We start from the raw sequence: 1153433 nt of genomic DNA, 5'->3' as shown, positions 1-1153433 counted from the left end.
AGGCTGGGGTGGCTATCCTCATATCGCGGCGCTTTAAAGGCAAGGTGGGGGCCAAAATAGGGGAAATCAAGGGACGCCTTCTAGCCCACGCTTTCCTGATCGGCAACACCACTTACGCGATTGGCTCCATCTACTCCCCCAATACAGGTCAGGAACCCTTCTTGCTCTCCGCAATCTCAGAAACGCTTCAAGCACCCCACACACACATGCTCCTAGGGGGGGACCTTAACCTCGTCATGGACACAGTCAAGGACAGGTCGGGGCACCGTTATGGGGACACGGGGGCGATTTCGCAGAAAGGCACTACTTGGTTGCATGATAGGGACATTTCGGACCTTTGGAGAAACGCACACCCACTTACCACGCAATACACGTTCTACTCCCACGTACACCACACTTATGCACGCATAGACCACTTCATGGGCTCATCGTCCCTCATTCCCCTCGTCACCACGGTGTCAATTGTCCCGGCTGCCCTCTCCGACCACCAAGCAGTGGAACTGACGCTTAACGTGCCCTGTTCGCCGCGCGCTCCGGGGTCGTGGAGGCTTAATGAAACCCTCTTACAGAAACCGGCGGTAACCCGCCAACTTCATAAATGCATCTCAGATTATTTAGACACCAACGACACCCCTGATGCGTCGATGTCATCCCTGTGGGGGGCTTTGAAGGCTGTTGTTAGGGGAGAGCTGATAGCGATATCAGCTGCAGACGCCAAACTTCGCAAAGAAAAAAGGTGTGACCTCTCGGATAAAGTGGCGGAGCTGGAGAGAGTTCACAGCCGCACTGGCGCCCCAAGAATCTGGCGCCAACTTAAAGCCGCCCGGGCTCAACTGGCTGGCCTCGACACCGACAGGGCAGAATTTGCCGCTCTTCGCCTCCGCCACACGTACTACGTGGGGGGCAATCGCACTGGCCGGCTCCTGGCCAGTGCCTTGAAAGCCAAACTCCAACGCTCCAAAATTACGTCGCTACTAGACGACGCCGGCGAAGCAATTACTGAGGATGCACAGATCGCCTCGGCCTTTCGCTCCTACTATGCCTCTCTATATAGCACGGATGTGACGTCACCGACGGCCATTGACGAGTACCTACAATCGGCCGATATCACGCCGTTGTGCCCGGCGAGCGTGGAAACTCTTGATGCCCCCATTCGCCCCGACGAGGTCCTCGCTGCCATTAAACGCCTTCGTCCGCTCAAATCCCCGGGCCCTGACGGCTTCTCATCGGGCTTTTATAAATCCTTCGGCCAGGTCCTAGCGCCGGTCCTCGCCAGGCTATTTAATTCCTTTGAAGGGCCGAGCTCCATCCCGCCCGATATGCTAGCAGCCGACATTGTGGTCCTGCCTAAGCCGGGCAAACCCCCAACGCACTGCTCTGCCTTCTGCCCCATTTCCTTACTCAATCTGGATCTGAAGCTGTTTACGGGAGTACTGGCGGCTCGCCTGGGCCCCTGCCTCCCGGGCATCCTCGAACCGGATCAATCGGGCTTTGTCCCGAACCGCCAGTGCAGTGACAACACCAAAAGGCTCCTGCACCTCGTGGACAAAGCTCACTTCCAGGTCTCCGACTCTGCCCTATTAGCCATCGATGCGGAGAAAGCTTTCGACCGTGTCGACTGGACCTACCTGCAATCTGTGCTGCGGCGCTACCACCTTGGCGACCGGTTTCAGGCCTGGATCGCGAGCTGCTACCACCGTCCGTTGGCACGTGTCCGGCTGGGTGGCCTCAAGTCCGACCCCTTCGAGATACAAAGGGGAACCCGCCAGGGGTGTCCCCTCTCACCCCTCCTATTTGCTCTATATGTGGAGCCCTTAGCGCAGAAAATTCGTGACAATCCCCACATTATAGGAATGCCTTTCGGCAACGAGCCCCATGTGGTGGGACTTTACGCAGACGACATAATCGCTGCTTTGGACCGCCCATCTAGCTCCATACCGGCGCTTTTGGCGGAGCTGGAGCGTTTCGGTGAGGTGTCCGGTTTCAAGATCAACCAGGGGAAATCCCTGATACTGCCCCTTGGCAGCCATGCTCTTCCCAACACCCCACCGCCTAACTACGGGTGTCAACTGCGGTCCACCACTCGATTGCCATACCTGGGGATTACCCTTACCTCCTCCACGATCTCGACGATTAATCACAACTACTCTACCTTATCGTCCCAGATCCGGGCTGATCTCGCGCGTTGGTCGAAACAGCCTCTCTCCTTACTCGGGAGGATCGCAGCGATAAAGATGTCGGTCCTACCCAAAATATTATACGTCTTTCAGACTCTCCCAGTGTCGCCGCCGATGGGAGTACTAGCTGACCTCCAACATGATCTTCACCAATTCGTGTGGGAGAGGAAGCGCGCCAGACTTCATCGACGAATAGCGCACAGGACTGTAGACGAGGGCGGCCTCGGGATCCCAAACCTGCTGCAATACTTTCAGGCCTCGCAAATTCGATATCTGGTGGAGTGGTACCGGCCAGAATCAGAGAAGAGATGGCTCTTTCAGGACAGGGCCATGGCACAGACCTCCCTGTGGAAGATACCGTTCCTTACTCGCCAGCACAGACCCCGTTATCTCCTCCGCTCCCCCATCACTCGGACCACTATGGCGACCTGGGACATGGTAGCGGTCAAACGGGGCCTTACGACCTTCCCGTCCCCACTTACCCCGCTCTTTGACAATCCCGCATTCCCACCCGGCACAGACGCGCGAGCGTTCCAGCAATGGCGTGACACGCCTTGCCGATCAGCCGGGCACCTCTTCGATGTGGAGGGGTTCCTCTCTCTGGCCGACATCTCGCAAGCCTATGGAGTGGATGGCCCTCACATGTTTCAATATTTCCAAATTCGCCATTGGCTCTTAAGTCCGGATGTTGCCCCTATGGTGGGCCGGCAAATGACACCGTTCGAACGTTGGCTCATATCCAAGGACTCAGATAAACATCTCATCTCAGACCTCTATCGGATGCTCTCCCCTGCTGCAGACCCTGACAAGACCGCTGGACAGCGGCGTTGGGAAACAGAACTGGGACGACCTCTTTCCTCCGTGGAATGGAGCCATATATATTACAGGGCCGCCCACACTACCCGCAATACCAAAGCCAGGGAATCGGCGATCAAACTGGCTATCTACTGGCACCTTACCCCAGTGAGACTCAATCAAGGCAACCCGACCCGTAGCGCGATGTGTTGGAGGGGATGTGGCAGCCGAGGCACACTGACTCACCTCCTGTGGGACTGTCCCGCCTTGCAGGAGTACTGGAGGGTCGTCCTGGACGATATTGACTCCACATTCGACACCGAGATCCCACGCTTCCCAGCATACACACTCTTAGGGCTTCCTAATGCACTTACATTCCCCTTGAGATCGACTCGCGGCAAACAGATAGGCATTGCAATGCAGGCAGCTTCGCAACACGTCTTGTCGCTCTGGGGCTCCACTAACCCACCCACCCACACTGGCTGGCTGCACAAGCTGTGGTTCACGCTGGGCATGGAACGGATCCAGGCCACACTCACACATACCACTGACACATTCCGCACCACTTGGCAACCGCTCCTGACGTTGCTCTCCAGGGAATTCCACGAAATCACCTGCCCGAAATATCTTCGTATCCTACGGCTCACGGACTGCATAGTGAACCGAACGCAACCAGAGGCACCCTGATGCGTTCTGATTGGCTACGACTCACACGATTACTATAGACGACTGGCGTGCTGGTGGGGTGGGGGGGCGTTGAAGTTGGGTGTTTGGGGGGGTGGCGGGTTCTTAGGGCTGGCTTGTTTCCTTGTGGCCCCGATTAGGGGATTTTCTAGGCTTCCGGGCACCACTTTTCCATTTGGGCATGATAACCCTGCTCACCTAACGCTTATTAGGGAAGACGTGTCTGTCTGTCCCGCTTGCCTAACTTGCCTGTTGATTATCCATTGCTATGCCATGCCTTTTTCTTTTTCTGTTTTGAAACTCAATAAACATACTTTGACATTAAAATGGAGGCACTGTTATGGAGGGATTCCTTCTCTGTGTAAGGCTGGAAAGACGTCTCGTTTCGGCACCAGGGATTAAAGTGAGAAGTCGTGGACTATGAAGGAATCAACCGGTTTGCCTGCATCAACTAAAGGAAAGATGACCGGTGCTGTAGAGACGCTTCTAAAAAGGAATGCAGATGTGTGTGACTGTGCCATAGTGCGAGATTGTGTCAGGACGTTAAAGGATGCAATTAAGGAGATACAGTGAAATGCATTTAGTATGGGCCAACCACAAGAACTCTCCTCTGGGTATTTTAGTTAAGTGGTGTCCAGTGAACCAAAGGAAGAGGGGCTTGACAGGGGGTCAGCTTTGGGATTTTTTCAGGTAGAATAGGTAGGGTGGCGGTAAGGTCAAATGACGTGGATTATGGTTGGCAGAGGGTGAACTGTGGTAGATGAAGCCTTAATAGTTTGCAGGATAGCAGGGTCGGAGGATTTAATTGTCCCTGGAATGTTTAAGCGGGTGTAGGTGCCCTAGAGGGATATGTCCCCTAGGTGGTCTTTAGGTAGTGGCAGTGCTTACTTGTTCCCCGCTGCAAAGAAAGGTCAGGAGCGCATAGAAACAGGTGATGAAGGTGATGAAGGGGCAACTAGGCCACCGAAGGCTGCCATGTGTGTAGGAGGCACTGAGAGGCCTTGTTGGGAGGTCCATGTATTGGTGGTTATTGGGGTGGGAGTGTAGGAACAGGTGCAAAGGGGGCTACAGACAAAGATACGGTCACTGTCCTGGACGCTGATGGGGCAGAGCAATAGCTGGGGACAAAGGGAGGCTGTCCTACCTCGCCTGCAAGGATGCACTTGCATGCGAACCAGGATAGAAGCCTGTGGTCTGTGGCCCCTGCCGCTAGGTGGCACCGGCGCTGTGATGTGAGGTTTGACCTGTGATGTAGTGGGGGTAAGCAGAAAAGATCTGGATGGTTGGAACTACAAAAAATAACACAGTACCAGCGGCCAAAAAATATGGGGAGTGAAAAGATCCTGATAATGATAATGTATGTATGTATGTATTACGTACTTGTATAGCGCAGACTGTCACCCAAAGGGTATCCTGGCGCTTTGACTTATGCAGACAACACAGAACACATCACTACACTGCCCTGGGGAATAGGTGGAACTTCAGGCCTTTTCTAAATAAGAATTCCCCCGTGCTCCTTAAGGTCAGTGGCAGGGAATTCTAAAGTTTGCCCGCAGCATATCCAAAGGAACGGCCTCCCATCCGTAATAATAGGGGATTCATTCCCAAAACAAGTGAACTGCAACTCAAATGCAGTGGGGAAGATTGGTGCCATGAACCTGGAGCGGCTGAGAGCGATGCACGCTAATACGCGATGAAGATGCTGGGGATAGTATAGTTGAGAGACAGATGGGGTAGAACTAATATCATATATCATATCATTTGTAAAGTGTGGGGAATGCTGCTACTGCTCGAAAAGCCAGGTCTTGAGGAGTTTTCTGAAGGTCAGCAGGTCTTGGGTCTGCCGTAGGTGGATGGGGAGGGTGTTCCAAGTCTTGGCGGTGAGGTGGGAGAACGATCTGCCGCCTAAGGTCGCTCTTCAGAAGCGGGGGACTGTGGCGAGGGCGAGGTCGGCAGAGCGGAGCTGGCGGGTGGGGGTGTAAAAGCTGAATCGTCTGTTGAGGTACGTTGATCCGGTGTTGTGGAGTGCCTTGTGTGCGTGAGTGAGGAGCTTTAAGGTTATCCTCTTGTTGACCACGAGCCAGTGCAGGTCTCAGGTGGGGTGTGATGTGGCTGCGGCGAGGGATGTAGAGGATCAGGTGTGCAGAGGCATACTGGATGCGTTGGAGCCATCTCAGGAGTTTTGCCGAGGCTCCTGCGTAGAGGGCATTTCCATAGTCCAACCTGCTGCTTACGAGGGCCTGGGTGACCGTTCTTCTCGTTTCAGTGGGGGTCCACTTGTAGATCCTGCGGAGCATGCGGAGGGTATTGAAGCAGGAGGAGGAGACGGCGTTGACCTGTTTAGTCATGGAGAGGGTGAAGTCGAGGATGACCCCTAGGTTGCGTGCGTGATCGGTGGGTGTTGGGGTGGTTCCCAGTGTGGTGAGCCACCAGGAGTCGTCCCAGGCTGAAGGGGTGGATCCGAGGATGAGGACCTCTGTCTTGTCCAAGTTCAGCTTCAGTCGGCTGCTCCTCATCCATTCAGCGACGGCCTTCATTCCTTCGTGAAGGTTGGTTTTACCAGTGTGGGGGCCCTTGGTGACGGAGAGGATCAGCTGGGTGTCATCTGAGTAGGAGATGATGTTGAGGTTGTGCCGACGGGCGACGTGGGCGAGCGGTGCCATGTAGATGTTAAACAGAGTTGGGCTGAGGGATGAGCCCTGGGTACGCCGCAGATGATCTCGTTGGCTTCGGAGCGGAAGGGGGGAAGGCGGACGCTCTTTGTTCTGCCAGAGAGGAAGGAGGTGGTTCAGTCCTGGGCCTTCTCTTGGATCCCGGCGTAGTGGAGGCGTGTTCGTAGTGTGTGGTGGCAGACCATGTCAAAGGTGGCTGACAGGTCCAGGAGGATGAGGGCCGCCGTTTCTCCATTGTCCAGCAGGGACTTGATGTCATTGGTGGCGGCGAAGAGGGCAGTCTCAGTGCTGTGGTTGCAGCGGAACCTGGACTGGGAAGGGTCAAGGATGTTGTTCTCCTCGAGGTAGCGTGTCAGTTGTTCGTTGACGGTCTTCTCGATGACCTTTGCCGGGAAGGGGAGCAGGGAGATGGGCCGGAAGTTCTTGAGGTCCTTGGGGTCCGCCTTGGATTTCTTGAGTAAGGCGTTGATCTCTGCGTGCTTCCAGCTCTCCGGGAAGGTTGCTGTCTCGAAGGCGGTGTTGATAACTTTCCAGAGATGGGGTGTGATGGCTGTGCTGGCTTTGTTGAAGATGTGGTGTGGGCATGGGTCTGACGTAGATCCGGTGTGGATGGTGTTCATGATCTTGATGGTGTCGTCGGCATTGATGTGGGTCCAGGAGAGCAGGCGGTTGGTGCGGATGGTGGTAATGGGGACGGAGGTCTCAGTGGTTGTCGGGGTAGTCGTGGCGTTGAAGCTGTCGTGGATGTCAGCGATATTGTGGTGCGAAGAAGGTGGCCAGCGAGTCGCACAGGTCTTGCGAGGGTGGGAAGTCGTTGGTGTTGGAGCTGGGGTTGGAGAGTTCCTTCACAATGTTGAAGAGCTCTTTGCTGTTGTGCGCGTTCTTGTCTAGGCAGCCTTTGAAGGAGGCCCTTTTGGCAGATCTGATGAGTTGATGGTGTCTGCGGGTGGCGTTCTTGTGGGCTGCGTGGCTGTCCAGTGTTCGTTCACTGAGCCAGATCTTCTCCAGCTTTCGGCAGGTTTGCTTGGAGGCCCGGAGGTCTTCAGTGAACCAGCTGGCTTTCTTGTTGGTGTGACTGTTTGAGGGTTTCGTGATCGGAGCGAGGGTGTTGGCGCAGTCATTGATCCACTGTCTGGGGTTGCGGGCGGTGGTGTCGGGGTCGGTGGGGTCGGCAGGTGGGCTCTGGGCGAGGGTGGTTGTTAGCTGGTCTTCGGTGACTTTGCTCCAGCAGCGGCGAGGCATCAGTTGGGTGCGGTGGTGCGTGGTGGGTTTCTTGAAGGTGAAGTGGATGCAGCGATGGCCGGTCCAGTGGAGTTCGGTGGTGTGGTTGAAGGAGACGTGGGGGCTTGCGGAGAAGATGGGGTCAAGCGTGTGACCGGCGGAGTGGGTGGGTGTTGTGACGAGTTGCTTGAGTCCGAGGTTGGCTAGGTTGTTGATCAGGGTGGTGGAGTTGGTGTTGTTGTTGTTCTCAAGGTGGAAGTTCTAGTCTGGGGAGACGAGGGCATGTGTGCTGACGAAGTCGGCGATGGTGTCGCTGAACTGTGGTCGGGGTCCCGGGGGTCTGTAGATGAGGGTTCCTCTGAGGGTGGTGTTGGGGTCAGTGTGGATCTGGAAGAGCAGGTGTTCGGAGGTGCTGAGGGTGTCATCGGTGTTGGTCGAGAAGCTGAGAGGGTTCCTATGGACGATGGCGATTCCTCCTCCTGCTCCATTGGTGCGGTCCCTGTGGGTGATCTTGTAGCCTTCTGGGACGGCTATGGCTATGTCGGGTGCCGAGGCGGGGTTCAGCCAGGTCTCCGTCAGGAAGACGACATCTGGGGAGGTTGAGCCGAGTAGGTCCCAGAGTTCAACGGCGTGATTGAGGGCGGAGCAGGTATTGAGAAGGATGCATCTGAGTTGGTTGGGTTCTTTTCTGGTCGGCAGCATGGTGGGGCGTATGCTTGTGAAGCTGCAGTTCCGGCAGGTGAAAGCTCCGTGGGTGCGCTTCAAGGCGGCCAGGAAGCAGGTGTGTGATCGTCCAGTGTTGAGTACATGGAGGGTTCTGTCATCGTAGCGGTGTCGGGCGTTGTGGCGTTCCCGGGGTCCTGGCGCTGGGCGCGGTCCATGCACGGACAGGCGCAGACGGGCTTGCCTTAGGCGCGCCTTTGGCGTGCCCGCTACGCACCCACTGCATGGCCTCCCTAAGAGGGGATGTGGGAGGGAGGAGCAGCTGGGAGGCGGCAAATGGGATTGCAGGGGGGTGGGCTGCTGGGACGCAGGGGCGGGAAAAACAGACGGGGGCCGCCGGAGAACTGGGCACAGGAAGGAAAAACAAGTTTAGGCAAGAAAACAAGTACAGGCACAGAGGAATAAAAACAAGTCTGGGCAAGAAAGCAAGTACAGGCACAGAGGAATAAAAACAATTCTGGGCAAGAAAACAAGTACACGGACAGAGGAATAAAAACAAGTCTGGGCAAGAAAGGAAGTACAGGCACAGAGGAATAAAAACAAGTCTGGGCAAGAAAGCAGGTTAGGCACAGGAGAAAAATACAAGATTAGGCAAAAACTATGCAGGTAGAGCCGTGCAGCAGCGTGGGGAGTGACCTGCCTGCGAGCAGGGTCAGAGGTCGCTAATGCATGGTGGAGGTACATAAGGTATGGAGGGGGTGTGGGGACAGGCAGGAGTTGTTGCCATAGAAAAGAAGCGAAGAGGGACTGAAGGTGCAGTGGTGTCGGTGGGTAAGGAGATGGTGAATCAGCAGTAAGAGGGGAGGATAGGTATCACTGGGTTGGGCAGACGGGTAGACGCTGAGCAAGAAGAGAAATTGCGAAGTCAACAAGGGTAGTGGCAATAGAGGTGGCCAGACAAGAGGAGGGTGCAGCCGGGAGCACCAGCACCAGCAGGGGACAGAATAAAACCTGGAGAGTCTTGCGTGACTCAGGCACTCTGGTTCCACCACAGGGGATGGTCTGGTGTGCCCAACCTGAAAACGGCCAGGGGACCAAGCTGGAGCAGGGCAGGTCCAGTGCAGCCACCGTAAAGGTTGACATAATGAAAAAGATGCATTTGCTTTGGATGGGGGAGTGGACAATGGAAGAGGTCGAGCTCTAGTGACCTAGGAGTAAATGTGGGTCTGGAGGTAGTGAGTGAAGAGATGCTTTTGGACTATGTGGACTTGGAAGAGAAAGAGTTGGAGGGGTAAGAGATTGGCAAAATGGTGGAGTAAGGCATGGGCGGGGGTTACGTTTGAGTGGAGATAGTGAGAAGAGAGTTTGACGCGCTAGAGGTAGCCCTAATGTTACGGAAGGGAGGACTGGCTACAGTCGACAGTCTGAATAATGCAATTGGAAGGCAAGCCTTGACCTGCCCAATGACATTAAGACATTGAGACGAGCCACAGGATTTGGACAAAAGTGGGGAATAGAAAGGGAGTGGCAGAGGTGATGTCAAGATGAGATCAACAGGAGTTGGGGTGGGCTGTACCATCAACTGAACAAGGGGAGTTTAGAAAGTAAGTTTTACATAAAAGGATTAGGACCATGGTGAGTGTTAAAGAGGACTAGGAATGTAAAAATGAAGAGGGATAGGAAATGTCAAAGAAAGATGGGAATGGGGCTGCAGAGGAGAAAGGAAAGAGTGTGACTCAGGAGGTACAAGGCAAGAAGTTGCGTTATAGCAGCATGCATAAGCCACTAGGTTCATACTTGAAGGCAGCCACAAAAGAAAACATATGGAAATGGGAATGTATTGAAGTTTTTAAGTTCTTCGACTAATAGGTAAGAACGAAAGAGTGGTCTAAGGATGAAGCACTGAGAGCTGTCAAAGAGGTGGCGGTAACAACTGAGAAAGCGACAGCAGCCTTCTTGACTTACGTGAAACAAGTATACTGTGAAATATACCCAGAAAGAAGTGTGGCGCATTTAAAGTATATTGATGTGATAAGGAAAATGCAAATAACTTTTATGGGTATGGTCTGGGTTTGCTATGATGAATAATTCTGGGTAAGGCTGTCTGAGGATGCCGGTTGAAACTGAGGCGCAGTACATACTGACATCTGTTTGTAATGGATGGCACCGACAAGGCCATCACTGACAACTTATGCATGCTGTGGTTGGCCAGTGTTGTATCGCCCCTTTCAAAGATGGCCCACCCACTGCAGGTTGGGTGGACAATTTAAGGGAGGTACCACAGGAAACTGCATTTTGGCCTTGAATAGCGGTTTCTGCAACATGGACTACTGCAAGTTCAAGAAGGAGTTCTCAAATCTAGTACCAAGCACTCTGACTCACCCTGCTTCAGCCAGGGAAAGGGGAAGACAGAAAGCTCAAAGCAATAATTGCAGTAGCAGCCACTTTGAGGAACAGGGAGTATAAGTCCACTGGGAAAGGGCCTGTACCCCAGCAAGTTTTGCATTAGTGGCTACACTATTGTCCTAAACGAGATGATAGAGAGTTGGCCATTGGAAGGGTTCAACAGGGTTTTGCATGGTTCTCCAGTGTCGGTCCTGGATGGCTGGATCCATGCCAGATTTTTAAGATAACTACATTTATCTAAATGTGGATATGCAAAAAATCTGCTTTGGCACTCCAGGACTGACATTTGAGAACCATGGGTTAGGGTATCAGGGTCCTAGGTTTAGCAGTGAGTGGAGTATTTGTGGTCAGTTAAGTAACATATGTCAGTAGTTAAGGCAAAGCTAATAAAATAAGTTAGCAAAGGAGGACGGAAGTCCCCCTTGATGACAACTGGAGATCTTGATAGTTTAACCAATTGGGATAGTGCCTAAAAAGGAGAAAGGAGAGCTCTGCTAGGTACAACATCTGTCATTGCCAGAACGGTAACCTGTGATTGATTTTATAGCAGAGGTGCTGATCCCAGCATACTGTGTTCTGTTGATGATGCTGTGGTACTGGTTAGAGTACCAAGGCCTGGGGTTTTTATGGTTAAGTGTGACAAAATCCACCTTCTGTTTGTTGACAGAGCGTATGGATGACTACAAGTTGCTGGAAATGCAGTTTTAGTACCAGATTTATGTAATAAAGCTTTACCTATGAGGTGTTGTAGTTCATGTTCTGTGTTTGAAATGTACAGCACATTTTAGCAGCACATTTTAGCAGGTGTAATTGCCTTTTGTAACTCGCTTCAAAGGCAGTGACACATTACTTATATGTTGTTGTCATTGTCGGATCACAGTGACAGGTTAGTAGTTGACAGACTTGTACATTTTTCAATTGTTGAAAGCAGAACTGGGGTGCTGCTGGATCTTAAAAAGACAGTGGATCCAGTAATAGCTCTTTTTTTTTTTTGCAACTATTTTTTATTGATAGCATTGCTTCAAAGCACATCATATAGCATTGTCGAACATTTCCTTACATTGTTATATCATACAGTGACCTGCCACATTGTTTACGGCCTATCAAATCACAGTGTATTTGCAACGCCCTTTCAATTTATCTTAACTGCAGGATGACCTCCTGTGAACACATTGAACATAAACATTTGCCACCAACCCACCTCCCCTCCTCCCTCCCGGCAGCTGTCGGCATCTCTGTTTAGGCATTGTGCGGGCATTCAGTTTGGATGATATACCTAAGTTAAGAGGGTGGTGGGAAACGTTCATGGTAGCCCAGATAGGTCCCGGTGTCATGGGAAGGGTGTAGGGACTCATACCCTGTCTCCACAGAGAAGGAGTGGGAATGGGCTGTGACCCAAGGTGCTCGAAACCCGGTCCCAGAGCCTGGGTGGTTCTATGACAGAACACCAGGTGGGGAGCCTAAGCTGTACTGGAAGGCCACCCATTGAGGGGGATCCCCTAGTGTCTTGGGAACTGGGGGACTGCTGTAACAAGCATCCCACCGGTTCTGGTGTCTGGCAGCACTGCTCCAGTTGGGAGGGTGCATAAGTCCAGACAGAAGGGTGAGGGGAGGACGCCATCTCCAGTGGAAGGACCAGTGGGTCAGGGGTTTCCACCTCTGAGGACAGAGCACCCCAGGACTAACCTTGGTGAGGCCACTTCTGGCCTGGGGGGTCTTCATGCTCTGTCAGGTGGACAGGAGGCTGGAGTCCTGCGCCAGGCAGACTCCCGCACAACTCATGAGGAGTGTGTTTCACGGGGGGGGGTTGGTGTACTCCCCCAGAAGTCCTGGGTAACCAGGCACAGGTCCAGCCTCAGGGTACAGACCCTGGGTTGGAGGACCAGGTTCAGTGTGTCTCCCCTGACCTGGAGGGAGAGGTGACTGCTAACAGTGCCCCTACCAGTTTGTCTTCTGGGGTGCCGCTTCAGTTGGGAGGGTACAGAGCCCCAGGGAGGAGGACCGGGTGTGGGAGAGTCCACCCCATTCCCTTGTTCAGCCTCAGGGTACAGACCCTGGGCTGGTGTACCAGTTGCAGGATAGCACCCCTGAACTGGTGGGCGAATTGTGCAGGACACCTGCCACAGGTGCTCTGACAATTCCGGAAGGGGGTGCCACTCCAGGTGGGAGGGTACAGAGCCCCAGGGAGGAGGACCGGGTGTGGGAGAGTCCACCCCATTCCCTTGTTCAGCCTCAGGGTACAGACCCTGGGCTGGTGTACCAGTTGCAGGATAGCACCCCTGAACTGGTGGGCGAATTGTGCAGGACACCTGCCACAGGTGCTCTGACAATTCCGGAAGGGGGTGCCACTCCAGGTGGGAGGGTACAGAGCCCCAGGGAGGAGGACCGGGTGTGGGAGAGTCCACCCCAGTCCCTTGTTCAGCCTCATGGTACAGACCCTGAGGCTGGTGTACCAGTTGCAGGATAGCATCCCTGAACTGGTGGGTGAATTGTGCAGGACACCTGCCACAGGTGCCCTGACAATTCTGGAAGGGGTGCGCTCCAGGTAGGAGGGTACAGAGCCCCACGGAGAAGGACCGGGTGTGGGAAAGCCTACCCCAGTCTCCTGTCCAGCCGGTGGGTACAGACCCCAGGCTGGTGGGTCAGTGCCAGGATGTCATCCCTGACCTGACAAGAGGGAGAGTGGACAAAGGGTGCCAGGCACCTGGGGCTACCGCCCCCCACTCTCTAACGCCACGGAGGTTAAAGAGCCCTGAGAGGCATAAGGCCGGGTCTCCCCACTGACAACTGTCAGTAGCCACTGTGGCTTGGTGTCCTGGAGGACAGAGTTGCCCCTGGGAGGGGGACAGGAGTCACACCCAAGGTGTGCACCCTGCCACACCACTCTTTTGGCTGTTTGGGTAATGTCGGCCTGTTGGGACAAATCTGTGAGTAAAGTAAGTTTAGGCGCTGCATAGATGGGGTTCATAGGTGAGGAGGAGGGTTCCCCTAGGGTCAGCTTAATGGGCCCTCAGAGTATGGATAGAGGGATCCAACTGGGTTCAGGAAGGCATAGAAAGGGAATGAAACTCTGCTGTTGCGGGCCAGGTTCCATGTTCTATCGCCCTAGGCAGGGAAGTCCATCGAGGTATGGATTGGTATACCTTGGCTTTAGGCTGGAATGGGGTTGTTTTGGAGATGCCCTTTTTGCAGGGTTATCCCAAACTTTTTGCTTCTTCCTCCTATTTTTTTCCTGACCTGCTGTTGTTGTTTCTAGGACTCTGGGCACTTTACCACTGCTGATCAGTGTTCCATGATTGGCCTATTTGATTTATGTGTCAGTCCCTAGTAAAGTGCACTGCACATGCCAGGGCCCATAAATCAAATGCTGTTGGTGGGCTGCAGCACTGGACTGTGCCACCCACGCAAACCGCCCGTAAAGTGTAACTCTGGCCTGCCATTGCAGAGCCTGTGTGCAGTCTGGGACTGCCATGTCGGCTCGGCAAGTGCATCCACTTGCTAGTCCGCAGACCTTTCCTTTTCTACATGTTAGTCACTCCTAAGGTAGGCCCAAGCTACCCCTGTGGGCAAGGTGCATTGAATGTGAAAGGTAGGACATGCCCTGGTGTGTGTGGCATGTCCTGATAAGTATATTACAGCCAGTTTTGTTTTTCACTATTGCAAGGCTACCTGTTCCCATAGGCCACAATGGGCAGTTTGATTATAACATCTTATAACCCTAACTGACCCAGGGAACATGGTAGAAATACGAAAACATCTTATAATCCTCACTGACCCAGGAAACATGGTAGAAAAACGAATTTAGTATGCCTGAACTCAGAATGATAAAATACATCTTTTAGTGAAGTTGGTTTTAATATTCTGTGTTTGAAAATATCACTTTTAGAAAGTAGGTATTTTCTTGCCTGCCCCTGCTAAGTTGTGTATTGCGAGTGACATGGGCTTGGGTGGCTCCAGGAGGCTGGGTGAGTCAGCACTAGGCTGAATAGACCTAGCTGCATTGGGGGTGGTGGGAGGAGTAGCACATGGACCTGACAGGGCTGTGCCTGCCTTCCACAATGCTGGCTCCACCTCCTGTGGTGCGTCTGATGACCCTGGCCCACACTGACAAAGGAAGAAGTTGTGCACTGGCAGAATGCTCCCAGAACTGGTTTGGACTAGGTACTGACACTCTCTGCCTTCAGAGAACAAAGGATTTGGTGGTATAAATATTGGGGCCCAAACCCCAGAACTTTAGTACCCTTTTGGATCAAGAAGACTGCCAAGAAGAAGAACTGGAGAAGCTGTAAGGAGGAACTACCACTTTGCTGTGTGCTTTGGTGTGTTGGCCCGCAGTGGCTGCGTATGTCTTGGGCAGTGGACTGAACTCTCTGCAATCTACTTTTGTGAGTTTCTCCAAGGGCTTGAGGTAGAGGTTGTCCCCTGTTCAAGAAGTCTCAGGAACAGTAAAGACTTCAAGCTCTTCTGCCCTCAGCACTGGGGACTGTGTGTTTTGTGCTGCAACAGAAGAAAAGCAACTCGATGACGTCTACAACGCCGCTGCTGACTCCGTATCCTGACGGCAGGCAGAGGGCACCACGACCCTGGTCTCACCGACGCCGCCTGCTGACGCCGCCACCAAGCCGCTGCTCGCACCGCGACCTGTGGGCACCACACTCCGCACCGCCTCTCTTCACGATGACTCCTTGGTATTGACACCGCTGCTTGCACCATGGTTCGAGGGCACTGCTCGTAAAGTTACACGAGGCACCATCCTCATCCCACACCACAGCCTTGGCCTACTGACGCTGGTGCCATCGACTCCAGTTCGTCAGCCGACGACAGCACTTCTGAAACCATGACGCCGCTGTTTGCACTGTGACCTGCCAGCACAGCGACGAGCACCGCATTCAATTCGAACCCTGTCCCTGGTCTCACCGATGACACCATCTGATGCCGCCACCGAGCCGCTGCTTGCACGGTGACCTGAGGGCACCGCACGCCGCACCCGACGCCTGCCGATGCCAGCGCTCCTGACTTCAACAAAGAGGAGTTCGACCTGCAACACGTATGATTTCAAGGGCCCCGACGACTCCTGCATCGACCTCCGGAACCAACACCTGTGGACGCCGTGCTTTTGGAAGCTCAACGAGAGGTCGCTGACGCTCTGCATTTCTAAAAGGTATTGTTTGCGGGTCATCTCGACACAGTAGCTGGCCCGCGACGCTGCGGTCAGCCAGAACTGTTTGGATTTGTTTGCTCACGACGCCGTGATAGCCCCGGTTACGAGCTATCGACATCAAGGAACTGGTTTTCAAGGTTATTTTGATAACTGAAGATTTTTAAGTACTGTATTGTGGATTTTTATCGTTTTGGTCTTGTCTTAAGTATATAAAAATATTGGATATTTTTCTAATCCGGTGTGGTGTGCTTTTGTAGTGCTTACACTGTATTACTGTTGGTTATGTGCAAATGCTTTACACACTGCCTCTGAGATAAGCCTGACTGCTCTTGCCAAGCTACCAAGGGGGTGAGCTGGGGTTATTTTAGGAGTGTTACTCCTTTACCCTGACTAAGAGGAAGGGACCCTATTTGGACAAAGCTGCAAAACCTTGCCAACTAAAGACCCCCATTTCTAACAGTACATGATAGCAATATTATGTTGTTAAAATCAAAACGTAATTGGAGTGCAATACAAAGCTCCTGTGGTGCAATGTGTCACACATCCCATAAAATAAGGTGAGTGACTATGAATTACAAAATTATGATAAAAACACAGCAATTGACAGACACACACAAAAACAAAGAAGTGGACCAAAAATAAGGGGATGGATATGGTCTTACACTCCGTATAGGAATATTGTGCACCATAGGTCAGAGCAGAGGACCAAGACAGTGCTGCGGCAAAAGTTTCTGAAGAGGTAAATTAAAGAAAATAGTCAAAAGGTAGGCGGGCATTCCTGTGGAATCAGAACCAGCCGCTCTGGGATTATGGTACTTCCATGGATCGTCACAATGTGTATCCTTCTCCTTATTCGGTGAAGAACAAGGTCCGGACCTATCACAGTTAAGTACACCAAGACATGCTCAACTGAGAGCAACTGCGTCAATTCTTGATGTGCCTGTCAGCACATAGTGGCGGTCACGTGAGTCCGAGTGAGGCAACCCAGGGTGTTGCCGGATGTTGAGGTGGCCACACTGGAATGGGTTAAAGTGAATTGCCCAGCCACAGAGATGGCCCTTCCACCCTTTAATTTAGTGTAATCGAGTCGAAGGGAAGGTTTTCGTACAAATTATGTTTAAGCATGGGGCTGTTGGCAAAGCAGTTGGACCATAAGATAGTATCTCACAAGATATTGAGTGCAAAGATAAGAATGAAAACCCTAGTTTGGTGGCCATTGTGAAAGGGGAAACGTGTACTGCTCTCTATATGTGTAATCAGGCATATACAGATTGAATAGAAATTAGATTCACACAGGAACCTCTGCAGATGGCTCCCAGATCTGTGTCTCCTTGCGTGCTACATGGCCAGTGTTAAAACCGTAGAGCCGGCATAAAGTTCACCCGGTAATATCGAGGCGGTGACATTGTGGGTATGTGGTGAAGTCTTAAAAGACATATTTGTACACAGGGGTGAAAAGGAGAGAGGAGAATTATGGTGAGGCATAAGGCACCAGATGGAAGGGTGCTGATAAACACAATCATCTCTTTGAGATATACTCTGGTTAGTCAAGGTTTTTATAATGTCTGGAGACTGCTTCCAGGATGTAAGAGGCTAAATAGGTGGCTGTATTCTGGGGAAACAGTAGTGTACTACCTAGAAGGGCTGCTTATTGTCTGGAGCATTCAGTCCTGGTATCTCATCATTCAGGCCATTGATATGGTTTTCTAGACAGAAAATCCAACGTTGTTCTCAGTTGACTAATGATTCAGTGTTCCAACTGTCATTGGCCTCAAGGATTGTCCACTTGATGTTATCATCTGTGTGATTAATTTCAAGAAAATGGGTCGACATTTATATGGTTGCTCTTTTACAGTGGATGTTGCTGTGATGTTGTCACCCTGGTTTTTATTATATGTGTGGTCATCCAGCAATAGCGTGGTGAGCTGGGGCAGGTAATAAGATAAGTACAGTTCTTAGTGTTGCTAATTGTATTTTTCCTTTGTTTCCAGGGGCGGCTTTCTCCGAGATCATTCTGTTTGGTAGCCTGTGCGAAGGCACATGCTATACAGTCTCCACAAGGGTAGTTACCTGTTCCTCTCCCTCTTGTATGATTGAATGATTATCCTCAATGGGTAATGGTATGCAGCCAGGTTGGTACTTAGCTCCTTAGCCTGCGATTCGTATTTCTTCAGGGTGTTACAGTTTTGACGTATGCAGAGTAATTGGCCTACATGAAGATTGTCTTGCAGGGCTTTTGGGAGGTGGCTCTCATACATTAGGAGACTGTTCCTATCCATATGTTGCTTTTAGTACATGGTAGAAAGTTTTCCAGCTACTCTAGAGATCGATAGGTCGAAGAACGGTACTGAGTCAGCTGCCACGGTTCTGGTGAATTTCGAAAACGGGTTGAGAGTCTTAATCCAAGTGCAGAAATCCGAACATGTGTTTCTGTCACCATGCTACAGAACAAAGATATTATCAATGAACCTCCGCCAGGTGATGATATTGGTCTTGTAAGGATTTGCACCTGAGAGAATATGTTGGTTCTTAAATGCTGCCATATAGAGACAGGCTAGGATCGGCGCAATGGTGCTGCCCATTGAAGTTCCTTGCATTTGATGGTACAGTTGATACTTATATTTGAGGACATTCTCCTTTAGGACAATGGATGCGCATTCCACAATGAAACTGATAGGGGTAGAAGATTCCCAGGTAGTCTCTGCCATCAAGGTGGTTTCCAATACTTTGATGGTTGCATCTTGTGGTATATTGGTATACAGTGCTTTGATATCGAGTGTGACTAGTAGATCAATTTTGTCCTGTTGGGTGAGGTTCCGTAATAGATTAAGTACATCTGTGGTGTCATTTAGATATGTGGGCGTCTTCATCACCACCGGTCTGAGGAGGTGATCATGGAATTTGTTTAAGGGCTCAAGGAGGGAATTGATGCTGGATATAGTCGATCTCCCAGGTGGTGGCTGGGTCCCTTTTTTCATTTTGGGCAGAGTGTAGAAGTATGGAGTTACAGATTTGGAGTTGAGCAGGAAATCAGCCTCATACTTGGATATCCAGCCTTCTGCCTCTGCTACACTGACAAGATCTTTACTATTGGTTGTCAACCTTGTTGTTGGGTCTGTGCCTATGGGACAGTAGTACTGCTTGTTGAAAACTTGTCGCAGGCATTCTTGGTCATAAAGCATGATGTCTCGAAGTACAATAGCGCCACCCTTATTAATTGGTTTTATTAAAACAGACGGGTCTTCCGTGATATTGTGTATGATGTTGTTTTCCCCAATTGGTTTTGGATAGGCACACGGGGGTAATCTGGCCTACATCTTGGAGTACTGCTTTGTAAAGTAGAGATCTCACTGGGCATCAATGCTGTAGTGGGTGTAAACCTGGATGGATTGTGTAGGCCAGAATCGTCTAGGTCCTCCAAGGGTTTATCTTGAAAGAAAGCCCGTAGGCGAATTTTGTGAAAAAATTGTTGTAGTTCAGTATTTAGTCAGAAAAGATCTTCTTTTGGGGTGGGGACTAAACCTAGGCCGTTTTTCTAGAACTGTTGTCTCTTCTCCAGTAAGAACGTGGGAAGATAAATTGACAACTAGTTTTTGTCATCATCAAGTTGCTTCGGAGGTGCATCTGAGGTTCCGATTCCAGCCACTGTACTCTTATTGTTTCTTCTTCTTCCTCTTCCTCTTCCTCTACCCCGCCTTCTGTTGAAAAAAGGGGTTGAGGAAATTGTTGTTGGAATATGGAAATGTGTGGTTGCAGCGGCATCTGGTACATTGACTGCCACATAGGTGGCTGCCCTGGGTAAGCGCCCCTGTAATGATTTCCAGGGAAGGAGGTCTCAGGGTAGTCAAAGAGAAAGAGGGGTTGTTACCTCGTCGATTGTTACAACTGCCCTAGCTGTTGTTACTCGATGTGTTGCTAAATGAGCTGGGCTTCCTATGAGAGGTATAGGAACCTTCACTAGATGACGTTTCTCCCATCTGTGCCTGGAAATCTTTTTTAGTGTAGGGATATATCCTTTCCCGGTCTAACCTTTTGACATCCTTCTGTAATGTGGTAATTTTTGTTAGGTAAGGTAGTCCTTAAGTTTGTTAATTTCTTTGTTGATCTCTGCCCAGCGGAACTTGAATGCTGATACACTAATACCTGCTTTCAGTGCACTTTCCACAATGGTAATCCTGATCAATAGTGCGTCTGAAAGGTGTTTAGATGCGCTGATAACCAGGACCAACCAGTAGCGGGTGCACTTCTATGCCATCTCAGACCATTCTCATCTGAAGGTATTGTCATCTAAAAAAAATACATGCTGTAATGGACACAAGTGCAAACTCAAGAGCCCTCTTGTGGGGCCCTGTGGGGTTTTACAGCACTGACCCCATGAGAAGCTAAGCCTGATGATGAAGCATGACATCCTCACGGGTGTGTTGGGACAATACTTCCTAATAAGGAAGACCCCCTCAACCACATATCTGACCTGAGATACAGTACCACAGGAACAGATACCATGTTATTATTTTCATAGTTGGTCTTGGGAGCAAGGGTTCTGGGCCTTTTATTAGCTCCCTGCCCTCCCTCTTGCTGTTATTGATGGAATTTTCTAACCCATCACAGGATGAGGCTGTCAGCAGGGATCAGGATGGACAAACAAGTATTGACGATTTTTGTGAAACATTTTAATTGAGTGACATTATAGGTTTTGGGTGATGAAGCCAAATGGAGCATCCAGATTTTCTCATATGCAGTAGAAGGTGTTTGTTTTGGTATATTTTAGCAGGGAATGTGGTATGCTGAGACGCGCCTGAGGTTTTGGAAGCAAGTAGGATGCAAGATTGCCTTCCTAGAGTGCTTTTCTTTAGTAGTGGCATTGGTACTTTGGGAAAGCCATTTAACATCAATAAGGCCATCTTCAATGTAGATAACATGCCACTAGTAAAGATTGTCAACAGGTAGTTGGCTGAGGCTTTGGGGGTTCTGAGGCTGTTGAGGTTCTTTGTTCTGGGTTGCATTTAGTATAATTTTATGTCCATGGCAAAGTATCAATCAATCAATGAATCAGGGGTTGGTAAAGCGCAACTACTCACCCGTGAGGGTCTCAAGGTGCTGGAGGGGATGGGGGTGGCTTCGTAGTGTGCAGAGGTCATCCGAAAAGCCAAGTCTTGAGTTCCTTCCTGAACTGTGGCAACGTGGGAGATTGCCACAGGGAGTTGGGTTGGGTGTTCCAGGCTTTGGCTGCGAGGTAGGCAAAGGACTATCTGTAATGTTGGCTTTAAATGCCTGTTTCTCTTTAAGGCTCTGTCATTTCCTTCTTAGAATACTTCATGTAGAAGAGAGTTCTTAGTTCTTAGAATATAAATACTATGAAGTTCTAGGTCAGTTACGACCGGAGACTGTTGCTGGATGAGGCGAATAAAGCTTGCTGAACAATCCTACATCATCGTTTAATTATTTCTTTATTGAATATACTACATTTTATTGGCGACGATCCTACCTCCGTGACGCCTCAACACGCAGTCTTCCAGGATCGAATTTCCTCCCCAGCGGCTGTTAAAATCAACAAAGGAAGCGGTGTCTTCCCAGCGGCTGTGTGGACGCGACAAGAGACGTGCCTCGACTGTATAATACGGTGAGGAGCACGGCGGGAGGATAAATTAATTAAAAAACGGATCTTTAGTAAGGAATGGGAAAATAACGCGCTCCGCGTTAGAGTGTCGGTTGGCAAGGCTCGCGCAGCTCGCGTTTCAACTTGAAGGTGCTCGCGCTGCTCGCGTGATTGAGCACGAGCAGGAAACGCGGCGCGTTCCAGGAGAAGCCTCTCTGCGTGTCAGTGACGCGCTGCGCACACGTGCGCTTCTATGAGGAAAATACAAAAGGTCGGGAAGAGAAAAGAACGACCATTATTCCAACGCTCTAAGTAAAGACCATTATTACACTCTACATGATAATTCCATAGGAGGAATGAAGCTTTGTTCAAGGGAACAGAGGCAAAGATTGTATGAACATTCTTTTGTATTATAAGAAAAGAACATTTCAATTATTACAGAATAAACACATGCAAAGTTGAAGCAGAAAAGTCTTAATTGATAAATAAAGCTTATTTAGAAAGAGAAATAAGTTGATATTAATGAAAGAAAAAGAAATACAGAGTATAAATCAATTTCTGAAAGTATAAAAAAAAAAAAAAAAAAAAAAAAAAAAAAAACCACAGTTAAAAGAAGATCTACATTACAATCCTAAATTAATAGTTGAAAATATGCAAAACGTAACTCAACCTGCGTTTTTTTTTATAAGTCCTGGAGAACCAAATGTAAACTGGCAGAAATGGAAAAAAATTTTTGCAAATTATGCTAGAGTATGTGGGACCAACTTAAGTGCAGAAAGAAAACACTCATTATTGTTGCACTGTTTAGGCGGAGAAGGTCAAGATGTGCTAGAGCATTTGCCAGAACTTACAGCTTCGGAACAAAGGAACTTAAATGAATATGAAGTAGCCATAGAACAACTAGATCGTCATTATCTTCCAAGATTGAGCACAATAATGGAAAGATACCATTTTGGTCTGAGAGGTCAAAAAAGGGATGAGTCAGTTGAAGACTATGTATCTGCACTAAGAAAATTAGCCTCTTCGTGTAAGTTTGGTCAAACATTGGAGGAAAGAATAAGGGATCAATTTGTATTAAAATGTGCTCATGACAGTATTCGAAAGGAACTTTGGCTGAAAGATGAACCGCCTTTGGAAGAAGTACTAGTGATAGCAAAGCAAGTTGAACACATGACGAAATGTGTGGATGAACTCAAAGGAGAAAAGGAGAAATTGGTTGAACCGGAGAAGAAAATTGAAACAAAGGTTGAGGAAGTAGTTTGTCAAGTCAAAAAAGAAGATAAGGTGGACACTGGGAAAAATGACAATGGAACGAATAGATTTAATTCGAGTTATAATATGTCGAACAAATTTTCTTGTTTCAGATGTGGCAGCAGTGGCCATTTAGCTAATTCACCTGGCTGTCCTGCTTTGAAATCGACTTGTAATGACTGCGGGAGAAGGGGTCATTTTGCAAAATATTGTAGAACGAAGGGAAACAGAAGAGATAATACTAATAAGAGATGGTCTCAACCACAAGTGAAAACTGTAACTTTCCAGATTAGTAGTGGTCCATTAGAGCATCCCACACATGTAGTCAAAGTGGACGATGCTATGATCGAGTTCAAGTTTGATTCATGTTCTCAAATCACTATGATTGATGAGAACCTGCTACATAAAACTTTTGGTAAAGATGTAAAATTATTCAAAAGTGATATTTTACCATTAGGGTATGGCAACAAACCAATTAAGATATTGGGATATTTTATGGCCACTATGGAATTGGGTTGCAGGATTATTCCAGGGAAAATTTATGTTACCAATTTTGGGGATGCATTAATTAGCTGGAGAGACCAGCGTGATCTAGGTGTTACACTGAATCCGAATGCCTCACCCCAGGTACAAATACTAGAGGTAGAAAACCTGTCTGATATGTTTGCGGAAAAGTTTCCGGCAGTATTTAAAGAGGAATTAGGTTGTTTAAAGAACTACAAACATTGCATAAAACTAAAAAAGAATGCTATTCCAATAGTTGCAAGGGTAAGAAGGATTCCACTGGCTGAACAGATAAAAGTTCAAAAAGAAATAGAAAAGTTAGTAGCAAATAATATAATTGAACCAGTAGAGGCAACAGAATGGTTGGCACCTATTGTAGTAGCTAAGAAGCCAACTGGGGATATTCGTTTATGTATTGACTTAAGAGCTTTAAATAAGGAGGTAGTGGTAGACAGATTCCCACTACCTAATATTGATGAGATTGTAGGTACGTTAGAGGGTGCTAAGTACTTTACTACTCTAGATTTGGCATCTGCCTACCACCAGGTAGAATTAGATACTTCTTGTCAAGATTTAACTGCATTTATAACACCCATGGGTACTTTCAAATTTAAAAGAATGCCTTTTGGATTAATATCAGCAGCCTCTGTATTTCAGAGAATCATGACCCATATTCTTAAAGGTCTTCAAGGGGTAAAATGTTACCAAGATGATCTATTGATATTTGGATCAAATATAAAAGAACACAATGAGCGTGTGTGTGATGTGTTAAAAAGGTTGTCTGACTCTGGTTTATCTCTTAAAAAGGAGAAATGCAAGTTTGGATTACAAGAGGTGAATTATCTTGGTCATTGTATCAGGAGTGAAGGAGTTTTTCCTAAGTTAGATTTAGTTACTTCTATTGATAACATGGTTGAACCCATCAGTAGGGATGAATTATTATCGTTTCTCGGTATGGTAGAATTTTATGGGAAATTCATAATACACTTTGCGGATAAGACAAAGAACATGAGGAGACTCACTGGTAAAAACGTAGTGTTTGACTGGTCAGAGGAGTGTAAAAGAGAATTTGAGGGAATAAAAGGAGAATTAAAGAAGGCTCCATGTTTACAAGCATTTGTCCCGGGTTTACCTACATATGTATTCACAGATGCAAGTGATAAAGGTTTAGGTGCAGTGCTGGTTCAAAACAAACATGGTCATGATTCGCTAATTGCCTGTGCATCTAGGTGTCTTCGTGGTCCAGAACTGAACTATTCAGTTATCGAAAAGGAATCTTTAGCAATATTCTGGGCCCTCAAGAAATTCAAGAATTTGGTATGGGGAACTAAATTTGTTGTCAAGTCTGATCAAAAACCTTTAAAGGAAGTCTTTAGTAAGAAGGGTTTAGATTCCATCTCTTCAAGGATTAGGAGGTGGATAATATCTTTACAGGAATTTGATTTTGAAGTACAATACTTACCTGGTGTGTCGAACAAGGCTGCAGATTGTTTTTCAAGGTTGGTAAAAGGAGATAATATATGTAGTGGTGAGGAACATATAGATGATGATGACTATCTCAATGTTTGTGAGGTTACAGAGGGAGTCATAGGAAAAGAAGAGTGGAAAGAAGAGTTATCAAAGGAGGAGGAGTTGTGTAAGGTGATAACGTTGTTAAAGGATAATAAACGTCTAGACAAACCTTGGTCTCTGGTCTCCCAAGAGTTATCCATTTCTGATGGTATGTTAACTCGTGGTTTAAGGCTAGTGCCTCCTACTTCTTTGAGAAAAAAGTTATTATCACATGCTCACTCTGGTCATTTGGGCATAGTAAAAACCAAGGAAATGATACGTACACAATTCTGGTGGCCTGGTATGGATCTAGAAATAGAACGCATGGTCAGGGATTGTGTTGAGTGTTGTGCAAGTGATAAAATTTTAAAGGTCAGACAAATGCCAATGGTTTGCAGAGATTTACCCAATCATCCATGGGATGAGTTAGCCATTGACATTTTAGGTCCTCTCACAGGAGTATCTGATACACCTTATCTTATAGTTTTAATTGATCTATATTCACGCTGGATAGAAGTATGTGCTGTTAATGATATAACCTCAAATTCAATCATAAAAAATGTATCTGATATCTTTATGAGAGAGAGCTTTCCTAATAGCATCTTATCGGATAATGGTCCGCAATTTTGTTCTTCCACTTTTAAAGATTATCTCAGCAAATGTGGCATAGTGCATAAACGTTCATCATTGTATCATCCCGAAACGAATGGTGCTGTTGAGAGGGTCAACCGTACATTAAAGGAATGTATTCAATTAGCTAGAGCAAGTGGGTTAAGTTGGAAGGAAGCGCTAAAGGAAAGAATTGATGCATACCGTTGCTCTCCTCACTTAACCACTGGAAAATCCCCTTTTGAACTGTTCAAGGGAAGGGTTCCAAACACAATGTGGTGTCCAGGATGGATGAATTTGAAAAAAGGGTTTGTTGATAATCAGGTTGGTGCTTGGAGAGAGAGAGAAATTGAAAAACAAACCAGTAGAAAAACTTACTTTGACAAAATCAAATGTGTAAAGTTTCATGAAGTAAAAGTGGGTGATCTTGTAAAAAATAAAGGCACCTGTGGGGAGAAGGTCCTGGTCAAAGTACCCCAATGTCAGACCTGTAATTAAAGTTTTTGGTAATGCGATCAAAACACAAGATGGAAGGATTTGGAACAAAAGTCGTGTCGTAGTAGTCAAGTCAAAAAACATTACACTATCCTCCCATTCAAATCTTGTTGATACAAGGAACGGTGGCCAGAGAGAGCTGAGCTGATCGCAGGGGTCTTTTGGGTGCATTGTAGGAGAGTAGGCAGTCCAGGTATGCTGGTCTGGTGTTGTGAAAGGCCTTGTATGCGTGGTTGAGGAGTCTGAAGGTTATTCTTCTTTCGACTGGAACCAATTGGAGATCGTGCAAGTGTTGGGTGATTTGACTGCGACAGGGGGTGTCTAGTATCAGTCTGGCTGCGGCATTCTCAACAGTCTGGAGTTTGCGAAGGAGTTTCCAATTGATTCCGGCATAGAGAGCTTTGTCGTAGTCCAGTCTGCTGCTGCTGAGTGTGTGTGTGATGGTTTTTCTGGATTCAGTTGGACTGAAGCTGAAAGTCTTTCAGAGCAAGCGGAGCGTGTTGAAGCAGGTCGAGGATACAGCATTGAACTGGTGGTTCATTGTGCGCGATGAGTCTAGTATGATACCAAGGTTTTGAGCGTAGTCCGTAGGAGTGGGGGGATTTCTGAGGGTGGAGGGCTACTAGGGGTCGTTCCATGCAGAGGAGGTGGAGCCAAGGATGAGGACTTCTGTCTTTTCTGAGTTGTGTTTCAGGCAGAAGTTCTTCTTCCAGATGGCAAAAGCTTTAATCCCTTAGAAGTTGTGTTTGTTGATGTTTGGTTCGTTGGTGAGGAAGGTGATGAACTGGAAGTCGTTGGCGTAAGAGATGATGTTGAGCTGTGGTTCCAGATGATGGTTACGAGAGGGGCTATGTAGATATTGTAGAGGGTGGGACTGAAGGAGGAGCCCTGGGGTACTCTGAAGTTGGTCTCTGTTGGTTCTGAGTGGTAGGGAGGGAGTCCAACCTACTAAGTTATGCCAGTGAGGAAGGAACGTATCCAGTCGAGGGCCTTCCGCAGATGCCGGCGTTGTGGAGTCTGGTGGCTAGGGTGCGGTGGGAGACTGTGTTGAATGAGCCAAGAGGTCCAGGAGGATTAGGGCTGCTGTTTCGCCACGGTTGAGGAGTGAGCGGATGTCGTCGGTGCCGGTGGTAGGGCGGTCACATTGCTGTGTAAGAACCAGGAATTAACAAAGACTTTTTATCTAGTATGGATTGATGATTGATCTCGCTTGTGGATCATTATGAGGTAAGGATAATGTGCGCGGATGAGGAGTTTGAAGTCTCTAAGGCAAAAGTAATCAGAACTTGGGTGAGTAGATGTTGGCAAGGGAGGTGATTTGGATGTGCTATCGGAGCGAGTTTTGGGAGTTGCGGTTTGGGATGGTAAGGCAAAAGTGTTGGTGTGTTTAAAAGTGGAAAGGAGTGCAGGTTACATATATGTCAATGTTTACTGAGGTATATAATCTGAAAGGCTTTTGCAAGGGGGCATTCTTAATGTGAGTGAGTACCTGTCTTATAAAAGTGGCCCTTTTCAAATTACAATTCTTGTGGATGCTGGCTAGCACTGTCTCACACAACTTAACTTGTCAGGTACCACAACATGTTTGTCTTGCGACCACAGGCGTAACAAGTGTGCCACGGGCCTCATTACAAATAAAGACAGTGCCACGCACGGTACGAAAACATAGATATAGTGGTGCCATGGGACTCTTACTCCATTGGGCTACAGTGCCACAAATGATAGCTAAGCGATAGTCGTAAAAACATGTTGTGCTGTGGTTATGTAATATGGCCTTATAGCTTTTCATATACGTGCTAATGACAAGGTTAAAGAACACTTGTTCCATTTTCTAGCACTATTATTGCAAGGCTACAGAACAATTGTCCATGAACTGTCCCTATTTGTCATGCGTGACACTGCAGTCGTTCTAAAAAAATCCTATTAAATGTTTCAAGATCATACAAAGAAGGAGGGGTTTCAAAGACGAAGTCTAACAAAGGGGACATACCTCTCTAATGCAAGAGGAAAACAATAATTTATCTTTCAGTCAAAAATATTGATATTATTTAAGTGCAAAGTTTTCTCCTTTTGCGACCAAGTACATTCAACCAGAAGAGTGCCTAGAATTGTCTTGGTTTGCAGTGCTTATGTTCACAACTCTAAGGGGGGGGTAAAACACTTATGTTTCTGCAGTGCCGTGCGTAAGGGATTGGTGCATGGCAAGGCTCTCGATTAAACTTACTGGCCATCTGTCACCCGCTGGTTCAAGGGGGGTTGTTTATGAATTACATGAGGGGACACGTTCCTTTTAGCAAATAATGTTACTATTAGGCGCGATGCCTTGTAAAGGGGGGTGGGAGGAGAATGCCAGAGGCAGAGGGGCTGAGGATCCCGCACGCGCTGCTGTGCGCACCCCTAGAGAAGACACTAAAGTGGCACGTCTCTTTCTAATTCTGGCGACTGCTTTATCTTCTGGGTGCCAAAGATAGAGTCGGGGAGACCACCGTGCTCTCGGGCGGCTCCTTTCAAGCCGGGCAGAAGCGCACGCCGAGCATAAGGTGGGCCACAGCTGCTGCAGGGACAGCTGCTGCCGACGTCTTGCCTGGGACAGTCTGCAGCAAGTAGCGCGGGCGGGGCGAGGGCAGCAGCTGTGCCCCACCTCTTCTGTGGTCAGATTGTCATAGCAGCTACCGCCCGTCCCCCCTCCCCAAACACTAAGGTGGGGAGGAAGGGGGGGAGACAGTGCGCTCTCTGTCCATGCCTTGCACGCCCCCCTCAGCAGGTCTGCTACAGCGCCCCTACACTCACAACTTTTTAAGGCCCGTCACAAGTCCGCGGAAGCTCCTCTGTGGCAGGTGCACGGCGGGTGACCCCTGCCTGGGCCGCCGCTGCATACAGGCGCGCTGAGGAGCAGAGAGGTGAAGGAGGAGGGAGGGGTGAGCACTCCTGATGAGGGAGAGGCGGAGGAGGAGGGGGCGAAGCATCGCGAGACCGGACTCGTTAACAACCTGCTCCACAACACAGACCGCTGCTGCTAGGCGGCCAGTAACAGACGGCAACCCTGCAGACAGCGGAGGGCTCCGGCCGCAGCCACATCTGGGAGCCCATGAAGGAGCAGCCGCGCTCCCCCGGCGGGTGCGAGCCCCCCTGGGCCCCTCGGGCACATTCGCCCTCAACTTGTAAGTACCTTGCTTCACACTGTTCCCTGCGCTGAGCCGGAACTCACTTTCCCATTATTTCCTGAAAGAGACAAGTTTCTGTTGCTTTAACTCCGTGTTGCTTTGCCAGCCATTTCACCCCCTTCCCAAGCGCAAAACAAAAGGAGCATGTCAGCGCGTAGAGAGCAGCTGCAAACATCGTATGCTATCACTACTTGGACTTTTTATCCGGAACTTTTTGGAAATTCTGCATTACTTTTTTACTACCATTTTACTTACTGCCTTACTTTTTTTTAAAAGAAAATATATGCGGCAATTCTATTAATCACACATTTAAAACCCGGGCATAGTTGGTTCTAATTTAAATTCCTAGTGCATAACATGCCCGTAGTTTTGGAAATACGAGTACGCGAGCAGTCCTTTATTTCCTTAAACTTTAGAATAGCGAGAAAATCTGCTAGCGCTGGAAAGTTGGGAACTCACGCGCCGGTGTAATCTGCTTGAGATCTTACTCTTCAGGTAGCCCCAAAATGACCACTGTAAGGTCTGCACATGCCCCTCCTTAAATTCTCCCTTTTGATATGTATGAGCATGTCATGTTTTCAGTAGCACTGTTTAAAGTGTATGTGTGTGTGTGGGGGGGGGGGTGCGTTCGGCTGATGGCTATAAATGGGGCTGCTGGAACTTTAAAAAAGGCAGCAAGCTGTGGTCGGCTGGTAGCTCGATTTGGATGAACATATGGCATTAAAAAGGAGCACAGCTGGAGGTAGCATTTCCATCGCAGTGAAATAAGAGCAGCTGACTCTCCAGCTTGCAGTGTAATTAGCAAACCGAGCACTGCCTGCCTCTCCCGCACCCCCCTCGCGCTCTCCCTCACTCACACACTTGCTATTCTTCCCTCCCTGTTCACATCTCCAGAGTCCAGGCTCCGGCCACCCCAGGTCTGCCCGGGGGTTATTCCAGGAGCACGCACAGCCTCTGGGGAGGTAAGCTCTGGGGAACAATGCACCTGCTGTGGGGCAGCTGTGTCGCAGTCAGCTGCCTTCGGCCATGCTAACTTTTTTTTAGGGCTTTAACAGCAAACACGTCGCGGGTCAGATGTAGGGAAATTGAATACATGTTTACCTAGTGCGGAATTATGATTATTTTTAAGGAAAACTTGCTCCGTCTCCACATTGGTGCTTAAAAACCGTGAGAGCCCCCGCCCCCCCTCTTTCGCAGGCGAGCTGGCGTGCATTCTCTGAGGAAGTTGTGGGACTGGCTGCGTGTTGCTGCTTTATTCATCTCCATGGTGCCCTGGTGTCTGCATGTGTACAATGGTTAATCTGTGCCGGGTTAATACAGATGTCAGGGCGCATTTAGCGCCCGCTCGCAAACGTGAATACGGTTTGTTTGTCAAATGATTTTCTTTTTTAAGGGCAAGGGGAAGTTTAGTTTGTACCAGCGACTTGGGAATGCGATCCAATTGGATTTTAAGTTAAACTTTTTGTTCCGTTGTATTTTTTTTATTTGAAGAACGAGACGTGTTATTTGTGGATAATGAAACCCTAACAATACAATTTTTAAAGAGTATGTTTTTGATCAAATTGTTAGCGAAGTGGGTCATTAATTTGAATTGTATGATGCTCAGGTTTTATATGTAATACGAATCTGCTTTTTACTTTGGAAATGTTGAGGGAGGAGTGGCACAAGACAGTAAACAATTTTAAACATAGTGTTTGGCTGCCAGCGGTTTCCATAACTACTTCGTCACACTGGTGTGTGTGTGTTTTTTTTTTATCTTTAAGAATAGCGTAATTAACAAAGCTTTTTGAAGTGTCCCCCTTCCTTAGACAGTTCTGTTGACTCAAAAATCTAGTTTTTCCTGTTCCCGGCAGGTGTCGAGCGATGGCAGCGCTCATTAACAATTACAAACGGGCGGCACAATGTGAAACTGTAAACGTTATTGGTGCATACTTGGAAAAAGTTGTTTCTTGTTCCGCGTTGCCGGGGCTGCGGTTGTGCTTCTAATGTGTCGTGTCTTGTGTTTTTTTTTCAGGGCATGAGGAAGGGATGGAGTTCCCGGAGCACGGCCGTCGCCTGCTACAGTGCCTGAGCCAGCAGCGGCTGCAGGGCTTCCTGTGCGACTGCACCGTGCTGGTGGGCGAAGCCCGCTTCAGGGCGCACCGGGCCGTGCTGGCCTCCTGCAGCATGTACTTCCACCTCTTCTACCGCGAGCAGCCGGGCACCGCCGCCCGGGACACGGTGCACCTCAACAGCGACATCGTCACGGCCGCCGCCTTCGGCCTGCTGCTGCAGTTCATGTACGAGGGCCGCCTGGAGCTGGGGCGGCTGCCGGCCGAAGACGTGCTGGCCGCCGCCAGCTACCTGCACATGTACGACGTGGTGAAGGTGTGCAAGGGTCGCATGAAGGACAGAGAGGGCCGCTTAGGCGCCGACTCTCCATACACTGCGAGGCACGAGGGGGACCCTGGGGACAGGAAGAAGGCCAGCGTTGCCCCAGTGTACCCTGAGAAGGTCAGCTGGACCTCTGAGCCGGGGGATGTGAGAGCTGTGTCCCCAGAGGTAGCACCAGGACCGGAAACAGCTGGAAGGATACAGGGTAGCGAGGTCTGCCAGGAAAGACAGTTGAGCGAGGGGCCACCAGGGCAGACTTTGGTCTCTGAGGTGGACTGTGTTCTGGATTTGTCTTTCAAGCCTGTGTCAGAGAGGGATCTCTTTAACCCCTCCAGGGGCCATGGACAGCTGGCGCCTGATGCACACCACCAGGCCATTGAGCCACTTGTGAAAAATGAACGGGACATGCTGACAGATGATGAGGAAGGTGGGGTTAGGAGCCCAGAGGTTCAACACTTGGGGACCAATGCCAGCAGCCTGATTACCGGTCTGGGGCACATGTTCGCGGGGAACGGACTCCCTCATGTGAGGGAAGAGGACATGGATCATGACAGACAGGACAGTGAAGACGACCTCGACTGCTCAGACCTCTCTTCTGCTGTGTTGGTACCCCCAGGGCACATATGTGTCTGCCCCCTGTGCAGCAAGGTCTTCCCAAGCCCACACATCCTCCAGCTGCACTTGAGCTCCCACTTTAGGGACAGGGATGGCACAAGGCCCAAGCTGTCCCCCGACGGTGCCGTGCCCACCTGCACCATCTGCGGAAAGACCTTCTCTTGCATGTACACTCTGAAGAGGCATGAGCGGACTCACTCAGGGGAGAAGCCCTACACATGCGTGCAGTGTGGAAAGAGCTTCCAGTATTCTCACAACCTCAGCCGACACGCTGTGGTGCACACGCGGGAAAAGCCTCATGGCTGTAAGTGGTGCGAGAGGCGCTTCACGCAGTCTGGGGACCTGTATAGGCACATCCGCAAGTTCCACTGTGGCTTGGTCAAATCACTTGCGATGGAATAATGATAGTTACTTCATGTTTCAAAAAGGCAATATCTGATTGTATATTGTTTCTGATATTCAGAGTTCAAAGTATAATTACAATATCTCCACAATTGTAAACTATGCCTGTTCAGTTAAAAAAAATGTACATTGGCACTTACTTCCAGTGGGCTGGAGCAATGGATGTGTGTAGTTTCAGACTTCCGCAGGTGTGTGGTTATTATGGTTAATCTGATATCTGTAGATGTTGCATGCCATCTAGATTGCTCTGGGGGCAGTTTGATTTCCCTAATACCAGTCTGCATAGCTGAAAGATTGTGACTAACTCAGGTGTGACAGTATAAGGTACGCCTGGCTTCTTAGCTCCTGTCTCATTTTATTCTGGTACTAGTAGCACTGTATTTATAATGTTAAAATTATATATGAGTAACAGAACTACAAAATGATGCGAGCTAAAATGCCAGGACTGACCGAATTGCTTTCACCTGGTGTAAAACAATTCGAACCTCTGTGGTGGCTCTGTTGTCCAACTAATGCAAATGTAGTCAAAGATTTCCCTGGTAACTGTACTGTACTTGCAGTCCTGTAGTGAAAGATGTCCCCCGTGACTGTACACTACTTGCAGTCCTCCTCCATGTAATTCTGTATTCACAACAAATGAAGTGCATATGGTTAAAGGTATTGAATAAGTCTCTGGGTGATGGCCTTGAGTTTTTGGCTAGCGCTGAAAAGAAGGGTAGCCCCTCCGCATGATGGCGTAGAGTCACAGGAGATGAAAAATAAACAGCTGAATATTGAGTACAGCGAGTTGCCTTTGGTAGCTGAACAACAAGATTTGGTATCATAGTATCCACATACTTCAGTTGACCAGTTGTAGAGGAGCGTTAAAAATATAGTAAAGTGTGAGGTAAAGGTACCGTTTGACATATACTTTGTGGTAGACCTTCAACATCTATTTGCCTTCGAGTTAAGTTCCTGAATGATTACTGGTCCCAGTTTTACAGTATTGCATCTCATATGTGCAGTACTTCTGCAGTTTGACCTACAGCACCCTACACAATGCTAATGACCATGTATGTCATTAGGGCAGCACAACAGCTAGATTTTTGTAACACAAACAGAATATTTGAAATCCTTATTGAAATTTGGCTAAACTGCAGTGGTAACAGTGCCTCTCCCTGAGCTTTATTCAGTGAGATGGATTGTTTCTTTCATGGGATTTCTGGAAACTTGCAGTGAACCCCGGAACCGCAGTAAGCCAGGTGTTATGTTCAGATGACGCAACACCCCAAATGAGGTTAGACTACTACAGTTGTCAGATTTTCACGGTAATGTATGCATAATCGATCATGCTTAAGCAAAGATGTGCTCAAATGTTTGCACAAAATGTGATAATATTTAGTTTGTCCCCTGTCACAAGCAATTTTAAGATGGTTCCTAAAAAAAAAAGGCAGTTTATATTTCATTGGATTATAACTCTAATAGTTTAAGAACTGCAGTCATGCAGGGCATTTAAGTTAGTTGTTTTACGTCGCTAGTAGCAGTTGCATGGTGGCACATATGTAAGTTGCCCTAAAGTATAATTTATTTGCAGTTTAACTTCTTGTTCTTTTGAAAATGATGAGCCTCTGGGTGTGGCCTGGTGATGTTTCTGATGAATGCTGCTGTAATTGCTGGTGTCTGAGCAGATCCACAGCTCAACTATTCTCATTTAGTCTTTAAACACTTCTTGTGTAGTGTATTCAAAAGTCTGGTAAGGGCTTTGCTATGAAAGCCATTTGTAGTGCGGTGGGGGAGAAAAAATACAAAAAGAATATGAGTTGTTAAGGAGTTACTTTGTTTCCCTAGAGGGTAAGTTAGATTCTCACTCATCTTTCACAATTCATGAGGATCTGCACTGCATTGTTTTACCATCAACAGGAAGCTAACCTGTTTGAGTGGATATATGCTTATAGATTTTTTTCTTTGAGTATCTTTATTCTAAAGCTGTGGCACAAAATTAATAGGATACTCCAGATTTGTGGGTATTTTACTTAATATAAATGACTAAGGGCAAAATGGAGACACGTTGATTACATATAATCTTTTTTTTCATTTTGTGTTTCCTAATTATTTGTGTTAACCTTTGTCACTTAGGCCTCTTTTCTGGAAAAAGTGCTAAACTTCTGGAGTATCTATCCAATCATTCATACTAGATATGAAGTCAATAACCAGATTTTTTAAAATTAACTTTTGATCAGTATCCCACACTTGGTGTGTGTTGGTTGTTTTTCAGTTAACTCAGTCAAATCATGCATTTGCAAAAAGAAGTTATTTCCTGATGCATTTGTACTATGTTGCATTTGTTACACTGTTTGGAATAGTAAAAATATATTGACTGCGCCTGTGTTCTAATAGGCTGTTATGCAGAAAAAACATTTCTGAGTGTTAGGTTTTCAGTGCTGTGACTTGTGGCTTGCATATTGCTGAATACCCCGCTAGACGCCTAGATTCACAAGTTGGTTTCACATATTCAGCGATGTAAATGTTCCTCTTCAACCCAAGGAGAAACTTGCCACTGCATAGATCAAATCATCGATATGCTGTCCTTCTGCCTTTAGAATTACCCTAAGGAAGAGGAAGTTTAAAACTTCTCGTAAATGTGATCATACTTCTTCGACCGGAGCAGACATTGAGATGAGTTCACAGTGTAGGAATCTTCTAAAATGTATATTTATTCAATAAATGAATCCAAGACACCCTATTTCTAGATATTATAGGGTTTCAAAGAGGAAACCATCTGTATTTGCCCATACAATGTATTAAAGAAGCACTACTACTGTGATAGTATATTTGAACATTTACAATTGCAGTATGCATACGGTATTTATCGTTTATGGAACTTTTTCCTCCAGAAGCCATTCAACTTAATTTTTTTGGTACAACAAAATGCCTTTAATTAGATTTGCCTGCTTTTTCCTTCGAATGTATGTGTAATGTAAAAAGAACGACTTTGTACAATTTTTATTTATAGAGTATTGCAGTCTAAGTTTCTTTATATGCGTTCAATACTAAGATGGGGCTGGTACATTCAAATGGTACAGTTTTCATTGAATTTCACATTTGCCTTTTTTATGTATTTGTACTGTTCTACCTACTGAATATTAATATTATTTTTTTGCAGTGATTTAAAAAAAAAAAATAGCACTGAGGTCAAAATCTACTAAACTTAAGTTATTTTTATTTTTCCTGATGACACTTGATAAATTATTTATTAGATTTTGTATTTGAAGTCACATAATTGTTTCTGGATCCTCTCATGACGTTAATTTACACTTGAATTAAAATCTCAGAAAATGTGCATTGACATTTCTTAAAATAAAGGCTAATACTTTTTTCTTAATAAGTACTTACATTTTTTTCTGTTTATATTTCTTGACCTTATTGACACTCATTTGACTTTCATGTTTCGCTCCTTTCCTAAATGTACATGTTCTCTGAGATAACTTCTTCAAACCATAGGCTAAATGAGTATCGTAATTTGTACTTCTTTTCGCTTGGCAAGTGTAATTTAGCACTCATTTTCGTTCTCTGCAGTAATTTGGAGCCAAATTCATGAGGCTTTTCCTGTAGGTGCATCTTGCTTCTTGGAAGTCAGGAGTAAGTCACCACAAAGTCCCAATTACAGAACAAGCATATTTATTCAAGCCCTTGAACAACAGCAAAGATCATCTTCTATTCTACGCTAATGCTATGCTAATCTTTTATTGGACTGTCAATGTTCATTTATTTAGTTCCTTGTTACTTTAGGATTTTAAGAGTAAAGATTTTTGCACTTAGTTTGGCAGTTGCACAGTTCTCTTTGATTTCATAAACCTGTGCAAATGTTGTTAGTGAACTTTCAACCGCTGCCAGTTGATTACTGTCCCATATGTACATGATGCTGTTTTTTGTACTTCCTGTTGCTCGGGGAAGGAGCAATAATGGGCTGGTCTTGTCTCTCACTACCTGCTGTCTTCTGAGCTGCGCTTGCACGGTCCTGTCGAAAGTATTGCAGAAGTGCTAATAAGTGCCAGTATTCCTTTTGAAATGAAAGAAGAGGCAACAACTTCCCATTTAAAGCACTGATAAGTTCAAAATAAAATGAAGCATAGTGCTGCTGTTAGCTATTAACACTGGATTCAAGTTTTCTGCAAAGCAATACTGTGAAGCTATTGTAAATCTTTAGAAATAATCCTTAACCATGAGGTAATTCAGATGAAGTATGTATGTTTGAAGACCCATTTGTGGGAGAGTTTTATAATATACAAAATGTAGATCAGTTTGAATGATATATATTTTATGAAAAGAAAATCCTATCACTGTTTTATAGTGAATTATTTTTCTGGGGTGTTAGTATTCTGGTGTTTTAGTCTAGATATGACAATCACGTAATCTGAGTGATGAAAATGTTCTTAAATTCTTACAAGTTTTTGTGGCGTTCTGTTTGTGACGTGTGCTATTAAACTGTGATAATTGTAGCTAGCACTGTTATCTTTATAAAATGTTACAAAATTAAATAAAATTTGTTTTGACGTTTTTGGCAATTCTTGTATTTTGAGAGTTTTTTTCACAGCCTGTGATCAATTGCTGCTTGATAACTTTCAACATTAAAGCTTTCTGCTTATTACTAGGACACCAAACAATGGGAGTTGGTAGAATGCACTTTGCCAACCTCTCCATCGATAAGCATTCATGTCTGAACTGAAGGGTACATTTTCAGCTACTAATGGTGTGTTAAGTGAGGTAAACATGAAAAGGCTTTTACTGTCCTTCTTAGTAAGCAACAGACTGCCCACCAATGCAAATTGGTAGTGGGACTAACAACTTCTTTAAATGGGTCACTATGTAGCTAATGCCATATTTTTTTATTGGAACGGATATAGGATGTTATCTTTGGTCGAATTGTGAAAAAGTTGAACTGCTCTGTTGGATTTTGGAACTTTTTGTTGACCTAAAAAGGAGTTACATTGTTCTTCTGGTTGGTAGCAATCATTTGCTGTTCAAAGCCATCTTCGCCACAGGACCGTCTTAATTTCTCTAAGGTGATCTCTCATCACTCTGATGTCGTCCCTGGATAGGACATGCTGTCCCCATCTTTAACTAGACTTTAGTGACTATGCAAGTCTTTACGTCCCCTTCAGCGGAACACTAGATAGTACAGAGACATTTCTGTGGAGAAAAATCAGACCGCAGCTGTTCTCAAGCCAACTTCAAAAGTAAGCCCTCACCCTCTTGACCTCACAGTGAAAAATTTGCAGAAAATAAGAACGTTTTGTGTGTAGGAGTTCCCTATAAACCCAATTTGCTACCAACCTCATATTCACAACTTCGTTGCTTGCTTTTGTGTTTGAAACCAGTTCATAGTGTAATACATTTAGGTGGATAATGGCAACAATAAATCCTATTCGTTTTTGTAATGGGAGTTAGTTGTTTTAGATTAAAGTATGCTTGATTTATTTATTTTCTCGAGTTGGTAATCCCTCGTCTTGCTTAGGATGATTGTTTATAATCAGCCTTCAGACAAAACAATCTTCACAAAGTTCAAAAAAAGTTACTTCTTTATTAGTTCTAGAAGCTGTAGAAGGCACAACTTGAGAAAATACGCTAAGTAACACGTTTTCATAACCATAGAAGGCAGATAAAAATAAGAGCTCCTGTAATGCAATTTTTTTTGTTGCACAATAATATTTCAAATGAAGCTTTTGCAATTTTGTTGTAAAAAGTCAAGACCTTTTAAAGTATAAGTATAAAGTAAAGTATATTTTTAGCTGGCCAAGCGTCATATTTGGGGTCCTAAGTTTTCATTTAACAAAGCAGTGCATTCTGGATTTGTAATCTTCGTTTTCTTCAGTTGGCCAAATCATTTGTTAATAAGTTGTACAGGGAAAGTCCAGGATTGCATGGTCAGTATTTGAGATGTGCAGAGCAACCAGGTAAACATTGTGTCATATGCAAGTATTAACAGATTGATAGAGGCACCCCCCTAGAGAGTAGCTGCAAGGTCAGGGAGAAGGGGGGAAAACAATCAAACTACACAAAGATAGTACCCCTCTTGACCTATATTGCTTTACATAAGGCTTATTGTAAGCTCATACCTGGGGCACACAAGAAATGCTCTGCTACACATAGAACTGATGTTTCATTTATTCTCATTGTATTTCATTTTTTTAATAAAAACATTCATCTATTGTATACTTTTCTCTTATTTTTTTGCATTATCATTTGTGAATCAGTTTACAGTTTCATTATACTTGATGCTCAAAGAGAATTTTTTACAAACCACTTTACAAAGGAAGATGTATAACAATCTTTTTCAAAAGCACAATCTATACACAAGTAGTACACAATATCTTTAGAATTCACACCTAATTTGAACTGCCGACCTCTGGAATATTCAGTGCATTTCTATCTGAATAATGGCGCTGAGCTTCTGCCTACAATGGGTCAGCATGTCCGGCACGGTCCAATGGCGTCCGGTCTGAGTATTGCACTGAATATTCCAGTGATCGGCAGTTCCATTCCTACAAGCTCGTCATACCAAAAAGAGAAGGAAATAAAATAGCCAGAGAAAGAAATCCTAGCGACATTGCAACTGCTAGAAAGGAAGTGCCAATACTACGCATATGCGATGCAGTACACCATTGGAAGAGCCATATTGAAGAGAAGCTCTACTTGGATAGTGTATGCGAAAAAGACTGCAGAACATTCTTCAGTTCGTATGGGGTATAAATGGTAATTGGATAACCGACTGTGATAACACACCAACATGTATTGCTGACGCATCTGTTTTCTGAAAAGGATAAGATTTTTTGCTCTTCCCCCTTCATCCAGCCCGTTATAACCCTTCAAAGTAATAGGTCCTGAAGAAGATTGCAAGAAAAGAGAAATAAGCCATTGAAACGTGCGTTGACCAGTCTGCGTGTAATACCCCAGTTCCCAGCACAGCATTAGAGGGTTGAGTGTTTCACCCCTATGGTTCCATGAGTGCATGTAGTCTGGTTTTGGGGTGTATAGTATGTATGTAGTGAGTTCAAGTGATGTGTATGTAAAGTGATACGAGGTATGAATGATTACGGGGGACTGTGAGTTTGGAATTTGAAATTAGGTGTGAATTCTAAAGATATTGTGTACTACTTGTGTATAGATTGTGCTTTTGAAAAAGATTGTTATATATCTTCCTTTGTAAAGTTGTTTATAAAAAATTCTCTTTGAGCATCAAGTATAATGAAACTGTAAACTGATACACAAATGATAATTATGCAAAAAAATAAGAAAAAAGTATACAATAGATGAATGTTTTTATAAAAAAAGGTAATAAAATGAGAATAAATGAAACATCAGTTCTATGTGTAGCAGAGCATTTCTTGTGTGCCAAGGTATGAGCTTACAATAAGCCTTGTGTAAAGCAATATAGGTCAAGAGGGATACTATCTTTGTGTAGTTTGATTGATATGCAAGTATTAAGAAAATGAAGGTACTCCATTTCAGTCCCCAATAGACGTGAAGTCCATATTAAGAGGCCATTGCTTGAGGAGGAATTTTCACCAATCATATGTGCTTTTTCACTTTATCTGTTTTGTGGGGCTCTGTCCGCCAGACTCCCTGGTTTATCATAGTAGCTGTCCAACAGGGATCAGTTCCTGATTCTTAATTAGGCCATCATTTCTTACAGTTTGTTCCTCCTTATTTATACATCCTCTCCTTCTCTCCTACAGCCTATTTTCCTTTTCAACTTCCTAGGTTCCCACTATTTGCCTTGGGTGGGCTACCAGTTTGTGCTTTCCTCTATTTTGCCCCACGTCCACTCCTCTCATATCTAGTGGTTTGAGCTGGGCTAAAACTATCATTAAGTGCTACTACACACGCAACCAACGTATGATAACGGATAGCTCCGTATTTGTGACTGGATGTTGGGTGCTATATGTGGGAGACTTTCGGCGTGACTGCTAGAATATGCAGATTAGTTGCTATTTGCGTATTGGCATGTGTGTCGGTGTATGTGTATATTATGCATATGTGTTACTGTTGCCATGTCATCACAGTTATTGTTTCAAGGCCTCATTTATTGCTATAAGATAAATTGCCATAATTATTGCAATGGAAGCAAACGTACACTGCAACAACCAGGATGCATAAGGATACCTTGTGAAAACACAGGAGGACTGGAAACTCTCCAGGATGACAAGGGGTGCATGCACTATACAAAAGTTAAATCAATTAGCTTTGTAAGCAATTGCCCAGTTTGGTGTAAATATTATGGCCCATTATGTTGAGTGGGCTGTTGTCTCCTTAGAACAGTAAGTAGATCTTGGTGCAGTTTCTGAAAGAGTTACCCAACTCTTATTTACTCCACCCCCTAACATGATCAGCCAAGCATCAATTTTCTGTTTCCACCTTTGGTTTTCATTGTGTGCTAACTATAATCGTTGAGGCTTCAGTCTCTTCTTTTTGGTCCCTGAAACCCCGTTCATTTTGCATCGGGCTGTACAGTAGTACTATCCAGTCGCCATCCATCTGGGTGAGCAGACAGTGTTTGGAAGGCCCTGCCATATGACCCGTAATAGTGGTTTTCACATTACTTCAACTCATACATTTGTGCCCTTCACAATTCTAATTAAGTTTTCAAGTGTAATAATTGCTCACAATCTATGATACAGATGGGCTAGGGGTGGTGAATTGTTTTGCTTTAAAATTTAAATGCTGTGTTGGTTTTCGCAGCCTTCTATCCTGCCCGTCTGAAGCATAAGGTTCATGGTTTTGGGTTTCAGAGGTAATGGGTGTCCCGAAATCTTTGTATGATCTGTGCTACCCCTTCCTACAATTGCTTCACTTAGAAGCAGTCCCACCAGATATGTAGTGCATTTTCTTGCCCTCCGTACTCCTTTCTTGCCCTCCACATGCTCCAACAATCCTGACTGATTTTAGGGCAGATGTAATGAAGGCATATTTGGGTACATGATATTCTAGTGTATCACCCTATTTTCGCACTTAAAGTACTGCTCTGACCGTCATGTATCTATTGACCTGTAGCTTGTTCCCATGTAATCATGCGTGGCACATACTGAACTGGAGACAGCATCTTAAAAATGACGTTTTATATATAAATACATCATAAAATCGTGCCCTTACAGTTTTAGGGTGCTGTATACATTTTCTAAAATAGTGGAGAGAACCCTGATAGTTCCCAAGTTTTAGGTGGAAAGCAGCTCCTTTTTTTAACGGAACACTGTACAACACAAATCCTAACCTGCTCATCTCAAAATTTCTTTTTTTTCTAGCAAAGTTTTAAAGAATATGATTAGCACAGTGTCATCCAGGCCGAGCTAGAAAGTTACAAAGCCTTTTTCCATTTGCACAACAAAAGCTATAATTATATGATTAGCAATTGCCATCCACACCGAGCTGTAAAATGACAAAATACTTAACGATTCCAGTCACATTATTACTGCTTTGGATTGGTAAAATACCATCCACACACACAAAGGAGGTTACCTTTTAGAGTCCACCAGTTCCAAAATTAGAATTTTAAATGGTGTTTTACATCTCGTGACAGCATACATTTTGAGTGTAAGACCCAAAGTCTAAGGTGGGCATATTGAAATCCTTTTCATCTAGGACTAATCCAGTTTTACGATGTATAGAGGACTTAAACAGATCCCAAATCTTTCGAACCCCTCTATCTGCCCATTTCTGAAAAGGGTGTTCTGTCAGAGCTTTGGGAGAATATTGAAGTTAATTGGTGTGTGCGGAGGACAAAAAGTTATAAGCCTATCTTTATAGCCACTATGTTTTGACCAGTGTGCTCAAGTGCTCCTTCAATTGTCACTGCTCCTTGTCTAGCCATAGGAAGACCCAGAGGTGTCTACCTGTCATTGCATGGTCCACATGGACCCAAATCTTATCTGCATCTTGTCTGGATCATTCAGCTGCCATTTGGATTTGGAGGCAGTCGTGATATATATGAAGGTTTGGAAAGGTCATCCCTCCCTACTGTCTTGACTGTTGAAGTAGATGTAATAGAAGTTTGGGGCTGGCATAATTCCTAATGAATGCAGACACCTTTTGTTTTTATTTGCTCATAAAAGAAAGTATTAATCTGCAGTAAAAATGCCTGAAAAAGAAAGAGGAGTGTTGGTAATGCATTCAATTTCACTACGTTTATTCTTTCAGATGGTGAGATGTATAGTGAGTTCCTAGCTTAAATTAACCATAAAGAAATCAGAGATATTTTACGCACACATTTGCCCATCCAAAATGATAATCTTTTTCTATGGTTTTCACCAAATCTGAGGAAAAGGACAGGTTTAGGGTTTTCTCTGTTTATCTTTTAACCTGCCTCTGCCTCAAATTCTCTCAGCTGGTTCACTGTATCCGAAATTGTGGCCTCAAGGGTGAACAAAGTGAGGAGGACACCGTCCACCTATATCATTATCTTATGTACTTGTGCTACAAATTGGATACCATCATTAAATGGAGGTCCTTGATCTAACTGTGCATCCGTTCAATGTTCGGTACAAATATCTGAGGCGACGTGGGCAAACCTGCCTAGTTCTCCTGTTCAACCGAAATGCATGCAGGAGTCGACCATTAAGTTCAGTTTCTAGCTCTAGGAATAAAGAAAGTAGGCATGACTGACTATTTTTATGTATTTGCGCCTGATCCTCATCCGTTCCAGGACTGTCTTTAGGAAGAACCAATCCACCTCATATAATGAAATAGATACCACTGATGTAAGTTTCTTGATCACCGCCCTAAATTTTATTGTGTAATTGTCTGGCCCCCTCAAATCAAATTTGGTTGATGTGCATGATCGGAGGGAAGATTTTAGTCAATAGAGAGGTGTTAGGAATCCGGTCTCTAGTTGGTAGAGGTATGCACCTGGTCCAAATAGGGACCGCAATTCTAGTCCGGGTAAGTCTGTCACACAATTAAATCAGCCCGTGCTTGCCCTCTGGTAACTTGGCACGGAGCAGTCAGGCTTAACATAAGAAGCAATGTGTAAAGTAGTTGTGCATACGTGGATACAGTGACACAGAGAAAACACCACAAAAAGACTCCACAATGGGGGGGATGGGCTTTGCCGGAGGGGGTGTGGAGAGGTAGGGACATTCTTCCATATAGTGTGGGAGTGCCCGGTGCTCCGGGTTTATTGGCAGCGGATACATCAGTGCATGCGGGAGGCATGTGAGGTGGAGCTGCGGGTGGAGGCAAAAAGGTGTCTACTGAACATATGGGAGCCCACCGATCTTTCACAGCGTGGGAGGATATGGGCAACGTTGGGCTTCACTATTGCAAAACGGAACATTGCTAGATTATGGGGGGCTGCAGGGCCTCTGAAACTTGGTCAATGGAAAACGGACATGGACTGGTGCATGCTCCAGGAGAAGACGGTTTATGTGACCAGGGGATGCCCACAGAAATGGGTCGGTATTTGGTCCAACTGGAATGAGTACAGGGGTCACATTTGCGAACCCCCCAGACCACCGGAGTTGACGAACCACTCAAACTACTGAATGTCTAATGATGCATGGTAATGAGATATGTATATGGTACCCAACCCCTACTGTTTTCTTGAATTCCTAATGGTACACATATATTATGCACTATGTAACTGTGATGAACACCACTGTTTCTTGTAACTTAATAAAAAGTTTTTTTTAAAAACTCCACAATGGGGTATTAAAATAGTATCTCTTACTCTTTAAAACAAACTAAAACAATAGGAATCTAATTAAAGCATCTGAAGTTAAGAATACTTCAATAATATACAATGCTGTAGGAGCCCTTGCGCTATCAGTAGGTTCTTTATGGTTACGCTGGGAAAATTACAGTGAACCATGCCGTGGATTGGAAACAGACTTTCTCCCAGGGTCAGCGCAAAGCAATGCTTTCAAAAGTATTACCGCTAAAATGCAATGTCAAGTTTGCGGGAGAATGATCTACTTGCTCCGTTTAGGTCCGCCTGCAAGAGTGCTGGTGGGCGGCAGGGACCTTGTAAGTCCTGGACTGCACACTACCTTTGTCGGGAGAGTGCAGCTCTCTTTGCTGGATACAATACGGTGATTCAAGTCACGGAGGGCAGACACCCGACTTTCCTTGATGAGTGCAGGGTGCACTGGGTCGCACTGGACTGCCTTTGGTCGCAGCAGCTTCAACAAAGTCGACATACAGGATGGTCTGCGTTTGAGCAGACAGACTTGGCGGTTCTTAATCAGTTCACCGTGCTAATGTGTATAGAAACCCAAAAGTGGCTGCCAACACACTGCAAAGGCCCAGGACTGTTTAAGGGCAAGTCAAGCCGAGTCAGACTCTGGATTGCAGAGCCTAGCAGCGGTCGTCTGTGTAAATGAAATCTTTGATGGCCATGATATTTCCTGAACGGGGGCAAGCGAACACGCCTTTGGAGGTACTTAGGTTGCAAAAGGTTGTAGAGAACAGGTCCAGTACCTCTTGTCGTCCATTTCAGAGGCAGCAAGCCAACACAGCAGAGCAGGTAGCAAAGTGGTAGTCCCTCCTGTAGAATCATACATTCAAGCACTTGTACTTGATCAAATGTGCACAATTTACAAAACAAATGTTTACAATTTTTTCATAGTAAGTTAAATTTAATGTAGTTTTACCACTTCAATTCATACATAACAATAGAATATCAGATAAATATTTGATTCAATATATATGTTACAGCAAACAAATCTTGGATGGAATGCTGACAATGCAAACATTCTTCCCCAGTCAAATGATCTGGGTTAAATCCATAATGAGCTAAAAAACAATGGATTTAGGCCCAGATCTCTGTACTGGGGTGAATGTATGGCATTGTTCTGCTTTCTGTCCATCAGTTGTTCTTTTTGCATTTGTCACCCCGAGTGGGACGGGTATGCCTAGACATGGGACCCGTGCTCTCCATGCCACTGGAGTCAAGCTATCCTGGCTGATGAGGGCTGAAAGCCCGACACCGGTCCTAGGATGCTTATTTTCAGTCCATGGAGGATCTGGCCTGGAAGTTCGGGCTGGACTGTTCCATTTGGGTGCAGGGTCAAGACTGATTTGCATATGGCTGGGTCCAAACTGGAATGGCATGGTGAGCAAAAAAATGATGGATTTAGGCCCAGATCTCTGTATTGGGGTGAATGTATGACATTGGTCTGCATTCTGTCAATCAATTGTTCTTTTTTCAATATATACATTATTAATACCGTTACAGTTTGGCACCTGACGAAGGGACACATGTCCCGAAATGCCTTTGGCATGAAAGAAAAGAAGGCATGCATGGTTAAAGACAGGATTTAAACAGGTTTGTTTAGTAATGTGATTAAATATAACATGCAGATGTGTCAACATATATATCTAAGCAAATATTTATGTGATATTCTAATGTTATGTATGAATTAAAGTGGTAAAACTACATTCAAATATAACTTATTTTGAAAAAATATTAAACATTTGTTTTGTGAATTGTGCACATTGGATCAAGTACAAGTACTTGAATGTATGATTTTGATGACCGTGATGCATTTTAGACATCATGCCTCCCAGTGTAGCACACAAAAGTCAAAAGGATTATTATTATTATTATTAATATTTATTAGGCGCAAAACAGATCATCCACAAGGGGATCTCTCGGTGCCACAATAACAGGCAGAGCAGAAGCGAGACAACTAGTTAGTGATTGAATAGCCAGGTTTTAAGAAGTTTTTTAAACTGCATGAGGTTGGTGCAGGCACAAATGTGGTCTGGCAGTTTGTTCCAATGGCAGGGAGCCAGATACGAGAACGAGCTTACGCCCATTCTAGTTTTATTGAGCCTCATAGGGCACAGCAACCGCTGGCTGCTAGATCTCAATTGACGGGAAGGAATATACGGTTTTAGCTTCTTTTTTAGGTAGCCTGGCCCATTCCCCTGTAGTGTTTTAAAGACCAGACACAAAAGCTTAAACACTGCTCGTTTCCTAATGGGCAGCCAGTGGAGCAGCCCCAGGAGGGGTTCGGGAGGTGTTCGAGAGGGCTGATTAAGGGCTAGGGGAGCGGCTGTGTTTTGCACTACCTGCAGCCTTTAGGGTAGATTTTCCCTTATCCCTACCAGTAGGGAATTTCCATAGTGTAGTCTACTTACTAGTAGTGCCTGAATAATAGATTTTCTTGTTGAGAGAGGGATCCATGGGAATACCTTCCTGAGCATTCGCATCAGCCCAAAGCATGTGCCTGAGACGCTATTCACATGTTTTTCAGGACACAGAGAGTTTTCACCCATTTTTTGGAGTAGGGGGTTCACCCAGCTCAAAAGGCCACCAATCAGTAGACCAGAACTCCTCCACCTTTCCGAATAGCAAAATCCCGGTTTTGTTTGTGCTGAGCTGTGGAAAATTCTTAGTTATCCACGCCGCCGTTTTTAACATACAGTTTTTAAATTTTTCTCTGGACATAGTGTAATCTGTGTCAATGGTGATTATCAATTGTGGGTTGTCCGCATATGAGATGAAATCAAAGCCACAATATCTAGTAATGGGGGCCAGGGAGGACACGGATGTTGAATAAGGTGGGGCTTAAAATGGATCCCTGGGGGACCCCTTTGTCTACAGCTGTGGTTTTAGATGTAAGGGAATCTAGTTGGACTAGCTGTGTTCTGTCCTTGAGGAAGCTTTCAAACTATTTTAGCGACATTCCGCTGACACCTATCTCTCGTAATCTTTGCACTAGGATTCGATGAGAGATGGTGTCAAACGCTGCTGACAGGTCGAGGCGAATCAACATGGTTGGTGTCCCCTTATCTAAGGCCAGCTTAATCATATCTGTTACTTCCGTTAGGGCGGATTCAGTACTATATGATGCACGAAAGCTAGACTGGGAAGGGTCAAGTGAGTTATTCAATTCTAGAAATTCAGTTAACTGCTTAGTAACTTATGCTTCCTTAATTTTAGAAAACAAACAAAGTGATATGGGTCTATACTTCTGGAAGTACTGTGGATCGGCCAGGGTTTTTAGGTATTAGGTTTAAATAAGGAGTGCTCCACATCATTTCTTATGTTTATAGTCCCTCCTGTAGCACAGCTCCTCTTGGCAGAGTCTCCTTAGGACACCAAAGTGAACTAGTGAGGGGGGTCATAACCCAAATGTGTCTTTGAAGTGGAGTTGACTACAAAGCAAGGCATTTGTGGTGCACAAGTCTCCTTTCAGCCCAGCCCTCTCTGCCAGCCAATCTGTGGGGTGTAAATCAGTGTTTGGTGTGAGGACAGGACACTACCTATTCAGGTGTATGTTTCAGCTCCTCCCGCCATCTTGCCCAGGAAGGCCCATTAGTATACAGATGAATGTAGATGCAGCTGAGTGCCTGGCATTTGCGGCTGTCTGTAGGGAGCGCACAAAGTTTAGCTGTCACCTTACCCCACACCTGTATTGGAGACAGACCGTATGGCACACAAAGAGCTAATAGTAGTGAAATGCCCACTTTCTAAATGTTGCGTGACACGAGTGGTACCGGACCTGAGGATATTTTTTGGCAGCCTACGCCGCACCCCTAAATATATGCCTATTCCCTGCTGACGAGAGGTAACAACCTCGAAACACGTGTCCAGGCATGGCCAACGCGACAGTGATTTTTTGCTCAAGACCCTGGCAGAGGCGCAACCGCTGATGCTTACTTCATGGACCACAATGCTTTGGGGCAACACGCTGATAGGGCAAGCAGTGTGCGACCAATTGGACTTTCTTTTATATTCAAGCTTCCATGAGCTGGTGGGGCTGACGAGCCCGGGTTACGCACCTGCGTGCCACGAGTGATACCGGACCTGAGGATATTTTTTGGCAGCCTACGCAGCACCCCTACATATATGCCTATTCCCTGCTGACGAGAGGTAACAACCTCGAAACACGTGTTCAGGGATGGCCAACGCGACAGTGATTTTTTGCTCAAGACCCTGGCAGAGGCGCAACTGCTGATGCTTACTTCATGGACCACAATGCTTTGGGGCAACACCCTGATAGGACAAGCAGCGTGCGACCAATTGGACTCACTTTCTAAATGTTACGTTTCTAAACTAGTAATATCAGATCCAATTTTACCATTAAAGAGGATTTGTCATTACCAATCCAATGATATAAAATAGCTACTCCTCCGCAAACAGGAATTACACTTTAAAAAGTATATTTAAGGACTTACCAATGTTAACCTATAAGAGCAGCAGGTCTCATAGTAGAGAAAACGAACTTGGGTGATTGTCACTACCAGGGCATATCAAACAAAAAGGTACACGTTCTACCTTTTACTTACACAGCACCCCGCATTTAAGGCTGTCTAGGGCCTACCTTAAGGGTAATTGAAATGTAATGAAAGGTGAGTTTAAAGCTTGGCTAGTAGTTGGAAATGGGAAGTTGAAGTGGCAGTAAACTGCGCCCACTGGCCCCGCAGTAGCAGGCCTGAATCAGGTTTGAAAGGCTACTTCTGTGGGTGGCACAATTGTGCCACGGGCCCACTAGTAGCATTTATAAGTGATCCAGATATACCAATCATAGATAACCCTTTGTCATTACATTTTAGATAAGAGCACATGCACTATAGCACTAATCAGCAGTGGTAACGTGCTCAGAGCCCCAAAGCCAGCAAAATGAAGTCAGAAAAGAGGAGGAGGAAGGCAAAAGGAAGGCAAAATGATGTTTGGGGTATCCCTGCAAAAAGGGACATTTCCAACACAACCCCCCTCCAGCCTAATGCAGGTTACACTAATCAATATCAATCAACCTATGCTTATATTGTGTGACTGTGTGAGGGTATACAGGCACTGGGCTGACTGTCCCAGTTGAAGAGCCAGGTCTTGAGTCCCTCCCTGAAGTCCACCAATGAGGGTGATGTTTGAAGGTGGAGGGGAAGGACGTTCCAGGATTTGGGGGCGATGTGGGAGAAAGATCGTCCTCCAGTGCGGCAGCAGTGGATGTGCTGTGTCTGGGGACAGTGAGCGCAGCTGAAGTTTCTGGGTGGTGGTGGGAGTTTAGGTGGTGGTTCATGTATGTTGGTCCTTGGTCATGGAGGGCTTTGTAGGCATGGGTCGTAAGCTTGAAATGGCATCTCTTCTGGATGGGGAACCAGTGGAGGTCTCTCAGGTTCAAGGAGATGTGGGTCCTTTTGGGCAAGTTGAGGATCAGTGCTGCATTCTGGAGTGTTCTCATGAGTTTGCCGGTGGTGCCTGAATAGAGTGCATTGCCGTAGTCCAGATGGCTGGTGATCAAAACCTGCGTCACTGTTTTTCTGGTGCCAGTGGGTAGCCATTTGAAAATTCTGCTGAGCATGCGAAGCGCATGGAAGCAGGTTGAGGAGATGGGGTTGACCTGATGTTTCATGGAGAGTTTGCTGTCTAGGATGATGCTGAGGGAGACATGGCCGCAGCTGTTGAGGAGGGCTTGGAAGGGCACGCACAATGCCAGGTTTCAACTGGTGCAATTTTTTTACTCTCCACAGGGCCTATTTAACTCCGGTTAAGATTCAACAGTATTTTGGGGGAACTCAATCAGTGTGCCCTAGGTGCAACGCAGAATGCTGATTTTGGCCACATGTTTTGGTCCTGTGTGGGTCTGGGATCTTATTGGGCAGAAGTGGTGATGTGTCTGAACCGGGTAACGGAGCGTGAGTTGGAGGTAGAGATGGGAACTTGCCTTTTGCTTTGGTTTCCACACACTCCCAATACTAAAATTACTAGCAAGTTTTATGATTTGGGGTTGATAATGGCAAAGAGGGAGCTTACCATGCATTGGAAAGCGAGAGCGGGACCTAACTTTCAAAGATGGAAGGCGAGTTTCTTGAATTGGGCGGGTAGCGAAGGGACGCTTCGTCTACAACTAGCCAGGCGCACATCTAATGACAAGGCGCTAGAGGCAGCAAGAGCATGGGGGCATTGGTGGCAGAGCTTCAACCACCTGAAGAAATGGATGAGGGGGATGTAGGTAAAGCTGGATCTGATCAAGGCGTGGAGGCCGGGGCGGGGAACAAATCGGAGCACAATGGGGATGGGGACACTTAGGCATGTAAGGAGAGGAGTTCGCTCACACACTCTAGGCTAAGGAGTATTGGGGAGTCGAGGCACGGGCTCAGAGCACACATGAGCAACTGCACGGAACCTTCTGTCTCCTGGGATTGAAGATGATGTTATCCTCCAATGGTTTGTGTTAGATTCTTCACTACGGGGTTTTACATGTCTAGATGAAGAGGGGTATTCAAGGGCACACTGACAGGGGGGGAGGGGGTAGAGAGGGAGGTGCACTGGGAAGTTTGAGGAAGAATATTGAGAGTTGGTTCCTCCTGCATTGTAAGCTGGCTATTGGACCATCTGCGTAATGGTCTGGCAGGTGTTATTATATTGATGGTATGATGGACGAAGAATTTCAATAAAAATTCCTTTAAAAAAAAAAATAGGATGATGCTGAGGGTGCGGTGTGAGTGTGGTTCCGAGATCCGATGGCCACCAGGAGTCATTCCATAGGGAGGTGTGGCTGATTAGGGTGATAGAACATTGACATGACAATGGCCCACTAGTGCAGGGGCACTTGCCAATTCTATGCCTCTCTGAACCCAGTTGGATTCCTCTGTCTAAACTCTTGGGGCCCACTGAACGGACCCCTGGGAAACCTTTCTCATCTGTGGAACCCATCCGTGTAGCACCTAACTTTAATTTGCTCACAGATGCATCCCAGTAGGCAGACAGTACCACCAAGGCCAACAAAGTGTTGTGGCCTATTTCACCCCTTGGGTCTGACTTCTGTACCCAACCCAGGGAAAACTCTCACCACAAAGACAACAACCAACAGAGACCACTGACAGGTGTCAGTGTCAACAGTCAGGCCATAGGACATCTAGGGCCCTCTGACCTCTGAAGTTGCTCAGACTGGGGGGGCAGTAGCCCTTGGTGACTGGAACTCTTTTGTCACTCTCCTTCCCACAGGGTTAGGGGTAGTATCCTGAAACTGGTCCTTCAGCCCAGGGTCTGTAGTCTTAGGCTTAACATGTGCCTGTCAAGTACTACTACCCCCCAAGGGAAACACATTCTACATATGTTGTTCAAGAGTCTTCCTAGCACAGGTCTCTGGACCTCTGTTACTGAGACAGTGCATGGAGCCCCGCAGGCCAGAAGTAGCCTTGCCGGGGTCAGTCTTGGGGTGCTCTGATCTCAGAACTGGCAACCCTGACCCACTGGTCTTCCCACTGTGGACTGTTTACACCTCTTGCCCCTACGTTTGGGCTTCTGTACCCACTGCTGTGGAGTGGTATCCCAAGAAACGAGAACTGGTAGGACGCTTGTGGCGGCTCCTCCACAAAGTTCTCCTGACACTGTGGAGTGGCTGGTCTCACTGTATAGATCAGGTCTCCTTGCTTGTGCCCCGTCTGGGAACAGTCCAAGGTCTGGGGCTGGGAATAGGGCACCCTGGGCCTCTGCCCACCCACTTCTCCTCCTATTCTTAGAAGGGACGTTGGACCCCCCCAAACACTATACTCGAAACTCTCTGTGTCACTGCCAACCTCCCTCTCAACCTGTTGAGGGGAACCTGAGCTACCCACTTTAGGATCACTCCCAAATGCCTTTTCAGACACTGGTGCTCATCCAGAGGTCTGCCTCCTTTACAAGTTCCCTAGGGTGAGAGAACTTACAATCAACCAAGTGCTGGCACCACTCTGTAAAACAAATACTAAACATGTGCTCTTTTGCAAACAAATGGTACAGCCCTTGGAAATCCTTCACAACACTGCCCTTCGCCCACCTATCTAGTACCTTGCAAAAACAATTCACACAGGTCTGTAGGGAAAGTTTAGCACTGTCCCTAAACTTCTGCCTATGTTGTTCTGGGTTCAAACCATATTTCCTGGTAAGGATCCCCCTCATGGTGGTATACCTCATCCCGTTGCTCCCCTCTAGGGCCTGTAGGGTGTCCCTCCCTTTAGTGCCTCCAATCCCATCTGGAATCTTGTGCATTTCTAAAGCAATCTCATCCCTCAAACCAGGAGTCTATGTCATCTCCCATTCCGTAATCTGGCACCAGACCATTAGGTATGTGTACTTTCTTCTCCGAGGACACTGATGAAATGCTGCCACCATCTTGTGCTGGACTCAGCCCTCCTGACTTTCAAGTGTAGCTCTCTTAAGCTCAGCTCCTGAGCTAACACCATCTTTCTCTCCTCAATGGCCAATTTGTTCTCCAAAGCTCGCTCCTGATTCAGTTTGAGCTTGACAAGCTCCAATTTGAGCATCCATTCTTCCCGCCCTTCCTCCAGCTCCTCTGGAGACTTAAACATTATTTTTGAGAGAATTCACAAAAAAATCATCAATCAGAAAACAAAATAATTTGTTTTTGATCCCTATGAGGGTAGTAGTGTACACCAAATTACTGACAGGTATTGCACAACACAAGTCCTATCCTCACCAATGATCACCAATGTTAGAAATCCGGTCTCTAGTTGGCAGAGGTATGTACCCTGTCCAAGTAGGGACTGCAATTCTAGTCAGAGAAAGTCAGTCACACACTTAAATCAGCCCGTACTCACCCTCTGGTAGCTTTGCACAGTGCAGTCAGGCTTAACATAAGAGGCAATGTGTAAAGCAGTTGTGGATACAGTCACACAGTGAAAACACCACAAAAAGACTTCACAATGAGGTATAAATTTCTTTCGCTCTTTAAAACAAGATTAAACAATAAGCACCCAATTAAAGCATCTCAAGTTACGAATACATCAAGAATGTACAATGCTGAAAGAGCCTTGCGCTTTCAGTAGGTTCTTCACGATTATGCTGGGGAAATAGATTTTACTGCTGGGTCAGTGCTAAGCAATGTTTCCAAAGTTATTACAGCTAAAATGCAATGTCAAGTTTGCAGGATATTGATCTACTCGCTCAATTTGGGGCTGCCCCTGGGAGCGCTGGTGGGTGGCAGGAACCTCGTATGTCCTGGAGTGCACAGTAACTTTCTTGGTGATTGCAGTGGTGCCGTCGGCCTCAGGATCGGGACCCACATTGCTGTAGTCTCTTTGTTGCTGGACACAATACGGTGATGGAGTCACGGAGGGCAAATGCCCGTCTTTCCTTGATGCATGCAGAGTGCGCCGGGATGCACTGGACTCCCTTTGGACACATCAGCTTTGGCAAAGTCAACAAAAACTATGGTCTGAGCTCGACCAAGGCAAACACGGTGGTTCTTGATCAGTGCACTGCACGGATACGTGTGGATGCCCAAAAGTGGCTGCCGACACTCTTCGAAGACCCAGGACTGGTTGTGGGCAAATCAAGCAGAGTCAGACTCCAGATTAGCAGAGCCTAGCAGCGGATGTTTGCGTGAATTAAATCTTTGAAGACCCTCATATTTCCTGAACAGTGTGCAAGCCAATAAGCCCTTGGAGGTACTTAGGCTGCAAAAGTTTGTAGAAAACAGGTCCAGTCCTTCTCACTGCCCAGGTCAGAGGCAGCAGGCCAACACAGCAGAGCAGGTAGCAAAGTGGCTGTCCCTCCTGTAGCCCAGCAATCAGCAGGCCAACACAGTAATGCTGTTAGCAAAGTGGCAGTCCCTCCTGTAGCACACCTCGTCTTCTTGGTAGATTCTCCTTAGGACCCTAAAGTAAACTAGTGTGAGGGGCTCATAAACTCAGTACTTATACTCAAATGTGTCTTTAGTGGAAGTGACTACAAAGCATTTTCTTTATGATGCCCAAGTTTGTTTTCAGCCCAGCCCTGTGTGCCAGCCTATTGGTGGGGGGTAAATCAGTGTTTTGTGTAAGGACAGGACACTACCAATTCAGGTGTACATTTCAGCTCCTTCCTTTCCTCTTGCCCAGGACGACCGATCAGTATGCAGATGAATGCGGATGCAGCTGAGTGTCCTTTGTTTGTGGCTGTCTATTGGTAAAACACAAAGTGTAGCTTTCACCTCACCCCAGATGTGTACTGGAGATAGGCTGTAAGGCACACAAAGAGCTAAGAGTAGAGAAATGCCCACTTTCTAAAAGTGGAATTTCTAAACTAGTAACATCAGATCCAACTTTACCACTAAAGAGGATTTTTTCATTACCAATACAATGATATAAAACATAAAGCAGTTACTCCTCTGCAATTAGGAATTACACTTTCAAAGGGTATTTAAGGAATTCCCAATGTTAACCCTTGAGAGGAGCAGGCCTCAGTGTAGTGAAAATGAACTTGGGTGGTTGTCACTACCAGGACATGTAAAACAAAAAGATACACGTCCAACCTTTTACTTACACAGCACCCTGCCCTTAGAGCTACCTAGGGACACCCTTAGGGGTGATTGATATGTAATAAAAGGGGAGTTTAAGGCTTGGCAAGTAGTTGGAAATGCCAATTCAAAGCGGTAGTAAATTGCACGCTCAGGCACTGCAGTAGCAGTCAAGTTTGAAAGGCTACTTCTGTGGGTGGCACAATCAATCAATCAATCAATCAAAGCATTTATATAGCGCACTACTCACCCGGAGGGTCTCAAGGCGCTGGGGGGAGGGGGTCCGCTACTGCTCGAACAGCCAGGTCTTGAGCTGCTTCCTGAAGGCGAGGTGGTCTTGGGTCAGGCGGAGGTGGGTCGGAAGGGAGTTCCAAGTCTTGGCGGCCACGTAGGAGAAGGACCTTCCTCCTGTGGTGGCTCTTCGGATGCGGGGGACAGCGGCGAGGGCGTGGCTGGTCGATCGAAGTTGGCGTTTGGGAGCGTAGAAGTTGAGGCGGCTGTTGAAGTATTCCGGGCCTTGGTTGTGTAGGGCTTTGTGTGCGTGGGTGAGGAGCCGGAAGGTGATTCTCTTGTTGACCGGGAGCCAGTGCAGGTCTCTCAGGTGTACGGAGATGTGGCTGCGGCGGGGGATGTCCAGGATGAGTCGTGCTGAGGTGTTCTGGATCCGCTGGAGTCTCTTCTGGAGTTTTGCGGTGGTTCCGGCGTAGAGGGAGTTGCCGTAGTCCAGACGGCTGGTGACGAGGGCCTGGGTGACCGTCTTCCTGGTCTCGGTGGGGATCCATCGGAAGATCTTACGTAGCATGCGCAGGATGTTGAAGCACGAAGAGGAGACGGCGTTGACTTGTCTGGTCATGGAGAGGGAGGAGTCCAGGATGAAGCCCAGGTTGCGTGCGTGGTCTGTGGGTTTGGGTGCGCTGCCCAAGGCGGGGGGCCACCAGGAGTCGTCCCAGGCGGAGGGTGATGATCCCAGGATTAGGACTTCCGTCTTGTCCGAGTTCAGTTTCAGGCGGCTGTTCGACATCCATTTGGCTACGTCTGTCATCCCTTCGTGCAGGTTGGCTCTGGCGGTGGCGGGGTCGTTGGTGAGGGAGAGGATCAGCTGGGTGTCGTCGGCGTAGGAGATGATGTTGAGGTTGTGCTGGCGTGCGATGGCTGCGAGGGGGCTCATGTAGACGTTGAAGAGTGTTGGGCTGAGCGAGGAGCCTTGAGGAACGCCGCAGATGACTTCGGTGGCTTCCGATCTGAACGGGGGGAGGCGGACTCTCTGTGTCCTTCCGGCGAGGAAGGAGATGATCCACTCCAGTGCCTTCTCCTGGATTCCGACGTTGCTGAGGCGCTGTACTAGGGTACGGTGGCAGACAGTGTCGAAGGCCGCGGAGAGGTCCAGGAGGATGAGGACCGCTGTTTCTCCGTTGTCGAGCAGGGCTCGGATGTCATCGGTAGCTGCGATCAGGGCGGTCTCGGTGCTGTGGTTGGCCCGGAAGCCAGACTGCGAGAGGTCGAGGGAACCGTTTGTCTCGAGGAAGGCGGCCAGTTGCTTGTTGACGGTCTTCTCGATGACTTTAGCCGGGAACGGGAGCAGCGAGATGGGGCGGTAGTTCTTGAGGTCGGTGGGGTCGGATGATGGTTTCTTAAGTAGAGCGCTGAGTTCGGCGTGCTTCCAGCTCTCCGGGAAAGTGGCGGTGTTGAAGGAGGTGTTGATGATGTCCCGCAGGTGGGGTGCGATGACAGCGTCAGCCTTGTTGAAGACAATCTGTGCTGCTGGCCCATTAGTAGCTTTTGGTTTACAGGCCCTTGGTATATGGTATATCACTTTACTAGGGACTTATAAGTGAACTAAATATACCAATCATGGATAAACCAATTGTCATCACATTTTAGATAAGAGCACATGCACATTGGCACTGGTCAGCAGTGGCAAAGTGCTCAAAATCCTAAATCCAATAAAAATGAAGTCAGAAAAAGAGGAAGAGGAAGGCAAACAATTTGGGGTAACCCTGCAAAGAGGACCATTTCCAATAAGAGGCAAGGATCTTAGAGTAGAGTTTTCCATTATCATTAAGCAGAATAATTGGACTGTTCGGGTTTAGGGACAACCGCAATTGTGGCTTTGCCCATAGTTGGCGTAACACTCCCTCTTTCACCGCAAGTTGAAAAGAGCCACCAGTTTAAAGGGTCAGTTTTGTGGCATAGGGTTCTGTAAAAATTCCCAGGAAACATGTTGGTCCTCGGGCCTTGTTGCTTTTAATCTCACAGAGTTCAGGGAGACACCAACAGCTCTTATTGAAAATGAGTGCTGAGTGAATCTCTGTCAGAGGCACGAGGCCTCAAAAACACCCTAGCATCCTTGGTAACAACGATAATAAAGATTGTAATATATAAGAGAAGAGGGAACACCACAGGGAACACCACAACAGAACTTGGCTCAGGGAAATGTAGGACTGGAATCAATGTGAGAACAGGACTGCAATACCTAGAACTGTGAATTTGCACACTAACTAGGACAGGACAGGAACATGAAGTCAGAACAGGAATATAGAATATAAGACAAGGAATCTGAATATACGAGACAGCTCTTGATGTGTGCTGTGAGAACCAGGAACAAAATAAACAGAGGAACAAAAAGGCAGGATAAACAAGAGCAGGCAACAGACACAAATAAATGAACAGGGACATGGAATCAAATGACGATAACAACAAATCAAAGAGCAAGCTTGGAATATACTTACAGGATCAAACAGAGCGCAAGGAGTCTTATCAGCAAGATCTGTTGCAAGCCACTTCACTCTAGGCTTACCAGGTAGAAATAGCAGGAGACTCGAGGAAGGAGTACATGTGCCAGGAGGGAGCCAGATGCAAGGAATGAAGAAGGTGCAAGGAATCTGGGAACCACCAATGAAGGGAAGACTGAACTGGATCTTGGAAAAAGAAAGAGCAGCAAAACCAGGAGGCACAAAACAGACCACAGGAAAGCTAGAAATAGCCAAGTGGAGTGAAAAGTCCAGGAGGCAGGTTTAAAAGGGTCAGAAAGTCTGTGAGATCCAGAATCGAGAGAAAATAATGCACCACCGCCAGGGCATGTTTGGAACAGGGTTTGGAGAAAGAAAGGACTACAGGGGCCATGATGCATTAGGAAAGTGGTGCAGAAGCCTAGACTGGAATATGAAGTTGATGTGGGAATACAAGGTGTAGAAGTGTATCTAGTTCTATTCAGGCATAAATGCAGAACCCAGAGGACTTTTGTGAATGCCGCCGAGTGGCCTAATGCTAAATTCCTGAGATTACCCCCTGTATCCCAAAGTGCTAGTCCCAGGTAACCAAAACCAGGGGCGAGGAGTCCAAACAAGAAAACAAGTCCATAACCTTTCAAAAGACAGAAGGACTGAATGGAATTATGTAAAGCTACTTTGAGGTGGGGACTAGAATGAGAATGCTGGATAACCAGGATTCTTTTATTTTCAGGAAGACAGACATTGGGAGTGTTCGTAAATGCTTGAGAATCTTTTACTTTGTAGCTTTTCCTGGCTTTGTAGCCAACAACAGATGACTGAGTGATTAATAGACTGGCACATTGGTTGTTTTCATAAACAATTTTAGTAACAGGAAAAGGTATATTTTTGGTTCCCAGACTGGCCTCTGTAAAACTCACAGGCGCCCGAGGGCATATCCTTTTGGTGTTCAGGTTGTCTTCTGAGGAAAACACAGGAGTTGGAGTGGTCTTCTTAGTCTATAAAGTTGTCTCAAAAGGAAGGTTTAGCAAAAATCAATTCTCTCATAAAGAGATCACCCTACTCTGCTAAGTCGAAAAAGGTTCAACTAAGAAGTTGGGAAGAAAGGCCTCTGAATCTGCATCCTCTTCGCATTAGTTTAAATCACACAATTCTAACATTTGAGACACATACACATGTTTCCCATATAATGGACCAATCAGGTTAACGCACAAGCAGATATCAGAAACTCATTATTTTTAAGCAACCACAAGATCAGGCTACTCTAAACACCCTTTAAATTTGCAGTTTTCAGAAACATCAAGAGTTCTCAGTCAGTCAATAAAACTTTATTTGGTTTGTTACAACCATACAAGTGTACACTTTACATTTTATAAACCTTTTTAAAAGCACATGACATAATAAAATATTAAAAACAAAAGCAGCTCATGGACATTGCACAAAAGATAACCCAACTCCTTTAGGTACGAAACAGATTTCTTCCTAAAAATTGTTAAAATCACAATGGTTTCAACATATATATACAGTCCTTCCAAAATACATACATTACTATTCCCCCCTAAAAAGTAGACTAATTTTATACTAAGTGAACTGCTGCACCTGTTACTTTATCGACTGGAGAAACAACCTAATTTTGCTCATAAATTTCCCCAAAGCACAGGCTACATTTAACGTTGTCATTTCCACTAGCAAATTAGCAGCTTGCATCCTATTCCTAATTCTATATTTTTTGAATATCGGACAAAGAATCTCTTTTCGTATATCTAAAACCGACCTACAGTCTAATAAAATATGTACAATATCGCAGAGGGTACCTAACATCGCTATTTATCGTTATTTATCATGGCATTTTTAACCCTATTATTTACGTAGCAGGGGTTTATTCCCATTCTCACTTTTAATACCTCACGTTTTAGACGGTAGTTGGGTAAACTGTCTAAATAGGGATACTGTTGTACTTCTGATTCCCACATCTGGGTCATATGGGCCACCGATGTTTTCCTCAAGAGATACTCTTGGTCACCTATAGACCTTAGTTCTTTTTTACCTATTATTGCATGTCCTAGCTACGGGCATAACTTTAGACCCAGCATTCCATACACTTCTCTTATAGAGGCTCTTGATTCTTTTGCCCAGGACAGCTCACTAATGGCTATTTCCCCTCGTCACCACTGGGAGAGTTTTTGAATCTCCCCTGACCCTAGGCGCTGCCAAAAACGTATTAGGGCCATACTGGTGGTTACTGCCCAAGAGATGAATTCCAGCTCTATTCTTGCTGCTTGTACCATTGATGATTTTGGCAATGAGAACAAGCTTTTCAGGATATTTCCCTCCTCTGTATCCCAACATGTTTTACCACTTAGAATAAGTACCTCTGCCCCATAAAGAAATTGTGCAGGAACCATTGCTAAGTAGACCTTTAATAACGGCCCATCTGACATTTCACCATAAACGCTGTTGAATCTTTTTAGACCCTTCACAGTAGCCGTTGCCCTAATTTTTAAAGCTTCCAGGTGGGTAGACCATTTCATATTGCTCGTAAACCATATTCCCAGGTATCTATATTCTGTTACCCTCTCGAATAGGACTGTACCTAGACACCAAGGGAACCTAGTCTTGCTTCTACCAAAACATAATATTTTGGTCTTCTCCATGTACACTACTAGTTTTTTATTTAAGCAGTATTCATTAAACACGTTTAATTTCCTCTGGAGACCTATCTCTGTTTGGTCCACAATCACCAGGTCGTCCGCATATAGCAGGCAAGATATGTGGTTACCTCCTAATTTTGGGCTAGCCCCTCTGACCTCTCCTAATTTTAGTGGTAGGTCGGCTATAAACAGAGAGAAAAGCAAGGGGGCTAGTACGCACCCCTGCCTCAGGCCATTTCCAATCTGGATCCTCCCAGACAATCCTCCCTCCTCATCCAGGATTACCCGGGCCCAATCATCTGAATGTAAGGCCTGTATAAGGGCTAGCAAATCATCGTGTATTTGGTAACCTACCAAGGTTGACCACAGCTGCTCCCTACCCACAAGGTCGAATGCCACGCGAGAGTCCACAAAGCAGCAAAATAGTTTACCCCTCTGCTCTATCGACTTCCGCGCGACCGCCCAAAGAGCAAAGCTGTGGTCCACCGTTGAATGCCCTTCTTTAAATCCCTCCTGTTCAGGGGGTACTATCAAATTATCTTCTGCCCAATCTTTCAGTAGCCCTAGGATTACTTTGGAGAATACTTTTTCCCCAATATCCAGGAGATTTATTAGGCGATAATTTTTAGGGGAGTTTACATCGCCTTTTTATTCATCGGTCTTATAATAGCCCCTTTCCAACTATCTGGCATAATTCCTGTATTTAAAATTCTCAAAAACATCTTTGAGACGAATTTTGCCCACCACTCTGGATTAGTTTTTATAATGACTGCAGGTAGATTATCTGGGCCAGCCACACGTGTTAAATTTAATCCTGCTATTATGGTCTTAATATGGCCTAGGGAGAACTGCCCTATTACTTCTTCCCTGACTGAATCTTGGCCAGCTGGTTGATGGTATTTCCCCCCTCCTTGGCCATTTGCCATAGATTTCCTCCAGGTAGGTTACCCACTTATCCTCTGGAATTGAGCATTGCATAGTCCCTACCCCTTTCCCCGTACATTCCTGTATCATTTTCCAAAAGCCTTTGACATTTTTTTCTTCTATTGCCTCAAGTAAGTTCATCCATGATTTTTCTTTAAAGGATCTTTTTTTCTCTCTAATAGTTGCCTTATAATTTATCCTCAACTTCTTAAGATCTAGTGATGCTGCATTGTTGTATCTACGCCTAAGGCATCTTTCGAATTGCCTAATAGCGGCCTTTACTTTCCGGCACTCTTCGTCAATCCATGGTTTATTATTCGGATTTAATTTAGTTTTACTTGTTGAACCCTGGTTTCCCTGTTTGATTTTTATCCTCAGCCATTCTACAAGTTGCCCTATTATATCCTCATACCAGGATATATCCTCCCCGGATGGTATATTTTCTAAATCAACTATTATCTGGAATGCACTCAATTTCTATATATATTCTTCGGTAATCCGGGTTGTAAGACGCTTTGGGTATTCAATATCTACTTGTAACACTTTCTGTCTCGGCGGGTCCCTGTTTACCTGCAATTCCACCTGTAGTGGGAAGTGATCACTGCCCTCTACCATGAGTATTTCAAAGTGTTGTATTAAGTGGAAGCTCCATGCCTGCGTAAAAATATAGTCTTTAGGCCACCTGTGCTGTCCTATTTTAAAGGTGCGCCTTAGCGGGCCGATCCGTTTCTTTCCTGCCATTTACACAGACCAACCCCATTGCTCCCAGCAGCTGGCCGAGCTCCACGTCTTGTTTTCAAATGTCACTACTGGTGAACATTGCAAACTCTATATTGTACGCTCTTATCAAGTCGCTATGCCAGGCGTCAGTTTTTTTGGGATTTTGTCTATGGTTAAAATCACCCAATATTAGGAGCACATCTCTTGGGTAGGTTTCATATAAATCCTCAGATTTTTTTTTTAGGTGTTCCAACTCCGCTTTATACTAATTTCTTCCCCCTTTCTGTATATATACATTAATAATGCATAGGCCTCCCTCACCTACATTGTTATTTAGTGTCAGCACTCTGCTACTTAATGCCCAGTTACACTTTAAATCAAGAAGATGTATATCACTCACTATCCTTGTGGAAACCAACGTCATCTGTCCACCTGATGCCCTACCTACTTGGTTCTTTCTTGCAGGTTTTACATGGTGAGTAAAACCTTCAGTGACTGGGGTTTCGTTGCACAGTCAGGTCTCCTGTAAGCATAGAATATCGGTCTTCCCCAGGATATTTTTAAAGCCTTCCTGAAACCGTATTCTTTTGTACCCATTGACATTCCAGGACAGGAAGGATAGGCTGCGCGACGACCCACATTCCTAATCAATGTTACTCAGGTTCCCCTCTTCCTCACAGTCCATATAAGCTAGTTCTCTATACCTATTTCCAACCAGGACATCTTACTCCCCCCACCTTAACTTTTTAGGGATTATGGTGATTTCCAGGGCTTCCTTATTACCCCGTCCCGGGGTTATCATTTTTATTTGCTGTTCTCCCAGCCCGCATGGTTTCTAAGGAATTGTTTCCCTTGAATATCCATTGTCACATCCTCTCTCTTTAGTAATCTAATTCCTTCCCTTAGCATCTCAGCTTCAGCTTGTTCCATTGAGACTTTTATTAGTGCTGAGTGGAGAAGCACCTTTGTTATTTCTTCCCCTTTGGTATTAACCAAAAATCCCACTTCTTTTAAATTATCTGTACTAACATATTTTAGGCTGGGACATATTGAAAATGACAAGAGAAGCTGAGAAGGATTTAGAGGCTTTAATTTCTTAGCCCTTTTCCCCCCTTTTCCGTGTCCAATAGGTTCTACAACTAGCCAGGTATCCACAGTTCTGTTTGTCTGTAGACTTCATCCCTTCTATCCGTGTTGACTTCTACTCTACCCCTATTCCTACTCCTACAGTTTTTCCCCGGGGTTGGGTTACTGGGCCCTGCCCCTATAGATGTCTCCGTCCCCCATTCAGGTGCAACCTCCTCCTTTCCCCCTGAGTACTTCCTCAAGGGGACTTTCACACTCTTTACCAGGTTTTTCCCTGATTCCCACCTACTTTGTTCTTCAAGTCTATGGGAACTTGCTCCTATGTCCGCAAAGGTTAGCTTTTTTGTTTCTAGCAACCCTACCTTGTCTTTGGGCCTTGGCTCGGGGGTTACCTCCTTCCCATTCCCCTTTTGTTTTGCTACCTGACTTGTGCATGAGGCCTTTTTCCCCTTCCTCCTCCTCTAGAAACACCTCCTTTCGCCATACCTTTTTATAATCATGGGGCAACGGGAAATATATACTGTTGGATCATCTTCTTTGGGTCTGCTCACCCTTGTCACTTCTTCCACCTCATCTGCATTAATCACTATCGGTCTTACTAAGGAAGGCATTTGACCTTTAATCTGTGTCAGCTCCCCAATTATGTTCTTAAACTGGTTACTTTGTGTCTTTAAGATTTCATTATTTAAAACTGACGCCTCTAGGATGCCCTGCAAGGTTTTCTGGAGCATCAATATAACCTCGAGCATTGATAAACTCGAAGAGCCCGTCACCTCCAGACTATGCAGGGGTAGGCCTGATATATCCGTATGGACAGCTTTGACATTTACCAGTCTTTCTTTCACATTGGGGCTGAGTTCGACAGAGTCTTCCTCCCGCGTGGGTTTACTCTGGGTTTCACTCTGGATTTCACTCTGAATTTCACTTTCTTCTTCCTCCACCTCTACTTCTATGTCCTGAATAATTAAAGACTGCAATAACCGAGGGGAAGAGGACAAGCGTGGTTCCGTCGGGATCTCGACGATATCAAAGTTTGTCTGATTCAGGGTTTCCGCTTTTATTACCTGGTCCTCTGTGATTTGTGGAGACTCCCCCACATTCATCTCCCTTTCAGGTGTCTCTTTCACTTTAAAGTGCTTGCCCAAAAAGTCTTTAATAGATTTTGAGACTGCCGGTCCGCCTTTTGCACCTGCTGTCTTAGAGGTCAACAGCACCTTCTGTTGGATTGTACCTGAAGGCGGGGTAGACCCCATCACAGGAGTTTTGTTTCCAGTAGGTGTTGCCGTAACACTTATTACATTATTCAAGTCTAGGTAATTCCGTTAGGTCTTCCGCCCCTTGCCTTCTATTTCCTGATTTCTTGGGATTCTTCGGGGCTTTGCGTGGTTTATTTTTCCCCAGGCCATTTCTTTTTTGTTCCCCTTAATGCCTAGTTTCCAGAGGAGCAAAGATTACAGGCGGGTTTCTCCTTCACTTTCTTTCAGTTTCCCACAGTTCCTAGGAGCGTTACAATCCCCTATGTCAAATACACTTAAAACAATTATTAGGGAGGGAGAAATTGACCTTTTCACTTACCTCTGTTCTGTGGGCCTGCGCTTTTCTCCCCATTTTACCCTTAGGAACTCATTTCTCCAGGCACCAAACTGTCTCTGGGCTGAGTCCACAACTATTAGAAGATCATCACCTTTGTCTTATTGTGGCTTTTGTGTTTCCTCGCTATCTTCAAGGGTATGATTATCCCCTCACCCCTTCAGTCCTGACAGCCTCCTTAGTGGGTATGCCCAGTGCTTGCTCCTGCCGATTTTCTGCAGCTTATTGGCTAAGGGGGACTCTATCCCCGCGCTGCCACTGCAGTCCACTATGGGCTGTCTCACTGAATAGAGCCCCCACCTCCCGCGCTGCCCGCTAGGCTCGCGGGCCACTGCAGCGCGTTCGCTGATATAGTCTCGGTCTCCTCGGGTCTCCTGGGTCTCAGGTCGCAAATCACCAATTTTCCTTTATCTACCCCCCGCTCAAAGCAGTAGGATGAGGACGGATGCAGCCGTTACCGCAATGCCGGCGACACCGAAACTACCGCCGGAAGCCGGAAGACAAGAGGCGTACTCGGGAGCGCGTCCGCAGCCACACAGAAACAGAAGAGTTACATTGGGCCGAGATGTACTCTGCAGGTTCATCACAATACCACGTCAGCACAATCTTCAAGGATTGCTTAAAAGAAAACATTTCACAAGGGAACAGAAACCAAAAATACATAATTTAAGATTGACAAATCAGTTTCTGCTCGAATAAAGAACGGTACATCACACAGAACAAGATGGCAAACAGATATTAACCATTTTAAAATGAAGGCCTACATTACCTATGGTCAATCTAAATGCAAAAAATACTCAATACATTTGCATACATGTTAAACTCAATTTAAGTGCAAAACAATTAATTATGAATAGAATATACTTCAAATTATAGCTGGAACATGGCTCAAGATAAGCGTTCTTAACCTCCTTGCAGGGAAAAGAGTGTTTTAATTGAATCTTGAGCTGGATGGCTTATTCTACCTCAAGCTCTGCTCTCTGTTTTAAAGATTCATTCTTCCACTTAAGCCATTCAGTTAAAGCTTTAACATCTTGATGTTAAGAGAGAGAATATCTGGTTCTTTGAAACAGGGCTCAGTCGTACAGGACACATATCCTCTTGCAGCATTTTGCCAGTGTAGAGAGTTATAATAATCAAATAAATCCATGATCTCTCTCTCTTTAAGACATACAATTCCTCTTGCACTGATTTGAATTCAGTGACATTCTCTTGGGATACAAATGATCTTTAAAGACTGGATTATATTTTTATACGTGGCTGAATAAGCATTAGGTGTCACTAAAATCTTATCTGCAGATTTTGGTTGGTTTGGCCAGAAATCACAGAAGCATTGAGATTCATTAAGCTAGTTGATTAAAAACCCAACTGTTTGTGATAAGCCAACTCTTAAAATAGTATCTGGAGACTGGTTCTTGAGGTCTCTAAGAGTTGAGTTTTCTAAGAGTTAAGAAGACTCTAACTGGTGGTAGTGAATGATCAGTTTGATAAAACATTGTAACATACTGTTTTTGAAACTTGTCTCCAGGGAAAAGTTTGTCTCGGCACAGATGTTTTGAGTTACAAAGTTCAGAAAAAAATCCCCTTAACAGCACCACTCTTTGGTTGACTTTATTTTGTCTTTCTGCTGCTAACAAGTTTGCAGTAATGTGTTTTTATCCTGTAGGTCTCTAGCAGACATCAGTTGATGGTCTGGATTATAGAAGGAAAGAAAGAGTTAGCCTACAAGAGGGAATAATATTCAGCCTGTAAATGTTAATTTTCTTTAATAAAGTGGTATTTTAAGTCAAATGACTTTCTAGCAGGCTGTAAGAAACTGTGCTGCCTTGGCAATGGGCATCCACCTATTTTTTCTTTAGGAAATATGTTTATTAATTTCAACAATACAAACAGGTACCAATAGACACCCAACTACTTGCCACAACCCACCATGTCACAGAGGAGGTTAACATCTCATATTAGAATCAATTTAACATCACATTGATGATCTGCCCAGCATACATATTCATGCCCTTCGTAATACCATCCCACTCCTTCTTCCTCCGAATATCCCTCCCTGACCTTAAACATAACAGACTCATTCTATGCCTCATCAAAGGCTAAAGACACTTCATCATCCAACGTGGTGGAATAACATACGCACTCAGGATTAATGAACCCATCCAGAAGTCCCACCCACACCTCAATGCCCTCCTGTGTCCTCTCATCACACCTGCACCTCCTCAGACGGACCTCCTCGGCCACAGCCCATTCTAACACATCCACCTCCCACCTTTCCTCACTCGGTCCAACCTGACCCATCCATGTAATCATGACTCAACTCTTGGCCAATAATAACAAGAAGTGCAGGAACTTAAGGACCATTTTCTAGCCCTTTGGTCTACTGATGTCTTCCAACAAGCACACAAAGGGGTCCATATCTACAGTGATCCGCACTAGAAAACGCATGTGAATCAACATATTTCTCCAGTAGACATGTACCACAGGACATGTTCGTGCTAAGTGCAGAAAAGAGGACGCCGGGGCGTGACACCTGTGACACGAATCAGTACTACCTGGATCTATTCTATTCATTAACACTGGTGTAAAATATATACGATGAATGAAGTGGAAGTGCAGGAGTTTGAGACGTGCATTACTTGACACTGTCTTCAATAGTGCACACATCCGTTGCCAATGGGCAGGTGGCTCCCTGTCCACATAAGAAGGACCGTCACGCAGGCCCTCATCACCAGAGGCAACGAGGCAGAAACGCCATCTTCGTAACAGCCATGCGGCCTATGAGAGACAGCAGGAGAGAAGTCTGAAATCACACCGTTGGGCGTAGGACCTCAATGACCATCTCTATGTTGTGCTGTGTATGCCTTTGTAAGGCTATGTGCTATAACCATTCCCAGGTATCGGAAGGAGTCCAGCTCCCATCAAAGGGGCAACCGTGGCAAATCCCAAATCTACAGGCAGCCAGAGACCCTAGTAGAAACACAAGGGACTTGTCGTAGTTAAGGTGGGTGCCTGATATTTCTCCACAGCACTCAAGTATGACAACAAGATGGGTAGAGACTGCAGAGGAGATGAGAGGTAAACAAGAGTATTGTCCACAATTAAGGACACCAAGTCTGCTCCCACCACCCTAATTCCTATTTGGTTATATGCTGCCAGATCTGAACTGCAAGGGGCTCCAGTGCTATAGCAAAATAGAGGGGGGATAACAGACATCCCTAGTGTGTGCTCCTCTCCACATCCCACATTGTAGAACATAGCTTTCCCACCCTTACCCAAGCAGTGGGCTATGTATACAGCAGACGTACACAAGAACAAAAGTGGGCTCTGAACTCCATAGCTTCTAACACTTGCATAAGATAGTGCCATTTAACTGTATCAAAGGCTTTAGCTATGTTTATTGACGCCACCACCAGTTCTTGATAACAGCCCTCCACTTCATATAACATGTGCATCAATTGCCTCAGCTTCATTGAGGTACTGTGGCCAGGCACGAATCTGCATTGGTCTACGTGTATCAGGTGAGTAATGACCGGATGCAGGGGCAAGAATTTACAGAGTATCTTAGTGTCTGTATTAATCATAGTAAGCGGCTTGTAGGCCGAGGGATCCAATGGGCTCCCTCGGGCTTGAGCAACATTGTGCAACCCTCTCTCATAGATGAAGGAAGCAGACCCCTCTCTCCAGCCTCTATGTAAACCCCTAAAAGATGCTGGGTAAGCACCGATTAAATGGTCTGGTAAAACTTGGCAGGGAATCCATCACATCCTGGCGCTTTGTCCTCCAGTAGTTGCCCTAAAGCAGTACGAACTTCCTCCAGGGAGAGGACTGTATCCAAGTCCTGAGCATCCAAATCTCCAATTGCGGCAACAGCAATGATGCTAGAAAGGTTTTGATCAGCACCCGCAAGGACAGAGCAGTGTCACAACATACTTGTTCCAGATATGTTTGCAATGTGTCGACTATACCCTCCTGTGTATAAACCTCCAGACTGTAGGAAGAACAGAGGCGTAAGATGACATGGTCTTTGGTCTCCCTCCAAAGAATCCAGGCAAGGAGGCACCTTGTTCTGTCCCCCTCCTTATGGAGAAGTTGGTGATACGATTTAAGTATATATCGCTTCAGCTTATCCCTAACCTCTGAGGCTGTTCGCAAGAGACAGAATTCCTCTTGACTCCTGTCCCTGGAATAAAATGCGAATTGCTGAGCCTGTGCTAGGTCATTCTCCTTCTGGAGATGCTCACCCTACACGATAAACCAATACAGCATCCTCTGAGCACCACCTTCATGGCCTCCCATTCAGTTGAGTATCACATTTGGGGCACACATCAAATGGCGAGAGCAGGTTGCCAAAACAATTCTTATGTATTTTCTGTCTGGTTGTTAAAAACTCAGTTTATGTCCTACCAGACACCTGTCTCTGATGTTGTGGGTGAAGGACCTGCCTCAACCTGGATATTAATATTAGATGTGGGAGTACACTAGTAATACCATAATACACTCCCACACACACCCCAGCTCTCAGAGGCCAAGTTTAGTGTGGCCGAAACCTTTCATTTTCTTGAAAATGCCAAAAGTGGGTAGGGTTAGCCCCGGCAACTTTTACCCCATTGGTTAGGGATTCCCCAGGTGTCATTTCCACCCAGTAGCTCATGTCAGGCATAAGTGTGACATCTCCAGGCACCCACTTCAGAACAACACTCCTGGACATTCAGAAGATCAGAAAGATCAGAAGAGGATTTAACCTGCTGTCTGAGATCTGAGGAGAGCCCAGAAGACTGGACCTGCTCTCCCTCTTGTACCCAGGACAAAGAAGCAGACTCCAAGGGTGATAAGGCTTGCCTCCTGTTGAAACTATATCGACATAACAAGCTACAAGAGGCCTTTTCATGAAATTGCCCAGCTGTCCAGTGGCAACTGGACCTGGATTGGATCCTCCGGTGGTGCCTCTGCCTGCCATCCCGTGAGCCTCTATGAGCTTCCCCTGAGGTACAGGTGAGCTTTAGAATTGTACTCTTGAGGTCGATTAGGACTTAAAGTTCTAAAATAAGAAGGTAAAATCTTTGGCCAGGATAATCCCGGTTAGTGTATCTGGCCTGCATTCCATCATGGTCAACGTCAAATTGCGCTTAGCTCCTGGTCTACTGCGACCATTGATTATTATTGGCACTTTGTGCTTCTTAGTGCTATGTCTACATAAAACTGTAAAACTTCATTATCTCCTGTTCCCATTATTGGATTGTTGTCATTTTGTTTATTACACATTTCTGTTTTTCTAATACATTTTAGAATTTTTATTGTTTTGCATTTTGACTTTATTACTTTTTTAGTACTGCATAAATGCTTTACACATTGTCTCTATGTTAAGCCTGTCTGTTTTGTGAGATAGCTAGCAGTGAGTTGAGCTCGAGTTAATTTAGTGACTTCAGTGATTCACGATAACTGGGATTGTGGGTATTAACTAAGGTGAGTGCCTAACTCCTCAACTAATAACCCAATTTCTTTACAGGAGGGATACATTTCTTTAGCATATCCTTTTCCAAATAAGCTTTGAGCTATTAGCGGTCTTGATGTGTTTAATTTATTCTCTCTCTAAAAAAACTTAGCTAAGTGTGTCTACTATTTCTCCCATCACCTGTGACCATCTCTTCCAGTAAAATATGGAAGTCTCTTTGTCTATTAATATAGATTAATGTCAGCTGCCCCTAACCATGGTTGTCTTTTGGCGAAGTTGCAATGATGGTTGAGCATGGTGAGAGACTGGTATTGTTCTGATTTCATCTCTGGTAATCTGTGATGCGAGCATGTTATTTAATAGGATATCATCAATGCAAGGATAGGCACGATGTACATTTGAGTAATATGTGACTTTTCACATTGCTTATGAAATGTTCTCCCTATGCCTCTAATACACATCCACTTCAAATTTCTAGAGAAGACGCACATATGGCCTGAGCTTTTAGAAGATCTTTCCCTCTGGGCATCCCAGACACCAATAAAATCAAATCTGTTTAAGAAACCCCCTAAAAAAAGTGTCCGTGGTGTGTTTGGGGACTATAATGTGGCAATGTTCAATGCTTGGCCTAACAGCAGGTCTTTCAAAATCAGAAAGCAGACACCCTTGTCAACTTCTTTATTGGAAAAGACAAAGTGGAAGTTCCTCCTATACTATAAAATATTGCTACTCCATTTTGTATGGGCCCCGCTAAAGAATAAAACGCTGTTTGGTATGTTCTATGCCTCATTCTGTGTTGGTCATTTTTGCAAAAAGTTTCATTTCTGAAGACAGATAATGTATGGTTGCTTGGTACCAAGATATCTTCAAACTGGTCCCCTTTTTACCGGAGAGCTCCGACCCTTATTGTTTAACTATATAATTTTGAAACATGGCTCTGTGTGAGCTCAGCGACAACCTACCTTATTTTCTGCATGAACATATTTACTTAGATGCATTTTTCGGAGCCAAAGTTGCTTAGAATTCCTCAGGTGTACCACCTACAGTATGATCCCTTTGTCTATGAGCTCTAGTCGAACATGTGGCATTGCCTCCTCAATGCACACCTTAATTCCTTGAAACTTTAAAAAAACATTTTGAAAAACCCTAACTCAAGCACACTCGAAAAGCAAATTGCTATTGAGACATAATCCAGCCTTACAGGGCAGCCAGCGAATTCCTTGTCACCCCTCAAGTGTAATCCAGACCAGTGTCATATCCGGATGACTGCTACAGTGAATAGTGGGGTAGAACCCCTCCTTCCCCCGAGACAAGCCCATTTAAGTTCAAATATAGACCCTCTTGGCTGAAAGTACACTGGTGACAAATGATGACCTGCATGTCTTTCTCATTTTGGTGGCCCACATAATAGTTTATATAATTTATTTAGTCTTTTGGCTCTGTCTTCAGACATGCTTATTTTTGTTCTGTTGCATCGAAGTCAACGTTTTCTCACCTGTACTTATGGAGATGACAGGTGGAGCTTCAATGGCCGTGCTCTTTAGTCTACTTTTCTGCTGTTTTACATTTTCTTTGCTGTCAGGTTTCCTCTGTGGTTTAGGAATTTGCCAGTTAAACAGTAATATTGGCAGTTTTCTTGATCTGAGAACACTGTTAAAGTATCTTCACCTGAAATATCTCCAGAATGTTTGTTGTTTTGCACCTTGTAGTTATATGCAAATGAGATGCTAAAGGGGTAAGTTCCTCGGTATAAGATCTTGCCTTTACAAAGTACCTCTGCCATGAGTTTGAAAGCAGGCCTTTTATGTACAGTAGAAGATACAGAATAGTGGAACAATCCTCATATGTAAATTGCTACTGTCATCATAATCCAACACAGCTGTCTTTATCTATGTATACATCAGCATTTATATTGCTTCATTGGTACACAGATGCTCTTTCAAAAATCGACTTCAGACATTTCGATATTTGATATTGTTTACTTGAAATCAGTACCACACAAACATGTTTATACATCATATCATCACTTTATATTCCATAATTTGTTTGTCACTTGTTTGTACATATAATGATTTGATCTTAAATTCTATATACATTGTTGTGCACTTCCTTGATTCACAGGTGCAGTTCTTGTGGTGACCCTTTATGGAAGTATTACTGTTAGTGCCTCATGGATGATCTTAGCCGACACGTGTTTCGTCCTTCAAGGACTTTTTCGAAAGCTGATTGATATGGTACATAAAAACAACATTTAAAATATAAACGTCATTAAAAATAAATAATAAAAAATGTGACCATGCTAATTTAAAAAAAGGACATCGGCCATGTGACCAGCTATGTGTGTCCAATACATCAGAACTTACATCTAGTGAGACTCATGTGTCTCTATGATATGCCCTGGATGAACAAAGCAAGAAATATAAACTAGTTCCTCCACCAATTCAGAACAGTCCATTTGGGGATTTAAAAATAGGCAAAAGGAAATCGCATTGCCTCTTCTCAAAAAGACTCTCAATAAGGAGAAATGGTTGTAGTGCTGTACTAATACATGCATACTGTGAAGAAAATGTGCAGAGGAGCCAAAGGTGAAAATCAGAACATTAAGTGCTGCCATGCACACCCTATGTGTAGACAGATAAAAAGATGAACAACAGTATTGCTCATAAGGACTCATTTACCTGTAATCCGGTATGGTGATTCCAGTCAAAGCTATTAATCACTATAGGAGAACAAAAAGGGGGATATTTCTATGATCAGAAATTCTTTTTTATATAATCCAACCGAGCATCTCAAATGGGATACTCCATATATCACAGGGCAACTAACCTCTCACTTGTGCCAAAGGGGGCAGATGAAAACTCCTAGTAATATCAATATAATTTCCTTTGCTAAAAAAGAGTAAGACTGAAAAGGTCCTGCCTGTCTACAGCGTGCGGGGGATATTTGTTAGCTGCTATTAATTTACGAAGAGACAAAGTGTATATATGAATGCCAGCAGCTGTGTTGTACTCTCCACGGTCAAAACACTATCACTAAAGCAAATTGTTCAAAAAGGTAGCGACATAAATGAATTAAAAAGACGTACTGGTAATATATAAACACAGTCACTCTCAAGCCTTGCTGTTGATGTAGACCATGAGTCCAAGAGGTAAGCTGTGAAGCAAGATATTAAGGAAAACCCTTATTGCTCATGTTGTGAGCCTAGGTAGATACATAATTTTACTGCACTTGGATTTGCAGTTTAAACAGGAGGCACGTGAGGTAAGTCAATGTCTGAAATTAAATAACTCATGTTATGAGCCAAGTTAGCTGAATAATTTTACTGCACTTGTGTTTACAGTTTAGACAGGGGGCACGTGATATAAGTCACTGTCTGTATTTTCAATAGTGCTAACTCAACACATCAACAAATAAATGTTTCTAAATCCTTGCACCAGGGCAATTTCTTTTCCCAAATGAACACATTGTAATATCATGAAACTCCATAACTTTCTAATTGTGCCAAGTGTAACTAACCAGTAAAAGTGTACCAGTGCAAACACCTTTGATACATTTACGGTCCCCAAGGTCCCATGAAATTGTGCCCAACCAAAATTCTAACGAAACAATAACTTTTCCAATATTTGTCATAACTAGCATCGTCATGCGTCCCAGTTTATCTACAATGAAAAGAACCACCTGGCTGGCGTTAGTCACTGCCGCAGTTGCTGCTGAACCGCAGAAAGTGTTGGAAGCCTCCAACCAACCTGGATTTAAAACGGTGTATGAGAAAGCATCAAGCTACCATTGAAACAAAGGACAGAACACACAGCGCAAAGACCATTCCTGCACGAAGCCGCCATGCCATAATGTGTGAAACCTACGATGCCTGCAATAAGAGGCTCATTCTCCACCTAGTTCCAAGGATTGCAATACCACTTCAGAAGTGCTTAGTTTGGTCAGAGCCCATAAAAAAATCAAAATTCTATGTAAAAACGTCATAGAAAATTAAAATAGATTTTTTTTCACAACAGCTGTTATCAAATGTATATTTATGGTCTGCTTGGATGTGTTTATTCAAGCCAAAAAGCAACAAAAAATGAAGAGCCATGTTGTCACAAGATTTCATATTTGACTGATCGACGTGGAATTCTAATATATAGAGCTCATGTGTACACAATTAACACATAATGTCATGTACGACTCACTACCTGGCATTCCATAGAAATCTATTACACTATGTTCATTGACAAGAATGTGCTGGAGGGAAAGGAGTTACAGAACAAAAACAATGAAAATATAACATGAAAGTAACGATAGAACGAAATCAAAGTCCCTTGTGAATCAATATCCATTGCCTGTTTGGTGCATATTCATGCATCCATTATAATTTAGTGTTATGTAGTATATATGTGCGTACCCTTATTTATACAATATTGCACATAAAGTACCAAAGAGAGTGTTTCATAGATGACAAGAATTAGATGTTATTCCATATTATTCAAAAATTTAAATACACTATTATCTGCACTTCTTGGTCATAAACTCAACAGCATGAAAGACACAGCCCACAAATGATGTTCTAGTCCATTTATTGGGTGAGTTTATGAGAACATAGAGTCTACACCCCCCCGATTGAGGAGAATAGCACAACACCTACCTGTGCTGATACAAATGCAGTACCCCCCCCCGGCTTAGTTTATTGTGAATAATTCCCATAAACCTAATCTTGGGGGTCTGTGATGTTAGTTGCTTCTCTCTAACATGTATCGCTAGAGGGAAGGATGGGTTATTGTTTCTCAGTGATCGCATGCACTTCTGTATCCTCTATTTGCGGATTCGGATTGTGCTTCCCACATATATGGCTACGCATTCACAAATCAGCAAATACACAACATATTTGATCTTGCGGTTGATAAAGGTTTCAATTGAGTAAGTGCTGCTACCATTGTTGCTGAAATTATCTGTCTTGTGCATAGCTATACTGCACATATTGCAGGTACTGCATTTGTAAAATCCTTGTGGATTGGTGGGTAACCATGTGTTTGGTGTTACAGTTTCTGGTGGCAAACTATTACAGACCATATCTCTAATTGTTTTTCCCCTCTTATGAATCATCCTTGGTTTTGGTGGAATTATGCGATTATGTGTACTGTCTGCATGTAGTATGTTACAATGTTTTAAGTGTATTCTTTAGATAGAACTGCTGCTTTGACTGTAAGGCATACAAAAAGAAATTCAATTTCGCGCTTGGTTAGTTTTTTAATTTTTTTTATTTATTAGCAAAGATGTTCTGGATTTCTTTGCAATCCTTTTCCTAGCTGCTGTTAAGATCTTCTTTGAATAACCCCTTTGTTGGAACCTCATTTCTAGATGGTCCAACTCAATTTCACATAATTCATCTTCAGAGCAGTTTCTTTTGATTCTCGTCATCTCACTAAAGGCATCGCTGACAATGGTGTGGCTGGATGTGAACTTGTGGCATGTAACAGCGCATTGCAGGCTGCCAATGTGCGATAAATTCTCATTTGTACTTTCTTGTTTTTTATATATATTTCTATATCCAAGAAACATATGGATTGTTTAGTATATTTGAATGTCATCTGTATGTTGAAATCATTTGAGGTGAAGTAGGTGAAAAATTCTAGCAACATTGCTTCTGATCCTGTCCATATCAATAAAACGTCATCAATGAATCTCCCCCAAAAGAAAATATGTTCAGTCAAGTGGGGGACAAGTAACTCATGTACAGGTTTGCATATGGTGGTGAAAACCGTGAGTCTATGGCTACTCCATAGGGCTGGTAAAACCACTCCCCCTCATGGGTGAAGACATTGTTTTCCAATGTGAAATCAATTATGTCTATCAACGTGTACGTGTGTTCTATGTAGGAAGCTGATCTTTTTGAGAAAAGTAGCGAACTGCCTCCAGTCCCCTACTTTTTGGTATGTCTGTATATTGAGAACTCACATCCAGTGTGACCCAAATCATTTCAGATGTCCACTGAACATGCTCCAATTTGTTAAGGACATCCTTGGTGTCCTGTAAATAGGAGGGTACATTTCTTACACACGTCTGCAAGAATCCATCTATGTATTCTGAGAGTTTTTCAGTTGGAATTCCGATTCCCGATATGATTGTCTACTAAGGGGCGATGTTTTATTTTTGCAAATATTTGGCAATTAATATATTTGAGACACAGTGGGATTTTCGTTAAGTATAGATTTACATTCTAAATCTGTGATCAAGCGCAGTTCTTGCAGTTTGCATAATAGTGTGCTCAATCATAGAGTAATAGTCTTTGAGTTAATGGGTCTTTGAGTTTTGTGTATGACACTGTATCTGCCAACTGCCGATTTTTTTGATTCACATAGTTTTGTCTGTTAACAATGACTATATTTCCACCCTTGTCGGCCTCCTTAATGACCTTAACGACTTGTTGTCACTAAGATCTGTAAGGGCCTGTCTCTCCGTTTTTGACAAGTTTTGTGATTTACGCAATTTATTTTGTCTAGCTCTCTTTTCTAGCGCATACAGATCTAATTTCAGCAGTTTACCAAATATATCAACTACATTTTCCATAGGCAAAGTGGGTGAGAAAGTCGATTTTAGTTTTAAACCACTTTTCATAGTTACATCCTGACTAATATCTAAATCTTTCAGTAATTCTTGTTTGCCAGAATCATTTTCACCCTCATTGTCTACAGAGAGCAAGGTCTGGATGTCATTGTTGTCATTTATTGTGTATGCAGTGAGTGGTATACTAATTACATAGGTTTTATGTGAGATGCCAAAGGGGTAAGTTGTACTGTAGAGCACCATGCCTTCACAAAGTACCTCTGTGATGGGTTTGAAAGCAGGCCTTTTCTGTAGGGAAGTTGGAGAAATGTGTTGGAAGATTGTACGCGTGGTCTTGGAGTGTTACTTTTCCTTGCTGTCTTGTTGCCTGGAAGATATCTTTCTAGTCGATAAAGGAATACAGTGGGTGAATTTCACCAAAGCATCCTAGGGTCTCTGGGCACTGTTGAGGAGCCTTTTGACCCACTCAACGAACCTTGTCCAATGGTATTGCCATGTGATCCTTACCAAGAAGGGTTGAAAACATTCGGGAACAAATGGGTTGCGGTATCCACCCTCTACCCCTCTTTAAACCTTCGATTCTATGGTTTATTGATTCTGGGCCTATTTTCCAGCTTTTTGGTTTACTTCAGTGTGGCTTCCAATTAGTTTCTAGTTGTTCAAATGTTTGATCTCTTTCCGTTTTACTTGTCTCTGTGGATTCTATTTTTAATCAATCAATCAATCAATCAGAGTACTTGTAAAGCGCGCTACTTACCCGTGAGGGTCTCAGGGTGCTGAGGGGAGGGGGTGCCGCTACTGCTCGAAGAGGCAGGTCTTGAGTAGTCTTCTGAAGGTGAGTCGGTCTTTGGTCTGCCGTAGGTGGGTAGGGAGGGTGTTTCGGTTTTTGGCGGCGAGGTAGGAGAAGGATCTGCCGCCGGAGGTTGTTCGTTGGATGCGCGGAACTGCGGCGAGGGCGAGGCTGACGGAGCGGGGCTGGCGGGTGGGGGTGTAGAAGCTGAGGCTGGTCCGGCATTGTGGAGTGCTTTGTGTGCGTGAGTGAGGAGCTTGAAGGTGATCCTCTTGTCGACGGGGAGCCAGTGTAGGTCTCTCAGGTGGGGGGTGATGTGGCTGCGGCGGGGGACATTGACGATCAGTCGGGCGGAGGCGTTTTGGATGCGTTGTAGTCGTCGTAGGTGTTTGGCTGGGATTCCTGCGTAGAGTGCGTTGCCGTAGTCCAGTCTGCTGCTGACGGGCCTGTGTCACCGTTCCTCTTGTTTCGGTCGGGATCCACTTGTAGGTCCTGCGGAGCATGCAGAGGGTGTTGTAGCAGGAGGAGGAGACGGCGTTGACGTGTTTATACATGGAGAGGGAGGAGTCGAGGATGAATCTTAGGTTGCGTGCATGGCCGGTGGGTGTCGGTGCTGTTTCCAGTGTGGTCGGCCACCAGGAGTTGTCCCAGGCTGAGGGGATGGGTCCGAGGATGAGTACCTCCGTCTTGTCCGAGTTCAGCTTCAGACGGCTGTTCCTCATCCAGTCGGCGCGGCCTTCATTCCCTCGTGGAGGTTGGGTTTGGCGGTGTGCGGGTCCTTGGTGAGGGAGAGGATGAGCTGGGTGTCGTTAGCGTAGGAGATGATATTGAGGTCATGTTGACAGGCCACTTGTGCGAGGGGGGCCATGTAGACGTTGAACAGCGTCAGGCTGAGGGATGAGCCCTGGGGGACGCCGCAGATGATGTCGGTGGCCTTGGATCAAAAGGAGTGGGAGGCGGACACTATGGGTTCTGCCGGAAAGGAAGGACATGGTCCAGTCAAGGGCCTTCTCTTGGATTCCGGCTTCTAGGAGGCGTGTCTTTAGAGTGCGATGGCAGACCGTGTCGAAGGCGGCTGACAAGTCCAGGAGGATGAGGGCTGTCTTGGTGCTGTGGTTTCGTGTGAACCCGGACTGGGACGGGTCCAAGATGTTGTTGCCTTCCAGGTAGCAGGCCAGTTGCATGTTGACGATTTTCTCGATGACCTTCGCCGGGAACGGGAGCAGGGAGATGGGACGGAAGTTCTTGAGGTCCTTGGGGTCCGCCTTGGGCTTCTTGGACCTGAGTGAAGAGCCTTCCATGTCAACCACTCTGATCCCCACAGAGTCCACAACTTGTCTCAACTTGCTGATCTTAGTATCCAAGCCCGAGTGCATATCATGCAAATGTTTTTCAGTGTTTTCCTTTAGCTCTTCACTCAGTTCCTACTTGAGCACTTGAAGTGTTTCAACTGGCTCAGGTGCAGTGATAGCCATTTCCATATCTACAGAAGACTAGGGACTTCCAGTGTCAGCACTAGTAGGTTCACTAGTGTTGTTTTCTTTCCTGGTGATAGTAAAATAAGGCAGGACACTTTTTCATTTTAAGCCACATTTGCACACTTCAGTGCAGTGTTCAGGTTCAACTTTGTAGCCAAGTTGCTTATCTCTGTGTTCTCCTGCTAATGATCTCACATGGTTAGGCTGCTGCATGTTCAGGCTTCATATACTTGGACCATTCTTTCTTGTTAGTGTCATATTAGTAGACCCCCAGGGTGGCCTGTCCTTTCTTCATTCCTTCTCATGGGTGATGAGAAAGCTCAGTAAGTAATCGTCTGCTAGAATTTGTTTGGTAGGTGACACCTCAGCCTTAGCTTTAACTATGCCAATAGTATTCTCATCGTCCTGTGCCCTTTCTCCTCCACTGTGTTGCTTCTGCATCTGATGCTAGGGGTGTGAAAAAGTGGGTGGGTGCCAGGTGATTCAAATTTTTGCTTCCGTAAATGGTGTTGAGTGTACACTGTAAAGTGGAACAACTCCTAGTATCTACAGTTTCTATGCCACTAGAAAATACTTGGGCTGTAATGTAGCCTTCTTTAGTGTCCTGTCCTAGGAGGACATTTTGCGCCTGCTATTTGGTTCATCAGAATTATAGTGTCTGCTCCTGTCTTTGTGGCTTGTTTTTGTTCGGGCTGTGAGCTACAATCAATGTCTGGTGGGTCTCTACTAACACCCCATCCCTCCTTGCTTTGCGGTAGGGCTGGGAGCAGTTACAAGACCTGCCCTGATCCTGCACTTACACTTTCCGTTGGCCATTCTTTCATTTGGAGTCATAACAGTCTGCTTCTTCCAGCTCCGATTAGCCATTGGAGACCCAGTCACAATTTTGAGGGACGCAGAGATCCCAGAGGTTCCTGCATGGAATTTGCAATATAATCTCTGGGATCTGGGTAAAATGGGATGCAGGGCAGTGGTAACACCCTAGACTCTGCTTTGTGGAGTCATCACCCCCACATTTACAAAACAGGTGGATTATTGTCTTTTTTGGCCTTGAGCAGGGAATGTTTGGAAGACAAAACCATGTATGTTATCACATCCTGCATGCTTATTTTTGTAAGGAATAAATGCCATTAAACGGGAAAGTGATTTCCCAGTTTTTTTCTGTGAGATATGCATAGACCCTTTAACCTTGCACCATATATATCGATTTTTTGGGTACTTGCATATGATGTTCCATCTTCTTGTTTAGAAGGCCAAATCACAGCATGGTTATTTCTCAAGGTGTAAATAAAAAAAAGTCACATCCACCTCAGCTTCTGTCTGGAAAGTTCTGGGTGATCTGTCAAGATGTGGCCAAAATAAAGGGGAGTTCCCAAAACAAGTTTTCCCCATGCAATGATCCAAACCGCAAAAACTGCTGAACGGAATTATACTAAGTTTGGCAGAAGCTAGATCAAGGTCCAGAAATTGCGCTGTTTGTGATTTGATGTTAATCCATTCAGAAATTTTTCAGAAATAAGGTTCAAACATTTATACATAAATGTCTCGTGACAGAACTAAAGATAAGAATCAAAAGTTTTTAGAAGTGTGCACAAGCATAAATTGTTCAAGGAGAATATAGGGTGTTGTAGCGTGCCACGGAGGTATCACCTCGTCATCCTGGAGGTGTCAAGTATTACAAAGAAAATGCGATCCTTAAATGTTTAAGGGCGACCCTCTGGGCGCAGCTTATCAAGTCGTAATAGCGACATTCAACATAAGTGAATCAAAAGTTATTTTTCGAAATATTGTTTCAAGCACGAAACTTAATCCAAATGGTTATCTTTGAATCCGTTTTAATTCAAACAGATGAATTCGTAAATTCAATGTTGTAAATCACATTTTGAATATATCAATACATCAAATGGTCATGTCCCAATGCATTTCGTGCCATAGGCACTTCATCAGGGGAATCTAAGATCAAACAAAAATGAAATGAGGACTAGCACTCTTGGTCGCATATGGTATCATATCCTTGAACAATTTATGCTTGTGCACACTTCTAAAAACGTTTGATTCTGTTTACGTTCAGTCGTTCACCCCTTGATCTGTTGCACGGCACACATTTTTTTGAAACAATAATGACTACCTATGAAGATATAACCAAACTTACAGATGTCTGCGCAGAGACTTTTGCATTTTTAGAAGATGATGCTTCAAAAATCTATGCATTAATAGATGAGGATACTACGCCGATAGACAACAAAAGAAACAAAGAATACAGCATCAAACAATTATTATATTTGAGTCGACGCAAGATCAATCAACGACTCCATGCGAGTACTTTAATCAGATACCACAGAGCACAAATAATTCCAAGAGGCCTTAGGGTGCCTCTTAAACCATTACTTTGCAAAAACAACCAGAAGTTCGTCGACCGTTGGTATACCATACTAAATAAATGTTCATTAGATCTAATCTTATTGATCATAGAAGAACTTTCCAAAGTATTAGAAGATCTAAATAAAGAAATTATGCAATCAAAAAGTGAGCTACAAGACATGTTAGAAAAAGAAGATTGGGATCAAGTGATTGTCGACATCAACCAACAACTTGATAAATACAAAGAAGAAATTAATTAACGTAAGGTTCGAAAATTTAAACGTGACACTATTGATTATAAGCTGGGGAGGTCTACTCAAGGGCCGAAGTTTATGCAAGAAGACGCCAGAACAGACCACAGACCAATACAACAGAAACTGAAACCTCATCATCAGAGGGAGAATTAAGTTCCACAAAACAGAGACAAACAACACCGCATACTTCTGTTCAAACCTCTTCCAAGGTGCCTTTTTTAGAATCAGGCCAAAAGGACACCGTAGACCCCGGAGGGGCAGAAGAAAGCGAACCTTCAACATCAAAGACAAAGACGACAACCGTCAAACCCAACAGAAGGAAGAAATAGCTATTGACAACCAGCTTGTGATCAATATCTCTTCATACAATCTCAATCGAACCGAAATGCAAACATTACAAAAAGGGACCTCTTTTGCTCCAACACATCAAGCTAATAAATTGGAACTTCACGTTAGTCTTTTCAAGCTCATTTGCAATCTCAAATTACGACATTATTTTGAAAATGTGATACAACCTGACACCACTAAAGAACCTGACAACCAACTCAAACATTTAAGACCTAAGGGTACTTACCAAGCACCTATGAGTTACAAATCTATAGACAATTTTGAAACTTTAGTCAGCAATGAGATCAACCAACTAGACTACAAACACCGATCTAAATTCCAAAATTTGTCCAAGAAGGAATTGAATATTTTGAAAAAAAATTGCAAACAATGAGAAAATCACGGTACAAAAAGTGGACAAAGGAGGAGCATTAGTTCTTATGGACACTGAATACTACGTCACACAAGTCAATGCTCTTGTTATGGATCAAGATGTTTATGCCCCGCTAGGCATGAACCCTACAAAAGACTTTTAAGAAAAAACGCTTGGGTGGTAGCTGCTTCGACCATCTTGCAGCCACCTTTTGGAATTCACTACCACTGCCTGTCAGGCAGAGCCCAGATCTCCTTACCTTCAGACATTCTCTTAAGACCTGGCTTTTTAAACAGGCTTACTTCTAGAGTATTATTTTTGTGTTATGTTCTCTTCCGATAGCGCCATGAAGCCTACGGACGTACGCGCGCTTAACAAATTAAGTTTAACATAACATAACATACAAAAAAATTTCAAGATTTCTTACAACAGATTATTGATCAAGCATTTGAAGCAGGCACCATCACTGAGAAAACCAAGAGATTTCTCATAAAGACTCATCCCAGGACTCCTTCCATTTATATGCTTCTTAAAATGCATAAAGATTTAAAACATCCTCCTTTTCATTCAATAGTAAACACTAGAAACAGTATTCATGAACCCATAGGACAATTTCTGGATTTACATCTAAAGGATTTTGTGACTCAAGCAACCACTTACATCAAGGATTCTACGGATTTTCTAATCAAAATTTCTCAAATAGGTTTACCAGAAGAGCAAGAAGTATGGTTATGCACGATCGACGTGAAAGCGTTGTATACGTCAATCCCTCATAGGTCGGGCATTGAAGCAGTAGAAGCCATGCTATTGAAGTCAGAATACAATCATGATTTTCAAATTTTTCTGATGCAATTACTGAATTTCTCACTATACCAGAGTTACTTCAAGTGGCAAGATGGACATTATCTACAACTTACAGAAACATCGATGGGCAATTGTGCAGCCCCCAGTTACGCAAACATCTTCATGATTCAGTTTGAAACTAATCACATTCTCAATGCTGAACATTGGAAAAATCATGCCAAGATTTTCTTTCGTTACATAGACAACATTTTTGTTTTATGGCAGGGCCCACATTCGATCCTAGCACAAGAATTGGAAAATCTTAACAAAATTGATGATCGTATTCAATTCACCTTTCACACTCATGAGAAATCCATTGCATACCTGGACGTGCTAGTCCAGATTGAACACAACAAAATCACCACCACTGTCTATAAGAAACCTACGGATCACAATAATCTATTGCATTATAAGAGCTTTCATCAATCAACTCTAAAGAACAATTTGCCTATTTCACAACTGTACAGAGCAAAAAGAATAGTTTCAGAACCAAACGAATCTCAGACACAGGTACAACTTATGATTCAACGTTTCCAAACACGAGGGTATCCCCCGGAGATTTAAAAAAAAGCTGAACAAAAATGCTCTACTAAAACAAGAAATGAACTATTGCAACAAACCACCAAACAAAGTGATAAACGCATGGTTGTTGTGTCCAAATTTTCTACAAAGAGTCACACATTTAAACGCATGATTCTGAAACATTGGCAGATTCTCTCTTTAGAACCTAATTTTAATGGCATTTTCAACGAGAATCCGAGGTTTGCATACAGAAGAAGTAAGAATATCTTAGCCATTCTTAAATCTACTGCCAGATCATTGATTTCTACCCAAGCTATAGGTACATTGCCATGCCACAATTGCAACAATTGTAATGCCCTTATAAAAGGAAACACAGTACAACATCCTCGCAGTGGCACCCCAATTCGTTTAAAAGTTACAGCGACATGTGATTCGATGAATTTGATTTATTTACTGAAATGCCCTTGTGGATTGGTTTACGTGGGTAAAACTATCAGGAAAATTAAGACAAGATTGTCCGAACATAAAAGCAGCATCAGAAGAAACGATGCCAAATCAGCAGTAGCAGCTCATTTTCAAGAAAGAAGACACAACATCTCACAACTTCAATTCATGGTTCTTGAAACTGTTGAAGCATCCGAAAATGTTGACATCAACAAAAAATTATTACAAAAAGAGAATGAATGGATTTTTAAACTTGACTCTTTGAAGCCCCATGGGCTCAATGATCGGCTCGAATTCTCATGTTACCTGTGATCTGATATAAGACTCTACTGTTACTCTTTGTTTATATTCTAACTTTCTAATGATATGACTAAGTTTCAAATGTACATTATTCTTTCTCCCTTTCAATTTTATTTTCATCCTCTGATCTATACACCGTTCTTTTCTTCATTATTATTCACTGTTTTCACACAATCGTGATACACTCGCACACCACTCTGTAATGGCCGCCGATATCGCTCGTGGTCTACACTTCCCTCACCCGACGTCATTTATTTTTATTATGTTCAGCGGTTACAAACGCTAAACAGAGACACCTACACTCTCCACAACGGCGAAGACGCTCTGCCTCTTCGGAAGCTCCGCTTTTGAACTTTATTGGTAAGAACACACTTTCTGAACCCGTATTAACGGTTAGTCACTGGGTAGTTTACTCTGTATAATTTGCACACGTGTTATTATACACGTTTGGCCACCTTTTCCTACATGCTATTTCGTGCACCCCTAGCTTTTTAAACTTTTTTATTTTACCTCAATCACTTATGTGCTATATCTATGCTATCTTCCTTCACCCTTTTGGTTCACAATCGGGTCTATCTTTTTTAACATCACTCCCGAAGACGCTTACCACTATTTTACCACTTACACGCACTACCTAATTCAGTAACTCACACTTGTGTGATCATTTCTTCATTTGCTAACTTTCTCATCGACGTATGTAATATGATACCATATGCGACCAAGAGCGCTAGTCCTCATTTCATTTTTGTTTGATCTTAGATTCCCCTGATGAAGTGCCTATGGCACGAAATGCATTGGGACATGACCATTTGATGTATTGATATATTCAAAATGTGATTTACAACATTGAATTTATAAATTCATCTGTTTGAATTAAAACGGATTCAAAGATAACCATTTGGATTAAGTTTCGTGCTTGAAACAATATTTCGAAAAATAACTTTTGATTCACTTATGTTGAATGTCGCTATTACGACTTGATAAGCTGCGCCCAGAGGGTCGCCCTTAAACATTTAAGGATCGCATTTTCTTTAGAACTAAAGATAAGAAATGATTGGCTGCCAGCACATTAAGATTTGGAGGCAGCCATTTTAGGACCTGGGGACACAGACCCCTGTCCTACAAAAAGAATTTGAAAAATATATAGGATATCCTGCACCCCTAGTTCTGGTGCCCATCACTGGGGTCCAAAAACATAATTTTACTCTTGATGTTAACACATATCCGCAGATCTTCTGTCCTGTTAAAAAACCAAAAAACAAAAAACAAAACCATATTTTTGAAAGCGCTGCGAGCTGGAACCGCATGCTCTTTAGCTTGAGTGCAGGGGCCTCTTGAGGTTGGTTCTAAAAAGTTTTTAAAAAGACTCAAAAATATGTTTAATGTTTTTTTAGTGCTTTTTTGAAGATAATTTGTGACAATCACTATTTTTCAACATTGCAATGTGTGAATTTATGAAATATACATTTGATTCTCGTATTGGTGACTTTTTGACAAAGCCAATATGTTTGCTTTATATATGTTGATATGCTGACCACTTGACAAAGCCAATTGGCCTGCTGCTTTTTATAATTTTGTGTTCTGACCCTTTGCCAAAGCCATTAGGTCTGTCTTACATAAAAAATACATCCTTTATTTCATTACATGACATATACAGCAGTGTGCGACAGGAGGTAGACACCTGTGCAGGGCGATTGGCATCTTCCTTTACTTAAAAAATAAAATCATGAAAGGGACATGGCCAAACCACCCACAAAATGGCTGCAGGTTTGTGAGGCTCCGCATGCCGCCGGAGACCTTTCTTCAATGCAGGCAGCTGTGTACGAGAAAGGCGCATATGTGCTGAAGGAACTGGTGCGCGAATGCGGGGAGAAAAGGTATTGAACTTTTTTTGGCTATCTTTAAGCCATTTACCGTGTTGTTGCTCTCCCACATCGCGCACCTCAGCATCGGCAGTAGTGGCCACCATATTGTGATCTGAAGAGCGCGTCACAGCCGGCGTCCCCCGCTTGGTCGTGTTAGTTTGCATATCGCTGCCAGTGTCTACCAAAAACAGAGAAGCTTACAGTTACTGCCTCTAAATGCCTCTTTGCACATTTAAGAGTGCTATTTAGTGGAAAGACTGACACGCTAGATAAATAATGCACTAATGGCATAGTTTTCAAATCCTGTCAGCCATTACTATCTGTGGAGATACAGTTTGTCAGTAGTCTAACTGACAATTTACTCCATATGAATTCTGTAGCACTGAGATGATATTCTGGACTATTTTTGTCACTCACTCCTCCACAATAAATTACTTTGTGCAGCCCTCTACTATTTGGTGACACATTTGATATTTTTGAACAACGCACACCCTTCAGATATTTTCTGTGTGTGTCATTAAGTCTTTTTCACGGCCTCTATTGCAATATTCTTCTAATGCTTATTGAGTCCTCTCCCCCCTCTAGTCTAAAGGCTGTCACCTCATCCACAATCATGCCCACTGATCGTAAAGCCTCAAATGCTCCTACTAAGCGACAGAAAATAAAATCCTGGATCCGCTTCAAAGTCTCCTTCACTTTTGACTTTGGAGGACCTGATGGAGGAGATTAAGCATTTGAAACCTTTTGTCATTGAGACCAACGTCATACTTCAACGTATTGAGGAATGCGCTCTTGAAACAACGAACAAAAGATTTAGAAAATTGGAATAGACTCAATAATCTCTGAATTTATGGCATTCCGGAAGGGGAAGAGGGGTCAAACATGCTTGCATATCTTGGAGTCCACATTCCTAAGCTGGTGGGCCTTAAGGAAGGAACACCTCTCAATCGTATTGGTCCTAAATCTGTCAATGCCTCAAGCTCTGCCTGCCCTAGGGGAATAATTGTTCTCTTTTTAGAGTATACTGAGCTGCTTATGGTGCTATCGGCGGCTAAGGGAAGGAAACAAATGCTATGGTCTGGTCAGGGAGTTTTTATTTCCCAGGATGTAGCACATGCAACTGCCGCTTGTCGGAAGGAGTTCTTATCCTTCTTTCCTACTCCATGATCTATGAATGCGAGATATGGTCTTGCTTCTTTAAAGTCACATGTAAGGAACAAACTTTCTCATTCGACTGTCCAGAAGACCTGACGAAATGTGTTCTCCAACACAAGGGTGAAGTAATGGATCTTGGGAAAACCTGAACTCTTCATTTAATGTTGCTCAACCTGTTCTTTGCTTATGCTTTCTGATCCTTGTCTTTGAATTGAATGTATTAATTGCTTCAATGAGTTTAACATATTGTCATACATGGTAGAATGTTCATTGTTAATGGTGTTTGTAATATTGGTGATGTTTTTAGCTAATCTGCCCTCTTTTTTAACCTTGCTATTTATTCTTCTTTGCAGTTGTCTGTTGTCTAATCCAGATTCCCCCCTCTGATGTGTTGACCCCCTAGTATCTCCCTTCCTAGACCAACTGTTTCCATTGTATCCTCATGACTTGGTAAGTTATAGTTATTAGTCATTTATGTACAATGCACTCTTTTTTTTATTATCAATTTTATTGATTTTACAAAGAAAGTGAGAAAACTGAATACAAACAGTACAGCATTGTAGGCAGCATCATAACATGTGATTTTCGGCACGCAGTACAGGTACAGAAAAATACATTATTGTTCCTCACCCTCCAGGGGGCATATAGAGCTAGACCCAAGGACATAGGGGTGACACTCAATCTAACATTCCCAACCATTTGCCCCAGATTATTCGGTGTTTGGCTGGGCAACCTCTGGCTTCATATAAAGGGAGTTCCTGTGTAGCGCACCAGTCTACTCCTCGGCGCCACTTAGGTATAGTGGGCGGGGTGGGGTTCTTCCACACAGCCTCAATGTCGTGTTTGGCTACTACCAGAGCGGTTCCTAGGAACACCTTGTCTGCCCTGGACCCATCCAACCCATCAGTGATACCTAGTAATAGGTTCAGGGACTTGTGTGGGACTTCCCATCCCAATACCTCCATGAGCTCTGCTTCTAAGGCGGCCCAGTAAGGGGTTATGCACGGGCATGCCCATACCATGTGAAAGAAATCTTCAGGGTCAGTACCGCAACTTGTGCATGTTGGATTTGGGATTAGGCCTGGTCGCTGTAGGCGGCTGGGGGCAAGGTAGGAGGTGTGAAGGTTGTAGAGCTGGACCAGGCAAAGCATAGCTGAGACAGTGATAGTTTTAGGCACCATCAGTGCATCTCTCCAGTCTTCATCTTCCAACGGACCCAACCATGCCTCCCACCTAATTTTCAGCTGGTCGAGAGAAGTGGGACCATAATTTTTTAGGGAGCGACATATGCATGAGACTCCATCCCTCCCGAGGTTACCCATCATGACCTTGGCTTCAAGGGGGCTGTGTTCTGGCAGTGAAGTGCCGGATTTTATTAGTGTGTCTAGGGCGTGACAGACTTGCAAATATCTGTAGAACTGGGATGGATGAAGTGAATATCCAGTCTACAAGTCGGCAAAGGAACGAATATGATCACTGACCCACAAGTCTCCAAATTGCAAGTTGCCAATGAGGTCCCAGCTTCTGAAGCCATCTATGTGCAATGCACTCTTATTGTTGACTTGTTTGTATTGTTTTCGCATGGTCCTACTCACATGAATAGCTGCTGTGCTGTTTCTCTCCTTTTCCTCTTCATATTCTCTGTTTCTCTTCTATTATAATGATTGTCTCCGTCGCTACTGTTATCCAATCTATTTAGATTTTAGCCTGTTGTCCGTCTTCAGCTTTGCTCTTCTCTACCCCTCAATCATATTCTTTTCACACTGGTTGTATCTTACTTTCTTCATGACTGAAGCTTATTGGATTTTTGTCATCTATATTGCCTTTATTAGAATCATTTTCTTTTCTTTTCTTTCCTTTTCTTTCATTTCTTCTTCTTCTTTTCTTTCTTCCTTATCTTTGGTTTCACTATACATTATAGTTCTTTATCAAATATGAATGTTAGACCATTTCTTGAGTTATATGCATTCAAATGGTTTGTTGTCCCGGTTTCCTTTCATAGATACAATGGTTTACTCTGTATGCTAATGCACTACAGTGGTAAATCCCCTTAAGGTTATTTCTTGGAATGTCAAGAGCTTGCATACTCCTATTCAAAAACAGCAAGTTCTCACCCATCTAGCAAGGCTTAAATGTAGTATTGCTTTATTACAAGAGACACATTTACTTGACAAGGATTTAAACTCATTGCATAAAAATTGGGTTGGTCAGGTTTCCTGTTCTCTAGCCCTTGACCATAAAAACAGGGTTATTATATTGGTTCACAAATCCCTTCCCTTAGTAATAGAAAAAGAGGGTCAATGGGTTCTAATACATGCAACCATTCATCACATGCCTATTTCAATTCTTAATATTTGTGGTCCTACTGGTATTGATATACAATTTTTGGAACAAATGTTGTTTTGCGCTCATGTTCAAATGCAAATGTAAAAGTAGGTGGTGATTTTAATTCAGATTGTAGACCCTTTTGTAGAAAGAAAATCTCTAGTTCGAAGTTCCTAACAAAATGCAGAAAACGTTTATATGAGCGATTCACTCTAGAGGATTAGTTGATGCCTGGAGACTATATTGTGCTGAGACATTGGAATACACCTTTTATTCACCAACTCATAAATCCCAATCCAGATTTGATTATTTATTTATTTCACCCCCCCCTAGTGGCTACACTCACACATGCTGAAATTCGGTCAATATTAATTTCAGATCATGCACCGATTATAATAGATTTGGATTTATTACCTGAGAGCTCTAAACCTAACAGATGGCCCTTCAACAATATATTATTGAAGGATAAAGAATTTGTGCAGAATTTTGAATGTTTTCTACAGAAATTTGTTTTGCATAATGTCACACCTGATATTCCATTTCATATTCTTTGGGATGCCTTTAAGGCCTCTGGCCGAGGACATATAATGAATTATGTCATGGTCAAAAAGAAAAATGCTAATAAGGAATCTTCATTACTGCTTCAATCTATTAAGCAATTAGAACATTAATTTTTCACAGCCAAAAACAATAATGTGTTATACCGTTTAATGAATGCTAAATTTGAGTTAAATAAAAGGTCAACAGAGGAAGCTGCCGGAACACTGTTAAAAATTAATTAATTCCAAGTTTTACGGTGGACGAAATAAGGCCGGCAAATTACTTGCCAATTATCTTAAAGTTAAATCTCAAAAGTCTAAAATCATAAAGATTATAGATGAAAGTGTGACTCCTCATTTTAAAAACAATTACATTTTGAAGTGTTTTACTGACTACTATACAAATCTTTACACACCAGATCATTTTCCCACAGATGAGGCATTAGATTCCTATTTTCACTCTCTTCCACCAAGACAACAACAGACACAAGATCTTTCTTTTCTAGAAGAGCCTTTTTCAATTTCTGAACTAAAATCCGCCCTTAATGCACTAACCAAAGATAAAGTCCCAAGTCCGGACATTTTTTCTGTTGAGTTTTATTCCTGTTTTTCACATCTCTTACTCCCGCATCTACTTACCTTTTCTCTCACAAGACAAAGCTAAGGGGACTTTTTTGGAGGCTATGATTTATCAGATCCCTAAAAAGGATTTGGATCTCTCCTCATGTGCCAATTATAGACCCATCTGAGACAGCTCTCCTTGCTGTGACTGAACATCTGCGGACTGTTTTAGATTAAGGCAATACTGCGGCACTAATTTTGTTAGATTTTAGTGCCGCATTTGACACGGTATCCCACCCAATTCTTCTAAATCGCCAATTCTTCTAAATCGCCAAGCCAGCGGTATCGGTGGCTTGGCTCTGAACTGGTTCAGATCGTTTCTCTCTGAAAGAACTTTTCAGGTATCTGCTCCACCCTTCTTGTCCCGTGCCCAGTCTATTGGCCAGGGTGTGCCTGAAGGCTCTGCCCTGAGCCCCGTACTTTTTAATCTGTACGTTCAGCCTCTGGCCATGATAGCTAGGGACAGAGGCCTTTCCATTGTTTCCTATGCCGACGACATGCAGTTGGTGGTGGTCCTCACTGACGATCCCACGCAGGGCACCTCCAAATTTAGGAGTGGGCTGGCGGCGGTCGCGGAGTGGATGACCACCAACTGCCTCCAGGTTAATGCGAATAAATCAAAGGTGTTCTTGGTGGGTAAAAACATCAAACTCTGGAATGAGAACTGGTGGCCGGATACCCTTGGGAGTGCTCCTTCCCCTAAGGTGGTGGTAAAGAATTTAGGGGTTTGGATGGATTCTACCCTGAGTTTTCAGGACCATAGTAAGAAGATTGCGGGCACCTGCTTTGGTCTTTTACGAGGTTTAAAACCCCTTTTAGGCTATTTTGATCCTTCTACTAGACAATTGATTGTCCAGGCAGCCATTTTGTCTAGGCTGGATTACTCCAACTCGTTCTTTGTGGGTGAAAATAAAGCCGAGATCATGCACCTACAGAGGGTCCAAAATTCTGCGGCTAGAGCCCTGCTAGGACTTCCGGGAAGACGCCCTACCTCAGGCGCAATTCGGCATCTACATTGGCAGCCTGTGGCCAGGTGTATAGAATTTAAAGCTCTCTGCCTGGCTTTTAAAATCCTGAAATTCTCCTCCCCGAGTATTTTGTCCAGCATATTGGTACCATATATACCTACTCACCACTTGCGCTCCCTGGGGTCCTGTCTTGCTGTTGTTCCGCAGGTAAAACGTATGCGTGCTGGGGATGTTCTTTCCGCTGTTTGGCGGCTAAATTGTAGAACTCCCTCCCCTTGCACATCCGCAGCCTGGAGAATTATTTGACATTTAGAAAGGCTATAAAAACGCATGTTTTTCCTGCGGTTTAGGCTCTAGTGTTTGGTCTGCCTGTAGTAAGCGCTGGGACGCCTCATTGCTGAGGCAGCTGTTGCGCTATACAAGTTGGTCTAACATAACATAACATAACCTAACATCTCCCTTATTAACTTAGATTTCAAACTTTTTGCCAAGATTTTATCCTTTAGAATCTCTCATCTAATTCCGGATAGGGTTGGTTTTGAGCAAACTGGATTTGTTAAAGGAAGACAAATGACTGACAATTCTAGGGCGTTTCTGGATATCTTACACATGGCTCCTGTTAACAATACGCCTATGGCTGCTGTAACTTTGGATGAAGAAAAGGCTTTTGACTGTGTTAATTGGAACTTTATGATGCAGGCTTTAAAATGGCATGGTTTTAGTCCAACTTTTCTCAAATATATAGCTATAATATATTCCTCTCCGATGAAGTCTGTTTTTTTAAATGGCAATCAGTCTTTATATTTCCCTCTTTTAAGGGGGACCAGACAGGCATGTCCTTTATCTCCTTTGCTTTATATTTCATCCCTAGAACCCTTTTTGCACACACTACATAATTCTTCATCATTTCAGGGCTTTCAACATAAAGATACTGAGATAAAATTTTCGGCGTATGCCGACAATGTTATCCTTTATGTCTCTGAACCGGAATCATCAATACTGGCTTTTACTAATCTTTTATCTTCTTATTCTAAGCTATCTGGATATAAATTGAATATTTCAAAATCTGTGGTACTCCCCCTTAATAAGTATTTTCGGAAAGATGTACTTGATGGCACTGGGCTTAAATGGTCTTCACATTTTATCATGTTTGGGAATTAAGTATTCTACTTCTTGGCAAAGACAGTTCAGATAAACTTAGATGATGTTCACCATAAAATTCTTCAAATGACAGAGAAATGGCCTCCTTTATATTTGTGTTAGTGGGGAAGCTTGGCCACTATATAGGTGATGTTTTTACCTGTCATTAATTTTTATTTGTCCATGTGGCCTATTAAACTTTCTTTAAAACATTTTAAGTTATTAAATAAATCGCTTGCTACATTTCTATAGAATGGGAAAAACCGCGCATCTCTTTAGCATCTCTTTGTAAACCCAAAGAATTGGGTGGCGTAAGTTTTCCAAACTTTCAACAATACCATACTGCGTTTGTTCTAAAACAAGTTCTACCATATATTGGGGACACTGATCCTCCACCTAATAATATTTGGTGCCGACTGGAGGATTCACTTTTGTCACCTTTTCCTTTTTCTTCTTTACCATATTTTTCGAAACCTCCTCTGGCCTTTTCTGCTCCATCTATTAAATATTCAGTTGTAGTATCTTCCGTATTTTTACAAGGTCCATGTCCCCAGTACAAAAATTCCTAGAATCCTCTATATTGCATAATAAATCTCTCAAAATGTCAAATCGTACTATTTTTTGGAGGCCATGGGTTCTTAAAGGCATCATTCAAATCAAACAATAACAGTGAGACATAGCTCCTCTTCATTTTTGGGAAATTCAAACCAAATTTGATCTTCCCTCTGCTTATGCCATGAAATATGAATCTCTCAAAGGTGCTATTTCCATACTCTATCAATCGCCATCTCATATACGTTCATCACCTACTAACCTAATTGCACTTTCGTCATCGCTTTAAGCATCATATATATACAAATATTTGCATTACACTACCCCTTCCCGACCCAAGTCTAAAACTGAATTAGTGCGGGAGTCTGATCTTCAGCATTCCTTCTCATTAAAGGTCTGGGTACAATTTGGAACAAGATACACCACACCTCGCCTAATGCGAGCACTACACAAACCCTTTATCATTTTTATAACGTTATTTATTACCCCATTTTCTTTGCAAAAATATAATACAGATATTTAAAATATGTGTTGGTCTTGTAAAACTCTCCCTGGCACATATTTACATATGTTTTTCCACTGTCAGCCGATCAATGTTTTTTGGCTGCAAGTTTGTAGAACTATATCCACTATTTGGTCAACTAACTTTCCTTTTGATAACCAATATATTTTTCTGGGAAGTTTCTTAAGGTCTTGGCCAGTATGTTCTGAATTAGGTACATTTCTGGACTTGTCACTTGCTATTGCTTTTCAAGTTATTACATCTAACTGGCAGAATGCCAAGAATATTAATGTTACTAGTAGGTGGAATCTTCTTTGTTCCTGACATACACTTGATACAGCATCTTTCACGTCCACATTACAGATGATAAATAAATACCTATTTTGGTCTCCGCTCATTGGTTACTTAAACAAAAAGCCTAAACCCTCCAAGGATTCTATGATGGTTTTCCACCCCCAATGACTGTTTTTCCCCTTCCTCTTTAATACCATACATACTTATTTTGACATTGCTAATACATGGAGCTGAGTTGTTGCACACACAAGAAGATGATAGACTAAGGACTGAAAGTTTTCAGACATTCACAGTCACAGATCTGGGTTGAATCCATTATCATTTAGCTCCCTTTGCCACCTCGGTTCAGACCCAGCTATATGCAAATCAGTCTTGACCCTGTGCCTCATGGTAACAGAACAGCCCAAACAGCCAAGTCAGGTCTTTCCTGAACCGGAAACAAGCATCCTGGCACCGGTTTCTGGGTAACACCCTTCATCAGCCAGGCTAGTTTGAATCCAGTGTCAAAGTGAGCAAGGGACCCACGTCTGGGCGTACCTGTCAACTTAGGGTGAACAAAGCAAACACAAGGAGATGATGAACGGAGCACTGAAACTTTTCAGACACTCACCCCCCAGTCACAGATCCAGGTTGAATCCATCATCATTCTTTAGCTCAGTTTGCCACCTCAGTTCAGGCCCAGCTATATGCAAATCAGTATTGACCCTGTGCCTCATGGGAACAGTCCAGCCGGAACTGCCAAGCCAGGTCTTCCCTGAACCGGAAACAAGCATCCTGGGACCGGTTTCTGGGTAACACCCTTCATCAGCCAGGCTAGCTTGAATGAAGTGGCAAAGTGAGCAAGGGACCCACGTCTGTGCATACCCTGCCTGCTGAGGGGTCTATTCTGATTTTGGTTGGAAATCGGACCGACCCAATCGGACCCGGAACGGCATACGACCTGCGCAGTACGATGATAAGCCAGTGAACTACAACTGACCCATCTGGAAAACAAGCCTTAGGACCAAGCCATACAGAAACCAGCTATCTGGCCGGAAAATGGACACGAGCCGGACCAACCGATACCAACCTGGAATAAACCCGACCGAGACGTACCCGCGACGCCTGACACGCCCAGTACGATGCAATGTGTCTGAAATCAGACCGACCCGCATGGAGCACATGCCGCATGACCGACATGCACAGAAATCAGGTACCTGAAGCGAGAGAGAGCCCTGCGACCAACTCGCATGCCACACTGAATAAAGCCAGCGTGAAAGACACGGCGCAGCCCGCAGGGGCCAACATGAGCGTCCGACTCGGTCAGAAGAACGTCTCCTACATGCCCACAAAGCATCAAGGAAAAAACACCAAAAAAGGACCAATCAAGAATTGACAAAGTCAATAAATAGTAAAAAAGCAACGAAGACACACCCACAACTCCACCTATAAAAAGTCTAAAATTCACTACCATGATCCTTTGCACATACAACAGACCAGCCAGCACAGAACTACTTCAGGCAGCAAACACAGACACACACACAACTCACCCATCAAACAACCTTAACACCATCAACACCCCTCCAAAATCGCTCTCACATACACCTAGCAAGACAGACACCCACCCACCCTCACTTGCACACACACACACACACATCACTCCCCAACACCACCCATCACCATGCCCCCTAAGAAGAATCCACAGTTCACAGACAGTAAGTTAGAAGTATTGGTAGATGAAATCCTCAGAGTGGAGCCACATTTGTTTGGTGCATTGGTACAAAGGATCCCCATGTCACAGAAAACCAAGATGTGGGAGAAGATTGTGGACAAGGTGATCACACAGGCACCAATGTTGCGCACAAAGACCGGCATCCAGAGGTTGTATGATGTACGCAGGAGGGTAAAGAACCTCATCCGCAAGGACTACGAGTTAGCCCATCGCACCGGCAGTGGCCCTCCTGCCTAACCAGTATACTTCAGGTCCTGGGAGGAGAAGGTGCAGGACATGCTACCACCAGAGAGCATCCATGGCCTAGCAGACATACCAGAGCCTGGTGAGTACATAACCAATATACTCTAAATTGTGTCGCAATACACACACATCACTGTTAAAGGGGCAGTGAAACCATGCACTGTTAGCAAAGGCATAGTAAACAAAAGTGAATCAGCCCAAGGAGTGCACACTAGTCAGACAAACACAATACCGCCCACCTCATAGTGATACCTAACTGTGTCATGACATGTACAAACCTACCAACAAATACAGCAAGCCAGTGGAACCAATCTAAATAAACAGTGTCAGACATTTCTGTCATCACAACCACTACCTCACAGTGAAGCTTACTGACAGGAAAGAATAGTGAGTATGCTGGTATAGTGAGTGTATCCAAAAGCATGATGGGGTTGTTTCCACAGGTAATGCTCCCCCACTGAATTGGACCATCAACACCTCCCTGAACCATGCTCACCTCACAGGGAGTGGAAATGGATTGGCAAGATGGACAGGGCTCTGTTGTGGGAAGCACAAGGCCCTGCAAGGAAGTGGCCAACAACAAACACCAGGACTGTACAGTCAGCCATCTTGTGAGCACAGGCACACTCCCTCACAGGGAAGCAGAGTCAATAGGAGGGAAGTGAGGGCACGCTGGGAAGGGGGGTTTAGCCCAGAGCATGGTGAGAGTTGCAGTCACTCTCAATCCTCAGCCACCTACATGGCCCAGCAAGCTCACACTGAACCATGTTCACCTCACAGGGAGTGGAAATGGATTTGCAAGATGCCTGGGGCTGGGCTCTGTTGTGGGGAGCACAAGGCCCTACTGGGAACTGTGCACCAACAGACAACAGGCCAATACTGTTAGCCATCTTGCCATTGCTGCCACACTCCCTCACAGGGAGTCAAATGTGAACAGGGATGACACTCTTGTGTCAGCCATCTTGTAGTGTAGTTCCTATTTTCCCAATAGGCTCTGCGCATTGGAATAATATCTTCAATAGTATAGACGTAGGACTGTGGTTAACTAGGTCTTCTACTGACGATATTAGACTTAAAGTTATGTGTGCCAGCTAGCTCAGAGTTCACTAGAAACTTTCTCGAATAGGCAAGGAGGAGTTTAACCTCCCTGGATAGACAAGAAGGGATTTAGTTTCTGACAACCATAGAACATGACAACTTTGCTCCCCCCTAATCAAGAGTATATCTCTAGAGTCGTGTGAAAACAAAAGACAACTATTTTACTCAGTCAGTAAGTGCATTCTTAGTTTCACCAGTTTGTAGAGAAATAAGAGATGGGCATGTTTCAATAAAAAGATGTTATTTATTGATCAGTCTCTTTTCTCATACAAGAGAAATGAATCGCTATTATTGCAATACTTATAGTTAAGTAAAGTGCATACAGTAAAAACAGGATTATAAAATAATACTGTAAAAGCATTTATATGGTTTCTTAGCCATATGATACTTAAAATGGATAAAAGATATACATACATATATACATTGACTAATCGTTCTCAACTGGTGCTTCTAACTACGCCTACCCCGGTGTACCTGACCTAAGCCTAATACGTGGGCGGGAGTAAATAAGTAGCAGTTTAAGTTAAGTTTGTTTTGCCAAGGATCTGACTCAAGAATTCTCTGTAAGGGGTTAGTCAGTTCAGTACCTGGGATTTAGAAGGCTGGAGGGTTGGTATCTCTGTCTCAGGACTCGATATCCCAGTTACCCGCGAGGGCGGCTGGAAACGCCAGAGGCTGGATTTCTCGGCAGGAGAAAAGGCAGCGTCTCTCTCAGCGCGTCAAAAGGGAGGGGCAGCGTCCGTGGGCTTTTCTGCATCAGCTAGGCTCTCCGGCAAGTAGCGCTGCTCCAAGCTCGTCACCACCGTGTCTCTGCTTAGGGCAGCGTTGGTATACTTATACCTGAAAGGTGCCGAGTTTGACGTAAGGATGGACATAAGACGTCAGTAGGAATGTCATAAGGACTGGTCGTTCTTACATTCTTTTCAGGAGTTCTCGAGCGAAATCAAAACAATAGCTGCGGGGGATTTCCCAGGTCTGCTGGAGGTTTGATTTGTTTTGAGAACTCGGTGTGCTTTCTAGGGGGCTGGAGGGATAGTGCTTGCTTAATGTTACAGCATGCGCTATGACCTAATCTGAAAACGGGTTTCTGTGCCGGTGAATGGACATTAGTGAATTAATAACCGGACACTGGTCAGAAATAGGAGTATCAATATATGTACCTGGATAAACACACTACACCCACTCCACGATTTTATGTACATATTTACTAAACTAAGCAATAGTAAACATAACTAACAGTGCATGTGTATACCGAACCACCCCAAAAACAATTTTCTACTTTTTTGTGTAATTGAAAAATGGCGTATGCAAAATGCACGAAATGAGTATAGGTACTGTATGCATTCAAGCAGTGTAAGCATTCAAAAAGGAGTTGCACATATTATATCAGCATGAATGAGTTGCTAAATTACACATGAAATGGCTCTTGATACAGAAAAAAGTTGCGAGACCATCTCATCACATATAAACAAAATTAATTGCATATAAGCTAGAGGTTGAGGTAATGTAATGTCTCTAGAATTCCTAAGAATAGAAGCTCTGTTCTCTAAGAATAGTTTTACTTCAAGCAGAAGATAACTGTAAAAAAGGTAAATATTTTGGAATTGGAAAAAAGTTTTCGTTTTTCAGGGGAGAAGAGAAAAAATAGTTCACAGTCACTTTGTTTTCAAAAGACTGAAGGCCAAATTCAGAGTTCAGGGAACGCCATGTGCAAGTTTGTTTAAAGTTATTCTCTCTGTTCCGGTGAAAACATAATTTCAGACAGACTCTCGAAAAAACAGTCTACAGCTTCTGGTGAAAGTTCGACTAGGTTGGAAAATGTCGCTACCATGCAGTCATGCGCATGATTGCTTTCAATGATGGTTCGATCAGAACTGCTTACAGAAGGTCGTACCTGGTCGACGCTGCTTTCATCTTGTACTTCACTACCCTTCAATCGTAGTGGTGAAGTCTCCACGAATGCCGTCATCAGGATAGGTAGCCGCTGGGGACAGCACAATGCATGAGCCTTTACTGGACCCAACAAAGTATCTGCATCCAATGGTACTTCTGATTGTAGTGTAAGACAGGTGTCCAACACGCATTCTTCGCCGCATAGCATGCACCTTAATGCAGGCATAACACAATTCTGCCAGATGGGTCTGAATGAAAGAAACCAGGTCATATTTAGATCTCGTAGCCGGGCTGAGCCAAGGACTTTAGTTATGCGGTCCCGGTAGCGGATAGCTAGGATCGTTTCTTCCATTGTTGCAGGAGTATTGTCTGTGACATGGCTTGCCATAATGAAGCAAGAGTAGCAAGAATAAAATGCCTGCTACGAGTCCCAACAGGAGTGGAAGTCCGCCAAAGATGGAATGGACGAAATTTGGAAAAATACCCAGGATTGCTTTGAATGGTGTTAAAGCTCCTGAAAAAACTGTCTTAAATACACTTGCGATACCACTTGTATCAGAAATATTTAAGATTTCGTTCAGTATTTCTGCGAAGTGTAGGGGGCAATTTGTTGATAACATTGAATGAATCTCTGCCGTTGTCCTTGCAACTTAGAGATCATACGTTTCTTTTGATGACGTCAACTGGGTTGGCGTCTGTAGGAGCACAGTCTTCATTCTGCTTAAAGTATCAATTCGAATAGAAGAGATTTTTAAACTGGGCCATAACCTTCCCTCCCTGTCTGGAGCATCATTCGGGAACAATACTCTTTCACAGCACATGACCCTGGAAGTCACGCTTACAAGATAAGGTTTTCCTGGCAGCAAGCCACAACATCTGTGATCTACAATTAGAATGTAACTCCCGTTCGAAAGTCTTCTAAAGAATGGTTCTATTTGTGTTGCAGGTGTGCCTAACTGGTGACATGAAAGGTTATTTGAAGTCCCTTCACAGGCCCCATGTAAACTTATGCCTTGACACAGAAGTATACCACTTAGTGATTTTTCACAATTATTACCACTAAGAAATACACTTTGTCCCTTATTACTGTAACATGTGTGTGTATAAGGTAAGTTCCATGTTGACTTAATGTATCCTTTACCCAACCTTTCATACTGGCCTGCCTGTATATATTTTTGGCAGTATTGAAACTGGAAAGTTGTTATCGGAATATTTATTATCCCATGTATTATCCATTCAATGACAGGTCGTTCTGACATTGTCAATGGTAATCTTTCAAGTTTTTCAATGCTCAGAATTGTATAGTCAGCACCCTTTTGTGCCAAACTGATTTGTTTATCAGTAAGGTTAAAGATATTAAATAGTGACGTTGTGTTGATTAAACGCCAAGGCACATAGCCTGAACGCAGATTTTGTAACGTCCAGCCAAGCTGTACAATAGAACGTAATTGAGACTGTCCGTGTTGCAACATCAGTAAGTCTTGTTCTATTATATCGATTGCAGAAGATACAATACTGTCCAGTGAATATATTGTGGAAGACAGAGTCATTAACCCATTGTCCACAACAGAAAGTGATTTTTCCAAATTAACACGGTCAATTTCCCGTATTTTTTCTGCTGTCTCAATTTGAGTAACTTTCCAAGCTTCGTTGTAAGCTGCATATATAGAGGCCGCTATGAAACGTTTCTGACGCTGTTTGCGTGGTCCCATGATGAAATCACGCAAGTCAGCACCTTCTTTAAGTAAAGTTAAGTGTTGCTTAATTTCTGACAGTGTGGATGTATGTAGCCATTGAAGGCAGAGTTTCCCACACTATAAGTAGTTACAATCCCTGGATGTTGTCTCTGGGAGTATCTTGGGTCTGGCCTGGTCAATGTGAACCCCTGTATTTTGTTCAGGAATCTGTCTTGACAGTTATTTGTATCTGTGGGCCAGATCAACCATTGTTTCCAATCAGCATGTGTTCTGTTTTGGTTTAAAATATGGGATACGTCTATCTCAACATCCGTAGTGCTATTACTGGTAGGTGTTGGTTTTGGAATAGACGGTTTATTTAAGTCTTTAATTTTGGCTAGGCCAAGACAGGATGTTTGTTGAATTGTATCATTCAAAAATATAATTTGTTCTGGGATCATGCAGGCTCTAAATAATGATTCTGTACCTTGCACTTGCCAATCTTTTGTGCCCCAGATCGTTTTCGTTTCAATGTTATTGTTCCAGAAATCAAAACCGAATGTATTCATTTTTTCAAAAAATGAGTCCGAATATATCAATTTTGTGTTTGTAAGCATGGTTTTCACTCCTGTCTTATTTAACAATTTGAAATAAAATGATTCTGCATTACTTGTGTTGAACCCTGAAAAGTATGAATATTTATCAAAACATGTCTTTGAACTGCCTTTTGGTGGAGTTGCACAATGTTCCCATTGGTTAAAATTTAAAACATTTCTAGGTTGAGTAGATTTATGCAGATAATGGTTACCATAATGGTTGTAACAAAACATTTGATCGTAATTAGATGAACCTTGCAAATAATCATGTTCTGTAAATTTAGCTGACATTACTAGATCAGACATCCTATCATTAATACTTTCAAAGTCCCAATCATCAGCGAATGTGCTTGGTTTTACAAATTCACTTAATAAAATCTTGAATTGATGAGGATACTTCAGGAGCTCAACCGAACCATAGATTTCGTAATCAGTTTTGTCCCATGCTACCCCACCGGGTATAGGATTGGCTGTGAAGTTTACTGAAGAAAGTTCTCTTTTCTCGATGTGTGAAGACTTGTGTGGTTTCAGGACCAAGTTGATGTTCTGACTGGCTGTGTCCATTGTAGCATATTTTCCCTCAATGAAATGTTCCAAGCATAGTACCATGATGAGCCAAAGTATGAGGACAAATACACCTAGTGACACCCAAATTTCAATCCATGGAGAAATCAGATAGGTTTCTTTTAGTTGATGAAAGAGTTCCTTTGCTTTCTCTTTAAAAGTCTCTGTTGTCGGCTGTTCCTCAGGTTCACTCAGATCCTCACAAAAATCATCGAAGTTGATGAAGTAGCCGGATGCTGTTCTGTCAATTGTTTCAATTGCTTCTGAATTCCTTTTTGCTTTAGGTATTTGCTTTGTTTCATTAGCATAGTCTGTGGTTACATCATTGTATAATGGAGTTTCTTGATGTAAAGCTTTGATTTGGGTTTCAAGAGGTTTAAGTTCCATCGCTTTGTTGCATAGTCCTTGTTGAATCACTATAGGTTGATCAGGTGTGATTAGTCTTTCAGTTTGAACCTCTGTGTTTGTAGCAAACTTTGGTGTTCTACTACTTCTTGGGAGTCCACTTGGCCTACTACTTGTTATTGGCCACATGATTGTGGTTTAACCAGGTCGATGGATACAACTCGGTTCTCCTTTTTACCAGCAAGGGGCGGTAGTACTACTGATCTTGTCCCGTTGACAGACAAGACAGGAACTGCTTTTCTGTAAGAAAGCCCAAATTCCTTCTTCACCGCGATCTTCTCTCTGACCAGATCCCCGATTTTTGGAATCCAGACAGGCCTTGCTGGGACAGGTGGTTTCTCCTCAGTGGTTATTGGCTGCTGTTTCAATTTTATGTTGCTCAGGTCTTTTCTTGTTTCGTTTAAGTCCTGTAAAATAGCCAAACGATCTTTGATATCAAAGCATTTTTCTTTAACCACTGAAGTTTGACTATCGAGGTCCTGGATTAACATTCTAGTCCCAAACAATAGTTCGTACGGACTGAGACCTCTCAGAGAATTTCTTGGCAGATTATTAAGACTACGTTGGACACTTATTAAATGTTTGACCCACCCAGCTCCTGAACCTTATACCTTTGCCGTTATAGATTGCTTTATGTCACGGTTTTTTCTTTCCACAATTCCGTTTCCCTCAGGATGAAAGGGACAAGAGTACCGCAATGCAATGCCCATGCTGGTCATGGCCTCCTTATAAGCTCGAGAGCTAAAAGCAGGACCCTGGTCAGAATGTAGCATGCCAATTGCGTAGGTGCCGATAAAGACTCGCAAATCTTTTATAACAGTTCTGGCGTCAGCCAATCGCTGGGGCCACATTATAAGTGAAAAAAGTCTCTACATGTTAATATGACGCATTATTCATACTGGGTATTTTAAGTCGATAGCTTAATCCTTATTGGGTGAAACGCCATGGCAGTACACTGTCTCGGTCACCACTGCGATCTCTGTTGCAGTTTGGACAGTTTTTTGCAAATATGTGATGTTGCAGGCTCATTCCTGGCCACCAGTATGTTGATTGTAATTCTTCTAGAGAATCCTTAAGTTTAAGGTGTCTAAGACCCTCACCCATATGTGCGTCTGCTATTAACAAGACTCTCCTGTTCATGTTTGGAATCACTCTATCCCCCACTCCAAGGATTCGAGCAAAAGGAACGGAGTTTGCATCGATTATGTATGTATAATTGAGTGGATACATGATGGGTAGCGCTGAGCAGTCGCCTTTTGATGACGTTTTTACCACCAGCATTGTTTCCCCGTCAATGTATTTTACTGAACGCTTTTTTGTAGCTACGGAAGCCGATTTAGTTGTTTCCGCTGTGGCTGTCTCAGCCAATGAATTCCCTGCAACGTGAACGCCATCACGCTGATGACTCAGTGTATGTATCACGTGAGTCTTTTGTAGTTCTTTTTGTAAAAGAACCACTTGTTCCCAAAGCATTTTATGCTTGATTGTGCCACCTTTTGCATCTTTAAAACCGTTCTGAACCCAGATCTGCAAGTATTCATTGTAAGACTGAACGCAATAGTATGAATCGCACACTATGAGTGTGGGGATTTCGCGATCTGTATTTTCAAGCGCCATCTTAAATGCTAGTAGTTCAGCTCGCTGAGCTGTACAGTCTCCTAGGGATTGCGTTTTAGTGACCAGTGGTTTAAATTTTCCCTCGTGCCAGCGTCCTTTAACAATCGCGCACGCAGCACTGTAAGCTTGTTTACCCCCAACTGCGGGTTGTGCTGATCCGTCCGTATATATTATACAGCCGTAATGTTCTAGAGGCAGAATTTCAGTCGGCAGAGGACATTCAAATTCATATTGGAGAAATTCTTGTGTTTTTAAATTATGGTCAAATTCGTATACCACGTCTGTTGCAGCAAGGGAATTAGCCCACTGTATCCATCTCGGATGTAGTGCTTTAGCATTCGGAATGCTTGCCTTTGTTACCGCCTCCAGGGCTGGTATTGGTGTCACGATGATTATTCGTTTACCTTGTGCTAGGGCTCTTTCTTTAGCTACAGCAGTCTGTACCGCGGTTAGAATTTTTTCCGTTGGGCTAAATTTCATTTCAGCTTTTGTGTACAAGTGTGATTTGTATGCTATTGGTACCGTTTCTCCCTCATTAGAGGTTAGGTATGTGAATCCGCATATTCCTGGGATGACTCGAATCACAAGGTTGCGTGTGTTATCGCGTGGTTGCAGTTTTGTTTTAACTAACATGTCTGTTTGTAAAGATCTCAAAATTTCTGTGTGTTTTTGAGTCCAATTGATTCTTTTAAAATCTGGTTTTATTAGATCATAGAGAGGTTTAACCCTCTCTGCATAGTTTATAATGTAAGTTCTTCCGAAATTCAGGAAACCTAGAATTGATTGCAAGTTTTTCAGTGTTCTAGGTGCTTGGATTACAGCACATTTCTCTAGGAAATTGTCAGCCAGGCTTTTGCCTTCACTTGATAATTCATATCCTAAAAATAGGACAGTCAGATGGGCAATTCTTGACTTTTTGAAGTTGAATTTGTAACCCTCTGCTACGAACCCAAGTATTATGGTGTTCACTCTTTTCAAGTGAGTCTCCAAGTCATCATCTGTTAGATAGATGTCGTCGACATAAGATAATGCCTCATCATCGTATATTTGTAGTAACTCTGTTACTCTCGCTGAGAATAATCCTGGGCTGTTCTTGAACCCTTGGGGCAAACGACAGAAATGTTACTGCGAGCCATTTATTGAGAAAGCCGTCAAATATCTGCTTTCTGGTGCTATATTTTGACAAAAGAATCCATTAGAAATGTCTAATGTTGTTCTGTATTTTTTGCGCACTATGCTATTCATTAGTGCTGCACTGTGTGAGTTTTGCACTGCAAATGTTTTGCAACATGAGTTAAGGTGTCTGTAGTCCAAAACTAGACGATATGAATCATCTGGCTTGGAGACAGGAAACAAAGGATTGTTCATTTGTGAGGTGCATGTTTCAATCACCCCCTGGTATTCAAGTTGATCTAAGATCTCCCTGACCTGTTTTTTAGCTTCTTGCTTAATTGGGTACTGCCTTTTTGCAGTTGGTTGAGATTTTAACTGGATTTTGTGAGGAGGTGAGTCCTCATCCCATCCTACGAGGTTTTTATATAATGCAGGAGCTTGGGCTACTGCCCACTTTCTTGCAAGTGTATATTTTTTATGTATTGGAATGTGATTTGAGAAGGCAGGCATAATCATTTCTTCGCCATGAGGGCACTCCCTGACAAACTCTGGTGGCCAGTCTTTTTCAGCTAGAAGGATGTCATAGCCCTTGGAGAGATTATCCCAAAATAGACCCCTTATTTTCCTAGTCTTATCTCCCTCTATACGTAAGGTTATTTCATATATTTTATGAGGTTTGCTAACTCTGGTATCTGCAGTTTCCACCTGAATGTATTCATTCGTGTCCACTGTCTCCAGATGATTCATCAGGATCTTGCGAGCTATGCTCACTTCTGCTGCGCTGTCTAGCATTGTCTGAGCCCACTCTCCGTTTTTCAGCTGTGTCCTCAGGATCCTCGGCATGTTGGATTACTTTAATACTGGCTACCTTCTTCTTTCGAAATTGTAACTTTTTATTTTGATGAGCAGGTTCCTTGTCTTTGGACTTGACGTGCTCTTCCCTGTGTTCTGACCGTCCTCTTCTTTCCGATTTCTGCGAGGAAGTCTGAAAAGATCGAGATGGACGTGTATCAATATCTTGATATCTATCAGGTTTCTTCGAATTATCCCTATTTCTAAGGTTGTATTTTTTCTCAGAGGACTCCCTCTGGGGAGACTTGTGTCCTTGGTCTGGAGATCTTTCTCTCCGCCGAGGAGACCTTCCTCTGGACTGTTATTTCTTCTCTTTGGGAGTGGATTGTTTATTTCCATCCCAGCTCTTTTTTTAAGTGTTTAGATTATTTTTAATAAATACCTTTTCAGGATTTTCTATTAGTTGGGGTTTCACTGGTTTCCCACCCAAACTATCTCTTCCTAGTTCTTCATAGGATTTTTCTATGATTCTGGCAAGTTCAAATGGTTGTTCTGCTATATCTGTTTCCTTCAATCTTTGGCGGATTGCCACATTTGCTGCTTCCCCCTTTATGTTTGCTAGTAATATTGCCGAGACCTGCTTAAAGTCTTTCAGTAATTTCATACCCAGAGTTAAAGCAGGTTCAGGACCGTATTCATTTTGAATCTGTTTTAGCACCTCTGGTATTACCGACATGGACGGAACGACATGTGTTTTTGTGTAAATGGAAGCAAAGACTGTACCCCAAGTGTCACAGTCCTCCACATGTGGTGCGATCCCCATTGGAAGACAGATAGTCAGAATTCTGTGTTTCTCAACAGGGGTGGTATCTGGAAATACCGCCTCTATTTGAGTGATTTTCTGTGCTAACCAGAATGGAATTTGTTCCCGTTTAATGGGTACTTTACCTAACAGGACTGTATGTTCTGTGGTGTGATTTTATTTGTGTTCCCCTGATGAGGGGTCAGCTGTGGAATTTTAATAGCTGGTTGGACTGTTGAAGTCCGCATTACATATTGGACTAATTGTCTGTGTATTTTAATCAGTTGTTTTAACTGTACTAAAAGTTCTGGTATTGACATTTTTTCAATGTCTGGATGTGGTGTGTAGCTTGCTAGAACCGGCCACGTTGCTCCTGGTCTACCTAGTGGACCGAGCCTGGTGATGTGATCATTATGTTTTAGGGCGCCTTTAAACCAGAGCAGGTGCTCTTGGTATTTGAGTGGTATTTCCACCTCCTCGAAAGGGGTGTACTCATCCGGAGGTTCCTCTATCTTGTAATAGTGGAACTCCTTTGTTACAGCGTTTGCTGCTGGAAAATTTATCCATGAATAGAATACCTCTGTCTGCCGATATTCGTGTGCCTCAACTACGAATATGACTGTACCACCTCTTGGTGTTAGTCCATTTTCTATAAGTTTAAGTGTTATAGTTTTTCTTATGCTGACCGGGATGAGTATTGCATCCGGGTCCTGCTCTAGGAGACTTCTGTCATCCGCTAGGAGTTGAGCTGCTATTCTAGCTGTCTCCCTTTCTTCTTCAGTTTCTGACATTTTACTGTCAGGAAGGGTTTTTGTTGCAGATCAGGTTTCCACGGAAACAAAGATTAGATGCACAATATTTTGGAACACTGTATCCTTCAACGTTGAATAAACCAAAAACCATACATAGGAGTCTCCTCCTACTAAGTTTGGCGGATTTAACCTTGCACCCACTCCAGACGTCTTTGGAGTTTTATGGGAAAAAGGGGTCTGTGTGAAAAAGCACGACTGAGTTACTCTAATGTCTTGCGTTAGATTTATCGCCTATCCAAACCGTTGGGCGCCATCTAGTGTAGTTCCTATTTTCCCAATAGGCTCTGCGCATTGGAATAATATCTTCAATAGTATAGACGTAGGACTGTGGTTAACTAGGTCTTCTACTGACGATATTAGACTTAAAGTTATGTGTGCCAGCTAGCTCAGAGTTCACTAGAAACTTTCTCGAATAGGCAAGGAGGAGTTTAACCTCCCTGGATAGACAAGAAGGGATTTAGTTTCTGACAACCATAGAACATGACAACTTTGCTCCCCCCTAATCAAGAGTATATCTCTGGAGTCGTGTGAAAACAAAAGACAACTATTTTACTCAGTCAGTACGTGCATTCTTAGTTTCACCAGTTTGTAGAGAAATAAGAGATGGGCCTGTTTCAATAAAAAGATGTTATTTATTGATCAGTCTCTTTCCTCATACAAGAGAAATGAATCGCTATGATTGCAATACTTATAGTTAAGTAAAGTGCATACAGTAAAAACAGGATTATAAAATAATACTGTAAAAGCATTTATATGGTTTCTTAGCCATATGATACTTAAAATGGATAAAAGATATACATACATATATACATTGACTAATCGTTCTCAACTGGTGCTTCTAACTACGCCTACCCCGGTGTACCTGACCTACGCCTAATACGTGGGCGGGAGTAAATAAGTAGCAGTTTAAGTTAAGTTTGTTTTGCCAAGGATCTGACTCAAGAATTCTCTGTAAGGGGTTAGTCAGTTCAGTACCCGGGATTTAGAAGGCTGGAGGGTTGGTATCTCTGTCTCAGGACTCGATATCCCAGTTACCCACGAGGGCGGCTGGAAACACCAGAGGCTGGATTTCTCGGCAGGAGAAAAGGCAGCGTCTCTCTCAGCGCATCAAAAGGGAGGGGCAGCGTCCGTGGGCTTTTCTGCATCAGCTGGGCTCTCCAGCAAGTAGCGCTGCTCCAAGCTCGTCACCACCGTGTCTCTGCTTAGGGCAGCGTTGGTATACTTATACCTGAAAGGTGCCGAGTTTGACGTAAGGGTGGACATAAGACGTCAGTAAGAATGTCATAAGGACTGGTCGTTCTTACATTCTTTTCAGGAGTTCTCGAGCGAAATCAAAACAATAGCTGCGGGGGATTTCCCAGGTCTGCTGGAGGTTTGATTTGTTTTGAGAACTCGGTGTGCTTTCTAGGGGGCTGGAGGGATAGTGCTTGCTTAATGTGACAGCATGCGCTATGACCTAATCTGAAAACGGGTTTCTGTGCCGGTGTATGGACATTAGTGAATTAATAACCGGACACTGGTCAGAAATAGGAGTATCAATATATGTACCTAGATAAACACACTACAATCTGATGGCCCTTGAGTACCAATGACCATGTACATCGAAATCCATACATAATCAGGCAATGTACACACATTGAAAGGCATCATGATGGCTGGACAATGTGCAACAATAATATCAATCTCTGTCTGTGATGACTGAAGACAATGCAGTGTACGGGCACGGATCCTGACGTCCCGTTGCAATTGTCATGTAGATCAACCATTGATACAAAAATCTAGGAGGGGGCAATGGTTCACTTGTCCTGTGCAACCCGGGTCATAACGTATTGTTTTGCCTCCATTGAAAACCTCACATACGTACACACGCTTAATGCGTAATATCTTGGTTTGCCGCATCAGTGTACTGTAGTAGCATTTTCATTGGGTCACCATTTTAGCAAATATGCTGTGCCCCCACCTGGATATAAACGGGCTGCTTTCCCAAGAGTGTCCAGAGATGAAAATTAAGAGTACGTGTCTGTGCCACGTGCTGTGAGTCAAAACCACTCAGATCACCCAAAGGCAAAGGTAAAATGGTGAACATTGTGATGTATAAAGTTACAAACAAAGCTGTTGCGTGTGTGGATCCAGCTACTGATCCACCGCATCAGGGTTGTTCACTGTTGGACAACATGTTGCAGCCCCATGTGATCACAGAACCTTTTTCTTCTCTGGACACTCTTGGAAAAGCAGCCAGTCTACCTCCAGGTGAAGGCACAGCATATTTACACAAATGATGACCCAATGAAAATGCTGCTACAGTACACTGAGGCGGTGAACCAAGATGTACCGCCCCATTCCTGGGAACGTATATCATGGTATTAGTAAGGAATGAAAATACGTAAATACCCTGGTTGCACAGGACGAGTGATCCATTCCCCCCTCTTTCATTGTCAATAATACTAATTGCAAGCGGAATCGATCTGTACCTCTTCCTCCCTCCCCGTTGCAAAATACATATGTGAACCAACAATGCCTGTAGTAACATAACTGACAATGTCTTACTCTTCCAAACACAGGTGGTCCTGGGGACACAGCTGCAAGAGAGGAGGAGTCCCTGGCCCAGACTTTGGTGGAGGACGAGCTCTCTGGTGTGGATCTGGCTCTGTCCTCTTCGAATGACTAACAACAACCTGGCACCTCCAGTGTGAGTCATCATGCAGCCCCAGCAGCACTGACATCTGCACCCCCTGCACCCACGCCACCAACACCTGGCAACAGACCGAGCACCCCTGCCAACACGGACAGACCTAGAACACCAAATCATAACTGTACAGGGACATCGGCCACCCAGGAAGCTACGGACAATAACACCAGTAGCAACACCCAAGGTGTAGCAACACCCAAGGTGTCCCAGGGTCACCTGTGCATGCCACCGCTGGTCCTGCCTGTGTGTCTAGGGGTGGTGGGAGGGGTGTTAGGCAGAGGTCACGGCCTGCAGAGGGGCCTGGCCTGCATGATGACCCACAACTGCTACTCATCATAGATGCGTACCAGGATAGCACCGGAGGATTCGGCCAGGTAGTGGGGATTCTCAAGGACATGCAACAGGAGCAGGCTGGCCACCATGCATGCATGGAGGCCAAGTGAGACAAACTTACTGCGGTGCATAGCGACATCTTGACTTTTCTCCGCCAGATCTGCAGAAATATGTCCACACCTCCCTGTGTGCCCACAACTATTGCTGCAACATCAGCAAATGCCACCGGGAGGGAGGATGAATCTGGTGGAGAGTCTGATGCATCACCGATGCCTGCACTTGAAGATCGCCCCCAGAAGAAGAGGGGTCGTCCGAAGAAGGACAAGTGAGCCACAGATGTCCATGCACATCCCCCAGGAACCCAGTACCTGTTTTGGATATTGGCCTTTGTGTGCAAAGTGTTCACCTTGTTGCACATGACACAACTCCCCAACATGAAATGGAGGGTCCATGTTATTCTAATGTAGGAGATGAATGTGGACTTCACTCTGGACATTTCATCTACCAAGACTCCTAACTCATCTGTGAGCTTTGGATTCATAACCTCATGTACAGCACCCACAATCCTGAGCACTATCTACACACATGTATGTAAATAAACTCACTATTCCACTATACTTGCCTATGTTGTGATTTCAACTTGGTATGTGTCATGGAGCTGATGATATGCCGAACAACACAGTGCATGCCAACTACTACAGCAGTGTCATTACCGTTATTTGACTCATGTTGATGTGACACTTATGAGTGAGACACACCAATAGGGCCCCACTACACATACTCACCATGGACATGTGACACATTGTCTACAAAGATGTTTTCCAGAAATACAGTGGAATGCACAGACACCAAACCTATCTTCGGTCAGTGCTAACAAGCCCACAGGTGAGGTAACCAAACGTCAGTCAGATGTGTGAAGCAGACAACACACAGAACAAGTGAAGCACAGGTTCATCACACATCAGCAACAAGTTTATTATACAACAGTAGCAAGGTAAGTCCACCTGACAGTGGGCACACAGTCACCAAGTCTTGTCGATTTGAGCCTCAGGGGTGTGTGGCACATCACATGATGGGATACTAGAAGTTCCACCCTGGCATTGGATTCTGGTTGTTGGGTGTCAGAGTTGACCAAGCAACAGGCAAAGTACCTTTGGAAGGACATACATAAGACACAGTCAGAAGCACACCAGAACAGGATGGAAATGCAATAAACATGCATAAAACATGTCACAAGAAACCTACACAGTAACAAATTGGCATGTCGACACCATTGTGGACTACAGACCATCTGACAGGACACATCACTGCATGCATCCAGTCAAGTACCACGCGGACAAACTCAAACAGCAAATGAGCAGCACCCACACATCTCAGGCAAACTCAAGACATTGACATAACAACCCTGGGTACTCACATTCAGCTTAAGAAGTTGTTGATGAGCAGTGTGTGGACATCATCCTCATCATCATCACTAGCCTCGTGGCCCAGGCCAGGATCCTCCACAGGTGGGGGATGTTGGTCATCGTCATCCTGTAGGAGAGGTACCTTCTTCCGCACTGCCATGTTGTGTAGCATGCAGCATACTATGATGATCTTGCACACCTTTGCAGGCTCATATGAGAGGGTCCCTCCGGCCTTGTCCAGGCATCGGAAGCGACTTTTCAGGAGACCAAATGTCCGCTCAATCACTCTCCTGGGTCGACCATGTGCCTCATTGTAGCGCATCTCGGTGGCTGTCACAGGGTTCCTGAGGGGTGTCAGCAACCACGGCATGTTGGGGTATCCAGACTCACCTACATACAAAGAATAGCACATTAGTTGAGTCTTGTAAGAGGGTGGGATACAACATTGCCAAACACACACAATGGAAAACAGTACCAACCAACAAGCCAGGCACGCTGGTTTGGCATCTGTGACACCATCCTCCTCCTCATGACGTAGGCATCGTGCGCAGAACCGGGAAAACGAACACACACATGTGTGATACACATGCCCGCCAGACATACCACCAGAGCATTGATGGAGTGGAAATGTTTCCTATTGCGGTAGGTCTGATCATGTGCCTGTGGTGGTATCAGTGCCACATGTGTACCATCAATTGATCCAATGACGTTTGGCATCCTACCCAGTCTATAAAAAACATCCTTTATGTCAGTGAGTCCACCAGGGCTAGGAAACCTGATGTACAAGTCAAGGAAATGCAACATCCCCTCCAAGACATCACGAAGCACACGGCTGAACATAGATTGTGATATCCCACCAGCAGTAGCCACAGTGTACTGGAAGGTACGGGTGGCAAAGAAGTGCAGGGCTGTCATCACCTTCACCTTTGGGGTCAGTGCTGTAGGGTATGTCCGGCCAGGTAGCAGATGTGACGCCAACTGCTCCGTCCACTCCTCAATCAGTGACCTGGTGAAATGGTACCGTCGGATGGAGTTGCGTTCCAACATGCTTTCATGGTCTGGGAACGGTCTATGGACAGCTGGTGCCCTGCAGTACAGAGATGGGCAAAGTAAGATGTTACATTCCTCCACCCATGTGGCACTGACCTTGCAAAAAAACACATGATACATCATAGCAATACACAATGAAATGAGGTGTGTGCTGTTGTGTATGTACACATATGTCACCTTCATGCACATCATCTCACATATCAGTGAGACATGTGTACAGAAGTCCCATGGAGTGTAATGCCAAATCATTGGGCAGTGGCACATTACCTATGTACGGCTTACACTTACAATACACACAACACAGTGACAAGTGAGGACTGATGTTTCACAGACATCACAACTCCGTGTCAGGGAGATAGCCATGGTCCCTGTTGTGACACATGTGCACTGGAATGGCATGGTGTATCATGTATACCCCACGACTAATCATGACTCCCGCAGGTAGTGGCCCCTGTGGTCTCTGCAGGACATACATGGAGGAATCTGAGACACACACACACCAGCAATGTTGATGCATAAAGCACATGGTGGAGACTGTCTCACATTAGGCACATGTAACCACAGACATCAGAGACACAATATGCACACAGACTGTGTGTGTACATCATGATTGTGCCTATGGCTCTCGCAGTGAAGTACATACCATGCCACCCTGGACTCAGGGTGTATGTGACAGGTCATACACATCTCCAAACTGCCACTGTGCCCATGACTCATGCACATAAGTGCAAATTTGCACATAACATTGGTGAGGTGCACAACACTAAAAGGATTCTGACCCCATGAACCTGTGCCCAGCCTGGGAGTGGCTGCACCAAAGTGCCACACAAGAAAACACATGTTGCCCCCCCCCCATACACACACAGGTGATGTAACCTTACATGCCATGGGATGAAGTGTGGGACATGCTGTGGTGTTGAAGGTGTGTCCCTGGCAATGAAATCTGTGTGGAATATGTATGCAAGTCACACCAATGTGAACCGATGCGGGTGACTTGTATGCTGTATTGCCAATGAGGCACGGCTCGGTAAACTGACTATACGACAAGTGTTTATTAATACCACACGCATCCGTCCCAATACATTTAAATGAGCTATGCGTGCGCATGTCTCGGTCCATGCCTGTACGACGCGTCTGCTTACAAGTCACCCGCGTCAGTTCATATTGCAGTAAATGGCCAAGCCGTGCGCATGGCTCGTTCCAGAACTGCACGACGCGTCTCTGTAGATGTCACCCATGTCGGGTCACATTGCATATGCGTCGTACATGCATGGACCGAGTAGTGCACACGCCTTGTCCATTGACTGCACGACGCGTATGCATTACAGTCAGCCGCGTCGGTTCACATTGCAGACAATGGGCTATACGTGCTCACGGCTCGGTTCATGCTTGTACGACGCGTATGCAATGTGACCCGACACGGGTGACATCTACAGAGACGCGTCGTGCAGTTCTGCAATGAGCCGTGCGCACAGCTTGGCCATTTACTGCAATATGAACTGACCCGGGTGACTAGTAAGCAGACGTGTCGTACAGGCATGGACCGAGACGTGCGCACGCATAGCCCATTTAAAAAAATTGGGACGGATGCGTGTGGTATTACTAAACACTCGTCGTATAGTCAGTTTACCGAGCCGTGCACACTCATTGGCAATGGGCTGTCATGGAGATTGATGCGAATTCAAAAATCGTACGAGTCATGCGCTGGAAATTCAGTTGGATGCCTACAATGTTGCAATCCTAGGGTGTCATGAAGGTGAAATTGTGAACGATGCGGAAGACGTTTACGAATTCTACATTCCCATGGATTGGACAGATTCATAGAATGCAACTGTGTCTGACCTATCAGTAAGGAGTAATGTCTCAGATTCTGTCTCTGCAGCACTGATTTAAGGCTGGCTGGCCCCCAGGGAGCTCACATGCCTGCACTACATGCTCCAGGGCCACTTCTCTTACACCACTGCTGCTGTCTATGCCTCCTCTAGATCCTGCAATGGCACGTACTCTGGAGAGGGCCCCAGCATTCACAGAGGAGGAGAACCAGGCCCTGCTGTAAGGGGTCCTCCCACAGTACTGCAAGCTATATGGGAAACCAGGGGAGCAGGTGAGTGTGCAGTCCACTGTCTACCAATTGTGCAAGTTGTCTGACTATCAGTAATAGAAGTGTGCACAGCAGTGGGAAGCATATGCACTGAGTGCTTTCAGCACCCAAATATTGTGGGTAAATGTGATGAACAGGTGTCCTACTGGTAAAGTGCAGTAGTGCTAGCCTTTAATTCCCAGGCAATGTTACCATGTCAGACCTGCAGCACAAATGCACATGTCTATGGGTGCACTACCTGTGTCCCTCTTTTAGCTTTGTGGTGACTACATGTATTTCAAACTTTATGCAGCACAATTATGTGGCATGTGTGGTAATGTCCACTTCACTTTGTCATCCTCACAGGTTGATGCCCACCAGAAGCAGGAGATCTGGCTGACCATCGCCTGGGCAGTAAGATCAGTGGGGGTCTACAAGCGCCGGATCCGCAACTGCCAGAAGAGGTGGCAGGACCTACGTGGCTGGACCCAGAGGATCGCAAGGGTCCAGCTGAAGCTGTCGTCTCCTCGCCGTAGGGGCGGACACAAGACCCTGACCCCCCGCATGCTCCGGATTCTGGCGGTGGTCTTCCTGGACCTGGATGGGCAACTGAAGGCCAGACAGCAGCAAGGAGGGGGTAAGTCCATGCACAATCTGTGAACTATGTCTGACACGCAATTTGCAGTCTTTTGGCCTGGTCATGCTTCCACATTACGTTGGTTTTTGTAGTCCTGGACTCATGTCCCTCGATCCTGTAAGTCACACTCCTCATCTGATCCACAGTTGTGGCCCCTACAGTATGTGACTTTCTTCACTTGGGCACTGTGTCCCTGCAGTCAGCCATGCTGAAGGTCCTGTACCGCATATGTCACTGGGACTCAGATGTGTTCTTCGTGAGTGGGTCTATTGTTTGCACTATGCCTGGTCTCTGACATGTGTTCTGTGTGTGACTTTCATATGTGTTCCAATTGCTGCTCTGACTCACCACATGTGTCTGGTGTATTAATACACACCCATGCAGCAGGTGAGTCCATGTAGTGGCCTCAGGAGTATGTATATCAAGTGTGTCACACTTGCCCAGACACCTGCGTACTGTCAAGGCCTATACACTGTCTCTGGTTTACCTGGCCAGTCATGCCCACTCCAGGGCATTGGGAGACTCTGTACTCACACTCCCGTGTATCATCCTCCTGATTGTGCTTACTGAAACGTGCCATCAGGTGTCGGACTCAATGTCATTGTTGTGTAGCTTCCTTTTTGTGACAACTGGTGTTTCGATGATTTTAGTGTCAGCAGGACATCTGAGATGTGACTATGGGGACGATATCTGTGCAACATATAGGGGTGTGGTCACTTGACTGTGCACAATGCTGTATGCAACAGTGATTTTCAGGGAGCTGTGTTTCATTCGCAGCAGACTGTGAGGTGCTCATTTTCAGGTATTTCTGTTTGCAGTCACTCATATGTCTGATTTTTGTGATGTGGGTTCATCATAGTCAAAATTATGTATTTTGCAGCGGATGTACAAGTGCACTTGTCAGCTGCAGAGTTGTCTATGGGCATGCCCTATGATTGTGACACAGTGCAGACTAATGTTGTCCGGATGCCCTACCGCTATGACATTTGGCAGTGAAGACTGACTTACCATGCATGCCTGTGCCTGGGCATTGACTTGTTAAGAGGGTCCCTGCATTGGAGTAAAAGGTGCTCCATGCACCCCATTGTGTCATTGACAATCAGGAAATGAGGACATCATTGTGTTTGGTGCTGCTAGGCAACACAAGATTGTGAAATGTGACTCTGGCCATCCTTTCATCCTGACACCTGTACTGTGTGAGTGGCATGTGATGTGATGTGTGTGTATAGTAACAAACTGCTACATGGTCACTTGCATGTCCAACAACTGTGTAGGTGGTGCATGTGTGCACTTGGGTGTATTATCACCCAAGATTCAACAGATATATGGGTCCAGGTCCAGGAGGGATATGGGTGCCATGGTTGATGCTCAGACTGGCTATTGCCTTATGCACGCCAGTGTGGGCAGTTTGAGCAATTATCAGCTGACATTGCCAGTGCATGCCCTGTAATGTGCTGTAATCGCTGTCTAGTGTGCAGTCAGTGCAGGCGACTAATGTGTGTGTTGTTTTCCTATTCATATGCAGATACATCCATGGGCATAGAAGGAGACAGCGCCACGGAACAGGAGGAGCCGCAGAGCCTGCCTGGGCCAGCATCCGAGGAGTCGGAGGGACCCAGTGGCATGGAGGGTGAGGGGAGCCACACCGAGCAGTCCTCAGCAGCAGCCACCTCAGCTGAGGACCACAGCAGCTCAGAGGATGACTCCCTTGTGGGGGCGGTCAGACGTGCACGCAAGCAAAGTCAGGGGACTGATACCACACTCCCAAGGGATGGTTTGCCAAAATACACAAGCATCCACAACCACTCCGCAGTCCTCCGATCCCTCTCCCTCCAAGAGCCCTTCCCTTGCCTCACCTGCAACCCCATCCCCAAAGAAGCTCTTCCTGTGTGACCTTGGCCTCTTCCCCTCTGATCCAGCAGATCCAGACTACAGGGGGAAGAGAAAGACCCCACACACAGAGGGGAGTGCCCCTCACACCCGGACACCCTCCCCCAGGTGCAGGCAGACTGAGGCCCCCACCCGCAAGTCACCCCGCACCCAGAAGAGCAAGACCCCATCCCACAGCTCCACTACACAGTCTCCTTCCTCCATCCCCAGGTCAGCACTCTACAGGTACCCCTGCCACTGCCTGTCCCAGGTTCACCCACCCACAGATACATCATACCCAAAATACTCAGGCCCTCCTCAACTCCCACTTGCTCTTCCACACACACCACCACCACTCTGTTTGTTTGTGCAACTGGTGTTGGGACCGTGGCCCCCACAGCTGTCCGGCCAACCTCACCTGAGCCCCTTTCTACTCCCATGGAGTTAGGCACTGCAGTTAAGTCCACGACCACCCAGTCTGACATGGGCACTGCAGTGGGGACCCTGTCCACTACACCTGACTTGCCCACTGCAGTGGTTCCGGCACCCACACCATCAGAGTTGTGCTCCACAGTTGTGACAGCACACACCATGTCTAACACCTCCACTGCAGTTGCCAGTGACTCTCCTGCGCCAACCACCCCTTCACAGCCTCCTTCTGCTGAGCCCTGATGCTGTCCCTGCGGTGCCTGGCCTGTCCCCATGCATGCCCCTCAGAGAGGATTTCTCCAGTACTTAGCAGTGCAGGCAAGCAACGGGTGACAGGTGTCACTCACACCTTATTTGGACTTTGGATTTTTACTGGACATTGCCCTTTGTATTTTTTGGACTTGTCCTTTCATTTTTGAATTTGCTGATTAAAGCTTTTTTTGTTATCCCTGTGCATTTGATTTAGCTGTACATTATGTTGATGAGGTTTACCATGACCTTGCTGTAATGATGCTGGATTGTCAATGTTGGATACTCAGGTGTTGATGTGATGTACCCCTTGTGGTCCATGAGATGTGTATCCTGTTCTGTGTGGTATCCATGTCATCCTTAGCAGGTAACTGGGTGTGTGATGATGAACTAATTTCGCACAGGGATGTTTACATTTCATTTACACAGCCACATCTGTGGCTTGCACCCATGCATATATGAAGTGCTTCACATTGTACAATTTGTCTCTTTCCCTGACTGTGGGCCCATCTCCACTGGACATGCATGTATGGGCATCATTGGTGTAGGAGTCAACTGTGTCCTCTGTGAAACTTGGTAGACATATGTGTTGTGTATGTGCAGATGACTCAAGGTACACTACTGTACACAGGCGGATGTGACCAGTGTCTACATTGGGTGGTATATGATAGGTTACTGTACCAGTGTTGTGCTGACATGACTGTGACCTGCTGGAACTGTGTATGGCACAGATGTGCTTCCACAGGAGTTGAGTCCCATATAGTTAGTGTGTTGTTCAGTGACATTGCCTGTGCCCATGGTGTGTGTTGTGTGGGCATGTCTGTGTGTGTTCCCATCCCTTTTCCTACACGGGCTATGTTCCCTTCATATGGTGGTGTTGGTGTTGCTTGCTGAGTTCTCCTGTGTTCATCACACATCTTTGTCTGGGCCTCCAAGATATGTGGGTGCACGACACACTACTGTTCATGTGTGTGTCATCATTAGGATTTTTCATTTATGAGTGGTGATGTTGTGGTCAGACGCAGATGTTACACAGTCAGGGCTACCCTGAGCACTTGTGTGTTTGCAATATCAAGCAGATGTCGATTGGTGATACCTTTCAGTGATTCAGACGTGTGTGTGTGTGGATGTGCTCCCACCCGTCAGGTTCAGAGGTGCAATGTTGGCAGGTTTCTGCATGTGTGCCTTGTGGTTCTCCTTGCCTTCTGCATTGTCCTGGGACTGTGTCATGGCTTCCGAAGGTCAATGGAGGTGTGATGTCATGGCCATGTACCGCATACTGTGCAGTGTGTCTGTCATTCAGCCTGTTTCGAGACTGTCCTTGTGTGATGAGTCCGTGCACCTTAGATCCTCACAACATTACTGTGTTTATCTCGGGTGCCAGTGCACTGTTACTGGTCCATGTAGACTTCAGTGATGCACATCAGTGCAGTTCAGGGTGTGTGGTGTTGAGGGTGGACATATGTGAATTGTTGCATGTCTGTGCCCCTACCTCCCTTTTGTCCCTGATTGACGCGCCATGCTGAGTGAATGGTGTTTGTGTAAGTGTGATGTACGTTTGAGTCACAGGACACCGGTCTGTGTTTCCCAGTTTGCACAACATCTCCCTTTGACATCACAGTGGACCTTTCATGCAGGCTTGTGTCACCCCAATTTATGGGCCTTGGGGGTAGTGTTGTTGTAGGTCTGTCTCATGCTGTTTCAGTTGTGGTTCATCCCAGCTTGTGTCACATGTGTCTGTAGTTATCCCTATCATATCACGATGCCTGATTGCCCACTCAGGGATGCACAATTGATGGCTTACTTTTGTGTGGCACTGTGTCCACATCTGTGTCATTGAGGTTCAGCCACCCTCATATGTTGCGTAGTTGCCTGGGGATACTGAGACACACACACACACATGCTGTGTGAGATGTGCAGTGTGAGGTTGGCTGTTGGTGTTTGTGCATGTGCACCAGTGCATTGGAATTGCAGTTGTGGGCAATTGTCTGGATGTTGTTTATGTTATTTTCCCTGCTGTCCTTATGAGTCATATGTCATCATTCTGCACATTGTTCCTGGTTGTCCTGTCTCATTGCTGCCATGGAATTGGATTTTGTGGCCTGACACCTACAGTCTACACAGGATGTATTGCTTTGTGTGTCCAGTATTGAGATGTGTGTATGCATTATGATGATCACTTCTGCTTTTCTGTCATTTTATACTGTATGCAATGTCAGGCCCCATGGGTGTTGGTTGTCTGCACCTGACCGTATGTATGTTGTGTTTCCTTTGCACTCACAACAACTCTATGGGTATGTGACACAACCACTACTTTGGCACAGAATGTGTGTCATGTTCTGTGACCAGGACTCATACATGCTGTTTGGCATTTTAGGCTAGTTCCATGATGATACTTACCTTTAGGTCACTGTGATGATGGGGGCATTTACACAATTTGCCACAATGCTCAACGTTTGCTGCAGTTTGTGCCCACACATTTAACATAGGATCTACAGTGATGGGTATTTGGATCACATTGGCACAGTGCTATTGTGAAGCTTGACTTGTGTAGCCCACACTCTGGTGTTGGTCACACATGTGATGGTAGTTACATTGTGTGTTCTGATTCATATTTACAGTTGGGGCTAGATGTTAATGTTAATGTTAATGTTAATAGGTATTTGTAAGCGCTCGTACGCCCGGGGGCTTCATGGCGCTGTAGGAAGGAGCTAGCGCAGGGTCACAGGGAAGGGAGCAGCTCAACAATGCGCCTGAGTAAAAAGCCAGGTTTTCAAGGAATGTCTAAAACTGAGGATGTTGTCATTCAGTTTCAGATGGAGGGGAAGGGAATTCCAAAAACCAGCTGCAAGAAGGTCAAAGCAACTGCCTCCAAGACGCTTCCTTTTGTAAGATGGAACAGTCAGAAGAGATTTATGAGTGGAGCGGAGATTACGTGAGGGGGTATATCTCTTGAACATGTCTCTGATGAAAAGGGGGCCAGAGTCATGCAGAGATTTGAATACAATGCACCCTGTTTTAAACGCCACACGCTGCTCCACAGGCAGCCAGTGTAGCTGTTTCAGGCCGGATCTTACAGACTGCCTCTTAGAGAGGTTCAGGAGGAGTCTGGCGGCCTGGTTCTGAACCAGCTGTAGGCGTTTGAGCTCTCCAGCTTGAATGCCAAGGTAAAGGCTGTTGGAGAAGTCAAGTCTGGACAGAACCAGGGAGATGACTATCTGAGTGAGAGCGGCCGGGGAGAAAAAGCTAGCAATTTTCTTAATTTTCTTCAGCTGGAAGAAACTAGCTGAGACAACTGCCCCGACTTGTTTTTTAAGGGAGAGGTCTTCGCTAATGTGTATTCCCAGACTCTTGACCGAGCAGGACTTGGATGGGGGAGTTCCCATACAGGAAGGCCAGAAGCTGGGGTTGTCAAACACTACACACTGTTGTCATGATGTTATGGGGAATGTATGTGGATGACATACCTGAGGTTGATGTATGATGATGTGTGGCGCATCACCCATCCTATAGGCGGGTGTGTCAATGTTGTTAGACACACAGACCCCTGTGGGTGAGGATGGCAGTAGTGGTGGGCAACATGCCTGTATGGGTAGAGGTGGAAGTAGTGGTGGGCAACATGCCCCTGTGGGTGGAGGTGGCAGTGTTGATGGGCAGCATGCCCCTGTGGGTGGGGATGGCAGTAGTGGTGAGCAACATGGCACATATGGGTAGGGGTGGCAGTAATGGTGGGCAACATGACACATGTGGGTGGGGTTGGCAGTAGTGGTGGGCAACATGACACATATAGGTAGGGGTGGCAAGAGTGGTGGGCAACATGACCCATATGGGTAGGGGTGGCAGTAGTGGTGGGAAACATGACACATATGGGTGTGGGTGGCAGTAGTGGTGGGCAGCATGACACATATGGGTAGGGATGGCAGTAGTAGTGGGCAACATGACACATATGGGTGGGGGGGCAGTAGTGGTGGGCAACATGACACATATGGGTAGGGGTGGCAGTAGTGGTGAGCAACATGACACATATGGGTAGGGGTGGCAGTAGTGGTGGGCAACATGACGCATATGGGTGGGGGTGGCAGTAGTGGTGGGCAACATGACACATATGGCTAGGGGTAGCAGTAGTGGTGGGCAACATGCCCCTGTGGGTGGGGGTGGCAGTAGTGGTGGGCAACATGACACATATGGGTAGGGGTGGCAGTAGTGGTGGGCAACATGACACATATAGGTGGGGGTGGCAGTAGTGGTGGGCAACATGACATATATGGGTTGGGGTGGCAGTAGTGGTGGGCAACATGACATATATAGGTAGGGATGGCAGTAGTAGTGGGCAACATGACACATATGGGTAGGGGGGCAGTAGTGGTGGGCAACATGACACATATGGGTAGGGGTGGCAGTAGTGGTTGGCAACATGATGCATATGGGTGGGGGTGGCAGTAGTGGTGGGCAACATGACACATATGGATAGGGGTAGCAGTAGTGGTGGGCAACATGCCCCTGTGGGTGGGGGTGGCAGTAGTGGTGGGCAACATGATACATATGGGTAGGGGTGGCAGTAGTGGTGGGCAACATGACACATATGGGTGGGGGTGGCAGTAGTGGTGGGCAACATGACATATATGGGTAGGGGTGGCAGTAGTTGTTGCAAACATGACACATATGGGTAGGTGTGGCAGTAGTGTTGGGCAACATGACACATATGGGTGGGGGTGGCAGTAGTGATAGGCAACATGTCCCTATGGGTATGGGTGGCAGTAGTGATAGGCAACATGACACATATGGGTAGGAGTGGCAGGTGTGTTGGCCATGCGACCCCTATGGAGGCCTGTTGCTTGTGGACAGGCTCTGGACCACCTGGGTGTGTGTGACATTTGGCAGGTATGTGTCATTGGTTTGTAGGGTGGGTGTCCGACTTACTGTCTGCACCGTCCGCATCTGTTCCTGATCCGGTCATACATGTACAGGGATGGTATGACGTGCGCAATAGGATTCATGACGCGTTTGTGACGTATCCATTGCTGGCTGGTCCATCTCAAAGCCCTGGATTGTGTTCTTGCACGATTCGTACCTGATATGCAGTTCTATCGGATGCTGTGATGACCTGTACGTAGCGACCTGTCCGGAACGTAGGAAGTACGCATCGTACTTGACCGGCCGGAAGTTGCAGTGTTTATGGTGCCGTGTGGCGCGAATTGTGTGTTTCCGGGTCAGGCTCATACAGAAATGGTGGATGGAGTCAGAGCGTACGTGTTGTTCGGGAATTTGGCACCTTTTCGCATCGTACTTACTCGCCCAGACGGTCCTGCTCCTGGTACGATTCGGTCGTAAGGTAGGGCTACTGACACGTCTCGAAGGGCTGACCGACCGAGATCAGAATTGACCCCTGAGTGTGAACAAAGCAAACACAAAGAGAATTATGGACGGAGCACTGAAACTTTTCAGATACTCACCCCGCTATCTCAGTTCAGACCCAGGTATATGCAAATCAGTCTTGACCCTGTGCCTCATGGGAACAGTCCAGCCCGAACTGCCAAGCCAGGTCTTCCCTGAACCGGAAACAAACATCCTGGGACCATTTCTGGGTAACACCCTTCATCAGCCAGACTAGCTTGAAACCTGTGTCAAAGTAAGCAAGAGACCCATGTCTGGGCATACCCTGCCAACTTAGAGCGAACAGAGCAAACACAAGGAGATGATGGATGGAGCGCTGAAACTTTTCAGACACTCACCCCCAGTCACAGATCTGGGTTGAATCCAGCATCATTCTTTAGCTCACTTTGCCACCTCAGTTCAGACCCAGTTATATGCAAATCAGTCTTAACCCTGTGCCTCAGAGGAACAGTCCAGCCCGAACTGTCAAGCCAGGTCTTCCCTGAACCGGAAACAAGCCTCCTGGGACCGGTTTCTGGGTAACACCCTTCTTCCGCCAGGCTAGCTTAAATCCAGTGGCAAAGTGAGCAAGGGACCCACGTCTGGGCAGACCCTGACAACTTAGGTCGAACAAAGCAAACACAAGGAGATGATGGAGAGAGCGCTGAAACTTTTCAGACACTCACCCACAGTCACAGATCTGGGTTGAATCCATCATCATTCTTTAGCTCACTTTGCAACCTCAGTTCAGACCCATCTATATGCAAATCAGTCTTGACCCTGTGTCTCATGGTAAACAGTCCGGCCTGAACTGTCAAGCCAGGTCTTCCCTGAACTGGAAACAAACATCCTGGGACCGCTTTCTGGGTGACACCCTTCATCAGCCAGGCTAGCTTGAATCCAGTGGCAAAGTGAGCAAGGGACCTACGTCTGGGCATACTCTGCCAACTTAGGGCAAACAAAGCAAACACAAGGAGATGATAGGAGATGATGGAAGTGAGCTAAATAATGATGATGGATTTAACCCAGATCTGTGACTGGGGGTGAGTGTGTAAAAAGTTTCAGCGCTCTGTCCATCATCTCCTTGTCTGCTTAGTTGTAATATGTCATGAAGTTACTATATGGAACAAGCCATTAAATGATATAAGCTTTATTATGTGATATATGTACAGATAGGTATTATATATTGTCTTATTTCTCCTTTTTCTTCCTTCTCTCTTCCTTTTTCTTCTCTCCTGTATCTTTTTCTGTCTCTTCCTTCTTCTTTCCTCTTTTCTCAAATACAAAATGCAAGAAATGCGATATCATACGTGCAGTTATGATATTATCTTAATAAGCTTATTTTATAATTTTCTCCTTTGTATTTTAAGTATTATTTGTTCCTTCTTTTTCTGTTATTAGTCTTTTTCTTAACCTGATTTTCACTCTAAGCAACAGACAATTCTGTACTTTTTGTATTTCACTTTAATAAAGCTTTTTATTAAACAAAAAAAACAATAAAAATTTGATTAGATTTTTTTTAAAGGGATGTTCTAATTAGGAACTGTATTAATATCGTACTTTACCTTAAAAACCTTAGAAATTCACTGAAAAAACATAGGTTAAAGGGACATTATTGTTAGGTGAAAATATTAATGAAAACATGCCATTTTAAACTAAAATATCAAACCCACTGAAATTTGCCTTTTAGAAGTATCTTAAGTAAATATAGCTCTTGCCCTAAATTATCTGTAACTTGCGCCCTCGCCATGCACTGCTAATTTTCCTCACATATTACATTCAGGGACATCTAAGGGATTTTGGGGGCCCTAGGCCAAACATATTTTGGGGGCCCGTGTTCGGAATAGCTTTGAATTTATGATCCAATGTCACCTCTTCTATGCCCTCTTTGGCCAGGTCACTGACCGTGGACAGACACACACCTCCAATTCTAAATGTTTTTACATCTAATATTTAGGGTGAGTGAAGTCTATTTTCAATATTGTAACACAGCAGCAGCTCACTAATATTACTGTAAACAATCTCTAAGACCCCCTCCCATTTCTCATATGTGAGGTCCTGTTTTGATCTGAAAGATTGTTTTTATGGATGTTGCATGAAACGTAAACACAGCATTTCACTGCAAAATATCTGTAATAGAATTTATTAAAACAATCTGTTTGCGAATTATTCAAGGCCGTCAGGGCAGGACTCTTGGCAGAACAGAGCAGGGTCTATCACGGGGCCCCCTGAAATGCTTGGGACCGGGGCCAGAGCCCATTTTTTCCATGCCTTAAAACGTCTCTGATGACATGTTCTATGATACCATTGATAACATCAATGCAACATCCGAATCCCTGATCTGCCCCTCCGACAGCAGCGTTGATTTTTTTAGAATAATGATAGGAGTGGGGGCTGCCCATTATGGGCATGGCCATACACACCCGAAAACATTAATATCATAATATGATAGTCTTTCTACCCCCCTCCTTAGGGTTGATGGGGTGATAACCCACATCCGCCTCCCTGGGGAGGGCAGAAGGCCCACTAGACACCAGGGAATGTATTTAAAACATATATATATATATATATATTGGTGGGGGCTGCACACTATGAGCTTAGCCATGCCCCCACCTGAATAAGAGATGCAGTCTTTCTGCCCCCCTGGGTGGGATGGATGAAGGTAATTACACCTGATATGCCCCCCTGGGGGGCAAAAAGCCCACTCGACACTAGGGTAATTTTTTTAAATAGTTATAGGGGTTTGGACCTGTCCTGACCCCCAAATACTATAGTGAGCATTTCTGCCCTCCCGGAGAGCAAACGGGGTGATTACTCCCATCTACCCTCCTCCCCGGTGGGTCAGACAGCCCACTAGACACCAGGGTATGTGTTCTTTTTTTAAATATAAGGATGGGGGCTGCCTATTATGGGCATGACCATGCCCCCACCCCCCAAAAACTATAGTGACAATCTTTCTGTCCCCCCAAAGAGGAGATGGGGGCTTATCCCCAATTTGGCAGAAAGTCCACTAGATGCCAGGGAATGTTTTTTTTTTAATATAGTGGTGGGTACTCACCCCAACAAGAGAGATAGCCGCCCCCGGACAACTGAAAGCCCACTAGAAGCCAGTGAATATTCTGTCTTATAAATATACATGTGGGGCGGAGTTTGCCTGGCCCAAAGATGGCCATGCTCTAAGGTAGCTCAGGGAGCCGCAAAACTATCCTTAACGATCCTGCTTTTCTCCTTAATAACTTACCTTCTTCACTCCTTCAATTGCTGCAAGTGTGCATCTGGCATAACCGGAGGCCGAAACCCCGGGGAAAAAGATGCTGTTGGGGCCCACAGAGAATAACGTGATCCGGACTGGTGCCCAGGCCTGCACCGAGACGTGAGGGATGAGCACACACACCAGCACGATTTGCCTGCAGTGCTGGTGAGAGGCAGGCTGCCCAGGGTGGCAAGGCGGCGGCAGCCCGGAGGGTGTTCCCTCCCAGCAGAAACGCATAAGTGGAGAAGTGATATGGGCGCCTGTGTGTCCTCCGCTACAGGGGCCGGTGATTGAGAGCAGCATCGGAGAGCGCACCAGATTGAGAATGACCGGGCGCCCTCCCAGTCACCGGGCACGGGGCAGTTGGAGACACCGAGCAGCAACAAACAGCATAAGTCCCCACTGGATAGCTCGAGCCCCGAGGAGCCAAAAGGAGTGGACAATGTCGCTCTTTAACAGGCGTGAGGCATATGTGACTAGCAGGCCCATTGTGCCATGCGCCAACTAGATGCAGACTGCGACAGACAGAGGTGGTGCATTATTCAATGATGGTAGAGCTCTCAGATTAAGTTTCAGCGCTGGAGGGAAGCCTGCAGCCGTGGTACCCCTGGGGGGCCTACCATGAGATAGATGCTGGTAGAGGGGGTTACTGAGTCGCTGAAGGAACAAAGTGGGGCCTGAGATTGCAGCAGACCCAGCGAGGAAAAGACGAGCTCCATATTAACCAGCAACACAGAGCATAACAGTCGTCTCGGATGCCGTGGGCCCTGCGGGAGTGGGCGAGCGGCGTGGCAGGGCATGTACGCCAATAGGGAGGTGCAACATTTTCCACAGTAGCTCCGAGAGGGGAGCCCCCTTGTGAACTTGTGATAGAGGCTGGCTGATAGCACTGGTATAACCTCCATAGCATAACAATATTACAGCAGCGCATTGGACACTGGTCATACTTGGAGCTTGCAGTAGCTGTAAGGGTACTACATCGATGTGGATGGAAGGTGCTACAGTCATGGGGCTACAGGAGGGTCACAAGTGACTAAGAACGAGAGAAGCAACAAGCGGAGTGGGCTTAGGAGACTCCGTTCTAGGGGGAATGCAGACAACATCTACCCCACTGTGTAACCCACTCGACATATTTGGGATTGTTATTGTTATTAATTGTTTTAAGGTATTGGTAATGAAGCAAGCTTGTGGGGGTGGGTGGATATCGGGTCGTCCATGCACAGTTGGGGAAGGCACAGCCTGGGAGGGAGTGGGTTTGCGGCGAAGAATCTTATTCAACTACAGGGGGTATGTTCTAGGAAAATCAAACTGGCAGGATACAACACAACCGAGAGTAGCATTTTGAATTTATATGAAAATTAAGCTTTGGGCATGGAACATCCGAGGATTGAATGATTATAGGAAACTCAGTAGGGTAGTAGCCTCCCCCAAGAGGCACCAGGTCGACGTCGTTATGTTATAGGAAACACATTTAGCTCCCCAAAATAAGATGTCCTTGGGGAGACTGCTGGGCCAATTCCACGCAGCAGGCTTCACATCCCAAGCAAGAGGCGTATTCATATGGGTTAACCCCAGATCAGGTCTAACATTACATGACGAGGAGATCGACCCCAATGACAGGTTTGTGATAGTCAGGTGCTGTGCGGAGGGATTTGGGGCCAGACTTGTGAACATGTACGGTCCTAATTATGACGACCCGCAATTCTTCCATGCAATGGCTTCACATCTGCTAAAGGCAGATGACCTCCAGCTAATATTGGGGGGGGAGCTTTTAATTGTATACTGGACCCCAGCAGTGACAGGTCAAGGGGCCAACCTAGGAGACCCACAGCAGCTGCAAACGCTATTAAGGAGTTGATGGACCAACTGGGCCTGGCAGATGTCTGGAGGCAGCGCCTAACACATCTCAGGGGTTTACGTATTACTCAGTTCCACATGACACTCACACAATGATTGACTATTGGTTGGTGTCCAGAAGTCTTCTCCCCCAGGTCACGAATTGCGAGCCCCTTCCCAGGACCTATTCAGATCACTCACCGGTTCAGCTGGAAAATTCCGGTAGAACGCTTTGCACCATTCACATGAAGGTTCCCCCCTTACTCTTTACTTGACCAGGTGTTCCGCTCGGAAATGGCAATGGCCGTTGAGACCTTTTTTAGGGAAAATATTGGGTTGGTCTCCTCCTACTGGATGGTTTGGGAAGCCTTCAAGGTGTTTATCGGGGGAGGCGATATCAAAACATGCAGGTGTGCTGCGTTCTATTCAGAATAGGCTTACAAGACTAGATGCAGAAATTGCATGCTTGGAGCGGGAGCACCAAAGGATCGGTGACATTAAAAACATGAAAAAAACCTTGAACAATATCAAGACACAGCAGAAAGTTAAGCATTTAGGCAAATAATGCAACAGCGCCAGTGTATGGGGAGGGCGAGCGCCCTGGGGCCCTGCTAGCCAACTTGCAACATCCTCCAAGGAACACCAGCACCATAGCAGAGATTCTGGGGGAGGACGGCAGAATGATACACAATTCATGAGGAATTGCTGACAGATTCCGCAGATACTACGCGGAGCTCTATAGATCCCACATAACACAGGACGGTAAAGCCACAGAGGAATACTTAGCCCATATACAGATGGCGTGGCTCACAGACTCCCACAGAGCAAGAGCAGCTTATTCCACATCTCGTCTCTCTGTTTGGGGAGATGGCTGAGAGTAAAGTCATGCCCTCCTCGATGAGAGAGGCTATAATAGTTACTCATCTCCAGCCAGGGAAACCCCTAATGATTGTTTATCATACAGACCCCTGCCTCTGCTAAATGTAGATACAAAACTTTTCGCTAAAAGACTGGCTAACTAAATTTTTCCCCTGATCCCTGGATTGGTGGGGGCGGAGCAGTTGGCTTTTGTTCCAATCTTAGAACAGTCTCTGCTGCGATTCAGCATATAAATCCAAAAGTCAAAGCAGGGGCAGTCTTCTTAGACGCTGAGAAAACGTTTGACTCTGTAGAATGGCCCTTTATGGAAGCGGTACTGAGACGTGTTGGATTGGGGGTAGTCCTACTCCAGCTAGTAAAAGTATTGTATGACGCTCCGGTGGCCAGAGTTAGACTGGGGAATATGGTAACATCTCCTATTCCTATTTCTAGAGGCACACGACAAGGGTGCCCCCTGTCCCCTCTATTGTATTCACTAGTCGCTGAACCGCTGCTGTGTGCTCTCAGGGAGTACCATAGCCATAGAGGGTTGCGCTTCCCAAGTTACCAATTGATAGCTTCAACATATGCAGATGACATGCTTCTATATGTAAGAGAGTCTACCACTCAGCTTAATCCGGTGCTAACCAAAATGGTCGGCTTCGGGCAGCTGTCGGCTTATAGGTCAATTGGACCACATCCCAAATTTTCCAGTTGACCCCGCCTGCACAACCAATTCACATGGAATTCCCAATGCAGTGGCCACAGAGTCGGCCTGTTATCTAGGTATACAGGTATACACAGACTCAGAGGTAGTCCTCACTGACAACTATTTGAAAGTCCCGGGGAGGCTTGAGGAAGATGTGGCCAGATGGATAAGATTACCCCTCTCGTTGCTGGGGCGGATCTCAATAATGAAGATGGTCTTCCTTCCAAGACTTATGCTTTCAAAACATCCCCATGATACTCCTGGCGCACATATTTTCCAAGATGAGATCACTCTTGATTGAGCTAGCCTGGGCGGTAAACGACCTTGTGTCATATGGGAAACTCTCACCTTGCCATATTCTGTGGGGGTCTTAATGCCCCAGACCTAGATTTATATCATAGAGCAGCTCAGAGTTCACATGCTTACGCATGGATACACTGCCCAGAGTCCCTTCCGCACATACACATAGAGAAAATGGCAGCTGACACAGACACACTGCGACAGGTGCTTTTTAAGATTCCAATGAGAAAACACACCCTGCTGGATTCCCGTAACCCCACCACACACGCCTGGTGCAATCTGCTTGATAGACAGGCAGGTGCGTTATTGTACTCGCCTTTGATTCCTCCAGAATGGTGCACCTGGCTCCCAACAGGTAAAGAGAGGGAAGTATCCAAGGCTCTGCACAGGGTAAACATTACAAAAGTAGGAGACCTGTTCTAGGAGGGTGAATTCCATAAATGGGAGCATATATTAGCTGAGGGACATACTCCTTCACCTTTAGTTCCCTACCAGCACTTCAGAGTACAGCACGCTTTGAAAGCACTATTAGGGGAAAGTATCCAGGACCCACCTGAGGTACTAGCTCTCACTCACATTATTCGAGCCTTCTCACCTGCATAGCTTGTCTCTAGGATCTAAAATATCACACAAAAAAACAGAAGGTCGCTACATTCGAAAGCGAGACAGGACTGGCAGAGGGACTTGGGGCGTATAGGCGGAGACAAGGAATGGCAATATTGCTGCGAGTGACTAGACAAATATCACTGAATGGCAGGCATCGCCTTATACATTTTAAATATATCAATAGAACGTACTATACTCCAGAACGGTTGTTAAGATATGGCCTACGAGAACGAGCTTCCTGTTGTCGCTGCACAGAGCCAGTGCCCAGTTTTATGAATGCAGCCTGGAGCTGCCTAGGAATAGAAACATTCTGGGAAAAAATATTCTACATTGTAAACAAAATAACCGGATACTTGTCTGAGACCCTTTCCTCGCGTTGCTGGGGTACAACAAGGTTATCAATAAAGGTTATCAATAAAGAAGTCCGACAGCTAATGGCGATGGGGCTGTTGCAGGCTAAAAGGCGGGTGTTGATGCGATGGGGCAGGGGCCCGATCCCAACTATGGAGGAGTGGACTAGAGACATGATCTATTTTAATACTGAGTTTGATGTCTATAGTGAACTTCTATCTCCGCAAGCTAGGCCAAGGGCTTACTGGAGTATATTTCAGCAATACCTGGTGGGTAAAGAAACCAGAGAACCAGAGGGAGCAGGAGATGGGGAAGGGCCAATAGACCAAGCAGGAAGCAGGGAAAGGGTGGTAACCCTAGAGTAATTGCGAAAGTGTGAATACTGTATTCTATATAGACATGCATAACCTTATGGAGTTTCTTGTAGTAACATGTATGGACAATTCTACCTCAAAGTGATTTCAAAATGACAGACAAGATGTACTTGGTAATAACAGCCTGAATTGTACCCCTACATTGACAATGTATAATCATTTTTATGTTGTGTTAATTGAAAAACCAATAAAGAAAATACAAATATATATATATATAGGGGTGGGGTTGCCCAGCATGGGCATTGCTATGCCCCCACCCCAAGGTATCTGGGGGCAAAAAGCCCACTAGATCCCAGAGAAGTTTCTTTTAAAAGAAAAATAGGAGTGGAGGCTTCCCACCATCATCCGATTCTGCCCCCCTTCTGTCCCTCTGGGGGTGGCCAGAAAGCCTACTAGACGGCAGGTATTTTTTTTAAATATAGGAGTGGGTGCTGCCCAACATAGGCATGGCCATGCCCCCACCCCAATTAAATGGGGCAGTTGTCTTTCTGCCCCCCCAGGGAGTAGATGGGGGTAATTACCCCATATCTGCTCCTGGGGGGCAGAAAGCCTGCTGCATGGCAGCAATACATTTTTTTGATAAAATAACGGTGTGGGTCTTTCCCATCCTAACATCAGGTCCCACCCTCACTCCTAAAACCTCAACAGTGTTTCTGCTCCCCTGTGGACTAAAGGAGTTCATCAGTTATGTAATCAGAGATGTCAATGGCCATGTCATGAGTGATGTAATATATGAGGTCATAAGCAGTGCATTGCGGGGGTGTGAGTTATAGTTAGCTCAGCTAACTATAACTGCTGAATTTCTCTGGTTTTGTACTTGGGAAATATCAGCTTAACTATAAAGTCCCTGTATCCTTTCTTTTTTTCATTGAATTCCATTTCCTAACTATAATGCCACTGTAACCTTTGTTCTTTTCTGTGAAATTCTTAGGTTTTTTAAATGCTAATTTCTAACTATAACGTCCCTGTAACCTTGAGTTTTTTTCAGTGAATTTCTATGGCTTTTAAAGTAATAGTCACGTTTGCAGAGTAGTGGAGAAAAGGGTCGGACCGCCGACCAGCTTTCAGAAATGCCACTGTGTAGGAATTACAGGAGGTACCAGGAGGGCTTCTTGGCCCCCAAGGTTCCTCTGGAACCCCAACTGCGCCAGGAGGCACAGTTGCAGAGTTGTGGAGAGGTGTGGCCTTTATTTTTAGTTATTTTTCACTTGGGAGGGGGGCCGCGTGGCCCCCCTCAAGACCTATTTCGTCCAGGGGACCCCACCCCCGGGGCAAGCCTTCAACATTTATTTTTAAAAGGGGGTGGGGGGCCAGCGTGGCCCCCCTGTTCGGGCCAATAGTGCCCTGGGGACCCCATACCCCGAGGCATTGCCTCCTGCTGGAGCCAGCATTGCTTTTGGACCGAGGGAGCCACAAACATGCAGCTCCCTCTGTCCAAAAGCAATTTTGCTCCGCTTCTTGGAACAAAAACTGCCCCGGAGAGGTGGCGGTCTCCAGGGAAGGGGGGTCCACAAGCCCCCCCCATATTGTTTCAATACCCCCTGGGAGGTGGCGGTGCCTGAGGCTGTGGGTGGGCCCCTTGCTCCCCCTCCTATATTAATCATATGCCCCGGGACCTGGCCCAACCGGGGGTTATTTTAAAGCAAGCGCTTGAGCCCGCGCTTGTTTTTTTTTTGTCTTGAATTCCAGAATATCGCGAATTTGTAGCAATGGTTTTATACCGTGGCCACAAGACCATGGCTTGGGCGTCAGGGAATTCCTACCCTGCCCCCTTTTCTTTATTTTCACCTTTTTTTATTTTTTATTGCCGAGTCCCAAGATGGCTGCCAACACTTCCTGGTTGAAGTGTTGCAGGTTGCAGCTAATCAGAGCAGTGCATTTCCCTGCACGAGCACTTCGCGGCCGGAGATTTCACTATAATTTTAAACTTAAATTTTGCAAAAACTACTGAACGGATTTACACCAAATAAGCAAAAAGCACTTTCTTAAGCCAGCATCTTCATCCCTGCCAAATTTGGTGTAAGCCCGTTCAGCAGTTCGGGCTGTAAGTGTGGCTAAAGGTTCGTATGGGAATTAACAATACAAACGCACACTTATTTCGTGCCCCACATTCTCGGACCCCACTGCACGGATCACCCCCAAACTTTCCTATCTTGACACTTTTCTTGGAAAATGTCATGAAGATTGGTCAAACGACACTAAAGTTATAGCCAAGTCAAAAAATGCTTTTCCTATGGAAACTAGGTCCTAATTATAACTACTTATATATTTATATAAATATATGTATATATATAAAAAATATATATATACATATATATATTCACCGAAAAAAACATAGGTTTCAGGCCTTATATAGTTAGGAATTAGCATATAAAAAATCTTTGAAATTCACTGAAAAAACCATAGGTTTCAGGCCTTATATAGTTAGGAATTAGCATTTTAAAAAACATTGAAATTGCTCCTATATAGTTAGTTGGACTAACTATATTTCGCGCACCCGCAATCCACTGCTAATGATGTAAGGCCTTTAAGAAGATGGTTTTTTAATAAATTAAACCTTCTAGACGAACAATGGTGTACAGATATTAAAGGAAATATAGAGCAGTTTTTTTTGCAGACTAGAGGTACTGCCCCATTAAACACTACCTGGGATGCATTTAAGGCTACCTTGCGAGGGATAATCACATCTAAAGAAATACCAAAGCAGAAGGCAAGAAAGGAGGAGAAAGCCAACTTGCAGATCGAACTCACTGAGGCAACCCAAGAACATTATAGGGTTAGATCAACGCTCACTGGGCAAAATTTGAAGGAGGCAAAGTCCAGGATGAAGGACTTCTATTATAATTTAGGTGAAACTACTAGCAATCTCTATGCCCAAAGGATATATGAGGAGAGTGAATACACAGGGAAGCACTGGGCCTGGCAAGCCAAAGAAAAGCAGGTCCGAAATAGGATAGATCAACTAACTGACCCTATCACTAAATTACATGCTAATTCCACCACCTAATTGGTGAGCTGCTTTTGAAACATTATGAGGGAGTTTACGAATCAACTGAAGGAGCTACATCTGACTCCATTGGGGAGTTTCTAGAGCCTCTTGCAATACCTAAATTAGATGATGGGAGACAGTAATTCCTCACAGAGGACTTCACAATGATAGAATTAGATGAGGTGATTGCCTCCCTCCCTAATGGTAAGGCTAATGGTGAGGATGGTCTTCCTATTGAATTGTTTTAAAGGTTTGGAGGAACCCTTCGTAAAGAATTATTGCTTTTAGTTAACCATTTACTGAAAGGAGGGTCTCATCCGGACTCTTTTCACTCAGTTGTGTTGGTCAGCATTTTAAAAAAAGGAAAGGACAAGGAAAACATAAATTCTTATAGACCCATAAGTCTTTTGAATACGGATTATAAAATTTTTACAAAACTTTTAGCGAACCGATTGAATAAAAAAGTAGGATCTCCAGTAGCCCATGATCAATGTGGTTTTATTGCAGGCAGGCATCTTGATTCAAATACCAAATTTTTATTAGAGGCACTAGAATTTTTTAAGATCAACAAGGTGAAGGCTCAAATTTGGTTTTTAGATGCAGAAAAAGCCTTCGATCTAGTGTCGTGGGATTGTCTCTTTGCTATTTTGCACAGTTTTAATTTCCCGATTGTTTTTATTTTCTTTTAAAACAAGTTTATATGAATTCTAGGGCACAAATTATTATTAATATTACTAACATCGGGACGTGCCGGGTCACTAGTGGCACCCGTCAAGGATGCCCCCTGTCGCCAATTTTATTTGCGCTATTCATTGAACCTTTGGCAATTGCGATCAGGGATATAAGGTCCGACACAGCCCCAGTAGCTGATATGACAAATATAAAATTATATGCAGATGACATTGCCCTTTTTTTAGATTCTAAACCCCCAAGTCAATTGAAAATTTAAAAAAAAATTCTGACTTCCAAAGACTAGGGGGTTATAAGATCAATATTAACAAAACGGAAATTATTTTAGCCAATTGCACTACAGACACTTTAATTCCAGAATTTAGGCAGATATATATAACATCCCCAAAGAGATACCTAGGAATATTCATATTGGATAATTTGGAAGACTTGTATTCATTGAACTATTTACCTCTGTTAAAGAAGGTCGGGTCCCTTTTAGATCGCTGGAATCTATTACCCTTGTCTTTAATGGGACGGGCAGCCCTAGTACGTATGTCGGTTCTGCCTCTTTTTAACTTTCTTTTCAGCGCCGTACCTTGTGCTATTCAGCTCTCCTTTTTTAAAACAGTAGACGCTTTGATCTCCTCTTTCCTTTGGGCAAAAAAATCTCCTAGGCTTGCACTTAGCACTTTATATCTTTCATCTGCACAAGGAGGGTTATCTCTTCCGAATATTAGAGAATATTATTTTGCGTCTTTTGCACATCATAGTTTTAGTTTTTTTTTTAAGAAACTCACAAGGCAGATAATTTTTTCATGAAGAGGATGTTGTAAGAATCAAAAATTATCGACCCAGTTAGAATCACAAAAGATCCAAAGAAAGTCCGATATAAATCCCTTCAGTGGATTCTGAAACAGAAATCTCAGTTGCTGAAATTCTACCCTATCCCTATAATAGGGAATACAACGGATTTAACCAACTTTAGCTTAGGAGAAGAGGGCTGTATGGATAATAATACAATAAATCTCTTGAAGGAGAATGGCTTCGTGAAAATCGAAGACTTCCTTATGGGAAACAGGTGGGAGTCTTGGGATGAAATTTATAGACAGTTACAACACTCCCACAGAATTTTAAACTGGTCTTTTCTTATGCTTATTTCAAAACTTAGAGAGCTTGACATTGGGAATCTATTTCAAAAACAAAATGTCTCCACAGCCTTGAATACTCGAATACAGAAGAGGTTGAGCAGTTGGATTATAGTCCTAAAAGAAAACAATGGACAGGAACCCTCCAGTAAGATCATTGAGAGGTGGAAAAAGAGGGAAGAAATTGAAATTAGCCCGCAACTATGGGATAAAATAAATAAATTTAATAAAACTATCTTCCGCGGTGCTAATTTTAAACGCATGCAATTTTATAATAAATGGCTAATTTATAGAACCCCCTCTTTCCTCCACAATATCTTTCCCCAAATTAGAGACAAATGCTTTCGGTGCGAAGAAAAAGGTACCTGGAAGCACATTATCGGGGAGTGCTCAAAAATTCAGCCATTGTGGAAGGAAATTGAAAAATACCTCTCTTTCGAGCTCAAAGACTCTATAGAATTTGATGATTTAATTCCTGTCTTAGGTTGTTCCTCAATTTACACCCCGCACGACGAGTCCCTTTTCATAGCTTCTCTAATAGCCAAATCCCTTATTTTGCAGTTCCTGGAAAACAGATCTAGTACCAACATTTCAGGCATGGAAGGCAAAATTATTACGAATCCAGGGAAGGGAAAAAAAATAGGCACCGAGATCAGGGGCTCTTAAGAAATACGAAAAATTCTGGAATGTATTTGAATCCTAGACTGTTTTCTGACAATATCTAATCTGAATCACATTTTCTTAATATTAGTTTGTTAGATTGTTTCTATTTATGCACAGTGCACTTTAAAATTAAGTTTTGAACTGATGAAATTGGACAGGTTTCTGTATTTATGTGTCCAGTACTGTATGATTCTGTTTCTATCACTGTGTTTTGTCTTCATGAACTCTCAATAAAAAAAAAATAAAAAAAAATAAAAAAAAATTGGCAGAGAGGTAGAGTTCGGTTCACAGATTGTGCTTTTTGTTAAATGGTGTAAATGCGTTCAGTAGTTTCTGAGAAAAGTGCAAGTAAAATCATAGCGATATCTAGAGACGGGGTGCAGCACGCGTAAGGAAATTCGTTCAATTACGAGCGTGAGCTGCATGTTGATTGGCTGTGAACTGTCTGTCAACACTCGAAACCAGGAAGTGTTGGCAGCCATCTTGTGCCTCGGTAGAACCGAGTAACAAGAAAACAGTAAAGAAAGTTGAGAAATAAGGGAAGGGGGTAGGCTACACACATTTTGATCCTTTACGCTTGTTCAGGGGGTTGTACATGTATGTTTAGGCTCTTTTTGTAAAAAAAAAAGAAAAATCGCTGAGTACGCGTACGGAAATACATAGAATTACGAGCAGGAGCTGCATGCTGATTGGTTGTGAACTGTCTGTGAACACTCGATACCAGGAAGTGTTGGCAGCCATCTTGTTCGTCGCTAGAAGCGAGTCACAAGAAAACAGTAAACAAAGTTGAGAAGTAAGGCAAGGGGGCAGGGTAGAACCATCCTGACCGTGTAGGCTTCGTTAGGGGTTAGGTTTAGAATTTTTAGGCTATTTTTTTTATTTTGAATAGAAAAATCCTGGAGTACGCGTATTTACGTGCACGAGCTGCATGCTGTTTGGTTGTCGACACTCCAAATCAGGAAGTGTTGGCAGCCATGTTGTTGGTCGCTAGAACTGAGTCAGAAGAAAACAGTTAAAAAAAAAAAGGCGAGAAATAAGGAAAGGGGGCATGGTAGAAACATCCTGGTCCTGTAGGTTTGCTCATTGGGTCGTTCTTGGATTTTTAAGCTCTATATATTTTTTTTATTTTGAGTAGAAAAATCGCGGAGTACGCGTATTTACACATGCTGATTGGTTGTCGATACGCATATTTACACATGCTGATTGGTTGTCGACACGCGTATTTACACATGCTGATTGGTTGTCGATACTCCAAACCAGGAAGTGTTGGCAGCCGTGTTGTTGGTCGCTAGATCCGAGTCACAAGAAAACAGTTAAAAAAGTAAAATAAACAAAAAGGTGAGAAATAAGGAAAGGGGGCATGGTAGAAACTTCTTCATCCTGTAGGCTTGCTCAGGGGGTCGTTAATGGATTTTTAAGCTCTATATTTTGAATAGAAAAATTGCGTATTACGTGCATGCTGATTGGTTGTCGACATTCCAAACCAGGAATCGAGTCACAAGAAACCAGTTTTAAATAGGAAAAAAAAAGGGGTGAGAAGGAAAGGGGGCATGGTAGAAACATCCTGAAGGTTTGCTCAGGGAATCGTTATTGGATTTTTAAGCTCTATATATTTTTTTATTTACAATGGAAAAATTGCGGCGGACGTTCAACACGAGTTGCATGTTGATTGGCTGTCAACTTTTCAAAGTAGGACGTGTTAGCAGGCATGTTTTATTTTGAAGTGTGGCCGAGAGGGCGTACATGCCCCGGGGTCCGCCACCTTCCTGGGGCAGTAATCTTTAAAATAGGACCTCCTAGCTCCGGGGGTTACCACTTTTTGGGGCTTTTTAATGTTGGGAGGGGGTAGCGGTGATTCCGTCCTGGAGCTCTTGATTGTTCTGGGGACCACCATCTCTCAGGGCCGACTCCTGCAGTGTCTCAGGGTGTGTACCCACGGGACACTGCTGTTTGGTATGGTAGGGTGGCAGCGTCGCGGCTTCCACTTTAGCACAGCAAACCGGTTTGCTATTTGAAAGGGAGAGGAAGTTAAGCTGCTGTGTCTTTCAAGTAGGAATTAGATTGCTTTTCGTTAGAGAGCAGCATATAAACTGCTCTCTCTGAGAAAGCAATGCCGGCTCTCGAAGGATGCGGGGAGACGGCTGGGACCGTGTGGGCATTGGTGTTCCCCAGATGGTTCCTAATGATATTTTTTGAATCCCGGGGGAATGGGTTCATTTGCAGCTCCTCAAACATTCGTATATATAGTTTTTGCAAAATTCTTTTTTGTGTTGGGGAACAGAGTATTACTCCAGTGACTTTGTCATGCATGTATGTTTTTTTCTTTTTATTTACTTGTATTCCGTTTTATTTACAGTATGTTTCTAACTCTCTTCAGAATGAGTTCCACTGCGTAGCGTCTGTGGCAGTGTTGTTTTTTGTTTGCCCTTCTCCACCCTGATTGACAACGTAATGGGGGCCCTGCTGTCGTCTCTGTTTTAAGTTTGCAACACAGTAGGTAGGATAAATAAAGCACTTGACACAATGTAGAGTGACACTATTTATTGTATTTAATTTTCCCCTGTTTTTAAAATAGAATATACTCATGTACAAAATATTGTTTTATTTGAAAAATAAATATTTCATATAATTTTTTTGAATCACCACAGGAGCTGATATTATAGTGAAGATAAAAAGAAGTGTTTATGTACAAAGAGCTACAACAGAAGAAATTCAGTATGGAAAATCAACAACAGGATTTGAACACATTTTCGAAATTAGTAATATTGTCATAGAAGAGCTGAACATACAAAGTAGCGAGAATGAAGAGGAAGATATAAATGCTGGAGATATTAGCTGTGATTTCCTAGATTAAAGGTTAGATGTTGATTTTGTGGAAGAATTGATAATACCAGTCAAGAAAGGCAGAAAGTGTGCAATTTAAGCACTGCTTTCGGATGAGGTAGTTCATACTAATTAGAAGATAATGTCAAAAAAGTAATGTTGAGCATTGTGATGCTCCTGATCCATGCATTTTATTAGGTCGATAGACTGTTCCCCGTAAGACAAAAGTTCATCACAATAAATGCATAGAATGTTAATTTCACCGAAATGAGGATTAATTTGTAGGTGTGGATTGCTTGCTGAATATGCTGTTGCATCAATTGCTGTGCTTGGTGCAGCAGTAGGTGGGTTCTCTCTGTAAATGAAAAGGAGGACATTTTTCTGTGTTAGGCTCTATACGAATAATAGCCTGAAATGAATGGACACATTTAATAAGAATAGACTCATAGGTATTCAAATTCATCAGTTCAGAAGGAATTATTACAAATCTACATTATTATGCACAGCACTAGGAGGAATTTTGTTGTTATCTAATTTGTTATAAAAATAGTTAGAAATATGCTGATTAGAATGCAATTCAAAACAATTCTGTGACAAATAAGTTGTGAAATGTTTCGTCATTATTATTTTCCTTTTTAAATATAGATGAACAGTACTGGTTTGATTTTTATAACGAGTTTGTTGAAAACAAATGGAAGAATAATTGGGTGTTTTGGTGTTAGTGAAATCACCTACAACTTTGTAATATGTTGCTCACAATTATCTACAGTACAACATTGTACATTCTGTTACACATTTTCTTCTATTAATATCTCAGTTTCTGCACGGTTTTCCTGAGGACCATGGTAACTAAGCTGAATTTCTTCAGAGACATTTGTTACATCTGATACAGATGCACGGAAAAGAGTACTGTTCAATTTTTTTTAACATTAGCGCTGGAATTTTTGTGTAATACAATGTTCTGATTAATTTTCTGATTTGAGTATGATGAACTGGTAACATTATGAATTGGTGAAAAACACTTTGGCATACTTTTTTAGAAAGATAAAGCAGACAAGTATTTTCTCTCACTCTGCAAGAGTCTAGTGCGTGCCACATCTTAATCTTTTGTTTAACACTTTTGTTATTATACTTAGGTAAAAAGGTGCATTAAAAAAAATTAGATTCTTAACTTACAGTATAAATACTACTACAATTGGAAGTGTTCAGTGGAGTTTTAAAATGTGTTCCTAAAAGTTCCTCAGGTAACAATTCTTTTGCATTTCTAGAAACAATTTTGTGTTTCACAATAGCATAACAATTTCTAACCTCTTAGGTACGAATACTAGTGTCATCTGTATGCAAATCATTACTCTGAAGATAACTTGTCATTAAAAAAAGGTTTAGAACTTGATCTATCGTTCCATTCTCCCAAGAAAAATCTCTGAAAAATTACTTGTTAGTTTCTCTTTTCAATTTACTTTTGGCCTTAATTAAAGGGATCGATGAATGCAATTTTGTCACAGTTAACAGAATGTGTGGACACAAAACAATTGTCTGTCTTAAATAAAGCAATCTATATTCAATGTTGTCCATAGTGTAGATGGAAAGGTCAATTGAAGTTGTTAATCCTCTTGTCCGTAGTGTAGGTCGAAGGCAGTAGTTGACACAGAAATGGAGGAATGCTTTTTGTCTCTTTTTTAATACAAAATTTGAAGACATACAGTAGAAACATCTATAATTTTAAGAAATGAAAGCTGAATTTCATAATGTACAAACTGTAGGGAAATGTGATGACATTGTGAAATCGTCTGTTTTAAATAAATCAAGATTGTATTGAATGTTTTCTGTACTACTGGTGGTATTGGTATCTAGTTGTGAACTCTAGTGAGCGCAGACTTTATTGAAGGCTCTTCTTTGTAGACATGAGTAATTTACATGCAAAAGTGAATTCAAGTTGTGAACTCGGCTGTCCACAGTGTAGATCGAAGGTAGTTGTTGACAGAAAGATTGGTCAATGGAAGTTGGGAACCCAGTTGTCCGCAGTGTAGATTGAATAATTGATAATCCCAGGCAAGAAAGGCAGGAAGTGTGCATCTAAAGCAACAAAGTTTTGTGGAGTTTGCGATGAGGAGTTGTCGAAGGAGGACACATTGGTGACAAAGTGTTTATAATCAAGTTTTCTAATAAATATTGGTTGTTTATTTACAAAAGTAAGTTGAAGTATGTCTCTGAAAAGTTTGATATATTTTTTTTTCTAATTAGGTCACCTCATTCAATATGGTGATGTGGTGATGATTTGTGGTGCACCGAGTTAGAAATCTTTGGCGCTGAGGTTGAATGTAATGCGGTCCTTAATGTAGAAGGAAAGCTTCATTGAGGTTGTGAAGTCTGCTGTCTGCAGTGTAGATTGAAGGCAGTTCTTGAGACAAAGATTGAACAATGCTATTTAGTTACAGATAACAGAATCTGAGGGCAGAGTAGAATTGTATTTGTGATAAGGAAAACAGTGTTGAATGTAATGCGGTCATTAATGTAGAAGGAAAGTTGATTTGAAGTTGTAAATCCTGCTGTCTGCAGTGTAGATCGAAGGTAGTTGTTGACAGAAAGATCAGTCAATGCAAGTTGTCAACCCAGTTGTCCGTAGTGTAGACTGAAGGTAGTTGTTGACAGAAAGATTGAAGAATGCTATTTAGTTACAGATAACAGAATTTGAGGACATAGAATTGTATTTGTGATAAGGAAAACAGTGTTGAATGTAATGCGGTCCTTAATGTAGAAGGAAAGCTTAATTGAAGTTGTGAACTCTGCTGTCTGCAGTGTAGATTGAAGGCAGTTGTTGAGACAAAGATTGAAGAATGCTATTTAGTTACAGATAACAGGATCTGAGGACATAGAATTGTATTTGTGATAAGGAACACAGTGTTGAATGTAATGCGGTTCTTAATGTAGAAGGAAAGCTCAATTGAAGTTGGGAAGTCTGCTGTCTGCACTGTAGATTGAAGGCAGTTGGTGAGACAAAGATTGAAGAATGCTATTTAGTTACAGATAACAGAGTCTGAGGACATAGAATTGTATTTGTGATAAGGAAAACAGTGTTGAATGTAATGCGGTCCTTAATGTAGAAGGAAAGCTTAATTGAAGTTGTGAACTTTGCTGTCTGCAGTGTATATTGAAGGCAGTTGTTGAGATAAAGATTGAAGAATGCTATTTAGTTACAGATAACAGAATCTGAGGACATAGAATTGTATTTGTGATAAGGAAAACAGTGTTGAATAAAATGCGGTCCTTAATGTAGAAGGAAAGTTCAATTGAAGTTGTGAACTCTGCTGTGTGCAGTGTAGATCGAAGGTAGTTGTTGACAGAAAGATCGGTCAATGCAAGTTGTGAACTCTGCTGTCTGCAGTGTAGATTGAAGGCAGTTGTTGAGACAAAGATTGAAGAATGCTATTCAGTTACATATAACAGAATCTGAGGACATAGAATTGTATTTGTTATAATGTAAACAGTGTTGATTGTAATGCGGTTCTTAATGTAGAAGGAAAGCTTAATTGAAGTTGTGAACTCTTCTGTCTGCAGTGTAGATTGAAGTCAGTTGTTGAGACAAAGATTAAAGAATGCTATTTAGTTTCATATAACAGAATCTGAGGACATAGCATTGTATTCGTGATAAGGAAAACAGTGTTGAATGTAGTTGCGGTCCTTAATGTAGAAGGAAAGCTTAATTGAAGTTGTGAACTCTGCTGTCTGCAGTGTAGATTGAAGGCAGTTGTTGAGACAAAGATTGAAGAATGCTATTTAGTTACAGATAACAGAATCTGAGGACATAGAATTGTATTTGTGATAAGGAACACAGTGTTGCATGTAATGCGGTTCTTAATGTAGAAGGAAAGCTCAATTGAAGTTGTGAAGTCTGCTGTCTGCAGTGTAGATTGAAGGCAGTTGTGGAGACAAAGTTTGAAGAATGCTATTTAGTTACAGATAACGGAATCTGAGGACATAGAATTGTATTTGTGATAAGGAAAACAGTGTTGAATGTAATGCGGTCCTTAATGTAGAAGGAAAGCTCAACTGAAGTTGTGAACTCTGCTGTGTGCAGTGTAGATCAAAGGTAGTTGTTGAGAGAACGATCGGTCAATGCAAGTTGTCAACTCAGTTATCCGCAGTGTAGATTAAAGGTAGTTGTTGATAGAAAAATTGAAGATTGCTATTTAGTTACAGATAATAGAATCTGAGGACATAGAATTGTATTTGTGATAATGAAAACAGTGTTGAATGTAATCCGGTCCTTAATGTAGAAGGAAAACGAAATTGAAGTTGTGAACTTTGCTGTCTGCAGTGTAGATCGAAGTTAGTTGTTGACAAAAAGATCGGTCAATGCAAGTTGTGATCTCTGCTGTCTGCAGTGTAGATTGAAGGCAGTTGTTGAGACAAAGATTGAAGAATGCTATTTAGTTACAGATAACAGAATCTGAGGACATAGAATTGTATTTGTGATAAGGAAAACAGTGTTGAATGTAATGCGGTCCTTAATGTAGAAGGAAAGCTCAATTGAAGTTGTGAACCCTGCTGTCTGCTGTGTAGATTGAAGGAAGTTGTTGAGACAAAGATTAAAGAGTGCTATTTAGTTACAGATAACAGAATTTGAGGTCACAGTAGAGTTGTCGCTGCCTTAAGGAAAGCAAGGCTGAATGCAATGCTGTCCTTAATATAGAAGGAACGCTGAATTCAAGTTGTGAACTGAGCTGCCTGCAATGTAGATTGAAGGAAGTTGTTGACACAAAGATTGAAGAATGCTATTTAGTTGCAGATAATAGAATTTGAGGTCACAGTAGAATTGTCTCTGGCTTAAGGAAAGGAAGGCTGAATACAATGCTGTCCTTAATGTAGAAGGAAATCTCAATTGAAGTTGTGAACGGAGCTGTCTGTAGTGTATATTGAAGGCAGTTGTTGACACAAAGGTCCATGAATGCCATTTAGTCACAGATAATATAATCTCAGGATACAGTATAATTGTGTGTGCCTTAAGGAAAGCAAGGTTAAATGTAATGCTGTCTTTAAATTAGAAGGAAAGTTGAATTCAAGTTGTGAACTTGGCTGTCCACAGTGTAGATCAAAGGTAGTTGTTGACAGAAAGATCGGTCAATGCAAGTAGTGAACCCTGCTGTCTGCAGTGTAGATTGAATAATTGATAATCCCAGGCAAGAAAGGCAGGAAGTCTGCATCTAAAGCAACAAAGTTCTGTGGAGTTTGCGATGAGGAGTGGTCCAAGCAGGACGCATTGGTAACAAAGTCTTTATAATCAAGTTTTCTAATAAATATTGGTTGTTTATTTACAAAAGTAAGTTGAAGTATATCTCTGAAAAGTTTGATATATTTTTTTTCTAATTAAGTCATCTCATTCAATATGGTGATGTGGTGATTTTTGGTGCACTGAGTTAGTAATGTTTGGCGCCGAGGTTGAATGTACCCAGTGATGATGTGTGATTGGACGGGGTAGAGTAATTGAAGCAATGTGAATTGTCGATTGAATTCTGCATGAATTTCATTTAAAAGGTACAGTATGTCTCACTGTGACATAAAATTGTTCACTCTTTTTTGTGATGATTTATGGTGCAGTGAGTAAGTAGTATGTTTGGCGCTGAGCCTATATGTTCTCTGTTCAGTGTACATTGAAGGTAGTTGTTAATAGAGATAGACAAATGGTATTTGTCACTTATTTAAAGAAAATCTAAAGACATACAGTAGAAGCATCTCTAAAATAAATAAATGAAGTCTGAATTTCCTATTCTTCAAACTGTAAGGAAATGTGGGGACATTGTGAAATTGTCTATGTTTTAAATAAATTAAGATTGTATTGATGTTTTTCTGTAGTGTTGGTGGTGTTGGTATCTAGTTGTGAAGTGTACTGAGTGCAGAATTGATTGAAGGCACTTCTGAGGACACATAGTGAGGAGAAATTTATATGGAAAACTGAATTGAAGTTGTGAATTCTGCTGTCTGTAATGTAGATTGAAGGTAATAATCCATACAAACATTGATGTATGCTATTTTGTACAGTTAACAGAATTTGAGGACAGAGTACAATTGTGTCTGCCTTAAGTAAAGCAAAGCTGAAAAGAATGCTGTATTTAATGTAGAAGGTAAACTGAATTAAAGTTGTGAACTGAGCTGTCTGTAGTGTAGATTGAAGGCAGTTCACACAAAGATTGATGAATGCTATTTAGTCACAGATAAAAGGAACTGAGGATACAGTATAATTGTCTCTGCCTTAAGGAAAGGAAGACTGAATACAATGTTGTCCTTAATGTAGAAGGAAGATGAAATCAAGTTGTGAACCCAGCTCTTCGTAGTGTAGATTGAAGGCAGTTGTTGAGACAAAGATTGAAGAATGCTATTTAGACACAGATAAAAGAATCGGAGGACACAGCATAATTGTCTGTGTTAAATAAATTGAGAGTAATATGTCATACTCTGTTTTACGATTTTTTTGCATTTTTAAATGCACTAAGGCAAGCATTAAGTTTGATACTATGCTTACGTTATCAATATTGAAAACTTTAATTTTCTTCAAGAGTCTTCACAACAAGCTTCTCCAGATAGTTTGAAGTATTGTAATTTGTTGTCATGCTCCAGAGGTAGATTAAGTAAAAGGTGTAATGTAGCATTGGAAATGTTAATCTATGGTCATATTTTGAATATATGGAATTTATTACAAATATGCGACAAGTACATGATGCTAGTTATGGAAGTATTGTATAACATATAAGAATTGGAAAAAAGAGTGAACATGGCAAAGACGTTTTACAGATACGATTACTTTGCAATTTGTTTGCAAATGAAAATATTGTTTCTGAGTTTGTAGTTATTTTTAGAATGATTGATAACCCTAGTTAAGAAATGAAGATAGTGTGCAAATTTCGAACTGCCTTCGGCTAGGGTAGTAGGTACAACGAAAAGGCTCGATAAAGGGTCTAGAGTTTGAATCAGAATATGAAATTGAAGAATAATTGATAATCCCAGCGAAAAAAGGCAACAAGTAGGTATGTGTATGTGTGGATGATGTGTTGATTGAGTGGAAAATGAATAAGGTAAAAAATAAGAAAGAGTGCAGACGTGCAAAGTACCCACTGTTTTGTCAGGGAAGTTGTTCTTTAGATATTCAGCTCATTACACAGACTGTGTGTGGCAAGAAAGGATTAAAGTGTGGAAATTAACCACTGCTATTTAAGGGGAGGTAGTTACGAAGAAGGCTGATTAAAGCGTCTGTACTTTGAATTTGGATTATAAGAATAATAATTCATAACCGCTGCGAAGAAAGACAGCAAGTGCAACATTTTTAACTGTCTTATGTTGGGGTAGTATGTATATAAAAAAGTTCTTAGCAGAGATACTGAAGAAAAATTTGGATTCAAAGCTGAATTTAAGTTGTGAACTCTGGTGTTTGCAGTGTAGATTGAAGGCAGTTGTTGACAAAAAGATTGATGAATGGTATTTCGTTAAAGTTAAGTGAATCTGAGGACACAGTACAATTGTCTCGGTTATAAAAAAAAACAAAGTTGGATTTAATGGTGTTCTTAGTGTAGATAGAAAGGTGAATTGAAGTTGTGAATCCTGCTGTTCGTAGTGTAGATTGAAGGCTCTAGTGAGCATGATTATAGATGAAAGCTATTTGTCACATTCTTTTACAAAATCGAAGACATAGAATCCATTAGTCTGTACCTTCAATAAACAAGGTTGGATTCAATTTTTTCTGTAGTAGTGGTGCTACTGGTATGAAGGTTTGAACTCTAGTGATCGCAGAATATATTGGAGGCAGCTCTTGGCACAGATAGTGAAGAGAAATGTAGATTGAAAGATTTATTGAAGTTGTGAACACTTCTGTCTGTGGTGTAGATTGAATGAAGAATCAGATAAATTCCTGATGAATATGGATATGTGGTGATTGTAGGAGGTAGAGGTTACCACGACTTCATTTGTGTGTGACAGCTGCACAATATTGTTAATTTTTTTGTGTGTGAATGCAGCGCTGATAAGTGGTGGAATGAGTTAGTGGCATGTGAAGCAAGTGAGTTTTGTGGAGTCCGTAATTATCCATGATCGAAGCAGGATGTGTTGGTAGAAAAGTCTTTAAAATTAAGTTTTCTAATAAATATTGGTTGTCCGTTCACAGAAGTTAAGTTGAAGTATATCTCCATAAAGTAGGCTATTTTTTTTTTCTAAATACATCATGCCATATTTGTCTCTGCTTTAAGGAAAGTAAGGCTGGATTCAATGGTGTCCTTAATGTAGAAGGAAGTTGAATTCAAGTTGTGAAACCAGCTGTCCGTAGTGTAGGTTGAAGGCAGTTGTTGACACAAAGATTGAAGAATGCTGTTTAGTCACAGATAACAGAACCTGGGGACACAGTATAATTCTGTGCCTTAAGGAAAGCAAGGCTGAATACAATGTTGTCCTTAATGTAGAAGGAAAGATGAATTCAAGTTGTGAACCCAGCTGTCTGCAGTGTAGATTGAAGGCAGTTGTTGACAGAAAGGTTGATGAAAGCTATTTAGTCACAGAAGCTAAGGACACAGTATAATTTGTTAACCGTAGATCAAACTGGCTCTTTTTTTATATTGGTAGATTTTTATTAAGCGTTTTATTATACATGAATGGGAGGAAGTGCGGAAATTACCCACTGCCATTGATGAGTAATAGTTACGAAGAAGGCTCAATAAAGGGCCTGCACTTTGAATTCCAATTTGAAGAAAAATAATAGATAAGCACAGCTTAGAAAGGCAGCAACTATGCAGATTTCTCACTGCCTTCTGGCAGTGCAATATCTACATGAAAAACGTTTGACAAAGGACATGAGTTTGAATCAGAATATGAAATTGAAGAGTATTTGATAATGTCAGTCAAGAATGGGAGGACGTGTGCAAATTTTGCACTGCCATCGCCTGGGTTACTAGCTACAACAATAAGCTTCGATAAAGGGCCTGTTCTTTGAATATGGATATGAAATGGAAGAATAGTTGATAACCATAGCCAATAGATGTTGCAAGTAGGTGTGTGTATGTGTCGATGATGTGTTGATTGAGTGGAAGATGAATAATGTGAAAAAATAAGAAAGGATGCAAGTGTGGAAATTATCCACTGCAATTCAAGAAGGGTCAATGAAGGGTCTGTACTTTGAATAAGGATAAGACACAGTAGATTTCATAAACATAGACCATAGTGACTCTTTTTTAATATTGGTAGACTTTTGTTAAGCTTTTTATTATACATGAATGGTAGGAAGTGCACAAATTACCTACTCATTGATGAGTAACAGTTACCAAAAAGGCTCAATAAAGGGCCTGCACTTTGAATTTTAAGAGGAATAATTGATAAGTCCAGTTAAGAATGGTAGCAAGTGTGCAAATTTCCCACTGTCTTCTGGCCGTGCAATATTTACACGAAAAAGGCTTGATAAAGGGACATGTGTTTGAATTAGAATTTGAAATTCAAGAGTATTTGATAACCCTAGGAAACAAAGGCAGCAAGTGTGCAACTTTGCTACTACTTTCGGCTGGGGTAGTAGCTACAACAAAAAGACTTGAAAAAGGACTTTGAATCAGAATATGAAATTGAAGAATAATTGATAATGCCAGGCAAGAAAGGCAGTAAGTGTGCAAACTTTCCACTGTCTTTTGCCGCGGTAGTAGCTACAATAAAAAGGTTCGATAAACGGCCTGTATTTTGAATATGGATATGAAATAGAATGTTAGTTAACCATAGCAAAGAAAGGTAGAAAGTAGGTGTGTGTGCGTGTACATGATGTGTTGATTAAGTGGAAGATAAAAAAGGTGAAAAATAAGAAAGAGAGCAGACGCACAAACTACCCACTGCTTTGGAAAGAAAGTGGGTGTTTGGTTTCCCAGTCCATTACACAGACTGTGCGTCGGATTGTGCAGTGGGAGCGTGAGAAATGGGTATCTCATCTAAGGAGTTTAGCGAGTGCAGAAAGTATGCACACTGTGCGGTAGGAAGGACGCAAAAAAGGATTCAAGTGTACAAATTACCCACTGCCATTCATGGGTAGTAGTTACGAAGAAGGTTTGACAAAGGGCCTGCACTTTGAATTTTAAGAGGAATAATTGATAAGCCCACTTAAGAAAGGAAGCAATTGTGCACATTTCCCACTGCCTTATGGGTGTGCAATATCTACACGAAAAAGGCTTGATAAAGGGACATGAGTTTGAATTAGAATTTGAAATTCAAGAGTATTTGATAACCCTAGGACAGAAAGGCAGTAAGTGTGCAAATTTCCTATTGTTTTCGGCTGGGGTAGTAGCTACAACAAAAAGACTTGAAAAAGGACTTTGAATCAGAATATGAAATTGAAGAATAATTGATAATCCTAGGCAAGAAAGGCAGTAAGTGTGCAAACTTCCCATTGTCTTTGGCCGCGGTAGTAGCTACAATAAAAAGGTTCGATAAACGGCCTGCATTTTGAATGTGGATATGAAATAGAATATTAGTTAACGATAGCGTAGAAAGTAGGTGTGTGTGCGTGTACATGATGTGTTGATTAAGTGGAAGATAAAAAAGGTGAGAAATATGAAAGAGAGCAGACGTACAAACTACCCACTGCTTTGTAAAGAAAGAGGGTGTTTGGTTTCCCAGTCCATTACACAGAGTGTGCGTCGGATTGTGCAGTGGGAGCCTGAGAAATGGGTATCTCATCTAAGGAGTTTAGCGAGTGCACAAAGTACACACACTGTGCGGTAGAAAGGATGCAAAAAAGGATGCAAGTGTACAAATTACCCACTGCCATTCATGGGTAGTAGTTACGAAGAAGGTTCAATAAAGGGCCTGCACTTTGAATTTTAAGAGGAATAATTGATAAGCCCACTTAAGAAAGGTAGCAAGTGCGCACATTTCCCACTGCCTTCTGGCCGTGCAATATCTACATGAAAAAGGCTTGATAAAGGGACATGAGTTTGAATTAGAATTTGAAATTCAAGAGTATTTGGTAAGCCTAGGAAAGAAAGGCAGCAAGTGTGCAAATTTCCTACTACTTTTGGCTGGGGTAGTAGCTACAACAAAAAGACTTGAAAAAGGACTTTGAATCAGAATATGAAATTGAAGAATAATTGATAATGCCAGGCAAGAAAGGCAGTAAGTGTGCAAACTTTCCACTGTCTTTGGCCGTGGTAGTAGCTACAATAAAAATGTACGATAAACGGCCTGTATTTTGAATATGGATATGAAATAGAATATTAGTTAACCATAGCAAAGAAAGGTAGAAAGTAGGTGTGCGTGTGCGTGTACATGATGTGTTGATTAGGTGGAAGATAAAAAAGGTGAAAAATAAGAAAGAGAGCAGACGTACAAACTACCCACTGCTTTGTAAAGAAAGAGGGTGTTTGGTTTCCCAGTCCATTACACAGATTGTGCGTTGGATTGTGCAGTGGGAGCCTGAGAAATGGGTATCTCATCTAAGGAGTTTAGCGAGTGCACAAAGTACACACACTGTGCGGTAGAAAGGACGCAAAAAAGGATGCAAGTGTACAAATTGCCCACTGCCATTCATGGGTAGTAGTTACGAAGATGGTTCAATAAAGGGCCTGCAGTTTCAATTTTAAGAGGAATAATTGATAAGCCCACTTAAGAAAGGTAGCAAGTGCGCAAATTTACGACTGCCTTCTGGACGTGCAATATCTACATGAAAAAGGCTTGATAAAGGGACATGAGTTTGAATTAGAATTTGAAATTCAAGAGTATTTGATAACCCTACGAAAGAAAGGCAGCAAGTGTGCACATTTCCTACTGCTTTCGGCTGGGGTAGTAGGTAGAACAAAAAGGCTTGAAAAAAGAATTTGAATCAGAATATGAAATTGAAGAATAATTGATAATCCCAGGCAAGAAAGGCAGTAAGAGTGCAAACTTCCCACTGTCTTTGGCCGCGGTAGTAGATACAATAAAAAGTTTCGATAAACGGCCTGCATTTTGAATATGGATGTGAAATAGAATATTAGTTAACCATAGCAAAGAAAGGTAGAAAGTAGGTGTGTGTGTGTGTACATGATGTGTTGATTAAGTGAAAGATAAAAAATGTGAAAAATAAGAAAGAGAGCAGATGCACAAACTACTCACTGCTTTGTAAAGAAAGTGGGTGTTTGGTTTCCCAGTCCATTACACAGACTGTGCATCGGATTGTGCAGTGGGAGCCTGAGAAATGGGTATCTCATCTAAGGAGTTTGGCGAGTGCAGAAAGTACACACACTGTGCGGTAGAAAGGACGCAAAAAAGGATGCAAGTGTACAAATTACCCACTGCCTTTCATGGGTAGTAGTTAAGAAGAAGGTTCAATAAAGGGCCTGAACTTTGAATTACTTTAAGAATAATTGATAACCCGGCTGACTTAAGCTAGCTGAGTACATTGTGGACAGTACCAACAGCTATCAAGCATGTGCACAACCTAGGATTCATCCTCAACTCCTCCCTTTGTATGTGTAAGCAAGTCGACTTCGTCTCCTCGTACTGCTATAACACCCTCCACATGCTATGCAACATTTACAATTGGATTGTAAACAAAAGAAAAACAGTGACAGTCCTTCATGAGCAGCAGACTACACAGTGGCTAAACTCTGTATATAGGAATTCCAGCGAAACATGTACAACAGTTCAACAAGTTTAAAAGACGTCCACCTGAGTGATTATCAATGTCCTCTTCTGCAGGCACTTCATTCACCACCTGATACACCTACACTACCTTAATACTATGAATAGGATCATCTTCAAGCTGCTCACCCTCACTTATAAAATACTCCACAACACCAGAGTAATCTACCTTAACAGTAGTAATACTAAAAAGGCCAAATTTTGATCTTCAAATTTTGACTTTAAAAATATTAGGTAAGGTTTTGGTAACTCTTTAGGCAAACGTTGCTTATAAACTAATTGCCTATCATTGCAATGTATCCAAGCTTTCAGTGATTTTAAATAAACAGTGTAATGTCCAGATGTTGTAGAAGGTCCATTATGAAAAATAATTGCAACGGTTACAAAAGTTCTTCCAGATATTGAAACTTGACCAGCTACAACATTTTTTATTAAAATTTCCAATATTGTTATTGGCTGCAAAAGTGGAAATTACCTAGTGTTTACTTGGGGAAGTAGTTACAACAAAAAGGCTCGATATCGGGATTTGTGTTTGAATTAGAATATGAAATTGAAGAATAATTGATAACCCCAGTCAAAAAAGGCAACAAGTAAGTGTGTGTACGTGCGGATGGTGTCTAGATCGAGTAGAAGACGAATTAGGTGAAAAATAAGAAAGGCTGCAGATATGCAAACTACTCTCTGCCTTGTCAGGGAAGTGGATCTTTCGATATCCTCTTTATTATACAGAGAGGGTGTCGTATTCCGCAGTGGGAGGCTGAGAAATGACTACCACATCTAAGGAAGCAAAGCAAGTGTACTAAGTTCCCACTGTGGGCCGTAGAGTTTAAAAATAATAACACCCGACCCTTTTCAGGGTCTCTACTTTGAATTAGAATATTAGTTGGCACAGACAGTCAAGAAAGGCAGCAGGTAGGTGTGTTTGTGCTAGTGGATGCAGAATAAGGTGAAAAGTAAGAAAGGCAGCAGACGTGCAAACTACCCACTGCTTTTTAAAGGAAGTGGGTGTTTTGTTTTCCAGTCCATTACACAGACTGTGCGTCGGATTCCGCAGTGGGAGCCTGAGAAATGGGTATCACATCTAAGCAAACAGTGCAAGTGCAGAAAGTACAGTCACTGTGCGGTAGAAAGGACAGAAGAAAGGACACAAGTGTGCAAATTACTCACTGGTATTCACAGTTTGCAGTTAGCATGAAATGCTAAATAAAGGGTCTGCATTTTGAATTTGAATTAATTTTAGAATAATTCATAACTCCAGCCAAGAAAGGCAGCAACTGTGCACATTTTCCACTGCCTTTGGACGGGGTAGTTTTTATAACAAAAAAGTTTGTTAAATGTCTAATAACTAATGTTGAGGACAGTGACGCTTCTGTTTGTTGTTTTTGATGAGGTTGATAGATTTTTTTGCGTAACACAAAAGTTATTCGCAATAAATGCATAGAAATTTAAGTTTACCAAATTGAAGATCAATATGTGAGTATGGACTGTTTGCTGAAGATGGTGTTGCAGTAGTTGATGTGCTTGATGCAGCAGGTTGTTCTGCAATCTCTGTGTTGCAGTGAAGCTGAGTTGTTGGGGTGCAAGTTGTTTAAGTGTTGCACTATATTTGCTGTGCCAAAGGAGGATTTTTTGGATTGATCACACCTTGAAAGAGTTGTTTGGTAAATTTAACAGGTTACTAATGGTTGGTGTGTTTCAGTTAGTATGTGTGTGGACTTTCCTGGAATCTTTAAGGGACACATTAGAGCTTTCAGAATACAGAAACACTTTGTACTTAGTGACGTCGAATTCTATTTTGTGAAGAACTGTTGAATTCTAAATCCGCCTTTAGAACTAGTGGGAGGGTAGCATTTTAAAGTGTTTGATAGGTTACACTACATGTGTGCATGGAGCTAAAGAAAACTTAGCATGGTTATGCATGGGCATCGTCTCACAGAAAACGTAGCATTCAGGATTGTAAAAGCTTGAGATAGTAATCTTTTTAGAGTTGGGGCAGAGTTCCTGTAACATTGGCACTTAATTTTCTTTTTGATTTTCAGCAATCATTTTCTGTACCTGTTGAAATATACATTTAAATGTTCCTCTTTGAAGGTCAAGAAGCAACACTCTCCTCTACACAATATTAGACGATGGTAGTCTAAAAAGTAGTGGTAATTTTACTGTCACCAAGGAAGATATCTGACAATAGAATGAATTATATTTTTACACCACTATTTCATAGTCCTAATGCAAAAGGTGTGTATAGACTCAACAAAATGATTTTTTATTTTACATATATAGGCAGTAGGAGGTAAGTATAATTTACATTTCCTTTTATGGATTGAAGGTGGTCATCTGCTGCATTCGAAACATTGGGCCTGTTGAAAAGAAAGTGAAAAGTAAGTTGTAATTAATATTGCATGGTTTAAACATGAAAAGGTTGTTGAAATAAAAACTTTATAAGTATTTATATGGTAAACATAGTTCCAGGGTCAGAATATGCGGTATCATAATCTGGACATCGGCACACAAAGTAGTTTTGTTCAGTGCCAGTAACTACAGTGGAAGTTTGTGCTTTTTAAAACCAAAGATATTTTTAGGTTTTGCCAAAGTTTGTTTTAATGGTGAGGGCACAGCAGCTTCCACTGCAATAACGTTTTAGTAACACGATGCCAAAAGAAGTCACGCAATGACAAAACTAAAAAGCTGACCATCGATTTTAGAGTTACTGCCTTTGCCAATGTTTGTTTAATTTTCTTTTCCATACTCTTTTTGAAACTAGTTAGAGATTTTCCATAATGACATTTTTGAGAAATAGTATGGATCAACATTTAACTAAAAGATTCTGCAAAACAAATGGTAAGTGAAGTTTTATAGTAGTTTAGCAAAATGTTTTTTTCCTGTTTTCTCTTTTTCATGAGCATTTTGGTTTGAAAGGAAAGAATATTCAATCTTGCTTTTAAGCTTCTGCAATTATTTGCATCAAATTGTAGAGCATTCTGGGAGCAAGAAACATAGCCTCATAGTAGTAAACTTTGCAAATGTGTGTACACTTTTTTTTACTAGAAAAGCTGCCAGTAGTGTAGTCTTAGCTTACAACATTTATATTGAACACTCACTCTAATAATAATGAGTTTGGATCAATGGGGTGGAAGGTCATTAACATATGGACACAAATATTACTTCGGCAGCAGACTGTTCCCATTGCTGCTCCAGAACGTTTTATTGAAAATTGGCAGGTGAAGGATTTGTGCTGCAGGGGATGGGACTACTTGTTCCAAGGACAATGTAAATGTGATTTTTTGATAGCCCTGGCCCCAATAAATATATCATGGTGATCATTGAGAGGTGCAAGAGTTCCTGATAAGTATAAGTGGGTCAGACGTGTTTCAGAGCTGTATGCTTTTCTATACTCTAGGCACTGACAGTAGTGCAGTGAGAGCTTACAATATTTACTTAGAGTGTCCAGCTGAATAATAAAGACATTCAATTAATGAAGCATAAATACAGGTTTGAAAAGCGTTAATATATGGGCAAACATATTAAGTTAACTGCAGACAGTGCTCTTCCGTGACCTATTATGTGGTACTGCTAACTGGTAGGCAAAGGGTTTGTGCTGCTGGGAGTTGGGCCTACTTGTTCCAAGGATATAATACATATGAAAACTTGTTGACGTTGATCCCAACCAATATGTCCTATGCGTCGGGCTATAGGAATTCCACATCCCTGACGGTGCATAGCCAGCTTTCGAACATAGTGGAGGCAACTTAGAAAAGATCCTTACCATAAAGTTTTCTGTAGAAATTGCTGAAACTTTTTGGTTGTAGATAGCACAAGACTTTTCAACAGACTGTAAATGTAAAAAAGATGTATATAAGCGCATCATAATAGCAATGCTAACCATAGGAAAGTTAATTTGCAAATTATTGTAGATGTTGCAAGTGTTTTGAAATCAACGCAATGGGACTGTGGCAACTATTCAAAACAACAATAATTATTTGTATTGGGGTTGAAGACCAATCATAGGTTTGATAGCAACAGTGTTAGGACCATAGTAGTGGTGAGACAAAATGATATGCAAATAGCAATATGGTTCCGACGGGCACTATAGATTCGTTTGGTAGAGGTTCATAAATGTTATCCTTGAAAACCCTTTTTGCTATTTACGAGTATTTTAAAGAAGTAAACTATTAAGATGAGTAACTGCCATTGGTGATAGTCGTGACGTTTCAATTGTTGTACGGAAATCCTTTAGAGAGATACGAATGGTTATGTTTAATAGTTTGCTTTTTTTAATTTCATAAAGAGAAATTATATTGGCAATTTTATATTTGTGCAATATAATAAATAATAAAGAGGTAAGGAACATTTTTTGTAGGGAAAAGTTACCTTCAATTTAATGAAAACTCTTGATAGGTCTGAATTTTGTTACTCCGTGAATAATGACCCATTGTCTTTGTTAAAGGTTTGGAAGTGTATAGAAAATATTGTAGAAATATGATTTTTAGTATGGAGAGTTTACATTTTACGGTACAGATGTCTACATTAGATACATTACAAAATTATTTTAAAAGATTACCCTTTAAATTATTTGATAATGCAAATTTAGATAGTTTAAACTATTACAACCAGTTATATTTTCCAAGAATAACTTTGAAAACGGACTAATAAATGTTGAAAAACTTGCACTTACCAGAAGTATCCAATGACAGGCAGTATTTGTCGGAGTAAGAAGAAAGTCCATTTTCTGAAAAGGTACCTGTAGAGTTAAAATGCAATCATTAATATGTTTACAGTACAACCCAATTACATTTGTTTAGAGTTATAATTATTAGAAAAAGTGAATATTAATGAATATATTTTGAAAAGGAACAATCTTCCCTTCAAAAAGTTTGAAAAAATCTTACATTTGTCATTAGTCTTCTAAACGTTACTCGATTCTACTCTTAATCATTAATTCAAATAGAGGTCTGAGAGGGCCATATGAGGTAGCAGTAACTATTACAACCATGTACGCATCATTTTAAAGAATACAGGTTTGGGAGTGTCACGTGACGCAGTAATATTAAAACTAATGGGTGAATTAGGAGGGGGCAAATACGATGAACCAGAGAGTATATATTCCTCAAAAATAAAGCAAAACAGAACTGGGAGGGCCACGTGTCGGATTAAAAAAAATAATATTATGAACGCACAATTTATATCAATACAGGCTAAAGCACGTGACAGTTTAAAAATACGAAACTGAAACTTATGCACGGAGAATTTTTTAAATTACAGGTCTGGAGGAACTCGTGACACAGAAAGAAACATTTATACTATGTATATACAATTTAAAACCGTTGAGGGGTAGGAGGGTCACGTGTTGCAGAAATGTATACTATCATGTACATACAATAAAAAGAATAGATTCCAAAACACGTGACACTCTTCAAAAATACAACACAGAAATTCATGCATGCCCCCTTTATAAAAAAAGAGGCCTGGGAGTGCTCCGTGACACAGAAGGAAATATTAGGATAAAAAAAGGAAGATCAATAAGAATACAGGCCTGCGACGGCCTTGTGACGCAGAAAAAAAATACAATCATCAACGCACCATTAATAATGGAGGCCTGAGCACGTGGCGTAGTAGAGAAATACGAAAAAGAAATTCATGCATGGTGAATTTATAAAAAAAGAGGCTTTTCGAACTTCGTGACATAGAAAGAAAAATTTCCATTATGTATGCACAATTTAAAACCATTGAGGGGTGGGAGGGCTACGTTATGCAGAAAGAAATACCATGATGCACGTTTAATTTATAACAGAGCCGAAAGCACGTGACACACTTAAAAAATAGGATACAAATTTATGCACGCTCCATTTATATAAAAAGAGGATTGAGAGTGTTCGGTGACACAGAAGGAAATATTACAATTATGACCGGAAGATGAATATGAATAGAGGTATGGGAGGGGCTCGTGACGCAGAAATATATAATATCATGCAGGCACAATTAATAATAAAGGCCTAAGCACATGGCGTAGTACAGAAATACGACACAGAAATGTATGCAGACACAATTTATAAAAATCAGAGGTGTATAGGATGTCCTGATTTATAAAGAAACATTTCAATTATGTAAGGACACTGTAAAATCATTGAGGGGTAGGAGGGTCATGTGTTGCAGAAAAGTATTTCATCATGTACATACAATAAAAAGAACAGATTCCAAAGCACGTGACACTGTTCAAAAATATGACACAGAAATTCATGGACGCTCAATTTATAAAAAAAAGAGGCCTGGGAGTGGTGCGTGACACAGAAGGAAATATTAAGACCAACAAAGGAAGATCAATAGGAATACAGGCCTGGGACGGTCGCGTGACGTAGAAAAAAAATACCATCATGGACGCACAATTAATAATAGAGGCCTAAGCACGTGGCATAGTAGATAAATACGAAAAAGAAATTCATGTATGCTGAATTTATAAAAAAAGAGGCTTGGAGAACTTCGTGACGTAGAAAGAAAAATGTCCATTATGTATGCACAATTTAAAACCATTGAGGGGTGGGAGGGCTACGTTATGCAGAAAAAAATACTATGATGCACGTTTAATTTATAACAGAGCCGAAAGCACGTGACACACTTCAAAAATACGACACAAATTCAGGCACGCTCACTTTATAAAAAAAGAGGCCTGGGAGTGCGCTCCGTGACGTAGAAAAATACTATCATGCATGCACAATTAAAAATGGAGCCCTGAGCATGTGACTTAGTAGAGAAATATGAAAAAGAAGTTCATGTATGCTGAATTTATAAAAAAAGAGGCCTGGGACGGCTTTGTGATGCAGGAAAAAAATACCATCATGCACGCACAATTAATAATAGAGGCCTGAGCACGTGGTGTACTATAGAAATACTACACAGAAATTCATTGACGAACAATTTATCAAAAAAATAGAGGTGTTGAGAAAGTCGTGACGTAGAAAGAAACTTTTAAACTATGTGCATACAATTTAAAACCATTGAGGGGTAGGAAAGCGATATGAAGGAGAAAAAAATAGCATTATGGATATACAATTTACAGTGGAGGCTGATGTTGTGACGTCTTCTCTTACCTTTGCTTCTGTCGTCTTTTGTCGTGTCTTTAAAGGCTGCGGTTTCGCTGAGTCTGGGGTGTTTTGCATGCGGGCGACAGCAGCAGTGACACCACGTCGAGTGTTAGGAGTCCTCCTCCGCTCGAGCAATCAGTTCGTAGTAAATTCGATGACGACAGTCTGTCTGTCACCGCAGAAGAGGCAGGCAAAAGAGAGCGTGCTCACGTCAGTGCCCGCATTATATGGGAACCGCGGGGGCTGACCAAATCAAGCCGAGGGCTGTGATTGGTAGCGTTTTCGCGGTCTGCAAGAATGACGGCCCTGGGGGACATACCATTTGCTAATGTATTGGTTTCCAGGCTTAGTGATAACAAGTATGCTAGTTGGTGGCATGTGGGGAGTTATACTGTGGCAGTATGCCACTTTCTCCTGACCTTTACACTTGAAATCACGGTGGAAAATGAGGACCAAAAAAAATAAAAAAGGATGATGTCATCAGTGATGTCATTTGAGATGTCATGAGTGATGTCATGAGTGATGTCACTGACCATGTCATGAGTGATGTAATATGTGACGTCATCAGCAGTGCATTGCGGGCACGCAAGTTATAGTTAACTGAGCTAACTATAACGGAGGAATTTAAAAGGTTTTGTATGAGAGATATGTTCAGCTAACTATAACATGAGTGAAACCTATGGTTTTTCCAATGAATTTGCATGGTTTTTTAAATACTAATTCCTAACTATAACGTGTGCGAAACCTATGTTTTTTTCAGTGAATATATATATATATATATATTCACTGAAAAAACCATAGGTTATAGACCATATATAGTTAGGAATTAGCATTTAAAAAACCTTATTTTACTCACACAAAACCATTGAAATTCCATATATAGTTAGTTGTACTAACTATATATCGCGCACCCGCAATCCACTGCTGATGATGTCACATATTACATCATTCATGACATGGTCAGTGACATCACTGATGACATCACTGATGACATCTCAAATGACATCACTGATGACATCACTGATGACGTCATCCAGTGACTGTATGTTTCTGTAAAGTTAAAATATGTCTTACATATTTAAGAATTAGTGGATTTATAAATGTCTGGATGAAGGATTTATTAGGTGCATGACTGACTGTATGAGTGAGTGGTTAAATGTGTCTCACTGAGTGCATGGGTTAGTGACTAAACTGTCTCAATTTGTGCATCATTATCTTTGTTGTTCTATAAACTGCTGCATGTGTTGATCATTAGCTATATGATTAACTATATGCGTTATTGATTGGTTTCCTACGTATTTGTATGGGAGACTGAGAGTGTGTATGGGTGGCTGGTAGGTGTATGACTCTGTGCATAGATGTGTGAGCAGTTGATTCACTAGATGTATGGGTTCAAAAGTGCATGTGGAAACAGCTGTATGGGCGGTTGACTGTGTGCATGAGTGTATGGGTGAGTGAATGGATATCTCAGTGCTGCATGTAAAAGTAAGTACATATGTAAAAAACAGTACATGTGAGAGTTGACATATATAAATAACTGTGCATAAGAGCCAGTGAATGTGTGAGTGGCTGTATGGATCATTGTGAACTTGTATCAGGGATTGTATAAGAGAGTAAATATGTGTTAGTATATCTTTGAATAAGTAAGGTGTGTATAACTGTATAGTTGAGAAAATGGATGTGTGATTGATTCTTTCCATGACTGACTAGGTGTGTGTGTAACTCTATGGATGAGTGACAGTCTGTGAGTGTCTGTTTACACTTACTGTATCTAAGGTTATATTAGAGTCTGAAGAGCTTCATCGTATTATCACATGAATGATGTCATCAGTGATGTCATCAGTAATGTCAAATGAGATGTCATCAGTGATGTCATCAGCGATGTCATTTGAGATGTCATCAGTGATGTCATCAGTGATGTCATTTGAGATGTCATCAGTGATGTCATCAGTGATGTCATTTGAGATGTCATCAGTGATGTCATCAGTGATGTCATTTGAGATGTCATCAGTGATGTCATCAGTGATGTCACTGACCATGTCATGAATGATGTAATATGTGACATCATCAGCAGTGGATTGCGGGTGCGCGATATATAGTTAGTACAACTAACTATATATGGAATTTCAATGGTTTTGTGTGAGTAAAATAAGGTTTTTTAAATGCTAATTCCTAACTATATATGGTCTATAACCTATGGTTTTTTCAGTGAATTTTCAAGGTTTTGTAAATGCTAATTCCTAACTATATATGGTCTATAACCTATGGTTTTTTCAGTGAATTTCATTGGTTTTTTAAAAGCTAATATCTACAGAAGTAAAATGTATTCTTCTTTAAATCCAAAAATATATTTTATATGTTTATTAATAATTTTTTTTAAATATTTTTTTGGTTTCGCTCCCGGTCCGCTAACCGGGAAGCTTCCAGTTAGCTCAATTCGATTCCGCGATCCCGTCCGCGAACCGGTAACAAATCAACATAGTGACGGTATTGCGTTGCCGCGTAATGCGTCTTATGACGTACTGCGTTAGCGCACCCGGAAGTGCCCCGGGGCGCGGACCGAGGCGCGAAACGCAACTCCCCGGAAGCGATCCGCGGCGCGAAAGCGCGACGTATCGCGTTGCCGCGAAATGCGTCTTGTGACGTACTGCGTTAGCGCACCTGGAAGTGTCCCTGGGCGCGGACCGAGGCGCGAAGCGCAGCGAACCGGAAGCTAACCGGGGAGCGTTCCGCAGCGCGTAACATGAAAGTTAGAGTCATGTGACTTGTTAATAAAGCTTTTCATTGGTTCATTTCACTTTAGTTTCATAATTATGGAAGGCTAGGTCAGGTGACCTAAAAATAACAATTATGGAAAAGTAAATATTGCCATGTTCTGTGTCCCTACGTGTCATCCATCATATGTTATGTGTGCATGACCAATATGCGTATGTTATTCCCCATGTCCGATTCAAGACGCAATTATAGTTGTGTCCTCCTCTAGTATGCCAGTTTCCAGTCCTCGTGAATACTACGAATATCAGGCCTATGTAAAGCTACGTTGCCACGTTTCTCAGTGTGCACGTTATTTTATTATAAAGTCCCCGTTTCTAGGCCTCAAAAGGGCCTGGACATCAGATTCAGCTCCTGTCTCCTGAAGCCTCGCTAAGGAGCGATACAGCCCCCACCTGTATCCTCGACCTTTCACTTACTTCCTGCCTCGCAGTGCCCGGTGCAGCTTGGCTCTGCCTCTGAGTCTGCCAAGACTATGTTATGATTCCAGTTATCAGTTTAGTCCTCCTTCTCTGCATTCCTAAGCTACTGAACTACATCAATAGTTTCCGTCATTGTCTAGCCTATACGGCTCCATGTTAAGAGAAATACTGTATTTAATGGTCATTTAATATTCTTCATCACGCACTATATGTAGAATAAATGCATGCTCCAGTCTTAGAGTCAGTTAGCTTTTCCCCTCATGACTTCTAGTTTATATCAACATGTTCTCTAAACATCAGATACTAGATAGGGTTTAGGTACATGTCGCTCCGACCCTCCAGACTTTAGTCTCTGCTCCTAGCACAGAGTTCATAGCCCCCAGCTTCTCCTCGTAACACGTCATTGCTAGTTTGCGCGCACCACCAGGTTAGAGGTCCCGGCTCCTTAGGTAGCCCCCTCCTATGTTTCCGCCCATTCATGACATATTCTGTTACGTCTGCACCACATGTCTATGTATACGCCCAGTTACACCTCTTTTTACTCTTATCTTTCGCGACTGCTACGCGTCACGCCTTCTGCTCCACCCACTGCTACGCCTACTGCAATGTAATGCTATGTGTTTGCGTTATGTATATATGCTCATGTATTGTTATCAAAAGGCAGCGCGCTCATCCCAGACCCAGCCCCAGCAGCTGCTGGGCCCTGCCATCCTATTCCTATGCAGGTTGTCCTGTTCCTGTCCTTATGCTGTATTAAACCTGCAAAAACTCCTACTACCTCGAATCTTGACTCTTATTTATTGAGCTATCTGTTATGATATATGTCTAGTCAAAAATAGGGTATTATTTATTTATTTACCACATAATGGCGCCCGAATAGGGACTTGCCCTTTCCCCACGCGTCGGTGAAGCCACGCCGACCCCCTGACCCTCTGCAGTCGTGACGGAACTCTTCTGCGCAGTGGCAGATATTTCTGTTCAAGTATCCCTCAGGCCCACGGAGGAGACGGAGGAGGCGGTCCAGCATCCAGACGAGACGGTGGAGGAACGCGGCGAGTCCCGACCAGAGCCCAAGCCAAGAGTCCAAGGTCCGAGGTATCCGGAGGTCCACCCGTAACTGAAGTCCGAAGTTCGTCGTTGTAGCAGTCCAGTCCAGTCCGAGGCCTTCCGTTCTTGCTGCCCGGTGAGTACCGTTACTGGGGTGGTATCTAGACAGGGTCAATTTAATTGACTCTGGTCTGTGGGTTGGTGGTACACAGTCCCACAAACGAAGTGTCCACTTCGGTGGATGCGGGTCCTGACGTGTCTCTTTAAGAGACCGGTAAGTTTCGTACTGTTTCAGCAGTGCATCTAGTTTCTGTTCTAGTCAGTTCTGTTCTCGAGAAATTTCAAGTATTTTCAGGTAGTATTCTGTTTGAACTGTTGTTTTAAATGTTTTTATGTATTCCAATGTCGTGGTATGAATGGGAAATAAGTATCGTGTTTATTGTGTATTGTATTGTGTCTAGATTATAGTCCAGTCATGCCGCTCTTCTCAAAATTACGTCAGTTAAAAACTAGAAAGGGTCTGCTGGAAGCAGCAGTTCCCGTCCCGCCCAGGGACAGTCCAGGTCACTTTATGTATCAGAAGCATGGCATAAGCGCCATATTGTATCTAGATTTATGGGTAGAGTATACCAAACAGTTAGAAGAAAAGTATAGATGGCCCGTATCGGGTACATGGGATGCCGAATGCATCATGCGAGTAGAAGAAGCATTATGGAAAAAGAAAGCCAGACAGTCACAGAAAGATGCCATCGAGTTATGGCGCAATGAAGCTCATAAAAGAACCGAAAAAGAAATCAGAAAGTCAGAACTAAGTAGAGAATCCCAAGAACGAGCCCAAGAAAGAGAATTAATCGAGATAGGTGAACGAGTTAGAACTGAGCAATCAGACAGACAGAGGAATGCCCTCATTAAGGGTATGTATCCTCTTCTTGCTGAGGGCTTGCCAAAAGCGACCCCAGAGGCATCCAGTAATTTCCCGCCACCATTAGTTCCGACCAAGCTACGTCACAAACCGACCGCAGCTGATATTTTTATTTCGTCCTATCTGGACGACACAGTCCCCGAATATGCAAATCCTGTTCGCGCTCCGCCAGTCCCTGTAAATCAGGTAATTCCTGCTCCTCCAGACACCGGGGTGCCCTTAACAGCCCCCCCGGGTCAGCCCGCCATACAAGTCCAGCCCACGTTACAATTACCGACCCTGCCAGGACGAAAAGCATCAGTTGATGATTCTAGTTTAGGGGCCGCAGGAGGAGGTCTTCCTCAAACCCCGCCGCCATACAAGCGTTTATCAGCACTCGAATTACATGCTCAAGCATCACAGCGTACTCCTAAAAGTAATAAGTCTGTTGCAGAGATCAGGCAAACCCTTGGCGAATGTGTCTATGACCCAGTTCCAGGCGAGTTTAATATGGTTTTATATTCCGTACGCGTAAGGAGAGTGACCGAGTATCTAGTCACCTTGCCGAATATGAAAGAAGATCTAGACAGGATATATCGTTTCATCCGTACAGGGGATGACCCACAAAGTATTAGTGATGCCATGTCTCAAAGGAAAGCCGAGATTCAGCGCATGATATTAAAGTTCTTAATTAACTGTCTAATAAGAGAACAGGATTACCCGTCTAAAGACCCGGAAGAAATGAAAACTCTAACAAAGTGGAGTGATAATATAGCCGAAGGAAAGCACAATACCATTGGTGCCATGGAAAGTATGTACAAGAAAATCCGTAGAGAGATAATAAAGATACACGAACAGCGTAAAGCAGCACAAGTAAGCGAGAAAGAAAGTACCTCTGATCCTGAAGAGGAAGACGACGAGAATACTGCCAGAATAGCGTATGTAGGAAAACCTAGATTTCCAGATCGCCATTTACGTCTAGAACACAAGTCTATTTTCCATCATTCAGCACCAGAACAAGGTTCCCTAGAACAAGTATTTCAAGCTACCGATCACATTCTGAAATCACGAATCGGTTACAGTGAGTTAAGTACTATGCATGAACAAGAAATAGTCCGATCAGCAGTCAGATGGATTACTGATTCTACCACTTTTCCAGACGAAATAGTGGCACAAATGTTTCTGAAAATGCCCCCAGCCGAGCAGCGACTGGTGGGTATGTATATGATTCAGCACCTCATTACTCTGTATGAGGGTCAACATTCTGATCCAGGCCCGTTACATGATATCTTGAACGAGTTACTCCAGTACAAATGGAGAGGCCTAGGTACCGATTTAATTAGTGTCATTCTAGAACAGCGCCACAAATATAGAACATTCTTAAACCCGCATTTTGTTCATGTCTCACCCCCAGAAAGTAAATCATTCTACATAGACAGACAGAATCCGTTACGAGAAGTCCACCCAGTCAGAGGAGCGGGTGGCGAAATGCAGCGAGTGTTTGTATACACTCCGATCACAAAGATGGAACTCCTCGAAATGAAGAAATTAATTCCCTGTCATGACAAAGATCCAGCAGGGTTCCATAGAGAATTAAAAGACATGCTCCGTATGGGAGAATACACTTACCCAGATATCATTAAAATGTTAAAGGTTCTGCTACCCGCAGGGGTGTATGAAAAGCTAAAGGAAAAAGAATGGGAGGTGGGAGAGAAAAAGATAGATTGGGCAGTCCTAGAAGCAGAAGATAAGATACGTGTACCAGGTACTGGTCTTGGAGAGAAATGTAAAGAATTACCAGAATTATTAATTCAAGTTTTACCCAGATTATTAACAACGAGAAAAGAAGACTGGGATGCAATCTCAACCTGTAAACAGAAACAAGATGAAGATATTAGTGATTTTTATTCTAGGTTTGAAAAGTGCTTTAGTATCAACAGTGGTCTCAAGACAAGTAGTGAGTCATACCCTCACCTTTTCGTTACCAAATTAGTCGAGAATTCAAGTCCACCAATTAAAAACCGAGTTCTGAAAGTTGAAAGTACCTGGCAAGCAAATACTCCGTCCCAGATGCTCCAGATGCTCCAGTACCACCAGAATAGAATCAGGGAAGAGCAAGAACACGAGAGAAAACGTATGAAAGACACGAAAATGAAAGTACTAGTTGCACAATCTGTTCCTCAAGACAGTCAGAAGAGGGGTCCGAATCAAGCCAGTCATCCTGCAGCTCCCGTTAAAGGGAACTGCAATTATTGTAAACAGCCAGGTCATTTTATAAATGAGTGTGCAGTTCTGAAACATAACATAGTTACTGGTAAGACTAAAGAAAGACCACGTCCGCCTAGACAAGAGCAAGTTTCACAGACTCTTCAGCCACAGAATGCACAACAGACAGTTACAGTACCGCAGCCTATTGCTGCAACACAGCATGTTACATCGCAGATGTACCAGTATGCACAGTCTGAGTATCCAGAGTACCAGCCATATTCATGAAACAGCCTAGAGAGGGAGGTAGGCTTGCCTCTCATCGAGATACCTGTAGATCAAGAAGGTCCCTATGTTCACAGTCAAGTATTAGGGAAAGACAGAAAGTTTTTGATTGATACAGGGGCAAGTAGGACCACAATTAGTCATGCCGAAGTTCCAGGGGCTCCGCTCTCAGGCTCAAGAAATGTTTCCCTTGGATTTTCAGGAAAGCCTATCGTTAATGAGATTTCAAAGCCAGTCACTCTAGAAGTAGGTCCATTGTCCCGCACTACTGATCTATTACTTACTAAGTCATGTCCAGAAAATCTATTAGGCATTAAAACACTGAAAGAGTTAGGTGCAGTTATATGTTGTTCCCCAGAGGGAATACGTCTGTTCCTACGTGACTTTAAGGGTCACTATGTATTACGAGATTTTGATTCAAGACTGTCTAATGTCCCGCAGCATTTATGGGCGCAAGGTCCAACTGATGTAGGTTATATGCAAATCACACCCCATCGTGTGACTCTCAAACCAGGTGTAGTGTTACCACGAATCAGGCAGTATAGATTGCCACCTGAGGCTGTAGCAGCCTTATCCAAAATTATAGACGAGCTCATGGCTCAAGGAGTAGTTGTAGAAACTGACTCCAATGTATGTAACTCTCCGATCATTCCAGTCATGAAACGTACTGATCCAAATGCACCCCCAGTATATCGATTAGTGATTGATTTACGGGAACTTAACAAATGTATTATTCCGCAGTACCCAGTTGTCCCAGATATCTCTTCCCTGTTAACTGCTATTGATTCCGAAGCCACGTTCTTCACTGTCATAGACCTCAAGAACGCATTTTTTAGTGTTCCAATTCATCCAGACAGCCAGTTTCTTTTCGGATTCTGTTTAAATGGAAGGAGCTATATGTTCACACGAGCTCCTCAAGGTTTCACAGAAAGTCCTAGTATTTACAGTCAAGCACTTAAGAGACAACTAGATAATATTCACATGCCAACTGACACTGCCCTGCTCCAGTATGTCGATGATCTACTGATCACAGCCCGTTCTGAACGTGCTTGCGAGCGAGCATCCCTGACGGTTCTGTATTTCCTAGCCGAGATGGGGCACAAGGTGTCCCCTTCGAAGCTTCAATTCTGTGTCCAGCAAGTGGTCTACTTAGGACACTTACTGTCCAAGAGGGGTAGGCAGTTGACACCAGACCGTATCCAGTTAATAGTGAGTCTTCCTCAGCCCAGGACCCAGAAGGAGGTACGTGCCTTTATCGGCCTTACTTCTTATTGCAGACAATGGATTCCTCAGTATGCATTTCTAGCCAAGCCACTGATACAGTTAACGACACAGGAGGCAGCCGTATCGACTGTTCTCCCTTGGACATCTGAACATACACTTAGTTTTAATGAATTAAAGAAAGCTCTATGCCAAGCTCCAGTTCTAGCGACACCGAACTACAGTAAGCCTTTTACACTTTTCGTCACTGAACGCGAAGGTACAGCATTATCTGTTCTTACACAAGATCAAGCAGGACAATACAAGCCCTGTGCTTATTTTTCTAGCACACTAGATCCAGTCGCCCAGGCTCTGCCTGCGTGCCTCAAGTCAGTTGCAGCCACAGCACTAGCTATCAGACAAAGTGATTCCATAGTTTTAGGACATACCTTGACAGTACAAGTCCCACACTCCGTGGAAGTTCTTTTAAACCGAACACAAACACAGCACTTGACAATTGCACGTTTAACAGGTTATGAATTGACACTGTTCCAGCCACACATAGATATTAGACGCTGCAACATCCTGAATCCTGCTACACTGTTACCATCAGTTAGTTCAAATCCTGCCGCACACGACTGTGTGGAAGTAGTCAACATTACGACAAAGCCAAGACAAGACCTGACAGACATTCCGTTACTAGATCCCGACCTGACACTTTATGTGGATGGTTCATGTATGAGAACTAGTACAGGAGAACTAGTCGCCGCGTATGCAGTGACTACTGACACTGAAGTTATTAAGACACACCGTATTGACACTCTGTCCGCTCAAGCAGCAGAGCTAGTTGCTCTGACACAAGCCTGTATACACGCCAAGAACCTGAAAGTTAATGTTTACACAGATTCACGTTACGCATTTGGAGTTGTACACGACTTTGGAGTGCTCTGGCAGGAGAGAGGTTTCATGACTTCTCATGGAACCAAGATTCAGCATGGTTTCCTTATCCAAGCTCTGTTAGATGCAATACATTTACCGACATCTATCGCTATCATGAAATGCAAAGCACATACGAAAGTCACTGACATTATTTCTCAAGGTAATGATCTAGCAGATCGCACAGCCAAGCTTACAGCACAGACTCTAGACAGTCCAGTTAACATGACACACACTCCAGATCTGACTACATGTATGACAGTTAAGGACCCTACTCAAGATGTCATAGATATCCAGTTACATGCTACTCCCGATGAAACCAAGAAGTGGTCTGAACAAGGAGGGGTCCAGACAGATCAAGGATGGTTAACAAAGGGTAGGACCGCATGGTTTCTCCCCGACTCTATGGTTCAAGTCATCATTAATACCGCACATAGTCCAGCACATTTAGGAGAAAAAGCTATGTTAGACAGTATCCAGAACATTTGGTTCAACAAGCATTTACGAGCTGCAGCCAAGCAGAAAGTCCGTACCTGTATGATATGTTGTCAGTTTAATCCAGGTAAAAGTGTCCCGGTGGAACAAGGTGGTTTCCAGCCTCCTGACCACCCTTTTGAGGTCCTCCAGATGGATTATATTCAGATGGAGCGATGTCGAGGTTTCAAGTATGTTCTTGTAGTTGTATGCGCTTTGTCCAGATGGACAGAAGCATATCCAGTCCCAGATTACACAGCCGCGACCACTGCCAAGCAGTTGGTTCGTGAGTTTTTCCCTCGATATGGACTCCCTAGAGTCGTATATTCTGATAACGGTCAGCCATTCTCATCTGAACTCATGAAGCACGTTTCCCTTTTGTTAGGGTACCAGTGGAAGTTTCATTGTGTACGCCATCCTGAAGCAGCCGGTCTAGTCGAGAGACATAATCAGACTCTGAAAATTCGAATTGCCAAAATATGTAAAGATAAGGGTGTGGACTGGCTAGTAGCTCTGCCAGTTGCTTTGTTTTATATGCGCATGGTCGCACATTCCAGATCAGGTCTGTCCCCGTATGAGGTCGTATTCGGCCGCCCCCCTAACATGTGGGGTACTCCTAGACCCCGAAGTATTACTGATGTTTCATGTAATATGCTGACAGATTACCTAGCTTCCTTGATGTCTGCCCTCAACTCATGTCGTTCACAGGTTGCCGCCACATTTCCAGACAATACCGAGGTGGCACCGCATGAAATCGTTCCAGGTTCGATGGTGCTCGTACGTAACTTCGACAGATCAAGTCCGCTGGAGCCACGTTGGAAGGAGCCCCGTCAGGTCCTCCTCACCACCCGTACAGCTGTGAAATTGGAAGGACGCCGCGGCTGGGTGCACCTTTCGCACGTCAAGAAATTCTACGGATTGAAACCCGTCTTTAAGAACATTTCCCAGGATTCGAAGGATTGCCAAAATATTGCTCTCAAGGACTGTCCCGCAAATGACATTGACACAACCCCTCCCCTGTTAGAGAAAACTCCGCAACAGGAGTATAAACAGAAATTAAGGTCTAGTAAAATAAGTCAGTCAGTTTGATTGTCTAAGTCCTCCCCTAGGTGAAACGGTTAGACTGTTTCTGACATGTATAAAATAGACCCCCATAGTGAGAGAGTCAGTCAAAACTCAATCCGATGTATCGTTTTTCTAAGTTTCATATTATTTCTCAGCCTTTTGATTTCCTGCACTAGTTACGCATTTTTCCTGTGTTTTCCAGTTCCTCATGTAAATAAGCCTTCTAATGTTACAGTAGAGCACACGTTTAGTGATCTGCCTCCTCACGAATATTCATACCGCCTCGCTATGCGTAACAATACATTTATCCGCATGTTGCATTATTCACATCAAACCAGCAATGCCACTAATTGTTGGGTGTGTGGTCGACTCCCCCCTTTCCAGACGTCAAAGGGAGTTCTGCCACTTTTTCCTTATCCTTTTTCACATAATGGTTCGTGTGGAGCATGGTCCACGTTAACGTCATCCTTAACAGATATGTCTTTTCTTAACAGCACATGTTTCCCAGACAAGCAAGGTTTCCCCCACAGAACAGGTTTAGATCTAGAAAATGAAGTGTATAATTTAGGTAACTATTCTTCGAATTTCATGGTCCTGAATGTTCAGTCTGATACTACTCCAGACTCACCTGCTATTTCAGTATTACCAGTCAAAGGCGAATTATGTGTTCGTAATTATGGTTCTGTACACGTAGGACATAGTGATTGTACTACTATTGTCAAGTATAGTGACAGTGGGAAATCTATTTTCAAAGCTTCACGTCATTCTTATTTTGTTTGTGGTCAAACTGCATATGTTCGTCTGCCCCTCGATTGGGAGGGAACCTGTTACATTGCCTTCCTACTGCCACCTGTTTTCCTAGCCCCACCTGACTACCATAGGAATTCCTTCCTAGTACATACTAGACACAAGAGAAACCTCCCGATTGTCGACTATACTGAAACTGCTGCAGAGCAATTCATTGATATTGATAAAGGTGTTTTCCCTTATTTAGGTACAGTTGTAAACAGTAAGCTAATCCGTAGGTTAACAAGAACCCTTGAAGCTGTAGTAGATGAGACTGCCTCCGCTCTAGGTAACTTAACCGAAGAACAATCCTTTATGAGAATTGTTGTGCTCCAGAATCGTCTCGTCCTTGACGTCATACTGGCCGATAGGGGCGGGGCCTGTAGAGTCATCGGATCCAGTTGTTGCATTTTCATTCCAAATAACGCGCCGTCTGTTTATTCAGCTATAACCAGACTTCATAAAATTGCCCATCTGTTACACCAAGATCCAGGCACCTGGACATGGTCCGGTTGGTTCTGGAATCTAATTTCTGCATGGGGATGGAAAGTCCTGTCCTTTCTAGGTATAGCAGTAGCGATCATATTCAGCTGCTGCCTCTGTATACAATGTGGCCCTGCGATTTGCGGCATGTGTGCTACCTCTTGTATTCCTAGTCCCAAGCCCCGTTCTAAATCCCGTTCCAAGACAATTCGAGATGAACAAATGGTACTGTATGAAATGATAGATGGTATCATGAATATTGATGTTTCCTGATGGAAACGTAGTGACAAGGAGGGAATGTGGAAAAGTAAATTTTGCCATGTTCTGTGTCCCTACGTGTCATCCATCATATGTTATGTGTGCATGACCAATATGCGTATGTTATTCCCCATGTCCGATTCAAGACGCAATTATAGTTGTGTCCTCCTCTAGTATGCCAGTTTCCAGTCCTCGTGAATACTACGAATATCAGGCCTATGTAAAGCTACGTTGCCACGTTTCTCAGTGTGCACGTTATTTTATTATAAAGTCCCCGTTTCTAGGCCTCAAAAGGGCCTGGACATCAGATTCAGCTCCTGTCTCCTGAAGCCTCGCTAAGGAGCGATACAGCCCCCACCTGTATCCTCGACCTTTCACTTACTTCCTGCCTCGCAGTGCCCGGTGCAGCTTGGCTCTGCCTCTGAGTCTGCCAAGACTATGTTATGATTCCAGTTATCAGTTTAGTCCTCCTTCTCTGCATTCCTAAGCTACTGAACTACATCAATAGTTTCCGTCATTGTCTAGCCTATACGGCTCCATGTTAAGAGAAATACTGTATTTAATGGTCATTTAATATTCTTCATCACGCACTATATGTAGAATAAATGCATGCTCCAGTCTTAGAGTCAGTTAGCTTTTCCCCTCATGACTTCTAGTTTATATCAACATGTTCTCTAAACATCAGATACTAGATAGGGTTTAGGTACATGTCGCTCCGACCCTCCAGACTTTAGTCTCTGCTCCTAGCACAGAGTTCATAGCCCCCAGCTTCTCCTCGTAACACGTCATTGCTAGTTTGCGCGCACCACCAGGTTAGAGGTCCCGGCTCCTTAGGTAGCCCCCTCCTATGTTTCCGCCCATTCATGACATATTCTGTTACGTCTGCACCACATGTCTATGTATACGCCCAGTTACACCTCTTTTTACTCGTATCTTTCGCGACTGCTACGCGTCACGCCTTCTGCTCCACCCACTGCTACGCCTACTGCAATGTAATGCTATGTGTTTGCGTTATGTATATATGCTCATGTATTGTTATCAAAAGGCAGCGCGCTCATCCCAGCCCCAGCCCCAGCAGCTGCTGGGCCCTGCCATCCTATTCCTATGCAGGTTGTCCTGTTCCTGTCCTTATGCTGTATTAAACCTGCAAAAACTCCTACTACCTCGAATCTTGACTCTTATTTATTGAGCTATCTGTTATGATATATGTCTAGTCAAAAATAGGGTATTATTTATTTATTTACCACAGGCTGTATGGATCATTGTGAACTTGTATCAGGGATTGTATAAGAGAGTAAATATGTGTTAGTATATCTTTGAATAAGTAAGGTGTGTATAACTGTATAGTTGAGAAAATGGATGTGTGATTGATTCTTTCCATGACTGACTAGGTGTGTGTGTAACTCTATGGATGAGTGACAGTCTGTGAGTGTCTGTTTACACTTACTGTATCTAAGGTTATATTAGAGTCTGAAGAGCTTCATCGTATTATCACATGAATGATGTCATCAGTGATGTCATCAGTAATGTCAAATGAGATGTCATCAGTGATGTCATCAGCGATGTCATTTGAGATGTCATCAGTGATGTCATCAGTGATGTCATTTGAGATGTCATCAGTGATGTCATCAGTGATGTCATTTGAGATGTCATCAGTGATGTCATCAGTGATGTCATTTGAGATGTCATCAGTGATGTCATCAGTGATGTCACTGACCATGTCATGAATGATGTAATATGTGACATCATCAGCAGTGGATTGCGGGTGCGCGATATATAGTTAGTACAACTAACTATATATGGAATTTCAATGGTTTTGTGTGAGTAAAATAAGGTTTTTTAAATGCTAATTCCTAACTATATATGGTCTATAACCTATGGTTTTTTCAGTGAATTTTCAAGGTTTTGTAAATGCTAATTCCTAACTATATATGGTCTATAACCTATGGTTTTTTCAGTGAATTTCATTGGTTTTTTAAAAGCTAATATCTACAGAAGTAAAATGTATTCTTCTTTAAATCCAAAAATATATTTTATATGTTTATTAATAATTTTTTTTTAATATTTTTTTGGTTTCGCTCCCGGTCCGCTAACCGGGAAGCTTCCAGTTAGCTCAATTCGATTCCGCGATCCCGTCCGCGAACCGGTAACAAATCAACATAGTGACGGTATTGCGTTGCCGCGTAATGCGTCTTATGACGTACTGCGTTAGCGCACCCGGAAGTGCCCCGGGGCGCGGACCGAGGCGCGAAACGCAACTCCCCGGAAGCGATCCGCGGCGCGAAAGCGCGACGTATCGCGTTGCCGCGAAATGCGTCTTGTGACGTACTGCGTTAGCGCACCCGGAAGTGTCCCTGGGCGCGGACCGAGGCGCGAAGCGCAGCGAACCGGAAGCTAACCGGGGAGCGTTCCGCAGCGCGTAACATGAAAGTTAGAGTCATGTGACTTGTTAATAAAGCTTTTCATTGGTTCATTTCACTTTTAGTTTCATAATTATGGAAGGCTAGGTCAGGTGACCTAAAAATAACACTTTTCATTGGTTGAGAAGTATTGTTTTTTCCAAATGATGAAAACCCCTCCTTCTTTCCTCACTCTGACTTTCATCATTGTGAGAGGAAGACCTTTATTAATACTTGAGAAATGACTTCAGTACTTGCTTCAGCTGGTGCACCCCCACCACCACCTCCACCTCCTCATGGGAAGAGAGGACCACCTCCCCAGGTGATCACCAACACAGAGGAGGAAGAGGAAGAACTAGAGGAAGAGGAGAGAGAAGAACCACAGTTCTTGGAAGAGGTGCCCCGGGTTTCCCATAGGAAAGCCAGTTTCATCTGGCAGTTTTATTCAATCCCTCCAGGGCAAAAGAAAGTGAATGCGAGGTATGTCACCTGCCTCATCTGCAAAGAGAAATTATCAAGAGGGACTGATAAAAAGTATAGCTATGGGAACTATACCATGCATAGGCACATGACCAGGAAGCATCCACTTAATTACAGCCGGGCGGAAATACGGGATATGGAACAAAACCCAACAGCAACTCCTGTGGCCAGGTCAACATCGTCAATATCATTGACACCAGCAGAGGCACGGGAAACTGTGCCAAACATCCAAGAGAATTTTGGGCACATGAAACATACTTGTATGCACTGTGGTGCGTTGATATCATGTGGTAACATGAGTATTAATGCCATCAACCTGGCTTATGACAATCATAATTGCCCTAACCGCCCCCAGTAATTTTTTTTTGCTCCTGTTGAGCCCTTTTCAACGCCTGTTTTTTGTTGTCCCCCCCCCCAAAAAAACCAAAAAAAATATAAAATCGTTCAAAAAATACAAAAAAAACAAAAAATGTTCAAAAAATACAAAAAAAATATAAAACAACAAAAATATTAAAAAAAAAGTTCTTTTCAGAACTACCTTCCCTTTCCAAAAAAATTGCTAGAATGTTTAGCACTCTGGCAAGCTCTATTTCTTTTGGTTCGCTTCCGGTTTAGCTTCCCGGTACGCGTACCGGGAGCTAACCAAAAAAAAAACTTTTTTAAAAAAAAGAGTAAGTATAAGGAAAGTAAACAGAGAGTGATGTTTCAAGAAAGACAGCTATAGGGAGTAAAGAAGAGATACTATTTAATAGATCTATTTACCAAAGAACAGACAGAAGATGGTATAATTGTGAAAAACAAAATAGATAACGAAGTGAAAGAAAAACAAGCATTGGCATAGCCAATAGGTATCGACTTTTGGACCTTCTAAGTCTTTAGTTATGCAGCATAATATCCTTGGTGCAGCAACATCAACTGTTGCATGGCTAAACACGTATAAGGTCCCAAAGGCGAGACCTATTGTCTATGCCAATGCTTGTTTCTTAAGTAGAATTGCAATACGTATGGCTCTTCCATGTAAAAAAATCTTATCTTGTGCTCTAAAGATTGCTAAAGTCTCGACAGAGAACAGGCTAGATTGTAAGTAGGGTAAATTGCGCTTGGTGATCTGTTTGAGGGAGCGTCTGCTTTGCCTGGTGTCTTTGGAGAGCAATTTTGATTGTTATACTGGACAATATAGCCCTAATGTAAATAACATAGGGGCATATTATCAACATAGGCAATAAAAGTTTTGCAGCTTTTATCGGCAGAAATGTGTCGCTAAAGCTGCTTTTGCGGCAGAAAACTGCCGCTAAAGCCGCTTTTGCACCAGTTTTCTGCCAATAAAAAGAGCAATAATTTTATTGGCTGCATTCATAATATGCCCCTTAGTGTGCTTCAACTACACAGAGAAAGCATTATGAACAAATAGTGATACAGTGATCAGTCAAAGACACTAAGAGTAATAGAGACGGAGTGAGTGAACAAGAGTGAGGAACTATGAGAAGAGAGGGACTGAGAAAAAAAGTGGAAGGAGTTGAGTAAGTAGGTAATAGAGAAAGGAATGAGGGAAGTAGCAAAGGCAGGAAACTGAGGATTAAAGAAATGAAGCAGTGGAACTAATAGTAGTTCAATGTGATAGAAATGTAACGAAAAGAGTACAAAATACTTACCTTATAATTGTCGTTAAATTCCTCACTTTTTATTTTTATACTTTCAATCTGTGAAAGAGAGAACAAACATTTGAAAAATATAAAAACATGTATTAAAAAATTACAAAAGACAAGGGCAAAGATTGAAGGACAAACAGTTTTTCAATAACTTTGACACTTACAGAAGCTACACAGTCCTAAAGATATACATTTTAAACTAACACTATCTTGATGCAGATGAAGTGAGGCCTATCTTAAAACATGGTGCATCTTTTGCATTGCTGTTGTCTCAGAAAAGTGTCGCAAGACACTAAAATTTAAAATAATTGCTTCAGGATGCCAATAAGATGTCTACTATCCAGAGTTTTGTTTCAGGTGAGGCCTACTCAGGGTTGCAGATGAAATTTCGAGTTGTTGAAGAGAATAGAGGACATAATACATGTGAAGGTCTACCAATGAAGTGAGTCATGTCCACTGCAATCTTCAACAAAGTCCAAACCTCCTATGTTTCCCTGGACAGACCTAAACTTGATCTGCACAATGTGATTCGTAATGATAGGAAACACACATGATGTAATTGAAATACATGCAATTTATTTTGCTCATTTCACAATCACGTCACTTGTGTTTCCTTTGCTTATTTATCTCATTGTGCAGATGTAGTCTAGCATATCAAAGAATACGCAGAAGTGCAGCACTGCATGCAACAACTTTGACACTTACAGAAGCCTCACCTTCTCCATGCCTCCTACACAGTTCTACATATACATCATAAATGCAAACAGTACAGAATTAATTATACATCTTAAATGGTTTATTTTTGCTGTTCTCAGAATGTATCAAAATTCACTAAAAACAGTGACTTGAAGGTATTCATCATGTAACAGCGGGGAAAAAAAAACACAATCAAAATGATTGTGTTTAAAAAACCCATACAACATCAGAAATTAAAATTCAGAACTCCTTAAAGTTAACTTACTTTCCATGACGTCCAAGGATGTCCTATGAACAGCTTACACTCTTTTGTGCTGTTATTACTTTCAGCCCGCCACTTTCTGAAAGAAAACCTCCATCGTTTTTAAAAACACGTTACATGCAATAAATGACTTCTTGCTCTGTACCACTATTTTCCACAAGGCCAAATCTAGTCAGAGATATTTATAACTCTTGGATTTCTTGTAAGCCAATCCCATCATTTGGCATTTCCGCAACTTTCACAATTAAAATGTTGAAGATCATTTTCACAATCCTGGAATAGTAATATCTTCCCCTTCTTGCTCAGTCATGTTCTACATTTCCTATGACACTGATACTGCTTAATATGAAGCAGACTTACACTACCTCTATGAGTAGTACAATTATTTAATTCTCTACATCACTTTTAATCACAAAGCAATGTAAAACAGTAGACAGCATTGCAGACTTACATTCCCTCTACTCCATGTTTTGATTGGCTGCTTCAATTAGCTTATGAAAAGAAACAGTTTTTCTGAACTCATTCAAAGTGCACTTATTTCTCCATGATGTCCAATCCTATGATTAGAAGTTATGTCTCTGAACTACACTTATCCTCAAGGCCAAATTGTGTAGGAGCCATTAGAACTTCTTGAAATTCCACAGAGCACATCCCGAGATTATTTCCCTAAAATTTTGGTTTTAAAAACACCAGGTAAGAGTTTTTAAGGTCATACGGCAATTTTTTTTTGAAAATTAAAACAGAATCATTGCAGAATGACCAGCCATTTCTAGACTTTAAATAAGCTGTGTAATGTCCTGATGATATTGAAGGGCCGTCATGATATATAATTGCTGTAGTTACAAAAGTCCTTCCTGATATTGACAACTGCGAAGCTACAAATTTTTTTATTAAAGTTGTCAATTTTGTTCCATCAGGCCTACATCGTTGGAACATTAAAATGACGTACTGGCCATATGTTCGTATAAATAATGTGGGCATCATTTCAGATTTACATTGGCTACACTCCATGTTGTGATTAGCAGCTTTTACTAGCTTATTAAAGGAGACTGATTTACTGTCTGGCAAAGTTAAATATATAAATCTTTCTGAGTCTACACTAGTAGTACTTGATACCATACAGTTCTCGCAGTCATGCTGCCATTGATAAGAAAGCCCAAACAGCTGATCTACATCTACACCTTCAGCATGTAATACATCAAGCATATACATTAAAAACTCCTGACAATCTTGCTGAATATTTTGAGAGAATTGTGTTTGGCCTGAACATCTATCTAACAGATTTCTAATTTCAGACACACTTTCTATGTTTCTTCTATCAATGGTACATTTCTCTAACACAGAATTTAACAAACTGCAAAATCTTTGATCAGAATTGACCACAATCTCTTCTTTTACATTTTTTAGAGAAAACAAAACATTAATTACTACATTAGCATAGCAGTTGACACCAGAACTGTTTTCAAACTGAAAACCAACAACATCTTCAACAGAATCCTCTTTGTTTCTGCTTGTAATTTTAGGTTCATCGACTTTTCGTCTTTTTGCTACAACCTCCCCAGTATTGGTCACATTTCTTCGTTTCCGGCCTACCACACGTTTCTCAAACAAAGGATACTGAGGCAAATGTGGCGCATACTCTCTTCTTAACCTATTGTATTCCTTAACACAATCTAGATCCGCACAAATGTTTGTGACATCACACTCAATCAAGTACAATCCCGATAAAGTTCTAACTCGTGACAATGCCACGTATGCCATACCCTCCTTGAACACAGAACTGCCAATATTCACCAATGCACAGTCTACACTTAAACCTTGCGATTTATGGATTGTCACCGCATATGCCAAGCAAACAGGAAACTGCTTACGGCGAACATATAAGTCTTTCACAAGCAAAAATCTAGCAGAGCAACGACCAATTAGCTGTACTTCCTCAATGCCATCAAATTTAATTTTTAAAAATTCAATTCCATCTCTATTTCTGTATTTTACAAAATCAACAACATTACCCATTGACCCATTTACCAGACCTCTTTCAACATGTAAATTCCTTCTTAAAATTATACGGCAGTTCAAGCACACATTCAGAGTCTTTTCAAAACCTGCAGTTTTAGATATAGTCTTCTCTAATGAATCCAATTTTGTTTTCAGATTCTCAGACAAAATAATTGTTGATCCCATATGCTCTACTCTGTCAATAGCTTCCAGTTTCACAATCTCTTGCTTTTCTAAATTCAACATTTTGTTGTTGAATTTGGCACATTCTGCAAGAGTTGGCATCAAACATATTCCAGATTTCTTATCAGTAATTTTCTGAAAAATATTCTCAGGCACAACATCTTGTTCTGGATACAAATTTGACAGTAATCGTGCATGTAAAGCTTCTTTCCCATGCTCGGTCACTTTTCCAATTCTAACATCTTGTAGAATAGTCTTGTAAACTTCATCCTTCGCCTGACGCATATTTTCATGCAGTTCAGCATAATTGAAGTTTAACCATATATTGACGTTGCCAATGCTGCCTAGGCACTTCCTGGTATCTTCATGCGTGAGCATTTTGAACACAGGTTGCCCTTTCACTGGTGTCAGCTGCAGAAGATCTCCGAAAACAATGATGTGTTTGCCACCAAATAACACATCATACTCTGTTTTGAGAACTTCTTGCATCCTCAAATGCACAAAGGCAAGCATGACATTGGAAACCATGCTTACTTCGTCAATGATAAGAAGTTTCATTTTCCTCAAGATTCTTGAAACTTCAAAACAAGCATCTCCAGATAGCTTGTGATATTCTAATTTGTTGTCATGCTCCACTGGCAGCATCAGTAAACGATGTAAAGTAATCCCTTTAATATTATGTGCTGCCAGTCCAGTTGGAGCAGTGACAACACAAGACAGCGATGACTCTGTCCTTTCCTGCAAATAGCATGAAATTGCTTTAATGAGGAAACTTTTTCCAGTTCCCGCTTCTCCACTCACGTACAGTCGGACAGGCTTCAACGACGTACATGAGCACTCTTTCTTATCATGACTTAATCCATGATCAATTTGCATGGTAACTTCGTCATATATTTTCCTCTGCTCAACGTTGAGTTGCCTTTCCAACTCTTCTAAGTTAACCGCATCCTCTTGAGCATGTGCCATGGCTCTTTCCACTTCATTCATAGCAGTGGCAGCTTCATTTTCAATAAGAGGTCCTCCTAGTGGATCCTGACTCAATGAAGCAGAACTCTGACTGTCCTGAGAACTGTCTCTGGCAATCTCGGCTGCAATCGTTGCTTCCTGCTCAATTTCCGCATTCAACATTTCTACATATTTGGGAAAAGCAGGACATTCTATGGTCTCCTTGGCGGCATTGAAAGAGTCTTCGTAACAGAGGAAATCTCCAAGCAGTTCCTCTTCTGCACGCCAAGGCTTGAAAAGTTGCAAAAGTGCTAAATAGAAAAACTCCTTTTTTTCAGGAGATTCGCCACTCAATTTTCGATGGTTTATCAAGTGGCATTTTCTTTGCTTGACCAGATATCCCTCACTTCCTATTACAGCATACACTCCTTTCTCAGTATCTTCTTTGATGTTCCTCTTGAACATGTAATTTTGCAGAACCTCATACAGACAAACATTCTCTAGGTGACTGCTTCGATTTGGATAATATGTATCCAACATGTTTGTCTTCAAAATGTCGGTACTGTTTGGCTCCTTTTCCGCCAAATACTCAATTTCCCGCACAGGTTTGAGAACTCGATTACGCGTTGCAGCAAGACCAAGACTCGCCCAAACGATACTCCTGGACTTGGCATAGAGACTTGCTGAAGACAACCGGTCAGAACATTCGTACGCTCCGATTTCTCGATGCGACAACATCTTCAGACTGAAACTGTACAACTTCTTGCTGAGGCTCTTTTCATGGGAAATGTCCTCCCACATATCCTTCAATTCTGTCTTCTCTTTTTTGGTGATGTAAGACGTCACATACCGAGCAACAGCCATACAGTTATCAGCCACAAACTGTATATCCATGTTAGCATTCCACATGGACAAAATCACCGGGTTGTAGTCGTTGATGTACTTGGACTCTTCGTTCCTCTTCAAATTGTATGTGTTTTTAGGTGATTTCTTCATCACATTGTGTCGCAGCGAAGACATCAAACTGATTACTCTTCCTTTAGAAATCACCGGTCGTGGAAAGCCGAAACGACATTTGGTGTAGAACTTGTCTTTGTTTCGGAATTTACGACGGCAGTACTTTCCACATCGATGGCTTTGGAAACGCAGAACTTTTTCTCTTAGGCTTTTCTTCTCCTTTGCGTTTGGAACAGCACACGTAGAATACTGTTGGATGAAACTCATCACTGAGTCTTCTGGATCCGTTCCAAATTTAGGTGCATCCTTGATCCACAGCAACATATGTATATGAGGAGCACCTCTTGCTTGGTACTCCTTTCTCCAGAAGAAATCCAACACCTCTCCAAGAGGTGGATTCTTCTTATTCATGATGAAAGACATCATAGCTTCAAATCTATGATTGAAGTACCTACATACATTGACTGGATCCAAAGAGCACAGTTCTCCGGGTGTCTTGAATTCGATGTTTTCTACGTTAGCATTTGCCTCTCGTAGAAATTGAAGTAAGTCTTCCCAGCCATACTCGGCACAACTCAGAGTGAGGAACCATGTGGGAGTACCTAAGTTCTTCAGCATACATTTTAAATCACCATGACGACGGTACCAGTACTCATTAGTACCACGCTGACACGCCATGAGATTAATCAGGTGAGAATCCAAAATACTATCTTGGACATTCACTTTATCCATAAAATCACTTGCCGAGATGTTTTGCATGTGTATACCACTTTTCAAGATGTGGTTCACTGCATATGACAGTCCAGACAGATCGCTTTCAAACAGGAGATGAAACAAATAAGGAATGCATTGTCGAAACCTAGCATCTCCTGCATACAATCGCAAAGTCCGGTATTCAGAAGCAGGAATTTGATGAGGTCGCTCATCATATCTTCCTCCCTGACCTGTTGGAAAAACCTGTGGGAAACACCGAGCTTCCAAACTTTCCTCCCAAACACTAATGGGACTCCCTTTGGCTTGTTTCATTTGAAACAACTCAATAGCATTCCCCATGACTTCCTTCGAATGCAAAGGATGAACACTATAATGTTCATATATTTCCTCACTAGTAGAGGGTTCTACTTTCTCAATTTGACCAGCACACAAATCGCTATCCTCTTCCTCACTTACTTCCTCTTCTGCAACATATACATTCTTATAGTATTTATTATTTTTTTTCAAATACAATGTTGCCTTTTTAACTTTCCTAACATCTACTAAATCTTGCCATATTTTCTTATTCTTTGTCGGAACCCCATTAACTAAGATAACCAGAGGTTCCTCTTCCACTTTTTCTACTCCAATTGTGTTAATGTTTTTCTTGAAATCTAGAGGCAAATAAACAACTCTTCCCTTTAATCCTCTCTGTAAATCTGATGGAGGCAATTTCCCTGTCTTTGGCTCCATTCTTACAATAGCCTGAAAGGGATGGATACTTTGAATCAAAATAGATTCATAAGTATTTAAGTCCTTCAATTCAGAAGGAATCTCAGCCAATTCCAGATTATTATGAACTGCTCTAGCAGGCATCTGGTTTTGTTTTAATTTGTTACAACAATAAGTACACACACGTTGATCCAATCCCAAATCAAAACAATTTTCTACCATCAAGTATGTTGCAAAATCCTTCCATTCACTATTATTTTCCCTTTCACTTTTTGCATATAAATCCACTAACTTAGTCTGATTCTTATAATAAGTGCGTCTACAACACACACAAGTGAAATTAGGCCTCTCACTTGATTTCATGTCAAACGTCGCAATTTCCCTCTGGAAATTATCTGTACTGGAAACATGTACACTATCTTCCAAATGACCCTCTACTTCTTGCTCAATTTCAACATTCTCCTCTTTACTTCCAAAGTAACAAAACTCAATTTCTTCACATATATTCTTCACATCTATTTCAGAACCATGCAAAAGAGCAGCGCATAATTGTTTCAGCATAATTGCTGGACTCTTAGCATAATACAACAGTCTAACTAACTTCCTCACTTTGTTATGATGCACTGCTAGCATCCTGAAATGATGAAAAACACTCTGGCATACTCTCCTGGATAGACAAGCCAGTGAATGACCATGCAAACCTGTCACTTCTCTTACTCTGCAAGGATCTAATTCTTGCAACAACCTCATTTTCTGCTTCAAACTTTTTTTGTTAAATGACCGTACAAAATCACAAAGCAAATTGATGGAATCCTGTCGCACACTGCAAATACTACTACACTTCCAGGTGTACACAGGACCCTTAGCACGTCTTCCTAAAACCTCATTACCTAACAACTCTTCTGCCTCTGTTGTCACAAGTTTTTCTTTTTCAACTGGACAACCATCTTTCACTTCATAAGCACGACCACTGATGTCAACTGCATGCACCAAATCATTATCCTGGAAATAACTCTCTTCATTAAAAAATGCCTCACAGCTTGAACTATGTATCCATTCTCCAGAAAAAACTTCACAAAAATTACTACGATTAACTATTCTCTTCCATCTACTATTTCTTTTGAAATCAAAAATTGCCTTGTTTAGCTTCCTAATTCTATTGATTATCAAAATAAATAACTTACGTTTAATTTCAAATGCCTGATCAATAACTTTCTCAACTTTTTTTTTTCTCTTATAAAAAACTAGTTTCTGTTGACCTTTCTTAATATTTTTTAACAAATTGCCAATTATCCTGTTACGGAACATTCGTTTACGAATCTCCCTAAACTGTTGTTTCCTTCTACTATCATGCACAGATTTATCTCTTGCTCTAGCAGTAACATTTTCATTTGTCCTTTTCTTTCCATTTGATTTACTTCTCGTGTTATGGATTGAAACATTTTCTGTAGTAATATTTTTTTTATTACAAATATTTCTTATGAAATATTTAGAGCTCTTACCCGGTGCTTTCTTCGTGGCTTGAGAAATCTTTTTGTTAGAGGACTGCTGCGTTTTTTTTTTCTCCTGCTGTCTTTGACGTTTTGCAGCCTTTATCTGTCTTAGTACTGTAGGCATATTGAAATCTTGAAATGATCTGCAGTTGAATCTGAGGAAAAATATAATAAAAAATGTTAATAAACATTATTATCAAACAGTAAATCAGTAATAGTGATCAAAAACATAACACACTACTTGACATTTTAATTTGAAGATTTTTTAGTCATTGCCATTTTTACAATACAGAAATACCAGAAAAGAAATGACATTTATATTTATGTTACCTATGCTATTTTATATGTGAATCTGATCTAATTTTATGAGCATATTTTAATATTTTATTGAAGACACTACACATAACCTGTTTTTGAAGGTGTCTTTATTTTTAAATTAAACGGTTTACCTTTTTACTTTTTATTGATTATAAATTTTAAAAATAAATGTTTATAATTCCAAAGGCTCAAGCAGGTCAGCTTCTCATCCTATATCATATAATTCGGACAAATCTGCATCCTCATCACGCTCTTCTTCATCCTCAGGATTTAAATCATCCAATGGATCAACATCCACTGATGTTTCAATTACAAGTTCAATGATGAGGTCAAAATCAACTGATTGCAGATTGTCGCTCATGTTGAGGTTGTCTTTATCTTTAAAGAAAGATAACAACAATGAGATGTTGCAGAGTAAGAGACAAATCTCACAGATTATAATAGTAAAATTATTTAACAAGAGTAACATTTTGCAGCTATTATTTAGCCATGTCCAGCGATGCTGAGCAGGTGAAGCCTATGTCTAATTTTTCACTGAACAGGACTCATCTGTTCTTAACCTTGGATAAGCCTCAACGACTCTGTGTCCCCTGCACATACTCAAATGTTAAAGTGCAGATTTATATTAAATGGCACATCCCCAGGCATGCACCAGTTAATGTGCACCACTGCTTTACCACCCATGGTGTGCCGCATTTACAATCAGATAGGAGAAAGCTGCTTCAAAACCCTGCGCCTGCTTGAAGCTGGCATAGGTCTTGACGCAGCATTGTAGAGATGGGGCACCCCTGAGCCTTGCTGGAGCTGCATCGCACTTACGATACAACTCCAGCAATGCGCCACCTTTACGGCACAGATGCGTCACGCATCTGTGCCGTTTTTGCCCCATGCTGCGCCGCATTGTAAATGCAGCACAACATGGGTGGCGGAACAGTGGCGCAGGATGACTGTCACATCCCTGGTGATGCGCCACTCATCATAAATCTATCCCTAAGCTTCTTATCTTGTTACAGATGAACTGCCATATGTATCATCAAAATATTTTACATTTTCTAAATAGCGAATTTTAAGGAATAAATAGCGATTCTTTACCATTCCTAATTTGCGATGAGCAAATTGCTAATTGCAAGTTACCCATTCATTTCCATGGCCTAGGAGGCTAATATGAATGAAGGTTTAATTTGCGATTAGCAATTTGCTCATCACAAAGTAGGAATTTTTCCAAGGGTGCAGGGGTGTCTCAAGAACACCTGCTGCACCCCTGAAAAACAAATTTAGGGGCATATGGCACACATACATGCCTTAAGGGCATGTGTTGGCGTCATATGGCACCTTTTCTTTTTTTGAAAAAAAGCTTTTTGAAAAGAATTCACAAATTACCACTAATTTACCACAATAGTTTCCAAATCCTTAATGTCATTTTTTACATAGTTTTTGTTTGATACATTGCATTTAAGTAGTCACAAAATTTACAAATGCTTCAGTGCAATCGCAAAATAAGGAATAGCAAATTTTGCTACTCCTTATTTTGCATCAAAGTTGTTTGATACATACCATTTGTCTAATTAACATTCGCAAAGGCCGAAATTCATAGAATTTTGATCTTTGCAAATGCTAATTAGCTTGATACATATGGCCCCAAGTGAGGCCTGTCTTGCGACATGGTGCATCTTTTGCATTACTGCTGATTGGGTTTTATGTGGTACGTTTTTTTTTTACACTATGACATATCTGCCTAAATGCATCAATTTTTAATGTTGTCACCTCATAGCAAATATTATGCACCACCGCTGCATCATAAAAGTGACGCACAGTGGCAGAAAAAAGGCATACACCTATCATAAATCTATCCCTAGCATTTTAAATGATTAATCCAGGATGACAATAAAGTGTGTCCTATCCAGAGGTTTGTTTAAGGTGAGGCCTACTCAGGATTGCAGATTAAAGTTACGCTTGATGAAGAATACAGAGGAGATAATACATATAAAGGACTACCAATGAAGTAAGTAATGTGCACTTTATTGCGCCAGTCATCATAAATGTATCCCTAAGCTTCTTATCTTGTTACAGATGAACCACCATATGTATCATCAAACTATTTTGCATTTCCTAAATAGCAAATTTTAAGAAATAAATAGCAATTCTTTACTATTCCTAATTTGCAATGAGCAAATTGCTAATTGCAAATTACCCATTCATTTCCATAGGCTAGGAGGCTCATAGGAATTAATGTTGCAATTTGTGATTAGCAATTAGCTCATCACAAAATAGGATTTTTTTCAAGCGTGCAGGGGTATCTCAAGAACACCCTGCTGCACCCCTGAAAAAGAAATTTGGGAGCACATGGCACACCTACATGCCCTAATGGCATGTATGGGCGTCATATGGGACCTTTTTTTTTTTGTTGAAAAAAATGCTTTTTGAAAAGAATTCGCAAATTACCACAAACTAGAAGTTGGTGGTAGTTTCCAAATCCTTAATATCATTTTTTACATATATTTTTTTTGATACATTGCATTTAAGGAATCACAAATTTTGAATTATTGACATTTTAAGTAATTTCCACATGTGCAGTGTTTTCAAAATATAATTTGAAAATCGTTTTTGGGGAAAAGTAATGGTTTGCAAATTTATGACAAGGACATAATGGTGTATGCTTCTCTATAAGGCATTTCAGTATCTCTAATGTCATTTTTCCCATATTACATTATAAGACCTTTCCCCATGAAGCACATTCCTTGTAAATATGCTCCCACCTGTGCATTGCAAATTTAGATTTTGACTGTTTCAGACACATAGCCATGTTGAAAGTGACCCAAAAAAATTGCAAACGTTTTAAAATAACACATTCATGTGTCTTAAGGACATTTTAAGTCATTTCCCCATGGACAATGTTTTCTAAGTGGCACAAAAGAGGTATACACCTATCATAAATCTGTCCCTAGCATTTTAAATGATTAATTCAGGATGACAATAAGATGTGGCCTATCCAGAGGTTTGTTTAAGGTGAGGCCTACTCAGGATTGCAGATTAAAGTTACGCTTGATGAAGAATACAGAGGAGATAATTTATTGTAAAGGCCTACCAATGAAGTAAGTGATTTCTACTTCATTGCACCAGTCATCATAAATGTATCCGTAAGCTTCTTATCTTGTTAGACATCAACCGCCATATGTATCATATAACTATTTTGCATTTCCAAAAAAGCGAATTTTAAGGAATAAATAGCGATTCTTTACCATTCCAAATTTGCTTTGAGAAAATAGCTAATTGCAAATTACCCATTCATTTCCATGGGCTAGGAGGCTCATATAAATGAAGGTGCAATTTGCGATTAACAATTTGCTCATCACAAATTAGGAATTTATTCCAAAGGTGCAGGGGTGTCTCAAGAACACCCTGCTGCAACCCTGAAAAAGAAATTTGGGGGCATATGGCGCACATAAATTTTAACAACATTCCTTTACCTCAACAACGATTTTCAAATCATAACTTCAAAACACTACACATGGGAAAATTACTTAAATTGTCCTTAAGACACATAAAAGCGTTTTTTGATTGGCTTTCCTGCATGGTAGGGTCACTTTTAACATGGCTATGTAACACAAACATTCAAAATCAAAATTTTCCATGCACAGGTGGGAGCATATTTACAAGCAATTTGCGCCACAAAGAAAGGTCTTACATTAAAATGGGAAAAATAACATCAGGGACAGTCAATTGCCTTATAAAGAACCATACACCATTATGTCCTTCTCATGAATTTAAAAACAATTCCTTTTTCCCAAAAACGATTTTCAAATCATAATTTCAAAACACTGCACATGAGAAAATGACTTAAAATGTCATTGAAACACATGAAAGCGTTTTTTGATTGGCTTTCCTGCATGGTTGGGTCACTTTTATCATGGCTATGTAACACAAACATTCAAAATTAAAATTTTCATGCACATGTAAGAGCATATTTACAAGCAATTTGCGCCACAGAGAAAGGTCTTACACTAAAATGAGAAAAATAACATCAGGAACAGTCAATTGCCTTATAAAGAACCATACACCATTATGTCCTTGTCATGATTTTATAAACAATTCCTTTTCCCCCAAAACGATTTTAAAATCATAATTTCTAAACACTGCACATGGGAAAATGACTTAAAATGTCATTAAAACACATGAAAGCGTTTTTTGATTGCCTTCCCAGCATGGTTTAGTCACTTTTAACATGGCTATTTAACACAAACATTCAAAATCTAAATTTTCCATGCACATGTGAGAGCATATTTACAAGCAATTTGCGCCACAGAGAAAGGTCTTACACTAAAATGAGAAAAATAACATCAGGGACAGTCAATTGCCTTATAAAGAACCATACACCATTATATCCTTGTCATGAATTTAAAAATAATTCCTTTTCCTCAAAAACGATTTTCAAATCATAATTTCTAAACACTGCACATCAGAAAATGACTTAAAATGTCATTAAAACACATGAAATCATTTTTTGATTGGCTTTCCAGCATGGTTGCGTCACTTTTAACATGGCTATGTAACACAAACATTCAAAATCAAAATTTTCCATGCACATGTAAGAGCATATTTACAAGCAATTTGCGCCACATAAATCATAATTTTCTCCTTAAAGCACACTATTCTCTATCTAAAGTAAAGAAATATTTTCTCACCTTAGCAAATACTTTCAGTTTGAAAACAGTCTAAGAAACACACCAATTTGTCTTCAGCAGAGCAAAAGGTATGCACTCCAGAGTCTGCAGCTATCAAAAGCACAGAAATGCTGTAATTCTTCACACATATTTCTCATGTCACCCAATCAAAACTCTTCCCTCACTTTTTTTCAAATGAAAACCCTTCCCCCTCTGCCCTTTCTGCCTATTTTCCATAGCAACCACCTCTTGGAGAAACTCTGGTGTTTGCAAGTTCACACAACAATGTTGCAATTGAACTCTGAACTCTCAGTGCACCTGCATATCCAGTGCTTTCTTTCATTTAATGATTTTTTATTGACCACTCAAAATACATCTTTCAAACAACACATCTGTACACCCTAACTTTCTGTTTTCATCAATCAAAATCCACCAATCACTGTTACTACTTCATGAACACAGAAACTCCACAGTTTTTTTCATTTCAAACTCTCATTTTTTCAACTGCCATTTCATTGCCACACTTCATCTGACTGCAGGAGAACCTTCTCTCACCATGTTTTCTGTCTGGATTGTTGGTCATAGTTATATTCACTGGGCTCAAAGGTACGTTGAAAGCAGGAATTTACCTAACCTCAATTTACAAGATGTGGAAATTAAGTGGTTTGGCCACAGAGGATTAAAATGTCACCAATTGATACCATTGGTGAAAACCTTTATGCATTTGCCAAAACCTGACCTGTTAATTGTGCACTGTGGAGGTAATGACTTGGGCACTTTGACTGGTGTAGGTCTGGAAATGCTTTTAAAGGACACCTTTGAGCAATTAATGGCACTTTTTCCTCAGACTGCCTTGGTATATTCAAATATATGCCAAAGACAGAAATGGAGGTGGTCAAACCAATTTTGTCCACAAATTGAGAAGTCGAGGAAGCATGTAAACAAATCTGTTTCAGCTTACATGAGAGACCATGGAATGGGCTCCCTGTACAACAATAACTTGCGATACTACATGCAAGATATCTACAGAGGAGATGGAGTTCACTTCTCAGATGAGGGCAACAGAGTTTTCACTCTGAATTTAAGAATGTGCATTGGTACCTACTTATAAGTACCTAAATGTACCATAAACCCAAAAGCTCTTCTCAGAGCTACCCTACATCTAATCACTCACAATTATTATTTTACTCTAACTTTTTTCACTAATTTTCAACAAAGTACGCTCCCGGGGGCGCTACCCGGTACGCGTACCGGGAGCTAACCTCGCGAAATTTTTTAAAAAAATGTTTTTTTTTCGCACATATAAACCTCCTCAGCCACCCTCAGAAAACCTAGGGGGTCAAGATAAGTCTACCGTGCCCCCTTCTACCCATTCTGAACATTATTTGCCCTCCATCTTGTATCTTAATTCGACCGAAACACAAAATGGTGGACTCCCGGAACGCTTAAGGTACGCGAACCGGGGCGCTCAACGGTTCGCGTACCGGGTCGCTCCCTGGGAAGCGCACCATCAAAAAAGGTGGGAAAGTAGTTCACAGAAAAGCCACTTGAGACAATTTCACCAAATATAGATTAGCTCATACTACATACCAATCCCTACCATTTTCACAAATTTGATTGGAATTCCATTTAGCCATTTAGCCTGTAGACCTCTCTAAATACCGTGAGGTAAATTACTTCACAAAACACATCTGAAATGTTGGAATTGACAACCAATTAAAATGTTACTTTCATTTTCTACTTTTTTTACCTGACATTTGATTGGTTATGTACCCGAATATATATAAAGGAAGAGAAGGAAACACAGCCATTTTGACTACTACTTCCTGGTGTACATTTCAATAGGATTTTCATTAATAACTTCAACTTCTTTTTAAAGGTAAGTTGTTATTTTTAAAACTGAAGTATATTGTGCACTTTAAGTTAATATGGCAAACTTTTTCTGTTAGTTATATACTATCCCTCTGTAGTACTTATAAATTTAGATACACTTTTTTATATTCCTACTTCCACTCTGATACTATACACTGCCCAAAGATAAATTCTCTGTTAAAAACTGCCTATCTAAAATTAATCCCAACAGTGCCCTACCTCTACTAATATATATTTTTTTTATGCAAATTTCAGGGAAAATGGAAAGTGAACAAAACATTTCATTTGAAATTGTCCTTCCAGAGTCCAACACAGAAATCATTGATCCAAATGAGATTGAATTTATGGATGAAACTTGGGACCAAGAACTACTGCAATGTGTACAAGCAGTAGATAACCTCCTTGCAAATGAGGACATTTTACAACCTCAGAGACTACAATCTATATTCCATGATTATTATGAAATTTCTGACAATGAAATGTTAGAAAGTTTAATAAATTATGAAACACAATAAAAAAAGCTTAAAAAATTAAAAAAAATAAAAAATAATCAACAAAACCAACAATCAATTAACATACAGCATTTGAAAAGTCTATCATTTATTTTTCATTGTGGTACGCTCCCCAGAACGCTTCCCGGTTCGCGTACCGGGCGCTAACCACGAAAAAAAACAAAAAATAAATTTTTTTTTTTTTGCTTCGCGGGGCCCCTTTAAAACCTCCACATTAAACCTAGGGGGTCAGCGAGGATCTACTATGCCCCCTTATAGTTATTTCCCCCTTTGTTTTGGCCTCCTCTTGTCTCTCGATCCTACCGAGAGACAAGATGGCGGCCGCTCCGGACTGTTTAGAATGTTGACAGACACCGGAAAGCCAATCAGCTTCGCTACGCGAAGTTCCGATACGCTTAAGGTCCGCGAACCGGGGCGCTGCCTGGTCCGCGCTTACAGATATATATCTTTTTTTAAACGTTAATTTCTCAAAATCCACTGGAGCACATATATTGAGACCTACAAAAGGCACATCGGGCTACCAGTCCCTACAATTTTGCCAAGTTTCGTGCAAATCCATTCAGCCGTTCGGGCTAAAAGTGAGGCTAACCGCCCTATGGAAAACTCAATGTTAAAAACACGTTTTGGGACCCCCCTTTTTTCTCGGCCCCCCCTGGACGAACCCCCCCCAAATTTTCAGGGGCTGCTCAGAAACAAAATGTTCCATTTTCCTGAAAATTTCAGCCAATTCCGTCCACAAACGCCAAAGTTATTAGACATAGAATCTTCAAAAATCCCATAGGGAAAAAATCCTAACTATATATACCTACTGGCGACCGCCAGTAGGTAATTCACAGAAAAAACCATAGGTTATAGACCATATATAGTTAGGAATTAGCATTTACAAAACCTTGAAAATTCACTGAAAAAACCATAGGTTATAGACCATATATAGTTAGGAATTAGCATTTAGAAAACCTTATTTTACTCACACAAAACCATTGAAATTCCATATATAGTTAGTTGCACTAACTATATATCGCGCACCCGCAATCCACTGCTGATGATGTCACATATTACATCATTCATGACATGGTCAGTGACATCACTGATGACATCACTGATGACATCTCAAATGACATCACTGATGACATCACTGATGACATCTCAAATGACATCACTGATGACATCATGACACACCAATACCAGTTACTACATACGCACTCACTGATTCCTACGTCTACACACACATTCACTCATTCACCCATACAATCACTCATACATACAGTCACTCATTATTACAACACTATCATATGCACTCATACACCTATGCAGACAGTCACACACTGCCACTCATCCATGGAGTTACTCACACACCAAGTCAGTCCTGTAAAGAATCAATCACACTTCCATTTCTTCATCTATACAGTTAAACACAGAACACCATACTTCAGTGACATCACTGATGACATCACTAATGACATCTGAAATGACATCACTGATGACATCTCAAATGACATCACTGATGACATCATGACACACCAATACCAGTTACTACATACGCACTCACTGATTCGTACGTCTACACACACATTCACTCATTCACCCATACAATTACTCATACATACAGTCAGTTATTATTAGAACACTATCATATGCACTCATACACCTAGTCAGTCCTGTGAAGAATCAATCACACTTCGATTTCCTCATCTATAGTTAAACACAGAACACCATACTTTTCACACATATACTAACACATACTTACTCTCTTATACAATCACTGATACAAGTACACATTGATATGCACAGTCACACACCTCCCAGCCAGCCACACACACACTCAGTCTTCCATACATCCACTCATTCTTCAATATGTAAAACGTATTTAAACTTTACAAAAACACACAGACACTAGATGATGTCATCAGTGATGTCATTTGAGATGTCATCAGTGATGTCATCAGTGATGTCACTGACCATGTCATGAATGATGTAATATGTGACATCATCAGCAGTGGATTGCGGGTGCGCGATATATAGCTAGTGCAACTAACTATATATGGAATTTCAATGGTTTTGTGTGAGTAAAATAAGGTTTTCTAAATGCTAATTCCTAACTATATATGGTCTATAACCTATGGTTTTTTCAGTGAATTTTCAAGGTTTTGTAAATGCTAATTCCTAACTATATATGGTCTATAACCTATGGTTTTTTCAATCAGCTTCGCTACGCGAAGTTCCGATACGCTTAAGGTCCGCGAACCGGGGCGCTGCCTGGTCCGCGCTTACAGATATATATCTTTTTTTAAACGTTAATTTCTCAAAATCCACTGGAGCACATATATTGAGACCTACAAAAGGCACATCGGGCTACCAGTCCCTACAATTTTGCCAAGTTTCGTGCAAATCCATTCAGCCGTTCGGGCTAAAAGTGAGGCTAACCGCCCTATGGAAAACTCAATGTTAAAAACACGTTTTGGGACCCCCCTTTTTTCTCGGCCCCCCCTGGACGAACCCCCCCCAAATTTTCAGGGGCTGCTCAGAAACAAAATGTTCCATTTTCCTGAATATTTCAGCCAATTCCGTCCACAAACGCCAAAGTTATTAGACATAGAATTTTCAAAAATCCCATAGGGAAAAAATCCTAACTATATATACCTACTGGCGACCGCCAGTAGGTAATTCACAGAAAAAACCATAGGTTATAGACCATATATAGTTAGGAATTAGCATTTACAAAACCTTGAAAATTCACTGAAAAAACCATAGGTTATAGACCATATATAGTTAGGAATTAGCCTTTAGAAAACCTTATTTTACTCACACAAAACCATTGAAATTCCATATATAGTTAGTTGCACTAACTATATATCGCGCACCCGCAATCCACTGCTGATGATGTCACATATTACATCATTCATGACATGGTCAGTGACATCACTGATGACATCACTGATGACATCTCAAATGACATCACTGATGACATCACTGATGACATCTCAAATGACATCACTGATGACATCATGACACACCAATACCAGTTACTACATACGCACTCACTGATTCCTACGTCTACACACACATTCACTCATTCACCCATACAATCACTCATACATACAGTCACTCATTATTACAACACTATCATATGCACTCATACACCTATGCAGACAGTCACACACTGCCACTCATCCATGGAGTTACTCACACACCAAGTCAGTCCTGTAAAGAATCAATCACACTTCCATTTCTTCATCTATACAGTTAAACACAGAACACCATACTTCAGTGACATCACTGATGACATCACTAATGACATCTGAAATGACATCACTGATGACATCTCAAATGACATCACTGATGACATCATGACACACCAATACCAGTTACTACATACGCACTCACTGATTCGTACGTCTACACACACATTCACTCATTCACCCATACAATTACTCATACATACAGTCAGTTATTATTAGAACACTATCATATGCACTCATACACCTAGTCAGTCCTGTGAAGAATCAATCACACTTCGATTTCCTCATCTATAGTTAAACACAGAACACCATACTTTTCACACATATACTAACACATACTTACTCTCTTATACAATCACTGATACAAGTACACATTGATATGCACAGTCACACACCTCCCAGCCAGCCACACACACACTCAGTCTTCCATACATCCACTCATTCTTCAATATGTAAAACGTATTTAAACTTTACAAAAACACACAGACACTAGATGATGTCATCAGTGATGTCATTTGAGATGTCATCAGTGATGTCATCAGTGATGTCACTGACCATGTCATGAATGATGTAATATGTGACATCATCAGCAGTGGATTGCGGGTGCGCGATATATAGCTAGTGCAACTAACTATATATGGAATTTCAATGGTTTTGTGTGAGTAAAATAAGGTTTTCTAAATGCTAATTCCTAACTATATATGGTCTATAACCTATGGTTTTTTCAGTGAATTTTCAAGGTTTTGTAAATGCTAATTCCTAACTATATATGGTCTATAACCTATGGTTTTTTCTGTGAATTTCATTGGTTTTTTAACAGCTAATATCTGTAGCTGTAAAATGTATTCTTCTTTAAATCCAAAAATATATTTTATATGTTTATGAATAATTTTTTTTTTAAATATTTTTTTTTCTTCGTTCCCGCTTCGCGAATCGGGAAGCTTCCCGTTAGCTGACCTTGATGCCGCGAAATAGACCGCGAGCCGGTAAACGTTTCTTTACCGCAAGTGCCGCGTTAGAAAACAACATCGTGACGCCTCCCGTCCGCATGACGTTTCACGTTGTCGCGTGATACGTCATATGACGTGCTATGTTAGCGAACTGGTACGCGAAGCGAGTCGCAAAGCGCAGGTTTCTGGAAGCAAACCGGGAGGCCCTGCAAAGCGCTTAACGTAAACACAGCAAGTCATGTGACTTGGTAATAACACTTTTCATTGGTTCATTTCACTTTTGGTTTCCTAATGATGTAAGACTAGGTCATATAATCTAAAATGAACACTTTTGATTGGTTGACAACTCTTGTTTTTCCCAAATGATGAAAATCCCTCCTTCTTTCCTCACTCTGACTTTCATCATTGTGAGAGAAAGACCCTTTGTGATCACTGAGCAATGGCTTCTTTAGTAGCTTCAGCTGGTGCTTCCCCACCACCTCCACCACATCCAAGGAAGAGTGGACCACCTGCTCAAGTTATAATTCAACAAGAAGAGGAAGAAGAGGAACAGGACGATGAGCACGAAGAGAGGCAGTTTTTGCCTGAGCAGCCCAGGACGTCTCACCGGAAAGAAAACTTCATTTGGCAATTTTTTAAAATTCCCAAAGGTCAGAAAAAAGTAAATGCAAGATACGTAACTTGCCTTATATGTCAAGATAGACTGTCCAGAGGAACCGAGAAAAAATACAGTTTCGGAAACTACACAATGCATCGCCATATGACTAGGTGGCATCCTAACAACTACAGTGCTGCACAGTTTCGGAACGACCTAGATAATCTCCCTATTATGGCCAGAAGATCTGTTGTACCGGAAGTAACGGGACCAGAGGGCAGGGAGATGGTGCCAAATATACAAATGAAATTTGGTGAAGTAAAACACATCTGCGTATTTTGCGATGGATTCATTTCCTACGGAGAAAGAAGCATCACTCTGATCAACAGAGCTATTGACTATCATATGCAAGTTTGTACGAAACGCCCAAAATAATAAATACTTCTTTTTTTGTTTTGTTGCTCCTGTTGAGCCCTTTACAATGAATCGTTTTCATTGCCCCCTCCAAGAAAAACCCCAAAAAATATAAAACTGTTCAGAAAAATTCAAAAAAAGTAAAAAAATGTTCCGAAAAATAATAAAAAAAATATAAAACAACAAAAACAATAAAAAAAAAAGTTCTTTTCAGAACTACCTCCCCGTTATTAAAAAAATTGGTACAATATTTGGAACTGTGCCAACCTCTATTTCTCTTAGTTCGCTTCCCAGTTCGCTCGCCGGTACGCGAACCGGAAGCGAACCAAAAACAGTAAGTATAAGGGAAGGAAACAGACACTTATGTTAAAAGAAAGACAGCTATAGGGGAGTAAACTAGAGATACTATTACCCGTAATCCACTGCTGATGATGTCACATATTACATCATTCATGACATGCTCAGTGACATCATCAGCAGAGGATTGCGGGTTTTTTGGCAACGTGCCTTATCCACGGTTTAATAACGCTGCCTTTTGCTTTATATAAGTTTTCAAATTGTATGAAATATATACCAATAGGTCGTTATGAACCTTTAGGTAGTGCTTTTCTTCATGAGGTCTGGTCGCTTCCATACACATACAGATGTTTCAAAGATGATCAAGAAGTTTATCTGAATGGAGAGGAATGCACTGAGACGCCAGATCATTCACTAATGTGTAGGCACATACAGTTACACGGTTCATGCAACAAACACCGACCAAATATGGCTTGCGTGTTGCAAGGCACGCCAGTTCCTGCTATCATCCCCACGTTCAAGTTGTTGGAAAATGGTAGTTATTTGATGCTCAATAATGAAGATTGTTCTGAGTTAATTAAAAGTATTCCTTTTATCGTAACAGTAAGTGAACGGGTTATTTGCTGCAGAAATGTTCTATTTCCTCCCACACATGAACATAGGGAGTTTTCAATCTGGCCACAAATACCAACCTTGGGACAGATTTCAACGGCATGGCAAGAATAAGAGCTCTTTTGTCTCAGAGAGAGGTGGCCTTGAGTTCGGCCCGTGAAACTTTCGTGCTTCACATAGCGAACACCCGTACAGAGGTGCAGACCCTTTTCAATTCAGATTTGCCTTTCAATTTCAGCAAGATGGTTCCGACTATCTTTAACGCATCCTCCACAAAGGCCCTGGCGCACTTTTTTAAAGTTGTTACCAGTGGTCTCGTGACTTCATTTGAGAAAATCTTTGGAGTCATCCCTGCTTCCTTTCATTCTATTTTCTCCACTCTGGTTCGTGGATTGGCATTTTTACTTGCATTACCAGCGGACGCTCTTGTGCTTTTTTACATTTTTAAATATGGATGTCCCTCCTATGCAACCTCCCACCCTGCAGCTGCTGACACTGTTCCGCAATCGCATGCTAGAATATTATGGCACAATGCCGTTGGCGATATTAAGCACGGCATATGGATTATCTTTTCGATTCTCCTACTTCACCTGTGTCCAGCCTGTATTTCACTGCCTGACCTGTGATTTCGATTGGGCCATTGATTTGTGTCTCTGCGGACCGGTTTCTCCTGACGTCGACTTTAATCAGCTGATGACTCCTATCATTACTCACGAGTTGGTTTGTCCTGGCGAAAGGATTATGGCTGTGGCATTGATGCATGGACTACTTGGTCCCTGGAATTTACTGGCGGCAGCACAGTCTTTCTTGGAACAGAGCTTTCTTGAAAACCCACCGAGCTGTCCTCTGATGGTGATAGAGGATCCGGTGCTGGGAGAGCACGTATGTTCTTTTCCGCTTTTAAATTGGATGGCTGAACTGTTTTCGGATGAAGACGGTGACTTCCTATTGGAGGCTGTTGCAGCTTATTTTGCATACACAGTTATGTCATAGACCTTTTTCATGTTTGATATGCTGAGTACTAGCATTTCATTGACAATTCATTGACTTATTTGTCAAGTTTTTATTATTTACCTTGCCTATTGGCTTAAGACTCGATAAAGTACTTGGCTGTTTTATTTTTCTTTAGCATTAAATTTTCCTAGTTTTTAATGCTTTACCTTGCGGACCGTCCACATATAAACTTGCAATCTGCTCTCATGAGATGGCACTTCTATTATCTTATTCAGTTCGTTTCCGGATCATGGGGAGGTGTCATCTAGGTCCTGGATATCTTTACACCGTGTTAAGTTAGCATGGGCTCATTACCGGTTTAAACGCCATTTTTCCTTTTTTGCAACTTCTGCACACGACACTTAGTTGTTGCTTTAGCTTTCCACCTAGTAGTTCATCGTGGTTTACATGAGAATAATATGTTATTGCTCTACTATCTGCTTTGCTTGTTAAACTATATCTGTACAGCGAGTGCTAAAGTTTCAAGAACAACACGATACAGAATTGTTATGAGGTCTGATCTCCACGACTTCATACTCATAACATAAGTGCAACTTCTGCCAATTCTGGGCATGAGGCGGGTTTTATATTGCTTTGCCGAACACACATACACAACAGTTGATGCGGTTCACATGAAGAGAGAGCTGGTGTATGCTGATGTGATTCCTTCAAATCTAAGACACTAAAGTATGGGCACGCCCTAAACCAACACAAAGAGACCTTCTTAGCAAATAATATAATATGTGTATTAGGGAGGGTGAGATATAAGCAGCCGCGGGCCGTGGAGGGAGTTACGGTGAGGCAGGGAGGCGGGGAGGGGGAGAAGCAGGGTGGAGCCCTCTCTACCTTGCCCCTCCCCCTCCCCGCCTCCCTGCCCCACCGTAACTCCCTCCACGGCCCGCGGCTGCTTATAAGTGTTGCTAACTCTTATTCATTTACAGCATGTTAACATACTGTCACCATTCGCTTTTTATGTACTAGTAACTATGCTGGTAATTTTGCTACTGATAATATGTGTACTTGTATTCTCCACCCTGCTTCTCCCCCTCCCCGCCTCCCTGCCTCACCGTAACTCCCTCCACGGCCCGCGGCTGCTTATAAGTGTTGCTAACTCTTATTCATTTACAGCATGTTAACATACTATCACCATTCGCTTTTTATGTACTAGTAACTATGCTGGTAATTTTGCTACTGATAATATGTGTACTTGTATTATCTAAGATACTACGCCTGAGAAGACGGCATTAGTAAATAAACATTTCAAATACACATGTGTTCTTCTTAACTCCATGTTCTGGTTTCTAAGAAATATATAACGACCGACTGTTCATGAGTTCCACGTATCCTGAGGTACTATAAGTTCATATTCTGGATTGTCTAAACATTGAGAGTTTGTTATATCCAATGTGACACTGTACCTAGCTTGCTAAGGAGTTTTTGATTACTAACGTGAGTTTTGGGACACCCTAATTCGCCGAGGTTCCAATCCTCTGTCCACAGTTCTGTGTGAGAACAGAAACCCTGCGACAGGGGCACCCCCGACCCTTGCTGGAGCTTCATCACACTTGCGATACAACTCCAGCAATGCGCCACCTTTACGGCACAGATACATCACGCATCTGTGCTGTTTTTGCCCCATGATGCGCCGCATTGTAAATGCAGCACACCATAGGTGACGGAACAGCGGCACAGAATGACTAACACATCCCTGGTGATGCGCCAGTCATCATAAATGTATCCCTATGCTTCTTATCTTGTTAGAGATGAACCGCCATATGTATCATCAAAGTTTTTTGCATTTCCTAAATAGCGAACTTTAAGGAATAAATAGCGATTCTTTACCATTCCTAGTTTGCGATTAGCTATTTGCTAATTACAAATTACCCATTCATTTCCTTCATTTCCATAGGGCGGTTGGACTCACTTTTAGCTCGAACGGCTGAATGGATTTCCACGAAACTTGGCAAAATTGTAGGGACTGGTAGCCCGATGTGCCTTTGCTATGTCTCAAGATATATGCTCCAGTGGTTTTTACGAAAATTAACTTTGAAAAATATATATTGGGCTACATTGGCCTATATATATGTTGGAGCCCAAATGTAGCCCAATGTAGCCCAATGAAGCCCAATGAAGCCCAATGTAGCCCAATGTAGCCCAAAGATGGCCGCCAGACACACAAAAAAACAAATGTAGCCCAAATATCAGCCAGATGTAGCCCAACTATAGCCCAGTGACAGAATGACCAATCAGCTTCGCAAACCTCCGTTACGCGAAGCAGAGCGCTGTTACAGATATATATCTTTTTTTGAACGTTAATTTCTCAAAATCCACTGGAGCACATATATTGAGACCTAGCAAATGCACATCGGGCTACCAGTCCCTAATATTTTGCCAAGTTTCGTGCAAATCCATTCAGCCGTTCGATTATTATTATTATTATTTTTTTTTGCCCCGCGGGGCCCTTTTAAAACCTCCACATCAAACCTAGGGGGTCAGCGAGGATCTACTATGCCCCCTTATAGTTATTTCCCCCTTTGTTTTGACCTCCTCTTGTCTCTCGATCCTACCGAGAGACAAGATGGCGGCCGCTACGGACTTTTTGGAATGTTGACAGACGCCGGAGAACCAATCAGCTTCGCTTCACAAAGCTCCGTTGCGCGAAAAGTACGCGTCCTGGGACGCTGCCAGGTCCGCTGTTACAGATATATATCTTTTTTTAAACGTTAATTTCTGAAAATCCACTGGAGCACATATATTGAGACCTACAAAAGGCACATCGGGCTACCAGTCCCTACAATTTTGCCAAGTTTCGTGCAAATCCATTCAGCCGTTCGGGCTAAAAGTGAGGCCAACCGCCCTATGGAAAACTCAATGTTAAAAACACGTTTTGGGACCCCCCTTTTTTCTCGGCCCCCCCTTGACGAACCCCCCCCAAATTTTCAAGGGCTGCTCAGAAACAAAATGTGCCATTTTCCTGAAAATTTCAGCCAATTCCGTCCACAAACGCCAAAGTTATTAGACATAGAATTTTCAAAAATCCCATAGAGAAAAAATCCTAACTATATATACCTACTGGCGACCGCCAGTAGGTAATATATATATATATATATATATATATATATATATATATATATATATATATATATATATAGGTATGCACACACACACACCAATATAGATGTCATATTCCATATTATTACCAAAATACATGGGAAACAATCATTGGTACAGCCAATACCTCTTGCACACCACATTTTAAGTCTGCACGCACACTCACTGCTCACATGGGCAGACGCTTTTACCCCTGGTGTACTAGGAATAGAAATGACAACCGAGAAACAGCGGCTGCCTGCTCTGGTGTGACGGAAAATGGAACAACCAAGAGCACATGAGAAAAGGAACAAAGCAGGGCATGTAGCGCTGAAGCTGAGATACTGAGGACAAGTGTCACCACCAAGTGCCTTCTACCCAATGCAGAGTGCTGTGAACAAGATCCTTCAGTTCACTGTTATCATATGGAGTAAGTAAAGCTGGATTTTAACAAAAGTGTACTTATGTAAATTAAATATTCATTGTGGCAACTGCATTTCGCAAAATCTGAAGGTGACAGCCAAGGTACTTAGATAAGCCAAACAATACTGCAATCCTACAATCCACACATTATGAGGTAAATGCATCATTTGTATGAGTGTTTCCTGGTTCCCAAGATCCACAATCACATGAGCACTCAGGTGTAATAACTTTCACTCAATTTTCAATAAAAGATGTCAACATATTATTCATGTGTCGTTTTTCATTATTCATTTATTTTCCATCTGTATTTCATCAACACGTCGTTATTATATCATCATAACTTTCAAAATTCATTTCTCAATCAATATGCCCGATGCATTTCGAGCGAACTGCTCTTCCTCAGGGGACTTTTTTATCTAAAAAAATATATGTATCGAAATGTATATAGGTACGAAAAAAATGCACAATCACATGTTAACATGATACCCACGTTTCCCCGATGCATATATGATTTGTTTACTATATTTAAGTGCTCCAAATTCAATGAAGCTGATACCAACAGAATATATTCACTGATAGAAGAATCTGAGGAAATAAGTCCAGGTACAGGATCAAATGAGGCAAACATTAAGCAATTATGCATGCAAGCACATTAATAAAATACTACAAAACGCAACGGATTCCACGTGGGCTAAGGATATCACTAAAATCGACTTTATGTAAGAACAATGCGAGATTCACGGAGAGATGGTTTGCAATACTAAATAAATGTTCATTAGACTAGATACTGCTAATAGTTGAGGAACTTGCAAAATTAATAGATGACCTCTCTAAAGAAATTAACCTTCTTAAGGATGATCTAAACAAAATGACAACAAAGGATGAATGGGTTCAAATACTTGTTGAGACAAACAAAAAAGTAGAGGAATACACAAAAGAAATCAATGACTGGAAACTTAGAAAATTTAAAAGGGATACCACTGACTATCGTCTTGGAGAAGTATACACATGGGAAGACATATATGTCAGAAGGAGGCAACAGAAACCAAACAATGACAGATCCTCGGATGAAACATCCTCGGATGATTCACAACAAAGACGGGCAACGATTGACAACAGAAGACCAAGGCAAGCCCCAGGAGGCATACAGATTAACATTGTAGAAAAAACAACACCGACCGTTTCGGACACAAGAATTGACCTTTCTTCAACAGCTTCGTCTTCTTTTTTAGAGACAGGTACCGGACCCCAAGCAGAACCCGGAGGGGGAAAAAAAAAAACATCAGCAGAGACTGTAGCTCGAAACACGAGGAGTCAGAAACCTTAGTGATAAACATATCAAAATACAACATGACTACCAATGAAATACACACGGTACAGAAAGGTTCTTTATATGTACCTACATATCACTCTAATATACTGGAAACTAAAGTATGCCTATATAAATTTTTGAGGTCACTAAGATTATGCAATTTTTTCTCTAATGTCATTGAAACTCCAACATCTACGGAATCAAAAGAAAACCTACTAATGGGCTTAAGATCAAAGAGCAAATTCATCGCACCAGTGAGTCACAAAATATTAGATGCGTTTGAAACAGTTGTGACCAAAGAAATCGAAGACATTTTCAAAAAACCTAGACCAAAGCATACGAATTTAACTCAAAAAGACAGACAAACATTACAGAAATTGGCTAACAATCGCCAAATAACAATCAGACAAGCTGACAAAGGAGGTGCTCTCATTATAATGGACACTAAATATTATGAACGACAAGTTGACATTCATGTGCAAGATCAAGACACATACATGATCGTGGAATCAGATCCAACAAAAGAATACACAAGAATTTTAACCCATATCATTGATAATGCCGTAGAAAAAGGTGTTATAGGCCAAAAAGAAAAAGATTATCTTTTGAAAACCAATCCTTCAATACCATATATCTATATGACACCTAAGATTCATAAACATGCCACAAAACCGCCGTTACGTCCAATTGTCTTGACTGTGGGATCTATACATGAGCCAATAGGAAGCTTTATCGATAAACATCTACAGAATATAGTCCAAAAATCATCGACATACATAAAAGATACTACCCATTTTTTGAACAGTTTGGAGGAACACAAGACCAAGTTCACGACAAACATGATTATGGTGACAGTGGATGTGAAATCCCTATATACTTCTATTCCACATAACTTGAAAGTTTTCTTGTTCATGAAGACAAGAGCGATGATCTGAAAATATTTTTAATGGAGCTCATCCATTTTACACTATGTCATAGCTATTTTGTGTGGAAAGAGAAATTTTACCTCCAATCCTCTGGGACGTCGATGGGCAACTGTGCGTCACCTACGTATGCTAATACATTTATGCACAGGTTTGAACTGGACCACATATTAAACCAGCAAACATGGCAAGACAATTTGATTCTGTACAAACGGTACATAGACGACATATTTGTACTATGGAAGGGAACTGCAGACAGTCTAGACGAAGCGTTACGACAACTCAATGAAATTAACAGCAGAATTCAATTCACGTTTACTACCAGCAGGAATAACATTTCGTTCTTGGATGTAGCAATATCAAATCAAGAAGGCAATATTGTAACCAGCGTGTTTACAAAAACTACTGACAGAAATAACTTGCTGCATTATAACAGCTTCCACCAACCACCACTTAAAAAGCACCTTCCATTTTCACAACTCGTAAGGATAAAAAGGATAGCATCAACAAATGATCTATATATTAAACATAAAGAGGAAACTCTACTCAAATTCAAAAAGAGAGGATATCCTGAATCCATTTTGAATGCCGCGGCAGAAAGAGCTGACAAATTACAAAGACATCATTTGTTATCTCCTAGAACAAAATCAGAAGAACAAAGAACGGTGTTCGTTTCAAAGTTTTCGACACAAAGTTATCCTATTAAAAAAGCGATAATCAAACACTGGCCATTATTGGCACTTTAAGAAGACCTCAAAGGAATATTTTCAACGACACCTTTATTTGCATATGAAAGAACAAAAAATCTCAAAGGAATTATTAAGAAACCAAAGCAGGAAGATCAAGGCACACATAAAGGAACTCTACCGTGCCACAATTGTGGAAACTGTTCGGCTATCATTAAAGGCAATGTTATCAACCATCCTACCAAAGGTACACCAGTCAAACTCAAAGTTTCAGGAACATGTGACAGCAGTAATGTCATATACATGTTAAGATGTCCCTGTGGATTATCATACGTGGGAAAAACACAAAGAAAAATCAAAACCAGACTAATTGAACATAAAAGTAACATAAGGTTAAAACATTTGAAATCTACTGTAGCGAAACATTTCAATGAGGCCAAACACAATCCATCCCAATTAAAATTATGCATTTTGGAAATTGTGACCATGCAACAAGGAAGAGACAATAACAGTCATTTATTGAGAAGGGAAACATTCTGGATGAATTTTTTATGTACCCTATACCCAAAAGGGTTAAATGAACGTATGGAACTGAGTTGTTACCTGTAGATGAGATACAGTTCTAACATGAGGGCAATTGTGAACTTTTTACTGGATCATTGCACTGTATTTTATTAGATGTCATTTGCAGTTTGATATACAGACATAGGTTGTAGAATAATGATGTTAATGTAAATAATCAGTGACCTGTACAGTATAATTGTGTACATACCGTGTTTCCGTCGCCCCGAACACACACCATTTCACATATAGACCGCATTATTGCACATGGTTAAAAACAGTTTGCATCTATAGACTCGTAACATTAATAGAATTTTCCACAGTAGTCACAACAGCGTAAATGGGTAGAACTCGTAAGCCGAACACTGAGTAATCACGTAGTCTGTTTACTGTGTCTATGCGTTAGACACAACACGTGACCGGAACATTAGACTCATAGAGACTATCAGACAGAGCGTCGCAAGCCAACTAGGATATCGGGTGACTGAAACGCCGTGGATAGCTCGCGCACGGTAAGAATTGACTGATATACTTATACTTCTGCCAACTTCGGAAGTATGATACTTAATCACACTCGATTACGTGATTTGCGTCGGTGACATGCTTTTCAATATGTGTTTTTACAGTTTTGGACACAAGAAGTCATGAGAACCGTCCAGGTTAGTACGAGTAATCAATACACAAATACGCTTTAACAAGGTGACGAATGTTACGCACACAAAAATGTCGAGGACCAGGGCTATAAGGTTACAAGTGAATTTGGAGCACTAAAATATAGTAAACAAATCATGTATGCATCGGGGAAACGTGGGTATCATGTTAACATGTGATTGTGCATTTTGTTTCATACCTATATACATTTCGATACATATATTTTTCAGATAAAAAAGTCCCCTGAGGAAGAGCAGTTCGCTCGAAATGCATCGGGCATATTGATTGAGAAATGAATTTTGAAAGTTATGATGATATAATAACGACGTGTTGATGAAATACAGATGGAAAGTAAATGAATAATGAAAAACGACACATGAATAATATGTTGACATCTTTTTTTGAAAATTGAGTGAAAGTTATTACACCTGAGTGATCATGTGATTGTGGATCTTGGGAACCAGGAAACACTCATACAAATCAGTATTTAATCCCTCATAAGCTCAGTGGGAGATTCACTTGAAGCACCAACCACATGTTTGAAAAGCATACAAACTTTAAATTTTAACCAACACCATTGGAAATATAGGAGTGCGGAGCCACATCCCAATTTTGTTATACAGTAGCTACATACATCCTCAACTATCTCCATTCAACTCAGAGGGAAACCACCTACCTCGCCGCCAAGACCTGGAACACCCTCCCTACCCACCTACGGCAGACACAAGACATACTCGCCTTCAGAAGACTCCTCAAGACCTGGCTCTTCGAGCAGTAGCGGTACTCCCTCCCCTCAGTGCCTTGAGACCCTCACGGGTAAGTAGCACGCTTTACAAGTGCTGATTGATTGATTGATTGATTGATTGACCATTTCCTTCAAAAATGAGTACCATCTACCAATAATCATGTAGCCATGTGGATAGAAGGAAAGATCAGAGATGACAACAACACCAACATTTTTGGTCATGTTAGCAGGGATTAGGAATGACTACCAAACAAGGGTCCAGTTCTAAGGATGATTCCCTAGTACCAATACTTCTGTTTTATCTGCATTCAACATTAAAAGGTAAACTTGAGACTGAAGCAAGATATTCCAGCAGTTGAAGAAGAAAGTTAGAGTTACTTTCATTTTAGTTGATCAAAAATTGAATATCAACACCACCATTCAAAGAAGTAATGCCAATGGAATTAATTAAAGCAACTAAAAAGGATTAATTTACTACAACAGTACTCCATAATGTGCATAGTAATACTCAATCAATAAATGTCCAGTGGTTTTACTTTGAAAAACAAAAAGTACGGTAATATGCACACTACTAAATACTTAACATAAAATTACAAATGTACACAATGTAAACAAAACTTCTCAAGCGCCTCCTGAACTAGAAATCTGTGTCAAAATGTCTTTTAGTGTTAAGCAATACACATTCCCTCCCAATGATGTTCGTTCGGCTCACTGTTAGAAATTCTTCCTATTGTAGTTGTCACAGAATTCTCAATGTAAAACCTTTTCCTCTTGCATTTGTCAAAGAGATCGCAATTTATAACCCAACTCCCAGTGTATTGAGGCAGGAAAGTCCACGGCTTACTCAGGTAGTTGTTGTTTGGGCTAAAACCCTAGAGCTGAACCATCCAATCACTGCTTTTTCTTTAAAAAGAAAAATACTTCAATGCACACACAACTAAATATTATACTCAAATTAATTACAGTTTACAAGCTTTCAGTTAGAACTGCATATTGGAACCATTGTTCTAGGGGCCTCCCATATTACCCAGGATCTAACCCACATACCATAAAGAAATAACATAGTGAACAACTATCTCTTTGAATGTAGTCTGCTCAACTTATACCATGTTACAATTTGCCCAACAACAGGCTCTTATACTAAAAACCAGCATTGCTCATGTTTGATCCTTTTGGAAAACATGGCTTTTCATAATCACAAAGGTTAAGGACCTGGTTACGAGTTTGGCGGTCCTCCTGTAGGACCACCACAGCTGCACCCACAGGAGGACTGCCAAGCCAGTGGTGCACCTCGCCCGCCGTATTCTGAGTAGAATCTAGGGCGGGTGGTGTGGAAGAAGTCCCATGGTGGTGGCATGCTTTGGCTGAGGATTACAGTCAGCAGTTATGCTGCTGCCGTGGGACCGGTGGCACGGCGTGTGCACTGTGTGCCATGCACCATGTTGTGCACGCCACATAATTAGGCTGGCCGGTTTTAGGTTTAAACCTATAATAACTAATAAAACCCCACAGAAAGGAAAATAGCCCTCACCAGTGTTAACATATAAACACTGAAAAAACACCTTCACAACCACAAACTAAATGCCTTTCAAAGAAGTTGAGTGAAAGAGTCATTTTTATTTCTTCTTGAAGGGGTCAATACAATGTAACTTCGTTATATAAGGCAGCAGTAAGAAAGACTGAGCTAATATTATTCTGCTTGAGTTTTGTTGTTTATGGGTGTCACTAAAATATTGTTTCTTCTTCCTTTAGTTTTTTCAGTTTTGTGCTCTTTGGTCTAATGATGCAGGGTTTAGAAGCATGTTTTAGATCTTATTTAATTACTTTATAAACTGTAGAGAATCAGGAAATACATTTGAATATTTTACTGATAGGTAAAATGGCTGGTTTCATATGAATCTTTCCCAATATGTACCATCATATTTACCCACAGACAAAGAATGGGTACATTCTTACATCATTGATATACCTTTTCTAGCGAGACATTATTGATAGTAGGTGAATTGTCAAACTCCCTAGGCTTTAAACATTCAATGCAAAGTGTAGTGACAGGTATCTGTGAAAAGAGTACTGTCACCAAGCATCTGGGATTGTTGGGAAAACATGACACCAGATGTTTGGAAAACATGGAACGCAGTGTCACTTGGAATGCTGCTGCTAAAAGTTCTTACCAAGTTCAACAAAGATTGGCGTGATACTGTTTGTTTTTGCAGTGATTCAGCTGTGTATATGAAAAAGTTATGTTAAAATCAATACCTGAGCTGAAGTGCTTCCCTGTAAGAGACCCTTGCCATTTGCAAGATGGTATGCCGAAAGCATTTTATAGTCTTCAGAGTTAATGAAAAATGCTATTGACTTTATAGTCTATTCTGGTGCACTGTTTCATTATGCGCGGGAACTAAAACACAAATACTTCTCTGCTTTGTGTGGCATCAATGAAAGAGTAACCTCAACTGTTTCATTTAGCCAGTGTTGCTCAGTCCTTGAGGCCGTGAATGCTATATTATCCATGTGGCGACCGTTTATAGAATTTGTGCTTAGTGATGATGCAAAAAGTCAAGAAATGTGAGGATCTTTGGTTGCGTATATTTATACTGATGTAAAAAGACATACACTCTACTGCATTCTTAGATTTTTACAGGAAAACATGATTGCTGTAGTGAACTTAATAAAAAAACTAGAATCTGAAAATACCCTTGTCTACTACGTGTTCAGTTCAACTAGTGTGGATGTGAAACATCTCCTTGTGAGGTGGCAAGGCGACACTTTTAGTGACTTTGGCACTGCAACATGTTCCATGTTAGAATTCTTGCCACTTGGTAAGCAAAGAAATGTTGAAGAGAAATTCAGGAAATGTCATTTTACAGTGCATGAGAAATGGCTTGCATTGATGAATAGAAATGTCCTTTCACTAACCATGGCATTTGAAGTCAATGAAGCCTCACTGAGGTACTCTGTACAAGTTCTAGATCCTTTCTGTAAATGGGAATTTTCTCCGGAATTTGTAAAGAGCTGATTAACTTTTGACTGGTTTAATATCATATGGCCCAGTTCAATGCATATTTTTCAGAACCTGTTCCAGAGAATCGTAATCTTCGGGTGCATCAGTATTGGCATGGAAAGCTATGTCAGTTGCGAGAGTTAGCAAATTGTGTACTGGCTGTTTTGGCGTTGCCTGTCTCAAGTGTCAATGTTGAGAGGGCCTTTTCACAGATAAATGTTTACATGGGAAGGAAAGAGCGAGTGTGCATGACCAAAGACTCACTAAAGAAGTATTGTATAGTGTACTAACATACGTTTCATTTTTAAAAGTGTATTTGAACCTCATATATCCTGTATGCACACTGTCCAAACACATGCACTATCAGTTCAGAAAGCAAGCAATTATAAAACTAAAACGTTCCATAAACACAGGAAAAACACTGTTTCTGTTGTTTTTAATGGCGCGAACATTTGTAACCACTGATAAACACAGTTTCTTAAGGTATTGAAAACACTGACAAATCCCAATAGAATTTACCAAAAATAAACACTGAAAACAGGAAAGCCTACACATAATATACGCAGGAAAATGGACTTTTGGGTGGGCACATCTTGTGCCCCCTGCTCTCACCCCCATTTGGCAGATTTGCCGAGGGGCCCTGTTGAGGGCTTCTTTCTCCACCTTCCCGCTAAGCGTTTAATGGCGGGCTCACAGCCTTGACATGCTTGGTGGAAAGGCAGGTCTTAATTTGCTTTGTGGTGCCACAATTGGCACAGCCACAAATTCGGCCTCCAGTCCACACCCCTACTGACGTGGTATCCTGGTGGTGGTGGCAGTCCTGTGGTGGTCCGACCGCCACATTCCTAATAGAGAGGGCTACCCAGCAGGGGTGGTGGTGGTCGGAACCCAACTGAAGTACGGTGGCCCCAGGACCTCTGTGCTCGTAATAAGGCCCTAAGTCTATAGACTTTGCAAAGTCAATCACAATATAAATCAAGAGAGCTACTGCCTTTGTCCACTTTTATAACTCATTAAAGCAAGCCTGTTGGGCTAAACGTGAAAGTAAATAAATATGACAATGCAGTAACTTCAAAGAGAATCATCAAACATAGTATACATTGATATGAACCTTAAATCTCCCTATAGAAACATCAAGCATTTTCGATGACAGGCGAATATAAGTGACATATACATTAAACCGCTTCTTATTGAATTTATCACAGAATTCACCATGTAAATCTCCTTCCCCTTTCATATAATTACAAATGTAAAGCACCTTCTTGATGGATTTGCCCTGGAGTTCACAATATAAAATCTATTCTTGTTCTATTTTCTAAAGAGTTCCCCATATAAAACTAACCAATTGTAACAGCAAAAGGCTGGTCTACCTCATCACTTGCCCTGTGGCTTGAGGAATGTAGGGATGACCACACAGAAAGTAAGAACACACATTCTTGAGCACAAAAGCAATATCAGATGCGCCAAGCAAACCACCAATTTTGAAAAATATTCCTTTGGAATGAATCATCAGGCGGATACTCTGAGGTGGATAGTAATTGATAAACCTAACCTTCACACTACCACAACCAACCTAATGAAAAGACTGCTTTGAATTGAGCAAAGTTGGGTGTTCAGATTAGGTACATCTGGCAATGGGCTCAATGACGATACACCCTGGCTGTCACTCACCTAGTCTCCTAACATACCCCCAGCACCATGGGATCTTCTCTATGTGCCTGCGAATATCGATCACACTGGCCTCTGATCACACTTCTTCATCTACATCATATTTCAGGTGCCCCTATCCGCATTTTACTACCTGCTTCAACATCCTTTAAACACTCATGTTAGGAATATACATGTTATTTGCCCACTCGGGCCACCAACCGGCCACTCGTATCTGGCCACATAAACTCAGGAGCTCCACCTTGCATGGCTTACATGTGCAGCACTACTGTCCTTGACAGTCCCTTGATAGTACTATCTTAGTGGACATGGGCTCCATTTTTTAACATACCCCACCATCATTTTATTTGTGCGCAACACCATAAAAATATACTCCTAAACCAGCGACTTCTTTTGGCAGCTGCCACATTGTGATCATAATTGACCCCCATAACCATTGAGCATATTTGATCATGCCTCCACAATCTGCCAAGCACAAAATTTAAATTCCTAGCATTCCTAGAACTGCCTGCAGGAAGTGGTCACTAGGCCAGAGTTCACACTGGTTTCTTTTAACCGACTTCTCCAAGGAAACAATCTTCCCTGTAGATCGAACATACGCTGCCGAACCCACGCTTGAGCTGAGCGGTAAGTGATACCACGGGCTACACAAGGCCCTTTCCCTCAACCTCGGCCCGCAGTGAGCCGCTATTATCATTACGGACTGCTTGGGCTCACCTTTTCTTTCCTTTTTGTTCCCCCGGGTCTGCTAGCGTACTCTCGACCCACCCACCTCCACTTGAACACTCTCCTTAGTGCTTTGTGATACCACCCGGTGTTTTGAAACTTTCTTCAATGATAGCTTCACGTGAAAACCAAAGTGGCAATATTCCTGTTTAACCAGTGAGGGACTACACCAACGCGGTAGTGCTCCACATAGTCTTGGTTAACTAGTGGGATATTACACTACATGGTCTCCCTAGCTCTTCTGTCCATTCTTCACAAGGGGCGGGTTGTTTTCCAATACAATGCGGTCATCTCACCCCTATGTTCACAGTAGGGGCTGCATTGTTCTGCTCTTGGGTCATGATCCCCACATCCTTCCCTGTCTGAAGCATTGCTGTGTTTTTCTACCAGCACTGCGCTTCTACATGAGGGACTGCGCAGACACATGTTGTCCCGCATGGATTTCCTTACATCACATCACATAGCTGCACCAGTGATACGAAGCCACTGTCTCCCCTGGACTCTACCTGAGATCCATTTCCAACCGTGCTGAGCGCTCCGTCTATTCAACAGTTCGAAATCAGGCTCTAATCTTTGGTCTCTAGAAATCTGTTTTTTCGTCTTTTGGATACTTGTCATTTTAAACTGGGCTTAGTCTTTTAGAATCTATTAAACCCACCACCTCTACTCATTAGGTTGGATGTGCGTATGTACCTAAGGCTACCTGCCAAGATGATGTATTATACCTGACTTTTGCAGGTGAGTGACACAAACTTACCTAATGCTAAATAAAGCACCACACTAGTCCTGTTGCATTGCACTTGCGAATTATGCACATTTGTATTGATGTGTCTCTTGGATCACGAGAGTGTGGTCCTACTATGCTGTTCCCCACCACATTGGTGTAACTGCACGGTATGTTGTTTTTGTTTTACCACAGGTCTTACTGGTGAATCTGATGAACTGCTGGAAAGTTGATCACTTTCTAGTGCAACTGCCTCTAATGTTGGCAGTCACACTATTCATTATTTGGTTTAAATCCCAGCATCAGGTAGCAATAATAAAATTTGTCTGGCTAAACCTTGTAGCTAGTTTTAATCACTATTTTGTTAGCACTGCACTCCGCCACACACTCTGCTCACAGTGGATTTTATGAATACCGCTCTTCTTTTAGAAATATCCCTGAGCTCCTCCCTCGCAGTGAGGGGGTTGTAGACCGCGTCACGACTAGGCTCGTGACGCGAGGAGGTATCCCTATGATGAAGCTTGACACCTCTGGTGTGTGAGGGAAACATCCTTCAAAGGGATTCCCTCTTCCCAGCATAGCATCTCAGAACTTTCTCCATCGAGACACATGCCAAGTGCGACCCCAGACCCGAGGGCTCTTTAAGTATTTAATAGTTAGGATCCCCAATGGCTTATACTAGTTGGAGGCGGCACAAGGGGCCATGCAGGGCCCCCTTAGTTTCCTCTCCACCACGGTGTTCATGGAGGAGGAACCCTCCATGACACCGACAGCGGAGATGAAACTCGTAGTATGCTTGCTAGGACCGTGGTGGCCCCGCCAAGAATATTGCTGCCTTCTGACCGCTGCACCACCATAATCAGGGAAGTGCTGTTCCCTGGTGGCTGCGGCGGGGCTGTAGCAGTCTGACCACCCGAATCGTAATGCGGCTGTCAGGAGTCTGGTGGTCCGTGGAACGCTAGACTCGTAATCGGGTCGTTAGTAGTAGTGATGGGAAGCAGTCACATGCTTCTTGTGAAGGTAGTGTAAGGGTGCGCAAACTCAAGTTTCACCAACCATTCAGCAGCACAATAACGGAATGTCAAACCCAGTGCTTTACTTAGATAAGAAAAGTCTTTAAAACACCTACTTAAAATAGAATACTACACCGATAATAGCACCAGGTGCAATGACAACACATGTGACAACATATAGGCTGGGGCTACTGCGACTCGGAATATCACTCTCTGCTTCTCATTTTGCTGGGTGTCCCTCCTCTACTGAATTTAGGCAGGTTCCCTTGTAGGATAGAGAGTTTTATGTGGCATGAATCAAGGCTCAGGTGCAGTGACCCCAGTTCAATAATGATTGCACGCAGTTCAGTAAAGTCCTTTTGATACAGTCTTGTCACAATACAGGTATCCATGTCCTTTTGTTGGCCAGCGGAAACCGGCAACAAATGTCTCTTATCTCTCCTACTTCTGAGTGGAGATGCCCCATCTGCAGACAGAGCCCTTAATTTAGTTAGGATAGGATGGGCCTGCAGGAACAGTTACCTGGAGTCATTTGGAGAACAAAGGTACTAGCCTTTGGTGGAGGCCTACAGCAGGTGTCGGACCCTCTTCTGGGTCACTTGTCAATAAACAGGTGCTCATCTGCCATGTAGATGATGTTTCCCAATGGCCCAAAATGATGGCAGCCGCAAGGCACTCTTTGGCAATGCAGCAGTGGTGCCCACTATTGGCATACCCTTGTTGTTCATGATTACATCCACCACTGACACATTTCTTGCTTCAGTGTCAATGTCCAACACGGGCACAGTTCTTGTTTTTTCCATGACAATGTTTACCACAGCACAGCTGTGGGTTTCAGTAGCGATGTCCACAAAGGGCACATTTCTTGATTGATGTGGTATGATCAGCTGCGGTCGATCTTCTTGAACGGCGGTGAGATCCGCCATTGAATCACACTGCTAGAGAGTCTGTGCCCACACACATTCATTAGCTTGTTGTTTGATGCAAATGATGCTCTAAGTGCTACAGGTATGCCCAAATGTGGGTCCTGTCTCACTGGGACATCACACTCATGCTAAAGTTCACTAATGAGATGTAAGTAGGTCGAAACCGGTGTGGAGTTGCATGTGGCCTCTTTAGGAGAGTCTGGCAGTTCCAGACAGACTGTTCTCATGAAGACCAGGGTCAGTACTGATTTGCATAAAGAGGGCCTTTGTCTAGAGAGGCATGGTGGCTGAAAAGCGATGGACTAGAATATAGTCGCAAGAAATTGCAGCCAGTGGCTAGATTATTTTACGCCTTACATCCATCACCTTTTAGGTCTAACAGATTGCTGTCTACAGTGTTCTTTGGTCTATCACTCCCTGGACAGATATACCTCTTGCAGGGTTGGCAGGCTCTTTCCCTCGTTCATCAAGAAAGTTGGCTTCAAGGTGTTTCAGGTCAGGAGTACAGCTCTTCAGTAAGCTAATGTTCTGGTGACGTTTGTCATATCTAGGAAGTGGACTGACAGGTAGCCACCAGCTCTGGTTACACAGCAGTCATCAGAATGCTCTGCGGAACAGTCCTTTCCTTGGCCAAAGGGATCTTGAAAATGTGTCTGTTACCCCCCACATTTACACAGACGAAGCAGACACAGTGTGTGGATTCTCTTTCTATATTTACAGAACTGGTTTGGGTGGTTCTTCTTTCAAGCGTCCTCCTCAGGCTGTTCTCAGGCACAGCATTTGTGTAAAGTGATACACCTCACAGTAAGGTAGTCGACAACCTGAAGCACCCAGAAAAGAGGCACACATAGGTGCAAGCTTTCTGCACCTAACTTATCAACAGCTACACTAAATAGGGATCAGGGGAGACACTCATTTAATGGATCTCTATCATGCAGGACAACAGCTGTCGTACAGTCTATACATTACCAAGTAAAACTGTGCATTTGTTGGACAGCATAACCATCAGAACTGTGCAAGACTGATTTCACACACACCGTTCCAATATGCTGGTCTAATTCCTGCTAGCTCACAGTACACCAGCTGCACCACTAACATCACAGGGTAACAAATGAATGCGCAACCTCAGAACATGACAACCCTGACTCCCAAAGGAAATCATGGTAACAGATCTAGAACCCTTTCGCTTAGTCACTTATGCATGCCCGAAAAGATACACAAGAAATGCATAGCAAAGCATTTCAATATTTATTGAAGCATTATGATTCTTGAGAAAATACTTGCTCTGCAATACTCAATAGAAGGAAACAGAATAATGTGATCAGCATTACTAGAATGGTGAAAAAGATAAATGGTTCAACCATTTAGCTGATTACAGAGAATATATGCTTGGATACAAGCACTGTAATATAATATGCCCCTTCGTAGTGCTCTCTAACCTATCATGTCTAGGGTGAGTGAACCTGTCAAATCCATGAGGGTGATTTCTTCTGACCACATTTCATTGTCTAGTTCTGTTCCCCACAGCTGCAGGAATGTCAGCAACACACTTCCATTTTCTGGGAAAGCAAATGCATCTCTATCATGTGCAGCCGTCCAGGCCAAGGGCATCTAAAATGGATCTCACAGGCTTAATTACAATGGTTCTCTCATTGACAACATGCATGTAGACACCACACACACAAACATGCACAACATGTACTTGAGATAATAGCATGGGACTCTAGGTAATCAAATAGAAGCAGAAGTGTCCATGAGTAGGCCAGTAGGCCTCCACTCCAGTGACAAATAAAATGATCTTGCCACAACTATAAATCTACAAACCATGTTACCCTACCACCTTTGTTCCATGTATAAAACCCTTGACTGGGGCAATAGGCCACTGTAGGTATAATCAAGGCAGGTTTGGTGAGCCACAACTGCCACAGGACCTTCCAGCACTTCACTCATTCAGCTAAGACCTCTGTGCTCATATTAGACTAGTGCGAGGCTAGGACTAAAAATCAAAAACAAGTATACAAGATATACATAGTGAGCCACTCAGTGCACAACTGTACACCATGCAAGGGGCATTCCCATCTCAAGAGACCCACCTCCTAGATCAGATTACCCAAAAACTTGCTCCACCACTGGGGAAGTCCGGCTGCAGGATCCGCAAAACCACCTTTAATGTTCATCCGGATTCCCATGATTCATTCCAGCTTCGTACTATACATTGACATTTAGACCTTGTAGTGAGACATACTATTTCAGCAACTTAATTGGGATTCTCACCCTAAGAGGCTTGTGATCCATCTATACCACAAAGTTACTACCTAACAGATAGGGCCAGAACCTTTTCAAAGCCCACACTCTGGCAAAGCATTCATTTGCAACGACTGTCCAGTTCTGTTCTCTTTGTAGTAACATGCAACTACTAAAGGTCAGTAGATGCTCTCCACCCTTGTCATCAAGTTGAGCCATTATTGCTCTAAATGCCTTATCTGAGACACCCATTTGTATTATGAAGGCCTAACTTAATAAAGGCCCTTCAGTGCAGGTGCATTGCAGGGTGCTCTCTTCAAGTCATCAAAAGCCTTCTGACACCCCACTCCAAATCAACTTCTTGGGTTGCCTTTTGGATATCAAACTGTCAATGCTTCAATTCTGGACCCAAAATCGGCTACGAAGTATCTGTAGTAACCAGTGATTCACAGAAAGCCTCTCATTTGAGTTTGAGTAGTAGGAACCTCCGACTCCAATAGAGACTAGATATTGGCACCCAATAGGCATATCTTTTTGTTACCCACCTGTCAAAGTACACTACCCCACCGGGCACTTAATTGCCTTGATGTTTAGTTTTGTCACGTAAATACTGACCAACACCTGCTCTTGTGCTTCAAGGGGTCTTCACATGGCTTGCTAAATACTGCAATGTCAGCCAGCTAAGCCACACAGAAACCTTCTAGCCCTGATTGAACAAAAATTATCAGGCACTGGAAAGTGGCAGGAGCATTTTTCATCTCAAAGCCATTATGGAGTAAGAAATGAAGTCTTCCTATTAGAACTAGATGCTAATGCTATCAGCCATTTCCACTGATCAGATCAAAGGTGTTCACGTTATTTGCAGCACCCAGTTCATCCAGTAGCTCATCAAGTGTGGCGATTGGATGTGCAGCTGTCTTTGTGATGTCATCGAGTTCACACATAACTGCAAGTTTGTGGACCCTTGCTTGGGCACCAGCACCATTGGGCTGGGACATGGACTACAAGATCGCTCAATCACTCCCAGGTCTAACACCTTTGCCACTTTTGTATTAATTTACTCTTGAACTCTATTAGACATGTGACAAGTCTTGCTTTTGACAGGCAGACTATATCCTGTGTGCCAAAGCTGGCAACAGTGAAAAACAATGAAAAAATCATCCCAGTACTTCTCAACAGTCTTTCTGTTGCTCAGACCCACAGTTCCATTCGTCATGTCACTATGCAGTAAGTCAGGAAGTGGCTGATTGTCTTCCTTAATGTCCTCTGTGATAGCCATAATGTGCACTTTGTAATCTCTCCAGAAGTAACGCTTAAATTGGTTCACATGGACGTCCTCCTTGGTTTCCTTGTGACACATCAAACACCTTCTGCGCTACCCTCTATGACCCATACCACTTATGCTGTACAGCTCGAGGAAAAATAGTCTTTAGCATCAGCACCTCCCAATCGTCCTTCTACCAAGTCATCGTTGCTTTGTGGTCATTCCATTTCTCAGGTCCTGACTAGCCTGAAGGTGTGTTTTCCCTTGACCAATGTATTAGGGCATCAGATTTCCGAGGCAACTCACATAGTACACCACATCCTTCTGAGGTGATTTGGAAGTTCCCTCCCACCATTCTCTGATCAAGGTCAGTGGACCACATACTAGGTACCAAACCAGACGTTCAAAGGAATTAAAAGCCACTCTCTTCGGATGAATTTTCCTGTTAGTGATTAAGAGACATGGCTGGAAAAGATCTTACTGTCTCCTGTGATTCTCTGGTTATGGTCCCATCACTCTCTTAAGGGTCTTGTTAAACATTCCGCTAACCCCATAGTTTGTGGGTGATACTTTGCGACAAAGTAGTCGGTCACACCACTTTGTTTCCATATCTCTCCCATGTACAAGAAGATAAAGTTAGTTCTGTGATTGTAAATTCAATCTTTGGAAATCCAGTTCTAGAAAAGATCCCCAGGAGAGACCTAACAACCACCTTTGCAGTTGTGCTCGCAGATGTACTAAATCCAGCCCATTTGACCCCCTTCTCTGCCTGAGGGGCAGAAGGAGTCAAATGGACTTACAATGTCTATTCCAACTCGCTCAAATGAAACTCCTACAATGGGCAAAGTCAGTAATGGTTTCTTGGTCTTACATTCTGACCTTTCACTCAATTAGCAAGCAGGATAGTTTTTACAGAACCTTTTCATGTCTCTGCACATTGCTGACTAGTAGAATAGTGGGTACAATGTATCCTGTATCTTTTCTAATGCCCAAGTATCCTGCTAAGGGCACTTTGTGGGTCATTGTTAACAGGAAGTTCCCTTGTAATAGTAGAAGCACTAACCTCTTTCTAGCTCATGGGTCAGGATTCACACACTCACTGTAAAGCAGCCCATCCTCACTGCTAAAATTATGCCTTCCAACTACTCATTTGCTGACCTGTTCTTGGGTTTCCTTACAAACATAAAGTACTCAACTTGTGCCTTGAGGAATTCTCCCTGGGTAGGTTTTCCAACAACCCAATCAGCTCTAGAAGTGACCCAGACTCCAGCACGTGGCCAGCTTGGGGCATTTTCTCTTCCTCTTCGACTGGAGCAGGGTCTGTATGATCGAGCCAATGCCTTCTCAGAGTCTGCCCTGATGCACTTGCTATCCTATTCTGATCTGGGTAAATCTGGAATAGTCCCAATCTCCTCCTGAGACTGATATGCAGCGTGTGCTCTGGTCATAATAGCTGATGTGGTGAAAGCCAACTATTGCCCAAGAGACATCAAGGTCCATGCTTCTCTCCCCCCTTCATTGAATATACCTTAACGTGGGAAATCCAAAAATTCCATGTCCTTTCCAATGGCTAACTAAGTTGTGCCATTGACACCAGGGAGAATCCATTCAGGTTTGAGACACTTCCCTCCCTACTTTAGTCATGTAATCTCCTGTATAACACAGGGCTGGAACCTACGTCTATTGATTCAAGCTTCTGACACAAAACCAATGATTGTGTGTATGTGCTTCAAGGTATCTGGGTCCTTCTCCCAAATTTCCAAAGCCACTAGTGTGCATACAACAGGGCCCTCTTGTGTCCCTTCATCCCCATTAAACACACTTACTATCACGGGTGCACCTGGAATAGGGTTTCTCTTCTGATAGTCTCTCTTTTAATGCTCCTCCTTATGAAACTTAAAACAAGTAATCATCTGGGAAGAATCTTCCTGTCCTCCCTTTTTGTGTTGTCCGTGACTCAGAACCCATTTTCCTTTCTGTTTTCTTCTCCCTTGGAACATTGGAAGTCGTCTCTGCCCTTACCCTCTGGTTTGGAACCAGTCTGTTGAGAGTTCCTTTCTACCTTTGGCTTAGATGCATGTTGCTACTGTACTTTGTTAACCCTATTGGCTAACCACTTACCAGTTAGCACAGCAATTTTCTCTGTATCCTTTTCTGTCAGATATGAAAGACATTGCCTAAGTGACGTGGAGCACTGCTCCTTGAGCCTCCCTGTCACCATCAACTTGTTAAGGGGATGAAAATCCTTAAGTAGAGTTGCTCAACCTCAACACTCAATATAAAGTCACATTTGTATAATCAAGGGTTGTCTAACTCAGAACTTGATGATTATAAAGAAAGGTAGGCCCATTACACAGGAGGATTACGTACTACACACAGATATAATCAGTATTCAAATAGTCTCCTGCTGCTAGAGTCCGGTGGTGCTTCTCTAAGCTATGGCCCAAAGCCCCCCCTCTCTTTTGGGCATGACGTAGCAAGAATGATCTTAGGTTTACCCCTAACACTCTTAATAGTGCACAGTCACTTAGTCTTTGTACAGTTCCTCATCCAGAAGCAGATGCAAGGCTGTTGATTGGGCTGAGTATGGTGGCTGGGGATGTATGTCGTTACAACGCATGCCATTACGACGCAACTTTTACAACGCAAGTCGTTACAACGACTTGCATTGGGGGGCGCTGGATAGTGAATAGTTTAATTTACTATTCCAACTCCAGTCCCCGTGGATAGTAGGGAAGGTGTTGGATAGTAATTAAACTATTCCCTATCCTAGAGCGCCCTCCAGCGCAATGCGTTGTAATGACTTGCGTTGTAAAAGCTGCGTTGTAAAGGATGTTTCCCGGTGGCTGGTGTGCTTTGTTCTGACTTCACAGTTCCCCTGTTTCTGTGGCTGAGCCAGTGATGGAATTCCTTTTTGTGCACGTTTATTGATAAACATGTGGACAGCCCATGTTTCAGGATGCCCAGCACTTTCCTTAGAACCACACAATCAACTGTTTCTCCGATCTTATTACATTTGGCCTTATTTTGTCTCATAGGATCTTGGGTTGTTACTCCAAGATTATAACAGACCTTTGTATCAAATATACTTTGTTTGGCATCAACTAAAAATACTCTGTATCCTGCGCAGGAGCGGCCCGAGCGGTGGAGCGGTGGAACGGGATGGGGGGACTCGACAGATGAAGAGGTAACATTCATTATCTATTTAATTTTCTCTAGTCATCGTTTGTTGGGTTCCCCCCCCACCCCGCCTCATCACTCTTACCTGCACTAGCCGCTCCTGCTCCTAGTATCTTACATTAAACCCAAGACCTTGCAGCAAGACTACCAATGTGATTTCATGTGCTCCAAAGTTTAAGGTGAAAACAAATAAATGAGAGGTAGGTAAATGTCAGGAGTAACCACAGTTTTCTTCATCTAATTTCAGTCATGGTGACCTGCATCTCTTTCTGATTCTGCTGGGAACTATTTCTTGGAGACAAGTCGGGTGTAGGACTCGTCTAACAGCCATCATCGTTCTATCATTGATAGAATTGGTGAATCTAACCAAAGTGAATCCGGATGGGTTCGTTTCTTGTTAAAAACTACCTGCTAAGATGACTACATTAATCCACAAATATCTAAGTTCCTTTCCAAATTTGTGAACTCTCGTTCTACCACCAACAGTGACAACACAAAATAACAAAACCAGGGCACATCTGTATAATTGCCTTTCTTAATGATTTACAATCGGTAGAATTTTTATCTAAACTACAGCACTGATTTGGAAAAGATTCAAGCATCACAAATTAATTTCATAAACCATAAACGTGGGTCCCGGGCTCACTGTGCCACTGGATTCAAGCTATCCTGGCTGATGAGGGGTGAAACCACAAAACCGGTCCCAGGATGCTTGTTTCCGGTCTAGGAAGGACCTGGCTCGGGAGTTCGGGATGGAGTTTTCCCATGAGGCACAGGGTAAAGACTGATTTGCGAATGGCCAGGTCTAAACTGGGGTGGCATGGTGAGCAAAAGAATGATGGATTTAAACCAGATCTCTTGACTGGGGGTGAATGTTTTGAGTTGTTCTGCATTCCGTCCCTCAATTGTGTTTCTTTTTATGGGTGTTGCAGTGGGCATTCCGCTGCAACACCCTTTGCTTTTTGACTGCTCCATATTTACAAGGCTGAAACAGCACCAGAAACTTAGACTAGGGAATACCAGGTCTTAGACTGGTGATACGAGGACAACCTATTACTTTCTCCTCGTTTTTTGCTCTTTCCATGTGTGCTGCAGATAAAAAGAGCAAATCGCCATTCAAGGTGTTTATGTGCAGGAAGGTATCCCTCCCTGCACATAAACAATCTCCCCTGCAGCGCAGGCACCCTTGCAACATGGCGCAAGGGTGCCTGCACTGGTGCTAGACAGCTTTATTTGGGGCAGCGCTAGGGGAAACACAGGGGTGCTCTGTATTTTTTTAATACAGCGTATCCCTGCATTTTAATGATGTTGGAGCACAGCATTATGAATTTTGGTGTAACACTGCGCTCTGACATTTTGTTGTAAATCTCCCCCTAAGTATCATAGAGGAGACAAGTATGCAAGTCAGAAACTTCAAACGACACAGTCTCTAGATACCAAACAGAGTGTGAAGAAAGAAGAGTAAAGTTATTATTCAAAAGCTCATTGCAAAAAGAAAAAAATGTCAGGCTTGACCACGGAAAAGAAAAAAACATGCCTCAGAAAATGAAAGTCCTTCTGCAGAACAGACAACAGTTTAAAAGATTCTCATGGAGTGATCATGACTTGAGGTAGAAAGACAAATGGATATGTAAATTTCCCCAGACACAGTTTACAGATAGATGTGACAGACTGAGCACTATAAAATTACTTTTCTGGTCACACTTGTGGGAAGCCTATGATATCATTCTTTTTCTTCAGTAGTATCCGAGGATCTCAGGGTGGGCATGTAACAAGCTCCACTGTTGTAAAAAAAAAAAGTGGTGAGATACTGACTCTGTGGCACATGTGAATCTTCTTCAGAGTGAGCCACACATTCAAGCCAGTGGCATAGCTAGACCTTAAACCGCGTTTATTGAAGAGGGAGGGGGGGTCCTGACGGATTCCTCTGATTGTTGCCACCCAGCGACGGCTGCACTTATGAGTGGGAGGGTGGCTATTCCCACCCCAAGATGGCTGGTATGATCTGGGGAGTTGCTGCCCTAAAAACTTGTGAAGCCCCCCCCCCTTGCTACTCCACTGATTAAAGCCCAATATCCATTGAAGTCAGAGGAGAAGGGCAATATAAAAGCAATCTTAACAGAATTACAGGGTTAGTGCCTTGTATGTGAACAAGCCTCTATTTCCAATGGTTAAGCCAGACAATTCATACTGTCTGGTATTGGGTTACAGAAATTTGAATTCTCCCACAAATACACACAAAGTGTGGAATATCCACAGTACTTGACCTATGATCAGTGTATCACAAAATATATACAAAATAACTCTTGACAGCGTTAATGGTTTCTTTAGTTAAAATGTAGCGTCTGAATAACAATATCCTATGGTGTTTGCATTTGGTGGTATCCAATGTACATACATGAGATTACCACAAGTGTATAGAAAGAGTCCAGGGTTATTCACAGCAAGAATATTTTAAATCATACAGGATTATCCCAATCCACTCTCATATATGAATGACATCGTGATTTGATGGGAGTGCTGTTCCTCTGTCTTACGTGCCTATGTGCCAGACTGTGTGTGTCTGGTATCCCAGTTTTGGCCCTAATCTTACACTAATCTAGTGTGCACAAAGGGGTCTAGGATAGTCCCTTGACGTGAGTGAGGTCCTGGACCTATCCTTAGACTTGGATGGGCACACCAAGCACGTCCTCATTGTACCAAAAGTAAACTACTGTCTCTGTTGTGGGTTTCGTACATAAAGCAGTGGTGGCTCCTTTTTTGTGAAACCATAGTTGTGGCCATATCTTAGCATTAACATATCAAGTGTATGGTGTGTGTGCTTTAGTATGTGGCCTGCATGGTTCATGCATGGAATGCATCCGAGAATCAGAGTAATGAAGGCCTGGGGGATCCATTTTGGATACTTATGGCATGAGCTGTTGTATAAGATGGAGGTGAGGTTTTTATTTGCACACCTTGGTATGTATTGCTAACATTCTTGAAATTGAAAGGAGGAGACTTAAACGCTGAATGTGGATAGAGGGTATAATGCTCCTTTAGAAAATCAATTGGGTCTTATGATAAGAGGAGCTGCTGATTAGTCTTCCTGCAGCCCTGCTGTTTAGTAAATGGTGGGGGTAAAGGGTGAGTCTGCAGTCTCTGTTGCAAAAAGTAACAAGCATTTGCAATGCAATAGGTCTCGCATTTACGCAAGTGTGAGCTATTGACATTGCAAATGACAATGCCTTTTATTTTTGGTTTCATTTTATTTAAAACATAAATAAAAAGCATTGTCATTTACAATGCCAATCGCTTAAACTCTCGTAAATGCGAGACCTATTGCATTGCAAATGCTTGTTTCTTTATGTTCTTACTAGTGAATGAAAGGTGGTAAGAATTGTGCCTTAAAATGCGGAGATTTTGAGGAAAAGAGGAGAAAAATGTGAAAAGAAAGTGCGGTTCTTTTCCCACTTCCTCCTATTTAAGGGTGGCTTCAGTTGTTTAGTTATAGTGTGAGAACAGATTTTTAATCCGCCACCTCTGAGGTGGTGGTTTTATGTTCGAAGAATATAGCCAAAAGGGCTATTTTCGAAAAGTGTGTGTTTGGCTGGAAAAGTGGCTTAAAACTATTTGAAAATATATCAATAACGCTTTACTTCAGTAAATAGTGGAACAATGGGAACACATATTATAGAAGAATGCCTCCCTAGCCCAAGCCCTACCTTGCTACCATTTCTTCTGTTTTATATGTAACCCTTGCCTGTTATTTGTGCACGCTTGGGAAGGCCCCAACACTCTGCAGCAGGCACGCTGACTCACTAAGCTACCACACCCGCACATTATCGATGGTGAAATGGAAACAAACTGAAAGACGTAACGAGGATCGCTGTGGCTCCTTCAAACTATCAAAGGAGATTAGAGCTCAATCTAGCAAGCTCATGAACCCCGTGGGCTATCTCACCAGTATTACAACCAGATTTTCTCGGTGCTCAGACCTCTGCAGGGGGTGCTGCAAGCCTAAAAGCTATTTTAGAATACAATCTTTCTATGTGGGTAATTAAGTACCTAAAGCACAAAAAATATTTGCCAATGGATTGGATCAATAGGTTGAAACAACTGCCACTGAAACCTGCAGTTCTTTAAGAACTCCTTTAATGACCGCCGTTGACGTCAGAGCCAACAACGCAGTAATACAATATGCTCCTTCCCGTCAAAAACCCCTAAAAGGTGATACATCGCATTCATACAGTAACCGAATAGGACAACAATGCCACATCCTCGGTACACAAAGACTCCCAAGGGGTTCCTTTTTCGCAAATCACCAACTCCCCCACGCTTACCTCACAGGCTACCGGCTAATATCGTGAAGTCAATCCCTATCCGGATTAATTTACTCCGCCCTCTAAGTGCATTTTCACACGTCCAGCCCAAAGACAGTCCGCTGAATGCAAATACAGTGAAAAGGTGCCCAGCAAAGAGTACAAGGCTGCTTGTTAAGAAGTCGGCCATTTTGATACATAATATTTTCTGTGTAACGAGTACGGAACGGTAGTGTATATTAAAAAAGCAACAAAATAAGATAATTTGAAATTACACATTTGAAAAAAGGTGGCTAAAAATCAATTTTAACCGATAAAAACGACAACAATATAAATATATATATATATACACATTTTAATTTCGTAGAACCTAATATAAGGGAAAATGCGTCGACAAACCTATGAAAGAAATGTCACTCTTCTACGCTTCTTTTCCAGTACAAATGTCTGGGAATGTTGTTCAACCGCAGAATCTTCATCGGGTACCTGCATCGTATAGAGCGGCATTGCAACATGCTAATCCCTGTATGTTTATGCGCAGCTCCTTTTCTGGTCGATTTCATCACTGGCTTCGCTAGCGCCACGTCTTTAGTAGCTACCATGCGAAGGTCAGGCAGCACGCCACTTTGCCGGATTTGGGTTGTACGTTCATTTCATATTGACTGAATAGCCTGCTCCCTCTCGTCCGTGTTGCAGAGAATCAAAGGTATACAATAGATTTGCCTGCCATTGACTATAACAGTCTCTCTGATGGTGACTACGCTTCCGCACGTGTCACGGCGTCCGCAGGCTTGTTGTGACATCACGGCTGTAAACGGAAGGAAGCGTATCAGGTCGCTACCATGTTGGTAAAGGTGGGCCGGGCCGGCTAGTGGTGCGAGACGTCTGTCAACGGTTTCAACCACAATAACACAAGCCGTGAGCGTGCACTCTCCCGAACTTCCGGTCTTGGGATGTGCACGCTCACGGCAGTCGTGGGGCGGGACTTCCGACTTTGCGAGAAGCCCGCGCCCACAGAGTGGATGGCAGCAGAAGTCAGGAGAGGCGGCTAAGGCGGTAAGTGGGGCTTGGCACCTGTGTGTGAGCGTGTGTGTATGCAGTGTGTGTGTGTGTGCGATGGCGGCGGCGGCGGGGGTCTTTGTATGTGTGTGTGCGTGCGTGAGTGTAGGTGTGCTGGTGTGTGTGTGGGGGGGTCTCTGTGTGTGCGTGTAGGTGCGCTAGTGTGTCTGTGTGTTGGTTGCGGGGGCGGGGCGGGGGGGTGTGCCTGTGTATGCGTGTGGCTGTGATGTGCGCATGCGTGAATGTGGGTGCGCGTGCACGCAGTGTAATCCAGCCGAAGAGAAGCTCGTGGCAGTTTCTTGTCCTTCATTCCCCCGAGTCAGCTAGCTATAAGTCTCCACCTGGACGCATCCTTTGGATGCGCATTCCAGGCTCGACCTAAAAAGGGCCTCATAGGAGATAATTGTCTTTTGCCTGATCACTGTTCAGTGTGGCTAAAACAGATAAGTTCAGAAGGCTCACGCCTCTTTGTGCCTTTGTGGTGGGTGCTCTAGGCTGGAGACTTCCCTGCATAGGAACATCACGCTCTACACAAAGGGTTTGTCTGGAGGACAGTCTTAACGGGACACTTAAAAGGAGAACCAGCTTAAACTGATTCTCAAAGTCTGTTGTTCAAGGTGAAAGGGACACCTAAGTTGAGGCTAGCATTAGGGTTTCCCCTGATCAATTTTCAGTGTGGCTGATAACATCGTGGTGCAGAAACTTCACACCTCTTAGAGCCTCTGTTCTAGGCTGGAAACTACCTGTCTGTAAGGATAATCAGTTTACACAAAGACTTTGTTTGGAAAATAGCCTGAAGAGGACACTTGAAAGGAGAACTGCCCAGTGGGCTGTGGATCTGCATCTCCTGTCTGCTCTGACTGCCTCAAAGTGAGACCCACTAGCCCACTTATGGTACCAGTTCCAAATTATCATTGACCAAAATATGCAGATGACTGATCTGCAACCATAGTTGCTATCTGCCTGACACTCGGCTTCCTGTACATATGGGGACATCACCTGATGTCTACCCCTTGCTGCAAGAGCTGATCACCTGTTCCTAGTTCAGAGAAGCCATCCAGCCTCCTGAGAAAGGGCAGGAGCTTGCCCATCATGCAAGAGGAGTCTCCAGGAGGAGCGAGGTGCAGCGTGGTCGCAATGTGGTGGGTCAGCCAGTGCAGAAGACTACAGAGAGCTATCAGTGCCCTGATATTTGTGGGCTGCTAACCATCCCTTGATTCCGGGTCAGAATTGTGAAAACCTGGGGAGACGAGGTTGTTGGCAGCGACGTAACTAAAGCCGCTGTACTGAGTAATCGAGTGAGGTGTGAACTGAGCTGCTGTGCCAAGTAATCAAATGTAACATGATCTCAAACTCTGTGCCAAGTAATCAAGTGCGGCATGGCCCTGACCCTTTGTGCCAAGTGATCCACTGTTGTCACAATGGGTCCTGTCGCTACAATGGCTTTTTAAAGTGTTGATGATCAATGTGTGTGTCTTGCCACTCACATTAATTCATACAGCTAGCTGTGTTCTTTACTTATGCCTAAGCTTAATTATCCACCAAAAATGGATGTTTCACTTTTGCACATATAGATGAAGGAAGTCTTAAACGCCCATCTATTGCCAAAATAGTCACACTTCGCAGCAAACTGTCACACACTTAGTCCAGGAGCACATGATCAGCTTTGCTGCACTAGTAGAAATACCATCAGGTAAGGAAGAAGGACACTCATAAATAAAGTATGTCTTTGGATATTCGTTTGGCAATAACACCTCCCTGACTTTATGCCTAGCCCCTGTTGTCTTCAAATAGATATTAGAGCATGGCAGCATTTCTTTTGGGAGGAATCCTGGGTAAAATTATTAGCCTCTTATTCTTTCCTGCCATGGAAGCCACTACTAAATGTCCCCCCCGCTACAACATCACATTTGGAGAGATGAACCTCAAACCTCCCCCCACACCCAGGGCTGTTCCACCATGCCTCTGCCATGCCAGGAATATTTCAAACCGTCAATGAAGCTTAACTCTTCCAGCAAGGCCCACAACCCTCCTGACCAAAGGTTCAGTGCTCCTCAGTCGGTTCATTTAGAGAGACACCTATCTTGCACCGAATCCACATACAAGCGCCTCAAGGTGGCTGACAGGTGCATTCATGGACAGTGCCAGTGCCAGACTGTGTGCCTGGTTCTGTCCTTAACACCGCTAAGGTTAGGTGCATGCTGACGTTCTGATTGCAATACTATTAATGATCTTTCTGCATGTTCACCTGCCAAATCCTTATTACCACTTTTACTTTCTCTAGATTATCAAGATGGATCATTTTCCATGGGCTGTACAAGGGCCCTTGAAGATCATGGCGGGTCAATTGGAGTGGTGTGTATGGAGGGCAGAGACTTACTCAACACAATCTTATGGCCCACACACATTAGCAATTGTTAGTTCATGCTAACTAATTGCAATCCAGACCCTGTATCTTGAACGGGATTCAGTGTGCTACCCCAAGCTGGTAGTGAAGGGTAGTGATCAAAAGCTAACTTATCCAGAGTATTGTACATGCAGCCCTGGATCATTACAGGCAATTTAGTCCTGTTACTGGGAGAAATATCCTCAGTAAATGCTTTTACTTTTGTTTACCCTACACTCATTACAGAAGTTGCTTTTATTGGCATAATGCACATATACCCTGGTGTCCCGCTTAAGGATGGCCACATTTCAAAAATTAGCAGATGACCAAAGTTCTATTCCATTATTGCTAGCGGAAGCATCCCAGTGAATGAACACTCTAAGTTTTGCTGAAGGGCTTCCTAACATAAGGACGCTCAGTCAAGACAACCACGTTGAGTCCAAAAACCAGGAGCCGGAGCATGCACTAGGTTGTCATGTGGCAGACTAACACTTTGATATCTAGGTCCAACCATGAGAAATGTATGTACTGCAATTCTAATATACCCTAATGGAAATATTGTGGTTGCCACCACACCACTTAGCCTAAAGCAGGGGTATCCAACCTTTTCTGAAGTGAGAGCTACTTCTAATCTGTGAAAATCATTGTGAGCTAATAAAGGTCAAGTAACTTTCACGTTGTACGCAGAAACACCCCACGCCCAGCACCATTGTCTTTAAGCCCAAATTCCATGGATCCCATACTATGTTTTGAACAAATTACTTAGAATTCCCTAGACACACTGATAATAATTATAAGTATTTGTGTTGTCAAGGCCTTTCAATGTTTAGTCACAGAAATAATAATTATAATACAGCTCAATTAAAAAACATTGAGGAAAATCAATCAATACCTTCAATATTGTAGTGTAGTTCCTATTATCCCAATAGGCTCTGCGCATTGGAATAATATCTTCAATAGTATAGACCTAGGGCAGAGGTTAACTAGGTCTTCTACCGAAGATATTAGACTTAAAGTTTTGTGTTTGCCAGCTAGCTCAGAGTTCACTAGAAACTTTCTCGAATAGGCAAGGAGGATTTTAACCTCCCTGGATAGACAAGAAGGGATTTAGTTTCTGACAACCATAGAACATGACAACTTTGCTCTCCCCTAATCAAGAGTGTATCTCTAGAGTCGTGTGAAAACAAAAGACAACTTATTTTACTCAGTCAGTTCAGTGCATTCTTAGTTTCACCAGATTGTAGAGAAAAGGAAGAGACGGGCGTGTTCAATAAAAAGATGTTATTTATTGATCAGTCTCTTTACTCATACAAGAGAAATGAATCGCTATTATTGCAATACTTAGAGTTAAGTAAAGTGCATACAGTAAAGACAGAATTATAAAATAATACTGTAAAAGCATTTGTATGGTTTCTTAGCCATATGATACTTAAAATGGATAAAATAGATACATACATATATACATTTGACTAATCGTACTCAACTGGTGCTTCTAACCACGCCTACCCCAGTGTACTTGACCTAAGCCTAATACGTGGGCGGGAGTAGATAAGTAGCAGTTTAAGTTAAGTTTGTTTTGCCAAGGGACTGACTCGAGAATTCTCTGCAAGGGGTTATTCAGTTCTGTACCTGAGATCTAGAATGGTGGAGGGCTGGTATCTCTTATCCCAGGTCTTGATATTCCAGCTGCCTGCGAGGGCTGCTTGGAAGCGCCGGAGCAGGATTTCTCAGCAGGAGAAAGGCAGCGTCTCGTTCTTAGCGCGTCAGGAAGGAGGGGCAGCGCCTGTGGGCTTCGCTCTCTGCTGGGCTCCTCGGCACGTCTCGCTGCTCCAATCTCGTCACCACCGCATGTGTTTGCTTAAGGCAATGTCGGTAATATTTATACCTGAAAGGTGCCGAGATTGACGTAAGGATGGACATATATACGTCAATAAGGATGTCATATGAACGGGTTCGTTCGCACATTCTTTTACTGAAGTTCTCGGTGAATTCAAAACAATGGCTATGGGAATTTCCCGGGTCGCTGTAGGTTTGATTTGTTTTGAGAACTCCGTATGCCTTATCAGGGGCTGGAGGAATATCGCTTGTCTAATTAGATGGCATGCGTTATGACCTAATCAGATAACGCGCTTCTGTGCCGTGGTGTGGCTTAATCAGATAACGGTTTTTGCACCGTTGGATGGCTGCTAGTTAATTATTAACCAAACCAGGGTCAGGAATAGGGGAATCGATACAGTACCTATAGGAATACATCACAATATGGTACTCAACAATTTCCTCTAGTGCCTTTAAATCTGGTAGCCTGATAGTGGAATTCTGAGTATGTCATCATAGTAATCAAAGCTTGTGGCAGTCCAACCCCGGCAAAGGTTTGCTAAATACCCATGGGCTTATTTACAAGCCCCTTGCGACGCCAGTGTGTCACTTTTTATGATGCCCCAGAGGCGCAGAGTGCAGACCCATATTTACGTGGCCACACAAAGCCGCTTTGCGTGGCTTTTCATGGTCTTGTAGCTATGGTGTAAGGTAATGCAGCATAAGTTGCTGCAGTGCCTTACGCTGCATCAGGGAGGTGTTCCATGGGCATTGTGGTGAGTGTTCCCACACAACACCAATGGGTTTAGATGCATTCCTAGATTTACAAGGATCTGTAAACCTGGTAATGCGTCAAAACTGTACGCCTCCCCAAGGCAGGCGTAACAAGGAGAAAGAAGCTTATTTCTCCTTCTTATTTCCTCTTTCAATGTGTGCTGCATTCTGAAGCACACATAGAAAAAGGAAAATACCCCCATGGCTTGTTTTTGTGCTGGAAGATGTCCCTTCCTGCCCAAAAACAATCTTACCAACAACGCAGACACCCTAGCACCATGGTTCAAGGGCGCCTGTATTGGTGCTAGCCACTATATTGTCCGCTGGCTGAAAGGACAGGAATGTACCATATATTGCAAATATAGTGCATTCCTGCTCTTTTGATTTGGTGTAGGGCAGTGCAGCAAAATGTCTTGTGCGCTGCCCTACACCAAATCATTGTAGAGGAGGTCCCCAGTATGGAATTCTTCAAACATGTATTACTCTTCTATTGCAGCTGTGATAAGAGCACTGTGTTTGCCAATGTTCAGATCAGCTGAATTCAGCTTTGTGTTATGCAGCTATTCAGTACATGAAGGAAAGTGCTGCATCTGCCCTCTACTCTGCATTCTTTGAAAAGTTTAAGTTTTGACTTTAAGGTTTTTATGGCACCATTCATTTTGGCAAAGCTCATTGCTCCTTTTATTTTTGCCAATAAATATTGCTTTGTTGTTGTCCAACAAATAAGAAAGATGTTGAAGATTATTCTCTACAGCAACATTTTGCTTGGGACCAATACTAAACATTGCTATGTTCTTTTGTGCAAATATAAATGTGTTCTCCCACTTGGGATGAAAGTAGTATTTCTTACTCTTTTGCCAATTGAATGGCCCTAGCTTTACACTCATTATTAAAATTGTTAAACCTGTAAGAAAGAGTAGGAATGTTGATGAAGTCATCATCGAATCCATATTAGGCTACAGTACCATTTGGACACCTTTAATGATATAATATTTCAGACAATTTGTGATTAGCAGCGGTCCATTAAACAGTACAGATGAAAAGTGAGATAATTAACTCACACTAGCTATGTTTAATTATGAACACTGAGTGGTTGTTTGTCACAAATGTCCTATATTTGACTCAGCATGACCGAAGAAAATACAAAGACTATAGGTTATGGCATTGTTGGTCTTCCTCTGTTGTAGGTCTATTCAGCTAGCACCGGGAAGACCTTCTCAGGCTGCTATGCACTTTACAAGTTACTAAAATAGAAAGCAAAATAGAAGTATGTGGCGGTTAGCTGGCGTCTGCAAATAGGAATAGGACAAACATTTACAGCACACAATGGAAACAAATTCATAATGGTGAAAGTTTTGCAGTTTATTTCTATTGGGTTACTCCTACATGTGTAGCAAACGTTGGACTTTTTGGAATTGGGAAAGACTGTCAAAACTACTCCAGGGAATCCCTGACAGCAGATTTGAGGACATAACCCAGACCCATGGTACTTGACCGTTATTGTACCAGTGCCAGCATGATCAATGTTTCTATGGCAATACTAAACCTGCCAACTCACCCACCTACGGTAGAAGTCATCCTCTTTTAACTTTTATTCATCCACTTGACAAAGTGTCTCGATAGATTTTATTGATACATTTCAAGTCTATTTTACTCTTCAAAAAAAGTTCCCATTCTCTATTCATCTTAATGGGATCGCCTCTTAAATGCATCTCTTCACCTGCATTTTTGAGCCATGAAGTTCACATCCATGCAAGGCATGAACAAATTCTGAAAAAAATATTAAAATACATATGCGCTATTTTTTGCAATATAGATTATAATCAACAGTTACATTAAAACATACCCTAAATATTAAATGAGCAATAAATCAAACGTTTCTTCGTGGGGTGAGGTGTGGCCTATGCCATACTCCATAGTGCTGCACTGCAGACTGAAGCAGGATGTATTTCAATCTGGTTTTCCCATGATACTCAGGACCAAAAATATTTCAACATCAGGCTGCCCAGTTGTTCTTTGACACTTCCTGTTGCACAGAAACATGCCTTTGAGTACTGCGGTCTGAATTGCTGGTGTGCTCTGCTTGTGTATGAGATTTATCTCCAAAAGCTGTACGTTTCGTATTCTTGATCAGATTAGCATAGGCCTGATCTCACCCTATGATGCACTAAATGCGACCTAGCCACCTCTAGTGAGAAAGAGATACCCATTTAGTGGCTGCAATTTACAACATGAGACAAAAAAACTGGGATCAGTCCCAGCTTCCTTCTTGAATGAATTGTGTGATCCTGACCTCTGCAATTAAATTATTACACTGTGTCTCCCTTTTCTTCATTATCATGCATGACAACACCTTGAAATGAATGAGTTCAGGGTAGGCACTGCACCAAAATATCTCCTCTTCGAGAGTCTACAAAGTTGCTCCATATAATAATAACAACCTAGGCCCAATATATGGTGCGCATCACAACTGACTTGACTCTTAGTTTATTAACAAATCATTGTCATAAGAGGTGGAGGAAGTCCACAATTGTTTCATGTTTAAAACACTAGCTTCTAAAAATACCTCTATATAATCTGGTGTTCTGAGATGAAAAGCTTCTGAAAGTTAGAGAAATACGCTTTTTAAATTTTGAAAAGATTCCATCACATTTCTGTATGTAATTTCTTTCACTATTTGGATTATTCTAAATGCAAAATATATTTGTGGTTGTGTTCATGCAAGGGATGCAAGAGCTTTTATCAAATATTACAACACACAACAAAGTGATGGATGGAATGCTTGAATTAACCTCAGCCACTGACGATCACTTGGGCAGCTTTCGCCCATCATTTCTTACCCACCATGCCACTTTGGACAGTGGGTTGCCTTATTCAAATCAGTACTGACCCTGCTCCTCGTGCGAATAGTCCATCCTGACCTGGTGGACAAGGCTTCCCTCCAGAAGTAAACACAAACAACACCAGACTGTTTCAGTCCATTTTGGCATGATCAGCTGAGAGCAGCTTGAGTCCTATGACACAGTGAGGAGGGGACTCACGTTTAGGTATACCCACATCTGGGTATACCTGGCACACTTAGGGCTTAAACTACAACAAACAACAATTCCAAACAAATCGCAAAGGTGCACCACTTGGCAACCAGATAAAATAGACACATATCACATTATCAAGTCCGTGTCCATAGTGTTTTTCTTCAAGTCTCTTCTTTTATTCAAATTATTTTTTTTAAAGCCACAACCGGCATGTTTCGTCCAGTAATGGGCTTCTTCAGGGCATAAAGACAAAAAACTGGCACACCTGAGAAAAGTCAGCATCAGAGTGTCCGTGGTGGGTAAGTGTTATAAGCAAAACTGCACAGGCTCGTTTCAGCAAGATATAATAAGACGGAGATAAGTGCTTCTCTTGAAAGCAAGAGAGAATCCGCGGTATGATTTTTTTTGTCAAATCTGTTTTATTGGCATTTTAGAGTTTCATAATACAATAGGAGCATAATCTGTTTAAGCACAACTACCTGGGCACGTCAATCAAATATGCACAAACATCGTAGCATTACATGTTAGGTTCGCAATGGCTAGGCTGTGCAGCTACTGAGTCATGGGGTATTCTCCTAAAGGTGGCTGGATCGCAGAGTTCCTGACCGGATAAAGACTCCAGGACTGTCCATGAAGGTCCACGCGCTGGGCCCTTTCCCACTAGCAAGATTCTGGGTAGGCCCCCCATCTTGGACTTACATACAGATGAAATATTGATAAAACAACAACAAGAGAAAACTGTAACTACAGCGGCGAAACCACAGTCACACACCCCCCGTCCACAACCACACCTGTACTGTAACCTTTGTGCCCATTGGAGTAGGAATTATACATAGCAGACTATCACGGCAGGAGAACAGCCCATGGTATGCTTCCGCCCCCAGGGGCTCTCTCCGCATCCTCTGCACCGCCCGCGTCTCCCTCCCCATCCGGCAGTTGTAAGGCATTAAGCATGTGCTCCCAACGCTCAGCTATAGGTTCCTTCCAGTGTTTCCTCTCTTCGTATGGCGGTCCACTCAGCCTGGGCCCACGCCTGGAGAGAAGAGGACCACACATGTACGCCTGGCGGATCACGCGCCTTCCACCTCCTCGTGAGTAGGGGCTTCGCCACCACCAGCCCCAGGTCCAGGAAACAAGACAACACCTTATCCCTGGGTGTCCTCCTGAAATGGTGTAAAAGGTACTAGAGCCAATCAAAGGGGATAGTGCGGCCAGTGCATTTTCTGAGCAGCTCGCTGATTGCATTCCAGTAAGTGCTCAGTCCAGGACAGCTCCACAGGGAATGGAGGAGCCCCGTTCCCACCTCATTGCACCTGGGGCAGGACGCGTCGGAGCGACAAAAGTACTTGTTAATTAGCTCAGGTGTGAGGTAGGCTCTATGAACAATGTACAGTTGTATCTGACGAAATCACATGTTTCTGGGAATGCGCACCGGGCTTTTTAGGACTCTTTCACACTCTTTGTCCGTGAGCGGCCTACCCAGGTCTCTCTCCCATTTACCTCTGAGAGGGGCTAAACTAGTCGCCGTATGTGTTCGTAGTGACTCAGCAAACCAGCGAACCAGGTGCTTGCCTCTTCCCATGACATGTAGGTACTGCATGGTTAAGTGTTGTTCAGGCTCTGACGCTACATCTCCCCATCTGGCAGTCAGCTTCGCTATCAATGAGCAATGCAGTAAGAACGCCCCGGGGAGAGCCCCTTTTCTGTTACTAGCGTCTCATATGCCACGAGCGCCCCATAGCTATAAAGATCGCTAAGTGTCTGGACGTCAGCTTCCCGCAACTCTGTGAGCATGGAGCCTTTGAGTACCCCCTCACCACCCGGGGAACCCTCCAAAGGTATGACAGGCACGTATGGAATCACACTACGTGTAAGGAACAAGGCTCTTCGGTAGCACTTATACGCCACTGCCAGCAGAAGCGGAGTAGGACGCTCAGGTGCCACTAGTGGGTGAAAAAGTTTAGTTACACGTTCTAGAGAGTATGGCGGCATTACTGTCGCGGTATCCTCTCTGCTCCTACCTGCCAACCAGTGGGCGCCCACTGCAGCTGTGCGGCCAGTTAGTAGAGCTCGAAGCAGGGGGCAGCCAGTCCCCCCTATCCGTTGGCAAGAATAACTTCGCCAGCGCCAGCCTGTGCCGGGATGCGCCCCAGATAAAGTCCTGCAGTATGAGAATCCAAGGTATGATAACACCAATATAAGCAATTCCAAAAGCCTCACCACAATAAGGTGGGCCGAAATAAAAAGGAAAAACACCCAATCCAGCCTAGATACGGCTGTAATCCGACCTGGAACAATCTCCTGCAGAATGAAGATAACAAACAACAAAGTGATGGAAGGAATACAAAGTTTTAGTGCACATATATGTTAACACAGCTGTTACAGTGAAACTGAAAGTGTCTACTGGTAGCTTGCAGACACCGTGTGAGTAACTTGTGGCCCAAACATCCACTATAGTGTCTTTTAATGCCCTGCATTAAAAGTAAACAACACCAGTCTCTATGGTTGTGTTAATTTCAGGCCTCTTGCGGCACTTGACAGCTCTCACCCAAACTAGCTACTCACATTGGCTGTTATGAGCATAGCTGGGGTGGGGTGGGGTGGAGCGGAGAGGCTGACATCAGTTCCAAAAGCCCACCATGAGCAGTATTTGACTGCCCACCCGTAACCGTGCCGCCTGTCATCTTCTGCCCAGAACCATGCTTCAATCAAGCGTGATCTGTGCAGCTGGAGTGGCAACCTTGATACCTGAGCCTTCTTATAAAGCCCAGGACTCCGGTGGACTTTGTTGTAGCTGCATACCCAAGCACAGATGATGCTGCGCAGGGTACCTTGGGAGGAAGAGATCAATCAGTGTTAGTCTGGCATAAGGTACCTGACTCCGGTTTGTGGCCAACTTGCGAGAAGGCACTTTATTGTTATACGGCCAGATTCATGAAACGAAAATCGTCTCGCAAAGGGCCAAATTCTGAGAATCTGGCCCTTTGCGAGCGCAATTATTGCATTTGGGATTCATCATCCCAAATGCAATAATCGCTATAATAGAATTCGCAATTGTGCGAGGAATTGCATTTAAGGAATCTCTATTTGAGATTCCTTAAATGCAATTTATGAAACATATAAAAAATGCGAATTCGCAAATTTGGGCCGCTATTTACAGCGAAGTCAAACCTCGTGGTAAATAGCGGAAACTTAGAAAAATGCACTTAAGTGCATTTTTCTAAGTTGTATGTTACACACACACATGTCCTTGGGACATGTGTGTGCGTAACACCAGCGTCCAATGTCATTTCAGGGGTGCAACAGGGTGTCCTTTGGACACCCCTGCAGCCTTGAAATCGCAAACTCAAAATGCGAATCGCTAATAGCGATTCGCACATTGATATGTCTTCCCATTCATTCCTATGGGCCTAGGCCCATAGGGATGAATGGGGAGTTATTCCTTATTTGCGATTAGCAATTAGCTAATCGCAAATAAGGAAGCTGTAGGAATCTGAAAAAAAATTGAGATTTGTACACGAATCCCGTTTTGCGAGTCTGTAATAGCGATTCCTTAATAATTGCTATTACAGACTCGCAAAACGGGAATTTGATGAATCTAGGGGATAGACTCTAAAACTGGTTGGTTTTTGAATTAAGGAAAACTCCCTCATTACGTATGGTCATAAACATGATACTTTTACTACAGATAGATGAGATCCAAATGTATAAATAACTGTTGTCTGTTGACACAAGTGTGAGTAGAAGTTTGCAAAACACATAGGCTTACAAAGCAGAAGCATTGGGTGACGTATTCCAGGGCATCTGAAAAGCCTTCAGAGATGGGTGCCATTTAGTTTGCATCCAAGACGGAATTCTAAGTGGAAGTGCCTATATCATTTCCAGAGGATTCCTTTTGTTTACCTTTGCGACATACAGTTCTGGACCTATATGATACTACTGTGAAACGTGCTACTGCCGTGAACTAGTTGAAGACCATCACCCCTGACTTGCGATAAGATGTCTGCAGGGTATTATTGCATTTTCCCCTTTGTTTTACCTGGCTGTGAACAATATCTAGACCAGAAAAATTTAAATTGTTTGCTCATAATTGTAATTTAGTAGAACATAGTAAAACACATATGTGAACTTTTGATAGATTCAAACCCATGAAGGTGGGATACATGTTGTGTTTAGTGATGATAGTTTTGAGATCCAAAAAAGACTGAATGGTGAAAGTCAAACACTAGAGACAAACTTTGGTCCTGTTGTTTTGAAGGATCATCATCTGGTCAAACCCGCACCCCAGTAGTTAACCGACAACAAGGAAATAACCACAAAGAAGTGTGATCAGATATGGGGCACACTCCGCTATGCCTAAAAGAGCAACTGTAGCATTTATCTAAAACACCCCTTTTCACAAAGTCAAAGGAAGAAACTTTGAGTTCTATACACTATTGCATCAATCAGATAAAACGGAACACCATAGGTGGAGACAGGCAGAATTTCGAAATGCATTTTGTACTACTTTCACCTCAAACCCACTGGCTTGTTGTTACTCTTTGCAACTCAAATGAATATGTCACTTATTCATGCCATAAAAGAGGGTGTTGCAGTTCTGTAGCAGTAGGTTTGCAGCTTGGAGACCTGAGTATCTTCATATTGTGCTTGAATACCTCCACCTATGTGCATGATCCTAAAAGTACTTTTTCAATTAAAAAACCCTTCTAAAACAAACACATTAAACTGTGGGCAGGCCAGTTGGCCTCCCTCAGATGACCGAAGGATGCAGCCGGGGACGTATTTCCCAAGGCGCTCTTTGATGTATTTTGGGGCCTGCCCATAGAGGGCCTTGTGTGCGAGACAAATACCCTTGAATCTAACATATGGGAGCCAATGAAGTTGTTGCAGCAGGGGAGTGGCACGTGCGCGTCTGGGGACCTTGAAAATCAGCCAAGCTGCATCATTCATCGTAACTTTTCCGGTAACCCAATATATAGCGGATTGCCGTAATCTAGGCACAACATAAGCAGCGCGGTCACCACCGTTTGCATGGTGGAAAATGAAAGGAGGGGTGATAATTTCCTTTGCTGTCTCAGCAAGCCCATGAAGGTTCCGATTACGAAGGCCACTTGGTTGGTCAGTGTACGTTCGTCATCGATTTTAATACCCAGGCTTTTTACAAAAGGGACTGGAGACGGTGTGTCTCCTAACTCCTGTGGCCAGAAGTGGTTGGTCCATGGGTTGCTGCCTGTAGTGATGGCCAGTACCTCCGATTTATCTGGGTTGACCTTGAGTGAGTTGGCCGTCATCCAGTTGACAACGTATCTAGTGCCATATATTGTAAGGTGTTTTAATCTGTTTACTCTGTGATAGAATAGATTTCTTAAACAGTCTTGAACCCTGACCCATACACATGAGAGAACATACCCTATTCTGTAATGCTTTGATTGAGACTTTTTAGGGCTGTCACATCAGTGATTACAATTTCCTCTAGTTTGTAGTAAGTGCTACTTTGTTTATTAGGTAGAGAGACATATATGAATGATATATTAAAGTTTTGATACTCAACATGTATGGTGTATATCTGAGTGAATGGTTTGGGACTCCTTTTGAATGTCCCATCCATCATCCATTTTTGACATTGGGTATGTTCTACTAAGTTATTTGTGGTAAAATATATTATGATTCGTTTATCCTTGTTAAGGTTATCATGTAAGAGGAAGGGTTCCTTGTTATGTGTGGTGGAATTTGGACAGCTTGGTATCTTCTAGTGACAGGAGGGCTATTACTGGGGGCTTTTGTAGTTTATGCTATTAAGCGTTTTACAGTGAGTAGAGCTGGTAGCTGGCCCGTGATGTGTTTGAGGACTTTAGGGCATATATCTTTTAGTACATAAGTTGTAGGCTCTTGGGAGTTAGTGCTTGCCTCTCTTACATCGTGTAGTACATGACTTACATCGATTTCTGTGACATTTGCGGGATGATTGTGTTCCCTTACAATAATAATAACGTCATCTTTAGTAGTGGCCTCCCGATAGGAAGCATTACAGTAATATTTAATACATTTCCAATTGATAGTTTCCGTTCCTATCCGTTCTTGGCTGTAAGTGTAGCCCATGTGAGAGAGTGATTATTTCCCTTTCTGCGATGTGGTTTCTTGCTGACATTAAGCCTGAAAATAATGTATTAATACAAAGAATGAAAGGCACGATTATGATGTTGGTGGAACCACCGACAGACAGGTCTTCGGTCCGACTGCCGCATTAGAATGCAGGCAGTCGAACAGCAAAGGTCGGGGGGAAAGACTGCCTTCTCCAACAGGATCTAGGATCCTGTCATGGTGGCGGTCAGAATTGTATCCCTAGCATGGAGGTGATGCCTGCTTAGGCACCGCTGTAGGGATCACAATGTGCCTTTCTGACAGCCTTGTCATGGCGGTCCGACAGGCATGAAAAGGCTGTCTGAAACAGACATTTGGGGGCCCCAAGCAGTGCCCACGTCTCCCGTGGACCACTGGAAAGTGGCCATCGGGGCAAATGTAGTGCCCCCTACACATTCATGCTCCTGGTGCCAGGCACCACATGGTGCCAGGCACACAGTGCATGGATGTGCACAAAGTGCTCTTTCACACTGCAGCTTGTGCTGCGGCCTTTTTCCTGGGCCGCAGCACAAGTCTGCAATGTAATAAAGCACTTTTCCGACTGCTAGGATGGCGGTCTCATCCTAATTGGGTGGTCAGACCGCCACCTGCTTGTCAGTCGGTCTATTGACCGACAGACATGGAGGCTGGCGGCGGTCCGACTGCCTGTTATGATAATGAGCCCTAAATGTTTAAAAATGTATAATATATTATAAACATAATTACAAAATTATGGTACTTCTTTCCTATTTTATCCTTTCATTTGTATTTTGGCTGGTAATTTGAAGACTTTATTTTTGGGTATTTCATTGGAGATGTAATGTGGGCGAGGTGGCTCCTTGTCCCGTTCGTGGAAAAAAATTGCTCTAGTTTTATTTGAAATGTTTGCTTGTTTTTAGTTAGTGGGGGCCGAGACAGTTTAATTTTACTTTTACCATTTTAGCGTGTTTTAGTATTTAGTTAATTTTTCTAATTGACGTACTTTTTGTGTGCCTTTTTCCAGGTATGTGATTGCTGTCATTTTTCGGTAGAGCAGTGTCCCGATGTTGTAATAATTTCTTTGTAGAATCTATAATTTAAGATGTTAATAATGAATTTGTTTATACGTTGGTCAAAGTAAATGTTTTACTTACTTGTGCATATTATTCCACTTATGTTTGCAGGATGTGTTTGGAAAATCTGTCCTTCTTGCCAGCTTTTGTAGTTTTTGGTGCAGTTAGTAATTGCATTTTGTGTGCCTTTCACATTGTTTATTTATTTGATGATATAATTTGATTGGTTACTTTGCGCTACTTTTTAAAAATTGGTTAGAGTGTGCTTAGTTTGAATTCATTTCAGTGATAGCCTTTTATAGTCAAGGTTAATTAGTGTTTATTTTATAATGTTTAATGTATATTTTAAAATTCTCATTTTATTGTGTATCTATTATTTATGTATCTATTTATAATAATTTTTGTTTAATGTTTAAATGTCAGTATTTGTTGTAAATATATTTTATTAATATTTTGATGTTTTGAAGTGTACAATTTGTGGGGGTAATTTAAGGTTATTGTAATACTATAAGATTGTTGTTATAATGCTGATAGAATATTTATATATATTTTAATCTTTATTTTCATTTTTTTATTAACATAAAATGTTGTTTGTTTTATCAATACAATTATATATATATATATATATATATATATATATATATATATATATATATATATATATATATATATATATATACACTGAAAAAACCATAGGTTTCAGGCCTGATATAGTTAGCAATTAGCATTTAAAAAACCTTAGAAATTCACTGCAAAAACTGTATATTTTAAGGGTGTTATAGTTAGCTGGACATTTCACTCATACAAAACCATTGAAATTCCTAACTATATCTCGCGCGCCAGCAATCCACTGCTGATGATGTCACATATTACATCATTCATGACATGGTCAGTGACATCACTGATGACATCTCAAATGACATCACTGATGACTTCATTCACGTGACGATACACCTCATCATACACTAGTACAGGCGCGGTGCGTCCATTGGGGCGTAGGGGCGAAGCCCCACTAAGCCCCATGGACCCACCACGTTGTCACTAGAAGCCAAACACAATTATTTTAAAAAATCGCGCTATCTGCCGGCCGGGAAACCGGGAGACACCCGACCTTCCCGGAGTGCGCAAGGGGGGGGGGGGGGAGGATCGGGCTGCTGCAGCTGCGCAAGTGTATTTTTGGGCACAAACATGCCCGCGCATGCGCAGATCGTTTTCTTGTGAATTCCCCCTTAGAGAGAGGACCAGGGGGCGGGCCGCAGCCCCCGGGGTTACACAGGGCGACTGGGCGAGGAGTCATGGTGCCCCCCCAGCCAATCCTGGCGCAGGATTGGCTGGTCACTACATAGCCCGGTTACATAACCCCTGACGGATAGCACGGCCGACTTTGGTGCTGGGAAACCAGGTTCGAGCCTCTTATCGAACCATAAAAATGTATACATGACTTACTTTGGTGTTAAATAAATAGATATTTTAAAAAACAAATAAAAATGATGTTCCGACTAAGGTGTGAAATTGGTGTTGAATAAATACATGTTTTTAAAAACAATTAATATTAATCATGTATCATTGGTGCTGGAGTACAAGGTTCGAGACTGGTATTAAACACTGACAAGCTGTGTGCTAAGTTATATGGTCATAAAAATACATGAATGATGGATGCAGGATGGGTGGATGCATGAATGGATGCAGGATGAATGATGGGTGAATGGATGGGTGGATGCATGAATGAATGATGGATGCAGGATGGATGCAGGATGGGTGGATGGGTAGATGAATGAATGATGGATGCAGGATGGATGCAGGGTGGATGGATGGGTGCATGAATGAATGATGGATGCAGGATGGGTGGATGGATGGATGATGGATGCAGGATGGATGCAGGGTGGATGGATGGGTGCATGAATGAATGAAGGATGGATGGATGGGTGGATGCAGGAATGGATGCAGGATGGATGCAGGATGGGTGGATGGGTAGATGAATGAATGATGGATGCAGGATGGATGCAGGGTGGATGGATGGGTGCATGAATGAATGATGGATGCAGGATGGGTGGATGGATGGATGATGGATGCAGGATGGATGCAGGGTGGATGGATGGGTGCATGAATGAATGAAGGATGGATGGATGGATGGGTGGATGCAGGAATGGATGCAGGATGGATGATGGATGGGTGGATGGATGGGTGGATGGATGGATGCATGAATGAATGAATGATGGATGCTGGATGGGTGGATGGATGGGTGGATGAATGAATGATGGATACAGGATGGATGGGTGGATGGATGGATGGGTGCATGAATGAATGATGGATGCAGGATGGATGGGTGGATGGATGGGTGCATGAAGGAATGATGGATGCAGGATGGGTGGATGGCTGGATGGGTGGGTGGGTGGGTGGACACATGAATGGATGCAGGATGAATGATGGGTGGATGCATGAATGAATGATGGATGCAGGATGGGTGGCTGAATGAATGATGGATGCAGGATGGATGCAGGGTGGATGGATGGGTGCATGAATGAATGATGGATGCAGTATGGATGGATGGGTGGGTGGATGCATGAATGGATGCAGGAATGGATGATGGATGGGTGGATGGGTGGGTGGATGGATGCATGAATGAATGATGGATGGATGGGTGGATGGGTGGATGGATGGGTGGATGAATGAATGATGGATGCAGGGTGGATGGATGGATAGGTGCATGAATGAATGATGGATGCAGGATGGGTGGATGGATGGGTGGACACATGAATGGATGCAGGAATGGATGCAGGATGGATGATGGATGGGTGGATGGATGGGTGGATGGATGCATGAATGAATGATGGATGGATGGATGCAGGATGGATGGGTGGATGGATGGATGGGTGGATGCATGAATGAATGAATGATGGATGCTGGATGGGTGGATGGATGGGTGGATGAATGAATGATGGATGCAGGATGGATGGGTGGATGGGTGGATGGATGGATGGGTGCATGAATGAATGATGGATGCAGGATGGATGGGTGGATGGATGGGTGCATGAATGAATGATGGATGCAGGATGGGTGGATGGGTGGGTGGGTGGGTGGACACATGAATGGATGCAGGATGAATGATGGGTGGATGAATGGATGGGTGGATGCATGAATGAATGATGGATGCAGGATGGGTGGCTGAATGAATGATGGATGCAGGATGGATGCAGGGTGGATGGATGGGTGCATGAATGAATGATGGATGCAGGATGGATGGATGGATGGGTGGATGCATACATGAAAGATGGATGCAGGATGGATGGGTGGATGGATGGATGGGTGGATGCATGAATGAATGATGGATGCAGGATGGATGGATGGGTGAATGCATGAATGAATGATGGATGCTGGATGGATGGGTGGATGCATGAATGAATGATGGATGCAGGATGAATGCAGAATTGGTGGATGGATGGGTGGGTGGGTGGATGGATGGATGGGTGGATGCATGAATGATGTACGGATGGATGCAAGGTGGTTTGGGCTCGCTCGCTCGCTACGCTCGCTGCAATATGCAAATTAGTTTACGCCACACCACTTTCAAATGTCACCAGCCGCCCCTGCACTAGTATAACCTTTCGTCACTCACTGTAAAATACAGAATACCATATTTAAATCCATTGACACATCGATACAAGTTTCTAAAAAACCACTCAGTGATTCTTAGATCTATACACACATCTAATCACTTACCTACAGATTCACTCATACATGCAGTTAATGATCTATATACACATGTACTAATTCACCAACAGTTCTATATAGTCACTCATACATATATTCACTAATCATATGTAGTGATACACCTACACATCCTGTTACACACCGACAGTCATCCAAAAGTTATTCACACACATACTCACACATGCAAATAAACTATTGAACATCCATTTATTTGCATAAACAGCTATACACACACTACCACTTTACTTCTAAGGAAACTTACACATACTTACTCTCTTAAAAAATCACTTATAGAAACACATACTAATTTAAACAGGAACTCTTACAATCCCTCACTCTCACATATACTCACTTATATACATCAATATTCACATATACTAGATTAAAACATATGTAGTTACTGATAAAGACACTAATAAGACAGTCATTCACTCACTAACACAGACATATACACACTCATCCACCCATACAGTCCTGCACATATGCTGTCTTCAAAACACATACAAACAGAGACTCAGTCATTCTTTTTTTTTTTTTTTTTTTTTTTTTTAAACCTTTATTGAACAATGAAAGCTCACAAATACTGGCCTACAACCCCACGGGCTGGCCAGAACAGAATGGTCAAATAACCAGCATACAAAAAGAAGATCTGCACAGGATATAACATCAGGAGCACTGGTGAAGCAATAAAAACCATCGAGCGTTCAGCAAGAGCAGGATGATAAAGGTTAATTTTCTAGCACGGGGAGGGGACCAAAGGAATAACGGGCCGTACATGAGAGTACAAGGGAGGGACCGCGGCAAGCCGCCATTTTATAAACACAACGTAAGAAAATGAAGCCATATAATCAAATCTAGCAAAGGACAGAAACAGAATCAGACCATCAAATAGCGACAGTGGCAACAGTCAATCGTGCTCACTCACCTCCGCCCCTACCCGAACAAAGAAGACGTGGTCAAAAAGCCCCATCACAAAGACTATGCAATACGCACCCCAACGGAAGAGGGGGACCTCCATAAAGGAGGAAGGGAAAGAGGGAGAAAAAGACAACAAAAGGAACACCCGCCAGACCATGCACCCCCAGGGGGAAAAACAGGACAATAAAACCGGCATGCGAAGTTACAGAAACACGATACCAGAATAGGCAGCGAACCACACTCAGCCACACACCGGAAGAAGGACAGAAAACCCCCGGGGGAGATTCGAGGTGACAGAGTCCTGAAAAAGTGAATACACAAGAGCCATAGAACAAAAAAGGGGAAAAATAAGGGGGGAAAAAGACCCCCCGACACAAACAGACCCCCCCCACCCACCCCTAAGCCCACCCTGCACCCCTGCAGAAGGCTACGGCCTACCCCCCCCGCAGCGTGCCTGTCGCCCTAAGTAGAACCCGAAATTTAGTAGAGCAAGAAAAGTTGGATTTAAAAGACAAAAAAAAAAAAGGGGGGGGGGGAAGGAAGGGAAGGAAAGAAGGGAGTAAAGACATACAAACATACACACGGGGGAGGGTCAAAGACAGGAGTAAACGCACCCATCCACCCGCCCGGGTTAAAGGTCCAAGTCCTCGGGAAGCCAAAGAATATCAGGCCAAAGTCCAGGAGCACTAACCAGTTACACAGAACCATATCAGGACACAGAGACCATCCAAACCGTTCATGAGCTACCGCATATAAGAGTCAGTTTTCATCAGCCCTGACCCTTTTTATCCAAAGCAGTAAGGGTCCGATCCAATGAGGACCCTGCCAGAAAGAACAGAAGGCAGGCAGCAGGAGAGTCCAACGGCAGCCCAAAAAAGTCACAGGAAGAAAAACACGGAAGATCCAGGAAAATCACAGAACGTAGCAAACGATGCAGGCACAGTTCCAAGGATATATCCATAAAAACCGACCCATCCGGGCCGGCACAGGAGACGTCATCGGGCAGTGGTGATTGAGAGGGACCAGGAGAATCATGAAAGTCCGGCAAAACAAAATCCAGCTCCCGGGCCAAGGGCAGAGGAGGCAGCACAGGAGGAGAAGGCGCCATCAGGTTGCGCACCTCCGGGGCGGCAGCCGGGGCCGAGTCCGCCAGGAGAGTACCAGCCACACCCCGCGATATCAATGCCTCATCCGGTCGTGGGGGCCCGGGAGGCCCGCAGTGAGGAACCGTCTCCAGAGCCAGGAGTGGCGCGGCCACCGAGAGCCGCCAGGATAGCAGGATGTTCAAGATCCCCTTAAGTGCAGGAAAACCTTCGCAGTATCCGACACCCGGGCCTTGCGGCGGGCCCCCAGTGCTCGTCCGGGTCCGGCCCAAACAAACGGGGTTGGTCGCCATCTTGAACAACCTCCGCCGGGGCGGCAGTCAAGCAGATGAAGTCCCGCTGACAGGCAGAAGAACACCCCGGACAGGAAGGGGGGCCACCAGAAGAAGGGGATTCGCCGGCCCCCCAATGTCGCCAGTCCCGTTCTCCGAGTCCGGGCGGCAAAGAACAAAATGGCCGGACCGGAGAACAAAGGGGGAGGAAGCTAAACACACGAGGAACCCCAATAATGAAGGGCAGCGTCACCATCCAAGGCTGCCGCCACACAGGAGTCTCTCAGCCAGGAACCTCCGGCTCACACGAACAGCGGCCCTCCAATCACCTCCAGCGCGCCCCGAAGGGCAAGCCCGCAGGCTGCATCCGGCCCAGGAGCCGGGACGAAGAACCAGGCCAGTCCGCCCTCGAGTCCCGGGAATGGTCGGGGGCACTGCACCGGACCCACAGCAGCCAGGACAACCGGAACAAGTGGTAAGTGCCTGCAGTGCGTCGTAGTAGTACCACACAGCAAGGAGGGCTTCCCGGGGCAGGATAAATGCAGGATAAATGTGAAAAACACAGGCGGGCGAACGGAGCCGAGCTAAAGCGCGGCCATCTCGGTCGCGAGCTAGGCTCCTCCCCCCGACTCAGTCATTCTTGCATCTATGTACTAAGTAATACTCCCACCAAAGCATGCAAACACTCATACTGATACTAAGAAAAACATCTAATCACCTAGATACATACACATGTACCTACTCATCAACCCATGCAGCCACTTATACACAAAGTGAAACACTAATACATATATTTAAATATTTAAGCATTACTCACTAATATATGTATTCACTAAGATATTCAATAATATATACATATATAACACATATTTATTTTTCAGAAAGACACACATTCACTGGATGGTGTCATTAGTCATGAGTGATGTAATATGTGACGTCATCAGCAGTGCATTACACGCGCAAGTTATAGTGAGTCCAACTAACTAAAACGTGGAATTTCATTGGTTTTATATCAGTAAAATTTCCAGCTAACTATAACTGGTGTCAAACCTATGGTTTTTTCAGTGAATTTCATAGGTTTTGTAAATGCTACTTCCTAACTATAACGTGTGTAAAACCTATGGTTTTTTCAGTGAATTTCATTGGTTTTTAAAATGCTAATTCAGAAATATCTCGTGTATACAACCTATACTTTTGTCAATAAAGTTCTGGCAATATTTTTTTCAGAAACAAGCCGTTTTCTTCACTGTTCAAGTTGCATACAGACTCCTTGTAAAACGATACAGAATTAGAAAGTCTGTACCTTACCTTTTTTTCAACGCATTAAAATTTGCCTGTAAATAAAAATAGCCTTTCTAAACTTTCGTGCACGACCCGGTGTGCGCACTCTCGGCAACAGTTCTCAATAAAATGGATAGCGCATTTCCAGGCTTTCGTGCGCGACCGACTGCGCGCACCCGCCTATATATTTCGTGAAAACTTTGCAATCTGAACTTATTGAATTTCTTCATAGACCCATCAAAGAACTTATACTACGTCAAAGAGACTAAACCTAGGCTTCTTTTTTAATATTATGAAAATTTTCATTAAATGGAGCCGAATGTCTTTTTAAACTTTCGTGTGTGACCGAATGTACACACCTCGGTATTTTAAAAAAATATATAAAAGGTTTTATACTTTAACAATTGTATGCTTGAATCGAGCTCAGAAGATATATTAAATCCGGATATGTTTGGATTTACTCCTTTTCACGTTTTGAAACTTTGCTGAATTAGACCGCTACTTCCAAATGGCGTACGTGACCAGATACTATCACCACGTACACGTCCTGAGACGCGCATGTGAAGTCATGTGACTTGAAAAGGTTCTTAGTAGTTTCTATTCTGCAATTTACACGGAGCACTCCACCCACTCCTCTCACTATCTTTTCTACTCTCAAAAGAGAACGACGTTCAACACCCTTCGGAAGACTTTGCTGAAATGGCTGCCGCCCCGCATTCATCTTCCGAATCTGAAGGAAATGAGCGACTACCTTTAAAAAGAAAAAAGGAATCTTTTATTTGGCAATTTTTCACTTATCCTGAAGAACAAAAGAAAGTGAATGCGCCAAAAGTTACCTGCACGATATGCAATTCGGTTCTCTCAAGAGGAAATCCAAGAAAAAAATATTCCTTTTCCATACATACCATGGTGCGGCATGTCAAACAAGTGCACCCTGTGGAATTTGCAAAGGCATCGACAAGAGCCCTGGCCACGCTATTACCATCAGAGGTGGCCAGCACATCTTCTGGTGGACGACCTGTATCACCATCGAGTGCTGTGATGGACTTGAGACCATATCTTGCAAAGGTGCACATGAAATGCAACGAGTGTGGAGAAATTCTTCTGTACGGAGAGCAGAGCCTCATTCTTACTAAACTAAAAATTGAGAGTCATAAATGCCCCGAGAAAAGATAAATTTCTTCATTTCATTTTGATCCTGTGTCACACATGAAAATGTTGTTGCAAGTTTAAAAAATCAAAAACAACATAACACTTGTTTTAAAAAAAAAAAAAAAAAAAAAGTTCTTTTCAGAACTAACTCATTCTACCAAAAAGAGCTCCAGGAGCATATTATAAAGGGGGTTTATCTCCGCTTTTTTGGCTTTCGTTCGTGCGCGACCGTGTGCGCGCACCCGCCTATATATTTCGTGAAAACTTTGCAATTGCATCTTCTTAAATTTCTTCATAGACCCATCAAAGAACTTATACTACGTCAAAGACAGTAAACCTAGGCTTCTTTTTTATTATTATGAAAATTTTCATAAAATGGAGCCGAATGTCTTTTTAAACTTTCGTGCGTGACCGAATGTACACACCTTGGTATTTTAAAAAAAATATATAAAAGGTTTTATACTTTAACAACTGTATGCTTGAATCGAGCTCAGAAGATATATTAAATCCGGATGTGTTTGGATTTACTCCTTTTCACGTTTTGAAACTTCGCTGAATTAGACCGCTACTTCCAAATGACGTACGTGACCAGATACTGTCACCGCCCACACGTCCCGAGACGCGCATGTGAAGTCATGTGACTTGAAAACAACACTTCCAATTGGTTCTTAGTAGTTTCTATTCTGCAATTTACACGGAGAACTCCACCCACTTCTCTCACTATCTTTTCTACTCTCAAAAGAGAACAACGTTCAACATCTTTCGAAAGACTTTCTTTTCACGCGATAATGTGAAATACTGAGATTGTTACAGGATTTTCTATCAGATATGTGTTCCCATTTCTGTTAGCAGTGATATTTTTAACGCCGAGCACCGGCGATTTTTATCACTTAGAAGCCTTCCTATTATGAAGGTTTATCTCCTAAGTCTCTGATTCTCAAACTGTGCAACGCAGCTCCCCTGTGTGCCGTAATGAAGTGCTAGGGGCGCCGCCCACACTCTAGTGTGACTAACCATCTATAAATTCCACAGACATCTCTACCCTGTTATCTGCAATTGTGAGCATCAAAAGGAGCTGCGCTACGCCCCTGTGAGAGGCCTCACTCCCACTGCTGCAACGGCTTGGCAGTCCTCCAGATGCACAGGAACAGCCCCTCCGATCCATTGAAGTTCTCTGTCGTGAGAGGCCTCACTCCCACTGCTGCAATGGCTTGGCAGTCCTCCAGATGCACAGGAACAGCCACTCCGATCCATTTAAGTTCTGTGTCGGTCTCAATACCACTTACGAAATGAAAATAAGCACTGAAGAATATTCAAGCATGTAGTACTCCTCCTGCTACAGCATACAAAATGCATTCTATTACCTATAAAAAAGTCAAACACCCACGCTACAATCATATAGAACACTTCCTCTAAAGAAGCCTGTGAATAACTTTAAAACATCAAGTTAACCTTTTTTTACTCTCTCATCATTATTAAAGATAAGTATTTACAATGCTATATTAAACAATGCCATGGTTCTTGCTTTTTAATTTTAAAAATCTTCCAATCTTTCACAAAGCCAATACTCATGGCTTCTTTTTCGTGACAAAAATCTTGCAATATTACATACCTACATAGAATAACAGAAAAAACATAACACTACAAAGGCCGAACACTCTACTAAACGCGGATTTGTAACCTATGGGGCAGATTTATGTTAACTACTTCATACCCAGATATGCACCAGTTAATGTGCACCACAGTATGCTAGTGCTCCGTTACCCATGGTGTGCTACATTTGAAATGTGGCGCACCATGGTACAAAAACACCATACATGCGTAACACATCTGTGCTCAAAAAGTAATACATTGCTAGAGTTGCATCGCAAGTGTGATGCAGCTCCAGCAAGGCTCACCAATGCACTATATTCACAATACTGCGTCAATACCTACGCCTGCTTCAAGCACATGCACAGTTTTGAAACAGCATAGGTCTGAAAGTCACTGAGTGAAATATCATGCATTACAGTCAGCCACTTTCAAGACGCATTCCTTCAGAGGAACACTTCCTTATGGTGCAGTGCTTTAGAATGTGACATATCTCCTAGATCCATAACGTTGTAAATATGGTACATTATTTCCACTGTCATTGTATTAAATAAACTGACGAAATTGTGGCGCAAAGAGACGCAACGTCAACATAAAGCTGCTACAATGTGTTTTAAAGTGCCCTTTAAATTACAACCAACACTCTCTTTGAAGAGACCCCTCAAGTTTTTTTAACACCTGTTAAGTCCTTCCATGCTCATGACAGAGCCGCTCCATCCCGAGCATTGCCTCAGCTGTCCCCAGAATAGACCAGTTTTGTCATGGGCTTGCCGCTGTGCTTGCACAGCACTAATATTGTACCTCCATGACACGTTCTATTGACTAAGCAGAGCCATGAGAGAACCACTGTATCATGAACAGATCTCAACCGTGGCTCATGAAGGAGTACCTCTATCCTGAGCATAGAAGTACCACTCAGCCCCCCGGCCCCCTAATGCTGAGGCAGAATTGCCACTGCAGCAAAGGACTTAAACTCCTGGAAAGAACAACATGTAACATTTAATATCATTTCCCACCAATGTTTTCATATATCAGTGTTGCTGAACTCACTCAGTAAAATGTCGCTCATTTCATTAAATCACTTTTAAAGCATGCCTTATAACAATGCACCCAATCCTATGTGGAAGTGCTTATATTAAACATGACATTGCTTTAAGCAGGATAGACAAAGAAATGACACAGTGATGTAAAAGTTTCTTTATTTTTTATACTTACCTAAAAAATAGTAAAAAAGTAAAGTAAATTTATTTTAAAAACTTATTACCTGTGGAAGAAAAGTAAAAATAAGATTATAATGTACATTTCATAAAATAAAAAAAAGTAGGAGTCAATAAGAGAGAGGCAGAGAAAACTCTCGGATGTTATTAGTTGTACTTACCTTATAAATATAATATCTGTGGAAGACAGTAAAAAAATATGTTTTAATACATATTTCTAAATTCAATGTAACAAAATAACTCAAACAACATATTAAATGGTTTATTTTTTCTGTCCTCAGAATACATTGATTTTCACTATAAACAGTGATTTCAATATTAATCATCATATAACAGCGGGGAAAAAAAACCACAATCAAAATGATTGTGTTTAAAAAACCCATCCAAAATCTCCATACATATTATAAATACCTGAAAAAAACATATCTTAAATGTTTTTCTCAAATTCGCAATTTCTTGAGTAAGCACACTACATCTTCCACAGTTACAAACTAATTAAACTATACGACCTATTTTTAAATATATCTCAAAAAAACACCGTGCAAGTATCTCCTATAAAAATCTATCTTAAGTATACATTTTCTTCTCTCATACCTTTCCGCATGGCCAAATTGTACAAGTTAACTCATTACCTTTTAAATACCTCTCCCAAAAACTTGCCTCCATATACGTTCTAAAATAATTATCTAAAGTACTCATTTTCTCCTCTCATATTTTTCCACATGGCCAAATACTATGAGTTAAGTCGTTTTTTTCTGAAATTTCTTAATCTTAATCTTATCTATTCTTTTGTGAACCTTTACAGTAAAAATGTGTAACATGCTTTATACCACCAAACATTAACTAAATTTCTACCTGATGTTATCACTATACCAAACACAAATTTCATTTATAGATTTGTAGACCCTCAGTCACATGATATTTGTAAACAAGAAAGTTTCATATCTTTACAGTATTAATCTTCCTACAGCAAGTGATTCTACTGAAATTTGGGTTCCAAAAATAGCAGATAGGAGTTAGTTAAGGCAAAAGGCAAACGTTTCTTAAAAGTCAATTGGGTATCATTGCAAAGCGTCCAGCCACTTCCACACTTCAAACAAGCTGTATAATGTCCTGATGATGTGGAAGGCCCTTCATGAAAAATAATGGCTACAGTTACAAATGTTCTTCTAGAAATAGATACTTGAGTAGCCACAACATTTTTAATTAAAGTTGACAATTTACTCCCATCAGCTCTGCATCGTTGAAACATTAATATTACATATTGTCCATATCTATGGATAAATAAAGTTGATAACATTTCAGACTTACATTGAGAACAGACCATGTTCTGATGCGCATCTTTAACTAGTTTATTAAAAGACACTTCTTTACAGTCTGGTAATGTTAAATATATAAATCTTTCACTGTGTATATCAGTACTACTTGAAAATGAGCAATTATCACAGTTATGTTCCCATTTATAAGAAAAGCCAAAAAGATTATCAATATCTACACCTTCATCTTCCAAAACTGTAAACATATACATAATAAATTCCTGACAATCTTGCTGAATATTCTGTGAAAATTGATTTACTCCTGCACATATGTCTAAAACATTCCTTAGTTCTGAAACACTTCCTACTTCACTTTCACCACTACTACATTTTTCAAATATAGAATTTAAGGAATAGCAAAATGTTTGCTCCTGATTTTCTACAATCTGTTCCCTAACATGTTTTAGAAAAAAAACAACATTAACTACTACATTTGCATAACAGTTGACACCAGACCTGTTTTCAAACTTAAATCCAACAATCTCTTCAATACTAACCGTTTTCTTATGCCTACCAACAACAGCTACATCTTTTTTTCGTCGTTTCTCAACTACTTCAGCACATTTCTCCTCATTTTTCCTTTTCTGACCAACCATACGCCTTTCAATTAAAGGATATTGAGGTAAACTTGGAGCATATTCTCTTCTTAACCTATTATACTCCTTCACACAATTTAAATCTGCACTAATCTTTGTCTCATCATAATCAATTAAATAAAGTCCACATAAAGTTCTAACTCGCGATAAAGCAACATATGCCATACCCTCTTTGAATACAGTGCTTCCAATATTTACCAAAGCACAATCTACACTTAAACCTTGAGATTTGTGAATAGTCACTGCATATGCCAAACAAATTGGAAATTGCTTCCGACGGACATATAAGTCTTTCACAAGCAAAAACGATTTGAACAGCGACTAATTTGCTGAACTTCCTCAATTCCATCAAATTTTATTCTTAAAAATTAAATTTCATCTCAATTTGTATAATTAACAAAACCAACAACATTACCCATTGCTCCATTTACCAATCCTCTTTCTACATGTAAATTTCTCCTTAAAATTATCCGACAATTTAAACATACATACAGATTTTTCTCTAAACCAGCAGTTTTAGATATACTTTTTTGAAGAGAATCCAATTTTAACTTCAACTTTTCAGACAAAACAATAGTACTACCTTCATGCTCTATTCTATCTTTAGCTTCCATTTTCCCAATTTGTTGATTTTCTAAATTCAACATTTTCTCATTAAAAACTGAACATTCTTTCACAGTTGGCATCAAGCATATCACTGATTTATCTGCTACCTCTTTACTATATATTTTCTCAGGTACATTATCTTCATTAGGAAACAGCTTGGAAAGTAATCGTGTTCGTAGAGTGTGTTTCGCATCTTCAGTTAGTTTTCCAATCCTGATATCTTGAAGAATATTTCCATATTTAGTATCCTTTGCCTGTCGCATATTTTGAATCAGTTCAGTATACTTGAAATGTGACCATATATTAACATTTCCAATACTGCCCAGGCACTTTCTAGTCTCCTCATGCGTAAGAGTTTCAAATACAGGTTGTCCTTTCACTGGAGTTAGTTGGAGTAGATCTCCAAAAACTATGACATGTTTACCTCCAAATAACACATCATACTCTGTCTTAAGTATCTGTTGCATTCTTAAATGCACAAAAGCAAGCATTAAATTAGATACCATGCTTACTTCATCAATAATAAGAAGTTTCATTTTTTTAAGCACTCTAGAAACTTCAAAACAAGCTTCTCCAGATAGCTTGTGATATTGTAATTTATTTTCATGTTCAACTGGCAGCATCAGTAAACGATGTAAAGTAATACCTTTAATATTATGTGCTGCCAATCCAGTTGGACCAGTAACAACACACAACAGTGTTGACTGAGTTCTTTGCTGTAAATATGTACTAATTCCTTTAATTAGGAAACTTTTACCAGTTCCAGCTTCTCCACTTACATATAATCGAATAGGTTCAAATGACATACATGAGCAATCTTTTCTCTCATGACGAAAGCCATGCTCAATGTGCTCTGTCACTTCATCATATATCTGTTTTTGCTCAATATTAAATTGCTTCTTTAATTCTTCTAAGTTGATTACTTCCCCTTGACCTTGCTGCATTGCTCTTTCCACCTCATCCATGGCAGTGGCTGCTTCATTTTGGATAATTGGTTGTCCCAGTGGATCTTGACTTAATGAAGCCGAACTTTGACTATCTTGTGAACTATCTCTAGCAATCTCCGCTGCAATTGTCACTTCTTGCTCTATTTCATCATTCAACATTTGCAGATAATTACTAAAAACAGTACATTCAATACTACTTTTAGATGCGTTGAATGAATCTTCATAACTATCAAAGTCCCCAAGTAGTTCCTCTTCTCTACGCCATGGTTTAAAGAGTTGCAAAAGAACAAAATAGTAAAATTCTCTTTTGTCAGGTGTTTCGCAACTCAGTTTCCGATGAATAATCAAGTGTCCTTTTCTTTGCTTCACCAGACATCCTTCTTGTCCAATTACAGCATATACACCTTTATCAATGTTCTCTGTAACATTCCTTTTAAAAGTGTAGTTTTGAAGTATTTCATACAGACAAATGTTTTCTAAAAGAGTACTTCTATTTGGATAGTATGTATCCAACATATTTGTTTTCAGAATGTCTGTACTGTTTGGTTCTTTCTGGGCTAAATATTCAATTTCTTGCACAGGTTTTAGAACACGGTTTCGTGTTTCTGCAAGACCCAAACTCACCCAGAGAATAGTCCTTGATTTAGCATAAAGACTTGCTGATGATAATCGGTCACAACATTCATATGCTCCAATTTCTCGATGAGACAACATCTTCAAACTGTACGTATACAATTTCTTGCTTAGGCTCTTTTCATGAGAAATGTCTTCCCACATCTCCTTCAGTTCCGTCTTTTCAGATTTTGTGATGTAAGACGTTACATATCGAGCCACAGCAATAGAGTTGTCTGCAACATATTGTATGTCCATGTTAGCATTCCACATGGACAAAATGACCGGGTTATAGTCATTTATATATTTGGATTCTTCACCTCTTCTTAAATTGTACATATTTTTAGGTGACCTTCTTCTGATGTTATGTCGCAAAGATGACATCAAATTGTTGACTCTTCCTTTTGAAAGTACCGGTCGTGCAAATCCAAAACAACATTTGGTGTAGAATTTACTCTTTGATTTGAATTTTCGCCGACAATATTTTCCACAACGATGACTTTGAAAGCGTAACACTTTTCCTCTTAAGTCCTTATCAGTTGTACTATTAGGTATGTCACAAGTGGCATACTGTTCAATAAAAGAGAGTACAGTCTCATCCGAGTCTCTTCCAAATTTAGGAGCATCCTTGATCCATAACAGCATATGAATATGAGGAGCACCTCTTACTTGGTATTCTTTTCTCCAAAAGAAATCCAGTACTTCACCAAGAGGCGGATTTTTCTTGTTTGTAAGAAAAGACATCATAGCTTCAAATCTATGATTAAAATATCTGCAAACATTAACCGGATCTAACGAACACAGTTCTCCGGGTGTCTTGTAGTTTATATTTTCTATGTTTGCATTCGCCTCCTGAAGAAATTCAAGTAAATCTTCCCAAGCATACTCTGCACAGCTTAGAGTTAAAAACCATGTTGGTGCTCCTAAGTTTCTAAGCATGCACTTCAAATCTCCATGACGACGGTACCAATACCCATTAGTACCACGCTGACAAGCCATTAAATTAATTAGGTGTGAATCCAAAACACTATCTTTCTGTTGCACTTTATCCATAAATTCCTTTGCAGAAATATTATGCAGATGAACTCCACTTTTTAAGATATGATTTACTGCATAAGAGAGACCAGATAAGTCACTCTCAAACAGAAGATGAAACAAATATGGAATGCATTGGCGAAACCTCGGATCTTCTGCATATAATCTTGTTGTCCGGTATTCAGATGCAGGAATCTGCATAGGTCGATCATCATATCGTGTACCTTCACCTGTAGGGAATAACTGTGGGAAACAACGACCTTCCAAACTTTCTTCCCACACACGAATAGGATTTCCTTTCGCCTTTTTCATCTGAAATAATTCAATAGCATTCCCTATTGCTTCTTTGGAATGCAGTGGATGAACACTGTAATGTTCATAAATTTCTTCACTTCTGGATAGGTCAACTTTTTCAATTTGTCCAATAGACAAATCACTCTCCTCTTCTTCACTTACATCTTCTTCTTCTACGTATACATCTTTATAGTACTTATTGTTTTGAACTAAATACAACGTTGCCTTTTTGACTTTTCTAACATCCACTAAATCTTGCCAGATTTTCTTACTCTTTGTAGGTACACCATTAACTAGAATAACTAGAGGTTCCTCTTCTACATTTTCAACACCAATTGTTTCCATATTTTTTTTTAAATCAAGTGGCAAATATACAACTCTACCCTTTAATCCTCTTTGTAAATATGAAGGATTTAATTTACCAGTCTTAGGCTCCATACGAACAATAGCCTGAAAAGGATGTACACATTGGATCAGAATAGTCTCATAAGTATTTAAATCCATCAATTCTGATGGAATATTTATCAACTCTAGATTATTATGAACAGCTCTAGCAGGCATTTTATTTTCATTTAATTTATTATAACAATATTTACAAATACGTTGCTCAAAACCCAAATCAAAATAGTTTTCCACCAACAAATAAGTTGCAAAATCTTTCCATTGACCATTACTTTCATCTTCACTTTTTAAATATAAATCAACTAACCTAGTTTGACTTTTGTAATGAATGCGTCAACAACAGACACAAGAAAAATTTGGTTTCTCACCTGCAATTACCTTAAACTTTATTATTTCCTGTTCAAAATTTTCAATATTAACATGTCCAACATTTTCTAACACATTTCCTTCTATAATTATATCAGTTTCTGCATTACCTTCCTCTGGACCAAAATAACTTACCTCAATTTCTGCACAAATCTTCTTAACATCTAATTCACATCCATACAAAAGAGCAGTATTTAACTGTTTAAGTTTAAGTGCTGGACTTTTTGCATAATACAACTTTCTCACCAATTTTCTCATTTTAGTATGATGCACTGCTAACATCCTGAAGTGATGAAACACACTCTGGCATTTTTTTTAGAAAGACAAGCCAGAGAATGACCTTGCAGACCTATTTTTACTCGCACTCTGCAATGATCTAATTCTTGCAACATAACAATTTTTTTTCCAAGACTTTCTTTAGTGTACTTACGTAAGAAATTGCAAAAGAAATCAATTGAATCCTGTCGTACACTACAAATGCTACTACAATTCCAACTGTAAACAGGAACATTAGCACGTCCCCCTGAAGCTTCTCCAGCCATCACCTCTTCTGCATTTCTAACCACAATTTTCTCTTTCTCAATTACACATCCCTCCTTCACCTCGTATCCTCGACCACTGGTGTCAACTGCATGCAACAAATCGTTACTTTGAAAGTAACTCTCTTCATTAAAAAATGGTTCAGACGTTGAAGTATGCATCCACTTCCCAGAAAACACTTTACAAAAATTACTCCTATTTATGTGTCTCTTCCATTTACTTTTAGCTTTTAAAACTCGTATTGCCTTATTTAGCGTATTTATTCTATTAAGTACTAAAATAAATAATTTTCTTTTTGTCTCAAACGCGCGCTCAACAATACCCTCTATATATTGTTTCTTCTTAAGAAAAGCAGATCTTCTTTTAGAAACTTTCTCCTTTTGTAATAAATTCGAAACTACTCTGTTGTAAAATATACGCTTCCTGATTTGGCTAAATTGATTCATCCGAGTTTTACTTACAGATTTTCCTGTCTCCTGATTCCAGAAACATTTTTATCTTTGGTTCCATGTCTCCTTCTCGATACTGGTATACTTTTTTCCTTGTCCACTTCAATACTAACATTTTTCCTTCCACATATTGCTCTCAAAAACTTTTTGGTTTGCTTACCAGGAGCACTCTTCTTTTTATCCGTCCTATGTTCTTTTGATACTTCTTCAATTCCTTTCTTCTTCAAATTGTAAGTCCGTTTATAGAGCTTTCTTTTTTCAGTTCTGGTCGGCATCTTAATTTAAGATTTTGATGAAATTCTCAATCTGTAAAACACAAACATAACAAATATTATAGTTGACTACTAGCATATAACGTACAAATTTAAACCACAGATTCATTTTCTAAGTAGAATAAAGAAAATAACAGAAAGTCTCTGAACAGAGTAGGAAATCCTGTAGTGAATGTTGGTTCTTAATTTTATCACACTTCATATCTGTTTTAACATTATAGACAGTTTTTAATTCTAATTTTTAAAGCATACAAACAGTACACTTTTTTCAAGAACTATGGGTCATCGTAGATGTTTTAATCTTTTTTACTACAATCTCTTTTACACTACATGAGAACATGTCTTATCACTCTCCTAAAGCACATCAACGACGAATAGGACAAGAAAACTGTCTTCAAGAATGCTTTACTATCAAAAAATTTTTTATTTATTGAAATCTTCATAATTTTGTAGAACTTCCACCATTATATCATCAGGGACTTCTTCAAGTCCAAAGTCCTCATCTCCTTCAACCATCTCTAAGTAAGCGGAGTCTAAAGACATGTCCATAAAATAATTTTTTTCATCTATTTCCTCTTGAAAGACTGCGTCTAAAATTTCCTCCATCACTTCATTAATGATTTCAAAATGAATTTGTTTCTCTTCTGAGGAATTCTCCATAACTAGACTCAGTTTATTCTTCTGTATCCTTTTAAAAAAATATAGAGACTAAATTATATCTTTTTTCATAAATGTATAACTTAAAAGTACCTTTACTAATTTTTAAACTACATATATTTTTATAATTTCTAACTTATTAACTCTATATATTTTAAGATACCACGTTCCTCTTCTTTTGAAAAGAAATTGGCAATATAACCCTAAACATTAACACTGATCTTTTTTTCCATTAAATAATTACTGTTGTTAAAAGACATGTTACTGTAAAATTTCTTTTTAGATTTTCTAGATATCACAAATATTGATAATCTGTAGAATTAATTTTTAGACACCCATTTCTTCAGTTCACCAGTACAAAGAGCTATGTAAACTATATGCACTCTGAAGAGAAGGCTCACACTATACAAACCATAGCATTCACTTAACAGATTACTACTTCCCACAGAGACAGTTCCTTTTATGTTTCAACAGCATACTCACCATGTAAAAGTCATAGCATATACAAAATGTCATACTAAGCATGAAGAACAACCTCATAATAAACCTCTGCATGAATATGTAAAACAATGCCTATACATAGTATAATCACAGATATGCAGGAAAGATACCCATCACACCTAGAACCATATCATAATAACTCTTTGTAAATAAAGGAGAAAAACTGCCAAACATAATGCAACAAGATTTCAAAAATCATGAGCACTTCACAAGATTTAAGTACTGGAAACATGAAAGAATTATACTCCAATGATCCGTAAATCTGAACTCCATCAAAAAGAACACATGCACCAAGCCCATTAAAAGATAATTTCAACTGTCAGTGGAGAATATCTCAAAATACATATCTAGTATAAGCAGATACAACCCATGTGAATAATTCAAGATAAAATCATATTCCAAAATGAAATTTTACAAACATTTAAAAAAATCTTCTTCATTATTTTCATGTGCACCCAAAAAAATTGCCTATGCAAAAATACCAACTCACCTGAAAAAAAGAATATAATTCCTCAAATTCTGTAATTCAGAAGGCACGTTGTTGCTTTTCAGCACCAAACACTGTAAAAAAGAAAATAATAAAATTTAATTAACTTATTACAGACTTATTTCTTACACAACATAGAGCCATTATAGCAAAGAACAAGCATAACAGATAAATTCCCTAAGATTCTCTATCATTACAATAAGATACAAAATGTCTCATTTATGAAACCATTGCGCCACAGATATATCACTTTTTCCCATGTTAAAACTCATGCACCAGCGACACAAGGCCTTCATAACTAAAAGCCCATGTGACGGAGAACAAGTGCATAGACAGAAAATACAGGGCCAACCATGGGCATATGCAAGCAGTACACCTGCACAGGAGCACCAAACCCCAGGAGCCACCATATTAATATATATACTTAATATAATAATCCTCTAAGGATGCATACATATTTGCGTAGCGGACCATGGCAGGAATTTGGCGTGCTCTGCCTCTGTTCCACTTCCAAACACCTTGATCCACCCCCCCCTCTTCAGTGGGCTGCACGCTCAGCCCCACCCAAACCCCCTGTTACAGAGCCCCCTACCTACGCTCCCTGCCCAGGGCTGCCATGACCCTATACCCGCCCCTGGAAAATGTGTAAGACACAGCAACAGTAAAAATCAAAGAATAGGCAACATGCAGAAAAACTACACAGTAGATAAAGAAACGAGGGGCATATTATCAAGGGGGTTTATCTCCGCTTGTTTGGCTTTAAAAGCCAAGAAAGCGGAGATAAAATTATCTCCCTATTACCTAGCTGTCGGTAACACCAGTTAGCGACAGCTAGTAGGAGATAGCGTCCATCTTGGGCCCCACTTTGCATGTCAGTGATATTTATCACTAATGACATGCAGAGTGGGCGTGCCAAGATGTTAGCGACTGGAAAGTCGCTAACATCGCTATCTCCTATTACCAACTTTTGAAGATATTCGTGCTAGGCGCGAATATCTCCAAAAGCTAACACCTGCCCTGAGCAGTTCTTAGCCATGTTATCCAATGGGAGGTGGATAACATGGCTAAGAGCATTAGCTCGGTAATGCATAAATATCGCTGACTTTTCAGCGATATTCATGCATTGCGGCCGTTTTTTATCGCATTTCCGATAAACCTTGGTAATACCAAGGTTTATCTGCGATAACAATTACCGCAGCGCAGCGGTACATTTTTGTCTCTAACCAAGCAATAGCGATAATTATCGCTATTGCTTGGTAATATGCCCCAATATGTTTAAGATAACCCCATTGAAAAACATGTAGTAATTTTTTTAATCTGCCATGCATCTAGCCCTCCACGACCGCTTTGGAAACTCCTGCTCTAAACCTTTACATTTCATTTTTAAAACAAATGCACGTTTTTTTTCAAAGCTGCATATTAAACGCCTAAACATATATTTAGTCGTCCACATGCAGGCACTTTCAATTACATGACTTATTTAAGTGGAATCCCTGTAATGTTGCATATCTTTCCAAAAATACACCAGTGCCTATTATTATAACGATTTTTTTTCATTCTTCATCAGTGATATTATTTTTTACATATAATGAAAATCACTATGACTTTTTAAACGACAAAGCTTACGCGGTAAAAATCACTCTGCATTTGCTTCCCTTTAAGAATGTAGTTTATCTACCCCACGCATGTGAACCTTGATGTTTTCATCTGGCAGCGAATTCCGGCCTTGAATCACAAGACATGAACAACAGCCTTATTGTCACAAAAACAAGTTAGCGTAGCATCTGTTCGCGAACATATCTTTCACTTAGCTAATATTCACAGACAACACCATTCCTTATAAAAGAGTGGCCTTCCTTTATAATGTACTAAGGTGACTCCCTTAATTTTAAACGCATCCTCCACTTCAAGACAGGCTATTTTTTTATAACTACTAACCAATGGTTTAGTGACCGGACTGCCAAAAATTATATCAAGTCATTCTGCTACTATTCACTCCATGCTCTGCGACCTATTTCTGTGGACTTCCTGTTGAACTGCCAGTGCTGCGACGTTTGTGTTCCCATCTCGTTTATTTCAAAATGGATGTCCCTCCTGTATTCGCAAACAAGCCGGAACACTTAGAACTATTTCGCCAGAAGATGCTTGACTACTACGGCATCTTAGCACTCTCGACTCTGAATACTTCATATCGATTATCATTTCGATATTCCTATTTCACCTGTGTGCAGCCTGTATTTCACAGCCTGTATTTCATTGCCTGAGCTGTGATTTCATGTGGGCCCTGGACTTATGTCTCTGCAACTTGGTACCTCCTGAAGTGAATTACAATCATCTCATGAATCCGTTAATTGATCATGAACAGCTTTGTTGCAACGGAGGGATTATGGCCTTTGCAGCGATACAAGGAGTTCTGGGTCATTGGGATATATTCGCAGCGGCGCAAGATTTCCTGACAGACAGCTACATTGAAAACCCACTGAGCTGTCCTCTGATGGTACAAGAGGCTCCGGTATTAACAGATCATGAATGCTGCTTTCCTCTTTTCAATTGGATGGCTGACATGTTTTCGGATCATAACAGTGACTTCTTGTTAGAAGCAGTTGCTGCCTACTTTGCCTATACAATCCTGGGTTGACTGTTATGCAAGCCATTGACGTCCACATTTCGTTTTGCCTCCCTATATTTTTCACGTTTTCTTGGATACTTTCTTAACATGAACAGACCTAATGGCTTTACTAACAGTGGACATTAAGATTTCCTACTGGTTAAATTTTGATCTTTTATGTGGACAAAATTTTTTTTCTTCACCTACTCGATTTTGAACTTTATTTTTTATTAAAGTCTAATCTCAACAATTCTATTGTATATCTTATCTTATGTTATTTCAAACGTACTCGAACCAAAACTCGCTAATATATGCTACATGTGCCCTAATTAATGTGTAAATATAGAATGAGTTTTTTATAACTGTAAACGCAATTTCGCATTTGAACTGCTTAATTCCGCCTCAGACACCTCTGATCATTTAATTTTCCATAAACTGAAATATTTTGATTACATACATGCACCTCTCGCCATTTTGTCCGTTTTGGCGCGTTTTTTTCCCTTACACAATAGCATAACAGACACGTGATAGTGCTTCGCATACAGAGAGCTGATTGATAAAGACATAATGTCTAACCACTAGCATTTTCATGTATCGTTCCTAAACTGAAGGGCCAGAGACCTTCTTCCATTTATTAAAATATAATATACTTCCTCATAAGAGTGTATAATTAATTTTGCAAAACCATATTCATTTTTCATCAACTATACCGTTTGTATTCTATGTACTACTGATTATACCGATTACTTTGTTTTTTGCAATGTCTCTACTCGTATTAGATTAGAAACTTGCCTTGAAAACAGTGCATTTCTGAATAAACATTTCAAATATACACGTTCTCTCTTTTAATCCATAATCTCAACTAAAATGATTGTATACTGAAACAGTATTCATGTGTTCCACGTAACTTTCAGCTGTACTAACTTAATATTTTCTTTTCTCGACCTGATTTACTCATACTAGAACCCACAGGCCTATAACAGCCCGTGAACCCTTTCTTAGTAGGTCGCGCACCATGCAGACAGTTGTACCTCTGTAAAAAAATAATTTATTACTCTTCTCAAGCACCGTCGCAGTTTCGCTCCACTCAGTGTTAATCACTGCTCCCACGCTTCTACAGACCAGACGCTATGTCGTATTTCACTCCTTATCACGCTTTAATCTCCACAATAACAAACACTTCTCCGCCAGCCACCAGAGAACAGAGTGCAGATGCAGAGGCACTAAGTAGTGAAATACAACATACCCTCTGCTCTATGGAAGCAACCGAGCGGTAATTCTGAAAGAAAACATTCACTAGCGCTTCAAAAAAGCATTTCAATTATATAAATAGTTTTTTGAAAACGTTCCAACTACTTTGATGCGACTATCTGTGTGTGCCTCCACAGCAAAGTTCCTCAGCCCGGACTGAAGGCAGACACAGACAGACACACACACAATAAGATAACACAGGGCAACGGAAACGGAAAACAGAAGGCAGATGAAGATGCAGTCAAACAGCAGGAGTGAGAGAGATATTTTTATACTCCGTATGGTACCTCAATTTATGAACACATTTACTGCACAAATCTGTGTACAACCTCATGGTCAGAACTTTTCATTTTATTTTACTCGACCACCTCCCCCTCTCACCCCACCAGTACAAGCCACGGCCACAAACTACAATGTAATTTTGTCGTCTGTCAGAAAGTTTAAGAATTCATTAAGCATTACCACTTTTTCAAGACGGTATCACATGTAATGTACCAACTTTTCATTTTATTTTACTTGACCACCTGCCCTTCTCACCCTACGCCCACCAATGCAGGCCGCGGCCACAAACCGCACTATAATTTTGTCGTCTGACAGAAACTTTAAGAATTCATTAAACATTACCACTTTTTCAAGACGGTATCACATGTAATATACCAACTTTTCATTTTATTTCACTCAATCACCTGCCCCTCTCACCCTACACCCACCAATGCAGGCCGCGTCCAGAAACCGCACTCTAATTTTGTCGTGTGACAGAAACTTTACGAATTCATTAACCATTAGCATTTTACTTTTCATTTTATTTTACTCGACCACCTCCCCCTCTCACCCCACCAGTGCAAGCCGCGGCCACAAACTACAATGTAATTTTGTCGTCTGTCAGAAAGTTTAAGAATTCATTAAGCATTACCACTTTTTCAAGACGGTATCACATGTAATGTACCAACTTTTAATTTTATTTTACTCGACCACCTGCCCTTCTCACCCTACGCCCACCAATGTAGGCCGCGGCCACAAACCGCACTATAATTTTGTCGTCTGACAGAAACTTTAAGAATTCATTAAACATTACCACTTTTTGAAGACGGTATCACATGTAATATACCAACTTTTCATTTTATTTCACTCAACCACCTGCCCCTCTCACCCTACACCCACCAATGCAGGCCGCGTCCAGAAACCGCACTCTAATTTTGTCGTGTGACAGAAAGTTTACGAATTCATTAACCATTAACATTTTTTCACGACGGTATCACATGTAATTGACCATTTCTCTCTCTATCTGCATTATCTGTCTCTCTGCTAATATAATTTTTTCACTTCATAAACAACTTCTCTCATTATATATAAAGGCTTCAAAATCACACAAATAATTTTTTTTTTTTTTTTTTTTTTTTGTTCAAAAACCTTTATTAGAGCAAGCATAGAAAAATACAAGAATGGGCCTACAACCTCACGGGCTGGCCGCTAATAATAAGGCACAAGGCACAAATCAGAAGTGTACACCCGTGGTCAGGCACAAATCCAGCACAAAGCATTACTCCCAACATATCACAGAGCATATTGAATTTTTATTTATACAAAAAGAAAAACAAACACTAAAGAGGCGAATGCACGGTGATCAAGGTCAGCCCAAAGAACGGAGGGGATGGTCCACAGTCAGGAGAACCTACCAAGAGCCCTGAGGCTCCAACAAGGTCGGGGGGGGGGGAGCAGCGGGGAGAATCGGAAATTTAAAAAAAAAAACAGTATGAAAGGGTTCCGGGAACGCTCGCCTAGGGAGATAGGACAACATCAGTAGTGCCCACAAGGGGAGGTGTGCAGATATCTCCACGATATTCATTCCACTGGCCCCAAATCCTCGTCCACGCCCTGGGTCTGCCCCATGCCACATAAACCGTCTTTTCCCGAAACATGGACCAGTCCATGTTGTCCTCCCATTTCGAGACCTCAGGGGGCCTGGATGCGCCCCAGAGTTGCGCAATATCACGTTTCGCAATCATGTAGCCCAAGGTAGCCCACCTGGTCTGGGCCACAGAATAGTCAGTGGGCTCCCACACATTCAACAGACATCGTCGAGGCTCAGGCCGCAGGGCAACCCCAGTCACCTCAGTCATCACCTCATGCACAGCAGTCCAGTAAGCCACCACAACCGGGCATTCCCAAAGAATATGTAAAAAAGTAGCACTCAACCCACAACCACGCTTACATAACCCATCCAAAGAAAAGCCCATCGTTACCAGACGCGGACCAGTGACATACACTCGATGAAGGATTTTAAGTTGAACCAAACGGAGACGGACAGGAATGGCTACCTCCTTGGGAGAAGAGAGTGCCGACTGCCAATCCTCGTCGTCCAGTTCCAACCCATCGCCGACCCAAGCCTCCCGAAGTCGGACCAATAAGTCCGCCCGATTATTGATCAGCTTCTTATAGATCAGGGAAATAGTGCTATCAGGCAGGTGCCCATCAAGGACACGATCTTCGAGGGGGGAAGACTCAGGCAGGGCCATATCAGGAGTCAAGACTGAGGTGAGGGCGTGCCGGACCTGCAGATAACGAAAAAATTCCCTACCATTCAAACCATATTCCTCCTGGAGGGCCTGGAACGATTTCACATTACCTTTCGAACATACATCACCCACCTTACTTATACCAATCATATCCCAGCGGTCGAAGCCCTTAGTAGACCAGAGACACCCCAAACGTTCCGAGGCATAAAGAGGCGTCGCCAGCGTCATTCGATCTTCCCATCCCAAACTCACATTCGCGGCTCGCCACACAGTTACTGCACTCCTGGACGGGCCCACAAGATGGCGCCCGGCTGATCGGGAATAAAGCGCTCTATTAAAGTCCCCACCCGGCAGCTGGAGTCTATCCATCTCGAATGCAGGATTTCGACCCGGTGAAAACATCACGTGATTAATAGCAGATAGCTGGGAAGCCCAATAATATCGCTTGATATCGGGGAGCGCCATGCCCCCGTCGTACCAAGGGATGGTGAGTTTCGCGAGGGCAATACGTGGACGCCCATCTCAAATCAATTGCCTTTGAAGACTCTCGATCTCTCGGAAATAGGTCTTGGGGATAGCGTCATAGGAGTTCTGGAGCGCGTAGAGGAACCGCGGCAAGGACATCATTTTAAACAGGGCCGCCCTGCCCAGAGGAGACAAAGGAAGCTTACGCCAGCGGGCCACGTCCAGTCGCAATCGAAACAACGGGGGGAGGAGGTTACGCTCAAATCGGAGCGAGGAGTCCAACGTAATAAAAATCCCTAAATATTTGAAGCCAGACTGGACCACCTGGATGGGAAGTCTGCTCGGCAAAGGGGGTAAAACACCCGAAAGAACATACACGCAGGACTTGGCCCAGTTAATAACGAGGCCTGAGTTGGCACCAAAGGAAGTGAGAACGTCAAACAAAACTGTCAGAGATTTACGCGGGGAGGTGAGATATAAAAGAATGTCGTCCGCATAAAGCGAAACGCGGTCCTCAAAGTCCGGAGACCAGCGAATCCCCTTGAGCGAAGGCTCCCACCGAAGCCAAGCAGCCAATGGCTCCAAGGCGAGCGCAAAAAGCAACGGAGACAAGGGGCATCCCTGACGGGTACCTCCACCAAGGGTGGAAGGGGCCGAAACTCTACCATTTACCACTACTTGTGCCAGAGGTTCCGCATATAATAACTTGATCCAACCAATGAACTCAGGCCCGAAGCCAAATTTCTCAAGAACCGCCCAAAGATAAGGCCACTCCACAGTGTCAAAAGCCATTGAGGCATCCAACGACGCCAAAATGGCCGGCTCCGTCAGAAGCCCCGCCCTCGCAATCGCGCCGTGGAGACGAAGCAGGTTCAGAGCCGTGTTGCGATGCGGGATAAATCCGGATTGATCTGGATGGACCAAGCCACTAATGACCGTCAGGAGGCGGGACGCCAGGAGTTTCGCCAACACCTTGGGTTCAACATTTAGGAGGGATATGGGCCTATAGGATGAACAAAGGTCTCGCGGTTTGCCATCCTTGGGGATGACAACTATCGTGGCCAGTCGCTGATCATAAGGGAGAACACCCCGTTCCCGAGACTCCAGAAACATGGCGCGAAGATATGGCGCCACTCTGTCGGGACGTAACTTGTACAGTTCAATTGGCAACCCGTTCGGGCCCAATGCTTTGCCCGAACGGAGTGAACGGATGGCAGTGGCTATCTCATCAACCGTAAAGGGGGAGTCCAACGCTACACGATCCAAATCAGTGACACTGGGCAGAGCTATATCACGCAATAGAAGGCGAGAGTCAGCCACATCTCTCACAGACACAGGGGTATACACCACACGGAAGTACTCAGCAAAACGGTCAACTATTCCAATCGGGTCCGTCACACTCACACCACTCGAAGACTGAATCACGGGTACCACACGATTAACTCTCTCCTTCTTATCCAGCCATGCCAGCAATTTACCCGCTTTGTCACCCACATCATACAAACGACCCTGTTGCTCCCGAAACATCACTTTAGCAGCATCCGTGACCACAGATTTATATGCAAATTGTTTCAGACCCAGGGCGTGGAGTTTCGCAGACGTGACACCAGATTCCAAAGCATCCTCCAATGCAGAAATCTCTCCCTCAAGGTCCACCACCTCCCTATTTCTCGCCCGCTTAGCTTCAACAATAAGGGAGAGGGCCTGCCCACGAATCACCGTCTTAAAGGCCTCCCATAGGGACACAGCTGAGGAGACCGACCCCTCGTTATCCAGAAAATACGTGTCCAAAGACTTAAGCAAAAGGCTGCGGGTCTCGGGGGAGGTAAGGTACCACGGATTGATGGGAGCTACTCTGCCCACCGCCTCCACTCCAACCTCAAAACGAAGCCAGAGCGGAGAGTGGTCAGAAATACCCCTGGGTAGGTGTACAATCTCACGAACCGCTGGCGACTGAGCCGCAGGCATCAGGAAATAATCCAGCCTGGACAGACTCCCATGGGCCCCAGAATGAAAAGTGTATTGAAGCTGAGTAGGATGCAAAAGCCTCCAGCAATCCACCAAGCCAAAGGTATCCAAAAATCCACCCAACCACCGTTGGGCCGCAGGAGTATCTCTAGGGGGGTGGCGATCGTGAAGACCGGAGAACACCGAATTAAAATCACCAGCCAAAAAGAGAGTACTATCAGGGAGGTCCAACAACACGCGGCCCAAATCTGAAAAGGTAGAAGTCTGCAAGCCGGGGGGCACATAAACAGTAAATAAGGAGAGGGCACGACCCTCATAGCGACCCACAAGGACAGCATATCGCCCCCGATCATCCTGAATCACATCATCAATAGCTAGGGGGAGGGAAGCCCGAACAAGGATACCCACACCCCTAGAACCCGAGGTAAACCCAGAATGTGCTACGAGGCGATAGCCCCACCTATTTATTGCATGACAAACATTGCCTACCAAATGAGTCTCCTGCAGGAAAACAATATCAGGAGATAAGCGTCGTATACATTTCAACACCACACTTCTTTTGATACGATCTCCCAGACCGTTAACGTTCCACGAAACAAATCTCAACCCGCTACCCCCCATCCCACCCAACAAAGCCAAAACCCCCCACCAATGAGCATGACACCAGAAACATCTTCAAATACAGGATAAAGTCGCCTCGAAAACAAAACACACAAACAACGAACTTCCCAACCACCCACCCCCAAAATAACAAGAAAACACCCCCCACCCTGCACCCCTGCAAAAAGCTAAAAAGCCACCCCAACCTGCAGTGTGCCTGTCGCCCAAGAACCCCTATTCTACACAAAGACCCCAGAGGAGGAAAGGCTCCGTCCCACCCGCCACCCCGATCAAGACCAATGACGAGAAAAAGAACATACATCAAATCAAATAAGCGGTAGAGGAACAAAGGCACACATTCCTGGAAGAGTTACTCAAAACAAGGCATCCGGCATAGACGAAATGTTCAGCTCTCTACACCACCTTCAGCACCGCCCGGGTGGGCATCGGACTCAGTCTCAGGAGGTCGGTTAGGCAAGGAGTCCAGCCAGTCATTCACAGCATCCGGCCGATCAAAGAAGAATGTCCGGTCATTATACTCAACCCGCAGCCTGGTCGGAAAGAGCATAGCGTAGCGCATCCCCATGTCCCTAAGACGCTTCTTGGCACCACGAAATCCCATCCGCTGCTTCTGGACCTGTTGGGAAAAGTCCGGATAAAAGTTCACCGTGGCATTCTCAAAGGCCACCGGGCCCTTCACCCGCGACGCCTGCAGGATAGCGTCCCGATCTCTATAGTGGAAAAGCTTGGCAACAATAGGTCTCGGCGGGGCGCCTGGCTTACCCTGGCCCCCCGGAACACGATGTGCGCGCTCCACTGTGAAGAATTTACTAAGGCCAGACGGAGAAAGGTGGTTCTGGACGAGGTCTTCAACCAGGAGATCAACCGAGTGGGGTTCTGGGTTCTCCGGGACACCAACCACGCGAACATTACAGCGACGTGCCCTGTTCTCAAAATCTTCCAAGCGCCGGGTCATGAACTCGTTCACCCTACGGAGATTGCCAATCTCCGTATGTACCTCAGAGACGTCCGCCGTGAGACTGGATGATTTGATATCCAACGACTTCACCTTTTCGTTCGTTTTGGAGAGATCGGCTCGGATTAGATTCAAATCGATTGCCACGGTGTCAATTTTGTGGGTCAAGGTCTCGTATTGTTGGCCTATTGACTCCCTCATGCCAGAAATGGCGCCCATGATGTCCTGCAAGGAAGGCTCCGTCGACGCATCCACAACGTGGTCAGATGCACAGGGACCGGGCAGGGCAGCTCCGGGGGACCCCTTAGAATGGGTATAACGGTCCATAACGTTGGATTGGATCGGACCCCCGCGCAGAGGAGTCTTCGTCTTGCGCGTCTCCCGGTCCCCTCTGCCCGCCATCCCGGAGATGCGTCACAGGGAGAGTCACCAGGGCCAACGGACCGGGCACCAGAAATGGAGGCCTCGGGACCAAAGGATCGTAACAAGATTATCACCAGAATAGGGACAGCCAAATAGAAGAACAGTCCAGCCAAAGGCCCGACAGCCGACTCGTGTCCTGGAACCAGCTCTGGCCCGACCCTCTCGCCGATGTCCCAGTCAGAGGCAGAATCGAAACCGAAACTTAAGAAGGGGACCCACAAGTCCAATCCCCCTGCCGTTGTTGTTCAACTCCAAGACGGCCACCGAACCTCACCCAGTCCCGGGCGCACCTCAAGGGCGGAGCCCAAAAGTTCAATTCGCCATAACACAGGCACCCGGGGTCAAAATAAATTTCTGAAAGGTCCAGGTAGATCAGCCCATCATCCTCTATACAAATCCTCGCGAAAAATCAGGATTCATGCAGGATATTATGCCGGGAGCGGTGGGGGTCCGGGGAGCGCTGTGCTCACGCGGCCATCTCGGATGCCCGCCAAGCTCCTCCTAAAATCACACAAATAATTACTCTTTATATTAAACATATTTTATACTTCATATTTCACATTTAAATTAAAAATAGTTTTAGAAATACAACACATTATGACAGCCAAAAATGAGTTTAGTTTCAAACTATTAGGAAAATCAATCATTGTTTGTGAGTAAACCATATTTTACGGTACATGACAAAACAAACAGTTACAGACTTACCTTTACCAATGCTTTGTACGATGTACAACAGTGACAGTCACAAAATAGATATTCGTTTGACGGAAGTCTCAATTATGCTGCTATCACTGCAACCAAAATTCAATGGCACAGATATCCAGTCAATACAGACTCATATATGTCTCTTCAGCCAATCATATTTCCTCCCGCAAAATTTTGTATTCAAATTTACATTTCAGTTGGTTGTCCCTCACAATATTTTCAATGTCACATAAAAGTCACCCATCCCCCACTGCCATCTCTGGCTGTTTCCATGGTAACACCTCATTCTGCACCTGGCTGAAGGCACAGGTCAAAAGTTCATATCTCAACGTTCTACAGCAAACTAACAACACTGTTCTCCCTCCAGAAACACCTGCCTATCCACAGCTCTGTTACATGTCATTTTTTTCACACCCAATACTACTTTTTCTTTTACATAACATTAACATGCAACGTAGTCTTCAATCTTCACGTATTAGAATCAACCAATCATTTTTCGTTTTTCAACCACACCAAGCTTCATCCATTTTTTTATCCTGACTTTCAGCTTCTAACTGCCATTCCACTTCCAGAACCCATCGAGTGCATCTGCCTTGAAAATGAAGGTTTGGCTTTTAGGACACAGCTATATTCACTGGAGTGGAAAATATGCAGCAAGCAGACGAATTTCCAACCTTGATTTACCAAATGTGCAGATAACGTGGATTGGGCAAAGAGGATTAAGATGTCACCAATTAATACCATTGGTGAAAACTTTTATGCATCTCCCAGAACCAGACCTTATAATTGTGCACTGTGGTGGGAACGATCTAGGCACATTGACTGGGGTAGGTCTGGAAATGCTTCTAAAAGACACCTTTCGACAATTGATGAAACTTTTTCCTCGAACTGCCTTGGTATATTCCAATATATGCCAAAGACAGAAATGGAATTGGTCCAATCAACATTGTGCACAAATTGAGAAAGCAAGGAGACATGTAAATAAATCTGTTTCTGCTTTCCTCAGAGATTATAGCATGGGTTCTATTTACCACAACAACTTGCGTTACCACATGCAAGACATCTATAGGACAGATGGTGTTCATTTCACGGATGAGGGAAACAGAATCTTCCTCTGCAACATCAGACTCTGCATCGGTACTTACTTATAAATGCAGAAAAAACTCAATTAACACAAGGGCTCTTTTCAGAGCCACCTTATATCAAAGCACTCAAACTTCTGATTTATCTCCATTTTCACACTCTTGTAAATAGGAGTGCGCGCCCAAGTGCGCGCACCCCGCAACTTAAAAAAAAAAAAATATATATATATTTTCGCGTTTAAGGGCCTTACTGCACACCCTGAGAGAACCTACGCAGCAAAACAATCTCTACCTTCTCCCCTTTCCATGTTCCAACGCTTTGAAATGACAATATATTTACTCGCAGTGACAAAATGGCGGTCAACACTTCCTGATTTCCTTCGAATCGAACATTAACAGACGTCACGCAGCAAAAAAAAAATTCCGCTCGCGCGCAGCCGCTTGAGTGCGCGCACCCGTGCGCGCTTATAGATATATAATTGACTTTAACTTTAATTTTCTCAGCAACTACTGAACAGATTTACACCATTCCAAAAAAAGCGTAATCTGCGAGCCGGACTCTACAGTTTTGGCAAATTTCTTATAAATCCATTCAGCCGTTCGACCTGTAGCCGTGTCTAAACGTCCTATGGAAAATAACATGGAGAAAACACGTTTTGGGACCCCCTTTTATCTCAGCCCCCACTTCACCAATCCCCCCCAAACTTTCAGGGAAGGAGCGCAGCGGACCGAGCCATCTTCTTTGAGAAATTCGCAAAGATTCATCCACCAGGGCCAAAGTTAATCCAAATAGAATGTTGAGGATTTCCTATGGAAACTAGGTCCTAACTATAACTACCTACTGGCGACCGCCAGTAGGTAATATATATATATATATATATATATTACCTACTGGCGGTCGCCAGTAGGTAGTTATAGTTAGGATTGATTTCCATAGGGAAATCGCAACATTCTATTGGGAATAACTTTGGCGCCCGTTGAGGAATCTGCCTGAACTTTTCAGCAACTTTGCCTCGTGGCGCTCCGCTCCTTTCCTGACAGTTTGGGGAGGATTCGTCAAGCGGGGGCCGAGATAAAAGGGGGGTCCCAAAACATGTTTTCCCCATGTTAATTTCCATAGGGCGGTCGGTCGCACTTTTAGCTCGAAGGGCTGAATGGATTTTCACCAAACTTGGCAAAATTGTAGGGACTGGTAGCCCGATGTGCCTTTGCTATGTCTCAAGATATGTGCTCCAGTGGATTTTGAGTAATTTAGGTTCAAAAATATATATATATCTATGGGCGCGCCCCGGTACGCGCACCGGGGAACGCACCGGGCGCGCTACGCGACTTGCGCATGGAAAGCTGATTGGCTCTCGGGTGTCTGTAAACATTCGAAACAGTCCTGAGCTGCCGCCATCTTGTGTCTCGGTAGGATCGAGACACAAGAGGTGGTAAAAATAAAGGGGGATATGTCCAAAAGGGGGCAGGGTAGACCCCCCTGACCCCCTAGGTTTGATGTGGGGGCCATAAAAGGGTCCCGCGGGTGGAAAATTTTTTTTTTTTTTTTTCGATTTTCGCGGGTGGGGGGAGCACCCGGTACACGCACGGGTGAGCGTACCGGGGAGCGTACCATGGGGAAAAATAGTGAAAATAATAGTGTAAAATAATCATTTTGAGTGATTACAGGTAGGGTAGCTCTGAAAAGGGGCTTTTGGGTTCTGTGGCTGTTTTAGGTACCTACAAGTACATCCCACACACACCCACACGCACACAACCCCACACCCCCACACCCACATACTCCCCACACACACTTCACACACGCACACCTCCACCCACACCCAAACACCCCACACCCCCACACCGACACCTTACACATCCACACCCACACCCACACATCCCACACACCCACACTCACACACACACACCTCATCCCCCCAACACACACACACACACACACACACAGATACCTCACAGACACACCCCACTCATCCCACACACACACCTCCCCCCCACACACACACACACACACCTCACAGACACACTCACACATCCCACACATACACACACATCCTACACACATACCCCCCACACCCACACACACCCCACACACAGCTCACATACCCACCCCCACACCCCCACCTACACCCAAACACCCCACACACCCACAGCCACACACACACCTCACACACCCACATCCCCCTGCCCCACACATGGGGAAAACTCAGTGAAACAGTAAAATGATAATTTAAAGTGCTTAGAGGTAGGGTAGGTTCGAATTGAATTGTTGTGTTGTGTGGGTGATTTAAGTACCAACATGTAGGTACCAATGTAGAATTTTAAATTCAATGTACACCTTTTTTATGTAGATATCTAGCATGTTGTTATAGAAGTTATTGTGGTATATGGAATGCATACCATAGTCTGTCAGGAAAGCAGAAACAGATCCTTTAAATAGTCCCTGAGCAGACCTAGGGGATCATGGATAGTCTACTCTGCTCCCTTATGATGTTTTAAAATTGCACAGTATACTGTAAGTTTCACTTTATACTATAATATAAACATAATGATTTTGGTAGTAGTTAATGAATTAGATATAAAAATGAATAATGTCTCAAAGAATTTTTAATTATTGAATAAAAATTTATTGGTTTGAATTTTCATAGTTCAATAAAACTTCCAGCATTACATCATCTGGAATCTCCTCAAACATGCATGTTTCTATATCTTGTAAACATTCAACAAATTGTTGATCCAAAGACTGATCCATAAATTCTTCATCAAAAAAATCTTCATTTAGAATATCCTCAGATGTCATCTCGAAGGAAATATGGATATTTTCTTGCTCCCCTTCCATTTTTTTGCTGTAAATTGCATAAAAAATAACTATATCAGTAGAGTTAGGGCACTGTTGGGTTTAAGTTCAGAAAGGTAGTTCAGATTTTTTAACAGTGAAGTTAACTTTGGGCAGTGTATGGTAACAGGCAGGAAGTAGAAATATAAAAAAGTGCCTGTAAAGAAGCGTAAGTAAATTCCTAATTATAGCAGAGAAGCCTAAGTCAATCCATAAATATAACAGAGGAGCCTATCTCTATCTATAACTATAGCAGAGGAACAGTAAATAATTATTATAAAACGTTTTTACAAATTAACTTAAAGTGCCCCTTACAAATTTTCAACTTACTTTACAGAGAGGTGAAGAAGAAAAAATGCGAAAATCCTTTCAAGATGTACCTTAGGTAGTTGTAGTCAAAATGGCCGTGTTTCCCTCTCATTTTTCATTTATATTCATGTACATAACCAATCAAATGTCATGAAAAAAAAAAGAAAATGAAAGTAACATTTTAATTGGTTGTAACTTCTAACACTTCAGATGTGTTTTTGTCATCTAATTTACCTCAGGATATTTAGACAGTGCTACAGCTCAAATGACTCAATGGAATTCCACCAAATTTGGGAAAATGGTAGGGACTGGTATGTAGTATGGCCTATTCTATATGTGGTGAAAGTGTCTCCAGTGGTTTTTATGTAAATTAACTTTTAACATTTTTGGGGAGCGCTCACGGGTGCGCGCCCGGTACGCGTACCGGCAGCGCTACGGGAGTCCTCCATTTTGTTTTCGGTAGATTTAAGACAGAAAATGGAGGACAAACAACGTTGGGAATGGGTATAAGGGGGCATCGTAGGCACTCCCTGACCCTCTAGGTTTTCTGAGGGGGTCTTAGGAGGCCCAAATAGGCGGGGAAAAAAAACGGGGAGCGTACTTTAGTGAAAAACAGTGAAAAAAGTTAGAAAAAGATAATCATTTGGAGTGATCAGAGATAGGGTAGCCCTGAAAAGGGTTTTTGGGTTCTGTGGCTGATTTAGGTACCTACAAGTAGGTACCAATGCACAGTCTTAAATTCAGGAGGAATATTCTATTCCCCTCATCTGAGAAGTGCACACCATCTCCTCTGTAGATATCTTGCATGTTGTAACGCAAGTTGTTGTTGTATATTGAACCCATTCCATAGTCTCTCATGTAAGCAGAAACAGATTTATTCACATGTTTCCGTGCTTTCTCAAATTGTGGACAAAATTGGTTGGACCAGTTCCATTTCTGCCTTTGGCATATATTGGAAAATACCAAGGCAGTTTGAGGAAAAAGTGCCATCAATTGTTCAAAGGTGTCCTTTAAAAGCATTTCCAGACCTACCCCAGTCAAAGTGCCTAAGTCATTTCCACCACAGTGCAGAATTATGAGGTTAGGGTGTGGCAAATGCAAAAAGGTTTTCACCAATGGTATCAATTGGTGACATCTCAATCCTCTCTGGCCAATCCATTTAATGTTCACATTTGGTAAATCAAGGTTGTGAAAATTTCTGGTAGCTGCATACCTTTGAGCCCAGTGGATATAGCTATGTCCAATAATCCAGACAGAATACATGGGAGAGGAGGTTCTGGTGCAGTCAGATGAAGTGTAGGAATAAAATGGCAGTTGGAACAGTAGGAGTTTGCAAAAAAAAACCTGTGGAGTTTCAGTGCTCTTGAATCACAAGCAATGATTGGTAGATTGAGATAGTTGAAAACTGTATGTTAGGGTGCATGGTTGTGTTCTGTGTAAGAAGTAATTTGAATGGTTAAAAAAAGTCATTTAAAGAAACATTGCACCAGATAAGCTGGTGTATTCGCAGGTCAAACATCCTTGCTGAGGTGATTTGCAACATTGTAGAATACACTTTTAAACCTTGGAGCTCAGTGAGGAGGGAGTTGCTATGGTAACAGGTAGAAAGGGCTGAGGGGGGGAAGGGTGTTGGTTTGAAAATACAGAGGGAAGAGTTTTGATTGGTTACCATGAGCAATATGTGGGTAGATTTAGAGATTTTCTGTGCCATTAGTGGTTGCAGTGCCTGGAGAACATACCTTTTGCTCTGCTAAAGAAATATTGGTGTGTCTATCTGACACTGTTGTGAATCTCCTAGAGCATTTGTAAAGGTGAGTTATGATTCATTTAATATACATAGAGACTTGTATACTCTATGGAGAAGATTTGGAAGCAAATTGTGGTTTTTTAATGTTGCTTTGTGTCATGCTTTTTGATAATGCTTGGTAAAAAGTTTTTACTGCATAGAGGAATTGTATTTTGTAAAATTGTGAAGTTTTAGTAGTGACCTGTGCTGTGTTTCTTAAATGTGATGTCAAAAACGATTTTGGGAAAAATTAATGGCTTTTACATTTTTTAAAAGGAATAAAGAATGTGTGCATGTTTAAAGAAATAAATTTGACTGTTTACAATGATGTTACCTGTGTTAACTCAGTGTAGGAAGCATATTGAGTTTGTTTGCATAGAGGAATTGTATTTTGTAAAATAGTGAGGTTTCAGTAATGACATGGAATGCTTGTACATAGGACCTGTGCTGTGTTTCCTAAATGTGATGTCAAACACGATTTTGGGGAAAATTAATGGCTTTTACATTTTTGAGTATAATGTGGCGCAGAGGTTTAAAAAGTGACGCATCTACCTACATGCGTCACTTTTTAAATATGGCGGAAAAAGGTACATGTTTGGGCTTTCCTGGGGAGCGTAGGTGGTGAGGCTTGTGTCTAAGAGTGCAGTGGACTAGGCTTCATGAAGCCTATCCCCAACTGCACTCCTAGACACAGGCGTCAATTTGACTCTATACTATGATTTTACCTGTGTTAACTCAGTGTAGGAAGCATATTGAGTTTGTTTGCATAGAGGAATTGTATTTTGAAAAATAGTGAGGTTTCAGTAATGACATGGAATGCTTGTACATAGGACCTGTGCTGTGTTTCCTAAATGTGATGTCAAAAACGATTTTGGGGAAAATGAATGGCTTTTACATTTTTGAGTATAATGTGGCGCAGAGGTTTAAAAAGTGATGCATCTACCTACATGCGTCATTTTTTAAATATGGCGCAAAAGGTACATGTTTTATGCCGCCGATGCGTCACAAAAAGTGACGCATCAGCAGTGCAAAACTGACGTAGGGCCTCATAAATGAGTTTCTTTTTTTTTTGCACACTACTCCAGTTTAGTCCTGTCCACTGCACTCTTGGACACAAGCCTCACTTTTTGTGCTCCCCTGGACAGTCTTCATCTCATCTGCACTCCTTCTTAGGTGTCAGAATCCTATCACATGGGGAAAGCTCCATGTGAAAGCGTTTGTCTCAGTCTTATCCCTGCTGTGAGGCAGATGCTTGTACATAGGACCTGTGCTGTGTTTCCTAAATGTGATGTCAAACACGATTTTGGGGAAAATGAATGGCTTTTACATTTTTGAGTATAATGTGGCGCAGAGGTTTAAAAAGTGACGCATCTACCTACATGCGTCACTTTTTAAATATGGCGGAAAAAGGTACATGTTTGGGCTTTCCTGGGGAGCGTAGGTGGTGAGGCTTGTGTCTAAGAGTGCAGTGGACTAGGCTTCATGAAGCCTATCCCCGACTGCACTCTTAGACACAGGCGTCAATTTGACTCTTTACTATGATGTTACCTGTGTTAACTCAGTGTAGGAAGCATATTGAGTTTGTTTGCATAGAGGAATTGTATTTTGAAAAATAGTGAGGTTTCAGTAATGACATGGAATGCTTGTACATAGGACCTGTGCTGTGTTTCCTAAATGTGATGTCAAACACGATTTTGGGGAAAATGAATGGCTTTTACATTTTTGAGTATAATGTGGCGCAGAGGTTTAAAAAGTGACGCATCTACCTACATGAGTCACTTTTATTAAATATGGCGGAAAAAGATACATGTTTGGGATTTCCTGGGGAGCGTAGGTGGTGAGGCTTGTGTCTAAGAGTGCAGTGGACTAGGCTTCATGAAGCCTATCCCCGACTGCACTCTTAGACACAGGCGTCAATTTGACTCTTTACAATGATGTTACCTGTGTTAACTCAGTGTAGGAAGCATATTGAGTTTGTTTGCATAGAGAAATTGTATTTTGTAAAATAGTGAGGTTTCAGTAATGACATGGAATGCTTGTACATAGGACCTGTGCTGTGTTTCCTAAATGTGATGTCAAACACGATTTTGGGGAAAATGAATGGCTTTTACATTTTTGAGTATAATGTGGTGCAGAGGTTTAAAAAGTGACGCATCTACCTACATGCGTCACTTTTTAAATATGGCGCAAAAAGGTACATGTTTTATGCCGCCGATGCGTCACAAAAAGTGACGCATCAGCAGTGCAAAACTGACGCAGGGCTTCATAAATGAGTTTTTTTTTTTGCACACTACTCCAGTTTAGTCCTGTCCACTGCACTCTTGGACACAAGCCTCACCTTTTGTGCTCCCCTGGACAGTGTTTATCTCATCTGCACTGCTGCTTAGGTGTTAGAATCCTATCACATGTGGAAAGCTCCATGTGAAAGTGTTTGCCTCAGTCTTATCTCTGCTGTGAGGCAGGTGCAAGATTTTGATGTAACAGTGTCCTAAAAGTGACGCAGTGAAATCTCATAGATTTCACTGCGTCATTATTACGAGGCTTTTTGCGGAGAAATGACCCCTCTGTGTACATTACACTTGACAGAGGTATAATGTGGTGCAGAGGTTTAAAAAATGACGCATCTACCTACATGCATCACTTTTTAAATATGGTGCAACAAGGCACATGTTTTATGCCGCCAATGCGTCACAAAAAGTGACGCATCAGTAGCGCAAAACTGACGCAGGACTGTAGTGGGAGAGAGGCCTTTCCCGGGAAGCATAGGTGGTGAAGCCTGTGTATAAGAGTGCAGTGGACTAGACTTTATGAAGTCTATCCCGTACTGGACTCTTAGACACAGGTCTCATCTTCTTTGTACCTGTGGACAGAGCTGTCTTCCACTATACTCTTCAATACAGGCCTCACCTTTTGTGCATCCCTGGAGAATCCTCACCTGATCTGTAACCCTGAATAGATTGTTTGCTTTTTGTCATTGCTTTGTTGTTTGGTAATAGTGGTCTATAATGTGCTTTTTTTTTAACACAGATTGAAATCAAGATTTGAAGAGTAAGCAAAGATGCCCTCAAGGGAAAGGAGAAGAAAACAACATAACCGCCAAAAAACAAAAACAGCAACGGAATTACAGCACTCTTCCACAACAAATACTTCAAAAAACAGGAACAAAGCTCCTGGTAAGAAAACTAAGTCTTTCTTACGTAACATAAGTACATCCCCAAAAAATGATGGACAGCATGTAGAAAAAGAGAATGAGAGAGTAAATTTGAAAAGGAAGGAGAGAACCTCAAAGAATTCTACAACTGGAGCAGGAGGGAATAATATGTATAGGAATAGAAGGCAGAATCAGTTTAGAGACATTCGTAAACTAATGTTTCGCAATAGGGTGGTTTTAAATTTGTCAAAAAACATTAGGAAAGGTAAACAGAGAGCTGCTTTTTATAAGAAAAAAAAAGTGTAGAGAAGATTGTTGATCAGGCTTTTGAAGTTAAGAAAAAATTATTTATTTTAATAATCAATAGAATTAGGACACTTAACAAGACAATTGATGTTTTCAAATCAAACAGTAGATGGAAAAGAGTAATTCATCGGACTAATTTTTGTAAAGTTTTTTCTGGAGAATGGATGCACAGTTCAAGTTGTGAGCCATTTTTTAATGAGGAGAGTTACTTCCAGGAGAATGATTTAGTGCATGCAGTTGACACCAGTGATCGAGCGTATGAAGTGAAAGACGGTTGTCCGATTGAAAAAGAGAAACTTGTGCCTAGAGAACCAGAAGAGGTGTTAACTGATGAAGTTTTAGGGAACGTACTAAGGGTCCAGTGTACACTTGGAAGTGTAGTCGTATTTGTAGTGTGCGACAGGAATCAATTGATTTGTTTTGTAATTTCTTACGTACATATAGTAAGAAAAGTCTAAAGCAGAAAGTGAAGTTGTTGCAAGACTTAGATCCTTGCAGAGTGAGAGAAAACACAGGTTTGCAAGGCCATTCACTGGCTTGTCTTTCTAGAAAAGTCTGTCAGAGTGTTTTTCATCATTTTAGGATGTTAGCAGTGCATCATACCAAAATGAGGAAATTAGTGAGAATGTTGTATTATGCAAAAAGTCCAGCACTTAAGCTTAAACAATTAAACAGTGCTCTTTTGCATGGAACTGAATTAGATGTGAAGAAGATTTGTGAAGAAATTGAGATTTGTTATTTTGGTGAAAAAGAGGATAGTGTAGAAATTGACACAGCAATTCAAGGTAATGTGGAAGACAATGTACAGATTTCAAGTACAGAAAAGTTTGAGCAGGAAATTACCAGGTTTAAGGTGAAATCAAGTGAAAGGCCGAATTTTACTTGTGTGTGTTGTCGACGAAGTCATTATAAGCTTCAAACTAGATTAGTTGATTTATACGTAAAAAGTGAAAAGACTAATAATTATGAGTGGAAGGATTTTGCAACTTTTTTGTGGGTGGAGAATTGTTTTGATTTGAGTTCTGATCAGCGTATTTGTAAATATTGTTATGATAAATTAAATCAAAACAGAATGCCTGCTAGAGCTGTTCATAATAATCTGGAGTTGGTAGACATTCCCCGTGAATTGATGGATTTAAATACATATGAGTCTATTTTGATTCAATGGGCCACCCTTTTCAGGCAATTGTTTGCATGGAGCCTAAGATAGGGAAATTGCCTCCTACAGATTTGCAGAGAGGATTAAAGGGAAGAGTTGTTTATTTGCCTCTTGATTTCAAAAAAAATATTGATACAATTGGTATAGAAAAAGTAGAAGAGGAACCTTTAGTTATTCTAGTTAATGGGGTTCCGACAAAGAGTAAGAAAATCTGGCAAGATTTAGTGGATGTTAGGAAAGTCCAAAAGGCAACGTTGTATTTAGTAAAAAACAATGAGTATTATAAAGATGTATGTGTTGCAGCAGAGGAAACAGCTGCAGATGAAGACAGTGATTGTTCAGGCGGCCAAATTGAAAAAGTTGATGTGTCTAGAAGTGAAGAAATATATGAACATTATACTGTTCATCCTTTGCATTCCAAAGAAGTAATGGGGAATGCAATTGAATTGTTTCAAATGAAAGCAGCAAAAGGAAGTCCCATTAGTGTATGGGAAGAAAGTTTGGAAGCTCGTTGTTTTCCACAGCTATTTCCAACAGGTCGAGGTGGACGATATGACGATCGTCCACTTCAAATTCCTGCATCTGAATATCGAACTGTAAGTTTATATGCTGAAGATCCAAGGTTTCGTCAATGCATTCCCTATTTGTTTCATCTACTGTATGAAAGTGACTTGTCTGGGCTTTCTTATGCAGTAAACCATATACTGAAAAGTGGAGCACATCTGCAAAATGTTTCGGCGAGGGACTTTATGGAGAAAGTGAATCTGCAAGATAATATTTTGGAATCTCATCTAATCAATCTCATGGCATGTCAGCGTGGTACAAATGAGTATTGGTACCGTTGTCATGGGGAATTGAAATGTATGCTAAGAAACTTAGGAACTCCGACATGGTTCCTCACTCTTAGCTGTGCCGAGTATGCATGGGACGACTTAATTCAATTTCTACGAGAGGCAAATGCAAATATACAAAATATAGAATTCAAAACACCTGGAGAGCTGTGTTCTTTGGATCCAGTGAATGTATGCAGATATTTCAATCATAGATTTGAAGCTATGATGTCTTTTATTACCAACAAAAAAAATCCTCCCCTTGGAGAGGTTTTGGATTTCTTTTGGAGAAAGGAGTATCAAGCGAGAGGTGCTCCTCACATACATATGTTGTTGTGGAAAAAAGATGCACCCAAATTTGGAACAGATTCGGATGAGACAGTAATGAGCTTCATTGAAGAGTATTCAACATGTGCTGTTCCGAAAACTACAGAAGAAAACAGTTTAAGGCAACAAGTTTTACGCTTTCAATCCCATCGTTGTGGAAAGTACTGTCGTCGACAATTCAGAAACAAGGACAAGTTCTACACAAAATGTCGTTTCAGCTTTCCACGACCAGTGATTTCTAAAGGAAGAGTAAATAATTTGATGTCTTCTCTGCGACATACTGTGACGAGGAAGTCACCAAAAAATACATACAATTTAAAAAGAAACGAAGAGTCCAAGTACATCAACGACTACAACCCAGTGATTTTGTCCATGTGGAATGCTAACATGGATATTCAATTCCTTGCTGACAACTCTATTGCTGTGGCTCGATATGTGACGTCTTACATCACAAAAAAAGAAAAGACAGAACTGAAGGAAATGTGGGAGGACATTTCACATGAAAAGAGTATAAGCAAGAAATTATACAGTTTCAGTTTGAAGATGTTGTCGCATCGAGAAATTGGAGCATATGAATGTTCTGATCGAGTGTCATCAGCAAGTCTCTATGCCAAATCTAGAACCATCATTTGGGTGAGTCTAGGTCTTGCTGCAACACGAAACCGAGTTTTGAAATCTGTACAGGAGATAGAGTATTTGGCGGAGAAAGAACCAGAAAGTACAGATATTTTGAAGACAAACATGTTGGCTACATACTATCCAAATAGAAGTCCTTATCTTGAGAACGCTTGTCTCTATGAAGTTCTGCAAAGATATATTTATAAGAGGAACATCAGAGAAGATATCAATAATGGAATATATGCTGTCATTGGATGTGAAGGATGTCTAGTGAAACAGTGAAAAATTGAGTTGTGTAAATCCAGACAAAAAAGAATTTTACTATTTGGCTCTTTTGCAACTCTTTAAGCCATGGCGTACAGAAGAGGAACTACTTGGAGATTTTCTGTGTTACGAAGATTCTTTTAATGCAATCAAGGATACCATAGAATGCTCTGTTTTTCCAAATTATCTGCAAATGTTGAACGATGAAATAGAGCAAGAAGCCACAATTGCTGCAGAGATTGCTAGAGACAGTTCTCAAGACAGTCAGAGTTCTGCTTCATTGAGTCAGGATGCACTTGGAGGACCAATTATACAAAATTAAGCTGCCACTGCCATGGATGAGGTGGAAAGAGCTATGGAACAAGCTCAAGATGATGTAGTTATCTTAGAAGATTTGGTGAAACAACTAAACCTTGAGCAGAAACAGATATATGACGAAGTCACAGAACAGATTGAACATGGATTCAGTCATGAGAAAAAAGAGTGCTCATGTACATCATTTAAGCCTGTCCAACTGTACGTGAGTGGAGAAGCGGGAACTGGAAAAAGTTTTCTGATTAAAGCAATTGCAACTTATCTGCAGAAAAGGACTGAATCACCGCTGTCTTGTGTTGTTACCGCTCCAACTGGGCTGGCTGCACATAACATTAAAGGGATTACTTTACATCGTTTACTGATGCTGCCAGTGGAGCATGATAACAAATTGCAATATCACAAGCTATCTGGGGATACGTGTTCCGATGTTTCGAGAGTCCTGAAGAAAATGAAACTTCTTATCATTGATGAAGTAAGCATGGTGTCAAATAAAATGCTTGCTTTTGTGCATTTGAGAATGCAAGAAATTCTTAGAAAAGACTATGATGTCTTATTTGGAGGAAAACACATTATTGTTTTTGGAGATCTACTGCAGTTGACTCCAGTGGAAGGACAACCTGTGTTCAAAATGCTCACGCATGAAGATACCAGAAAGTGCCTAGGAAGCATTGGAAACGTTAACATATGGCTAAACTTCAAATATGCAGAACTATTCCAAAATATGCAGCAGGCAAAGGATGAAGATTATAAAAATATTCTACAAGATGTAAGAATCGGAAAAATAAGTCAGCATGGGAAAGAAGCTTTACATGGACAATTAATTTCTAATTTGTACCCAAATGAAAACATTCTTCCAGAGAATATTTTTAAGAAAATTAACAAGAAGAAATCTGGCATATGTTTGATGCCTACTCTGAAAGAATGTTCCATGTTCAACAACAAAATGTTGAAGTTAGAAAATGAAGAGATAGTGAAACTGGAAGCTATAGATAAAATAGAGCATATGGGAGCAACAATTATTTTGTTTGAACATTTGAAATCAAAATTGGATTCATTAGAGAAGAGTATATCTAAAACTGCTGGTTTTGAAAAGACTCTGAATGTGTGTTTAAATTGTCGTATCATTTTGAGAAGGAATTTAAATGTTGAAAGAGGTCTGGTAAATGGAGCAATGGGTCATGTTGTTGGTTTTGTGAATTACAAAAATAGAGATGGAATTGAAATTAAAAAAATTAAATTTTATGACATTGACGAAATAGAACAAATTTGTCGTTGTTCAGCTAGATTTTTGCTTGTGAAAGACGTATATGTTCGCCGAAAACAGTTTCCTGTTTGTTTGGCATATGCGGTGACAATTCATAAATCTCAAGGTTTAAGTGTAGATAGTGCTTTGGTGAACATTGGAAGTTCTGTGTTTAAAGAGGGTATGGCATATGTGGCATTATCACGAGTCAGAACTTTATCAGGATTGTACTTGATTGAGTGGGATGAAACAAAGATTTCTGCTGATCTAGATTGTGTTAAAGAATACAATAGGTTAAGAAGAGAGTATGATCCACATTTGGCTCAATATCCTCTGTTTGAAAAACGTGTGGTAGGCCAAAAAAGAAGAAATGAGATTAATTGCAGTGAGGTACTAGCAAAAAGGCAAAAAGTAGATAAAAGTGTAATTGTAAAGAGAAAGAAAAAGGATTCTGTTGAAGATGTTGTTGGATTTCAGTTTGAAAACAGTTCTGGTGTCAACTGCTATGCTAATGTAGTAGTTAATGTTGTTTTTTTTCTTCAAAATTTACAAAAACAGATTGTTGAAAATCGGGATCAAACATTGTGCTGTTTATTGAATTCTGTGTTAGAGAAATGTAGCAGTGATAGAGCAAAAATAGAAAGTGTTTCAGAAATTAGAAATCTTCTAGACATATGTTCTGGTCAAAATCAATTTTCACAGATAATTCAGCAGGATTGTCAGGAATTTTAAATGTATATGTTTGATGTATTGCAAGATGAAGGGGTAGATATAAAAAATCTTTTTAACCTTTCTTATCAATGGCAACATGACTGTGATAACTGTACTTCATCAAGTACTACTAGAATAGACACTGAAAGATTTATATATTTGACTTTACCAGACTGCAAATCAGTGTCTTTCAATAATCTAGTTAAAGCAGCTGATCACAATATGGTGTGTACCCAATGTAAGTCTGCAATGCTGTCCACATTATTTCTACAAAGTTACGGTCACTATGTCATTTTAATGTTCCAACGATGTAGACCAGATGGAACGAAATTGACAACTTCTATTAAAAATTGTGTGGCTTCTCAGTTATCCATTTCTGGAAGAACATTTGGAACTGTAGCTATTATTTATCATGACGGTCCTTCAACAACATCAGGGCATTACACATGCTATTTAAAAAGTTGCAAAGGTTGGACCCTTTGTAACGATACTCATTTGACTTTTAAACAACGTTTACCTTTTGACTTAAAAAATTCATATCTAGTGTTTTTAGAACCGAAATTTAAGTAAAGGTAATTGGCGTATGAAGACGGGAGCAGTTAATAAAGGTTAGTTTGCTATTTAAAATTATATTCAGAGTAAAAGTGATCAAGATAATATAAATAATTGATTTGTTATATAGGTACTGTAAGTGGATCTTATAGGAAGTGATATTAGTATTATTGGAAATGATGAACATGAGTAAGTCACAGATGGAATTAGGTAAATTTAAATATTATGAAAATGTTGTTTCAGCCTTTCTTTCAGAACGTCGGAAAAAAAGGTAATTTCAGAGTTTCTTAGAGGTAATTTGAAAATATACTCATACATCTGACACTATTTGGCCAAAAGGAAAGGTACAGGAATGAGTAAAGAGTCATGACTGAAAAAAGGAGTATATGAAAATAATGAAAATATTTCAGATGTTCTTGGAGCTTTTCTTCTAGAAAGTCGATTAAATGGATTTTTTAGTGAACAGCAGAGTACTTTGCAACGAGAAAAGGACTTCCATGATATACTATTTGGCCTCAAGGAAAAGTAAGTCAATCAAAGATTAGTGTACATTTGTCATTTGTTAGTATCTAAGGTTTTTTTTAAAACACAATCTTTTAGATTGTGTTTTTTTTTTCCCGCTGTCATATGATGAGTAATTTGAACTCACTGTTTTAAGTGAAATTCAATATATTCTGAGAACAGCAAAAATAAACTATGTAACATGTTGTACAAGTTAATCTATACTTTGGATTGTGTAAATTAAATTGTATTCCCATTCTCTGACACTCACTTTCCTTTTTCCTCTCTCTTTCAGCTCTCTTTACTCACTCACACTGCCTTTCTCTCACTCTGTTTCACACCCATTTGTTTAATCAACATCTTTCACAACCCCTCATTCTCATTTCAACTGTCTGCATCCACGCTCTCCCTTGAATATCTATTCAGCTTTCAGTCTGTCTGCTTTACTTTCCTTTTCCTTGTTTTCCTCCTTTGCTCTTTTAGTAATTCCTCTTTACTCACTCACCAGTATTGTCGCACTCTATCACTATAAATCATCCACTCTCCCTCGCTTATCTTTGTTTCCTCCTTTCTTTTGACCTCTTCTCTCTATTTTCTGTTCACTACCTCTATGTACTCAGTCCCTCACTCTCCTTGTGTTATGTTCACTTGTGTTTATCTACCTTCTATCATTTCTCTTACAACAACTTCACTGCTCCTCTCATCGTTCTTCAACCTATTTCTTTTAGTCCGGTTCCATTACTACCCCTCATTTCCTTTCTTTCAATGTCCTTCTCTTTACTTTCATCACCAAATTAGTTTCTCTCATTACCACTGTTTTAGTCGCTTTCTCCTCTGTTTTCTTTTTTTGTTCCCTTACTCATTTCCTTTGCTCACTCATTGTACTCCACCTCACTCGGTATTTCTCTTAGTGTGTCTCTTTACTAACTTCCTCACTCCATTTCCCTCAATCATTGTATATTATTCTCTCTCTCTTCATCCCTTCACTCTATGACTGTTCTTCACTTACTCTCAGTTATCTTCTATTCCTCATTCTTCTAAATGCATTCTTAATTAGACTCTTTTCCATCTCTGTCATTATCTTTTTACTTACTGATCAACGTGTCCTGTTCCGAGGCTGTTTGGTTTCCTGTTCCGAGTTTTTGCTGCAGCTGAGTTGAGCGGCTCCTGTCTCTCCGTCCTCGAGCGACTTACAATTTCTCGAGCGCTCAAACGGAAACGAAAACTGGAGATAGCGGATAGAACTGCCACCCCGCAGCCTAACGCGGCCGTAGCGGCCTACCTTACCTTACCTGCGGCAACCAGGACCCCGGCAACCAGGACCCCGGCACCGGATCCCAGATCCCGGAACTACGGGCTACACGGCGTGGTGCAGGCTAAGCGGCGGCTGGCGGTGGCGGTAAGCGGGAGTTGTGGGTCGGCTCCTTCCCAGTCCAGCCGTTTAGCCTGCTTCAGCCTGCTTCAGCCCCCTTCAGCCCCCTAGCAGACTCGGGTTGCACTGCCTTTCCTGCCACCTGTGCTGAGTTGTGCTGCTTGCTTTGCTCACAGCTTTCCTCAGCCCTCCCCAGCCCCGCTGCCGCCTGTAACTAACCCCAGCTTTTGCCTGACAAAAAAAACTGCAGACTGCCTCGAATTCTCTACTGCTCTCAGCAACGGGGTGAGTGGGTCTGCGCCGGCGGACGACACCAGCGTGACAGCGGAGACAGGCTGAGGAGGCGAGACGGTTTGGCCACAAGAGGGGGTAGCGTACCTCCAAAACAACTGTCCTAACCTCACGTTTTGTTTTTTTTTTGACCGAAGGACTAGGTTTAGAGCAGCCTTGAGCAGCCTCGAGCAGCAGGGACAGGAGTAGGCAGCTGCCGTTGGTCTCCAGCTGAGTGGTTTCCTTGGCACATCCAGTGCACCCGGATTTCTGCCTGCTGCCTTTTGCTCGTCCTTTGTTACATTTCTCACTTGATATCCTAGAGAGGATGTTGAATTGAAGTTGGCTTTGCCATGCTGTGTGATCTTGGGCGAGCACTGGCATAGGGCGTCTTTGCAGCATTCAGGAGGAGGAGGCACGAGGCCTGGGCTTTGTGGCTCGAAGCATAGCCTAGCCTAGCCTTATCTTGCCCTGACTTCATTTATCTATAAAACCTATTTTCCCCCACCCCCAGCCCTAATTCCACACAACCTGCTGTTCCTAGTTCTTTTAAACAGCCTCAAAGTGAAAGTCCGGAGGGCATTTTCTCGAGGTGGTTGCCCGATATAAAAGCCAAGAATCTGTCAGCAGTGTGTTAACAAGCTCACACCATTGGGATAGAACTCCATTAAAACTCCATCAAATCCTTGGCGAAATAAAAAAAAAAAAAAAAACAAGCACTTTTCAACTTTTCAGAGTGAGTAGCTACCACGCCACATACGCAACAACCACGCTGTTTCTCCCTGACGGCAGCTGCTCCAAACCAGAGGGGTGCAGACAGGCTTGGGAGGAGGAGTGGAAATAAGAGCGGAGGTGGTGATGTTTTGCGCTTACAGGGTCTAGGAAGCACCAGGCTGTTAATGAGAGTACGCAAGAGAGCTGCAAAACACTACGTAAGCTCACGAACTCAAAAGATCTCAAAAGAGAAGAGGTGGTGCTGAGCGGAGTGGTCTTTGTGTGATCTTGTGTGATCTTGTGCGTTTCACGATGAGGTCTGGTCTCCAGCGTGGAGCCCCGCAAAACTCTAAACGAACCCAGTCGACTGAGGTGAAATCAGAAGTGATGGTAGGGATTGGAGAAGACCCAGTCGGACATAGCAGGGATAAGGGAAAAGGAGGACAGGAGGGAGACGTGTTAATTAACGGAAGAAGTGCCGGTTCAGAGGAGAATGTGGTTATCCCAGCTGAGGAAGGGGCTTTATCCGCTTCTCTAAGTAAAGACTATGTTCATATGAAGTCCCCATGTGTGGCGCAGTCGTCTATAAAGAACTACTTCTTCAAGTACCATCAAATACAGTCGGATAAAGATATTCATAAAGAAAACCATAAAAGAAAGTTCTTTGAGAGGGACGAACCTAGCGGGGGGTTCAGTGAGCGCACATTGTCCTCTCCCCTGTCCTCCCCATTGTGTAAAAAAGAAAAAGAAAGTTGCCCCGCTAATGATCTGACCCAAACTAAGCTGCCTGTAAAAATGGATGTTGTATCGGTTAATCAGGACAGGAAGATTTTAGTGGAAGAGGTTGTGACAGATAGAGCACTGACATCCGCACTCGCACCCTCACCCCATCCCTTAATTGTAGCAGGGCGGTTACAAGCTCTGGCTCAAATTCACGTCTGTGACTCTACAGCGCAGGAGGAGCCTTGGCCGGGTAATGATTCTCAATTTGCCAGTCAAGAGTTGTGTTTTGAGAGGCTGGATGTAGGGCGTGCTTTGTCTCCACTGAAGGCACTGAATGAAAATAAATATGATAGTGTGATTGATAATACGTATGTACAAGGAGCTGAAGCTGGAGATGGAGTTGAAGTTGGAATTTCAACTTTCAAAGATGGATCCAGCGAATCCATTCTAGTTACAGAGGACTCACAGCCTGTCCCAAATAGCTGTTCAATTAAAGATGGTAATAGCTTGATTAATCTGGATCAATCAAGTATAGACATGGAGAATAGCTTTAATAGCTTCACTATTAATAAATCATTGCTCGATCAAGAAGTTGGTAGCCCTGAGAAGAATTTTAGTACAAACGATCAATGTAGCTCAGACCTTAAAGAGAATATACCGTCATCATCTAAAGCTGAGGTTACCCAAAAAAAGAGTGAGGTTAGCACAGAGCAAGGTTTATGGGATTGTTTAATACATACCATGGGCTCAATTACTCATGCGCTAAATTTCCACTCAGACAAATTGGATGTTCAGGTGGATATATTAAACACTCTGGCAACCCATGTGGCGGGTATTGACACAAAACTCTTGCATCTAACCAATCTCATTATGAAAGTTCAAGCAGATAAGGATACTTCATATATAACCTGTACCTGTGCACAGTTGATTGATAAGATCTCGGATCTGCCTTCAATAGTAAGTTCCATGGTGCAAGAAGTAAAATCGTTGTCCGGTAGAAATGGTCAAGGTAGGGATGAAATGACTGCACCATCTAATATTTTAGGCAGACCGATGGATGATGTTAAACCTCAATATGGAAAATATGCTAGTAATACACAAGCTCTCATTGAAGTCCCTCATTTAGATTCTTTAGAAGATAGCTTGGCAATAGAAGGGGGGAGCAGTGATGCCTCTGGTGGAATTAATGATTCAAGTAATTTGGAAAAGACATGTTCGAAACAAAGAAAAGAAACAAGGGTTTCACCAAAACCAACAAATCTGTCAAAAAGGGCTAGGAAAAGGTTAAGGAAAACTCACAATAAAAAAGCATATGAACTACAAACTCTTAGTAAAGAAGTGAGTGTAGATCCTAAGTTATTGAAAGTAAAGGGATCTGAAATAAATTCATACTTTCCGATCTTTGGCCCCAAAAAAAAATCAGGACTAATTGTAAAGGTAAACCAATTAGAGTGTTGTACAAAAAAACCAGGGGAGGTAGAGGGCACATCCAGTTCTGTCCCCATAGGGGAAGCGCCAATAATAATAAAGGAAAAAGTATCCGATCAAATGATAAGTGTAAGGGCAGAAGTCCATAATTTGCAATTTGGGCAAATTAGGAATCCAGCTAAATCTACCAGTCATTTAACAAGCCTGAGTAATGAACTAGTGATTGAATTAAGTCGGATATCAAGTAATGAATTAGTGGTCGACCAAGGAGCTCAAAACAACATTGTTAATCAGATACTAGCAAATCATACTGACAAGCAAGGTGATAATAGAACCATTCAGGGGGCCCATTTAGGGACACAAGAGCAATTAATCAAGGAAGGCGAAGAAGTGACTTTGCTGAGGGAAAGAGATGGGTCGCCATTTATGGAAAATACATGCCCCCCTGTTACTATGGAGAAAGAGAATATGGAGTATTTAAACCAGTCGCCTGAAACAAGGAAAGTAGCCTTCAGCCCCCAATATATATCTAGAGGCCCGCACGATATTTTAAACCGTGGTAATATCTTGAAATTACTACGTGTTATTACAGATCTTAAAGATGTGGTAACTACGGATCTGGAAGCAGTGGAATTTAAGAAAGAAGATGAATACCCCGATAAGGAGATAACAATTACAATTTGGCTAAACAGGGACAATGCGGACAAAATAATGACGAATGTTAGCGTATTTAAGAAATGGGGTATTAAAGTTTGGCGACCAAAAGCGTCTTGTTATCCAATGGTGTTGATTCCAAATGAGCCCCTTGATATAATGCAGCAAAAAAGTGGTGATAATAAAATATGTATGGCTAGTCAAAAACGAGATGATAGAAAAACAGCCAGAATAGAACAGGTTAGAGTTTTAAAAAATGCATCAGGTGCATCTAAGGAATTAAATATAGCTTACGGCATTAAGATAAGGAGTAGTCAGTCTGGTTTGCGAACCTGTGAAGCATTGAAGAAAGTCCCAGAGTTACAAGACGATTGGAGTTGGCTCCCAGGAATATTAACCAAGCAAAATCTTGAAAAGAAGGATTGATGCTGTTCAAATCCTCTGACTCTTTGTTCCTGGAACACCAATGGCTTAAAATCGTTAATTGAAGATCAAGGGGTAATGGATTTCCTGAAAGCTTCTAGTATAATAATGTTGCAGGAAACCTGGTCGACGTCTAATGAACCCCTTATTGGCTATATTGAATATTGTAATAATGCAACACATGAAGCAAATTCAGGTCACCCATGTGGTGGTCTTTCTATATATATTTCTACAAATCTTAAAGCATCTCACTTTGAAATAGACCTCCATGTAAAATGGCTCCAGTGTGTTAAACTAATAGCCAGTCACTCAATTATCTTATTAAATGTGTATTTAAGTTGTAAAAAGAAAGTTAGATCCTCTCAAATAATCCTGCTATGGGGAATGGTAAAAACTTTATATTATGAGCACTTGGATTCAGTATTTATTATTTCAGGTGATTTTAATATGCACTTTGTTCCTTTTATTAGGCAGACTCTTGACTTAAAACGGTTAGCTCAATGGACAGAATATGAGTTCAAAAAATACAATCTAAAGATTTTGCATGATTCAGATAATATTCCTACATTTAACAAAGCTGACTGTTCCTCTGTAATAGACTATACTATACTGTCTGAGAAATTATATAATTTAGTAAAAAATTACGAGATTGTCCCAAGGATTGAAAGCGATCACAATCCACAAGTCATTCTCCTTGACATTGATCCGGAGTATCTGCCAGAAACTAGGACTTTGATAAAAGCTCCAACGGCCTTTAATCTTAAAAGGTTAACATGGAATGGAAAAACTGAGGATAAAATCTTGAGCTTTCTTGGCTGTTTAATTCAGGATACGCATTCTGCTTATGCTGAAGGGCAGTCTATGGTTGACCTTTGGTCCCATTTGTGTGATAAATTAGTAGCTAAATTTGCAAGAGACGAGCCCTGTAGGGGTATTGCACTTAATCCTAGGAGACCAGGATGGTATTCTTTCCATTTAGTATATCAAAAAAGAAAACGTAATAAAGAAATAAGATTACTTCACAGGAACAATAATAGGCTACCGCGTCTCAATATATCATGTAAAATTAGAGAGTTAAAACAGAGATACAAGAAGGAATTATGGATAGCAAAACAAGCCTATTATGAATTAACTTGGGCAAAAGTCCATCACACATGTAAATCCAAAGATCTTAGGTTATTCTGGAGCATTATTAATGATATTGAGAATGGTAATAATAGAGGCAGCAGTGCTAATGTTGATGAAGTGAGTTGGGTGAGCTTTTTTAATGAAAAAATTGATACAGAATATTTAGATAATGATACATTTAGTAATAATAGTTTAGTTGATATGCATAAACTAAAAGATAGGGGGAGTGGGGGCGGCATTTCTCCCCCTCAATGTAGAATGGAAATGGAACCCTGGTCGCTCGACAAAGTAAAAAAAGCGATTAAAAGGATCAAATCCAACGGAGCACCGGGTCCAAATGGTATCCCAAATGCAATATTTAAGGCTGAATTGAGTAATTGGCCGGAGTTATTAATGCTTTTATTTAATGAAATTCTTAAATCAGGTTTTCTTCCGTTATCCTGGCACGGCAGTATCATACAGCCGATATATAAATGTGGCCCGCAGGATAATCCGGCTAATTACCGTTTAATTACACTCACTGATGTAGAGGCAAAAATATTTGCTAGTTGCTTGCTGGATGAGTTAGAGACTTGGGCCTCACAGGAAGAGTTGATTCCTAAATTTCAAACTGGGTTTAGAAGGGGCGAATCAACCCATACGAACTTGATTTTATTAACGTTATTAGGTGAGAGAGCCAAAACTAGGAAGCAAAGATTATATGTTTGTTTTATTGATTTAAAAGCCGCTTTCGATTCTGTGCCACGAAATATTCTTTGGAGGAAGCTACGGAATTGGGGTATTCCAGAGTCTCTATTAAAAATGATTATACTGTTATACTCCAACACCTGGGTGCAAATCAAAATAGGCGATGGTAAACATATGACCCAACGTTTAGCTACGAATGTGGGACTAAAACAAGGCTGTGTTTTGGCTCCTTGCCTTTTTAATCTTTTTATGGCTGATTTACCAGCCCATTTTAAAACTATAAATTCGCATTCGCCTTTTATTCATGGTCAGGAAATCAAATATATGCAATATGCAGATGACACGATTTTAATGAGCCAAACAGAAATAGGATTAAAAAGGTTAATTAACTCTTTTAATGGTTATGTTACACAAAATGGTCTGACAATTAATATAAAAAAGACAAAGATAATGACTATGGGAAAAGGGAAGCCTAGGATTAAAGAGTGGAATATTAATGGTATGGTAATTGAAAATGTGAAATTATACAAATACCTTGGAATCACGTTTGATGACGGTCTGATTTTTAGACAACATTGTAACAATCTTGAAGCCAGGGGTTGCTCACTTGCATTTGCTTTTAGAAAATTAAGAGACAAACTATTATGCGCCAACTATGACCATCTGATAAAGGTGATGCAAGCAAAATTAATGCCATCTTTGGAATATTGCTCAATTATCTTTAGGGGCAAAGACGCGAAAGTGCTCGACGATATAGAAATTAGAATATATAAAACAGTTTTTAAAATCCCCAAATATATTAGTCGAGCAAACATAAGGCTGGAATTTGGTTTGAAAAACCAATCTCTGGCGCGTCAATCTACATTCTTGAAGTCTCTTTTAACATTAGTCCGTTCGGAGGAAGGATCACTGGCAAAGTTATGCTGGCTTGAAATCTCAGAAGGAGAATATTAAAAAAATTGGCAGCTGTATTTTAATGAATGCATAAGTAACTTTGACTGCTCTAATTTGGCTGACGAAATGAGGAGCAGGATAGTTTAAAAAAAAGAAATGAATCAAATGGCCGCATTATTAACGACTATAGCGGATAAGGAGGAATTAAGGAAAATAAGTAATTTCTGGTCAGTTTCTAACTCTTTCGGTAGGCTGTCACCTCAATCTTACTTGTCGTATCATTTAAAACTTAGGCTTAAGAATACATTTATGTATTTAAGGTTGGGAAGATATCCGACAAAGGATGGTATACCAAAATGGGAAAATCAATGGTCATCGAGCATTTGCAGGCTTTGTAGTCAAAGGGAGAAAACATTAACACACATAGTAACCATATGCCCAGTTTTGGCAGAGGCACGGAAGTTGATCCTAAAACCAATCTTTAATGAACTAGGAATTAGAACATGCAGGCAAGCAATTATTATCTGTTTGAGTGGGGTCAATATAAAGCTTACTTATCACTTTGTTACGTTCATTATTATTGCTGAGAGGAAACTTAAAGACGAAGTACAAGTAAATAACCATTTTCCGTGATATAACAATACTTAAAGAAACCTATTTTAAGAATTGCTTAAATCAAAATGTATGCCAGTTGAAGGGTCTATTAGTATAATTTACAATAGTTATGCATATTGAACTTTATTATAGCTTGCAACTGGAAAACAGCAAAAAAAAATGTATTTATATTTGTATTTCCTACTGCTAACACCTGTCACTTTAGTTAAATGCTGCTATAATAGTGATTGCTGCTAATATATTGCACTTTAGTTAATACCTGTATTTTAAACATTGTGTAAACGTTTTTAATATTATTATGGAATTGACTGTATTAATACAATTTAAGATGATCATTTTAGGAAGATAATAACTTTGTGCATAGTATATGTTTTTTAATGTTGGTTGCTTTTATCGATCCTTGTTTGTAATGATTTTAATTAATCAACAAATAAATAAATACTTACTTACTTACTACTGTTTCCTGACTTAGTTTTACTAACTCACATTGTTTTAGTATCTTTCTTAACTTCAGTTCATTTCTCTGTTCTTGTCTTCCTCTCTGTCAGTGAATCTATATGCCTTACTCTTAGTAATTTGCTCTGCTTCTATTTCTTTTTCTCTCTTTTTTTCATTCTACCTTACTTTTTTCCCTTTCTATGTCCTTCACTCTTACTTTATTTCTAAATACACTGTTATGATTTTTAACCTCTTCATTTGTATCTTTTAATTTAAAATACATATTTTACTAAATATAACTTATTTTTTCTTCTCTCTTTCACAGATACAAAGTGTAGTAAAAAAATGTAATTACAGTTACATTTATTATATGGTAAGTGTCACTACAAAAATTTAGTTTGTCATCACCCTTTGCTTTAAGCGCACTAATATTTTCTCAACCAACCTTACTCCTGTTTCTTTTCTCTGCTTCCCTCACTTATTCTTATTCTCCTTGTTTACTCCCCTTTCCCTATTTCCCCTCTCATATTCAACTTCTTTCAGTCCCTATTCTTTATTTCACTTACCCTCTGTTCCCTTCCTTTGCTTCTTCACTCATTCTGTTTTTCTTAATTATTTACTTCACTCCTATATACACACCTCATCCCCCCTCCCAACACATACACTCACCTTTGACATACACCCCACATACACACCCCAGACACACCTCATACATACACACACCTCCCCCACATACACTACTCTCACACACACACACATTCCATACACACACATACATCCCACACACATACCCCCCACACCCATACACCTCTCACACATATCTCACACACCCTCACCTCCACTCACACTGAAATACCCCACACACCCACACCCATATACACACCTTACACACCCAGACCTCGACTTACACCCACTGACTCCCTATAAGTCACACATACTGCATTACTTACCTTTCTTTGCTGTGTCACTCAGACCCATTCTGACAGTCTTTCCTTTACTGTCTCTGTCCTTTCTTTTTATCACTCCCCATGTGTTATCCTAATTCAATTTTTCACCCTCTTTCACCCCTCTTTACTTATACTCACTGCTCTTTCCTTACCCTCTCTCACCGTTGTTCATTTATCCTGGATCCGTCACTACTCTTCATTCCCCATTTTTTACTGTTTTTTTATTTGTCTTTCAACACCCATTCACATTCTGTCACTACGTCTACTTTAGTCTTCTTCCTCTCTCTTTCCTTCTTTCGCTTCCTTATTCATTTTCCTTTTCTCACTTTCACCCTATTACACCTTTTCTGTTTTTTACTATGTGATAAACAATCCCTCTGTGTTTCTCCCTCTAGCTCTCTTTCTCTTAACATTACTCTCTTTGTGTTCTTCCCTCATGCTAACTCCTTCATAAAAAAAAATTCTTTTTTTTTTGGGTACGCGCCCCGGAGTTACTTACTGTAGCTGACGGTTGGTGATATATATATATATATATATATATTCACTGAAAAAAACCATAGGTTTCACACCAGTTATAATTAGCTGGAAATTTTACTCGCATAAAACCATTGAAATTCCCACGTTATAGTTAGTTGGACTCGCTATAACTTGCGCGTGCAATGCACTGCTGATGACGTCACATATTACATCACTCATGACATGGTCAGGGACATCACTCATGACATCACTGATGACACCATCCAGTGAATGTGTGTCTTTCTGAAAAATAAATTTTAGTGAGTAATGTTTAAATATTTAAATATATGTATTATTGTTTCACTTTCTGTATAAGTGGCTGCATGGGTTGGTGAGTAGGTACATGTGTATGTATATGGGTTATTAGATGTTTTTCTTAGTATTAGTATGAGTGTTTGTATGGTTTGGTGGGGGTATTACTTAGCACATAGATGCATGAATTACTGACTCTCTCTTTGTATGTGTTTTGAAGACAGCATATGTGCAGGACTGTATGGGTGGATGAGTGTGTATATGTGTGTGTTAGTGAGTGAATGACTGTCTCACTAGTATTTTTATCAGTAACTACATATGTTTTAATCTAGTATATGTGAATATTGATGTATATAAGTGAGTATATGTGAGAGTGAGGGATTCTAAGAGTTCCTGTTTAAATGAGTATGTGTTTCTATAAGTGATTGTTTAAGACAGTAAGTATGTGTAAATTTTCCTTAGAAGTAAAGTGGTAGTGTGTGTATAGCTATATATGCAAATGAATAGATGTTCAATAGTTTATTTGCATGTGTGAGTATGTGTGTGAGTAACTTTTGGATGCCTGTCAATGTGTAACAGGATGTATAGGTGTATCACTACATATGATGAGTGAGTATATGTATGAGTGACTATATAGAACTGTTGGTGAATGAGTGGATGTGTATATAGATGGTGGAATTATTGAATTGGTTGTTGTAACTGGTATGGGTATCTCCATTTTTTTGAAAATGTTACTTTCTATTTTTGAATATGTGTTTCAAGGGTTACATTACAGTGAAAGGAGGTCTGTCACTCTGTCACAAGGATGTTGTCATCAGTGATGTCACTGACCATGTCATGAGTGATGTAATATGTGACGTCATCAGCAGTGCATTGCACGCGCAAGTTATAGTGAGTCCAACTAACTATAACGTGGGAATTTCAATGGTTTTATGCGAGTAAAATTTACAGCTAACTATAACTGGTGTAAAACCTATGTTTTTTTCAGTGAATTTAATAGGTTTTTGTATAATTATGTAAATTCTTTTTTGAATTTATTTTTTATTTTTGCCCTGGGGCGCTCCCGGGGCGCGTACCGGTGAACGCACGAGTAAGCGCAATGTTACGGCGCGCCCTGGGGCGCGTACCGGGGAGCGTCCCGTTAGCGCTATTGCCGCGATCGAAAAAACCACATTGTGACGCATCGCGTAAGCGTGACGTATCGCATTGCCGCGTAATGTGTCTTATGACGCGCTTCGTAAACGCACCCGGAAGCGCTCCGTGGCGCGGCCCGGTGCGCGTAGCGTAAGCGCGCCGGAGCGCGTAACGTAAGCGCACCGGGTCATGAGTCAGGTCATGTGACCTGAAAATAACACTTTTCATTGGTTCTCATCATTTTTTTTCTCCAAATGATGAAAGCCCCCTCCTTTTTTCCTCATTCTAACTTTCTTTATTGAGAGAGCAAGAGCTATTTTTGATCACTGCAATGGCATCACTTGTAGCTGCAGCTGGTGCACCCCCACCACCACCACCACCACCAAGAAAAGAAGGTCCACCACCACAGTTCCTTGGAGGAGAAGAAGAAGAAGAGGAAGAAGAGGAGGAGGAGCAACAATCAAGGCACTTTCTGCCTGAACAACCAAGGCAAAGGCACGTTAAAGTGCACTATGTTTGGCAATTCTTTTCCATCCCTGAAGGCCAAAAAAAGGGGAACGCCCCCAAAGTCACCTGTCTAATTTGTGTCTCAGTCCTCTCCAGGGGCAACCCCCTAAAGAAATATTCATTTGGTAATTTTACCATGATACGCCACATGGAGAGGTTTCATCCAAATAACTTAGCCCACGCTGAACTACAGGAACTTCAGAACAACCTACCCCCTGTGGCCAGCACCTCCTCTACTGAAAACTCACATTCTGGTCCTGAAGCACGCCAAATGGTGCCAAATATACAACCAAAATTTGGCACCATAAAACATGTTTGCATTTTCTGTGGCAAAACATTATGTTATGGTGAACTTAGTGTCACCTTAATAAATTATGCTGTGGACAACCACCAATGCAACAAGAAAAGGAAGCACTAATTCTTTTCTTTTTTTTGCTCCTGTTGAGCCATTTCCACTTCCCTGTTTTTGTTTGTTCCCTTAAAACACACAAAAAAAATATAAAATTGTTCAAAAAAAAAAAAAAGTTCAGTTAAATAATAAAAAAAATATAAAACAACAAAAACAATTTAAAAAAAAGTTATTTTCAGAACTACCTCACATTTATCAAATTAAACCTATACTTTTAAAGGATCTCTGTCAATTTTTTGTCCTTAGGGTACGCGCACCGGGGCGCGCCCCCCCAAAAAAAGAATTGTTTTTTTTTTAAATTTCACCAAAGTACGCTCCCTGGTACGCTCCCCGGTGCGCGTACCGGGCAACCCCCCCACCCCCGCGAAAATCGAATTTTATTTATTTTATTTTTTTACCCGAGGGACCCTTTTATGGCCCCCACATCAAACCTAGGGGGCCAGGGGGGGTCTACCCTGCCCCCTTTTCATTATTTACCCTTTTGTTTTAACCACCTCTTGTGTCTCGATCCTACCGAGACACAAGATGGCGGCCGCTGCGGACTGTTTTGAATGTTTACAGACACCCGAGAGCCAATCAGCTTGCTGTGCGCAAGTCGCATGGCGCGCCTGGAGCGCTCCCCGGTACGCGTACCGGGGCGCGGCTCTAGATATATACATTTTTTTGAACCTAAATTACTCAAAATCCTCTGGAGCACATATCTTGAGACATAGCAAAGGCACATCGGGCTACCAGTCCCTACAATTTTGCCAAGTTTGGTGAAAATCCATTCAGCCGTTCGAGCTAAAAGTGCGACAGACCGCCCTATGGAAATGAACATGGGGAAAACACGTTTTGGGACCCCCTTTTATCTCAGCCCCCACTTGACTAATGCCCCCCAATCTTTCAGGGAAGGAGCGGAGCGCCGCGAGGCAAAGTTGCTGAAAAATTCAGGCTGATTCCTCAACCGACGCCAAAGTTATTCCAAATAGAATGTTGCGATTTCCCTATGGAAATCGATCCTAACTATAACTACCTACTGGCGACCGCCAGTAGGTAATATATTACCTACTGGCGGTCGCCAGTAGGTATATATAGTTAGGATTTTTTCTCTATGGGATTTTTGAAAATTCTATGTCTAATAACTTTGGCGTTTGTGGACGGAATTGGCTGAAATTTTCAGGAAAATGGCACATTTTGTTTCTGAGCAGCCCTTGAAAATTTGGGGGGGGTTCGTCAAGGGGGGGCCGAGAAAAAAGGGGGGTCCCAAAACGTGTTTTTAACATTGAGTTTTCCATAGGGCGGTTGGCCTCACTTTTAGCCCGAACGGCTGAATGGATTTGCACGAAACTTGGCAAAATTGTAGGGACTGGTAGCCCGATGTGCCTTTTGTAGGTCTCAATATATGTGCTCCAGTGGATTTTGAGAAATTAACGTTTAAAAAAAGATATATATCTGTAACAGCGGACCGGGCAGCGCTCCAGTACGCGTACTTTTCGCGCAACGGAGCTTTGTGAAGCAAAGCTGATTGGTTCTCCGGCGTCTGTAAACATTCCAAACAGTCCGTAGCGGCCGCCATCTTGTCTCTCGGTAGGATCGAGAGACAAGAGGAGGCCAAAGCGAAGGGGCAAATGACCATAAGGGGGAATAGTAGATCCTCGCTGACCCCCTACGTTTGATGTGGAGGTTTTAAAAGGGCCCCGCGGGGCAAAAAAAATAAATAATAATAATAATCGAACGGCTGAATGGATTTGCACGAAACTTGGCAAAATATTAGGGACTGGTAGCCCGATGTGCCTTTGCTAGGTCTCAATATATGTGCTCCAGTGGATTTTGAGAAATTAACGTTCAAAAAAAGATATATATCTGTAACAGCGCTCCGCTTCGCGTACTTTTCGCGTTACGGAGCTTTGCGAAGCTGATTGGTTCTCCGGCGTCTGTCAACATTCCAAACAGTCCGTAGCGGCCGCCATCTTGTCTCTCGGTAGGATTGAGAGACAAGAGGAGGCCAAAGCGAAGGGGGAAATGACCATAAGGGGGCATAGTAGATCCTTCCTGACCTCTTAGGTTTGATGTACCATTTTGCCAAGTTTGGTGTAATTCCGTTCAGCCATTCAGGCTGTAGACGTATGTAAATGTCCTATGGAAAATTGCATGGGGAAAACACATTTGAAAGTGTTGAAATTTAGAACCAATTAAAATGTTAGTTTGGTTTTGTATTTGTGTGTGATGAAAGTTAATTGGTTATGTATATATGTCAAATGAGAGGAAACCACAGCCATTTTGTGATACTACTGTCTGAGGTATATTTGTGAGGAATTTTTGGTGGTGAATTTCTGGTGTTTGATTTACACAGTACTAACACTTCTCCTACTTTTAAAAAGGTGAGTTGTTAATTTGTAAGGGGAACTATGTTGTACACTTGAAGATAATTTGAAAAATGTTTTCTGTTATTTATTTGCAGTCCTTCTGTTATACTAAATACTTGATAAAGTTAGTTTTATATTATGTATTACTAAAAACGATAAATGAAAGTGATTATTTTTTTCTGCAATTTACAGCAAGCAATTTCAAAATAAAATGGCTCACAATGAAGAGACCGTGGCAATTTCTTTTGAATTGTCCACTACATTGATTGAAATTGAGAGCACCAATAATGAAATATTGTCACAAGGAGGAGATGACTTGTATGATTCCATTAGATTGATTGAAATGGACAGCACCAATAATGAAATATTGTCACAAGGAGATGACTTGAATGATTCCACTACATTGATTGAAATTGAGAGCACCAATAATGAAATATTGTCACAAGGAGGAGATGACTTGTATGATTCCATTAGATTGATTGAAATGGACAGCACCAATAATGAAATATTGTCACAAGGAGGAGATGACTTGAATGATTCCACTACATTGATTGAAATTGAGAGCACCAATAATGAAATATTGTCACGAGGAGATGACTTGAATGATTCCACTACATTGATTGAAATTGACAGCACCAATAATGAAATATTGTCACAAGGAGGAGATGACTTGAATGATTTTTTTGATCAATCTCTTGATGGCGAATTTATCGAATGTTTGGAGACCATAGAGTTACAAGAATCATCATTGCAGACTTTTCATGAGGACATTGCTGATGAGGACATGTTACTAGTTCTTTCAAATTTAGAAAATTCTGAAGAATAAATTTATATTTAGAAATCAAAAATTGTTTGAGACATTATTCATTTTTATTTTTAATTTATGAGGTTGTAGCGAAGTGATTGTAGTATAAAATGAGACTTATAGTATAGAGTGCAACATTTTTATGTTACATGGTAAGTTTACTCATATTTACTTCCCTTCTGCCACTATATTATCTCCAATGTGTATTTGACATCTCTTCTTCATCTCCGGCCTCCTTTCTCTCACTGTGTGTCTCCGATGCATCTTATCGCTGCTATTTTGTGTAATTACAGAAGAGAGTAAAATAAAATAGTTCGGAACGTGAAAAGGGGGCAAAGTAGAGTACTCCTCACCCCCTAGGCCTTTTTAGGCGGTCCCAAAAGGATCAGTTTCTGCTTTCCTGAGAGATTATGGTATGAGTTCCATATACCACAATAACTTGCATTACAACATGCAAGATATCTATCTCCTATTACCAACTTTTGGAGATATTCGCGCTAAGCGTGAATATCTCCAAAAAGTAACACCTGCCCTGAGCAGTTCTTAGCCATGTTATCCATTGGGAGGTGGATAACATGGCTAAGAGCATTAGCTCGGTAATGCATGAATATCGCTGAGTTTTTAGCGATATTCATGCATTGCGGCCGTTTATTATCGCATTTGCGATAAACCTTGATAATAGCAAGGTTTATCTTCGATAATTTCTGACGATGCTTAGCGGTAAAAAATTCGTTGGTAAGCATCGTTAGCGATAAATATCGCTTAACTTTGGTAATATGCCCCAACGTCTGTTAACGTTCGATTCGAAGGAAATGAGGAAGTGTTGAAAAACATTGTCTGCGCCATCTTGCCTTTTTTGAAATGCCACACTTTTGTCGTGCACGGCAGCCATTTTAGATGCCTTGACCAGACCCACTCTCTGCACGCTGTCGATTCGTAGCATGGCTCCTCACCCTCGCAAGCATCTTCCCCAGGCACTGGTCACCCCCGCTCTCTGTCTTATGCATGGGCAATAAACCTCCCCCCATCTGCGCTGCTCTTCCCTGAGAATCACACTCTGTGCCCGCCCAACACCTCCCTTTCGCCCTATTCACTACCGCACCCTCTGACACTCCTCTTCCTCTGTGTCCGATTGTCCAGGCTATCACCTAGCCCTGCAGATGTAGTTTATGGCCCCAGCTGTAAAGAATCACCCCTCTTCAAAGGAGTTATAGTAGATCAAGGCCCACACCCGATGAGATCCGTCACACCACACGTGTTCCTACTATCTGAAAACCATCCTGTATTGTGATTGGGGAGGGGACCGAGCCTGAAGCGGAAGATTCCAGGAATGACTCTTTGTACATCAAAGTTTTTACAATTATGTGTCACATTAAAAATATATAGCACTCCAACAAAGTAGTAGGAATATAAAACTTTAATAACATATAAATATATACAACAAAACAAAAACAGTAAAAACATTTAAACAACGAAGAGACCGTGGCAATTTCTTTTGAATTATCCAATAGATTTATTGAAATTGACAGCACCAATAATGAAATATTCTTGTCAGTAGCGGTCTGTTGTGCGAATAGTTCCAAGGCAGCAGAACGCGCTGAAATCTAGATGGCACGAAAGTGATGTCTAGTAAGTTGCCGCCCAGCAAATAACGGCGTGGGGCGCCGCGGGGGTGAGTGAGTCCAGTAGGCAGCACAGCTATTCTTACCGGCATTGCAGAATTACTGCTGGGGACAATGCCTGTGCTGTAGCAGGGTCACAGCAGAAACAAAAAGGATTCTGTTGAAGATGTTGTTGGTTTTAAATTTGAAAACAGTTCTGGTGTCAACTGCTATGCTAATGTAGTGGTTAATGTTTTGTTTTCTCTAGAAAATGTAAAAGAGGGGGAGGCAGTCCAAAGTTCCGTTAAAAGGGCAAAGGAAAGGATCGGTGGTTTGAACTATCAGTCAAAAAGGGGAGGGGGTGCAACAATTTTTCCTACCGGGTCACACTGTGCTTTCACCGGAACTGAGGTCTGCAGGATTCTAGTAATTCAAAGTGAGGCTGGCGCCAGCATGGGAGCGCCGACGTTCCGCGGATACAGTTTCGTCACTCCACGGGCGATCATGGCAGTCATTCCCCATCGGGGGTCGGAGACTCCCGCGGCTCCTCTAGAATCTTCAAGGTCGTGGAGGACTACGGTGGTGGAGTCAACCAGTGACCGGGCCATTTCTTTATGCTGGGCCCGCTCTTGCCAGGTCGACCGCCATTTTGAGAGTTCGGTAGCTACTGGCGATCGCGGGGTCAAATGAGCGGACGGGCTCCACCCTGCCGGGCGAGACGTTGCAGCATGGCCACAGTGGAAGAACCCTTTTCCGGGCGCCTGGAGCGCTGAGGGTGCAGCAGGGAAGCCTCCACCTGGGGAGGCGGGAGAGGCCTGTTCGCACCGTCTCTCCCTCCCAGTGCACCCCACGGCGTCTCGCTTGAGATTTGTTATGGCCGGACCAGGCGATGAGGACGGGGGGGGGGGGGGGGTCGGAGGCATGTGCAAGACATCCCCCCCCAGTGTTGTCGCAGCCATTATTCATGAAAGAAGAAGTGTCCCGTCCGTCTTCGGGCCGGGCTTCCGGTAGATGTCGGCCGGACGCCCCTGGCTCTGGCCCCATGAACGGGTTTCTTGGTTTATCGGCTGCAGCCGGATCCCGTCGGCCTCGGCCCCCCGACCGTTGGTGGCCGGACCGGAAGAGCATGTGGCGGGAGTACCTGCAACTCTCAAGGGCCACCGCGGCCGGACTGGGAGAGAGAGGGGAGGGTCGAGGAGACATTCCCCCCCCTGCAACTGTTCAGCGTTGTAAAGGCAATCCCCTGGCCGGGTCCCGCTGGCCTCGGCCTCTCCTCCGGCTACACCCTACGTTAGGATCTCCTGGCCGAGGCGTGGCAGCAGGACCTGCCTTATATGGGCTGCTCCCGGCTGGGCGTAGCCACAACCCTGCCCCACCTTGGAAGTTTCCAGAGTGGGGGCGGATGTTCTACTGACTTGCATTTTCCCTAGTCTATCGATTTTTTTGGCGTGGCAGGCGGTGGGACAGCGAGGGGTGATTTGGTTTCTCTTACTGTTTTTCTGGTCTCTCACCACTGGCATATTTTAACGTTTTCTTGTTTCTAGGACATTAATAGGTTTTATCATTACGTTATGTTATCGTTTCTTTGTTCGTTGTTTAATAAAAGTTAATGTTCATCAGTGGCCTACTGATTTTCGTTTTCCTATTCTTTTCTTTCCAGGTTGTTTCATGCTAAAGTTTCTGTTAACAGGATACAGTGATCACTTCGTTATTATTGCATATGTCCTTTTCACTAGGGGTGCTCTCTGGTCGGGCCAGATGACGTATCTCTAGTAAATGGTCCTGGTGAAACAGGTGCATCAATCAGTGGGGAGTAGATAGGCATGACAGATTACAACGGGGGAGAAAGGTCCGCATTACGTACCCTTTCACTACTTGCAAAGATTTTCCTACGTTTATATGCAAACAGGGAATACCTCCAAAAAGAACTAATTCCCAAACAGTCAATGTTCGGACAATCAATCAATCAATGAGGAATGAAATAGGTACGACGTGTTAAAGGCTTGCGTTACCTACCCTTCACTATCTGCAAAGGGAGAGAGAATATTCCTATTCTTCCTCGTTTGCAGGCAGAGAAGATCCTTAAGAGAACCAACTTCGAACAATTCAATGCTCGATTCAAACAATCAACAAGGGGTACTGTGAACACAAATGAACGCCGCTTATGTACATACGCATTGCTATTTTCAACAGGTTGTTCCTAATGTTTCTATTTTAGCGAGGTCAAAAAGAGATCCCATTAGTGGCCTACTGATTTTGCTCGATTCCTTTTGTTTTTTTACACGATTTTTCGCTATCTGCAAAGACTAAACAGAGTATTGCGACTCTGTGCTTGTTTGTAAATAGAGAATGAACCAAAGAGAACAATCAATCAAATGGAGAGAGAAGCAGGCACGACGGATTACAAAGGGGGCAAAGGGCTGCGTTAACTACCCTTCACTATCTGCAAAGAGAGAGTACTCCTAATAGAAATGAGGGGTGGGGGGCAGCATTCAAAGCAGATCAGTGTGCATAAACACGAAAATGTTTTTACTTACCACGTACTTGACATTCGACAGCTTATGATATTTGCTATTAAAAAACCATTGAAATTCACTGAAAAAACCATAGGTTATAGACCATATATAGTTAGGAATTAGCATTTACAAAACCTTGAAAATTCACTGAAAAAACCATAGGTTATAGACCATATATAGTTAGGAATTAGCATTTACAAAACCTTGAAAATTCACTGCAAAAACCATAGGTTAGAGACCATATATAGTTAGCTGGACATTTTATTGACATAAAACCAATGAAATTCCATATATAGTTAGTTGCACTAACTATATATCGCGCACCCGCAATCCACTGCTGATGATGTCACATATTACATCATTCATGACATGGTCAGTGACATCACTGATGACATCACTGATGACATCTCAAATGACATCACTGATGACATCACTGATGACATCTCATTTGACATCAATGACCACATCACTGATGATATCATTCATGTGACAATACAATGCATCTCCTCACATTTTAATATAACCTCTGTTTCACCCAGTGTTAAAAAGAGAGTATAATTTTTGAAACCATTGACACACCAATACTAGTTACTACATACGCACTCACTGATTGCTACGTCTACACACACCTTCACTCATTCACCCATACAATCATTCATACATACAATCACTCATCTTTACAACACTATCATATGCACTCCTACACCTATACAGACACTCACAGTCTGCCACTCATCCATGGAGTTACTCACACACCTAGTCAGTCCTGTAAAGAATCAATGACACTTCCATTTTCTTGTCTATACAGTTAAACATAGAGCACCTTACATTTTCAAACATATACTAACACATACTTACCTTCTTATACAATCATTGATACAAGTACAGATTGATCTGCACAGAGTCACACACCTCCCAGCTAGCCACACACACACTCAGTCTCCCATACAAATACTTGGGCAATCAATCAATAACCCATATAGTTACTCATATAGCTACTGATCAACACATGCAGCAGTTTACAGAACAACAGACATAATGATGCCAAATTAAGACAGTTTAGTCACTAACCCATGCACTCAGTGAGACACATTTAATCACTCACTCATACAGTCAGTCATGCACCTACTAAATCCTTCGTCCAGACACTTACACATCCACTCATTCTTCAATATGTAAGACATATTTAAACTTTATAGAAACAAAAAATCACTGGATGTTGTTATCAGTGATGTCATCAGTGATGTCATTTGAGATGTCATCAGTGATGTCATCAGTGATGTCACTGACCATGTCATGAATGATGTAATATGTGACATCATCAGCAGTGGATTGCGGGTGCGCGATATATAGTTAGTGCAACTAACTATATATGGAATTTCATTGGTTTTATGTCAATAAAATGTCCAGCTAACTATATATGGTCTCTAACCTATGGTTTTTGCAGTGAATTTTCAAGGTTTTGTAAATGCTAATTCCTAACTATATATGGTCTATAACCTATGGTTTTTTCAGTGAATTTTCAAGGTTTTGTAAATGCTAATTCCTAACTATATATGGTCTATAACCTATGGTTTTTTCAGTGAATATATATATATATATATACACACAAGTACAGGAAGGCAATATTTTTGGAATGTTATTTATTTTTTGCTATTTTTGTGAATCAATATAGTTGCTATTAATATAATGTCATTGATTCAGCGGGATAAATAAACAAAATGATCACAGCTGTGTGGAGAGCAAGCACCTATTTGTGCAAGCATACCCCTTCTGTCCAATCAAAACGTACTTTTATCTCCCAACATCTGGGCGGAGTCAAAGCCCCTCTGTGGTGATGCTCACATAAATGTCTGGTGACAGTTGTGTTAAGCCAGACCATAACAACTACCATTCATGACCTTTGAAATTCCCTTGCAGGAAAATACCCACTGGTCTCCAACAGCTAGTCAATTAAATCAGAAAAAAAAACTCTACCCTCCGACTATCAAGCTGGTGAGCGACCTCCTTAAGGTTCGTAATGACATTTAGGGCATAATACAGAGGTAAGTTGAGAAAAGTTCTGATTTGGTATTTTTCAGTGTGGTGTCAATAAATTAGTGCGCTGCTTGAAACCCCGTCTTTCTATAAATAAATAAAACATAACACGCACAATAGGTCCTTTGTCAGAATCCTGGCAGGAAGGGAATTCAAGAAGCCGACCTATTAAATAGTGCTCCACTAGAGAACCGTCCGTGAACAGCAAAAAAAACCTTAAGAAACAAGAAAGGTGTGCATGAAAAAGAAAGGCCGCAAAATGCGCAATTGGCAGACCTTTTTTTTTATCGAGAAATACATACACCGGAAGGAGCCATTTTTTTGTATTTGTTTGTAGTGAGTTAGGGGAATGTCAATCACATCATTCCAGTGAGTCCAAAGTGATAAATGGATGGTAGTCATACTACGGCACATTAATACGAAAACTACAATGAACAATCTGGTAATATAGAGGTAAAGTAAAGTAAAGCGTGAAACGTATTGCGAAACGACGGAATTGTAGTACTGTTGCGCCATCTACTGGACATTAATAAGAAGATCATGAGCTACACAAATAAATACTAGAGTGGCTTGCAATAACAAACAGAAACCTAGAAATATAATCGAATTATCCCATTAATCGTCGTTGTGTGACTTTTCATTTGTTTGTTTTCAAGTCATATTTTTGGCACTGATACTGCATTGAAGGTAAATATACGACCGATTGAAAGTAAATCCAAAACAAATTCGAACTCGCCCTTTTCACTTTACCGGCACCTGTTTATAATATTTTCTTTCTTTTTCTGCGACCGTTTGATGCTGGGTCAGTTGTAACCATATAATTGCGATCAATTTGTAGTTAATAATGCTATTTCTTTACATATTTCCGATTGGGATGTTATTTGAATGAATGTAATGACGCAATGTCTTTAAATGGTTCTTCAACATATTACATCAAATTTGAGCAGAGTGCCGTAGCCACGGCATTGGTTTTTTGGAGCCTGCCCCCGCGAAGAAAAACATAAATACATAAAAGTAGTAAAAAACATGTTTTAAAGAAATACTGCTAAGCACTGCATTTTCTATTGTATATTTAATTGTGACATTATTCTCCTGAGGACGTTGTTTAAAAATGTGCAGAAAGTGTGGCTAAGTTTGAACAACAATCAATTATTTTCTATTGTATTTATAGACAGATATTTTTTTCTTTCGCAGATATTTGGGTAAATTCCTGCAAATTGTTGCATTTTAAGCAAAGTCGTCAAATATGAATGTAATGCATCTTAAAGACAAGGTTTCATTGGGGTGGCATGGGCTTCTTGATTCTCTGCTTGAACAACACAACGTTTGCTTCTGGGTGAATTACTTTTTGTTCCAGTGCCTTAAATTGTTATTATATGCAAATAGACAATAGAACATGTGAAAATAAGAGCTGCACATGGTACTGTCCAAATCACCATGCTCTCATTCACAACTTTCTGGTCCCTGTAATCTGGTCTCCTCCTGACCTCCATCACAGCATGTACAAGACCTCATTTTTTAGATGCACCTGCTACATAAAAACTGTTCATTGCAAAGCCCCCCGCTGCTTCCTGCAGCTTTGTCTGAGCTCGATTAAATATCTAAAAAAATATATTTATCATCTCCCACTTAAATTCTCCTTCAACCGGGTGGTACTTTCTGAACAAATATAGAACCCCCACTTTCTCACTCAAAAACTCACACTTAAGATGTACAAAATGGCATATATTTTATCTGCTAAATGTTTGGACATTGACAAGTTAAGACAGCCCAAGAACACTCTGGGCATACAGCTGACAGAGTTGCTGTCAGTGGATTGGTATCACTCTTTAACTTCATCAATCTGCACAATATGTGCAAGTTAAACAGTCAGATATGCACAGTATGCAGCAAGGTCTCTCGTACATGAATAATATACATTGTGCAAAGCTGTTCAAGTGTGTACAGTCTCTGGCAAATACACTGTTTACAGCTTATAATATATGTCTAGTATATTCAGAAGGTCTCTGGTAAATGCAAAGAGTACACAGGCTCTGGCCTGTAGACAATAAGCAGGCCTTTAATATGTATCAATTGTTTGATAACTGTGTTGGCCATACATCAGATTGGGTTTCCAAAAAATGCATATAGCTGATAAAATGGCAGAGTTAATGCTCATACCTGACATCAGTTATGATCTGCAGGGGACAAATTTGAATCTAGCACGGGCAAGTCAGTCTCCCATCTTTCCTAGGTCAATCATGTGACTAGCAGTAACTTGAGTAAGAAGAGTACCTATTATTTACAGTAAGTAGCCTCTTTAGAAATGTGGTATGAAACACCCTGTAAGAGTAAGATATTATTATTCCGCATCAAACATGAGAGCAGTAGCCTTATATGAGAGGCTTTCATATTGTTGTGCATCTGAGGTTTGTATAATATCAGGGGATTATTTAGAAGCCCCTCGCACCACCGGTGCGTCACGTTGTGTGACACACCTGCGGCGCAACCTGCTGGTGATATTTACAAGCACACGTAAAGCCACCCTGTGTGGCTTTACAAGTGCTTGTAAATATCGCCCCTTATCATGCAAAACTTTGCGTGTTGGGAGCATGACATGGGTGTTGCTGTGGGTGTTCCCACTTAACACCCATGTCCACTGATGCATTTCCAGATTTACAAGCAATTGTAAACCTGGAAATGCATCAGAATGGTATGCCACCCCCAGGGGTGGCATAGTGAGGCGCAACGAGGAAAACGTTTTTCATATTTCCTTGTTTTTTCCTCTTTTAACGTATGCTACATTCTACTGCACACATTTGAAGAGGAAATCATCTCAATTGATTGGTTTTGTGCAGGAAGGTGCCCCTTCCAACCCAAAAACACACAACGCAGGCATCCTTGCACCATGGTGCAAGTGAGCCTGTACCGGCGCATGGCAGCAGTTTGTGTGCCAGCGCAGGGATAAGCGCAGAGATGTGACATAGAGGGAACAAGCTCTTCAGACTGACATAATGGAATGAGTAATAGATACATTCACTGTCTAGAACAACACATTGTATTAGAGTATAGATTTTGCCAACATGATTGTTCAGTTACATATTTTAAATTCTTGCCATTTGAATCTGAAGACATTTGTGCCACATTCTAATGCAGGCACCAACAGCAGGCATCTGCCATATTGACTTCATGACTTCCTGCATCAAGCCGATCACTAGCAACCAATCTACAACAGGATATTCTTGGGATGGGTTATAAGCCTAGAAGATCTTGGTGTTCATGGAACCTTCCTAGAATGGATGTCGTCTTATCTCTCCAATAGATGAAGCATCATCTTGTGCCCACTGTATTCTTCAGCTCCTTTCTGCACTGACTTGGGATGCCCACAATATTTCATCAGCTCTTAACATCTCAGCCAACTACTGGAAATCATCTGATTGTTCAATCAGACCTATATTAACCATGCAAATAACACCTGCAGAATTCTGAAGTTTGAAGAACTGACCTATTTCCTCTGTCCTATACAATTACCTCCAAACTGTGAATGAAGAACACTGAACAACTGGCTGAAGTTTAACCCATCAAAAACTGTGGGAAATTAGAAAATTACCACTGTACGACCATCTGGCCTCAGGAACTGTATCACTTCCAAAGACATGCAAGAAACATGGGAGTTTCCATGCACATAAAGGCCCAGATGCATCAAAGAAAAATCTGGTCGCAAAGGGGCAGATTCTCAGAATCTGCCCCTTTGCGACAAGTATTTTTGCATTTGGGATGCATCATCCCAAAGGCAAAAATCGCAATTTAAGGAATCTCTAAATTGAGATTCCTTAAATTGCGATAGTGTTTAAGGAATCCCAAATAGAGATTCCTTAAATGCAATGCAACAAAGTAAAAAAAATAGCAATTACGCTAATAGGGGGAGCAAATTACCATGAAGTTGAACTTCATGGTAATTTGCAAAAACTTAGAAAAATGCACTTTTGTGCATTTTTAAAAGTTTCATGTTGCGCACACGCATGCCCTTAGGGCATGTGTGTGCACAACATATGTGCACTGATTAATTTCAGGGGTGCAACAGGGTGTCCTTTGGACACCCCTGCACTCTTGAAATTGCATTCTCAATTTGCGATTCGCTAATTTCTAATCGCAAATTGAGAATGTCTTCCCATTCATTCCTAGCCCCATAGGAATGAATTGGGAGGTATTCCTTAATTGCGATTCGAAAATTGCGAGTCACAATTAAGGAATTTTAAGAAATCGCTATTTTTAAAGTGATTTCTTCATGCATAGCCTTTTGCTATTCCTTATTAGCGAATCCTTATTTTTCGCTTTTAAGGAATAGCAAAATGGGTGCTTGATACATCTGGGGAAAAGTGATCTAGTTGCTGGACAAAGAGCAAAGAGCAGCTAATAAGGGCTTCTTAATCAGACAGTAATTCTGATGTATAGCCAACACAGTTATTAGATGTATGACCTAATGACACCTGTAAACGTCCTACCCTTGATTCTCTCTCATTCTTGTCTCAACATTCTCCTTGTCACAGCATAGCATGCAGCTAAAGACATGGCAATGTTCTACAAAGGGCTATTCAGATCTATCACCACACATCTCCCCTTTTCATAAAACTTTACAACAGCAATAACACAAGATAAAGAACAAACTTCGAATTGCTTGAAATAACAACTGTCATGTGTGTAAAAACTGCAACTTTACTACTATGATAACATGAACATCAATCTAAAAACAAAAGTAGGCACTGAAGAAATAACAGATATGCAAATTGAAAGTGCTGTACTGGAAAAAACACATCAGTCCAACATTTTGTAAGGACATTTCCATACTCTGGTACTACAATGAAGAGACTTGCTGTGGTCACCCCTAGAAATCGCAAGATCAAGAAAGTTATCAGAATTAGCTGTAGCTGAATTTTCAGGGATAACCCTAGCGTGCTTTCCACCATGCCACCATTACCTTCCTTTCACTTTTGCTGCATTTCGTTTTAACTCAAGAATTTCACTGACTCACGAAATTTTGGAAAATTTTTCCTCAACAAGGGTGCCTTAACTCTGACTCAATCGCCCACATTTGGACGTTAGCCAACACTCTTACAATCCCTCCACCTGTCATGTTTGGTTAGACGCAAATCTGAAATAAGTTTTTGCAGAAGTCTACATGTCTGAAAGAGGTACATTATCTTTCGAATTACTTTCACCTTCCATTTAGGACAGAACTCAGAAAAAGCTTTCCTTCCTTGCATTACCTCAAAAGGAGATAACCCAGTTAATATATAAGGAGTTGTGTAGTAGGACCACAACGTGCATCTTTCAGAATCACAAACATCCTTTCCAGACAGGAAAGACCCTGCACACACTCAACCAGCACTTTGTTAAAGTGTTTGACTAACCCATTGCTTTGCAGTCTATATATAATGGTGTTCTGAAGTGTTTAACCCCAGATTGGCCCAAAAAATAGCATTGGGTTTGTGAGGTGAACTGTACACCATTGTGAGTAAGTACGATCCCTTAGCAAAAATATCTTGAAGAAAAACTCGAACACAATTAGTTGTGGGTTCGCAAATAAATTTTACTTCAACCTAAAGGGATAAGTGATCAACAGGAACTGAGATTTACCCGTACTGGATCAGTAAAATAGTAAGTGGTCCAAGAAAATCTAAACCAACTTTTTGGAAGCTCTTCTTAGTGCAGGTGCTGGGCAGTCCGGCGATGGAAACGTTTGCATTTATCACTCATGGAGCAGTGTGCTCACTCCTCTGTGTATCATTGTATTTCTGAATCCAAGCTGGGCAACCAATACTCTTCCGTGATTCTTTTTTTTGTTAGCATGCACCCAAGGTGACCACTATGAGCTAGTAATTCTCTATCTCAATTTAGTGGGAGGTATCAGCTTTTCACCATAAAATAAAAAACAGTCAACTTCAGACAGTTCATAGGCAATTTTGCAAAAGGGTTGGGGAACAGGATACACTTTTTTCTCTTTTGGCCACCCCTTAATAACGAGATCAATTACCCTTTGAATGGTGCTATCTTGAGACAATTGAGCTTTCCACATTTCCTCACTCCCACACACAGCAGTTGGTTATAATATACTGTTCAGTGTTGACAAAATCACAGTCTTCATCACATTAAATGAAAAGCCAAGATAAACAATCCGCTTGCACACTGCAGGGTTCAGGAATGTATTGTACACAGAAGTTATGCTTCAATTGCTTTGTAGCCAATCTGACTAAACTTGCTGTAGATTTTTTTATATTTTCACTGGAAAGAATGTACATCGCCTGCTGAGGGCAACAAAGAAGACAGTCCTTGCCACATGCATTGAAACCAGCGCCAACAACACAAAGGAACTTTTCAACATCTTTAAGGAATTCCCCAGCCCGGCTGCCAGTGAAAACAACAACACACCCTCACAGGAGCTGTGCGACAACCTCGCCCACTTCTTCCACAAAAAGATCGCAAAAATATACAGAAACTTTGAACCCCAACCCACACCTATGGACTTCCTCGACAGATACGTCGCCACCATAACTGACACAAACCACACACTGACCACCTGGAACATCCTCTCCAACCAGGGCACCATCTCCACCATGAAATCCATCCACTCGAGAGTTCCCACAGACCCATGCCAGCACCACATCTTCAACCTCAGAAACTAAAGGATCGGCCAGGAACTCACGACCCTACTCAACCACTCTATCACTACCGCAACATTTCCTGACACCTGTCAGCGAAGCACACCCAGCCGCAATCAACTGTAAAATCCTGATGACTTAGTGGCTGAAGCAGCAGGATGAACAGTCCATATATTTTGTTTTTAATCTAGACCACTTAAATCATATTATTAATGTGAATTAACTTTCTGACTTTTTTCAGACTCAAAGTTTTTACTTAACTTTTATGCAGGAAAACTAAAAGGTTTTAAATGTGATGTCTTTCAAGCTATTTGTTTTAAACTTTTGATCTCTCTGGGTCCGCAGCACTATGGATAAAGTCATAATCTGCTGTCCCCTCAGAATGAGAACTTGCACTTAATACTATAGATAGGCAGTGGTTTCACCAGAGTACAAAAGAATTATAAAGTATTATTTCTTGCAGAACGTAACAAAACTCTGGTAAGGAAATTAAGCATCAATATTATACGTTTTATTTTTACCAGAAAGACACAAATTAGCACCATTTGTAGTATCAAAAATTGATGTGCCCTAGGGCATACTCAAAAGTAAGAACTGAAACTGAGGTGACTTTTCACAAAATCATTAGCAAATTCAATGGATACATGCAATAACAACAAAATAAATTGGGCAAATATTGCAATGGGTGACTTCAGGCTATGAGCACAATATGGCCCAATTGCACAATATGGCCCAATTGCATGTTATGCATTTAGCCAATCCCAGCCCATTATCCAACATCACTTTTCATTCTGAGGCTTGTAATATTTAAAACAGCAAAAAGTGAGATTCAAGTCCCAGAAAGAATGAGGGGCATATGTGTAGAAACATTTTTGTTTGTTTCGGGCCGTTACTGATAAAAATGCTTTTCTACATGTACAGAGCACAAATTGTGATTTTAGTAACATATCACAGAATCACGATTTGTGTTTAGAAAATCGGTGTTTGGAAGGTACGTGTTTAGGTTGTCCCTTCCATATACCGAATTCAGGAGCTAAGTATGAATGTTGTACGTCCTAATTATGGATGTAAAACATTCACTTTTTCCAACCCCTCAACTAGTAACCATTAGTGAATATTGAAACAAATATTTTTTAAGAGCAGGCAGTGGTCCAAGGTACCACTATCTACTCTTTTGTTTTTTTTCAACACTTCCAATGATCCTTTAAGGAAAACTGCTGCATTAAAAAAAATTGCTTTATTAAAAAGCAATCACAGACATGGTGGTCTGCTGACCGCAGCAGACCACTAACACCATCCCTTTGATAGCAGTAATTCCTAATAGATCACAAATTGTGACCTACCTCATTAATATTCATGATGTAGGTCTTTTGCGATCCCATTAGGAATCACTGTTACTAACCGGTACGTTTTAGTACATTAGGTATTGCGATTTCCTAAATGTGATTTGTAAAGAATTGCAATTAGGAACTCATACAGCCTGATTCATCAAGGGGCCGTTTTGCGAGCCCCTAATAGCGATTCATAGCGAATCGCTATTAAGGACTTGCAAAACGGTATTCATGTAGGAATTACTAAATAAATAGCGATTCCTACATATTACTTATTTGCGAGTAGCAATTTGCAACTCGCAAATAAGGAATAACTCCCCATTCATTCCTATGGGCCAAAAGGCCCATAGGAATGAATGGGGAGTATCCCTTATTTGCGAGTAGCAATTTGCTACTCGCAAATAAGATAGCGATTTAAAGGGTGCCAGGGGTGTCCAAAGGACACCCTGTAGCACCCCTTAAATGCACATTTGAACAGATGTTGCGCACACACATGTCCAAAGGACATGTGTGTGTGTAACATGCAAAAGAAAAAAATGCACTTAAGTGCTTTTTACACTATTTTCGCAATTTACCACCAAGTCAGACTTGGTGGTAAATTGCGACCAAATATTGCAATTTCGCAATTTCTAATTGGTTGATGAATTGCATTTAAGGAATCTCTATTAGAGATTCCTTAAATCCAATTCCTTCCTATTGATAACTGGATTTAATTTAACCATGCTCATACCTTTAAAGAGACAGTATCTGAGTGTTATGTTTTGTTTTGAATTTTGTCATTGAAGTCTATTGTCTTATTACTGTCTTATTTCTGTTACTGTTGTACCTTGTTCCATCTTTGTATTTTGTTCTGCCTCTGCCTTTGAAAAAAAAAAAAAAAATAAAAAATAAAAAATAAAAAAAGTTACTGCCCTTAAGAATACTTTCTTTTTCCAGATGTTGTGTTTCATGTGTATTTGTTATCATGCAACATAGAACTTTTTTTTTTGTAAAAGTTTTATTTTTGAGAAAAACAGGAAAACAAGAACGGCCACCGAGGTGCCGCACATTTCCCCACGCAGGGGGTACAATCCGGGACCATGAAACAGCATTTTCTCAAAAAGGACACATGCAAGCAGGGCCGAAATCACACCCTCATAGCCACACCTGCGCGTAGGGACAGTTCTGCGAGGCCATCAGCAGGCCTGAGTGTCGTAAAGTCCAAGCAGGAATGCTGTCCGGTCCATGGCCCACACGTCCAAACTAATTAAGCTATGGTCCCAGGTACAGGCACCCCGGTGAGTCGTGAACCAGGAAAGTAACACTCCCTCCCTCCCCTCCCAGGGTGGCGACACCATTCATACCAACTCACATTCTATCATGCAGACTAGACTTGAAACAGGTGGAGTGACCGCAAGGACGCAGGGCAAACCGCTGAAGGCAACCCCTTAGAGAGGAAGGCAACCAAGGGACCCCACTGATAGCGAAAGTTCTTGAAATTGCCGAGAAAGATATCCGCCATTCTTTCCAAACTTAGGAGCTTCCAAAGTCTCGCGTGCCACAAAGAAATTGCCGGCGCCTCCTTCTGTTTCCACGCGGCTGCCAGCGTGAGCTTGGCAGCACCCAGACACAGCCATAGTATTTTCTTGTCCGCCCGGGTCTGATGTTCAAGGTTGGGGTCACGCAGGCCCAACAAGACAGAAGCCATAGAATCCTCTATGGGGTACTGGAGAATATCCCTAATGTGTGAGAGGATTTCCTCCCAGTATGGCCGGATCGCTGGGCAGTCCCACCAGATGTGGCGGAAATCCCCGAGGGAACCACAGCCCCTCCAGCATTTATCAGAGGTGGCCGGGTAGATGCGGTGAAGCCTGGTCGGACATAAATACCATTGCATAAGGGTCTTAAGATGCGCTTCACGTAGGTGCAGCGAATGGTTAAACGTCGTCAGATCCCGCCACAGCGCCGACCACTCAGTATCAGGGATATCTCTCCCTAGCATCTCTTCCCATTGCTCCATGTAGCGAGGCCGAGGTGACATTGCCGATTTAAGCAAGAGCTGGTATAGGAAGGAGATGACACCCTTCATTGCGGACGTCCGTAGAAGGAAGGCCTCGAATGGCGACGGAGGCCTCGTAGCCGCCTCCCGTACCCCAGGGGACGTGGCCCAGTGGATCAGTTGCGCGTAACGATAACGGTCGGACAAGGGGACCCCGTAGTCCCTCACGCAATTAGCAAAAGTGAGGGGATCCTGTCCGTGAAACAGGTGAGTCAAGACCCTGCAGCCCCCTTCCCTCCAAGCGTCAAAGGCTCCCTCACGACCTGCCGGCGGGAAGGACGGGTTAAAGTGCAAGGGCGTGAATGGCGATGGGAACGTAGTCCACCGTTCGTCCGAGGCCAATGTGTCCCATACCTTCAGAGTGGTACCCGTGGGGGTACTGATATAGGCGTTCAGGGGGCGGTCCTTCTTCGGCTTCCATGCCAAGTCCCAGACCGATCTGCCAGCCATGCTCCGGTCCATATGCAGCCAATGTTTTTCTGACGATTGCTGCGACCACTCCACCAGGACTCTCAATTGCGCCGCCTTATAGTAGAGCTGTAGATCCGGGAGTCCCACTCCGCCCTCGGACCTCGGCCGACGCAATACCGCGAAGGAGAGTCGTGCCCGTCCCCCCTGCCACACAAAGCGCAATATCTGAGTCCTGAGACGTCGAAAATAATCGCTGTCCAGGGGAATGGGCAGTGCTTGGAATAAGTACAGAAATTTAGGGAGGAGAACCATCTTTACAGCATGGATTCTACCCAGCCAGGACAAAAATTTCGGTTTCCACCTGTCCAAGTCCGCTCGGGACTTCGCTAGCGCGGGCGGGAAGTTGGCCGAGAACAGCTTGCCCACTGTCGGGGTCAGGTGGACCCCCAAGTAAACAATGGAACCATCGGCCCAGGCTAAAGGCGTCAAGGGCCGCACGCGGTCCACCGCAGCCTGTGAGAGCGTAAGATTCAGGATATACGATTTGCTATAGTTAACTTTGAAGCCGGCCACCTCTTCATATTGCAACAAGATCTCCCTGATACAAGGCAGCGAGTGTTCCGGGTCCGCTACAGAAAATAGAACATCGTCCGCGAAGAGCGTGATAGTATGTTGCTCTCCTGTAAACGGGAGGCCCCGAACTCCCTCATGCTCCCGCACCGCTAAAGGCTCTATGCTCAACGCGAACAGGAGCGGGGAAAGGGGGCACCCCTGCCTAGTGCCTCTGGTGTGCTGGAAAAACCCCGACACGTGGCCATTTACCGCCACGCGAGATCTAGGGCCGCAGAAGTTAGCCCTCACCATGGTGATAAATGCGTCCGAGAAGCCAAAGGCCGTCATAGTGTGAAACAAGAAGTTCCAGTCCACACGATCGAAAGCCTTTTCGGCGTCCAGCCCCACCAGGACTGCCGGGATGCGGAACCTGTTCGCTTTTTCAATTAAGTGGACCAGCCTACGGGTGTTATCGTGAGTCTGGCGCCCTTTGATAAACCCCGACTGGTCAGGGTGTATGATTGCCGGCATTAAGTCCTGCAGCCTACGCGCCGAAATCGCAGAATATAGTTTAGCGTCGATGTTGAGAAGCGCTATGGGGCGAAACGAGGCACATTGGGTGGGGTCCTTCCCAGGTTTCGACAAAACCGTTATCACCGCCTCCGCCAGAGAACCGGTGGAAGAGCCGGTCTCGGCCATGCTATTAAAGAGGGATACCAAAAAATCACAGAGATCGGTAGCGTATGTTTTGTAAAAAACGGCGGTATAGCCATCCGGCCCAGGGGCTTTATGTAACTTGAGATTCTTGATGGCATCAAGCACCTCCTCCCTGGCAATCGGGGCTCCCAACAGCTCGTTCCATTCTTTGGATACCTGGGGGAGAGGCAGGCGCCGCAAGTATTCCCTCTGAGCTCCGGCGTCCAACCTGTCCCCCGTGTAGAGGTCCGCATAAAAGCGGCCAAAAACGGCTGCCTTTGCTTCATCCCGATGTTGTAGTACCCCCGCCGCATCACGTATCCCGCCGATATATTCCCGTTCCCTCCTGTCTCTCAATTGACGCGCCAGGTGTCTGCCTACTTTATTCCCACAGGAGTAGGACTGTCTCCCCAACCGCAGTAGAGTAAATTCGGCCCTGTTATTGTAGTGGGCCCTCAATTTCCCTCGGACCGCTGTCAGGGGTCGGAGGGTCACCGGCGAGGGGTTGAGCTTGTGGGCCTGTTCGAGTTTCGTCAATTCAGCCTCTAGGTCCTCCCGATCCTTTCGCCGCAACCTATTGAGGTGCGCACTGAGGCCTAGGCACGTGCCCCGGACTGACGCTTTAAAGGCGTCCCATGTGTTGGAAACCGAGGTGTCGGACACGGGATTTAAGTCAAAGAAGTCCCTGATAGCTCCCCGCAATGCCTTATTGGAGGTATCGTCCCTTACCACTGAGGCTGGGAAGTACCATTTCCGTTGCCCGGCACCAGACGACGTCCAGCGAAGGCTAAGCACCAGCAAACTGTGGTCAGAGACTGAGATCGGATGAATGGCGGAATCAAGAACATCCCCTCTAAGAGCCTGGCTAAGGAAAATGTGGTCCAATCGGGAGTAGGAGTGATGCACATGGGAGAAAAATGTGTAATCTCGGGAGGCAGGATGGATAAAGCGCCAACCATCGAATAGCCCCATCTCCTCCACCAACTGCTGCGATGAAGCAGAAAACAGCCCAGTATCTGTCCTATGAGCCCTAGAGCTATCCAGTATCTTGTCCCACACCAAGTTAAAGTCCCCCAGAAGGAACAGATGCCCTTCAACAAAGTCGCCCACCTTCTGCAACATGCTCTGTAGGAATTTGTTTTGGCCAGCATTAGGGAGATACACCACCACAAAGGTACAGAGGCGCCCCTGAACGAGCCCCTTCACCATCAGCCAGCGGCCATCCTTATCGCTGCGCACGTCAACAGGCTGGAAGTGCAGCGCAGCGCGGAACAGGAGCGCAACCCCCCTGTGTTTTGTGGACGCAGAAGATCTGTATATAAGGGGATACGCCCTATGCTTGGGACGCAGCTCGTCCTTGCGCGCTAAGTGGGTCTCCTGGAGCCCCACCACATCCAACTGGTGATCAGTCACATATTTCCATACTTTCTGTCGCTTTTGCGGTGAATTCAGGCCCTTAACATTCCAAGTCCCTATACTAACAGGCATATTGGAGTAACAGAGCAGAACGCACTACAGTCTCCCCAGGAATCCCCCAACCCACATGCAATAACCCATCAGACAAACGCATCGCGAACAGGCACCCCAAACCTCTCCCCCGGCCACCATCCACCTGGCAAGTGGCCGTCAGTGACTGCGGCATCAGACCTCCCCACAGCACACACTCCACACTCACCCCCATCCATCCCAGCCACACAAACCAAAGAGCACCCATGTCGCCACCCTCGAACCCCCAAGCAGCCCCCCCCCAAGCCCCTCCACCCCCGAACCCTCCCCCCAAACAAAAGAACAATAGGAAAGAGCCCAAGGCAATACAACCCAGCGAACTTATCAAGAAGAAAAAACCCAAAACATTAAAGATAAGGATAATACTCATCAGGTCCAGTAGTCCAAAGTTCGTGAAAGTTCTTCCAGACTGGAGGGGGGGTAGGGGAACCAACTTGATGTCCGCCACGGTCCGGGGTGTCTCCTCTAAAAGTACAACCATACCCCAGGACCGAGGAGCCGACGCCCCTCCAGCGCCGAACCGCCTTTAGAACCGGTGTCATGCTGCTCCGGAGCTTATTTGGGAATCTGCCAGAGTATCCGAAGCCACCAAAGCCACCGCGGCACCCCTTTCCTGCAAGCTGGTATGGTCATCCGGTCGCCGCCGGTCCGGGGATGCGCCAATCCTGTGCCACGATGAAGAGCGACGGCGCCTCCGCGACGGGGATGTGTTCGCTCCCTGGGAAGGCGCAACGTCGTTCAAACCCAAAAGGTCCTTTGCCACCTGGAGAGATCGAATCTGTGCTAGCCGATTCTGCCAGCGGAAGATGATCCTGAATGGGTGACCCCAGGAGTAGGCGATGTTGCGTTCCCGCAGGAAGGAAGTCACTGGACGGAACTCCCTTCTCTTCTGCAGCGTAGAGGCTGCCAGGTCCTGATAAAGCTGAGGGTGGTGGTCCCTTAATCGCAGTGAGGTGATGGCCCTGGCCTTGCGGAGGATGCGCTCTTTCACCTGAAAATCATGTACGCAGACGAGGATGTCCGGGGGGGGGCCCCCTCCTCGCCTGGGCAACCCCACTCGATGTACTCTGTCCATTCTAATTTCCCGCACATCCTCTTCGTCCAGAATCTGCAAAAACAACTCCTGTACGTAGCCACACAAGTCGCCCGCCTCACCATCCCACGGCACTGCTCGAATGCGGATGTTGTTTCTTCGGGACCGGTTTTCCAAGTCCTCCGTGTGGGCCTGCAAGTCCAAATTCTGTTCCGTGAGACGGATGATATCTTGCTGCAGCCGGTGTACATCACTGGCCACACTCAAATCATGGTCCTCCAAGGTCGCCACCCTTTTGCCAAGTCCATCCACATCTCTCCGCACTTCCCGGAGGTCAGACGCCAACTGCGTACGGAGCTCAGAAATATCTTCCTTGATGGAGGCAAAAAGCTCAGACATAAAGGCCTTCGTTACAGGGGCTTCATCGTCCGAGTGCTTCGACGAGCCACTGGCCCCTGGGGATGCTGGCTGCTGTGAGGATCTAGATGCCCCATCTTTCCCTGGACGCCCCTTGCGTAGCGCATTGGACATTGTGGCGGGCAGCCCCCAGCCCGGATGATCCTCCCTCCTCAAACACTCAAGGCAGGATGCTATGGTATAGGGGACCACTGGGGCCGCAGGTATGGCAACTGTCCCCGCCGATCCTCCCCTCTCTGTCCAGGATGCCCTCACAGCCGCCCCGTTCGCCAAGGCACCAGGCGGCAGACCTTTAGCGAGTATTCCACAGTCAAGGGTCAAGGGGCGCCCGACCCCCGATGGCTGTACCCCGGAAGGTAGAGCGTGGAAAGGCAAGGTAGCTTCCTTCAATCCAGGCGCAAGTGATAGCCAGACAAAATGGCCCGCGATGTCCTCTGCCTGGGTGCGCTCCCAGGGTAGTCGGTGCAGGGCTCCAGTGACAGCAGCCTACTCCATCTCCGACCCAAAGTCGAGGTCCGTGCTCCCAGTGCCCCTTCCTCGCACCCTCCAGACCGCAGTCCGTGCTGCGAGGCGTCCCGGTCCGCTCACGCGGCCCACAGGGCCGTACAGGCTTCCACGCGCGTCACGCTTCCCACCGGCCGGGGCAGGTAGCACCCCGAAGATCCATAAGCTGAGGCCGGGCGGCCAAGTCGCCGTAGCTATCCCCAGGCCGCGTCCTCAATGCGGGCCGTCAGCGCTCAGCGCAGTCCACCGGCCGGGCCCTTCCCGCCGGCCCAGGCTCCACTCGCCTCCTCCCGTGTCCAATGCGGGCCCGCTAGTTGAGCCAACTCACCCCCGCAGCCGTCGTGAGCGCCGCCACCGCCAGCACTCAGGCGCCTCTGGCCGTCCCCCGGGCGGGCGCTGCGGCGTTTCTGTGCTCCGTCGCCTCTGGGCCTCCTCTCACACCTCAGGCCAGTATCTCCCCCGGAGCCCACTGGCGACCAGGTCCGGCCCACCACCGGCAAGGAGCGCTCCTCCTCTGTCGGCCGGCGCAGGGGAAAATCGTGGGTGAGTCGCGGGCGGGTCCTTCCTCCTCCACGTGTATTACTGTGATCTGTGTTGTTATTTGCGATCTGAACGCGGAGCATTTGGAGCGTTTTTTAAACAATTTTAAAATTGCATCATTTTATCCTGGGGGGCTTTTAGAATAAGGGGAATTTAAACTACAGGCACTCTGACACCCTAACCAACTACCTATCACTTGCCCAGCCGCTTCTCAGCCGATACTCGGCGGCGGTGGGCGCCATATTGAGTGAGGCGGGGACAGCGCTCTAGTCGCGCCGTCCTCCCGCCCTCCTAGATTATTTAATCAGTCTTCTTCTTGCGCTCGGTGCCTCTAGAAGCTCTCCCTAGTTGAGGGAACTGGGGCTGCGAGCTGCACGTGTATTACTGTGATCTGTGTTGTTATTTGCGATCTGAACGCGGAGCATTTGGAGCATTTTTTAAACAATTTTAAAATTGCATCATTTTATCCTGGGGGGCTTTTAGAATAAGGGGAATTTAAACTACAGGCACTCTGACACCCTAACCAACTACCTATCACTTGCCCAGCCGCTTCTCAGCCGATACTCGGCGGCGGTGGGCGCCACATTGAGTGAGGCGGGGACAGCGCTCTAGTCGCGCCGTCCTCCCGCCCTCCTAGATTATTTCATCAGTCTTCTTCTTGCGCTCGGTGCCTCTAGAAGCTCTCCCTAGTTGAGGGAACTGGGGCTGCGAGCTGCACGTGTATTACTGTGATCTGTGTTGTTATTTGCGATCTGAACGCGGAGCATTTGGAGCGTTTTTTAAACAATTTTAAAATTGCATCATTTTATCCTGGGGGGCTTTTAGAATAAGGGGAATTTAAACTACAGGCACTCTGACACCCTAACCAACTACCTATCACTTGCCCAGCCGCTTCTCAGCCGATACTCGGCGGCGGTGGGCGCCATATTGAGTGAGGCGGGGACAGCGCTCTAGTCGCGCCGTCCTCCCGCCCTCCTAGATTATTTAATCAGTCTTCTTCTTGCGCTCGGTGCCTCTAGAAGCTCTCCCTAGTTGAGGGAACTGGGGCTGCGAGCTGCACGTGTATTACTGTGATCTGTGTTGTTATTTGCGATCTGAACGCGGAGCATTTGGAGCGTTTTTTAAACAATTTTAAAATTGCATCATTTTATCCTGGGGGGCTTTTAGAATAAGGGGAATTTAAACTACAGGCACTCTGACACCCTAACTAACTACCTATCACTTGCCCAGCCGCTTCTCAGCCGATACTCGGCGGCGGTGGGCGCCATATTGAGTGAGGCGGGGACAGCGCTCTAGTCGCGCCGTCCTCTCGCCCTCTTCTTTCCCTTCCCTCTATATTATGTGTCAGGTGGCCAGACGGCGCAGCGGGCTGGCGCAGCGGGCGCGCCGGATGCGCGCCGAAGCCGCGCCTAAGCCAAGCCCGTCTGCGCCCGTCCGCAGCCGACCGGGGACAGGGGCTACGACCCCTGCCCAAATTATTAGTAAGATGCCAGACTCGAGCGGGAATTTTTCCTATACACGCCGCGAACTGTTGGATCTGGTTAGTACGACGGCCCTATATACATCCGACTGCGCTCACATGGGTCCGATGGACACTTACGGCCCATTTAGCTGTTACAATTGTAGATGGGAAAGCATCCCCACGCTGAATCCCGCGAAATTAAATTTACCTACAGTTCCCCTTAAATGCATCTACACTAACGCAAGATCATTACCCAAACACTCCACCTATATTTGGGATCTTCTTAATGAACATCAACCTGATCTATTGTGTTTATCGGAAACTTGGCTAGATGACCACAATATCCCTGATATAGTCACAGCCCTTCCCCCAGACTATAAGATACTGAATGTTAATAGAGTCGATAAAAAGGGTGGCGGTGTAGCTCTATTGTTCAGAGACCACCTTGCATGCAGGCAAGAGAGTATCGTTCCGGCTGAAAAATATGAAGTCTTGGCATTTACTGTGTCCATGAACACCAATGTACTATTCGGAGGCTTTTTAATCTATAATCCCCCAGGCTGCACATTAAATTTTAGTACACAACTACTCACACAAATCATGCCTGTTTGTTTGAAGAATAAGAATATTCTCCTTCTTGGAGATTTTAATATACATTTGGACAACAGTAGTAGCTCCTTGACGAATCTACTAGTGGAAGACATGGCTATCCTGCAATTATCTCAGAGAGTCCATCAACCAACTCATATTGCAGGACACACATTAGATTTGATATTCTCTAATATTGAATCTATAGATATCGACCCTCTAATACCACTGTTATGGACTGATCATTACTTGATTACCTTTCGTATCAATCTTCCCATACCCCAGACCAAAAAACACAGTGTATTTACAGTAAGCACGAGAAATTGGAAATCCTTTACAATTGATAAATTTAGAAATCATTTCTCACACCCCTCTTGCACAAGTACCAATATTCATGAGGAGACAGATCTCCTTCACAAAAATATTAAAAATGCTCTTGAACATTGTTCGACCACCCAATCTCGTCACACACCAGGTAACAAAAAATCAGAGAGATGGTATGGACCTGAGCTTAAACTTCTAAAAAGAAATTGCACTTCTTTTGAGCATAAATGGAGAATATCCAAAACAGATGAGACCAAAGATAACTTCAGGAAAGCTCAAACACTCTATCACAGGGCAATTAGAAAGGCGAAAAAGGAATACTTCACACGTAGAGTATCTGAGAATAAAAATTCCTCAAAAGAACTTTTTAAAATCGTCAAAGAACTATGCAACCCAACCAATCTCTCCCTACATCTTACCCCCTCACAGGAAAACTGTAACAAGCTCAATGACTTTTTCTGTGAAAAAATTGATACCATCTATGCCTCCTTTCCAAATCACCTGACCGAAATCAATGAACAATATGTACCAACAATCGCACATACCAGCTGCCACGGTTTCGGTCCTTTTTCAGAAGAGGAGGTAGAAAAGGTCATGCTTGAGGTCAAGTCGGGTTCCCCACTTGACCCTTGTCCACATCATATTTTCTCCCAGTTAACCCCTGTAATATGTCCAGTAGTTACTAGAGTACTCAATCTCTCCCTTAGTTCTGCTGAATTCCCAAAATCATGGAAACAGGCCCTAGTCACCCCTTTAGTAAAGAAGGCTGGAGCTGACGTAAACAATCCGGCCAATTACAGGCCAATTTCCCAGCTACCTTATTTATCAAAGGTTCTGGAGAAGTTAGTCAACAGAAGTCTTTCCACATTCTTGGAAGCAAATGGTCTGCTGGATGATTCACAGACAGGGTTTCGGACAAACAACAGCACCGAAACTACACTCTTAGCGGTGACAGACAGTATCAGAGCCAAGGTGGATCAAGGTAGAACAGTCGCACTGATACTCCTTGATCTATCAGCGGCTTTTGATACCGTACCCCACAATCAACTATTGAACATCCTGGCAGAGAAAGGAATACTGGGCAAAGCATTAGGATGGCTACAATCGTTCCTAGCGGATCGAACCCAATCAGTACGCTTGGGTGACTACACATCCCCTCCACGACTCATAAAATACGGAGTTCCCCAGGGGGCATCATTGAGCCCAACTTTGTTTAATGTATTCGTCTCCTCGCTGGCAACCATTGGCAAAAAGTGGGGTGTCGAAATGTGCTCTTATGCTGATGACACTCAGCTGATGGTCACCATTGATGGAAATGATGACTCTAAAACCAGATTGACGAACTGTTTGACTGAATTGGCAACCTGGATGCAGGACCACTGTCTTAGACTAAACGCCGACAAATCCGAAATCCTATTGTTCGGCAGAGGTACACAGGCCTGGGACAATAGCTGGTGGCCAAGTGACTTGGGTTTGCCTCCCAATCCCACTGCTAAAGCAAAAAATTTAGGAATAACACTGGATAAGGATTTATCTATGAAATCCCATGTCTCTATAACTTGTGGAAGGAGCTTTGGACTTTTGAAGATGCTTAGACGTGTCTTCCCCTGGGTGCCAACGGATTGTAGGAAAACCTTAGTCCAGTCACTACTGATGAGTAGGCTGGACTATGGTAATTCTCTGTTAGTAGGAATGGCAGATTATCTCTTCTCTAAATTACAGATGGTTCAGAATGCCGCTGCAAAAGCCATCTGCAATAAAAGAAAATATGATTCAGCTAAAAGTTGCATGCGTGAGCTTCATTGGCTCCCAATGCGGCAACGAGCCATTTTTAAGCTGTTGTGTATTGCTCATAAGGTACTCTACGGCTCAGGCCCTACCATCCTACATGACAGGGTCAGATTTCATAAACCCTCTAGACACTTACGATCTATGACGTTAGGAAGAGCAGTTATTACCCGAGTTCGTACTGTCAGGATGGGAGAGCGGGCTTTCTCTCACATTGCGGCAACAAAGTGGAACGAGCTACCCCCTAAAATTAGAACAAATGACTGCTTTGTTTAAGAAACAACTGAAAACATTCCTTTTTCCCAGGCTAGATCAATAATCCTCAATCAGAACTGATGTTAAACCACTTGCAACTTCTTCAGCGCCGTGATGTCCTTTTAGGATGAATGTTAGCGCTTTATAAATAAATAAATACAAATACAAATACAGCGGGCGCCGCGACCCACCGAGCCGGCCTCCGATCTACGCAAGGCCGGGGCTTCGTAGGCCTCAAAGCGCTGCTGCTCCTGCGGCCGCCACAAACGCCGCTCAGCCCTGCCGATGGCACCGGACCGCTCCGCTAGACCTCGGCAACCTCTGCCAACCTTTTGGAGCCAGGCAGCTCCCCCAGCACCGTGCTATTAGAAGCTGTGTGGAATCGGCGCCGGAGAGGCTCGGAAAGGCGACCTACTTCGACGCCATCTTGGCCACGCCCCGCAACATATAACTTTTGTATAGTGCATACTGTGAACTGAGTCACCTCCAGGTTTCCTGCTGAATTAAGGGTATGGGCGTGTGTTTATGACAGGGCATGATTTAGATTTCGGCTGCTGCAGCTGAAGTCAGTGTGAATTTCTCATGGTGGCTGTCAGTACATTATAATAGTGTGTAGACTACATGTACATACAATCTTTGGCCTCTCAGCAGAGCGCGCATAGCGATGGTCATATATGTGCCAATGGTATTTTCGATTCTATGGTAAAGTGTGTGAAGGGGTGCTCAACTATGGAATTATTGGTAGCACAAAAGAAAAAGAAAATGTAATCCCTATAGGTGAGTGGAGGGTTTACATTTGTGTGAGAGATGGTGAAGTGGGGGAATAAAAGAAATTACAAGCAGGAGAGAGTGAAATGGTGCAGAGGAGAAAAGCGACAACAGGTTTAAAATGTAGATGGAGAATTCCAGATAGATGAAGGGGAGAAAAGGGTGTTGGTGCTTACCAGAATGAGGAAAGTAAAGGGGAGAAAAGGAGTGATTAAGATACTCTGGAGACAACTACCATTCGGCAGACATTGGTAATCATTAATTCAGTCTCATATTTTCAGTTCTCATTCACAACAAAATATTTGCTGTTGCCGATTTATTTGATTCTGCTAAAAGGCACTGGCAAAGCTAATAGATCTGGATTGGTTAAGGCATATGCCCTTTGATGTGATATACATGTCTGGATACAACAACAGAAAACACACAAAAAGACACCAATATATTTGTTAGGTGGCATGATGTATAAATCACACAACCTTAATTACATAGGCCACTCCTTTTGGAAATAAATACTAATTACATTTCTTTGGCCACGTCTGTTTTAGACCCCCCCCCCCTCTTTTCATCCCAGTTAAAGCACTAATCAACATTAATGAAAAAGTTATAGAGTTTAACCGTGAAATAAAGTTATTTCATAAAAGCAATTTGATCTAATTTTTTGAAAACTTGGGGGAATATTATCAAGACAGGCAATATAATTATCGCCATTTTAGCGGCAGAAAACTGCCGCGAAAACGGCGATAATGGGCTTAATAATATGCTCTATGGAATTCCAATAGAAGCCCATGTTAGATGTGAAGGACATCTAACATGGGCTTCAATTGGAATTCCATAGAGCATATTATCAGGCCCATCATTGCCGTTTTAGCGGCAATCTTCTGCCGCTAAAACGGCGATAATGTTATCGCCTGTCTTGATAATATCCCCCTTGGTGTTTCTCCGCGTATGCAAAGCCATCAAATATGTATGTGAATAGATGCTATCTCAGGCTGCTCCAGTTGCATTGTGAAATGCATATTTAACTGATTCTAAAACTACATTATTCAATCATCTTACTTGCCTTTGCCATGCTTTCTTCTTGCTGGCCAGGGCTTGTCATAAGTACTCAGTAATGTTTGGATCAGACACATTCAAATAACTTCCAGCTTGTACAGTTAGGGAAGAGACAGGGGTGTGTGATAATAAACTAGCACCACTGGGACAGGCGATCGCTTCAGCTGATGGTCAACTTAGCAGTTCTTGTGCAGTTGAAGTTCCATCTGCACCGAGTTGGGCACAACCAACAGTATTCAGAATGGATGAAAAGAATGCACAGATGCTCCCACCACTAGCGGCACTATCGAGGTGTGGCGCCACAGTATGTTTATACAGGGCGAGCCTATGGCAGGCCGAGCCAAAGGCTCAGTGGCATGTTTGTTTGAAGAACTCTGCTGCTCCGGCCACCCACAACACTCTCTTCATGAACAAAGATAGCTAAAAAAAAGAATGGGAAGCAAAGTTTAAAAGTCAAGTTGACATGGAGGCCTCAGATATAGAGGGCCAGACTGAAATATGGACTGGCCTGGCCCTGCTCAGCCCCCCTTGGCTCATGCCCTTTGTGAGCAGATAATACAACATGGTAGCAATAGCTGTGGTCTTGTCTATTAAAAGTAGTCTCTCAATTAAGATGGAAATCAAGAAATCACCCCATTCCAAAAACTGAAACCAGTTTTTTTCATATGAGGACCTAAGCCCTCGGCATGAGTTTGAAGTAGGTTGTATAGTTGGGCAGACCCAATGAGATATTTAGCCTCAACATACTCGTGAGATGGAGGTAAATTGGAACACTGCATTAACTACTCATACGACCTCCTTGTACCAGTCAATACAATATGAGGCAGTACAGCCACCAGCCAGGCCTATGTACCTGCTAGTCTTTCTTCTATTTTTACACAAAAATAATAAAGACTCCTCCATGCCTGCTTTATTTCCTGTCCAAGACAGTTAAGAGACACGCTGGTTTATTTTGTGTGTGTTTTGTAATACGTTTGTAGTTTAAGTGAAAATTAAATTCATTGTATTAATTATTCGTTCGCAGCCCATGCTCCCCGTGCATGTGATTGACTAGAGTTAGGAGTGTTGTGTGCGGTCCACGGGTGGGCTAATCGAGTACAGTGAGAGAAATCAGCACTCAGACCCCATTGTAGCGCTTCTGAGGAGAAAGCTGTGTAGAAGAGTAAACATGTTCAGGATTTGGGGTGTTGGCTAAACTGCCTTTCTGTTGGCCATTACTTGAACCTGAAGATTAAGTGATTGGGTGCTCTGATGATGTTATATCCTTATTTGCAGATCCTTCCTGACAAGGTGATCCTGCGTTTGGATCCAACCTTTGTTCCTAAGGTGTATACTAGATTCCATTTGCAGCAAGAGTTGATTCTTCCAATTTTTCAGTATGAAGGTGCTACTCAGTTGCCTTTTTTCCCCCATAGTTTACGAGGGCTCTGACAATCTATCTGCAATGTTCAAAGGTCTTTTGTCTTGTCAATTCTCTGTCTATTTCCTTTGGTAGTGTCAATAGGGATAAGAAAGTGGCCATTTCCACGCTCAGCAGATGGGTTCGACAGGCAATCTGTCAGATGTGCAAATCTCTAGGGGGGTCCCACCAGTGCAGGCCCAGAGACACACCACTAAATCAGTGTCGGCTTCTCCGGCTGAGGCGGCACAGGTGTCAATTCAAGAGATTTGCATGGTGGCCACATGGCATTCTCATCACACCTTTTTTTAACACTATCGTCTTGTGTTATTGCATTCTTCTTTGGACGATTTTGCTGTTGGTGTTGTGAAAGCAGAAATTAAATAAGTGTGTGGTTTAATAAACTTTATTTGTTTGCAGACAATGGTGTTCTTTGTTGCTTGTGAAATCTTTATACTATAATGACTAGGACCAGGAGATCCTATGAGGGGGTAATTGATCTATTACTTACTGGTAAACTTCATTACCCCAATTGAAGTCCTCCTCGTCCCAATCATGGGTCCTCCCCCCCTAATTCTGATTTGTATTTTTATCTGGTCTGGGTTCTAGCAGGCATGGAGGAGTCATTATTTTTTGGGGCAAAAATAGAAGAAAGACTAGCATGTAGATAGGCCTGACTGGGACTGGGACGAGGACGACCTTAATCGGGTAATGAAGTTTACCGGTAAGTAATGGATTCATTAGTATTCATAAGACTGTGCCACCTTGATGCTCTTTTAATTTAAAAAAAGAAACATTATGGAGAAAACATTTGGGTTTTTGACAAAATGCTGTAACCACCAGAGACTATGCAAAACAATAGTGATGCATTTTTCACAAAGTTGCCACAGAGTTAAAAATGTCATTGCCCACTGATGTAGTATGTGTGGACGAAGAAGTCGAGAATCATGATGACACTATTCAGAATACTCAAAATGTGGTAGTAATGGCTCAGAATGTGCGAGTAAGAATAGATGATACAGTGGAGGTCTGACAAGTCTATTTAGCAGATACCAAGTAACACAAGGCAGCGCAAAGTATTGTCTTGCGTTATTCTGCATCAGTAAGGCATTCTATGAGTCGAGCACTGGTATTCCCATGAATCACCCATGGATTATGACAAAATCCCAGCTTTAGTAACGTGAGTAAACCAATGTTCCGAAACTTAGGTTCCCTTGTTTATTTAAATACATTGACTCAGTTGTGGGGAGAGTAACGGGAGAGGGATGGCAATCATTTCTGTGCTTAGCAGTAGACTTTAACACAAGGCTGCCCCCTTAAGATATCGGAATGGGGTTGTTGCTGGTGAGGGCCTGAATCAATGAGGCAAGGATCATCATCTGAATTGCAAATAGTGATGGAAGTGGCTGGTATTAGTGATTTGAGGCTTCCTACATCTAGGGGTAGGAATAGTCCCTCTCCAAAACCCCCAAACCGGCCCATACTGTTCTGAGATTGTTCGATCAGGAATGCTCGGTAGCTAATTGATAATTACACAGGGCCCTCAATACTAGCCCTCGGCTGTGGTTATTCTCTGGAACGATACAAAACAGCTACGACAAAGTGGTGGGAGGAAGTTATTACACAGCAGTGTGATAAACTTGTTCAAACAGCATCAACAAACGAGAGTTAGTCCTTTAAAATGCTGTGTCAACTATGAGAAATGCTAATCAAACGGTGACCTCAATGAGGTGCCATATAAATAGCGAGGTGTGGGAGGTGCATTTTTCCCAGATTTACTCCACTGCGGAGACACATTTCATGATCCTTGTGAAGGAGAATCCCTGCTGAGCCATACAGGTTACTCTACAGGGAACTACTTCTGCTATACCTCGGAGTGCTGGGGGTAAGGCGCCGGGTCTTAATAGAGTCCCCATTGACTCAATTAAATGTAACATCAAACATTGGGCCCCAATGCTGACCAATGTTTTTAATAGGTTAAAACATTCATCTGTACCAAGCTCCTAGGTTACCCCCACTTTAAAAAGGGGATCGATCCATACCAAGCTGTTATTGCCTCATCTCACTGAATGACATACCGGCTAAAATCTTGGGAAGGGTTTTATACAACAGGATTGTTGAGAGGGCGGACAACAACAACATTATAAACCCTTGCCAACGTGGTTTTCATAACTGTATAGGCACTATAGAGCAATTCTAGCTAAATATACAGCGGAAAAGCAAACACCATTATACCTTGACTTCACGGACCTGTCCATGGCCTTTGATTGTGTAAATCATTCTAAGTTAAGGCAACTCGCACTTGAAATGGAGTTTAATGCGGCATCCCTGCATGAAAACACAAAGGCTAGGGTAAGATTTGGACAAAACGGTGAAGTATCTAAAGACATTAATATCGATCGAGGGGCGCGACAAGGGTGCATACTCACCATTTTGTTGTTTATTTTGTATATAAATAAGCTTAGCCCTTACTTAATTATTGTACCCTGGATGTCCCTATGATAAAAGGTGCACCACTTCCAGTATTGTTATTTTCGGATGGTGCTGTGCTAATAGCTCACACTCCTAAAGCTTTGTGCTTGCTAGTCCATTTATTTGTTCAATGTATGGCCACCCTTGAATTATTAACACATTTTCTAAATCATTTATAATAGCGTGTGACTCTAAGAGCACTCTGCTTTCAAGCCTTGCAGTCGGCTCCAATCGACTGCTAAGCACTAGCACTTTTTCTTTCCTGAGTGTTACTTTTAATGCAACGGACTCATGGGCACCAAACATAACTCATGGTGCAGCTAATTAGGGTAGTAGGCTCACTCCTCAGACTCCCATTTCTACCAGGTTTCATTGCAATTGTAGGACTGTTACAGATATACACATCTCAATGTGTTCCAGTAGCATCCTATGGGTAGGAGTTTTGGGGTAAGGCAGATTGTACGGCTATACGTGTAGAGGAAAACCGTTTCTACAGAAAATGTTTGTCTGCTCCCCCATCCTGCTCCAATTTTATTTGCCACAAGGACCTGGGTTTAATTTATCTTAGTGACCAAATTTGAACACGACCAGCATTGTTAAGGTTATCCATCTGAAAAACTGAAGAAGTCTTGCTTACGAGAGATATAGTCAGTGACTCTCTAGCTTGTGATAAAGGCCTCTCTATTCCATAGGTAGCTTATGTAAAGAAATCATTTGAAGAGATAGGTCTAAACCATGTTTTTTCTAACACAGTATTGATTGCCAACCCCAGGAGAAAGATGTACAAACATTACTATTAGCCCAGGCACGAGCAAAGAGGCTAAGGGCCTCATTATGTGTTTGCTGGTGCAGGAGATGGACCACCCTGCTACCGCACCACCAAACCCGTGTAGGACCCACCCCCAGATCAAGAGATTTCTCCTGGTCTGGCAGGTGGTTCTTTTGTATTCCCAGGGTGGTGCCCATTAAATGGGCCCGCAGTGGGAACGTCAAAGGCAGTACCTGCAGGCATGGACTGCTGCAGTCCATGGCGTGCAGGTACTGGTGTACATACACACAGCGTAGCACATGTTGTGCCCCCCAGTTTGCATCCACATTGCGTGAGGCACCAGGGAGCCCTGTAGGCCCCCCTTGGTTTCTTCTCTGCCACACTTTTCATGGTGGTCGCACCGCTATGAAAAATGTGGTGGTGAGGAAACTCGTAATATGCTTGACGGGGCCGCAACGACCCAACCAAGCATATTGCAGCCTCAAGAACGCCGCGCCACTGCCAGGAATCTCTGATCCCTTGCGGTTGTGGTGGTCCCAGGGCGGCCCTACTGCCCTGTTCCTAATAGGGCAATCAGAAGACCGCCAGCACCATGACCCAGTGAGTCTGGCGGTCTGTCAGATGAGTAATAAGACACCCTAAGTGTGGAAACATTAAAAACCACTATTATAGCTTACTAGCATTTGAGCCATGAACATTTCTCCCACTAGCTACCTGTTTAATATTAGAGGACTATGGGAATGCTCGTTACTGTTTCATTTAGGGCGGACATAATTAAATACCTACTTCGCTTAATTTTTTGTGTTTTTTTAAAAAGATGCACTAAAAGGTTTTTCGTTTCTTTTATGAAACACAGAGACTTTGGGCAATGTATTCAAGCCTATCATTTTCTTTAACAACTATTCGATGATGAGACTTGTTTTTATGTAAGCTCTTTCCCACATTCGCATTGCGATCTCGGGGCACAATGCACTTTGATGATAAATGTTTTTATTGATCTTTCCTTTATATATTTGTATAATGATGATTTATGTGCTATTACATTGACATTTTTGCCAGGTAATCAAAAATGTCTTGGAAAACTGGATATGTAATGTTTATTTTTGTTGCAATTATACACTTTTATGGCTGCTTTTGCAACCGAATAAAGGTGCGTTTTTACTTGACTACTGGACTGCCAAAGAAGGCTTCATCTGACATTCGGCTTCATCATAATTGACATGGAAATTGCATTTGAAAAAGAAACAGAAAGGAAAAGCGAGGAACCTACATGCAGGGTACATGCAGATCATGCCAGTGTGAAAGAACTCCCTGACAACGATGACGAGGAACTACCTGCATGAAAGTTGATGTCTTGACCTCTAGATGAAAAAAAACGTGAATGACAAGATTAGCCATCAATTACATCATATTCTGCCATACCATAGATTTTCTTTTTATTTGGTTGCCCAACAGTTGGATTACTCTAGTTTTAGAAGTGTATTAAATGCAGACATAACAAACCGGATTACAAAGTTAAAGCCAATTTTACTGCCAAAAATAGTATCCAGTGACTTGGGTACAACTACAGTTCAGCACGGTTGTCTGGTTTGGGTGGACACCTAAGACTGGCAAAAGTAAGGAAGTGCTAAAGTGAGTAGTTTATTGGTAAAAAAGTCTCAAACTGTGCAAAACACAATTTATAATTTTCTTAGGGTACGTTTGATCTTAAAAAGCACAACTCTCACCCAATCATCTCCTTGCACTTGGAGGCTGTGTGTGCAGTCGCAGACCTTTTATTTAAGATAGCTCTTTTTGTACCTTGCAAAATACGAATACCAGCCAAATCACTACTGCAACTTTTCTACATCCTTTCATGTGCCTTCATGCAATTATGATAAAATGTTTGTATATTGTCGACACTCTGGTTCCTACTTCCTAATTCACCTCTAGTACCTGGTATGCATCCTTCTCCATTTGGACGTCACTATTTGCTTATGCTATAGATATTATACAGAGAATAATAGGCAATCAGTAAGAATCAAAGAAGCCAAGCAATGAGGCCGGAATTGTTTACATGAATATACTGCATTATCCTGGTAGAATAGTTTTAATGAACAGTATGATGCCATGAGAAGATTGTGAATATCAAGCTACAAGTATGTGTATAATTCACAAGAAAAACAAAATTTAAAGTGAAGTTATAGTTAGGTGGTGACATGAGGTAAGTAATAATTTAAAACCAAAAAAGAACTTCACAAAAAATTGCAAGTCATAGTTTCCTGAGCTACCAATACTATGTGACCCCACGTCGCACTGTTTATGACCTCATACATCACATCAATCATGGCATGTTAAAGGACATCATTGATGACATCACTGATAATGGGGTATTGGCAGCAATAACATGGTACTGAAATGGCAGTTGGGTGAAAAAGCTCACTTGGTCAATCAGAAGGCCCTATTCTTTAAATTTTTCAGTACTGCAGGACACCTGCTGGGACCTGGTGAGACCAACACATTATTTTTGTTAGGCCGGAGGCAGACTAACATGGGACGGAACTGCCAAAGGAGCCATGGAGACGTGGAACTGGCAAACTCGACACAGAAGGTAAACCAACAGGCTTGGATTACGTACCTGGCATTCAGGGTCAGGTTAAAAAAAATACAAGGTTGTGAGCCAAAATGGATGAATGATGTTGGCAGGAATGTGTTTTTATGGGTAACTATGGGTTATAGGTTGAAGGAGGGGGAGAGCGGTAAGAAAAATATTGGAGGCATGGTGAAGAGAGAGAATGGTGACAAGCAAGGTTAAGCAGTTCATTAAAGTGGCTCTGTTGGGGAGGACCCTGGGATTTTGCTGATGCTACGTTTTAATGAGAAGGAAAGAGATTTGTTTTCATTGACAATGTCTTGACTGTTCTATGAAGCATTTAGCTTATCAGTTTTGGTTGGGATAGTGGTGGGAAAGAATTAGCTAGCGTGGATGTGTGGGTTGGCAGGAATAATGTGACAGTGAGACTTCGGAACTCTAAGAAGGATCAGAGAGAGTATGGTAAATGTCATGACCCTGACCTCCCTTTGTTCTCACTCCTCCTTTACCTTCTGTGTGGGGGATTGCGGGATCGAGAACACGTTTCAATGCCTCACTGGCGGTTCATGGGACTCATTGCCACCTAGGCTTGACAACGTTCTTGGCATGGTAATTATTCCCTGGGTCCCTAGGCCATCGAGTCATGAAACACCAAATTACAAACAGTGAAAACCCACAGCGTTCAGGCTGACTTTAATGACTATGGTGATATTTGGGCTGAAACATAGGCACATGACTATGGGACATTGGGCTGACTCATCAGGATTTGGGAACGTATTTATACCGGACTCAAACCATGAAGCAGTGCTTGGCTTATCCACTGGTTGAAGAGGACGGATCCTCTTCAGTGATCTTGCTCACATGAATGTCTCCACGACCTGGCTGAGTTTCTTCTGCATTGCTGCTCTCCTGCGAATCTCTGACTCTGGGGTCATTTCTCCCCTACAAACCCAGCGACGGAGCAAACTCAGTACCTGCAACTATGCACAGCTCTCCTATGACTCTCCGATGCTGTGGATATCTTCTCAGCAAATCCAGCGACGCAGTGAACACCATCCCTGCAACGCTGCACCTAAAATAAGAAAACATGGTTTAGTACCATCCTTAAGATTAGTGCAATAACGGAAAGCGTATTACCCACAACTTGTTTTCATGGTGTTGAAAAATCAGAAAACAGGACTACTCTTGAACATTGAGACATTGTGGATATTATTTAATGTGCACACCGAGGCTTTGTTATTAGCACCCAGTGACATTTTTATGTGCCATCCTTTATTGTGCTGTAGTCTGTGAATCCAAAATCACACTCTAGCGCACCTTGTGCCTAGTATTGAACAAACAAGGCACATCTACATCTATTGTCTAACTACGTACAGTATTCGAAATCTTTGCAGTGTCTAGAGGGAATTCTGGGGCATATTTACGAGGAAGTGGCGGAGTGGGGCCTTAGCCTTCTCGGCTTAACTTCACGCTCTGCCTTTTCTGAAACGCAGGGCTGCATCGTATTTACAAGGATATAGTGCAACCCCATGTACCCCCCTGCGCTGGTGCTAAATTTAGCTGCCTAGCACCAATGCAGGCACTCTTGCATAGTGCAAGGGTGCCTGCATTGCAGGGGAAGATTGCTTATGTACAGGAAGGTGTTTTGTGACTTCTATGTGTGCTGCTTAATGCAGCACACATAAAAGTCGCAAAACATAATTTTTTTAATGCTTGTTTATATGCAGGAAGGGACACCTTCCTGCACATTAGAAATCAATGGCGTTTTGCTGTTTCTGTGTATGCTTCACAACACAGCACACATGGAAACAGCAAAAACGAGGAGAAAATAAACATTTCTCCTCGTTGTGCCAGTGTAAGACCAGGTTTTCCCTGGTCTGAATTTTGGTGCTGCCCTATATTTATGCCACCCTTGTAAATATGGGGCAGCGCCAATATCAATGGATGCGGCAGTGGAACGTCCACCACAATACCCATTGCCCGCCCCTTTGACGCTAAGTTTAGTGTGAAAGGTTGCCTTATTTACAAGGCAGCATTAAGCCACCTTAAGTGCCTTAACACTGCCTTGTAAATAGGGTGAAGCCTCTATCACCATCTCAAAGTCAGAAAAAGTGACGTTGTGGTGGTGATAGGGGCTTGTAAATATGACCCTCTGTCATCTATATTGGCACAGTTGGAAAAATAAGTTAATAATTCAGAGCACATCTTAGATAAACTTCTGACTAATTCAGGATAAAAGATCATTATCTGATAAATATACTTCTCCCTCAAGTAGTGAAGGTGGGAAAGGTTCTTCTGTTGGGGTGCCTCAATTGGGTATTCATCAAAATAATCTTAATGAGGATTTTCCATCTGACTGTTGATTCAGGGACTTGAGAACACAAGCTGGGTCTCTGCACAGTTGGAAATAGAAGAAAGAGCTTGTTAGCAGAGAATTAGCCAATCTTCTCCCTGCAAAATATTTTTGAGCAAAAGCCTACGGAAGCAGTAAGTCTGATTTTCCCCCTCTCTAGCAAGTGCAAAATGAGAAATCTTTGTCCAGTTTTTTAGAACAAAAAAGTACATGCCTCATTGTTAGAAATAGGGGTTTCTTGTTGGCTAGGGTATGCGCTTAAGCCAGGCAGAATCCACCACTCTAGTAAGGGTAAGGGAGTTACACACCCAAGATAACCCCTGCTCAACTCCTTGGTAGCATGGCATAGCATTCAAGCTTATACAAGAAGTGATGTGTAAAGCATTTGCTGCATTACACATCAGTGATGCCATTAATACACCACAAAAGAGACTCCAGACCAGGTTTTATAAAAATATTTCATATATTGTATATAAACACATAGACCACTGAAGGAACCGGGTTCCATGTTCTAGATCCGCTCTGGAACCTCAGGTCAATGGTACTTTTAATCAGCGTGAAAGCGTGGGGGGGAGACAAATTGTTAGCAGATCAATAATTTCAATTCCAATTTACCATGACTCTTAAGAATCACAGACTCCCAAATAAGGTGGGTTGGTTTATTACAAAGCCAAGAAAAACTGAACATACAAGAACCTCAAAGTGAGGGTGTAGAAATACATTAGAACTAATACAGAGCCAAAACTACGGATGAAATTAAGTCGGTGCAACATGCACAAAATTATTAGTTTGTGAATCAGGATACAAAAGATTATCGAGCAGACATTCAAATTCCCCTTCATCAGAAGTTCATGGGTATACTGATAGAGCTCCCATGGACCAACTAGCTCAGTTTTTTTTACCTACTCACCTTGGGCCCATACAGCATTCACACTTTGAACTAGCAGTCTTGCCTAACCAATTACTAATTTAGTCACCCTATCAGGTGCCCAGAGGTCCGATTTAGGACTTATACCTGTAAACCATGCCTTACCAATCCTCGTCACCTTACTATAAGTCCTGTGAATCAGGGAGTTAGAATAAACAGGTAATAATTAATCACATTTACTTTTCTTATAATAACCACAGACTCGGGGAAAGTTTTAAAACCTTTATCTAAGAGAGATTTTCTGAGTCAAGTTGAAAAGGGCCACAATCTCGTGACCATAAATTTTACAAGCAAGAATATAACCAACAGGACATAAAGTTTATAAGAAATCACAGCAGCAACTTTAGACATTGGTGCCTGGGAAGGGTAAGAAAAGGAAATAGCACAAGGCCATACCACATGGATTATATTTACCTCGAACGATGCAATGACTAATCCTGGCCACAGGCTGTGGAAAAAGGAACCAGGACCAGGCTCTTGACTAATTAGGTGCCCACGGGACAAGACAGGTGAAGATCAGGACAGATGACCTCAGCTAAGTGCAAAGCCAGCGTCACACCCCTCTCTCCAGGAAAGCCAATTAGTACCCCGATTGGGTAATTAATTCTTCTGACAGAGTGCTCTCCCAGCACCTCTGCTCTCGATCGCCTATTGAGTGGGTTAGGTCAGTGACAGGTCAGATATTTGGACAAGTCGGACAATTTCTCTATCTAAGCCTACCTTAGTTATACCATTTCGAGGGCAATGTACCACCCCTAAATGTTGCAAATCCATGTGTTCCCCTTCAGTGATTGGTTGGAAAGACGAGGAGAGGTCATCACACCATACTAAGATGATGTAATTTCAACTTGATTCATATTGATTGAATCCCCACCCACAATTTACTTTCCCATGACTTTATTCCGCCCAACAATATTGGCATACAAATCATATACATTGTATTTATTTGAGTCTTCTTGCTTCCTCTTTAGAGGTCAGTAGAGCATGTTCCCAGGAGCATCATGGGTAAGAAGGGTGTTGGCAATCATTCAATGTCAATGCTTCAGCAATTTCAGAGTCAGTGTGCGCGTGCGCTGCATCATTCAAGATGGAGGATGTGACAGTGTTCAGGCCCAAAGTACGAGCTAGTAGCAAAGTCAAAAAGAAACATATTAGAATACAAAAATAAATGAATGCACTATAAACCACTTATCTCAACTCTAACCCCATTACTTTATTTTAACTTGTGCATTAATAGTTAAGCAGAACAAACAAGCTTAGTACAAGCTGCAGCATTAGCATGTGAGATTTAAAGCAGTCATTTCTGGCACTAGTGCGCAGAAGCAAAGATTTCCCACCAAGCAGAAAGGACGTCACACTAAGTGAGTGTGGCATACGCATGCGCAGTGAAATTCCCACGTTGCGGCGGCCATATTAGTTCACTCGAGTTAATATTAGTAAAAGCACAGACGCGAGCTTCCCCTAGATACTAGAAATGTCGTGAAATGTAAATATTAGTAAACAAAACATGTTGGTTAATATATTACACGTTATTTTGAGAGGGCTGAGTACAAGCAAGCTTCAATATATGTGAAACCTTGCTCCATCAGATATAAAGCATTAGTCTGTTCCTACTCTAGCACTAACGTGACATCCCTACATAGCATTTCCCAAGGCAAGAGCGATTAAGATGTCAGCATGTGACGCCTTCCTAAGAAGGCTCTTCCCAACAGTTGGGTCAAGTAGCATAAAGTTACAAAGCTCATTCTAAGATGCTCTCTCCCAAGGCAAGGCAGAAGTCCCCGGAAACTTTCCCTAGTTATGATACATCAATACCACAGGAAGTATTCCAAGTGCTTTGGAAAATCACACCATCCAGTCAAGCCACCTCATTGTAGGTAACTTTCACTAGGCAGAGATGCTCCCAAGCTTGGGGCGAGATGACTTTGATTCCTAGGCTTGCTCTGATGAGAAAGTACAACAGTTCTCCACTATCAATATCAACGCCTAATGTATTCTCTTCTTCCTAAGCCTAACTCCTAAAACAAGGATATTATTCTTACTAACAAGGATGATTCTACCACCTCCAGCAGAAACATAAGAAAGAACAAATCCAACATGCACATGAAATTCAACTAATAAATCTAATGTGAGATTTTCCAGGGAAAATGCACTTCAGGCCCTCATAAATCAGCCGACACAAGAAATAGAACACCAGCTATATGAAATTACCTATAAATAAACAGTATTTACTGTGCACTTCTAAAGTAACACGTTACATAAGCACATCAAATATGTGAATAATTGTCAGCAGCAAACACAAATTCTGCATGTTAATGTTTTCAGCTAGACACGTGAATACAACGTTAGTCTCTTCATGTGTCCATAAAAATGTCCCTAATAAACCACAGTTCATGTTATTACAGTTCACGTTCTACTGTCTCATGTTAATACAACAAAGGAATATATGCGGGTGCAGACTACTCGGGATTATGATGCACCCCTACAATGAAAAAGGTGAAATTTGCGCTACATCACCACCATCACATAAATCACTTTGCCAACTAGGTAATTGTAATAACATCGCAGTTAGTGCAATAAACTAAAAACTAATAGGTTGCACGTAAAAACACCATAGCTGTACATAATATGCAGTTCCTGAAATGATACTTGTTATGCTGTCTGTATAAGATATGAGCACAACATACATCATTAATCAGGGCACAAAATATGAAGCAGTTGGATAATGAACACAAATGTATAAAGCACCTAATAGCATCAGGGGTACATAAATCACAATGCTGGCCATACCATGCCAGCCTTGGGAATGTGTTCAAGCCCCAAAGCGGGGGCCACAGGAGCTCCTGCACATCTTCTATATGAAATGTAGTAACTTTCCTCTTTGGGCGAGGAGGATCGGGAACACTGTTGAGGGTTCCTGCTGTCCTATTTGTCAATGCAGGAAAAACTCACTCAATCCCCTGAATCCCCTCAGCGAGAGGCAGCTGTCCACGTACATGTAGTGCAGCTGGCGAACAAATGTGGCAGGGAGTTGATGACTCCATTTCGGTCTCCTCAGGCCGGGACGACAAATGTGGCATGTCACCCACCAATCAGCACTGAGCTGTACAAGCTCCTTCAGGGCAGCAGCGCTGGACGAAGCCTCCCATTTGATGGCAGGGCCCTTTGTCTCTGCTCCCTTCATCATGGTGTTCTGAACCATGACTTTGGCTTTGCTAGGCAACGCAGGGGACTCCAGCTCTGGATTTCCTTACTCCCTTGCGGCTCCCTAGGCAGCTTCAGATTTCAGCCCTAAGCGCTGTGCTGCCTCTGGGAGAGCCACAGAGTGTTCCGATGCCTGCAGCGTGATCTCGCTCCGGCACAGTAATCCTCAACAGCATGGGGCCACTTAAGCAGAGCCCCTGCTGCAAATCAGCAATAAAAGATGGCACGGCGTGCTGAGCCCAGCACAGTAGTTTCTCGCAAGAGGATTTTCACGTGCTCCCAGGCGGAAGGCCAGGGAAGCCCTCACCACGAGCCAAAGTTGCAGGGCCCGGAGCAGTAAAGGTCGGCGCTCACCACGCACCCGTTTTGGATGGATAAATTAAGTATATAGCACTCCCCATGCACTTCCTTTTTTTAAGATGAAGAACAGTCTAGTCCCTCTCCTGCTCTAGACAGAAGCATCAACTGCAGGCTGACCCACCCCACAGACAGCAGAGTCATTGTTCCTCACCCAACTCTCCCAGCTCTCCTTCCAGACAGGCTCCTTTTTGATCCAGCAAGGATACTTTGAAATCTTTGATATTCTTGAGACTTCCAACAGGAGGCAAGCACACACAATCCCTTAGAGACCTTCTCAAACAGGATACAACTGAAGGGCTGAAAGAGTCAGCCCTTTATCTCTACCCACAGATAGAAGTAGCAACTGCAGGCCAACCCACCCCTCACACATAAAAAGGTAGTGCTCCTCACACAGCTCTTCAGCTCTTCTTCTTGGCAGAGTTCACTTGCTTCCAGAAGTGATCTAAAGTCCTGAGGGATTAACCCCAATATTTATACTACATTTTCTCATTATAGTTTTTGTTTCAGAGTCCCTGAACTCCTCCCTGGTCCAGCTTGACCGCAGGAGGTGGAGAAAGCATAATGCAAAGGAGATACAGCCTATTAGGTGATAGTGAAAACTCCTCCTATCTCTCTAAATGCAGAAAGGTCATCCCCAGCTCCTGGCACTCCAAAACCAGACGTTGAATACACAAACAGACAGAGGCACACAGAATGGTGAAGCAATACAATGCTCACTTTCTAACTTGTTGCACGCGACTGTTTAATGTCCAATTGTTCTAAAGTATTTAACATAATGTTTGAATTTTTGACTATTGAGTGCGAATGTCTGACATAATATCGACAGACAGAATATCTACATACAAAAATATCGACACAAAAATATCGAAATCAAAATATCGGAGTCATATCTTCATAAAGGTAAGTACAAAAATATCGAAAACTTAATATCGTAGTACAAAAATATCGAAATTAAAAATATCGTTTTTTTAAATGTATAAATAATAATGTAAAAATAATTTTAAAATACATATAATTTTACAAATATTAAATAAAAACATTAAAACATAATAAAAAAATTAAAACAAATACATATACATTTAAAATAAATTAAAAACGTAATAATTTAATGTAATTTTTTTTTATTTCATTTAATTGATTTAATTTAAATATACATTTATTTTATTTTTACCCTGTACGCCTGTACCCCAAAAACCCAAAACTGACCCTGAACCCTAAAAATACCCCTTTACCCAAAAACCCAAAACTGACCCTGAACCCTAAAAATACCCTTTTACCCAAAAACCCAAAACTGACCCTGAACCCTAAAAATACCCCTTTACCCAAAAACCCCAAACTGACCCTGAACCCTAAAAATACCCTTTTACCCAAAAACCCCAAACTGACCCTGAACCCTAAAAATACGCCTTTACCCAAAAACCCAAAACTGACCCTGAACCCTAAAAATACCCCTTTACCCAAAAACTGAAAACTGACCCTGAACCCAAAAAATACCCCTTTACCCAAGAACTAAAAACTGACCCTGAACCCTAAAAATACCCCTTTACCCAAAAACTGAAAACTGACCCTGAACCCTAAAAATACCCCTTTACCCAAAAACTGAAAACTGACCCTGAACCCTAAAAATACCCCTTTACCCAAAAACTGAAAACTGACCCTGAACCCAAAAAATACCCCTTTACCCAAAAACTGAAAACTGACCCTGAACCCTAAAAATACCCCTTTACCCAAAAACTGAAAACTGACCCTGAACCCAAAAAATACCCCTTTACCCAAGAACTGAAAACTGACCCTGGACCCTAAAAATACTCCTTTACCCAAAAACTGAAAACTGACCCTGAACCCTAAAAATACCCCTTTACCCAAAAACTGAAAACTGACCCTGAACACTAAAAATACCCTTTTACCCAAAAACTGTAAACTGACCCTGAACCCTAAAAATACCCCTTAAAAAAACTAAAACATATAAAATTTAAAATATTATTATATACTTACCTATACTTACGTTGTAATGGTATGCGTTGTAAAGGTACCTGCGTTGTAAAAACATGCGTTGTAAACACATGCGTTGTAATGGTTTTTGCGTTGTAAAAATTTCGTTGTAATGGTAGTGCGTTGTAAAAGTTGCGTTGTAAAGGTTGTTTCCCCGGTGGATAGCGTAGGGGTAAAAATTACTATTCACACTCCAGAGGGTGCAACAGTAGGGAAAGCGTTGGATAGCATGGGGGTAAAAATTAATTCCCACACTACTCCCACTTTAACACACAACACACTACACATATAAAAAAGACAATTAATATAAATTTCAATTAATCAATTAATAACAATTAATATTACTAAATTGATGTAATTATAAATGAACTAAATAACACATATTAATTACTAATTAATTAACAATAAATACCAAAGAAAATTACAATCTCTTTAATTAATTACATTTAATTATATCACACCCTATCCCCCTATAAACACACAACCCACTACACAGAAATAAATCATATCATTTATTCACTTAATAATTATTAATTACCAATTAATTATTATTTAACAATAACAACACATTAAATATATTAGCACATTAACTCTAAATAATTTAATTACATAATTAATATTATTTAATTACCAATTAATTATTAATTAACAATAACAACACATTAAATATATTAGCACATTAACTCTAAATAATTTAATTACATAATTAATATTATTTAATTATCAATTAATTATTAATTAACAATAACAATAAAGTAAATATATTAGCACATTAGCTGTAAATAATTTAATTTACTAATTAATATTATTGTTTCCCAATTAATTAATTAACAATAACAAAAAATTATATATATATAAAAAATTACTCTAATTAATGTAATTAACTAATTAATATTAATTAATTACCAATTAATTATTAATTACAAATATGTACAAAATTATATTAATTAATTAACTAATTAATATTAATTAATTACCAATTAAGTATTAATTAAAATATTTACAAACATATATTAATTAATTAATTATTATTAAATTACTTCCCACCCTATTCCCCTATAAACCCACAACCCGCTCTGATACTAAAACGCAAAATGTAAACAAATTTACAAATTTTCAAACATACATTACAAAACATGTTTAACAAACATATAAACAACACATTAAAATACATAACAATAAACAAAATTTCGATATTAGTAAAATTCGATATTAGTAACATACATACCTTAAAAAATCGATATTCTGTCTGTCGATATTTTGGACATCGATATTCTATACTATCGAAATTAAAACATCGATATTATTGTATATCGATATTTTAATTTCGATATTTTGTCTGTAAACCATTGAGTGCAACCTGGTTGCCCTTTCTACACTTTCTAAAAGTGGCATTTTGAAGCTCACAATTTAAAAAACATCTTTACTAAAAGTTGTGTTATTAAATTCTGAGTTCAGGGAGCCTAAACTCCATTTCTTCATCTAATCCCAATGAAAACTTACACTTGTAAGATGTTACAAGGCATCTTCCATGTTAACTTATGGGACGTACGGCTTTTCAAAAGTGAAAAATGAAATTGTCTGAATTCCACTATCAGGACATGTAAAACACACCAGCACATGTCCTAACTTTCGCATACACTGCACCCTGGGTACCGTGGGCCTCCCTTGGTGGTGCCAGGTTGACATGGCAGTTTACAACTGCACGTGCAGACAGCAGGTTTGAGACACATTTACAGGGCTACTCATGTGGGTGGCACAACCAGTGCTGCAGTCCCACTATTTGCATTTGATTTACATGTCCTGGCACATTCAATGAGTGTTACTAGGAACTTACCAGTAATTCAAATATGCCAATCATGGATAACCAGTCATATCACAATTTACACGGACAGCATATGCACTTTAGAAGTGATCAGCAGTGGTAAAGTGCCCTGTGTCCTAAAACCAACAAAAACAGGTCAGAATAATAGGAGGCAAAAAGGCAAGTTTGTGGATAAACCTTCAAAAAGGGCCAGGTCTAACAATTGTAAAATCCTAGGGGGAGGAAAAGCAAAAAGAATAATGAAGGCAACAAAAGTGGAAGAAAAAATAAAGTAGTATTTGAAAAAAACACACAAAAAACCCTCCGCTTATATTTAAACGCTGATCCTGGTGTGACAGTGACAGTGGAGAGTGAAGAGAGTGGTCCAATAGTGGAAAGGGTGGTAGTCTCCTCCTCACAACAGACGTCCGTTCATTCCTCATGCCTATGGGTAGAGGATACTTTGGCTGCCCCAATCATGGATCCCCCACAAGATGTCTCCTCCTTTTCCCTGAACTCAGGCTAATATATTTCCCTCTAACTTGGGGGACAATGTCACATATAGTCGAGCTAATGTGGGAGCACTGGGACTAACTTCTCATGTAATGTATTGAATGTGCCTCTTTTGTTGGAATGTATTGCTCTCTTTGACCAATAAATATTTTTGAACAGAGACTTCCCATATTTTTCAAAATAGTTATACTTTCCTGGTGCAAATTGAGCACCTGGGGGCAAATAGTAGGGCTAGAGTAACTTGTAATTCAAAAGTGTTGTATAATGTATTGAATGTGCCTCTTTTGTTTGAATTTATTGCTATCTTTGAACAATAAATATTTTTTAACAGAACATTCCGATATAATTCAAAGTAGTTATACTATCCTGGTGCCAATTGAGCATCTGGGGCTAAATTGTTATATAATCTAATCCTACTTAATACTGACAAGTTATGCAGTTGCAGCATTGATGTAATCCCCCTACAGGAGGAGAAGGACAGTAGAATCTCCTCTCCTAAAACTATGGGCGATGTGATTTGCCTTCTAGTTTTTCAGCCCCCACAATTTATGTCAAATGAGAATCTATCAGACCTGCGAGTATCCCTGCTTGGCAGCAATGGAAGAAGGAACACTCCAGATCTAGATGAAGAGTCTGGGAGTTGGAGTTGGGTAGCAGGTGGCCTTAATTCAAAGGGTGCCAATGGGCTCTATAGCAACAGACCTTCCTAGTAATAGCTGTAAAGTTGTCTAATGTAGTGCTGCTGGACTATTGACAGATAGTAATAAGATGACATTTCTGAACGGTCTGGATGCTCATGCATCCAGGAAACCTGGTTAACTAATGATTTTGTGTTAGAAGAGTACTTTGTTATAAGCTGTACTGTAACCCCTTCAGGAGGGGTATGCAAAAGGGGGAGTTGCGATTCTTTTAAGTAATAATTGCAGCTGTACTTTCAGTCAGTTTGTTCATGATTTAAAACTAATGCAGGCTATGAAAATATTATTGAAGGGAGGTCAGGAGAATAATGAATCACTTTGGTAGTGAACATGTATACCCCCCCCTCGACTCTATCTGTGGGTAACTGGTAACTGAAATGTTCTCTTTTATCTCTCAAATTAGGGAGTGAGATGAATGTAAATACATATATAAGTAGGCAATTTTAATGTCAAAATGTCCAACCATGCTTTAAGGCAAATGAAGCCAGAAAAGGAGCCTTAAGATTGCTTCCTCAACCCCCACCCCCACTCCCCTTAAAACAGATAACAGAGTTCTCCTGTTGTTGGAAGTTTTAAGGAATAAGGAATTCCTAATAGTTAATGGAAGAATAGAGAATGATACTTCTGCAAATGTTACACATTAATCTTCTGTCAGCTTGTTCATCATTGATTATGTGTTTGTTCCTTCTCCTACTTTCGGTATGATCTCACATGTCTATGATAATTCCTTTAGTGTTCATAACGTTCTTTCTTTTTTGATTGATTTAGTTCAGAAGGAAGTAGGGTCCTGGAACCTCAAAAACACACCAGTAAGGTTTGATAGATCACATGGTAGCACCCACTGGAAAACCAAGCTAACTGTTAAATTGAAAATATCCTTGGCAGCACTAATTGCAGAGACCCTGCTACCAGAGATATTACTTAAGTATGAAAGATATATGAAGTCCCTGGTATGTAAATGTAAAATAAATATTCTTGGGCCAAATGTACAAAGCATTTTTCTGGTTGCCAATCGCCCCATTTGCAGATTTGCCTGCCTGAAACTGGGAACATGCTTTTCGTGATTTACAAAGTGCAAAATGCAATTCAGTAAACATGTGACATTTGCAATTCGGTATTTGGAAGGGGCGTGTTTAGGGTGTCCCTTCCAAATACTGAATCAGTATAATATGTATAGCAAGGTGGTAATATTATGTGGTATGGCTGGGAAGCCTTACTGTGTAATATCAGCACAATACCCAAAAGTGGACCTCAGTTTTCACACTAGAAATCCTTCTCTCAGTCCTGGTAGAGTGGCAAAGAGCAGCCATGCTTACTTCAAGTAACATGTGTAATGCATTTTAGGGTACCAACATTGATGATAAGTAATTGCCACGACTTGAAAGAAATCTAACACCAATTTATAAAAAACTGAGCTTTTTTGTTTATAATTTTAGACATCAGAATGAAGTATGTACAGTTCGTATAACCGGAGTTACAGAATTTACAGTGATAATAAAATCAATACTCGGCAGAGACAAACTTTATTAAATCTCAGGTGACACTCGTTCACTTGTGGGGTGAGTTCCATGGAACCCACTCAGAGTAAAGTTCTTGCTGGTTCCCAGACCAAGCTCCGACAATCTGAACACTTTTACTTTGCCCAGGGAGTCTGGGTGCAGTGGTGACTTGGCTGTCCTTCGTGCTGAATGCGAGCTATGGGAGCTGTCAAAAACAGTACTTAGCAAAATGATGTCGGTTTCTGCTTCCTGGGCTTTTGGATGCCTACCTTAGGGGTGACTTTTTTAAAAAAAATTGTATTTTTATATAGCGCGAAAAAGATCCTTGCGGATATCAGAGCGCTTTACAAATATAGGGATATGAAAAATGAGCGAATGTTTAACAATCTTTTTGTGCACAGAGTAGCTGTAGGCTATAAATGGATTACATATATTGAGGCAGTGAGGGGACTCTGTTACACATGGTGTGTGCAGAATCAAACTCAATCAGGGAAGCTGTTCATAAAGGCTGCGATAGCAGCTCTGTAGACTTTACTTTTACTGGGGTCACCCAGGTTTGCACAAATATTGCTTCAGCCCTGGTGACCCCTTTAACTCCCTTACCCTGCTTTCAACTGGTATCATATACTAGGGACTTACAAGGGGGGGGCTAAAGCATCTTGCCAACTGGGTGTACCAATTCGCATTTTATTTTGATGGTAAGTGCACTGGCACTGGGGCCTGGTTAGCAGGTCCAAGTGCACTTTCAGTTCTAAAAACCACAGCACCTTTAGCAAAAAGTGGGGTGGGGAGTTACCATCCAAAAAGGGGACTTTCCTGAAGCATATATTATTGCTTTGCAACCAAATTCCAGTCGCAAAGCAGTAATACTTTGCCACCAGTTTAAAACCGGTGGTAACCCATTCACAAAGGGGAACGGGTCCAATTGGGACCCCTCCCCCATTGAGAATGTAAATAAAAGTATTTTTTAAGAGCAGGCAGTGGTCCTACATACCACTGCCTACTCTTAGAAAATTAAACTTAAACGTTTCCTTTTTTACTTCCTAAATGCACCGCGTTGTCCTTTAAGGAAAATGGTCTGCAATTAAAAAAAAAGATTACTTTATTAAAAAGCAATCACAGACATGGTGGTCTGCCGACCTCAGCAGGCCACCATCCCTGAGATGGCTGCGATTCGTAATGGGTCACAAATTGCGACCTACCTCATTAATATGCATGAGGTAGGTCTATTTGCGACCCACTAGGAGTTGCTAATGAAACTCAAAAGAGTTTCGTACGTTAGGAACACCAATATCCTTATTGCGATTTGGAGTGAATCGCAATCATGAAATCAGTATTACTAATATTTGTATGTCTGGCCCCTGGTTTCTCCAAGGAGAACACATTAGAGTCCTGTTATCCACTTAAATAGGGAAATAAATAAAGTATTAATCTCTGAGGCAAATTAATTAATTACCTGTAAAAATAGAAGGCAGAGACTTAAACTGACTTTTAAGAAGGATGGCTTATAATTGGTTTCAGATAAAAGAAGTTGCCTTCCACGAGGATGCAAAATGATCTTGGGAAATTATGTACAAATGTTGCGGCTCTGGAATAAAATCTCTTCCAATTCCAATAAAGGAAGATGGCTGGAGCTTTTCCATTATTGATCTGTATCCATCTAATGCCGGCACAGAGTTGCCTTTGATTCCGTTGGCTTCCTTTTCTTTCTCTCAATCGGTCTTTGGTCCTCCATCCACGAAACAGATGCAAGCTATAGTTACAGGAATAATAAAGGGGCATATTATTAAGGATGGCAATATTGAATTATCGCCGCTTTAGCGACAGCTTGTAGGCGATAGCGAGCGGTTTGGGGCCCGCTTTGCATGTCAGCGATATTTATTGCTAATGACATGCAAAGTGGGCGTACCCAACCGGTTAGCGACTGAAAGGAGTCGCTAACCTCGCTATCGCCTATTACCAAGAAAGGCGAAGCGATGGAAATATTTGCGCTAAGCGCGAATATCGCCAAACACTAACGCCTGCAAATACCAGTTTAGCCATGTTATCCAATGGGATGTGGATAACATAGCTAACAGCATTTGCACGCTAATGCGTGAACACAGCTGGTTTTCCAGCGATATTCTCCCTAACACCTGCAATATTATCGCTTTTGAGATAAACGACGTGGGGGCGGGGGGGGGGTTGTGTAATTGTTATCCCAGATTATGCAAAAACTTTTGCTTTAATATTTTCAATTCCACTTGGATGAATGTTAGGAGGTGCCTTAAAACATGTCCTTAAACGATTGGGGACATTTTGTGGCACTTGAGGACGAACTTCTTGCATTGTCTGCATCCAACATATCTGCATGTATACCTGGTACATATCAAAGCGTTTTGTTGATTCTGATGCTAGGTTAAGTCACGGTGGCTTTTCAAAATGTTTAATGCTAATCCACTTTATACTACAGCCCCTGACTACCTGCTGCTGCATGAAGCTATTGGCATTGTAAATGACAATGCCATTTATTTATCTGTTTTCAAAACCAACACATAAATAAAAAGTTTGTCATTTACAATGCCAATAGCTCTAACTTTTCCGAAGGCAAAACCATTGCATTGTAAATGCTTGTTGCATTTGCTATCAGTATATAAGGTAAAAAGTTCTCCCTGATGCTATTGAATGGCAGTGAATCAATCAATCTGTCTAAGTGGGATTTCTTAGAGAAGATGGAAGGCCAAATTGTGCATAAATTGTGTATTTTTAATTCATCTGTCCCTGTACACACTTTACGATTAGAATTTGACTTAACAAGCTGTCCTGTGAAAGGCCTCTCTAGTGTGGTCCGGTGGAGTCTCCAGCTTATGAAAGGCAAGGAGGAGTTATTGAGGTTTTTTTGTGTTTAGAATTTTTGGGAAAATACTAATTCTCTAAGGATCCTAATTATACATTATATCAATTTGATATAAAGTAGTATTCACTGATCTCCTCATAAACTCAACGTAAACATTTTTAAAGCATTTGTCCAGTTTTCTAAGTCAACGGTTAGCTGTAAAACACTGGGAATTAAGACAAAAAGGGAAGTGATAACCTCCTGCTACCGGTTACAGGAAGCTCAGCAATATTTGTTGTGGAATTTAGAGCATGGAATTATTTGTTTTTGAACATTATTAGGTATGAATTTACTTCCTCTAAATTTTTTACCAGCAAATTGGTCTAATTCCAAAGATAAGGGGAATGTGCAATTTGTGCAACATGGGTACTCAGGATTTTAATCATGTTCTATTTGCCCTGCACTGCACATTCCTCACTGTCATATTTTAAGCAGAGGCGTGGTGATCCCTCTTCTATCCTAAGAATGAAATCATTTGTCAAAAAGTCTCCTCCTTTTTAGGTCGAGCAGACAGAGCCTGCGCAGAGACCTATTGCTGTCCGTATTTGGGAATGTAGACACGAGAGGGGCACGAGCGCAGATTTCACCTCGTGGGCGCGCACGGCGCCGTGCCCCTCTCGTGCCTCATATTCCTATGCGCAAACACACGTACACCCCCCCCTCACGGGCTCTCGCGCACACATACACACGCACACAGACACACACACATATCCCCCTCCACTCACCGTGCTCTTTTGTCACGTCGCCTCGCTGTGCTCGACAGGCTCCGCACTCCTGGTGTTTTCTTCGGTGCATCACCATACGCGGGGCTTCCCTCACTCTTGTTTCTTCTTCTGGTCTACTACGGCGCTGACGTCAGTACGCCCAGGGCGCGTGCACGGCCACGGCCTAGTTTCATTTGCGGACAGTCGCAGAATCGAAAGCACACACTTTCAGTGAGTGTTTTTTTTAATTTATTTATTGAAATCGATTGTTATGACTAGTTGGCTTTTGAATCCCGCTTGGAAAATGTATTTTCGAATTTTGAAAGTACAGCGCTGAGGCTGCCATCTGCTCTGCCGTCAAGCTTTATCATGCCCTCAGGTAAACACTTGGTAGACAACTTAGAAGCCATTAAGGGACACTCTGCTTACGACAACAAGAAAGCAGACATTTAAAAGGCAAAACACAAGTGTACCTTTTTTTTGCAGTGAAAATGTGTGCGGGCTGATCAGCAGGGTGTTGGTATAGTTATTTAAGAGCCTGTCACAGAGGCCGTGAAACGTGGTGGTGGGATCAGCTTCGAGGGCAAGGATCGGATGTGCACAGATTCCACCATCACCCTTTACCTTCCTGCTGTGCAATTACACTGCGGCTCGGTACTTCGGCGGAAGGCTGCTGTAATGTCACGTGCTGGTACTACAAACACGTCTGATCACAGCAGCTGACCTTGTGGACGCATCGCATTCTAAAGAGGCTTCCCACCTCCTTCTCCGGAAACGGACACAGCCCCACTTCGCAGAGTTCACCCTTCTTTCTGTACCCAGACACTCCCTTTGTCCACCTGCCCCCATCACCAATGGCCAGTGTGTCTTCACACAGGGTTTACCTGCTGTGCCCTGAACTCGTTCTCTGTGGCCTTCCCTCAGTGACCTCTGGTAAGTGCCGGTTCGAGATGGTCCCTACGCAGAGCGGGAGGGAGGGGCACACATCCTTTGCAGAGGAAGCGGAGCTGGTGTTCCTTCAATGAACCTCTGGGGGTGGGGGTGGAGGTTTGCTAAAGTGTTCAGGGCCAGATTTTCTCATCATCTGGTCTATGCTTCAACTGGGACAGCGCTAGCACTTTACAGATTGTATTCTACTCTTTTAACTGGACAGTGTCAGCACTTTGCATATATTCCACACTTTTAACTTGACAGTTACAGCACTTTGCATATATTCAACTTTTGATGGGACAGTACCAGCACTATGCATAAAAGTCCGCACTTTTAGTGGGACAGTGCCAGCACTTCTCAGATTATATTCTACACTTTTAGTAAGATAGTATCAGCACTTCTCAGCATGATTACGTGTCCTGCTCCTGCCTCCGGCTCCTTTGCAACTAGAGCACATTTGTACACTTTCCTTGCTCCCCATATCTCTCCCACCCCATCTGTCTCCTACCTCTCTCCTCCTTCCCTCCCTCCGAGTACAGTGCTATCTCTTTTTATTTTTTCCCGACTATTCAGCTTATACTGCTTATGCTCCCCTGATGAACATTGACAGCCAAGTGATATCGCCACCACACAACGCGCCCCCGCTCCTCACCTTCTGCCTTTTGCCTCCAGCAGGCTGATCGCCGAGTCGAACATTGATAGCTCCAAAACAAGAAACGGAGTTAGGGCGGGGGTAAAGGGCAGCCATCAGTGTCTTTTGAGATTCCACAAGTTTTCTCTACGGCAAGGCTTTTTCCCACAGACCACCCCTGTACAAGACACCAGCCGGCAATATCCATGAGTATCAGCGGTATCTTTCAGGTATCCGAAGGTATCTGCTCAGCCGAGAACCGTAAAAAAAAGGGCCAAAGGTCAGCTGGCTACAGTCTTTTCCTGCAGTTCCTTTCGCGATCCTTTCCAATGGATTGTTTTTTTCCCCCTTTTTCCTCCCACGAGTTATTTCATAACGATCAGACCGAAAGGTTTCTTTCTCCCATTTCGCTCGATTACTTGGTTTCTCACGCAGGGCTTCAGGAGGGCAGAGAGCGCTCAGTCAGCGACTGACCACGCCGACGCCATCTTGCCTCTCAACCAGAGGTTTCAGGGCGCTTTGTTTCCCTTACTACAGCACCGCGGACCTTGGAGGTGCACGTGTGAGTAAGAAAGGTGTTGAGAGACAAGCAGTACCTGCCTGTCTCTTCACGAAGTGTCGCGTGAGCGCCTGGGAGAGGTCTGAAGACTCTCATAGCGCTACCTCAATCCCAGGCACCTCACCACCATGAAGTGGCCAGTCCACCCGCCACTTAAAGTGCTATAAACGTGCTACAGCGGTGTCTCTGGCCTGGTGCAGGGTAACAAGCCCATGATTCATGGGTGGGGGCGGGGGTCTGTGCGAGCTGGCAGGACTGCGGGGAATGTGGCGAGGGAGACGCACTAATCTCCCGGGCAGGGACGGAGACTCCCGTCTGTCGACCCCCGCCCGGCCAGGGGCTCTGGCTTCCATTGCCAACTGTCACCCCTATCTCCAGCGGCCCGGCTCGCCCCCACCTCAGACCTTACCGTGGGGGGTGACCCGCCCTCCCACAAAATGAGCCCTCGCCCCACTCGAGAGAACACTCACTCCGGATGCTGCACCACAGACAGGCACTACACCTTGTGTATTCAGTCTCCGGCGCCTTCCTGACTCGTAATATTTTGATGATGGGTGTTTGTGCTTATGATTGTGTCTGCATGTATGTGTGCGTATGAGCGCGACTTTGTGATTGTGTTTCTGAGTCTGTGTTTTTGTGCAGGTTTGTGGGTATTTGTGTCTGGCTGTGTTTGCCTGAGTCATTTGCCATTGCGGGAATGTGTCTTTGTGTCTGTTGTGCGTCTGTCTCTATTTGTGTTCTGTGTATGCTTGTCTGTTTGTGCAACAAATCCACCGTAGATTCTGTGGTGTGCTGCTGTTCCACGTATGTTCCCTATGCTCCACCTACCCCTCCATCGCGTAGGCACCATGCGGCCATGCCTCGAGGTGCGTCCGCTGCAAGAGTGAGTGTCATCTGAGAAGATATAGCGCCTCGTAAAGGACGCCCGACTCTGTGAACCGAAACCCACATGATGACGGCGCGGGATTCCTAGACAGAGGTGTGTTGAGGTTGGTGATCGCAGTGGTAATACAGCGTCACATGCTGCATGTCACCCGCCCTGAGACAGAACCATAAGACTGAGGTGGGGAGGAGGCTGGGCCTTCTAAAGCGCCCAGAAGCCGTGACAAACTGCGCAATGCGCATATACACCGTCTAATATGCGTAGACCTTTGTACTCTCTACCATTCCTATGTGACTCTTAGAGTATATCCATTCATAGCCCTTCCCCATGTATATAGAGATAACTCTAATCACCAGTCTCTTCTTTGTGTGACTTTACATCTTGTACATTTGCAATTTTTTCTGTTTGTATCTTTTATGTAATGCACGTAATCCTTTGACCTTATGTTTTGCAACTGGTTCTTATGTAAAGCGCTCTGACACCTTCGGGTAAAGTTTGCGCTATATAAAATCGCATCAAATAAATAAATAAAAATTAAAAAAGTGTTAATAGAGGTATCAGTAACACAGCATCTCAACCTCCTTCGGGACCACGGAGGAAAGGAGGCTGCTGGCTGCACAGCCTATAGCACACCGAAGCCATGCCAAAGTGCGTATGGGCGCTGCAGAAACATGTCTAGTTTAAAGGGTGCAGGGAGTGTCCTCGCTTGTACTGGAACTGAAGCAAAGCCGCTGATGCCATTACCTTCTGTGAAGATTACGGGCGTTTAAAGCTCCTTTTGCCCGTTCGCTTAATTAGCCTCCATTGTAAAACTTTGTCAGAGCTGAGAGCAGATGTCTGATGCCAGTTTGTTCCAGGCCCAGCCTGAAGCTCAACAGCTCATAAGCACTTGGCATTTCCTCTCTGCTGTTCACACAGATGACTCGTGACTAACACTTTTGTTTATCCAGTCAGATAGGTTTACACCAGTTTGGTTGCTTTTTTGTTGAAAGTTTAGACCTGCACTTGTAAAGAGTGCCTGTGCTGCAGTCTCTCGTTTGTATTTACATGCTGCATGGGTGCAGCTGCTGGGTTCTTGTACTCCCCTCTGGAAGATGTATGTGAAAGCAGAATTCTTGTGGAATGTCATTGTTCCGTGCTGAACAGACGGGGGAAGACACCTATATGTTTTAACTCAATGCATATAGGCCTTTTTAGGTCTCGCTGAGCCAACCCCACACACACACACACAACCCCACACACACACACACACAACCACAACCGCACACACAACCATCTATCTATCTATGTATCTCCCTCACTCTATCCATCTATCGCCCTCACTCTATCCATCTATCGCCCTCACTCTATCCATCTATCGCCCTCACTCTATCCATCTATCGCCCTCTCTATCTATCGCCCTCACTCTATCTATCGCCCTCACTCTAGCTATCGCCCTCACTCTATCTATCGCCCTCACTCTATCTATCTATCACCCTCACTCTATCTATCACCCTCACTCTATCGCCCTCATTCTATCTATCTATCTATCTATCTATCTATCTATCTATCTATCTATCTATCTATCTATCTATCGCCCTCACTCTATCTGTCTATCTATCGCCCTCACTCCACAGCATCACTCCGCACCACCACAGAATCACTGAGGGGCACCACAACATCACTATGCGCTACCACAGGATCACTGAATGCCACAGCATCACTCATCGCCACCACATCACTCAGCGCCACCACTGCATCAATCTGTGCAACCATTCAACAACAACTGGTTCAAATATATCATCTCAATGTTTCAAGCTTTATTACAAATGTCACAAAAAGATGTTAATATTTCACTTCTGTTGTTGGATTTTCGTCACAATAAAATACACTGAACATAATCTTCACAAAAGTTTAAACTATTGCCATTATAAATTACAATAACTTTTATTTAAGTATTAATTATTAAAAAACTAATAAAAGCCATAGTTATTTGTAATAAGAATACTTCTGTAGTAGGGGATCTCTGTTATAGTCATAATCTAGTGAATAGTCCCGCCCATGTGCGTGGACCCCGGAGCAATCAAAAATAATCTCTTACAGTGTCAAAAAATGCAGAAAATGCATAGACACTTAAGAGAGAATTTAAAGACAGATAATGCAGCCAAAAAGGCTACACTGTCCAGTACTTCAACTAGAAATTCCACCATAAAATCCACAAAACAGCAAAGCCTGTACAGATTTCCCTTGCTTAACAGCAAAATCCCTCAGGAATGATAGAGAGAAGAACCTGGACAGACAAGCCCCATAGGCTGCCATTATGTGGCTTAATTAGGATACTGTGCCTTTAAGGAACCTTCCAGAACCTTCTCTCAGTATCCCAGAATGCATAGCAGGTCCAACTTAGCCTCAGTTCTTTTTTCCGGCTCCTGCAAGCAGGACCCTGGAGCATTGAGCTCTCCCTTTCAAGGGTTTTTGTTAGTGTTTTACACTGATTTCGATTTTTGGTACTTTTAAAGTACTCTGGTGACTTTCTTTCTGTGTTTCTGCACTCTTTTTTGTCCAATAATGCCTGCATTATTCGACAAATGCCCTGAGTGCTCAAGAAAGAAGGCCAAGACAGACTCCCATGAGGTCTGTATTCTCTGCCTTCCCTCTTCCCACATCCCTGAGGAGTGTAGGATCTGCAGAAGCTTCTCTGGAAGGACCCTGAAGGAGAGGAAGAAGATCAGGCTTCAGGGACTTGAGGAGAGAAAGCTGAAGGCACGAGGTGGGTCAGGAGGGGCTCCTTCTACCCATGCTGAGGCCTCTGGGGGGCTCCCCAGGGGCAGGAAGACCAGCCCGCGCCCAAGGTCTCCGTCTGGGTCAGTTGCGCTGACCACGACGTCGAGGGGACGGTCAACGGCCAGTTCCAGGTCTCCCCAGGGCTCTGGGTCGAGAAAACGTCGCCCGTCGACGTCGAGGAACGTGTTCCGGCCGCCGTCGAAGCCGGTGTCGATATCCTCGTCGTCGCTGTCGGCGTCGAGTGATCGACATCGGAGGGCCCGGCGTCGGCGCTCGCCGTCGAGGCGACACCGCCGTTCGCCGTCGAGGACATCGTCGTCGAGGGGATCCTCGTCGTCAAGGTCGCCGTCGAGACGAAAGGCATCTCCGGCGCCGAAGAGGTCGACGTCGAAGCATTCCAAAAGGCCGACGTCGAGTCGGTCGAGGAGATCGACGTCGAGAAGGTCGACGTCGAGAAGGTCCAAAGGGTCGCCGTCGAAGCGATCCAGGAAGTCGACGTCGAGACCGGCGAAGAGGTCGAGGTCGCCGTCGAGGCACCATCGCCCGTCGTCGAGGTTTCGTGGCTCGTCGATCTGGTCGGGGTCGACGTCGAGACGGAGACACGGTTCGACGTCGAGGAGTGTGATTCGGTCGACGCCGAAGGACCGTTCGACGTCGAGGGGACATCGGTCGTCGTCTGGACACCGGTCTTCAGCGTCTGGAGGTCCTAAGGACAGGCCCAGGACTGTGGGGGGCTCCCCACTCTCTGGTAGAGGTGATGGCTCGCCGGGACCGGCGCATTCCGGGGTGGATACTCCGATGAGGCCGTCTACGCCTCCTCCGCGGCCGGCTGTGCCGAAGGGTCCTCCTCCGAAGGCCCCTACCCCGCCTCCGAAGCCGGCTCCGCGGGACCCGCGTCCGGTTGCTCCTCCACCCCCGATCCCACCGAGGGAGGTGTCGATGCCTAAGTTCCCGACGCCTCCGAAGAAGACTCCTAAGAAGCCTGGAGCTCCTGACCCTGGGAGGCCGAAGGAGCGCCCGAGGCCCAAGAGGTCGAGGTCTCGCTCGGGGAGACGGGACAAATCGAGGAGTGGCCGCGGATCTTCATCACGATCCAGGCATCATCACAAGAGACGTCGGTCCAGGTCACGTTCTCCGTCTGGGACCCGTTCCTACTCGCCCACGCTGTCCGATTCGCCGGAGACCAGGGTGTCTCCGATAGACGATATTAGCACTTTTCAGGAGGTTCTCCTGCGTGGTGCGGCGAAGTTGGGCATTGAGGTCGAAGCGCCTACGGCTTCTACCTCGGTAATCTTTGAGACTTTACACAAGAGGCACTTGTCTCGCCCCCTGTTACCTCTGGTGCCGGGGCTCCTTGAGCCCGCCGAACAACTATTCCTGACGCCGGCAACGGTGAAATCTGTCCCTTCCAGGATACTGAAAAAGTACAGGGCTCCGGACTCAGACCCAGCCTTCTTGAGGAAGGACCCGGTACCGGATTCAGTCATCGTGACTGCTGCTCGGAAGCTTCATGCCACCTCCCCTGCGTCCACGGTGCCTCCGGACAAGGAGAGCCGGTGGATCGATTCTGCTGGTCGCAAGGCGTGTGGGACATCCGCCTCGTCCATGAAGGCAGCCAGTGACTCGGCTTTGCTGGGACGTTACGACCGGTCCCTTTGGGACTCGATGGAGCAGTTCGCAGACCTCGTCCCTAGAGACCGCAAGGAGGACTTTGTGGAGATCGTCAAGGAGGGGATGTTGGTCTCTAATCAGGCCATCGGCGCCGCGGCAGACATATCGTTGCTGTCCGCGCACGGATATTGCCACGGGATTCACCAGAGACGCCATGCTTGGCTCAGGTTGACATCGTTGAAACCGGAGGCACAGCAACGCGTGGCGAATCTCCCGTTTTCCGGGGATACCCTCTTCGGGAAGCACGCGGATGATGAGATGGCCAGGATGAAGGCCGAAGCGGAGACCCTGACGGCAGTGGGCCTGGAAAAGCCCAAGGAAAAGAAACCCTTCCGACAGTACCAGCGTCGGTTTGGGGCGCAGGGTCGTGGAAGAGGGCAGTCTGCTGGTCAACATCAACAGCGGCAGCAGCAGCAGCAGTACAGGCAGCCCTTCCAAAAGCGACAGGGTGGTAGAGGTCGTCAACAGTCCTCTACCGCGACCAAGGGCCCGGCCGGGTCCCGTCCCTGAGCTGTTACTTCCCCCTCGTCCGTTACCCGCTCCGGTGGGGGGAAGCGTTCAATTTTTTCTGGCAGAGTGGAGAAAAATTACTCAGGACAAGTGGGTGCTGAATATTGTTTGCAATGGATACAGTCTACGTTTCACCAGCCCTCCTCCATCGATTCCTCCCGTCAGCTCGCAGTATCAACTGCGCGAGCTTCAGACGGAGGCGGACGTTCTGCTAAGGAAAAGGGCGATCGAAGACGTACCTCTGTCTCAAAGAGGAAGAGGTCTGTACTCTCGGTTCTTTCTTGTCCGCAAGAAGGACAAAAACGAGTTCAGGCCCATTCTGGATTTGCGGCAGGCAAACAAGTGGATTCGCAGAGAAAAGTTTCGCATGCTGTCGTTGCATCAGATCTACCCTCAGCTGCAACGGGGAGACTGGATGTGTGCCATAGATCTACAGGACGCATACTTCCACGTGCCCATTGCATGCAAACACAGAAAATTTCTGCGCTTTCAAGTCGGCACCAATCACTATCAGTACACGGTGCTACCCTTCGGACTGAAGTCTGCACCCAGGACATTCTCAAAATGTATGGCAGTGGTAGCGGCACACCTGAGGAAGAACAAGGTGTTTGTCTACCCGTACCTGGACGATTGGTTGATCAAAGCCTCCTCCTTCTCGGAAGCTCGAGCACACTTCCAGAAGACGTGCGTTCTCTTGAACAAGCTGGGGTTGCACATCAACATGTCCAAGTCGGTCCCGATTCCGGTGCAGTGCATCCAGTACTTGGGGGCCTCCATCAATACGCTGTCAGCAAGCGTGTCTCCTTCGGAAGAGCGACGTTTATCACTCGTTCGGAAGGCTCAGGCTCTCATGAAAACTCCGTCTACGACTGTGAGGACCGTGTCTTCTCTACTGGGATCGATGGCCTCTTGCATCTTTCTCACTCCTCATGCACGGCTACAGATGCGTCCTCTGCAGGAGTGCTTGGAGGATCAGTGGGACCAGAGGAGAGGTTCTTGGGACGACAGGATACGACTGTCTCTACATGCTCTTCAGTCTCTGAAGTGGTGGTGCTCGAAGGAGAATCTCCTCAGAGGCGTTCCCTTCCACAAGGACATTCCCACACAGACCATCGTGACGGATGCGTCTCTCCAAGGTTGGGGGGCGCATTCCGGAGACCTACAAATTCAAGGGACGTGGTCCCCGACGGAGTCCACGTACCACATCAATTTCCTGGAACTGAGAGCTGTTCACTTGGCACTGAAGGCCTTTCATCCGTCCTTTCAGACCAACTCTCTGCTTGTTCAGACGGACAACACGACTACGATGTATTACCTCAACAAGCAGGGGGGCTCGAGATCGCGCACTCTGTCGCAGGAGGCGCAGGCGATCTGGCACTGGCTTCTGGCTCGAGGACTGTCGATAACGGCCACCCATCTGCCGGGTGTGCAGAATGTTCAGGCAGACGAACTGAGCAGAATCGTGCAGGAAAACCACGAATGGGTCATAAACGACGAAGTACTAGGAGAAGTCTTCGCAAGGTGGGGAACTCCAGACGTAGATCTGTTTGCCACCGCCGAAAACAGCAAATGCCGAGGCTTCGCCTCCAGGTACTACCAGCCAGGGACGCTGGGGAACGCGTTATGGATCAACTGGTCGAACAGCTTTCTGTACGCTTTTCCACCAATTCCCCTGATTCCGGCGGTTCTCATCAAGCTGTCCCAGTCCAGGGCGAGAGTGATTCTGATTGCCCCGGAATGGCCCAGACAGTGGTGGTTCACGGACCTGCTTCACCGTTCTCTCCTTCCTCACATGAAGCTGCCGTGCAGGCCGGACCTTCTCACGAAGTTCGGGGGGCGGATGGTGCACCCCAACCTCTCGTCTTTGAGTTTGGCGGCATGGCTCCTGAAATAGTGCAATATGGCCATCTGAATCTCCCAGAGGATTGTATGGGCATACTGAAGGAGGCTAAGCGACCTTCCACTAGGACTTCCTATGCTTACAAGTGGAAGAGGTTTTGCATCTGGTGCAAGTCTAAGAACTATGACCCTACGTCATGCAAGGAAGATGTCATCCTTCCATATCTGCTTCATCTGGCGCAGTCGGGCCTTAATGTCCATTCCATTAAGGTTCATCTGGCTGCTTTGACTGCCTACAGGAAAGGCCCTTCACAGACTTCCTTTTTCCAGATCCCTGTGATCAATGATTTTTTGGAAGGCTTGAAGAAAGTGTTCCCTCCTGTCAGGCTTCCTTCGCCTTCATGGGACTTGAATGTGGTGCTGTCCAGATTGATGAAGGAGCCTTTTGAACCCATTCATAAGGCTTCGTTGCAGCACCTGTCCTGGAAGGCGGCGTTCCTAGTGGCCATTACATCGGCCCGCAGGGTGAGTGAGATTCAGGCATTGTGTTGCCAGGAACCTTATACTGTATTTCATAATGCTAAAGTTGTTATGCGTACTCACCCTAAGTTTCTTCCCAAGGTTGTTTCTGATTTTCATATCAATCAGACTATCACTTTGCCTACGTTCTTTCAGAATCCTTCGTCTCCGGCGGAAAGGTCTTTACATTCCCTGGATGTGCGGAGGGTGCTGAAGTTTTATCTTGATAAGACTAAAGATGTTCGTAGGTCAGACCAATTGTTCATCAATTATGGTTCAGTCAGGACGGGTCTTGCTACCTCTAAACAGTCCATCTCTAGGTGGATTGTGTCCTGCATTCAGTTGTGTTACTGCAAAGCTAATAAGACCTTAGGGGGCAAACCTAAGGCTCATTCCACCAGGGGCAAGGCTGCTACGACAGCTATGCTCCGTAATGTTCCCATTGCAGAGATCTGCAAGGCGGCCACTTGGAAGTCGGTCCATACCTTTGCTAAGCATTACTGCCTGGATTCTGATGCCAGGTCAGACGCTCAGGTTGGGCAGGCTTCGCTGCGGAATCTGTTCGCACAGTAGTGGCGTTATTTTACTCTCCACCGCCGCTTGGTGTGGGGATGGGCTTGCCATTCTATTCACTAGATTATGACTATACACAGAGATCCCCTACTACAGAAGGAGTAGTTTCTGTCCTGTAACTCCAGTTCTGTAGTAGGGGTATCTCTGTTATAGTCATAAGCGCCCTCCCGCCTCCCCGGTGGAGTGTTGTTCATGATCATAATGCTACAGGTCTGGCGTTTCCTACGCCCTCGAAAAGAACTGAGGCTAAGTTGGACCTGCTATGCATTCTGGGATACTGAGAGAAGGTTCTGGAAGGTTCCTTAAAGGCACAGTATCCTAATTAAGCCACATAATGGCAGCCTATGGGGCTTGTCTGTCCAGGTTCTTCTCTCTATCATTCCTGAGGGATTTTGCTGTTAAGCAAGGGAAATCTGTACAGGCTTTGCTGTTTTGTGGATTTTATGGTGGAATTTCTAGTTGAAGTACTGGACAGTGTAGCCTTTTTGGCTGCATTATCTGTCTTTAAATTCTCTCTTAAGTGTCTATGCATTTTCTGCATTTTTTGACACTGTAAGAGATTATTTTTGATTGCTCCGGGGTCCACGCACATGGGCGGGACTATTCACTAGATTATGACTATAACAGAGATACCCCTACTACAGAACTGGAGTTACAGGACAGAAACTACTCCATCTAAGTCACGTAAATACAACACATATTGCATTATAAATGCTATAGGTGTCACATTTGCGAAAGTTATAACTATTGGCATTGTAAATGACAAAGCTATAAATTTCGCTATTTTCAAAACCAACACATAAATAAAAATGTGTCATTTACAATACCAATAGCTCAAACTTTCCTAATGCGAGACCTATTGCATTGCAAATGCTCGTTTAAATGTGTATTCATTTTAACTGTGGTTGTATTTATAAATCGCTAACTACCCCTGAAGAGGTGTTGAAGCGCTTTTCGACAAGTAGCACGTCACTCCTTTAGTGGTACATAAGTATAGGAAAATACACATTGTTAATTCCAGGGATGAACATGTTAATCTGTTACTTGGGTAGGATAAAGGGGGGAGACAGAAGAAGAAAGTCTGGAAAGTGTTATTTGCGAGATCATAATAGTAAAATTAGGTTTGGGATGAGTCTAATTAGAGATGGAAGAGGGAAGCGTGTATAAAATGTTATTTGTGAGATCATTGTAGTAAAATGAGGTTTGGAGTGAGTTAAAAGAGGAATAGAGGAGGGAAGAACTTAGCAAGGCTTATTAGGGCGATTATAGTAGTACAATGAGGTTAGAGACTAGTTAGAGAGTGGAGGTAGAAGATATAATAAATGTGATCTATGTTATTTTTAAGCCTGGGCGGAGACCTCTGCTCCGCCCGCAAAGTGTGCAGAGATTTGCCTCCTCCGCGTTCCACGGAGAAAGCAGAAAATGCAAATCTCTGCGCACTACGCAGCATAGCGGCATTAGCCAGCCCCTGCCTCCACCACCCCTATATTGACAGGTAATTCTACATTACTTAAAGTAAATTAAAACCACTCGTGCGCCAGCGCATGTGCAGTTTTCTCAAGGTTAATCCAGATGGCGAGGAAGAGGAGGAGGGTAACCCGGGGATGCCGCAGTGCAGGTAAGTGGTTTTAATTTACTTTAAGTAATGTAGAAGTACTTGTTAATACAGGGGTGATGGAGGCGGGTGGCGTAGCAGAGTTCCACGGAGTTTGTTTGCCACTCCATGGACCTCCGCGTAGCCCCGCTATGCCCACTTCACCCAGGGTTACTTATTTTCTACATTGTTTTGTTTTATGTGGACCTCATCTGAGTTCCAAATCATGACTAAAAATTGAACTGAATTAAATTGAGTGGGCTGGACGGGGGTTTTTGCCATAATGAGATTTTAAACACTGAGGGGGATATTCTCAAGGATATATTGCAGAGTTAACGGCACTTTATCACAGCCAAAGTGTCGATAAATGTATCGCCCTATTGCCACAGATGAACCTCGCAACTGTCGCTAATGAGATGCAGAGTAGGCATTCCCTTGCAAAAAGCTGCGGAAACACCACTTCGCAACATTCTCAATGACCAGCCAGATTGGTGATAAGATCACAAAACATGCGATAAGGTGCTTTAGCAGCAGGAAATCAACACCTGCTCTGACCTGGTGTAAAGTCGACGACAGACTGCACCACAAAAGGCAGCCCAGCCCAGAGCCACACCAAAAGACCAACAGATGTCATGGAGCCACTGATCATGTGGGCCACCCAAGAGGGCCAGAACATCCACCGCCACCACCGCCAGGACCACCTGCAGCCACCAACTGCCAGAGTCGAAACAATGGTACTTGCAGACTAACGGAGTTGCTCACACCTGTCGTGGATGCCATCATCTGCCTGATACCCTGCTCGGCACTCCAAGTGCCACTCACTCACTGCACCACAACCCATGGACCGTTACTGATTGAGTTTTGTGCTGTGGAGAGGTTACGTAGCAATGTCACCTCAGGCAGTGTAGGAGACCTGGGACGATGAAGAGGAAGATGATGCAGGTGTAACACACTCCACTGCAGCTGCATCAGGTACATCCCGAAGGGACACAATCCTAGACAATTCATTCACACATGCACGCTCAGCTCTAGTGCCCCAATTTTACTGCACTGCAACTCACGGACACCTATGTTTGCATTTTGGGTGACCTCTGTACTTGCTCTGGCTACCACTATGATGCTTCGCAGTTGTTTGCGGTATGCTGGTGATTTCTGTTTCTGTTTTAATGGTTATCACTGTTCAAGTTGTTGCCAGCATCAACCACTCCGTGTGGGCTGGCTTACACTCACCCCACACCCATTCAGCACAGGCGTGACTGTACATGTGACCCTGCCAAAAAAGAGGCCGGGCACATGTGCCCGTAGCCAGTTCCACGAACTATCTGCGTGTATCTGTGGTCATAATGTAGGCATAAGGGCCCCCGGCACTACAAGATTACGTTGTGCTGTGTACAGTGGATGCAACCATGTCACTTCAGGCAGCGGATTAGAGCCTGGACAGATAGCTTTGTCGTCACCAACTAAATATGTAAGAGGAGTGGACTGGGCCGTCGTACGCAGGTTCAGTATGTGTGTATGAATTTTAATTGCATGCCCCTGGGCATGGGTCTGTACTGGAAATGTGCAGCTGCATATGTCTCTGTTGCAGTGTGTGTCTCCTTTTTGGGGTGTAGGTGGTCCCTGATGGGAATTAGACACCCAAGTATGTGATCTGGTTTGTCTTCCATGAGCTCTGACCCCACCTGTACCTGTTCGTCCTCCTCCTTTTGATATTCTGACACCTGGCATTGGAATGCCATGTGTGGCTCGGTGAAGTGTTGTGAGCCAGCCGTGCTGGCTGGTGCTTTCTGCTGTGTGGTCTGTGCAGGGGCTGGGGTCTCCTCTATGTATCTTGTCTGCCCTGCTCCTGGGAGTGGGCTGCCTGGGATGTCCATGAGCTGTTGTAGGGTGTTGGTGTCAAAGGTGTGGGTGTCCTCTCCAGTATCAGTGATGAGTTGTCTGGTCTGCTCGGCTGGAGGTGTTGATTGTCCCTCTGCAATGTGAAGGGGAGATGCATGTTCGCATTGTGTTGTCATGAATGTTGGCGCATTGTTCCTGTTTGCATGCAGACGGTATGACAATTTACATTGTGGATGTTTGGGAGGTGATGGATTTTAATGCGGGACTGTGGACATTTGGACTACATGACGGATGTGAGGTTGTACGCATACTTTTCCATATCACAGTTTCCTGCTCTGGTAGATGTCATTGGCCGTTTCTGCTCCTGTGCGGAGCCAGTTGTGTCCTCTGTTCTGCATTGTCGGGGTTGCACATTGTACAACATTGTCAATGTGGATGTGCTGTTATTGCTATGTGTGTGTGCTGCAGTGTGCCACGGGGATCAGTGATATGATCCAGGGTCATAATGGGTGTGCAGTGTGCTACACATTATTGTGCATGTCTGCCTTTGTGCCCATCTCCCCCCGTCCCCCCAGTCCCTGGTCGTTACTCATCCTGTTGATGTTGTGTCAGATCCTCTCGAGCTGTGTCCGGACTCCCAACACCTTGCACCGTCGCCACACTGAAGACTGTGGTCTCCGTTTCCTCCAGCTCCTCCTGTGGCGGTGCACTCCCACCTCCAGTCGCTGTTTCTGCCTTCCTGTTGGCAGCGGGTTTGTGCTTGGTTTAGATTTTCACATCATGCCAGCACCTCTTGGAGTCCTCCATTGACCTCCTCAACACTCCAACCAGGGGCGGCTGGTGACATTTGAAAGTGGTGAGGCGTAAAATTATTGTCACACCGCACTGTGGCGAGTGAACAAGCTAAAACAACCTACGAGAACATTTTGAAAAAAAGTGGACAAATGGTGCATTTTCAAACAAATATAAGGAAGCAGGAAGGTTAGTAAAGCAATATGACTGAATTATTTATCATTTACTGAGTTTCTATCTTTCTCTCGTGAAAATGCCCTTTGCTGTTATTTCTGTTGAGTTGCAGTCCAGCAATGTCACTGACTGAAGAGCCTGAGAAAACGTACATTTCCTTCTCCCCTCATCCTTGTGTCTTCATTTTAGGTGTTAAGCCTTGCGAACCGCTAGCAATGTGGAGGCTAACTGATATTTAATTTAATGTGCTTTATGATATTAGAAATGTGCAAACGGTGCTGTGCAGCCTCACACTGATCCCTCTAAAGTCCCATCTGACCCCTTACCGCAAATGAAATGACCCTAAGGTAAAGCGCTTGCCCTCTGCTGATGCCATTACCTCAACACCCGACACCGGCATCTTCTCTACCTGTGGGGGCCCAATACATATTTGCCGTAATACTGCCTGCCCCCGATAATAATGCACATATGTCAGTTAAAATGGCGCCAGCTTGCCAGAATACTGCCATGCCTGCCCCTGATAATAATGCACCGTTAATGAATCCCACACATTGACAGTGCTATCTAATTTCTTCAAATGAAACCATCAGGTATGAAAATTTTAGTTCAATTCACGCTGGAACAGACTACTCACTCTATGCTCGATCGCCATCGATTAAGAAAAGCACTGTGTGGCGGGCATATATGTAGTAGCAGTGAATCCTTTGATTACTGGCCTTGCAAAACAATGTGATAGAAACAGTAGTGCAGGATGTGAAAAGCTAAAGTGACCTCTGTCAGTAGAAAGGATAAAGTCACGCCTGGCTAGTTTTATACCAGCATTGCCGGTATTTTACAACCCCAACGGAACCTCCCGTACAAAAGTGCCACGTACCACTCGAACTTTTCAATCTTTCTTCTAATTGAGGTCAATGGTCAACTTTTAATAACTAGGAGCAGAAATATAGTTTGTCCAGCATTTCCTATTATAGCTTACCTCCGGTGAAAGGGACTCTATCAAGAGAAGCGTTTCCCGGGTACCAATCAGATTGTCCACAGTCAGTAGATTCCTTTTTCAGGTCTCTGTTGTACAAAATGAGATGAGGGCCCCTCCGAAGCGACAGGTTCGGGCTTAGGCTGCTTTCTTAACATTGCCAAAATGGAAACCATGCAGTTTTTTAACACGTGATACAGGCACAGCAAATTATTCCAACAAAAGGCACCCCTCCAAAATCCCACCCCCTCTCGGGCCGCAGCCTGGCCCACCCCCTCCCATTGAAATGAATACAATTTTGTTAACTCCTTCCCGGGCCACCTTAATGTCCGCCCGAAGGCTTCCTTGTAGATGGCAATGTAACTCACCACTCCCTCTGAAATGATGTCACTGCTGCAGCTTGGGCCTGCAGGTCGAGCAATACCTCTCCCTTGGCACATGCGCAGCAGGACATGTCCACAATGAATTTAACATGTTTATTGCCAATCAGCAAGTCCAGTCGTCATTTTTTTCAAGCTGCTGGACTTTTTTGCTCATCCTGCTTCTCCATCAGAGTGGTAGGGAGGGCAACGCCCTCTACGCCCATTAACACCAGCCGCCCCTGACTCCAACTGCATTCACGTTAGTCTAATTGTGGGTCAGCTGATGGTAGTGTTCTGTCACCTCTGTGATGCTGATCTGGTTTTCCTGCGTACTGCACCCTGTGATCCTCTCCCTCTTCTCCTTGGCTTTCCCCGACCCCATTGTTCCTTGCTGGTGGCCTGTGGGGCTTGAGGGGTTCACATTGACCTCTGCACTCGGTCCGGGTGCATCCATGTTACTACGCACTTTGAAATGTTTTTAGTGTGCTCTTTTTGTTGCTTTTATGGTGCATTTTCCCACCTGACGCGTGGGATTTGCAGGCCTGTTGCTAGTTTTTGCTGCTTTTTGTATCGCAATTGGCCTCCTTGCAACTTTTTTTGCGTTTGTGTTTCGCATTTATGCGGTGTCACATTGGCTTTATTGCCGACATTTGACGCGTTGTCATGAGCCTATCGCATGGTGCCTCTGTGTTGTGAATACTTAGTTAATGCAGCGTTATTTTCCAGCGATAGACTGCGATGTTGAAAGTTGCGTTAAGCTAGTTTTGCGATAGTTATCACGCATTCTTGAGAATATCCTCCTGAATGTTTTATAGATGCCTTAACAGAGTTAGGATGACCTGCCCGGGAGTTTGGTACACATGCGTTTCACACTGGGGCAGTGACAAATTCTGGTGTCAGGGTTAGTTCATTGAAAGAGATAAGGAGGCAGGGTAGGTTAAGGTCAGATTGTTACAGGCGTTATGTGAGACCTCTTTTGGCATTAACAGAGCTGTGACATTATGTTATTGTTTCTACTAGGTTCTGTTGCCGGTCCAGAGTTGCTCTACTTTTGGTGTGGCTCTGTGGCTATTGATTTATAAAGTGGGCAGCAAAACAAGCAGAACGGAGACAATTTGGAAGACATTTGGCATTTGATTAAACAAAAGTACAGATACACTGGTGGGGTAGCGAGAGCATGCTTTGGCAGAGTTATTGCCTTTGTTGATAGATTTGTTTAAGAGTAGAGGGTGCCAGGATGTGTTGCTCATCCATTTGTGTGAACATGACTTGGTGCAGTTGAAGGGTTTAGGAAAATATATACCTTACATTGTGGGCTACAAGACTTAACTATGGGTGACAAGATTTAAAAGGGAGGTTTTTCCCTGCCAAAAGGGTTATAAAAATATGTGTTATCATTTATTATAAAGTTTAACTTTTTTCATTTTCCCTATACGTTACAATGGGGAGATCTCCACCCCAACTGTGAAGGCTACCAATGGTAAAGTAAAGGGAAAAGTAAAAAAGTTTATTTAACTCAAAAAAAATTGTGAATATATTTTTATGTTAAATATTAATTTAAATTGTGGGTGCTAGAGAGCCCACGGCAAGATAGCCGCACTTTAGTGTAGCTCTGTTGGCTGGGAAGCAATATCCGACGAATATCCGTCTAAAAGACTAACATCCACTCACTACGTCAGGGCCAGATACATGTGAGCTACTGATGACTGAAAAGAACTACAAATTAGAAGCGGAGACTGCCAGCTACCCGGAAAATAACTAACAGAGCAGGGTGGTCATGTGTGCCCAAGCAAGGCAAGATAGCAGTAGAGGCCTGACTCTAGGCTGAATGGTGGTGAGGTCCCTTAGTGCAACCTGAGGGATCTCTGGCTGCCACGACGACTGCTGTTGAGTGCAGAGCCCGAGGGAAGGGAGTGCCCCTTGCCTGCCAGACTGAGTCAAGATGAGCTGCTGGGTTGGCGGCAGCGGCATGGCACGGCTTCCCTCATGGTAGGGGGCTGCAGCAGCGGACTCCCCGGGGGGACGGAGGCTCCCTAGGGGGTGGCACCTCATCTTGTTGCTGCAGTGCTGGAGGGTCTAAGTGGATCCCCAGGCGCATGACGCTGAAGTGCTGGTAGCGGTGCCTGAGCGATTGGGCATAAAAGAGACATGGAAGCTGGGAAGCAAGGAGCTAATGAGACGCTGGGCCTTGCACTTTGGGAAAGCCCTGCTATGCTGTTGTGCTGCACTGAATTGGACCCCTTGGTGCCAGGCTTGGGGCTCCACGCAGGGGAACAGTTGAAGGTGCCGAGGCACTGTGATGGAGGTGACACAGCACGAGAGACTGCTGAAGAGATGAAATCCAACACCAAAAGATGAGGGAAAGTTTTCTTTATTTTTGTTATTCCGTACACCTCAGCCTGCTTCCCAACTCCAGCCTCACACCAACTCCTCTCTTTTCAAAATCCAACTTTCCTGGCATGGAGCTTTGAGAGAGCAGATTCTACCATATTGAAGTTCTCTCAGACTGACGGTTCTTTATACCTCTTACAATGACAATATGGATAAGGACAGGATATCACATATCTCCCTCCCAATGAATACATTTGAAGACATACCTATAAGAGCACAATAAGTATAAAGAAACAGTTTGTAAACTTACCAAAGGCTAATAAATAACATTTTGAGAATATAACTGACAAGATTAAAAACACATTTACACAAACAGATTCATAAATAACATTTTGTGAATATAGATTATTATTATTATTATTAGAAAGATTATAGAGCGCAATGGTTACTCTAACGGGAGTGTCCCCGTGCTAGGATATAGCTGGACCCAAGCAACCCTCCCAACTGCCCACCAGTGAACACGGACATCCGCACAAGATGGCACCTTACCACTTTAGACCTCCCGCGGGAGACGGAAGAGCCAACTTTTCAATTTCTTGCGGAACAGAGACTCCGACTCAACTCTCCTCAGATCCACTGGGAGCTCATTCCAAGCCTTATCCGCCAAGAAACGAAAGGTTCTTCCGCCTTTCCGTGCCTTCCGCACCCTGGGCACAGGCAATCTTGCACTGCCCGATGATCTCAAATTACGAGCAGGCTGGTGGACTGTCAGGAGAGGCCGTAAGAAACACGGCCCCCTTTCGCCAATGATCCTGTGACTCAAACATAAAGCCTTAAAGGTAACTCTGGCCCGGATAGGGAGCCAATGCTGTTCCTTCAAAGCTTCTCCCACTGAAGCCCTCCTAGGTACATTCAGGATAAGCCGGGGTGCGGCATTTTGGGCCTTCTGCAAGATGTTAAGATTTTTGGCAGTCACCCCTAGATAGAAGACATTTCAATACTCAAGGTGAGACATGACCAACGCCTGTACAATAGTTCTTTTAGCATCCAGGATGAGAAGGTCCAAGATATTACATATCAACTTCAGAAAGCCAAAGCAAGTCCCAGCCACAGCCGATATTTGCAAGGAAAAGGAAGGATTTTCGTCAAACCACACTCCCAGATTTTTCCCCTTGGCTTTCGCCACTGGACTAGTTCCTAGAGCTTCTGGCCACCAATGCTGCGACCAGAGAGAGGGCTGTTTCCCAACCACCATCACCTCTGTCTTCCCTGCATTTAACTGGAGACAACTCAGTCTCATCCAGTCCAGGCAGGTTCTAAAATTGGCAGCCCTTTCAGGTTCCTTCTGTTCCAGGGTCACAACTAGCTGAGTGTCATCAGCATATGACACCAGCTGAATTCCATGTTTCAGAACAATATCTGCAAGTGGGCGCATATATATGTTAAACAGGGTTGGGCTGAGAGCCGGACCCTGTGGCACCCCCTGGTTTAGAGGACAAGTTCTGGAACTGAAAGGATGTTGCAGGACCTGGAAGGATCTGTTTTCCAGAAAATTCTTCAACCAAATCCACGTGACACCTCCGACCCCGACTTCCCTTAGCCTCTCAAGTAGGAGGCCGTGGGACAAGGTGTCGAACACGGCACTTAGGTCCAGCAGAATCAAAGCCGCAGCCCTACCTTCATCAGTCGCAGCGCTCAACACTTTGGCTGCCAGCAGGAGAGCGGACTCCGTACCATGCATAGGCCTAAAGCTGGACTGGGTATCAAAAAATTTGAGAGATGGCCAAGATGACAAGATTATCTAACTCAAGATGTCGTCATTCAAGTGCTTTGGTTTGACTCATTGCCTCAAGCAACTTTTCCTTCTTACACCGTTCTCCTGCACAATGCCATGATCATTCACCTTGCTGCTGTTTTCTTGACCACCATTCGAACTAAACTCAGTCAGTTTCGTAACTCTGTTTTGATTCCAAACTCTATGATCTTCTGTTCTGACAGAATTCTTAAAGACTTTGATGACCTTCATGGGAAATTTTAGATTTGGGGGTCTCTAGTTGGCAGAGGTAGGTACCTTTGACAAATAGGGACCCTTGCGTCTAGTCAGGGTAAGGGGCTACACTCCTAAAATAACCCCTGCTCCCTAGCTTGGTAGCTTGGCATGAGCAGGCAGGCTTATCTCAGAGGCAGTGTGTAAAGCATTTGTGAACACATACAGTAATACAGTGACAACACTACAGATGGACACCACACAGGTTGCATTATAAAACGAAGTATTTTATATAGACTTAACACAAGACCAAATGACAAAAATTCACAATACTGTACTCAAAAATAGACTCTAAAAGGTTATAAAATAGCTCAGTTCTCTCAAGTTGTAAATGCGGCACTTTACTCTCAATGTACCTTGAATGCGTAACACAAAGAAAACAAAAGGGTCGCGATGAAGGTGATGCGTCGGTCCCTTACATTCAGTGGAGTGGATTTGTCCGTTCCTTACTGCTGCGCAAGGGAGTTGATGCTCGCTTCCTTACTGTGTAAGGAGGTGATGCGTCGGTTTCTTACTGCTCTCCGGTAAGATGCGACAAGATGGCACCTCGATGCGATATTCTTCTCTGGTGCGATGCAACACAATGGCGTCTTGGTTATGATGCAACAACGTTGGTGCAATGCGTGCACGCACGATGGCCGTGCGGCGACTCGATAATCTTTGGAGCTGCGACAGGCCCTGCAATGTGCTTCTAAAAATATAAAACACAGAAACAAGGAACTCAGGGAGAACACTCAGGAAACAAAAAAGATAATAAAAACAATAGTTTTTTAATGTATCCTTCACATACAATAAATTCTTTCATTAAAAAAGACACATAATAGACATCAATTCAAAATTAAAACCGTTATTTTGAAAAAACAACCACAGTATACAATGAATGTAATAAAAAGATTAAACAATTAGTGGCATTAAAGTATTCGACGCGCATTTCGGCGTACACAGGACGCCTTCTTCAGGAGCCACACATTTTATTTGTTTCTGAAACATATGAAAAAAACAAGTAAATTAACAATTCACTGTATTAAAATCATTAAAGCAATATTCATTATTAGACAATATAATGAATCATAAACATTTTATTACATATCTTCCATTCATATTTCCCTGTGAAATCCCCAGCTTCCTCTCTGGTAATTAATCAGAGTACAGATTAAACAATTATCTGAGTATTCAACTGTATTCCAGGATTTAGTAGTGACCATTATCCAATGGTGATTACAAAGTTCTATATATTATGGAGATATTAGCAGAATCATGGGTGTATCTCCAATAACAGTAGAAGGTCCCCTATGGTGTGATACATCTAGTAATGTCTCTTTTTAGATACTATACAGGATATAAGGTATGTATAAAGAGTAATGATAAAAAGGCTTAGAATAAGTAAGCATAGTCCACAAATTAATAAAGAAAAAAATAAAGAAAAAAACTTACTGGGAACGGGCAATACAAGCAGTGTTGTACAGACGATTTTTGTAATGTAAAGTCCTATTTCCCAGTACAACTAGCACGGCACAGTCACCAGTTAGGATTGATATTGCACACAGCCATTAAAACACGCTCATTTTTAATGTGTTCGTATGCTAAGTGAACATGTCCTATGTATAAAATGCTTTTGGTATGTTTATCGTCATCTGAAGTATAATAGAACATGGACTTAAATTCACAGTTCTGTATAAAAAGGGTTTAAACTGAAATAAAATATTGAAAAGTATATATAGGGTCAATATCCACACCAGATACACTATTCATATTCCGATGTAATAGCGATCCTTCAATTTATTTTGTTAGATTTCTTCTTTAAAAAAAGGGGGTCATAACTGGTTTTATCTGGTTGAAAGGGCAGGAATATGATGACCCAGATCAATGCTAAGGCATCTTTCACCTATAAGTGAATCCCTAGTGGGTCACACAGAGGAACTCACCGTATGTCGGGCTGATAGGCTGATAGACACTTAAGGTGTATTTCATATATAGTATCTTAGGTTTTGAACGACGATCATATGATTTCGAACCTTTATTGCAATTAGGTGGCAAACTTCCAGATAAGAAGTTCTGAGTTCCTGTATAGTAAAAAATAGAGCACAAAATTTACTCCTGTATTTACTCACCCTGTTAATCCTAATTAGCAACTATTTTATAGTGGCATTCACTCACCAAGGTTAATTATGTTGGAACGGATAGTACGGAAGTGCGTACATTCGAATTATGAGCACTTCTTGTCCAGAGTAGTAGATAGTCACAGCGGTACAAAGTATAACAAATCTAGATATCGTAAAAAAGGAAAACGGGAGAGTAGTATCAAACAAATATATATACCCCGTTTAGAAGATGTGAATTAGCTAGCTTAGTCTAGATCAGGTTAATATATAATAGCGCCCGCTCACCTTGTTAAATTATAATCAGACGAGTCATACGTAGATGTGTATTATTGAATTACAACGTCTTTTGTCCAAACTGATAAACAATAATGTCAGTACAGGATACCGCGAATGACAAATCTGGGTAGAATATAAAGAAACAACGAAAAGACGGGAGGGCAGTGTTAAAATGGATCCCGTTTAAATAATTCAAAAAACGTTAATCTCTAACTACGACCATCGCGAATATAGATCACTTACCGATTGTTTAAATAGTCATTCATAAAGTTATGAATGACTATTTAGATTTGTTCGTAATTCATTTTAATTATATCTCGAATAATTCACCACGATTTCAATCTCGGAGCTGAGTCACATAATTATCGTCACATGACCAGCCTCGCTTTTTATTTAAACCTTCATCCGGGGTCAACAAGTTGATACCTTATATATCGGACAAGGGACGCCGAGATCTCGATTTGTTGCGTCCTCCATATCTGGCATATCCTGCCGACTAACAATCGGTAAGTGATCTATATTCGCGATGGTCGTAGTTAGAGATTAACGTTTTTTGAATTATTTAAACGGGATCCATTTTAACACTGCCCTCCTGTCTATTCGTTGTATCTTTATATTCTACCCAGATTTGTCATTCGCCGTATCCTGTACTGACATTATTGTTTATCAGTTTGGACAAAAGACGTTGTAATTCAATAATACACATCTACGTATGACTCGTCTGATTATAATTTAACAAGGTGAGCGTGCGCTATTATATATTAACCTGATCTAGACTTAGCTAGCTAATTCACATCTTCTAAACGGGGTATATATATTTGTTTGATACTACTCTCCCGTTTTTCCTTTTTTACGATATCTAGATTTGTTATCCTTTGTACCGCTGTAACTATCTACTACTCTGGACAAGAAGTGCTCATAATTCGACTGTACGCACTTCCGTACTATCCGTTCCAACATAATTAACCTTGGTGACTGAATGCCACTATAAAATAGTTGCTAATTAGGATTAACAGGGCGAGTAAATACAGGAGTAAATATTTTGCTCTATTTTTTACTATACAGGAACTCAGAACTTCTTATCTGGAAGTTTGCCACCTAACTGCAATAAACGTTTGAAATCATATGATCGTCGTTCAAAACCTAAGATACTATATATGAAATACACCTTAAGTGTCTATCAGCCTATCTGCCCGACATACGGTGAGTTCCTCTGTGTGACCCACTAGGGATTCACTTATAGGGGAAAGATGCCTTAGCATTGATCTAGGTCATCATATTCTTGCCCTTTCAAACAGATATAACCAGTTATGACCCCCCTTTTTTTAAAGAAGAAATCTAACAAAATAAATTGAAGGATCGCTATAACATCGGAATATGAATAGTGTATCTGGTGTGGATATTGACCCTATATATACTTTTTAATATTTTATTTTAGTTTAAACCCTTTTTATACAGAACTGTGGATTTAAGTCCATGCTCTATTACACTTCAGATGACGATTAAACATACCAAAAGCATTTTATACATAGGACATGTTCACTTAGCATACAAACACATTAAAAATTAGCGTGTTATAATGGCTGTGTTAAATATCAATCCTAACAGGTGACTGTCCCTTGCTAGTTGTACAGGGAAATAGGACTTTACATTACAAAAATCGTGTGTACAACACTGCTTGTATTGCCCATTCCCAGTAAGTTTTTTTCTTTATTAATTTGTGGACTATGCTTACTTATTCTAAGCCTTTTTATCATTACTTTTTATACATACCTTATATCCTGTATAGTATCTAAACAGAGACATTACTAGATGTATCACACCATAGGGGACCCTCTACTGGTATTGGAGATACACCCACGATTCTGCTAATATCTCCATAATATATAGAACTTTGTAATCACCATTGGATAATGGTCACTACTAAATCCTGGAATACAGTTGAATACTCAGATAATTGTTTAATCTGTACTCTGATTAATTACCAGAGAGGGAGCTGGGGATTTCACAGGGAAATATGAATGGAAGATATGTAATAAAATGTTTATGATTAATTATATTGTCTAATAATGAATCTTGCTTTAATGATTTTAATACAGTGAATTGTTAATTTACTTGGTTTTTTCATATTTTTCAGAAACAAATACAATTTGTGGCTCCTGAAGAAGGTGTCCTGTGTACGCCGAAACGCACGTTGAATACTTTAATGCCATCAATTGTTTAATCTTTTTATTACATTAATTGTATACTGTGGTTGTTTTTTCAAAACAACGGTTTTAATTTTGAACTGATGTCTATTATGTGTCTTTTTTAATGAAAGAATTTATTGTATATGAAGGATAAATTTAAAAAACTATTGTTTTTATTATCTTCTTTGTTTCCTGAGTGTTCTCCCTGAGTTCCTTGTTACTGTGTTTTATATTTTTAAAAATGCCTAGGATGTGACACACATAATTGAATTCCCTGCCCTCGGATTTGAATTAATCTTTACTCAGGGGGCCCTTGTTCTTCTCATATCCTGCAATGCGCTTCTCCAGTGATGCGATGGCGACCTCTGTGGCAGCCTCCCACTTCTCTGGTGATGTGCCTGGCTTCTGCGATGCGATGATGACAGCGGCAGCGGCGGCTTGCTTCTTCGGCGATGCGACCACAGCTGCTGCGGCGGCGACACGGTTCTCGTTGCTGCGTCGTGCCTACAGTTCCCAGCGATACGCAGTCTCTAAGAAGGCCAAGCACAACAGCAGGCACTTCAATTCCAAGCAAGTAAATTCAGGGGGGAGCTGGTTGGTGAAGACTTTGATCCCTGAGACTTCAGGCAGGAGGCAAGCTCTAGTTCAATCCCTTCTGGATTCTTCTTCAAGTTGATAGAAAGCACACTCAGTCCTTTTCTCCTTTCTTTGGCAATGAAGCAACCACTGCAGGCCAACCCCCAAACACACAGCACAGGGGTAGTCTCCTCCTTCAGCTTCCTGGTTTCTTCTCCTCAGCAAAGGTGTGTCTTGATTCCCAGAAGTGATCTAAAGTTCTGGGGTCAGGGTCCTAATATTTATACTAATTTTCCCTTTGTTCTCTGAAGGCAGAGAGGCCTTTGCCTAGCCCAAACCAGTTCTGGTCAGTCCTGGAGCACTATGTTTACAGGACTCCTTCTCTTCCTATGACAGTGCAGGTCAGGGACATCAGACGCATCACAGGAGGTGGAGCCAGCATTGTGGAGGGAAGACGCAGCCCTATTTAGGTCCCAGGTGCAATTCCTCCCTCCCATCTGCATGTAGATCTCTCCATTCAGCCCTCTGCTGACACCCTTTCTCCTGGAATCCCCCAGCCCGTGTCACTTTAACTCCAGAAAAGGAATACACAACCTAACATAGGCAGGATTGGATAGTTAGGCAAGAAAATAACTACTTTCTAAAAGTGGTATTTTTAAACACAGAATGTTAAAACCAACTTCACTAAAAGATGTATTTTATCATTCTGAGTTCAGGCATACTAAACCTGAATTTCCACCGAGATCCCTGAGTCAGTTAGGATTATAAAATGTTATAATCAAACTGCCCATTCTGGCCTATGGGGAACAGATAGCCTTGCAAAAGTGAAAAACGAAAATGGCTGTAATTCACTATTATGACATGCCACACACATCAGGGCATGTCCTACCTTTTACCTACAATGCACCCTGCTCTTGGGCCTACCATAGGGTGACTAATATGTATAAAAGGGAAGGTTTGGGACTGGCAAGTGGGTGTACTTGCCCAGTCAACATGGCAGTACCAGACTGCACACAGGCTCTGCAATGGCAGACCTGAGACACACTTTACAAGCTGCTCCGGTGGGTGGCACAACCAGTGCTGCAAGCCCACCAGCAGCATTGGATTTACAAGCCCTTGGCACACACAGTGCACTGTACAAGGGTCTGACAAGTAAACCAATCAGCCAATCATGGAGTCAATAATCCATACATGAATTTACCCTAAGGAGCACTTGCACTGAACAGCAGTGGCGCAGTGCCCAAAAGCCTCTAAAACCAGCAAAAAAACAAGAGGCAACAGCAAAAAATGAAGGGAGACCCACGTCAATGGTGCCAGGTCTAACAGGAAGCAAAAACTTTGATTTATGATTTTAACAAAACCCCCCACTTTCACAACGGTTTCTTTCACTGCTTTACTTATGTCAAATCTCATCTTATTTTCACACATCTTCTTTACATCTTTCTCAATTCTCTTCTTGTCATCCTTCATGCGCCCCAAATCTTGTAATTTCTCCATCCCCCAAAAGGGAAACATTGTGGTACATGCCTTCCTTTTAAGAAATAATTCAAAATAAGTTCCCCCTGTCATAGAATGAGGTGTGAACCTATAATTCGCATCCTTCTTCAAAATATCAATATTCCAACATTTCTGATTAGATTAGATTGTTTCCTTGAGCACTCTGTTGAATCTTTCTACCATCCCATTTGTCTCTTGGTGATAAAGGGCTGGCCTTTTTATGAAATATGCCTCTATCGCTCAAATACTTGTCCATCTCTTTAGAATAAACTGAACCCCATTGTCAGACAATAAGGTAGATGGAAAGCCTTCTTTTTCAACAAGTTTGTCTAAAAATGTCATGCCATCCTTGGTTTCTACTGAGTTAGTAATCATGACTTCTGGCCATCTAGAAAACATGTCCAGAAGTACTATCAAATACTTATCTACACTGGCATACATGATGGGACCCACAATGTCAATAGCTACTTCTTCCCATGCCTCTTTGGGAAGTTTCCTTAGTGTCAAGGGTTGAACTCTGGGTTTCAAAATCTTGTCACTTTTACCCCACTCGACACACTCTCTTACACTTCTTTCAAAACTAATGTACACTCCTGGCCACCTAAGGATTTCGTTAGTCTTGGAAATGCTAGGATGATTAACATGTGCAAAATCAAGAAATTGTTTTCTTAAACTAACCGGGGGAATCAATCTAGTACCTCTGATCAACAACCCATTCGTACATGCTAGCTCCTCCCTTACTTTAACAACAACATTCAAATATTCATCCACATTTGAAAACTTGCACCAATTATTTTTGATGCCACACATCACAGCTTGTAGCATTTCATCCTTTTCAAGATCACTAATCCATTCCTCCTCATTAATCTTACCCCCATTGACAAAATAAACAGCATATTTCATCAAAGTCATGCAATTCTTCTTCAACAACATCTTGCTCAGAGATATCTCTGCTACTGAAATGAGAACAACAGTCAGCCAAGTTGTTCTTCCCTCCTGGAACATACACCACTTGAAAGTCAAACTCTTGGAGAGCTATAACACTTCCTTCTCAATTTCAGAATAGTTAATTTCCGTCCCACTCATGCTCTTTGACAGAAACAAAATAGTCTTTTCTACTCCTTTCTGTCTTTGCAACATTACGGCTGATAACCCTGTGGAACTGGCATGTGTCATAACAATGATATCTTAACCTGGCACAAAACTTCCCAGTGAGGTCGCTTTGCTCAACAAACACTAAGATAAATTCTCTTTCACACCCTGAGTCCCAGGAAAATCCAACTCCTTTTTTAACAACTGTCTCATGTTGTGTGTCAGCAAAGTTGGGAACAAATTTAGCATAGTACTCTAACATCCCTAAGAATTTGACTACTTCCTCCTTGCTGGTAGAAGTGGTCACGTTATTAATTGTTTACACCAACTCCTTCTTGGCTTCAATACCTGAGCCAGTAATCTTGTGCCCTAAGTAATCAACCTTGGTGAGATTCAACTTACACTTCTTAGCTTTAAAGGGTGTGCCCATTTTCTCTTAATTTGTTCTAAACCATCCTGACCCTGTTGTCATGTTCCTCAATGCTGCTTCCAAAAACTAACATATCATCTTGGTAAATCTTTATTCCTTTATGATATTTAAATATGTTTTCCATCAGCCTTTGAAAGACTGCAGCTGCTGAGATCAACCTGAATGGCATCTTAAGGAATTTAAAGGTTCCGAACAATGTTATGAATGCTGTTAGATCCTGTGAATCAGGATGCAATCTCACCTGATGGTATGCAGACACTAAGTCTATGGAGGAAAACAATTTTGCTCCCTATAACAAAGATAGCATCTCCGGAATATTCGGCAAAGGATAATGATCTACGACACATTTATTAATCTCTCTGAGATCGATACAGAGTCTGAACTCCTAATTGCCCTTCTGGCCCATGACCACTGGAGCCAACCTTTTGCTGGCCTCCACTTCCGCAATCATTCCACCCTTTAAGAGCTTATCTAGCTCTTCTTCATTTTATCCTTTATCTTGATGGGAACACCTCTAACCTTGCCAACCACTGGCATGGATTCCTATTTCAACTTTAGTTTATGGGAGTATCCTTTCGAACAACCTAACTGATCACAAAAGACTTCAGGGAATTATTTTTTATTTCAAAACAAGTTCTGTCTAACTGCACCTGACCAAGTTGTTCTACACCTTTCTCATCTTGTTTCAATCTGACTGCTGGAGTTTTATTGGGATCCAGAATTACTCCGAGATCTTTTTGATGCATCCAACTCACCTGGAAATCCACTCTCTCAGAGACATAAACTTTCCCTGTAATGGCTCTATCCTTAAAGTTAATATTACCGTCAAAGTATCCAGATACTTTAATGGGTTCACCCCATAAACTTTAGCTCGGATATCAGGTTTTTGTAACAACACCTTATTTTTCAAATGAGCATCATACACTTCTCTGGGGATTAGTGTGATTTTTTTGTTCCGGAGTCAAACAACATTCGCACTGGAACCCTTTCAATGAGTACATCATCAAATGGACCACTTTTCTTTCCTTCACAGATCCTTAAGACAATTTCTTCCTCATCACTCTCTTGTTCACACATGACTTCCTGGATTCTTTTTTATGACACTACTGCAACAACATGAAACATGTCCCTTTTTTTACACTTCTTGCAAGTGGCCTTCCAGTCAATACACTTCCTAAAAATCATCACATGACCATGCTCCCCACATCTGTAGCATGTACCTTGGAACTTCTTTGGAAAAGATTAATTTTTGCTGCTGTCACCACTCTTATTTTTGTTTTGTTGAACATTTGTTGTGAAATGTTGTTGTTTCTTTTTTAATGAACTTACTACCTTCACACTTCCTTCCTTATACACCTCTTCCTCTCTTCTTTTTAACTCTTCAACACACGCTCTACTGTGTTCACACGATTTAGCTATTGTAATAACCTCAGAAAGGGTTTGGTTGTCTTTCGCCCAGCATGCATTTTTGGCTTTATCCAGACTACATCCTAACATAAACTGGTCTTTTAGTCTCTCTTCATAATTAGATCCAAATTTACACGTCAAAGCTAACTTTCTTAACACCGTAACATATTGTTGTACGCTCTCCGCCAACCTTTGCATTTGTCATTCAAAATTATATCTTTCAAGAACTGTTGAGGCTTTTGGCAAATAATGTAAATCAAGCTTTATAAGACAGATTTCAAAATCATTCAAATCATCTGCTTCTTGCGAAGATAACTGTGGTAGATGCTCAAACATTTCTTGGGTCTCAGCTCCTAAACCATGTAATAAAAGTGCAATTTTTCGTTCTGCACCGAGAGATACACCAAAAACTCTAGCATAGTGCATAAAAACATTCTTCCACTTTTTCCATGGTATTTGTGGATCACCTGGGTTCACCAAAAAGAAAGGAGAAGGAGGGACATTCTGCACGTTACAGTGATATGAGGATATAAACAGGGATAACAATTATGTTGCCCCCTTTTTTAAAATATGTACTAGAATTTTACAAGAATAGAGATAAAATAAGTTAAACATTATTTTTTAATTTACACTATCTGGTTGATAACCGAAATTCACCTGCAAAGGAAAAAGTAACACCGGTATCCAATAGATACCCGGAATCCCCTCAAAAAAAAGGTTATTAGCACCAACCGGTTATTTCTTTAATTTTATTTTTACTTTTACCACTAATACCCAATGATGAATCTGCAAAAGAGCTTTTTCGACTATCACAGTAGAGGCACACCGTAAACCTGAGAGACAGGAAGTGAAAACTTTCACTTCCTGATGCTCGCTTGACTGAAGCATCTATGTCAGGGTCGGCAGGATAGCTCACAGTTGTATGGCTGACTGGAAGTGCCGAAAGGATAGTAGCATTCCTAAGTTTTCCAAAAGTCTTGAAGTGAAATCCCGGGGTTGAGGAAGGCAAACAAAGAACAGTTGAAAGTGACACACTGCAGTGTGGTGACAACCTCGGTGCAGTGCCAGAGTCTTTCGCAAAGACGGAAGACAGGAACGATGGAGCCTGAGTGAGCCTGATCTCGAGGTGAGTGGTGTGCGGTGGAAGCTCGCTCATCGGATCTGTGTTGTTTATGTGCGAAAAATGGCCTCACGTTTGTCAAAAATATACACTTGCACTAAGTGTCACTGACAACAAGCACGTGAGCTGGCACAAAAATGTTTTAAGTACAGCGGCATGAAACCCAGATGACAAACGCACACATAGCAAACCATTCACAAGCTCCTTGGTCTTCAATAACGATGAGGCTCTTGATACAAGCTGATGCACCATGCAGCTCTCTTCTTCACTTTGTTGATGCTGTCAATGTTTATCAGAGCACATGGGAGTTTTTCAATTTATACAAACGATAGTGTGTTGACGTACTGTATTCCGGTTGATAGTACGTGATGTCAGTTAAGATCCTTATTTGGATAGCTTCTGTATTGTGGGGAGTTGAGGTGTTTTCCATGAAGGGTTCTTTCAAATCATCACCATTGAAGAGATGAAATCTAGCACCAAAAGACGAGGTAAACGTTTCTTTATTTTAGTTATTCCGTACACCTTGGCCTGCTTCTCAACTCCAGCCTCACACCAACTCCTGTCTTCTCAAAACCCAACATTCCTGGCATGGAGCTTTGAGAGAGCACATTCTAACATAACGGAATGTTCTCAGACTGAGGGTCTTTACACCTCTTTCAATGACAATATGGATAAGGACTGGATATCACAACTGCCAAGGGGTAAGTGGAAAAGGCAGCGCCGCGCTATAGTTACAGCCAACAGGCCCCAATATGGAGTATAGAAAAATGATCAGGCTGAAGGCACCAAAGGACAGTACAAGACAACACCGGAATAGCTATGGTACTGGTAGTATGATCACAGAGAGTTGGGGGCTAGGGCAGTGCCGATGAGGCACAGGGTTTCTACAAGCACTAAAGTGAACTGAAGAGGGCTAATACAGTCTGGGCACCTTGACACTGCCACAGGCAAGTGCAGAGTATATAATGGTAGATATAAGCAGCGCTTTTGCTCAACAATCCTCTGTAAAGGAGCGGAGCTAATTCCACATACGAAAAAGATAGCATACGCCTGGATATCCCTCCTGCAGTGACTTCCCTGGAAGAGCATAACACGCAGTGGGATGGGCACAGAAGATAAGTAAAAGTCTCATCTCACTTTTGTGACTAGAAGCACTCCAGCAACATGTGCTTTCAGACTCGGAGCAAGACCCACTTCCACACTTTCGAGGCCACGTTTCTTGCCAGACAGCAAAGTTTACAGTCAATTGATGAGAAGATCGATACGTTAAACTGAAGATTGATCATATGACTGCAAAACTAGATAAACAAGCAACAAGGATTGTGGCGACGGAACAACATATCTCAGCTGTGGAAGACAACGCCCAGGCCACTGCAAATAAATGTTTGAATATGGAGAAGATTCTAGAGGTCATACAAGCCAAAAAAGAAGAGCTGGAGGTATGCTCACGGTGGAATAATCTCCATATTTGAGGTCCCTGAATCCACGAACACTGGCTGTCTTGAGGATTACTTGGAAAAGATGCTGCAGGAAATCTTTGGGTGAGAACAACTATCGACAGTCTTGATAGTGAAGCAAGCGCATTAATCAATGGTGGTGCTGCCACCTCCTGGGGCCCCCTGAGGCTGATTATTGCTAAAACCTGTTGAATTAGCATGATCGCAACGTGGTTTTGTGCCTCTCCAGGGAAAAGCAAAAGATCCAGTACTAGGGATATGAGGTTGCATTATTCGAAGACTTTACTGCTGCAGTGTATGAGGCACGAAGAGAGATTATTCCAGTAAAGAAAAAATTGTAAACAGCAAATATCTCCTGCTCTATGCTATAACTGGCCCACCTTCGGATAGAGCATGGAGGCAAACAGAAAGTTTTCAGCAAGCTGAAAGCTGCCATGGAATTCATTAAACCTATGCACCACGCTAGACTATGCCTTGCTCGATCCACCTCACCATCGGCTACTGAGTGACAGATTGGAGAGAAGATCATATTGGATTGTAATTATGGAAATAGTGGCAAAAGGCCCACTGGAACTGTCACAGCACACGATCCCCAATACAATCAGGGTGACTTGATTTTGACTCTTATGAATATCTCGTTTGAGTACATGATAAGCCCAGGTTCAATTGAACTAAGTCCCTGCACAAAGCTCTCAGAGAGTACTCGAGCTTATAGACTGACGTTAACTGATAGAATTGATAGCTCATACACAGGGATACTGTATTATTGCCTTTCCTGTGATACTAAGATCTATGTAACAGGTTACTGATAGGTCCCCAGCCACTCCCAAGCCCCAGGAGAGTACCCTGGCCTCTAGTAGCCCCAGGAGGGAACACCCCATATGATGACACAATGTGATACCATGAATGTGTTTTTTTTGTTTTATATGCTGTTAATTTTTTATTTGTTATATTGGGATTATCTTTAGCATAATTGGGATGCTGAAGTGGGTGGGGGAGGGGATTTGTTTGTTACATGCAACTGTCGATGTACATCATCATATTACGTCATTCTACAGACTGCTCTATATTGTTGTCAGAATGGCATAACATGCAGCGATTTATTTTCCACAATAGGTAGTACCAGATTCTTAACGTGGAATGTGAGCGGGCTCAACAATCCCAAACAGATAAGGCTAGTGTTAGCATATTTAGACCGCCACCATGTGCAAGTTGCCTTATTGCAGGAAACACATTTAATGCAGGCCACAGAGCTACATATGAGGGTGCAGTGGGCTGGAATTAGTGTTCTCCTCTCACTCAAAATATTCCAGGGGGGTACTAATATTGATCAAGAAGGGAGTCCCGTTCATCCTTACTCACTCTGAAACTGATGATCATGGATACTATATTATAATACTTGGGAAAGGCTGCATGGCACAAACGTAACTATTATCAATATAGATGACCCCAAGTTTTAAACTAGGGTCTGGAGTCAGATTTATGCACTGCAACCCATGGCTTTTCTATGGTGTGGAGACCCAAGTATATACATTGACCCTACATTGGACAGATCCACAACTACTGATAGGCATGGTAAGCACTCAGCCCAAGTTCTCAGGGACAACATGGCAGAATACGGCCTCATAGATATTTGGAGGGAATGATACCCTAGGTCTAGAGAGGGGACACACATCTCTTCGGTACAAAACATGGGCTCGACTACACTATTGGCTGGTATCTAAAGAAGTGAGCACGTGGGCCGGGACTATCGATCACTTGCCCAGGACACTATCAGATCATGTGCCAGTCTTATTAGAACCAAGACTTCCAGCTCATATACCCCCGATTCAATGGTGGCTACAAGTAATGTCACTACTAGATACTGTGTTTTGGGAGTGGGTGCAGAAGGAGATTATACACTTTTGAGGAGAACGTGGGGTCAGTGGAGGGAGTTGATACATTATGGGAGGCATTTAAATTAACTATAAGGGGGCATGTATATGATTGCAGGAGGGCGGTCCTGCAATCACTCCAGTCCTGCAGAATATTGAAAATACACTGCCAACCATGGAAAGGCAATATGAAATACAGCCAACCCCTAATACCCTAGCATGCATTAAAGAGCAAATAACGGCAATGACACAGAGGAACAAGAAGTAAAACACCTGTCCAGATGATGGATTGTGAGATCCTATGAGAAGGGACGCTGGCCAGGCAGGGGAAGCAGCTAAAATAAGAAGAACCCTGGGCAAATACACGAGTGGTGAAGATAGAGTCCACTGATGGAGAGGATAGCCATGACACACTAACATTCCTGTCACATTTTGCGGCTTATCATTTCAGTCTGTATGGCTTGCGGGAAGCCGTGAAGTGGAGAAGACAGCCGCATATCTAGATGATACTGCTTTGGCGTGGCTGGCTCGGGGTCGGATGGAATTCTTGGTACAGCAGATAACTCTTGAGGAGGTGAAGGACGCTATAAGAATGCTCCCAAATGGAAGGCCTCTGGGATTGACGGGATACCATGTGAATTTTACAAGGAATATGCAAATCTGGTGCGACCACATCTGCATGCAATGTACACGGAGGCATATGAGAAACAAATACTACCACCATCTCTAAGGGAGGGGATTATCATAATGCTTCTGAAACCTGGGAAAACCCCCCAGTGATGTGAGTCATATAGACTACTTCATTTACTCAACATAGATGGCAAAATACTAGCAAAGATTGTTGCCGTACAGTTGCGCCCACTTCTCCCAGAGTTGGTACTGCTCGACCATTTGGGCTTTGTTTCTGTGTGTTCCAACTCACATAATTTGCGCGCACTCTTTGGTGATCTTCATCAATTGGATCCCAACCTGAATGCGGCAGTGGTGTTGTTAGACGCTGCAAAAGTGTTCGATTGCATACAGTGGGAGTATATGTTTACAGTACTTCACAGTATGGATATTCCACAGACATTTGTGAGATGGATACGTCTGCTGTACAGAGACCCGGGGGCAAGGATTCGCATTAATGGGGGAATTTTGGATCTATTCAAGATAGGTAGGGGCACAAGGCAGGGGTGTCCCCTGTCTCCAATATTAATTGCAATGGAGCTGGAACCTTAGCCTGTATAATATGGCAGAGGCATGCAGAGGCAGCATTAATGTTCCATCAGCCGCGCCTTGCCATCTCCCTATATGCAGACAACATGGTGCTCTATGTTCGGGACCCAACTATAAACTTATCCGCGAATAACTCAGATATGAGAGATATGCAGGTTGAGTATTGATTGAGATAAATCGACCATATTTCCTTTGACACAGCACATGCAGCCCCACACACAGCTTTCCTCTGGAGTGGTTAAATGTTTCGAAAGCTGGGTGCATAGAGATCCAGAGCTAGTTGTGAAGCAGAATTATGGACAAGCTGTCTCTCGACTGGAGGAACAGGTAGCTCACTGGATACGGCTGCCCTTGTCACTGGCGGACAGAATGGTGCTCATGAAAATGGTTGTATTGCCTAGATTTCTCTATATGTTCATCACTGAAATCCCATATGATAAAACTGGCCTGGGAAGGAAAGCAACCCAGAGTCACCTGGAACACGCTTACCAGGCCTTTTGAACAAGGAGGCTTCGGGACTCCAGATGTGTTTTGTGTACTATTTATGTGCACAGGCACAATTTGCACATTGTTTGTTATATCCTTCCCCTTATTTGCCACACATAGCCATAGAAAGCGATTATGCACATCCTATACGTCTCAGAACCATTCTACTTCATGAACGGGTAAATACCACTTGTACAGAAATTAACACATTATATAGTACCACGAAGGCCTGGCGCACACTGGGCGATCGAACACATAAATTGCCGCTCTTTGCAACGGTGTTCCCTCTGCTTTGGCATCCGAATAGTGGGGTTAGAGACACTGGGGGGACATTTATCCAGCGGGGCAGTTTATATATCGACAGAGGCATTCTCACAAGCACAACGTAATATCCCCCTTAAGGCATTTATTTATTATAGACTTAAGGAGGCAGCAAAGGCACTGTTTCCACAGTTCCCAGAAGCACCACCAACGCTGATGAATAAGTACAGTAAAACCAGAATGTGTGACTTTTTCTTGAATTGGCCCAACAGCTCTTACAGCATCCCCAAATAAAGTTAATTCACATTCAGTTATGTGAAAACCAAAAAATTCTGATTTTCCACATTCAAGTGGACTAGTTTCAGTGAACACACCAAAATTAACCCAATAAATCAACCATAAACCTGCACTGCTTCATTTGTAAAAAAAATAAGTCAGTGCCAAAACCCAAACAATTGCACAGCTATGCACTGCAGTTGTCATCTACGACAGCCCCTATTGCTACTGTTGAATGCCAACTACAGATCACACTCAAACAGGGGCAATGTTTTGGAATATTCCAGGTCACATCACACTATAGGAATGTCCTGGATTTCTTAGCTTGTAATTTAAAAGAGTTCAACTTTCCACTGATGCACTCCTGTCAAAAATATAGACACACAACGCCACCAGGTGGTGGTCTTTGAAAATTATGTGCCAGTGTTAAGAAAGAACTGTTGGTGCTGAGCACCAGAAAACACTGCCACAAACGGCGAACGGCCTACGTTTATCTGACTAAGAATCATGAGTTAGCTATCTGAGGAGCAGGAATGTAAGAGGTGTAGCCCCCAGAGTTCATGCTTTATAAACAGAAGGACTTCGACCCTACTACCACCAAGCCAACTTCTACAGATGCACCTTACTGATTGGATGAGAAACAACTGCCTGAAGCTGAACACAGACCAGATGGAAATATTGATCTTCGGCAACAAAAACAACAACCCTTGGAGCAACATATGGTGGCCCTCAGAGCTGGGACCTGCACCCATTCCCACAGACCATGCAAGAAACCTTGAAATCCTCATAGATAACAAACTCACTATGAAATCGGAGATCAATGCCATCTGCTTTATCACCCTACGCATGCTACGGAAGATCTTCAAGTGGCTATCCATCCACACTAGATGCACCATGACACAGGCCCTCGTTGCCAGTAGAAAGGAGTATGGCAACACCCTATATGTAGGAATCGCCACACACCTCCTCCACAGACTTCAAACCATACAGAACTCATGCATGACCTCCCACGATGAACAAACACCACCCCCCACCTCATGCAACTCCACTGGCTCCTAATAAAGAAGACATGCCAACTCAAGATGCTGCCCTCCTCACACAAAGCCCTACACAACCAAGGGCCCACCTATATCAACCATTGCCTGAACTTTCACCAGCTGTCAAGAAATTCACGATCCACCTCCCTTGCACTTGAACACACACCTCACATCCACCGAAGCAGTAGCTCCTAAATCACAGCTAAGACCTGAAACGGCCTCCCCACACAGCTCTGACCTATCCCCTCTCTTCCATACTTCAGAAGAGCACATAAGACATGGCTGTTCAAATAAGCCCCTGAGACCTGCAAGTGCTTGGATATCCTATTGGATGATTAGCAGCGCTATATAAATCCAGTTTGATTGATTGAATGATAATTTTAAAAAAAGAGGCAAATGTTTGCAAATTGGGGCAGTTGTGAAGTTGTAAAGACATGCTGTATAAGTGTTTTGCAAAGTATGGAAGATTTGCTTTTGTTGCAAGCAATATTTGTTTTAATAACCAACTGGTAAATCAACAGTAAACACTGACCCAGCAGGCAATAAAACATCCACAAACAGCCAGAATACCAGTCAACACACAGATCAGGGAGAACAGCCCATCAGACGTAACGAATCTTGAAGGGGGCCACCTGCAAAGTGCAAAGATGGGGCCCCACTCTCTGGCCCACCCCCTAATACGTTTGCTGAGGGGGCCCCCTGGCGTTCGGGGGCACACCATACGGGCTGCAGGGGCATATGCTGCGCCTCTGCTGATTGCCCTATATGCCCGCCTGACCGTGGCTGATTAAAAAAAGTATTTATAAGTAATAGAAAGAATAATACAGAAGTACTATTTTATGTATTCTTACAAGCCTTTGTGAATCGTCCTGAAAATGTTCAGCTCCCTTTTACTACAAATGCAAAGGCGGCACAGTCCTTTCTATTTGTACTAATAGTATAGTATTATTCCCTGGGTATTCCCATTTTGTTGCCATTTTAGATGTTTTGGGGCTCAGTGAATCAATCAGGATTCCTATAGAGGGCGCTAATCACCCATTAGGGCCTCAAGGCGCTAGGGGAGGGGGGTGGGGGTGTGTGTTCTGCAGTTCAGTCGAAGAGTCACAAATACATTTATAAATATGCAAAAGAGTACTAAAAAAACTTAATGTGCAAAGTACATATGAATGTATATTAAAAAGATGGCATTAAAACGCATTTTAACCCCTAGTTTAATGTGTTAAAATGTGGCTAGTGAGCTACTCTGGGAAAGGCAATTGAGCCCATAGATATATTTTTGCAACTTTCAGGCGCTTAGTTCCGAATTCAGCTCTTTTTCACTTTGAAATAGTTAGCTTTAGATCCCCTGCTCATCGATGGGTTCTTTCATCATCTTTCTGAGATTCAGAATAAAAAAAGTGTTTGTTGCAGCTGGGGCAGAAATTAAAAGAAGTACTACATTTAAGGCATGCAATAAAATTAAAATTGTAACCTAATTTCTGTTTGCAATATTTGATGGTTATGTGTTTAATACGTTTGACCAGCCAACAAAAAGCACCGATTTATTTAATTTATTTCTTCAAAGGCATCTGAAGGGGTGTTTTATCGTGGTACAATGCCTTCTATAACAATTGTAGTGTGACAGCCCAAGGGGAAGGTGGAACGTGACATTTAAGTAACTGTTGGCATATGCCGGTTTGTTTACACAACAGAGGACACTTCAGTATGAGCTGTGCATGGTCTGTTTCCTGGATACACCATCACAACACGCAGGACGCAGCTGCAGGCTCCAGAGCAGGCTTACAGTAAGAAGTGGTACTAAGTTGGTTTGCGGGGTCTTTAAACACTTAAACGGGGGGCTAGTCTATATTCGACCCAATTGTGAATGATATTGTGCAGCAGTGCCACAATGCTGGTGTTGTTTCTGGAATCAGGCACTAAACGAATCGCAGGGATTAATGAGAGATGGCTTTTTTTTGCGTTTTTGTGTAATGTTGTCTGTTGCACGCTAAAGTGCCGCCTGATGGCGAGGGCGTTACATATTAGCATTTTGTAAATCTACACCTGCCCACATCCCGGGTGACAAGGAGTAGTGAGATGTTCTACTCTCTGAATCGATCAAACCGTGGTGTATACACCAGCAGAGATTTACATGCGCGGTTTATGACTTGATCTGTTTGGTGCATCCCCGGAGCATGGCTCAGTGGGCTGATGCATGTGCCAGAGAAAAAAAAAACGGGTTGTAAAAGTGAGATGCTAGTGCTCCAGATGACAGAAATGAGGGGCATATTATCAAGGACAGGCGATACATTATCGCCGCTTTTATCGGCAGGAAACTGCAGATAAAGCGGCGAAAATGGCCTTGATTATATGCTCTATGAATTCCAATCGAAGCCCATGTTAAATGTGTTCACATCTAACATGGGCTTCGATTGGAATTCATAGAGCATATTATCAAGGCCAATATCGCCGCGTTATCGGCAGTTTCCTGCCGATAAAAGCGGCGATAATGTATCGCCTGTCCTTGATAATATGCCCCTGAGTACGGTTCAGTTGTGTAATAGAACCACCTATTTTGTACAGCATTATCACATGACTGTGGCCAACGGCCATATTTAAAAATCTGGGGGCAGATTTACGTTTCCTGGCGCATCCCTGCAAATCAGCAGGGATGCGCCAGGAAAGATGCGTGACGCAAGTTTACCCTGGCGCCACCACAGATGTGCCGCGTTTACAATGTGGCGCATCACGGCGCAAGGATAAATAGATGAGTGTCACATCTGCCGGCGTAAGGTTGGTGCAGTGCTGGAGTTGTGTCGCTGACGCAACGCAACTCCACCACTGTTCCAACCCTGCCTATGTACAACATGGTGCGTCAAGCCTTACGCCTGCTTCAAGCAGGCGAAAGGTTTTGACGCAGTGGCGTCGGAAAAGTGAATGAGTGAAATCTTGTCGATTTCACTCGGGCACTTTTCCGAGGCGTTCCTGCTACGACCCCCCCCCCCCCTGCGCCAGAACGTCCACATGAAACCTGACGCAGGTTTCATGTGGCGCAGGGCTTTACAACATGACGCATCTCCCTAGAAAGGCTTGTAAATCTGTCCCGTATTGTTTTACTTTTTGTACTGAACTTTTGGGGTATCTGCTATGCTTTCAGAAACATTGTTAGGTCTGGTTACATACAGGGTTAGCCTCTTGCTAGGGCTCATGTCATCAATACAAAAACGTGCGTGGGGAGGCAGTGGCGTTGTGTGGCGGCGCCACAGGGGCGGTTGCCCCAGGCGCAAAATACCGCCCCTAAGAATTATGCGGAACGTGCTAACGGTCCATGGGTTAGGGGCTCAATTCTTGCTGTGCCCCGGGCACTGGCAACCCACGCTACGCTGCTGCGGAGAGGTGTTTTAGTACAGCTTGTGATTCATACCATACTTTCTGCGCTGAGCTATTTTGCGCCTAAATGTGATAGCACTCCTTTGAAATGTGCATAAAGGACAATTTTGCATATAAACATGTTTTTGGTAGTAAATGTGTTTTTACATCTAAAGAAGTTTCCGCATTTTGGCTGGGTATACATCAGCAGTAATTAAGCAACTGAAAGTGATTTGCACCTATTTGTGTTTTTAAACCTAAATTAGATTTTTGCCCTACAAGTTATTTTACATTCCTGTTGATATTGCACCAATCTCCATTTTGCACGTAAATGTCTTTTAGATTTTAAATGTGACTTCTGCTCTTAAAAGTGTTTCAGCACTGCTGCTGATGTTCAACAAATGGTGATTTTGCACCTTAATGTTCCTTTTTCACAAAGGACGTACCCTCCTAGACCAATACACTGTACTTTTTAGGTCTCGCCTGAGACAGTGCATGCGCTGTCTCTTCGAGATATTTAGTAAGTGGCTTTTAAAAGTGCCACCAGAGGCTTTTGCTGGCCTACAGCTTGCGTTCACGAGCTTGTGCACATGCACAGCTGCCATCTGTGTTTTTATTGCTGTAATCAGGCTAATCTGCTTCCACTACCCCCTCCCTTTTCCCCCTCCCTCCTGGTCAGCTTTATTTGTGTCTTCTAGCTGTGAATCATGCTCCTCTGCTCGCACTCCCCCTCCCTTCTCCCCCTCCTCTTCGTTAGTTTCATTTGTGTCTTCTATCAGTGTGAATGCTCCTGCTTCCACCAGGCACACACACCATCAGTCGTCAGTGCATGCTTCCACCAGGCACACACACCACCAGCCGCCAGTGCACACTTCCACCGGGCACACACACAACCAGCCATCAGTGCACGCTTCCACCGGGCACACACACCACCAGCCGTCAGTGCATGCTTCCACCAAGCACACACACCACCAGCCATCAGTGCCCGCTTCCACCAGGCACACACAACAACAGCCGTCAGTGCACGATTTCACCTGGCACACACACCACCAGCCGTCTGTGCACCCTTCCACTAGGCACAAACACCACCACCCGTCAGTGCATGCTTCCACCAGGCTCACACACCACCAGCCGTCAGTGCACGCTTTCACCGAGCACACACACCACCAGCCGTCAGTGCACGTTTTCACCAGGCACACGCACCACCAGCCGTCAGTGCACACTTTCACCAGGCTCACACACCACCAGCCGTCAGTGCACGCTTTCACCGGGCACACACACCACCAGCCGTCAGTGCACGTTTTCACCAGGCACACACACCACCAGCTGTCAGTGCACACTTTCACCAGGCACACACACGTCAGTGCAGCAGGCAGGCTCTTCTCAGAGTGTCTTGGTAAATGTGTGTTCGATGCCTGGGAGGGAATGGGTTGAGTTTCCTTAAACCATGCTGAGTATGCCACTGCAGTGCAGGAACTCCTGTGTGAGTGAGTCATGCTGCTTGGGGCTCACTCACTCCACACTTGTAAATTGCGCCTGCACCAGGCTTTTTCTCATTTGCAAAGTTCGGCGCATGCGCACAGCTAGGCAGCCCCCACACCCCCAGGAATGACTGCTTCCTACAACCAGAATGGAAACAACATTCAGAGCAATGAAAACAAGTTCATTTGATGCAAAGAACTGTTAACAAAAACCATGTCCAGCTATTGTAGATCTGGCAACTTAAACAAACAGCAACAAAAAACAAACAAGCATTGGCATAGCCAATAGGTCTCGCTTTTTGGACCCTATAAGTATTTAGTTATGCAGCAGAATATCCTTGGTGCAACAACACCAACTGTTGCATGGCTAAACACTTATAAGGTCCCAAATGCGAGACCTAATGGCTATGCCAATGCTTGTTCTTCTTAGAATGGTAATTCGGATCCTATAGGGTTAGGTGTAGGAATTCCAAGTTTTCCAGTAGACCACATACCGCCTCAATTTGTACATGCTAGATCTTGTCATGTCAAAAATCTTGAAAATATTTTTGAGAAAATGTTCAGAAAAAGCAAAGCATGATGAATTCTGAGTGTTGTTTACCTATTCCACATTATTCTTCGAGCTGACAATTCAAGATAGGAGGTTTCTGTCGCACCTGGTAACTACCTAACCACAGGGTAGTTGTAATTTCAGAGTGCAGTAAATACCCTCCTTATTCAGTCCAACTCATAATCAAGGCCTTAGTTTCAAAGACAGTGAAAACGGCTTTGAGGAAATGACTTATTGTCCTCTATTACTATAACACGAATGTGAGCTGCAAACCAGCTTGTATGGACCCTTCGATGTTCTGCTAGGCCACAAACTGTTTATTTTGCAAGAGTGTATAACAAATCATATTGAAGGGCACCATTGCCACCTTGCTGGTGAGTTACTATGTCTTCACACAGTAATAACTCGAAAGGCAGTAACATAGTAAGGAAGTCACGTGAGATTTGGACAAGCTCTGGCTGATCTTCTTTACATCGGGACAAGCAAATCAGATATAAATTGAAAAAAATAAAGAGAGATGGTGGAAAGGCTTGGACAAATGCCTCATGAGTCCTGGGTTTTCCTCTTAGTGGCATGTAATCACTGTTTCATTGTCTCAGTGAGTCTTTCAAAGTGAGATGGTAGTGCTTGGAAGTGGGTCAACATATAGCTGTGGTTAGGCACTCATGCAGCTCTACCCCAGAGGGATCACTGACACAAAATCCAAGTAAACAATATCGTTTGACACAAATATCATGTCAAAGTATCATTTAAGATATTGTGTCCCTATATTTATAATGGTAAGTATAAAACTGTCTGAAAAAAATAATAGGGTTGACCCTAATATCCTCAAAAAATATACAAAAATAGATTTCATTTAATATAAATACAGTTTAAAGTAGTACATGGCAAATGCTTTAATACATACATTTATTATAATGTAAATCAAATACAGTCCACTAATATTAAAATCCTATCTATAAATACTAAAATTATATAAACACAGATACATATATAGAGAGATATATGTTTGTGTTTATATAAATATATATAGTGTAACATTATTTATTTTATATGATATACATTTTTTTCTATTTAAAATGTATGACTGTGAAAATAAAACATATATATTTATATGATATATACACAATAAAACCATAAAAATATGAACAATTAATTTACAAGAAAATATTAATTAATGTAGACAATGAATTATTACAAATTTAAACCCCCCCAAAACACATTTACTAAAAATACTATAAGAGTAGGGAAAATGTTGGACTTCGGAGGAATTAAATTTACTATTCACACTCCAGTCTGTGCAACAGTAGGGTAAGCATTGGACTTCGATGGGGTTCAATTTACTGTTCCCACTCCAGTCTGTGCAACAGTAGGGAAAGTACTGGGTTTCAAAGGAGTAACCAGTTCCAGTCTATGCAGCAGTAGGAAAAACGTTGAACTTCGGAGGGGCTAAGCTTACTATTTCCACTCCAGTCTGTGCAACAGTAGGGAAAGTGCTGGACCTTAGAGATCGGACCATTTATTGTACCCACTCTAGTCAGTGCAAGAGTAAGGACATCATTGGACTTCAGAGGGGTTACACTTGCTATTCCCATGCCAGTCTATGCAGCAGCAGGAAAAGCTTTGGAGGGATAAAATGTACTATTCCCACTCCAGTCTGTACAACAGTAGGGAAAACATTGTACTTCAGAAGGGTACAATTTACTATTCTCTCTCCATTCTGTGCTACAGTAGGTACAATGTTGCACTTCAGAGGGGTAAGATTTACTGTTCTCATTTCAGTCTGTGCTACTGTAGGAAAAGCGTTGGACTTTGGAGGGGTAAGATTTACTATTCCCACTCCCGTCTGTGCTACAGTAGGAAAAGTGTTGGACTTTGGAGGGGTTCAATTTACTATTCCCACTCCAGTCTATGCAACAGTAGGAAAAGTCTTGGACTTCAGAGAGGTAAAATTTACTATTCCCACTCCAGCCTGTGCAACAGTAGGGAAAGTGTTGGACCTCGAGGTGGGAAGATTTCCTATTCCCACACCAGTTTGTGCTACAGTAGGGATAGCACTGGACTTCAGAGGGGTTAAATTTGCAATTCCCACTCCAGTCTGTACAACAGTATGGAAAGTGCTGGACCTTTGGAGGGGTGAGATTTACTATTCCCCCTGCAGTCTGTGCAATAATAGGGAAAGTGTTGGACTTCAGAATAGTAACATTTACCACACACTTTGCCCCCCTTCGCTGTTTATAATAACCCTCCATGTTGCAATTGTCTTGTAATCTGCGATCATTCCTATTTTTACTCCTACATGATTTAGATATTACACTAATGTCCTTTCTTCCATCCAAATGTAAAGCGCTCTTATATCCTTCGGAATCTTGTTCGCGCTGTATAAAGCTTTATAAAACAAGTATTTGCAATGCCATAGTTCTCGCATTAGGAAAGTTTGAGCTATTGGTATTGTAATTGACACATTTTTTATTTATGTTTTGTTTTTGAAAATAGCGAAATTAATAGCTTTGTCATTTACAATGCCAATAGTCATAACTTTCGCAAATGTGACACCTATAGCATTTGTAATGCAATATGTGTTGTATTTACGTGACTTACATGTATTGATATTACAAATAACAATGGCTTTTAATTTTTTTTAAATAATTAATACTTAAATAAAAGTTATTGTAATTTATAATGGCAATAGCTTAAACTTTTGTAAATAACTTTTGTGAAGATTATGTTCAGTGTATTTTATTGTGATGAAAATCCAAGAACAGAAGTGAAATATTAACATCTTTTTGTTACATTTGTAATAAAGCTTGAAACACGGAGAGAACATATTTGAACCAGCTGTTGAATGGTTGCACAGATTGATGCAGTGGTGGCGCTGAGTGATGTTGTGATGGCAAACGAGTGATGCTGTGGTGTTCAGTGATGCAGTGGAGGAGCAGTGGGTGATTCTAGAAGTAACAGTTCTGATCAGCGCTGGGAGAGACTCCCTCCACAAAGAGTGAGTATCTGGGCCAGGTATTTAGGGGTCCTAAAGTGAAACTCTTTGGGGGTAGCAGGCAGGTGCGCAACACCCATTCAACTCAAAGGGCTTCAGCCCCCCCGTCGTGTGTGGGATCCCGGGATCAGACACTTCCTGTGCACACACACAGCCGCACCTGAGCACTTCACAGGTCTTTAAAAGTCCATTTGCATATTAATGAAGAATTGTTATTGTCTCACCCCTTCAAAGAGCCGCTGCAGCTCCACTCTGACTACTGCTTAGAGATTCAGCCCCCCCCCATATTTTTTCTTACCCCACCCTACGAAATTTGGCTCTAGTTGCGCCTCTGGTAGCATGTTAACATGAGGATGCATCGGGAGCCCCTTGAGCGTGAGCAGAGACAGAGTAATGTGGTCAAAGCTTCTAGCCTAGCAGCCGCACTGAGCACAACCATCAGTGGACCAAGGTGAGTCTTCGGCGTGGCAGGCTGAATCTGTATTTTCATGGTAAAGTCTAGAAATTACAAGCGTTTGTTTCGTGTTTTGAAGGTCATATAGTGGGATGGAAGCATTCGTACGAGTATTTTGCATGGGTGCCAGCTCACCTCGTGAGGGTCTTTCAAGTTACTTTCAGCCATTGCATGACAGGCACCCATGCAGTTTTCTCAGCAGGACCATTTCATAAACCACCTCAGAGGCGAAACTACAACTTACCCTTGGAAAGGGTCTGAAAAGCGGGAAAGGACCATGTGGCTAAACCACTCAGTGGGTGCAGTCTCTGACAGATTCTGGCAGCTAGGTCAGTCGCTGCTGGCACGGTTTAGAGTGATGGAGAGGGCATGCGCGAGACGAGGGCGGGGGGGCGGGTATCGGGGAAGTCGGCATATGATGTGATAAGTAAAACATTTTTTTATAATAAAACCACTTACCTTGCGCTCGCCTAGTCAGCAATGTGGCGAGCGCAAGGTAAGTGTTTGTATTTATTTTTAAATTTAATTTAACTTATTCCATCGTATGTCGACTTCCCCGAACCCACCGCTCTTACATGTGCCGGTCACCACTGAGTTCTGTGCTACTGGTCTTTAACAGTCTGACGAAATCCCTATTGGAATGGAAGGACGGTCCTGTTACCTTTCTTGCCAATACCCCTTTCTTCTCCCCATTCTTGCGTTCATCATTTTGAAACTTTGCGCATGTGTCGGCACACTTATTTCAATGCCCACAAAGAGGGCAGCAACAGATCATTTTTCTAAAATGTGAAATTTATTAGCTGAACCCACGCAAAAAGGGTCAGTCATGATGCCCAGATACTCTAGCTCACTGGATATTGTGGAAGGGGTGCTGCAAGGCCCCTGATATATAACACATTGCTGCTTCAACAGCCACCACTGGTCCAAAACTGCTCTCCACCTTTCTGACCCTCTGGGTAAACATCCGGTGCCCGCTACGGCCAGATCTGTCCTGCCTGACACAGCATTGCGTTAGGTAGAAAAGAGTCTTGCACCAAATGCTTTGTCAGTGAAATAAGAGTAAAATATGGATGACTCATCAGATGAGATACTGAAGACAGATCAGCACTGTCCGTCTGTCCTAATTTTGTTATTTTTTAAAACAATAACAAGAAATCTTGCAATGGTTGGACTAATGCGCTCAGTTCTATTAACGACCTCTTCCATGTAAAACTATTTGCTATAGATTGTCGGTAAGCTGTACTTGTCTACGGACGCGTCACTCAGTGGCAGTTGGGCGCCAAGAGGCAGAGGGGCGCTGAAAAGATACACTTGCGTGATTTCACCTTCCCAAGGTTACGCTGCAAGCCTGGCTGTTTATGAGACAGCGCGGTATGTCATGTTAGCTCACCGCCGACCACCTTTAAGATATGAGCACACTTGCAAGCAGAAAACAGAGCTGAGCATGGATGGGGATAAGCTGGAAGATGGTACGACGGCCATAACACCTCACACACGAATGCAAATTTAGCAACACTTGTAAATTAAAACGAACCCCATCAGTCGTGCGTGTAATGCTTCGTATTATCGAGGCGCTAGGACCCAAGCACAGCTGTCAGTGCACCTCAGTCACACCGCCCTGTGTAAATGGTATTATTGGTGCATTCATTACAGGCAGAGGCTCACTCTTGCCCAGGAGCAGATGGTGGGACGGGGTCAGCCCTTCTACGCGCTGTATAATAATACTCCCACCTCAGAACTGCAGATTTAGCTGCTTGCCACTCGCTTGTAAAAACAATGTATTACCCGTGAGAGGAACCCCACTCCGCCCTGCTACAGCGCAGCCCAGGGAGGTGTCCCGGCTCTCTACGGGCAACAGAAACCCGAGCCGCCCCTTGTTCTCCGCACTGACTCAGTTCACAACTGATGTCAGGGAGGACAGCGAGGGCGCATTCCATCAGAGCAGCCGAGCAGCCGTGAAATGGATCCCCAAAAAAAAGTAGTCCCTACAATTGAAAGACACTGCCGTGCAGCGTCAGGGAACTGTAGTTGGTCAATGCTGCCTCCTCCAAAAATGGAAGTGACGCATCGGCCCACCAGCCAATAATGAGAAAGTTTAAAAGAGCAATGCCAGATTTAAACCAATGGCAAGGGACAAAACAAAAAAACCGCAATGGGTGGAGTTTCACCCTTAATACTAATTACTTAATGCCTTGTAGAGGCAGCAAGCTGCCTATGCGAGACCTAAAAATAAATAAATAAATACAATTTACTATTCACATTCCAGTCTATGCAGCAGTAGGAAAAGCTTTGGACTTTGGAAGGATAAAAAGTACTGTTCCCACTGCAGTCTGTACAACACTGGGGAAAACGTACTTCAGAGGATACAATTTACTATTCTCTCTCCCGTCTGTGCTGCATTAGGGTAAGTGTTGGCTTTCAGTAGTGTTATATTCACTATACCCACTCTAGTCTGTGCAACAGTAGGGAAAGTGTTGGACTTCAGCGGGGATAAATCTACCATTTCCACTCCAGACTTTGTAACAGTAGAAAAAGCGTTGCACTTCAGGAGAGGTAAGATTTACTATTCTCACTCCAGTCTGTGAAACAGTAGGATGCATGGCAGCTCATCTTAAAATATACAACAATATTCCTAACAATTATATTACTTACATAAAGAAAACGATATTCTTGACAATAATATTACTGCATCACAATATTTTTGTACCACATTATTTTTTTCCAATATTTCTGAGTCCCCATATTATAAACTCGAATGTTGTCCAAATACTCCCCAAATAAATTCTGGATTAGTGATATTGGTTGGTATGCTCCATTTTGCTAGGGAATATTTTAATATGATTAGTTGCATTTTGTGCAACTGTATAATTGTGGCATAAAATGGTGACCAATGAGCCTGCCAGTTACTGAAAACTAATGGCTTAAACAATCATTGTTTTTGATTTTGTTTCCTAAGTTGGTGCTCATGCCCTGTCTTGGGTGTTGCGTTCATTGTCACTTGGGATTTAAGCTTCCCCTCTCCAATGAAGCCAGCTGCGGCCCGTGTAGGTAAGAGCGGTGGGGCCGGGTTGGGGGGATGCTTCAGACGACCACGAGTGAAATTTAAATAAATAATTAATTTCCTCTCATCTTCGTCGTCTGTCGAAATTCCTCCCACGGGCTGCGACTGAATGAAGGCAGATCTTCATCTGGGATTACTTCTGGTCACATGTGTAGCTAACATGACTCAGAGCTTCACCCTGGGTTTGATTGTTTGGGCCAATTTAGGGCAAATTTATAAATCCTTTTTTGTGTGCAATTTTGCAGTTCCATTGTTGGAAGTGCTAAGCTCCTGCTTTTATCATTTTTATCTGCTTTGTGTTGTTTTTTGCAATCTCTTCTATGTGTATGAAGAAAGAGGACTTCAATCAGATTCAGACTTGCAGGCAGACCCAATGAACTATGTGACTATGGATGCATCATATTTTTTTTCACCAAGAAACCTTTTTGTGTGGTATGGACATGTCTTTCTAGTATGGAAGCAAATGAACTGTGTGTCTTTCAGGCATCCTTGAACTCTTGATGCAGATGGAGAAGAAAAAAGGTTTGTTCTGAAAGGTTGCAGGCAGTGACATTCAGAAGAGACTAGAATAGATGAAAACAGGTATAGAGATTAGAAACATGGATTGCTCTGGAACTTTGAATATTGAAGTATACCCAGAGAGCGATGTACCAATGAGAAAGCAGAATATGGCACAAGTACCCTGAGATAACTTTTGATTCTAACATATCTCTACACACTTGCAGTCTTCCTAACTCATAATTCTCTTAGCGTAGGTTCGAAGACCTAAGAACCAGCCAGTTAGTGGTAATAAAACACCTGGGCCAGGGGCCCACTATTGCTATTTAACTGCCTAATGTATCTCCCCAAATTTGAGTCATTTCAAAAGAGTGAGATTTGTGAGCCAAAATGGCCAATCCCGTAAACCCCATTTTGTAACAGGCATGTCCCAATAGTTTACATTTCTCTCTATTCAACACAGGTACATTCATACTACATAAATGCGTCTCCTAATGAAACATCAAATCAGCCTGTACCATGATACAGCTTTATGTACAAGACGCCTCTTGAGTTTGTCACCCAGTCCATAAACATTCCATGACAACACATTATACCCTGTGTCCGCATGTATAGTTATCTTTATCGCTGTGTCCCAACTTCCCTATATCATTTGCTCGGCGACTTCCCACCCTTCCTAATCACCAATCCCTAAGGCAAACTAGAAACCTCACCTCCAGCTCCTCACCCACCCTATCTTACTGCGCCGCTGACATCAATCTGGCCGCTCCCCTAATACACAATATGCCATTCGCCCTCAAAAAAGCAAACAGAAAGATAAAAAGAAGGAAAAACAGCTAACCAATAACCAGTTATATCGGGGAGACGTGACGTTGTAGGCAGCATGGCTAAGTCTGTGCGGGATATTTTTCCTTCTCCGTTATGGAGGATCCATCCGGCTTTCGACCTGTCACTAGATTATTTCACTTGAGGTCATTCGTGTCACCACCGGTGGTGGTGACTCTATCTCAGAGGAAATGACCATGAGCCATCTGCTTCGGACTCCTCTGTATCTTCCTGGAGTACATCCCATCTCATACAATTCTATACCGCTTGTTGCTGATGTAAGGCTTCAATAACCTTTCAAATGGTGATCCATGAACTAAAGTTTACAGGATTACTGTCTCTCACAGCATCGTGGCGTGCTGGAATTCAGCACCCCTACCTGTGCTGCACTCTGGAAAATGCCTCAAAGAATTGTTTTTGTGCTGGAAGGTGTCCCTTCCTGCACAAACACAATCCTGCCTGTAATGCAGTTGGTGCTAGGCAGGACTCAGTGCGCTGCATTTCTACTCTCTCCTTCTCATGCAACACAGTGCAGCAAGTTGTTTTGCTGAGTTGCATTGCGAGACATTTTGATAAATCTGCCCCTTGGTTTTTACAAGCCTGCTGTGAAGATCTGGAGATTTCAGGAGTGACTCAGAATTATTTTCTGGCAGTTGGGGAAAATTGGCAATTAGTCATTTTTTCCAGATCCCTAGAACCATGAGAAGGTGCTGTTGCAGCCCAGGAAGAACACTGCTAAGGCATGCAAGAAAACCAGGTTTGTCCTGCTTGGATATTTTTGTCATGCTGTAAACTTGCTCAGTAAGACCTAAGGCGAAGGAATTAATCTGTGTAGAGCTTGGCTCAGCAACAACTCCGAACTTTGCCCTGGTAGGGAGTTTTGAGAAGCAAAGAAAAGACCTAGGGCCACATGTAGGAAGCATTTTTGTGGCTGGAAACTGCAGATTTACAACCGCAAAATTGATTTTACATATCTACAAAACACAAATTGTGATTCAGTCAAACGTTACCGAATCGCAATTTGTGTTTGCGAGTTGGTATTTGGAAGTGGCATTGCAAGGATGCGCTGTATTACAATACAGGGCTCCATGGCGCAAGGTCCCAAGGAGGTATCAGAAATTCTGAGGTATCTGTGGGAAGGAAGCTGCAAGGTATCCGGCCCAAAAGTGGAACATTGTTGTAGTTGGTTATAAAACAGACCCAACTACAGCAATGCGTCAAAAGTCAGAGGCGAAGCGCTAGTTTGACTAACGCTAGTAGCATACTCTACGGTGACCAATGTAATGGAGTGTCAAAAGGTGAAAAACTCACCGTGCACTCCATTACATTGGTCCTGGATGTCATGCACACAATTGGGCATAGTGTACTTATGAGTACCACTATACTACGTATATGTGACATAAGTCATTAATGGTGTGCAATGTGTGATTTACTGTGTTACCTTCCTTATGTGTGCACTTTCTTGTTGAGGGGATGTGACTTGATTGCAGATTACAGTTTCAAGACACTTCAACTGGTCAGATTCCACTGAAACAGCCTATACGTCATTCCTATGCCTGGGTGTTAGAGGCGTAGGAATTTTGATGCATCTCAAGCTCAGCCACCTGCCTCCCAAAGATGTGTCACTTTGGGAAAAAGTCATAAATACCAACAGTTCAGTTTTACAGGGGAATTTAGGTGGAACGCCTACCTTGCATATATTAAAACTAACGTGAATCAGCCAATTCCGACAACGGAAAAAAATGACACAGGTCGACGAAAAGTTACTTAACAGCCTAGATGATTCAACTTGTAACTATGGAGCAATGAGAGCGTCGCCACTGCGTCCAAAAAAATAGTGCAGTGGCGGCACAAGCTCCTTGTAAGTATGACTCCCAGTACACAAAGCTGATGGTCTGCCCACTCTATTTAGTTTCTGCTGACCTAAACCTTGCACCGACAAACCAACAGACGTGGCGCTGTTGGTAAATATACCTCAGATGTGCCATATTTAACATATGTTTTGATGTATGCTTTCCTTTCCTGTTCTTAGCTTCTAGGAAAAGACAGGTGGTCCTCACCAGAATGAAAAATAACCCCAAACCCTGGGAGAAAACGGAGGCTATCGGGCTCATTAGTATTTTGCTTTTCAATTAATTCAAACAATTCTGAGCAGCCGCATTAAATATGGTGGTACAAGAATAGAGGGTCCCAGTACAGAGACGTTTGTAGAAAAAGAAAATAGGAAAATTGAAAAAATAATAAATGCAACTAGGATTCACTGTTAATGCAATCACAATAAATCAAACCATACAAATTGGTTCACAATTTTTCAAGCTCAAAAAAAGGTTTGGTTCATTCACAAGCGACAAAATGACAGTGCCCAGGGAGAGGAGGGGGGGGTTGGTTGTGCATGTGGGGTCCTTTGTAATTGTGGTTCCCCATCTTAGTTGCGGTACCGAGTTTATGAATATGTGAGAGCCTTGCACATTGATAGTGACACACGGGGTTGAGGGACGGGTTGCCTGGCGCACCCGTTCACTTGTTCGAACATCATAGCCGTATTAAAAAAAATTCTGCTTTGCTCTCGTGTATACATTTAGCTATGTATATATTTAGCCGTGTTAGCACATCTTGGCTTTCTAGCTAAGATTAGTCCTCTAAAGTGTTGGTTTTCTCAATTACAGATCACTACACGGGCCAACCAATCAAAGGCGGCTGGTATATTGCTACATTTCAAGCACATTGCTTTTCCAGTGAGTAATCTATTATGGCCCACTGTTTTCCATTATGTAAATCTCGCCTTCTTCCTCCCCCGCATCCTTATTGTTTCAATTCATATGGGTCAGATTCTTCTTTATTTTTAGAGAATCTATTGAACTGTTCCTTTCTCGCATATGGAGCTCCATGGCCCACCTTTACCATGTAGTCGTTGACCGTGACCACTGGCAATCACGGTAATTCAGTTTCTTGTGCTTAAGAATTCACCGCAATTTTTTGGCTCCCTGTTTTTTTATATTGATTGTATGCCTCTATTTCCCAGGTCCCTTGCCCTTCCCCTCTTGTCCTGAAGAAGACCCCGTCCTAAGGTCACACAGTCACCTTGAACATAGTGGGTCGAAACATCGACAACCATCGTATCTGCCTACAATAGACCCAAATGTTGATTTATATACAATGGCTGCTTTATTGATAGCATGTGTTGAGATTTTTTGTACATTTATGTGAAATGTGTGGCTGTATATATTTTTTAAGCCAACACAGTTGTAATTACCTTGTGAATCAGGTCACTTTGACCAGCACTCCCCTCCCAATTTTTCCTAGCAATCTGCACAACCAGCTTGCACAACCAACCCCCCCTCTCCCTGGGCACTGTCATTTTGTCGCTTGTGAATGAACCAAACCTTTTTTTGAGCTTAAATAAATTGTGAACCAATTTGTATGGTTTGATTCATTGTGATTGCATTAACAGTGAATCCTAGTTGCATTTATTCTTTTTTCAGTTTTCCTATTTTCTTTTTCTACAAACGTCTCTGTACTGGGACCCTCTATTCTTGTACTACTTGCTACCCAGGTCCAAGTGACTTTATTGGGTTTACCCTTCTTGGTAACATTAAATATGGTGGGCATACAGCAAACTTTCCCTGCCTTCAGTCTGGTGTGGCATGGTGAAATACCATCTAAGTCCTGGTCTTCCGGGAACTGAAACTTATTATTTTTGCTTAATCCATTATAAATTCATATCACTTGTTTTCCTTAACCAATATTGATTGTTTTGGTGTCATTTTGATGATAAATTCCTCTCTATTTTACTAAATTGATTTTTGAATATTTTGTTGTTTTTATGATTTTCAAATTGGTAGCATTGCTTGAACTTAACACATGCTTCTTTCATGATTGATTGCTGCTTGTGTAATAGCTACCAGGGATTGAGCCACAACTCCCAAAGTACTATGTTTTGGTCCAACAAGATTAAGTTTGTTTGATTGGTATGGGTAACCCCCTCTGAAAGCAACAACCCAATTCCTGTCACCCTTGTTGTGTGTTCTATCTGCACAACAGATGCGCCTTGTTTGCTATTCACTGTCAATGGTATATTGATTCCCACAGGTTCAGAAGGTGAATTTTACTTCTTCTTGAAATGCCTTTTTTAGCTCCTTGAACTTTAACTGAGTGAGATCTTTAGGAATTTTGTAAGAATGATATGCAGACCTATGGTATAAAGAAAACAGATTTTTGTTTAAGTTATTTGCCACACCTGAATAGGATATTCGTTAAATTGATAATACTGTAAGGGTTGATGTTTCTAATAGAATATATTATTGTTTTTTAGCTCTGGAGACTTAACATAATAAATCAAACAGCATAAAGGATATGGAGTGGAGGTAAGACATATAAATGACATCAGAAACTAAATACAAATAATCTAACTTTTTCTTGCTAGTTTGTGCTTCTGATCGTAACTGTTTAGTATCTAATGATTCTCTACAGCTTAATCACTCACTTTTCTTCATATGTTATAATTAAGGAATCAATATAAAGTTGCACAACATATTCATCAGATACAGAGAGACACATTTGTGTGACAAGCAAAGCTATTTCTGTCATGGACTGATCATGAGGTTTACTTGGTGCATCAATAATCATGTTTTTCTACCAAGGTGGGGGGAGGATTTTGTTTGTCAGCATTTTCTATCCTGGGGCCTCAGCAGATTATACAATGAAACACATTGTTTCTCTGCTTCTACTGGTATGGAGAACATCAACCATTGTTTTACAAGAAATGCAATTATAATACGCATGCATTAGCGACTTATAGGGATGTGTGTGAACAGTCATAGTCATAGTCAAAATCCTTTATTTGATCAAATACAAAATGATCATAAAATTACATATAAAAAAGAAATGAAAGGATTTTTAATATTCAATTTAATTTAAAATCCGAAATATAATAGTTCATCTTCATCGTACTAATTTTTTTAAAATTGGATCTATAAAAGATTGACTGTTTCCAAGGTTTTACTCCTATTACGTACTTTTCATCCAGTGACTGGTTCTAGTGCAGAGTTTTTCCTCTTTTTCATGCAGGCCCAGAGTAACGACGCTAGAGAAAAACAAGTCAAAGGATCTGATAGACTCTTTAAAAAATATAGTGCCACCCTACAATATTTAAAATTAATTTTCTGCAGTATCGGTTTTAAATAACTGTTCCTCTCCTTCTTATACAGTTTGCAGAATAAAACAAGGTGCAGATCAGTTTGTCTTGACGAGCCATTACAGGGGCACAAAGTTAAATCAGGATGGTTATAGATTTTTCTGGGGTATCCTATCATAAGAGGGATCATGTTCAGACGAAACCTAATCAATATAAATCTGTGATATGCATTTGTAACATCTGACAGATAGTAAAAATATCCTCTCTCTATCACTGGGGAAATTGATCATTAGTTCACCATTGCCTGCTTCTTACCATGAGTTTCCCTTCTCTCATACTCTACCCTCATCCTAAACAAATGTTTGACCTTTTCTTTAGAGATCTTTCTACATTCATCTGGATGATGAAATAATTCAGGTAGCACAATCTTGTTTAGGAGTTTTTCTACGTAGCACAGCCATCTGGATCTCCTCCACTTATCCATATTTAAGCAATTCTTAATTATTGTGTGTGTCAGGGGGAGTGTATCCCTTCTCCAGATTGCATGCCACAGAAGAACAGGGGCCAATTGTATTGGGTCGGTGAAATAAGGGTGTCCCAGTTCTAAGTGTAAAATATAGTTAGGGGTCGAGGTGGGGAGGCCAGCTATAGATTTAAAAAACTTGTTTTCTATAGTTTGCAGTGCACCCCTTTTGACAGTGCCCCATACGTCACTGCTGATATAACTTTAGCCTGGTAAATTTGTTTTATTGGTAATAGTGGCCTATCACCCAGTTTTTTGGTAAAAGGTCTTTACTGCCGGCAGGGTTCTTTCCATTACCCCTCTGCGTCCTTCCACTAATTTTGTCCATGCCAAATCCTTATTGATAAGAACCCCCAAATACGGGAAGGAATCCACCACCTCAATCCTCTCGTTCTCCACATGGAGTTACGGTGTTCTCTCTATTTTTCTTGCCCCCACTATCACAGCAAAGGATTTTGAACGGTTCACCGTGAGATCAAGTGAGTTCATAAATGACACATACAAAGATATAAGGTGCTGGAGGCCAGACCCAGTTCTGGCCATCAACACTGCATCGTCCGCGTATGCCAAGATAGGTAGAGGTTGCGAGTTAAAAACTGGAACATCTCTTGTGGACTTGATAAGGGCTTTTTACACTCCATTTGGACAAATGGAGAAGAGAAATGGCGCAAGAACACAGCCCTGCCTAACTCCTCTGGCGATTTTAAATGGGCGTGTGCAGCCTCCATTTTTGTGTACCTTACTGAGGCCATAGCGTTGGAGTACATCTGTCTAATACAATTTAAGATTAATAGATCGACTCCCATATCCCTCATGATGGTCCACAGCTTTTGAGGGGTCACACAGTCGAAGGCTGCCGACCAATCCATGAAAGCCATGTGTGAACAGTCAATTTGCAACATCAGCAAACTGATTTACACAACTCCCTCTATTTTGTAGGTAATAACCAATGGTCATTGAACGTTCAATCTCTAGCAGCATAATGTTATTTATTGTTCACATAATTTCTGACACATCCAACCTTGATTAATCATTGATGATATTTGTCTTTTTGTTGGAAAGGGGCACACATCAATCCTCTTCACCTGACTACCATCGATCTTCATACCCTATCATCATTGTAGAACAAACTTGTGGTTCTTTTATGGTGGGGAGCAAGAGGATGATAGTTCCATCGGAGGAGAAAGATGTCCTTTTCTATAAAATACAAACCACTTACTACCTAATTTTAACTTGGGTGATGCCAGCACCTCTGTCCAAATTAATAACTGGCTAGTGTTGCTTGTGACCCTTCCCCTAATTTAGAAGGGGTTTGCTGTATTGCATTCATCTTTATGCAATTGTTTTCCCTATATTTTCTTGCTCAGGAAATCTGACATTTTGACTTCTGGCATACCACAGGTGTACTAATGAGTTCTCAATCACATGCACACGGTTTTAAAGGGACACCTGTTTTTGCTCTAGAATTTCCATTACTAACTCAACTGTAATATGTACGCAAAATTTGTACACGGTTCAATTATGTGGTATCAGAATGAGTAATAGGCTGCTTTAACATATACCTAAACTAAAAGTGTGTGAAATTGTAAATATTCGTTTTACCAAATGTTGGGAAATTCACAAACAACATCACAAAATTAGACTTAAGAAAGCAAAATGTGCTTTGTGGGTATTTTGTGTGACTTTTTTTATGCAAGTTTGCAATTTGCGTAAAAACGTCTTGCAAGTTACAGGCAAGAGAGTAGCTAAAATATTACATGTCTCTCCGTGTTATATATTCTTTGCGAACGAGCGTCCAGTGTGCAAAAAATCACAAAACCATGTAATGCTAATTTTTGAGAAATTTTATGAAATGTGACAATTAGAAATGACACACATTACACACATTTCACCAATGTAATTAAAATTTCACTCAGAGCTTATACTTTATGCATGTTTCCTGGAGCTGGCTATACAGCTTGTTTTAAATAGAAAAATTAATTAATCACTATTTCCCTAAGTTCTTCTAGAAAAAGGCTATTGAAAAAAATGTTGAAGCATATAGGTAATGACGCATGAGGAAAGCAAGTGAATGGTCAGATTTAGGTTACTCATATCGCTTACCAATGTTTTGAATAAATATGTATAATGAAAATGTGCCTAGCTGTAGTAAAGGTAAGTTTCAATTCTATTAAGGACATGGTGGCGAGGATTATGCCTTCTTCCTTCACTTTATTTTTCACAGCAGCCATTTTTAACACAACAACAAAACTATTTTTCCCATGAATAGCAGGGAAATAAAGAGTTTTAGCAGAAGTCCTTCCACGCTGTCTGCACTCCAGACCCCAGTCGGTCCTTCCACACTGTCTACTCTTCCTCTTTCTGTGTGCAAACCATTCCTTGTTGGACTTCACTCCTCTTGTTTGGATCCATAATTTCCTGATAAAATAGGCAATGTCAGAGAACTGTACCGGAACAAACTAAGTTGCAGAACAACACCAGAAAGCACTACATATATGACCAAAGCCGTTAAATTAGCATGCATCACATTTTAAGTGAACTCATGAATCAATTACTTACACCAGAACAGGGAGGGTCCACGTCTTCAGTGGTCATTGGGCAGGATAATCCTCACCTCTGTGTCCTTCATAGATATGAAACATACCATTACTACAGCTAGGCAAATTTTCAGTTCTATGTCAGGACAAAAGGCTCAGATTATGGCAGACCTACTTCAAGCACCCGCATAAAATAAAACCTCTTAGGTAGAGTTGGAGGACCAATCAGCAGCACGCATAAGGTCTTCCAAACGCGCTGTGAGAGAAGACGCCTTTGAGGCCATTGCCCCTCTTGCTGAGTAGGCACAAAAAATCTTGGTATCGATCCCCGCCTCCTGCATAACCCAACGTACCCATCTGGCTATGGTCGGGGATGAGACCGCTCTGTACGGTTTCCGTAGAGCAATAAGCAGTTGCTTCTCACCTGGAGGCCGACTCTTCAGTCAATTATTCATAAGCTCGGAGGCACTGTACCACACACAGTTTGGAGGAATCTGGGAAGGCCTGGTACCGGATGACCCTGGTATTACATTTGGTCCATCTACTTACCGTAAAGGATACCCCCTCTGGGGAGAACACCCTAGCTGAAATGTCAAAGGCTCTCACGTCAGAGATGCGTCTGCAAGACACCAGGCATAAGAGCATCGCCAATTTGGCTGTCACCTCTTTGCGAGTCAAAAACCTGTTCGGTTGCCAGGAAAGAAAAAGATTCAACTCTAGGTTAACATACCATGGAACAGAATATCGTGGCTCCAGAGGGAGTGACAGGCAAATCTCCCTGTGGAGCCTACAAACAAATGGGTGTTCCCCCACGGAGAACCGTGAATGAGGGAATGGTCCGCTGAGATCGCTGAACGGAAAGTATTATTGGAATGGTAGGCCAAGCCATCCTCAGCTAAACCCGCCAGGAAATTAAGGATGTGGACTACCATCCGCTCCCATGGGATCGACACTCCGATGCATACACCAATGACACCATCTGCTCCATGCGAACTGGTATCTCTTAGTCGTGCTGTCTGCCCATGCTCTAGCAAGTACCATGTCAGCCTGTCCCAAAAGGTCTGGGAGCAACAAGCGACACCGAAGATCCGCCAGACCATCGTCCTCAACGTTCCTTCCACTACCAGCCGATGAGGATCGAGATCTGGATTGAGGAGGATGTGAGGAAAGTGGGGAAGTCGGATTGGAGAATCCCAAGAAAGTTCCAGAAGAACCAGAAACCATTCTTGAGATCTCCACAGGAGTGTGATTAGCACAATCTCTGCCTGTTGGCGACAATGGAGGGCAGACACCCGCATGATCATCGAAAAAGGAGGAAAGGCATAGCCCTGCTCTTGCTGCTAGTCCTGGAAAAATGCATCTGTCACCTCTGCTTGAGGATCTGGCCTCCAACTGAAATACCCTGGCAACTGATGATCCATATGTGATGCAAATAGATTGACTGAGAAGGGGCCCCATCTCTCCACCAGCTGAGAGAACACCTGCTGGTCCAACTTCCACACGCTGGAATCCAGGAGATAGCATAAGTGCCAGTCCACCACTTCATTCGCCCGACCTGGGAGGTATTCCGCTGTGACTGACACCTGGTTCTCTAGGCAGAGATTTCAAAACTCATTAGCTGGGTTTGCTAGAGCCTTGGTTCTGGTGCCGCCTAGATATTGTTCATTTTGAGAAGGACACACGATTGCACCCTGTCCTTTGTCCAGCACTGGACCGCAAACAACCCCGCCAGAAGTTCCAGGCAGTTGATGTGCCATGACTGTTCATGTGTGGACCAGGCTCCACCTGTGGAGAACTTGTTGCACCTGCCACCCCAGCCGGAACGGCTGGCGTCGGGTCTATCACAATGTCCGGGGCATAGCCGAAGATCACTCTCCCATTCCATGCCTCCATGTGCGTGAACCACCAGACCATCTTGTCCCTCACCTCCTCTGCAAGTGGAACGGATTGGGAATAGGTTACCCCCCTCCTGAGGTGGTACGCTATGAGGCGTTGCATCGCACGATAGTGCAAGGGACCAGGAAAAATTGCCTGAATCGAGGAGGAGAGGAGACCCACTAGATGGGCCATCTGACTCAGTGAAATGCGTGACTTCACCAAGGTTTGGCACATCTCATGCCTGATCTTCGCCATTTTCCTGGCCAGAAGACTCAGGATCGAACAAATGGAATGCATTGCAAATCCCAAATAGGTTGTGCACTGGACCGGGGCCAAGAGGGATTTCTTCTTATTTATGATGAATCCCAAACCCTGAAGTAGATTGACCGCCATTTGCTAATGACTGGCCAGCCTTCTGGGACATTGATCCAGGAACAGCATGTCTAGATAGACGATCATCCGGATGCCCTGCGCCCGTAGAAACTCCCCTGCTGGCTTTAGGACTTTCATGATGCACCACGGAGCCAAGGATAGCCCGAAAGGCAGAGCGGTAAACTAAAAAACCTGGCCGTCCAATCTGAACTGGAGAAAACGTTGATGAGAAGGGAAGATCGGGACCATCAGATATGCGTCTTTCAGGTCCAGGCGGATCATCCAATCAAGCGGCTGCAGCACGTCCCCAAGGAGGTTGATGCTCTCCATTTTGAAGTGGTGATACACCACCCACTAGTTGAAATCTCTCAAATTGACAACTGGTATCCGACCCCGTCGGCTTTTTCAACCAGGAAAATGTTGCTGGGAATACCGCCTGGGTGCTCCTACGCACAACAAATGGCCCCTTTCTGAATGAGAGCAGAGACCTCCTTGCATATCAGCTCTGTGTCTCGTTGGAAAATGAAATGGGACGGGCCGGGTCACCTGATGTGGATGGCCATGGAACTCGAGCTGGAAGCCCTGCACTGTCTGTAGCACCCACGTGTCGCTTGTGAGTGTGGCCCAGGCAGGGGAGAAGAGCGCTAATTGACCCCCACGTGCAGGAACTTTGATGGTAGCATACTCACCTTTTCCAGACTTGTTGGATTGGTCCTTGAAGCCTCCACATGCGCAGAACTTCTGCCCTCTGGTGGGGTAGAAAGTATTGTAACGTGAGTTGTCCTGATACTGTCCACGTCCGGAACCTGGTCCCCTGTCAGGGTTGAAGGAGGAGAACCACCCGGCCGAGCAGCCCCTGCCACGACCGGCCCCCTGGAAAACATGAGGGGTGAAGATTCTCCAGATATTGGACTGGGCCTTGTCCAGTGAGGTGTACGTCGCCACAAACTTGCCAAGTTCTTTGATGAATGGATCCCTGAATAAACCACCCAGGGTCACCACTCAAGCCAGGTCTGCCAATTTTGGGTCCACGTTTATCAAGAGAAAATGCCGTCTCTCGGTCAAGAGCGCGCAATTAGCGGTCTCCAAGAACACAATGGTTCGCTGAGCCCAGCCTGAGAACACCTCTGGGGAAATCAATGAGCCTGAGGCCTTAGCCTCCTTAGCCATATCTAGGATTTTAGGGCCAGATGTAGGTCGCCAAATACTGGTCGGTAACGGCCGATTTCGGCCGTTAACGACCGGTATTTGGCTTTTGAGATGTAGGTGGGTCTAAATTTACAGAATCGGTATATTTACCGATTCGGTAAATTTACCACTTCGGTATTTTACCGAATCGGTAAATATACAGATTCTGTAAATCCATATGTAGGTGACACTCCTAAGAGTGCCACAGGCCCTTAAGAGTCGGTATTTTACCACCCAATCTTATTGGGTGGTAAAATACCGAATTCAGATGTGCATGCACATCTGTGCATGCACACCTGTGCCATGTGACACACATACATGCCCTTAGGGCATGTATGTGTGCCACATGGCACACATGCCTGTACTTGGGGTGCTAGTGGGTGTCAAAGTGACACCCCCTGCACCCTTGCAGGATTCAGTATTTACCGAATCTGTAAATACCGAATCAGTATTTCACATTGATTCCTATGGGCTTCAAGGCCCATAGGAATCAATGTGAAATACCGAATCGGTATTTACAGATTTGGTAAATACTGACTCTTACAGATTCGGTAATTTTTTACCTACATCTGCCTCCTTCCTATTTACCGACTCTTAAATACCGATTCGGTAAGAGTCGGTATTTAGGAGTCGGTAAATAGGAATCACCTACATCTGGTCCTTAGTCTCCGGACCCACCGCATCTAAAGCGTGTCCTGGCAGGAGCACCAGGACCTATCAATACCTTTCTTAGGGTCCTCCACAAATTTAGCTAGGAACTTCACCATCTTGGGGTCTATCTCAGGAGTATGGGCAACCTTCCCCTCTAAACTGGGGCTGGGGCACTCCGCCCGGAGGCGGTTGTGAGTGCCCTTCTCCTTGGGCTTGCGCAGCTTGCTTGCGACATACTTGGCTACCTTATCACCTGGGATCCAGTCCGTTGACCAGGGGTGCACAATATCATCTGGGTCTAGCATGTATGAGACACCCCCGGGGTCTGCATCCTCATCCGTGTCAACATTGGAGTCGACAGTGTCTAGGGGTCAGGGGAGACTTTGCGAGGGGGGGTCGGAGAACTGTCAGCAGGGTCCGTGGGCACTGGTTGGGGGGGAACCTGAGCTAGGAAAGCCTGTTTTAAATGTGCAAATGCATCTACGTCCACCCCCAGATTACACTGTTTCTTTGAGGGGGGCCATCATCCTGGGATACCTGGGGGGACTTAGGGGGAGCTGGCATGGGGTTAGCCCATTTGGCACACTCCCTCGCATTATGCGCTGAAAAGTGCTGCTCCAAGGGCTCCATGGCCTGATTTACAGCCCTATAATGGAGTCGTCCACTGCCTGATAAAAGTCATCCTCCCAAGTGAGAAAGGCCGAAAGATTCTCCTCTTGGATCTGATCCAGCTCTGATTGCATGGTCCTGAGACCACAAAACCCACTGGACTTAAGAGGCAGAGCAGTGCTGGGAAGCACCAATTCACACACAGTGCTGAGAGGGAGCCCAGACGTATTTGGGTGGCCAAAGGTGCACAATTTGCGGGACAGAGCCCTGGGACACAACACCCCCTTACAATCACTGGACAGCCACCTGACCCAGTGTCCCACCCGGCACCACTAGGCACTCTTACGACCCATCGGAGTATTCAACAATGCAATACAGACCCCTACTGGGGCATAAAAAAGCTATCAGGGAAACACAGACCACTTAAGGTGTCACTTGGGTGGCAAGAAGCAAGGCAGCGCTTGTAAGGACTCTATCACCAGTGCCTGACTCGCGTTGCCCATTGAGAGGGCACAATGCCCCCAGGCGGTGGGAGGACCTCACCACACTTCAATTAGGTAAATAATTCACATAAGGTACACAAACGTGTCCTGCAACTACAGGGGTTGTGTTAAAACAAAATGATTATCAAGCGCAAATACAAACACAGCAAAATATCGCATTTCCACACCCCTCACCGAGGAGAAACAAGAAAAACAACTTAACTTGCTGCTGAGAAGCAAAGAAGGAGGAAGAGTAGACAGCATGGAAGGACCAACTGGGGTCTTGAGGGCAGACAGCGTGAAAGGACTTCTGCTAAAACTCTTTATTTCTCTGCTGTTCACAGGAAATGTAGTTCTGTTGTTTTGTTAAAAATGGCTGCTGTGAAAAATAAAGTGAAGGAAGAAGGTATATTCAGAGCCTCCAGTTCTGACATAGAATCTTCCTGGAGATCAGTTGCATGGTTTAAGCAAAAGTACATCGACAATCCTGTTGTGGCTACTGTCATTTATACCTAAAGGGAAGCCTACACAATATAACCTTGAAGAGAGTGAAAATAATAGGAAATCAAAGACTGGTTTTACTCTGCTTGACCAATTTCAGACAACACATCCCAACACCCACCCACTCCGCCGGTCACATGCTTGACCCCATCTTCTCTGGAAGCCCCCACGTCTCCTTCAACCATACCACCGAACTCCACTGGACCGACCACCGCTGCATCCACTTCACCTTCAAGAAACCCACCATGCACAACTGCATCCAACAGATGCCTCACCGCTGCTGGAGCAAAGTCACCGAAGACCAGCTAACCACCACCCTCGTCCAGAGCCCACCCGCCGACCATACTGACCCCGACACCACCGCCCGCAACCTCAGATAGTGGATCAACGACTGCGCCAACACCCTCGCCTCGATCAAGAAACCCTCCAACAATCATACCAACAAGAAAGCCTGCTGGTTCGCTGTAGACCTCCGGGCCTCCAAGCAAACCTCCAGAAAGCTGGAGAAGATCTGGCTCCGAGAACGAACACCGGACAGCCACGCCACCCGCAGACACCATCACCTCATCAGATCCGCCAAAAGGGCCTCCTTCAAAGACCGCCTAGACAACAATGCGCACAACAGCAAAGAGCTCTTCAACATCATGAAGGAACTCTCCAACCCCAGCTCCAATACCAAAGACGTCCCACCCTCGCAAGACCTGTGCGACTCGCTGGCCACCTTCTTCCACCGCAAGATCACAGACATCCACGACAGTTTCAATGCCACGACCGCCCCGACAACCACTGAGACCTCCGCGCCCACGACCACCATCCGCACCAACCGCCTGCTCTACTGGACCAACATCAATGACGATGACACCATCAAGATCATGAACACCATCCATTCCGGATCTCCGTCAGATCCATGCCCACACCACATCTTCAACAAAGCCAGAACATCCATCGCACCCCATCTCCGGAAAGTCATCAACACCTCCTTTGAGACGGCAACATTCCCGGAGAGCTGGAAGCACGCCGAGATCAACGCCTTACTCAAGAAACCCAAGGCGGACCCCAAGGACCTCAAGAACTTCCGGCCCATCTCCCTGCTCCCGTTCCCGGCAAAGGTCATCGAGAAGACCGTCAAAGAACAACTGACCCGCTACCTCGAGGAAAACAACATGCTGGACCCTTCCCAGTCCGGGTTCCGCAGCAACCAAAGCGCAGAGACTGCCCTCATCGCCGCCACCGATGACATCAAGTCCCTGCTGGACAACGGAGAAACGTCAGCCCTCATCCTCCTGGACCTGTCAGCTGCCCTCGACACGGTCTGTCACCACACACTACGAACACGCCTCCACAAAGCTGGGATCCAAGAGAAGGCCATGGACTGGACCACCTCCTTCCTCTCTGCCAGAACACAGAGCGTCCGCCTTCCCCCCTTCCGCTCCGAAGCCACTGAGATCATCTGCGGCGTACCCCAGGGCTCATCCCTCAGCCCAACTCTGTTTAACATCTACATGGCACCGCTCGCCCACGTCGCCCGTCGGCACGACCTCAACATCCTCTTCTACGCCGATGACACCCAGCTGATACTCTGCCTCACCAAGGACCCCCACACCGCCAAAACCAACCTTCATGAAGACCGTTGTTGAATGGATGAGGAACAGCCGACTGAAGCTGAACTCGGACAAGACGGAGGTCCTCATCCTCGGATCCAACCCTTCGGCCTGGGATGACCGCACTGGGAACCAATCCAACACCCACCGACCACGCACGCAACCTAGGGGTCATCCTCGACTCCACCATCTCCATGACTAAACAGGTCAACGCCGTCTCCTCCTCCTGCTTCAACACCCTCCGCATGCTCTGTAGGATCTACAAGTGGATCCCCACTGAAACAAGAAGAACAGTCTCCCAGGCCCTTGTCAGCAGCAGGTTGGATTATGGAAACGCCCTCTACGCAGGAGCCTTGGCCAAACTCCTGAGACGGCTCCATCGCATCCAGAATGCCTCTGCACACCTGATCCTCGACATCCCTCGCCGCAGCTACATCACACCCCACCTGAGAGACCTGCACTGACTCCCGGTCAACAAGAGGATAACCTTCAAGCTCCTCACCCATGCACACAAGGCACTCCACAACACCGGACCAACGTACCTCAACAGACGAATCAGCTTCTACACCCCCAGCCGCCAACTCCTCTCCACCGACTTCGCCCTCGCTCCAGTCCCCCGCTTCCGAAGAGCGACCTCAGGCGGCAGATCGTTCTACCACCTCGCCGCCAAGACCTGGAACACCCTCCCCATCCACCTACGGCAGACCCAAGACCTGCTGACCTTCAGAAAACTCCTCAAGACCTGGCTTTTCGAGCAGTAGCAGCGTTCCCCACCCCAGCACCTTGAGACCCTCAGGGGTGAGTAGTGCACTTTACAAATGATATGATTGTTTGAATTTCCAGGAGAGGGATCACTAGAACATAAGGAGACAGAAAAAGATTATTGGTGCTGCATTGGGTAATTCTTGTTACCCTAACAGAAATTTGGGATAGGTTTGATCCCAGCTCTGTCTCAAAGCCATGCCCATAAAAAGCTGCTCCAAAGGATAAGGGTGCTAGCATCTTACTGACCCCTAGGGCACAGCATTCAGGGTGTTACGTATGAAACCTACTAGTCCCTACTCATCTCCTCCAGGGCCGAAGAGTGCAGAAAGCCACAGGAAAAGAGCGACCTGGTAGAAACCTAGTGGAACAGATACAACTGAACATTTCTCCTGCCTGCTTCTGTGAAACCTCTCCATTGTTACCTGGGGGTGTAGAACGTCATGTCGATGAAAGAGGGTGTGCTACTGCAGAGAAATCCAAGGATCCAGCTGCAGCTGAACATTTTGTTGTTAACCTGAAGTGGAGTTACATATAGAGTAAAATAATCGGTGAATGATGACGGACTAGAAGGTGGCCTAAGCAACTGCCTGTGACTAAAACCTTTGCAAGCATTACACCCATCACCTTTTTTTTCTCCTTAGTGTGATGTTCTAGGTGCAACAGACATGCCCAGATGTGGGGCCCGCACTCACTGTGTACTTCACTGATGAGGAATGACAAGGCGTAAACCTGATTGGGGATGCTTATGTTCCATTTTCGAGGGAATGTGGCCTGGCATGAGGCCTAGCAGTTTGTTCGAGACTGATGCTTGAGGTAGAGAATCAAGGGTGTTGTTAACATGACTGGTCTCTTTCTTAGGAGGAATAGTGCACAAAAAAGTGGACTAGAGGGCAGACCCCAAGCAGTTACCAGTGGCTTTTGCATGACCGCAACTCAACGCCTTGTTTTCCTCCCTGCTTGAATGAATGTCTTCAAAAGGATGTTACAGTGATCCAGTCCATCATTACTGAAATCAGTATACATCAGGCACCACATGTTTATTTACAGATGTTTAGTCTTAAATACAATTTAGTTTGTGTAATCTCCATCTGATTGATTAACATATTCCAGGCCTTCTATAGCGCAGAGGTTTCTCCTTTAAGTTGCTGTCTCCGCTATGGGAAAGACTTTTGTGGAACCCTCGTGTTGAAATTTGATCAATGCACTTGTATGTTGGAATACTTACTATAAAATGTGGGCCATAGAGTGTATCTCTAAAATGAGAGTATGGTGTCAGTGCATCTATATTCAATCTCCCTTGCATGCCGAAGGACATTTCCCATAAACAAATGGTTCCGTTGGGTAGAACAATTAAACATAAATGATACTTTCAACACCAGAAAAAAATATTTTAAGAAAAATAAAATAAATATTGAAGAAAAACACAACCAGAAATGGAATTAGATCAATGTCATATATTATGGCCTAAGTACAAAGAGAGTATCTATGTACAGTATACAGTAGGTTGCTTCAATAGTGAAAAAGTGATTGTGCAGCATGACAAGTGAGAACGTAGGGGCATATTATCAAAAGAGTGTTAAAATGATCGCTGTTTTATCGGCAGGAAACTGCCGCTAAAACGGCGATAATGGGCTTGATAATACGCCCTTGTTAATTCCAATAGAAGCCCATGTTCTTGTGTTAACATGGGCTTCCATGGGAATTAACAAGGGCGTATTATCAAGCCCATTACCGCCGTTTTATCGGCAGTTTCCTGCCGATAAAACGGCAATAATTTTAACACCGGTCCTTGATAATATGCCCCGTAGTAACCGAGAACATATAATATAGAACAAAAATCACAGTCTGTTGAGTTTTCCATCCTGCAGACGAGCCGTGTTGCTGTCTACCTAACACAAAAGGAACTTCCTTATGGAGTTTTCATGCACCTCTAGGCTGCTCCACCTCCACATCCTGATGAAGACCCACCCAGATGGTTCCAAGTAACCTCACTATTTTGGGTCTAAATTATACACTCAGTATTTGCCTGAACTAAGACAAGACCCCATTTGGGCATTTAAGACAATTTTCCTGCTGCCCTGGATAAATGGGAATTCAAAACAATATAATTCTTGACAGGCAGCATGCAGTGGGCTGTAGCACTGCGATTTGTTTTTGTATTATATGTTTACAGTCACTACACTTTCACTTGCCACGCAGCACAAGCACTTTTTCACTCTCTCACTACTGCAGCAACCTACAGTATATTGTACATTACTCTCATTGTACTTAATTATCTGTTAGTTTTTTTCTTCAATATTTATTTTTAATTTCCCAAAAGAAATGTTTCTGGTGTTGAAAAAGCATCATTTATGTTTAATTGTTCTAACCCAACTGGACCATTTCTTTATTGTACAAAACCCTACTCAGGCCCTGATGTTCACTCGGTTACCCCATTATAGTGTAATGAGGGACATTTTCCAGCATATTATGCACATAATTCTCACTTTTAATGAAAATGTACACCCGTTCAGTGGATACTTTTCACTGTGCTAACTCTTCCAAAGATGTTAGTGGATCTACTACTGAAGGTGGCATGACTGACCCACCACCATCCTTGGTGAAGTTATGATTGCTGCTTGATGCACTTGATGGCAAAAAAGAGGCATCTCTGCCACGAATTCCTTGTTCAAGTTACTGTGGATATGCTGCCGTATGCAGGGGGGATGAAGAATCTGATTTTCTTTACATGACCTTCATTGGCACCATGCTTTAACTCAGACTCTAAGGGCCATATTTATTACATTTGTGGTGCAGGGCAGCACAGCAAGCCACCTTGCTGCGCTACTCAGCGTCACAGTGAAAGGGCAGGAATGTGCCATATTTATCTAATATGGCACATACCTGTCTGTTCCCACTGCTTTGGCGCCATTTTGGTAGCCTAGCGCCAATCCAGGTATCCTTGAACCATGGTGCAAGTGTGCCTGTGTTGTATGCATGTTTGATTTTGTGCAGAATGGGGCACCCCTTCACCTCTCAAAATAAATACTGAGAGAATGCAGTGCACATAGAAACGAAAAAAGGAGGAGGAATAAAGATATTTCTCCTTGTAACGCCTCTCCTGGTGAGGCATATCTTTTTGGAGCATTCCTAGGTTTACAAGTGCTTGTAAATCTGGGAATGCATTAAAATCCATGGGAGTTGTGTGGGAACACCCACCGCAATGCCCATAGAGCGCCTACCTTGTGCATAGTACGTCAACACACTGATTTGTGATGCGTTGCCTTAATCCAGATTTTTTAAGCCATACAAAGTCACGCAAAGTGGTTTTGTGTGGCTTCATAAATCTGACTTAGAGGTTTGTGTCACGCATATACCAAGTTGCGTGATGCAAGGAAGCATGACGTAAATCTCTCAGAAATATGCCCGAACTATTTGGCCGATAATGTACTATGCTACCATGTTGACTCTTCAGCGCTTTTCGGTGCACTACGAAATGATTTTTTTACAACCACAAAATAATATGCAGGGCATTGCTATGAATGGTACCCTAGGATAGAGAAATTGATGTGGTCTAGATTGATATTTATAATTCTGTGTTTTTCTTTATTTGTTGGTTAAACACCGGTTTAGTCTTGGTAGTTTCAATGGGTGTTTATGAAACAGGCAGTTCTTACATTAGTATAGAAGTGTGGAGATCAACGACATTGTAGAATTGCTGTGTTTTTACAATAGTCTCATTGGACATTTTAGTCTGACAGTCTTTTTTCATTTTATCAGCAAAGAGAAATGGTCTGCCACTTCTCTGAATCACTCTGCAACCCCACTGAGGATATTACCAAGGACATTAGATGACCACCAGGAATGGGTACCAGATTCTGACAGGAAGGCTTTTTCTGGAACTGTAACACGCAAGAAAATAAGGCAAGTTAAAATGGTAACACTTCACTTCAATCGAAAAAACAATGCATAATTGAAAAAATAAATATAAAGGTAGATGGTTTCAGATCAGGCAGCCACAATCAAAAGGATCAGACGTTATGTTAAAAAAACCTAGAAATTCACTGAAAATAACAACAGTTAAAGTAATGTTATGGTTAGGTGAGAATTTCAGTGACAATGTAACATTTTAAATGAGCAAAAACATTGAAATTGACCTGTTGAAATATTGTCAAGTAACAATAACTTGCGCCCTAAGGTAACTATTGCTCGGGTCCCACAGTTTTCTCATCAATAATTTCATTGCACATGTTGAAGTGATAGTATCAATGATGTCATAGAAGATGTCATGAGTAATCAAATATGTGGGGTAATTAGCAGTTCGTGGTGTGGGCATGACTTTAGGGTCTTCTACATAGGAGCTGCCCTCCATCAAAACTACCAAGAGTTCCATGCTCCCTTTTTTGTATAACTTATGTGGGATGTGAAGCCTGAAAGGGTATGATCTATCTATCTATCTATCTATCTATCTATCTATCTATCTATCTATCTATCTATCTATCTATCTATCTATCTATCTATCTATCTATCTATCTATCTATCTATCTATCTATCTATCTATCTATCTATCAACACGTATATATATATATATATATATATATATATATATACACACACACACACACACAAACACACATATATATTTATTTTCATGTTCCCACTCAAGGACCTACTCAGACACTCATGCACCCATTCACAGCAGACACCCACTCAGAGACCCACTTGGACTCTAATGTACCCATTCTCAGTCTATCTCAGACACTCATGTGCTCACTAACAGACCTACTCAGGCACTCATGCACCCACTCAGAGACTCACTCGGACACTCATGCACCTACTCACATACCCATACAGACACTGATGCACCCACTCACAAACCCACTCAGGCACTCATTCTCCCACTCAAAGACCCACTCAGACACTCTCACACCCACTCAGAGACTCATGGCCCACTCACTGACCCACTCAGAGACTCATGCACCCACTCTCAGACTGACTCAGACACTCACACACCCATTGACAGACCCACTCAGAAGCTCATGCATCCAGTCACATACATGTTGAGATACTAATGCATCCCACTCACAGATCCAGAAAAACACTTGTGTACCAACTCACAAAGCCACTCAGAGACTCACACACCTACTCACAGACCCACACAGACACTCATGCATGTAAAATGTAAATGTAGTGGTACTTGTATTGCGCACAAATCACCCATGAGGCATCTCGGCGCTTGTATGAATACCACTGAGGAACCCTTCCTGGCCTTTCCCTTTGAAGTGCCCACTCCAGGGCACCCCCAAGGTGAAGCCAGGCATCCTAGCATTGTTGGGGCCGTTGTGGAGATTAAGCAAGCTATTGCCCAGAGTTGCAGAGTGGGACCCATGATTAGAATAGGCATCGAGGCGAGAATTATCAGGTCCGAAGAAGTTGAGCCCAAGACCCGCCGAGGCGGGAATTGAACCCTGGTCCCAGGCTAGACCTCAGCATCAGGGTCTGCTGCTCTAACCATTGAGCCACACTTCTCCACTCATAGAGGTACTCAGAGACTCACACAACCACTCACAGACCCACTCAGACACTCATGCACCCACTCACTAACCCACTCAGAGACTCATGCATCCAGACAGAGACAAAATGAGACACTTACACACCCACTCACAGATCCAGTAAGACACTTGAGCACCTTCTCTCAGACTCATTCAGAGACTCACACACTCACTCACAGACCCATTCAGGCACTCATCCACCCGCTCATAGATCCACTCAGACAATAATGCACTCAGTGACAGTTCTCCGTTTGCACTCACAGACCCATTGAGACACTCATGCACTTACTCACACACCTACTCAAAAAGTAATGTGTGTACTCACAGATGCACTGAGAGACTTATATATCCACTTTCACACACACTTAGACACTCATAAAACTACTCTCAGATCCATTGTCGGGCACATAGAGTGAAACTAAGAGTTATAAATCTTAAATGTGGTGTTGAGCATTGAATTCAAGCTTTTGCTGTGCGGTTCCACGGTTAAGTCTCAACTCCAAAAACCTTTTTTTCAAAAAAGGATTTAAAATGAAAATTATTGAATGTTTAGTAATAGGGTGGCTCTTAGAAGAGCCTTTGGGCTTCTTGTGTATATATGATTACTACACATAAAACAGGCTACAGTCTTGCAACTTGTCAAGGAATATTCTGTGGCCTTTCTTAGAGAAATGTACTCTATAGTTTCTATATATATGTTCCAAGTTGTTTTTGTAGGTGGAGCACATGTTGTTATCTCTGAGGAATGCAGAAACAGTTTTATGAACATGTCTACTGCCTTTTTACTATTTGTGGACAGAATTCGTCTGACCATTTCCATTTCTGTCTTTGGCAAATGTTAGAGTACTGTAAGGCAATGTGAGGGTAAAGTCCCATTAATTGGCCAAAGGTATCCTTCATTACGACTTCCAAACTTACCCCAGTATGAGTGCCGAAGTCATTGCCACCACAGTGCACAATTGAGAGGTCTGGATGTTGGCAATCTGCAATGCTCTCAACCAAAGGTAGCAAGTGCTGCCACTTTAACCCTCTCTGGCCAATCCAAGTAATATCCACATTGGGCAAACCAAAGTCACATTCTATCCATTTTGAAGGAAGGGGCAGTAGCACACAGGAGAAGACTGCAGCTAAATAAGACAGTTGGTTGCATGAAAGACATTTAAAATGGAAGAGTGGATCTGGTTCAAGAAAATGACGTATTTGATTAGGTGGTGTAAATAATTTGGTAGCTAAAAATAGATAGTGATTTCAAAGGTAAAGTAAGTAGATCTGTGATTGGCTCTGGATACATTTAAGGGAAGTTATGCTATTGTGGATATGCTTACATTGTCAAGCAGTCAATCGCACCTGCTACAGTTGAATTTTAACTGGTATGCTCCTGTTATAAAGTGCTTTAAACTTTTGACTTACTGGTACAGTAGAGTGTTTGAAAGGAGGTTGATATGAGAACTGAGGTACAGCAGTGGGGGAAGGGTCCCAAATACATTGTACTTTGAAACAAGAAAATAAAGTACTTTAGAAATGTATTGTAATGTGAAAAGCAATTTCCTAATTCAGTACTATGATAGGATCTCAAACGTAGTTGAAAAATGAATGCACTATAAATCTAAATGCTTTAAGGGACTCCCATATAGATTTGTGACCCTGTCGCAAAGCTACAGCGGGGGTCCGCGCTGAGCATTGCGACGGAGTCGCAAATCCACCCACAGATACAACTAGATCGGGCTTCTTATCAGGAGACTAATAAAGGGTTAAAAAAACTGACAAAGGAAAACCAATATAAGAACAGGAAAAAATGAAGAGAACATTTTGTTTTGTAAACTGTATGAGTATCAGTGGAAAAAGAGAGGGAACAATTGCCATTGCTGGTTCTTTCTTACAGAGAATGGTACTTATCGTTTTCCATGAGAAGAAATTTGAAGTGACAGTGTGGTAAAATTTGGCGATCAACAAAGTGAATTGATAGGTATGTTAAAAATGATAATGTATCTATATACAAATATAGGAATTATAAGAGTCGGTTAAATGTCATAAGGTTTGAATAGTAGTTAGATATCCTGTAACATACATTTAGAGGGCAAGAAATAATTGATTATATATGATGTGACGTGCTTATGGAACTACTTAAACATTTGAACACTAACAGATATATACATGTAAACAGTTTGAAATATAGGCGTTTGATAAATGAAACAGCCTCTAGCAAAAATAGTTATGTACTGAATCATGTACTTGGAATTAGGTGGCTCAAAAGTTTGTTAGTGGCCAAGTGAATATTTTTATGTTCTACATATAGTTTCAATACTTTATTGGCAATTGGTGTATTTAGTTTATTTGTTAGGCAGTAGTTCAGTTGGGTAGGTAAAGCATGCTTCAAGTTTGATTGAGTTACATATGTCCAGTTATAGATACAGTCTCCCTCCCATACTGGAGCTCTGATACCAATGTAAAGAAGGATAGATCCACTAATACACCAAGCCAGACAGTGATACAGGCACTTAAATGTTCATTGTCATACACATGCAGCTCTTATGTATCCAGCAGTAATGGAGGCAGTTGCACACACTGTTAAATACGCCATTACTCACTACTGCAGCCACAAACCAAACCTGCAGGTCCTTACATACAGATTGAGAGTCCCATTGAGTAACTAAGAGATCCAGGGAGATACCCATGTACTTACTTACGTAGCCAACAAAACACCCATGTAGGAATTGAGATACTCATTTAGGTGTGTACTGAAGAACTGACACCAACAAGTTATCCATCCAGACAAATAGGCCTTTAAACATGTCTCGGGCCTGCTACTGTATAGCATGTATATCCAGTTTTCCTGCTTGGCCGAGATAACATTGTAAACATGTTGCAAACACCTGTTCTATTACATATAAACCACCCCATAGATAGGCTGTAGGTGAGGTATAGAGCAGAGAGCTGTGAGCTAAAAAGATAAGACATGTTGTTTCAAGCTTGATTAAGTTACATGCACACTTGCCAACGCATATCCCATTTATAGATTTAGTCTCCGACCCATACTAGCAGTCACATACCTATGTGTAGAAGGAAACATCCACTATTACACCTAGTGACATAGTGACAGAGGCACTTATACTGACACACCCATGCAGGTCTTATATATCCAGCATTAACGGAGGTAGTTTCACAAACATTTAAATACCCCAATACTCACTGCCACAGCCACCAAGCAATCAATGCAACTCCTTATATACAGATAGAGAGTCCCATAGAGTAACTAAGAGATCCAGAGATATACAAACATAGTTACTTACATAACTAATGACATACCTGCATAGGCACTAAGACACTTATTAAGGTGCGTACTGAAGAACTGACACTAACAAGCCATCCATCCAGAGAAGTAGGCCTTTAAACGTGTCTCAGGCCTGCAACAGGTGACCGTGTATATGCAGTTCTCTTTGTAGGCCGACGTGACATTCAAAACATGTTGCTAAGCCTTAAACTCTTCTTCTTTTACATATAACTCACTCCTGACATAGGCTGTATGTAGGCCATAGAAAAGGGATCTATGAGCTTAAAAGATAAGGCATGTTGTTTCAAGTTTTATTCGGTAACATACACACTTGCGGACCCTTATGTCCAGTTATAGATCCAGTCCCCTATTTGTGCTGGAAGTCACATACCTATGTGTAAAAGGGTACATCCACGAATACACATAGTGGCACAGTGTCGGAGGCACTTAAACATTTACTCACACACACATACAGCTCTTATGTATCCAGCAGTAATGGAGGCAGTTGCAGACAGAGTTAAATACTCACTACCACAAACTAACCCATGCAGCTCCTTATATACAGATTGAGAGTCCCATAGAGTAACTAAAAGAAACCAGCGATATACCAACATACTTACTTAAATATGCAATAACACACCCATGTAGGCACTGAGACACTCATTTAAGTATGTACTGAAGAACTTACACAAACAAGTTACAGATCCAGACAAATATGCCTTTAAACATGTCAGGCCTGCCACAGTAACTCATGTAGATGCAGTTTTCATGCTCGGCCGAGTTAACCTTCAAAACATATTGGTGAGCCTTAAACTCATCTTCTACTACATACGAGTCACACCTGAGATAGGCTATTGGTAGGTCATAGGACAGAGAGCTATGAGCTTAAAAAATAGACACATTGTTTAACGTTTAATTCGTTAAATGCTGACATGAAGACCCATATTTCCAGTTATAGATCCAGTCTCTTACCAACACTGGAACTTACATACCTTTTTGTAAAAGGATAGGCTTATTAATACACCTAGGCACACAGTGACACAGACACTTATACATTCACTCACACACACATGCAGCTCTTATGTATCCAGCGGTAAAGGAAGCAGTTGCACAGACAGTTTAAAACCCCAATACTCACTACCACAGCCAGCAAGCAAACCATGCATCTCCTTACATAGAGATTGTTGCAAAGTCAGGCACCCCCCAACTTATTTGCTGACTGGTACTGGTGGTAACTGGCTCTGACTGACCCTGGGCTCTGCTTAACCAGGTCCAGTCCCAGTGCTATGTTGTAAGAGACACTTAGAAAACAGTGAAAAACCTACATACACTAGGGTACACTATGGGTTAGGGTACCCCTATGATTGGCATGACCTCCCCTATAAGGCCCAAGTACATAATAGTGCAGTGGTATTGAAACGACCTTTAAGTCCGTAGTAAATAATAGGGCATGGCAGTTTAGTGGCCAGCTTTTCTTTCTGCACTTGCATGTGTGCACTGCTGAAGCCTGAGGTCAGTTTAAACGCAGCCTAGTGTTGGGGGGACTTAAAAATTGATACACTACATTGTTTGGGTATATTAGGTGCCTCCAGGGTCTCCCCTACGTGTCCCAGGGGTGGGGGGGTCAGGTATTTATAAGAAGGACCCTTATAAAATGAGTTTTAGGGCCTGGGTTAAGTGAAATTACATATTCCACTCCCAACATAGTGGGCAAGTGCTTCCCACAATCGACATTTGCACTAGGAGCACTATGGAGTGAGGATCTGCAATATGTTTACACATTTAGAGCCCCTAATGTCTCTCCTAGTTGTTCCAGGGCTGGGGCGTCCTGTAGATATAGGAAGGGTCCTTATAAAATATATATTTATAAGTCCTGATGTTGGAAAAATAGCCAAAGTAATTTTTCCCAGTGCAAATCCCCTGCCACAGAGGTTAACATGACAGGAAGTTATTAACTAATAATTCCAGCTAGATTCAGGACTTCCTAGAATGGTGATTATAAATCCAACAATATTGTATTGTTGAATTTCTTCTAAAGTGTACAGACAAGAAGTTAAAAGGCTTTCATGTCTGTAAGCCGAAATTCAGCCTTCCAGTGGTCTGTCCTTCTAGGTCAGTGTTAAGTGGATTAGCCAGGCACCTTTAATGTGTTAGAAAGCTCTTCTGGGAGGGCACAGTTCTGCTACATAGGAATGTCAGAGCAGGGGGAAGGGTCGTAAACAATATTCTTCAATGGAAGGGGGAGACAGGCAGGATAAGCCAGTTTCATGTACACCTCTACTCTTTGAACCTAGCCAGATGGTAGGATTAAGGAAGGAATGAGCAGATACAAGGGGATGGACTAATGCTAGTAACCATCCTGGAGGTGTGTTTAGCCAGCTCTTCAATCCCTGCTAGAAAATCAGCAATGATGAATTTTGGAGAAATGGTGCTCTCAGGGAAAAATAGTGGAGGATATGGTCATAACCTTGGGTGTTATATATATTACCTACTGGAGATAGCCAGTAGGTATATATAGTTAGGATTGTTTTCCATAGGGAAATCGCAACATTCTAGTGGGAATAACCTTGGCGCCGGTTGAGGAATCTTCCTGAAAGTTTCCTTAACTTTGCCTCGCGGCGCTCCGGTCCTTCCCTGAAAGTTTGGGGGGGATTCGTCAAGCGGGGGCCGAGATAAAAGGGGGTCCCAAAACGTGTTTTCCCCATGTTAATTTCCATAGGGCGGTTGGACTCACTTTTAGCCCGAACGGCTGAATGGTTTTCCACCAAACTTGGCAAACTTGTAGGGACTGGTAGCCCGATGTGCCTTTGCTATGTCTCAAGATATGTGCTCCAGTGGGTTTTACGAAAATTAACGTTGAAAAAATATATATTGGGCTACATTGGGCTATATATATGTTAGAGCCCAAATGTAGCCCAATGTAGCCCAATGTAGCCCAAAGATGGCCACCAGAGACAAAAAAAAAACAAATGTAGCCCAAATATCAGCCAGATGTAGCCCAACTATAGCCCAATGACAGAATGTCCCAGAGTGTTCTAAAGAACAACTAGAGCGCTAACAGTCTTACTTATGACAAAAGTATGGCACACCTGAAGTCATCTTGATTGGAATAAAGTGTTAACACTTAAAACATTTAATTTGCAAAGGAACAAAATGAGGGGGTTCATTTTGCCATAGAAATTATGATTAGTGCTGAAGAAAGAAAAATTAGGGCACATTTTGAGTGACTTCTCAAATCCTCTTATATTTCATTAAAAAAATTCTGATATGAGGGGTTGTGCCTGGCGAAAGTCTTCACCCGGTTTGGGGCTCAGACCCGATCCCCTGAGTGCACGGAGGGGGACAACCAGTCCATATCGGTGAGTGCGTGGGAGACACCCTGGCCTGGCCCCAGTGTTGAGGACTCCGCCACCACTCTCTGGCCGACGTGGGTGAAACATTCCGGACAACCTGGAGCTGAGAGGCCCGAAAAACAAGAAACCTACTGGCATGGCAGGAAAAGGAACCAAGGGCGGGGCCACACAGACCCGTATAGACCGGTACACGTCCGAAAAATCGCCCGCCTCCCCAGTGACGGTGAGAGACGCGGGGGGCAAACCGACAGATGTCCCGGGAGGTAAGAGGGCGACGTTGGAAGACGTGATGCATGCACTGGCCCTGCTACAGACGACGGTGGGGTCAATCTCAACGGACGTCACTTTGCTCAGAGCCGACCTGCACAAGATGTCGGAAAAGGTTAAAGACATGGAGGTGGTTACAAAATCCCTAGTGGATGATGTCTCCGAACTTCAGCAGGCAATGGGGAAGCTGGCACAAGACAACAAACTGCTGCGTGGGAAGCTTGATGAGCAGGAAGGGCGTTCTAGGCGGAACAACATCCGTATTATTGGCGTGTCGGAATCGGAGGGCACGAGAGCTATGGACCTGTTCGTGGAGAGCTTAATCTCGGGCGAACTTCAACCGAAAGGATTGTCCACCTTTTTCTCTGTGGAAAGGGCCCACCGCGTGCCGGGTGGTCAGCCGAAGCCGGGGGCAGCCCCACGACCCATTGTGGCCCGCCTATTCAACTTCCGCGACCGGGATGCCGTCTTGCAGGCAGCAAGGTCATCCCCTCCCATTAAACTCCAGAACTCTACCATTGCCTTCTTCCCCGACTATACGGCAGACGTCGCACGCAGGCGACGGACCTTTTTTGAGGTCAAAAAGGAACTGAGATCACGAGAACTACCATACTCCATGCTCTTCCCTGCGAGACTCAGGGTTGTAGCGGAAAACAAAACTTGGTTCTTTGACGATCCAGAGGCGGTGCAGGACTGGCTGGAGGGGTGGAGACCGGGACGCCACCCTCGACGGACCAACCGGGCGCCAAAGGGCCACAATGTGGGAAATCATCCGGACTCCCAGATGACGAGAGGGGACACAGAAAGCGGCGCGTCTCTGGGTGCAGAGGGCGGACTAGAGGAAAATGAGGACCAATGATCTCCTGGATTCTATAACATACTGGACTTATGATGCTTCAGACGCTCTTCCCGCCATTGGACACTGGGTGATGGACCTCCGAGGGTGTGATTGAGAGGCCGCTGGCAGTGGAGAGTCCTTCACCCCAACGCGCAAGTATACTGTTTAGGGGTAGGGATAAGCACTCTGCTCAGTTGGGGGGCGGGCAGTTTGGAGTCCGTGTAGCAGGGGGGCAGGGAGGGGGGTGGGTGGAGGTTCAAGAATGGTTAAAGTTTGGGACCACTTGGTCCTGCATGTTTTAGTACTGTACGCACACATGTTCATTGGCAAGGCTCAACACATGGGAGGCATCGCACGACACTGGGACAGTCAAATGGCGGGAGGGTGGGAGAAGTCACTTCTGCCTCATACTCGTCCCCATACGCCACCTCACTCATGGAGCGAAAGCCCCGCGGTCTATAGTGCTCCCTCCATTATAATGGTGTGGGACTTTGTCCAACGGGCTCCCCTAGGCCCACCCTCCGACCCTTCCTATGGCCGGAACTGACCACCACACCACACCAACCCCGCTGCAAATCATGTCATGGAACGTTAGGGGATTGGGCGACAAGATCAAACGGGGCCTGGTTTTGCAAGGCATTAAGAGGCGGGGACCCACCCTGATTCTCCTACAGGAGACACACTTGTGGGGGCGGCCACACGGGCATTGGATAGGAGGGGGTACCGTATGATAGCACACGCTGACTTTACCTCAGGGTCTCGGGGCACAGGCATATTGCTAAGGAAATCATCCCAATACATAGTGAAATCGACAAAAATAGATGATCAGGGCCGCTTCGCGGCAGTACATGGTCAATGGGAGGGTAGACTGCTAAATGTGGTCTCAGTTTATATTCCGCCGGCGCTGCACTCAGTGGCCCTACCGGACCTCGGAAAATTCCTGCTGGAGCTCCCTGACGGGGACTTGATTGTGGGCGGAGACTTTAACATGACACTCACAAATACCCTCGATCGGTTCCCCGTGCGTCCGCAAGCACCTGGCCCTAGCAAACTACAGAACTTTCTAGAAGCATAGGGTTTGGTGGATGTATGGCGTGCACTACACCCAGATCAGCAACACTACTCCTATTACTCAGCGACCCACAACAGTCTTTCCAGGATAGACTACTTTTTCACATAGAGTAACGGTCTCCTAAGCATTAGCGAGGCGGCGATACAGCCGAGAGGCATCTCGGATCACTCGCCAATCACCCTAACCGTAACTAGTGAAGGCACCAAACGCAGGAGAATGTTTCCGATCTTCCCGGGTTATCTCAAAGCTCCGCTGGTCTGTAAAGACCTAAAGAAAGCAACCCGGCTATACTTTGAAGAGAATCAGTCCTCGGTGGACTCCCCCTCAATATTGTGGGAGGCCTACAAAACAGTGTTCAGGGGTCAGGCTATTGCAGCGATAACGAATCACAAAAAGACGCACAGGAGTGAGGCATTGGAACTGGAGTTGGGCCTCGAGAGGGCCAACACCGCCCATATGGCAGACCCATCGGAAGATACACTTCATGACCTACAGATACACCAGCGTCGCCTCAAAGATCACTTGAGGAGAGTGACGATGGCGGACATTGCCGCGACCAAGCACAGGGTCTATGACATAGGGGATAAAGCTAGTAAACTCCTGGCATGGCTGGACAGGACACATGGGGGGGGTAGAAACATACTACAGATTGCAGACTCTTATGGTAACGTACACACACGACCGGAAGATATCGTAGAAGCCTTGGCTGACCACTTCCATGAAGTATACACTCCAACGATAGTAGTGACAGAGGACGAGGCCCGAGACGCCCTCGAACATGTGCCTCTGCCGTCCTTAACGACTGAGGCGGCGAAGGATATCAATGCCCCCTTAACGATTGACGAAATTAAATCGGCCATTGACTCCCTCCACTCGGGTAAGGCTCTGGGTCCCAATGGGGTGCCCATTGAATGGTTTAAAATTATGTCTGAGTCGCTGAGTACGCCCCTTCTTCACATGTACGAGGAGAGTAGGATGAAAGGGATATTACCCGCAGACCAACGGATGGCGACCATTGTCGCGATCCCGAAACCGGGTAAGCCGCCCAACGACTGTAAATCATACAGGCCTATTTCCCTTCTTAACCCGGAGGCCAAAATAATAGCGAAAGTGCTGGCGAACAGACTTATACCATGTTTAAGTCAACTGATCCACCCGGATCAGTCCGGCTTCATGCCACATAGAAGCACGGCCCTTAACCTTCGCAGGGTACACGGAGTTGTGGCACGACTCTCACTGTTACAAGAACCGGCAGCGATACTATCGCTGGACGCCAAAATGGCGTTCGATTTAGTGGAGTGGAGCTACCTCTTCACGGTGTTGACACGGATGGGCTTTGGCCCCGTCTTTATCTCCTGGATAAGGATGCTTTATAAGGATCCTACGGCCAAGATAATGGCAAATGGCCACACTTCACGGACCATATGTCTAAAACGGGGTACGCGACAGGGATGCCCACTCTCGCCTCTCCTTTTTGCTCTGGTCCTGGAACCGCTGGCGGTCACTATCCGTACTACGCAACTTCTGAGGGGGATACGATGGGATTCGCATTGGGAAGACAGAGTGTCCCTGTACGCGGACGATATGTTGATATACCTCACAGACCTAGAACATAGTTTGCCCCACCTCCTAGCAATTTGCGACTCACATGGGCGAGTATCAGGCTATACCATCAACTGGGCGAAGTCGATACTTTTTGAACTCAGGGGGCCGCTCCCGCCACTGCCAGACTCTTGTCCACTGAGGATGGCTCCCTCTTCCTTCAAATACCTGGGAATCCACATCACTTGGGATGAAACGGAGTTCGCTAGACTCAACTTGTTGCCTCCCCTGTCCCGACTCCGTAGCGATGTGCAACACTGGAAAGAACTCCCGCTGACATTGCTGGGCAGGGCAGCATTGTTTAAAATGATGGCCCTGCCGCGATTTCTGTACGTCCTTGAAAATGCCCCGTATTTGGTACCTGCCGGTTACCTGCAGAAAGTAACAGCGCAGATCTCGAGTTTACTCTGGGGGAACCGGCCAGCTCGGATTTCGCACGCAAAGCTGAATAGGGGCTGGTATGATGGGGGCATCACACTGCCTAACATGCAATTTTATTATTGGGCGGCCCAACTTAAGACCTTAAACCAATGGCTGCACGCCCCGCAGGAGGACCCGGCTTTCAAAGCAGACAGGGTACAACTGGGCACAAATAGCTTACTGGCACCTCTGTATCACCGGGGCATTGCGGCAAAACTCATAGGGCCCACTAAACACACCGTTCAACTGTGGTACAAGGCACAAACGAGGTTACAGTGAGGAGGGATCATCACAAAGCTCACGCCTCTGTGGGACACCAAAGCGCTGGGTCATCTACGGCGCACTAAGGGCTTCACTCAGTGGGACAACATTGGGATTTCGACCGTGGGAGATATATGGACTGGAGAGGGAGTGATCTCGTTCGCGACCCTTCAGGAACAGTACGAACTGAGGGATAGCGAACTGTATAGATACATTCAGATCAGACACGCCTTACAGGCGGCAGTCCCACCTGATACATCTCCACCCGAATCCTCCCCACTAGAGGACCGTCTCCTCACAGATTTCATGCAGGAAGGCGCAACCTCATTAACATACCGTAAAATACTCAACAATGTACCTGACCCGCTGCAAAAGTTGAAGGACAAATGGAAAACTGACGTCGGAGACTTAGATGAGTCCGACTGGAATGCAGCCATGGCGTCCCCACGTGAGGCGGGTATATCATCTAAATTTCGCTTGGTACAATTAAAATTTTTACATAGGATTTATTACACCCGCACAACCCTACACAAACTGCAGAGAGCGGATCATCCGTACTGTCTTAGGGGATGCAGGGACGAGGGCACGTTCATACACTATGGGACTGCCCGCGCATAGTTGGTTTTTGGCAGCGAATACTACGCACTATCGCACGAACACTCCGCACCTCACTTACAATGGACCCAAGGTTGTGCCTACTGAATGTATGGGGACCTACAGATCTTACTTTCTATGAGAGGGCGTGGACCACAATAGGACTTATCACGGCCAAACGAGATATCGCTCAAAAATGGGGGACGGCGGATCTCCCCACGCTGGCACAATGGATCAAGAACATGGATATGCTTATGTTGACAGAACGGGCAGTCTATAAACTAAGAAATAACCCGCGCAAATGGATTGGGGTTTGGCAACCGTGGAACTCATATAGGGGAGATATCTGTGAGCCACTGGCAGATGAGGACCTCGAAGGATCTGATGATGAGGGAGATACTGATTAGGGGTTGAGACCAGTGGTGGACACCCTACATGCACAGGGAGGGATGGACCGCATAGCGGGGGGACTTGAGGGAGGAGGGGGGCGTGGGTGGGATGTGACTTTGAAAGGTTCGCAAGATTGGTCCCTTACAAGACGTCTTCGATGCTAGATAACGTGCTAAGAGTAACCCATTACGATACTGATTCTTGTGTGCAGTTTTGTATAGTACTAATTTTGTTTTTGTTTTCTGGTTTAAGTTTACGTTGGTAACAGACGCAAAAAATATAAAAAGCAAATTATGTTTTAATTGTGAAGTACATTCGGTCCACGCGATCGATCATCCTGTTGATTGAAGCCGTCTCTACAACCAGACGAGGCTATAAGGTCTCTGTTGTACTTTTCTTTGCCCCATGATGTAAACCGGCCTCAGGGTTGTAGGTGTTTCCATGTACTGCGATGATAATGCCATATAACTTTGCAATAAAAATAAATTAAAAAAAAAAATAAAAAATAATTCTGATATGCAGTCTCCCAAGATGGCCACCAGAGACAAAAGAGCCTGTGCTTAAAAACTCTGTTAGCAAAGCAGGCATTTGAGATTTAAAAAACGTTTTAAAATATAAAAACGTTATCCGCTAATAGAATTAGCATTTAAAAAACCATGCGAATTCAATGAAAAAACCATAGGTTTCAGGCATTATATAGTTAGGAATTAGCATTTAAAAAACCTTGCGAATTCACTGAAAAAACCATAGGTTTCAGGCCTTATATAGTTAGGAATTAGCATTTAAAAAACCTTGCAAATTCACTGAAAAAACCATAGGTTTCAGGCCTTATATAGTTAGGAATTAGCATTTAAAAAAACCTTTGAAATTCACTGAAAAAACCATAGGTTTCAGGAGTTATATAGTTAGGAATTAGCTTTTAAAAAACCTTTGAAATTCACAAAAGAAACTATAAGTTTTAGTGGCGTTATAGTTAGCTGGACATTTTACTCATGCAAAACCATTGAAATTGCTCCTATATAGTTAGTTGTACTAACTATATTTCGCGCACCCGCAATCCACTGCTGATGATGTCACATATTAGATCATTCTTGACATGGTCAGTGACATCACTGATGACATCTCAAATGACATCACTGATGACATCACTGATGACATCATCCACGTGACAATCACATACACCTTTTCATACACTATTACAATTTTTCATCACTCTTTGTAAAATACAGAGTATCATATTTAAATCCATTGTCACAGCAATACAAGTATCTAAAAATCCACTCAGTGATTCATAGATGTATACACACATCTAATCACTTACCTATGGATTCACTCATACATGCTGTCAATGAACAATAGAACACTATCAAAAATACTTATACATCTATATCGACATTAAACAACAGCACGCATCCTATTCACATATGAAGTCATCCTACTCACTTATGCAAACAATGGATCATACTTACATATTTACTTAGCAAAACAATTATACAAATACCACTTCTTCTATTCATTTAGATAGTAAGTCATACTTAGCGAATTATAAAATCATTATTACAAGTATACAGTCACTCACACAATCATTGTGTCTTATGTATACTTATTTATATACAACAACTGACACATACACTGCCTTTTATTTTTCTAGTTTGTTGGACCTGTACCATTGAGATATATATTTGCTCATCACCACACCCATAAAGATATTTACTCACCCAAACAACTGTTAGAACATGTAGTTTTAACTTCATATATCTACTGAATCAACTATTCACACATCTTTGGACAGTCACACCCCCCCCACCGAACCACACACACTTTCACACTCCCATACAAATACTCAGTTAACTAATCAGTAACTAATATAGACTTTCACATAGCTAGTAACCAACTGTAGAATCAGTTTACACAACAACTGACAAAGTGATACAGATATTCACACAGTTTAGTCACTATCCACTATATTTAGTGAGACATTATAAATTGGTCAAGTAAACAGTCAATTACACTGCTACTAAATCCTCCATCCAAATATTTATTTATATATATCCACTTATTCTTCAATGCAAATTGCTATATATAATGCATTTTTAAATAACGAAGCAAACCACATTCACTGGATGATGTCATCAGTGATGTCATCAGTGATGTCATTTGAGATGTCATCAGTGATGTCACTGACCATGTCATGAATGATCTAATATGTGACATCATCAGCAGTGGATTGCGGGTGCGCGAAATATAGTAAGTACAACTAACTATATAGGAGCAATTTCAATGGTTTTGTATGAGTAAAATGTCCAGCTAACTATAACACCACTAAAACTTATAGTTTTTTGAGTGAATTTCAAAGGTTTTTTAAAAGCTAATTCCTAACTATATAACTCCTGAAACCTATGGTTTTTTCAGTGAATTTCAAAGGTTTTTTAAATGCTAATTCCTAACTATATAAGGCCTGAAACCTATGGTTTTTTCAGTGAATATATATATATATATATATATATATATATATATATATATTACCTACTGGCGGTCGCCAGTAGGTAGTTATAGTTAGGATTGATTTCCATAGGAAATCCGCAACATTCTATTGGGAATAACTTTGGCGCTGGTGGACGAATCTTCGCAAATTTCTCAAAGAAGATGGCCCGCTCCGCTCTGCTCCTTCCCTGAATGTTTGGGGGGATTCGTCAAGCGGGAGCCAAGATAAAAGGGGGTCCAAAAACTTGTTTTCCCCATGTTAATTTCCATAGGGCGGTTGGACTCACTTTTAGCCCGAACGGCTGAATGGATTTCCACAAAACTTGGCAAAATTGTAGGGTCTGGTAGCCCGATGTGCCTTTGCTATGTCTAAAGATATGTGCTCCAGTGGATTTTGAGTAATTTAGGTTCAAAAAAATATATATATCTGGGCGGAGCCTAACCACACATCTGATCTGATTGGCTGTCAGCACTTCATCCAAGAAGTGTTGGCAGCCATCGTGGGACCAATATACATGATAGCACCTCATTAAAAAGCATTGTAGTTAATAGACGGTTTTAGGACTTTAGTTACATTATAAATCATTTGTTGATGGTACCATACTCATTTTAGGAATTGTGGTGTGTTCTAAGGTGATTTTACCATGTGAAAAAGCCTTCTGCTGTGATATCATGAATCATGTTTGAAAGAAAACTAATGTCTCATGATTTTCCCACAGTGGTTTGGAAGGGGATCTATAAGCTAAACTGAAAGCATATTTTCTGTAAATTCACATTATCTTTCTCAGTCATGTGAGAATGAAGTCTGACATTCTCAGTAAAACATGTACATCCAACAAGGACAGAGACTGTCAGTTGATTCCTTTGTGTTCTACTGCAGCCTCCTAGAGTGTTCTAAAGAACAACTAGAGCGCTAACAGTCCTACTTATTACAAAGGTATAGCACACCTGAAGCCATCGTGATGGGAATAAGGTGGTAACTCTTAAAACGTTTAATTTAAAAAGGAACAAAATGAGGGGGTATATTATGCCATAGAAAGTATTATTAGTGCTGCAAAAAGAAAAATTAAGGCACATTTTGAGTGACTTCTCAAATCCTCTTCAATTTCATTAAAGAAATTCTGACATGCAGACTGAAACATGCACTTTGAATACCAGCAGCAGACTTCCATGGTGAGCAGTAGCTTTACTACAGTGATCTAATGAGCAACTAGAGTGCTAACATTCAGAATTTATGGCAAATGTGTTACACATCTGAATGCCTTCTTGATGGAACCAAAGTAAACAAGCATTGAAAATGCAATAGATCTCGCCCTCGTTTAAGTTAAAGCCATTCTGTTTGTAATGAGGTGGCTTTTTAGCTTTGCTTTTATTAGTGTTTTTTAAACTTTCATGTAAATAACATGCATCTGTATGCATACATGTATATGTATGCATGCATTTATATTTGTATTTATATAGATATACAGATTATATATGTTTATATATGTATGTATATATATACACATACATATATAAATGCATATGCATATATATGCATATATATATGTGTATATGTGTGCGTGTAGAGAGAGGTAGAGAGGTAGAGGTGTAGAGGTACAGAGGTAGAGGTAGAGAGGTAGCGGTAGAGAGGTAGCGGTAGAGAGGTAGAGACTACTAGAGAGAGAAGTAGAGAAAGGTAGAGAGGTAGAGAGTAGAGAGTGAGTAATAAAGAGTAGAGAGTGAGTAGTAGAGAGTAGTAGAGAGCAGTAGAGAGTAGCAGAGAGTGAGTAGTAGAGAGTAGTAGAGTGAATAGTAGAATGAGTAGTAGAGAGTAGTAGAGAGTAAGTAGTAGAGTGAGTAGTAGAGAGCAGTAGAGAGTGAGTAGTAGAGAGTAGTAAAGAGTGAGTAGTAGAGAGTAGTAGAAAGTGAGTAGTAGAGAGTGAGTAGTAGAGAGTAGTAGAGAGTGAGAGAGAGAATAGTAGAGTGTAGTAGAGAGTGAGTAGTAGAGTGAGTAGTAGAGACTAGTAGAGAGAGAGTAGTAGAGAGTGAGTAGTAGAGAGTAGTAGAGAGTGAGTAGTAGAGTGAGTAGTAGAGAGTGAGTAGTAGAGAGAGAGTAATAGAGAGTGAGTAGTAGAGAGTAGTAGAGAGTGAGAAGTAGAGAGTGAGTAGTAGAGAGTAGTAGAGAGTGAGTAGTAAAGAGTGAGTAGTAGAGAGAGAGTAGTAGAGAGTGAGTAGTAGATAGTGAGTATTTGAGAGTAGTGGAGTAGGAGAGAGTAAGTAGTAGAGAGTAGCGGAGAATATTCCAAAGTTTGGCACAGCACCACTTGCACAATAAGTCCAATCAAATCATATCACTTAGAGTCCTTATTGAAGCGCTGAATCTTGGTGGATATTCAAATGCTTTTATTTTCCTTAAGTTTATGTACCACAGCCAGCCGAAATGTTTCGTTCTGTACAACAGAACTTCTTCAGGGCGTTCTTATTTCCTTCAAGTTATGTCGGTATCCTGTTGTCATATAACTAGATATTTCTTCCAAATGTTAGACGAGACGTAAGTACATTCTTATTCAAAGTGACAGGTATCAATTTTACCCACACAATTCGGGCAGACTTGAGTAATTTATAGCATCCTCAAAGTCAGTCTTTCAAAAATTCCAAAGTATAGGACATGATAATCCAAATCCAAATGTTTCTCAAGAAAAGTCATTTTCAATCGTTCGGAATATCGGTGTTTGGGCAGATATGACCCAGGGACCCCCAATATGCAAGGGGAATTAGTCCCCCCTCTGCAAACGCGCCAGTGGCCTGCGTTGCAGAGAGGTGTAAAAAGGGGCATAGCCTCATTACACCTCTGTGCAATGCAGCCCCCTGGCGCATACTGGAGGTTCCAGGTGGGCTAGTTGGCCCCCAGGGACCCCTAGTATGCAAGGGGAATTAGTTCCCCCTCTTCAAACATGCACGGGGGCTGCGTTGCAGAGAGGTGTAAAAAAGGGTGTGGCCTCATTACACCTCTCTGCAATGCAGCCCCCTGGCGCATACTGGAGGCTCCTGGTGGGCTAGTTGGCCCCCAGGGACCCCCAGTATGCAAGGGGAATTAGTTCCCCCTCTGCAAACGCGGCAGGGGGCTGCGTTGCAGAGTGGTTTAACAAGGGGCATAGCCTCATTGCACCTCTGCAATGCAGCCCCCTGGCGCATACTGGAGGTTCCAGGTGGGCTAGTTGGCCCCCAGGGGCCCCCAGTATGCAAGGGGAATTAGTTCCCCCTCTTCAAACATGCACGGGGGCTGCGTTGCAGAGAGGTGTAAAAAGGGGCGTGGCTTCATTACACCTCTCTGCAATGCAGTCCCCTGGCGCATACTGGAGATTCCTGGTGGGCTTTCAGGTCTTATATAGTTAGGAATTAGCATTAAAAAACACTTTGAAATTCACTGAAAAAAACATAGGTTTCAGGCCATATATAGTTAGGAATTAGCATTTAAAAAACCTATGAAATTCACTGAAAAAACCATAGGTTTCACAACAGTTATAGTTAGGAATTAGCATTTAAAAAACCTATTCAATTCACTGAAAAAACCATAGGTTTGACACCAGTTATAGTTAGCTGGAAATGTTACTGACATAAAACCATTGAAATTCCCACGTTATAGTTAGTTGGACTCACTATAACTTGCGCGCCTGCAATGCACTGCTGATGACGTCACATATTACATCACTCATGACATGGTCAGTGACATCACTCATGACATCACTCATGACACCATCCTTGTGACAGAGTGACAGACCTCCTTTCAGTGTAATGTAACCCTTGAAACACATATTCAAAAATAGAAACTAAAATTTTCAAAAAAATAGAGATACCCATACCAGTTACAACAACCAATTCAGTAATACCACCATCTATATACACATCCACTCATTCACCAACAGTTCTATATAGTCACTCATACATATATTCACGCATCATATATAGTGAAACACCTATACATCCTGTTACACACCGACAGTCATCCAAAAGTTACTCACACACATAATCACACATGCAAATAAACTATTGAACATCCATTTATTTGCATATACAGCTATACACACACTACCACCTTACTTCTAAGGAAACTTACACATACTTACTCTCTTAAACAATCACTTATAGAAACACATACTTATTTAAACAAGAACTCTTTCAATCTCTCACTCTCACATATACTCACTTATATACATCAATACTCACATATACTAGATTAAAACATATGTAGTTACTGATAAAGACACTAGTGAGACAGTCATTCACTCACTAACACACACATATACACACTCATCCACCCATACAGTCCTGCACATATGCTGTCTTCAAAACACATACAAACAGTGAGTCAGTCATTGATGCATCTATGTGCTAAGTAACACCCCCACCAAACCATACAGACACTCATACTGATACTAAAAAAAAATCTAATAACCCATATACACACACATGTAGCTACTCACCAACCCATGCAGCCACTTATACACAAAGTGAAACACTGATACAAACATTTAAATATTTAAACAATACTCGCTAATATATGTATTCACTAAGATACACTTAATAAGCCAGTTAACCAATCAATTTTTTTTAAAAAAAACATTCATTAAGACACTTATTTAAACATTTATTCTTCCATCGACCTTTACATATACATATATAAAACATATTTATTTTTCAGCAAGACACACATTCAGTGGATGGTGTCATCAGTGATGTCATGATTGATGTCACTGACCATGTCATGAGTGATGTAATAGGTGACGTCATCAGCAGTGCATTGCAGGCGCACAAGTTATAGTGAGTCCAACTAACTATAACGTGGGAATTTCAATGGTTTTATGTCAGTAAAATTTCCAGCTAACTATAACTGGTGTCAAACCTATGGTTTTTTCAGTGAATTTAATAGGTTTTTTAAATGCTAATTCCTAACTATAACTGGTGTGAAACCTATGGTTTTTTCAGTGAATATATATATATATATATATATATATCTTTTTTTTGTGCAGAGTTATACTTCTACTTAAAAACAAATACTTAAAATGCTAAAATGCAAAATACAACACAAGAAGAAAGAAACAGAGGAAAATGATATGAAAAAGCTTCTCCTATGCACACGCTGTTATCAAAAAAGAATAAATGTCTCTTCTGTGTCAAATCTCCCTGTTCAATTAATATAACCAACATAAAATGATCTGGTTCGCTCTTGATTGATGCTTCCTCAATAACAAGTCGTTAGGTGTTCACTTTTTTCTTTATTTCACATGAAAAAATGCCCAGCCAACACTTGTTTCATCGTGGGGAGTGACCCACACGACTTCTTCAGGGCTGATTGGTACATATGTGAAATTGTCCCGTTCTCTCCGCCGGCTCTACTTCAGTCCCGGCTGTGTGCGGTGATTTTATGAGGTGAAGGATGGAACGCCGATTCCAAAAGAGGAGATGGTACCTTGGAATGTTGAAGAAGTGGTAGCTGAAGAGGTGCAAGGAAGACGTAGGCAGGCCCCTGTATACAAATGGAACTGTAGCAGTATTTGCAGTGTTCTGCTGGAATCAATTGATATATTTTGCAAGAATTATATGTATGAAAAATAAGGATGTTTCTAATTTGCAGGGACATTCACTGGCATGTTTATCAAAGAGAGTATGCCAACGCACCTTTCATCACTTTAGAATGTTAGCAGTTCACCACTCTAAAATGTGAAATTTAGTTAGAAAGCTTTACTGTGTCAAAACCCCTGCCCTGTGTTTAGGGGAAATGAACAGAGCTCTTCTACATGGTACAGTAGCATAGGTAGAAAAATGTTGTGAAGATGTTCAATTCCGTTTCTTTGGTCCTGTACAAGAGTGTAGGGAAAATGAGGAGTTGGTATGTACAAGTGTAGAGGAACAGGAGATAGGTATTAGTGTTGATAATTATACATAAGAGATTAGGAAATTTAACACAGTTTCTTCTGAGAAACCAAACAGAGTTTATATTTGTTGTCGATGCACTCACTATAAAAGGCAAACTTGCAATGTAGTTGTATTCTCAAAAACTGAGCAGGAGAATAAAAGTGGCAAGAATCAGCTATTTATTAATATGTAGAGGACCAGTTTGACGTGTCCACATGGCAAATTATATGTAAGTACTGTTGCAATAAATTAGAGCAGTCCATAATACGTTAGAATGTGTTTCTTTTCCACAAGAACTATGAAATCTGACTGTTTATGAATCCATTCTCATTTCAGGCTGCAGTTCGTATGATGCCTAAGACAGGGAAGCTGCCACCAACTGACATTCAGAAAGGCCTCAATGGAAGAGTTGCCTACTTACTTTTAGATTTTAAATAGAAACTGTTGGTGTACACAGACAGGCTCATGAACAAGTTGTGATTCTAGCAAATGGTGTGCCTACAAAGAGTAAAACTATCTAGCAAGAGTTAGTGGATGTTACCAAAGTAAAAAAAACAACCTACACAATAATGTTTATTACAAAAATGCTGTTCAAGAAATTACATATGTAGAGGATGAAACATCACCATCAAGTGGCAGATTAAAAAACTGGTTTGATACAGATCAGAAGAGATTTATGAACACAATAGCACCCATCCTCTGCATTCTAAATACATAGTCAATGATGCTATTGATCTCTTTCAAATGAAGTAAGCAAAAGGAGCTCCAATGAGTGTGTGGGAGAAAAGTTTAGAGCTGTTTCCCACCGGAGAAGGTGGTTGGTTTGATAACTGCCCTGTACAGATACCAGCAGCTAGATAGCGGTCAACCAGATTATACTCAGAGAATCCCAGATTTTGACAGAATTGTCCCTACATATTCCATCTTTTATTTGAGTGTGACTTGCCTGGACTTTCATATGCTGTTAACCCTATACTATTAGTAAGCACAGTTACTCTGTCTTACTTGCACTTTTGTCACCACTTTTTATGTTGTGGTTCTCCAAAAGGAGAACAAACACTGCATTCTTCTTTTTCTTTCACAAGAGAGTTGCCGATGATGAGAAGTGGGTAAACTGGCGCATGTTAGTCAGCAACCCCTTTGGCGGTTCTACCGTGAGGTACTCTCTCTCTTTTCTCATACTTTTTCATTGGTGGAAGGTGGGTTGAGCCTCGATGGTAGTATTTGTTGTTTTACAGTAAGGATAGTTAGTGATACAATGTGACAAATCAGAGTAGTTGAAAGGATTACACATTTGAGGAAATTGAGAAGAGAATTGAAAACCCTGGGTTTGTCATTTATGTTAGGATTCAGTGTATTTCGGGTGAGGCCTTTTGTTGTTAATAACCCTATACTGAAAACAGGTGTTAATCATTAAAATCTGTTTGTTAAGGAACTTATTGACAAAGCTCATGCACAGGACGAAAACTTGGAGTACAACTTGATTAATTTGATGGTGTGCCAACATGGCTCCAACGAGTATTGGTATTGCCGTCATGGAGAACTGAATTGTATGTTGAGAAATCTATGTACACCTACTTGGTTTTCTGACACTCAATTGTGCTGAATATGCCTAGCATAATCTGTTTGAATTTTTGCGAGAAGGAAACTCAAATATAAAGGACATCAAAATGAAAACATCAAGAGAACTTTGCTCCTTGGATCCTGCAACCGTTTGCCAATATTTTAACCACAGGTTTCAGGCCATGATGTTTTTCATCTCCAACAAAACTAAGCTTCCTAAGTTACTGATTTACTTTGGTGCAAGGAATAACAAGCAAAAGGTGCTTATCACATTCACATTCTGTTGTGGATAAAAGATGCAACCACACAATAGGAGCTACAGGGGGATAAAATGGTCAGGCCGCCCCCCCACTCAACGCATTACAAACCAACAATGGGCCTGATCATTAATAGTTACACCAAAATCCATGTATCCAACACTGGAGGGGTAACCTAAACCTTCAGTAACTCCCTCCCAGACCTATCTAAGTCGCTGTGTTGTGGTGTATCCTAATTAAAACATTATACCATCATAGAACCACCCAAGTATCAACTGAAAAAATGTGTGGAACAGAGACAAAGCACCTCACGGTAACACCACCAAGGGGACCGCTGACTGGTACTCGTCAGCGGGCTCACTTATCATCATCGGTTACTTTCTCTCTGAAAGAGAAAGAAAAGTAATGTGTGCGTGCGTTAATAACAAAATCTCAACCCCATGAAATCAAAATCACTATAGAAACCTAAATGTGAATATAGTATCAATACATGCTATTGCCAAGCATGCCCTTTGGACACCGTGAGGATATTTACAGATAATCCTCACATCTAAAAATTGGTGAAGCTAACTAGCTATGGATACCTTTATTTAGTGCTGCTAGCTTCCCAAATTAAAAATGGTTCCCTTCAAACCATGATCAATTCTTTAAGAGCCAACATGTTTCATCGCCAAATACAATACAATACAATACCATTTTCAGATTTCTTCTTAAGGGAATCCGTCATCATGCAGCCCTCCTATGTATAGGACACCACTGACATATTGAACATTCTAAAAACAGTACTGTTTGATCCCAATAACCAGTTTTTGGTTACGATCGATATTGAATCGCTATACACCAGCATACCCCAAGATGCCACACTGGTGGCAGCAGCACGGGCACTTGGGGTATTGGAGTGGTTTTACGACACCCCCCAATCTTTCATCCTTAAGTGTATTGAGTTAGCTCTTACAAAGAATTTCTTTGAATACCAGAACCAGTATCTCCAGGTGTTTGGAACTTCAATGGGGGCAACTTTTGCTCCAAGTCTGGCCTGCATTTATGTAGGTCAGTTTAAGGAAAATGCCATCTTTCAATAGGAATTAATTGCTACACTACTGTTCTTTCCATCCCAGGTCCCTCCGGGATAACCTCCCGGTAGGTCAGTTTTTGCGGTATCGGCGCAACTGCTCTACCACGGAAAAGTTCATGGAACAATCAGACGAACTAGTGGAAAAATTAAAAGCAAGAGGATATCCTTTTAAAACCATCAAGCGAGCTCGTAAACTTGAGAGAAATCTGAAAGTAAAAACTGAATGTCTCCCAGTGGTTATTACATTCGATCCCCTTTCGACCAAAGTTAGGCAGATAGTGAGGAAACACTGGTCCATTCTGGACACTGCTACCAACAAGATGCCACCCCCACGCTTTGCGTTCAAGAGGGCCCCCAGCTTGAAGGATAAACTGGTGCATACCCGTATCCAAACTACGTCATTGGCTCCTAAGCTTCCCTCTGGTCAATATCCATGTGGAGGGTGCACAGTTTGTGGACTCACGAAAGCGAATAGAAGCGTGATTTTGGAGGGAGGCAGAGAGTGGCACCTTAGCAGTTTTAGCAATTGTAACACCAGTAATGTTATTTACAGACTGACGTGCAATTGTGGTCTGCACTACATAGGCCTTACGTCTAGGAAGGTTAAGATCCGGATACAGGAGCATCTTAGCACTTTGAAGGCAAAGAAATTAACCACATGGTTGGTTCAGCAATTTCAGGACAAACAGCATGACCCCAGGGATCTAAGGTGGACTGTGCTTGAAAGGGTCATGGGTGAGACCCATAACATTGAATCCATCCTGGCGAGAAAGGAGGCTAAATGGATCTTTTCTGAGAAAGCGGATAAACTCAGACTGAATGACTCCATCGAGTGGAATAAATGCACAAGATCTTAATTTGTTACAGATGAGAAATTAATGTTTTTAATGTCATCATAGTGCTTTGAAGCCCTTGTTTGTATAGTACAGTCAAGAAGTGGTTCTCATTCCACCATAATGCCAGGTGCTCATTGGTCCATTGAGTGTTGTACTGTGCGTTTTGAGAAAGGGGCATTAGACTGATACTGTGGGGGACCATACATGATGCCTATGACTATACAGGGAGTCTAAAGCATCATTCCTTTATAGTCTATATGGATCTATTATTACACAGGCAGTCTAAAATAGCATCTCTATATAGTCCTCACTGGATCTGTTTTAGTTCGCTGTTTTAATGTAGTACAGCCGACTTGTTTTGAAGGTAACAGCTTTCATATATATAAAGGGCTAATTTGAATCATCAGATGTAAGTAAATTCCCAGAAGTTAAGTAAAGTGAAACATCCCTTTCTTTTGCACTTGTCTTTTTATAAAGAAACATTTGAATTTTGGCGATTTGCGTTGCTAATTCCACATTTTGGGTAGCAACAGTGCTATAACCCCCGTGTTCTGAACCTGTTTTAAGATGGCCGACAGGTTTTCAGTGGCTCTATTCTGTTCAAAGACGGCCGCCATGGTGGGGACATCTCACGAGAATCATGTCATTGACGTGATCTCGGGAGTGCAGGAAGCGTTATTTCCACGCACCGTGGAAGCCGTTCGAGCTTCAATTTTAGAACCGGACGTGTCCGGTAGCGGTAAGCGGGCTGCATGAGAGAGTGCATGAATGATTTGAGAGGGCCATAACTTGAAGTGGTTGAGTCCACACGTCTCCGTCAATTTCATGGGGCATTACTTTTTAATGTATTATGTGTAAGTCGATAGAGTTGTGAGAGGCTGATTAAGGCACAACACTGAAAATATAATTTGCTTACAATGGATGTCAACGCTAAGCATATAGTATTTATAAACTTAAGATGCTCTGCGTCTCAGTTTAAATTGGATATGCATTCTGAACATAACCTGCAGAAACAGTCAATCTCAAAACAATGCAGAGTAATAGTAAATGGCACGACACCAGTTGATGTACCACGATGATTATGGCCAGTATTGTGATGCACCCTGCTTATTACTGGAAGTGCGTGATGTGACTAGGAGAATTGTAGAGGTCTGCAGAGTGATAGATGTTGGTTTTTAAGGTTGGTTTCTTTAAAAACAGTTGTGATATGACTGTCCTAAAAATCCTTGCAGGTGACAGAACCTGTAGGCAGTCACTGCGGGGAAATGCGATCAGTTGACGCGTGGCACACCCCGACTGATGGTTGCAGGTATGCAGTATGGACGCAACCAGATGGTACTGGCGCTAGATGATATTACCTGTGAGGATTGGATTTATCATTGTTGAGAAGGATGCTTTCACAGTTGGCATTTTTCTATCCCCTTTTTCTTTTGCATTTTATACCATCAGAGGTTTGCTGTGAACCTCCCATGAAGGATTGATTTGGAACCCCAGTAGCCCTTACGAAGTTGCCTGAAGTTTGTATTTGGCGACAAAACATTTTGCTCTTAAAGAATTGATCATGGTTTGAAGGGAACCATTTTTAATTTGGGAAGCTAGCAGCACTGAATAAAGGTATCCCTAGCTAGTTAGCTTCACCAATTTTAAGATGTGAGGATTATCTGTCAATATCCTCATGGGGTCCAAAGGGCATGCATTCCAATAGCATGTATTGATACTATATTCACATTTAGGTTTCTATACTGAATTTGATTTCATGGGGTTGAGATTTTGTTATTAACACACACATTACTTTTCTTTCTCTTTCAGAGAGAAAGTAACCGATGATAAGTGGACCTGCTGACGAGTACCAGTCAGTGGTCCCCTTGGTGGTGTTACCGTGAGGTGCTTTCTCTCTGTTCCACACATTTTTTCAGTTGATACTTGGGTGGTTCTATGATGGTATAATGTTTTAATTAGGATACACCACAACACAGCGACTTAGATAGGTCTGTGAGGGAGTTACAAAAGGTTTAGGTTACCCCTCCAGTGTTGGATACATAGAGTTTGGTGTAACTATTAATGATCAGGCCCATTGTTGGTTTGTAATGGATAAAAGATGCACCAAAGTTTGGAACAGACAGTAATGAGTCTGTATTGTCTTTCATGCAACAGCATGTGACATGTGCCATCCCAAAAGACCGTGGTGAAAAGGGCTTGAGACAACAAGTACTACGGTTTCAAACTCATAGATGTGGGAAGTATTGTTGTCAAAAATACAGATACAAAGGAACATTTTACACATGAGGTCAATTTGGATGCCCATGACCTGTGATTTCACAAGGAAGAGTGAACAGATTTATGCCTACAGTCAGACATACTTTGACTTGGAAATCACCTAAACATACCTAAAAATACCAGAGGCCTCAAAATATATAAATGACTACAGCCCTGTGATTTTGAAGATGTGGAATGCAAATATAGATCTACAATTTGTTGCAGACAACTCCTTTGCTCTTGCTTGTTACATAATTTCATACATTACAAAATCAGAGATGAAGAAGGAGATATTTGCAGAAAAGAGTCTATCTAAGAAATTATACAGATTCAGCTTGAAAAGGCTTTCCCATGGAGAGATGGGCTCCTATGAGTGCTGTGACCAGCGAAGCTCAGCCAGTTTGTTCTCACAGCCAAGGGGAATTGTTTGGGTAAGTCTAGGCCTAGCAGGAAGGAGGAAGAAGGTGGGAGGCGAAAAATCCCGCTGGCACTGGACTGGGAGGTTATGATACTAGAATTGGAGGGTATGGACCAACCATTGTCCCAGGACACCTGAAAGCAGTAAGACCCTGAGGGAAGGTTGTAGAATGTACTGGGCCCAGAGGCGGGACAGAGGTGGTTGGGAAAACCTCTACTCCATAATCCTGGTGGAGAGTGAATAACGCTGGGGAGAAAATGATAGAGAAAATGATAAATCTGTTAGGAGAGACGGAGCACCACAGTTGGCAGGGTAGGGGAGGGATAGTTGGGGAGCGAGTGAGTGGGTATGGGTACACGTCCTGTTGATAACAGAGACATTTCCTACAGTACGCAACGTTGAAGGGTCATGATCCACAGGGGATGAAGTACTGCTCTTTATGTGTAGATGGGGAGAAAATTGAAAAGCGTGATGTATTGAATATCTGTCGTAAATACTGCATGCAAATGTGACGAATGTACATTCACAAATAAAGTTCTTAAAAAAAAAAGTCTAGGCCTAGCAAGTACACGGAATAGAGTATTAAAGTCTTTCCTAGAAATTCAGTATCTAGTGGAGTTTGACCCAGAAAGTACAGACAATGTGAAGACAAATATGTTGGATACCTACTTTCCAAAAAGGAGTCCGCATCTAAAAGACATGTGCCTTTATGAACTACTTCAACATTGCAGATACAAAAAAAATGTGAGAGAAAACATAGAAAAGGAAAATATGCGGTAGTTGGATGTGATGGCCATTTGGTTAGACATTGTAAGGCAAATCTAATTAACCACAGAAAACTAAGTTGCCAAAGTGCAGACAGAAGAGAGTTTTTCTAACAGTTTTAATTGCCAAAATTTTAAAAAGTGTTTTATGTCTTATGATGGCCGACATGCATTTTTGTAATGATTTTTAATAATTTTATACAATAAAATTGACTTTGACTTTGACTATTTGGCACTTCTATAACTCTTCAAGCTTTGCTGTGCTGAATCAGAACTACTTGGAGACTATGACTGCTACAAAGACTCTTTCAATGCTGTAAAAGCATAATTTAGTGTCCGGTCTTTTTAAACTATTTGTAAATGTTGAAAGATGAGATTGGACAGTAAGAAACTAAGTATGGGTGGAAAATTCGTTCCGCATGTGGAATTTGCGGATTTTCCACGATTTCGCGATCCGCGAATTGCGCGAAATCGCGGAAAAATCCACGAATCCGCGAGCGGGACAAATTTTGCTCCGGAAGCACTTTAGGGTTGCAGCAGGTGCCTAAGTTGAAGCTAATTTCTTTGTAACCATTTACAAAATGGTTACAAAGAAATTAACTTCAACTTGGGCACCTGCTGGAACCCTGTAAGTGCTTCCTGAGGCGCCTCGTTGTCTACTTGCAACTATTCTCTGACCCTGCTCTGACCCTCGAAGCAGGGTCAGAGAATAATTACAATTAGGCAATGAGGCGCCTGTCCCAACAATTAAACCTCAGCAGGAAGCACTTACAGATAAAAAAAAGCAGGTGCCCAAGTTGAAGCTCAGATTCAGTCACGCATTATAATCAGTCCAAGAATCTAGTGAGCACGGTCGATGCTAGGCAGGTGTGCTTTCTCCCCAGATCTACCGTCTCCAATTAGCTTTAATCCGTGATGGAGGTCTAGGCATCCACGAGTTTCTCGAGCGCAATCCCCCTGTACTTCCAGTGACCAGGAGGCTGCGTTCTCCTCATCTGCTGCGCTGATCGGCCTCTGACCCTTTATAAACTTGAGGCATGTGAACTCGCAAAGAAGCCCAGCCCCAGCCCACACACACTAGGCTATGCAACCTCTTCCCGCCCTTTCCCCCACTGTGATGGACAGCTCACTCGAGGGACCTCGGTGCCTATGGGCGCGGTGGCAAAGTTACAGACACACAGGGTCACTGAAGACAACTCTTCCGGGCCTTTACGCTGCTCTAGTGCAGGAAAAGCACAATACATTTACCCAACGAGGTAGCTTTTACTGCTTTCTCCTCATTTGCTGCGCTGATCGGCCTCTGACCCTTTATAAACTTGAGGCATGTGAACTCGTACAGAAGCCGGGCCCCAGCCCACACACACTAGGCTATGCAACCTCTTCCCCCACTGTGATTGACAGCTCACTCGAGGGACCTCGGCGCCTATGGGCGCGGTGGCAAAGTTACAGACACACGGGGTCACTGAAGACAACTCTTCCGGGCCTTTACGCTGCTGTAGTGCAGGAAAAGCACAATACATTTACCCAACGAGGTAGCACTTACTGCTTTCTCCTCATTTGCTGCGCTGATCGGCGACTGACCCTTTATAAACTTGAGGCATGTGAACTCGCACAGAAGCCTGGCCCCAGCCCACACACACTAGGCTATGCAACCTCTTCCCGCCCTTTCCCCCACTGTGATGGACAGCTCACTCAAGGGACCTCGGCGCCTATGGGCGCGGTGGCAAAGTTACAGACACACGGGGTCACTGAAGACAACTCTTCCGGGCCTTTACGCTGCTGTAGTGCAGGAAAAGCACAATACATTTACCCAATGAGGCAGCTCTTACTGCTTTCTCCTCATTTGCTGCGCTGATCGGCCTCTGACCCTTTATAAACTTGAGGCATGTGAACTCGCACAAAAGCCCGGCCCCAGCCCACACACACTAGGCTATGCAACCTCTTCCCGCCCTTTCGCCCACTGTGATGGACAGCACACTCGAGGGACCTCGGCGCCTATGGGCGCGGTGGCAAAGTTACAGACACACGGGGTCACTGAAGACAACTCTTCCGGGCCTTTACGCTTCTGTAGTGCAGGAGAAGCACAATACATTTACCCAACGAGGTAGCCTTTGACCCTTTATAAACTTGAGGCATGTGAACTCGCACAGAAGCCCGGCCCCAACCCACACACACTAGGCTATGCAACCTCTTCCCGCCCTTTCCCCCACTGTGATGGACAGCTCACTCGAGGGACCTCGGCGCCTATGGGCACGGTGGCAAAGTTACAGACACACGAGTCACTGGAGACAACTCTTCTGGGCCTTTACACAGCTGTAGTGTAGGAAAAGCACGATACATTTATCCAACGAGGTAGCACTTACTGATTAGCCAGTAGAAAGTACTCCAGTTAAGTATGGTGCAAATCGCAAAAAAATCTGCGATTTCGTGGATTGTTTTGCGATTTCGCGCGAATTTGCGAACCGCTGATTCGCAAAATTCGCCCATACTTATAAGAAACCATCGCTGCTGAAGCAGCTAAGCAGTGTTCACAAAGCAGCCAAAGTTCTGCACTACTAAGACAAGATTGATTTGGACAACCAATTATTCAAAATAAAGAAACCTTAGCCATGAGTGAGGTGGAGACTGCAATGCAACAAGCAAGAGAGGAAAGTGTTGATTTCGAACATTTAGTAGCACAACTGAACAAGGAACAGAGAGAAATTTTTATCAAAGTAAAAGATAAAACAGAGAATGGATTTCTGCACGAGACAAAGAAATGTGAATGCTCTTCATTTAAGCCAATTCTACTATACACTGGTGGTCAGCTGCCACTGGGAAAACATTCTAATTGAAGAAGGTCTCACTGCTTATGTACAGAAGAAGACAGGGTCAAATGTATCAAGTGAAGTAAAAGCACCAACTGGATTAGCTGCATACATTAATGGAATTACTTTACACCGACTACTTATGCTACCTGTTGAACAGGACAATAAAGTGGAACACCAAAAGTTATATGGTGCAGCTTGTCATGAGGTGTCAAGAGAATGGAAGAAACTGAAGCTTTTATTATTTGATGAGATGAGCATGGTTTCAATCTTAATGCTTGCTTTTATACATTTAAGAATGCCGTAGATTTTAAAAACAGAGTATGATTTGCTGTTTGGAGGAAATCCTTTCATTGACTTCAGAGACCTACTACAACTCACCTCCATGAAAGGTCAGCTTGTTTTCTAGACACTTCTTCAATGAACAAGAAATTCTTTGGGAAGTATTGGCAATGTAAATATTTGGTTAAACTTTAAATACAAGGAACTAGTGAAGAATATGCGTCAAGCATCTGATGTGGAATATGGACATATTCTTAAGGACATTAGAGTATGAGTTCTGACAAAGGAGGGTAAACATGCTTTGGAATGTCAACTATTGAAGAAATTATTTTTATCTTACAACACAGCAGCACAACTACTGTACAATTTAGTTGAAAAAGACAAATCCAAAGTCTGTTTAATGCCTAAACTTAAGAGTGCTCCTACTTCAACGAACAATTACTGAAGCTGGAGAAAGAAGATACTTTGGAAATTACAGTTATCGATAGAATGGAACACCAGGGAGTAACAATGCTATATACTGAGAAATTACAAGCTAAAGTAGATTTTTGGAGAAGTCTGTGTTAAGGGCTGCAGGGTTAGAAAAGTGTTTACACGTGAGCAAAAAGTGTTGATTAATTTTGCAACGTAATTTAAATCTAGAGTAAGGGTTAGTAAATGGTGTTATGGGCAAATGGATTGATTTAATTAATTTTCCAAATAGGGATGAGGTCGAGTACTTAGCCATAAAATCAGATCAGATTTATGGTGTGAGGCAGATTGGTTGATGTATTGCAAGTTTTTTGCTTGTAAAGGACATATATGTGAGACAACAATAGTTTCCAGTGTTTCTAGCATATGCTGTAACTATCCATAAATCTCAAGGTTAAGTGTAGACACAGCTTTTATTAATATTAATATTGGAAGTACAGTATTTAAAGAAGCTATGTGTTATGTAGGATTATGATGAGTATTTACATTGTACGGTTTGTTTTTAGTTGAATTTGATGATAAGAAAGTTAGTACTGATGCAAGCTGTGCAAGATAGTACAATAGGTTAAGAAGTCTATACGCTCCTCAATTAGGTCGGTACCCTATTTATGAGAAACTGGTAATATGCCCAAAATGGAAGCTTACAAAAGAGAGAGCAGATGATCAAGAAAAGAAAGCAAAGCAGCACAAGCTGGATTGTGTTAAGAAGAAAAAACTGGAAAATGAGGGAGATATTGTAGAATACCTTTTGGAAAATAGGTTATGTGTCAATTGCTATGGAAATGTTGTTCTCAATGTACTGTTTCATATACCACATCTTGTAAATCAAATTGAAGAAAAAACATATAAGAGATTGTGTGCGGCACTATATCATTTGCTCCAACGTTTACTCAGGGACAGATATGTAATACATTTGCCTCAGGGATTCAAGACCTTTTAGATGCATGTAGCGGATCATTATTATTTACTATAAACACGCAACAAGACTCACAATAATTTATAATGGCCATTCTTAGAGTACTAGAAGAAGAAGAAGTACATGTTTATGACTTATTTGGACAGAGTTACAAATGGAACCATGACTGTGAAGATTGCTCATTTACATTCACCACTCAAATAAATTCAGAGCAATTTCGGTACTTATCACTACCAGATTGCAAAATTGTGCCTTTCGACAGATTGATTAAACTGGCAAACCAAAATATGTCTTGCCCAAATAGTAGATCAGAAGTAATGTCTACATTGTATCTACCAAGAACTGCAAAATACCTTATTTTAATGTTACTGCGATGCAGAGCAGATGGATCTAAACTGGAACCCGAAATTACAAACATTAAAGCTGGACAAATATACATTTCTGGGAGAATTTATACTACTATAGCTATTATCTTTCATTAAGGAGTTAACGTTACATCTCGACCCTACACTGTCTATTTAAAGCGTGAAAGTGGATGGGCGGAATGCAATAATAGCAACCTTAAATTTAAACAAATACTACCTTTCAAACTATCAAATTCTTATCTCTTATTTCTTTAACCAAAGTTCTAAGGACTATTTTTGGGAAAAAGGAATATGCGGTGTTTCTTGTACGTGGATCATCAATGTTTTAACATCATTTAGCCATTCAGGGGTGATGTCTTCAAAAAGTTCCCCAAAATTCATAAGTCCTTTTTTCTTCCACAAAGGATTTAATATAGTATGTGGATGCTTAACTCTCTAATTAAAGATTGCAACAGGATGGACACAATAGAATCACAGCTACCTTCAATTGACACCAAAACTACCTTTTAAAACTACGAAATTGTCACCTTTTGTTCCTTAAACTAAACTTCTATATAGTATTTCTGTGAAAAAAAGTATTGTGTTTCATCTACATGAATCATCAGTGTTTTCAACATCATTTGGCCTACCAGAGGTGATGTTTTCAAAAGGAGCTAAAAATGCAAGTGTGCTTTACCTTTATTACTACTTGTGTACCAGGTATAATGATAAAGGGAAAAACTTTAAGATATGCTTGTTTAGGTTAGCACAGTAAGTGTTGGCAAAACAACTGTTTAATGGACTGTAGTGAGTGCAATGCATTGTGTAACTTATTTACAGTGATGTACTGTGCAGGTATTTTTTGCCATATCCATACAATTGCTTGTTCCCCACTGTTCAAGGATGAAGCTTCTTCTAGTATATTGTTCATGCTGTAAAACTATGAAAACTGAGAACAATAAAAAGGGAAATGAAATGTTTTACTATATTGTGAAATACTGTTACAGCATGTCTAATGTGTACTGTTATATTTCTTGAATTTTGTAAATCAAATATTTTCTTTTATTTTTTTTATAAACTTTATTTTCCATTTTCTTCATTTCATCAACATTACACATGTATGATCGTACATCATTTCGTAGTCAGAAATTGTCTTATCAATACAAAATTAGTGTCCTATGCATTATACAAAGCGATGCGAACAGGCACCAGATGGTAGAACCAACAGCATGAATAATCATATGTTACATATGAGTCCAATATTTATCCTCCCCGTTCTCAATTATAAAAGAGTTCAGCAAATACACCCCTAGTTTCCCCACAGCAAACACATCTTGATTTGTCATGCTGACCATTGTACTCATAAAACCATTGCAAGTGGAAGGATGAAGTCACCCCACCCCCTCGGGGACAATGCCACGTTCCAACTGGGACTCTGATTCCTGCCGTAGGGTCTCAATGTACGACCTGTAGGGTCCCCAGATGTCTTTTGGGCGGGCTGTACTGGGCATCATACCTGCATAGATTTCGCTATTTACATTGCAATAGGCAAGACAGTGTAGCCAACTCAGGGTATTTAAATATTTTCTTTTATTTCTATTCTTTTTCTTTTACAACAGGTATTGCAGTGGTGCGCATTTAAATGTATGAATATACATGTAGTGTCACATCCATATTTTTGACACAGTCATACAGAGGGTCTTCATGCATAAAGACCATTTGATATCCCATCCCACTGGTTTCTTTTACTAGGTAGGGGTATTAGAAAACTGCCATGCAATTGATTGCTGCTTTCATGAAACCGGTCCCAGGATGCTTGTTTCCGGTCCAGGGAAGACATAGCTTGGCAGTTCTGGCTGGACTGTTCCCATGAGGCACAGGGTCAGACTGATTTGCATATGACCATGTCTGAACTGGGGTGGCGGAGTGAGCTAAAGAATGGTGATGGATTAAACCCAGATAAGTTGACTGGGGTTGAGTGTTTGATTTGCTCAAACGCTCCGTACATCATCCCCCTTTTGTATCGCTTTCATGAGCTCTGGCATGTGAGCCTAACTTACTCATTCATGTATTCACACATCCACTCACTTTCCCATACAGCTACCCACACACCCACTCACTCACCAATACAACCACTTGTTCTCCCAGTCACTGACTCATACAGCCACTTAACACTCACTCATTCACCCATGCAGGCACTCATCTACACTCCCACTCACTCATATAGCCAGTCACATTGCCTCTCACTCACCCATAAAGCCACTCATATACCCTCTCAGACATTCATACAGTCACTCACACACCTACTCAGTTGCCCATAAAAATATTCAGACACGCACTAACTTACTCATACTCATAAGACATACACTAATTCTCATATACAGTCACTGACAGAAATACTCATTTATCTACCCAACCACTCATCCACTCACACACTCACCCATATACCTAGTTACACACCCAGTCACTCAGCCATACAGTCATTCAAGAACCCTTTCACTCGCTCATATAGCCACTTGCACAGCAATTCACTCACTCATGCAGCTACTCACACACCCACTCACACATCCATACAGCCACTTGTGCACCATTTACTCACCTGTGTAGCTTCTTATGCACCTTCTTCCTTACTCATACAGTAATTCATGTACCCTTTCAGTTACTCATTAAGTTACACACTCACTCGCTTACCCGTGTACCATTCATGTATCCTGTCACTCACTCTTACAACCATTCACTTACCCACCCAATCACTCACTCATAAAGACACTTAACAGCCACTTACTCACCCATATAAACACTCATGCACCCTCTCACTCACTCCTATAACCAGTCACACAGCCAATCACTCACCCAACCAGCTGCTCATATATCTTCTCAAACATGCATAAAGGCACACACACACCCACTCAGTTAACCAATCAGATACTCTGAAGGCCACTAACTTACTCATGCAGACACTAAAACATGCACTCATTCACCTATACAGTCACTGACATAATCACTCATTTATTCACTCATTCACTCATGCACAGCAACTCACTCACCCATGCAGCTATTCACACACCTACTCACACACCCATACAGCCACTCATGCATCATTTACCCACCTGTAATGCTACTTACACACCTTCTAGATCATTCATAAAGTAATTCATGTACCCTTTCAGTCACTCATTCAGTTACACAATCACTCACATATTCATGTACCACTCATGCACCCTGCCACTCATTCTTACAACTACTGACATACAGTCACTCATTCATACAGACACTTAACAACCACTCCCTCAACCACACAGACACCCATTTAACCTCTCACTCCTATTGCCAGTCACACAGCCACTCAAGTATTAAAACAACCTTTAAAATGTTTCCCTTTGAAATTATACTACTTTTATTACTGCATTAGTATTCCACTTACCTTAATCAAAATCTTTAAAGTGTCTACATATCTGTTTCAGTTCTGTCAAAACCACGCTGAAGTCACGAGGCCTATGCAACGGGGGCATGACTCCCAAATGTTTTGAGAAAAAAAATTGATTGCTGTACATACCTCACAACCACACAAACAACTCTACAAGCAGTAGTCTTTCCAGCTTATGCAAAGATAATGGGTAGCAAACACTGTACACTCAACCAACGACCTGCCAGTTATTAACTAACTAGTAGGAAATCCACATATTGGGTAGATATTTTACGGAAGGTGAGCTTCCGTTATAAGCCTGATGCAGATTTCACAGGAAATAAACCTCAACAAGAAGCACTTAAAAATGTAAACAAAGCAGGTGCCACATTTGAAGATCTACATCTGTAAAGGACAAATTATTGTAAGTCCGCGGCTTGGAGAAAGCAAAGTGTGTGTCTGCTTGGCAGAGTCAAAAACAATCTAAAATCTTTGGGGACAACAATGCATCGAGATCTATTAGAGTGCAACCTGTAGGGACTATAATGAGTGAGTTATTTCTTGCATTCTCCTGGTCAAAGCTGATTCCATGATTCTCCTTTTAAATTAGTAGGAGTATGTAAACCTGAAAATCACTTCTACGATTCTCCCATTTAGCTGTGACCTTTTCACCTTAGTAGGGTTCAAAAGTCCACCTGCATTTTGCCAGTTGACTGAATGCAGTTTCCTGCCGCTAAAACAGCGTTAATTTTATCGAGTTTTTTGCTAATATGCCCCCATGTTCGACACCAGTACCTCTGTGCCTTGGTGCAAGACTGTGGGCCATATTATCAAGATGGGGCGGTAAAATTATTGACGCTTTATCGGCAGGAAACTGCCGCTAAAGTGGCGATAATGGTCTTGATAATATGCTCTATAGAATTCCAATAGAAACCCAGGTTAAACATCTAACCTGGGCTTCTATGGGAATTCTCTAGGGCATATTATCAAGCCCCTTATCGCCACTTTAGCGGCAGCTTCCTGCTGATAAAGCGGCGATAATTTTAACGCCGCTCTTGATAATATGCCCCTGTGTGTGGTGCAGGTAAAACTGCTTCTGTACTAACGCAGAGAATAACACCAGCAGCAAGAAAGTCTTAGCAGATATAGCTCTGAGCTATGAAGCACCATTCACAAAACGCAGTGCAGCATATATGGATAGTTGTTTGCATGTAAACGTAATAAATGTGTGTCCTACGGTCTAATGTGTACCTCTGTCCCCTACTAATGAATAAGTACTGGTATTATCCCTCATTTCCATGAAGTAATATCTGTGGGGAACAGCGTTTACAACGCAACTTTTACCACGCACTACCTTTACCACGCAACTTTAACAACGCAAGTACTTACAATGACTTGTGCTGGGGGGCGCTGTAGGATAGGGAATAGTTTAATTTACTATCCAAAACCTTCCCTACTATCCACGGGGACTGGAGTTGGAATAGTAAATTAAACTATTCACTATCCAGCGCCTCCAACGCAAGTCGTTTAAACGACTTGCGTTGTAAAAGTTGCGTGGTAAAGGCATGCGTTGTAAAAGCATGCGTAGTAACGACATACATCCATATCTGTTGTGTTCACACCACTCAGGACTATTAATGTCTTCTCACACTTTAAAGCAGATGTATGTGTCAGCTCAGTAAATCTGTCTCATGCAGGCCATTTAAATAAAGAGTTATTATGATGCAAAGAATATTTAAACATTATTTTGGGAAGAAAGGCTAAGGAAAACGCTAGAGTAATAGTGAGAAAACAGTTTTGGTTAAGTTGGTTTCTTCAGTTTCAGCATTGCATAAACTGCTAAAAACGATGCCATACATGTTATAATGTGCAAATACCTAAAATTGGCCATTACTGTGCATCGTGTCAGATAGTCCTGGAACAAAAATTAAATTCCAATCCTATTGTTTAAAGATTTTCAGAGTCACCTGCAGACACCAACATCTTGCCGAACACCCAGATCCTTTCGGTCCAGATGGAACAACAAGTGAAGAGGGAAATTCCCCTGGACGTATATGGGAAACCTGAAATCTATCGATGGTGGTCTGAGTATGATCATGCATACAATCAAAAACAAGACGTATGTACTCGATAGCTGTGATCAAGCTAATAGGTTCCTTTCCTGTTTCAAATGGATACATTCCTAATTCAAATGTTTCCGTTTTTAGGGAGCGTGGAAATAGAAACTGGAAAATAAGTGGTAAGTAGTAATTTACTTACACTGTTTGATTCACTCTTTCCTTCGCATTGCACGTGAAGTCATATCAAACATAACACATTAGAAAATGTTGTGGTCAAAGAGCCTTGACACAGAAATGTTGTACCAAGAATGTACATTAATTTAAAAGCTGTGGATAAAAAACGCACGAATGACAGAATTTCTACATTGACATTTCAGGAATGTTGTAGTTATAAATATGAAAAGCGATGTTTTGTGAAGCATTTAAAGCTGGCCAACAAATAAGAGAAGTTCAAGATGCACATGTCCAAGAAATGTAAAGCAAATTAGTAGAGAGTCAAGTTTAAATCTATGTGCATTGCCCACCAAGCATATTGGAAATCCGGTCCAGAAATCAGTCACCCTTTGATTTCACCCTACCAACCCAACAAAGCTCTCCGATCATCACATGCTTTTTTGGCTGAAGTCCCTAGGATTCAGAGAGCGAGGGCAGGAGGCCGATCCTTTGCCTATAATGCCTCTAAATTATGGAACGCTCTTCCCCATCACCTTAGAACTGATTCTAACCTGCTGAGCTTTCGTAAACAGCTCAAGACTTTTCTTTTTAATTAATTAGATCACCTCCTGATCTCTTTTCTGACGGTACTGTTCTAGTCTTAGCGCCTGGACGCCTCAGGGCAGCTGTAGCGCTTAACAAAATTCTTTTTCATTTCATTTCATTTTTTTCATTTCATTAGTAAGTAATGGCACTGTATTCTGCTGCCTCCTTACACCTGCAAAGAAAGGTATGGCGACGGGAAGCTAATTGCATGCAGACCACTAAGTGAGATGGAGAGAGGGTTACGGAATAGAGGTGGGAAAGGGAGGAGAGGAGTGGTACAATGGAAGTAGAAGTGGACATGTACCGTCCCTCCCTTTAAGAAAAATAATAAGAAAAAATAGAAGAGTGTGAGGGAAAATGGGAGAGAAAGATGGGACCTGGGGGAGTGTATGTGGCTTCAGTGGTTCCACTGATATCTAGTCTTGCTCCCTGAGAGTCACACATTTCGATGCTGGTTTTAGCTTTCACTCACAGTAGGTTAAATGTCATACACAAGGAGAAGATCTACAACCTGAAGACTAACAGTCAGATTATGACTCGGGGAGTCGGACCGCATTAGGACCGCCGGCTCCGTCAAGGAACCGCAGTTCCCTGGCGTAGGAGCATGGGCATCCGCAGAAATTTTTCCAGGGGGGGGCGCTAACCTGCCAAATGAAGGGGCGTGGCTAATGTTAATCAATAGGGGCAGGGCTAAAATGGCAGACAATCAGGATCGGGTAATGCTCAGGCCAAGCTGAGAAAAAAAAGTGGTGAATTCTGCATTTGAAACTGGACAACAATTAGAGCACACATATGAACCCTAATATTACACCCTGCCCCCTTAAAACTCATACATTCCCTAATCCCTGAAATTAGCCCCCTGGCACCCCATGACCCATACCCGCCCTGACCCTTAAAATTGTCCCCCTGGTACCCCAAAACCCATACCCGCCCTGAACGCTAAAATGTCCCCCCTTGCAACCCAAAACCCATACCCACCCTGAACCCTAAAATTACCCCCTGGTACCACAAAATCCATACCCACCCTGAACCCTAACATTACCCATGCCCCTCCAAAACTCATACCCGCCCTGGACCCTAACATTACCCCTGGCACCCCAAAACCCATATCCAACCTGAACGCTAACATTTCCCCTAGCACCCCAAACCCCATACTCGCCCTGAACCCTCAAATTATCCCTGGCACCACAAAACTCATACCCACCTTGAACCCTAAAATTATCCCTGCCACCCCAAAACCCATACCCACCCTAAACCCTAAAATTACCCCACTGGCATGCCAAAAGCTGAACGCTATGGGGCAGATTTACAAGCCCCTGCACCACTTTTGCGTCACTATTAACATGGGAAAAGTGTTGCAAAAGTGGCACATGGGGCTTGTAAATCTACCCCTACAAGCTTACACTACATTCGCATATTCGGAGGGGACTGTCCTCCTTGAGGTTTCCATGCATGTAAGTCTAAAACACTGCAACCTAGATATGCAGCCAGTAGGTAATGCTGGTGATGCTGCAGAATGCATTAAAAATACTGGAACTTACTTAAAAACTCCTGCCTGCTCTTCTGATACTATTCGGTGGAGTCGGGCTGATCAGCGGCACTGTTGTCCTGGCATCCAGCCCCTCCCGAAGGTCTCACTTTCTAGATAGGTGTCGGTCAAATGTCTCCTGGATTCTCCTTGCCTGGGCCTCCTCTGCTTCTTCGTCTGTGCCCTTGGATGCAAGAAGAGACAGATCCATGGCCCTGTTCACCATTTATCTGGTGAGCAGCGCCATGGATGTGTATTCCATACAAGTGCACAGACAGCAGGGAGAAAGGGATGGCAGTGCAGGTGACGCTTTCCTTTGTAAAGTCATTCTGCTGGCGTCATAGCCCATGGTTTGCTGTCTGTGCACTTGTATGGATACACACCTATACAAGTGCATAGACAGCAAACCCTGGGCTATGATGCCAGCAGAAATTCCTATACAAAAGAAAAGCGTCACCATCCCTTTCCCCTTGCTGTGCACATCTTCCCACTCCCACGCCATGACCAGGCAGCTAGAAGTGGTGATTTGTCATTCTGAGGGGTGTGAATGTTATAAGAATGTGTGTGCCCGGCTGAGACAGCTTCCCGGCTCACCACACACACACAGCCGCACCCAAGTACTTCACACAGGTCTTTAAAATACCATTTACTTGGTAATGAGGCTTTGTTGTGTTTTCACCCCTACTTAGAGCCCCTGCATCCCCAGTCTGCACGTGGCTTTGGCTGGATGAATTAGCCCCCCCCTTCTGAAATTTGAGGGAGAGGAGTTGACGTTAGGTTTAAAAGAGGGGTGAACAAGGGATTGAAGACACTGAGTGGTGACCGTGATGGTGCAGACATTTAATGCAGTTTCCTTTACAAATAGGTTTATTGTACAAATCTAATTTGACATACTCGCAGACAGCAAATGCTGCTGCCTTTCCATGGTGTCTGAAAGTTTTTTTCAGGAAGTTGGGTCGACGAGCTGATCGGGTTATTTTCTTCCTTCATGTGGTGGTGATGAGTGGGTTGCAGGGCGCCTGCACTTGTCGCCTCTATCATTGGTAGCCCCCTCCATCTGAACCCCAAGGATCACCGCCCCCCCAACCACCGGCACCTGGAGGGGTCGCTGTGATGCCTAGAGTGACCAACTGGATAAATGGAGAGGGGGGTTTACCCAAATAAGTCACTGGGGACCTGGGTGCTATATGATATATGAGAAAAGGGTCCCAGTGAACCGTTTAGACATTAGTTATATTTATTTACAATGACAATAATAAGGACATTAAAGCAAAAACAAACAACACACTGTAAATTAATCACAATGGGCAAGATCTACAATACATAAAATACAATAACAGTGCCCCAAGACAGGAGGGAAGGGCGGGAAATAGCGTGATGCTGTGAGAAAGAAAGAAATAAGTAAGAGATGATAGTAGTTGGGACAAGGAATTATTTCAAAATCATTAAATATTTGCAAACTAAGTTGGCTTCAGATCCCTGAGCCAAAACATGCAATCCCAGATTTTCAAACATTCATCAAAAATCATGTATTTGACGCTGGTATTCTATATCCCCAAAATTTAGGGGCGGCGTCAACTGAGATGAAAAGAAGTAGCCGTCGACGTTTCGACCCCACGCTACAAATGTAGGCGTACTTAAGGCCTTACATCGGGGTCTTCATCAGGACAAGAAACGTGAAACCAAGGGTACACTATGAATTCATGGTGCGTGGAGAAATTAATTTCACACGGTGGTAAATTACTGGAATGATTTCTTTCTTTTCGCAATCGTCAAATTTCTGGAAAGAGGTAGACCGTACGTGCGCATAATCTTATAGTAGTTATGGAGCAGTCTATTCCTATGGTACTGCAGTCTATCACAAACACAAGACCTAATCAGGGCGGGTTGCCGCGTCGTGCTCGGTCATATTCCAAAACGGATAATTTCCTGGTAGAGGTATTCAGTCTCACTCGGGATCCGTTCTCAATCGCGGGAGAAAGGCACTCTGTGGTACACAGTGTCCTTATTATTGTCATTGTAAATAAATATGACTAATGTCTAGAGTGACCAACTGGCATGGGTGCAAATTCAGGAGAGTGAGTGTAAAAATTCAGGACAAAGGGTTAAAATTCAGGACAAAAATTCAAGACAGGAGGTCAAAATTCAAGACAAAAGGTAAGGTTTAAAGACACATCAGAGAAGATTGCGCAATAGCATATAAGTAAGTAAATAGACAACCACTAAAGTACAAGTGAAAATAAGTTTATATTAGGCTGAGACAATTGTGCACTTCATGGTTTGTCAGTATACGCGCAGCTTTAGGCAAATGTGCAGGTCTTTTTATGTCAAAGAAATCTAGCTCCCAGAGAAAACGCCTGATGCCCGTTCCGGCCAGTCTGGCCTTGATACCACCCTCCAATGGCGCCCCTCATCTTCACATAGACCCTCTCTAATGTGTATTTAATTTCTTGTATAGTGCTACTCATCCCAAATATGTGGGGCAGAGTTTTGGAGTGCGTTACAACACACACATATTATATAGAGACAATCACTCATATAAATGAGAGTCAATATATAGGAAATGTTGCTTAAGATAATTGCGGCTTACAATGTGTAATCATACTTTCATCCATCATTCAGTCTTTCACGATTCATTCTGTCCTTCCATATGTGTGCCGATCCATGTCCATATTCATCCATTTACAAACCTATCCATCACGTTTCCTTCCATCCATCTGTACACTCATCCATTCACTCTTCCACACATCCATCCATTAACTCATCCATCCAGCCATTCACCTGTTCAGTCATCCATTTACACATCCCCCTTCCTCTTTCAATTCTCCTTTCACTTAGCCATCCATCCTTCCATCCACCCACCCATCCATCTACTCATCCACTCATGAATCCATCCATTTAACCTATCACTCATCTATCCTTTCTCTCATCCATCCACCCTTTCACTCCTTCACTCATCTATCCATCCTTTTGTCCATCTACCCGTCCTTTCACTCACTCATCCAGCCTTACATCCACCCTTTCACTCATCCGTCCATCCATTCACCCTTTCACTTATCAATTCATTAATCCACCCTTTCACTTATCAATTCATCAATCCATCCATCATTTCACTCATCCATCCACCCATTCACTCGCCCGTCATCCACCCTTTCACTCATCCATCCATCCATCATTTCACTCATCTACCCAGCCATCCATCCATCCACTCATCCCTTAACTTACTTACTCACTCACCTTTGCACATTAATTATGAGACCCATCAAGGACTCCACCCTCGCTGTAGTTCCTAAAGTAAGGGGTGGGGTGGAGCAGGGTTCACTATGCCCCTGCACATAGGCAATCTGAAAAAGTGGAAGGCATGAGTCATGCATGATGCGCAGGGCCTTGACGTGGGCGACTGTGACATGGTGTTGTTTCCAGAGACTTTAAGTGGGATGAGAAAACTAGGGGGTCTCTTCAAAAGGGTGTTTGATGTAACAAAATGCGTGCCTTAAAACACATAAGCTAAAATTCTGTGCTTAATATAATGTGCCGCCTGACTGGTATTTTTGTTGCTTCTGTCATTGCATCCAGATATATAATACAAGTAACGTTACACCTACAACAAGCCAGAACTATTGGCTTTGTCAATGGTTGTTAGTTGAATAAAATAAAAAAAGGTTGCTGTACTAAAACTATAATCCTTTCCTTTCAACTTCTTTCACCGCCATCCTTTGGCTAACTGGATTCTCACCTAGCAGCAGCATGGGCGTTTTTGCACTTTCATGTGACAGAATGCCTTGCCCTGGACCGAGGCTGGATGAGGCCACCACATGCTGTGCCAGCCCAGACTGACCCATTGTCATTCTGTATGGGGCAATCAGCCCCACGCAGAATGATAATAGGCGGGGTGGGGCTGCTCTTGTGCTCAGAGGAGTGCGAGGCCCCCCATCAGGGAGCTGAGGCCTTTTGCAGGGGAACAGCTCTGTTCCCTGCAATGCTTAAAAGCCCCGGCGTCAGGCCTCACTCCTGGATGCATTTGTACAGATGGGCTTGCGCAGGGGGGGGGCAAGGAGAGGCGCTCTAGGGGGGGGCAAGCGCCCCTCCTTGCCCCCCCTTGCGGACGCCCATGCGTAGGAGCAGCAGTTAGAGGTCGCAGTATACTTGGCGGGGCCACCACGGTCTCGTCAAGCATATTACGAGTTTCCTCTCTGCCAGGCTTTTCAAAAGCCTGGCGGAGAGGAAACAAAGGGGGCCCTGTAAGGCTCCTCTTTGTCCCCCTGTGTGCATGCACATAGGTTCCTGCATGACATGGACTTTCGTGTCCATGCCTTGCAGGAACCTTGTGAGGAGTTCCAATTGCGGTGCCCTTTTAAAGGGTACAGCAGGAGGAACTGCCATGCAGCCTGCCAGCCAGACCACTGCAATGTAGTAATCTGGCGGACGGCCGGCTAGCCGGCGGCGACCTTGGGGCGAGCGGTGGAGTGGCGGTTTGCACCGCCGTTCCAATGCTCTGCTTTAAGGTCGTAATCTGGCCCTAAATGTGTCTCAGCATGAGTTCATCTTTTTGCAGAGTAGCTTCTCGGATCAGTGAAAGTTTCAGGAAAACACCTCACCACAGATGTAGCTCTCAAAGACACATTGAGTTGATGGGAGGAGTGCTGCTCCATACCTTTGTGAGCTATGTGACTACTTTATTGAGGTTTTAGTATTATTTTATTTTACATTTATGGAGAATAGTTTTTACCAATTCACAGATATTATTTTCTCATGTTGTCACTGTTGTCAAAGTTTGTATGACATAATTTCCTGTGATGTCACCAAATATGCTTTCATGCAAATTAGAAAAACCTGATTGGGTTCTGGTTTGTCACTAAACTACTAGCCAGTTTCGCATCCATGCAAGGATGCACCATACCCACTGTTGATTGTCCATACCATTAATGACAGTTTATCTCTAAGCCCTCTACTGGAAAATGTGGAATATATATTTTCTTATGGGAACGATTTAAGTAAATTGAACTTTGAACTTGAAGAAAAAGGGGTATATTCACAAAGAGCCTGTACTGCCATTGCATAATTTATTTTGACGCAGCAGCAGTGCTGTCATTGCTCCATATTTACAATTTGGTGCATCTGGATTGATGCATCACTTTTCGTCAGCCAGCGTTGGTTTTTCCCTGCAACGGAATCAGCTGCGTCACGTTATTTTTAATATATGCAAGGTAGGCATTCCCACCTAAAATCTCCTGTAAAAGTGACGCAGTGGTATTTATGACTTTTTCGCAAAGTGACGCATCTTTGGGAGGTGGGCTGCTGTGCTTTAGATGTTTCAAAATTCCTAAGCCTCTAAAACCCCGGCGAAGGAATGACACATTGGCTTTTTTAGAGGAATTTGATAGCTGAAGTGACTTGAAACAGTGTAACCTGCAATCAAGTCACATCCCCTCAACGAGTAAGTGCACACATAAGGTAGGTAACACAGTAAATCACATATTATGCACCATTAATGACGTGTCACACATACATAGGCATAGTGATACAGATAAGTACACTATGACCACTTGTATGCTTGACATTCAGGACCAATTTAATAGAGTACTAGGTGAGTTTTTCACCTTTTTACACTCTATTACATTGGTCCCCATACAGTAGGCTCCTTGCTACTTGATGCTTCGCCTCTGGTTTTTGACGCATTGCTGTAGTTGAGACCAACTACAGAAATGCGCTACTTTTGGGCCAGATACCTTGATTATGGGTTGACGGATGGATGCTTGAGTGTGCAAGGATGGAAACAGGGTTGAGTGAAGATGGATGGTGGAAAAATGGAGATGGGAGTATGGATGTAAGTAGGAGTACACAGGAATAAATGAAAGCTTAAACAGGAAAAAGCTAGAAATAAAACTAGGAGAAAGGGATAACTGCAATAAATGTATGAGTCAATAATGGCTTAGGAGTAAGTAAGGAGTATGTTAAGGCAATAGTAGGGGTAAATAGAAGTAGGCACAAGAAAGCAGAAGTAGGAGTATGGAGGTATGAAAATGTACTACTATTGTTATAAGTTCTACTACTACTACTTCTACTGTACTCTTTTTGAAAAATGCATTGTTATCCAGAGACTGTGTGTCCTGGCACTGTATGCAATAGTAGTCATAGGTGTACATAGGAGTAGCTGCAAGTAATTACAAGTAGTTAGGAAGATTTCTCATTAATATCATCATCATCATTAATACAATATTAGCGTTTAAAAGTGCTCTGTTATCCAAAGACTGTTTGCTCTTTCATGGCTATTAACTTGCCAAACCAGAACCAATTAAAAGAGGAAAACAGGTCTTTTTTGTTCTGAAAAAGTATTGTTGAAGAGGAGAGCATTCCTGGTTTTGGTAGCCATCACAGACAAGGACTTACTGTGAAAGCAGGAATGGTAAATCTTGGAAACTAAGGGGCATATTACCAACAATTAGAGATAATTATCGCTATGTTGGCTTAGAGGCAATATTTTTATCGCCGAGCTGCGGCGATTTTTATCGCTTAGGAACCCTGCTATTATCAAGGTTTATCTCCTAAGCGATAAAAATCGTCCGAAATGCAAGAATATCGCTGAAAAGTCAGCGATATTCATGCATTACTGAGCAAATGCTCTTAGCCATGTTATCCACCTCCCATTGGATAACATGGCTAAGAACTGCTCAGGGGCAGGTGTTAGCTTTTGGAGATATTCGCGCTTAGCGCGCGCGAATATCTCCAAAAGTTGGTAATAGGAGATAGCGATGTTAGCGACTGTTTCCAGTCGCTAACATCTTGGCACACCCACTTTGCATGTAATTAGTGATAAATTTCACTGACATGCAAAGCGGGGCCCAAGATGGTCTCTATCTCCTACTAGCTGTCGCTAACTGGTGTTAGCGACAGCTAGGTAATAGGGAGATAATTTTATCTCCGCTTTCTTGGCTTTTAAAGCCAAATAAGCGGAGATAAACCCCCTTGATAATATGCCCCTAAGAGATGTAATGAAACCCAGAATGTAACAGGCAAATTGTTCCCTAGCAAAGATGCTGCCCGCCTTGTAAAATGCATTGTGACAGAGGTCTTTCAAGATAGAGGGGCAGATTTATAATTCTTTCATGCAGAGCAACGCAGCAAGCCACCTTGCTGCGCTGCATGAAAGGACAGGAATAAACCAAATTCATCATTATAGGGCGGCCTTTCTTAGCACTTTCACACTTTTGGCTGCTTAGCGCCAATGCAGGCACCCTTGTGTCATGGGGCAAGGGTGCCTGCATTGTAGACAGGATTGTTTTTACAAATAAGGGACACCTTCCTGCACAAAAACAATCCTGAGAGACAATTTCTTCTTCCTATGTGTGCTGCAGAATGCAGCACACATAGAAAAAGAAAAAAACAAGAAGAAATATATTCCTCCTCATTACTCCTCACCTGGAGGGGCCATTGCATTTTGACACATTCCCAGATCTATCACTAATGGTAAATCTGGGAATGTGGTAGGGGGTAACGCAGCTGTCGTAGGGCATTAAAAATAAGTTTTGCCGCCATCCAAGTTATGAGTTGGCTTTCTGGTGAGGCGACCGTGGCGGTGAGACCGCCTGCTTCAAGTGAGCAGAATCGAAGGATTTGGGGGTTATACTCCCACATTTCCTTTTCTTCCCTTCAGTCTCCAATGTTGATCCATTTCTCCAGGTACCCCCTTCACAGCAAGTTCTTGACCCCAAAGAAAATGATCCTTTTGGCGCCGAAAACAAGGTAAGTCCGTTTTGCAGTATTTACCCATTGAGTGGGCTGGGCACATATGGTTCAGACTCCAGCAATGGGTAGTAGGTGTTTTTAACCTCTCATGCATATGAGTACATTCAACATATGCACACATGCCTCAACATATATGAAAAAATATGCACCACCATCAGAAACATTGCTGCAAGGCCAGAGGTCACATCGTAATATGGCTGCTGGAGACCGCTGCTGCGGTAGACAGACCACTGAACTCATAATCAGGCCCTTTTACGATGCAAAATCTTGTTAAATTTGGCAAACTTCTTAGTCACAGGAAGCCAATAAAGAGAGACCATGTGGCCAGAGAGCGCTGATCAAGGTCCTGCAGAATTCACACTGTTGACTTCGTACTCACCAAGAGACGTTGGATTGATTTGGAAGGAAGACCTTCAAAAGGAGAATAGTCAGTCCTACATAAAGTAATGGCTGGAATGATGTTCTTACAAAAGCAAAAATGAGATAATGGAGTTGACTTTAAGCACATGATCCTTGTAGGAACATTTGTTGCGGTCAAAGTTAACTTCTTTGTTATGCATAGAGCAGGAACACTACAGAATCACTCCCAGCTCAACTGGCCACTATCCTTATCCTTCTTTGGCCTTCTTAAAGAGAATATCCTGTATTTTATGAAAATTAGGATTGAGGGATTTTGGCTTCATCCAAGAGCAACAGTGTAAAGACAATTGCTAAAATGTAATTGCCTAAGCCATCATCGCCACTAAGCTTATAACGTAGATAGGCATGCTCAATGTATACAAACTAAGTTCTATCTAATAATATATCATTTTTACTAATGGTGCCACAGATGAGTTGCTTAAAGTGGGTTTGATTGCTGAGGACGTATGGAGCCCGCAAATAATGGGTTTGAATTTTGATTAAAATGAAGGATGAGAAATGGTCCATGATGAATCAGTTAGTAAGGACTTAGTGCCTGATGTAGAATTTGACAGATGAGTTACTCCGTCACAAACATTACAGATCTCCTGTCTGTCTTATAATAAGTGTCATAGAAAATAATGCACTTTTAATACGGCAGATGGAATATTAGTCACATATGTGATGGAGTAATCCATCCACCAAACTCAAAATGAGGCTCTAGCTTTACGGCTGGTGTTCCTGCCTGTTCTACATAATGTGCTTGAAATGGATGGAATAAAAAAGTCTATTGAATTTGGTTGAGAGATCAAGAAGCACCAGTGTATCAAAACCATCCTGATCAAGGTTTCAGATAAAGGTCATTGAGTACTGTAACTAAATCAACTTCAGTGCTGTGTTGCGGTCTTAATGCAAAGTGATCCTAGATAACTATGTTATGTTCTTCTGTAAAAGCTGAGTGTTATTTGTTAATGTAGGAAAGAGGAACATTATTTGGGGTGGACAAGTGTCTACCTCAAAGGACAAGTTCACCACCTAGCTAATCACACAAATGGAAGAAAATACACTTGACACAAGGCAGAATAAAGTAAGGGAGCATTAAGAAGTCATTACATTTAGAATAAGAGAAATGAACAGATCAGAACAGAAGATTTTCCAAACTAAAGGTCAGAAGGTGTTCCAAGATAAATACAAGATGCTCTAAGATTTAGTGCAAATTGGTGTAAAGATGTACACTGTTAAAGCTGTGATTCCAGTTAAAGGGAGGAAGGTGAGAGTTGTGATATTAACAAACCTGATAAAGAAACAGTCTAATATGTCAAGCACATTGGAGGGTCTGTTCTTGGAGTGAGAATGTGGGAGAAATTATGTCACCAGTGTATTTGGACTTAAGTACAAATTAACAATTAGTGCAGGAACAAAAATATGCGAAAATCCACAAAATAGGTATGTAATGCTCAATTGAAGGTAGGTAGTAACAACCAAGCCTTGCTTCTGAATGTGCAACTATCTTCACAGTCTTAAAAAAGTCCTTTGTAATGAAACACATATCAACTGCAGTAACTGTCATCTATTTAGCTTGACTGATTGTCAGACCAAGCCTACCTTACATTATTTGTCCTTTGTGACTCAAAAACAAATGGATATATGTCTCCTTCTAGTCTTCAACAATTTAACAATGTTTACTGTTCTGTTACTACCAGCTGTGATTTTCGAACTTCTGATTAGATTAACAAATATATGAAATGGTACAGCTATTTCATACCTGTTGATTAATCATTAGAAATGAATACTGTACTTGTTCTTACTGTTTGGTGTGCTCCCGATAAACGTTGTCAATGTTATGAGTGATGGTTTTCCTCCATCCCTCTAGATACTCTCTTTGGTAGCAAAATGTGATCATACTGTTCCTGAATAACCTGTACAGTATATTTGCTGCTTACCTTTACCGTGTTGCTTTGAATTTGACCACCTCAATATGAGATGTGTGGTTGATGGTTTCCACCGCCATCAATGTAAAGTTGAATGTTTAAATACTGATATACAGCTGAAGCCTACATATTTACTTCAATTCTAGCTGGATGAGGGGCATCCATTAATATGACATGGAAATGAAATGTGCAAATTCTGTAATGCCTCACAACATCACCACACATAAGACCAAAAACCATATAACACTGACTGCCTTGATTGCAAAACTGTGAACACAGGCAACATTGGCCTTCTGTTTTTAGCTAAGTTTGTGCATATTGACGTGCATTACCTACTCAAATGCCCTGTGACTCTTTCTGTAATTAAATAACCAGCAGAAGTTCAGTACATGCCACCCCCTGACTAACAGTGTTTGACGAAACCCAGGTGAGATGGTGACAACACAGTGTCATTGGGAGAGTGGATGTTTACAGTAGAATGGATCAAACAGCCGGTGAATCCCTTCCACCCATTTTGTCAATCAAGGAGTGATGGTGATTTTAGATCAATTGTGAGGTGCAGCTCAACATGTACTGGCAGAGAAGCCGGAGGCCTATATCAATTCAAAGGGGAAACAGCATTGTCTGCATTTCTAGTCATGTGCAGGTGTGAACTCTGACAATTTGGGTCTGACATCGTCAGTGATAGACAGAGCTGTAAACTAAAAACTACAGCTATGTCTTTCACTGGCTGTGGACTGAACCATACTTTTATGTATGGACTAGGGTCTCCATGCAGGTGGATACAGTGGGTACCCTCACCCACCTGCAGACCTGAGTCATGCCTGGGGAGACCCTTAGACCTAAATTTTCCCCTCACAATATATTCTTTTTGGGTGTGCACTTCTGGAGAGCTTCTTCCCATTGTGTCTTTGGGTGGGAAATTGGGTTATTGATTTAGGGAGGTGAAGCCCTATTCAAGCAACAACCACGATCCCTGTCAGGGTGAACCACAAAAGTCACTAAATTAACCTGAGCTTAACCCATTAGTAGCTTGGCACAAAAGCAGTCAGGCATAACTTAGAGGCAATGTGTAAAGTATTTGTGCAGCACACAAACAGTAGTTAAGTGAAAGCATAACACAAGAAACATCTCACACCAGTTTGGAAAAATAGGGTAAAATGTTGTAAACAATTGAGACAAAAATCCATGTATAATTTCAGAGATTTAGGTAAGCATAGTGTCCAAAAGCACAAAGCACCACTTGTGGTTTTCTGTTCATGATAGAGCAGGGGAATTCACAAGTTCAGGTCAACCGTGATGGAGCATGGTCCATTTACAGAGACCAAGTTAGTCTAGTTGAAACAGTGACCTTCTTAAAGCCCGGCGTTAAGAGTCCAGTTCGCGGTGGAAGAGGCCACGAGGAGCCGAGAGAGCTTCGCATGTGGTCGCTGTTGTTGCGTGAAGAGCAGGCCAGCCATCTCTGTAGCACAAAGATCCTGTCAGGCATTGTGACGGTCGTTGCTGTAGCTTAGCATTGGCCGTCACCATGGGCTATCGATGCAGTAGCACGAAGTGCAGATCTCGTGTTGCCCATCGTCAATTGCAGTCGTTTTATCGCGAAGAGTTGGGGTTCACTGGAGCTTCACATTGGCGATGGTCATGGGCAGCAAGATCTCATTGCAAACTGTCCTGAAGAGCCCAAAACCTCAGGATATTTCCCTTTTCTTCAGAGGAATGCACTCTGATACCAGACAAAGGCCCAGCACCTGGGGTGCCACCTCTTGGGGATCAGGGCTCACTCTAGCAGAGTCGAGCAGGGCTAAGGCAGTTCTATTTGCAGATCTAGTGAAGCAGGCCAGCTCTGCAGTTGCAGGGAAGCCTCTTGAGCTTGTTTAGTCCCTGTAGCTCTGAACAGAAGGTCAGCCAACTGACCCTTGGAGTCACTCTGCCTGGAATGTAGGAAGCAAGTCCAATCTTCCTTCTCAGAGATCCGGGCAGGCTACAGGGCAGTGCTCTGGCATTAGGGCAGTCATTCTTTGTAGTGTCAATAGGTCCAGGAGTGTGAGTTAGTCTGATGGTCCTACTATTATACCTGGTGCCAGCTTTAAAGTTGACGTTTCTGGAGTTTTCCCACAACAGATGTTTCTGTAATTTCCTGCCTCACTGCCTTGGTCCCAGGATGTCTGGAGTGACAGAAGACGAGTGTGAAGTTCTTTGTGAGTGTGTGAGGCAGATCCTTTGATGCGTAAGAGGAGCAGGGAACAGCTCTGCTTCTCCCATCCAGCCAACATCTAGTCCCCCTTTGTTACACTGAATGGGAGGAATACACAATGGCCAACTGATAACTACACCTAGTCATGTGACCCAGAGTACAGGCTGCAGGCACCAAATGGGTTAGAGATGAAAATGCCAACTTTCTAAATGTGTCATTTTCAGAATTGGGACTTGAAATCAGATTTTTACCTTTAAATAGGGGTTTAAATTACAATTCATTAAATACCAAATATGACAAATATTCCCAAACAAAAATATTCACTTATTAAATGTATTGAGGTAACCCAATGTTATCCCATGGGAGAGGTAGGCCAGTGAGGGTAGATAAACATTGTAGCCAATCAAGCAGTCAGCAAGGTATAAAGGGAGGAGTTAATGGAGGACAAGCAGAGGTGAGCGAAAGGAAGTTAGCATGGACAAGAATATTGAGATGGTAAACAGAGGAAGATAGGACAGAAGTGAGGGGTAGAAGCGGATTATTGTGAGGAGGGCAAATTACAGTACCACAGTAGGGTAGGGAATAGGAAGCAGCAGGGGTGCTAAAGTAGTTAGGTAAAGGTTTGTCATTCCAATGGTATGATAGGTTAGAGTGCTGAGAGATTTTGACTGTTTGGCCTATCAGGAGGCAAATCTTAGTTTCAGAACCTTAAAATATACTTGAACATATTTCATGCCTCCTGAGGACTCTCAGCGTCACCGTCACGGTACAAATTATGTAGAGCTCTTCTTCATTTCAAGGACACTTTACACCTTCATGATGTTGAGGCATCAAAGATGTGACTGCTTCAATGACGAGGAGGGTTTGATGACGTTACAGCTTCGATGACGTTGAGCCTTTTATGATTTTGAGTCTTTCTTGACACCAGGTTTCATTACATGAAATTCCTTTGAAATGGCAGGAAGCCACTGAACGATCTGTAAGGTGTGAAAAGGAAGACCAGAGATATGTGGTGCTCTTTGCTGCCCTGGTACTCATGTTTAGACCCTTGCACTGCAATGCTGTTTACATTTCTAGGACCAATGGAGAAAATGGCCCAAAAGTGACAAAAACAGCCACTACATAATATTGAAATTCCCACACTGTAACATTCTGGCAACATTCCAGTAAGAAAAAAATAAGTTTCCCCTGGCAGAAAATGGCCAACGAAAAAACCAGAATGACATCCAAGTACCAATGACTACCAGTCATAAAAATGTCCTGCGACAATGCAAAAAGCATAACAAATTGTGAGAAACAACACCACATCTCTTCCACAAGTAGCATCTGTGGAAAAACAAATGAAGAGTAAAACCCTTTATTCCTAGTCACAGAGAGTGGAAAATAGACAGCTGGAGCACCTGGCACTCTGATGCAATGCTGAAGCTGGCTTCATATATTGTCATTGTTGAAGCAGTGGTAGTGCAATTTTTAAACACATTTCTGATTTTGTGATGGGCTTATTTTTATGACTATTGCCTTTCTGTTGGCTGTATTTATTTATATCTATAGAGATGTATTTATTTTCTGTTAAAAAGTATTCCAGGGTCTCACACGTAGTAGAAAGAGGAAATAACAAAGAGAAATAAAGATATTTCTCCTTGTTCTGCCTCACTGGGAACAGCGTCGAATTTTGATGCATTCCCAGTTTTAACCACTTTAGTAAATCTGGAAATGAGCCAAAATCCATGGGTTTATGCATGGACATAGACCCATGGAATGCCTCCCAGGTTGAAATGTAACATAACTCAGGCGCATGCATTTGTTTTGTAAATATTAGTGAAATCTTTGTGTTGTCCATTTGTCTCTTTGCTATTCTTTTATAATACAATATGAATGGATAATCACCATTTTCATGTCAATTTTCTTGAATTACAGACTTCTATGCACTATCTCCACTTGGACTCCTGAAAAGACTTCTCTGCTACACGTGGAATTCTTCAGTATGTTGACGGCAACAGTCAAACCATCAAGGGCTGAGATCTGCTGTGGCACCCAGTGATGCTATTTATATAGTACAAAATAGCTTTAGGGCCAATAAATCTGTCCATAGTCTTAGATCTCTTTATATTTTTGATCTCTTTGATCCTCATTGGAGCCAAAGATGCCAAAGACGCATTTCCCCAAAAGTTGTTGGATTGTTTTTTTACAACTTGCCAATGAGACCAGGAGATTTTTTTTCTGCTGGTTTCCCAAAGTAAACTTGGCTTGCAATGTGTCTCTTGACTATAGGTTGCCTTCTACATTACCTATCTATCCTTTCCTTCATGTAATATATAAAATGCTGTAATTATGCCAATTTATACATTAAATTGACCTCTCCTGTCCAGTTTGACACAGTGTTGTACAGACGGGCAAGATATTGCATGATTGGCGACGATGATATCTATAGATCCATGATACTATTGATTTGACACAATACACCACCCAAATCATTGTTGGCCATATTTTGGAGTTTCATTTTAAATGCATTGCTCCTTGATTAATTGTCTTCCCTTTGAAAACCATATCCTGGCAATACTTCAAATTATTGCATTAGAAAATGGTAATTTAATAATTTCAGTGTGAATATACATTATATGGTAGATATTGTAGGTCAAATATTTTTTTTATTTTAAATGGTATGGCAGTGCATGACATATTGTGTTAAATTGCAATTAAATCTGTGAAAAGCTTGTTGGTAGAAAAGTATTGCTAAAGTAATCAAGCACCCCGCTTTCTTGAACGTAATATTTTATTTAGAAGTATACAATTTCCCTCTCCTCCTGTACATTTTGCAATATATGATGTGAAAAACTGAACATTTACTTTGTTGTCATGCTCCTATAAAAAGCATGTTAACAATTTTCAATGAGTTTACAGATGAAAAATGAAAAAACAAATTATGCCTTTTCTTGTTTAGGTTTTACTTTTCGTTAAAACAGCTGGATCATTGATTCTCTTGATTTTCCAACGCCAACCCATTTAACTAAAACAGAAACAAAAACAGAGGAAAATTAGTAGAATGGTAAACAAAATAATAAAGCATCTTTGTGTTCTGATTCTGCATATTGTGCCTTCCAATCACAGTGCCTTTCTTTGAAGTTTAGTCCCACTATTCTTGTAGACAACCTACAGCTCTCTTGACTATTATGTAGTAAACATTAAACCTCTATACCAATAGTCCCCTTTCTCTTTTTATACCGCTTAGCATAACACATCCCTTAGTCCTCCCACTTCCTGTTTTTGTCTGTATCCCCCCCAGCTACATGGCGACCTTTATTACTAAATGAAGCACACTCTTGCTGTAGGTAATTATGGACCCAATTTAAATGTTGGTGGATAGGAAGCTCAGTCTCAGGTACAATGAATTTCCCTCCCTGCCAACATTGTGGACCACCCACCGCATTTTGTTTCTGGAAGACTATAGTATGAAGACAGGGAAGACTACTCTGGCTCTGCCATGGTCAAACTTCCCCAATGGCCAGACAGAGTAAGGGCAGTCGGAGACTTGGCTACATGTCTACCTACCTCATGTAGATGGACAGACACACAGCCATTTTTCAATTCTCATCACCTCCAGGAAAAACCTGGTGGTAAGCAGCACTGAAAAGTGCTCAATGCGTCCCTTGCCATGGGATGAAATTTCCAAGTAAGGAGGGCACTGTTTTTTAATTTTCAAAAAGAAAATCCTGATTTGGGATTTTCTTTTTGGAAATATTTTTTTTTAAACTCAGCCGTATGTCTCCGTTATGTTTGAGGGAGCTACAGAGTTACAATGCATTGGCTGGAACTGCTGGTTACTGCCAGTGCTTGAAATGACCGCCGGTTGAACAGGCATATCGAAATTTGGCAGATTGCACCCATGTCAGGGTGACAGAGTAATTTACTCAATTGCCCTGTCGGAGAATGTGTCAAGATCAAAATCGGGCCCTATGTTTCTTAGTTTGTGTTAACATTTTTGTGGACGGAGTCAGTGCTCAGTGGCACACCACAATACTGATTGCTGTGCAGCTCCTCTTTTTTCAGGGACATATAATCCTGGGCTAGGTGCTGGAGAGCAGCCATTTTACAGCAGGCTTATGCACCACTCTACTTAGCACCTGTAGAAAAGCAATGAAGGTCACTGTTGGAATGTTTTAGCTAGCGTGTCTGCACATGGCTCCTGTGTGGCACAGTCCAACCTATTGTGAGAGGGTGCTGATGTTTCTTGGAAAACGGCGGTGTACAACATGGCACACATCAGTGGATCCAAAGTTGTTGTGACACAACAAGCAGCAAGGATGGCCTGATTAAGTGTGTGGCAAAGTGCCACATTGTGAAGAAAGTCACCCTGACCAGCAACTTATTACCCTTGTTTAAGATGTGCTACAGGACATGCTAGATAAGGTAGTGGTGGTTTCATCGGAACTGGTTCTTCCTTCGAAAAAGAGATCACATATTGATGAGATGGTGACAAGCAAATAGGGCTTGTGCCCTCTTTTGAAAAGCAAATTTGTGCAGGCACATGGCATGATGGGAATAGACTGATTCGGTTTTAAAGCAGCTCAGCAAACTGTGAATACCGTAATAGTTTTTTTAAATATCTGATGCGATGCAGGAGAGTGAAAGGGCTCTTAAGATGGTCAAGGTCCTATTGCACACTACTTTTAGTTCTGGTCTGTAACTACAGTTTCCAGATCATCACCATTAGAAGCAACATTTGTATGCAACCTTGACCCTGTAGAGGCCACCTACTAGTCACATGCCATTTTTGACTGCCAAAATGTTTAGTTCTGAGATGATGAAAATTGTCGAGCAAAATGTTTGGTCAAGCCATTTTCAGCATGGCAGAAAACAACCTTATATCCCATTCAGCAGGAAATGTAATGGGATAGAGGCTCAGCAGAGTTTATAACCATTTTCATGCCACAATGCACAAACAAAACTCACACATGCTCTGACTTCCCTAACTGAACCTTTTGAAGGAACCAGAGGATCCACATCTTCACCTTTCTTTACAACAGTATAAATAAAGGTGCATTGGGGAGGATGCCTCGTTCTTCCTATCGCCACTGGAACTTCTCAGTGTCTTGCATTTACTTCCACACCTCCCATGCTGATGAAGATTTGAGTGTAAGCAATTAGGACGATTCTAATAGTCCTGTGTAAACATTGGCTTTCCAATACTATTACTCTGAGAGACAACCTTATGTCTTCTTTCATTGAGTCCGGGACCCTTTGTTGCCTTAGCATCTAGCCCACTCGATTCTGCTTCACCTTAGACTGGCAACGTGGAAATTAAGGAGAAGCATTCAAGAAAGGGGAGTTTTCATTCGAATCCACAGTCACCCTGGGTCAATACCTCCCACTGAATATCTCAAAGTTTCACTGCAGCTACAGTTTGTGCTGTTTTATGGAATTCATGTACAATGATTTTGAGAAGGGTCTAGTCACCTTCTAAGTTGGCAATGGGGAGCCGTCCAAGCAGTTACAGTGCTTTAGTGTAGCTTAACTGTTAGCTCATCTTTTCTGTAATTTCTGAAAAGGAGGGCCAGAGCTTCACCTCCTTTGCCTTAAGGGGAGCCTAAAGTAATCTTGAGGGCCCCTGAAGTCTGCTACATTTTCCTACCTCTCTGCCAAGTTGGCTTCTCAGAGGCTATTACTTCCGCTAATCGGACTGAACAGCTGGGAGCCATGGTTATTACTGGAAGGACTTTACAGATCCATTCATTGTATGCCTAAATTCAGTTGACCAAAATAATTACAAAAAGGGGGTGGTGATGGACAGAGTATCTGAGTTAATCAGAACACTCCTACCCAGTCAACAGATCAGGGCTTGATCCATCACCGTTTTTTAGCTCACTGCACCAGCCCAGTTCAGAACCTGGCTATATGCAAATTAGTCTGTCCCTGGCCCAGTGCATCATGGGAACAGGGCAGACCAAACTACCAAGCCAATTCTTCACTGGAAAGGAAACAAGCTTCCGGGGACCGGTTTCTGGCATTACAGCCGTCTTCGGCCCGGCTTGCTTGAATCCTGATGGTGCAATGAGCAAGGGACTCATGTCTGAGCATACCCTTCCACACTCATGGTGGCCAAAATAATTACAAAAGGGGGGTGGTGATGGACAGAGTATCTGAGTTAATCAGAACACTCCTACCCAGTCAACAGATCAGGGCTTGATCCATCACCGTTTTTTAGGTCACTGCACCATCCCAGTTCAGAACCTGGCTATATGCAAATTAGTCTGTCCCTGGCCCAGTGCATCATGGGAACAGGGCAGACCAAACTACCAAGCCAATTCTTCACTGGAAAGGAAACAAGCTTCCGGGGACCGGTTTCTGGCATTACAGCCGTCTTCGGCCCGGCTTGCTTGAATCCTGATGGTGCAATGAGCAAGGGACTCATGTCTGAGCATACCCTTCCACACTCATGGTGGCCAAAATAATTACAAAAAGGGGGTGGTGATGGACATCATGCACTGGGACAGGAACAGACTAATTTGCATATAGCCAGGTTCTGAACTGGGATGGTGCAGTGAGCTAAAAAACGGTGTTGGATCTAGCCCTGATCTCTTGACTGGGTGAGAGTATTCTGCTTAATTCAGAAACTCTGTCCATCACCACCCCTTGTTGTTAAATATTTTGTCCACCCTAAGCGTGGAAGGGTATACTCAGATGTGAGTCCCTTGCTCATTGCACCATCAGGATTCAAGCAAGCCGGGCCGACGACGGCTGAAATGCCAGAAACCGGTCCCCGGAAGCTTGTTTCCTTCCCAGTGTAAGAATTGGATTGGTAGTTTGGTTTGCCCTGTTCCCATCATGCACTGGGACAGGAACAGACTAATTTGCATATAGCCAGGTTCTGAACTGGGATGGTGCAGTGAGCTAAAAAACGGTGTTGGATCTAGCCCTGATCTCTTGACTGGGTGAGAGTATTCTGCTTAATTCAGAAACTCTGTCCATCACCACCCCTTGTTGTTCAATATAAATTCAGTTGAGACACCCCATTCCACTCACTCAGCCCTTTTTTTTGCAGTTGTGGCAACACCTGTTACGCTTGGTATGGGGTGGTAAGAGACCACGGGTAAGCTGGCAGACTCTGACTGTCCCGTACGAGAGGGGTGGCTTTGGGGTCCCAGATATGTATTTGTATTATTTAATGGCACAGTATAGTTACTCCTTTGCCTGGTATCACCCAGACGCACAAATCCCTTATCTGAGACCGGAGGCAGATTTGGTACTCCCGCAGAAATGATCTACAGTGTTACCCAGGGGGATTCCGAGGGACCCACTGGATATCCAGACGGTATCCACCACCAGCTGAGCGTGGATGAAGCTGCGGTGACTACTAAGGCTGGACCTATTATATTCTTCGGATTTGCCACTCCCGAACCCCTCATTACTTCCCATCATGGGAGAAAGATTAGTACAATGTACGCTGGCCAAGTTTCAAATCCAAAAGATGGGTGACCTGAAGGTCATGTATTTTCGGTGGCAGAAGAGGCTCGGTTCCAAGACTGATCTTTCATGGATGCCTTCGTTCTGCGATGTACGCATTCCATACTGAGAGCCACCTTTCCCACGTATCCTGCTCCACCCGAACCTGCTGCTCCATTAACGCTGGTTTTAGCCAGTGATTCGGGCGCTCATTTGATTTCTAAAATGTATAAGCTATGTGTCACAGAACGTTCCTTCACTGATGTTAAAATTCGCATGGCATGGGAACATGATTTAGGTCGGTCCATTTCAGATGACCAATGGGAACAGTGTTGCAGAGTCACGAAGGAGATCTCCCTTAATAGTAGGTATAAATTGCTACATTTTAAATTCCTTCATAGATGTACCACACCCCTGCCTTCTCCCACAGGATAGATCCCTCTAGGCGACGCCATAGCTGGAAATGCCTTGCCCCACACGCCTTCTTTGCACATTTGACTTGGACTTGCCCAAGACTACAGCAGTATTAGGTACAGGTACATGCCACACTGGGAGACATGATCTCCCTGTCCTTTACCCCCACCCCGGAAATCGCACTTCTGGGATACATGGTTAACTTCCCCAAAAAAGTACGGAGATTCGCAACACTTCGATTCCTGCTAGCCAAGAGAGAGATAGCACTAATGTGGGGCAAGAAAAAGGCACCAACACTACTGGATTGGCTTTGAAGCCTAGCGTATTGAAATGTGAATAGTGAAGAATATGCGTGTCTTATGCCCAGTTCATCACATCCTAAAGATATATGGGGCCCTTACAGGGCGTATGTTGCGGAGAAACACAGAGATTCTGATACGCAGGTGGAGGATGGCATTGTACCTGAGGGGGTGGGCTAGGTGATGACATTATGGGCAAGACACTCAAGTTAATGTTGTATATTGTATCTATAGTTAGACATCATGCCTGTGGGTGGGTTGATACTTCTGGGGGGATTATATACTTGTGGCTATATCCTGGAGTGTGGTGGTCCTTAGGATTGTTGATTCTGAGACATGTGTGCAGGCTGTAAGTTCCTTTGTGTCGCCCTGACGCCGATTCTATATTGGCTGTTGCCATTTGATACGTTATGTAAATCACAGCTCGTCATTGTTGTATGTTGAAGTGCCTAACTGTGTACCGCTTTACCATTGTTTCCCTGATCAGTGTGTAACAAAAATGGAAAAATAAAGATTTAACAAAAACAAAAACACTCAGGTGAGACACTAAATTGTTGGGTGATGTCTTGCTAAAGTACATAGAAAGAGAGGAGGGATTAGCCAAATAGGGGGTTGGCTGTTTAACCCCTTCTGGGCTCATGACGAGCTGAGCTCGTCATGAGCTGTGCCGCTCGCACGCTGATGACGAGCTCAGCTCGTCATGTAACGCGGCTTTATGAAAAAAGCTGCGCAGCGCAAAAATAGCGGCCGCAAGCAAGCGGTTAATAAGAAGAAATATAGGTAAACAAACAGCAGGTTGCCTGTTTTACCAGACAGGCTAAATTTCAAAATGTATGGTTAGAGACGTGGAAGACGAGGCTAGAGGAATGAAGAATACCATCCTTAACTGAAGCATTGACTTCATTAGCAGCACTGTGAACCCGCGGAGTGCCAGAAATGCTGCCCTTTCCAACGTTGTGATTCAGATGCATTCATAAATGCAATGGAAACGGCCAAACCATTCCTTAATGACCTTTCAGTCTTATTTCCAAATGTCTTAGCTCATCTGATTCGCTACACTACGGGGCCAACAAGTCAAATTGTGCCTAAACGGCCTCAAAAGGAAAATATTTCCGAAACATTAAACAACATTCTTCTACAACAGAAAACACGCAACACAAGACTCACTGCACTTCCTTGATGCACTGTGGCTTTTCTCTCAGATACTTTCTGTGTGTTTGTTAGAAGTGCTGGAGGTTTAGGGGTAGACTAGAAAATATAAGTCTTCCCCTTTATTTTTATTTTTTTTAAAACTTTATTTATAATTTTCTGAAAAGAACAGATGCAGTACAATATTACATGCCAAGACATGAGCTCCGTAACATGACACCGCGCAGGGTGTAAAGAGATTTCCAAATACAGCCGTGAACAAGACAATGGGGGGTGCAGAGGCAGCCAGCAATCCGTTCAAACTGTGATGTGGCGACACTATGCTCCCGAAACATCCAGTCCACTAGGCAGGACCGCAAGCCCGGTGGGAGCTCCTGAAGCAAATATGCAGCTATGACCAAACAGGGGACGGGTGGGAGCAAGACAGCAGCAGGCACCGGCGGCCGCCGCGGGCCAGGGGCCAGCAGGGAGCGCGGGAGCGACAGCAGCGAGGAGGAAGGATGGTCAGCGCAGGCTCAAGGAGGGGGCAGAGGGGAAGATCAGGTACCAGCCGCACCTGCGGCCGCCGCGGACCCGGGGCTGGCAGGGAGCGCAGAAGAAACAGCACCACTCGAAGGAGAACGGCCGAGGAGGTAGGTGACCAGGGGACCCCAAATGTCAACCGGACGTGATTTAGCAGGTAGCAGATCCCAGAATTCAGAAAGGAGCGTTTGACAACGGGATGCATCTGCAAGCCAGTCCACAACCACGGGGGCAGGACGGCGGCCCCAGCACATCGCAACCCTGCGTCTCGCCAGCAGCAGGAGCATAGCAATTAGCCAACGAGCAGCGTCTGGGCACGGCTTGATGAGTCCGAGAAGACAGAGGAGGGGATCTGGGTCCACGGCAGCGCCAGAGATTTCAGATAAAGTGGAGCAGACCTCCATCCAGAACCCCTGCACCCTCGGGCAAAGCCAAGATAGATGAGCGAAGTCAGCGGCCGGCGCTGAGCATCGCCTGCAGGAGTCCTACGGACTCAGTCCCAAGCGATGAAGATACGCCGGAGTGCGATAGAACCGATGCAAGAATTTGAAGTGAATCAGGTGGAGCCGATAGTTCGGGGAGAGTTTAGTGGTCTGGTTGCAGCAGTACGACCAGTCGGCGTCAGAGATGTCCGCCCTGAGATCCGCACTCCACGCATCACACGCCTGAGTCGACGAGATGGCGAGGCTTCCAGCGCAAGGGCATACAATCTAGTAACAAGCTTGTGTGGGGACTCCGAAGTGTATACTAAGTCCAGTGCCGGGAAAGGGGGTGGTGGACCCGGGAAGGTCGGGTATAATTTCCGACAGATGGCACGCAGTTGGTAAAAGAGAAGAGTATCCATCAAGGAGGGGGACTCAGGGAGGGAGTAAAAGGAGTCATCTGGATACAGATCCGCAATGGTCTTTAGTCCACAGGATGCCGCATGACGAGACATGCTGGATGCCTGCAGAGGCGGAAAGTCCGGGTGAGCGACGATGGGCACGGCGTAAGCAGATAAGGAAGAAAGACCTGATAGTCGACTAAGAGAGAGCCATGCCCAGCGCAGCATCTCAACGGTGTTTATCTCCGCCCGGGGACGAACCGCAGGAGCGAAGAGTGCCGTAGAAAGAGGCCAAGGGGAGGCGACATCCAGCTCCACTGCGATGTGAGGCTGGTAAGGGGTGGGATGCAGCCAGAAATGAAGGAAACTGGCCTGCACGCAGAGAGCGTACAATTTAAAATCCGGAGCGCCCAACCCGCCAGCTGACATCGGCAAAGTCAGAATGTCATAAGCTATTCTAGGTTGCCGCCCGGCCCACACCAGCGACACTATCAGTGACTCAAGGCGGCGGAAAAAACAGGAGGTGAGAGGGATAGGTATGTTGGAAAAAAGGTAAAGAAATTTGGGAAGCACTACCATCTTGGCTATGGCAACCCGGCCCGCCAGGGAGAGTGGCAACCGGCTCCACAGGGAGACCTTAGACTCGAGCCAATCCACCGCTCGTCCTAAGTTGGAGCGCCAAAGCTCATCCTGGTCTCTGCTCAGCCAAATTCCCAGATTGTGTGTGGGTCCAGCCGCCCATTCAAAAGGGTAATCCAGCGCAAACGAATGAGTGGCGTCAGTCAGGGGAAAGAGCACTGATTTATTCCAATTAATCTGGACGCCTGATAGCCCGCCAAACTGGATCACCTCCCGCACCAAAGGACTTAGGTTTTCTTGAGGGTGCAGAACATAAAGAGTTACGTCGTCGGCATAAATGGAGACCAGGAGGGAGCGAGATGAAAAACCAATACCCCTGTGGGTATGATGTTGCCGCAGCCGAGCGCCCGGGGGCTCCATAGTGAGAGCAAAAAGCATGGGTGACAACGGACACCCCTGCCTGGTACCGCGCGAGTTGGCGATTGGATCCGACGTCAGGCCATTTACCCGAAAACGAGCTGTGGGAGCAGTGTAGAGTGGGCGAATGTTCTGCAAACAGTGGGCACTGAAACCCATTCAAGAAAGGACGTAAAAAAGGAAGGGCCATTCTAGTGTGTCGAATGCTTTCGTGGCATCAAGTAAAGCCGCCACAGCCGGAAGGTCAGGGTTAATTTGGTGCAGTACGGAGAAGATGGTCCGGAGATTGTGAGAGGAGTCCCTACCCGGAATGAAGCCAGATTGATCGGGCAGAGCAATGGTGGGCATTAATAATAAAAGGCAAGAAGCGATCAGTTTGGCGAAAATTTTGTTGTCAATATAAATGAGGGAGAGGGGGCGATAGGAGTCGCAGCAATCAGCAGGTGTGTCGGGCTTAAGAAGGAGAGTCAGCGAGGCCTCGCGAAGAGAAGGCGGAAATATACCAGTATCAAAGGATTCACTGTACATAGCGGCAAGATGCGGGACCAATAAGGGGGCATAGGTTTTATAAAAGGCTGCGGGCAAGCCATAAAGGCCCGGTGCTTTGTCGCTTGGGAGGGTGCCGATCGCCGCCAGGATTTCTTCCTTCGAGAAGCACTCGTCGAGAAACTTGCGATGACAGTCCGCCAGCCAGACTAAAGCAATAGATTCAAAGTATTGGTCAAAGTCCGCTGAGGAGGGGGGAGAGCCCGCTGAGTAAAGATTGGAGTAGAACGTAGCAAATCGAGCTCTGATCTCTTCCGAGGACGTGGTGCGATCTGAGCCACCATCACTAAGGGCAGTGATATAAGAAGCCCCACGCGGGGGTCGCAGAAGGTTGGTGAGGGTGCGCCCAGGGCGATCACCCTCCCCGAAGCGGCGGGCACGGCCCTCTCTACCCAAAAAGGACAGTTCGTGATCCGCCTCATCCGAGAACTCAGTGTGCTTTTGGCGCAGAAGTGCGAGCGTTTCAGGGCGGGGATCGAGCAACAGGGCAGGGTCCAAGTCTCGGATCTCTCCCTCCAGGCGAGCAAGCGCAGAGCGAATAGACCGGAGGACGCCAGACCGCTTATAAATGCACTCACCATGAATGAACACTTTAAAGCTCTCCCAGAGGGTAGAGGCAGAGTCGACCGATCCTACGTTGACCTCAAAGAAGGTGGTGATGGAAGATTGCATCTCCGCACAGAATGCCGCGTCCCTCAGGGCATTGGGGGAAAGACGCCAGGAGAAAGCCCGTCCCTGAGTGCCTGGGGGGCGAATGATGAGCTGGAACGGTGTGTGATCAGAGAGGTTGCGGGTCATATGAGTGACATCCACCGTCCAGGACAGGACATCAGGCGAGGTGATCAAGAAGTCTATTCTCGACCAGCAGCCCCGCGCCCCCATAATGCAAGTGCCCTCCCGCGCACCCGGCCGCAGATGTCGCCAAACATCTGAGAGCGCATTATCGGCAAGGATAGAGGACAGTGCCGAGGCGGCCCACGGGGTCGACCGGGAAACTCCAGACCGGTCCAGCGCCGTGGAGAATGTGACATTAAAATCCCCACCCCAGATGACGGCTGCAGGGCCACAAGAGGAGATCAAATGCCAGATGAGGTGGAAGAAATCGGGGTCGTCTGAGTTCGGGCCATACACCGCAGCGATGGTGACCGGTTGCGCTAGAAGGAGACCGTGTAGAATCACATATCTACCCTCAGGGTCTATTTCGGAACTGTAAGTCTGCCAAGGGAGACAGCGGCGCAGCAAAATGGAGACCCCTCTGGCGTAGGAGGAATATGTCGAGGAGTGGGCTCCCCCCAATAGCGCGCCTGAAGCCTAGAGACCGAGCTAGGGAGTAGATGGGTCTTTTGCAAGAGACAGACGTCCACGCAGTTACGCTGCAAATGGGCGTGGGTTAGGCGGGCCTTGCGATAGTCATTCAGACCACGGACGTTCAATGTCCAGCATTTCAAATTAGTCATGAGGGGAGGCAAAGAAGGGGACGCCGCTTAGGAAGCACGGCAGGGAGATCAGCATAGCCACAAAGCCTGGGGTCGCTAAGCGGGCTGGCAATTCAAAGAAGGCAGCAAGAAAGCCTGCAGCCCGGCAGAGAACAGGCCGCTCCAGGGGGTGGGCTAGGTGATGACATTATGGGCAAGACACTCAAGTTAATGTTGTATATTGTATCTATAGTTAGACATCATGCCTGTGGGTGGGTTGATACTTCTGGGGGGATTATATACTTGTGGCTATACCCTGGGGTGTGGTGGTCCTTAGGATTGGTGATTCTGAGACATGTGTGCAGGCTGTAAGTTCATTGTGTCGCCCTGACGCCGATTCTATATTGGCTGTTGCCATTTGATACGTTATGTAAATCACAGCTCGTCATTGTTGTATGTTGAAGTGCCTAACTGTGTACCGCTTTACCATTGTTTCCCTGATCAGTGTGTAACAAAAATGGAAAAATAAAGATTTAACAAAAACAAAAACACTCAGGTGAGACACTAAATTGTTGGGTGATGTCTTGCTAAAGTACATAGAAAGAGAGGAGGGATTAGCCAAATAGGGGGTTGGCTGTTTAACCCCTTCTGGGCTCATGACGAGCTGAGCTCGTCATGAGCTGTGCCGCTCGCACGCTGATGACGAGCTCAGCTCGTCATGTAACGCAGCTTTATGAAAAAAGCTGCGCAGCGCAAAAATAGCGGCCGCAAGCATGCGGTTAATAAGAAGAAATATAGGTAAACAAACAGCAGGTTGCCTGTTTTACCAGACAGGCTAAATTTCAAAATGTATGGTTAGAGACGTGGAAGACGAGGCTAGAGGAATGAAGAATACCATCCTTAACTGAAGCATTGACTTCATTAGCAGCACTGTGAACCCGCGGAGTGCCAGAAATGCTGCCCTTTCCAACGTTGTGATTCAGATGCATTCATAAATGCAATGGAAACGGCCGAACCATTCCTTAATGACCTTTCAGTCTTATTTCCAAATGTCTTAGCTCATCTGATTCACTACACTACGGGGCCAACAAGTCAAATTGTGCCTAAACGGCCTCAAAAGGAAAATATTTCCGAAACATTAAACAACATTCTTCTACAACAGAAAACACGCAACACAAGACTCACTGCACTTCCTTGATGCACTGTGGCTTTTCTCTCAGACTGTGGCGACACTATGCTCCCGAAACATCCAGTCCACTAGGCAGGACCGCAAGCCCGGTGGGAGCTCCTGAAGCAAATATGCAGCTATGACCAAACAGGGGACGGGTGGGAGCAAGACAGCAGCAGGCACCGGCGGCCGCCGCGGGCCAGGGGCCAGCAGGGAGCGCGGGAGCGACAGCAGCGAGGAGGAAGGATGGGCAGCGCAGGCTCGAGGAGGGGGTAGAGGGGAAGATCAGGTACCAGCCGCACCTGAGGCCGCCGCGGACCCGGGGCTGGCAGGGAGCGCAGAAGAAACAGCACCACTCGAAGGAGAACGGCCGAGGAGGTAGGTGACCAGGGGACCCCAAATGTCAACCGGACGTGATTTAGCAGGTAGCAGATCCCAGAATTCAAAAAGGAGCGTTTGACAACGGGATGCATCTGCAAGCCAGTCCACAACCACGGGGGTGGGACGGCGGCCCCAGCACATCGCAACCCTGCGTCTCGCCAGCAGCAGGAGCATAGCAATTAGCCAACGAGCAGCGTCTGGGCACGGCTTGATGAGTCCGAGAAGACAGAGGAGGGGATCTGGGTCCACGGCAGCGCCAGAGATTTCTGATAAAGTGGAGCAGACCTCCATCCAGAACCCCTGCACCCTCGGGCAAAGCCAAGATAGATGAGCGAAGTCAGCGGCCGGCGCTGAGCATCGCCTGCAGGAGTCCTACGGACTCAGTCCCAAGCGATGAAGATACGCCGGAGTGCGATAGAACCGATGCAAGAATTTGAAGTGAATCAGGTGGAGCCGATAGTTCGGGGAGAGTTTAGTGGTCTGGTTGCAGCAGTACGACCAGTCGGCGTCAGAGATGTCCGCGCCGAGATCCGCACTCCACGCATCACACGCCCGAGTCGACGAGATGGGGAGGCTTCCAGCGCAAGGGCATACAATCTAGTAACAAGCTTGTGTGGGGACTCCGAAGTGTATACTAAGTCCAGTGCCGGGAAAGGGGGTGGTGGACCCGGGAAGGTCGGGTATAATTTCCGACAGACGGCACGCAGTTGGTAAAAGAGAAGAGTATCCATCAAGGAGGGGGACTCAGGGAGGGAGTAAAAGGAGTCATCTGGATACAGATCCGCAATGGTCTTTAGTCCACAGGATGCCGCATGACGAGACATGCTGGATGCCTGCAGAGGCGGAAAGTCCGGGTGAGCGACGATGGGCACGGCGTAAGCAGATAAGGAAGAAAGACCTGATAGTCGACTAAGAGAGAGCCATGCCCAGCGCAGCATCTCAACGGTGTTTATCTCCGCCCGGGGACAAACCGCAGGAGCGAAGAGTGCCGTAGAAAGAGGCCAAGGGGAGGCGACATCCAGCTCCACTGCGATGTGAGGCTGGTAAGGGGTGGGATGCAGCCAGAAATGAAGGAAACTGGCCTGCGCGCAGAGAGCGTACAATTTAAAATCCGGAGCGCCCAACCCGCCAGCTGACATCGGCAAAGTCAGAATGTCATAAGCTATTCTAGGTTGCCGCCCGGCCCACACCAGCGACACTATCAGTGACTCAAGGCGGCGGAAAAAACAGGAGGTGAGGGGGATAGGTATGTTGGAAAAAAGGTAAAGAAATTTGGGAAGCACTACCATCTTGGCTATGGCAACCCGGCCCGCCAGGGAGAGTGGCAACCGGCTCCACAGGGAGACCTTAGATTTGAGCCAATCCACCGCTCGTCCTAAGTTGGAGCGCCAAAGCTCATCCTGGTCTCTGCTCAGCCAAATTCCCAGATTGTGTGTGGGTCCAGCCGCCCATTCAAAAGGGTAATCCGGCGCAAACGAATGAGTGGCGTCAGTCAGGGGAAAGAGCACTGATTTATTCCAATTAATCTAGATGCCTGATAGCCCGCCAAACCGGATCACCTCCCGCACCAAAGGACTTAGGTTTTCTTGAGGGTGCAGAACATAAAGAGTTACGTCGTCGGCATACATGGAGACCAGGAGGGAGCGAGATGAAAAACCAATACCCTGTGGGTATGATGTTGCCGCAGCCGAGCGCCCGGGGGCTCCATAGTGAGAGCAAAAAGCATGGGTGACAACGGACACCCCTGCCTGGTACCGCGCGAGTTGGCGATTGGATCCGACGTCAGGCCATTTACCCGAAAACGAGCTGTGGGAGCAGTGTAGAGTGGGCGAATGTTCTGCAAACAGTGGGCACTGAAACCCATTCAAGAAAGGACGTAAAAAAGGAAGGGCCATTCTAGTGTGTCGAATGCTTTCGTGGCATCAAGTAAAGCCGCCACAGCCGGAAGGTCAGGGTTAATTTGGTGCAGTACGGAGAAGATGGTCCGGAGATTGTGAGAGGAGTCCCTACCCGGAATGAAGCCAGATTGATCGGGCAGAGCAATGGTGGGCATTAATAATAAAAGGCAAGAAGCGATCAGTTTGGCGAAAATGTTGTTGTCAATATAAATGAGGGAGAGGGGGCGATAGGAGTCGCAGCAATCAGCAGGTGTGTCGGGCTTAAGAAGGAGAGTCAGCGAGGCCTCGCGAAGAGACGGCGGAAATATACCAGTATCAAAGGATTCACTGTACATAGCGGCAAGATGCGGGACCAATAAGGGGGCATAGGTTTTATAAAAGGCTGCGGGCAAGCCATAAAGGCCTGGTACTTTGTCGCTTGGGAGGGTGCCGATCGCCACCAGGATTTCTTCCTTCGAGAAGCACTCGTCGAGAAACTTGCGATGACAGTCCGCCAGCCAGACTAAAGCAATAGATTCAAAGTATTGGTCAAAGTCCGCTGAGGAGGGGGGAGAGCCCGCTGAGTAAAGATTGGAGTAGAACGTAGCAAATCGAGCTCTGATCTCTTCCGAGGACGTGGTGCGATCTGAGCAACCATCACTAAGGGCAGTGATATAAGAAGCCCCACACGGGGGTCGCAGAAGGTTGGCGAGGGTGCGCCCAGGGCGATCACCCTCCCCGAAGCGGCGGGCACGGCCCTCTCTACCCAAAAAGGACAGTTTGTGATCCGCCTCGTCCGAGAACTCAGTGTGCTTTTGGCGCAGAAGTGCGAGCGTTTCAGGGCGGGGATCGAGCAACAGGGCAGGGTCCAAGTCTCGGATCTCTCCCTCCAGGCGAGCAAGCGCAGAGCGAATAGACCGGAGGACGCCAGACCGCTTATAAATGCACTCACCACGAATGAACACTTTAAAGCTCTCCCAGAGGGTAGAGGCAGAGTCGACCGATCCTACGTTGACCTCAAAGAAGGTGGTGATGGAAGATTGAATCTCCGCACAGAATGCCGCGTCCCTCAGGGCATTGGGGGAAAGACGCCAGGAGAAAGCCCGTCCCTGAGTGCCTGGGGGGCGAATGATGAGCTGGAACGGTGTGTGATCAGAGAGGTTGCGGGTCATATGAGTGCCATCCACCGTCCAGGACAGGACATCAGGCGAGGTGATCCAGAAGTCTATTCTCTACCAGCAGCCCCGCGCCCCCATAATGCAAGTGCCCTCCCGCGCACCCGGCCGCAGATGTCGCCGAACATCTGAGAGCGCATTATCGGCAAGGATAGAGGACAGTGCCGAGGTGGCCCACGGGGTCGACCGGGAAACTCCAGACCGGTCCAGCGCCGTGGAGAATGTGACATTAAAATCCCCACCCCAGATGACGGCTGCAGGGCCACAAGAGGAGATCAAATGCCAGATGAGGTGGAAGAAATCGGGGTCGTCTGAGTTCGGGCCATACACCGCAGCGATGGTGACCGGTTGCGCTAGAAGGAGACCGTGTAGAATCACATATCTACCCTCAGGGTCTATTTCGGAACTGTAAGTCTGCCAAGGGAGACAGCGGCGCAGCAAAATGGAGACCCCTCTGGCGTAGGAGGAATATGTCGAGGAGTGGGCTCCCCCCAATAGCGCGCCTGAAGCCTAGAGACCGAGCTAGGGAGTAGATGGGTCTTTTGCAAGAGACAGACGTCCACGCAGTGGCGCTGCAAATGGGCGTGGGTTAGGCGGGCCTTGCGATAGTCATTCAGAACACGGACGTTCAATGTCCAGCATTTCAAATTAGTCATGAGGGGAGGCAAAGAAGGGGACGCCGCTTAGGAAGCACGGCAGGGAGATCAGCATAGCCACAAAGCCGGGGGTCGCTAAGCGGGCTGGCAATTCAAAGAAGGCAGCAAGAAAGCCTGCAGCCCGGCAGAGAACAGGCCGCTCCAGTGGGGGCGAAGTCGCGGAGCTGGGAGGCAGGGGACCTGTGCCGCGACAAACGCGCCAATGTGACGCTGTAGACGGATAACGAGGACCAAGCCATCGCCGCAGCATGCGGGTGCCGAACCATATAGGGGAGCGCCCGACGCCAAGCGCAGCAGCACATAATTGCAAGCACAGCATGACAGGAAACATGAAGCATGCACAACTAGGGAGAGGCAACAAAAAGGCATTAATCGAAGCAACTTGCCCATTTGAAGACCGCCCCACCCTCCACTCCCACCCCACCATAGTGCAGCCAATGTAGAGCAAAGGGAGTGAAAACATCAAACATGGCATATCAGGAGCAACAGAACTGTAGGTGCCATAGAGCATCAATGAGGGAGCAGCGTGACACAACCACAATACTATCAATGGAGCAAAACCACCAATCCACCCGCTACAATTCAAGGAGACTTCGTACATTGCATGATAGGAGCATCAGAGCTTGCAAGTTTAAATAGCATCAAAAAAAAATGCAATAGAGCCACAATGTTGACAACGGAACAAGACCATCCCCCCTTCCCCCGTAATTCACAGACCGAGGTCCGCAAAGAACAGAACGAGCAGAAAACTCGCCAGGTTCCCCCCGACAACCCACACCAACCCCCAATCAGGTTGAGAAACCCCCCCACCCCACCCAAGGGACCCGGAACTAGGACAGGGCAGCAGAACCAGAAAGATGGGAATCATCCCTAGTGGAGCGTGGCGGGACTCAGCAAACACCCCTGCGGAGAGGCAGGGTGGACAAGCTCAAGCAGGACAGCAGCCAATTGGCGAATGCAAGAAGAACAGTGTGCCCAGACTGCCCCAGGCACCCAAAGCTAAAATATAGAGGAAAAACCTAAATGTGGGGGAGGACAGAGAAAGAGCGAGAGAAAAGGCCAGCGCCCGGCATCGGGGCGCCATCCTGGGACACATTGCACACTTTGAAATGAGGAGGGGAGGCCCCAGAGATGACAGGAATTTAAGAAGATAGGAGAAGGACCAAACACCTCCCCCCCCCCCGGTTAGCACAGATGGAGCAGATAGCAACAACAGACAAAAAGAGCATAGTGTAGCGTGTAAAAACCCATCAGTCATTGTCACTCAGCTGGTTGGAGGCCTCTCGTCAAGATCTGGCAGGGAGTGTCTGGATTCCCTGTCCAGTCATTTGGCGAACGCAAGGCCCTCCCTGGGGTCAGGGAAGATCAACGTTTTAGTTCCCTGGCGAACCCTTAGTTTTGCCGGATAAGCCAAAGAGTAGGACACCTCGTGTTTCTGAAGGATTTTCTTGGCTGGTATGAATTCTCTCTGCGCTGCTTGTACTGACAAGGTGTAGTCGGGGTAGAATGAAAGAGTGTTACCCTGGTGAGTGATGGTACCTTTGTCCCTGGCTGCACGGAGGATGGCATCTCGGTATCGGAAGTTCAATTTTTTGGCCACAATGAGGCGCGGGGGCATGCCAGGGCGAGGACGAGGCCCCAGTGAGCGATGCGCCCGCTCCACCACGAATACGGATGAGAGGACATCGCCAAAAAGCTCTCTGAGGAGGTTCTCCATGTAGTCCTCCATCTTAGAGATATTGATGGATTCAGGAAGGCCCGTCAGAGGAAGGTTGCTCCGATGGGAATGTGCCTCCAAGTCCTCATTCTTCTCACGGATGACAGACAGGATTTTGTCCATCTATAGTAGTTTCTGTCTATCCTGGATGGCAGTGTCTTCAGCGTCTGAGACCCTGGTTTTGACGTGAAGGAGCCGATTGTCGTGGGAGTCGATAGAGTCGAGTCGAGCTGAAAGCTGCTCTAGTTGAGAAGCTATGCCGGAGACTGCGGACTTCCAACATGATCGCCTTGAGGTCTTCATCTCGACCGGGGAGAGCCTCCGGATCCCCGTCACAGTTCGTCGCCTCAGGGCCCGTGCCATCTTGGCGGGAGGACCTGCGAAGATCAAAGGCAATTTTGGGCTGCTTAGGGTCAGACTTGCCCATGTCAGGCCCGATCGCTACAGGGCCGGCAGGCAACAGGAGAAGCGTTGGGGCCCAGAATGGGATGTGTGGCGCAGAGGAGGCAAAATATCAACCAGGACACCCAGGACACAGAAAGAGCCACTAATGACCAGTCTTCACCGCACCGCAGGTCCGCGTAGGAGAGTGGAGACCCAAGGGGGTGCAGGAAGGAAGCGCTGAAGACTGACAAGACTGGGGCGGGTATTGACACCCTAGATAGCGCCCTCAATGAACAGCGCAGGCCCAGCACCCAGGATAATAGCCTCCAGACTCCAGCAGAGTCAACTCCAGGTTCACCTGCAAATGAGGGTCGTAGAGTCAAAACGTTGCACGTGGGGCCCACTGGTCTAAGAGGAAGGAGGCAGAGTCTGGTAGTGAGGGTCGCAGGCAAGGATGACTCTTGGCGGAGGCAGGCACCGTCCAAAAACCGTGGGGCCAGGCAGCCGGGGCCCAAGCAGCACAATACCAGCACCGTCAATTGGGACCTCAATGCAGGGGTCGGGCCTGGGACGGCCCTCGGGTGGTAACAGGAGAGGAGAAAGTGCCGGCCGGCGCCCTCTAGCGCCCCCCTCATGTAGATGGTGTGTTGTCGCTCCGCCGCACGGGTTATCCAAAAGGAAGGGCTGAAGGCCTCACCCGGAGGGCCCCCGCAGCCGCCGGAGCCGCCGCGCCGCCCAAGCCGTGGTCTCGCCAGAGGCCCCAGCCGCCCACGTGTAACGTCGGCGGGACCCCCCCCAGCCAGACCCGGCCACGGCTCACAGGACTCTGGTGCGCGAGCCCCACGGAGAGACACCCAGACTAGACGGGGCCCAGGATTCCCGTCACGCCGCTGCCCAGACAGGCCCGCACGCAAGCCGGGACCCGGCAGCCTACTAGAGCTGGAGCAGGCACTAGACCCCAGGCAGGCCGCGAACACTCGGGCGCGGGACGGACGGCAGGGAGCCCGCAGCCCGTCCCCAGCTGATCTCCCCCAAGGGGTGCCACTCACCGGAGGGTGCAGAATGTATGGCAGCGACGCTACCCCAGCGCCGCGGCCCTCGACCAGGTGCCGCGAGTGGAGCGACAGAAGACACAAGGTCCGGCCTCAGCTCCCAGGCAGCGGCCCCGATCTCAGCCCCGGGAGCCTCCAAACAGGCAGATGGGGCACCAGCAGGCGTCGGACGTCCCCACAGGCAGGTAGGCAGTGCAGAGGGGCAGCAGCGGTAGTTTAGGCTGTAGGATAATGCAGGATTAGGAGCTTGGCCGGCAGAGCCCACTCAAGGTGCGGCCATTTTGCAGCCGGCCAAGCCATGCCCCCTTCAAGTCTTCACCTTTATTTTGACATTTTCAACTCTGTGCTCACCCCAAACAGTGCGTTTTAGCCTGGGGCAAGATGTCATTGGTTACTGTAGATAAGTTATTCTTTGGCACTCAGACAATAGGCAATCATAAACTGAGCGGAAATAGACAAGAACATTTATAGGTGCCACTTCGTATGACCTTTAACAGATTGATATAGAGTAGCAGACGAGGATTTGATTGTTTTGTGTGAACCAGTAGTATGTTTCACAACCATTTGGGAATCTCATGCACTGACAATTAGAGAAGATGGTGCCAATATTTCCACAATTCGAGGAAATGGCGCCATTTGCCCAAACTTGCTTGATGCACATTTTTCCTAATTCAGATTTTTGTACAGTGACTGTGGATATCAACATGGTTTTCAAGGATTTCAGATCCTTGCAGGAGGTTTGTTAGCTGCTGCTGCAATATATAAGACATGACCTATTGCACCGTTGAACACTACAGCATCTTCAACACCCATCATCATTATTAACTGAAGTCTCTCAGCACCTGAAATATAGTATAGCTGCTGCAATTAGAGCAGGTTCTTTCTGTCTACTCCCAGCCCATTCTTAGCCAACCTCCCAGCATCCAGTGCTATTGTCTTTGCCATAGTGCCAGGCTTTTACAGCATCACTCACCAGTATAATATAAATCTCTCACATATCTTCCACCCCAACACACCACAAAACTATTCACAATGCTGACACAGCATCCCACGCCTCATCTCCTAGAATCCTTTGCATCTCCCTGTCATCACCCTGCGCCCAGTCCCTCACCACCCGAGCAGGCACCACCAGGTCCTAACAGAACACAATGGTGTGCATACCCATAAGCCTCTACTCTCAGAGTGGCATATTATCAAGGGGGTTTATCTCCGATTTTTTGGCTTTAAAAGCCAAGAAAGCGGAGATAAAATTATCTCCCTATTACCTAGCTGTCGCTAACACCAGTTAGCGACAGCTAGTAGGAGATAGCGACCATCTTGGGCCCCACTTTGCATTTCAGTGATATTTATCACTAATGACATGCAAAGTGGGCGTGCCAAGATGTTAGCGACTGGAAACAGTCGCTAACATCGCTATCTCCTATTACCAACTTTTGGAGATATTCGCGCTAAGCGCGAATATCTACAAAAGCTAACACCTGCCCTGAGCAGTTCTTAGCCATGTTATCCAATGGGAGGTGGATAACATGGCTAAGAGCATTAGCTCGGTAATGCATGAATATCGCTGACTTTTCAGCGATATTCATGCATTGCGGCCGGTTTTTATCGCATTTGCGATAAACCTTGGTAATACCAAGGTTTATCTGCGATAAAAATCGCCGCAGCTCAGCGGTAACATTTTGTCTCTAACCAAGCAATAGCGATAATTATCGCTATTGCTTGGTAATATGCCCCAGAATTCCATAATATATACTGTGCTCCGTGAACCTCTAGCTAGGGGTGGGTGAAATATCTAGGGGGAATTACAAACCAGCAAAATTTAGCATATTTGTTTCCCACCTGCAGAATGTACCTGGGGCCAATCCAAACCTCCATGGGTGGAAATACATGCTCAAAGCCAAATGCAGAGTTACTTTTAGAAGCACTGTTGGAGGGCTGGGTAATGTATTATAATTGTTGCTAACCTGTAATAAAGTAAATACACTACCTGGACCCTGACAGTGTTCTTCAAAGCAACTTCTGCTACAATTAACAGCACTGTTAGGCAGGGTCCAGCCGGTGTAAACAATGTAATGCAATCACCATTAAGATAATGGACTCTGACAGTGCTGGGCACTAGACAGTACAAATATTTCTCGTACCATTCATTCCTTACCGCTTGGAACAAGTAATTCCTTTTCTGCAGGGCATTCTGTCTTTTTAGGTTGAGCCTGGGTAGCTCATGCGCTGCTCTACAAGGCTTGTTGTTCCTGGATATGGACTTTAAGCACCGCCCATCTTTTCAAAATGAATGTTTGTAATTGGTCAATAGGTTTAGTAGTCCATCCTTTTGGACTTTTGTTTCCTCCTATGAGGACCTCCTCTGTTACATGTGATTTTATGCTTCATGGTATTTCCCAAACTTCAAGCGCACTCTTTTTTTGAGCTTGGCCTATCTCTGCTCACGTTGCTGCCATGAAACCTTTGTGGCCGCTTCATTTTTCGCTCCCCTCTGTGCTGCTCTTAATGACCCATGCCCTTCGCTACACCTCCTCACCCCTCCCAAAAGAGTGCATGCCCACCCCAACAACCCTCCAAGGTCTCTGCTTCTTGCTTGCTTTTGCTATCTCTTCAAGACTGTCTTTCCTCTCAACCTTTCGGTCTCTAAACTCTTCCGACCCCTATGCTACCTCCCTTTGTTCAGATTGTACTTGGACTCTCTTCCACTGCGCCGCCCTCATTTTTCCCTCGCCTTTTCCACTCTGATACCGCACCACCGATTTCTCTGTGTGCATCCCACCCTCCCATCCTCCCTTTGTATGTGCAGCAGTTTGACACTAGATGCACCTCTGCCTCATCAATTGACACAAATCTATCCCTCTTTGGGCCTTATTTATGAAGGCCTTGCGCCGCCGGTGCGTCACTTTTAAAATGGGAAAAAGTGACGCACTGGTGGCGCAAGGCCTTCATAAATAAGGCCCTTTGTTTTTATTCATGAGCGGAATCTCATTTGCGCCTAGTATGGGCTATCACAAGGCTTCTTTCTACCACCGTCATTGCAGCATCTTCAACACCTTCTCTGTTCACCCTCTCTTCTAATCCATTACCGTTTGCTTCCTCCTCTTCAGGGATTAAAAAGAAATGCGAGACCTATTGCATTGCACATGCTTGCTTTTAATGATGGAATGCAGGTGTGAAACCCGGGGACATTTTTAAATAGCCTGCAGTTTTGCATCCATTTACCACAGATTTAAAAAAAGTATTTTGCCAACCTGTACATCCAGCCCAACGCATAAAGCAAAATATCTGCAGATGATAGCGTTCTATGGCCTGACAACAGAGGGAGTAACAATTGATGGCATGCTTTGAAAAAAAAATTACAAAACAGTTACAGGTAGTATGGATAAGATTTACATGAGGGGCGCTCAATGTTTTTATATTTGCAATGTTGGCTGTGAAAATGACTATGGATACAAAGATTTCTTAAACCCTACTCTAGATTGTAAATCTCTATTGATCAGGCCCCCAACTGGCCAGTTTAGGTATTGACAGCTCTACACTAACACAATTTTCCCTAAACCTTACGTTCATTACCACTGAATTAAACTATGTCAGCACAAAGGCCTTCATTTTGAGAGATGAAGAAAATGGGTATATCCCCAACCCCGGAATTACTGATAATGAAAGCACGGGTAACTCGGAGGGTATGGAAAATCTGGCCCATTAGGAGTAGGAGCCTGAGGGTCATCTAAGAAGTTGGAAATTACAGGAGAAATGGTGATTCTGGGTCAGATGTTTCTTGGTGAAAGCTACAGTATTTCAACAAATTTTATAATTCAGATGAGGGCAGTAACCGCTGTTACTGGCCCCTTCGGAAATACGAGGACACTGCTAATAAGAGCCAAAGATGGCAGCTTTGTACTTAGCTCATTGGCTCATTCTTAGTGCTGATGCAAACCACTTTACCCTTTTGAAAACCTTAAAGTTCTTCATAGTGGCATCAGAAGAGACATGCTTTAACTGGATTGTATGAAGAATAATCTGTGGAGACATTCCATTTCCCTAACATGAAAATCGTAGAGAACCATTAAAGTCATCCTGCAATGGGACCAACAGCGCACATCTACTACTGATGAGTTTAAAATATTGGCGACCTCATTGGAGTGATATTAACTCACATACAAAAGTATCACTGAAAAATATAAATTTTTAAACAAATTTAGTTAAAGCTTTCAAATAACATGAAATATTTACATTTTATCATCCTATTTTACATCATCAAGCTTTCAAATAAGATCAAATATTTACATTTTACCATCCTATTTCACATCGTCCTATATAACGTGATAGGTTTCTGCTTTAGAAACTAAAGCTCACCTGGAACCCCAATGTGATTTTCTATGCATCTGATATAATTTTGAGCCTTTATTGGGAGGTCCTCAAATTTTCTGGCATGGGTTGTGTCAGACTTCCACCCTGGCATTACCTCATATTCCACCTCTGCTTTCTGTAGAATTTCTTGGTTTGCTGGGGAAACAACAATATTTAATGAGCAAAGTATCATAAAACGAGGAATGTCATTTGCTGGCAGTATTTGACCTTTCTCTTAAGGGTACCAGGAGTAACACCACACATCCTTTGGCAATAATGACTAGACAAGAAACGACATTGCATATCATTTTATCCCACCTACTCCTTTTCATTACATACGATGGCATGACGCGGCTTTTGAGAATGACAGCTGTAATGGAGAGAATCAGGAATTAATTCAAAATAATGCCTGTGTCATCAAACGCTTGGCCACAGAACATCAGGGCACATATTGCACATATTGCTCAAGAGGTGCAATGGGCAAATATGCTTTGAGCATCCCAAGGCATAATGGCATTATAGAAGGTGCTGCAGACGCTTGTGCTGTCCCTTCTTTAATACTGATAGTGCTGGAGCACATGTAGCACCAGCGCTATCTTTAGAGGGCATTCTCTTATTTGCCTGATGGTGTTTCCCTATGTAAATGAACAATCACTTTGATTCTGCACCAGCACTGTATTATGCATACTGGCTCAGAGGCAAACAGGATCTTACGAGGATACTGATAATGTGCCACAAAATGTGGGGCCTTGTCAGTACACCTCCTTAACCCCTTCGCTTCAGCCCAAATTTTGCCGTGGCGCGGGGGGTGTAAGTGGTGAGCACGGCACTGCGGTGCTCATGACAGAACCACACCGTCAAGAGTCACGGGCGTGTGCTCATGACGGCGTGGTTCCGTCATGACCCCGCCGCTCAATAATTCGCCCGCACAGGCGGGGAATTAATGCCGCGTGGGCGGAGCGGCAGCCACATGACTCATTATGGCGTGGTTCCGTCATAAGCACACAAGGGGTTAAACTAGCCCTCTGGTAGTGACAAAGGGAGTCCCAAAGTCCCAACAGACATCCCCCTGGAGGTAGGTGCAATCACTCACTGCACATATGTAGTAATCCACGCAATACTTTAAATGAATTTCTGAAGTATCTTTAATGAAGTACAAGATATATGGAGCAGCCATCAGCAGTAGAAGCACAATACTGGTTCACATTAGAACATTCAATGTGATGCCATTCCACTGCATCATGACTGCATCATACAATTCTAAATATTACCACATATCTTCCCCCTATGGAATCTAAAAGAAAAAAAAAAAGAAAACATTAGAGAAAATATTCAATCCATAGAAAACAATACAAAATGAAAAATGCACAAAGAAACATAACATTACAAATGAGATACTTTGCACAAACTACCAAAACTCCACTTCTTACCACCATCCAGCTCAGCCACAGAACCTTTGACAGAAATTACTTTATGTGCCTGAGAAAACTTACTCTCTTCCTTTTCCACAAAACCAAATGTTCTTACAACAACCCAATCACCTTCCACAAACACCAATTCCTTAGCACCTTTCCTACTATCAAAATCCATCTTATTACGCCACTGACAATCTACAACTCTCGACCTCATTCTTTCCCTATCAACCCACACTTGATTCTTCTCCTTCAACCACATCGGAGATTCCTTAGTACCCGGCTCCCTTCCTTTCAATGCCACAAAAGGAGAAACTCCAGTCACCGAATGAGGCGTAATTCTATGACCCCACATCATTTTCCGTAATTCATCTTTCCATGACAAACCATTAGCCAGAGAAAGTTGAATACAATCCATTACAATTCTATTCGCCCTTTCCACAAGGCCATTAGCCTGTGGACGGAACAAAGCTACCCTTTCATGACTGATTCCAAGACTAAAAAGAAAACTAGCCATCTCAGAAGAAACTAATTGAACTCCATTATCAGTTACAAGAGTTTTTGGCACTCCCTCTTCCAAGAAGACTTCTTTCAAAAATGCTATCACATTACCAGTGCAGATTTGCCCCAAAGATTTGCAAGTAAACCATTTGCTATGGTAATCAACCAATACAAGTAAAAAACGATTATTGCTTCCCAACTTGTCAATTTGACCCAAAACGTCCAAACCTAATTTCTCCCAAGGTTTCATAGGTAGTTCCACACATCTCAAAGAAGGTTCTCTTGTAGCCTTTACCTTATCACTATTGCTACAAGCATGACAATCTCGCACAAGATCTTCCACATTCTTGTCCATCTCCGGCCACCAATAAGATTCCCTTAATCTTCGCTTTGTCAAACTCCTACCTAAGTGCCCTTTATGTACCATTCTCAACAATTTTGACCTCAACAAAACCGGTGGAACTATCCTATTTCTTCTTAGAATCTTGTCACCTTCCAAACTAAGTTCATCCTTAACCGACATGTATTGTCTATGTACACTCTCTTCACTAGATCCATTCCAAGAATTCATAATCAATTCTTTCACCTTCTTATACTCCTCGTCCTTCTCCATCGCTTCTCTCCACTCATCCTGACTAACAGCAAATTCACAGTCTACAATAACTACAAAATCCTCAAAAATTTCCACACAAGAATCATCTTCCACTGGCATTCTAGAGAGACAATCTGCAATAACATTCCTATTGCCACGCACATACTCAGCCACAAAATTGTAGTCTAAGACAGATAGTAACCACCTTGATATACGGGGAGTTACGCTTCCATCTAAACCCCGTCCACCTTTAAAAACATGGACTGAAGGCTTATGATCCGTTTTCACATTAAAAGGCAACCCCCACAGATAATACCTAAAATGCGCTATTCCCCAGCAGCATGCCAGTGCTTCCTTTTCTATAGTAGAATACAATTTTTCTGCTCCCTGTAATCTGCGTGAAGCAAACCGAACGATTGTTTCATTACTATCTGACACTTGTAACAACACTGCCCCTAATCCAATGGATTGCTAATCCATTGTGTTGTGCACGCGTGGGTTCGAATCCCATCCTCATCGCCAATTTATGTAGTAATCCACGCAATACTTTAAATGAATTTCTGAAGTATCTTTAATGAAGTACAAGATATATGCAGCAACCATCAGCAGTACAAGCACAATACTGGTTCACATTAGAACATTCACTGTGATGCCATTCCACTGCAACATGATTGCTAGGGGATCTTTCTCCCCTCTTTAAAGTGCAGGCAGCATTCCGCCTGCATTGTGAAACATGGATAAGCTTATAAACAACCACACAGTATTTCACTAAATGTGCTGCCTCCAGGGCAGGCGCCAGTTTGCAACAGCCCTAACGTTAGCCCAATATTTGTAATAGAACACACTGTTCTGTTTTCGCCCAGAGCACCTGTGTAAAGGTGCACTGTGGTGCAAACAGGGATAGTGTACCCTATCAGTGGTACGGGCCCTGGTCAGCAATTGTATTGCGCACGAAGTGCTCGCATCTTGGCTACTATAGGCGCTGGAAATGCAGGAGCTGGAGTCTGAAAGCTGCAAGTCTCAGGGAATCACTAATGTCAAATCTGCGACATTCAGGGCAATGTTTACAATAAGTCTACCGCCCTCATGTAAAGTTTGGCAGATGGAATTCTCTGTAAAAAATAACGCAGAAATCCCGACTGCTGTTTTACAAGTGCATTACAGTCAATGGCCCTCTAAATGCAGTTAACGGTAAATAGATGACAATGGTGGTAGGTGGAGTTTATGCTTCACTATGTGAATGTGCTAGTACGTACTCTTGAACAAGTGCAGTATAGTGATCCTGCCTGGTGCTTTACCAGCTGTTCCATGTGAAGATAACTTTCTGCTCATAAGCCTTATGTGAACAGCACTTAGTGCACATGGGCACAATCTGTAAATGCTTTCAGAGGCACTGGTGCAGCTTTGGGGTTGGTGAACTAGGACAGAAGTCAGCAAGAGAGAGCATCTGCTAGAAATTAAAGGTTCTCTGTGGGGTTTCTGTGTCTGCAGGAAGGATGGCGCCTAGGCTGGTAGCGGTGAGAGTTTGGTGAAATGTAATAATACTAGTATGGTGCTACAGGTTGGAGGGGATCCCCAAACCTCTACAGTGAGTGACAAGGGCTCACTCAGTGACTATAACAAACAAATCCTGTGCACACGTTTTGTTTGGTGTCTGTACTACTCATTCATAGTAACAAAGTATCATCATATGAAACAAAGTGGACACATCAGAGTGGTTTCTTTCAAATTAAAATATATTGGACATCAAGGAATACAACCAGCCGACACGTGTTTCGTCATGCGGGTGTTGAACCTGTGACTCTTCAGGGCTGTCCAAATCAAAAAGTAGGAGTTCGAATAGCCGGTGATATTTCCAACCCGGCTAGCATGGGTGTAACGTAGATATCTTGGTGATGTTTTGCCTCACTGTAAACGGTCAAAGTGGGATGGACGTGTACAGCCATCTCCACCAGGATTCTGAAAGATAGCAGTGACGTCATGAACGGTGGTGTCTTGTTCCTCTTCTAGAAATTGCTGTGTGGCCAGAAAAAGAGTCACTCAGCAGAGTATGAGTGGCTTACAGTAAGAAACGTACTGTGCGGTTTGAGGGGCAGGGCACTGAGAACGTGTTCACTGGTGGAACTACTGCTTGAAGACACCAGTAAATTGCAGTTACTTCTTCTAACCACATGATCCATCAGGACACAAATATAGCCTCTCTCTCCAGCATGGCTGAAGAATCTTCTCCAACGGATAATGAAGTTCTAACCTCATTTTCCTCCCGATCCACAGCATCCTTTCAGACCTTATTTAGCCAGGTCAAATTTAGCTCCCCACTTGACCCCTGCCCCCCAATATTCCTTCACCTTGTTCCAGAAAGTGTAGCCAAGAATCTTACAGATATCTTCAATCTGATGTTTGAGACAGGCTACTTTCCTAAAGAGTGGAAAAGAGCTTCCATTTCCCTCTTTTAAAAAAAAACCCACTTTGGATGCCAAAGATCCTAATAATTATCACCCCATCTCTTGCCTTCCCTTACCAGCAAAGATCATAGAGAAGGCCATTAAAATCAAACTCTCTCCTTTCATCAGCGATAATGGATGAGAAGCAATTTGGCCTTAGAAGCCAACGTAGTACTGAATCATCCCTCATTACTGCCTTTGAAGAAAACAGACAAATCTTATGTGCAGCTGGCAAGGCTGCCTTAATTCTAGTAGATCTCTCTGCAGTATTTGATACAGTAAATCATGGCCTTCTTATAGACCGTTCATCCTTTCTAGGTATCCGGGCAAGGCCCTTCAGCTTCTGGAGTCTTTTCTCTCAGACCGAGAACAGTTAGTCACCGTGGATGAGTTCAACTACCCTTCCTTCTCTCTACCATGTTGGGTCCCACAGGGCTCATCGCTGAGCCCTACGCTGTTCAATCTTTACATGACCCTCTTGGCTGATCTCATTAAATCATTTGATTTTGCAGTAGTGTCCTATGCTGATGATACCCAGGTTGTGGTGTTAGTGGCCAGTTATTCTGACAACACTGCCCCCAGAATCCACAATTGCATGTTGCAGATTGGGTAATGGATGTCCCAAAACAATCTCAAACTTAACTCGGGTAAAACCGAGGTGTTACTGTTTGATAGAAATACATCTTTTTAGTTTCCCGAATGGTGGTCACAGGATCTTGGACTACCCCTCCTCCCGGTCTCCAAGTCTAAAAACATAGGGGTTGTTTTTGACAGTAATCTTTTTTTTGAGGGGCACATCAACACTATACTTTGCTTGTCTTTTTACATGCTTAAGACACTAAAGAAAGGTCTCCCATTCATTCCGAATGATTTATGGAAAAGTGGTTTCCATTCTCATTATTTCTAGAATAGATTACTGCAACAAATTGTTCATTAACGTCAAGAAAAGATGTCTACAAAAAATGCAAATACTTCAGAACGCTGAAGTACAATATTCTGGGATTCTCCTAAATTTAAATCGGTCTCCCAGGGTCTTGGTCAGTTACACTGACTACCCATAAACATTTTTAGATTTTAAGGCCCTCTGCATCGCCTTTAATACACTGCATAATGTGGGACCCAAACATCTGAATCATCGCTTACAATGGTACACTCCCAGTAGATCACTCAAAACATCGTAAGCTCGTAACCTAGTTACTTCAAATTTAAAAGACCTAACAGGGGCAGCAGGAGTTTAATCACGTGCATCCCTAAGCTTTGGAAGTCAATGCCCCTTCACCTAAAGGAAAACAAAGAATTGCTCTTCTTCCAGAAAGCTCTTAAAACATGGCATTTCAACAGTTAGAACATTTGTTCCTGGTCTATTAATAAAGTTGTCTTTTTTGGATTGTGATTTATCTTTAGAGTTATAGCGCCTAGACACCTCAGGGTAGTAGCGTGCTCTACAAGTGTAATTTCCATTTAATTTCACTTCAATTCATGTTATTTCTCTGCATCTAGTGTTTCAAGAAATCAACATCCATGTATGCTCCATCCTGGACCATAGTACAACAGACGCTATGAGTGAATGTATTGTTTTATATCAAATTAAGCCCCTCCATTTAACAATAAAAGTGAAAAACACTGTATTATATTCCAGTTGTTGCAGGTATCTCACGTATTTCGTAACTTATCAACAGCTTAAGCCAGTGTGCAGAGTTATTAGAGTTTGAACCTTCTGAGATTTTAAGAAGAAAATAGACATTAAAGGGCAGAATGAAATAATGCAGCATTGTAATCCAGAGATTTGCACCAAAGTGTTCTTTGTATTTTTTTTTTACAGTAACTACAATATGAAAGCATTGTTAGGATTATGGTCTGTTCCAAACCTGCAAATATTGTCTTTGTCCTAAAGGTTCTGCTGTTATTTTCCCCCATCTTAGCTCAATTTGACCTGCTGCTTATCAGAAGGGACCTACCAAAGTGAAGATCTAGTGCTCCTAATGGACATCTTTGGTGTAACCAAAGATTGGGGCATCCTGTTAAATTAAGGTGTCTAGTCCTCTTAAACGTGGTGTCCAGATCATGGTTTACGGCAGAATTTCGTATATTTTATATTCATTAGCTGCACCCAGGGGTTCTACCTCCAGGTATCCTCATCTAACTTAAATTCAGAGACCTCTGGCAAATGAGGCTCTTTCCAGTATATTGTTTTAGTTTGTAAATAATCGCAAACATTGTGTGCATTGTTCTACAATAATGATCGTAAATAGTGAGTTGAACTTTGGTGCTCCCGTTACAAGGATACCCTTACATAACTCTGAACATCCTTTTGATACAAAATGTTCAGTGCATGATTAAAGATGGCTTGTGCCCATGGTGAAACACAAGAATAGCCCCATGGGTGCGTTTTTTTCCTTGCTTTGTCTGCTAATTATGTCTATGGCTCCAATAGGAGGAGGCATTTGTAAGTTGTAACTGTCAAAGATCATGACGTTACTGGCACTGATTGTCATTGGGCTGCTGGCAGATTGGCAAAGGCTGGTGCCTCACTTCACATAATTAAAAACCTACATCGACACTTATACACTGGATTTGAAGCTCCATACTTCCCTTTTCATCAAGGCTGGGACTAAAGCTGATGTCCTGGTGCTGGTCTTGTCTGCTTGAAAGCCACTATCCAGCCAAATAAGTCAAGAGACAAAGACGCAGATCACTAAGGAGCCCACGATCCAACTATCTAAAAGTTTAAGGAATGTGTGGTGATTTTGAATGACGAGCACAATCAATGTGTTGTGAATACAGGGCTATCTCTACCTTAAGTGGGCTGGGTACCAAAAGACGTGCCCCAAGTTACTCTTAGGATCTCTAGACCCTGCCCTATCAGAGAGAAGTTTAGCAGTTTGTTGTCCTGTGCTAACAAGATAGCTCAAAGATGGCCTGTATGGTCCTCTTATGTGTCTGTGTAAATCCCACACGGATTCTCCCCGTGGGTCTAACAGATGCGTGTCCCCCATAAGAACCTACCATAGTTTGCCTGAATATGTAGTTGTGGACTCAGAGTAGCTAGGACTGCCAGGTAAAGAGATACCTGTAATTTAAGAGACTGGAATCATTCACCCGATAACGGGAGTATGCCAGTTTCCTGGGTTGATTTATTCTGGATTCCACTGCGTTACAATCTTTTTCTTTTTTTTTAAACCTTTTATTTATGATTTTGTCATATATAACAACAACACCTCTTAGGTGACCACATGGCAATTCGCTTCTGCTTTTAAAGCTTCACAACATGAATGTATCAAGTGGAGAGAGCCTGTAAGGCACATACTCACAGCAATTTTGCATATTTAAGAATGATACAATGATAGTACATTTAGAACAGCAGAGGCCAGCACAACAAGCAGACAGCATTATCTCAGCCACAGTTCCCATAGGACCCAAGCCCCCTATCCCCAAGTAATAACAACCTAGGATGGTGTTCATGCATCAGTTTGTGGGGGTGGAGTGTCCATCTCATCTGAGTCCTGTAAAAGGAGATAACTCTGAAGGGGGCCCCATATGTCCTTAGGCCTGGAGGCTTGCGGAAGGGTTTCAGCATACGTAATCGTTTGCTCCTGGCAATATAGTAAGTCTGCCGGCCAGTCCTTTAACTTCGGGGCACGCCCCCTGCCCCATCTGCAGGCCACCCTACGTTTGGCCACAATAGCGAAATGGCAAGACATTTTCGATATGATTTGAATACCTGCGCAGTATAACCCAGAAGTGCAATCTCTTTCCAGCACACTATCTGTCATGCTCTCAAGCGCTTCAAAGACTTGACCCAAGTACTCCTGCATCGCCAGGCACTCCCATGCCAAATACAGAAATCCTGCCCCTGACCTCCCACATCTCTCACATCTATCAATACCTGTAAGTTTAAGTCTATATTTTTTGGCAGGTGTGTAGTAGAGGCATTGCAGGGATTTTTAATGTATCACCCGCAATCTACAACTGGCAGAGATCTGCGAGTTTTGAAGGCAGCAGTATTTCCATTGTTCATCAGTCACCTTTTGTCCCGACTCCTCGCTCCAATGTGTGCGGGCCGAACCGGCAATTCCCTCTTGTTGTGTGCGTGTGCAACTGTATAAGCCAGATACTAAGTGTTTTCCGTCTGTAGACCCCAGCATTTGATGTAACGGGGTGAGGTTTGCGTGTTCCCTCGGGAAGTCTGGGACAACCGACAGTACCCTCTGTCTCAGGCTCACGTGTAGGAATATGTCCAGAGGTGTAGGCTGTATCCCCTGGAACAAATGGTGTAGAGAACAGAATATTCCTTCAAGGAAGTGGTCTCTGTTAGACCTGGCACCTTGGCGTGAGTCTCCCTTCCACTTTTTGCTGATGTGCCTCAGATGTTTTGCTGGTATTCGATGCTCAGGGCACTGCGCCACGGCCAATCCGTGCCGCAGTGCAAGTGCTCCCAATGTAAAGTGTATCCGTAATTGATTTCCACGATTGGATTATTTGGTTTACTGTCAGTCCCCAGTAACGTGCACGAGGAGTGCCGGGGCTTGTAGATACAAATGCTGCTAGTGGGCCTGCAGCGCTGGTTGCGCCACCCACAGAAGCGGCCTCGTAAGGTATGTCTTGGGTCCGCCATTGCAGACCCTGCGTACAGTCTGGTACTGCCACGCTGACTGCGCAAGTGCACACACTTGCCAGTCCCTAAAACTTCCCTAACCTTCATATCAGTCACCCCTAGGGTAGGCCTACGGGCAGGGTGCATTGTAAGCCTAAGGTAGGACAAGCCAGGATATGTGTGGCATGTCCTAGTAGTGAATTACCGCCCTTTTCGTTCTTCACTATTGAAGGGCTGCCTGTTCTCTTAGGCCAAGGTGAGCTGCCGGAATTATTACACGCTATAGTCCCGGCAGGCTCAGGGAACACGGTGGCATGTCGAGTTTAGTATGCCTGAACTCAGAATAATAAAATACTTCCTTTAGCAAGGTTTATTTTAATATCCTGTGTTTGCAAATGCTACTTTTAGAAAGTTAGCATTTGCTCGCCTAACTATTTCAGCCCGCCTCTGCCAGGATGTGTATCTGCTGTCTGGGTTTGTGTGAGTGACAGGGCTTGGGGATTCCCGGGGACAGTCGAGGTTACCAGGTGGTGAATAGGGTGCTTACACCAGGATGAATGGGCGGAGTAGTCCTTGACTCTGAATAGGGTTGTGCTCCACCACCACAATGCTGGCTCCCCCTCCTGCGGAGCGTCTGATGTCCCTGCCCTGCACCCTGAAAGAAGACGGCAGCTTCCTGTCAACAGAGTGCTCCAAAACTGGGTTGAACCAGGCTCATGCCCTCTGGCCTGCAAAGACAAAAGAAACTGAGTATAAATATAGGAGCCCTGCTCCTAACAAATCAGAACCAGTTTTGACCACGACAAACCTCTGCCTGACTAGAAGGACCAAGAGAAGCTGAAGGACTGAAACCAGTCTGTATCCTGTAAGACTGGCCTGCAGTGGTGCCTTGCTGAGAACGGAGAGGAAAAGACCAGATAGGACTTTGAAGACTTGTGCCTGAAACGATCTCCAAGAGCTTGATCTCGAGCTTGCCCCCTGAACGGAACCCCAGGACCATTGGGTTCTATTCTGATTGTGCCCATCTGCTGTTGGGCCTTAAGTTCTTATTCCCTCGCCGGAGTTAAAACTCGGGTGCCTTCGCCCCTCCTAAGGTCGTGACAGCTCGGAGCCTGGTCGCCCCACCGCAGAAAGCCCCGCTCATCTATGAGCCGCTCTTCGCTTCAGTGCCTGCTCTCCTGTCACCTCGCCTGCTAATGGAGTGCGTTGTGCGCCTCTCATCTTCTCCCGCCGGAATCTGCACAGAGCACATTCCATAGCCTCGGACGGTCCGTACGTCGACACGTACCCGACTGTCTCTCTTTGCCCTCCTGCATACCAAGGCTCGTGCCGCACCTCAAGAAAGGCCTTCTGTACGGTGGTACCGGAAGCCCGGTGCTGCACCCATCTGCCCGAGAACGCGACGCCCCTCACAGATCCACGAGCACGACCTGGAGTGCTAAGAAGTAGTACGCCCCGCAGGCCTGAACGGCGCCTCGCCCCGTGAGCTGCATCAGACTCCGGATCGCCGCAACCCTCCACAGTCCTGCTCACCCGCCTCGCACGTCGAGGGGGCTCCGAGCCGGAGAGATCCTTTGGAGAACCGTCGGCCTCGTCCCGCGTCCTCCCTCACCAGTAGCCGCGCCTGAAACGCCTCGGACATCCACGAGCAAGGTACACTTGAACTCTGTGTCGAGTTCATATCAGATCCAGGGTCCGCAACGTTCTGTTTTCCCTGTCATCGTACCTTGCTGAACAACGAACATTTAAAGACTAATTGCCTATTTAAATCTGGTGGCCTCAAATCGCTAAACGTTATATGGTCTTGTGATAAATCTGCACATGAGTATATCTTTTATATAAAGTCTACGTATTTTTGATACTACCTTACGACTGGTGTCCGTTTGTGGTGGGTCAGTGGGTTTGCTGTGCGTGATCATAAATGCTTAACTTACTATCGCCCTGAGGATTAGCCTCGTCTGCTCGCGCCACGCAACCTAGAGGGTGAGCAGGGGTTATTCGAAGGAGTAGTTCCCTTGCCCTGACTAGAGGAGAGGGTCCCTGCTTGTCGCAAGTGCATGCCTGTGCCAACCAGAGACCCCCGAGTCTAACATTGTAGGCAGCGGTGAGGATTTCGAATTTGCATTTTTGATTTATGTACGGTAAATTACCGATCACCACGTAGTGAGAGCAGACCTATAACAAAGCCACAGATTTACTATCATGTCGAGAGATCTCCAATCGCCAAACCATGCCTGGTTCACTCCCCATGAGAGCACCCTCTGTCGTCTCTGGACTAGATGATGTTGACTGGGAAGGGCTTGAAAATTACAAAGCCGAGCAGTTGAAAGGTTTTTGCTTAAAGTTCCGAGTCGCCCAAACCGGGTGAAAAAACAAAACCCAGACCATCAAGGCACTGAGAGCCTGGAAGGAGTCGAGAGAGCCAGAGAACCAGCTGGTGGTAGATCCACCAGATAGTCTTGTCGAGGTGCCCCGAGGCCTGTCGTCAGAAGAGCTGGCGGACAGGGCGGCAACCAGAGCACATGAAGTAGAGATGGCAAGATTGAACGGACAGATGGTGATGGCGGAGAAGAAACTCCAGCTTGAGCATGAGATACGCATCAAAGAATTGGAGCTGAAAGCAAAAAGCTTGGACCAGCTCCTGGTGGCAGCACAATGCCAGCGCAGGTAGAGTCAAGGGTCTATGTACCGAAAGATGTAGTGAAAGAGTATTTTAAGGGGGATGACATAGGGCAGTGGTTTCGGGCCTACGAGGTAGCCATGCCCTCCCACCGGGTCCCTGAGAGAGATTGGGGAGCGGGGTTGTGGGGGCGGTTCCTGACCGAGGGGCGGGATACCCTGTTAGATCTTCCCTCTGAAGAATCTACTTCCTACCAGCACATGAAAGATGCCCTGATGAACAGATTTGGGTTAACCCCTGAGATGTACCGACAGCGGTTTAGGAATTGTGTGAAGATTCAAGGGGGTATGTATGTGGAGTATGTGACCATTTTCTGCAGAGCGCTGGATGGTTGGGTGTAGGGTAGTAAGGTAAATGATTTTTAAGGGCTGCTTGATTTAATGGCATGGGAGCACTTGTCGCTTAATTGTTTTCCTGAGTTACGCCAGCACCTGATCGATAGCAAGCTGTCCAACCCGAGGAAGCGGACCGCTGGCTCAGCACCAGGGTCCACAAAGGTCCAGTGGGAGACTCAGCCAAAGGTGGGCAGGGTCCCCAACAGAAGAGTGGGGGGGACAGGGGAAAACAGAAAGGGTTCCACAAAGGCCCCCAAAGTAATCCCCAAGGGAACCAAGGGAAAGGTTCTCAGCCTCCTCAACCCCCGAAGCAGACCGGGGCCCGACAGGTAAACCTGTTCAAAGAGGGCCCATCACCTGTTTTAGGTGTGGCGACCAGGGTCACGTTGCCTCTGACCCTAGGTGTCGCTTATTTGCAAAACCCGCACCCACTGGTGCTCCACCCCGGCAAATAGCTAATGTTAACTTTGGGGAGGAGATAGCAATCCAAGGGGGTGGGGATCCCGTCCAGATGACCCTACTCTCGCTAGGAGATAGTGAAATTGTCCCCGAAAACTACCTATCCAGTAACACTAAGAAATATGGGCAGGTAGTGACCATCAATGTAAAGAAGGCGGAGGCTCTTCGAGATACAGGAGCCAGTGTGACTGCCGTCCGGCAGCACCTGGTGTCTCAAGAGCAGGTCGTACCACACGCCTACTGTAGGGTTGTCAATGCAGACAACTCTGAGAGCCAGTGTCCGATGGCTCAGGTTTCCTTCGAGTGGGGGGGTCTCTGGTACTCTGCAAGTCGCTGTGAGGACCTCCATGCCTGTAGATTGTTTGCTAGGGAACGATTTGGAGAACTCCCCTTGGGGAAAGGTGGAGAAAACGACCCATCTGCGGATGGTGGGTCTACCCGACTGGGCGTGCGTGACCACCCGGTCCATGGCAGCCAGTAGGGGTGTCGAAGAAGTTCTGGAGCCTGAAGGAAAGGCCCAGGAACCGGCCTTAGAGAAAAGGCGCAGGTGGCGCGGGCAGCCGGCCCCTGAAGTTCCCACGACCCAGGAGGAGGCACACCTCGAGGGGGATGCCCTGGAGCCTACCAGGGAACAGATCGCCGAACTGGGGGACCTGCCTGAGCTGACCCATTGGCAGCAAGACGGAGGCCCCTCCAGGGAGGAATTCTGCAAGGAGCAGAAAGAATGCCCTTCTCTCGTGGGTATGCGGCAGCAGGCTGCAGACCAGGCCAATGGTGCTCAGTCCGGAAAATACTTGGTCTACTGGGAGAACGACTTCCTATATTCAGAGCCTAAGGTTGCTGAACATGGAGGACGGTGTGCTGGTGGTACCCCAGAAGTTCAGAGCCTTCCTACTGGGGCTGGCTCACGATGTGCTGTTAGCAGGACATTTGGGGATGGACAAGACCTATGACAAGCTTGTCACCCACTTCTATTGGCCCCAAATGCACAGGAGCTCAGATGCTCACTGTAGGACCTGCCAGACAAGTGGTAAGTGTGGAGGGAGGAACAAGGCCCCCCTCCAGCCATTCCCCATCGTCAGTACCACATTCCATTGAGTGGGAATTGACATTGTGGGACCTCTGGACCCCAAGACAGACATGAGCAACAGGTTCATCCTGGTCTTGGTGGACCATGCCACCCAGTACCCTGAAGCCATCCCTCTGAGAACAGTGACGCCCCCCGTGGTGGGACGAGCGCTGATGGGAATTTTCCCCCGAGTGGAATTCCCTCTATAGGTGGTGTCTGACAGGGGCACCAATTTCATATCCAAGTATATGAAATCCCTGTGGCAAGAGTGTGGTGTAACCTACAAGTTCACCACCCCTTACCACCCCCAAGGAAACAGGTTGGTTGAGAGATTAAACAGAACCCTGAAAGGCATGATCATGGGCCTCGAAGGACCGATGAGGCAAAAGTGGGACGTCCTCTTGCCATGCCTACTCTTTGTGTACCGAGAGATGCCACAGAAGTCACTCGGGTTCAGTCCCTTCGAGCTTCTGTACGGTCACGCGGTCCGCGGACCTCGAGTCTGGTTAGGGAAGGCTGGGAGCAATCTCCCAGGAAACCTCCCCAGTCTGTATACAGTTACATGCTGGCCTTCTGAAACCAGACCAGGCGATTCAGGCAACTTGCTGAGGCAAACCTAGAAGCCAGCCAGGAAGAGATGAAGCGGTGGTACAACCAGAATGCCACTCTGGTAGAGCTTCAAACTGGACAAAAGGTGTGGGTCTTGGCCCCAGTGGAGCCCTGTGCACTTCAGGATAAGTGGACAGGTCCATTTGAGGTTGTGGAGCGCAAGAGTCCTGTCACCTACCTGGTGAACTTGCAATCTCCCAGGAACCCTTTGAGGGTCCTACATGTTAACCGCCTTAGGCCCCACTTGGAGAGGTCCGAAGTGGGCATGCTGTTGGCAACCGATGACGGTATAGAGGAGGAGACCGAGCCTCTTCCGGACCTCTTGGTGGCCTCCGAGCGAGATGAGTCAGTGGATGGAGTTAACCTCTCACCCTCCCTGACCCCTGAGCAGCAGAGTGATTGCCGCCAACTGCTGGGGCAATTCTCTGACTTGTTCTCCCTGGTTCCTGGTGTCACAGATTGGTGCGTTCATGAGGTGGACACGGGAGACAGTTTGCCGGTGAAGTACAAGGCTTACCGCGTGACTGACAGGGTAAGAGCCTGCATCAAAGAGGAAGTCTCAAAGATGTTTGCTCTTGGGGTGGTTGAGTCCTCCAGCAGTCCTTGGGCCAGCCCAGTGGGCTTGGTCCCGAAGGCTGCAACGCCGGGAGCTACACCCGAACTCCGGTTCTGTGTGGACTATCGAGGACTAAATTCAGTCACGAAGACTGACGCGCACCTCATCCCCAGATCAGATGAGCTCATCGATCGGTTGGGGGCTGCATGGTATCTCAGCAGGTTTGACTTAACGTCTGGATACTGGCAGATCGCCTTAACTGACGGGGCCAAAGAGAGGTCAGCGTTTTCAACACCAGATGGGCATTACCTGTTCCGGGTCATGCCATTTGGGATGAAAAACGCCCCTGCCACCTTCCAGAGACTAGTCAACCAGGTGTTGGCATGCCTGACCGAGTTCAGCGCTGCCTACCTGGATGACATCGCAGTGTTCAGCGGCACATGGAAAGAACACTTGCGACACCTCTGGGAAGTATTGGCGGCACTGCGCAAGGCAGGCCTCACGATCAAGGCAAGCAAGTGCAAGATCGGGCAGGGTTCCGTGGTGTATTTGGGACACCAAGTTGGGAGCGGCCAGGTGGCACCCCTTCAGCTCAAAATTCAGACCATCCTGGCTTGGGAACCCCCCAAGACCCAAACGGAGGTGAGGGCCTTCCTCCGACTCACCGGGTACTACAGAAGGTTTGTCAAGGGATATGGTACCATCGTTACCCCCTTGACAGAGCTGACTTCGAAGAAGTAGCCCCGGAAAGTGATCTTGACTGACGCCTGTCAGGAAGCATTCAACACCCTGAAGACGGCCATGTGCACGGCGCCCGTGCTCCTGGCTCCTGATTTCTCCAAAGAGTTCTTAGTGCAGACAGATGCGTCAGAGCATGGGGTAGGGGCTGTCCTTTCACAGATGACTGAGGAGGGCTGGGACCAGAGGTGGAGTGCGATCGAGAGAGAAGCTTTTGCTGTGGTCTGGGCCCTGAAGAAGCTAAGACCCTACTTGTTTGGGTCTCACTTCCGAGTTCAGACAGACCACATGCCCCTCAGACTGTTGATGCAAATGAGGGGTGAGAACCCGAAACTGTTGAGGTGTTCCATTTCTCTACAGAGTATGGACTTCACGGTGGAACACCGCCCTGGCATAGATCACGCCAATGCTGACGGTCTGTCAAGGTTTTTCCGCCTTAGTGATGAGCAACTCCCTGGGGTAGAATAGTTCTACCCACATTTCAGCTGGAGGGGACATATGTTAGACCTGGCACCTTGGCGTGAGTGTCCCTTCCACTTTTTGCTGATGTGCCTCAGATGTTTTGCTGGTATTCGATGCTCAGGGCACTGCGCCACAGCCGATCCGTCCGCAGTGCAAGTGCTCCCAATGTAAAGTGTATCAGTAATTGATTTCCACGATTGGCTTATTTGGTTTACTGTCAGTCCCCAGTAACATGCACGAGGATTGCCGGGGCTTGTAGATACAAATGCTGCTAGTGGGCCTGCAGCGCTGGTTGCGCCACCCACAGAAGCGGCCCCGTAAGGTATGTCTTGGGTCCGCCATTGCAGACCCTGCGTACAGTCTGGTACTGCCACGCAGACTGCGCAAGTGCACACACTTGGCAGTCCCTAAACCTTCCCTAACCTTCATATCAGTCACATCTAGGGTAGGCCTACGGGCAGGGTGCATTGTAAGTGTAAGGTAGGACAAGCCAGGATATGTGTGGCATGTCCTAGTAGTGAATTACCACCCTTTTCGTTCTTCACTATTGAAGGGCTGCCTGTTCTCTTAGGCCAAGGTGAGCTGCCGGGATTATTACACGCTATAGTCCCGGCAGGCTCAGGGAACACGGTGGCACGTCGAGTTTAGTATGCCTGAACTCAGAATAATAAAATACTTCCTTTAGCAAGGTTTATTTTAATATCCTGTTTTTGCAAATGCTACTTTTAGAAAGTTAGCATTTGCTCGCCTAACTATTTCAACCCGCCTCTGCCAGGATGTGTATCTGCTGTCTGGGTTTGTGTGAGTGACAGGGCTGGGGGATTCCCGCGGACAGTCGAGGTTACTAGGTGGTGAATAGGGTGCTTACACCAGGATGGGTGGGCGGAGTAGTCCTTGACTCTGAATAGGGTTGTGCTCCACCACCACAATGCTGGCTCCACCTCCTGCGGAGCGTTTGATATCCCTGCCCTGCACCCTGAAAGAAGACGGCAGCTTCCTGTCAACAGAGTGCTCCAAAACTTGGTTGAACCAGGCTCAGGCCCCCTGGCCTGCAAAGACAAAAGAAACTGAGTATAAATATAGGAGCCCTGCTCCTAACAAATCAGATCCAGTTTTGACCACGGCGAACCTCTGCCTGACTAGAAGGACCAAGAGAAGCTGAAGGACTGAAACCAGTCTGTATCCTGTAAGACTGGCCTGCAGTGGTGCCTTGCTGAGAACGGAGAGGAAAAGCCCAGATAGGAATTTGAAGACTTGTGACTGAAACGATCTCCAAGGGCTTGATCTCGAAATTTGCCCCCTGAACGGAACCCCAGGACCATTGGGTTCTATTCTGATTGTGCCCGTCTGCTGTTGGGCGTTAAGTTCTTATTCCCTCGTCGGATTTGAAACTCGGGTGCCTTCGCCCCTCCTAAGGTTGTGACAGCTCGGAGCCTGGTCGCCCCGTCGCAGAGAGCCCCACTCATCCCTGAGCCGCTCTTCGCTTCAGTGCCGGGCCGCCCGCTCTCCTGTCACCTCGCCTGCTAATGGAGTGCGTTGTGCGCCTCTCATCTTCTCCCGCCGGAATCTGCACGGAGCGCATTCCATAGCCTCGGACGGTCCGTACGTCGACACGTACCCGACTGTCTCTCTTTGCCCTCCTGCATACCAAGGCTCGTGCCGCACCTCAAGAAAGGCCTTCCGTACGGTGGTACCGGAGGCCCGGTGCTGCACCCATCTGCCCGAGAACGCGACGCCCCTCACAGATCCACGAGCACGACCTGGCATGCTAAGAAGTAGTACGCCCCGCAGGCCTGAACGGCGCCTCGCCCCGTGAGCTACATTAGACCCCAGATCGCCGCAACCCTCAACAAGTCCTGCTCTCCCGCCTCGCACCTCGAGGGGGCTCCGAGCCGGAAAGATCCTCTGGAGAACCGTCGGCCTCGTCCCGCGTCCTCCCTCACCAGTAGCCGCGCCTGAAACGCCTCGGACATCCACGAGCAAGGTACACCTGAACTCTGTCTCGAGTTCATATCGGATCCAGGGTCCGCAACGTTCTGTTTTCCCTGTCATCGTACCTTGCTGAACAACGAACATTTAAAGACTAATTGCCTATTTAAATCTGGTGGCCTCAAATCGCTAAACGTTATATGATCTTGTGATAAATCTGCACATGAGTATATCTTTTATATAAAGTCTACGTATTTTTGATACAACCTTACGACTGGTGTCTGTTTGTGGTGGGTTAGTGGGTTTGCTGTGCGTGATCATAAATGCTTAACTAACTATCGCCCTGAGGATTAGCCTTGTCTGCTCGCGCCACGCAACCTAGAGGGTGAGCAGGGGTTATTCGAAGGAGTAGTTCCCTTGCCCTGACTAGAGGAGAGGGTCCCTGCTTGTCGCAAGTGCATACCTGTACCAACCAGAGACCCCCGAGTCTAACATTGGAGGCAGCGGTGAGGATTTCGAATTTGCATTTACGATTCATGTACAGTAAATTACTGATCACCACTTGGTGAGAGCAGACCTATAACAAAGCCACAGATTTACTGTCTTGTCGAGAGATCTCCAATCGCCAAACCATGCCTGGTTCACTCCCCATGAGAGCACCCTCTGTCGTCTCTGGACTAGATGATGTCGATTGGGAAGGGCTTGAAAATTACAAAGCCGAGCAGTTGAAAGGTTTTTGCTTAAAGTTCTGAGTCGCCCAAAGCGGGTGCAAAAACAAAACCCAGACCATCAAGGCACTGAGAGCCTGGAAGGAGTCGAGAGAGCCAGAGAACCAGCTGGTGGTAGATCCACCAGATAGTCTTGTCGAGATGCCCCGAGGCCTGTCGTCAGAAGAGCTGGCGGACAGGGCCGCAACCAGAGCACCTGAAGTAGAGATGGCAAGATTGAACGGACAGATGGCGATGGCGGAGAAGAAACTCCAGCTTGAGCATAAGATACGCATCAAAGAATTGGAGCTGAAAGCAAAAAGCTTGGACACAGCTCCTGGTGGCAGCACAACGCCAGCGCAGGTAGAGTCAAGGGTCTACGTACCAAAAGATGTAGTGAAAGAGTATTTTAAGGGGGATGACATAGGGCAGTGGTTTCGGGCCTACGAGGTAGCCATGTCCTCCCACCGGGTCCCTGAGAGAGATTGGGGAGCAGGGTTGTGGGGGCGGTTCCTGACCGAGGGGCGTGATACCCTGCTAGATCTTCCCTCTGAAGAATCTACTTCCTACCAGCACATGAAAGATGCCCTGATGAACAGATTTGGGTTAACCCCTGAGATGTACCGACAGCGGTTTAGGAATTGTGTGAAGATTAAAGGGGGTACGTATGTGGAGTATGTGACCTTTTTCTGCAGAGCGCTGGATGGTTGGGTGAAGGGTAGTAAGGTAAATGATTTTCAAGGGCTGCTTGATGTAATGGAATGGGAGCACTTGTCGCTTAATTGTTTTCCTGAGTTACGCCAGCACCTGATCAAAAGCATGCTGTCCAACCCGAGGAAGCTTGCTGAGGAAGCGGACCGCTGGCTCAGCACCAGGGTCCACAAAGGTCCAGTGGGAGACTCAGCCAAAGGTGGGCAGGGTCCCCAGCAGAAGAGTGGGGGGGACAGGGGAAAACAGAAAGGGTTCCACAAAGGCCCCCAAAGTAATCCCCAAGGGAACCAAGGGAAAGGTTCTTGGGCAGGTAGTGACCATCAATGTAAAGAAGGCGGAGGCTCTTCGAGATACAGGAGCGGGTGTGACTGCCATCCGGCAGCTCCTGGTGTCTCAAGAGCAGGTCGTACCGCACGACTACTGTAGGGTTGTCAATGCAGACAACTCTGAGAGCCAGTGTCCGATGGCTCAGGTTCCCTTCGAGTGGGGGGGTCTCTGGTACTCTGCAAGTCGCTGTGAGGACCTCCATGCCTGTAGATTGTTTGCTAGGGAACGATTTGGAGAACTCCCCTTGGGGAAAGGTGGAGAAAACGACCCATCTGCAGATGGTGGGTCTACCCGACTGGGCGTGCGTGACCACCCGGTCCATGACAGCCAGTAGGGGTATCAAAGAAGTTCTGGAGCCTGAAGAAGAGGCCCAGGAACCGGCCTTAGAGAGAAGGCACAGGGGGCGCGGGCAGCCGGCCCCCGAAGTTCCCACGGCCCAGGAGGAGGCAGACCTCGAGGGGGATGCCCTGGAGCCTACCGGGGAACAGATCGCCGAACTGGGGGACCTGCCTGAGCTGACCCATTGGCAGCAAGACGGAGGCCCCTCCAGGGAGGTATTCTGCAAGGAGCAGAAAGAATGCCCTTCTCTCGTGGGTATGCGGCAGCAGCCTGTAGACCCGGCCAATGGTGCTCAGTCCGGAAAATAATTGGTCTACTGGGAGAACGACCTCCTATATTCAGAGCCTAAGGCTGCTGAACCTGGGTCAGCCTGTGTGCTGGTGGTACCCCAGAAGTTCAGAGCCTTCCTACTGGGGCTGACTCATGATGTGCCGTTAGCAGGACATTTGGGGATGGACAAGACCTATGACAGGCTTGTCACCCACTTCTATTGGCCCCAAATGCACAGGAGCTCAGATGCTCACTGTAGGACCTGCCAGACTTGCCAGGCAAGTGGTAAGTGTGGAGGGAGGAACAAGGCCCCCCTCCAGCCATTCCCCGTCGTCAGTACCACATTCCAACGAGTGGGAATTGACATTGTGGGACCTCTGCACCCCAAGACAGCCATGGGCAACAGGTTCATCCTGGTCTTGGTGGACCATGCCACCCAGTACCCTGAAGCCATCCCTCTGAGAACAGTGACGGCCCCCGTGGTGGGACGAGCGCTGATGGGAATTTTCTCCCGAGTGGGATTCCCTCTAGAGGTGGTGTCTGACAGGGGCACCAATTTCATTTCCAAGTATATGAAATCCCTTTGGCAAGAGTGTGGTGTAACCTACCAGTTCACCACTCCTTACCACCCCCAAGGAAACAGGTTGGTTGAGAGATTAAACAGAACCCTGACAGGCATGATCATGGGCCTAGAGGACCGATGAGGCGTAAGTGGGACGTCCTCTTGCCATGCCTACTCTTTGCGTGCCGAGAGGTGCCACAGAAGTCGCTCGGGTTCAGTCCCTTCGAGCTTCTGTACGTTCACCCGGTCCGCGGACCTCTGAGTCTTGTTAGGGAAGGCTGGGAGCAATCTCCCAGGAAACCTCCCCAGTCTGTATACAGTTACATGCTGGCCTTCCGAAACCAGACCAGGCGATTCAGGCAACTTGCTGAGGCAAACCTGGAAGCCAGCCAGGAAGAGATGAAGCGGTGGTAAGACCAGAATGCCACTCTGGTAGAGCTTCGAACTGGACAAAAGGTGTGGATCTTGGCCCCAGTGGAGCCCTGTGCACTTCAGGATAAGTGGACGGGTCCATTTGAGGTTGTGGAGCGCAAGAGTCCTGTCACCTACCTGGTGAACTTGCAATCTCCCAGGAACCCTTTGAGAGTCCTATATGTTAAGCGCCTTAAGCCCCACTTGGAGAGGTCCGAAGTGGGCATGCTGTTGGCAACCGATGACGGAATTATTTTTGCCACTATTTTGGTATCAATGTTTATCATAGAGAGCGGCTTATATGACTCACATCTGTTGGATATTTTGTCTGGCTTTAACAACATCACTATGAGAGCTTCTTGCAGGGAAGGGGGGAGCGCACTTTTCTCATAAACTTCAGTAATGACCTCTGGGGGCAAGCAGGTCCACATAAGCCTTATAAAATACACTCTGCAGGCCGTCCAGACCCGCCGCCTTGCCATTAAAGAGCAACACTATGGCCTCTTTTTTTTTTTTTTGAAGACCTTTATTTTACATGAATAGGAATACACAATATAGGGCCTACAACCCCCCGGGCCGGCCGCAATGGTAACACAACCTATATGTCATCATACTGAAAACACAGCCTTTGAGCCGACAACCCAGGGGTCCGGCGGCGGATGAAAATACATAGTAACATGATGGTAAGAATGTAAATATACCACATGACTTAGGTCTTAGATTTTCTTCTCTTTTTAAAACAAACAACAAACCCCACAGTAAAAATAAACCACGGTAAGCACGTTCAGTCCCTCAAAGGGAACAACACAACGTTTAAGTCTGCAGCTTCATTAACATTGGTGTAATGACCATAAACCCAATCTCACATTATGAAGCGCGATAAGCAGTAGGACAGGGTTCATCACAGCCCAAGGAGTTCCATGTTGGCGTATGTAAACTTTAGTTCAAACCATTAATCAGAAAAACACTCATCCGGGTCAACTCGCGGTCGCTCACATATGTCACCCCTAAATTTGTTCCAGGCCCCCCAGATTTGCCCCCATTTTTCGGGGCATCCCCGATGGACAAATACCGCCTTTTCAGCCACCATCGCTTCGTCCATGTCCTTACACCAGTCTCGCAGTGTGGGCAGTACGCTGGATCCCCATAGTCTGGCAATATTACGTTTTGCCACTAACATCCCCAGTGTGGCCCAATCTTGTTGACGGTGGGTCAAATCCTCCGCATCCCAGATATTCAATAGGCAGCGACGTGGGTTGGGCAACAGTGAAATAGTCGTGGATTGGGAAATGGTTCGCATCACCGCTGCCCAATACGTGGCCACCCGGCTACAGTCCCAAATGGTATGGAAGAATGTCCCTCTCTCTCCACATCCGCGGAGGCAATAGTCATGGGAAGCCCTCCCTATTTTGTAAAGGACCTTCTGGTATAGTATGTGCGGTGTAGTATTTTCAATTGAACTAGTTTAAGTCTGGATGGGATCGCTGATTCTCGGGGCGAAGAGAGAGCCTCCTGTCATTCCGAGTCATCAAAGTCGCCAATTTCGCCCACCCAAGTCAGGCGCAATTTGGATAGCATGTCAGGTAGGGTGTTGACCAGTTTCCTATATGTGTAGGACGTCGCTCTATGGGACATATGCTCTGTTAGCAGCCTATCTTCCAACGGAGTGGATTCTTGTACACTATGGCCTCTTTAACGTCCTCAACCTACAAGGGTTGCGTGGCCAAAGAGCTTTCTTGGCCTACCCCCCTCGCCTTCCTATGCTGCGACTCCTGCTTGGCCACTTCATCATATTCTGATATTTAATCTCTCATTTGGGCCTACAGTCTAGGGGTGGGTGCCTGTTCATATGAACGTTCAAGCGCACATATCATATCCTCTAACGTACCTAGCCTGGTTCGTAATGAGTTTGGAAAACACCAGCCTGCGCTCCTATGCATTCCTCGTGAATAGTGACTTTGAGCCTCCCAAAGAGTCCTGTTCCCCTCGACTGTGCTCTCATTCTCCGAGAAAAACATTGTGATGGCTGACCCAATCGTGACATGAAATACTTGATCAAGCAATGACGACAGCTGCAGATGCCATTTGAATGCTGGCCTCGAGTGGGTCGGAATGTCTAGTTCCAGAAGCACAGGGGCATGATCAGAAAGTGTCTTAGAGAGGTGTCAAATCGACACCGTCCATACACTCTTCTGTTTGGATATGAGCCAAATGTCCAACCTGAACCACGAGCCATGTACGATCTATACAAACGTGCCATCCCTCCCCAAGGTGTTTCGGCTGCACCACACATCGACGAGGCCGCCACCTCCATTATTTCACTTATCATCTGTGCAGATTGTTTGCCATGCCATATTGGTAGATCTATCCAATTGCGAGTCTAAATACATATTCAGATCACCACCCCAAATCACTACTGAGGGGGCAATGCTGCTATTTGCCTCCAGATATCATTATAGAACGCAGGGTCATCTACATTAGGACCATAGGAATTTACAAACAAAACCCTCTGTGGTTTGGACACTTTGAACCTATTTTATGAACCTTCTGCCACATGCATCAACATATGGAATTGCGAGCCCTAAATAGCGATTTTCAAGGAATCACTATTTAGGAATCGCAATTTCTTATGCGTGTAGGAATCGCATGAAATTTTAGGATTCCTAAACATTACCTAATAGCAATCTGCAAATTGTGAATCATCATTAAGTAATGCCACTCGATTCATTCCTATGGGCCTACGGGCCCACAGGAATGAATGGGAATGCATTCGCAAATTGCGATTACCAAATTGGTATTCGCAAATTGCGATTCCCTAAATGCATTCGCAATTTAGGTAATCGCTATTAAGTAATGTCACTCCATTCATTCCTATGGGCCTACAGGCCCATGGGAATGAATTCGAATGCATTCGCAAATTTCGATTACCAAATTGTTAATCGCAAATTGCAATTCCCTAAATGCAGTCGCAATTTAGGTAATCACAAAAAATTGTGATTACCTAAGTTGCAAATGGTAAGCCTTTGATGCATCAGAAAAGGCATTTTTTCCCTCGCAACCAAGTCGATTCGCAGAATCGGCCAATTTGCGAGGGCAAAAATGCTTGATGCATGTAACCCTTTGTTCATAAAAATGTAACCTATTTTTATGATTTTTTGTGGGTTTTCTATTGTGTTTGGTGTCTTACTCGTTTAATATATTGTTGTTTTTAAATGCTGTACACTCCTCTCTTCTTAGTTAGACCTGACTGCTCGCTGCTGGCTACTAAGGGTTGAGCAAGGGTCAAATTTATTGAGACCTTTAGTGGACCTTACACTGCGTTAGTGGCATTATTGCTTGTGGACCTGCATACTTACCGCTACCAATAACCCACTTTTATTGGACAACATTGGAAACGCAAAAATCTTCAGTTGCCTCAGAGCCGTTGATCAGTGGATGACATGGAGCCATTTCAAACTGAATGCGTTAAAAACTGAAATACTCAAATGTTGCGAATGGAAAAGTATGACCCACTCTGAGCCAGTCCTGATGACCTGCGACCACCTCCTAGAGTATCCAAGGAAATAATGAACCCTGGAATTACCATGGGCTCCAAGCTATCAAGTGGATAAGATAGCAAGATCAAGCTACTACTTCTTTTTTTTGTCCTCATTTTCCACCCTGGTCGTTCTGTCAAAGTCTGGAGAGAGTGACAAACTGCCTCAGTACCCTGGATGGCAAGGCTATTGAGAGATTAGCCTTTACCTTCAGTAATGTCAAAACCTCTACGGCCTTTATCCAGAAATCATGGGGGAACCACCTTAAGGCATGTATACCAGCGATCAGGGCGCAACCTGATATGTCTAGATATGCCTGGGATAGAGAAAAAAGAAAGCAAGGGCAGCTTAATCATTGGACTGGGGGAAACAAAAAACATCCTAGATCTCACTGTTGTCCCCACTTCAAAAGGAACCAAAAGGCTCTTTTGTTTTGGTTTCCCCGATCTCGTTAGGTCTAGTCTAGAAACCTGCAATACTGATGCCCGCCAAAGGAGGGTGGAATAGAGTCCTTCCATTTGTTTTACAAATTTCTCTTCTAGCCAGAAGGATGGTATAAAAAAGGAGGTGTTTAGCAGGGCCCGTGACAACCTCCATCACACCGAATATTTCGAGTGCCGGATTCATTAAAATGGGGCAGCCAAGCAAAGTAGATAATAGACTACTTATAGAGTCCCAGAAGGGAGACAAAGATGGACAGTCAAGAAACATATCAAAATCTGAGGCGGCTATTGCCCCACACTTCATACAAGATACTGGTAAGATATTAATTCATTCATTTGAGCTCACCATATACCTAGGATTGCCGGGAAAAAACGTAGGCGTCGAAGGGAAAAGGGAGGTCTAGCGGCTCTGGATCTTCAACTGTATGCATGGGCATTCCAACGTACCCACTCTCGCATGCTATTGGAGATGCCCAGTAACATCGGGATTGGCTGTATGTTTGGGGCTATGCTTAGTGGGGCAAATCTATCAAAGGAGGGGTTTTTGTTTAAATTTGGAGACCCCAAATGTTTAAAAAAAATACAGAACGAGGGTTAAACCACGTAGTTCGGTAATGCTAGGATATTTCTCTAGTAAGACACCTCTGTGGGATTCACCTGGGGGCCCGGGGTGGCTTAATGACAGTCTCGCTTTGCCCTTGAGAGATGGAGGTGTGGGGTGACCTGTTTGTGGAGGGGGTTCTTGTATCATGGGAATCCCTCAGAGATAGAGTTGGTTTAAACCTTTCCAAGTTCAAGTACCTACAGATAGCTAGCTGGGCCCAGTCACAGTCCATCAGTAAGGGTAGATTCCCAGTAGGGGAAGGTAACCATCTTGAGTTCCAGCTTCTTAATAAAACTCCGGCTATAAAGGAAATCTCTTTTAGGTACCATACAATTCTAGAGGAGATGGACGTCGAATTCCAACTGGCTGATAAGCTCTGGGAGAGCTCCCTCTTGGATCAGGATGTGGGAAACCTTTGGCTCAATTCTTTTAAGTTACTGTGGGAAATTGTCAAACCAGCATGGCTCCGAAGGAATCACCTCTTCACCCTGCACAGGGCCTATTATTCACCACAGAGGCTCTCAAAGTTTTTAAGATCAAGCTACTACTATGAAAACTCTGCGATGCATCTTCCCCCACCTAGGATTTCCTCACAAGGCCCAAACTGCTACCTCTCTTGTACTGTCTAAACTTGATTATGCCAATGGCCTCTACTCTGAATCATCTTTATCAACTTTGAAAAGTCTACAACAAATTCAGAACTCTGCTGCCAGACTACTTCTACATGTAAAGCCACAAGCACATATCTCCCCTGCCTTGAGTGCCCTACATTGTTTACTGGTTGCCAGAAGATCCAACTTCAAGTTGCTTTCTAGCACCCAAAAAGCACTATATGGAACAGGACCACTTTTCATCAGGAATAAAACCATCAAATGCATAGAACAAAGGAACCACAGCTCTAGATTGGCACCTCATCTCATAACCCCCTCATACAAGAAAACATATGGTTGGTACATCTTTCTCTGTTCAAGCAGCCAAACTTTGGAATTCCTTTCCCCCCAAAATGGATCCACAGATAACTATCTTGTCTGCAGTAGACTACTCAAGAGTTGGCTCTTTCCTACATGACCACCATACTCAAAACACAAATTTACCGCATATGAATGTGTACGTAAACACGTATAATTTGATTATATGCAAATACTTAAATATGTGCATTTCTTTGTACAAATATATATCCTACTTAAGGTTGATAATATAAAGATATTCTTATAGGTCTGCTTAACAAATATATATATATTACTTACGGTATATATATATATATATATATATATATATATACACACACACATATATATATATACACACACACATATATATATATATATATAAACACACATATATATACACACACATAGTATATGATTAGAATGTATATGAGTCTCTGTATTATTTTATTTTATCTATCACAATTGTAAATATAATCAGGACAATTCTATCTATAAGTGCTTCACTACTGAAATATTGGGAAAATTGAAATACATACATGCAAATAAATAAACAAAAAATCACTAAAAGTCCCAAAATCAAATATTATTACAAATACACAAATAAATGTATGTACAACAACACTTGAAAGTCTGAGTTTCTAACTATGTATCCATACATGCACATATGGCACTTCCTATAATACAACTTTAAATATCTTTAATATTTTCAGTATACATGTATACCTTTCTAAGTAATTATCTATCTATATCTTTATTACTTTACTCCTACTGTAGACATAAAATAAGGCCTTCAACTCTCCCCAATGCACTACTCTATATCTCATCCAATACCTCTCTCAATATATCCTCTACCTCTACTCTGACTCACCCAGAACATTATTGTACTACTATATTCTCCTTGATAACCCTTTCTAGACTTTTCTCTCCTTTCTCCCTTCTTTGACTCATCCCATACATCCTTTTACTTTTATGATCTCCCAAATTAACACACTTTGGACTCTTCCCTCCTCTATTCCTCCTTTTACTAATCCTAAACCTCATTCTACCACTATTATCTCCCTAATAACCCTTTGTAGACTCCTCCTTCCTCTATCCCTCCTTTGACTCATCCCAAACCTCATTTCACTACTATGGGCTCCCAAATAAGACTTTCTAGACTCTCCCCTCCTCTATTCCTCCTTTATCCTATTAAATCCAACTAACAGACTCACAAGTCCACAGCTCCAATCAGCAACTTATATTGTTCTATACTAATCCATCACTAATCCATTTTGGGTTACGGAGTAGCGTGCTACTCGCCAAAAAGCACGTCAACGCCTCATAAGGGTTAGTAAGCGCTAATTAAATACAATCACAGTTACAGGTACAATATCTATGACCACCAATGAGACCCATTAAGAAGAGGCGTGGCACACCGGGGAAGCCATGACCATCTGCATCACCAAATGGGAGGGGGATGGAAATACATCATTCACAGCCATTCAGCTGTCAGAGCTCCTGGCAAATCAGCCCTGAACATACTGTAAATAAATATTTGATCACATCTTTCAAAGAGTCACCCTTGCAAAATGAATCAATAAAACCAGAATTCAAGGAGGGTAAAAGCAGAATGGCTTCATGTGTGGGGAACACCCTTATATTCCTAAATATCAATGCAAATAACGGAATCCCTTTCTCTATATCACTGTTCTGATTGGCAACCCTTACACAAGGGCAAAGGGGGTTTGGTATGTCACAAATCAAAATCAGGGGTCTGAGCAGGGGTGGCTGGTCTGCTGGAGGAGTGGGGGGGGCAGGGGAATGGGGTACTAGAAGTCACAGGGGATAAAAACATTAAAAATAAAACAAATAGACCTGCAGCCATGCCCGTCATGCTCTTCTGCTCCTCTTCACCTATTCATGAAGGCACAGGGTCCCAGAATTCCCTGCGGGCAATCCTGAAGCTGCTCTCTTGCATGAGAGCAGCTTCAAGATTGGACTGAGTGCCCTCAAATGGCGTTCCAGGCCGGACTGGGAGTCTGTGCCTGCTATGTCCAAACCAGCTGCATTGCTGGGTTGAAGAGAGCTTTCACTGTGCATGATGGTTTGGCTGTCCTGAGACAGCAGTCCAAACCATCATGCGTTGTGATGGGAGTGCTCTACCACTCCCAGGTCCGGACTGGCCATAGCGGGCACCGGGTAATCCCCTGGTGCGCCGCAAGGGTGGGGGCCGGTTTTGAGCCGTGGGGGCTGATATTGTTACAGGCCCTGCAACAAAATCGGCCAAAAACCGGCCCTAGCGAAGCGCTCGGCGGCACCTCCTGCACCCCCCTCCCGAGTGGGGAGGGGGGGCCGGCCGAGCACTTTGCCAGGGCCGGTTTTAGTTCCCAGTCCGGCCCTGACCACTCCCCTCAGTGCCTGTCACTGCCAGACCCTGCACCAAGACTCGGCAGAACAGGACAAAAAAAAAGAGTAATGTTTTATTTTTCCTTTCCTGACGTTTTTTTGGGGGGTTGGGGGGGGGTGGTGACGTTCCTTAGCAGAAGGGCCGCTACTGGGTCTGAGAGCAACCTCCTAAAGAAAGGTCAGTGGGTGCATACACACTGCTATGTAGCAGCAGTGACTGAAATGCATTATCTGCAAATGCCAGACTGCACCTGGCAAATTCTTGTGCCTGGCACCTGAAGGGGGATCTAAGTGCCATTTCCAATGGGGGGTGCAGTACCGCACTATGTTCACACATGCCTTTCTGACCTGCTGTAGTCCATTTGCCAACTGATCCATATTTCGGCCACATGTTCCATTTCACAGGTATCCATGGAGTCTAACCTTTTACAAGGTAATGCACATCATGTTTGTTTATTGGGCACACAGCCCTGAAGTGGGTTCTCAGTTTCACAAACTCGGGGTAGACACCCAATATATTAAGACGGTTCTCAGCCACCCACATTGCGGATTACTAAATCAATACAAAGAAACTATTTCATGAAGACTATTTATTTAGCAGTTTGAGCTAAACAGAAACACAATTTACATACGAGAAAACCGGTTTTACGAAATGTCAGTTCTGCACTATTTATATATATACACACACACAGAATTATCTGCTATTCAGAGTTGAAGAGTTCACTTTTGTAAAGTTAAACATAGCATATAAGCAGCTGTGCCAAGTTTAATTTGCTATTTATTACAAACTTTTAATGCAAGGCATGAGCCATGGCTCAGAAGATAATATTTATGCTAACAATATTTTTGGGCTATATTTTTGTGTGTCGATATTTTGGTACTCTGCTCTTTGTCATGGAACTGATACAGATATTTTGATGTAGATATGAGTACACCAATGCTGGTATGGACACTGACAGCAGAGTTAGAACTCAAACACTGACACTAACAATGAAACTGATAATGGGACAGTAACATTGGAGCACTGGTATTACAACACTGACATTGAGACACACTCGGAGACAAACGGTGCATGAACTCAGACATAGGGCTACATGGACTCAGGCATGAGAACAGACTAGAAAAATGCCACTGGGACACGATCAGTGACACATGAACTCAGGCACTAGAGTACCGATTGCAATACAGGGAAATGTCCATTGGAGTGTAAAATTTTAGGGGCATATTCACAAGAAAATGTCGGAGCAGAGAACTGTGCAATTTTTGGCAGCGCTGCGCTCTGACATTTTCAAAATGCAGGGATGAGCCGTATTTACAAGAATGTGGGACAACATCCTGCACATTAACAATCAATAATGGCAATTTGCACCTTCTATGTGTGCTGCAAAATGCAGCACACATGGAAAGAGCAAAACATGAACAGAATGTAATAATTTCCCCTTGTTGTGCTACTCTAATACCTGGTATTCCATGGCATTAGCTTGTGGCACTACCTCAGCCTTGTAAATCTGGGGCAGCAGCAAAAAGCAATAGGTGTTGTGGTGGAACGCCCACAGCAACACCCATTACACGCCCCTTTGCGGTAGAGGACTGCAGCAGAAAGGGGCATATTTACAAGGTGGTGTTAAGCCATGCAAAGTGGCTTAGCGCCACCGCGTAAATATGGAAAATGGTGCTGCGCCACTGGAGCGTCATAAAAAGTGACGCTCTGGTGGTGCTGAGGCCTTGTAAATATGCCTTTTAGTCACAAACATTGGGGCACTAACACTGAAGGAAACAATGACAAATGATTTAGGGCCATGTGCATGAACACATTTTCCCATAGACACAGAATAGGCAAAACCCTTTGATGCATCAGGCCCTTAGGCTCTAGGACCCCAGTTTTGTCATTTCATAGTTCTTTGTATAGAAAATGTTACTATTAACCACATTACTGGTACTGTTTCATCACTGTTGAAGGCTGCAAGGCTGGCCTATAGTAGAAATCGAAATAGACTAGTCAATTTGTTGCGGAACCTAGAACTAATTGCAATACAATTTCTGTGAGTGGATTGTTATTGAAATTTTTCCGTAGAAAACGATGGTGAAAAGTCTACCACTCTATCATGGCGCGTTAATCCAATATGGCGGATTTTTCAAAATGGCTGCCCATTATTTGAGATATAGGGTATAAGTGTTTATATGCCCATGTGTGGTATCATTTTATATGTTTTTAGGGACGGCAAAGTCAAAAATAACATCAAAAATTGTTTCTGATGACCATAATATCAAATAATCGCGGAATATGTCAGATAGACAAAGTTTGCATAATTTTTTCGTTATCTTATATGACAAAGTGTGAAGGAACGTAAATATTACAATTAACTTTTGAAATAAAAAGTTTGCTATTGTTTGTGTTTTGTTTTGTAACTTTGTTGTTATTGTTTGTTTTTTTGTTAATCAAAACATGTTTCATTTATGTGTTACAGGTTTTTGCGAGTTGCTGTGAGATACAGAGAAAATGGACGTAGAAAAGTATTTAATTTGTGATGTGGTGTTTCAAGAAGATGACGATGTATCTGTACTCACTGAAAGAGGAGTGACTGGAATTAAAAAAACATGCAAGGAGAGAAAAATATCTAAGTTTCACGTTTGTGTTGGGCAGAAAGTTCACAAGAAATGTAGAGCGTGTTTTGTTAACTTGAAAACTCCGTTCCAGGAGAAAGAATCAGATCCCACAACTTCTCGTGTTCTACGGTCGCTACATTTGGTCACCAATTTATTCATGAGAAGTGATATCATACAACCTTTAAACATTGGTGATGGGTCATTGTAAATTCTTTAGAAAACTATTGAAATCGTTTCACTGGAAACACAGTAATTGATTACAAGCACATCTAGAAGTTACACTTACGTAAAAATAAATCTGAATTACATTAGGGTTGCATATATGTCAATCAGTTACACATAATTGTGTGGCATGTGACCTGACGAAGGACTCCAAAGAAATTAATATCAATGGCAATACACACATTCAAAAAACATTCTCAAACTGTAATTCGAAAAATTTGATTTACTGTATCAAGTGTCCATGCGAAAATTTTTACATTGGACAGACTATTCAGGCAGTGAAAACCCGGATTTTACAACATAAATCCAGGATCAAGTGTCAGACCATAGGGGCTCCTTTGGTCAATCATTATTTCACACACAACCATTCATTTACAGACATGTACTGGTCAGTACTGTGTTGTGTGACGAATCTGAGTAAAGGAGAAACAGAGGTTAAACTCAACCATCTGGAAGCGAGACTTATTAAAAAATACCAAACATCTAAAACAGGGTTCAATGATAAGATAAGGTTTGGTCATTACTTAGTTGAATAGTGCATGCGATCACGTGTATGTAAATAATTTGACGGTAATATGTAGAGAGGCTTTGTTTCTCTATATATATAAAATTGTTTGATCTGTACCTGCTGATAATGTGACTGTGTGTTTGTATATTGAATTTTCTTATTGTACATTCTGTAATGTATATGAAACTACCTCAGATTGTAAGAGGCGCTGGCAACTAACTGGGATATAAGGTCTCTTTAATACTCATTTTTGACAGATATTAGAATTAGTTTGTTTTGTTTTTCTATTCTAGGTATTCCTTTTTTGTATGATCGCATTATATACTTTTACATCACCACGTTTTAGAATAATGATAATGATGTTTGAAAGTTGCTTAGACACGATTGTCACCATCTTGGATCAGGCTCTGATTGAGACCTTAAGCACAGAGTCTGTTTACTCTTTCCAGTTTAGAAATAGTCGGAATAGTCTGTTGTTTGTTTCCATGCACTATGTAGGGCAGGATATAGATAGCCGGAGTTAGACTTTTCTTCCGGTAGCGGGAACGAAAGGCGCATTGTAACGGACGTACAAACAGAGTTGATTACGGCGACTGAAAGGGGCGGTATTTGGTTTTGGAGCAACTCCACAGTATTTGAATAATTGACGCCATCTCGTTTCTCCAACTAGATGACTTGAAATGTAAGTAATGGGGCACGCTAGAGTTCCTTGTGCCATTTCCGAGCTGAGCAATGAATATATGAGTTTGTAGTTATAATAATTTAGTTTATACTTTTTTTGATTCTTGCATTTAGAAAATTGGATAGCAGAGTTTTGTCAAGCAATAGCGTAGCACTACCCGAAGTGGTAGGTGCAAGAGATCGATTTACCTCGATTTTGAGAGGTGGATGACGAAACTGGCACCTTTGGTACTAAGAGGTGGAACACAGCTTATTGCTGGTAAGTTTGTTTTGAATTGTGGCATTTGGTTGTGGATGCACTATTATGTAGTAGGTACCATTCACACTTTGTGGTGTAGTGGATTATGGGTCTATCATGATATGGATTTGTGCACTTTAGGTGGTGTTATTTCATTTCTTTTTCTAAAAAAAATGTTGCCAAGACCTCGAGAATTTTTTCTTCTCCTTGAGCTTTAGGGGCACCTTTGGGCGCTGGTGTCCGTGACTGCAATAGTCGTATATGTATATAGATATGTATTTATTATTATTATTATTCTTTTTGTAGGTAATTTTGTACTTGTTGCCCAAAGTCCTGAAGAGGCCTTCAACTGTTTTGATAGGCCGAAACGCGTCGACAGTTACCATAATCCGACACCATACAAATGTGGAATTGATTGTGAAAAATCCTAACAGAGCTTTTCAAAAAAACATAAAGTTATTTTAGCTTCCTAGGCTCTATGACTATATGGTGATTGTGAAAAAGGAATTAAGGCTAAAAAAAGATTATGCCATGAATTTCCTTATGTAAAAAAATTGGGCTTCATTTAAACACGGGAGAATAAGGGTATAAAAGTGTGGTTTTCATGTGTATTGTTTTTGTTTTGTTGTACAGTGTATATAATGTGGATAGATATATGACGTCTGGATATTTATGTATATAAAATGAAACAAAACCAAAAAATCCAGTGTAAAGAAAATTTGGTTGACTAAAATAAGTAATTTAAACCAATTTCTTGTGCTTGTGTATAATTTTGTTGGTTAATATTTTCTGATAGCGATTAGATGAACAAAGAATATTAGGTGGTAGATTTATTCTGTGTGTAAATTAATAACCATGGACAGATAATTTGGAGTATCTGTCTTTCAACTAGAAGGTTCCTTAAAAGAAATACCAGAGGCATCATTGTACTTATTTTGTTTTAATCAGTTACACAGGCCATGGCTAATGCTTATCATAAATAGCATCCAAGGTCAGGCAAGAGCAGATGACACAAATAGCATCTTATGAAGAATTGCCTGTAACAAAATTTTCATAATCTAGTAATACCTCGTGCGTAAGAAATGGAATGCTTGTGTATCTCCACTCTGGTGGAGCACTTAGGATCCTGGCAGTCAGAGCCCTGCTGAACACATGGTGATCACAGGAATTCATAAGTCGCTAACTGAATATCTCCTAACTTTTTTTTGTGTACAGGTTTTCAGTCACAGGATACAAGACAGATGTAAAAAAGTCTCTCTTGTTCTCGGTTGTCTCCTTGTTAGCTTAGACGAGAATAAATGCCTACAGTACTGCACAAATAAGTAGATAAATATTTTCTAACATCAACTGTCACATGAAATTTCGATAACTTTGTATTTGAAGAAAAAGACCAAATAAAATATTCACAGAAGCAGATATCAACAAAACAAATATTTTTCACGTATCCATTTTCAATTTTACATGTTTTCGCCAATTTTGTTCATTAATATAAAACACAACTCTTCAAATAATCATTTAGAATTCTAGTAACACTGAGCAACATACCAGGAAAATGTGGAATTCTCTTTCCATTTAGCTTGTATGCAACACCAATTTTGATCTCATCGAGAACATCCAGAATATCAAGCTTTGTCAGTGCTAACCTGTTTCAGAAAATACACACATGGTTAGGATGAATAATTTGTGAGATAATTCACCCTAGTTCAATATATAGTTTATTAGTTAATTAAAACCATAAATCTGTGGAAAGAAGAAAATAAGTACACCATAGTAAATCATATAATTTACAATGCACCCTGCATGCATAGTTTAGTAATCCATAAAATTGTTCACACCAGTTTAGCTCCATAAATAAAAGTCAGAAAGCTGATTTGGACACAAGAAAAAACTCAACTGACAGCTGTAAAGGATTCCTACTAAACTGCAGCCATATCAGTCATCACTTATACTTCTGGGTACCAAAGTCCCCACAGGTAATGACAATCCATTACTTGTTTAAATCGCACATCCGGTGGACAGAGTAGAAAGCCAAGCTTTTCTTCTGGTATCTGAACTGGTAAGAGGGAGTAACCTGTTATGGTTGAGGGCATCATGCACTGTACAATGAAGAGTAGCATACATTTGTGACAACCATTGATATCTAGGCCAATCTTCTTCAGAAAGGAGTGTTAATGGGCTTCTAGGTTTGGAGCTGCCCTCACTAATCCCACTTTAGGAATTTAATCAGTTAGGGCGATGAGGGGACATAAGCAAATTAGGTGAATTTTACAACCACCACAATAGTTACCGGTCTTGTTTGAAGAAGAGGAGCGGATGTGTATTAACCGGTTGGATATTATTGGGCATTATGTAAATCATCAGTTTTTGGAACCTTGTGAGAGAAACTAGGATGCAGTGAAGTACAGGATGTCCTAACAGGTTTCACTTTTGTGGGCTCAGAAGTTTGAAAGTTCTATTTCCCCCGGGGAAGGGTCTAGATGAAGATTCTCCTGTTGATCATTTTTTGTTTTTTAGCATCTCTTGTTGATATTTAAGAGCATTATTTATAGATTTGCTTATGGTTTTATTGAGAATTAATAGGGATAGGTCGTTTCTGCAAGTCTCTCCCTAACCTTGTCTCCTTCTGATGGATCACTGCTTTTTTGTGTATGGGATGTTACCTAGTTTGAATTTCCCCCTTGGATGTCCTTTCAGGAGCAATGCTTCCAACTGAAAAGCAATATGGGTTGTTAATGTTGTGGAGGTTTTTGTTCTTGGACAGTTTCATATTTGGCAGGTTTTGGTCCAAGATTGTAACATGAATCTCATGGTTCTTATTGTCCTGCTGAGTGGAAGATGACTTGTGAGGTCATGGTTGTGATATAATGAATAAAAGAGTGGGGTAATTTGATATACTTTGTAAGTTCCTATATCACCTTCTGGGCTTCATGTTAAGATATTTCATCTATACAACACTGTGCAGCCACCTTTGTATATGATCCAAAAATAATAAAAGTCAGTCCTTTGTAAATAATATTTAAAAAAATGCCCTGCAGCCTTCTACATGTCAATGCAGTGTACAGGAAACAAAGCATAATGCCTAGGACACAGGAAAACCAATGACAACATATGTAGAAAAATGACGAACAGATATTAGCCAGACAAGCCAGATATCAGAGTACACGTCTGGAAGCCATATGATCATGATAGTGATGGAGCAAGGTTGCACACATAAAGCGACTTGCTTGTAATCAGCCCTCTCGAAATAATTTGTAACATACTAATAAACATGTTTAGTCTTATTAACAATGCAAAACACGACATATCTAGTAAGCTGGGGAAGCGTGTCTATGTGCTTTTACTAACTGTAACTGGATTAACCCAAAATGGCCGCCACAACGCAGGAATTTTTCTGCGCGTTCCTCTGTCACACTCACGGGACATGATGTATTCTCTCTGCTTGGGTGGAAAACTTTGCTTCTGCGCACAAGAACTAAGATGGCTACTCTGTGTGTTAACGTGCTAAAGCTTGCACTATTGCTTTTACTAAGTTGTTCATTCTGCCTAACTCCTAACGCTGTAGTTAAAATAAAGTAATGGGGATAGAGTAGAGATAAGTGGTATACAGTGCATTCATTTATTTCTTGTTCTAAAACGGTTTCTCTTCTACTTTGCATGTATCGTATTTTGGGCCTGTCATGTACTTCTTAACTCCATCTTTGGAGGAACTGCGCCTGTGCAGAGAAGCTCAAATTCCTGAAGCACTGATATTGAATTCATGCCAGCTACAGACTTGCTAGAAGATGCGTGAGAACTTGACCTCCTGAACCTCCAAGAGGATGTCAATTTATACATTGTATTTACTATTGAAACATTAATTGCCGGGTGGAATAAAAGTGCATGGGAAATAAAATATTGGGAGGGAACATCGATCTGTATATTGAAGAGCATGATCTCATAACTGGTATGGTGTAATGACCTCTCCTCCTCTTTTGACCAATCAAATTGAGGGAATTCACACATTTGCAACATTGGGGAGTGGTACACTGCCCTGAAAAATTGTATAACTAAGGTAGGCTTAGCTAGTTAGATTGTCCGACTTGTCCGAATAGCTGACCTGTCACTAAACAAACGCACTCAATAGGCGATCGAGTGCAGAGGTGCTGACGGAGCACTCTGTCAGAAGATTCGGAAGCAGAGGTGCTGGCAGAGCACTTTGTCAGAAGATTCGATAACCCAATCGGGGTTATGGAAGGAGTTTGATAATGATCAGTTTTGTGCCTGAGGGAGAAGATTCGCTAACCCAATCGGGGTCCGACTGTTAGCTGCAGAGAGGGATGTGACGCAGGCGTTGCACTTTAGCTGTGGGTGCTGGTCCTGACCTGCAGTGGTCCTGTTTGGTCCGTACTTATCCTGATTCTGGTCTGCACCTGTTCTATCCTGTTGGCACCTACATTTTCGGGGGTCCTGTCCTTTATCCCAGCCTGTGGCCAGGGTTGGTCTTCACACCATTCTAGGTAAATATTAAAGTTGAGTGGGTATGTTATTGTGCTATTTCCCTCTTCTTACCCTTCCTATAATTCAATGCTTAAAGAAAATTTCGTGATACTTTCACATCATTTAGCAGTGATTTTATTCTTTCTAATCAAGTTCTAATTAATGTAGTATGGACTATGACATTTAAAGAAAATATTTTGATAAAGCGTTTAAATCTTTCCCGAGTCTGTGGTCATTTTAATGAGTGCAAATATTTATAACACTGCCTATTATGCTAACACCCTTGATCCTTTAGGACTCTAGGTACCGGTGACTAGGATTGGTAAGTCAAATGGTATAGGTCCTGAATGGTTAAACAAATTGATTAAGCGTAGGTTTATCTGTTCAAAGTATGTATGTTGTTTTTTATGGGCCCTGGTGAGTATGGTAAAACGAGCAGGTGAGCCCGCGCTCTATCAATAGTAAATAAAAAGCAATGTTTTTATAAATTAAGATTGGGGCTTGTGGCTTTATGGTATTCATTTTTTTATCATTTCCGTCATCTTACTGGTATTTATCCATATGTATTTTGTGTTTTGAGTATAATAGGAGCCGTAAAATAGTATATTTCCACGTATATTTAACTATTGGACGTACATTCATACATGGATGCCTCTCACATTTTAGCAAATTAAGCAGCCACTTATAACAAAGCACTAAACTCACAGGTACATATTAGCGTTAATAGTACAAATATATGCTGATATATGCATGTATTTAAGGAAATCTCATCCTGTTTTTTAACTCTCCATGCTGTCTATCTGTTCAGCCATTGCCTGGAATTGATGAAAGACAGCATGGAAAGCTTATCAGTCAGTCAAAAAGCTTTATTATCGGTTAAAAACCATAAAAAGACATATATACACATTTACAGGTTAAAATAGAGAAATTTAGGCATTAATACATTGCAGTCCTAGAACATAGTATATTCATAAAATGATTAAGAAAATTGTGAAACTACAAATATAAAAAGGATCTATATGATTTAAAATAGCGCTCACAATGGACAGTCCCTCGGCATTTTATTTGTAGGAACCTCATGTATTACAATATTTATGCTACTACAAGAGCGATAGTGCGAGGGCTTTCATTTTTTAATTATGCGCACCTTGCGTACCACATGGACAGGAGGAATCTAGCAGTTGCGAACACTGTTAAGGGTGTGATGTCATATTTAAGAATTCGGTATACCTCCATGTAGTCCCTGAGACTCCTGGACTTGCAAAGTTTGATGATCCATTTGGCTCTTGCCTTGGAATAGGAGGTGCAGAAGAGCAGAACGTGCAGATCTGTCTCTCTGCTGCCCTCACACCCTGGGCAAGAACTCGCTGAACCTGGGACATTTGACCACTTGTGTGTTACAGCCCTGACAGGCAATGAACCATGTCTAAACTGAATGTATAGTTTCTTAGCCAGGGGGGCTGGATATCATCCAAGAATTTCTTGAAATAGGGGTGGGCCTTGATATCCACAAAGGTGTTGTCAACCTATCCATAGAGGAGTTTGTTAGTATGAGTTCCATTCGGTAACGCTTGAGTACCAAGCTCAACGATTTCTTGGTAATCAAGACACAGGTCTCCTCAGGGGAAGACCACAGGTCCCTCATACCAAGAACCTGACAGAGGTGCTCAATGTGGATTAACCAGGGGATTTTCCCCACACCCCCTCTGGACAGGAGATCCCTTAGGTCCTCCCTATAGCTTAAGAGCTCTGGGGTGGACCAAAGTCGTCTCCAAAACAGAAGGGGGCGATTTGAGGCAATCTCCTGTATATAAACCAAACCTAGATCCAGCCGTAAGGGGGTCAGGAGGGTACACGGGGGAAGTCTCAGAAGACGCCTGATAAAGCTATTCTCAGTGAGGGATAGAGGGGCGGCGCTCACATGTCCCCATAAGTCTGCAGCATATAGCGCACCCCCTCTCGCCTGGGCTTTATCGATTTCCACGGACGGACCCAACAGTTTAAGAGAGGTCTCGTTAAAGACCTTTAGGATACCGCCAGATGATTGGGCCAGCTTCAGGTTAGCCTTAATCATGTGAGACCCCCAATCCATTCTATCGTTTAGTGTGACCCCCAAGCAATCGAAGGTAGACACTCAATCCAACACCGTTCCATCCAAGTGGGGGTGAGGACAATTGGATAGTTTGGTATTATAAACCATGAACCTAGTTTTGGAGAGGTTAATCTCCAAATTCCTCAATCTACAGAAGGAACAAAATGCCTCTAATGTTCGCTAGATACCCGTGGATGATTTTGATAGTAAAAGGTTATCATCAGCGAACATTAGGGCAGGTATCTTGCGACCTGCTAAGCTTGGAGAGTCTAGGTCTCTCGCTCCCAGTAAGTGTTCGATCAACCCATTGAGGAAGAGGGAGAAGAGCGAGGGGGACAGCACGCACCCCTGCCTCACTCCCTTTTCCACCGGGAACGGAGCCGACAACTCCCCATTCCTCCCGTACCTCACCCTTGCATATGTACCTTGGTGCATACGTTTAAATAGATGGCACAAATAGGCCGGGGCACCCATCTCTAGTAGTATTACGCAAAGCTTGTCCCTCTGGACCAGGTCAAATGCAGACCGAAGGTCCATAAAAATCAAGTACAGACTACCCGCCCCAAGGGAAACCGTCTTCCAGTAGACCAACTGTAATCTAAACAGTTGGTCGATAGTGGAGACCTTTGCACGAAAGCCCGCTTGGAGGGAGGTTAGGATGTGATGATCATCCATCCAACTCTGCAACCTTGTTAATAGGAGGCGGGCAAATAATTTCTGGAGGACGTCGATCAAGCTAATGGGGCGATAGTTGGCCGAGTCAAGAGGGGAAGCCTTTTTATGAATGGGTATAATTTCAGCGCCCAGCCATGTTGGAGGAATCTCCAGGCCCTGCAGGATGGCATTGGAATATACCCAGCTATAAGGAGCCCAAACCTTCTGTTCACTCAGGTAAAGATCACCAGGGATCCTGTCTAGGCCCGGTGCTTTCCCCGAAGTCAGACTTCTAAGGGCTGCTGGATTTCAAGCAGGATGCAGGGTGGACAATCAAGACCCGAGCCCTCCAGGCGGTTTGGTCCATATGTACTGTTTTGATCAGCTAGATCTACTGGAGATGCAGGGTCACTTACTGAATAGAGGGGCTTAAAATGGGCTAGCCAAACCTCTTCACTAAGATTAGGAGCAATAGCAGACGACCCCTCTGCCTACCATGATCGAATTAGATTACAAAAGGACCTGTAGACTCGAGCGTTCAGGGCTACTTTGGTGCTTTCCCACCTTGCTGCCTCCCACTACGACCAGGCCTCCATGGTCAGTCTTTTGTATGTTTGCCTAGCATTTCTGATACTTGATTGAGACCCTGATTTTACCTCCTTTATCATGTTATTTTTAGCCACCCTACAGTTTTTGTTAAACCAATGGTCTTGCTTTTCTACCCTTGGCCTCTTGATATCAGTAGTATAAAAGTAATCGGCCAAAGTACAGAGAAGCTTGTTATGAATGCACTGGAGAACCTGATGATGGGGCAGATCACAATTGGGGCTCAAGATGTTGCTAACCTCTGCTAAGGAGCATGCAACATGATGATATATCTCAGCTAGCTCATCAGGAGCTAGCGCGACCTTCGCCCACCTAATGCGTCTGCCACCCGCCGCTATAACAAGGTTCGAATTAGTAATGGTCTCCGCTGCTCCCAATTCGTTTCAGTGACCCAATGTGTTATATAATTCTAATGACAGTAGGTTGTGGTCACTATCAACCCTTGGGATAACAGAAAAAGCTCTCAGTTGGGTCCAGAATTCTACATTAACCAAGATATAATCAATGGTCGTGCTTTTCCCCGGTCTATCAAAAGTACTTGTGCCCGGGACAGCTGAAAGGAGTCTGCCATTGCAGGCCCTAAGGGAGTGTGTTACAACCAGCTTGTTGATCGTATGAGCCAAAGGCGATAAGCGATTTACCGGGTACATAATGCATTCCGGAATAAGCCAAGTATCATCCTCATCCGATGTTACTGAGGGGATCCCGAGAAGCGGTTCAAAATGGCAATTAAAATCCATACCGATAACTTTATGGTACGATGAGGGAAATGAGAAAAAAAGGGCCTCTAGGGCCTCTAAAGTAGATAAGCCCAACTGGTGTGATAAGGGGCGTAAGTATATGTTAATCACTGCCAGTGTCAAACCATCCAAAAAATTAAGTACAGTGCAAAGAATATCCGGGCAATGGGAGTCTATTACCTTGACTGAGCACCCCAAGTGCGCAGCAACCCAGATACACCCCCCCCCCGAGTGTCTTCCCCTGGGTCCCTGCACAGCCGGTACATGGAATGTCGCGAAACCACCCTAACAGGAGCAGACAGCAGCCAGGTCTCTTGGAACAGACACAAATCATAACTATCCATCAACTCTCCCCACTCCAGGTTATGCAGCTTAGACCCTAGCCCTGCTACATTCCAAGACCCGATTAGTGGTCTACGACTCACCACTCTGGCTGGGAAATCTTCAGTGGATTGAGACCCGTTAGAGGGTGGAGGTGCTATATGTGTATGTGTATCCAACTCCCCTTCGCCTCCTATGGGGCCGATATTTACGGATGATGGTAGTGTTGTCAAACTATATGCCTTAAACATTGTAACCAACTCTGGGGGCCCAACCTCATCACTCAAACCCTCCTCAACATGGCTCCTGGGTAGATTCGAAACCATTCCGTCTGGGCCCGGGAGAGGTGGTAGTCAATCCACATTGCTCAAGGCACTATATCTGTTGGTCACTGGTATATTGTAATCTAATTCCCGTCTGCCTTGGTGGAAATAGGTTGGTATAGGCCTACCCGGTGCTAAAAGTCGTGGGTAAAAATACCCCAGGTGGCAAGTATTGATTGAACCCGTGTTAAAAGGCCCTCCATTCCCTAGTATATGTTTAACCACTCCAGGATCCCTAAAATTCATAATTACACAGTCGCCAGAGATGTCTTTGGGCCCGGCCCCTAACCAACTAACTCTTCGAGCAAATAGGATCTCCCACTATACCGATCTCATTAAGGGTCTATATCTGTGTTAAGTATGGGTAAATGTTGCAAATCAGCGGCTCGCGAATTCACGCGAAATTGCAAAAAAATCCACGAATTCGCGAATTTCCCCGCAAAATCGGGGATTTTTTTGCGATTTTGCACCATACTTAACTGGAGTACTTTCTACTGGCTAATCAGTAAGTGCTACCTCGTTGGGTAAATGTATAGTGCTTTTCCTGCACTACAGCTGCCTAAAGTGCCAGAAGAGGTGTCTCCAGTGACCATGTGTGTGTTACTATGCCATCGCGCCGAAGGGCGAAGGGGTCCCTTGAGTGAGCTGTCCACATTAGTGGGTAAATGGCGGGAAGACTGTGCACACCGCTAGTGTGTGGGTGGGGCTTCCATGCGAGTTCAAATGCCTCGCGTGTGTATAAATGGTCAGAGACCGATAAGAGCAGCAGATGGGGAGAATAAAGCGCCAGTGACCATGTGTGTCACTATGCCATCGCGCCGAAGGGCGCAGGGGTCCCTGAGTGAGCTGTCCACATTAGTGGGTAAATGGCAGGAAGACGGTGCACACCGCTAGTGTGTGGGCGGGGCTTCCATGCGAGTTCACATGCCTCTTGTGTGTATAAAAGGTCAGGCACGATCAGAGCAGCAGATGGGGAGAATGAAGCTCCAGTGACCATGTGTGTTACTATGCCATCGCGCCGAAGGGCGCAGGGGTCCCTTGAGTGAGCTGTCCACATTAGTGGGTAAATGGCGGGAAGACGGTGCACACACCTAGTGTGTGGGCGGGGCTTCCATGCGAGTTCACATGCCACTTGTTTGTATAAATGGTCAGAGACCGATCACAGCAGCAGATGGGGAGAATGAAGCTCCAGTGACCATGTGTGTTACTATGCCATCGCGCCGAAGGGCGCAGGGGTCCCTTGAGTGAGCTGTCCACATTAGTGGGTAAATGGCGGGAAGACTGTGCACACCGCTAGTGTGTGGGCGGGGCTTCCATGCGAGTTCACATGCCTCTTGTGTGTATAAATGGTCAGAGAGCGATCACAGCAGCAGATGGGGAGAATGAAGCTCCAGTGACCATGTGTGTTACTATGCCATCGCGCCGAATGGGCGCAGGGGTCCCTTGAGTGAGCTGTCCACATTAGTGGGTAAATGGCAGGAAGACGGTGCACACCGCTAGTGTGTGGGAGGGGCTTCCATGCAAGCTCACATGCCTCTTGTGTGTATAAAACGTCAGGCACGATCAGAGCAGCAGATGGGGAGAATGAAGCTCCAGTGACCATGTGTGTTACTATGCCATTGCGATGAAGGGCGCAGGGGTCCCTTGAGTGAGCTGTCCACATTAGTGGGTAAATGGCGGGAAGACGGTGCACACCGCTAGTGTGTGGGCGGGGCTTCCATGCGAGTTCACATGCCTCTTGTGTGTATAAATGGTCAGAGACCAATCACAGCAGCAGAAGGGGAGAATGAAGCTCCAGTGACTATGTGTGTTACTATGCCATCGCGCCGAAGGGCGCAGGGGTCCCTTGAGTGTGCTGTCCACATTAGTGGGTAAATGGCGGGAAGACTGTGCACACCGCTAGTGTCTGGGCGGGGCTTCCATGCGAGTTCACATGCCTCTTGTGTGTATAAATGGTCAGAGACCGATCACAGCAGCAGATGGGGAGAATGAAGCTCCAGTGACCATGTGTGTTACTATGCCATCGCGCCGAACGGCGCAGGGGTCCCTTGAGTGAGCTGTCCACATTTTTGGGTAAATGGCAGGAAGACGTTGCACACCGCTGGTGTGTGGGCGGGGCTTCCATGTGAGTTCACATGCCTCTTGTGTGTATAAAAGGTCAGGCACGATCAGAGCAGCAGATGGGGAGAATGAAGCACCAGTGATTTTTTGGGGCTGACTGAATTTGACCTTCAACTCGGGCACCTGCTTTTTCTATAAGTGCTTCCTGTTCTCCTGTTCACAGAGCCTCCTTGTCTACTTGTAACTATTCTCTGACCCTGCTTCGAGGGTCAGAGCATGGTCAGAGAATTGTTGCAATTAGGCAAGGGGGCGCCAGGAAGCACTTATAGGGTTACAGCAGGTGCCCAAGTTGAAGTTAAATGGTTACAAAGAAATTAGCTTCAACTTGGGCACCTGCTGAAACCCTGTAAGTGCTTCCTGAGCAAAATTCGTCCCGCTCGTGAATTCGTGGATTTTGCTGCGATTTTGCGCGATTCGCGGATCGCGAAATCGCGGAAAATCTGCAAATTCCGGGAAGCGGAACACATTTTCTGCCCATACTTAATCTGTTTAGCCAGAAGATGATTTTATTCTTTAACTCAGGATATGTTTCACCTTGCTCGCTAACCAGTAAAGGTACTCCTGTGAGCACCACCACATACGGAGATGCTTCAGGAGGTAGCTGGGGGCAGGGAGGAGTTTTTTGGGGTCCATTTTCGAAGGGGTTCAAAGCAGGGTTATAAAGAGACCTACCCGGTTCTGGGCGCTGTTTTCCAGGGGTTTTTGGGGTAGGGAGTGGAGCACAAGGTATCGGGCCAGATGCAGCTGGAAGCACATTGGGTCGATTAGCTAGACCAGAACCAGTCGAGGCAGAGGTAGATTTCTGCGTGTATAGAGGGGCCTTGTCTTTTGTAAGGTTCTCAAGGCAAGTGCTATCGCCTGGATTTATGCCTTTATTGGCCGACTTGGTTGTACCTAAAGCCACTTTAGTGGCAGAAATCCCCATTGAGGTGGCAGGCTGTACTCCACCTAAGCCTTTGTTATTTATCAGTGAGACTAGTTTATCAATCCTGCTAGACAAGGTTTTAAAATGAGAGTTGATAAACTGTTCCATGTGGGCCTGGAGATCGATTACTAGATGAGTAGCCCAGACATGAGGTCCTATGATGGGGAAAGGGGAGCCAGAGTCGGACTGTAGAGGATCGGGTGTAGATAGTACTCTCTTAGCTGGTTTTTTAACAGGTTTCTATTTCTTACTTCTACCCCGAGGTTTGTAGGTATTTATGCCTGCCGGGGTGGGAGGGGATGGTTCAACCTCTATAGAGACATTCACGTCTGGCGCAATCTGAGTGCATGGTAGCTCAGCGAAAGAGGGCATAAAAAAAGACGTAAATTCAGGGGGGTTGCCTGTGGCTACGGAGAGATCCCCGGTAGACAGGGGGGGCACAGCAGGAGTAATTGAGAGTCGCCGTTCCGTGTTCTCTATAGCGGTTGCCCCCACCCCTATAGTTTTTTGGAGCATTTTATCGATAGCTGTTAGGCTCGGCAGTGGTTGGGTCGTTGCCGCTGTTTGCCTAGTCGTGGGGCGAGAAGTTGTGGGGTTAGGTTTGCCCATGCTGCTCAACTAAGTGCTTGAGCAATTATATTTTCAAATATTCACAATTTTGAGAAGCGAATTAAATTTAGGAATTTAAGAACAAACAGTAAAAGATAATAGAAAGTAGGGCCCAACAGCAGAACCGTCTAATAGAGACAGGACACTAACGGGCCAAGCTTTGACTGATTAAGAGTTTATAGTCATTACCACATCAATAAAAGTTTCAAACCAAGTAGTCGCTTCCAGGGGGGCTTGGAGGGGGGGTGGCCCAGCCCAGCCTCCTTCTGCCCCTGTCGGCCACAGACGGCCCGCCCCTTTGCCCGGCTTAGCCCGGCGTCGCCCTCACGCGTCCCGCGGCGCGGGAAGATGAACACAGTTTTATCCTTCCGTGAGTGGAGGGAGGGGCGGGCTGCCTCCTGGTGCCCCGCTATCCTATGTGCTCCTTAGTCCGTGAAATTCAATCTGCCAAGTGCAAGTGTCTCCCGCGAAGCGAGAGGCACGAGAGATCAAATAGGCACCCGGTGAGTGGAGGGAGGGGCGGGCTGCCTCCTGGTGCCCCGCTATCCTCTGGGCTCCGTAGTCCGTGAAATTCAATTTGCCAAATGCAAGTGTCTCCCCACTTAAAAAGCTTATCACAAGAAGCACCATTTTCAGTATTTTTCAGCTTCTAAAAATACATACGGACAGGAAACACTGGGGGCCCGATGTAGGTAAATCTAATTTACCACTTCTAAAATACCGAATCATACCGAATCGGTATTTTAGAAGTGGTAAATTAGAGGGGGGGAGATGTAGGTATTTCAGATTCGGTAAATACCGAATCGTTAAGATTCGGTATTTACCGATTCTGTAAATACCGATTCGGTATTGCCCATTGAATCCTATGGGCCCTGAAGCCCATAGGAATCAATGGGCAATACCGAATCTGTAATTACAGATTCGGTAAATACCGATTTTAGCAAGGGTGCAGGGGGTGTCACTTTGACACCCTCTAGCACCCCAAAGACAGGCATGTTTGCCATGTGGCACACAGACATGCCCTAAGGGCATGTCTGTCTGTCACATGGCTAGGTGTGCATGCACACATGTGCATGCACACCTGGAATCGGTATTTTACCACCCAATTGGATTGGGTGGTAAAATACAGATTCTGTAAGGCCATAGGGACTCTGAAGAGTCTCACCTACATCTGGCCGTTACCGAATCGGTAAAAATACCGATTCGGTATTTTACAGATTCGGTAAATTTACCGAATCTGTAAAAATGGCCCCCTACATCTCAAGATGCCAAATACCGGTCGGAAACGGTCGAATTCGGCCGTTTCCGACCGGTATTTGCCACCTACATCGGGCCCATTGTTTTCTATCTGTATTTTTCTGTAAAAATCAGTAAAAAAAGAAAAACGGAAGCTTTAATTGAGATGGATACCAAAAAATAAAGGTGACACCAGGCGCATGCCAAATTAAAACGCCACTAATCCTGTAATTGTGGGCCATAATGAGATAAATAATAGCAACCAAAAGCAATAGTAATGAGGACAAATGATTCTTAGAAATGAACATGGTTAGAGCAGAAATAACTAGATACAACAAATGACTAGAGAAAGCAGAAATAAGTATTAGAGCAATGAAAGATCAGCTACATCCGCTGGCTTCAATGGTTTCAATGAATGTGACAGGTCAGAAAAAAAAACATGATTTTGGACTATAGAGTTCAGTGAGATGATGTGATGATGAAATACATCTTGTCTGATTTTATGCAAATTAGTCTCTTCCTATTACCCAGAATCCCCGGACAATGTCGAAGTATTATTAAACAAATCACATTTGCTTCAATTTACATTGATAAAAACGTCAAGCAAATGACAAAGGCCTTAAAATACTGAAAGATCCCAGAAATTGGATCTGTGCTGAGCAGTTCAGCACAGATGGAATGTGTGGATTATTTTTGACAAATGAAATATTGGCCCCTATTAACGTCTGCTTCAAGAGGTATTTCGTTTTCAAAATAAAGACTAATCCTGCTATTTTAGTAGATTGGGCTTTGCGACAAAATCGATCATTGTTAGCAGTGATCCACCCCGGTAAAGCCTCCTTGTCGCAAAAAACGTAAAGTACCTCAATTCTATTTTTGCGCTGTGAAAACTGTACCTTTCTAGCACAAAATACCTTTTGCACTGAAAAGTATATACCAATGCTTTGCTTTGTTTCACTTTTGTGATGCTACAATGGCACAAAGCCTTACAAAAACTGGACCTACAAGTTTTTAAAAAAGGCAAGTTCTTTATTTTTTTATCACTCACTATGATCACAGTCACCTACATTTTTCTTTAAAAAGTATTTTGGCATTTTTATTTTCATTTTGAATACTCTTCGAGGAACCGAAGACTGACAAAACAATTGCTTGAACCTCTCCAAGGTAAGTCATGCCCCTTCCATTCAAGGGCTTCTAACAGGCTGGAGCTTTGGGCCGAATTACTATCTGGGGTCATCATTAATGCTCATTCCTGTGCCTAGGCCTGTTGAGGATCTTTAGTGCAGCTCACTGATGTTCATTAACACCTGGAGCAAATAATGATGCTTCATATTTTAGGTAGACATTGTCAGGAGTGTCTAGGGATATTTAGGGTTATAGCTCCTGGAGGTAGTGAGGTTAATTACCTGGGAAATTGGCTTCATTAGTGTCTGGGACCTCTAATGCAAATTCCTGTTTAGAGAACCCTGACATCCATTGTCGCCTGTGTCCATTGGCACTACGGTGTTGGCTTTCAATAAAAAAAAAAGTTAAAACTTCAGCAAAGGTTTATATGAGGTTGATGTGGGAATCAATACTGGGTAACAAGGTACGATTAAAAACCTAAAATGATGGTAAACTCATCAGTTAAGGTAGCAACTTATCTTCTGGACATAGGGCAAGGCTGTACAGTATGAGCAGTTTAAATAAATCCCATAAAAATCGTCTATTATTTACTCAGTGGCATATGTACGACGAAGTGGCGGAGCGTGTCGTTAGCCTCCTGGGCTTAACGACACGGTTCGCAACTTCGGAAACGCAAGGCTGCACCATATTTACCAGAATGTGGTGCAGCCTTGCGTTTCCCCCTGCAATGGCGCTAAGTTTCACTCTTAGCGCCAACGCAGGCACCCTTGCACCAGAGTGCAAGGGTGTCTGTGTGCAGGGGAGGATTGGTTATGTGTAGTAAGGTGTCCCTTTGTGCACATAAACATTCCTAAAATGCCATTTTGTAACTTCCATGTGTGCTACTTCATGCAGCACATATGTAAGTTACAAAATGGCATTTTTAAAAAGGTTTGTTTATGTACAGGAAGGGACACCTTCCTGTACATAAATGAACCATGGCATTTTGCTTTTTCACAAAGGCAGCACACATAGAAAAAGCAAAAACGAGGAGAAATAATGCATTTCTCCTCGTCTCGCCACCTTAAGACCATTGTTTTCCTGGTCTTAATTTTGTCGCTGCCTCCTATGAACGCCACCCTTGTACATAGGGGGCAGCGTCAAATACAATGGGTATGGCAGTGGAACGCCCACCACAACACCCACTGCACGCCCCTTTCATGCTAAACATAGCGTGAAAGGGGGCCTTATGTACAAGGCAGCGTTTAGCCACGTTAAGTGGCTTAACGCTGCCTTGTACATAAGGCAAGGCCCCTATCGCCACAGGAACATCACAAAAAGTGACCTTTCCGTAGCGATAGTGGCTTGTACATATGCCCCTCAGTCTTCATTCAGCTCTTTGGATTAAGTGAGACGATTCTTTTCGGCGGCTTTTCAGGAGGAAGCGAGCTGCCTGAGAGACCCACTGCAGAGCCAACTGGCTGCTGAGAAAAGAGAGAGATTTCCTACCTCAGGAATCTCATAGAATGAGAAAAGGTAACTGGTCCACATGGAAGTAAAACATAAATCTGAGGTAAATCTTGCTGGGTGTTTGCAGTGAGTGTGCAAGAGTTCCTACAGGAAAGGGCAACTCAGAAACGACCTTTCCTGTTCCTGCTAGTGGATTTCCTGGCTGCTGGTAGGCGAGTGTTGGACCACCCAGGTCACAAGCAGTAACTGAAAGCGGCAGATGGGCCTTGCTGGTCTGGAAGGAAGGTGCAAGGAGTGAGCAACGTTACCGCACGAAGTGCTTTGCTGCAGTCCCTGTCTGGATGTCTGAGTGGAGCTGGAGGAACCAAAAAGCAGCAGATGAACTACTAGCCTCGTAGAAGCTACGACTATGCATGGATCAATGGAATGAACTGTACTCGGCCCACAATAGAAAGTACCGCCTCCAGAAATATGGGGATTTTTACTGCATGGTTGTGTTAATTTCTGACCCTTTTCCTGTTCTGTTCACATGTCCCACCGGCTTGTGACAGGAAAACAGGTTCCGAATCTGACACGGAAATACCGGGTCTTCTGTTTCACAGGATAAAACATGTCATTAATTGTGTGGAGACACATTTCTCAGAACCCCTCCGTACAACCCGTAATGAGCATGTACATTTCTTGGTATTACTGTGTGGAAAACACCTGCTTCTAGAAATGAAGTGGAATTATTCAATGCGCAAAACTTCTTAAAAACATGGTTAGAGCTCCCTCTGTTGACCACCAGTATGTACAAGAAGTTTCAAGCTATAAATTAGCGCACAGACTGTAGACCGCTTGGAGTATGTGTTTAATTAGGGGCACTGTTTGGGGTGAAGGAGGTCGGATATCTGGCATAAGGTAACCATTAGTAGTGGGAACGTAGAAGAAGATAGAACTGTGTAGGCATAGACCGCAGTGGTCACCAGAAAGAGGCGTGCATGGTATTATACCCCGTAAAAATGAATTTTCAGATGAATAATTGAGCACAGGTGCTTTCAGTCGGGTATGGTGAGGTGTCTGCCGGATTTCACCTGCGATTTTTGCATACACACACTGACAAAATCACACACACACTCTCTCTCATTTGTTTTGAAGGCACTAAAAAAATGGCTATTTTCCAAAAGATAGGGGCAGATTTACAATAACTGGCGCATCCCTGCATATCAGTAGGGATGTGCCAGTTATTGTGCGCCACGGCTCTGCCACCATGGATGCGCCACATTTACAATGCGGCGCACCATGGGTCAAAAACGGCACAGATGCGTGACGCATCTGTGCCATAAAGGGGCGCATTGCTGGAGTTGCGTCGCAAGCGCGACGCAGCTCGAGCAATGCTCTGGGGGCCCTATCTTCACAATGCTGTGTCAATCCTTACGCCTGCTTCAAGGTTTTGACGCAGCATAGGCTCAAAAGTGACTGAGTGAAATCTTGTATATTTCACTCAGCCACTTTTAGGAGGCGTTCCTGCGCACAATGGCCAAAACACTCACCATATATGCTGGTCCTGCTGGCTTGCTGGCCGCAGGCTCTGTATTCGGTCTCCTTCCTCCTTCTGGCGCTCTCCTATGTACTGACACGATGTAAAGGGAAGGACTTCCCTCCTTGTACAAACGCAAAACTATCCAATTCTGGAGCTACGATTGGTTGGAGCAGGCTAACCCAGCACTCATTTTGAGGCTTGGGGGGCCTGCAGCTGCAATCTCTCTGCTGTTTCACAGCCCTGGGATTGCAGGCTTTGAAGTGCGCATGTCAGATAGTCCGGCGCTAGGCAGCTGGCCAATCTGACTTGCATATTTGCTGGGGCCTGCATTAATAGTGCAATTGCATTTTTCAGCCCCCCCCCCTGCCATCGTGCTGTAACAGAATGAGCCTGGGACACATTAATAAAATGGTATTTATTACCATTTTATTGACAAATGGTATTTATTACCATTTTATTATTAAATGGTATTTATTACCATTTTATTATTAAATGGTATTTATTACCATTTTTTTAATGTGTGTGCCTGCTGCACTCACAGCAGGCTGGGTGATGCAACGCTGCTGTCCCGTGTACTTAACAGCCATTACCATTGTGGCCAACTATAACAGGGTTTTCATGTGAAACACCCCTCCTTACATGCTGGGATGACCCATTTCCCAACACATTTCTCCTTCGCCCAAGCAAAATAAAAATAAAACAAAAGAAAACATCTAACTTACATCAAAGCCAACACTTTCATAAACATTGGAAAACATGGATGAAAAATGCGTACAAACCAAAAACAGAACAACTGTGCACTCTCACGTCTCTGAGTTATACGTCCTCAGTTCAAGACAAAATCCTTCAATCTTGTAGAGCCCATTGGACTCAGTCTGAGAGTCTGAGAGGATATCTCGCCTCCCCTTAATGATGGATGGCAGAGATGTCCTCAGCTGGCTCTTTACATTGGAGAGAGACTTCTGTAGCAGGGATATTAGCTAGATTGGCTCTAGGACCATCTCCAGGTGAGGTGGACGTGAACCAGGAGACTGTTGGTGAACATCTGCCTCCAATGACTATGTCAGGGGTGATGTGTTAGAGTTTCCCCTTGAGGGTATCATCATTACATCATAATTCCTCCACGGGAGTTGCACACTGGTTGCCATCAGACAGTTGGAGTTTTCTGTAGTGCTTAAAGAATGATACATTCCTGGTGATGGCTTCACCACCTTTCTTTGCAGTCATCATTTCCCCTATAAAGGGCAGTAGCGGTTGGTGTCAGGGATATGTGAGTGTTGGGGTAGCACGGGGGAAGCAGCGTTGGGGGCAGCTTGGGCGTGAGACTGTAACAAACAAAACAATTTTAAAAAACGCAACTGCTGGTCTTCTGCTCGCCTCTCTGCGCGCTGGTCTTCTGCTCCTCTGGCAACAGGCTAAAGCTCCTAGTCTCCCACACGGCCAATCCAAACACCGCTCTCATACCCATGAGAGCAGTGTGGAGATTGAGCAGATTGGGATTGGTTTTGCGCATAATTGGGAGCTGAGAGCCTGTGCCTGCTGATCTCTTTACCCAGCAACACATCAGGGTTGGAGAGATGTCAGCGCGCATGATGGTTTATCCAGCCTAAGACGGCTGGCCAAATCGTCATGCGCACTGGCAGCAGTGCCCACCACTCCTCCTCTCCCTGGTGCAGTGCAATGTCCCCACCTCCCAAGACTCGGCTGGACGAAAAATAAGATTGGCATTTTATTTTCCTTTTGCTTCTGCGGGCAGATGCTACTCCGCCAAAGTGGAGAAGCCGCCGCTGATAACAGCACTGATTATCCAGGGGTCGATCTCAAATGGCAAGTGGAACTTGCTACCCGGTTGCCGATTCTGACAAGTGCCAAATCACCAACCTGGAGATGCCTCTGCTGGGCTCTTCTCCTTCTTGACGTTTTGTAGTTCTGTACTTTGTGTTGGTTTAAGACCTCTGCTACCTCATCTCGGATTTGTGACTGCTCCAAAACATGGGGAATGGTGTGACCCACCATCTTGTTCATGCATAGATTGCTGGGGCTCACTGTGGTCGTGGCATGCAGAGTGAGCTGATATTCTCAAAGGAAAGCATATAGAGCATGTTCATTGTTCTGGTAATTAGCCAGCATAATACTCATGCCATTGTTCAAAGTTCGCAGCCATCAGGGAGTGATTCTCCAGTGATGAATACCCCTGATGGTCATATAGTCAGAAAACTCCTGACTGGAAAATGGAGGTCCATTGTCTGTCAAGAGTACAATCAGCAAATCATGAGTAGCCATGACCTTTTCTAGTTGAGCTATAGTCTGGCCAGCAGTCATGGAGTCAAGAATTTCTCTCTCAGGATAGTTTGAAAAGTCATTATCACGAGCATGTGCCAACCATCAGGTAGGCTTCCAAAATCAGCACTGGCTGATGCCACGGAAACAGAGGAATGGCCTCTGTGATAGCAGGTGCAGACGGCTCTGCCAGTCCTGCAGCTGCTAGGTCATGACTGACATTTTGCAGCAACAGAAGGACCTGCCGTGCCTCCAAAGTTCGATGGGACGCATTGTGAGTGAAGGTGTTCCAGTTCCCTGATGCCATAGTCAAAATTGCCAACTGGAAACACTCATCCAGGTTGGTAGCCTCAACAATCTCCCCCAGAGTAATGGGCAAAGATCTCATTGTCTCAATCCCCAGCTTCACATACTCCTCCACTTCAGCAGCATCTAACTCTTCATTGACTGTGCCTGGTCTCGCATGCCTGGATAGTCGGTGAGATTCTCAGTCCCAGGCCAGTATACTACAGAGAAGCGGTACTCATGCAGCGGGAGAATGCACTTCTCAATTCTTGGTGGTGATTTTGAGGACGATCTAGTTAACAGAGGGATCAGTGGTTTGTGGTCCATGTGGACTAAGAACTTGGTGATCATAGAGTTATATGTGAAAGTTGCGACACCGTCAATGAATAGCAATGGCTTTCTTCTCAATGTGAGAGTGCCGCTGCTTTGTATCTGTCAAAGCACGACTGGCATATGCTACAGGAGCCCATTTACTATTGTCTTGTTTTTGGGACAGGACTGCCGCTGAGATTTCAGAGTCATGAGGAGGATCAAAGTAGGCCAGGGTAGTGGGTTAAGAAATGTTTGCTTGGTCGCATGAAAAGCTTCTTCTTGGGTAGGACCACAGAAGGCATATGCTTTCTTCAGTTCTTGAAGTGAAGCCGTGCGGGTGGTCAAGTTCTTAGTTAATCAGCAACAATATGTGATCATCCCCAGAAAACTAGGTACGTCTATGACACATGTGGGAGCCAGGGTGTCATATTTCCGGGTTAGGCCCATGTAGCGAAGCAACTTATTTCTTACATTGTCCTCATGAATAACATTTCCAAGCTGTGCACTTTTGCATACATTTGCACGCATGACAATGTTGGATAAGTTTCTCTGAAACTAAACTTGCTTTACATCTAGCTTTGCACAACACTATCACAATGCCCTGAACAACCTAAACAAGGTCTTGTTCCTCACTATGTACAAATGGCATCACTATTTTAATCTACGGGGCTACAGGGCTATCTACATATTCACAACATCACTAATCTATGCGTACATCACAAGTCTGCTTTCCATTATAAAAGTTGAGCATCCGATAGATCAGTAGATGAGGTACTTCTGCTGACACAGAGGGTCCTTGTATGCTGAGAAATCACCAAGCAGCGATCTGACATTTCCTGTTGGGTGTTCAGTTCATGACTAAGGCAGGGTCCTTCACTCTATCCCATCAAGTAATGGAGTTCGATTTTCCTGTGGGGGGATTCTTGGCTTTACACCTACATACAATCTGAATACACTTAGAGTAGTGTCCACATCGTTGGAGTACGCCTGATTACTGCCTTGTTGTATATGCCTGCATTTATACATTGTTTCAACACCATGGTTGATCTCTACCTACTATTTACGCTTTGGTGCTTGTAATCACGTTTATCTGTTTCTGTCTCCTAATCATTGCAGCACACTTATTTTATGCCAGAATAACATTGGTTCAATAAATATTATTGATAACATCCCACTATGCATTCTCTGTATATTTCTCTAGAACAAGTGAGCATGAGTGACTGAGCGAAAGGTTCTGTACTGTTTTCACGGTCCCTGAGGGAACGGGTTGTCATGTTCAGTGGTTGCCAGAAACCATTTGCTCCCTGTTAGGTTAAGGGGGCTTAGGGTGGCACTGTGAGCTAGCTTGTTCTATAGGCCAACAGATCCTGCAGGGTGTCTCGAATCAGTCTTGGCACCAAACCCTTAGTTTATGTTGTCCAAACAATGCACAGGTCTTACAGATTGGTATGAACTGCACGACAAGGGCAGATTGAATGTCCTGTAATTTCGCTGGATCTGTCATTACTCCATTCTCAGGAAAACGTTATCCAAAGAAAGATATTTCCTTCTGGACGAAAGCACATTTCTCTCTATAGAGAGTGAGACCACTGTCCAACAATCTTTGAAATTTTGCTCTCAGTCTATCGAGATGCTCTTCAAGAGTGGGAGTGTGCACTAGAATGTCATTGGTGACATTGATGACCCCTCCAGTCCTGCCAACTCCTCTATGATTGTGTCCTGAAACACTTCAGACGCACTGGACACCCTGAAACTGAGGCGCTTGTACCTCCTCACACCCACATGGGTGGAAAACGTTGTAATAGCCCTGGATTCTGGAGCAAGCAGCAGCTGATGATACCCAGCTCGGAAGCCCATTTTGGAGATCCATCTCAAACCGCTTTCTTCTGCCACAATATCATCGACCGTGGGCGTCAGATGCCATTCACGCCGGATGGCCATGTTGGGTAAGTGCATGTCCATGCAAATCTGGACCTCTTCAGGCTGCTAGGGTTTTGGAGCCACAACTTTCGGAGACACCCAGGGGGTCGGGTCTTCCACCCTTTCGATAATGTCCACCTGTTCCAGTTTCCGGAGTTCACCCTCCACCATTGGGCGGAGATGGAATGCCATGGATGATATCTCAAATGTGGAGGTGCATCAAACATTCTCTCAGACATCTAATGCCCTCAAACAACTGTGTGAATTTGTCCACACTCACAAGTGCAACCTCAATGCAAAAGGTACTAAATGGAGACGCTCCGCCGTACGACAGCTCAGCAGCATTCCAGATCCTCCTTAGGTAACATATACTTTGGCACGTGTTGAGAGGTCCTCATGAGTGATCTCAGTTGTGAAGACACCCATTAGTGGGAGGGGCATTAATGAACCAAAGGTAAACACCTGGGTTGAGGTGGGGTGCAGAACGGGTTGTTGAGGGAGAGTCCTTAGAACAGACTGCGCCAAGATGTTAATCAAGGTGCCTTTGTCAATCAGGGCTGGAATTTGATGGCCCGTGAAGAGAACTGTGCATTTTCGAGTACGTCTCCTATGGTACCATAAGGGTTGCATAGCATACACGACATGCACCATGCCATCCAAGTCATCATCGTCCATGGCCTCTTTGTCATATGGAAGCCTTAGGGTCTCCATGACATTCACAAACTCGTGTTTTTGTACCTTTCTGAGATGCGGAGGAGCGGCATACCTTAGCAAAGTAATTGAGTTTATTGCATGCCAAACATCTCTTCCCTCATGCAGGGCAGGTTCCCTGATATGGATATGGCCCTTGGCACCAGTGACACAGCTTGGGAGCTGCACCTGGCTTGGGGTAAGCTTACATCATTTTGGAACCCACTGCTGCTACCGTGTTGGCATGCTCCGTTTTTACCTGCTGATGTAAAGCTTCCTCCATGTGAACAGCACACACTAGAGAGTTCTTTAGATTGCCCAATCATGAGCATATTGGCCATGGACACTACCGGGACCTGGAGGATGTTCTCCCTCAGCTTGGCTGAGAGACAGCCCTGAATGATTGGGCCCTGATCGCAACATCAACGTCTGGCAGTGTTCATGTGCTGACCTAATCTTTCAGGTGAGCACAAAAAGTGTCCACAAATTATTTGGGCTGCTGCTTGTCGTAACAGGAACCATTCATAATCAGAATTTGCAAGCGGTTTGAAGTGAACTGTTAGTGCCTGTTTCAAAGTATTGTAAGTGAAAGGTGGGCCAGCTTCCACCCACCACTGACTTCCACAGTTTGTGAATAGTGGCAGCCCCCAAATGTAGGCGCATGGTGCGCCTTCTGACATTCTCAAAAGCCACCACAGCAAAGTACGTTTCTAGATGTTCAACCCAATCCTTCCATCTCGCCTCCTGTGAAGACGGAGGGCCATCCACAACAACCAGCTCAAGGGTGGGTACAGATGCAATGAGTGCCTTATGTCAGGGCAGCAGGTGTGCAGGAGGTGAGGGTCAGCAACGGTCAAGCCCACGGACTTCCAGTGAGCACACACTGTTCCACCCAATAGGTTTTGACAGCCCAGCAAGGCAGCACAGCACAGCCGGGGAGCAGGTCACATGGGAAAGTTTGCAAAAGCCCCCACAAAATTGCTAAAATCACATGGAGGGAAACCATATAGCCCTCAGTGTGCAAGAAGAAGTCCGTGCAGGCCTTACTGGCAATTTATTATAGAGAAAATGTGAGGCTCTCCTCACCAGGCGATCAGTAAGCATATCGTGCGCTTCCCCAGACCACATGGGCCAACCAGTGCAGCCAGCGTAACAGCGTAGGTACCTGTAGGTGGGAAACAGCATTTACAATGATGTCGGTACTACGTGACTCCTTTACAACACGGTCAGTACGACGACTGTGTTGTTCCCACACGGACCATTACATCACAAGCCGTTTCAACGATTTGCTGTAGGGGTGCGCGCTGGTGTTGGATTTACAATTCTACACCTCCCCTGCTATTGCACAAACTGGAGTAGGAATAGTAAATAATACTATTCCTAAATCCAGCGCGCCCCCTACAGTAAGTCATTGAAATGACTTGCGATGGTATGGTTCGCGTTGAAACGTGTGAAAAGCGCATTCGTTATAAAGAGTCCTAGTCGTAGGTAAGCACAAGACAAGGTCGAGGCCAGAGACGCCCTCACTTCTGGGCTGCATACAGTGTCAGCTAGAACACAGGCTTCCCATGCAGCAGACACCTGCAGCACAGAAAAACAGCAGAGCAATACGCTTATCATGACCCTGGAGGTGCAGCGAAACACCAACGCCATTGTAGGACAGCCAGCTGAAGAAACAGATCCAGCTCCCCAGGCAGCAAGGCAGTATAAAGGCCTGCTTCGGCATGCTGAGTAGGAGCAGCAATCAGCAGACAAGTAATGAGCCACGTACGATGCAGCCGGGAGCTACTGGAGACATTCCCCGGCCATCAAGCAGGAGATGCGAGGCAGCCATCTCGTGGTAAGGACAACGGGGGCCATGGACAGGGCAGCGAAAATTGGGGGAAATGGTGTGACCCCTAATTGCCAATTGATACGTTGCTCAATTGCTGATACACGGCCCTTTGCCGGCTCACAGAGAGTGGTAATAAATGCATGACACCGGTATTACTTTTGGCTCAGCGCAAAGTCAGTTCAAGGTTTAAAAGCAGATCAATATTGCTTGAGAATGTACATAGCTTCTAAAAGTCTAAATACATAATCAATACAGATTGAAAGAAACTATAATGAGAGCTTTACAGGAAGCAACAGTGGCACAAGCTACTGAAATGGAAGCTATTTATAAAAAATAGATGGTTTGGAGGTTAACATGTCCAGGTATGTTGTACAGCCAGAGGTGTTGAAGAAGAAATGAATTACAAAAAAATCAGGCCCAAAGTCAGAACCTTCAGGTTGAAAAGGACTTTTAAAAGGTTAAATATTTAGAACTGAGGTATTAGAGAACCTGTCTACAAAGCCAAATTCTGAGTTTCCGGGGTTCCTAGGGGAATGCAGCAAGAGACCCCCTTGTGTAAATGTGTCAGTGATCTATTATGTGAAGCCGTATTGACAGGGGAAGAAAGGCATGAATTAATAATTGTAAGAGCCTATTGTGTCTGTAGAGGAAATCTGGGCCAGGAATAGAAGCTAGTGAATACAATAGGGCTAGCTAATATTCCTCCAGGATAGTCCCCCAGGCAAGAAGGTCCTGAAGGAGTATTTCACATTGAATTTGTTATACTTTTCAAATAGATCTAGGTGGTAGGCATCAAATAAATCCAACTACTAACAATCTTGAAATAACTCCAGAGAATGACTTATTATAATAATGATGTCTCGAGATGGAAACTCACTTTTGGAAGCTATCTTCATCCATGACAGACCGTTTTTGCACCAAAGTAGGAATCTTTTAGGGGACAAATATCTGTTGACATGGCAGTCAGTGTAGGCTGTGCAACCACGGGGAATGTGACAGAAGCATAGCTGCCTGTGTAAGAGAGTACCTTCTGTTTGTCAAAGTCATAAATTTCGAGGAAAAAGGGATTACACCTAGTTCTACAACATGGAGGTAATTAATGATATCAATGGTTCAGATGGGAAATATATTTTTGATGAAAATGGAGCATGGTCATCTGTTCACTTGAAAACAAGTTAATAAGGAACACCGGGATTGGGTTGCATGAGCCAAGAATTAGAAGGCACTGGGGTTGCATAACTCAATAATTAGAAGGCATTGGTGGATAGGGTCTCTTACCTACATTATCATTCTTACTTAAATTATCTTTCTTTCACTCTTCCATTCGTTCACTCTTTTCCTACGTTAGATGTCCAAACATTTGAGATCTAATAGTGTGTGTATGCTCTACTATCCAATAAAAAGGATTTTTGGATTGGATGAGTAAAGGAATACAAGTACTGTTGAGGGTAACTTGAATGTCTCTTATGCTATCTACATTTGGAGTAGATTTTGGTTGCAGGTATATAATACATTCAATTCAATACATCAATTCCTGCTAGTACAATGCTGACTTTTTACCATGACTGTGTTTTTACATGCCAGTTTTTCTGCACAGAAAGAACGATTATTTCAGTAGCCAGTGTTGGTTATGCTCTTTGAGACTCTAATGTGAATTTGATTTCTGAGTGCTATGAATTGAAGTGTGTGTAAAAATGAACAGTGTTTTGAGTACTGAGTTCTCTATGCCATTACAAAACATTCTCTTGGGTAACTAGAGAAACATGTCCTACAAATCAATAAAAGGTAAATGTAGTTTTTTTGTTATTTGCTCTTGTTATTGATCAAATAAATGCAATCTGTGAAGATTCTGGGACATTATCTTTCGCATAACAGTAAGATAGTATATGTCATAATCAAAGGTTTGTCAGGTCCAAGGCAACATCAGTAAAACATTTCTAAAGTCGAACATGCTATATGGGCCTGTGCCATGCTACAATTATAAATCTTCATCTACTGTGAGAATTAAACGACGAAGAGCTCAGCAAACCCCTTGATGTATGCTTTTGTGAGTTATTTTATTGGTACCAAGAAGTACAATAACATACTCCACTTCGAGTTAAATTTGAGGTGGATTATCTTGTAACTGTATTATTATTATTATAGCTATTCATTAATGATAACATGTTTTAATGTTACACATTTTAAAACTATTTGATCTCCACTCTTTATATATTTTAGTATTGAAGACCAATACATTTCTCCTTTCCTCTGCCCTTTCCTGTGTTTTCTTCAAATGTTTGCTTTTTAATATTACATTTTGTTTTATTTTAATACATAATTATAATTAATTATACCTGTTTTATTTTCAATAAAATCTTCCAAACATAAAATAACTGCATAGATCTTTTGCCCTACTTGGCACTTGGTTGTACATGTAGTATCAATGAATTCCCATGAAATTACAAGAAAATCAATCTTAAAATGTGTTCTTAAAGTTCCAACTTTCTCAAGGCTTCTGCTCTCCGAAAAGGGCATGATGGTACCAAGATTTAAATAAGAGATGTGCCTTATTTCTACAGATTTATTATGATAGAGATTCTCTATCACAGACATTTCTTAAATTGTGGGACATCTCCCTTGGACAGTTTCATTGACTGCAGATTGTTGAAGACATTTTTAATATTTTTCTAGAACAAAAATGTGTTTCTTACGCAGTAAATCCATTGACCATATGAGCATATCTTAGTATGACAAGATCTAACCAACCACACCGTCTCTTCCTGCCTGTTGTTACTCCCCATTCATGGCCTCGACTCTGCAAGAGAGTTCCAATTTCCTGCAATAAGATAAATAAAAACTCATTTACAAATTCATCATTTGTCCATTCTTAAACATGCACAGCCAAAATATGGTTTTAACTAGTTGCAAATAACCCCTAAAAGGGGTATTTTCCACATAAAAATGACAGATTCAATATTTCCGTGGTTTGCCTTCGATATGTATTTTATAAGTTGACACATTACTTCTATTGTTTACATTTTGCTCTTAGATGTATTCATGAGGTAGGGAAGATGTACTGAACTGCTACGATACAATACAATACATGCATAGTGCACAACGATTTATTTTCATTGCTGCCTGCATCAAAGTCCCTAATGCTATTCTGTTTCGTCATCAGCCTCAAATGGATTATGTGTGGGTAAATGTGAGCCCTGCCAACTAAATAAAACTTGAGAAAAAGCAAGAATTTCACCAACCTCTTAGTGGTCTTCAAATTTACCAATTTGGATAAATAATAAATAGAAATTTACATTCAGTACCTCTGGGAACATACACAATGCAAGGCCTAGATTTAGTAATAATTTTGTTTACATTATTTTACTTATTACATCACAAAGAGGATAGCTTCTCAAAAATTTACAGAAATAGTACTGTCATACTAAAAAACATTTGTTAGATGGGCTATCCTTTTCATAGTAGTCCTATCGGCAACTACCTAAGTGCACTACTTAAATAGGCTATATACCACGCTATCTTCATCACATGGGTCCCATCCTTATACCCCTCCCTTTATGACTAAATTAACATTCAAACTAAATCTGAAGCCCGCTCACCCTCGATACCTTCTCACAGACAGCTCATCTGCTTCCACAATATGTTCATCCAAGACCTCTATATGCTCTTAGCAAATGGAGAAAGTTGAGGCTCTAGGTACAACTGAAAAACTATTAACAGTACCTCAAAACAATCATTGAATCGTTGGGCCTGAATGGGAAATGGGACAACATTATAAAGATCGAGAGGACACTTATCAATTGGACTACACATTGAGAATGGGACAGAGGAAAATAAGAAGTTCTTATTGCTTAAGAACTTCTTATTTCTTCGGCCTCTTTCTCAGTGTGTTGTCCAGTTGATCAGTGGTCCTCTCTGCCTTGATGATGCAATCCCATTTCCTATTCAGGATCAATGATGTTGCCATGTGCGTCTCATCAAAGATTACACAGATTCAGAAGTCACTCAGGTCTCTACTCACTACTGTCATACTTACTGTATGTCACCTCTTTGCCCACTATACAGTCTAGACTCAGCCTATACTCGCACCTTGTGACTTGGATACATAACACATTCTCAACCTCAGGCCTAGAAAACACAACACGCTAACTCTAAGAGGAAGATTTATTAATTTTTATTGCAATGCAGTGCAGCAACCAAAGTTCGTGCGCTAAGAGGAGAAAGTGATGCAGGGACATATTTATTAAAAGTGGCCACCTGCAGATCATTGCCATGCGCTAGTGCACAAACAGGCTGCCTAAAACCACATACACACTTTGCACTATGGTGCAGAGGTGTTTGTGTGATGTTTAACATAGGATTTTTCCTTGGAGCATACCCTTCAAGTACAAAATCTTGTATTTCAGCACATTTTAAAACATTCCACAAACAGTGCACTCATGTAAAATGTGAAATGTCTGGAGAAATAACAAATGTCTCCAAGTTAGTTCCTGTTTAAAAAAGGTGATATTTTTACACACATTCCAGTCCGCGAGACTTGAAACCTTCAGGGTGATTTAAAGGTAAGCATTCCTCAAAGATCTCATAAAAAAGGATAATAACTATACTCTCTTTGTTATTAATATCAGCAGCACTCTGATAGGAAGAAGATTCCCTAAATGTTCCTACGGCTGGAGTAATACCGCTTAGAGGGTGCTTCATTTCATCTTCTTTTCTTATTTGTATTCGAGGTTCCAGGACAACCATATTTACAAATCACCTACATGATTTTATATGACAGCCATGGGCTCTTCAATTCGACCAGGATGTGGGTAGCCATGACTAGATTCTGGACATTCATATAAGAGGTAGTTTTTAGGATGAAAATTTAACAAACAAAAAACAAGATTCTGATTATCAATAATGGAGTAAACTCGTCTTACCTTTTTTGCTGGGCATCATTTTTGGAAGCATACCCTAAACTAATCCGAATTCATGAGAACCATTGTTGGAAGGTGTTTTTTTAATAGGTGCAGGTATGTACCTACAACCAATAATGACACCACAATTACAAATAAGGTCCACTCAAGTTCTTAATAAATTCATCCTTGAGGAGGAGCTACGCGCGGATCCAAGATGGACGCGTGAGCAAAGGGCTCCCGAGATCCCTTCCGCCACCCTCATCTATCCTGAAATACATCCTGATTTGGACGACGGGTATTTTTTGCTGATGCCCTGCTGATATCAAACAATTTTTCTAAAACCCGATTTGGCCGCCGGGAACGGGACTTGCTGCACCTCGTAATCTGAGGCCTATGGCGGAGGCCCTCCGGGGGTTTGAGTTCCCGAGGTACCCGGGAGGCACTTGAACAACAACGGCTGGAGAGATACTTCCGCTGCCCCTGTGGTACTTTCGGTTTCGATCTTGGTCATTGTTGACACCAACTCGTTGCTGATTAATACTGCTGCCCTGATCTAGTCGCACATTCTACTCTGGCTCTCGATCCTCGACCTCTCGACTCAACAGGCCTGCATTACGGTGAATCATTTTGACCAGATCCCAAAGGTCCCGTCGGAGCCCGTCGCCCATCATGGCGGGCAGGACGGACGTTGAGAGGCGAAACACCAGGGGTCCGAATCGAGGAGTGGCTGTCCAAGCTCAGACTATAGATCGCTTTACTCGCCCGAAGGGATCCCCAGGCGGGCCGAGCAAGGCCTTCGGGGAGACTGGTGATGATACTCCTGCGACTGAAGAGCCGACTTTAAAGGATGTCATGGGCGCCATTGCCAGTATCCAGACCGCGATGGGTCAGCAGTATGAAACTCTGGCTACTAAGTTGGACACGGTTGCAATTGAGGTCAACCTTATCAGGATGGACCTGGGGAAAACCAATGAGCGGGTCAAGTCCCTGGACATCAAGACAACGAGCCTGACTACGGATGTCTCGGATCTCCAGACCGAGGTCCGCAATCTTCGAATGGCCAGAGACTCGTTCGCCCGTCCACTGGATGATTTCGAGAGCCGCGCCAGGCGCAATAACGTTCGCATCGTAGGTGTTCCGGAGAATTCTACAGACGTGCCAACGGATCTGTTGGTGGAGGACCTTATCCGGAATCACTTGGCACCGAAGGGCCTCAGTACTCTTTTTGCGGTGGAGCGTGCTCACAGAATTCCAGGTGGGAAGCCCGAGCTTGGTGCCGCTCCGCGACCTATAATAGCCAGGATTTTTAATTTCCGAGATAGAGACGCTATCCTGCAGGCCTCCCGTACTAATGGTCCCACTAAGTTTGAAAATGTGTCAATCAGTTTCTATCCGGACTTTACACAGGCGGTGCAGAAGCAATGTATGGGCTTTCCGGGGGTGAAAAGACGTCTCAGGGACATGGAACTGAAATACGCCATGCTTTTTCCAGCCCGCCTGAGGATCGAACATAATGAACGTGCATTCTTTTTCGATCGCCCCGAGGTGGCCAGTGACTGGCTGGACAGCCTGCCGACACAACACACCGGCCCTGAGAGTTCGAGAGGTGCCGAGGGCGGCTTGGAAGAACAGGAGTAGTGAGTCTGTGCTGACGAGTCAATTTCTTGGACGCTTTGCAGTGGCTCTGTGGTAGCGATGTTTATACGTTGTCGATGCCCCGGGGGTGTGGGGACTCAGGACTCTTCCTCCTCAGGGGACGTTTTTCTCTCTCTTCTTGTAGATTAGTTTAATGGGGCGACAGGCACACTGCAAGTTGGGGTGGCTTTTTGGTCTACCGCATGGGTGCAGGGTGGGGGGTTGTGTGACGTGGGTTCTTTGGGGGGTGGTGGGGGGGTCTTTTCTTGTTTGTTTGTTTCGAGGCTACGATTTGGTCGGTGTTTTATCCTTTGTGGCTGTTCCGTGGTGGGGGGGACTGTTTGTTCTTGTCTGGGATGGGGGTAGGGGGCTGAGGGTGCTGAGCTGGAACGTCAATGGTCTAGGGGATAGGATAAAACAGGGGGTAGTTTTGCAATATTTGAAGCGACACTCCCCGGATATCGTTTTACTACAGGAGACGCATCTTGTAGGAAATACGTGCCACGCACTGAATAGACGAGGCTACCATTTGGTGGCCCACTCTGGATTCACCACTGGATCGAGGGGGGCAGGCATCCTGGTTCGAAACTCCCTCCCCCTCGAAGTAGATGACAAGGTGCTGGATGATAGGGGCCGCTATGCCGCTGTCGTGGGTCGGTGGGAGGGGAAGGCGATCTCCATTTTGTCTGTGTATGTTCCCCCTGGTCTACAGTCCACCACGTTTTCTGATTTGGGTGGGGTGGTCCTCGGACTCCCCGATGGCTTGTTAGTAGTGGGTGGCGACTTTAATTCGGTCGTCAGTGGAGATGAGGATCGTAGCCCTCGTAGAACCCTCCCCACGTCGCAGTTATGGCTGGGGAATTTCTTGGACACATTGGGTTTAGCAGATTGTTGGAGGCAACTACACCCTGGACAGCTCCAATACACCTTTCATTCAGGGGCTCATGGTAGTCTCTCGAGACTCGATTACATCCTTGTACCAGCGGCACAGATGGTCTCTGTGAGGGAAATTAGGCATTTGGCTAGGGGGATCTCAGACCACTCCCCACTCTGGCTTACTATTGACGTGCAGCTAGAGTCCGGGGGCCGGGTCGCTCCTATTAATCCGTGGCATCTTCGTAACCCCAACATTGGTACGGAAGTGGTTAAGTGTATGGATTACTACTTCGCTGAGAATGAAGGGTCGGTGTCCTCCCCTGTCTCTTTATGGGAGGCATATAAAACTGTGATCCGGGGTCAGACTCTCTCTTTGATTGCTAGCGAGAGGAGGCGCAGAAATATGGAAGTGGTGCGTCTGGAAAACGATATCTCTGATTTGGAGGAGCGGAGGGAGTCTGGAACTACGCCTGATAGCTTGCACTCCTTGGCGCTTAAACAGTCTGAATACAGAGCTCTGGTGACTGATGCGGCTAGGGCGATGAATCGTGAGCAGCAGGGGCGCCTGTATGATGTGGGTGACAAGGCGGGGAAATTGATTGCTTGGCTTGATAAACGGGATAGATTGAATCGGGTGGTGCCTGTTATTGAGCGGGTGGATGGTGTACGAGTGGTGGACCCAATCGAGATAGTGGAGGTCTTTGCCCAGCACTTTCAGAAGGTTTACGTGCCGGTCTCGGACAGGCCAGAGGAGGACTTGCACCTATTGCTCCGCGATATAACGTTGCCTAGTCTGTCGGACTCGGACAGGGAGCTTATGGAGGCGGATTTTTCTACCGATGAAGTAGCGCTCGCTATCCGTGCACTTCGCTCGGGTAAAGTTACGGGCCCGAACGGCCTACCAATCGAGCTGTATAAGTTGTGCCCCGACAAAATGGCGCCATACCTCCGTCGGGCATTCTTGGCATCGCGAGATCTCGGGCTTCTTCCCCGGGATCAGAGACTGGCGTCCATTGTGGTCATCCACAAGGATGGAAAGCCCCGTGAACACTGTTCGTCATATCGACCGATCTCGCATTTGAATGTGGAGCCCAAGGTTCTTGCTAAGATCCTGGCGAGCCGAATGGTTACGGTGATCGGCGATTTGGTACACCCTGATCAATCCGGGTTTATCCCCCACCGCAATACCGCGCTTAACCTTCGACGTCTTCAAGGTGTCTTGGCGAAGGCGGGGTCTCTTGAGGAGTCGGCCATCTTGGTCTCACTTGACGCCTCGATGGCCTTCGATACGGTGGAATGGCCATATCTGTGGGCTGCCCTTGCCAAGTTCGGCTTTGGTCCTAAGTTTATCGGGTGGGTTAGACTTTTGTATGAGCAACCGCTGGCTCAGGTAGTGGTCAACGGAAGGGCCTCGGATCCCTTTGTCCTCCGGCGTGGCACGAGGCAGGGCTGCCCTTTGTCGCCTCTCCTTTTCGCACTTGCTCTTGAACTCTTTGCCGCATGGCTCCGATGGGAGCCCTCGCTCAGGGCCATACGGTGGTTCTCTGCTTTCGAGGACCGGGTGTCGCTTTACGCCGATGATATACTGTTATACCTTACTTCTCCCCGTAAGTCATTGGGTGTTCTGTTCGACGTCCTGAGTTCTTTCGGGAGGAACTCTGGTTTGGTTATCAACTCGGCTAAATCCTGTATTTATCCACTTACTGGTGGACAACCTTCTTTGCCCCGTGTCTGCCCTATACCTGTTTCCAGTGTTGGTTTCAAGTACTTGGGGATTTACATTTCTATGGACCCCAGGGTACGATATGAGCGGAATCTACTGCCTCCGCTTGCCCGGCTTCGGTCGGATGTAGCGGCGTGGGGTGGATTGCCTCTGTCCCCCTTGGGGAGAGCGGCCTTGTTCAAAATGATGTCTCTTCCCCGGTTCCTATACGCTATCCAGAACACGCTCGATCTGGTTCCGGCTGACTACTTCCGTGAAATCGAGGGCCTCCAGAGGAAATTGGTTTGGGGCGGGAGGCCACGCATGGCGTTGGCGAAATTAACTTTGCCCTGGTATGACGGCGGTATAGCCTTGCCGGATGTCAAACGCTATTATTGGGCGGCTCAGTTAAGTGCTATTAATCACGCCATGTATGGTCCTGTCCCGAATCCCGCTTATGATATGGATAGGTGGCAATTGCCGGGGGGCGATTATACTAGGGCGCTCTACTCCAAGACCGCCAGGAGGAGTCTGACGGGCCCCACCGCAGTGGCGGTACGTGTATGGGATAGTGCAACATCGGCCACGGGCTGGACTGATAAACTGACTAGGGCAACTCCCCTGTATGCAGCTGAGAGATTGGGTGGTCTGTGGTCCTCGAAGGGATTCGATAGATGGGACCTTATTGGTATCAGCAGAGTGGGTGATCTTTGGGCCACTGACAGAGTCAAAACTTTTGACGAACTTAAACGGGAGTATAAGTTGAGTGATAGGGAATATTTCCGATATCTTCAGGTCCGCCACGCACTTGCTTCTGTCTTCCCTGCTGGTACTATGATCTCCGAGTCTTCTCCCCTGGAGGATAGAGTGCTGGATGGACATGTCCCTGACAGTACTATCTCCCTCATATATAAAAAATGTATTAATGCCCGTTTGGACCTTCTTTTACAGCTAAGAGAGGCGTGGATTGGTGACGGTCTGGAGTTGGACGATGAGGATTGGAAGGCTGCGATATCCTCCCCTAAAGAAGTCGCGATTCCAGCGCGTCTCCGACTGGTGCAGCTGAAGATTCTGCATCGTATCTATGTCACAGGTCCACGATTGATGCATATGGGTTATTCTGTGGATGGGTTATGTCGGCGTGGTTGTGGCCTGCTTGCGACCTTCCTCCATATTCTATGGGAATGCCCGGAGGTAGTGGTTTTCTGGACTCAAGTGCATGCGATGATGGGAGAAGTGACAGGTGTTGAGCTATTCCCCGAGGCCAGATGCTGTTTGCTGAATATTTGGGAACCGAATGACTGTACTGTTGCTCAGACTCAATGGGTCACGCTGGGCAACATGATTGCAAAGAGAGATATTGCTCAATTGTGGGGGTCTCATAGGGCACCATTGGTCTCGACTTGGGAGGAGAACATGGACTGGTGCATGTTTAGAGAAAAAATTGTGTACATCTCCCGAGGTAGGCCCAAGAAGTGGGGAAGGATATGGGGTCAATGGAACTCGTACCGTGGAGAGATCTGTGATCCTCCCCTTGCAGAGCCCCCTGACATTCCACGGTCTCCCTGACTATACGCTCCAGTACTCTGATTTCCTGTTATTGTGATATACTGCTCACTCTCGGTCCCCACTCCCCTCCTACATGATTTTTTGATGCTTGCTTCTCATTTGTCCCTCCTACCACACGTAACAGTCCTTAGACTGCTGGTTTGCCTCGATTTCTCTTTTTGTGTCTTTCCTTTGTTGTTTCTATATAATTAAACAAGAAACCTTTTATTTATCCGCGCCTGCCATACGCTCGAATTACATGGTGCTTATACGCTGCCGGACCCCCGGGTTGTCGGCTGATGAGCTGTGTATTGATCTGTTTTTGCTATTTCGTATGACTGACTGGCCTTGGTGGTTGTAGGTCTGTATTTGTATTCTTTTTGCACAATAAAGGTTTAAAAAAAAAAAAAATTAATCCTTGCTCAACCCTTGGTAGCTTGGCTTTGAGCAGACAGGTTTAACTTAGGAGACAGGTGTGTAAAGCATTTAAAACACCAATTCATTAACCATGTAAGAGACAACATTATAAAAATGCAAACCCACTTTATGAAAATAGGAAATATTTTTATGATTTAAACAAAACGACAAATATACAATTTAGGGAACCCGGAGAGATGAATTTTTAAAGATGAAAAGTTAAACTAGTGCTTAAGGCAAATAGCGCTCAAGGCAAATAGCGCTCAAATGGTTAAAAAAGGTCTTGCTGGACCGGGAGTCTGTCAAGAGTTCAGGCCACTTGCGATGTAACACTGTTACACTTCCAGAAGTGTTTCTTTATGCAGGAAAGGGGTCCGCCGCACCAGCCAAGGGTTCAGAAACTCTGGTTTGCATCTTGGGGTCAGGGACTACAACTCCCACAATGCTGCTGATCAATCCACGTAAAATCCAGGTGAAGCTCGTAAGCTGGAGTTGTCCTCATTAGTGCTGTTGCAGGTAGCCCTTCCATCAGTTGCAGATCAGGGAGTCCACTCATTATCCTTTAAGACAGGCAAAGTCATTTGGTGTGAAGCCTTGTGAGTGCAGCAGGTGTCCGTCCTTATGAATGCAGTCCTCTCTTGTGCAGTCCAAGGGTCCAGCAGGAAGTCGTTTTTCTCCAGATGCTTCTTTGGGGTATTTGAAGGGTCCACAACACTAATCCAAGGTCCAGATCTCTGAGTTGCTCCTTGCGAAGTTGGGACTATAAGATCCACAGTGCACCTGGCCAAATCCCTAATAGTCCACTGAATGCTGTCTACCTGGGTTCTTCTTGGTGGAAATGTTGCAGGTGGAGCTCCTTTAACCTGTTGCATTCAGGGATTCCACTCCTCATACTTTTAGAGTCAGGCAAAGCCCTTCTTTTGCTAAGCCCAAAGTGTGCAGCAGGTGCAGTCCTTCAGCGTGAAATCCTTTAAGTGCAGATAAGGGTTCCAGCAGGGCAGTCTTCTTCTTATTTCTTTCAGGCAGGTATCTGAGTTGCTGGGCAGGTCTCTCATATTTAGCTATGTTTCTGGAGTGACAAGCAGGGGCACCCCCGGCAATGGGGTACAGGGTGCCACCCTCAGGTGTGTCCACTTCTTACAAAGTGTGACATATTGTTGTCCTGGAAAGCACTGTTTGTCAAAGTCCAAAATGCAGAAATTCTATCCTGGAGCTTAACCGCCTAACCGCGGCGTGAATTCCGGCGCGGTGCAGCGGTTTAAAAGAGTGGGTGGGGCTGCGTCGGCCAACAGACGTGCGCAGCACTACCGAGGTAGTGTTCGCGATGGCCGTTGGCCAGCGCGCGCAGCAAAGGATTTAAGGCCTGGCTAACTCGACCTACTTGTGTGGCTAGCTTTCCTTAGCACTAACCTTCCAGCCCCTCTGATAATTTATTTACAGGGGCTCCCATCTGGCTGGGGGTACAGGAAATGGGGGTGGGCCTGGATCCTATCCTAAGTGTCATTTCCTCTTCGAAGACCAGTTTAGCTACTCAGCCTCCATCTTGCCCTGTGCTTGGCTGCAGAAGTTCTTCTTCCACCAGATGTCTTATTTGTCTCAATGCAGGCCACTTCACTCCTCATCAGAGCAGTTTGGCTCACCCTGTCAAAGGCTGAGCATCAGAATAGGCTGCAAGAAGGCTGCATTTTGGCACAACAGAAAAGCAAGTTCTATAAATTCTTAGATTGTCATAGTTTTGTAAATCAAACCGTGGCAAGTTGTGGAATTTATCTATTATTTAGACACTTTAAAGTATCTTCTTAGCTCACTCCTGTAAATAGTTAGACTTTAATAAAGTTTATTAAACCTTTCCCATGTTAGCCTATGGAGCTAATGCACTACAATAGGGAACAACTAAATTGACAGTTTTTCCCTCACCAGGGAAATACATCTTTTATAATGTCCCTGCGTATAATTACAAGACAACCTACCTATGGGGCACACATGGGAGATCTTAGGGGTAACTTATATATAACAATAAGGTGGTTTAAGACTTTGGAGGTACCTTTAATTCCATTTGCATGTCATTTTAATTTAAAAGCAGCCTGCAAAGCAGGGCTGACTTTGAAAATGACAGCAGGCCACAGAGCAGTGCACACTTAATGACAGTAATTCTGCTGGGCCTCTAAATCTACATGAGCTACCATATACTAGGGACTTATATGGAGGTTGTCAGTACCAATTGTAATTATACCTAATAACCATGTACCATTAACATAGAGCTCAGGCCTGGGTCTGGTTAGAAGAGCCCAGGGAACAATCAGAGCCAGAAAACTAGCATCTAGTAGTCAAAATGAGGGCAAACAGTTGGGGGACACCACAAAAGGCCCGGGTTTCCCACAACCATGGTGGCAATTTTGGTTTCGGAACACACAAAATTGCTAGCACTTGGCCTGATTTGCTGCTATCTGAGCCCTGAGGCGGAAAGCCGGGGCTTTAGGCCTTTGTTTGATGTATTTTGCTGCCATTTTTTAGCCATTTCGCACTATTTGCACAATTGAATTTTAAATTACTTCCAAAGCTGCTGCACTATCTGGGGCACTTTCGAACCTACCTGGATCCTCTCAGTTGTCCCGCAGCCGATTTTGGGGCTGATGTGAGACGCTGATCGGAACGACGCCATCTTGGGTGAGGCGATGGGTTGCGGACCAGCTGGTTCTTCCGCCCCGCCCTCGCCAGTATAAAAAACGCTATTCTTGAGCCCCCCCCCCCCCGATTTGCTGCTATTTGAGCCCTGAGGCGGAAAACCGGGGCTTTAGGCCTTTGTTTGATGTATTTTGCTGCCATTTTTTAGCCATTTCGCACTATTTGCACAATTGAATTTTAAATTACTTCCAAAGCTGCTGCACTATCTGGGGCACTTTCGAACCTACCTGGATCCTCTCCGCTGTCCCGCTGCCGATTTTGGGGCTGATGTGAGACGGTGATCGGAACGACGCCATCTTGGGTGAGGCGACGGGTTGCGGACCAGCTGGTTCTTCCGCCCCGCCTTCTTTCCCCCGGGCCCCTCCTCTACTTTTCCTAGTATTTATGGCAATGATTTCCCGTCCGCGCAGCGGGCGGGCGCAGCGGGTGTGCCGGGGGCGCGCCAAAGACGCGCCCATCTGCGCCCAAACGGGCCCAGGGGCCATACCCCCAGGCCAAATTACCAAGCCATTTCCTAGGCTCATCTATAGCTCCAGTTTACTGCAAGCTTATAGGCCCTATCGCAGTGCAGACTGTTCCATGTTCAATTTAACAACTAAGTCCTCACAGTCTTGCTCAAATTGCTCTCTGTCCCTCGAGGCTCCTCAACTCTGTCATAGTTGTACACCTCAACTGCCGACTATTTAAAAAACAGCATATCATTTTCTCAGCATGAACTGTCGCTCAGTACCTAAGCACAGACGTGAGATTTTTGACATTCTAAATGATGAACAACCGGATGCCCTCTTCATTACGGAGTCTTGGCTCCATGAAGGCTCGGGCCCGGATATCGCAGAAGCACTTCTGACTAACTATGTGTTGGGTCTTCTCCTCCCTGCCCTAGCATTCTACACAGAATGTTCCCTGCGTGGAACACTCACATGATTCTAGTCTCGGCAGTTGCCCAAGATGGTCTCTGTGAGGGAAATTAGGCATTTGGCTAGGGGGATCTCAGACCACTCCCCACTCTGGCTTACTATTGACGTGCGGCTAGAGTCCGGGGGCCGGGTCGCTCCTATTAATCCGTGGCATCTTCGTAACCCCAACATTGGTACGGAAGTGGTTAAGTGTATGGATTACTACTTCGCTGAGAATGAAGGGTCGGTGTCCTCCCCTGTCTCTTTATGGGAGGCATATAAATCTGTGATCCGGGGTCAGACTCTCTCTTTGATTGCTAGCGAGAGGAGGTGCAGAAATATGGAAGTGGTGCGTCTGGAAAACGATATCTCTGATTTGGAGGAGCGGATGGAGTCTGGAACTACGCCTGATAGCTTGCACTCCTTGGCGCTTAAACAGTCTGAATACAGAGCTCTGGTGACTGATGCGGCTAGGGCGATGAATCGTGAGCAGCAGGGGTGCCTGTATGATGTGGGTGACAAGGCTGGGAAATTGATTGCTTGGCTTGATAAACGGGATAGATTGAATCGGGTGGTGCCTGTTATTGAGCGGGTGGATGGTGTACGAGTGGTGGACCCAATCGAGATAGTGGAGGTCTTTGCCCAGCACTTTCAGAAGGTTTACGTGCCGGTCTCGGACAGGCCAGAGGAGGACTTGCACCTATTGCTCCGCGATATAACGTTGCCTAGTCTGTCGGACTCGGACAGGGAGCTTATGGAGGCGGATTTTTCTACCGATGAAGTAGCGCTCGCTATCCGTGCACTTCGCTCGGGTAAAGCTTCGGGCCCGAACGGCCTACCAATCGAGCTGTATAAGTTGTGCCCCGACAAAATGGCGCCATACCTCCGTCGGGCATTCTTGGCATCGCGAGATCTCGGGCTTCTTCCCCGGGATCAGAGACTGGCGTCCATTGTGGTCATCCACAAGGATGGAAAGCCCCGTGAACACTGTTCGTCATATCGACCGATCTCGCTTTTGAATGTGGAGCCCAAGGTTCTTGCTAAGATCCTGGCGAGCCGAATGGTTACGGTGATCGGCGATTTGGTACACCCTGATCAATTCGGGTTTATCCCCCACCGCAATACCGCGATTAACCTTCGACGTCTTCATGGTGTCTTGGCGAAGGCGGGGTCTCTTGAGGAGTCGGCCATCTTGGTCTCACTTGACGCCTCGATGGCCTTCGATACGGTGGAATGGCCATATCTGTGGGCTGCCCTTGCCAAGTTCGGCTTTGGTCCTAAGTTTATCGGGTGGGTTAGACTTTTGTATGAGCAACCGCTGGCTCAGGTAGTGGTCAACGGAAGGGCCTCGGATCCCTTTGTCCTCGGGCGTGGCACGAGGCAGGGCTGCCCTTTGTCGCCTCTCCTTTTCGCACTTGCTCTTGAACTCCTTGCCGCATGGCTCCGATGGGAGCCCTCGCTCAGGGCCATACGGTGGTCCTCTGCTTTCGAGGACCGGTGGTCCTCTGCTTTCGAGGACCGGGTGTCGCTTTACGCCGATGATATACTGTTATACCTTACTTCTCCCCGTAAGTCATTGGGTGTTCTGTTCGACGTCCTGAGTTCTTTCGGGAGGAACTCTGGTTTGGTTATCAACTGGGCTAAATCCTGTATTTATCCACTTACTGGTGGACAACCTTCTTTGCCCCGTGTCTGCCCTATACCTGTTTCCAGTGTTGGTTTCAAGTACTTGGGGATTTACATTTCTATGGACCCCAGGGTACGATATGAGCGGAATCTACTGCCTCCGCTTGCCCGGCTTCGGTCGGATGTAGCGGCGTGGGGTGGATTGCCTCTGTCCCCCTTGGGGAGAGCGGCCTTGTTCAAAATGATGTCTCTTCCCCGGTTCCTATACGCTATCCAGAACACGCTCGATCTGGTTCCGGCTGACTACTTCCGTGAAATCGAGGGCCTCCAGAGGAAATTGTTTGGGGCGGGAGGCCACGCATGGCGTTGGCGAAATTAACTTTGCCCTGGTATGACGGCGGTATAGCCTTGCCGGATGTCAAACGCTATTATTGGGCGGCTCAGTTAAGTGCTATTAATCACGCCATGTATGGTCCTGTCCCAAATCCCGCTTATGATATGGATAGGTGGCAATTGCCGGGGGGCGATTATACTAGGGCGCTCTACTCCAAGACCGCCAGGAGGAGTCTGACGGGCCCCACCGCAGTGGCGGTACGGGTATGGGATAGTGCAACATCGGCCACGGGCTGGACTGATAAACTGACTAGGGCAACTCCCCTGTATGCAGCTGAGAGATTGGGTGGTCTGTGGTCCTCGAAGGGATTCGATAGATGGGACCTTATTGGTATCAGCAGAGTGGGTGATCTTTGGGCCACTGACAGAGTCAAAACTTTTGACGAACTTAAACGGGAGTATAAGTTGAGTGATAGGGAATATTTCCGATATCTTCAGGTCCGCCACGCACTTGCTTCTGTCTTCCCTGCTGGTACTATGATCCCTGAGTCTTCTCCCCTGGAGGATAGAGTGCTGGATGGACATGTCCCTGACAGTACTATCTCCCTCATATATAAAAAACGTATTAATGCCCGTTTGGACCTTCTTATACAGCTAAGAGAGGCATGGATTGGTGACGGTCTGGAGTTGGACGATGAGGATTGGCAGGCTGCGATATCCTCCCCTAAAGAAGTCACGATTCCAGCGCGTCTCCGACTGATGCAGCTGAAGATTCTGCATCATATCTATGTCACAGGTCCACGATTGATGCATATGGGTTATTCTGTGGATGGGTTATGTCGGCGTGGTTGTGGCCTGCTTCCGACCTTCCTCCATATTCTATGGGAATGCCCGGAGGTAGTGGTTTTCTGGACTCAAGTGCATGCGATGATGGGAGAAGTGACAGGTGTTGAGCTATTCCCCGAGGCCAGACGCTGTTTGCTGAATATTTGGGAACCGAATGACTGTACTGTTGCTCAGACTCAATGGGTCACGCTGGGCAACATGATTGCAAAGAGAGATATCGCTCAATTGTGGGGGTCTCATAGGGCACCATTGGTCTCGACTTGGGAGGAGAACATGGACTGGTGCATGTTTAGAGAAACAATTGTGTACATCTCCCGAGGTAGGCCCAAGAAGTGGGGAAGGATATGGGGTCAATGGAACTCGTACCGTGGAGAGATCTGTGATCCTTCCCTTGCGGAGCCCCCTGACATTCCACGGTCTCCCTGACTATACGCTCCAGTACTCTGATTTCCTGTTATTGTGATATACTGCTCACTCTCGGTCCCCACTCCCCTCCTACATGATTTTTTGATGCTTGCTTCTCATTTGTCCCTCCTACCACACGTAACAGTCCTTAGACTGCTGGTTTGCCTCGATTTCTCTTTTTGTGTCTTTCCTTTGTTGTTTCTATATAATTAAACAAGAAACCTTTTATTTATCCGCACCTGCCATACGCTCGAATTACATGGTGCTTATACACTGCCGGACCCCTGGGTTGTCGGCTGATGAGCTGTGTATTGATCTGTTTTTGCTATTTCGTATGACTGACGGGCCTTGGTGGTTGTAGGTCTGTATTTGTATTCTTTTTGCACAATAAAGGTTTAAAAAAAAAAAAAAATTAATCCTTGCTCAACCCTTGGTAGCTTGGCTTTGAGGAGACAGGTTTAACTTAGGAGACAGGTGTGTAAAGCATTTAAAACACCAATTCATTAACTAAGTAAGAGACAACATTATAAAAATGCAAACCCACTTTATGAAAATAGGAAATATTTTTATGATTTAAACAAAACGACAAATATACAATTTAGGGAACTCGGAGAGATGAATTTTTAAAGATGAAAAGTTAAACTAGCGCTTAAGGCAAATAGCGCTCAAGGCAAATAGCGCTCAAATGGTTAAAAAAGGTCTTGCTGGACCGGGAGTCTGTCAAGAGTTCAGGCCACTTGCGATGTAACACTGTTACACTTCCAGAAGTGTTTCTTTATGCAGGAAAGGGGTCCGCCGCACCAGCCAAGGGTTCAGAAACTCTGGTTTGCATCTTGGGGTCAGGGACTACAACTCCCACAATGCTGCTGATCAATCCACGTAAAATCCCGGTGAAGCTCGTAAGCTGGAGTTGTCCTCATTAGTGCTGTTGCAGGTAGCCCTTCCATCAGTTGCAGATCAGGGAGTCCACTCATTATCCTTTAAGACAGGCAAAGTCATTTGGTGTGAAGCCTTGTGAGTGCAGCAGGTGTCCGTCCTTATGAATGCAGTCCTCTCTTGTGCAGTCCAAGGGTCCAGCAGGAAGTCGTTTTTCTCCAGATGCTTCTTTGGGGTATTTGAAGGGTCCACAACACCAATCCAAGGTCCAGATCTCTGAGTTGCTCCTTGCGAAGTTGGGACTATAAGATCCACAGTGCACCCGGCCAAATCCCTAATAGTCCACTGAATGCTGTCTACCTGGGTTCTTCTTGGTGGAAATGTTGCAGGTGGAGCTCTTTTAACCTGTTGCATTCAGGGATTCCACTCCTCATACTTTTAGAGTCAGGCAAAGCCCTTCTTTTGCTAAGCCCAAAGTGTGAAGCAGGTGCAGTCCTTCAGCGTGAAATCCTTTAAGTGCAGATAAGGGTTCCAGCAGGGCAGTCTTCTTCTTCTTATTTCTTTCAGGCAGGTATCTGAGTTACTGGGCAGGTCTCTCATATTTAGCTATGTTTCTGGAGTGACAAGCAGGGGCACCCCCGGCAATGGGGTACAGGGTGCCACCCTCAGGTGTGTCCACTTCTTACAAAGTGTGACATATTGTTGTCCTGGAAAGCACTGTTTGTCAAAGTCCAAAATGCAGAAATTCTATCCTGGAGATTAACCGCCTAACCGCGGCGTGAATTCCGGCGCGGTGCAGCGGTTTAAAAGAGTGGGTGGGGCTGCGTCGGCCAACAGACGTGCGCAGCACTACCGAGGTAGTGTTCGCGATGGCCGTTGGCCAGCGCGCGCAGCAAAGGATTTAAGGCCTGGCTAACTCGACCTACTTGTGTGGCTAGCTTTCCTTAGCACTAACCTTCCAGCCCCTATGATAATTTATTTACAGGGGCTCCCATCTGGCTGGGGGTACAGGAAATGGGGGTGGGCCTGGATCCTGTCCTAAGTGTCATTTCCTCTTCGAAGACCAGTTTAGCTACTCAGCCTCCATCTTGTCCTGTGCTTGGCTGCAGAAGTTCTTCTTCCACCAGATGTCTTATTTGTCTCAATGCAGGCCACTTCACTCCTCATCAGAGCAGTTTGGCTCACCCTGTCAAAGGCTGACCATCAGAATAGGCTGCAAGAAGGCTGCATTTTGGCACAACAGAAAAGCAAGTTCTATAAATTCTTAGATTGTCATAGTTTTGTAAATCAAACCGTGGCAAGTTGTGGAATTTATCTATTATTTAGACACTTTAAAGTATCTTCTTAGCTCACTCCTGTAAATAGTTAGACTTTAATAAAGTTTATTAAACCTTTCCCATGTTAGCCTATGGAGCTAATGCACTACAATAGGGAACAACTGAATTGGCAGTTTTTCCCTCACCAGGGAAATACAACATCTTTTATAATGTCCCTGCGTATAATTACAAGACAACCTACCTATGGGGCACACATGGGAGATCTTAGGGGTAACTTATATATAACAATAAGGTGGTTTAAGACTTTGGAGGTACCTTTAATTCCATTTGCATGTCATTTTAATTTAAAAGCAGCCTACAAAGCAGGGCTGACTTTGAAAATGACAGCAGGCCACAGAGCAGTGCACACTTAATGACAGTAATTCTGCTGGGCCTCTAAATCTACATGAGCTACCATATACTAGGGACTTATATGGAGGTTGTCAGTACCAATTGTAATTATACCTAATAACCATGTTCCGTTAACATAGAGCTCAGGCCTGGGTCTGGTTAGCAGAGCCCAGGGAACAATCAGAGCCAGAAAACTAGCATCTAGTAGTCAAAATGAGGGCAAACAGTTGGGGGGCACCACAAAAGGCCCGGGTTTCCCACAACCATGGTGGCAATTTTGGTTTCGGAACACACAAAATTGCTAGCACTTGGCCTGATTTGCTGCTATCTGAGCCCTGAGGCGGAAAGCCGGGGCTTTAGGCCTTTGTTTGATGTATTTTGCTGCCATTTTTTAGCCATTTCGCACTATTTGCACAATTGAATTTTAAATTACTTCCAAAGCTGCTGCACTATCTGGGGCACTTTCGAACCTACCTGGATCCTCTCAGCTGTCCTGCAGCCGATTTTGGGGCTGATGTGAGACGCTGATCGGAACAACGCCATCTTGGGTGAGGCGACGGGTTGCGGACCAGCTGGTTCTTCCGCCCCGCCCTCGCCAGTATAAAAAACGCTATTCTTGAGCCCCCCCCTCCTGATTTGCTGCTATCTGAGCCCTGAGACGGAAAGCCGTGACTTTAGGCCTTTGTTTGATGTATTTTGCTGCCATTTTTTAGCCATTTCGCACTATTTGCACAATTGAATTTTAAATTACTTCCAAAGCTGCTGCACTATCTGGGGCACTTTCGAACCTACCTGGATCCTCTCAGCTGTCCCGCAGCCGATTTTGGGGCTGATGTGAGACGCTGATCGGAACGACGCCATCTTGGGTGAGGCGATGGGTTGCGGACCAGCTGGTTCTTCCGCCCTCGCCAGTATAAAAAACGCTATTCTTGAGCCCCCCCCCCCGATTTGCTGCTATCTGAGCCCTGAGGCGGAAAACCGGGGCTTTAGGCCTTTGTTTGATGTATTTTGCTGCCATTTTTTTGCCATTTCGCACTATTTGCACAATTGAATTTTAAATTACTTCCAAAGCTGCTGCACTATCTGGGGCACTTTCGAACCTACCTGGATCCTCTCCGCTGTCCCGCTGCCGATTTTGCGGCTGATGTGAGACGGTGATCGGAACGACGCCATCTTGCGTGAGGCGACGGGTTGCGGACCAGCTGGTTCTTCCGCCCCGCCTTCTTTCCCCCGGGCCCCTCCTCTACTTTTCCTAGTATTTATGGCAATGATTTCCCGTCCGCGCAGCGGGCGGGCGCAGCGGGCGTGCCGGGGGCGCGCCAAAGACGCGCCCGTCTGCGCCCAAACGGGCCCAGGGGCCATACCCCCAGGCCAAATTACCAAGCCATTTCCTAGGCTCATCTATAGCTCCAGTTTACTGCAAGCTTATAGGCCCTATCGCAGTGCAGACTGTTCCATGTTCAATTTAACAACTAAGTCCTCACAGTCTTGCCCAAATTGCTCTCTGTCCCTCGAGGCTCCTCAACTCTGTCATAGTTGTACACCTCAACTGCCGACTATTTAAAAAACAGCATATAATTTTCTCAGCATGAACTGTCGCTCAGTACCTAAGCACAGACGTGAGATTTTTGACCTTCTAAATGATGAACAACCGGATGCCCTCTTCGTTACGGAGTCTTGGCTCCATGAAGGCTCGGGCCTGGATATCGCAGAAGCACTTCTGACTAACTATGTGTTGGGTCTTCTCCTCCCTGCCCTAGCATTCTACACAGAATGTTCCCTGCGTGGAACACTTACATGATTCTAGTCTCGGCAGTTGCCAGAGATGGTCTCTGTGAGGGAAATTAGGCATTTGGCTAGGGGGATCTCAGACCACTCCCCACTCTGGCTTACTATTGACGTGCGGCTAGAGTCCGGGGGCCGGGTCGCTCCTATTAATCCGTGGCATCTTCGTAACCCCAACATTGGTACGGAAGTGGTTAAGTGTATGGATTACTACTTCGCTGAGAATGAAGGGTCGGTGTCCTCCCCTGTCTCTTTATGGGAGGCATATAAAACTGTGATCCGGGGTCAGACTCTCTCTTTGATTGCTAGCGAGAGGAGGTGCAGAAATATGGAAGTGGTGCGTCTGGAAAACGATATCTCTGATTTGGAGGAGCGGATGGAGTCTGGAACTACGCCTGATAGCTTGCACTCCTTGGCGCTTAAACAGTCTGAATACAGAGCTCTGGTGACTGATGCGGCTAGGGCGATGAATCGTGAGCAGCAGGGGCGCCTGTATGATGTGGGTGACAAGGCGGGGAAATTGATTGCTTGGCTTGATAAACGGGATAGATTGAATCGGGTGGTGCCTGTTATTGAGCGGGTGGATGGTGTACGAGTGGTGGACCCAATCGAGATAGTGGAGGTCTTTGCCCAGCACTTTCAGAAGGTTTACGTGCCGGTCTCGGACAGGCCAGAGGAGGACTTGCACCTATTGCTCCGCGATATAACGTTGCCTAGTCTGTCGGACTCGGACAGGGAGCTTATGGAGGCGGATTTTTCTACCGATGAAGTAGCGCTCGCTATCCGTGCACTTCGCTCAGGTAAAGCTTCGGGCCCGAACGGCTTACCAATCGAGCTGTATAAGTTGTGCCCCGACAAAATGGCGCCATACCTCCGTCGGGCATTCTTGGCATCGCGAGATCTCGGGCTTCTTCCCCGGGATCAGAGACTGGCGTCCATTGTGGTCATCCACAAGGATGGAAAGCCCCGTGAACACTGTTCGTCATATCGACCGATCTCGCTTTTGAATGTGGAGCCCAAGGTTCTTGCTAAGATCCTGGCGAGCCGAATGGTTACGGTGATCGGCGATGTGGTACACCTTGATCAATTCGGGTTTATCCCCCACCGCAATACCGCGCTTAACCTTCGACGTCTTCATGGTGTCTTGGCGAAGGCGGGGTCTCTTGAGGAGTCGGCCATCTTGGTCTCACTTGACGCCTCGATGGCCTTCGATACGGTGGAATGGCCATATCTGTGGGCTGCCCTTGCCAAGTTCGGCTTTGGTCCTAAGTTTATCGGGTGGGTTAGACTTTTGTATGAGCAACCGCTGGCTCAGGTAGTGGTCAACGGAAGGGCCTCGGATCCCTTTGTCCTCAGGCGTGGCACGAGGCAGGGCTGCCCTTTGTCGCCTCTCCTTTTCGCACTTGCTCTTGAACTCCTTGCCGCATGGCTCCGATGGGAGCCCTCGCTCAGGGCCATACGGTGGTCCTCTGCTTTCGAGGACCGGGTGTCGCTTTACGCCGATGATATACTGTTATACCTTAGTTCTCCCCGTAAGTCATTGGGTGTTCTGTTCGGCGTCCTGAGTTCTTTCGGGAGGAACTCTGGTTTGGTTATCAACTGGGCTAAATCCTGTATTTATCCACTTACTGGTGGACAACCTTCTTTGCCCCGTGTCTGCCCTATACCTGTTTCCAGTGTTGGTTTCAAGTACTTGGGGATTTACATTTCTATGGACCCCAGGGTACGATATGAGTGGAATCTACTGCCTCCGCTTGCCCGGCTTCGGTCGGATGTAGCGGCGTGGGGTGGATTGCCTCTGTCCCCCTTGGGGAGAGCGGCCTTGTTCAAAATGATGTCTCTTCCCCGGTTCCTATACGCTATCCAGAACACGCTCGATCTGGTCCTGGCTGACTACTTCCGTGAAATCGAGGGCCTCCAGAGAAAATTGGTTTGGGGCGGGAGGCCACGCATGGCGTTGGCGAAATTAACTTTGCCCTGGTATGACGGCGGTATAGCCTTGCCGGATGTCAAACGCTATTATTGGGCGGCTCAGTTAAGTGCTATTAATCACGCCATGTATGGTCCTGTCCCGAATCCCGCTTATGATATGGATAGGTGGCAATTGCCGGGGGGCGATTATACTAGGGCGCTCTACTCCAAGACCGCCAGGAGGAGTCTGACGGGCCCCACCGCAGTGGCGGTACGTGTATGGGATAGTGCAACATCGGCCACGGGCTGGACTGATAAACTGACTAGGGCAACTCCCCTGTATGCAGCTGAGAGATTGGGTGGTCTGTGGTCCTCGAAGGGATTCGATAGATGGTACCTTATTGGTATCAGCAGAGTGGGTGATCTTTGGGCCACTGACAGAGTCAAAACTTTTGACGAACTTAAACGGGAGTATAAGTTGAGTGATAGGGAATATTTCCGATATCTTCAGGTCCGCCACGCACTTGCTTCTGTCTTCCCTGCTGGTACTATGATCCCTGAGTCTTCTCCCCTGGAGGATAGAGTGCTGGATGGACATGTCCCTGACAGTACTATCTCCCTCATATATAAAAAACGTATTAATGCCCGTTTGGACCTTCTTATACAGCTAAGAGAGGCGTGGATTGGTGACGGTTTGGAGTTGGACGATGAGGATTGGCAGGCTGCGATATCCTCCCCTAAAGAAGTCGCGATTCCGGCGCGTCTCCGACTGGTGCAGCTGAAGATTCTGCATCGTATCTATGTCACAGGTCCACGATTGATGCATGTGGGTTATTCTGTGGATGGGTTATGTCGGCGTGGTTGTGGCCTGCTTGCGACCTTCCTCCATATTCTATGGGAATGCCCGGAGGTAGTGGTTTTCTGGACTCAAGTGCATGCGATGATGGGAGAAGTGACAGGTGTTGAGCTATTCCCCGAAGCCAGACGCTGTTTGCTGAATATTTGGGAACCGAATGACTGTACTGTTGCTCAGACTCAATGGGTCACGCTGGGCAACATGATTGCAAAGAGAGATATCGCTCAATTGTGGGGGTCTCATAGGGCACCATTGGTCTCGACTTGGGAGGCGAACATGGACTGGTGCATGTTTAGAGAAAAAATTGTGTACATCTCCCGAGGTAGGCCCAAGAAGTGGGGAAGGATATGGGGTCAATGGAACTCGTACCGTGGAGAGATCTGTGATCCTCCCCTTGCGGAGCCCCCTGACATTCCACGGTCTCCCTCACTATACGCTCCAGTACTCTGATTTCCTGTTATTGTGATATACTGCTCACTCTCGGTCCCCACTCCCCTCCTACATGATTTTTTGATGCTTGCTTCTCATTTGTCCCTCCTACCACAGGTAACAGTCCTTAGACTGCTGGTTTGCCTCGATTTCTCTTTTTGTGTCTTTCCTTTGTTGTTTCTATATAATTAAACAAGAAACCTTTTATTTATCCGCGCCTGCCATACGCTCGAATTACATGGTGCTTATACGCTGCCGGACCCCCGGGTTGTCGGCTGATGAGCTGTGTATTGATCTGTTTTTGCTATTTCGTATGACTGACTGGCCTTGGTTGTTGTAGGTCTGTATTTGTATTCTTTTTGCACAATAAAGGTTTAAAAAAAATAAAACAATGTATCCTTGCTCAACCCTTGGTGGCTTGGCTTTGAGCAGACAGGTTTAACTTAGGAGACAGGTGTGTAAAGCATTTAAAACACCAATTCATTAACTAAGTAAGAGACAACATTATAAAAATACAAACCCACTTTATGAAAATAGGAAATATTTTTATGATTTAAACAAAACGACAAATATACAATTTAGGGAACCCGGAGAGATGAATTTTTAAAGATGAAAAGTTAAACTAGCGCTTAAGGCAAATAGCGCTCAAGGCAAATAGCGCTCAAATGGTTAAAAAAGGTCTTGCTGGACCGGGAGTCTGTCAAGAGTTCAGGCCACTTGCGATGTAACACTGTTACACTTCCAGAAGTGTTTCTTTATGCAGGAAAGGGGTCCGCCGCACCAGCCAAGGGTTCAGAAACTCTGGTTTGCATCTTGGGGTCAGGGACTACAACTCCCACAATGCTGCTGATCAATCCACGTAAAATCCAGGTGAAGCTCGTAAGCTGGAGTTGTCCTCATTAGTGCTGTTGCAGGTAGCCCTTCCATCAGTTGCAGATCAGGGAGTCCACTCATTATCCTTTAAGACAGGCAAAGTCATTTGGTGTGAAGCCTTGTGAGTGCAGCAGGTGTCCGTCCTTATGAATGCAGTCCTCTCTTGTGCAGTCCAAGGGTCCAGCAGGAAGTCGTTTTTCTCCAGATGCTTCTTTGGGGTATTTGAAGGGTCCACAACACTAATCCAAGGTCCAGATCTCTGAGTTGCTCCTTGCGAAGTTGGGACTATAAGATCCACAGTGCACCTGGCCAAATCCCTAATAGTCCACTGAATGCTGTCTACCTAGGTTCTTCTTGGTGGAAATGTTGCAGGTGAAGCTCTTTTAACCTGCTGCATTCAGGGATTCCACTCCTCATACTTTTAGAGTCAGGCAAAGCCCTTCTTTTGCTAAGCCCAAAGTGTGCAGCAGGTGCAGTCCTTCAGCGTGAAATCCTTTAAGTGCAGATAAGGGTTCCAGCAGGGCAGTCTTCTTCTTCTTATTTCTTTCAGGCAGGTATCTGAGTTGCTGGGCAGGTCTCTCATATTTAGCTATGTTTCTGGAGTGACAAGCAGGGGCATCCCCGGCAATGGGGTACAGGGTGCCACCCTCAGGTGTGTCCACTTCTTACAAAGTATGACATATTGTTGTCCTGGAAAGCACTGTTTGTCAAAGTCCAAAATGCAGAAATTCTATCCTGGAGCTTAACCGCCTAACCGCGGCGTGAATTCCGGCGCGGTGCAGCGGTTTAAAAGAGTGGGTGGGGCTGCGTCGGCCAACAGACGTGCTCAGCACTACCGAGGTAGTGTTCTAGATGGCCGTTGGCCAGCGCGCGCAGCAAAGGATTTAAGGCCTGGCTAACTCGACCTACTTGTGTGGCTAGCTTTCCTTAGCACTAACCTTTCAGCCCCTCTGATAATTTATTTACAGGGGCTCCCATCTGGCTGGGGGTACAGGAAATGGGGGTGGGCCTGGATCCTGTCCTAAGTGTCATTTCCTCTTCGAAGACCAGTTTAGCTACTCAGCCTCCATCTTGTCCTGTGCTTGGCTGCAGAAGTTCTTCTTCCACCAGATGTCTTATTTGTCTCAATGCAGGCCACTTCACTCCTCATCAGAGCAGTTTGGCTCACCCTGTCAAAGGCTGAGCATCAGAATAGGCTGCAAGAAGGCTGCATTTTGGCACAACAGAAAAGCAAGTTCTATAAATTCTTAGATTGTCATAGTTTTGTAAATCAAACCGTGGCAAGTTGTGGAATTTATCTATTATTTAGACACTTTAAAGTATCTTCTTAGCTCACTCCTGTAAATAGTTAGACTTTAATAAAGTTTATAAAACCTTTCCCATGTTTGCCTATGGAGCTAATGCACTACAATAGGGAACAGCTAAATTGGCAGTTTTTCCCTCACCAGGGAAATACAACATCTTTTATAATGTCTCTGCGTATAATTACAAGACAACCTACCTATGGGGCACATATGGGAGATCTTAGGGGTAACTTACATATAACAATAAGGTGGTTTAAGACTTTGGAGGTACCTTTAATTCCATTTGCATGTCATTTTAATTTAAAAGCAGCCTGCAAAGCAGGGCTGACTTTGAAAATGACAGCAGGCCACAGAGCAGTGCACACTTAATGACAGTAATTCTGCTGGGCCTCTAAATGTACAAGAGCTACCATATACTAGGGACTTATATGGAGGTTGTCAGTACCAATTGTAATTATACCTAATAACCATGTACCGTTAACATAGAGCTCAGGCCTGGGTCTGGTTAGCAGAGCCCAGGGAACAATCAGAGCCAGAAAACTAGCATCTAGTAGTCAAAATGAGGGCAAACAGTTGGGGGACACCACAAAAGACCCGGGTTTCCCACAACCATGGTGGCAATTTTGGTTTCGGAACACACAAAATTGCTCGCACTTGGCCTGATTTGCTGCTATCTGAGCCCTGAGGCGGAAAGCCGGGGCTTTAGGCCTTTGTTTGATGTATTTTGCTGCCATTTTTTAGCCATTTCGCACTATTTGCACAATTGAATTTTAAATTACTTCCAAAGCTGCTGCACTATCTGGGGCACTTTCGAACCTACCTGGATCCTCTCAGCTGTCCTGCAGCCGATTTTGGGTCTGATGTGAGACGCTGATCGGAACAACGCCATCTTGGATGAGGCGACGGGTTGCGGACCAGCTGGTTCTTCCGCCCCGCCCTCGCCAGTATAAAAAACGCTATTCTTGAGCCCCCCCTGATTTGCTGCTATCCGAGCCCTGAGACGGAAAGCCGTGACTTTAGGCCTTTGTTTGATGTATTTTGCTGCCATTTTTTAGCCATTTCGCACTATTTGCACAATTGAATTTTAAATTACTTCCAAAGCTGCTGCACTATCTGGGGCACTTTCGAACCTACCTGGATCCTCTCAGCTGTCCCGCAGCCGATTTTGGGGCTGATGTGAGACGCTGATCGGAACAACGCCATCTTGGGTGAGGCGATGGGTTGCGGACCAGCTGGTTCTTCCGCCCCGCCCTCGCCAGTATAAAAAACGCTATTCTTGAGCCCCCCCCCTGATTTGCTGCTATCTGAGCCCTGAGGCAGAAAGCCGAGGCTTTAGGCCTTTGTTTGATGTATTTTGCTGCAATTTTTTAGCCATTTCGCACTATTTGCACAATTGAATTTTTAATTACTTCCAAAGCTGCTGCACTATCTGGGGCACTTTAGAACCTACCTGGATCCTCTCAGCTGTCCCGCTGCCGATTTTGGGGATGATGTGAGACGGTGATCGGCACAACGCCATCTTGGGTGAGGCGACGGGTTGCGGACCAGCTGGTTCTTCCGCCCCGCCTTCTTTCCCCCGGGCCCCTCCTCTACTTTTCCTAGTATTTATGGCAATGATTTCCCGTCCGCGCAGCGGGCGGGCGCAGCGGGCGTGCCGGGGGCGCGCCAAAGACGTGCCCGTCTGCACCCAAACGGGCCCAGGGGCCATACCCCCTGGCCAAATTACCAAGCCATTTCCTAGGCTCATCTATAGCTCCAGTTTACTGTGAGCTTATAGACCCTATCGCAGTGCAGACTGTTCCATGTTCAATTTAACAACTAAGTCCTCATAGTCTTGCTCAAATTGCTCTCTGTCCCTCGAGGCTCCTCAACTCTGTCATAGTTGTACACCTCAACTGCCGACTATTTAAAAAACAGCATATGATTTTCTCAGCATGAACTGTCGCTCAGTACCTAAGCACAGACGTGAGATTTTTGACCTTCTAAATGATGAACAACCGGATGCCCTCTTCGTTACGGAGTCTTGGCTCCATGAAGGCTCGGGCCCGGATATCGCAGAAGCACTTCTGACTAACTTTGTGTTGGGTCTTCTCCTCCCTGCCCTAGCATTCTACACAGAATGTTCCCTGCGTGGAACACTTCCATGATTCTAGTCTCGGCAGTTGCTTCCGGGGAGTTGCTGTGGCTGGATGTCAATAAAGCCATTCCCTTAGCTTTAGCGTGGATCCCACTTCTTTTCAGTGGCGACGATCGTTTCCAGCTCCCAGCCTCCCCAACTTGATGTGGATCCTCTCTGTAGCGGTACGATTTTCCTGACGATCTGGTGTTGTCGCGGTTCGGATGTCTTGTCAGAAGAAAACCTCCTTCGTTGTGTTGCTATTGTTGTTATTGTAATAAAGATACCCCAGTTCTTAGTGAACCATTGTGCAGAGGTTGTTATTATTAATGAAGCTAACCTTTCTTCTAGTCAGGTGCAGTCAGGTGAACGGATGCGTCTCCCGTCCAGGTGAATGGTAACTGAGCAAGGGGGTAGAGGAGAACTTATATTTGATAATAACCTTTGCATAGTGAACCAGTGTACTTCTTATTCTTGCATGAAAAGGTAACCTGTTCTTCTAGTCGGATGCTACTATGTGAACAGATGCTAACCCTGATCAGGTAAGTGGTAACTGAATAAGGGAGAGAGGAGCCCTTGAATTGAAGGATAAGTTGTACATCATCTAATTTGGCAACTATTGTGTGATCTATAATATTGTAGTTCTATACCCCTGATGAATAGTGAGATTGATCCCTTTATGTAATGGTAATCATAGGATATGTGTTATATTCTACATCTTGTAAATTGTACTGTGTCCCTTTAAGTTGCTTGTCATACTCAGCATCTAGTTTGTGATGTTATGTGCATCCTGTGCATGGTGGAATGTTATGTTTTAAGACTGATGGACTGTTAAACTAGAAGATGCTGGCAGATGATGAGCTGTGTAGTTGTTCTCAAATAAACTACTTCTAACCCAAGTTCCTGTCTCCTGGATTACTGGATTATAACATATTTTTGGCGACGCGGTCCTACACAGCTGAACCCACGCATCCAGCCTCAAGAAATAAATTTTTTTTCTTCTCAAGCCATCTGCCAACTCTTTCAACTTCAATTTCAATCTCTCAAGGAACCTTCAATCATCAATCCACTTTCAAGATGCCTCTCAGCCTCTCAACCTCAACTCCAGATAAGTGACTTTTACTTTTCCTCAATTAAGCTCAGCAGCGCTTTCAACCCTGACATTTCACCACGTCTCTAAGCGTCTGCAATCTCTATTTGAGAACTAAGGCATCATAATTTCTCTTCAAAAGATTTATTGCTAAGCGAAAATACCCTTACTGCTTCATATTTGACTCTGCATTAACGCATGTCTCCACTGCCAAAGCTGTTGCTGCTACTTGCATTTCTACATTGCCGTAACCACTAAATGCTTTCACGCATATATCTTAGCAGCGTGTTTAATGCGACCTCAAAGCAGCATTTTCGCTTATGCTCAAATCCAAGTTAACAGCGTAATTTTTTTCACACGAACAACTTGGTGTTTGTTTACTTTAGGCCTCTCCGTTAACGTCCTTACCAGCGTGCGTTAACTCCCTCGAGCGGTGGCTCGCTCCTCCTGTTGACATTTCAATGTGTTTGTTTTTCAACACACGCGCGAGGGTAACAGTCGTCATACGCGGAAGAGAAAACTTCTCCTTCTACTGTTGCTAAGCGACTAGCCGACGACTCAAAGGTTCCAACGCTGCATTCTTCGTCTCATTACTAGGCAACCTGCTTACAACTCGAAGATTCTCTATTGCCTAGCAATGTATCCAAGCCTGGATTGTCCTTTGTTTTGAACATTCTCAAGAATCTACTCCTTCTTTTGACAATCACTTGTTCTCCCACAAACAATTCCAGATGCTTTTCACAAGGTTCTTTTCCCACGCTTTCCCCTCAGTAGTGTGACATCATTAAAAAAAAAAATTTTTTTTTCCTTCTCTACTGTGGGGCGAGGCATATGACCATTTGAGGAAGACATTTTATAGTTATTTCATTTTCTTTTCTCTACGGTGGAGCAGTACAAATGGACATTTGAAATTTGAAGAAGACATTTTATTCATACTGAAAAGTTTTTTTTTATTCGTATTTACATATCCAGCTTGTAGGCTAACTTTGTCTCACAGGTCTTTGCTATTTCTCCATTTTCAGGATGTCCTCTTTACAATCCATTAATGCTCCTCCTGCTTTTCTTGATTGTCCTGGTGACCCTCCCGTGAAGTGGGATATTTGGTTTGATGCTTTTGAAACCTATTTAGGTGCCATTGGAGCTTCAAGGTTTCGTCCTGAGCGAAAGAAATGTCTTTTATTACATTCTCTTGGATTTGAAGGGAGAACTATATTCAAGCACTTACCTGAGCTTCCTGTTGATAATGAAGTTGTTACTGATGAATATCAAACTACTGTCACGAAACTTAAATTGAGATTTGATAAGAAACCTAATTTAATTGTACTTAGGCACAAATTCTTTATGAGAAAACAGTCTGATTGTGAGGATGTTGATGCTTATTTTTCCACCCTTAGGAAATTAGCTTCTGTCTGTTTGTTTGAAAACTTTACTGAGCAGTTGATTCGTGATCAATTTGTTGGTCATTGTAAAGACAAACAAACTAGACAAAAGTTACTCACTATGGACAATCCCACTCTTGATGAAACTATCAAGATTGCGAAAAGTATTGAAACTTCTCATGTTTCTCTGAAAGAATTAGAGGACAAGCCTGTAGACTGTGTCAATTTTGTTGGGGGGTCGAAAAAGAGCAAAAATAGATCTTTTAAAACTGTTAACAATTTTACTCCTAAACTCAAGGATAGTTCTTCTACAAGGTTCAAGGATGGTGGGTCTGTACCAAACAACATGTGTTTGCGTTGTGGGGCTTCCATTCACAACAAAGGTTCAAAGTGTCCTGCCATGAGTTCTACATGCAATTATTGCAAGAAAGTGGGACATTACGCTACTGTTTGCCTAAAGAAAAAGTTTCAAAGGAAGACTATAGCATGTGTTTTAGAATCAGATGAAGATTCAGACACAGAAACTATCTCTATTGTTACTGACGATATAGAATCTGGTGAGACATCTATCCCACTCACTGGTGATCCATCGACTTGTGTAGACCCCATTGTTGAAATTCTTGTGGGTGATAAGAAACTTAATCTTTTAGTAGATTCTGGTGCAAGAATTACCATAATTACCAATGAGTTGTTCCGCGAAACATGGGGTGAGAGAACTCTGTTTCCTCCTGGTAGAAAACCCATTTCATTTCAAAAACGCAAAATAGCCCTCTCAGGATTCTTTGAAGATTATCTAGAATTCAAGGGTAGGAGAATCAGAGGTAAAGTGTATGTGGCTGTTGATGGACTCAATATCCTAGGATGGTTTCATCAAGGGCTTTTTGGTATGCAACTGAGACCAGGAATGAGAGAGCAAGTTTTACTTGTTTCTTGTGGAGAGGAAAACACAAGGTGGGTTAATGAATTTCCTTCAGTTTTTGGTAACCAACTTGGCAAGATCACAGGTTTCAAACATAAAATAATTGTAAAGGATGGTGCAACTCCCATTAAACACAAACTCAGGAGTGTCCCTTTTAGCATTAGAGAGGACCGTGATAAGGAAATAACCACGCTTTGTGAAAAGGAAATTATTGAACCCACAGAATCTTCACTATGGTTATCTCCTCTTGTAGTCGCACGTAAGAGGGATGGAAAACTCAGAGTTTGTGTGGATCTCAGGTCCTTAAACAAAGAGATCTGGGTTGACTCCCATCCTCTGCCCAAGATTACTGATCTTTTTACTAATATCAAAGGTGCTAACGTTTTTTCAAAGTTGGACTTAGCCAGCGCATATCATCAAATTGAACTTCACCCTGACTCACGATCTCTGACTGCTTTTGTTTCACCACTTGGCACGTTCCGTTACAAAAGGATGCCTTTTGGGTTGGCCTCTGCAGCCTCTGTTTTTCAACGGGTAATGCAAAACTTATTGAGAGATGTTGAAGGGGTTCTTGTTTTTCAAGATGATGTCTTAATCCATGCTAAGGATGATGTGACACATGATAACATTGTCAGGAAGGTTTTGGGGATTTTTAAGGAAAGTGGTGTTTTCTTAAAAACTGAAAAGTGCAAGTTCAGTTGCAGTGAAATTGAGTACCTTGGTCATTTATTGTCTTCCGAGGGGATCAAGCCTAGGGAAGGGTTGATTGATGCCATTATGAAGGCACCAGTACCAAGGGACAGGTCAGGAGTTAAATCTTTGTTGGGGCTTTTGGAGTACTACTCGAGATTTGTACCAGGGTATGCGTCTATTGTTAGACCCATCAGTAATCTACTCAAGCTTTCCACGAAGTTCTCATGGACTAGTGATTGTGATAGTGCTTTTACTAAAGTTAAAGACATTCTTAAGAAGGGTGATGCTCTTACTCCATTCCATCCAGATTTGCCTTGTTATATTACTGTGGATGCGAGCAAGGTAGGTTTGGGAGCCATTCTCACTCAACGTTCTGGAGAGAGAGAGTTTACGGTTGCTTTCGCTTCCAGAGTACTTAGGAGTGCTGAGGTTCAATATTCCGTTATAGAGAAAGAGTTGCTGGCATGTGTGTGGGCTATTGACAAGTATCGACCTTATGTTTGGGGTAGACGTTTCAATTTGATTACTGACCACAAGCCATTGGTCTCTATTTTGTCTGCTGGTCCAAGCAAATGTTGTACGCCCAGAATCACAAGAATGGTGACCAATTTACTCCAATATCAGTTCGATATCACGCACATTTCTGGTGGGAAAAACACACGTGCAGATTTTTTGTCACGCTTTCCTCAGAGTGATGGTGTGAAAGAAGGTACAAGTTTTCATGATTTGAATGATGAGGACAAGGAGGATTGTTTTGTGGCTTCGATAGATGTACCTGTTTTAGCTGTTGGGTCTGAGGAAAATTGGAAAGAGTTTTTGTCAAGGGACAAAGTGTTGCAGGAAGTGTTCGATTATGTCAGAAATGGGTGGCCCAAGGAAAAGTCTTTATCTCCTGTTTTACAGCCATATTGGAAGATTGAATCTGAAATTTCTATTGAAGATGGTCTTTTAGTGAGATGTGACAAACTAATACCACCTCATAATCTCAGGCCTACTATCATGAGGGAGTCCCATGAAGGACATTTGGGAATTTCTCTAACTATACGTCGAGTATGACAAGATTTTTGGTGGCCGAGTATGGACAATGAGATTCGCACTTTTGTTGAGAACTGTCCAGTGTGCTCTGTGTCTGAGAAATCATTCAAAATTACTGTCCCACCTTTGTCTCCCATCGAGTGTCCCAGCAGTCCTTGGGTTAAAGTAGGGATTGATATTATGGGTCCTTTTGATGTTTTGCCATTAGGTTTGAGATTCATTATTGTTTTAATGGACTATACGTCGAGGTGGCCCGAAATTAAGGTTGTAAAGGATGTTAGTGCTTCCACCGTGGTTAAGTTCCTCAAGGAGGTGTTTATGAGAGAAGGTTTTCCTGAATCGATTGTCTCAGACAATGGGACTCAGTTTGTTAGTTTGGAGTTTCAATCGTTTCTCAAGTCGTGTGGAATTAAGCACTGTAAGAGTTCACTTTACTATCCACAAACGAATGGTCTTGTTGAAAGGATGAACCGTGTTGTGGGTGATTGTGTCAAGTGGGCTGTAGAGGGGAGGCATGATGTTCTTGCTTCTTTAGAAAGTATGGTTTGGTCTTACAGAACAACACCTCACTCTTCCACGAAAGTTTCTCCCTTTGAAGTTTTAAGGGGGAGGAAAGCTAATACCAGTTTTAGACCCAGTTGGATGTCGAAATGGTCTTCTCCTGTTGTTGATCTTGAGTCTGTCTTAGAAACGGTCAAGTCTAATTCTACGGTGGCTCAAGATAAGGAGAAAAGTTGGTTAGATCAAAGAAAGAAAACAAAAATGGTCACTTTGTGTGTAGGGGATTTTATAAGAATAAAGAACTCTACACACACGAAGAAAGGAAGGAGTAAGTACAGTGAACCTATCAAAATAGTGAGAATTGGTGGTAATGCTGTTCAAGTTGAGGGAGGATGTTGGTGGAATGTTTCGAAAGTTGTGAAAGCTAAAGAGGTTTCTGTTGCTCCTCAGCAAGGTGACATACTTGCCAACAGTACGAATTTTCCCAGTAGGAAAAGTTCTAGATCTATCAAAATGCCTTGTAGGTTTCGCGAGTAGTATCTCTTTTTCTTTCTGTTGTTAAGTTTCCTTTTAAGTTTTATTGATTTATATTTTTCCTTCCTTTGGAAGAAAGGGAGGTATGTTATATTCTACATCTTGTAAATTGTACTGTGTCCCTTTAAGTTGCTTGTCATACTCAGCATCTAGTTTGTGATGTCATGTGCATCCTGTGCATGGTGGAATGTTATGTTTTAAGACTGATGGACTTTTAAACTAGAAGATGCTGGCAGATGATGAGCTGTGTAGTTGTTCTCAAATAAACTACTTCTAACCCAAGTTCCTGTCTCCTGGATTACTGGATTATAACATAATGCTGCCGTTTGGGTAGGTTGTCTGGGTTCGTCTGGGACCGCGAGATCGCCGCTGATGCTGCCGTCTGGGTAGGTTGTCTGGGTTCGTATGGGACCGCGAGATCGCCGATATTGATGCTGCCATCTGGGTAGGTTGTCTGGGTACGTCTGGGACCGCGAGATCGCCGATATTGCTGCTGCCGTCTGGGTAGGTTGTCTGGGTTCGTCTGGGACCGCGAGATCGCCGATATTGCTGCTGCCGTCTGGGTAGGTTGTCTGGGTTCGTCTGGGACCGCGAGATCGCCGATATTGCTGCTGCCGTCTGGGTAGGTTGTCTGGGTTCGTCTGGGACCGCGAGATCGCCGATATTGCTGCTGCCGTCTGGGTAGGTTGTCTGGGTTCGTATGGGACCGCGAGATCGCCGCTGATGCTGCCGTCTGGGTAGGTTGTCTGGGTTCGTCTGGGACCGCGAGATCGCCGTTGCTGCTGCCGTCTGGGTAGGTTGTCTGGGTTCGTCTGGGACCGCGAGATCGCCGATATTGCTGCTGCCGTCTGGGTAGGTTGTCTGGGTTCGTCTGGGACCGCGAGATCGCCGTTGCTGCTGCCGTCTGGGTAGGTTGTCTGGGTTCGTATGGGACCGCGAGGCCGCCGATTGCTGATATTATAAGAGGTCTGGGTATGTATCTTAGGAATTCCCTGTCCTTAGGTGGTAGATATATGTTGAAAACCTTGTAAATAGGCCCTAGGGAGGGGAAGGTGGTAACGTTCTGGCTGAGTTGGTAATGCTCTGATGAGCTGGTCCTATCTAATCTGAGAAATCAGGCAGAACACCACTGCAGCTCTATATAGAGGCAACTATGCGGAAAGGAGCAGGGCATGGAGGAAATTGGATATTGGTTCTTTGAATAAATTTCTTGCTTCCCATCTTCCTTTGGAACTGTCCACACTAGGTGATGTGGAAACTTCTGCTATGCTGACTGATTTTTGGCTAAAAAATGCCATTGATACCGTCCTTCCTACTTCTCTAAAGCAGGATGTATCTCATAAGATGCCCGCTCCATGGTACACCGAGGCTCTAAAAGCTGAGAAGTCTCGGTGCAAGAAGCTTGAGCGTGTTTGGCGCAAAGACTATTCTCAGCATGCAGCTCAGACTTATAGAATCGCTTTAAAATCTTACCCCAAAGCGTGCGCCTCTACTAGGGCCAACTTTGTGACGAAATCCATAACAGATGCCATTGACAATGCCAAAGTCTTGTTCAGCTTAGTGAAAAATCTTGCAGGCTCCTCCACATTAGCTAAATCTCCTCCTTTGACAGACAGGAAATGCGATGAAATTGCCCAGTTTTTCCTAAGCAAGGTGGAGAAGATCCACCAGGACATCTCCACCTGCAACTCTAATAACAAGACCATAGTCCAACCCACTCTAGCAGTAAAAGCACCCCGACCCGAGACCTCCTTTCCCCACCCGCTTTTAGCTTGGCCTGAATTACAGCCTGAGGGTTTTCAGGAACTGCTCTGTAATTTAAAATCTGTCTCCCCTGTGGATCCCCTCCCTATTTCTGTACTTAGGGCGCTTGACCCCCTGCACTTGTTTAAAATCTGCTCCATCCTGAATCTATCACTAAAGTCTGCCATGGTCCCCGGCATCTGGAAACATGCTATGGTCACGCCACTTTTAAAAAAGCCAACCGCTGATCCCGAACTTCTTGTCAACTACCGCCCCATCTCATTGTTACCTGCTTTTTCCAAGGTCCTGGAGCGTCACATCCATTTTCATCTTACTCAGCATGTGAGCTCCAACAACTTACTTCATCCCTCACAGTCAGGTTTCCGGCCGGGCTTTTCGACTGAGACCACTCTCCTAGGTGTTACTGAAAACCTACGGTCACTGCTCGACAAAGGTGAAACGGCTGCGCTGATACTACTTGATCTCAGCGCGGCGTTTGATACCATCCCTCAAAAAATCCTTCTTGACGCCTTAGCCACCATGGGCGTGGAAGGACTAGCTTTGGACTGGCTGGCCTCCTTTCTTTCCAAACGCACCTTTCAAATTTTCTCCCGGTCTGCCACTTCCAATACCTACTCACAGCACCATGGTGTCCCTCAGGTTTCTGTTCTTAGTCCCTTACTCTTTAATCTTTATGATACCCCCCTAGCTCATATAGCTGATGACGTCGGGCTCACGTTATTCACATATGCCGACGACTCCCAGGTTATCTTTTCGCTTACGAACTGCGGTGAGGCCTCCTCCTCCCGCCTTCAGTTTGGTCTTGGTGAAATAGCAAAATGGATGAATCACAACCTCCTCAAACTGAATGGCGAGAAGACGGAGGTCCTTGTCCTAGGACAGAAGCCTAACCTGTGGACCTCGAGACACTGGCCAGCAAACCTAGGTCCCCTCCCTGTACCAGTGGAGCAGGTACGAAATCTAGGCGTTGTCATTGACAAGGGCCTGACAATGCAATGTCAAGTCAGCAAAGTATCTGCCATGTGTTTCACCATTATACGTTGGCTTAGCAAGATCCTGTGGATGCTGCCTGATGACACAAGAAGGACGGTGATGAGTGCCTTGGTCACCTCCAGGTTGGACTATGGCAACATACTCTACCTGGGGGCGGCCAAGGCTGTCACTCGACGCCTTCAACTAGTCCAAAACGCTGCAGGGCGCCTTCTAAGTTTCTCTCCTACATGCATAAGATCAGGCATAAGGTGGCTCCGAGTTACCTACAGACCTTAGTAAAACCTTATTTTCCTTCCCGTTCCCTCCGTTCTTCCTCTCAATGCCTATTCTCAGTTCCCAGGATCAAGCTCTCCAGAATGGGAGGTCGCTCCTTCTCTTACTTAGGGCCCAAGTTATGGAACTCCCTTCCTCTGGCCATTCGGTCTGAGGACAGCATCATATGTTTTCGTAAAGCCGTTAAGACCTGGCTTTTCGATCTATAACTACATGGCCAACCATCTCTTGTTAGCTGCAGTATCTTAGCGCCGGGAGACCCTTACGGGTAGCTGTCGCGCTCTACAAGCTTAAATAATAAATAAATAAATAATAAAGAAATTATTTTTTGTCAACTCAGGTCACTCAGAAACAACTTACATTTTGTGTCCTTTCTGATTCAGGTAAAAGTTGTCTATACTTTTTGGCCAGCATTTATGTGAGCCTACTTCTAGAAGGAAGCATTTACATTCAAAAGAGTCCTAAGAGAGAAGTCCCTATAATTCTTGATGCAAAGAGAACAATAACACGCTCAAACCCCTTTTAGTCTGTCCACAAATGTCCCAAATATCATTAACACATTAAAACATACCTTTGCAAGGAAACAAACAATTTGAGGCGCAAGAAGTTGCCTACAAATACCCAAGTGATTGTTGGTAAGGGCCTTTGTGATGTAGTACAGTAAAATTAATGGTATAAGTCTGAAGATCTTGATTATTTGGGGTAATTTAAAAAAAGATTACCAAAGGACTTGAATACTGGCAATAAACATGTACTGCAAGACTCCTGTAACTGGTATCTATTTGGGTATAGATAGATTTCTTAAATGTACATTACTAAAAAGACAGATTAATTACACTGAACTGAGACAAAATGCCAGAGAATGAACCAGTGTTTTGGTCTATTGAATGTGTCAATAGTGTAGTGTCATAGAACCTGTTGCTTTCCTTTTCTTACAGCACCCACTAAAACCTAGTTAAAAGGACTTTGATCAGCCTGTAAGCATCTCTACCCATTCATGGCCTAATTTATGTGTTTTTACCATAGGGCAGCCCAGCAGGCCTTCCTACTGTGCTGCCCAACGGCAAAAGAAAAGGGCAGGAATATGGAGCAGGCTCCTGCGCCACAGAACGTCACAACAAGTGACGTTCCGCTGCCGCAAGGATCCTCATAAATGAGGCCCTCAGTATCTGCTAAACTGCATCATCCTTCAGGATCTTGACTCTGGAGACACTGCTGAGGTTAGAGGACAAGGTTATGTTTTTCTGATGGCAGAACCACAGTTGCAAGTAATAACATATTTAATTAACACTATATAGCCTTGTTACATGAAAGACTTACATTTATTTGCTCTGTGGGAAAAGCACCAATCCCAACTCTAGTAGTGTAAGCCTTTACTACACCGTAGACTTGGCCAATATTCTGTGGAGGTATACCAAGACCAGTGCACACACCACCCACAGTACAGTTTGATGATGTCACAAATGGGTAAGTACCTGAAAAAGATTAATTAAAATGGTTTAGCATGAAGGAAGACTATTATTACGTGGTAGCATGAATATCCAATTTTGAATATGTATATTACATTTTCAACAGATTAACAATGTCTAAATAATACTTTTGTGTTTTTAAATGCTTCAGCATGTATATCCTTGTGCCATAAATACTTGCCTCCCTAAATTGAGGTGCCTATTTATGAGCTTGTGATGCAATGCAGATCAGCAGGTCACCTTACTGCGATGCACTGTATGACAGGGAAAGGGCAGGAATGCACCGTATTTCCTTTCCTTTCCCTTGGCTGACGCCCTTTGAACAGCCTAGCGCCAATGCAGGCACCCACCATGGTGCAAGGGTGCCTGTGTTGTATAGAGGATTGTTTTAGCGCAGGAAGGTGTCCCTTCCTGCACCAAAACAATCCTCAGAAGCATAATCCTCTTTCAATGTGTGCTACAGAAAGCGGCACACACAGATTAAATGAGGAGGAATAGAGATATTGCTCCTCACTATGTCTCCCCTGAGAAGGTGTAACATTTTGGAGCATCCCCAGGTTTACAAGTTTCCCAAAATCCATGAGCGTTATGTGGGAGCACCCACGCAACACTCAATGAACATCATCCCAGGGCAGAGTTATGCAATGCAGTGATTTGTGCTGAGTTCTGTTACTCCAGATTTGTTAAGCCACTCAGGCCACGCAAATTGCCTTTTCACAGCTTCAAAAATCTGACGTGGATGTTTGCTCATACATGTAGCATTACTGTGTGGTGCAAACGTGACGTACCCTCTCGCGTATAAGCCCCTTAGTTTATTGTTCATTTGCATGGGTAAACTGAAGGAACGGATATAAGAACAAACAATCATACATTTGTGGTGCCAGCACTGAAGTGGCCAAACAGAGATCTCTAAATACAACAGTTTATTCAGGCATGCTTACCGGTAATAAGCACAACGTCATTTTAATTGTGTTCTTTGGGGAATGGAGGGGAGGCTGTGCACCCTGAATATTCACCCCAGAATATCGAGGACAAAATATCAAAAACAATACTGTTAGGTAAATAAGTGTAGATTTTCTTTACCTGGGAATTATGAGCTAAGAATAGTAAATCTATTCTTCCCTACATGCACTTACCTTTCGAAATTTTGTCCTGCATTATTCTGTTCTTGATATTCTTGTACCACAATATTCTGGGCATCAATATTCAGTAGCACCACTGGAAGGAAGAAAGAAGTCCTATTTCCTGAAATCACGAAGTGAAGATCCTTTTTCACGACGATCTGCTCTGACTGGAACATTTTACATTGCTAGGAGGCTTTTGACATTTCCTTGCCGGAAGGCAAATTTGGTCACTGACACAATTTCTCAGCCTGTTCTGATGAGCAAATCCCACAGTGATAGAGCAGACAGACACTTTTCTAATTTTAGGGGGAGCCTATAATCATACAGTACTAAATGGGAGGTGGGGCATGTGTGACTCATGGAGTAGGACCTTCTATTATCTCTATTATCTGTGCCTTTGCATAGATCTGGATTCTGATCATGTGTCCAGGGTGGCAGAACTATGTCATGATCTAGAAAATGGTCTGGACCATGTGACCTTTAGGTGGGCGCACAATGCCAATGGGATGTTGAGGGTGGTTGTGGAGTTGTTGGAATCCTCGACATGAGATAGAACTTGGAACCAGGGGAAGGAATGTGCTCCTTTGAAGGAGAGGGAGTTGAAGCTGAGAAATTGGAGGAGTAAGCTGGAGGTACTTGATAAAGAATAAACATACTTTTACTCTACATATGTCTATGTGGATCTCCACATAACTGGCATCGAGTTGAACCTGAGGTCTGTGCAGGGGACAGACGTGAAGTGCCTTCGACCTTGGACAAGGAATTGTAAGGATTTATTTAATTCCTCTACAAACCAATCTACATATGAAACTCATGGTGCCCAGTGCTCTAATTGATCGTTAAAGAAGCATCTGCTGTCTGTACTCAATGGCGGATTTACCATTTTTGACCATGAGTTAATTGATGCTTTAATTGTGTATTCTATGCGACATGCTGTATTATTAGGAGAGTAACAACAAGCTTATTGTAAAAAGCGGTAGGTTTCATCCTGGATTTGACTTTTTGTACGTACGTGCAGCTTAGCACTTCTGAGACTTGCTTTTTGGCCGGCTGAGATTGCTTCATTGAAATTGCCAAATTTCAGTTACCTTACGGGTGCAACTGTTGCTGCATGTTTATTTTCAAATACCAACTGCACACTCATTACTTGTTTACCTGATCATCTTGTGGGTGCTAGCGCCTGCCTCGAGGATCTCTGGTGACACAGCATCTAATCATGGTTGACTTCTTCTTTTCCCTTGCCTGGTAGATTATGGGTGACACAGCATCCAGTTGTGCCTTAGTTTGTGTCCTCACCTGTTGGGTGACTGTAGTATATCACTTTAGGATCTGTGTAAGTATATCACTTTAAGATCTCTGTATTGTGTGGAACATTGAGTATGTTCCAGAATTGTTTATATGTGTATGTGCATTCTTAGAGAGCTGTTATTAGAGAAGCTCTGTGTCTTGATAGCTGTATGACTTATTCCTCTGTGCTGGGGGTTTTAATAAAGAACCTAACTACAAGGATCTACTGGTGTACTTTTCATTGCTACACTGATTTGGCGACGAGGACCAGGAACCCTCAGTGCAAGCTTCATAAGGAATTTAAATGAACTTTGTATTTTCAACAAAAGAACGAACTACTGGGAAAATTCAAGAAATTGAACTGGCTTATTCAACTCTACATGGAAGAAAAATACTCCTGACATCCTTTTATCAGTGAGTTGTTCTTTATTCTGACTTTTAATACTGCTATCTATTTCGATATTACTTCGTTTAAAAGCAGTCAAAATTAATGAGCGGCCAGCCTTTTAGCAATCTTCTTTATCTTTAAATGTAATGCGGATGACAAATGCGATCCAGCTGTGTTTATTTCCAAGTTTCTGTGAACTCAAGTGTTAGCCAGCATCTTGGGAGTGCGTTGTTACCTTCAAAATCTGAGCCGGGAGCTGCCTGTGAATCAGAAGCGTGGAGCATGACCTTGCTGCCATCGTCACAGCGTGGTTCCCTTCAAACAACCGGCGCATGTGTAACAACCGGCACGCGTTGTTGTCTTCACCAGATATTCAACTGATTGACGTCACAGGTCACGCAAGGGGCACACAAGGTGTCGGCCATTTTTAATCTTTTTTCTTCTTCTTCTTTATTCAGCGCGAACAACAGGAAATCGAGCAGTTAACCTGTACTTTTAAAAGCTTATAATTTACCATTCTTACACACGATAACAACAGCAATTTTAAGGAATTAACCTGTGCTTTCCCAGACTTCATCGTTCTTATACAGTAAGATTACAAGTTTTTATTATGCATTTGTTCTTGTGTTAAAAAAAAAGAATTGGATGGAGAGTCAAGAACAGCTTCCACAAGTATTATGACAGCTTCTTCATCACAGAGTAACATGAGTATTACCTTGAGTGATCCAAAATAGTTTTTAGTTAATCCAGGTGAACCTAATATCAAATGGTTGCATGAGTGAAGGATGGTGCACCAAAGAAAGAAGTCCGTAGTAAATATGGTAAGTAGAAAAAGTTCCTTTATTATTAGAAATCTTTAAAAGGCCTCAGCCAACGCGTTTCGTCCCCAAGGGGGACTTCGTCAGGGCAAAAAGAGAACGGCAATATTTAGAGATGAATCCAGGACCTGCTAATCCCAAACAACGTGTCCACGTCGTAGGTGAGTGAAGTTCTCAACCTAATATGATTTAAGATGTTGACGTGATCAAAGTAAGGGTAGATCAACGCGGTTGTAGTAACACCTGAATCTGTCTGAAGATTTACAGAAAATGATAATCTAAGTACTTGGTCCTCGTGTCAAAAAGAATAGCAGATGAGTAGATCAGGGGGCCTCGTATAAATAGCACAGTCCCTGATTGGTGGAATAGAAGTCACGCCTGGACTGTAAGGTTGTTGAAAATAAATTCTGAATGCCAGAAGTTCAAACTGAAGATAGTTATTTCGAACCCAGGACATTCCCTTACTATGGGGAGAATTTTATTGAAGTGGTGAAAAGGACTGATACATGCCTTTATCCCTTGCTGTTCTTTGCATAATTGCAGTTTCTATCTCCGGCTTTACTGTTCGGGTGGTCTTTATTTTCAACAACCTTACAGTCCAGGTGTGACATCTATTCCACCAATCAGGGACTGTGCTATTTATACGAGGTCCCCTGATCTACTCATCTGCTATTCTTTTTGACACGAGGACCAAGCACTTAGATTATCATTTTCTGTAAATCTTCAGACAGATTCAGGTGTTACTACAACCGCGTTGATCTACCTTTACTTTGATCACGTCAATATCTTAATACGTATTAGGTTGAGAACTTCACTCACCTACGACGTGGACACATTGTTTGGGATTAGCAGGTCCTGGGTTCATCTCTAAATATTGCCGTTCTCTTTTTGCCCTGACAAAGTCCCCCTTGGGGACGAAACGCGTTGGCTGAGGCCTTTTAAAGATTTCTAATAATAAAGGAACTTTTTCTACTTACCATATTTACTACGGACTTCTTTCTTTGGTGCACCATCCTTCACTCATGCAACTTGGTATTTGCCCAGACAGTGGAGCTTCTGTGTGGCTAGCCCTGGATATGATTTGCACAACTTTTTAAACTCTTCCTACTGCGAAAGTTGAGTGCGAACCTTGGTCAGCCACAGCTCTCTTTACTGACATTAATATCAAATGGTTGGATTGGAAAGAATATTTTTTGAATTATATTGCCACTCTAGAGGATAATGGCAGTATTATGTCTCCAGAAAAAAAAAAAAGAATGTTAATGCATTGTTTAGGACCTGAAGGTCTCAGAGTGTATCTACAGATGCAAAAGTTTGAAAGAAGTGGAGATCTGGATGTATTTAAGTGTGCTACAGCTGATCTTGATGACCATTATTCCCCAATTGTATGTGTCGCAGTTTCTAGACGCGCCTTCTATAAGCGTAAACAAATTACAAATGAGACCATTGAAGATTATATCTCTGTTCTAAAGAATTTGGCCATCAAGTGCAAGTTTGGACCCCTGCATGATGATATGATTAGGGATCAAGTTGTGATGTGTAGTAAGAATAAGAATGTCCAAGACAAGTTGTGGATAGAAGGGGATGCATGTCTCAAAGACATTATCACATTAGTTAAAAAAGCAGAACTTTCAGATAGATGTGCCAAAGCAGTCTCTTCTTCCAATGAGCCAGTAACTGTTAATAAGATCAATGACACAAGGAGAGACAAGAATACTAATGTGAGACAGTCCAAACAATATCAAAATTATCAAAATTGGAAACCACACCAAAATCCTAGTTTCAAGAAAGAAGATAACTCTACTCAATTTTTCGCTTGTTACAGATGTGGTAGCACATCATATACTGCCAGGTTCGATAAATGCCCTGCTAAGTCTTCAAAGTCTGCGGTTTGTGGCTTAATTGGTCATTTCACTAAACAATGTAGAAGAAAATTTCAAAAGAAAACAAGAGTAACTTGTGTAACTAATGATGACTCTGACTTATCAGATAATGATGAGGATTATCGTGATGAGGAGTTCGATCCTTCAAGCAACAAAGCGAGACATGTAGTTGTAAATATTACTGGTGATGATAGCAACAAACCTTTATATATAGTCTCCTTTGGTGGTATAGATCTACAATTAACAGCGGATTCTGGATCTCCGTTTACTATAATACCCAAATCTACTTGGGATAAGAAATTTACAAGGGAAATTGGGCCGCAACTTCAACGTATGGATGAAATTCCTGCTAGTTTCACTGGACAAAAAATTGAAATGTTAGGATTTAGATCCTTAATGTTTGAATTTAAAGGTAGAAGAGCTGTATGTAAACTGTATGTAGCTAAAGATGGACCACCTATTTTGGGTTGAAAGGATCAACACTCACTTGACATAATTCTTAATCCTAAAAGCCCAGAACAGGTGTTAGTCATGTGTGAATCTGAAAGCACAAAGAATTGGGTTTTGAACGAATTTCCAGAAGTCTTCAATGGAAGTATTGGGCATCTCTAAGGCTTTTCACACAAAATTAGACTCAAACCTAGCGCTATTCCAAAGGTACATAAGGTTCGTCACATTCCACTCATCGTTTGTGATGAAGTAAAGAGAGAGATTGATAAATTGTTAGATGCTGGAATAATTGAACCCGTAGAGGCGTCTGATTGGATTTCTCAGATCGTTATCGCCAGACGCCCAAATGGCAAAATCCGCATGTGCATAGATTTAAGGTATTTGAATGATAATATAATTGTTGATCGCTTTCTTCTTCCTAGGATCGATGAGATGCTTACCTTGACCAAAGGGGCTAAATGGTTTTCAACTATCGATTTGTCTTGTGCGTATCATTACATTTCCTTGCCGCCTATGAGTAAACACCTTACTTCCTTTTGCACTCCGTTTGGGTGTTTTCAATTTTGCCGCATGCCGTTTGGGTTAGCGTCCGCTGCGGCCATTTTTGAAAGGCGTATGCATGAGTTATTTGGTGATATGCAAGGCGTAGTATTTTTTCAGGACGACATCCTTAAAATGGGCCCAAACAAGAAGATGCATGATGAGCGTTTGAGGAAGGTAAAGGGTATTTTGCATAATAAGGGAGTTACAGCAGAACCTTCCAAGTGTAAGTTTGCGGAGAAGAGTGTTACTTACCTGGGGCATGAAGTTAGCTCATCTGGTATAAGGCCAAAGTCTAGTTTGGTGAGTGCAATTAGAGATGCTCCTGCACCTAAATGTAAAGAAGATCTTAGATCATTTCTAGGACTTGCTGAGTTTTATGCAAAGTTTGTAGATAGATTTTCAGAAAAAAACATATTATGAGGTCTCTACTTAAGAACAAGGTACAATTTAATTGGTGTGAACTGTGCCAGAGATCGTTTGATGAAATTAAAAAGGCGATTTCACAGGCTCCTAGTTTGCAAGGTTTTGATCCTAATGCTGATACTATAGTCACAACTGATGCCAGTAGCAAGGGTTTGGGTAGTGTCCTTACCCAAATCAATGAGAACAACAGAGGTCATCATAGCGTTTGCTTCTCGGTCCCTTTCTCCCACAGAAGAACGTTATTCAGTTTTTGAAAGGGAGACCCTTGCTGTGGTGTGGGCTTTAGAGCATTTCAGGATGTTTTTGTGGGGAAGGAAGTTTATTGTTCGCTGTGACCATAAACCTCTAACGAAGTTACTTACAACGGATGGTCTGACCAATGCCACAGCAAGGATAGCAAGGTTGTCCATGAGGCTGCAAGACTTTATGTATGAGGCTGCAAGACTTTATGTATGAGGTGCAATACGTGCCAGGCACAAGAAACTTCACGGCTGATTTTTTAAGCCGTATGATTTGTAAAACATGGAACGTATGCAATACCATTGAAGCAAACTGTTGTCTCTAAAGTATATATTTGTATGATCATTGTTGGACCTGGCCCTTTTCTGGCAGGTTCACCCCGAAACGTTTTGCTTTTACCCAGCCTGTTTTTGTAACCTGGTGTTGGTGATTTTAGGTCTCTGCGCACTTTTTCACTGTGGTACAGTGTAAAGTGCGTGAGCTCTCTGTGTATGTGTGATGAGTGACCTGCCCTCCCATAGGAATGCATAGGGAAAATGTATGGCCATGGTAGTTCCTGATGTGTGAGGAGTGCAGGGTCGCGTTTGGTATGTGCGAACTCGTGAGATTGAATGCTGCGTAATGATGTATGTGGCATGAATGTGTCTAGTGTGGAAGTGCCACTTCTAGACATGGGTGTGCGTGTGTAGTAAGTCTGCTGGCACGTGATTGGCTGGAGCCTGGCTCCAGGAGTGTGCCTGGGCCTGCTTGTGGATTGACTGTCTGGTTTGAGGGTGACAGGGGCTGGGGAGCCCCCAGGAGGTTGTCTGAGTCAGCCCTTGGTTGGTACTGCTAAGTGCAACTGTGTTGGGCAACGGGTTTTGGCCAAAGGGTGGAACAATGTGTGTATTTGTGTGAGTGTCATGACAGTGGTATCTGTGGCTGTATCTCCCAGGTTCTTCCCGCTCAGCCAGACGGTCACCCACTGCAGCTGTGCCGCTAAATAGTAAAGTTCCTGGTTGGGAACCGCCAGGCCCCCAGCATCTATAGAGGCATAAAGCGTCCTCAAAGACACTCTGGGCCTTCCCGCATTCCAGATCAGGTTCCGGACCGAGGTCTCTAGCTCTCGAAAGATGCGTGTGGGGACATAGACCGGGAGGTTAGCAATAATCTGGGCAGCGTTATCATTTTCGTCAAAGTAACTCGGCTAGGCACATTCAGGGGGAGAGTCTGCCAAAAAGACATCTGCGCCTGTAGGGAGGAGATTGCCCGTACTAGATTGCCCTCCAACACATCAGTGAGGCTTCTATAAACATATATTCTGAGGTAGCGGAACGTGGCCGGGTACCAGTCAAGCCTTTCACCTTGGATGGTAATTGCACTTTCCGGTGTGGCAGCATCAAAGGAATACACGCCAGACTTAGCCCAATTGACCTTGATCCCCGACATCGCCTCGAAGGTGCAGAAGACGGCGGTGAGCGACAATGGGAAGCAGGTCAAGTCCCTGACATAGAGCAATAGGTCATCAGCATACAACGATACTGCGTGTAAGCCATCAGCTAAGGGATACCCCAGTCCACGCCAGAGGCTCGCAACTGCGCCGCCAGGGGCTCCATCACCAGTGAGAAGATTAAAGGGGACAGGGGGCATCCCTGCCAGGTTCCTCTGCGCACTCGAATAGTGTCCGATAACAGCTTGCCTGTGCGGACCCGCACGGTGGGCAGCTGGTATAACAGCTCCACCATTTGGATATAATCATCGCCTAGGCCATATTTCTGCAACACCGACACTAAGTACGGCCATTCTACGGAATCAAAAGCCTTTTCGAGGTCGAGCACCAGGCACCCGGAATGGGGCCATCGACTTGTGGTGAAACTCTGTACCCTAAACAAGTGCCAGATGTTGTGTGAGGTGCTACGAGCCGGCACAAAACCATTCTGGTCGGTGTGTTGCTGAAATACCAATTATGACATTGGGAGTGCATAATGTTGAGAAGGATGGTGATATTTTAGAAGGGTATGGTATGGTGATAATGCATACGTATCCTGGAGTGTTTAGTGACAGGTTAGGCAGACTTGAAGGTTTCTCACAACGGATTCATCTAAAAAAAAAAAAAGAAAAATGCTACCCCAGTTGTATTTAGAGTAAGGAATGTCCCCCATCTAATGAGGGAGCCTTTACAGAAGGAGTTAGAGAAGTTATTATTATTTTTTTTATTTTTTTTGTCAGAACCAAATAAATGTTTATTTATTGTTGGTTGAAAGCTTTATTCGATATGCAAGATATCTTGAAAGCATACATACATATAAAAACAGCATTTCAAAGACAGTAAATAGATATGTCAACATTATAATACTAAGATAATAAAATAGGATATAGCCCTAAGTAAATTAGCTAAAAAGTGAATTAAATTGAAATTGACAGTCTCTTGCAGCGAATCAACCATGAGCGGTTTAAAAATTTGGAAACACCGCAAACAATTGGAGGGGTGGTATCAGTCAATAAAATACGTAGTGCAACCAGATGCCTACGTGTTCCCAAGCGTCTAAAAAGAGGTTCTAGCCAATACCGCCTAGGATTAATATAGTCCGGGCACTCAAAAAAAATGTGTGCTACCGTTTCTGGCCTAGATTGACAAAGGGCACAGAAGGGCGATAGATGAACACCGGATTTCCATTTTGAGACAAAGGCCCCGATCGGGAGGGTGCCTACCCTGAGCTTGAAGTACAGGGCCCTATCAACTGGCAAGGTGATTAAGTCCAGGTAGGGTTCGTAGGCTACCACATCTTTTATTTCCAAAAATGCTGCAGTCATATTACAGTGGTTTTGGTTCCTGATAAGTTTGCCAGAGACCAAGTCCCAATAAAGTTTTTTGAGGTCAGCCTTTGGTGTAGCAGATTTTGTAGTCCAACAGTCCCCCAGGCCCAGCTCTCCCAAAAGGTTTTTGGTGTCCCTCAGCCACTTGATCTTGGCCCAGCCTCCCGTGCTCATTACCTCTGCCAAGCCGTCGGCATAAGGTTTTAACTCCGGGACCCTCCATATACGGGACCAAAGAAGCAATGGTCGAAGGCGAGCCTGATCTTTAATACTCTTGCAGCCGACATCCAAGAGTACCGGGACTGTCGGAGTGCTCGAGGGGAGGGCTAGGAGGACCTTCAAAAACTTGTTCTCAGCCTTGGATAGGGACTCTAGATTACAGTGGCCCCACAGATCGGCCCCGTACAATGCTGAGGTTACGCCTCTGGCCTTGTAAATCTCGATAGCAGGTCTCACAAAGTGTCTGGGTGATGCTCGAAATTCCCTAAGCAGAGCGCCCCCTACCTTTTTGTGGGTCAGGACCATCTTGTCAATGTGGGAAGACCAGTTCATATTGTCAGTTATACGCAGCCCCAGGTAATCAAATTCAGAAACTTTCTCCAAGGGGACGGTGTTCAAAACAGGCGGGCGTCCTAGTCTCCTTGGAGGGTTCAAAATCAAATATTTAGTTTTATCCACGTTGATTACCAGACCTCTGGATAGACAAAAGTCCTGGAAGTGGGTCAATAGTTTCTGTAGTCCCTGGGGAGTTTTTGAAATAAGCAGAGTATCATCTGCAAACAGCAGAGTAGGGATCCGTACTCCCCCCAGACAGGGTGCGTCCACTGGTTCTTGCTGCAGATGCTCAACAACCCCGTTGACGTAAAGCGAAAAGAGTGTTGGAGCTAACACGCAACCCTGTCTGACGCCCCTACAGACCGAGATCCTGTCCGTTGTTTCCCCATTTTTCCCCCAACGGACCTGGGCATAGTTGGTAGTGTGAAGTTTAATGAGTAGGGACAGAATATAGGGGGGCAGCCCCAGACCCTGAAGTACCCTCCAAAGTTCCTCCCTAGGGACCAGGTCAAAGGCAGTCTTCAGGTCAATAAAGGCCAAGTAAAGACTGCCCTTGCCTAGTTCCACGACCTTCCAGTTTAGGATTGCTAACCTGAAGACCTGCTCAATGGTGCCCGTTCCAGAACGGAAACCAGCCTGGAAATCAGATAGCACTCTGTTCTCGTCCACCCAATGGAGAATCTTTCCCAAAATTGCCTTTCCTGCCACCTTTTGGAGGAGTCGATCAGGCTAATTGGCCTGTAATTCCCTGGGCTATCTCTGGGACCCTTTTTATAAATAGGGACGACCACCGCCCCCCTCCATGAGTCAGGAACTGGGCCACCCTTCATAATATCATTTAGAAGTGCAGCGATTACAATGGCCCAGTCAAATGGGTATGCACGCAAAAGATCTCCTGGAAGCCCATCCGGGCCTGCTGCTTTCCGCGGTGCCATCCACTTGATAACCTCCTCTACCTCCCGTGCCGTAAAAAGATCGAGATTAACGTCCCCTACCGAGACAGTGAAAGAGGCTGGGTCATTTAGGGGGCCTTCTACCGGAGCGTATAAGGCCCCAAAGTGTTTTGACCAGTTCTGGGGAGGGATGTTACATGTCTTCAGGGTCTCATCGGGTCTGTTTCGGGAACCCACCAGATTCCAGAACCCTCTTGCGTCCTTGCTTTTACTGGCAGCCAGTAGGTCCGCCCAGAACTTTTTCTCCCATTCCTTTTTGGCAATTTGGAGGGTCCTGGAGTAAGCCTTTCTGGCCTCCCTGATCTTAATTTGCGATTTAGATTTGACTGCCTCTACCAGTCTAGTCTTCATCGCCCTACATGTACAGGTATACCATCCCTTAACTTTTATTTGCCTTTCTTTGGTCCCTAATCTTCTTGGGTGAACAGTAAACAGATTAGATAGGGCCTTAGTAAGGTCACTAAAAACCCCACAAACCGCCCCCGTCCCTCCTGTAATGGTCCCCAAGTTAAGTTGTGCTAGGGCTAGGAGATGAGTTATTGCTGCGACCTTCTCCTCAGAGAGGGCGAGTTTCGTCCACCTTATCCGCCTCCCACAAGGAGCTACTTGCGACTCGCCCAGATCTGCTGTGAAGGAGGGAGCCAAGCCTCCCCTTCCGGCTGTCCACCAGGATACTAGAGTGAGGGAAAGTAAGTTGTGATCACTCTCTACTGAGGGGACCACAACCATTTCCCTCACCGAGTTCCACAGACACACATCAAGGAAGATGTAGTCAATTCTTGATGTGTGATTGGGCCTATTGTAGGTGTGCCCCCCCCCCCCCTTGTCCGACTCTGTCCTCCCATTTAGGGCCCTCAGGTTGAACTCCATACTGAGGGTATACACCTGCAGGGCCACCTCAGTCCACCTCTTGATGGGCCTCCACCAGGGGCAAAGCAAGACTCCCCAGTGACAGGCCTAAAAAGTTTGGCTACCGGCCTAGGGTAAAAATAAGTCAAATCCACTACTCTAACACCAGGGCCGCTCACCTCTTGATTTTGACCACAAATTATCTTCGCCACTCTGTTGTCCTGGAAATTGATAATAATACAGTCTCCCTCCAAACGCTTTTTGCCCTGTCCCACCCAACCTACCCTACGGACACTGAGGATTAATCCATCCACACCCATTGGAAGTGGTTTGTTTGTTTTTAACCAGTGGAGACTCTTGTTTTTTAGGGCCTGGTGGGTCTCAAGCTGATTAGCCTTCAGTGGTGGGACATTGACAAGCACTACAACATAGGGATGGCAATCAGGGGGGAGATTAACCGGAGGGCTCCGAGTGGTGGCCTTTGGGGGAGCAACTACAGTAGCGTCAGATGCCAAGTTGCATCTGTCGACCTTAGCTGGAGGTGCTGCCCCGACCCCCTTGACATTGACACTCGTCTGTGCAGTTTGGCTGCTTTTAACCAAACTTGCACCTGCCGTTGGCTTTACCTGAGGTGTTTTCTTAAGTTGATTTTTAGAGACCACGGGGGGCTTTGTTATTGTATGGGAAGTATGAGGGGCAGGACCTGGCTTAGGAGTGGAAGTGACCGGGGGGACTAGAGATGGGTCCCTGCAAGGTGTTACATCAGGGAGAATGGTTAACATTGGAACAACCTGCGCTGGGGCAGGGACTGAAGGCAATCCTTTTCCCATGTTCCTACCCGCAAAATCCTCACTTGCTCTAGACTGGTGTTTAATAAGAGTCTTAAGTGAGAAAAAATTATCAAGGGTAGATTGTTCGAATTTATCTACTCTCGCCCCCAAACCCTTGAGTTGATCCGTCAGCGGGACCAATAGGCTTTTAATCAGGTCCGTAATTATTTTGAGGGAATCGGGTTCTAGGGGGACGGCTACCCTATCATGGGCATTGGAATGTACAAGCGGATTATCTGAAGTTGTTCCCACAACAGGAGGCTCCCCTGCCCTACCATTAGTCGTTTGAGCTAGGCCTTTTTCAGGTTTTGACCCAAAACCCCTGTGCCCTTGCTTTCTTGCACGCTTGTGGAATGTGGTGTGACTACCTTTGCGTAAGCTCATAACCCTTTTCCTTTTCGCCTGCTTTGTAGTGCCTTGAAACTGGGTGAGCGGTCGTATATCCGTAGGAGGGGCCTGTTGTAGCGGTGGGGAAGTCTGGCCAATGGCGGGGCACGGTGAAGCTTGAGAAATTGTTTCTCCCGCCACCTCGATACCAACCACCGCCGGCAATAGATCAGCAAGATTTTTTATTCTGTCTATACTTGCTCCTATTGCCGACAGTCGAGGCTGCACTGGGGCGTCTAAGGGGTGAAGAGATGGAACCCGTCCAGAAGTTGGGGACAGGGCCTGGGCCACAGCACCAAGGGAGGAGCGTCTAGCTGGTAAGTAGACCTCCGAGAGGCGACGTTCGGTCATCACGATCTCCTTCTCAATGACCGCTGCTACTCTAGTTATGAAACGGTCCATAGTTCCTATATTAGAACTCCCAGCTGCTCCACCCTCTTCCGCCACTCCTGAGCAATTTCCCGGAGCGGGTAGACATGGTAGGATATGCTCCCTCTGCCACAGTCACGCAACCTAGCAGGTCCACAAGTGAAATGTTAGGGACGTGGCCCTGCCCAGCCACTGTCAGCCCCTGACTGCCACAGACTGCCCGCCCTTTGCTCGGGCTTCGCTCGGCGTCCCGCTCGCGTCCCGCTGGGCGTCCGGCGTGATGGTTAAGTGAAGGGTGTTGCAGGCGCGGTGGGCGTGTCTTGCTGGGGGCGCGGCCGAGCACACCTGTGCAGCGCAGGGACTCCTGGTCTTCCGAGTCCCTGCTGGCGCGCTCCCTCCGCAGCCTCCGGTAATTCCTCCCAGGCGACCAGACGACTCCTCCAGCCCCTCGCCTCTCACCGCGAAGCGGCACCCGCAAAGCGGCACCCGCAAAGCGGGTGCAGCGAGCAATGGCGGGAAGCGGCGGACCCCTCACGGGCAAGGGCAGGCTGATGCAGCAGCTCCAAAGCTCCCAGGTAGGGTGTAGCGTTTTGGCGTTTTGGCGAGAAGTTATTGGAGCAGGGTATAATCGGGCCTATTGAGGCTTTGAAATGGTTGGCGCCCTGTGGTGGCAATGCCTAAGGAGGAGGTCAAGATTTGGCTGTGTGTGGAGTGACATGACCTGAACAGAAATATATGGGAGGATAGACAACCCTTACCGAACATTTCTGAAATGTTGACAGCTATGGGAGGGGGCAACATTTTTAGTGTGATTGACATATCTGCGGTGTATCATCAGATTGCTCTGAATTAGGAATCCAAACATCTTACCTCATTTGTTACACTGCTGGGGGCCTACCGACATTGTAGTATGCCGTTTGGGTGGATGTATGACGTTACAACGCATGCTTTTACCACGCATGCTGTTACAACGCAAGTATTACAACGCAAACCTTTACAACGCATAGCGCTTTGGGGTGCTGGATAGTGAATAGTTTAATTTACTATTCCAGCTCCAGTCCCCATGGACACTAGGGAAGGTGTTGGATAGTAAATTAAATCTATTCCCTATCCTAGAGCGCCCCCCAGTGCAATGCGTTGTAAAACCTGCGTTGTAAAAGCACTGCGTTGTAAAAGTTTCATTGTAAAGGATGTTTCCCCTTTTGGGTTAGCATTGGCCTCAGCCATTTTCAAAATATCATGCAACAGATATTTGGGGGACTTGAAGTTCTTTGTTTTCAGGATGATGTGTTGATTGTAGGGAAAAATGGGGTGGACTATGAAGAATAGTTGGATAAGGTGTTGAAACAAAGGAAAGTCATGGGTTGACTATAAAGAAAGAAAAATGTCAACTGAGAAGGACACAGGTTACATATTTGGGACATGAAATATCCAAATATGGAATCAAGGCAAAGAAAAATATTGTTTCAGTGGTGAAAAATGCCCCTACACCACTTAACAAGGAGACATTTAAGTCCTTTCTTAGGTTACCAGAATATTGTTCAAAATTTGTGGCCGTAATTACTGAGATTGTGAAATCTTTAATATTGCTGATGAAAAAAGGTGCAACTTTTATATGCAATAAGAATTTTGATGAGGCTTTCAGCGAAGTGAAGGATGGCATTCTTCATGCTCTTACATTAGGTCACTTTAACGTTATGGCTAAGATGTACATAACAACTGATGCAAGCAATTTGGGAATTGGGGCAGTTATGACTCAGGTGAAGGATGGCCAGGATAGGATTATTGGATTTGCCTCTAGGCGTCTTCAGAATGCTGAAGTCTCCTATTCAGTTATTGAGAGAAAAGTCCTGGCATATTGCTACGTAGTAAAGCATTTCAGATACTTTGTCTGGGGTTTACATTTTAAAGTCCATACTGAGCACAAGCCCCTTATTAATTTGTTTGAAGGGGGCAAGGGCTTGGAGGGAAATATACTGCCAAGGATAGCCAGGTAGATGTTGTCTGTGTTCGAGTATAATTTTGAAATGGAGAACGTTAAGGGATTGAAGAATGTGATTGCTGATTGTTTGTCAAGGATGTCAATGGATGAGATGGGCCTAGGGACAGATGGAGATGTTGAGAAGGTAAGAGATGGGGAGTGAAGAAGTGGCTCTTGGGCAGGAGGAATGGGATGAGGTGATGTCGGTAGATAATTTATTGCTATAGGTGGTCAAGTGTGTGTCTGAAAGTTGGGAGGAGGATCAAGCTAATGATGTCCGGTATAAAGGCTACCTCCATGTGGAGGGGGAATTGAGTGTGTGTGATGGGAAACTATTAAGGAGGAACAGTTTATACCATCTGAGAAATTCAGAAGGAAAATAATCCATGCTGCACATGAAGGGCATCCGGGTCTCAATATGACTAAAAGGCGTGTGCAGCAATCATTTTGGTGGCCTGGAATTGTCAGGGATGTGGAAGGGGTAGTTAAGGAGTGCCATGCTGTGCCAATATTGATAAAACAAAATTGTAAGACAGTCTCCTCTGAGCTGTGTGGTCCTGCCCAAACAGCCTTTGGGGAGAGTGGCTATTTATTTTTTGGGCACGGTATCCAAACTTGGGTTGCAGAGTAAATACATAATGGTGGATTCCAAGTGGTTTGTTGTTGAGACTACTGATTCCATTCATACAGAGAAAGTCATAGTATTTTTGGAGAGGGTGTTCATAAATGCGGGTATCCCTAAAATCCTACGGTCTGACAATGGGGTGCAGTTGTTTTCTAGGACAATGAAGGAATTCTTGTGTAGTGTGGGGGTCAAACATGAAAGAGTGGCTCTGTTCAGACCTCAAGCCAATGGTTTGGTTGACAGAGTCAATTGCCTTGTGAGCACACACACGCATTCACAACACTCCCTACCAAATATTCATATATACACACATGCATGCACGCATGCATGCACAAAACATGAATTAAAAAAAATCATACTTACCTGCAGTTCTGCATCGGAGGTCCCCGGAGGGTTGGGACCTAAGGGACCTAAGGTCAGCGAATGAGGGGATGAAGCAGCCCCTACTCATCACAGAGTGGAAAGGGGTCGGTGAGAGTTGCTGACCCCAACCGACTCTGTGACAAGGTGTCACTGATTGACACTTGACCCTGGGCACTTCATGGCTTAAATCTGAAGCGCCCTGGTCTGAGGCAATTAGTAATGCTCCCCCTCGTCATGAGGGGGAAGGCTTCGAGGAATGTTGCCGATCTAAGGAAGTCACGCCCACAGGAGCTGTGACATCCTAGGCCCAGCAAAGTTCAGCTACGGCAGCCAAGAGCCTTCACATTTAGTGCATGTCTAGCACCTGGCTGCCTAACCTGAAAATAAAGAGTTTTTGTCAGGTAAACCTTTGCTCAGCCTGACACACACTCTTCTTGATGGGCAAAAGGTGAGCAGGCATGGCCCCTTAGCCACTATGGACGGGCCACGGCTGCTCTCTCGGCTTCTGAGCTGTGTTGTTTTAAGGTAGCATAATACGTGTTGTCTATGCCCATCTGTGACCTGCCACACAAGCTTGCAGCCTGGTGGGTGTGAAATATGAAGTGTTTCTCTGGTTATTTTCTGGAGGAACCTTTGAGCATAATTTCAGAGTAGGCATAGCAGATTTCGCTTTAAAGACACAGCAAAAGGTAATCTCTCTTTCATGGAGTGCAATTGTGTTAAACAATGGTTAGAAGATAAGTGATTAAGGGCCAGATGTAGGAGCCTAAATACCGGTCGGTAACGGCCGATTTCGGCCGTTACCGACCGGTATTTAAGAATTGGCATGTAGGGGCCTTCATTTTACAGAATCGGTAAATTTACCGATTCTGTAAAATACCGAATCGGTATTTTTACCGATTCGGTAAATCCAAATGTAGGTGGGACTCTTCTGAGTCCCAAAGGCCTTTCAAATTCGGTATTTTACCACCCAATTCAATTGGGTGGTAAAATACCGAATCTAGGTGTGCATGCACATGTGTGCATGCACACCTATGCCATGTGACAGACAGACATGCCCTTAGGGCATGTCTGTGTGCCACATGGCACACATGCCTGTATTTGGGGTGCAAGAGGATGTCAAAGTGACACCCCCTGCACCCTTGCAGAATTCGGTATTTACCGATTCGGTAATTACCGAATCAGTATTTCCCATTGATTCCTATGGGCTTCACAGCCCATAGGAATCAATAGGAAATACCGATTCGGTATTTACCGAATCGTTAAATACCGAATATTAACGAATCGGTATTTCAACATCTGGAAATACCTACATCTCCCCCCTTCATATTTACCGATTCATAAATACCGAATTGGTAAAATTCGGTATTTATGAATCGGTAAATAACATTTACCTACATCTAGCCCTAAATCTTAGGAGGTGGGTGATGTCTGTATACATTCCCAGTGCAAGAAGAACAGAGTATTTCCCTTTGTTGGATTCTCCTCGTCTGTGTTGGTTTCAGTCTCTTCCTCCTCCTGAAATCGTGGATAAGCACATATGCCATGAGCACACAAGACAGGCGTAGTTGTACATCTATTAGGTGAAGCTTTTCTGGCAGGTTGTCAGATTTGCAGCCGTCAGAGGCCGAGCAACTTCCGGTCTGTTTTAGATATGGATTCAGACTGTTGGTGTATAACAGTTTTCTAGGTTTTACAGGCATGGACGTTCATGTGTGTGCAGGGATGTGCAGCTCTATGTGATAATGTGTTGTGACTCTACTGTGACTAGTGTTTCAAGTATAATGTTACTGAACCATAAAAATAAACAACTCTTTCAGTTACACAGGCACTGTTGATTTGCTCTTTTTCCCTTGTAAATGGCTTCATGGGTGTCCGATTCGTGCTAGGGTGCTTTCAGTAAATGTATTTTTGCTATGTCTGAGATTGTTATATCTGCATAGTGCATGTGTTACAAGTCAATTCATATAATAATGCAAAATATAAGATAATTTTCTTTGCTTGAGTCCAGTATTTCCCTGGGTGAGTAGGAATGGCAATGCACATATATTGATAATACAATATTTGAGCTCACATTGAAGGAATACTGGCTTGATTGATCCACTGGAGAGGCCCATTGTTTCCGGTTGTGACTCCATGCAGGAACCAATCGCGAAATATGTAGATATTTTTCTAAAGCCATTTCTAGTTGAAGTCCAGTCATACGTGAGAGATACCACTGACTTCATTAATAAAGTTGAGGGCCCTGCATTCGAAGATCAACTACATTGGATGGTTTCGTTAGATGTAACTCCATTAGACACGCAGATACCTCAGGATGAGACTTTACAAGTGATAGAACTCTATTTGGTAAGCAAACCTAAACCCCAGGGCATATGGGAATCACATTGAGGAAGAGCCATATGTTGGCTATTTACAGCAAGAGGGAATTATAAAGTTAATTTAACCCTGGCTGTTTTCATTTTTGTTCCCAATGTTGGGCATCCTCCTTCTATGATGAAAGGAATGTAATTAGAAGGGGTTGCCCCTTTTCGTGAATTAAGATTGGTGTATAGAAATTTGTTTTGTTTCACATGTAGGAATGTTAAATGTATATTACATGTTGTTGTTTGTATTTGTATTGTATATTCACTCTTGAATGAATAAGTGTTTGTCTCGTATCAGACTATTTCAGAAAAAAGAAAAATATTTATAAAATGAGATATTAAAAGGTTAAATATATAATCCAATCTAGTTGGATTGGTTCCAGTGATCATTGGTTCAACTGGTAAGCAGTAGCCCGGTCCACTGTTGTGCACTACTTATTTCGGCCCCACCTGGCTACTGTCTTTTGGGCCAAACTCCCCCTTTTGCTCTTTAACGTTTAGAAAGTGGCCATGTTCCTGTTTAACCATTCTGTGTGCCTCCGCCTGTTTTTGCATTGACCATCTGGTTCTGGATTGGCTGGGGATGTGCATTCACTGTAGACAGCCACTAGGGAGTTTTGGGGGGGTTGAAGTGTGCCTGGCCCTTCTTGGATGACTCAGAGCTGATCTGAATTGAGCTTGCTTGAATTTAGAGTATTGGGATGAGATTGCTTTGTACCTGAATAGGGCCTTTCTCCTTGCAAAATACTGCCTCAACCCCCTGTGGTCATACTGCACCAGTGAGGACAGAACTGGTTTGGACTTGGCTCCAATACCTTTGCACAAAGAGAACAAAGACATTTTGGGGTATAAGTATTAGACCTAAAACCCCTGAACTTTAGACTATGTGATGTATTCCTAAAGGTTCTGTATCGATCCCCCTATTCCTGACCCTATTCTGGTTAACAAGTTAACTAGCAGCCATCCCATGAGGCAGAAAACCCCCATGATGCAGGAACCGTTATCTGATTAAGCCACACTACGGCACAGGAACGTGTTATCTGATTAGGTCATAACGCTTGCCATCTAATTAGACAAGCGATATTCCTCCAGCCCCTGATAAGGCATACGGAGTTCTCAAAACAAATCAAACCTATGACAACCTGGGAAAAACCCTGCGGCCATTGTTTTGATTTCACCGAGAACTTCAGCAAAAGAATGTGCTAACGACCAAGTCGTATGACATCCTTATTGACGTATCTATGTCCATCCTTACGTCAATCTCGGCACCTTAAAGGTATAAATATTACCGATATTGCCCTATGCAAACACACGCGGTGGTGACGAGATCGGAGCAGCCAGACTTGCCGAAGCCCAGAGCAGAGCAGACCCCGCTGGCGCAGCCCCGCCTTCCTGACGCGCTGAGAACGAGACGCTGCTTTCTCCTGCCGAGAAATCCAGCTCCGGCGCTTCCGGGTAGCCCTCGCAGGCAGCCTGGAATATCGAGACCAGAGACGAGAGATACCATCCCTCATTCATCCTAGATTCCAGGTACAGAACTGAATAACCCCTTGCAGAGAATTCTTTAGTCAGTCACTTGGCAAAACAAACTTAACTTAAACTGTAACTTTCTATTCCCGCCCACGTATTAGGCTTAGGTCAGGTACACCGGGGTAGGCGTAGTTAGAAACACCAGTTGAGTACGATTAGTCAAATGTATATGTGTATGTATCTATTTTATCCATTTTAAACCATCATATGGCTTAAAAACCATATCAATGTTTTTACAGTATTATTTTATACTTCTGCTTTTAATGTATGCACTTTACTTAACCATAAGTATTGCAATAATATCGATCCATTTCTCTTGTATGAGAAAAGAGACTGATCAATAAATAACATCTTTTATTGAACACGCCCGTCTCTTCCTTTTCTCTACAATCTGGTGAGACTAAGAATGCACGTACTGACTGAGTAAAATAAGTCGTCTTTTGTTTTCACACGACTCTAGAGATACACTCTTGATTAGGGGAGAGCAAAGTTGTCATGTTCTATGGTTGTCAGAAACTAAATCCCTTCTTGTCTATCCAGGGAGGTTCAACTCCTCCTTGCCTATTCGAGAAAGTTTCTAGTGAACTCTGAGCTAGCTGGCAAACCCAAAACTTTAAGTCTAATATCGACAGTAGTAGACCTAGTTAACGTCTGGTCTAGGCCTATACTATTGAAGGTATTATTCCAATGCGCAGAGCCTATTGGGATAATAGGAACTACACTACATGGCGCCCAACGCGTTTGGATAAGGCGATAAAACTAACGTAAGACATTTAGAGTAACTCAGTCGTGCTTTTTCACTCAGACCCCTTTTTTCCCATAATACGCCAAAGACGTCTGGAGTGGGTGAAAGGTAATATCCGCCAGACCTCGCAGGAGGAAACTCCTATGTATGGTCCTTGGTCTAGTCAACGTTGAAGGATACACTGTTCCAAAATATTGTGCATCTAATCTTTGTTTCCATAAGAACCTGATCTGCAAACAAACTAAATAACCTTCTGGACAGTACAATGTCAGACACTGAAGGAGAAAGAGAGGCAGTTAGAATAGTAACTGAACTCGCAGCAGCTGATAATGCACTGCAAGACGCTGACCCAGATATAATACTCATCGCGGTCAACATAAGAAAATCTATAACTTTAAAACTTATAGAAAATGGACTGACACCTAGAGGTGGCACAGTCATATTCGTAATTGAGGCACACGAATATCGGCAGACAGAGGTATTCTATTCATGGATACACTTTCCAGCAGCAAATGCTGTAACAAAGGTCTACCACTATTACAAAACAGAGGAACCTCTTAATGAGTACACTCCTTTCGAGGAGGTGGAAGTACCACTTAAATTTCAAGAGCATCTGCTCTTATTTAATGGCGCCTTAAAACATAATAATCACATCACCAGGCTCGGGCCATTAGGTAGACCAGGAGCAACGTGGCCGGTTCTAGCCGGATACACACCCCATCCAGACATCGATGGGATGTCTGCAGCAGAGCTTTTAACACAGCTAAAACAATTAATAAAATTACATAGACAATTAGTCCAATATGTGATGCGGACTTCAACAATTCAACCAGCAATTAAAATTCCACAGCTGACCCCTCATCAGGGGAACACAAATAAAATTACACCACAGAACATACAATCCTGCCTAGGTAAAGTACCAGCTAAACGGGAACAAATACCATTCTGGTTAGCACAAAAAATCACCCAAATAGAGGCGGTGTTTCCAGACACCACCCCGTTAGAAAAACACAGAATTCTGACTATCTGTCTTCCAATGGGAATCGCACCACACGTGGAGGACTGTGACACTTGGGGTACAGTCTTCGCTTCCACTTCCATCTACACAAAAACGCACGGTGTTCCATCCATTTCGGTAATACCAGATGTGCTAAAACAAATTCAAGACGAATACGGTCCAGAACCCGCTTTAACTCTTGGTATGAAATTACTAAAAGACTTCAAGCAGGTCTCGGCTATATTATTAGCCAACATAAAGGGAGAAGCAGCAAACGTGGCGATCCGCCAGAGGTTAAAGGAGACAGATATAGCAGACCAACCAGCTGAAATTGCCAGAATTATAGAAAAATCCTATGAGGAACTAGGTAGAGATAGTTTAGGTGGAATACCAGTAAAACCACAACTGATTGAAAGTCCTGAAAAAATATTTTTTAATAATAATTCAACATCACAAAAAAAGAGCTGGGATGGAAACAAACAATCCAATCCTAAAGAAAAGAAATTCCACTCCAGAGGAAGGTCTCCTCGGCGGAGAGAAAAATCTCCGAACCAAAGACACAGGTCACCCCAAAGTGACCCCTCTGGGAAAAGATATAACCTTAGAAATAGGGATAGTATAAAGAAGCCTGATAGATATCCAGACATTGATACACGTCCCTCTCAATCTTTTCAGACTTCCTCGCAGAAATCGGAAAGAAGAGGACGATCAGAACAAAGAGAAGAGCACGCCAAGTCCAAAGACAAGGAATCTGCTCATCTAAAAAAGAAACTACAATTTCCAAAAAAAGAAGGTAGCCAGTATCAAGGTAGTTAACAATGCCGAGAATACTGAGGACACAACTGAAAAACGGAGAATGGGCTCAGACAATGCTAGACAGCGCAGCAGAAGTGAGCATAGCACGCAAAGTCCTTATGAATCATCTGGAGACAGTGGACACGAATGAATACATTCAGGTGGAAACTGCAGACACCAGAGTTAGCAAACCTCACAAAATATATGAAATAACTTTACGTATAGAAGGGGATAAGACTAGGAAAATAAGGGGCCTTTTTTGGGATAATCTCTCCAAGGGCTGTGACATCCTTCTAGCTGAAAAAGATTGGCCACCAGAGTTCGTCAGGGAGTGCCCACATGGCGAAGAAATAATTATGCCTGCCTTCTCAAATCATATTCCAATTCATAAAAAATATACACTTGCAAGAAAGTGGGCAGTAGCTCAAGCTCCTGCTTTATATAAAAATCATGTAGGATGGGATGAGGACTCTCCTCCTCACAAAATCCAGTTAAAATCACAACCTACTGCACAAAGACAGTACCCAATTAAGCAAGAAGCTAAAAAACAGGTAAAAGAAATCCTAGATCAATTAGAATACCAGGGGGTGATTGAAACTTGCACCTCACAAATGAACAACCCTTTGTTTCCGGTCTCCAAACCAGACAATTCATATCGTCTAGTTTTGGATTACCGACACCTTAACTCATGTTGCAAAACTTTTGCAGTGCAAAACTCGCATAGTGCTGCACTAATGAATAACATAGTGCGCAAAAAATACAAAACAACATTAGACATCTCTAATGGATTCTTTTGTCAAAACATAGCACCAGAGAGCAGATATTTGTCTGCGTTCTCAATAAATGGCACTCAAAAACAATTCTGTCGGTTAGCCCAGGGGTACAAGAATAGCCCAGGGGTATTCTCAGCGAGAGTAACAGAATTACTACAAACATATGATGACGAAGCATTATCGTATGTCGACGACATATACTTAACAGATGATGACTTGGATACTCACTTGAAGAGAGTGAACACCATAATACTTGGGTTCGCAGCAGAGGGTTACAAATTCAACTTTAAAAAATCCAGAATTGCCCATCTAACAGTCCTGTTCTTAGGATATGAATTATCAATTGAAGGCAAAAGCCTGGCTGACAATTTCCTAGAGAAATGTGCCGTACTACAAGCACCTAGAACACTAAAAAACCTACAGTCAATTCTAGGCTTCCTAAATTTCGGAAGAACATACATTGCAAATTACGCAGAAAGGGTCAAACCCCTTTATGATCTAATAAAACCAATTGGACTCAAATACACACAGAAATTCTGAGATCCTTACAAACAGACATGTTAATTAAAACAAAATTAGAAACACGTGATAACACACGCAATCTTGTGATTCGAGTCATCCCAGGAAGATGCGGATTCACATACCTGACCTCTAATGAGGGAGAAAAGGTACCAATTGCATTCAAATCACACTTGTACACAGAAGCTGAAAAGAAATTCAGCATTACAGAAAACATTGTTCATGCAGTTCAAACCGCAATAGCTAGAGAAAAAGATCAAGAGGACGGTAGACACATCACAGTCAGAACAGCAGAATCAGCCTTTGAGGCATTAACAACACCGTGTAATTTACCAACAACAACATTGAATCCGGAATGGATACAATGGGTGAATTCAATTACAACGGACAAAGTATACTACTACTTTGATCCAGAACTAAAGGAATTGAAAAATCTAGAATATGAAAGAACATTCCCTCTGCCAATCGACATTCTGCCCTTACGACAATACGCTTGTGTAATCTATACAGACGGACATGCTCAACCCTCCGTTTGGGGAGAACAAGCATACAACCCCACATGTGAGATTACAAAAGAAGTGTGGCGCGGAGGTACACTAAGACCTCTATTAACAAAAACACACTCAGTAGAAACTAATTCAGAACAACAGACTGAAATAATAGCATTGAAAATGGTGCTAGATAATGCGGATCGCGAATTCCCGACACTTATAGTGTCCGATTCATATTACTGCGTCAAATCATATAACATATAACAACGATTTGCAGACATGGATTCAAAACGGTTACAAAGATGACACAGGTGCAACAATAAAGCAAAAACTGCTTTGGGAAGAAATAGTTCTGTTACAAAAAGAACTACCAAAGACTCACGTGATACATACGCTGAGTCATCAACGTGATGGCGTTCACGTTGCAGGGAATTCATTGGCTGATGAGGCCGCGAAGGCAGCTGTGCAAACGGCTTCCGTAGCTGCCATCACACGGTCAAAAACAAAAATAGACAGCGAAATATTACAGGCTGTCAACGCTACAGAAAAGGATTCGATAGAAACACTCCCGAAAGGCTTTCCAGTAAAATACTCATACATAACTGATGCAAACAATGTTCCTTTTGCTCGAATCCCTGGAGTGGGGGATAGGGCAATTCCAAACATGGAACATAGGTTAGGACTGATAATAGCGGCACACGAAGGGCTTGCTTCTATACATGCTGGCGTCTCAGCCACAGTATCATTATTAAAACAGAGATACTGGTGGCCACAAATGAGAAGACAAACAAGGAACTATGTTTTAGAATGTGAAATATGTCAAAGAATGAAAGTATCAACGGTGAGACGTCCAGCGCAGACGCCCCTTCTAATCTCGGATAAACCATTAGCCTGTGTTTACCTAGACCACTGTGGTCCCTTACAAAGGGATGGTAACTATAAATATATCTTGGTTGCAGTGGACTCATGCACGAGATTCATATGGATGTGGCCCCAGCGAACGGCTGACACCAGAACTGTTATAAAAGATTTGCGAGTCTTTATCGGCACATACGCAATTGGCATGCTGCATTCGGACCATGGTCCTGCTTTTAGCTCTAGAGCTTATAAGGAGGCCATGGTCAGCATGGGCGTTACATTGCGGTACTCTTGTCCATTTCACCCTGAGGGGAACGGAATTGTTGAAAGAAAAAACCGTGACATAAAGCAATCTATAACGGCAAAGGTATTAGGTTCGGGAGCTGGGTGGGTCAAACATCTAATAAGTGTCCAACGTAGTCTAAATAACCTGCCAAGAAATTCTCTGAAGGGATTCAGTCCGTACGAATTGTTGTTTGGAACTAGGATGTTAGTCTTAGACCTCGACAGTCAGACTTCAGTGGTGAAGGAAAAAAGCTTTGATATCAAAGATCGTTTGGCTATTTTGCAGGACTTAAACGAAACAAGAAAAGACCTGAGCAACATAAAGTTGAAACAGCAGCCAACAACCACTGAAGAACCACCACCTGTCCCAGCAAGACCTGTCTGGATTCCAAAAGTCGGGGATCTAGTCAGAGAAAAGATCGCGGTAAAGAAGGAATTTGGGCCTTCTTACAGAAAAGCAGTTCCTGTCTGGTCTATCAACGGGACAAGATCAGTTGTACTACCGCCGCTTGCTGGTAAAAAGGAGAACCGAGTTGTATCCATCGACCTGGTAAAACCACAATCATGTGGCCGATAACAAATAGTAGGCCAAGTGGACTCCCAATAAGTAGTAGAACACCAAGATTTGCTACAAACACAGAGGTTCAATCTAAGAGGCTAATCACATTCGAAACGCCTACAGAACTACAACAAGGACTATGCAACAATGCAATGGAACTTAGACCTCTGAAAACCCAAATAAAAACATTTAGCAGAGACACACCAATCTATAATGAAGTAACAAACGACTATGCAAGAAACAGTAATCCTGAAGCAATTGGAACAATTGACAGAACTGCATCCGGCTACTTCATAAACTTCGATGATTCCTCTGAAGGCTTCACTGAATCAAAAACACAGCCATCAACAAAAACCTTTAAAGATAAAGTTAAAGTACTTTTGAAACAACTGAAAGAAACATATCTGATTTCTCCTTGGATTGAATTTTGGGTGGGTTTTGGTGCATTTATCCTCATACTTTGGCTCATCATGGTACTAACTTTGGGACGCTTCATTGAGGGAAAATATGCTAAAATGCCAATCCTATACCGGGTGGGGTAGCATGGGACAACACTGACTACGAAATTTATGGTCCGGTTGAAATCCTGAAATATCCACACCAAATTAAGATCTCGTTGAGTGACTTTGTAAAACCAAGCTCATTTGCTGATGATTGGGACTTTGAAAGTATAAATAATATGATGTCTGACTTAGTGATGTCTGCTAAATTTACCAAACATGATTATTTGCAGGGTTCGACAAATTATGATAGTATGTACTGTTATAACCACTATGGTAACCATTTTCTACATAGATCTGCACAACCTAGAAATGTTTTAAATTATAATCAATGGGAACATTGTGCAACCCCTCCAAAAGGAAGCTCAAGAACCTTTTATGACAAATATTCATACTTTTCAGGTTTTAACACAAGTAATGCTGAAACATTTTATTTCAAATTGTCAAATAAGACAGGGACAAAGACCATGATAACAAACACGAAATTGATATATTCAGACTCATTCTTTGAACAAATGAATACTTTTGGTTTTTATTATTGGGACAAAAATGTTGAAGTAAAGAGTGTTTGGGGTACAAAAGAATGGCAAGTACAGGGTATAGAATCTTTGTTTAGAGCCTGCATGATCCCAGAACAAATTATATTTTTAAATGACACTGTTCAACAAACTACCTGTCTTGGCTTAGCCAAAATCAAAGACTTAAATAAACCGTCTATTCCAAAACCAACAATGAACAGCAATAGCTCTACAGATGAAGAGATAGACGTAAATTATGTATTAAACCAAAACAGAACACATCCTGATTGGAAAAAGTGGTTGATCTGGCCCACAGATACTAATAACTGTCGAGACAGATTCCTGAACAAAACACTGGGGTTCAAAATGACCAGGCCAGACCCTAGATATTCCCAAAGACAACACCCAGGGATAATAACCACCTACAGTGTGGGCAAATTATGCCTTCAGTGGCTACAAACTTCCACACTGGCAGAAATTAAGCAACACCTAACTTCACTTACTGATGGTGCTGACTTGCGTGATTTCATTATGGGACCGCGCAAACAGCGTCAGAAACGTTTCATAGCAGCCTCTGTATATGCAGCATACAACGAGGCCTGGAAGGTGACTCAAATTGAGACAGCAGAAAGTATACGGGAAATTGACCGTATTAATTTGGAAAAATCACTTTCTGTAGTGGACAATGGGTTAATGACTCTGTCCTCCAGAATTTTTTCTCTGGACAGCATTGTTTCTTCAGCAATCGACATAATATCGCAAGACTTACTGTTGTTACAACACGGTCAGTCCCAATTGCGTTCTATTGTACAGCTTGGCTGGACGTTACAAAATCTGCGTTCAGGCTATGTGCCTTGGCGTTTAATCAACACAACGTCACTATTCAATATCTTTAACCTCACTGATAAACAAATCAGTATGGCACAAAAGGGTGCTGATCATACAATCCTGAGCATTGAGAAACTCGAGAGATTACCAGTGACAATGTCAGAACGACCTGTCAGTGAATGGATAATACATGGGATAATTAATGTTCCAATATCAACCTTCAGGTTTCAATACTGCCAAAAATATATACAGGCTGGCATGTACGAAAAATTGGGAAAAGGGTACATTAAAACAACATGGAACTTGCCCTATTCACATGCATGTGTCAGTAATAAAGGACAGAAAGTGTTTCTTAGTGGCAATAATTGTGCGATGTCACTAAGCGGTACACTTCTGTGTAATGGAATTAGTTTACATGGAGCCTGTGAAGGGAACTCAAATAACCTTTCATGTCACCAGCTAGGCGCACCTGCAACAGAGATAGAACCATTCTTTCAAAGACTCTATAATGGGAGTTACGTTCTAATTGTGGACCGCAGATGTTGTAGTCTTATGCCCGGGACTCCTTATCTCGTAACTACGACTGCGAAGGTCAAGTGCTGTGGACGCTTATTGTTCCCCAGCTCCCTTCCAGACAGGGAGGCAAGGGCATGGCCCAACTTGAAAATTACTTCTATTCGAATAGATACTTTAAGCAGAATGAAAACAGTGCTTCTTCAGACGCCGACAAGGCTCACGTCATCAAAAGAAACGTATGATCTCCTAGTCGCAAGGACGACTGCAGAGATTCGCTCCTTATTATCAACTAATTCCCCCATACATTTCGCAGAAATCCTGAATGAAATCTTAAATATTTCTGATACCAGTGGAGTCTCAAAAGTATTTAAGACAGTATTTTCGATGGCATTAACACCATTCAAAGCCATACTGGGTATTTTTCCAGATTTCGTCCATTCGATTTTTGGCGGACTCCCCCTCATTTTAGGACTAATTGCAGGAATCCTATTCTTAGTCCTTATATTTCGTTATGGCAAACCATGTCACAGACAAAACACCTGCGACAAGGGAAGAAACAATCCTAGCCATTGGATACCGGGACCGGATATCAAAAATCCTGGGACTATCCCGGCTTAGAGACCTGAACATGACTTGGTTTCTTTCATTTCGACCAATGTGGCAACGATGTGTTTTACCTGTATTAAGGTGCTTGCTATGCGGAGAAGAATGCGTGTTAGACACCTGTCTGACGCTACAATCAGATGCGCCAATGGATGCAGAAACATTGTTGAGTCCAATAAAGGCTCATTCTTTGTGCTGCCCTCAACGGCTACCAATCCTGATGACGGCATTCGTGGAAGCTTCACCACTACGATTAAGGGGTAGTGAAGTTCAAGATGAAAGCAGCATTGATCAGGTACGACCTTCTGTCAGCAATACTAATCAAAATGTCAATGGAGACAATCATGCGCACGAATGCATGGTTACACCTTTTTCCGAGTTAGTGGAACTCTCCCAGGAAGCTGTTGACAGCTTTTTCGACAGTCTAAATGATATGATGTTCTCACCAGAGCAGAAATAGAGACTTTTGAGCAAGCTCACACACGGCGTTCCCTGAATTTGGCCTTCAACTAGAAAAGCAAAATACCATGAACAATTTTCCCTCCAGTTCACGGACAGCAATTTTTTACAGCAGCCCCAAAATATTTTTCGAATTTTTCGGGACACTTATCTTCTGCTTAAAGTAAGAACTATTCTTAGAGAACTAAAATTTCTAATTTTAGATAGTTTATAGACATTAGCTGCCCGCTGGCATGTTCATAATTATTTTATTCTGTGATGGAATGGTCTCGAACCTTTTTTCTGTATTAAGAGTCATTTCATGTGTAAATTCTCATATACAAATTAGTGATAATGTATAGATATGCGTGATTACTTTAGCATTATTCTACAGCTTGAGTGCATATATTACATGTGACTGTTTTTTCCGTATATTTGATAATTTCAAAATGCATTTATGTATTTTGGGGTGGTAAGGTATACACTATACTCTACAATATGTTTTACTATGCATAGATTCGTAAATATGTCCATAGTTAGCGTGGAGTGGGTGTGATGTATTCCTATAGGTTCTGTATCGATCCCCCTATTCCTGACCCTATTCTGGTTAACAAGTTAACTAGCAGCCATCCCATGAGGCAGAAAACCCCCATGATGCAGGAACCGTTATCTGATTAAGCCACACTACGGCACAGGAACGTGTTATCTGATTAGGTCATAACGCTTGCCATCTAATTAGACAAGCGATATTCCTCCAGCCCCTGATAAGGCATACGGAGTTCTCAAAACAAATCAAACCTATGACAACCTGGGAAAAACCCTGCGGCCATTGTTTTGATTTCACCGAGAACTTCAGCAAAAGAATGTGCTAACGACCAAGTCGTATGACATCCTTATTGACGTATCTATGTCCATCCTTACGTCAATCTCGGCACCTTAAAGGTATAAATATTACCGATATTGCCCTATGCAAACACACGCGGTGGTGACGAGATCGGAGCAGCCAGACTTGCCGAAGCCCAGAGCAGAGCAGACCCCGCTGGCGCAGCCCCGCCTTCCTGACGCGCTGAGAACGAGACGCTGCTTTCTCCTGCCGAAAAATCCAGCTCCGGCGCTTCCGGGTAGCCCTCGCAGGCAGCCTGGAATATCGAGACCAGAGACGAGAGATACCATCCCTCATTCATCCTAGATTCCAGGTACAGAACTGAATAACCCCTTGCAGAGAATTCTTTAGTCAGTCACTTGGCAAAACAAACTTAACTTAAACTGTACCTTTCTATTCCCGCCCACGTATTAGGCTTAGGTCAGGTACACCGGGGTAGGCGTAGTTAGAAACACCAGTTGAGTACGATTAGTCAAATGTATATGCGTATGTATCTATTTTATCCATTTTAAACCATCATATGGCTTAAAAACCATATCAATGTTTTTACAGTATTATTTTATACTTCTGCTTTTAATGTATGCACTTTACTTAACCATAAGTATTGCAATAATATAGATCCATTTCTCTTGTATGAGAAAAGAGACTGATTAATAAATAACATCTTTTATTGAACACGCCCGTCTCTTCCTTTTCTCTACAATCTGGTGGGACTAAGAATGCACGTACTGACTGAGTAAAATAAGTCGTCTTTTGTTTTCACACGACTCTAGAGATACACTCTTGATTAGGAGAGAGCAAAGTTGTCATGTTCTATGGTTGTCAGAAACTAAATCCCTTCTTGTCTATCCAGGGAGGTTCAACTCCTCCTTGCCTATTCGAGAAAGTTTCTAGTGAACTCTGAGCTAGCTGGCAAACCCAAAACTTAAAGTCTAATATCGACAGTAGTAGACCTAGTTAACGTCTGGTCTAGGCCTATACTATTGAAGGTATTATTCCAATGCGCAGAGCCTATTGGGATAATAGGAACTACACTACAACTACTTCGGCAATTAAGAGGAACCTTTGCCAAGGAAAAGAGCTGGAGAAACTGGAGGAGGAGTACTGCCCTTTTGCTGTGTGCTGTCTAGGGTTGGACTGCAGTAACTGTTTCTGCCAAGGAAAGGAGAAGGACTGTGCTGTGCTCCTCTGTTTGAGGAAGATCTCCAAGGGCTTGAGTAGAGCTCGCCTCCTGTTCTGTAATCTTAGCGACACAAAGACTTCACCCCCAGCTCCCCTGAACTTCCTTGCTGTGAGTTCTGACCTGCCATGAGGTGTGCCTCTGACTGTGTTGGGCCCCTGGAGGTTGTTCCTGCTGTTGAGAGCTGGAAAAGCAACGTAACTACAAGAAAATTGACTTATCGTCTCTTCTTCTGGCTATTTTTTCCACACAGCACTGCTATGCAAGAAGAATTTCCACGCATCGCTAAGCTGCTGCTGAAACCGATGCAGCACCTGTCACTGCTGCAAGAACAGAGGCATCGAGGGATCGCAGCTGAAGAAACCGACACAACGCTACTTAACTCCGCCCCACCAATCACCGACACATTCCTGATTTCCACGCATCGTACCTGTACAGCAGGTTTTCCTGACGCATCACCTGCGGATCAGAACTGACTCAGATTTGATGCATCACTTGCCCCTACAGAATGGATTCAACGCATTGCTTCTCCTGTGTGCAGAAGAACTGTTGAATTGCCTACCCAGGGTCTCAGGAACTGACGCATCTCTTTGTTTTTCGGTGCTTCCCATCTCTGCAGCTGTTTGGCCAAGTAAATTTGGTCGCAACTACAGAACTACAGGTACTTTGAGAGAAATCACGCATCCATAGTTTTCTATGGGCCAAGTTGTTTGAAACCTTAAGTCGTATTCTTATTACATGGATTTTTGTCATTTTGGTCTTGTTGAGTTTAGATAAAGATACTTTATTTTTGTAAACTGGTGTGGTGTCCATTTGTGATCACTGTATTACTGTGTGTTTTGAGTACACATACTTTACACATTGCCTTTGGAATAAGTCTGTCTGCTTGGGCCAAGCTACCCTGGGGGTGAGCAGGGGTTATCTAAAGTGTGTATCCCCCTTACTCTGACTAGAAGCAAGGGTCCCTATTTGGACAAAGGTACCTACTACCTCTGCCAACTAGAGACCCCATTTCTAACACAAGGAAGTTAGCAAAAAAGTTACACACATATAATGAGGTGAAACAATTAAAGAAAGGCATCACCTGGCTCAATTGTGAGGCCATAACAAGCAATTTAGAACAAGCATTGGTAAAGCTAATAGGTCTCGCCTTTGGGAACTACTGGACTTGCCAATGCCTTTTAGCCATGTTGTACAGCATAGCGAAAAGATAAAAAAAATGCGATAAAGCAGCACAGCACCAACATCATGTTCGATGTGCATGCATGCTCTATTACGCATGCATGCCTACAAAATGACTCAGGTGTTTTTTTTATTTATCGATTTGAGATGCATCGGTAAGTAAAAAAAAGTATTAATAAATGTAGCACAAAAGTGCTTTTAAGGTGGGTGGGCCAGCAATATGCTGTCTTGTTTTCCAACCAAAAAAAGAAATGGTAGATTAAAAAAGACTGGGTGTGCAGCAGTCAATTGTAGGAGGAAACAGCACTCAAGGGAGAAGCACATGAGTGAGAATGCAACACTGGTGAGCAGCACACCATGGGGGAGCGCAACATGGAAAAAATGGGGAAGAATCACATGGGTGAGAGAGTGCAGCACGGAGCATGTTGGAGGGGGGAATAAAAGTACATGAGGGAGAAAACTGGAAAATACATATACTCTCATTCAATTCTTAACTAAAAAGAAAATAATAGTGCATGAACAGAAAGAATTGGAAGGAAACAAGTAATGAGGCAATGCTCCAGGGGAGGGACAAACACAATTAAAGTAAGCAAAGTGCCCCCACGAGATAACCAATAGTATTCAAATCAAATGAAAGTGACAGTAAAGCCAACTAATGAGAAGCAATGAAAGGGCTGTAAGCCCAGTATAAACATACAATATGTATTTTCACATCCTGGCAGCTTGATCTGTCTAGTGGGAGAGACCTAAAAAGGAGGGCCAGCAGTACAGACCGTCACATCATGCCTACGAGGATTGATTAATCCTAGGAGAGTTCTCACCTCACGAGGCACTGATCTATTTCTTTTTCCTATGGATCATGCCATTAAAAACTCTACATCTATATTTGAACTGTGCTTCTTTGGAGCATATGATAACCTATAAGTGTGTGGGTGTGTGTTCTACGCTCCTAGGGCCAGATGTAGGAGGCCATTTACCGACCGGTAACAACCGATTTCGGCCGTTACCGACCGGTAAATGGGTATTTGGGATGTAGGGGTATCATTTTACAGATTCGGTAAATTTACCGAATCGGTAAATTTACCGATTCTGTAAAATACCGAATCGGTATTTTTACCGATTCGGTAACGGCCAGATGTAGGTGGGACTCTTCAGAGTCCCTAAAGCCTTACAGATTCGGTATTTTACCACCCAATCAAATTTTTACTGCTCTAGGAATGCATGAGGTGTCACATAAGCTCAATACATTTTCCCCTCATTGCTTCCTTTAGCACATTCCATACTCCCTCTGGAGATTCTCCCCTCAATCTGTTTCCCTAACTCTTTTTAGAACACAGGGGGTCTTATTTACAAACCCCTTGCGCCACAGGTACATCACATTCAGCATGGGAAAAAGTGACACACCTGCGGCGCACATGGCTTATAAATAAGCCCCAGGGTGCTTTAGCATAACCTGGTGTAGCACCCACCAAATTGCTCTAGGGTGTATTTTCCCCATATCTAAATTCAGCATCATGAGGGCATGGTCTGAAATGTCTATCTTGCCTATCACAGCTTCTTCCACTATTAAAGATGGGGCATTACTCATAAGTAGTTTCATTTAGTTTAAGCATTTGTAAGGCACACTATATATCATATCATCCTATCTAGGATATCAGTGCTAAAAACCCGAAGTGTTTCAACACTTCCACATAGACATACTGTAGAAATCAATTGCAGAAAAAAGGGGTTATTAGAGCTGGAAATAACAAAGCCTTCAGTGTTTTTAAAGTTTCAGCATATTGGATTCCTTCGAATGTGCAATGCAATGGAAAAAGACCTCTCACCCACAGTCTTTAAGCGAAAATTGGGGGCATACAGAAGAAATTATTTTTTGCACCTCTGACTGCCCTTGGACCTGTGGATACCCTGCCAGGAAGAAGCACTGCAGTGCTGCTGAAAAGACTGCTACTCTGCTGGACTGCTGTTCTGAAGAACTGATGCCCTGCTGTTCTGACCTGTTGCCTGCTGCACTCCTGCCTGGGTAAGAAAGACTGTACCTGCATCTGTTGAACCCAGGACAATCTGAGTAACTTCAAGGGCTAGTTGGCTGGCTTCTGACTTGAGTCTCAGGGGCAGCAGGCTCAAACAACCTCGATCTCAGCACCTGGACCCTGCCAAGTGGTGCCACCCCAGTCCAGGACCCTTGCAAGTGGGCTTAAAGTGCACTGCAGACTCGGTGGATCCTCAAGAATGATGCATCTCCTCTGCAGCACAGCACAACCCCAAGCAGAACCGCTGCATAGTTGCGTGGATCGGTACCACCGCAAAGACCCACATTACAGTCCATCGCCCCATAGGAATCACTACTGCATGGCAAATCCTGGGTGCAAGTGCTCTCATCCCTCAACCAAGCCAGCCACAATGATAGAATCCACATCGTAGTCTTGCAGCTCCTGGGAAGGGACGCATGACCCTGACTGTGTAATGCATTCTCAATGCCGGACTTTGCATCGCAAGCCCTCATTAACGGGATCCTCAATTGCACAGGATCTCGTACTGCAGCCTCACCACATCTCGGAACCGATGCATCATATTGGCTGTGCAATGCACCTTTGAAGCAGATTCTCCCAATGCTCCACAAACAAAGACTTGAGGTACTCTGTTCAATGGGTCTAAGTGGGTCCCTGTAGCCGGCCCACGCTCCATCGCAGTCGGACTGAACCTGTGGCTTTGTCTCAGTCTGGCGTGAAGGAAATATCCATAATTGGTGCTTTGTGCTTCTTGGCACTATTTTAATGAAATCTTTACACTTGCATATCTCTGGTTCTACTGATTGTATTTTTGTAGATTTAGTCTTTTGTTTATTAACAATAACTTTATTTTTCTAACTAGGTGTGATATTATTTTCGGTGTGGTGGTCCCACTCATTACAGAGTGAAGTGTTGCACAAATATTTTATACATTGCCTTTGAAGTAAGCTTGACTGTTCTGTGCCAAGCCACCAGAGGGTAGAACATAGGTTCATTTATGCTAGATTTGTACCTCAAGGGTTGTGGTTACTGTTTGACCAGGGCTCACACCCCAGTCAACCAACAATCCAATTTCTTACACAAAGTTTATACGTTAAGAAACAAAAATAACATCTTTGAATTTCTTTGAATTTCCCTTTGACTTCACATCATAAAGGCCTGTGGGTACTGAATGCAGGATCGCCAACCAGAAACACTGACTCATGACCGCAAACGTGCCACATAAAACCCTACCTTCTCTGTACAGTATAGGCCAGCCCACCCCACCTCAATGACTCCTCGACTAAGGTGGCAAGTTCAGGGAATATAGATATTCTTCTCCCCACACCCCTCACCCCCCTTCTAGTTAACATATTTATGTATCTTCTCCAAATGCTTAGGAGTGATCTGATATAGCTTTTCACACTGTATCACATGTTTGTGGCTTGTAACCAAAAGTATTATTACTCACAAAACTCACTGGGTTCACGGTAAGCTCAGAAAGCAAGCCCTTCAACATAGAAAAATGGGGACCCAATAATTCACAGAACCCACATCCACCTAAACATTTTGTGGGGCCGACCCCCACCTTGGCAAATTATATCTCAGTGTTCTTTATTGTGTTTCATCTTCTTTCCACACACTCCTCTCTCCCTTCACAATCCTTGCTTCTACCATACTCCAGGGCCCCCAGTTGTCAGGGTGTCTTGGGCTGGGTGAGGCACAGGTCTGTTAGATGCATCCTTCCTCTCTGGAACAGCAAGTCACAGAATATGTGCTGCTTCCAACCAATCTGTAAGGTGGTAGGATTGGTACTTATATTCAAAAGCCAAACCACCACCTATACTGGAACCTTTTCAGTGATTGTTCTGAAGGTTGAGCACTGTGCCAACATGGATTGTGATTAATCCTGGTAGATTTTGACTGTAGAGTTCTGGAAGTCTTTCTCCGGTCTTATGCTTGCCTCCTGAAGTAACACTTATTTCTCTAAGAAGTAATGAAATTCGTAGATAATGTCACATGGCCTCTGAGCTTATGATGGCCATTTTTGACCTGGTCGATATACCCTGTCTAACCGAATCTCTTCATGATCATACCCTAGCAACAATGAAAACAGGCCCAGTACTTAGGAGGTCAGGTACGTTTGGTAAGGCCACTCAGATTATCTTTAAACAGATTAACCCGGGGGGAGCGGCTTAAAGGAAAGACAACTTCCTTGCTTATGTACATGACCAGTTTACAAATCAATTGGCCATCAGTCTACTGTCCACTGCTTTAGTCGTCCCCGTACAATGACCTGTTGGGAATTGTCAGCGGCCTCTGACTAGCACTCTTACACATCCCTAGAGCCCTCTTGTTATTCATCCCTGTAGGAAATTCCTCTTTTCTCTTTTCCAGTCTTAGGGGTCCACACACACCCATGATATGTTAATCAGTCATTAATTATTGTGACTTTCGTGATCTGAGTGTTATGTTATGTTATGTTAAAAAATGTATACTGTGCACGAATACCAGTGGTGTCTTGGTGCTAGCAAATTGAAATACAAACAAAAGCATTAGTCAAGGAATAAACAGGTCTTGATGGCTTTTCTGAAAAGAGTTAGGGAAGGCAGATTTCTGATGTTGAACGGGAGGGAGTTCTGAAGCCTTGTAGCTCCCACCACAAATCTTCTACCACCCCAGCATGCTTTGAAGAATCTCTGAGTGAGTATCACTTTTGCCTCTTGTGATCTTAAGCATCTGTTTAGAGAGTACCATTGCAAAGAGTGTTTCAGGAACTGAGGGCCAGTCCCGTGTAGTGCTTTGTAAGTAATACACAGGGTTTTAAAATTGATCCGACGTTTAATTGGTTGTCAGTGCAGGCTCTGGAGATGGGTTCCCAAAGACTAGAATTTGGGAATTCCCAGGAGAAGCCTTGCGGCCACGTTTTGGATCATCTGGAGTCTACGCAATTGCTTCATGGGCGTACCAAGGTATAACACATTACAGTAGTCCAGTTTAGAAAGGACTAGGGAAGTGACTACCATTTTCCTGCTTTCTGTTGGGATCAAAAGTAGGATTTTCTTAATTGCTTTAAGCAGAAAGAAACATGATGACGAAACTGCCTTAACTTGAGCTTCAAAATCCAGTTTCTGGTCTATCATTACACCCTAATTTTTTACTTTGGGGACTGGGATAGGTGCTGATCCCAGGTCATCTGGCCACCAAATCTGGAACCAGGAGGGGGAAAAATTACAGAACAGATTCACCTCTGTTTTCGCAGAATTTAGCTTGAGGCAGTGCGAGCTCATTCATGAGCTGACTGCTGTCCTACAGTCCCTAAATCTATTTAATGGTGGTACTGTATTTTTGCTGATGGTTACCACAATTTGGGTGTCATCCGCGTATGATGTTAATGCCATTCCAAAAGATCTGGTGAGAGATGCCAGTTCCGAGACACATATAAAGTGTAGGACTTAAAAAAGAACCCTGTGGTACCCCACATGGGAGTGTTAAAGACGGGGAGGTGAAATTACCCAACGCGACCAAAAAAACCTTCTATACCCTTAAACTTGAGCCTCTCCTACTATTATGAAGGATACTACCTCGCCCTAGCCATGCAGTGTGCAGGCTTCCTCCTGTGGGTGCCATTTTCCAGCACTATTCTGCCTTTGGTGTTGGGATATTTGTGCCAATATCAGCCATCACTGAGCCACCCCTTCTCCGCAGTGGATACCCTGTGAGGCACCACAGCTGGACCACACAATGTTTCTGGTAGCTGTCCCTATTCTGCTCCTCTCTCTACTGAGCAGCAGCCACCATTGTGTTATTTTTTTGTGAGGCTGGGCTAAGAGGGTGCTCTTCTCTTGTCTTCTTCATTGACCCACAGAGCAACTGTCAGCAGCCTGCTTTTTCCATCAGTAAAGCATATGGTGTTGCACCAGGTAGAGAAGTCCAATCAAGCTGATTGATTTTATCTAAACCTTTATTTTCTCTTTTTACACTGCTTTTTCTGTATTAACATATACTGTCTAGCCAACGCTTTTCATTCCATAAACTGTGGGAACTTCATCAAGGCTTCATCTTTCATGACCGTAAGTGGTGTTTCCCAAAAAACTTTCAATATTCTTGTTCCAGCTAGGTACGCTGGCAACTTAGGGATTTCCCCGGGGCCCTTTCCTGCTCACATCTGACTTTAGGTACTTCTTCGGAGGACGTCCGTTGATGGGTTGGATCACTACATGATTGTATTCATAATCACTTGACTGGCCCCCTACATGATTGCATAACCTATGCAGGACTTATTGCATGCCAGTATGTGTGAAAGCTTTATATAACAGATGGCTAGATACATTTCATACCAACTGCTTACAAATGGCGTGACAATTGTTTTACTACACTCATGTCAAATTTTGACTCAGATGTATTACAAATTCCTCTAACGTTGTAGGAGACCCACAGAGTAATGTGCAATGCACCCAGAAGGCATTTTAGTGTCTCGTCAGGATTGGAAAGCACTATGGGCCAGATGTAGGTAAATTTTATTTTACCACCTCTTAAATACCGCTTCATACCGACTCGGTATTTAAGAAGTGGTAAAATAAAAGTACCGAGATGTAGGTAAATACAGATGTGCATTTACCGAATCGGAAACATTCGGTATTTACCGATGCGGTAAATACCGACCGGTAAATGCCCATCCATTCCTATGGGCTTTGAAGCCCATAGGAATGATTGGGCATTTACCGGTCGGTATTTACCGCATCGGTAAATACCGATAGTCACAAGGGTGCAGGGGGTGTCACTTTGACACCCTCTGGCACCCCCAAAAGAGGCTCGGGTGCCATGTGGCAGGCATACCTGCCCTAAGGGCAGGTCTGCCTGTCATATGGCATAGGTGTGCATGCACACATGTGCAAGCACACCAGAATCGGTATTTTACCATCAAATAGTATTTGATGGTAAAATACCGATTTTTTAATGCTTGTGGGACTCAGAAGAGTCCCACCTACATATCAATTTTCCCGATTCCGTAAAAATACGACTTGGTATTTTACATAATCGGTAAATTTACCTATCGGTAAATTTACCGAGTCTGTAATATACAGGGCCCTACATCTCAAATTGCATTTACCGGTCGGTAACGGCCGAATTCGGCCGTTACCGACCGGTAAATGCCTACCTACCTACCTACATCTGGCCCTAAATAACTACCAGTACAATACAATTCATGAATTGTAAAGATGTGCTGGATGTCAATCAGTGTGATTGCTTTAGTCAACTTACCAAAGTCAATGTCAAGTAGTGCTGCATTTGCACCTTCAACCAAAATCTTCTTTGGGGGACCATGAAGCGCTTCATACATAAAATAAACACCATCACGCACCATTGGTCGAATTTTCTCAGCATACATCTGCAATAAGAAGAACATACATATCATAACCTTTACCCTTAATAGTGCAGATAAAATTCAGGCAACTCAACATTTGATGTGTAAGATGCCCTCTTTCAGCATTATAAGTCAAAACCTGATGATAAAACATGAAAACAGAATGGTTAAAGTGTGGTAAGGAGAGTAGTAGCACAAAGGTATAGAGAAATTTAAAGTCAAGGAGACAAAGAAATAGGTAGGCAGAGGTGCCTTGGTTTAAGGGATATGCATAGCATGCTGTAGAAGATAAATGGAAGGAAGAAAATTTCACTATCAACCAATACGATCTGAAATGCCTAAAGTTTGACAAGATTGCACAAAGGATGAAAGAAGAATGAAATCCACTGTGATTTTTAACTGTTTTGGGGCGGAGAAATTTTCTGGACAGTATCCAAACAATCGGATTTTCGCTCAAGGTTTCGTAGGCAATGATGTACACATTGAAGAACAGTAGTTAATACCAACTCAGAGTAAAATAGTAGCAAACCGTGTGAACTGCCTACATTACAACATTTTAACAAGAGCAAAAAATACTCAACAGAATACTGAGAAGGGCTCAGCCAACATCCTCAACAGAATACTGAGAAGGGCTCAGCCAACCAGAAAGTTATAATGCAGAAATTGGCTCGTTTCCCTGCATTTCCTTATCTTATTTCCCTGCATTCTGAGCTTTCACGAGTAAATTGAAGGTGGTGTGAAGGGGCATAGCCCATGCCAGGACAGTGTGCGTGAATGTATGTGGGTGGAAGGTGATGTTAAAGGAGGAATGCAGTAGCCTAAATGCCAATGGACATTGGTGGCTGCTATTTAAACTCATTTCTTCCATGCCCCCCTCAAATTCGACTAGGGAGAATATTGTCTAGGAAGCCCTTGGAACTAGTGTCATCTCTAGAAGTGACTTTTAGAAGGCATAAAAGGGGCCACCGATTCAAGTTGTGGATCCTTATCCAATGGCAATCATGAAAGTTAAAGCTTAGGAACACTTTATTTATTCTATACAACCAAACCTAAACTACACAAAGATTAAACATTCTGAAGTTATAGTTACATCTTATATTTATTCCTTAGTATCCACCTTTAAATTACTATAATTGTATTTATTCTTTAGATACAAACAAAACTTAAACCACACAAAAATGATACATTCTAAACGTATACTTTTAATTGATAAATTATGCAACACTTTCATAATAAATCATTTGAAGGTGTTGCATAAATTATAAATTAAAAGTATAAGTTTAGAATTTATAAAGTGTGGTATATATCTAAAGAATAAATATTCAAGCAACACCGTCAAATTATTTGAACTCGCACGCCTCCGTGGCTAGAGTTGAGTGGTGTACAGTGGAATAGCGTACAGTGGAGAGGCGCACAATGGATCGGTGTAGACTGGAACGGAGAATAGTAGAGTTGAGTGCCGGAATGTAGAGTGGAATACAATAGGGAGGAGTAAGCATGAGCGGATTTTGCGGATCCACGATCCGCGGATTTGCGGATCGTGGATCCGCAAAATCCGCGGATTTTGCGGATTTGCGGATCTGCGGATTTGCCCTGATGCATGAGTCACTGATTTTGAGCTTCAACTAGTTCCAGCGACCATGTGTGTGTACTATGCAATCGCCCCGAGGGGCGCAGGGGTCCCTTGGGTGAGCTGTCCATCATAGTGGGTCAATGGCGGGAAGACGGTGCACACCGCGAGTGTGTGGGCGGGGCTTCCATGCGAGTGCACAATGCCTCTTGTGTGTATAAAAGGTCTGAGACGGATCAGAGCAGTAGATGAAGAGACAGACCCTCCTGTTCACAGGAACAGCAAAGGGATTGCGCTCGTGAAAGTCAAGGATGCAAAGGCCTCTATCCAGCATCACAGCTGATTTTCGACGGTAGATTTGGGAAGAAGGCACACCTGCACAGCCTCGATGACGCGCACGATTGTTTTTGGGCTGATGAATGAGTCACTGAATTTGAGCTTCAACTAGTTCCAGCGACCATGTGTGTGTTACTATGCAATCGCCCCGAAGGGCGCAGGGGTCCCTTGGGTGAGCTGTCCATCATAGTGGGTCAATGGCGGGAAGACGGTGCACACCGCGAGTGTGTGGGCGGGGCTTCCATGCGAGTGCACATGCCTCTTGTGTGTATAAAAGGTCTGAGACCGATCAGAGCAGTAGATGAAGAGACAGACCCTCCTGGTCACAGGAACAGCAAAGGGATTGCGCTCGTGAAAGTCAAGGATGCAAAGGCCTCTATCCAGCATCACAGCTGATTTTCGACGGTAGATTTGGGAAGAAAGCACACCAAAGGGCATGGTGTAACTATTTTACGATGGCGCCGGCAAGCTGCCAGCGCCATCCTAAAATAGTTACTAAATTAGCTTCAACAGGAAGCTCTAATAGATAAAATAAAGCAGGTGCTCAGGCACCTGCTTTATTTTATCGATTAGAGCTTCCTGTTGAAGCTAACTTAGTAACTATTTTATGATGGTGCTGGCAGCTTGCCGGCGCCATCGTAAAATAGTTACAACAGGCCAGGTTTCAAGTTTTGCCCCCGGATCCGCCGCTCGCAAATTTGCGAATTCTCGGTAAATTCGCGGGAGTTCGCAGATCCCGAATTTACCAAAAATTCGCAAAATCCACGAGCGGAACGGATTTCGCGCTCATGGTTAGGGAGGAGTGTGGTAGACTGCAGTGGGGAAGAGTGTATTTGATACACTAGAGTGGCATAGAGTGGAGTGCAGTACATTGGATTAGAGTTTAGTGGTGTAGAGTGGAGTGGTGCAGACTAGAGTAGTGATGAGTGGAGTGGCATAAAGTGGAGTAGCATAGAGTGGAGTGTTGTAGAGTAGAATAGTGTTGTCTGTAGTGGCATATAGTGGAGTGGCATACAGTGAAATAGGGTAGAGTGAAATGATGTAGCGTGGAGTGGCGTACAATGAAATAGCATATATGCGAGTGGGACAGAGTGTAGTGCCATAGAGTGAAGTAGCATACACTGGATTGATGTAAAGTGGAGTGGCATACAATGGAACAGCATAGAGTCTAGTGGCATAGAGTGGAGTGGTGTACAATACAATAGTGTAGAGAGGAATGGGGTGGAGTGAAGTGGAGTGGTGTACAGAGTAGAAATCTACATTGGAGTGCCATAAAGTAAACTAGTGTAGAGTGGATTGGTGTAGAGGGGAGTGGCATACAGTTGAAAAGTGTAGAGTGGAGTGGTGTGCAGTGTAGTGGTGGAGAGTGGAGTGGCTTACAGTGAAATGGAATATCATAGAGTGAAATGGCTTACAGTGGGTGTAGTAGAGTGACATAGCATGGAGTGGAGTGGCGTAACCTGGAATGGTGTAAAATGCAGTAGTGTAGAGTGAAGTTGGGTAGAGTGGAGTTGTGTACAGTGGAATAACGTAAAGTGCAGTGGCATAGAGTGTAGTTAAGTAGAGTTGAATAACATGAAGTGTAGTGGCTTAGAGTGTAGTTACATACGGAAGAATAGCATATAGTGGATTGGTGTGGAGTGGGATACAGTAGAGTGGTGTAGACTGGAGTGGCACAGAGGGGAGTGGCATATAGTGGAGTGACGGAGAGTGTAGTTCCGTGCAGTGGAATAGCGGAGAGTGGAGTGGTGTGGAGTAGCATAGATTGGAGTGGGGTACAGTGGACTAGCGTAGAGTGGAACAGAGTACAGTGGAGTGGTGTAGAGTGGAGTGGCGTAGAGGAGAGTGTGGTAGAGTGTAGTGGCATTCAGGGGAGTGTGGTAGAGTGTAGTGGTGTACAGTGGACTAGCATACTGTGGAGTGGTGTGGAGTGGAGTGACATATTGTGGGATAGTGTACAGTAGAGGGGCATAAAATCGAATGGTGTACAGCTGAGTGGTGTAGAGTGTGGTGAGATACAGTGTAGTGGTGTGCAGTGGAATTGCATACAGTGGAGTGGCCTAGAGTGGAGTGGCATAAAGTGGAACAGCATAAAGTGAAATTGCACAGAGTGTAATAGAGTAGAGTTGAGTAGCATTCAGTGGAGGATCGTACAGTGGAGTGGCGTACATTGTAGTGTTGTAGAATGGAATAGCGTAGAGTGGTGCAGAGAGGAATAGCGGAGACTGTAGTGGTGTAGAGTGGAGTGGTGTAGAGTAAAGTAGTGTACAGTGGAGTAGTGTACAGTGGAGTAGTGTACAGTGAAGTGGTGTAGAGTGGAATAATGTGGAGTGCAGTGGCATACAGTGGAGTGACGTAGAGTAGAGTGCCATACATCAGAATAGCAGAGAGTGGAGTTGCATAAGGTGAACTGTTTTACAGTGGAATAGCATAGGGTATAGCAGCATACAGTGGGAGGTGTACATTGGAGTGGCATAGAGTGGAGTGGTGTAGAGTGGTGTGGTGTACAATGTAATACCGTAAAGTGGAGTGACATATACTGAAGTGGAATACAGTGGAGGGTACACAGTGGAACAGCATAAAGTGGAGTTGCACAGAGTATAATAGCGTACAGTTGAGTAGCATTCAGTGGAGAATTGTACAGTGGAGTGGCGTACATTATAGTGTTGTTGAATGGAATACCATGGAATGGTGTAGAGAGGAATAGCGGAGACTGTAGTGGTGTAGAGTGGAGTGGTGTAGAGTGGAGTAGTGTATAAAGGAGTGGTGTAAAGTGGAATAATGTGGAGTGCAGTGCCTTACAGTGGAGTGACGTAGAATATGTTGCCAAGTACCAGAATAGCGGAGAGTGGAGTTGCATAAGGTGAACTGTTTTACAGTGGAATAAAGGTAGGGTGTAACAGCATACAGTTGGAGGTGTACATTGGAGTGGCGTAGAGTGGAGTGGTGTAGAGTGGTGTGGGGTACAGAGTAATACCGTAAAGTGGAGTGGCATATACTGAAGTGGCGTACAGTGGAGGGGCATACAGTGAAATACAGTGAAATGACGTAGAGTGGAATAGCATATAGTGGAGTGGTGTACATTGGAGTGACGTGAATAGAGTGGCATTGAGTGGAATAGCATAGAGTGGAGTTTCATAAAGTGGAGTTGTATATAGGGAAACTGCATACAGTGTAGCAGTGTACAGTGTAATCTGTAAACCACAGTGTTGTACAAGGGAGAGGTGTAGAGTGTAATAGCATACAGTGGAGTTGTGCAGAGTAGAGTGGCGTGGAGTGGGGTATGGTGTATTAGCATAGCGTGGTGTGACATACGTAAAGTAGATTAGCGTAAGTTGGAGTGGCTTATTGTGCAGTGACGTGGAGTGACAGAGTATAAAAGCTTAGAGATGAAGTGGAGTGGCATAGAGTTGAGTTGTGTATGGTACTTGAAACAAATGTAAGTTGAAAGTGGGTGAATGGATGTTCATGTATTGTGCCAAGAATAAAGATTATGAGGTATAAATGCTAATCTTTGCTTGTAGCTGTAAATAGTCTGACTAGTGTTAAAGTTCTAAGTGTTAAAATATTTAGTAATATATTGTGCTGTGGTATACCATGGTAACTTCGTGGTATACTGAGGTACATGCCAATAAGAAGGCACTATGTGATTGGATGGCTGTCTTTACAACACTTAAAAGGAAGCCATGTAATTTTCAGCACAGTTTTGCTGTGCTCTGTGTTAGGGCCTTATATCAAGGTGAGTATTAGATTTTATTGTTGTTCCCTACATGTTATCACTTTATGAAAGTGATCATAATTCGAGAAATCAATTTATAATTTTCTGTATATGTTTACTGCAGCTTTGGGGAAATTCTATTTTTGTAAACAAATGTAAGCAGTGCAGTAATTTGTAGGTATTCTACAGACATTCTGGTGAACATTTAAATGTTATAAATTTAAAATTTTAAAGTACACTATATTTGTAAATTATAGTGAAATACAGTTTATTTTAAATTTTTAACATCTATATTTTAGCGGGCACAGTGGTACTTCCTAGGAAATACTGCTGTACTACATACATTAGAAAAAAAATAGAAACATAAATATTTCCCCCACCTATGACCACATTAATAAAGTGGTAATAGGTAGGAGAAAACTATCAAGCCTAATACTTACCCATGTCTAAGAGTGCAATGCAGAGAACACAGCCAAAGTGTACTTAAAAACAAATTGGTTGCCTTTAACTATTGTAAAGGCAGTCATTAGCCAATCACATAATGCCTTGTCATCGTTATGTACTGCAGAACCTCTGTGAAATACTGTGAAATGCCATGAAATGTTGTAAAAATACCACAGCAACAGACACTACTTATTTAAAATGCATTATAACTTAAAAATACTTAACTATAGTACCCAAAAGGATCATCAGCACGCCACAATGTGTTATACTGCCAAATATCATGGAAATCCAAGTGGGCGTCTGGCCACTACACATGCATACAAAGTCCATTGAAAAATGCATGGGTGCCCAAACAAGTTTTGGGACCACCCCCTTTTATCTTTGCACCTCATTAACCAATCACCGCAACATTTTCCATGCTCGGCCAACATATATATTTTATATATATATATATTTGTATATATAATAATATATATATTTACACAAAGTTATTTACATTTTTTAAACAGAATATAAATTAAAAGAATTACTATGGCTTGTGGCAGGGGTGGTGGTCTTTGGCATGTCTCAACTATTCCCGTTCTCCTCTTCACACCACTCTCTTCTGAAGTCTTTCGGTTAGACACCCACGAACTTTATCTCCTCTGAAACACTACATCTGCATATCTCACATCATGTGTCTTTCCTTTTCAGCACCCTCATTTCACTCTCTCCAGCACATACTTACTTTACTTCACTTCACCACACACACAATGCATCCACTCATGTCTAAACACTGCATTGTCTTTAACTTTCCCCCACCAACATTTTGAATGTTGTGTATCTCATTCTCACACTTTCGTATGGCATCACAATTAAAATTGGTGTACCTGACAATTGGTCTCTGTGCTCTGCAGAGATGCCAAGGATTGGATGAACATGTTTTCCTATACCTTTGGGACAATTAACAGGTACTGTGAAAATTGGACTGTCTTCGGCCTGAACTCCCCAGCTCTTAATTTTGGCCCATTATAAACACCCACCCAGAAGAACGTCAACTCGCACAGATACCAAGAAGCAACTCATTTCAAGGCATGTGCTGTGCATGAATAATATGTTGCATAAAAAAAAAAAAATTAAGACACCATCCAGGAAAAAGCAAGAGTAAGTAAAACATGAAATGTAAACAGGGACAATATTGCTGGTCATAGGCTATGAGGGCAGTTTCTGTGTTTGATGGCTGAGGCTGTCACTGCTGCAATAGTGGGGGGGAGGGGCGGGGCAGAAGAGTTAGCACTGGCCTCACCTGCCCCTCACTGCCTAGCTATGCCACTACACATGCCCCTTCACACCTTCCGTCCATGGGTAAATCACTTAGGTTGCACATTTATTAAATTGGTGGCGTGCAAAAAAGTCTATCAAATTGCTCAGAATTTAGTCCATAACTACAGATACTGTCCCTCATCTGTAGTTGTTACCCATGGAAATCAACCTTCCTGCTGAAGCCTAATGAGAAATTGCAAAATAAAGTGACAGTAGTTCATCAAATAACATCAATGTATACTGTTTTATAATAATGAAAAGAGGTACCTTTAATTTTTTTAGTTCCCCTTCTACGTCAACGACCAAACTTGGGAACATGGACTGGTACTGGAGCGCTAAATTCTTAAACCTATGACGACATCAGAATACATATGGTGATGAAAAAGCAATAACTTTGTTAAACCACTTTGAATACATTTAAGATAAAGAAATTTATAGCTAAGTTAACAGCTAGTTAAGGTTTTCAATTAAAAAAACTTGCTTGTGAAAAGTGTTGAAATTTACCTTTGCGAAAACTCATTGAAATCAGCTAGGAGGTCACACACACGAAGACCTGTTCGTGATGCTTTTGATGAATATGTTGGTCCAATTCCCTTCCTTGTAGTTCCAATACTGAAGAAACAAAAGTGTATACATCAAGCAATAAAAAGGACTAGCAACATGAACTATTTCTCATAACCATATCCTTTCTGTGTTTCTTAATCCTGTAAACATCAGGCGTTACTAACTCAGTGTAATAGTACGCAATGTATTACATTTTGATATAAGAAAGTGTGAGTAGGCGCAGCCAGAATTCAAACTCAATAGAGAGAAGTTGTACATAAGGTCCATGCAAGAAGCCAGCAGTGGGCACTCAACTCGCTGAGCCGCTTTGCAAAGCAGTTGACCCTAGTAATACTGTCAATCTACCCCTAATTATTACGGTTCTACCTCTTAATACATGCTATGTATATGTTAAACTTATGTGTTTAATAAATATTTTACTTTAAGTTTTTGCTCTGTTGACCTACTTAAGCATTTATACAAAAAAACTATTTGTTATACGAACAAAAAGTTTATAAATATAGTGTATGGTCTTTATTTTGAGACTGCAGATAATATCAGTTGTTGGGGAGAAACATGCACTTATTTATTTGTTTATCTGATCATGTCTCCCTGTCATAACATATTCTTATATCTTCTCAGATGTTGTCAGATTTCTTAATTAAGGCAGATCTCCAAGGGTCAGCAGGTGCTACAATTTCCCAGCCTCACAGACAAACTTCCCTGGCTTACAAAACCCAAACACACACACTTTTTGGATACAATCAATGGACAAACCAATTTCACACAATTCCCCCAGGCATCAAGATAATGCAATGGTTCATTGGATCTCGCCAGGGTCTGAATCACTGCTTCCAGACAGTGGGCCTGATTATGAGTTTGGCGGTCTTGGAGCTGGCCCCCACGCCAGCGCTCTGTCCAAGACCCCTAACCCCATAGCCTAACCACCCGCCATATTACGATTAGAATACAGGTCAGTGGTTCAGTGACAGTGGTCCCACAACAGTGCCTTTCAAAGACTCATATCTAAGCCACTGCAGATATGAGCGCATATCTAAGCAACGCAGTGGGAGCGCCACAGCATGTTACTGCATGGCATGGACTGCTAAGTGCATGCCATGCAGGTACTGGGGGTGCATTCTTATAGGGGAGCACAACATGTGCCCCCTGGCATGCATCTCCTGGTGCTGAGGCAACAGGAGGGCCCTGGAGGGGCCCCTTAGTTTACTTACCACCAAACTTTTCATGGCAGGGTTACCGCCATGAAAACTGTGGCGATGAGGAAACTCATAATATTGCATATTGCAGGCCTCAGACCATTGCAAGACTGCCTGGGATCACGAATCCCTGCTGGTAACAGCAGTCCTATGGTTGTCAAATTGCCCAACTCGTAATGCAGCAGTCGGACCACCACTGCAGGCTTGGTGGTCCATCAGACCGCCAAACTCATCACTAGCCCCTATGTAGTCTTCAGAGGCAGGAGTGGTGGAAAAATGGACTGACACCCTAACCTGTATGTTGGTGCCCATATGGTGTCTCTTTCCATGCCTGGTATTCGCCTTCCACACGTTTGAGAGGTAAAGAGTCTCCCTATGAAGTGAGTGAAAATAGAGCTTCTCTGTGCATTTCTGCATGAGCCAAACCTTACCAGGAAATTACATGAGGCCATTCTCCTCCCTGATGAAAGGGAGGTGAAGAGAGACACCTTCCTTGGGTGGGATTGCCTCTAGGTTACCTACATAAGGCCTCAAGACATTTCAGATGGAGGAGGGCAGTACAGGGAGTGGGAGGAGAGACTGAAACATGTTCACTCTTTATAGCACCTGTGACAGAACCTGGAGCCCTCACTATGCTTATACCCAAAAGATTCTCCAGTAGAGAAAGAGACAGGGCAACTAAAGTCAATATATGTTTTGCGATTCTCAAATTGCTATTTTTAGGGAATCACAATTAGAGAATCGCAAAAAGCAATGTAGGTAGGATTAGCTAAATATTTTGCGAATCCCACCTATTCTTTATTTGCAAATCGCAAATTGAGATTCGCAAATAAGGAATACCTTCCCATTCATTCCTATGGGCTAGAAGGCCCATAGGAATGAATGGGAAGACATTCTCAATTTGCGATTCTCAATTAGAGAATCGCAAATTGAGAATGCAATTTCAAGGTTGCAAGGCTTTTAATAGGACACCCTTTTGCACCCCTGAAATTAACATGTGTGCACATGTAGCACACATACATGCGCTAAGGGCATGTATGTGGGCCACATGGCACTTTGAAAAATGCAAAAAAGTGAATTTTTCACAGAAATCGCGAATTACCACCAACCTGAAGTTGGTGGTAATTTGCGATTCGTTAAGCATAAATTTGCACCACTTGGGTGCTACCTACATTGCATTTAAGGAATCGCAATTTGGATTCCTTAAATGCATGCGCAAAATCGCAAATTTTGCGATTCCTTATTTTGCGTGTGGGTGTTTGTGTGCTACATAGCACACTGCCCAAATTGCGATCGCAATTGGGCTACCTACATACGGCCCTTAGCTTCTGTGAACTGAAACAGAGCAACCACATAAAAAGGAAAAAGAAAACCTAATTGGTGCATTCTGACTTTTTCCTCACAATACAACCTCCAATACTTCCCTGCTATCTGTGTTACTTTAGTATTCGCTAACAAAATATGACAGATTTGCTTCTCTGTTACTCTTGCTCGGACACAGGCTGCAAACTCTAAACCATTTTCTCCTGTTCGCCTTGCAGTAGCTCAAACAACTCACTGGCTTTCTTAAATCAGTTTTCTTTGCGCTGGGGATGCCATTTGAAGTCCCGCTTCCTCAAGAATATTGCTGGATTAATGAATTGCTAGAGAGTAGACCATTAACACTGCAAGATGATGCCTACCACTTCTATGATTCTTACTCGCAGCATTCCTCAGTGGTATAGTGGTCTAACATGGTAGATGGTCAACCCTAAAACTTGGACTTTGACTAATTGCTCATAGCTGCTTCAAAATTAATGTGCTTAAAATCATATGTTGCCCCTTCTAGTATTATATAAACACTCAATGAACAGTAGTACGAGGAGTCACAATCTTTCTCGTTTGCTCCCTTGGTCACTCTTTATTCTATGTTTGCTCCCTTGGTCACTCTTGTTCTATGATCTTGGGTCATTCTCCTACAAATATTGGTCTTTAAATATACCATGTCCCAAATAACAAAACAGTTTCTCTCTCTCTTATTCTCCTCCTTTCCATCTCACATGCTCCCCTTTCTCCCACTCTCTTTCTTATCTCTACTTCCTATTGTCTGAATTAAGTAGCTGTTACTATGCAGCTATGCAGCGCAGTCAACCAAAGTTGCTGCACTGCATTGCCTGATAGGGAGAGAGAAGGACAGCACCATATCTTGCTCCCTTCCCATGCTCTGGTGCACTATAGGCTGCCATTCATCATATATACTCTTGCAATATAGTGCAATGGTGAGTGTATGATGTGTAGCATAGTTTTAAACTTCAAGGGGACCCTTCCAGTACACACAGTTATGCTTAAAAATAATTCCAAACTTTTCTGAGTTCGTGTGCTGTGCAGTACAGCATACAAGCAAAGTAAGAAACATTTTGAGAAAATACAACTTTTCTCAAATGTCGTGCCTGCTTCACGGTGGCATTTATATTTGGTGCAAAGCCCTGTCTGCAGATGTAGATAGGGTTTTGCTTCAAATTTCTTGGGTGGTTGCATGGGAACACCCACATATCACTCATTGGGCAGCCCGTGATGTAAATACCGCAAAGCTATGCATAGCTTTACTCTGTGTTACTTTAGGTCTACTTTCCACCACTAGACAGGTTTTGAGTAGGAAAACAATCCTATATCAACATTTTGAGGTTTGTGCTTCACCTCTGGTAAATAATGCACTGGCGCAAACTGTTGAAACATCACGCTTAAGCACATTGGTGTAGTAAGAACTATTGCAGCCTCGGCTAGCAAGCATATGCTCAAAAATACATTTACACGTGCCAGCACCTCTAACACATATGCAATAAATAGAGTAAAATATATGGCAAAAACTGTTAATTAATCCAATCCGCAAAACAGTAAGTGGAATATACATTAGCCACTAAACTAGTTGAAGGTTATGTGTTATGCAGCAAAAAATACAGCAACTTGTTTACACCAGCTGTATTTTCAAGATCTAATAGCTTTCACTAGCAAAATAACCGATTGATCGCTGTAAATATCACCGCGAAAAGCCGATCCAAAATATTGGCCGATGACAGATACATTTAATTTTACACATTGGGGACTTCCAGAAGAGAACACAAGCCACCCCATACCGGTTTCATCCATGTTAGGCCTCATGAGTGAGGTATAGCTTTGATCCTGTGGCACAACTTGCACACAGGGTCTCGCCTGGCAGTTTAGGATGTACCCATGAGGAACAGAATTAGTACTGATTTGCACAGTGGGTGAAAAACAAGGGTTGAAATGCTACCCAGAGCGATTGCCAGTTGTTTAGATTATCTGCAAGCATTCCTCCCATCACCTTTGTGTGTTATTTCATTTGACCACATCTCAAGTGATGTTTAGTTTGGTTACATATGTTTTCCCATAAATGCATTTCTCTGTATTTTTGTAGATGTAGAAATTCTGTGTAAAAATGCACTGGAATACAAACTGTAGGAAGAATAACACGTGAATGATCGGCCATCACTTTAAAAATGTTAAAGTTGATGGGGCATGGCCAAGATGGCGGGGCGGTATGATGCGTTCTACCGTCTCTCCGCTCCCGCCGGACTGGAATGGGCGATTGAACAGCGCCTAGAGGGGCCCAGCAGCATAATTCCTCCCAGGAGGGACAGGCGAAGTAAGGTGTCCCCTCCGGATGAACATTCCCGGAGCTCCGGACTCACGCACCACTTCAAGATGGGAGAGTGACTTGCCGCGGTAGAGAGGCTGCGCCCGTGCAGCCCTTGCGACTTGACATGGCGAGCTGGGATCCTGTGAGTGAGCCTGAGTGACGGCCCTGAGGGAATCGAGGCGGAGAGGAGACTCCCTTGGGATGGCCCCCCGCTCACCCCCCCAATACCGGGAGGTGTTGCAGTGGTCCCAGTCCTGTGCAAGTGGTGCACGGCAATAACGGCAGCTGGAGATTGCAGGAAGGAAGCTTGGAGGCCCCAGGCTGATCGGGGCACAGCCACAGGTCTACCTGGAGGGGTCTGGAGAAGCTACTGTCTCCTTTTTTCCACCCGCAGCCCCTGTGGTGACCCACACAGCTCTGGGGCAGAGACCGGCCCGGGCTCCAAGGCGAGGTCTGCAGGGGAGGTCTGCTGCATCGGCAGTTGGCGCAGACTGGCCTCTCATCCTGCTCCTGCTTCGGAGTATTGAAAGCAGCTCGCCCCTTGCTTGTACGGAGTGTGGGACTGGGGAGCCCTTTGGAGCACGCCAGTCGGCTGGAGTGGCAAGCGCCGCGGCCCTAGAGGGCTGCTGCAGAGTGTGTGCCTCGAGCACAGCGGAGACTGCCCGGTTAGGGTGAAGTTTGTGGTTGCCTGTGAGTGCCCCTGCTTGCTAGCTACTGGACGCCCAGCTGCCCCTCCTCCACCAGAGTGAGCCTCAGCACTGTGACCAGGAGGTGACCGAGCAGAGGACGAGGTCCAGTTCCCGGTCCAGATACAGACCAGGCCTCCTGACTGAGGGTGGGGGAGGGCCCCCTCCAGAGTGGCAGAACTGAGTCTGCAAAGAAACACAGTAAGCTTGCCAAGTAGGATCAGCTAGCTGCTGACAATGTGCCAAGATCTAGAGGGGCCCCAGCTTGTGTAAGCTAGAGCATGATTGCACCTTGATGACCACGCCGGAGGGGCTGGCGTTGAAACTTCAGGTCACCCTCCTGAGTCCTGGCGGCGAAGGTCTATCGCCCCCAGTAGGATTGCGCCGGGGCTGCGCCTGATCTTAGACACCTGAGGTCCCATCATACCCTGCATGTTAAGCCACCAGTCTGGAAACTAGGTGGGGTGGTGGAAAGAGCTCATGGCCTAGCACACAGCGATCCTCCCCTTCCGACTCGGATGTATGTGAGCCAGGGTTGTAACGGTTTTGCCCATTGCTGTTAAGGGAATCCTGCGGAGTGTACCTAATGCAGACAGAGGGAGGTGAGGTGGGTCATAGAGGTGATTCCCAATCATGGCAGCAGGCAGATTGAAGAAGGACAGATTGGTCAAGGACATGCTCCTGAGGATGCCCCAGTCTGAGAACCCACCCACCCAAGGGGATCCGACGGTGGCGAAGGGGGGGACACGGAGGAACCAGTTAGTCACTCCTTCTTGGAGTTCCACTTCTCCTCCCTACAAGAGGACCTCTCCACCATGAAGAGGGAACTATCTCTGGACCTGAGAGAGGTGCAGCGAGACATGGACTCCCTGGGAGAGAGGGTCAGTTCTCTGGAGAACCATGAGTCGAACACCGCAGAGGAGCTTGAGAGCCTCCAACAGGAGGTCATCAGCTTGCGAGATCAAAATCTGGACCTTCAGGTGCACACAGAAGACCTGGAAAACAGGTCCCGCCGCAATAATATTTGCATCTGTGGCATTGCATCAGGAGTTGAGGACTCCGATATTGCAGCTATGGTGGTGGACATGTTTCGCACACTTCTCGGCGAGTCGGAGGGGTTCTCTATTCAGTTAGACTGTACACACAGAGTGGGGTCCCGGAGGGCCGCTGGACTCCCCCAGCAGATATTCTAACCTGCATCCTCAACTTTATTTATTTATTTATTTATTTAATTTATTTATTTAAAAAGTTTTATATAGCGCTGGCTAGACCCAGAGGTATCAGAGCGCTTTACATGAGCATCAGATCATAGTTACAGGTTACATCGTTACAAAGGTTACACAGTTCTTAGAGCATGGCAACATAGTTACTTGTAAGGTCGAGATAAACAATAAGCACAAATACGTAAGGGGAAAAGAAGGCAGGGTAAGAGATTCAGGGGAGGGGGTTGGAGTAGGGGAAGTATACAGATAATGAAGGTGGGAAAGAGGAGAGGAGGGTGAGAGACACAGCATGGGTAGAGTAGGGGAAAGGTGACGGGGAGACAAACCGGTAGACGAGTCAAGGCAACGTCCAAAGTCCAGTAAGCTGTGATCCCAGGGAAAGTGGTATCCCTTCCCTATCTCTATTGCGAGAGGTTCCCTTTACGCAGTGGACTCTCTCAGAGGGGTCTCTGAGACTCCAAGGCCTACATACTTGATCCTTCCCCATAAAGGGGAGAGGGAAGGCTTTGGCAAGGGGTGCCATACCATACCTCAAGTGTGAGTGGCTCCCTTGGCGTAGTGGACTCACTCAGCGGGTTCGCTGAGACTCCAGAGTATAAATATTGGATCTTTCCCCAACAAGGGGAGAAGGAGTGCTTAGTCAAAGAGCACAAAGGACAGGGGGTAGGCAGAGTAGCAGGCGAGGGGAGAGATTCACGGGAAAGGGGATAGGAGCTAGGGAAGAGACAATAAGGAGAGACGAAAAGAAGTCTGCCTAAAGACCGACTGGGTAGGTGACGACCAAGGAGGGAATCCACGGCCCATCTCCCCTATAGCTAAACTAAGTCGCTCCATCGGGCATCAGACAAAATAGTTCAGTCTCAAAACATTGAGAGAGGAGGGAGGGAGAGACATAAATAGAGGGAGGATGCGGTAGGAGACGATAGGAGAGACGAGAGGAAGTGCAACAATGTGGCTCAACAATATACTAGAAGAAGATCAACAAGGAAACAGTAAATCAAACAATCAGCAATACAATTAGGGGAGGAGAGAAAAGAGAGAGAAAGCAGTGGGGCGTAGGGGAGGAGGGAAAGTGAGGATAAGGGAAGAGAAAACCGTAGAGACGAAAGGAAGTCTGTCTAAAGACCGACTGGGTAGGTGACGACCAAGGATGGAATCCACGGCCCATCTCCCCTATAGCTAAACCAGGTAGCTCCATCGGGCATCAGACAAAATAGTTCGGTCTCAATACATTGAGAGAGGAGGGAAGGAGAGACATAAATGGAGGGAGGATGCGGGGGAAGACGACAGGAGAGACGAAAGGAAGTGCAACAATGTGGTTCAACAATATACTAGAAAAAGAACAACAAGTAAACATTAAATAAAACAGTCAGCAATACATTAGGGGAGGAGAGAGAGGAGAGAGAAAGTAGTGGGGGGTAGGGGAGGAGAGGAGAGAGAGTGAGGATAAGGAAAGAGACAACCGTAGAGACGAAAGGAAGTCTGTCTAAAGACCGACTGTGTAGGTGACGACCAAAGAGGGAATCCATGGCCCATCTCCCCTATAACTAAACCAGGTAGCTCCATCGGGCATCAGACAAAATAGATCAGTCTCAAGTGGCGAGGGAAGAGGTTCACAGAAAAAACAGGGTGGGGACAAAGGGCAAGGGCATGTTAGGGCAGAGGACAGAAGCTGGAAAGAGTAGGAGCGGAGAGGGGGAGGGTTGGGGGAAGGGGGAGGGGGAAGGTAAGGTCAGGAGAGACGCGGGTGCGTTAGCCCGAAGTCCGGCTGGGTAGGTGATAGTCAAAGGGGGGAGCCCAAAGTCAATCTCCCCCATAGCTGTGATATCTCTTCTTTTCCTCTGTCACACCTTTTCAATAGACTCTCCAATGAGAATACTCTTCATCCAATTATTAAAGTTCCGGAGGTAGAAAATGCGACTTTGGCGGCGTTGTTCCACTCCACACTCATAAAGTACGTTGCAATAATTCCCCAGCAGAGATTCCTGGGCACATATGATTTATTGTCAATGTATAATTGGGATGAGTAGCACTCATGAAGCTTCAAACTCCAGCTCCCAGCGCTGCCCCGGGACGTGTGGGGGGGACCAAGCCCGCTCCGACCCAAGGGGCGTCACATACATCCAGTGCGCTGTTCTGTCGTCCGGTCCTTTCTCCCCCGCAAGAGTCTCATCCACAACGCGCCTCTTCCACGCAGCCCTCCCCCTCCAGCAACCTGGTATGAGGGGCGCACAGGGCAGTCCGGCAGTCTCAACTATCAGCTGAAGGAACGGATCTTGCGTTCAGACAGAGTGACTTCCACCTTCAAACGTAGAGATCGGAAACCCACTTTTTACCAGGATCTGGCCGACCCAACTCTGTTGAAAAAGACAGCGTTTCGACCCATCACCGCACATCTACGATCCATTGGGGTGGCTTTTTCGTGGAGTCACCCATTTTGACTGTTTCTCTCACATAACGGCAAACTTCGCCAGCCTCGCTCAGTTGCGGAGGCCAGCAAGCTTCTGGGCATTGCAGATACTACAGCAGGGGGGACACCACCAAGTAAGCCAACCAGGAACAGGAGAAACGGCCACGGTTGGACACAGATCTGGGTCACTCATAGTTCACTGAAACCAGACTTAGCCACCATCACAAAAGAGCATCAGGCAGTCTTGGAGTCCCTCCCAAGGGGAGCATCGGGGGATGGACATTCAGAGTAATACAAGGTAACACGCTCATTTTGCGAGCCCAAATCTACACATATCATTCATGGACGCCTGGTCTGTCCAGGGGCGCGGATAGACACTGGCCATGAGCACCCTTAACATCTCCCTTTCCCCATCAGGAGCTGGGGTTCAGCTCTCGGATCACTCGTACTCCACGATGTTGGACTTCTGTTCCTTGAGACTTTGTTGTAGGGGTTTCTTTGTTGGGGTTTTTTATTCTTCCTTTGTCAACTTTGTTTTTTCTCCTGGGTCATGGCTCTTTACTGCTCTAGCTGTATCAGTGGCCATCTGCGATGGGAGAGCACTGGATTCATGGGGTCTCTAGCTGGGAGCAGGCAGGGGTCTACCAATTTGCACACCAAGATCCTTTAGGACACTACGGGCGCTATAAAAGAGATTAAAATCCTTTCTCTGAATGTGAAGGGTCTAACTGGCCTGATTTAAAAGGTGGGCTGTCCAGTCCTATCTAGAACACTGCAGCACAAATCTGCCTAATACAAGAAACCCACCTCCTGACGAAAGACACTCACCGACTTAGGCCGCGGGCATTCCCCCAACAGTACTTCTCCTTGCATTCTACCAAAGCAGCAGGCATGGCTATTCTCTTCTTGCACTCTTTTAGGGGCAAAGAGAGGGCAAAGCTCGCAGAAATCAAGGGTGGGTTTTTGGCTCTTGCGATTCCGATTGACAATCATAACTACAACCTTGGCTCTATCTATGTGCCCAATGAGGGTCAGGAGATATTCTTGAGGCAGGCGGTGATGGAGCTTGATGCCTACTGGGCGGTGACCTTAATTTAGAATTCAATAATCTGTTAGATTGCTCTGCGCACCGTCACGGGGTGACTGGGGCCCTTACACTAGTGGGCAGAAATGGCTGCAAGATCTGAGATTAGTAGATATATGGCATCACATGCACCCTAATGATCAAGACTACACCTTCTATTCGCACACGCACAAAACATATGCTAGGATTGATTACTTTATTGTGTCACGCTCCCTACTCTCCCATGCGCTAACCTCAGACATCGAGCCACACTCTCACTCTGATCATGCGTCGCTGACCCTTTTGCTCAAACTCCCCCCATCGGAATGACTATCGTTCACCTGGCGACTGCGTGATACTTTGCTGCAGTGGCCAGAGGTGATAAAACTCCTAGATAATGCCATAAAGGCGCTCCTTACATTAAACGACTCCCCAGTGTTGGTGGCGGCGGATGAGTCCTTTTCAAGAATATACATTAACGCACAGAATCAAACGTGCGCAGCGGCAGGCTCAGAGTTTGGGTACAAGTGCGGGAGGGGAAAGAACTCTCCCGTTAAAAACGTGTTCATATTGTTATACATTCGGATATACGGTCTCTAGCATTGCGCCTTTGTCGGATGGAATCAGTAAGCTTCTAGCATTTTTGGTACTCAGGACTTCAATATCCAGAATGCTCTGCTTCTCCTATTTTTTTTGCTCAGAGGCTCACCAAATTTATAGTAATCTTCACCACTGTTGAGCAGAATATGGGCAAACTTTTGAATGCACGAATCAAGGCGAAGGCCCGCCGTCAGCAGGCCAAAGAGGCAGCAGATGCCGCTAAATAAGCGGATAAAGATGATTGCAAGGAGGAGGTCTCTATACATTCTTCTGAGAGCTCAGATGAGTTGGAGGGGTCCCTCACAGATCTACCTGCCCAAACTAGCCCAGGAGATAATTTGGGGCCGGGGGAGACAGGGAAAATGAAGATTGGTTTGGGGGTGGCTCTGACTGGACAATCCACTCAAGATGGTTTGAAGGAAGCAAAAAAGGTTAAAACGCCAGGTGTGCTTAAAGTTTCAAAGCAATTTCCTTTGTTCGAGAACAAGCCAACTATGATTTCTGCTAGTAGCACGGCTCAGCCTGCCGCTCTCTCGGAACCAAGCCACTCTCCAGGAGCATCGGCTTTCATGGTGTTATCAGGGAACCTGGATCCGGCGCTAAATGTGGCGGCCAATACAATGTCCGCCACCACTTCACCTCAAGGCAAAAAAAGCCCTGTACATGTAGGTAAAAGAGGGGGTGAATTGGCGAATGTCGCAGTGTTACAAGTTGACCTCAGATCTGTGGATTCAGTGGACCCATTCAGCCCTATTCTTGATATGGACACCGAGACTGTGGGCGAATTGCAGATGTCAGTCAAAGATATGCTGAATTTAATTTTAGACGAGGTGAGGGAGATGAAAAGGTTTCAAAAAGCTGAACTGGCTTCAATACATCAGCAATTGGACAAAATTGAAGATTTCGTTTCTACCTTCCCCGCCTGTTTGCAAGAGGCTGAGAGCAGAATTTCTAACCTGGAGGATCAAATGACAGAGGCCAAGAAAGATGTTAAAGTTATGTTTAAGACCACAAGGGCATTGGGTATAAAACTGGACGATCTGGAAAATTACAATAGAAGATCTAATCTCCGAATAGTGGGGGTTCCGGGAAGGAATAGAGGGATCCAATATGGTTTACTGGGTCACTTCTTTTTTACAGCAGAAAGTGATCCCAGAATTTAAGGGGAACTTAACGATCATTAGAGCTCATCGGGTCCGGCCCAGCCGTTCCCCAATTCCACACTCCCTCGCACAATTCTGTTGAATTTTTCAGATGTCCGGATAAAAGAAACAATCCTATCCAAGGCTATTCAACAGAGACAATTCGCAGTAAATGAAACTATTAAATGTCGAATCTTTTCCGATATGTCCGCCGCTGCAGCTTGCTGAAGGAAGGAGTTCGTTAAAATTCTCCATTTGTTTAAAGCCAAGGGAGCCCAAGCCATGATTGCCCAGCAGTCTAAATTAAAAGTTTTGGTTAAGGGCACATTTTATATCTTGTCAGGTGTTGATGAAGCGCAGGAGTTCCTTAGGGAGATTTCTCATGGTTAGAAGGGCTAGATATGGTTAAGCTATTTAAACTCTTTCAATCTGAAATGCTCAAGATGTGTCTTTTGAAGTTTGGGGGGGAGGAGGGGTGAGGGGCAAGGGGTCCGGGGGGCAAGGGGTGTAATAACACGACACCCCAATGTTAGGGGATAGGGCTCTGTGGCTAGCGTGGGGTAGGGAAGCAGGAGTAGGGTCCACGGGTGGTGTGGAGAATGGGGTCGGTGGGGGCACGGGTGGGGGGGTTCAAAAAAGGAATGGAAAAAATTAAGTCCTTGGTGTTATTTCTGGTTAGCTATTTTTTTTTTCTTGGCTGAGGGGCTTTCTGGCCGTTTTTGCAGGAGACAAATGAAAGTGTGGATAGACAGAGAACGTGCAATGTTCATGCCAAAGTTTACATGATTCTGAATGTCTACTAGAATGGGTCTGAAAATAATCTCTTTTAATGTTAATGGCTTAAATAATAAGAAAAAAATGCGAGCTATAGAAATGTGGATCAAGACTGAAAAACCCGCTGTAATAATGTTACAGGAGACACATATTCCGGCTACAAAAATCGAAGAATTCTCAATGTTTAAATCATGGGATTCATATCAAGGCTTTTCCTCGTTTACTGAGTCTCAGCGGGGGGTTGCGCTTTTCCTAAATAAGAACATACATGCCGAAATTATACAAAGAGAAGAGGGTGGCTCGGGACGTTGGTGCTGGGCTACATGTAAAATCCAAAATAGACAAAGACCTTTGTTAGTTTCTATGCCCCAGTAGATGATAATTCCGGAATCTACAAGGACCTGTTTCAATCTTTACTGATGGTGGGAGGGGATATTGTTATTGGAGGTGATTTCAATATTCTTATGAATTCAAAGTTGGATTCCACTACCTATTTAAAAAAGCAGCTTAAACCCAAATCATTGAAGTCCATTTTCAATAACATGGCAACTCTTGATCTCTGCGACCCATGGCATACGCAAAACCCATTGAAAAAAGGAGTATACTTGCTGGTCGGGGAGATTAAAGTCCTCCTCCCTTATTGATTTTTTTCTTGTTTCTAGACAACTTAATTTTTGTCATCAGAGAACTCTGCATAATGGATTCTCTGACCACGCAATGCTAGTCATGGAGTCTGCTCTGGGGGAAAACATGAGAACTCCCAAACGATGGGTGTTTAACCGCTTCAGCGTGGCGCAAATTCCTGCGCTGTGCTGAACGTTCCATTGGGCTTATGGAACCATGACGGAACAGTTCCGTCATGAGCACAGGCCAACCGACGCTCATGACAGAACCGTTCCGTCATGAGCATGGAAGGGGTTAACAAAACATATTTGTTTGATGAAACGTGGGTAGCATCATTAAAATTAGAGATTAAAGATGTTATCGCCCGCAATATTGAAACGGCTCCCCTCAATATCGTCTGGGATTCTTTGAAGGCCTTTATTCGCGGCATAGTTATAGGGAAAGATGCAGCGGAACTGTCCGCCGCTAGGTCCATTAAGAACTCGTTGCAACAAAAAATACAGGTTCTAACTGTCTTAAGGCAGCAGAACCCCTCTGGAAGTATTCAAAATCAATTAAATGAAGCCAAGCGGGAACTTAGCGCAAACTTTTTTGCTCAGAGTGAGGAGATTTTTCGTAGGCAATCGCAAAAAATTTACGAGGAAAGTAGTTTGGCAGGCTAGAGAACAAGCCGCCGCAAATTTGATCCGTTGTTTAAATTGCCCAGTGTTTCATATTGAAACATCAGAGTCGGCTGAGATAGGGAAGATAATGCTCTCCCACTATATTAATATTTACAGTAGGCAACACAATATAGACCATCAAAAGTTAACTGATTTTTTTGAAAAATATGCACTACCTACTCTTTCCCAAACAGAACAACGGATAATGGTGAGTCCATTTGCCATGAAAGAGATAGAGCTGGTGGTGAAATACCTTCCAAAGGGCAAGGCTTGTGGCCCTGATGGGCTACCTGCCGAGTTTTTAAAGGTTTTTTTAGTGCTTTTTCCGATCTCTTTTTGCAATTACTAAATTCTATGTTGGATGGCGGTCCAATTCCAGACTCCTTTCGGGAAGGAACCGTGGTGAGCTTTTTGAAGAAGGGGAAAGAAGCTAAAGATCCGAATTCGTATAGACCTATCACATTACTAAATTCCGATTATAAAATTACAACAAAACTACTATCAACGCGTTTTAACTCTATATCAACAGATCTCATCCATCCTGATCAAAATGGGTTCATTGCAGGTCGACAACTGATAACTAATACACATTATTTGATTGAGGCCTTAGAATATTTGGAGACACTGGGGATTCCTGCATTCATTCTGTTATTAGATGCGGAAAAAGCTTTTGATTTGGTGGTTTGGGCCCCACTTTTTATTATTTTGCAGTCTTTCGGGATCCCAGAAAAAATTATAAATTTAATTCGGAACCTTTATACGGGTGCCAAAGCCAATGTCATTATAAATACAGTCACGGTGGGATCAGTGTTAGTTAAGCGGGGCACGAGGCAAGGATGCCCATTGTCACCGGTTCTTTTTGCATTTTTCATTGAACCATTGGCAGTAGCAATTCGGAATTGTGTAAATATTCTTCCTCCCGTCACTTCTATGGCCAAGATTAAGTTATATGCTGATGATATCATGTTGTTAATCAAATCCGACATGCAATCTCAAGTACAGGCTCTTCTGATTTTTGAACAATTCGATGTTTTGGGGGGTTATCGGATCAATAAAAAGAAAACGGAAATTCTAGTATCTGGGGGTATAGACCCAGAACTTCATCCTGATATAAGTAGCTGTATTAATAATAAACCTAAAAGATATCTAGGGGTCTTTTTCTCCGCTTCAGTTAAAGATCTATACATACTAAATTTTGATCCCCTTCTTCAAAAAGTTCGTACAATGCTCGCACGGTGGAATTCAATGCCATTATCCATTTTTGGCCGGGTCGGGCTCATAAAAATGTCCATCATTCCCTTATTTAATTTTTGGTCCTTCACCATCTCTTGTTTTTTGCCCGGCGCTTTTTTCTCTAAGGTAGAATCTTTGTTCTCAGCTTTCGTTTGGGCAAAAAAAACACTTCGAATCGCAATGGGGACTCTTTATGAGAACTCGGATCAAGGAGGCCTTTCCCTACCAAATCTTAGGGATTACTATAATGCATATATTGCACAGTATCTGTTAAGATTCAAAAACAAACTCACAACCAGAATCTATTTATAAATGTCTTTTTCGATTTAATTTGTCTTGAAATTCAGATACCCTCCCCCCTTCAGGTACTTAAATCGCCCAAATGTGTTCGCTATAAGACACTGACCTGTTTTTTAAAAAAACGCGGTGCCATGCTTAAAAGATATTCTCTTCCCCTCTTTAACTTAACAACTCCTTTGATTAGTGTATTTTCGTTCATAGGGATTAAAATAGGGCCGGAGATAGTTGAAAACTGGGGGCGGGCAGGGTTTATTACATTAATGGATTTTTTAAGGAATGGATCGTGGATAACCCTGACAGAATTGGCACGTCTATTTCATGGGAATTTTCTCTTGATAGATTCTTATAATATCGGTCGGAGGAGGTTAACATCACCAAGGGGGTTCCACAGGGGTCATGCCTGAGCCCGACCCTATTTAACTCCTATGTGGCCCCCTTGGCAGATGTAACCAGAGCTTACGGTTTCCATCCAGTGTCATATGCTGATGATACGCAGCTGCTCTTCCCTTTTAAACATCTTACACCGGAGATAATACTTTCTTTCTCCGAGGGAATGAAGGCAGTTGCAAAGTGGATGTCCTCCAATTTCCTCCAATGCAACGTTGGAAAAACGGAGGTTATGCTTTTTGGTGATGCAAAGGTCCAATGGTCCCCTGACTGGTGGCCGCTCGACATAGGCCCAGTTCCTGAGCCCAAAGCAGTGATAAAGAATCTAGGAGTCAGATTGGAACCAGAGTTGACTATGATACATCATGTCTCCATTACTGTGGGAACATGTTTTCACGTAATAGGTCTCCTTCGGAGGATTTTTCCTTTCCTCCCTGACTCTTACAGGAGAACCCTGGTTCAGGCTCTGATTATCAGCCGTCTGGATTACTGCAATGGCCTCCTGGCAGGAGCTAACGAAGAGGTTCTGAACCGCCTACAGGTGGTGCAGAATACAGCTGCGAGGTTGGTGCTTAATGCACCTCCTAGGTCTCCTTCTAGACCTTTACTGCAGAAACTTCACTGGTTGCCTATACGGCAACGAGTGAAATTTAAAATCGGCTGTATTATCCATAAAGGCCTTAATGATTTGGGACCAGAGTATTTGGCTACAAAATTTGTTCCATATGCTCCTATTCGCTCCCTCAGGTCCAGTGAACAGTTTTTGTTAAACATTCCTAGAATCACAAAAACTAGGCAAGGAGGTAGGGCTCTATCTGTGATAGGTCCTAGTTTTTGGAATTCCCTCCCGCCCTCTCTAAAATTATGTAGGAATCATCTTGAATTTAGGAAATGTCTGAAAACTTTCCTGTTTGGCGTATGTTAAAAACTCATCCGTCGGCTTTATTAGGTCTCTGGTCATAAAATACATCTCATGTGGGACGTTTCTAAGCTTTCTACTCTAAGCACCATAAGCGCGGAGATACTCCTTCGGGAGTTTATTCATAGCGCTATAAAAACCCACAAATAAATAAATAAATAAATATGATTTATAAAATTTTGGGGCAAATGGACTCTACACAGATTAGTCAACCTACCTAATTAACTAATGACCTTTTCGCGGATCCAAGGTTAAGGAAACCCGGGGAATGGAAGCGCTGCTTAGCGGAGAGTAAGGAGGGGGATTTAAGTTTAAAAGCAATTAGAAAATGGCAGGAACAAGAAAATCATGGGTTATCTCTGAATACTTGGAAGACCATTAACAAATTTAATATCAGTGTACTAAGGGGCGCCAATTGGCGCAGAATGCTATTTTTCAGTAAATGGCTACTGTATCGTACACCTGCGGTTATCGCTAAAATGTATACTAATAATTCATCTAATTGTTTTAGATGTTTACAATATGCTCCGGCCAACTGGTCTCATATAATGGTCCATTGTTCCCAAAATTAAGACATTCTGGGATGGAATTTTTGTTTTTCTTCAAACTTATTATAAAATTATGATTCCCTTGAATGTAAAACTAATGTTGTATGGTTTCGATCCGGATCTTAAGCTTTCAGACCAGCTGGCAAAACTTGTGTATATCGCAATGGCAGTGGCTAGATCGCTGCTATTGCAGAATTGGCGTTTAGAGCAGATCCCTTCTGTGCAGGAATGGCTACAGAAAATAAAGAGAGTTAGGAAAAGCGAACAAATTTATGCTCAGAAGATAGGGGGGTTAGGAAAATTTGATTAATTGTATATAAGATATTGTAGATGAAAATTAACGACAATGGATGGTTGTATTCCCCGGCTGACTATGTTATATGATATGACATTTGATAAATTTAGTTGTTGTACTATGATTAATGATGTCACTAAAGGACTTCAATAAAAAAATAAAAAATAAAAAAAAACAACTACCAGAACAAAACTCCCACTCTCACGTACAGGGAGCCAACCTCCCAAAGCTCACTCCAGACCAGGCGGCTAGCCTTGATTGCCCATCCAAATCGAGGAGGTGATTTTGGCTATATCTTGCCTCAAACTTCACAAATCACCGGGCCTGGATGGCTTCTCTAATATCTTCTACAAGACCTTCTGGGCATCACTTGCCGCCATCCTTACTAGATTATATATTGCAATAGGGGATACTGGAGCCCTCCCTCCGACAATGATGGGTGCCTCTAACGTAGTGATCCCAAAACCAGGAAAGGATGTCAGGTACTGTGCCTCTTATAGACCAATATCACTCCTAAATGTCGATTTAGGCTTCTCACAGGCATATTAGCAGATTGCTTAGGTCCAATGAAGCCAGGACTAATAGACCCGGATCAGTCCAGCTTTGTAGCCACCAGGCAATGTAGTGATAACATGAGGAGGATATTCCGCCTTCTGGACAAAGTGCAACGCCAGGACACGGAACGGGTTATGGTATCGATTGACACCGAAAAATCCTTTGATCGGGTGAATTGTGGGTACTTGAAGATTGTCCTGGCGCGGTTCAGAGTGGTAGGCCGTTGTTTAAAATGGGTGCTATGGTGTGTGTTAACGGGCGCTCCTCTGAGCCTTTCCAGATCTCCTGGGGCACTAGGCAACGGTGCCCGCTTTTCCCGCTGCTGTTCACGCTCTACATGGAGCAAGTGGCACAAAGAGTGCAGGAGAACCAACAGATCTGCGGAATGCAGTTTGGGGGGGGACGCACATGCCATAAGCCTATACGCTAATGATGTGTTTGCCATTTTGGAAAAACCTCAGAGATCTATCCCCGCCTTCTTCGCTGAGCTAGAGAGATTTGCGGCAGCGTCTGGCTTCAAAATCCACGTGGCGAAATCCCAAGCTATGGGGTTCTCACTCCATCAGTCCACCAAGGAAGCTCTGGCACACTCAATCCCGCTCCAGTGGGACATGGGATCTATTCCATACCTGGGGATCCAACTTACTAAATCCACCCATAACACAGCAGCTTTGAATTATAAACAGCACCTGTCTCAGGTGCATGTGGAACTGGCCAACTTCTCCTGGTTGCGCAAAGTGGCAGAGGTTAAAATGAACATCTTACCCAAAATCCTGTATATATATATTTCAAACTCTTCCTGTACCACCCCACAGGAATCCTTAAACAATTACAAGAGGAGATTTGCTTGTTTGTCTGGGCTAATAAGAAGACCCGAATGAGCAGGGAGAAAAGTTATAGACCAACTGGAGAGGGGGGATTGGGAGTCCCCAATTTGATCTGCTACCTCCAGGCCGCCCAGTTGCGCATTCTTTTGGAATGGTTGTGCAGCAAGTCAGAGAAACACTGGCTATTTATTGAGCGGGCGCTCGCAGGGCAGGCTCTATGGGGGGGGTCCCCTTTCTACGCAAATCACAGCGTCCAGAAGGCATACATAACTCACCAATCATTAACACGACTTTGCGAGCATGGGACTCCATGGTGATTAAGTATAATTTGACCTCCTTTCTGTCACCCCTCACCACCATAAGTGGCAATGAGGAATTCTCCCCCGGACTGGACTGGAAGGTGTTCCATCACTGGGAGGCGCATGGATGCCTTTCCATTGGGCACATGTTTGACACAGAGGGCCCCCTAACGTTTGCTGATCTCAAATCCACATTCGCTTTGCCTGAGTCTGAGTGATACTGCTACCACCAAGTGAGACACTGGGTGATGCACCTTCAGGTTCATCCCGAGGCCCAGAGAAAGCTAACATCATACGAAAGGTGGCTACACACTAAGACAGCAAATACGCACCTTATCACTAAACTCTATCGTATGCTGCGGCCCCCTGAGCAAGCGGCCTCCACGTCCGGGCAACGAAGATGGAAAACTGAGCTGGGCCGAACACTCTTGCAGGAGGAATGGGGCGATTATCTATTACCGCGTGCGCCATACAGCACGGAATGTCTCTAGTATTGAAATTGCAACCAAAATAGACACTTATTGGTACCTCACCCCGCCCAGAATACACGGATATAATCCTAACTGCCTCTCACACTGCTGGAGACAATGCGGAGAGGAGGGAACTTTAACTCACTTACTATGGGAATGTGCACACCTCTCTAGGTATTGGGAACTAGTCCTATCGGACATTGATAGCCATTTGAATACATAAATCCCGCGCTTCAAGCCTATATTGTATAAGGCTTACCTAACAATATCACCTTCCCTCTTAAATCCCGCAGAGGCAGATGGGTATAGCGCTGGGAGCAGCACTCCAGAACATACTAACCCACTCGGGCACCAATAAGATTCCGACGCACCAAGACTGGTACACTCACACTACAAGGGAAGGGGGACTCGTTTACAGACTACTGGCACCGTTCCTATCTATACTTAGTACAGAGATGAGGGAACTAACCTGCCCTAAATACTTGTGACTATTGTGACTTGATAATCTCACTCCCTACCCTGGCCTATTCATTGCTCCGGACACGGAAGGGGAGTCACCACAAACTACCAGCTGAACCCCTGGGACAGAGGGGCAGAGACGAAGGAGCAAAGGGAGAGAGTGGCGACATGTTATAGATTACAACCAAGGAGAACCCTTTCCCTTTCCTTTTCTTGTTGGTTTTTATTTTGTTTGTGGGTGTGTGGGAGGACAGAGGTTGGGACTTTACAGTGAATTTAATTTGGTACCCAGTTTAATGACCATGCGCTATCCCATTGCTATTTTTACCGTGTTATCTATGACATTGTTTGTTTAAAAATTTCAATAAAAATGATTTAAACCTAAAAATTTAAAAGTTGCTAACAGTACTAAGATTATGATATATAATTACTTTTTCCCCTCTTGTGCTTCTCGTTGTACTTCTTGAAGTCCATCAACAGCCTGATGAAAGTCACAAACTGCAAAACAATAGACAAACAGCAAAAGATTATTTTAATTTGGACACTGAGTGTGGAACGGGGAAACTGTTCATAAGCAGTTGACACAACTGTGAATTTCTCTGCAGGGAATGCAAAAGCATCTGACAAGCATAAAAAATAAGCTTCTATCAACCAGGATCTTTAAGCCTTTAACAAGGGGGGAGTTGCGCCTCTATGTAGATCTTCGCACACTAAATAAAGAGGTAGTCATCAACAAGTTTCCTCTCAATGTCAATAATAGGCTGAACAGTAGGTAACTGGCTAGGGAGCTAGACAAGTCTAGGACCTTGGGGACAATACTTTGCAAGGCTCTGATATGAGCCTTTGAAAGGCACCATCGTGGGACCATCAAAGCACTGCCCACCAGACCATGAATGAACTCATAATCTGGTGGGCCGTGTGGCAGCTGGGCACTGGCGTGGAGGCCAGCTGCCACACCACCAAGCTAGTAATCAGGTGCTACATCTCCTGTGACTGGAAAATTTGAATATGAACTAATGTAATGTAAACAGTGCTCATGTGAAGCACCTCAATATCTTTGGGTCTGGTTTGCGCTATAAAAAAGACTAAAGAAAATTTGCTGCATTGAACTCAAGGTCATTAAGACTGTTCCTCTGTAGGTTAAACATATACACATTAAGATGGAGGATGTGATGAATGGGAGAGCCTGAGAATCATGGATATGCATACAAAAATTGTCCAAAGGCAATAAGTGGAAAACCTCTCGGTAAGCTTTTCGGGACAGGAATGATTGGGACTTTAGGAAAGAAATCCAGAGACCCACAGAACCCTATCCATTACTCATCCTGGATGCTCTCAGTCTCGACTTTCAAGCCCACCAAGCTTGCTACAGCTGGAGATGTCTCTTTCTTTGTAAGGTCAAATTTTGCTACGATAAATATGGAAAAAGATGGATGTTTCGCAAGATACTTGGACCTCTGTAGTCATTGGTGCCCCAATACCTCTCCAAGTAATCCCATACATAAACATTGTATACTGATGGAGCGAGATAGAAAACAAAATTTTGTTTAAACTCGCAAAGTCACATTTCCATAACATGAATAAAATTATTAATGATTTGTGATATGTCGTGCTAATACAACCTAGATTAAACTTTACACGTGGGGGGACTAACATGTGTGCTCATAAACGTGCATAAATGTTGCATCTTTTTGTTCGTGCAAAATAATAAAATAATTTATTGTTTTCGTTTTTGTCATTACTAACTGCTGCATATTTAAAATAAGCATGTGCTTGTTTTGCTTTTTCTTGTCTGTGTGATGTCATTTCTACTATTCTAGGTGCATATGGGTCTCATTGAAAAACGGAGACTGGTAAATATAAACGCTGCTTTATTTGTTTGCAATGGCTAGGTAACATTTGATTAATCGGGTGGGTTAATTATTTAGTAAACCATGGGGTGGATACAGAATATACTTTATTTCTTACATTAATACTTTTCTTGTGTTTGTTTTATACTAGAAATCATAAGTTGCCTGCTTTTGAGGCCTAGCTATTTGAGCCGCAAAATAAAAGCTGATCTATAATTCTGCAGAAAGTCACGAGACGCCCATTCTGAATTAAAACGTTTATTGAAGCTGCATTCATAAGGCAAAAACTGATGAGCTGACATCATTCTGTCGGACATGGCCAAGGTCGAAAGTGAACTTTTTGTCAGTCCTTAACTTGGCATCCGCGGAAGTTGCACTGTAAGACTATGGAAGCTGCGAGGATGACTTAAAACAAAGTTGCAATCGCAGGAAGCCTCTGGCTTCACGTGGAAGAGACAATGGTCTTTGTAAGACATGATTTTGTGGAACTTTTTAAGAATCGGGTGACATGTCACTTGTCACTCTCAGCCAATGGGACGTCGAGTATTTCTGAAAACTTTCCTTTGCTAGTTTAGTTAGCGTAGAAAGGTATAAAAAGTCATGCCCTTAGGGTTGGGCTGGCTGCTGCTTTCTGACTTTCCGATGAGGGTGATGTGCTGCTGGACTTTGCGTGGAGCACGTAAGAATCCTCAAAGAACTTTACTTTAATTTCTGTCTATTTAGCTCAGTTAGGGAAATAGGTTTTAGAAATGCTAAACTTTATATAATTTCTTTAAAATTGATTCAATTGCTTAAATTGTATTTTTCCATATTTCTTACTATCATGCTTGCTTTATTGCTAATAAATTTCATTTATAAAACTTACAACTTATATACCATAATTTAGAAAATAAAATCTTACTTTTGACAAACAAGCTGGTCTTGGTTATTTAGAAGTATAGGTTACCTTTAGCTAGATCACGTCGCCTATGGTGGTCGTTTAAATGGTTGGGTTTTATTCTAATGACAATATTCTTTCTGCAAATGTATAAAATTGTATATAGTGTGTAGATAATGTGTATATAGATTTATTCTGACCACCTGATTCAGTAGGCCCAAAAATATATCAGGTTCATAAATGGGTCCATGTATAGTTTAGAATTTTGTTTATAGGTTATGAAATTGGGTAGCGTAGTTTATGATATATTTTCTATAGCCCGCTGGATCAATTATCTGGTAGCAGAGGATGGTTGCTAAGCGGTAACCAAGGTAACATGTCGGTTGCTAAGGATTGCGTCATGGTATGAAAATAGGATCAATGTTTTAACACTCGTTAAGTTCGTTTTTCGTGCCTATCTGTAAGCTATACCGGTATAGATTGTGTGGCGAGAAATTAGTCACGCAAGCCATCTGTAATAAACAGTCTAATCAGCCTTTGAGACCTTCTAGATCATGGTCTACTCCGGTGGTTTCTACTGAAACTTCACCGAGTGCACCTCCAATTAATGAAGCTCCTAAACTTTATCCAAATAATTGTGAAATTACTGAAACTCCTAGAAGACCAGAATTTGAGAATGCTCGAAATGAGGGTAGACATTTTTCAATGACTCCAAGAGCAAGGGAACCTCCAAAAGATTATACAAGAGAGACAAGAAATGTTGAGGATGATGATTATAATGAATACTTAAGGTCTAAAGAAGAATTAATTAAAAGAATGACAAAAGGCATGGAAGTTGTCACAGTTCCAGTAACAATAGGTCCTGTTCAACCTGTATTTGATCAAAGAAATACAAACAAAACTGGATTAACTATTCCTTTAAATACAGAAATTCAAAAGCCTGCTGAAAAATTTTATTCAGACTTGACTGAATTAAACACTTCTAGATCGAGAATGCCTGATTTAACCTTTAATGAGGATTTATCTCCAAAAACACCAATGGGTGCTATGTCAGATGTAGGGAGTCCTGAAGTCAGGGTAACCACACCGAAGCTTGATGTGGCCAAATTAAAAGCAAATATAGAAGAATTAATAATTGGAACAATTGGCCCAGATAGTTTAAATTACTATCGGGATGATGAACTATTATTCATTTGCAAAAGTATTCAATGGAAAACGAAAAATAAATATGATCAATTAGAGGATCTAGCTGCAGAACTTGAAATCGATGTGAGTAAACAAAAGAATTTTGCAAAACATTACAGATTAGATTTCTCAGAAAGCGACATTGAGAGTTTGAACTCAATGGGAAGAATAGTTCACATTAAAGATTTAATTGTCTATATCAAAAAGCTAGGAGAACTGAACAAATGGAGAGTGAAATGGACCAAAAGAAAGGAAGATGAAAGATTGGAAAAATTGTCAAAACAATTTCCAATGAGAGAAGTTGCAGGTGGAGGATATGTTCATGTCCCATGGTCGAGACAAGACATTCTGTTATTCACAAATGATTTTCCTAAATTAAGAGAGAAACCTGTTGAGTGGTACAGGCAAGTCGATAGATTTATCAAAGTGTCAAAAGTTCTGTGGATTGATTTGGATGGATTTTTTGACATTGTTGTTCCATCTGATCTTTGGACAGAATGTAAAATATCTATTAGTTGGCCAAAAACAGAACCTGAGCGAATTAAAGAAACAGGTGCCCCAAATCCACTTGTAATGGATTTTTATGAGAAAGTAATTGTTTGGATGAAAAACAAAATTCCACCCAAAGAAGTTGATTGGGTTAAAATAGAAAGAACAGAGCAGGAAACAAAAGAATCAGTTCATTCTTTTTATGAAAGACTACTGTTAATCTTTAAACAATACAGTGGTTATGAAAAATTAGATGAGAAAGACATGAGTCATTTTATCTATAGATTTGTTTATGGACTAAAACCTGAAATAAGAGAAATGATCAGAACTAGCATTGTCGGATGGCAAGCACTATCTATAGATGATATTCTGAGAAAAGCAAAATATTGTAGCGATGAATTAGAAGTAAAACAGAAGAAGCTGAAGGAGAAAGCCATGTGGGCACAGGTAAAAGTGGCTGAGCAACAGATTGCCAGCATGGGAAATAAGAACACTAATTTTGTTCAAACTGGAAATACGAACCAGATACAAGGAAAGTTTAAAGGTAATAATTTCCAAAAGAAATTTAGCCCAAAAATAGAAGAGCTGAAACAAAGATTACCTTGTTTTAATTGTGGCGAAATTGGACATTGGAGGGACGAGTGTCCTCATCCTCCTAGAAACTTAAAGAATCCCTTATTGAATCCACAGATGCAGAATGGTGTTAACGTGCAGCAACAGCTACAGATGCAACAGGGGTTAAATGAATTTAATATTCAGCGACAATTACAACAACAGCAACAACAACAGGTGAATAATCGACAGGACCAGTTGCCACAACCACCTTTTCCGAATTGTGGGGGAGTTCAAAAATATAATCCAAACGTGGGATTTCAGGGATGTGAACAGGTAATAAAACCACAAAAACAGCAAAAGCAGCAAAGGGTTCAAATGCAAAATGCTTCACAACAATTTTTATTAACAGAAAGCCAAGACAGTGATTCTGATGATTATTGCTGACGGTGCCCGAGAGAGGAGGAAGAGTGTGTTGTTGGAGCCACTCTTGAGGTTGACCAGTCTGGTCCTTATGTAAACGGGAAAGTTAATGATGTAGACATCACCTTTCTAGTGGACACTGGTGCTACCCGTTCTACTGTTAGATCAGTGGAAATTGAAAACCTACCTCTCTCTGGGGATACCATCCAAGTTGTCGGAGTAAGTAATCAGCAAATTAAAACAGACTTAACTGATCCAGTACCAGTTGAAATTGGAAATTACAGAGACAAACACAGATTTGTGGTTTGTAATAGTAGTCCAGTAAATCTATTAGGTAGAGACATCCTATGTAAAATGAATTGCAGAATATATTGTTCTCCTGAAGGAGTTGAATTACAAACAATGGAGGAAGATGGTTTGTACAGAATGACAATGATGATGATGGAAGCAGAAGAAACAAAATTGTTTCCTGCATTTGAAGAAAAAGATTTACCTGAAGAGCTAAAAGAAACAGTGAAATCTGAAATATGGGATTTTACTGGGAATGAGATGGGTCTGATGAAAAACGTAGATCCTGTTAAAATTGCATTGAAGCAGGGAATAGAATTTCCAAACACTCCACAATATAAAATGAAAACAGAGACAATTGAAGGTATTACACCTGTAATTGAAAAATTAATCAAGCAAGGTGTATTGGAAGAAATGAAGAGTAGCTCTTGTAATTCACCAATTATGGGAGTTAAAAAGGCTAACGGAACATTTAGGATCGTACAAGATCTGAGAAAGGTTAATCAAATTGTTATTCCATGTTGTCCTGTGGTTCCAAATCCAGCAGTAATTCTATTTCAGATTCCATATGATGCTGAATGGTACACAGTCATTGACCTTTGCAATGCATTCTTTACTGTTCCTCTACACCCAGACAGTTATGAAATCTTTGCTTTCAGATTCCAAGGTAAGACCCTTGGATGGACAAGAATCCCTCAGGGCTATACAGAAAGTCCTTCAATCTTTAACGAACTGTTAAAAAGATCATTAGAAGATTTAGACTTACCAGGTAGGTCTACGTTGGTGCAGTATATTGATGATTTGTTAATAGCTGCAAAGACAAGAGAAAATTGTGTAACAGACACAATAATTCTGTTAAATCGCCTTGCAGAAGAAGGACATAAAGTGTCCCCAGCAAAACTACAGTTTTGCAAACAGGAAGTGAAATATCTTGGTCACAGAATTGCAAAGGGAAAAAGACAAGTAACAATAGAGAGAATAAAAATGATTCAAGCAATGTTACCGCCAAGAACACAAAGACAGGTCAGAATGTTCTTGGGAATGGTAGGTTACTGTCGACAATGGATAAGTGGATTTTCAGTAATTGCGAAACCACTACAAAGACTGACCAAATCAGATGTAAAAGATCCAATTATTCTCAGTGATGTTGAGATGGAATCTTTTGAAAACTTGAAAAAGAGCTTATGCCAAGCTCCTGCTTTGGGTATGCCAAATTATGAGAAAGATTTTGAACTGTATTGCAGTGAGAGAGAAGGATGTGCATTATCTGTGTTAATTCAGAGACATGGAAACCTAAAGAAACCTATTGCATATTTCTCTGCAGTTCTTGATCCAATTGCAAAAGCATTACCAGGTTGTTTAAAAGCAGTTGCAGCTACAAGTATCAGTCTTGAACAAAGTGAAGGAATCATTATGGGATTTCCTGTGAAAGTTTTTGTGCCTCATTCAGTTGAAATATTACTGACAAGAGGTAAGACTCAACATTTAACAAGTAGCAGATTGACAAAGTATGAGAAAATCATACTAGGAGCAGATAATGTATCAATTTCAAGATGTTTGAATCTGAATCCTTCTACATTACTGCCTGATTCAGAAATCGTTAATGACATTGAGACAGAACATGAATGTTTAGATGTCATGGAATTCTGCACAAAACCAAGAAAAGACATCAAAGACAGACCTTTGCCTGAATCGGATTTTGTCTACTTTGTAGATGGCTCATGCTTAAGATCCGAAGGTGGTGTCTTGAAAGCTTCATACTCAGTTTGTACAGTTGAAAACATTAAAGAAGCATCATGTCTTGAAGGAGTTCGTTCAGCACAAGTGGCTGAATTGATTGCTTTAATTCGTGCATGTGAAGTATCAAAGGATATAAGAGTTACCATCATTACTGATAGCCAGTATGGGTACGGAGTTGTGCATGATTATGGACAACTCTGGTCACAGAGAGGATACATGACATCAACAGGGTCACCAATTAAAAATGCTGTTTTCATTAGAAGATTAATTGAAGCAATACAATTGCCAAAAGAAATTGCCATAGTCAAGTGTGCAGCGCACACTAGAGGAACTGATTATATTTCCAAAGGAAATGCCTTCGCAGATGAAACAGCAAAGTACTGCGCAAGGAAAAATTATTCTTACAATCGGAATAGAAGTACAGAAACTGATTCAAATTCATTAATGCTAACAACTGTTGTAGAAACATGGAATGAGATTAGAGATTTACAAAACGAAGCAGAAGATGAAGAAAAAGACCTATGGTTAAGATCAGATTGTAGACAACGTGATGAAGATGGAGTGTGGGTTTACAAAGATGGGAGAGTAGTTTTACCAAATTGCATGATTTCTGACATGGCCAGATTATATCATGGTCCTGCACATTTAGGAAGAGATTCTATGGTCAGACTGTTTAAAGAAACATGGTTCAATACCAAATTTAGAACCATTGCAGAATCTTTTTGTCAAAGGTGTTTGTCATGCCAACAAATGAATCCAAACAGAAAATCAGTGGTGGGGACAGGAATAATTGGTCGAGAAGGTGGTCCCTTCACCAGGTTGCAAATAGATTTCATTGAAATGCCCTTACACAACTGTTTGAAATATGTACTTGTAATTGTATGCTTGTTCTCAAGGTGGGTAGAGGCTTTTCCTACACGACATTGTGATTCAATTACAGTAGCAAAACTAATGCTCAGAGAAATCATCCCAAGGTACGGTTTTCCAGTCACTATTGAGAGTGATGGAGGAAGTCATTTTGATAACAAACTGTTGAAATTAATTTGCGAAGCTATGAGTATTGAGCAGAAAATACACTGTGCATACAGACCAGAGGCATCAGGTGTAGTTGAACAAATAAATGGAACTATCAAAAACAGAATTGGGAAAATGTGTCTAGAGACAGGAGTGAAGTGGACTGATGCTCTTCCACTTGTTTTGATGTCAATAAGAAGTACACCAGATAAAAAGACAGGTTTGAGTCCTCATGAAATTTTGATGGGAAGAGTTATGAGGCAAGCTTTTGTACCTGTAGGTAAACTGTTGAGCATAAATGACAGTGCAATTTTGGATTACTGTAAAAGGTTATCTGATATGGTAACTTCTGTGTCTAATCAGGTGGGAACTGAAGCTCAATCAAATGACAAAGTTTTGACACATGATTTGAGACCTGGAGACTGGGTCAGAACGAAAGTACATCGGAGGAGGAATTGTCTATCTCCTAGATGGCAGAAACCTAGGCAGGTAATCTTGATCACTACTAATGCTGTAAAGTGCAGAGGATTGAAGCGTTGGATTCATCCAAGTCATACTATTCCAATACCAACTCCTGAGAATTCTGATGTTGAAAGTGATACCACAGATGACTCTGATTCTGAAGCAGAAGACAGAACAGAAGGTGAAGTAATTCCAGATTCTGAAGATCGACAAGAAAGTCGACATCTGGAAACTGTGCCAGTGAATGGAAATCTGACAAGAAAAGACTTAGAAATAATTGAAATAGATTCTGAAGGTGAAGAGAATCTGCTAAAAGGAAAGATAACTGAGGATTCGGTTGTCTCTATTGAAGACAAAGAAGCTGAACCAAAAGAAGTTTCAGACCAGGAGAGTATCGAAAGGCAGAGAACAAGCTCTGAAGTAAGGAACAAAAATCCGAAATCTGGGAAGCTAGAGGTAATTGAGGAAGAGGAGGAGAACGAATTACCGAGTACCAGTGATGGAAGACAAAGTGAAGTTCCTGAAGGAGTAAAATTGCCGAATAGAGAAGTTCCTGAGTCAATTGAAATTTCAGACTACGAAACTGAGGAAAGTGACGTGGAAGGTGGAAGTGAAAGCAGAAAGAAAAGGACTTGGAAATCTGAATCGAATAATTCTGAACCAAAGAAAAAGTACGTGAGAAAAGCAGACTACTGGCCTGGTGGAAGATTGAGAGTCAGATTGATTAAAAAGCCAATAGAACAAGTTGAAGAAATCAGTAGTCAAAAGAGTCCTGGAAAAGAAGTTGGAGTTGGAAGAAAAATTGAAGTAATATCAAGAAAAGGGAAGAGGATAATTAGACCAAACCAAAAATACAAGTCTCCTGAGTGGACTTACTTAGTAATTCCACCTGTTATAGACATATATGATAGTAGTGAAGAAGAAAACGAAATCCAAGAAATTAGTGACAATGATTGAAGTACAAATTTATTGAATTGGCAAAAGGCTGAAGAAATGCTGTTAGTTGACACAAGGTCGAAGAAAAACTGTTTAGTAGAAGAAAACTTATGTATGACATAAGGTCGAAGAAATCTTGTTTAGGGTTATAAAAGAAAAATATATTTTAAAAGGGGGGTGTATATAAATTTTAAAATTTATTTTTTATTTTATTTTTGAGGCTAAAACTAACCTAAAAATGCCTTACATTAAGGAGAGCACTTCAAGATGTTCTGTTTTTAAAAGATGCTGTAAGATGACTCTGGTATGTCTGCTCATTTTAGTTCTGCTCTGGTTGGTACTAGCTGTGATTATACCTTTAGAAATGAATAGAGAATTACACAAAGTTAATTTAACAAGCAAAGCTCTGGTTAGCCAAACTAAACATAGTGCATCTGCAAAAGTAATTGATCATCAGCCTAACATTCATCAAGATAAATCAATAGGTGATTTTTCAAGCAATACTTTCACAAAGCTTTTGAGTGAATATGTAAAGGTAATGGATGCAAAGGATTGTTATGTATGCGTTAAGTTGCCCGCTTCTGTTTCTGAGGGAGTAACATATAATATGCTTCCTCTCACTTATGCTGTTACATGTAGTGTATTAACTAGTTTATTTTATCAAACCGGTCGTTTAGAATATTACTATTCAAATTATGATGAGATTTTTGCTAATGTCAAGATTGATAATGCTTTAAATAAGCATAAGAAAGCTAAACAATTAAGAGAATATTTCCTTGTTACTAACGAACTCACTTATGAGTATGCTTACAAGAATAATCTAACATGTAAATTAAGTGCTGAAGGGAAGAAATTTCTGAATATGGTTGAGGAGAGAAGAGCAATTTATAAGAGAAATGAATTAGTCAAGCAGACTAAGTCATCATTCTGGCAAAAAGAGGATGAGAAACTAAATGGCAAAATGCTTGAAAATATTGCAATTCACATAGACAAACCTGTTAGTGGAAAGCTTTGCATTAGAAGAGATAACACACTTTTTGATAATTATTTTGTAGGTGCAAGCAACTGTGAAGATACTTATCAGATTATGGGAGGTTGGGGATTTAAAGGTGGAAAAGATCCTATCTTTCCTGGAATTTATTTTGTCTGTGGTGACAAAGCCTACTACAACCTTCCAGACCATTGGTATGGAACTTGTTATGTGGGAATTGTTTTTCCTAAAGTGTTTCATGTTGACAGAGATTCAGAAGGATTATTTAAAATTCACAATTATGTAAATAGAGCTAAAAGAGAAACTTTTACTGAAGTTCTGGGAGATATTTTCCAAGCTGTAATACCTTTTGTTGGTATAACCCTAAATGCAGGGAGAATCAGAAAATTGTCCACTATAGTTGATAGATTATCAACTGACACTGCTGATGGATTTCAATTAGTGAATGTTGAAGTTATTGCAATTAGATCCATGGTAATTCAAGACCGTCTTGCTTTAGACATACTCCTAGCAAAGGAGGGAGGAGTCTGTGGCATTTTACATGTCCAACATTGCTGTACATATATACCGGATGAAAGTAAAAATATTGAAATGTATATTAAGAATATTACACAAATGCATTCTGAAATAATTCCTTTAGAAGAAGAAGATTTTACTGGGAAACTTTCAAATAGGTTTCAAGCAATTAAAAACTGGTTTCATAATATCGGAAGTTCAATTCTTGGCAAGATTCTGGCACCTTTGATTATAATTATATTCATTTTTATTTTGACTAAAGTAGGTTGTCTGTTGCATAAAAGAAAGAAGCATTTAAGAGAAAAGAAGAGAATTTATAAACTCAGAAAAGAAGAGGAAAGGGAGATTGAGTTGCAGGAGTTACATAGAGAGCGTCATGTTAATTGCAAGGATTATGCTGAAACAGACTTTTAGGTTTACTAATACAATGAATTTGAATCGATTTCTTATAAATTAAATTTACCAAATTTTTGAGTGCTGGTGTGGTGATTTGTTAATCACCAGATGAGGGAGTTGATGGAGCGAGATAGAAAACAAAATTTTGTTTAAACTCGCAAAGTCACATTTCCATAACATGAATAAAATTATTAATGATTTGTGATATGTCGTGCTAATACAACCTAGATTAAACTTTACACGTGGGGGGACTAACATGTGTGCTCATAAACGTGCATAAATGTTGCATCTTTTTGTTCGTGCAAAATAATAAAATAATTTATTGTTTTCGTTTTTGTCATTACTAACTGCTGCATATTTAAAATAAGCATGTGCTTGTTTTGCTTTTTCTTGTCTGTGTGATGTCATTTCTACTATTCTAGGTGCATATGGGTCTCATTGAAAAACGGAGACTGGTAAATATAAACGCTGCTTTATTTGTTTGCAATGGCTAGGTAACATTTGATTAATCGGGTGGGTTAATTATTTAGTAAACCATGGGGTGGATACAGAATATACTTTATTTCTTACATTAATACTTTTCTTGTGTTTGTTTTATACTAGAAATCATAAGTTGCCTGCTTTTGAGGCCTAGCTATTTGAGCCGCAAAATAAAAGCTGATCTATAATTCTGCAGAAAGTCACGAGACGCCCATTCTGAATTAAAACGTTTATTGAAGCTGCATTCATAAGGCAAAAACTGATGAGCTGACATCATTCTGTCGGACATGGCCAAGGTCGAAAGTGAACTTTTTGTCAGTCCTTAACTTGGCATCCGCGGAAGTTGCACTGTAAGACTATGGAAGCTGCGAGGATGACTTAAAACAAAGTTGCAATCGCAGGAAGCCTCTGGCTTCACGTGGAAGAGACAATGGTCTTTGTAAGACATGATTTTGTGGAACTTTTTAAGAATCGGGTGACATGTCACTTGTCACTCTCAGCCAATGGGACGTCGAGTATTTCTGAAAACTTTCCTTTGCTAGTTTAGTTAGCGTAGAAAGGTATAAAAAGTCATGCCCTTAGGGTTGGGCTGGCTGCTGCTTTCTGACTTTCCGATGAGGGTGATGTGCTGCTGGACTTTGCGTGGAGCACGTAAGAATCCTCAAAGAACTTTACTTTAATTTCTGTCTATTTAGCTCAGTTAGGGAAATAGGTTTTAGAAATGCTAAACTTTATATAATTTCTTTAAAATTGATTCAATTGCTTAAATTGTATTTTTCCATATTTCTTACTATCATGCTTGCTTTATTGCTAATAAATTTCATTTATAAAACTTACAACTTATATACCATAATTTAGAAAATAAAATCTTACTTTTGACAAACAAGCTGGTCTTGGTTATTTAGAAGTATAGGTTACCTTTAGCTAGATCACGTCGCCTATGGTGGTCGTTTAAATGGTTGGGTTTTATTCTAATGACAATATTCTTTCTGCAAATGTATAAAATTGTATATAGTGTGTAGATAATGTGTATATAGATTTATTCTGACCACCTGATTCAGTAGGCCCAAAAATATATCAGGTTCATAAATGGGTCCATGTATAGTTTAGAATTTTGTTTATAGGTTATGAAATTGGGTAGCGTAGTTTATGATATATTTTCTATAGCCCGCTGGATCAATACCAAGGACCTACCTGGTTTTGTGCATCAAAGGGGAGATGCACAAACATTTGGAGGCACACACAACAGATAACGCTTTGAGTCTAAGGGAATTATTGCGATTTCAGGCGGACGCACGGATCTGATTACCTCTGGTTGGTGGTCCCAACTGCTTAATTATGATGCAACTGCACATGGTTCAGTCGCAAGCTCCATTTTCTGTATGGGAGCTTGTGCTGTGGTCGGAAACCGGTCGCAGCACAAACTCCCATACAGAAAAGGGAGTTTGTGTTCTTTCCTGGAACGCGTGGCAGGACCCTCATGGTGCCTGCCACACAGTGCAGGGCCATTATGGATACGGATCTGACTGACCTCTGGTTGGTGGTCCCGACTGCTTAATTATGATGCAACCGCACATAGTTCAGTCGCAAGCTCCATTTTCTGTATGGGAGCTTGTGCTGTGGTCAGAAACCGGTCGCAGCACAAGCTCCCATACAGAAAAGGGAGTTTGTGTTCTTTCCTGGGCCGCATGGCAGGACCCTCACGGTGCCTGCCACACAGTGCAGGGATCAACTCCCCTTGACACCTGTCTAAAGAGGCCCTGCTAGGGGCCCCGAAAGTCGCTTTCCGACAGGGTTTCCCGGCATGGAAAACCTGCTGGAAACTGACAACGTAATTCAGACGGTGTAAAACGCCACCCATATGGATTATGTCTCAGTTCTGACTGGCAGATGGGCTCCTTGAGCCCATCGGAAGCCAGCTGGAATGTCCGGCTGGTTTTCAAACCAAAAGCCTCCATTGTAATGAAGCTGTCAGAATTGAAACCGACGATCTCGGTCTGAAAGCCTCCGATCTAAAGTCCCATATTGTGTACATTGAGTAATCTGATGTAGTGTAAAATGCCAATTACCTAATTTCTCAAATATATTGTAGGGTGATTGTTAGAGGCTCTATTATTTTGGAACCAATAAACTTTGTCAAGAAATTAGTTAGCTTTAACCACATTTTCCGTTTCTATTTCAGCACAGTGGTTGTATGAACATTTTAAGGTTTGCAGGATACAGGGAACAAGGGGGCTTTTCTGCTGAGCTTGCATGAGTTATGAGGAAGTGGCTTGCATGTGAGGTGATTCCCTACAGAGTAGGTGAAGGTCACTGAAAACAAAACATCCCTTAAAGTGAGGATGCAAAGGAAAATGGGGCGGATGTACTAAATACTGTTTGCAAACACTGGTAATAATATAATAATATGCGGCTAGTATGTTGCAACCAGTAAAGAATTTTATGAACTAACCTAGGTACAAATAGTTTGTTCGTAAAATTCTGATTCAGGGTGGGTCATGATGCAACCTTCCTCGGAGAAGTGTGGCTCACTGGTTAGAGGAGGCAGACCTGGAAGCAGAGGTCAGCCCGGGACCAGGGTTCAATTCCCGGCTCGGCGGGGTCTTGAGTCCTAAAATGTCCATGGACTCAACAATCCGAGCTCCGGTGCCTACTCAATTCACGGGTTCACACTCTGCGACTCTGGGCAATAGCTTGCTTAATCTCCACAACGGCCCCTCGCGGCGGGATGCCTGGCTTTCACCTTGCGGATACCCTGCCGTGGGTATCTCACAGGGGAATACCAGGACGGGTTCCCAAAGCAAGCGCTTAGAAACCGCTTGGTGAGTTGCGCTGTATAAATTCCTGTACATTTACATTTACATGAATGTTAAAGAGCTTGTCGCAAACAGTAACTCACTCCTATTGGTGGCAATCACAACAATGTTGACTTGCCAAGCTGAGCAGATCGCTGTGCCTCTGATTGCCTTATAATAAAGTAAATGTTTTTAAATGCATCCAGTTTTCTGTAAAAAAGTGGACCACTGCCTACTCCCCAACAAACTTTTTTATAACATTCACAAAGGGGAAGGACCCCATGGAGACCCCTTCTATTTTTCAAATGACTTACTACACTTTTTGCAACTAGCTTACCTTCCTGTCTCATGTGTCGGTAATTTTTCAACGTTTTGAAACTGAATTTCAGTTGCAAAACATAAATGGTATACTGATTTGGTATTTGGAAGGGTAGCCTACAACATGCCCCTTTAATCAGCATTTATTCGCAATCACATTTTAGGAGTCAGTAAAGTTTTGCCGACTCCTAAAATGGGATTAGAGCATTACAAAAAGACTTTTTAGATTATTAGTTCTGTCTTCTATTTCTTCACATCTGCTTATGCAACTTTGTATATTTCAGACCATCCAGAGTCAGCAAATGAAATAACCAGGTATTTGGTGGAGTTCATTTATTTGAACATGTTTATTGGCTTTAACAATTTGATAGCTATATCTTTTTGGATGTGTTTGGAAGTGGCGAGTGCATCTCAAAGTGTGAGAGGCTAATAGGTAAATAGATTCTAAGCTTTTAAATAGGTTTTAATAGAATTACATGGCAACCAAAGCATTAAATGAATAAAGATTGGAAAACAGTGACTTTCACTGTACCATGCAAAGACTGCCTAACTCAACTTCCTGCCTAAGAGGGTGACTATACTAGCAGACATCAGATGCATTTGAAGAGGCATGAGCTGGCATTTAAAGATTTCCAGAACTACATTTTAAAGCAAAATGCCTTGTTTAACCATTTCTGGTTTTGTGAATTTAGGTAATCTTAAACACTAGTCAGGGAGCATGATGAGAAGATGATGTCAAAGTTAAAATTTCTTTCAGAAACAGAGACTAAACTGCCACTCTATAAGCTGCAAATAACAAGAATTATGCATCCTGTATGTTGTTATTAGAAATATCTGGGGCTTTCAATAGTGTAGATCACCCCATACTAGTAGAAAGATTAAGGGAACTATTCAATAAGGTAAACTTATATGTGAGTAGATCTACATATGTAAGTTTACTCTTACACTTTTAGTAACTTTACTACTTTTGCCTAGTCACCATAAACAATGTAAAGCTACTGTAACATGAAGACCCATGGTCTACAAACTTTGTTGCCCCACTTCAGAGGACCCCCCCCACCCCTTAGGAGGGCGAGCCCCAGTTTGAGGACCCCTGTTGCAGACTTACCTGCCCTATAGAGAATGGAGAGCCTAATTTACAAGTGTTAAGCTACGACTTGTAACTTTTCACATGTAGGTAGAAGCCTCCAACACTAGGTTGGAGATCTCCCAATGCTAAAGCTTGGGGGAAAAGGTTAAATGTTTGTTAAACGTAAATAAAAATTAGTAAAAATATTTCATGTTTAATATGACTGTAAATTAATATCAAATATTTTTTGTAAATGTAGGGATTTGGACAAAATATCAGCTGAAAAATATTGGTAGATAGAAATATCAGACTATAAATATCTTGATACACAAATATAGTGATGCACAAATATTGTTGACAAGAATATCATTCTAATCATATTGAGGTTTTTGATAACATTTCAAATAATTAGTGGCTAAAAATATCGTTTTTTTATTATTTGAATGTGCTTTAGTTGATATATTAATTTGAGGTGCTACTTTAAAAAAAAATTGTCCTCATACCACCATTGTATGCAAATAACACCCTGCCAGCTGTTCTGCACCTCCCCAGTCTTTTTGCAATAGTTCAACAGACCTGTGCACATGCCCTTCCAGTGCCCTGGTTACACGTACCACGCAGGTGTAATCATAGGACTGATAGAGTTAGGTTTTACGTTCTTATAATACCACTCTAATTCTGGAAAGCCTCCCACATCTTAGAATGCGTATTGGTCTCTAAATCAGTATCCATTTTACTAGTACTTTTTACCGCCTGTAGCCAGTCTATCCAAAGGGGTGGGGCAGCTTCAATCCATTTTTTTTTACAAATTTTTCGCCTAGCAAGATAAAAGATAAAAGATAAAAGAGCAGGGCCTGCTTATCACTAGTAAGGGGCGGACTCTGTTTATCTTCTGCTCCCAACATTATGAATGCTAGGCTTATTTTAATGTTGGCACATAAAATTTCATTTATAGCCTTTAACACTGTGGACCAGTAATCCTCTAACAGAGGGCATTCGCAAAACATATGTCTGTCATCAGCACCCAGCACACCACATCTACAACATTTTGGGGGGACATCTGTTACAAACGTTGCTAATTTATATGGTGTCCAATAGAGCCTGTTAACCGTAAAGAGGTGATTTCTTTTTAAGTTTGATGGTTTAACTATTTTATAAAGCAGCTTAAAAGAAAGATGCCACAATTTCTGTGGCTCAGACATCTGCATCTCTCCATCCCAAATCTCATAAGGTGCTTTAATAAAAAAATAAAAAAAATAAAAATATTGATGTGCTACTATTGTTTAAACAAAAGTTTTTTTTAATTTAGCTTGAAATGTTAAGCCATTTATATTGTTTTATTTAATTTTATAGTAATTTACAGTGTCATAGCAGGATGTTTGGTTTGTAGGGTGATAGGGTGGGAAATAAATTAAGGAATAAATAATTAACAATTAATTATATTGTCAATTTAATTATATAATTGAAGGAATACTTGTTTATTTTATGTATATTTTAGTTGCTTTAACACCTTGGCTGCTAGAGGTTTTCCCCTCCTGTGCTGCATGCCCAGATTTACCATTGTTCATGACAAGGTCAGCTCGTCATAAGCACACGATCAGTGTACTGCATGACGAGCTGAGCTCGTCATGAGCAGCGAAGGGGTTAAATACTTTCCTGTCTAGTGTTTAGACTGCAGTAGGAATAGTAAAATGAACCTCTTTGCAATTTGACACTTTCCCTACTGTTGCGCTGGTAGGAGTGGAAATAGTACATTTTACCCCTCTGAAATCCATTACTTACTTTCCTTACTGCTGCACAAACTAGTGTGTGAATAGTAAGTTTCACCCCTCCGAAATCCAACACTTTCCCTACTGTTGTATAGACTGAAGTGGAATAGTACATTTTACCCCTCCAAAGTGTCAGGATTCAACCTCATTAGAACTCTTCCTATTTAGGAGTAGTAGGGCATATCTATTATTATTTTCCACACTGTGATTGGCATGAAATGAGTTGTTTTTGTTTGTAATGGTATTCCCTTTGTAGATGACACATGAACTACAATTTCCATGATTCGAAAGGGCCAAAGTTGATTGGCCGAAGGACAGAATACTGGGATAAAAGGCAACCCTTGTTAGTTAGTGATTGCACTGGATTAAATATCTGCAAAAGCATTACGAATGCCTTATCATTTGTTACGCACTGGAGTGCGTGTCTTAATTGAGTGAAGAAATGGCTTATGTGTATATATAAATTATAAGTGTCAACAATATATTTTTTCTGATCATTTTGTACTTACCATTATAAGTATAGGTTCATGATATTGAGGTAAATGATATTGGTTTTCCAATATTTTTGACAATGATATTCCTTACAACGATATTGTGTCAGTGATCCCAAAAAATCTATATCCTTATAAATTTAATGTTTCAACAATTACATTTCTAATTCATTAAATTAAAGTAAAATTATTTTTCTTAAGATTTAAATAAACAACTTACCCCCTAAAGTTTAAAAAAAACTAAGTAAGTAATCTGTAGTAAAACTATTTAAAGTTATGTTTAGAATGTTTAGAATTAGTTTACATTGATTTAAGTATTTAAAAAGGTTATATTAATGTTTAAATTAAAAAAAGGTTATTTACATATTTTATAATAAACTAACATTTAAGTTTCATTATTGTATTTTTTATTATTAAATGAAATTTCTTTATATTTTTGAAAAGTTAAAATAAGTTCATTTTATTCAACTTCATTCATATGAGCTTTAGTATAAGAATCTGCCTCCTTTATTTTCTATGGGAGGGTGTTGCAGTAACCGTGGTTGACTATGTGTTATGCTTGACTTTCACCAGTTCTAAGCTGGAGTATATTTAAGACTGTGTTATTCAGATATATGTAATGAAAAATAATAAACATTCATCATTTCACATAGTTATTATTAATTAAAATAATTAATGATCAATTCAATAAATAACTGTCATTCAATTATTAATTAATTAACCTCCCACCCTCCATTTAATTCACGGTGGGTGACCCATGAGTCCTCCATGGGAGGGAGAAAAGTACTCCTAATCCATGGTGGAGAGACTTCCTACCTACTTTATAAATGACTGCCAAGCAAGCAGTTATTTATAAAGGTATTGTCAGGAACCACCGCCACATTGGTTCTTGCAAGTGCATGTTATTGTTTGATCCTGGGACCTTTAGCAAACAGTATTCTTGTTTTCAAAAAAAATTCTCAAACAGGATTTTCTTTTTAAAAAGAAAAAAGTAATGTTGCCCTCACCATGGGAGTCTTCTCTCAAGGCAGGGGATAATTATAATGTATTTACTGTTCCTTACCGCCAGGCTCACAAGCTATGTCCAGAGGATCCCACCCCTTCACCAGAGCGAGAGGGAAATCAGTGTTTGCTCTTGCCTGACACAAGCTTTTTTGAATCCCCCACCAGGAGGGAGCAATCATTAAGTTTGCTAACCACGGACGGGACCTTTAAAAATGCTCCAGTCCACTGGAAGTGGACTTTTGATCTGTTTTGATCTGTTTCCTTTCCTACACTGATGCGGGCAGCAAAAGAGATCAAATTGTTGCTCTTGCTCACAGAGAGCAGCATTAGTAGCTTCTCCATATGGGGGAGTAATGCGGCTCCTGCTACATGCAGGGAGTTGGCTGGGCCCAAGGAGGCCTTGGTGCTCCTACTGCGCCCCCAACAATACTATGGTGGGTGTCCTGGGTGGGCTCCAGGGCACCCACCTTTAATAATACGGGCCCTGGGGGATGGGGTCCGCGGGGCTGATAATAGCTCAGGGAGCCGGGTCGTTCAGCCCCCCCTCCTTTTTAAAAAAAATGAGGCATGGGGTCCTCAGGGCCTAATATAGCTCAGGGAGGGGGGCCATGTGGCACCCTCCCCTTTATTTAAAAAAAAAAGTCCATGGGAAATGGGGTCCCGGGGGCCTAATAAGGGTTGGGGAAGGGGGACGAGGCCCATCTCCCCTTTCATAAAAATAAGCCCTGGGAGACGGGGCCCCAGGTTCTAATTAGGCTCAGGGATGGGCCCATGTGACCCCCTCCCCTTTAATTAAAAAGAAACAGCCATGGGTGAGGAGGTCCCCAGGACCTAACAAGACTCGGGGAAGGGCGTGTATGGCTTCCTCCCCTTTAATAAAAAAAAGGCCCTAGAGGATGGGGTCATAAGGGCCTAATAAGGTTGGGGAGGGGGCCCACACAACCCCCCTCCCCTTAAAAATATTTATGGCCCCTGGTGGTCGGGTCCACAGACAACAAGTTATAGTTACATGAGATAACTATAACTGGAGAATTTCTGTGATTTTTGGATTTTTATAGTTTCAAATGTTATGTTGCTACTGATCTTTTTATCTAATTATAATGTTACTTTACCTTTTGTATTTTTCAGTGAATTTCAAGTTTTTTTTAATGTTCTGTAATATTTTATTACAAGAGGTAAATGTAAAACCTGCAGCGTCAGGCCCTGTGGCCAACCCCTTCAAAGTGGGCCAATCCCTTGCTTTGCAGGACTTTTGCCGTGCATGGCATGGGGTTGGCACAGGCCCTGGCCACATGGATCCCAAGTCTTATTAGGCCTCGGGGACACCCATTCCCTGGGGCTGAGTAATTAATAAAGGGAGACGTCTCCCCCCTTCCTGGCCCTTTATAGGCCCCTGGTAATGCATCCCCAGGGCGTTTTTTTCCAAAAGTGGAGGGGCACTGCTTGGCACCCTCCCTGACCCTCAACAGGCCCCGGGTACATCAAACCCAAATGACTGTTTTTTTATTGGGCCTTATTAGGCCCTGGCAAAACATGTCATGGTGGAGCAGACGTTTCAATAAATCAAGTTTGGAGAGCATTGCTGAAGTCTGCACCTGGTACTTTGTTGATTTGACAAGAGTTACAGGATTTGTGGATGTTTACATGGAGCTGTCCAAGCAGACCCCCCCAACGAGTGGTAGAACGACAATCAGCTGTTTCAGGGGAAAGCCAAAAAATAGGTGGAACGAATGTGTATATATTTATGTCTGCTTTTTCATAGATGGAGCATTTCTTAGTTTGCTAATAATTTTGGTCCTGTTTGATGAATCTTCACAAAATTTCCCCCAAAAACATTTATCCACTCAGCTCCTTCCTGAAAATGTTCTGATGGTCCATGCGGTGGGGCCCGAAAACAAAGGGGGGTCCCAAAACCCAAAATCCCGATGCATTTTCCATACACTTCTGTAGACAAGGTTACAGCAAAAACTGCTTAACGGAATTACACCAAATTCGGCTATATCTTGGTCTGCAGATTGTGCTTTTGGAGATGTGATGTAAATCCGTTCAGTAGTTTTTGAGATATAAGGATCAGAAATAAATGTATATTTTGTTAGCTGGGCTTGCGAGAGACCCGCGGGATTCCCACAGAGCACAAAATTGAAACTGGAGCCCTGTGATTGTTCGAGAGGCCAATCTTTCCTGTGAGCCTTCACAATCTCACAGGAGTGAGAGACTCCTGTGTGTCACACGAGAGAGAGTGCTCTGATTGGCTGGAATATTAGAAATGAAACGGCCGCCAATACTGTTTACTGTGAAAAATGTAAGATGTTGTGCAAATGAAGTAAAATAGCTATATAAGGGGGCAGCAGAAAGGCATGCTGTTCCCCAATATTTGGAGAGGAGGCAACTAAGAGATAACTACTGTGAAGATAATAAATGTATATGGTTTTCAACTAACTTTTACTATCTCGCTGGACTCTCATGGGATCGTGAATAGTGTAATGCTGTAACGTGCTAGTTTACGCACGCACACGCACCCCTACATCCGCAGGCCAGGCGTGGCCTGCGGGGCTGAATGAAAGGAAGGCGCGCGCTCGTGCACGTCACTTCCGACTATCCCTAGTTGTGTGTGTGAGTCGCTGTTGGAGCGCGACCTGCCCCTGCGCAAGCGTCCAGGGCATGAATAGGCCTTCCACAGGCCCCTACGCACACCAACACTACATTGGCAACGAGCGGAGGGGGCCCAACCCTCGCCCGTGCACCGGAGGTCTGACGGAGCCTCCTGCTCCTGTCCGCGGCACCTGCCGCGTGTCCCCGGGCCGCAGCGCCTACATCCTCGGAGCCGGCGCGCTCCTTCTTCCGCCCCTGTTGCCCCCTCGCCTGAGCCTGGGTGTCCTCCCCGCATCTGGTTCGTAGGGGGAGAGGCCGCCGCTGCTGCTGCTTCAGCTGTCCCGCAGAGTGCGACTGGCTGCCTTCCGTCACGCTTCCTGCGTGTTCCGCGGCCGTTGCCGCTCCCTGCTCTTCCTCACGCATCCCGCGTGAGCGGGGGAAAACACCCTGCGAAACCTCACGCATCTCGCGTGAGCGGCGGAAAGCACCCTGCAAAACCTCACGCATCTCGCGTGCAACGCGTTTTCGGCCTATGGTAGGCCTGGAGGTCGCTGCTGCATTGAGGAGGAGGACGTATTCGGCGCACAGGCTGCTTGGCAGGGGACCCCGGAGGGATACACGACCCTCGCACCGCCAACAACCCTCTGAACGCGAGGCGGAACTACAGTAAGCGACGCAACTGTCACGTGGTGCCACAAAAGGGCGGGAGAAGAAGGGGAATACAGGACAGAACGCACGCCACTGCGACCAGTAAGGGGACAGAAGATCTTCCGGGCGCACCTCACCTACCCACAGAGGCTTCATCATCATGGGGGATGGTGATCCACCAGCACCCGTCATCAACATCCCTTTTCAGCACGCCACGACCGGGGTGCTGCCACCATTCAGTGAGGCGATAGACCCGTCCACGGCCTCGCCGCGGTGGAAGATTTGGCTCGAGAGACTAGAGAATTACTTCGTAGTCACGAGGGAGACGGATAATGCTGTGAAGAGGTCACTGCTACTTCACTACACGGGGGATGACATCTTTAGACTGTTCAAACACCTACCCAATACAGGGGCAGCAGACAGCTACGACGCAGCGGTTGCCGCCCTCAACGGCCATTTTGATCCCCAGCTAAACGTGGACTTTGAAGTATTTAAATTGGGGCAAGCACGCCAACGGGAAGGTGAGTCAATGGATCAGTTCCACACCCGTGTCAGGGAGCTGGCCAGCTCCACCGATGAGGATCAACCGAGGGCCATAAGAAGACAGATCATTCAGGGGTGTCAGGACAAAACACTGAGAGGACTAATCCTGCGCAAACCAGGGATTTCACTAGAAGACATCCTTATCTTGGCCCGATCCCACGAGCTCTCGAACGTCAGAGCGACGGCCATGGAACAGGCCCTACATAAAGCCCCAGTCAAGACCGAAACCATCAAGGTGGAACGTGCAGATGCCGTGCGACCCCGACCATGTGGTCCGGCGCAAAAAGGATCCCGGAGAGACCTGCCTCAAGCCCGTTGCGGATACAGCGGCCATGAACCACATGCGGCCAAGGACTGCCCGGCCCAGGGGCAAACATGTGCGAGCTGTGGGATCCCAAACCACTTCGCATCGGTCTGCCGCAGGAAAATCCAGCCCAAGAACTCCAAGAGATCATGGACGCCCGCCAAGGCCGTTCGCCAGTTGTCGCTGACCGATCCACCCCTGGCGAGGGCAGAAAAACACCTACCCACAGTATACGATGACTCAGACTCGGAGGATGAGGAGGCATATGTCATTTCCTTTGCTCGGGAGCTCAAGCGAAGACGACGGCCGCAACCAACATGCGTCGTGCAGATGGGACAAAACGAGGTGAAGGCGGTCATTGATTCGGGCGCCACTGTTAATGTCATGGGTCTGCAGCAGTTCAACAAATTACGCCCACGGCCGGAGGCACTACCATCCAAGACAAGAATCTTCGCCTATGGAGCGGACACACCGCTACCTCTCAAGGGAAAAATCATAATACCTATCCAGGCTGACGAGTCGGAAATAATGACGACGGTTCACATAATTGACCGAGAAGCGGACACTTTGCTAAGTAGTCACACAGCGGAGGACTTGAAACTGATAGCATTTGCCAACCGCATCCGAGCGCACCAGGTGGATGAGTTGCTGGAACGATTTCCTGAACTGTTCAGAGGCCTTGGGTGCATAAAATGCGAACCTATCAAACTCCACATTGACAAATCTGTTGCTCCCACAGCACTACGCCACCGCCGGATACCATTTCACCTTCGCCCGCTGGTGGAAAAGGAACTAGAAAAACTAGAGGGCCTAGGTGTCATCGAGAAAGTGACGGGACTGACCCCGTGGGTTTCGCCCATGGTCATTGTAGAGAAGCCTAAGCAGCCGGGTGAAATTCGCCTGTGCATCGACATGCGGCTACCAAACACGGCTATCCGGAGGGAGAGACATCTGACTCCCACGATGGACGACATAGTGGCCGATGTAAACGGGTCGAAGTGGTTTTCCAAAATTGACCTCAATGCTGGTTACCATCAGTTGCCACTTGCAGAAGAGAGACGATTTATCACCACGTTCAGCACCCATCTTGGCCTCCGGCGCTACAAACGTCTAAACTTCGGTATCTCTTCAGCGGCAGAGGTATTCCAGAACACAATCAGAGAACTCCTGTCTGGATTACCGGGGGTAATAAATGTCAGCGACGACATTTTGATTCACTCCGCCACCGCGTCGGAACACTACAAGCACCTTCGGGATGTCCTGAAGAGACTGAGCACCTATGGAGCGACGCTCCACAAAGACAAATGTCAGTTTTTCCAACCTTCCATTGAGTTCTTTGGCTATGTGTTCAACCAGGAGGGAATTCAGATTGACCCGAGGAAGTCCAAATCCATCAAGGACGCCACAGCGCCAAGGTCCCCGACGGAAGTGAGGAGTTTCCTCGGGATGGCCACTTACTGTGGCCGGTTCATTCCGGGCCTAGCCACACGGAGCAAACCTTTGCGGGCACTGACCAAAACGGATGCCGTGTGGCAGTGGGGCCCGAAAGAAAATGAAGCATTTCAGGGAATCAAGAAAGCCCTCCTGGAAAAAGCGACTCTTTCTTATTTCGACCCCGCGAAACGCACTGAGGTGATTGTTGACGCCAGCCCGGTGGGCCTGGGAGCCGTCGTGACCCAAGAACATGAACCCGGGCAATGGACAGCACTGGCCTTCGCCAGCAAGGCCCTGACCCCAACCGAGACCAGATACGCCCAGATAGAGCGAGAGGCTCTCGCCATCAAGTGGGCCTGCCGCCATTTTCACCTATATCTACAAGGTCACCCATTCGTCATGGTCACAGACCACCAGCCCCTAGTACCCCTCTTCAAGGGAACTGCCCCTCACCCACCACCGCGCATTGAACGGTGGGTGATTCAATTGCAACCATACGAAATGGAGGTGGTATATCGCCCAGGGGCCAAAAATCCTGCTGACTATCTGTCGCGCCACCCCTCACCACAGGAGCCTGCACCAGTAGATGATGACTGCGAGGAGTACGCCCGGTGGGTGGCCCTCACCTCATGCCCACAATGCATGACTATCGCGGAAATCAAGGAAGCAGCCGCTGATGACAACATCTACACGAGATCGCTTCAAGCCGTTCGAGAAGGTTCCTGGGCTAACTACCTACACCCACCCAACTCCTGGACCGCCACAGACAAAGAGGCACTCACGAAGTTCTGGCATGTCCGACATGAACTCAGTGCCATGGAAGAAGGAGTGCTGTTGAGAGGGTCTCGTCTGGTGATACCGCAGAGCCTCAGGTACCGGGCCACGCAACTTGCCCACGGTGGCCACCAAGGCACGACGAAAATGAAGGCACGCATGAGGGAGAAGGTGTGGTTCCCTGAATTGGAAACCATGGTGGAGGACTACGTGCAAAGCTGCATGTCTTGCCAGCTGACAAGCGATCCTGAAAGACCTGCCCCAATAATCACGGAAGAAGCATGTACGACCCCATGGACCAAGGTCAGCATTGATTTTGGAAGCTTCCCAGGAGAAGGACACACACTGGTGGCCATCGATTCTTACTCCAAGTATCCGTTGGTCGAGAAGGTCGTCTCCACGGCATTCACCCACGTAGGTCCGGCGCTAGAAAAGATATTCTCCATGTTCGGATATCCCGAGGAAACACGGAGCGACAACGGACCGCCGTTCCAGGGGGCGGAATTTGCCACATTCCTCAAGGCCAGGGGCATCATACACCGACCCATCACTCCCCAATGGCCCCAGGCCAACGGGGAAGTAGAGAGATTTATGCGGACCCTCAATAAGATGTTACGGATAGCGGTGGTAGAACAAGCTGACCCCGAACAGAGACTGCATGATTTTCTGCGGGAATATCGGGGAACCCCACATTGCACCACCCAGAGGAGCCCCTGGACCCTCATGTTCCCAGGACAACGCCGAGACCTCCTTCCCACCGTCCCGGGGGGGGGGTGCCAGACGTGGCCAACACAGACGGTACCCAAGAACGGAGACGACAAAACAACCAGCGAGCGAGCCGACGCCGGAGAGCCACACCAAAGCGGCTATGCCCGGGGGCCCGAGTAATTATACGAAACAGACGCCCTGGAGGGAAGTTCCAGACTCGCTATCAACCAGGCACCTGGACCATAACGGCCACTAAAGGCACTATGATTACTGCAAAGAGGGGTGAAGAGGAGGTATCGCGAAACATCTCCTGGTTTAAAGCGATAAAACCAGGGCCGAGACCAAGTCTGGAAACGACGGACGGCAATAGTGAACCACCTGCAGCTACGACCCATGAGGACGAAAGCAACCCATCAGCAGGGACCCCAAAAGAGAGACCTGAGCTGGAGTGTATATCCCCTGCCGTGTCAAACACCATCGGAGACACACCTCACCCCCTGGAATGTGGCAGGGGCAACATCCAGAGGTACAACCTGCGGCCTAATCCACCCCCAAGTCAGTAATTGAAAGACTATGCCTGTTTGCTGAGACCCTGAAGATGCCACCAAGGGACACGCAAGTACAGGAGCAGTTTGTTTTGAACTTTAAGTATTGTTACACCCAATGCCTAGACGCTGTGAAATTTTATATAGTTGGATAGGGATGTAATGCTGTAACATGCTAGTTTACGCACGCACACGCACCCCTACATCCGCAGGCCAGGCGTGGCCTGCGGGACTGAATAAAAGGAAGGCGCGCGCTCGTGCACGTCACTTCCGACTATCCCTAGTTGTGTGTGTGAGTCGCTGTTGGAGCGCGACCTGCCCCTGCGCAAGCGTCCAGGGCATGAATAGGCCTTCCACAGGCCCCTACGCACACCAACACTACAAATAGTAAAAAGGAGTAGACGAGTTTTCAATACACTCTATTAGTAGGAATGCATTTTGTGGTCCCTGGTTTTAAGAGAGAGTGTATGAGAGATAAGTATTATGATGACTAGACGTTTAAATATATATATTTTTTTATTTACGATCATGTGGAATTGTGAAAAGTATGAAGGAGTAGGCGATATTTGAATACACTCTATTATATGCACTTATTACTGTATGAAGGAGTCTCTCTGGTGGTGGTGTTTATCAGACTCTACTATTTCTGCTCATTGGTTTGAGAAGAGTTGTGTGTAGAGTTAAGGCTCCTCCATACACCACACTATGCACACCCATCATCTTGGATAGAGGTCTGAAAGGAGAGCTGAGTCCCTCCCCACACCCTAATGTGCAAACCCATAATCTAAGACAGAGGTCTGAGAGGCCAGTCCCTCTACACACCCTTAATTACACAGAGGTCTCACCAGAGAGCCTAGTACTTCGACACACCCTACTATGCACACCCGTCAACTGAGAGACAGGTCTGAAAGGAGAGCCCAGTCCCTCCCCATACCCTACTACACACCTATCATTACAGTGAGAGGTCTCAGAAGAGAGGCCAGTCGCCCCTACTATACACACCCTTCATCTGAGAGATAGGTCTGAAATGAGAGGGAAGTCCCCCTCACACCCTACTATGTACACCCATCATCTAAGATAGAGATCTGAAAGGAGAGGCCAGTCCCTCTCCACACCCATAATTATATAGAGGTCTCACCAAAGAGACCAGTCCCTCCACACACCCTACTATGCACACCCGTCATCACCTGAGAGAGACAGGTCTAAAAGGAGAGGGCAGTCCCTCCCTGCACCCTACTACCACACCATCTTCTGAGAGAGATGTCTGAAAGGACAGGCCAGTCACTCTCCACACTCTACTACACACACCCATCATTAGAGAAGTCTCAGCGAAGAGGCAGTACCTCTACACACCCTACTATGCACACCTGTCATCTGAGATATATGTCTGAAAATAAAGGCCAGTCAATCCCCACTCTCCATTACTTACAGTCATCATCTGAGAGATAGGTCTGAAAGGAGAGGCCAGTCCATTCACACAGTCTACTAATAACACCCATCATCTTAGAGAGGGCTCTGACAGGAGCAGGCAGTCCCTCTCTACACACTACTATGTAAATCTGCCATCTGTGAGAGAGGTCTGAAAGGAGAGGCCAGTCCATCCACACACCCTACTATTACAAATTCAAAACTGCAGTGCTCTCGATTTCTCATTTGGTGAGACATCTGTATAGGATACAATAGCAAGGTAGTAAATTCATGGTAACGAACAGTCATCAATATGTTTAGTTTCAGAAATGAAAGTCGTGCATTCTTGGAATACTTCAGCCAGGTTTCTGTTCTTTCAGCATGATCAGTGATGTCTGTTAGAGAGGACAGGGCCCATAAAGGAGCAGAAAGCAGCAGGATCCCTCATTAAACAAGTAGGAGGCTGAAGTAAAAGCTGTGAGTAGCAGATTTAGTTGCAGTTGTAATCGTTTGACCGATAGACACAGCGTGGCCCACATGTTGGAGGAGTCTGAATGCTCTGTGCTACATTAACTTCAAAGAAGCTTCTATCAAACAGCACTGAACCAGAGTTTTGTTCTAGTGATGGTTCACTCAATCCGCTGTCAAAAATAAACAATGAACAAAAGAACAGCATGTCCGTCAACATCCCAGCTCAGGCTGCCATGCTGCTTAAATAAACAAGTGATGGGCTGCTTATAACAAGCATTTGCAATGCAATAGGACTCGCATTTACGTGAGACCTGTTGCATTGCATCACGAACAATGGGAGGGGGAAAGCACGGACAACAGGGGTGCAGTCAGGGTGAGGGGGGAGAAGGGGGCGAGAAGTCTCGGACAAAGTAGTGCTCACAGTCTAAATAACACGTACTGTACTGCGTAACACTCGAAATAAAGGAGCCAGTAGAAATGGGAGACGACAAATGACGACATGGCCCTAATAAGGAGGGACTAACAAACCTCATAATCAATGAGACGGCAGCATTTACGAAAGACAATTACACAAGCCAATTAAAAACATGGGCGGAGAGTGGGCGGAGCTTCCACTCCATACTCCATTAATGCATGCCTCACAAAGCGAGCAGCGCATGGGCACTGCCGCTATAGGCTTGACCTAAAAAGAGCTTGCTGTAGAACTAAATTAATAAATAAAAAAAGAATTATACTCACCAATGTGTGCTCTGTCTGAAATTATTAATCTTTTTTCCCAGTCCTTCAAGCCTGCAATAAGCCACATAATATATGTTTCAATACAACATCTTTATCATCCCAATTTTTACTTCCTGTTTTCTACTTCTTTGTTATTATATGTGTGAATAATATTATCGCAGTTGACTTGTTTCACATTGCATAATTCTACATTTATGAGTAACAGGTTGAGGAGAAATAAATAGAAAACGAAGGCAGAATAGGGGTAAATCCTGACATCCATATACAGTGGCAGCTGCTGAACTTTAGAAGAGTGAAAGTGTTAGCTGTAAAGTAATGCTTCAAATATGGGTGACATACTGAGCAAAGTGAGCAACCCTGAACTCCATTAAGGCAGTTCAGAGTTCCCACCAAGGAAATGTTGGGGGAAAACTGGGTTGACTGATGCACGGCACAATTTTACACAAATTGTCAAAAAATGCACAGGTTCTAAATGGATACCAATAAAAAGTGCAAACACATTTGTGCTATGAGAGGCAAGTTTTGCACTCTCCAGGTGAGTTGAAGTTTAACCTCAACTAGAAGCCTTTGAAGAAATAGTGGCAAAAAAAAATATTTCTCTGCACAATTTTCCTGAAGATCGGCAAAAGGGCTATACATATTACTGGAAGTTAAATGTTAGAGGGAATATCTAGTTAGGCAATTCGACATGAAATATCCATATGAGAACCTTTCTACACCTAATTTTTCTATCATGCCTTTTCCGATGATATGCTCAGCTGTTGTGGTCCCCACCCTTTCCCTGGTTTGTTTGTCTTGCTGCGGCACTCTATATGCTATTCCAGTGCTATTCCAGTGATAAATAGTAATACAGTGCTTATGCTCCCCCCTAAAATATATGTTGTGCCTTGTATTTATCTAATTGTCTTATTCAACCTACCTGTAAGGCCATGGTAGATAGCAAAGACAATTTACCAGTGGCATTTAATCGTATATGCAGGCTGCAATGTGTTAATACTCTACTAATGCAGACTGCAATATGTAAACACTATAACCTTACTGACAAAAATATTTGTCGGCCAGGAGCACACCAAAGTGCTCTGCTTGGGTGGCAGTTTAAAAGCACTTCAGTAACTGATAGGAAGGAAAAGTGCACTTTGCTGTACAAGACAACCTATGTTATAAATTAATATGCCACTCCTAAAATGTGCTTTTTAAGGCCAAATGGCTGGATTCTAGGTATATATATATAAAAAATAGTACACTACATATTTGAAATAGTGTGCCATCACAGTGATTGGATGTCCAAAAGCTCTTTTCACTGTTTAGGTTTTAGTTAGATTCTCCAAAAACAGGCTGGGTCGAAAAGAAATTACATCAACTGGAAGAATGTTATTTTCCTTCCAGTTTTAACAATCTAATTTTTGATAACTTTGTATAATGCAGTTTGCACTGCATGGGACAAAAGTGGGTTAGAAACAGTTTTTCCGCTCATCACAACTCCAAAAACTCAAAGCCCATTCCTATCTCGAGCCAATGTCCTTGCACTCCAATGGGGAATGGCTTGGCCTCAAGGCCTATGAAGGTCGGGGTGTTATCAAAAATTGGCCACATAACCAAGATTAGCCATCGGGGTGGGGTACAGGAACAGTTGAAATTGGACTGAAACTTCTATCTAAAGGTCAAGTGTTTAGTCTCCTGATTGCCTGCATCATAGGCACAAAGAGCAGAAGGATTCCTGACTCCAGCAAGGCCCAGCTGACTACAGAAGATGTGACCTTGAAGGAGGTCATGCTGGACAGAGACATGGTGCCTATAAGCCTCTCCTGAGGTCCTGATGGCCACAGGAGGGACTAGTTGAAACTTTCCCAGCCGTTAGAGAAAATAGGGAATTACAACCTTATTTAGGGTTTGGCCGACAGTGCACTCTGCCACAATCTGGCAGAGTATCTTGTCCAACATATTGTTTAGCTCTTTTTAGAGTCATGAGGCCCACCAGTTTTTCTTTTTCTGACAGTGGATCTCCAGATGTCTCCACTGGATGAAACCCTACACTGATGACTTGATGTAGTTGGGATTGTAGTTGTATGTCCATTAGACCATTCACCATGTTTACAGCGAGAGGAATGAGGTCTGATGTACTTTTTTTCTGTTCAGGACCACATGGGTCCCACTTTTGAAGTTTGAATTAAAAAACTAAAATATTTCCTGAGTGGCCACATGAAACATCGCAGCCACTCAGCAAACTTTTAGTCAAGGGTCATTAGTTTTTTTGTTTGTCAATAACAAAATCCAGGTTTGGGAGTTTGTTTTTGAAAAACAAAGATTCTTGCTGCGGACCACACTTGCAGTGCCTTCAGAGTAACCCCCATGAGACAGCGGTTCCTCTGAAGGCACAAAGATCACAGCTGGCCTGGTAGTGATCTCTAAATATGGTAGACAGAGTTTGGCCATGGTGGAAGACGTAATGTTTTCTGCCACCCTGACAAACCGTTGGCCACCTGCCAAACTCTAAACTTGGGCCCTAAGTCTGAAGGTGGAACTTCAGAATGGGGAGATGCAGCAAATCTATTCCAATAGTGAAGTGACATAAGCAATTACAAAATCCAGCTTTCTCCAACTCAGATCTTGTAGTGCCCAAATCAATCACTTCAGATGAATCACGTTGATGACATATCTCATTTCGAGGGACCTTTGCTGGCCTCTACTTTGTACTTTGTTGTGCTGAAGTATTTTGACTTTTATTTCAGAGTCTAAGTTCAAAGGTAACATCTTTGACAGGGATAGCTTGCATTATCTGACTTAGCCTCCATTGCTGTCAGCCTGAAAACACAACTAAGTACTATGTATCGGGCAAGTGTGAACAGTTGTTTTAAGAAGACACTATTTTCCATGAGGCTTTGCCTTAAAAAAAAATCACATATCTGTTCTTTATTTATTTAATCATTTTGGCATCTTTTTGCTTTTTAACGTATCCTCTATTCCCCTAAAAGTTGTGGGAATTATGTTGTATTGTTTCATGGCTTTATGGTACTGCTTCAACCTAACACACACTTCTCTGGGGCCTGCATGCAAGGGTTGAGTAGAGTTTCACTGAGACATTTATTAAGAGCTAACCAGAGAGTGTTTATTAAGTTGGTAAGGGCTCCTCATACTCAGATTAATAACCCACTTTCTGACATCAGCCAAATGTTTTAATAGAGAATCTATTTGTAGAGGTAGGCTGGAAAACAACAAATAAGTATACAAATCTCACAATCAAAAGCGATATACATCAGAACTAGAAAAGTCTCCATGATTCATATAGTAATGACACTCCTAACTTATACAGAGTGCATAGCTAGCAGACAGCTTATTTGTTACACCAATCTAATATACTCAGGTCACAGACCATATTAGGAACAATATCATATAAACCTATATCAGTATGGATGAGGAAATGCCTTTTAGTATATCATAAAGTAACAGCCAAAGCAATAACAGCCGCTTAACACGGAACCAAAAACAGAGAAACAACAATAAGCCACCTAAGACCAGCATGAATTATCCCTATATTAGCTTTGACTACATTTCAGAGATGCAAGCATTTTGTCAGTAACATAAACTTGCCATTTTCTGAAAATGTAGATGTATAACGATGAAATGCAAAAAAATGCATTTAGCGTAAATAAGCTAATTTCCCTCAAACAGAAGATTCTCATTCCTATGAACAAGAACAGCTTTGTGTCCGTAAAAGCCAGATTTGTTTTTTAGCAAAAACAGATATGATATACAAATATTACCCTTCCTTTTTTTAGTTTAAAAAATATTTTATTGGTTGTTTTCAAGTAAAGCAACACTCACAATACTACAAATGAAAATACACATGGAAACAAACATATGAAAATAGACAAAAAAGTCAATAGTGGCAAATACATTGATTATTCAGGTTGAGGTGGCAGTATGACATTCTTTCATATACAATTGATGTTTGGCCTAGTGTTGTGGAAGCCACCATGGTAGTTATCAATGATTAGAAATGTAACCAATATATTTACCCTTCCTTTTTTTAACAAGCACTCTCATATACTTTCATGTAATACTTGCACTTATGGAAAGATGCAGATTTTCATTCCAATGTCAATAATATCCAATCCCATGGATGTTGATCTTATGTCTGGGGTTCTCACCATCATTGTACTAAGGATAGTCAGAATTTTGACACAAATGGGCATATTTCAAGCATTGTCACCTTTCTTCCATTGGCCCCATCAGGAAACAGTTAGCAAAGTTTTTCTTATGAAGGCCCACACTATGTCAAGGATACCTGTACTGGACTTGTGATAGCTAGAATGTTGTCTGGAAGGCCTTTATCATACTATGGACAGGCCCCTATTATGCCCTGGAGAGCTAGAAAATGCAACAGTATGCAATGGAAGGGCCCACACTTTGCCTTGGAAAACTGGAAAAAGTCTCACCTTCTCAGGGATACACACAACTGCTCTTAGAATTAGGCTTGTGCGTGAGACCTGGTTATTCAGGTGTCATTCACACCTAAGACAGTATTAAGATCTAACTACTCATAGAAAAGTGTTTTTGAATCATACCATGTTTGTCTAAGGATTTCCTCTGTCGAGTGTCAATGAGAATTCCGCAAATTCAAACCTACTTCCTGCTGAACAGTGAGAAACTGAGTACATTCTGCAATTCTTTCTCTCTCTAATTGTAAATCTAGCAAACTACCATACATCCTCTCTACTGCACGTCTAAACCCTTGTTTCCTATTCTGTGAGGTAATCTCTTAAACACATATGGACAATACCATGGATGGAGAATCCAGTATTAACGTATCACAGTCCAAGACTGTGTAGATTAATATCTTGTGTTCTTCTCCTTAGGGTATAATTTCTCTGACACCTCTGCTTTAACATTATGCAAGTGGAAATCATCTGGTTTGCCCCTCAAATGCTATCTTGAGTGGGTTGTGGTGGCTCATATTGTTCACAACGTTATGAGGAGGCATCTTTAGATGAAGATATGGCTAATAATGTGCTACTAGCAGCTAATTTCTTGCATTTGAAGCGACCAGTCAAGGCTGACTGGGTGATCAGCAGCAATCACATATACTTTACCATGTATAACAGGTTTACCTTATCTCTTTTTTCTTGATCTATAAAGGGGTCCAAACAATATTTGGTAGAGTCTTTGGTGATATTCTTACAAGCGGTGTGCTCTAACAGTTCTTTCTGCATGTACACGTTCTATATCCTGCTCCCTTCTGTTAATTTAAAGGCTGCAAGGCATATTGCATCTGTGTCCTCTTCTGAGTTCGATGTGAGAAAAGACAAAGAGGTCTATTGCGATGGCAGACGGAATGGAGTCCGTCCGCCATCATGGTGGTGACCGGGACTGTTCACAATACATGCGGTGGTCCCGCACACCCAATTAGGATGCGACTGCCACCATGGTGGTCATATTTTGCACTTTAACATTGCAGCGGGTGCTGCTGACTGCAGCACCCGCTATGATGTTCAAAACGCATGTTGTGCATTTCACTCCACTGCGTCGCAGGCACCACACGGTGTCTGCCACTTGGTGCAGTGAAATGTATAGTGCACAAACACCACCCCCAGACTCAAGGGAGGCCCGCAACGGGCACCCATAGCCAATTTCCACAAGCCTTTCAATGGCAGTTTACCCGCCATGGAAAGGCTGGCTGAAGAAAGCATCCTAATTTGGCAGACGGTGCCTGCTAGGCACCACCACCATTTTATGGATGTAGACCGCTCCGCCAGGCAATCAGAACGATTACCTGTGGTGGTTCCGTGGCAGACGGTCTTTGCGTCCACCACGGTCGCAGTCTGGATCCCCCTGCCATGGTAATGTGGCTGGGGGGTAAATTCGGTCCGATGGTGGAAGGACAGCCACCACATGGCTGGCAGTGGTGGTCCTTCCGCCATCATAATGGGCCCCAAAGTGTTTTACCACGAGTAGATCTCCCTTAGCCTCCTTCAAGTGTAGATAGACAAGTGGTGTGAAGTGTGGGACAACTGACAGATGGCTTACTGGCCCACCTGTGAGGTAGACTATAGGGAAGGGTCAGTGGTAAGACATCTGCTGCCATGCTTGATTTGTTTATGCGGCCCCCCTTTCCTATTTCTGAGAATTCAAAGAATACGTAGAGGAAAGATGTGACATTACAGTGGCACATTTAAAATTATTTAACAGTGTACCGCAGAGATAAGTTATGCTTTTCAGAGTAAGATTCCTTCCAGCCTGGAAGTCCCAGCAATCCACGAATATGCACTATCTAGAGTTAGGAGCGCGTCACGGGGTGCACAGCACACGTTATTGTCTCAATCCAGGCTTATACATTTATAGACTTAAGTCCTTCTCTGGTATGAAGCAGAAATATGAGGGGTTTTTCTTACAAAAATATCATCTGTTTCCTACTATATTTCCGAATTTTGCTTTTTGCTCGAATGCATTTCGTGCAATCCTTCTTCAAGGGGTCACATTTATTCAAGATTCATCACATCATCCCTGATCTGCAACGCGTCTGAGCTGCAGTATGCCACACAGCAGCCATTTGTACCCGCATACATTTCAGGCAGAACAACCCTAGCCTGGAAAATGAAGGAGATAAGTGAAAAAATGCCTGGAATAATAATTATGAAAGATTATGCTAATACGTGGATGAACATTTCAAACTATTTGCCCCTCTTGCATAAAAAACGTTTACATCACCTTTTTGAACTATTAAAGAGGCACATACAAATATTGTATGTTGAAACTGATTGGCACCTCACTTATTGTTTATATAATAAGGAATGCAAACACAGTTCTATTTTTGAAATGTAAAACACTGAATAGGATCTGTTTCCGTTGCTCTTCGGTAGGTAGAAAAAATGGCACCAAAACAATGTTTGCCATTATATGCATTGAAAACATGTTTACACAAATACACTACAAAAGGTTCAATACTTAGGAGTGGCAGAGTTAATGTCTTCCGTAGCTACATGTAATTTCCTAAAATTGCATCACCGGTAACTCATGAAATGTGCAACATTGAATAGAACACAGCCGATGTTATTTATACTGTGCTTGGGATTCCAATTATGTGAAAACCCTCTGGCTAGACATGGCTGCAAATAGTACGTATATTTATAGCAAGAATTCCAGACACTGAAACTAATATAATTAAAAAAATTGTCATGTGATAAAAACTGTTGCTTATTTTACCATTCGCAAAATGAAAAGTATAAATGTCTGAGTTACGAAGCCTGGGTTTTGTGTAAAGAAATAATTCTAGGGTATATTACATACTCTAACTCCAATGTGTTAGTGCACCAATGAACGCTCATGTTTTGAAAGGTAGTTATTATCATTAGAATACATAATTTCATGACCTCGTCAAACATTTGTGCCGAAAATGGGTGATGTTTGCTCTCTCTCCCTTTCAAAGGCAGCTCTTAGGATCAAGCACAACAGGAAGAAGTGCTTGATTTTTTTAAAATAAAAACAATAAATAAAAAAACGTGCAGAAGCACAAAGTTTTACCTAGGAGCCCGCCACCAAATGCAAAGGTTAGAAAATACAAACACTGTCTAGTCTTGATTTCACTTTATGCCTCTTTCTACCACTCCCTAAACTTTCTTGGCCGGATCACAAAACATTTTTCATTTTCACTATTGTATGTCCTTGCTAGTAGGTGTGGTAGCTCTCAATACTTACCACTTCGATGTAAAGGCATGCGCGTTAAAGGCATATGCGTAGTAACGACCTGCGTGGTAATGGCAATACGTGGTAAAGGCATTGTGTGGTAAAGGATGCATGGTAATAACATGTGTGGTAAATGCTGCGTTGAAAAGGCTGTTTCCTAAGTTAATTAAGTGAAAGACTCTTTGACATGTTTACCTCTGTGGCCTTTGAGATATTAAAAAAAAACTTTTACAGAGACTATAAAGGTGCACGTAAGAAAAAAAACTCCATATAACACAATATTTTTATAATGTATGTCGTTGGGTGAACTTAAATTTGGGGAATGACAACTTGATACGCTGTATTCCTGCTTGTGATTGTGAGATAAGAATAGAAGGGCAGTTTGGCATATATGTTTACCGGGCAGTGCAGTCATCCTGGTCTTTGATAATTGATATTAGGATTAGTGAGATGTTCCGTTTAGGAAGGAGGTAAGGCGCAGCTCCCAGATAGATGTCCATATCAAGTACAGCAACACAGTGCCTATTGGGACGTATGCATAATGTTCATGGTGCCTAATGTACACAGTCATTCAGAAGGGTAGTTAATAGATCTATTCCGATAAGTGACGGGTGTAGAAACCACCTACCAAGTGATTGTGCACTTACTAAAAGGACAGTCCAAAGATGTTCTCCTACATGCACCATAGAATATAGCTGAACCTATTGGGACTTATTCTCAAAAGCATTATGAGCATGGCAAGTAGTACTAAAGAGGTCTTCTATTGCACACACCTATAAGCCTTTGTAAATTGGCCAAAAAGACCAACACTATTATTAAAAGTGCAAATATTGAGAGTCCTTTCTATTTGTTCTACCTGTATATGAGCAGTTACTGAATATTCCCATTTTATTGACATTTAACATTTTTGGTTCCACTTCGCAATGGTATATGAGTATGTCAAAGAGTACTACAGGAGCACTATTTTCTGTATTCCAAAATTCCATTATGGATAGCCCTTCCCACATTTGTTGGACATGTTACAGACATGCCAACAAAGTTTAACAGCTGACTTGGTCACTACAGGGCACATCAAAAAACTTACAATCACATTCAACTTGGAATGCAGCAGTTTATATATTTACTAAGAGCTCACTCCAAAAATGTGCTCCCATGGGTCCAAGAGAATTAAACTACCCATATGTTAACGAAGCAAACAACTCATGGACATGTTTCCATTTAGCATCGAAGTTGTAGGTGTTGGTGCTCTTCACTTGTGTTAAGGATTTAAACCCGGGGGCTCCAACGGGTAGCTCGCCAGTCCCTTGGAATTAGCTCCCTGAAATGCAGCCCAGCACAGTACTCAATTCAGAGGGTCTACTGTAGCCATATTGAAGGTCACTTTGCAAGAAAAGGACAAGATTTTCTTTGAGTGGGTTAAAGCAAAATGGAAAGCGCATATTTGATAGAAAAAACACATATTTTGAGAACCTAACATGCTGGTTTTTTAAAACATAAGAAAATCTAAAGGATATTGAGGCTGAAATTGAATGATAGCTCATACCGAGTGGATATTTGTAGATTTTTGTATTTCCCTTGTGCGTGCGGTCACTTACTGCTGTGGCTGTTATGTCATTAGGCATGGGGAGGCCTTTTAATATTAAAAATCTTTTCCTGACGTTGCTGTTAGTAATCTTGTTTTATGCGATGGGGTCGGTAGGTTTTCTACTAAAATATAACATTTTAAATATCATCCAGGCAAAATATTGTATCCAGAATATAGACTACTGCAATATCATTAAGGTATGTATGTAAAGGTAAATAAAGTTTTATTTACAATCTTAACTCCACATCTATTTATCTTTAAGCTGTACATACCTTGAAGATATGTACATTTTAAGGAGTTTAGAATAATTACTGATAAATGTACTTTTTCTATTAGTTAATATTCTGGATATGATATTTTGTCATCACTCAATAATGTCACATACATCTGGATGACCACAACTAATAGCCACTACTATGATTATTTCGATTGTGGTTACTACTGCAACAATTGCTGAAGGCAGTATGTCATGACTATTTTCACAGATCAGAAGTAACTAAAGTTATAGAAAAGGTTGGAGACCCTGATTTAAATCATGCATATGGTGGATGATTTGGCCATTATTGAAGTGTACTTTTAGGAATTAAATGGCAAATATATTTATTTAAGGGATTGTGTTCAGAGGAAAGAGCTTTTCTCCTGAACACTTGGAAGGAAACCCACCCATGTGAGAGTTACTAAAACTATACTCTTACATGCATTAGGAAAAAACAGTCATGTACTGGCATGTATGGTTCTCTACCCCAAGTGTCCCAGCATTTATCAGGGATTCCATTTGTTTGAATACATTTTTGCATTCCATTTGTGGACTATACAATTTGTTTCGATTTTTGCTGATTCATTTGAAATCGTTCTGCTACTTCGACTTTCTGAAGTGAGTCACTCTCCACTTGGAATTTCACACTCAAGATTCTGTTTTGCCTCCCAGACCCCCCCCCCCCCCCTCAACGTTTCTCAATGTGCATTGTGCAGTACGACATATTTGTTGTGTATGAATATTTTGCCAAAATAGACAACTTCAGCTTTTTTGGTACACCTTGACAGTGTTGTAAACCTGTAGATTTCCAGTTCAGTGATGATTGAACTCCTACCTGGGCTAATCACCAAGATAGCTATGAGTGTGCTACATGGGTAAGTTTAATCTTACACTATTGATTAATTTTACTACTTTTGGCTATTCACCATTTACAAATATATATATATATATTTTTTAACTTTATTTATATCATTTTTCAGACAAAAAAAAATATAAGAACACATACTTGCACAGAATGACATGCACATCAAAAGTGACAGCATGCAGGGACTTCGTATCCATTCCGTCTCCGTAAATGCATCATAAACAACATTTCATCCCCACATGTCCCGCCAACATTATCATCAGACCACAACATATAGTAGTTCAGAATGAAAAGCAGTATCACAGCAACTGAGGGACATTAAGAAACGTACCAGTAATCATGACTGAGATGCTAAATAGATCAGTACAGCGTAGCCCAACAGCAAGGAAGATAGACATTCAAGATGTTCTAACATATAGTTTGCATAGGTAATATCCCAACAGTAGGACGCCACCAGAGGACTATATTAAGCCACCCTCAGCATCCATCAATTACTCCTCCTGCATTAAGGACGAATCAGATTCTCCCTCCTCCCCTTTCAATAGATATGTTTGTAACGGTCCCCACACATCTCTCGGTCTAGAGGCCATCGGTAGTGTCAACGCATAAACAGATGCTTGCTCCTGACAATAAATAATATCCCGCAACCATTCTTAAATGTTGTGGCCCTCCCCCTACCCCACCGGCATGCCACTCTGTGTCTGTCCATCAATAATGCAATATCTAGGAATTTTCTACTGTGTTTGGGTGTTTGTGCGGTATATCCCAACAGCATAATCAAAGGGTCTCTCTCCAATGTAGAACCCAGCATGTGTTCAAGGGCCTCGTGCACCTGCGTCCAGTACTCCCATATCGGCGGACACTGCCATGCCAAATGCAGGAATCCCGCTCCAGCCCTCTTAAACCTGTCACATCTGTCATTATCTGAAAGGTGACATTTTTATTTTTTGGCGGGGGTGTAATAGATACGTTGTAGAAACTTGTAATGTATGACCTTAAACCTACAACTAGCCAATACACATTCTGTGACGCTACAACAATACTTCCATTGATCATCAGTAATCTCTTGCTCCAGATCTTCACTCCAGTGAGTACGAGCCGAGCTATCCACCCCATGCGACTGTGACCGTATGGTACAATACATACCCAACACCAGGTGTTTACCATTTGAAGAGCTTAGTATAAAGTGCAAGGGAGCAAACATTTCCGGCTCACAGGGGAAGTCAGGAAGGATCGCCCTCATGCCCTGCCTCAGTCTCACATATCGGAAAATATCTAGTGGTATGGGGCGTACAACCTGGAACAGATGTTCCACCGTGCACAACTTTCCCTCATGAAACAGATCCCCCCATGTGACAACACGGAGCCGTTTGCACAGGGCTCGAAAGCCCGCTTTCTGTAGAAGGACCATATGTGGGTGGTATGTGAGCGGGAGTCGCAGAGAATACAACTGCGATTCTATGTGACGAGCCATACGTCTCCATGCATCCACTGTGCAAGTTACTGTTGTAAAAGGCGTTTCTATAGCACTCAGAGGGCCGTGTATGAAGCCACTAAGAGGGAGAGGATGTGCCAACCAATCCTCAGTGGCTATCTGTGGCATGTATGGTGTACGAAATCAACAAAGAAGGGAGGTAGAGTAAACGAAGTAGGATTCTTACTCCACAAACTAACATGTATAAACAAAAGGAATGCTACCAAAGGAGATGTGTTACCCAAGGGATATGGGAGCACTCAGTGTTTTTTAAAATACCCCTCACACACCAAAAGGACCCTTGGTGTCATGCTTCATCATCGGGGTCTTCGCACCCCTCTAACGGGATGCGGCGTGCTACGACCTACGACTACGCGGGAGCACTGATAAATGACTATGTGTGGTGCATGTGATAAAGCAAATAATGTGAGTGGTGGTAGATAGTGACTGGTTTAAAAAGTACCTGGCTCGTAGGTGAAAGAATTTTTTTTATTCAAGACCTCGGGCTGGCACTATTAAAAGAAGTGAAGTGCGAGGTAACATCTGTCATGATAATGGACAGTACCTCATGTGTGCGTCGACATGTTTCGGAGCAAACGCTCCTTCTTCAGGACGGGAGCACAACTTCCCCACCTTACTCACGTTTTACTAATTAATAACTCAAAAATTAATGTTAGTTAACAAAAAGTGATATTTTTAAGTGATAAAAAGGCTATAATGTGCCTACAGCGGTTTTTGGCTCAGGATACATGCAATTGCATGACCTGAAAAAGAAAAAGAAAAACAGAAATGGTCACCCAAGTTGTGGGTAGTTCTACAGGTGCAGTCACCTGGAACAAACCATATAGCACAGTTTGTCCTGTAAAAGAAAAAACTCACAAAACATACACTACATGGAACACACAAGACTGTCTGAATTATGATATCAGGGAAATGTAGGTCATACTTAATAGATATGGTTTGCTTGCTTCATGAGCTCACAGGGGCGTCTGGGGGTTAATTGCTATTTTGTCCAATCTGAGTGGAGAGATAAAAGGAGCAAATGAAAAATGAATAAAGGAGTTGATGATCAATTCTTACTCACTTGTTTTGGAAGAGAAGTTCAATTTCCCTGCCAAATATACTCACAGACCGGGGACGAGTATTCACCGTCTTTCCCCACACGCAGCTCCGCTCGAATGGTAGTGCGAGCTTGCTGTGGGTGGTATTTATACCATGTTGTCCTTATTGCTTTAGACAAAATTCCCAATTAGGCGGGTGCGATATTCTGTCCAAATATGGGTTTTCCGCTAGCTCAATTACCGGTTTTCTAGTCTCTTGCACCTAAACCAAATCATTTCATTTGGAAGGGGAAATCCCGTTCCTACTCGGGCGCTGCCGCTTAGCATCTCGGCTTCGCGCATGCTCCGTTGATTCTGTCAAAGGCGCGCATGCTCTGCAAGGAGATATTGGTTAGCAGCGCATGCGCGGTCGTATAGTTGGACGCCTGAGTCTACTGTGCTCAATATGAATAGAGGACTCTGTGGAAATGGTGCCCCATGATCTCGTTTAGGTCAATGCAGGTTGAAGTTAATCAAGAGGGTTAATGAGTTAATTTAAATGATGAGGGATTTCAAAAACTACAGAATTCATGCCTGTATGATACTCAAATAAAAATACAATCGTAGTGTTGCAGTGACAATGGTTCCCATAGGGCATCATTATAGGGGATGGTAGTCTTAACATCACAAGCGATAGAGGGTAACATTACACAATGTATAAGGGTACATGGGTCTTGCTCAGAAAAGGACAGATTATTTGGACCTTCTTAGTTTTTGTGTTGCCCTTAGTTGGATAGTTGTGACCACGGAACATCATCATTGAGTCCATGAATATGCGTGCCCAGGCAAAACACCCATCTTTGTTCCTTTTGGAACAAGCCGTTTTCAGATGGTAGTGATTCAATGATTGTCCACCTTAGGTCATTGACACAATGCTGTTCTTCTAAGTAATGTGTTGCCATCTTGGTGGTGCTTTTTTTGCACCGGACATTACTTTTGTGCTCACTTAGTCTCGTTTTCACTGCCCTAGTGGTCATCCCCACGTATTCCAAACCGCAAGGACAGGTTATTAAGTAGACCACGTTTTTGGTGTTACAGTTAGTGAAACGTCGTTGCTCCCAAGTTGTGCCGTTTCTGAATGTGAGAGTCTTGCTCTTTTTTGTCAGGTGACAACTGCTACAATTGCCACAGGGAAAATTTCCCTGTGGCATGCGGTTTGGAATACGTGGGGATGACCACTAGGGCAGTGAAAACAAGACTAAGTGAGCACAAAAGTAATGTCCGGTGCAAAAAAAGCACCACCAAGATGGCAACACATTACTTAGAAGAATAGCATTGTGTCAATGACCTAAGGTGGGAATCACTACCATCTGAAAACAGCTTGTTCCAAAAGGAACAAAGATGGGTGTTTCGCCTGGGCACGCATATTCATGGACTCAATGATGATGTTCCGTGGCCACAACTATCCAACTAAGGGCAACACAAAAACTGAGAAGGTCCAAATAATCTGTCCTTTTCTGAGCAAGAGCCATGTACCCATATACATTGTGTAATGTTACCCTCTATCGCTTGTGATGTTAAGACTACCATCCCCTATAATTATGCCCTATGGGAACCATTGTCACTGCAACAATACGATTGTTTTTTATTTGAGTATCATACAGGCATGAATTCTGTAGTTTTTGAAATCCCTCATCATTTAAATTAACTCATTAACCCTCTTGATTAACTTCAACCTGCATTGACCTAAACGAGATCATGGGGCACCATTTCCACAGAGTCCTCTATTCATATTGAGCACAGTAGACTCAGGCGTCCAACTATACGACCGCGCATGCGCGGCTAACCAATATCTCCTTGCAGAGCATGCGCGCCTTTGACAGAATCAACGGAGCATGCGCGAAGCCGAGATGCTAAGCGGCAGCGCCCGAGTAGGAACGGGATTTCCCCTTCCAAATGAAATGATTTGGTTTAGGTGCAAGAGACTAGAAAACCGGTAATTGAGCTAGCGGAAAACCCATATTTGGACAGAATATCGCACCCGCCTAATTGGTAATTTTGTCTAAAGCAATTAGGACAACATGGTATAAATACCACCCACAGCAAGCTCGCACTACCATTCGAGCGGAGCTGCGTGTGGGGAAAGACGGTGAATACTCGTCCCCGGTCTGTGAGTATATTTGGCAGGGCAATTGAACTTCTCTTCCAAAACAAGTGAGTAAGAATTGATCATCAACTCCTTTATTCATTTTTCATTTGCTCCTTTTATCTCTCCACTCAGATTGCACAAAATAGCAATTAACCACCAGACGCCCCTGTGAGCTCAAGAAGCAAGCAAACCATATCTATTAAGTATGACCTACATTTCCCTGATATCATAATTCAGACAGTCTTGTGTGTTCCATGTAGTGTATGTTTTGTGAGTTTTTTCTTTTACAGGACAAACTGTGCTATATGGTTTGTTCCAGGTGACTGCACCTGTAGAACTACCCACAACTTGGGTGACCATTTCTGTTTTTCTTTTTCTTTTTCAGGTCATGCAATTGCATGTATCCTGAGCCAAAAACCGCTGTAGGCACATTATAGCCTTTTTATCACTTAAAAATATCACTTTTTGTTAACTAACATTAATTTTTGAGTTATTAATTAGTAAAACGTGAGTAAGGTGGGGACGTTGTGCTCCCGTCCTGAAGAAGGAGCGTTTGCTCTGAAACATGTCGACGCACACATGAGGTACTGTCCATTATCAGGACAGATGTTACCTCGCACTTCACTTCTTTTAATAGTGTCAGCCCGAGGTCTTGAATAAAAAAAATTTCATTCACCTACGAGCCAGGTACTTTTTAAACCAGTCACTATCTACCACCACTCACATTATTTGCTTTATCACATGCACCACACACACCACACATAGTCATTTATCAGTCCTCCCGCGTAGTCGTAGGTCATAGCACGCCGCATCCCGTTAGAGGGGTGCGAAGACCCCGATGATGAAGTATGACACCAAGGGGCCTTTTGGTGTGTGAGGGGTATTTTAAAAAACACTGAGTGCTCCCATATCCCTTGGGTAACACATCTCCTTTGGTAGGATTCCTTTTGTTTATACACGCATGTATGGTGTAGGCGAGAACCAATGATAGGCATAACGAGCTTGCACACTGATATAGTAAATCTCAAAGTCAGGAATATCGAATCCATCTCTATCATAGGGCAGCGTAAGGACCGATCATTTCAGTCGAGGTTGTTTCCCGCCCCACACTAGATGTATTAGCTTAGTGCGCAGTGTTTTGAAGAAGAATGCTCCAGGGTAATAGGGAATATTAAGAAACAAATACAGAAATTGAGGGAGGACAACCATCTTTACAAGGGATGCTCTTCCTGCCAGCGATAGGGGCAAGGAAATCCAGCGTGTGACATTGGATGTCAGCTTCATTATAGCTTTGCCGTAGTTTAGTCAAAGTGTTTCCTCCCTATCCCTAGATACTTGTATACCTAGATATCTCAGGTCAGACTCACACCATTCAACAGGAAAATCTAGTAAAAATTTGGAGACCGCTGGGGTAAGTGGGAAAAATTGCGATTTCCCCCAGTTAATGTTAACACCCGAGAGTTGGCCAAACACCAGAAATTCTCTCACAAGAGGATTAAGATTGTGCTGTGGCTCCCTGACATATAAAGTGACATCGTCAGTGTGTAGCGAAATCAAAATTTATCACTGAAAACACTGAAACGCTCTATCTCGGTGAATCTGATGTAGTCTGGACGCCAGCGGCTCAATCGCTATAGCAAAGAGTAACAGGGACAACGGGCACCCCTGTCAGGTGCCCCACAAAATAGAAAGAGCAGGGGACAGTTGACCATTGATCAGAACTCTAGCAGACGGCCGATGATACAGCAGCTGTACCCAAGATATAAATATGGGAGGGAAACCCCTTCTCTGCAATACCTTAAATAAATTACTCCACTCTACAGAGTCAAATGCCTTAAAGGCATCCAAAAATACAGCAGCTACTGGAAATTCTGGTGCCACAGTCTGTACCAGCGAGAACAGTGTACGCAAGTTGTGAGTAGTGGCCCTGCCTGGGACGAACCCAGATTGTGCGGGGAGAATGATCTTGTCCATGAGGAGTGACAGTCGCGTGGCTATGACCTTTGCTAACATTTTTGTGTGGCAGTTAATGAGCGACAGAGTCACACACCCTGGGAGGTTTCCCTGGTTTTAACAGAGACGTGATGACCACTTTCGAATGGTTTCTTTTGTCAAAACATTGCACCTGAAAGTAGGTATTTGACCGCTTTCTCCTGTATGGGGTCGCAAAAACAATTCTGTTGACTCCCACAGGGATTCAAGAATAGCCCAGGATTATTCTCAGCAAGGGTAACAGAGTTACTACAAATATATGATGATGAGGCATTATCTTATGTCGACGACATCCATCTCACAGATGATGACTGGAGACTCACTTAAAAAGAGTGAACACCATAATACTTGGGTTCACTGCTGAAGGGTACAAATTCAACTTTAAAAAGTCACGAATTGCTCACCTAACTGTCCTATTTTTAGGATACGAATTATCAAGTGAAGGCAAAAGCCTTGCAGACAACTTCTTAGAGAAGTGTGCAGTACTCCAAGCTCCAAAAACGCTGATGAATTTACAATCAATACTAGGTTTCCTGAATTTCGGAAGAACAAACATTCTAAATTATGCAGAGAGGGTTAAACCTCTATATGAATTAATAAAACCTGATTTCAAACCAATTAATTGGACTCAGAAACACACAGAAATTTTAAGATCATTACAAACAGACATGTTAACTAAAACAAAATTGCAAACACGCGAAAACGTACGCAACCTTGTAATCCGAGTCATCCCAGGAAGATGCGGATTCACGTACCTGACCTCTAATGAGGGAGAAACGGTACCAATAGCTTACAAATCACACTTGCACACCGAAGCTGAAATGAAATTCAGTTCAACTGAAAAAATTCTAACTGCGGTTCAAACTGCTATAGCAAAAGAAAGAGCCCTAGTCCAAGGGAGAAACATATCTGTTTTGACAGCAGAATCAGCCCTCGAGGCAGTAACAAGACCACACATTCCAAATGCTGTGGCATTAGATCCAAAATGGATACAATGGGAAAATGTTCTTGCTGCAGAAGACGTGAAACACGCATTTGATCCGAAAATGAAAAAACTAGAAGATCTAGAATACGAACATGAATATCCTCTGCCAATCGAAATTCTGCCTCTCGAACAGTACAGCTGTGTAATCTACACAGACAGATTTGCACAACACTACGATGTGGATAAAAAATCTTACAACGCAGCGTGCGCGATCGTTAAAGGTCGCTGGCGCTTATTTATTTATTATTTATTTTATTTTTGACATTTGTAGAGCGCGGCGAATACCCGCAGGCGTCTCGGCGCTTAGGTAAATTCAGACCGATAATAACAAAAGCTGAATCACTCCGAAACTGTGCAGCTCAGCGAGCTGAAATAAGATCTTTAAGGATGGCGCTTGAAAATGCCGATCGTGAATTCCCAATACTAATAGTGTGCGATTCACATTACTGCGTCCAGTCTTACAATAAGAGCATGCAGACCTGGATTCAAAACGGTTACAAAGATGACACAGGTGCCACAATCAAGCATAAAAAACGTTGGGAACAAGTAGTTATTTTGCAGAAAGAACTACGAAAGACTCACGTGATACATACACTGAGTCATCAACGTGATGGCGTTCACGTTGTCGTGTATTTCTATAGGTTCTGAATCGATCCCCCTATTCCTGACCATATTCTGGTTAACCTACCTAGCTAGTTAACTAACAGTCAGCCCATGAGGCAAGAAATCCCCCATGATGCAGATACCGTTATCTGACGCAGTCACACTACGGCACAGGAACGTGTTATCTGATTAGGTCATAACGCTTGAGATCTAATTAGACAAGCGACATTCCTCCAGCCCCTGATAAGGCATACGACGTTCTCATAACAAATCAAACCTATGACAACCTGGATAATCCGTGCGGCCATTGTTTTGATTTCACAGAGAACTTTAGTAAAGAATGTGCTAACGAGCAAGTCGTATGACATCTTTGTTGACGTACCTATGTCCATTCTTACGTCAATCCCGGCACCTTTAAGGTATAAATATTGCCGACCTTGCCCTATGCAAACACACGCGTGGTGACAAGACGGAGCAGCCATACTTGCCGAAGCCGAGAGCAGAAGCAGACCCCGCAGGCAACAGCCCCGCCTTCCTGACGCGCTGAGAGACGCGCTGCTATCTCAAGCCGAGAGACCCAGCACCGGCGCTTCTGGGCAGCCCTCGCAGGCAGCCTGGAATATCGAGAGCAGAGAAAGAGATACCATTCCTCATTCATCCTAAATTCCAGGTACAGAACTGAATAACCCCTCCTAGAGAATTCTTTAGTTATTCACTTGGCAAAAACAAACTTAACTTAAACTGTAACTTTCTATTCCCGCCCACGTATTAGACTTAGGTCAGGTACACGGGGTAGGCGTATTTAGAAACACCAGTTGAGTACGTTTAGTCAAATGTACATGTGTATGTAAATATATTTTAATCATTTTAAACATCATATGGCTCAGAAACCATATCAATGTTTTTACAGTATTATTTTATACTATTGCTTTTAATGTATGCACTTTACTTAACTATAAGTATTGCAATAATATCGATCCATTTCTCTTGTACGAGAAAAGAGACTGATCAATAAATAACATCTTTTATTGAACACGCCCGTCTCCTCCTTTTCTCTACATTCTGATGAGACTAAGAATGCACGTACTGACTGAGTAAAATAATTGCCTTGTGCTCACACGACTCTTGAGATTGACTCTTGATTAGGGGAGAGCAAAGTTGTCATGTTCTATGGTTGTCAGAAACTAAATCCCTTCTTGTCTAATCAGGGGAGTTAATCCTTCCTTGAAGATTCGAGAAAGTTTCTAGCGAACTCTGAGCTTAGCTGGCAAACCCAAAAATTAAGTCTAGTATCGACAGTAGTAGACCTAGTTAACGTCTGGCCTAGGCCTTTACTGCTGTAGGTACTATTCCAATGCGCAGAGCCTATTGGGAAAATAGGAGCTACACTACATGGCGCCCAACGCGTTTGGAAAGGGCGATAAAACTAACGTAAGACATTTAGAGTAACTCAGTCGTGCTTTCTCACTCAGACCCCTTTTCCCAAATACTCCAAAGACGTCTGGAGTGGGTGAAAGGTTATAATATCCTCCAAAACCTCGCAGGAGGGAACTCCTATGTATGGTTCTTGGTCTAAGTCAACGTTGAAGGATAAACAGTGTTCCAAAATATTGTGCATCTAATCTCTGTTTCCATAAAGAAACCTGATCTGCAAATAAACATAATACCATCCTGTCAGCAAAATGGACAGCGATGAAGAACGAGAGGTTACTAGATTAGCTACTGAAATAGCAGATGCTGATGCTACCATGCAAGCAGCAGACGCGGATATAATACTCATTCCGGTCGCCAAAAGGAGATCTATAACCTTAAAACTTATAGAAAATGGACTGACACCTAGAGGTGGCACAGTCATATTCGTAATCGAGGCACACGAATATCGGCAGACAGAGGTATACTATACATGGATACATTTTCCAGCAGCTAATACTATAACAAAGTACTTCCACTATTACAAAGTAGAGGAACCTCCTAATGAGTACACTCCTTTCGAGGAGGTGGAAGTACCACTCAAATTCCAAGAGCATTTGCTCTTATTTGATGGCGCCCTAAAACATAATAATCACATTACAAGGCTCGGTCCTTTAGGAAGACCAGGAGCAACGTGGCCGGTCTTAGCCGGATACACACCATATCCAGACATCGAAAGAATGCCTGCAGCAGAGCTGCTAATACAGCTAAAACAACTACTAAAAATTCACAGACAATTAGTTCAGTATGTAATGCGGACTTCAACAATTCAGCCAGCGATTAAACTTCCACAGCTGACCCCTCACCAGGGGAACACAAATAAAATTACACCACAGAAAATCCAATCCTGCCTAGGTAAAGTTCCAGCTAAACGGGAACAAATACCATTCTGGTTGGCACAGAAAATTACCCAAATAGAGGCGGTGTTTCCTGACACCACCCCATTAGAAAAACACAGGATTCTGACTATATGTCTCCCAATGGGAATCGCACCACACATTGAGGACTGTGACACTTGGGGTACAGTCTTTGCTTCCATCTACACAAAAACGCACGGTGTTCCATCCATTTCGGTAATACCAGATGTGCTAAAACAAATTCAAGATGAATACGGTCCAGAACCTGCTTTAACTCTTGGTATGAAATTACTAAAAGACTTCAAGCAGGTATCGGCTATATTACTAGCCAACATAAAGGGTGAAGCAGCAAACGTGGCGATCCGCCAGAGGTTAAAAGAGACAGATATAGCAGACCAACCAGCTGAAATTGCCAGGATCATAGAAAAATCCTATGAAGAACTAGGCAGAGATAGTCTAGGTGAAATACCAGTAAAACCGCAACTGACTACAAGTCCAGAAAAAATGTTTTTTAATAATAATAATAATTCACCAAAAAAGAACTGGGATGGGAACAAACAATCCAATCCAAAAGAAAAGAAATTCCAGTCCAGAGGAAGGTCTCCTAGGCGAAGAGAGAAATCTCCAAACCCGAGACAAAGGTCACCTCAGAGTGAACCCTCTGGGAATAGATATAACCTTAGAAATAGGGATAATATTAAAAAACCTGATAGATATCAAGACATTGATACACGTCCCTCTCAATCTTTTCAGAATTCCTCGCAGAAATCGGAAAGAAGAGGACGATCAGAAGAGCACGCCAAGTCCAAAGACAAGGAACCTGCTCAACTGAAAAAGAAATCACAATTTCCAAAAAAGAAGGTAGCCAGTATCAAGGTAGTTAACAATGCCGAGAATACTGAGGACACAACTGAAAAACGGAGAGTGGGCTCAGACAATGCTAGACAGCGCAGCAGAGGTGAGCATAGCTCGCAAAGTCCTTATGGATCATCTGGAGACAGTGGACACGAATGAATACCTTCAAGTGGAAACTGCAGATACCAGAGTTAGCAAGCCCCACAAAATATACGAGATAACATTACGTATAGAGGGAGATAAGACTAGGAAAATAAGGGGACTATTTTGGGATAACCTCTCAAAGGGTTATGACATACTTCTAGCTGAAAAAGACTGGCCACCAGAGTTTGTCAGGGAGTGCCCTCATGGCGAAGAAGTAATTATGCCTGCCTTCTCGAATCAAATCCCGATTCATAAAAAATACACACTTGCTAGAAAGTGGGCAGTGGCCTTAGCACCTGCTTTATATAAAAATCATGTAGGATGGGATGAGGATTCTCCTCCTCACAAAATCCAGTTAAAATCACAACCAACTGCACAAAGGCAGTACCCAATTAAGCAAGAAGCTAAAAAACAAGTAAATGAAATACTAGATCAGCTAGAATACCAGGGGGTGATTGAAACTTGCACCTCACAAATGAACAATCCTTTGTTTCCGGTCTCCAAACCAGACAATTCATACCGTCTAGTTTTGGATTACCGACACCTTAACACATGTTGCAAAACTTTTGCAGTGCAAAACTCACACAGTGCTGCACTAATGAATAACATAGTGCGCAAAAAATACAAAACTACCTTGGACATCTCCAACGGATTCTTTTGTCAAAACATAGCACCAGAGAGCAGATATTTAACAGCTTTCTCAGTAAATGGCACTCAAAAACAATTCTGTCGGTTAGCCCAGGGGTACAAGAATAGCCCGGGGGTATTCTCAGCGAGAGTAACAGAATTACTACAACAATATGATGATGAAGCGTTATCTTATGTCGATGACATTTACTTAACAGATGATGACTTGGAAACTCACTTGAAAAGAGTGAACACCATAATACTTGGTTTCGCTGCAGAGGGTTACAAATTCAACTTCAAAAAATCCAGAATTGCCCATCTGACAGTCCTATTCTTAGGATATGAGTCATCAAGTGAAGGCAAAAGCCTGGCAGACAATTTCCTAGAGAAATGTGCCGTAATCCAAGCTCCTAAAACACTAAAAAACCTACAGTCAATTCTAGGCTTCCTAAATTTCGGAAGAACTTACATTGCAAATTACGCAGAAAGGGTCAAACCCCTTTACGATCTAATTAAACCAGACTTTAAAAGATCCAGTTGGACTCAAACACACACAGAAATTTTGAGATCCTTACAAACAGACATGCTAATTAAAACAAAATTAGAAACCCGTGATAATACACGCAACCTTGTGATCCGAGTCATCCCAGGGAGATGCGGATTCACATACCTGACCTCTAATGAGGGAGAAAAGGTACCAATTGCATTCAGATCACACTTGTACACAAAAGCTGAACAGAGATTCAGCAACAAAGGAAAAATTGTTCAAGCAGTTCAAACCGCAATAGCTAGAGAAAAAGACATCGCTGACGGTAGACATATCACAGTCAGAACAGCTGAATCAGCCTTTGAAGCATTAACAACACCGTGTAATTTACCAACAACAACATTGGATCCAGAATGGTTACAATGGGTAAATTCAATCACAACGGACAAAGTATACTACTTCTTTGATCCAGAACTAGAAGAATTAAAAAATCTAAAATATGAAAAAACGTATCCTCTGCCAATCGACATTCTGCCTCTACGACATTACGCCTGTGTAATCTATACAGACGGACATGCTCAACCCTCCGTTTGGGGAGAACATGCATACAATCCCACATGTGAGATCACAAAAGAAGTGTGGCGCGGAGGTAAACTAAGACCTCTATTAACAAAATCACACTCAGTAGAAACAAATTCAGAAATGCAAACTGAAATAATAGCTTTGAAAATGGCGCTAGATAATGCGGATCGCGAATTCCCGACACTTATAGTGTCAGATTCATATTTCTGCGTCAAAGCATATAACAAGGATTTGCAGACATGGATTCAGAACGGTTACAAAGGTGACACAGGTGCACCAATAAAGCAGAGACTTCTCTGGGAACAAGTAGCTCTTTTGAAGAAAGAACTACCAAAGACTCACGTGACTCACTCACTGAGTCATCAACGTGATGGCGTTCACGTTGTGGGGAATTCATTGGCTGAGACAGCCGCAGCGGCAGCCACTAAATCGGCTCCCGTAGATCGAAAAAAGCATACATTAAAATACATTGACGGTGAAACATTGCTGGCGGTGAAAACGTCATCAAAAGGCGACTGCTCAGCGTTACCGATCAACTATCCACTCAATTATACATACATAATCGATGCAAACTCCGTCCCTTTTGCTCGAATCCCTGGAGTGGGGGATAGAGTGATTCCAAACAAGGACAGGAGAAACTTGTTAATCGCAGACGCACACATGGGCGAGGGTCACAGACACCTTAAATTAAAAGATTCTCTGGAAGATTTACAATCACGGTACTGGTGGCCAGGCATGAGCCTCCATCTTACCATCTTTGTAAAAAACTGCCCAAACTGCAACAGAGATCGCAGTGGGGAGAGAAGCAGTTTAATACCTCGTCGTATCAAGGCAGATAATGTTACCAGCAAAAAGAATGGCTTGCGATTAACATATACAGGCTAGTTCCCACTTATAATGTAGATCCACAGCACTCAGCTGACGTCCGGACTGTTATACAAGATTTGCGAGTCTAAATGGCATATACGCTAAGAGCATGCTACGTTCGACCATTTTTTTTCTTTTTCTCAGGCAATCCAGCCTGGGGGGAAAAGAATGACCAAATGAGCACAGCCCAGCGGGAATCTTCTCACTTCCTTCCTGAGGGTATGGGATGGTGTAAAGAAAAAACCAAGACAGAAAGCAATCTATAATAGAAAGGATATTAGGTTCGGGAGCTGGGTGGGTCAAACATCTAATAAGTGTCCAACGTAGTCTAAATAACTTGCCAAGAAATTCTCTGAAGGGATTCAGTCCGTACGAATTATTATTCGGAACTAGGATGTTGATCTCTGACCTTGATAGTCAGACTTCAGTGGTAACAGAAAAAAGCTTTGATGTCAAAGACCGTTTGGCTATTTTGCAGGACTTAAACAAAACAAGAAAAGACCTGAGCAACATACAGTTGAAACAACAGCCAACAACCACTGAAGAATCACCACCTGTCCCAGCAAGACCTGTCTGGATTCCAAAAGTCGGGGATCTAGTCAGGGAGAAGATCGCGGTAAAGAAGGAATTTGGGCCTTCTTACAGAAAAGCAGTTCCTGTCTTGTCTGTCAACGGGACAAGATCAGTTGTACTACCGCCACTTGCTGGAAAAAAGGAGAACCGAGTTGTATCCATCGACCTGGTAAAACCACAACATGTGGCCAATAACAAACAGTAGGCCAAGTGGACTCCCAATAAGTAGCAGAACACCAAGGTTTGCTACCAGTACAGAGGTCCTAACAAAGAGGCTCATCACATTCGAAACGCCTACAGAAGAACAACAAGGACTATGCAACAATGCAATAGAACTTAGACCTCTGAAAACCCAAATAAAGACATTTAGCAGAGACACACCAATCTATACTGAAGTACCAAGTGAAAATGCAAAAAACAAAAATCCTGAACCAATTGGAACAATTGACAGAACTGCATCCGGTTACTTCATCAACTTCGATGATTCCTCTGAAGGCTTCAGCGAACAAAAGACACAGCCATCATCAAAATCCTTTAAAGACAAAGCGAAGGAACTTTTGAAACAACTAAAAGAAACATATCTGATTTCTCCATGGAGTGAATTTTGGGTGGGTTTTGGTGCATTTATCCTCATACTTTGGCTCATCATGGTATTTACTTTGGGACGCTTCATTGAGGGAAAATATGCTAAAATGGACACAGCAATTTTGGGTGGGTTTTGGTGCATTTATCCTCATACTTTGGCTCATCATGGTATTTACTTTGGGACGCTTCATTGAGGGAAAATATGCTAAAATGGACACAGCAAGTCAGAACATCAACTTGGTCCTCAAACCACACACATCTTCACACGTCGAGAAACGAGAACTTTCTTCAGAACTTTCTTCAGCCAACTTCACAGCAATTCCAATACCTGGTGGGGTAGCCTGGGACAACACTGACTATGAAATTTATGGTCCGGTCGAGATCCTGAAATATCCACACCAAATTAAGATCTCTTTGAGTGACTTTGCAAAACCAAACTCATTTGCTGATGATTGGGACTTTGAAAGTATAAACAATATGATGTCTGACTTAGTAATGTCTGCTAAATTTACAAAACATGATTATTTGCAAGGTTCTACAAATTATGATAGTATGTATTGCTATAACCACTATGGTAACCATTTCTTGCATAAATCTGCACAACCTAGAAATGTTTTAAATTTTAATCAATTGGAACATTGTGCTACACCTCCAAAAGGGAGCTCTAGAACCGTTTATGACAAATATTCATACTTTCAAGGTTTTAACACTAGTAATGCTGAAACATTTTATTATAAATTGTCAAACAAGACAGGGACCAAAACCATGATAACCAACACAAAATTGATTTATTCTGATTCATTCTTTGAAAAAATGAATACTTTTGGATTCGATTATTGGGACAAAAATGTTGATTTGAAAAGTGTTTGGGGCACAAAAGAATGGCAAGTACAGGGTTTAGAAGCTTTGTTTAGAGCCTGCATGATCCCAGAACAAATGATATTTTTAAATGACACTGTTCAACAAACCACCTGTCTTGGCTTAGCCAAAATCAAAGATTTAAATAACCCGTCTATTCCAAAGCCAACAATGTTTAGCAATAACTCTGATACAGATGAAGAAATAGACATAAACCATATACTTAACCAAAACAGAACACATCCTGATTGGAAACAATGGTTGATCTGGCCCACAGATACAAATAACTGTCAAGATAGATTCCTGAATAAAACACAGGGTTTCAAAATGACCAGGCCAGACCCTAGATATCCCCAAAGACATCACCCAGGGATAATAACAACCTACAGTGTGGGCAAATTATGCCTTCAATGGCTACAAACTTCCACACTGCCTGAAATTAAGCAACACCTAAATTTACTTACTGATGGTGCTGACTTGCGTGATTTCATAATGGGACCACGCAAACAGCGTCAAAAGCGTTTCATAGCAGCCTCTGTATATGCAGCATACAATGAGGCCTGGAAGGTTACTCAAATTGAGACAGCAGAAAGAATACGGGAAATTGACCGTATTAATTTGGAAAAATCACTTTCTGTAGTGGACAATGGGTTAATGACTCTGTCCTCCAGAATTTTTTCATTGGACAGCATTGTGTCTTCAGCAATCGATATATTATCGCAAGACTTACTGTTATTACAACATGGTCAGTCACAATTGCGTTCTATCGTACAGCTTGGCTGGACGTTACAAAATCTGCGTTCAGGCTATGTGCCTTGGCGTTTAATCAACACTACGTCACTATTCCAAATCTTTAACCTTACTGATAGACAAATCGGTATGGCGCAGAAGGGTGCTGATTATACAATCTTGAGCATTGAAAAACTAGAAAGATTACCGTTGACAATGTCAGAACGACCTGTCAGTGAATGGATAATCCACGGAATCATAAATATTCCAATCTCAACCTTCAGGTTTCAATACTGCCAAAAATATATACAGGCTGGCATGTACGAGAAATTGGGAAAGGGGTACCTTAAAACAACTTGGAACCTGCCCTATTCACATGCATGTGTCAGTAACAAAGGACAGAAAGTGTTTCTTAGTGGCAACAATTGTGCTATGTCACTAAGCGGCACGCTTCTGTGTAACGGTATTAGTTTGCACGGAGCCTGTGAAGGGAATTCATACAACCTTTCATGTCACCAGCAAGGCGCACCTGCAACTGAAATAGAACCATTCTTTCAAAGACTCTATAATGGGAGTTACATTCTTATTGTAGACCGCAGATGTTGTAGTCTTATGCCCGGGACTCCTTATCTCGTCACTACGACGGCGAAGGTCAAGTGCTGTGGACGTTCTTTGTTCCCCAGCTCCTTTCCAGACAGGGAGGCGAGGGCATGGCCCAGTTTGAAAATTACTTCTATTCGAATAGACACTTTAAGCAGAATGAAAACAGTGCTTCTTCAGACGCCTACAAGGCTCACGTCATCAAAAGAAACGTATGATCTACAAGTCGCAAGGACGACTGCAGAGATACATACATTATTATCAACCAATTCCCCCGTACATTTCGCGGAAATCCTGAGCGAAATCTTAAATATTTCTGATACCACAGGGGTCTCAAAGGTATTTAAGACAGTATTTTCGATGGCATTAACACCATTCAAAGCCATACTGGGTATTTTTCCAGATTTCGTCCATTCGATTTTTGGCGGACTTCCCCTAATCCTAGGACTAATTGCAGGAATCCTATTCCTAGTCCTTATTTTTCGATATGGCAACCCATGTCACAGATCAAACTCTCGCGACAATGGAAGATACGATCCTAGCCATTGGATACCGGGACCGGATATCAAAAATCCTGGGACTCTCCCGGCTTAGAGACCTGAACATGACTTGGTTTCTATCATTTCGACCAATGTGGCAAAGGTGTGTTTTACCTGTACTAAGGTGTCTGCTATGCGGAGAAGAATGCGTGTTAGACACCTGTCTGACGCTACAATCGGATGCGCCGGTGGATGCAGATACACTGTTGGTTCCTACCAAGGTTCACGCACTGTGCTGCCCTCAAAGGCTGCCAATTCTGATGACGGCATTCCTGGAATCTTCACCACTGCGATTGAAGAGTAGTGAAGTACGAGATGAAAGCAGCATCGAACAGGTACGACCTTCTGTCAGCAATGCAAATCAGAATGTCAATGCAGACAATCATGCGCATGAATGCATGGTTACCCCTATTTCCGACTTAGTGGAACTTTCCCATGAAGCTGTTGACAGTTTTTTCGAAAGCCTGAATGATATGATGTTCTCTCCGGAACAGAAATAGAGACTTTTGAGTAAACTCGCACACGGCGTTCCCTGAATCCGGCCTTCAACTTAAAAAATAAAGTCACATGAACAATTACAATCCAGTTCACGGACAGCAACTTTTTTCAGCAAGCCCTTAAAATATTTTTCAATATATTTTTCCCCGGGACACTGACCTTCTGCTTAAAGTAAGAAACTATTCCTAGAGAACTAAGATTTCTATTTTATAGATACTTTATAGACTTTATATAGACTTTAGCTGCCCGCTGGTATGTTCACAATATATTTTATGTGATGAAATGGTTTCGACTTTTTTTCTGTATAGCCATATTAAGAGCCATTTCATGTGTATTTCTCATATACCAACAAGCAATAATGCATAACAATGCGTGTTTACTTTTGCATTTAATTCATAGCTTAAGTGCATACAATATATATGACTGCAATTTTTCAGTATATTTGAAAATTTCAAAATGCATTTATGTATTTTGGGGTGGTAAGGTATACACTATACTCTATAGTATGTTGTACTATGTTATACTATGCATAGATTAGTAGATATGACCATAGTTAGCGTGGAGTGGGTGTCGTGTATTTCTATAGGTTCTGAATCGATCCCCCTATTCCTGACCATATTCTGGTTAACCTACCTAGCTAGTTAACTAACAGTCAGCCCATGAGGCAAGAAATCCCCCATGATGCAGATACCGTTATCTGACGCAGTCACACTACGGCACAGGAACGTGTTATCTGATTAGGTCATAACGCTTGAGATCTAATTAGACAAGCGACATTCCTCCAGCCCCTGATAAGGCATACGACGTTCTCATAACAAATCAAACCTATGACAACCTGGATAATCCGTGCGGCCATTGTTTTGATTTCACAGAGAACTTTAGTAAAGAATGTGCTAACGAGCAAGTCGTATGACATCTTTGTTGACGTACCTATGTCCATCCTTACGTCAATCCCGGCACCTTTAAGGTATAAATATTGCCGACCTTGCCCTATGCAAACACACGCGTGGTGACAAGACGGAGCAGCCATACTTGCCGAAGCCGAGAGCAGAAGCAGACCCCGCAGGCAACAGCCCCGCCTTCCTGACGCGCTGAGAGACGCGCTGCTATCTCAAGCCGAGAGACCCAGCACCGGCGCTTCTGGGCAGCCCTCGCAGGCAGCCTGGAATATCGAGAGCAGAGAAAGAGATACCATTCCTCATTCATCCTAAATTCCAGGTACAGAACTGAATAACCCCTCCTAGAGAATTCTTTAGTTATTCACTTGGCAAAAACAAACTTAACTTAAACTGTAACTTTCTATTCCCGCCCACGTATTAGACTTAGGTCAGGTACACGGGGTAGGCGTATTTAGAAACACCAGTTGAGTACGTTTAGTCAAATGTACATGTGTATGTAAATATATTTTAATCATTTTAAACATCATATGGCTCAGAAACCATATCAATGTTTTTACAGTATTATTTTATACTATTGCTTTTAATGTATGCACTTTACTTAACTATAAGTATTGCAATAATATCGATCCATTTCTCTTGTACGAGAAAAGAGACTGATCAATAAATAACATCTTTTATTGAACACGCCCGTCTCCTCCTTTTCTCTACATTCTGATGAGACTAAGAATGCACGTACTGACTGAGTAAAATAATTGCCTTGTGCTCACACGACTCTTGAGATTGACTCTTGATTAGGGGAGAGCAAAGTTGTCATGTTCTATGGTTGTCAGAAACTAAATCCCTTCTTGTCTAATCAGGGGAGTTAATCCTTCCTTGAACATTCGAGAAAGTTTCTAGCGAACTCTGAGCTTAGCTGGCAAACCCAAAAATTAAGTCTAGTATCGACAGTAGTAGACCTAGTTAACGTCTGGCCTAGGCCTTTACTGCTGTAGGTACTATTCCAATGCGCAGAGCCTATTGGGAAAATAGGAGCTACACTACAACGTTGCAGGGAATTCATTGGCTAACAGAGCCACAGCGGCAGCGGTTCAACTGGCTTCCGTAGCCACAAAAAAGCATTCTAAAAAACACATAGATGGAGAAACCATGCTGGCGGTAAAAGCGTCATTAAAAGGCGACTATGCAACATTACCTCTCAACTATCCACTCAGTAATACATACATAATTGATGCAAACTCCGTTCCTTTTGCTCAAATCCCTGGAGTGGGGGATAGAGTAATTCCAAACACGAACCGGAGGGCTTACTTGATTCAAGAAGCACACATGGGACAGGGTCTGAGGCACCAAGAGATCATGAAATCTCTAATAGAATTACAATCAGAATACTGGTGGCAGGGAATGAGCTTGCAAATTTATAACTTTGCAATGGATTGTCAGAACTGCAATAGAGATCGCAGTTGTGAACCGGACCAGACTATTGCCAGGACACCTTTGTTAGAAAGCATTAGGCAATCTATACGCAGAAATCCAGCCGGAGAAATGCGTCCCCATAATTATTAAGACTAGATTCACTCAAGATGTGGCCCCAGCGCTTGGCTGACGCCAGAACTGTTATAAAAGATTTGCGAGTCTTTATCGGCACATACGCAATTGGCATGCTACATTGTGACCAGGGTCCTGCGTTTAGCTCTCGGGCTTACAATGAGGCCATGACCAGCATGGGCATTGCATTGCGGTACTCTTCTCCCTTCCATCCTGAGGGAAATGCGGTAGTGGAAAGAAAAAACTGTGACATAAAGCAATCTATAACGGCGAGGGTATTATGTTCGGGTGATGGGTGGGTCAAACATCTAACAAGTGTCCAATGTAGTCTTAACAATCTGCCAAGAAATTCTCTAAGAGGTATCACTCCATACGAACTATTGTTCGGTACTAGAATGAAAATCCAGGACTTAGATTGTCAGACTTCAGTGGTGAAAGAAAAAGCCTTTGATATCAAAGATTGCTTTGCTGTTTTACAGGACTTAAATGAAACAAGAAGAAGTCTAAGTAACACAAAGTTAAAGCCAACAGCCACTGAAGAAAAAACACCTGTCCCAGCAAGACCTGTCTGGATTCCAAAGATTGGGGATCTAGTCAGAGAAAAGATTGCGGTGAAGAAGGAATTTGGGCCTTCTTACAGAAAAGCAGTACCTGTCTTAGCTGTCAGCAGAACAAGATCAGTAGTACTACCGCCCCTTGCTGGTAAAAAGGAGAACAGAGTTGTATCCATCAACCTGGTAAAACCACAATCATGTGGCCAATAATAAGTAGTAGGTCCAGTGGACTCCCAAGAAATAGCAGAAGACCAAATCATGCTACAATCCAAGAGGTTCAAACTGAAAGACTAATCACTTTTGATAAACCTGCAGTGAACAAAAAAGGACTATGCAACAAAGCCATGGAACTTGTGCCTCTTGAAACCCAAATTGCAACAGTTCGTCAAGAAACACCTGTCTACAACGATGTAGCTTCAGACTATGCTAATGAAACAAAGAAAAATGCAAAGAGTAATGAGAATCCGGAAGCAATTCCAACAATTGACAGAACTGCATCTGGCTACTTCATCAATTTTGATGACTTTTCTGATGATCCAAGCGAGCATGAAGAAACGCCAGCAACAAAAACTTTCAAAGAAAAAATGACTGAACTTTTTCATCAACTAAAAGAAACATATCTGATTTCACCATGGATTGAATTTTGGATTGTGTTAGGTGTACTTTTCCTCCTACTTTGGCTCATCATGGTTCTATGTTTGGGTAGATTTATTGATGGAAAATATAATACAATGGACACAGCAAGTCAGAACATCAACTTGGTCCTAAAGCCTCACAGATCCTCACACATCGAAAAAAGAGAACTGTCATCAGTGAACATCACAGCCAATCCTATACCCGGTGGGGTAACATGGGACAAAATGGATTACGAAATCTATGGCCCGATTGAGCTCTTGAAATATCTACACCAGTTCAAGGTTTCATTAAGTGACTTTGTGACACCAAGTACTTTCTCTGATGATTGGGACTTTGAAAATATTAATATGATGTCAGATTTAGTAATGTCAGCTAAATTCACAGAACATGATTACTTACAGGGTTCATCAAACTATGAAGAAATATACTGTTATAATCATTTTGGTCATCACTATTTGCATAAATCTGCTCAACCTAGAAATGTTTGTAATTATAATCAATGGGAACATTGTCCAACACCGCCAACAGGCAGCTCAAAAATATTTTATGAGAAATTCCAATATTTCTCAGGGTTTAACAACAGTGATCCAGAAAGGTTTTATTTTAAAATGTTAAATAAGACAGGAATGAAAACAATGTTGACAAACACTAAATTGATTTATTCTGAAAAATTTTATGATAAAATGTCTAGATTTGGTTTTGAATTTTGGAAAAACAACATTGAGACAAAAACCATCTGGGGTACAAAAGACTGGCAGGTACAAGGTCTAGAAGCATTATTTAGAGTCTGCATGATCCCAGAACAGATAATTTTCCTGAATGACACCATTCAACAAACAACCTGTCCTGGCCTAGCCAAAATAAAAGTTGCAGGGAAGAATTCTGGAAACTTGCTGTAGCCCTGTAGGTCAAAGAGGAAGTCAGTCAACTGACCCTTGGAGTCACCTCTGGGATCCTGGGTTCAATGCAAGTAGATCCAGGCATCCTTCCTCAGATAGCAGGGAAGACCTTCTTCCAAATTTACTCAGGCCAAGGAGGGTTCTGATGAGAGGTTCTAATGGTGCTTCTTTTATACCCATTCACAAACTGAGTGTGAGGGTTCACCACCTTTGTTCAACGCTAACTGGTTCTTGTCAGTTCTTCCCTTCCCCAGGGTTTGCCTCCAATCTGTCTAGAGTAACAAAGGGTAGTGAGGCCCAGGTGTGGTCTGTTGCCAGTGAAAGGGAGAAGCAGCTTCAGAAGTCAAGAAGGGGATGGACACAGCCTTCATGCTACCCTTTAAAGCTAAGGGAGGGCTGAGTACCACCCCCAGGCCATCATGCTCAGGATAAGAACACCCTTCTACAAAGCAAAGACCCTTTTGTCCCCTCTCTGAAAGGAATACATATCATATTACAGGAGTACTATAAATAGTCATGGGACACTGGCAGAAACGCACATTTGGTGGAGGCAGGAAAATGGCAACTTTCTAAATGTGGCATTTTCAGATGTTACCATTAAATTGGATTTTAAATTACAATGCAAATGAATGGAAGAAATATTTTTCTATCTGCTCCCAAACTGAAGTTATCACTTATTACGTTTAATAAGGTAGCCCACTGTTAGTCTGGCAGAGGTAGCCCCGCTACAGTGAATAAGGATTTTGGGAGTTTAGGATGAGGAAACCAGAGAACGCAGGCGTATCATTGGCGTTTTGCCAACGTCACCTATGTACGCTGACCATAAGGAACTTGGATTACCGTATCTAGCTGAAGACATTATCCTGGCTCCGCTAATGTTATGGTGTTCCATTTGCCGTAATCCTAAAGTCTCCTGAATGAGGAGATAATTAAGGACTATCACTTATGTGACAAACGTGTCTATGTCTCCTGGTTAAAGTACATCAAGGACACCTCTACTTAGCTAGGCAGTTGTGACATCTTTTCCATGCCAGCTAATTTTACTGCGAGGGATAAAAGCTGGCATAAATCCAGCTTTATAGAATATAGAAGCGGGGAAAGAGTACTGTCTGAGTTGAGGAAGCTAGCCAACAGAGAGTACCTGCTGGTTCAAATCACACTTGAGATGGAATCGTACCCAGAGAGGGTGCCAAAAACCCGGGACAGAGTACTATTGACTAGGATCAGGCTGCGTCAGATCAGGAGCCAACTCTCCTTTCCACTGTGCCAGGTCGATCCCAAATATACTGGTTTGCCCTTGTGATGAGCACTCCCTGCAAACACTGACACTTTGTTTTTTGTAGGTTTTATCATAGCTACACAGAAAGTTTTTAATTCAGCTTCTTAAAGGCGTTTCTGTCTCCAGACATATTTTTGCAATGTATTTTTGGCAGATGCTTTCCACACCTGAGGTATGTGTAGGTGTGGTTACTTTCCTTACACGTGCTCTTTGGTGTGTGGGCAAACATTATTGTTTGAGTTGTTCTGAACACTGCTTTTAATTTTGCTATCTGGCTTGAAGCTTTCACTAACATCAATTTGTTGAGAGAGCCCTCTGTCTACACATAGTTTTTAGTATTCTGTCATTGTACAGTAGTCTGTCATGCTGGTTTGCCACTTTTGCTGTAGCTACAGGGGGATCTGGTGCCAATGAGGATGGTTCTGCCCACGGACTGTGTGGTTATTGTTATTAACCCTGCACTTTGCACTTTTGTCGATGGTATATATTTTTAATGCAATGTTTTTTTTCAATTGAGAATTGTTCTGCAATAATTTTTAGTGATCATAAAATAAACTTGTTGCATTTGTACTAATGTGGAAGTTGCCCAAGTATGTGACGCAACAGACTTCTTTGTCTCTTTGTTGCTGAAGAGTTCTGTAATGGTTAGAAATTCTGTGTCTTGCAAAAGCTCTTCCACATATATACGATTTTACATCTATCTCTAATTGTTTCTTTTATTGTATTTGATATATATGTGCTTTTTAAAATGAATTTTTATTAACCAAATAAAGCTTGATTGATTGATTGCTTGACTTCAAGAGTTTCTCACTGTCAGGACATTTACAACTTAAGTACACATAACCTACCAGGAATCCTGCTTGGTAAAAGGTGCATTTTGCCAGGTCAAAGTGACAGTTTGAAAGTACACTACAAGCTGCAGTGGCCTAAGACATGCTTTAAGAAGCTTCTTCAGCTGGTGGCACAACGAGTTCTGCAGCCCACAACCATTATTTCATTTACAGGCCCTGAGTACAGGCAGTGCACTAGGGCCTTATAAGTAAATTAAATGTGGCAATTATGAGTAGGCCAATTTTACCATGTTTAAGGGAGAAAGCCCAAGCACTTGACAGCTGGTTAACAGGGGTTAAGTGTAGAGCCTCCTACAGACAACAAAAACAGGTTCAGCAAAAAAAGGGTAGAGACTGCAAAATCTCTAGGGGAATATCACACCACAGGTGGTCAGGTCTAACAGATATCATGATATCGTGGCTCAATAGCTGGAGTTGTCACATCTCCAGGCCGCAGTTCTAATGTCTCGTAAGCTAAGACTCATTGTAATTATACGTGACAATGTGACTGCTGGAATTTGGCAAGATGCTTGGGAGCAGATCATTGTAGGAGGAATGATCTTTGGAGAATGCGCTACAATCTTTCATATGAAAGTAAGTCACTTCTATCACCTGGTGGCCCAAACGTGTAAAGATGGTAAATTCCTTTGTCATTTGGGTTGAGGAAAATCTGATATCACTGGCAGTATAAGAACTGCAGGGGAAAGTGCTGGAGGTAGCCTTTCATGACCAACATGTCAGACAGTCTACAACAGTGTCAGAAAGTAAGTTCTAACCTGTGAAAAAACACTCGTTTTTCACTTTTGTCCACTGGCTGTTGGACCTCTGCTTTGAGAAACTGTTGCTAATTAACTCATTTTAAGATCTAAGTTAAACTGGATTTGAAGTAAAGCCCCCGAGGACCAGTTAAGCATCAACAAGTGAGTAAACACTGAGCGAGGAAGACTGTTGTCTGACTCAGACTGCCATCTGGACACATGAGGCACTGTCACAGGCAGGGCCAAGATCAAGTTACTTGAGGTCTTCGAAGGCCAGATTATTCAATTTTGAATCTAGGAAGAAAAGCCCCCTATCTTTTTGGCCAAAACATAAAGAAGTAGTTTTAAAATGGTTTAAACTCTGGATAAAGTGTGCCTAAAACAGCTTCTTCTTCCAGCAAGATGTAAGAAGGTCTGTCATGTCCTTCCCTATCATTTACAGGTTCACAAACCCATACTAAATGCTTGTTTTATCTATATAAGTTTGTTTATTTATTTATAACTTAGGAATATTTACTGGATACTGACTAAATGGTATTCATGCTTTGAGTTGCCTACTTGATAAGTTAACTACTTTGCTAACCAGGTTGCAGTTCAAAGCTCTCCTGGTACAATACGCTCATCCAAGGAGGGGATTAGATTACTTTAGGCCCAAGGAAGGACAGGAGTGAAATCTATTGTGAAATTAGCAGCACCTACCTGTCAAGAGGTTGCAGGGCATTCCTACATTGGGAGGGCAGAAAGACATCGGGCTCCAGCCACAACAGCTTTTTCTTTAAAGTCATATGAATGAATGAAAATGAATGAATGAAAATGTTTTTATTCTGCGCATACTTTGCCCCATGGGCGTCAAGGCGCCTAACATCAAAACACAGCTTATCACTCCAGGGAACGTTCAGTTAGAGATAAGACTTCCTAAAGAACCATGTCTTTAGCTCCTTTTTGAACAACTCAATAGATGGCAACCTCTTAAGCTCAATGGGAATCGAATTCCAGAGCTGAGGGGCCACCACTGAAAAGGCCCTAGCTCCCCATCTTGCCAGCCTGACCCTTGGCACGACAAGTTGGAGCAATTCAGCGGATCGAAGGCCTCTAACTGGGACATAGCGAGCGAGCAAGGAACTAATCCCACTCATAGAGGGAGAAAACCAGACCTGAGTGTGACAGCATGGCTCAGAGGGGAGGTGTGCTGCACTTGTGTCTTCGGCCGCCATCTTGCATTCTTTCCAGTTTGCTGTGCATGGGGATGGCAGCCGAGGGACTGACCCTTGAAAGTTACAGTTAGGGACATACGAGTAATGTGATATCATTTGATTCAGTGGGCACTCCCAGATTCTATAGAAGTCCACCTCCATTTTTAAACCCCTGCATTGGTAAGAAAGGTTGAAAGGAAGAGGAGCAACAGAAGCAGAACGAAGAACCAGCACACCAATGAATCCGACCTCTAAGGTTAAGATTCAGAAGAGGGTGGACTTAAGGATGCTTAAAGAAGGTGGTCTCCACGGGAATCTATGGCTTGGCTCTGTGTGTGGGTGTACCAGCAAAGTATATTACTGGCTTCTGCTGGACATACAGGCTCCTTGCAAGTGGCTCAACGCCTTTGTGAATGGTGAGTGCAGGCAGGGAAACTGGTCTGCCTGATAACTTTTGGAGCTGTTGCCTGGACACCTCTTGTCAGGAGACAACCAATGAAGAACAGTAAGGCAAGGGCAGGCCACTAAAGCAGTGCTAGGGTCTGTAGAAAATCGTCCAGGAATAGCCACCTGGAGGTTTTGAGTGTCAATAACCCCCACCAAGGCACTTCTTTTGGCAAGAGTTCACCACCAAGAACCACAGACAAAAAACTGCATCTAAATGACTATATTGGGGTCTAAGATATATTAACAACCAGGAGCTGCTTGTGAATGGGCTGTTCAGACTGGTGGCAGTTGCCCTGGACGTTAGGCACTCACCATGCTTGGAAAAGTCCATGCAAGATTATTTGCTTCCCTTTAAGTGCCTGTGGCATGCTCGGCAGCCATGCTACTTTTTTTTTTTTGTGACGTAATTTTTGTATTCGATTTTATGGGGGAGGGAGAACATAACAATGAAGCAATGGTACAACAGTATATCATAGTACATAAATCCAGTTACAACATGGCGTATACATCTGTATACTGATGAGAGGAAAAGTGTTGAAGGGGTATGCAGGGGAGTATGGAGAGAGGGATGAGGGTGGGAGATAGTAGGGTATGTACAGGTAGGACCATCTTCAATATCAACAGAGGAGCAACTCATGACAGTCGGTAGATGGTGAACTTCCAGTTGAAAACATCATGTTTCATGAATGTTGTCTAGGGGGCGTCATTTGGTAGGATCGGAACTGTGACCACAGCAGTGTATGCAGAGGAAAAGGGGAAATATCTTGTGTTAGAATGGGTTGATAAGAGGAGTGGGGCAGGTAAGAGGGGGACAGGAGGGAGGAAAGGGCAGGAAGGGAGTAGGGACAGTCCCTGGTCTAATCCAGTGTGGGGTATATTTCAGATATCGGGTGATGTTGGGAGGCGGTAAGGTGAAGGAGAGTATGTACAATGTAATAAAGGGGGATGTGTCTGCACTTTGAGGTGAAAATCATTTTGATGCGCTGCTAAAAGGGCGGGGTAGGCTGTATCCCCACATGAAGAGTTTGTGTTTCCGCTTTTGCAGATGAGAAGATGGCTATCCTTATTGGGTAGGGGGGAGAGGATGGGAGGTGTCTGCCTACGTGATTGAGTGCTGATTGGAGGTCGATCAGGTAAGGGAGGGGGGAGATGGTGGGCAGTGGGAAAGGGGACGTGTAAAAAGGGGGCGGCAGGGGAGAGGGGGAGGTAAAAAAGACAAAGAGAAGGGGAAAGAAGCAAGAGTGGTGGCAAGGGGAAGGGGGAGTGAAGGGGAAAGGTGGGGAAAAGGGTAAGAGAAGGGAATGCAGTGGAGTGAGTAATCAGGAGGAAGAGGATGAACTTAAGGCTGATGGCTCAAGTTAGGCTGGGTAGGGCCGTAGGGCGTTAGTGCATAGCCTCTCTGAGGAAGGGGGGCAACGTCCGTGTGAAGACCTCCATCTGGTCCTGTAGTCCATAAATAACACGTTCGTGGGACGCTGTCTGGATCATTGCCACCTTTCAGTCCTTTTTTTTAAATGGAGTGGCCGACCTCCATTTCCAAAGGATACAGAGCTTGGCTGTGGATAGCGCTGTTTGAAGGAGTCGGCGCTGTGGTCTTGTGATGTCTGAAGTGTTGCCGGTGTCATGCAGAAGGATAACTGAAGGTTGGAGGGGTAGACGGAGGGGGATTGCCTCTCCTAGGGTGTTCCATATGTAAGACTAAAAAGGTTGGATAGAGGGGTATCCACAAAGTAAATGGGGCATGTTGCAGCACATGTCTGGACACCGTCAAAGCCATATGCAATTTCACCGGGGTCCAATACCAATCGTGGAGGGTTTTAAAGAGGCAGAATTTTAGCCGAGCCTCTCGAGTTCCCTTATTCAGGGCTTCTACCATTTCTGTCCAGTCCTCCTCCTCAACTAAATTGGAGCCGTACTTGCCATTTGGCACAGAGGCTGTGCAGCAGAGGTTGCGAGAACAAGTGGTTGTCAGGGTGCTATAGAGTCCCAACATCACTCCATTGAGTCTGCCCCATTGCGACAAATACTCCACTATCAGAGAGGACGGCATGATCCAAGGTCAGGGCAGAGGCATGGTAGCAGGCAGTGTTGCAGCTGCAGGTATTGCCAGGCCTGCTGCGAGGGCAGCCCAAATTCATTTCGTAGTTGAGCGAAAGGTTTTAAGTCACCATTCAGTATCACCTGGTACAAGGATTGTATGTTCAGAGCTTTCCATATGGGCCAGTAAAGTTTCCGCTTGTTTATTCTGATGCTGTCATTGCCCCAGATCGGCGCCTTGGCGATGGTTAATGCCCAGAAGATGATGCGCACGGTGACATACTTTGCGTGTGGCCTGAATCACAGGATGCTGGCCTGATACTAGTGGAGAAAGGTTCCCCATACATGGGGTTCAGGCCTTCCCTTGATTAAGAAGTGATCTTTCCATTTCCATCCACTGAGGGGGTCCGGCGACTCTGAGAGCAGGTAGGCGAACTGTCAGAGGTGCAAGGCTAAGGTATAGTGTTCTACAGATGGTAAGCCCAGACCGCTGCAGGAGCTTTTTAGAATGCAGATAAATGGGGCAAGCGGCACCCCAGGCGAAGGCCTGTAATCATGCATCGATTAGGTGTAGAGTCATTAAGGGTATGTGCGAGGGATGGGTAGACATAGAAGCTAGGAGGCTTTAGATGTTTATCAATTGTTCTGGTTTATTTGTAATTTATAGGAAAAATCAAGAGTTCTTCTGGAATGGATGTCCTGGTGGGTGTTTGGAAATCTTCTTCTGTGGTATATTCCCTTTGGCTGTTCGTCCCCCAGTTTGCTCGAGACGAAAGTAACAAAACAGGACAGTGAGACTCAGGTCCTTGAATAAATTCTAGTTCATGAGATGGGATAGGGTCCGTTACCACCCACGTTTGAAGAGGTGGTCAGTGACTAGATACCCTGGCCCCGGGCTTAACAATCCCTCCCACCCCCCTCTCCTTGATGGGGAAAACCCAATTTGGGTCACTCAAGAGATTAGGGAAAGTATCACCAGTGACGAGTAGTACCCCAAGACATCGGTAAACAGTAATGAAAAAAAATAATGGTAGAAACCCAAAATTGTCCACATAAAAGAAATAACCCTAGGTCGCCTACTTTGGTGCACTATAACCACCTCCTGAACTCCCTCCCTGTACTTTAATAAACCCTCCCCTCCTAGTATTGTGCTCACACTTCACCCGGTTCACTCACCCTCCAAGCCGAAGTTCTCCTGAGCTACGGCGGAGTTCTCGCACCTCCTGGGGGAGAGGGAATCCACCACTCCTTACTCCACTCCTCTCGGCCGTCCTCATTCTCGTTTCCTTTGTCGTCCCGATTTCTCTGCATTTCTCCCGCTTCTCTCCTCTGGCGTCCTGCGGCTTCACTTCGCTGTTTCCTTCGGCTTCTTCCTCGATGATCCCCGCCGCCTCTTCCCTCTCCGCCTTTTCCTCCGTGGTTCCCCTTCCTGATTGCTCCTTCTCCCTAAAGCCACTTCCTTCTTCCTGTAAGGAAGAGGTCGGGAGTAACTGATTAACTCTTTCTGTCCCCTTGCTTTCCAGTGTCCGCGTTCTCTTCGGTTTCCAGGACAGGTAACAGGGGTTCAGGGTCCTACTCCCGGGGTCCTCCTCACAGGGTATCACTATGGGCGGCATTCCTAGAACGTAGGTAAAGCGCTACAACATGGCCATTCTTACTGCTTGAACTCTACCCCACACGGAGAATCCAAATAGGGACCATTTATCGAAAATCTGGTTTCATCTGCGCTTTAAGGGTTGGCAGCTTATCCATCACCATTCCTTCCAGACCTCTATTGACCAGTACCCAAGGTATTTTAGCCATGAGAACTTCCACCTAAAGGGGTAGCCATGAATAACGGCCTTAGTGGTGCCTGAGAAAAGTGGGGGGCTTCACTTTTATCCTAATTTAGTTTGTAACCTGATAGGGCCGCAATTCTTCTATTATTTTTAGTAGTGCTGGTAGGGAACGTGGTAGAACCCTAATGGTGAGTAGGATATCGTCTGCATATAGGTATATTTTAGAGAGGCCGCTTGTGATAGTGAGTCCTGTTACACATGATCAATGGTGAATGACAGAGGCCAAGGGTTCCTTGACCAGAAGAAATAAGAGGGATGAGAGTGGGCCGCCCTGATGAGTAACTCTCTGGATTTTAAAGATATCTGACAAAAACCCTTCGCAGTTGACCTGCGCCATGGGGCAGTGTTACAGTAAGGGGACCTTGGAGATGAACTGGTCATCGAGCTTGAAACGTTTCATAGTGGCAAGAAGGTAACTCCAGTCTATGCAGTCAAACGCCTTTTCTGCATCGAGGGAGAGAGCTACCGCATCCTCCGGCAAGTCTGTTGTGGTCCATAAGGTATGGGCTAGGGTGCGGAGGTGGTTTGTAAAGGAATGGCCCAAACAAAGCAAAGCTGTTTATGGTGGATGAGAGAAGGAATGACATTCTTCAGGCGTGTAGCTAGTATGCTGGCAGTATTTTAATATCCCCATTCAGGAGGGAGATGGGACGATAACTGCCACATGGTAGTGGATCCTTCTCTATTTTGGGTAAGACTGCAATCATTGCCCTATTGGAGAGAGAACCCAGAAATCCGTCCTTTCGCCCTCCTGTTGGGCAAGGTGCAGGGTGTCAATTGCTTCGTCTCCGGACCATTTATAGTATTCTGCAGGGAGGCCGTCCTCACCGGTACCTTGTGGTAGAGCAGGTTAATAATGACTGCCAGTGTTTCATCCTTACTAATACCCCATTCAGGAGTTCGCTGCCTTAGTCTGTCAAGTGAGAAAGATCGATCCCCTCTAGATAAATGGATATCTGTTCCACGTTGGCCGATGCTTCCCGTCTGTAAATGCATGCATAGAATGAGGCAAACTCATTAACTATGTCTTGGGGTCTAGTAAGGGTCTCCCCTGTCTCAGATTGTATGGCTGGGATGGCCATTGCGGCTTCCTATTGCCGTAGTTCTGCCGCTAGCAAACGGCCAGCTTTTTCTCCCTGCTCATAGTGCCTTCTTTTTAGGGACTGGAAAGGATACTCTCCTTTGGAGGTGAAGAGGTTGTTGAGCGCCATGTGTGCCAGCTCTAGGCAGCGACGGTTAGGCACCGAAGGTTGATTGGAATAAAGATGAGTGAGAGAGGCAATCTGGGTTTCCAGTTCGGTGCAGCGGAGGGATGCCTGTTCGCTATTGCCGCATCTTTCATGAGCTGTCCACGGATGGTTTCTTTTGCTGCTGCTTACAAGGTCCTGCCTGAGCCCACCGATTCTTTGTTGTCCGTCAGGTAGGTAGAAAAGAGAGTACGTGGTAAATTCTTGCCCTGTGGGAAGCTGTATCTCTGAACTTTCAGGTGCCAAGGTTTGCAGCCCGGGGAGGTGAGGCCTATGTCTGGGGACAGCAGAACCAGAGAGTGGTCGGAGAGGGCAGTTTCCAGTATGCAGGATTTGCCTACAAGTGGCACCACTGGGTGGGATATGAGGAAGTAGTCCAGTCTTGATTGGGTCCCATGTTCCTGGGACAGGAATGTTCATTCCTTGTCTGCTGGACAGCAGAGGCGCCAGTGGCCCACTAGGCCATGATCTAGAGCAATGTCACCTAGCAGGGATCTATCACCGTCTTTTCCCTTGTCTAAGTGTCCTGTCCTATCCAACACTGTGTCGCAGGCCAGGTTCCAGTCACCTCCTATTATGTGTCCAGATGGTTCTATCTCTACAAGTAGCCGGTTTAGTTGGAGGAAAAAGGAGAGCTTGGTCCTCGTGGGGGCATACACTGATACGAGTTTGGCAAATGTGTATCTACCGCCTTGGTCGGACCATCTGTTTATGACTGTGACAGACAGCAATTTGTGGAGGAGAATCACAACTCTGTATTTCCATGGCTGACCCCCCAGAGGTGGGCGGTGCTACCATGCTGGTGTGGATCACTCGACCCACCCAATCACGTCGGAGTTTATCAGACTCCAAGGTATCAAGGCGCCGCTCCTGTAAAAGCGCAACATCGGTTTTTTCGTTTGTAGATAAGAGAGTACTTTTTTCATATTATGTAGTGTGTGAGGCCATTGACATTCTACGAAAGTACACGTAGTGGTATGGAGTAAGGGTATTGTGTGACGCCATGTGTTCTAGGGTGCCTGTGAGGAGTCTGGTCGTCCGTGTACTAGGGGTTTTGTGGGGGTGGATATGGGATTACACGGGAGAGGGTAGAGCAATGAGGGGAGTATAAGAATAGGGGAGTGGCATGTATGGGTACTTAGCAGGAGAAGAGGGTGGTCATGAGTAAGAAAGGGATGGAAGGAGGGAGGAGAGGGGCTATCTAGGTTGGGCAGGGAGAGTTACGGTCCTGTAGGCACGGAGGCCACTAGTGTTCGCTCAAGGATATCAGGGATGCACGGCCAGATGTAACCGACTTATACATCAGTTCAAGAGTCAAAGAGGGGACCGGTAAATGTGCAGGGGAGGGAAGATGAGGGATAAGGCTGGTGTGATTCTAAGATTGTGGAGCTGTTTGCTGCGGGTCTAGGTTTGTGGGTTAAGACAGGCCAGGGTGGGGACCCATTCGAGCGACGGTTATGAAGCATACAAGTTGGATCTGGCAGTCATGGTTGGAGACGGGGCATGTCAGCGGTTACTGGGGGGGAGTAGTTGGAGGGCTTGCAAGGTCTGCATGAGTGGGGGCGGTGCTGTTGCGATAGGCAGCTGGCTGCACAGCAAAGGGCGGAGAGAGAGAGATGCAGTCAGTAGAGTGAACAGTGGTCCAAGATGGTGGTCTTGAGGCCGTGGGCTCTGAGCCCTCTGTGGGGGAGTGGGGAGTGCCATGGAGAGTGTGAAGTGGTAACTCACACGTAGCGGGGATGACATAGTAGGTGATGGGCCTAATTGGATCTTATCAGGTCCTTTTATGGGGTGTTGAGTGGGTGAGAGCATAGGTGACAGAGAGGTCCGAGATGTGTCCAGGGTTCACGCAAAACTCGGGGGAGGTGGTACGGATATGTCCTAGGATCCTAGATGAAGTCAGGTAAAGAGAGAGGGGAAGTACACTGCCCGCGTCCCCTAAGCCTAGGGAACATTGCACTGATAATTTGAGAATCATGTTCGCTGAAGGTGTTTAGGGAGGAAGGAGGGGAAGGTAAGTGCTGAGTTGCAGTGGATGGTGCTGCAGTAAGGGATGGGGTGGACATGTTTCGAGCAGGTCTGGTCACTAGGGCTCAGTATTGCAAACTCAGCTCCATGATGTATGAGAAGCAACAGCCAATATTGGGGCTAAAATCGGGAGGGGGGCTCCCGAAGTCAAATATGCCGGGGTGAGTGAGGTGCAGAAATAAGGACGAATAAGATGCATGCACATGGCGGATAAGCATTAAGAGAAGAGATCATTAAAGCATGTAACAAAACAGTGTTATGAGTAAATAAGCTGGTCTTAGCCATCTGGATCGCCTGCCGTTTCCATGCGTTACGGTCTCTGTCCCTGTGCCCGGTTTTGCCATATTCAGGACGCCTTCCCATCTGCAGGTGTGGGCTTCAGAGGGAACAGGATTTGTGCCTGTGTTGTTCCTGAGTTAGTATTGCCACCGCCTGAAGAGCTTGGGTTCTGTGTCCTACGGAGCGGAGGGCCCTATCAGGGTCCCTTCCCTTGTGGCGGGAGCCTCCCGAGTTCCATCTGGGTTCTCTGGAGGGTGAGGAAAGTTTGGTGATGGTAGAGTGGAATTGTCTCTAGGAGCAGAAGTGTGGATGTCCTTGCCTTGATGGGTGAGGAATTCCTTTGAAATGCGATCCCTGGTGATGGAGAAGCGTACTGGTTTGAAAAGGCCATATTTAATGTCCATTTGTCGAATGATAGGCCTCAAGTAGAAGAAGGCTTAGTGTTGTTCATTTGTTTCTCTGGAAAAATCTGCTACAATTTGGATGCATACTGACAATGAGTATTAGCTGCCATGAAAACAATTGTCAAGCATGTTCGTGGCGTATGAAGCAGGCAATAAGTGGCCATGGGCGGGTGGATCCTCTGCCTTGAGGTGGTCTGATACCATGGGCCCTCTGCATCTCCAAAGTGGGGTTAAAGGTCCGACCCGTGCGTTTCGGGAGAGTGCCCCTCAGGAAGGATTTGACGTCAGAGCGATCTGCGTATCCTGGGAACCTAAAGAAGGGGACATTGTCTCATCAGCTTCTGTCTTCCAGGTCTATGACTTTACTGTGAAGATACAGGAGTTCCTTGTCTCTCTCTGGTATTTCCATTGCGGAAACACATTGAATAAGATCGTTAACAAGGAGAGGAGGAGCTTGGCGGGCATCCGTGATGGCCGCGTGAGCACAGCGCTCTCCGGACCCCCGCCACTCCCGGCATGATATCCTGAACATATCCTGATTCTTCACGAGGATCTATGTAGAGGACGCTGGGCTGATCTTCCTGGGATTTTTGGAATTTGATTTGGACCCGGGGCGCCGAAGATACGGCGATTTGAACTTTCGGGGTCCGCCCTTGCAGTGCGCCCGGGACTGGGTGAGGCTCTCTGGCCATCTCGGAGTTGAACAACAGCGGCAGGGGGATTGGACTTGTGGGTCCCCCTCTTAAGTTTCGGTTTCGATTCTGCCTCAGACTGAGACATCTGGCAGGGGAGTCTGGCCTGGGCTGGGTCCGGCGCACTAGACGGCTGTCGGGCCTTTGGCTGGCTTATTCTCCTTTCAGGCTGGTCCTCTCCTAGTGGTACCCTTGCAGCTGCCTTTTGGTCCCGACGACCTGCTTTCCTGTGGCCATTTCCATCGGGTCGAGTGAGCCTCCTGGTGACGTGGTTTCCGACATGGCGGGCAGAGGGGACCGAGAGACACGGAAGACCAAGACGCCCCTGCGTGGGGGCCCGGTCCAGTCTAACGTCATGGACCACTACACCCATGCGAAGGGGTCCCCCGGAGCCGCCCTGCCTGGCCCAAGTGCGGTTGACCACATTGTGGACGCATCAACGGAACCGTCCTTGCAGGACATCATGGGCGCCATTTCTGGCATGAAGGAAACGATAGGCCAACAATATGAAGCTTTGGCCCACAAAATCGACACAGTGGCCATTGATGTGAACTTGATTCGGGCCGACCTATCTAAAACCAATGAGAAGGTGAAGTCATTGGATCTCAAATCATCCAGCCTCACGGCAGACGCCTCGGAGATACAGACGGAGATTGGCAACCTCCGTAGGGTGAACGATTTCATGACCCGGCGCTTGGAGGACTTTGAGAACAGGGCACGTCGCTGTAATGTGCGTGTGGTTGGCGTTCCGGAGAATCCAGAACCGCACTCTGTTGATCTCCTGGTCGAGGACCTGATCCAGAACTACCTTTCTCCGTCTGGGCTGAGTAAATTCTTCGCAGTGGAGCGTGCCCATCGTGTTCCGGGAGGCCAGGGTAAGCCAGGCGCCCCGCCGAGGCCTATTGTTGCGAAACTCTTCCACTATAGGGATCGGGACGCTATCCTGCAGGCATCACGTGTGAAGGGTTCGGTGGCCTTTGAGAACGCCACGGTGAACTTTTATCCGGACTTTTCTCAACAGGTGCAGAAACAGCGTATGGGCTTCCGTGGAGTCAAGCAGCGTCTCCGGGACATGGGATTGCGCTACGCTATGCTTTTTCCGACCAGGCTGCGAGTTGAGTACAATGACCGAACCTTTTTCTTTGATCGGCCTGACTCTGTGAATGACTGGCTGGACTCTCTGCCGGACCGACCTCCTGCGGCTGAGTCCGCCGCCCACCCGGGTGGTGCTGAGGGTGGTGTAGAGAGCTGAACTATTTGTCTATGCCCGGGTCCTCGTGTAAAGCAACTTCTTCTGGGATTCTATGCCTAAGTGCCTCTACTATCTGTGTGTTTTCCTTGTTATTTATCTTGTTGGGGTGGCGGGTGGGCCAGAGCCTTTCCTCCTCCGGGGTCTTTTTGTAGAATGGGGGTTCTTGGGCGACAGGCACACTGCATGTTGGGGTGGCTTTTTAGCTTCTTGCAGGGGTGCAGGGTGGGGGGTGTTTCCTTTATTGTTGGGGGGTGGGTGGATGGGAAGTTTGATGTTTATGTGTTGTGTCCTCAAGGCGATTCTATCTTGCTAATGATGTTTTTGATGTCATGCTCATTGGAGGGGGGTTGCGGCGTTGCTGTGTGGGATGGGGGGTAGCGGGTTGAGGTTTATTTCGTGGAATGTTAATGGTCTGGGGGATCGTATTAAGCGGGGTGTGGTGTTGCGATGTCTACGACGTTTGTCTCCAGATATTGTTTTTCTACAGGAGACTCATTTAGTGGGCAATACATGTCGTGCAATGAATAGGTGGGGCTATCGCCTCGCCGCACATTCGGGGTTTACCACGGGTTCCAGGGGGGTGGGTATCCTTGTTCGGGCTTCCCTCCCCCTAGCTATTGATGATGTGATCCTTGATGATCGGGGGCGTTATGCCGTCCTCGTGGGTCGCTATGAGGGTCGGACCCTTTCCTTGTTTGCCGTTTATGTGCCTCCCGGTCTACAGACCTCTACCTTTTCCGATTTGGGCCCTGTGTTGTTGAACCTCCCTGATAGTACTCTCTTCATAGCGGGTGACTTTAATTCTGTGTTCTCCGGTCTACATGATCGTCACCCCCCTAGGGACACCCCTTTGGCCCAACATTGGCTGGGTGGGTTTCTGGATACGTTCGGCTTGGTGGATTGCTGGAGGCTTATGCATCCTACTCAGCTTCAATACACTTTCCACTCTGGGGCCCATGGGAGTCTGTCTAGACTGGATTATTTCCTGATGCCTGCGGCGCAGTCGCCGGCGGTTCGTGAGATTAGACACCTCCCCCGGGGCATCTCTGATCATTCTCCGCTCTGGCTTTGTTTTGAGGTGGGGGTGGAGGCGGCGGGCCGGGTGGCTCCTATCAACCCATGGTACCTCACCTCCCCCGAGACCCGCAATCTCTTGATTAAGTCTTTGGATAATTATTTTTTAGACAACGAGGGTTCCGTCTCCTCTGCGGTATCCCTGTGGGAGGCCTTTAAGACGGTGATTCGCGGGCAGGCCCTTTCCCTTATTATTGAATCCAAAAAGGCGAGGAATCGGGAGGTGGTGGACCTTGAGAGGGAGATTGCTGAGATAGAGGCTGACCTAGAATCGGATGTTACATCTGATAAACTCCACGCCCTGGGTCTGAAACCATTTGCTTATAAGTCTTTGGTCACAGATGCGGCTAAACTGATGTTTCGGGAGCAACAGGGTCGTTTGTATGATGTGGGGGACAAAGCGGGTAAATTATTGGCATGGTTGGATAAGAAGGAGAGGGCGAGTCGTGTGGTGCCTGTGATTCAGATTTCGAACGGTGTGAGAGTGACAGACCCGGTTGGAATAGTTGAATGTTTTGCGGATTATTTTTGGGTGGTTTATACCCCTGTGTCTGAACGGGATGTTGATGACTCTCGCCTTTTGTTGCGTGATATAGCTCTGCCCAGTGTTTCCCATTTAGACCGAGTCTCTTTGGAGTACCCTTTTACTGCGGACGAGATAGCGACGGCCATTCGCTCACTCCGTTCGGGCAAAGCTTTGGGCCCGAATGGATTGCCAATTGAATTGTACAAGCTAAGTCCTGACAGGGTGGCGCCCTATCTTCGTACCATGTTTTTGGAATCCCGCGAACGGGGTATTCTCCCATATGATCAGCGTCTGGCTACGATAGTTGTTATTCCCAAAGAAGGTAAACCTCGGGACCTTTGTTCGTCTTACAGGCCCATTTCCCTGTTGAATGTTGAACCCAAAGTCCTGGCTAAGCTCCTGGCTACCCGCCTCTTGACGGTCATTAGTGGCTTGGTTCATCCGGATCAATCCGGATTTATCCCGCATCGCAACACGGCGCTTAACCTACGTCGTCTCCACGGAGCTGTTGCGAGGGCGGGGCTTCTGACGGAGCCGGCCATTTTGGCTTCGCTTGACGCCTCGATGGCCTTTGACACGGTGGAGTGGCCCTATCTTTGGGCAGCTCTTGAGAAATTTGGTTTTGGACCTGAGTTTATTGGTTGGGTGAAGTTGTTATACGCCGAACCCTTGGCACAGGTAGTGGTGAACGGTCGGGTTTCTGTCCCCTTCTGTCTTGGTAGGGGGACCCGTCAGGGGTGCCCCTTGTCTCCGTTGCTTTTCGCGCTTGCTCTGGAACCGTTGGCTGCGTGGCTTCGATGGGAATCTTAACTCAAAGGGATCCGTTGGTCACCGGATTTTGAAGACCGCGTGTCGCTTTACGCGGATGACATTCTTCTGTATCTTACTTCCCCGCGTAAATCTTTAAATGTCTTATTTGACGTTCTTACTACGTTTGGTGCTAACTCGTGTCTGGTTATTAATTGGGCTAAGTCCTGTGTGTATGTTCTCTCGGGTGTTTTGCCCCCATTACCGGACAGGTTTCCTGTCCAGGTTGTCCAATCTGGCTTCAAGTATTTGGGGATCTTTATTACGCTGGACTCCTCACTCCGGTTCGAGCGTAACCTCCTCCCCCCGCTTCTTAGACTGCGACTGGATGTGGCCCGTTGGCGTAAACTACCCCTGTCTCCTCTGGGCAGGGCTGCCCTTTTTAAAATGATGTATTTGCCGCGATTCCTCTACGCGCTTCAAAATTCTTTTGACGACATTCCCGCTACCTATTTCCGAGAGATCGAGAGCCTTCAAAGGCAACTGATCTGGGACGGGCGTCCACGTATCGCCCTTGCGAAACTTACCATCCCTTGGTATGACGGGGGCATGGCGCTCCCAGATATCAAGAGATATTATTGGGCTTCCCAGCTGTCTGCCATTAACCACGCAATGTATTCCCCGGGTCGAGATCCGGCCTTTGAGATGGATAGACTCCAGCTGCCGGGAGGGGACTTTAATAGAGCGCTTTATTCCAGATCGGCCAGGCGCCATCTTGTGGGCCCGTCCAGGACCGCAGTCAATGTGTGGCACGCCGCGAATGTGAGTTTGGGATGGGAGAACCGACTGACAATGGCGACTCCGCTTTATGCTTCTGAACGTTTGGGGTGTCTCTGGTCTACTAAGGGCTTTGACCGCTGGGATATGATTGGTATATGTAAAATGGGTGATGTCTGTGTGAAAGGTAGAGTGAAGTCTTTCCAGGCCCTTAAGGCAGAATATGACTTGAGTGATAGAGAGTTTTTTCGGTATTTGCAGGTCCGGCATGCCCTGACCTCTGTTCTGGCTCCTGATGTGACCCTGCCCGAGTCCTCCCCCCTTGAGGATCGCATACTGGATGGACACCTGCCCGATAGCACTATCTCCCTTATTTACAAGAAACTGATTAATAATCGCGCTGATTTATTGGTCCGACTTAGGGAGGTTTGGGTCGGTGACGGATTGGACTTGGATGACGAGGATTGGCAGTCGGCACTCTCTTCTCCGAAAGAGGTCGCCATCCCCGCCCGTCTCCGTTTGGTCCAACTTAAGATCCTCCACCGGGTATATGTAACTGGTCCGCGTCTGGTTGTGATGGGTTTTTCCCCAGATGGCTTATGCAAGCGTGGTTGTGGGATGAGTGCTACATTTCTGCATATTCTTTGGGAATGCCCGGTGGTAGCAGCCTACTGGATTGATGTGCTTGCGGTGATGACTGTTGTGACTGGTATTACCCTGCGGCCTGAGGCCCGACGATGCCTGTTGAACGTGTGGGAACCCACCGACTATTCTGTGGCCCAGACCAGATGGGCGACCTTGGGATACATGGTCGCGAAGCGGGACATTGCGCAACTCTGGGGCGCATCCAGACCGCCCGAAGTCTCGGTGTGGGAGGATAACATGGACTGGTCCATGTTCCGAGAGAAGACCGTCTATGTGGCTAGGGGCAGACCCAGGGCGTGGACGAAGATTTGGGGTCAGTGGAATGCATATCGTGGAGATATTTGTACCCCTCCCTTGGTTGACACTCCCGATGTTACCCTATCTCCCTAGGCTGACGTTCCCGAAAATTTTTTCATGTTATTTTAGGATTTTCCTGCCCTCCCCGCTGGCCCCCCCCCCCCGGCCTTGCCGAGTCCCATTGATTTGCTTTTGTCTTCCTGATTAGTGTCTCTCCCCTCCGCCTTCTGGGCTGACTTGATTAATGTGCATTCGCCTTGTTTAGAGTTCGTTGTTTTTATGATTAATACAGAAAATTGTTATGTCCTGTCCTATGCTTTGAGCAATAATGGGTATATGCTTTGTGCCTGGCCACGAAAGTGATTGTTTGCTTCTTATGTTGTGCCTTGCTATTAGCGGCCAGCCCGTGTGGTTGTGGGCCCATCTCTGTAATTTTTATTTGATTGCTCAATAAAAGTCTTTAACCAAAAAAAAAAAAAAAAAAAAAAAAAAAAAGATCGTTAACAAGGGCATGAAATCCTGCTATGGTCAAACGAATGGATCACCAGTCACTGGAAAGCGGCCGCTGGCCCTAATGCAGGGCGCTGGCTCAGAGAATTTCTTAAGTGGGCGGGCTACGAGGGGACCCTCCAACTTCAACTCGCTAGTAGAACTGACAATGACAAGCTATGGGACACAGCCAGAGCCTCGGTAACACTGACGGACCTACTTAAGGACCCGACTGACGAAGAGGACTGATCCTCCTGATCTTGCGTGCCCGCTAGCTGGTGTGGAACCTCATCTGCGATCAGGGTGCTGACCGGGTAGACGGGGAGGGGGAACGCCTGATTGGGTGCTTTCTCTTGGATGATGATTAGTCCTTTGCCACAGGTCTTAATTGGAGTGTGTGGGATACATTAAGAGCGGCACACATGGCATTGGTGAGGCGGCATGTCTGCAGGGCGGGGGGAGGATGAGGGGGGCGGTTTGCGGGGGGATGGGTGTGAGTCTGTTAGCGGGGAGGATGGGAGGGAAGGGGAGTTGGATGTTTTGTTACCTGATTTATTGAATGGAAGACGACTGTATCTAGGAAGAATGTGTGTTAGATAGCTTGAGTCCTGCGGCGCTATGCTGCTCGCCAACGGAATTAGGACACCTGACTCAAGAAAGACTGTGCACTGCACGCTGACGGTGCAGGGGCTACCGCTGCCTAGCTGAAAGATGACATAATGTCCTATTGTATTTCCATTTATGGCTTGGGCGGTACGAGCGCATCATGCATTTAACGGTGAAGTGAAACAACTGTATTTCCTCTGAACAAAAAATTAAATAAAATCGGTTTTAAAAAAAATGGCCAAACGAATGGATTTGGTCTCGGTGGCCAAGGCAGAGATGGTTGTCTCCATGCCCTCTAATCTGCGGCCCATGGCCGATATTTTTAGTAGTATTCGTTCCATGGTGGCATCTGGTGCGGCGGTCATGTCGGGAGAGGAGGGGCCGGGTTTCAGTAGGATAGTATTCTGGGTGCTACTCGATAAGCAGAACCATGCTATTTTGAACAATTATCCCCCATAATTTGCGGTACCCACTTTGAAGTCCTCACAACCTTAAGGAACCCAGTTTATTGCTCCAGGTGAGCCCCGGCCTATGAATCTTGGCTCTGTGGTAGGGTCTTCCTGTGGGCACCAGGTAACAAAATAGGCCCAAAAGGCATCCTGCCCTACTGTTCAAGCTTAGCGATTGCAGTGCAGGCAGGAGTGTGGGACATATTAACTCCTCTGTCCAGCCTCCAGCCCTGGATTGCACAGCTGTTGTTGAGGCAGATAACTGTGCCACACAGTAGACTGCCACTGGTGCACTGTATGTGCATGAATGACCAGGAGAGTAGTGCACAGGCATAGGATAGGGATCCCCAGCTGGTTCAGCAAAAGTAATAGATGAGGAAGAAAGAAATACATATTTACTGGCCTATGACTTGAAATCCCTCAGAGCAAAGACCACCCCATACAAGTGTCATGCCTCGCCAAATCCATTTAAATGTCAGGAGTCAGAAGTTTCTCCTTCTCACCAATCCTGCCCTCCAGGTTTTCAATGCAATGAACATCTGTGAACAGAGGAGAATTGGCAAGAGAAATTGCAGCTGAGGTGACAGCCTACTGGTGGACCAAAGAAAGTTTCATCTGGTGCTTAGTGATAACTATTGTGACCCTAGAAGATGAAGAATGAGATATAGAATCACTGCTATCTTTCAGGAAATACCCTTGGTAAAATAATTATAATTATACCTTAGCTACAACTTTTATTCATCATCTAGTATTTTTGTGTTATAATATGTGCATACGGATAATCTGTAAATAAACAACCAAGTGAGCACTCACTTTCTGACTAAAATACATGCACATAAATAAAATATGAATACAAAAACATAAGGGAATTGTGCAGGATATTTGGAACTCAAGGTGTAGACACTTTGCTGAGGAAGAGTTTCAGAGGAAACTGCTACAGCACCTTTTCCCACAATCTGAACCATGTATTTGGAATTGCGTCTGTTTTCACCTGATAATTCTCAGTAGTTAAGGAGACTAACAAACTGTGCAGGCTCAAATGGTCAGAGATATCAACATACCACCATAGTAATGTTTACAAGGACTTTCAGCAAGTACAGCAATGATTTGAGTTTAGGTTTTGCTTTTCAAAATTTTAGGTTCCGACCTTTCCCTTTTATAAAAATCCTTGCAATGCCTTCATGGAAGCTTGACCTGAGCTGGGGCTATTGACCTGTATAACAGGAAAAGGGTATGCAAAAACATTTAAATAGCCAAACAGCTGTAGCGGATATAATCTGTTTACAGTTTCAAGCCTAGACTTTGATCTTTCACACGGAGGAGGAACTAGTCTTTTTGTTGAGGTCAAGTCTCAGTTATTGAAGATTAGGAATCAGATCTTTAACCTCTGAATAAAATTAGGCTCTTGATTCTCAAGGCACTCAGAGGCATGAGTGATGATCAAAAATGAAACCTTGGTTCAACACCTCAGAGAGAAGATTGATTTTGTGCCATCACCGGCCAACTACCGATTTAGAATTGACAGAGAAATATATAAATGGGAAAGTGCTAATTCATACCTTTTCTTTCGTTTTTCTCAGCTTCTTCAAACAAGCCTGGCAAGTGTATCACAACTCCGTTACCTAAATAAACACAATAAACAGTTGATGTAAACAGAAAAGCATAGTTTAGCACCTAACCTACATACTCTTACGTTATGCAGAACGTGATTAATCATTATAAACAATTTGGGGTACAATATACCTCTTGCTGTTATGTATTAACAACACTTCTGTCAGTCAGAAAAGTATTTCCGACTCACAATTTTAGTATAGGTCACAGTGATATATCTATACTTTGTGACTACAGTTACAGTCACAAACTACTGACAAGTTACCTGACATTGGAAGAAACTCCATTCACAAAGAGAGACATGCAACAGGGGCTGCTTCTTAAAACAAAATGTTGGCATACAGGCAATGTGAACGCAGGGATAGAAGTTTGCTGTTCTTTGCGAGACTCCATACCTACATTCAAAGGGGTTACTGTCTTCTGCCTCAGTCATATTAATGAAGCAGGAGATTTAGCGACTTACTGTGAATGTACAGTTTACAGTGTATTTGATCAGTCCATCAGTTGCACCACAAAATGAAAAGCAGGTCGCAAACCAATCGGTCAGGAAAGAAAATCGAACTAGTTAGTTATGTCCTCTTTGCTTACAAGGGCCCTTTGTTACTACTGAAATTGCATACTGCACTTGACTTTGTACACCTTTTTACAAGCTGCCAAATTTGGACATGTTTCACATTGTATTTTGCAACATAGAGTGAGGCAGTGTAAATATATGTTCATGAGGCAACTTGAAAAGGTTCTCAATTTTGTTTAAGAGCAAATGCATTGTACTTGGAGACCTGCATCCCATTTCATCACTTGCCAATTAAATCGTATGAGCCCAATATTTTTCATTTGTGTTTGTATCAGAGGATAACTATGGGTAATGTCAAAATGTAAACAAGTATTGTAAAAGTCAATTGTTCTGGTTTAATTTGGTAATGCATGCACAATAGGTACATTAAAGTCAGACAAACAAATGAAAGGTGGATTATATTGAAGGCTCCTTTTCCTTCAATAGCAGTGTGTTTATATTTCTCATAAAGGTTGAATAACAAAGGATCATTATTTTAGTCGTTTTTAATTTCTAAGACATAAAAGGAAAGATGGAATTGTAATTAAGGCTGCCTTGTCACTAAACCTTCTTTTATCATCGAAAAATCAGAGTAGTATTGAAGGCAAGGGGTGTTACGTACAAAAGGAGGAACAGAGTGAGACACATATGAGAGAGTGCCACAAGAAGAGAACAGATAGGTTACAGTTGTAAGGTAGTCCCTCGTGCATCTCAATTGAAGGCAGCAAGACACAACCCAATAGCTGATCTAAGACGTGATTCAATCATCCAGTCAAGTAGAATTTGTAGAGCACGACTGCATCACCCATTAGGGTCTCGAGGCACTAGGAGAGCATGCTGCCTGTTCTCCTATTGGTTGAAAATCCAGGTTTTGAGGTCCTTCATAAACTGTTGAAGCGATGGTGAGGCTTTGATGTGCAGAGGGAGGTCGTTCCAGGTCTTAGCCGCCAGGTGAGAGATAGAGGGGCTGCTCCTGTTTGTCCGACGGGTGAGTCAGGTGGCTGCTAGGGAAGAGGGTTCAGAGCAGAGTTTCCTGGTAGGTTGGTTAGCGTTTATTCGATTGTTGAGGTACGCCGGTCCTTCATAGTGTAGTGCCCTGTAAGGATGGGTAATCAGCTTGAATTGACATCTCTTTGTGGCTGGTAGCAGTGGAGTTTTCCTGAGCTGTTGGGTGATGTGGTGCTGTCTGGGAAAGTCCAGAATGAGCCTGGCTGCTGTGTTGTGGATAGTTTGGAGGTTTGTCATGAGTTGGGCTGTTATTTTTACATAGGGAGATGGCGTAGTATTGTGTGCTGGTGATGAGAGCTTGTGTGACTGTTCTGGTGTTATGTAGGAGCCATCTGAAGACCTTTATGAGCATTCAGAGGGTGAGGAAGCAAGCGGAGGAGGCAGCGCTGACCTGCTTCTTCATGGATAGCTGGCTGTTGAGGAAAATGCCGAGGTTGAGTGTGTGTTAGGTGGGTTTGGCGGTTGGCCCAGTTAACGTCGCCACCATGCGGTGTTGCAGTGAATGTCCTTTCCTTTACCAAAGATGAGTACCTTGGTCTTGCCGGTATTGAGTTTCAGACAGTTGTTGTTTATCCAGGCCCACCTTTTATGCATTCTTGTAATTTGCCCTTGGTGGTTGCTGTGTTGTTGGTCAGGGAAAGGATAAGTTGGGTGTCGTCGGAGTAGGAGATGATGTTGAGTCTGTGGCTCTTGATGATGTTTGCCAGGGTTGTCATGTATACATTGAGGAGGGTTGGGCTAAGTGATAAGCTTGAGGTACACCACAGGTGATGTTCTTAGGGAGTGCGGAGTAGGGTGGGAGGACGACCTGCGTTCTTACTGTGAGGTAGGATGCAATCTATATGAGAGCTGGTCCTCTGTGTGGAGTCTGTTTAACAGTGTGTGGTGGGATATGGTGTCAAACGCTGCTGAGAGGGTGAGGAGGATGAGGGCTGCTGTCTCTTCGTGGTCCAACAGCATTCTGATATTGTCTGTGGCAGTGACTAGGGCTGTCACTGTGCTGTGGTGAGCTCTGAAGCCTGATTGGGAGGGTTCCAGAAGGTTGAAGTTCTCCTGATGTCTAGTGAGCTAGACATTGATGGCTTTCTTTTTGACCTTGGTTGAGAAAGGGAGCAAGGTCGATAGGTCGGTAGTGCTTAGGTTCCCCTGGGTCCACGGATGGCTTCTTTAGCAGCGTCTTTATGTCAGCATGCTTCCATTTCTGGGGGAAGTGGGCCATGGTGATAGAGGAGTTGAGGACCCTGGTGAGTTCTTTGCAAATGGGGTGGTTACTGAGGTCGAATATGTGGTGTGTGCAGGGGACTGATAGGGCTCCAGAGTGGCTAGATCTCATGATGGGCGCAGACTCTAATTGACAATGCTGGAAGAAGAACAAAGAAAACCTAATGATTTGAAGGAAGTAAACCCAAGGAGAAATCTATATATATTATAACCTACAGGTCTGTATGACGACTGCACTGCCAAAACCCAGATTTGGAGACTTTAGCTTGGTATTGTTCCACTTGCATACTCCAAATCACCAAACTCTAAAACATCTTGAATCCTAAATTCAGTGCTGAACTGGGCTCCTTACAGCACATTGTTGAATGTACAATACTGCTGTTCCTTGGAACTTTGTGCATGGTATACTTTGGAATTAAAGAAAATGTAAACTTGTACCTTATGCTTTTTTTTTTTCCAAACAGTATCTTAGAAACTGTGAAATACTTGTATTGAACACAAACGCTTTGCAAAATTAATCTTTCTGTGTTCTGCATACAAAGTGTAAAGAAAAGCTTGACTAGACATGAATAACATCAGTTGTCTTATAGGTTGGCAGAAGTACTTGTGTGAAATTTTATTTATGTGCCATAGAGTCAAGCCAACACATTCCCAGATTCCGATTCACAAAGGGACTTATGACTCGTAAATTTATGAGTGCGGAGTCTCCGCAATTGTGGAGGAGTCTCTGCACTCGGGGCACAATCTCAACACTGTAGTGCTCAGAGCGGAGATCCTTACTGAGTGTGAAGGCTCTGCCTGAGTGCGGAGCCTTCACACATATAACTTTACAAGTTATAAGTCCCTTTGTGAATCAGGCCCAAGTGCTTTGTTACAGAGCTCTCAAATGACGTGCATATGCTTTTTTAACATTTTGTGCCATGTTTGTTGTTGATCCGAGGCTATTTACAGCATATATTTTAATTGCACACACCAAATTATAGGCATACTCTGTGCTCTCGAATACACTGATTTCGTACTAGTGTTTTGCTACAATTTCTGCAACTTTTTGCCCCATATGGAAGGCCATCAGTATTTTCTAACTGATGATTTCCTTCCTATTTCAGAAAGTCCCAGATCAACGTATACTATTTTTCTGTTGTAGTATACATTACCAGTTTACAGCGTCATTTTGGTTTGCACACTTCTCTAAATCTGGCCATCCAGACTTCCTAACAAAAATTGGGGCTCAGCTAGGTTAATAGACCTGATACATTGCAGTTATGAACTACTTTGAAAGTTAGTCCAGGAGGAACTCAGTATCTGAGGGCTTTCTTGTTCTCCCTTTCAGGGGTTGCTAAAGATGAAGGTTATCCAACAGTCCAGTAGGGCACTATCTAGGTCAGCTTTGTGGTCTGTGGTAATGGAACACATCATTGAAGGTTGTTTCTGGGATTGTGAAACCAAATAGTACATCACAGTACAAGTCCTGAATACAGATGCTTTCATCTTCAAATTCCTACAGTGTTTCTGGAAGAGTGCCTAAATGGAAATGGCTTTGGGAGCCAAGGAGTTCCTTGCCTTTACTACCCTAGTGTATATTGAACTGGCGACTAGCGGAGATAGTGCCTCACAACTCACTGGCACTGTTCTACAGGTTTCAAGTAATTTTTTGATTCAACAGAAAGGCAGCCCCACCGCTCTGTCAAAGTTGCTGGGAATGGGGACCAAAAAAGTCCTCCCCTTCAATCCACCTTCAACCTTGCAAGAACTCTTATCAAACAAGAAAGGTCTAAAATAGGAAAGGAAGCTTGACCCCAAAAGTTGTCTGAAGTGGTAGCTGTTATTCATTAAATAAGACAGTCCTAAAAACTATACATCCTCCCATGCCCCTGACATTGGCTGTGTTAACACATTGAAAACCTGAATGTCAAAAAGTTGGTGCTTCATTTGCAAAATAATAAACGCCTAGGCCCAAAGTGTTGTTCAGAGGCACGAGGCCATCCATCACCAGAAACTCTCTGGCCCATCATCTTCCTCTTATAAGTTCTTTTTCATCCCTGCTTTCTTCCCTTGTCACTGTATCTTTTGCATCCTTCTGCTTTCTACCTTTTTTGTTTTTCTCCCTCTTGTTCTGGGTCAAAGTCCAATGATGGAAAAAAGTCTTGGTTCATAAAATTATTTATTTATTTAATTTATTTTGTATTTTAGGAGTTTTATATAGCGCTAGATGGACCTGAGGGCATCAGAGCGCTTTACAACAAGTGTCTCATATGCAATCAAGCAAGGCAGAGATCATAGTAGGACATAGACATTTGTGAAGAGTAGAGTTCAAACATAAGGAGCAGCAGATAGAATTAAAGAAAAAAAATAAACATGATGCGTACAGGTCACACAAAACGAGTAGCCAATACAGTTTCTTCTTCGGTGTGGGGTGAACGGGGTAGGGGGCCGGGGGTAAAGGAGGTTGAAGTCATCACGGGACACGGACTCTAAGTCAGGTGGAGTGCCGGCTAAGGCATTTTAGTGGATCCTTTCGGTTCGCTAGGGAGCGATCGAGGAAGAGGACTTTGAGCAGTCGTTTGAATTTTGCAAAAGAGGGGATCGTTCTGATGTGGGAGGGAATGGAGTTCCAGATTTTGGGCGCGTTACCAGCAAAACGACCTGGCCGTGGTTTTTTGTTTGCGTGTTTTCAGCGGGGTGAGTAGCAGGGTGTTGGAGCTCCTGAGGTTCCTGGTCTGGATGGCCTTTTTGAGTTTGGAAGCCAGGCATTCCGGTTTGCCTGTGTGTAGGGCTTTGTGCATGAGGCAGGCTGTTCTGAAGCTGGCCCGCATTTCATTTGGGAGCCATTTTAGTTCTCTGAGTGCGGGTGAGATGTGGTTGAATTTCTTAGTTCCAGTGACCATTCTTGCTGCTGCATTGACGGTTGTTATCAGGAGGTGAGGTGGGATTTTGCTGTGCCGTAATCCCATAGTCTAGTCTGGGCAGCACCAGTGCTTGAGTGGCTTGTTGAAGGTCCTTGGGCGGGAGGAAGGCTTTTATTTTGTGCAGTAGCTTCAAGTTGAGGTAGGCGCGTTTTGCAGAGTTTTTAATGTGTTTGTTCATATCCGGTTTCGGGTTTCGGGTGATACCTAGAGATTTTACAGAGTCCACCCGCAATTTGGGGGTTCTCTTCTTTGTTGGAGATGAGGAGTATTTCCGTTTTCTCTTGATTGAGTTTTGGATGATTACTAGAGAGCCAGTGTTGGACCTCTCTAAGCGTGGCATTGAGTCTTTGTATGTCATCAATGGAGGAGGTTTCCAGATAGATCGGCGTGTCATCTGCATAAAGATAGAAGGGAATGTTGGATTTTTTTAGTGCAGTAGTAAGGGGTTCAATGTAGATGTTGAAAAGTTGTGGGGAGAGCACTGACTATTGTGGAACGCCCCTGTTTATGGGGTGTAGGTCGGACTTGAAGTTTTTAATTTTTATTTTTTGGGAGCGGTTGTGGCGGAAGGAGGAGAACCAGTGAAGGACCGTCTCTTCAAGAGAAGATAACATTGAGTTCCCATGGGCCCCACTTGCAAGCAATGGCTCACATTAGGAACTCAATTTAGGTATAATATGACTAGTCAGAAAATAACCCAAAATGGTGCCTTCACCCTCAATTCAACCTCATGAGAGATAGAAAAAGTAACGTATTCTTATTTCCACAAATAATGCATTTCAAATTAATTTACAACAGTCCACTTTAGAGCAATACTTTTTGTTTATTGTCGGCCTGTGTTCCACGTAGAAGAAGCTGCCAATTTGGCAAAGCATTTCATCAAGCTAGGATGCTAAGTCAGTCATGTGAGCACACACAGGTGGAACACCTTATAAGATAAGTTAAACATGAATGCAACTTCAGTGCACAGTTAAGAATTACATCATGGCTTGACAAGTGCTGGGCTACCAGTTTCTCCACTTTTTAGTTTTGACGTTAACTAAGACCTTTGTATGTTTTGAAAAAATATATTTATAATATACATGTTTAAAGGGTGTGTCACCAGCTGTCTTAATCCAAGGATCTGTTGTTGTGTTGTTCACATATTGCTTCGGCCCACTAAAGCATACAGCAAACAGCATACAACATGGAGCAGGGGATCAACCCACTTCAGTCCCTGGGTAACTTCATTCTGAGTGACTGCATTTTGCTCTTTCAAAAGATCCACATCTGCACACAAGGTAGTTTTTTTCTTCAATGACAGTGTTTTTACTTTATTGCTCTGGTGTTACCTTTCTGTTTAGAACCTGTTATGATAGCAGGACGCTTTCTACTAGCTCCTCCTTGTAGTTCACAATGCACATTCTAGCTTTATCAGTCCCTATCTCCTGCTAATGGTGTTGTAAATTCCTTTCGGATTGGCCTTTGATTTTTTTTCTTTTACAAGTGACTGTATTTCTCAGCATACCAAATTCCATTTGAAACTTTATTCATAAAGTTATCTTTTTTATTTTTGCGTGCGCTCAATGAAGTGCATTTCCAAATGCACTCCTGTTTGTTATTCAGGTATGTATTTTAATTGAAGGCTACAGTTCTATTTGTATACCAGTTTAGTCCACATGTCCTGTTTGTATGGCTTTCTAGTTTACTTTCAGTGCTCTTGTATATCGTTATATTTGTAAACCAATTTAGTCTGTATGTCCTGCTTTTACGGCTTTCTAGTGTGCTTTCAATGCTCCTGTATGCCCTGCTCATAAAGATATTTAACTATCACATTCCTATTTTTGCTTCTGCCACTTATTCCAGTTTCTTGTCCTATCTGTCTGCCTTTGTATCTCTGTCTGTCCATCTACCTTTGCAACTCTCTTTGTCTGTCTGTCCATCTACCTTTGCAACTCTGTCTATATATCTCTGCAATTCTGCCCATATATCTGTACAAGCCTGTCTGTCTGTGCAAGCTTGTCTTTCTGTCTGTCTGTGCAAGCTCATCTGTCTGTCTGTGCAAGACTTTATGTCTGTATGTGCCTCTCTGTCTGTCTGCACAAGCCTCTATCTATCTGCTAAGTCTCTCTTTCTGATGGGCTGTCTGTGCAAGCCTCTTTGCCTGTGTGTGCAAGCCTGTCTGTCTGTGGAAGCCTCACTGTCTGTCTATCTGTACAAGCCTCTCTGTCTGTCCGTGCGACCCTCAGTGGCTGTGCCAGGATCTTTGTCTGTCTATCCATGTAAGTATTTCAGTCTGTCTATGCAAACCTCTCTGTCTGTCTGTCTATCTATCTATCTATCTATCTGTGAAACCCTCTATCTGTTCACTAAGTCTCTCTTTCTGACTGTTTGTCTGCCAAAGTCTTTGTGTCTGTCTGTACAAGCCTCTCTGTATGCCTGTGTGCAAGCCTGCCAGTCTGTGCAAGCCTCTCTGTCTGTCTGTGCAAACATCATTGTAAGTCTGCGCAAGCCTGTCTGTATGTGTAATGTGGTAAATAAATAAATAATACCTCTATTTTTGAATGGATAAATGAATAACAGATAGCTCAATAAATAAGAGTCAAGATTCGAGGTAGTAGGAGTTTGCAGGTTTAATACAGCATAAAGGACAGGGACAGGACAACCTGCACAGGAATAGGATGACAGGGCCCGACAGCTGCCGGGGCTGGATCTGGGATGAGCGCGCTAACTTTAATAACAGTACACAAGCATATATACTAAAACAGTTGCATTACAGTGAATACAATAGGCGGAGCAGTGGGTGTGGTCAATAGCAGTCGCGAAAGATAAGGGTGAAAGTAGGTGTAACAGGAGGCGTATACATAGACATGTGATGTAAACGTAACAGAGTATGTCATAAATGGGGCGGAAACATGGAGGGGGCTACCTAAGGAGCCGGGACCTCTAACCTAATGGTGCGCGCAAACTGACAATGACGTGTTACTAGGAGAAGCTGGGGGCTATGAACTCTGTGCTAGGAGCAGAGACTGAAGTCTGGAGAGTCAGGGCGACATGTACCTAAACCCTATCTAGTATCTGATGTTTAGAGAACATGTTGATAGAATCCAAAAGTTATCGGGGTAAAGGCTAACAGACTCTAAGACTGATGCATGCATTATTCTACATGTAGTGCGTGTTGAGGAATATTAAATGACCATAAATACAGTATTTCTCTTACATGGAGACGTAAAGGCTAGACGATGACGGAAACTATTGATGCGATTCAGTAGCTTAGGAATGCAGAGAAGGAGGGCTGAACTGATAACTAGAATCATAACATACTCTTGGCAGACTCAGAGGCAGAGCCAGGCCGAGCCGGGCACTGCGAGGCAGGAAGTAAGTGAAGGGTCGAGGATACAGGTGGGGGCTGTATCGCTCCTCAGCGAGGGTTCAGGAGACAGAAGCTGAATCTGGTGTCCGGGCCCTTTTGAGGCCTAGAAAACGGGGACTTTACAATGAAATAACGTGCACACTGAGAAACGTGGCAACGTAACTTTACATAGGCCTAATACTCGTAGCTTTCACGAGAACTGGAAACTGGCATACTAGAGATGGACACAACTATAATTGCGTCTTTAATCGAACATGGGGGATACATATGCATATTAATCATGCACACATAACATAAGATGGAAGACACGTAGGGATACAGAACATGGCAAAATTTACTTTTCCACATTCCCTCCTTGTCACTACGTTTCCATCAGGAAACATCAATATTCATGATACCATCTATCATTTCATATAGTATCATTTGCTCGTCTCGAATTTTCTTGGAACTGGATTTAGAACGGGACTTGGGACTAGGAATACAAGAGGTAGCACAAATGCCGCAAATCGCAGGGCCACATTGTAAACAGAGGCAGCAACTGAATATGATCGCTACTGCAATACCCAGAAATGACAATACTTTCCATCCCCAGGCGGAAATTATATTCCAGAACCAACCGGACCATGTCCAGGTGCCTGGATTTAGGTGTAACATATGGGCAATTTTATGGAGTCTGGTTATAGCTGAATAAACAGACGGCGCGTTATTAGGAATGAAAATGCAGCAACTAGATCCGATGACTCTACAGGCCCCGCCCCTATCGGCCAGTATGACGTCAAGGACAAGACGATTCTGGAGCACGACAATTCTCATAAAGGATTGTTCTTCGGTTAAGTTACCTAGAGCAGAAGTAGTCTCAATCATTACTGCTTCAAGGGTTCTCGTTAATCTACGTATCAGTTTACTATTCACGACAGTACCTAAGTAGGGGAAGACACCTTTATTGATATCTATGTATTGTTCTAGAGCAGTTTCAGTATAATCGACAATCGGGAGATCTCTCTTGTGTCTAGTATGTACTAGGTGGGAATTCCTATGATAGTCAGGTGGGGCTAGAAAAACTGGTGGCAGTAGGAAGGCAATGTAACAGGTTCCCTCCCAATCGAGGGGCAGACGAACATATGCGGTTTGACCACAAACAAAATAAGAATGACGTGAAGCTTTGAAAATAGATTTCCTACTGTCACTATACTTGACAATAGTAGTACAATCACTATGGCCTACATGTACGGAACCATTATTTCGGACACATAATTCACCTTTGACTGGTAATACTGACATAGCAGGTAAGTCTGGAGTAGAATCAGACTGAACATTCAGGACCATGAAATTCGAAGAATAATTACCTAAATTATAAACTTCATTTTCTAGATCTAACCCTGTTCTGTGGGGAAGACCTTGCTTGCCTGGGAAACATGTACTATTAAGAAAAGACATATCTGTTGAGGATGACGTTAACGTGGACCATGCTCCACACGAACCATTATGTGAAAATGGATAAGGAAAGAGTGGCAGAACTCCCTTCGGTGTCTGGAAAGGGGGGAGTCGACCACACACCCAACAATTAGTGGCATTGCTGGTCTGGTGTGAATAATGTAACATGCGGACAAAAGAATTATTACGCATAGCAAGACGATATGAGAGTTCATGAGGAGGCAGATCACTAAACGTGTGCTCTACTGTAGCATTAGCAGACTTATTTACATGAGAAACTGGAAAACACAAGTAAAATGCATAACATATGCAGGAAATCATAATGCTAAAAAACAATATGAAACTTAGAAAAACGATACATCGGATTGAGTTTTGACTAACTCTCTCACTATGGGGGTCTATTTTATACATGTCAGAAACCGGTCTAACCGTTTCACCTAGGGGAGGACTTAGACAATCAAACTGGCTGACTTATTTTACTAGACCTTAATTTCTTCTTATACTCCTGCTGCGGAGTTTTCTCTAACGGGGAGGGATTCGTATCATAGTCTTTTGCGGGACAGTCCTTAAGAATAGTACTTTGGCAGTCTTTCAAATCCTCGGAAATGTTCTTGGTAACAGACTTCAATCCCAAAAATCTTTTCACATGTGACAAATGGACCCAGCCCTTCCTGCCTTCCAGCTTGACGGCAGTACGGGTGGCCAGGAGGACCTGTTTGGGTTCTTTCCAGCGAGGCTCCAGCGGACTTGAACGATCAAAGTTCCTCACAAGAACCATGCATCCGGGAACGATTTCATGCGGTGCCACCTCGGTATTGTCTGGAAATGCGGCAGCAACCTGTGAACGACAAGAGTTGAGGGCAGACATCAAGGAAGCTAGGTAATCTGTCAGCATATTACTTGAAACATCGGTAATACTTCGAGGTCTAGGTGTACCCCACATATTAGGGGGGCGGCCGAATACGACCTCATACGGGGACAAACCTGATCTGGAATGTGCGACCATGCGCATATAAAACAAAGCAACTGGCAGAGCTACTAGCCAGTCTACACCTTTCTCTTTACATACTTTTGCAATTCGAATTTTCAGGGTCTGATTATGTCTCTCTACGAGACCGGCTGCTTCAGGATGGCGTACACAATGGAACTTCCACTGGTACCCTAACAACAGGGAAATATGTTTCATAAGCTCGGATGAGAATGGTTGGCCGTTATCAGAATATACGACTCTAGGGAGTCCGTAGCGGGGGAAGAATTCACGAACCAACTGCTTGGCAGTGGTCGTGGCTGTGTAATCTGGGACTGGATATGCCTCTGTCCACCTGGACAAAGCGCATACAACTACAAGGACATACTTGAAACCTCGACATCGCTCCATCTGAATATAATCCATTTGGAGGACTTCAAAAGGGTGGTCAGGGGGCTGGAATCCACCTTGTTCCACCGGGACACTTTTACCTGGGTTAAACTGGCAACATATCATACAGGTACGGACCTTCTGCTTGGCTGCAGCTCATAAATGCTTGTTGAACCAAATGTTCTGGATACTATCTAACATAGCTTTTTCTCCTAAATGTGCTGGACTATGTGCGGTATTGATAATGACTTGAACCATAGAGTCGGGGAGAAACCATGTGGCTTTACCCTTCGTTACCCATCCCTGATCTGTCTGGACCCCTCCTTGTTCAGACCATTTCTTGATTTCATCGGGAGTAGCATGTAACTGGATATCTATGACATCTTGAGTAGGGTCCTTAACTGTCATACAGGTAGTCAGATCTGAAGTATGTGTCTGTGTCGGATTAACTGACATGTCTGGAGTCTGTGCTGTAAGCTTGGCTGTGCGATCTGCTAGATCATTACCTTGGGAAATAATGTCAGTAACTTTCGTATGTGCTTTGCATTTCATAATAGCAATAGATGTCGGTAAGTGTATGGCATCTAACAGAGCTTGAATAAGGAGACCATGCTGAATCTTGGTTCCATGAGAAGTCATGAAACCTCTCTCCTGCCAGAGCACTCCAAAGTCGTGTACGACTCCGAATGCGTAGCGTGAATCTGTGTAAACATTAACTTTCAGGTTTTTAGCGTGTATGCAGGCTTGAGTCAGAGCAACTAGCTCTGCTGCTTGAGCAGACAGGGTGTCAATACGGTGTGTTTCTATAACTTCAGTGTCTGTAGTCACTGCATACGCGGCTACTAATTCTCCTGTACTTGTTCTCATACATGAACCATCCACATAAAGTGTCAGGTCGGGATCTGGTAATGGAATATCTGTCAGATCTTGTCTTGGCTTAGTCATAATGTTAACTACTTCCACACAGTCGTGTGTGGCAGGATTTGAAGTAACTGATGGTAACAGTGTAGCAGGATTTAGAACGTTGCAGCGTCTGATTTCTATGTGTGGCTGGAACAGTGTCAATTCATAACCTGTTAAACGTGCAATTGTCAAGTGCTGAGTCTGTGTTCGGTTTAAAAGAACTTCCACGGAGTGTGGAACTTGTACTGTCAAGGAATGTCCTAACACTATGGAATCACTTTGTCTGATAGCTAGTGCTGTGGCTGCAACTGACTTGAGGCACGCAGGCAGCGCCTGGGCTACAGGATCTAGTGTGCTCGAAAAATAAGCACAGGGCTTGTATTGTCCTGCTTGATCTTGTGTAAGAACAGATAATGCTGTACCTTCACGTTCAGTGACGAAAAGTGTAAAAGGCTTACTGTAGTTCGGTGTAGCTAGAACTGGAGCTTGGCATAAGGCTTTCTTTAACTCATTGAAACTAAGTGTATGTTCAGATGTCCAAGGGAGGACAGTCGATACGGCTGCCTCCTGTGTCGTTAACTGTATCAGTGGCTTGGCTAGAAATGCATACTGAGGAATCCATTGTCTGCAATAAGAAGTGAGGCCGATAAAAGCACGTACCTCCTTCTGGGTCTTGGGCTGTGGAAGACTCGCTATTAACTGGATACGGTCAGGTGTCAACTGCCTACCCCTCTTGGACAGTAAGTGGCCTAAATAGATCACTTGCTGGACACAGAATTGAAGCTTCGAAGGGGACACCTTGTGCCCCATCTCGGCAAGGAAATACAAGACTGTAAGGGATGCTCGCTCGCAAGCACGTTCAGAACGGGCTGTGATCAGTAGATCATCGACATACTGGAGCAGGGCAGTGTCAGTTGGCATGTGAATATTGTCTAGTTGTCTCTTAAGTGCTTGACTGTAAATACTTGGACTTTCTGTGAAACCTTGAGGAGCTCGTGTGAACATATAGCTCCTTCCATTTAAACAAAATCCGAAAAGAAACTGGCTGTCTGGATGAATGGGGACACTGAAAAATGCGTTCTTGAGGTCTATGACTGTAAAAAATGAGGCTTCAGAATCAATGGCTGTCAATAGGGAAGAGATATCTGGGACAACTGGGTACTGGGGAATAATACATTTGTTGAGTTCTCGAAGGTCAATCACTAATCGATATACTGGGGGTGCATTTGGATCAGTACGTTTCATGACTGGAATGATCGGAGAATTACATACATTGGAGTCAGTTTCTACAACTACTCCTTGAGCGATGAGCTCGTCAATAATTTTGGATAAGGCTGCTACAGCCTCAGGTGGCAATCTGTACTGTCTGATTCGTGGTAACACTACACCTGGTTTGAGAGTCACACGATGGGGTGTGATTTGCATGAAGCCAACATCAGTTGGACCTTGTGCCCATAGATGCTGCGGAACATTAGACAATCTCTGATCAAAATCTCGTAATACATAGTGACCCTTGAAGTCACGTAAGAACAATCGTATTCCCTCTGGGGAGCAGCAAATAACTGCACCTAATTCTTTCAGTGTTTTAATACCTAACAGATTTTCTGGACATGACTTCGTAAGTAACAGATCAGTAGTGCGGGACAATGGACCTACTTCTAGAATAACTGGCTTAGATATCTCGTTTACAATAGGCTTTCCTGAAAATCCAAGGGAAACATTTCTAGAGCCTGAGAGCGGAGCCCCTGGAACTTCGGCGTGACTGATGGTCGTCCTACTTGCCCCTGTATCAATCAAAAACTTTCTGTCTTTCCCTAGTACTTGACTATGAACATAGGGACCCTCTTGATCTACAGGTATCTCGATGAGAGGCAAGCCTACCTCCCTCTCTAGGCTGTTTCATGAGTACGGCTGATACTCTGGATACTCGGACTGTGCATACTGGTACATCTGCTGTGTAACATGCTGTGTTGCAGCAATAGGCTGCGGTGCTGGAACTGTCTGTTGTACATTCTGTGGCTGAGAAGTCTGTGAAACTTGTTCTTGTCTAGGCGGACGTGGTCTTTCTTTAGTTTTACCAGTAGCTATATTATGTTTCAGAACTGCACACTCGTTTATATAGTGACCTGGCTGTTTACAATAATTGCAGGTCCCTTTAACGGGAACTGCAGGATGACTGGCTTGATTCGTACCCCTCTTCTGACTGTCTTGAGGAACAGATTGTGCAACTAGTACTTTCATTTTCGTATCTTTCATACGTTTTCTTTCATGATCTTGCTCTTCTCTGATTCTATTCTGGTGATATTGAAGCATCTGTAACATTTGGGACGGGGTATTAGCTTGCCAGGTACTTTCGACTTTCAAAACTCGGTTCTTAACTTGTGGACTTGAATTCTCGACTAATTTAGTAACAAAGAGATGAGGGTATGACTCGCTACTTGTCTTGAGGCCACTGTTAATACTAAAGCATTTCTCGAATCTAGAATAAAAATCACTAGTGTCTTCGTCTTGTTTCTGTTTACAGGCTGAGATTGCATCCCAGTCTTCCTTTTTAGTGGCTAATAATCTTGGCAAAACTTGTATCAACAGTTCTGGTAATTCTTTACATTTCTCTCCTAGACCGGTACCTGGTACTCGTATCTTATCTTCAGCTTCGAGAACTGCCCAATCGATCTTTTTCTCTCCCACCTCCCATTCTTTTTCCTTGAGTTTTTCATATACCCCTGCGGGCAACAGGACTTTTAACATTTTAATAATATCTGGATACGTGTATTCTCCCATACGGAGCATGTCTTTTAATTCTCGGTGGAACCCTGCTGGATCTTTGTCATGACAAGGAATTAATTTCTTCATCTCTAAGAGTTCCATCTTTGTAATCGGGGTGTAAACAAACACTCGTTGCATTTCACCATCTGCTGTCCTGACTGGGTGTACTTCACGTAACGGATTCTGTCTATCTATGTAAAAGGGTTTACTTTCTGGGGGTGAGACATGAACAAAATGCGGGTTCAAAAACGTTCTATATTTGTGGCGCTGTTCTAGGATGACACTAATTAAATCGGTACCTAGACCTTTCCATCTATACTGGAGTAACTCGTTCAGGACATCGTGTAACGGACCTGGATCAGAATGTTGACCCTCATACAGAGTAATGAGGTGTTGGATCATATACATACCCACCAGTCGTTGCTCGGCTGGAGGCAGTTTCAGAAACATTTGTGCCACTATTTCGTCTGGAAAAGTGGTAGAATCAGTAATCCATCGGACTGCTGATCGGGCTAGTTCTTGTTCATGCATAGTACTTAACTCACTGTAACCGATTCGTGATTTCAGTATGTGATCGGTAGCTTGAAATACTTGTTCTAGAGAACCTTGCTCTGGTGCTAGATGAGGAACAGTTTTCTTGTAATCTAGACGTGAATGTCGGTCGGAAAGTCTAGTTCTACCTACATACGCTATTCTAGTGGGATTCTCGTCGTCTACCTCTTCAGTAGAAGAGTCATTTTCTTTCTCGTTTACTAGTGCTTCTTTGCGTTTCTCGTGTAACCTTATTATTTCTTTACGAATTTTCTTGTACATACTCTCTATACTACTGAGTGTCCTGTGTTTACCCTCGGCTATATTATCACTCCACCTTGTCAGGATTCTCATTTCGGCCGGATCTTTAGTCGGGGAATCTTGTTCTCTTATTAGACAATTAATCAGAAACTTTAATAACATGAGCTGGATCTCAGCTTTCCTTTGAGACATGGCTTCGCCAATACTTTCTGGATCATCCCCTGTACGGATGAAACGATATATTCTGTCTAGATCTCCTTTCATATCCGGTAGGGTGTCCAAATACCCGGTCACCCGTCTTACACGGATGGAATATATAACTGTACTATCATCACCTGCAACTGGATCATAGCGGCATTCAGTGAGAGCTCGTCGGATATCTGCAACGGACTTATATTTGGGCGTACGCTGTAACGCACATTCATGTAACTCGGCCAACGTTCTACGTTGGTGTGGTGGCGGGGTACCAGGAGGACCTCCTCCTGCGGCCCCTAAACTAGAATCATCGACTGATACTCTTCGTGCTGGCAGAGTGGGAAATTGTAATGTAGGCTGGACCGGGGGTACCGTAACAGGTACTCCGGTGACTGGAGGAGCAGGATTTACATTATTTACAGGAGCCGGCGGAACAGGATTTGCATATTCGGGGACTGTGTCGTCCAAATAGGACGAAATAAAAATATCAGCTGCGGTCGGTTTGTGACGTAGCTTGATCGGAACTAATGGTGGCGGAAAATTACTGGATGCCTCCGGGGTCGCTTTTGGCAAGCCCTCGGCAAGAAGAGGATACATACCCTTAATAAGGGCATGCCTCTGTCTGTCTGACTGTTCGGTTTTAACTCGTTCACCTATCTCGATTAATTCCCTTTCTTGGGCTTGTTCTAAGGATTCTCTACTTAATTCTGACTTTCTGATTTCTTTTTCGGTTCTTCTATGAGATTCTTTACGCCATAACTCGATGGCATCTTTCTGTGACTGTCTGGCTTTCTTTTTCCATAATGTTTCTTCTACTCGCATGATGCACTCGGCATCCCATGTACCCGATACGGGCCATCTATACTTTTCTTCTAATTCCTTGGTGTACTCCACCCATAAATCTAGATATAATATGGCACTTATGCCATGCTTTTGATACATAAAATGACCTGGACTGTCCCTAGGCGGGACAGGAACTGCTGCTTCTAGCAGACCTTTTCTGGTTTTTAACTGACGTAATTTCGAGAATAAGGGCATGACTGAACTGTAACCTAGACACAATACGCAATTACAATACACAATGAACACGATAATTACTCCACATTCATACCACGACATTAAAATACATGAAGAACATTTAAAATAACAGTTCGAACAGAATACTACCTGGAATACTGAAAACAGAATACATGAATTTTCTCGAGAAACAGAACTGACTAGAACAGAAACTAGATGTACTGCTAAAACAGTACGAAACTCACCGGTCTCATAAAGAGACACGTTAGGACCCGCATCCACCAAAGTGGACACTTCGTTGTGGGTCTGTGTACCACCAACCCACGGACCAGAGTCAATTAGATTGACCCTGTCTAGATACTACCCCAGCAATGGTACTCACCGGGCAGCAAGAACGGAAGGCCTCGGACTGGACTGGACTGCTTCGACGCCGGACGGACGAACTTCGGACTTCTGTTACGGGTGGGCCTCCGGATACCTCGGACCTTGGACTCTCGGCTTGGGCTCTGGTCGGGACTCGCCGCGTTCCTCCACCGCCTCGTCTGGATGCTGGACCGCCACCTCCGTCTCCTCCGTGGGCCTGAGGGATACTTGAAGCAGAAATATCTGCACGTGCACGGTATGGTTCCGTCACGGCTGCAGAGGGTCAGGGGGCCGGCGTGGCTTCACCGGCGCGTGGGGAAAGGGCAAGTCCCTGTTCGGGCGCCATTATGTGGTAAATAAATAAATAATACCTCTATTTTTGAATGGATAAATGAATAACAGATAGCTCAATAAATAAGAGTCAAGATTCGAGGTAGTAGGAGTTTGCAGGTTTAATACAGCATAAAGGACAGGGACAGGACAACCTGCACAGGAATAGGATGACAGGGCCCGACAGCTGCCGGGGCTGGATCTGGGATGAGCGCGCTAACTTTAATAACAGTACACAAGCATATATACTAAAACAGTTGCATTACAGTGAATACAATAGGCGGAGCAGTGGGTGTGGTCAATAGCAGTCGCGAAAGATAAGGGTGAAAGTAGGTGTAACAGGAGGCGTATACATAGACATGTGATGTAAACGTAACAGAGTATGTCATAAATGGGGCGGAAACATGGAGGGGGCTACCTAAGGAGCCGGGACCTCTAACCTAATGGTGCGCGCAAACTGACAATGACGTGTTACTAGGAGAAGCTGGGGGCTATGAACTCTGTGCTAGGAGCAGAGACTGAAGTCTGGAGAGTCAGGGCGACATGTACCTAAACCCTATCTAGTATCTGATGTTTAGAGAACATGTTGATAGAATCCAAAAGTTATCGGGGTAAAGGCTAACAGACTCTAAGACTGATGCATGCATTATTCTACATGTAGTGCGTGTTGAGGAATATTAAATGACCATAAATACAGTATTTCTCTTACATGGAGACGTAAAGGCTAGACGATGACGGAAACTATTGATGCGATTCAGTAGCTTAGGAATGCAGAGAAGGAGGGCTGAACTGATAACTAGAATCATAACATACTCTTGGCAGACTCAGAGGCAGAGCCAGGCCGAGCCGGGCACTGCGAGGCAGGAAGTAAGTGAAGGGTCGAGGATACAGGTGGGGGCTGTATCGCTCCTCAGCGAGGGTTCAGGAGACAGAAGCTGAATCTGGTGTCCGGGCCCTTTTGAGGCCTAGAAAACGGGGACTTTACAATGAAATAACGTGCACACTGAGAAACGTGGCAACGTAACTTTACATAGGCCTAATACTCGTAGCTTTCACGAGAACTGGAAACTGGCATACTAGAGATGGACACAACTATAATTGCGTCTTTAATCGAACATGGGGGATACATATGCATATTAATCATGCACACATAACATAAGATGGAAGACACGTAGGGACACAGAACATGGCAAAATTTACTTTTCCACAGTAAGCCTTTATGTCTGTATAAGTCTCTCTGTCTGTGCAAGCCTCTCTGTCTGTTTGTGCAAACATCTCTGTCTGTGTGTCTGTGCAAGCCTCTGCCTGTCTGTGCAAGCCTGTCTGTCTATGTAAGAACTTATGTCTGTATAAGCCTCTCTGTCTGCGCAAGCCTCTCTTTCTGTCTGACTGACTGTGCAACCCTTTCTGCCTGTTTGTCTTTCTGTGCAAACCTATCTGCCTATTCAAACCTCTCTGTTTCTCTCTGAAAGCCTCTATCTTGTTCCGTTGGTCCGTCTGTGCAAGCGGCTCTTCCTGTCTGTCTCTCTGTGCAAGTTGTTTGTCTGTCTGTGCAAGCCTGTCTGTCTTTCTGTGCAAGCCTCTCTGTCTGCCTATGCCTCCCTGTTTGTCAGTCTGTCTGTGCAAGCCTCTCTGTCTACCTGTGCAAGCCTTTCTGCCTGTCTGTCTGTCTGTGCAATCCTCTCGCTCTGTCAGTGCAAGACTCTCTGTCTGTGCACACCTCTCTGTATGTGCAAGCCTCCTGTCTGTGCAAGCATCCCTGTCTATCTGTGCAAGCATCTTGGTCTGTCCGTCTCGCTGTGGAAGCCAGTCTGTGCAAGCCTCTAAGTCTGTCAGGGTGTGAGAAGGTTTTACAGAAAAATTACAAAAAAGCATTAACAAAGCAAGAGGCTGGTAGCCAACGACAAACCAATTTACTTTTTTAGGCCTGGTATTAGCCAAGACATTTATTTATTTTTCAACAGTTATGTTTATGATTTAGGGCCATATGTATCAACATCAGTACTTGCGATTTCCAAATTTCAATTATTACTGAATCGCAATTTAGAAATCATAATTGCTAACGTATGAAACTTTTATTTTTAAAAAGCAATTCCTAATGGGTCACAAATCGAACTACCTTATGAATCCTAATGAGGTAGGTTGCAATTTGTGACACAATAGGAATCCATGCCATCACAATGATGGTGACCTGCTGAGGACAGCAGACCACCATGTCTGTGATGCTTTGAAATAAAACATTCATAAATACATTATCACTACACTTCTGTAGTCCGTAAATTATTCATGTTTTGCAATCAGAATTAGGTTGCAAAACATTAATTATAACATTCTGATTCAGTATTTGGAAGGGACACCCAGTCTCAATACTGAATTGGTATTTAGTCCTTAACCAAAATTGCAATTTGGTAACGTAATACCGAATCACAGTTTAGGTTTGATACATACCAAAATGCTTTTTGATATAGCAAACAGGCCAATTCTGCGAATCGGTCGGTTTGCCACTGCAAAAAGCTTGATACATCTGGCCCATAATTACTTATAGGTGCTTTGGGTCAGATTTCATCCGTTTGTCTGTTGTTGGGTCATTCACATATTTTTCCAGCCACTGTCGCATGCATCATGGGACAATAGGTTAGCACACTTCAGCCACTGACTCTTTTCACTGTGAGTTACAGTATGCTGCCCTACACAAGTAGTGTTACAGCAAACAAATAATGGACGGAATGCTGACAATGCAAACATTCTCCCCAGTCAAAACATCTGAGTAAAATCCATCGTTCTTTTGCCCACTACGCCACCCCAGTTTGGACCCAGTCATATTCAAATCAGTCTTGACCCTGTGCCTCATGGGAACAGTTCAGACCAAACTGCCAGGCCAGGTCCTCCCTTGACTGGAAACAAGCATCCTGGGAGTGGTTTCAGGGTATATCACCCTTCTTCACCAAGGCTAGCTTGAATCCAGTGGCACAGTGAGCAAGGGAACCACGTCTGGGCATACCCATCCCACTTAGGGCAAAAAGTGTTACAGCAAACAAATGATGGACGGAATGCTGACACAAAAGATCTGGGTAAAATCCATTGTTCTTTTGCCCACTACGCCACCCCAGTTTGGATCCAGCCATATGCAAATCAGTCTTGACCCTGTGTCTAATAGGAACAGTACAGACTGAACTGACAGGCCAGGTCCTCCCTGGACAGGAAACAAGCATCCTGGGACCGGTATCAGGGTATGTCACCCTTCTTCAGTCAGGCTAGCTTGAATCCAGTGGCACAGTGAGCAAGTGACCAACGTCTGGGCATACCCATCCCACTTAGGGCGAAAAGTGTTACAGCAAACAAATGATGGATGGAATGCTGACAATGCAAACATTCTCCCCCAGTCAAAAGATCTGGGTTAAATCCATTGTTCTTTTGCCCACTATGCCTCCCCAGTTTGTACCCAGCCATATGTAAATCAGTCTTGACCCTGTGCCTCATGGGAACAGTCCGAACCGAACTGCCAGGCCAGATCTTCAAAAGGTGGCTGTACCAGCAACTACTGGGTAAGGAACTCCACCTCAACCTGGCGACGGCTCAGGAAGTGGGCACTGCTCTCTCTGTCGATACTCCGCACTGGAATGAGCAACAGTGCACAGTCACCCTTTGAAGAAGAAGAACCAGGAGTACTATTGGTTCCGTATTTTGGATTTTTTACTTCACTAAGACAATTTAGCAGCAGCTTCTAAATGGGTCCTGATGAAAGCCTTGCCCGACCTTGGGGTATTATGGCCGAAACATGTTGACCATGACATTCCACCACACAGATGCGGTTTAAATTCATACCGCAGGTGCACCATTTTTAATCCTGGCAGGGAGTACATCTGAATAAAGCCCGCATTAATTCCTCTATAGCTAGTTTTATTATCACATCCCTCACTTTTATTTTCCGTTGTGCTGCGCCCTCACTCACACTCCATTTCTCATTGCTTGTGGATTTAGAATATCCTGGTAGAGTAGACACCAAAACATCCCTGAGCTCCTCCCTCTCAGAGAGGGGGATGTAGCCCTCAAAGGAACTAGGTTTTTCCTTTGAGAGGAGAATCCCAAATGATGAAGCATTTCACCTCTGGTGAGTGAGGGACTTCGTCTTGAAAAGGGAATTTTCCACAGCTAGGTCTGTGTAATATAGTCCGTGGCTTTTGTGTTTTTACCCCTCCCCACCCCTTTTTTTTTATAAGACCCATGGATTAGCACAAACAATGACAGAACAAAACAAGAATTAACAAAGCCAAAATAGTGGAGGCCAATGTCAGACCTCTTGGCTTTGCCAGTGCTTGTTTAGGTTTAGAATTAATAGCACAAGTCACATTAAATATCTCTACTACACAAGGAGAAAATGCTCATGGCCCTTACAGTTTAGTTGGTTGAGTTAGTCATCCCCTTTACAATTTGATGATCTGTATGGACTGAGGGATCTGTTTAGAAGAGAACCTGTATCCTATTCTAACCATCTGAAGCCAGAAGACCTACATCGTGCTTAGAGACTATTTAGGCCTAGACTGCCAGACTCACGGGGGTGCAGCGGTGGCAGTGTCCCAACTGCCCTATTACAATTAGGGCAGTCAGACCGCAATTGTCCATCCACAGCCACGAGGGGCCGGCCATTCCCTGGAGGTGGTACGGCAGTGTAGAGGCAGTAATGTTTGACAGGACTGCTGCGGTCCCTTCTAGCATATTACAAGTTTTCTCTCCACCACGGTTTTTACGGTGGTCCCACCACCATGAAAACCTTGGTGGAGAGAAAACCAAGGCGGACCAACGTGTGCCCCCTGTGTGCATTCACACCAGTTCCTGCACGCCATGGACTTTATAGTCCATGCCAAGCAGGAACTGTTTTTGGCGTTCACATTACAGTACCATTTTCAGATGCACCAGTGTGGGAATGCCAAAAAAAGCCCGACAGACAAGAGAAAGACTCGTAATGTGGCAGGTTGCCCGACCACAGGTCTGGCGGTGCAGCGGCCTGGTGGACCCGGAGCCTCACCGTCAAATTCGTAATCAGGTCCTAAGTCTCAAAGTTATCTGGTTAGCTAAGAAGGGGCTTGTAGGCCTGAAGAACTACAATATTGTCTGTGTTCACCAAAGCATTATTTTAAAATCCCTACTTTTGAGACTATTGACCTGTATTAGTCCTCACCTCGCAATTCCTGACTGCACACCAAATGTAGCTTAACCCTTGAACTCTGTGTTTGCCAGTCTGTTTAGGCAGTTTTGTCAAAATCAGCAATCCACAGGCGGGATCTACAGTGTCTTCAATGGTTCTCAGCCTCACAGTGTCACACCACATTAGACTATTATCTTAGAGCAGAATCTAGAGTATGATAGTGCGGTTACCGTGTGCGACATCAGTTTAAGGCCATAGCACAAGCTCCTACAGGGAAATGGGAGTATGCGACCGCACCATGTGAGGTTGCTTCATAATCATGCGGTCAGGGCTGCCGACCGGGGGCCGGTCTGTCCAAATTCCGCAATGATGTTGGTCCGAGGTAACTCTGACTGACGTCATAAATTGGCCCCATAGAATTAACATATCACCATCAGTGATCGTTTATGTGCAGAAAGGGACACCCTCCTGCATATAAACAATCTTTTCCTGCAAAGCAGGCACCATTGCACTATGATGCAGGTGTGCCTGCATTGGTGCTAGGCAGCTAAATTTAGCACCAGTGCCAGGGAAAATACACAGATGCACCGTATTCTTGTGGAGAAGTGTGGCTCACTGGTTAGAGGAGGTAGACCCTGAAGCAGAGGTCAGACCCGGGACCAGGGTTCAAATCCCGACGCGGCAGGGTCTTGAGCCCAAATATCCACGGACTCGATAATTCTCGTTTCGGTGCCTACTCTAATCACGGGTTCACACTCTGCAGCTCTGGGCATCAGCTTGCTTAATCTCCACTATGGCCCCCCGCGGCGGGATGCCTGGCTTCCACCTTGGGGATGCCCAGTACGGGTATCTCACAGGGAAAAAGGCAGGACGGGTTCCCAAGGCAAGCGCCGAGATGCCTACGGGTAATCGAGCGCTATATAAGAACGCATAATAATAATAATAATAACAATAATAATCTCTGTATTTGGAAAATGTTGGACCTTGGTGCTGCCAAGTTTGGCGCAGCTGCAAAATGTTCTTGTAAATATGCCCCGCTGTATCTTCCTGTAATCTAACGTATCTCAGACCTTGTTTGTGGCTTTACCTTGAAAGTGGCGGTGTATGTCAAAGCTACTCATAAAAAGATGCATATAGTGGGTTTCGGAGGAATAAACAACTCTCACTTCATGTTGTTGGCCCCTTTTGTATGGAACAATGCCTCTTAGCAATAGCTTCCAATGAAATCCATAAGGTGCATTGCTTTCAGAATTTGGCAGTGAGAATTTGATGAAGGTGGAGGCCATCTTGAAGAGGTTTCTCTAAGTGCAACACATTCAGTATAACCAAATGCTAATTAGAAGTATCTTTAAATTAAGCATTTCAGTGGTTAGTACTTTGTGTTCTTTTATTTTTTAATCCATTTTACGTCTGAAACAATTGCTAAGTAAGAAAAAATATAACTGCTGAAGTGCAAATGATGTCACCTCCATGCCCTTCATACTCCCTTTGTAGTGCAAAGGATGTGAAGACCACTGTTCCACTCAGTTGAAGGAAAGCCCCCGTAGCCTGCACAGAGGAGTGCCTTAATCAACCCCCACCTCCCCTCGAGTGGATGACACAATTGCTTTTGCTCTCCTTCCCGAAATGTGATTTTTTTTCTCAATGATATGCAATGTGCAAAGGACAATAATGTTTTTTAATGTACTCTCAGAAGCCATCCAAGCCATAACGCTTCTGTGGCAGACTGCAGCAGCCGAGTACGTATTGTTCTGGAAGCAGCAAAATTGGAACTGACAGATCCCTTCTGGATCACTGTCTGGGAATCCCTGCAGGAGGATGATCCCCAAGCAGGAAACCACACAATAGAGCACCAGAGAAAATGAATGGGGCAGCCACCATCCCACCATGGCTAATTACTCCTTCCATCCCATAAAGCAATGCAGTCTTTGGATTATCCACAATCTGCACACCACTTGGGGTATTTTTGTTACTGTGGCTTTTCCTGGCATCATGTATCACCCCACCCTAGGGATCATGCAGACTTTCTAATCCACTTAGGGCACTTTGGGGAGTTTCTATCCAATTTTTCCAACCCAGTGGGGTGGGGGAGCATAAAATCAACTACTGAGCCAGAGAGTATTTTTTAATTAATGGGTGTGGCAGATGGTCGCTCCTATGATTGGGCTGCACCTCACCACCAAATGAGTAAATGCAGTCTTTCAAACTCTCTGTGAGGGACAAAAAGCCCACTATCACACCAGAGACTATTTTGTTTATTTGAATGATGTGTGGTGCTGTCCCATACTGCCATTAAACTGCATCTCACTAACCCAAGCATCTCATATGGACATTCTGCCTCCTTGGGTGTGACATATTGAGGGTTTAATTCCCCAAATCTGCCCATCCCATGGGTGCACAAAGCCTACTAGAAAGCAAGGACATTTATGTATTTTTTAAATTTGCAATTGGGGGCCACCGCTTCTGGTCATTGGGCTACACACCCCTGCATGAGTGGCATGCACACTCTTTCTGAACCCAGGAACAGATATGGGGGGGGGGGGGTTAGACATGTCTACAAACAAGTCTACAAAACACTTTATTTGAAAGGGGTGGGTAGAATAGTGGATTTCATGGAACTGGGCCACATCTGTCCACCCTGGGGCCCAATGATATCTCTTTGAAGCTCAAAGTGATGGAAAGGTTTACCATAAGAGCAACAGAACTACACTCTGACCATGTGCAAATCACAATAACACCTCATTAACTCCACAAATTCACACTTTTGGACTTCCTGCCTGATATGATAGAGCTGCTCACAAATCCCGAATACCATATTCATTAAGAGATATGTGGGAGTACAGGATGGTAGAATGTTCACTGTTGGTTGCTGGATGCTGGTTTCTGTGACATAAATGTGAGGAAATGGAGCTTATTCACTAACACTAAGAAATCGGCAGGCCATTCTAGTTAAGAGAAAATGCTGGGATTCATGCATGACCTGCAAACCTGTGTTCCACTGGATGCATAGTTTTCAGAAATGTCTGTGGTTGGTAGATTTTGATGAGTGTCATCCAACCTTGGGCTCGCGGACTGCAGCCATTCCGGATGAATTTGATTTTTGTAGGTATGGTTGACATATGCAAGGCATTCTAGATAAGGAAAAGTGCTGTGATTCACATATGCCATACCAACTTGTGTCCCTCTGGCTCTCTAGTTTTCAGAAAATCCAAGGGTTAGTTAGATTACCAGGGTTCTGGCCAACCACTGACCCTAATACTGCAGCCATTCGCTATAAAACAGGCAATTCGCTTTTTGGCATTCTTTTGACGTTTGATGAGAATTCTGGGTATGAAAAAGCATTGAGATCCATGCAAGCCATACTACGCTGTATTGCTACGGACCTCTGCTTCTCTGAAGTGCCTGGTATTAGTAGATTTCTTCTATTGTCAGCTGACCCAGGGCCCAAATATAGCAGTTATCCTTATAAAATTACTTTTGAAAAGGTGGTTTGTAGACCTTTCTGTGGTTGCATTATTGAGCCTTTACTTTCCATGATGGTACTGTTTTTAGTAGGAAAGGTCTGGGAATGAGGAGGAGGAGTAAAATGTTCTATTTTCACTCCAGTTGGTGCAATGATAGGGAAAGTGTTGGATTGCGGAGGTGTAACATTTACTATTCCCCCGCCAGTCAGTGCAACAGTACGGAAAGTGTTGGATTGCGGAGGGGTAAAATGTACTATTCCCATCCAGCCTGTGCAGCAGTAGAGAGAGAGTAGTTCACTTCCAACAAATAAAATATTTTAACAATTATATTAATTCTCGAGAAATATAAATATTTAAATATAATATATATATAATATATATATATATATATATATATATATTTAAAAACAAATAAAACAAATTACATATTTATTACAATGTTTAATAAATATTTTAAATTAAACCAAATAATATTAATTTAATTAAAATACCACACAACTGGTCTGATTCACAAAGGCCACCTTCAGTCATGGGGAAGTCTCCACACTCAGGGCAGAAACTAAGCAATGAGAATTTTCAATACAGAGATTCCGCCTGAGTGCAGAGACTTCCCCACGATTGCGGTGGTTCGGCAGCTACTGTGGATGCGCTTTGTGAATAAGGCCCTATATTCTCACAATCATAACACCCAACAAACATAATGTTATTTACAATTAAAAAGAATAACGTGATCAATACATAACATAATAAATAATATAATTTCTAATGAATGAATAACGATTTTTACATTTATTATTACTTAAACAACTTCCTACCTATACCTCTACAAAGTTACCACTACTCACCTAAAATATATCTTAAACATTATAATAATTACATATTTATGGAAGCCACCCACAGCACAAACCAAATCGTAATTAGGCCCAATACATTTACAAACTATATTAGAAAACATTAAAAATAATTATACAAACAATTTATAACATATACAATTAAAATATATACAAGAAATTATAAAAAAAACAATATTAACAATAATATTTTTGTAAACAATATTAACAACATAGATATTTTAATATCTATATTACCAACATGGATATGTTAACATCAATATTACTTACCTTAACCCTTTCGGTGCTAATGACGGCTCCCGGCCGTCATGAGTCACGGTGGGCGTGCGCTGATGACGGCCGGGAGCCGTCATGACCACGCCCGCGGTCGGACTGTCCAGCACCGGCGCGGAATTCCAGCCGCGGCCAAGGTGTTAACATCGATATTCTTGTCAACGATATATTTGCACACAATATTTGTGCATGATGATATTTCCAACACCATATTTCTGCATCTCAATATTTGTTTTTCAATATTTTGTCCGAAAGCCGGACAAATGTGATGGAAATCTGTGATTTTATGAAACGATTGATGTCTGCAGGGCATTCTTATTCGAAAAGGTAGTGGTATCATGTAAGTCATGCCCAATAATCTAATCTACTTTTGAGAAATATTTGAGGTTGGTAGGTTTCTTTGGCTGCTGACCTGCTGACGTCCCAAATACAGCAGGGGGTAGTAGAATCATATTAAATTCAAAGAAACAATCTTCATGTTTCCACTGTAAGTTTTTTGTCATTACTGCCCCAGGTGCAGACCCACTTTTTTGGCCGGAATAGAAGACATAAAGAAAATATTGTTCTGATCTTTAAACATCATTTGCGTGCAAATATAGCTGTCTTGTGCACAAGCACCTCAGAGTGGATTTGGATATGTACTGCACTGAATTAAGCAAACAAACATGCATAGTAGGAGCTTCTTCTGACAGCACGTACAAGTTTCTACTTACCAATAAACGATATGGCTTTTGGATTAATAATGCCACTTGGAAAGAGGTGAAAATCATATTCTTTTCCATCAACAACCACTGTATGGCCTGCATTATTTCCACCCTAGAAGAAGATGAGCAAGATTGTCACAACATAATGCATTTTTCAGAAGTGATGCCTTTTCACATAAGTGAATACCTATGTATTTGTACATTGTGTTATTCGGCACATAGCCTATCATTGCAGATCTTATAATGCTTAACAGAATGTAAAATCGTGGGAACTAGGTTGTCATCATAAAGCATTAAAATGTTAACTTTTTTTTATAACATATATTTTTTCAATTCCCCAAACAAACATAAACATGGCACAGTAATTAATACAGTGCCTCACGAGGTAGAAAACCATTGTATTTTCAGATGCAGTGTAACTGAAAGTGCTTTGTGAGTTATCTGCATCCTGACGAGGTGAGGAGCCGACAGTGGATCTATGGACTACTTAATGCTAGGTCTGATGTCAAATCCACAGTGTGCAACTTGTGGTGGCATTGTGACTCTGTTCCTTTAATTTACAGGGTTCACTATTATTGAAATGTGATTGTGCATATGGAGGGCAGGCTCGGACTGGGAACCTAAGCCCTGGCCAATTTTGTCAGATCAGTCATGTGTGTTGAGCAGCGAGTGAGCGCGACCATTACAAGGAGGGCTTGGGGGGTTCTCCCCTTAAGAAAATGCAGGAAAACATGGCAACAATTGTGTTTTCAAGAACACATTTTTCATTGTATATTAAATTGTATTGGCACGTGAAGCATAGTAAATGATGAGCTTACGGTGCACCAGGATATGACAAGCTTTTTAGGGTGGTGCTCTCACCTTTACTCTCCAACAGTGTCCCTCATCTCTCCATAGTCCCTCTTTCATATGTATTTCATTTGTTTTATAGCACCTCTCATACCAGATTATGGTGTCAGAGAACTTTACATCAAACAGACATAGAGGCAAAGAATAATACGTGTGTAAATCAGTGTATAGAAAATGTTACATAAGACAAAGGGCACTACGAAGTGTAGTCAATTTTTAAGAGTGGAGAAGATCAAACTCAGGATTCAAAACGTAGCACAGTGGTTAGGGTTACATTTTCTAATAAGAATGTATTTCTTCCCAAACAAACCCTTTTTAGCAACGTTACGATAATGACAGACTGGGAAAAACAAAACGTTCTAACCTGTACCATGCAGTTGGCATGCAACTCTTTCATGGCAGTTCATGACTCACTGTGATAGCTCACTATTATAATTTATGAACTGCACAGTGAGAAAAGGATCTTTGTGACAAAAGCAGTAACCCACAGAGCTATGCACATAAAATACAATGATGTGATCTACGTGGTACACATTCTTTGCAGCAAGCATATGAACCCTCTGCGCTACCTAAAATGAGACCAAACTGTCACTAGACAAAAACTCCAGCTGACTCCAGCATGTAGATTAATCACCAGAGATATCTTGGAAATGTTATTGTCACTGAAAAGTGCTCGATATACAACGAACTCTGCAGCACGCACTTTTACAACTATACCATATTTCAAAACACAGGGAGACTGGAAACAAAAGTGAGTGCCATGTGGTTTGTGCTGGCCTGCTGATTTTGTTACTGGGGTCCGACATTGTAGCACTGCCCCGTAACAAAACCGTCCCCATAACAAAACCAGCCCCCCACCCTTACAGCCTCCTGGGGAGACATCCGATGCCCAGTACGGCCAGTACGGCCTTTATGGAGGTATGCTTTCTGATACAAAACTCTGACCCAGCATTTGGAAATGTTCACAATCAGCACAAAATAAATCTTGCTCAATTGATGTTAAAGGGAAGGATAGGTTGAACTTCAGGATAAACAGCCTCTTTGACCTTTAAAGCATTTGAGAATCTGTCACACCACAATGGGCAAGACTGGTCACAACACAAGGCAAAGTAGTGCACAGTGTGGCAGGCACTATGGAGTGCCTACCACAGGGTGCATGATTTTCCCCACCCATCCCTTTTTTCAATGGGAGCCTGTGTTGTCGGTTGGTACACAGGCGACCATTGAAGTCACTGGGAGTCGGGCCAAACGGTGTTTAGAAACATCGTAATAGGTCGGTCAAACTCCCAGAATCCAATTTGGTCGAAAACCATTCCGAGACATAGTAATTGGCCCCTATATTGTTAAGGATCCCAATATGCTGCAAGACGAGGAATAGAAACGGACAATCCAGAGAACTGTATGCATGTTCTGTGTCTTGGAACATTGTCGTGGCTTCTAGGTGCTGTTTATTATGATGCAGTAGGGTTAGATGATATTTCAACATAACAATATTTGTGACTCACAATATTTTCGATTCAATATTTTGGTCAAACTTTGTCAGCCACGCCATCCCTACTTTTAAGATGTTTTTCCAGCTTATCAACAAGGCCCTTCCTTATTTTTATAAGTACCTTTTTCTTGGGTTTCATGTCAGGCAAAATTTCCTTGGGAAGCTCCTGTTCTCACAATTCACTATTTCGAGAGACATGCATTGGCCCATCTTCTGCCAAATGCTCAATACAATTGACCTTTAAAGAACATCCATTAAGTTACCATTTGGGCAATGATATTTTACAATAGTTACATGGTGACCTATTCCTTCTAATAGCAATACATGAAATTACCTTGTTGGATTCTCAATCTGAATAAAGAGATTATTGTATCAGTGTGTATCCTCTCCTTCTCTCTCATGGTATTTATTGCAACGGTCTATACCTCTGCTTCATTCAGTACGTTTCTGTATAGGATGGCTCCTGCAAGCTCTCAGCCAGTCACACTTAGACCTGATTATAGCTGTTCATTTGGGTTGATTTAATCTGTGTCTCGCTAGTTTAAGGTCCAAGTCTGTTCTCCACCCCACAACTTCCAACAGTTTGATCCACTGTCTATTCCAATACCAAGGTTAGCAATTGCACCCTTACACTGTGTTTTTGTACCACCTTCCTCACTCCTGCACATAATAGATCTAGGACCCCTACTGGTCTCATAGTGACTAGTCTGCCCCCGTGAAGATGGCCCTAAGGAGGACATCGTCTGGCTCAGCTGAAGACTTGCCTGATCCCATGACAATTTCACATTTAGTTCTAGGGTGCACTGAGGTTATCTGGTGCGCTGTTGATGTATGTTTTATGCTTCTAAAGGCTGGGATTTTGCCCAAACTGTCTCTGAAATCCTTTGCTCCTAGCTGTATAAAATGGTAAGGATTTCATGGTATTTAAAAATGGAGTAGACACTATCTATATCTGTGATAGTCATTTGCCTATTAACAATGGAGCGGAGCAGACAACTGTGGTAAATATTTTAGTAATTTACCTTGATCGGAATTTCTAGATAATATCAATAAGTTCAAAGTATGAAGAGCAGAGTCCGTGGTGGTTCGAATTCAGGGTCTTTATTCAGTAACTCGAGTTAAGGGAGAGCTCCGTCACCTGAGGAGGATCGGAAGAATCTCTAACTTTATTATCTGAACACACAGTATTTATAGCAGGAAAAGAGGAAGGAGCTTCCCTTCAATGAATGCCCGGATCATACGTTAACATAAAACAGAAGTCATGTAGGCCCGGATCATATGTTGCAATAAAACAGAAGTCATGACCATAAAAGGAGGCAGCGTCATGAAAGAGTGAAGACATGGTAGAGGAGATAAGGCTGCGTCATGATTTAGAATGAGGAAGCACAAGAGAGGCGAAGGTGTGGAGAAATAACACTAGGCTGGTTCCTTAGATAAGGGAGAGATGGTCGTGACAGGATGTCTGTTTGTCGTGTTTCAGCATTCGGGGGCTCTTCTTCTCGGAATTGGTTATCGTGGTTTAACAGAATGGGGCCTATTTCTCGGAATTGGTCCGATTATAGGGAAATGGTTACAGATGGGGGAGGGGGGGCGGTCTTGTTCTCAGCATCGGCTTAACCACAGTAATGCACGGTTTGAGTGAGGCAGTTGGTTCTTGGAGTCGCTTTGACCATAAGGATGAGCGTTTGACTTTTTGGGGAAGGAGAGCGCGTGTGTAACTACATGAGGCGCATGATCAGCGCGTGATCGGTTTGTGCTCGTTTTTCTCGGGTGCTCGTGTTCTCGTGTTCTCGTGTTTTGGCATGATGGGCTCGGGGACGTGACGGAAGAGGGTGTATGATGGAACATAACTGCATGAAAAATAATCATTTTCCACACAACCCACTGAACAAACAACAAGCTGATTATACTCAATATGAAAATATGCACACAATATTTAATGCAATCTATACCCCAATGGTTCCACTGCTGTGGAAAATATTCCAGCTCTGCTGTCTTGGTTTGGACATGGGAAGAAGAGTACTAGGAACAGTAGTTGTAAAGGTTACAGGTAGGGGTAAGTGTATTAAAAAGGTATAACACCTAATCCAGGTATTATGGTATGAGGAACATAGTGGGAAGAAGTGGGAAGTTATCAGAATGGTCACAGCTAGAGGTTTAGGTAGGAGCAAAGGTATGAAAGTATAAGTAAAGATTGTAAGGTATAGGTAAGCTAGATTTATTACTAGGATATAAGCAGGAAGAGGCAATGCTATGATAGGAATATAGGTACTAGAATATGGGTAGGAGTAATGGTAATATGATAGATGATAGAGGCTGGGGTACAAGCAAGGTCGGACTGGCTGTAGCGGGCACCAGGCTTTTCTCAGGTGGGCAGCCAGGATGATGGCCAGTTTTGGGCCCCTGGGGGGCCATTTTGCTACTGGGGGCCGGCAATATCTGCCCCCTGTAATAAAATAGGCTGAAACCAGCCCTTGTAAACAGCTCAGCTGCACCCCCTCAGCCCCCCCAGGAGGCCCGGCCAAGCAGTTTGCCAGGACCTGTTTCGGTTCCCAGTCCGGCCCTGGTTACATGTGAGGAGTCAAAACAAAAAGCCATAGTTGCTAAGAAAAAGAGGGGGCTTGCAGGTAAAGGAAGGGCTATGAAAAGCTATGAAGAAAGAAGGGCAGAGTGGAAGGTAGGGGTTTGTAGACATTCCCTCTCATAATAAATACCAGAGCTGTGTGATCACTGAAGAAAGCACACTGCAGGGAATCTTTTGACATGAAGAGAATTGACCAGTTTGTATTCAATCTTCTGGAAATTCCAATAAAAAAATTGGAGGAAACAGATTTGCGGAGATGGATTCTCCACAACGGTTTTCTTGATTACGTTTTGCTCCAGCATTACATACACCAATACAGGAAGCAGAGCAATAGGTATGGATAGCCAGTGTGAACACCCATACTTTCAGACAGGCACAAGTTAGATTCACAAACAAAAAACCCTTAGCAGTGCCAAAAAGTCTGGCTTATACATGCACTGTCAAGCCAGACTAAAAATCCATGTATGTTAATGACTGCTCTCCTCCCATCTGTGCTGCTGCCAGAGAAAAGGTTATCTAAGACACTTTAATAGCATTAGATGTGTGCCCCTAAAAGGTCAAGCTCAGGCATCCAGATAAATAAACAAAGTGATCACTGCTGTGTGGAGGCCAAGCACATTTTTTGCTGAACCACACAATTTCTGGCCAATCAAACATGTACTCCTAGGTCCTAACATTTGGAGGCGCCAAAACCCCTCTCTAGTGATACTCACATAATTGTCTGGCGACAGCTGCTATCTCAAGACCATAAAAAGAGCCTGACACACTAAGGGCGGTACCAATGCAACAAAAAAATCCCCTTGGTAACCCATTGAAAATATTACATACAATGAGAGATTACAGACAAAAAGTGCAAAACAGTCTTTTATTTATAATCACAATGGATATGATACATTTAATTAGGTAGATGATTTTACATAATGAATAAATTAGCAACAAAAATATATTTCATGTAGTATTCTCTCACAACACATATCAAATAGTCAAAATAAGGAATACATGTCCTATCAAAACATAACAATAAATCAGACAGGTGTACTTTTATAGATACACACAAAGAAAAACACAAAAAAAAATCTAAACAGACAGGTTCTAATATGAGAGCTAATGCAACACATATAAAAAGCAATTATTATGTACAGATTTAAACAAAAGTTGTGGCTTAGTAATTCGTATATTGATAGACATAATTATCTCTATGCGCGTTTCGGTGAATTAACACACCTTCTGCAGGAAGAGCCACAAGATGAATGTTGTGTTCTGAGTACCTGGATTATATTACATGTTCATTTCTGCCCATGTTAAAAATTAATTATAATTTAATATATTTATAAAAACTGAATTGAAAAGACGGTTAGCACCAGCAATGTGATCAGACCATGGTTCTGATGGAGCCAGATTTCACGTTCTAGATTCAGTCAAGAAGCTCGAGTCAATGGTACTTTTTCTCAGCATGAGAGCATTGCGGGAAGAGAAAACATTAGCTAGTAAATCTCCTCAATTGAAGTTTGCTAGGGTCATTAAGAATTACAGACAGCTAAATGGGATTAGCTAATTTATTACAAAGCCAGAAACATCTGAACATACATACACCTCAAGACGAGGGTGTAGAAATACATTTAAGCTAATACAAAGCCAAACCTATGAATGAAATGAAGGTGGTGCAATATGCATAAGATTATTAAGTCAAGAATCAAGATACTAAAGTGTAGAATACAAGAGTCTAGATTTCCCTGCATTGGAGATTTTCTGATAAATAAGCATTAATCTATCCCTACACTAACACTAACTTGACATCCATAGTTAAGCATATTGTGGGGCAAGGTCAGTTAAGGTGTCAGCAAGTGGAGTCTTCCTTAGAAGTCTCTCCACATCAGTTGGGTCAAGTATCATGAAGCTACAGAGAAAGAGCTTGTTCTAAGATGCTCCCTCTCAGATGGCAGAGGAGAAGTGGGGCTCTTTTCCTAGTTACCACACATCATAATTACAGGTAACTTCCCAAGATCTTCTTCAGATCATGCCATCCGGCCTGGTTACATTCTCATAGGTACTTTTCCACTGAACAGTGATGACCCTGGGTGGTGGCGAGATGTCCATGATTGCCGGTGAGAAAGAACAACAGTTCTGCATATTAGGATCAACGTTTAATTTATCCCCTTCTCTCCTTGTCTAACTCCTAAATCAAAGACATTATTCTAGCTAACAAAGGTGCTTTTTTTAACTGAACACACGCGTGAGAATAAGACCTAATGTGCACATGGAATTAAATGTATTAATTCTAATACAAGAGCTTCCAGGGAAAATGCATTTCAGGCCTACAAAATTCAGCTAATGTAAGAGAAATAGAACATGAACTTTACAAGTTATATAGAAATTAAGAACCATATGTAGAAACAGATTTTCCCACAGAAACAGAATGGGTAAAATTCCTTTGATACATCTGGCCCTAAAACATATACAGTTAACAATTTCATCTAGATATAAAATGACATGATTAATATGCACATTCAATAGTGAAATGATTGCCAGTTGTGCCACACAAGTGTTTCAATTAATGGTTTCTCCTAGTTACATTCATTTTCTACTGTTAAAAATGGGGTTCCTAGTTGGCAATGGTTTGCACCTTTGTACAAATAGAAAACAGTCCTTCTAGTCAGGATAAGGGGGATACACTACTGAAATAACTCCTGCTCACCCCATGGTAGCTTGGCACGAGCAGTCAGACTTATCCCAGTGTGTAGAGCATTTGCACATAACCAACAGTAATACAGTGAAAACACTACAAAAGGACACCACACCAGTTTTAGAAACTAACAAATATTTATCTGTAGAAACAAGACCAAAATGATAAAAGACCAACATACTGTGATTAAAAACATGCACTTTGCCAGAATAAATCTAAAATGCAGTTCCTGAAGCAGGGAGCTCCCTCCGGGGCACTCTGGTGCTGAAAACAATGAAATCCAACAGTTCCAGCCGACCGCATCGGTGCGGGCTGGCGTTAGTGTCAGCAGACTAGTAAACAGTACCTTAGGTTGCGGCCGATCACATTGGTGCTCGCCAGTCGTGGGGACCGTCGTGGTTGTGATATGAAATGTAGCGGGCGGTGCCCTCAAGTCATGGTGCAGGCTGCAGCTCAGTGATGGTCGTCCAGCAGCATCGGTGAGACCAGGGCTGCAGTGCGAAGTGAGTGATGGTGCTGACAGGTTACGGTGCAAGGGCCGTGTCGGTTGATGGGAGCTGGCATCATTTGGCCGAGACTGTGGTGTGGGACGGAAGGGTGCGTTATTTGACTTATGAGCTGTGCCCCTAAACCACAGTGCGGTCACGAGTGTTATGGTCAGTGAGTAGCGACATCGTCAGTGAGACCAGCGTGGCAGAGTGAATCAAGGAGGTGCAGGGTGCGGTGCCCACAGGTCACAGTGCAAGCAGCGGCTCTGTGGCAGCAGCGGTCGTCGTCATCGCCGGTGAGACCAGGGTTGTGGTGTGATGTGCGGTGGTGCCCTCTGCGGTGCCTTCAGGACACGGAACCTGCGGCGGTGTCTGTGACGGTGTTGGCTGCTTTCCCCCTCTGTGGCAACTGAAACCCACAGTTCCAGAGGTGGTACCCAGAGATAAGTGAAGTCTTATCTGTCCCTGAGACTTCGCGAACAGGAGGCAAGCTCTATTTCAAGCCCTTGGAGAAACTCAGCAACAAGTGAAGAAAGTTCAGTTCAGTCCTTTCACTGCCCAAGGCAGAAGCAGCAACTGCAGGCCAACCCAGGAAAGAAAATACACAGCAAAGGGGCAGTACTCCTCCTGGCAGATCTTCCAGCTATTCTCTTTGGCAGGTTCCTTGATCCAAGCGAGTTATAAAGTTCTGGGGTCAGGACCCCAATATTTATACTCAGTTTTTCTTTGTTGGCTTGCGCAGAGAGTGTCTGTGGTCTGTGCAAACCAGTTTGGTCCTCTCTAGCCAAGATTCCCAGCAAGAGGTGGAAACAGCATTGTCCAAGGCAGACCAGGCCCATTCAGGTGCAAGAAAATCCCCTACTACTACTCTAAATGCAGCACAGGTCTATTCAGCCCAGCCCTAACTTATACAGGAAAGGCAGGACACACCTCTACCCCCCAGTGACTGTCTGAAGAGAATGCACATCCCGATCCCCTGTCACTTCAAAGCCAGAGAGTCAATGCACAACCCAGCAGAGGGACACAGGATCGCTAAGCAAGAAAATACCTACTTTCTAAAAGCTATATTTTTAAACACAGAACATAAAAATCATCCTTTTTAAAAGATGCATTTCTACATTCTGAATTCAGGCATACTAGACTCCATTTCTCTATCTTGTCCCAGTGGGAAGATATACTCGTACAATGTTACCAAGTATTCCCCATTCTATCTTATGGGACGAATAGCCTTTCAATAGTGAATAATGAATTACACTGAAGTTCACAATCAGGACATGTCACACATACCAGGACATGCTCTACCTTTCACATACACTGCACCCCGCCCATAGAGGCATACCTTATGGGTGACTCACATGTAATAATAGGTATGTTTCGGGCTTGGCAAGTAGGTGCACTTGCTAAGTCGACATGGCAGTAAAGACTGAACCCAGACACTGCAGTGGCAGGTCTGAGAAACCTTTGAACGGTTGCTTGTGTGGGTTGCACAATCAGTGCTGCAGGCCCACTAGCAGCATTTGAGTTACAGGCCCTGGCACTCTCAGTGCACTTTACTAGGTACTTACCAGTAAACCAAATGTGCCAATCATGAAAACACCAATCCATAATACAATATACAATAGGAGCACTTGCAGTTTAACACTGAACAGCAGTGAGAAAGAACACAGAGACACTAAACCAGCAAAAACAGAGTCAAAACCAGGAGGTCAAAAAGCAAAAAGACAGGGGAAACACGCCAAATGATGCCAGGTCTCTAACATCCACGTTATTTCGCCGCATATTCTAAATTTTTGCCTAAACACATCATGTTGATGTTATCATGTTACAGGATCCTAACACTCAGGTTAACACAATGAAAGGTTAAATGTATTTGCAGTCTACACAAGTGATTAAAATGCACCCCTACAATGAAAAAATTATTTTGTGCTACATCAGTTCTAATAGACCCAATAGTGAAAACAGAAACGAGAAGGACTTTAACATCATAGAGTAAAAGTGCGCATGAAAAATAACGTAGTTATCTTTCTATGTGCCTAACTCAGATAATGTTCACCATACATCATATTTAGACAATCCGTCACCTCGAACCGAAATTCCATGTCAAAAGTGAAGGACAGTCCTCCAGAGGCCAAAACCCCTCTCTGGTGATACTCATATAATTCTCTGGCGACAGCTGCGTTCTCAAGGCAGACCATAAAACGGGCATGACACACTTAGGGCGGCATACAGGCACACAGTTAGGGCCACTGAGACTCTCTTATGGCAGGCAAGCAGAGAGAGAGCCAAGGGTGGGTTATCGGAGATTTCTGCTCCGAATAGGATGAGACATGGCATGGGACATGCGCTATTTCCGTACAGTGCAAATCTCTATTAGCAGTTTAAAAGTCACAAATGCTGTTGCGTATTCATAGCAAGACAGAAGAGATAACTTCATAATTTGAACCTCCAACTTTCAGGAAACGATGGCATGCAAGCAGGGTGAGGGGGGAGTCGATGTGTTACCGGGATATGATATTCGAGCAGAGAAGTAGGAAATTAAAAGCAAAAATAGCCAGACGTGCCCCCAAAAGGATAAAGGGCCATGAGAAACAAAATCTAAAGGGATTATTAATGCTAAAATGAAGGAAACCTGAGACGCAGCTGTCTGTACATCAAACCTGCTATCATTTAAGTACCAGTGACCTCACATGTGGCAAAAGTGTTCCCAGCCATAGTGAGCTTTTACCACAAAGGATTGCACGCGCCAGTCTACCAGCAGGCTCGCGTCACATCCAGCTGACTCCCTCAGAGTTAACAGACAGCTTTCATAGGCAGTCCTGACAAGGCAGTTTCCGTCTATCGTTTCTGGCCTATAGGAGGCACTAGCCTGACACATGACATTAGCTAACAAGCCCGCCCTAGACGTTCAGAAGCAACCATGACACGTGACAGACTGTGCACTAAGCCTTCTGACCTTCCAGCAGCACCTGCCTCTTGGACGTCAATTAGAGGTCACTAGAGGTGGCAGCTGCTACCCCGGGTGCTCCCTGGCACTACTCTAATGTCTCCTGGCAACCATGTGTTGATGGATTTCTAAGTGCATTCAAAATAAGCCTTCATGCTGTGAGGAATGCAAATTCTAAAGTACAGTGTATGATGGGAAGAAGTATTGTGTTTCTTGATCTCGATTTTTTAACAAATACCCTTCACCACCTTGTGCGGTACTGTGCTCTGGTTGTGTATTCCAGAAACACACTGTTCTTTTTAAGTATAGCAGATCTTACACATAAACAGAACGTTTTCTACTTGCAGTATATAGTACGTGAGAGTTCTATGTTGCTGTCCAGCTTACATTAAAATTACGCATATCAAAATTTGGAATTGTACAACACATTATTTTATTTTTGACCAGCAATCTGTACATGATTTTAGGAATCTTACTTTTACTATATGGATACTGCGAATGAAGGTTTTATGGTACACACTCTTCCTTCAGCAGCAGACATAAAGAATAATGTATTTCTGTGCGACAACAGACACTATTTTCTAGATACATCGCTGTCATTTCAGTCAAGTAATCTAACTTCTCATACAATCATTGACAGCCTTTACTTTTATCTAAAAAAAAGTGCTGTCATGCTGCAAATAAGAACGTTTTATACTGCACTTTTGCTGTATGTAAATGTTGCAAATAACAGATGTTATGGTCATGACCAGTGTTTAATTTGTAAAAAAAAAAAAAAGTGTTACGGCCCCAGGTCTTTCACAGCCACCTGCAGTTGGCACTGGCACCACCTTAAGATGCTGTCCCTGCAACTAAATGCCAGTGCCAGAATTATCTACTTGTGATCAATGTCAAACAAGAGCAACAGTTTGTACTATTCAAGGTGCTCTCGAACTGTAAGTATGTCCTGAACGTGCTTGTTTTATCATTTATAGCATTTTAAAGCATGTTAAAGAGTTATATGCGCCATTCTTTGACCTCTCCGAAAAATAAACACAAAGCGACAACATGCGGTGAACTCTGATAAATACAATCCTTCACTTAGATATAAGTTCCAATACCTAGGGCTGACAAACACCAGCACAAATAACAAGCTCTCCGCTTGTTCCGAAGAATCTTCAAACGGCTCCCCATCAGAACGAGATACCCAGTCACGCAAGCCTTAATCATACTTCAATGCACTGTACACAGGAACCACCACCAAACTAATGCAAAGGTTCCAGGCAATACTGAACTCAGCAGCCAGACTGATCCCCAACCTGCCCAAACGCACCCACATCACCCAAAACCTGATAAACTTCTACTGCTTCACCGCCCCAAAAAGATGCCAATTCCAGTTACTGACACATGCATACAACACCCTCCAAGACCAAGGACCAGCATACATGAACAATTGCATGAACTTCCACCAACCATCCAGAAACATTTGCTCCGCCTCCCTTCTACAGACACCGTGCATCTGCCGTACCCACAGCAAAGCCCACTACTTGTCCCACATTGCCGCCAGGCATGGAACGGACCCCTCTCCACCTCCGAACATCACCCTTGCTGACGGATTTCAGAAAGAGAATCAAGACCAGGCACTTTGACTAAACCCAGCAACCCTTGGCCTGGATACCCTCACAGAAGATAAGCCACGCTTTACAAGTACTGATTGGTTGATTGAAATTATGCACTGTTTATGACTAACCAATTAAATTGTAATCAACCTAAAGAAGTTGGATTAATGGAAGGCTGTGTCTGTTTGCCAACAGCTGAACATGTGACCTTCACATCAACGCATTTCTCAGCGATGAGCTATCAATTATTCTGCCATGCTGTCGGCATCAGATTCCCATTCAGTCATGACTAGGCCTATTTTACCGTACTCATATGCATTACATTTTTACATTGTGTCTTACATCTCCTTCTTAAGATCTGTTTCACGAAATACTCAAAGATATGCAGACAAATTTCATATGCAGAGGAAACAAGTGATCATAGCTTAAATCTGGCCTATCACAGAAGTCACTAATTTAATTATTAATTTATTAAATAGTTTCAAAGTTGGTCTGATGTCCATACAAACACATCGATAACAGAACTCATTGAAATAACTAATTATACTTTAAAAGACCAAGACAATTAATGCAGTTACTACGTTTTATTGTAATGTCTGATGTAAATACTAACTATGTCTGCATTTATATGTATACTAATATCATGTATAAAAAACAAAGGTGTTATAACATTATTTTTCTAAAACCTAGGGCAGTATAATATCAAGTTGTAAAATATATGGTGAAGCTTAAAAGATCAATTGTAATTTTCTTTATATAAAACAGCTTTTGTAAAACCATTTTAATACCGAGGAACAGGATCTAATCAGGCCATCGAGATCAAGCGACGAGTCTTCCTATTATGTACAGTGTTTAAATACCATTCACCTACCAAATGCATATTAGAGAGTTTATTCCACATCAAATTAGCTTTTTTAACAGCACAACTCACATCCTTAAAGAAGGAGTGCAGTTCTACTATGTATATTATATGTACCTTTTACACATAAACATATTCCTTATAAGGCACTTGGATATTCCATAGTCAATAGAGCTGGACGACGAAATGGGTATTTCATAAAACTTTTAATGATTGCTGCTTCTTGTCAGATGACCAGATCATATCTCTAACATGAGCTGCTCAAAGGTAAACACTGACTTCAAGTCCTTTCTCAACAAATGCCTAAGTAACTTGGGACACAGTTTTTTAGTCTCAAAATCGATGCCCTTCGGGCTCATTTCCTGTTTTAACCCTTCAATACTTGGCAGAAAGTGGTAGCTGTTGTGATTTCCTGGGATATTTCTCTTCAAGTATTCCAAAATCAGAGAGAAAGGCCAGTATTAAAACTGAAGAACCAGAAATATTAAAAGGGAAGGTTTTTCTCTTACAGGTGTTGAGGAGATATATTAAAGAGTATCCACCATAAAATAAGCTGAATCTCCTCTGACTATTCACGCCCTATAAAGCTTATTTCGCTTTCTCATCCCAATAAGAGGTCTAAACTTAGATTACTACTAAATGGCAATTCTAGATCCTACACTTCTTGACCACCCCTATCCTACATCCACCCAAAGACAAAACAGATTGAGTTTGTTTAGTTCTCAAGTCTGTCGTCATCAAACAATTACTTCTATAATAGGAAGCTAACATGTCTAGTTGCCTATGCAGACTGACTGAAGGCTGGTCAAAGAGAGAAACATCATCTGCATAGAGAAAAACATGTATTTGACCATCCTTCGATTTGGGTTCTTTAGTAGGAGGCTTTGCAAGATTATCCACAAATAAAACAAACACCAGAGGGGCAAGAACATACTCCTGCTGAATGCCTTTCACATCATGATTTCTCTGTTATTCTCCAATTATTGTTTATTTGAACCTCTGTTCATGCCAAGCAATGCAAAGGCTTTACCAAGTGTATCAGTGGCAGTGGTATTCCCAATGCACATACTTTTTCCCACAGAAAATGCCTGCTCAACCTGTTGAATGCCACTGGGGACATCCTTGTGAGGCCCCACAGGGTAAACTCCTGGTACAGTGGGTAGGAAATGGCTCGCGCCAACATCATTATATGCAATCCTCTGTATGTTCCTCCAGTCACAGAACCAGGAGCATTGCAAACATCTTTGGCAGAAGAATCCAAAAGGTAAATGATCTTATATCATCTGCAATTAATTTATAAAATCTTAGCTGAATAGTTTTTTCAGAGGTCTATATATCACTTCCAATGAGGCTATAGTTATATTCTATAATATCATCGGGGTCAAATGTCAAAATATGTTACTTCCTGTAATGTTATTTAAGGGTCAAGTATGTGTAAAGTCACTTTTGCTATTCCAGGAATTTTGGTGAATCAACTGCCATAAAATGCCTAGCAAATCAATGTATTTCCTCAAACCTGCCAGCTTTGAGAGACAACACTGACAGGGGATTGAATCTGTCACTTGGCTTTCAAAAGCATTAAAAGTAATAATAATACTTAAAAAAATAGACTTTCAGGCCCTCATTATAAGCTTGCCAGAATAGGGTAGGGAATACCGCATGTGGTACCACATATGATAAATAACACCTATTCCAAGTTTTCTACATGAGAATAAAAAAGAGCACATGGATATGGGTTTAACACACAGAATTCTGCATGTTCTGATTTTTTAATGGAGCTTTTCATCCGATACATTTTGGCAGGTTTGACTTGTAGGAATTTATCAAAGGAACATTGTGAGGGTTGTTAAACTATCACACAACTCATAATTCCGATCTCAGTGTAAATAAGTTTACCAGATATCTCGGCGTCCCAAAATACTCAATGTTACAATATTGGCCTTTTCTGTCACTAACCACTGTTTTCAAGTGTGCCGCTTCAATTGGATCAATTGTGCTGATTCAACTGAACTATAACTGTGAATTCAATTTCCGGAATGCATTAGGTTCTTCTCAAAACCCTAGGACTGCAGCCCTGTCAGTACTAGCTTATCCAGTTCAGAGACCCTGCTAGAAACTAAGTCTGGGGCTGCTTGCACAAGCAGTTCATATTTGATTGATGACTTGGACACATGCACAGCTTGGCTGCTTGAGACTGTAGTCTGTTGGCAAAGTACATCGGCGATTCTGTACTCTCAGCAAATGTGAACTCAAGCAGTTCCATATCTTAATGTCAGTAGTAAAAACACTGGTGTATATAACATGGATGATTTAGCACCAGCTCTTTGGAAGGATGTTGCTTCATCTATTTTTTATTTTTTAGGTCGAGCATTCAAGACCTCTTGTATATACTGAAGTATATACTTTTGTATATATACTTTAGTATATACTTTAGTATATACTTAAATGTGTATGTACTTTGTGGGCTTTGGAGATCAGCCCTAGGACTTGTCTGCTTCCGCTTAGGGACTTGTTTTCTGTTCAATGCCTTTATTTAATTGTCTTGATAGAAAGCGACCAGCAGAGGTCAGTAAAATACCAGAATCACTTTAGCATTCTCTAGATTCCAATCCATAGAAATTGTCTTCCACGAGCACCCGTAGACAATATTTTTTTTCAAATCCTGCAGTCAATATTACTTTTATATTAAAAACAGATCTTTGGACTATACAATTTCCTGCTGAAAGGCAATATTTCTCTCCATGTGTTCCCATACCTAGTGTGTCACCCAATTTGGTGCTTACTTTCCCTACATGTTAAAGAACAGTGGATGTTTCAACACCCATGCTAATGTGCTGCATACTTAAATACATGTAAGGTCCCAAAGGCGAGACCAATTACATTGCAAATGCGTGTTATTACACAGGACTATCCTACCCCAAACCATGTACTCTGACTCTCTCTGAACTCGTTATTTTGTCCTTGGAGGCAATGCAAATGCATTTTTCCCTGTAATGTTCATATATTGTGGAAAGAGAAATTCTTGATAACGCCTCTACTTTTTTTTTTTTAACAGGAAAATACCCTAATTCAAAAATATTCAGCAGTAATATTTACCTATGCTTTGTTGACCTCTGGGACCGCCCTCCCACTGCAGATTGAGTTAGGCACTATCTAATTACTGCCCACTATGCATACAGTAGACTGTACATGGCAGCCATTCAAGGGTGCTCATGTAAAGCGCTGTAATGCTCTTGGGCCAAACTCCTGTTACATGAAAACAGCCCATCTTGAGCATGTGTGGTGCTCAATCTATGCATTTTAACTCTCTGTTTGCATAAAATGGGTTGCAGCTAATCTGGAATCAGGTTTAAAGGTATGTCTGCTATTTTTAACATCCACTGTATCCTCAGGATTCCTTTCCAAAACGTTCAGTAAAACAAAAACAAACAAAAAACAGTATCAAAGTCTTAACTTTGGGGCACATTTACTAAACTTTCAAGCAGCGCAATGCAACATGTCACCTTGCTGCACTATGCTGTCGGAAAGTGAAAGGGCAGGTATTTAACATAATACGGTACATTCCTGTATTTTCCCTGCACTGGCACATAATGTGCTACCTAGCACCAACACAGAGACCCTTGCACCATGCTATCAGGGTACCTTCCTGCATAAAAACAATCCTCTGAGGCATTTTCCTCTTTCTATGTGTGCTGCCGAATGAAGCACACACAGAAAGAGTAAAAACAAGGAGAAATAAACATATTTCTACTTGCTATGCCTCCCCTGGGAATGTGTAGCAGTCTGATGCACTCCCAGGTCTACCGGTATTGGTAAAACAGGGAATGCACCAAATGTAATGGGTGGATGCTTGAGAATACCCACTCTCCACCCATGGAACGCCTCCCTGGGGCAGGGTAACGCAAGGCAGTGATTTTCGCTGCCTTGGGTTACTCCAGATACATGAAGCAACACAAGGTGGTGTTGCATGACTTGATAAATCTGACTTACTTGTGTGTCGCCCCTTGCAACCCCATGCATGGCACAAGGGCGACGCAACACAATGATAAATATGCCACCCCGTAACTGCTGTGTGATTGATTTGCAAGGTATAGTTTCAGTTTGAATGATGCAATAGCCCCCATTCATCACGCTCATGCTCACCTGGGACACTGAAGTTTGATGCGCCTTGCAGCATGTGTGCACGGTCTGTGAAAGCAAGAGCTGGGCACTCCAAGCACACCATGGTACACTGCTGCTGCTAGTAAGTCAGAGAAAAGCCTACTCCCAGCAGTTAGTCTTCTCTGTTTTTTCCAGGAGCCTATGTGACGTTCATCCAGTGAATCATCTTCTATGGACGTTTTCTGAAGACCCCTACTTTCTTACTGCATCCCAAACACTGATACTCTCCTTACCGCTCATGAAAATTCGTATTTATGTCAGGTTCTATCCCAAACAGCTCATTCTCTGGAAATGCACCTAGGATCTGGAACTCACTCCGAAGAGATCTCTGCTGCTGCCTCTCCTTTTCCTGCTTCAAACAGGACCTTAAATACCTACTGCTCAACAAATACTTTAACACACTGACAAACTGAGCTATGTTTCCAAAGCTCACACCCAATCCGACTAGACCCATTGCAGTGATCAATTAATTGTTTCAGCTGTCTTCTATGTCATTGACTCCCTTAACTTATGCTGTTCTAATGTCCGCATATAGGGGCTCATTTACAAGCTCCTTGTGCCACAGGTGTGTCACTATTTGTGATGCACCAGCAGTGCAACCTGCTGCCCCATATTTACAGGGAAATGTAAAGCCATCCTGCATGGCTTTTCGTATCCTTGTAAATAGGGCCCTTTACATGCAACACTATGTGTGAACGGGGTGTTCCATGGGTGTTGCTGTGTGTGTTCCCACACAACACCCATGGAACCTAACATATTTACAGATTTATGAGAAATCGTAAACCTGGAAATGCGTCTGATTGCCATGCCTCCCCAGGGGAGGTGTAGGGAGGCGCAACGAGGAGAAATGTATTCATAGAACAAGGAAATCACCTCTGGTGATTGCTTATGTGCAGGAAGCTGTCCCTTCATCATTAAAATAAATGGTATTTTGCAAGTTCTATGTGGGCTAATGCAGCACACATAGGAGTTGAAAAATGCCATTTCAGACTGTTTATGTGCAGGAAGGGGCACCTTCCTGCACATAAACAATCATCACCGTGATGCAGGCATCCTTGCACCATGGTGCAAGGATGTCTGCATCGGTGCATGGCAACAAGCTGTGCGCCAGCGCAGGGGAGAGCAAAGGGATCCATCATATCCTTGTAGATATGACAAATCCCTGTGCTTTGAAAGTGCTGCAGTGTGGCGCAGCCAAATGGCTTGCGGTGCCACACTGTGACACTTTCTTGTAAATAAGGCCCATTGTAACTATCTTGTCTGCCTAATGATTTTCTTAGTCTGTATATATGTATGTACTTCAATCAAACAATCTTGCATTACATGAAAAGCGCTCTGATACCTATGGGTCTAGCTAGTGCTATATAAAACCTATAAATAAATACGGTGAGGCCTGCCCTTTGACAGGTAGATGTAAAGTGACACCTTTGTTGCCCAGGCCACATTAGCCAGGCTGGGTCCAAACCCAATTAAAGGAAACTGCCCCCGAAAACCTTTTTAGAGTGGAAAAGGGAAGGGGCCTGCTCACCTCCTTGGGCATAGCTCTGGGTGGACACAACGCACTGCATGAGGAAGGAAGGGCATTTTAGGAGTAGGTGCACTGTGGGATTGTTTGTAGGAGAGCAAACAGGAACTGCTGAAAAAACGGGTAGGGTTTGATGCATTCTCTTTGTTTTTCTAGGGACACAGTTAGCAGTTTTCAAGAACACCTGGTACTAAGTACTTAGGGCCTGATTAAGAGTTCGGAACCAATGGTAGCGGTCCCTGGATCGCCAGACTGGAGGTTCACCCGCCGTATTAGGAATACTGCAGTGAGACCGACACAGGACTGCCGCAACCACTAGAGATCACAAATCCATCAGCGGTGGCGCAGCCGTCAGAGGCCCTAATATGCTACCGGTGCTGCTGCAGCACCGCTTAGCATATTAGTTTAGTTTAGTTTTAGGTTTTTTAAAGCGAATGGTTAAACCACTGGTGTTTCCCTGCTCTAATGGAGTAATGAGTGAAGCAAGAGGGAAAGCTATACCAGCATTAGGAGTTTCCTCACTGCCACAGTTTTCATGGTGGAGAGGCCACCATGAAAACTGTGGTGGTGAGGAGTGGGCCCTACAGGGCCGCCTGTTACCACTAGGCCATGGGGTGCCTGTAGGGGGGCATGGTGAGCCCCCTGTGTGCAATCACCCCCTTTTCTGCATTGTGTGGATTTTACAGTCCACAACATGTAGGAACAGGCTTTGGCTCTCCCATTGAATGTCTTTTTAATAGGAACCACCATGGGAACGCCAAAGGACTCTCCGACAGACCACAAGATTACTCGTAATCTGGCAGGTGGTTGGCGGCCAATGTTGGTGGTCCTGGAGTGGGGTGCTGGCATGGCGGCCTGCTCCAAGCTCGCCAGACTAGTAATCAGGCCCTTAGTCAATGTGCCAACCTGAATCATAAAACAATTGTATTGAAACTATTCCACTACCAACTGAGCAATATTTGAGTGAGATGTGTTCTAGGTAATGATCAATCACATTAAAGGGACAATAAGTCGAATCCCAAACCCTCTTTCACTAAGGAATAACAGACGCAAGAGCAATAGAACACAGAGGATACATATTTTAAATATGTATATTAAATTCAAAATTCCAGTCTAGTGCACACAATATGAATTGTAACTACAATGAAGAAAAATTATATGGCAGCAGCAAAGGCTCCCATAGGCATGATAATAAATATAACTCCAACGTGATTGCTTATATGAATCTATATCAATCTTACCCTCAATCTGCTATTTGAAAGCGCTAAGGGCCTGATTACGATGGACCGCCGAACCCGTGGTGGAGGTGCGGTGGGGCCGGGGACCGCCGCACCAGGGGTCTCACCACCATATTACAAGTATGGTGATCAGAGCATTTTCGGGACCGCTGCAACTGCCAGGGATCGGTGATCCCTGGGGGTGGCGCGTTGGTCTGGGGAAAAAATATGCATGGGGTGCCATGCATATTAGAATTGTCCGCACAGCCAGCCTTCTCATGGAGGAGAGCCCTCCATGAAAAGGCTGGCAGTGGGGAAACAAAGGGGGGCCCGTGCATGGGGGGCATGCAAGGAGGAAAATGTTGTGCCCCCCTTTCACCCCTGTTTCTGCATGGCATGGGCTGCTAAAGAACATCCATTGGCAGTCCTGTGGCGGTGCAGTTATAAGGCTCATGTGCCGTTAAACTGCACCAACACGGAACCGCCATGCTGGCGACCCGACAACTGAATTACTTGTAATCTGGCGGCAGCAGTTGAGTTGGGTGGTCCTGGAGCAGGGCGCTGGCGTGGCAGCCCGCTCCAGGACCGCCACACTCGTAATCAGGCCCTAAGTAACTTCGAGCAAAGTAGAAAATAAAAATCTATTTTGAGTTTCACAGAGCAGTGATAAATCAGCTGTCGAAAGCTAAGGTCCTCCTGTCCTGGTAGCCTCCAACATGAACCGAATATATGATTCTGTTCGGTATGTGCCAATGTTGCCTAGAATGAAGACTCCTCTCTGCCCTTCACAGCCTGGGCTCGATTTATATACAATAATCCCATTATTTGTAAAACCTTTTTGCGAAAACATTTAGCAGAAAGTGGCCTGTGGGAAACATCACTTACAACGCAACTTTTACCACGCAATGCTTTTACATCGCAACTTTTACAACACAAACCATTACAACGCATTGCGCTGGGGGGCGCTCTAGGATAGGGAATAGATTTAATTTACTATCCATCACCTTCCCTACTATCCACGGGGACTGCAGTTGGAATAGTAAATTAAACTATTCACTATCCAGCACCCCAAAGCGCTATGCGTTGTAAAGGCATGCATTGTAAAACTTGCGATGTAAAAGCATGCGTGGTAAAAGCATGCATTGTAATGTCATACATCCGTGGCCTGTTGCCCCTTTCAATAATTTTTGTTCTACAAGACTGTGTTCTTTTGAATAGCAACAAAAACAAAATTCGTAGCTGTCAACCTCCCAGAAACTCTTTGAAGTCAATAATAAGTAAATATAAAATGAAGCAGCCAGCATTTTAGATTAAGCACTGCAAACATATTTTATGTGTTAGATTATCACATTGCATAAACTAATACTATAAACTAAAGTCGGTCATATGAATCATACGTATTCAGCATTCTAATTAATTGACTAGCACATGTAACTCAAGTGAGGGAATGCCCAGATCAGAAAATAATTATGCATAGCAGGTTCCCCCGTTGAACTTTTACTGCATTGGTTAATGGAGATCCAGGAGTCACTCCCACCCCCCGGCTAAAGCAAACCATAAATGTGGCATGGCAAGAACCCTTCTCAGAACACTTTCTGCACCTGTGGAAGAACAGAGGAGGACCGTACACTTCTAGCTTTAAGCTGAGAGGAGCGCTGAAGGACTGGATCTGCTCACTTTTGTACAGATGACATAGAAGTGGACTCCTAGGGTCAGTTGACTTACTGTACACATAAAGGTACTTATAAAGCTGAAACAAATGTTTTCCTGCATTCCTAGTTGCTCAGTCATACTGGAGCTATATTGGACCCAGCTCAAGCATTTGCATTATCAAGCGCTGAAGTCCTAATAGTCTCCCCTGAAGTCTGGGAACATTACAGATGTACTGAGGAAAAAAGTACTTACGTTGTGAAGTTTTGGGAGTTAGAAAATTTCAAAGTACCAGGGCTAGGCACCAGAGCCGATCTGGTGAAAGGGTGAATTCGGTGGGCTGAAGAAACAGGTTCTTCTTGCTTGGAACTTCTACACAGCAGTAAATCCTTTTCAGAGGGCCCTCTATAAGAAAGTATCTGACCTCGTTGAGCCCTCGTTGGATACAACCTGCTGCCTCTCCCCACTGGAAGAAAAGGACTTTCATTTCAAAGAATAAGTCCCACAGCTAAAATCCAGACCAGCTAAAGGTGTCAAATGTTTCTGAGCAACGATTTGACCATTTGACCTTGGGGGACAGGACATTTGAAATTTCTCTTGCTATGAAGTTTTTCCCGTCTAAATCAGTGGCAATCCAACTTCATGGGATACAGCCTGCTGCTTTGCCTGGCTGGAAGACTTTTCCCGATATTTTGCAGAATAAATCTAAATGTAAAGCCCTTGACCGGGCCATCTCACTTTGGTTTTTGGACTTCAGGATCAATTGCAGTCTGCCCCAAAGTGCACTTATGTCCTGGTCTGTCACGACAATCAAATATCAATGAGTGTTTAATTACTTTTGGGACTATTTTCAATTAAATCTTTAAGAAACTCATATCTATGCTTCTTCAGGATCTTCAGGTGGGTTAAGCAGGTGGTGGCAGCTCCTGTTCCTCACTGGGGGCATTGTGACAGCGAGAGGCTGCAGTGGCTGCAGTGACTACAACTGTATTCTTAACAGGATGACAAGCGGTGTCCCTGCATGATTTAGGTGCAGGCACCGAATTTTATTTTAAATCATTGCAATTTGGCTCATTTAAAGCTTCGTTTTTAAAACATCATATTGTGTATTTCTTACCTCTCGTGTGGCCTCCCCAGCCCCGGTCCACCACGGCTGCTCGTGCCGATTGTGTGGAGGGCGGGCGCCATTTTGGGTGTAGACTGAAGGCTGCTTAGACCGCAGTTAGCGGTCCAGCTGCTCGGGGGTGCACGCTATAAAACGCGATGTGTCCTCGTGCGCGCAGCGGACGAGCGCAGTGGGCGCGCCGAAGTCGCGCCTAAGTCCAGCCCGTCTGCGCCTGTCCGCGGCCGGACGGGGCTAGGGGCATGCCTCCATGCCCTTCCCATCCCTTATTCCTCTGAGGCTTTAAAAACTATACAAGGCAATTGGCCCCTGCCCGCTTCCACTATTTGCCGTATTTCCTCTCTTGGTCTTGCTCCCTCAGCTCCTCAGTCTCCTCCCTCTCTGCTGACACCCTCGAAGCAACCTTCTCCTCGCGCCGGTTCCTCCTCTTCCCATCCTCCATTATCTATCATTCTACTCAACACCAGGTCAGCGGTTAAACACCATCAGGAACTGTTTGTGTTACTCGATTCCCACAAGCCTGACATACTGTTCCTTACCGAAACCTGGTTTTGTGAGTCTTCCCTGCCTTCCCTTTTGGCTGTCCTTCCCCCCTCTTACGTGGCCCTCCGGGCTGACCGCCCGGCGAGCAAGACAGGGGGTGGCGTGGCGCTTATTGCCCGTTCTGACTTCAACTTCCAACTTCTCCCTTCCCCTCCCATTGTCCCCACTGAGCATCTTGTGGTTCGTTCATCCATTTTCTCACCCCCGCTCACCTGTATGCTAATGTACCGCCCGCCTCAGTCTTCCCCCCTGTTTATACAAGCCTTTCAGGACCTTCTGGCCACTCTGGCGGTCGATTACACCTCAGTCCTAGTGCTAGGCGACTTTAATTATTGGCCCATGGACCCCCTCGAATGCACTTCCTCCAAACAATTCACAGAGTCACTCCAATCTCTGAATTTTGTTCCCCACATCCAAGTTCTGACACATATACACGGACACGTGCTAGACCAAGTATGGTCCCTTAACAGTTCTGTCTCGTCCGTGTCTGTGTCCCCATGCCTATGGTCTGACCACGCACTTATCTCTTTTTCCCTCCACCTTAACCCTGTAACCAAGGTCCCGCTCGCAAAAAACACCTGGGCGCGGAACTGGAACCGTGTTGACCTCCCTTCGTTATCCTCTTCTCTCCTTAATTCCTCACCCAACCTGGCGGGCCTATCCTCTTCACTGCAAGCCCCGCTATTGACTCCTGGCTTGCTGGAGGCTGCGACCCAGTAGCCCCCCTACGTAGGATCTCAACCAGAAGACCTAAGGAGTCAAACCGGTGGTTCAGTGAAGACTTGAAGGATAAAAAGCTGACCCTCCGGCGAGCTGAGAGGCAATGGAGAAGGGACTACTGCCCCTTATTGAAAACCCATTATCTTACACTATTAAGTGACTATAAAAAAGCTATTATCGAAGCCAAAACCACCTACTTTTCAGCTAAAATTCTGGTGGCAGAGAATAAATCTAGGGAGATTTTTACAATTGTTCATGATTTAGCTTTTTCTGAGAGGGCTACACCCAAGCCACTTCCCACCCAGTCCTTATGTGATTCACTGAATCGTTATTTCCTGGATAAAATTACTAAAATCAAGACCAATATCCCACCCCCCCTCCTACTTATGTTGCACCTCTCCCTCCCACTGTTCAGTGCTGTCTCTCTTCAATCCCCCCTCTCACTGAAGAAGTATTCTTGGAAATACTTCCTAAGGTAAAGTCAGGTTCTCCGGTAGACATTTGTCCGGCCCGCATTCTTCAACAGGTTTACTCTATTTGCACTCAGCCCCCGAACACTTTTCTCAATAGTTCCCTTGCGCAGGGGGTTGTGATTTCAGCTCTCAAAACTGCCAAAATAGTGCCTATCCTAAAGAAGCCTGGAGCAGATCCGTCCGCCCCAGTCAACTATCGCCCCATTTCTCTGCTGCCCTTTTTGGCCAAGGTGCTTGAGCGCCATGTTACATCGGCACTCAGTGCCCACGTAGAAGCAACTGGGGGCCTGGCGACTCGTCAGGCGGGTTTTCGACCCAGGCACTCTACTGAGTCTGTCGTGGTGTCGGTCCTGGATAACCTCAGGGAGGGCTTGGACCAAAATAAACACCAGGCCCTGGTGCTCCTCGATCTCTCCGCCGCTTTTGATACGGTGGACCACTCCATCTTGCTTTCACGTATCAGAGCGGTGGGAATCGGGGGCTCAGCCCTGGTCTGGCTGTCTTCCTTCCTGAGGGACCGCACCCAGGCTGTCCGGCTGGGGGATTTCACGGCAATTCCACTCAATATCACTTGTGGTGTCCCTCAAGGCTCTTCTCTTTCCCCTCTTTTGTTTAATCTCTACATCTATCCTCTAATCTTTGCTCTCCAGCAGATGGAGGTCACCGTATACAATTATGCGGATGACCTCCAGCTCATCTTTAACCTTTCTTCTTCGTCCCATTCTCTCTCTAATTTTCAGTCTATTATGATTTTTATCAGGGACTGGATGAGCCACAACCACTTGAAACTGAACCCTGATAAAACCGAGTTGGTTCTCACCGGTGGCTCTTCCAGTCCCTGGAACTCTCTATTCTGGCCCTCTTCCTTAGGTCTCCCTCCCACCCCCTCTCCTACAGTCAAGACTTTAGGTATTAAAATGAATAACCATCTTACCCTACACTCACAAATTAGTTCTGTCGTCTCTTCCTGTTTTCTCACTCTTCGTACTATCCGCACTGTTTCCCGATTTTTTTCCCCCCTGGCACTCAAACTGATCATGTCTGCCTTAGTGATCTCCCGGCTGGACTATGCCAATGCCCTGTATAACGGCATTCCAGCCTACAGTTTAAGAAAGCTCCAACTGGTGCAAAATCAGGCGGCCCGGCTAGTGTATGGCCTCTCCCGCTCCCACCACTCCACTCCGTTATTGAAGGCGCTCCACTGGCTGCCTGTCAGGGAGCGTTCCCTCTTTAAAACTGGTTGCATGGTTTTCCAGGCCCGCCAGGGCTCAGCTCCTGCTTTTATTGTCTCCCTGATAAAGGAATACGTCCCTGCCAGAGAGCTTCGCTCATCCTCTCAATCCCTTCTGCAGGTACCCCGTTACAAGCGGAAAAAATGGGGAGGGCCAACTTTTCATTCCTGGCACCCACCTTTTGGAACTCCCTTCCCGACCATCTGCGGTCGGCTAAACACTACTCCCTTTTCCGTAAAGGCTTAAAAACCTTCTTGTTTAATCAGGCATTTTCATAGCAACCTTTCCTCTGTCCCTCTTCTGTTAACTTTGCCTCCATAGCGCCAAGAAACCGTCTAGGTGAACGCTGCGCTTTACAAGTATTTTAAATTCAAATTCAAATTCATTACTCTATTTTTCCACATTGGCATGGATTCTTGTTGTATGGTGTTTTGACTTCATTTCTGGTTTGGTACTGTAAAAATACTTTGCCATATGCTAACTCTGTCTGCTCTGTGCCATAGCTACCAGGGGCTGGGCTCGGGCCAATTTGGTGACTTCCTTGAGCTGGGCAGCCACCCATCCCACAAATAATAATCCACTTTCCTACGCATAAGGAGCACACTAAATAGAGTGATGGTGATTATGTGTAGCTCATTTAATGGGCACGAAGGCTTCTTGAGCAGTGCCTCTACTACACAGAGATAGATCAGTGTTATTGATACTCACAGAAATAGCTAAACAATTTGCTTCGTTTGTTTAGCTAGTGTGTATTCTAGCGTTTCCCTGTAAAAATGATGGACACTGGCATGTTTTGTGGTAACTTCATTCTACCTTGGGTGACACATGAGATGAAGAGGAGGAGACACTGAGGGACAAAATTATGTAAAAATAAATCATCAAGACAAGGTAGTACCAGGGACAGTGAACTCCCCTTGTTGAGTTCTATACACAAAAAGCCACAGAATTTACCCTAATTCTACCCAAATTCTTTTAAAAAACAATAATTCAGAAATTAGTTAACTTTACTAATGAAAATGTAGTTGTATTCCTGAACGATATGCGGGGATCGTGTAAATATATCAACTACCAACTTATCTATTGTTAAGTGCAGATATATATATAAAGTAGTGGCAATGTACTGATCAATGGAACTCAAATTATGATAGCAGGTCTCGTGCAGCAGGAGCAAGTGGGAGTTGTACAAGTCGGACCTTCAGAAGTGAACAGGAATCTTCCATTCAAAATAATGTTGCTACTGAAGAAAAAAGCATTTGCAAAGCAATAGGTCTCGCATTGCCAAACTTTGAGCTATTGGCATGGCTAATAATAATGCATTGCCAATAGCTCAAACTTTCAGTAATGGGAGAGCTAATGCATTGCAAATGCTTGTAATTTCCATCTGCCATGGAGCCATTAACACTCCCCTGTGAGACACCAATAGTTCCGAGAAGTATCTGGAACAGGTGCTTGTTTGGGAGTATGGTTTGCAAATGAGAATCTTGGATCAAGCAGATCTCCTTTAACATTCTGCGACCTTCTATAATCTCAAACGCAGAGAAGATCACAGACAACAGCTCTTGCACTCTTCTGATGTTTGTGCTCATTCGTTGTCTGGACAGGTCTATTCCTGAAATGATCTCATCTGAGGAGTGTTGTATTATATATACTCAAGTATACGTGAGACCTATAGAAACTGTTTAAATTTGTAACATTATTTCCTCAGTGCTGTAATCCTGCCTCTATTAAGTGAGGGCAAGCTAGCTGATGGTAAACCAATGTTCAATTGAGTCTTAACGAACATCTGTAAATACTGTAGCAACATTAGCTCTGAAGGAGCTCCATCCCTGATGTTATGGTGCTGATGGGTTGGTTCCAAGGGAGAGGGCCGGGATACATGTTAAGAGTATCCAATGCATCCTACTAATAAGAACACAACAAGTGGTTATAGAATTGCATGCATTCTCTTATGCCACACAGCTTGGGCTCCCTCAGCCATTCATCTAAGTGTGTGCCACGTCACTGGCACACAATACAGAGGCACAAATACAACCACATACATATACCTAAATACAATTGAAAGAAATTTCTCCATGGCCCTATACATCGATTGGCTGAAGCAATGGTAGGCAATAACTCACCTGCCTGCTCTAAGGGAGTCCATAATTTACAAAGGAGTGTTTGGCTCTAGCCTCAAATTGCATTGGCATGCAGAGGCTAGAAATACAGTGGGGAATTTATTAACTTGACAAGTTGAGAATGGCATGTGTTTATCCCTGCCATGACTACTAAGAAAACATTTTACGTGTCAAAGAATGTAGCTACATCAGTTTTTACACAACTTTGTCCCTTTAAATCTAACCATTTTCAATGTATATATGTATTTGTTGTCAGTTTCAAGAGCACTGCATAATAGAGGGTGTGATAACATGAGGCAAAATGGGAGGGATGTGCTGACGGGTACCTGGTGCAAAGGTTGCCTCATTTCTAGAGGCACAAGGCTTTGGCGTAACATACTGTACTGAGATGCAGCAGGTGATCTAGGTTCAGCTGGCTAAACATTAGGCATCCAGTGAGGTTGGGTGCACTTTTAACTGCAGGCCTCAATATATGAAACACTTCTACAGAAACGTCAATTCCCCAACTGCAAATGACTTCATGGCATCTTGACTGGCTGTCTTTTGTTTCAAACTGTCAATGATAATACAGCTACAGTGTTGTCCTTTATTTTGTAGCTCTTGGTGTTGGAAATGTCAATAGTTTTTACTTTTCTTATTGTATGCAGTGTTGAAGTTGCGGCTTTCAGTAAATGAGGTGGAGCGAGACGAAGAGAAAGAAAGTGAGCGGGGTGATTCAGAGGAGCAGCGGTCGAAAAGTGAATACTGACTTGTTCAAAGGAAGAAGAGAAAACAAAAGTAGTGCTTCAACAGCAAATTGCGTAGAGTGGCACTAATGTGTTTGGTTGTGAATAAACCCAATCTGACCAGTTTTCATATTTTTAACCATATTTTTTGTCTCCGTCCCAGGGTACACTTCCAAGATACAGCATGAAAAAGTTTTTTTTACCTCAGCACTGTTTACTTATTCCCCAAGTGGGGGCTCCTCCACTGGGAGGGAGATGCGTCGTGCCACTGCTTTCTCGCAGTGCGAGAGGCAGAATCATAATATGGTTAAACTACCATTTTATGTTTGTTTCTCACACTGCAAGAAAGCAGAAGTGTTTGGTTGCGGATGGGTGGATGGGTGGGGCTACTCTAGGAGCAGGGAAGGAGTGGTGTGCCCACTCCTGAGTGAGCATGACTGATTTAGCAGGCCCTCAGGGGCCACCCAAACCAGTCATGCACACTCTGCCCTTTCTCCATGTATGCAGCCTACATGGAGGAAATGGCCTCCCCAAAGGGGCTTGGCTGGACGCCGTACTGACCAATCACTCCGCTGCCATTGCAGTGTTTACTTGGCCTAGGGGAGCAGAGACAGGCTTCCTGGTTCCTGTTCCTGCCATAGGCAGGAGAACAGAAGCAGCCGAGAAAATCGCCGGCCCCGGCTGCCTGACGGACAGATAATTATTTATTATTTATAATTTTGCCACCCCCCTCCCCACGCAATTCCCTGCCCTCCCATCCGCGATCAATGCCGGCCTCAACTTGCTTCCCCCCGTTGAAGAGCCTCTGCTGGCTTGGGCGTAGGTGGAACGTCTCCTGGATCTTGAGCCTTAGACCCTCGATCTGGGAGACACGTTCTCCTCTGTAAATGCCAAAGGGATGTCAGCCTGCTTCGCCGGTTGGAAGCCAGGGCTGAGCTGCAGGGAGTGTTTACTGAGGACTCACATGGGGGTCACAGCGTAAAGCAAGTCTTGCGATATGTACAGCTAGCAAAGGGTTGGGGCCCGCTCGTATGAAAGAGCCTGCGGGGAGCGCTGGCACTGCCTCCTCTGACACTGCCTCCTTTTCTTTCCTTCCTGCCACTTAAAGCTGCCACGTGATTTATAGGTATGTCCAAAAGGAATGGCCCTCCAGAAAATGTATGACTGGCATAAAAGAGACAATTGTCGTGCGCTAGATCTGATCCGCATGATTGCGCAATAAACAACATCCTGCAAACAGTGGAAATTTAGGTTGCTGTGAAGGAAGGCTTTCTTAAGTCAAGTGGCAAAAACTATACTATGCATGCTGCTCTATGCTATTTGGAAGGTGGGAGAGGTGTTCTTTGCAGGCAAGACAATTTAAAAAAACAAGTGTTAGCCATGACTACAAACTGACATATCTATGGAGTAAGTGAGCTTGGAGCACCCCTTCTTCTGTCTGAATGTTGGGGGGGGAGGGCTGAGGTACATCTCTCGCTAAGTGGGTAGGACAACTGCACAGCTGCCCAGTGAGGGCTGAGGTTCATCTTTCCTCGAGTAGGCAGAGATAGCGTGCAAGTGCCTGAGCTATCGAGCAAGGCAGAGTCTGAAAGATAGCCATAGAATAGGGACTGTATGTTACAGAAGGGATTATAAATATTACAAACACTCGTCTGTGACAGACTCACCTCAGATGCACCTTCAACTAAAAGCAGAGCCCGCTACATAGTGAAAGGAAGCAAGAAGGCTTGGAGAGAGGCATGTGAGGATTCTACAGCCTATGAGCACTTGGGAACTTTATCTCGCGCTCTAGCATTGGCGGGGTGTGTAGAATGCAAGGCTGGGCGAAGAATACTAGGCAGAACATATGCCTATATGAACAGCGGCAGAGCCTAGAGAGACATGGTGGTGACATGTAGCCTGGCGAAGCTCCTGCCAACATCCCCAATATGTCAAGTGGCTGCTATTACACCAGACCTAATGATGGTGAAAGAGAACGTTTTCAACTGTTCTTACATTGCGACAGGTAGAGGAGAGTGCGTCTGGCATCTCTCAGCTTTTGCCCTCCTTAACAGTCAATATGACAAAATAGCACCATTACTCCACATCAAAGTGACATTCTGTCAACGGCTCTAATATGTTCCACTAGGCAGAGAAAAAAAAACAGAAATATGATGCTCAGTTAACAAAATGCATTACAGGGAAAAGATCTAGCAGCCAATTAAATAGTTACCCGCGGGGAGAGTTCGGACTTCTATGTCAATCCCTTCACTGATGACTTGGCAGGCTGGACAGAAAGTCTTGCGCCACAAATGATTCCTTGGCCATGAGATGGATCCTTTGATCCACAGAACATGGCAATGGCAGAAGACTGTATCTTACATGGGGAGGGAGAAGAAGATTTGGAATATCCTTACATGTGGGCAAGCTTAAAAACCTGGCAGAAATATGCATGTCAATTTGACCTCACATGACCCACAACAACAAATATCCCAGTGACTCATCAAATTCCTCTACTGTTCAAAAGCTCAGACGCTGTCCCTCAAAGTGTTCCATGGCCCCAAACGGACAAAGACAATTTGAAAGAACAACTACCGCCACTAACAGAAGGTGCTGGTAAATGGATAGCATTAAGATCAATGGGGCACCCTGTCTCCCTCGGAACCTGGGTTAATAGTTACAAAGCTACAAGTGGTTCAGTTGGGTATGTATCACGGGGTACTGGTTCAGAACCTGATTATTTCTTTCACAAGCAATAGTGATTAGTTCTAGATTTCTATAAATGTACCACGCCTCAGTAAGTTTTTATCAAAAATATATATTTATTACATTATTTGTTCTTTTTTTCTATTTTTCTTGCAAATTATGTAAACAATTTTATACAAATGGTGGCTGTCTAAAAAGAAAACACAATAAGAAATACAAAGACAATTCAATGGGTTACTGTGGTTTATAGCAAGTAGGTGACCTTTCAAATTCAAACAATAAACAAGACAATAACATAAATTCTCCATCCTTTTCGGAGAAAACAATTGGAGAGTTCAACACCATAACACTCAACAGGAAACTGGATAAACTTACACAGGACATTAGAATCTATGACAAGAAATTAACCTATTCATGTGTGTCCGATGATGATCATCAGCAGGACAGCCAGGGTTACTTTACCAACAAGGGTAGACAGGGACCTAGACGTTTTGCCACCTTTTCAGAGTCTTTGGCTGGAAGTGGCTCAGAGAGTAACACAGAACAAGCAGGGACCAGTTATCACCCCTGTAATCAAGCTGACTTATATCAAGATTCAGCCAGCGGTCAACAGTCTTCTTTTTCAGTGGACAAGACTTGGAACCCTAACAGAGGGAAGGGGCAAGAGCAGAATTGGGGCATTTCACGGGGATGGAACCAGGGAGGCAACTCTCAGAGGGGGAACAACAGAGTCAGGTTCTATCCAGAGGAATCACACAGTGAAATACACACCCGCAGACAGACATACAGATGGTAAATCTTGAACAGCCACCCATACCCAGTCTGTCTGATGATCACAGGAACCTCATCATGAATCTATCGAAGTGTACTCTCACTGAGTTAAAAAAAAAGCATGCTCAGTAAGGGACTATCTTTTATCCCACAACCCCGCCTGATTCATTTAACACCAAGGTTCAATTACAACGCTTCTTTAGACAGATCTGACTGAAGTATTACTTTATGACAAATACTCTATAGAACAGGCAAAATGCTACAACACCCTTCAGAACTCACTCTCATTTCACGCCAGCAGCGCATATGGTATCTCATAAAATCATGGCTTATAAGCAGATTTCTTTTAAAGAAGTAATGGAGGTTTTAAAGAACCGAGATTACATCAAATACAATGTCACAAAGCCAGATAGAGACAGTTTAATGACCCTAAACAACAATCCAGACATTGTCATAAAGGCAGCTGATAAGGGTGGTGCAATAGTTATACAAGACACAACTGATTATGTTAAAGAAATTGTGAAATATTTGGGTGTTTAAGACCTTAGAGTTGCAAGAGACCCTACATCAGAGATTCAGGAACTTATACATGATCTGACAACGAGAGGGGTGGAAGGGGGTTACCTGACAGAGGAGGAACCATGTTTTCTAAACCCAAAGGATCCCCGTATACCAATAATATACACCATACCTAAGGTTCACAAGAATCAGACACAACCACCAGGTAGACCCATAGTATTGGGTGTGGATCTGTCCTGGAGCCTATCAACAAATATCTCGAAAGCTTCCTCAAACCAATAGTGACAACGACAAGATCATACGTAAGAGACACAATGCATATTATACAGCTGGTAGAAGGGCAACCATTTGATGTGACTAAACAATTCTTGGTGACACTAGATATTGCATCGCTTTATACAAGCATTCCCCAAGAGGAAGTTCTTCAAGTCATGCGCAAGGTACTTGACGGGAGGGAATATCCACACTAGGTACCAACAGACCTCTTAATAGACCTCTTATGTGTGGCGATGAAAAATAATTATTTTCTCTTTCAGAACCAATATTACATCCAGTGTAAGGGAGTAACAATGGGAGCCGGATTTGCTCCGAGTCTGGCTAACCTCTTTATGGATGCCTAGGAGGATGTATTCATATATGACCATGACAATCCCTTCCTGAATAACATACGGGTCTGAAAATGATTCTTTGACGACGCTATCTTGATCTGGACAGGTGATGAGCTGAGTCTCATTGACTTCTTAAATTGTATCAATGCCACATCAGCAGACATCCAATTCACTATGACGTACCAGAGACATGATCAGCTTCCTTGACATATACCTCAAGGTAGAAGGAGAAGTGTGGCTCACTGGTTAGAGGAGGCAGACCTGGAGGCAGAGGTCATCCCGGGACCAGGGTTCAATTCCCGGCTCGGCGGGGTCTTGAGTCCTAAAATGTCCATGGACTCGACAATTCTCGCTCCGGTGCCTACTCGATTCACGGGTTCACACTCTGCGACTCTGGGCAATAGCTTGCTTAATCTCCACAATGGCCCCTCGCGGCGGGATGCCTGGCTTTCACCTTGCGGATACCCTGCCGGGGTTATCTCACAGGGGAATACCAGGACGGGTTCCCTAAGCAAGCGCTTAGAAACCGCTTGGTGATTTGCGCTACATAAATTCCTGTACATTTACATTTACATTTAGAAGACTCCAAGCTATACACCATTCTATATAGGAAGCCCAGAGAGAGGAACACATTACTCAAATATGATTCTCATCATCCTAGAAATCTAAGGGATAATCTCCCGTACAGACAGTTTTTGAGGTTGAGACGAAACTGCTCATGCAGGACTGATTTCTTTCAAGAGACTAGCACTCTGCTTTAGCACCTAGACGCAAGAGGTTATCCCAGAGGCCTCTTACTAAAGGCGAAGAAAAGGGCATGGGATTCCCCCAAGTAGAATTTGCTGGAAATCAAATCAAAGAAGACACTGGGAACAAACTTGTCTGCATGACTTCTTTCAATACCAAGAGCAATGTGATAAAAAAAATCGTTAACAAATACTGGAATCTGGTCGCCACTGAAATTGACACACCATAGAAACCACTATTTGCTTTCAACAAAAACATCAGGGATTCTGTGGTGAGCTCCTTCTTGAAAACTGAGAAGAATTCCGACATTCCCACACAACTGAATCTCCCTCCACTTGTAGGGCATTTTAAGTGTGGGCGTGTAAGGCCTGTGAACTTACCATGGAAGGCAGGAGCTTTGACCACTCAGGTCGTACATACACAGCACACCATCATACCAACTGTAACACTAAGGAGGTTATATTTGCAATAAAGTGTCCCTGCAACATGATCTATGTAGGCCAAATGAAGCGAAAGGTGAAGAAGTGCATCTTGCAGCATTGCAGCCGGGTAAGATGCGGGACACAAGGGGCCCCTATGGTTGAACGCTTCCATGAACAGAAACATTCAGTGGAAAGGTTAGGTGGTGGGTCATTGAGAAAGTGACACAAGACCCTAGGGGAGGAGTTATAGAGTCTAAACTCAACACCAGGGAATGCAAATGGATACATGTCTTGGATTCAGTAAGGACTGATCTAAATGAGGTTGAGGAAACTAATAGGTAAATTGGCCTTCTGACACATATCTGATACGTAACTGACTCCGTACCTCACACATGCACTTTACCCGCAATGCATGACCATTTATAACCGTTAGGTTATGCGACCCTTTCCTTGAACAGCCACTATGATTTGACATAACTTGCTTGCACCGTGATCCGATCCAGCATGGGGTCATGTTCATAGACACACATAAACCTGCTGTAAAGTCCTGACTCATGGGCCACTTTGTTACCCTGTGTATGTACGTAATAAACCATTCACAGGCCCCAGTCACATCTGTGACTCCAAGACCCGACTGGATGTAGGACCCACTGACATGGACCTTCCACATCTGTGAGGGTTAGCAGAGGTAAAGTTAGCTGACAGGTTTTTATTAATGTGCGCCAAATCCCAAATGTTCTTTTCAACCCACACAACCACGAGCGGGTGTTGCACATGCATCCATCTAAAGAATGGTTTTCCTACCCGGTGCTGCAGCAGTAATCATCCACTTCATCGCTGAGCTCATATAGTCTTTAGGACAATGGGGCAACATAAGGGGCCGCCACAACAACAGTTTCGGGCGTCTGACCTCTCCTGGTCATGTGATGCCTCATCAATCCACTGAATTAGGAATTACCAACCACGGCTCGCGTAACCACAAGCCGTCGATAGGCACGAGTCTATCTAGAAATTGCTTTTCTCTGGTCTGGAGCTGTGGGATTAATCATCCGATGTACCGCTCTACCCACATGTTACCTTTAGGGGGAACAGAGGTTAAGATGGCTGCTACGTTAGCAACCACGGGCGGAAAACCTAATATGACCATGTGACATCATCACATGGGTTTCAGCAATCCATTTAATCAGGTTACACCAGTTGCGGATCACTTGACCGCGAGATGGTAAGAGAGACTTGAGTAATCAGGTAAGGAGACTATGACTGTAGTTTGGATGTGGGGCTGCGGTAGTATTTAGTTTTTGCCCCGCCTAGCTCCTAGTAACTTGAATTAATTTCATGGTAATGTGAATTCTCATTGATCCTCCTAATTAGGAATTACCAGCAGCGGCTTGCGTAACCACGAGCCGTTGATAGACATGCGTCTATCTAGAAAATGCTTTTATTTGGTCTGGGTCTTTGGGAGTAATTATCCGCTGTACCTTTCTACTCACATGTTTCCTCAAGAGGGAACAGGGGTCAAGATGGCTGCCACGTAAGCAATCATGGGCAGCAGACCTCATAGGACCATGTGACATAGTCACGTGGGTTCTCAGTAATCCATTTAATCAGGTGACACCAGCCGCGGCTAATTTGACCACAAGTTGGTAAGAGAGACTCGAGTATGTCACTACTTTTGTTCGCGATAGCCATGAAGCCATTGGTGGAAACCCTGCGCAGCAGGAAGCAACTGTGACACGTACCCTTAGGGGCCATTATCCATGTGGTCTCCCTGTATGCCGATGAGACTTTAGTGTATGTTCGACAACCGGCTTATTCGACACCAATCCTACTTAAAGTTATGCAGATGTTTGGAGAGGTCTTGGGCCTTAGGATCAACCCAGATAAATCCAAGCTGCTCCCCTTTGGAAGGCTGATGGGGGTACTGGATGAAGAGTTGCCTGTGGCAAGGGCCCCTTGCGTGACTACTGATATTCGCTATTTGGGGGTTCACTTGGCTCCCACGGCTCTATCATTCTTGAATCTGAACATAGGAAGGGTGATGGAGGGAATACTAGCCTCGACCATGTACTGGAAGGAATAACTGCTGTACCTTATAGGCATGATGGCGATAGTTAAAATAATAATTTGACTGCGCTGTCTTTACGCTATTCAAAATACTTTCTATAAGATTCCCTAGGCGTTATTGTTGTATTCTAGACAGTTTGGTGGTAGACCTCCTTTGTGGTTCAAAGCGTAGATGGCTTGGACTCGCCACTTTACAGAGAACGTGGCGTCAGGAAGGGCTTCAGGTTCTCTGCCTGGAATTGTATTATACGGCAGCTCAGGTTGGGCTATGAAGATAATTGGGAAAAACTGCTTTTAATGGGCACCCATTTACTGGCCCTTCAGACAGGCTCTTTATGCACCAGATATGCCTCTCTCTGGGTGATACGACCATTCTCCTGCTGTTGCATCTCATGTTGATGCAGCACTGGAAGGATGGGTGTTGCAATCCAATGGGAGACCTGTACATTGATCAAAGTGTTATCACGCAGGCTGAGGTGCTCTTTTGCTTTGGGCACTGGGAAATATCTTCAATACATGAAACTTTCGAGCATCACTTGAGAGGTGTAGCTATCCTTTCCTGCAGAGCCTCCCAAGTCTAATGTACTGATGGTCATGTTGTATATGCTCCAAGGACGCCGATTGATAGCAGCAGAGGGAGCGGCTGACGAGTTGACACCCCTCACCCTGGGTGTGTGAATGTGGGAAGAACTAAAGGTGTCAGATGGCTGTAAAATCTGAGGGTAAATAAGAATCGCTTAAAATGTTTTGCTTCCTTATTTATTGTGCTGGCCAAACACGAAAGCAGGTTAAGGGGAATGGAGGGGGTCTGGCGGAGTTTAAAACGGTTCTATATAAGCGTGGGTGTAAATTAGATGATCCACACAGCCTTTCCTCCTGTATAGCTAATTCATGCTTGAGGTCAGATACATACCCGTTTGAATATTGTTATGACTCATTGTCCTTCCTTTTGCTCTTACCAAGAGACACTACTCAGGGTTTCGAACCAGTACTTCCATTTGGATCATATATATAAGGGGAGAAGGCGGGAACGACGAGGGAAGCTTATAAACGCACTCCTTATGCTAAACATTGTTTATGTGATATCTCTAAACGCCAATAAAGTTATCTCAACAAAAAAAAGGAAGCTCTACATCTAAAACAATTCAGTTCAAACACAGTAAAAGTATGAAATCGAGTTGTTTATCGGTTTGCACTTTTTTACGGGACATTTCTAGGGTTTATGTGCGTTTTTTTAAAGGGACTGGGAAAAGAAGCCCTGCTTGCTATTATGGCGCCAGTAACTTTAAACCTGACCTTCTCCGACAGTATTTATAATTTTGATGATGCATTACTGAGGCGCCTTGACCGACCCTTGGAGAAGCCCAGGTTAAAAATAGGCGGGTCACCCTGTCACATAATGCTCTTTCACGCTATGGGGTTTCAAAAACACAGTCTGAATCTAGACAGAAATAACGCGACTGAACTTACAATTGTTGGCATTCTAAAAAGAATTACCAGCACTAAAATTATAAATGTAGTTCCCAGACAGTGCCAAATGGCAATTACATTACGTCAATTACGATGGGCGGGATGAAGCAAGGAACAATTGCAGTAGTAATTACTCTTACATTATTAGTATTTTTTTATTGCAGGATTCATTATGAATGTGTAGCAGTTTTCTCTGACTGTTATGTGGATGTTGCTAAACTAAAAGATAATGTAGCATTACATTTTTTACACACTCTCCTTTCATTACTTACGTTTTGTTCAGGAACCCATATCCGCTGATATTGCCTTAAAGTGAATTAAATAATTGAGAATAATCATGGATGTTTTGGTTGATAATTTAACACTTTAGACCTTGTTACTGACTGAAAACTGGTGGCCTTGACATGACGTCCCATAAACTGTACTATCAATATTCTTGCCCATGATGATTACAAACTTTTCAGAATTGAAGCTAATAAAAATTTGCTCCAATTAAGACTGATTTCTATAGCGCTGCTAAACGTTGAGACGGAAAATGTTTAAATACATAGTTTTTTCAGATCTAATTTCAGGACAAAAATCCAGAAAGAAATGCACACTTTAAATAGTTTTACCATACAGATAATCAATAGTCCACTAAAGAGAATACAAAGATTTAACTTTATGCCATATTTTGAGACAATGAATACTCAGAGTATTGGGAACCATTTTAATAAGTGTTTATAGAACCTTTGTTTTAGTTTTTTGTTTTAAAGTAAATAGTTTAAGAACAATTATTTGACAATTTGTCTCTGGAGAAAGCTTCCTCTTAGTTTACAATCTGTACAGATTTCTCCACCCTACAAAGAAAATGTAAGATTTCCAAAATTAAAAAGATAAATGATGCTTGAATCAGTCAGCAACATCAGAGAGATCTTCCTGACTAGCCAACATACCATAATTATACAAAGAATTCACAAAGCACAGAGCTACTTCCGAAGAAGAATCCCGGCGCTAGTGGCATAGGTCAGTAGAAAGAAAAATTAAGTAGCAGAGTTGAAATAAAACTTTTTTTTCTAAAAAATCACTTCAGAGGAAAGGTTGTAAGGGTATTCTAAAGCTTCATAGTAAGAAATTCAAAGGATCTTCCTCCTCCTCTTGCTTTGCGCACCAAGGAATCTGAAGAAATCTTTGACTACTTGATCGCAAAGATCTGGATGGAGAGTAAGCATTAACTCTATTTCTTAAATATGCAGGATCTATACGTTCCAGGTCACTAAAGGCCAGAATAAGAGCATTGAATCGAACTTGCTTGATAATTGGCAGCCAGTGAAGATGTCGTAGGCAGGGCTTTAGTGATTGAGAAGCAGGAATTATTTTCTTAATCCGCTAAGCAGCAGAATTTAGCACAATCTGCAAATGACTCAATAAATAGATAGGTAGGGCCAAATAAAGACTATTAGTGCAGTCCAGTTTAGATGCCACTAAAGAGTGAACAATGAAGTTAGGCGTGTCCTTGGGCTCAGTATGTAACATTCTCCTTAGAGATTTAAGAGTGGCAAAACAGAAGGGCAATATTTTTCACTTGAGGAAAAAAGAAAATATCAAAATCAAAAATAACCCGTAGGTTCCTGACAGTTGATTGCAGGGGAAGGAGGTTGGCATATAGTACTGAAAAATAAGACCTCTGTTTTAACAGTTATACTTGAGGCAATTATTGCTCATTCAATCTCCTACAGACTTTAGGCACAATTTAAAGGAGTTGAGGGCCTGAGAATCCTTCTCATAGATGGATAGAAGCAGCTGGGTATCATCAGCATAGGAAATCAACCTGAAACCTCAAATTTCAACTAGGCCCTCTAGAGGCTCTAGGTCAATATTGAAAACAGTGGGGTTCATTGCTGATCCCTGCGTCACTCCACACTTCAGAGGTTTTGCAGAAAAGGAAAGGGTGATAACAAGACAAATTGTGGCCTGTCTTCCAAAAAAGCAAAGGATTAGCGAATGTTTTAAAAATATATTGATTCTAGAAGAAACCCTGGAGTGACCACTTTAGTATAAAATACCCTCACTCCCCCTTACAAAACAGAGGAGAATTCCTTCCAGGCTGGACAGCGGCTCTACAGGCTGATTCTTTGACAGGCAGAGACCTCACATCCCTTGTGGGTGCCATCCTCGATGCAGAGACAGGGTCCTTCATTCAGAACCATCAGGTTGGGGTTAGCACTTCACCGGGGGATTCTTGGCTCCATTAGGAAATATCCAAGCACTTACATATGCATGCTTCACCTACATATCCAGGTTAGGTACATTTAAGTAGGCTACGCATTGTAGGTGTACGCCAATGCTATTGTTCTATACAATCTGATTTTATTCATCTTATTAGCACTATGGTAGAAATGTATCTACTATTTACGATATAGGTGCTAGCAATCACATTTGTCTGCTCCAGTCTTTTGATTGTCACAGTGAATATGTTTCATACTAGACTGATGCTTGATCAATAATTAATATTGAAACCGTTCCAATAGTCATTCTATGTGTATTCTGAGAAAAGTAAGCATGAGTAACTGAGCAAAAGATATTGTATTGTTTTCCACAATACCTGAGGAATCAGGGTTGTCATGTTCAGTGGTTGCCAGAAACTACCTACACCACTGTAGAATACAGGGGGTGGTATTGGCACTGTAGAGCTAGCTGGTCTAACGGCTGACTCATCCTGTTGGGGTGTCCAGAGTCTTTATGCACACCAGCCTTCAGTTTAGGTCATCCAAAACGCGCAGGTCCTGTGAGGGTCCAAGGGACTACACGACATGGCGCCGCCAACATTGGTTTGGTTCTTCTATTAACAGTAAAATCTGAGTAGTTCAGGCGTGCTTTCTCAGACAGCCCTACTCACACTTTTCAGAGACGTCTGAAGTGGGATTGAATATCTGCTTCAGCTGAGCAGGTACACCCTGTGTATTGGCTGAAGGTTTAGACAAGCTTGTAAGGATTAAAGGTTCCCATATTGTGCTAAACACTACCTCTTAAACCTTTGCTTTCTTCTCCCTTCAAAACGACTAAATCTGTGAGCAGCAGTGGAAGCGTGGAAGGAGACAAATTTGCTAACACTCTAAATATCACATAGAAATGCAGACAGGCAGTAACTGTGCGATTGTTAGAACATGGCGTACCTATAAGTGGTGGCCATGTTACTTTCGTTATTGAGGCACACGCGGTGTTCGGATCAGAGGTATTCTATTGCTGTGTGAAATTCCCACCTGCAGATCCACAGACACATTTGTTCCATGAATACAATGAAGTGGATCCACCGGAACAATACATCCCATACGAGGACATTGAAGTCCGGTTAACCTACCAGCAACATAAAAACCGGTTTAAAGGCGCCCTAAATCACACAACTTTGGTCATAAGACTCGGTCCACTCAGCATAGGAGGAGCAACATGCCTGGTCTTATTGAATCACTCTCCACATCCTGAGATAGACACACTCCCAGTAGGGGAAGTGCGTGCAATTAACAAAGAAGTAGTCAAACTATACAGACATATTGTCCAGTCGTCATGAAAACACTCACACTACAACCTGTGAGATCTGCTCCACCTGGAACAGTTCAGATTCAACAAACACCAATTTTTAGCCCACAAACATTAAAAGAAATAATGGGTGCATTCCCATCAAAGAGGGATCAAGTACCGTACAGGATTTCTCAAAAGATAGCACAGTTGGAAACAGTATTTCCCCATACCAGTCAGCAGGAATAACACAGAATGTTAACAATTTGTCTGCCAATGGGAATGGTTCCCTCACTTGAGGATTATACCAGATGGGGAACAATCTTTGCTGCAGTATACATTAGAATACACGGTACCCCAACCCTATCAGTTATTCCTGAAGTTTTGAAACAGATACAAAATGAGTACAGGGCAGGACCTGCACTGGACTTGGGGGTGAAACTGATGGGTAATTTTGACCAAGTCTTATGCTGAGCAACATCAAGGGGGAAACAGCAGCTGTGGCTATACGCCAGCGCTTAAGGGAAACAGCTCCTACAAATCAGGAGCGTGCATTACCAAAAATTACAGAGGAAACCTATGCTTCACTAGGTAGAGATAGTTTGGGAATAATGGTGATTAATTCTGATAAAGACGCTCAAAGCAAACACCCACTTATTTTAAAAATAAATTGGTTAATAATCAATCAAAAAATAAAAGCAATAAAGGAAACACTTCACGATCAAGGGGTGGGTCTCCTCAATGGGAGTCCTCTGCAAAGAGGTACAATCTTAGGAATTGTGAAAACATTAGAAAACCTGACAGGTATAAGGATACTGATACACGTTCCTTTCAGGGTTCATCAAAAAACTTGGAGAGGTAAGGGCGGTCAGAACAAAAGACTGAAGATCAACAAAAGTAAAAAAGGGAAACACATCACAATTCAGATTTCATTATCAAACAGGAAGAGCAACCTAAAGCAAAGGCTCGATTCAAAAAGTAGAAAGTAGCTGGATTAAAAATCAGACATGCCCAGGTTATTGAGGACTCAGCTTCTGAATGGGGAATGGGCTCTGACAATGCTAGACAGCGTGGCAGAAGTAACAATAGCTCGCCAGAACCTGAAGGAATTTCTGGTGACAGCAGTATTGAATTAATACATCACGGTGGAAACACATGATACAAGAGTGAGTGTCGCACACAGTCTACACATAATTAATCTCCAAATTAAGGGAGACATCTCAAGAAAAATGTGAGATCTGTTTTGGGAAAATTTGACATTTGGATGACATCCTGTTTGCAGAAAAAGTTTGACCGCCTGAATTTGTAATGGATTGCCCAAAAGGTGAAAGTGTCATTTTGCCTGCCTTTTTCAACCTCGTTCCTGTTTTCTTAAAACACTCATATGTGCAGGAGTGGCCACAAGCACTAGCTCCGGCATAATACCACAACCATGCAGGGTGGGACGTGGAGTCCAAACACCACGAAATCCCAGCGAAAACTACTCCAACTCCACAGAGAAAGTGCCCTATTAAAAATGAGGCAAAGAAACAGGTCAAAGAAATCTTAGACCAACTTGAATACCAAGGTGTGATTGAAACTTGCACCTCGCTAATGAACAATCCTTTGTTTCCCATAATAAAACCTGACAACACATATCAATCAATCAATCAATCAATCAATCAATCAATCACTGCATTTCTAAAGCGTGCTACATACCCGTGAGCGTCTCAAGGTGCTGGGATCGAAGAGCCAGGTCTTGAGAAGTCTTCTGAAGGCTAGCAGGTCCTGAGTCTGTCGTAGGCTGGTAGGGAGAGCGTTCCAGGTCTTAGCGGCGGGGTAGGAGAAGGATCTGCCGCCGGCGGTGGTTTTCCGGCTACGAGGAACTGTGGCGAGGGCGAGGTTGGCTGAGCAGAGGCTTCGGGTGGGGGTGTGGAAGCTGAGTCGGTTGTTGAGGTATGTAGGTCCGTTGTGTAGTGCTTTGTGTGCGTGGATGAGGAGTTTGAAGGTGATCCTCTTGTTGACGGGGAGCCAGTGCAGGCCTCTCAGGTGGGGTGTGATGTGGCTGCGACGGGGGACGTTGAGGATCAGTCGTGCCGAGGCGTTCTGGATTCATTGTAGTCGTCTCAGGAGCTTGGTTGTTGTTCCTGAGTATAGGGCGTTCCTGTAGTCGAGTCTGCTGGTGATGAGGGCCTGGGTGGCGGTTTTTCTCGTGTCGGGAGGGATCCATTTAAAGATCCTGCGGAGCCTTCGGAGGGTGTTGAAGCAGGACGCGGAGACGGCGTTGACTTGCCTGGTCATGGAGGGGGTGGAGTCGAGGATGACCCCCAGGTTGCGTGCGTGGTCCATGGGTTCAGGGGCTGTGCCTAGCGATGTGGGCCACCAAGAGTCATCCCAGGCTGATGGGGTGCGTCCGAGAATGAGGACCTCCGTCTTGTCTGAGTTCAGCTTCAGTCTGCTGTCCTTCGTCCAGTAGGCTACGGCCTTCATTCCTCTGTGGAGGTTGGCTTTGGTGGTGTGGGGGTCTTCGGTGAGGGATATGATCAGCTGGGTGTCGTCGGCGTAAGAGATGATGTTGAGGTTATGTTGTCGTGCGACGTGGGCGAGCGGTGCCATATAGATATTGAACAGCGTCGGGCTGAGGGAGGATCCCTGTGGGATGCCGCAGATGATCTTGGTGGTTTTTGAGCGGAAGGGTGGGAGGCGGACGCTCTGGGTTCTGCCGGAGAGGAAGGATGTGGTCCAGGCCAGGGCCTTCTCTTGAATACCGGCGTCAAGGAGGCGTGCTGATAGGGTGCGGTGGCAGACTGTGTCAAAGGCTGCTGATAGGTCCAGGAGGATGAGGACGGCTGTTTCTCCTTTGTCCATCAGGATCCTGATGTCGTCAGTGGCAGCGATGAGGGCGGTCTCGGTGCTGTGGTTGCTGCGAAAACCGGATTGGGAAGGGTCCAGGATGTTGTTGTCTTCGAGGTAGCGGGTTAGCTGTTTGTTGACAATCTTCTCTGTTACTTTTGCCGGGAACGGGAGCAGGGAGATGGGCCGGAAGTTCTTGAGGTCCTTGGGGTCTGCCTTGGGCTTCTTCCGAAGGGCGTTGATCTCGGCGTGCTTCCAGCTTTCCGGGAAGGTTGCTGTCTCGAAGGAACTGTTGATTGTTTTCCGGAGGTGGGGCGTGATGGTTGTGCTGGCTTTGTTGAAGACGTGGTGAGGGCACCGGTCAGATGGGGATCCGGAGTGGATGGAGTTCATGGTTTTGATGGTGTCTTCGTCGCTGACGTTGCACCAGGCGGTCAGGCGACTGGTGCGGGTGGTGGTCGCAGGGGTGGTGGACTCGGTGGTGGGTGCAGGGGTGTTGGAGTTGAAGCTGTCGTGGATGTCGGTGATCTTGCGGTGAAAGAAGGTGGCCAGGGAGTGGCACAGGTCTTGTGGTGGTGGGATGTCGTTGGTGTTGGAGCTGGGGTTGAAGAGTTCTTTCACGATGCTGAAGAGCTCTTTGGTGTTGTGTGCGTTGTTGTCTAAGCGGTCCTTGAAGGCGGTCCTCTTGGCGGTCCTGATGAGTTGGTGGTGTCTGCGGGTGGCGCTCTTGTGGCTGTGTGGCTGTCTGGTGTTCGGTCGTGGAGCCATTTCTTCTCCAGCTTCTGACAGTCGCGCTTGGAGATCCGGAGGTCTTCGGTGAACCAGGCGGCTTTCTTGTTGGTGTGGTTGGTTGTGGAGGTCTTGAGAGGGGCCAGGGTGTTGGCGCAGTCGTTGATCCACTGTTTGAGATTGGTTGCGGCGGTGTCTGGGTCGGTGGGGTCGGCGGGTGGTCTCAGGGCGAGGGTGGTAGTCAGTTGGTTTGGTTTTAGATTACAGACATTTGAACACATGCACTAAAACATTTGCAGTTCAGAACGCACATAGTGCTGCATTAACGAATAACATTGTGTGGAAGAAACACAGAACAACACTAGATATCTCGAATGGATTCTTCTGCCAAAATATAGCTACTGAAAGCAGATATTTGACAGGATTTTCTGCCCTCTGCACTCAGCGTCAATTTTGTTGTCTTCCCCAAAGCTATAAGAATAGCCCGGGGCTGTTCTCGGCAATAGTGTGAGAGCTATTACAAACTTGCAATGAGGAGGCAGTGTCCTACGTAGATGATATTTATCTAATTGACTATGAATTACTTGAAACATTTTGCAGGGTGAACAACATATTTGTTGGTTTTGCCAATTTGGGCTACAAATGTAACTTTAAAAAATCAAAAATTGCCCATCTCAGCGTCCAATTTTTGGGATATGACCTGTCAAGTGAAGGGAAAAGATTGGCTGCAAACTTTTTAGAATAATGGGTGCTAATCCAACCTCCAAAGACTATGAAGGGTTTACAATCCATTTTAGAATTTCTAAATTTCAGCAGAACAAACATTCAGGACTACACAGAAAGCGTCAAACCTTTCTACGACCTAATCAGGCCAGATTTCACAGCCAACAAGTGGACTCAAAAACATACAGACACTCTACGTTCAGTTCAAGCTGACATGATAGCTTCAACACTTGCAGACATGAGTAAACATCCATAACCTGGTAATATGGGTCGTGCCTGGGTAATCAGGGTATACCTACATCACGTTCAATGAAGGTGAGACAGTTCTAATCACACAAAAATGTCATTTGTACACAAAAGCTGAATATCGATTTGCAGCTACAGAAAAAATACTTACGACAGTACAGACACCTGTAGGGAGACAAAGAGCACTAGCACAGGGGAAATACACCATCGTCGTAACCACAATACCGACTTTAGAAGCAGTAGCCAAAGCCAGCATTCCAAATGCAAAGGCATTGCATCCACGTTGGATACAATGGGCTAATTCTCTCACTGCAACAGATGTAGAAAGTAGATACTATCCTACACTGAGAACACAAGAATTTCTGCAGTACGAACAAGAATACCCTCTCCGAATGAACTCTTGCCTCTAGATCAGTATGAATACATCATTTACACTGACAGTTCTGCTCAACCTGCCATTGGAAGTAAACAGCAATATAGCGCAGCGTGTGCTATGGTAAAAGGCTGTATGCTAGATGGTAAGTTCCATCCCAGCAATATTACCACCCAAACTCTAGGAGATTGTACAGCGCAGCTGGCAGAACCTAAAGCCCTGATACTAGCAATACAGTATATGGATCAGGAATTCCCCACACCGATTGTGTGTGATTCATTTTACTGTGTGCAATCTTACAATGAATATCTTTACTACGGGGCCAGGATGGGTTTAAAGACGCTGAGGGCGGCACAATAAAACATAAATGTTTACGGGAACAAGTGGCAAAGCTGAAAGCATGCTTGCCATGGGCTCAAGTTATTCACACCTTGAGTCATCAGCATGTTGGCATACACATTGAAGGGAATTCACTGGCTGATGAAGCCACCCAGGCGACAGTGCGAACTTCTGCTATTGCAGCAATCACGTGTTCAGCCATAAAGAACGGCTCTGGTATACTGCCAAAAGGCTTTCCACTCAAGTACTCCTACAGGTTAGATGCGCAATACACACCGTATGCTCACATTCCAGGAGTGGGATATAGAGTAATTCCAAACAAAGATTGCAGGTTAGGTTTATTTCTAGCTGCACACAAGAGTCTGGGCTCTGCACACACAGGAGTCACTGCAACAATGTCATTATTGAAGCAGCATTACTGGTAGTTGGGGCTGACAAAACAAACCAAGGACTACGTCCTGAAGTGCGATATTTGCCAGCCGATGAAGGGTTCCACCATTCACAGGCCACTACAGACACCATTACTGATTTCAGACAAACTGCTTGCATGTGTCTATTTGGACCACTGCGGCTCCTTGAATTCAGACGGGCCTTACAAGTACATGTTGGTGGCAGTAGATTCATGCTCTAGATTCCTATGGGTTTGGTCCCAGCGCTCAGCTGACGCTCAAATTGTTATAAAGGATTTGCGAGTCTTCATCGGGACAAACGCAATTGGCACGTTGCATACCGACCGTGGCCCTGCATTTAGCTCTCGGGATTACAAGAAAACTATGGAAAGTATGGGCGTGGCCTTGCACTATTCCTCCCCCTACCATCCAGAGGGAAATTCAGTGGTAAAGAGGAAAAACTGGGACCTAAAGCAATCCTTAACAGCTAGGGTATTAGGTGCGGGAGGTAGTTCGGTCAACCACCTAAACGGGTTCCGGAGGGCACTCAAAAATATACCAAGAAAATCCTTGGGAGGCCGTACCCCTTATGAAATCCTCTTTGGGACAAGAATGCGGGTACCTGATCTCGATTGTGCCAGCACAGTGGTGGATGCAAAACTATTTGAATTGAATGATGGTTTGGCTGTTTTACAGGAACTCAATGAATTCCGGGCGTTACAAAGCAACGTGCAAGTCAAACGCATTGCCACTGGGGAAGTGAAAACAGTTCCAGCAAGACCTGCCTGGGACCTGCAGATTGGGGACCTGATCAGGGAAAAGATCTTGGACAGAAGAGAGTTTGGGCCATGTTACAGAGCATCTGTACCTGTCCTGGAGGTTGTGGGAACAAGAACAGCACTTCTTCCGCCTCTTGCCAGCATAAAAGAGAAAAGATTTGTCTCCATTGATCCGATCAAACCGCATCATGTGGCCGATTCTCAACAGTTGGCCGAGTTGGGTCCAGGGTAGCCGCAGATCTCTTCTTGCTACTATACAGGAAGTTCAGATAGAAAGACTAATAACCTTTCAAGGCTCCACTACACAAAGTGACGGAGTACTAAATAATGGAGCACAAATCATTCCAGGTGAAATTTAAAAACATCGAGAAGAAACAACAATACAAGTTGCAATTTGGCCCAAAAATGATGTCTACTTTAATGTGCCTTCAAACGACACATCTGCAAGTTCTACAAAACCTACAGGGCTACAAAAGATAGATTGAACTGCGTCTGGCCACTTCATCAACTTCGATGATTTCTCCTCAGATCCCAGTGAACCTGATCAAACGCCACCCATTTCAAAGAAAGAGAAATTCCTACAATTCTGTCTTTGGCTAAAAAGAAACTTACTTAGTGTCACCTTAGTTGCATAATTGGTTTGCAATAGGGATATGATACCTGGTAATTTGTATAGGCACAGTGACAGTCTTTTTTCTGCTTCTGAATGGACATTATCTCCCAGAACGCTCTGCAGTACAATCTGTGAACTCGGTCTTAAAACCCCATATGTCATCACACTGTGAACAAAAAGACTTGTCCCTGGTGAACATTGCAGCGATTCCAGTACGTGATAGTATAATTTGGGATACAGTTTTGTGTGATGTATTTGGCTCCACTAAACATTTGAAAACATTTCCATGTGTTTAAATTGCTTTAAATGATTTCATTACCCCCTATGTAAATTTCTGATGGTTGGGACATTGAAACTGTAAATACTATGCTTTTCAGATTTAGAACAGTCTGCAGTTTTTTTTTTTTTACAGGGAATTGTATGAAGATACAACTGATTATGATACCATGTTTTGTTACCAGCATTATGGTCTTCATTTTTTGCATAGAGCTAGTGTACCACGCCGTACTATCACTGACCATCAATGGGAACATTGCCAGACACCACCAAAGGGTAGTTCTGCTGCATTCAAACAAAAATCCACATACTTTTCAGGATTCAATACATCAGACCCAGAATTGTTTTACTCCAAACTTTCAGACTGATGCAACAACGAAGAAGATTATGCTGACTAATACCTTTTATCTCCTAACTGTCTATACAGGGTTTTGACTACTGGAGAGATACCATAGACACAACATCTATCTGGTGGACACAAGAGTGGCAGGTTCAGGGAACAGAGGCGTTATTCAGAGATTGCCTGATAACATTACAGATGATCTTCCTGAACAGAACAGTGCAACAGACTACCTGTAACGTATTTTCTAAAATTAAAGATCTGAGAACACTGAGCACCCCCTCACCCACACATATTAAGGGTATCGCAAATAACACATTAACAAGTGAGCGGGCACATGGTATAAGTACATACAATTCATCATCGCCCAATTGGAAGGGTGGGTTGGTTTGGCCTGTAGTTACGAATATGTGTAACTCAAGCTTCAAGGGTACCACAGAAGGCTTTAGTATCCATAGGCCCGACCCACACTATGTACACACAGATGAACCAGGGGTAGTGACTTCCTATAGTGTCGGGAAGTTGTGCCAAGGTCAAAGGAATGCCTGTTTTGGGATCTTTACAGCTTAAGCGTGTTTTGTGAAAAATGACAGTATTAGTTACAGGGTGAAGAAAACCGGATACATTCTTTCCGCCACTCTCAAGAGATAGATGAAATCAAGTTCAATTACTTAAATAGTAGTATGGTCTAGGTACTGAAAATTAATTGCTGCATAGAATCTGATTTGATGAGATAATGATAAAAAGTAATCGAAGTGACTAATCATAAACAATGTTTTTATACATTTTATTGTGATTTGCCTTAAAGTTGAAATAAGTGCTAGAGTAAATGTAACAAGATTTATGAAGAGGCTTTTATGTAGTTCTTAGTTTTACAGGTGAATATTGCAAGGTTTATTTTTATAAGTAAAATTAGGAGTAAGACAAGATAGAAAAAATATTCAATCATCTCATCTTTCTGAAGATGTGCAGGGATTTAAAAAATGGAGGAAGACTTTTTTTTCGGTTGATGGGTCACATAATATCTTCAATCCTCATGTCACACAATGCATGACGCCTACTGTCTCACCCATGTGTTGTACTCTGGGTAGGTTACAAAAAAGCAACTCCCTACAAAATTGTGGTGCATCTCTCTCCTTGTCCCCAGCTCTGCCCACTGTGTCCTGATTTTGTCTCTCTAAAAATTAAAATAAAGCTCAGACGGTAACTGGAGGCAGGGGTCTGCCTCCTACATTTCTCCCATATCCTCTAAACTAACATTAATGGAGGTGCTGCTATAACTATGGCGATTCAATCCCTTCCCTCAAGCATAAGATAGTTAATCTCCCTTGAGTAGGTCTATAGTTCAGAGGTCTCTGATCTGCCAACTGGAAGCAGTAGAACAATTATTTCTCCTAGAAAGAAACTCCTAGTATTAATCTAATTAAGGTTGAGTAAGAGAAATATGCCAAATTAGTAAACTTGTGAAGACATCCAAACATGAACAAAGATTTAATTTTTGGATTCCAGGCTCAAAACCTTATACACAAGGCAGTGACTCTGGCCTTATATGACATTGAAATCTGGAATTATAGAAAACCACAAGCTACACATATAATGCTCAGTGAAAGCATTACAAAGATTACACTATACCTGAATTGGTGTATTACACTTTGCTGTGTTTGCCAAAACAATCATATTAATTTAGTTTGGGCACCATTTGTCACTGTGCTACTTGTGTGCAGATGCCAGGCTGAACCCAACAACATTCTCTATCTGTGCACATACATTAGTGCACCTATTCACTTGGCATCAGTGCAGAGTTCCTTAACCCCAGCCACTCAGCAGCTGACCTTATGTTAAAAAGTGTGCACTGCAGGTTACGGTTCCACAACCTTTTTCTACACAGCTGACAGCGAGTGAGATTCCCTTAAGGAGTGCATTGTCACAGCAGAGATCCAAAAGCCAGTGGTCCAAAAGAGAAGACCCTTGTGATTTTCAAGGGTTAGAAACGTATTTATTTAAACATGCTATTGGCTTCAGCCCCTCTACTCATTTATGACTAATCAATGATGTGATTTCTCAGTTTCTTTGGCAGGGTCTTTTGAAGGAAACCAGCGGCATTACGATCCTCAAATGCTTGAGAGCAACATAGCACACGCATATTACTTGTAGTCTTTTCTTGCTCTAATGTTTCCTCTATTCCCCTATATAAGTCTTGAGTAAAGGTATTGATATGTGCTTCCATTTTAATGTTTCTATTCTTAGAATGTGCCTGTCACTGCTCCAACTCAAGGAGTTTCTGAATTAAACGATTCTGTGTCTTCTTCAATTAAAATCTTTTAGAACATTCATACTGTTATAGATTTTTTTTATCTAACCATTAACATATCCTCAGTGGTAAGGGTATATTGGTACCAAACCTCCACCCATGGTGACAGCTTTCTGGCTCTCCTATTGATCTCTTTGAAAGAAGATATTGCTATCCAATAATTTGTTTGCATCTAGTAAGATATAAAGCTTCTCCTCCAAATGTTTTGATGAGCAGGAGCTCAGCCATCACCCAATGTCAGCTTTTTGGACACCACTCCCGGTGCAACAAGTTCATAATCTTTGAGACAAGCCTATGTCATGGCACAAATGTATGATCCATGTTTGCCTGCGACACCAAAAATTAGCTCTAGGAATCCAGATAACAGTACACTAGGGCACTTAAGGCAGGGGTAACAGTCCATTACCATGTAGATGACTTTTCCGTCCCAACATCAACTGATAGTGAAAACCTTAAAGGGGAGCTCATTGTTTTTATTTTTGCAGCAGCTGTGTTGTCACAGGCGTGGGGAGAGCGCCAGCATTCTACCGTCACCAAAACCGCCACAAAGGGCAAGGGGAGAAGAAACTACAACCCCCACGTGCCCTAGCAGCGCGACTGCCACTGACAGAGCCTGAACGTGCCAGGAGGCGCTTAAGAGCGGGAGAGAGCCCCCGCACCGTGGGAGCTCATTGTTTTTGTTTTTGTAGCGGCTGTGTTGTCACAGGCATGAGGAGAGTGCCAGCATGCTACTGCCACCAAAACCGCCACCAAGGGCAAGGGGCAAAGAAACTACATCCCCCAGGTGCCCTAGCAGCGCGACTGCCGCTGACAGAGCCTGAACCCGCCATTAGGTGCTTAAGAGCGGGAGAGAGCCCCCGCACTGCAGGACGCACGCAGGCAGCGCCCGGGTGAAGCCGGGGCCAAGGGTAGGCCCGTTTGAGCCCGTTCGAGGTCGTTTGAGGCCAGGCTGGGCCTCCCCTCTTAATTTTGCAAGATTTGAAGGTCAGTTTTATCTTTTTTTGCTTGGTGTGCCACTGCTGGTTTGGAATCAACAGGACCCTATAAGTTATATTGTTTAAACAATGATGAACCCACAGGAGGGACGGGGTAGGAACGCACTTACGGGTGGAAGTGTTGCCGGGACTCTAGATACATTTCGGATTAGAGCTAGTTCTGTATTGACCCACGAAATTGCCCTGACTGAGTGTTTTTTATCCCTCGATCCACTGCAACCAAAACGCTCTTCAATGGGCGGACTGATGTCTATACGCTCGCCAGAACGTTGATTGGTTATGGGTTCAGTCTCTCCTAATTTGGTAGGAGTTCTAAGCTATTCTCCTTCTACTCCATTGGATATTTCTGCAATAAATGAGTCATCAAATAGCTCTCTTCTTCCTGTACCAGTACAAGAGGGCCCAGTATGCACTTCACAGCGACGTATCATCACAAGGTCTGTGCCTAAACCCAAGTCACAAGTCTTGGGAATACAACCGGAGCCAGCATCAAAGAGGAAACGAGGAGGATGCCCCCAAAGGCAAAAGAACGCTAAGATGCCCAAAACGAATAAGGATGGAGGGCTGGTGAACTGTATACCACGAACATCAACTCAGCCGCAGCTTCCTATTTCCCTTTCTGGATCTCAAAATATGGATCAAGCTGGTGTATCTGTGCTTGAATCTGAAGAAGAGTTATGGGCTAAAATGGGGGACTTTATTTCGGTATCTTTATCGCCAATACTTGAGAGACTGACTCTAATTGAAGAGAAACTAACAAACCTTGAAGTTCTTGCAGTGGCTAATCATGGTACCATTATGGCCTCAATGGGGGAAATTAATCGTCTGTCTGTAACAGCACCTGAAGTGTCATGTAATCCTCTAAATCATAATTATTCATCTGCCATCCCTTTAATAACTGAGCCATTGCCTTTGTCATCTAGTAGGAATAGAGGGGTGGTTGCCAACTCGGGTGTTGGTGAAGCAGTCCAGGGAGGCAGTGTGGGTGAGGTGGGAAACACTTCGAGTGATTTTGCTCAGGTAATCCCGAGCACCACCAGGGAGGATGGAGAGAGAGCATGTGTTAGGTTAACTAGCTATACCCTTCAACATAACTTTGCGTCTAGTTTAGCTAACCACCCTATTACTGCCCGGGGGGGGGGGGGGGTAATGGTCATGATTTCTCAGCAATGAACTCTGGATTGGATAATAATCTGCCCAGGAATTATTCTAGTGTATTTCATCTTCCACCTGCCGCTGCACCACTGGTGGTGATTTTGAGGAATGTACCCACCCTACATGCTGGACAGATCAAATCTAAAGACCAGTTGATGGCAAAAACAATGCATTGGCTTAATGTCCAACTGAGGGAAGCGGGGGTATGGGGCTGGGACATTTGCAACCAACTGATAAAGGCAAGACGTTCGTCATGGATTGGACACTCCACTAAGGACGGGAGGGGAGACTGTGTAGTTGCCAACTTTAATAACGAGCATGTGATCAGACTCCTACCGGAATGTTTAGGGAGTAGGAATGCGGGGCATCACCCCGGAATAATATCTATCCTTCCCTTAGGGTTTTTTTATAGACCTCATCACAATTCCCTGTCCAGAGGGAGGGTCCGCAGCAATTATCAGGGTGTTTTTCAGAGAGTCACAGGCCACCCCTCTGATTTAAACCTAGCCAACCGATTTGCCCCATTGTCAGGATTAAATGGTTGCGATTGACAGTCACCTGTAGTCCCTTCTAGGACAGTGAACACTCCCACTCACCCCATACTTCCCATGTGATGGACTTACATTCTCTGCCGGCAATAGGTAGTTGGTCACAGGTTTCTGAGGTTCTGGCACAGCATGAACACGGTGTAGTTTCTTTCCCCAGGTCATTAAGTATTCTATCTTGGAACATTGCTGGGTTGCTTACGAGGACTAGATCTTCCGATTGGTCTAATTTTATAGAGTTTTATGACATTGTAGTTTTCCAGGAGACTTGGTCACTGGAAACAATTTTTCGGCCAGGTTTCTTGGCATTTGGTAAGCCTGCAATTGCTAGCCCTAAAGGGCATCCATCAGGCGGTCTGATTTTCTGGGTCAAACAACGGGCGGGTTTACTGGTAGAAGAACTAGCAATTGATACTCCGGATACTCAGGTCATTAAAATAATTCCAGCTTGCGAACCTGAGTTTATATTGATAAATGTCTATGCCAAGGGGCTAGTAGGTGGAAAGGCATCTACGAGCATCTCTAGTCTGGATACATTCATTAAAACACAGGAAGGGCCTTGCAATCGAATTATCGTGGGGATTTTAATTGCACGTTTGAGCCACTAGGTATGGAAGAAGGGAACCTAACTAGCGATGAGGATGCTATTTGGGGTGTCCCGTCTTTAACGTTGGCACCAATTAAGAAATGGACTGAAGCTGCTCTTCAGCTAAAAAGCCTAACATTGGAGAGGAAGCTCAGTGCAACTAATGGAAGAACTAATTTGGATAATAAAGGCAACCCCACCTATACATGTGGGCTAAGAGGTAATAGGATCGAATATATCCTTGTAAATTTAGAATTTTGGCAAAGGGTGAGGGAGATGGAGGTCGTGAAAAGGCCAGAGAGTGACCATGATCCACTGTCATTGACACTAGATGTGAATTGCTGTTTGGCTATGAGCGGCAGCATGGACATGGTAACAGCAGATGTTATTATGTCTCATGACAGTCGCAGGTTAAAGTGCGCACAGGTGTCCGAGGATGAGGGCACCGTGAGTCAAATTTAGGTAATGCTTGTAGACTCTCTTACTGCCCTCTTGCTACTGGAGCCTTGTGAGGATACTTTTACAGCTTTTACAGCGGTTCATGAAACCCTGCTCTCCAAGTTGAGATCTTTTTTTATGAAACCAAAATCAAGAGCTAATAGGCCTTCTGTGTTCTAATCAGCAGAATGGTATGATGGGGTATGTAGGAATGCCTATTGGGCTTTATCAGAAGCAATAAGGGCAGTTTTTAACGCAGGAGGTAAGGAGGTTGAGACGCGAATATAAGGCCACCCAACGGGCAAAGAAGGCTTTTGACGAAAGTAGATGTAGGGAGTTATTTGATTCAAACTCTGGAAAAATTGGTGTCGATTCTGGCAACTAATTAAGAGGAGTGTTGCTAATGCTGGTCTGGCAACAGCTAATAATGTACCCCCTGAAACCTGGGTCGCCCATTATCAGAGCCAATTTTCTTTGCATGGAAACAACTGTGGACAGTATCAGAATGTAGTTTCGGACACAGTCCTAACATTCACTTTAGTGGAAATTGAACATGCTTTGGACAGGGTAGCTGCAGGAAGTGCCCCGGGTCCGGATGGCATCCCGGCGGACATATTTAAAGCTGATTGGGAGAATTGGTTGAAATATATGCTTATTTTCAGCAATAGACTGGCAAGAGGAGCCCCAATCCCGGAATCTTGGCACGGGGCTGAAATTGTCCCCATATACAAAAAAGGGGATTGTGCTAGTCCAACCAATTATCGGCCTATAAGCCTTATTGACTCTATGCAAAAGCTGGTGGCTAGATTAGTGCTAAGCAGGGTAAATAGGTGGATTGAGGATAATGACATTTTATCCACCTACCAAGCAGGATTTCGTTCCCATGTTAGCACTATTGACCAAGTTTTTAGATTTATGATGATATATTGGAACACCGTGGTCCTAGCAACCTTTATGCAGCATTTATAGATCTTAAATCTGCATTTGATTTAGTGCCCCGTAGCAAATTATGGGATTCACTCCAGGAAGCAGGGTTGCCAGCTGAGATTCTATCATTCATCATAAAACTGCATGAATCTACCTATGCCCAAGTCCGGTGGGGTAAACAGGGAGAGGTACCTGAACGTTTTCCTGTGAGCAAGGGAGTTTGGCTGGGGTGTGTATTAGCCCCTACCCTCTTCTCTTTGTTCATTAATAATGTTATCTCATACTATACTGAATATCCTACGGATGCTCCTACTCTTGCAGGTTTGAGGTTTCCTCTTTTAATGTTTGCAGACAACACTTTAATTTTGTCTAAAACACAAGTCGGTCTGCAAATAACCCTCGATAGATTTAGTCTTTTTTGCAACGACCATGATCTCATACTCAATGTTGACAAAACAAAGTTCATGGTTTTGCACAAGTACAAATCAGTTAAAGCTACAGTAGAATTGAACACTGAGATACTTGAACAAACTGACTCATTTACATATTTAGGTGTTACAATGGGCAAAAGGATGAATTGGAAGCCACAGATGGATTTGCTAGTCTTAAGGCATAACCAACTGGCAGGGATCCTTTTAAAAGAACATCGTCTATCCCAAACCAAACCGGTTACTCCCGTTTTAACTATATACCAAGGGAAGGTTAGAGCCTCAATAATTTATGGAGCTGAACTTTGGGGCTTTGAAAACGTAGTCCCTTTAGTCCAAGCGCAGAACAAATTTCTGAGGGCATTGACTGGCCTTCCTCAGTCTACCCCTCTTTGGCCATTGTATGAAGATTTGGGGTGTATTTCATTTGAGGAGGCTGCGGGTTTTTGACCTCTTGCATATTGGCGAACGCTTTGGACTACCCCGGAGTTAGCACCTTATGCGCAAGCTGTTAAGCATATTAGAAATGCTGACAAAACTAACAAAATATCTTGGTTACAAAGGATTAAGGCTACATTATCGGATATGGGTCTCATCCATTTGTGGCTGGCCCCAGAAGGGAGTACTTTCCCATCAAAAATAGATTTTAAAGCCTTATATTTGGACATGGCCAATGTGAAGTCTATCTCTCAGGTGAATGGTGCTTCCTTAACAGGTCTCTTTCTGGAACATAAAATTGATTATAGGCTGGAAGCCTATTGGGACACCATTATGAGCCCAGGTGATAGGAAGCTCTATCATCAATTTAGAGTGGGTACTCTCCCCTTAAAATCCTTTACAAATAAGTGGGGGCTGGCACAAGACTCAAAATGTTACTGTTGCCCTTGTGAGAAAGAGACTTTATTGCATGTTCTGTTTGTATGTCCTGCATATAAAGGTCCTCGCCATAAATGGCTCAAGCCAGTTTGTGCCAAAATAGGAACAAGGTCTTGCCAAACGGCTTTGCGTATCTTGAGAACTGATACTAGTGATGTCATAATTAATTTATTGCTATGGCTAAATTTTGGAGCTGGGTGTGGGTCCTTAGAAGGAATAGGTTGCAGGCATTATGTAACTGATGCTATCTGAAATGGCATATTAGTTTGTTTTTTATCTAATGTACATATAAGATTGTGGTGTCTACCCAACCCTGTGTATTTTTAGCCTTTTAACTTGATATGTGTTTTTTTATGGGATCTTATTATGATTTTTATCATGTGATTGTTTTAAGTTATTTCTTGATTTTTAATAATGTTTGTTTTTATGTGTCTTTTATGATTGTTCAAATCGAATAAAGACTCATTGAATTGAATACCTTAAATTATCTGGGAAATGCTGTAAATGACAGACTATCCTGTAATTTACAGCTAGCTAAAGACATTCTATGAGCCTAGGCATGAGGAATGCATCCGTGCAAGCCAGGCACTGTCATTAGATGGCCTTTGGCAAGCTCCTCATAGCTCTGTACCTCTTTGTTTTAAACAGGTGTTGTTGCGCAGTGGAAGGCTCTTTGCAAAGATTGACTGGCCAACTTGCTATCTTTGAGTGTTAAACTGGTATTAATGAGGTGCAACCAAAGCCCAGACAGTGTTAAAATGTAAGAGTTAAATTAACTATGATACTGTAGTGGCACCCGTGAAAAGTAGTCTGCAAGGTTTTGACCCTTTCCCAGTTTTTGCACAATAGTGCAATCATACTCCTGCAGATGCAACCCCACCTCTCAATATGAGAGGGCATCTTGGCTTTTGAATTTCTGAAGAGGGTGAGCAATGCCTGATGCTCTGTGATGTGGGTTAAAGGATTTCCGTACAAAAACACATGGAATTGTTCACACATCCATACACCAGCTAAGCTTTCTCTCTCCAGTCAAGAGAATGGGCACGCTGAGTCTGAGATAGGCTCCGGCTAGCATGGGCCACAATGGGTCTCTGAGAATCAGGCTGTCAATGTGTTGGGCAAGAATCGCAAACAACCCTGTGGCTTGCATCTATCACAATCTCAGTATGTAATTTTGATCAAAGTAAGCAATTTCAGTTGCATTTTCAATTTTGGGTTTTATTTCCTTGAAACATCAGTCACATTCAGATGACCATTCAAACGGAACATCTTGCTTTGTTAGTTCCCTCAAAGGGACACTCAAGGTGGCAAAATCACGAATGTACCTAGCACAGTAGCTGGACATGCCTCTTCTGGAGAGCAAGTAGACAAACATACTTGTACCTATTCAGCGTCAGGAGTCATTCCCTTTTCAGAGAAAAAAATGCCCAAAGAATTTGTCTGTTTTTGTGAAACTCACACTTCTCTTAGACCTGCATCAGCAAGCAGATGGCATTCTTGTGTGAGTGTTTTATCATGTTCTTTTTGTGTAGCCGCAAACACCAGTATATCATCACTGTAGTTCAAAGCATGTGTGATAAGCTGAATTATTTGATGAATGACATCTTGAAAGATATCAGCTGATGACACACCAAAACTGTCTCTTTTATATATGAACAAAGCAACATGAGTTGAAAAATCTAGTATTGTACCTATATTTTTTTCCAGTTAAAGTTGATAGTAGTAATCAAGGTGGGAGAAAATTTGGTGCCACTCAGCTGCGTGATCATGTCCACAATGTGTAGACCTGGATGTCTTTCTCTTTCGATTGCTTTGTTGGTCTGTCGCATAACAACAAAAATGCGCACTGAACCTCCACAGCCCTTTTTGGGTGTCACTAGACTGGTCAATGTCACGCTTTTACAGTGTATCTAGTTCTTTCTCAATGGTGTCCTGTAAGTGAAAAGTAATTTGACGGTGTCGCTCTGCAGCTGAGAGAATATCTTAATTTATATGAAGCTGCTTCTTCATCGTCTTTAGCTTCCCAAGTCCATGAAACAATGTCGGGGATTTACTTACTGTTTCAAATTGGGCATTCAAGTTGTAGTTAATAGTGATCAGTCCCATGTGAGCAGCAGTATTGAAACGTAGTAAGCATGCACTCAACAACATACCTGAGAGGACATGAATAAGCACTATGATAGTCGTTTTCTGGTGCCACATGGTCACTACAGGGGATCCTTTACTCTGCAAATGTGTAGAAGCTTCCCCGGTTGTCTCTATCTTTAGCATTTCTGCTTTATATTGGTGCTGGCTCTGTGTTATGCTGTGATGCAGTACCTCTTCTTTTGGCCTTACCAGTAGATTTTTGGCAGCCTTACTGATTGTGCTCCTCTGTATGGTCTACACCTACTTCAAAGGCCTCTCAAAAGCTGCAGTTGTTTTTGCCTCCACACATGCCAGCTATAGACCGCTTCTTGAGGCACATGTGACACGCACAAGCAGTTTGCTGGACCTCCACAATTCTCTGGGAGAGCAGTCTTTAATCCGCGGGGGAACGTATCCCTATGTCGTCACCAGTTGTAGCGACCTCCCCAGCCTAGGAGCATGTAACAAACCATGCCACACACGGAGCTCTGGTTTGCATTTTGGTCTTCAGTATACAACTGTTAACTGAACAAATTGCATCACAAACTTTATTAACCACACCCAGTCACATCCACCAGATTACGTAATACTTGTAAGGAGTCTGCTACTGACCACAAGAGGCCTCATACACAAAAACAGAGGACACAACAGCGGCCACGAATGGACTTGCACACGGATACAACTGACCTCTCTGTGGGTATTTGTCTTCCTTGTGTACTTTGGGGGGGGTCAAAGGAGGAGGTGTACAGATCACTTCTAGGAAATGTACATGGGCCATTATTGTCCCTTTGCTTCTGAACAGGAGACATCTACCAGATGATCGGAGTCGGCTTAATCTGACAGACCCGGCTCCGTCAAATAAAGTAAGCCTTCCTTAACAATTGACAGACAATAACTCTTGCCTCTCCCGAGAAAGAGAATGACATGCACAGTGCTTAAATTGAGCTGGTGGTTGCAGGTGGAGTCCACCAGCACTCATTTTAGAGACTGGTGCTAACTTTCTTCTTCAAACGTTGACCAAGGGCAAGAGACCGAAAAACATAAAGTAGGAGGAGGAAGAGAATGATAGGAAAAAACACTGACAATGGGAGAAGGCAGGAATGCAGAAGAACCTGCAAGAGTGAAATAAATGGAAAAGGAGTGTACGCAGGTGGTAGAAAGAGGCATAATATGGAATCAAGACTATTTAGACTTGGTCTTCAGCAATCCTGACATTTACCAGTGTCAGTTGTGGGCTTCTGAGAAAAGCTCTAGGCAAAGGAACATATTATTTTACAAATTTAGCCTGGAAGGTGCATTTTTACTGCTTAACAATTGACGTTTTCAGGGAGTGCTACAATGCAAGAATAAGTAATTTATTGTTGTATGGATGTGGAATCTTTCAAGGTATAAAATGAATCCAAAGGAGGACAGAAGTAAACATTTGGGAATTATTGGCTCGGCTTACTTAGAGGTTCTGTGAGTAGCGCAATAACGCTAGAGCTTGGTCTACCAACCCCGGTAGGGGAGTTGAAGTGTGAAGCACTGCTGCTTTCGTTACTGGGGGGTAATATTGCAGCACTGCTGCAAAACCGGCCCCCAGTAACAAAAGTGGGCCCCACTGCTGCAAAAGTGGGCCTGGCCCTTTCAGCCTCCCGGCAAAATACCCGATGCCCGCTACAACCAGTCTTGCCCTGACAGCACGATAATCTGCAAGATGTAGTTTCTGTCACAACATGAAATTAAAGTACAATCGATGCCCGATAAAGCGAACAGTGGCAGTCGCGACACACTGTTGGCATAGTGTGTAAAAATTGTACGTGCCATTTATTAAATGATTAGGTACTAATAAAAACAATTATTTTTTAGTAAAAATATTGGATGTGGTTTATTCCTGTTGAAGAACGCATTTGCAAATAATATCTGTTAGGACTTCAAGTTATGTTACGCCTAACTACTGTGAGACTGGAACTGCACTAATAATATTTGTGGTGCATCCTTATGGACTTCTAAACTGTTGTATGTGCTCCTTGGTGAGAGGAACACGAAATAGGGGCTCACCATAGCACCGGTCCCAAGACTCTTCAGGGATAACTTTCCATCTAATAATGACACCTTGACTCAAAAGTTTCAAAATGAAACAGAAATCTCTCCTTTTCTCCGCTCACTCCCTCCATTCTCTGCTGGCTGGAATCTCTAAAGTTTGGTACTGGCTGTTCACTGTAAAATAATCAGAATGGGATGTATGACGTTACAACGCATACTTTTACAACGCATACCATTACAACGAATTTTTTACAACGCAAAAACTATTACAACGCATGTATTTACAACGCATGTTTTTACAACGCAGGTACCTTTACAACGCATACCATTACAACATAAGTATTGGTATTGGTAAGTATATATTAATTTTTTTATTTTAAATTATTTGAAATTAATATAATTTAATTTAATTTAATTTAATTTAATTTAATTTAATTTAATTTAATTAATTTAAATGTAATTTAAATAATTTATTCTAAATTTAATTTTATTTTATTTTTACCCTGTACCCCAAAAACCCAAAACTGACCCTTAACCCTAAAAATACCCCTGTACCCCAAAAACCCATTTAAATAAATGTAATTTAAATAATTTAATTTAAATTTAATTTTATTTTATTTTTACCCTGTACCCCTTTTACCCAAAAACCCCAAACTGACCCTGAACCCTAAAAATACCCCTTTACCCAAAAACCCAAAACTGACCCTAAACCCTAAAAATACCCCTTTACCCAAAAACTGAAAACTGACCCTAAACCCTAAAAATACCCCTTTACCCAAAAACTGAAAACTGACCCTGAACCCTAAAAATACCCTTTTACCCAAAAACTGAAAACTGACCCTGAACCCTAAAAATACCCCTTTACCCAAAAACTGAAAACTGACCCTGAACCCTAAAAATACCCTTTTACCCAAAAACTGAAAACTGACCCTGAACCCTAAAAATACCCCTTTACCCAAAAACTGAAAACTGACCCTGAACCCTAAAAATACCCCTTTACCCAAAAACTGAAAACTGACCCTGAACCCTAAAAATACCCCTTTACCCAAAAACTGAAAACTGACCCTGAACCCTAAAAATACCCTTTTACCCAAAAACTGAAAACTGACCCTGAACCCTAAAAATACCCCTTTACCCAAAAACTGAAAACTGACCCTGAACCCTAAAAATACCCCTTAAAAAACCCAAACATATAACATTTTAAATATACTTACCAATACTTACGTTGTAATGGTATGCGTTGTAAAGGTACCTGCGTTGTAAAAACATGCGTTGTAAATACATGCGTTGTAATAGTTTTTGCGTTGTAAAAGTTTCGTTGTAATGGTAATGCGTTGTAAAAGTTGCGTTGTAAAGGTTGTTTCCCTCAGAATGTAGTTCTTGCAGAAAGGACTGTTCTTTGGTATTCTTGTTAATAGTCGAATTGTCCAGTTACATTTACATAAGCATTATATTACAACTCCTCTCCATGGTCTATCCCCATTTCTTCCTATGGCCCGTTGTACATAAATCCTCTTCCTCTCCACACCTACTTTTGTAGACGAGCACATGACCTGTAATGGCACGCCAGATTGTATGTACTGTTATACATTGTAAAGTTCTTTGCTGCAACTCGAGTCTAGGTCTGCACTATATAAGGGCTAAAAATTAAACATAAGAAATAAAAATTTTAACCAAATCATGTCAAATCAAAGCTACGCAGACCAGCAGAAGAAATCACATTATGCAGTGGTCCAAACACGATTTGACACAAACCAAAAGGTACTTGTTTCATTTGTGCATATGAATATGTATATATTTTGTGATATTTTAAAACAGTAATTTAAGCAGTATTTTCTTTCTTTTTTTTTTTTAGAAAACAATGGTCCATATTATCAAGAAAGGGTGATACATTATCGCCGCTTTTATCAGCAGGAAACTGTCGCTAAAGGGGCGATAATGGGCTTGATAATATGCCCTTGTGAATTCCCATAGAAGCCGAGGTTAACACCAGAACCAGGGCTTCTATGGGAATTCACAAGGGCATCGTATCAAGCCCATTATCGCCGCTTAAGCAGCAGTTTCCTGCTGATAAAAGCGGCGATAATGTATCGCCCTTTCTTGATAATATGGCCCAATGTCTCTCCATGTGTGTAGTGGGAAGAAGAGGTTAGTGCAGTTCTAAAGACGACCTTTGTTGCTTGTGTCTGGATTAGCTCTCCGGGTTTATGAAATCCAGACATTGGGGCCCATTAGGATGGCGGGCCGATCACCCCCGCCAGGCTGGCGGTAGCCACTGCCGGCCTGGCGGGGGCGATCCGCCCGCCATCCTTGATCTGAAACCCCCCCGCCATATTAGGATGGCGGGGGGGACCGCGGCGGACGGTAAGACCGTCCGCTGCTATTCCGCCCCGGTCGTTGCGACCGGGGTGGAAAAGGTATAATATGGTGGCGGTGTCTATAAGACACCGCCAGCCATATTATGATGGGCCAATGTGAATGCCTTTCTGTGGCGGCAAAGGCATGCGGAGAATCCCTGCGGGGGCCCGTTGCGGGCCCCCAGGGACTCTGGGGGTGCACATGGGGGGTACCTATGGTACCTCACCGCATTTCAAAGTGCAACATGGCAGGCACCGCGCGGTGCCTGTCATGTTGTGCTTTGAAATGCACGACGGGCATTTTTAGCATTGCGGCGGGCGGCGCTTTCAGCACCGCTCGCCGCAATGGTAAAAATACAGCAGGCACCCGCCACTGTGGCGGGCGCATCCTAAGGCCACCATCGGGACCCCCGCCCTTATGGTCCCTTTTTCCGATGGCATGGCGGGCGGACAAAGTCCGCCCATCATCCTAATGAGGGCCTTTGTGTTTTCTCGTTAGACCAAGAAAAGCCCATTCAAACCCTCAGAGCTAACCAGGACACAGCAATACCTTATCCAACTCTGTGCAGCAGGCCAACAATAACACTGAGAAGGTCTAAAATGTGAACTTTATGATTAATGTCATCTTTAGGTGCTTGGTCACAGGTGTTAATAATTACTCAATGATACTAATTTTATCAATCACAAAACAATGACATTTCTGTTCAACTCCCTCTATTTAACTGTCTTGATAGAAAACGACCAGCAGAGGTCAGTAAAATAACAGAATTGCTTTCTGCTGAGGGACTTTCTTTTTTAAAAATGTTCTGCCAACTGCCTCTATTTAACTTTCTTGATAGAAAACGACTTTCAGAGGTCAGTAAAATACCAGAATCACGTTAGGATTCTCTAGATTCCAGTCCATAGAAATTGTCTTCTAGGAGCAACCGTAGAGAATAATATTTTTTTCAAATCTTGTATTTTCAGATATATGACCACGAAGGCCCTACTTTTATATTAAAAACAGAGCTTTGGACTATCCCATATCTAGTTGAAAGGCAACATTTCTCTCCATGAGTTTCCATACCTGGTGTGTCACGCAGTTTGGTGCTTACTTTCCATTCATGTTGAAGAACAGTAGATGTTTCAGCACCCAGGCTACTGTGTTGCATAGCTAAATTCATATAAGGTCCCAAAGGCGAGACCGATTGTATTGCAAATGCGTGTTTTTATGTATGAGTTACTATTAGAGTACTTCTGCCTTGCCTTGTCACATATTTCACTCAAACACCTCTCACAAACAGATATATCAGTCCCAAATACCCATTCCTTTGCAAATGATTAACATATACAAACAGTAAAGGAACACCATTCAGACCAACCAAGCTCATAATCACACAATAACTGGAGAAAATGTGCTAAAAAAGGTACGTCGTTGTGCTCGTTCTTTACAAAAGTCTTAGTGAGAAGACATTATACACTGTACTCCGATTCACTATGGTATCCAATTTTTGTATTATTTGAAGAAATAGGAAATGTATTATATTTAAAAACAGTTGTGTTGATTCATTTGTGTGTAAACGTTAAGGAACAATATATTTGGAGTAGACTCCCGAACACACTTTATGAACGGCTTCCATTTAATCCATTGCATTTTGGTAAACTGTTCAAGAGTTGTATTCAAAATTTCAGTTGTTGCTTAAATTCTATTTTGGTAGAATTTTTTGGGGAGAGCAAGGGGAGAACAAACAAACTACTGTCGCCTTGCGTACCTTTTACTAAATTTACAAATATAAAAGATGTTGTACAAAAACAATAATTCAGAAGTACTTTAAAATTAATCAATTACCTTTTTCTGAACATTCTCTAGAGAATCAATAATGTTCACTTATAGATCTCATATTAATGGTAAACAGTTATCCCTGTAGCCCACTTTATCCTCTTGCAACCAGACCCCCAATTCCTTGCACTGAGACGAATATAAGGTATATGCCCACTCTGCCAAGTGTGCCCACTCGGTCAAGAAATCATGGCCGCACCATTGTTTGGATTAGCTACAAAGGGGTTTAAAAGTTCGACTTCTACTCTGAGTACTGTATAAAATCAATTAGGCTTTCTTCTTGGTTCCCCTCCTTGACAGATTCTATTGTACTATACAAGAGGGTTATCAGCCACACGCACTGTGGAACAAAGGGTCTTCTTTGTGGATATTTCCCCCAGCGGCTCTCAGGCTCGCCCTTGTAGATTTGTTATTACCAGTTGGATGTGGATAATTTTGGGGCAAGATATTCTGGAGTTATATTCCTCTTCTTAGTGATGTATGAATTATTTTTGTTTCATCAAAAGGTTGTAAGTGTTTCAGTCGTGTGCTGCTGGTGTGTTTTGTTGTAGAAGGCTGAAGTTGGAGAGTACCACCTTGGTATATCCTCATTATGTTAGCAAAGGAATACATTGGGAAAAGGGGATGTAATGCTTTAATTACTTACTGGTCTTTTTTTCATTGTTCTGATCATCTCTTCCATGTCACGGTCCTTGTGACCCTAGCGCCTGCTCCAGGTTGTCTGGATTTTGGATGAGCCAAAACATTATGGCTCTCTCTCTTGAGAGATGTGGCGTAAGGGTGGGATTTTTAAATGTACATTTTTTTGTATTCCAGTTGCATACCATGCTGGCAAGAGGAAGGAACAGATTACTGGTAAGTAGTCCCAGAATTCCCTTACCGACATATTTTTGGAATGCAAGAATTGGCATGCTGCAAGATGTCTCTGGATTCTGTAATTTTAAATTGACATCACCAACATCATGCACAATTCTGTTACCCCAAGGGATGCTTAAATCCCCTGCACAGTAATGGCATGTGTTGATAATGATTATTTTAGCTTAGTACCAATAAAGACTGACAATGATAGGCCTCAGCTCAAATGGGATGAGAAACCTGTTATGGATTTTTGTACTGGAGAAGTGCAGTTTCCCCAGATGCTGGTTTCACCCATGCTGATATTTGCTAAGTCAAATAAGTAATGGAAATGTTGTATTACAGTGGGTATCTGCATTTGCACATCAAAACCCTTGAATTAAACATTCTACACACTCTTCCCCGACAATAATTTGCAAGGATTTTTGTGGTGAAATGAGTGCAGGAAAAACAACTCCACAATGCATCTTGTAGCCCAAATTTGGCAATAGACTTTTGTGTATGGCCAAAACATGATTACTATAACTGCTGGAAAGAGGACTTTCCTTGCATCTGTATATAACTGAATTTAAGGTACAATAAAATACTGGTAAAATGGTTGAGTTGAATAATGGGCTTACTTTGACACTAAGTAGTCTAAGCACAACATATTTAAATAATCAGTGCTTGGTTGAGACTTCCAAACTACTGGGACTATTAAAAGAACACATTTTGAGTTTAGCTGGGAATCAACCCACTCACAGACTAAGAAAAGAAAAACACTTTTCTTGTGCAGCTGGTGCTGCTTTGGGGGTCAAGAGGGACTACAAAGCCCACAACTCCCCTTGTGACCAGAAGGAGGAGGAGGTGGAGGAGTGTGACCCTAAGGGCTTCTAGCGTGCCTCATCTCCCCGCAGCATGGGATGCACCTGGGCCAAAGCCAAGACAGTTTGCACCAGTAAGAGCCCTAAAGAGGCTAGGCAGGGCCACCCCCCTTTAAAGTGTGACAAGATGAGCAAGTGCAAAAACTAAGGTAAATCTGTTACCAATTCTAATTCTGGTAATATTAAGGGTTCCACAATGGACTATGTATTGGAGACGGCAGAGAGTGTATTTTCAAAGGAGATTGAGCTGGCAGAGTGCCGCCTTTCAAAGGATGGTAGTGTGTGCATGCATTGTATACACACAAGTATACCAGGAACACTGCCATATGCTAACATCTAGGACTTTGTTAGTCCACCTGCGTCGCCTGGTCCAACTCTTAAATGTAAGAGGAAAGCTGTTAATACAGCTAGTAGGTTAACAAGGGTGTGAACACGACCTCAGTCAATACTGTTGAGAATTCACCATATATATCCATCCTGGAGGACACTCTTTTGTCCCTGGGCGAGATGGTGAGAATATTGTTATCACCTCCCACCAAGCAACTTAAATGTATTAAGGAACACTGTGATAAAGCACTATTAGCTGTGAGTTCACACCCAGTTCCAGCAAATATTTCTGGATCAACATCTGGCAATTTGTGTGATGACTTCATCCCAACTGTGCCAAATGTCAACGCGTCTTCTCCAATTACAAACTATGAATGTTATTTGGCATTACTTGTGACCTTTTAGTTAGAGTAAATATCTCATCACATTTCACCAGCTCCAGGTTAGACAAATTGAATACCATTGAATACCCATCTGCCGCACCATCTACTGAGGCACAGGATACAAATGGACGCTTTCCATTTTACAGACGCCTCGGATCAAATGGAACGGAATGGTAGGTCTTATAATCTGGCAAAACTAAGTTTGCAGGGGAATATTTCTAATCACCTTATTTTACTACCTGACACCTGTCCTTATGTGGTTATCTTAGCCAACATGCCAGTATTGGATTAAATGACATCCGAGGACCCAGAAAAGCTTAAAAAGAACCAAAGTTGCTCACTGGCTATTTAGTCAATGTAAGTGTAGTGTTGTGAACATGGGCCAAATATTTCCTAGGCAAGTGCAAGTACTGATCACTTGCCGAAGTCCTTTCCAGATGACTGTATAGTAATTAACTTCAAGAAGGAAACCTACACCATGAACTAGTTGTTCCATCAACTGGGCCGGGGGCCAAAGTGTGATTAAAGTAATGCCTCTGGATGTATTCTATCATCCTACGACTTTGCTCAGAAATCCACACTGAACTTCAGGCCAAGGGTACATTGATACAGGTCCCTAGATTCAAACAGGCCAGATGGGGGGGAAGGAGTTTCCTACTGCATGCAGCCAAGGATTGGAACCGACTCCCACTGGACATCAAGAATAGTACCTCCTTACTGGCTTTTAGAAAAGCAGTGAAAACCTGGCTATTTAAGTCTCGTTAAAATTTGAACACACCAACAGCACATTTCATCAGGTTCGTTCTTCTGTAGCGCTAAGATGCCCAAGGGCAAAAGTGCGCTTTACAAAACTACAAATCAAATCAAATCAAATTGTGCAGCAACTTAACTGTAATCTACCACTGTCAAATAGAGTCTAGGGTTTAGATCATCTTGATCAGCTTGACTGATGCTCTGTCTCCGCTAGGTCATTCCTATAACGTTTGGATCTGCTATTAAGATGGACAACTCTGTGGATAATAATATGGGCAATACTGTTTCTATAAAGAGTGCCAATCCTTCCAACTTGTCTTCGTTTAGAGCACCGGGAAACATGTTATTGTTAAGTAGGAATAATGGGAAATAGCATTTTACAAAGCAGGTGAAACCAAGCTTTCCATTACCATGCATGCCTTAATCACACACATGCCTTTACCACGCATATGCGTGGTAAGGGCAGTCAGCACTCTAGATACAGAGCAGATGAGCAGGGAGAATGGAAGGAGGACTGGAAAGACCGGGATGCGGCTTGATAAGTAGGGCTTTATTTTCAGACTCGGGGGACGGGCCATTTTTAGGGCTGGGGACAGTTTTAGGGCTCATGGTGGGGGGCTGGGGATAGGGTAGTTTATAGGGGTAAGTGCGATGGGTCGGGCATTTTGTTAGGACTGGGGCCGATTTTAGGTTCCAGGACGGGGGCGGGGTACTCTTTAGGGCTGGGGCCAGGTTTTGGGGCTCAGGGCGGGAGGGGGCTGGGCTGTGATCTTTATCACGCATATGCCTTTACCAATTAGGTCTTTACAATTAAATTCGTTGGAAAGGCATACGTGGTAAAGACACGGTCAAGGTAAAGACCGCATTGTTATGTCATGCGAAATAATCACATGGGTGGTTCCATCAAACAACATGGAATAATGCTGGCATTAACACTAAAATGTGTTCACCTAATTGGTTAGATTTTATTGTGCAATTTGCTGGTTTACAATTTCAAGAGAATTGGGCAATTTCAGAACTATTTTGCTCTGAGTAGGTTTGCTATTCAAAACCCACCATTATATCTAATTCCGGCAGAGCCAAAGGGAGTTTATCAACCTGGTTTATATTATTATTGTTTTGCAACATCAGTCAAATGAATGGTCACCATAATGGTATCCAGCTATTTTCAACAATATGTCACTAATGTTTTGGTTTTTATCTGATTAAAATTTATAGTGATGTACGTACTTATTTAGATGACAGATTATTCATTTATCTCTACGGTAAGACCTAACCTTATGGCAGTATCTAAAACATTGCATACAACAAACCCTACCACCATACATAAACTTACACTTTCATCAGCACCAGGAACTATGTCTATGTTTACTTCAACAATAACATTGAGCAAATCCTGCAAATGATATGTTCTGAAAAGAATGTATTGTATACACAGAATACAAACATGACTATAATAACCAATACTATCTCAGTTTTAATATTAATTTACATTTGCACCTTCATGACACCTACACTGGCCACAATAAGAACACTTAGAGATGGGGTTAGACTCGCCAAATACTAAAATTCAGTCAGGGTTTCACTGTTACTATTGAATATGCAAAGAATTCCTACAGAAGCCCATTATATGAACATTTGTTTCATACCTATGCATTGTAGATACACCCACTTCTTTAAACATATCTACACCCCCACCTTTGCTTTTGGGTACATCATCAATTACACCTATAGTGTGTTCACTCGTGCAGTGGCTCAATTTTCCTATATCACCCACACAAATGACAGACTTTGAAAGGAGTAGGTCCTAGCAAATTTTACTTCAGGATAACATATTGCAGAGCGGAATAACACAAACACATATCACTTTAATGTCTGCACATTATACACATCCTATGATGGATATCAGCTTTGAAACTTGAATGTACATACATTTCCTATTTACATCGCCTTGGGGCTGGCAGGGCTCAAGGACCCGGCCAACATTGTTCACATTAATCAAAGAGAGGTGTTATTAAATATTGATGCAACCTTGACGGGAATGACACATTCTTACTTTTTCAGTAACAGCAGAACAGAACCTGCTCCTTGTCACCAAACGTGCATGCAGCCCTCTGTAGTTGTGTGCGCTGCAAAGTTTTGAAGCTCTGCATGGACATCACTGAAGTTTCCATCCTGAACAGCAATGGCTCAGTACTAGGGACATTCCTCCTCATTCACTGTTATGTTCAATAAATCCAATTAATCGTTGTTGTAATTGAAGGATATTTATTCCAAGGTATACAGTATAACTCCACCCGATGCGCGATGCCTCTGTCCACCTCCAGATCCCAACGGAGAGTCAGTCTTCCGTTATCAGAACTGGATGAACGGCGGCATCGCGCGAGGATGTTACATTAAACATCAATACATTCAAAACATAACATAATGCGCGTGTCATTCGCGTGACACTCTACGTGAATGACACGCGCCACTTAAAGTGACCACTACATCACCTTCCCCCTTATAACAATGAAAACAAGTAAATGGAGGAAATTTAACATCAAATCAGTATCTTACAAAATCATTGAATTTCCTAGCTTCTTTGATAAGTCTCCCACGTGAAGATGTTGCCTGCGAAGAAAAAACATCCCTCGAACATGACATAGGAGGTATAACAATGCTGGTGCTTGGCTGCTCCCGGTCTGGTTGCAACAGGCCTGTTTGTGTCTGATCATAGACACGATTACTTGTTTTGACTGGGTCATCTAACCAATGGCACCACTCAGAATAATCAACAGCCTCCTTCTTAATTTTTTTTATTATGTCAGCTTGCTGAGGCGAAACCTTCACTAAATGACGTTTGTTCCACCAACCCTTGTTATCCACAAAGGCTGCGCCTCTGCTGACCCTGATTACCCTTAAAGGTCGGAGGAATTTCGACTCTCCTTTCTTCCCTTTTACGGGATTTTTGATTAAAACCCAGTCGCCGGTATAAATATCCACTGTCGAAACAGAACGTTTATGCCCAAATTTTTCTTTCATAATCTTTTGATTCTCAACAACCTTATTACGAACAGCATCCACATCAACACTCTTCTTCCCAGACAACTTTTCAAGCCATGAAGGAAACAAAATTTTTGCGTGGGTGTTGGGTGGAGTAAATCCCATCCTCGTCGCCAAATGTTATGTTCAATAAATCCAATTAATCGTTGTTGTAATTGAAGGATATTTATTCCAAGGTATACAGTATAACTCCACCCGATGCGCGATGCCTCTGTCCACCTCCAGATCCCAACGGAGAGTCAGTCTTCCGTTATCAGAACTGGATGAACGGCGGCATCGCGCGAGGATGTTACATTAAACATCAATACATTCAAAACATAACATAATGCGCGTGTCATTCGCGTGACACTCTACGTGAATGACACGCGCCACTTAAAGTGACCACTACATTCACACTGCATCTTTTCAACATTCTGGTATTTTAAAATGAATGCTGGCCTCAAACGTAGCACCCCTCATCATACTCAATTCCAAGTTTAATTGTGGCTGGCACCATCATTTCCTTCAGCACTAAGAAAAGAGTCTGTTTGGCTTCCCCTGCTAACAGATTGATTTACTGCAGAGAATCCAACATCAGCCTGTTGGAGTTTGCCTCAAAATGTACAGTGTGACAACACCTTGCTGACCCAGACTGATCTTCAATGACTACCAGTCAATATGCATGCCCACTTTAACGCTCTTACTCATTCACCCTTCTACCAATGGGACCTTTCTGCGTCAAGAAACTTCAGCTCTATGCTACAAACACAGCTGAATACAATGCCTTGTACAATCTTCTCTCTGTTCTGCACACAGTCATAAGATACAGAGGTAGGTTTTTCGCCTTCTCTACAAACTAAAGACTTATCTGCCTCCAACCATTCATTGTATGCAAGATATTTCCTCTTCAAATACATCATAAGGAGCAGGCTATTGCTAAGCAACCCACCTCCATTCAACTCTCAACACCACATTATGAGACTATAAGGTGGTGTAATAATGACTCCTTAACAATCCTAATGTGAAAGTGCAAATACAAGTCTACATGTTTCAGCCTCCATTAGTGAGTTGCAAGGCTTTCGTCAGGACCAGAGAGTATTGGGGGTATGCGCACGCTAAGGCGCACCCTCACCTGTGACACTAAAACACCTTGGGGTCCTGGAACACAGGATTAACCAGGTGCAATATGGGGCATCAGACTTTGGCGTATGTGTGAAAATAAGCCACCGCCCTTGCTAGGATCAATGGTGTAAGATTCCTCTACACCTTATAATTGGCTTCTCAAAATTTGCTGAAGCCGTACAGTAACCATAAGTTTTGTGGTGTTTTAGTGTCACAGGTGAGGGTGTGCCTTAGAGTGTGCATACTCCAGTGACTCTCTGGTCCTGAAGAAATCCTCGCTACTCGGTAATGGATGCTGAAACATGTAGACCGGCATTCGCACTTTCACATGAGGATGTGACTGGCCATTTACAACCAGTCCTCACTTCCACTTTCACTATTTTTTAACCTTGTCTTACTTCTCCACCAATAAAATTTAATTGGGATAAGTAAAGACAATTTTAAATTTCCACTTTCACTGACTACATTTCATGAAAAAACCTTCTATGCTGTAATCAGGCGTCGTAGCCAACCTGAGAGGCATTCGGCCCCTCGGGTGGGATCCCTATGATGAAGCATGTCACCAACTAGGTTGGTGAGTGAGGGATCTTCTTAAACACAGACATGACTCCTTATGCCAACGCTCACAGTTGGGAATCACTCTTTGGTTGATTGTAAATGTATATGTTACTAGGGGATGAAGAGTGGCTCCAGAAAATATTCCCTTCTCTCTCCTGTTAATTAGATGTATTTGTAATATTGACTCCGTCAACACATTCACCTACACCTGCAAAAACATCACCTACCTCAGTGCTAATATTCTGACCTATGTGTAAACCTACACATGTACATCCTTTCTCAGCTATTCCACCAGCAACATCAGCATCTTCACCTACACTTACAATACCAACACATCTACCTCAATACTAGCACTTACTCCCTGTACACACTGACTCACTCCAAAAAAGTCACTTAAAAGTTCACTTGAAACTACACTTACATATCCATCTACACTTATACTAATGCCGTCACCTACAGCTGTGTCAGTAGACAGGGGAGTAACTATCAATGGGTCAGCAGGTGCAGTTCATCCAGTGTCAAGAGGCTTGAGGGAGTCTATTGAACCTTGATTGTCTTGTACTTCCCAATCAGCAGACTGGGAGTGGAGGTGCCTTTCACTTACTTGCACTAGAGTCCAAGACACCCATGCTGTGCCACTTCTCATAGGTACGCTTCCACCTATACACACACTACAGTACCTGCTGTAATAATCTTGGAATGTAGAACAGAGCACAGGGATTGGCTGCAGCCCAGGACGGGAGGGTAAATTAAGCTGAGAGACCAGACCTCAGACCCAGGCTGGTGGATCACTTTCAAGAAGGGTGGAGTGCAGATATTAATAGTCCCAAGCCTGCAAAGTAGCATGCAATTGCAAAAGTCAAAGTACAGCAAAGACTTGGCATACTTGAGGCTGGCCTGGAACCACCAGCACATTATTTATATCATGAGCAGGCAGGCGAGCTATGTGGGTTGCTGTCTGTCCAGTTGGACACAACACAGTCGTTAAATTTCTCCCTTGCTGCTTCTTCCCATGTTTGAACTTCCATTACAGCTCCGCATGATCACAGATCACAAGCAGTTCCGTAGGGAATTAAAAACATGGCTATTTTGATTGCTTCTGATTGCTCTTTTTGTCAATTGGTGGATCAAGCTGATTTAAAAGGATATATTAATGATCCTTACAAGCAATCAATGCAACAATAAAATAGATATTCACTTCAATACATAGCCTCTATTTAGTCAAAACATGTAAACGACATATAAACAACAAACACAAAGGTGTATTTAGAAAAATAGAATTTATCAAAGGGAGTTTTTTAGACGGTAAGTGATTTCATATATACAGATGAAAATGATACAGAGATAATTAGGGCTGTAGGTACACAAATAAGTCAATTAATAAGTGACTCAACAGAACCTAAAAACACCTATCCCAGAACAAAATGAATAAAACAGAGTGGGGATGAGATGAAAGTCGACATTTCGGTCTCCTAAATAACACTTTCTGAGACCATCTTCAGGACTGATGTCAATTATGAACTGTATATGACCACATGTAATCTTGATTGCAATGCTAAAAGTCAAGCAAAGTCGTAACTCGATCACGGTTTCGTGTGTGGCGGAGCTACTGGAACTATTCCTAGTTTTGTGCAACACCCACACCTTTATGACTTATGGTAGAGGGGCTGTGGATTTCAAGTACCACCAACCGGTGATCTATTGCCCAATATTAAATGCATCTAATCCAAAAAACGAGTGGTGTGTTCTTCACAAGCCAAAGGGATTAGAAGAACAGAGGTCAAGTTACGCCGCAGAGTAGACCAAACTCAGACGAATCTTCAAATGTTCAGTGTAAATAGTCCAGTATCTCCAGTATCTCCCAATGATTTCGAGATGAAAACGACTAGCATTCAGCTTGCTACTAGTCGTCTCCTCGGCATCTAATGAACTGTGCCATAGCGAGGTGGGCATGAACCATCTTACAGACCTAATGGGAATGAGACCTTTAATGGTCTGGAGGTCAATCTGGGTTAAAGATGAGACTGATTTTACCAGGCGGATTATTTTAGATTGTCTCCATTTGGACAACGCCCGCAAGATTCCCTGGTTAAATTACGTTTCATCTTCCTTTAGTGAAATCTTTTACCTTGACATTGTTAATGACCCCCATAGTGCTGTTACTGTACCAAAAAAGGAACTCAAAAATTTCTTTATAGGGACCAAATCTAACTTACGCAGGGCTAAATGCAGCCTCATGTCAACTCATGTATTTTATTATTCTAATATGTTGGAAGACAGGGGCATGCCTATGTACCTTAAAACAATTACCAAGCAATCGCACCAGTTTGTTCTCACGAGGTTGAGACTTGGTATTGTACATAATCTAGTGGCTTTTTACAGTGATGAAAATTCATAGCCAATCCCCCTGCCCCTGTGATGGCCTAACTAGGCAAAGCACCTTGCACTTTATGCTTATTTGCCCTCTTTATATGCACCTTCGTCGTTACTATCTCAGACCTGTTTTTAAGAAATATTCTGTGTATACTACAGCCCAAGCATTGAAACTGTTATTTGCACTTGATACCATGGATATCTGCTTTTTTACTGCTACTTTTTTACTTAAAGCTGTTTCACATAGGAAAAGCCTGGTGTTTTAATCCCTTTAATCCCATTATTGATGAGCTGTTTTTTCTTTTTCTACTGAACTGTCTGTAGCCTGTGTTTTATATATTGTATGCTTTTGTGATTGTTTTTAATAATCGAATAAAGCCTTGAAATTGAATTGATGTTGTTTACATGTTTTGACTAAATAGAGGCTATGTATTGAAGTGAATATCTATTTTATTGTGGCATTGATTTCTTGTAAGGATCATTAATATATCCTTTTAAATCAGCTTGATCCACCAATTGTCCTTCGAACAAATCCCCTTGACGGCATCTATACCCCTTTATCTAATCACCCAAGCCCTCAAGGGTATTTTGGGTTGCTCACCTTCTGTTGATCATGATCTTTTTGTCAATTGGCCTCCAGTTTTCACAGGAGTTTTAGGCTACAGCTATGAGACCCTTGGGTGATATGTGCACTCAATAAATCTCTTTGACTTGGCTTGAGTTGACCTGATAATATTTTCTCTTTCTAATTAGAAAGTGGTGTTGCTTTGAAAGCGTTGGGTAAATCGGAAAGGAAAACAGGCTCAAAGAGGGCCGATTAACAAAGAATTTTTCCAAGGGTAAGACGCCCATGTGCCGGGAAAAAGCTCTATTTTACTCCAACATAATATACAACTGGTTAAGAAAGTTTAATGCAGCTGCAAATTAGGTGTGAGGTTTTTATATGCTGGAGAAGCCCATGCATGAGCCTGCGGAGTTTCCATTTTCCTATGTCTACGCACTTGCAAAGTTTTTCTACACAAACTGGCAATATTTTCTTGCAAATGCCTCTTTTTCATCACAAGTTTTAGTTTGCACTGAAAATGGATATGTGCTTATCATGTGAGCTAACAAACTGTTTTTTTTTTCTCGGAAGCGAGATGGATGTTGTTATTTATTTTCTCTCAAAACATGTTAAAAAGGGGCACAGAAGTTCCGATTTCAACATGAAAACCCACATGCAAAAAAGCCTGAAAACCAAGCTAGTAACCATACATTTCACAAAAATTATAATAAGTTTGAGATGTAAAAAAACGCAACTTAGCAATTATGAAGCACGCACAGTAGTGATTTCAAACTGCACAAATAGAGACCCCTAGAAATGTGTCTGAGGAATGGACACAGAAGCACATGCAAAAGCGGTGAACATCCAGTCAAAAAAGTACAGTGGAAGGAAAAAAAATAATCTTCATAAAAATGCAAACTGCAAACATGCATATTATTCGCAATGGGAAGACTACTTATAAACATGGTTAAACCCGGTGTAAATATCATCTGAGGGCAATCACATTGATATGCTGACTGTGAACATAAGTTTAGGGCTGAAAATTATTTACACTTGGCAGGAATTCACAAAAAGATTCCTCGTGCCCCAAAATTTCTATATTCTTGGATTTGTTGGCCATGAGTGCAGAGAAATCTGCAGTTGTAAATCCAATTTAAGGGGTGTGAAGTGGGCATTCTAAAGTGTGATTTGCTTGGGAAGTGTAAGAATATATACATACAAACACCCATACATATATGCAGATCCATATATACACACACATAGATATATACACACATATAAACACAAACATACACAAACATATATACACATACATAAACATTACCTACTGGCGGTCACCAGTAGGTAGTTATAGTTAGGATTGGCTACCATAGGAAATCCGCAACATTCTATTGGGAATAACTCTGGCGCCGGTTGAGGAATTTGCGTGTAATTTTCCAAAATTTTGGCCAGCTCCGCTTCGCTCCTTCCCTGGAAGTTTCGGGGGGATTCGTGAAGTGGGGGCTAAGAAAAAAGGGGGGTCCCAAAACGTGTTTTCCCCATGTTAATTTCCATAGGATGGTCTGACAAGTCTACAGCCCGAACCGCTGAACGGAATTCCGCCAAACTTGGCAAAATTGTAGGGACTGGTACGCAGATGTGCCTTTGCTATATTTGGTGAAAATTGCTCAGTGGTTTTTTGAAAATTAACTTCAAAAACACATATATATCTATAGGCGCTCTCTGAGCGCTCACAGGTGCGCGTACCGGGGAGCGCACCCGGCGCGCTACGGGAGTGCGCAAGCGGAAAGCTGATTGGCTGTCGGGTGTCTGTCAACATTCTAAACAGTCCGGAGAGTCCGCCATCTTGTGTCTCGGTAGTATCGAGACACAAGAGGTGAAAAAGAAAGGGGGAAATAATTAAAAAGGGGCAGAGTAGACACCCCCTGACCCCCTAGGTTTTCTGAGGGGGGTCTAGAAGGACCCTGAAGGGCAAAAAAACTTTTTTTGTTTTTTACTTTTCGCGGGGTAAGCGCTGGGTGCGTTCCCAGGTGCGCGCTCCGTTACGCGCACCCTGAGCGCACCACAGGGAAAAACAGTGTAAAAAATTATAGTAAAAAAATAATTTAGAGTGCTTAGAGGTAGGTTAGCTCTGAAAAGAGCTGTTGTGTTATGTGGGTGTTTTTTGTACCTACAAGTAGGTACCAATGCAGAGTCTTATATTCAAGAGGAAAACTCTATTCCCCTCATCTGTAAAATGCACACCAACTCTCCTATAGATGTCTTGCATGTTGTAACGCAAGTTGTTGTGGTAAATGGAACCCATACCATAGTCTCTGAGGAAAGCAGAAACAGATTTATTCACATGTTTCCTTGCTTTCTTAATCTGTGGACAAAATTGGTTGGACCAGTTCCATTTTTGCCTTTGGCATATATTAGAAAATACCAAGGCAGTTTTTGATAAAAGTGACATTAATTGCCCAAAGATGTCCTTTAAAAGCATTTCCAGACCTACCCCAGTCAAAGTGCCCAGGTCATTGCCACCACAGTGCACAATTATGAGGTCAGGGTGCGGTAGATGCTTAAAGGATTTTACCAATGGTATCAATTGGTGACTTCTCAATCCTCTCTGTCCAATCCATACAATGTCCACATTTGGTAAATCAAGGTTGTAAATACCTCTGTTTGCTGCGTATTTTGGACTCCAGTGGACAAAGCTATGACCCACAAACCAGACTGTTGGCATCTTGAAGGTAGATCTGCTTGTATTCAGATGAGTTGTGGAAATGAAATGGCAGTTTGAAAGTAGGAGTTATGTAAAAAAGTGGTTGAGATTCAGTGCACTTGAAAAACAAAAAATGATTGGTGCTTTCTTAACATTCTCCACTGAAAACTAGGGTGCATGCTTTTGTTTTTTGAAAGAAGTCATTTCAATGGTTGAGGAAAAGTCATTTCAAGAAACATTGCACATGATTAGCTGGTACATTGAGTGGTCAAACACCCTTGCTGCATTTTTTTGCAACATAGTATGATGAACTTCTGAACTGTGTGCTGGGTGAGGAGGGAGTTACCATGGTAACAGGGGAATGAGCACTGCGGGGATGGGTGAATGTTATGTGACTTTCAAAGTGTTCAAAAGTACAACCAATTAAAATGTGCAGTTTCTTACTCCAGATCATTAACTCCTTCTCTTTCTTCCTCTGTCCTCTTTGTTCTACACTCCCCTTCCCTCAATCTCTCTCTGTTAGTCTCATTCTCTCCGTCCCCTTAGTCTCTCACTCCTCTTCTGTCACGCTCACTGCCTATAACTCAGCCATACTCCTACACTCGCCTTCTTTCAGACCTTTTCATTTACTTTTCTTCCTCTCTCTTCCCATCCTTCGCTCCTTCACCCTTTTCCCTTCCCTTACTCCCCTTACTCCACTTCAGTAACTCCTTCTCTCAATCCCTCTGTCCTCTAACTTACTCACTCCCCTTCTCTCACTCTCTCTCTGTTACCCCCATTCTCTCCGTCCTCTTAGTCTCTTACTCCTCTTCTATCACACTCACTCCTTATAACTGAGCCATACTCCCACACTCACCTTCTTTCAGACCTTCTCCTTTACTTTCTTTCCTCTCTCTTCCCTTCCTTCACCCCTTCACTGTTTTCCCTTCCCTTACTCTCCTTACTGCACTTCACTAATTCCTTCTCTTACTCCTTCTGTCCTCTTACTTCTACACTCCCCTTCCCTCATTCTCTCTCTGTTAGCCTCATTCTCTCCGTCCCTTTAGTCTCTCACTCCTCTTCTGTCACGCTCACTCCCTATAACTCAGCCATACTCCCACACTCACCTTCTTTGAAACCTTCTCCTTTACTTCCCTTCCTCTCTCTTCCCATCCTTCGCTCCTTCACTCTTTTCCCTTCCCTTACTCCCCTTACTCCACTTCAGTAACTCCTTCTCTGAATCCCTCTGTCCTCTAACTTACTCACTCCCCTTATCTCACCCTCTCTCTGTTACCTACATTCTCTCTGTCCCCTTACTCTCTCACTCCTTTTCTATCACGCTCACTCCCTATAACTGAGCCATACTCCCACACTCACCTTCTTTCAGACCTTCTCATTTACTTTCCTTCCTCTCACTTCCCTTCCTTTACTCCTTCACTGTTTTCCCTTCCCTTACTCTCCTTACTCCACTTCACTAATTCCTTCTCTTACTCCCTCTGTCGTCTTACTTCTACACTCCCCTTCCCTCATTCTCTCTCTGTTAGCCTCATTCTCTCCATCCTTTTAGTCTCTCACTCCTCTTCTGTCACGTTTACTCCCTATAACTCAGCCATACTCCCACACTCACCTTCTTTCAGACCTTAACCTTTACTTTCCTTACTGTCTCTTTCCTTCTTTTGCTCCTTCACTCTTTTCTCTTCCATTACTCTCCTAACTCCACTTCACTAACTCCTTCTGTTTCTCCCTCTGTCCTCCAACTTACTCACTCCCCTTCTCTCACTCTCTCTCTGTTACCCACATTCCCTCCTTCTTCTTAGTCTCTCACTCCTCTTCTATCACGCTCACTCCCTATAACTGAGCCATACTCCCACACTCACCTTCTTTCAGAGCTTCTCCTTTACTTTCCTTCCTCTCACTTCTCTTTCTTTACACCTTCACTGTTTTCCCTTCCCTTACTCTCCTTACTCCACGTCACTAATTCCTTCTCTTACTCCCTCTGTCGTCTTACTTCTACACTCCCCTTCCCTCACTCTCTCTCTGTTACCCACATTCTCTCCGTCCTCTTAGTCTCTCACTCCTCTTCTATCACGCTCACTCCCTATAACTGAGCCATACTCCCACACTCACCTTCTTTCAGACCTTCTCCTTCACTTTCCTTCCTCTCACTTCTCTTTCTTTACACCTTCACTGTTTTCCCTTCCCTTACTCTCCTTACTCCACTTCACTATTTCCTTCTCTTACTCCCTCTGTCCTCTTACTTCTACACTCCTCTTACCTCATTCTCTCTCTGTTAGACTCATTCTCTCTGACCCCTTAGTCTGTCACTCCTCTTCTATCACACTCACTCCCTATAACACAGCCACACTCCCTCACTTATGTTTCTTTCCTCTCTCACTCAGGGCCTCATTTATGAGAAATGACGCATCGCTCCGTGAAAGCAGCGATGCATCACTTCTCAGTGCGCTCTCTTTGTGACATTCCTGATGCGTCATATTTAATGTATGACGCATTATGTCGCAAGGAGTTACAGATACGTCAGTATTTCTGACGTATCTGTAAGCGCAAAAGTGATGCATTCTGGAGTGTGTCACAAAAGTGACGCAACTCCAGCAATGCATCCTTTCACATGGGGCCAGCCCCATGTGAAAGGGCCTGCGTCAGTCTTACGCCTGCTGTGAGGCAGGCGCAAGATTTTGACGCAACGGCGTCCTAAAAGTGACGCAGTGAAATCTCATAGATTTCACTGCGTCACTTCTACGACCCTTCCTTGCGTCAATACGCCCCCTTTGCATACATTACACCTGGCGCAGGGGTTTACAAAGTGACGCATCTACCTAGATGCGTCACTTTGTAAATATGACTCAACAAGGTGCATTTTTTACACCACTGGTGCGTCACAAAAAGTGACGCACCGGCGGCGTAAAAGTGATGCAGGGCCTCATAAATGAGGCCTTCAGTCTTCTACTCTCACTTTTTCTTTCACTTTCTCTGTCTCTTCACTCCCTTACTCACCTTGTCTCACACTCACTTGTCTTTATCCAGTCTGTATCTCCACTCTTTCCTAAACATCACTGCTTTTTTCTTACCCTTCCACTCCCCAGTTCCTTTACTACATTTTCTTCACTTATCCTCATTCCCCATGTTCACTCTTCTTCTCCTCTCTCTCCTTCCCCACACTCACCTTCTTTCAGTCCCCCTACTTCATTTCCCTTCCCCTCTCGTCCCTTTCTTTGCTTTCTCACTCATTTTCCTCTCCTCTCTCACTGCACTCCACTTCAGTTACTCTTTTTCATTTTTTTAAGAATACAGCTCTTTTTGAGATGTGGAGGTAGTTCTAAAAAGAACTTTTTTTTTTCTTCTTTTTTCGTTTTTTTCAACAAAAACAAAAACAGGGAATGGCAAACTGCTTCACAGGAGCAAAAAAAAAAAAATCAAAATTAGGGCTGGGGATGGCAGCGGTGGTTCTCTATTGCTCGAACAATGTTCATAACACTTTGTTCCCCATAACAAAGTAGTTGATCACAATGTTTGCATTTGATTGTGGCTTCATTAAAAACAGGCAGAATATTTGGGATCAGCTGTTCTGGTCGCCCCCTCACCAATACAGTTGCTCCTCCAGTTGAAGTAGAAGCACCATCCCTTGGAGCCTCTCGTGCCAGAGCCCTGACACTCTCCTGGGCATAGTTCTGGGGATGCCGGCGTTGAACATGGTGAATCATAGTTGAATTTCCGAAACTGTACATCCTTATGGGGTCTCCTCGGGAAAGTACAGTTTGGCAGATTTTGCATTCAACTTTTGGTGCATTTACTTTTTTATGTCCCTCCGGTATAGAAAAATGTTACCAAATAAAATGTTCTTTCACCTTCGGCTGAGGAGGCTCTTCATCAATGAAACCATCTGAATCCTCACTGCTGCTGGATGGTCTGGCAGCCATTCTATCCACAAATTGTTAGCACAGAAAAAAAGAGGTCTTTCTCTCACTAAAGTGAAAGAAGAAGTGAAGGAAAAGGGTGGGGTTTTCATTAGTTGTAAAAAAACTGTTAACAACCAATGAAAAGAGTTATTTTAAGGTCACATGACTTGACACGCTTACGCTGCGCGCACCGGAGCGCTTCCGGGGGCGCTTACGCGGCGCGAACGTAGGCGCTTCCGGGGGGCACTTACGCGGTGCGCCTGAGTGACGTTTTGGTAGCTTTACGGAAATGCAAAATAATTTTCATTCGGAAAATCAAAAATACTACTCTTATAAGCATGGTACTGAATGACTTGCATTATTATTTAGTTTTCATACGTATTTTTTTTTACGAACGCAGAAATAGCGCTCTCGCTGCGCTCTCGGGAGAGCTTGCCGGTGCTCGCACCCTGAACGCCCCAAGTCAAAATGATACGGGTAAGCTTACTGGTGCGCGCACCTTGAGCGCACCAGGAAAAAATGATTAAAAAAAAGAAAAATACAGTGAACAAATAATTTTAAAAAAAAATTAATAATAATTATAAGTAATAGTTATAAAAAACAGCTAAAAAAAAATATTAAATCGTAGGTAACAAAGTCGATATACAAAGGAATTAACTTTTAAAAAAACTATGAAATTCACTGAAAAAACCATAGGTTTCACAAACGTTATAGTTAGGAATTAGCATTTAAAACACCTTTGAAAGTTGCTGAAAAAAACATAGGTTTCACAATCGTGATAGTTAGGAATTAGCATTTAAAAAACCTTTGAAATTCACTAAAAAAAACATGGGTTTCACAATCGTTATAGTTAGGAATTAGCATTTAAAAAACCTTTGAAATTCACTGGAAAAAACCATAGGTTTCACACCAGTTATAGTTAGCTGAACATTTTACTCATACAAAACCATTGAAATTCCCATGTTATAGTTAGTTGGACTCACTATAACTCGCGCGCCCGCAATCCACTGCTGATGATGTCACATATTACATCATTCATGACATGGTCAGTGACATCACTGATGACATCACTGATGACATCTCAAATGACATCACTGATGACATCACTGATGACATCATCCATGTGATAATACCATGCACCTCCTCACACTCTAATCTAACCTTTTATACATCCAGTGTTCAATACAGACTACCATTCCTGAAACCATTGACACAGCAATACCACTTACTAAATACACACTCACTGATTCATAAGTCTACACACACATTCACCCATTCACCCATACAATCACTCATACATACAGTCACTCATCAATACAACGCTATCATATGCACTCATACACCTAAACAGACATTCACACAGTGCCACTCATCAGTAATGAATGCCAGAGGCCTTCGTCCGGGTCACATGATTACAAGTGCAGGGTGATTATAAAGAGGTTGGTTCGACCCGCCTTCATTTACAAAAAAAGCATCCCAGAGTAAAAACAGTTTTTAAAGGAACAGTATCTTATAACAACCTGCCATCAGTAACCATTAGCCAGCTCAAAGAGCACTTATATCTCAGAAGTTTTCGAAACAAATATTCAAGATCTAATTTACGAGATTTGCACTTATAGGTCTCCTCACTGAGAAACAGTTTGGGGGTTATAAAGTACCTACACTACTCTTGAAGTAATGCTGTACCTTCAAAACAAACAATTTTTCATTTTCTTTCAAATTGTGTCATTAAACCCATGTGCACAATTCCAGAATAAATAAGTGAATGATATATACCTAGGCCCTTCCAAGTGTCATATCATGCCAATAACTACTTAAAAAACGAATCACCTGAACTAGTTTTAGTTTAATTGATCTTTGGATAAATGATGATATTGATGTGAAGTGCAGCGTGCTATTCAGGGGTTTGTTCCCAATGAGTATTGAGTTATAAAATATATGTATTTGTATGTATGTGTATATATGTATGTGTAGGTATGTGCATATATGTATTCACTCAAAAAACTATAAGTTTTAGGAGTGTTATAGTTAGCTGGACATTTCACTAATACAAAACCATTGAAATTGCTCCTATATAGTTAGTTGTACTAACTATATTTCGCGCACCCTCAATCCACTGCTGATGATGTCACATATTACATCATTCATGACATGGTCAGTGACATCACTGATGACATCTCAAATGACATCACTGATGACATCACTGATGACATCATCCAGTGAATGTGGTTTGCTTTGTTATTTAAATATGCATTATATATATAGCAATTTGCATTGAAGAATGAGTGGATATATAAAAATAAATATTTGGATGGAGGATTTAGTAGCAGTGTAATTGACTGTTTACTTGACCAATTTATAGTGTCTCACTAAATATAGTGGATAGTGACTAAACTGTTTGAATATCTGTATCACTTTGTCAGTTGTTGTGTAAACTGGTTCTCCAGTTGGTTACTAGCTATGTGAAAGTCTATATTAGTTATTGATTAGTTAACTGAGTATTTGTATGGGAGAGTGAATGTGTGTGTGGTTCGGTGGGGGGTGTGTGACTGCCCAAAGATGTGTGAATAGTTGATTCACTAGATATATGAAGTTACAACTACATGTTCTAACAGTTGTTTGGGTGAGTGAATATCTTTATGGGTGTGGTGATGAGCAAATATATTTCTCAATGGTACATGTCCAACAAACTAGAAAAATAAAAGGCAGTGTATGTGTCAGTTGTTGTATATAAATAAGTATACATAAGACTCAATGATTGTGTGAGTGACTGTATGGATAACTTTATACTTTTAATAATGATTTTATAATTCACTAAGTATGACTTACTATCTAAATGAATAGATGAAGTTGTGTTTTTAGAAGTGTGCTAAGTAAATATGTAAGTATGATCCATTGTTTGCATAAGTGAGTAGGATGACTTCATATGTGAATAGGATGTGTGCTGGTGTGTAATGTCGATTTAGATGTATAAGTATTTTTGATAGCGTTCTATTGTTCATTGACAGCATGTATGAGTGAATCTACAGGTAAGTGATTAGATTTGTGTATACATCTATGAATCACTGAGTGGGTTTTTAGATACTTGTATTGCTGTAACAATGAATTCAAATATGATACTCTGTATTTTACAATGAGTGATGAAAGATTTTACTAGTGTATGAAAAGGTGGATGTGATTGTCACGTGGATGATGTCATCAGTGATGTCATCAGTGATGTCATTTGAGATGTCATCAGTGAAGTCACTGACCATGTCATGAATGATGTAATATGTGACATAATCAGCAGTGGATTGCTAAAACTTATATTTTTTTGAGTGAATTTTAAAGGTTTTTTAAATGCTAATTCCTAACTATATAAGGCCTGAAACCTATGTTTTTTTCAGTGAATTTCAAAGGTTTTTTAAATGCTAATTCCTAACTATATAAGGCGTGAAACCTATGGTTTTCTCAGTGAGTTAGCAAGGTTTTTAAATGCTAATTCCTAACTATATAAGGCCTGAAACCTATGTTTTTTTCAGTGAAATTCAAATTTTTTTAATGCTAATTCCTAACTATATAAGACCTGAAAGCCCACCAGGAATCTCCAGTATGCGCCAGGGGACTGCATTGCAGAGAGGTGTAATGAAGCCACCTCCCTTTTTACACCTCTCTGCAACGCAGCCCCCGTGCATGTTTGAAGAGAGGGAACAAATTCCCCTTGCATACTGGGGGCCCCTGGGGGCCAACTAGCCCACCTGGAACCTCCAGTATGCGCCAGGGGGCTGCATTGCAGAGGTGTAATGAGGCTATGCCCCTTGTTACACCTCTCTGCAATGCAGCCCCCGTGCATGTTTGAAGAGGGGGAACTAATTCCCCTTGCATACTGGGGGTCCCTGGGGGCCAACTAGCCCACCTGGAACCTCCAGTATGCGCCAGGGGGCTGCGTTGCACAGAGGTGTAATGAGGCTATGCCCCTTTTTACACCTCTCAGCAATCCAGGCCACTGGCGCGTTTGCAGAGGGGGGACTAATTCTCCTTGCATATTGGGGGTCCCTGGATCATATCTGCCCAAACGCCGATATTCCGAACGATTGAAAATGACTTTTCTTGAGAAACATTTGGATTTGGATTATCATGTCCTATACTTTGGAATTTTTGAAAGACTGACTTTGAGGACGCTATAAATTACTCAAGTCTGCCCGAATTGTGTGGGTAAAATTGATACCTAGTCACTTTGAATAAGAATGTACTTACGTCTCGTCTAACATTTGGAAGAAATATTTAGTTATATGACAACAGGATACCGACATAACTTGAAGGAAGGAAGAACGCCCTGAAGAAGTTCTGTTGTACAGAACGAAACACCGTCGGCTGGCTGTGGTACATAAACTTAAGGAAAATAAATGCATTTGAATATACACCAAGATTCAGCGCTTCAATAAGGACTCTAAGTGATATGATTTGATTGGACTTATTGTGCAAGTGGTGCTGTGCCAAACTTTGGAATATTCTCCACTACTCTCTACCATTGAGTGTGGCTCAATGGTTTGAGCGGCAGAACCTGATGCAGAGGTCTAGCCCGGGACCACGGTTCAATTCCCCGCCTCGGTGGGTCTTGGGCTCAAAAATTCCACGGACCTGATAATTCTTGCCTCGGTGCCTATTCCAATCATGGAGTCCCACTCTGCAACGGGGGGCGTGGCTAAGCACGCAATGGCGGAGGTCGCAATAGGGTAGAGCTCCATGCTGAGCTCCCCTTCCCTGGGCCGATTCTCCGCCATAATTAACTGCTGCCGGCAGAAATTGCAGGCGGACCTTCCAGGCACCGTATTCGGCATTCTCACCGACTTTGGCTCCGGAGACCCGGAGCGGCAAGCACCGGCCTGTCCTACGGCCTTCCTGCGGGCCCTGGCGCTTCCTGCGCGGCGGGCGAATTCACGCGAGGCCGCGGATCGGGCCCGGCGCCCAGGCCACATCCTGATCGCACGCCCTGACAGACGCGGCCGGCTGGCCAGCCAGTGCCAACCTACGGGAGACCTCTAGCAATCCTGCACCCCTCTCCTCCACGATACTGACCGTCGGTGAGGGGCCTGACATGGAAGGCGCGCTGCTGTTGTCCGAGCGGGGGACACGACTATCTGGCCCTCTGACGCAGCGCCCGAAGACGAAGCAGCTCCTGGGCCGACGACACACCGACGGAGCGGTGGGGCCGGATGGCGGACCCCCCCCCTGAACTTTACCTGGAGATCGGGCCTGCCTGGTAAGACCCCTCCTTGATAGTCCGCGCTGCTGCGGCGGGTGCTCCCAGGGACACGCGGATAGCACGGACACCATGTGCGAGGTGCCCGCTCGCTGCCCGCTGGTACTGTTGGCCCATCTCATGCCTCCCACCCGGCCTGCGGCGATGCTGCCCGGACAGCAGTGCTGACCGGCCCACAGGTGCACGTGGCAGATTGGCCGCTCCTTGTGCCGAAGACCTGCGACAACCCGCTCTGCACCAGACTCTTTCATGCGCCACCCACGGAGCCGGCTGCCACCCGCCCAACGACACACGACGAGCAGAGCCGCGGGTCGGGCCTGCCGCCTGGGCCCTCAGCTGCGGCCTACAGACGACGTTGCCCTGCCTCCTTACCTCCATACCTTTTCGAACGCGGGCCCGGAGAGACTGCTTACTGTCTTGGCCCCAGCTCCTTGCTACAGCCTACGCTGCGCGGAGGCCCTGCGCTGAGGAGAGACGAGGTCCTACTTGACAGCCCTCACTGGCCGCGTCGACGGCGGGCACTACCGCTCTGTCCTACCTACAGACCGGGAGCGCGCAGCGCAGGCGGCGCGAATTGGCAGTTGGCGTGGGACCTGGAGATACCGTGGAAGGACCTATCGATTGCGGCCATTGTCTACATCGCCAGTTGGTCGTAGTGTTCCTAAACAGCTGCGCAGATTGTACTGTCCATCAGGCGATCCCGCACATGTCCGGAGGGGTACGAACCCGCACTGGGACTGGAGGTGCCCCGCCAAAGGGTAAATCAGAAAAATCAAAGGGCAAGATGGCTGCCGATCAAGTGGCCGCGAGATTGGACAGCGTACTAGCAGCCATGGAACGCATGGAGCAGTCCCTCCAGCTGACCAGAACATCGCTGGAGTCCAAAATAGACAGCGTCGCCATAGATCTCACCCACCTACGAGACGACCACAGGAAGCTGGCTGATCGAACTAAGACATTGGAGGGGACAGTCAGGGACCTTGAACCCACAGTCACCCAGACAGATAAGCAGGTACAAGACCTCCTGAACAGAGTTGAATTTTTGGAGGACCGAGCTGAGGACGCGGAAGGGAGGGCGAGACGCAACAACATCAGACTCGTGGGGGTCCCGGAAAAATGGGAAGGTAATCATCCCGCCCACCATGTGGAGGAATGGCTCAGAAACTTGCTACCTGAAGGCACGCTTTCGCCATACTTTATGGTGGAGAGGGCACACCGAGTTCCTACAAGACCCCGCGCCACGGGCGCTAACCCACGGCCACTCCTTTTCCGGATATTGAACTACAGAGACAGGGACACGGTGTTGCGGGAAACTAGACGACTTGGAGAAATCCGCATAGACAATGCTACCGTAATGTTCTTTCCGGATTACACCATTCAAGTGCAACGTCAAAGGCACGATTTCTTGGAGGTAAAACGACGTCTCCGCACCGCTGGCCTGAAATATTCTCTTCTCTTTCCTGCGAAACTGAGAGTGGTGGCACGGGACAAAACCTATTTCTTTGGCACCCCCGAGGAAGTCGGCGAGTGGCTGGACAGCGGCACGGACACGACGCCCAGGCAGGCACAAGGGAGCGAGGCGCGGCCACGCACACGAGGGCCGCGCCGCCGCCGTAGAAACTGAGGCCAGCAGACCCGCCGCCCGGAGGACGTGTCACGGCACTCCCCACCAGCGGATCAAATGCTCCAAGAACAGCGAGATGCACTCCGGAGAGTCACTCAACTGAGCAATTCGCCCTCGTCAGAAGTTATGCTAGAGGACGGCCCACAGACAATCCCCAGCGATGATGACGCCATCTATGGCCTGCCAGACTCCCAGGTATCCGTGGAACTGCCGGAAGTCACGCCACAAACGGCGTACATGCTTCATTAAAGACATTTCATCATCGAGACCGGACCCTGCCGAGCTGCAGGGGATGGAACAGAGGACGTGACGACTGCTGGACACTTTGACTACTGGCTGTCACACCGGACGATCCACCCTGCTCTGGTGCTAGATGGAGAGACCTTCCTACAATGGGTGTGCCTCCCGGACTAGTGGACACTGAGCAGGTAAGGAGGTGGTGAAGATGTGTTATACTACACTTTCCCTCCCCGCCTCTCTTCCGTGATTACAGCCCCTCCCGTCTTGAGACTGGTCCCTGCCGGTCAAATGGGGGCTAAGGACTGCTTGCACTCCCCCTACATTGTTGGCCCAGCGGAGGTCCGAGCGCTGCGGAGTCAGCAATGGTTCCCCGGATACAGACTCTGTACACACGGCACACTCGACATAGGGCCCAGGGAAGGGCCACTTACCCTCATTCTCTACTTTTACCTATTTACACCGCAGATACTGTGATTAGCGCATGACACCCCCTAGACTTGATTATTGAACTTTTACCCTTCAGGTGTTTTTGGACGGCGACATGTTCCGTGGCCGACCTTATGGTATTTGTTATGGTTTTACATTGTTTGAACATTCTGTATTTTCCCCTACCCTTTCCCTTGGAAGCTTACCCACCCTATTCCTTTATGAACGGATGCCTAAGTTTGGAATGAGTGAGGGGGGTGGGCTGGGGGGCCTAGGGAGTTGCGCGCCAGAGGGGTGGAGGGCGGATGGGGCGGACGCTCCATGTCAACACTGTGATTATGGCTGAAATCAAGATTTGCACCTGGAACGTTAGGGGCATGCACACACCATCAAGGCGCTACCAAATCTATTCCTACTTGAGACGTCACAAGTTTCACGTAGCGTTATTGCAGGAAACACATTTAAACGCACCAGAAATACTTACGCTACGCCGCAGATGGCGTGGGCAGCTTTACGCTACTGGGTATTCCTCCTTTGCTAGAGGGACACTCATATGGGTTCGGCCAGGCACCCCATGGGCGGTTATGGACACGCAGGTTGACACAGAGGGCAGATATGTGATTGCCAGGGGCAGACTAGATGGACGCCCAATCGTAATCGCCTCTATATACTCCCCCAACATTGACCAGGGTAAATTCTTTGACAGCCTCTCCTTGAAACTGGCGCCTTGGCATGGGATCCCGTGGATACTTGGGGGTGACTACAACAGCGTCCTAGATGTTGACCTGGACAGATCCACCGCGCCCACGGCCACAGCTCTGACACACACCACCACGAAAGCACTCCTAACCTGGGCCATGCAATGGGACCTCAGTGACGCTTGGAGAGCTCGCAACCCCACTACACGGACGTACTCCTACTGGTCTGGGGCCCACGCGCTACATGTCAGGTTAGACAGGTACATGATCTCTACTGAACTTCTCGCGCTAGTCACGGATACCCAGTATATGGGCCGAACACACTCGGACCATAACCCACATACGCTAGCGATGGCTTGGGAGAACCCGCACCCACCTGTCCCCACATGGCGCCTGCAACCAGACCTCTTGCTAGATTCGACCTTTCGTGAATCCCTACTCACACAAACAGCCCAATACTTTGAACTTAATGCTAACACTGCGTCCTCCCCCCAGATCGAGTGGGACGCCTTCAAGGTAGTGACCCGGGGAATCTGTTTGGGTACACAGGGACACATTAAGAGACAACTGGAAACCGAACTGACACGTATTGAGACGGAGTTGCTGGCCCTTGAAAGTGCAGCGGGGGGGGACGCAGACGCCAGACTAACAGAGGTCAGGACAGACCATGATCGCCTCCTAGAACGTTTGCGCACCATTAACTTTGCTGCACATTCTGCCCGCATGCATCGTCAGGGTGACAGACCTGGTAAACTGTTAACCTGGCTGATCGCGCAGGAGACCCGCTCGTCTCCCGTCTCGGCAATACAGGCGGAGGGAGGTGGCTTACTCTACACCCAACGTCACATACATGAGGCGTTCACCAGTCATTACTCGGGACTATATCGTTCCCGTCTGCGCGCCTCGTTGTCTGACATAACTGAATATCTCCTGCCGATACCTCTGCCCGTGTTAACAGCTGCGCAGCAGGATGACCTAGGAGCGTCCTTAGACCCTGAGGAGCTCCGTGACGCCATATTCAAACTTTTGAATGGCAAGTCTCCGGGGCCAGATGGCTTGCCGGCCGAATTTTACAAGGCTGCTTCGGACATCCTTATTCCCCAGCTGGTGAAGATGTACGCGGCAGCGACAGACGATTTTCACCTGCCCCCGACGCTTAATGAGGCCACCCTGGTGTCACTGCTCAAACCCGGCAAGGATGGTGAGCTGATGGGATCCTACCGCCCTCTAGCTCTCCTAAACACGGACTATAAAATACTCGCCTCCTCGCTCGCTCGTAGACTGGCCCCTTTTGTGCCCATGCTGGTACATCGGGACCAGAACGGGTTTGTACCGACACGCCACACCTCCCACAATATCCCCCGACTTTTCCGACTTCAGGAATATGCTCCACGACAATGGCCGCGCGCTGGATGTCTGGTGCTAGATCTGGAAAAGGCGTTTGATTCCGTGGAATGGCCCTACCTCCGAGCGGTCATGGATAAATTCGGACTAGGCGACGACTTCCTGACCATGGTAGGCCTCTTGCACCGCAGACCCACTGTTAGAGTCCGCACTGGTGCTCTCCTTTCTGACCCAATCCCTGTGCGGAGAGGCACCAGGCAGGGCTGCCCCCTGTCGCCCCTGCTGTTCTCATTAGCTGTGGAACCCCTGGCCCCAATTCTTAGATCCCATGGGGAGGGATGGGGTATACCGATGGCAGATGGCCTACATGTGGTATCGCTATATGCCGACGATCTTCTCCTTTATGTGAAAGACCTTAGTGATGTTCCAGAGTCCCTCACTGACATCTTTGGCGCTTTTGAGGCGATGTCGGGCTTGAGAGTCAACTGGGCTAAATCAGGAGCTTACTCCTTTGATCCAAATACACCAGAAAGTGAGATAACCATCAGCGGTGTGCCCCTGCAGTGGTACCCCACGACGTTCCGGTATCTAGGGATACATATCTACCGGGAACCTGCGGATATCCTAGACGGGAATCTGCTGCGGGCGATTGCATCCATCCGCTCGCAGATCGGATTCTGGAAAACACTGCCGCTGAACGTTCCCAGTCGCGTAGCCCTGACGAAAATGATCGTACTGCCGCGCCTCCTATACTACTTTGCCAATATTCCCACGTACGTCCCTAACCGGGTGTTTCGGGACCTCGAGGCGTTATTACGGGACCTCCTCTGGAACAAGGGCCGCCCACGCATCGCACTGGCGAAACTATACATGCCAACCGAAGCGGGAGGCCTAGCTGTCCCCCATCTGGAGCTGTACTATCTGGCAGCGCAAATGCAGTGGGTGTCGGGATGGCTGGGCGGGAGAGACTTGGGACACACGGCCACGGATATTGCGGTCTGGACTCAGTTACAGGTCCAGGTACTATTCCACCCTCTAACCAAGACCCCGCGTCCGTCGCAGCTACATCTCGCGGTAGCGCGCAGATGCTTCCTTCGCTGTCTGCGCCTAACGCGGGCGACAACACCATATGCCCCGGTGCTCCCCTTACTGGGCACCCCGACTGCGACAGGGACACTCACAGCCGCACAGCTTGATAGCTGGACCACGGCAGGAGTGGAAACGATGGGGGACCTTTACTCCGACGGCGCTCTCCTCCCCTTCACCACCCTCGCCGACAACACATCTTTACCGGCTGGGTAATTCCTATTACACGCGACCCTCACACACACACTGACCACGGCCTGGGGAGACTTCACTGATGAATTACCCACCCACAACTTTCTACAATACCTACACGTCATGAGTAATGGCACACACATAATTCACTGGCTAGCGCAAGCTCTCCTTCTCCATACGCATCCCGCCACAGCGCAATTGAGGGAGAAATGGGCAGCTGACAGAGGACGAGACTGGACAGATAAGGAATGGGCAATGATTTTGGCTGGTCCGGTTAATGTCCCCCGTAACCCCGCTTTAAAATTATACAACTATACATACTACACTGTGCCTACCTCACTCCGGACAAGATTAACAGGTACTTCTCAGTCGGGGATACGGCCTGCAATCGCTGTTCCCAGACCGGAGCGGACCTTTTACACATGCTCTGGCACTGTCCTACCCTTCAACAGTATTGGGATGGGGTGACCATGATACTGACGCATTGTACAGACGAACGAGTACCGAAAACGTGGGAGGCCTGCTTGCTGGGGTTGTACATACGTACGCGCCTTAATAAAGTTCAGGCCCGGTACTGGGATCTTGGACTCATCACGGCAAAACGACTACTCACCAAGCGCTGGAAAGCTGATGCGCCTCCACACATCCGGCACTGGAGCCTTTCATTGGCAAACTGGGCCCGGGCGGAGAGCGCAGCTTTGCGGCGTGAGGAAACAGCTGGCCTAAGAAAATTCCCAATTGCACAACACTGGGACACTATCCTCCAGTCCTTTCAACAGAAATGTATAGAGCAAGGGATCACATGACGGAATACGGACCATCCCTACATCCCCACGCAGCGATGAACAACACGCGCTGTGCTCACCTCTAGTGAGCCTCTTCCATATACCTTTCCCCCCCTCCCAGGCCCTGCTGTGATACTGAGACATGACTGCTGCTATACTACTTACAACTCCCCTAGGGACCCTGGGTCACAGTCACTGCACGCTACGCACAAGACTGTCTAGTATTGACGGTTATGCAGTCTTTCCCACACCAGTGCCCCCATGCACACTACCACAGATGGGGGTCTTCCTGCTGCCTACGGGCGGAATAACACTATCCGAATATACCTGCCCCCACGGATCTGATGCGCGAGCGAACCCCCCCTCCCGCTCACCCCGCTGAATTGCTATTTGCATATAGATGATACCTCCCCCCCCTCCACATGGCTACCTCTATCTCACTCCCCCTCTTCCTTCCATACATGCTTCCCTAGTTGCTGTTACAACTGTTTTTCGACCTTTTGGTCCCCCAAACCCCTAGACCACACTCTTCCTTGCTGCTTATCATACGCACCGCGCCTTGGGGCCTTAGAGGTCACCTGTCAGAGCTGAAGCTCGACTACCTAGCTTAGACAATGGATGCCTGGCATCACCGACGAGCTGACCGTGATATCTACTCCCCAATGACTGCCACACTTGCGGCATTGTGCAACCACATCTCTCCTTCATGCAATCCCGCGCCCTTCTAGGGAGCGAGATATCTTACTGTCCTTTAAGTGCCTCACAAGTGTTCTGGCGAGCCATGGCAAGCAAACGGTCACTGTTGAGTACTCCCAAAGCACTGAGTTCTTCTTCAAGTTTGATTATGAGCATAAAAGAGAAAATGAAGACCTGCAGACTTACAGTCGTTCTTTCTCACGTTGTATCCTTTCATTGCTGAATGCACGCATGATCACGAATTACAGAATTAATCACTTCAACGCCGCCGGACCTCCGGGTTGTCGGCCATGTGGCTGTGTTATTTCTCTTCTTTCTATGCAAGTGCTGCGAATTTAAGGATGTGCGGCTGGCCCGGATGGGTTGTTAGCAGAACGCTGTGTACTGTGTATTTCCAACAATAAAGGTCTTTTTCACAAAAAATAAAAAAATAAAATGGAGTCCCACTCTGCAACTCAGGGCAATAGCTTGCTTAATCTCCACAACGGCCCCCACAACGCTAAGGATGCCTGGCCTCCACCTTGGGGGTGCCCAGGAGTGGACACCTCACAGGGAAAGCCAGGATGGGTTCCACAGCAGTATTCGTACAAGCGCCTTGAGACCCTTGCGGGTGAGTAGTGCGCTATACAAGTATCAATTTACATTTACTTACTCTCTACTACTCCACTACTCCATAATACTCACTCTCTACTACTCTCTACTACTTTCTCTCTACTACTCACTCCCTACTACTCACTATCTACTACTCTCTACTACTCACTCTCTACTACTCTCTCTCTACTACTCACTCTTTACTACTCACTCTCTACTACTCTACTACTCACTCTCTACTTCTCTCTCTCTACTACTCTCTACTACTCACTCTCTACTTCTCACTCTCTACTACTCTCTACTACTCTCTCTCTACTACTCTCTACTACTCACTCTCTACTACTCACTCTACTACTCACTCTCTACTACTCTCTACTACTCACTCTCTACTACTCTCTCTCTACTACTCTCTACTACTCACTCTACTACTCACTCTCTACTACTCTCTACTATTCTCTCTCTCTGCTACTCACTCTCTACTACTCACTCTCTACTACTCTCTACTACTCACTCTCTATGTGGAAAATTAGTACGGTCTGGTGAACATTATCTGCGCCATCTTGCCTTTTTCCCTGATGCCACACTTTCTGTCGTGCGCACCCGCCATTTTAGGTGCCTCGATCAGAACAACCCTTTTTGCATGCCACTGGCCCCCAGCATAGCCCTCCTCCCTCACAAAGCCCGCACTCTGACAACCCCCGCTCGCACATGCCTTGGGTCATAAACCCCTCTTCAGCGCAGCTCTGCCTCAGAACCCCATCCTGTCCCCAGCGCGACACCTCCCTTCCTTCCTTTCATGGTCCCAGGCCCTCTTTGATACAAATCCCCTTTTCCTGTGTGCCCGTTTGTCTTCCTCGTTCCCAGGCCGACACCTAGCTCTGCCGATACTGTTCCTTGCCCCTCCCCGTACAGTAGAAAGCTTCCCTCATCAAAGGACCCCCGAGTTGATCAAAGCCCTCACCCTATGAGATCCGACCAAACCCCCACATTCCATGAATCGGCGGAATGTCCAGCTGTGCGGTAGTCATCACCTGTTGTGACCGGGGTGAGGACTTCAACTGTAAATGTGTGTGGGAACGGGCCTGAGGGGGAGATTCGGAGGATATCCTTCCGTACATCAAAGCATTGCCAAGAATGTGTTGTATGTAATAAAGCAATAAACCTGTGTATAAGAGGCCAGGCCTCAGAGATGCGGTTAGAGCACCTCATGACGATACCTGCTGTCTGAACTGATGTGTTCTCCTCCGGAGAGAATAAACCTTGTTTCCTGCCTTCCCGTCTCCAGCGCCTGCCTCTTCATTGATTAATAATTCGTGGGTTAAAGAGGCGATACCGCCGGGCAAATATCGATTGTCCCTTGACCTTAGATTTAACAATTGGCGTCCCAAGCGTGGGGCCCATCAGCGACTCGTGGATCCAGTGGGAGAGGTCCTGACGACAGAGTGAACGACTGCAACGATCGGGAGAGCTCTTGCCCAATAGACCCTCGTCTGGCAGCCGATCATCCGAACTTCACTGGTTCCGAACAGACCTCTCCCGAGTGATCTACGGTCCTGACTGGGAACCATCAGGAGTGCTGCGAGGAATACAAAGAAAAGAGGACGATCGGGCGCTGGATTCGGAAGACAAGAAACTGTCCATACGGTCCGGGTAAGGTCGTGTAGACACGACGAAACACGAAATAATTGTTTAATTGTTCAGAAAATACTAGTATTACTCTTTGTTGACCTATTTGGAGATTCACTGTCTGCACACGAAGAAACAGTAGGCTCTTTCTCTTTGCAAACAGTGAAGGATAGGTAACGCAGCCGTCGCGCCTATCTTTCTCCCCCACTGAATCGATTATTTATTAACGGCCACTGATTAACTGTTTTTGACCCCGAGCTACTGTTCGCGGATTGTTTTCTGGAGATTCTCTGTCTACAAACAGGAAAGAACAGGTTCCCCTTTGCAGATAGTGAAAGGGTAGAGGACGCAGATCTTTTGCGAATCTACTTATTCTTCCCACTGGTCCTCTTTTTGTTCATTTGATATTGGTTCATGAGGTATTCACTGCCTGCAAACAACGTAGAATAGAAATATTCTGTCTAGTCTTTGCACACAGTGATAAGATAGGCAGTGCTGACTTTTGTCCCTCGTTGTGAGCTGTCATGTCTGTCTTCTCCCCACTGGTCGATAGCTGGTTCAGCCCGGACCGTTTATTAGAGGTGGATCATCTAGCTCCGCTGGAAGGCACCCCTAATAAAGACATGTTCATAAACTATGGATTAGTTACCATAGCCTATAGTAAACTGTGGCACAGGTATACCAAAGAAAGTCAAGAGAAACAGTGGCCACTGATAGGATCCTTCGATCTTGATAAAATAGAAACGTTAGAAATAGCCCTTCGTGATAATAAGACAACGCCTATTATGCTCGACTGCCTCGGTATGTGGCGCAAAGAAGCAATGCAACGAAAGAATAGAGACGAGGACAGAGCAGGTAAAGGAACATATCGACAGGACGACCCCAGAACACAACGTCCCGAAAGTAATCCCCCGACACTACGCACAGGACGGCCAGACTTAGGGCAAAACCAATGTGCTTTTTGTAGATATGCCGGGCACTGGAAAGCCCAATGCCCGACTCTACTGAACGTGAGTAGGAGCAGAGGACCGACAGGAATAACAGGCCGGCAGAAAGGGAAAAGGCGCGAGACAAAGATGAATCAGACTGACTTGGACAGGCCAGATAGAACCACCACGTTCGATTACGCCCGATGGCACAGATTTCGCCAAGCCGATTTCAGCGACATGTTCGAGTCCTCATAGATCAAACAACGATAAGACGGGAAAACCCAGTGTAGCTCTAAATTGACAGACGACAAACCCCGAAGAAACCAGAAAGAATAATGTACACACATGATCAAGCATCCTTACGTTTAGCCAAGTAGGGAAAAGTTTAGGGTATTTCGAGGTAAGGGTTACACAAGTATCCTTCGCCGAGAGGACTAGGGATATTGCCAATGTCTGAAAACCTACTACCTCCTTTCTTCCGCATCCTTATAGGCATATAACTAAAGCCTGCCCCATTGCTCTAACAAAAAGTATGCGCAGCATATAGAAATAAGATAATTATGGCCAATAACTGTTTTATGTTTGTCTTGGGTCTTTTTATATAATATTTGTACTGTCTCCCCGTCTGAGTTTGTGTGTACGTGATGCATGAATCTGCGTCATCCCTCTGCCTGTGTTACCGTGGTACTTAAACTTCTGTTAACAGAAGCTTTAGCATGGAACAACCTGGAAAGAAAGGAATGGGAAAACGAAATCCGTAGGCCACTGATGAACTTGAACTTTTATTTAACATAACGAACAAGAAACAAATAACAGTACGTAATAATAACACCTATCAATGCCCTAACAACAGAAAACGTTTGAAACAAGAATGGTAAACTAGAAAATGAAAGTCAGCAGAACATTCGCCCCCCCCCATTCTGGAACCTTCCAAAGTAGGGCAGGGTTACGGCTACGCCCAGCCGGCAGCAACCCATATAAGGCGGGTCCTGCTGCCAACAGTCGGCCAGGAAATCGTAACATAGGGTGGAGCCGGAGGAGAGACAAGGGCCAGCGGGACCCAGCCAGGGGATCACCTTGACCACACCGGAGAGTTGTAGGGGGGGGAATGTCTATGTCCTCGACCCCCCTCTCTCTCTCCCCCAGTCCGGCCACGGTGGCGCGTGGGAGTTTCAGGTAGTCCCGCCACATGTCTTCCCGGTCCGGCCACCAATGGCCGGGGACTGGGGCCAACTGGATCCGGCTGCAGCCGATGAGCCAAGGAACCCGTTCATGGGGCCAGAGCAAGGGGTGTCCGGCCGACATCCACCGGAAGCCCGGCCCAGAGAAGGACGGGACACTTCTTTCTTTTCCCCTCCGTAATGGCCGCAGCAGCACGCCCGGCGCCACTTGAATAATGGCTGCGACAACTCTGGGGGGGGGGAATGTCTTGTACATACCTCCGCGAAAATTAGTCCAGGTCGGGCTGGGAGGGAGAGGCGACGCGGACGAGCCTCTCCCACCTCCACGGATAGGAGGTTTCCCAGCCCCCGGCCCGGCGCCGAACTCCTCCAGCCAGGCGGTGGTGCCAATACCTGCGTAGCACCGAACATACCATGGTGGCGCCCCAGTACTTGCGCAGCACCGAACATGCGCCGCAGGTGGCCATACTCCCGCAGCACTGGGCATGGGACTTGTGGAGCACAGGGTGTGGAGAGACCATCGTGCATGCCCATGAAAGAGAGCGGCATGGAGTGCACCGGGAGAGGGAGACGGCGCGAACGAGTCTCCCTCGCCCCCCCCCCAGGTGGGGGGGGGCACCACAGCTGCACCCTAGCCGAATGTCCTGCTTCCACAACACGGAGTTCTATTTCCTTTTTGTCCCCAAAAGGGTCTCTTCCACTCTTGCAGACTCGACGAGGGGGGCTGCTGCAGGCCTCAAAATGGCGTCTGGGTCCCCTGGAAGGCGGGTCTCGGCCGCTAGAGTAACTTTGAACAACAACGTAACTCGGGCGCTTGCCCACCGGGGCACGAGCCCCCACCTCCGACAGCACCCCCACAGCCTTGAAGATTCTACAAAAGTCCCAGGAGCCCTCGGCCCCTGCAGGCTTCCGGTGAGGAACAACTGCCGTGATCGCTAACGAAATAAGCATGACATAGCCACTCCTTCTGTTAGCATGAATTCTCGAACTGCCGAAAAGGACTCTGGTCCAACTGCCGGTTGTAGGAGACATTTTTTCCCTGACGCTACTTCCGGACTAACCCGGCCCCGCCCAAAATGGCACCGGTATCAATAGGAACTCACGAACACCTCGTGGTGTTTTTTTTAGCTAAAAAGACTCGATGTTCTGAAAAATGCATATGATCCTTTGTACACTTGACGAAAAAGAGGGAGGGTTCACTCGATGAACATGTAGAAGGGCCCCGTGAAAACTGTTTCTTTCAATGTACGATTCATTATGATATTATCATGTAACCTCGCTTATAACACACACCCATGGTATACCTATAGGAATTTGATTACAACTAGTCCAACTGTGTTTCCAATTATGAAATGAATGCCCCTTGGTCCCTCAACTATTCGATAGACGTTTTTAGTCCCCTGCAAACGAATGAATGAACCTTTTTAAACATGTTTTTTAATCCTACAAGATAGCCCCCCCCCCTCTACTGTACGCACTTTAGCCATTGCCGTATCCGGCCAACCCCGATCACACTGTCCTATCAACATGCTGAACGAGTGCGCAAATAAAGGTTTTCGAAACTATGAACGGGTATTGCATGCTTTATTTAAAATGTGGGATCGGCGGGAGAGTTTTTTTCTGTGCACCCTACTCTGCTCTCTCTTTAAGGTTAAAAGAAGTGGTTGCCCAGCCCCGGATGGAGGATCGAATCTAAGACACGACACTCTGCCGTCAAATATGCGACTGACTCAGGGACTCGCGCATGGAGAAAGACCTCGATTTCTGGGGTTGGGTAAGGCGAAACGGTGTAAAAGATGGAATATAAAGGATGGGTAAAGTGAAACGATGTAAATGATAGAATATTATAAAGATACGACACTCAAAGGTACTAGGGAACAGAGTTGACCGAAGAGCTGATAAACCTTAGAACATCACAGCGTTGGAAGAGATTTAAGGACCCCGATAGCTAAATACACCTACCAACTAGAAACCTCGCGCTAAGTGCTTCTGATTCTCTAACGTTTTCCTACTCACAGCCTATAAGGACACACTGCCCCCCCCCCCTTTTTGGCTCCAGAAACCACAACCCCAGGGATTCTATCCCGAGGAGATAAGACGAGTATGAGGTAAGTAAAAGACCTTCGTACCCGTGCTTTTGATATGCTCGAATGTTGTCCCCCTCCCCTCCCCTCTTTTCCCCCCCCTGCAGGCCACATCGGAATCACGACCAAGGTATGGTGAAGATCTGAAGCCTCGCCATGTCTGATACACGAAGCGGACTAACACTGCCTGGTGGCACCTAAACACACCCACAAACTGCTCTTGTACCAAAAGAGCCAATAAATTGTATGACATGATGAAAGCGATCACCCTTAATCCGTGTTGCGTGAATGGACACCTGTCACGTATGTCTGAAACTATGAGATGATGTTTGTGTATGACTGACGCGTTGACTTAACTGGTTAAAGGACCGAGAATGCAAGAAATGCGACACAATGGTGCCCTTTTTACTCGATGCATGTCCCCTGTACCCGGCCTAATGCTCGTCCATCCCAAACTGCATGCTTTCAACATTCTAACACAGACCCGTAATGTCTTATGTTGTATAATGCGCTGAATAGCTTATCTTAATGCACGGCCACTCCCCATGTCGCACGTGTACTATTTAGCCTGTTGTTGCACATCCCTCTCTCTCTCTCTCTCTCTCTCTCTCTCTCTCTCTCTCTCTCCCTCTCTCTCTCTCTCTCTCTCTCTCTCTCTCTCTCTCTCGCTCTTCCGAACGACTAGCACCTAAATTGGCAAACCGCCACCCCTAGTGCACCACCAATTGGCTCCAAATACCACAAGTATTTGATCAAAATTTATCCTAAATAAAAATCACCCTGACGCCGTGCCACTACCTCTCCTTTCTGCTAAAAATTGATGAAACCGAGATTTGGCCATTAGGGAAAGGACAGGTAAGACGACTGAGGTTCCCTAATCTGACCCGAAATAAGGGAACTACATGTCAGCGGCTCCTGTGTTATAAAAAGATGCCTCAGATAACGCGACCTTCCCCGTCCCGAATTGTCGCAATACCCAAACAGTAAAGGTGATCGAAACATCCTCATGTTCCCGGAACGCCCCCTGTTTCGTATCAGCTGCCCCAGACGAGGGTTATAAAACTGTCCCTCACCCCCGGTTGTAAGAGATGGGTCTATTTACGCCCTTACCACAGTTTTCTATGTCCCTAGTTGTTTCCCATAAGACCCCTGTCTTTTCTAATTAAGTAGTCAGGCCGTAAGAGGCTACGTAGGAACCAGAATGATGTTTTACAAAGTTAAAGATTAGACCGAAGCGAAGAAATCATTGCAATGAACCCTGTTGAAAGCGAAAATGTTTAGTTGAAAGGCAGGATGCATTGATAGAATGAAAAAATGTTTAGCCTATGTTCGTCCCTCAGCAAGATACCTGTCAGACCATGGTGATAGCACACAGCACCCTTTTTAAATATAAAGCCCTGGAGAACGGTATAGCTTCGTAAGGTTTGTATTAAGAAGGTGGGTCTCCGTCAGAAGAACTGACGTAACTGTAATGCAATAAAAGGTACCAGGTCTCGTATCACGACCAACAAACGCCAAAGAAATAGTTGCGAGGGAAAGTTATAGTAAATCCAGCAAGCCCATCATCAGTCATTTATATGTTAGTTGTGAACCCCAATATAACGGACGTTTCCATTTTTGCCTGGAGCTGGGAGAGAAATAGACTTATGTGATTACCTTCCTCTGCCAATTCTCTAAAAACTGTCTTTTCAAACTCATTTAAGGGTACGACTGTCGGAGGAAAGAAGGCCCGGATGTGGGAGCACGTGGCCTGACTACAGATCGTGGAACATCTGCGACATTGGCCAAGGCGAGACCGCGACAGAAAGGAGTTGTGGGACGAGGCACTGTTTCCGTCAAAGTGAGAGGAAAGGGCTGACCTGATGCCCCTGCTCAATGTTCAACGTGTGCCGAAAAAGTCCCCGCTCTCTGAATTCGGTCATGAGCCCGCCTACCTGAAATTTCTGCCCCCCTGATCTGTTCCCGATTTGGCCCAGCTCCATCCCCCCTTTTTTCTCCGACCTACCCTATGGACTACACACTCTTCTTCCATCTGAACCTTTTTGACAATCAACTCAAAGGACACAGGGCGAAAAGGACCTTTTTGACCGGAAACGCGAGGAAAAGGTCGTGCCCTGCAACGCGGGACCTAGAATAGAGCTGGACCCGTAGCTCCACCGCCGGTGCTCCACAGCGCCAACAAAAGACGACAAAGAAAGCTGAGAACTCATTAACTTCGAACATTGACACCCTCAATTATCGTTTCTACTACGTCTCATTTCTCCCCCAGCCACCATTGTATTAATTATGCTCCAACCAAACATGAACAGAACTCACATATGTAATGACCTATCAATTTACATTCCGAACAACTATAAGTAGCTATGAAATGTACCCAATGCTCACACTACAGAATCATCTTTGTCTGTTATTGCATTACTATGGCTTTCCTGCAAACGAGTTTTTTTATCGATCGACCCGCCTCCTAAGATGAAAGATTTTAAAATGTAATGTTTATAACTCCTTCACCTGGGTACCTACTTCTTTTCCTATGACCACCACAGTCGACATGAATTGGAAATAGGCCAGCAAGATGTCTTGGATATGTTAAAGGGAGGACTGTGGAAAATTAGTACGGTCTGGTGAACATTATCTGCGCCATCTTGCCTTTTTCCCTGATGCCACACTTTCTGTCGTGCGCACCCGCCATTTTAGGTGCCTCGATCAGAACAACCCTTTTTGCATGCCACTGGCCCCCAGCATAGCCCTCCTCCCTCACAAAGCCCGCACTCTGACAACCCCCGCTCGCACATGCCTTGGGTCATAAACCCCTCTTCAGCGCAGCTCTGCCTCAGAACCCCATCCTGTCCCCAGCGCGACACCTCCCTTCCTTCCTTTCATGGTCCCAGGCCCTCTTTGATACAAATCCCCTTTTCCTGTGTGCCCGTTTGTCTTCCTCGTTCCCAGGCCGACACCTAGCTCTGCCGATACTGTTCCTTGCCCCTCCCCGTACAGTAGAAAGCTTCCCTCATCAAAGGACCCCCGAGTTGATCAAAGCCCTCACCCTATGAGATCCGACCAAACCCCCACATTCCATGAATCGGCGGAATGTCCAGCTGCGCGGTAGTCATCACCTGTTGTGACCGGGGTGAGGACTTCAACTGTAAATGTGTGTGGGAACGGGCCTGAGGGGGAGATTCGGAGGATATCCTTCCGTACATCAAAGCATTGCCAAGAATGTGTTGTATGTAATAAAGCAATAAACCTGTGTATAAGAGGCCAGGCCTCAGAGATGCGGTTAGAGCACCTCATGACAATACCTGCTGTCTGAACTGATGTGTTCTCCTCCGGAGAGAATAAACCTTGTTTCCTGCCTTCCCGTCTCCAGCGCCTGCCTCTTCATTGATTAATAATTCGTGGGTTAAAGAGGCGATACCGCCGGGCAAATATCGATTGTCCCTTGACCTTAGATTTAACATCTACTGCTCTGTACTACTCACTCTACTACTTACTCTCTACTACTCTCTACTACTCACTCTCTACTACTCACTCTCTACTACTCTCTAATACTCACTCTACTATTCACTCTACTACTCTCTATTACTCACTCTCTGCTACTCTCTCTACTGCTCTCTGCTACTCTCTACTACTCACTCTCTACTCTCTATTACTCACTCTCTACTCTCTACCTCTCTACCTCTCTCTACTTCTCTCTCTACTAGTGTCTACCTCTCTATCTGTACCTCTCTACCTCTACCTCTCTACCTCTACACCTCTACCTCTCTACCTCTCTCTACACGCACACATATATACATATATATATGCATATATATGCATATGCATTTATATATATGTATGTATATTACCTACTGGCGGTCGCCAGTAGGTATATATAGTTAGGATTTTTTCTCTATGGGTTTTTTGAAAATTCTATGTCTAATAACTTTGGCGTTTGTGGACGGAATTGGCTGAAATTTTCAGGAAAATGGCACATTTTGTTTCTGAGCAGCCCCTGAAAATTTTGGGGGGGTTCGTCAAGGGGGGGCCGAGAAAAAAGGGGGGTCCCAAAACACGTTTTTCCCATGTTAATTTCCATAGGGCGGTTGGCCTCACTTTTAGCCCGAACGGCTGAATGGATTTGCACGAAACTTGGCAAAATTGTAGGGACTGGTAGCCCGATGTGCCTTTTGTAGGTCTCAATATATGTGCTTCAGTGGATTTTGAGAAATTAATGTTCAAAAAAAGATATATATCTGTAGCAGCGGACTGGGCAGCGCTCCGCTACGCGTACTTTTCGCGCAACGGACCTTTGTGAAGCGAAGCTGATTGGTTCTCCGGCGTCTGTCAACATTCCAAACAGTCCGTAGCGGCCGCCATCTTGTCTCTCGGTAGGATCGAGAGACAAGAGGAGGCCAAAGCGAAGGGGCAAATGACCATAAGGGGGCATAGTACATTGTCGCTCACCCCCTAGGTTTGATGTGGAGGTTTTAAAAGGGCCCCGCGGGGCAAAAAAAAATAAACATAATAATAATCGAACAGCTGAATGGATTTGCACGAAACTTGGCAAAATTGTAGGGACTGGTAGCCCGATGTGCCTTTGCTAGATCTCAATATATGTGCTTCAGTGGATTTTGAGAAATTAATGTTCAAAAAAAGGTATATATCTGTAACAGCGGACTGGGCAGCGCTCCGCTACGCGTACTTTTCGCGCAACGGAGCTTTGTGAAGCGAAGCTGATTGGTTCTCCGGCGTCTGTCAACATTCCAAACAGTCCGTAGCGGCCGCCATCTTGTCTCTCGGTAGGATCGAGAGACAAGAGGAGGCCAAAGCGAAGGGGCAAATGACCATAAGGGGGCATAGTACATTGTCGCTCACCCCCTAGGTTTGATGTGGAGGTTTTAAAAGGGCCCCGCGGGGCAAAAAAAAATAAAAATAATAATAATCGAACAGCTGAATGGATTTGCACGAAACTTGGCAAAATTGTAGGGACTGGTAGCCCGATGTGCCTTTGCTAGATCTCAATATATGTGCTCCAGTGGATTTTGAGAAATTAACGTTCAAAAAAAGGTATATATCTGTAACAGCGCACCGCTTCGCGTACTTTTCGCGTTACGGAGCTTTGCGAAGCGAAGCTGATTGGCTCTCCGGTGTCTGTAAACATTCCAAACAGTCCGTAGCGGCCGCCATCTTGTCTCTCGGTAGGATCGAACAGCTGAATGGATTTGCACGAAACTTGGCAAAATTGTAGGGACTGGTAGCCCGATGTGCCTTTGCTAGGTCTCAATATATGTGCTTCAGTGCATTTTGAGAAATTAACGTTCAGAAACAAGATATATATCTGTAACAGCGCTCCGCTTCGCGGAGATAAAATTATATGTGTATTACCTAGCTGTTGCTAACACCAGTTAGCGACGGCTAGTAGAAGATAGCGACCATCTTGGGCCCCACTTTGCATGTGAGTGATATTTATCACTAATGACATGCAAAGTGGGCATGCCAAGATGTTAGCGACTGGAAACAGTCGCTAACATCGCTATCTCCTATTATCAACTTTTGGAAATATTCGAGATAAGGGCGAATATCTCCAAAAGCTACCACCTGCCCTGAGCAGTTCTTAGCCATGTTATCCAATGGGAGGTGGATAACATGGCTAAGAGCATTAGCTCGGTAATGCATGAATATCGCTGAGTTTTCAGCGATATTAATGCATTGCGGTCGTTTTTTATCGTATTTCCGATAAACCTTGATAATAGCAAGGTTTATCTGCGATAATTTCTGACGGTAAAAAAATCGTTGCTAAGCATCGTTAGGGATAAATATCGCTTAACTTTGGTAATATGCCCCAACGTCTGTTAACGTTCGATTCGAAGGAAATCAGGAAGTGTTGAAAAACATTGTCTGCGCCATCTTGTCTTTTTTCAAATGCCACACTTTTGTCGTGCACGGCAGCCATTTTAGATGCCTTGACCAGACCCACTCTGTGCACGCTGTCGATCCTTAGCATGGCTCCCCACCCTCGCAAGCATCTCCCCCAGGCAGTGGTCACCCCCGCTCTCTGTCTTATGCATGGGTAATAAACCTCCCCCATCTGCGCTGCTGTTCCCTGAGAATCACACCCTGTGCCCGCCCGACACCTCCCTTTCGCCCTATTCACTACCGCACCCTCTGACACTCCTTTTCCTCTGTGTCCGATTGTCCAGGCTGGTCCTAGGGTATCAGCTAGCCCTGCAGATGTAGTTTATGGCCACAGCTGTAAAGAATCACCCCTCTTCAAAGGAGTTATAGTAGATCAAGGCCCACACTCGATGAGATCCGTCACAGCAGAAGCGTTGCTATTATCTGAAAACCATCCTGTATTGTGATTGGGGAGGGGACCGAGCATGAAGCGGAAGATTCCAGGGATGACTGTTTGTACATCAAAGTTTTTACAATTATGTGTCACATTAAAAATATATAGCACTCCGACAAAGTAGTAAGATTATAAAACTTTAATAATTTATAAATATATACAAGAAAACAAAAATAGTAATAACATATAAACATTTTTAGGGAAAAACAACGAAGTAGCGGTCGGCTGTGCGAATAGTCCCAACGCAGCACAACGTCCAGATTTCCGGCGTGGGGCGTCGCGCGGGGTGGGTCATCAGTAGCAAACTGTTGTGCGAATAGTTCCAAGGCAGCAGAACGCGCCGAAATCTAGATGACACGAAAGTGATGTCTAGTAAGTTGCCACCCAGCAAATAACGGCATGGGGCGTCGCGGGGGGTGGGTCATCAGTAGCAAACTGTTGCGCGAATAGTTCCAAGGCAGCAGAACGATGGCACCAAGGTGATGTCCAGTAAGTTGCCGCACTGGTTTTGGTATCCTACAATGCTGCTCCGAATAACGGCGTGGAGCGCCCCGGGGGAGGCGGCGTGAACGGGCCTCTCCAGGTGGAGTGTCATCTGTTGTAGTGGGGCGCCCCTTTACCGTTTCAGTTGCCATTCCGTCCGTTTTTGGTCCACTGTGTCAAAAGCCGCAATTCAGCTGAGTTGCGCCCACTCTTGCGGTGCAGCGATAGGCGGCTGTCACAGGACTCTCAAAATGGCGGCAGGCTGTTTCCTTTTTGGGCCTGGTCCACTGAAATGGCCCTGGGACACCTTGGAAATCGGACGCTTGTCTGCTAGGTCTTGGACCCCATTCTCGAAAGCGTCCCCTCCGCCTTGAGAATTCATCAAAAGTTTTGGGGGCTCCGACTCCTGCAGGCTTCTGGTGGGGAGCGGCTGCCATGATTGCTCGCGGAATGACCACGACGGAGCCACGAGATGGTGGTGCTTTCATGCTGACGCCAGCTTCAGTCTGAAACATCCAGAAACAAGGTGGGGCTTTCATCGTTTGGGAAAAAAAAAAAGTTTTCATCCTATGAAAAGTGTTGTTTTTAGGTCACATGATCATGCCTTCCATCATTAGGAAACCAAAAGTAAAATGAACCAATGAAAAGTTTTATAAACAAGTCACATGACCTGTTATGCGGCATAGGGTATAAAATGCGGAGAAAATCCGTTGGCACGTGAGGCGGCGTCAGTAGCGGACCGATGTGCGAATAGGCCGAAGGCAACACAACGCGCCAAGATCCGGATGGCACCGAGGTGGTGTCCAGCAAGTTGCAGCACTGGTGTGGCCATCCTACAATGCTGAAAGTCGGCGTGGGGCGCCCCGTTGGCCTGTGAGTTTGCGTCAGTAGCGGACCGATGTGCGAATAGGCCGAAGGCAGCACAACGCGCCAAGATCCGGATGGCACCGAGGTGGTGTCTAGTAAGTTGCCGCACTGGTGTGGCCATCCAACAATGCTGAAAGTCGGCGTGGGGCGCCCCGTTGGCCTGTGAGTTTGCGTCAGTAGCGGACCGATGTGCGAATAGGCCGAAGGCAGCACAACGCGCCAAGATCCGGATGGCACCGAGGTGGTGTCTAGTAAGTTGCCGCACTGGTGTGGCCATCCTACAATGCTGAAAGTCGGCGTGGGGCGCCCCGTTGGCCTGTGAGTTTGCGTCAGTAGCGGACCGATGTGCGAATAGGCCGAAGGCAGCACAACGCGCCAAGATCCGGATGGCACCGAGGTGGTGTCTAGTAAGTTGCCGCACTGGTGTGGCCATCCTACAATGCTGTAAGTCGGCGTGGGGCGCCCCGTTGGCCTGTGAGATGGCGTCAGTAGCGGACCGATGTGCGAATGGGGCCAAAGGCAGCGCAACAATATTTTCTGATTTGAAGACACCACAAGGCGCTGAGATGCCAAGATCCGGATGGCACCGAGGTGGTGTCTAGCAAGTTGTGGCACTGGTGTGGCCATCGTACAATGGTAAAAGTCGGCGTGGGGCGCCCTGTTGGCCTGTGAGATGGTGTCAGTAGCGGACTGATGTGTGAATGGGGCCAAAGGCAGCGCAACAATATTGTCTACTATATTTTTGGAGTAGAAGACACCACAAGGCGCTGAGATGCCAAGATCCGGATGGCACCGAGGTGATGTGTAAGTTGCGGACCGATGTGCGAATGGGGCCAAAGGCAGCTCAACAATATTTTCTGAAGAGAATACACCACAAGGCGCTGAGATGCCAAGATCCGGATGGCACCGAGGTGATGTCTAAGTTGCGGACCGATGTGCGAATGGGGCCAAAGGTAGCGTAACAAGATTTTCTGTATGGAAGATACCACTAGGCGTTGAGATGCCAAGATTCGGATGGCACCGAGGTGATGTCTAGCAAGTTGTGCCACTGGTGTGGCCATCGTACAATGGTAAAAGTCGGCGTGGGGCGCCCTATTGGCCTGTGAGATGGTGTCAGTAGCGGACTGATGTGCGAATGGGGCCAAAGGCAGCGCAACAATATTTTCTGACTGACACCACAAGGCGCTGAGATGCCAAGATCCGGATGGCATCGAGGTGATGTCTAAGTTGCGGACTGATGTGCGAATGGGGCCAAAGGCAGCGTAACAATATTTTCTGTATGGAAGATACCACTAGGCGTTGAGATGCCAAGATTCGGATGGCACCGAGGTGATGTCTAGCAAGTTGGTGTGGTCATCCTACAATGCTGAAACTCGGCGTGGGTCACCCCATTAGCCTGTGAGATGGCGTCAGTAGCGGACCGATGTGCGAATAGGCCGAAGGCAGCACAACGCACCAAGATCCGGATGTCACCGTGGTGGTTTCATAGTTGAGAGGCACTTCATCTGCAGTGGGGCGCCGAGATCCGGATGGCACCGAGGTGATGTCTAGCAAGTTGCTGTACTTGTGTGGTCATCCTACAATGCTGAAACTCGGCGTGGGTCGCCCCATTAGCCTGTGAGATGGCTGTTCTTTGGATTTGGGCCTGGTCCACTAAAATGGCCCTGGGACACCTTAGAACTCGGACGCTCGATTTTTTTTTCCTTTCCTGTACATGCAAAAAAAGGTAAATGCCCGGTATGTTACACGCTTCATCTGCCACGATGAACTCTCCAGAGGAACCGAAAAAAAATATAGTTGTGGTAACTATACCACGCATCGTCATATGGAGAGGTGGCACCAATTAATGATAGTGCTGCATAAAAGAGAGATTTGGAGGAGAACCCCTGACCTGCTAGTACATTCATTAAAGAAGTGGCACTGAGAGCTTCAGAGGCAAGGGAAACGGTCCCAAATATTTAGAAGAACTTTGGAAAGATTAAAATGACATGTTTAGATTGTGGTAAATTAATTTCATGTGGGCAGATGAGTGTTACTCTAATAAATACAGCATATGAACATCATCATAGTCGATGGTTGGTAGAGACATTTTGACTATATCCTGGACCTGCCCGTCCTCGCCCAAAATGGCGCCGGAATAAATGGGACTCGTAACTCCTTGTTGTGTACTGGTTGCACAACCTTGATATCACGAGATACGTATGCAGTTTTGAAGCACATGGCGGGCGGGGACGAGAATTGATTGAATATTTCGACATCCCTATTGATATTAAGTTCTGATGTGTTATTGATTACTGTACTGTTGAAAATTCGAATTAACGTCACCCATGGTACTTGCCCGCAAATGTATATCTAGATAATTTTATTGTAACTGGCCCTGTCGTATTTTAATTATAAAATGTACGTCCACCGATTCCGTAGCTGTTAGACACCTTAGTTTTTGCAACCTAATGGCCCGCCCGTTACGTTCCTCTACAGTGTAAATGTCTATTCATCATATACGATTACAGTTTGCTCCGTGGCAGGCCCACGTGGTTATAGGCTCGTATTTGTATAATGAAATTTTCACAATAAAGGTTTTTAAAAGAAAACATGGTAGTAGTGTATACATTGGTAAAGTTTTTAATAATAGTCACTGTTTTAGAATCATTAAAAGGCAAGTGAAATAAAGCAGACCAATTACATGAAGGGTAAAAGGTATAATACGAAGGAACGCAGTAAAGATAAATGGTCAAGGGCTGTTGTGTTTTCTATTCCTGCAACATAAAGTGATCGATAAGAATCTCATATTCAGGCGTATCGGCGACTAAGACAGCAGGTCGACCCTCTTTTGCTCAACGGCTCCGTCATGGGACGAAGAAACGCTCTTTTTCTCGAAAAAAGAATATATTTTACTTGCAGGACAGTTGTAAAATTTCCGGGAAAGTAAATTAGCCTGGAACATTATAACATATATTTAAGTGAAAATAATGTTCGGAAGTAATTAAAAGCGTAATTTTTAGGTGATATGACCAAGGCTTTCATCATTAGAATAAGAAAAGTAAAATGAACCAATGAAAAGTTTTATTAACAAGTCACATGACTTGTTATGCTTACGTTACGCGCTGCGCGCCCCGGATGACTTCCGGATGCGCTAACGCGGCGCGTCATATGACGCATTACGCGACAACGCAGGTCCAGAATATAGTCAAAATGTCTCCACCAACCAGCGGTCGAAACACAACCCCTTTCAGCAGGCTAAATAGTTCTGTTAAATGACAACAGAAGGGACAGGCAACAAGAACCATCAGTCAAAGAGGGGAGGGCTAGTTCTTCTCTACCGGGTTACATTGGGGCGCTACCGGAACTGATCGAATTGGTAGTCTACAGTGTTTCTGGATGTTTCAGACCGAAGCTGGGGTTAGCATGAGAGCAGCACCATTTCGTAGCTCCGTTGTGGCCATTCCGCAACCAATCATGGCAGCCGCTCTTTATCGTTATTTTGGGCGGGGTGGGTGGCGGAGCCGAGCTGTTTTGCAGCCATCATTGTGTGGAGTTCAGTTCATCTCACTAGTTTTGTATTTGTCATGAGGGGTTGTTCCTAATGTTTCTATTTTAGCGAGGTCAAAAAGAGATCCCATTAGTGGCCTACTGATTTTGCTCGATTCCTTTTCTTTTTTTTTACACGATTTTTCGTTATCTGCAAAGACTAAACAGAGTATTGCGACTCTGTGTTTGTTTGTAAATAGAGAATGAACCAAAGAGAACTAATTCTAAAACAGTAAATACTTGGATAACAATCAATCAAATGGAGAGAGAAGCAGGCACGACGGATTACAACGGGGGCAAAGGCCTGCGTTAACTACCTTTCACTATCTGCAAAGAGAGAGTACTCCTAATAGAAATGAGGGGGGGGGGCACCATTCAAAGCAGATCAGTGTGCATAAACACGAAAATGTTTTCACTTACCACGTACTTGACATTCGACAGCTTATGATATTTGCTATTAAAAAACCATTGAAATTCACTGAAAAAACCATAGGTTATAGACCATATATAGTTAGGAATTAGCATTTACAAAACCTTGAAAATTCACTGAAAAAACCATAGGTTATAGACCATATATAGTTAGGAATTAGCATTTAAAAAACCTTATTTTACTCACACAAAACCATTGAAATTCCATATATAGTTAGTTGCACTAACTATATATTGCGCACCCGCAATCCACTGCTGATCATGTCACATATTACATCATTCATGACATGGTCAGTGACATCACTGATGACATCACTGATGACATCTCAAATGACATCACTGATGACATCACTGATGACATCTCATTTGACATCAATGACCACATCACTGATGATATCATTCATGTGACAATACAATGCATCTCCTCACATTTTAATATAACCTGTTTCACCCAGTGTTAAATACAGAGTATAATTTTTGAAACCATTGACACACCAATACTAGTTACTACATACGTACTCACTGATTCCTACGTCTACACACACATTCACTCATTCACCCATACAATCATTCATATATACAATCACTCATCTTTACAACACTATCATATGCACTCATACACCTATACAGACACTCACACTCTGCCACTCATCCATGGAGTTACTCACACACCTAGTCAGTCCTGTAAAGAATCAATCACACTTCCATTTTCTTGTCTATACAGTTAAACATAGAGCACCTTACATTTTCAAACATATAGTAACACATACTTACTTTCTTATACAATCATTGATACAAGTACACATTGATCTGCACAGAGTCACACACCTCCCAGCCAGCCACACACACACTCAGTCTCCCATACAAATACTTGGACAATCAATCAATAACCCATATAGTTAATCATATAGCTACTGATCAACACATGCAGTAGTTTACAGAACAACAGACATAATGATGCACAAATTAAGACAGTTTAGTCACTAACCCATGCACTCAGTGAGACACATTTAATCACTCACTCATACATTCAGTCATGCACCTACTAAATCCTTCGTCCAGACAGTTATACATCTACTCATTCTTCAATATCTAAAACATATTTAAACTTTACAGAAACACACAGTCAATGGATGATGTCATCAGTGATGTCATCAGTGATGTCATTTGAGATGTCATCAGTGATGTCATCAGTGATGTCACTGACCATGTCATGAATGATGTAATATGTGACATGATCAGCAGTGGATTGCGGGTGCGCAATATATAGTTAGTGCAACTAACTATATATGGAATTTCAATGGTTTTGTGTGAGTAAAATAAGGTTTTTTAAATGCTAATTCCTAACTATATATGGTCTATAACCTATGGTTTTTTCAGTGAATATATATATATATATATATAAATATACATACATATATAAACATATATAATCTGCATATCTATATAAATACAAATATAAATGCATGCATACTTATACATATATGCATACATATGCATGTTAGTTACTTGAAAGTTTTAAAAACACTAATAAAGCAAAGCTAAAAAGCCACCTCATTACAAACAGAATGGCTTCAACTTAAACGAGGGCGAGATCTATTGCATTTTCAATGCTTATTTACTTTGGTTCCATCAAGAAGACATTCAGATGTGTCACACATTTGCCATAAATTCTGAATGTTAGCACTCTAGTTGCTCATTAGATCACTTCACTGTAGTAAAGCTACTGCTCACCAGGGAAGTCTGCTGCTGGTGTTCAAAGTGCATGTTTCAGTCTGCATGTCAGAATTTTTTTAATGAAATAGAAGAGGATTTGAGAAGTCACTCAAAATGTGCCCTATTTTTTCTTTCTGAAGCACTAATCATACTTTCTATGGCAAAATGAGCCCCCTCATTTTGTTCCTTTTTAAATTAAATGTTTTCAGACTTACCACTTCATTCCAATCAAGATGGCTTCTGGTGTGCCATACTTTTGTCAGAAGTAAGACTGTTAGCACTCTAGTTGTTCTTTAGAACACTCTGGGACATTCTGTCATTGGGCTATACTTGGGCTACATCTGGGTGATATTTGGGCTACATTTGGGCTCTTTTGTCTCTGGTGGCCATCTTGGGAGACTGCATGTCAGAATTTTTTAATGATATAGAAGAGGATTTGAGAAGTCACTCAAAATGTGCCCTAATTTTTCTTTCTGCAGCACTAATCATACTTTCTATGGCAAAATATACCCCCTCATTTTGTTCCTTTCTAAATTAAATGTTTTAAGAGTTACCACTTTATTCCAATCAAGATGGCTTCCAGTGTGCCATACCTTTGTAATAAGTAGGACTGTTAGCGCTCTAGTTGTTCTTTAGAACACTCTAGGGGCTGCAGTAGAACACAAAGGAATCAACTGACAGTCTCTGTCCTTGTTGTATGTACATGTTTTACTGAGAATGTCAGACTTCATTCTCACATGACTGAGAAAGATAATGTGAATTTACAGAAAATATGCTTTCAGTTTAGCTTATAGATCCCCTTCCAACCCACTGTGGAAAAGCATGAGATAATAGTTTTCTTTCAAACATCATTCATGATATCCCAGCAGAAGGCTTTTTCACATGGTAAAATCACCTTAGAACACGCCACAATTCCTAAAATGAGTATGGTACCATCAACAAATGACTTATAATGTAACTATTAACTACAATGCTTTTTAATGAGGTGCTATCATGTATATTGGTCCCAAGATGGCTGCCAACACTTCTTGGATGAAGTGCTGACAAGCCAATCAGATCTCACGATGAGATGTGTGGTTAGGCTCCGCCCAGATATGTGTTTTTTAAGTTAATTTTCATAAAAAACACTGGAGGAATTTTCACCAAATATAGAAAAGGCACTTCTGCGTACCAGTCCCTACAATTTTGCAAAGTTTGGTGTAATTCCATTCAGCGGTTCGGGCTGTAGCCTTGTCTATTCGTCCTATGGAAATTAACATGGGGAAAACACGTTTTGGGACCCCCCTTTTTTCTCGGTCCCCGCATGACGAATCCCCTCGAAACTTCCAGGGAAGAAGCTGGCCTAAATTTTGGAAAATTACACGCAAATTCCTCAACCGGCGCCAAAATTATTCCCAATAGAATGTTGCGGATTTCCTATGGTAGCTAGGTCCTAACTATATATACCTGGTTATATATATATATATATATATATATATATATATATATATATATATATATATATATATATATAGAGATATAGATATATATATATATATATAGATATATATATATATATTCACTCCACAACCATCGAAGATTTCCGATGAAAAACGGGACACCCAGGGCTGCAATATTCAAGAAGTTTATTTGGCAGATGAAGAAAGTACAGCGACGCGTTTCGCCATTACGGCTTTGTCACGCTCGTCTCATGGCATTCAACATCGTTATTTAAACACCACCCTAGTGCACATAATGAAATTTCAGAGAAATGGCGGCGGCCATTTTGTAACATGCAAGGAACCATCATATTGAAAGCACTTTTGAGTTCTTACAACTGTAATATACTGAATGGTCGTTTAACCTTATATTAAACCAAAGTCAAATCACAAAGGAACATGTCTTCTGTTATTTACGATCAATAACCACCAAAATCAGTTTTGTACGTAAATTATATTGCAGTATGTCGTTTTAAACCCAATGCTAGTATATAATATTCTATCCAAAAAATATACATCCCAGTCCTAATGTTGTTGAACATTATCGCATAGCATATGATCCAAAACGGACTATGACACTATTGGACCACCCATCCAGGCGTCATGGTTTGTTTACCTTGTATCGTGATCAAATATCATCTAATGAAACATGGAATACGGCCAAGGAACACATTCTCTCAGTGCCGGTCTGCAACCATGTAGATTATGATGCCCCAGTGGGCTCACAAATGAGAAAGTTCTTAAATCGAACATACCTAGTATAATACAGTTTTATACTCCCGATCTGGAGTAGGTTACATAACGTTTAGCCAGACGAAAATATTTGAAAATATTTCTACCATATTATCCTGAATCCTAGATCTCGCCCCAGTTATCATTACTCCAGCAATGCAAAGTAAGAACCTTACTTTGCATTGCTGGAGTAATGATAATGAAATAAAAAGGATTGGGAAAGGAACTTTTGTGAGTGCTGACTTATTCCCTTCATGGAAGAAGGGAGTTGTGAAATATATATATATATATATATATGCCAAGGTGTATTGAAGAATGAGTGGGTGTATAAGTGTCTGAATGGATGATTTAGTAGGTGCGTGACTGACTACATAAGTGAGTGATTAAACGTGTCAGACTAAAAGCATGGGTTTGTGACTCAACTGTGTAAATATCTGTATCAGTCTGTCATTTGGTGTGCAAGCGGCTGCTTGGGTTGGTGAGTAGCTACATGAGTTTCTATATGGTTTATTGATTGGTTGTCTGAGTATCTGTATGGGTGCCTAAGTGTCTGTGTGGCGGGTGGGGCTGTGTGACTGTGCATAGATGTGTGAGTGGGTGATTCACTGGGTGTATGGGTTCAAGAGTGCATCTGTGAAGGGCTGTATGGGTGGGTGAGTGTGTGTATGGATGTGATGGTGAGTGAATAGATGTCTCAGTGGTACAATTGTGAGTAACTACAAATGTGAAAGGCAGTATGTGAGTGTTGGAGTATTTAAATGACTATTTGTGAGAGTGAGTTTTTGTGAGAGTGGCTGTATGGATGAGTGTGTGCTTGTATCAGTGATTGTATGAGAGAGTAAGTATATGTTAGTATCTGTATGAATACGTGAGGTGGTGTGTGTAAAACTGTATAGGTGAGTAAATGGGAATGTGATTGATTCTTTGCATGACTGACTAGGTGTGTGAGTAACTATGGATGAGTGGCGGTGTGGGAGTGCCTGTATAGGTGTATGAGTGCAAATGATAGTGCTGTATTGATGAGGGACTGCATGTATGAGTGACTGTATGGATGAATGAGTAGATGTGTGTGTAGACCTAGGAATCCGTGAGTGGGTATGTAGTAACTGGTATTGGTGTGTCTATGGTTTCGAAAAGGGGAGTCTCTATTTTAGAGTGGGTGTATCAAAGGTTATATTAGGGTGTGAGGAGGTGCATCAGATTATCATGTGGATGATGTCATCAGTGATGTCACCAGTGATGCCATTTAAGATGCCATCAGTGATGTCATTGACCATGCCATGAATGATGTAATATGTGACATCATCAGCAGTGCATTGCGGGGGCGCAAGTTATAGTTAGCTCAATTAACTCTAACGGCCGAATTTCTCTGGTTTTGTATGAGTGAAATGTCCAACTAACTATAATGTCCCTGAAACCTATGGTTTTTTTCAGTAAATTTCTATGGTTTTTTAAATGGTAATTACTAACTATAACATCCATGAAACCTATGGTTTTTCAGTGAATTTCAAAGGTTTGTTGAAAGATAAATTTTTACTATAACGTCCCTGAAACCTATGTTTTTTCAGTGAATTTCAAAGGTTTTTTAAATGATAATTTCTAACTATAACGTCCATGAAACCAATGTTTTTTTTCAGTGAATTGCTAAGGTTTTTTAAATGCCAATTTCTAACTGTGCCTACAGAGGTAGGACATGTGAAGAAAGAGGAAGAAAGGCACAGGAAGAAGCAAGAGAAATGCAGAAAGAGGCAACAGAAGTCCAGAAAGACGAAGAAAAGTGCAGAAAGAAGTAAGAGATATGCAGAAAGAACCAACAGAGGTACAGAAAGAGGCCTTGTTTCAAAGTCATCCTGTGCCCCCAGCTTTTTACTGACTGGTACTGGTGGTAACTGACTCTGACTAACCAGGCCCGGAGCTATTGCTATGCTGAAAGACACTTAGAATACAGTGAAAACACCTACATACACTAGGGTGCAATATGGGTTGGGGTATCCCTGTGATTGGTATGACCTCCCCTGTAAGGCCCTAGTACATAATAGGTCAGGGGGATTAAAACTACCTCTAACTCGGAGGTGCGGAAAGAGGCAAGAGAGGTGCATAAACAGGCAGGATATGTGCAGAAACAGGGAACAGGGGTGCAGAAAGGGGCACGTTAGGCGCAGAAAGAAGTAAGAGCAGTGCAGAAAGAAGCAACAGGTGCAAAAAAAGGCAAGGGGGAGCATAAAGGAGGAAGAGAAGTGCAGAAAGAAGCAACAGAGGTGCAAAAGTAGGCACAAGGGATGTAGAAAGAATGAAGAGAAGTGCAGAAAGAAGCAACAGATGTGCTGAAAGAGGCCCAAAGGGTGCAGAAAGAGTCAAGAGAAGTGCAGAAAGAAGCAACAGAGGTACAGAAAGAGGCAAGAGTGGTGCAGAAAGAAGGAAGAGAGGTGTATAAAGAGGTAAGAGAGTTGGACAAATAGGGAAGGGAGGTGCAGAAAGAGGGAACAGGAATGTAGAAAGAAGCAACAGAGGTGCCGAAAGAGGCAAGAGAGGTGCAGAAAGAGGCAAGAGATTATCAGAAAAAAGCAACAGAGGTGCTGAAAAAGGCAAGTGAGGTACAGAAAGAAGCAAGAGAGGTGCAGAAAGAAGCAATAGGATGCTGAAAGAGGCAAGAGAAGTGCAGAAAGACGCAAGTGAGGTGCAGAAAGAGGCAACAGAGGTGCAGAAAGACGCAAGAGAGGTTCAGAAACAAGCAAGAGAAGTGTAGAAAGAGCTAAGAGAATTGCTGAAAGAAGCAACAAAGGTTTAGAAAGAAGCAGGGGAAGTACAGAAAGACGCAAGTGACATGCAGAAAAAAACAAGAGCAGTGCGGAAAGAACCAACAGAGGTCCAAAAAAGGCAAGAGTGGTGTAGAAAGAGGTAGGAGAGGTGCACAAAGAGGCAACAGAGGTACAGAAAGAGGCAGCAGAGGTGCAAAAAGAAAGAAGAGAAGTACAGAAAGAGGCAGGAGAATTGCTGAAAGAAGCAACAGAGATGTAGAAAGAAGCAAGAGAAGTGCAGAAAGAGACAAGTGAGGTGCAGAAAGAAGCAAGATCAGTCCAGAAAGAACCAACAGAAGTGCAAAAAGATGCAAGAGATGTGCAGAAAAAGGTAGGAGGTGCACAGAGAGGCAAGACAGATACAGGAAGAGGGCAGAGATGTGCAGAAAGAAGGAAGAGAAGTGGAGAAAGAAGCAAGAGAATTGCTGAAAGAAGCAACAGAGGTGTAGAAAGAACCAAGAGAAGTGCCAAAAGAGGCAAGTGAGGTGCAGAAAAAAGCAAGAGAAGTGCAGAAAGAACCATCAGAAGTGCTGAAAGAGGTGTGAAGGGTGCACAAAGAGCAAAGGAAGTACAGAAAGAGGTAACAGAGGTACAGAAAGAGGCAAGAAATGTGCAGAAACAGGAAGGAAAGGAGTAGAAACAGGGAACAGGGGTACAGAAAGAGGCAAGTGAGGTGCAGAAAGAGAAAAGAGGGGTGCAGAAAGGGGCAAGAGATCTGCAGAAAAAAACAGCATGGGTGCTGAAAGAGGCAAGTGAGTTTCATAAAGACAGAAGAAAGGTGCAGAAAGAGGCAACAGAAGTGCAGAAAGAAGCAACAGAGATGCAGAAAGAGGCAAGAGGGGTGCAGAAAGAGGAGAAAAAAGTGCATAAAGAAGCTAAAGAGGTGGTCAAAGAGGCAAGAGGGATGCAGAAAGAGGCAGGAGCAGTGCAGAAAGAACCAAGAGAAGTGCAGAAAGAAGCAACAGTGTTGCAAAAGTTGGCACGAGGGGTGGGTGCAGAAAGAAGGAAGAGAAGTGCACAAAAGAAGCAACAGAGGTACTGAAAGAGGCACGAATGGTGCAGAAAGAGGCACGACAAGTGCAGAAAGAAACAACAGAGGTACAGAAAGATGCAAGAGTGCTGAAGAAAGAAGGAAGAGAGGCATAGAAAGAGGCAAGAGAGTTGCACAAATAGGAAAGAGGAATGCAGAAAGAGGCAGGAGGGGTGCAGAAAGAAATAACAGAGTTACCGAAAGAGGCAAGAGAGGTGCAGAAAGAAGCAAGTGAAGTACAGAAAGAGGCACCAGAGGTGCAGAAAGATGCAAGAGGTGGAGAAATAAGCAAGAGAAGTGTAGAAAGAGGCAAGAGAGGTGCAGAAAGAAGCAAGAGCAGTGCAGAAAGAACCAACAGAGGTGAAAAAAGAGGCAAGAAGGGTGCAGAAAAAGGTAGGAGGGTGAACAAAGAAGCAACAGAGGTACAGAAAGAGGCAGGAGGGGTGCAGAAAGAAGGAAGAAAAGTGCAGAAAGAGGCAAGAGAATTGGTGAAAGAAGCAACAGAGGTGTAGAAAGAAGCCAGAGAAGTACAGAAAGAGGCAAGTGAGATGCAGAAATAAGCAAGAACAGTGCATTAAGAACCAACAGAGATGCTGAAAGAGGCAAGCGAGGGGCAGAAAGAGGCAAGAGATCTTCAGAAAAAAGCAACAGGTGCTAAAAGAGGCAAGAGAGGTGCAGAAAGAAGGAATAGAACGGCAGAAAGAAGTAACAGAGGTGCAGAAAGAGGTAAAAAGTGTGTAGAAATATGTAAGAGGGATACAGAAAAAGGCAAGAGAGGTGCAGAAAGAGGGAAGAAGGGTGCAGAAAGAGGCAAGAGGGGTACAGAAAGAAGCAAATGAGGTGCAGAAAGAGGCATAGACGTGCAGCAAGAGGGAAGAGAGGTGCAGAAAATAGAAGAGATTTACAGAGAGGCAAGAAAAGTGTGGAAAAGAAAGAAATGTGCAGAAAGAAGCAACAGAAATGCAGAAAGAGGCAAGAGAGGCACAGAAGGAAGCAAAAATGGCTTGCATGCCATTAGTTGGTACTAATGATATTCAAGCCATTTTTTAGCCCACCCACATTTAGCAATAAGTAACAGGTGACCATTCTAGGTTTGCAAAGGGCCTTCCACCACGCTGTAACACTTGTCGCTGCATTTTTGGTAATGTTTGAGCTAGAAACAAGGCTTGTTTTGTTCAAATCTGTAAATTAGGGAGCAGATGATGAATTGTGTGGCTAATGCAGAAAATTTATAATTGTGCGAAAGTCGATGCAGCCAAACAGTCGCATAATTCCAGTGGTCCTGCTCATACCTCTGACTAAGTCCACAATAGCTCCTCAGTGATTCCTTCTTTTTTTGTCTCACTGAGTTCAAAGTTGAGTTTCTATGGAAATGAGGAAGACTGAATCTGAGGTTACCACTCCACAACAACACAGATACCATACCACATAATTACTCTCCATAACGCATAATCCCACTCTACATATTTCCTATTAAGCATGGGCGGATTTTGCGGATCCACGATTCGCGGATCCAGCGGATTCACGGATCGTGGATCCGCAAAATCCGCGGATTCAGCGGATTTGCGGATTTGGGGGCGGGGCTTCCTCGAGCGTGTGGGCGGGGCCAAACGGACGGGGCTTCCACGCGAGCGCACATGCCTCTTGTGTGTCTAAAAGGTGACAGACCGATCAGAGCAGCAGATTAAGAGACAGAAGCCCCTGGTCACAGGAACAGCACGGGGGTTGCGCTCGTGAAAGTCAAAGATGCCCAGCCTCCCGTTTTTTTTTTGGGCTGCTGAATGAGTCACTGCATTTGCGCTTCAACTAGTTCCAGCGACCAAGTGTGTGTCACTATGCAATCGCGCCGAAGTGCGCAGGGGTCCCTTGAGTGAAATGTCCATCATAGTGGGTAAATGGCGGGAAGACGGTGCACACCTCGAGTGTGTGGGCGGGGCCAAACGGACGGGGCGTCCATGCGAGCATGCCTCTTGTGTGTATAAAAGGTCAGAGACCGATCAGAGCAGCAGATTTATTATTTAATTGTGCCAGGACCGTCGTGCCCGAATGAACCCTGCCCTTCATATTTATTCAAGAAGACACATCACTGTTGAAGTAATTTACGATGGCGCCGGCAAGCTGCCAGCGCCATCGCCATCCTGCAAAAGTTACTTAATTAGCTTCAACAGGAAGCTCCAACTGCTAAAATAAAGCAGGCGCTCGAGCCCCTGCTGTATCTTATCTGTTAGAGCTTCCTGTTGAAGCTAATTAAGTAACAATTGCAGGATGGGCGCTGGCAGCTTGCCGGCGCCATCGTTAATGAGGCGCGCTTGAACTTTTGACCGCAAAATCCGCTCCGATCGCGGATTGCGGATTTTCGGCAAATCCGCGAGAGTTCGCGGATCGCGGATTTGCCGAAAATCCGCAAAATCCGCGATCGGAGCGGATTTTGCGCTCATGCTTATTTCCTATACCCTAAATACCACATACTTTCTATCCACATAATTTCACTGCACAACATACCACATAATTACACTACACACAACGTACATTCACTCCACTCCCAAAAACATTAGTAAAAAACTTTTACATTTACAACGCCAATAGCTCACACTCTCGGGGGATGAAGTCCACTTGTGTCCTGAGGTCCTCAGGACACAAGAGGACCTCATCGCCCCATCAGCAGTGCGCCAAGAGGTGCGTTTGCAGAGTGGTGTAAAAAAGGGGCATGGCCTCAGACCACCTCTCTGCAATCCAGCTGTGTGGCACTTACTGAAGGTACCTGGTGGGCTAGTTGGCCCCCAGGGACCCTCAGTATTCCTGGGGACTTAATTCCCCAACTCAGAATGCCCCAGGGGGCGCATTTGTAGAGTCACTTGGTGAGGGGGTGGGGCATCCGGCGAGTTGCTGGTTACTTTTTATTTTTTTTATTTTTTATTTTATGAGATGGGGCTGCGTGGCCCCCTTCCCTGGGCCACTTTTGACCCAGGGGACACCATCGCCTTGTTTTTTTTATTAATGTTTTTGGGAGCAGGCCGTGTGGCCCGACTCCTTAGACCAGTTATGGCCTCGGGGACCCCATGCCCCGGGGCCTGCCTTTCTGTTTTAATTTTTTTTTTTAATTATAATTAAAGGGGAGGGGGGCCTCGTGGCCCTCCTCCCGGGTCACGTCTGGCCCCGGGGACCCCATCCCCCGCGGCCTAGCCTCACCTGTTGGGGACCATGGGGGAGCCCCAATGCCCCCAGGGTCCCGCCTCCTGCGGGAGCTGGCATTGCTTTTGCACAAGGGGAGCTGCTGACATGCAGCTCCCCTTGTGCAACAGCAATTCTGCTTTGCTTTTTGGAAGCGAGAGCAGGTTTCCTGCTCTCGCTTCAAAAAACCAAAGCAGAGTTTGCTATGGCAGGGCAGGAGCCGTGCTCCCGACCTGCCATAGCAAACAGCAATGGCCCGGGGTGGGCACCCCGGGACATTGCAGGGGTGTAGTGGTCCCCAGGGCCATCGAGGGCTCCAGGAGGGTGGCCGCGCTGCCCCCTCCCAGCATTTGTAAAGCCCCGGGGAGGTGGTGGTCTCCGGGCCGGGGGTCCGTAACAGACCCCTGAATTTAAATAAACAGTGCCCCGGGGAGGTGGTGGTCCCCGGGGCTGTGGGGGGCTGCGTAGCCCACCACATTTAAATCAGGTAGCCCTTGGTAGGTGGTGGTCCCCGGGGCTTGGGGGGCCCGCGAGGTGGTGGCGGTCCATGGGGCTGCGAGCGGCCACATCCACATGGGCAGGTATCGGTAATGAATTTAAACGTTGAACACGCTTTGCACTTTTAATGGAATTCAGCCTATGACAAAGGGGAGTGGCCCGAAAAGCGTTGGCTCCATCAATGTGCTGTGATGAATTTCCATACCTTTGCTGCAGTATCCATTAAAGATTACAAGCTTCACTTAACTTATGTGGGCTCTTTCGACAGGGCAACCTTGTTTTTGTGGAATTGATTATGGCCGGCCCGGTTGTGGAGGAGGCCCCACTGCTGGCACATACCTGTGGTGACACCAACTGGCGATCGATGTGTGCAGGACAAGGTGCTTTGTAATGGAGACATTAAAAGGTCAGCACAGTTCTAATGGGACTTCTACAGCAACCCACAAGGAAATTATTTTCCGGAACAATGAAGTGCACAGCAACTCACTTGAGGAAAAAGGACAGCAGATACCAGGGGGCCGTGCGAGTGGCCACGCCCACATGGGCAGGTATCAGTAATAAATTTAAACGTTGAACAGGCTTTGCACTTTTAATGGAATTCAACCTATGACAAAGGGCGTTGGCCCGAAACGCGTTGGCTCCATCAATGTGCTGTGATGAATTTCCATAGCTTTGCTGCAGTATCCATTAAAGATTACAAGCTTCACTTACATTGTGTGGGCTCTCCTGAGGGGGCAACCTTGTTTTTGTGGAATATATATATTCAAAACACATTTACCGCCCAAAAGGTTGCTCCTCTCTTGCGTGGCGGGTGTCGCCGCCCATGGGGGCGACACCGTGTATCAAATAACAACAATAGTTCCAAGAACGATGCTGAGAACTCAGGCTCCTTAAATATTCAAAGATTTATTTTTCCATGACCCTCGGAAAAACCAAAACTTACAAATGCGTTTCAGCCGCCTGGCCTTCGTCTGTGTCAGTAATCACATGCCACATTGGCCTTTTTAACATCACTTCATTGGTTTGCAGTAGCCATCGAAATTCATTAACATACTTAACGGACCAACTTTTCGACAATACATCCGTGAAAACATTTCGCCCATACTTGATTGTCTATCTCATGGATTGTAAGGTTAATAAATCAACAACAATCAAACATATAAATACGTTTTAGGTATACGTACATACTAAAGTTGAAAATTCAAAATTAGATTTTAAAATCATCCTTCTAGATTTTAATTTCTATCATTATCAATGTTGCACGGTTACGAGGCTTTGAGGGTTGGTATATACCTATAAATCCCACTGCTCGATAAATGTTGGCAACCTTGGCCCAGATTCACATTGTTTGTGTCTAAACATATACCATGATTATATTTTATAAAACTATCAATCCATCTTCATGATCACACCCTGGATGGGCAATGTCATAGTTTGGAAATAACTCATGAAATATTCTAAAACTACATATTTCTAAGGAATTGGAAAGTGGTAAAGGAACGAAAAGAAAGAGAGGAAAACTTAGTTTTATCCTATATAGAACCATAATTCTTCCTCAGTATTAAGCTCCAGGGGTGTCCGAGTCCTCAACTCTACAATGTACCTCGATTCTAACTGTCTCAGGAGCTTCACTTTGTCGCCCCCTCTTTCTGTCAGAAGAATCCGATCCAGACAAAAGTAGCAAAGTTGATCACTTTTAGCATTGTGGAATTCAGTGAAATGTCTCGCTACAGGAAACAAAGTGTCTTTATTTGTAACCGCCCTTGTGTGCTCTAGCACATGTGTTGTAACTTGGTACGCTCCCCCTGCACACTGTCCCCACCTTCCCCACTGGTTGGGTTCTCCCACCTTAGAATGTTGGAGTGAAGCTCGCTTTAGAATGTTGGTGAGCTCACTCTAGTGGTTGGCACAGAAGAATCCGGTTGAAATAAACTTCTTCTCACCTCTATCCTTGTGGAGCCTCTTTTTAACAATTTGGCGACGAACACCGTGCTGGGGTCGGTTGGATTCTTCCCCCTGTTATCCTTGTCAACTACGAAAGTCATGAAGATGAAATCATTATTGAAACTGTGATTTCAAGAAAATATCAGCGGTACCGGCAATCTTCTTCTATTTTGCTTATGGTTGTCATTAACTGTATGCGGCGTTCGAGGGAAGCGATATACATTGAAGCGTTCCTGTCGTCTTTCCGGATGTAAACTGCTTCAGAACAAGCATACGAGCAGTCCCGTTTTCAAAGGAAGGAAGAAGAGTGATGTTTTGACGGAGTTCCTTGGTGACGGGACGCCTCCTTTAGCTCTGCCTGGTTACTGGGAGAGTAATCGACGTCGGAGAACTGCTCCGCTCTTCACGCTCTCCGCCGTCAGGTTCATCTGACGGACCGCCTTGGAGAATAACGTGATGAGGTAGGAGTGAGGTCCGCCTTCCCGTCGTTGTGCTGACGACTGTGGTGCTGTCTCTGCCTGCGCAGTTCGTGGCATGAAGGCTCTGTGTGGTACGGACAGTTGCCAGGCACGGATGAGGTAGGGAGCTTATTTTATTAATTCTCCTCACCCGACTGCCGGGTGGTCAGACCAACCCGGACGTCGAGGGAAGTTTTACTTGACGGTGGCTTCCCGATAATTTTATCAGCGAAGTTGCGGTCCGCTTCTAAACCTGGGGCATGACTTCTTTTGGGAACGTTTTAAATTGCTATCGTGGATTGTGTGACTGACTCTACCAACGAGTTTTGTATGCTCCTTAGCATCTCGCTTCTTCTATTAATTCACTCTCCACGTCAGTTAACTGTTACTTCGAGAGAGATTCTCAATTTACTTTTTCTATCTTTTGAAATACTCACACAGAGACTGACTACAGCGTTATGGGGGTTGATTGTTAACCCTAAGAGTATGCACCTAGTCTTCCTTTAGGTTTCCAGCGAAACTGTACCTTCATTGTTCAAACTGTTTATTGGGCATTCTAAGGTTTCCACTGTTGTTGAGAATATTGTTTCAAGAAATTTCTCCTCAGGAGCCATCAAGCATTTTCTTCGCTGATTGGCACAGCTTTGAACTCTTCATTCATTTCAGAATTGTATTCTCGTGTCTTTTTGACAATTATTTTCAGCATTGGAAATTTGTTGATATACATAATTCTAATGAAACTGTAAGTGATGTCCCTGTTTCTCTCTTTGTCTTTTCTCCTCTTACTGTTCTCTTCTACCCTTTCCTCAGTCTCCTCTACTTTGTATTCTTCTCTTCTTGCTTTTCCCTTCTTTTCTCAAAATGACTGCCTTAAACATGTCCCAGCCACCGCCTTTTTTGGATGAGGCTGGCGATCCCCTTATTTCATGGAAAAAATGGTTTCATTTGTTTGAGTCATACTTGATTGCTATTGGTGGAAATAGATTTTCATCATTAAGGAAGCAACACATTCTACTTCATAATTTGGGTAAATATGGAAGGGATGTGTTTGAGGGTTTGCCAGAGATAGCTGAGGGAGGGGCTAACATCAATGTGGGGGGAGATGGTGTAGCTCAACCTGATGTGTACGAACGAGGCTACGGTTAAAAAATTGGCGGAGCAATTCGAGGACAGAATTAATATTTTCCTTGAGCGTCATAAATTTTTCTTGCGGGTTCAAGGAAAAAATGAAAAAGTAAAGAATTACATTGCTGTTTTGAGGGGTTTGGCAGCCACATGTGATTTTGGATTACTAACAGAGTCATTTATCAGAGACCAATTAGTCAGGCGCACTTGTGAAAAGAAAATTCAGGAGAGACTTTTAGCAGAAGCTCCTGATTTACAAAGAGCTGTTGATATTGCTATTAGCATAGAGCACACAAGCTACTGTATGAATGAAATGAGGGAAGCCCATGAGGTGAAACAGGTTAGTGATAATTGTGTGAACAAGGTAGTTCAAAAAGATAATAAATACAAAACTACCCAACCTGAGGTGAATAAACATAGCGTGCAGGGTAACAAGCCCAAGTGCTATAGATGTGGTAACCCAAACCATTTGGCTAATGATGTAAAATGTCCAGCAAGAGGTGTTACTTGCAGTAATTGCAAAAAAGGGGTCATTTCTCGACAGTATGCCATGAAAAGAAAAGTACTACTCACATGGTGATCCAAGATTTTGAACTACCATTGCAAGGGGACATTATTTTCCAAGTGGTGAACATTGGAGAACAGAATGTAAATTGTTATCCTGAATGTAAAATACTTCTGGACAGTGTTGCTTATGAGGTTTTTGCGGATTCATGTTCACCTTACACACTGATAAATGAGGCTTCTTTCAAACAAAATTCAGGCCATAAAAATTATAATCTTTTGCCTCCTGATATTAAACCAGGGGGATACAATTACAATCCCATTCCTCTGGTTGGTATGTTGTTAATGCAGATTAACTTTAAAGATAGATCTACATTGGGAAAAGTGTATATCACAGAAAAGGGATCTAATTTGTTAGGGTGGAAGCACCAAAAAGACCTGGGTATCAAATTAGACCCTAATGCCCCTGAACCTGTATTACTTATTGACAGGCCTACAGTTGGAAAGGAGGTGTGTGAAAAATTTCCAGAGGTGTTTACAGATAATTTAGGGCAGCTTAAAGGGTTCCTCCACAAAATCAAACTAAAGTCAAACGCAAAGCCTGTCGTACACAAAGCCAGGTCTATTCCTTTGCTATTAAGAGAACCCCTAGAAAATGAATTGAACAGACTGGACGAAAATAGGATAATAGAGCGATTGAAAGCTCAGAGTGGTTGGCCCCCATTGTTGTAGCAGCTAAGGGGGGGGGGGAAGGGGATCCGCCTCTGTGTTTACCTCAGGGATTTCAATGCCAACATCTGGGTGGATAGACACCCTCTCCCCAACATTAACGAGATGTTGATGGCCATTCAAGGGGCTAAGTATTTCTCAGTTTTAGATCTGTCCTCGGCTTACCACCAGGTCGTCCTCCATCCGGAATCTAAGCACCTCACATCTTTTATAACCCCTTTTGGTGCTTATCAATTCTCAAGATTACCATTTGGGCTCGCATCTGCGGCCGCTGTCTTTCAGCGTATTATGCAAAACATTCTGCATGGTCTTAATAAAGTAGTCTGCTTCCAAGACGATATCTTACTCTGTGGAGCATCTGAAAGTGAGCACAACAAAATCTTGGAGGAAGTATTGTCTAAACTAAGCAAAGCTGGGGTCACGACTCGGAAAGACAAATGCAAGATTGGGGTGGAGTCAGTGGTGTATCTGGGGCACATGATTTCGAGTGAAGGCATTAAACCCAAGGCCAGCCTGGTAGACGCTGGTTAAACTCGCACAGGCTCCCTCAAATAAAGATGAACTTAAATCCTTTTTGGGCCTGGTTGAGTATATGTCGAAATTTGTGAAGAACTTTGCAGATCAAGTACAACCTCTCAGAGAACTACTCAAACAGGGAACCAAATTCGAATGGAGTTTAGAACATCAACAAACATTCCAACACATCAAGGAAGCGATTTCTGAAGCTCCAATTTTGCACACTTTTGATCCAAATGCCAAAACCACACTCTCTACTGATGCAAGTAATAAAGGCCTGGGTGCCTCATTGACTCAAGTAGTAAACGGCGAAGAAAGAGTGATAGCCTTCGCTTCAAGAACCTTGAAGTCAGCTGAAGTTAATTACTCCACGATTGAAAAAGAAGCACTTGCGTGTTACTGGGCCATTCACCATTTCAAGTACTTTCTGTGGGGAATTCCGTTCTGCTTGAGAACGGATTACAAACCATTAATTCCGTTATTTGCTACCAAACTTTTAGAAAATACTACTCCACGCATCTCCAAGTGGGTTTTAGGACTGCAAGGGTTCAACTATTCCATTGTGCATGTCCCAGGATCAAAACATTCTGTGGCGGATTGCCTTTCTCGTATGCCGCTTTTAGAAAATGAACCAGAAGGAAACAAAAAGGAGGAAACCACCCTGGCAATTGACATCCCAGCCATTATGAAACACGAGTGGGAGAAATCTCTTCAGGAAGATGATGTAATGTGCAAATTGAAAGAAATGATTTCAAATGGCTGGCCGGAGGAAAGAAATGATGTGCCAGAGGATCTTCAGGAATTTTGGAGCATGAAAGATGAGTTGTCCATAATTGAAGACTTGGTATGGAGAGGTAACAAAATAATTCCCCCGACTGGTATGAGAGTTCGTATCATACAAATTGGACATGAAGGTCACCCTGGACGAAGCTTAACCAAAAGCAAAATTCGGCAAAGCTATTGGTTTCCTAAAATGGACACACTTATTGAAGAGCGTGTAAAAGAATGTTTTGAATGTGCGGCCAGCGATAAATCAAAGAATGTCCGAAAGGCTCCTCTCATTCCTGTCACTGTTCCCACAAAACCGTGGGAAAAACTGGGGATGGACATTATTGGTCCTTTGAACTTATTAAGTCAATCTCAAAGATTCATGTTTGTTTTGATTGATTATCATTCTCATTGGATAACAACTAAGTTTGTTCCTTCCATATCTACAGTCTATCTCATCGAATTTCTAAAAGATACCTTTTCGAAGGAAGGCATTCCAAGTGAATTGATAACGGACAATGGGGTGCAATTCACTTCTGACGAGATGAGGGACTTCCTTAACAGTTTAGCTATTATTCACACAAAATCTCCACTGTATTCCCCCAAATCCAATGGATTAGTGGAAAGGGCTAACAGAATGCTTAAGGAATCTATTCAACTTGCCATGTCCACCAAAGAATCAGTTGTAGACAGCTTAAGGAAAATGTTGTGGTCATATCACATCACTCCTAACTCTGTATCAGGAGTCTCCCCGTTTACTTCTCTTAAAGGAAGAAACCCAGGTTCAAAACTTACTCCCAACTGGTTGAATGGAGGATCCCCTGTGTGGGTAGACAGGGACACTGTTTCAGAGAAAGTGAAAGAAAATCAAGTCAAGTATAAAAACAGTTATGACACAAAATGGGGCACAACTGACAGAGAATGGAAGGTGGGGGATTGGGTGGTAGTCAAAAAACCCACTCTCTTAAAGTCCAAGTCTTCTGTTTTCTCAAGACCCTTTAGAATCAGAAAGATACACAATAACTCTGTTCTGTTAGAAGATGGTAATTTGTGGACCATGGATAGATTGGCTCATTGCACTAATGTTCATGTTTCTGAATTTCCCAGCAACGATGACTCTGGAGATGTGTCGGGTGATCCCACTAAGGGAAGAGTTGCACGTCAACGTAGGTGTCCGGCATGGCAATCTGACTACAGTATGTAAAGTCTATATTTTTATATCAGGTGTATGTACTGCTGTTTTCTCCTAGATGCATCCATGCTAGTAGGTTTCATTATGTAACATTTGTACTTGTTTTTTCCTCAATGCATTTTATTGGTTGTCTCCTTTTCAAGGTAACCTGACTATATTTTGCTCTTGTCTTTCTTCCCTTTTTTTACCCTTCCCTTACCCATGCCCGCCTGCATCTTTCAATCCTTTACTACCGTTACATAGGGAGGTGTGTTGTAACTTGGTACGCTCCCCCTGCACACTGTCCCCACCTTCCCCACTGGTTGGGTTCTCCCACCTTAGAATGTTGGAGTGAAGCTCGCTTTAGAATGTTGGTGAGCTCACTCTAGTGGTTGGCACAGAAGAATCCAGTTGAAATAAACTTCTTCTCACCTCTATCCACAAGGGCAAACCAAGCAGTATACAAAAAAACTGGATTTACAGTTCATAAGTTTGTTAATACATTGTTTATTTTTCTTTCCTGGGACTGAATAATCCTTTACTTTGGTACTGTTCCTACAAGCCTTTCATTTTGTACAAGGAAAAAATCCTGTGATTGACATTTTTTTTTAATGCTGGATTCCTCTGTATAATGACTGTGGACTAAAATGTCTTTTAGTTAGGCATTATTTTTGTATGTAATATTGGGCCTATCTGATACTAAGCTTCCAATTACACTATCAGTTTGTAGAATCCCCCAATTTGTTTGGACCAGGTCCCTGATCTTTGGTGATTATTCTGAAAAAGCAAGAATTAGCCTCACTACTGTCGAATCTTTCTCTGTCTCTGATTCCTTTACAGGCTTTTTGGTTATCAATTCATGTCTGTCTCTGAGACGGTCCTTATCTGCAGCACTCGTTAGAACATTCTGTTTATATCCCCTGGCTTCAAATCTGCCAATAGACTCTCTTTCAGCCTCTTCATAATCTCCAAAAAGAGAGCAATTTCGTTTTAACCTCAGCAGTTCCTCATAGGGGATGCTGTTGATCAAAATACTGGGGTGCTGGCTTTGTGAATGCAGGACTGCATTACCAGAAGTCGGTTTACGGTAGAGTTTAGTGCAAAGTTTCTCTTCAGACTTAAAAACAAGCAAATCTAAGAAGGCAATCTCCTCCCTATTGAAATTGCTGGTAAATTTTAGATTAAAATCGTTGTTATTCAAGTGTCTGATGTACGCCTCTGCTTCTGCTGATGTACCTCTCCATACTATGAAGAGATCATCAATGTGTCTTGCCCAAAGCTCTATTTTGTCTACCCATTTTTTTACATCCATCCGCCCAGGCCACGTGCTTCTCCCACCAGCTCACAAAAAGATTTGCATAGCGGGGGCAAAGCACGTGCCCATGGCGGTACCCTGAATTTGACGGTACAGTTGGCCAGCAAACAAGAAGATGTTGTTATTTAAACAGAATTCAACAATTAGAAGTATCATTTTGCTGTGCATTTGCAATTTCAAAGGTCTCAATTTAAAAAAGGATTCAAGAGCAAACAGTCCATGTTGGTGAGAGATACAAGTATAAAGACTCGTGATGTCTAGAGTGATAAGAAGAAAATTCTCCTCCCAGCGAATATTTGGTGTCAATCTAATGAAATCATTAGAATCCTTGATAAAGAAACTTAGATCCTTTACCATTGGGAAGAGGAAGGAGTCTGCATAAATGGAAGATTTGTCTAGCAGGCTACCCTTGCTGGACACTATTGGGCGACCCGGAGGTCTCCTCATGTCCTTGTGTATTTTTGGAAGGTGATAATACGTGGGCAGAACTGGATGATCCACCTTCATAAATTGGTATTCTTCCTCTTCCAAAATGCCTGTATCCCTCCACTGATTCAACAACTCATAGAAAGATAGAACACTAGTATGGTACTCTTCTCTTCAGATTGTTTAATAACGATTGTGTCGTCTTCTTTGAGGGATTTCACTGCATTCCATTGTGCTTTCGAAAGATTGTATTTTCTCCTTGTTTTAGGTTGAATTGGTGTAGTTTGTAATCTATCCAAATCTTTGATCATCACCTTGTGGAAGCAATCGATGGTGTCAAAAGTGGTCTTTGATATGAATATCGCTTTTGGTTTCAGATTACTTCTGCCACTCGCTTGCTCTATTCCCAGAGGTTCAAATGTTTCATTTGTGCGGGTCATTTCACTTGACATTACATTTAGGTGTGAGTCCTGTAATTCATGCAAGGTCTGTAATGCATCATAGTTATTTCCGATTAGAATGTCAGTAGGGACTGATGGTGATGCCACAATATTGAGGTTTTGCCTGGGATGCTGAGCAAAGACTTTCTTAAGTTTCAGTTTCCTAATGAATTGATAAATATCGATTTGTGTTTGTGCATAGTCACATTCCGTTGTTGGGCAGAAAGTCAATCCACTTTGTAGAGTTCGTATTTCTATATCTGTGAGATGTCTTTGTGACTGGCTAACTACAGATATATATATATATATATATATATATATATATATATATATATATATATATATATATATATATATATATATATATATATATATATATATATATATATCCAAGTTTTACTGCTCCTGCCACTTCCGACTCCCACACAGCAGCGGTACGGCGAGGAAGGAGACGCAGACCCCCACAGACAAATTTCAGGCAAGATCTTCTTTTATTTTTTACGACCCAGACACAACGCGTTTCAAGCCCCGAAGGCCCTTGTTCACGTGTAAAATGCCTCCATGTCGTCTCGTTTATTATTTTATTTCTCAAACAGACACATATATATATATCATATATATATATGTAACTTGGTGTGCAGGTGAGTTGACAACTGTGCCCAGTATTTTCCACACAAGTTTTTTGGTTCTGACAAAAAGGTTTCCAATAGGGCAACTATTCTACGTAGTTGATACTAAGTATCAACAGCAGCCTTGAGTATTTAAACAGAATTGCCCCAGCATAATGATTTCTATATAAGATAGAAGCTTGTGTGCACCAGGTGCTAACCTATTTACATTTGCTTGACTAACTTCAGAAGTTGGGGCATCTGTAAAGTTTTTACCACTGTATGGAGGCCGCAGGTTGTATAACCTTTAGCACCTTCAGACCTAAGGTATTTTTAGTCAATAGTGTTTTGTTTGAGAGGTTTTGCATAGAGTGAACATGGTTCTTAGTAGATCCTTTATAATACTCAGTGGTGTAGTTCTCTTGAGAGTTTCACTGTCTGAAAACAGTGTGGTACAGAGTAAATTTTCTACATAGCATAAACACTGTTTCCAGCACCCACTCTTCTACTAATGTCAGCTTTATATTTCACAAGAGATTTGCTAACTGTTAAGGGATTGAGCTGTTCTCAGTAGGGCATTAGTTAGATAACAGGGCTTATGTGTCTGGAGGAAGTTGTTTTCTCTGAAAAGTCTTGCACAGATTGAACACCGTATGCAGTAGAGATTTCCCATCTAGGTGTGGTTGATTGTTAACATCAGTTCAGCTCCACATGAAGTGTATGGTATAGGGTCAATGTGCACATAACAGAAACTTGCCTCACTCAAGGGGGTTGTGTGATGGCATTAATAATGCTTACAATTATTCTGAGCTCTTTTGTACTTATACCTCTGATGCTATACTCGTTTATAGAATAATGTGTGGAAAAGAAGATTGGATGATATCATCAATGATAGTATATGCCATGAGTGATCTAATACGTGCGGTCATAATCAGAGCTAACTGGTGAATTTCTGTGTTTTTTTGGGGGGTGCAAAACATTAAGTTGATGTTGCCTTATTTACCTACCTATAACGTGACTTTAACATGTTTGAGTTTTTTTAATGTAAAGTTAACTATCATAACAATTCCTAACTGTAACATCACTTTAACCTTTGTTTATTTCAGTGAATTTCTAATTTTTTTATGTAAAGTAATATCTTGTTACCATATGCAAGCCAACCCCTTCCCCACATTACCTTTTTTCCTGCTTGGCAGGGGGTTTCAGCCAGGCCCTGCAGCAAGCCCTCCCCTCAAAGTAGTCAAACTGGGTTGGCCACATGGCCTAGTCTGCTGCCAGGATTTGTAGCCAACCCTTGTGCAGGTAGCCAACCCACACTGCGCATGGACTTTAGCGGTGTGCAGTAGGGAGTTGGCAGCAGTTCCAGGCCTACTAATGACCCACCTCTCGAAGCCAACAGTGGCCCCATCTCCCAGGGCCATAACATATATTAAGAGGAGGGGGCAGACAGCTCCTGTGTCCCTGCTAATTGTTGCCCCTGGGACTCCATCCCACGGGGCTGGATTCTACGGGGAGGGAGGTGTGCATCCCCCTCCCTGAGCCTTATTAGGGCTGACTTCCAAGGTGAGAGTGCGGTGTGGCTCCCTCCCTGAGCCTTAGTAATCCGCAGGGACCCAATCACCCAGTGCCAGACTTAGCTTTAAAGGGGGAGACACGTGGCTGCCACCCCTCTCCGAGCCAATTGTGGGCCCGGCACCCCATCCTCCTGGGCCTCTCTAAATCATAGGTGAGTGCCCCAGTGCCCACATCGGGCTACCACCGAGCAACACTTATATTAAGGAGAGTGGGACATTTAGCTCTGCTCCTTGAGACCCATTAGGCCCTGGGGACCCGATTACCTGGGGCCAAACTCACATAACAAAGTGAGAGTGCCCGCTCACCCTCCCCAATCTTCAATGGGCCCTGGGAACCCCGTCCCACCTTCCTGAAGCTTTTTTAAAAAACGAATGCGGTGGAGGCATGTATGGCCTTCCCAGCTGCCCAGGGACCACCACCTTCCCGTGGCTTATTTGTTTAATAACAGGGGTCTCCCAGATCTCCCCCAGCCCCAGAGAGTGCTACCTCCATGTGGCTTTAACATGAAAGAATATGGGGTGTGAGGACCACCCCGGAGCCCCAAGGATCGCCAACTCCCCAGGGCTTTAACACAACAGAATGCATAGGGGTGCATGGACCCTCCCTGCAGCCCCAGGAACTGCCACCCCCTTTGGGTTTTAACACGAAAGAATGCAGGGGCACATAGACCACCCCAGCCTTGGGCACCACGACGACCCCAGGGCTTAAGTCAAATTAAATGCGGGGGCCGCGGGCCCTTTCCCACAGGCCCAGGGACTACAACTTCCGAGGGGCAAATTATAAGAAAGGAGTGGGGCACGCCCCTCCGGAGCCACACATGACCCTGGGGACCACCAGCCCCAGGGCCAGCTCCTGCTATGTTCCAATGTGCTCATCCCCAGGACATAGCTGTTTGATATGGCTTTGCAGGAGCTTTACTGCTCCCGTAAACCATAGCAACTGTGCTTCGCTTTGAGCAAGTGAGAGCCTGTTGCTCTCACTTGCTGAAAGTGGAGCACAATTGCTTTGACAGAGAGGGAGCTGCATGCTAGCAGCTCCCCCTTTGTCAAACCAATGCCTGCTCCTGCAGGAGACAGGGAGCCAGCAGGGACCACGGGGGCCTGGAGGTTCCCCCGCGGTCCCCAACATTGCTAAGTAGGTGCCCTGGGTGGGACCAGTGCACCCACACTAGAGGCCAGGCCACGGGGAAGGGGATCCCCCGGTCCAACACTGGCCCAGGAGGGGGTCCACGCAGCCTCCCTCCTGAATACATTTTTAAAAAGTTAAAAAAAAGGACCGTCAAGTTGCTGGAGGCTCCACCACCTTTCACAACACTCTGCAAACATGCCTCCTGGTGCACAACAGTTGGGAGATGTAGTCCCCTTGGCTGCAGAGGGTCCTTGAGGGCCAACTGTGTCAGGATTCGCCCCCACAGCAGCTCTAAACCGCCAAAAACTACATTTCCCATGAGTGTTAGGGGGTAACAGGAAGTGATATAATCAGTACTGGAAACCATGTTCCTTGCGCGTAATCTTGTATTCTGCATCCTTCGGTGGCTGTCGGAGGTGTTCCGTAGATGGGAGAGCGCCCGGAGCTGGAAGTTGGAGAAGCCAGCAGAAGCCGCCGTGTTTGTGAGTAAGGGAGCAGCTGCTTCTGTTCTGCACCGGCTTGTGTCCTGTTCGTGTGTTTCTTATTCGGAAGCCTTGCTGGAGAGTAAAGGCTTTGTGGCGTTTTGTGATTGCTGCTTCGCTAAGCAGCTATCGTTACCAGAGAATCCTTTGCTGAGTTACGGGCATATCGGGTCAGTGAGCGGCTGCCACTGTTCTCCGGTTGTGCGCGTAGTGAGTGACAGCTCACAGAACTGTACAGCGGGTTACTGTGAGCGGCTGCCACGTAACGCCGGCTGTGTGGGGAGAGTGTTGTTTTCATTTAAGGACCTTACAGCGGGTTACTGCGTGCTCGGAGGCAGCGTAACACCGTCTGTTTATTTGGAACCCTTTTGTTTCTGTCCTGCAAAGAAAGAGCGGAGCCTTGCGGTGGTCGCAACCGCAGGTTACCGTGTCTAGGAGTCCGCACTGTGTGTGGAAGGTGCTGTGAGGATAACAGCATTGATTGCTTACTTGCTTTACATTTTGTACACAACTATATACCTAGGTAGGGGTTGACACATTACAAGTTCTCAAGGAGGGCTGTGTTTCTTCAATTTCATTTCGCATCTTTGCAAGAGATGAATATAATCTTGTGCATACCTGCTACTTACAAGCATTTAAAGAAGGGTACTCATTCCTGTGAAGTCAAAAGAGTTGCATAACAGGGTATGGTGTATCATAACGCATATTCATATTAGATTGCCCTAATGACATATAGTTTCTGATGTATGGTTCTGCTTTCTTCTTCAGATGGAGTTACATGGGGGTCATTTGATGTTAGTTTAATTCATGTGCAGAGGACCAACAGGTATTTTTGACCTTCGTGAATTAGCGAGAATTGATGAGAGTAGATTGAGTACCATTGTCTTATTGTTGTGTTTATGTCTTTCAGAGCCTTTGTCCCTGCTGACCCCTCCCCTACCTAGTGTCCCTCGCTTGATAACTCGAAGACCCTGGGGGTAACCCCATGTCAGGGTACTTGGTGATGTCAGGAGATGGTCCTTTATTCTGCTGCGACTGAACCCTGCGGAGCCAGACCTGACAAACTGGCCCTCTTGTTACCTCTAGTAAGTCCCAAACAGCTGGATTGCTGAGAGGTCTTTGAAGGCCACACCCCTTTTCTCCACCAGTCTGCAAATGGCCCTCCTAGTGCAGTGCTGGTTGGGGGATGAATTCACCTTGGCTCTAGAGTGTCCTTGAGGGTCAACTAGCCATCCTTTTACCTCTAGTAAGTCTCAGACAGTGGGGTTGATAAGAGGTCTTTGAAGGCCACACACCCTTTTTCTACCACTCTTCCAATTGGCCTCCTGACTCGCTGCTGGTTGGGGTAGGAAGTCCTCTTGGATGATGAGTGTTCTTGGGGGCCCAGAAGCCTTCCCGTTACTTCCAGTGAGTCTGACACAGCAGGATTCCTGAGAGTTGGTTGGCAGGCACTGCCCCATTCCTCCACCACTTTGCATTCACGACTACCAGTTAAAAAACCTTAGATATTTACTGAAAAAAGGCAAAAGTTACAGGGATTATATAGTTGGGCAATAGAATTTAAAAACACTTATACATTCCTTGAAAAAACCCAGAGGGTATATGGAGTCATAGTTAGGCTCAGATTTTACTCATCCAAACCAGTGAAATTTAGTAGTTAAAGTTACCTGAGCTAACTATAGCTTACACCTGCACAATGCACTGCTTAGGACCTCACATATTACATCACTGATGACATGGTCAGTGACATCACTGATGACATCCCAAGTGACATTACTGATGACAACACTGCTTACATCATCCACAGAAATGTACTCCCTCATTTACAACCTATTGTATGCCCTCTCACATATCCCACAACCACTCACATACCCATTCACAGACCCATACCAGTACACAGACACCCACTCACTTCTCCATAGAACCACTCAAATATCCACTCACTCACTTGTACAGCCACTTACACAACCATTCACTCACCTATACAGCTACTCATGCAACCAGTCACTCACTCATACAGCGACTCACAAAGCCACACACTCATCCATACAACTACTCACACACACACGTATTCACCTGCAGTCACTCACACACCCACTCACTTGTCCATGCACACTCAACACAGCCCCTCTCACCCATACAAGCACTCACTCACTTACATGCCCATTCATACATCCATACAAGCAGTCACACATCTGCTCACTCACTAATACAGCCATTCACAAAGACACTCTACAATTCAGCTACTCACACACCGAATCCCTTAACCAAACACCCACTCAAACTGCCACTCAGTCCCCCATACAGCTGCTTAGACACCCAGTCAGTCACTCAGACAGCCATTCAGGTACCCACTCACTCACCCATACAGTCACTACACACCTAGTCACCAATCCATAGAGCCACACATACCACCACACACTCACCCACACAGCTACTAACACACCCAGTTATACAACCATACAGCAACTCACACACACATACACACAGGGATACATACAGTCACAAAGTGCTAATAGTATACTAATTTCACTTTTGTAGTAGGTTAGTATATATATGTAGTCAGGGACGGGTTTTAGTGTCCAGGAAGAAAGAAAGGCGCACTAGCCCTATTAACGTAAGATTACAATAATGAAGCTCAATCTGATGGTGCAGCAGGAAGGGGACACCCTCAAAACCCCTTGATCTGTATAGCAAAACTACACAATTAGAAACTCAATAAAGAACCCGCGCACACATATAAATTCATTGATACAATGATCACAATTCTCATAGAAAACAAATAGTGTAGTCCAGGCGGTTGGGTCGTTTCGCTTGATCTTGTCTGTATATTAATTAGGTAGAAGGATTTATTTTGTATATACAGCCAGCCGACACGTGTTTCATTGTGGAAAGACAATAATCCACATCTCTTCAGGGCTATATGGCTGGATCTTAACACCTCTTTGGGCCTTCCTCCGGTGATAATTCCGACCCGGCGGGGTAACCAGAAAGGGGATAGTCAAACGCCGGTCGTATAGTAGATGAGTACACCCACTATAAGGTAGCAGATACAATACTGCACGCCGAGTAGATCTAACCACTAGATCAATAGTCTAGTCAAATTGTACAGACGTGAAATCACGTGATAACAGAAGCAATGAGTCTCCGGCTCAATCCCGGTAAGGCACGGGTACGTGCCCCCCACGAAAAGCTCTTGTATATCGACTACAGTCCACTCGGCGGCTTGCTCTCGTGTTCTTCACAAGAACACGAGAGCAAGCCGCCGAGTGGACCGGGATTGAGCCGGAGACTCATTGCTTCCGTTATCACGTGATTTCACGTCTGTACAATTTGACTAGACTATTGATCTAGTGGTTGGATCTACTCGGCGTGTAGTATTGTATCTGCTACCTTATAGTGGGTGTACTCATCTACTATACGACCGACGTTTGACTATCCCCTTTCTGGTTACCCCGCCGGGTCGGAATTATCACCGGAGAAAGGCCCAAAGAGGTGTTAAGATCCAGCCATAGAGCCCTGAAGAGTTGTGGATTATTGTCTTTCCACAATGAAACACGTGTCGGCTGGCTGTATATACAAAATAAATCCTTCTACCTAATTAATAAACAGACAAGATCAAGCAAAACGACCCAACTGCCTGGACTACACTATTTGTTTTCTATGAGAATTGTGATCATTGTATCAATGAATTTATATGTGTGCGCAGGTTCTTTATTGAGGTTAGTATATATGTTTAACATCCATAAACTCTTAAAAACATTTACAGTCATTTGATTACATCATCAGTGATGTCACTGACCATGTCATGAGTGATGTAATATGTGAGACATAAGCAGTGCAATGCAGGGGTGTAAGTTATAGTTAGCTCATATAACTGTAACTGCTGAAATCACCTTGTAGTGTATGAGTAAAATCTGAGCCTAACTATAACATCCATGTAACCTATGATTTTTTCAGCGAATATATATGGTCAAAGGTCAAAAGGTCAAAATTCAGCTTTATTCGATTTTTGTTATAAAATCATAAAAGCACATATAAAATACATTCAATTAAAATGTCACAATGTTAAAATCAGTTAAAAAAATGTCCATCGCGTTCATGTTACATAACGTATATAGGGAGAACATCTCATGTACCACATCATACAAGATCTCTCCCCCATTTCATAGTTTATAGGGGGATCATTTTAATATATAGAAAAAAAAATAGAAAAAAAAATAAGCATTTCAGAGAACAACACATATTACAGGGTTTTCCTCAAAACAGTGACAATCCTTAGATACGAGGTGACTGATTTCATCACTAAAGGTGATTCTAATGTTTTCAATCTAGAGAAAGCAGCAAAGCACCCTCTGATGCCCCAGGTCTTTAGAATTGGTATCAAGAACTTTTTCCTGGGGATAACATAGAATTTGCAAAAGAGGATACAATGAATGTTAGTCTGGGATGACAATACATCACAGGGGCATTTCTCTAGGTGAGGAGACCAGTCATTACATTTAGGAAATGTCACTAGACGAAAGAAAGTGTCAACGCGCAGCCTAGTCAGTAACATCCTCGAATATGGGCTAAACTCTAACAGTAAATAGGGTTGTATCCCGACATGGGTGATCAGCTGCTGATAGACCATAGCAGATTGCTTCTGTTTTTCTTTGTGCCACCTTTTCTTGGCTAGGTGTTCCATAATAGATCTTTTAAGAGTTTCTTTCGAGATTTTTTCTAGACACGATGGATTGTCAAATTATTCTTTATGGCCCAACTCGACTGACATATCCTTGATATAGTTGAGCCATTTAATTTTTCTTACCCCGTCTAGAGATAAACAGTCTCGCACAACTTCTCTGTTTAGCGATGTTTCAGTGGTCACCCAGATTTTATGCCATAGAAGAAGTCGGGACGATTTAATGATATCTTCTATATAATTTAAGCCCACTTCCCCATGTGAAAAGTATGTGGACATTGAGTTTGGTGCAGCAAGTAGATAGCGAATGAATTTATTTTCAGTATATTGGATCTGGTCTGTTCTGGCCATTCCCCATAGACCAGCCCCATATGTACCAGTGGGAACACACTTAGCTTTATAGATCTGTATAAGCTTGCGCACTGGTCTACCACCTAATTTTCTTGAACAATTAATCAAGGCGCCGTTTGCCCTACTAATGGCCAGGCTTCTTGTGCCGACAGCCTCTTTCCAAGAGCCTCTACTATCAAATGTAACCCCTAAATAGGAGAAACAACCAGTATTTTCAATCCTTTTGGCTCCCAGATAGATGGGTCTGGTTGTTTTTTTCAGGGTACTACAAGTCATATAATAAGTTTTTGCCACATTTACTATTAGGCCGCGGGCACCCATGTATTCAGAGAATTCGGTAACTGCCCTCTGTAGGCCGACAACGGTGCGAGACATTAAGGCAGCGTCGTCGGCATAGAGGAGGATGGGAATGGACTTCCCCCCTACAGCCGAGTAGTCAAACTGAAACTTCCTGAGGTGAAGGCCCACCGAGTTGATGTATAGTGTAAATAGGAATGGTGCTAGGATGCACCCTTGCCTCACACCTCTTTTGATGTTAAATTTATCCGAGCACAAACCCCCCGCCCCATAGCGTACTCTAGCACCTGCATCGCTGTACAGCTCCCTGATAAATGTCAAAATCCGTTGGTCCACACCCATGTCAGATAGAATACTCCACAACATCGCGTGGTCAACACAATCGAACGTGGGGCTCAGGTCCACGAATGTTATGTACAGGCTTTCCTTCTTAGCCTCAGTATATTTTGCTGTTAAGAGTGCTAAATTCAAGCCTTGTTCGATTGTGCCCTTCCCAGAACAGAAGCCATATTGCAAGTCCGTGATAATGTCCCTTTCCTCAGCCCATTCTTGAAGCCTGTTAAGGATGATCCTTCCCGCCACCTTCATAAGAGCATACAGAAGGGAGATAGGACGATAACACGCGGGGTTATTTCTATCTCCCTTTTTGAAGATGGGTATTACCACTGCCTCTGACCAAGTTGGAATGAAGCCAACTCCATTGGCATGGTTTAAGACATTAGTAATCAGCGGGGACCAGAGTGGTAGCACAGATTTGTACAGGTCAATTGGGACCCCATCCGGTACCGGAGCTTTCCCAGCAGGACTTTCCTCGATTGCCTTAACGACTTCTGCGTGTTCAAAAGTAATCTCCAGGGGGAAAAAGTCTGCTCCATCTGTCTCTAGCTGTGACATCGGTTGATTAGTGCTAGAAATGGTTAGCCCAGGTTGGTTACTATAAAGATTGGTAAAGTAATCAACCCAGGAGTCACCAGAAATAGCCATATCGATAGAGTCCCTTTCTTTATCCTTTAAAAACGGGGCATTGACCGCTCTCCAGAACGCAATGTGGTCATTTGCTAAGCATGCGTCATGGAGATTTTACCATAATGCTACTTTTAACTCTTTTTTTCTTCTGTCGATGGCTACCCGATAAGCTCTCCTATTATGTCTTACATGGTCGATAGATCTAGGATCTTCCTGTAAGGCAGATTTCAGATTACGGTGGGCCCTACTACAGTTTTTATCGAACCAACCCTTGTGTTTCTTAATCTGGGTTTTGTATTGTCTAGACAGATCTTTTTTTATCTCATTTGTGATCTTACCAAATGCATCAAGTACTTGCCAGTTTCCCACAGTTGTTGAAAGGCAGATAAGTAATTGATCATACACTTTCATAACTAGTTTTTGAGTAAACAGGTTGGGATCTACATTAGCCCATTTAATGGTGTAACCATTTGTGCTAGCTAAACTAATGGGAGTGGGATATAAGATTTTAGTAGTTGTTACCTGACTCGCTATATTCAATCAAAAGGAGATAGGGTAGTGATCACTCATGGCAACATTGAGTGTCTAATAATGAAGGATTGCGCTGGCACTACTAGTGCAAGTGTCTCCTAGGGCACAGACGAATGGGTGCTGGACTCGCCAGCTATGTTGTAGTCAATAAAGTTTCTCAACAAAGTCTTTTTTTCTTATTCACTTTTCATAAGTATTTTATTCATACTCATAGAGGTTATTTTTTGCAAATTTTGAAAATTTGCTCTACCACAAATTATGTATATCCAACAAATGTGGTATTTTTCCGACTTATTTTTCAATTATATTCCAAATACATTCCAATGCATTTCGGCCTAGGGGCCTTCATCAGGGAAATCTGTGAAACAAAGGATGTGTCTATCACTATATTGTGAAGTTTGAATTTTAAGCAATAAACAGTATTGTAAAAATAATATCGACATGTTTATGAATAGGATCATGAATGTTTCTACCATATGCATAGATGGAAACAATTAATAACTGATAAACAGATAAACAGTCGCTGTGATTAAAGCTACTTTCCCCTTGGTCTCATGAAATAAGCACTTTGTTATTGTGTTATAATAAATATAACTCATGGCTGATACATGTAATGCACTGCACGAATGACTATCCCCTCGATTTACCCATCTGGTTCAGGGGGTGGGTGACCTGTTTTCGTGTAACCCTTAGGGTTGCCGATATCGGCATGTGGGGAATGTTAAGGATTTACCGCGTATACAAACGCCCAAGTTAAATGTTAAACACACGGTTAAACGGCATAAGCGCTATGAGTTTAAAGCTCGGAGAAAATGCTTACCGGAGTTTTAATGTTCCGAAAGTTCAAACGCGCTGTCTGAACTGCTGCTCTCACCGCGGTGATGTCGGCGTGTGACGCGTATTGGGTGTGTTTACACGAGGATTGCGCGCGCAATGGTTAAAGGGCCACGCTGCTAAGATTTAAAGGACCCGGATGATTATAGTAAATGACACAAAGTAAGGAATTATGTTCAGCCGACTAGGGTGACGCCACTGTTGGTTATCTAATACATCATACAGTTGAAATGTTCAAAACATATATCTTAACCTTTGGATACTACTATATATAGCAGAGTAATGCACAGCACAAATCAATGAAGAGTACATGATCTGAAAAATAAATCATATATCATATAGATAACCAACAGTGGCGTCACCCTAGTCGGCTGAACATAATTCCTTACTTTGTGTCATTTACTATAATCATCCGGGTCCTTTAAATCTTAGCAGCGTGGCCCTTTAACCATTGCGCGCGCAATCCTCGTGTAAACACACCCAATACGCGTCACACGCCGACCTCACCGCGGTGAGAGCAGCAGTTCAGACAGCGCGTTTGAACTTTCAGAACATTAAAACTCCGGTAAGCATTTTCTCCGAGCTTTAAACTCATGGCGCGTATGCCGTTTAACCGTGTGATTAACATTTAACTTGGGCATTTGTATACGCGGTAAATCCTTAACATTCCCCACATGCCGATATCGGCAACCCTAAGGATTACACGAAAACAGGTCACCCACCCCCTGAACCAGATGGGTAAATCGAGGGGATAGTCATTCGTGCAGTGCATTACATGTATCAGCCATGAGTTATATTTATTATAATACAGTAACAAAGTGCTTATTTCATGAGACCAAGGGAAAGTAGCTTTAATCACAGCGACTGTTTATCTGTTTATCTGTTATTAATTGTTTCCATCTATGCATATGGTAGAAACATTCATGATCCTATCATAAACATGTCGATATTATTTTTACAATACTGTTTATTGCTTAAAATTCAAACTTCACAATATAGTGATAGACACATCCTTTGTTTCACAGATTTCCCTGATGAAGGCCCCTAGGCCGAAATGCATTGGAATGTATTTGGAATATAATTGAAAAATAAGTCGGAAAAATACCACGTTTGTTGGATATACATAATTTGTGGTAGAGCAACTTTTCAAAATTTGCAAAAAATAACCTCTATGAGTATGAATAAAATACTTATGAAAAGTGAATAAGAAAAAAAGACTTTGTTGAGAAACTTTATTGACTACAACATAGCTGGCGAGTCCAGCACCCATTCGTCTGTGCCCTAGGAGACACTTGCACTAGTAGTGCCAGCGCAATCCTTCATTATTAGTTCATACTCCTGAGCGGGGAGTAATCCAAAGGATAACGACTCACACTCTAAATCACTTGTATAACTAACGCAGTGCACGGCCACCATCTATTAACATTGAGTGTCTCCCAGGATACCACAAGTGATTGGTGTCTGGATGATAGTAAAGTGAAGTCGATTAGCGCATTGGCCCCTCTGCCAAAAAAAGTTGGCTTAAAGCTCTCTTCTGGTGAACAGCATTCCTTAATAAAACACAGGTCAAACTCATATATTAGAGCATTGAGCAAATCCACTAACTTGGAGTGGCCAAAATGTGTTAGGGATTCATCTCTCTTACCCCTCAGAGGGCACATGCCTGAGGCGTGTGAGGTACAGAGGGAGGAATTAAAGTCACCCATCCATAGTAATAATAGGTCCCCCTCACTTGAATTTTCTAGCTCTCTAAGTGAGTTTCTAAGGTTGGTAATAATTTCCTCCCAGGTGGAGGAGTGAGCATTGTTGTAGAAATTAATAATTGCCGCTCTATACTGGCCAGGCCAGCTCACTATCAGAATCTGATAGCAATCTGCTGATATGAAGTTATGAACTATTACGTCTGAGGTGGTTGCTATGTAGGTATATAAGCCCCCTTTATTTCTTCCATAGTAGGTAGAAATGGCCGGGGTATTAAAAGTTTGGTAGCCCAATAGGTTAAGCTCTTTCATCGACCAAGTTTCTTGAAAGCAAAAGATTTTATATTTTTTTACCAAATCTAGCCATTCAGGGATATCCATTTTATCCTTTAGCCCTGCTAGGTTCCAGGACAGAATCCGATAACCTAGTTTGGTTTGGTTAGTACAAGTGAAAGGATTCCCTATGTCCCGCATGGCATCAAATACTCCTGCTTCCTCATTTACGGGTAGAATAACACCAGGTACGGATTGAACGTGAGCCCCTCCAGTTCTTTTGTCCCATTTGGACGTCAATCTACTCCCTCCATTCCCTCAAGTGTGGCGAACCTATTAAAGGTGGTAACATTGAAGGTAGAACCTTGCATACTCTGTTTGGACTGATAGGGGGGTCTGTAATACGTCCCTATCAAGGCACGAGGGTAAAAATAGCTTAGGTCCCTGGTGGATATGTCGCCCCCATATCCCTCAGGGAACCAGTCTCTAATGTAATTAGTTGCCCTGCGGTCTATACATTTAATAATAATACAGTACCCCTGTATGTCCTTTGGCCTCCTTCCTACCCACCCTAATCGTCTGACATGCAGAATCTCGCCATTGATTTCGGGTGGAAGGGGCCTGTTTTTGCTTAGCCAGTGTATTACCTTGTTTTTCAGGTCCTGATAGGCCTCATGTTTCCCTGATGACAGTTCCGGTACACCGGTGAGTACAATTACATAAGGATCTGTCTGTGGCGGGAGGTCAATGTGCTGATCAAGTCGTAGTGGGTTATGCCCTATGTGGGATGGATTTGAATTGTTAGTCTGTTCGGGACCTTGGTTACTTTTTAACCCTCTATCACCAGTTGCCGCCTTTTTCGTTAGTACCCGGGCTGGGTGGAGGGGGTAACATTTCTATTGGTAAGCACGGGTTCGGGGTTTTGTGGAGAGAGTGGTTTGACTGTTTCTGGCGTTGGGTCAACAGGTTGATGTTTGTTATTGTTAGCTACTGTTTTAAGAAGTTCTGAATTCGCTACATTTACCTCGTAAAGAGACCCCAGTTGCTCCGCCAGCCTTTTGACCCTTTCAACAAGTGGTATAACCAAGGATTTAATCAGTTTCTCTAAGTCACTCATTAGATCTTGTGTGCGGACTATTTTAATACATGAGTTACACTGCTCACATTTACTTTCCGCTGGGGCTTTAATGATGGATGGGTTTGTAACTAATTTAACTGATTTTACTGATTTGGTGGGTCTACCCTTACGTCTGGTTCCCCCAGCATACCTTTTGGATGATGGACCTGCTCCCGGGATGTTAGTTAGTGTATGTGTTTCCCCAATGGCTACTAGACTTATCTGTTCCCCTGAGGAAATATCAGTTTGAGAACATGAACTAGTATCCGCCTGATTGGTTAACCTAGCTTGTGTTGGTGTTTCTGACCTATCTTGAAGCTGTAACGGTATGCCAATATCAGAGGAGGAATCCGAGGACAAAAACCAGTCGGGAGGACTATTTATTGTCTGTATATGGCCCAGGGAGGAGCGTTTCTTCTGCAGTTCAGAAGATAAGCGCCGCTCGGTAAGAGCAATTCCGCGCTCTAAGACCGACTCTGCCCTCGTAATGAATTGGTCTAGTGTTCCCTGAATGGACCCACCCACGAGGGATTTCCTGGCCAATATTAGCTAAGTGACCATATTTATGAGTAAGAAAGCACGTACAGGTATATCCTAACGACAGAAAAACTATAATAAAAGAAGATATGAAGTCTTAGACATAAGTCCAGTGAGTCCAAGTATGTACGGGAGATCAACCAAGAGGGGTGGCCCAGCCTAGCCTCGGCCAGCCCCAGCCCGGCGCCGCCCGTACGCGTCCCGCTATGCGTAGGGTGCATCGGTCTTTTGTGCTCCTCCGGGCGCGTAGTTGGGCGTGTGTGGGCTGTAGAAACCCGCTATGCCTTATGGGAGGTGTAGTCCCCCCGCTCTGCGGCCGCAGATGATCCAATAAGCGGCGGCGGGGGGGACTAGAAGATGACAGAAGTAACTCTCCCAAGGCAACCCAAGAGACAACCCTCCAAGTCAGCAAGTTCCATCTGAGCAGCAGCTCTATCTCCCGCGGCCTCTCCCGCGTCGCCAAGCAGCAAAAGTGAACAGGTTTTAGGCAGCGCCTCCCACCCCTCTGCGGGTACGTCCGTCTTTTGTGCGCCTCCGGGCGCGTAGTTGGGCGTGTGTGGGCGGTACAAACCCGCTATGCCTTATGGGAGGTGTAGTCCCCCCACTCTGCGGCCGCAGATGATCCAATAAGCGGCAGCGGGGGGGACTAGAAGATGACAGAAGTAACTCTCCCAAGGCAACCCAAGAGACAACCCTCCAAGGCAGCAAGTTCCGTCTAAGCAGCAGCTCTATCTCCCGCGTCGCCATGTTATCTACTGGCAGTAGGTCGTTATAGTTAGGACCAAGTTTCCGTAGGAAAATCATTTTTTGACTTGCCTATATCTTTGGCACCATTTGACGGAACTTCGTGAAATTTGTCCAAAAAATGTGCCACTAATTCTAGTTGTAAAAAAGGGGGTGGTAATGGACGGAGCATCTGAACCAATCAGACACTCACACCCAGTCAAAAGATCTGGGTTTAATCCATCACCGTTCTTTAGCCCACTCTGCCACCCCAGTTCAGACATGGCTATATGCAAATCAGTCTGACCCTGTGCCTCATGGGAACAGTCCAGCCCGAACTGCCAAGCCATGCCTTCCCTGGACCGGAAACAAGCTTCCGAGGACCGGTTTCTGGCATTACAGCCATCTTCAGCCCAGCTTGCTTGAATCCAGTGGCAAAGTGAGCAAGGGACTCACGTCTGAGCATACCCTGCCACACTTATGGCGGCCAAAAGTGGTACAAAAGGGGGTGGTAATGGACAGAGCATCTGAACCAATCAGACACTCACACCCAGTCAAAAGATCTGGGTTTAATCCATCACCGTTCTTTAGCCCACTCTGCCACCCCAGTTCAGACATGGCTATATGCAAATCAGTCTGACCCTGTGCCTCATTGGAACAGTCCAGCCCGAACTGCCAAGCCATGCCTTCCCTGGACCGGAAACAAGCTTCCGAGGACCGGTTTCTGGCATTACAGCCGTCTTCAGCCCGGCTTGCTTGAATTCAGTGGCAAAGGGAGCAAGGGACTCACGTCTGAGCATACCCTGCCACACTTATGGCGGCCAAAAGCGGTACAAAAGGGGGTGGTAATGGACGGAGCATCTGAACCAATCAGACACTCGCACCCAGTCAAAAGATCTGGGTTTAATCCATCAACGTTCTTTAGCCCACTCTGCCACCCCAGTTCAGACATGGCTATATGCAAATCAGTCTGACCCTGTGCCTCATGGGAACAGTTCAGCCCGAACTGCCAAGCCATGCCTTCCCTGGACCAGAAACAAGCTTCCGAGGACCGGTTTCTGGCATTACAGCCGTCTTCAGCCCGGCTTGCTTGAATCCAGTGGCAAAGTGAGCAAGGGACTCACGTCTGAGCATACCCTGCCACACTTATGGCGGCCAAAAGTGGTACAAAAGGGGGTGGTAATGGACGGAGCATCTGAACCAATCAGACACTCACACCCAGTCAAAAGATCTGGGTTTAATCCATCACCGTTCTTTAGCCCACTCTGCCACCCCAGTTCAGACATGGCTATATGCAAATCAGTCTGACCCTGTGCCTCATGGGAACAGTCCAGCCCGAACTGCCAAACCATGCCTTCCCTGGACCGGAAACAAGCTTCCGAGGACCGGTTTCTGGCATTACAGCCGTCTTCAGCCCGGCTAGCTTGTTTGCCCTAAGTGTGGCAGGGTATGCTCAGACGTGAGTCCCTTGTTCACTTGGCCACTGGATTCAAGATAGCCTGGTTGATGAGGATTATGAATCCGAAACCGGTCCCAGGATGCTTGTTTCCGGTCCAGGGAAGATATGGCTTGGCAGTTCGGTCTGGACTGTTCCCATGAGGCACAGGGTCGGACTGATTTGCATATAGCCATGTCTGAACTGGGGTGGCTGAGTGAACTAATGAATGGTGATGGATTAAACCCAGATCAGTTGACTGGGGGTGAGTGTTTGATTTGTTCAAAATGCTCCGTCCATCATCCCCTTTTGTATCGCTTTGTTCGCCCTAAGTGTGGCAGGGTATGCTCAGACGTGAGTCCCTTGTTCACTTGGCCACTGGATTCAAGATAGCCTGGCTGATGAGGATTATGAATCCGAAAGCGGTCCCAGGATGCTTGTTTCCGGTCCAGGGAAGACATTGCCTGGCAGTTCGGTCTGGACTGTTCCCATGAGGCACAGGGTCAGACTGATTTGCATATAGCCATGTCTGAACTGGGGTGGCTGAGTGAACTAAAGAATGGTGATGGATTAAACCCAGATCAGTTGACTGGGGGTGAGTGTTTGATTTGTTCAAACGCTCCGTCCATCATCCCCTTTTGTATCGCTTTGTTCGCCCTAAGTGTGGCAGGGTATGCTCAGACGTGAGTCCCTTGTTCACTTGGCCACTGGATTCAAGATAGCCTGGCTGATGAGGATTATGAATCCGAAACCGGTCCCAGGATGCTTGTTTCCGGTCCAGGGAAGACCTGGCTTGGCAGTTCGGTCTGGACTGTTCCCATGAGGCACAGGGTCAGACTGATTTGCATATAGCCATGTCTGAACTGGGGTGGCTGAGTGAACTAAAGAATGGTGATGGATTAAACCCAGATCAGTTGACTGGGGGTGAGTGTTTAATTTGTTCAAACGCTCCGTCCATCATCCCCCTTTGTATAGCTTTGTTCGCCCTAAGTGTGGCAGGGTATGCTCAGACGTGAGTCCCTTGTTCACTTGGCCACTGGATTCAAGATAGCCTGGCTGATGAGGATTATGAATCCGAAACCGGTCCCAGGATGCTTGTTTCCGGTCCAGGGAAGACATGGCTTGGCAGTTCGGTCTGGACTGTTCCCATGAGGCACAGGGTCAGACTAATTTGCATATAGCCATGTCTGAACTGGGGTGGCTGAGTGAACTAAAGAATGGTGATGGATTAAACCCAGATCAGTTGACTGGGGGTGAGTGTTTGATTTGTTCAAACGCTCCGTCCATCATCCCCTTTTGTATCGCTTTGTTCGCCCTAAGTGTGGCAGGGTATGCTCAGACGTGAGTCCCTTGTTCACTTGGCCACTGGATTCAAGATAGCCTGGCTGATGAGGATTATGAATCCGAAACCGGTCCCAGGATGCTTGTTTCCGGTCCAGGGAAGACATGGCTTGGCAGTTCGGTCTGGACTGTTCCCATGAGGCACAGGGTCAAACTGATTTGCATATAGCCATGTCTGAACTGGGGTGGCTGAGTGAACTAAAGAATGGTGATGGATTAAACCCAGATCAGTTGACTGGGGGTGAGTGTTTGATTTGTTCAAACGCTCCGTCCATCATCCCCTTTTGTATCGCTTTGTTCGCCCTAAGTGTGGCAGGGTATGCTCAGACGTGAGTCCCTTGTTCACTTGGCCACTGGATTCAAGATAGCCTGGCTGATGAGGATTATGAATCCGAAACCGGTCCCAGGATGCTTGTTTCCGGTCCAGGGAAGACATGGCTTGGCAGTTCGGTCTGGACTGTTCCCATGAGGCACAGGGTCAGACTGATTTGCATATAGCCATGTCTGAACTGGGGTGGCTGAGTGAACTAAAGAATGGTGATGGATTAAACCCAGATCAGTTGACTGGGGTGAGTGTTTGATTTGTTCAAACGCTCCGTCCATCATCCCCTTTTGTACGACTAATTCTAGTTGTGCAAGGAAAATTTGAGTGTGATCCATCAGCCACGTCTGTGGCTTAGTGAACTAATGTGTCCACTATACGAGCCTGTGATACTCCTCATGGTCACAGGTTCACATCCCAGCGGGTCCACTAATGCTTTCACCCTTCTGAGGTCGATAAAATGAGTACCTTTGAGTTGTACCAATAAGCATGTGTTATTTAGTGCTAAGATACCTATCTGTGTGAATATCTGCTTTACAAATACACTTATATTTTGCATCAAGCCAGGCCGAGATAAGGGGGGGGTGTAAAAAAATAAGTGCATTTCCTATGTTAATTCCTGTAGGTATTTCAGGCAGGACTACAGCCCGAATCACTGAACAGAATTACACAAAATTTGGTAGAAAGGTAGATCTTGGTCCAGAAAGCAAACTTTTTGTGATTTTGTATAAATCTGTTCAGTAGCTTGAGATATCAAATGAAATCCAAATTTGTATATCTAGGGACACAGATCTCCTCGGATCCTCTTTGGATTCGTGAATCCACACGCCAACTCACCAATGCTGTGACTGGTTGGCAGCAACCTGAAAGGAAAGTTTCCCCCATCATTTTGTTTATTTGGACTCGGTTCCCAGCGGTGAAAGTAAAGTGAAAAAGTGATAGAATGGGGTCAGGGTAGAGGTACCCTGACCCTATGGGACTAAGGGAAGGGTCTTTGAAGGGCCGCTCATGGGCAAGAAATTGTCCAAAAACTTTTTTCTTTTTACTACACGAGGATCCCTGGTTACTCCCCAGGATCTGGATTGATTCGGGTGGATCCACAGTTCCAGACCCCAGATAAAAATTATACTCAGTCACAGATCCACACACCTACTCACTCGCTCACAGACCCACACAACCACTCACACCCGCAAAGCCACTCACACCCATGCAGCCACTCACACACCTACTCACAAACCCTCACAACCACTCGCACACCCACTTATAGACCCACGGAGCTTTCACTCACCCACTCACACACCCACACATCCACTCTCACACCCATACAGCTACTCACACACCCACTCATAGGCCCTCAAAACCACTTACAGCCACACAGTCACTCACACACCCACATAGCCACTCACAAACCAACACAGCCAGTCAGTCACACACACATTTACACACCTACTCACACAACCACTCAAACATTCAGGTAGCAGGGACCATTTAGTTAGGAAATATCATTAAAAAACTGAATTTTACTGATAAAACCAAAGGTTACAGGGACGTTATAGTTAGGTTCAGATTTCACACACACAAACCCATATAAATTTCAGCAGTTATAGCTATCTCAATTTACTATAACTTGAGCCCTAAAGTAACTATGACTCATGCCCTTACCATGCACTGCTAATAACCCCACATATTACATCACTCATGACATCTTCTATGACATCATTGATAATATCACTGCAACATTTACAGTGAAATTATTGATGAGAAAACTGTGCATGGTGGGGACGTGAGTTACAGTTACCTTAGGGCATGAGTTATAGTTACTAAGATAAGTATAACTATAACTGCTGAACTTACATTGTTTTGTGTTTGTAAAATTTGACCTAACTATAATGTCCATGTAATCTTGGAGTAACATCCACTGGGTTATATATATATATATATATATATATATATATATATATATATATATATATATATATATATATAGACATAAATATATACATTCACATATATATACACATATACATTGTTTCATAGTTCATGCATCAGGGAGTGTGAGCGCGCCCACTGTGGAACAATTTGGCAGCACTACGTATCCCAGAGAGCCCTGGAGGCCCCGCCCATTGAGGCAAGGAGGAGTACTTAGGTGTGTGCCATGAACAGCGCTGACATTTTCCCTCTGAACTTACGCTGCTGATGAAAGGATTTACCTCCTGAAACGCGTTCGGCGTTTTAATTTCTGATGTGTTTCCTATGCTGAATGCTTGCCAGCAAGATGCGAATCCAATAAAGAAACGAACAAAGTATTCTTCCTGTGGCTCTGATTGAAGTGGGTGCCTGTTTTGACTTGGATATATATATATTACCTACTGGCGGTCGCCAGTAGGTATATATAATTAGGATTTTTTCCCTATGGGATTTTTGAAAATTCTATGTCTAATAACTTTGGCGTTTGTGGACGGAATTGGCTGAAATTTTCAGGAAAATGGCACATTTTGTTTCTGAGCACCCCCTGAAAATTTTGGGGGGGTTCGTCAAGGGGGGGCCGAGAAAAAAGGGGGGTCCCAAAACGCGTTTTTCCCATGTTAATTTCCATAGGGCGGTTGGCCTCACTTTTAGCGCGAACGGCTGAATGGATTTGCACGAAACTTGGCAAAATTGTAGGGACTGGTAGCCCGATGTGCCTTTTGTAGGTCTCAATATATGTGCTCCAGTGGATTTTGAGAAATTAACGTTTAAAAAAAGATATATATCTGTAACAGCGGACCTGGCAGCGTCCCAGGACGCGTACTTTTCGCGCAACGGAGCTTTGTGAAGCGAAGCTGATTGGTTCTCCGGCGTCTGTCAACATTCCAAAAAGTCCGTAGCGGCCGCCATCTTGTCTCTCGGTAGGATCGAGAGACAAGAGGAGGTCAAAACAAAGGGGGAAATAACTATAAGGGGGCATAGTAGATCCTCGCTGACCCCCTAGGTTTGATGTGGAGGTTTTAAAAGGGCCCCGCGGGGCAAAAAAAAAAAATAATAATAATAATCGAACGGCTGAATGGATTTGCACGAAACTTGGCAAAATATTAGGGACTGGTAGCCCGATGTGCCTTTGCTAGGTCTCAATATATGTGCTCCAGTGGATTTTGAGAAATTAACGTTCAAAAAAAGATATATATCTGTAACAGCGCTCCGCTTCGCGTAACGGAGGTTTGCGAAGCTGATTGGTCATTCTGTCACTGGGCTATAGTTGGGCTACATCTGGCTGATATTTGGGCTACATTTGTTTTTTTGTGTGTCTGGCGGCCATCTTTGGGCTACATTGGGCTACATTGGGCTTCATTGGGCTACATTGGGCTACATTTGGGCTCCAACATATATATAGGCCAATGTAGCCCAATATATATTTTTCAAAGTTAATTTTCGTAAAAACCACTGGAGCATATATCTTGAGACATAGCAAAGGCACATCGGGCTACCAGTCCCTACAATTTTGCCAAGTTTCGTGGAAATCCATTCAGCCGTTCGAGCTAAAAGTGAGTCCAACCGCCCTATGGAAATGAAGGAAATGAATGGGTAATTTGTAATTAGCAAATAGCTAATCGCAAACTAGGAATGGTAAAGAATCGCTATTTATTCCTTAAAGTTCGCTATTTAGGAAATGCAAAAAACTTTGATGATACATATGGCGGTTCATCTCTAACAAGATAAGAAGCATAGGGATACATTTATGATGACTGGCGCATCACCAGGGATGTGTTAGTCATTCTGTGCCGCTGTTCCGTCACCTATGGTGTGCTGCATTTACAATGCGGCGCATCATGGGGCAAAAACAGCACAGATGCGTGATGTATCTGTGCCGTAAAGGTGGCGCATTGCTGGAGTTGTATTTCAAGTGTGATGAAGCTCCAGCAAGAGTCGGGGGTGCCCCTGTCGCAGGGTTTCTGTTCTCACACAGAACTGTGGACAGAGGATTGGAACCTCGGCGAATTAGGGTGTCCCAAAACTCACGTTAGTAATCAAAAACTCCTTAGCAAGCTAGGTACAGTGTCACATTGGATATAACAAACTCTCAATGTTTAGACAATCCAGAATATGAACTTATAGTACCTCAGGATACGTGGAACTCATGAACAGTCGGTCGTTATATATTTCTTAGAAACCAGAACATGGAGTTAAGAAGAACACATGTGTATTTGAAATGTTTATTTACTAATGCCGTCTTCTCAGGCGTAGTATCTTAGATAATACAAGTACACATATTATCAGTAGCAAAATTACCAGCATAGTTACTAGTACATAAAAAGCGAATGGTGATAGTATGTTAACATGCTGTAAATGAATAAGAGTTAGCAACACTTATGAGCAGCCGCGGGCCGTGGAGGGAGTTACGGTGAGGCAGGGAGGCGGGGAGGGGGAGAAGCAGGGTGGAGAATACAAGTACACATATTATCAGTAGCAAAATTACCAGCATAGTTACTAGTACATAAAAAGCGAATGGTGACAGTATGTTAACATGCTGTAAATGAATAAGAGTTAGCAACACTTATAAGCAGCCGCGGGCCGTGGAGGGAGTTACGGTGGGGCAGGGAGGCGGGGAGGGGGAGGGGCAAGGTAGAGAGGGCTCCACCCTGCTTCTCCCCCTCCCCGCCTCCCTGCCTCACCGTAACTCCCTCCACGGCCCGCGGCTGCTTATATCTCACCCTCCCTAATACACATATTATATTATTTGCTAAGAAGGTCTCTTTGTGTTGGTTTAGGGCGTGCCCATACTTTAGTGTCTTAGATTTGAAGGAATCACATCAGCATACACCAGCTCTCTCTTCATGTGAACCGCATCAACTGTTGTGTATGTGTGTTCGGCAAAGCAATATAAAACCCGCCTCATGCCCAGAATTGGCAGAAGTTGCACTTATGTTATGAGTATGAAGTCGTGGAGATCAGACCTCATAACAATTCTGTATCGTGTTGTTCTTGAAACTTTAGCACTCGCTGTACAGATATAGTTTAACAAGCAAAGCAGATAGTAGAGCAATAACATATTATTCTCATGTAAACCACGATGAACTACTAGGTGGAAAGCTAAAGCAACAACTAAGTGTCGTGTGCAGAAGTTGCAAAAAAGGAAAAATGGCGTTTAAACCGGTAATGAGCCCATGCTAACTTAACACGGTGTAAAGATATCCAGGACCTAGATGACACCTCCCCATGATCCGGAAACGAACTGAATAAGATAATAGAAGTGCCATCTCATGAGAGCAGATTGCAAGTTTATATGTGGACGGTCCGCAAGGTAAAGCATTAAAAACTAGGAAAATTTAATGCTAAAGAAAAATAAAACAGCCAAGTACTTTATCGAGTCTTAAGCCAATAGGCAAGGTAAATAATAAAAACTTGACAAATAAGTCAATGAATTCTCAATGAAATGCTAGTACTCAGCATATCAAACATGAAAAAGGTCTATGACATAACTGTGTATGCAAAATAAGCTGCAACAGCCTCCAATAGGAAGTCACCGTCTTCATCCGAAAACAGTTCAGCCATCCAATTTAAAAGCGGAAAAGAACATACGTGCTCTCCCAGCACCGGATCCTCTATCACCATCAGAGGACAGCTCGGTGGGTTTTCAAGAAAGCTCTGTTCCAAGAAAGACTGTGCTGCCGCCAGTAAATTCCAGGGACCAAGTAGTCCATGCATCAATGCCACAGCCATAATCCTTTCGCCAGGACAAACCAACTCGTGAGTAATGATAGGAGTCATCAGCTGATTAAAGTCGACGTCAGGAGAAACCGGTCCGCAGAGACACAAATCAATGGCCCAATCGAAATCACAGGTCAGGCAGTGAAATACAGGCTGGACACAGGTGAAGTAGGAGAATCGAAAAGATAATCCATATGCCGTGCTTAATATCGCCAACGGCATTGTGCCATAATATTCTAGCATGCGATTGCGGAACAGTGTCAGCAGCTGCAGGGTGGGAGGTTGCATAGGAGGGACATCCGTATTTAAAAATGTAAAAAAGCACAAGAGCGTCCGCTGGTAATGCAAGTAAAAATGCCAATCCACGAACCAGAGTGGAGAAAATAGAATGAAAGGAAGCAGGGATGACTCCAAAGATTTTCTCAAATGAAGTCACGAGACCACTGGTAACAACTTTAAAAAAGTGCGCCAGGGCCTTTGTGGAGGATGCGTTAAAGATAGTCGGAACCATCTTGCTGAAATTGAAAGGCAAATCTGAATTGAAAAGGGTCTGCACCTCTGTACGGGTGTTCGCTATGTGAAGCACGAAAGTTTCACGGGCCGAACTCAAGGCCACCTCTCTCTGAGACAAAAGAGCTCTTATTCTTGCCATGCCGTTGAAATCTGTCCCAAGGTTGGTATTTGTGGCCAGATTGAAAACTCCCTATGTTCATGTGTGGGAGGAAATAGAACATTTCTGCAGCAAATAACCCGTTCACTTACTGTTACGATAAAAGGAATACTTTTAATTAACTCAGAACAATCTTCATTATTGAGCATCAAATAACTACCATTTTCCAACAACTTGAACGTGGGGATGATAGCAGGAACTGGCGTGCCTTGCAACACGCAAGCCATATTTGGTCGGTGTTTGTTGCATGAACCGTGTAACTGTATGTGCCTACACATTAGTGAATGATCTGGCGTCTCAGTGCATTCCTCTCCATTCAGATAAACTTCTTGATCATCTTTGAAACATCTGTATGTGTATGGAAGCGACCAGACCTCATGAAGAAAAGCACTACCTAAAGGTTCATAACGACCTATTGGTATATATTTCATACAATTTGAAAACTTATATAAAGCAAAAGGCAGCGTTATTAAACCGTGGATAAGGCACGTTGCCAAAAAACCCGCAATCCTCTGCTGATGATGTCACTGAGCATGTCATGAATGATGTAATATGTGACATCATCAGCAGTGGATTACGGGTAATAGTATCTCTAGTTTACTCCCCTATAGCTGTCTTTCTTTTAACATAAGTGTCTGTTTCCTTCCCTTATACTTACTGTTTTTGGTTCGCTTCCGGTTCGCGTACCGGCGAGCGAACTGGGAAGCGAACTAAGAGAAATAGAGGTTGGCACAGTTCCAAATATTGTACCAATTTTTTAATAACGGGGAGGTAGTTCTGAAAAGAACTTTTTTTTTAATTGTTTTTGTTGTTTTATATTTTTTTTATTATTTTTCGGAACATTTTTTTACTTTTTTTGAATTTTTCTGAACAGTTTTATATTTTTTTGGGTTTTTCTTGGAGGGGGCAATGAAAACGATTCATTGTAAAGGGCTCAACAGGAGCAACAAAACAAAAAAAGAAGTATTTATTATTTTGGGCGTTTCGTACAAACTTGCATATGATAGTCAATAGCTCTGTTGATCAGAGTGATGCTTCTTTCTCCGTAGGAAATGAATCCATCGCAAAATACGCAGATGTGTTTTACTTCACCAAATTTCATTTGTATATTTGGCACCATCTCCCTGCCCTCTGGTCCCGTTACTTCCGGTACAACAGATCTTCTGGCCATAATAGGGAGATTATCTAGGTCGTTCCGAAACTGTGCAGCACTGTAGTTGTTAGGATGCCACCTAGTCATATGGCGATGCATTGTGTAGTTTCCGAAACTGTATTTTTTTTCGGTTCCTCTGGACAGTCTATCTTGACTTTATAAGGCAAGTTACGTATCTTGCATTTACTTTTTTCTGACCTTTGGGAATTTTAAAAAATTGCCAAATGAAGTTTTCTTTCCGGTGAGACGTCCTGGGCTGCTCAGGCAAAAACTGTCTCTCTTCGTGCTCGTCGTCCTGTTCCTCTTCTTCCTCTTCTTGTTGAATTATAACTTGAGCAGGTGGTCCACTCTTCCTTGGATGTGGTGGAGGTGGTGGGGAAGCACCAGCTGAAGCTACTAAAGAAGCCATTGCTCAGTGATCACAAAGGGTCTTTCTCTCACAATGATGAAAGTCAGAGTGAGGAAAGAAGGAGGGATTTTCATCATTTGGGAAAAACAAGAGTTCTCAACCAATCAAAAGTGTTCATTTTAGATTATATGACCTAGTCTTACATCATTAGGAAACCAAAAGTGAAATGAACCAATGAAAAGTGTTATTACCAAGTCACATGACTTGCTGTGTTTACGTTAAGCGCTTTGCAGGGCCTCCCGGTTTGCTTCCAGAAACCTGCGCTTTGCGACTCGCTTCGCGTACCAGTTCGCTAACGTAGCACGTCATATGACGTATCACGCGACAACGTGAAACGTCATGCGGACGGGAGGCGTCACGATGTTGTTTTCTAACGCGGCACTTGCGGTAAAGAAACGTTTACCGGCTCGCGGTCTATTTCGCGGCATCAAGGTCAGCTAACGGGAAGCTTCCCGATTCGCGAAGCGGGAACGAAGAAAAAAAAATATTTTAAAAAAAAATTATTCATAAACATATAAAATATATTTTTAGATTTAAAGAAGAATACATTTTACAGCTACAGATATTAGCTGTTAAAAAACCAATGAAATTCACAGAAAAAACCATAGGTTATAGACCATATATAGTTAGGAATTAGCATTTACAAAACCTTGAAAATTCACTGAAAAAACCATAGGTTATAGACCATATATAGTTAGGAATTAGCATTTAGAAAACCTTATTTTACTCACACAAAACCATTGAAATTCCATATATAGTTAGTTGCACTAACTATATATCGCGCACCCGCAATCCACTGCTGATGATGTCACATATTACATCATTCATGACATGGTCAGTGACATCACTGATGACATCTCAAATGACATCACTGATGACATCATCTAGTGTCTGTGTGTTTTTGTAAAGTTTAAATACGTTTTACATATTGAAGAATGAGTGGATGTATGGAAGACTGAGTGTGTGTGTGGCTGGCTGGGAGGTGTGTGACTCTGTGCATATCAATGTGTACTTGTATCAGTGATTGTATAAGAGAGTAAGTATGTGTTAGTATATGTGTGAAAAGTATGGTGTTCTGTGTTTAACTATAGATGAGGAAATCGAAGTGTGATTGATTCTTCACAGGACTGACTAGGTGTATGAGTGCATATGATAGTGTTCTAATAATAACTGACTGTATGTATGAGTAATTGTATGGGTGAATGAGTGAATGTGTGTGTAGACGTACGAATCAGTGAGTGCGTATGTAGTAACTGGTATTGGTGTGTCATGATGTCATCAGTGATGTCATTTGAGATGTCATCAGTGATGTCATTTCAGATGTCATTAGTGATGTCATCAGTGATGTCACTGAAGTATGGTGTTCTGTGTTTAACTGTATAGATGAAGAAATGGAAGTGTGATTGATTCTTTACAGGACTGACTTGGTGTGTGAGTAACTCCATGGATGAGTGGCAGTGTGTGACTGTCTGCATAGGTGTATGAGTGCATATGATAGTGTTGTAATAATGAGTGACTGTATGTATGAGTGATTGTATGGGTGAATGAGTGAATGTGTGTGTAGACGTAGGAATCAGTGAGTGCGTATGTAGTAACTGGTATTGGTGTGTCATGATGTCATCAGTGATGTCATTTGAGATGTCATCAGTGATGTCATCAGTGATGTCATTTGAGATGTCATCAGTGATGTCATCAGTGATGTCACTGACCATGTCATGAATGATGTAATATGTGACATCATCAGCAGTGGATTGCGGGTGCGCGATATATAGTTAGTGCAACTAACTATATATGGAATTTCAATGGTTTTGTGTGAGGAAAATAAGGTTTTCTAAATGCTAATTCCTAACTATATATGGTCTATAACCTATGGTTTTTTCAGTGAATATATATATATATATATATATATATATAGCAAAGAGCGCACCTGCGCTTCCAGCAGTCACCCTCAACGCTCCGTGCCTTCCAGCCTATTACCTCGTGCTCCGAAAACCCCGTTTTCTCCTTAAATTATTTCATGCGCCCAACGCGTTTCGAGGCCAACGCCTCTTCTTCATGGGGCTGATGCAAGAAACAGGCAGTGCTTTCACCTCGAGGTTCCAACTTTATTTCATTAGAACAGAACCGCCCTCAGTGGGCGTGGCTAAATCATCTTATACCACCAGGAATGATGGTTAATGTAGTCCCAGGTGAAAGCGTCATTTCATCCCTTAAGTAGGTTGCCGGTTTTGAGCAAATTTCGCCAAAGTTTTTATGCCCTTGAGTAGGGGGAGAGTTCAGGGATCAGAGAGCAGTCTTTATCTTCGGGGCGTTGAACCTTTTTGCAGCGCTGCACAGTGCAGTGCTCAGGCCTCTCTGCGCTGTGTTGCCGGTTTGCTTCAGCCAGGGATGGTGCTCTGCTGCACGGCCAGGGGCAGCCGTGTGGAATACAAATCTAGCAAAGAGCGCACCTGCGCTTCCAGCAGTCACCCTCAACGCTCCGTGCCTTCCAGCCTGATATTACCTCGTGCTCCAAAAACCCCGTTTTCTCCTTAAATTATTTCATGCGCCCAACGCGTTTCGAGGCCAACGCCTCTTCTTCATGGGGCTGATGCAAGAAACAGGCAGTACTTTCACCTCGAGGTTCCAACTTTATTTCATTAGAACAGAACCGCCCTCAGTGGGCATGGCTAAATCATCTTATACCACCAGGAATGATGGTTAATGTAGTCCCAGGTGAAAGCGTCATTTCATCCCTTAAGTAGGTTGCCGGTTTTGAGCAAATTTCGCCAAAGTTTTTATGCCCTTGAGTAGGGGGAGAGTTCAGGGATCAGAGAGCAGTCTTTATCTTCGGGGCGTTGAACCTTTTTGCAGCGCTGCACAGTGCAGTGCTCAGGCCTCTCTGCGCTGTGTTGCCGGTTTGCTTCAGCCAGGGATGGTGCTCTGCTGCACGGCCAGGGGCAGCCGTGTGGAATACAAATCTAGCAAAGAGCGCACCTGCGCTTCCAGCAGTCACCCTCAACGCTCCATGCCTTCCAGCCTGATATTACCTCGTGCTCCGAAAACCCCGTTTTCTCCTTAAATTATTTCATGCGCCCAACGCGTTTCGAGGCCAACGCCTCTTCTTCATGGGGCTGATGCAAGAAACAGGCAGTGCTTTCACCTCGAGGTTCCAACTTTATTTCATTAGAACAGAACCGCCCTCAGTGGGCGTGGCTAAATCATCTTATACCACCAGGAATGATGGTTAATGTAGTCCCAGGTGAAAGCGTCATTTCATCCCTTAAGTAGGTTGCCGGTTTTGAGCAAATTTCGCCAAAGTTTTTATGCCCTTGAGTAGGGGGAGAGTTCAGGGATCAGTCTTTATCTTCGGGGCGTTGAACCTTTTTGCAGCGCTGCTCAGTGCAGTGCTCAGGCCTCTCTGCGCTGTGTTGCCGGTTTGCTTCAGCCAGGGATGGTGCTCTGCTGCACGGCCAGGGGCAGCCGTGTGGAATACAAATCTAGCAAAGAGCGCACCTGCGCTTCCAGCAGTCACCCTCAACGCTCCGTGCCTTCCAGCCTGATATTACCTCGTGCTCCGAAAACCCCGTTTTCTCCTTAAATTATTTCATGCGCCCAACGCGTTTCGAGGCCAACGCCTCTTCTTCATGGGGCTGATGCAAGAAACAGGCAGTGCTTTCACCTCGAGGTTCCAACTTTATTTCATTAGAACAGAACCGCCCTCAGTGGGCGTGGCTAAATCATCTTATACCACCAGGAATGATGGTTAATGTAGTCCCAGGTGAAAGCGTCATTTCATCCCTTAAGTAGGTTGCCGGTTTTGAGCAAATTTTGCCAAAGTTTTTATGCCCTTGAGTAGGGGGAGAGTTCAGGGATCAGAGAGCAGTCTTTATCTTCGGGGCGTTGAACCTTTTTGCAGCGCTGCACAGTGCAGTGCTCAGGCCTCTCTGCGCTGTGTTGCCGGTTTGCTTCAGCCAGGGATGGTGCTCTGCTGCACGGCCAGGGGCAGCCGTGTGGAATACAAATCTAGCAAAGAGCGCACCTGCGCTTCCAGCAGTCACCCTCAACGCTCCGTGCCTTCCAGCCTGATATTACCTCGTGCTCCGAAAACCCCGTTATCTCCTTAAATTATTTCATGCGCCCAACGCGTTTCGAGGCCAACGCCTCTTCTTCATGGGGCTGATGCAAGAAACAGGCAGTGCTTTCACCTCGAGGTTCCAACTTTATTTCATTAGAACAGAACCGCCCTCAGTGGGCGTGGCTAAATCATCTTATACCACCAGGAATGATGGTTAATGTAGTCCCAGGTGAAAGCGTCATTTCATCCCTTAAGTAGGTTGCCGGTTTTGAGCAAATTTCGCCAAAGTTTTTATGCCCTTGAGTAGGGGGAGAGTTCAGGGATCAGGGAGCAGTCTTTATCTTCGGGGCGTTGAACCTTTTTGCAGCGCTGCACAGTGCAGTGCTCAGGCCTCTCTGCGCTGTGTTGCCGGTTTGCTTCAGCCAGGGATGGTGCTCTGCTGCACGGCCAGGGGCAGCCGTGTGGAATACAAATCTAGCAAAGAGCGCGCCTGCGCTTCCAGCAGTCACCCTCAACGCTCCGTGCCTTCCAGCCTGATATTACCTCGTGCTCCGAAAACCCCGTTTTCTCCTTAAATTATTTCATGCGCCCAACGCGTTTCGAGGCCAACGCCTCTTCTTCATGGGGCTGATGCAAGAAACAGGCAGTGCTTTCACCTCGAGGTTCCAACTTTATTTCATTAGAACAGAACCGCCCTCAGTGGGCGTGGCTAAATCATCTTATACCACCAGGAATGATGGTTAATGTAGTCCCAGGTGAAAGCGTCATTTCATCCCTTAAGTAGGTTGCCGGTTTTGAGTTTCGCCAAAGTTTTTATGCCCTTGAGTAGGGGGAGAGTTCAGGGATCAGAGAGCAGTCTTTATCTTCGGGGCGTTGAACCTTTTTGCAGCGCTGCACAGTGCAGTGCTCAGGCCTCTCTGCGCTGTGTTGCCGGTTTGCTTCAGCCAGGGATGGTGCTCTGCTGCACGGCCAGGGGCAGCCGTGTGGAATACAAATCTAGCAAAGAGCGCACCTGCGCTTCCAGCAGTCACCCTCAACGCTCCGTGCCTTCCAGCCTGATATTACCTAGTGCTCCGAAAACCCCGTTTTCTCCTTAAATTATTTCATGCGCCCAACGCGTTTCGAGGCCAACGCCTCTTCTTCATGGGGCTGATGCAAGAAACAGGCAGTGCTTTCACCTCGAGGTTCCAACTTTATTTCATTAGAACAGAACCGCCCTCAGTGGGCGTGGCTAAATCATCTTATACCACCAGGAATGATGGTTAATGTAGTCCCAGGTGAAAGCGTCATTTCATCCCTTAAGTAGGTTGCCGGTTTTGAGCAAATTTCGCCAAAGTTTTTACAGCGCTGACATTTTCCCTCTGAACTTACGCTGCTGATGAAAGGATTTACCTCCTGAAACGCGTTCGGCGTTTTAATTTCTGATGTGTTTCCTATGCTGAATGCTTGCCAGCAAGATGCGAATCCAATAAAGAAACGAACAAAGTATTCTTCCTGTGGCTCTGATTGAAGTGGGTGCCTGTTTTGACTTGGATATATATATATATATATATATATATATATATATATATATATATATAAATACTTCAGCACTAAGGGGCCGATTACGATGTTGTTTTGTAACTTTCCCGAACTTATCGTTCCGGACTAGTTTCCAAACGAATCGGGTCCTGAGAGTCCTCAAGACCAATTACGATGCTTCCCAACATCCTTCGGTCAGACTCGCATTGACTTCAATGGGAGCCTGTGTTTCGAACGAGAACACAGGCTCCCATTGAAACAAGCATTTGCAATGCAATCGGTCTCGCCTTTGGGATTTTATATGTATTTAGCTATGCAGCACATTAGCCTGGGTGCTGAAACTTCTACTGTTCTTTAACATGGAGGGATACTAAGCACCAAACTGTGTGATACGCCACGTATTGGAACACATGGAGAGAAATATTGCCTTTCAGCTGGAAATGGTATAGTCCAAAGCTCTCTTTTAAATTTAAAATCAGGGCCTTCGTGGTCAGATCACTGAAAATATAAGATTTGAAAAAAATATTATTGTGCACGGGTGATCATGGAAGACAAATTCTATGGACTGGAATCTATAGAATGCTAAAGTGATTCTGGTATTTTACTGACCTCTGCTGGTCGTTTTCTATCAAGAAAGTTAAATATAGGCAGTTGTCAAATTTATTTAAAAAAAGAAAGTCCCTCAGTAGAAGGCAATTCTGGTATTTTAGTGACCTCTACTGGTTGTTTTCTATTACGACAGTTAAATAGAGGCTGTTGAACAAGCAGAAAGTAATTCTGGTATTTTACTGACCTCTACTGGTCGTTTTCTATCAAGACAGGTAAATAGCGGCAGTTGAACAGAAAAAAAGTCCTTAAGTGAAAGCAGACAAATCCTAGGGCTAATCTCCAGAGCCCACAAAGTACATACACATATGAGTATATACTAAAGTATATACAAGAGGTCTCGAATGCTCGACCTAAAAAAGGGTGGTTGGGGAAAACCTTGCACCTTGTGGTGGGCACCTCATGTCACCTGCCACATTGTGGCTGGATGGAAAAAGGGTCCCTTGGGTACCCCCTTTTGCTAATTTTGTATGTCTCCGGATGAAGGGGGGTCCGCAACAGGCCCCCAAAGACTGATTGCGGCAGCCGTTTAGTCTCAAACAAACTGAATCAGAATGGCTGTCTGAATCGGTCATCGTAATCGTTCATCCGGAAAACGTGTCCATAGAGCTGTATGAATCGGTTCTGAAAGACTCTGGCTGGCCGGATGCCTTTCTGAACCAATTCGGACTGCTTGAACGGTTTCCAGGCATCGTAATCAGTCGTAGGGAAATCTGTACAATTCATTTGGAAACGAGGGTTCCGAATCGCATTCTGCAATACCGAATCCCATTCGGAGTCCTTCCTAATGACATCGTAACTGGCCCCTAGGTAGAAATCCGCAAGGGGTAGGAACCAGGGGAAGCAGACATATGACAATGCAAATCACACACCTGGAAAATAATACCTAGCACAACTTACAGACGTATTCCTGGGAATGTTTGTGAATAGCAAAATATATTAAACCTTCACCCATTCGTAGGCGTATTTTCTCAGGTACAAATTTACTTTGTTTTCGCGAATAGATCCCAAATATGTCCTGAAGTCTTGACTGTTATCCACTAACACGTTTTTCTTCGTTAGGCAAACAAGAAACGTGAGACTCTCCTTTGCGCCCAAGACACATATGTCTGTCCTTTAGGCTTCATTCAAGGACAATCCTAACTTTATATGTTACAGAAGCGAAGCACTGCTTTTATGAATGTGCCCATGAACGTGACCGGTTTGTTCCTTTAAATTGCACCTACAATGCGGTTTGAAAGACAACAGAACACCCCTACCATAAATCGATGCCTACCATTCCAAAACTTTACTTAGAATCCTGCTCTTTTTCACAAGTCATACTGCACAGTTCGGAAAAACGGGTTATTCAACGTGCATTTACAATTTGAAAGTGCAATTGGCTTAGATGATTCTATAAATTATTTTGCAATGCTCTGAGGTCGATTTAATTCAGTTTTCTGAATTTTGGCAAATTCTTTTCACTATATGTCAAATACTCGACTGTGCGTTTGTGTCTACAAGCGTACACATCTTGTAATATATGGGTGCAGTAAAGAAGCTGCTAAGTGCACGCACAATTCCAGCTTGAAAAAAATACTCGTAGTCATATTGAGAATAATATCAAAGAAAGACATAATTGTTTTTTGTTTTTACAGTTGGCAGGCGAGCTTCTTCGCTCTCCTCATTGCAGATTTTGAAGAGAAGCATGAAATAAGAGACATGCTCCAAAACTGTCACTGTTAATAAATTGTGGGCGATGGAAAACAGTAGCAAGTAATAACTGTTTCTTAATCATGGAACGCGCAATTGGCCTTTGGGCATTTAAGGAACTATTCCCAGGAGCCAGGGGCTAGCTAGGTCAATAAGACTTGAGGGGGAGACTTCAGATTTTCAGAAACTCTCGCTGTCATATCATAATAATAATTATATGAGAAGGAGAGTAAGCGGGGGACGTAAGGGCCACTGGATTATGTCCGTGTTTTAAGACTTTCAAAACAGAAGAGTGTGTGTGTTTATGTCCGAGTGAGTATTAAAAAAAATCCCAGGTGAAATCAGACTATCAACTTGCCATACGTACCAACTGGGCTCCTGTACCCTATTATTTAGTAAATTATACATGTATTGGGGGTGGGGAGGTAACACCCCAAACACCTCCCTGAAGCTACGCCCCCGCAAAAATAATGGGCTACGGAGCAGGAATTTCAAAAGTTCGCACCTGTCTGCATACCGAACTCGCATGCTGTCATACCAGTGCCCTGTAAGTGCCGAAAGGGACTCCCCACATCCCTGTCCAGTTACATTTCTCTAACATGGGCAGTGTTCCACGCCCCTTGAGCACAGAGGTGGAGGTATGCCCACACATTGAAATTGCATGTATATAACCCTTACTACCCCTGACGAGGCGTTGAAATTGCGCATGTAGGGAGTGGATACATACCTGGCACCTGCAGACCACGTCAGAGTCTGTTGACAGCAAATCCACTACTTTTCCTTTGCCCTCGTCGCCCCACTGGGCTCCGAGCACCACGGTGACCTTGTTGTCTTGCTCGAGGCGCGGCCTCTTGTATCCCCCGGGGCCGGGGCGGTCGTTGGAGGCGCGGGCGCCTGACATGCTGCCTGCTTTGCTGCGGGGACCGTCCGCTCCGACTGTTGCCTGTGCACTGCGAGCTCCCAGAGCCTCAGCACCGAAGGACCAGAAATAAAGCCAGCTCTGGCGCTGAATGTCACGAGGGGCGCGGGAGGGGGAGAGCGGAGTCACACCGTGTGACAGAAACACACTCCAGGGCCTAAAGTCGCGTCAGTCGTGCGGTAAAGCATCCACTCCAGGGGGGGGGGGGCAGAGTGGGCCAGGCTGCAGACACAGTGAGCCGGATGTCAAGACGACGTGACGCCTGACTTATGAAGTTCTACCTCTACCCCAGTCCCACGTGCCATTCAAAAACACTGTCCTGCGTTCCTGCGATGTGTCTGACTTCCATAGTCACTGACTATGCCACAGAACTAGCGCCTATTCAGAGGAAGACAGACCTATCACGAACTGCGCCTCAAAAACTACCGTGTTTCCGGGGCACTGCCGGTTCAGAAATCTTAGGTCAGTTTTATTAAAAAGGTTTCACACTGTGGATAGCATCACCCTAGATATTAAAACAACTTTGAAACAGGGGGAAACAGGGCTCTCAAGTTATCCTGTCACATACGTGAGAGCAGCTCATTCAGTCCAGTTTTCGTTGCGTGGTGGGATTTGGAGTCCTGTTTACCCCCATTATAAAAAAAAAAACAGGACTACAAGTGCCAGGATTCACAGAGCTCTGACCTCTGTTTTAAATAGAGCATACAGTTTGTGCCAGGGCACAAGTCCCAAAAAAAAAGAAGTGGGCAGTATGCAAGTGATACAGTGTGCCATCAAAGCACATGACATCACCATGTGTGACATTCCACATGGCATCACAGGAAATGACCTCACTGGAAGTGATGCTCGGATATGTGTATGTTAATGCAATAAAAGTTTTTTTTTAAAGTTGTCTCCTGCAAAGCATATCATGTAACATGCAAATCACAGATTTATATTTTATGTAGATAGGTAAGTGGATTATTGCATTGAACACATATCCTTTTGTTAATACATTGTAATCCTTCTAGTAGACCACAGTGAGCTATGAAGAGTATTCAACTCCTACACCTTGTAACCCTGACTCTCATGTCACACATCTTGTACATTAATTTACACACTTACATGATTTATTTGGAATGGATACTGTGTATGTTATTTAAAGCGCTCTAACTCTCTGCATTGGGATTAGTAGCGTTATAAAAGAAATCAAATATTGCTATTTAAATTATTTGTGTAAATACTGAGACAGACCAGCCCATCTAACATTCTTACAGTGCATGCACTTATATATAACAAAGTAAAAATCATGCATCTTAAGTTCCTGTGAAGAGATAAGCTGTTTCCTTTCTGGTGCATTTGCGAGGTCCCAGGACAATTCCAGTCCCATACTCCATCAAAAGGAGGCCTGATGGCCCCTTAACTTCTGTCTTTATCGTTGCCCAGCTGGAGGTGAAAAAAGCCCCCTCGCTGCCTGCACATTGCTGCTGGGAATCGAAAGCATACAACGTGCAGGAGCTGATGAACGTGTCCCAGTGTCTCAAAATTACACTGGGACAAGTTCAACATATTTCTGTGGAGCCAACTTCTTAGCAGAGTGGACTGTATCCACCCTGTGAAAATAGTTGGTGGACGCCGTGTCCTCCTGACTCTTGCCCTGGTTTGTGCTTATAAAATGATGGGCACCGAAATAAGACAGGGAAGGTGGCATTAGGTACGTTTTCTGCATGCGGTTATGCCAATCTACAATGTTTTAAAAATAATCTCTCTCATCAAGTGAAAAGTATGCCGACTGGGCCCTTCAAAGTCCAAAGAAACTGATTTTGTACTGCAGGCCACTATAAATAATACCTACTGCGGCTCTAAATGAAAGATTGTTTGTTCTTGTATCTGTATTTGAAACAAAATTGCGAAATTAATTCCATCACTCAGTTAGCACCACCAAATCACCTCTAGCAGATACAAGCAAACTAGGAGCAAAAAGAGGACAGCATCACAGTGTATCCTTTTTGAAACAGTAAAAGGAAGGTCTTTAGATTTTTAACTGCATTAAAAAATAGTCAACATATTGAATATAAAGAGCGGAAGAGCCGGCTGCATTGCAATTGCTATCGGTGAAAGACCTTCTAAAAATGAATGTAGTTGTAAAGAGTTCTACTCAGGGCTTTAAGTGAGATTGAAACATTGGGGGCTCTCGAAGGGGCGTGGCCGGTATAATTAAGGGTGTAGCACACAAGTTAGAAATCTCTGCTTAGCATTATGTGCCACCGACTGGTATTTTGCCGTGTCTGTCATTCAATCAATCAATCAATCATGCCATTTGTATAGCGCACTACTCACCCGGGAGGGTCTCAAGGCGCTTGGGGGGAGGGGTATGCTACTGCTCGAACAGCCAGGTCTTGAGTTGTTTCCTGAAGGCGAGATGGTCCTGGGTCAGCCGAAGGTGGATGGGGAGGGAGTTCCAAGTCTTGGCAGCCAGGTAAGAGAAGGATCTTCCTCCGGCGGTGGCTCTTCGGATGCGTGGTACGGCTGCGAGGGCGAGGCTGGTGGACCGTAGCTGGCGGGTGGGCGTGTAGAAGGTCAGGCGGTCATTGAGGTACTTGGGGCCCAGGTCGTGGAGAGACTTGTGTGCGTGGGTGAGGAGCCGGAACGTGATCCTCTTGTCGACGGGGAGCCAGTGCAGGTTCCTCAGGTGGCTGGAGATGTGGCTGCGTCGGGGGACATCCAGGATGAGTCGGGCGGAGGCGTTCTGGATGCGCTGGAGTCTTTTCTGTAGCTTGGCTGTGGTTCGGGCGTAGAGGGCGTTTCCGTAGTCCAGCCGGCTGGTGACGAGTGCCTGGGTGACAGTCTTCCTGGTCTCGGTCGGGATCCAGCGGAAGATCTTGCGAAGCATACGCAGGGTGTTGAAGCACAATGAGGAGACGGCGTTGACTTGTCTGGTCATCGAGAGAGAGGGGTCCAGGATGAAGCCCAGGTTGCGTGCGTGGTCGGTTGGCCTGGGTGCGGTGCCCAGGGCTGGGGGCCACCAGGAGTCGTCCCAGGCGGAGGGCGAAGATCCCAGGATGAGGACTTCCGTCTTGTCCGAGTTCAGTTTCAGGCGGCTGTCCTTCATCCACTCGGCGACGTCTTTCATCTCTTCGTGTAGGCAGGTTCTGGCGGTGTCGGGGTCTCTGGTGAGGGAGAGGATCAGCTGGGTGTCGTCGGCGTAATAGATGATGTTGAGGTTGTGCTGGCGTGCGATGGCTGTGAGAGGTTTCATGTAGATGTTGAAGAGGGTGGGGCTGAGTGAAGATCCTTGCGGTACGCCGCAGATGACTTCGGTGGCCTCGGAGCGAAACGGGGGGAGGCGGACTCTTTGTGTTCTTCCGGCGAGGAACGAGATGATCCACTCCAGTGCCTTCTCTTGGATACCGATGTTGCTGAGGCGCTGGACTAGGGTGCGGTGGCAGACCGTGTCGAACGCAGCGGAGAGGTCCAGGAGGATGAGGGCCACTGTTTCCCCCTTGTCGAGCAGGGTCCGGATGTCGTCGGTGGCTGCGATGAGGGCGGTCTCGGTGCTGTGGTTGGCTCCGAAGCCGGACTGCGAGGGGTCGAGGGATCCGTTCGTCTCGAGGAAGGCGGTCAGCTGTCTGTTGACGATCTTCTCGATGACCTTAGCAGGAAAAGGGAGGAGCGAGATGGGGCGGAAGTTTTTGAGATCGGTGGGGTCTGCTGTAGGTTTCTTCAGGAGGGCGCTGATCTCGGCGTGCTTCCAGCTCTCCGGGAAGGTGGCGGTGTTGAAGGAGGCGTTGATGATGTTCCGGAGTTGGGGTGCGGTGGTGGAGTCGGCCTTGTTGAAGACGTGGTGTGGGCAGGGGTCGGTCGGTGTTCATCGTGCGGGCTGTGTCTTCGGTGGTCACCGTGGTCCAGGTGCGAAGGGTGGCGGTGGGGGGCGTTGGTTTGACAGTTGGGTGCGTGGGTGGGGCGCCAAAGCTGTTGTGGATGTCGGCGATCTTGCGGTGGAAGAACGAGGCGAGGGAGTCGCAGAGGTCTTGTGACGGAGTGATGTCATTGGTGCCGGTGCTGGGGTTGGAGAACTCCTTGACGATAGTGAAGAGCTCTTTGCTGTCGTGGGCGTTGTTGTCCAGTCGTTCCTTCAGGGATTTCTTCTTGGTGGTGCGGATGAGCTGGTGGTGCTTGTGGGTAGCGTGTTTGAGGGCGGTCATGTTGTCGGTAGTCCGGTCGAGGAGCCAGGCTTTCTCGAGGGTGCGGCAGGTCTTCTTGGAGTCCTTGAGGTCGTCGGTGAACCAGGATTCCTTCTTGCTTCTGGGTCTGCTGGGAGGGTTCTTTAGTGGCGCGAGGTCGTCGGCGCAGGCGGTCAGCCACTGTGTGAAGTTGCGGGCTGCTTCGTTGGGGTCCGTTGTGTTGGCGGGTGGGCTCTGGCTGAGGGAGGTGGTGAGCTGGTCTGCGGTGATCTTGCTCCAATTCCTGTGAGGTACCTGTTGCGGGTGGTGGTGGGTCGTGGATCTTTTGAAGCTGAAGTGGACGCAGCTGTGGTCGGTCCAGTGGAGTCCGGTGGCGTGGCTGAAGGTGATGTACTTGCTGGAAGAGAAGACGGGATCAAGCGTGTGGCCGGCGTAGTGGGTGGGGGTGTTGACCAGTTGCTTGAGTCCGAGGTTGGCGAGGTTTTCCAGCAGGGCGGTGGTGTTGCGGTCCTTGTTGTTCTCCAGGTGGAAGTTGAGGTCCCCGAGGAGGATGTAGTCAGTGGAGGGGAGGGCGTGCGGGCTGATGAAGTCTGTTATATCTTCGCTGAATTGTGTGCGTGGTCCCGGGGGTCTGTAGACAAGGGTGCCTCTGAGGGTCGTCTTAGGGTCGGTGTGAATCTGGAAGTGGAGATTTTCGGCTGTGGCGAAGGAGTCGTTGGCGTCGGTCGTGATGCGGACGGTGTTCCTGTGGACGATGGCGATGCCACCTCCGGTCTGGTTGATGCGGTCCCTCCTGATGATCTTGTACCCGTCCGGCATGGCGATGGCGATATCGGGTGCAGAGGAGGCGTTCATCCAGGTTTCCGTGAGGTAGGCGACGTCCGGTGATGTAGCGTCGAGGAGGTTCCAGAGTTCCACGGCGTGTCTGTGGACGGAGCGGGTGTTGATCAGGATGCACTTGAGGTGGTTGCTGCTGGTGTTTGTCTTGGCGGGTGCGGGGCGGGTTGGGAGGCAGGTGAACTTGCAGGTGCAGCAGGTGAAGGGTCCGTGGGTGCGTCTCGGGGTGGCTCGGCAGCAGGCGTGGGTCCGGCCGGCATTGAGTGCGTTGAGAGTGGCGGCGTCGTAGGTCAGTCGGGTCGTCTTGCCTCGGCGGGGAGGGCCAGGGGTCCTGGCGCTGGGCGCGGTCCAGACGCGGACGGGTGCAGACGGGCTTACCTTTGGCGCACCTTCCGCGCTCAATCGGCGCTCCCGCTGCGCACGTCCGCTGCACGGTCGCTCTGGGGGCGTCATAAGTAAGGAGCCGGGAGGGAAGAGCAGCTGGGTGGCGGGAGCGGGGCGGCGAATAGAATCACAGGGGGGCGGGGCCGCAGGGAGGCAGCGGCGGGAAATTCCAAGAAGCAGCGGGCAGCAGGAAATTCCCAGGAGCAGCGGGAAATTCCCAGGAGCAGCGGGCAGCGAGCGAAGGAATCTGCAGGCAGGAGGCGGCAAAGGCAGGCAGGAGCGGCAGCAGTGAGTGGGGCGACCAAGCCCTGTGGAGGGCTGAGCGGTCATTGCATCCAGCTATAAAATACAAAAAGTAACATTACATCTACAGCAAGCCAGGACTATTGGCTTTTTCAATGGTTGTTAGTGGCATAAGATAAATAGGCAAAAACAATGGCATCTTTGTATAAAATAGTTAAACTGCTTAATTTCTGAAATTATGAGACTGTGAAAGAACTGTAACGAGTCCCTTCAAAGATACAAAGGCAGTGAACGGTACTGCCGCAGAGTTAAGATTTTTTTTCTCAGCCTGAGGGTGAGGGCAATATTAGAGAGCCCGAAAGAGACCCGTCTCAGCACCTGCTTTTTTGGAACTACAGGTGCTGAGCACCGGCAGGACCTGGCCCACTTAAAGCCCTGGTTCTAATGGAGGTCTGTGGAGTCCGACGGAAAAGAATGGCATGTTTATCAAGTAACAGAAGGAGGACTGCTAATCAAGGGTAAACCTTCTATTGCTCAAGCAAGAACAGCAACTATATGGAAATGCTCAATGAGGGCACCTACCTTTACCTATGGGCCTTGCTGCCACTCTCTTGTAGAGAAGTGATGCAACTAGCAATCGGCTCTACTGCTGCTGATGAACTGAAACTGGTTAATTGTATAGACTTCGAAATCTAGATAGACAGAGGGCTGTTTCCAGAGTTTCGCGGACAGGGTACTCCTCCACAAAGGTGGAGTAGCCTGCCCACAAAATGAGTGGTCTGTCCACTCTATTTAAGGCCTGATTAAGAGTGAGTCCTTATTTTCACACTCTGCATTTGCGCAGGTTTGGTTTAAGGAATTGAGTGTTATTTAAAACAACCAATCATTATTGGATTAGTTAAATACCTCAACCTTTCTCAAATGTCAGCAGGGTAAACCTGCCGACATTTAAAGGGGAAAAAGCATATGGAGTTTATTATGTCATGCGGATTCTGGTGTGTTGAACACGAACATATGCACGTTATTCCCCAGAAACTCTTAATAGGGCATATTTATTGCACACAGGTAATTAATGTAACTTGTGGTATTCTCCCTTTTCAGGCACGATATATAGGACCTATACTTTAAACCGGCCCTATGTGTCATGCAGGCCATCGTGTTTCCAATGGCGGTGCCTCCTACGGATTTGGGGCAGTCGGTGTAGGTGCATCAGACCATCCACACCATTTACCACAGATTGTCTGATGTACTTTATTTTTCAGAATGGGACCATCAGGGAACTGTGTCTCCGCCCACCCTGGTGGACAGCAGGCCACCTGTCATACTCTAAATGATGCCCAGAGGCAGCTTTGTCCAGGACTGGTTTGACTGGCTTTTGGCATGGGTGAGCTGAGCCCAGGGCACCAATATTAAGAGGGGCGTAAGGAGCTTTCTGCATTAAGGTCATGCAGACAGTAGAGTCCCTGTCACCTGCCTCCAGTGCTGCAAGTGAAATTGCTCACTCCCCTCCAGCCTGCTTTCAGGCACTCCCTCCTCCTCTTGCCTCCTGCTACCGCACACTATTTACCCTGCTCCAACAAGAAAATTGGCACAAGTATGAGATGCTAATCTGTGCATAATTCAGGTGAGTCAAATCAATCAGAGTTGGTAAAGCGTGGCTACTCACCCATGAGGGTCTCAAGGCACGGTGGGAGGGGGGTACCAGACTAATGGGCTCATTAGGATGGCGGACGGAAGGATGACCGCCGTCCTGGAGTAGGCGGAAAAAGCTCTGTCCACCTGCCGCGGACACTCCGTCCGCCATATTAGGATGGGAAACACTGTCAAATTTCCGTACGCAGCGGAAGAGCACGCACCGCCACGGAACTACACCCGACCCCGCGGCGGACGCACCCAATCCAGACACGCCGCCGTACGGAATCACGTCTCCGACTGTCCTCCAAATAACAATGGCGGAAAACACACATAAATTCGCTGCGGAAAAACAACCTGCCTGAACACGGCGGAAACACCACAGCGGAGATACACACCACAAGCAGATCGCCGTCATGGACCCAGCGCTACACGCATTTCCGATACTCTTCGTGCTCCACCACCAGCAAGTCATGGACCATCATCGACGACAACGCAGGTACGTCAACCCACCAATTGCTGTCCGAAAGGGAGTAGCTGCCAGGGCTGTGACGTTGGAAGGGGGAGTGTCATGTCAGAGAAACTACATTGACGATCGCACAAAAATATACACAATTGAAGTACACAACCAGGAATGACAACGACAAACAACAAAACATCATTTATTAGCTTTATTCAACATAATAGGTGTATAATATCAGAATATTCAAGAGCATGGGCACTGGGTACAACAGATCATGTACATCATTGGCAGCACATGAGAGGGCAGAATGCAGTATCTGAACAGCACATAGGGCATTGTGGACAACAGAGCAGGTACATCAGAGGCAGTAAATGAGAGGGGCTAAGTGCATCAACAGTCCATGGCAACGCACAGGTACATCAGAGGCAGCATGTGAGAGGGGCTAAGTGCATCAACAGTCCATTGCACCGAACAGCTACATCAGAGGCAGCACATGAGAGGGCACAATGCAGTATCAGAACAGCAACAGGGCATTGTGGACAACAGAGCAGGTACATCAGAGGCAGTAAATGAGAGGGGCTAAGTGCATCAACAGTCCATGGCAATGCACAGGTACATCAGAGGCAGCACGTGAGAGGGGCTAAGTGCATCAACAGTCCATTGCACTGAACAGCTACATCATTGGCAGCACATGAGAGGGCAGAATGCAGTATTAGAACAGCAACAGGGCATTGTGTACAACAGAGCAGGTACATCGGAGGCAGTAAATGAGAGGGGCTAAGTGCATCAACAGTCCATGGCAACGCACATGTACATCAGAGGCAGCACGTGAGAGGAGCTAAGTGCATCAGCAGTCCATTGCACTGAACAGCTACATCAGAGGCAACACATGAGAGGGCACAATGCAGTATCAGAACAGCAACAGGGCATTGTGGACAACACAGCTGGTACATCACTGGCTACCCAAGTACGTGTGTCAAGCGGCCCGTGACATGGACAATAATAATATCTGGGTGGTTACATTCGTCAATCTACACACAAAGTAAAATGACATGTGAGTGATGGCAACTAAACCTCACACCACAGAATCTGGTGGACTGCTTGGACTACTCGCCTCGGACACACCACCAGCACCAGAAACAGGAGTGTGAGACACAGCCACAGCTGTAGTGACTGACACATGAGCCCTAGACCCAGACACACCGCCAGCACCAGCAACAGGAGTGTGAGACACAGCCACCGATCTACTGACTGACACATGAGCCATAGACCCAGACACACCACCAGCACCAGACACAGGAGTGCGAGACACAGCCACCGATCTACTGACTGACACATGAGCCATAGACCCAGACACACCGCCAGCACCAGACACAGGAGTGTGAGACACAGCCACAGCTGCAGTGACTGACACATGAGCCATAGACCCAGACACACCGCCAGCACCAGAAACAGGAGTGTGAGACACAGCCACAGATCTACTGACTGACACATGAGCCATAGCCCCAGACACACTGCCAGGACATGTCCCTGTACACTGACCAACAAATACCATGCCTGCATATGACACATGAGAGTGGCGGACACACACAGTGCCAGTACCTGCAACAGGAGAGGGCAACACTAACACAGTGCTACTACATGACGCATGGCAGCGTACAATAGACACAGTGCCACTATCTGACACATGAGAGTGAACTGCAGCTGACTCACTAGGACCACTGAAATGATGAGCCACAGGGCTGTATGGGCCAGGAGGCAGTGTGGTCCTGGGAGCTGGGGAAAGCTGTACTGGAGCGACATCTGGGTGGTCATGTGTCACTGATGTGTGCCTCCGTTTTTTTGGGAAATGTTGGGGCACCCCGGACATGACTGGACTGGTAAGTGGAGTGGCATCATCAGACATCAAAGGTGTATCATGTGCTTGCGGTGGTCTGCTCTCTGGGGACGTGCTGGACCCTGCCTGCCGTTTGCTGTGGGCCTGCCCTCTGCACTCTGCATCATGTGTAATGGGGGATGCAACAACAGTGTACTCCTTCCTCTGCTTCTGCGGGGCATGGATGGGAGTAGAGGTATGGGGGGACTGCACCACTGACACATGTGTTGTACGTTCCTCAAACATCATCCTCAGTGCAGCCAGGGGTGATATATGCCTGTCCTTGATGGTGCTCGTGTCCATAGGAGAACCCTTGGCCATGGGATGTCCCTTGGATGTAGGAGGTGTTCTGTCCCTGGAATGTCCCTGATCCCTTGCCGGTGCCCTGTCCATGGGTGCAGACTTGTCCATTGTAGTGTCCCTCTCCTTTGAAGCTACCTTGCCCTTGGGAGTGTCCCTGCTCTTGGGAGGTGCCCTTTCCTTGGTAGTGTGCTTGTCCTTGGGAGTGTCCCTGCTCTTGGGAGGTGCCCTTTCCTTGATAGTGTCCTTGTCCTTGGGAGTGTCCCTGCTCTTGGGAGGTGCCCTTTCCTTGGTAGTGTCCTTGTCCTTGGGAGTGTCCCTGCTCTTGGGAGGTGCCCTCTCCTTGGTAGTGTCCTTATCCTTGGGAGTGTCCCTGCTCTTGGGAGGTGCCCTTTCCTTGGTAGTGTCCTTGTCCTTGGGAGTGTCCCTGCTCTTGGGAGGTGCCCTATCCTTGGTAGTGTCCTTGGGAGTGTCCCTGCTCTTGGGAGGTGCCCTCTCCTTGGTAGTGTCCTTGTCCTTGGGAGTGTCCCTGCTCTTGGGAGGTGCCCTTTCCTTGGCAGCGTCCTTGTCCTTGGGAGTGTCCCTGCTCTTGGGAGGTACCCTTTCCTTGGTAGTGTCCTTGTCCTTGGGAGTGTCCCTGCTCTTGGGAGGTGCCCTTGGCTTGGGAGTCCCTTTTGTGGGGGATGCCTGTGGAGCATGTGAATCCATTTCCACCAACACCCCTTGATGATCCTGTGTGTCAACTCCAGTGTTGCGCACGTCGTCTTTGGAGAAAGATATCCCAGTCCTAGGGGATGGTGTCTGTGCCCTCCGTGCCCTGCCTTGCTGCCTGTGGCTGCTCCTAGTGTAATAACCTGAATAAGAGGCCTGGTCTGATGACTCCCTCTCCCCTGTAACATCAAGTGGTGTGGATGGTGGTACAGAAGTAGCACCCTGTCTATGCGACTGTACAATGGCTGAGGACACAGTGTTTGCCAATGGCTGAACTGTTCTGTGGAAACCAGCAACATTGCCATGCTTCCCCTCCATGAATGCCACCACCTGCCCCAACTTCCTATCGTGGTCTTGGAATGCATTGATCATGTTGGTCTGCCCTACACACAGCTGTCGCAACAGATCAACAGCCTCTGCAAAAAGTGCACTTTGTGTCACAGGGGCAGGGGCAGCGGTTCCTGCACCGAAGGCAACTCTTCTCCCCCTCCTCTGGCAAGCACGAGCAGTACATGTTGCAGTGGGTGGCAGTGTGGGTGCTGTGTCCCGACTGAAGGTGTCGATTGGCCACTCCCTGTCTGTGACAACACTGCTGACTCACCAACACCTTCTGAGGATGAGGACGATGGTGTCTTCACATGTGAGTCCTCAGGGACGGTTCTGTCCCCCTCTCTGTGGCTGCCCTCTTCAGTGTCAGTCTGCGTGTGTGTCATCTCGGATCCGGATGCATTGCCACCACTCATCTCCGTCGTCTGTGTCTCAGTACCCTCAGCCAAAGCTGGAAGAGAGAGGGAAGAGATGTTAACCTAAGTGATACACTCACGTACTGAAGGTTTCAAAGTCACACCGTTCCTTACAGTCGATTGACATGTAGCACCCATCCTGTACACGAACCACCCCTACCACACATCCACACATCATAGATCCGTGGGTGTCTGTGAAACCTGTACATCATACAAACAGGGAAAGTGCATGCAGACCACCACACATGTCATGCCATGTGACACCAGACCTCAACGGCATGTCCTGGAACCCTCAAATACAAATCAACTGGTATGTCCACCTGGCGGACATGGGTGCTACCGCTCACTCCGCTAATGACACCAACATGCAAGAAATGCAAAAGATACGCACCACCGATGTCACTACTGTGTCTGAGCACGGATACATGCATTCACTCACAAGTTACAGACACATACAGTCTGCTTACCGCTAGTTTGCTGTTGATCCCCTCTCAGCCGGGCGGACAGGTCAGGATGCGTCACAGCAATTATGCGGTGCATTAGAGGTGTCATGGTGCGTCGTTCAAGGCGGCCTGTTCTCGGAATGATCCCCAGTGTCATCTCCGCAACGTTCTTGGTGAGCCTGGATATATCGTCCCAGCGCTTGTGGCAGTGTGTGTGTCGTCTATTGCACACCCCCACTGCCCGTACATCACGTGCTATGGTCCTCCACACGGCCTTGCGAAGGTGCAGCTTCACCTACCAGGATGGGAGACAAGAGGGGAATGTCAGTGGACTGTTTGGCAATCATATACATTGAAGAAACACGTATCTTCATGCAGCCATGCACAGTACAACACATGTGAAGGTCCCACAGCACACCGCCAAGCTTGCAGAAGCAAGGAGTCAGTGACCACCTCATGCCCACCAACATGTTACCCACTTCACTTACCACCTGTCCGGGGGCACCGTAGAGCCGTTCATAGTGACTGAGAACACCGTCCACAAGGACATCCAGCTCCGCTGCGGTGAAGGGACGAGACCGGGTCTCTCGCACTCTCTGCATGGCAATATTCACGACTGTGGCAGTACAGCAGCAGTTGTTGGATAGCTCAGGAGCAGCAGGTGGAGGTGACGGTCGCAGGCAGCAGTTGTTGGATAGCTCAGGAGCAGCAGGTCGAGGTGACGGTCGCAGGCAGCAGTGGCTGGAAGCAGTGAATGTGTGCAGGAAATCTTCACACATATATAGGGCCCTGAGCTCATGTCAGTGGCACACGTCTGCAGCAACTGGTTTTCTCTGGATGCTTCATTCAAAAAGAGCCAATGACTCACATTGTTGTGGCGGTGCACGTCTTCCACAATTTTTGAATGCGCTTACGTGCAACGCGTAACCTGTTCCCATCGGCTACATGTGAACGGACCGTCACGTTCACACACCGGCAACCGCATGTGCGCGCTACCATGCCGGTGCATCATTTGAAATTAATCACTCACTGGCGCCGCTATGGCGGTGCACGCCTTCCACGGTGGAGGTGCAGGCAAACACATACATTTGATGATTCAATCTGATATGGCAGTTGAAACAACCCCTTACAGTGTTATTGCCTCACCCACCACCAGTCCAGGCCGGTCACCCACCGCCAGTCCAGCCCGGTCACCCACTGCCAGTCAAGGCCGGTCACCCACCAACAGTCCAGGCCGGTCACCCACCGCCAGTCCAGCCCGGTCACCCACCGCCAGTCAAGGCTGGTCACCCACCGCCAGTCAAGGCCAGTCACCCACCGCCAGTCCAGGCCGGTCACCCACCGCTAGTCCAGCCCGGTCACCCACCGCCAGTCCAGGCCGGTCACCCACTGCCAGTCAAGGCCGGTCACCCACCGCCAGTCCTGGCACCGCCCAGTCCTGGCAGTGGGTGCCCTGCCTGGACTGGCGGTAGGTGACCGGCCTGGACTAGCGGTGGGTGACCGGCCTGGACTTGCGGTGGGTGACAGGCCTTGACTGGCGGTGGGTGACCGGGCTGGACTAGCGGTGGGTGATCGGGCTGGATTGGCAGTGGGTGACCGGCCTTGACTGGCGGTGGGTAACCGGGCTGGACTAGCGGTGGGTGACCGGCCTGGATTGCTGTAAGATTTTTGATGTGTAGTCTATGTACCATGTCCACGTGCGACATTCATGTCCATTTGTTGCATGTGTGCTCAGACTGTAGACCTTGCCTGTGGTTAACAAAGGCTAGTGTTGTGGGCCAAAGTTGCGTCAGATGTGTATTGCGACGTGTTGACGTTTTGGTCTTGTAGACACACGTGTTCATTTCTACACATCTACACAGTACCGCAAGGGTGTGTACACACATTCATTAGCTGCTGGGAGTGTGTGGTTTGTGTGTGCAAGTAACAATGATGTGTGTGTACATGCATTCTGTGTATGCGTGTCTGTTGTTGTGTGCCCATGCATGTCAGCTGAGGGGGCATTGTATGTGTGTTCATGGGTGCATGAACACAAGTAGGGTGTGTTCCAATTTCATGTTGTTTGTGCACGTACATGTGTGTCTGTGTGGATGCTTGTCCACATATGGGCCCTCAGTCATGTGTTGTTGCAAGATGTTTTAACATGTGTGCACGTTACATTGTACATGTTAGCCCACAGGATGTTCTTTGTGGCTGTACATTGTGTGTGTAGTCAGCTCTATTGCCTTATATATTGTTCCGGTCACACATATCATCACTGTCTGCAACATGTATTATTAGCATTGTGGTGCTCAAGATGTGATAGTGTTGCACAGCAATGCTTTGTTGGTCATTTGACATCTGCTGCCATCTACTCCCACACAGGAGGGCTCCAAATGTGCATCGACCATACACTGTGCTGGAGGACATGGTTGACGAGAAGGTGATCCACAAATACCAGCTTGACCGACAGAGATTGCAGGAGCTTGTCACACAATTGTCACCTCATCTGCAGCCACGCAGGACATATCCTGGAGCTTTCACACCCACAGCAAAGGTGATGGCGGCACTTCATTTCTTTGCGACTGGCACTTTCCAGTACACAGTTGGTTATGCGGGAGGGATGTCACAATCCATGTTCAGCATGGTTCTGCGGGATGTCCTGAATGCCATGATGCTTTACAAGGATGATGACATACATTTTCCATGTCAGGCACAGTTGGCAGCAGTCAAAGGGGACTTCTATGCCCTGGCCCAGTTACCACACGTGGTGGGTTCAATTGATGGGACACATATTGGTCTCATACCACCCCAGGCATGTGAAGCTGTATATAGGAATCAGAAGCACTACCATTCGATCAACATGCAAGTGGTGTGCCTGGCTGACAACATCATCTCGCATGTGTGTGCCAGATTTCCCGGTTCCGCCCATGACTCCCACATCATGCGGAGCAGCATTGTCCCCCAACTGATGGCTAATCTGCGTCCAGAACGTGCGTGGCTTGTAGGTGAGTGTGCTGAAAGGACAATTGTGTTGTCAGTGTGTTGTGAGGACAATTGTGTTGTATGTGTGACATGGTGTTTCCTCAAATCATGGTAATGAAATTTGTGTCTGTCATCACACCACCTAGGCAACTCGGCGAACCCAAACAGGCCGTGGCTGCTGAGCCCCATCAGGAATCCTACTACCCCTGGTGAATTGCGTTATAATGATGCCCATGGGAGGACACGTCGAGTGATAGAACTTACTTTTGGACTGCTGAAGTCTAGGTTTCGCTGCCTTGACAAAACCGGAGGGGCCCTGCCATACTCACCAGGCAAAGTATGCAAAATCGTGATTGCCTGCTGCATGCTCCACAACCTGGCCTTGAGCAATAACATTGAACTGATCATGGACCCTGAAGACCAACAGGTTGCTCGGCCTCCCATCCCACCCATGTCGACTGATGAGGATAGTGGTGAGGAAGAAGGTGTGGACCAGAGGTGTCAGCTCATTGATCGCTATTTCCCTTGAATGTGAGTAACTACCGCTTGTACAGCCAGACAATGCGTGATGTATTTTTGGTGGTGGAGTGTGAATGTGGTGTGTCTATGCTGCCTGTTCTGGTATGTTCTCAACAACATTGATCCCTGCACCTGGTAACTTTACATTCTAAGACAATCATGTGATTAAAACATGGAGGCCACACATCATTGAGTGTTTACGTGATATTTATTTACAGGTTGAGGATTGATGTTGGTGCATATTTACAAAGAAGTGTTGGTGGGGGAGTGAGAGTTGAAGGTCATGGCAGATGAAAACACCGTGGGGACACCACAATGTGTGATGTCCAGCTAGTCCAACAGAAGTGTGGCAATGGTTGGCATTGTGGAACACGATAGTTTTCAGGGTGAATGGCAGGCTCAGACAAGGGTGAAGTCATTTGCGCCCCCTCTTAGAGCGGGTAGATGGAGCAACACCCCTGCTCTCACCTGCATCCAGCCTCGGACGGCCCCTCCGTCTTGGAGCCGGAGCGAAGACAGCTGTGGGGGCAGGTTGGTCAGGGGCCACCACCCTGTCCGTGGGCTCAGGTGTGGGTGGCGTTGGTGTTGGTGTTGGGGAGCGGTCCCGCTGGGCACTAGGGTGAGGGGGGGTGGTGTTGCGTGGGATAGCCAGTCCCTCCACAGAGCAGTTTGCTGGCCCATGAGGTCCACAATTTGCCCTATGCGGGTATCAATGGACCGCAACAGATTGCTGTTCTCTTGTGAGTCTTGTTGGGCCCGATCAGACTGTTCCTGCGCCCCCTGATAGGAGGCATTGACTCTTGCGATGGCTTTCAGTGTTTCGACGCCAGGATGGGGTGGGTGTCCTTCCCCACCTCGCCGGACAACTGGACTCCTGGTTGTGTGCTATGCCCTCACCTGTGTCCTCTCACGTCCACTCTCCCTGCTTGCCTGGGATGTAGATGGTCCATCATCGGCTGATGGGTCAGGCAGGGTGGCACAGGCAGGAGTGGTGGTGGTGGTGGCTGCACAGCTCACTATGGCAGGTGACGGTGTGGTAACACAGGCCGAGGTGGTGGAGGCAGTGATGTCCTGGGAGCCTGATGGCCCTGGAAGTCTGCTTGGTCCCGCATCGTCCTCTGCGTCTGAGCTGGCAATGGGCTCGTCCCCAGAGAGTCCGTGCTGTGAGGGGGCGACTGGTGCTGGCGGTTGCTGCTTTCGCCAGTCAAGTTGCGATCACCTGAGGGACAAGATTATCATGATCAATGCTGTGGACATGACATGTTTTTGGTAACAACATTACTAATCAATTACCTCTCTCACACACCCCACGCACTCCCCTCCACCCACCGCCACCCTCCCTGTGGACATGGGGGCCTGTTGGGAGTTGTAGTGCTGGTCTCTCACACACCCCACCCACCGCCACCCTCCCTGTGGACATGGGGGCCTGTTGGGAGTTGTAGTGCTGGTCTGTCACCCCCCCCACCCACCGCCACCCTCCCTGTGGACACGGGGGCCTGTTGGGAGTTGTAGTGCTGGTCTCTCACACACCCCACCCACCGCCACCCTCCCTGTGGACATGGGGGCCTGTTGGGAGTTGTAGTGCTGGTCTCTCACACACCCCACCCACCGCCACCCTCCCTGTGGACATGGGGGCCTGTTGGGAGTTGTAGTGCTGGTCTTTCACACCCCCCACCCACTGCCACCCTCCCTGTGGACATGGGGGCCTATTGGGAGTTGTAGTGCTGGTCTCTCACACATTTTTCTTTGGTGCCATGGTGTGTGATGTGCAAGGTGTTGGTGTGGTGGGGTGGGATGTGCAGGTGTGTGGTGTGTAGGGATGGTGTTGTGTTGGTTTGTGTGGTGTGTGTGTTTGTGAGCAGGTTGTATGTGTGTTTGTGTGTGTCTGCTGTTCGTGGTAATGTGGCTCTTGCTTGCAGCTATGCTGTGATGCAAAGGACTGTGGTAGTGGGAGATTCATGTTATACTCTGTGTGGTGGTGGTGGTGTCCCAATGGTTGTTGGCAATCAGGTGTTCTTTGGGTGTGGTGATTTAGATGCATTTTAGGAGCTTGGGGGGGGGTGTCATTGGGGCGTGTAGTTGCTGGGGGTGGGTGTTTCAGGTGGTTGGGTGTTCTGTTTGAAGTATTTTCTATTTACTTCCGTCGGCCATTTTGTAATCGGTTTGACGGCAGGGATGGTGTTGGTGTGGTCCTTCCGCAGTCATGGTCTGTTTTCAGAGGTATTGCTTCCGCGGCGGTGGAGGACGGCGGTGAGTTCCGTTGGAATGGCGGCATTATCCTAATCGCGCGGACGGACCCTCCGCAGGTATAGCGGCGGTTGTGCCTGTTCCCGCGGTCATGTCCGTCCACGGCGGTAGGTGTTCTTTTGGTTCCGTCCGCCGCGGACGGTGTTAGATGTGTTCCGTCTGCCGCGGACGGTGTTTGATGTGATCCGTCCGCCGTGGTCGGAGTTTCTTGACATGAATATCCTAATCGTAACCGCGGATTCTCCACGGTGCGGGCGGTTGTGATTTTGCCGCGACCATGGCGGACGGTACCCGTTTACGTCCGCCATCCTAATGAGCCCCTTAGTGCTGTGTCTTGAGGTCTTTCCTGAATTGCGTCAGTAAGTGTGGTTTCCGGAGGTTGATGGGCAGGGTGTTCCATGTCTTGAAGGTGCTGTAGTGTAGTTCCTATATTCCCAATAGGCTCTGCTCATTGGAATAATATATCCTATTGATGTGACGTAGGACTTATGTCTAATAGGTCTCAATCGAAATATATTAGACTTAATTGTGAGTGCCAGCTAGCTCAGAGGTCTCTAGAAACTTTCTCGGGTTCACAAGAAGGGATTTAGTTTCTGACAACCGCATAAACATGACAGCTTTGTTTCCCCAAGATAAAACTGATCTTCAGAGTCGTGGAAACAATAGATAGATATTTTACTCAGTCATTCGTGCATGCTTCGTTTCACCAGAGGTGCAGAGACATAGATAGACAGGTGTTTTCAATAAAAGGATTTAGCCAGAAGGAGTTTCGTTACTGTGATGGTCCTGGATACTTCCCTAGAAGAACGCGACTATTATATTGCGGTCCTACTGATATTGCTGTATCGAGCCTTTTTAGAGGGAAGCTGCTGTTTGATGGAAATGTTGTTACCACACATGTAGAATGTAGGTCCATTGACATCGGTCTATATAAATAAAAGTGGCATTTCAAATTGAAAGCGAGTTTGAAGCATTTCTGCCTGAACTTTGTTTGCAGATGGCCTATTAAGCAGAACGCAGATGGTGTCGCTGATGGACCTCATATTTGGGGGTTGAGTGGTATACTCTGCGGGATTAGTCGTGGCTTTCCTTTGGACGACCTCCATACCTTTTTCTTATATATCTTTTTGGTCATGGACACTTTCTTTTGAGCGGTTTACTTGATTTATCCTCTTTTACTCCTGGAGGCAATCTGAACCCATGATATAGTGCCCTGAAGAAGTCCTGTATTTGGACAAAACGCGGCAGCTGTACTGTGTGTTTCGCTACCCAATAAGAAAATAGAATAAAGAGATTTAACTGATGAACTTCTTTTTCATTGTCTCCTGGATTTGGACTTTATAATTGCTTGCATTGAATTGTATACTGTGGTGTGGTGCATCCATGCTTCTTTGGTTCTAATTGTTGAGTTCCCTGGGAACGGCACTGTGACAGTGGGTGCTTTTCGGTGTGCTCACGGACCCTTGAGATAATATAAAGGGTAATATATCTTTTGGAGTAATATATGATTTGGTGCTGGCAGTGAGAAGGCTCCACTGTCTTTCTAAATAATTTTTGGGATTTATTGAACAGTCTTCTTTCTCAAGCATAAGAAATGAACTGCTACAAATGTAATACTGGTTGCAAAATATAGTGCATACAGTAAAAAGAGTAGAATAAAATAATACTGTAAGAGCATTGTATGGTTCCTAGACTATAGATAAATATATACATTAATAACAGAGGTTAAAAAGTACTTAACTGGTGCTTTTAAAATACGCCTACCGTGATGTACCTAACCTAAGCTTAGTACGAGGGAAGAAGTAAGTGAGGTGTAGCATAAATTTGATATTCTTTGCCAAGAATCTATCCAAGATTTCTCTTAGGGTCTAATCAGCTCCGTACCTTGCTTTAGAATGAAGAAGGTCATTCTCAGGACTCGATTTCCCAACAACCCGCAAGGGTAGCTTGGAAACACTGGAGCTGGATTTCTCAGCAGGAGAAAAGACAGCGTCTCTCTCAGTGCGTCTGCTGGAGGGTCGGCTTCCTTGGGCACTTGCTGTAGCAGGATGCGTCGGGTAGGTAGATAGTCAAACTCCTCCAAACCACTGTGTGTTTGCTATGGCAAGTGTGGGCATATTTATACCTTGAAGGTGCCGAGTTTGACGTAAAGGTGGACATAATAACGTCATCAAAGAGTCTCAGTTCTTTGAAAACTCCATGAGGTCTTGGACAAGTCAGTATTCGAGCAAGGGGAAGTCCCTAGCTGCTGAAGCCGAGTTTTCCAAGAAATCGTTGTGGATTTTCGGGACTACTGGAAGTAGCCCTGCCGTATTTGGACTGCATGAGCTATGTCTAAATATGGTTATGATTTCTATGCCTATATAAGGATATGGTGATTTATACCTATATAAGGGCATGAATCGGGAAAATTACAGTAGGGTCCTAAAATACTATACAACACCCACTCCGCGATATCATGTTTAACTAAGTTCAAGCACCAAAACATATAGCATGGGTTTACAATCCCACCCAAAAAATACATATAAAATGCATTTGAAATGGTTGCACAGGAAAAATGATCATTTGTACTGAACGCATTAAAAAGCAATGATTTCATTGTAAGCCTATAATATGATAATGGAAATGCTAACTGAATGAATCATGAAATTACATTTAATAAAAGGCCTCTAGTTACAGAAAAAAAAAAAAAGGTCAAGACCATCCCATAGCAGAATATACAAGTTGTTTTGGTTTGTCGATTAGGTCAATATTGTTTCTAGGAAGTATTCTAAGAATTCTTGTTCTCTAAGAATAGTTCTACTTTAAGCAGATTGCTTTGTGCCAAAGTTCATTGTGTTTTGGAAAAAAGTCAAATCAAATCGTAGAAAAATAGAGTTCCAAAGTTAGAAGCTTTTGTTTTGAAAAAAGTGAAGGTCGAATTTCAGAGCTGAAAGAAAGCTGTGTGCTAACTTCAAAAGTTATTCTCGGTGTCAGGAGAAAACATTAAGTCGTCTAGGCTGGCAAAGAAATCGTCTACCACAGTAGATGAAAGTTGAACCACTTCATTAAGTAGATCAATCGTACACAGAGGAGAAGCATCGACGTCAGCGTCAGTCGCATTAGCAATGTTCGTAGTAGATGGTACCTGTGTGCCTGTTGGTCCACGTATCACACCTTCAGCTGGAATTGCCAGTGAGATCTCAATATATGGTACACGCAAAATCCCTAAGAGAAAGGCTGCTACTAAGAGGATACCCATCAAAGCTGTTGAAACGTGCCATGAAACGGGCTTGGTGGACACCGCGAGAAGTTCTACTCAAGAAAAAAGAAAAAAGCAATCAAAATCGCATAGTATGTGTCTCAACATTTTGCCCAACATCAAATTGGCTCAAAAAGCTAATTTGTCAAATTTGGCACTTAATCAAAGGACTTGATACTAAACTCGAAGATGCTCCACTTTTTGCTTTCAAAAGGGATAAGAGCATAGCGAACCATATAGTGAGAGTAACAATGCCAAAATCAAAGATTCCCTCTTTAAGACAATACTTGAATTTACCACCTATTACGGGCCATCATCAATGTGGGACATGTGTCTGTTGTCCATTCACTATGGAAGGTGACTTGTTCCAACGCAATGGAATCTCTTGGAGACATGAAAAATTTACGAACTGCAAAACCAAATATGTAATTTATGGCATTGTTTGCCCATGCCAAAAGTTATATATAGGAAAAACTAGCCAAGAGGTCAGGCAGAGGATCACCCAACATAGATCACGGATCCAAAAAAACATTCTGACAGCCCCATTGGTCCAACATTGGGTAGATCATGCCCATACGGAAAATGATGTAAAATGGACAATTGTCTCAAAAATCGAGCCAGACCCTAGAGGAGGAGACCTGGAGGCCAAATTGGCAAAAAGAGAGGCGATCCTGATCTTGAAATATAATTCAGCAGTAAATGGATTGAACGGAATGTCTGAATTATATCACCTCTGATTTAGAAATGAAAACAACAAAGAACTCAGCATATAAATATCATGCACTTCACCTTTGGAAGGATACACATCATACTCCATATAGTCATCACGGAAATGCAACCAAATGTAGTGAGCATTATAAATGCCAATAAAGAACACAGCATTTAGCTATCACAGACTTCATCGTTGGAAGGATACACATCATACCCCATATAATCATCACAGATATGCAACCAAATGTAGTGAGCTTTAGAAATACATTGCCATGTTTGTTTTATACTTAAAAAGAGATTTTCACAAATTCGCAATCATATTCACTCCTCATTAAGTAGTCCTTCCATGTGAGATGACGAAGCCAAAAAACATTTAATGCGGGCTCCATACGAACCATTATCACCAAAACACAATTCCCAGAGGGCATTCAATTATAACTACATTACCAACAATGCCGTGCGGCACCAACACGTCCAAATGAACGCAACGCGCAGAGTGAGATACACTGGAGCGACCGTGTTTGCAGTTAAGCTGGTGCAGCAGCGAGAGACACACTCTGAAATAAAGGTAAGAGACGCCGGGATCATGAAAGTGTAGGTCCCGCTTCGGAGATCAGCGCGCTTGATGCATGGAGTTCATGCGAGAGCGCGGCGCCCAAGATGAGAGGAACCGACTCGCGGACATACCCGACTAGAATCAGTTAGTGGGAATGTCTTCTTCTAAAATGAAGCTAACGAAGTCTGTCATTCATGTTTTTTTTTTTAAACTTACCCAGACAACGCACAGGAGTACTAAGTCAGGAAGTACAATGGTATAGGGATATTTACCGTCTCCGTTCAAAACCCGCAAAAAGAATAGCTAGAGGCTAAATCATTCACGGTCATTTTTAGCCTTTCACCATGATAAAGATGTACGGGCTTAGTATATACAGCACAAGGACCTTAACACATACAGTACATCGGACTGTGCACCCATGGAAGCAACAAACTATTAAACTCAGCAATTAAACTGTCGATTTGTATATAATTTAAAAAAAAATTGCCACATGGTGAATAGACATTCATCCCCCACCTGTCTCTTTTTATTCAGACAGAGCAAATTGTGGCAAGAGAACATAACTAAGTGTGACGATCAATTGGGGCTCCATGCAAATGAGGTAATGATTCCATTCCAGATCTATATGCTATTTGTATTTGTATTTGTATGTGGATTTGTAGAGCGCGGTTGCTGCCCGGGGGCGTCCAAGCGCTAGGAACCAACAGAGGTGATTGGCGGTAGCAGGAAAAGCTAACATAGAATTACTGTGGAGAGTTGAAGAGGAATGTCTTGAGCTGTTTTCGGAATGAGGAGAGATTGGGGTTGGCTCTCAGATGAAGCGGAAGGGCGTTCCACATCCTGGAAGCATTATGGGTGAAGGTCCTACCGCCTGATCTGGCCTTTTTTATTCTGTGTGCGGTAGCCATAAAGGCCTGGTTTGAGCGGAGGTTTCTGCTTGGTTGGTAATGGGAGACTAGGTCACGACGGCTGCAATGCCAGAAACCGGTCCCCGGAAGCTTGTTTCCTTTCCAGTGAAGAATTGGCGTGGTAGTTTGGTCTGCCCTGTTCCCATGATGCACTGGGCCAGGGAGAGACTAATTTGCATATAGCCGGGTTCTGAACTGGGATGGTGCAGTGAGCTAAAAAACGGTGATGGATCAAGCCCTGATCTGTTGACTGGGTAGGAGTGTTCTGATTACCTCAGATACTCTGTCCATCACCACCCCCTTTTTGAAATTATTTTGGCCACCACAAGTGTGGAAGGGTATGCTCAGACATGAGTCCCTTGCTCACTGCACCATCAGGATTCAAGCAAGCCGGGCCGAAGACGGCTGTAATGCCAGAAACCGGTCCCCGGAAGCTTGTTTCCTTTCCAGTAAAGAATTGGCGTGGTAGTTTGGTCTGCCCTGTTCCCATGATGCACTGGGCCAGGGAGAGACTAATTTGCATATAGCCGGGTTCTGAACTGGGATGGTGCAGTGAGCTAAAAAACGGTGATGGATCAAGCCCTGATCTGTTGACTGGGTAGGAGTGTTCTGATTACCTCAGATACTCTGTCCATCACCACCCCCTTTTTGAAATTATTTTGGCCACCACAAGTGTGGAAGGGTATGCTCAGACATGAGTCCCTTGCTCACTGCACCATCAGGATTCAAGCAAGCCGGGCCGAAGACGGCTGTAATGCCAGAAACCTGTCCCCGGAAGCTTGTTTCCTTTCCAGTGAAGAATTGGCTTGGTAGTTTGGTCTGCCCTGTTCCCATGATGCACTGGGCCAGGGACAGACTAATTTGCATATAGCCGGGTTCTGAACTGGGATGGTGCAGTGAGCTAAAAAACGGTGATGGATCAAGCCCTGATCTGTTGACTGGGTAGGAGTGTTCTGATTAACTCAGATACTCTGTCCATCACCACCCCCTTTTTGAAGAATTTTCTTTAGCATCTTGAGAAGGCCAAAGCAGGTAGCCGAGAGTTTGGTGGCTTAGATGTCAAATGAAAGGGATCTGTCCAGCCACACCCCAAGGCTCTTGATGTTATTCTTAGGTGCTGGGGGGGTGCCCAGGCAGGGTGGCCACAGGGAGTTGAAAGAACTTGGATCAGCGGGGCCCAGAAGCATCAGCTCCGTCTTGTCCCCGTTTAGTTTGAGTGATGAGGAGGACATCCAGCTCTTTACCTCCTCTAGACACTGTCTGAGCCCTCCTCCCATTGGCATGTTAGCCTCCTGCGCCAATGAGACCACCAGCTGGGTGTCGTCCGCGTAAGAAATGATCTTGGCTCCAAACGGACGGACAACCTCAGCCAGTGGCCTCATATAAATGTTGAAGAGCGCAGGGCTTAAAGAGGAGCCTTGTGGGACCCCGCACCTTAATGGTCTGCTAGTGGACACTGACTCACCGTCGAACACTCAAAAGGATCTGTCCTTCAGGAAGGACTTGAACCATAGCCATGCCTTGTGCTTGATACCAACACTAGTCAGACGGTGCAGCAAGATGTCATGGCTGACCGTGTCAAAGGCCGCGCTGAGGTCAAGGAGGATCACTGCCACTGATCCTCCTTGGTCCAGGATTTTTCTGGATTCCTCGGTGACCATGAGAAGGGCGGTCTCAGTTCCGTGCTTGGGTCTGAAGCCTGTCTGGGTGGGATCTAACAGTTGGTTGTTTTCTAGGAAGGTGTCCAGTTGGCCGTTGATATATCTCTCCAAGACTTTACTCAGCCAGGGGAGTAGGGAGATTGGCCGGTAGTTGCTAAAGTCTGAAGGATCCAAGCTGGGTTTCTTTAGCAGGGCTTGAACCATGGCCCGTTTCCATCCAGGCGGGACCGTGCCGGAGGTGATAGAAGAGTTCAGGAGGTCCATTATGATGGGCAAAGTGACCTGGGATGCCGACATTACGATGTCTGGCGGGGCTGGATCGTCAGGGGAACCAGATTTTACTTTCCGAGCCACAGATTCCAGGGATGCAAGATCAAGGGGGGGAAAGTGGTCCAGTGTGGGAGGAGGCTGTGATGAAGGGTGTGTCAAGATTGAGTTGGTCAAGGCTGGGAAAGGGGTGGCCAGGGGGGGGAAGGAAGCATACATTTTGTTGAATTTTCTGGTGGAAAAAGTCTGCCACCTTGTTACAATGCTCTGTGGATTTGGTCTCAGGCACGCTAGATGGCAATTTAGTAAGATTTTTCACAATTTGGAAAATTTCTCTGGGTTTTGATTTGGCTAAAATGATTTTATTAGATAAGTATGCAGCTTGGGTGACTTTGATTTCTTCTTTACACTCTTTGATTCGAATTCGGTATTGAGTTTTTTCTACTGGTGAGAAATCCATACTCCATTTCCTTTCAGCTTTCTTACATTGGCGTTTCTTTGCCCTAAGGGCCTCTGAATACCAGGGAGCGGTTTTATGGGAGCGTTTCAATGTGGTTTTTCTTTTGGGGAGAGAGTTATCAAGGGTTTGAGTGATCCAGTCTTCATATGTCTGGTTGGCTAGGCAGGGATCCTCATTATAGAGAGGTAGGCTGCTGGCAAGTTTGGTAGTCCATTTATCGACTGGAAGGCGCGACCAGGCTCTGGCGATTCTTACTGTGGGTCTGATGGTTAAGGGCTTAAATGTGGTCCAGGTAAAGGGCACTAATAAATGGTCAGTCCACGGAAGGGGAATTGGTAGACTTGTTGCCAGATCTACACAATTGCTGAACACGGGGTCCAGCAAATGGCCCTTAACGTGAGTAGGAGACCTGACGAGTTGGATTAGTTGCAGAGCTGCTAAGTCATCTGTAAGCGTGGTTGCCGTATGATCTACTGCGGAGTCAAAGTGAAAGTTAAGATCGCCTATGATGAGATACTGGGAACTAGTAGAGGAGCTGATATGTTTTATATACAACATCTACAGATATTGTACTGTGAGAGTTCACGAAAAAATATCCAGCCTTTTCCACTGGAAGGAAGATCCTTTCACATTCCTCTGAAGAGTTAAGGTAACAATTTTTGAGTGTGGCACACGAACAATAGTTGAAGGTTGCTCAACTGTAATCGGATAGTAAGAATAGTTGTCTCATCTTTTTCAGGATTCGGTCCCTATGGTCCTGAGGAGAACCTCCACAAGCCAGGGGCTTCGAAACGCGTCAACCATGTTTTGTTGTGGCCAATCTGTTTAGTTTTGTTTCTTCTAAACTTCAAAACATTTATAACTCTGACAGATGGCCTGTGTAGAGAATTTAATTCAATTTTATGTAAAATAGAGATTTAATAGTACCCCGCCGGTACAAATAATATAGATTTCTGCAAAATCTAGGTGAGGTACACACATCACTCTTCACCCACTTTTTCCCTATTCCCCATTTTTTAATTTAATGCGCAGATGCGGCTTCAGTGAATGATCCAAGTATGTGTATGAAAGTATCACGGAATGAATGTGCTAATGTGATGGTATGTTTGGAATAAGAAGTTTTTGTCTCTCGTTTTTTCAAAAAATGTCTTTGGGTTTCTTTTCCCTTTTCTTCCCTTGAAACAATATAATAGTTAGGTTTAAAAAAAAATTCTGCATATCTAATTTGTTCCACTGTAAAATAAATATGCTCTTGAATGAATTTTCCCCAAAAATTAATTTAATTAAAAGATTTACACAGATCGAATTGGAGGTCTTGAGTGGTACAATTGTTTGATTCATTGTTCACAGATATTTGTTAAAATTCTGCGCAGTATTGGCATCTTGTTATGTGTTTTAAGCAATACTGAAACTGGAAAATCGTCACTGGTATCGTGATGGTGCCATGTATTATCCATTCAACGGATGGTTTCTCAGAAACGGTTAATGGTAATCTCTCCAGTTTTTCTATGCTCAGCACCGTATAATCTGCTCCCCTCTGTGCCAAAGAGATTTGTTTATCTGTAAAGTTAAATACAGTAAATAACGACGTAGTGTTGATTAGACGCCAAGGCAAATAGCCGGAACTAAAGTTTTGTAACGTCCAGCCTAGCAGCATTATAGAACGTAATTGAGACTGGCCATGTTGTAACATTAGCAAGTCTTGTTCCATTTTGTCTATGGCAGAGGATACGGTGCTGTCCAAAGAATAAATTCTGGACGACAGAGTTGTTAATTCATTGTCAACTACAGAGAGTGCTTTCTCTAAATTAATACAATCAATTTCTCGTATTCGTTCTGCAGTTTCCATTTGCGTGACTTTCCAAGCTTCATTGTAAGCAGCGTAAATACTGGCGTATATGAAACGTTTATGATGTGGTTTGGGAGGTCCAAGTAAGAATTCTCTCAAGTCAATGCCATCTTTAAGTAAAGTTAAGTGTTGTTTTATATCTGGGAATGTGGATTTTTGTAGCCATTCAAGGCACAGTTTTCCTACACTGTAAGTTGTTATTATCCCTGGCTGTTGTCTCTGGACATATCTTGGATCTGGCCTAAATACTGTAAACCCTTGTGTCTTGTTCAGGAATCTGTCTTGACAGTTATTCGTGTCTGTGGGCCAGATTAACCATTTTTCCATTCAGGATTACTTCTGTTTTGTTGTAAAATATAATTTACGTCTACCTCCTCATCTGTAGTTCTATTACTATCAGGTGTGGGATTAGGTATGGACGGTTTGTTTAAATCTTTTATCTTAGCCAGGCCAAGACAAGATGTCTGTTGAACAGTTTCATTTAAGAACAGTATTTGTTCTGGGATGATGCAGGCTCTGAATAATGCTTCTAAACCTTGTACCTGCCAGTCTTTTGTGCCCCAAACAGTTTTTGTCTCAATGTTGTCTTTCCAAAAGTCAAAGCCTAATGTGGACAATTGAGCATAAAAGGCTGCAGAATAAATTTGTTTAGTATTTGTTAACATACTTTTCGTGCCTGTCTTATTAACATTTTTAAAGTAAAAGCTTTCTGGATTTGTGACATTAAAACCTGTAAAGTATGGACATTTTCTATGGAATGTTTTAGAGCTACCTTTTGGAGGTGTTGGCCAATGTTCCCATTGATTATAAGTTAAAACATTTCTAGGATTTGCAGATTTGTGCAAATAATGATGACCAAAAAGGATTAAAGCAATGCATTTCTTCATAATTTGATGAACCTTCTAAGTATTAATGTTTTGCAAATTTGGCAGACATTTCTAAGTCTGCCATCATGTTATTAACAGTCTCAAAGTCCCAATCATCAGAAAATGTACTCAGTGAAACAAAATCACTCAAGGAAACCTTAAATTGGTGTGGAATCTTCAGCAGCTCGACAGGGCCATAAATGTCATGATCAGTTCTATCCCACGCTATTTCACCAGGTAGAAGAACGGCTGTGATGTTCACTGATGACAGGTCTCTGTGTTCATGATGAGATGATTTGTGTTGTTTCAGGAGCAATTTGATGTTCTTACTTGCTGTGTCCATTTTATGATATTTTCCATCTATCAGCTTTCCCAAACTTAAAACAAGAATGAGCCATAGTAGGAGAAAAAGTACACCTAACACAATCCAAAATTCATCCCATGGTGACGTCAGATATGTATTTGCAAGCTGGTGAAAAAATTCTGTTACTTGTTCCTTGAAAGTATTGTTTATTGGCGTTGTTTCAGGTTCACTGGGATCCTCAGAAAAGGTATCAAAGTTGATGAAATAGCCAGAGGCAGTTCTGTCAATAGTTGGTATCGCATCCGGATTATTTGAAATTGCTGGAGCTGCTTGTTCCCTTGACGTATTAGTATAGTCAGATGCTACATCATTGTAGACAGGAGTTTCTTGACAAACTGTTATTTGGGTTTCAAGAGGCACAAGTTCCATGGCTTTGTTGCATAGTCCTTTCTCACTGCAGATTCTTCAAAGGTGATGAGTCTTTCAGTTTGAACCTCTTGGATAGTAGCAAGATTTGGTCGTCTGCTACATCTTTGGAGTCCACTGGGCCTACTACTTATTATCGGCTACATGATGTGGTTTTACCAGATCAATTGATACAGACCGGTTCTTCTTTCTTCCAGCAAAGGGCAGCAGTAACACTGTTCTTGATCCGTGGACTGCTAGTACAGGTACTGGTTTTCTGTAAGAATGCCCAAATTCCTTCTTATCCGCTATTTTCTCTCTGACCAGATGCACAATCATTGGAATCCAGACAGGTCTTGCTGGGACAGGTGGTTTTCCCTCAGTGGTTGTTGGCTTTTGTATGGTGTTGCTTAGAAATCTTCTTGTTTCATTTAAGCCCTGTAAAACAGCCAAACGATCTTTGATAGCAAAGGGTGTTTGTTCCACCACTGAAGTATGACGATCGAGGTCTTCAATAGTAACAAAAAGGTTAAGGGGGGCCCAAGGGAATTTAAAGACCAGGCAAAGACACGTTCCCTTAACTGAAATATACCACACAAAAGTGTCAATGGGTCTAAAAGTGAGAGTCTATATGTGATACATTAAACCTGTACTGCCTATAACATCCTACCTAGAACTAAAGAAAAAGCAGAAAATGCTGGAAGGTACCCTGATCTCGATGTAATATAAAAGGATACCCATCAGTCACCACACGGAACCGCCCTTCATCATTTGGGATTCCTTGTATACCAGTCACTTGGAGAACTACCGGTAAATATGGAAGGTCAGATCTTATAACCTCCAAGGAACCTGGTAGTGACCAGTGTGGTCTTAGTATTGATGGTACTATTTTGTGGATAAATGTGTTACTGATTTGCAGTGCACGTGAAAAAGATAGTGAATAATGGTGAAGATAGAAATAAAATTGGGTGAGGGAGCAAATATGAAATTCTATTCTGTGTTCTGCTCGCTCCACCAATGTTAAAAGAGCAGCAAAGGTAGTCTTAACAAATAACTACCTGGATGGAACAAAGTGGTCGACATGTTTCAGCAACAATGTTGGACTGGTGTGTCCGTTGCCTTCATCAGGACCTAGATATACATTATGCTACTGCAAAAAAATAGTGAAAAGAATAAAATAGTCGGTTGGGGAGGCTCAGAAGCCGGCAGAGAAGCACCGACGGAGAGAGCAGTGCTTCCCTCGTTCCCTGAGCCGTTGCCAGGCGAGGCCACGAACTCCTATGACTGGGTGACATACAAGGATAACCGCAACAGGTTAAGACTACACCTAGGAAATCAGGTGATCTTTTCCCTTGTCGTAGCATGACACTCATGCAGCCACTATTTTCTGCTTTTTCCTTAGTTCTAGGTAGGATGTTATAGGCAGTACAGGTTTAATGTGTCACAGATCGAGGTCTTCAACCATCATTCTAGTACCAAAAAGGATTTCATATGTAGTGATTCCACCCAGAGAATTTCTTGGCAGGTTATTAAGACTACGTTGGACACTTATTAGATGTTTGACCCACCCGTCACCCGAACCGAATACCCTAGCTGTTATAGATTGCTTTATGTCACAGTTTTTTCTTTCCCACAACTGAATTTCCCTCAGGATGGAATGGACTTGAGTACCGCAATGCAACGCCCAAGCTGGCCATGGCCTCCTTGTGAGCCCTAGAGCTAAAAGCAAGACCCTGGTCAGAATGTAGCGTGCCGATTGCGTATGTGCCGATAAAGACTCGCAAATCTTTTATAACAGTTTGGGCGTCAGCAGAGCGCTGAGGCCACATGCAAATGAATCTCGTCCTAATATTTGTGGGACCGCTTTTGTCCATAGGGACGTTTGAGCGTGGATAGTCTAATGCTATCTAACAATGGTGCCTGTACTGGGCTGGCTACACTGTAGTCAGGAGTCTGGTGGCGGTCCAAGCTGTGATCTCTGTAGCAGACATCGCAATTAATTCCAAATTCGTAAATGTGGGCGCTCATCCCTGGCCACCAGTACATCTCCTTTAATTCTATTAGAGATTTTGAGATTCCTTGATGTATCAGACCCTCTCCCATATGTGCTTCTTGAATCAAAGCACCTCTCTGATTCCTGTTTAGGATTACTCTATCCCCCACTCAAGGGATTCGAGCAAAAGGAACAGAGTTTGCATCAATTATGTATATATATATTCGAGTGGCCAATTTAGAGGTAACGCATCACAGCTGCCTTTGCTTGTGGCAATGACAGCGAGCATTGTTTCACCATCTATTTTTGTTTTTGAATGAGTTATTGCAGCTACGGAAGCCGTTTGCCCAGCTGCCTTCACAGCTTCATCAGCCAATGAATTCCCTTCAACGTGAACGCCATCACGCTGATGACTCAGTGTAGGGATCACGTGAGTCTTTTGTAGTTCTGCAAAAGAACTACTTGTTCCCAAAGCATTTTATGCTTGATTGTGCCACCTTTTGCGTCTTTAAAACCATTTTGAACCCAGTTCTGCAGATATTAATTATAAGACTGGACGCAGTAATACGAATCGCACACCATGAGTGTGGGGAATTCGCTATCGGTATTTTCAAGCACCATCTTGAAAGCCTGTAGTTCAGCTCGCTGAGCTGTACAGTCTCCTAGGAATTGAGTTTTTGTGCCCATAGGTCGGAATTTACCATCGCGCCAGAGACCTGTAACAATCGCGCAAGCAGCACTATAAGCTTGTTTTCCCCCAATTGCGGGCTGTGCTAATCCGTCTGTAGATATTATTCAGCCGTAATGTTCTAAAGGCAGAATTTCAGTGGGCAGAGGACATTCTTGTTCGTATTGGAGAAATTCTTGTGTCTTCAAGTAGGGGTCAAAATTATATTCAACGTCTGTAGCAGCAAGAAAATTAACCCATTGTATTTATCTTGGATGTAAAGCTTTTGCAGGTACAGGCGTAACCACTTTTATGCGTTTTCCCTGCACGAGGGCTCTCTCTTTTGCTAGTGCAGTTTGAACCGCTGTCAGAATTTTTTCTGAAGTGAATTTCATTTCAGCTTGTGTGTACAAGTGTGATTTGTAAGCTATTGGTACCTTTTCACCTTCATTAAAGGTTAGGTATGTGAATCCGCATCTCCCTGGGATGATTCGGATTACAAGGTTGCGTTAATTTACGCGTGTCTGTAAATGTGTTGTTGCTAACATGTCTGTTTGCACTGAACGCAAAATTTCTGTGTTTTTGAGTCCAATTAGTAGATTTGAAATCAGGTTTGATTAGTTCGTAGAGAGGTTTAACCCTTTCTTCGTATTTTAGAATGTAAGTTCTTCTGAAATTCAGGAATCCTAGAACTGACTGCAAGTTTTTCAGTGTTTTTGGAGGTTGGAGCAGCTCACATTTTTCTTCAAAGTTTGCTGCCAGGCTTTTGCCTTTACTTGAGAGTTCGTATCCCAAAAATAGGACGTTGAGGTGGGCAATTCTTGATTTTTTAAAATTGAATTTGTACCCTTCAGAGACGAAACAAAGTATTATGGTGTTCACCCTGTTCAAGTGCCTGTCCAAGTCATCATCTGTAAGATAGATGTCATCAACATAAGATAATGCCTCATCATCGTACGTTTGTAGTAACTCTGTTACTCTGGCTGAAAATATTCCAGTACTTAATCAAGATGGAGGGAAGAGGAATTATGGTCCATTCGGTTCCCCTGATTCAATACTGAGGTAATCAAATTGGAAAGGACACTGGTATCTACCATAACCATTGGTTATTGTTTGACAACCCTCATAAACGCTTCGAATGTAACGCTGCGGTATATCTTTTTATCCGCCCCTTCTTTTGCGTTATGGCATAGTCATTGGGTTGTCAAAGGACGTGTTGTATGCCTGCCTCACCAGAGGCAACCTCTGGTAAGAGTAGAAGTGTCCAGGGATTTTAGGACAGCAGCTAAGCAAAAAGTAACTAGGGCAGTTACGAGGGGTATTTAAAACACAGTGTCAAACCAAACCAATTCTTTATTCTAAAAAGGTAGACACTAGTGACTAAAACTTGTAAGTATATTTTATAATCGAGTTACCAGATTATAAATATGATCAAAATGTGGTCTTAATATTCCAGGACTGTTCTTGAATCCCTGGGGGAGACAACAAAAGTGTTGGTGTGTCCCCATTATCGAGAAAACGGTCAAATTCCTGCTTTCAGGTGCAATGTTTTGACAGGAGAAACCATTTGAAATATCTAATGCCATTTAATATTTTTTGCACTCAATGTCATTCATCAGTGCTGCACTGTGTGCATTTTATACTGCAAACGTTTTGCAACAGGAATTTAAATGTCTGTTGTCCAAAACTAGACGATATGTTTTGTCTGGTTTGGAGACATGAAACAAAGGATTCTTCATGGACGAGGTGCATGTTTCAATCCCCCCTTGGTATTCAAGTTGATCTAGGATCTCCCTGACCTGCTTTTTAGATTCTTGTTTAACTGGATACTGCTTCTGGGCAGTTTGTTGATTTTTTAACTGGATCTTATGGTGAGGAGAATCATCATCCCATCCCACATGATTTTTATATAATGCTGGTGCCTAGGCCACAGACCATTTTCTGGCATAGGTGTATTTTTTATGAATAGGAATATGATTTGAGAAGGCTGGCATAATGATCTCTTCACCATGTGGGCACTCCCTGACAAATTCAGGTGGCCAGTCTTTTTCAGCCAAAAGAATGTCATAACGCTTAGATAGTTTTTCCCAAAAGAGTGCTTTTATTACCCTAGTTATGTCCCCCTCTATTCGGAGTGTGAATTCATATAACTTGAAATGAAATAAAATGAAATGAAATGAAATATTACACTTATATAGCGCGTAACTACCCGGAGGCCTCGCAGCGCTTGTGTGGTACACTAACCCTGGTATCAGCAGTTTCAACCTGAATGCATTCATTCAAGTTCACGGTCTCCAGATGATCCTTCAGGATCTTGCGAGCTATGGTAACCTCTGCTGCACTGTCCAGCATTGTTTGGGCTCACTCCCCGTTCTCAAGATCCTCGGCATGTCTGATTTTTAGACTTGCTACCTTCTTTTTGGTAAATTGAGTTTTCTTATTTTTCAGAACGTGTTGATCGTCTTTGGACTTCACACGTTCTTCCTTGTGTTCTGATCGTCCTCTTCTTTCGGATTTCTGCAAGGAAGTCTTAAAGGTACGAGAGGAACGTGTATCAGTATCTTGATATCTATCAGGTTTTCTCAAATTATCCCTGTTTCTGAGGTTATACCTCTTTTCAGAGGGCTCCTTTGGAGGAGACCTACCTCTTGATTGAGAACGCTTCTCTTTAGGAAGTGTCTGTCTAGTATTTTCCCACTTCTTTTTAGGAGTAGTGAGAGTGTTTTTAATAAAAACCTTTTCAGGATTTTCTGTTAGTTCGGGCTTTACTGGTTTCCCTCCCAAACTATCTCTTCCTAGTTCTTCATAGGATTTTTCTATTATTCTGGCAAGTTCATATGGTTGCTCAGTTACATCAAGTTCTTTTAGTTTTTGGCGGATTGACACGGATGATGCTTCACCTTTAATATTAGCTAATATTATAGCTGAGACCTGTTTAAAATCCTTCAGTAACTTCATACCAAGATTTAAAGCAGGCTCTGCCCCGTATTCATTTCGAATCTGTTTCAGGACGTCTGGTATTACCGCCATGGACGGAACACCATGTGTTTTTGTGTAGATTGCAGCAAAGACTGTACCCCAAGTGTCACAGTCCTCCAGGTGTGTTGTGATCCCCTTTGGTAAACAGATTGTAAGAATCCTAGACTCCTGTGTTTCTCATCAGGTGTACTATCGGGAAATACTGCCTCAATCTGAGTAATTTTGTGAGCTAACCAGAATGGAATTGGTTTCCTTTTTTGGGTAATTTACCGATGACTGATTGAATAGTCTGTGGTGTGATTTTGTTTGTGTTCCCTTGATGAAGGGTTTGCTGTTGAATTCTTATAGCAGGTTGGACTGTTAGAGTCGCATGACATATTGTACCAATTGTCTATGGATTTTAATTAATTGTTTTAGCCGAGCTAATAGTTCTGGACCTGTCATTTGTTCAATGGCAGGATGTGGTGTATAGCTGGCTAGTACCGGCCATGTTGCTCCTGGTCTACCTAGTGGACCGAGCCTGGTAATGTGATTTTGATGTTGTAGGGCGCCTTTAAACCAAAACCGATGCTCTTGGTATGTTAGTGGAATTGCAATGTCCTCGAAAGGAACGTGTCCCGCTGGGTGTTCCTCTATCTTATAGAAGTGGAACACGTGTTGTTGGATTTGCTTGTGGAAAGATAATCCATGAATAGAATACCTCTGTCTGCCGATATTCATGTGCCTCTATGACAAAATTACCCCACCACCTCTTGCGGATAGGCCATTTTCTATAAGCTTTATAGCTATGGTTTTCCTTACATTTTCCGGGATGATTATAGCATCCGCATCGTCTTGTCAGAAACCTGTGGTGTCAAGACCTGGTTGGTTTGCATTTACTGCAGTTTCATTTACCCTGGGATTATCTTCGTCGGTATCCAACATTCTGTTGAAAGTCTTGCAGAGCAAGTTTCAAGGAAATAAAGATAAGGTGCACAATATTTTGGAACACTGTATCCTTCAACGTTGAACAAAGCCAAAAGCTAATAAATAGGATTTTTCGTCCTACTCAGTTTAAGGCGGATATTTTAACCTTTAACCCACTCCAGATGTCTATTGGAGTATTTTACGGGATAAAGGGGTCTCTGTGAAAAGCACCACTGAGTTATTCTAGTATCTAGCATTAAATTAGTGCCTTACCAAACGTTGGGCGCCATGTAGTGTAGTTCCTATATTCCCAATAGGCTCTGTGCATTGGAATAATATATCCTATAGATGTGACGTAGGACTTATGTCTACTTGGTCTCTATCGAAATATATTAGACTTAATTGTCAGTGCCAGCTTGCTCAGAGGTCACTAGAAACTTTCTCGAGTTCACAAGAAGGGATTTAGTTTCTGACAACCGCATAAACATGACAACTTTGTTTCCCCAAGATAAAACTGATCTTCAGAGTCGTGGAAACAATAGATAGATATTTTACTCAGTCATTCGTGCATGCTTCGTTTCACCAGAGGTGCACAGACATAGATAGACGGGCATTTTCAATAAAATGATTTATTGAACAGTCTTCTTTCTCAAGCATAAGAAATGTACTGCTACAATCGTAATACTGGTTGCAAAATATAGTGCATACAGTAAAAAGAGTAGAATAAAATAATACTGTGAGAGCATTGTATGGTTCCTAGACCATAGATAAATATATACATAAATACCAGAGGCTAAAAGAGTCTCAGTTCTTTGAAAACACCATGAGTTCTTGGACAAGTCCGTATTCGAGCAAGGGGAAGTCACTAGCTGCTGAAGCCGAGTTTTCCAAGAAATCGTTGTGGATTTTCGGAACTAGTGGAAGTAGCCGAGCCGTATTTGGACTGCATGAGCGGTCTAAATATGGTTATGATTTCTATGCCTATATAAGATTATGGTGATTTATACCTATATAAGAGCATGAATCGGGAAAATTACAGTAGGGTCCTAAAATACTATACAACAGTGAGGTGGGAGAAGGACATTCCTCCGGTTCTGGTCTTGCGCATTTTTCAGACGATAGCCAGGGAAAGCTGAATGGTGCAGAGGTGTCTTTTGGGTACATGGAATGTGAGGCAGTGATTCAGGTATGAGGTTCTGGTGTTGTGAAGGGCCTTGTATGCGTGGGTGAGGAATTTGAAGGTTATTCCTCTGTCAACTGGGAGCCAGTGGACGTGTTGAGTGATGTAGCTGCACTGGGGGATGTGGAGGATTGGTATTACTGTAGCATTCTGGATTCTTTGTTGAGTTTTTGGGTGACGCTGGCGTAGTGTGCATTGGCATAGTCGAGTCTGCTGCTGATGAAGGCATGGGTGACTATGTTCGTGGATTCAGTGAGTGGGGGGTGCTCAGAAGCCAGTCACTAACTTTAATGCAATCAGCCAAAGGCAGACCTCTGAAGACAAAAGGAACTCCCTGCTGCCTCATTTCAATCACCAACTAACAGCAGAAGGTCTGTCCCTTGAACAGTAAGGATGGGCCCAATACTTAAAAACACCACCAGGATGCCAATACTGCTGTCTTTCTAATCCATTATTTATGGAGGTGACACATGGAACAACTCAATGTGACACCAGTATTCATTTGAATCTCTTTTTTGTTTTTATTTTTAATTATTTGTGATTATTTTTTCAATCATATATCAAAAAAGTTTCAATAATTTTCACATGACACATATAGTCTACGGAGTTTTGTGCCCTTGTGCCAAACTTTATGTAGGCAAAATGAATCAGGAAATTCGACATAGAATGACACAGCATAAATCCAGAATTCAGAAAATAGTGCTGTCTGAGCCGTTGGTGAACCATTGGATTAATAATAATCATGACGAGAAAGACTTAAGGTGGACGATTATATCTAAGATGGAACAAGATCCACTGAGGAGGAGACCTTGAAAGAAAACCAGTCCAAAGAGAAGCGTTGTTAATCGTGAAATTTGACACAGCAGTAGATGGCCTTCATGAACTATCTGAAATCTATGATCTATTACTTTTTCAACTCGGATTTGGGTTATGCCCCTTTATTCAACACTGAGGGACGATGTTATACATTCGGTAAGATAATTTGAACACATATTCCCTGACACTCATAGATGTTCTTGTCTGCAATGTAGAGACGAATAAAGAACGGAATTGGGGGGCATTTAAACTAAATTTCCCAAGAGCCCTTGTGTAAGGGAAGTGGTAGTGAAGCAATCAGGAAAGTGAAATACTCGGAGCCTTCGGGCCGCTAGACACCAAACCCAGCTGGACGAGAACGACATTTGGAATGAACGCCGTCACCTCCATGGCTATACAATAGAAAGGTAAGGACCTGGAGGTAATATGAGCAATGGCTCACATGAGAAGAGATTGCGAGCATGTATGGAAGTTTTGCAGACACCAAAATGCTGGGAACAAGCAGATTGCATCGGAAAAAATCACCGTGTTTAGAAGCGCGGAGAGCCCCTAGTTAGAAGCCTCGTTTTCCAAAATAGTTTTCGCTAGCAAAAGAGGTGGCGCGTATGCATGTAAAGTTTTGTAGATGTCAATATGCAGGAAATGAATGGACAGTGTCGGTAGAAAGTACTGGATTTATTAGCATGTAAAGTGCCTAGTGTAAAGCCTCTCTTCTCAAATTGGTTGCGTTGGCAAAAGCTGTGGCCTCGGTGCGAGGACCCATCTTTCATTAATACGTTCTTGTACATAAATGTGCCTTTAAAGAGTGTGGGCATAATCGTTTAAGTAACACGACTCCATCACTATTATTACTTCAAATAGATTTCACGAGCTGAGACGGCGCCACACGCAAAAAAGAAAATCGGAAAGGTATGTGGCCCAATGACAACCTTTCCAATGAAAATCCTTTCATTTATGAGTAGTGTTGGACTTGGCCCTTTTTGCAGGGTCATCCCTGAACGTTTTGCTTTCTTCCTGTATTTTCTGACCTGTTGTTGGCTGTTTAAGGACTCTGGGCACTTTACCACTGCTGAGCAGTGCTAAAGTGCATATGCTCTCCCTATTGTAAATTGATGTATGGATTAGTGACTCCATGATTGGCTGATTTGCTTTACGTTTCAGACCCTTGTACAGTGCACCAGGGGTGCCCAGGGCTTGTAAACCAAATGCTGCTAGTGGGCTTGCAGCACTGGATGTGCCACAGACAGAAGCAGCCTTGTAAAATGTGTCTAAGGCATGCATTGCAGAGCCTCTGTGCAGTCTGTTACTGTCATGCTCACTGGGCCAGTGAACCCACTTGCCAGTCCCTAAACCTTCCCTTTTCTTCATAACAGACACCCCTATGGTGAGCCCAAGGGCAGGGTGCATTGTTAGTATAAGGTAGGACATGCCCTGGTGTGTGTGGCATGTCCCAATAGTGAATTACAGCCATTTTCGTTGTTTACTATTGCAAGGCTAACTGTTCTCCATAGGCCAGAATGGGCAGTTAGATTATTACATCTTATAATCCTAACTGACTCAGGGAACATGGTCGAAATTCGAGTTTAGTATGCCTGAACTCAGAATGATAAAATAGATCTTTTAGTGAAGTTGGTTTTAACATTCTGTGTTTGAAAATACCACTTTTAGAAAGTAGGTATTTTCTTGTCTAACTCTCCAAAGCCTGCCTCTGCTAGGTTGTGTATTCCTTGTCTGGTGTTTTTGAGTGACAGGGCTGGGGGATTCCAGAAGACAGAATGAGTCAGCCCAGTGGTGAATAGAGAGATCTGCATCTAGATGTGTGGGAGGAGTAGCACCTGGGACCTAAATAGGGCTGTGCCTGCCTACCACAATGCGCTGGCTCCACCTCCTGGGGTGCAGCTGATTTTTCTGCCCTGCACTGTGAAAGTAAAGAAGGAGTCTTGTAAACAGAGTGCACCAGAACTGGTTTGAACTGGGCAAAGGCTTTTCTGCCCTCAGAGGACAAAGGATTATGGGGTATAGATATTGGGACCCTGATCCCAAGGAATTGGATCACTTTTGGACTACAAGAAGAAACCTTTTCTGAGGAAGAACCTGAGGGGAGACTACCCCTAAGCTGAAGTGCTGCTTGGGGGATTGGCCTGCAGTAGTTGCCTGACTGCCAAAGAAAGGAGAAAGAACTGTGTGTGCTTTAATTTCCACTTGTGACGGATCTCCAAGGGCTTGGAACAGAGCTTGCCTCCTGCTGAAGTCTCAGGGACAACAGAGTTCTTTGGAAGTGCCTGCTGCTGTTTTGGGCCTTCATAGGGACTGCTTGTCGCAAGGAGCTGGAAGGGTGACTCAAGAGAAAGAAGCGGGTCGCCGACGCAGCCGCTGCTGTCGCAACTCCAAAGGAGGGTGTCGCCTCTGTAGCTGACGCATTGCACCGCATCGAGAGAAGAGTCTCGCAACGAAGAGGAAGTGTGTCGTCGTCGCTACTGCTGCCGTTGCATATTGGATGTCGCATTGCACCAAGAGAAGTGTCTCGCAACGAGGAAGAAGTGTGTTGCCGTTGCTGCGGTCACATCATGGATGTTGCCGCTGTAGCCGTCACACTGCTCTGCATCAAGAAAAGCGCCTCCCATCCACGGAGAAGCATGCCACAGTCAGAACTGCTGCCGTCCCATCTTGGAAGTCGCCGCTGTAGTTGCATTGCACGGAAGCGTCTCGCAAACGTTGGAGAAGAGTGCCACAGCTGAGGCTGTTGCATCGCTGAACAAGGGTGTCGCCACTGCAGTCAACGCATCGAACCAAGACTTCTATCATCATCGGAGAATGGGGAAATCCAACCACAGGAGCCATGCTAGCATATGTCCTGCTTTAGTGCCCCATGTTGTTGGGTCTTCATTTTTCTGTATTCAAGACATCCTAACCTCTGCAGTGCCTCACTATACTCCGCTCGCAATGGAGAGAACATATTGAGCCTGCGATGTCATCACTGCCTCGTCCTCAAGTGAGCCTATGTGGTCCTCTAGGGTGACACGGTCACTCTGAGTGCATTTCATCTTGATAGACAAACCTCTCAACACCATCCTTAATGCATCCCTTTCTATCAATTTATTGAAAGCCGTCCTGTCATTCTCTGTAAAGTATGTCTCTATGTGGTCCCTAACTGCAGCTGTTGTCAATGGGTTATGCAGCAGTCCTACAGGTATCCCCAGGTCAGGATAGAGGGCAAAGCACACACAGGGGGGGGGGGGGGTGTCTGTCTGTCTGTCTAAGAATAGCATGAGTATTCCCTACTGGCCAGGTACAGGGCTCACCATTTCTCTGACCGCAACGTTTGCTACCCAGTGGGATAGTACCCTTGATGTCACCACCCAGTGCGCCCCATGGATTGGTGGATGCAATCTATCAATGTTAGTGGTTGGTCCTTGCGTTGAACTCCCAGATGCTTGGCAACGTTGAATCAGAGAGCAAAGAGTGTGGGAAGAAAGGTCACAACTTGTGTGTTAGGGGCATATATCACTATCAAATCTATGCATTTGCAGGCAAACGGCCTCTCCAGCATTCCGTACCAGCCCTCCTGGTCGGTCTTTGAGTACGTGGTGCCCGCCAATTTTCCTCGCCCACGTTTGCCAGTTTGTCGAGTTCCATGGTGATCATGTGTGTTTCTTGTAAACATGCAAAGTGTATACATATTTTTTATTTAAGGTAGGCATACATTCTGTAGAGCTTGATGTCGGTGCCCATACCCCGAACTTTTGAGGTGATTATATTGTATTGGAAGGGGATGTTTTTGATTGCATAAGAGTTTATGTCCTCTGTGTCGTGCAGTATACATCACATCTCCATCTCAGTAGGGCTGGCCAGTCTCCATATTGTATTTCTACATTCTGTATTCCAGGACGTGCACTAAAAGTATTAACCATGTAAAACCCAACTTCCCATCCCCAGTCAAGGACTCCGATATTGCATTGCCAAAACTTTAGCACCCCAAACAGATGCCTGCGTTGCGTGTCCATTCGGTAGTCAGTTGGGCACATTGTAGGTATGTGCTCAATTCTGTGTCCTGCTCTTGGCAGGCCCCCGCCTGCCTTGAGCATGAGGAATGTTTTCAAGTTGATCCACCTGCTAGAATGATAGTGGTTATAGAGGTCCCCTAAAGCTATTAACATTGGAATTTAAAAAATCGAATTTGGTGAAATGTTGGAAGGAACAGACTGTTAACTTACAATGTTGATGAAATGAGATATTTGATTAAAGCAGCCGGGAATGCAAATGAAGCACACAATAAACTATAGGAGGTAGCTGTTGAATGTGAAGTGGACATTAGTAAAAATGAAAAATGTGAAACTATTATAAAGTAGATTTGACTCATGATATTAAATAAAATGTAAAAAAATAAAAGTGGGCATAATCCCTTTGAGAGCTCATATTAAGGATTTGATTGAAAAAAAATGGAGTGACTTGAGAAAATACAAGGAAGGATGGAAGAAAGGGAGAGAGAACAAAAAGAAAATAAAGCGAATTGAAGGTAGAGCGAGGGGCACAGCAAGTGATTCAGAAGTTAGAATAGGAAAATGTTTGTAATTTCTGTTGACAGAAGTTCATTGAGAGAATCCTGTGCATGTGCCATGGACAAGGGCTGATATTTATGCTTTCACTATCAATTTGTCAAAATTGCGAGGGGAACCTGAGCGGTGGTATAAAGAAGTGTACAAATTAAACATTTCACAAGTATCGTGAACAGATTTCATGTCAGTATTTAAGATTGTAGTCCCTAGTGACTTGTGGGCATAATGCAAAGCATTGGTTACTTGGCCAACTGAAGAACTAGCTATGGCTTTTCCCAATAATGCTCCTTCTGAGGAATTCCCTAAAAAACATATGAACAGGGGATTGAGTAGCAGAATAAAAGAGTGGATAACAAGGATATAAGTTGGCTACAAAATGAGAACTTAACAGGAACCAAACGAGTCGGTGCATGCTTTTTATGAAAGGCTCATGCAGATTTTTCAAAAAGCAGAGTCGATGATACTGAGAAAGATGGTGTCATTTATGATAATAATTGTGCAATTTCTAAAGCACGTACCTACCTCATGCGACGTGTCCCACTGCTGGGTACAGGTATCAGCAAACCTAACTGCTGCGATTAAACCCCCATAAACCCGAATAAATCCTGAAGTAAAAAAACAAGGTTTAGAGTTTTTTTCCGAAACTGATCTTACAACTTAACCTGATGAACCATAAGGGACAAAGGATTCCACAATTTGGGTCGCAAGTAGCTAAAAGAGCTCCCTTCTGCACCCCCTTTCTTTGCCTTGGTAACAATAGCCAATATCTCCCCATATGATATAAAATTCCTCAACGGTACATATGTTCTTACCAAAGATTGAAGAGCGCATTCCCTCTGTTAGCAAATTCATTGTGACAATAATACAAGGCACTCTGGAGTCTCCTAATCAACACCTGTGTGACTCCCAGATACACAATTAAGGTCTGAACTACTGTTTTTTTGGCCAACTCTGGCAGAAAGTGTGTGACATTGATCCACATTCAGTCCATCACTTGTTGTTTTTGCAATTGCCGCCCTAAGTGCGCTGGGGATGCCCAGACGTGGGTCCCAGGCACTCCACACCACTTGGAGTCAAGCTAGCCGGGCTGAAGAGAGGTGTTACCTCGAAACCGGTCCGGTCCTCGGATGCTTGATTCCGTTCTGAGAAGGACATGGCGTTTGTAGTTCGGACTGGACTGTTCCCATGGGGCAACAGGGTCAGAGCTGATTTGCATATCGCCATTGTCTAACCCAGGGTGGTGTGGAGTGCAAAAAAACGATGGATTTGGGCCCAGATCTTTTGACTGGGGGAGTGTGTGACATTGATCCACATTCAGTCCATCACTTGTTGTTTTTGCAATTGCCGCCCTAAGTGCGCTGGGGATGCCCAGACGTGGGTCCCAGGCACTCCACACCACTTGGAGTCAAGCTAGCCGGGCTGAAGAGAGGTGTTACCTCGAAACCGGTCCGGTCCTCGGATGCTTGATTCCGTTCTGAGAAGGACATGGCGTTTGTAGTTCGGACTGGACTGTTCCCATGGGGCAACAGGGTCAGAGCTGATTTGCATATCGCCATTGTCTAACCCAGGGTGGTGTGGAGTGCAAAAAAACGATGGATTTGGGCCCAGATCTTTTGACTGGGGGAGTGTGTGACATTGATCCACATTCAGTCCATCACTTGTTGTTTTTGCAATTGCCGCCCTAAGTGCGCTGGGGATGCCCAGACGTGGGTCCCAGGCACTCCACACCACTTGGAGTCAAGCTAGCCGGGCTGAAGAGAGGTGTTACCTCGAAACCGGTCCGGTCCTCGGATGCTTGATTCCGTTCTGAGAAGGACATGGCGTTTGTAGTTCGGACTGGACTGTTCCCATGGGGCAACAGGGTCAGAGCTGATTTGCATATCGCCATTGTCTAACCCAGGGTGGTGTGGAGTGCAAAAAAACGATGGATTTGGGCCCAGATCTTTTGACTGGGGGAGTGTGTGACATTGATCCACATTCAGTCCATCACTTGTTGTTTTTGCAATTGCCGCCCTAAGTGCGCTGGGGATGCCCAGACGTGGGTCCCAGGCACTCCACACCACTTGGAGTCAAGCTAGCCGGGCTGAAGAGAGGTGTTACCTCGAAACCGGTCCGGTCCTCGGATGCTTGATTCCGTTCTGAGAAGGACATGGCGTTTGTAGTTCGGACTGGACTGTTCCCATGGGGCAACAGGGTCAGAGCTGATTTGCATATCGCCATTGTCTAACCCAGGGTGGTGTGGAGTGCAAAAAAACGATGGATTTGGGCCCAGATCTTTTGACTGGGGGAGTGTGTGACATTGATCCACATTCAGTCCATCACTTGTTGTTTTTGCAATTGCCGCCCTAAGTGCGCTGGGGATGCCCAGACGTGGGTCCCAGGCACTCCACACCACTTGGAGTCAAGCTAGCCGGGCTGAAGAGAGGTGTTACCTCGAAACCGGTCCGGTCCTCGGATGCTTGATTCCGTTCTGAGAAGGACATGGCGTTTGTAGTTCGGACTGGACTGTTCCCATGGGGCAACAGGGTCAGAGCTGATTTGCATATCGCCATTGTCTAACCCAGGGTGGTGTGGAGTGCAAAAAAACGATGGATTTGGGCCCAGATCTTTTGACTGGGGGAGTGTGTGACATTGATCCACATTCAGTCCATCACTTGTTGTTTTTGCAATTGCCGCCCTAAGTGCGCTGGGGATGCCCAGACGTGGGTCCCAGGCACTCCACACCACTTGGAGTCAAGCTAGCCGGGCTGAAGAGAGGTGTTACCTCGAAACCGGTCCGGTCCTCGGATGCTTGATTCCGTTCTGAGAAGGACATGGCGTTTGTAGTTCGGACTGGACTGTTCCCATGGGGCAACAGGGTCAGAGCTGATTTGCATATCGCCATTGTCTAACCCAGGGTGGTGTGGAGTGCAAAAAAACGATGGATTTGGGCCCAGATCTTTTGACTGGGGGAGTGTGTGACATTGATCCACATTCAGTCCATCACTTGTTGTTTTTGCAATTGCCGCCCTAAGTGCGCTGGGGATGCCCAGACGTGGGTCCCAGGCACTCCACACCACTTGGAGTCAAGCTAGCCGGGCTGAAGAGAGGTGTTACCTCGAAACCGGTCCGGTCCTCGGATGCTTGATTCCGTTCTGAGAAGGACATGGCGTTTGTAGTTCGGACTGGACTGTTCCCATGGGGCAACAGGGTCAGAGCTGATTTGCATATCGCCATTGTCTAACCCAGGGTGGTGTGGAGTGCAAAAAAACGATGGATTTGGGCCCAGATCTTTTGACTGGGGGAGTGTGTGACATTGATCCACATTCAGTCCATCACTTGTTGTTTTTGCAATTGCCGCCCTAAGTGCGCTGGGGATGCCCAGACGTGGGTCCCAGGCACTCCACACCACTTGGAGTCAAGCTAGCCGGGCTGAAGAGAGGTGTTACCTCGAAACCGGTCCGGTCCTCGGATGCTTGATTCCGTTCTGAGAAGGACATGGCGTTTGTAGTTCGGACTGGACTGTTCCCATGGGGCAACAGGGTCAGAGCTGATTTGCATATCGCCATTGTCTAACCCAGGGTGGTGTGGAGTGCAAAAAAACGATGGATTTGGGCCCAGATCTTTTGACTGGGGGAGTGTGTGACATTGATCCACATTCAGTCCATCACTTGTTGTTTTTGCAATTGCCGCCCTAAGTGCGCTGGGGATGCCCAGACGTGGGTCCCAGGCACTCCACACCACTTGGAGTCAAGCTAGCCGGGCTGAAGAGAGGTGTTACCTCGAAACCGGTCCGGTCCTCGGATGCTTGATTCCGTTCTGAGAAGGACATGGCGTTTGTAGTTCGGACTGGACTGTTCCCATGGGGCAACAGGGTCAGAGCTGATTTGCATATCGCCATTGTCTAACCCAGGGTGGTGTGGAGTGCAAAAAAACGATGGATTTGGGCCCAGATCTTTTGACTGGGGGAGTGTGTGACATTGATCCACATTCAGTCCATCACTTGTTGTTTTTGCAATTGCCGCCCTAAGTGCGCTGGGGATGCCCAGACGTGGGTCCCAGGCACTCCACACCACTTGGAGTCAAGCTAGCCGGGCTGAAGAGAGGTGTTACCTCGAAACCGGTCCGGTCCTCGGATGCTTGATTCCGTTCTGAGAAGGACATGGCGTTTGTAGTTCGGACTGGACTGTTCCCATGGGGCAACAGGGTCAGAGCTGATTTGCATATCGCCATTGTCTAACCCAGGGTGGTGTGGAGTGCAAAAAAACGATGGATTTGGGCCCAGATCTTTTGACTGGGGGAGTGTGTGACATTGATCCACATTCAGTCCATCACTTGTTGTTTTTGCAATTGCCGCCCTAAGTGCGCTGGGGATGCCCAGACGTGGGTCCCAGGCACTCCACACCACTTGGAGTCAAGCTAGCCGGGCTGAAGAGAGGTGTTACCTCGAAACCGGTCCGGTCCTCGGATGCTTGATTCCGTTCTGAGAAGGACATGGCGTTTGTAGTTCGGACTGGACTGTTCCCATGGGGCAACAGGGTCAGAGCTGATTTGCATATCGCCATTGTCTAACCCAGGGTGGTGTGGAGTGCAAAAAAACGATGGATTTGGGCCCAGATCTTTTGACTGGGGGAGTGTGTGACATTGATCCACATTCAGTCCATCACTTGTTGTTTTTGCAATTGCCGCCCTAAGTGCGCTGGGGATGCCCAGACGTGGGTCCCAGGCACTCCACACCACTTGGAGTCAAGCTAGCCGGGCTGAAGAGAGGTGTTACCTCGAAACCGGTCCGGTCCTCGGATGCTTGATTCCGTTCTGAGAAGGACATGGCGTTTGTAGTTCGGACTGGACTGTTCCCATGGGGCAACAGGGTCAGAGCTGATTTGCATATCGCCATTGTCTAACCCAGGGTGGTGTGGAGTGCAAAAAAACGATGGATTTGGGCCCAGATCTTTTGACTGGGGGAGTGTGTGACATTGATCCACATTCAGTCCATCACTTGTTGTTTTTGCAATTGCCGCCCTAAGTGCGCTGGGGATGCCCAGACGTGGGTCCCAGGCACTCCACACCACTTGGAGTCAAGCTAGCCGGGCTGAAGAGAGGTGTTACCTCGAAACCGGTCCGGTCCTCGGATGCTTGATTCCGTTCTGAGAAGGACATGGCGTTTGTAGTTCGGACTGGACTGTTCCCATGGGGCAACAGGGTCAGAGCTGATTTGCATATCGCCATTGTCTAACCCAGGGTGGTGTGGAGTGCAAAAAAACGATGGATTTGGGCCCAGATCTTTTGACTGGGGGAGTGTGTGACATTGATCCACATTCAGTCCATCACTTGTTGTTTTTGCAATTGCCGCCCTAAGTGCGCTGGGGATGCCCAGACGTGGGTCCCAGGCACTCCACACCACTTGGAGTCAAGCTAGCCGGGCTGAAGAGAGGTGTTACCTCGAAACCGGTCCGGTCCTCGGATGCTTGATTCCGTTCTGAGAAGGACATGGCGTTTGTAGTTCGGACTGGACTGTTCCCATGGGGCAACAGGGTCAGAGCTGATTTGCATATCGCCATTGTCTAACCCAGGGTGGTGTGGAGTGCAAAAAAACGATGGATTTGGGCCCAGATCTTTTGACTGGGGGAGTGTGTGACAATGATCCACATTCAGTCCATCACTTGTTGTTTTTGCAATTGCCGCCCTAAGTGCGCTGGGGATGCCCAGACGTGGGTCCCAGGCACTCCACACCACTTGGAGTCAAGCTAGCCGGGCTGAAGAGAGGTGTTACCTCGAAACCGGTCCGGTCCTCGGATGCTTGATTCCGTTCTGAGAAGGACATGGCGTTTGTAGTTCGGACTGGACTGTTCCCATGGGGCAACAGGGTCAGAGCTGATTTGCATATCGCCATTGTCTAACCCAGGGTGGTGTGGAGTGCAAAAAAACGATGGATTTGGGCCCAGATCTTTTGACTGGGGGAGTGTGTGACATTGATCCACATTCAGTCCATCACTTGTTGTTTTTGCAATTGCGGGTACAGGTATCAGCAAACCTAACTGCTGCGATTAAACCCCCATAAACCCGAATAAATCCTGAAGTAAAAAAACAAGGTTTAGAGTTTTTTTCCGAAACTGATCTTACAACTTAACCTGATGAACCATAAGGGACAAAGGATTCCACAATTTGGGTCGCAAGTAGCTAAAAGAGCTCCCTTCTGCACCCCCTTTCTTTGCCTTGGTAACAATAGCCAATATCTCCCCATATGATATAAAATTCCTCAACGGTACATATGTTCTTACCAAAGATTGAAGAGCGCATTCCCTCTGTTAGCAAATTCATTGTGACAATAATACAAGGCACTCTGGAGTCTCCTAATCAACACCTGTGTGACTCCCAGATACACAATTAAGGTCTGAACTACTGTTTTTTTGGCCAACTCTGGCAGAAGGCACAGGATTTTTCTCAGCATTTTAAGCAGTCCAAAACATATTCCTGCAATATGATGGTCTGTGGTTTCGCTTCTGCTTTTGTCATGGGCTTGCAATCAGAGCTTAGTAATCTTAACACCCGAGATAATTGTGTTGGCAGACAAAAAGCTAGATGAGATCTTGAAGCTGGCAAAATGAAGTCGTGATTACACTAATTCAAAGATGAAAAAAAACATTAAGGAGAAGCTGAAGATTGCAGTTTGAGAGAAGGACCAGGAACTCACTTGGTTCAAAGCATTATATTCAGCCCAAAATAAATGGAATGAATGGGACAAATCAGATGAAAGGTGCACAAATGTGAAACTGAGCGATGTAAGTGCAAGGTGGTGGAACAGGTATGATAAATGATAATGGGATGAATGTTGAAATCATGAGAAGAAAGACTGCTTGACATTTTTGTGGGAGGATTAGGCACTGAAAATGAGAGTGTCACCACAGTCCAAATAGAATTTAGAATGAAGCTGTTCTCCAGATGCAGAGAAATATGATGGTCCCAATTGCCCCAAATCCTGACCAGTGTGTAAGGAGTCAGAAATCATTTTCAGCACCAGTGATGCAGCAAAACATCAGAATTAAACATCATACAGTGCAGGGTACCAACACAATCCATTGATTGTGAACAATGATGCAGCAGGGTGAAATTTACAATGAAGATGCACATGGGAAGGAGATTGCTTACTTGAGGCAGTTCAGGAGGTAGACCAAAGTGACACATATGTTGATGGAGAAGTTAATAGCTTTGATTGATACAGGGACTGCCCTTTCCCAAGTTTCTTGTGGAAGTCCCAAACCTAAACATCTTGTGAAGAGATGTTCAAGTTGTGGGGCTAGCAATAAACACATTATTAATCAGGTTACAGTAGATGCCCCAGTAAAAATTAGTCAGATTGAGAGTAAACATCAGGGCATTTTCTGTGATTCAAGTCCTGTGAATTTGATAAGCAGAGACTTGTAGTGCAAGATGAATTCTGTTATTTATTGCACACTGGATGGTGGCGTTATTGAAACACAAGATGAGGATTCAGCGTTGAAAATAAAAACACAAAAGAAATGAGTTCCATTATTCCCAGCTTTGACAAAAGAAGATATGCCTAAGGATTCAATACATATTGTCAAGGATGTGTATGAAGGCATGGGATTTTTCAGCAAAGGAGATTGGGTTGACAAAAAGTGCTGAACCAGTTAAAATAAAAGTGACACCAGAAGCAATTTTCCCTAGAAATAAACAGTATATACTTTCAAAAGAAACAGTGGAAGGCATGAAGCCGGTGATTGGAAAAAAGGTTTGAGCAAGGAATCCTCCCATAGGTACTTTGAAAATCCTTGTAGCTTTCCAGTGATGGGGATAAAGAAACCTAGTGGCAAATGGAGAATTCAGGATTTATGTAACACGATAGTCATTCATGTTGACCTGTGGCACTGAATCCAGCAGTGATTTTTTCCAAATCCCATCAGGTGCAGACTGGTATACCGTCTTTGACGTGTGCCAAGCATTCTTCTCAATCCCTTTGCATGAAGAGAGACAATTTCTCTTTGCATTTCAATTCCAGAATAAAGTTCTTGTGTGGTGTAGGCTTCCACAAGAGTACATGTCAAATGGTTTGCCAAATCCTGAAGAAAGATCTAGAAACACTGAGGCTGCCCTATCACTCAACCTTAGTGCAATATAAATACTATTTGTTAGTTCCATCAAAAACAAAAGAGGACTATTAACCTGAAGCAATTGCCCTGTTAAATCATTTAGATGACAGTGGACATAAGGTCTCTACAACAAAAATGCAGTAGTGTATGAGAGAAGTAATTTATCTTGGACACCGTAATGAAATGGTTTTGAGGAAAGTCTCACTGCATTTCCACAATTCCGAAAACGAGCCCACATGCCACCCAGAGGGACATGTGGATGTTTCTTTGAATTGTTGGCCACTGTTACAAGTGAATTCTGAACTTTTCCTTGATTGCAAAGCTTTTAGTAATTCTGACTAACAGTGACATACAAGATGCAATACCCTTTGACAAAGAATGTACTGAAGCATTTAAAGAACTGAGAAAAAGTTTGCATTGTGAATGCCAGACTATACCTTACCTTTTGTCCTGTTCGGTCACCAGAGAGGTGGATGTGAATTGTCAATCTTGGCTCAGAAGCATGGTTGGTTAATGCATCCAATTGCATATTTCTAACCTGCATTGGATCCAGTAGCTGTTAAGTCTGCAAGGATGTTTGAAATCCGTTGTGCTGTTTGAGTTGCCATTGAACATAGTGAAGGAATAGTGGTGGGTCATACATTAATTGTACATGTCCCCCAATCAGTTGAAATGTTGTTGACACAACCAAGAACACAGGACATTACACACAGTAGGATGTCTTGTTATGAGCAAATCATCCTTGCAGAAGACAATATTACTATTAAGAGGTACAATTGGCTGAGCCCAGCAACTGGCTTCCCATTTCAGGCAGTATGCAGAGACAGGGAAGGCAAAAAACGCAAAAATGATGATTCACAAAAACCAGAACACATCTGTATCACAGTTACTGGGTTATGTACCAAACCAAGCCCAGATATGAAAAATAAAAAACAAAAACTTTATTACAAATATTTGTACTGAAAGAAGTAACCCACTGAGAGGTCCACATAAAATACAATTCAGTGATTTGTCTGGTACACGTTCTTTGCAGCAAGCACATTAACCCTCTGTGCTCCTTTATCATGAATGGAAACTGCCACTAGACAAAGATCTCTCTCCAGCAGGGTCCGTAATCATCAAAGTTATATTGAATTTTTTTATTGTTGCCTGAAAACTGCTGGACACACAAGTTACTCAGCAGTAGGTGCTTTTTTTAAAATGTGGTATTTCTAAACTAGTTAAGCCCCCCCCCCTCAGGTCAGGACCAGTTACGACTACACTGGTTGCACCACCCTAGAGCTGACCCAGAGTATGACCCTTAGCATGCCCCCTCAAAAACCACTCACCAAACTCTCTAAAGCCCTTTGCTATCTCACCAAACCAGGAACTCGCCAATTCCCAATAGGTATATTGTTTAAAAGATTTGACTTCATGAGAAACAATAGTAATGCTGTTTAAAGGCACTAATGCGCCTACTGTTATCTGGGATGAAGCTACAGCACACTCTCCCCTTCAAAATCCTACAGACTCTGCTCTCCTTCATAATGAAGTCAAGTCCAAGGCGGTTCACATAATCACACATATAGCAATTTATTTGGGTTAATTCACCAGCAGTGTTAGAAGCAAGGCTATCTACAAACCTATATAATCTTCTAATTTTCACATCATTCATAGCCACTCTAATAGGTCGAATCATATCTCCAAACACACCAAGAAAATTTGTGCTAATCCTCATTTCACTCTTCAAACCAACATCATAATCCATTGCATTCAAAGTGTAACCCTCGGGAATACCAAATCAAGATAATAAGAACCTACCCAATTATGGGACAGGTAAAAATAAAGAGTTTTTCAACGCACAGTAGATTCCTCTAAGTGTTGGCACCACACCAACCAGAAATTAATCTCTGACAATATAAGTCCTTTTCCATTCTCACTCTCTCTTTATAACAAACTCAGTTGGCCTAACTCCTGGCGGTTCATGACACCATTCAGAATGCACAGTTTCGCTCATGCTCCATTCTCAATCTTGGATGAAAATTCGAATTTTAAAATTTTTCTTCAGCCTCAATCTTTTTCTCTAGTCGTGTTCTCATCATTCACATCTCAGAATGTTCACTCTACTTTCATATTCTTTAAACAATTCAAGTTCCTCTTTACTTGGACCACAAACATAGCCCAATTTAGTCAATTTAGTATTCAAGTTATATTGTGAAACAATTTGTAGATGGTTTATGTTACCGATGGCCCAGAGTTTTGGGAAGCAGGAACTTCTTCCAGCAAAATGCTGCAGTCTGAGAGATATGCTGACAAACTCTTGCCTATTAAATTGTCTAACAAAACCATTCCAATCTAAACTGTGCGATCATGGCAGTTGATAGTAAGTTGCTCCTTCTCCTGCAGAAGTGCAAAAAATCCTGACAAAATTCAGATTTCATTAACTTTTTTGTTCTTCAAAACAATCAAAAATCAAACTTTTAGGTTTTCTTTATTTTCTCAGTTTTTAGAATCTGCCTAAAAAAAATGGGAAACATCCTTCGCAGTTTACTTCAATGTGGGGTGTTGGTGGTAACGGAAGTGATGGTGCCCTGCTGTTTCTGCGTATGGTATGCTAGATGTTTGGCATGTACGGTGCCAACAGGTAGGGGAAACACCCTATAACTCCGGTGTGTGTGTGTTAGATTGTAAAGGTTTTAATTAACTGTACAATAAACTCAACTCAACTATGTGTGGGAAGGAAAGGATCCTTCACAGAGTTGCGAACCAAAGTCTTATGCACACGTGTAAGAATTCTTGATGAGAGTTCATCAAAAAATGTGAGCATCAAAGTCATTATAGTTTGGAATGATCTGTTCTTTGTCTTTTATTCCATGTAACATCAAAAAAGCAACCAGCCAACATATGTTTCGTCACAATGGGAAATATCCCACAACTTCTTCAGGGTTTGTGTGTTTGGATTTATACAGATCACTCTGCTGGTGATAATTTCGACTTGGCTGATCAATTGAATAAAGGCCTAGTGGCTCCGCATTTAGGTTTGAATGGTTATTATCCAAGGTGTACCTAAGTGAGGGTGTTCCTGTCGTGTGTGTAGATTATTACAGATCACTCCTCCGGTGATAATTCTGACCCGGCTGGTCAAAAAACAAAAGCTGAGTGGCTCTGTGATTAAGTTTGAATGGTTTGCATCAAGGAAACACCTAAATAAAGGTGATCTTGCGAGGACAGTGCCGCACTGCCAGGGAAGGGTGCATAAACCACTATGTGATTCTCTTGATCTTCAGCGAGTGCACCAAGGTCTGCGACGGGTGCGATGTCTGTTCTCTTTATTTTCTCAGTCTTTACACTGTGCTTAAAAAAAAAAATAGAAAACATCTTTTGCAGTTTTGCCCATGCAGTGCCTTTACACCGCATGGATATACATATATTATATATATATATACATACACACTCCACCAATTTGTCCATGGTGACGCGTTCTCTCTCAAAGAGGGTGCTGGTGTCGAGGGTGCACCGCCCCTCAGATTCTTAGACACCTATTACCCAAGCCAAGGATTTCACCGCACACCAAAGGAATCTTATTGAAAACTTTTAATTCCAATCGTGCAGAATAACCCACTACCACCACCTACACGTTTCAACCCTGCCATGTCTTGTTCACGGTAATGTAAGTCCATCTTTCATTTCTCTTTTTATCCTGGTCCATTGTCACCCACTATGAGGCATTATGGGACATGTAGTTTTACAAGTTCAGGTTATAGTTCTCTTAGGGGTACTATTCTAAATATATACAATGTTTCAACTGGGTAATCTATCAAAGTTTCAATGGCTCAATGTAATTGATGTGGATGTTAACATTATCGTGTGTAACACCTTTGAAAACAGCCATTTCAGAGCAGCAATTATATCTATAGCAGCAGTCTTTTAGCATGATACATGGTGAACAATGTCATTAGATGTTACATTTTATCTTATTGATCCTGGATTAGTGTACAATATTGTTTCACAATGGATTGGGAGCGGTTGCCACAGTAGCTATATCATCAGTTTTGTACCAATACCCCGTTGATATAGATGTAAGTCCTTCAGACTAAGTACCTTTTTCCTACCCAATTGTTTATCTGACAATTTTTGACGGTTATTTGAAAATCCCTTTGAGAATTGTTTCTCTTTCTTTGTACACTTTTGTTGATCTGCTCTATTATTTGCTGTTTTATTTCTAGCACGCTTCATCCTGATGCATGTATGAATGTTAGTCTTGCTTGTCTCCGTTTCATCCACTTCGATTCATCTGGCTTTACACATGTATGTACAATTCTTCATCCCCATTCAGTCCGTGTGGAGTCTTTGTCCTAAATCTGACAATCATCCTTTATTCCAGTCTTCTCAATTTGAGGGTTCTGTTGCCACCTCTCTCGTTTTTTTGGTACGGTTGGTTTCAAAGAAAGCTTCAGCCAAAAAACAGAACTGTATGGAAGATCAACAAATGGGCATGCTCGACGAGGACTTCAAAAAGCTGCAAGATGAAATGAAAACTCTTGTCTACACAGTAGGGGCAGCTAATGAAATTAAAAAAAATTCAGAAGCAAGTACAAACTCATGGTGAATTAAAGAAAAGTTGTTGCCTTATTCAGCCAATGCCCGATAGGCTGCTCTGGAGAAATACCGGTTCCTTCTTCCAGAAGAGAGAATTGTTTGGAAACAAAATACATCCATCTGAAAGTCAACATCTCTGAGGAAGACTGTAAAAGTCACTGTTCCACAATATTTCACCTGTGCAATGAATTGACTAGTAAAGGTTCACAAGTCAAGGTCAAAGGTTGTGAAAAAAAAGAGCCAAAATAAATGGCAGGAGAATATGTTCTGAAAACCTATTCAAAGAGGACAAACTGAAGGATCTACGAAGAGGCAATGTTACAAGACCAAGCATTGCACCAGCAGAAGTCTTTCAGCACAACATGACTGATGGCCAAATTTCGTCTCTGACTGTTTTAGAGTTTGCCTCTATCATGGTAGTGTCATTGATATTAGCAGTAAAATCGTCAGAAATGTGGTCCCTAATTTGTCACCTAGCTGTATATGCTTTAATTGCAATCCCCCTTTCATGGCCTTTCTTTGATCTACATTCAAATTTTTAAATTATTCTTTTGTTTGCCAGGCCCTCCTGACAAGGAAGCTGTTGGAGAAAGCATACACCCTGTCAACCTAGAAAAGGAACTTTTAGCTGTAACTTATGCTTTACAATAGGATGTGTGTTGGACTTCACCCAGAATCCACCAAAAAGGCCTATAAAGAGGAACTGTCACCCCTTCCTTGTTTTCTCAGAAAGACCATGTAAGAACGAAAGACCCTATCATAGGTAGTGTGTGATTGCTGCACCAGGGATACTTTTACAAGCTCACTGAGGGTGGGAGACCAATATTTGATAATTCATCTGGACATCCGGTCAGGTTTCTGCTTCTTTTGGGTTGTAACTCCTAAAGACCTGCAACATGTTGCAAAATAAAGCTTCCGCAGGCACATAGAGGAACGTAATAAAATATTGTGTTTCAAGCACAATAGTATCAGCTATTTCAGCAACCTCAACACATCTGAAGGGTGCCTTAAGTCTAGTTATGGCCTCTTTCACAGACATGTCTGACCAAAAAAGCATGCTTTTGCCCTTGACCTTTAGTCCAAACTGACACCCCTACCAAAACTGGGGGAAAGGAAAGGAATGTTCTTTACCAGATAGACCTTCTGCCATGCGGTGGGCCAATCTGCCATGCACCCCTCCCCACTTAAGAAAACCCACATTTTGACTTAACACTGGAGGAGAAGGCCTTACAAAAGAGTCATTGAATTGCTCAAGTAACTCATGGCAAATCTTCAAATCTTCCCACACCTCTGCTGACAGCCTAATGTGATGGTGCTTCTGTGTTAAACGCACGATGGCTCTAGTGATTGACTCGGAAAATTACCATATAATTGGAATACTTCTGAGTGTAAAATTTATTTGCCCCACCAGCACACGTAGTTGATGTAATGTCATCCTTTCTGTGAAACAGACATAAATCAATGGAATGTAAGGAAGCATGAATCATATTCGAAGTTAATCTGCTTTTGCTAGCCAGGGAATCAGTTTTAACACCAAGGAAAGTGATGCATGGGTCGAGATCGCTCTTCACATGAACAAGGTGAATACCAAAATCTTGCAACAGATTATGAAATGTGTTCAAGCCTCGGCACACTCCTGGGATGCTGCCCACTCTAGGAAAAGGCAATCATCAAGGTAACAGATTTGATTGTAGAGAAAAAGTTTATCAGGAAAGAAAATCAATACATTAGCTAATTTGATCAATATGTGCACAAGAAACTGTGCACTCAATGGGCAGGCATTTGTCATAATAGTAAGAGCCCATATTGAAATGTCACTAGGGAGCCATAGTCAGTATGTACTGGAAGTAACCCAAAGGCTGATTCAAGGTCTTCTTTAGCCATCCTACCCCCTTCTCCATGGTCCTTCAACTTGGCCCGATTTAAGGAGGTATAGTCTACTGTACAGAACAGGGAACCAATTGCATCATTTACAGACTCTTGGAGCGGAAGTGTTGTGAATTAATTGGAACTTATGTGGTTCTTTCTTTGGTACAATCATGTTGCCCTTGCAGACTCATGTTTCAGCAAAATATTAATTCGGGATCAATTTCAATTTTATAATTCTCACTTACAGATTGAAACTAAAGAACCATTTTTTCTTTACTTTAGGTTGGATTGCTCCTTTCTTTTTTTGCCTCAGTTTCGTTTATTTTAGGGTCATCAAAGATAATACATCTGCTAAACTTCTCTTCCATATTTTTTATTTAACCTGCATGGAGGTTACAGTGTCTAGAGAGGGCTGCCTCCAGTTCCCCTATTCTCTTGGACACACCAAGATTGTTTTGTATGGAGGATGCCAACTCCCTCCTTTTGTCAACCCTGTCCCCTCAGGATGAGCTTTTCTTAATTGCTAAAGTTTGGTTGTCCAACTCATTATGGGTGATTGTGCTGACAGTCCTTTATTGGCCTCACCACTGCAGGTTTGTGCTGCAGCAAGGGTGGTCACTTGTTTTTGGAGATCAGCGATCACTACTGATTGCCTGCTAGATTTACTGTATTTTTCCTTAGAGAAGGTTACTCTAGGTTTATCCAAACATTTCAGCCTTCGTAAGACATGGACAATGTAATTCAATTTGTTAATAATGAAGTTTAATTTTGATCCTTTGCACCAAATTCTCTTTAGAACAACCAAAAAAGTGTTTCAAGGTACACACTTTTTCAAGGTTGAAACTGGAACAAATCACCTTAAGCAGGGCGGGAAATGGTTCCATGAAAGTACCTCCATGGTGTGACTCATTTGCAAATGAACTTTGGTGACTTGTCAAGTGTTTGTAGTGCTTGTTCTCTTCGCTCCAACATGTGGCTGCCACACTTTGAGAACTCTGCTGAACCGTAGGCATAGGGAACAGTATGTAAATAATTGGAGTACATCATCCATTTCTTATGAACACTAAAATGTTTGGTTGTACCTAGAATAACCCCCTGTAAGGTAAATTTAGGTAATTTGAGTATATGCCGAATCAATGGGGCTTGAAGTTTGAGATTTAAGGAGCCATTTTTAAGAAAGTCAAGATATACTATCTTCCCCTTAATGGGTAGTTGAAGACCTGCATCACCAGGTTTCTGTAAAGAGGCAGCCAACTGCGAAAACAAGACAATCGTACTACGGGAATTGGTAGTATTGTCTGAAAGGTCCCCATCATAGCCTTTATCCTTATGTGGCTGGGGGTAATGGCAGCTCCTAATCCTGTCCCATTCTCCACCACCACAGATGTATTGCTTTGAGGTGGGCTAACCACAATAGCACTGTCCACCAGCTCCCTCCTTAGTTGGGGCCAGATCATTCAATTTCTCCCCCCTGCATTAAAATCTTCATGAACTCACAGAGGGTCCCTCAGGTGCCTAAGAATAACCTTCCAGGAACCACTCTATTGGGCTTCAGTGTATTCCCTGACCTCTCCCAAACTGTTCAGGACTTGTTCTAATGGTGGAAGGTCCCTTTGACCCCTCATATGGTTTCTTTCCACAAGACTCTGACACTAGAGGTCCTCTAGCAACATTCATTTGCTGGTGGACCTCTTTTGAAGTTTGTAAAAGCAGCCCTGGGGACCACCCCCTAATGCTTTGGGTGCTCAACTCTTATTTACCCTCTGAACTCACTGGAGACTACTCCACACAGTGAGCAAATTTGGCCAATTCTGGTTTACAAGAGCAGCCAACTAGGTTTCTCACCCTTTTGTATTCCCACTCACCTAGCCGTATTAGGTAGCGTCTTTGTCTTAAATGAGCCCTTGTACTCTCAATGACAAATGATCAGGCTTAAAATGCTGTGGTGGAATTCGAAGCCCAGAGGTGAAAGCACCAGAAGTGCCAAAGGTCACTCTTGAAATAATTTTTTTCAGGCTTTCAGGCTATTAAATTAGACTAAATTACCAAATTAGATCTCTGCTAGTCTATCCAAATTGCTTCGCAGCAGTTCCCTGTTAAAAAACAATTGGGCCAGTACTGGCACACTGCAGTTGAGCTATTGATGAGGGGTAAGGTTCACATCCAGAAACCCTATTGTTCAGGCCAAAGCACATCAGACTTTCAGTGCACTTAATGAACATAAAATGCAAACCAAGGCCCTTATCCCTACAGTGCAAGCTAATGATCAGGGATATTTGCTGGGCTTAACATTTTCAGTGGTTTTAAACAGTTACTGAAAAACAAAACTGGGCCAGCCCTCATCACCCTCCCCCCTCCATGTGTTTTCCCAGGCTGGAACTACACCAACTCTAGACTGGGACGTGGTATTTTCATTTCACCCTGGGCATCAGCAACCAAACGAGGGCTCTCCTCAAGGTGAGCAAACCCATTGGGCAGCAAGATTTATCCACAGGGCTAAAGGTGAGCCTACCAAATCAGACTGCCAGTAGACTGGGCCAAGCACCAAAGAAGGTTGGAGCTGCATCAAGGTAGGCGAGCTCAGGAGGGCAGACAGACGCAAGAAGAGAATAGTAACTTCATAATCAATTGTCCTTGGGGAAAGAACAGTGGAAAGGAATAGACCAATACCAAGATGGCACCAGCCCAAATAAACTACTCCTTTCCATGATATCATCCTGTGCTATGATTCCACCTTCCCGTAAGACGCTTCCTGCCTCTCCGCCCTTACTCAAAGGGGTGAGTCAGCCCTTCACATGAGAGCAGAGACCAGAAAGCCAGCTGTAAGCACATCCTTCTAATGTACTCCCCCTCACTCCCAAAAGACCAAAAAGTTGTGAGTCGGGGAGGGGTAAGGATCCTCAGGTGCCCTAGTATATTGCTGCTCAAGCCAAAGTGGTGTGAGCTCTTTCAAGTAAGTATTCCACACAAAAAATAATCATATCAAAATGTATATTATGACCGGAAACTAACCATACAATTTGATATAACTCAGTCATGCATATATTTACATACTTTGACCCTTATTTTTTTTAACAAAATTCTTTAAACATCATTGACATTTTTTTTATGACATGCGTACAATTTTATTAATATTTTTAATCTCTTGATGCATTAAAAACTCCATGCTCATAGGAGATGCCCGTGCAAACACTGAGTTACTGGTAAGTGGAGTTTCTTCACTAAACAAATCAGAATAACTCAAATTTGGCATTCATTAAATAGAAAGTGCAGTTACATATACATTTATATATGCATAAATGTTATAATCTATTGTCACCATATACCTATTATTCCAGAAACAGAATTGTACAAAGCGTTAGACTTGAAACAGTAGCAGCAGCAACGACAATAAAAGGCCTGAAGAGGCCACACAAAAAGATCAAGGGCAGAGCAAAAAGCATGTGGTCCAATTAAGCCGGAAGTCCTATCTTCCTGGAAGAAGTGCCGTGCGGATTAGTGTTGGGCAAGCCACTTCAGAGTCATGTCTGTTGATCTTACCCAAACCTTGGCCTTCATCCGGAACATCAGCAGCCAAAGCATTCAGCAGTAACCGCTCTCTGCAGTCTATGTCCCACACTTGCATATGGAAGTTTTATGGAGATGAAATCCTTTCCTTATCTGAAAGCAGGGTGTGAATGATGCACTCCTTTCCAGCTTAGGCATCACCGTTGCAAACTAGAAAATACAACAGAAGAACTGTTTAATACATCACCTCCAAATATCTTTCGATCCCTCATAGTTTCTGTGATAACTAAGGTGGTTAGTTAAAGATTGGCAGATGGAAGAGATCGGTCAAAAATTGGTGCATATTCTTGCTGCCCTATGTGGAGTGCACACATGGCCATACATCCTAAATAGAGTAGACAGGACATCCATTGAGTTATCGTTGATGTCCCACATCTGCCAAAGTCTACATAAGCATCTAAGTGACTAGGAGCAAGGTTTGTCTCTAAACCGACATTCGCTCAATAAATGGTGATTTAAACCAGCCTCTGTTTTGCAACAAACCATTATTTTACTTCTCAGCTGTATATAAATCATATCACAGTTAAACAAAAATTGACATGGTGGCCGGCTGTTCATATGGGCAAGGTTGGAATGCAGAGGGCGATTCTCCTTGACGAAAGGGTGACAATAGGAGTCACAAACCCCTGAGGCACAGGTCTCCCTGAATTAGGTAAAATGACATTTGCTATCATAAGGAGAGTTAGGTCATTTCCTTTGACTTATCACAGATTACCTATAGTGATTCAAAAATAAGCCCTGGCGAATGCCAGAGATCTTGCTATCCTAGCAGATGGCATTAGCATGTTGGCACTATAGGGCTATGAAAGGGTCATGGCACCTTAGAAGGTCCCCTGAATATACTTTTCTAAGTATTTTTATACATACCAAGATCACTACCCAATAAAGGAATCCTTGTGGTTTACCCTAGGCATTTTTTGTTAAGATACCTGGTTGCCAGTTTTTTCCAGGCTAGTAATTTCAAAGAACTCCACCTCGACAGTCCCGCATGAGGTTGGGTCTGCTGTGGTAGCACCATCTTACCAGTGTCGGATGAAGTGGCCTATGATGAATGTCACATTACGTGAATAAGCCCACGTCATTCAATTCTTGGAATTGTCCAGTTTTGGAGTAGGGAAGTAGTGCAGATAGACACAAATTACAGACTTGCCTATTCAGCGGACTATCGTGTCAATTTGTGCTTTGACGTTTTATTAGAGGCATATTTGAGGTTGATCTCAGCCTTTCTTTCGCTTAGTGATATTGATGAGATTAAGTTCACATTTAGCCATTTTCAGAGGTCTCAGAAGCACTATATACAGTTTTTAGCAGTCAGCTGATCACACACATCCAACCAATTAATTCATTGATAAAGCATAAGGTATGTAAATGAAAATCAATTTCTCATTACGATACTTCAATTATTAACCTCTGAATGTCTGTCGGATGGACAAAGGGCGAGTTGGCCAGGTGGTGGGGAAGTCGAATAAGCAGTTATGAGTTAGCAGGGACACAGGAGTATACAAGTAGAGGCAATAAGGAAGGGCCGGAGTTTAAAGGCATTGGGAAACATGAATTATCAGTCTCTTCAAATATTCTAAGAATAGGTAACATTTCTGGACATTATCAATTCCCAACCATTTAAAGCCGTCTTCGCTACATATCCCTTGAGCTCAAATACACTGGAATTTGGTCAGGGATACCTAAAGACCTTAACCGGATTTTGGTGCGGTATACAACCAGAATCAGAGATTAACACAAGTTCTCACCCAGAGTAGGAAATAACTATACAGACCCGGAAATATTGAGTTCGTTAGAGAGCATTTTTCTCCATATCAGAGAGAAAACTGTGGGGCAGGTGGTGGATGTGGGAGTCCAATAGTTTTTGGCAGGCTGCTGCCTGGGGGAAGCGTTATCTGCTATCCTACTGCTCCTGTAGGGCATGAACATGAGTGTTAAAATAGAAACTGTTTATGCTTACGCAGTGCTCAATGTACGTTAGCATTCGCTGCTCCATTTTCTATGTGGATGCCATTTTAGGCTGTTCAAAACTGATCCAGTTCAAATTGGAGAAATGCCCTTCTGTAAGTTTCGATTCTTTATTTGTGTCCTGTTTTAGTAATAACCATACCGTTCATATTAGCATATAGCTTTCTCACTAGATAGACGCCTTCTCCCCCTTGTCCGGTGGCATGCTATGGATGGAACGACCTTGGCCTATGATATTTTGTGTAAGATAGGACCGCTGAATCAGTTTTTTTCTGTATTTCACTGTTTAGCTGCACCTGCTTGGAAAATTCCACTGAGGGCGTGTTTTAGCCCAGTTACGAAATGTATATAATGTACCTTTATGCTTGTCAATTTTAGTCCTCTCTGCAGCACTCCTAGCGACTGGGCAGACCGGGGTCCACTCGGAGTATTTATTAATAAATAGCTATTGGTTCGTATTCTCTGTCTGACTGACTCTTCATTTGATATGGAAGGCTGAGAGGGGGTCATTAGTGACCTGGGTGGCCCTAAACAGGTCACTTCCTCCATGAGGAGGCAGGGCTGTGCTGCTACTGCCATAGCCTGCAGCAGCAAAGTGAGGTCCAGTTCTCTTGGGCTGAAATTATTTGATCCGGATTTTGCAGCCTCCAATAATTCTGGGCCTAGAGACACATAGCAGCTGGTGGCAGTATTCCACATGGAGATATCTCTCTGTGTGAGAATCCACCGCTCACAATCAGGGCCATAGTTCTCGGTCAACTGTCTGTGGATAAGATACATGTTTTCTTAACATCCCAATTTTGAGGAAGCAGGGTCAGGTAGTACAATTATGTCTTCCTAGAGTATTCCAAGTTAATTGACACAGATTCATAGAAGAGGAGGATCCCGATAATATACAAAGGAGCTGCAAGTTGTTGCAGGGGTTAATATAATTCTATTCTAAGTCATAGTGGGTGACCGTGCGTCACTTAGAAATTGTCGCCATTTTTAGTCCAAAATGTTCAGCTGATCCTCGATTTTATAAGTTGCCGATTTATAAGAGACAATTTGTATCTGTTCCATCATCCATTTGCAAATGGCAGGTACCGTCTGAAACCACCTGTAGCACAGTATGCATAGCATTCCACAGCCAGAAATGTTGCAATCTATTTAGGTCTGTTGTTCACCACGCCAATCAGGTTACAAGTAATGTAGAAGACCAGCAGCACTGATGGAGTCATAGATGAGTTATCCAGATTAGACATTGCCCATCTACCAGACCTGCAACAGGTCTGCCTAGGGGAAGCTCATTTCACATGTATTATGGTGTTAGAGAGGGCCTGCCATCTTATCGTAGCACACAAAGTGCTATATTAACTCAAACCCAGACAGGCTGTCAGATTTTGCTCCTTGTACTGGCCTCTGTCAATGTTGATCAGCAACACAAAAATCTCAGTGAAAATCAACTAACCATATTGTCCTCCTTATACCCAGACTTGCCCTACCTAGGCAATCTGGCTTTATTACCTGTAGATTAAAAGCTATAAATCTCAGAAATCCCTTTGATGCAGTATCTCAAATTGACCATGACATACTGGCAACAGCACATTTTTCTGGACACCAAGAAGGATTTTGGACTGTAAATGTAGGTTTACAGTATTGCAGAGGCTTGGAGTGAGTAGACAGTTCCTAGATTTGATTGTACTGTTCTAAAAAAAACTACTTTTATATATATATATATTTTAATAACGACATTACCGAATCCACTGCTGTGAGTAGAACGAGACTGCAGAGTATCAAGGTCACTATCTGTGTATTGCTACGGATATGTCTTGAAAAGGGGCAAATACTCAATTAGAGAGATGTTGGGTTACAAAGATTGGTGGTTTGATCATTGAAAATAAATTTACATCACTGGAACAATTTCCAGACCAAGGTCAAACTCTGACAGAATTAGATGTATTTCCTTATTAAAGGGTCCTTCTTGCGTTAGGGTCCTTGATCCTGGATTTTCCTACAGAGCTTATACCCTTTCTACCACCAAAATAACTAATTAAATCCGCTAGAACAAAGCAATTTCTGGTGTGTATTCTTTGACCTGGAGTTTCACCTCAGCCACTGTCGAAATCTTGCTTAAGGTGTCAGTCAGAAATAGGTTACGAATTAACTAAAACAATTGTAGACCCGATGTGTATCCATAAGATAGGTCTCAGTAAGCAGCAGGCAAAGATCCATACAGCTCAAATATGTACCAACATTTTTTATACTCCTGCAGAAGAAAATGGCGGACTTTCTACCATTATCGTGGAATGTCCCACTGTAAATAAATAATGGTGTGATGTCTTAACTCAACAGAATAATTGATATCACTCAGGATCATTATCCACTCGTAGCTTTAATTGGTAGTGTACCTACATCAGTTAGTAAATATACAGCACAAGCTTTGCTCTTGGCTAAAAGGCGAGTGGAAATGCACAGAGGCCATTAACCTACTATTAAGGTAGTAAGGACTTAACATTGCAAGATCTTGTCAGACAATTTTAACATGTTACTGCCTGCCTAAGTGATTCAGACTAAACATATTTAGGCCCCACTGCAAATGTATCTGATTAACCACACTCCGAGCGATAGGACTAGTTGATTCTGATGGTAGTTCCTTCGCCGGGTCTCAGCACCAGTGTTTGTGCTAAGAGTGAAAGATCTTTCCAAATGTGACTTCTGAAACTTATGAGCCGTTTTACGATTGCTTTCCTTGAGATTCGTACATCTTGTGAAAAATACTTTGCTTCTGTATGTGCCCCAGCTACGCACTTACCTGAATGGGTTACAGAGCCTTTTGAACCACGACAATGCCAATTACATACTTTATATGTAACGGATTCTCATGCTATACTTCATTATCTGAAGAAATCAATAAAAACTAATTAAAAAAAATGGTATTAGATTGCATCTTGCTTTGCTTCGTGACCTGGATTAAATTAGTAGTAATTATGCTTTGTTCAATTTGGAGAGAGGCCAGTACCATTTGTAGGACTATGAAATATGAATTTCAGTCTGATCTCTGTTGCACCAGTCATGGGTGTCGTGCAATAATGGCTGGCCTAATGGCTGGCCAGTTTGTTTTAGTGTATTGTTTACCTAGTTGTAGAGAGTCATCCGGGCTCTCCACTACACTGTAGCATACATACACGCATGCATACACCCCTCGGGGTGGGTTCGACCCGAGGGGATAAATAGACGACAGGAGACCGCTCGGGGTCTTCCGGCCATAGCATCTAACCTGGCTGTGTCGTGTCTTCATTCCAGCGCTGCTGCAGCCTCTTGTCCCAAGGCCCTGCCACACCACATTGGCAACGAGGCCGGTCACGACCGACCCGTAAACCGCCTCCTCAACTTCACCCTGTGGGGAGCTCACAGAGCCCACCCGCGGCGCTCTGTTATCACCGCTGTGAGACTCCTGCCAGCGCACAAGCGCGCTGCTGCCTGTGGCCTAGGTCGGCCTCCCTGTGTGCCACACTACTGCCTGCACGTCGCAACTCCTGTTGGCGCACCCTGCACATGCTCGCACGCCTCCCCAGAGCAGCGGGTGCGTGCTCAATCTGGCGGTGCGCTTGAGACACCAAAGACGCCACCAGTGAGTGCGAGGCCGGGCGAATTACCCCACATTGGCACACGGCGGTATTGCAAGCATTTTGCACTGACTAGGGGAAGAGTATGAGGATCTCACTGTGGCCGGTGCCTCCCCCAGCCATCGGCTCCTGATCTGCACTGTAGCCCAACGTCATCAAAGAGGCCCAGGAGCATTGTCAGGCCAGCAGGCCCCAGGCAGCCATAACAGCCCTTCAAGTCAACTCACATGCTGGGGAGGGAGAACAGCTGAGCATGCCACAAAAACCAAGCCATCCCTCTGTGTTCTCCACACTGACAAGAAGGGCATCACCAACCACAGTGCACATTGGGGGACAGAGCCACCGCCTAGGAGGACAAGCCCCGAATGCCAGCTATTTCCACTTGGCCCCGCGCCAGTGTTTAGCCTTTTTTTCCACAGGACCCTATTGCCAGGACCGCACCACCGCACCTGATCAAAATCGCACCAGCGCCAGGAGCTATCCGGACCCAGCAGGCGATGCCGGCCAGCAGGCCGCAGTGGACAACCCAAACGCAGGTGCCAACGCACCACCTCGAGGTCACAGCCACACAGTTGTCTCCCCACTGCCACCATTCAGCAAAACAGCGGACCCCACCATGGCAGCCCCATGGTGGAAGGCGTGGATAGGATGGTTGAATCACTATTTTAGGGGCATGAGGGAGACCGACAGTACCGTGAAACGGTCGCTACTTATCCATTATGGAGGCACAGAGATCTACGATCTTTTTGAAACTCTACCCAACATAGGCAAAGATGACTACTATGAGGCGGCAGTCGCCGCGCTCAACAGGCATTTTGACACTCAACTTAACCCTGACTTAGAGTGGTTCAAGTTCAGACAGGCATCGCAGTCAGACACTGAATCCGTGAACATGTTCTACGCGTGTCTGTGCGGGCTGGCCAGCACGTGCGCCTTCCAAGAACAAAGGGAGGAGATACGCGGCCATGTCATCCAGGGGTGCCGCTCAACACTGCTGCGGAAGCTGATCCTTTGATATCCAGGGATTTCACTGGACGAGATCCTCATCCTGGCATGGTCTCATGAACTGTCGGACGTCCGGGCTGGTGAAATGGAGGCTGGTCTGCACAAGACCGCGGCAGCGCCGCCCGTGTCCAGGTATACGCGTATCAAAGAGGAAAGGGTAGAGGCGATCTAAAGGCTCCCCATCATGTCTCACCAGGCACAGAGGACGATGACCGGAGGACCATGAGGCAACTGCAGAGAAGACCACCCGGCGACAGGAGTGTGCAGAGTAAGTGGGAAGATGTGCTCCCACTGCGAGAAGATGAACCACTTCGGAAGGGTGTGTCGAAGTAGCCGATCTCTGTATGCCCCTCAAAGGTCACGAGGAATGTCCCAACGCCTGCGCCAGGTGTCGCTCGAAGACTCACGGCTGCATGACAAAGACCCACCAAGGGAGCTCTGCCTCGCCCTTAAAGACGATGATGGTGTGTTTGTCATGTCGTTTGTCAGCAGGTCAGACATCCACCGGAGGCCACCACCGATGTGCTCTATCCTAGTAGAAGGGTCGGCGGTCCGGGCGCTCATTGACACAGGCTCTTCGGTTAATGTCATGGACTCGGAGCAGTATGGCCGTCTGTCGCCACGACCCCCTCTCGCACCCACCAAGGCTGGAATTTACACCTATGGAGGAACAGACCCACTACCTCTGAGGAGTCATCGAGGCCAAGATCGCCAGCGGGAAGCATATCACAGTAGCTCGGTTCCACGTCACGGAGGGGCAGCTATACAGCTGCCACACGGCAGAAGACCTAGGCCTGTTTTTTTTGTAAACCAGGTCCACAACTCCCAAACTGAAGACATCTTGAGGGAGTTCCCGGCACTGTTCACTAGACTCGACAAGCTAAAGGGGAAACTGTTCAAGCTCCACATAGACACCACAGTGAGGCTTACCCCCCCTGAGGCACCGGAGAGTGCTGTTCAATCTCCGCCCGCAGGTGGAAGAAGAGCTGAAGAAGCTAGAAGATCTCGATGTCATCGAGAAGGTGTCCGGCTCAACCCCGTGGGTGTCCCCGCTGGTTGTAGCTCCCAAGCCAAAGCAGCCCGGAGCCATTGGCTCTGTGTGGACATGAGGCTCCTGAACTTGGCGGTCAAGAGGGAACGCCACCTCACGCCTACCATGGATGACATTGTGGTGGATTTGAACAGTGCCAAGGGGATTTCTAAACTGGACCAAAATGCGGTATACCACCAGTTGGAGCTAGAACCCGAGAGTAGATACATTAACACGTTCTTAACTCATGTTGGCCTCAGGAGGTACAAGAGACTGAGTTTCGGGGGGGAGGGTCGTCGGCAGCCAAAGTCTTCCAGAATGCCATTAGGGAAGCACTGTTGGGCCTGCAGGGTGTCATCAACCTGATTGACGACAACTTGTTGTTCTCGACCACCCTGGAAGAACATCACACTCCTCTCCAGGCCACCCTCAGACGACTCGCAGACTGCGGCCAGACCCTCCACAAAGCGAAGTGTTCATTCTAACAGGAGTCGGTCGACTTCTTTGGGTACGTCTTCACCAGGGAAGGACTACAGGTGGATCCCAAGAAGGCCGTGGCCATAAGAGCAGCCAGCACTCCAAAGACCCTCACAGAAGTTTGCAGTTTTCTTGGCATGGCCACATACGGTGGCAGATTCATTCCGAATCTGGCCTCCTTGTCAGAGCCACTTTGCACCCTCACCCGCAGTGACCACAAGTGGGAATGGACCGTGGCTGCCAACACTGCATCCAACAACATCAAGGCTGCACTAATGAACAAACGGTGATGGCCTACTTTCACCCAGGGCGCCGCACTGAGTTGATTGTTGATGCTAGCCCAGTGAGCCTTGGAGCAGTCCTCCTTCAGGAACATGCTCAAGACATGTGGAGGCCAGTGGCGTATGCCAGCAGGGCGTTATCTGACACTGAGACAAGGGATGCCCAGGTCAAAAGGGAGGCGCTGGCAATAAAATGGGCATGTCATCACTTTAACCTGTACTTTTACGGACAAGAATTTCAAGTGGCAACTGACCACAAGCCACTGCTACCGCTCTTTGCAGGCTCGTCACGACTGGCACCTCCGAGGATAGAGATGGGCCGTACAGCTACAGGCGTACAATTTCAAAGTTGTCTTCCGTCCTGGGGCACACAACCCAGCTGACTATCTCTCAAGACACCCAGAGTCCCTGGTCCCTCGAAGTTCACCGGCAGATGTAGCATACACATAAGTATTTGTGAGTATGGTCTCTCAAGATGCATGCCCCATCGCCATGTCGCTAGCAGAGATTGGCCAAGCGATGGATAAAAACAAGGCACTGATCAGAGTGAAATCCACCCTGCTGAGTAATGGAGGGCCCACTTCCTGAATGGGACTCAGGCGCTTCGGACAGAAGACAGACACGCTCAGCAGCAGATCTGTCAGGTGCGCTACGAACTGAGTGTAGGGGAACAAGGAGTTGTTCTTAGGGGACACCTCATTGTAATTCCAAAGAGACTGCAATGCCGGATGCTCCAGCTGGCGCACGTCGGACACCAAGGGATGGCTAATATGAAGGCCAGACTACGGAACAAGGTATGGTTCCCAGCTATGGACTCCGTGGTGGAAGACAATGAGACAATGTGACGCTTCCACCAACACTGGAGGAGAACCAGTGCTGGCGTCGGTAATCACTGAAGAGCCCTGTGAAACCCCATATGCCAAGGACAGCCTCTACTTCAAAAGCTTCCCAGATGGGTGCACCATGTTGGTCATGGTTGACTCCTTCTCAAAGTTTCGAGTCATGGAAGTATTAGCGTCAACAGCATTCACGTATGTCAGGAGAGTACTTGACAAGACATTTGCACTCATGGGTTCACTGGATGAAATTCTTTCAGACAATGGGCACCCGTTGCAAGGCCGGTAAGTTCAAGAATACTTGGAGAGAAAAGCAATCCACCACAGGAAGATCACCCCTCTGTGGCCCCAAGCCAATGGGGAGGAGGAAGGTCTCTTGCGACTTCTCAACCGGGCCCCGCGCATTACTGTGGACCAAGGGAAAGATCCAGAGTCGGCACTTGACCAATTCCTTGATGCCTACAGCCACGGGCCGTGGAGGGAGTTACGGTGGGGCAGGGAGGGGGAGGGGCAGGGTGGAGGGTGCTAAAAACAGGCATATGGATCATTGCAGGTAAGTACACAATTTAATTAATAAAACGAAATTCGTAGCGCGCACAGCATGCAGTGCGCGCTACGAATTTCGTTTTATTAAATTGTGTACTTACCTGCAATGATCCATATGCCTGTTTTTAGCACCCTCCACCCTGCCCCTCCCCCCCCCCCGCCTCCCTGCCCCACCGTAACTCCCTCCACGGCCCGCGGCTGGATGCCTACAGGCAGACGCCACACAGCACAAGCAAGTGTGCCCACTCACATTTGCTCTTCAAAAGGCTCCAGCAAGATAGCATCCGACAGATCCAACATGGTAGGCCCCAGAACGGGACGGGCCGTCCAAGTGAGAAGAACGACTAACCAGAAAGCGAGTGAAGGCCGCAGGGCAAGAGAGCCACAGCTGAAGGTGGGGGACTGCGTGGTGGTAAAGGACATACACCCTGGCTGGAAGTTCAGGACACCCTTCGAGCCAGAAGGGTGGACCGTTGTGAAGATACAAGGAACCATGATCACCACCCAGTGAGGGTCACAGTTTGTCACAAGGAATGTGTCCAGCTTCAAGAGGATTTATTGTGAGAACTCTGGCCAAGAAGAGTCGGGAGATCCAGACGATACCCCCAATTATCACCCCACCCGGCCTGCGAGGGCTGGTGGTCTCGCCGCCGAGGAGCTCGCAAACAGGGAGTGATTAGGTCGTTCCCGATACTGGCAGGCTCAATCCGGATGTGGTGACTAGGTCAACCCTGAAAACGGCCTCAGAAGCAGTGGTCAGCTCCAGAAATATGGTCTCCAGCCGAAACCTGTGCCGAGCCAAAGACTGAAAGACTTTGTGTGTACCTCCCTGTGAACCTGAAGAACGGGATTGTCAGTCACTAAAAGAAAGGGGGGATGTAGAGAGTCATCCTTGCTCTCCACTACACTGTAGCATACATACATGCATGCCTACACCCCTCTAGGCGGGCTCGACCCGAGGAGATAAATAAACGGCAGGAGACTGCTCGGGGGTCTTCGGGCCATAGCATCTAACCTGGCTGTATTGTATCTTCATTCCAGCGCTGCTGCGGCCTCTTGTCCCGAGGCCCTGCCAAGCCACACTAGTGACGATCAACAAAACATTCTGGAGTCTTATGGGACCTATTTCTAGAAAGCAATGTCCAGTGGACAGACTGTATAGTCCTGTCACTACTCCCCAATATGAGCCCTTAGTAGTGATATACTTCAGGTTTGTGGGGTGCCATATTGCCACATGCAGTCTTTTAATCATCCTTGTAAGCAGTGTGCTAATTAGCGATACTGCCAATGAAACCGGTCACCCAAGCAAATTCAGCATGTATAGAATCATAATATTGGAGTACATTTTCCTCAAACAATTATTGAATTAGAGCAATATATGGTTTCCAATTGTTTGAAATGCATTTTTGTATCACCTATTCTGATGTTTGCATTGTTCCAAATAAGTGGGGATGTTTATATGTAGGAATAAATTCCCAACATTTGGCTCGTGTTCTTCGGTTCAATAACAGCATCTCTTATTAGAGTGCTGGGTGGGGATGTGAACATATAAAGAGGCTAGCCCTTGCATGTTATTCAGTGCAGTTCATTTCCGACAGGTGTGGTTCTGGGTATTGCAGCATATCTAACAGGGCAGATTATGAGCGGAGTAATGAGTGTGCATGTGCAGCATCTGTAAACCACCCAATGTAGTGAGTGCATGTGGTCTCTGGGGCATCAGTCTCGGATGCTTACCACTCAATATTTATGATTTGACGTCCCTAAATCGGATTTATATGCCAGGAGAGGGGGCACAGTGAAAACAGTGGTCTTTGGGCGCTATGGTTACTCTTTACAATCCGAATCCTGCTTCACAAAGTTACGAAATGGTGAGTCCAGCATATCATGTCATTCTGTCTCAGATCAGGGGTTCAGAATGCAGTCTAACATCCTTTCCAGGCCTTGTGCTACTCATAATCCCACGATATCTATGATCTTGTGTGCCAAGTCTGGCTCTAGTAATCACACGCAAAAAGGTTAGCGCCTTACACTATGTCCCCTTATTTTGTGTCTAGGGAGAATAGAAAATGATTTGTATATAGGTAATTTACCTAGGTTTCTGGTTTGAAGAGTAGAATGTTGTGCATATAGGAAAAATTTCACTTGACCACATTGCTTGTTTAATCTTCTATCTTGTTGAATGCCTGTATCACTGATGAGAAAGGCTCTACGGCTAGGAGAAAGATAAGGGGTGGCTATGAGGATCCTTCTTTTGTTCTTTCCTCCCTACTCTTAAATCAATGGTTTTGAAAAAAATCCCCTCACGTGACTTCACCAGATGGGTTTCCATCGAGCCATTTGACCTTGGAAATGTAATCTGGTCCCAGCCGTGGTGGCTCCATAGTTCCAACAAGCATGGGCAAGGTCAATCGGCCAACCTTTTGACTATTCTTGCTTTCCTACTGTTTTTACAAAAACTTTATTTTTCGTGAACCTGGGCCCTCATCAAATATAAAAAAAAAAAAATTTTTAATGGGTAAAGGCTAAAAAAAATGTGGGTCTAAAAAAGTATACATTACCATAGTACTCCCTGGCAATGAAGGGAGCTACTTTGTGTGTGGATGTGCTCCTTGTGAAAGAAGGGCAACATACCATAACTCAGTGAAGTCAGTCATTGGCTAAAGTGGGCCAACACATTGCCCCTTGATGCATGCTGGAGTGGGTTGAAGAAAAATGCGAATGGCACAGTCACAGATTTATGAATGAAGTCTGGCTGAAAACTTCTATAAGCTACTGTGTTACACATACGTTTAGTAAAATGAAAAGGTCTTGTCTAACAGATCTAAAAATACAGTCGGTCTGGCATTGTTTGCCTGCCTCTTGCCCTTGAGGAAGAAGGCAAGCAAGCAAACAGGCAGAAAAGGATGGAGGTGAGAAAGGCAGGCGAAAATAGAGAGATGGAAAGGAACAAGGAAAGAAGGCAAAAAGAAAGGAAGCCCACAGAAAATTGAAACGCAATAAGGAAAGCACAAAAGAGAAAGAAAACAAAAGAGAAAACACAAAAGAGGAAAAAAATCAAGAAAGCAAGCAAGATGGCAAAAAAGAATAAAGAAGGACAGATGAGAGGCAAGAAAAAAATGTAATACGGCAAGAAAGAAAGAGGGCAAGAAAGACAGGGTATGAAAGGAGGAGAGAGAGTCAGAAAGGAAAGAGGAAAAGTGAGGAAAGAAGGATCGGAGGCATAAAAGAAAATGGAAGATGAGAACAAAGAATGAAACCAGAAAAGGAAAGAAAGGCAAAAAGAAAATAGAAAAATGGAAAGATGTAAAGAAAAAAAGTAAAAACTGAAATAAGGAAGAAAGATGAAAGGGAAGGATGAAAGGAGTCCTGTTATCACATCAGGCAACACTGGTAATCAGAAATGCTATCTGTGTAAACCAACGTACTTTTGTCATGGGTCACTCAATACACCGTTTGTTCAGAAAAGAAGAAGCACCATCAATAACCCATTGCAATTTACTGATATTGTTCTACACTCAGACATCCCGAAAGAACCCTTTTCTCCATCACTACCTCATTATTCATCTTTAAGATTTAATGACTGAGAAACCAAAACAAGTGTTCACTGCCATGATGCAACAGTGCTCCCCTCGAGGTAAACAGTGGCATGTCCCCATCTAGTCTTCCTCCATCTTATGTTGCGCACCACAGACGAGAGAGAAGTCGTGGAATGGCAGGCGCTGGCCCACCATCTCCACCATCACCATCTTCTCTCACCTCTTCCAAGTCTAAGCAGGCCATAGAAAAGTGCAGAATTGCAACCTTTCACCAGTTTTCTCTCCCACACCACCCTGTGACAGGCCCTCACATGTCAATGTGAATCATCGACATGGGCACTCTACTTTGTTTGGCAGCAATTCTATCATACTGAAAGAAGCTTCTGAGCACACTCCCTTCTCCCTTCTGTGGAGCAGGGAAAGCCAAAGGCACTGCATTCAAGGATGCAGGTGATGGGCAAAACCACATGAGGATTAGGGCAACATAATGCTAGAGTTATTTTAGTTTAGTGGAAGAACTTAAAGAGGCGTATGGGAGATGTCAGGATAGAAGGTAGCTTTCTAATTCTTTGAAGTGGAAGGGAGGGGGAATACACTTGAGTAAGGCAGACAGATTGTGCAAGATCATCAGGACCAGAGTTAAAAACAGGAAACAGCCACGGTTGTGTGCGCTTGGCCACTGAACGCATCCAGTGCAGTTCAGGGCAGTGTACCAGATTTACAAAATATCATCCCAGTGTGAATGCCAACTATACAAATTCATGCATACATCAGAGAAGTGCAGCAGGAACCAAAGGACAGCAGTTGAAATTTTTGATCCGTATTGGAAAGTACCATCTGTTGCATGGTATTCCCCCAGATTTTAGCGTTCAACACCTTTTGCGCTGGGCCAGGCACTTTGTGCACTTTACCCCTGCTTTCCAGAGATAGTGCTTGTGCACCCTCTTCAAAAAAATTGCATTTTCAATTGCTAGAATATGGTACTACATGTATCCAGGGCCTGAAACTGCACCGTACAGCACTCCTTGTGCCATCCACTAAAGTATCTCAGTAAAATCGGTCTCAAAGCCGGGCACCGCAGCCTGTCTTTGAGTAGCTTTAAACTGCCATTTTGATATGGCAAAATACACCTGCATTGCGGTCAGCATGAACTTTTGACTTTGTGTCCTGGTCCAGTGTGGCCAGTCACCAGCAGTTGGCACTTCCCACCTTTTGGCACTATTTTTACCTTAAATTCTAAAAACTCATTACTCCGCTTCTAGTGATTGGATTTTTTTTTGTTCTGAATGGTTCCTGTGTTGTGACTATATTACAGTTTGAGCACTACATATATACTTTATACATTCCCTCTAAGTTGAGCCGGACTGCTTGTGTGCCAAGCTATCGGAGGATTAAGCATAGGTTAATTTAGTGACTTTTGTTGTTCACCTGGACGAGGATTGTGAATATTTGAGGCTGACTTACACCCATCTCAACTAATACCCCAATTTCCCACAATTTCCCTAGAGAGAGTCTTAAACAGCATTTGTGAATTTGGTTTCAGTTACAGACTTCACTCATTCTTGTGGGGCACTTCAGCCACCTCAAAAGGCCAAGCTTCTTCACAAGTGTAAGAAAGAGCACTTTTTGAGTATTCCCTCCACTTTTGAGATTTAGTGTAGCATGAATTGAAATTCAGTACCAAAACATGTGCACTCTGTACCACTTTCACAGGGTAAAATGTGGATTTTCTGAGAGAAATTGCTGGAAACACCCTTATTTTATTAAAGACGTGGAGTTGAGTATTAATCTCTTAGGGATGTATTTTTCTAGCTGCCAGCCATCAATAAAAATAACCAGTATGCAAAAACTAGAATACCAAGTTGCATCTAGTTGCTGGACTGCAAACATTTGTTTAATTAAAAGTCGATAAATAGAGCTTAAAGCCTCCATCACTTCCTCTTTCTTTCTGCTTAAAACGTGTTCATCTTCTAGATAACAGAGTATAACACAAATAAAATGCAGACAGAACTGAGAAAGAAGACCAATATCCATCCTCCCAGTTCTCTAGAAACAATGAGGCAATTGGGAAACTGTTGATAGTGGAACTGTAATGTTAACAAAAACGGTATCCAAAATCAAATGGAGGGAATAACAAATATATTCACATTTCATTACACCAAGGTAGGATAATACTTTCCTCCATGGCTTTAATAAAATTAGGACTTCTCAACAAATATTCTTTGAAAATCTGCATTTTAGGTAAAGGCTGGAGGCTCACATCATGATTAAGGCAAATGAACCACTGATAAATACACATGATCAATTGTATTGTAGGAGAAACTTTTGAAGGTGGCTGCTGCTGAGCAATTAGCTACTTTAATGACTTCAAGTCTGGTTCCTGTCCAAACTGTGTTGCCATAACTCTTAGAGGAAGGGTCCCAGCAGGTAGACACGAGATCACCTGTGTGTGCCATCACTGATTGCACCCATCTGACTACAGGGGCTGAGGATAACAGAAGAATGAGGATTTATTACTGAAACCAATAAGTGGGTTGAATACATTTGTAGAGGACCTAAACAATCCTGGAAATATTTCGGACATCTCCCCTATAGTCTTGGGTGATCCAGGCAAGCAGGATACTCCATTGAAGTTGTCATTGTTTGTATTCACCTTGATTTGTAAACATGAACTCCTGTTGGAGTAAACTCTTAAAATGCTTTTATGCATAATATTGTTACATTTGCTGATTAGTGTCATCATGGCGCATACGGATTGTCAGACCAAACAGTAAACAGCCTTTATACTCGATTAACATCCCACTGACTAATGTATTTTGGAAAAGGTTTATTGAACACAATGACACAAAGAAGTTTACAAATGAATGGATGTTTGCCAACCGGTTTCTCGTCAATGCGTTTATGATGCTATGAAAAGCCTGAACTGTGGATGTTGACTGTTGTGTAGGGCTTACCTGATTACGTTTGATGTCCTAAATATTTGCTATGGAAGCAATAGATAATGAAGTGGGATTTGAGTTTGATCTTAAATACCAGAGAGACCATGCCGATTTGTAGCCTTGCATTGTACCTGGAGTATTTGCATCTTCCTTCTTTTCCAAATATGAATAAACCTTTAAGTAATGGATAGAGACATTGTAGAGCTCTGTAACAAAGGGGGATCCGGAAACACTGCATGGATTGAAGATGCTAGGAATCCCCACAATGCATGTTGTAAAGAGCTATTCAAGAGGAATTCAATAAATGAGAGATCACTGTGAGCGTGTGGTTGCTAATTTCCTTAGGCCTAGACCTAGGAGGGTGACTAGAAACTGCAAAGAGGAAAGCCAACTTCTACCATTTGAACAGAGGCTTCTGGTAAAATTTATATATAAGTGAGGCAGGAAGTGCTATATAAGTGGGATATTTAGTCACAAGAAAATTGCAGATATTTACCAAGGGAATGCCACCAATTATTATAGAAAACTGGATAAAAACAGCTCAGTAAAACACTCCTGGTCATCTTTGATTGGTAGTGGTTTATTTCACTCCTACAGTGGTCAGAAGCAGCAAGTACTGTCTGTGAAAAGCCGAATGTGTATTTTGCCATCTAACTGGCCCACAACTTGCATTGACTCAGGGACTCAAAAGGTTAAAGTGTCCAGCTGGTTCTTCCAGAGAGGATGGATGTATTCTTCAGATAGCATAGCACCACACTGAGATCCCTGGTCGGAAAGAGATCAGACCCTAGAAGTCTATTTGGGGACTAATGAGCCTACATACAACTCAGGATTTTTGATTTAAAGCATGAATTTTAGAAAGAACAAGTGGAAAAGAGGCAGTGCCTGCTCACGGATTCCATCTTCTGCTGTCTGCATTTTATGTGTTAACTTTCTTAGGAACCAGTGTGAGCAGATACACTTATCCCAGTGGTTTATGCACCCTCAATAGCCTAGAAAAATCAGGCTTGTTCTACTTGGTGCCCTTGGGCCAAAACTGAAGGTTTCAGTTGCAGCTAGAGTACAGCAAATCCTCAGTCAAGGGTCTCACCATTTGACTTCCAGAAAAAAGAGCATATGGAAAGCTTATAACCGGTGTAACGCACATGGCTAAACCACCCTCCAGCCTGAAATTGCAATTCAATGCTTTGTGTTCTCCTGGTATGCTTTTGCCATATGATTATTACATTTCATTGATTTCTCTAAATTGGTTTGGGAAATGCATTAAGTTCTTCTGACTTACTTATTTGGTACTCCTTAAACCCATCATGCCATTCTCTGGGGAAAGCCTGGTTCTAATGCCAAATCTACCATAAATTGAGCAGAATACACAGTGACCTGGGACATAACCTAACAAGTTTGTGTCTTATTAGACACCCCCCCATAACTGCATGCAGTTCAACAGCACTCCTCTGTAACCAATTTCTGGCCTCTCCATTGCCTTTTTTGTACAAAGCACTGTCTGGTGACGGCACTAACGATGTGACACCTAATTAAGCTGGATTAATAGATTCCTAGAGGGCTCTTTTCCTCAATCCATGTCTCTTACACAGGCATGTTTATCCCCTCTTTTATACTGCCATTAACATTGTAGAGGCACAAAACATACGCCCATGAAATGGTAGGTATTGCACAAGCATTCACAACCTTTTTCTGCAATACTGACTTCCTCTGGAATGCAAAAATCAGTTGACTAAGCCCAATGTGCTCAAGTTGTACTTGAGTAATGTACCCCCAGATCCCTTTTTGAATTTAGTATGTGTTGAAGTAAAACAAGGCAAAATATTTTTACAACAGGTATTTAATGTGGGGGGCTGTATCTTGTAAAGGTCACCCCACCGGCACAGCTCATGCAAGTTAGTCAGTTCGAGGAGAAGGAAGAGACTCCCATACATAACATTGTAGAAGGGTAGGCTATCAACAAAGGATTAACAAGAGACATCAGATAACAACCTTCACTTTGCTTGTAACTTGGAATTTCTCAAGGAGAAATAAACATGTTGCTGATACGTACCTGCCTATCTTAGCCCACTAAGGGGGGCTTACAGTAGCAAATAAATTTTTGCTCTAGGGATGTGTTAGACTTGGCTTTTTCACTGGGTTTACCCCAAAACTTTTTGGCCTCCTGTTTTTGACCCTGTTTATGTTGATTTTAGGACTCTGGGTACTTTACCACTGCTATTTAGTGCTAAAGTGCATATCAATCAATCAATCAGGGGGCCTATAAAGCGAGCTACTCACCCGTGAGGGTCTCAAGGCGCTCTCCTGGTAAATTTTGTAAATGGATTAGTGCTTCCATGTTTGGGTTATTTGATTTACTACTAAGTCCCTAGTATAGTACACTGTGTGCGCCCCGGGCCGGTAAATCAAATGCTGCTAGTGGGCCAGCAGCACTAATTGTGCCACCATAAATAAGGAGCCCTTCAAAGGGATCTCAGACCTGCCACTGCTGGGTCTGTGCGCAGTTGTGACTCCCATGTTGGCTTGGAAAGTACACCCACATGCAAAGCCCTAAGCTTTCCATTTATTACATGTGAGTCACCCCTAAGGTAGGCCCAAGTTACCCCTGTGGAGAGGGTGCAGTGTATGTGAAAGTAGAACATGTACTGATGTGTGGGACATGTCCTCATAGTGAAATACAGTGTATTTTGTTTTTGACTGTGGAAAGGTTATCTGTCCTATAGGATAGAATGGGAGTTTATTTATATCATCATATAAGTATACCTTTCCATTGGGACAAAATAGACAGTTGGAGGGTAGTATGCCTGAACTCCGAATATAAAAAAAGAGGATTCTTATATTGTTTGTTAAAAAATACCACCTATAGAAAGTGGGTATTTCCTTTCTTAGCCATCCTATGTGCCTCTGCCAGTTTTTGGATGGAATATTTGGCTTTGGAGTGGCAAGGACTGTAGACAGCCATGGGGGGAGGGGTGGTCAAGGTGTATCCTGCCTTTCCTGGATGAGTCAAGGTTGGGCTGAATAGACCTGGGCTGCATTCAGAGTAGTGGGAGGTGTTTCACTAGCACCGAAATAGGCATGGTTTGGATTTAGAGTAAAATGTAGTGCTTATATAGCGCACGAATCACCCCCGAAGGTGTCTCAAGGCGCTGTACACATACCGCTGTGGAACCCTTACTGGCCTTTCCCTGTGAAGTGCCCACTCCTGGGCACCCCCAAGGTGAAGCCAGGCATCCTAGCGCTGTTGGGGCCGTTGTGGAGATTAAGCAAGCTATTGCCCAGAGTTGCAGAGTGGGACCCATGATTAGAATAGGCACCGAGGCGAGAATTATCAGGTCTGGGGAAAATTGAGCCCAAGACCAGCCGAGGCGGGAATTGAACCCTGGTCCGGGCCTGACCTCTGCATCAGGGTCTGCCGCTCTAACCATTGAGCCACACTTCTCCACAGAGTGGTAGGAGGAGAACAACAAGGACCGCAACACCGCCGCCCTGCTGGACAACCTCGGACTCAAGCAACTAGTCAACACCCCCACCCACTACGCCGGCCACACGCTTGATCCCGTCTTCTCATCCAGCAAGCACATCACCTTCAGCCACTCCACCGGACTCCATTGGACCGACCACAGCTGCGTCCACTTCAGCTTCAGAAGAACCATGACCCACCACCACCCGCAACAGGTTCCTCACAGGAGCTGGAGCAAGATCACCGCCGACCAGCTCACCACCTCCCTCAGCCAGAACCCACCCGCCAGCACAACGGACCCCAACGAAGCAGCCCGCAACTTCACGCAGTGGTTGACCGCCTGCGCCGACGACCTCGCACCACTGAAGAACCCTTCCAGCAGACCCAGAAGCAAGAAGGCCTCCTGGTTCACCGACGAACTCAAGGACTCCAAGAAGACCTGCCGCACCCTCGAGAAAGCCTAGCTCCTCGACCAGACCACTGACAACATGACCGCCCTCACACACGCCACCCGCAAGCACCACCAGCTTATCCGCACCACCAAGGAGAAATCACTGAAGGAACGACTGGACAACAACACCCACAACAGCAAGGAACTCTTCAGCATTGTCAGGGAGTTCTCCAACCCCAGCACCGGCAACAACGACATCTCTCCATCTCAAGATCTCTGCAACTCTCTCGCCTCGTTCTTCCACCGCAAGATCGCCGACATCCACAACAGCTTCGGCGCACCATCCACGCACCCAACCGGAGAACCAACGCCCCCCACCGCCACCCTCCGCACCTGGACCATGGTGACCACCGAAGACACAGCCCGCACGATGAACACCATCCACTCCGGATCTCCAACCGACCCCTGCCCCCACCACGTCTTCAACAAGGCGGACTCCACCATCGCACCCCAACTCCGGAACATCATCAACACCTCCTTCGACACCGCCACCTTCCCGGAGAGCTGGAAGCAGGCCGAGATCAGCGCCCTACTGAAGAAACCAACAGCGGACCCCACCGACCTCAAGAACTTCCGCCCCATCTTGCTCCTCCCTTTTCCTGCCAAAGTCATCGAGAATATCGTCAATAGACAGCTTGCCACCTTCCTCGAGACGAACGGATCCCTCGACCCCTCGCAGTCCAGTTTCAGAGCCAACCACAGCACCGAGACCGCCCTCATCGCAGCCACCGATGACATCCGAGCCCTGCTCGACAACGAGGAAACAGCGGCACTCATCCTCCTGGACCTCTCTGCAGCGTTTGACACAGTCTGCCACCGCACCCTAGTTCAACGCCTCAACAACATCGGCATCCAAGAGAAGGCACTGGAGTGGATCATCTCTTTCCTCGCCGGAAGAACCCAGAGAGTCCGCCTCCACCCGTTCAGATCCGAGGCCACCGAAGTCATCTGCGGCGTTCCGCAAGGATCATCACTCAGCCCCACCCTCTTCAACGTCTACATGAGACCTCTTGCAACCATCGCACGCCAACACAACCTCAACATCCTCACCTACGCCGACGACACCCAGCTGATCCTCTCCCTCACCAGAGACCCCAACACCGCTAGAACCAGCCTACACGAAGGGATGAAAGACGTCGCCGAGTGGATGAAGAACAGCCGCCTGAAACTGAACTCTGACAAGATGGAAGTCCTCATCCTGGGACCATCACCCTCCGCCTGGGACGACTCCTGGTGGCCCCCCACCCTGGGCAGCGCACCCAAACCTACGGACCACGCACGCAACCTGGGCTTCATCCTGGACTCCTCCCTCTCGATGACCAGACAAGTCAACGCCGTCTCCTCATCATGCTTCCACACCCTTCGCATGCTCCGCAAGATCTTCCGATGGATTCCGACCGAAACCAGGAAGACGGTCACCCAGGCACTCGTCACCAGCCGACTGGACTACGGAAACACCCTCTACGCCGGAACCACAGCCAAGCTACAGAAAAGACTCCAACGCATCCAGAACGCCTCCGCCCGACTCATCCTGGACATCCCCCGACGCAGCCACATCTCTGGCCACCTGAGGGACCTGCACTGGCTCCCCGTCAACAAGAGGATCACGTTCAGGCTCTTCACCCACGCACACAAGTCTCTCCACGACCTGGGCCCCAAGTACCTCAACGACCGCCTGACATTCTACACGCCCACCCGCCAGCTACGATCCACCAGCCTCGCCCTCGCCGCCGTACCACGCATCTGAAGATCCACCGCCGGAGGCAGATCCTTCTCCTCCCTGGCGGCCAAGACCTGGAACTCCCTCCCCACCCACCTTCGGCTGACCCAGGACCATCTCGCCTTCAGGAGACAACTCAAGACCTGGCTGTTCGAGCAGTAACGGACCCCCCCCCCCCCCCAAGCGCCTTGAGACCCTTCCGGGTGAGTAGTGCGCTATACAAGTGTTATGATTGATTGATTGATTGATTTCCCTTGCACCTGAATAGGCCCGTCTCCCTTGCACAAGGTTGAATATTGGGACCCAGAACTTTACATTACTGCCAAACTAAGGAACCTGCCAGGAACAAGGGCTGGAAAAGCTGTCTGAAGGAACTGCCACTTTGCTGCATGCTTTGCTGTGTTGGCCTGCTGCTTGCTTCTTCTGTCATGGGCAGGGAAAGTACTAGATTAAACTTTCCTCATCCTGCTGTTAGAGTTTACTTCGAGGGTTTGAAGTAGAGCGTGCCTCCTGTTGGAAGTCTCAAGGAGATAAAATATTTCATAGTACTTGCTTGTATCAAGGAACCTGCCAAAAGGAAGAGCTTGAAGAACTGGCAGGAGGCGTACTGCCCCTTCGCTGTGTTGTTGGTTTGCTGGGTTGGCTTGCAGTTGCTGCTTCGGTCTTGGGCAGTGAAAGGACTGGACTTTCTCAAACATGTTGCCGAGTATCTCCAAGGGATAGAAAAGGGTTCACCCAAACGAAGTCACTGGGACCTGGGTAACGCAAGTACTGAGGAAAGGGGTCCCAGCAATGAGTAACAAATTCAGACAATGAAATAATAATAAGAAAACTCAATTAGCCTGCATTGTTGTTTATTCACAATGTGGGTGTATGCTAATTATCATCAGTTTAAATACAAAATCACAAAATAGTTATAGTGCCCCTGGAAGGGAGGGAAGTGGTATAGTGCAAGGTGGTGTGGGTATAGGACAGTGACAATATAAAAACCGGCCAAACGGCCTCACTGTACTACGTATCAAAGTCCAAACATAGATACAACAAAAGACCGTAGGTTCAATAAATCATTTCGCAATAATCATGCTCCACATATCACAATAAATGACCAAATCATGGGGTGAAGCTGAATAAACATAAAAGCTGTCGACGTTTCGACCCTCTAATAATTGCAGGTGTTAGTTCTATCCTTGCGTCGGGGTCTTCATCAGGACGGGCGCGGGGCAGGCAACCTATTTAATGAACAATGAGTTTGCATTTTACAAAAAGTTATAATGCATGAGTCAAAGTATCTCCAAGGGCTTGAAGTAGAGCTTGCCTCCTGTTCTGAAGTCTCAGGACCGCAAAGACTTCACCGACCTCTGGGTACTGCCTCTGAACTGTGGTTTCAGTTGCCACAGAGGGGGGAAAGCAGCTGACTCAGTCACTGGTTCCGTGTCCTGAAGGCACCACAGAGGGCACCGCTGCATCTCGCACCGCAACCCTGGTCTTAACAGCAATGACGACAGAGCCGCTGCTTGCTCCGTGACCTGTGAGCACTGCACTACACATTGCCTCACTTCACTCTGTGCTCTCACTGACATCACTGCTTGCTGACCGTGACACATGTGACCACACCGTGGTTTGGGGACACCACTCTTAAGTTACACAACGCACCGCCCGTCCCACACCAGTCTGGGCTGACTGATGCCAGCTCCCATCAACCACACTGTTGCCTGCAGCGTGACTTGTCAGCACTGCGACGAGCACCGCCTCACTCTGCACCACAACCATGATCTCACTGACACTGCTTCACATCGCAACCGCGACAGTTACCATGACTGGCCTGCACCAACGCGGTCGGCCGGAACCAAAGGCACTGTTTACGAGTCTGCTGACACTAAAGCCAGCCCCCACCTGCGCGGTCAGCTGGAACTGTTGGATTCAGCAATTTTCAACACCACAGTAGCCCCAGATGGATGTAATGACTTCAAAGAACTGCATTGCAAAGAACCGATTTTTAATTACTATATGTTGGTCTTTTATTGTTTTGGTCTGGTTTGCACAGATAAATATTAGTTATTTTTCTAAAACTGGTGTGGTATCCTTTTCTAGTGTTTTCACTGTATTACTGTTCTTTATGTGCTACTGCTGTACACACTGCCTCTGAGAGAAGCCTGACTGCTTGGTGTCAAGCCAAGGGGAGTGTATCCCCTTATCCCAACTAGAAGGAAGGGCCCCTATTTGAAGAAAGGTGCAACCTATTGCCAACTAGAGACCCCATTTCTAACAGAATGCATATGAGATATATGAGTTATTGTAATGGGACACTGCAGATAGAACCTTCTATAGCGTTATACTCCATGCCTCATTCTAATGTCTAAAGAAACAGCAGAGTGCTGCTTGTTACTGGGGATACATTTAATTTACGACTAAATACTAATGGGATTAGGATAGAACTTATAAAGTGCACATAGTTTTGGGGCCAATCTTCCTGAATTACAGCTTACAACATTTCAGGTCCCTGTGGCTGTTTGTTTGCAGAGGACACCTTCACCAGCATTGATTGAACAATTGCATCTAGATGCCTATAACAACTCCAAGTTGTTAATTCCATGAATTGTCCTGAGCCTTACTTGGACATACTGATCAGAAATTTCCAATTGACCCAACATTCCATGGGCTCATGAAAAGTCATATCTTTAGCGTAGTGCCGGAATGATGCAAGAACCGGGGCATCAGTAACACCATCAATCAACCAGAACATTGAGCTGCACTCTCTGCCAAACTTGTAGCATACTGGAGGGGTAATTTAAAATATAGCTTAAAACTTACTGATCTTTCCAGAATGCCGTTTTTGCCTTTTAGCCTCATCCTCTGTGGCTTGCTTCTTCCTCTTCTCTGCCTTTACAGCTTGAGCCAGCCGGTCTTTGTTGTCCTACAAGTACAATTTGTAGAGAGCATGGATACATGGAGATGAAGATGCAGAAGTAAAAAGGGATTCAAACAACAGTTTCTATGAAAAAGAATGTTTAAGTGTGCAACGGTTGATAACTCTTTAACAATTGCACATTACTTCATGATTAAGCAATGCAACATTGTGAAGTACAAGGCCCTGCTAATAAAACTATAACTCCGCATCAATCAAAACTCCAGTTTCTAAAGAGGAGGATCACAAATGTACCTTGCTCTTAGCATGAATAGAAAGGGTATACAATTGATTATTATTTAGGAAACTCTTACAAAATTAATCAAAAGCTACTTTTGTTAGAGAAATAAATATCAACTGAATTTCAAAATGCTAATGAAAGGAGCTCGACTGCCCTTGGGATCGGTCATGACCTCCTTTTCATTTCCTTCTGGAAAGATATTTTTCCTGTGGGGTTACTCAATATTTCAACTATCTCAGGCAGACAAATCATTGAGTGAAACAGCATGTGGCCCGTCATAGCCTATGCTGACCAATCAATCGTTTCTGCAGACAGATTCACCATCAGGAAATGTCGCTTGCTCAAGCTGATTTGAGCTGTTTTGGCAAGGCAACTTACTGGTGAGAGTGTTGGTGCCAATCGCAAAATTCTCTTGTTATAAAATAAAATAGGGCGGACAAGGCATTTAAGTTCTTGAAATGTCAGCGTGATAGATTTCCACTCAACGGAAAGAAACGGCTCGGTGTGATTCATGTTGGATAATCTTGAATTATTCCTCCCTGTGTAAGGAAAAGGCAACCCACTTACTTGCTGAGCGGAATACTGTGTACTGAATGGAAGGTCCGCTATGGCTGTTCTCACATAAAACAGGACAAACCGGTATTGAGCCTATGAGTTATGCCTTTTTACTGTGCCTAGAAGACTCTCTAAAATATATTTGAAGGTGTGAGCCACAGATATATTGCTGACAATTACACAGTACTGGCTGCAAGGTATGTGCATGGATAGTTTCTATTGGTCATTTATATAGGATTTTAACTGGGTGGAAATGTGCTGAGTCTTACACGGAATATACATATTCTTTTATACTTTTACTTCACTATAAATTCTATCAGGCACTGTCGAAATGTAATTATTTTGTATTTAATAGAATTTGCTCATAAAATGTACTTTGCATGCGTTATATATTTATTATCCCAAAAAAAGGATAATGGTAATTTTAGGGCTTCATATATGAAACTAACGCCATGCAATGCAAACTTTGGGCCACTTGACTGAATAGGCTTTTAGGATCACAAATCTCATTGACCAGGTAAGAGATTTTCACTTCATGGAACATGTAGGACTAAGATTACTGCCAGGGAATCTGTGCCTGTTCATGGTCTCAATCTCCTGTTGCATATTTCTAAGGACTTCTGATTTTCAACTGATACATGGTAACCAACGTTCAGCTGTACAGAGTTAATTCCCTGAAGAGCAGCCAGTGGCTGTCATGCCCCAGTCTCCCTAGCCATGAAGGAAAAAATTGCAGGACCCCCTTGAAAGCGTCATGTGGAAGATCAGACAAAAACGCCTTGAACACATACCTTTAGTATCTATGCCTGAAGTTGTGGTAGTCTGAAGATAGCACCAGCCTCAAAGCAGTGCATGGCCATGATATTGAAACTCCATCGAAGGACAATCAACACAGGTTTTCAACCCACATAGTTTAAGGTACAATAACTTTCCTTAGCAGATCAATCTTCTATGTCTGGACATCTCTTACCCTGTAATACCATCTTGACTATGGTCCTTGTCCAGCAATAAATGTAATTATTGCTTTTATAAAGCACTCTGTCACCAGCTAGTGTCCTGCCGCTTGCCATATCTTCTTAGAGAACATACAGAAAGCAAAAAGAGCAAGAGAAGCCGGAAAATAAATCCAGGCTCTAGGGAGACACAGCTCTGCACCTGTTACTTTGGAAAGAGCCAGGTCTTAATTGCCTTCCTAACTTTTAATAGGTCAGTAATTGTTTTTAAGGCAGGAAGCAGACAATTCCAGAGCTTAACTGCTCGAACCATAAAAGTCCTGCAACCTTGCCTACATTTCATAAAATTATGCTCTCAAAACAAATTTGCAGATGCAGAGCAAAGTGGTCTATTGGGAAAATATCTTTTCAATCTACTTTGCAAACGATCAGTGCCTATCTCATGGAAGGCTTTGAAGGCCAGGCAAAGAGATTTGAACTGTATTCTTTGCTTAAGTGGCAGCCAATGTAGCCCCTCGAGTGCCAGGAAAGCAGAGGCTCTCCGAGATCTGTTCAGAGCAAGTTTTGCTGCTTCAATCTGCACCCTTGACAAACTATGCAAGAGATAATCTGGTGCATTCAAAAGAAGAGCATTACAATTGTCCTGGCGGCTAAGCACAACGTTGGAACCACCAAAGCTCTAGAGGTGGATTTGATGCATTGGCAACATTTTCCGAAGATTTTTCAGGAGCTCAAATCACACTGCCTTCCTCTTACAAGGCTTTATTCGGCCGTAGGCCATCAAAGTTGCAAAAAGACAATTTAAAAGATTTAAAAAGATGTACAATACATTGTTTAACGATAATACAGTCACATTCATTAGTCTACATAGATAACACTTCAAAAATCCAATTATAAAAAATTTAGCAAGAGTAAACTTCCAAAGCCAAAACCTTAAACTGTCCGTCATGTCTGAGAATAAGATTCATACATAATATTTGGATAAAGATTGGTTTAAAAATGTTATTCCAAAACCAATGACATAATTCCTAATTTGGTACACAGATTATAGTAGTTTATGTTCTACCCCAACACCATAACCTTTGTACATCAGTTGTCTTAAAAACTGTATCATGATTGTATATGATATATTCAATAATACAGCAAGAAAAAAAGTTTAAAAACCCTTAAAACATAGTATTTGGAGGGAAATCTTTTATGCCTTCATCTTATTTACATGGCTTTCCAAGCTAAACTTATGATCAAAGGTAACTCCCAGATTCTGAACTGTATTCACAAGTGCTAAAGCCCCCATAAACACCTCTGGACAGAAATTGGAGGGAAGAGCTTCTGGGACATTATGAGTAGTACATTGGAGTAGCTCTGTCTTAACCCACTTTAAACTTCAGTGAGTTACACCTAAGCCAGTGACTGATCTTGATCATGCAATCATGAAACGAAGAAAGCTCTTGATTACCAGCTAGGGAGACAAAAAACTGGGTATCGTCAGCGTAGATGACCAGGGTCACTATATGAGATTTAATAATTCTAATCAGTGGAGCCATATAGTTGTTAAACAGGATCGGGCTGATGGCAGAACCCTGTCACACTCTCTGGTTAATAGCCCAAGCCTGGGAGTGATGGGGAGGAAGAGCCACTGCCTGACTTCAGCTCCGAAGAAACGAGCGGAACCATTGAAAGGCCGGTCGGGACACCCCCAATAGATTCTAGCCAAGCTAAAGAGAAAGAACTGGACTTGCTGAGCCACAGTATAGCCAAAACGACTTTTCCCAAAAAGTCATGCCAATACTGCTGTCTTACCTAGTTTCAGGGGATCTTGAACTGGGTTCAATGAGTGACTTGACGGTTTAGTAAAATAAAAATAGAAATAGATTAACAACGAGAATTTTTCTTCCTTTTCTCTAATTAAATGGCTACAATAATTTTTCTGTGGATTACTCTTATTCCAATATCCTTGACGTTTGAGTGAAATTTAGAAAATGCATTTTTACAATTATATCCACATTTTTAGCCAAAGATTGTATTTTTTTACAGACTTCAATTGCATTTGCTGTATCCTGCAATCCAGTACTTTTCACGTTTAAGACTGGGGCCTAGACTACACCACCACAAGGAGATCCCAAGGAGAAATTACAGAGCTCATTTGGCCAACTTTTATTTCTAAATTGTTAAAAGACTATCAAGTCTCTGGGCCATCTTGAACTTCCTGTCGGTGACTCATGCACGACGGTGCAGCCAAAACAACTGAGTAGGATAATATTGGAGTAAAATTATGAAAAACACTTCAAAAGACCAACATGGGAATAGGGGGGGCTGCAGTCCTACAAGGTATCACCTACTGGTGGAAGCTGAAAAAGGAACAGCAAAATTCAATTTAGCAGATGCTATCCAATACAACACATAATTTTGGAAAAAACATCAGCCGTTAGTGGTACTTTTTTGAAAAAAAAAACATTTTACATTTTAGAACCCCTGGAATCAGACCAAACAGTGGCTCTGATAGGCTATGCTCTACAGCTTGGATCCGAATTTTAACTCCATCCTGCTTGGCAACAAGTTTTAATTGTTCATTCTGGAGTCACTAGCAACCTTTAAATACAGACCTTCTGAGCTTTAAGGACAGCATCCCTGAAAGTTTTTATTGTGGCAAAGGTATCTTCTAGCGACAATCTGTTTACGTCTTCACATAGGTATAGCGCAAGCCTTGCTTTCTTTTTGCCAATGTCTTCCAACTCCCCTTCCAGTGATCTTAATGAATTGAGGCAGTCCTGAAATATAAATGAACAGATTTGTGTTGTGACGCAAACACACATTCAATCAGGATAATATGTTTAGTATTTTAAGAGCCCTTTCACCTGCCACCGAAGTTTCCCCATCATTTTATTTGAAAATGTGAAACACTTTCACTCCATTTTTGTAAAAGTATGTGTAAGCTGCTGAACTATTTTCATCATGCTTAATGCATGGTGCAATCACTGTGGGAAGAGGAACTTTGCGCAATTAGATCAAATGTGGCCACCATTCTTCACTTTTATCAACAAATAAACCAGCAGCAGTCTTCCCCAAAATGTGTCATGTATATCTGCAGCAAACCTAAATTAATTTAGCTGGATAGTTAGAAAATTAATGGTACAGCAACCAGGCACTCTGTAATTAATGAATTTTATTGGCATTGTATTTTCTGTATAATTGTGCATTTGTCGCATATGCCACATAATACCACATCTGCTGCATAATCTGCTAACTAAAGTATGCCAAAAACCATGTACGGAATGCTTGAATTAATCTCAGCCACTGGCAATTACTCGAGCCACATTCCAATTAGTAGTTAATTTGCACATCATTCCAACTCAGTTTGGACACATCAGTCTTGACCCTGCTCCAGTCGGAACAGTTCAGCCTGAACCAGCAAGCCAGGTCGTCCCTGAACCGGAACACAACCAACCCAGAACTAGTTTTACCCTAATGGTGGGCTTATCAGCCAGGGACATGATCTGCCAAGTCAGGTCACCGAAAACAGATATCAGGGCATACTCATTTATTTCGCTTTCTCCTGTTGATTTTAAACTTGGTGGAAGAGACTTTTTAATTATTTTTACATTAGTTAATCTATAAGAGAATGGTTAGCTTGATTCTACATGACTGGCAAATTCACAAAAAAAACAAAAACGACAAAACTGCTGGAGAGAGTTTAACTACAGTACTGCAGATTTAAGACAGAAGTCAATGGATTTCTTATCTAAAGCTTGCAAGAGTTACTGCAGCAGCCTTTATCAACATCTATATTTCTGTGAGGAACATATATTGACAGAACTGAATCACTACAACTGTGAATAAATCAGTAAGAACAGGCCTCTTTCAAGTTTCACTGCAGTCACATTAGTGGTGCATATTGGTCTCACACTAGACATCTTTATGAGCTGTCAAATTATAGACACATCTTCTGAAACACGATTTTGAAGCAGCCTAGTAGACCACAGGATGCCTAGCTTTCAGTCCTGAACGTTTGACAAGGATAAAAAAAGTACGTATCAAACTTGCCTCCTTTATTTGTGAGTTTCGAAGAGTGTCTTGTTCTCAGTGAACCATACCCAATTAACTACCATGGGTGTTTATGAGACTATATTTATCTATTGATTTTTTTTATTTTTAAACTCTTGATCCCTACAGTGGATCATTTTGATTATGGTGTCGTTGTAATGATTACATTTTACACATAACTACATTAGGTTGAAATGTGCATCATCATGCACATCTGACATGTTATTAGTGTTGTCGTCCATTGTGCCACTTGCAATTTTCTCTGGGGAAAGTATTGTTGCTTGTGCCAAGCTACCAAGGATGAGCTATAGAAACAGGTTTACCTCACTGGAGTTAATATAAAGTAGCTTTGTGTGAGTTCAGCCACAACTCTTCCCGTAGTTGTATGATCTAGATTCCTACAATCCTTTTTCAAAGCAAAGTTGAAATCTTGCGGTTACATTAACAAAATTTGGTTTAGTCCCAGCCAGGGCACCAAGTTACTTATTAAGAGGGCCCAACAATATTACACCATTGTTGATATGGAAGCACAGTCCTTAATAGTCCGTAATCTGCAAACCCCTTTTATTGTGCAAAGCTAGAAGACTTTCCCCAGTATTCTGGTACCAGCAGTGGGAGCTTCCTAAAAAGTATTTACAAGCTAAGAGTAATTGAAAACCTTTAAAAGTCAGTATTTCATAGTCAGAAAGCACCATGCCCCCATCAACAGTAATTGTTGTAAAGGTGCCAGAATGCTTGGGAGGCTTGTCACAGTGTCAATAAACCAGTAGGTCTGGAGCGCTCTCTCTGCCAGATCCTGCAAGGTCTTGAAATGTGCACAACAAGCTAAAAACAATTCCAAGGCATTTGCCAAAATTTACTGCTGGCTTACACGCTAATGGATTCATTGAGGAGCCTCTGAAAGTCTCTTGTCTTGAATCCTATACGATGGTTTAGTTTTATATTCGGATTGCTCCCATTAACAAATCTGTTTATTATGTGTTATTTTTGTATCAGTCTTTATTCATTTTTAAGTAAGACATAATGCAACATTGTATAGAATCACTACATTTTCAAATGATATTGAAATACACCAGGATAAGAAGAAATAAAGAAATCTGAGATGAGTGAAGAAATGATTGCGATAGAACACAAAATTAACCAGAGGAGCCAACAACACAGGACTTAAATGCAACGGAACAGCTTCATAAGTCACCTCATATACTAAAGCAATAATTATATGAAAATTAACTGTCCTGAGTCTACGTGCCCACAAATACTCCGCAGTAACCAGCCGCTGGGCCAGGAGCTAGGATTTTTTCTACTCCTATTTGAATCCTGGTAGTTTTATTTATCAATCACTTCAATGGGCCTTCCATCCTCTTAAGGGTATCATGTCATAATGGTTAATGTACTCACTTTTTCAAAGATGGGTTAATTTTGGCTTGAATCCAAGTGAGCAACAGCTGTAAGAGATAGCAAATAGTTTTTTGACTGACCTTTTTCAACTTCAGAGGTTACCTCATACCATCATATCTGAAAGGGGTACTCAGTAACTGTTTTTGGAGAGCCTTGTATTTCCTGTTTAAGTCAAATCAGGAGGCATCTGGAAGTGATCGATGCACCACAATGCATTCATTCTCTTCTGTTTTTAGCACCCATTTGATACGATCGTTGATTCTGATTTTTGATCATTTGTAGCTGGAGATACTGCTGGATTTTCACCTGGATTCTTCCTGATGGCAGGGGGAGCTGGGTGCCTTAATACCCAACTCTACATTAATAATAATCTACCATCGGGGGCGTGGCCAGCAGCATGGCCGACTAGACGTGCCGGCACAGAGCTCCGGCCGAGCCACCTAAATATCCGACTTACCTGATCCCCCAAGACCCAGGAACGCCGCAGCAGCAGGGAGCTGAAGCCCGGGCACCTGATACGGTTCATTGCAGAGCTGCAACGAAGGCGATCCCTGCCAGGGCACCGGGTGAAACGGAGGCTCTGCTGCCTCAAGGAGAGCGAGATGGCGGCCCCGGTGCTCCGATAGAGAAAGGCGCTCATTGAGAACCGGCGGCCCCCTCGCCACGCTGCCGCAGGCCCGGGGAGGCTCCGCTGGATGCTTGGCGGCCGGGCGGACGGCTGCATACCACCTCCGACGGACATTAGAGGCGGGATAGAAACGACCACCGACCGCCTTATCCAATATGGCGGCCGGCGTGGAGGCTCCGGGACTGTGACGGCGGGGTCCCCCACACTGCTACCGCGGCCGGAGGGAGTCTGTGACCTGCTGCGGGCCCAGGAGCGGAGCGGAAGGGGGGCCTGCACCGAGGTGAGGAGCTCAGTATCTGCCTGACGAGAAGACCGGGGTCGGCCCCTGAAGCGGCGCCCGCCTTCACCAACATGGCGGCCGCACGCTAACTGTGTGCTGCGGAGCGGCGCTTGACTCGCGGTCGGCCGCGAAGGCCTGCCGGGGGGGGAGGGGGCTGGTCCCTGCCGCCCTAGTGACCAGGTGGCCCGCTCTGGAACAGTAGAGACGGGGCGTCACCACGAGCCCTCCGTACACAGCGCCGCACTACTGCCCTTCTGAGTGGCGGCCCGGGACTGAGGCGGTGAGGAGCACAGGGAGTGTACGCGGGCCCCTGGCCCAGAGACTTTCAGGATATCAATTGGGGGCCACCCAAGGGCATTGCGTGTTCGAGGCACTACTTGACTCGGCCTCTGTTCCCGGCGCACGGCCAAGCCCAGCGATACCGCGGAGGGAGGCAGGGAGGCAGGTTCATCCCAGAAGCCCCTGGCCTCTTGACAACGCAGCTATGGGCAAGAATACACCGATACCCAAGACCAAGCGGCAGGGCCTAATAGATGATTTCGCGGCTCCGCGACCAGCGGTGGAGCAACGGCCCATGCAAGCAGGCGCACGCAATGACACGGACGTGCTGATGGAGGCCATACGGGCGTCTAGAACGGACATCCAAGCTTCACGAGCGGCCTTGGAAACCAAAATCGGGGAGGTCGGGTCCGAGGTTATGCTGCTGCGCCAGGACTTTCGAAACTTGACCGACAGGGTCTCTGAGACCGAGACGAGGTTGACGGAAAATGAGAAGTCGGTCTCTGAGCTGAGGAAGGACATGGCAGAGCTCCAGGCCTCACACCGTCAACTTTTGTGGAAGGTGGATGATGCCGAAAACAGGTCAAGGCGGAATAACCTGAGATTCGTGGGCTTTAGAGAAGGGGTTGAGGAAAGGAGTATGGTCGCCTTCCTTCTCGACTGGCTCAAAAAGACCTTCCCTACGGCGCGGTTTTCCCCGTGTTTTCTCATAGAAAGGGCGCACAGGGCGCTCCTGGCCAAACCACCGGAGGGGGCGAGACCACGACCGGTCATAGCCCGGTTTCTGAACTTTGCCGATCGAGATCTGATATTGCGTGAAGCCAGGACACTGGGCGAGATCCGCTTTGAAAACACCACCATAATGATCTTCCCGGATTACAGCCAAGAAGTTTCTAAACAACGCCGCTCCTTTGACGCTGTAAAAGCAAAGCTGAGGTCCCTCAACATCCAGTATATGCTCCTCTTCCCGGCCAAGCTTAAGGTCATCTATCAGGACAAATCCATCTTCTTTGCACACCCAGACGACGCGTGGCAATGGCTGGAGGAGCGACCTATCCTGAATAGTAGGGAGGCGGCGGGCCGGGCAGTGCTAGACCGGTCACTACGGGACAAACCGCAATGGGAGAGGCCGAAGCCGCAACGACGGAGACTGCGGAAGACACAGCGCAAGACACCGCAAACGCCATACAGGACAAGCGACCAGCAGGGCAGGAGGCGAGGCAGGTCCGCGTCACCGGGTACTGACTCTGTTGCAGGCTCGAGGTCTGGTAGCCTGCGAAATGGAATCCGTTCTGAAGAAGAAGAAATGGAGGAATCGGAGGGCCGGGCATCCGACGGGGAGGAGGATGACGCCAGGAGTGATTCGCTGCACCCTCTGGCCAAAGAAATCCAGCAGTTGGAGCAAGACTCTACAGGTCGTGAGGGACAGATGGACACACAAGACTCACATTCGTGAACTATGCTGCACTGGGAAGGGGAAGAGATGACGGCTCGGCGAGGCAGAGCAAGCAAGTTGGCACCCCCCTAGTACTGTTCTTTGTGCTTTTAGCACTGATTGCGGTTTATTGAGGGTGGGATGTGTGGGAGGGCGACAGGCCTACTCCCATGGATAGTTGAGACCCGGATGGGGATGCAACTGGAAGGGGAGGGAGGTGGGGTGGGGGGAGCGGATTGGGGTTTTGCTACCATGTTACCCCACGTTGGGGTTGTTGAGAGTGTTGGGGAGGGAGGGGGGAAGTTTGTCAAACTACAGCAGCAACGAGTCCGGGAGAATTTTTTCCCCCGGTTGGGGTCTACAAAGGTTATGGGGGGGAGGGGGGAACCCGTTCAGGAACAGCAGAGACACGCCAGCCCACAGTTGATGACATCCCTAAGTCACGGTCCCACCCAGGGAAGGTTCAGAGCAACACAATGGCAAGTACACTAGACGCTACACCCACGGGTGACACAGGGTTCACGGTGCTAAGCTGGAATGTGAACGGCCTGGGGTCGAAAATTAAGAGAGGTTTAGTTAATGCGTACCTCAGACGACTGACACCAGACGTCATCCTACTCCAGGAAACGCACCTTAGAGGGAACCAGTGCGCATTTATTGCGCGGGGAAGATATACTGTCCTGGCACATGCGGGATACACGGCAGACTCCAGGGGGGTGGCGATCCTTATAAAAAAATCGGCGCCGTTCACGATTACACGCACTTGGCTAGACCCTCAGGGCACATATGCGGGAGTCCAGGGGTTGTGGAAAAGACGTAGGTTCACGATCATATCAGTGTACGCTCCACCCAAGCTACAGGCTCCCACACTGAAGGCGGTTGCTAATATCCTACTGGACACGGCTGACACAACTCAAGTAATGGGGGGGGACTTTAATGATGTCATGTGCACCACACAAGATAGGTCGGGGACTTCACACCCACTGGGATCCACAACTGCCCTGGCCCGGCAGATGAAGACCCTCGGCCTCACCGACGTATGGCGTTGGCTCCATCCAACACAAGTAGCCTATTCCTTTTACTCCGGGGCACACAAGGTCTTCTCCAGGTTGGATTATGTTTTTATGTCTAGGCAGGATATCACGGTTGGAGACCTGGCAGAGTACAAGGCGCGGGGGATCTCCGACCACTCCCCCCTATTAGTGCAGGTGGGACGAGACAGAGGGGTGAGGCAGTCACAATGGCGATTAGCGGCATGGGACATCCAAACCCCGGAAATACTTAAGGGCGTGCGTGCAGACATACGGGTGTACATGGCCGAAAATGAGGGTTCGGTGGACTCTGGTGTTACCCTCTGGGAGGCTATGAAACCAGTCCTGAGAGACCGCATTCAAACTAGGCTGGGAGAAGCTAGGAGGTCGCGCCAGGGTCAGGTAGAGAGTGAAGAGGTCTCCATTTTAAATTTAGAAACGGAGTATCACCAACAGAAGGGAGAGGCCCGCCTCAGGAAATTGATTGACGCACAGAGACGTTACAGGGAATTAGTCACGGATGAGGCGCGCACTCAGGCACTGGCGACGTTGCATCGACTGTATGATGTCGGTGACAAGTCGGGCAAACTTTTAGCCTGGCTGAGTAGGAGGGAAACTGCGGCGAGATGGGTGGATATGATCTCGTTACCGGGGAACAGGCAGGTTAACACGGATAGGGACATAGCCGAGGCCTTCGCGACCTATTACGAGGACTTCTACAGAGCTAGGGACCTGGGCGACTGTGAGGACGCCCATCGCTACTTAAGTGGTATGGAGTTGCCGACGTTATCCGCGGAGGCTACTGCAGCCCTGGAGGCGGATCTGACGCTGGACGAAATCTCTGAAGCTGTGACGGCGTTGAAACCGGGGAAGACTCCCGGGCCCAATGGCTTCCCGGCAGAATTTTTTTAAACGTACGGCGGATCTGTTGCAACGACACGTGAAGAACCTCTTCACGGACGCATACCATGCAGGGAGTTTTCCTCCGGACCTGGTCTTGGCCACTATTATCCCAATCTACAAAGAGGGCAAACCCAAAAACGACTGCTCCTCCTACCGCCCAATCTCCCTCCTAAATACGGAGACGAAAGTACTGGCCACTATCCTGGCTCGACGGTTGCGACAGGTAATCACGGAGTTGGTGCATATGGACCAGTCCGGTTTCCTTCCGGATAGGGCGACCAAATTGAATCTCCGTCGCACTCACAACTGGCTACAGGAGGTCCGTGAGAGAAGTGAACCCCACTGGTTCCTCTCATTGGACGCGGAGAAGGCATTTGATGCAGTCCACTGGCCCTTTCTGATGGAGACCCTCCGACGTTTTGGGATTGGTCCCAAATACATGCAGTGGGTCCGGCTCCTGTACTCCAACCCGAAGGCGAGAGTGCGGATCAATGGAAGGCTGTCCCGTGAGTTCCCCATTGGTAGGGGTATGCGCCAGGGCTGCCCATTATCCCCCCTCCTGTTTACCCTTACGATTGAGATTTTAGCGACACGGATTAGACAGAATCAGGATATCGGAGGTTTTAGGTGGGATACTATTGACGGCACACAGGAAAAAATATCTTTGTATGCCGATGACGTACTATTGTTCGTGACCGACCCAAGCAGGACAATTCCAGCACTGTTCGGGGAGCTAGGCGAATTCGGGGCGAGGGCGGGACACACGATCAATTGGCACAAATCGGTCCTTTATGACCCACAAGGCAAGGAGCGTCATGAGTGCCTTCCGAGACAGCTTATTCATACGACAGACGGCTTCCAATACCTGGGCGTATATATAACGCTAGATAGGACACGCTCCTACACTGCAAACGTGGCTAGGATAATGGTAGAAGCAAGGTCAGAAATGGACAGATGGAGGCAACTCCCGCTCACCCTATTGGGCCGTGCCGCACTATATAAAATGGTCCTACTACCCAAGTTTCTCTATGCACTCCAGAATGAGTATTATCCCCTGCCATTGGCGACTCTGACTAAAATTCATGCGGACCTGCGCGCCTTCCTGTGGCTGGGAAAACAACCTCGTGTGGCCCTCACCACGTTGCAGCGCCACCAATATAGCGGGGGTATCTCGCTTCCCAACCTGGAGGCGTATTATTGGGCGGAACACCTCGCCCCGATCAACGAGTGGCTCCATGCGGCGGCCGATCACCCCACCTATGCGCTGGAAAGGTCTCAATGGTCACGCAAATCTATATTGCATTACCTCTATGGGGAAGCGGTAGGCCAGCACTTCCTTCCCGCCACTAAGATAACGTTGACAGCGTGGCGTAGGGCAACGAAAAGAATGGGTTGGGACAAGAGGATCACTCGTCAGACACCACTGTGGTACTGCAAGTGGCTAGGAGAACTGAATAAACTGAAAGGTTTTAGGAGGTGGGATGACATAGGCATCTCCACGGTAGGGGACGTGATTGCAAAAGGGGAATTAAAGACCTTTCCGGCACTCAGAGCAGAATTTGGCCTACACAACACTCAGTACTACAAATATTTACAACTGAAACATGCCTGGAGCGCACAAAACATTGTACTGGCAGATCTCCCAGAGTACGCACCACTGGAGGGTAGACTGCTGCAGGAACAGATACAGGGTGGGGCGATATCCCTAACGTATAAGACTCTAACCAACAATATGCTGGGTGACCTGCAAGCCCTACGAGATAGATGGGAGGCGGATATGGGGGACATGGAGGATCTAGACTGGGAACTCGCCCTCATGCACCCCCGTGAGGTAGCTATTAAGTCCAGACTCCGCCTCATACAATTTAAAATACTGCACAGATCTTACTTTGACAGGGTACGACTCTTTAAAATGGGTAGGATACCAGACACAACATGCCTTAGATGCCATCGACACACAGGTGATTTCTTCCATACACTGTGGGGGTGTGATATAATTCAAGAATACTGGGAGGAGGTGTTCCGGGAACTGGAGGATGTATTGGAGGTGGCCTTACCACGTGACCCTAGACTGGCATTGTTGGGTACGATCACAGATGTAGACCTGCCCCGCCCCTTGACTATCTTTCTGGTACTGGCCTTAGTAGTGGCAAAAAGAGACATCGCAAGATGCTGGGGAGCGCCCGAAAAACCGAACATGGAAGAATGGCGGAGGGGGTTGGATCTGTACATGGCGGCGGAGAGAGTTACTTATCGTGCACGGGGCTGCCCCAAAAAATTCAGGAAAATATGGGCTAAATGGAGACAATTCCATGGGCTAGATTGAGACCCTGTGGACTAGTAAAATGTGGGAGGGGAACACCTGGATGAGATGGTGTGCACAGTGGGGACTCCTGAGTGTTATGTGACTACATTAATACCTGTTCTTGTGTGCGTGATTGTCGGATGAGACACGTCGAGAGAGGGTGGGGACCAAGGGGTGGGGGGGGTGTGGAGGGTTGGCGGGCGGCTGTTCCGGGGATTCTGTTGGGTTTTGGTTTACTTGTTCTTACTCTTGCTAGTTTGAATACGAAGCTATTACTGCAGGGTATGATATGATGTAACTACTGAGAAAAGTTGCGTTCCTGGCGGATAGGGCGGAATGTTGACACCCTACCGTCTGTCTACCTTTTTCCTTAGCGGTGATACTACTGATGCAACAATAAAAAGAATTAAAAAAAAAAAAAATAATAATAATCTACCATCAACATATAGGAAGCTGCCAATTCCCCCCCCCTTTTTAGATTTTTCCTGCCCTGTTTAGAACCCTATTAAGAAGGCATTTGCCACCTTTCAGCAGCATTATTACATTAACTGTGGTTACTTGGTGATTGCGTCCTTTCCTTTCAAAAAGGTGACTCAAAAGGCTCTCTCAGGGTCTTAGCCTTGACAAGGCGGATTACATGGGCAGACCTAAATAAGCATTGTTTTTGTGGGACCTTCCTTAAGCATGCTATTTCCTGAATTTAATACTCAAGTAGGACAGTGAGAGCGCAATTTAAGAAAAAATGTAGAAGTGCACCATATTTACAAGCACGTTGCATCAGCCTAGTAGAAATTATATAAGAGTGAGAAATATATAGAGTGGCAGTATATATGAGTGTTTAATTAGAATAATAATACATATACCAGTGTGAAAAGCTAATATAGAATTGTGTAGTGATGTTAGAATGATGCTGAAATCCCATGTTATGTGGCTGCTGTAAGGGAAAATGTAATTCTGCTAAACGTAGAAATGTGTAGGCCACATGGCAGTTCACAGAGAATACAAGTAGCTGATGCATTTCCACACAATATGGATCTAATGTTGTTGTAATGCAAAGTATTATTGATCATAGAACTGAAATATAAGTGTTTCATTTAATCAATGTGTTATAGTTAGAATACTGTTTAAACTAAAGAAATTGAAATGTTTGCAGAGTGCAGAGGCCTGTTTCATGTAATTCTAGTAGGCCTGAATAGATAAAGTCATTTCGTTTGATCTGCATGGGTTCGTTAGAGAAAGGTCAAGCAAAGCACAAGACACAGAGCCTGTTACATGGTTTACGACTTAGGAGATATGGTGGAGGCCGGAATTTGGGGCCCACAGAGAAAGTGTCTGTTTGCAGGTGCGAGGGGGTTTAATCAGGAAAGTGATGAATGGGCTTTGTTCAGAGAAGCCTGGCACAGACCTGTAGGAGGCTTCAGGAATTTCCTGGGGGGGTACCGTCCAGCAGGAGAAGAGCCTGGGAAGCAAGGTCAACGCTAACGATGGACCCAGAGGAGTACCAGCATGGAAATTGCCGCCAGAACCAACACCACGTGAGGGGCGTCTCTAAGGGCGTTTCTATTGGAAATGTGATTTTGTATTAGGGACAGCACCCCGGGGTGGAATTAGAGCAGATGGTCTAAGGAGCCTAAGAGAGCGGATGGGTAGGCAGATAGTTTTACTGAAGAGATCGATTTACATCAGAGGACTAAGGGAAGTGTGTGATCTTCTTTGGAAGTCACCACGGCTGACACCTTTTTAGGTAAAGATCTTGTTAAGTAGGGATGTCACTTAGTCTAGTGTAGGGACAGTCTAACCTGAACTTTTCCTTTCTGTAAATGACCCATAAGCTACAGCTTGTGTCTATGTTGGCAACTTTAATGCTTTTTGAATTTGTTTTAGTGATATCATTCTGCCGACTAAGAGCATTTAGAGAATTCTTGTTTGTATTGATTCCCGTATATCTTTTGAATCTTATTCGGAGATGTTTGTATCTCCAGATAACTTTGGCTTTATAATAAACTTTAAAACTTATTTGTAGTAAGTGGTTATTCAGAGTGGAGTAAGTTCTTATTTGATTGACCTAGTAGTAGATTGCCTTTTACTCAATGACAGGTACCAACGATTTAGTCGACCTGAATTGGGATCTGGAATAATAACGGTAGACCAGAAATCCCGCGATAACAGTTGGTAGCAGAGTGAGGATGGTTATCTTCTTGAGGAAGGTGATCTAGACTAGGTTAGATTATCCCAAGGTCCCTAGAGATCGAGAGATGAGCAGCGGAAGAATCGAGTGCCGAAGAAGGTGCTGACGGTGCGAGAGAAGCAGCAGAATCGGATGAGAGTGAGTATAACAAGTGTCATGCGTGGACAGATTGCAGTGTTTTGTGTTGTACCTGTATTGTAATGTCATGCGAAGTTGAATGCCTGTAGTGAGAATGAGAGAAGGTTGTGAGCGCGCGCAACGTGGTAAACTGGTAACCTGGTAAACGGGTGAACTGGTGAAAATCTTAAGTTCGAGGTAGAGCTTAAGTGGTTCGGGTGTATCGAACATCCAGAGTAGTTGTCGACCAGAGTAAGGAGGTCATGAGGTACCATTGACCGCCGCAGGACCGAGATAGGGGGAATGCAAGAGTGAGAGTCTGGGTAACGGACGCAGGTCGAAAGTTACCTGTGTAAGTAACCTATCAGAGAAGGCGATTGTCTGGACGTACACGGAAAGACATTTCGTCGGTTAAGGTGACAATTACAGTTAGACTGTGGACGTACAGTCAAGGAAAGTGATCGCTTGGACGGAAGTAATCATTTTTCGGAGTATGAATGGGACGCATGCATGACCGCGGAGACAAGCAGAGAGGGGAGGGGAACTGCTGCGAAAGGGGGAGAGTGACGTCAGATAGAGCCGTGCTGTGATAGGGCGGTTGGTGAGACGTCAGCTAGAGCCGCGCTGGTAGGGCGGTTGGTGTGACGTCAGTGAGAAGCCGCGCTCCGATAGGCCAGTTAGCGAAAACCACGCTGAGATTCGTGGATTATCATCAGGAAGTCAGCGAACGCGGAGAAAATAGAAATTTTGTAGGTTTTGAACATGAAGTGTTTTAAATGTTTGAGGGGGATTTTTAAGAGAAAAAGAAGAAATTCTTATTATGGGGAAGAGGCACCGCCAGAGGGTACACCAGCTTACTATATGGCAACGAATGTTGGTTTGCATACTATACTGTGGATTAGTGAATGGAGCAAGATTTCGGAAGGGAATGAGGAACTGACGTTTCCGAAGTATGGAACGTTTAGGTTAGAAGTGTTACATCGGCTGAAAGCAATTATGTCCTCAATGGAACCTTCGCCAAGACAACACAGTTTGAGGCCCTTAACGCATGGATTAGGGCGGCGCACGACAGGAATCTGAACAGGCGCCAAGAAAGGGTGAGGCGATCAGTAAGGGCAGTGCGAGATGCCCAATGGGATGCGGACACCAAGAGATGGAGGGTACAGACAATTGAAGTGGATAAGTTGTACACAGTGAGAGAGGTTGCAGGAGAAAAGAGGCTCATGGAGGAGGATGAGGAGAGCGAGTCGGAAGACAATGTAATAAATAGGTTGTTGATGGATAGACCACCTCCGGACAATCGGGAGACGGGAGGCACGGAGCTCCCAAGGGAAGACAGAGTTGGCATAGAAGGGTATAGGCCACTCCCTTTAGCGGATTGGGTACCTACCAAAGATGAAGGGTCACCCCAACATAGTACCATACAGAGTGTAGTCGGAAGGGTTGTGGTACAGAAGACGCCAGCAACAGAGAGGGTTGAGTCTTATGAATTGCCGGATGCTCTTCAAGTGCCCGTTACCATAGGTCCTATACGGTCGATTTATCACCCAGAGAAGGGTAAAGAGGGAGAACAGGTACAGTTAGACTGGGAAAGAGTCGAGATGGAAAGGAGGAATAACACGACAAATGCCTGGAGGCAATTGCCAGGACCGATAACGTGGAGCACCCCATTAGATTCAGCAGGGGATCCCGTAACAGAGCAGGGGGGTCAGAGAGGACCGATGGACCTGAGGGGACCACGGCCGAAATCCTATAAAGAGTTGAGGGTTGACTTGAGAGAATGGGATGGGTCCACAGAAGCACCGAACAACAGGTCAAGAGAGGAAGCAGAATGGGGAAATCGAGGAAAAGAGACATTGTCTCACTGCGGGGCTAGCGCAAGCAGTCAGGAGTGGGATGGTAAAAGTCAGGAGGGTAGAGGAGTTATACGATACAGTGATGGAGGAAATGGGCAGGAGCGAAGAGAGAGAAGTACCGGATGTGGAGAGATGTCTCGTCTCATGCAAAGTGAGGGAGACCAAAGGACACGAGAGTACAGAGACAGGTTTAGGTGCACTCACCACGCACCTGAGGAAAACGTACAGCACTGGAATCATGGGAACACAGGGAACAGCGAGGGATCTTGCCATGAGTCGAGGGATCAGAGGTCACCGCCAAATTGTGGAGGAATGGGGAATAATGAAATGTCTTGCCATGCACCTAGGGGAACCAGGCAGGATGGACATTCTGGGACTATGGGAGATGTAAACGTAAATGTAAATGTAAATGTAGTATACTTGTAAAGCGCACAGCTGCCCCAGCAACGGGGCGTCCCGGCGCTGTATAACTCTGGGGAACCCGTCCTGGCTTTCCCTGTGGGATGGTCCCTGCTGGGAGTCCCCAAGGTGGAGCCAGGCATCCCCGGAATTGGTGGGGCCGTTGTGGAGATTAGGCAAGCTAATGCCCAGAGTTGCAGAGTGTGATCTCTGATTAGAGTAAGCACCGAAGCGAGAATTATCGAGTCCGCTGACCAAGGTCCAAGAAAAGTGTTTCACCATACACCCAGAGAGGATGGAACTGCATGGGACCTAGAGAGATGGGAGCAAGGGAGGACTCCCCATAACACGCCTGAGCCCAGACGTAGGACTCAGAGCTGTGATGGGAGAGATGTAAATGGACCCTCTAGAGATGGCGTACTGAAAGCTGTGGTGAAAGCTAAAAGACTCGATGTGTCCAGCTTAAGATCTGATCTGGAAGATATAATAGATGGTACGTTGCAAATAGAAAGGATTGAGACGTACGAGCAAGATGAGCTACTGTTTATAGCTAAGGATATCACTCGAAAGGCAAGAGCAGCTCATGAGAAACTGTCTGAACTAGCAGAAAAATATATGGTAGATTTGTCCAGAACAAAGACACTGCAGGGTAACCATAGGTTGCAGTATTCAGACCAGGACTTGGATGAGAAGAGAACTACAGGATTAAAAACACACATAAGGGAACTGATCACAGGAATACGAGCATGGAGAGATCTGGACAAATGGGAAGAGAGATGGTCCAGAAAGGGAACTGTTAGACGGAGCGTGAATGCGATGTCTCCAGAGGGAAGGCTAATGCAGATGGGGGCATTCCCTTTGCGAGAAATAGCAAATGGGAATTATGTACATGTGCCCTGGAGTAGAGGAGATTTGGCCGCATTTACCAACTCATTTCCAAAGTTAAGAGAGAACCCTGTAGAGTGGTACAAGCAGGTAGAGAGGTTTGTCAAGATTTCAAAGGTATTGTGGATTGATTTGAAAACTTTGTTTGACATTGTGGTTCCAGGGGACTTGTGGACAACATGCAAGGTTAGTGTCGACTGGCCAACTGCAGAACCAGAGAGGGATGCTCTTACTAATGGACCGTCAGAAAGTGTAATGTTAAAATATGAAAGGGTGATGACATGGCTGAAAGAGAAGGTGCCACCACAAGATATAGATTGGGTGAAGATAGACCGAACAAGGCAGGAACCCAAGGAGACGGTTCATGAGTATTATGAGCGATTGCTGAAAGCATTCAAACAATACAGTGGACTAGATGTAATGGATCCCAAGGATATAGGACAGTTTGTATCAAAGTTTGTTTTGGGGTTGAGACCTGATATTTGTTTGATGATTCAGCAACATTTAATTTGTTGGCAAAACAAACCATTGGATGAGATTTTGAGGTACGCAAGGTATTGCAGTGATGAAATAGATTCCAAAGCAAAGAAATTAAAGGAAAAGCTCATGATGGTGCAGATGCAGTCAGCTGGAAAGGGTGGACAGCAGCAGGGAACAGGGACAATGGGACGGAAATCGAGTAATCAGAATAAAGACAGCGAGGAAAACTCGAGACCTAGAATAGACATTGCTACGTTGAAGAAAACGACAAAGTGCCACCAGTGTCACCAGGTGGGACATTGGAGACGCGAGTGTCCCTATAACCCTGAAAACGGAGAATTAGAGGTAGAAGAGGAAGTTCAGGAAGTTCCAGTCCAAAGGGTGACAGTGACAAGAAGTAATGTGGCCAAAGGGGGGACTTCGGCTCCACGAGCTCAGTTTCCGCAGCCACCAAAGATTGCGACAGGAGGAAATGTCTATAGACAAATGCCTCTTTTTATAGATGAAGAAAAATGTTATTACATTGATCCATTGACAGGACAACGTGTAAGCAGAGAAGAGGACTGTACCCTCGGGGCAGTTCTAGAGGTGGATCAAAGAGGACCGTTTGTCGAGGCTGAAGTGGCAGGGTGTCCTACAACATTCTGAGTGGATACTGGAGCTACTCAATCAACTCTGAGATCAGCAGTGGTACCAGATCTACCGATGTCGGGGGAAACAATTCAAGTGGTAGGAGTCGCAAACAGGAGAATGACTAGCCCTTTGACGGAACCAGTGTCAGTGAAAATAGAAACTACACCAATGAACATCAGTTTGTAGTATGTGATTCTAGTCCTGTGTGTCTGTTAGGAAGGGACTTATTGTGCAAACTGAACTGCACTATATACTGCACACCACAGGGAGGGGAGGTACAGACTACAGACGATGATGCTACCTTTAAAGTTACAAATTCGAGAACATGCATAGAACTGTATCCTACTCTGACTGTGGAGGACCTTCCTTGAGACTTACGTGATGCAGTATCTGCAGAGGTATGGGATTTTACTGGAGAAGAGATAGGATTGATCAAAGGTGTAGAACCAGTAAAGATCATGGTGAAACCAAATGTCGATTATCCAAGAACTCCTCAATACAAATTGTCCCAGGAGACGATAGCAGGAATAAAACCTGTGATTGACTCGATGATTCAACAGGGAATATTGAAGGAAATCGTGGGTAGTCCATGTAACTCCCCGATTATGGGTTTGCAGAAGCCTAGTGGGAAATTTAGAATAGCACAGGATCTTCGAACAATTAATAACATTGTTGTTTCATGTTGTCCAGTGGTACCGAATCCATCAGTGATATTGTTTCAGATACCATTCCAAGCTGAGTGGTTCACAGTGATAGATCTTTGTCAGGCTTTCTTTTCAATCCCATTAGATGAAGAGAGCCAGTACCTTTTCGCTTTTAAAAGGGAAAATCGCGTTTTAACATGGTGTCGTATTCCACAAGGGTTTACAGATAGCCCATCAATTTTCAATCAGATACTGAAGAAAAATCTTGAAAGTCTAGTACTGCCACAGAACTCAGTTCTGGTCCAGTACATAGACGACCTACTTGTTGCGTCAGGAACAGAAGAAGCTTGTAAGACAGATACCATTGCCTTGCTGAACCATCTAGCTGAAAATGGACACAAGGTATCTCCAAACAAATTGCAGTACTGTCTGACCGAAGTACAGTACTTGGGTCATCGGATAGAAAAGGGAAAGCGCAAAGTGTCACCAGATAGGATAGAGGTGATAATGAAAATGAACGCGCCTACAACACTGAGAGAAGTCAGGATGTTCCTAGGAATGGTTGGTTATTGCCGACAGTGGATAGCTAACTTTTCACTAAAGCAAAACCCTTACAGAAACTGACGCACAAGGAGGTGAGTGATCCGGTACCATGGGACAGAGAGTGTTTGATGTCGTTCCTACAGCTGAGAGAGGACCTGTGTCGTGCTCCGGCTTTGGGGATGCCAGACTATGAGAAACCATTTTCACTTTACTGCTGCGAAAGAGAAGGTTGTGCTTTGTCAGTGTTAGTACAAACTCATAGAAATGCCCGTAGACCAGTTGCATATTTCTTGGCTACTTTAGATCCGGTAGCCGCAGCGTTGCCCGGATGTCTCAAATCCGTTGCTGCAACAGGTGTCAGCATTGAACGTTGTGAGAATATAGTGATGGGACACCAGTTAGTGGTGTATGTACCGCATTCTGTGGAATTGTTAATGACCAGTACCAAGACACAGCACATGACCAACAGTAGGCTCACGCGTTACGAGCAAGTTATTCTTGCTGCGGAAAACGTGACCCTTAAGAGGTGCTCTGTTTTGAATCCTGCTACACTGATGCCACTTCCTAATGATATAGAAGGCGAAGACTATGAAGATCACGATTGCCTTGATGTGACTGAACTATGCACGAAGCCCAGACCAGATATTGTGGATGAGCCGTTGATTGACCCCGATGAAATTTTCTTTGTTGATGGCTCATGTTTGAGAGACGATACTGGTCGGTTGAGAGCAGCTTATGCTGTTTGCACCATTACTGGAGTTGTGGAAGCCGCTTGCCTGGAACGAGTACACTCCGCACAGGTAGCAGAAATCATTGCATTGACCCGTGCCTGCATAGCAGGTAGAAAAATTAGAGTCACCATTTATACCGATAGCCAATATGGTTTCGTTGTAGTTCATGATTTCGGGCAATTGTGGTCTCAGAGGGGTTACATGACCTCCTCTGGTTCGCCCATCAGAAATGGGGAATTTGTGCGACTGCTGTTAGAAGCATTACAAGGTCCGGATGCAATAGCAATAGTTAAATGTATAGCCCACACCAAAAATACAGATTTTGTGTCGCAAGGTAACAGATATGCAGACGAAGTTGCCCGTTACTGCGCGGAGCACGGATAGTCTTTCACGGAGGTGGAAGTAGGTGGGATTCAGGAAAAGACAGAATTAAACATGATGTTAGAAACAGTGGATACTTGGGAGGATTTGAAGGTAATGCAAGACAATGCACCTGATTTTGAGAAAAAGGCATGGGAAACAGCAGGATGTGTGAAAAGTGAAAGGGACTTTTGGGTTTCAGCAGATGGAAGGGCAGTGTTACCTGAGGAATTAGTGAGTCCAATGGCAAGGCAGATACATGGTCCAGTACACTTAGGAAGGGATGCCATGCTGAGGGTATTTAGGCAGACTTGGTATTGTCCTAAGTTTAGGATCGCCGCAGAAGCAGTCTGTAGGAGATGCGTTACATGTCAGCAACTGAATGTAGGGAAAAGAACACCAGTTACAATGAGTCACATTGGGAGGTCTGGGGGGCCTTTCAATAGAATGCAATTAGATTTTATCGAGATGCCAAAAGTCAACCGCCTCAGGTATGTTCTGGTGGTTGTATGCATATTTTCCAGATGGGTCGAAGCATACCCTACACGCAGGTGCGATACACTCACGGTAGCAAAGTTACTACTTAGAGAGTTGATCCCGCGCTACGGGGTGCCAAACTCCCTGGAATCAGATCGAGGAACTCATTTTAACAGTGAAATTGTGAAGATGCTCTGCTCTGCATTGAACATTGATCAGAAGTTACACTGTAGCTATCGACCAGAGGCTTCAGGTATCGTGGAGCAGATAAACGGGACGTTGAAATGCCGAATTGCCAAAGTATGTTCATCGACTTCCTTAAGTTGGCCTGATGCTTTGCCCTTGGTGCTTATGAGTATGCGTAGCACACCCGACAGGAGGACAGGTCTCTCTCCACACGAGGTGCTAATGGGGAGGGCAATGAGACTTCCAACCGTCCCAACCACTGCTTTGTTGAACATTACAGATGATCTGATCCTGGATTACTGCAAAGGTTTGTCTGACGCCCTTCATTCTGTGTCCCTTCAGGTGCAGGCCGCTGAAGTTCCATCTTCCAGAGATCTATGTCATGACTTGTGTCCAGGGGATTGGGTGCTAATTAAGAAACACGTCCGGAAGAACTGCCTAGACGTGCGCTGGAAGGGGCCATACCAGATCATCTTAACGGCGAACACTGCCGTGAAGTGCGGAGGACTGCCTAATTGGATCCACGCTTCCCATACTCGAAGAGTTCCAGCACCCCTGGAAGAAACAGCTCTTCTCGCAGATGAAAATCCAGCAGTGGACAGTGAACCACTAGAGGGGATCAGTCAAGCTGTGGGGGTGTCAGAAGAAGTTGGGAGTGATACAGATCCAGAAGAAGAAAGGCAGGACGGCAGAGAAACTGAGGTTGCCACAGAAGGAGAAAGTTGCTGTGAATACGGCTCGGACACAGATCAGTACCAGAGTGATCAAGAACAGAGTGTGAGGACGAGAAATAGGAGAACAAGGCGTGGAGAAGTTAGTTGGCCCGAAAGAAAACAGAGGCCGAACTTAAAGCCAACTCCAGAGAGAACCCTTGCTCCTATATCCGAAGACTCAGATCCAGACGAAGGTGCACAAGGACAGGAACAGGAAGGTCCGAGAAGGTCAAGGAGGGTGCGAGTGCCTTGCAGAAGATACGCTACTCCTGAGTGGACCTACCTCGCTGCAGATGTCCGAAGCACGCAGAACGGGGAGGGTGAGGGAAGTGACCCTGACCAGTACTGACCCCATCATAATAGTGGAAATAAAGTTGCTGATACCAGGAGTGGAGGTCGAAGGGTTGCTGACACTCAATATCGTTTATCCTCCTTACCTGAGCGGAATAAGAGACTTGGTTCTAAACAAAGTAGAATTTCCGGCTTGTTGTTCAAGGTGTCCAATACTTGAGGAACTCCTTCTTCGTTTGGAAATATTAGAGTGCGTGATGAGAGTTGTTGGAACACGTAAAATTCCGGATTGCTAAAGGCTTTTGAAAACTTTGTAAATAAACTGATCCAGAGATAACCTAGCGCCAAGTGGAAGAAAAAGAAGAAACTAGGGACTTTCATTTTAGCGGATGGAGAAGGGCTAGAGTTGTCTATCGCTACAGAACTCATAGACTGATTTTGCGGAGGGGATTATTAGTTTCCAGGTGTGGTTCAAAAAGGCTGAAGAAGCAAAGGAAAGAGACTTTGTGCTGTGAAAGAAAAAGCAGAGCTACATTGTTTTGAGATCATGGAGGCTGGCAACCCGAACCGCAGGACAAAATGCATAATAGGCACACTTTTAGTGGGAGTGATTTCTCTTATAGTGTTAGTGGTTACTATATCATATGTAGTGGGACATGAAAATGATGTGAAAGCAGCAAAGGAAGCAAAAAGTGTATCAACACAGAAACCTACTACTGCTGGTAAACAGGGGGACAATACAGAGAAAGAGAAAGCTTTGCTAGCAGCTGAGACTCGTAGGTTACATGTAGATGAATCGCAGGGAAATTTTAAATCAAATGCATATGCTAAATTGCTTTATGAATATGTGGATGCTATGGAGGCTAAGGATTGCTATGTATGCATGAAATTGCCAGCATCTGTAGACGAGGGCATTAGATACCACCATCTTCCATTAACTTATGGAATCACATGTAGTTTATTGCTGAGCATATTTTATGAACGTGATGGTTTCGAGTACTACTTCTCGAACTTTGACTCCGTGTTGCCAGAGGTGCCAAATTACAAGCATCTCAATAAATGGGATTATTACAAGAGTGAAGACAGGTTACAGAAATTTTTCCTTCCATGGAAAACTTTAGATACTTCACATGCTCGAAGAAACAATTTGACTTGTACAGTGTCAGAAATTGAGAAAAAGTTTGTGGGACAGGTGGATGCTCGATATAGGAGGCAGAAGATTTTAAAATCTTCAGGTCAATGGAAAACAGATTGGACCGAGGAAGAAAGGTCACACCAAAGAAAGGGTAGTAATGGTCCAATAGCTTTAGATCGCGAGAAGAAGGGGAAATTGTGTATTCTTAGGGGTCAAACCTATTACGAAAATGTGTTTGTGGGAGAAGTAAGTTGTGAACATGCTTTTCAGTTAGAATACTACTCCAAGGATTTTTTGAAGGAAATGCAGGTGATCCCAAATGTATATTTTGTTTGTGGGAGGAATGCATATGTGAAACTACCAGATAATGGGTATGGATCATGCTATTTAGCGATTGTCTTCCCCAAAATATACCATGCTAAGGATTTAGAAATCATAGAGGGAGGAACTCAAGCTAGAGGAAGAAGAGATGTCAGCACTGAGGAGGTAGTTGGAGATGTATTTGGTGCTGCATTTCCTCTTTTGGGAATCATACTGAATGACATCAAGATTAGAAGATTGGCAACAGTCGTAGATAGGTTGTCCGCCAGTACTGCTAGATCATTAATGCTGGTGGAGGGAGAGATGCAATCGATAAGGGCAATGGTTCTTCAGAACCGACTTGCTCTAGATGTTCTGTTAGCCAAAGAGGGAGGAGTCTGTAAGGCTTTGAAGGTCCAGGAATGTTGCACGTACATTCCAGACAATTCAAAACCTCTGGAGAAATATATACGGAATATTACTGAGATACACCATGAGATAGATGATTTGACAAAGGTAAATGTGTGGGAGAAAGTAGGTCAAGGAATGGGTAAAGTTGGAGGTTGGTTTGCCAACGTAGGAAAGGGTTTCGTTTGGTACATACTGAAACCTATCATCATAATAGTGATTTGTGTAATCACTTTGTGGGGATTGGTGCGGCTGTATAAATGGTATAGATCAAACAGGTTGCAGAGATCCATGCGGGAGCAGGGAAGGAGATTAGCTGCGATGCAGGAGAATCAGTACAAGAGTCTGAGGGCTCTAGAATTGATGAAACGAGGGAATATTGCAACGACTTCAGTTTGAAAATTCACATCTTAAGGATGGTGTTGTGATGGTGATGACTACTAAAAGTCATCAATGGGGGGACTGAGAGAGCGCAATTTAAGAAAAAATGTAGAAGTGCACCATATTTACAAGCACGTTGCATCAGCTTAGTAGAAATTATATAAGAGTGAGAAATATATAGAGTGGCAGTATATATGAGTGTTTAATTAGAATAATAATACATATACCAGTGTGAAAAGCTAATATAGAATTGTGTAGTGATGTTAGAATGATGCTGAAATCCCATGTTATGTGGCTGCTGTAAGGGAAAATGTAATTCTGCTAAACATAGAAATGTGTAGGCCACATGGCAGTTCACAGAGAATACAAGTAGCTGATGCATTTCCACACAATATGGATCTAATGTTGTTGTAATGCAAAGTATTATTGATCATAGAACTGAAATATAAGTGTTTCATTTAATCAATGTGTTATAGTTAGAATACTGTTTAAACTAAAGAAATTGAAATGTTTGCAGAGTGCAGAGGCCTGTTTCATGTAATTCTAGTAGGCCTGAATAGATAAAGTCATTTCGTTTGATCTGCATGGGTTCGTTAGAGAAAGGTCAAGCAAAGCACAAGACACAGAGCCTGTTTCATGGTTTACGACTTAGGAGATATGGTGGAGGCCGGAATTTGGGGCCCACAGAGAAAGTGTCTGTTTGCAGGTCCGAGGGGGTTTAATCAGGAAAGTGATGAATGGGCTTTGTTCAGAGAAGCCTGGCACAGACCTGTAGGAGGCTTCAGGAATTTCCTGGGGGGTACCGTCCAGCAGGAGAAGAGCCTGGGAAGCAAGGTCAGCGCTAACGATGGACCCAGAGGAGTACCAGCATGGAAATTGCCGCCAGAACCAACACCACGTGAGGGGCGTCTCTAAGGGTGTTTCTATTGGAAATGTGATTTTGTATTAGGGACAGCACCCCGGGGTGGAATTAGAGCAGATGGTCTAAGGAGCCTAAGAGAGCGGATGGGTAGGCAGATAGTTTTACTGAAGAGATCGATTTACATCAGAGGACTAAGGGAAGTGTGTGATCTTCTTTGGAAGTCACCACGGCTGACACCTTTTTAGGTAAAGATCTTGTTAAGTAGGGATGTCACTTAGTCTAGTGTAGGGACAGTCTAACCTGAACTTTTCCTTTCTGTAAATGACGCATAAGCTACAGCTTGTGTCTATGTTGGCAACTTTAATGCTTTTTGAATTTGTTTTAGTGATATCATTCTGCCGACTAAGAGCATTTAGAGAATTCTTGTTTGTATTGATTCCCGTATATCTTTTGAATCTTATTCTGAGATGTTTGTATCTCCAGATAACTTTGGCTTTATAATAAACTTTAAAACTTATTTGTAGTAAGTGGTTATTCAGAGTGGAGTAAGTTCTTATTTGATTGACCTAGTAGTAGATTGCCTTTTACTCAATGACAGGTACCAACGATTTAGTCGACCTGAATTGGGATCTGGAATAATAACGGTAGACCAGAAATCCCGCGTTAACAACAGCAATCCAAGTTTGTAGTAATCCAATGGGAGGTTTCAGTTTGGCTCACTGGTTTTTAGTTTTTTTTATTTACCCATAGGAGGCCTGGATCCAGAGCGGACATATATATTTTGGTTTTAGAACTTCCCTAGTTACTTTGATCACTTAAAGGATGGAATCCAGATTGTCAGGGCAGTCGTAGGATCACCCTAGAGGGTGGGAAGTAGAAAGGGTCCCTGGGAACCCTCAGTGTAGGGCCCCCAAGGTCATTGACAGTAGAGGTAACTACAGTAATGAATTTACGTGCATTGGCTTCCTCTTTATACCTGTAGTATACAGTAAAAGCAGTGAGAACCCAAGTCAGGTGAGGGGGGCCACAGGTATGTCAGTAACCGGTGCACGCTTTAAAGCCAGTACAAAATCCAAACCTCTACATTGCACAATATCTATTAGGGGAGAGGAGTTGGCCTAACGGCTAGGGCGCTCGACCTCGGAATCTGGGTTCGAGTCTCGGTAACGACGCCAAAACCTCCTGTGATTCTGGGCAAATCACTTAATCTCCCCATGACTAAAATGAAAGTGTGTCCTCATGTAACGTAACTGGAAAATATGTAAAGCGCTCTGATACCGGATTCGGTTCGGGTCTAGTTCGCGCTATATAAAAAAAACTCTGCAAAAAAAATTACACGTTCTGGCTTTTGAATAGCCTGCAAAGCTCAAGCTTGAGATAGAGGCCCGACTTCCATATTGCCAGGAGCTAGCACAGCCAAAATCGAAAATATACATTATGGGGTACGGTCCCTACAGACGTATTCATGACCACCGAGGGACCATTCAGACCAGCCCCAAATCAGAGTTTTAGGGTCCTCAGAGGAGTGGCACATGTTGAATTAGCACTGTCCTGGGCTTAATAGTTCCATGTGTCCAACAAACTCTTCAGCACCCCACATATCCAATGTGAAACTACAATGAGAACAGAGATGATTAAGCGTTGCAGCATGGAATAGAAATGGGTGACCTTGCCCTGAAACTAATTTGAATAAAGGGAAAAAGGAAGTACAGTGAGGAGGAGGAAGTACAGTGAGGAGGAGGAAGTACTCAGAGCAGGAGGACGTACTGTGAGCAGTAGTAAGTACAGTGAGGGGTATGCAAATGTAATTGCAAACTTAATATGTTTTTTTAATTTGTTTTAAGGAAAAAGGAAAATCGGGAAGGCAATTTAATAAGGTGTGTGAAGAGAATATCGGTTTTAAAATGTATGCTTTGAAAGGTCTTAGGTGCTTTCTTCATTTATATAAACTCCAGAATGGTTTTCATAAAACCTAGAATACGGCACATATAGGAAGGACGTGAGGTGTTAGTTTGTGATACCAAGTAGAGTATATATTTAAAGTGAATTTAAGATAACATTGAGAAAAGGGTACTAACGCACCATATTTGGGCCCCTTTTCCTTTCTTTTTGCAATGGAACTTTCAAGGTGCCTGAGGAAATAAAGGAGTGAATCAATTATAATTTAACAATTACAGTGTAACCCATTTGGCCACACAGTAAAATTCTGAGTCGGAAGATGTCTCCAAGTATGGATATAATACAAATTCAAAGACAAGCTGATAGTAATCAGTTGCAAAAGCAGTGTAAAAATACAGAATCCCTAATGGAAATCCAAAAAGCCAGACAACTTGTATCCTCATTAACAAAAAGAAAATGAGGAATTCAGTATCACGAGGAACAGTTTGGTGATTAGATCGAAGGTTTTGATCCTCCTGTCTATACATGAGGTCGTCAAAGAAAATCTATTAAGCCCTATTCTAAACTGGGGGTCAGGGCAATCCAAATTAAGTCAGGGAAGCAAGAAAGGTGTCCGCATAGGAAAGCCTCTGTAGAAGTTCTCTAAAGAGAGAGTAGTCCTCATTTTGTTCGTTAAGGCTTCTCATCCTTGCCAAAAGTATTCCTCTTGAACCTCACTATCTCTTTCACAAGATCACATGACTGCACCTGCAGAAGAGACAAAAACATTGCATCCAAAGCAAACATTCATGTTGAAAGTTAAACATTAATTCAAACGTTTAAGGCCTTTGGTCATGTTAGTGTGGCAAGCATCGCAAGACATATTTAAATGCATGATTACAGATACGGCTGTAATATAGATGTAGAGTACTATTCAAAAGAGTATGTGAATATATAAGAATGAATAATAATGTTCAAACCACACAAATGCAGATATATATGAGAGCTACAATCCAATGTTAATGCAAGGAAAATGTTAATATGCACACTCATCTTGAGATTACACAGTAAATGCATTTGCTGTATCTGTTAATGTGCACTACACTATTTTAAAAATGTTACATCACACGATCACATAAAGCCATGTGTAAATATATACATTGGGAATAGTTAAACAAAAAGGTGGAGCCAACATTACGCTGCTCCAAGGGCAAGTTCCACAGGTGTTCAGAGATAAGTTGATCACATGGAAAATAAAACTCAGGGTAATGCAAGTAGAAATGGCTTTCATGGTGAGATCCCATCAACCTCTTTTTTTGGTTAAATGTTTTTTATTAGAATCAAAAAGAGAATACCAAGATTACAATCATCAAAAGCAAGGAAAATAACATCAAAAATTCATATCCTAAAGGTAAAGAGATTTACAGTAATATTAGGATAAAAAAACGTAAAATGCAATCCAATGGTATAATGTAAATAAAAATTTGCAGAATACATGTCTAACAGTCAATTTTAGATTTTAAGCATGAATAAAAGTAGAGAAGAAATGGGAAAGAATAGAAGAAAAAGGAGATAGAAATAAAGAAAAGGGAGGAGAGGTAAAGAGAAGTCTAGAAATTAGGGTAAAGAGGAGTCTGAGGACCAAAAAGTGGTGAAGGGTAACCTGAGTAAATCAGATCTAATTTTCTGGGATAATGAAGAAGAGACAGTGGATATTCTATGCTCATCACAAATAAGATTCCACCTTGTTAAACATATTTTAGAGTTATCTTTCCAACAGGTAAGAATAACCTTAAAAGCAAGTGCAATAAAAAGATCAGAATAACATCAACTTCAGAGAGCAGTCATTGAAATAAGCAGACATAGTTCCAAGAAAAACATTTTAAATGGATAATGGAATATGATATTGAAATATCTTTGAACATTTAGACCAAATAGATTTCCAAAAGTTAAAACATTTGGGCACTGGTATATTAAATGAAGTAATGTACCATTAGAGGAAAGAAAAGGACCAGCATAAAGGTGAAGTAGAAGGATTGATTTTATGAATAAGAGCAGGTGTATGATCAACTATTTTGTATAAAAAGAATAAAGATTGAGTAACATTGGCAGATTTGGAGGTAGTGAAAACTTTGTGTCATCATTTATCTCTTTGTTGAACAGAGAGGGTCGTGGAGATGTCTTGCTCCTATGATAGTTTAACTGATGAATTAAGTCTGCCGGAAATAGGAGTGGATTAAAGTTTAGATATAAAAGATGGTTTAGGGTTGGAATTAAAAGCAATATTATATAGAGATGTCCGGGGAATAAGCGGAGTAGTCTCAGCAGGAAAGCTCTTGGTTAATAAAAAAGATTGAAGTACTTGTGATATTTAAGAATATTGGGACAAGCAAGAAGTAGGTAAACCATAACATTCTTGTATTTTAATGAAGGGGAGAACATAATTGTGGGAGACTAATTGATGGACATATAGAACACCTTTTCTTTTATTTGTTTAAAATAGAATGATTTGTGGTAAAACTTAAGGGAATTATTATACCATGTAGAGGAGGCAAGGAAAGCTTGATAAAAATTAGAGCCAAGGGTAAAAAGTGAATGCATTAGATGCGGGGAATATATCTTAAAATAGGGTACTTAGAAATATTTGTGCAGTTAGACATAAAAATATCATAAAAAGAAAATTCATGTAATAGAGAGCGTTCAAAATTAATCCAGTTGGGTATAGGAGAGTCTTGATATGGTCTATTCAAAGCATAAATTTGTTGAAATAAAAAAGCAGTATGATATCATTTACAATTAGGAAAACGTACACCATCTTCATTTTTAGGTTTAGTTAATTTTGATAAGGGAATATGAGCATTTTTATTAATCCAGAGAAATTTGGTATAAAGGGACTTAATAACCCATCAACCTCTAATTGACGTCAGAAGAAGCTAGTCATGAGTAGAGCTGCACCAAGGCTCCTAGCCAGGGTTTGTGGCTCATTGGAATAATTAGTTACACTGCAGGAAGCTTGAGGATCCACAAATCCTCATCCTTCCTGGGTAGATAAAATAAGTACCATTGAGCAGGGTGACCAACATCAATTATGCGCTAAAGTGCCAAGAAACAACACGGGGTAATTATGCACTGTAAAACACCTGCCCATGTTACATGACAGAGTGACAAATGCTAGTAGCAGATATCAATGTGAATATTGGCCAGATTAGTCAATAGATTTAGGATTGTTTTGCAATCGTGCCCTTAATAGAGATAAAGAATAGCCGATTTCTACCAATGTTTCTTGCTCACATAAAAGTAGTATTAATACACCTCAGGCTCCCTTTCGGAGAGAATATATGTTACATAAGAGCCAGTCCTTTAGACAAAAATGTTACATAAAATGAATGTGTCACAAAAATATTCACAACATTTGTAGTTCTGCATAGCCTGCAGTGTCCACCACACAGAAAGAAAGCCATAAACATGACCTGGTAAAAGTAGTTTGAGTGTAAAACCAGGAATCAGAGCCATGATTGTTAATGGGAGCATTATGAATACTAAAGCAAAGTTCCCACGCCAGGCAACATGTTCCCCGGCGGAGCACAAACCCAAGGTAGGTGGCAAAGGCCTGGGAAAGAAGCATGATGGTTAAAGTATGAACCTCAAGATACAGAGGGCCCATTGCAACTGAAATTGCTGGAAATGCAATGGTTCCTCTTGGCAAACCCTCAGATAGGTTGAGGACTAAGACTTGGGCAGCGGTGTAGACATGTGTAAAACTGTTGAACGCACAATAAACTAGCTTGCTATTAATATGCAGCCACTCCTATCCCCATTTCAAATTCACTTTGTGTACCCACCTGCTGGTTTCTAATTGTTCTCCACCCTGCTTGTATGACACCATCGTGTTGGTTTATCAGTATACCGCAGCAATGAGTGGAGTTGCAGTTACAAGATTTAACCAACACCTACCTGGCGGACATCCCAGCAGAAACATAATGCCCACCCTCAACCACGCAAAAAACTTGAATTCATAACACATGTTGGGCACATAGGAGACATTTAGGCATAAATACTATTATAAAAGCAAAAAGTAATCACATTTCCTTACTAATATTATAATGCCAGTTACAAGATTTAACCAACACCTACCTGGCGGACATCCCAGCAGAAACATAATGCCCACCCTCAACCACGCAAAAAACTTGAATTCATAACACATGTTGGGCACATAGGAGACATTTAGGCATAAATACTATTATAAAAGCAAAAAGTAATCACATTTCCTTACTAATATTATAATGCCACTAATGATTGTCAAGACACACTGAACAGGGAAAATATTGAAACAAGGGACATTTTCAAAACGCAGACTCGAATATCCAGAATTTACTTGCCTGAATTGGTTTTTCATACTGCTCTTTTACATCTATTGCTACTGGGGCTGACATTTTGATTTGAATTTCTTTCAATCTTTTCACTATGGCACTTGTTTCAGAGTACAAATTTTCAACGTCAATTCTGAAAACAAAACAAAATGAAAAAGAGAAAAACAATGTCCTTACAAGTGAATGACTTCAGTGATTTCTATAAGTGTAACAATTCAATTAAACCATGTCCATTTCAGTTAAATAGATAGATTTCACTATACACGGTTGTATGTTCTTACAACGAACTCCGTTGTAACGCATGCCTTTACCACGCATGCGTTACAACGGAATGGTATTTCCATGCTTATCCTTCTCCACGAATTCTTCCGTGGTGACGTCATACGTCGCAAAGCGGAAGCGGAAGTTTCTTTCCGTTTCCTCTTATACGACGCCGATTGCCTGCACATTTCGACTTCAGTTTTTTTTTTTTGGGGGGGGGGGGGGGGGAAGCCCACCCCCAAACCCCCCTTTTTTAATTGTACGCTTTACCACACATGCCTTTACTACGTACCTCATAGTAAACATATATGTGGTAAAGGCTTTCGTTGTAACCACGCATGCGTTGTAATGCATGCGTGGTTAATGTTTTCGTTGAAACGGCCGCGTTGTAGTGGCAGTTTCCCCTATACACCCATACATACTTTGCACAATTGCGAGAGTCATTCAGTTTAAGGGTGATTCTTAAATGATGCACTCACAAGAACGGCAAATTGAAGGTCATTGGTTAGCAAGGGTATTAACGACCAAGGTTAGAACTGAAACATAACAGTACCTAGTGAAAGGAGGAAAAACGCCAACTCAAATCTAATATTTTAACCCTTTTAAATATTTAATTCCAACTTGGTTAATAGCAGCCCCGTATTACACAATCCAAGCACAGGGAGCCCCAACCCCTCCAAGAGGGATTGGTTTAAAGTCCAAAAAAGACCATTAGGCTCTTTGGGACCCTGTAAATGATTTTACAGAAAGTCTAATGAGACAATGATGAAATGTTAGAATATATCAGGATTTTTTACAGGTGCAGTATTATGTATGTGGCATGGAGTCCTGGTTTGTGCTGCAAGCATGTCAGACCAATCCTATTTGCTACAGTTAATGCGCTTCTCCCAGAGCTGCCGCAAACTTGCACCCACCCTGGGTGCAGCGCAATAGTAAAAGGCAGACTGGCCTTTCGAAGCAGCTGGCCCATCTTTTGCTCCTACAGATGGCAATGCGGCCTGCCTTTCAAGTGGTTCAGAGATGCCACTTCAGGTGGCTCCAGTGAGAGACAGGTGCTACAGAAACTGGGTACAAGGCCTTTGCATTCTCAGGGTACTCCTTTTAAAATGGAGACGGGTGTATATATGCTCTCTAGTAGCAAATCATACATGCTTCTATAAGAAAGTAGAGTTCTTGCCTCCACAGCCTATCTGGATAATTTTCATGTGTCCGCTTAGCCAGTCTAGTCATGCTCACACTTCTCACACTTTTAAAAACACTGAAAAATCAATAGGTTCGCTTTATGTGGTGCATGCATATACAGCATGCACACATTGACAGATGATATACACGTGCCTTTGCAGATAAAGCAATACAAAAGGGGATGATGGACGGAGCGCTTGAGCAAATCAATCACTCACCCCCAGTCAACTGATCTGGGTTTAATCCATCACCATTCTTTAGCTCACTCCGCCACCCCAGTTCAGACATGGCCATATGCAAATCAGTCTGACCCTGTGCCTCATGGGAACAGTCCAGCCTGAACTGCCAAAGCCAGGTCTTGCCTGGACCGGAAACAAGCATCCTGGGACCGGTTTCTGGCATTTCAGTCGTCATCAGCCAGGCTAGCTTGAATCCAGTGGCAAAGTGAGCAAGGGACTCACATCTGAGCATCCCCTGCCAACTTAGGGCGAACAAAGCGAACGGCGGACTAATTTACAAGCCAGCATTAAGCCACTTTAAGTGGTATAACGCTGCCTTGTAAATAAGGCAAAGACCTTATCGTCACAGGAATGTCATTGAAAGTGAAGTTCCTGTGGTGATAGAGGCTTGTAAGTATGCCCTTTTGTGCTTGTTCAGAATTTTTTTTAGCTGCGATGAAACGTTCCATTTCATCCACATGAATTTCACTCAAGGCTTTAATTAGGAAATACTCAAAATAATATTCTTGAAAAAACTAGTTTTATATGATGGGAAGAAAAGACATTGTAAAGGTTACATAATTTAATTATGTTATCCTGTGTCTTTGGTATGGGATTATTTTGTTATTAAAATGGAATGTAATTAGTGACAGGAGTATGTACTGATAATAGGGGAATTACAGTCAGTCCCCTATGTGAAGAGTGAGATTTATATATTCTTTCCTTCTTGCCATTTATTCTATTTTCTTGTTCTAGTCTTGGGAACCCCCCATCCATGTTCTTATTAGCATTGTTCTTTACCCCAGGTATAGGAGGGCAATTTGGGTAAACCCCTATACTTTTCTGAATATTGGAGTGGTTAATCAACTGGAACCATGAACATGGAGTAAACATTGTAATTTTAATTGTATTTATATATGACGTTACAATCCGTGAGAGGCATCAAATCGCTTTTCGGCGAGTAGCATGCTACTCCGGAACTCAAACAGGATTATTGGGTAATTAGTATAGGAAATATGAAACTAATGAGAGCGGTGGATGTAAGAGTCTGCTAGTTGTATTGAAAAGGATAGTGGAGGAATAGAAGAGGCAAGGGTCTGGAAAGTTTTTTTGTTTTTTTTTTAAGATCATAGCAGTAGTAGGTTTGGGATGGGTAAAGGGGAGGTGGGGGAAGGGATTAGAAAGGCTTGTTTGGGAGATCTGAATAGTAAAAGAAGTTTGCGATGATGCATGGAGGGAAGTCTCTAGAAAGGGTTATTTTGATTCGGAGTATAGGATCTATAGAGAGAAGTATTGGGTGAGAAATAAGTTAGTACACTGAAGAGAGTAGTTAAATGAAGTTTGGTATGAGTCAGAGTGGAGGTGGAGGATGTAATGAGAGAGGTTTAGGGTGAGATATAGGGTAGTGCATTGGAGATGCTGAATTAGAAGTAAAGTAATAAATATAAATATAAAGATAAATAAATATATGGAAGGCATATATGTATGAAGGTAACATGCAGATTAAAATTGTATTTAATAAACTCAGACTTTCAAGTGTTTTTTATAATGTATACTTTTTTGTAATTCAATAGTGAACAATAGTAGATAGTTATGATAAACATGTACTTATGTATACAGAGACCTTTATACCTGTTACACAAGTTTGTTAAGCAGAACCAATGAATAACTATATACTTATAAACATAATTATTGCACACATACAAAGAAATACACAGAGGTAGGTACACATACATAGTCCAAATATGTGCTTATATACACAGGAATATGCTGTATATTTATGTGAGTATGGTGCGTCTGCGTTGAAGAGCCAACTCTTGAGTAGGCTTCTGAAGATAAGGTAGTTATCTGTGGATCTTATGATTGGGGGTAAAGAGTTCCATAGTTTGGCTGCTTGAACTGAGAAGGATGTGCCACTTATGCTTTTTTCTTGTTTGGTGGGATTTTGAGGCGAGGTGCAAATCTAGAGGGGAGGTTCCTTTGCTGATTTTATTCCTGATGAAGAATGGTCCTGGTCCATGTATTGATTTGAGGGTGATACAAAGCAGTTTGAATGTGGATCTACTGGCAACTGATAACTAATGTAGAACCTTCAAGGCAGGGTAGATGTGGACTTGTGGCTTTATGTCTAAGAAGTCTGGCATCAGAGTTCTGAATCCATTGTAGTCTTTTCACAGTTAAAGATGATCTGCGGTAGAGGCTATTGGACTAATTGGGTTTAGATAGAACATAGGAGATGCCAAGATTTCTTACTTCCTTAGATACTTTAGGCGGTGGTGTTCCCACATCATCAGGCCAGGTGGTGAGTGGGTCGTAATTTTTCCAATCACCACATGTGAGTATTTTCGTTTGGAAGCATTCAATTTGAGATGGCTCTATGTCATCCACTGATCAATGGCTCTGAGGCAACTAAACATTTTTGAGTTTCCAATGTCTTTGGGTCTTTCTAGTTTAAGGAGCATGTGTTTGTCATTTGCATACTCCTAGCAAGTGAGGTGAAATGTATTGATCAGTGCCGGCAATGACGTCATGTAAATGTTGAAAAGCAAGGGTGAGACGATTGAGCCTTGAGAGAGCTGTGCTTTTGTAAAATATGGTTTGAAAGAGAAAGTGGGGGTATGGATTACATTAGTTCGGTTTTGAAGGTAGGATGTGATCCATTTGAGAGCAGTCCCCTCTATGCTGGCTTCGTAGTCATTGTATTAGAGTGCTGTGTTGTTAGGTTTGAAAATCCCAATCGTGCTATGCACTTGTTTAATTCTATATAAGGTTAGCAGTATTTGTCTTAATAAATGCCACTTGTATTCATGTTATGCAACCCACTGCATTATCCCTGAAACGTGTAAGCTTTAGTTAGCGAGTGGGACTCCATTTTGTATTTTGTGATCCCTATTAGGCTGCTTAGGCTGTGCCTGCACTAGGACTCATCACTCTTATTGCTTGCCTCAGCAGAACACTGTATTTCATTATTACTTTCTCTTCTGTTCAAGGCAGCTTCGAGATTTAAGAATGAAAAGGCCATTCTGCCCTCGCATACCAACCCGAGTTTGTAGTTCTGCTCCCGTTAGGAGACGCTGAGACTCAGGGCAGTAACCTTGAGTTGCAGATAGCATGTACCCATGTGGCAGGTGTTAGCCCATCCTTCTGTGCCTCCTGTGTTCATGTTCGTCCCAGGCCAGTAACTTTCTGCTGTGGGCGTGGTTGGAGGCTTCTGAAGGAATGATTTGGTGTTGTGGGCTGTTGGGGGGGTCAGTCCCTCTGCAGACATCTTAGGGTGCAGGTCAGATTGGACTCCTCTGCAGAGTATTTGCTAACAAAAGCTTGTTTGTATTCTCTACTGCCAGACCTACACTTCATTCTTGGGAAGGCATAGCAGGTGGTTGTAAGTAATCAGAGTGTCTCCTATGGGCCACTTCCTTCAGTTGGCGCCTGAACAGGGACCCCGCAAGGTGATCCATAATCAGTTTGCAGGGTTGGGGTGCGTTTGGTCGGTCGGGTGGATCGGGGTACCCCACACGATCGAGCTTGGTTCTCGCAGCTGCCCCACCCAGCTAATCAGGCGACTCCTCATTTAGTGGTCACCGGCTGGGGTCCTGAGAAGGGTAAACCTTGGAGTTGACTGTTTGGTCTGAAGAGTCCGCAGTGGAGAATAACTGAACTCTACCTGTGTGCACCAGGTGAGTGATTTGAATCTTGGAAAAAATTGCACCACTCTTGAATGGCACAAGCCTACAGGCTGCGTCTTGGCACAGTCGCCGGACTGTCTTGGTGCAGTTTTCGGACTGCCTTGCTCGAATGGCACGAGCCGACTGGCTGTGTCTTGGTACGGTCTTCAGGCTGTCTTCTTGAACTTGGTGGGTTTGCAGACCCTTTTAAAAGACAGAGTGTTTGCGAACAATCTGCCAGGCCAACTGAAAATTTGGTCTTCGCTTGAAAAGGCCTGGAGTTAGAACCTGTCTTCTTGAACTTGGTACAGTCTTCGGATTGTAAAGAGCGGTCTTCGGGCTGTTTTAGGTTTGGTTCTTGAACAAATTTCCTTTAAAAAAAAATAATTATCTTTTCTTTCAGTATTGCTGTTGGTGTTATACTTGTCCGTTGGGGACAGCGCATGTGTCTCATGTAAAGATGCCTTGTCTAAGTAGACTGGGGTGTTTTGGAAGCCGGTGTTGTTCTACTGAGGCTCGACTGGAAGAGAGATAGCCTGCGCCTCCGGACGATATCCGAACTTTTTATGTATACGTCAAGCACGGTATTGGCCCTATTATGGACTATGCAGATAGAAAGTTTCGATTGCAGACTGATAAATGTTATGTTACTAGGGAGGAAGGTGATGTTTTCATTGAAGAGCTATTGGATTCTCGCCCTCCTCCACCTTATGCTCCTGAGCGGATATACCCAAAAGTCCCAAAGCTACTCAGTCCCTGGCTCCTGATGCCATTCTCCCCAGTATTTCCGCCTCTGGCCAAACTGCTTCAGCCCAAGCCCCGCCTGCGTCCTCTCTGCTTACGCAAGTAATAGGGGCAGGAGCCGTTAGCTCTCCTGTTCTGTCTACTGACTCCACATCTGCCGCTACACACCCTTTTACTCCTACAGCACTGTCCCCTTTCATAATACCGGTCTCTTCATCTGATCTTTCACCCTTAAGCGCAACACTTCAAAATGGCGAGGTGCCTGTGTGTGGGATACATGAAGGGAATTGAGCCGCAGCATGAGACCCGCATGGAGAAAGAGTTTGCCCGCGATGCTGTGGGTAATGAGGAAAAGCAAATGGTGGCGAATCAAGTGGCTCAGTGGGCCCGGAATGCATGCTATAGTGTGGAAGAAGTGTGGAGTGTGATGAAAGATTATGAGCCCTTTATACAGAAGCCTGCTCTTAAGCACATGTCAGCCACGCTAATAGGACTGTGGGAGCAGTGTTTTCAGGGTGTTGACATACGGGGCAAGGTATATGCTCCAGGCATGGCTCTTAATCAGGTTTTTAGTAATTTAACAACATTGGTGGGTTATTGGGGCAGATGGCTCTAAAAGGTTCCGACGATGGTGACGCAGTACCCCACCAGAACTGTGTGACTCCACAAACACTAATTAGGCCACCAGTCGAACTCGGTTTAAGGAACAGTGGATCTATACTCCTTGGAAGATGAGTGAGGTAATATCCCTTAAAGGTCAGTTGCCAGACCCTCTGAAAAAATCTGACTGCGTACTACAGAGTTGACAGAGGCGGCCTCCTCCACGGTCATGACGTTAGCGGATATTGAGTTGTTTGTCGGTCTGTTGGGACCGGTGAATATATGGAGGCAGGTGCATACACAAGATCATGTTGTGGAATAGGGAGGAACATGGGATCAGATCAGGGTGTGGGATAAGAAATGCAAGCCCGGCTACAAGCCGAAGGTAAAGTTATTGGCTTTACCGGGTCGCACATAGATGCATTCCCTTATTCCGCAGAGACGGGTGGATTGGGACAAGTTGACTGCATGTCGTCAGAAGAAGGACAAGAGTGTGTCTGATTTCTTTACTAGATTTTAAGGGGTGTTTCTCGACTTTAGTGGTCAGGACCGGTCATTGGAAGGTGGTGTCCGGTTCTTTGGCAGCAGATTCATTAATGACTTGCTCCCCGAGATTGGGACCAGGTTGCAGGCTTCAGAAAGTACTTGGAGCACCTCCTCCCAGTCGGTGATCCTGAGCATGGCACAGTACTACGAGCATAGAGAGAATGAAGAGAAGGAGAATGTGGAGAAAAAGTAAAAAGAGTTGAAACTAGGGTGTTGATGCAGCACGTTGCGAGGGGAAGTGGAAGAGGTTCGGCCCAGCGGCTGCCCCGGTCTAACAGGGGTGGTACTTCGAGGGCATCCATTGGGCTCAATCAATGTGCATATTGCAAGCTGAAGGGCGGTACAAAAGGGGGTGGTGATGGACGGAGCATCTGAATCAATCAAACACTCACACCCAGTCAAAAGATCTGGGTTTAATCCATCACCGTTCTTTAGCCCACTCTGCCACCCCAGTTCAGACATGGCTATATGCAAATCAGTCTGACCCTGTGCCTCATGGGAACAGTCCAGCCTGAACTGCCAAGCCATGCCTTCCCTGGACGGGAAACAAGCTTAAAGTGATGGATTAAACCCAGATCTTTTGACTGGGTGTGAGTGTTTGATTGATTCAGTAGCTCCGTCCATCACCACCCCCTTTTGTACCGCTATTGCAAGCTGGAGGGACATTGGTGGAATGAATGTCGGAAGTTATTGCAGAAAGGTGAGGCCCCAAGAGGTGGGGGTTTAGAGGAGCTGGAAGAGGAGGCTGGGGGAGATGCGGTTAGAGGATACATCGTCTAATTAACAGAGCGGGAACTATTTTGATGACCCCTGAGGGAGGCAGTACTACCATGATGACTATGACATGGACGAAGTGACGGGGATGTCTCACAGCTAGGATAGTCAGGGACAGGGCAAGGGCAAGGGACCAGTTCCAGTGCCTGTAGATCAGCGCATACACTATGTCACGTGGATTTGTAAGGTACAACTACATTTTTTGTTGATGCAGGGGCTCTGTTTCCTATTCACTGGTCCCGGGGGCAGCTCTGTCTGGCCAAAACAATGTTTTGGTGGGTTTCTCAGGCATGCTGGTGTTAGTCCCATTTCCAAATCTCTTGTTTTGACTATTGGCCCCTTCACGGTTGATTCACCATTTTCATTAACGTCAAATTGTGGGGAGAATTTGTTGGTATTGGATTTGTTAAAAAGGTTGAATGCAACAATTTTTTGTTCTCCAGACTGCCTTTACATGACTATTGGACCGCAAGTGGCCCATGCCAAACAATGCTTTGCAAAAGATGCTCCCCTCCCCTCTGAGTTTAAAGATGTGCCCTGCACACTGTGGGTTACAGGAGACACGGATGTGGGGTTACTCCAGATCCCACCGGTATCTATACAGATTAAGGACAATGCTGTATTGCCCCAGTACAAGATATCCCAGGCAGGAGAAAAGGCCGTATTGCAAATAATACAGGATTTGATTTAGTTTGGTGTGGTTGAGGAGACTGGCGAATGTGTGTAATAGCCCTATTCTTTCCATTCTTAAAAATACACCCTTGGATTCTTCTAATGCTCACCCTGATGTTTACTGGTTCGTGATGTTTACTGCTTCGTAATTGACCGTAGAGAAGTTAAAAAAAATAGTCGTTCCCCAGTACCCTGTGGTTCCAGACATTACCACAATCTTTACAATGATTCCCCCGTCAGCAAAATTATTTTCTGTGAACGATTTGAAGAATGCTTTCTTCAAATAGCAGATATCTGTTTGGATTTGCAATAGCCGGAAGGAGCTTTAGATTCTGCCAGACTCCACAAGGCTATACAGAAAGTCCCAGTGTCTATAGCCAAGTTTTGAAAGCTCAATTGGATTCTTTGGAACTTCCCCCGGGTAATGTGCTGTTGCAGTACGTTGACGACCTCCTTGTGTCTTCGGACACTGAAGAGGGTTGTATAGAGGCCACAGGTAATTACTCTTGCATTTGGCATGCCATGGACACAAGGTGTCACTTTCAAAATGTCAATATTGTCGACAGGAAGGCACCTATTTAGGTCACCTACTGTTGAAGGAGGGTTGCAGCCCAACACCTGAATGCATAGCTGCTATTACTAATATGCCTGTTCCTAGGACCCAATGCGAGGTGCGCATCTTCATTGGTATAACTTCCTATTGTCATCACTGGATCCCTAATTATTCCTTACTAACAAAACCCCTCCTTTACCTGACCACCAAAGAAGTGCATGAACCATTGCCTTGGACATCTGCATGCCAGCAAGCTTTAGAGCAATTAAAGGTTGCGCTTTGCTCTGCTCCTGTGCTTGGTACTCCTGATTACCAGAAGCCTTTTGTGCTCTACGTACACAGGCGGATGGTTGCACGTTTTCTGTTCTAACACAGGGTTTTGGTGGTAAGCAGAGACCCTGCACTTATTTCTCTGCTATTCTTGATAACGTCGCCAGAGCTCTCCCGAGCTGCTGCGGCAGTTTCTATCAGACAATCGGCAGGGCTCATCCTTGATACTGACCTCACAGTAATGGTACCCCATGCTATGGATACACTATTGAATAGGACAAAGACGCAGCACCTTACTAGTGTGTGTCTGACTGGGTATGAATTAACCTGGTTTGCTACGCACATTACCATCAAACAATGTGCTACTCCTAACTCAGCCATGTTACTACCCCTCCCTTTGGAAGAAAAGGACAATGATGTTCATGATTGTTTATTATGGATTGAGGAAGAAATGAAAGGACGGGTGGACCTGACTGATGTTCCCTTATCTGACCCCCCCAAGGGGAACTATATGTCAATGGCTCTTGTTTCAAACTACCGGATGGAACTACCACTGCAGCTTATGCAATCGCAACGTTACACACTGTAGTTGAGACATCCCGTATCCCATACCAATTGGCCCAAGCTGCAGAGCTGGCTGCCCTCCTTAGGGCTTGTGAGTTGAGTGAAGGACTGACTGTCAATGTCTACACTGACAGCCAGTAAGTCTTTGGGGTGGAGTATATAGTCATACACCAGGGATATACACCTAGGACAGATGGAAAGGAGGGTACCCTACATCCAGAAGCTTGTATAAATATTTATGAAAATATTAAGAACATCACTTGGTTACTTGGCCTGGGTGGTAAATTCCGTTCCGTTCCCGGAATTTGGGCAATTTAGTGTTCCGCGGAGAACGCAAAATTACCCATATATCTGCGTTCCTGGGAGTTCACGAAATTTTTCGCTTGTTCGCATTCACAAAATGCGTGTTTGGAGATATTTCCCCCCCGAGCACGCAAACAGCAATTACGAGTCCCTGTGATCTATACAGCAGCTACTTTCTGTGTTGAAGGTGCAGGGAACATTCCAGTAGGACAGAGCAGTTGTAACAATACCTACCAATTGAACACTACTAGTAGCCCACCTTTACTTACACATCCAAATGTATACAGTTTGTGGGGAACAGGCTTATACATGACTTCCCAGGGGATGGTCTGGCCGGTGTTATGTCTCCTTTCTTTTACCCCCCGTTTACATTGCACCGTCCAATTATCACAAAAATCATATGCTACAATGTAGGGATCTATATTTGCACCGGGTCAAAAGAGTAGTCACTCCAGAGGATATAGATCAAACAGATACTTCCCGACAGCAATTTACTGACATAAGGAAGGGCATTCTGCCGTTCTGGGGCCCCATGTTCATTAGTCATAATATTCGTAGCCTTGACAGAGTAGTTGAAGGAGTTATTAATACTACTGCAGGTATACTGACTAATCTTACAGTCGAGCTCCAGGCCAAGAAGCTTGTTGCTCTTCACAACCGGATAGTTTTAGAAGTCATTCTTGCTGATAGGGGTGAAGCCTGCCACGTCATCGGCAGCAGTTGTGTTTACATTCCTCATAACCCCCTAATGTATACTCTGCAATACAGAAAGTACACAGGCCAACTCAGATATCCATCAGGATAATGGTTCATGGTCCCTCACAGGGTGGTTCTTGGGTCTGCTGTCATCATGGGGTTGGAAGATACTACTTTTCCTAGTAGCTATCGCAGGTATCATCTTTACATGTCACTTACCTACCAGCCTGGTGAACCTATTGTGTGGGCAAGCTCACCCTTACCCCTAAATTGACAGGACGTGATAATAAGGTCTCTAGTATGATGATGTAGGATATACAGACCATCATGCTTATTGACAAAGGTATTTTTGAATACTGAGTGGATTTTGATACTCATGTGATGCCTTATTCTCCCTTGCAACTTGAGTGACTATGCATTTTCGTTCTCCCACTTAGAAGTGTAAAGACCCTAGAGGATAACCTCAATAAAGCAGGGTCTGTTAGGTTTGAAAATACCATTCCTGCTATACACTTGTTTCATGCTATATTTGGTTAGCAGTGTGTGGCTAAATAGACGCCACTTGTATTCACGTTATGCAACCCACTGAGTTATCCCTATAACGTGTAAGCTTTAGTTAGCTAGTGTGACTCCATTTTGTATTTCATAATCCCTATTAGGCTGCTTAGGCTGTGCCTGCACTAGACCTCATCACTCTTATTGCTTGCCTTAGCAGAACACTTTATTTTGTCATTATTTTCTCTTCGAGTCAAGGCTGCTTCCCGACTTACTAATGAATAGGCCATTCTGCCCTCGCATACCAACCCTAGTGTGTAGTTCTGCTCCCACGTTGGAGAGACTCAGCACAGTAACCTGGAGTTGCAGATTGCATGTACCCATCTGGCAGTTCGTGTTCGGCCCAGGCTGGTAACTTTCCACTGCGGGCGTGGTTGGAGGTTTCTGGGAGGAATGATTATGTGTTGTGGGCTGTTGGGGAGTCAGTCCCTTGGCAGAAATTTTAGGGTGCAGGTCAGATTGGACGCCTCTGCAGAGTATTTGCTAATAAAAGCTTGTTTGTATTCTATACAGTCTGACTGGCTCTTCATTCTTGGGAAGGCATAGCAGGTGGTTGTAAGTAACCCGAATGGCCCCTAAAGCCACTTCATTCAGTATGGAATTAGCGTCAATGAATTGGGACAACTGGGTGGATGCTGCTCTTTCTATCAGTTTGCCTAGGAAAGGTCCATTTGTAATTGGTCTGTAGTTATCGGGGTTAAGCGGGTCCAGGTCTGTTTTTAGTAATGGGTGTATCTATGATTTTTTTTTTTAGATCTTCTGGAAATATTCCTGTAGTTAAGGAATCGTTAATGATTCTTCTTATTGGTTTGGCAGCAGAGGCCGTTAGAAGAATTGTCTTGAAGGTTTGTGGTGGACATGGGTCTGAAGGGCTGCCAGCAGGTTTGCTTGCTTCGACCATATCCATGCATTCATGTGTGATATTTGTTGGAAGGGATGCAGAGACTGGGTTAGCCTACTCTTGGAGGTTTTTTGGGGGGAAAAGTTTGGTGCTGGTGGTTTTTCTTTGTTTTTAAAAAAAGGAGTCCAATGTATCTGCTTTGGTTGTTTAATGATCTACACGTTTGTCTGAATTTTTGAGTAATGGTATGAGCTCCTTATAGGCAATTGAATTCATGGAATTCGGTGAGAATTTTATGGAGGTCTTCATTTGCACATTTAGCATTCTGAATAGTATTTTTCCTTAGCTTTATTGATTTCCGGCTTGTACAATTTGTTGTGTCTATAAGTGAAGTTTGTCTTGATTGGTGTTTGTTTTGATGTGGGTGCGTTACAGCTTTCTAATGAGCAGTTTTATCTCTTTTACCTCAGTATTTCTCCTCGATGGTTTGAGTTTTCTTTTGCACCGTTGCATTTTTCTTAGTGGTATTAGGATATCAAAAGCTTCCTGTAGCCAATATTTTTTTACAGAATTTATTATGCCTAGATCTGTCCTTGATTTTAGTAGTGTTTCTAAGTGTTCAAAGTTGAGTTTGTCCCAAAGGTGGATACATATAACGTGGTTTTGGGTGTGTTGCTTTGCGTTTTATGTTGGAAAGCAAGAAAATGGTGGTCTGACAATGGGACTGAAGTTGTTGTTTGAAAAGTAACTAGTTCTGGATTTGCAAAAATGACATCTATGATGTGTCCAGTGATGTGTGTGGATTTGTGGATGATTGATCTACGTTTAGTGGGTCTAGGCCAATGATTATTGGTTTTGGTTTTAGCATATTAGTTTGCCAAACACAATGTTTAGGTCACCAAGAATGCATAGGTTGGGATGTAGGGTTATAAGTTTTGAAACTGTTTGGAAATGTTGCGTTGCTAGGTAGAGACCTGTAAATGAGTAGGAAGTTACAGAAGGAAGACTATCTAGGGTTGCATCTGGTGAATAGGACGTCACAACATAGTATATAGACGTCTTCCGCATTAGTGAAATTAAAGGTTTGCTTGAATGCAACAGCTAGGCCACCTCCTCTTTCATATACAATTTTGTGTGATAGTTTGATCGCCTAGAGTAACAGCTTCATGCAACACTTGAGCCATGTCATTTCCAATCATGATTCTGTTATGACAAGTCAGGTAGTGTGAAGGTCATAGATGTGATGCTTGTTTTTTTAGAGTGATCAAGCATTTATTAGTAGACTGTTTAGAGAATGTGTTTTGGTGATGGTTTGACTGTTTTGAAGAAGAGTGAGCAGTGTTTTTTGGACTTATAGCAGGTGTGTCCTTAGTGCTGGACTTAAGACCAACAGGAGACCAGACACGTACAACCAATCATAGCCCTAGCAGCCAATCGGATATTAAACCCTAAGCCCTAGGTCCACTAGAAACCCTAGCCCCCAGGAACCAATCAAAAACCCTTGTACTATTTACTAAGGCCTACATCCAATGGAATCACTAACCAATGGAACAATCAAAACCCTAGACCTATCAGCTAATAAGAACACTAACCCCAAGTCCAGTACAGATACAGCAGCCAAGCAGAGCACAGGTGTAACGTCCAATAGCAAATATATAAGTATCGTATGACCTCAAGCATAGGCTGATGGCCAGGGGGCAGGGCGTGCTGCTTCTGAATTCCGAATCTCCTTGGATACAAACAGGCTTAATCCACGCTTTTCAAGCCCTGTTTAATTCTAAATCTACAGCCACTTAAAAACTGCTTTTCGCTCACTTAAACCACTTTTTCTAGTAAAAAAAAAGTGCTACATACTCTTTCCAAACACCGTTTAAATCATAAAGTAGACTAAGCATTCTTTTAAACACACTCTGCTTAGTCTCTGCTGATGGTGTAGTTTGTCTTCTTTTTTTTTTTACTTTTAAAGACACAAAGCTGGGAGAGACTGGGGGGGGTTGCCCCTGCTGGTTTAATAACAGTGCAGGGAAAACTGAGAGAAATTCGAAAAATCGGTAAAAAAAACAGCAGTTTCAAAAGTACAGCTAGCACAGAAACAAAGTTCAATGTAAGCAGTCACGGGGAGAAAAAAACGAGCCGGTTTAAACTATCAACAATACACAGTACAAGTCTTACCACCTTTTCGGTTGTTTGCTCACTGGGCTATTTAAGTCAGAGAAGCTGGGACTACAAGATGGAGGTGGCTTGGGGTTCCCTACATTTTACAAATCTGATAAAAGAATAAATGTGCACATAAAGTCGGCAAGGCCCTCTTTCTTTCTGACATCACCTTAACCCGTTTTTGTGATTGCGATTGTGCATTCGATTATTATTATGATTAGTCTAAATTTCTGTTGAGAGTTAATTCTGCTACACAAGTGACATTTACTCCTTACTGGATGGAGGAGAAGCAGATTTCCTCATACTGCTGGATCTCTCCGCTGCGTTCAATATGGTGAACGACTTTTACAACGCGGCCGTTACACCGCGGTATGTTCACATCGCGGTCATTACAACGACTTGCGCTTGATGGCCCTGTACACTAAGGAATAGTATGATTTACTATTCCAACACCTTCCCTACTGTTACGTAGGCTGGAGTTGGATTAGTAAATCACACTATTCCTAATCTAGCGCCCTCTAGAGCAAATCGTTGTAACGACTTGCGTTGTAATAACTGCGATGTAACGTACCGCGGTCTAACGACTGCGTTGTAACGCCACATTAATTCAACATAGTGTCACTCCCGCCTCATCAAAAGAATACACACAGACATCAAAGGCCCTGACCTTGAATAGATATGCTTTTTCCGCATCAGGAGAACACAGTGAGTAAGACTCACTCTCTACAGATCGCAGCCTAAAGTCTTGACCTGTAGAGTCCTTCAAGGATCATCTCGCAGCCCTATTCTGTTCAACATTTTCATGGCACCACTCGCCGGTATCAGACCTCACAGGATCACCATCATTTCCTACACTGATGACACCCTGTCCATCCTCTCAATGTCCGACAAGTTCTCTACAACCTGCTGCAACTTTACTCAATGTATGATTTGCATAGCAGAATCGATGAAAAGCAGCTACCTGAAACTCAACTCCGACAAGACGGAAGTGCTGAATTTCAGGAACAAGAGTTCCCCCAGGGAATCTATCTGGTGGCTATCAGACCTTGGTCCAACAACTATACTCACTAACAATGCAAGAAACATCTTAGACTACAAACATTGTCTCACAGGTGAAGACAGTCCGCTCCTGCTACTTCCACATACTATGCACCAGGCATCGCTAGAAGACTAGACTACGGCAACACTATATCGGAATCTCCAACCACTTCCTCTACCAACTTCAAACCATCCAGAATGCCGCAACCAGACCCATCCTGGATCTCCCACGTCACTTACACATCGCACCACACCTCTGAACTCCACTAGCTACCGATGGGAAACACTGCTAATTCAAACTTCACACATGCATACAAGTCACGGCACAACATAAGACCAAGATACCGCACCTTCTGCCTTCATTTCTAGCAACCCAGCAGACGCATGCTCTCTTGCACCCGAATCTGCAAAAGCAGAACGGGTGGCCTAATCTCCTTCTACATCACACCCAAAAAGATGGAACAACCTCCCTCCACTCCACACACCAGGGCATCCTCCTCTCTTCTTGAATCATGGAAGAGGCTGAATACCTGGTTCTTTAATAAACTCCCAACAGACAACCTGCTCCCTTGCTTCAGTGCCTCGACAGAGTTCAGGTGATTAGTTGCACTCCACAAATCCATATAACATAGCAGAACAATATATTTTGTAATGCACGCATGGTCTCCAAAGGTTGAGCACAACATTTCTGATCTATGCTGAACTGGCTAAATGTTTTTGTACCTAATTAAAGTGATTTATGGGTAAACGTTGAACTGACCGCATATAGAACCATCCCCTGCCATCCAAATTATCCCACAGGCAAAAGGTGCAGCACATATGAAGGCCAGATTGTAATGCGACAAACTGGGAAGTAATTAAACCACATCACTTGTCAAATGTGCTATTGGCTAGAAAAACTGGAAATAAATGAAAGAAAGACATAAAAAAACTGACACCTCCGCAGTGTGAAAGTACAGATGTTTGCAGACTTATGCATGAAATTATGCACTTTTAAACACGGGCGCACATAAGATGCATAACACGCATTCTAATAGCATTATGCAAAACCGACCACCGTGTGGGGCAATCAAACAAAATCGGATACTGGCTGAAAGAATAACCACATTAAAGACAGTGAGTGCAATGGCTTGTAGAGTGCAGGAATGAAAAGGCAAGTTAACTTGCAAAGTGTTAGGTTTGAAAACTATGCACACAAATCCTATTTGAGGAATAAAAAGACTGAGGTCTCAAAGAGTAAAATATTTTTCGTGCTCTATTACAGGTTGATGTAGCGACCAAAAAGGCGGCTACTGGTGTCAGTATTTGTAACATGAACACCTTCAGGAAAGAGGTGGGCAGGGAAATATAACTGTAAGAAGCTGGCTCTGCTTATGGTATGCCCACTAGGTGGTTATACCTTGCACAGAGACCAGGGGTTCTACAAAAGCTTACAGGGCTCAATGTAAAACCCAAAATGCTCTATTAGTGGTAGTGTGGTTGAACAGCCATAGGCCTAACAGAAGAGTGCAAGACATTTATTGCACAACATTGACCAATACACAGGACTCAAGAGGGGAATCGCCACCAATTTTGCAAAAATAAGCATTGTTTGTATTTAATTTTAAACTATGATCTTAAAAATAAGGTAAATTTTTAAATAAAAATACTTTTCACTTATACTAAAAGCGGACACTTGGAATAATTTTAAAGCGGTTCAATGTTATCCTATGGGAAAGCAACAATGTGGTTGAACAGGTAAGTACCACACTTACACATCCAGTCTTAGGCCTGATGAGTACCAAAACTGTACCACCAGCGGCACAGGGGCAGCCGGGTTCAGGTCAGAGTTTAGCCCAATGCTTTTCAATGGAGACAGGGTTGCTTTGAGCCACACTGCTTGCAAGTAAGTGGATCAGTTGCTGGTGCAAAGCTTTGGTGGGAAGCACAAGCACAGGGGGAGACACAAAACAGCACCAAACATATACCACAAGTGGCACTGAACGGCTGTGTGATAACCCCTGGGACTTCTGCTCGCGGAGTGTGCAGAGATTTGCCTACTCCGCGTTCCACAGAGTAGGCAAATCTCCACACACTCCGTGACGGAGCAGAGTTGGCCAGCCATGTGATGTGGGAAGTGGGTGGCGTAGCGGAGCTCCACAGCATTTGTCGTCAACTCCGTGGCCTTCCGTGTAGCCCCGCTACGCCCAGAGTTACTGTTTGCAGGGCGCAAAATCAGAGTCGGGCACCCAATGCTTTTCAATATTCTTCTTTCGACAAACAGGCTGCAGGCGTAGTACCGGAGGTTGCAAGAGGGATACCAATGACAGCAGAAGCAAGTAGAGATGTAGGAGGTTGCAGGGGTACAGTCAGTTCAGCTCACGAAAGCTTAGGAGATTCAGGTGCCTTGACAACAGAGTCTACTTCCTGGAGCCGTTCAGGGAGCCACTGGATTCAGGCTGCAAGAGTCATCGTGGCAGTCAGGAGCCGTCAGCCAGCTGTACACTTGAGGTCAGGAGAGACTTCATTGGGTTGGTGGGCATAGACATAGCCCTGATTGGGAGGATCTCCTTATCTTCAAGATGGCAGGACTGAAAGATGTGCTTCAACTTGCCTCCCCGAACCTTAGGGGTGGACTTGGCAGAGGTGGACACACAACATTTTGTTTTAGGTTTTCCCACCCAAAGTAGGGGTGCAAATAGGGAGCTGCCATCTGCTTCTAGCAGAAGAGATTGGGGGTGGGGGGGTCGCATTACAAAGGAGGTAGGTCTTTGAAGCTTCCGCTTCGAGCACCGGCCCATCCTGGGATGTGCATTGTTTCGGGTCCCAGAAAGCAGGGACTCTCTACCCAGATGTCCAGAAAGAGGTCTGTTGGTGGCTGGCTACCTACAGCCAGTCACAGACAACACCAGGGTTGGTAGGTTTTCAGGGGGAACCTCTGAGGTGCCCTCTGAGTACATGGTACAATAAATCTCACACTGGCATCAGTATGGATTTACTGAAAGGAGTAGTTTGGTATCAAACTCTCCTGTGTTCAGTGAAGCCATCATGGTGCTGTGGAACTCTAGTTCTGGAGTTACCAGGCCAGGTACTCTGTATGGCTTCACTGGCTCATGCAGATATTTCGTCACCTATGGTATAGTGAACCCTGCCTTAGGGCTCTGTCCTGGACCCTGTGCACTACAACTGAAACCACATCAAAATCAGGCAAAAGGTGGGGCTAACCTTGCAAAAAAAGAGGCACTTTCTCTCAGGAACATAAAATGAGTTGAGTATTTTAGCCTACAAAATAGTTCAATAATTTTTGGTGACAAAGATTGAATGAAATAGGCCTGGACAAACCCAGTGAGATTCCCCAAATTATCTTGGGGTGGGATCAGGGCCATCGTGAACCCCTGCTTGACCAGCTACAGAGGGGTGGGTTCCTTTTGGCCCTCTTATCTACAACTTGGCAGATAAAAGCTTATATATTTATCATTAAAAGGAAGAAAGAAATATGGGCTGATGGAAAGGGAAAGGTAGATGGATGAGTGGGTGTATGAGCAAGTGAAAGGATGAATGAGTGGGTGAAGGGGTGGGTGGATGAAAGGATGGATGGGTCAGTGAAAGGATGGGAGGGTGGAAGAATGTGTGGGTGAAAAGGAGGGTGGATGAAAGGATGAATGATGTGTGGGTGAAATGATGAGTGTGATTGTGGTCGAAGGGCTGGATGGATGAATGGGTGAAAGGATGGATGGGCAAATGAAAGTATGGAGTGTGAAAGGATGGGTGGACAAAAGGGTGAGTGGGTGGGTAAAAGTATGGATGGATAAGTGGGAAAAATAATGGGTAGATTAGTGGGCTAAAGGTTGGGTAGATCAAAGTGCGGATGGTTGGATAAGTGAGTGAAAGGGTGGGTGGATAGAAGGATGGATAAGTGGGTGGATAGATGAGTGGGTGAAGGATGGATGACATTCAGGTGGATGGATGAGTGGGAGGTAGGATGGATGAGTGAAAGGATGAGTAGGTGAAAGGATGGGTGGATAAGTGAATGAGATGATGGCTAGTTGGGTGCATGAAAGGATGGCACAGTAAATGGAATCCAAGTTGGATGAATGGATTGATGAAATGATGAAAGATGGATGATGGATGATAGAATGAACTGATGAGAATGTAAAGGTGAAATGGTGGATATCAGTGGGTGGATTCAAGGGTGTAAAGCATGAGTAGATCGATTCTTGGATGGAAGAGACAAGGGAGCTCTTCTAGGAATGTTCAGGCTCACGTCTCGCTTGATTGTTTCCATCAGAGCCTGGTTCAAAGACGGGAGCATTTTAATTTTCTGGCTACTCCGCTGGGTGGGATGGCGAAATCTGATGCTCATTAAACTCTCACGTTTGTATGTGGTTCAGCTTCTATCAAAGTGTCCACCATTCAAATCTGTGGCCCCATTTGTTCACAAAAATTGTACAGTGACACGCATCGCTGGTAGGGGGTAATTAGGGGTAGGACGGGCCACTTTTTAATCATACTAAATGTAAGATGCTTTGAATTCAAGTGATCTAGTTCACAGGACCAGGCAAGAGAAGCGGCATAGGACAACCTGGAAAACTTGTCTCTACCCTGGAATTACGTAACTGAGAAGAAATACCTAGTTAAGATCTAATGCATTGTGGTGCACCCCTGAATGTTGCACATCTGGAAAAGAAAGTCACTTGGTCAGTTCCCTCCAGGTAAGACTGATGAGGAAGATTCTGTGTGAGTGTGTCTCTTAACTTCAAGCATCAACAGTTTCATTTGTGACTTTAGGGAGCAACGCATTGCGATAGAGACACCTTCCACAGTACAAAAAACAAACTGTCAAAAAAAAGGAATTGAAAAAGAGGACACTGGACATTAATAAAAGGGGCAATTTAGTTGCTTCCCAAGACGAACAGGCAAACTAAAACACAGTAGTGATAATGAATGCATCTTATAAAGGAAGCAGAAGGTGCAGACCATATTGAGGTCGAGGACTGAATAATCGACGAAAAACATTTGTTTTAGATCTGGAAATAAAGAAGTGCTCCTACCCAGCTGCTCTGGAAACACACTCAAGATCATTAGGAAGATTCAGCAAGTCATGGTGGTTCTTCTCAACTTCCTGTAAACAAACAAACTGGTTAATATCCTCTCTTGACTTCGGTGCTGAAATCAGAAATTCGAGTAAGCAGTTCAGCTATGTCGGGTATGTGTGACTAAATGAGAAGCAATTTCTGTTTCTGCAGGTGAGATGTGGCACTTGGTATGAGAGCTGGTGTCACCTCAATAGATCTGGTTTCTCAAGTTTTTTAGCGACACAGGGCATGCACAACTGTACATTACACCCAAGAATGTTAACTCTTCTGTACATTTCTTTTAGTATGGATTTAAACCAGCATTTTTTAGTTTCAGTTTGTAAGCACCCATAGAGTGATAGTCAACAAAACCTATGGCCACACCGAGGTGTTCATATGTTTTTTGTGTTACCACACTTTATGGAACTTAGATCTAGCAAAGCACTACACTTCCCATAATACTTTATTACAGCCCATTAAAGGTGGTGAGTGGTAATCGATCAAAACCCAAGGCAGTCAACATAAGGGACCCTCATCAGTCAAGACATCCTCATTCCTGAAGCAATAGACATACTTTAAATCCACAGCAAAAACAGAACACCAATAGCAAGAAAGCATGACCAAAAGAGCATGGCACTCTATATGAAGTACCCCATCTGTTATGTCTTGGTGCTCAGGACAGAAGGTTACGTTGCATTTTGGTGATAATACTCAGAAGTATATCCATGGAGCATGGATATCACTCTTTGCTGAGCTCGGTATTGGCACCCCATTTCACTAGTGGCAGTTCTCCCCCCCTTCTTCTGAGGCTCAAGTAATTGTGTGAGCTACTGAAGGGGGGGGGGGAGGCTTAGGTGTGCTCTGCAGCGTGATCTCTGCCTTTCGCTTTTCCCGGCACACTCCATATATTTTGGCAAGGCAGGGGAAAGTGAAAGGCAAGGCAAAGTCTGTGTATTAGGACATTGAAATGTGGAGAGCAGCAGGCCTGTTCATATTCTAGTTAATATATGCTGCTCCATAGTCTTCAATAGAGCTCTTGACATTTCAATGTTTTGGGTACATCAGTTCTCTTTCTTGCCATGTTGTTTCCGGTCTCTACTAACAAACTTTTCTTCAACTGTTTGTGTCCCTCTTTAATTGCTGTGACAGCCCGTGACAAACTGATGCTCTGTGCTGCCTTGCTGCCTGAAGCCAGTGAATAAGACAAGGTTTCTCACACAAGCTTTCAGTGGGTCACCATGAACTGGCTTTTGCCCAGTCTTCTTTCTGTTAAGCCTAGACAATTAAGACTGGTTTCAAGTGATGCGGTATGCGTTGGAGCCTGCTCGTGTGTACCTGTGTGTGTGGAAAACAACAGTAAGAGACGGTGCAACAGGAAGGGGGATAACCCCAAACCCCCAGGTAGACACTGGGTCTCAGAAAAATTGATACATGTGGCCTATGCACATGTGATAAATAAAAGCAGATCAAATTCTGATAGTCTAGAATACAGAAATCCACAAACACAACAATCACAGTAGTCCCATGTTGCGTTTGTTTAATGCCGATCAGATGCCCAGCCAACACGTGCTTCTTCAGGGTAATGGACCCACGACTTCTTCAGTGCTACAGGATGTACAATGGCCTAATGTTAAGCAATATTACATGCACAATGGGGCAGTAGAATTCAGGCGGACACTGTGACTTTAGAGCTACCAAGCACCCAAGGTGCCATAAGCAAGGAGGGTATAAAACATTTCGGAAAAAGCAGAATAGTAGCTTTGTGACAATACGTGGGTCATTGGTTAGACCCCTGACTTGTGTGCATAGAGTTGCGGCAGACGAAATACAATCTAACAATCAGTATAACGATAATACGTCATCACAAATCCAGACTGCTGTGTGTTGAACAATATTTAGTTTCTTCCTACGTATATATTCGTGCCGCTTATCTACACATTTTCCTAGGTAATAGAGCTAGGTAATTCGAGCATTGATATATGAGTGACAAGTGCAACTGAGACAGGATGGTCAAAGCAACTGGACAAAAGGAGGAAAGAGGGAAAGAGAATGAAATAAAAATTCGAATGTATGTCCTGAAGAGAGTACTCTCGGGACACTGAGCATAAACACCGCTTACCTGTGAGGGCCGATGGGCTGGGAGGGGATCTATCTGTAATTACAGAAACGAGAACAACGCAGTAAAACTCCTGCTGACAAGCAGTGAACACGTCCTGAAATAGGGGTGAGTGCATCAAACTGAGGCGGCTCGCCTCTCTGCCGGTTGTACTTCCATCCCGGCTGATGTGGGTGAGTATCTCCAAAGGAATGTCAGATAGTGAGGTGGTCAGTACCATCAAAGAGTACACTATGGACAAAGTGGGATTAACAATGGATCAGACCGGGTAGGAGTGCTGAGAAAAATACACTATACCCAAAATGTAATACAAAACCTATTAATGTGAGGGAGCGCGCGTAAAGGGATGGAAGTGACAGGTGCGGGCAATCACAATTGCGCCACGTGCAAAAAATGGCGGAATAGCAGTAGATCATGGCATAGACGACCAATATGTCCAGGTCAGGCACTATCGTTGGGGTAAGCTATCCCACACGACCGGAATGCTGGCTGTAACTGCCGTGCAACGCAGTCAGATCCGGCATAGAGCGATAAAGTCAGCGCCATTGCGTGCAACAAATCATCAACCTCCCAGTAGTCAAAACACACAGAACACCCAAAAGGCACTGGGTTAATCACATAGCAGGCTAGGACAAGTCGTGTAACCCAAATATGTCTGCATAGAGTGGGTAGACCTTAAAAACCCACAGGATACATAAGGAGAGTAAAGAATACCTGTAACTAATGCACAAAGTATATGGACCTCCAAATCCCCACAGTGAATACGTAGGGAATACATCACCTGGGAAAAAGACGTCCCAGGTAAGCCAAACGCATGTGTGGTCAAGAGAGAAAAGCTGACAATAGTGGTAGAACCAAGAGTAGCACAGCAGTGGACACATACCTGATAGAACGTGTGAAACAGGCAGGTTTCTTACTGAAGTGCCACTCCATGGCTAGTAAGCCAATTTGTGGATCGATGTTAGTGTAGAGGGAGACTACGTCAAGTGAGGCTAGGATGATATCATTTTGCCAAGTAAGGTCCGTGAGTAAGCTGAGGATGTGTTTCGTGTCCTTGATTTATGCCGGGAGATTCTGAAAAATTGGTTGCAGGAACATGCCTACATATTACTCTAATCTCTCGGATGGCCCCCCTATGCATGACACAATCGGTCTACCTGGTGGGAAGGGCAGATTTTTGTGTACCTTGGGTGGTGTGTATAAAACTGGGAGTCTAGGTCTCTCCCCTTTGAGGTATAACAATTCTTCTTGGCTCAGCATCCCCGCTCTGTGCCAGGTACTCAGATGTTTGTTGAAAAGGAGGGTGAGTGTACAACAAAAATCTGAGTACCTGGCACAGAGAGGGGATGCTGAGCCAAGAATAATTTTTATACCTCAAAGTGAAGAGACCTAGATTCCCAAAATCTGCCCTTCCCACCTCTACACTAACATTGATCCACAAATGCCATGGAGTGGCAATTCCGTAAGAAACCTGCCGCACAATTGCAGCACACCAGGATGCTTCTGTCCATGACAGAACTCATACTCTACAACTGTTTCATGTTTGAGGGCCAGTGGTACAAGCAAACACAAGGAGTAGCGATGGGCTCCAAATTCTCAACCTCATTTACCAACCTCTTTATGGGGTATTTTGAGGCAAAATGGATCTGGAGTACAGGCAGCCCACTTAATCAGTACATAGTTTACTGGGGCAGGTATATAGACTATTGTCTGCTGCTGTGGTCAGGGACAGAATTGCAACTACAGGAGTTCTACCGATACTTGGACACTAACACATTAGGAGTACAATTCACACATCAACACAGCAGGACACCTTGTTTTCTTGGATGTGGAATTATATATCAAAGATGGCTCGATACACAGCAGACTTTACCGTAAGCCCACTGTATGCAATGCTGTGCTACATGCAACAAGCGCGCACCCCACACATCAGATCAAGGCCATCCCCTTTGGGGAGTTCACCAGAGCAAGGAGGAACTGCAGTGAGGACAAAGAATTCCACTCCTGCCTCCACCCAATGAAAAATAGATTTAAGGCCAGGGGCTATCCTCAGGCCACCCTAGATAGGGCAGAGAAACATTTTGGGTCTACCCCGCACAGAGACAGAGAGAAGGAGACTAGGATCACACTGACAACCTGTGAGATGCATCACTAACCACAACCAGAGAACAGGCGTCCTGACCAAGAGCATGCAGAAACATTGGAAAATTGACAGCAGACAAATCTATGAACACATTCACTTCACGCAGGTCGCTCATCACATTCATGAGGGGTACCACATTGAGAACAGTTCTGAGTCCCACCATCCCCAAAATCACCAGGGACAATGACTGGCTCACCAGACGCACACTAGGCTTTCATAAATGTGGGAGTTGTGGTGTGTGCAAATGGGCTAACAACACTACCTTCCATGGCCTGGATGGGAGGCCATATCAGATCAAACAAAACATCAACTGCATGACACGTTTTGTTGTTTACATCATAATGTGCAAATGACACAAACAATACGTGGGTAGCACTATCAGGATGTTAAAGGAACACATTAGCAAACACGCACGGGCACTCAAACAAGGTGACACCAGATACCCTATGGCAACCCATGCCATTAATTGTATGGAACAAGACGCTTCTAAGCAATTCACTTTCTTTGGAATAGAATTGATCCCTCCTAATCTAGGGGGCGGAGACAGAACTGACATTGCGCCGTGCAGAAGCCACCTGGATCATGCGTCAGAGCGGTTGAGCTCGGACTCAACACAGACCATGAGCGACAGTTTTTTCTAGGTGACTAAGACAATGCACACATTGCTAGTATAGACAAATGCTTGCAAATTTAGAATGTGGTATGGAGGACACTGTTTACCCATTGTTAATATCCGGTTCCCGTATATCCTGTACTAGCTTGCATATAGATATGTATTATCTCTTAATGTCTAGGAAGCACCCCTTGTGGGTGACAAACTGTACCCTTGCATTCGTACTCGTATCCTCCCCACTTGGCGGCTGTGGTCTTTCAAGTTATTTCTGTGTTGTACTGTAGATCTTACCCAATTCATCAATAATGTTCGGTTCCTTGGATGTAATTTGTATTTCTGCAGAAGTGTTTTATCCATGTTACACTCAATGCCAGACTCTGTGATTATCAACTTGTTTCGCACATTAGTGGGTGATCGTTTTTCTGCACATATATTAAGCAAGCCACTTCTCCATGACTTTCCCTTGCCTTTACTTTCTGCTCCTAACCAGTCCGTCTTATCTTTTGCTTTTTTTTGTTAACTTTTCAGGCACTGTCATTCTCCCAAGTTCCTACTTTTATGAGCCTCATGTGTATGGCTGCAATGTGCGTCTGTATTGCTGTGCACATTTCTGGAATCTTGCCCCTTACTGAGTGCCTGATTGATATGCAACGCGCGCGCACACCCTTTCACTTACTTCCGGGTTGCCATCCGGTAAGTGAGATCGCAGTGCAGCCTTTTTTCCATTTCACATGCTAAATAGGCGGAGTTCCATGGAACAGCACTTCCGGTTTCCACTCGTTATTCTGAGGATCCGGTTGGCATACTCGCTGCTCTTTCACATGTTCTATCAGGTATATGTCCACCGCTGTGCTACTCTTGGTTCTACCACTATTGTGCAGCTTTTCTCGCTTGACCACATGCGCGTTCAGCTTACATGGGATGTCTTTGTCGTGGGTGATGTATTCCTTACGTATTCACGGTGGGGATTTGGAGGTCCATATACTTAGTGCATTAGTTACAGGTCTTCTTTACTCTCCTTATGTATACTGTGGGTTTTTAAGGTCTACCCGCTCTATGCAGACATATTCGGGTTACACGACTTGTCCTAGCCTGCAATTTGATTAACCCCGTGCCTTTCAGGTGTTCTGTGTTTTGACTACTGGGAAGTTGTCGATTTGTTGCACGCAACGGCGCTGACTTTATCGCTCTATGCTGGATCTGACTGCGTTGCACGTCAGCATTCCGGTCGTGTGGGATAGCTTACCCCCACGATAGTGCCTGACCTGGACATATTGGTCCACTATGCCATGATCTACTGTTATTCCGCCATTTTTACACGTGGCCCAATTCTGATTGGCTGCACAGGTCACTTCCATGTATTTTTCTCAGCACTCCTAACCGGTTCTGATCCAATGTTAATCCGACTTTGTCCATAGTGTACTCTTTGATGGTACTGACAATCTCACTATCTGATGTTCATTCCTTTGGAGATACTCACCCACATTAGCCAGGACGGAAGTACAACCGGCGGAGAGGTGAGCCCCCTCAGTTTGACGCACTCACCCCTATTTCAGGATGTGCGTCACTGCTTGTTAGCAGGAGTTTTATTGAGTTGTTCACGTTTCTGTAATTACAGATAGATCCCCTCCCAGCCCATCGGCTCTCATAGGTAAGCGGCGTTTATGTTCACAGTGCCCCGAGACTACTCTTTTCAGACATTCTACTTTTTGTTTCATTCTCTTTCCCTCTTTCCTCCTTTTGTCCAGTTGCATTGACCATCCTGTCTCCGTTGCACTTGTCACTCATATATTAATGCTCGAATTATCTCGCTCTATTACCTAGGAAAATGTGTAGATAAGCAGCACAAATGTATACGTACGAAGAAACTAAATATTGTTCAGCACACAGCAGTCTGGATTTGTGATTACGTATTATCGTTATACTGATAGTTAGATTGTATTTCATCTGCTGCAACTCTATGCACACAAGTCACGGGTCTAACCAATGACCCACTTATGATCACAAAACTACTATTCTGCTTTTTTCAGAAATGTTTTATACCCTCCCTGCTTATGGCACCGTGGGTGTTTGGTAGCACTAAAGTCACAGTGTCCGCCTGAATTCAACTGCCCCATTGTGCATGTAACATTGCTTAACATTATGCCATTGTACATCCTTTAGCCCTGAAGTAGTCGTGGGTCCATTACCCTGAAGAAGCACGTGTTGGCTGGGCATCTGATCGGCATTAAACAGAGAACAAACACAACATTGGAGTACTGTGATTGTTATGTTTGTGGATGTTTGTATTCTAGAATTGCAGTATTTACTCTGCTTTTATACATCACGTGTTCACAGGCAACTTGTATCACTTCTTTCTGTTAAGGCAAAGAGGCGCAGGCGCCCTTGGATCTGTGACTAGCTGACAGCTGTCTACCATTTTTCTATTAGGAGCCCAAGCAAAACTGATACTTATCAAAGGTTTGCTGCTTCAATCCTTCAAACACGCAACAGTATTTACTTTCAACACCACATTACCACCATGTGTTAATGAAAAACACTAGCACATTTGTGCCATCCTCCCTGGTGGATTTAATATCAAAGTGATACATATTTTACTTTGAGTTGCTACTTATCTGAACTGTGCTAACCTTTGAATTATACCCTACTTTAATATGGATAAAATTAATGTCCGCTTCTCAGGACTTGAATTAGTTAAATAAGAGCTATATATAAAAGTGGTTTGCTCTTTTCTTGCAAACTCCCTGTCCTCTATGCATTTTGTCCTCCTAAGTTTGTCATTCAGACCATTGACTCACAACCAATAAATAAAACTAGTAAACTATCAAAAAAGACTAGGGTCCCGATTAGGACCTATGGATCACGGTAGAGTTGGTGGTAGTCGATGCACTGGCAGTCTGACCGCCATATTGCAGGTGCAGCGGTGGGAATGCCATAAGATCACTGCAACCTCTGGGGATCTGTGATTCCACGGCGGTGGCACAGCGGTCCGAGCCTGCAATAGGCTGGCAGTGCCACTACGGCCTCGCCAAGCATAATACAAATTTCTTCAACGCAACCCTTTCCATGGCAATGAATCCAACATGAAAGGAGTGGCATTGAAGAAAGTATTGCCTCTGGGGGAGCATGTGAGCCTTGGTAAGGCAACGCCCGTGGGATCACCAAAACAGGACCGCCTAACCTGGATTCCAGTCTGAATCCGGCGGGTGGTATGAAAATGTGCTTGGCAGTGTTGCAGCAGAGGGCCTGATGAAACACTGCCAAACTCTTAATAAGGTCGTAAATCGATTCAGCTTATTTCTACAGAGCAATCAATCATGTTCTTTAGAGGAGATACCCGACTTAGTTGGAGTTTCATTTCAAAAAGATGTTGCCATACTGTTAGAAGCGAGAATCTAGCTCCTTGATGTGTAGTCAAAGAAATACAGTGCTTTACTTGACACAACAGCTTATGATGACCAAACCACATATGATTCTGAGAGACAATTTTAGTTTGTTGTGTTTAGGGCACGGGAGGGAGGGCAGGGGAGAAGGACATTCATAACATTTCTTTCTGAGAATAATTTATAGGGGTCTGGATTGGAGGTGGTTAATGCACAAACAAATACCTTGTTCGACCCTTCCTTACTACAACCCAATGTTTTGACTAGGTTCTAGTGGACCAAATAATATGTAATGCAGAAATCAAGGACATCACTGTGCTAAACATGAGGCAGAATATTGTAGAATGATAATGGACGGCAAAGTAAACACCATCCCTCTCCCTCGAACGGTTCAATTCTTTTCCAAGTATAGAAGGGATCACAAAAAGCTGACCACATTGTTAGATATAATGTGCCTGGACATGGCAGAGCAGCCAAATGAGGGCACCCCCAGCAGAGTAGGGTACTCTAACTGGGCCAGTACGTTTTATCTACAACTTACATACCACTATTTCCTTGCAGACACAAGGGTTTATCAATCAAAATTGATTCAACCCCCCAAGAAATTAGGAAGTTGTGAAAGTGGCCCGGTTGCCTCTAACTTTTTGTTTGGTAATCAAATTATGAAGGAAAGGGGTAAATATGTTACTGCTTTTCCTGCAATGAACAAGGTCCAGTATTCCTTCAGAGCGGTCTTTGCTAGCAGTTTATGACAGGTCTATCAGTTCCAGGAGCCATGCTGGCACCAGCTTACAAAAGGTAATCTGTTCCAGAAGCCCTACCATGATGCTTCCTACTAACAGCACTAAAACCTTTTCCCCTCCCTTAAAATATAGGTGGCCATTTAGCTTCAAATACAGAACAGGCAAGAAAGACAAAGTGTTGTGCAAGGCAATTTACCTTTTCTTAGATTTTAAAAATAGGTCACAGAATTTTGCCCTTTTCTTCATAACCAGCAAATTATTTCATAAGATCCATAAGTTCTGCAAACACTCCTTGGCTTCTACTTTTAAAACCTCAAGTTACCAGGGGAACAGAATGTAGGGAGTGTCGGTTGGGAGTTGGGGGTTTGGTTTTCCCTAGAGTCAGAGGTGCAGACTCATCTTGTCAACGCTATTATAATAAAGGACTACAACTTACCAACTGGTGTCCTTTTAGTGGAGACGAGTTGACTGGGAAAGGCTAAGTCCCCACCCGGTGTGTCTTTGCCTTCTGTGCATTTGCCATCTTTTTGGAGGAGGCGGTTGCTGAGTGTGAGCGTCTCATCAAGTTTCCTATCCTATGGGTGCACGGTCTCTTGCAGTGGTCCTTTGGAGACTCGTATCCCAGCTTTGAGTACTTTTTTCAATTTTGTTGAGCAGGCATTGCGCTGTCTCAGGAAAGTTTCTGCGCGTGCCTTCTCCTCCGACTCCTTGGCTAACATCACCTCCAGCATAGTTACGCTGCATCAACCATTTCATCTTCTCTTCGAGCTTTCCGGTATCCATGGCAACCCGAGCTCTCACATGCTGATTATTTTGCTGTCTGGTGCGGCATCAGCTTTATTCTCGATCGCTGATACGCACAGCTCAGCTGTTTATGACTCCATATCCGCTTCTTTGCTCGTATACATAATCTACAGTGCGTTCAGTGCTGTCTATATTCGCCGATACGCACAGCTGGATTTCACTTTCATTAATCATTACATGTTCTGCATTGGAGTGTCTACGCTAATGCACACAGCTGTTCCTGTATTCATTCGAGTTGCGTTCCCGGATATCCACAGCTTCCTTGCTTGTATACAAAATCAACAGTATGTTCAGTGCTGTCCTTATTCGCTGATAAACACAGCTGGATTTCACTCAATTATTACATATTGTGCATTGGAGTGTCTGCGCTCATGCACACAGCTGTTCCTGTATTCATTTGAGTTGCGTACAGTAATTTTATTTGCTGATACGCACAGCTTAATTTATTGTCATTACTCTCTACGTGTTGTGCATTGGAAGTTGTCTGCGCTGATGCACACACCTCATTACAACATACAGCATGTAAGTTTACCTCTTGTTTTTCCATCATAATTTTATAGTCCTTGTTGTATTCTCACGGTTTCCTTTCCTCACATATTTATTGAACATTGTGCGTACAGAGCTGTCCTTTACATAATGTAAAACTCACCAGTTCCTCCACCTGCCTTTCCTCCTAGTCCAACTAACCTCCGAGTCTGATTGGGGACAGTGAAAGGAAGCTTTTGAGGCATATTTGGATGCACTTGATTGTGACTCCTTTACTCATAAAAAAAAGTTTGCTATCCTTCGTCATTGTATAGGTACAGATGGACGCAAAATTCTCAAGCACATTCTTTCTGATCCTATTTTGGCTAGAGAAGGTGAAGGGAAGGGAGACAGTGTTATTGAGGAGTACGCCACGTCCTTAAGAGCACTAGATTTGAGATTCAAGGCAAGGAAGAAAGTCATCACGGAAGGACATATTTTATGGTAGAGTTCGAATTTCTTGTGAATCAGCTGCCAGCTATGTTGGAGCTTTAAGAATTCTAGCTGTTTAGTGTGAGTATAGGGACTTTGAGGATGAAATGATCCGTGATCAGTTAGTCGAGAAAACTAACAACAAGAAAGTTGAAGAAGCCCGGTTATCTAAACCTAATCTTACGTTGGAGAAGGTTGTAAAAATTGCGTTTAGGATTGAGAGTACTTCATCCTTTATGAGTCAATTGACTATCTCAGACAGAAAATCTCACTCTGCTGAGGTTTTTGCAGTTAAATCAAAATATACCAAATCCAAAACTAAGGATACTTTGAGAAATACTTCTGCGACTGGTAACACCTTGGACAAGCAAGTCAAAAGGCCTCCTTTCAAACAATTGGAGTGTTATCGTTGTGGGAGTCCTTCTACTATTATTTGTCCTGCTAAGGACCGCACATGTACTAAATGTATGTGTAAGGGTCATTTTGCCTAGGTTTGTAGATCTTCCAATAGGGTTCAACATAAGAAAAGGGTTTTTGGAGTAAGTCCCAGTAATGGAGTTGAGGAGGATCAATTTTCCAGTGAAGCTGATGAGATACTTTTGATCAAGGATTTTGCTGCAGATGATTCTTTCTGTCGCACTGGTTTGAGTGATTTTGTTAGACCATTTTGCACAGTCAGTGTCAATGGTGTTGATGTGAAGGTAATGGTGGACTCGGTTCACCTTATACCTTACTGAGTGAGAAAGTTTGGCACAACCAGTTTAATGGTACTCATTTGACTGATTCGAAACTGCGTCCTGTAGGTTACGGGTGCAAAATCATTGATGTAGTGGGTGAATTCTCTGCCACTTTGAAGTTTCAAACTAATAGCTCTGATGGGGTTGTGTACATAGCCAAGGACGATTCCATTTTTTTGGGTTGGCACGATCTGAAGAATTCAGGCATATTACTTGACCCTAACAATCCAGCTCAGGTTGTGTTAAGGGACAACTATTTACCCGTTATGCCGGTAAAACACACTAACATGTGAGAGATGCAGTTTCCTGAAGTTGTCCAAAAAGGTTTAGGTACCCTGAAGGGTTACACCCATAGGATCAGGTTGATTGATGAATCTTATCCAATGGCACACAAAGTTAGAAGAGTTCCATTAGCCTTTCGGGCCGAGTTAAAAGCTGGATTACAGAAGCTCTGACACCTTGGTGTTAATGAACCTGTAGAATGTTCTAATAGGGTTGCTCCCGTTGTTTTAGCACGCAAGGCTAATGGTTCGGTCCATATGTGTGTGGATTTACGCGATCATAACAAGCAAATTTGGATCGATCGCCACTCCTTGCCAAACATCACTGAAATGCTGTCCACTTTGCAAGGTGGTAAAATTTTTAGTTTATTGGATAGGACCTCAGCATACCATCAGATCAACGTCCATCGAGATTGAAGACACCTGACATCCTTTATTACTCCTGAGGGTTTACTTCAATTCAAGCGCATGCCTTTTGGGTTGGCTTCGTCATCCGCCTTATTCCGACTCATGGTAGAAGGCATTATACATGCCTTCTACCATCAGTTGGAATACGGTGTCAAAAGGGTTGCTGCATTTGAAGACTAAGTTTTAGTATTCAGCAATGATCAAGATCAACATGATATCAGAATGCATCGTGTTTTGCCCATTTTGAAGGCAAGAGATTTAACTCTCAGTAGTGAGAAGTGTACATTTAGTGTTCCCAACATTAAGCATTTAGGTTACAAATTATCCGTTAAAGGTGTTGAACCTAAGCTTAACTTTGTTAGAGCAATTGATGAATTTGATACTCCCAAAAACAAGGATCCACTAAGGTCCTTCCTGGATTTAGTTGAATTCTGTTCAAGATTCATCCCTAAGTGTTGAGAAAAATCTTATCATATGAGGAATCTTTTGAAAAAATTTAACTTTTGAGTGGTGCAATCTGTGTGATCAAGAATTTTCTCTTATCAAAAAAGAGCTCGTTCAGGCTATACCCTTGAAGCCTTTCAACACCTGTGATTAAACTATTATTATGACTGATGCCAGCCAGATGGGTTTAAGTGTCGTTCTTCTGCAACGTAGAGAAGGCAAGGATGAAGTTGTAGCTTTTGCTTCAAGAAGCTTGAAGGGTGCTGAATCATCTCATTCTGCGATCGAGGGAGAAGCTTTAGCGTGCTGGTGGGGCACTGTTTATTTTAAAATGTACTTATGGGGTTCTCATTTTACTGTTCGAGTCGATCACAAGCCTTTGGTGCAGTTATTCACTACTAAAGGCATTGAACGAGCCACACCTAGTATTGCCAAATGGCAATATAGGCTTAAGAATATGATTATACTGTTGAACATGTTCCAGGTGCCAAAAATGTCTTGGCAGATTGTAGGTCTCGTCTGCCTAGTTGCAATGTAGTTGATGAGGGGGAAACATCAGAATATGCACACTGATTTGGTGTATGCTGTTGAACAGAGATGATATTGTGCTATACTGGAGAGTGAGTGGCTTACGGTTTGTGACACCGATGCACAGATCACGGAGGTGAAATTCTGTATTCTTCAAGGTTTCTCTGAATGGTAGGCTGATGGAGTAAAGAGGGATGCTTACAAACATCCCTTATCTATTAATGGCCTTCTTTATTGTTACCGATTAGCTGGTTGTTCCAGAGAGTATAAGAAATAGAGTTCTTATTTTGGCTCATGAGGGGCATATTGGTATGCAGGCCATGAAGAGGAGGATCAGGGAACTTTTTTGGTGGCCAAGGCTGGAGAGGAGTGTTGAAGATTTCGATGGAGATGGTATCAATGGTGCTGGAAACGACAAATGTCAAGTTAATGTCCATAGTCCTGTTGAAGCCATTGAGGTTCCCAACAAGCCATGGGGGGAAATTAGCCATCAAAACTATTGGTCCCATGGTTATCTCAGGAGGTTTACTGAAATATGGTATAGTTGTGGTGGATTTCTATAGCTGTGGGTCAGAAATTATGTTGTCAAATCTCTCAATACTTTTAACGTCATCAAATTCATGGAATCCATTCTTCTTAGAGAAGGCATGCCTGATGAAATTTGATCAGATAATGGCTGTCAGTTTACAACTTCAAAATTTTCAGATTTTAAAAAATCTTTTTGGGCATTAAACATACCCGGACCTCCTTGTATCATCCTAGCAGCAATGGACTGGTAGAACGATTTAACAGAGTCATCAAGGATAATATACAGTTAGCCAGGTCTAGTGGTCTGAATTGTAAGGAGGAGTACGCAAATTGTTGTGGGCTGTTCGCACCACTTCTAATGCGGACACTAATCTATCTCCTTTTACCCTACTAGGAGGCAGTTTACCTGCATCTAAGGTGATTAGTGTGTGGGTGGAGTGTTCCACCATTTCCAGGCAAAAAGTGGAAGCAGTGGGCAGGAAAAGAGCGCATGCCCAGGATAAGTATGTGAGTATGCGTGGAGGGGAATCCAAAGTAGCTATTTGTGATTTTGATAAAATACCAAGGATCATCGCTATGAAGGATTCCAAATTCTCCTCTCCACAAAAAGATGTGAATGTGAAAAAGAATGTGGTAGGATTACAAAATGGAAAGTGGTGGAACAATGATTAGTTCTCCATTGCACATGATATTCACAAGAGTATGGTTGATAATTGTGCAGGAAGAGGAGGAAGCGATGCTGTGGTTGATGGTGGGGAAAGTGAATGTCCATTTTTTAACTATTAGTAAAATACTTCTGTGTCTTTTCCTGATTGCACATTTGCACCTCAGCTCGCCCTACCTCTCCCTGCATTTCCTCGCCGAGCCGATCTTAGGGCTGGTGCGAGTCAGGAGCGGGCGCCATCTTGGGGGGGAAGGCAGGCCGAGCGCTCTAGTTGCTGGCTGCCTCTCACCCTCCTCCTCTGACTATAAATGTGTAACACCTTCCGACGGCGCAGCGGGCGGGCGCAGCGGGCGCGCCAAAGGCAAGCCCGTCTGTGCCCGTCCGTGCCCGACCGGGCCAAGGGCCACAGACCTCTGGCCTTTGCACTAAGGAACCTATAACATACTCCTCACTGGCATTGCACGCGCTTCGAAAACAAGATAACGGGAACTGTACTGTCTCTCAAAACGAACGTCTTAATACTGCTATATGCCCTACATGTAACCTTAAACTTGATGCGCCTCAGTTAAGTAAACAGTTTATGCCTAGCAATGTCAATAAGCAGACTTGGAAGCTTGCGAGTTTGAATTGCCGCTCACTTTGCAAACATAAATTGCATATTCACGACCTTCTCTTAGACAACACACTGGATGCTCTGTTTCTCACAGAGACATGGTTGAATGACAGCTCAGGGCCGGATGTTGCACAAGCACTTCCTTCAAACTATGTTATACTCAGACTTGACAGGCCTAAGAGATCAGGGGGAGGAATAGCTATCATTTATACAAATTCTTATAAATGCTATCTTGAACCCCTATCCTTGAATGCCTGTGAGATAGCTTGTTTTAAACTCGCATTACTTCCTACTTTTACATTGACCGGCCTACTGGTATACCGACCACCCGGTTCGGCAACAACTTGGATATCTCAGTTCTCTGATTTAGTAGGCTCTCTTCTGATTGACACTAGCACCTTCCTGATTGTAGGTGACCTAAATATTTATTTAAACGACCCTCAAAATACGGCTGCCAATAATCTGATCAATGATTTAGCGGCCATGCATATTTTGCTTCATAATCAGGGGGCCACTCATAGAGATGGCCACTTACTTGACCCTATATTTGGCAACCTTCCTCAGATCCAATGCCTTCCTGCCTTACCCCTTCAATGGTCAGATCACTTTCTTACATATTTTACTATCTCTGGCGAGGAAGCCGCGTCCCCTCCCTACATATCATCCCTCTATGGTCACAGAAACTGGAAGAAACTTGATCTGACTCAACTGAATTCAGCATTAGACTCTGTCCCTGGTGATCTTCTGAGTGGCGAAACTAACATGGAGGCCATAGCTGCTTCAACGGACAGGTGGCTCCTGGGAGCCATTGACATCTGCCTGCCGCTTACTAATAAGAGAATCAAATCTCATAACACTCGAGCGCCATGGTTTAACAACGCACTCAAGGCAGCTAAATACAAATGTAAACGCTACGAGCGTCTCTGGAGGAAAGACTACTCTCATATTTCTGGGGAAACCTACAAAAAGGAACTCAAGCAATACCATAGGGAGTGTGCTGCATCTCGTGCAGCCTATGTCACCCAGGCTATCTCAGCCGCATAAAACAAATCGAGGACATTATTTAACCTAGTTAAAGAATTGGCGGGATCTAAGTCTACTGCTGATCCCCCCCTCTTTGAACAATGCTCAATGTGATGAACTGGCTCAGTTTTTTACAAACAAAATTGAAAGAATCTATGATGATATTTCTAAGCAGCAATCGGAAGAAACGAATAATAATACTGCTAATAATAATCAGCAAACACAATCTGCGCTAACATATCTCCCTCTAATTTGCTGGCCTGAGATTACTATCCAAAATCTACAAGAAATTGTTAGGAAACTAAAATCGGGCTCCCCGGTATATCCTCTCCCTGTGTCAATACTCAAGAAACTTGACACTAGGCATTTGTCTTTAATCTGTAAAATCTTAAACCAGTCCCTTGTCTCTGCCACTGTCCCAATATCATGGAAACATGCTAAGGTCACACCATTGTTGAAGAAACCTATGGCTGACCCTAAAGTTCTGGGTAACTTTCGCCCGATCTCCTTGTTACCCGCATTCTCCAAACTTTTGGAAAAACATGTTTATTACCATCTGGCCCACTACTTAGAGATAAATGACATCTTCCACTCCTCTCAGTCGGGCTTCCGACCCGGTTACTCAACCGAGACTACCTTTCTGGGGGTCGTAGAACATCTGCGGAGCTTAGTTGACAAGGGACTCACTGCTGCACTGATATTACTTGATCTCAGTGCAGCATTTGATACCATCTCACACAGTATCCTGCTCAACTCCCTTTTTGATGTTGGCATAAGGGGAATTGCTCTTGAGTGGCTAACCTCTTTTTTAGATCAGCGCTCTTTCCAAATTAATTCCAACATAGGCACCTCTGGTGTCTATCAGTCCCCTTATGGTGTCCCCCAGGGCTCGTGCTTAGCCCCCTGCTTTTTAACTTATACGTGGCCCCTCTTGCCCGTATCGCGGAAAATGAAGGCCTAACCATGTTTAGTTACGCTGACGATTCGCAAATCTTCTCTCTGTCCAGTACAAACAAGGACTTACCTTCGCCCCTGAAATCTGGCCTTGCCAAAATCGCAACCTGGATGCGGACCAATCTGTTGAAACTTAACGGAGAAAAAACAGAGGTTCTAATCGTTGGCCCCAGCCATGATCTATGGAATGCCTCCCACTGGCCATCCAGCATGAGCCCTCTTCCCATCCCATGTGACCAAGTCCGGAACCTAGGTATAACTATCGATAAAGGACTTACGATGCAGCCTCAAGTTGGAAAACTTACTGCCATGTGTTTTGTAATCCTGAGATGGCTCCGTAAGATTATATGGATGCTCCCGGAACACACCAAGAAATCTGTAGTCAATGCCCTAATTACCTCTAGGCTTGACTACGGGAATGTCCTTTACCTAGGGGCAACCCAAGCTGTAATGAAACGACTGCAGGGTGTACAATATGCTGCGGCCCGTCTATTGCGCAAGTGCCATAGAAGAGAACACATGTCGGAACACCTAAAAATTTTGCATTGGCTTAAAATTGAGCGCAGAGTAAAATTTAAGACTCTCTGTTTCATGCATAAGATAAAATTTGGTTCTGCCCCAAGATACCTAAAATCCCTAGTTCATGTCCATCTTCCCACTCGGCATCTCAGATCCTTTTCTCAGGGCCTCTTTAACGTGCCTAAGGTCCGGCTTTCCAGAATGGGAGGCAGGTCCTTTTCCTACCTAGGTCCTAAGTTATGGAATTCCCTCCCCCTAAAATTGCGCACTGAAACTAATCTCATTACTTTCCGTAGATCCCTGAAAACCTGGCTGTTCAACCAGTAAACCTGGCCTAGCTATCATCTCCCTCCCTTCCTTTCCTGCACTCAATCTCTCTACCAGCGCCGGGAAACCCTTCTTGGGTAGCTGTAGCGCTTTACAAATCAAATAAATAAATTAAAAAAAAGTTGAGTGTCCATCAGGGCAAGGTTTCCATCTTCCAGGCTCTGTGAAGTTGTTTCTTAGATTGTTATGATCTTTGTTTCCACATGTATATATGTACATTATTTTGCTATGCATTGCAAGTGTTCCCTGTTCATTCTGTTCTTTTATCCATTTTAACTTTTGTTGTTATTGTTATGAAAGGGAGAAGATGTGCTGGGTTCTACTTCGAGAACCTCTGGTTACCTGGGGAACAGAATGTAGGGAGTATCAGCTGGGAGTTGGAGGTTTGGTTTTCCTTGCATTCGAAGGTGCCGTCTCGTCAATGGTATCATAATAAAAGACTACAACTTACCAACTGGTGTCCTTTCAGTGTCCATAGATTTTTAATCAACTCTTTTCAAATAAAGGACTCTATTCTTAGCTCAGTGGGGGCAGACCTTCTTCAGAAGGGTTTTATCATCAGCAATGTTTTTCTGGTGAAAAGAAAGAGAATTATCCCGAGGTCAGTAGAAAGGATTTCATTATTTTTGTCACATCACTGCAAGATGTAAACTGCTTATTTCTTTCAATAAGCCAGGTGGCCCTGTGTCTTCAACTCTGACTTGGGTTAACTGGCCCATGTGGTCTGCTTAAAATATTATTCAATCTTTTAGGGCTCAGTTGTTCGGGGTGATGTGGCCTCCAAAGCAGTATGTGCCGGTGTGATATTTCGGTACATTCTTTGATTACCGGATTAGGCAATTTCTCCTTTTTGGAGAATTTAATGCAAACAGAGGAGATCATACTTCCTTGATTGCGGTCAGGATAATTTAATCCCACACAATGTGAGTCTTCACCCTTGACAAATACAGATTTTACAAATTAACTAATAAAGAAAAAGTCCTAGATTTATTAAAGACCTACAGGCAACAATTGTCCCTCCAATGTCTGCTGCATTTTTTTTTTACACACCCTTCTTAAATCAGTATTATATGAATATATTTTAATTTTAATGATCAGTTATCACCATCCCAGTCCCTCAATGGGAAATTTTTGGTGGTAACTTTTGGATGGTCCTACTGTGATTTTTGTTATTTGTGTTATTCCATTTTGTATCTGAATTATAAAGTTTGTCTATGAAATCAGGAAAGAGGACGTCATGAGATATAGGGTCCTGTGTGTACACAGCCATGATTTCTGAGTTGGTGATTTACACTTCCTCACCTTTGTAGTTCGCAAATAAAGTGTCATTTGAAATGCTTTCAATTTCAGTGTTATATACTTTAGGACTATTAAATAAAAGTGAAGATAGAAGGTATGAAATTGGTCGCCATGTCTAATAAAATCAGGCAATATCTTCACAGTTCAATGAAAAAAGTCAGCATTTCATCATATTTCTTGTCAAAGAAACAGTGGTGTATGGTGTGCCCTCTTACACAAATCTACTGCTGACCAGGGCCCATATTACAGATAGGGCGCACTTTCCATGTTTGCACCATGGTGCATCAAGCAGGCGCGCTGGGTGCAAACAAGGAGATGCACTCTATAAGGAAGAGTGACTGCCCTCGGGGCAGCCTCAAACTCATGATTCCCCCTAGGCTCACATGTAAGAGAAATATGGAGCAGCAGTTTAAAAGCTGCTCCAGGTTTCTCTTTGCAGGCAGCATCCCTCCTGCACTTTTGAAATGGATTAGAGATCAGTGAGTGACTGTACTGGCCTGCAAGGGGATGTCTGGGGTGTCCATTGGACTATCTTCCATCTCTTTAGGGGATGCATTTAGAAGGCACACTTCAAGAGTGCACCTTTCTGTGGCACAGTTTTGTTCTTATCTTATCTTATCAAGGATTTATAAAGCGCTCGCACACCCAAAGGTTTCATGGCGCTAACCAACAGAGTTCTGAAGCTACAGTTAGAAGACCATCCAAGGAATTGGCCATGGCCTGAACAAACAGACAAGTTTTTAGAAGACTCCTAAAAGGGAGAAGTGTAGTACAAGAACGGATTTCCAAGAGGAGGGAGTTCCATAGCATTGAGGCAAGAGTGGCAAACCTGCGGCCTCCCTTGCGTAGGAACTTGTAGCGAGGGACAGTCAGAAGGATTTGAGAAGCGGAACGAAGGCTGCGGGACGGGATATATCTGAACAGAAGACCTTGAATAAACCTCGGGCTATGAGCCTGTAAGGACTTGAAAATTATGCACGCCGATTTAAAGGTAACACGATGTGTGATCGGGAGCCAATGAAGTTGCCTCAAAAGAGGTCTGGCTGACTGCCATCGCGGGAGACGATATACAAGTCTGGCCGCCTGATTTTGGGCCATCTGCAGGCGTTTACCAAGTATAACAGGGAGACCCAGGTAGATGGCGTTGGCATAGTCTAAATGTGACAACACCAGGGCCATTACCACCTGGGTCCGAGCTGATTGAGTGAGCATCCGTCTGCTCTTTTTTATTTTCCAGAGCTGAAAAAAACAAGTAGACACAACTGAATTTACTTGTGGTTTTAATGAAAGCTCACTATCAATGAGCACCCCCAGACTTTTAACTGAGTTAGACGGAGTGGGGGGGAGCCAAGTTTGGGTGGCCAATAATGAGGGCCCCACAGTAGTTGACTATTGCCGAAGAGAACCAGTTCTATCTTGTCCGGATTTAACTTCAATTGGTTCCCATCCATCCACTGACAAATATGAAGCATAGTATTCTGGAATTGATAAATCGAATCTGGGGAATTGTCAATTGTGAAGGTGAGTTGCAGATCATCTGCATAATTAAAAGTGGAAACTTTAAAGGTTTTTAGGGATTGAAGCAAAGGAAACAAATATTAAACAGAATAGGTGACAATGAGGAACCCTGGGGGACCCCACAGGTGGTATGAAGTTTATGAGATGAAAAAGGGGGCAAACCGACTGCCTGGGTGCAGTCACTAAGAAAGGACCTGATCCAGTCGTGGGCCGGTCCACAGATGGCGGCTAGTTTGACATGGTCGAGAAGAATGTCGTGATCGACCGTGTCAAATGCAGCTGACAGATCAAGTAGGACCAGAGCCTGTGGGATTCCCATATCTGCCCTATGGCGCAGGGAATCTAGGACCGCCGTGATGACTGACTCGGTCGAATGTGCCAGACGAAATCCGGCTTGAGAGGAATCTAGGAAGTCGGATTGTTCAATGAAACTAGAGAGATGCACTGTTACACGTGCTTCCAGTACCTTGGCCAGGTACGGAAGTAAGGAAATAGGCCTGTAATTTGATAGTGCAGTGGGCTCTGCTCCTGGTTTTTTTTTAGGAGGGGCACCACGACTGCTTCCTTAAAAGACTAGGGTACTATGCCTTGAAGTAGAGAGGTATTAAGGAGTCTTAAAACAGGGGCAGGGAAAGTAACAAAAACAGTATTTAGAATATGGGGGGGGGGAGACAACAGTCACAAGGGGATCCAGACTTTACCCTATTCAGTAGAGCGATTAGGGCCGGGACATCCAGAGAAGGGAAATGTTCCAAGGATAAGATACTGGTGACGTGTGCAGGGACAGACGGAGCAAAAGTGGTGACGGGGATACTAGATTTGATTGTCGCAATTTTGTCCAGAAAATATTGGTTAGGGGTATTGCAAAAGTCCTGAGTGAATGCAGGCTTAGGCTGAGTTCTACCAGGATTCGAGAGCTTATTAACAATGGAGAAGATCTCCTTAGAGTTATTATTTGACTGTTCGATTAGGCTAGAGAAGAAGGTGGTCTTGGCTGAAACAATGAGCTTCATGTAGTCAGCACGAGCGGCTAAGTAGCGGGTCCTATCAAGGGTGTTGTAAGTTCTTCTCCACACTCGTTCATTTTGCCGAACAATGAGTTTGTTTGCCCTAAGGTCGGGGGAGAACCATTTGTGGGCATCAGACTGACGAATGGTTTTACGGTTTTTCAGCGGGGCATGTGTGTCACTAGCAGCGTTAAGCCATTTGGAGATGTCAGACACTGCTAGATTGAGGTCAGTGTTAGGGACAGGTAGGGAATTCTCTAGACTTTCCAAAAAAGCTGGGGTAGCCAAGGATCCCCATTTCCTGATTAATCCCTCCTTGGTATCTACGTTGGTTTTGGGCTCGAGAACAGAGATGTTAAATTGGATCAAGAAATGATCGGACCAGATACAAGGAGATACGACACATTCTACCAGCATATGTGCCTCTGCGGTCAAGTCGGTAATACTGTGCTGGTGCAGAGGCAAAGTGATTCCCTCATTTGATTGGGGCCACTAGCCCATGCTAATGAAGAAGCGCCCTCTATTTAAATAAAAATCTTTTTATTGAGTTTAAAGCATCTCAAGAGTGATACAGTTTGTCATTGGATAGGATTACATATACATACATTTGGGGATCGAAGCACAGATGCTGTGTTACAGTTGCAAAGGTAAACTTTTTGTGGGTTATCATCCTGCTGGCTATGGGAGGTGAAGCAGGGTTCTCCCACCCCTTCCTATTTTGAAAGGCTCCCGTGAGCCATTGAGCTGACAAGCTTGTGGAGATGCACCTGTGTGCCTGTGAGAGTTACTGAGACCTGTACGGATTGTGGCAGCCTGCTCAGCAACCCCATTTAACATTAATTTTTTATCTCTACTGATGATGGATGAAATCCAGGAACACGTGTCTAGAGATGTACAGCACTAACCTGCACCAACTTTGGTGGAATACTCCAGCAAAATCTCAAGAAAGCATGTATTAAGAACTGCATTTACCATAATGCTAAGGAGTAAACTGTGCTGGGAGGTTAAACAGTGTGCTCCCACCCCTTCCTGATTGAAAAGGCTCCCTTGAGCCATTGAGCTGACGAGCTTGTGGAGATGCGCCTGTGAGAGGTACTGAGACCTAAAAAGATTGTGGCAGCCTGCTCAGCAACCCCAAATTAAATTCAGTTTTTATCTATACCGATGACGGATGATATCCAGAAACTCATGTCTACAGATTTATAGCACTAACCTGCACCAACTTTGGTGGAATACTCCAGTAACATTTGAAGTAGGCATGTACCATGAACTGCATTGACCAGAATTCTAGGGGGCGAACTGTGCTGGGAGGTGAAGCAGTGGGCTCCCACCCCTTCCTATCATACAGATCTTGTGGGGTGTGATAAAGTCATACGCTTAGGTAGCGTACCCGAGCACTACAGGAAAGACTGACTTCCCAAATGCATACCCCTCAAGGGGGGAGGTTGGGGTTAGGTGGATATATAGAGGATTTTACCCAGTTGACTCTCGGGCCGGCCGCCGTAGTGAAGTCTTCTAGTGTAGTCATGATGGTTTTGAGATTCATTGTGATATTGCGCACAATAGGTCATCTGCACACAGTTGGGTGATGCCCACTGTTGGGATACCCCATTCCGTATCCTCCTCCCGAAGACGCTAGGGGTTCCATCGCCAGGGCAAGGAGGAAGGGGACAACACAAAGCCCCAATGTGTACCCTTAGACACCAGGAAGGGCGGTGAGATGTGGCAGCCCAAACTTTAGATGTGGGATTTGTGTATAGTAGTCTTGTGTAAGCTCGGAGTGTGGGGCCCAACCCCATGCACTGGAGTATTGCAAAGAGATATTACCAGGGCAGGGTGTCAAAGGCCTCTTACAGGTCCAGGATATGCCAAGCAGCCTGAGGAAAGTGGACCTGTACTCAATCTTGTACACGGAATAAACTGCAGATTTTCTGGGAAGTAGACCTGCCCGGGACAAACCCGCATTGGTCCTGGTGCACCGGTTTTGGGAGGACTTGGGCATAGCAGTCTGCCAGTATCTTACCAAAAATCTTACAGTCCACCAACTGCAATGCAATCGGTCTGTGAGATGTCCTCTGTTTCGGATCACTATACGATTTTAAAAAGGACACCATCAGTGATTTGCGAAGTGATCCCGCAAGTTCCCCAATTTCTAGCGCCAGTCCCTGCAGGTCTGCTAGCTGAGGTGCTAGGAGAGTGGAGAAGGTGCAATAGTATTCTAGTGGAATGCCATCCATATCTGGGGCTTCGTTTCTGCCAGGGCTTGGATCGCCTATGTCACATCGGTGGATGTGATCACTGCATCAAGGAGGTCCTTTCTGGCATGGCAATTCAGGGTAGAGGGAAGTTGGCAAGGAACTGGTGTTCTATTGCTCGGCAGGCCTGCCCCGGAACCCTGTATACTTCAGTGTTGATGTCTGCTTGGGAGCAGACTATCACCCCAGTGGGAGCGATTATTTTGTTTAGTCTGTGTCTTGCCAAATGAGCCAGGTCATTAGTGTTTCCGCTCTACCACCTTCATGATATACCCTGGTGGTGTGAGCCCTGAAGTTATTTTGTCTCAGGTCTGCTAATAGTTCTGTATATGCAGCTTCCGCTATTTGGATTGCCAATGCATCATTGGCATCTGCTGCCAGAGTCAGGGTTGCCAATTTGTCTTCTGCATCTAGTATTAGTTGTTCTAGTGTAGCGCAGATCCCCGATAGATGCCGAATGCTTGCCCTTCCTATGACAACTTTAGTGGTGTCCCATTCTAGTATCCCTGTGGATGCCATATTGGCATTTTTGGCAAAGTAGCTCTGAATATTTTGTGTTCCTCATAACAGAATACTTGGTCTCCCAGGAAATCACGCAGCACTCACCAAGTGAGGACAGGGGTTGTGGCGTCACCATTTAAGTATGATAATGTGTGCATTGTGGGAAGAGAGGAGCATGTCCCAAATATTTTGCATGGTGGATCATTGGTGTATAACTTCAGGCGAACACAGGAAGCAATTTAGTCACACCCAGAGGTTTCGCAGGAAGGATATAGTTTGCCTGTGGGGTATTTGCTTCGCCAGGCAGCCATTGGTGCCCAGCGGCACACCCACGTACATTATCATTCTGTGGGCCAGAGAGTTGGAATGGGTAGAGTGGATCGATCCATCCATAGAAAGAGCTAGTACACAGTTTTAGTCACCACCACCACCCCCATATCCATGGCAATATGTCAAAACTCCGTATAGAGAATTCCAGAATTTTTTCTGCTCAGAGTTTGGTGTGTAGATACTGCCTACGAGTATCGTCTGGCCATCCTGGTGCCCCTCCAGTAGAAAGAACTGCAGCCTCTGTATGAACAACCCTACATGTTCCTGGAATGGATCTCCAGGCCAGAGCAGTTTTAGTGCCCTGCGTGCATATGCTGAACATGTAGTTGCGCAGAATGTGCCTCACAATCTCTTTCACAGTTTCTCTAGCTCCCCAGCTATTAAGTATGCTTCCTGTAATATGGATATCTGCACTTGTCTTTTTATGTAAGAGTAAACAGTGTATTGCTTGCGTGCTGTGTGAATGCCATGTATATTTAGAGTGAGGAAACTGGTATCAGTTTTGGGCATCAGGTTGGCAGCGAGAAGGGGTAGGCATGGGGGAAGGGGGGGATGGGGCATGCCTAACAAGCTTTGCTCGTTTCCCTGTGGCTGTGGATTTCTGGGGGCTATGGTACCCACTCACCATTGTGGTTGAGATCAGTGTGTGTGTGTGTGGGGAGGGTAGGGGGGGTAGGGGGGGAGTCAAGTAATAGGTTGTAAACTGAGGGGGGGAATACTCCCAATACTGGGGACCTACCAGAATGGGCCGTACGTCCAAACTGAGCATGATGCTAGTGCACTAGTGTAGTGTGGGGGTGAACCGTTCTTGCGCCCTAGCTAGCAATGCATTTGCCATACGTGGAATCTGAGTGGTTGGTGAGGCTGAGAGCCTTGCTAAACTATACTTCTGGTGGCGTAGGTTTATCTGGACATTGGCACATCTAAGGCAGGATAGTTGATGAAGGTGGTAGCTATTAAGGTCGACATTTTAAATGAGCGTGTCCGCAGTTTGAGAGGGGCCACCAAAGAAGGATTCACTGATTGTGTTTGAGAGGTGTTTGTGTCACTGACGTTTTCTTCTGATGTAAAAATGTGTGGCCCATTTTTGTTATCTGTGGCCACTGAGATTGGGCCGAAGTCCGCCACTGCCTGTAGGGCCTTTCCGCGTTCTGTGATGATCTGTTCCAGCTTAGGGGATCCTGTGACAGAGCGTTGGGGCAGGAATCTGGAGTGTGGCTTTATTTTCATTCTGTGACTATGCCAGTTCCTGGGTTCTCGCGTTTGTTCAATTAATCTCTGATCCTGCCGTGGGAGTTTCTAAAGATGCTTCTCTATCCAGTCGAACACCTCGGCCGGATCTGTAAAGAAGGTAGTGGTTCCATCATATATTATGCTGGGAATAATAGTTCGCGTTGTATACTTCTTTGGCAGAGGCGGCGCTTTACTTACAGGAAGAAAGATCGTTGCACCGCACCGGAGTTGTTGGGGAAAAGCATTATATGTTTGTCTTCTACTCGTATGGTACATTTTGCCTGGCTGCTCGTACTGCATCTGTCACAGAATTGAAGGAGCTTTACCAGCAGTGGACAAGGAGAGGACCCTGGAGGCAGTGGAATGCACGTACCGAGGGCTGGCATGCCGCATTCCACTGAGAAGGCAGTTACTTCTGAGTCAGGTGTAAAAGATCAAAGCCACGTCTCAATGTATCGATTGCAGAGTGAGCGAGCGCCGAGAGTAAGCGGCGTGGAGGGAGCTGCGTGCTGCTGCGAGAGAGCCGTGTCCGCTTCCACTCCCGTTGAGGGCCTCGCGGCTACTGTGCTACCGGGCAAGGAGAGCCCCCGCGAGCAGCAGTGGAGCGGCAGCCGACGGCCATCTGACGGCCGCTGGAAATCGCGGAATCGGAGGCAGTGGGCAACCGGGAGCTGTGAGCCGCCATCAGGACAGGGTTGAGTCGGAGGTGAGATGTCACACAGCTGGTAGCTGGAGGTGGTGTTAGATCCGGCGAGTGATAGCACCCGCATTCGTACCAGCCCCCGCACCAGCCCCGCCCCCGCGCCAGCACCCGCACTCGCTCCTGCACACAAGCATCTGAAGCACCCGAAGCCCGTCATCTCACCGAGAGCCAAAGAGCGTGTGCGACCCTTGATAGCCCGAGAGCTGAGAACTGAACTCAGTGGCAAGCTGGTATACTTGGTTGCAGGTGTCGAGTGAGAAAAATGTAACACTGTGAACCTCATTACAAATTTGCTGTGATATGTTATGTTAAATTAAATTTATTAAGCGCACGTACGCCCGTAGGCTTCATGGCGCTGTGGAAGACTGGCAAAACATAACATGTGACAGAAAAAAAACGGAGTTAACTAAGGATAAGCTTGCTTAAAGAGCCAAGTTTTAAAAGCCTGTCTAAAGGCTAACAGATCTTCGTGGAGCCTTAGCGGCAATGGCAGAGAGTTCCAAAGGGAGGGGGCCAGGAAGTGGAAGGATACGCCTCCCTGGCGTTGTTTCCTGATCCGCGGCACCACTAACAAGTTCTTTTGACCTGAGCGGAGAGCACGAGAGGGAGTGTAACTGACAAGCAGGCTGCTAATGAATCCAGGGCCCTTACCTTGTAGAGCCCTGAAGATGATGCATCCCGCTTTAAATGCTGCTCTCTGCGCTACTGGCAACCAGTGGAGACTGGCCAGTCCCGGTCTGATGGACTGCCACTTAGGAATCTTGCAGATCAACCTGGCCGCTTGGTTCTGGACCAGTTGATAGGGCACAGTATTTACTTCTGGGATCACCAGTAACATCGACGGGGTGCAGGAATACCATGGGGTGCTCTCCTGGACCCTGAGGTTAATTCGGAAAAAAAGAATTATTGGGACATCTCGGAATGACATACCCCAAATCCTCAAGTACTTCTTGTCCAAACTCCTCTAGTAGTGGGCAGTGAGCAGTGACGAGTGACGAGCAGGCGAGCAGGCGAGGGGAGAGCAGTGAAGCGAGGTGAGGCGAGAAAGCAGCGGGAGCAGGCGAGGTGGAGCGGCTGCTCGCGGTTGCTGCTGTCTGGGAGCTCACTAACGGAACATCGGGCTTCCCTCGCGGCCCGGGTCCCTTCAGCCCGGGACTCGCAGCCACTGCTGAAAATGCCCTGCACTGCCCGCCCGGCAGAAAGGAGGAACTAAGGAGGACGAAGTGAGTTTGCGAGCATAGGCAACTCAGAGGTGGCCGCGGAGTAAGAGCCCGGGGGTCGACCGACAGGCAGTCCGACCAGGTCCGATTGACCAGCGGTCCCCTCTGTGTGCTCCGCTCGCAGCCAGCCAGCCAGCCAGCCACCCCCCTCCAACCCCTCTATCTTTCACCAGCAGCAGTGGGGGGGGGGGGGTGCTGCCTACAGCGCTTCCTTTGCCCACAAGCCCGAGACTGATCTGGAGGCGACTTGGGACTGCTGAGGGTTTGAGCCCTGAACTTTGCCCCGCACCACCGGCCCGCGCCCTCGGGTGCCATCTGGATCTCGGCTGCCTGCGAGGCCACACTCCTCGATAGCCGGAGCCTCTTCCCCCAGTGTACACGACCCCTGTCAGGTGCCTGGTTGAAGGAGTAGGGGCTAGGTCTCAATCGTTTCTTCCTCCAACAAACAGCCTTCACCGCTACCTGCACCGCAGATAGCGCCGGACTGGGGGGGAGGGGGGGGGGGGGGCTCGGAGTCTCCGAGAGCCGAGGGACTGGGGAAGAGCGGAAGAGGTAAAGCCTCTTCACGCAGAAGAAGCTTCGAGCTTAACCAGCGGCCTGGGGCCCACTAACGGCATGAGGTCAGGAAGGGCCAGGGGCTCTCCGGAACCAAAGCCTAAGCAAAAAACAAAAGCAAAAATGGAAAACGGGAAGGGAAACAAGAAAAAGGACAAAACAAATCCAATCTCTCCCACCGGCATGGAGCTGAATCTCTCCTTAACTGAGCAGGCACCTGGGTTGATTAACTTCAAAACAAAACACGGATCACTAATGGCCTCGTCTCAAGAGACACCAGAAAAAGAACCACAAATTGAAAAAAAGCTTCACCAACCCAAAATATACACAAAGTTCGCATTCTTAAAGGATGCGGGCTCAGCTATCTTCTTGAGCAACAAACAATTACATGGGCTGCAATCCCCACTGCTCCCTTCGCTATTGAGGCAAACATGCTCATCACCACCATTATGCGAAACAGCCACAAGCTCCTTGGCCCCAGAGAACTTCACGGCCGACCTTTACCAATGTGGCACCCCTAAGCACAGGAACATAAGCGCAAGCACATCACTTGAGATTCTGGAGACCTCAACTGCAAGAGGAAAGCACCTCGATTCAACTCCCAAACAGCAATCATCATCCATCACCCGGCCGGCTGGGCTCTAGGCAGCGAGGGCAAAGGCACGCGGCCCCCACCAGTCGAGTCCAAACCCAACCCAAAATCTACTCTAGAACCAAAAGTAGTGGACAAACCAGACAAATTGGAAAGCTATTCAAGTAAAGAGGATCCCGGGGATGGCCTCCAGGCAACAACACCAACACACATACCAACACCGGCCATCCCCAGGGAAAACAATCTAGCACGGAGCCGGGCTTACTATCCACAAGCCACAGCCACAGCACACCCATTAAGATCCATTCAACAGCTGCAGGCTCTTCTCCACCTACAGACCTGGAAAACTATGGCTTAGCATCAAGCTCCTCGGGCAGGGAGGCACCCAGTCCTCACAACTCCTGCCAGAAAGCTGAAGGCAGGGCAACAGTGTCCTCCCTTAATACACAAGAATGGGAAGATATGCTAGCAACTTACACACCAGATCTTAAAGACTCCCTCAAAGACCGCCTCTCCCTCAACTTGCCTACGGCAGTCAACAACACCAACAACTCCGACCACATCTCCAATGAGAAAGAGCGGGGTAAAGAACATAACACCGGAACTTGGATCTCACTACTAAACACAATCCAGCTAGCAGTAGACGCCCTGCAATACCAATCAGATAAAATGGAGCTACAACTCAATCTTCTTAACACACTGGCAGTCTTTACAGCCGGCATCGACGACAAGTTGGGCACCCTGAACAATCTGATACTGAGAGCACAGATAAACACCTACCTTAGTTGCAACTGTAGCCAGGCAGTAGAAAAACTAGCCACATTGCCTTCAATGCTTACTGACCTAATAGGCGATATAAAGAACCTACATAGAGGCAACGCAACCAAAGAAACAGGCCCCTACAAATCTGAAGAGGAAGACACCAATAGCAAAACACCAGGTACAAACCGAACCGTCCAGAAGGCCCCCGCAAATGAGGAGCCAAACCAGTCACATCTGTAGTCCCCGAAAAAACCCAACGCCAAACAACGGCACCAACAAAACAGAAAAGGCGCAAGCAAAAACCTAACACAGCCACAACAAAATTCTTTCCCATCTTCTTTGGCACAAACGAAACACGATCGGTCAACAAAAACAACGTCCATCCCACAGAAGGGGAAATCGACGTGCCCACCGGCCCAATCCAGCAGCAAAACTTAAACAGCAGTCGGCTGAACCAAGAAGGACAAGGGCCTCAAGCTCAACTGGCAATAAATCCAACGGGTCAAATAGACGCACACAGAACAGCGGCATCAATGATCAACCTGCTTACACAGCCCATCGGCACCAAGAGCCGGTCCCCGACTGCCAAGCGGTAGACTCACCACCGCTAAATAGGGAGGCCCCTTACCAAAGGGACATACCTGACGAGTCCACCAACCAAGCCACACTAACAACAGCCGTAAGCAAGAAATTACCTCTGTCAAACCCCAAGGAGGGGGCCAGGGAGAGAGACATTGGCCTTACGCCAAGCCCAAACTATGAAGAACAAATTAGAGTCACACTGACCACGACTATCCATTCTGCTCCTAGCCAAACTGACTACCCACAGGCAAAAGGGACATTAGAGAAGCGAACCGCATCAAAGCAACTAACATCAACTAAAGTAACAAGACATACCTCCAACACGCCAGGCGATGGCAAACACCTGGTAATTCACGAAGCTCAGTCTGGTCACGGAGCAGCAGTTCGAGCACATCAAACTTCAATGAAACAGCAGGCGGAAAGTAGCAATCAACAATCAACTGAGATTTTGATCTTCTACCCGGAATATATATCACAAGGGCAGCAGGACCTGCTAAATCGAGGCAACATTCCTGAACTAATGAAATGCATCCCAAACATAGGGGGATAAGCACCAAGGACCTAATTTCTGTTGAATTCCTGCCTGCTCCAAGCCCAAACAGTCAAGAGGCGACGAGGACAATCTGGTCCTCTAGCAATGTCGCAGACCTGATTGCAGCGGAAGCAGAGCAATTCAAGATCTTGGGCATTAAGCTGGTCCCTCTACAAAGACCAGCCTATCCCTCGCCTCTCCTGAAGAGAACCAGCCCAGAACCAGAGACTCACCAGGCAAACACCTTTAGTGTACTCAGGGGCGCCCTGGGATGCTCAACAAAAACAAGGGAAAAAAGCCCCTGGCAGTGACCAACAGACAGGCCGACGGCGACAACAGGTTCCGAGTTAGCGTCGACAATGGGCAGGCGTACCACAGCTTCAAAGGGCCATCTGACCCGCACCTTTACCACCACCAGGCTAAATCGAGGAAGTATGCCAGATATGAACACACGCAGCACCAGGAAACAGACAGAAGCCAGCGCAAGGGAGGCACTACACCAAAACCGTGCACCAGCAAGAGAAACTTTGTCTCGAACGATCTTCATATGTCCAGAAGAGGTCTGACGCCTCCAACAAACCAGCGAAGACAAAAGAGTAAGGGCGTCATCCATAGGCATTTGCTCTTGGAATATAAACGGCCTATCCTCAAAAATGGAAGACCCGGACTTTCTAAAATACATCTCCCTATTTGATATAATAATGTTGCAAGAAACATGGCTGACAAGCACAAAACACATCCCGGGCTTCACCTGCTACGGAACAGCAGCGGTCAGAAACAACATATTTGGACACCAGTCAGGAGGCCTGGCTACATATATATCTACCACAACAATACCTTCGGCTTTCCTAATGGATTCATCGACATCCTCAACCCTAACAGTAAAGATAAAGCTACAGCTTGGCAACAAGGAAGTAGAGTTATGCCTTGTCAACGCATACGTCCATCCAAAACACAGAGCTAAAGATTCGAATAAAATCTCGAACCAACTGGCGGAGTATGTCACTCAAATGGAAAATCCACTCGTTATCCTGACAGGGGACTTTAACCAAAACTTACTCGGCTCGTCATCAGAAGAAGAGGTTCTAGCTCTAAACACAACTTACAGTATACCAGCACAAAGTTCTCCTCTAAACAGGCGCAAGCGCCAAAACAACGCCCTACTACAAGACCTAGAACATCAAAATCTTCGGGCACTAAACTGAAGATTTACGACGGATTCCCCTCCAGTAGAAACATTTTACTCACACTCTGCCAGTTCCGTCTTGGACTATACATTCGTCAGCCTCGCATTATTTCCACACATCCTGGGGTTCAGAATGGGGGACAAGGGCGAAAGCGACCATCGCCCCCAGGAATGCCATATAACATCCAAGACGCCATTAGCAATCAGGCCAGATAAAACGCTGGGAGAGATCTACTCAATCAATCAAAAAAGAATCAAATGTACCCCAACCAACATAACTACTTTGGCCAAAACTGCCCTTCAAAGATACAACATTCAAAAACCAAACGCAGCCGGGCACATCTCTCATTGGGAGCAATACACAGAATCACTGCTAAATGATCTGGCTACTAAGACCGCCCCTAAAAGCAACTTCTACAAAGAGAGCAGTAAAACTAGCCTAAAGAAAGGACCAAGAACACATTTAAGGTCACAAAAAAGAATTGTAAACCTGACCTTAAGGAAGCTAAGAACAGCGCCCCAAAACATACACCTACGAGCCATGCTGAAAAAACAAAGGGCAGAGCTCAACCATTTAAAATGGAAAATTAAAAAAGACATGGAAAATGAGGCTTGGGCAAAGGTACTACACGATATCAAAAGCAATAACAGCGCCCGCTTTTGGCATACAGTGAACAATATCCTACGTCCACAGAATAAGGACCTAGGATCTCACATTGTGGAAGAGTCATGGATTAACTACCTCAGTAGCCACTTCAATGACTCCTGGTCCTACAGGAGCACAAAGATGTAACACGACAGAGCAAGCTCTCGCAATGCCCATGTTAGAGCTACTCATTAAGAGAGTGCAAACCCAACCCAAAGTCACCTCGGTGACATCAGCTGCCCAGGAGATAGCCCTAATCACAAAGCAGATCTGTAAGGGTAGGAAAGAAGGAGCCCCAGGCCCCAATGGCATTCCGCCAGCCCTGTTTAAGGAAAAAAACACAGAATAGGCGACCATCATGCAACCGCTATTTACGGAAATTAGACTCCTAAATAGAATCCCAGATTCTTGGAGAGGGTCGACAATCGTCCCCATACACAAAAAAGGCAATAAAATGGATCCTAACAATTACCGCTTAGTAGCCGTCATCGACAACGAGGCAAAATACTTCGCGAATAAGGAAAGCTCTTTGGCATCAAAATGTATGTTCCAGACCTTGAGGGTCTAGACATGGCGGCGGCGGCGGCTGCATCCTTTGACGTAGATGAACATTCTAATGTTTTACAGAACCTACAAAAGACCAGAGACAGTCTTGCAAAGGAACATTTGCCCTCCACATTTCATGCTGCGTTGCAGATTCCGGTAGTTGGCTGGCTACCCCAAGTTGGAGAACTGGTCTGAGAGAAGATCTAGAACAAGAAGGAATTCAGTCCCTCCTATCGAGCTCCAGTTCCTGTACTTGGCATGCAGGGTACAAGAGCAGTCATTTTACCTCCTCTTCCTGGGCGAAAGGGGAACAGGTACATCTCCATTGACTATGTCAAACTACACAGGGTGGCCGATTCTTCTTAGTATGACAACTGCGGTTTCGTGTCCAGCAATAGTGCGACACTGTTTTGGCCCCGGATCCTGCCATTGGGGCTGATGTTGCCATTGAGATGAATACAGTTGCGAATCCTTTATTGAATTCATCTGCTGGTGATCCTCCTAATGATACTGAATATACTTACCCCACTAACTTGTCTATGCCTGATTTGGAGACCCGTGTGGCTAATCAATCACGTTTTTCATTTGACGCTGGCTCGACCACATCAAAGTCCCCTTCAAAAGTTTTGATTTTTGCTACCCGATTTAAAAAACATTTTTTGATTCCCCCTTGGACTTACATTTGGTTGGTTCTCTTTTCATTTTTTTTTATTCATTTCCATCGGATTTGTGGTGTATTTTTTTCATTTTGTGAATGGACACCACACTCAAGAAAGAACTTCAATTAGACTAATTGATGGAACTTTGGCTTCCCACTTCTTTTCGCACATTATGAAGAGGGACCAGACATTTGGGAATAGAACTGCTTGGCCCGTTTTAGATGGGATTGTATGGGATGCTGTAAAGTTTCAGATTCATTGGCCCACAGAGGTTATTAATGTTCCCAATGTACTCCTTGTTTCTATGGGGGATGTGGTTAAACAAAATATCCGCTCTGATGATTGGGACGTCCAAGCTGTAGAGGCTTTAATTTCTGATTTGAAATATTATGCTGCCTTTGATGTGGAGGATTTATACCTAGAGTCTGCAAACTATGGTGATTTATTCTGTTACCAGCGTTTTGGCAATCACTTTCTGCATAAGACATATACATTTAGAAATGTGGTTAACTACACAGTGGGAACATCCCGCACCTGTTGAAGGCAGCTCAAAGACTCTTTTGAAAAAGTTTTCTTATTTTACTGATTTTGAGCAAACCATGATGCATTTTATTTTAGGATGACTGAGAAGTCCTCGTCCAAGTTTAGACTTACCCACGCAAAATTGCTGTATTCAAAGTCCTTTATTGACCAGTTGGCTGTTGGGTGCTATGAACTGTGGAAAGATACCCTTGATCTTAAATCTGTTTAGGGTTCTAAAAGTTGGCAAGTGCAAGGCACTGAGGCTTTGCATCATGCATGCCTCATCCCAAACCATATGTGTTTTTTTAATGCTTCTATTTCACAAACCACCTGCTTTGGATTGGCTACGTCCTAAAAATTAAATGCTCCTTCGTTTCCTGATCTGGGTGAATTTACCCACTGGAATAATTACACCAGTTCTTCCCTGAGTGATTTACAGGCCCTGTTGAGAAATTCCTCTTTTAATGTTTTCAACATTGATCTCGAGGGCTAGTTGCTTTGGCAAAAAAGTGCGGATTCCTGCGAGCACCGTTTTCTGGGTCTAACCGCTGGCTATACAGAGGTTAGAGTAGATCCCCGTTTTCAGAGTCAACATTCGGTCACCACCTATTCTGTAGGCAAATTATGTCAGAGTTGGCTCAAACACTCCACCTTAGCGTTAGTTAAGTTGCATTTGTCTAAATTGACTGACGGCGTTGATTTGAATGATTTTGTGAAAGGTCCTGCAGCGGGCAGATCGAAAATATGGATATATGCTGTTTATAACCAAGTTTGGAAACTGTCCCAAATTGAAGCTGCCTCTAGGCTCAGAGCTACAGAAAAGGCCAATTTCGAAAAAGTGCTTGCCATTGTAGATAATAGCATTAACACCCTTTCTTCCCCCATTTATACATTAGATAATATTGTTTAATCTGTTGTTGATACTGTACAAGAAGACGTTGCAGTTCTGTACCGTGGACAAAATTAATTGCGTTCTATAATGCAGTTTGCATGGACTCTTCACAAATTGAAATCTGGGAAGGTGCCTTGGGATTACATGAACACAACATCTTTGATTTTGCCTTTAAATTTGACTGTTAAACAACAATTTATGTCAATGAAAAATGCCACGTTTTCACTGCTGCACATTGAGAAACTGGAACCGTTACCATTTTCAGTGGACGAGTCAAATTCAGCAGTTTGGGTTAATAACTCTACCTTTCCCTCTGTTTAAATTTGAGTCATGCATGAAACACTATGCCGTAGGCAGATTTGAGTCTTTAGGTAGAGCTTTCCTACATGAAGTGTGGAATCTCCCATTTACATATAGGTGCTTGAGGGAAGGGAAAGAAATGTATTTAAAAGGTGAAGACTGCATTTCCACGACAGAACACTCTTTAGAAACCTGCAATTGCACGGTTCTTATAATGTTACAGCGCCTAATCTTGCATGTGTTTTGAACGGCACCCCCACCCTGGCTATTACACCAACTTTCACGTTGCTTGCAAACGGTAGTTATTGGTTATTAAATAATGAAGATTGCTGTGGTATGCTCGCTGGTATTTCATATATCGTTACAGTTTCCCAATGTGTAGTTTGCTGTAATAATGTCATGTTTCCTACTCCACATGGGAGGCTCGATGTTTCCATATGGCCTTCTATCCCAACCTTGACAGCAGAGTTCAACAAGATGAGTCGAATAAGAGCTCTTTTGTCCCAGAAGGAAGTTGCCCTTACATCTGCGCGTGAAACATTCGTCCTTCACGTTGCAAACACATGTACTGAGGTACATATCTTGTTAAATACAGATCTACCTCTGCATTTCGGTGCTTTGATTCACACAATCTGTAATGCCTCGTCAATCACGGGCCTGGCACACTTTTTTAAAGTAGTAAGTTCTGGCCTTGTGACCTCGTTCCAAGCTATATTTGGTGTGATACCAGAATTTTTTCATTCGATTTTTCCGAGTGTCTACGGCAGTTTCCCGTTAATTCTCGCTTTGGGAGCGGGCGTACTGCTACTAATTTGTTTACTCCAAAATGGATGCTCATTCTGTGCCCCATGACGATCTGCCCCTGCTGCTCCAGCTTCGTAACCAGATGCTAGAAAACTATGGACCGCTACCTCTGGCAACTCCGAGTGTGGCGTATGGTTTATCTTTCCGGTTTTCTTACTTTACTTGCATGCAGCCTGTTTTCCATTGCCTGGATTGTGGATTTGAACAGGCCCTGGACTTGTGTCTCTGCAATATGGGGTCTCCTGACCTGGATTTTAATCTACTAATGAGTCCCTTAGTTGCTCATGAAATAGATTGTTCTGGTTTCGGCATTAGGGCCTGCGCAGCGGCTCATAGAGTCCTGGGGAATCGGAACATCTAGACTGCGGCTAATGACTTTCTGGCACGCAGTTATCTCGAAGAAAGCCCGGGTTGTCCTTCGGTGGTTCTAGAGGCTCCGGCTATTGAGGAACATGTATGTTAATTTCCATTACTTAATTGGATGGTTGAAATGTTCATGGATGATGACGACTTCCTGTTGGAGGCGGTTGCGACATACGGTGCAGATACGCTATTGGATTGAGGTGAGTTTTTTCTGCTTCATAGACACGTACTGGACTCGTGAATTTTTTTCACTGGTGTGCAAATGCTTTTTCCCTAATCACAATTTTTTGAGGTCTTATGCACACCAGGGCACCCGTGGATGTTTTCACTGACTTAGTTACTTTTTAATTTGGGTTGTAACTCCCAATTATCAAGTTTGGCAAAATTTCTGAACTTGGGTCTGTCTCATTCGAACTTGAATTCTGCATTCTATGCATCTTGCCCCCTTTATTGTGCGTTTGCCGATCAAAGGAGGGTGTAGTGTGACCTAAGGCCTGCTTTGCACGCATGTTAGGTCAGCATGGCTTATTAGAAGTTTAAACGCCATTTTATCTTTTGCCGCTTTTGCACACGACACTGCAAATAGCTGTTTTTGTAAGTTAGGCTTCGCGAAGGTCTACACATGAGAAAAGGTTTGTTTTCGAAATCTCTAGACTTCCATCGTGCCCCTAGTCTGCACAGTCAGTGCTGAAGCCGTCAAGGTTATCATAACATGGTAGCTGTTCGACATTATACGCTTTTTAGACACAACAATGTGGCAGCTGTGAGATAACAGATTCTGGTGCCCTTATTATTGCACAGTTGCCATGATTTCACACTCTTGGAAGATTTTCTGTTTCCAGGGATGCAGAGCGCTTTCGCAGGTCCTGATGTGATTTACTCGTACTGAGCGGAAAGGTAATGGGGTCCCCCAAACAAGCCTAAGAGACCTTCTTTAGTTTATAAACATAGCTCCTATATAGGGAGGGTGTTAAAACTAGGCCTGTTTTCACCATCATTGTAATATGATTTCTCCTTTCGTATTTTATGGAATTGTAACAATGCTGACCATATTATTTCTAATCATATGTCTACTTATGTTGGCTAAGATACTGCATCTGAGAGCACGTCGTTAAAATAAATATTTTAACCGTACCCGTGTCTCTTATTTACTCTTGTTGTGGACTGGTATGATAGTAGAACGAAAGAGTGTTCTCACTTCCCACCATTCCTGAGTTTGTCCCAAGTCGCATGTTCTAGGTTGTCTAATCATTGGTTGCTTTGCTATAGGACAAAGAGCTAAAGCGACACAGATGCTGGCTGGTTAGGAATTTCTAGGTACTGAGGTGGGTTTTTGGTACTCCACAATTCACGGATGTCCTTGGTCTCTGTGCACAGTTCGGTGTATGAGCACGATCCTTGCAACAGGGGCGATACTACACATGTTGTGCATTTTCCTTGTTTGCACCGGGTGCACCTGGCAAATGGAGTGTGCAGTATTAAAATCAATGCGATGATGCAGAGACAAAGATTCCCTCATTTGCATGGGGCACACCATCCTACTAATGAGGGAATGTCCTCTGGTGAGAGTGCTAGTGCAATATGTATTTCAGCGCTATTTGTATTACAGAAGGGGCCGTGCACATTTTTGCAGCCCTCTTTGCAATACCAAAGTGCCCCAGGGGTGCACAAGCGAGCACAAATGCCCGTTGCACCCGTTTGTCCAATATGGCCCAGAATCCACTAAACTAGTGACTGCAGGTTCTTTAGAACAAAGCGGATCATGATTTAATGAACAGAGTAGAGACTACCCAGCAATTAACCCCTTCGATGCTGATGACGGAGCGGTTCCGTCATCAGCATCGGTTGGGCTGTGCTGATGACGGAACCGCTCCGTCATCAGTACAGCCCTGGGGGAGAGTGCTGGCGCTCCCCCCCCCTGTGCGGCGATTTTTTTTTTTTTTTGCAGGGGTGGCAGCGGACGACTTTCCGCTGCCACCCCCTGGCCCCCCTACGCTTCCTGGTGACGTCAGCGCGCGCCGACGTCATCAGGAAGCGCTGGACGCGCTGGAAGCCATTTGCTTCCAGCGCGTCCAGAAACAAGGTGGGTGTTTGGTGCTGCGGTGGGGTGGGGGGGGCGTTTTTCGGTGCCTTGAGGCATATGGGGGGGGAAGAAACTATGTTTCCTCTCCCCTGATGTCCCAATGCACGGCATTCCTGGTGCACGATCGCGCACAGCGTCGCGATCGTGCACCAGGAATGCCCCACTAGACACCAGGGATTGTGTTGTTGGGGCAAATTGTGTTTAGGAAGTGACCCCTTGGGCAAGGGTCGCTTCCTCGGGCTGGCATATATGTTTTCAGACTTTTCTGCCCCCCCTGGGGCAGATCGGTCGTTTTTTTTGGCCGATCTGCACCCAGCGGGGGCAGAAAAGCCCACTAGACACCAGGGATTGTTTTGGGGCATATTTATTTGTCGAGGAAGCGACCCCTTGGGCAAGGGTCGCTTCCTTAGGGGGCCAAATAATGTTTTAGACTTTTCTGCCCCCCCTGGGGCAGATCGGTCATTTTTTTTGGCCGATCTGCACCCAGGGGGGGCAGAAAAGCCCACTAGACACCAGGGATTGTTTTTTATTTATAAAGGAAGCGACCCCTTGGGCAAGGGTCGCTTCCTTAGGGGGATAAAATATTTTTCAGACTTTTCTGCCCCCCCCTGGGGCAGATCGGCCGTTTTTTTGGCCGATCTGCACCCAGGGGGAGCAGAAAAGCCCACTAGACACCAGGGATTGTTTTTTATTTGAAAAGGAAGCGACCCCTTGGGGAAGGGTTGCTTCCTAGTGGCCCTAATATTTTTTTAGACTGTTCTGCTCCAGGGGGCCCACGTTTATAATGATTTATAATCTTCCCCCCTTGGGGACAGACACCCCATTTGTGACATAGCATGTTGTAATGTGTGTTGTTTTTGTTTCTTCTAATGTGTTTTTTTTTTTTTCTCTTTAGATTGTTGCAGTGTGCGGTTCTGTTACTGGTGGTTCTGTTGTTCTGCTGTTTCTGTAGTTGCATGTGTTTGGTAAGAGACCTTTTTTTGTTCAATTGTAATGTAATTGTTTATTTTGCAAAGTGTGTAGTAATACGAGTATGGATTGTTGCTGTTTGTTGTGATTGTAAAACATGTTTTGCATTTGTTTTTGATGTGTCCTTCTGTAGATGTAAGTTTTTTTTTTCTTCTTTCTAGTGGGATATCGTTGCCTATTTGCTGTGTCTTTGCAGAGTAGGTGCTGGTGAGTGTAGTTGTGTCTTGTAAGTGAATTGTATATTTTTTCTAAATCTATTTTTTGGTGAAAAAGTCTTACATTTTTATCTTACTTTGCGCAGTGTTGGGGTTGTTGAGTTGTTTGTGCAGACTCCTTTATTTGTAAGGATAATGGCTAGCCGCCGGATTACTGCTCAGCAAGTTGTTGGAATGCTTTTTGATTCTTCCTCTGACCATGGTCCAGAGTCTGACTCTGATTCTGACCAGAGGTGGGGGGTGAAGATTCAGGTAGTGAGTTTTCTCTACGCATGGCTTCATCTGATGATGAAGACACTTTGAGTGCTGATGAAGCTACTTTTGGTGTGGATGATGTGCCTGTGGTTGGGGAGGACATTGCTGTGTTTACGGTTTTGGAGGACATGCTTGTGCCTGTGGTTGCGGAGGACAGTGATGTGCCAATTGTGCGGCAAGAGACATCTGGGCTGCAGCCTGGGGCTGCTAGACTTCCAGTTGGTGTTGTGAGACAAGGGTTAGCTGGGCGGCGGCCTGCGGCTGCAAGACTGGACGATGAAAGTTCTGACCTCTGGGTTGCACCAGGCATGGTGCAGCCGGCATTGCCTGAATTTACTGGTGTTCCAGGGTGTAGGGTGAACACTGAAAACTTTTTGCCTATTGATTTTTTCAAGTTGTTTATGGATGATGTGTTTTTGGCAGAGATTGTAGAGCAGACTAATTTGTATGCTGAAATTTTTTTGAGGGTGAACAGTGCCAGCCTTAAGCCCCACGCTAGAGCTACCCGGTGGACTCCCACAAATTTGGAGGAGATGAAAAAGTTTTTGGGTTTAACTTTTTTGATGGGCTTGCTTAGGAAACCATCAATGGCTTCATATTGGTCTACTAGTCCCTTGATGGCAACAGCTATATTTCCGGCAGTCATGAGTCGTGATAGGTATTTGCTTCTGCTGCGGATGATGCATTTTGTTGACAATAGTCTTGCTTTGCCACGAGATTACCCTGATTGTGACCGTCTTTTCAAGATTCGGCCTGTCCTTGATCATTTGGTTGATCGATTTTCTGAGATCTTTTATCCTGAGAAAGAAATTGCAGTGGATGAGTCTTTGCTGTTGTTCAAGGGCCGCTTGGTATTTCGGCAATACATTCCTAGTAAGAGGGCACGCTATGGAATCAAACTGTATATGCTGTGTGACAGTGAGACTGGATATGTCTCTAATTTCAGGGTGTACACTGGTAAGGAATCCAGGATTAACCCCCCTGGTTGTCCGTCGACTTTTGGAGTGACTGAGAAAATTGTGTGGGAACTTGGTCGTGGATTTTTTAACAAAGGCCATCATTTGTATGTCGATAACTTCTACACTGGTGTGCGGTTGTTTAGGGAATTGGCCAAAGTGGACACTGTTGCTTGTGGCACAATCCGCTCAAACCGTAAAGGTTTCCCAAAAGAACTTGTTTGTCGAAAGCTTGCTCGTGGACAGTGCAGTGCTTTGCGTTGTGAGGAGCTTCTAGCTGTGAAGTTTACAGACAGGAGAGATGTCTACATGTTGACTACAATACATGATGAAAGCACTGAACCGCGGAATGTTTGGGGTCAGGTTGCAGAAGTGCGCAAACCTGTGTGCATACTGGACTACAATAAGTACATGGGTGGTGTTGACAGAGTTGATCAGAGGTTGGAACCGTATGCTGCTCTTCGTAAGGCTTACATTTGGTACAAGAAGTTGGTTATCCATCTTTTCCACTTGGCAACCTTTAATGCTTTTATTGTGTTCCAGAAATCTTGTCCCCAGTCAAAGTTGACTTTTGTAAAGTTTCAGGAGTCTGTAATAGGCAGCCTTGTTTTAGTGGAACAGGCAAGTGTTCCTAGAGTTGGAGTGGTGGAGGATGTTGCCAGATTGAAAGATCGCCACTTTGCTGATACAATTCCTCCTACAACCTCAAAAGACTTTCCCAGTCGGAGATGTAGAGTCTGTTGGCGAAGAGGTTTGCGGAAGGAGGTTCGCATGTACTGCCCCGACTGCCCTTCAAACCCCGGGCTGTGTGTACCTGCTTGTTTTAGATTGTACCACACGCAAAATAATTTTTGGGAGTATCAAGGAGTGGTAAAGTGAACTGGTTGGTCTTTATTCTGTAATAGTTATTGTTCAGTTTCAAAGTTTGTATTTGTGTAGTCTTTTTAGATTTAGTTGTCGAGTTAGTAGATTTGTATCAATTTGCAATTTGTTTTAATTTCTCTTTTATTTAAAAAAAAAAACTAATGTATGATGTTGGTTTGCGTGTAGTGTCCATTGTCTGACTGTGTGCATGGTTTGGCGCTTGACTGCCGGTGTCTGTGGACTGATGCTTGTCTGGCGGTGTCTGCGGACTGGTGCTTGACTGGCGGTGTGCGTGGTCTGGTGTTTGGTTGGCGGTGTGCGTGCTCTTGCGCTTGCCTGGTGTTGTGTTTGAATTTGTCTTTGGCTGGTGGTGTTCGTGGAGTGGTGCTTGACTGGTGGTGTGTGTGGAGGGGCGCTTGGCTGGTGGTGTGCATGGAGTGGTACTTGGCTGTCTGTGCACGGAGTGGTGCTTGGCTGGCGGTGTGTGTGGAGTGGTGCTTGGCTGGGGGTGTGTGTGGAGTGGCGCTTGGCTGGACGGTGTGCGTGGAGTGGTACTTGGCTGTCTGTGCATGGAGTGGTGCTTGGCTGGTGTTGTGTTTGTGGAGTGGCGCTTGGCTGGTGGTGTGTGTGGAGGGGCGCTTGGCTGGTGGTGTGCATGGAGTGGTACTTGGCTGTCTGTGCACGGAGTGGTGCTTGGCTGGCGGTGTGTGTGGAGTGGTGCTTGGCTGGGGGTGTGTGTGGAGTGGCGCTTGGCTGGACGGTGTGCGTGGAGTGGTACTTGGCTGTCTGTGCACGGAGTGGTGCTTGGCTGGTGTTGTGTTTGTGGAGTGGCGCTTGGCTGGTGGTGTGTGTGGAGGGGTGCTTGGCTGGTGGTGTGCATGGAGTGGTACTTGGCTGTCTGTGCACGGAGTGGTGCTTGGCTGGCGGTGTGTGTGGAGTGGTGCTTGGCTGGGGGTGTGTGTGGAGTGGCGCTTGGCTGGACGGTGTGCGTGGAGTGGTACTTGGCTGTCTGTGCACGGAGTGGTGCTTGGCTGGTGTTGTGTTTGTGGAGTGGCGCTTGGCTGGTGGTGTGTGTGGAGGGGTGCTTGGCTGGTGGTGTGCATGGAGTGGTACTTGGCTGTCTGTGCACGGAGTGGTGCTTGGCTGGCGGTGTGTGTGGAGTGGTGCTTGGCTGGTGTTGTGTTTGTGGAGTGGCGCTTGGCTGGTGGTGTGTGTGGAGGGGCGCTTGGCTGGTGGTGTGCATGGAGTGGTACTTGGCTGTCTGTGCACGGAGTGGTGCTTGGCTGGCGGTGTGCATGGTCTGGTGCTTGGATGGTGGTGTGGGTGGACTGGCGCTCGGCAGGCGGTGTGTGAGTAGTTACTTTCTGTTGGACACTACACACACTGTTAGTTGAGTGACACTCCACACAGTCCATCATTTTGTGTAGTTGCAGTGTCCGAAATGTCGGCGTGTGAAAGTGATGGGCCCTTGAATGGCGCTGTTTGCTGGTGTGAGTGTTGGAATGTGATGGGTCTGCGGCTGGCGGTGTGAATGTTTTGTATGTGTCACGCGTACGAAAGGTGTATGAATGGCCTGTAAAGAGGTTGGTGCCTTGACGTGGCTTTACAGCTCACGAGCTGTGAGTCAGTGGTTCAGTTTATCATACTTTCAATTATACACAGTGTATTTCATTTTTGTGAAATTACTTGCGTATACAATTGTATGTACTGAATCATCACTCACCCTCGTGCCAAATCCAACCAGTATGTGTGTGTGCTTGCGGATTAGATGGGTGTGCAGTAATAATTGTTTTTTTTCTCTTTCTGCAGTAGGGTGTACCTTGCCCCTTATTGTGATTGTTGTTATGTGTTGCTTTTCCATTCGGATGGTGTCAATGGTCTGGTTTGTATCAGGTATGAAAGGTGCGTGAATGGCCTGTAAAACGGTTGGTGCCTTGTCGTGGCTTTACAGCTCACGAGTTGCGAGTCACTGGTTCAGTTTTTATGCATTTATTTATTGACAGAGCATTTCATTTTTTTGAAATATCTTGTTAATAAAATTTTATGTACTGAACCATCACTCGCCCTCGTGCCAAATCCAACCTGTATGTGTGTGTCTTTGAGGAATAGATAGCCGTGCTTGAATGTTTGACTTTTGAGTAACTCTGTTAAGGTGTGGTATCCTTTTACTCGGGAGAACAAGGGGAAAGCAGGGTGGTAGGACTTTTTTGCCGGCACGGCGATCCCACGCTAAAATGTTTGGAAAAGTGCTATTTTTACCTATTTTTAAGGTTTGCAAGGAGTTCTGGGTAGGAAAACATTGGTGGACCCACACATGCCATACCTCCCTGGACTCTCCCGGGTGTCTAGTTTTCAGAACTGTTTGGATTTGGTACTTTCCAAAGAATACCACCGAGCCCCGGGCCAAAAACTCAGGTGCCCCCCCCAAAATCAAGGTTATATTGCTTCAGGGTATTTTAAATTCACCACCGTACGATTTGGACCTGTTCCTGTTGCAGCCCCTATGCCTACCCACGCAAGTGAGGTACCGTTTTTATCGGGAGACCTGGGGGAACGCTGGGTGGGAGGTAATTTGTGTGAGCCCAGTGATGCCACGCTTTCCCACACTAAAACGTGTGAAAAAACGGATTTTTTTCTGCTAAAATTGAGGTTTGCAAGGGATTCTGGGTAAAGGAACGTTGCAGGATCCACGCAAGCCATACCTCCTTGGAAGCCCCCGGGTGTCTACTTTTCAGAAATGTGTGGGTTTGGTAGGTTTCCCTAGATGGCGTCTAGCACGGGGCCAGAAACCCAGGTAACCCCACTTGCAAAAGCTGGTGAATTTGACAATGGTGACAATGTCAAGTCCACCAGCTTTTGCAAGAGGGGTTACCTGGGTTTTTGGCCCCGTGCGAGACAGCCATCTAGGGAAACCTACCAATCCCACACATTTCTGAAAAGTAGACACCCGGGGGCTTCCAAGGAGGTATGGCTTGCGTGGATCCTCCAACGTTCCTTTACCCAGAATCCCTTGCAAACCTCATTTTGTGCATGGAAAAAATCCGTTTTTTCACACGTTTTAGTGTGGGAAAGCGTGGCATCACTGGGCACACACAAATTACCTCCCACCCAGCGTTCCCCAAGGTCTCCCGATAAAAATGGTACCTCACTTGCATGGGTAGGCATAGCGGCTGCTTTAGGAAAAGGCCCAATTCATACTGTGGAGACGAAAACATTACCTTTAGCCAAATAATCTTATTTTTTGAGGGGGTCACCTGAGCTTTTGGCCCGGGGCTTGGCAGGCATCTTTGGAAACTACCAAACCCAAACAGTTCTGAGAACTAGACACCCGGGGGAGTCCAGGGTGGTATGGCATGCGTGGGTCCCCCAATGTTTTCCTACCCAGAAACCCCTGCAAACCTGAAATTTTGGTCAAAAACCCCACTTTTCCATACTTTTTTGGGTGGGATCTCGCTGCCGGAACAAATGTCCTACCACCCAGCGTTTCCCTTGTTCTCCCGAGTAAAATGATACCTCACTTGTGTGGGTGGGCCAAAGGCATGCGACTTAGGCTGGGGTGCTTAATTTGTAAAACGTAAATATGAGTAAAAACTACTTTTTTCAAAATTCATTTTTGGCGTGTTCTGCTTTGAGGCACCCACACAAGTGAGGTATCCTTTTACTCGGGAGAACAAGGGGAACGCAGGGTGGTACGACTTTTTTGCCGGCACGGCGATCCCATGCCAAAAAGTTTGGAAAAGTGCAATTTCTACCTAATTTTAAGGTTTGCAGAGAGTTCTGGGTAGGAAAACATTGGGGGACCCATGCATGCCATACCTCCCTGGACTCCCCCGGGTGTCTAGTTTTCAGAACTGTTTGGGTTTGCTACTTTGCAAAGAATACCACCAAGCCCCGGGCCACAAACTCAGATGCCCCCCCCCCCAAAATCAAGGTAGTTTTGCAATAAGGTAATGTAAATTCACCACCGTACGATTTGAACCGTTTCCTGTTGCAGCCACTATGTCTACCCACGCAAGTGAGGTACCGTTTTTATCGGGAGACCTGGGGGAACGCTGGGTGGGTGGAAATTTGTTGATCCACGCAGATTCCAGAACTTTCCACCACAGAAATGTGAGGAAAATGTGTTTTTTTGGTCAAATTTTTATGTTTTCAAGGGATTCTGGGTAACAAAACCTGGGGGTAGGCAGACGAGTCACCCCATCCTGAATTGCCCTGGGTGTCTAGCTTTCAAAAATGTATAGGTTTGTTAGGTTTCCCTAGGTGCTGGCAGAGCTACGGTGCAAAAACAAAAGGTAGTCTTTTTGTCCCAATCGTGCTAAATTTCACTGGGAAATTGAGGTGCGACCATGCTGCGTTTTGCGCGGTTTCATGTCGCAGCCACTATGCCTACCCACGCAAGTGAGGTACCATTTTTTTCGGGAGACCTGGGGGCACGCTGGGTGAGTGGAAATTTGTTGATCCACGCAGATTCCAGAACTTTCCACCACAGAAATGTGAGGAAAATGTGTTTTTTTGGTCAAATATTTATGTTTTCAAGGGATTCTGGGTAACAAAACCTGGGGGTAGGCAGGCGAGTCACCCCATCCTGAATTCCCCTCGGTGTCTAGTTTTCAAAAATGTATAGGTTTGCTAGGTTTCCCTAGGTGCTGGCAGAGCTACGGCGCAAAAACAAAAGGTAGTCTTTTTGTCCCAATCGTGCTAAATTTCACTGGGAAATTGAGGTGCGACCATGCTGCGTTTTGCGCTGTTTCATGTCGCAGCCACTATGCCTACCCACGCAAGTGAGGTACCATTTTTTTCGGGAGACCTGGGGGCACGCTGGGTGAGTGGAAATGTGTTGATCCACGCAGATTCCAGAACTTTCCACCACAGAAATGTGAGGAAAATGTGTTTTTTTGGTCAAATTGTTCTGTTTTCAAGGGATTCTGGGTAACAAAACCTGGGGGTAGGCAGACGAGTCACCCCATCCTGAATTGCCCTGGGTGTCTAGTTTTCAAAAATGTATAGGTTTGCTAGGTTTCCCTAGGTGCTGGCAGAGCTACGGTGCAAAAACAAAAGGTAGTCTTTTTGTCCGAATCGTGCTGAATTTCACTGGGAAATTGAGGTGCGACCATGCTGCGTTTTGCGCTGTTTCATGTCGCAGCCACTATGCCTACCCACGCAAGTGAGGTACCATTTTTTTTGGGAGACCTGGGGGCACGCTGGGTGAGTGGAAATTTGTTGATCCACGCAGATTCCAGAACTTTCCACCACAGAAATGTGAGGAAAATGTGTTTTTTTGGTCAAATTTTTATGTTTTCAAGGGATTCTGGGTAACAAAACCTGGGGGTAGGCAGACGAGTCACCCCATCCTGAATTGCCCTGGGTGTCTAGTTTTCAAAAATGTATAGGTTTGCTAGGTTTCCCTAGGTGCTGGCAGAGCTACGGCGCAAAAACAAAAGGTAGTCTTTTTGTCCGAATCGTGCTAAATTTCACTGGGAAATTGAGGTGCGACCATGCTGCGTTTTGCGCTGTTTCATGTCGCAGCCACTATGCCTACCCACGCAAGTGAGGTACCATTTTTTTCGGGAGACCTGGGGGCACGCTGGGTGGGTGGAAATTTGTTGATCCACGCAGATTCCAGAACTTTCCACCACAGAAATGTGAGGAAAATGTGTTTTTTTGGTCAAATTTGTATGTTTTCAAGGGATTCTGGGTAACAAAACCTGGGGGTAGGCAGACGAGTCACCCCATCCTGAATTGCCCTGTGTGTCTAGTTTTCAAAAATGTATAGGTTTGCTAGGTTTCCCTAGGTGCTGGCAGAGCTACGGCGCAAAAACAAAAGGTAGTCTTTTTGTCCGAATCGTGCTAAATTTCACTGGGAAATTGAGGTGCGACCATGCTGCGTTTTGCGCTGTTTCATGTTGCAGCCACTATGCCTACCCACGCAAGTGAGGTGCCATTTTTTTTGGGAGACTTGGGGGCACGCTGGGTGGGTGGAAATTTGTTGATCCACGCAGATTCCAGAACTTTCCACCACAGAAATGTGAGGAAAATGTGTTTTTTTGGTCAAATATTTATGTTTTCAAGGGATTCTGGGTAACAAAACCTGGGGGTAGGCAGACGAGTCACCCCATCCTGAATTCCCCTGGGTGTCTAGTTTTCAAAAATGTATAGGTTTGCTAGGTTTTCCTAGGTGCTGGCAGAGCTACGGCTCAAAAACAAAAGGTAGTCTCTTTGTCCAAAGAACGTAAACTTTCACTGGGAAATTGAGGTGCGACCACGTTGCATTTTGTGCCGTTTCCTGTCGTAGGCATAAGGCCGACCCACACAAGTGAGGTACTGTTTTTATTGGGAGACCTGGGGGAACGCTGGGTGGGTGGAAATTTGTTGATCCACGCAGATTCCAGAACTTTCCACCACAGAAATGTGAGGAAAATGTGTTTATTTTGTCAAAATCTTAGCTTTGCAAGGGATTCTGGGTAACAAAACCTGGTGGTAGGCAGTCGAGTCACCCCATCCTGAATTTCCCTGGGTGTCTACTTTTCAAAAATGTATAGGTTTGCTAGGTTTCCCTAGGTGCCGGCAGAGCTAGGGTGCAAAAACTACAGGTAGGCACTTTGCCAAAAAAGGGTCAATTTGTAACTGCTAAATTTAGGTGTGACCACGTTGCATTTTGCGCCGTTTCCTGTCGCAGGCACAAGGCCGACCCACACAAGTGAGGTACCATTTTTATCGGGACACTTGGGGTAATTCAGATTTGTAAATCAACTGTTATTACCAATTGAGCTTTCATGCATTTCTCCCTTTCAATGAAAGACATTGTGTAAAAAAAAATCTTTATGAAAAATGACCAATAATTCTCATGCTAGTATGAGTATTCCCAACTTTGAAAATGTGCAATTATATACTGTTTCTGAACTCTATAATTTGTACCCAATTCAGAAATACATAGGTGTCTTTCATACAGATTATTCCATGTATACATTTTCCAAGACAAAGTGCACTACACCCAGTAAATGAAAAAATACCATTGCAAGTTGCTGCTCAGTTTTTGGATCTGGGTTCGTCGGGTTCTTGGTGAAACTACAAGTCCTATATATCCCCACAACCAGGAAGGTCTAACGAATGTAACAGTATATTGCTTTCCAAGAGCTGTCAAAATTAGAAAAAGTTATAGGTGAAAACGTTGAGACAAAAGGCTGTTTTTTTCAACAAAATTTCAAATATTCCAATATCTAACTGTTAGTTTCTATAACGAAACCTTCATGGATTTAGACAAATGACCCCTTTCTGGATTCAGAATAGTGTTTACTTTTCGAAAATGTAAAGCTTTCCAGGATCCATTATTGCTTTCAAACTCATTTCTACCATTAACTGGAAGGAGGTGGAAAGCTCTAAAAATAGCAAAAATAGGCTATGCCCCAGAAAAATGCCAAAACTGAGTGAAAGATTTCGGTTCTCTGACAAAAGTCTGTCATTCCCTGAAAGCTGGGAAAATGGAGATTTCAACCCCACAAACCCTTTTGTGATACCATTTTCAGGGAAAAACCCAGAGGCTTTCATTTGCAGCCCGTTTTTCCCATTTTTCTGAAAAAAACAAAAAAATCACTATATTTTGGTTAATTTCTGGGACCCCTCCAAGGGAATCCACAAACCCTGGGCGCCTTTAGAATCCCCATGATGTTGGAAGAAAAGGACGCAAATTTGGCGCGGATCCCTTATGTGGTCAAAAAGTTACAATGGCCTAAGCGCGCACTACTCCAAAACGCCAAAAAAAGGCTTAGCACAGGAGGGGAAAAGGCCTAGCAGCGAAGGGGTTAAGCAACATCCCTAGTTTATATACAATTGCTCCTCATGTACCTGAAAACAGATAGAAACTACAAAATAAACCATTCTAAATAAAACCTGCTATACCATGGATATAAATATAATTATGCAGGGGTATTTAATTAAATGCTACTTTTAAGATGATGCTTCAAACAATAAGAATACAATGACTACAACAGCCCTGAAGCATCAGTATTATTACGGAATTCTATCACATTTGCACAGGAGACACACAGGATCTGTGCAACAAGCAGGGGAACACTTTGAAGTAACAAGCTTCAGAAAACACCCACATTACTATTTTGGGTAAGGCCTCCGCATTTAGAACTAACACAGGTTGAATTTTGCCCTTCTTCACGTGGTCGT

At 44.1% G+C, this 1153433-nt stretch overlaps 4 protein-coding genes across 7 annotated transcripts in view; 2 read left to right on the top strand and 2 right to left on the bottom strand.

The window, feature by feature from the left end:
- Window positions 1–28818: 28818 nt before the first annotated feature.
- Window positions 28819–36883, top strand: ZBTB42 (zinc finger and BTB domain containing 42). 2 transcript variants are annotated; one of them, XM_078660281.1, is made up of 2 exons: window positions 28819–28946; window positions 30964–36883. In XM_078660281.1, exons 1-2 carry the CDS (start codon window positions 28874–28876, stop codon window positions 32337–32339), a joined length of 1449 nt encoding a protein of 482 aa, XP_078516407.1. In that variant the 5' UTR covers window positions 28819–28873; the 3' UTR covers window positions 32340–36883. The 2 variants fall into 2 exon arrangements, with proteins under 2 accessions (XP_078516407.1, XP_078516408.1); XM_078660282.1 differs by lacking the exon at window positions 28819–28946 and adding an exon at window positions 29839–29911.
- A 362517-nt stretch (window positions 36884–399400) lies between these two features.
- LOC144781429 (uncharacterized) lies at window positions 399401–487585 on the top strand. Its single transcript, XM_078660280.1, has 6 exons — window positions 399401–399448; window positions 415189–415240; window positions 430877–431020; window positions 470447–470612; window positions 470701–470732; window positions 487028–487585. Exons 2-5 carry the CDS (start codon window positions 415230–415232, stop codon window positions 470713–470715), a joined length of 336 nt encoding a protein of 111 aa, XP_078516406.1. The 5' UTR covers window positions 399401–399448; window positions 415189–415229; the 3' UTR covers window positions 470716–470732; window positions 487028–487585.
- Window positions 487586–487865: 280 nt separating this feature from the next.
- Window positions 487866–963859, bottom strand: ADSS1 (adenylosuccinate synthase 1). Its single transcript, XM_078660279.1, has 13 exons — window positions 963635–963859; window positions 793631–793733; window positions 764935–764997; window positions 710052–710102; window positions 680673–680739; window positions 659873–659980; window positions 659636–659717; window positions 651896–652022; window positions 611061–611215; window positions 573569–573693; window positions 546901–546998; window positions 511481–511630; window positions 487866–488117 (listed from the first exon to the last, which is right to left on the bottom strand). The coding sequence occupies exons 1-13, from the start codon at window positions 963806–963808 to the stop codon at window positions 488065–488067; spliced, it is 1356 nt and encodes a 451-aa protein (XP_078516405.1). The 5' UTR covers window positions 963809–963859; the 3' UTR covers window positions 487866–488064.
- A 59360-nt stretch (window positions 963860–1023219) lies between these two features.
- Window positions 1023220–1153433, bottom strand: part of LOC144782789 (inverted formin-2-like) — a 410221-nt gene continuing 280007 nt past the window's right edge. For all 3 annotated transcript variants that reach the window (XM_078662079.1, XM_078662081.1, XM_078662080.1), the window contains 5 exons: window positions 1103101–1103171; window positions 1082441–1082564; window positions 1052898–1053062; window positions 1048452–1048554; window positions 1023220–1023930 (listed from right to left, as the gene is read on the bottom strand). In XM_078662079.1, the coding sequence (XP_078518205.1) occupies window positions 1023911–1023930; window positions 1048452–1048554; window positions 1052898–1053062; window positions 1082441–1082564; window positions 1103101–1103171 (483 nt within the window). In that variant the 3' untranslated portion in view covers window positions 1023220–1023910. The remainder of the gene's footprint in view (window positions 1023931–1048451; window positions 1048555–1052897; window positions 1053063–1082440; window positions 1082565–1103100; window positions 1103172–1153433) is intronic.

The sequence above is a fragment of the Lissotriton helveticus genome, chromosome 9 (genome assembly GCF_964261635.1).
Source record: "Lissotriton helveticus chromosome 9, aLisHel1.1, whole genome shotgun sequence".
Lineage (NCBI taxonomy): Eukaryota > Metazoa > Chordata > Amphibia > Caudata > Salamandridae > Lissotriton > Lissotriton helveticus.
This window is presented reverse-complemented; position numbering and strand designations above follow the sequence as displayed.

Bases quoted from the DNA above. Each gene is read 5' to 3' on its own strand.
- ZBTB42 (XM_078660281.1), top strand. From the start codon at position 28,874: ATGAAGGAGCAGCCGCGCTCCCCCGGCGGGTGCGAGCCCCCCTGGGCC. The intron at 28,947-30,963 runs GTAAGTACCTTG...TTTTTTTTTCAG, and splicing joins GGCACATTCGCCCTCAACTT to GGCATGAGGAAGGGATGGAG.
- LOC144781429 (XM_078660280.1), top strand. The intron at 431,021-470,446 runs GCAAGTTAAAAT...TATTGTTTAAAG, and splicing joins GTAACACGCAAGAAAATAAG to ATTTTCAGAGTCACCTGCAG.
- ADSS1 (XM_078660279.1), bottom strand. From the start codon at position 963,808: ATGTCAGGCGCCCGCGCCTCCAACGACCGCCCCGGCCCCGGGGGATAC. The intron at 764,998-793,630 runs GTAAGTAGAAAC...GTGTTTATTTAG, and splicing joins AAAAGCCATATCGTTTATTG to GTAACGGAGTTGTGATACAC. The intron at 488,118-511,480 runs GTGAGCTTTAGT...TTTCTGTTTTAG, and splicing joins AAATCACATTGGGGTTCCAG to TTAAATGGGTTGGCGTTGGA.